Source organism: Dromaius novaehollandiae, chromosome 1 (genome assembly GCF_036370855.1).
Source record: "Dromaius novaehollandiae isolate bDroNov1 chromosome 1, bDroNov1.hap1, whole genome shotgun sequence".
Taxonomy (NCBI): Eukaryota; Metazoa; Chordata; class Aves; order Casuariiformes; family Dromaiidae; genus Dromaius; species Dromaius novaehollandiae.
Window position 1 is genome coordinate 204,710,856 of NC_088098.1, and position 1,153,433 is coordinate 205,864,288.

Here is a 1,153,433-nt window from a genome sequence, read left to right on the forward strand (position 1 = left end):
CAGGTAGCATTTGCAGCCATACTATGTAGCGGTAACAGACTTCAATAGATGACAACTGGCAGAGGATCACATAAAGTCTTTGCTGTTTCTCAGTATTCAGCAGCAGAACCAGATCTGTGAATACAGGGCAGTGAGATGACATAATATTCTTTAGCTAGTAAAATAATATCATTTGCAGGTTCATAAGACTTAAAAGAGCAGTCTTTATTATTATATATACTAATTGTCATACTTAGCTATTTGTAGATTTAAAATAGTAATCGTAACCTGGATCACGCTTAATTCAGGGGGACAAGACACTAGTTTATCCTTGAGAAATTATGCCTGTCAGGAAGATATGCCACAAAAGTCAGTTGGAGCAAGAGCTTCTGGATGTGTGGCATTAGTTGCCACTTACTGGAAGATTTAAGTCCTTAGCATGCAGACTTCTCTGGCACTTAATTTATATTTACATTGACTCAGCAGACAATTGGACAAAAGATAAGGGAGTCTTTTTATGATGCAGTATCATCTGTTTTTTCTGGTAGCTTTGGGATCTGTGAAGTCAGCCCTAGCGGAGCGTGACAAACGGGCTGACTCCAGTAAGGATTCTCGATAGTGGGCATTTGCGACAAGTAGGGTTGGCCCGTTGTTAAGGCTTCCCTTGTCCGAACAGAACACAACTGAAATGTCTGTCCAAGGCAAGCCTCTCGACAGTCGTAAGGCAATAAAAGCATTTTGCTAAGTAAAGGACAGGATGGATTCAGCTCTCAAGGATTAATCTGGAATCTGTGGAAATAGATAAACTAGAAACTAAGTCAATAATTTATTTACCTGGATGCCTTTGTAGCTCTCAGTAATATTGCTATGTAATGACCTGTACTTACCTCAAATAAGCATGATTTTATGTTGGAATGGCTAATAAAGTTACTGCATCAAGGCTTCTGCTGAATAAATAAATGGCTTAATTATGCTAACGAGAGAACCCCAATTTATTGTGTTGTTGCTGGTCACATGAGAAATCTGTGGGTGAGGCAGATGCTGAATACAGCCTTTCTGAATTCCAGTCATTCTAAGGTATTGGAATAGCTTGAATGATGGATTTTGCTGTAGAATTTAATTTAAAGCTGTACCGTATTGGTGATTTAGCTGTTCCTAGGACTATTAGTTAAGTAGTTTGGGACAGACCCAGAGGTGTAAATAGAATTCAAGAATCTGAATCGCAAGCTGCAAAACAGAAAACAGTCACTCCCATTGCTAAGATTTTTAAGTGCTTCATATTTTTTTATGTAAAAATTGCCTAAAGCTGTGCTTCTGCACATGCTCTGAAATGTCTCTGTCTTGATAAGGCTAAGTAGTTTTGGGCTTAGTTCATCCTTGAATTCTGCTGAATCCAGAAACAGGATATTCTTTGTGGCAAAAGAGCAAAATATTTTCTGTGCCTAGCAATTAAAGCCAATGGAGATACCTTCTAGTCCTACTCTGCTCTAAAACCTAGTGAAGCAATTTACGTGAAAGTCATGGAGTAGCAATCCTAGAATGAAAGACACAGATTACAACCCTGGGTATCAAGGGTCAGTTTTAGAACAAAATGTGTGCAATGAAATACATTTTTCCTATTGTAGACAGGGCAACTGAGTCAGTTTAATGGGCCAGAAGCAAGTTACTTCCATAAACTTATCTACACCTGGAAGCTTGCTAAAATATCTATCACAGAATAACAGTTTCACTTTGAGGATTTACAGCAAAATGATTTTACTAGAATAAATCAGAGGTAACTATTTTAGGAAATTTCCAACTGCATAGAAGATATAAAATGCAACATTAAATCTCCCAAGGATATTTTAACTGAACATACTCTTTCTTTATCTGGACAGCTTGGTTTTTAACAATCTTTTCTTCTTCTTCTTCTATTTACTGCATAATCAGTAGCTGCTATGAGGTGAGGTCTTCCCTTCTTCTTCTGAAATAGATGGGTTACATTGTTGTTTCCAAGAAATGGAAGAGTATACTGCCAAAAAGTAGGAAAGTACTTCTTGTTTCAGTATAAAAAATAAAATAGTAAGTGAGTTCTGTTTTTCATGGCTACATCCATGAATGCACAATAGATTTTGATGTGAACAAGGGAAATGTGCACTTTCTTTGAACTCTATCCTCTTCTCATAAGTGTTTCATTTTTTGTTTAATTCATAATGTTTTCATTACATTAAGGGAACAACAGGGTAGCCCTCCTGTTGATAGTATAATAGCTATGTTTCCATGTAGTGCAGGATAACTTGTTTTACTTGAGTTAAAATCCTGTTGGTTTTTTATTTCTTAAAAGGAAAAACCTACACATTTTTGTTGTAACTGCTTATTTTAGTGTCAGTTTCATAGGATATAAAACCAGAAATGTATTGATAGTCATGTCAAATGCATTACAACCTATTTAAAAATAAACAGTTCATACATCTAAAAATTATGAAGTTAGGCTATTGCCTAGGTAATATTACCTGGGTAATTCTTCATATAGTTCATAGAGACTCAGAATGGAAAATGGTGTAGAAGTCTTGGGGTTCAGTTTGCTGTGATGTAAAACAATTCATATTCATATCAGTAACTTATAAAATGAAACATCACTCAATGATTAACACATATCTGGGAGAAGAGGGAGAGAAGATACCTATTTAAATCTGTCCTCAACCTGTGGCACATGAGGCTCACAACACTATCTGATGTTTCTTATGTCATGGGAAATTAAGTTGAGACTGAGGTTGCTGCTAGTCTATTTTGAAATTTAATGTAGAGTTGCTTGCATGTGATCCTTGTCTAATGTGATCATGGAAACGACAAAGACTGAAGACAACTGCCTGAAAGGACATTCACTCCTAATCTGGAATTCTGAAATTAAATTAGAGATTAATAAAGATGATGTATATCCTTGCTCTCCCTTCCCAGTATTGGAGAAGAAAATACTGACCAAACATTTATTACATAATTTATCTGTTTTAATGACTCTCCTTCCTTCTCTTCCCAGAGTATTTCATATAGTATATTTCCCCCTAAAAATGTAGAAATTTAAGGCTAGAAAGGGTCAAAGGAAGCATACTGATTTCCCTCTCTAAGGCTCAGCCAAGTGTACATAGAGTATCCCTGACAAAGATCTCAACAGCCCGTAAATGTTCTTCAGTAAGGGTATTTTCGTAGTCTCTTCGTAGTGCCTTCTAGGGATCTGCCACCCTACTGAAAAGCTTCTCCATCTTAATTTTGCTGTTAATAATTTTTCTTTTTGTTGTTCTACAAGTGGCATGAAGACCAGTCGATTACTGTCCTTTTTCTGGTGTTTTTCCATGTCTCTCCTCCATCTTCTTTTCTAGACTAAAGAAACTCACTTCCTTTTGTTCTTTTTTTCAGATGTCATGTTTTTCTAAAAAAACAAAAAAAAAACTTTTTTGCTTTTTGTCAGAATTCTGTCTCGTTTCTTGCTAGACACATGGTTCCTAAACTGGACAGAGAATTTCATGCAAAAACTCTCTGAAACTGAATCTAGGAATAGTTCTCATTCCCAGTATTGCATTCTGGAAGGAAACTGCTCTTTGGAAGGACATCACAATACTGATTCAGGTTTAGTTTGTGATCCTCTGTAACCTTAACCCATTTCTGTCATACCACTGTCTAGCTAAATATTTCACATTCTTTATTTTCCACTTGATTTTCTCATAGTTGCATAGTATTTTGTTCTTTTGGGTTCAAATCCAATAAGACGAAGCTAGTTATCTTACTGCTTTGTCAAGAAAATTTGGATTCTGATCCTTTCATCAACAGTCTTCTCTATTTCATCATCACTGGTTTTGATAAATGAAAACTCAAATTTGGAAAGATCCCTCTGAAAGTCTTGCAATGTTCTCCCAAATGACAGGAAGCTACAGAAAACTACTTCTTTAAAGGTGACTTTTTCCAATGGCTTACATATCCTTCTGATGCTAAACCTCTTTAGCATTGGTTTGTAGGACATGAGTGCAGCCCAGTGTTTAAAAATCATGCTAATGTCAAAGTTTATTGCACCTTTTTATTTACTCAGCCACTTACTCTGTAAACAGAAGAAATTAAACAGGCCGAATATCTTCTGTCCGTGACAAGCTCATGCTAATGGTTTGGCATGCTGTCTTCAGGGTACTTTTCTCCTCAGCATTTTTTGTTTCCCAACAATGTCCCCATCGCTCCCTTTGTTTTCCTGTTACTTCTAATTTAGAAAACTTTTTCATATAACCCTTTAAGCCACATTACATCCCCTTACATCTTAGTTTTTCTTTTGATGTGTCCTTGGTCCCTTATATTCATCTTTGCTTTCACTTTTGATATGATTCATTCTTCATTGTTTTTCAAGTTATTGTAGAGCTCTTGATACAGCCATAATGATCTCTGCTGCTCCTACTATCTGTCTTTTGCAGTGGAATATTTGGGTTCATAAAATAATCTCTTTCACTAATCCTATCTGTACTCCTTTGTTCTTCAAGTGCTTTCCCAAAATGACTCTACTTCCATCTCCCTGTTTGTTGAAATCTGCTCTTCTGAAGACTGTCGCCTCATTCAATTACTTTTGCAATCTTCCTTTCATTAGAATAATGACACTTGTCATTTAATGATCACTCCCTAAAGATATCTTTCCTACTAGTCAGGAATCTAAAACAAATATTTATATATAAAAACCAAATACCACTACGGAGGAAGAGACAATTTTTTAAAATAAAACTTGTACCTGATTCAAAGGACTTAACAGATTTACCATCCAGGTTACAAAAAAGTCCACCTTTTGAGGACCCTTTTAAGCAAAAAATAGTTCTATTAAATTTGTAGATGACATGGTGCAAGGGTCTGCAGGTGGACTGAGAAGTGATTTGTAGTTCCGTTGAAGAAGTGGCTTGGAAAAAGTGAAGTGATAAAGACAAATGCAATATTCTACACTAAAGTGCAAATACAGGACAAGGAACAACTGTTTAAATATAATGTAAGTTTTACATTAATCTTGAGGTTATAGCAGATTTACAAGCTGAACACAAATTAACAGTGTTGTTGCAAAAATACAAATTTTGTCGGAGATCCATTATAAGTAAGCTCTTGGCTAGACTACTTTGTCTTGCTTTCCATATGGTGTTTGAGGAAGCACATGGACTATGGGGACAGAGATAAATGGAGAGCAGTGATAATGATCAGAGATCTAGAAAAAAAGAGGAAATGTTGAAGGAATGTAGTGTGTGGAGTACAAAGAGAGAATAATGAAAGGAGATATTAGTATACTTCAAAGAGGAAGATATCTGTTTTCTGTATTCACTTTAGATAGACAAAAGATAATTGGTTTAAATTGCAGCATGAAAGATTCAGGTTAGATTAAGAAAAAAATCGCTAGTGCTAAAGGTACTTACGTGTTGGAATACTGTCTCATTTATTCTTAAAAGCTATTAATAATAGACCACTGCCAGCCTTCCTAGAAAACTGTCCAGTCCATCTTTGTCCCTAAGCAATGTCAATTATGCTTAAAGTAGAAAATCTCTCCAGGCTCCTCCTAGCTCTTTTTTTCAGGTTATGATATCTCTAGGTTACATCATCTCTCTGAACTGCCCCCTTTTCTCTCCTCCTGATACTTCCTAGCCATTGGGATTAATCCCCAGTTTACCAGATGACCCAGAGAATAGAAAACAACTGAAATCTTAACAGCATCTATGTTCTGAGGCTGTGGGGCCTGGACTGTCTGCATTTTTATCTGTCCTTGCAAAGATTAAGCTTAATTAGGCCTTCTCGAAAGCCTGTTGAACTCAAGGGAAGTTCTGATTGTTTTCCAGGGCTTTGAATCTAATCATTTTAACTTTGTTAAACAACTATTGCTTTGGTATTGTCATTCTGAAGGGAAATACTCATCACATAACTTGTGTTTGTCCAAAGATGACTTAGTTTGGCATTTTGAGCTGAAGTCATTGGGTTAGTGGAATAAAATATGTGTTCTCCCCACATTCTTTTTTTTTTCAGTGTTTCTTTCCAGCATTTAAGCATCTGTTGAAAAAATATCTTAAACACTTTCTACCAAGCATTCAAGTTGCTGCAGCCAAAGAGTTGATCTGTGGCTTATTAAAGTGAGCCTGTAGCCTTGTATATATCTAGAACAAATGAATGTGTTTCCTCTTTCCCAATCCTTTCCACTTCAAAGAGGGGTCTCTGTCTCACTCTGTCAGCGTGCTTTGAAGAAGAATGCAGTTCCGTTTTTATCACGTTTTCTGCATGTCTCTCTGATGCAAAGGAGAGGGAAGCCTCATTTGGAAGAAGTCTTGTCCTACCGAGCTTTGGATTGAGTTCATGGCTCATAAGAAAAGCATCAGGATTTCATACAGGTAGGGAGTTTCACACAAGCAAATTATCTCTGTGTTTTAAAGATAACATTTTTAAACCTTACCCTTATCTGTGTATTTAAAAGATTGGGAAATTACAAAGCAACATTCACATATGTAACCTGAACTCTGCCTTAGTGTGCCTGTATCTAGCAATAGAGATGTTATTAATAGTTTTATTTTTACTATTTAATTTTTTATTCTGAACACTTGCATCCTTAATGTATTTACCAATATGTCATTGACTTACACAACTTAAATATTTTAATGGCTCTATTATACTAAGCTAATGTCTGGAAATCTCTTAGAAGCAACTGTGTTTTGGTTTCTTTTGTGAGGATCTTGTGATTTTAGAGGCTGTATTTTGAAAGTTGGACATCTGTGCTTTGATCATATCTGTCATGGAGGATATTAGAAAAAAAACACAGAGTAACTGTAATAGGTAGTCAGCTTACACAGACAGAGATTTGCCTTTTCAGTCCTGTGAGAAAATAAAGTAGTAATGAAAGAGAGCTGAGGCAAGTGACTGAAGTGACTTGTTCAAGGCCTTACTGGAAGTTTGTGACAAAGAAAGGAGCTCGCTCAGATCTTCTGAGTTCAAGTTCAGAATTGCAGCTTCCAGACCATTATTTTTGTCATGTTCAGATGGACAGTTCAGTCAAGTTAGTGGCTGTGTGAACATGACTCTGTATTAAGAGGTTAGTATTCGGGTTAAATTGTATCTGAGAGCAGGATATGCAGTTCTCACTTAACTGACTAAATGCACTGATGTCATTCCCCTTAAATGGAGAGCAGGTTCTGTTCTGTGAAAGCATGACTGCATAAACAAGCAAAAAGAACCATAATCATACGGTATGGTGATAATGCAAACATGGAAAACCAGTTTGAGGTCTGAGTGAAACAATCATGCCCATGGTGAAACAACATCCTTGAAGCAGTAGAGGGATCTTCTAACCACATAATTAGGTCATCTCAAAAGAAAGGATAGCCTTATGGCTTCAGATTGCTGAGGCACAGAGATGTGGCAGAGTCCAAACAGAACCAAAAATGTGCATATGCCAGAGAAACAGTATTTCTCATGTAAAAGTCAAGAAGTGACATTTGTCAGTCTGCAGTGCTTCTGCCAACACGCTGTCATCACAGCTTAAAGCCAAAGGGAAAGCCTGTCTGTGGATTATCATAGTCATGAGATGCCCCATGTCTGGTCTCTGCTGCTGTGTGATGTGCAGTAAGAAATGATGTCTGGGAACTTCGTGGGCACATGAACTTTCCTGTAACAGCCCGGACTGAGGTAGGTCACATAGTCACCCCATTTAACAGGAAATTCCTATTCACTAAAGATAAGACATTTCACTTTGGGCATTTTTCATCCCCTCCCACAAACACTTTTTTTGCTTAAGTGTCTTTGCTTGAGGTATGATCTCTGTCACATCATAGTTTTTGTTGAGATTCACATTCTGGATTGAAGGTCTTAAATGCGGGGAAGCAGAGTGCTGAGTCAGCGTTATCTGCACACACCTGCAGATCCCTTGCTCATTGTTTCCTGTCTTTCTCAACTTATCACACATCTTTGGATATCACTGCTCCCCTTGACTAGTAATTTCATTTCACTACTGGATCTTTAGCTTTGGTGGTCTTTTTTCTTTTCTTCATATGGATTCGTGCCTTAAACGAGTGTTTAATCCATTTCTAAAACATTTGGGATGATGGCATCCACTTTTTTTTTTTTTACTTCAAAGTCAGTGTTCAGCTCTCCTTAGACAAACTAAACAACTTAGAATTCCATGTCCAAATCTATTTAGGCCACTTGCCTGCAGTCTCTTTATTCTCACTTCTCCAATTTACCTTTAGCTATTAACTGTTTCAGCCAGGGATCGTCTCCATGTTGTGAATGTGTGGAGGATGCTTATAACATGAGGAGGGTTGCAAATGCTATAACAATACAAGCAAACAATAACCATGGATCTGGCTCATCTATTTTATCACATATTTGCAAAACTACTGTTTCTTCTGGAATGGATTTATTAATGCTAGTGTTCATCCCGCTAAGGATGAACTTTGAGCTGGTTCGAACTGCAGCTAGCGTTTGCAATTCAGAAATGCTTATTTGTGTTCTCATTGGCATTCTCAGCAGAAATTCTGAAGAGCAAATGGACACAAGTCACCCCCTACCCCTTCTTGAAGCTTTCTGACTGAAGAAAACAACTCAAGCTTTGCTGGGGTAAAGTGAGCAGCTGAGTGATTAAGGTATTCCTCCTGTATGAAGTTTGCAGACTCTGCTTTTCAGGATGCTTCATGTGTATGTTAAATGCAAGGATAAAAATCCTACAGCAGTCCTGAAAGCAGTGTCTAGAGCACGGTGTAGTATGGGTCAAAATCAAGTTCCCTTGTACAACGTCTGGCATTGTGTGTGTGCGCCGTGGGGTCCTAACACAACTTCAAGAAGATGGCAGAATTGTGTTAGGAGCCAGAATACCCACATTTTTTAGAAAATGTTCTGTCAATTTGAACTATTGCCCAAGAATAGCAAAAATAGTCCTTTCTTTTCTTTCTGTTATAAAAGTACTGGTTTTACTGTGTTTTACAGCACTTGATTTGATCTATATCTGTACACAAGTTTATAGTGCAGTCTAATATGACATCTAAGCTGATCTACAGCTAGCTCCACTAAGAGGGCAGTCTGGTGCCCTTCCCAGCCCATGCCTGCATGATTCTGCCGCTTCCTTTGCCCTAGCCACCGTCTGGCCCCAAGGGAACGGGGATGTCACACTAGCACAAAACTAGCCCTAGGAAAAATGGCATTACTGCCAAGGAAAATGAAGGAAAGTTGGACTGCTCCAATAGATTAGTTTAGGTGGAACATCAAACCACGTCATTATAGAACATAATACTGATTGCTTCCACCAAGGTTAGGATAGGAGCAGCTACAGACCTTTTTTTGCCATACCAAATGATAGTCTGGATATGTGCAGAAAACAAAGCAGAGATCATCAGATAATTTTTCTGAAAGAAACTTTAGCACTAATTTAGGCAAGATTTTTGAATACTGCATTCCAGGACTTGTGTATCAAAATACCATACTAGACCTCTTCCTTATTTGGACCACAGGAAACTTTACTGATAAAGCATAGGAGCTTCCTGCATTAGGGAGCAGCTGAGCTTTTAGGTTAGGTTTCCTAAAATGGCATATAAGGGTATCTCAATTTTTTATCTAGCTACTTGATGTTTCTGAAAATTAAGCTATGTTGGTGAGTTATCCATTCATTTTACTGATGCACACACAATCTTTTGGCCTAATATTTCAGATAGTTTTAAAAAAGTTTACTTAAAACCTCTTTATCCATAATTTCTTCAATGTATCCAAAAGCCATTTGATTTGGGTCAGCTACTGTATTGCTTTTTGTCGCTTTTTAAAAAATGTGGAAAACATATACTGTGCTGAAAGCGTGGAAAAGTAAAGTCAAACTGGTCTTTTTGGCTTCTGCTCTATAAAAAATAAAGCTTTAGTAAAAGCTTTAAGGCTGTCTCTTGAAGAAATATCTGATTTTTATAACTCTGGGGAGTATGTTTTTTATTTTGCCATAATAATCAGACAGTACTATAAATAATCTCTGTGCCTGAAAATAGTTTTTGTGCCACTGATGTTTTGACAGTTAACTGTGAAATTCAGGGGTAAAAAATTAATTCTGTTAAATTAGGTTCAGTGTTTCAGGTAGTTCCTTTGCTTACAGTTGTTGGCATTCTCTCTGCTCCTTAAAATAAATGAGATTCATAGTTCTGAAAGTGAATCAAATTGGCAAACACATATCAAACCAGCGATCACCAGTGGAAAAAATGTAGCAAATGCATACAGAAAATAGCTCTCACTAATTGGGGAAAAAATCATTATTTTTTGACTCAAGGAAATATAAAAGATGACCCTTGGGCAAGATAAACTGGGAACATGACTGTTTCTACTGCTGTATTAAGGAACCTTGTTGATTTGAGTCTCAAGTGTATGAGCTGAAATGATATGATATTTCTTTTGGTATGAATGCAACACTAACATCTGAAGCCTATTTATAGCCAAATTCAGCAGATTTCATTCAAAATGCAGAGATAATGTAACCTTTATTAAAATAAAACCTTGAATGGAAAAACCCTTCCATGATTAAAAACTTTAGGGCAAATCCATTGGGGTCAAATACTAAAGGATATTATTCTCAACCTGAAGCCATGCTGAGTGAATATTACTGATTTGCTCTGTTCCATTGGATTGAGTGTTATCTCTTTCTGACCAGATTTAGGGATGCCGAGTTAGAGATGTAGTGCTTACTAAATCAACCTTCTGCTGTGTCCAAATTCACTCAAATTTAAAGAAAAAACAAAAGTTGAATAAAGTCTCTAGGCTTTGGTTATAAATGTATGTTTCTTGTGCACGTGAAAAAAGAGTAGATCACATTTACCAAGTTGTTCCTAACATCGTTGTTGAGATGTTTGGCTACTTACATAGTGTAGACAGAAGCATTAATAGTTTATGGCAAGCCACTGTGCTTTTCACATTTATTCTTAGGCACCATATTAGGTAATATTCCTTTGAAAAGAGCTTTGTTTCCTGGAAATTAAAAGCACTAACTACAGTAAGAGAAATATTAGCGTGGCACATTTTATTAATCAGTAAGATTACTAAGCATTGCTTCATATTTTTGGTATCTCAAGACTTAACTTTCTACATCATTTCTATATAAAATAAAAATGAAAATATGTTAATAAGCATTCCATTAGGCTGGTAATCACTGCGTGTCTGTTTTAACCTATATATTTAACTTAAACACAATATTCTGTATTGCCAATATTATCAAGTATTTTACGCTAATATGTTAAGACCTTAAATCTATATTTTAGCATAAATAAAAGTTTAAGAACATTATTTTTTGCTTTTACTTTTTAAGATTTTGTTCTATGCAAAGGACTTAAGGACTAGCAATTTTGTATGTTCAAGAAGAAACGCTTTATTCAGAAACAAATTGCCTCTTTAATATTTACATGACAGGACAGCTATCTGGTGGTGTATATTTTATAAAGAAGAAACTGAACTGGTGAAAGTTAGCACTACTGTTAAAGAAACCTTAATCATGATACATCAGTAAAGGCCTATAGCTATCACCAAAACAAAACTAACTTTTAAAGTGGAAAGATTTAAAATACTGCTAGGCAAAGAAGACAACTCAGAATGGCCTCTATTGTCTGTACAGGGAACTTCTCTACTAAGGACTCAAATTTCATGGTAAGATACAGGACTGGGTTGTATTTTCCCTTACATTGGAATTGACTCAAGTCAAAAATATCCTACAGAAAAGATAACAGAAGAGCAAAATCTATTTCATAACTTTTATAGATTGCCAAAAAAAAAAAAAAAAAAAAAAAAAAGACGACCACCCCTGTCTCATAAAACTTTGAAAGAAATCTTTGTTTAGGAAGGTTTACTTTAATGTAAGATCTCCATTCTAGTACTCTATCTTACATGGCTTTTTTTGTTTATTGTGATGGAAGACCTGCCTGCTCCTTCTCCACTAAATCCAAAATTTATGACGCTGACATCATAATTAGTTTTTCCCGACTGTTACTAGGAACAGACGAGTCAAGAAGGAAAGAAAAGGAGAGAATCATAGGTGCAAATATCAATTTATGTTTCATTGGGATTTCCCAAGAATGCTTTTAAGAGATATGCCTTAGCCCAACATTCATTACTTCTTAACTGGGAGTGAAGAACAGAAATGAGAGAAGAAAGGGAAAGATTACTGTTCAAACATAATACTGTTCTTAGGCTGAACTTGACTGTAAGTAATTTCATTGTTTATTTACGTAGGGGAAATCCTGGCCTTTTGCATTGGTATAAGTATCAGAGGACTCAACTCACTTTCCTGAAGAGAGGTGTGCACTGCAGTCTGAGAGGTGGTAGGATGCCCGAGACGTCCCCTTGAAACTGGCAGGTGGCAAAGAGTGCCAAAGTCTACGGATCAAGCCCAGGAGCTCATTCTCAGAGCCTATCTTGAACATTTCACAGAATCACAGAGTCGCTGTAATGGGAAGGGATCTGGAGATCAATTAGTCCAACCCCCCCTGCTCCGGATGTGTCCTTGACAGTGCTGAATGGAGGGGAAGGATCACCTCCTTTGACCTGCTGGCAACGTTCATCCTAATGCAGCCCAGGAGTGTGTTGGCCTTCTTTGCCACATATTGCTGGCTCATGGTCAACTTGTTGTCCACGGGGTCCCCTAAGTCCGTCTCCGTCAAGCTCCACTCTAGCCTGTCGGCCCTCCGCCTGTCCTAGTGCACGGGGTTATTCCTCCCCATTTCCCTTTGTTGAACTTCATGAGGTTCCTCTCTGCCCATCCCTCCAACCTGCTGAGGTCCCTCTGAAAGGCAGCACAACCATCTGGTGTATCAGTGACCCCACCCAGTTTTGTATTGTCTGAAAGCTTGCTGAGGGTGCACTCTGTCCTTCATTTACATCATTAATGAAGATGTTAAACAGTATTGGACCTTGTATTTACCCCTGGGGCACAACACTGGCAACTGGCCTCCAGCTGCACTGTGTGTCACTGATCACAGCCCTCTGAGCCCAACAGTTCAGCCATTTTTCAGTCCACCTCACTGTCCACTTGTCTAGCCTGTACTTTACCAGTTTGCCTGTGAGGATGTGATGGAAGACAGTGTTGAAAGCCTTGATGAAGTCAAGGTAAGCAACATCCATTGCTCTCTCCTCATCCACCAAGCTGATCTCATTGTAGTAGACTCTCAGGCTGGTTCAAGCATGATTTCCCCTTCGTAAATCCATGCTAACCACTTCTAATCACCTTCTTGTCCTTCATATGTTTGGAAATGGCTTCCAGGATTATTTGCTCCACTCCATGACCTCAGGCCTGAGGTGAGGCTGATTGGCCTGTAGTTCCCTGGATCCTTCTTCCTGCTCTTCTTGAAGATAGGAGTGGCATTTGTTTTTTGCCTGTCCTCAGGAACCTCCGGCCATCACCATGAGTTTTCAAAGGTAATTCAGAGTGGTCTTGCAAGGACATCAGCCAGCTTCCTCAGCATTTGTGGGTGCATCCCCTCAGGTCCCGTGGACTTGTGTATGTCCAGTTTGTTTAAAAGATCCCAAACCTGATCCTCTTCCACTAAGGGTAAGTCTTTCTTGCTCTAAACTTTCCTGCTGGTCTCTGGGGCCTGGAATTCATGAGGGCAAATCTTGCCAGTGAAGATGAAGGCAAAGAAGTCGTGGAGTACCTCTGCCTTTTCCATGTCCTTTGTCACCAGGTCCCTTGCCGCATTTGTCAGAAGGTCTACATTTACTCTAGCCTTTTATTTTTTTGCTGCTGATGTAGCTGTAGTTCTTCTTTTTGCCCTTCACATCACTCAGCAGATTCAATGCCAGATTGGCTTTGGCTTTCCTCATGCCCTGCCTGCATGCTCAGACAGTGTCTCTATACCCCTCCTGGGTCACTTGTCTCTCCTTTCACCTCTTGTATGCTTTGTTTTTATGTTTTTTATTTTAGGCTGGAATCTCCAGATTAGGTTCAGTGGTACTTTACTGTTCACAGGAAATGAAGGACAAATCCTAAGTACTGCAGGCTTCTCAAGGATCCTCAGTGAACTGCAATTTGACTTGAATATAGACAACAGAGTTTCTCTGTCACTTTCTGCTTGACATATATTTCTTTTACCTGATATCCAAAAACTTGCCATTTCATGTTAATTATTTTCAGCATATATTTTCTGGCTTATTTGGGGGAAGTTTAGGAAAAAGTAATAGTTTACTTTGAGAAGAAACCCTTTCCCCCATCTTCTGGTAAGCATTCTCTGGCCTTTATAACAAGAAATCACAGTATTTATAGCTTTTTAATGGACATTTGTATTTATTTTTGTAATGTTACCTACAGCAAGAGCTAAAACAATATTGTAAATAGTCTCACCTTCTTGGGATGTGATTTTGCCTCAGGTATACACCAACAACTAGAAAATTTTTTTTTTCGTATTTTCTGAAAAAGAGATGAGATGATTTAGGAAAAAAAGAATACCACATCAAATAATGAGGCTTTTTTTAGTGTAGAGCTCTTATGATCTTTACCATGGAAAACCAAAAGGTTGGAACCATGTAATTAAAGCACACCATAAAGCAAACTTCTGTATCTGGTAACATGCTTTTCAGCTGTATTCACTAACAGATTTTTATAGTGTGAGAAAATAAAAGATGTGGGATAGCAAATGAGCTTTTCACAAATTTCCATTTCATGGGTTTCCATTCAAAAGCTCTGCTGATTCAGCTACCAAACCTGTAATATGCTACGGTAATTGTATATAAAATTGTTGCTGTACTGGCATGATTTTGATGCTTTCTTTTTTCTTTTTTTCTGGTATCCCAGTGCTATTTTTACTATGAAGAATTATTCCTACTCGCAAAGATACAAAGTCCCATTAGAGTGTTGTGTATCTGTAAAGACTGAAAGTACAGCTGAGAGTTTGGTAATACTCTCAGTCCTTGAGCTTCCGTGTGCTTGGTGTTTGTATGGTCCATATTCACTGTCATCCTTATATTTTCCCTGCTACTTCCATGCTGAGACTAGCTGCTCTCGGCTGTCCCTTGCTGCCACCATGTGTTGGGCTTTTTATATCTTTAATCATCCCTTATGTATTCTTATCTGCTTGCTATCTTATGAGGTAAACAGTCTTGGGCTTCATTGCTTACATGTGAGGCTTCCAAGAAGTCTGACTCATTTAAGAAATACAAGACTTTCTGGCTTGTTTTTGTATGGCCCCTGTTAATGTAATATCTGCATACTTTCCAAAGTTTCTGTTTCCAGTTTACATATTTCCCCACAACAAGCAAGAAGTGGAGACTGCTCATTTGCTTTATTCATCTGCCTCTCCAACGTGATAGACGGAAATGTTGATGGATAAAAATAAGATGCTTTGCATTACCTCTTGAAGTAGATGGTTACTGCAATCTCTGTTAGAAGTCACCTGGTGAGAAACCTGTATTTTTCATTCCTGAGAAATATGACCTCATTGCTTCAAGTGAATGCACCCATCAGGGGACACAACCATAAAACAGAATTATTTGGTACCTTGAGTGATTTTAAGTTTTCTCCTTTTATTATGTTTTTTTTTTTTTAGATGCATTTTAAATAAAAATTGAGTATGTTCTGCAGCCAGGCACCCTGCTGGATCGAAGACCTTCAGTTCCACTTATTCTTGCTGCATTTCCCTACTGGCTGCTTCTGCTCCTCCTTATGTGTAGTCATGGTGAGAGTCTTGTATCCACCTTCCCTACATGCCCCTGCCTTTGAGCTGAGGGGAAGGCATACCTCTCCTCTCAAGTCAGAACTCTCAAAAGGCTGTTGTGAAGCCCAAATCCTCCAATAGTCAGTGGACTTTGTTATTACAAAGCCAGGAGGCTGGCCCTGACTGCCCAGAGGACCACAGACACCAGCAGGTAGTCTATGAAGAGAGCTGATAGAGGACTGGGCTATGAGTTGTTACAGCACAAAATGCAGATGTAGTCTAACTGCAAATAGCTTGATCTCTTCCTCCCAGATGTTTGTGAAGGAAGTTCATAAACAGTTGGATAATATCAGTTGGATATCATCCAATTGGAGGTTGTGCCAGATGTCCACCAGGAAATGAGGGTGTTTGATTTCCCTGAGGACATATTTTGTGGGGGGAAACTTCTCCTGTCCCTATATTCCCATGGGTTTTGGTAAAATCTTTGCCCAGGACTAGGCACTTGTGAGCATCCAAATTGCTGAGGAAGGCTGGGAGAACTGCACTCAGTCTGCACCTGATATTAAAGAATTTATATCAACAATATTAGCAATTTCAGTTGAATCCTGAGATGCAGCAGGTAACTGCTGGTGCATTTGAGCCAGTCTCCATCGGGGACCCAAAGTGCCTGCTTGCTTGATTCTCAAGTCTCCGTCCATCTCCCACTCGATGCGGCAATGTTGGAGGCAAAACAGTGAGAAAATGGATCTTTGGTGAAATCCAGAACATCTGTTCTTATATCCACCCCTGTGATGGATAGCTGCCCCCACTGTGAATGCCATTCAGAAGCCTGTATGTGCCCTGTGAAATGTAATGAATTAGACATCTAATAGAACAGTTGCTACCATTTAAAAAACAAAGTCCCTTGAAGCTGAAGTTAAAGTTGTGTCCATTACAGGCCTTGCACTCCTTATAGGTCCGTTTTCATCCCTCTGGATCTTGTCTGTGATTATTTTTTTCTTGAAGATTCATGGAACCTCGTCTTCCTCCTGAAGTCATTTAACTGAAAATTAAGAACCAGCAAAATGCAATGCAAGCCCATTAGCCCGCCTATGAATTGCCAAAACCCTCTATTCTTCAGCCTCTACTCTGTCTTCCTCAAAATTTTTACTTATATCCAAAAATCTTAACTGCAGTCCAGTCACTTCTCCTCCCCATAACTCTCTCTCTCTCTCTCTCTCTCTCTCTCTCACTCACTCCCCCTCCCCCTCCTTTTCTCTCTCCCGCTCTCTTTATCTGCCCCTCTCTCTCCCAGAAGAACTTTATTCCATAAGGTCCTCTCCCCCTATTGATTTGAACTGCTGCCTTTATGGCAATCACACAGATCCTCCCAAACACTGTCATATTCAGGTTTACCAAAGCAGGCTTTTATTATTCTCTCTTCAGTGCTGGGGTAAGGAGCAGGTGTAAACTCTTCACCACACTTGCCAACCACTAAAGCAAGTATTAAGCACAATTCCAGATGGCAGATAAGAGGAAATAAATCAGTGCATATTACCATTACTTCTCTTATGTATCATTGCTGAAAAACTTGAGTGAGAGGGAGCCAGGGTATCAGTACAAGCTACAGTTTTCAGCAATAGGAGACTAAGATAAACTTCAGTTTAGCTCTTAAAATGTTTTCATTTATAAACTAGAAGTGTAATTGGCTGGTGCATATTCTAAAGACACTAAAGTCAAACAACCTATCCTTATATTTGCAAGAGCTCCTGGTGATTGTGTAGCCTTCTTTTCAGTACCAGATTTTTCCATGATATAAATGTCAGTGCCTTGAGCACACTAATACACCTTAATTGCCCTGACCAGCCTCACCTGGGACTTCCACCCACGCCCTCTGCCCCTTGGTCTAGGAGCTGCTTTTCAGCTCAGGCTTGGGCAATCAGCCCTTGCCTGAGCTGTGCCATAGGTGTATCTGTCTGCTGTGGTGCTTCTGGCCTTGTCTTCTTGATAGACTCAGATCTGTCTTGTAGGTTGGTTGTCTCCGGTGCTGTCTTCTGGTGGACCTCAAGCCTATGTAATCTTCTCTACCCTCATATCTCTGGCCCTGCTTCCTGCTGCTTCTGAGTGGGCAACCTGCATGGCCTATGGGCTCGACTGACCTTGTCTGGGGCTGCCGGTGTTACCAGCACCCTGCTTTACCCACCCTGCTGAGGTGCTGCAGGCCTGTGCCTGGTGGGTGATGGCACTGACCATGCCATCGCCAGCCCTGGCTCCCGACTCACCCTCCCTCATGGAGCAGCCCTGTAGCAGCGAGGGGGTGGGTGCAGCTCCTGCTGTGGCCTTGCTGCCACTAGCTCCAAGGCAAACGCAGCACAGCCGGGGTGGGCAGGAGAGCAGGACTATCCCTTTCGCTGGCAGCCTGTCATTAAGCTGCTTTGGGTGTGTTGTGAGTTTACACCTGAGGTGTCTTTCTGCTATCACAATCATTTTTCTAGGACTTAGCTTCTGAAAACCAGTTTTTTATCCAGTGCTTTGAACTTCATGGTCTCTTTTCACTTGAAGTAACTGAAAATCCATATCTAGTTTCCTGTGCTGGTGATTTAAGTGCACAGTGGAGTCATAGTTTTAAAATGTTGGCTAATCTTTAGGTGGAGTTTGAAGGTGACCTTAAGCAGGTTCCTCATTTAGCCAGATCACCCTGAGAGTGAAGCCTGATCCCCACCAGATCAGGCACGTATACTTAATACCTTTGAGTAGCCATTTGCACTCTTCCTTCTGTCATTATCATTATAGTTTTCTTTTCATTAGATCAGTATCACTCTACTCAGTTGACTGGGAATTTCCCCCAGGAATATGCCTTGCCAAAAGCAATATTATTTCAGGACAGATTTGCATGAGAACAGGTTTTTCAGGTTCTCAGTGGTAAGCTATATGGAAATATGTAGTTTGGAAAACTTGTTTTTTTTTTTTTTTTTTTTTAAAGGAAAATCCAGCAAGGTCATAAACTCTTTTATATAAATGTGTATATATATATATGCATACACACACACACACACACACACATATATATATATATATACAGACACACACACATATACATATATATCTGCTTTCACTCCGCAAAACAATTGCCAGCCAGCAGTGCAACTAAGGATTATGGCTAGCATATGGCACGTATTATTCTAGAGCCTTTTATCTCCTCAGGGGAAAATGGCACATCTATTTTTAAATGGTTGTTTAAATTACCAGTGTGATGAAAGCTTGAAATATTTTCTTCTTTTACTTCCATAAAGTAGAAAAAAGGACCACTTTATTGAAATTATGGAGGTTCACAACTTACTCTAATGCTGTTCTTCCCCAAAATAATACTTTGCTACAGATCCAAGTGTGGGAATTTGTGTTTAACAAAATACAGAAATACAGTTTAAACTGTGAATGATGCTGAATACATGCTTCTGACAGGGTGGCTTGTCATGCAGTGGAAGATGACAGCCACATTAAAGTAGGTCATACTATAGTTTCAAAGTTTTGTTAGAAGGCTAAAGAAGTGATGTTATGGATGCCTTCTTCCACATCTAAATCTTATCCCAGGGCCAGCTAGGCAGCATCCTCATGCACTATTGCTTTGCTGTTGGAGTCCCTCCCCTGTTCTCACTCTGAGTCTGTGGAAACTCCTGTAAAAAGCTCTGTCATTCAGTCTTGGAACAAACTAAAATGCTGTAACCTGAGGAAACCCTTAATTAGGGCACAGCTGTGGCTGACTCTGCTCAGTCTGTGTCAGCAACCCACTTACAGCCTGGGACTCCCAACAGCGTGCATGCACTTACACAAGCACCCTTAGCATAACTATAAGCTCAAATGAAGGCATGTAACTGAATATCCACATTCAAAAAGCCCAGCTAATGTAATTGGGCATGCAATTGTGCAAGCAGATTTGGGTGTACACTTTTTAACACCAGGCTAGTAAGGCTGTATTTTTAGCAGTTGTTTTCATTTGTGCTTACTTGTATTGAATATTGTATTTATCCCATTCAGATTTGCAGCTCACTTTGAAGAACCACATCTGAAACTCGCATGACAATATGAAGAGGTATATCTTTTAAGATAGGATGAGCATCTCGTTTGGTTTTAATCAGCCAATTTGCAAAAACAGATTTAACCTGATATAAATAATCTCATAATTGAAGTAAAGGACATGCAATTAAATGGTTAATAATGCTGAAATAGGCCTTCTGCTCATTAAAATAAAATCTTGCAATGATTGACTTCTATGCAGATAATTTTCCCCCCTACTTAAGGGGAATTATATATTAAGTTTTAATGTGCCTATGCATTTAACTGCCTAAATGTCATTTTTACAGTGGTTCAGTGGTATACGCACAATAAACAATTTTGTAAAACAAATTTGAAAACAGAGCACTTACTCAAATAAATGTTGCATGTGACATTTTACTTAAATATTAGGGATATGATATTTACATTGAAATCTTCAGAGTTTATGCTAAAATATTTATTAAGCTTCAAACATAGATTCCTCTAATATAAGCAAATTACTATTTGTGATAGAAATGCTAGTCTTTTTTAGTTTTGTATGCACATAATTCAGTCCTGAAATGCCCTCTACTGGTCATAGTCAGAAGGCAGTCAGGAAAGCAAAGATATTTCAGGGTAGGAAAACAGATGTGATAATATGAGTTATATCATCCAGCACAGTTTCTGATTTTTGAAGGAATATATTTATCAAAAAGTATCTAAAATTTATGATTGTCTAATATGAAACAGTTTAAAAGGAGAATCTAATTAGCACCAGATAGACTTTACAGGGGATGTTTCTAAACAAAACTTTTTTTGGTACTAGAATTAAAACACTTTTACTTGACATGACCTGTTCTTTCCTCACTCCAAGTCACACACGGAATTATGTTACTGAAGCTAACTGGACTGGAAAAAATGATGAGTTGCAGCATATTGATATTCTAAAATTGTGGAGTGAGCAGAAGCCAAATGTGTAACATAAACAAGGACAAAGTTGTAGCTAGCAGAGAGTAAAGAGGATCACTACTGGTGCCTGCTGATCAGTCAGTGTTGCCTTCCCTTCCCTATTATAGTATGTTCCTAGGATCCTTGAAGTAGAAGAGGGGATCTGCATTGCTTTGATGGATGGGCCCAGAGAGCAGAAGATGTTAATGTGATCGGGTCAGTGTACAATAGTAGACAACTAAGTGTAGTTTGGGACTCTGAGTACAGTGATGGTACTCATGCTAAGTAGCATGAAAAGACATGACCATTAAAATCTTCCTGAACTTTATATATGTTAAAAATAGAAAGTGATTGATGTGTTTGAAGTATAAGATATTAAGGCTTTGATTTTGTCAAAGTCCTTCCTCTTAAAATATATGAACACATACATACATGAGCCCTTTCCTTGACAGGCTTATAGATTAAAGATGCTTTTGTAGTTCTTACCATTTGAATTAGATCCTGCTTCTTTTAAGACAAGACAAAAGCATTCAAGTGGTGAAACAAATGAACAGCATCATTTGGAAGTTTCCCATTTCTGTTGTTTGTTTTTACTAACAACCTTGACTCTGGCAAAGAACAGACACTGTTTAATAGTACTGAGATCTGGCAAATTTGTAGCATCATCAGATTTTTAAAAACATCATTGCTTTTAGTGACATTCCTGGTACATAGAAGTGTGTTTGTGTGATGTCTTCATCTGACTTGTATTTTGCTTGCTATTTTTGTAGACCCCACCCTGGTTTTTGAAAAATTATAACTGGTCTTTGAACTACAATGTTATGCCAATTTAGTTTCAACTTCTGACTGTGGCAGTGTCAAGTGAGTCTTTCTTTCTCTTTTGGCACAATGGTACTCATCTTTGGGGATGATGACATGGTGGCCAGGATGCCAGAACCCATATCTTTCAGGCCTCCTGTTGGCACAGTGAAAAATTATGGATCTAAGAGACGTAACAGGTAGATATATCAGGTAATATTCCGTTCTTACATTAAATTGTCCACCAATTAAGTCTCATTTCCAGTACATTGATTCTAGTGATTTATTCCACTCTCATACACCTCTTGTTTATATATATACTCCTAATATGGTCACTGTGTAGTTGTAGACATTTTGTTTGGGAAAATTACCATCTTTAACTTTTGCCAGTATCTATAAACATTACTACATAAGAGACTGAAATTACACTTTTGTTACTATGGGCAACTGGTAGTACCGGACTGTGCGCTTGGGTGGGGATACTGCCTTGTCTGTATCTCCAAAGCTTTCAGGATCCAATATTGACTGGATACCACACCTCATATTTTCTTTGAAAGAATATGTACTTCTCTTTCTTATGGTTCTGTTTGTAGGAGATCAATAGTGCTAGAACCTCAGGAGTGTTGAAACGATACTTTGTGAAGTTGATGAGGTAGGAATATTAATATGGCTTCTGAAGAGTGCTAAGAGAAATGGCTTTTCGTTATTAAAGAAGCAGTATGCATTGTCAGACATATATGGCAGCAACAAATAGAGGCTAATTATGATGTATGGAGAGAGAGAGAGAGAAAAGGAGGAGGAAAAGAGCAGGGACCAACAAGTGAAAATACCAGTATTCTGGGTCCTTTCAGTCTACCAAAGTATTCTTTTAAATATGAAACTCCAGCCTCACGGTAGCTTCCATGGACATGGAGAGAACAACTGTTTGGGCTGCAGTTTCCCTCTGTTCATACTATTGTATCCTATTTTACTTGCTTTGACTCCGAGTGACTCAAACATTGGGCTTTCAAGACCGTAGTTTTTATACTTCTGCAGAATATCCTTCCAAAATCCTGAAGTGAGGACATTTGAAATAATCTGATCTGCCTTGGCATAAATACCTGGATACTTGGGTGATTTATGATTAAAAGATACTTGAATGATCTGTTAGATAAAACTGTGATACTGTCTCTAAAACCACATTACTCTTCAGATTGATTTTAGAACGGTGCATGAATGAAATGAAAGCAGACAAATTGTAATCTTGAATGACATGTCTCAAGCTCAAATTTTGGTTGCCTGTGTTTCTTAATCCTCATGAATAGATACTGAATATAGCCTGGAACTCTCAGAATATTCACAGCTAAGAATTAACTTACTGTCCACAAGATGCCATTATTGCTCCAGAAAAAGAGAATTGTTGGTATATTTATATGGCAATGCTAGTAAGAAATTACATGCCATATTTTAGACATGTTAGATGCATGGATTTGTGTTTTGTATATTGAAGTTTTAACTTCTCACTTGCCGTGAGCTTTCTCCTCATGTCCAAGTAATCAGAGGAAGGCTGCTTACCGAGCCTCCCAACATCTGAAAAGAAGAACAAAGAGAAGAATAGCACAATTGCAGCTGAAGGAATAGTGGGTCTTTAATATCATTCCCTAGCCAAGGCCACCAGCTTAGGAGCTCTCAGCAGCATTTTTCAATGAGTCGACCATTCGAACGTGCTTCCTTCTTAGAGGGAAACCTGAGCAAAGATGGAAGCAGTGGTCTGGAGATCAAATAAAGACATGTCATGGGTGAATCTAGAGTGGGTAACCACAAGAACCACATGACTCGGTAACATAAAATGGACTCGGGGGAGCAGGACACTCACTCCAAGCAGTCAAGGTGTCCAAATCGTGGCTGGTAGCCCCATCAGCTATGTGTAGCCATTCCTTTTTGGGCTCAGCCTTGTGCACAGGGCTGCATGTCTTGGACATCCCTCACTGGGGCTGTTGTATTCACTATTTATTGCTTTCTAATTTAGACAGTCTGGATAAGCTATCAATGGCCTCTTAGTTATGTAACCTGAGACTGATCTATCTGACTTTCCCCATACGTAAAGCCAATTAGTAGTGATTATCTGGGTCCCTATCACCTTCTGACATGCCACTCCAAGTGTGTTGCAAAGCTTTAAATTTGTTAACAATGCATTTGTGCTGGTTTTTCTTTTCAGTATGTGCTGAAACCGTTAAAACAGGGCAGATATAATTCAGATCTCATAGCACTGCTTTCAGGTAGGCCTCCCCAACGACAGTTATATGTGCTTTTTTGTTTTATCAGAATTATCTAATCAGTTAGAACTGGAGCAGTTATAGTCCAGACCTCATTTTATCTGAGCAGTGCTTTTGGATAGGTTTCACCCCATGATGAGACAACATAAGTAAATACAACTTTTATGCATTATGATGCTTCAGCTGTAGGCCTTTGATGTAGAGTTAGCTGAAAATCATTGATTTTTCTTTGCTTGCATCTATCTGGTCTATTGCTGGCTGCAACTGCACAAGTAACCAACAAGCAGTCCTAAAAATGGTTATATAAATTAATTAAAAAGGTGATTTTTACAAGCTAACAAATGCAGTCCTCTTCACATGTTCTGTAATCTCCAGTCACACATTCCACCCCTTTCCAGAAATCTCATGATTATCTGTGTATCATTTGCATCCAGACTTCATTAAGGTTCTTCCTTCAGTGTTTGGTTATTGTCAACACAAGTAAAACATGTTCCCATCACACCAAAAACCCAGAGATGTTAGTAGCATAACATACTGATCTATTTAAATATCCCACTTTATAACGTACTTCAAGGCCAATAGTGGTTGCACTACCTATGTATTTGTCACTGAGACAAATCCCAGACACTGGGATTTTTTTCCAGGAATCATTAAAATTTTAACCCAGTACAGAATTCAGACTTACAGAAACAAGTAAATTAGGAGTTGTCCTTCTCATGGTGTATCCATTGATTAGATGGCTGTAAAAGATTGCCATTGGCCGTAAGTCCTTGTGAAGGGATTGATCTGGCAGTCTATCATTATCTGCTTATCATATTATTTTGTGATAAACTTATCCAGTGCTATCAGTATTGGGCACAAATGGCCTTATGTTACTGCTTTGTATTTCCTCAACTTAATCAAAGTTGGAGCTTCTTTTTCCTATAGCTATGTAAGTTAGTGTGTGAAATCTGCTTGAGATGCTTAACAAAATTTTACAAGGAATATTGGGTATCTCTACAGTCATCCTTTAAGATTAAGTAATTTATCTCAAATCTCTTCAGATGCAAGTCCTGGACTACTGTACATTTATTTGGAGCCTCTTTTTTTCCCTCCTTCTGGAACTAAATGTGGGGTTTTCTCCTGAAAAGAAGCAACCTGGACTTTTGGCACTTGTTTGGGCTATTAGCTGCCTTAGCTCTTCTCATTGTATTTGTCTTTAAAAAAATTCTGCAGTGAAAATCTTTTAGTACATTTTCTTGCTCTTATGCTCCTGATTTGATTTAGTTTTATTTCTACTTAAATCAGGACACAGACTCATAAATTAGGTTGCCTTTATATTAAAAAAAAAAAGGTGAAGTTATACTAATTACATATTACAGGGGAAAAAGTATCTACAATAATTCAGGGAAGCTGTTTTTTATAGCACTGAGATTACACAAAATATTTAACCATCATATTGTAAGCCATATGTGTTAAGTGATATGTAGTTCTCACTGGATATGTGTAATAAAAACAAAGAGGCATATATATTTTCCCTTTTTAATCTAATAGGGAGAGTTTCAGAGTTCTCATTTTGCCCCTGTGATCAGCATGGTTATTTTATCTAATGCTGTAGCTGCTGAGAATGGCTTACTTTTGGTCTACTCAGTGTCTGAACATGGACAAACCTTATTTTTTGACAAAGATTGGGAAAATATATAGTGACCCAGACAACTTGTCCAGTCCTTTTCTCAGTGAAAGCTGTCTGTATATGTCACTGAACAGCCTATCATACCTTTAAAACAATGGGAACTTTGCTACTCAAGGGACCAAATAGCCTCAAAGTTGAACTTTACATTTCAATTTCCAAACCTTAATGGTTATATCTTTTTGGTCCAAAAATTAAGGCAAGCTTTTTTCCTCTTATTGTCTGTCCGTGTCAAAATAGATCCTCTTACATGCCATCCTATCATTCCCTACACTCTCTTGTCTTTCCAAACATCCTTTCCCCACACAGAATTTTCCTCATGCCACTTAAACTTTTCCTGAACTTCCTGGTTTGTCAAAATGGAAAGAAAAAAGGGGAAGAAAGAACTTATCTGTACCTTCTTTACAGAATGGGTGATATTTAATTTTGTAAAACTGTCTTTTATTGATTGGTACCATCAGCTATGTCCTGCACCTGGATGGGAATAATCCCTGCACCAGAACAGGCTGGGGGCTGACCTGCTGGAAAGCAGCTTTGCAGAGAGGGATGTGGGGATGCTGGTGGAGAGCAAGCGGACCATGAACCAACAACGTGCCTTTGACATAAAGGCAGCCAACAGCTTCGTGGGCTGCATTAGGCAAAGCACTGCCAGCAGGTCAAGGGAGGTGATCCTTCCCCTCTCCTCAGCACTGGTGAGACACATCTGGTGTTCTGCGTCCAGAGCTGGGCTCTCCAGTGCAAGAGAGACATGGACGCACTGGAGCGAGTCTAGCGTACAAGGAGAGGCTGAGAGAGCAGGAATTGTTCAGCACAGAGAACAGGCTAAATGGCAGAGGAAGTGCCCTGTCCTTGTACATCCTTTACCCTATTTAGATGGATTTGGGACCTCTTCTCTATTTTCAATAACAGATTTTGTTAAAATACCCTCCTGTTGATAGATCACCAAGAGACATTTTACTGTGCCTTACTCTGAAGTATAAAATCACTGCCAACAGCCTTTTGCTGTGCACTACATATACTATATGCATACCTGTGTAGTATAGGATATGTTCCAGTCTGTAGCTGTTGACCTTTTTAATTCCCCTTATATAAAAGTTCTCTTTAAATGAAAGATCTGATAATATTGTAGGTCATGTAGACTTGTTTTGCAATTTCCCATTCTTTTCAAAAAAGGGCTATTAATATTTTCAACAACTTTCTTTGCATATCTAGATTTAAAAAGTCCAGGACAGTTAAGATAAAAATATTCTTTATTAGTTCTGAAGTAATGCTTGTCTCTGGAAAGAGCACAACCATCTTTTTTCTTGGAATAGATTTCATCCTTTACTACTAGTGACAATGTATTTCTCACAGCTGATTTCTTTTTGGAACATTTTTTTGTAATATAGTCCTATAAACTGGTGTTTTATGCACTGGAATCCCTCCTCATCTTTAAAGGTACATTTAATAGAAGGTCTGTGGTCTTGTTTTCTGTTTTTACTTCAGAATCCGTGGTCTTGCCCTGGATAAATTTCCTCCAGTAGAGGTCTAAAATCAATAGATAGTTCTTTCACCATTTCCAGTGTCTTTTGCAATCTGGATACTCATAGATGTCTAATTTTTGACTTGATTTATAGGTTGTGCAGCTGGTAGTGAATTTACAGATATTGTCTCTTGAAGACAACGTACTGTTGGATTAATCTTGCAAAGTTTTGATTTTCAGAAATGGTACTTTTGTCAAATTCTTCATGTTGCAAAGGAAGTTAATGGTTTCCTTTTGCAGCAAGATTTTTAGGGAGAAATCTTTTCTGGGAAAGTACCAGCAATTAAAACTCTGATTTTTGAGGGGGCTTTTGTTTGTTTTTGTGCATTAGCACTTCTCTTCCCACCTTCTTTCTTATTCCTGAAGAAACACCTCATATCTTAAAATTTCTTGACTTCTGTTTTCATTTCAGGTTTATTTTCAGTAATGAGTGTGTGTTCTTCATAATTAACTTTTTCTTTTTTTGTGACTAAATCAGGATTTTGTATGTCATCTTGATTTATGAAAATATCACCTCATTTTTATTTACAGGCTTGCTAGGAAAAGACTAGGGTTCTGCTTTGTGATATTGTACCAGGAAATATCCTTCAGTCAGACTTCCTGATGCTGGCCTAAAGCTCTTTCTCATTTCACTATCTTCCTCAGTGTTTGAAGAGTCCAAAGTTGATGTTTTGCACTCTTTGATAGTGGAATATCTGGCATAAGTCTGCTGGTGGATTAGTAGCTATTTTTGTGTCAGTGAAGATCTTCTCTTTTTTTCAGAAACGGCAACTATTGCTTCCAAAAACATTCTCAGAACACATAAAATAAGTCAGTGAAACAAGATTTTTTTCAATATAAAAACTTTAGATTAAGTCCAAGTATAACTGGAATCAATGAAGTATTCTAGGGATTAGCTATTTGCTGGGATTGTGGTTAGGCACATGCCTTTGCTTTTCTCAAACTTCTGCTATTTCTTTTTCCTTATTTCACAATATGCAAATTTTTTTTTTCTGTGATCTTTATGTTTTGATTTTCCTGCTGGAAAATGATTTGAAAACCAACCTAAAATCAGATAGTTGGACCAAGAACAAGCTTCTTTCTTAATTTAAAATCAAATGTCCGCATTTCAGACAGATTTGGGAGCATTTTCAATACACCAAGATGAAATCAGCTAACACAAACAATGGATTGTGCCCTGGGGGATCCAGCTGTCAATCAGTGCTTGGTATTGTGGAAGAGGATGGATAGATATGGAAGCTGATTGTTTGCACAAGCTAAGTTCCTCTGATGGTAGTGTCCTTCGAGGTGCAGTACACGCTATATTTTAAAAGAAGAAAATTAAAAACTGGTATGCTGTTGTCCGCATCTCTTTAGTACATAGAATTTATCATTTCAGACAATTTCTCCAAAATTTGAAACTTAAGTATTATAAAAAGTTTAACTTTCACTACAGTTTACTATACAGATCACAAAAGAGCATGAAAGAAATTAAAAAGTATACTACAATCTTTTTTTAAACATGTTGGAACCAACTCAGGGAGAAATGTAAGTACTTCACACACATACTGACTTAACTCCTAAATTGCCCACCCTGGCACAATCTTCAATTCTTCCTGTAAAGAAGCAAGAAGAAACTTTCACTGCCGGACTCTGTGTGCACTGTGGACATGTTGATCAGTGCAGCTAATTAGCAGGTACCCAGTGTTTTATCACTACTGAGTCTATTTTCCTAGTCTCACGTCAATTTTTTCCCCTTCTCATATGAGTTTTGGCAGAAATTTTTCCTTTTAACAACATATACATTCATAAATTGCAAATTCCACAGTCTTAGCCTGCTGTTCTGCTCTGAGCAACAGGGCAGGCAAATAAACAGGCAGAGCACTGGAAAACTGACAGACAAGAGATTCATAAGGGCAAGTTTAAGTGCTCCTCTAACACAAGTTTGAAAGCATCATTAATCATGCTGGGCGCCGTGCCAGTGTAAGCAACTAGTTACAGTTGTAGCCCTCATTCTAAACAAAAAGAGGAGCAATCCTCTTTCCCGGCATGGCTTTCTGCATCTAAAGTATGCCTGGCCCCTGCTAGACGTGTTCCTTATCAGATTAGAGAGGGGTTTTAAAATAATAAAATGAACACATTTCCATTGTTCCACCCTCTCCTTCATAATCTCTGGGGTACAAAGGTATGCTTTCCTTAGAAACATGTCCCTTGCTTCAGTCGTAAAATAGCGGCAAGTCTATCTTGTGCTAAGAGATATTCTACAGCTTATGCAAACAGGCAGAAGAAACCAAAGTATATCTCTAAATTATCCATCCCTTTTCAATAAATTACTAAAAGGACATACCGTCTCTACTGAAAAGAAGTTTAGAATCATTTTTGTACACCATATATAGTGTCTCTTGATTTTAGGTTCACCGACACCTCAGAGATGTCACCAACCAGAATTACACTGAACACTCAGAACCAAGCTGTCAATAGAAACTTCTCATGTGGTCTTGTTGTTCTTCCCTTGCTCAGTTGGGAGTAATAGTTTGTTCCCACTATAATTTATTGTTGTGGCCTGGGGATTAATTTATGCTAATGAAGTGCTTTAAGGATGAAAAATGCACTTTTGCTTCTGTTTTATGGATGTGGATATCAACTTTAAGGGTGTATGTTTAGAAGCCTTCACTTCTTAAGAACTTGCTTGTCACAAAATTCAGAAAGGATATTGTTTGTCCTTCACCTAAACGCTTGGTTTATGCTATTTTCATTCAAAGTAGAGACTAATTTTGAACACTTGTATATCAGATTTCAATGCACAAATTTAAATAAGTATGGCATTATGACAGGTATTGTAAAAGAAGAACCACACATGTCATCCTTGTTTCTAGCGCTGTAGCATTATGCCGTTACATGCTTCTTTATTCAGTTCTTCAGTTACCAATAGGAAAAAATATGTTCAATTTTGGTCTTGAAATAAATTATAATCTCCACAATTTAATGCTGTTTCAGTTTGGTTCAAGCTGACATTTCACAATGGACATCTAGTTCATTAATGAGGTATTTGTATTTCTTTTTAACTTTTGCATCAACAAAATATTTTTCATGGAAATGAACAAGAGGCTCTTCCTCAAGTCAAGACAAACCACAGAAACTCCACTCCATAGCTTTATTTTACGAACTAAATTAATTTAAAAAAATTAATTAAGGGTGTGTTGATATCTCTGAGCTTTTTCCTCAAAAGGATTTTTAATTTTCTCCATTTCAGGGGTTATAGGATAAATCAGGTTCCAAATGGGAAGCCCTAGGGAAGCTACATGAATTCCTTGTTAAGTCCACAGGCAATTTGCTTGGGTAATAAACTGTAGGTGTTACTAAGTGACTTATTCAAATTTCAGGTGATCTGTAAAGATAAAGATAAAGACTGGTAAACTGGTAGCTTAGAATTGGTAAAACACGTCAAGGATGACCAGCTTTGGTATAACTCCTCTGACATGAGTGCAATTACTTTTCCTAATGTTACCAGAAAGAAAAGCAAAAGCAAAAGAACCAGGCAAAGAAAACAACTAAAATTAAGGTGAAAGAAAGTATAGTTCATGTTTTCCTTCTGTGTAGAATTAAAAGTTGCACCAGTATTGGCTCATTCTTTGTCCTATTGAGCTTAAAAAAAATTACAAATGCTTCGTTGTTCTTTAAGGGACATGCTTGCGTAGCTGAGTTGAATTTAGATTGCTAATACCTTTCAGACAGACAGAGAATCAGTCATCAAGAAATAGTAAGATGTGATTACTGATAGTTTATTCTGGATCAGAATCTTTTTACGCTGCCCACTTGTATTTTCATCAGTGGAAAAAAATTCCACTGCAAAGACACTCTGAAGTCCTACCTCAGTGCTGCAGAAACTTGGTAATGGCGAGATGACTGGTTTACTGAGTTTGCTGCCTCTTTATTGACTAGTTTTGCTGGTCACCATTGCATGTTTTTATTCCTGTCTTTATCATTCAACTGAAGTCCCTTTGGAAAAGAACTTATGTTTTGGTGCTGAATTTGTAGAATACCTGGCGCAACGAGGTGTTGGTCCCTGATGAATTTATCAACGTCTTGTACAAATGAGAAATAGACGTTTAATACAATAAGCCAGTGATGTGGGGGCAATGAGACAAAATGTACTGTGAGATATGAATAGACTTATTCCTTAATTGCAGTAGTATCATAAATAACTGTGCCACTTTAAAGCCTTATAAAAAGTTGCAGGACCTATTTTTTTCAGAATTAGGCTTCTACATCCGTAGATAGGGGCTTATTTAAATATGCTGTATTTGCAACAATTCTCAGTTGCTTGTGGCTGTTATTGACCCAAATTGTCATTGTGTAGCTGAGCTTGCACACAGAGTAAATTGGTTTCTGCTTACTCCTTACTGACTATGAAGGAACCCTGTTACAGCTGCACACTAACTTAGCTAGCTCAGTGAGGTAGGATATGCTGGGTCTCCACGAACATGGCTGTTACTCCTGGAACTAAAATGAGATGCTGTGTTCACTGATTTCCTCTTTGCTAGTCATAATCTGAACAATAATTTGTTCTTTAATACAGTTTGTGCATATGCATGATACATTGTATAATCTTGCAACTCTCATTATCTGAACAGTTTCAGAGGACGCCGTGGGGAGAGCTGATGTTTCCTTTTAAAAGATCTGCGGGTTGTTATGGCTATGCACTCTCTGTCCTCAGATGCTAATGAAATTAAAATAACAAAACATCTGGAGTGAAATTATAGTAATTGCTAAAAAACAGTGGGCATGAATGCATAATGGATAATTAGTGGAATACGCAGGAAACAGCAGGTAGACCGGAAAAGTAGTAGTGCAAAGAACAGTTCCAATTTCAGAATGAGTGTGGGCTGAACACTGTCAAGATGCACTTTAATTAAGCAAAGCACACTTCATCAGTTGTTTCTTCTCTAATAAAAACATGCAACAGCATGCATATCTATCTATCTAAAAACACAGACTATCTTACAATATAAGACTTCCCTTCCAGGACCTTCTATTTCTATTCATGACCCTCTCAGTTCTTTTCTGTGAACTCTCATCTAGAATTTGTTGTATGCACAAGATGTTCTTCTTTATTGCACAGAATAATTCATATCATGTTTTGTCTCTATCATTTTACTCATGCAGAAACAAGATGTGCGTGTGGGGCATTAATGCATTGTTGTTTTCCATGTTACCCACAGCAAATAAATTACATTAACTTGCTCTTATGTATTCTGCCTAGAGTTCTATGTATTGTGCTCTATAAACCCAATGATAACCATCTCAACAACAAGACCACGGGTAACTGGTCCAAACACTTCTCTGTGTTTGACCTGGATGCAGTGCACATTCTTTCTTTCTTTTCTCTTTTCGTCAGTTTGTTCTGCATATAGCATGTAAGAAAATAATTTCTTTCCTTTTGATTTCTTTGGTGTTTTTAACAATCTACTTAAAAATTGATTAATAAGAAATAGTCTTTTGAAAAGCTCTATATACTGAAAATACCATTGGATTCATTATTTTCACATATCAAATTGCTGTTCTATTATAATGAGATCCCAGATAGCATGCATTCATCCTTGTAGTATAGATATTTCTTAGAAGTGTGGCTATATTACAGTATTAAAAAAAACACACCAAAATGAAACTGTGAAACTGTACCTGCCTCATAGAACTTTTTTCTCGGTAGAAGGAGATAGAAATAATAAACATTTCATAACTTATAGTACTAGTTTTGCTGAATACTTTCTAATACTCATAAGGCTCAAATGTGTCTGAAAACAGGCTAAGAACTATGAAGAGCAGAATCTGTTAGAATCTAATAGTCTTCTGTGCTCATACTGGGCCTTATGGGAAAAAGAATTGATTAGGTGTTCAAAATCAAACGTAAAATAAAGGAATGAAAAGAAGTGTGTGTCCGAAATATATTTGGACTTTAAATATGTACAACCTAAAATGAATTTTTCTTTTTTTTTTTTTCACTTTACTTATATATAGGCAAAACCTGTTCACTTTCAACCTGATCTGATCTGAATGTTTATATGAGTTGAGAGACTGCGTCAAGAAATCCACTATGTTATCACAGTGTTTTGAAGGCTTCCAGTGCTGGTATGTTAGAGATTTGTCTCACCTAGCTTTACATGTGTGAAAGATGTTTAAATCTGAACTTGTTACCCTAGTTACCTTTATAGTCAGTGGAACAGACACCTCTAGAGAACATCTGGTGTGGTCTGTCTCAGAGAGAGGTGTACAATATTGTGTTGTGAATCGCCCTCTGATAGCGTCTGTTTCTGTGGTGTGCGCGAGGAACCTGCAGAGGCTAGTTCAGCCTTAAACCTCTAACTTTCAGTCATCTAAGTTAGGTCACATGGATCTCTTACCACATTACCTATCTCAGCAAGGTATGGTGTTCAAGCTTTCTGTGAAGTGCACAAGCTTTTTAGGAATCAAAGAGCTGTGGACACATGGCAGAGCTTGGTTTTTGAATAGATTAAGAAGGGGGCGGAGGTAAAAAGAGCTTTCTGTGTCCACCCTTCCTTTCCAGTTGTATGGGACAGAAGCATGCTAGTCATAGAGATGCCCTCCTCAACAGATTATCTCCCTCATTTCCATGGCCTAAGAGGAGATAAAGAAGCAACTTTGGTCTTCTGTACCCAGCAAGCACCTAGCAGCTTCAGGAGGCAGTCTTTCCCTTCAACACAATATTTTGTGAAGTTTCATGTGGAGTACTGCATATTGCCTTCAATAGGAGCCAATATTATTTTATAAATATATTATATGTATGTGTGTGTATATATATATAAAACATATATAAAATATATATAACATAAAAAATCGATTTTAAGCTTTAACATTAAAATTCAGTATCTGGAATTCAAGGTACTTTTATGCAGACCAAGAAAATGTTCTGCTTCCTGCCAGAGAACTGGATGTGTGAGAATTTAATGAGTAAAGCCTCCAAATACAGTTTTGCCTTGCTAATTTTGTATTTTGAAATGATTTGATAGGTTATATAAATGCAGGTGCCAGGATAGCTTTAGATGTGTATGTAGGATAGAATAATTCAACATTTCTGACCTTGTTTTCTATTTGTGTGATAAAAACTAGAAGCAGAAGTAGTATTTATTTGATGACATTTTCAAAAGTAAAATGCTTTGGAGTAGGCTCTATTTATAAATAGCATATAAAAGACTAATAGACGCATAATAATTGTTTTAATACAGGGTAACACAATGTTGCCAAGGTCATCTGTTTAATAAATTGCCTTTAAATTTCCAAATACCTTCTCACAGTGTTCTCATACTTGTCTATAAAACTATGTTGCACATATTTAGTAACCCTTCTGAACCATTTTCAAATAGAGCCCTATGTATAGCCTCCTCAGTTGTAGCAGAACATCAGTGTGACAAACTCATGGCAGCCAATAAAAGTGCTGCATCAAATTAAGCTCTGGATTAACAACGCTGAAAAGTTTAAAGCCAAGGTGAATTTAATACAGTGCAGAAAGAGGAATCTGTGTATTCCATTAACTACTTTTAGAACAATGTGTGAATAATTCTTCACAGACCATCAGAGGTAACATTGGCACAAGCAAAGCTCTAATGTCCTTGGTTGTCCCTTGTGGTTACTTGTGCCATTAAAGTGACAAGTTTATCCACTCTGCCTGAAGTTTCCAGCGCTTTTGTAATACCCATCACCTATTACAGAAGGTGATTTGGCTTCACTCTCTACCAATCCACTGATATTTCTGTATTCTTTAAATTTTAGAAAGAGGTTGGAAATGTCTGTGAAATTTCTGCATTTGTTAGATTTAATATCTACCATTTTTCTTAGATGTGTTCTTTTGGAGGCTTTTAGACATCTGTCTATTTTCCTGGAAGATTTTCAGCTTTTAAATCCATATACTAAGAGAAAAATAAAACTTGAGTTAAAGATCTGAAATTTGGTCTTTAAGCTGAATTTTTTTCTATGAGAAAAGCTAGTTTCAAGTGCTAAGTTAAGCTTCCATCTTGCAAATTTATCATTATTTGCTTGTTGACATCCCAATTGCCTTGCATGTTACGGCTGAAGTGGGTAAACTCACTTAATTCTCATGTTCCTTTGTGTCCTAAAGTTAGGCTGAATTTGGATTTGAAGAGGTTCTCATTAAATTTTTTTAGTTTTTATTTTGTTTTGGAATGCTCTACAATTTTTGTTCCTTGCTTAGGTAAGCTGTTACTTCCAAAAACTATTTATTAGCCACATTTACCTCTTCCATGCTCCTGCTGTGGAGTCACACAATGATTGTGTTGTATATATCTGAGATTCTTCTCATGGTGAAGTAAGTGGCAATGTCAAGCAGGAAGAATGTGTTCTTGACACCACTTGACATTACATTGTACCATTTGCTTAAGGCTGTGTTTAGTTTGAGTCTGTGAGCTTATCTGGGTGTGACGTGAAGTTTTAATGACGTTAATTATTTATTGGCATATGATTATATTTCAGCGTGTTCTGGAACTACAATGAAGACCATGACATGCATTCTCAAAAACTATTTAAGTTTATCATAAGTTTTTTGCCGTTTGCTTCTCTCTTTGGTGATTGCACTTAGGATTGACATCTGGTAAATGTATGATCTTCCGAGAAGAAACAGTGCCTGCTACATCAGCTCCCGCAGCTTCACCCTGACCTTTCTCTTTCAACAAGATAAAATATCAGCAGACTTCACCAGTCAAACTCATTGCTGGTATTACTTGGGCTCTTTGATTTATTTTTATTTATTTTTTAATAAACTTTACTTTATTCATTGCTGAGACACATTTTCTTCCTTCATAAGTTTTTGGAAAATATTTTTTCCCAGTTTTGGTTTTGACATGATGCTTATAACTTTTCCACAATGGCCATGTTTTAATCTGCATCTTCACTTTGTGGTAGCCTTGTAACCGTGCCCCTTACTTTGTATTATGTGGATATCCTAGCGCCACATTTGGGCAATTTATTTATAATTTTCAGCTTTTCAAATTGCAGTCTGTCCAAGACTTGTTAAGAGTGCTTTGGTTGCTGCTTTCTTTGTTTTTCGTCTGAGTTGAGGAAATCTTTTCAAGCTTCTGGCAAAGAGGAGTTTTTGAGCCATTCCTTCTCTTTATATTCATCGTTATATTCATCATTCCACATTACTGGTGTTAAAATTCATGAGAATTTTGTCAGTCCAAGTTTATAGGCAATTGTAGAATTAACCTTTGATCTCAACTCTATACCATCTCTAAGTGTATAACATTGTATAATTACTGTTTTCATGTAGTGTGTTTAAAACCTAGCTCAGAGCAATTGATGTTAATTTGTGCCTGGTCTATCAGCAATTTTTCTGCTTTAGGGATTGTAATTAATGCTACTTGCATTGAGTGCTAATCCTCTGGCCTCCTTGAATATATTATGACTGTTTTCATTCTTAAATTGCTTTTTGTCAGCTTCTGGCCATTGACATTTGCCTATTATAGTGCTTTAAAATTACATTCCTCCAATTCTTTTATCAGCAGCATTGTACTGTTGCAGCTACAGTTGCTCCGTCTGAAATCTGCTTTCATGGTTTGTTCCACCTTAATAAAGAGCTTCTTGGAGCCCTGGCATTCCAATGAGCAGTGCTTGCCAAGAAGAGTAGGTTGCTTGGTGTGCACTGTTTTTAAGCAATACTTTATTATATTTGTGTAACTTTACTTTTTTCATATGGCCTGTAGCACGAGTCCAAATTGGATGGCCAGTGCATTGTTTTTAAGTCAACCTTAAGGCCTGTCTAGCCCTGTCGTGAGCTAGAACTCCTGTGGGCAAAGCTTCAAGTGTCATTAGGACTCCCACCAGAGTAGGTAGGTCCAGTCTCTAGAGAAGAAATGCACTATTGTATTTTGAATTACTTTTAAAAGATCATGAGAATTTTTTTCTTTTTTTTGTTTTTCTACCTTTTACTGTCTTGTAATTTTTTTTGTGCTTTGTGGTTAAAACATCAAGGACTGGTCTTCAGAATCAGTGGCCAGTGCAGCCGCACCACCTTCTCTGCTCCCCAGCTCTGCCACCAGCTAGGTACCCATTCGTTATCTAGCTCATCTTAGCCTGGTATAACTGCGCTAACCTGCACACTGTGAGTAGAAGGGTCACAGATCCTTTCCTTCAAACTTGTCCCGTACATTCACATAAACCTCTAGTATATTCCCACTCTATTGAGAAAAAAAATGCAAAAATAAGTAGTGGTTCTCGTTTTCCACCACAGTACAAAGCAACTGGGAAGGCTGAGTGCCAGTCTATATACTAATAGGCTCCTAATGTGACTAGCTAAACAACAAACATTAGAAGTCCATTTTTTTTTGTAATACAACAAAGAGGAAATATGGGTGACCATGGTCATTGAATCACCTGAACCAACAAACCACCTCAGACATTTCTCTTACCAGTGTCACCTGAGGTGACACATTGTTTAAGAGTAAGAGGCTGGAAAGGCAGGAACCGATAGAAAACTGAAGGTGTTCTACACAAGTAAGTACTTTAGATACCAGATTTCTTGAATTTTCTGTGTTTTTAGAGAAATAAAATGCTTGTGTTAGTTAGTAGTATACTTATAGTGAATGTTTTAAAGCTATGTGCTATTCCATGCTTATTTTCCTTGCTTTTCTTAGCAAACACACTGGATGCCTAGAAAATCATTAATTAAATTCTTCCCAAGCCATGTTGCAGAGAGGCTGTATCTTCTGACACTTTTATTTTATAATACGGTGGATATTAAAAATAATCCTGCAACACTTTTTGATTGTTGGATAGAGAGAGTATTTGGGTATTCTTTTTAATTAATATTTGTCAACCAATGTATTTAAGATGGATTAAAAGAACAAATAAATTGTCAAATACAGTGAATTATAAAGAGTGTCTTTAAAGTATATATCAGTTGCACTCTTTTAGTCCCTAATGATGTCGTATTTATCTCATATCTTGAGAAGCTCTATCAGAAAAAAAAAAAAAAAAAAAAAAAAAAAAAAAAGCTGAGTATGTTTAAATGAAATGCAGATAAAAGAAAATCAACAGAAAGGTTTTGAGTAATCAAAATCAAATAAATCAAATATAATGTACAACATTTTGGCATTGTTATACACAAGCAAGAAAATATAAACAATGTGATCTTTCTTTTTTTCCTTTTTTATCAAAGGAGAATGGTGAAGGAATGATGTCCCACTTTAAAGTATAATAGCCCTCTGATTAGGTTAATAGCTGAAAAAATGAAAGAGTTGAGTTCATATTTTCTGTCTGAGAAAGGGAATGTTCAAACCCAGGCCTGCTAGGGAGCAGCGTTGTTTTGCAAAGTAAGAGCAGTGAGTGTTAATCTTTATTTCTCCACTGAAAGAATACACTCGGGCAGAGTAAAATTCAGGCTTAATTGGCTTTCAAGCAGGAATAAATAGATAATAACTGTATGGCTAGCTATTAAGAAGTCAACTAATCGGAAACATTGCAGGTCCTAGTCTACACTATCCATTGTTTCTTTAAATTACATTAACCTGTTTAACTCTCCAGAACAGCACATTAATCTGGGGCCCCTAATGCGGAAGAGTAGCTTTGCTTGTCCTTGCAGGAAGCACTGTGCAGCCGTGATCTCCAGGTGCACAGAAATGTGTCCTCAGCTATCAGGCAACATCTCTCCCTCCAGAATCTCCCCGCTTGCCTGCTGGATCCATGTGCACAGCACGTTAACCGAGGCCAGGCCTCTGCCACCTATGAGTTACCCAAAATCATATGCTGAGATGCCCGTGCCTGAACGCTCCTGTATCTCTTGTCTGGTCTAGCAAACGGCAGCACCTGGTCCTAACAGTCCTGCTTCTCTAAGTCCTCACGTTGTGCAGGGAACACCCGGATGGGCCCTGGATTGAACTCCAGTGAAGAGGGGACTAGAGTGGAAGTGCATCTCTTGAATGCATTAATATCATTGGATTTACCGTTTCTGTATGTTTGCGTGGGAGCAAAGTCATGTCCTGACAGTTTGAAAATAGTGTAAAATGGGAGTTCAATAAATGGTTTTTTCCTCTTGGCCACCATCATCTGTAGAAACTCTTTTTCTCTAGTATTTTCCATTTTGCCTGTTCATGACTCAGATTAGACAACCCCAGCGCTGAGACAGAAATAAAAATGTCAGCATTTTAAAAGCCTGAGTCCTTATGAGATACATAGGTTTATATTTTGTGGTGCTAAAATGTTCCGACCAGCCTTGTAGTTTTATTGGTCTCTTCTTGGGGACAAATAAATCAATAAGAAGAGCACTTATAAAAGCACTTCAAAATAGGTGAGATAATAAAAAAATAGATAGCTAGTTTTAGCATTTTATTTATTTTACGATAAACTTTTAATGGTTTCTGTTAGTTTAAGTTACTTTAAAAAAATATCCATCTCACTCATCTTTTCCATGTTTATTATTTTACTTAGCGACTTGATTGTAGCATATAGAAAATGGATGTATGGACTACTGATTTTAAAGTTTTTAAAAAGAAATATGATTAACCCCCCCCCCCCCCACAAGTAAGTAGCATGTTTACGCCACAAACAAAACAAACAAAAAGAATAAGAGAAGAGTGCCTTATAGGGAGGAAAACCCTCTCTCTATTTTGTAATAAATTATATCTTCCCTGAGAAACTTTGCAATCTTCAGCAATTAAATGGGTTAATCACTTCTGATCTAGGGCATCTACTGACATGATTAATTTGACTGTGTATTAGCAGTGCTAAAAAATACACCATGAATAAAGTATATGCATTTTGAGTAGTGTTGACTTAGGCTGTTTACCATTTTAATCCATTAAGAGGTTTTTTTCCTAATTATCTTGTGCATAATATTAAATACCCTAATTACTTGCTAAAATAGCGAGCTGAACATTACTTCATAACATTTAATATATGCAATGTCTAAAGTGTGTAAGTATCTTGAAGACTTAGTTGGATATATGTGGAAGTGGAAATGGATATTGTATTTAAGTATGCAAAGTGATAATAAGTCTCGTGCTACCATTCCAAAGAAATGTTCTTGCTCATGAACAGGTAGAACGGTTGTAGTGTGAGGAGCCATAACTCAGGGCATTGCAGACCTTCTAGGTAGGCTCCTCAGATCTATCCATGCTGTCAGAGTTTCTAAAGGATTCCCTGGGTTGGGTCTTGTCTTTCTCACTGTTTTATATCTGATGTAAAGAAGACGAGTCTGCCGGCACAGTGGAAGTCTTCATGACAAGGCAAAGAAAAAAGGCAGCTGTCACCAGAGATCCTTGTAGAAACCCACTGTCTTGTTCAGTTTACAGGTTTTGAAAGCTTGGTTTTAGAAGCAGCTACAGGAAATGATTGACCTACCCTAGCAGAAACAAATTTTAACAACTAAATTTTCAAGGCCCAGGGCAATAGCCTCTAACTTTCAGCCTGATTCCAATTCCAATTAACAAAAAGATGGACTCATTTTTATAATTATTTTTAAGACAAGAAGAAGGTATTTGCTGACAAAGCAAAAATAGTTCATAAAAAAGACCCCAGTTAACTAGTATTTGTATTTAATGAACACTTGTAGTGTTCAGCCCCAAGAACTGAACAAGCAGAAGCCTGGCTGGTCTGCAGAACATAGGCCTGCTAAAACTTTTTCCTGTCAAAACTCTATGTTCTTTCTCAGAGGTAGATAAGCCTCAAGGTATCTGCAAGCATAGCTGTAGACTACATCAGATCCTAAAATTTGGCTTGCTATGAACTTTGGGTTCCTCTGTGGTTGAAGAAACAGGTAGATCTCATTTAGCAATACAGTATTCAAGGACCAGACTGAGGACCATCAAGGATCACCTAGGACTAATCTGGTCCTGAATAGTGTAAATATCCTGAAGTGAAGTAAATCGGCAAATTCATTAAAGTCATTGTTCAGGATCTGATGTTCCTTCTTCTAGCTTTGTCATTCTGTTATGACCTGCTTATCTTACATTTCCTGTCCCAGTGGATGGCTGACATCATGGTACCTTGCTGGGACATAATGTTATTAGTATAGAAGTTCAAATTCCTCCCAGTTATTTTGATTAAGTTAGCAGAAAGTATAGTGACCAAATCATTGCTCTGCATCTGCAGTCATGTTCCACTAAAGGTTAAGGGATTCAAAACCCAGGGAATGATGACGACCAAGATATCTACCCGCACAATGAAAATGCGTGCTGTGCATAGAACCACAACCAGCCAGCAATAAACGTGGCCTTTTTATTAGTGTTGCTAAGGGTAGCATTTTAAAATACACATCACAGGAACCTAAATGATCACATATTGTATTACTGCAGAATTCAAATATTGTGGTCCCCACTCTCTACAGCATGAGGATAGTATTTACCAAATGAATCAGTTTCTTGTTTTGTTTTTAAAACTCTCTCTTTCCTTTTACCTAGCAGACTGCCAAGTTCTAGGATGAACACTAAAAATTACTGGATATTTTGTGATATCTCCTATTTACCCTAAGATAGCCTTAGTTGAATCATTCACCTTAGTTAGCCTTAGTTTCCTGTATTTAATCCACTGTTTCTTTCAATATTATAGCCTTCAAGCCTGTTTTAACTTGTGGTCTGGAAATTCGCTCCAGATGAGATCTGATAGTATGAAAGTCAGATTGTTCCAGTATCTTTGTTGCGTTCTTTTGATTTGCGTGTACCAGCAAGAGCACCAGTGGCACCAGTGCTGCATGCCAGTATGTGTTGTTGTATATTTGTAGTGAACCTGGTCATATTTTTTGACCAGCCAGTGAACAGTTATTTTCAAAAATATGAATTTGCTCAGTATTCTTAGATCATGCAAGGTTTTATCCATGGTATTGCTTCTTCTGTGTGTAGAATGAATCTAAAGAAAAGTGAAGAAAATGGGTAAAAGCCAGTCTGTCTGCCTCCGGATAGAACTGGGCTTGTAAGCCTCTCTTTCCTCCATTAAAAAAAAAAAAAAGAATACAAATAGTTTAGGAAAGAAAGGCAAAGGCACTGCTCCCAGAAATGTTACAAACTATTTCCACCTCCTTTACATCACTCCCTTTTTAGACTGAGTTGAGCAGGATCACAATTAGTATTTTTTTAAAAGAAATGTGTGTCTCCTGAATATAGCTACTGAGATTATCTCCTTTCTCTGACCTTTTTTCCACACGGAACTTAAGAGATCCGTGGAATCTTTAGTCCTCTCCAATAAGCCTCTGCTGGCACTATGCACAAACCTTTTGCTCTTAAGAGATTGCTCAGAAGCTGAGACAATGGCATGTGGTTGTCCAGGCTGTCATCTTCACAGCTTTCCCCTTAACCATCACTGTGGTGCCAGACACCTTCACTGGCTGGGCATCTATCTGAGATACATGAAAATAACTTTCCTTTGACACATTTAAAGTGTTCCATGCAAAATATAAAATGTAGTTCACAGTTTGATACATATATATATATAGCCAATTTTGTCACAGAAGCAGAAAGCAAAGCCAGTCTTAGCCTACAGCAGGAACCGAAGGCCACAGATGCATCATATGCCAGCACAAAAACATCATAATAACCAGAGAGGGCCAATATGGGCCAACAATGTCCCTCAGAATTACAGGAAATAAATTGTTTTAGTGCTGAGTATACAAGTATACTATCTCATAGAATCATTATTAGGTTGGAAGGGACCTCTGGAGGTCATCTGGTCATCACTGAATAAAGTAATAATGTAAACTTAAGCATTCTAGCTTCTTTGTGCATTTGTTTTTTCAGCTGTGCTGGTATCTTGCACTTGGTCCACAGACTGGAAGGATTCACAGGAATATAGCCAGCATGATGGGGTGGAACAGAGCAGAGGATGGCCCAGTTTGTGCATCTCCAGGAGAATAAGTAGCAAATCTCTATTTCACAAAGATTGGTCCGTCCTTTCAGAGGCTTTGAAGCACAAAGCAGCTGCTGTCTTTGAGCCTGGCTCTGAGTCTCTTCCTGATGCTCTGTTAATGCTGCTTAGGAAGCTGTTTGAAGTCTTGGGTTTTGAGATAGCCACCTTGAGATTTTAAACTGTAAATGTATCTTTCTCCTTTATTCTAATGTGCCTGTTTTCAGCCACATTCACTGAAATAGGGATTAGATCAGCCAAAGAGCTGTGTTTCTATGTCTCTGGGGATTTCTTCCCAGATAAAGGAACCCTTTATGTGTTACATAGACCTTTTCTGGAGAACAGATGTGGAGCCTGGAGAGAAACTCCTGGAAAAAAGGGTTAATATGAGTAGCTGCCTCAAGCCAGTTTGGGGATGATCACACCTATGTTGCCTGCAGAGGTGCAAGCCAGCTTTTCCACTGTCCCTAAACCTGATCTTACCAATTTCAGAAGCCTCTTGCCAAATTCTGAAACAGAGATAAATGTATAGTATAGATAAATGGCATTGGTGAGCTTCGGGCTTGCGAACTCAGATCACTTGAGAATAGTAATCCACTGTGTATATAGAAGCATTGACTATATGGCCTCACCAAGATCTTTGTTTCCCTGTCATGTAATCAGGAGAAAATTATTTCAAAATCATTGCTGAAAATATTGAATAGAATTTGAGTAATTACAATCCATCTTGTGCTCTAACACAAAATTCTCCATTCCCTCTTAGTTTAACATTGCTAATAGTTTTTGGAATGTGTATTTTTTATATATTTAATCCAAGCTTTATTAAAGCTGTGCTTATCAATACTGTAAATATCCTGCTAATTTTTTAAGCAGAATGTAATATACTAAGTCAAATACTTTCTAAATATCTATTATAGCTATACAACTGCCTTAACGAACCAAAGCTGTAATCTCACAGAAGGATGAAATCAGGTTTGCTTGGTAAGATCTATCTTTCATAAAATCATGCTGACTGGCATTAGTTATATTCTTGTCCTTCAATTGTATCCTAAATATGATTTCTCTCAATTTTCTGAGATTGACAGAAGATTAACTGGTCATTTGTTACCAGAGCCATCCTGTTATGTGCATTAGCCTGTCTGTATTCCTATCATATTTTACACTCCCAATGGATTTTCATATCTATCACTTCAATAAAAGGTTGGATCATTACATAAAATAGAAAGAGAATTCAAACGATTGATTCAGGCACCCAGTACTGAACAGGCTTCTACTAATATGGATTTTACCATGTTTGCTTAAATTCATCTATGGTATCTGAGATGGAGCATGCCCAGTCAAGATAGCCTAACACTTATAAAATCAGAGAATTAGGATATCTTCCTCAGTTTTCCCAACAATCTTCTTTCCTTTGGGTGTCAGCTGCAGCAGGAGTTTATGACAGAAACAGTTTGGAAAGAGTGGGATTGAATTTTCCAAATTGCAAACTGAATGTTGCAGAGATTTACTGTATTTTCTCAGAGACACTGAAGACTGCTGGGGCTATCACTGTGTTTTGATAGAAAGATTGCTCCTGATCAGTTAGTATAGCACCTCTTTGCTTTTGCATCAGTGTTTCAGAGCAGAAATACACTCAGCGATAAAGGCCATTTCAAGCTGTCGTGGCTTTACCTGGGTTGCTCTCTCTGTCAGGCCATGAGAGCGTTAACAGGCCTTCGTTGCCCTGAGCAGCCTCAGCTGGGAGCTCCCGTGCACCCTCTGCGCGTGAGCCAGGAGCCCTGGGCACCCAGTCCTGGCTTGAGCTGTGCTGCACGTGTAACTGGGCTGCACTGCTCCTTTTGGAAATGCATTGGAAATATAGCATGACAGTCTCTTGGGAAACAGGAAAATGAAATTATTCAGCTAGTGGGTACTTTAAAAGCATTCGAAACACATTAGTGACAGAATTTGGTTTAAAAGCATCAGTTAGTTTTACCTGCAGCATTTGCACAATCAGTGCTTGTCTGCCTGTATAATTAAAGAAGTGTTAATGGTACCAATTAAGAAGTGAGAATGTGATTCATTGCTCTTACTTTCCAGGTCAGAGGAGATGCAAGAGGAAAATACATATCCAGCAATCTAAAGACAAGTTAGACTGAAATAGTTCTTTCCAATTTAGGCGTTTAATTAAAAGCTTTAAAGTTTAATTAAAAAAGTTAAATCATTTGTCTGTTCCTGGGGAAAAAATAGTGCTATTATGTTTAGATCAATTATGTAACATAAAGCGCAGTAAGCTAAGTATACTATTTTCTAGTCTGAAGTTATAGCATTTTTCAGGCATAACAGCATGACACATAAAAATGTATTCAAGGAGATAGAAGCAAATAGATATATGGTTCTATTAAGCACAGTGTGAGAGTAAGTTCTGTCTAAAAGGATAGTTTTTCTTTATTTTTGGGGAGGATGGTTCAAAGACAAAAAGCCTTTTGTAACATAGTCAAAATAATGAAGAGTCTTTTCTATTATACTTTAATTTTCAAAATAACAACCTTTTGCGTTTATACAATGGTAATAAACACTTAGCCAAGCATCAGACAAGGAAATTAAGGATTGAGACTTCAGTGGCAGTTATTAATTAGCAGCGTTTCTTAGGTCATAATTTTTAAACAGTATTAACTAATGCAATTAAAATTTCAGAAATATGTAACTTTGTATCATAATTTTCACCTACCTCTTCAACAGGGGTGGTGAATGGAGTAGCAGACTTGTGCATATCTCAGGTATTCGAAAGTGCTCAGAACAAATACAACTGGGGCCAGAAGTAAATAAATTGAGGTTAAAAGTAATAGAATAGTAAATAAATGCCCCTTCAACACTCTCCTTTGAAAATAACAGGAGCTGCTGGACATTATTAAAAGCAATTCTCTTATTTAGATGTACTAAGAAGAACTGGGTGGTGGGTTCTTAAAAACTTTTCTTTCTGTGTTTACAAGGAACTGCTCATTTTGATAAATACCTTTTCATTGGAGTATCTCCCAAGTGGGGTCAAATCCAATCCCATGGCTGTATTTTTTACAAGTTTTTCCTGTTGATGCCCTCTGTAATGTTCTAAATAGTTTAGAAAAAAATGATGAAGGTAGCTGTGTTTAGGCCACAACAGCATAACCAACCACTGGTCAAAATTGTAGATGTAGGATTACTTGTAGATATATCTTTCCACAGCCTTTTTCCTGCCTTGATTCTTAGTACTTCATTTGCTGCAGAAGTGGGAAGAGGAGTAGTGAATGAGCTGGGATTATAGGAAGGGAAATGGTGCTCCTACAGGCTGCAGTGAATTTAGATAATGATATGGGCCAAGATCCATGCACTGTCCCTGTGTCACTGGCAGCCACAGCTTTTCCTTACAGTTAAACCGTCTTCCTCCTTCCAGCTCAAACATGGTGCTTGCATCCAAACTGCTTTATCGGGGTCCTCTGCCTACGCTAAACTCTGAACTGTGCACAGGCGTTGGTTGGGAAAATCCTTATCAGAGCAGTCCAAAGCCTGAGTCAGGAATTGAACTAACAGAGGAGCTAATAGGGTGCTCAGGGTCACTCTGGCCATGGCTCGTGTAACAGTATAAATGTAGCATATGCTTACACCTAGTTTACCAAATTTAACAGGCCAGGTCAAAGGCCCAAGCACTTTATCCCAGTGATTCAAAATCGCTAATTGTCAGTCAACTCCCTGGGCTGTTTTAAACTGCTCAGACTAGCTCTCTCCAAGACAATTCTGCTCTAAATGGGGGTAGCTCTAAGTGTAGAGACAAGCTGGAAAGCATCTGGGGTTTATGGTGGGTGCAAGGTTGCATACAAATGAATGGTGCACTCCTTGCAAATAATGTAAATTGCACTGGGGAACATTAAGGAAAATATGTTCGGTGGATTGAAAAAGGTTATCTCACGTATTTGTCCCTGGTTAGGCTGCACCTGGAACATCATGTCCGGTTTTGGGTCCCTGGTTCAAAAGGGAAATGAAGAAACCGGAGAGGTCTAGCAGATCGTTATCAAGATAGTCAGGGGCCTAGAGCACTTCTTATGAAGAGAGGGTGAAGGATCTAGGCTTTTTTAATATGGTGAAGAGGGGGCTAGAAAGTAATTTAATATATGCCTACAACTACTGTAAGTGTTGTTACAAAGATGACAGAGACAAATTCTTCTTGGTAGTGCCAGATGTTGTAACAAGCTGAAATGGCCATGAATTGTGGTTTGAGAAGTTCAGGCTAAACTTTAGGGAACCAAAATCACTAGGAGGTTGATGGAGCAGTGGAACAGGTTGCCCAGAGATGTTACAGAACATTTATCCTTGGAAGTTTTCAAGACTTTACTAGGCAAAACCATGACTGATCTAATCTGGTGTTATTCATAGTTCCTCTCCAAGGGGGAAAATTGGGCTACATGCTCATCAGAGGTCCAATCCTACCAATGCTTCTGCAATTTTGTGAGCTGAAGCTTGTTCATGCCAGCTGGTCATAGAGACTGGTCCCTGGACTCTTACCCTGAGCAGTATAGATATGACCTCTGATACAGTGCTGAGGTACACACTAAGGAAATACTGTGTACCAGGGACCACTCCTGGTAGGCAGCGTGGACACAACTGAAACAGATTAATGCCTTCTTACCTACATAATCCTCCAGCACTGTCCTGTCAGGTTTTATGCTCCTGGACTCCTCTGGCTGTCATCATGTCTCACTGCACAGCAAGCACTACATACCTTCATTTTCATCTTATAGAAACATTAATCACTTCAGCTGCCACACAGCCTTCACATTGTTTTGGACATTCTGAATCAAAAAAAGAAGACAATAAAAATAATGTCTTATGGCCCCGGGGACTCCACAAGGGTTTCAGAGGAGACTTAGAACCACGTGTTACATAGCCAGGCAGTGCCACTGCCTGCAGGGTCAGTGGTCAGTCCCTGACCCTGTTTTGTTTGTTAGGATACACATCATCCTAATGATGAGGATAATACTGAAGTGCTGCCCTAAAGAGTTAGATCAGATTCCTGCTATTTCCACACACTTTTCTACATGACATTAAAGATATTACCTCATCCAGTTCTTTCACTGCTTGCATTCCTTATTTTCTGTCTGCCCAGCTGGTGTACCTTAGGACTGGTTTGAAAAAACCTGAGCAAGGTTTGAATGACCTACATTAATATGGCAAGGTAGTATATGTATGCAATTTAGTCATGAACAATTCATTAAGTTATTACTGATGAGGGCTGGGGGAAGGAAGAACGCTGTATTGAGGCCTGTGCCAAAATAATGCATGCACATAAATAGGCTGAATTAGAACTGCTAACAACAAAACTAATTGTGGCATATCCTAATTTGTACATAAATGCTTTTAACCATTAAAATGTTTACAAATGTAGTTTTGAGAATGTAAAAAATATGTGCCTCATGCTTTTGTTGGAGACTAGCATGCATATTTCTCTGCAGTTTTTTTTGCATTGCTCAAAGTCAGTGTAGAAGAAACATCACATAAACTACATAGAGTGTGCATACCTCAACTTGTGGAATATGATTATTAGGCTGCATTTCAAAAGAATGACAATCCTACACCAGTAGAAATAAAAGTGGTAAAGTAACCAGTGCAGAAGATGACTTTTATATGTAAATAATAGAGTCTACTCAGATATTGTTATTATAAAATGCCATGAATAGACTGTGAAATGTATATTGTAGGTGCTGTAAGAATAGATTTCTTATCTATGGGTAGGTGTAAAAATCTGAAAGAAGTCTTTTTACCTATGAGCTATAGGAATGACACTAGATTAATATAGCCGTTCAAGAGTACGTACATTTTATAGAACCTATAACAGAAAAATATATGAAGTAAAAATGAATCACCTGTTTAATTTTATCTCCTGTCAACATCAAGATTAAAATGTTGTTTTGCAATATTCATCTTCCCTGTAAAATCTGCTACTAAATGACTGGAGTTATGTTTTATATATGCCTAATCCTAATTTCCTTGCCTTTTTCAAGCAGGTTAATTATATTCATGGACCTTTGTCACATTATTCACTTGGAAGTCCCTGATTATACATTACATATCAGCTTTTCATAACTCAAAGTCCAAGATAAGCACTGTTCTCAAAAATGAGACAACATTATTAAGTCTTAAACCTCTGAAAATATACATGAATCATAACGTGAGGGTTTTCTTAGTTGATAATAACTTATCCAGCATTGAGGTAGACTTTGGCTGTGCTCTGTTGCATAGCTCAAGAATTGTTTTGCACAAACAATGCTCTTGGCAGAGCTGATAATAAAAACAATACTTGGGATATTGGTATACGGATTATTTTCTGAGCAGTTAAATTTAAGAGAATCTTTCTCAATTTATCACCCAACAATGACCCAAGCTAAACATGTTTGGACACAATCATTTAGTGCATTCTATAGGTTAAGTGCTCGCTTTGTATGGCGTTTCACAGATTTTGGTATAGACAAATTTAGTCTGGGGCAGTTGGGGGAGTTGCTTTCTATTAAATAATAGCTAGATATAAAATGTCTGTGCCTGGATCTCTGCACAGAAAATAGGCTGTCAGGTTTCCCATTCCATATAACAGCCTGCAGCGCTATTGGGCTATATGCTGAGTACTAGAGGGAAAAAAAAGCCTGATGAGTAGGAGGAAACTCTTTGAACTTCTGGCTACCATACTGGATAGAGTAGTTTCTAGACTATCATCACCTGTGTGAAATTTGTTTTTATTTTATCATCTCTGTGGATCTCATGTCTTTATGTTCAGAAGAAAATTAAAATGAAATCTGGCAATTTCTCCTCTAAGGAGCAGAAGCCTTAAATTCTGCTGCTGCACAGAAAGGAACAAGAAATGTATGGATATTGGCACTTTAACCTAGTTTATCTACTATTCAGTATTTATATTGACTGTTCCAAAGTTAAAAAGTGCTCAGTTAATTTTAAGCATGGAATTGTTTCAAGATTAAGTTTGTAATGGAGGTCCCTTTATTGGGTGTAAATGGCAAGTAGGTAAGATAAGACAGCACACCACTGTTGGCATACTGGGGACTCGTGTAGTAGCCCAGACTGAGATACTGCAAATCTAACATGTACCTAATCTGTCTGTCTTGCATTTTTCTCCTCGTTATTATCTTCTGCCATATCTTTGTTATTTGGTTGTAAGGGCCAATTAACTTCTCCTGCGTGCTAGGCACGGTCAAGCTCCAGCATTAGCTGCAGTTTCAATTCTCACCATACCTTCTGGTGAATCTGCACCTGGATGTTTCCATGTCTGCAATGCTATAGGTTTCCTGTGTGGACCTTCATGAGTACTTTGATGAAAAGAGAAGTCCTGCTCAGTGGCCTATTGCTTAGCAGCTTATCAGTCCCTCAGGTACATCATTATTTCTAGCACACGGTCACCATAGCAGAGGCTCTCTGGTTTTTTGAGCTGGAATACTATTGCCTTTGCCTGTAGCTTGTACTCTCTGTGGGAGCGATAGGCATCGAGCCTTCTAGCATTTTCTCTGTAGATGCCAAATAGAGAGAAGCACCCAACGTTGGCAGGCTGGATTTCCTCCTGCTGGTTTTCAGAAACATTCTTTGATTCCAAGGGTTATCACTGAAGCTGTTCCAGGTAGACTGGATTGTCCTGCTGAGGCAAAGCGATTAAAATTTTCATTTCGAAAGGTACCTAAGTTAAACTGAAAGCTGTACAAATGCTATTTTTTATAACCAAATCCAATATATGAAATCATTATTAACATATAGTAAAGTAGTGCATCTTCATATTTAAATGGAAATAAGAAATAGCTTCCTTTTGGAAGGATAAACTCCAGGTTTTACATGCATCCTGTGAATTGCTTTTTGTTTTTGTTGGTATTTCTTTTTTCTGCTTTGTAGATCAGAGTCAGAATAAATCCATGTTTTGCGTGCTGTGTTCTTGATTGCACACTTTACTCAACTTCCTAATAATAGACAGTAATCTAAGATAATAATAATGTACCAGCATTACAAGGCATTCTGCATAAGCACAATTAACCATCTACTACACAGATGGGATATCAAATTACATTTCTGCATGACTTTTACATAATCAGGTATCTTATAGGCCCATGTAGCCTTAGCTCAGGTTGGCAGTGAGAAAGCAATCTTCTTAGCGATTGGGTCCCATAAAAAGGTTGTGACATTAAGGGCTGAAACAATGTGAAGGGGAGAATAGGGAGTGTCAGGGAATCACAGGACAAATCATAAGAGGTTCGTTTGTGCGTCCACCACGTAGAACATCTCTAGGAGATGAAAAGGTGGGCAAAAAGTGGCAGGATGGGTAACACAGAAAAGAAACATGCCTTTATCCTTGCTGATATTAGTGTTCCAAATAATTGATCTACCTCTTCGTATTTCATGGGATGAAACGCATGATTAAATTGCTCCCAAAGAAGGTTAAATCAAATTTCTCCTATTTTGGGTACACACTAAGTTTATTTTTTTCACAAACAGACACTGAAATAAACAAATCCATTTGCATGTTGCTTTAGCATTTATGCGGTTGTCTGTGCAAATTCTTTTGCTATATTTTTGGTGGCCACTTTTGAAATCTTAATGCATAGAGTCAAGATAAGCCTATTTCAAAATAAACAGAGGAAATCCTGAAGGGAACAAGTTCAAAAGATTATTTCTTTTCAAAATTTTAATTTATAACTTTTTTCCTCCTAACATTTTGGTGGCAGGGAAATGAAGGTAAGATTTAAGAAATGATTGGCAAATACAAGTAACAACAGACAGTCTGCCGACAAATTGAGTAGAGCATTCATCCTAAGTTTAACTGGTCTATTAGCAGCAGTAGTAGCAGCAGGTCCCAGCTCTGTGTGACATTGAAGTGAAGTTTATCTACCATTAGGAGGTGTATCACTTCTTAAGTACACCTGGTGTAGAGAAAGGAAATTCTGCAATGATTGGTTCCCCAATAATTGAATAATTGCTTAATAAACAAAATTTTGTTACAGATTTTCCTGTGAAATTGTCAGTACTGGTAGATGTTAGAGTGGGGATCCTGGGTTAGATAGATCATTTCTTTAAATCAGCATATTATTTCCTCTGCTCTTTGAGGAGGTCTGCTCATCTTTGCTACATCTGTAAACCATCATTCTGTAAAATCTCAGGGCTTCCATTTTTTACCCTCAAGAATATGCATGAATTTCTCATATCAGGCTGAACCTCAGACACTCTACACAGATGTTACATAGCTACCTCAAACTGAAATGTGTTTCCATATCCCCGAGGTACGGAGTGAATCAATCAGTATCTGCAGTTCTTTTTCTATTCGAGAGAGAGCTTCACACTATCACCCTCCTGGACTGTGCATCTGTGAATAAGGTCAGCTGAAGCCAGAATGTTAGTAGAATACATTTACCAGGAACGGTCCCCATGGATTTCATAGACTTTTTTTATTCAGAAGATGTGACTTACAGAGCTAGTGAATCAGTCTATTTCATTTAAAAGACAAATAGTGTTTTTCTTTTACTCTTCTTGGCACTGTTTCTATGTTCTATTCCATCCTCGTTTTTCCTGTTTAATTAAAATAATGAAAAAAATTAAAAATACTACTTTAAATAATAGTTTATAAATGTGTATAATTATATATAACAATACTTTATAAATAATCATAATTAAGAATACAGTGGGATTTCAATAGAAATATGTATCATCTTCAGTTTTTTTCATGTGTTTATTGTAATAGCAGAGAAATAGTAACAGCAGGCTTTGTTAGGGAGGAGAGAATAGGAATGCAGTATTGTAGTCTGACCCCCCAAATAAACCTTAATATCGCTTTAGTATTAATGCAAGCAAATAGCATTGTGAATATCCTTATCTAGGTATTTCTATAAATCCCCCCCACCGCTGTCCCGAGGTTTTCATTCTGCATCTGAAAAATAGCAAAATACCTTTTCCTCATCTCAGCCCACAGCTTGCTGCCTTTCCCTCCTGCTACAATTCCTTATAACATCCAGATGATGGACTGCCTTCTGCTCCAGCACTGCCAAAAGGTCAGGCAGGGCCTGATGGCCTCCCCCAGGGGCCCAGACAACTAGAATTTGATAGTCTTTCTGTTCGATGTAGATACAGTGGTAAGCCCAATATTGTAGACTGTCCTTGGTACTTGCTAAATCCTTCCGAAGAAGAAGCTATGTTCACATGAATGCAGGTATCGATCTCAGAATAAGGAACCAGATTACCATTTAGCTCTTCTACTACATTACAGGTTATAACTGCATTATATAGATTGGCCTCAAGATTATTGATTGATCTTTCTGAGAAAAAATACTTCTGCACCTGTGCTGGAATGGCTTCCCTTTCCCTTTCAAACCGCCTGGGTGTTGGGGCGGGGAGCATTGCCTAATGCAATAGTTAGCAGCCCTGCTCCCAGGAAGACATGTGGTTGTGTATATGACTGGTGCTGAGTTTCTCTTTCCACGTTTATGCTGCAATGATTGTTGTGGAAATTTATATTCATAATGGTTGATTCAGTGTTTATACTTTTGCCACAAAATTCAACAGTCATTCCTGGAAAACACCATTGTTAAAGAAAGTGTTTAAGCATCTGATTAACATGAAATTATACCTTTACCTCATTAAATTCTTTAAGGAAAAGTTAATATGTGTCTTGATAGTCTATAAATACATACGTGGGGAAAAAAAGATTTCTCTCAATGGAGATCTCTTTAATCTGTAAGCTAGAAGCATAACAAAATCCCATAGCTGGAAGCTAGGTGCAGACAAACCCTGACTTGAAATGAGATATCCATTTTAACAGTAAGGATGATTAATCATCGAAACACCCAGGGATGAAGGCATGCTCTGTCACTTTTAATCTTGAAATCAATATGGGATATCTTTCTGAAACAAAAGCTTTAGTTTAGCTGAAAACTCTGGACTTGATGTAAAAAAACCAGCTGAATGATCCATTTTTCCTTAATTTTATGAATATAAATCTACTGAATGCTGGATGCAATCAAAGCTAAATGTGTACTTAAGTATCTTTTTGGATGTAGAAGGAGTTAAGCATAAAGGTTTGAGTAGTTCTTCAAAATGAAAACTTGTTCTTCTGGTATGGACAAATAATTCTCCTTATGCTATTGTACAATTGTCAGGATAACTTAGGAATCATATATTGATGCTGACACTGCTATCACCAGTCCTCTAATGAGTTTTCCCTTTGACTTTATTAACTGTGCTATTTTGCTTCTCAGACATGGGGATTATAGCTGTAGCCAGAAGTTTTATTACAAAAGAACCGAGTTCAGACATGATTTCGATAAAGGTTAGCAGCATGGTCCTTCCACCTTTTGCAAAATTGTTGTAAACAATTTTACAATTGTTTTTGGTTGCGGGCAAACTCCCTTCAATATTTTAATTTTGTTATGTTTTGTTTTAAGTTATGTATTGAACACAGTTTGACTTTGTATAGAAATCCATCAGACAGCTAGAAAATCATGTTGACTACTTCCTATTAAAGTATTTTCTTTCTCAGTACTCTGTGGCTTTGATCTGCATCAGAGTAACTTTTTTGTTTGTCTTCTTTCAACACAATATTTCTCTGTGGATAGGGCAATGCAATGTTTCGCCATTGGAATTCTCCGTTCTCCTTTGCAAGCTGTTACCAACAATTGCAAAGTTTGGGTGTTCTTGTCTTTGGTGCCAGTGACACTCATTTCAAAGTCAGTAATATTTCTTTTTGCATCACTAGCAGAGAAAAGATTTCTTTCCCTGTGTTTTATTTTTTATAAAGCAAGTGTGGAAGTGGGGGATGCAGTTATACTGCAATGGTCTTGCAATCAGATTGAATGGTAGGGGAAGCAAGAAGTAACTGAAGATACTAAGAAATAGTCAGAGAAAAGAAAGGGACAAAAGTCTGTGAAAAAAAAGAAAAGAAACCAGACAGTGAAAGGAACATTGGACGGTAAGTGAGACACTCAGCTTAGAAATGGAAAAGACCTATCAGTACCACGTTATCTAATTCCTATGCTTGTCAGTAATGTGATATTTTTTCTGAAGATACACCCTAATGCCCTTTCCAATTTAAAACATAAAATTATGTGAACATTCTTGTACTGTACGAAGTATAGTACAACATACAGTGCAAGAAGGTACTTGCACACTACATCCTAAACATACCAGTCATTTTTACCACTTAATGCTGTGCATAATATTTATAAATCATTTCTTAACAGGAATCGTAACAGGAGTGATTTTTGCTTGCAATCATCCTGAAGTAACACTTGTCACAGTATCTTCATTTTTATGTCAACACAAAGCTAAAGGCAAAAAGGAGGTACCTAGGAGAAGCTGCTGTGAACTAGGCATGGTCCAGAAAGTTAGACAACACTACGCTGAGCATTTAACTCTGCTTTTGTGTATGCCTGCCTGTTCCTCATCTTTTAAATGAGATAACAGTATTGTCCCAGCTGATAAAGGTGAACACTGATACATGAAAGACTGTTAGATGCTCAGATATAGCAAGAACAAGAGTAGATATATGAGTAGGCTCTGACCGTACAGCATGTGTGCGGGTGTGGAGCCAGAGGATGCACAGTCCGTGAATGACTTCAGTGGGATCTGCCTGAGCGCATGGCCACCTTTGGGCATCAGCTCTGAACCCAACATGATGACATTCCTATGACAGAATTTAGACACTGAATTACTCCAAGGAAGAAATAAGCAGCTTTGGGTGATCTCTGTAGATGGTCAGCCCTTGCAGGGTTCTTTTCTTTTTTTTCTTTTTATTTTGATAGATATTTGTATTTACAAGGAAAGTTACTAAATATATTATGAATAAGAATTTGAGAATTTAAAAAGTTAAGACTTCAGGCTTTCCTTTTTATATCAGTTTATTGCTGGCTTGAATTAAAATTCATAAACACTTTTATTTTATGCAAGCTTCTAAACATCTGAACATTGATGCTTGAGGTATGGCCTTTTGTTCATGATATCTATAATTTATCATCCTCCTGTAGAAAGTCATATTTTTACACTGTTACTGCTAAACAATGTGAAGGTATAGTTTTAAAAGGTGTTTTAAAAATACATAGAAGACCTATCTGCACAATTATTTCACTTATAAAGCAAGTTGTCATAAAAGCAATACAAGGAAAGGTTTTTTGGGAGGTTGGAGGGAATTGCCATTACCTTAATCACACTGATGATTTAATATTTACTGTCTCCTATTTCACTTTTCCTGTGCTAAAACTGAGGAGAAAATAAGTCTAGTCTAGTTTACCTTATTGTAACTTGTTCCATTGTAAAAGCATTTGCGTGTTGCTACTCTGAACATCGCTATACAGAGGATAGAAGAAACTCCTTCTCATGACCTAAAAGGGTCTTTCCCTTAGCTGAAAGGCATATTTTCTGAGTAGTCCTAGATCATATTCAGAGAGTGTTTTAACACTACATTTTGTTCTATAATAATTTGGTGAAAGATTCATGCTCAATATTCTCAAGTAGCTTAAAATTATTCAACAATCTGAAAGTGTGTTATACCTATGAACCCTGAAAAGCATTTCTTGAAACCAGGAATACTCAAGTTCAGTGTTAGGAATTCATCTCTCATACATGACCCAAGGAACATGCCTAATTTTAAGTTAGCGAGCACTAGCATGGCCCATTTATTTTAGCTATAGTAACTGTTAAAATAAGGGCAAAGATCTACTAACATGGATTACAAGGTTATACTATACAGTATTATTATTGATGCTCTGATTTTAACCTAAAAAAAGTGTCAAACATCAGATCTTAACCTCCTTTTCACCTTTAACTTCTTATTTTGTTGTTTAAGCACAAATCATTCATTCGTTCCTTTGCAGAGGAAATGCTATTATCCTTCTCTTCAGTTGTAATTTCAACAGATGGTTAGTGAAGTCTGAAACTGAGACACTGTTTTTGGAGGAAAAGTCACTGTGTGGGATCATACCACTTAGCTCAACACAAACATTTTGACATCTGAAGTCTAAGTATCTATATCTGAATTAGTTGTCTAGACTCTCTTTATGTTCAACAGAAACAAATAAGTACCTTTAAAGAGACAAATCATCTGGCTAATTTTATTCATCTACCATAGTAGGACATAAATCACATCCTCCTTGTTTCCATGTAATGGGAGTCTAAACAATCAGATCATATTTAAATGTCTACAAAATGGAGGTAGAAAGTTTGGTGGTGTGAATCTTTCTGTTGTGTCTAACAGATGCAACTTTCAGTTGCACATGCATTCTTACAGAAATGGTTTTAAAATGAGATCTTAAGAAATGATAATATTCTTTTATAGTATTCTGTAACCAAAAAAAGTTATGCATATTCTTCAGTAGTTTGCTGTCTTACTAAATATTGCAATATCTTAGAGTAAAATAGCATCTCCTTGACGAAATATTTTTCTAGCTCTCGGTTATGCCTTTCCTATTTTTTTAGGAGTAATTTGGGAATCAAGAGTTTAGGAGGACAGAGTAGGAAGATCATAAACATTCTTTTTAAGAATTAACAGCCAGAAGAGGATAGTGTCTCAATGAGTGGGTTACTTATATTGCGAGTCAGAAGAGCTGGGGTCCATCTTAGCTCTCTGGACAGCTGGTTGTAACACCTTCCCTGCACTACTTCTTTCCTCATTTTTTTCCCCTGTCTTATTTATATATAATGTGGATTTTTGAGGCTGAGATACTTTTTGTCATTGAGTTCAGTGGGTTCTGTATATAATAAGCTTTATAATAATAAGTATATAATAAAAGTAAGTTAACTATTAGCTAAATACCTCAATATAGATTAAGGATTTTAAAATGAAATACGGAAAATATTGGCCTATGCTCTTCTACTGAGATGACTATAGTAATCTTATGATGTAATATTTCTGTAGCATAGTAAATATTTCAAGACTGTTTTTGAGTCACTTTAGAATCAGCTACTTGACTGTCATTCAAAACCAGTTAGTACATCAAGTCAGTCTAGGTATTCCTAAGAATAATGTAAGGAAGATATGACTATCTCTTTGTATCTGATACAATAATTAAACAAGAAATATTCTATGGATAAGCTGAAGTAATAAATCTGTTAGATGCAAGGCACAGCTAAGGTTCATGTTATATTCTGGGAATAGATGTGATAGAGCCTGTGTTAAGGTTTTTCTGTGTTCAGAATTCTACCAGATTAAAAAAAAAAACAATATTCATGGTGAAAAAACAGAAAATTACTTCTATTGTTGTGTCGAAAGATGACAATCATGGGAAGCCCAGGAAAGTCTAAAATTGCTCTGAAGTTAACAGAAATCATCGATTTTAATAGAAATTATATCATCCTGTAAATGACATTGTTAGCATAAAAAGGTACAGAAAAAGTTTTGTATCACAGGATCTGTTGAACATGAGCTGCAGTTCTGACCAGCCCTGGCCTTCTTCTAAATTATTTGTTGATGTTGGCTTATTTTTGCCAGTCTATCACTGAAGATTCATTTCAGATTGTTTCCTCATCCTTCACAATGTCTTTTTCCTCCATTGATTTGTGATCAATCTGGCACTTGGTCTGCTGATTCCTACAAGGCCAAATCTATGGCAAAAAACATTTTAATTATCTCTTTCTAATCAGGGAACTGGCAGAAGATTGTTCAGCTTGTCTTCTTATTTCTGTTAGTCATATATCTTTACTGTGGCATAAGACTCTTGAGACACTTAGTCTCAAATCAGTCAATATGCTGCATCATTGCTTTCTTAAATCTAGCATACACTATACTAGTCAGCAAGATTGATAGGGCATCAGCACGGTAGTTCTGGACTTTGGCTGATCTTGAGGGCTGTAAATAAAGGAGAGAATAACCTATTATGCTCACGTCTTTTGTGTGTAAATACAAAGAAGCAGAAAAAGAAAAAAGTGTCTGCAATGCAAATGCATATATTTATATGTATGTGTGGAAAGCTGGCTATGCAGTGGCTTGATTTGTGAAAACTAGATATTTACTGTGTGGGCTGCAGTGGATCAGGTTGTCTTGTAGCTGAAGATTAGCACTTGAAATCATGGGTTTAGTCCTTGCTCTACTGTGAATATTCTAGTTGACTTTAGGTAAGTCACTTTTGGCCCAAATTCTCTGGCGTAGATAGCTAAATTAGGGGCTGACTTTGAGATGTGTTTGTTTCTCCCAAACTCAGTGGGAGCAGTGGTTATTCAACCGAAAAGCAGCCTACTTCAGTGATGGTTAAATATGCATATATATGTCAATTTAAAATGATTAATTTTACATCTCTGTGCTTCACTTTTGTTAGCTGTGAAATGAAATAATAGTAATAACTATGAAACAAAATAAACATGGAGTTTGTTTTCAGTAATACTTTTAAACTTTGAATTATGCAAAATAATATACAAAAAATATATCTATACACCTATGAACCCTACTAGTCCCACTCCCCTGGTCCCGGTAATACTCCTGCTTAGTCACTGTTACCTTGGTGAGAGAAATAATGGAGGAGTGATGGACTAGGCCTGAGCAACATTTCCTGCTCTGAAACAATTTCAGATTTTGTAATTTTGGGATATTAATCAGCTTGCCTTCATTAAAACTCATAAGACAACAGTGAGCAATTAAATGACCTGAGATGTCTGATATATCCAACAAGATAAATCTGATTGTGTATAGAACTGGTTCATGCATTTAAGTGGAATCATAACACATGTCCACATGTATTGGTACATGCATCTGGTAACTGGCATAGTGGGCTTAAAAAACAATTCCCAGCCTCATGCTTTCCAAACTGGTAGTTCTTAATGACATTCTTACCTCTCTTTGTGACATATATAGCTGATTTTACAGGAGTGATCAAGCAATTGCTATGCATGTGTAGCATCCCACCTGTGCTGTAGTAATAGACAACAGGGCTCTTGATGCCCTGTCTCTATGGGGTTATATGTATCATGTTATGCAGCCCAACAAGGAAAGGGGTCTGACTGTGAAAATGCAGTCCAGTATCTCTCCTTGGGGTCGTCAAGATTTCAGACTCCCATCTTTACACATCTCATCTCAGTATGTTCCTGTACGTTCCCACACATTTGCCATAGAATTCCCTCCTACTCAAGTACTCTTTAAAATAGCCTCTGGTCTTTGCCTCCTTGCTCAACAGTATCTCTCCCCTGCTCTTCAGCGTCAGTAGTGTAGGTCTGCTATCCAGCAGGAATTGTCCATCCTTGGCATGTCATTGACCCTGCAGGGTCAGAGCTTTCATTGCAGGTCAGAGTTTCTTTGGCTCCTGGCTAATACGGTTTTCTGCAGCAGGCTGAGTAAGGGGATGGCAGTCCTCAGAGGCTGAAAGGATCTGTTGTTTCTAAGCCTTTCTCACCAACCCATGTTCTCAGGAGGAAAGGGGGTCAGCTAAAACACCAGTTATCCCCAAATTAAGCAGAAGCTCTTGGTTACTGTGATATCCCCAGTAGAAAATAGAAAGCAGTGGTTTGTAAAAGATACAGTGGATACAAAAATAGGTAATGAAAGAAAAAGAGCTAGTGCCCCAATGCAAAATCATGGAACTGCTTATTTAGACGTAGTCTTAGTTCTGTATAAACTCAGAAATCTAGCTACATTATGGCCACTGCATCTTAGCAATTGGTTAAAGGCTTTTTAGGGCAGTAATGAGAGCTCTTACAATTGAACTTGAACAGATACAACTGTGGTGATTTAAGATGTTGTCACTCCAGTTATGCAGCTTGCTCTCGTGCCGGAGAATACTATTTACACACCACGGTAGCAAACTGGACAGATTCAGCTATTCCAGTTCACAGTCTTAGCACCCTAACAAACTAGCTTCACCTGCGCAAGTCTAGCAGAGCTTGTCAGTCAGCGCATGAGATCCTTGCCTCAAATGCCACGGGAAAATCAATGTTAAGTTTGGCTTTGTAGAACAGTAAGAGTGGCATAGTCAGTGACCATGAACCATTAGGGCTTAATTTATCCATGGAGCAGCGCTGTAGGATTCCTGGCAGGAAGCCAGCTCATGCACTGATTTCAGTGCAAATGTATGTGGCATAAATTTGATACTCCAAGGGCAGTTTTGTATTTAGGATGCTCAAATAAGAACATTTCTGATATAAGTACTTAATGTCTACTAAGCACTGTAATTGAACTACTCCAGGTTGACAATTAGGCTCACAGTAAAACAATTATTTATAGGGTAGTAAAAAACCTAATGACATCTTAGATTTGGTGCTAGTGTTTTATGCAATAATATAACTAGGCTTACAATGAACTTTAGAAACCTTGGAATAATGAGCTACTAAACCTTCCTATTTCTGGGAGATGAAACCAAGATAAATCCTCAATAATCCTCAGTGCCTCCAAGATCAAGCATGGAGAAATTATCTTTAAATCTCTCTCCAAGTACATTTTGGATACTCTAATTTTTTCCAGTATGATTGATCCATAACTGTTTCAAGCATTAAAATAAAAAATGAACTGGCTTTCTGAAGCAGTTATCTAATGGACCAAATTGCTGCAGATTATATACTGGGCAGGCATGGGCTCACAGGCAGGTCAGCATCCAACAATTTTGTATGCTTGCTTTTGTGCCCTCATTTGAAAGCAGATTCTGAGGGAGACAGTCAATGTCATTCCTAATTAATCAAGCTGATTTGCTTAGAAGAAGGAGATTGTTCAGAGAGACGCTTAACCACATTGACAGGATTTCTGCAAAAAGCCCTCTTGGTGTACAGAGAAATCTCCCTGAGCTATCAAAAGCATTATGTCCTCAAATCGTGTGACTTGCTTGTTTTGACTAGGCAGTGAACATTTGCATGACCTCCAGATTGACCTGCTTTATTAATTTTTCTCATATATTGCCAAAATCAGTGAAATTTTGCATTGGCCGATTGGATATTGGACACATCAAACCTGTTGAGTGGACTTGAGTTCCTTCCACAAGGATCCGGATTAGAGAATGAACTTTAAAACTGTTGAAAACATGAAGCTAACTTCAAAAACATGGTTAGCACATATCTATTCAAACAGAGCAGAGGAGCTGCTGATGCACTGAAGTGTGTTGCATACAGTAGTACACTGTGGTAGCTAGGATGCATTCCTAGTGAATGAGAGTGTGTTCAACTGGAGTGATGGAGGAGGCACAGAGTTAGAGGAAACACACAATCAACAAAACAGGGTTTAAGTGGGGGAACCTCAAGCATTTGCATGTAGGCAAGGAAATGCCTACAAGACAGCATTATGGGGAAAGCTCTCACATCCTTTCTGGGAAATTAGCATGCTTGGATGCCTCTCTGAAGTGCCTGTACACTAATGCACTCAGGATGGGGACTAAACAGGAGGGATTAAAGATCTGTGCGCAGTTGCAGGGCTATGAGCTTGCTGGGATCATGCAGACTTGGTGGGATGGGTCACACAGTTGGAATGCTGCAAAGGATGGCTACAGGCTATCTTGAAAGGAGAGCCCAGGAAAGCGAGGATGGGAAGTCACCCTTTACGTGAGAGAGCTATGGGAGCACATGGTGCTCTCCCTAGGGGTGGACGATGATCTGACTGAAAGCAGGGGCAGGGGCCCTGGTGACAATAGACACAGAAACAGCCGAGGTACTGAATGCCTTCTTTGCCTCAGTCTTTACTGATAAGACCAGCTCTCAGGAATCCCAGGCCCTGGAGACCAGGGAGAAAGTCTGGAAAAAGGAAGACTTTCCCTTGGTGGAGGAGGATAAGGTTAGGGAATATTTAAGCAACTTAGACATACACAAGTCCATGGGCCCTGATGGGATGCACCCACTAGTGCTGAGGGAGCTGGCCAATGTCATTGCTGGGCCACTTGCAATCATCTTTGAAAGGTCATGGTGATCAGGAGAGGTGCCTTAGGACTGGAAGAAAGCAAATGTCACTCCAGTCTTCAAAAAGGACAAGAAGCAGGACCCAGGGAACTACAGGGCGATCAGCCTCACCTTGATCCCCGGAAAGGTGATGGAGCAGCTGATCTTAGATGCCACTTGCAGGCACATGAAGGACAAGATGGTAATCAGGAGCAGTCAGCACAGATTCACAAAGGGGAAATCATGCTTAACCAGCCTAATAACCTTCTGTGATGGGATGACTGGCTGGAGGAGGAGGCGAGAGCAATGGATGCTGTCTACCTCGACTTCAGTAGGGCTTTTGACACTGTCTCCCACCACACCCTCACAGGCAAGCTCCGCAAGCATGGGCTAGATGAGTGGACAGTGAGGTGGTTTGAGAACTGGCTGAATGGCAGAGCTCAGAGGGTTGTGAGCAGTGCCACAAAGTCCGGTTGGAGGCCTGTAGCTAGTGGTGTCCCCCAGGGGTCAGGACTGGATCCAATCCTGTTCAACTTACTCACCAGTGACCTCGATGAAGGCACAGAGTGCACCCTCAGCATGTTTGCTGATGATACAAAACTGGGAGGACTGGTTGATACACCAGAGGGCTGTGCTGCCATTCTGAGGGACCACAACAGGCTGGAGAGATGGGTGGAGAGGAACCTTATGAAGTTCAACAAAAGCAAGTGCAGAGTCCTGCACCTAGGGAGCAATAACCCCAGTACAGGCTGGGGGTTGACCTGCTGGAAAGCAGCTCTGCCAAGAAGGACCTGGGAGAGCTGGTGGACTGCAGGCTGACCATGAGCCAGCAATGTGCCCTTGTGGCCAAGAAGACCAATGGTGTCCTGGGCTACATTAGGCAGAACATTGCCAGCAGATTGAGGGATATGATCCTTCCCCTCTACTCAGCCCTGGTGAGGCGGCATCTGGAGTGTTGTGTCCAGTTCTGGGCTCCCCAGAGCAAGAGAGACATGGAGCTGCTGGAACGAGTCCAGTGAAGGGCTACGAAGATGATGAAGGGGCCTGGAGCATTTCTCATATGAGGAAAAGCTGAGGGAGTTGGGCCTGTTCAGCCTGAAGAAGAGAAGACTGAGGGGGGATCTTATCAATGTGTGTAAGTATCTGAAGGGAGGGTATAGAGAGGATGGGGCCAGACTCTTCTCTGTTCTCTTGTTCTCTGGTATAGAAAGATTTTATCGTAGTCAGGAAGAGAAAATATTATTACTTTCTCACTTTTTGATCCCAACAGCAGGAGAATCTTGTACAAGAAAATACAGTGCGCATAGCTGCAAGGCATACTTCATTATTCCTTCTATGCTTGCACTTCTCCCTTCACCCCATAAAAAATGCAGGACCTGTGAGCGTGTGCTTTCCCTCGTGAACAACTGTACCTTTCACAGCATCACAGCAAGCCCTGGCACTTACAGGAAACAAACAGCTCTCCGCAGAAAACAGCATCTTGTCTCATCGGTTCACTATACTCTGATGCAACAGGAAAAGTAGCAATATTTCTCTCTTGAGTTTTGACTTTTGCAAAATTAGATAGGGAGGTAATATGCACACAGACGGTGGTTTTCCTCACAAAGGGCAGCCTGCTTATCTGTGAGGATGTTAGGATTATGATAGCTTAGTCTCACATTTTATTTGGAAATCTGAGGGCTGATTCACCCGTGTTTGTGTGTGGGGCTCTTGGAAAATATCTGCTGAAAGATGGCGCTTTTCTGTCAACGATCTTTTGGCTGCAAGTTGACGTGACACCTCTCTCCATATATATCTCTCTGAGACTGAGATGCCTGCCTGGTTGCATATGGATGTGGCACATGAGAGGTTTCATTTGCACTTGTGTATTTTTGTGAAGTGGAGAGCATGGAAGGAGCCCTCATGAAAGAACCTGCTACAGTCTTAAGCCCCTGTTCAGGAGGGTGGAGAAACGGCTGCTACTGCGTGTCAGAGGCAGGCGAGCTGGGGGGCACAAGTGCCCACGGCGAACACCAGGCAACACCTCTCCCTTTGTGCAAAGAGCTCCAGGAAAAAGCGTGTTTCCCTGAAATGTAATCTCTTGCAGCCCCTGAGGCAAGAAAGGCTTGTAGTGCGAGTCAATGTCTAAAAACTGTGGTATTATTTTAAACATGAAGAGGCTGATTTTTGCTAATTTAGTTTTCTAAACACTGAAACAAACCCGCCATAGTGTTTACAGGCTGAAGGAAGCAGGGCTTCAGGTGTTTTCATCAGGGCTGAATTTAGCTTCTTGGGAGGTTCTCAAAACAGCGAAATGAGAGGATCACAGCGTTTGTAAAGTGTCTATCTCCCGCTGACTTCCCCGGGTGTTACTCAGAAAGTCTCCCTGCTTGTCTGAAAATGGCGCCGAGGATCATCATAGAGCCTGAATGTGGTATATTGTGAATGTGGTAGACTTATCTCTTTCTGTTCTTTAAATGCCCATCAGCTGTTTCAGGCCATAAAATGGAAACCTTGTCAGAACTACTTTAAAAATGAATTGAAACTATTTTTCATCAAATATATAAGAAATCCTAAGAAAAACATAGAAATATGAAGGTAAAAAAAGAGGAAAAGTTTATTAATAAAGTTTTTTGAACCAAACAAGCATGATCATGAGCTCGTAAGTAGGAGGAAACAAGAATAAGCAAAGCTTCAATGGTACCAAATGCGATTCAAAGTGGGGCATCAGTCTCACTGACAACTTCCCAGGATTTACATTTCAAAGGACTTCTGATTTTCAGTGCTCCTTTCAGAGGTATGTAACTATCAGCAGACACCACCTCTTTATAATGTTTAAATGAGCTTTCTGTAGAAAACAGGAAGAAGTTGAAAGTCAGATGCAAAAAAGACTAAGGGAACTACTTAAAGTCAGTGTAAAGGGTGGTGTGGGTCTAACCAAACTTAATAAAAAGAAGGCTGAGGACAAGGGTATGTCAACCCCTTCCCTAATCTGGTCTTTGGCACATCCATCAGTCAGTCCCATGCTCACAGCATAGAAGACTGTGGTTCAAGGTCTTTCCATTCAGAGACACTAAATTAGGCTATTATTAGCCAAGAGGCTAATCACCTTTTGGGGAAAATGCTGAAAATGCTCATATACACTGAATTTGCCCCTCTTAATGAAAAAAAAAACCCCAACTCTCTATCTCTCCCTGACAAATAGTCTGGTCATGAAGCTGCAGAACGCCGCTCCCCTTTGCAGTTCTGCGTGGTATAACGAGGCTTTGCCTTTTCTGCAGAGCTGAGTCACTCCAATAACACAGATGGATTCACGCTGTCTGCTTTATGCATTTAGCTTTATATGTTTAACTTAGGAACTGAGCCTTTCTGTACAGGCTCCTCTAGAGACTTTCAGAATAAGAGTCTATTTCTGTGTCCTGATCAAGCACATATAAGAAAACTGAGGAAAAAGCATTCAGCCTTAGTCATCCTAAAGTGCTTTGGAGCACACACATGAGCAGAGTTTGAAGACTTGTAAAATTCTGGAGCTCTAGCTGAAGAATGCTTATATAAAAAACTGTGCTGGATATAGCTTCAAATGTTTGTTTTTCACAAAACAATGCAAATCATTAATTTTTTCACTTACACCAATTTTGTACTAGTATAACAGCACTTTCAGAGAATTTCATTAGATGAATAACTAAGGTACACAAGACGAGACTCAAGTCAGGAACATTTCTATGATAAACCTCACAGATTTTAACCACCATTAGACCCTTGACATTTTATTGTTTGCTGTTTTATGATTGTGAATGTCTTCAATGGTTATTTATCATTTTTCTGGAATCCAGCCTGTCCAGCTTTTTTTTCCCAGATGTAATTTTAACTGCATGTTAACTTAGCTCAAATGCTGTGAGACATTTATAGCATCCTTGTGTATTAGATCAGCCATGCCCTTTCATTCATTTGAATCCTGCGAACTCTTTCCAAGTACGTAATACTAGAATGAGTGAATTCTATAATCTGTTCTCTTCTATCTTCAGAAGTAAAAGCAATAATCTGGCCTCTTAAACAGACATTCAGTGAGTCTCAGATGATGGAAGGGGATTTCACAGATCCACTGTGATCAGTTTGTGAAAGTGATTGGCCTGGTCATGAGTGAGAGGTAGGAAATTACTCTGCTGTTATAAAGTATTATAAAATGACCATTTACAACTCGTGAGAATATTATTTTTTATTTTATTTTCTTATCATAATAATGAGTGATCAGAAGAAGCCTTAACTCATTTCACAAGTGCACAGATGTTAAGTGGAGGAGGAACATTCAGAAAATGTATGAAAAGGATATATGTACATTAAAAACAAAAGGATTAAAATTATACTAGGGTGATAACATCACTGTACTTGTTGCTGGGTTTTATTTTTTGGGTGATTATTTCTCAGAAGTTGTAATGCCTATATATTTATGCATGAGAAAGACAGGTAGAGGAAAGGCACTCATATATATGCATTAGAGGTACTGTATTCATCTTCACTGGCCATTCACATCAGTCTAAGAATATAGGTTTGAGATGGATGCTGATGTCACATTATTGTGAGCTTTGTAACCTGCCAAATGTGTGCCTTTTCTTCTGGCACTAATAACTAAAATAGAGCACAGGCTTTGAGAATCTGGTGACAGAAACAAGCTACTGTGAGATAAGCTAGTGAGCAGATACAGCTATTCAGTGTTAACTCCTATTGCACATGATTTTATCCCGTAGTAGCATATGACCTATAGTAATATATTTCCCTTTTATTTTGGGCAAACTATCTGGCAGCTAATATTAGAAAACAGAGCTAATGTGAGTAATTGTCATTTAGTGACTAGTATTCTGTAAGTTTCCAGCCTGGGTTATGCCATGGTTGTGTCCCCATATAACCATAGTAATTTTTTTGTGTGACCAAAGCAAAGTTTCTTCTCTGTCTTCTCCAGCTTCAGTTACCCCTTTCCCTCTCCACAGTGATACTGCTGGAAGTGTGGAAGGAACAGAAGGATTGCAAAAATGGCACCTGATGGACAATGTGGTGTTTCTGGCTAACATTGGTATCCTCTCCATCCGTGCTTTTCATTCATGTCCCAGGGCTAAAAAGGTGCATGTTCACCCTCCTACTCTCACTCAGAAAATATATTCTATGATCTCATGATTCAATTCAATTCCTTTAATTGTCCTCCAACAAACACTTGTGTTACAAAACTTTATGAAACAACACTGTCTGCCTGTGACACCTCAGCACAACAACCAATTAAATCAGTGATATGACACTAAGATTAAAAACTTAATTATTTTATCAATGAATATCTGAAACATTCATAAAATAGTTATTACTTAGAACTGAACCTAGACCTTTAATTTCAAAAGAACAGGTTTAAGTATTAAAACAAAAAATCCAAATTGTCCGTAAGGTGGTGGTAACTCATGGCAATAACGGATTCATGGGAGACACATCAGACCATCGTAAATGTCATTATAATATAAGAATACCCTTACCTTAAATATGAAACAATAACTTTTATGTTCTGTAATGTGCCTTTTCACTGCCACCTATTCCTCTTTGTCTAACTGATCTGATTGCTGTCTAACACCAATTTTTTAGTGTTTCAGCCATATAAGGCTGTACTCGGTACACATCTCTACATGGCAGATGCCCACTAAATCAGTGCCTTTCATTTCACACTCCTGTGTGCTAGCTAGTCCCCCTGGACACTTCTGCACACCCTTTTGACATTTTTTTAAGGACTTACTGTTTCAGCTCTGTTTCTATCTTTTTCAGTTCCCCAGAGTGGCTTGGTTTCCTTTCCCTGTCTCAGTATCTTTGTACTCATCAGCTCTGGTTCATGTGGCATTTGCTACATCTGACAAGAATTATTTCCATGCAGCTATTATACTGGTTTTGGGAACACATCATCGCAAAGCACAATAATGAAGTTCAGCGTTAATGATCCTTACGCCGACAGAAGTTTGCTTTGTGTTGTTTTCTATGACACTAGATGACAAAGTATTATCATAGAAAACAGAAAAATACAGCAGAGGATTACCAGAATGACACAGAACTAGCTGAATTTTAGGTCCATATTCTTCTTACGGGGAAGATTAATTGAAAGGTGCTTATAGTAAATAGTATATGGTGTTCATATGTGATGAAAAATGGATCCTATCTTTAATTATGAGTAAGAGAACAGCCTAGTGAAATACCTATGGTTTTCCCTATTTGCACTTAACATATCTGCTTAAATACCTCTTGGTTACAGCAGCTAGTAATTATACACCGTGGACCAACTATTGCCCTTGTAACCTTTTGCAAAGAAAACATGCTTGGGTAAATCAAGTCTATATTTCATCATATTTCTGTATTGTCTGTTTTTCAGGCCATTGTACTATGGACCAGCTCTGGTCCACTTGAATTCCTCTTAAATTGGGAGAACAATCTTAAACCTGAAATCACCCCAAACCTGAAAAGTTTGTCAGGCTGTAGCTGAAAGTTATACCAATGGACACTGAACATGCTTGCCTGGGAAGGGGAAGCGCCTGGCTTCATCCCGAGGGAAGGACCTGGTTCTGATGTAGGAGGAGGTGTTAAATCAAAGTTCTTTGTGCCGCTTGAAATTGCTGTATAAGCAGAAGTGAGAGGCCTGGAAGCTTGACAAAAAAAGCAGGCAAAAAGGAGGTTGATGCTACTGGATGAGCTGACAGGGCAAAGAATAGCCTGGGAAAGATTAGGTTATACTTTTTTTTTAAATTTTGGACTAGTTCTAGTCTCGCCACTTGGCCTGTATATAAGTTAGTGGAGGGACATGTTTGGGTCATTCCTGGAGTATGTCTTCTGGTTTAGCTCCATCTGGAAGGAGCTTAGTTTGTCAGCTTTGAGACTACTGCAGGACAAGAGCCGAAGAGCGCTAAATTAACAGGGTCAGGAGATTCACTTCAGAAATGCCTTCCTAATCCAGATTAAAATGCTAATGCACACATATCCTTAGACTTCTAAATAAAGTGGTCTGGGCTGTCCTGTTGGTGGCAAATTTTTAAGTGTTTTAGTGCATATATTATGCATGAGATGTAGACAATCTGGATCTGAATATATGCATTTATTTCTGCTTTGGTAGCGTGAAGTAGAATAACACTCTAATCCCAAAGGAAGCCTCATAGCAACTGAAATATCAATTCTAAATAATAGTGGTAAACCAATTTTGGTATGAATCACTTAAATTACAGTCTTGTAAATAGAATCCAGAGTGTAAAACATAGAATTGTAATTGAGCCTAGCCAAGCAGGCATCAAAGTCTGATGCTCATTTATCTGCCTGTAGAATTGGAGTTTGTGTTTTCAGTCTTTTTTATAGTGGAAAAAAATCCACCTCCCAAAGAACATCAGTATAAATGTGGAATAAGATGGCAGTCATGTCAGAGAGCTTAACACGGAGGTTAATTTGGACAGTAAGGAATTCTCCATTTTCTAAAATAGCTCTGGAGATTATACAAAACTTCACTTTTTTTTTAATGCTACACAGTTGCTCAGTTCATAATTTTTAACCAATAAGTAACTGACTTTATGAATGAATTTTTGGATTCATTATATTATGATATTTGTATAGATGAAAATAAGAATCTGGGGAACCTACATATGCCTATGAGAGTGGGTTTTAACAGTATTTTTGTATATTGTAAACCATATTTTCATATTTAAAAAATATTTTATTTTTTAAAAAATATTTCTGTTCTGAAGCCCTGGATTAAGCTAAATTATTCTAATCTGTGCATCTTCTATGGAACTAGAAAACTACTGGATTAAATTTTACAGTGCAAATGTATATGCAAGGAGAACACATATTACAGTAAAATATATGAATGCTACAAACTTGTCTTTGTACAGAAGTGCTGTCTGGGTACTGCATTCTTATTGACACCAGAAATATCAACACTGTAAAATGCAAGTGCACTGTGCACTTTTATGACCATGTTTGACATAATCAATGTTTATTTCTGGTTCCAGCAAGAAAGGGGTAGCCTATATGTATAATTATTTGTTTTTTTCTCTTCCTAGCTTGTGCACTCTTTACTGCTGCAGGGGACTTATTTGTCTTATATGGGTGAATGACGATGATTGTCTGCTTGGACAGTAGACCTAATTAATTTCTGACACCAAGGCCATTTACAGTGAAAAAGTTGAACACGAATAGACCACAGGTTATTGTTGAGGACAAGAACAATATATTTTCCCAAGCCAAGGCTTAACGCTGTTAAACAGAGTTATAGTATACTGGCATTTTCCAATTCTTCCCTTGAATTTTTATACTAAAGACTCAACTTTTTTTGCTGAGCTCCCTAGAGGAAGCAAAAGCTGGCATAGCCGTTGAGTAAAATATAAGATTGCAGACCTATTGGTTTGAGTTGATTAATGGCACTTGACTGTAGTTTAGACAGGATTGATAATATAAGTGAAATCAGACACGGCAGTGGAAAAATCTCTCTTAGTTATATATTATCACAGAATTTTATTTGATGCACCGTGACTCACAGGCAACTATTTTATTATAGTTAGCTACAAAGAAATCAACATTATGCAAGATGATATATCACAATTATTTAAATACACAGAACCATATTCCAGGTGAAATCTCCTTAATTTAATTTTATACACTTTTAAAATTATTTTTCTCAGACGGGGACTGCTGGGTCAACAAGTGCTTGGTGACCTTACTAAACTTAGCTGTGTGGACTTCTTTGTTGCTATTGATTTGTAGAGAAACACATTTTCTGTGATGAGTGATGGAATTTGATGACTTTAAAAATACTGGCAGAGTACTCTTCTTGAGTAAACCACAAACTCTGTGCTAGAATTTTCATGTCTCATGATAGGTGCAAGAATGCCTCTGTAATAGGGACATTTCAATAGTTATTTAAAATTATCAGTTATTTAACATTTAATATATATTTATGAATATTTATTTATCTATCTCTGTCATTAGTATAGGGTACTTTCAAATGACTGTGCATATATATATGAATATAAACTATATACACAAGCAATATATGTTGAATCTCTTATCCTCTGTAAGGACACTATCATAAAAAAAGAATTGAATTTCTATAGCTATAAATAAGAGAAATGATGTCAACAGGTAGCAATTTAGAGTATGTAGCATCACTAATAGGGTTCATATGATCCATTAAAAATGTTTATGTTGTGCATTGTAAGCTGTTCTTCGTGTGTGATTTTAACACTACTAAAATTAAAGCCTCTGGGGTGAATTTCTGCAGATGTTTAACAATATTCAGTAAGACTATAAAAGTTTAAGACTGGAAAGAAAAGAAGAGGATGTTATGCCAATAACTGATTTTTATGTTTGCTACCGGAATAAAAAATATTTTGGGGTCCACGCAGAATTCATTTTTTATCTTCCTTAGTGAAATAAGAGATTGAACTGTTTCATTTGACGAAAAGCAATTTTTTTTATTCTTCTCCCCTAACTCCATAGATGTTAACTTTAAAACTGAATTTCAAAATCTTGGAGTAAAAAAGTGAATTATTACGTTTAAAAAGTAGAGAAATTAAATGTTTTGATGTTTTTATTGTATAAGTCTAGTTTGCTGAACCCTTGCAGTTTTTATTAGTACAACACAGGCTTTTTCACTATATTCAAGACTTTGTGACTCTCCTCACAGCTGTCCCTTTCTCCAATCCCAATTTTGCACGGAGTATGCAAAGGACATAAACAGTTTATTTCATCGGATCTGTGGCCCTGCCACATTATTCCTGGAAGCTTCAGTAATAGAAGTGACTGCTAGAAGAGAAAAAAATGCTGTTCTTTTATACTCCTGCACACTAGGGTGGTTTTTCTTGGGAAAGCAAAGGACTGTCCAGCGTTAACTTAACGGCAGTGCATGTGGTGCACCGGGACGGGGTCCTGCTGCACAACCCCTGCCGTTCTCTCCATGGTGCCGTCCAGCTGTGTGGCACCTCCCGTGCACGTCCGTGACACCCTGGGATTTATCTAGTCATCTGTGTGCTATCACTTTCCTTGTCAATGATAATAAAACTTGTCTTGCTTATAGAGGATTTCCTAATTAAGCACGGAAGGCAGTACAAGCAAAACCTCTGTGCACTGATGGTCATTCAATAAATCACAATCATAAAAGGAGAGGAGATGGCTCCATTTAAACACACAGGGTTCAAGATTATTTATTCTGCTATCACTAATGCAGTAAAGTGCATGCAAAGATCCCATGACGCTTCAAGTTGTTATTTTAATGCTGCCATTTAATGAATAATGTAATAGTATTGTACACAACAGTGCAAATTGCCATGATGTCAGGCAAATTGCTTCAGGCTGATCTGGTTTACACATGCCAGACTTCAGGATATTCTTTTTTTTCCCCATCATTAATCTTGTGTTAATATATTTATGTATATATAGATTATTCACCATATTACTTACAATGTGTTAGTATTTTTTGTGTTGCTTCCCTCATTCTGCTTCAAAGAAATATCTCAAAATCAAGAGTAAATATGAAAGTTCCTCCTGATGTCTTGTGCATGAGGCAGAGTTCATATGATTACTAGCAGGATTTAGAAAATCTAAGAAAACCCAGTTCCAGTACCTCAGCTGTGGACTAGCTTAGGCACAACCTGCCCATGCTTCTGTGAAATAGGAAGCATTTTCCAAACTCTGATGGAGTATTTTGCATCATGCAAGCAAAGCTGCTTAAAGGATATTGCAAATAATAATTTTGCCTTCTGACAGTTCCATAATAGGCTGCTCTGGGAGGTACTCAGACTTTTTTCTTCTGGATTGTCATGTCCATTAAAAATGATGGGGAAGGATTAGTAACTGCACAAAAACATGATGAAAAGGCTTTACAAACTACAATTTCTTTTTTAAAAAAAGAAATATAGATACAAAATTTTATAAGAAATAAGAATTTAAAGTTCAAAACGAATAGACCAAGATCTGTTCTTACAGGAGATTGTCTCTGGAGGGCACTTCCAAAGAGTGCATTTTGGACCCCAAATCTCCTGTGCTTATCTTCATCCAGAAATACAAAAGAATGTAGGATTTCTGTATACACTGTGTATTTTCCATTCATACACAAACTGCTGTCCCAGAAAATTCTTTACAGGCTTCTGTCTTGGGAAAATCTTAATTTGGGATGCTCAGTGCTCAAATTCAGAAATGCTGATGTAGGTTCACCTTCATTAATGATTTCAGAGGTAGTGCCACCAGAAATAGCAAACCAGCCCAATGTGAGTAAAGATCTCAGGATCTGGCCCATGATCTGAAACAAACCTTGCAGCTTTGTGTACTTTAGCTGGAGGAAATCTTTCTAATAAGAACAAAGCTTGCCTTAGGGCATCTTGGCGTCATTCAGCTTCTAGGTTGTCTTGGGCCTGGTGCAAAATTGCTCTGCCAGAGTTTAGGAAAGGATGGAGGGATTTAGAACGCAGGTGGGTAGTGCTGGCTGCTTTGTATAAGATTGAACATATTTTTGTATGCTGCACAGTGCTAGAGAAGAGCAATGGATATGACCTTTGCTTGTGACAACTCTTTCCTGAAAGAAAATGACTAGGAGAAGTGGTCTTCAGCACTGAACCTGGGTGGAACAGCACAGTCCGAGGACTCACCCTGCTGGGTTTTGTTTATCCACAGCACTTGTTTGGCTTCCTGCTCTCCCTGGCAATACAGGCAGCTGCATTTTCAAGAGGGGAAATCTCTGCTACAGTGGCTTCTGTGTCCCATTAGGATTCATGCTTTTACTTAATTTGCTCATCGTCATCATTTTCTTACAGGACCTACTTTGAGGGGTGATGATCACTACCTACTGGGATGACAGGTACCCTCAAAAAGATGTAACGGATCCAGAGAAGAGATTTCCACTCCTCTAACCTACTTGACGTCTTCTGGCCAGCTAGGTGTGAGAAAAAGGGCACTGTCTGAACAAGCCTTAAAATCTGATTCCTGACTTGAGGCATAATTTGTTTCTGCCTGGCTGTGGTGGGACGTGGAGGAGGTTAGACTCTCTCTCCCATGGATGTATGGCTGATGAACTCGTCCTTCAGCAGGTGAGCTTTCGCATTAGTCTGGGCTGCCTGGCGAATGTGTGCCATGTCATCCTCACCTGCTGATTTGTAAAACTTGTCTAGCTGAAAGGCTTGCTTTCACAAAAAGGAATCTGCACTGCTGTATTCCACAGCAGTGGCCTAAAACGTAACAGTGTTTGTGCTTAGTGGTATTTATAGAGCAAGGCGAGAACTCTTTGAGAACACTCTCATATGTCTTCTGTACGAGACAGATGAGAAAATTCGGTAGTTGGACAAAACTCAAACTGTTTAAACTTATTTGAGCTAATCCCACCTACTCTTCACTTGGTGCTTGTGTGTACACACACATACATATGTATTTTGCTCATTCATTTAGAGCCAATGTTACTTTTCTCCAGACTTCTCCCTTGCAGAGCAATATTCTTGTTCTGATAACACTTGAAATAAATGAAGGCTGTTCCCTTAGCAACTGTCAGCTGAATAACCTTAAAACGAAGTGGGAATAAATAGAGTAACTAATATTTGTCAGATGTCTGGGGTATGTGAAATATTCTTTTTCATAAATATAGTAAATGGGCTGCTGCTGAATAAAGGGTGGGGTTTAAAATTATATGTTATTACTGTGATGTAAAGGGTAATTTGTTTACTTGGATTGGAATGTCCTGCCACTTTGCAGCTGAGTATACCGAGAAAAATTTGGAAAGCTAATTTAATTTTTTTCTCCCATTTAAGCTGTGATTTATGTTTGGTTTTTAAACAGCTCCTTATACCTGAAGTCACTCACTTTAAAGATAACTTCACTAATATCACATATACTAGCTTAATTCTCTTTCCTCTTTTTCTATTAATTTACATGAAAATGACATTTATAGTACCTGGAGGCCAGGTCCAAAAGAAAGTATCTCCCCACCCTTTGAAACATGGTGATTGGGACTGTGAACTCCTACTTGATTTCCAAGATCTTTGGGACATGTAGTGAATCTTACTCCATGTTTGCACAAAGGACTCAAAAAGTGGGACCTTGTTTTTGGTTGTTCTTTGACACTTGCATAATAAAATTAAATAGTCATGAAATGCATCAATTTAGTAGAAAGTTTTCCTCTGACTCCTGGATTGCTAGTCAGAGGAATGTTGCTTGGCTTTCTGCTTCCTGAAGGGGCAACACAAAGTCCTTTTGTTAGAGCATTCTGGTTGTACATGGCTAAGGCAATGGTGGGAATGTTTATTTCTCTGTCCCAAAATCTTGGTAAATTCTAACTGGAGGGGGAAAAAATGCTCAGAATATCGTAATGCAATGCAGCAACTGCCACAAATGGTAGCAGCAATGAGTTTTGAATATAAAACAATTTTTAAAAAACTGGTGTGAGTTGCAAAATGCCTGAGAAGCCTTATAGACAGAACTTGTTGGAGAATATTTCTTGCATACCTGAAAGACCACTGAAAAGCCAGTGGCAGTACTGTGTTGCTATAAAACTAGTGCCAATAGTCATTTTATAGCAGTATGTTACATTCCCTGTGAACAGAATAAGAGAAAAATATGGCATCATGATACTTTACAGTGGCAAAAGTTGGTGTATATGCATATGTGATAGATATATTCCTTCACTGAGGCCACAGAAAGATGGTTTCATCTAGTTATTGGAGAAAGGCTTGGTACTGGGAAACTTCTGAATTGCAGTCCAGGCTCATCTGCTATTCCCTAGGTGATCCTGGACAAGTTACTGAATTACTGCTGCCCAGTGTCTGCAAAGAAAGCACAAGCAATTGTTGTTTGCACTTTTCTCCACTTCCATTTAGGCTTCTAGAAATATCTAGTTCATTCTTGGCATACATATAGTTTTAATGCAAGCACTAGATTATCAGATTCGTGCCAAGTTATACTTTTGCATTCAGTTGCTGTTTTCTGTAAGTAACAGCAAAGACGCAATGAAGTGTTCTGTATGTCACTTTGGGCTTTAGTACTCGTATTTGCTCAGACAACGATAGGGGCAGGAGCTTCACTGGCTGCGCTGTTGGAGCCTTTGCGAAGTGAGCTCTTCCTGGTGAGGACTCTGTGGAAGTTCCTACATGGTCCTGAGTATCTGAATCCTATTTAATGTCAGGGATCTGTCTGAGGAACTTAATCAGAAGTTCTAGCTGCTCTAGTCTAGCTACATATTCAGCATACCCAGAAGGGAGGAATAGTCACTTCCATTTAGAAATCCAGCCCATCTGAGATCAGAGCTGATTCTGTAGATGCTTATTCCTTTCCATCAGATATAAATCAGTCAGAGCTGGTGAAACTGTTAATTTAGGTATCTCTATTGGGTGCCTTAAATTTAGGTAGGAAGAATTCAGGATTAAGCCCTTTCCAGTGATGCATTAGAAGGGCTCTGGGTGCTGTCAAATATGATTCTTTTTGCCTCCTATGTTCTTTCTGGATGAGAACTGCATGTGAAGGAGATGTGTTTGATTTGAGATGGATGTTATTTCACATGTATGAGCTATTCTGAGTTTATTCTAGTGAAAGCAGGTAAAAAAATGTGCAATTAAAACAGCGATGATGAGGTTACCTACATTTTAGTTCCTGTAGAGTTTCAGTCCCTGTCTCAGAAGACCCTCAGAGAAAGTCTGTCTCATGAGCAAGGAGCTTTAATTTTATGGTATAAAGCTTTTTTTTTTTCTTTTTATCCGTGAGAATCAGGGCTTTTCACTACTGTTTTCCTCAGAAGTGTTGGATGATTTCTTTTTTTCCTATACATACACACAGTGGGCCCAGGTGATTAATCATCTTGGAAAATAAAGACCAAAAAGACCAAAACATTAAACTCAAGGGATATTCTAGGGAAACCTAGTATAGAAGTGCAAGAACAGCTCAGCTGTGTTTTCCCAAGAGCCGATGGTTTCATGCCTATGTATATTGCTTTATTGCTGTCTAGATGGAATATTACAAAGCCAAGACCAGGATGAGACAAAGGCTCCCAGCCAATTTAGGATGGAAATTGCTATGTGAGAGGGTATCTCCTGGCAAAGTAATACTCTAATGGGTCCAGATTTCCTTAAGTGATATTAAATTGGGAGTTTCACAACAATAAGTACTTGTATTATGTTGCCGGTGGGTCTGAGTTACGTGACAGGAATATAAGCAAAAGCTCTTTTATAGAAATGAGTGTAAGACAGTTCATTTATTGTATTCTAAAAAAGCTTTATCTTAATTAGACCACAAAACTCACTCCCAGTTAGAACAATTTTCACTTATTAAATGAAAAAGCAGAAAACATTCATCTATGTGAATGACAAAATTTAAAAGCAGAGTAATGCTCCCTTCAGTAAAGTATTGCTGTGGAATACCAAAAACTGTACTAAGTGTGTCCATAACAATCATCTGCATTACTGATCATTAACTTCACAATGAGTAACAGTGCCGATTTATTTAATGAACCTGAAGGTAATTGTTTCTTTTACTAATTACATCAGGGAAATGAGACCTGTTAGCACTGAAATAACTTGAAATGCTAAAGCAAACCTATCTGAAGGGTAAAATGCCTGGCTATTTTTCTCTTACTTTCTGCTCTGAGATAAGTGTTTTGTTATTCCCCTTTGGTTTTAATTAGTCAGAAACCTCTCTTTCATCCCTGTTAAACAGTGAACCTTGGATGTATCATATGCTTTAGTATGCTGGGACATTCCCACAAATTAGAACATATTGCTTACGAAAACCAGGACATTTGGATTGCATTTACAGGTAAAATTGTATGAGAAAGTGTTTAAAGTCACTTTTAAATGCTGAAGTTGTTGAAATTGTATTTTCAAAAGCTCAGCCTGGTGCAGTACAGCTCTGCTGTTCCCACCACTGAGGCAGGTCTGCAGTGAGATCTGCTGGGTCTCTCACTTACCTCACTGCTCTGCACATGGACAGAGAGCTCCTGCAAGTTTTCTCAGCTTGTACAGGTTACGAGTTTTTGGAACAGGTGAGAATATTGTGGCCATTTACTTTAACTTTCTGGCTAAGACAGGTCAGAATATTTGACCTGAAATTCCTGTGCAGAGCCTTAATTCTAGATGTACCTGGCTATCTACACTGGTGGAGAGTCCACTAGATACCAGTTTTTCTGATATATATTCTTGCTGTTAAAAATGCATATCTTCTTTCTAATCTGAATTCATTTGACTTCAGCTTCCAACCACTGAATCATGTTATGTGTTTGCCTGTTTTATCTAACATCACAAATCACAAATTTCCTCTCAGATCCCCTTGTATTTAACCTATTAAAGTGCTAACCAGGATACAAACAGTTCCTATCTCCCCCTCTGTTAAGCCATAAGTTTCTTTCTTTCCTGTTACAGTGGTTATACCAAATATTCGCTAGGTCAGAGAGAAATGACTTTATTGGCAGGAAGAGGGAATGACTGTGAGCTGAGAGATACTTAGACCATCTGGGATACTTTCAGTACCTGCTATCATAAATATGTGATTTAATTGATTATTGGCAGGGCTTAACGTCACGGCTTCATTCTTCTTATCTAAGCTATTAGCATTCAGAGTCATGCAACAGCGGTTCAATTTCCCTGTAAAGATATGTCATAAATAGTACATTTTATGAAGAGCAGACTTTTTCAGTAAATGCCAGCCAGCTCCAGCTAGATGATCAGAAAGGAAAAAGACAGTTCTTGAGAAATTTGGTCTCCTGCAAATCAGGGGGAGATTTAAGTTTGAGCTGTATCTATGTTTTCTGACTCCCTCAAGATAAGGAAGTTCACAAACAAAGTGTGGAAACCTAAGAATCAGGACCGAAATATTTGAGGGGAGGGGACAGCAGTGGAATAAGTTTCCAGAAGGTCTCCAAGCTAAGCTGCCATAAACATTAGGGCAAATGGCACAATCCTCCTTTGCAAGGAAGTGTCTCATGATAAACAGAAAGCCAGCCTTCGGCTATATTCCCTAATATTCTTGTTCCTTAGCTCTAAGGTCGACCAGCAAAAATGTCCAAACACTTATTTTACAACTGCAAAATAGCAGGGAGAAGGAGAGTAGAAGTCATCTTTACAAGGCAGAGTGTAGTTACCCAGGAAGCTATAATATAACGTAATGAGAGATAGCTTCTGTAAACTCCTCTGGTAGAGAAAGCGCTGAACTCAAAGCTCTTAACGACCTGCTGCTGCTATTATAATTGAAGCAGGGCAAGCTTCTTTTCCACAGTACTGATAGCTTTGATGTGGAAAGATAGAATGATCTTAGTATTCTCCTTGCACTTTACAAAAGGTTTTAAGTTGAATAAACAGGTCACCTGTGAGTCTTTTCATTTATCCTCTCTTGCCTTTCCATGCCCTGAAAGAATTGCTTTGAGTTGTTGGCTCTCATAACTCCTTCGCCTAACCCAAGTGGATACTTAGCTACTAGTCTCACCTTCCTCTTGTCCAAAACCGCTACATTTTGCCAATGATTTTCTTAAGGACTGTAATACATCTTTTCCATTTCATTATACCAGGCCTCTGGAATGCAATTTAAATTTCAAATAGGACCATTATTGAATCTAGTTTACTTTGAGCTATTAATTGATTTAACTGTGAGTTTTAAAGAAATATGTGTTTTGGAAAAAACTTGTCTTTGTACTACATTGATCTAAAATAATTTTAACTTGAAAAAATTTTAATTCCAGCAGAAATGAAATAAAGAAGATGAATAACCATAAAGTTACATAATTGAAAAACTGAAGAAAAAAAGACTGTTTGATAGGGCACCTAAATTAAATAGAATTATGAAACTGGCATATCAACATTTCAAGGCATCAAAGATCTAATGGACATCAACTTCTGAGGTGAATATTAACATCTCAGAAATACCTGTAGGAATGAATACATGTACATTGTACTTTTAATTTAAAAGTCTCCAATTACATTTCAAACAAATGCTTTCTTCTTTGCAAAAGTGATATACAAACCCTGATTTTAAATAGGCCACAATTTAATTAGTTTGTGTTATTTCTGAGATTCCTAAAAATAGGTCATGATCCCGACATCTTAAAGTCTTATGAGGTAAAATACCTGTCTTTTACACAAATTATGCTATAATCAGTCTTGGGTAGTTTCCAAATGTGTTAATTTCCCCCCCATTTTCATGATAGTCTTCCCAAGAAACATTCTTGCATTTTGTTGTGATTACCCAGAACTACTCCTTCCCCATCCCCTTCCTTTGCGGGGGTGTGCGTGCCTGCGAGGAGCGTTATTATCACATTCCATCTTCGTATATGGAAACAGCTGAAGGTAGGTTCGTCTGGCTCGCTCTCAACATTTGAGCTAGTTGCTTCAGCCAAGGGGAAGAAACAAACTCTTCCTAGGGGACTGGCTAAGAAATAGAGAACTACACCCTGATATCCCACCATGAATTTCTCATAATCATTTCATGAATTTAGCATCTCAGGTGCTTAATGTGCTAATCGTAATTTCTAGGCTACCTACCTTCTCTATAAACCAGCAGAATTTGATATTCCTGAAAGTTACATGTTGAAAGGAGAGAGAGAGGTGTAAAAGGGCCAGGAAATAAATCCACATGTCTTGAGTTTCCAGGCTTCTGCCTTAAGCAGAATCATTTTTTCTCATCTCGTCATCGCAGGTAACTCCTTTTCCTCTCTTAAACCTCCCAGCCACAAAACAAGCAGAATATCCCACTGTACAGCCTGAATAGTTAGAAAAGAAGAGGATTCTTTTCTTTTTTTAAAATGGAAATGAACTTTATCCTGAAATGAGAAACCAGAAAATGTCCTTCTGCACTGATTTATGTGCTGAAAACCTGTTTGCTGTTGCCTACACATCAGAAGTCTTTGCAACCAATTATAGGATATATAGTCAGGTTCTTTGCAAGGTCAGTGTGAAAGATGGGCCTAAGCACAAGACAGAGAGTTTACAATTTTCCTCTGTGTGAAAAATCATCTTTGCCTAAAATGGTTTATTGTTACTTAGAATTGTGCCATACTTGAAAACTTTACAGCACTCAGTGACATTTTCTTTGAAGTAGAACTATTTTTCAAGTTAATAACACAATGAACTCCTACACAAATCACAGCTTATTTTGCATGTCTTTTTGAATATTTCACATTTCCAGCAGAACTGTCTCTCTATACCTGGAGTGCACTTATAATAGGTATTCTTATAAATGATGATGAGTATATTGCCTTATAAATTTTGTCACATTCTGCAAAATCATTAATATTTTACAAGGTTTGTACCATTAAAAACATGCTTTCATGGAATGAAAAGGTTATGAAAATGAAATGTCACACGCCATGATTTTGCCTTAAAGATCCTGGTCATTTACACAGTGCTCCAGAATTGCAGTATGAAAAAGAACAATCTTTTTGATAAGTTTCATTCAGGAACTGGAATTTCACAGTTCATGCAGCATGTTACGTATGGAAATTACTTAGAAAAGGTCACCATCTATCCTAGCCACTTCTTGCTTAATTAGGCACTGTAATATCATACATTAGGCAATAATGTTTTAAAAGAATTCAAGGATAGATAAAAAGCCCTAATGACAATGTCAATAGATATTTATTTAGATACATGACATGCATGCGCTCACATCTGCCTGTGTGTCTGACAATGAATGCAAATTGTATATACAAGCACTACATCACAGAGGAAAAAGTAGTAAGCTCCTACTTCTTCCTGCTGCAATATCTGGGGAAATATTAGAATTTGGAAATACTGGAAATACTATGGGAAATACTGGAATTTCAGCCCCAGGCTGAAATTTAGGTGTTATAGAACTGACTGGAAAATTCCTTTTCACTGGAGTAGGCCCAGATTTTAACTGGAGAGTGCAATGGGCTATTCCCAGTTTGAACTTTAGTGCCAGAGAAAAGATCTGAGACAAGCTGACGTTATTACAGTGTTGGAGCAAAGTGATGATTTCAGCTTAACTTTTCGGTCAATGATTCATATAAAACCTACAGTTTAATGCAGACTAAGGACAAAAGGGACCACTATCATTTTAGACTCTATTCTGTAACTTCAGCTTGGAAAATTAATTTGGTCTGAGAAATGTCACATTATTCAGAAAAACAGAATATTTTTGGAAAGCTTGAAGAGAAGTGGTCTCCTTTTTTGTAGGGGAAAATTATATTTCTTTGAACTTTGGACTTTAAGAATTGTTATTCTTTGCTTTGCTTTTATTCTTTTTTAATATATTGGGTCTTATAGGTATCTCTATAGGCACTAACTGTCAGCTTTATGTGCTGTTGCAATGCAATTTGTTTGTTTTTTGAGTTGTCTCAATCTAATTTTAAATATTTACTGCTATGAAAAGGCTACTTTGGGAGACTGACTAATCGCTTTCATCGTCAGAGGGAATGTTCTGATATTTAGCTTTTTTCATGGTTTTGTATTCTGACTTTTCTTTTTAAGGTGACTATCTCACTGCCGGCTGCTTTCACTCTCCACATGTAATTACCCTTTTTCTGTGATGGCTTTTACTGATTACTCTTGAAGTATTCAAGTCAGAAAATATCATTCAGGTGATTAGAATCAATTTTAAACTTAAACCTGAGCCTAGATTTTTTTAGTTTAAACTCTTTAAAATGTATTGACATTCCAAGTTTAATGAATGCTTCTGTGTATATTTTCAGAGTTTTTACTCAGTGGTGGCATCTCACTGTTTTGGACACCTTTATAAACGTTGGCTAAGTGAGTAGTGTAGTACATCTCCCTTTTGCATGCCAGTATAATGTAAATGTGAATATATTTAGGTTTCACACAGGCCATCCTGAGATGCTCAGTGGACATTCAGGAAAGCTGCTGTTCAAGCAACACCTCCGAAGCTATTTCCCAGGGCTGCAATGAAGAGAAAACCTTCCAAGATATTTATTCTTTTTTATACAAGTTGCATCCTACAAAGCAGGTTCAACACTTGCAGGCTGTCAAAGCTCTGTGACCTGCCTCCGAGCCTGTCTCAGAGCCACCGGTGCTTTAGGGCAGGGTGGGCATGCTCAGCCCCAAAACCAGTTGCACAAAGCTATGCAGGAGCTGTACAGCTAAAGCTGAACTCTTCAGCAGTTACTAAGTTAAAAACCAGTATTGAAAGTCAGAACAAAGGTCAGGATTTTGTCTTCAAGAAGGCCTAGTACTACTGGTGGGTGAAGAAGTCCTTAGTCTTCACACATGAAAGAGGACACAAACAGAGAGAGCCATTCCACTCCTGCAGTTGAGAGTGAACTGTATGGAGCAGGGCAGCAGGAAAGCTGGCAGGCTGGCAGGATCCCATAGGAATCCCGCATGTCTTCCATTAACAAAGGAAGAATGACCAAGAAACATTTCAAATTCACCAGAGAGGAAATTTAAGATAACTCCTCATTTGCTGGAACTTTTTTGTTTGGCTAGCATTATGCAATTTCTGAGCTTTATAATTACTTGTTACGGAAAAGTTTTTTCACTTTCTTTCATTATATGTTCTTGCACTGATTTCTCATTCTTGTTTCCATTATATTTATAAATACTGAGATCCTAGTTTCTTACTTGGGTTTCATAAATTAACAATTTGCATTTATACTTGGCTGCCACTGTGGAAATAGCCCAATTTTTGAAAATGCTGAACATAAGGTGTTTACTTTTACAGGGCATTTTCTGAAAGTGATAGCTGAGGAGGTAGTTCAAACACTTGTGTGAGCTGACCCGGCCTGACACAGTGAGTGACCCAAGATCCTGCAGTTCAGGAGGATCTGTGGTCACAGTGCTATCAAACTGCTGCAAGCCAGGGCAGCCTCCTGCAGAGCCTTTCAGGCTGTTTTTGCATTTGCAGAGGGTTTTGTCTGTCACACAAGAAGTTACTATAACAAAAATATGGACCAATATGCTAAAGTACAGTCCTACTTGGAAGTGCAGTAAAGGAACTAAAAAGAGTAACTGAACGGCCCAGTTTTCAGATCGAGATGTTCTGTGCTCTGTTAGTATCATTTTAGATTAGCTCAGGTGTATTAAAAATATCAGGCAGTTTATTTTCCTAGGGAATCATCTGATGTATTTAATCTTTGGATGCCTCTGCAGCCCAGTTAGTTGAAGTATAAAATGACTCTAAAAACTTCCGGAGTAGAGCACACAGCCTCCAAAGTCATTGGTAACTTAACAGAGAGTCAGCAACAGTTTTACTGAGGCTAGATGAGCTCAGTTATAAAGTTTGGAATGTCTGGGACCACTAAAAATAAATTTGTTTTTTATGGAATGAGCCAAACATACATTTTATGTGAAAACACCCACAGCAGTTTGAAAAATATCATTCATTTTCTTATAAACAGAAATGCAAAGGTTTAAAATGAAAATGTCAGTCATCAGATCTGGAAAGATTTCTTCCTATTTAAGTAAGCTGCAAGTCCAATGCAAAGCACACCAAGACTTGTATCAATCCTTAAAAAGTGCTAGTGAAAGCTGAATGCCAAATAGCTTCCCAGGAGGCACGTTATGCTAATCACTATGGCAATCAGTTATTTATCATTCTTGCAGACATGTATTTTCCATTTACGCTAACAGGCTGGTTGATTGGATTTTGTTCATTAAATGGGCAGAGACAAAACTGATCTTATAAACTGCTGTTCAAGTTAATGAGTGAGTATGTGTGTACTCAGAAGCAGAAAACTAAGTTTTAAAATTATAACCTACATCAATCAGGCATCTTTTCTACATTAAGCCAAAATCATTCCACTTAGTGTATTCAGCATAAAAGAGAAAGTAAAAATGCTGCATTTTCATTTTCCACATTCTCTGATGGCCTGGCACTGAATGTGATGTTCTTAGTCGTAAAAGAGTCTGCAAGACATATTTGTTTTTGCCTCTACTATCTTACCTAAAACTCTCCCAGGCTCTGTGCCTAGCTTAAGAGAGGGTGCAGGGACAGGAAGATTCTCAGTAGAGTTTTGCGTTCCTTCTTTTGCTTAATTATTATCAGGTAACAATGATGGCCTACAACCACTGCCATGAGCTTACAGTCTAAACAATAATAATGAAAACAATAATAGTAAGGATTTAAACAAAATCTTCTGTGGAAATGCTGGACTTTGATTCTGGAGATTCAGTCCGAGCTCCTACATTTTATGTATGTGTGGGAGGGGTGGTTTCACTATCCTGGGTATGTTTATGAGTTTCTGGCACATGGCTGTGAGTGTCCCTTTGTAAAACAGAGGCAGATGTGATTTTTCCTCTACCACAAATAATTTAAAAATCCAGCTAAGGGTTGCACAGATCTCAAATACCTCTTTTTCTGACTTGTATCACATGTCTGGGAGCAGATTTGTTTGCTCTAGCTCTGGGAAAAGAGGGTATTCTGAAGCAGTGCCATTTCAATATCTCCTGTTATATCTCCTGCTTTTTATATGAACAGTTTAGTGTTCATTGGACAGAGAAAGCTCTTTAACTTTGAACTTAGAGCGCTGACTTGAAGACTTTGGTTCCACAGTTTCCAAGCAGGAGGAGGAGGATAGGTTTGGGAGTTAGTCTCCTACAGACTTTTGGAGTGCCTCAGGCATGAAGTCATTGCACATGAGACAGCGACGGGAGAGATGGTTAGGGTATGATGAGGAAGAAATAGTGAGACATCTTAGTCCTATTCGTCCCCTGTCTAGCTGACATTTTCTGAAAATATCTTTTATGTTGACTTATAAGAATGAAAATGTAGGAAATAGACATACATAGATATTTGGGAGATTAGGGAACCACAGGCAGAATATTAGAGGCCTGTGGTCTAAGCATGTCCAGCACAGGTTATTTTGAAAAAAAAGCATCTTGCTGTCCTTCCAGGTCAGATCAGTGGTTCATCTAGCCCGGCACTCTGTCTCCCACAGTGGTAGCAGGAGATGCCATTTAGGGAGAGCACACGAGCCTGACAGCTTCACCTAGTCCGTCGCCCAGGATCCACAATTGCTTCTAAGGATGTTATAGGGTATTTTCCTGCCAAGAGTTCTCTGTATCAGGGGACAATTTGTCTAATCCTTTTTTGAACCTGATGATATTGTCTCCCTCCATCGTCTCATGCGACAACAAACTCCGGGAAGTTCACTACCCTCTGTGGAAAGAAGTGTTTTCTTTTATAAGTTTTAAACTAATCCCCTGTCAGTTTCAGCTGATGGTCCCAAGTTCTTGTACTGTGGGATCTGGTAAATAACAGTTTTAGATTTACCTTATCCATTGCCCCCTCCTCTCCAAACTAGAGCCTTTTTAATCTCTCCTCAAGAGGCAGATGTTCTAGGTGATCTCCTTGATCAATTCAGTTGTCTTTCTCTTCACCTTCTCTAAGTCTACTAGGTCCTTTCTGAGATGTGGAGACTTCAAATACCCACAGCACTGGACCAAAATTTTAAGTGGTAGAAAAATGATGTTTCATCTCACTCTTGATAATCTTCCTGATAATGCCAAACTTTTACTACATTTTAGCAGCTGCTATACGTTGAGCCGTAAGTTTCTGACTCTTGTTGATGATGACTTCAAGATCTCCTTCCTGAGTTTCAGCTGTCAGTTCCACTCTCAGCATGATGTAAGCACAGCTTACATTATTTTTCTCCAACTTACATTTATCTGCATTGAAACTTGTCTGCTACCTTTTGGATTCCTGACTCAGTTTTGTGCAGCCCTTGTTGAGTCCTTCACCGTTGCATGACATCTAATTCCCTGAAAGGGCTTAGTATCATCATAATTTTGAGATTTAGGTGTCTGAAGGAGATGTAAGGTCGCCAGATGTCCCTCACCTTACTTCTGAGCTACACAAAATTGGCAGCATCAACCGCAAACTACACGGAAAGCTTGTTGCTCCCTTTTTCTTAATTTTCTTAATTTTCAACAAACTAAGGTGTTTGAATGTGTGTTTGTGAGAGACCTCCCCCTCCATCCCCAAATCATCTAAATGGAGAGCGGTAGGTTTGTCAGGTAATTTCATTTTGAGTTTGGTTTCTTTTGCTAGACTATGCCAGAAAACCTGCTGGTTTTTGAGGAGTTTGTTGTCCCATATTTTTTCACCTTTTTCAGATGTTTACAGTATCTTAACAGCTGTACTCCTTGACTAGAATTAAGCAACAGTTCAGCCCCTGTTTAGAACAGAAATGCCTCGCCATCTCACTGTAGTTCTTGAAGGCAATATTTTTTTGGCAGAGGGAAGGGATCAAGGGAGTAGCTATTCCATGAGCAAACACGATATGTTTGCCAGTATGCTACTGTACTAATGACTAAGACGCTGTAGATGTCTTGTGCTGAAGGACTTTTAGTCTCATAGCTCTTAGTAAATCAGAAATTTTTAAGAAATGATCAGGGACTAATCAAAAATGATCTGAGAGAAAGACTCTATCAGGTCACAAGCTGAACTTGCAGATATCCAGCAATATTCAAGCCATTTCTGATTTAGAAATCTGATGAAATTTTTGGCACTGAAAGCCTGTTTCTCGTGCTGCAATAATACATCCACTTACTGCAACCTGCCAGGGTTATCTGCTGTATTTACCAGCCAAAGCTTTTGTGATGATCATTAAAGACTGATGTTTACTTTTGTGGGTACTCTGGGTACCCAAATGTTTTTTCATGAGAAATGTGTAGTGATGAAATTCGTTTTGCTTATGCTTCCCATTCAAAAGCTGTGAAAGTAGTTTCTATTCCCCCAAGAAAGTCAGAAAGTGTTGACAAATAGCAGCCCAGCACAATGGTATCATACCTAAACTTTATGGGATATCTAGCACAGTTGTGCTCAGCTAGGGAAATGTGCCTCCTCTCATGTGCTCGGAGGGGAAGAGGCTTGCCTTTTGGAGATGGCTTGCTGGAAGAACAAGGCACTGGGGAGCTCCAGGCTCTCCCCATGGGAAACTGGAGCTGTGGATTTCTCCCTTTTTTCATCGCTTCTTGCTCCCTATTCATACATGTGCCGTTTTGTGCTTTGTCACAGCATGGGGAAGGGAGAAGAAGAAGGAGCTGTCTGTGACTGGTGAGGGGAGGGTGAAGGGCTACACTATCATATCTCTGACTGGGGCAGGAGGGGCACCCAATGTACCCTGGATGATTTGGGGTAGGGTGGCAAAAATAAGGGAAAGAAATTTGTGAATCACAAATCTGGTGGACAATGACATTATTGAATGTTCATTAGGAAATTATGGTCATGTTCTGCATGACCATGATACATGGCCATGATGCATACTGCATCATATACTGCAGTATTATTGTTACTGAATAACAAAAAATAGAATGAACATCCTTTCTCATGTTATTCATCCTAAAGCAAGACTTTCGCTCCCACCAAAAATTATCCCCTTTAGTCATGCAGCTTATTTTGTCTGAGAGCTACCTCTCATAAATTATTAGTTTAGCTATTGAGACACCGATTTTTTTCTGGGCTGAGAACAAACTGGACTGATACTTGGGAACTCTGGTGTGGCCTCACTCTCAAATTTATGCTATAGTTATTTTGTTCTTGCCCTACTCATTGGCACTTTTCTGTTTCTCATCATTTCTGGCCATACTGTTCCTTCATTGCCTGTGGTGTTTGCCACATCTCCCATTTTTCTGCAATGTACGAATGACGTACTGTTAACTTTACTGACTGGATTATGCTATATCCCAGTGGGCATCATCCTGCAGTTCCATATGACACTGCCTGGCATTATGATTTGGTTCATTACTGATGAAATTTCAGCCAGTTCTGGTACACGTCTGTGTTCGTTTTTAACTGATTTGAAACAACTTTGATAAGAGCCGATGAGCTATGGTGGCCATAACTCCTTGCTGGATCACTGCAGTCTAACTCCCATCAAATCAGGTGGAATTCCTCAGATTTTAAAACTGGAATGATTCACTTGTGACTGAGGTCCAGAGTTGCAACAAGGAGGCACGCTAGCCCTAGGAGTTGTCATTCTCACTTGATATACCTTCAGTCGCTTACGAAATTCTTTCCATGACCGCCTTCCAGGTGTTTTGCTGAGTTATGCTGCATCATTGATCTACCTGTCTTCATTCAGGGAGTTTAATCTGGGCCTGGCTGAAACCAGTGTTGCCCTAGTGCAACTCAGTTTACCCAGCATGAATCTGTGCACCGTAGCCCCCTTGAAAACTTTCAGCTCTTTGATGGAACTCTTTCTCTGTTCCAAAGAGTCATGTTTTTTTCCCAAAAGAACTTAAAATGAATGTAGAATGATCAGAAAACATCGACAATTTGTACTTGAGTTTTCTCTGTGTTAGAAAAGAATGAATATCAGGCTCATGCATTACCTTCACTGATCCATCTGACAGCCCATGTATTATAATCTAGTGATCAGAACAGAGCAGGCATTCAGTTTTTTCACCTAAGGCACATGTGAAACTTCTCACTTCGAACAAGCATACAAATAAAATGTTTCCATCACCCAGAATGACTCTCCAAAATAATGATAGATTGAGGTGTACATATTACACAAAAATAAGGGATTGAATTGTACAAAAATAAGCAATTGATTTGAGACTTGTTTTCTAACGCAGTGATTTGGGGGAGTTTTAAAGGAATATCAGAAAACCCTATTCTATCACTCTGCCTTCAAAAGTTCTTTTTGCAGGAGAAAAGAGATGGTGTTATTATAAAAGGGAAATGCTTGCTCAGCCAGGCATTAGGGCAACACAGATTATGGCAGAATAGTATTCGCTAAACCTTTGACCCAGATATTTTTCAAATGCTTTCAGTATCTTTTTATTCATATATTTTCTCTTACTGAAAGGAAATTGATGCAATTTCCTTTCTTATATTCGTTATGAAATCAAAATATGCTGAATGCCTTCATTTCTGACTAATGCATGTAGAGTGCCTGCCTTTGCTATTCAAGTTGATAACTATATCTTTTATAAAGACTCTTTGATGTTTTTATTCCATTTTTTTTTAGAAATGATTAGTTTGGGCCTAAAAGTAAAAAACAAACAAACAAACAAACAAAAACAAACAAACAAACAAAAAAACCAAAAGGAAGGAGAGTGTTTTTCTGCAGCCAGACATATCAACTTGATCATAGTAAAAGAAGCAGCAAGAAGCATCACAAATTAATTTATCAGTTTCTTCTGATGATTAGGTAGGTTTCTCATGTGAGCTGGCATGCTTAGTTAACAATCTGACAGCAGAAAGGCGCACAGGAGAGAACAGCTAGATATCAAAACGTCTACGCTGGTTTGCTTAAGCAGCTAACCACTCTAATATGTGCTGTGAATATTGAAATGGCAAGTGTACAATTTTCCATTGATTTTTCTCCTAGGCTTGCAAGTCTTTAATACATATACACTATCATTATCTCATTTAAAGTATTAAAAAGATGTACCACAATCCCAGCAAAGTCAGGGTTCCTGTCTGTTTTTACTGGAATCAAGAGAAAAGTCCCTGATACAGCAAAGTCAAAGTCTGGAAGCAGCCTGTGCGCAGGCATGCTCAGGGAGACTGTGTGTAATAGCCTAAAGCCAGCTAGCCTACTGTAGTAAGATGCTGTTCATTTTCTCTTACCACTGGCATTGTTTTGCTGCATAACATAGGAAATAATTAAGAAGGAAAATGTCTTTCATCTTCAGAGGAATTGAGATGATGGCCATAACAGGCCAAGTGTGTATTGCAGTTTGATAGAAGTTCTGCTAGGATATGGATTTTCAATATGCACTGTTCTCCATGTCAGCAAAAACAGGTCATTGCAGTTTTCTGTGACATTCGTAACTAATTTAATGGGAGTCCTTATACAATATGCTATTTAAGCAACAGCCATTTTGTAATTGAAGTCTCAGTTCAACTGGTGACTGTGGCAATCTATTTTTATTTCCTGAATGAGCTTTTGGACTTATTATCGTGTTGCAAAGTCATTTACCCTTATAAATATGCATTTCATAAAGCAGTGATTGGGGATTATTAAAAACTCAAATAAAATTATCAGAAAAAGAAATGTATTTGCCATAATAGGGTTGTCCATTATTACATTTTTTTCCACACAAAGGATATGTGTATTTCTGAAATCTTTTTTCTTGCAATTTCTCACACAAAATGTTTCAAGTATAAGACAAAGTAACCAAGCTTTTCAACAGAACATGGAAGAGTCATGCTGTGCTTTTGTGTCTGCGTGGCCATGGGGTCTCAGTGACACCTGAAAGAACATTATACATGTCAGAGTGGTCCCAGAAACCACTTAATACTTCAGTATATAATGGATTACCTTTGGTGACTTCCTTGCAGAGCACCTTTCTTCACTATTTTTAAAAATGCAGAAAGCTTTATCTCAGAAGGTAATTTATATTGTAGACTTACTCTGCAATGTTTATTAGGTAAAGTTGTCACGTTAATAGTTCAAGCCTTCTTGCGCTTTTCAGTCATTTAATTATAAAAGTCATATCAGACCAGACCAGAGAAACCAACATATGTTTGAAATTAGAAAGACATTATGTGATTTTAATGGCTCCATTGTCCAAATTCACTATTGCAGATTCATCATTTTCTTCCTGAAAGTCATGTAATTAGAAGATTGTTGCTGTCGGAATCCAAAATGTTCGTGTCACCCTGTCCTCTAGGAATTTAATTCAGAAGCTGACAGGAGATAAGGTAAAAGTCAATAAAAAGAGAATTATTTATTAAAAAGATCTAATGTTACAAGAACAGTACACAGGAACTATTATATTACTGTGTCTTCCACGTAGTATATACCATTATATATAGTATATATACAGATTGCATACAATATATCTAACATTTTGATATGGGCCATGACAGTGTCTTTCTTTTGGTCAGCAAAGAAAGTTTCTTTCTAACTATTTTTCCCCCTACATGTCTTGCGGCATGTACAAAAATACAGTCTCCTCAGTGATGCTAGACTGCACTGTTACAATCTTTTACATAAAAAAGGAAGAGCTCTCCATTGCAGCTAAAAAATAAAATGTCAAATGTCATGATGAGGAAACATCTTCTACAGAGTAACAAATATGTAATACATCGGTACTTAAACATTTAAAACATGTTTATTAATATATTTAAGATGCAAAATACATATTCTGTTCATGTTGAATATAAAACATACCCCTTTTTGTCCCTGCAATACAACTACATTACCTGATGGTATGTTCAGTAATTTTATCTATATCTTGATACTACAGGTTGAGATATAACAGGATGCAGCTCTATCTCTTTATCAGAGTTTTATTCATCTTACAAAGCATAGCCATTTTTTGTATTCACAAAGCTGTTTAACCAGAGTGCCACCAGCAGTGACCGTAACCTTTCTAAATACTCTGCAATGAACTGCACTGGCAAGCAACTGTATAAAAAATAGGGGGAATTATGCTTAACTGATTTATAAAATAGCCATTTTACTTTTTGGTTCATCACTTTATTCTTGTTGATTTTAATCTTCTGAAAAATGATGGTCTGCTAAGGCAAGTTCTCTGCACAGTGGAAATGCTGCTGTTTTGCACACCACAGCATGTAGCTATTTTCGTTTGAGTTTACTCTACCAGCAAGGTACATTCCACCTTCCTTTCTTTGATCTTAAAAATGCTATTCTAGAAGCAGAGGTACAGAAGGTCTTCTTCTGTCTGTAACTATGCAACAGTCCATGCTCAGCTAGCCATCTTGCCTTTGCTTTCCTAGCAACATAATGACTTATTACATTTAAAACCTCTCCTTTGGATTTGATTTAATATTATTAGTGGGTAATAAGGCTATGAGCTGAATCATCTCTGAAAAATTATACTGGCAAAATATTCAAAAGACAAAAATAATTTAGTCATCAGTCAGCTTTATCTACCAAGCACATGATCTGCATCATACTTTCTTGGCTACTATTTTAAAGGTGCTAAGAAAGGGCACAGTTGGAGTGTACTGTGAAGCTAACAAAATAATAACATTTTTGTCACAGAACCCATCAACCGAAACAGATCTGCATCAAATCTATTAGAGGGACAGACAGCTAGAAGAACTATGCTAGTAGGACTTACCTGTTAAACTTGTTTTGAGCATCATACACTTGATTTTTCCCAGACAAGGGAATGTTTACCCTAGGCACAATCCCTAGATGGATGGTAGTAAAATACCCTCCTTCATAACACCACACACACCATATTGTACAAACACACACACCATTTACACTGCGGATCATTCTGATTTAAATGTAGAAAAATTGTCCAAATTGTCTATTGAGTGGAAAATTTTTTGGTACAGCAAAGAAGATTGGGGATTAAAACAGATAGCACACAGTCCCTACAAGAATAATCTTTACCTAGTGAGCTCTAGAAATAGAACCAGTTAACTGAATAACTGGGGTGATGCTCAGTAGTACTCATCCAAGCATTTTTTTGGAGACACCATTCTCCAAAACATATCCTATTGGAGTCTGTATGTGTGAATGGCTACATTCCATAGAAAGTTAATGTTCTCTTCATAGCATGGTTTCATATATACTTTAGATTGTTTACCAAATATGGAAATTATGTAATTTTACTAAAAAAATGAACCTAGAGGAAAAAAAAAATGTTTGTGACTGAGTAAAGGTTGGAAAAAGTAGGTTTATCTGCTTGCATTGTTTTATATGTCCACTCAGCAGCTTGCGTAATATACGCTTAAATGCCCAGTGGATATTTCATTGTCATATGCATTATGAGTAGAATTTGTATTTACTATTGAGAATAAATATTTGATTCCTTTGACATTACATCACATGATATTTCATGAAAAACAATAGCACTTGTTCACTTTTAAGTTTGCATTTAAACATTTTCAGGCTACCTTGCAATTAAAAAAAATGGCTTCTTTTCTACTCCATTTTCTCTCTCTCTGACTGTGCTGCCTAATATTGTATTGACAATTTTTTGCTAATTTAATATGTGTTCATACTTTTTCAGAACAAATTCTCTGTCGTTTTGGAGTGGAGTATATATCTGAAGTATATTTTTCTCTCTTACTGTCTTGTTAGTGGGAACAGTCAACCTTAGGGAATGCAACAAAAGTAATAGACAAAACTATATCAAATTTTTTTCTCTTTTTTAAAAAAAGATTTTTTTCCAAACCAAACAGATGTACAGTACTTGACACCACTGTTTAAACACCTAATGACTGGGGTCACCAAACTGAACATATTAAAAAAGTAAAGTACATTTGACAGAAATTACGTTTGCTTACAAAAGTTTATTACATACAATCTGCATATTTTTGGGCCAATAAGTGTCCCCTCCCCAGAGGACTTTTAAAAAAAAACTGAAGAGAAAAAAACCTGATGAATTATTGACCATGTCCCCAGCACTCCTCGAAGTGCTCCACAGGTATTTCTATGGGTCTTTGAGCATGGCAACTTGGGTTGCCAGTTTTTCCACAGACATAAAACGCCATCCCTGGGTCTCATCAAGCTAAAGCAAACAAACAACAACAAAAACGAAGTCTGCAGTCTTCACCATGAGGCTGAAGGAACCATCAGTGCCAAAAGCAACGTTACAGAGGATGAGGAAGTAGAGAATGCATGTAAAGGGGATTGAGCACTTGTTACTTTTCCTCCTGAAATGAAAAGCAAAGAAATTAAAGAACAAACAGTGCAAATGATTCTTAGTACATTCAGTTAACAACAACTTGTGTTCTTTAATGCTTAGCAAAAGCCTAATTTTTAGGCACGGAGTTATCCTGTGGGACATGTTATGCCAAATTAGGTTCCCTACACAGTCACGAGGAAGTTGTGGATTTTATGATGACAGCTACAAAAACTCAAATGCTCTATCAGGCTACAGATAAATATCAGTCTATAGATCTATCAATCTACAGATAGATAGGAAATTCCAACAGGATAGGTGAGTTTTATGCCTTAAACATCAAAAAGAGTTAGGCTGCAGAAAGCATCCTGGATCACCATCATGAATATTCTTCCTGGAACAAGGCATGAAAACTAGCCCTTGATCACAATGTTTGTCCAGAGGAGAAAATGGTCTTTTTCCCTGTAACCCAGTGACTTTGTTATGTCACAGCACAGTCCCTTAAAAAGCCATGTTATTGCAGCTAAGCGGAAATATGCTATGGGCTGGAAGTGACAACACATCACCTGAGGGGAGAAGGCTGGATGGGACTGGATTTCTTCGTCTTCTTTGAACAGCTTGTGTTGTGATACAACAGTCACAGTTGTCCTAAGTGATATTGCCCTGTTTTGCATAGTCTAATCAAAAATATATCGGGTAAGAGGGAATGAAAGATTTTGTGGCTTAGAGTTAGGGCTCAAATTATACAGGAAATAAATATTAAGTGGAGCAGGGATTAGCATCTTCTGCCTTTTAACAATATAGTAGCATTGTAGTTTATGAATGGATTGGAGCTGAAATTTTAGGTCTAGATTGAAGCTCAGGCCTTTTGGATAGTACTCCTTAAAGACTAAAATGCAGTGTTCAGTGGAATTTTGAAGTAAGTGATGGTGGGTAGCAGAAAGTTAGAACTAAGATGCCTCATTGTGTTTAGGCAAAAGATAATCAGAGCTGACTACTGTCATGTAAGAAAGGATAGCTAAAGTATGTTTCGATTGTTCCCCCAATTTTGATTAATTCCTCCAGCTCTTTCCTATCTGCGTAATACTGATACTTTAAATTCACTCAGCAGATTGCAGTTAACTGAAGAAATAGAAGCTAGCCAGCAGGAGTTGCTTCCTGATAATACATTAATACTGTAATAATACATTAGAAGCTGAGATGAAAACAAGTGGGCATGATCTTATTGTCATTACATACCCATCTAATTCCACCTGTGATGCTCTCGACATCTAAGCTACCCACAGGTGGCTGCCAGGTGTGGCACAGGACCTATAGCATGTCTGGGAACAGTAACTGGAGGCAGCTGGAACTTCACAGGACACTCATGGCACTGGGTGCCTATATTTAGGCAACTGAATTGAGTCCCTAAATTAAGGTTTTTATGTGTTGTTTTCTATGTATGAACAGAGTGTCCAAAGTCCCACTGTAATTAAGGAATACCTACTGTGTTGAATCATGGAACCTATAAAGATACTTGTCTTATTCTAAAACCAGCATATATAACAGGATTTAGCTACCTAAATGCGGACATCCAATGCTATTTTAGCTGTGTTAGATGCTATACCTCCAGCTAGTGGTCCAGAATGATGTGGATCTCCTTTAAGTCCTACATCATATCTGTCAGTTCTGTGCAAACTTGGAATATCTTAGGACATCTCAGATGCCCCTGGGTGCCTGTGTCTAAATATTTGAAATCTGTCCACTGGATGGCCAGCTGAATTGCTGTCTAGGCTCCACTGTCTGTATAGATTACATTTCAGCCGTCTATTATGGTATCTTAGACACCTAGTTCACATGCAGACATTTACAGCTAAATTCTGTTGTCTAGCCATGGACATCTAATGGTATCTGAGATACCCTGGAGTATCCCTTCAGGCTTCCAGATGATACCCTAGACAGGGTATCCATAAGACATGGATGTCTTCTCCACAGTAGGCTCAAACTCTTTTAGTGCCTTAATATGTATTCCAGATTTTTTTCTATTGTTGTTGACAAAGTAAGAGAACGATGACAGATGCTTCCCAGAGGTCTGGGAGAGGAAAATAGATGTCTAGGCTTTACTAAGAAGCAATCACTCATTTACATTTGGCAGTTTGTTCAAGGACTTTAAAACCATAGCTACATAGTGAAGCTTATAGTTGGCTTTGACTAAGTTCTATGTGAACTTGCACAGATATAAGACTTTTGACACAAGCAACTAGTTGCTGAGAATGTATTATGTATGTACATATATGAATGTAGCATGGGATTTTTCAGTGTTGATTGGACTACTTAAAGAGGAAAGTTTCCTTCTCATCAGTTCAACCACAGGTGGCATCAGTCATTATCTGCATGTCTAACCATTCTCAGATATGACTCCTCATTCTGGTTACAAGACCAAGGCCCTCTTCTGTATCCTCTTTAATTTTTATCATTCTTTGCTTGTCTCATTACCAACATGAAATATGAAGGATTTTTCTTCCCAGAACATGCTCCAGCTAAAGGCTTTGCGCACTGTAATCAGATCAGTGGTGACTGAGGAACTCGTAGGTTTGCTTGCCTGTGACACCACGTTTAAGGTTCTCTGTGAGACTAGCCCTTGAGAGTATTGTCATTTAGCAAATACGTAGCCATTATCCTGTTGTGAGATCATATGTATCTTCATTTGCAAAACATTCATAGAATAAACTAAAGATTCTGATTAGTGATTTTACTGAATTGTGAGAGTTGTGAGAACATTTTTTTAAAGTAGAGTGTAATGGTGTTAATTTTTTATTAACATTGCTATAGTCACCACTCTTCCAAATATACAAGTAACCTTACCTGAAAAAGATGGAACTCTGATCTGGGGACTGGCAGTCCCATCCCCTCCTTCACTGACTGCACACACCTCGATAATATAGACACCAACATCAGGAAGGAGTACCACTGCAGAAGTTTTCTGTGTTTCTATAACTTGACTGTTGCTCTGGCCTTCTTGCCTAAATAACACCTATGGTCAGTAAAGGAGATTAAAAATCATAGTGGTCATTCAAGCGTTATACCAGGCCTTTTGTGTAGGCAACACAGCCATTGAAATAGTAACTGTTTCAAGCTTTCATTAAAGATTCCTGGATATGATATTTCAACTTTAAGTTATATGCTTTTACTCCCCCCTACCCTGCAAGAAATGGTTTCAATATATTAGTCGCAAAGTATATTAACAATTAATGGATGTCAAAGGACTTTGAACAGGATCCAGAACAAAGATGCAGGATTTGTCCTCTCCAGGTGTAGGTGTTATATAAAAAAACTTTCCAAGTGACTAACTTTCTTCAGAAATGTCTTTTGGGTTTCAAGTTCATGTCCCCAAATTCATATGGATATTCAGACTTGTGGTTCAAGAATCCAGCTTCAAAAGTAAAGAAAATGCCCTAAACAAAACCCTTACTGGCTTTACCTTAGCCAACTAAGTCAACTGAGAGTAGTTCAGATCTATCCTTAAACCTCCTGTGAAACTCAGGACATGCTTATTCCAAGTAGGAGGAATGGAAGAGTGTACATTGCTGTCTTTTTGGTACTTCTGAGGAAGAGTCTTTGTTCCCAGACAAAACCGAAAAGGTCAGAGCGTTGTAAAAATTTAAAGTAGTCAACTGAACTTTTTCGGAATCTCAACTGTTTTGATAAAGGTTAAAGCAGTTTGTGGTCTACTTGAATCAACTTCTACTTTTTTTATTTTATCAACTTCTACACTTTCTTGATGATACTTCCTGTTATATCAGAGGGAATAACAGATTGTAGTCTATAGAAATAATTATATGTATGCTTTAACATAAAAAAGATCAATACTCATTAAGAAAACTGAAATCATTCTATTTTGATTTAAAAGATTGCAGTAAATTCTCTTTCTTTTTATGACTTGTTATTTAGGAGTTAATCTGGATTTTACTCTTTAAAACTTCAAAACTTTAAATGCCAGATGTTACAGGCACTGAATATCGCCACCATAATCACAAAACAAACCTAAGTATTTGTTTTTCTGCTCCATAAAAATATTAATTTTAATGACATTTAAGATGCCACATTCTTCTGCATTTCTCTAAATCCTACTGCAAACACAGTTAAATTGAAGTGTTAGAAGGAATTTCACTGCAGTCTGGTCTTATTAATAGCCACTTCCAGGCCAGAGATGGCAAATGATCCCCTCAGAGCTCACTCAGTTTATGATCAGTAGTTGAAAATCACTACAGAGAAAATATTGGGACATTTTGCTCTTTTTACTTTTATTTATTGTTTCTTTCTGGTGAAAACTAATTGCAGAAAATCTGCATAACATTCTTTAGTTACACAGAAAAACAAGAAAAGGAATAAAGCAAACAGGGAAGAGGTATAACTGTTTGGAAGGGAGGAAGGTGAGCAAGGAAGGGGAAACACTGACCTTGTATCCCATTACATCAGATTCATTAGCTAGAGGTCTGACTGGCTCCCACCCAAGAGACACATGAGAGCCGTCTTGTATCCACATGATATTGCTTGGTGCTTGGCTGGGAGCTGAAGAGAAAAAATAGCAACATGTACATAAATATACTTTTAGATATTATTTTTAGATATTTTTAGATATTATTAAGAAAGGCTATCGCCTTTCTTAAATGAAAATAAAAGTATTTCAATCTTTTTTTTGCATTTACAGATGGTTATGTTAGCAGGGTCCCATATCTAGCTGGAGTTTGTTGAGGTTTTTTTTGCTCCAGAACTGTCGTTTAATAGATATTCTACAGAGCTTACGAACTTGAACTCTTTTATCATCTCCTTTCTCTGTCAAAAATGCTCAGCTTTGTTTTCTAGGAAGCTAACCTTTGTAATGAATGCAGTCATATGAATTCAAGTCAAAACTATACATGATTCCTGACTATTTTACACTTGGTTTAAAGGGAAACCCAAGAGGGCAGGTGTTCCTCCCTAACTTCTCCCTCTGGGCAAAGGTGCTGGGAACACTTACGGGACTTCTTGGTTGCTGCATGCACAGCAGTGCTTGGTGGTCCATACCCAGCAGCGTTGTATGCCCTCACGGTTAAGTGATATAATGTGTTTCCTTCTAATCCTGTCAGGAGGATGGATGATTCATTTCCCTCAGTTTTGACTTTTTCTGCTGCTTCTTCCTGCTCCATGTCCTTCCAGTAACCAACCTGCCAACAAGTGAGCACATGGAGGGTTAATCTAGGCATTTGGGAAACTTATGCTTTAGTTTTTATCCTGTGGTTGTCTTTTTTGCCAGTCCTACCTGATTATCAGTCAGGCCCTTTTAAACACGTGGGAGCTGTAATCTAACCTCAGAGCCAAGAGCTCACTCCTCCAAAAAGGCGAGATTCAGAATATCACTGAGTTACCTAAAGCATGTTGAAATACTTGTGAACTGGCATGAAAAGTTGTGACTAGCAAGACAGAAGAACAGAGGATGATTGCTGACAGAAAGACGAAAAGCATTTCAGAGAATTCAAGGAGAGCTCAACCTCCTGCTGGTCATCAAACATCTGCCCTTCATCCTGAAAAGCTCTAACTGAGTCATTTAAGAAATGGTGTGAGCAGTATTCCCTTCCCGGCCCCATCTAAGTCAGAGCCACAAGATTTCTTATCAGTGTAATGAATAGCAAATGACAGAACACCTAAAGAAATCTGGAAATAGACTGAACTAATCTTATCTGAAGAAAAAGAAGGAAGTGGATTCAGTTTTATTTACGTGGATATAAATAAGTTTCTGTCAAATGTAATTTTGACAGCATGCTTTGGCCCTTCCTTTTCACACATAAAAAGCCTAAATGGCCTTTGGTGGTTCTTAGCCCATGATTTCTGGCATGTGGCATCTACACTGAGTTTACGATAATCTCAAAGAGGTTACAACACTGAGCTAGCTTCTTTTCTTCTGGTCCCTCAGGGACCAGGTTTTTTTTGCAGGACGTGATTGAAAAAAAGGTACAGCCTCTTGCGAATGTATTGAGGTGACCGACACAAGTGAGGTAATTCTCATTGGGCCCAATTTTCCCTTAACAGAATATGTCACTAATGTGTCATTCGAAGATCTGCATTCAGCTTACCACTATTCACGCTGAGATGTACTTGAATTTATCCCACATTTTTTGACCTTTTCTGTAAGGCTGGTTATTTCATAATAAGTTATTCATATTATATATGAATAACTTTTCCTCTGAGAGAAAGGTCATGGGCAATGCAGCACTCCTGAGAATGTATCCCAGAAAATGGTGAACCAAAAAACCCAAGTGGTTCATAGGAAAATAAGACCAGTGAGTACAGTGCTGACCATTTTTAAACAAAATAATCTAAAAAGACCTGGCTGTAACAGTATAACTTTGAGGTCGCATCTTCACTTGAGTAAAATGACTTTGTTAACTTTTATGGAAGGCCTATCAATTTATGAAAAAAAATTTAAAAATTAAAAATTTCTGCTGCAAGTCTACCCCTTTAACTGTAAAATTAATGTAAATATATCTTTTTTGTGTGCGTTTGTGTTATCTCATGTCAAATGTTGTTGCTTTTTTAAGTTAATTATCAGCTCACATAGCAACTCTAGCTGCAGTCACCAGTCGTGCAAATAGGTACGATTCACTGAAATATTTTCCTAGCTGTATGCTTGACTAACACTAGTGTTCTCTTTAGTAACAGATATTTACATCTTTCTTGGAAGGGAAAAAGAATCAGCAACCATTTATTCACACAGTAGGACTGAACCGCCAATACTTCTTGACTGCTGGGCAGTCAGATTCTTTCATTTTACCTGAAATACAACCCTATGGACTTGAAACTACACTGATGAGAGCCACATAGTGTTAAGCACTGTATGAACGGCTAGTGAGAAAGAGTACATGTCCTGGAGACTCTGCAGTCTAATTAGCCAAAAGTGATGAAGATCTGACAGAGAAATGGTCAGAAAGGCAGAGTGCCTTGCCTAAGGTTACACAGGGTGACAGTGGCAAGGGTGAAAATGCAGCTGAAGTCATGAAAACCTTGTTCTGGGAAAGCCAGAAACAAAACTATAGGGAGCTCAGCAGGCTCAACAGCTTTTGCACTAAAGCTATATATTTTTTTAACCTAAATAAGTAGTGAAAACATGATTTCCTACAACATTCCCGAAGTGTTGGTGTTAGGAGTACATAGCTAGTAAAACCTGATGAGCATGGAAGAAAAGCTAGGAGCATAACGCAGCCCTTTTGATATTTTTCATTTGTTTGGAAATGCTTTCTAGCACTGCTTATATGGCATCAGCAATGTGGAGACTAATATTTTGCATATGTTAAGTCTGCAAAAATAGCCATTGCATGTTCCCTACCACTTCCGCTGCACCATACGACATAGGCATTCCTCCGTGGCAACGGGGCATTCCTAGGGGATTGAATATACTGTATTAAGTAGCAAAGGCACAAAATGCAATTTGGCAATGATTGTATTCCAGCTTCCCTGGTACTTCAAAGCCTTAAATATTGGTCCCTGCTTTTAAAATTCCCCTTAAATTTTTGCCAGGCGAGTTTGGACGTTGATCTCAAAATATGCTTTTCTCCCAGGCTCTTCATGCACACATCCATCTGTTGATGGCAAAATGAACTAGAGGAAAATGGGGTTATGAGAAAAAAAAGAAGTTAAATGATTATTGACTAAGGCCAGTGATGGGGGAGCTTACTTCAGTTTGAACAGAGGATGGCATTGCTGATGTTTTAAAAGTGCTGGATATGATTCTTAACACAGCTAGTTTGAGTATTTAGTCTCATATGTGCTTTTTTGTTTAATCTTATTTTCCATAGCCTTAATTTGCACTGCTCAGAAGAGATTTACCCCACTTACAATAGTTTTTTGTTAGTTATACCTTTGAATATTGATATAGCATGAAGCATACACCTGAAAAGAGTATTCCACAGCTTAAAGATGAAAGAAAAAGGAAAAAGAAAAAAGCATTTGGTCCTTTTAATACTTTATTCATTTTGAAGTTTTAAAGTTTTGCTGTTCTTTCCATTGTTTTTCATTTAGCCAAAGAATAGCAAGTTTTGATATCTGCCTCCCAGAAACCCAGTTCTTTGTTCTGAAAAGAAAGCAATGGTGATACTTAACTGACTAGAGGAGATACAGGAACATTTACATGCAGCTTTTTGCTTTGTTTTGATCTTGAAGTAAGGAATTCTTCAAAGCAAACCACCATGTTAAAAAAGTTTACATCTCAAGTTTTTGTACCTCTAATAGTTATAGACCACTTTCCTGAAATTTTGGGATTAAATGGTCCTTAAACGGTATTACCCTTTCTTTCCGAATTGGTTTCTAGTGTGTGCATAACAGCACTTTGGCATAAATTCATCTGATCTAATTGCAGGTTCTCCTCTCTAAACTCACTAGATCTTCTGTTGACCACAGAGAATTAAAGCTCTGAATTAGGCATACCAGGTAAATGCCTAAATTAGGTAGGATGAATCTAAGTGTTTCTCAAATGAAAACACACAAACCTTCCAGGGCTCTCTGACTGAGTATTTACCAGCTTCGGCAGTACTGACATAACTGAAAATGAACATGAAGAATTAGCAGAGTACAGAAAGTGCTAGGGGAAAAAAAAAGAGGTGAGCTGAAAGCACTGTTGCTAACCCTTAAAAAAAGAAACCATGAGTCAGACTTCAGAAAAACTGTTTTTATTGTCATTCTCGGAAAACTTGTTTTCTTACTGGGTCTTGAACTTCGGGGGCTTTATTTCATTTTCAGCTACCACGGCTAGAAATGTTTTTATTTATTTAAAAAAAAAGGAAATTGGGATTATCATTTAATCACATGATTCCAGGAGTTGGACCTGCAATAACACCAGACATTGCATGTTTTGCACAGTCTTTGATTCAGTTAGGTAGTACTGCTTCCAGGTGGGCTGACATGGCAAAATATACCAGATCTGCCATGGTCCTGCTCTCCTCCCCACAGCTGGTTGTGTGGTCCTGCCTCTTCCTTTGCAGTGATACTAGCATTTGTGTGATTGGGATTTGGCCAAAAATGAGTACCTCTCTTTTCCTGGATATGTTTTGGGAAGGATCAACAGCTTGAACTGTTGCACTCTCCAGTCATGCAAACGCTAGCACCAGCACAACAGCAATGGCAGAACCAAGCACTTGGGACTGGAGAAGAGGTTGGAAACACTTAGGTGGCCATGGGACCGTAGTGACACACTTACTTCTGAGATTCTTCTAAGTGGAATTATTAGTGAGTTTCATAGATATTCAAGTTGCAGTTAATGTATAAGTAATTTCCGTCCTTTTGCCCAAAGCCCTGACTGAAATCCCCTATGCAGGGCAGCTTATGGGACTTTTTAAATTGAAGTTCTGGAGGCCTGTCCCATGTGCTGATTTACTCCAGGAGGTAAAAGGAGTGCACGCTTCCCTTAGCCCTGCCTAGTGCATGTGATGTTACACAGCAGCCCTGTCCCTCATGGTTTTGGCTGAGGCCACATCTATTCTGTTCATTACAGTGGGAAAGAGGTAACACTGAGAGCAGGCAGCATGTGTGTACAACATTCAGGAACCAAGACACTTGCCATCCATGAGCAGGATACAAAAAATTGTTTGGCTGCTGTTTTTTGTGTTGTCTCCGTGTGTTGGTGTGACTGCCCTTCAGAATAAGAGGTTCCTGAAGAAGGTCAGTCAGCCTCAGTTCCTCGCCTCCACCAAAAAAATTGCTGACTGGAAACAGGAAAGAAAACACTGTTCAATACTCTTTGGTTCTGGGGTCTTATCTAAAGTAGCTTGCCGTCTCCTCTTCTCTCAGGTACTTGCTTTACCCTCATACTCCTGCATAGAGGTGGAACAAAGATTGATATCGTACCTTGACCTTGAGAAATATCATCAAGGATCTGGTCATATTTCCTTATTAAAAATTAATAATTACCTAAGCTTCTGCTTTTAGATAATAGAAAACTAAAAATGTTGTAACAAACTATAACATAGACTTTACAAAGCACGTGGCTCTCTTGAGGCCCTCATGAGAGATTTACAGCCTGATGCATACCATCAGGACTTGGAAAGCAGCTGGACTAGGTTCTTACACTGCAGAAAATGTTGACACTCTTCAGGCTTTTGGAGGAGTTTTAGTCTGCATATGAATAGCTTTGTAGGCTTAATTGACTTACATTGAAGGCTATCCCATTGTTATTTTAATGTTTGGGAAAATTCTTTCATTCCAAAAGTGAAGTCTAGTAAACCAGTATTCAGACTGGTGAAACACTAATTACTCTTTTTTCTGTTTTGCTTTTCCAGCCTTAGGTAGAGATATGCATATACTCTTTCTAAACTGCTTCAGGATATACTCCACTAAATTAAAAGCATTCCAGTGTCATGTAGACACAATTTTCTGTTCCAGTGTAAAAACAGATGAAGTCCATTTAAGGCACAGCAAAAACTCATTATCAAATATTTCTCTTTGAAAAGATAGAATAAGTTTTAAACAAGTCCACTGATCCTCTCTGAAAATAGTAATCAATATTTTCTATTTTTTTACAAATTTCTGTTGTAAATTGATCTTTTGATTGGGTTATTCAAGTTATTGTCTCTTGAGTGAATTGTGTTGACAGAGACTTCAGTTTTGTGATCTTTACTTTAGTATTAGTCTTGGTTTTCTGGAAATGAACAAAGAAAACCAGCTTCAGAAATATCTGTTCTTCTAGCCAGTAATCCTTTCCTTTTCCTACCAGAAGTGAGGGACAAAGAAAATATTGACAAAGGCTGAAACAGACTTTATAACCTTCAGGTTATGGATTCTATACAATAGGTATTAGCCACATACTATATTTTTCTACCAGTCTGACAAAGTTTTCAGGCTACTTCTACTTTATCAAAATGTAGCTGGCATGTATTTAGTAAGGTCAGGTGGACAGCTCACAAATCTGTACTGAAGTCAGGAATAATATGTGCTTTGGAAGATGCAAATGAGTACAGCAAACCTTGCATGTGAGATAACAGTTAACGCTGCCTTTCAGAGATGACAATGTGAAATTGGGCAAGTTACTTTGCCTTTCATTACTCCTTAGTACAAAGTGCAAACAGGGCTGGAACTGAAACTGGGTCACTGCTAACTTGTCCATATGTAGTAAATATTCTGTCACTTTTGTTGATTGGAGCACAAACATTCAAATGTTAAAAAAAACAGCTTCCCTTTATAATACTGTTGCTAAAAGTCCAGGAAATGTGAAGATTGTGTAAGTGGCTGTCACTGCTGTAGCGACCACAGGCAGAATACAAATTGAGGCACGAAAATATAGTGGCTGACTGATATTTGCTGGTAAGATTATTTTGCATAAGGTTTGACGACATGTGCGTTGAAGGCCGTGTTTTACATGTGGTCCACAATTCCCACAGTTACCCACAATGGGAAAAAAAATTTTTGAAAAAGATAAATTATTCATTTTTTTTCCAAAGCTACTAGGTTTTTGTACATTATCTATTCACTATTTGTGTATTAAGGGACCACTATAGGCTATGTTTTACATCATACTGTGTACAATAACACTTTCAAAATCATTTTGTATATTAAATTAGTGTACATAGAAGCTGAAGAAAATGAATCATGATGGAAAGCACAAAGCTGCCACATATTTTGTTTTTGTTCTTTTTTTTTTTTTTTTTTTGGGGGGGGAAGCTTAGCCCCAGTGACTTTCTGTACAGAGTCCTTTCTTTTCACACTATGGGAATGGTTTAAGGAGAAACTGTCAGTATGTTAGCAAAATTGGGCCGATAGACTTAGTGTTCCTAAATGAATTCTGTAATTCACTGACCCACTATGCTGATTCTCTAAGTGATTATCTGATTTTTGGTGAAATCATTGCCAAAAATGGAACTGAAAAGATCTAGCAATACTGTCCTTGGACTTCATTGTGTCCTGCAGGAGAGCAGCGTAAGACTCGCTTTCTTTTACTCTTCTGTTTACTGAGTGGGGGCTGCTCTGATCATAATTATGCTTGAGAAAGAGAACAAAGAAGAGCAAATCTACTCTCTAAAGAGTCCTCTGTCAGAAAGTGGACAAAGAAATGTTGGCTAGGCCAACAAAGAAGGAGAAGTCAAGGGAAAAAAAGAAAACCAATAAAAAGCAGTAACCTAAGAAGAAGACACTAATTCCCTCCTGGTGAAAGGCAGCAGGGAGCAGGGAAGTATTTTTATATTTTATTTTTTTATTCTGTCAATTGTGTGTCCCTGAATTGAAATATTTACTTTATAATCTTCATGCTAGTCTAAACTTTACACAGAGCACAATGAGGAGCCAAAATATTAATACAGTTCAACATTAATAAACCCTGCTGTATCAATAACAATTGTTAAATTCATCCTTAAGAAGTCCATGAAAGAAGTATAGCAGATGAGTGTTACTCTTGGGGGTTAGAGTATGCTACACTTGAGAGGTCTAAACACTTTCCAAGACAGGAGGGCTATGTCTGATATGGAGAACTACCATCCACTGAACTACCTCAGTCATGTTTTGCAAGGGTACACCTATAGAGCTAAGGGAGGTGTTATGTGACAAGGAGGTAAATACAAAACACATTCAAATGATAAAAAACATATTTCTAGAGAAACCATTTTCACTTGAGAGAGAAAATCCATTTTTTATTTTAAAAGGATGCAAGGCAAAGCTAATAGAACATTTTAAGAATCAATGGGAATGATGGAATGAGGATAATAGTGAAAATAGTAGGTATCATTTAAGAGACATCAAGATACCTGACGGGGAGTAAGAAAAAAGCCATCTTTCTGAAGCAAAAAAGACAGGGTGCAGTGAGCAAGTTATTCTGGAGGATAAAAGACTGGCTTGGAAATTGAAGACAAAGCTTAGTGGCAAGTGAAGCGCTTCAGAATGGAGAGGGATAATGCTAGCAGGGTGAATATCATCTCTATTGGATGCAATCTTGTTCTCTTTATATAGAGCTGTTCTAAAGGAAAAGCCATTAGAAACCACCTTTGCTGAATGAAGCAAGATGTGCAAAGGGATAAAAACGTTTAATGTATAGCAAGAGTGTGGCTAAAGCAGTATGAGAGAGAACTGAGAAAGCATTTGCAGAATTCAGCATGGGGAAAGAGACCAGGGACAACCTAGGAAAGAAACTAGGTCAACCAAGAGACCTGAGGGGACAGATCATGCTCACAGACAGCCAGGACTCCACTGGGGAGCAGTACAGAAATATCCAAGCATCAAGGAGCCAGAGCATATCAGGTATATATATATAAAAAAAAGCTAACTGACTATGTCTACGCTGTGGGGTAAAAGTGCTGTGCTGGTCACATCTGTTCAGTGGAAGATCTGCTGGAGAGAGCTGTGGCCTGTGTCCTGCCCGCGCACCAGCCTTTCCTCCCAAAGGCCACCGGTGACAGCAGCGAGCAGCCAGGTCTTGTCCTCACATGCTGCTGGGGGAGACCACTGTGTGCTAGTAGGTCACAAGATTTAAAGGTAGCCCATAGGACTATTAAAACTAAACTATAGAGATTAAACTATAGACCAAGAGTTTATAGTATGATGTAGGCAGTGCCATCTTGGCACTAAGTCTAGATGGTTTGACATGATCATTAAATGCAGTAATAAAGGCAAGGATGCTGCAGTTGTGTGCTTTCGATTGGACTATAACCTTGCTCTAAAAATCTTAGGGGACGATAAATATAATAGTGCTGGGATGCTTTTAGGAAATGCTGCACTTGTGTGATTCTGTGACCATTTCATTAAAAAAAAAAGATTAAAAAAAATGGTCTGAATTGATTAAGAGTTAATGTTCTATTTATGTAAATTTAGCTAAACAGTTGAAAAACTCCTTTCTCTGTATTAAGGAAAACATATTTTGTCCAGCTAGGACTTTCTTTGGTGACAGAAAGTAATGAAATATCTAAGCGCTTAGATCATGACTTACAGGAAGGAAAATCAAAGAATGATTGAAAAGGAGGAAAGAGCTAAGTCCTCATTGACAAAATCAAGGGAACATGCCTTGTTTAAAAATCTTTTACCTGAGGTACTTACTTCTTGCATCTCGACCTGATCCAGACCAAGTAAATCAAGTTAAGCAGATAATCAGCTATTCTAGAGAAGTGAGGGCTATATTAAGGCATCATGCTCTCAGAGGCTATTTTTCTTCAAAGTAAAAAAATAATACCCTGTATGTGCTGGAAGTACTAATATAGCCCCTGCAATTAATTTTCTACAGAATTTTTGAATTGGGAATATCATTTAAATAAGGACATAAGCCAGAGATGAGCAAAAATCCACATTACTTAGTCAATATTGGCTCTATCATGCTTTCACTGAACTTTAATAACAAGGGAATGTGAAGGGTGTAAAAAATTATAGCTCTTAGCCTTTTCCTTTATAATAGTTTTTTTAGGACTTTCTGGAAGTGAACATAACTTTCCTCAAGTTCTAAAATAAAAATAAACACTGTGTAGAAGTTGAATTTAGAAAGCTGTGTTCCACAGTAATAACCTATACTAGAACATTTTTGGGGGGAAAGCCCAGACACTTGGTTTTTGATATTAATAATGTTAATAATCACTTTAATGTTACTTAGTCTTGGCTTTATTATATTTGGCTTCAGATATCCATAATGTCTATATTTGCCTCAAATATACTTGTTTACCCTCTTTTCATAGTTATTGCAGAGAAACAGGAAAGAATCTTCCCACTATAAAGGACTAAAGGAGATCACATAACCTGCACCCCAAAATCAGCCTCTCTATGAACTGTAAACTGAAATACCGTGAGAGGCAGGACAGGCTGAACCACAAGGTCAGGACGTGTTACTGCAGCCCAAGGACAGGTTTAGTCCTAGATCAGATCTGCTCGTGGCGGTGCGGACTGCAAACTGAACGCAAAACTGCGACTGGATCCAGAAGCGTGGGAAGGTCCGTTGCCAGGCCTGTCTGCAAGTGGAGCTTCGTTTGCCGACGGTGCCCTGCTGCTTCCCCTCCTCACATCTGACTTTTATGATCTGCCCAGCAGATGTCCCCAGGCCACTGCCGGATGGCAGCGCACGGATGGCAGAGGCCGTTTTGTCTCTGTATGTTGATAGCTCTCAGTAAATAACAAGTTTGAACTGGTCACTTAGAGCTGGAAGCAGTCAATACCTAATCTTCCCCAGCCTGCGAAAGAGGCATGCTGGGTCACTTGCAGTTCTTTCAGCTCTTTTTGAAGTGTCAAAGAGACATTATAAGAACTAGTGTTGAATGATTTTAAAGCACAGATAAACAGAAGAAGATGTGTCAGTGCTACAGCCGTGACCATCGTTGTACAGCTAGCTGTGTGTATGCTAAAATGTGTATTATTTATATTCAGGCTTCACTATGCCGCATGTTAGCAGAATGCGACGTTAGCAAAAGTAACAAGATTTCTCATTATGATATTCCGTGTTCATACCTCAAATCCCTGTGGTCTTCCTAGACTCTCTTTAATATGTTTCCACGCAACAAGAATCTCTGATACAGACAAACTCGTGGCTTTGACATCGATGGGAGCAGTGCTGGGTTCTGTATTAAGAAAAATTGAAACAATAAACCTCCACTGTAGCAGCTTGTATTTATCAAAAGCACTCCATCTGAAACTGTCATTTACTTCCTTTATTCTACCTTAATACTCACAAGAAGGTATGACACTTATGGGGAACATGAAAAACTGAACAAGATGAAAAGATTATTATTATTGTATTTCTTTGTTTGTGTCATGCTACATCAATATCTTATCACTGATGACAGGCCCAGCAAACTATGACAGAATCCCTTGTCTATGTCCTTCCTAACTTGTTTTTGAAAATCTTTAATATTTGTAAATGATCCCCCCTGTTTCCCCTGATTCATACCCCTGAATCAACTTAACTCCAGAAGTAAAGGGAGCACCCATTCCCTTCCTGGCTTTTTAGTACCATTTTGTCAGCTCAAAACGAACAATACCCAGCTAGGATGCTCAGTCAGTTTTATACCAAATGAGATTATACCAAATAAGTAGCGATACCCAGAGCTGTAGTGAAATGTTAAGTAAAAGAACTTTTGAGGACTATGTTGTCATGCTATCAGTAAACAAACCTTGAAGCGATAGGTACCAGTATCTGCGACACACGATCTTCTCTCTGCTGTTGAAGCATTTACCTTTTTAGGCCTGGGATGCATACTGTTCAAGCGAAGAGACTAACGCCTATAATATGTATTTCTAGCTGTGTTGTTATCAGTAGCCCTACATCTATGCCTCCATCATGATGCTCTTTACAGTGCATTTTGCAGTCCCGGTCTCCTGATCTTCTGGAGCAGCAGACCCACAGGCAGGCAGGCAGGTGCCAGGGCTCCCTCCCTGCCCTCACACCTGGGTCCAACTTCTGCCAGGGTTCGGGAAGTTGTCTGGGTAAGCACACACACAGAGCTGCCAGGACAGGCTGCAGATCTTTACATACCCCAAATCTGTATGGCCATTTAGTGCATTGGCAGGGAAGTGCATCCAAAAATTTTCGGACATCACATTGAGATATGAGTTAAGGAAATACTTTCTGCTTTATTACCTAAATATTGCTGCAAATTTGTCCAAGGAACCTATGACACGGAGACGAGGCTTGCACACCACCAACAAGGCACGGGGCAGCAGCATTTCACCACTGTTCTAGCTTAGTTTATTTGCTCAGTAAATAAGTGAATTCACATAACACTGCAGTAGCAGAGCCTGCAGTTTCTTCCTTAGCCTAATGTTCCTCATTACATTTCTAATGTGTTGATCTGCTCCTGAAGGGCAGACAGAGGTCCTGGCTCTTCTCATATAGGGAGGCACATCAAAGAGCTTTTCAAAAAAATTTTTTTTTTGGGGGGGGCCTCATTTAACAGGATTACAGAGGAGTTTCCTTATGTAACAGTCTTGACTCATTAGCTACCCACCTCTCTCTGATCATACTACAGGGATTGTTCTGGCACTAGGGCCCTATACTTTTTTTCTGATGTGGCTTGCAGATATTTTTCATCCTTTTTGATGTTGAATTTTCAATGTTTGTTGCTCTTTTTGATCTTCTTTTTTATTTACTTCTAAAGAAAAGAAGCATTTCTGATGTGATGCAAAATGGTAGTCACTCCTGTTGTGTATTACTACTAAGTATAGAATACATATGGATCTTTTCAGGTAACAAATAAGAAAAAATATTTTCCGGGAATAAGTGAAATCATCTTCTGAATTCAATAATGAAAGAACTGTGCTACAAAGAAATATATTCCTCATAAAATGATTTTCTGTTCAATAGGTATACCCTGCTTTCCATTTTATGTACCACTAAGATTTGTGCAGCAAAAGCTATTTTCAAGCTTTTGTATTATTGAAGCAATTACCTTGTTGTCAGAAAAGATTGCAGTGGGATAAATAATTTCTGATGTACACAAAATGTTGGTTGGCAGCCTTTACACTTTCTATAAATGGAGAAATCATTTCCTCCTCATGGCATTCACTAGAGGTCATTTATATATTGTGCAAAACAGAAACAAAGAGTATTTTTTGATATTTTTAAAAATAAATTGTTTTTAACAAATGGAATAGAAATAGTTGGGTTTTTTTAATGTGAAACAAATGCATTTCTTACATATCCAGCAATTATTCACTGCAATTTCACTGATATTAGACACTAAGAAGGTAAGTATTCAGCAAAAGAACAGAAATGATATTTTTAGGAATAAGGTACATTATGACTCTGAAAGTTTATGGAGATGAAATGGCATTTTTTATTGATTCAGATAGGATGAGGACCATATAATTTCTGGTCCATGGCTCAGTACAATGTCATGCTTTATTCTGTGTGTCTAGAACTGATGATAAGTTTGACAGGTTCATTAGGTTCTTCCATAATGGCTGCTGGCGTTATAATCATATTCCTTTATTAATATTTTGGCATTATGTTAAATCTATCGGTATCTTCCTGAGGTCATACTGATGGAAAAAAGTCCTTAATGATCCCTTTAATATTCCCTGATCAACTTAAAGTTACAGCATAGTAAGTTTTCAGAAGGCTGTGTACAATGTCCACAAAACAGTCCTTTTCATATGCCAAAATCACACTCTAAGGAAACATGTTCAATTTGCAACACTCAGGGATGGCTACAATATAGCAGAGCAAGGGATTACACTGGCATTCAGCTGTCATCCAGAGAGGGAATCCTGAATTTTGATACTGGTGGATAAGAGAAAGTGTAGCTATCAGCTTTCATTGCATCCCCAGTACTGCATTTACTGCCCTAAACTTTCCTGTTTTTCTCAGATACTCATCCTTAAAGATATCCATGTCATCTACCATAAAAGCAAGTCTAGGACCTCTTCATGTTCACCGAATGATGTTTTAACACTCCTATGGAAAGCAGCCTCTATCAGGATCCCTTGTCCAATCACTTAATACCCATTTGCTTCCAATTTTGACTCAAGAATGGATTTTTTTACACACTTCCCTAACTCAAAATCTGAGCTCTCATTTGACCCTAAGAACCTCAGGCTTATTAGGTAATTGCCTTATTACTCCAGGCAGTTCCACATGGTTAATATGTTAAGACTTCAGCAAGGAGCAATGACTGAGATAATTCCTTTCTATGGAAAAATCCACAAAGGGGATCTCATAGTAAGGAAACCATAAGGAGGATTCCCTCTTGTGTAATTACCTGTTATCATCCTAAAGGTAAAGAAGGTGATATCATTTGCTCCCTTGCTGGAAACAGCCACAGGAACTATCTTCCAGATCTGAGAAACTGATTCAGAAACTTCAGTAAACTGTTGTCATCTCTAAGAAAAACCAAGGGAGACAACGCTCAGCTCTGCCCCTCGGACATGGACCAGTTGATGTGTCCCTGATTTGGGGACCCCGCTATATGTGCAATATCATGACTGCCTATAGGATAAGACAGACTCCAGAATCTTGTCTAGAGAGGCAAAAAGATGTCTTCGTAAAAGGAAATATACACCCTGATACTAGGATTATAAAAACTGATTTCCTAAACATAAAAAATGAAATGACTGACCCTTGGTCTTTACTTAAGCCTATTTTTTACTTAAGCATATTTTCACCTTCTGTCTCGCCAATGTCTTTGCAGAGGACTTTAAAACAGAGAAAAAGTAGATAGTCTCATAATAATGGCAGAACTCCTATTTCTATCAAAGACGGGAGCTGTATAAATGGAGTTCCTTAATGAGAAGATCTAGGTTCTTGGGTCATGTCTATATGACTAAATAAAAGAGAGCCAGGGACCTGGCCAAGGCACACGTGGTTAGCTAAGGTCCAGTAGCACAGCCTGCTGAAGTAGCGTTTTTCTAGCACAGTACTTAGCGAAGGTGCTCCGCGTCCTGGAGTGTGATGTTTGAGCAAGTGGCCTGCCTGAAGGTGCACGTAAATGTGCCCTTATTAGTCAGGTAGGGCTTCTGTCCCAGCGATGTCTCTCTCCCTTATGCTCTCTCCCCGTGTACTCCTTGCTGCGGCTCTCCCTTCTCCATGGAGTAACCTGGCAATATTACATAACAGAGCGCTATGTGGGAAAAGGAGCTGCCTTATTCCCATAAAGGCTTTGATTTCCTACAAACAGCTCCCTGGCCCTGGTGAGCAATTGGAAATTGGACGTGAGACTGACAGAATTCAGGCTCTGTTCGATTAAAAGTGCTGAGCAGCGTTGCTGTCTTCATGGATATAAATGATACCTTTGTAAAAAGTGACATGGCAGCTGGAGCTATCCACATAGCACAAGGAGGGGATGTGCCTATAATATTGATTACACAGCTGACTTCCCATAGGGGCTAGTGGCATTAAACAAAGGAAGGCTTAATAAATTATTTCATATCAGGGTTATGATTCCATTCTTTAGAAATTCAATGAAGACAGCAGTAGCTAAAATTTTACGGGGTCGAATCCAGATGGATCAGATGGTAAAAGCAGGAAATAACCTACTGTCATTTACAACAAATATGCCAATTTATTAATTTTCAGGTTTACCTAAATTCCAAGGAGCTCAGCTTTAGCTACAGAATGATCCACAGAACTTCACTTTATGAATGTAAGATTTTAATTTGATACACGGAGGCTATATTTAGAAGTGCATAATTGCACATTTTCTTCTGAATGAAAAGGAATATTTGTTTATTTAAATAAGGGCTCAGGATGAAAAGCTAGGGGAACTGGACCTAACCAGAAAAATATTTCAGCCTGAACTGTCTCAGTTAATATCACATCACTCACTAGCTAGCCTAATGCATAACTCCTTAAAACTATGAAGGAACAAAACTCTAAAGGTTGCTACGTGGACCTTCTCCCTTCAGGTAACTGAGAACTTTGGATCTCCATGGGTTGAATGAGTTAGTTCAAAGCCATATGAAAAAGGAGCAAAAATCTGTGCAATATCGTTACATCTTGTATGTACTACAAAGTGCATCTGGGGTCCCTCAGGAGGTTTTAAACAAACACAGGAAAACTCAAGAGTCTTCAGGCTTTATCTTGTATTGCTCAGGGCTCTCTTTCATATCTAGAAGTTTTTCACAGTATTCACTACATTGTTTATCAAAATTATAACACTCTCATTTCTGTGAAGGTGATTTCTTTATGTGCCTAAAGGGGAAGATAGGTACCTACGGAAACTAACAGACATATTCTGTCTCTCCCATTGTGGCAATCCTGTTAAAAATGCCTCTGTAAAAGACTGAACTCATCTTGAAACCACTTGAGTTCCCTCTTTCTCTCAGAAGCCTGTTTCCATTTCCTTTCATGTTTTCACCTATTTCTAGGCTTGTCTTTGCTTGTTGCTGGAATACATCTACTGTGCCCTTCTCTTCTATCTTCTTTTTGCAGGTAATTGTATATCTTTCATTCTCGTCTGCATCTTCTGTATATGATCCTCCTTCCCCCTTCAGAACTGGTCCTGGCTCTCCTGTCATCTCTTTCTTCACTAAAACTCCTTGGTCTTTTGCTTACTTGCTTTCCTGTGGTCTCTCAGTCCCTCAAACTGGGGGATGAAAAGATTAACCCCTTCAGAGGGGGGTTAAAAGAGGTCAAGAAAAAGCTCTCATTTTTTGGCTTGTGTCCGCTGAGATTCTTTGGCCATTGACTGGTGTTTTTTTAGGCCTTTTGCCTCAGAGCCGCTATCATGTAATCATATATCACCCAGAGGGGAACATCTCACTCAATGGCATGTGCAAGGCTGCTTGCCCAGGCACAACTCAGAGCCACCACAGATGGACTCTGAATGTCTGATTAGAGAGCACAAAACCTGCAGTCACAGAGCTCCAGAAAAGACAGACACATGCTTTCATTCTTAAGAGAGGAGAAATTTCTTCCTTGTCCAGGATCTGTCCCATGCAAACTTTTGCTTTTGCCTGTGTGCTGAGCAGAGGCAACAGGATTTAGGCAACAAACTCCCTTAGATAAATTTGTTATGCCAGTGGACAAAGGTAGATATATCTTTAGAGGTGGAAAAATCTTTATGTGACCTAAAGTTTTCTTAATTTTTAATAATTTTATCCTAGGCCTTTATGCTAGATTTTTGCAGAGCAGTGAATTGGATTCATGATGAAAAGCAAGTAAAGCTAAAGGTTTGCTCGATCAGCCCTAGGATCATAATATATTGTACTGTCAATCTTTATTTAATATCACCTTTTCAATAGAAAGCCTTGAGAAAATGTGCCTTCAGTCGTCTTGCCTTAAAGTGTGCAAGTCCGTGCCTCTTTCAAAACCAGTTCTTCCTTTTCTTTCCATAGCAAACTGAAACATCTTTGTCCTCAGTCTCCACATTGCCCAGAATTTAGCTGTAATAAACTGTTTCATTGTTCCTTTAAATTTTCAGTGGAGCACCTTGAATTACTCTTGAGAAAAACTTTAAAAATTAATTTTGCAGTGTATTGTCAGAGCTTATCATACTTTTTTCCTCAGATATAAGTCTAAGAAAGTATTTAGCCCCATTGAATTCCACTTGCCAAAGCAAAGTCTAATGTACAGACTTATGTAGAAATTGAATTAGCAAAGCTATAATGGGTAGGTATTTTCAAATAACTGAATTTTAATCAGAAAAGTTGGTTTCTAGGGGTATGCTCTATAAGCACAGGAAAAAAGTTCATTTAATAATTCTATTCAGATTATTTGCAAAGTTAATACTTTAAAAGAAATGTTAGAAAATGGATTTATATATTACTGGTTATTCCATTTCCAGTTTTACCCCTAAAACAATCAGAAGACTACTTATTAGAATTCAGTGTTCAGCTTTTGCTAAGACAGCTTTTGCAATTCCAAGAAATAAATAATAATTACAAATAAGAAATAAATTTATTATCTATTAAGGTTTTTGCCTCCTTTCTCTTGTATCACTCTCTTTTTTATTGAACTTTCTGGTCAGAGAATAGAATTGTTAAGTTGTAAAAACATCAACATCAGTATCACAACTTTATCTATTAAGGAACGGAGAAGTCACATGGAAATGATAAAAATGTCCAAGTTGCACAGGGCAATTTTTACATTTTAAAATGCAATTATTTTTATATTGATATGAATATTTGATAATGTTGATCCAAACAGTGGAAAACAAACAGATTACCGGAACTGCTTTTAGCAGAAACAGCATTTCCCTAAAATTATTGGGAAGGACTAGGTAATTTCTGCTACACCAAGGCTCCAAAATTACACATTGCTAATATGGAATAACATTTAATGTTTTTCAGCTTCACAAGAAATACTGTCATTTTCAAACTATACTTTTGTAGTGATAGTATAAAATTCCTCCATATAGTGAAGCATATGGCTTCCAACAATATAGCTGCTCAAAATATTTCTGGGGATAATATTTGCCTACCTTTTTGTGTGTATGGAAATTTCCATTAGCTGGCTTTTGTCAATACAGAACAACTTCTTTTACTAGTATAAATTAGTCTTTTCTCAGAAAATGCAGTCAGGAGTTATATCAAGTTGAGTTCCTAGCAATTTTCCAGAAATATTTTCCATCTGTGTTTCTGAACTGCTTATATAACTCACGCTGCATATTTGGCCATGAATGTAAATTCATAACTTTCTATGCTAATAAAACAAGAAAGGAAACAATAGAAAAAAAAACAAAATTGCATTCTGTGGACTTTTGGTATCCATTAACCATAAAATGAACATTCATGAGTAAATTTATATAAACTTTGGGTTGTTGTCAGATTAACTCATGAAAAAAAGTAGCATGAACTTCACACACAATAGAAAACATCAGCCTTCCTTTTCTCATTTCTTGACCAGCCCAGCTTATGGTCCAGGCTATAGACTTCATATCAGGCATGAAGCTCCTTTACAAGAGACTTTTTTGTTAGGACTGATATGGCTTGATTTCTCCTTCTAAATTTTTGATGCTTTCTGGGCAAGCTTTGGCAAGTTAGTTCACCTCCTTCTCTGCAAAACAGCATTGATGATACTTACTACTTCTGCAAAGATTTTGAAATCTGTGATTGAAATTGCATGGTATAATAGGACATATAATGTAAAAATAGCTATATATAGATATGACATACAAGTGAATTTTACTATATGTTGAACTGACCTCCTTCAGCTGAGCAGATGACCACAATAGGGCTGAATGGACCATCTCCTTTGTTATTGTAAACACCAACTTTCACCTCAAAAGGAGTCAGAGGTGGCACACTTTCATCTCTATAGATGAACTTTGAGGCATCTGAAGATGTCACCATTTTTTCCTTCCAACCTCTTGTTCCATTGGGTCTGAAAGCTACAATATATCCAAATCCTTCTCCATTCTGAAACTCTTCTGACACTGGCTAAAATAGAAAGTTCAAATAATGGTCAGATGTGGCCTTACTCATTTAGAAAGCAATTACCCAGTGACTGAATATAAGCTGGCTGCTTGTGTCCGGGTGATCCCATGCTTGATAACAGAGAGAGACAATTGTTTCTGAAGAGGAACCTAGGAGGAGCTTTTCTTCAGCTAGTCCTCATGGTTAGGTCACTGCCCCAGGAGTAAATAAGCTCTTGGGCTCAGAGAGATTTTGCTTCTATACTTCCCTTCTATACTTTGACTGATGCTTTAACCAGTGGTCTATTAGTTGAATAGCCACTTCCAATGGCCTTGTTAAAAGCATAGAGCAGCATGTTGTTAAGGCCAGTGCTACTGGGATTCAATCCTATTGGGATTTAGGTGCCACCCTATCTAATTTCTGTATCTAAATGGGTTGTCAAGCCTTAATGATTTATATCAAGGGTTCATCCTGAAACTTAGCGATAAAATGTCATAAAACTAGTTATTCTAACTCTCAAACTGAAAGTCTTGTGGAAAAAAAAAAAATCTCATTTGCCTTGCTTATGCCAGAAGAGCTGTGAAATTTGCTGCTTAAACTGGGACATATATGCTGTAAGCAGGCAGTCAGCAAAGGCACTTACTTAGGTGTTGAGAAGCTAAGCACTGCAGCATCTAAATCTTATATGTCCAGCTCAAGGAATGGAATTATTCCTGCTAATTTGCTGCCTGCATTTCTTAAAAAGTCAATGGACTGGGTTAGGTATTAGGTTTTTAAGAGCTGTCAGCACATAAAGCCAACACCACAGCAAAGGTGTCTCAACACCATCTCTTGAAGAGTCTCTTAGATCTGCAGCTAATGAGAGTGTGAGTTGGAGTGGAGACACAGGGGATGCAGAGTAGTCTCCCCCTCCAAGCCACGAGTGAGTGTCTCATCATGAGTTATCTCACTACACCAAGTGAGACCATTCTCTAGCTGGCCTCCTGAAGCTGCACACTGTGCATCCAAGACAGAGAAATTCAATGGAAAAAGGAGACAGGCTTTGTAGCGTAGTGATTTCAGCTGGAATGGAGGAGTCTTGCTACTCTTCACAGTGCTTATGGATTTTTGTAGCAGACAGTCACCATCAAAAAGAAAAGAAATAAACGAGAGAGAGAAGAACCCTGAGATTTCACTGCAAACCTGAAATGCATGATCTGTGAATCAATGCTAAGTGATTAAAGTTTTGTTTGAACTGGCTGAGTATAATTCTGCCTATGCCGATTAGTCTTTTTTCTGAATTATTCTCAGACATCCATATACTATCTCATTACTTCTTCAAAATACCTTGTTGAATTCCTATTTCCTATCCAATTTAGACTTCTGGATCCTGTAAAAGCAGAGCTGGAGCTTGTGCTGGACCTAGGCTGACTTGCACTGTGGTTGTGCCTTATGGAAACGCAATGATTTTACCAGAAAGCACAGCAGTGTAGTGAGCACAGTAATCTGTAGCGAGTTGCTGATACCACTTACACTGTATTATCCAGTATGCCAGTATTAGTTCTTTAGCAGAAAATTGAACACTTATTTCTAATTATTTTTTTGTGTGTGTTTTGCTTTGTCTTTTACCTTTACCTCTCATTTCTGGAAGAGAGATGGTGACTATAATTAGAAAGGGTAGAAATCTTTCAAACAGTTGAAACAGTATAAATATGCCCACTTTATCTATGATTGACATAGATGAAATATCTTGATGTTTTTGTTCTTTTAATTTGGTTAATGACTTTATGTAGTTTAAGAGGTATGTGAAACAATATAGTGTGCTGAAATTAGTTACATCAGGAAGAACTAGGTGTTGATAGAAACAATAAGTTGACCAGGAACAAAGAGAAAGGAGTGACATTTTGTGCATTATTGACAGTCTGTATTCTTTAGCTTAAGGTGAAGAAGCCAAGGTACACTGAAAGCTATATTACAGCAATTAGTAAGTCTGTTTAAACTGCTTAATTCTGTTTTAAACTGTTTGCTGTATTTCTATTGCCTGATGGCTCACTCTCAATGATTATCGTTCCTTTGTATCTCTGGTTTCTTTTGGAAGAAGACTTGGACCATTGGCAGGGAGAGGGATATTACACACTTCAGTAGTGTTCCAATCCAGACACTTGGGGAAAACTATAAACACGCTTAATATCCTATTAATATATCATATTAAGGACTGGAATTAGACTAGTCTAACCCAGATGTGGTTGTAGTCGCCTGTTGTTTTTGTTTGAGATTCCACAAGTTCTCTCCTGATTGGAGAGATGCTGTGGAGGTGCTGCTGCTTATAGTCCGGCAACTTTAATCAAAATCAGATCAATGCTGATTTGCCTCAGCTGTCTCAGGTAGCTGGTGTTGGGGGAGACAGATGTGCCAACATAGCATCCTCTTCAGATATTCCAAAATGCATCACTTTCAGTAGTTAGCTAGAATTTTGTTTCTCTTACCAACTGAATCACTCCTCAAGATGGCTGATTTTTTTTTTAATGACCCCCCCCCCCCCAAATCTTCATTTGATGGAACTGTTTTTTGTAAAATGTGTTGAATCTGAAATTTTTTATGATGAATCTTAAAGTTTTGAAAACTCCCCTCAAGAAAAGTCTCTCTGCTCTCCTGTGTTATTTATGATCAAAACATGAAGCAGAGAAAGCAGCTCTCTTCCCCCTCTCCCTCCTGCCAGTCTCCCACAGCCACACGTCTGTTTTACATCTTGTATCACAAATGTCTTCTCTAAATAAATGTGTATTACAGGTCTTTAGTTTTGTATTTTTGTGAAACAATACAAATTTTTTTTTTTTTTTTTTTTTGGATTGAGTTAGAATATATTATAAGGGTTTCCCTCTCTCTTCCTCTAGCTATTTCACCTGGGGTAGCATTCACTTGAGAGCCAAGAAAATCAAATCAACCTAAGCAGTCAATGGAGAAGGAAAGAGTGATAAATTAGCATAACTGGAGCTGCTGCTGGATGGAGTGGTTTCACCATAATCTTCCCAACTCAAAACAGATGGAAATATGCACTATTTCAAAACTTTGGAACACATTTATAGAATACTATTTTTTGTTCATGTCTTGCCAATATTTGCTGTAGGGAAACCCCAGTACAGTACTCCTTACTTTACCCTCAAAGAAGCAAACATGAAACAAGTACTTTAATCAAAAAGTCCCTTACCTCCCATGCTATTACTAATTCATGTCGTCTTCCACTTCTGCCACTTACATTAGCTGGAGGTGTCTTTGGAACTGCAAACAAAAAGGAAAAAAAAAATCAGAATGTCCAAATTACTGAAGTTTTCCCCATAGTAACAAGTTGCTGCAGAAGATGGAAAGTTGTTAAAACAGAACAGAAATAATAAGTATAGCACTCTGCAGTAAAGAATATTTGCTGCAGTTTCCTGGTTTCATTACAGAGAATCCCACAATCAAGCTGGTAGACTCAAACAAACCACAAGATGATAAGAAAAATGATATTGGAATAAAAAGTTACTTAAACAATATTTCTTCTGCAGATTAGTAAACTTTTCAGTGTTGAGGCCATCTAAGAGATGAAACAGGGATATTGTTAGTATTTTTATTTTTCCAAGAGACAATTCAAAAAAAAAAAAAAAATCAAATGCTAAGGAACCATCCCTAAAAAACCCCTTCCATTTCATGCAAAATACTAGAAGCAGAACTATTCACAATTCTTTAAAAATTGAGACCATTATATTTCCTTAAACTATTTCATAACAATGCGTACACCTATACAGCTGACATAGCACATGTGAGCAGCTAATGAAGTTCTTCAAACAATTTATAAATATCATTATCAGTTTGCTTTGAGTTAACATATTCTGTAAAACTTTAGAAATCAGAGTTGTTTCACTGGAATTGTGAGCGAAGCTCCTAAAATGACTGATGTGTTTTGAGTTTATTTACTGTGAGCAGATAATGCCTGCGTTGTTCATTTGATTAAATATATCCTTAGATACAAACTTTCTCTGTTCTTCCCTGCAGCAGTACATAGATCGCTGGTAGAAATGTACTGTGAGGCATTAACTGTTAAGGCCTTATTGCATGCTATTTAGCTTATTTATCAAGTAGCATTGTGCCTTTGAACTATACAAAGAAAAATAAGTTTAAATAAACATACACAGTCTTCTCTGCTTCCCATGTTGATCATTAAGGTCTCAAGTTCAATTCAAGTACAGTTGTTACTAGACACAGGACATTCACCTAAGACTTCAGAATTAATCTATGTAGTGTCTTTTGAACTCTGAACTCCCCTTTAGAGAACAAAAGCCCAGTTCTGCTTTCTTTCTCGTAACTGATGCAAACCCACAAAGATTAGGAGTTGCTTCTGATTTACACTGTTGGAGATGAGAAGGGAGTGAGAAAACGGTTATGCATAAGTCTCTAACATCAAATTTTTGCCCTTGTATCTATGTTTCTTATGAGACCGATATGGGAAATTTCTAATGTGTGAAACACCTCTCTCCCATAAAGCTGTGTTCATCTGGCCTTCCTTTTTTTTTTTTTTTTTTTTTTTTTAATCTTTTTTCCTCCTCCTTTCTTTCCTTCACACATCCTCCCTACACAATGCTAAATGGTATCTTTCGTAGTTACTCTCTGCTGAAAGGACTTGATTTACATACAGTCAGATGATCAAATCACTGCCTTGCAGTTCTAGTGCAGGAGAGGAGTCAAAGAGAAAATCTCACTAAGAAATAGCTTCAATTAATGTCAGTTACCTACCTCTTTTTTAATTTACTGACTTCTTTTTCTCCTTCCCAAAAACATTGGGAAAATCTTCCAAGTATTTGTACAGGAATTCAAATAATTCCTTTAATTTCTAACACTTGACACTCAGACACTGTATTTCATAGTATTTACATATATTATCACAGTTTTATTTACAACCATAGGATTCACTAACTTCCATGAATAAATAGAGAAATTTTATCCTAATTCTTGTTTTAAAATGTATTTTGAATCTAGCAACGTGAGGAATTCCAGGTTCTGTCGATTTGAGAAGAGCGAGTGCAGAGTAGGAACTGGATTCATCTAACTTAACTTTAGTCATTGGGAAGCCTGAGGTTGTAGTCCAGGCTCCTTCCCCACTGAATAGAGAGTTTAGGGGTGATTCATCCCATCCTAAGATAACTGTCTAGATATGCGATGAGCTGCTTTCTGGAAGGATTTATCTCATTCCACTGACTGGAACATGTCCACAAATGAGTTTAAACTAAAAATCTAACCTTTCTATGGTGACATTTAAATGAGAGAGATTTCCTCTACAGAAACAGAATTATACAATATTGAACAGAGGAATTGCCCTCCCCAGAAAAATATCTAGAACATGTGAAAACTAGGATGAATGCTCTACAGTAAAAACATGTAGATCAATAATCAACTGTTAGTGAATTAACACACAAAAACTATCATGTCATCTCTAATGGAGCATATTTAAAATGCATTTAGCACCCGTTTTCTCTTGCCTAAGATTTTTTTTTGATAAGTTATAAAGCTGAATAAACAGTTTAGGTAGATGCAGTGCTACAGACAGAGAGTGCTGTACTCCTTCCTTTGAAGCTGTGAACATGATGGACTTATTTAACCAGCAGTGTCCTCTTTCTAGATTTTTTTTTGTTAACAGACTTACAGACTGAAGCCCTATTTAAATGAATAAACGTTAAAAGAATAAACCTGTCAAAAGGATGAATCTCCTTTGCACCAAACTAAAATATATATTCACACAGTAAAACTCTCTCAAATGAATAACCATTAAAAGAATAAATGTGTCAAACGAATAAATATCCTCTGCACTGCACCAGGCTAGAGTACATGTAGTCAGAAGAGGACATTTTGAAATGAGTAACTGTTAAGTGAAGAAAACTATTAAAAGAAAACATTTTTCCTAGGCACCAAGGTTGTATATTAGCAGCCCCTTCAGCAACATCACCTTTATATCACAGTTTATAGTTTTATATCTGAATTTACTCAGTCATAACCTAGGCTTAGTGCCATGCAATTAGAGTCTTCTCAATCTTCAAGTTGTTAATTATTGGCAATGACACACGTGGACATACATTTACACTAAATATGGAAATACGATGTCCAAACTTGGCTCCAAGACACAAGGTCCTTATGGCTGGGGGACAAGGCCTTTAGAATCTCTTTTCTTTAATATATATCAAAGCTGAGAAATTTAATATTATGTTTTCTGAATAAATATGACCTGCACTAATGGCAAAGAGCTCTTCACTGCGTTAATATGTCTCCTTTAATAATAAGATGAAGGAATGCCACCTTCTAGAAAATAAAATCCCTTCTTGCTTAACACTGTTCCTTAGCATCACAACGAAAGCATGCCATATTTAAAGCCAAATGCTAAATGATTAGATGAGTGCATCCATGTAGAACATAATGGAATCAGAACAATATAGAGATGAAGGAGTTCTCAACACAAAATCTAGCTCAATCTCTGTCATTAAAGCAGATTCAAGAATACTAAAGCAGGTGAAAAATCTCAAATGAAATACAGTCCCCTGTCTGTCTAGGCAGCCTGTTCAAATGCTTGCAATATTAATTTTCCTAGACCTCTTTTTTTGTTGAAAAATAATCTGATTTCTTCTTTTGATTTCTGTAGCAATTATTTTGAATTTTATAAACACCAGTATTTAGATTATTTTATCTGGACCGCTTCCTCTTTCATGCAGCTTTGACGTGGAACAGTCCAGAGAGTCATTTTTCACTCTTCTTTCATTTCTTTGTCATTACCCATGACTGCAATGTGGCTCTGCTTTTGTATACTGATTTCTGGCATACGGTCTGCTTACAGTTTGCCTCATGCCTCCCTGGTGATTTTAACCTGTCTGCTCACGACCTGTCTGACTGCCAGAGCTGCCTCACAGCTAAGGCTCACCTTAATGTTTGGCTCTTTGGCTCCAGTTCTCACAGCAAGCAGATTTTCTCGAGAGGGCTCATGATGAGGCTAATTTCCTCCACAGCAAAATCATTCTCTCCTATTCAATTCTACCACATCCATACTTTTTTTTTTTCCTTCAAATAGCTGAATTTGACAGCCATCTTCCTCCATCCTTGCTTCAAATCCTCCTTTTACCCCTCCTCTCTATTTCTCTTACTGCCCTGGATTTCTTCCAAGAAAAAATTAACAAACCATAATGTGCTCTCCTCTCCGCCTTCTTGTCCCCCCTCACAGATACAGAAATCTTCTACTTACTCCCCTCACCTTTGCTAGACTCTCTGAGTCTTACCCTTACACTGAGTCTTGATTGTTACTTCTTGTTTTCTTCTGCTTCTTTTTCTTCAATGCTTTATTTTTTCCATTAAAAAAAGAGAAAAAAGAACACATTTGACCTTACCTGTTTCCCTTCCCTTTCTCCAGCAGCACTAATTGAAGGTATAATTTGCAAATGCTGTCTGGATCTCGTCTCCATTTTATTTCTAGACTGTCTTCAGTTTCACTTCTGCTCCCGGCACCCCACAGGTTCTGCCCTCAGCACAGTCTCTAACGACCTGTTGATTGCCTAATTGCAGAAACAGTTCCCTATCCTTACCAGTTTTTGACTTCTTGTAAAAGTCTCAGGAAATTATAGTGGTGGTTTCTGCAACTATAGCTCACTGTCTTGTCCACTTTACTGGTGTAAAGCACTTTCAGATATCTCCACACTGGTGTGGACATCTCCTATGTCCCACACTTGGGCTCTACTGTGATAGCAGCACCATATATAACAGATGCTGATTTGGTATGTGAAATGTGCTCCTTATTATCTCTGAGCTAGGCTTTTTCAGGGAAATTAAAAAGGCACAAGTATGCAATCTTGCCAACAAACATAAATAAACCTATGCCTATTCTGATCCAAGAAGTCAGACTTTTTTCATGTGCTCTAGACAAAATTGTTTTCACTTTATTCAATCAGCAAACAAAGTCTAGCAGCTTTTTGTCTTAGCACTTCATGACTTTGGCTATCCTCATAACTTTTTTCCATTCTTATGTAATCTGCCTATACCTTAGTTATTTTTCTGAAACCGTCAAATTTTCATCCTACAGGCTTTAAACAAAATCTGTCATTGAAATGAGATCTGTCATTAAAATAAGAGTAGTTACAGTTAGACTGCTCTTGTCACTCTTTGAAAATAGCATCATTACCTTACCCAGTGTTTCATTTCCAGCATGAATTAACTTTTAAAAAACAAATGCTTCAGAAATCATTGTTATCTTCATCACAGTTTTTGACTGTCTTTCTCTTTTTTTGCAGCCACTGCTTGCAATTATGGTAAAGCATTATTTATTACCTTTTTCAGTTGTCACTCACATTTCTAAAATCTTCTATTCTGCTGGGATTTGCTTTCATTCATTCATTTATTTATTTATTTATTTATTTTCTCATCATTTCCTTCCTGCTGCCAACTGTTACTTTGGAATTACTCAATGCTAAAGAAACTGCTGGGGAGCTACCTCATCCCAGCTGAGCTGTGGTTGGGTACTACAATCTAACGGGAGCCACAAAACACCTGAAGAAATGATTGCAGATGTTCTTTCAGGCTCTATTCCTCCAATTTATCAACAGGTGATGTGAAGAACTGCCCAGCAAAGCCCATAGCAGACATTTATAGTAAAATAATGACTTTTTATATCTACTGAGTTTAATAAGAGCCTTGTCCAGTCGTGTCCTCATTTCATCTCTTCACTAATACAACTACTACAACATCATTTTTCTCTGGCCCTGCAATCTTTCTCTCCCAGGACCAATTCCACCAATTGTGGAAAACATAATTTCTCTCAACCATTGCTTAGATAATTACAGCCTCCTTTGCATGCCTCCACTTGGTCCTTACTCTTTACCATGATAAAGATAAATGACCTGTGTTTGCTACAGTTCCTTTCATATCCCCTTCCTGGTCATCTCCTACTTTGAGGGATATCAGTTTTCATCATCCACTAATCACAGTTTAAAAAATGTAAATTTTTTCTTTATGTCCTGGATCGCTGCATACCTGTGACAAATTTCCTGATAAAATCTGCAAAAGTCTTTATCTGATCTCTTCTAGGAACCTCCTCCTTCAGATTTTCTGCTGCAAGATGCTGTTATAAAATGTGACCGTGCTTAGCTTGATTGAATATCTGTAATTCTGACCAATGCTTTCTCATTAGCTTCTTTGTCTGTTGCCTATTATTGCTTGTTTGCGCGGGCTATTGTCTCCTGTTCTATTCTTAGACTGTAAGCACCTTGGGGTCAGGTCAACTCTTCTTCTCTTTTGTTTCTTCAGCCACTGGTAAAATTGGAAGTTCAAAGCTAGGTCTCTTCATCATTCCAGTAAAACAAACCACTAAATGGCACTAATAACCATGTTCTGAAAGTTTTGCAAGAGTGCAAGAGTAGAAGACATGCATCACAGTAAATTGTGAGTGGCTACTGACACACATTGATGCTGAAACCTCCACTTAAAGCAAACAAACAGAAATCTTGAAATGGCCTTGCCATGAGTTTGGTTTAAACAGAAATAGGAGGATTTGCTCTGTTTTTGTGGAAATACTGTGATTTGCTGAAAATGAAAGTGAAGATAAACACAATTAACTCTATATCTCCCCTAAAACAAGTAGAAATTCTTTAACATTTTCTCAAAGAGCAGCACAAGGAATGTAGCCCTCAGCAGCTCTATGATGCATTTGATGGTACACTTAAAATGCAAATGAAGAAAGGGTGACATGGTAAGGCAAAGCTTGCACATGAAGCCTAACTGAAAGGGCAAATTGTTTAAGAATTTCTGTGTATCTTATCATTACGAAGTTAAATGCACATAAAAAGCAGGTTTTTTTACTTAGGACAAAATACATGTGCAGTGTTGATGTTGCTGAGGGCTTTGTGCATGGGCTGATGCTGATCAGAGATGCTTGTGGGAACAGAGGTTCCAAGGAACTGAAAATTCCACTTATACATTTTAAATTTGTATTTGAAGTTTGGGAAAGCTTTTGAAAGTGGTGGGTAGTACTATAGCTATTAGACCATGACTATTTGGAGTAGGGATTAGCTTTCCCTCCAGTCTCCCACTATGCTGAATGCTTTCAAAACTACTCATTGCTTTAGGGTGCTTAAACCAGGTTTTAGGTACAGAGGTCTAAAAGTTCCTTTCTCTTTACTCAGCACAGCTGCTTAATTTTCCATTCTTTTACTGAAAATGGCAGATGTGGGTAGATTATAAAGATGAACACATTTAGAGATTTCAACCACTCACTTTTGGGCAAAATATTGAAAAAGATTAAATATTTCATTCTGATATTTTAACAAATGAAGCATTTACATATTTATTTTAAAAAGAGATATAATTTGAATTTTACTTTAATTTTATTTAAAAATACTGGAACATTAAAACTGTGAAGACAAATGAAAACCTTTCCAGTTGACAGAGATTTTTAATTTGATCACAAATTATTATTTTACTTTCAGTTTGCCAAAGACAATGAAGAAAATTTTCTTTTTGTTTAAAATCAGAGTTATTCCTCCTTGTTTTTACTTTGGTGAACTGAAAAAAAAATCTCTTACATTGCTCTAGCTGTAGGTACCCAGCATTTAAAGAAAGGAAGATAAAGTTGTCATGTTGAATCTGGAAAGACTGAAAGTACTTGAAACACGATACAGCTACTTCTTCACATTCCAGTCATGTGAAGAAATTAATAATAATAATAATAATAATAATAATAATAATAATACTGGTGTCATTGAATGAATAATCATTTTAAAGTGTTTGTTTTTTCTTCAAGAAAATATTGGGGTTTTTTTTCAAAATAGCATGTTTTGGTTTTTAAGAAGAAGAATTACAGTTTCTTAATTTTTGTAGTGACTCAATTTCCATGTGGAACAAAAGTATTTAGCAGCAAAGATTACAATTAAGTATAATATTACTGTAGAAACTTAGAGCTAAATATAGTCCCTATCATGCAATATTGTAATCTGAATAGAGGGAAGACAAAAAGAAGCAGGATCCATACTAGCCGTCAATTTTTCAGATTAAGAAATGTTAACATGAGTTGCTCAAATTTACACAGAGGTTTCTAATAAGGGACTGAGTCCAGATTTGGCAAATCCCAACTCTGATTTTTAATCACAAGGTCTTGCTTGTTGTGCTTGAATTCTAAACTCATGCAGATATGTTCCACGTGGATTTTTTTCAGTATAAATTCTGAAAAATCTCATCAAATAAAGCAAAACAAAAGTAAATGTTGATAGTGCTGTGCTTTTTGGGAAGAGAAATTATTAAACATGGCTTTAGTTATTATGAAAATGTTTGCTCATTACAGTTTTTCTTTGTTTCTTTTACAGCTTTTTATATCTTTTAAGATATAGATGTAGTTTGAAAAATGCCTCTTCTTAGCTATGCAAAAGGTATTGGGAGAAAAAAGGGTTTGTCACCAGCTTGACAGAACTTCCAAACATGAAGGACCAAAGCAACAGCACGTTCAGAAGCTTTTTCTTCTCAGGTGTTTTCCTTTATATGTATTCTGCAGTACACATCTGGGAAACAGGCAAATGTTAAGTGAAAACCTTTCTATCGTGTGAAAGGGCAGCCCTCAAGTTCTCACCCTCCCAGGAAAAATTTTCACATCTCATCTGCTTGGGAATAAGATGTAAAAAGTGCCAGCTTCTCTGAAGCACACTATGCGCTGTATTCAACTGATTGGAAAACAGAGAGGAAAAAATGCCCAAACCGGTCTGAAGTCTACATGTTTGTTGTTTCATTTTCCTCTGTATTTTTAATATTTGTAATTTAGTAGGATATAGGATTAAATTCCATTTTATTAATAGGGTCATGCACGGCTGCAAGATTCAGTCTGAATATCCTCCAAATTACCACACATTGGACTGAAGTCTTCAGTGCTGCAGAATATATGCCAGAAGAACATCAAAAAACAATTCCCTAGTTTTCCTGATATGTTTTTCTGTAGCATACATACTTGGACTTTGTCTCAATACAGTTTGGACCTGTCAGTTTGGGCAATATTATGTATTAGTAGTCTATTGATTTTAAATATACCCATACAGTCAATGATTACTGTCTACTTTTCTCCTTTTGTTCTCTATGGAGGCACCTTTTTCTGAAAGGCTTTGGTTGGGTTATTTCCCCAAATGTCATAGATGCAACAATGCAACAATCTATTTACTTTTTTTTGCAATAAGATTAGCTATGATCATGGGAAAACCTGAAACTCTTTTCATCCAGTTCACACACACACACACAAAAGAAACTAAAACAAAAGCAGTCTGTTTTTTTTTTTTTTTTTGGCTAAGACATATGTATTTCTTATTATAACATGAGGAATTTCTAGTTGAGAATAAAGGTGATTTATCTTTTAATTCTATATACATTCTGCTACTAATAAATTGCATTAAACTGTTACCTCACAGAATTGAGTTTGCATGCATGATTACCAGGTTAAACTTTGATTCTACTCAATTTCTTTTCTCCCCATGTTTCCCCATGAATAGATAATGTAATTGATGCTTTGCCCTCAGGCTTCAAATGCCCGACTGCCTTAGTGGAATGCCAGGCATGTTTATATTCACGTTATTGGCTCTTTTCACCTTGTGGACCTGTAAAATATGTATCAAGGCTAGAACTAACAGAAATACAGCAGCTGGCTATAAGTTAGATGTGCCAGAAAATTGCAGTATTACCCATTCCAATGAAAGTAGCTATGAAAAGCAATCATGTTAACTAAATATGAACTAAGTAACAAGATTAGGGTTTAATTAGAAAATTAAAGCAAGTGGAAACCTGTTTATTATTCTGTTGATTTCCTTACACCATCCCAAGTATTGCTTCCATGGGTATTTTTAGATAATGGACTAATATAAAATGTTGTTACTATCTTGGGGAAGAAGTAATAAAATAAGTGAGGTGTGGGCAGAGAAAAAGACTTCAGTCTCAAGTCAAATTAGCTTATGCCATTAAATTAAAGATGCCAATTTCCATTTAAGTATAAAATAATGGAAGCAGAATCATACACTTACTGCCCCTGTGGACTGTCTTTATGGCTATCCTTCAACCTTGTGGATCGCGGCTCTGGACTGAGCAGGAGGCAGAGTCACATTCTCCACCGGGAGATGGCTATTTCTGCAGTTTTTGCCCGTGCAGGGCCAGTCTGCTGGTTTTACTTGTGGGGCACGTCCAATATCACTGCAGATAGCCAGGTGACTCTGCTACATCCCGGGTGGAGAGGCTGACGTTTCTAATAAATAATGTCCTTTCATATACACTTCTCTGAAGAATTGAGATCTATGGTATTAAAACTGGAGCCCATGTTCGCAGATGTTTCCCCCTGTAGCGCTCACATAAAAAATTAGGAGGAGAGAGATTTTGAAAGAGAATAGATCACTGGGTAATACACTAGGATAGGTATTCATGTGCTAATTTGGAAAAGCATACAGGAAAACCAATGAAAACTATTGCTAGCTTTCCTGTCACTCTAACTTTGGTAACTGAAAACTATCCCAAGAGTGACAGTTCACAAGATCACTAAATAACTAATCTCAAAGGATAGAGCTGAACAGACAAGATTTAAGTGCCAAAGAATACCTTGGCCTTCAAGAACATCTGGAGATGGGGAAAAGGTGGCTGCCTGAATGAAACGGATCTTGAAGCCTCCGACATTTTGAGAGCACTGTAACATGCTATTTTCTGATTTTGTAAGAAACCTGCTATTTTTCTGAAGAACAGGTTTATTTGTTTGTTTATTTGGATGACTCTTTTGAAGCACAGTCTATGAGGTTATTGCTCCTACTCTACAACTATTCGCATCCGCAAAGCGGTTCCAGAAAATGTGGAAGTTCAATCTTACTGTAGCACCTGTCTTCTCACTCTCTCTGTAGACTAAAAAAGCGTGAGAGCATCTACCAGTCAGTCTCTTTTACTAAAAACAACAGCAAACAACACAAGCAGAAAACAAAGGGTGTCTTGAAAGAAAAGTCTTTTGAAATTGAGATGATGACATCTGACTTTTGCTTTTCCATGTTGTGTTAAATGGCCAGATCAAATAAATTCAGCTTCAACTTCTCTGAAGGCTGTTAAGTTGTTTCAGTGGCACCTGTTTGGAATTCAAAATGCTCTTTGCTAACACAGCAGTTGTGTAGCTGTAACTTTGGTTAAAAAAAAAAAAATGTTCCCAGCAGGTGTAAGGAAAAAAACACTTAGTATGGCCTTTTCCTATTTTAATTTATATATTTTCAAGTTTTCACTGAAGAAGACCTGCATTGTAATTGGCTACAATGTTTTTTATCAGGAGAAGTCCCATACTGGTGTGTACTTGGCCACAGATGGTTACTACTTGAGTTAAAGACTCTGTTCCTCCAGATGGCAGCAATAGCAGATTGTCACCCACAAGCAAATACCAATCACTGGATGAAAAATACACCACACACTGCATGCTTTGTCTGTCCCTCAATTTTTTTTTTGAGTGCTCATTAGTATGATTTGTTAACTATTTTTTCAGAGATAAAATTGCCATGATTGTCCAAAGGAATAGTGAAAATGTATGAAGATGATTTTACTAGAGTTGTAGGAATATGTCAATACAACTTTTGTTTGGTAGACACTGAGAAAGAAAAAGAAGGAAAATGAAAAAAAGAATGACATCTAGATAGAAGTCTGACATTTTCAAACTTCAGTTGGTAAGAAAAACATTCTATTCACAGCTTAAATACATCTGGTCCATTAAAACCCTTCACCATCCTTTCAAAAACAGAACACATATTCATAAATCTAAAAGAACATAAGCCCAGGGATGCAACCTATTACACATGATAAACTTTTCCCAGAATGTTTGTGTCCCCTCTGATTTGTATTGCCTGAATAAACAGAGACGTAGTTAGAACATTTGAGTTCAGCAGTATTTTCAGAGCCAGTGCTACATATGGTACAAAAGCATGGAAAGCATAATGGTTGTGGAATAAGCTTTTTTGAAAATTATTTGACATGAAAGTAGCTCATGCATCTTTTATTTCATTTTCCTTTTCTTCCCTTTAAAACATAATGGAGCAAAGTATGTAGCATCTGAAGCTTCTGCTATAAAGTCATCGAGTTTCACACTGTGGGGAGCTTGTAGAAGATGAAGGAGATAGTTGGAAATAATGCATCCTTCAACATGCATGAATGGGAATCAAATAGCTTTGAATGCAGTTCAGTGATTGCACAGTGAAATGTAATATAAGCCAACAACTCTGCAGTTATTTAAAACAACAAAAAATATGTTTTATTACAATTGAAGATAGGTCTATTGGGCTGCATACTGGAATACTGCATCTCATTTTGGGCCCTCCTGCAGAGGAAAGACAGTGAGAAACTGGAGGGAGTTCAGGGCAGGGCCACTGGGTAAACAGAGCTGGAGCACTTGCCCTGTGAAGAGAAGCTGGGGGAGCTGGGCTTGTTCAGCCTGGAGCAGAGACAGCTTCGGGGGCACCTGACAACAGCCCCCAGAGCACTTGGGGAGGTTGTTGAGGAGATGGAGCCAGGCTCTTCACTATGGTGGGAGAAGGAGAGACAGTAGTCAGAAACAGACTGGATATAATGAAAAAAAACCCCACAAGGAGAATAATTAATTGCTGGAAGAGGTTGCCCAGGAAGGTTGTGCAGTCTCTATCGGTGGAGATTTTCAAGACTACGCTGGATAAAGCCCTGAGCAACCTGGTCTGAATTCAATGTTGACCCAGCTTTGAGCAGGAGATTGGACTAGAGACCTCCTGAGATCCCTCCCAACCTTAATTGTTCAGTTGATTCTGGATTCTGTGGTTGTATGATGATATCTAGGAAAATCAGTCCAAATATTCTGTTGTGAATGTTTATGGGTGGTATGTACTCAGATGTATGAAGTATAGGACTGATGCACAAGATTAGCATATTTTAAAAGATAAGAATTTTTAATTCAGAATGGGAGGGGTAGATACATTTTGGCATTACCACTTGTAATTCTTATAATCTCCCTTAATGTGAAGAGAGAAAACAGAATCCAACATAACTAATGTACTTACAAGTATAATATCAGTTATACTTCCAATTAAAGTGGAATCTTTGAATTTAGAACTCAACTATTCTGTATGACTAATAGGCAACCTAAGATTTGTTCAGCTGAAGAAAAATCAAAACAAGATTTTGCTAGGCTTCCTAAATAACAAAGAGGAATATAACTAGTAATGGAGAAAAACCTCAAAGTGTTCTGGAAAGGAGGCTTTGGTCAAGGCCTACCTCTGTCTCTTGCTGTTGCCTAAACATGTAGGCCTCCCTTTAGCTGCCCAAGGACTTTTCTCAAGTTCCTATCCCTTCGAATACCACTTGTTCTTTAGCTCCTTTCATTCCACCCAAGTTGCTGTCAGCGATTCCAGACTTTCAGAGGCCATTGACATTTCCAGGAGATTCATATACTGTATATATTACTTTTTTCTGAGTTCCTGCAGTGCTGTTGCAATCAAAAATATTTCTTAAAAAAAAATCAAGATTTCTTCAGATGCACCAACAGTTCATGGGGGGATATATGTGATAAAGAAATCTACTTAGGGTAGATGGCATTTTAAATGAAGCAGCTTCCATCCTGGATTGCTGACAAATCTTTCTGTGGACCTACAAGAAGAGAAGTTGTGAAGTATAGGGAGGAGGCTGCTTGGGACAGAGAAGCAGCATGAAAATGTAGCGGAGTGGAAGCCTGGAGGCTAGGCAGCAAAGGCTTACATGTAAGAGGAAGAGTAAGACAGCATGGATGTAGTAAGACACCAGGGGTTGAAGTTATTTAAGTTTCTGTAAATTGAACAATATTCCTGCAATTAAAACAAGCTACCTCCCCTCATTTTCTTACCTGCTTCGTTGGTTCTGATCACTCGGGATGGTGCACTTGGGTCACCAGTCCCAATTTTGTTCGTCGCGACAACTCTAAACTCGTACTCCACCCAAGGGTTCAGTTCGACAGCCATCGCAGATTCCATATCACCACTTATGACGTCTGGAACTGCAGGCAGTAAAACATATGTGCAGGTCACTCAGAAATCTGAAGCTCACATGCAGTGTCTCAATGGCAAGTGGGCTTAAAGGCCATTACAAATGACAGAGGTCAAGAATCTAGTACGTCAGAATACACTACTAGGTTTTTGACTGTCTGGTACTCCTGAAAAGACACGGATTGAAGGATATAGGGGAGACCTTTCTGTCTATCCACGGATGCATTATGGCAGGTGTCTTTGCATTGTTCTTACAGAGCTGTTGCTAAGTGACATGAGAAAGGAATTAAAAAAAAAAACAGTGCTTTTAATTTATCATTGTAATCTTAACAGCATCTGTTTTTGCAGTTGCCAGTGGTTATTATTGTCATGAGCCAGGAATTTTGATCTCAGCCTACTCATGCTATTTGACAGTTTTTCTCACCTGTTTTCACAGTCTGCCAGCCGAGTGAAAATGGACTGCGTGCTTGCAGGTTGTAGAGGGAGATAGGGCTATGATTGTCTGCCCCAGGACTCCAGGAAAGTGTTGCTGTGGTGTCTGTAATTTCCTCCACTATCACAACCCCCGGGGGACCCGGAGGACCTAGAAATAAAGTACATTAGTCAAACAGAGCACATCATGATCAGGATTTATCAGCAGTAATACAGGACACATACATTCTGTAGGGACGCAAAGGAATTCAGTATCCATGAAACACGAGGTTTAAAATTCATACTAGTACATCACTGAGCTAATTTCCATGATTTCTGGAGGTAAACTCTGATTCTTTCTATTGTTTAATGTAGTGTAGGTGAGAAGCAATTAGCTTGTCAGAGTGATAGTGGAAAAATTAGAAACAGAAACATTTAAAAAACCCTCAGTTACTATAATTGTTCTGAACCTAAAATTAAAGAATAAAATGTGCAAGTTTAAGATGCATCCACAGCTAGATTGACCAAGCACAATCACACCTCCTGTCTGTGTGCAACTTGTTGGCAGGAGAGAATAATAATGACCAAAATGAAGCAAAGGTGTATACATTTCTTGGAGAACAATAATACCAAATAACCAAATCAAGAACCCAGTGTACATCCTTTCTCTCAAATTAGCTCCTTCGGGGATACAGTCTGGATTACCTTGCACTACTGTCTCACTGGAAGTCCACTATCTGTTAGATTGAAAGCTATTAAAAAAAAAAGTTTTTAAAACTGATCTTTATTGTGGTTCCATTAAAAATAAAAAAACCCAACAACTTTTCACATGAAAATAGAGGTATTATTTATTTTATTTAGCTGTACCAAATGAGAATATAGGAATGAGCATTTGCATAAACCACATGATTGATTCATGTGTATGGCAACAAGCATGACTTTGTAATGAAAAATATAGATATAACTCCTTTCTTTCTCTTCTTTAATTCTTACTGATATTAGTATTATTAGTGTTTGAGATCATCGCCAAATTGCAATTGCAGAACTGGATTGGAGCTAAAGTTTCCCTGGTTCAGGATCCTCTTCAACTGGTGTTGGAACCAGATGTTCAGGGGAAGATGTACATCTCTGTCACAGGTAAGTGTTGAGTAAAAAAATCTCATTGTTGTTGCCTATACTTAAAAGCTGACTTAAATCTTGAAGGACAGGACTTAGTACTTCTGTGAAATATTAATATCATCAATAATTAGTTATATAGTTAATTGTGACAAATCTGCATATTCTTGGTATCTAAACTCCTGATTCTTTTCCAGCCTCCTGCTGTTGAAAGCTAAAGTTTTGCTTCTGCACATGCAGATGGAAGCCTGTGAAATGTCAATCAAAAATGCACCACTGGCCATTTTCTTCCAAGCCAGAACTGGTGATAATCCAGACAACATTGTTAATAGAAAAAAATTGCTGCTATGTTTCTTGGGGAGCACTGTCCAGTTGGTATATACTAGACTTTCCCTCAGCATGCTTCATGGAGCAGATCCTTTGGCTACCTGCATTCCTTTTCACCCTAACTGTGAGTTGCATGAGTTGGGCCATCCCACTTGCTGAACTGTCAGACCTCAGCACATGTGGAACAGGGAGATGAACAGTCAGATCTGGAGCCTCCATTTGAAGTGGCAGTTGTAGCCAGGATTTCTGCATTATTAAGCTTAACATTTTTTAAAGTATTGTTTTATATAACTGAATCTGTTTTGGGATAGAATCCTTAGTCTATGAGTTGAAACAAATTTGTGTGAATGTCAAAGGATAAAAAAACTAGTAACTGAAATATTTTTAGTTGCTGGGCTTCTTTGTGGTGTTTGCAGCTACAGACAGCTTTATATTTCCCATGATATTCCTTCAGCGAAATTATGTTTACATGAACTATGGCAACAATATGTTTGGAGTTTTGTAATAGTTCAGTTCTATAGCTTCTTAGTGAGAGAGACATTGTGTCCTTCACATGAGAAAGCAAATTAAGGTATTCACTTTCTTCTGCTCACTTGGCAAAATCTACGAGCAACAAATTGGCATTAAATGCTGGAAAGATACAGAATTTAGAAAGAAAAACAACAAGAATAACAACAAGACTGATGAATGTCTTGTTTTATAGAAATTTTGAAAAGTTTAATATTATGGATGTATGAAGGAAGAACATTGTCTCCACAGTACACTGAAATCATCCTCGCTGGAGTCCTGCATACTGGGCTGGGTCATGGGAGGAACGTAGCTTTCCACTGCAGACGAAGGTGGGTAGCTTATGAAGACCAGTTGCTCCCAAAGCTGGGATTGTCTCCTCTTCCCTTGCTCCGTGTGCTTAGCAGGTTTGACTTTGCTCCTTATAAAGGTCTTTCATCTTTAGTTATAAATGATACTGAAATAAGATGGTGCCATCATCTTGGACACCTTATGGCTCTTGGCCTTCTGGAGTCCCACCTGCATTTGCAGTCGGGTGGTCCTGCCTTCCTTCCTGAGAGAAAAGACAGTGGAAGGATGATCCCAAGGACCTGTGTCCCCCGCACTCCTCTCTTCCTGTTGTATATTTGCTGTTCTGTGATGGGTCTCGTCTCAGAATAGCAAGTCCGGGGGCTAATTTAATAAAACAGGACAACCTTTGATCCCCTCCATCAATTGTTTCAGGCTATCTGCAGATGTAGGAAAATTCTAGTGAAATTTTTATTTGTAGCCATGAGGGAAAGTTTAAAGGAAAGCTGGAATCCTGTTACAATCATATGTTTTCACTGACTTGCAGCCATAGGCTTAGTACTATATCATGGTCCCAAGCATAAACAACATTAAAGGAAAGTAATTTAGTACTTCTTCTCTTTGACAATATTTCTCCCATGCACACAGAATACTGTTAAAGAGTTTCTAGCTACTGCATTATAGGAATAAGAACAAGCTTCCGCTTATACAAAAATATAGTTTTGCAGATGTATCCTCTTAAATTCTCAATATATTTTGTTGTCAGAGTTCTCTCATGTTTTTTAAACCTTTTAAATGCATTCCTAGTCATGACAATGTGCCATTATGCTTTCTGAGATGTGTGCTCTTACACAGTCCGCAGGAGGACTGCTAAAAAGAGTTTCCATTTCCAACAGCAGGCATTCTTGAAAATAGATTAATAAAGGACAAAAGCCTCAGTGATGACAAATGTACAAGAGTTAGCCAGGACCTAAGTGCTATGCAGATGTCACTCATTTTTGTAGAAATCTCATTAAATTTTATGTTTGGTTGTAATCATTCATAGTGTCAGCCGGATGGCTAATGCAGGGAATCTTTTCTCCCAAGGGCTGTGTTATTGTTCAGGATGTCTAAAACAATTTTTTATTTGAGAATAGCCAATTGAAGAAAAAATGCACAGTCTGCTCAAATGCTCCTCTGGAAACTACACAGAAAATGACTGGTCATAAACGCACTACAGTGCAGTCGACCTTCATAGAGAAGACATTTGGGGCTACAATAGGCTCTTATGCAGCTCGAGGAACATTGGAAACCCAGCATAAAGAATATTAGTCAGCTATCTTCTTTCAGAGCAATTCCACAGATTGATACTTCATTTCAGGACATGCGTGACTGCATTTTGGCAAACTTGTTTTATGTGTCTTCTTATTGTTGGAATGATCATCCTGAGAGGTCCGTTAGATTACTTGCCATGATACAATGTTAATGCGAGAGCTCTTGAAAGACTATTACCTATAATAGCCTTAGTCATTCAGTGAGGCAGTGCCCTTTCCTGTGAATCCCAAAATGTGCATTGATTTACTCCACTACAGTCTGACCAGGGTAATTCTTACTTTTACCAAACCACTAAAAGCGCAATATGTAGCACTTTACGAACACAGAATTCTTGACCGGAAGGTCTTGCTTTCTGAGTGAAAAGGTGCATTGGCTTAGTGAAAGCAAAGCATGGGGAAGAGGGTGAAAGACTTTCTAAGAAGAACTGTGGTACACTTTCAGAAAGCATCAGAAAGAAGAGAGTGTTAGACAGAAAAGAGAAGGGACAAAAGATGACCCAGAGCAATATGAGCAAAAGATATCAGTCTGGAGAAGATGAAAGGTAAGGAAAAGGAGGAAAATACAAAGGGACAGTAACTACAGAATAATGGTAAAGGTGCTAGAGAAGACAAGAGCTTGACTCTTTCTTGCAGTATAAAGCCCTTTTGCTCTCCTCAGCTACAGCAGATGAAAAACTGTTTGCACGTGGTGGGGGACGAGAAGGATGGTGAGGAAGTGTAGTGCACAGTGAACGCAATGGGCACTGTGGCTTTAGCTCATACAGCCTCTGCCCTGTTTCCTACTGTGTGGTGTACCCAGGTGGTAAGATAGGATTGTAAGTGTCCTGCGGGGGTAGAGAGGTTACAGCCCAACCAGCAGCAGGACAGACAGGAAGGTTAGACTCCAGTTTGGAGGTAAAGAACAGAGGACATTGATGATCCAGCATGGATAGTCTTGATATGACTCATTCCAGGGACGAGGGTCAGCAAAAATCCCTGGTGTCCAGAATGAGTAGACCTTTAGTCGTACATATGTCATTTTGTGCTCCTCTGTTGATTTTCCTGCCTTGTCCAAACCAAAAAATAGGAGACATGGGCAGGATGACCTTGAGAGTGGTTGAGCTTTGTGAGCCCAGATGCCAGATTGCAGCTCAGACACTCTGAGCTGGGTCATTGTGTTGTCAAGCTTGTGACTTAAGTGTATGAACAGTGCAGGGAACGTGAACTGCTGTCCCACCTTAGGAGAAAAAGCACCAATAGCCTGTGAATCACAATAGAAATGACATGACTAGCTGTCACCCTGGTAAAGGTGTCCCAATTTGGGTAAGGAATGGAGTGTTTAACATGTCCCTTTCGTAGTAATTTCCTGTTGACTATCTTCAGCACTGCAGTGCTTTGCTTGCCAGCCATCCCAAATGTGATCTGTCCTGCCTCCGTCATCCTCTGTAATGCCAGCCCAGGCTGCACTGCTCCCAGAACAGGATGGGGCTCTTTCAGGCACTGAGTTCATGAACATCAGCACATCTGATCTATACTTTTGTACTTGTTCTAAGCCCTTTCTGACTGAAGTTTAAAGTAACTTCACTTTTGTAAAGAAGTAACTTAGAGAGAACAAAGGATCTTTTTAAAACTCGTATGAATCTCCTTCCCTTCCACAGCATTTGAGGTGTTAGAACAAAGGTCTTGTTACAAGATCAGACTCCTAGAAGTATTTTAGTCTAGAGTCTCTGGGTTAGTGGACTGCTGTTCCAACTGTGCTAATATATTATACTCCAATATTGTAGATGATTCAGCTACTAAAAAGGGCCAAAGCACATATCTGAACCCTGGCATTGATCATCTGGGCTATTACATTGTTAGTCAGTCCCTATCACAGATTTAGCCCTGTGCCAATTATTCCATTCGCACCCAATGCTGAGGCACAATTAATGGATTAACATGGGCTGGGACAAATCCTGGCAGGCATCGGCTTGTCCTGCTTTGAGATGAGAGGAGGACAGGGAATTTAGCTGTTTAGATGAGAACTCTGCTGTACCAAGTAACCTCTGGGAATTGTTTACTATTTTGGATGTTATCCTGTGAGTCCAATTAATGGTGTCTGTACTTAACGGTGCCTTCAAGGCCTTTGCTACAGCTCAAATGTAATTTCAAGGACCAACAGGAATCCACTGACCTTGTTTACGTTCCATTTAATAATGTTGTGGCTGATGGCCTTTAAACCCAAGTGCTTGTCTTTAAGTTTTATTGGCAATATCACAACTGAAAGGAGGAGTGTGGTCAACTTAACCAGCAGTTCCTGCGTTATATTTGCTCCAGGTCAGTGGAGTTCAGAGGAAACATTACTTCTCCAAAAATATAGCATGAGAGTGGATTTCTTGCTTAGACTGGTAGTTTTGCCAGTCTACAAGATGAATAGCTTTAACCTCTTTTTTATTTTTAGACCACAAAATGTGTACTTTTAAACCACATTTTGTAGTCACAAAGGCTTTCATCCTTTTATGCTGCAGGATTGCTCTCTGCTCCATTTCAAGATCTTACAGCTTCCAGGTAGCTGTTTGATCTTAAAGCTCATTTTACTTACAGTAGGCATGCACACTGCATTTCGTTAGCTTTCTGTGCACAGTCTTACAATACGTGTTATTCATAGTGGGGAAAAGCTGATTTTCTTCTTATTTTAAAGCAATCTTGCTGCCATGAATGTTCTACTAATATTTATATAATTCAAAGGATTTTAATTAGCTTTATATATACTAATACATTTCCAAAGGTGTACAGAATTAATATAGAGAATTAAGAAAACTGGGCATTACTTTTTTTACTCAGGAAAGGCACCGTGTCTATTGACACCCATAGCAACAACAGAAAATACATTTTGATCATTATGATTGGCTATGAAAAGGATAATAAAAGCAAATGATAGTGATCAAACCCTTACTAAAAATACCCAGAAAATACCTGGCATTTGAATCTAGTAAAATCCCTAAATATAGATCACTGAGATAACACTGGGAACAAAATTAATTGTGTTAATTCTCGGAGAGCACAGTTCTTTTTTTAACAGAACTGAGTACTGAAATTACCAGTTCAAGAACATGGCGTGTCTTTGATTTTCTTCTGAAACATCTAGATTATAAAAAAACTGGAATTACTACAAGTGCTGAAACAATTTATTTTGTGCGATCATTGTTGAATACAAGCAAACACAAAAAAGAAATCCTCAGCATTATATTTGATTTCTCTTTCGGTTACCACCTCAAATTAAATATTTGAACAACCGCACATGGCTACTATGACAGTGTAGTTTTCTTACAAACAGCTAATGGCTTTTTTCTTTGCTATGCTATTTTATAAATAGTTACCTTGTAAAGTCTGCCAATGCTACCATTGATAAGCAGTTTGCATTCCAGAAGGTGAAACTTTATGTCAGTCATTCTGGGACCAGCATAAAAGACTTCATTTTGCTAGCTTGAAAAAACAGAGATCAGGCCGCACTGTATCTGGAGCAATTGGAAAGAAGCTTTGAGAATCTGCAGATGTGCTCAGTGGACAATATGCTGTTATAAGGCATCTGTAATGCAGCATCTAGAACTTGGCAGGGTAGTTTGGAATCAGTGCTACTTAGCAGCTAAAATACTGTAATCCAGCTTTGCAAGACTAATTTACAAATAGGACTTAGGTGGCAGATTTTATTTGATTAGTTAAACAAAGTCACTGAACCGGGTAACTTATTAGAATAAAAAGCTTTCAAGAATGAAATAAATATTTAAATGCTGGAGACTCAGTACCCTTCATTAGGCACTGAACCTTTCACCAGTGTACAAAAATCCTTTTACTTCACAAACTTATACTCCTAACTCAGTTATGATGATCCTAAAAAATATGATGATATAAGAAAAGGATAACTGTGAAAAATAGCCTGCCCTGGCGTATGTGGTCATACTGTCACGCTAACAATATACAGGTTTATACAGGAAAAACACCCTCTCGCTTCTAAATTTTGTTTCTAAATGATGTTTGACGCACAGCCCCAATCCACATGAGATAATTAGTACCCAGCTGAGTTTTGCAATGGTCCTTTGCTATGCAAGGAGCTCACTGGTGCTCTCTGAAACTGGTGCTGTGGCAGTGAAACCACTCAGCTCGGCTCAGCTCAGCTCAGCTCAGCTCAGCTCAGCAGAAGGTAAACTCTAGTCTTGAAAGACAATAGGAAGCCTCAGACTGATCTTTGTAAAAGTTTGTTACACTCCTATGTGGCATGCCTGACTCTTCTATTTTTCTTTGCTGAACTGTACAGATGCCTTTCTAAGCTGATTCTTCAAACCTGCAGAAGAAGGAGCAAGGAATATACAATAACTGCTGTTGGTAGAAGATTTGTTACTCAGTCTTTCTCTTACTGTAGCCTATGGCAACACAACCTTCCAGTGAGTTCATTAGAAACTAAGTTGTTTCTTTCAAGAGTGTACTTTTTGCCGAAAGTGAATGTTAGAAGTAGCCTTCTCCCTTAGTTATGTGTTCTGCTAGTGTTTTCTAAAAACCTCCTTATAAGTGAGTAATGGATTTGGTACTGATACATTAAATAACCACAAGGTGAAATGCACTGCTGTCCTTCTTTAATGTAGTTGATTGGACCAATATTGATATTTAATATAAGGTAATAAAGGTTAGCTCCCTCTGTCAGCCTTTTTCATGACAGAAGTATTTGGTGTTTTAAATCTCTCCACACTGAAATATGGTGGAAGTACAGGATCATGAAGACATCCTTTGTCATAAAAAGAAAAAAGAATGCACAGATTGCTTCAAATTTCGACAGTATAATGGGAAAATAAGAACATAATAAACCCTTTTTGGAAGACAGGCTTTAAAACCAAATTAACTTACCAAGCAGGCATTGTCTTGAGAAAACCTGACACATTGCTGGCTACAAGATCACCTGAGACATCTGTGAGACGCAAGCCTCCTGGCTGGTACTTGGGTGTGCGATAACCACATTTGTGATCACATCATTAGTGTCAGAACAGCACATGCATATTTATCCTGTATTAGAGCCTCCTGCCTTGGTAATCACTTCTTTGTGAAAAATCAGTACAGAGCTAGCAACAAGTACAGGGGTGCCAATGATAGACGGAAAACCAGCCAAGCTGAAACGTTCTGCTGCTCTGCTTTCCTGATGGTTAATATTCACTGAAAGCTGAAGATCTGGGTGGATAAAATAAAGGCAGACAAGGCACGTGACATGGGCAAACGGTTCTTGGATTGATGTCAAGAATGGGAGTGATGTTCATAAAAAACATATATTGCTGCTTCTTCTTAAATGACTGGCTAGACCTCATGTGCTGGGGCAAATGTTTGTTGACTGTGTGGTCCATATCTTATTTGCATGACAAACATCTATTCTGTACACATTTTCCTCAGGTGAGCAAACAAGGCAAGGCATAAAGGTGGTGAAATCAAGCAATGACTTGGTGTCAGAAATGTAAGTCCATAGCTGTAATTTTTGCAGTATTGATGCACTCCAATAACACTATTTCTTCTACCCATCAGATGCGTAGTTCATTTTAAGTGATTCCTTTGATGTAGCACATTTATGCAGGCCTGGTGCCACAATAGTTACTGTCGTATGTGAAAAGCTGACATCTCTTCTGGATGTCCTTGAATTGTGTCAGTCTGCCCTATGTACCTTCTATTGCTTCAGGCTCAGATAACTGTCTTCCAGAAAATCTTGCAGTGGCAGTTTAGACTTTACTATTGTCTGCCTCAATCCCCTGCCAGAGGGCAAATCCAGTGAAGAGGAATGCATGCTTGGAATTTAGCTTTTCGAATTCATGCTTCAATGTATTGGCTTTAGCTGCCGACAGCGGTCCCCCTACCTCAGGACTATGTCCACTTTTTCTGTTGTGACCAACTAAATGAAAGAAACTGATGTTGTGGCTGCTGGAATTGACCCTAACCCCTACACTACAAAGTCAGGCTCCCATTTATTTGTCTCCTGATGTGTTCCTGATTGCTCAGCCTCAAAAAGAGGGTTGAATGTACCTTTATCCTGCTAACATCCTGCCTGCAGTTATGGCACACTCTTGAGAAATGTGGTTCTGAAACAGGATCTGAGGGAACAAGAGGAACATATACAACATCAGAGGTGAATGTTGTATGTACTAAAGTGGCCTATAAGTGGTGGGCATCACCTCTTCCGTCTTAAATCAATGGCTCGTGGCTCCTGGCCTTTGAGCGGAATCCTGTCTGCCCTCTCATCCTACACGAATTCAGGGAGTATAAAAAGTGTATAAAAGACCTCTATGGGGACTTGCACAGAAGTAAGGTGGTAGATTCTGGATTATCTTGGATCTCAGATGGATGACACCGCCCAGCTGAGGCGCTTTGGTACATGCACAGAGGCCCAAGTCAAAATATTTAAGGAACTTTAAGGCATGTAGTGGGCAGGAGGATGCATTGTGAGCTTTCAGATGCCTCTAGGGTTGTCAGCCACTGAAACGTGAACTTTCTACATAACTTTCTTGGGCTTCGGTGCTAGAGCAGGTGAAATGCACCATAAAACAAAAGTAAATTTAATATGTAGTGAATAAAAGATAATGACTTATTTATTTAAGTACTTAATAATAAGAACAACACGCAATGATGAAATACAGAGAACCTCATAGAACCATATTTTGGAGGGGAAATGCTTTTGCTAGTTAGGTGGTAGCAGTGCTTACTAAAACTAAGTGGACATTTGCTTATTTCCTCAGGTACTTGGCTACAAGACTGCATTTACTTTGTATTAGCCTACCTGCATTTCAACAGAGGATGCCATCAGGACAGCAGCTCTCTGAAGGCCATTGTTGACTAGGATGAGACTACTAAAATACTTTTCAGTCATAATTCATACCAAGATTTAAATGTAAGACACTTAGGCTGGTAAGCTAATATATTGCCTGACAGGTCTGGTCATTCTGCTGCTAGCAGAACATCTGTTCTTAAGGACATCAACATTCATGACTATGTTTGAAAAATAAAACAAGAAGGGAAAAATAAAGAACTTTGGCCAGAATAAACAGGATTTTGGGGAACAGAAATACTATTAGGGACTTCTAGATGTTGTTTCTTACTTTGATATATATCACTTAATCATATTTTCAAACAGTGGATGCTGGAGTGGTCTGAATCTTGGTTTTGGCCAAATGTTCTCTAAAATTTTTTTATATGTGCTTTTGAAGTGTGCTAAAAGGAGACTGACTAGACAAAAATCATTATAGAGATCACATTGGACATGTATTTCATTGCAAATACATGTTTGAAATTGAAAACTATGAGATAGTGAATTTGAAAATAGCTTGAAAATCATTTTAAAAATCTACAACCCATTGTAGAAAGTTGCAGAATAGAAACTTGCTGTCTTTATTTCTCACACAAACACACACATATACATGTATTACACTCAGAGATCTACTAGCACCATTAATTACCTACTTTTAAGTAAATAGAGGCAAAAGAATTGAGATTTACTTGGCATATTCACTCTCTGTGCCTCAGAGTGTCTTTGTCTAATCAGATACTGGAATTTAAGTTTTACTGTATGGTGCAGGGCAGAGAAGAACTGCTGTACGATGATAATGATAGGATTAGTTCCCTGGGCTATATTCAAGGGATCTTGCAACAGAGCAACCAGCAAGTACTGTTTTATAAAAGATCAATATTATTTAAGGATACTCCATGCCTTCTCCAAAATAAAAGATGATGAGACATTTCAACTGCTTGAAAATGCAGCGGTGAATGTCTGTCTCTTGAAGATTCATTCACCAGTTATAAGCAATAGGATTTTGCAAAGAATTTCCATTCTTTTTCTTCCATCTGAAGAGGCTGCAGTGAGGTACAGTTCTCTCCAAAAACCCTTATAATAAAGTTCTAGAAAACTGTCCTTTGACTTAAACATAACGCATCAGTTGAATACATGGTTCAGTATGAATTTAGTCAGTTTGATAATAGTAGTAACTCTGATGTTCATGAACATCTAAAAGGAAAAATTGAATGATTTTCATTTAATTTATTCCATGTGTCCAATTTATTTCCTGTGGAAATGGTGCAAGTATAAAAATCTTTAAAGTCCAAATTACAATGTCATGTTAAGAAATACCAGAGGTACCTTACAATATAACTGATTTAAATGCTGATAATGTTTATACTGGTGTGCCATACCAGCATTCAAGACTGGCATTTTCTGTACAGGGAAAATGGGACAGAGTATGGTCACAATAAGCACATGCTGGAACCTTTCTCATATTGATGCTTCTAAGAGTTCAGAACAATGCTTTCGATATCTTGCTTTGACCATGGGCCGTCATATTTAAAACATAGAGAAGATGATTTACAATATGTATAAAATGAAATCATTCTGTCTAGAAACTACACTTGCTATGAGGAATAATGATTTTGGAGTTCACTGACTTGACTGCATAGCGGAAGTGAGTTTTCTACATAACTTGTCGCTGATGGCCTCTTCTCCTAAGCAATGTCTGGTATCTCTAGAAGCTAAACCTAAAGTTTGAAAGATGCTGTAATTTAGGATCATCAGACAGTGTCACCTTGCAAACCAGTTTGTGCACTCTATGAACTGAAATATGTGGAGAAAAAAGAATGAGAGATACTGAAATGAAAATAAAATACTTCTAATAGTGTAATGATAGATTTAATTCTCTTAAATATTTTGGATTTCTTGAAATGCTGAAGTCGACAATGAGAAATGGCTAACAACTTTGCATTAATTCTGCTTTATACAGTTGTTGCAACACAAAACAAAATAAAATCATCCTGTATTTGTTGAAATCCACTCGCACTGCAGGATCTTATGTCCTCCATTTGCATAAGTTTTAAAGATAACTTAAAGAAATTAACCACTTCAACAGACCAGCCATACCCTATAATTTAATGAAAACTGAATTTTACATCAGGACAAAAGCATTCACACAATATAAGCAAGCCTGTGAAAATGATACATACATTTCTTACTGTATCCTATAATTATCCAGTCATGTAAACAAGGAAAGGAGAATATAATAAGCAAATCATATTTGAATTTAAAACCTATTTTAAAGCAGTCATAGCTTTAATTTCACCAACAAGGTGGCATGTTAAGGAGACACCTGAATACATCCATTCTAATACTGCTTTTTGCTTTTATTTCAAACCTCTTACTCAGAAAAAAAACATTTCTGTTTTACAGCATATTTAAAAACTCACTTATATAAAAATATAAGCCATATTATTGAAAAAAACAATTTAGTAGCCAGACCATGGTACCCTAAATAGTAGTAAGCTAAGAGATTTTTGTCACTTAGTAAGTTCAATGACATTAAAGGTGAGATTGCCTTGCCTCCAGCTCCCATCTGAGAGGGGCAAAGGTAGCACCTAAGACTTGCATGCCCTGCATAGATGGCTCAGATTCTGTGGGACAACTAAAATGGCATTATATGCCTATGTTGAGGTGACTGGAAAGCATCCCAGTAGTGCCATAGCTCATATAAATCACTCACAGTGAATTTATGGAAATATTTAACAGCTACTCTCATCAAAATGTGAAGAGCCCTGTGCTCAGCAAGAAACATTCTTTACCATTTAAAGCATATATTGATCATAAAAATGATGGATATGAAAACATCAAGTCTACAGAAGTGGTGGAATAAGGTAAAATAAGTATTTTTGAAATACTATAATCTTTAAATTGTTTAGTTCTTTTTTTTAACCTGGAGTTTTTCAAATGTTAATAAAATATCTCCCTTGATTTATCCAGCTTTTAAAAATTGTATGCTACCCAATAAGCCTACCCAGAGGTACTACTTAGATCCATGTATTTTGACCTGACAGCTAGCTGTCCCCAGTTTTAATGCTAGTAAGTGGGCTGCAAATCCTCAGCTCCCAGGATGCATGGAGCAACCCTTCACCCCCCCCCATACACCCCCACACCCACAAAAGCTAGTGCAGAATGCAGAAATTCCCTGCTTAAGGAAGCGCAAGCGTGGTGCTAAAGTGTTGCTTTCTCATAAGCTGATTGGTGTCCTCAATATGGTCTGGGATCCTGCAGAAAAATGGCTATGTATATGTTCCTGTGCATCATCAAGAACTTTAAATTAAAGGTAAAGCAACTAAACAGATTTCAGGACTGGGCCTAAAGATTCAGCCAAAATTTGTTTGCCCCAGTTCTATGTGAGAAGAAAAAAAATCCCTTTCATATTAGCGGATTTCTGTTTTGTTGTCTTTCATTTTACAAAATGCTAAGTGGTCGCTCCTCTTAGGAAGTGAGTGAATATTCCCTAACTGTTAAACATGAGGGAATGACTTGACCATAAGATAAAATATATGGAAGCTCAGAATCCATTTTACCTACCTTGCACAAACTTGTGAATGACAAATGTTTATATTTTAAGCAATCCGATATACTTTTTGTGCTCTTACGTCTCTTAAGACCGTACGTCTGCTTACCAATTGACTTTTGTTTCTCATTGCCATGTCTGCAGAAGAGTTTACCAAGGAACTGTTTTCAAAGACAAGTAGGTTAATCACAGATGATTTCAGTATTACAGAATCTGAAATACAGCACACAGCACAAAGGTCCCTAAAGTCTATATGTTTAAATTCCCTGGTGCGATAATTTATGGACATCATGGCTTCAGCCTGCACTGTTAGCGGTACTCACCCCGAACGAGCAGCTCTGCCTCATCCGATACCGTGTCTGCTGCGGTCTGCACCCTGCAGCCGTATCGCCCAGCGTGCACCAGAAGGATGTTCCTGATCATTAAATCTGCCGAGGATGCTTGCTGAAACACGGATGAAGTGCCAGTTTAAAATTTAGTAAATCTGTGTGTTCAAGGTGATTTGTGAGGGTGTTTGGTACAGTGGGAGAAACTCGTGATTTCAGCTTTCATCTTAACAACATTTATGTGCCCTAATAGCCTCTTATGAGGATTACTGGAACACTGAATTTAGAGAGTTATTAGTAGAGATTAAAGAAGAGGATTTCAGCTTTTCAATAACTCTGACTTTGCTTAAAGCACCCTATGCATATTTGCATGCAGGAAGAAAATGATTCCAAACTAGCACAAAGAAATTAATTTAGGAGCCAAACAGAACTATTTCGGGTGTAATCCCTGATATTAGAAAGGTCCCATTAAGGCTCTTTCTTCCTCTTCCTCTTCCTTTTCCCTACAATGTAGTGATGCTTGTAATATATATCTGGAATAAAATCACAATAATTTAAAAGACAGTCTTGATGATGTTTATTGATATCACTATTTCAGTCAACAGTAATTACGATGCCCCCAAATTATGAGTAGAAAAGAGGAAAATGGAAAATAGAACAGCCTTTTGGAGGATAAATGGCTTTTTTCTAAGAATCTCTGTATTATTTTAGGAATTCAAGAGATGGTGTTAGAGTCTGCATGTACAAAATCATTGTTATATCCAAAGCTTACCGGAGTCAATAAATGTTATTCCATCAGATTTAGTGAGCTCAAGTCCATAGATATTATTGATCTAATATTGTTTCTTTCTACTCAGGGAAAGGACATAGTATAAATGAAAGTCACCCTGAGCACATGGTTAGTGTAGCAATTACAGTCTACTTTTTCAACTCTGTGTGCTTAAAATGCTTGCAAGTTTTTGATGATGGATATCAACAATTTTAACAAGTTGCCATATGCTTTTTTGTTCCTTTCAAGATTTTTTTTATCTTAAAAGTCAAAAGAAAAATTAACCCAAAATCAATTTCCAATGCATTGCTTTTCTTTTTGAATCTCAAAGAGTCGATCCTAACAAAATTTCAACATTTCCTATAACTCTAAATTTCCTCATCATTGCTACTGTGTATGATATGCAATCTTAACATGCTAAGCTTTTTCACCATCAGTTGTTTCTTCTGAACCGTCTTGTTTTAATACCTTCAATATATCAAGGTTTTATGTCATGCATTTTTTTATTTTTATTTTTCATTTTGTTGTTGTTTGTCTAGAAAGCCAATGTTGCCAATTCATTCTCAAGGGTAAATAATCTCTTGGTTTCTAAGAAATTTGGAAAGCTTTGATTTTAAGGGATAAAAAGAAAGCTACTATGGTTAATTGAGAATCTTTTATAAGAATCTAGTCCATTCTTTCATGTCAGATGTAGGTCACAGAGCTGGAAGAAACCTCCTAGGTCTTTGAAAGTAGTTACTTGCTATCACAAGCAACCATATCATGTAATCCCTGACAGGAACTGATAGAGCTTTGTCATTATGTTTCATCATTTTTAAATTCTTTTAGTCCATTTCAAAACATCATTTTAGGAATATTACTCTAATTCAAGCACATTACAGCTCTGTAATTTATCATAAATACTCCTTCTTCCTTATTGATGTTTCCGTCTAAGAAACACTTATATAGTCATTTCCCTTCTCAGATTTTATTTATCTTGCTAACCAAAAAAAGATTGCCAGTCTCTCCTTGCATGATATGTTCCCTGGCTATTTTTCTTCACTGGTTCTAATTTGAGGCATTTTGATCTTGAATGACCAGAACTGTATCCTGTGTTCAAGCTAAAGACTTACCAGAGGTGTACGTGTTGGTACTCTAGCTTCTTTTGGAAATATATGACTGACTACAGCTAGATTTATATTTGCCTGATTTTTGCCCGCTTGTGCTTGGTCAGGAGTTGCACTCACATCTTCATCCTTCTCAGTCATTTACAAGAGCTCCTATTATGTTATGAGGTCCTAGATTATAGCCATCAATCCATATATGCATGACTTTGCAATATGAAGTCTTCAATTTCTTTCTTTTCTATAATTTCAGTTCTCAAGTCCATCTAATTTTTCCTGTGTGTTATCTTCATTGTCTTATGTTTTGGCAATATGTCCAATTTTGTACCATACTGTTGTCATTAGCATACTTTTATATTTTACACCAAGGTCATTAAAGACAAGATGAAATAGGATTTGTTCCAAGATCTAGTCTTTTAGAAGTTATTTTCTCCTTTCTAGGCAGGGTGGCTCCTTTTCAGCACAACCTGTTGATATATCTTCTTTAGACCATCTTTTCTTCATTTGAATTTGAATTAAGACTTGCCATATGTTTAACTAATAATATTCTATATAGCATTAAGGCAAAATATTTACTGAATTGTAGATAGCATAAATATAATACATTAGCAGCTGTCCACATTATTATTATTTTAAAAATATAGATGCAATGGTTACTGTTGTTTTTTCTCATAAACTGATAGCTTTATTTACATTTTACTAAATATCATTGTTAATTCTACGGAATTTTGGGAGAGCTATTTTGCATCCTTTGAGCACCTTAAGTCTTTAGAACTTATTTCCACTTTGGACAAAGTCTTTTCTAATTCTACATTCAGTCTCCTTAGCTACCCAGCTACATATTAGCCATCATGTTCATCATTACATCAAAAACAGTGCAAAGTATTTTATTTCAGTCTTTTCTTCATCATTAGCTTGTCCTCAAACCTTAATACATAGCGGTCCTTCTTTACAGTAGTGTGTTCCTCTTTAGTTATTCTTTTAAGAACCTTTAATTTTCTGTTTTAAGTTTTCTTGTGTGGCCTTGAGAAAAAAGATTTTTGCTCCCAACTTCAGTTAAAAGTCCATCTCTCTGTAGATTTTTATATAATTCATATAATTTCCAGTCTCTCTGATGAATCTTTCAGAAGTATTAGGATTAAATTTATGATGAGAGTGCTTTCTAGTTCTGCAACATCTGTTTATCCATCATAGCTACAGTATTTTACTGCTTTGTTCTTCATGCTTTGGACTCAAAGGTGATACCTAGAAAGAAAATCTCTCTTCCAGTGTATTGTCAATATAGCTGCTACAAAAATTTATTTTATAGTAATTCTGTAGGTTCTTCCATTTCAGAAAAGGATAAATCCTGTCTTTTGTACTTTCAAATAAGAAAACTTCTCAGATAATCAACCATGTACATGTCAGAGAGAATGCCAGAAAGTCATGCAGCAGAGACAGGTAGAACTGGGAAAAGTGGGAGGATTAGCTAGGTATAAAACAGAAAAGAGTGATTCCAAATTTGCCTAATTAGGGTCCATTTGGGAGAAATGCTGGATAGATTAGATAAGCATTTTTTTCTTTTCTTTCTTTTGTGTTCTTCTGTAAATACAGAAGATTGAATAATGTTGGTAAAGGGTTTCAGAAAATTGTCATGTAACATCTTTGGAGATTTTGACAAGCTGTTTTGTGAGAATACATAAAACCATACTCTAATATGAGGAAGCAAAAGAGACATAGGAGATTAAGGTTCCCACTGAGACCAAAATGAATGTGGGCATGGTCTATAGCTCAATAACCCTGTAGATCTAAGGGCGTGAATATAATGCTAGTGTTTTGCGTTTTGATGTAGCCTCATCATGATATATCCGGAGGCAAGACGCTAAGCTCAGTCAGGCCATAATGCAATTCCTATATTTCTACTCTGGTGTTCCCAAAGCCTCTACAGCTAACTTAGATCACAGTTATGGAAAAGAATATTCTGCAGCTGTAAATGTAAAAGAACAGGCACTTCTCTAAGGAGTCAGCTTAGGGACACAAAGTTTTTGACTCATATAGCACAGTAGTGTTTATCAGCCATTAAAAAGGGGGTTATTCAAGATGATTAATGCTTCTGATACAAAGCCTTAGACATTGGAAGGATAAGACCAGAAGCAGTCCACATTCACCTCTCTCCTTTGAAGGTAATTCACATGTAATGTGTGCCATGTCGCTAGGTGGGGGGAAAAGGCATAATAGATAGCAACTGTCTGTTTTTTTGCTCAGGAGCTGTTAAAATCTTAGCTGTCACTCTAGTTTATGGAGGGTTCATGACTGTATGAATCCTAATATTCTCATCAGGAAAATACATGCATTTCATCTGCATACCTATGTAACCTGGCAGATTGACAGCAATTGGAAGAATCATTCCTGTAGCAGCACTTCAGTAAAATACATCCCCATGAAACACTTATTACAGAATAACAGGATGTGCAGCCAGCATTACTTAAAATGTGGGTGCAAAGAAATTAAAATCACTGATTATTACAAATGGATGTATATTTAGACATTAGCGTCTTGATCATGGAAAATGCTGAGACATTTTAGCTTCTGTTCAGATTAGGAGAAGCTGTGTTTGATCAGCATCTGTGAAAAAAAGGACTATATTATTTGCTTTTCAGTGGTGTCAAAGGTCTTTACAAATTTTAGGGACTCTACTCTTTTATGAAGATTTAGAAAAATTATATAATAGCAGTTTGGTAGTGGTTAACATCCTCTGGGCATAAAATGCTGCATAACCATAAGTGTTCTAGCTTTTATGCTGGTTTTATATAAAGGTTTTACAACATATGGAAACAGTAAGTAATGGCTTCATTAACTGAGACAGGTGCTGTTGCTATTCTTATTTTCATACACTGGAATGTGAGGACTATGTCATGCCCTAAAAAGCCTTTATTGGGAATGAAGGGAATTCTTTACATGGGAAAGGCATTAGAAGAAGTACAAATGGGCCATGATAGCATCTGCAATATCTTTCTTGTGGTTATTAGCATAGAGAGTCCCTTATACGTGGCTGATTCTTTGAACCACTATCAATATAGATGTGTCTGAATAGTCATCACTTTTATTTATACTGAAAATGAGCCCTCTTCCTGAACTTTGCTAGGATTAGAACAAAGCAGGAAAAGAGGAGGAAGAGTCTAAAAACCTGGCATGTGAAAGAGTCAACTCAAGTTTTAGACCAGGTTAAAAACAGTGAGTAATTGAAAACAAAGATACTACAATATTAATGGTTCAAGGCTTTTTTCCTTTCCTTTTTTCTGTTTTTGGAGCTTTATTTTTTTGGTGGAAGTCTTGGAGTATGGATCATTTTTCTAAGCATAAAATGGATACTTATATCAGTTTATCAGGTAATAAGAGGTCACAAGGTCTCAACAAGGCCTGGGGATTAAACTGATGTTTTGGCTTTCCAAAAATTAAGAAAATTTCTATAAACTGTAATTGCATCTGCTATTTAAAATCAAGAGATTACAGTCCAGGTTAAGAAAATTACAAATCAGGAATGCAGCAGAGACTCCATTAAGTAAAGTGTCTAAGGTCAGAATTATTATCTTTTGCTTTTTGTCTTTTGTTACTGGAAAAGGTAGAATGCTTCAGCAAAAGCAAAGACATATCCTCCCCTTGGGGAAGATAAAAAAACTAGTGACATGGACACAAAAAGTGTAAAAAGAGCTCTCATTTTGATTAACATGACTTAGAACAGCCTGAGGCGTCAGTGAATATGTGGCCCTAATGTTATTCAAAGCTGAAATTAGTGGTGTCTAAATTTCTATGTCTGTGTCTACATTTGCACTTTCTAAGTGTACATTCTTGTAAGAATCTTTTTATGTAGCTATTTTTATGCTTTTCTGTGACAGGGCACATTTTAAAATAAGTACATGATTTTAAGGAAGCATTTGGTTATATTCTTTGGCGTTCTGAATATAATATATTCCCCATTTAACTAAGTATCAAAAGTATATATGTTTGTTTAGTATAAGCTCTTGCTGTGTGGAATACATTTTGTACTTTCCCAAAGACAAGGCTTTAAATGATTTTAAGGAAAGTTAAAGGTAACCTTCAAGGCCAGTGTCGCTTATGCACCTACTGTAACACTGAACATATTGCTGGTTTTCATTGAACAGCAAATACATAATAATACAGCTACTAGTGCTCTCTGTCATGACTAATGATTCTTCTTTTTAAGGCAACAAATTACTGTGCCATTTGTAGTATTCTTCAAAGTATCCCAATCATCAGGTTCTGAGTGGCTCCAGTGTTCAATTTGCTGTATCAATCTGTTGGTCTATCTGCTCCACTATGGTGTGTTATTTTAAGTAACAGTTGTGCCTGCAATGTGTCTAGTTAGCTTTATACGTAAGCCACCTTAAAGTAATTTCTCACATGCATTGGTGCCACCTATACATAAGATTAGCTGTTGATTTAAAGATACCTCCCCAAATTCATGAACGTCCCAAGGAGCATGTGATATACATGCTTTGTTCAATGAGAATCATCCATTCAGATTTGTCTATCACATCTATTGCCCTAATGTTGGTCATTTACAGCGAAAAAATAAAAAATTGCAGAGAACTTATTGTTGGTGATTCTTTTTTAACCCTTCCGAATCCTGACTGAGAGGAAGCTGTATGTGGCTTTTTTCTTTTCCATTTCATAAATCTTATAAGCTTGTGAGTTGCTTTGCAGTAAATTAACTTTTACATATGGATCTCAAAGTGGAGAGAATTATTCTTCCTGTGAGACCGAGTTCATTATCTTGAATCAGTTGCTAGGAAACCTCCCTGTTAATCCATCCATTCATTTGCTGAATTTTTACCTCTAAGCCAACATAGTTCTTTCAGTATCCCACCTTTTCTTTTAGAGGCTTTTCCCAGTGACACTCTGCATTCTGCTTGCATCTGAAATGGAGCTCACAATTCCACTGTAATGCCCTTTTCTAACATCTAGTAAATCTGGTAAATGCTACTGTTTACTTCCTGCTATCTCTTCCAGGCAAGAATTAAACATTGCTTTGATCAGTGCACAGTTCACTGTATACATTCAAACTACAGAATCATATGTGGAAAAATATACATGAAACACAGCAATCTTAAATCACTCTCTCCTCATTTTATCAAACCTAGTATTCATTTCATCTGCCTTTAATTCCTTTTGCTTTCCACACTGACTGTAAAACTTCCAGAGTCCAAGCATGGTTCTGTGAATGTAATTGCTTTATCTTGGAAAGAAGGACAAAAAGGCAAGGAAGTTCAAAATACTCGGTAGTCAAGAGAGACAAGCTGGCAGCACAGACGGCGGCTTCTGAGCTGCAAGGGTCTGGAAATGCTGTCTATTCTATCAAGCATTCTGGCTGAGAACTCCATCTGGCCAATGTGCAGTGAAAATTGTCTCTGCTTAGGAATAATGTGTCTAAAAAAGGCAGTGAGACTATTTTAACTGATCATGATTCACCAAAGCTTAAATCAACAGGAAAAGAGTGGGCAAACACTGACTGCCATAGCAGGAAAACTGCTTTTATGATGAAAGCCTAGAAAGTGTTTGGATCAGTTCCTTACGATGACTACATGGACTTGTGGAGGCTTGCTGGCTGTCACCTAACATGCTTGACAGTTAGATGTGAAGGTGTTTTCCTGCAGAAGTAGTTTCTACACAAAAAAGAATGTTTGGTACAAAAAGCTTGAAAAGTCTCTAAACATTTTGCAAGATACTGTTCTTAACTATATGTTCTATACTATACTATAATGGGACAGAGATGCAGAGATTTGATTCTAGGCAAGAAAGACCCAGGTTGTTAATGCTATTTGGTTCAACTTAAATGATAATTTAAAATATCAGAATGCTTTTTGCAGCTATTGCTGCACACAGGTTAGCTGAATTCCTGACTCATACTTTATTGGATTCAGCAAAATAGCCTTTAGTAATGAAATTCAGTCAGATTAAATTGAAAAAATGATTGCACAGTTGAACCTTGCTTGCTTGACATATTTGATTAGCAATGGAGTTTATTTTTGGTGAATTTATGTGAAGCAAAATAACAATTTTACACAATGACCTCATGGCAATGTTACCTTTTTGCAATGAATGGTAAGTAAAAAATAATAATATAATAAAGTTCTTTTAAATTGTACTAACAACTTATATGTGGATAATGATGGATCATTAGCTTCCAGCCAACTTCTGCTCATCACACATTTAGCACAATTTAAGTGCCATTCCATACAAATTTTCAGGTTTGAACACATTAAGCACTTGTCTGTTTGCTGGTCATGATGTTTGCATATTGCAAAGATTTATTCTGTTAAAAAGCAGCAAATTTTTCCATTGATCATGGAAAATTGTATCCAGTGCTTTCTCATAGCAAATTCGGAACAAGAAGATGAAATTATTGTCATTGTTTTCATTGTGGTAGTAGTAGCATAGTAGTATCCAGGCAGATGCAAGTTGGCTGAGATATACTGGGTACTGCATAAAACGTGCTATACCCATCTGTAAGAAGTTGTGAAAAAGATGTTTTTAAAGGTTTTTGTATTTGTAGATCCCTAAGAATTTTCCAGTGAAAGTGTGGACCCTTCCAGTGGTAGCATTTTTCACCCTGCATAGCGAAAGCAGAAATAATGAAACCAGTTGTTTTAGTTGAGCACTGGCGGTTGGGAGCTAAAAAGATGGACTTTTAAGTGCTGCTTGAATTGCTGCAAATGAGTTTTTTTGGCGTGTTGAGAGAAAGCGGAAGATGAGACAGAGTCAGATGAGTATCAGATGTCAGGTAGTATCTCACGTGCTGGGGTCTTTTGGTGAAGTCTACAGGAAGGAAACATAACGTATTGATTGAACACAGAAAAGAGAGAAGAGATGGGATATGAAAGGACAAGCTTCAGGACAGAGAAGCCCACTATACTCGTGCTCTGTATTCGTATTGTTATTGCCAGGAGAGGAAAGGAAGAAAAGGTAGAATGATATGGGGCATCTGTGTTCTGTGACGATGCAGAAAGAGGGGGAAAACGGAGCACAGAGTTAAGCACGTGATTTGAATGGAGGGGCTGTGACAGCGATAGATGAAGATGACAGGAATGAAAGTAGATTCTGGTCATGACAAAAGTGCCAAATGAGAACACATCAAACCAAGAAGCACGGAGAGGAGACGTGCTACAGATTCCAGTAGTGTGTTGCACTAAGGATGTTGAGACATGTACAGAGATTGCTTAGGAGGGTCCATAGCTGATGGTGTACATCAACTCCAGCAGTGAAAGCAACTTAAGAGGAAAATAAATAAACAAATAAAAAACAATGAAGTGAGAGAGGGGAAAGGAAAAGGGAAGCACTCTCTTCAGTGCTCAGCCAGAAGAGCATTGTCCTCTAATCTAGTAGGTGGTGATGATGAAAATGACAAAGATGATGATGATGATGTTTTGCCTTTCTTTTTTCCCTAGTTCTGTATACCTTTCATTGGGAACCATTCAAACTCCCTGTTGGTGATTGGAATATACCAATCAAGTGCAGGTGTCGCACAGTGATTGATAGTTAAGCTTCTGTGCACGTATATTGTTGGATTTATTAAGTATTTAAATGGCTATTATCTACTTTGTTGTGAATTGTGTTTTTTTTTTTTTTTTTTTTTTAATCTAATATAACCTAAAATCTATAAAACAAGAGACAAAGAGGTTTGATTCTCAGGCCAGTGGTAACTGCTTGCCAGGACAATCTGCCAGAACAGCACTATCAGTATTTGCAGGTGCAAGGCCAGGCGGACAAAAATAGGGGACCAACAGCATGAAAGCTGCAAGGGAAAAATACTGCCAAAGAGGCTCTGGAAAACACTGCCACAATAGCTTAGGTAAGAGTTTGCAGAGCTGAGAGTGAAAAGCAGACTATGCAATTGCAAGTGGAAGGCCTTATCATTACTAAGGTTGAGTCACTAAAGCACCTAAGGCAACAAGTGGGAGGAACATCAGGAAGGAGCGAGAGCAGAATGAGCAGCGCTGATGCAATCTGTCAAGTGGAAATGTGTAAAAGGAATTTCAGAGAAAAGAAGGAGTATAGAAAATAGGAAGAAATTATAATATGCTTGAAGGGAGTGAGGAGGTTGCAAGTGCATGCTCGCTGCGTTTGGCTAGTATTCAGCTATCCAATGGACAATCATGCGGAAAGTAAGCTACACATTGATCAACTGTTCAAACACTCAGCAGCGCTGCATAATAATCCAGATTAACACTGTGCCAAGCAGTTAAATGGTCCCTCAGCTGCAAAAAAGCAGAGAAAAACATAAAGTATTTTTTGTTTACCCTGACTTTTTTCTTTTTGTAACGTGTTTCCTCTAAACTAGGGAGGGTACAAAATACCTTAATAGAATAAGCAAGTGTAATAATTATCTGACAGTATTTTATGACTTTTTCATGACAATCATTTTTTGTATTTATAGTTGACTGTCATTACTTTTTTATGTATTAACAGATATTTTTGAGTTATTAAGATGTGTGACACATGGACATGAAAGGCTGGACTATAGATTGCTGGCCCTCACTGTAATCGGTGTTCAGGGATGTTAAGGGCTTTCACATTTCCCAAAATGCTCAGTTATCTCCCTCAAAATAAAATTAAATAGATGAGAGGTTACTTATCATCATATGTCTCCAGAAATGCCTTTCATATATTCATAGACAAAGAATTGGGGCACAGCAGTTTAAATAGTTGTTTGAACTGAGGAAATGTTCATGGTGTCCTTTCCTAACACAGCATGCAGGTATATCTATAAATTTAATCAATTCAGTGGGGCTGTTTACATACTGGCAGTCAAATATGGTAAAGATTTTTGCAAGGCTGGGGTCTTCATTGTGTTTAGATTTTGGTTTGTAGTTATCAGTCATAAAACAGATACTTCAAACTTTGTGACAATTAACTCTTATTCCATTTTGTACCTTCCCTCATTTACAAGAAACATATAATAGGAAATTTCCTATCTCCGATGGGAAATATTTTAAAAGACGAGGTATGCTTTTTATCTAGAAACTGCTTTATGTCACTTAAGCATTTAATTGCTGTGCAGTGACAAATGGAAATGAGAACAGGGCTGGAACACCTGCAGCTCTGCATTGACCTTAATGGCTATGCTGCTCTTTCCACCACCAGAGAAGTGTTTTAATGCACAAAGAAACAAATTGATAGAAATGAGGTTGATAACAGCAGTACTATCATGAACAGAAATTCTCTGTGCATAAAGCGTGCCTCTTCTACAAGACTTTTGACAAGTACTGCTGCCAAAATATCCTTGGGGTGAGGGTGCGGATTTGAAATAAAACCCTATTTAATTATCCTTGTTTAGTTTTATGTTAAATAAAGAGGAGAGACATTATTATTAACAACCTGCTGTTTTAATTGCTTGATGTAATGTAGAACTTAATGCTGCCCATTTATAAAATGTGAATAACATTTGAATCTTAACGTCTAAAATATGATTAAAGTCCTGCAGCAAAACTAAGGAGAGACTTGAAAATGCAGGGAAAGGTGCAAAGTTATGTTTTCTCCATTTTCTAAGTTATTAGACTAAAGTCACTAGTGACTGGTAGTAGCTAATGGCCTGTCTAATGTGTATCTACTAGCCTTTTTAAAAAGAACTGGTAGATTTTAATTCAGTTCCTCGTGAACAAATTACCACTGTAAAATATAACATGACAATTTGTGCTTATCACTTGCCCTGTTGGCAGTTTCAGTTAAGACCAAGGACCAAAAAAGATATTGAGACTAAATCACTTTCCTGAGTCTGAAAGCTACTCGTGCAGGTCAGGGGTGAGGGATGCTATGAGGCAGTGCTGCTGCTTACCAAGGTGTGGAGAACCGCAAAAAATCATTTTATTTGCCTGCTATAAAAGGACCGCCAGCTTTCAAATATGGAACTGGAGTGGGGTATGTTGGTTAAAAGATACATGCAAAATCAGTAGTCCTTACCTAGAAAAGGGACCAGTGCCCAGAATACCTCCAGGACAATATAACCACTAATATCAATAGGGAACTTTAAAGAGAAAATTTCTGAATAAAATTTTGAGTAGGACTTTTGGATTAGACACAGAAGAGTAGGAAAGGAAATCAAAGTTATCTTAATCTGACCAAGCAGCAGGTTTATACTTTCTGTGCTCAAGTGCTCGCTGGTGCTGCTAGAAAGAAATGTTGGCAAGTCAGACTTCCCTGAGATGTTGCCTCTTTGAATTACGCAGTTTACCCACACAGACCCTAAAACACTATCAAGTCTTTCGGTGGACAAAGTAAGATTTTTCTAATGCCAGAGTACGCATACATCCCTTTGCACGATTATTCTGCTGCGGAGCGTGTTACGGAGTTACGCGTGCAGAAGATCTGGGACGTTCTCTTTTCCCAGAGAGCAGCTGTCACTTCCGCGGCGTCTGGTCTCCTTCCCTCCATGCGCAGCCCTGTTCAGCTCGACATCCCGTCAGCACTTATCCTCTTGCCAGGCAAGTACCAGCAGTACCTAAACTGCCATAGGTACTAAATGCTTGATAGTTCGGTAAACAACAGCAAAAGCACCTTTCATTTGAATAAAAATTAGATCTCAGTGTGAGAAATGATAACACTGTTATTTTTTAGGTACAAAAGCTAGAGATGTAATTTACAAAGAAGTGAAGCAAAACATATTGTTGAGAGAAGCTTCTCCTTTTTGTTTTAATTGTAATTACCAGGGCCTGAGCAATTTTCAGAAGTGGAAATTTGTCTATAGCTCAAATAAATCTTACTTAGGTGGCAGCTTTTATAACATTGCTTTAAGCACCGGAATGTCTCTTATACTTAACACCTGGATCTGTCACAGTGGAAGTATGAGCAATGCAAGCAGTGGTGAGGGGCTGACAATGATTTTGTTATTAACAAAACCCATTCAGGTAATGTTCAATTTGCCAGGCTTTCAAAGAAAAAAAAAAAAAAAAAAACAAACAAACAAACTCACACAACTTTTAATCTGATGAAGTACCAGTGCATGCAGCACTAAATGGATGCATAATTACATAACTTATCCACACAGAAGATTTTTTTTTTAAATGTACTGAATTAAAAAGAATGTTGTTCATCATCAGCTCATCTAATTTAAAATATTGCTCTCACAAATGAGAAATAATTGATATAGATGAAATCTGATCAGATTTTTGTTTTTCTCAGAGTTCCTTATTTGCATTCCAAAGCTCGTGTCTTTATCATATTCTGTGTCCCTCCTTTGAGGATCAGTAGGTTAAAGGAGATTACTAGATAGGTTATACAGAAGAGGTTTATTTTGTCTTCATTTGTCTTCTAAGACCAGGTCATGCTTTAGGTTTTAATGAAGCAAAGAAATATATTTTCATCCTTTTCAGTAATTTCACCTGCTTATTTGGTTAACAGAATAATGAGATATGACTGACAAGGTTGCACAAATGAACAGTTATGGGAATTACTATGGGCTTTTTCACTTAACTGTCTGCCAAAATACAGAAAATGTATAGTATTTCCTTCCAAAATGACTACTTTGAGGTTTTGCCTCCCTCAACTGATAGTATAGCTTCATTTCAGACCGAAGAATAAAAATATGTCTTCTGGTGGATGGAGACCTGATTACATTTTAACTACTACTTTCAGAAGGGAAAGAGATGTGTCAGACTACGTTTCCAATAGCATTTGGAAAATTTCAATGAGGATTAGCCTAAAAGGGTAAGTTTTTTTGATATTTCTGTTCTGGAAAGGAGTGTTTTGTGTCCCCTCCACCTGCCCCCATCATGCTGGTAATGTCCTGGTAGATATTTTCAGTTTTTCTAAGCCTACCTACACTCTCCTCAGAGTGAAAAACAAAAAAGAAATGTCTTGACATTTAAATAAGTTAGGAATGCAAGCAAATGAAGCATGGGCTGACAATCACTTGTGTGAGCAGTCTTAAAAAGGCAGGGTCTGACACTTCATTTTGGTATTTCTTTGAAGTTGTATAGAATTTCATTATTTTAACAAACAATATTGTCACAAACTCTTGCTAAAATAGCTGGTTAAATATACTAGATTACGGCAATATTTTAGTCATATCAGACCAACGAAAGGAACCGACAAAGAAACCTTTGTTATACAAATAAATCTTTGTGATTCCTTGAATATATGTTTGTTTGTGGTATTGGACACAGGAGAGGAGGAATCCTATGCTCAGTTTCACTGGAGTTAATTCAGTGAGTCTTACGCAAATATTTTTCTGAATATAGGACCAGGATGTTGTCCTCCAGGTATACACTTTCTATGAATCTGAGGATTTCCTCTAGTAGAAATAAAATCATGGCTGAATTGTTATTAAAAAGTCCAAAAAATCCTATTTTCATAAAACAAATGAAATTATATTAAATTAGCTTTACTTTGTTAAGGTTTGAATGGCTTTGGCAATTTCCTAGCCTGACGTTTTTTCCCAGTGATTAAAAATTCCATTCAGCATAGAAGATACTGAAACCCACTGCAGGAACCTTGTAATTTCTGACTTTAGATTTTTAAAAGAATTCAAACTTTAAATGTAATATGTAATGATTTCAAACTTCTGACAGCTCCACTGATACAATGATTTATGGGCAATGGACTCAACAACTGAGCAGTTTCTGTTGTTCATAACTTTCAGAAGTGAACTCTTGTAGCTGACTTTTCATTTTCAGTGCACCTTCTGGAAAATTAGAGCAGAATTAAGTCACCTTTGTGTGACAGAACAAGCAGGACAAGAGTGGTGGATATATCTTTTATAGAAAATGAAATATTTTGCAATACTTACAACATCTGGAAAAATTTCACATTCCTCACAGATATTTCCTCAGGAAAAGATAAGCATGCTAAGAACCTTTACATTAAAATATACCTTGATAATGTTTTTCAAGTAAAAAGCTTACTGAAGTCACCAAAAAAAAGACCAACAACAGAATGAGTACAGCATGACTTCTATAAAACCAAGCAGAAGAATCAACTGATTGCAGCTGACAAGATTTGTAATGCAAAATTAACTTTTCTACATTGTACTCAAATTAGAAACACTAACTTTTAAAATTTCTTGACCTTTGTGAGCTTCATTTTTTCTCTGTTAACATAGCATGGTTGTTTGATTTACATTTCATTAATGGGAAGATTGAGTTAAATGACTGTAGATTCGATTTCCAAACTCATTCACGTAGAGATTTCTATCTGCTCGGAAAAGTTCAAACCTCTTTATATGGTACAAATTTGAATTAGTTCACCATACTGTTTGACCACATCAAATTGTTTTTGAACCAAGGGGCCATATTTGAAACTGGTAAGCATATTTTGGCCATGTGGTTTTTGTTAACTTTAATAATAGCTACACAGCTACAACCTACCTCATGCAGGGCTTTGGAAAAATAAAATGCACTCCTTGCTATTCAATATTAATATACATGCTGGGCAAGTAAGAGCATTTGGAGATAAGGACATTCTAACAGCCTTGTTATCCATGAAAAAGACAGCCATGGTAACAGCAGCGTCCTTCCGAAGATATGTCAACATCAGTAGAAGAATGTAAAGAGGATTTGTTTCAAACTACTCTCTGTTCCCTCACAGTGGTCATCTTAATAGGATGTAGAACTTTACCTTTATTGTCTTCTTGATTAAAACTGCTTGAATTAATCCCAGTAACTTGCCATTCACACCTCCTTTAGCTAACAAGTTGTTTTAAGGTTAGTGAAATTAGTCATCTTTCAATTAGGCCAGAACTTTGTAAATGGGACAGATAGGTAAAAGCATGCACATTCTTATAACTTTGCAGCACACAGATGACAACTGCATGGTCACTTACTGCCTTGATGCTTTCAAAGTGTCCACCTTGTTTGTCAAAGTCGATCGGCTGCCCATTGAGTGTCCAATAGAAAGTGACATCTAGGGTGTTGTCATGAATGGCTTTGCAACTGAGGACTATGCTTTCTCCAACTGTTAGCTCTGTCTTCTTGGGAGTCAGCTCTATTCTTGTAGGTTCTTGAAAATACAGAAGAATTAGCAACATTTAAATGGAGGTCTTTTCATGCTACAGCATCTGTATAACATGTGCTTAAGCTCTGCTTAGTTTACTGAGACCTGATACTTATAGTTTGTTTCAAATATATAGTGTCAAATGCTGAACCAGGCTCATAATGTACACTGAGGAATGACAGTTGTGAATAGGGGGTACAGTCCATTTCATGGAAGCAATAAGGCAGGATCTTAGACAATAATCTGCTGGAATTCTGGAAAGGATTAATTGAATAATGTTATCAGTCTCAAAAAACCTCTTTTTTTTCAAGTCTCTAGCACCTGGAATCTTGTGATTATAAGAAAATCTCATCGTTGTCCCTTAAAATAAACAAACAAGCAAAAAAACAACAAAAAAGGAAATTTGCAGGCCTACTTGATATATTAAAATGCTTTAGAAATGAAGCCAAAAGACTTAACACCTAAAACCAAAACCAATGATCATACAAGAATTCACTTTGAAAGTGACAAAAATGTGGCTTAGAAATTAATTGTAACCCAGTGATTTAAATATAAGTACTGTTCTAAGGGACTAAATTGTTTATTTCTTCTCAGAATTTCTAGCAATACAATTATTGCTTTATTTCTAAACTTCGTTCCCATGTACAAAGGAGTATGGGTAAGGGAGTTCCCAAAGCTAAAATATCCAGAAAGAATATTAATCTTAATTTTTCTCTGTCTCTCCCTTTTTTATATATATACAGAATTATCTGATTTAATGTGTATACTATTTCTTCTGGTGGACACCTACAATAAAACAGCCAGAGTATGTAATCTGATGCAGGAAAACAATATTTGACCAAACAGAGGTTAGCTGGCCAGCTTGTTGGAAGTGCTCTTTTATTGTGTTTGTACAATGCTGTTGTATTCTGCTGGGGTTTCTAAACAGTATTGAAATATTAGTAATTAATAAACACCATTATTATCAAAATATTTTTGCATACCTTTTACAGATACTGATGCAACGATTTCTGCAGACCCAAATACATTTTCACCTTGGCATAAATATCTTCCTTCATCAGATTTGGAAGCATTCAGGATCCGCAGGCTCCCGTATGGAAGAATAGTTATTCTGAAAATGATAGATATATAAATATATAAATATATCTGCAGTAATAGCAGCCAAATTCCATGGTGTTATCTTTTAAAGCTAATAAATAGGATTAAGGACTACTGTCTCTGTGACTAGGGATGATGAAGACGATAATTGAATTCTCTTCTGTTTCAAAAGGGCTGTAATAAACCCATTTTACTTCTTCTCTTTCCTTAATTCAAAAAGTCTTAGGGAAGGATCAGTGGATTAGTATCCTTTGACACTTATCAGTGGCGAATTTTAATGAACCTTTTGTAAAAAGTAAAAAAGGTGATTCTTCATAATTCGTCTTTAAAGTTTCACTACTTTATTATTGTGAAATCACATTTCAATATCAAGCACAAGTTATTTCACTTAGAACAAAAAATGACCTTAAAAATCAAATGTGAGAGGAAAGAGAAGTAAAATGTAAAAAGGGACTGGAAAAAAGCCTAAAATTAATTGTATCTGGTCTAAATATGATTTATGGCATTACCATACACAGTGTAGCATAGAGATTTAAATAATTTCTGCTTTTTTATAGCTCAGCTTGTATTTTTTTCCCTGAGTCCTGTATGATTCCAGTTCCACTACATCTCTAGATGAGTAACCCTGTTGAAGCATACTAAGGAAAAATGCTGTCCAGCCATTTGTTTAGGAGCTAGAAACTTTGTCTTTGTTTACACTTTCTCAGTCACAAAGTCCATGAAGCTTCATAGAGGTGAAACTTAACTCACTTCTGCTGTTCAAAAATAGTAAAGTTCTAAAATGTATTATATGGTAGAGCTGCAGCCCAGGAAGGTAAGTAAGTAATCATTACTTCCCTCCTGAACAGAAAGGAACTGCAAGCCTACTTGGGATGTGGCACTTCATAAGTAGCACTTAGGCCAAGCCCTGCTTGCAGATGCTGCTCCTCCAGTACCAGGCTGGATGTTGGTCTGGGCTCTCTCGAAGGACTTGGGAAATGTGGGTTTGAAGCTCTCAGCAAGACATTACTTGGCACGTGCTTTAGGGTATCATATAAAAGTGAAGTAGGAGATAAAGGAGGTGCTTTCTTCTCATGTATTTTGAAAGTCAGGTAAGACCTCTGCTTATCAGAGAAAGCACCTAGCTCTAAGCAGGTGGGTGACTCTGCCCCAGGGATGGTTGGATTTTAAGACATATCTTTCTACTCAGGCCTTTCTATTGATTAATGTAGTGAGTAGCATTCCTTCTGCTGGGAATGCCATAGTGAAGCTATCCTCCAAAATCAGGTAAGGACCAATACTGTAGTTTCTTCTTGGCAGAGAAGTGTTCAACCAGGGAGTAAGGAGCTTTCATCATCCTGATTAACCGGTCTGAGTTGGCCTCCTCAGCAGCTAGAAAAGGGGAGGAGTTCCCTTTCGAGGTCTATTATGTTAAAATACAAAGCTGAGTTACCTTTGATATAAACTAGGAGTGATTTACTAAATGCTTCAGATAAATAACATGTACAAATCACATCCCTAATGTAAGGCTTTATAACATTTTTTTTTTTCTGGAGAAAAAAAAAAACCCATACTCTCTGACCCCGTTTGTGAAAAATGGCATTTTATTCTCTGGTTTATAACCATTGTGGTGGAGAAAACAGGATTTCATTCTAGTGAAAAATGTAGTTCTATTCACTTCAGATGTAAAATCTGTCACTGCTCTCAGCAATGAGACAAAAGAAAATAATGGATTCAAAAGTGAATAGGGGCAGAGGAAGGACATGTCAACTCTTTAGTTCCCTGCTACAATCTGATGATGTATCTTCCATTTTGCTCTAAATGAAAACTTATTGGTATTTGAGTCATGTTATTTGTCTAAAGATAATTTTATAGAAGACATAATTATATCAGACAAATGCCTTTGTATGAGAGTATTTTTTTTTTTAACAAATGAGCAGGTCTGAAATTTTGTTATGATATGTTACATCTTTGAAGAAACAATCTGGTTTAGGAACTGACAATGCTGTAACCTTCCTTCCTCTCCTCTTGGTGTAAGCAGGCTTTTGTATTTTCCTCTCAAGTTTCTCTGCGATCAATGCTTTTAGGACACCGTATTATCAGTATGACAATAGTCTTTGCAGAACAGTGATAGTTTTCCTCAATACGTTGTCAGCATTAGACAAATGAAAGGCCACTCCTACAGTGTTTACAAATTATAAAAGCTTATACACAGTGCAAGTCCTGATATAAAGCAGTTTTTCAATCTGAGCTTGGAGGAAAAGAAAGTTAGATGCATATGGAAGATTATCTAATGAATCTTATGCACATTATCAGATACATTTCTATTTAGCTAAAAGCTCTTGCTATACATGAGGAGAAGAGTAATCACTCAATCAAAAGAATTGCAAACACATTTGCTGGTGAATCATTTGACTCAGAAATTAATACTTCCCTTAAAATGTCTAGGATTCATTACTTCTTCCCTTTTTTTTGTGTGTGTTTGGGAAGAAGGTCAGAGACTAGTTATGTTGGAAACTGAACAGCTTTCTTTATTCACACAACATGTGCTGCACACAGCAGGAATACAGACTTCTCTTTCCTCCCTGCCAATATCTCTCTGTCTTAGAGAGACTACTTGCCTAGTATGTCTATATACTTTAATAAGGAAATTACACAGCAAAAAGTTTTTCAGCTTCTAGAATTAAGGATAATTGAACAATTCAGGAGAAAAACCTAAATTATTAATTTATTAAAAATGAGGAATTGATGATGATGATGATTATGATAGAGGAAAGGATAGCGAAGGGATGGATGAGGGATAAAGGTGACAATTTGGAGATTGTTGTTTTAAGTACAAGCAAAGTTTATTGTAATCACATTAAGAAGATGGATGTTGTCCATCCCAGGACTCTGAAAGTACTGGCACATTCATTTAGTATCTCTTCAGAAAAGAATTTTTATATATTTACTAACACTGAGAAAAAGCAATGAGGGTTAAGGTCTTGGAATCAATAAGCAATTTGGTGTAACATCAGTGGCAGGCAAAGTTTTTAGCAAAATTTTAGTGAAAAGAATAATCAAGATATGGCAACAAATGGACATGAGATAAAGTGCAACAGGATTTAACTAAAGCACACTGGGCAAGACCAGGATACAAAAAGTAGGATGCTAGAAACTGATGATGAATCAAACACTTAGTTGACATGGGATGATCGGAATATCAGACAGAAAGACTTTGATGACTTTGAGCACCAGACTCATAGAAAAGTAATGAATGTGGCTCTGAGCTGACAGTACTATTTAGCAAAAGCAGATGCAACCCTAGAATATGTAAGATGAGACACGTGCAGCTGGTTATGGAAGTATTAATAGATAGGGTGCTGAGGAAACATATTGTGGAATACAGAAAAATTTTGATCACCAATATTCAGAAAGATTAATTCCAGATCAGATCCAGCACTCAGGAGGATTATCAGGATGATCAGGTAAGAAAGAAAACTTATCTTTCTAAAGGCTGTTTGTAAAATGCAAGTTAAGGGATCTACACGACCTTAGTTTCTATCTTACACATTAATTCCTGGATCTTGTCAATACAGTCAGTGGAACCTCTATTGACAGTAATGAAAATTTAGATGCCATCTTGCACTGTAGATATCTAAATACAGATGTCTCAGCCTAGGTCATGATACCCTAGGGCCTCCCAGATCGCACTGTTTTGATGTTGGTAGCTGACTCAAGCCCATAGTGTGGTGTCAGAGACAGACAGTCTAAAGGATTAGGGGATATAAAGTGTGCTAATGGTGGTAGTGGTAAGCACCAAGTATGATGCTGGTTTTTGAACTTGAACACTGCTCTCAGAAATCAATTAGCCGCAGGCTTCGCTGCATACTGAATGCCCATGAAGCTAACAAAGTTTGATTATTAATGAAAGGAACCAAATTCAAACGGAATGTGAATTTCAAGGGGTATCTGATACCTGTGCATATTATACACTTCCACTATGTTTATATCTGAAATAGTGCAGCTATTAGCTGTCCTATCTGCAATGCTTGTGGTTTTCTTGTCTAGAAAATCAGCAAGTTTGGAAATATATGTTAATAATGTTTCTATAATGTCAACTTTGTTAATGACAGTATAACCTACAAAATTGGTTGAGAATTGTTACAAAGCCATAAAAGCATAAATGCTGGATGTTATAGGTAACTGTAAATTTTCTTTTTTAAGACTTCAGGATTGGTCTTAAATTGACACAAGAAGACTGCAAAAATGCTCAGTAATTATAGTTTTCATACCATACTTCCAATTGCTTATTTTCACTGTAAAAATACTTGCAATCTGTTGAGTCAAAGCTATTGTTCAGCAGAAACACTTAAAATTGGAAATACTTTAGTTCATTTTTTTAAACAAAAATTCACTGGATTACACAGCTCAGTCATTTAATCATTTTTTTTTATTTTTAATCAATAAAGTATGTATGAGGGAGGGTAAGATCTCTGATAACGAATGTGCTAGTTGATCTAGAAGGATGAAAGCTCATATTGTTTGCATATGAGATATTGAAAAAGTGAGTGGAAAAGTATTCTTTGAGACCAAGTATCTGTTGAGCAGCTGGTGAATGTAAACTGGGATCATAAGAAATACAGGATCTTTGCTTATAGATGGCATTTGGAAGTCCTTTATTTGGCATCCAGAGATACCTTCTAGTAATCAGAGCTGACTGACAGAGTGGTAAGTAAAACTGCTGTAGGCAGAAGATGAACAGGGTAGAAGGTAAGGGTGAATGACAAAGTTTTGCTTCCTTCAGGTGTGGTATGGTGTTGAGAAAAGGCCTGAGTACAACATGGCATTTCAGTTACTCATATGAGAAGTGCTAGTGTGACAGGATTTGTAAGAAGTTTCCTTTATGGCACAGTATTTTGGCTGAAAAGTAGCTAGTTTTTTCATCCCTCCTCTTTCATACACATAAAACTTGTGAGACTGATCGTAATTTTTTGTCTTGTTCTGAGGGGAGACAGACAGGAAGCGAGATATACAGTCATCATTGTCCTGATTTGTAAACCATAGGTCTATTCTGCCTGCCATAGTGTTGATGATTTTTTTCCCTTCCAGTAATTCTTAAGAACAAATGAAATCTATTACTAGTCTGGATCCTCTTACTGCCCCACTGCCTTACAGACAAAATCATCTTCCAGTGACATCTGGTACCATCAACTAAGGAAGTTCTCAGATATTATCTAGATCCAACAGAGGTCACACTAGCTTAGATGGTACAAAAATCTCAGCTTTCTTTATCACCAATGACAGTTTTACCTTGACCTTCTGGGGTCAAGATTTCACATTTGTTCTTCCTATCACATGTAAAATCAGTGAGCAGAGACTACCATCAAGATTAAGATAAGAAGGTGAAAGTTTAATTTTGATTCTGTTTTATCATTCATAATGGATTCTCATAAGCAGATGTACTGATAATGTGTCTAGAATTTATTTAAAACTCTATGACAGACCCTGGAGTCTGTATGCTGGAGATGATGAGCAGCTGAAGACAGTGAAAGTTACAATTATTACACAACCTTCCGGAATTTACGCAGGATTTATAGTGATGGATAGAGCTTTGTCTGGATCCTAATAGAAAAGAAAGCTGGACAGCTTACACTTGGAATTTTACATTCTTTAAAAAACAGCTACAGAGTTAAAAAACTAGAGGTAAATTGTGTGGGCATTTTCTTTTTGAGGAGGAAGAACTGGTAATGAGTAGTAGTAATTTGATTAGGCTGCGCACATTTTTGCCTTTCAATACTCTTAATTCATCTTTTTGTGCATTTAGCTTTATCTTTCACACTAAGGTTATTTTTTATATGGCTTTAGAAGAATGATCAAAGCAATCAGGGAGTGTTAATGAAGAATCTAGTGAAGAGTTAGTGAAAAGCTTTGCAAACTTCAGCTCATAGTAACTGGCTAAAAGAGAAGTGATTAAGTTATTGAAGTGGTCAGAAATTTTGTCCTCCACATTTCTCTTTGGAGTCTTAAAAGAGGAGTATGCAACTGGTTTGTGTGCATGTTGGAAATAAGGACCTTTTAGATGTAAATGCCAAAAAGCTGTACTGACTCATTTAGCCTGTGGTCTTTCACTGTGTTCTGATCTGCGCAGTCTGTCATTTCACATTCGCCTGGCTATGGGGTCTGTCAGCATTCTTTAATGTAGATTACAGGGAATCAGGACAAGTGTTTGTAAATAGCTGAAACCTTTATTTCTCCTTGAATGACTGAGCTCTCCCTTTTCCCCTTCTTGCTTTCTCTTGCTCTCTCATAACAGATGTACAAGCCTCTAAATCTTACAGGAAATGGGTATGACTTATTGCTATAGTAAAACCACTGAAGTAACCAGAATGCCATCTACTTTTATATAAATTTTTTATATTATCACACTAGATGGAGTCTTTTTTATTTAAATATTGTTGACTTAATTAGGAATGACACTAGGTATGACTCAGTCCCTTGGCACAACATGAAATTAGTTGGATTTTCTTCTGATTTTCAAATTTATAACTGTTGCAATTCCTGTGCCCGATATGCTAGGTCATTATAACATGCTAAGGCTCATCAGTAATGTACTGCAAACTACTTCCAGCTCTATTTAATCTAATCTATGCAAACTGACTTGGGGCAAGTTTTTCAAAGAAACCACAACGTGGCCTCTCATTTTGCCCTTGCCATTCGCTGCACATTAACATTTGTGCATGAAACTAGACCTTGCCAGTGCAGATGGTGTCCACATATATAAATATAATTTTAAGTGGTTGACACTAAAAGTCAACTTTTGCTAACAAATGTAGCTTCTGTTGTAAGTACAGGCAGTAAGTATGATTTCTCCAGCACTACCGGGCAGTAGTGCTTGGAAACTACCGCTGTATTAGATTAACATGGTTTCTTTGAGTGCCTTTTTCTTTGTACTAGTAGGCTGGCCATTACCGCTTTTAACAGTTCTTTTTATTAATGTCTCAATTCAGACCCATATTTAAGCACATATTTAGCTTTAAAGACTCTATTAATAACATTAAAGGTGATGGTGTAAAGGTGCTTAAAATTTAGACATCTGCTATGGTATTATACTTAATCAGAGCCTAAAAGTAAATGGAGGAGAGGTCCAAATCAGTAGTTTACCTATACAAAAACAAACAAACAAAAAAGATCTTTTAAATCATTCTAGTTTTCACTGGTACACTCAGGTGAGTTATCAGCTGACAACATTTTGGGAATCTAACATCACAGCAGTAATTGGCACCTTGCCATTCTGCTTGAATATTTTGCCTTAGAATATGTTCAGTCTTGTAGAAAGAGGAAGAACTGGAAGAACCTCAGGAAGGTGCTCCAGAGAGTAGGGAAGGCAGTCTAGGGTTTTTCTATTCTGCAACTGAGTCCAAACTTTCTTTTAAAAGCTTTTAAAATTAGGTTGGCTTTAGGATGATGTATCTTTAAACATACTAAAATGATGAAAATGTTCTTTTCTATTTTGTACAATCCTTATTATCCATTATCCATTTACAATTAAAATCTATTTTAATAATTTAATAAATTAAATTTATTTCCTCTGTTTCAGTGTCAGAAGTATTCTGCTGCTTAGAAAAAGTTCTTGCTTTTCAAGAAAAAGCCTTTATCATCATAATAAATTTCTCCTGGTTCCTAGGTGACAGCAGTGAATTATTAACTTATTCTATTTTTCCCATAAGCCCTAAAAATAATAAAGAGCTTGTAGGGCTTCATAATTTCCCCAGGAAGAAGAAATACAAATGGGAAACCTTTAGTTATTTTATTTCCATATTTCGGTTGTTAGCTAGAAGGACAACACTAGTACTAGAAAGCAGACTTGGCATGTAAGAGGGAAAATACAAATAGACCTGGTAGTCAAGGGGGAAGATTTAGCCAGTGTAAAATGACATAGTTTCAATCAAGTACATGGATCTACTTTAATTTATACTGGGCGAAGACACAGCTTAAAATAGCCAAACCACGCTACATTTGAAGTGCTAACACTAACTTCAGCAATATAATATGAGCAACAGAATTATTTTCATAGTGTCCTGCAGCACAAGATGCTTTAATTTCATTGAAATGAGATTCTTGCAAATTTAAGACTGTTAGTTGGATGTTTACATGGGAATTTTTCATGTGCTTAGGGCAGCAATCATCTAGCTAAAGCGTTATTATTGTAAGCTTTATAATAATGTCTAGTCAGATGGAACCTGTTTTCCAATGTTGATTCATGTTCCATAGCAACAGTACTAGAATATTAACTGCGGCTGGTTTTTCCATGTAACATAGCAATGAAATTTTCTCTATCCTGTCTCCTTGGAAAACTATTTTGTTAGAGAAGCTGTTTCTGCTTTCTTATGACTAGAAGAAAAGAGACGTGAAGATGAGAAGGATTGACCATTCTTGCATTAGACCTTATGCACTCAGAAAAAAGAGAAAAAACAGTCTAGATGGTAATAAGTTAATACACATTGCTAAAGGCCATCCTGATAGAGTTAATTGTTTTCTACTTTTTAGTGTCTTCTCCCTTGTGTACACAGTACTGTGTAATACAAATATGCTAAATATCTTTTTTTTTCTCTGTACGGATTCATCTAGGCTTACACACACACACACACACACACACACACACACACACACGCACACACACACACACAGTATAGATGTATACATATATAAAACATCCCTGGGACAAAAGCCATTACATACATGTGCTAGGTGTTATGACATTCAGTTATTTAGCTATTGCAGAATGCCATAACCTCATGAAAGGCACCATGGAACCAGCAGCCATGACTGCTGACAGTCGGATATCAAACCAGCAAGAGGGCTGGGAATCCACCCAAACTGGACAGCATGAAGTGCTGAAAAGGATTAGGGCTTAAATTCATGCCTTGTATGTCCTACTGATACAATGCATCCAAACACCCCCAAAATATGCGTCTGTTCTTGTCTGTCATTTTTCTGGAAATTGACACTAGAACCAGATGAGTCTGCTTACAATATGCAAGGACTGAGATCATTTTAGTGATCTACTGATATGTACTGTTAATATATGATTCTGTTATTTCCTCATTTATTACGTTTGCATTTGAGGTTGGTTTACAAAATTCTGGTTTCAGCTATCTCATATGTTCAACCAGCTCAGCACAGTTCAAAGATGAGACACACAAAGATGATAATGGCTGCTGCATCCTCAGATCGAACTTTGTCAACAACAGGAGAATATATTATATTTCCGTTGGATGGTACAAAAAGATCCTGAATCAATGAAGACTGATCTCTTTCATCATTCCCCTGCCTTTGGAATAGTGTGCAAAGCAAGCACACAGAGCATTTTTGCCCAGAGAGAAACTCTCAGGGCGGGAGACTGGGTTAGCATGATGAACATTTGCTTGGATCAATAACCAAAATTTCTTCAATCGTTGTATAGAAATTTATGAGATACAAGACTTCAAAGAACTACTGGGTTTCTAGCCATTTCTGTTTTGAAACAGCCCCTATTTTCTCCCCTTGTAATTACAGGGTCTCAGTTGGAGCAGAGTCTCATCTGGCACATTGTTTTTGAGAAAGATATGGACCTGTTGGATCTAAGTCTTAGGAGAGTGACATAGGAGAGGCCTGGAATACATGGCCTAGAGGGAAAGGCCAGTTGTTCAGGAGGATGAGGTGGGGATAGAGTAACTGTTTTTTGAGCACAAAAATGGCTTCTGAAAATGGGAAAGGAATAATCTGATCATTTTAGGTTCAGATTATTTTAGCTTTTGAAGTGAATTGCCTGAGAGGTTTGAGGAGTTCTCAGCACTGAGAATCTTGGTAGACCAAGAAGTAACAAAAGTGGCATAGTTTGGTATAGTGATAGAAATGATAAAATAGTATAATTAGTCCATTCTTGTAGAAAGAGGATCTAGCCAGCCAGCTGGTTACTCCAATCGGAGAACACCATACAGTCAACAGTCAGGGGCAAAAACCCACAAGCTGCAGTCCTTACTTGTCTGCTCAGTTCTGCAGTCTACCCTGGGAAACTCAAGTACTTCTTCCTGTCATCCTGATTAGCGTGACATTGGGAAAGACCTAGAAATCTGACATTAGCTCCAGAAAGAAGGCAAAGGATAGAGACAAGCTGTCCCATGGCTCCATTCTCATTTCAACCTATTTCATACCTTGAGATAAGAGCAAGTAGAGAAATCTACTTGATAAAACAGATCACACAAAAAAGTAAAAGTGAGTGTGAGCATCTGACAGGCAGTCTTCTCTCACTATTCCTATGCCCTGATTTAGCTCAGTAATACAGAAACATTAGCAGATTTCTACGCACTTCCTGAGCACACCATCCACAAGTGGTGTGCTTTAAAGTCAGTAACTCTTCAGAGCACACTGTATTTTACTAAGATATTGGTGCAAGCTGAGGATTCAGAAACCTCTTTCATGAACAGCAATGCTGACTAAAGAATATACTGCTTCTGCAGCACATACAAAATTATCACAGGAATATCTGAGCTGGAAGATAGCTTTCCTTGAAAGCTATCTTGCTTCGTAGCATTGTCAATTCTAATTCCATTTCTCTATTGATAGTCAGCCCATGGGCTTTTGATTATACTGACAGGGTCTTGCTCTGTTTAAAATTTTATGAAGGTTATAAAAATATGTCTAACTAAACTCTAACGTCAGTAGCTTCCTTATGTTTTGTAAAAGGGCCAGTTTAGCCTGTGTGTGCAGATATCTTGAAGAAAAGAGAGACAGTCAGTTCAGTGGAGATGCAGTTTAATGGCATTGGCTGAATACAAAAGTACTCTACACTGTAGGAATTGCAAATGGGATTTTGCCCATAATAGACCAGGATCTTATTATACTCCTGACAACAGTTGTCAGGTCAGCTGAGTTCATTTAACATTCTGGAAGAGAATCTGGTTCTGTGGCTGGAAAATTGAATAAAACAAGCTCTATTTTTTTCTAGTGTCACAAGACGAAATGGTCTTTTAACTGGGAAAAGGCAGTTAAAAAAACACGTGTTCTTTCCAGAGAACTGTATTACCACTAATACTAAGGGTGAAAAGGGTAAAAAGTTCTTACTAGCAAACAATCTATTGATTAAGATAGTTCGAATCTCTAAAGCTTCATTTTAGTTTGGAGTACCTTGCACTTTAGCCATGACTCGAAAGATTTTGATTGTAAGTTATAATAACAATTCAGTAGGAACTGCTTCTCTTAAAGTGACAAATTTATAGCTGTTTCATTGTGCATGAAAGAGAACAGATGGAATTACCCTGATGACATTAGTTATGAGCAATAGAGCATAAGAAACAATAACAATGATACAATGAAAAAAGTTCAGTGACTGAATCTATGCTACTCTGCTGGGTTGCTCCCAAAGATTGTTCTTGTAAAGCTCTTCCAGACTGGAGTGCCTCACCACACACAGTGAGATGGTCACAGAGCTCCTCCACAGACATACACTGTATGAAACATGGGGTGCCCTTTGATTTATCCCATGCCTTGTCTTTGCTTTATTCATGAACCCTCTGTGCACGGCCTCTGCATCCTGCCTTTCAATGTCCGCACTGCTTTTGCTGCGTGGGCATGATGTGATTGTCACAAGCTCCAGAGAGGACAGGGGAACCAGCAAGAGCCAGTGACAAGCAACTGGGGAGAAGGTGCAGTTGCTAATGTCATGATGGCAGATGCCTAGGTCATTTCAAGGATTTATAATGCTCTTGCTGATGTCAGCTACAGTTTCCCTGACATGGAGTGTAGTGCCCACTGAGCTCACATTTATTTGTCTTGGTGAGTCTGGCTGCACATCATTACAACCCACTGATGGGACCACTTATTCGCTTTAATACAAATGATTGGTTGTGGGTTGCTAATTTCCACGTGTAAACTGTCATTGCCGTGGTGCTGTGCCAGCAGCTGGTGGTGGGCTTTGGGAAAGTGGCATCCCAGGCTCCTGTTCTGGTCCAGGGATGGATTGGTGCATGGAAGCAGCCACGCCAGGCCTGCAGACTGGAGGCACAGCAGATGGGCATCATGGCAAAGTCTGTGCTGCTGTAATTGCAATGGAAAGCTTGAATGATGAAAACTGGCGGGTGTTTGCTGTCTGAAATATTCAAGGCATCACTGTGGCCTTCATGAGGCACAGAAATCCATAGACTTGCTGCCTAGCCTCATACTAACAGCCTCACTAGATGTGTATCTTCTTTCACTGATACTGATGCAAGAGCATGTTCCTATCTTCTTCTTACCTCAGTGACATACTTTTCTGTGGTTTCCTAAATTCTATTTTGCTTCTTTCCATCTTTTTTCTCCTCAATCTTTTTTCCCCAAATGTCTTTTCCTGCACAAAGCAGCATGCTGTGACCTTCAGCTATTGTTCCACCTCTCTAGTGCCCTAATGTTATCTAGGAAGAGCATTGTTAATACATGCATGTTAACAACAGCATGTCTAATGACACAGAATATAGAAAACAGGACAAAAAAGGTGTTGTGTCACTGCTGATAACACACTGCCAGTCAGACAGTTGTGCCATAGCATTATCCAGAGTAACTCATCAGGCATGGTTTAAAAGCTAGGAAGACTTCTTGTCCCATTTTTCTAATGGGGATTTTACTCTTCTGCTAATTATAATCCTAATTTCCAAATGAAATGCATGAATGGCCTCCTTACACCTCTTTTCCCAGCAACAACACAGTCCACTTAGCTCTCCTCCCTCTACTGCTACCCCATGCTTGTCTCCAGCTGTGCCAACCAGAGACAAGCATATCTACTTTTGGCTTCCTTTTGGTAAGCTAAACAACACAGTTACTTGGAGTATCCTGTCTAGCTGAGGCTTCACCAATGTCTTGCACACTAACAATAATAATTTAACACTTCAACAAACGAAAGCTCTAACTGATATCTATTTCTGCCTACTATAGTCTTGAATCGCAGTTATCATTCTAAAGCTACTTCATATTGGTGGCTACTAATTACCCCATGATACCCTGACCAATACATATTTTCTAATTGAGGAGATCACAAGACAGAGAACATAAAGTCATATTATCAGTCTCTAAATGCATGATATTGTACTTTCCCTTTACTCGAGGCCTTGGGCTCATCATCTTTTCCTGTATGAAGCCTCAATTCTTTTCTTAGTTGACTTTGCCTTATAACTTTGTATCATTTTTAAAGGTTTTTTTTCTGTGCTTTCAGTGAAATGTTAGTGGCAATACAGAGGCTGAGGAACTCAGTGAACAGCTTGTCTTCCAAAGACTGCCTGTCCTTTTTTTGTTTAAGAGTAGTTGGATAAAATACGTAACAAGCATCTCATCACAGGCTACTTTCAGTTATTTTCTTATTTGTGTTCTTCTGCAACTTGTCTCCTACAATTTTGGTTATACAATATCTCAGCTTTCAAATGTGGGATAAAGGATAATTCTGTCCAAACCTTGCCTTTAGCCTGCTATTTTGTGCCCACTTCTGAAAAATTGAAACCATGAATTCTAACCTTTGGAGCGGCTTGAGACTGATTCAAGGATGAATACTCTAAACATGAAGGATCTTTTCCCCTGTCTAAGCCTCAGAATTGAACTTGATGTTTTGAATCAAGTCTCCAGTCACTGACGTGATGCTGTGAGTTGGCTGATCATTCACTTATGTCTTATGTTTCTTATTATAATTGTATTAGAAGTTTATATAAATGTAGGAAGCTCCCTTCTCAGGATGGGGCGATGGCAGGGTGAGTACCAAATCATCAAAGAGGCATCAGCTTTCTGTATTGCCACAGACCTCACTTTTGCATACTATGTTATTTTCTACAGCTTTTCAAAGGCACTTTTCTCTCTTTTTAACGATTGTACCTATATGCTCTGAATCATTCCATGAGGCCAGATGACTAATTCTCAGGGACCTGGCAAAGCTAAGATAGGTATCTAAAGTTAGTGGTGTGAATGTTTCCTTAAAGCATATAATGACAGATAGCCTTTGCCTGTCATTTTGCAGTTTGCTATGTCACTGCCTCTTTTTCCCTCTCTTCTGGGATCTGGGAACGGTCACATAGTCAGGGATTAGAGATTAGATGAAAATAAAGAGATTTTTCCTGGGGACCCAAATTGAACTACATACAGAGTTTCTTGAAATGTGATGAAAGAGTGCTGAGCTAAGGACAAACCTAAAGGGAAGGGTGAGCCTTACAAGAATGCAGTGGATGAAGATAAGTTTTTTATTTGTCTTTTCTCAGTGTCTATCTCCAAGTTTGGTTCCTTTCAGAAACATTCCTTATTCCTGTTTCACTTCAAATAATATGTAGATCCTGTGGTTCAAAGATTTGTGGGGCTTTCGGGGTGCTCACTTGGATGAAAAGCTGCTAATGAGTCCTCAGAAGTCTGGTTGACTCATGCTCCTGTCACACACATGTACATTCCTGCTCAACTGAGATTACACTAGCAAACCCATTCATCATTTTTTCCCTAATTTTTGAGTGTTTGAACTTGTAACCTTTGCAGTGCTCTTCATGTAGCTGTGTAGATATGATTATAGCATTATTTATGAACTGCACAAAAGCTGAAGAATGTAAGGAGAAAATTACCTTTCTTATAATTCAAGATTTCATAACCTCTTCCAGGGTCTTCCAGAAAAAAAAAAAAAAAGACTCATATTATAAGATGATCCTACTCATTGCTTTTACAGAAGTAAAAATCTAAACTGCCAGTATAAACAGTTAGCAGCAGGACTGTGGAAGGGGAAGAACATAATAACATGCATTTTCTGTTGCAAGGGCCAGGTAAAAATGATTTCTGAGAAGAGGGTGTCCTGTAGTTTAGAACTGAACCCTAAAAAAAGGAGGGGTTGACATCAGTTTAACATATGATAATATGTTAAATCATATTAATAAAAGGTTTAACACGTGATACCCAGAAATCCCTGTATTTTCAAGATACTGCTTGACAATATCATCCATGGGCCAGGACTCCAGCCTCAGGACTTATGCCTATTGTGGAAGTGGGCTTATTTAAACCTTCAGATGTTGAACCCAATGAGATTCAAACTCAAACACAGACAGTTAGTATGAATTTGAAGGTATCTGAAGTTCAATTCAGCATCTTTTTGTAACTCGGTAACCCTTTTGAGGTGTGTAGAGAGGGCTATTCCAGTCCTCTACCACTAATCTTCCAATGCCATTCCTCATTCTTGCCTGTACTCAGAAAATAGAAACAATCTTCTGAAAGTTCAGGGGAAAAGAAGTCTTAATCTAATGACAATGTCAAGAACCATAGGTTTTGTCCCAGATTTCTTAGTGTAATATGCAATGAATGCAGAATCAAGGCCTGGCAAGTGGAGAGTAGCTACTTTTGTAATCCAAGCAGAAAAGACACATTCTCAGTTATGTCTTTAGCCAGTAGCAGAACAAATGGACAGACTGCCTCTCCAGTTGTCCAGCAAGGACTAAGGCAGTAGATATATCAGTTCGTTAATCAGTTGGTGCTGCTGTCAAATATGAAATAAATATGGATTTGCAGTAATTATCCGTGCTAAGTGAACTTTAGCACTCACTATACCTGTGTGCAGAGCTTGGGACCTCTGAGTCATTTATGAAGCCATGGTCCATCAACTGCTCTTTCATAGACTACTGTTTCTACCTAATTGGGATTTGTATCTAAAAGCTTTTCTTGGTCAAGCTGGAATTAGTTGCATTTATAATTTGTCTGTCCACATTTGGTATTTATTTAATCATGAAAATAATGATTGTCTAAATTGCTAAGCATGTTTTACCTCAAGGCTTGATGACCGTTAAACAAGGGAATTCATTAAGAGGGAACTTATTGCTGTCCTTGGAAAGATATGCAAATAACAGTGATGGTACAAAGAAACTTCCTCATTAGTTTCTAAGCAGTTTCTTGCAAGAGCCAGGCACTTTCCTCCATTCTGCATAGGGAGGATAGCAGACATTAGTAAAGAGTTGGGACACTTTGGGATGGAGAAGGTGACGGAGTTTTTTTGCAGTTGCTACTTTTTCAGGAGGAATTCTAGCTCTTTTCTGAACTGCTTCAGAATCTGGACATTATGATTGAAAAGCTGCAAACTGGTTGTAAACTAAGAAGAGTATCAGTGGCTAAGTAGTGCTGAAATAATCTAAGAATAAAAGTGCTACAGATCAGAGCCCTTAGGCAATGCTATCATGAAAAAACAGAAACCAAAGGGTGAGATGAAAGACTCATGTTCCCTGTGACTCTAAAGAAACCTTACATCTGCAGGCTAATATCACATCTTTTACAAGTATTTTCATCTTGGAATGCAAATATTGATATTATTGATATTATATGCCATTATAAACTCAAAACCCAAACAAAGCTTGTCAGAACTCAAGGGCGTTTGATTCAAGATATAGGTTTAGTCTTTAACAAAGAGGGGGATATGTTTCTGATATGATTTCAAATCTGAAATTTTGAAGCATGCTTGAGATCTTGTTCAGGCTCAGCTACGCTGCAACACTTGTGATAGTCTGATCATTCAAGTTTTTAATTCTTTCTTCTTTTCTAGTTTGGCATTAATCCAATTCTTTTTTTTCCTTTAAAGATCAAGTCTTCTAACTCTAAGAATACTTAAAGAATGCTAGTTTTTTTCTAACACACACAATAATGACAAAAGCATTGCTTCTGCTTGGACTATAAAAAACCTGCCTGTACTATTGCAGGTATCACAGCACAGAAGCCTAACAGAGCACTGCAGACATTAACTTCCATGTTCACCTTTTGGGGTAGTTACATTATAAGGGAGATTTTAGCTACATAATTGGCTTATGCTCCACCTGAATTTCTAAGACAATCAGACTTCATTAACCCAGGGCTTACTTGTCCATTATCATGAGAAAAATACAAACCACCACCAAGAAATTCCTAGAAGTGTTAAGTGCAGCTCTGGTTCCCATCACATTTGTAGCCGCAATAACAGAAAAGCATGTTTGAAATATAAATTATACTGATGTAAGTTTTTTGGGTATGGTGAGAAGCCAGGAATTTTCACAACAGAAAATAGATAATATTCTAGTATTAGGTAATTTTCTTGTATCAGATCATTTGATTTTAGAGAATACTGTAGTATTCTACAGATAATATTCTACTATTAGCTAACTCACTAGTAACAGCCATGACTGCAAAAGGTTCAAACTGGTACATGGATGCTATTTTAAATGCATTTCTAACAGAATATATCAGAAAACAGTTTTAAATATTCAACATTTTACATCATTAGACACATAGCAAACACAAAATGCCTAGGCTCCGGATAAATATAAGCCTTAAACACATTTTAGGTATTCAGTCAAAATGCTCACTATGAGTACTCAGGAAACTGCAGTTACACAGGGAACTGCAGGCCAGTCATCCTCACGTTGATCCCTGGAAAGCTGACGGAGCAGCTCATCCTGGACACCATTTACAAACATATGAAGGATAGGAAGGTGATGAAGAGTAGTCATCATGGATTCACAAAGGGGAAATCATGTTTAACTGATCTGATAGCCTTCTATGACGGAATGACTGGCTGGAGGAGGAGGTGAGAGCAGTGGATGTTGTCTACCTGGACTTCAGGAAGGCTTTCAACATTGTGTCTCATAACATCCTCATAGGCAAAGTGAGAAAATACAGCCTAGAGGAGCAGACAGTCAGGTGGATTGAGAACTGGCTGAGTGGCAAAGCTCAGAGGGTTGTGATCAGTGCCACAGAGTTGGAGGCTTGCAGCTAGCAATGTCCACCAGAGGTCAGTACTAGGTCCAATATTGTTCAGCTTTTTCATCAATGACGTGGATGAAGGGACAGAGTGCACCCTCGGCAAGTTTGCTGATGATACAAAACTGAGAGGAGTGGCTGATATACCTAACGGCTGTGCTGCCATTCAGAGGGACCACGACAGGCTGGAGAAATGGGCAGAGAGGAACCTCATCAAGTTCAACAAAGGCAAGTGCAGAGTCCTGCACCTTGGGAGGATTAACCTCATGCACCAGTACAGGAAAGCAGCTCTGCGGAGAAGGACCTGGGAGTCCTGATGGACAACAAGTTGACCATGATCCAGCAATGTGCCCTTGTGGCCAAGAAGACCAATGGTGTCCTGGGCTACATTAGGCAGAACATTGCCAGCAGATTGAGGGATATAATCCTTCCCCTCTACTCAGCCCTGGTGAGGTGGCATCTGGAGTGTTGTGTCCAGTTCTGGGCTCCCCAGAGCAAGAGAGACATGGAGCTGCTGGAACGAGTCCAGTGAAGGGCTACGAAGATGAGGAAGGGGCCTGGAGCATTTCTCATATGAGGAAAAGCTGAGGGAGTTGGGCCTGTTCAGCCTGAAGAAGAGAAGACTGAGGGGGGATCTTATCAATGTGTGTAAGTATCTGAAGGGAGGGTATAGAGAGGATGGGGCCAGACTCTTCTCCGTGGTGCCCAGTGATAGGACGAGAAGCAGCAGGCACAAACTGAAACACAGGAAGATCTGTCTGAACATAAGGAGAATGTCTTTACTGTGAGGATGACAGAGCACTGGAACAGAGTGCCCAGAGAGGTGATGGAGTCTCATTCCCTGGAGATATTCAAAAGCCATCTGGACAGGGTGCTGGGCAACATGCTCTAGGTGACTGTGCTTGAGCAGGGGAGTTGGACTGGATGATCTCCAGAGGTCCCTTCCAACCTCAACCATTCTGTGATTCTGTGAGATATGGCATGATCAAGGGTAGAATCTTTAAAAATGAATTTGAGAGGTTTTATTTGACCAAGCCCTGTAGCTCTACAATGCCAACTGCCAAATAAAGAATGCCAGCATGTTACCTCTTCCCCTTTAAAACATAACAAACAGATAGTTTTAAACATGGAAGATTATCTAAATAGTACATACCTCTGGAAGAGAAATGCCGATTTGGAAATGCTACTGGAGCATTGTTTTCACGTGCAAAAAGTCTTTTAGGGAAAAAAATTACCATCTTCATCAAAAAATATCAAATATCAGGAATTTAAAAGGATTTCATTTAGATTAAGTCTGTGTTCAGGGAGAGATACAGATTGTTTTTTTTTTTTTCATTCAAGGCAATATGCTTCTGCCTAATTACTGTATTATAAAATTACCATTTTCATCTTTGTAAATGCCAAATGAATTAATCACCATGTCTAAACAATGAATACCTTGGTGATTAAATAATGGCTTGCCTCTCACTCTGTGTTGTTACACTAGTTCTTGATATTCATGCTGTGAGACTAGCCATAAGATTTCATTTCATTTGGTTTAATTAATAGGAGACAGCTAAAATAAAATTCACAAATGCAGAAATTCAATTTAAAGGTTCATAAGCCTGAATGAAGAAAGCTAACACATAGATAACCACACTTGCAAACATACCTGCTTAAAATGGAAAGAGAATGGATTGCTAAAAATATCTTGTTAAGCAGGCATTTATTTTCATCCAAATTTACTATTTTCAGCTCTGGAACCTGTGGAGGAGCTATGTGTTTTTTAACAGATGAAAAAAACGGTTTCTAATTTTTAGACTGTATCTTAGTTTATCATTCCACATTCACTCTGGATCATATACCACAACAAATTTGAGCCATGAACATTTCCATACAAATAGCCAAAACACTAAATGGAGCATTTATGACAGCCTTATGTTTCACTGACTTTCCAAAGGCATGGGAAAACAGTCTACCTAATTCACATAAAGCTTACTGAGATTTTTTTTAAAAAATTGAACAAATCTCAACCAGCACATTGCATTTGTGCTGATTTCATTGGTTTGTTATGTGGTTTCAGCACGTTTGGTTTCAGAACAAGCAACCTAAAAGTGGGTTTACTGTCTCGAGAGTGAAATCCATAGGAGGAGCTTCTGCAGAGAGACAATATTTCACCAATAAGGGGCATAGTGCTTCCAGAGGGTAGACTCCACCACTTTCATGGGCATTTGGCAGGCCTCCTAACCTTATCAGAATATGTTTGAACTCAGTGCATATGGAGAGTTAATTTAGTCATGTACCAGAGCACAGGAATTTGGATGTATACATATATTATTTAACATAAATATGTCAACATAATATGAAATATTATTTAATTTTAAAGTACTGACAAATTTTTCTCCTAATGCATGCTTTTCAACTTTGATATAAGATTAAGAATGAAGTATTCTCAGTAGTAGTTGTCTTACTTCATCAATGTCTTATCTTACGTCATGAATATAATATATACTTCCAATTTTCTTTTGTCTCTCTTTACCAGTCTTCCACACACACACACACTCACTTCCTCAATTTCAGGCTGGTAAAACAGTGACGGTTAAACCACCAGTGTACGATCACTACTGCATCATTACTATAACCAGTTACATATCGACAGTTCTGAAGCATCCAACTAGATAAAAGAGCTTGATACGCAACAGTTCTATAATACATATAACAAAGATATAGTCAATATAAGCACAGTGGTAATGTATTTAACTGAGTGCTATGGAGACTGCTCTGTTGCTTTCTCTGGAACTAGAGACTCATCACACTCTGGCTTGTTGTCACAGATATTTGATTACCTTTGACATTACAGAAAGCTCTGCTTCCAGCCCACATAGTGCTTCTATTTTAATTTATATCTAAGATTATTCTTTAGTGCTACTTTTAGGAGGAAAGGTAAAATGTTTTCCCTTCCACATTCCATGAAAATTGATATTACTGCTTTTCTAGTTCAGTGAGATCAAATGCACGGCATCCTGCTTGTATTTAGTAGTCTTGATAGTTGCAAAATATTAGAGCTGGGACTCGGCTCATACACCCTGGAAAACTACTGATGGAACAACATTATAAGAATCATATCCTTTACTGCCTTTGTAACAAACAGAGAACCCTGTAAAAGTAGCTCCAATACCTTTTGAATCCTTCATGTGATAGCTATGGCAGCAGCTGGCTCTATTTAACCATGACTTCTTGTAATAACTATTAATCTGAGACAAATCAACAGCTGATCAACGTGCAGAGACTCTTGACTTTGGAAGACAAAAAAGACAAAACTCTTGCAGTAACTTGATCTAGCTTCAGAAGACCTAAAGAAAATAATCTCAAAACCTTATGTGATTTTTCCAACTGCACTCTTTGGACTAATAAAATCTTTCCTTTCCTTTCCATTGCCTTGTTTCTATCCTTAGACCTTCATAGTACAGCAACTCCAGATTATGAATTCAGTCATGCAATAACTAAGATATCCCACAACACTTTCACATCTATCTGTTAAAAATATTTGGTTTGTTTAGCCTTCTATTAGTTTATGCATCATAGGTAATATATACAAAGCAATCTATTTTCCTATGTAAGCAAACAAAACCTTATGCACTTTATTATAAGAAAGAGAAGGAAGATAGAGTTTTTTTTTTGCCATTCCTAGTTTTAAATATTTGTGATTAGCGCAGATCTATGGGGTGTGATCACACAAACAGAAATAAGTTTCTGCATTTATTGGACATATATTTTATCTCTAAGAAACACTGAAGAATTTTGATTCTAAAGTAGCTATCTAGTTCATGCTCAAAATAAAAGGAAAAGAAAAAGCTGTGTCTCCAGAATCCCAATGTCTTCAAGATTTAAAAAGAGATGAATAAGAACTATACTACTGTAGAAGAAACACAAAAATGCTGCTGCAGGAAACTGATGAAGTGTATTTCCAAATATGAAAATAGAACTGCTATCTTTATTTATGATTTGAGTAAAAAGGAAGCACTATTTTGAGTAAAAAGGAAGACTAAGTAACCCAATTCAAATTCCCAACAGTGGCATGTAGATGATTTTGCCAGATCCAGCTGAGCAACTGAATAAATCATTCTTACTAAGTTAACTCAGTAACAGAGACATCTATGGGTACAGCGCAGTTGTAACTGCATGGATAATGGTGACGAATACATCACATGCTGAAATCAAATAAATCATAAGCAGTAATGAACAAAGGACTAAGTCTTATAGAACATAAAGCAATATATCCAATAAAGTGGATGTTAGACACAATTAAATTGAGCCAAACAAATGATCATAAATGCAAAAGGCTAAAGTTAATAAAAATATACTACTAAAAGGAAAAAGTGCAGAAACATCAGGAAAAGACACATGTAGCTTCTAGAGTAGATCTTTATGAAACAATCATAAACAAATGTGAATTGTTCTTCTTCTGTACTTCCTAAGTCTAGATCTGTATTTAAGTATCACAGAGCGCTTAAACAAGAGAATATCTCTGAAAATATAACAGGCAATGAAAATTCTATTGACATTCATTATCAAAAAAGAAGAAGCTAAACTGGATTTCAGATTATTTATTTATGTCTGTAAAATACACAAGGTAACCTATATTATTGTTTTTCTTAAGCCTCAAAAATTAGAAAATTAATGTTAGACATCTATATAGTAACTTATGCTCTATCTGCATATATAGAGTTAAGTTCTACCATACTGAATTGGGTATTTGGAATTTGGAATTTTGCTGATTTTACATAGTGGAGCCACAAAAAGAAGCAAGGAAACAAGTAAACAAAAACAAAAAAAACCCTAATTATCCTCTGGAGATTTTCATACAATTATCACTAAACTGAGCATGACTAGATTTAGGCAAGACTGGGCAATGTCAGCGACAAGCTTTCTTGGAGGCCCAAGCCTGCCTCTGTTCCTCCATCAGCTTTCAACTGTTTGCCTTCTCCTGAAGTTCTGGGAACTCCAAAGTTCCTCTGTCACTGTTGCAGGTTCTCCTTGAATATTTAATACCACCTATACAGTAGGGCCAGAGATCGCTTTTCCCTCACTTTCACCTGCAGGCGAGGGAAGGTACCAATGCCATGTGATATCATGCAGAAGAAAGGTAGCACAAAAACTCATTGAACCTGCAGATAATTGTTACATTTACAGAATGGCAAATGACATAATATTGCTCTGATACTTCACTTTCTTTTATTCTTGTTTTTTAAATTATTTATATGAGTTCACCTCTTGATTTTGCATTTAATTTGTTCCATTAATAAAGAATGCTAAAAGAAAGCTAAGATCTTAAATCCAGATGTGGTGTCTCCTGTATTCACTGTGGATGACCCACCAAACACTTGCACAGCACTGCAATGGATGATTAGAAAACCACATCTTTAAATTTATCACTGCTATTCATAACCTCTTATATGAAGACACTTAAGTATTTTTTTAACCAGGTTTGAGTACAGCTTTCTGTTTCTATGTCCTAATGCAGCCATTGGACAGCTGAGACAGCAATAGGATGTATTCTGAAGGGGAATGTGAGAAACCCCAGTTAAATCCTTGTTTTCCTCCATTCTTTCCTCTTTGCTTCCTTCTTCCCTTCTTGAAACTTATTTCTTGTTTAACAGACATGTGAAGAGTGCAACACTCTGAACTCATGGGCATTTGTTTCATAGCCATAAAGGGTGGACTGCAAATATTTTCAGAAGGGAAAGAATGACACAGTGTGAAGTGTTACATTCATGAATTTAAACGGTAAATTGAAATGAGGAGGTTTGGGGCAAACCAAAGGCTGGTTTGGAGATATTCAGAACCTGACTGGGTGTGGTCCTGGGCAACCTGCTCTAGCTGACTGTGCTTGAGCAGGGGGGTTGGACCAGATGATCTCAGCAGGTCCCTTTCCACCTGTGATTCTGTGATTCTGTGATTCTGTGATATCTAAATCTGTAATGAACAACAGATAACATCACAAAAAGTTCATTGCTATTTGACTATAAATTCTGACTAACCATTAAATTGCCTATAAGTTCTTTGTTATTCCAGTCATAAAAGCTGAAAGTGAGAGAACTGGCACATATAGAACAATGCTGATGACTCTATTGCTTTAAGAACATAGAAAGTGGTATGGTCCATCAGACCACAGGCCTATCTAGAGCAACAGTTCATCTCTGGTAATGACATTCAATAAACATTTTAGAAGAGAAAAAACAGTCTATCATAGTCATTTCTACATTCTAAATTAGAGATAAGGTTAAAGCCTGAAGCTCTTTTAAAACTTAATAAATATAATGTTATTACAATTTGGATTTTATTATTCGAATATATGTCTAATCTTTCTCCGGATCTTGTTAAAATCTTTGTTTCTGTGATACTTTATTGCGATACACTCTATAATTAAAGCATCTTGAATGGAACTATTGTAATTTACCATAGATGATACTAGACTTAGTTATTAAGTACTTTTCATCATACAGGATCACTGCATTAATTTGCAATTATGAACACAGCTGAAAAGCTTGGACTAGAACTTGTTGACCTCACTTTTGTATATATAACAATAATTAGAAAGAGAACCTTGACTATCTTTCTAGGAATCTCAAAAATTATGTTACCAGTAAATTCATTTATAGATGTACAGCCAGATACATTTGTGCATGATATATTTTTATCAAACTACTTTTTGAAAGAAAGAGAAATCATAGCATTCAGTGTTTGTTGATAACAAATCATAGAGAAGGACATTAGACAGGTGATCACGCTTCATAGTTCCTTTAATCCTTTCTTGTTGGCAATTTAGTCCACATTCTTTGCTGGCAAGACATTTCATGCAGAGAAAATCTAAATCCTAATAGTAATCATCCATCTGGACAGCTGAATTAAAAAATAATAGAAGTTGAGTTTAACATTTAATGACTTTGTGAACACCTAATGATTTAATACAGTCAAGTAGTATTTGCTGAGTGTCTTCTGAGTCAAAACTGTTGCAGAAGTTTATCTATGGTTTTAACTCTGTTACAGGATAGTACTGACCATGTGAGGAAAGTAGGTGGATCCAGGATTTTAGGGGAAAAAGGTAAGATCTACAGCATTTATATAGGTGGCTCCAAGTTAGATGCTTCAAATAAATGCACAGCTCCAGTTCTGAAAATCTTAGCCTGAGTGTGCTTGCTAGAGTCTATTTTTTAGTTCTATTTAAATCTTCTTTTGAGACCCTTCTACTAAGCTTTGTTCCTTTTTGCCCATTTCCCCCCCTTATCATCAATATTTTATTCTGAGATCATTTTCCTTTGCTTATCTTACCACTTCCCTGATTCCATAACTGTAGTTATGACTTAGGATTTCAAACAAAATGTAGTGAACTCTATAAAATAAAACAAAATCTTTTATCATACATTGCTCATTTTGACCCCACGGTGAGCAGTATGCTGGTTCTTTCTTAATTTCTAGATAATCTCTAGGATAGAAATACAAATGCATTTCTATTAAGTGATGTAGCACAAATTGGTGAAAAATACAGTAATTAACTATCTTCATTTGAATGCCTACATTAATGACTGACAATTTATTCTCTTACAGTGGTAGCAGAAGATTATAGCTGACATTAAAGTACTGCATTATTGCATTAAATTTGTGATTTTTCACAGACTCACTGTATTTGTATGCATTCCACCTAGAAGGTTTAGAGTTATTATTTATGAATTTCATTCCTCCTTCTACATAAAATATTAAGAGAAGTTATATAAGGCACAGAGGGAATTGATCCATTTTCATCCAAGATGTATACAATAGTAAAAAAAAAAAAAATGTGGCGAAATCTACCTTTTGCTTTGAGGTTGAAAATATTCTTTATTTCTCAGCAATAACTTTAAAAGGAAACATATTTTGTTGCTTTATCTAGCTGCTAAATTATTAAATTTCTAAAACAGACTGACAGCTGAAAGTAGCATCTCTCAAGGTGTCTCTGTTTTCCTACTTCCGTTATCAAGGTCATGGAGGGGGTTTTGCTGGTGTTTGTCATGCTTCAGAAACACAGCGAATGCCTGATGAATAAAATCAGAAGAATGACAGGTGCATGGAGTCAGACCTTTGGAAAGGCATATGTACTTCATTTAGTAAGGATATCAGCTATTCCCAAGGCTCGGATGACTGCAGTGGAGTTTGTCTTTGATCCAAAGTAAAGAATTGAGGGGAGTTAAAAGCAGCGTGCTTCGGTGCTGCCTTGCTGTCTGAAATCGTACCTCTGATACAGCTCTTCCCCATTCATACTAATTGACAAAGATCTTGCAACATTTGGCTAGCTTCTCCCTTTCAGTCTACAAAGAAAAAAAGAATTTAACAGTGCTTTCAGTTAAAGACATCGTGATAAAAAGTAAGATGCATTACAGGAAAGGGAAGCTCTGTTTCCTTTATAGTCTCTGGTATGTGTCTAGCAGCTCCACTTTTGCATTATCAAAAATAATTCACCTGCTCACAGAGGTATAAAGGGGCAAATCTTGTAAAAGGTTTTATATAATCATATTCAGATGGAACTCAATTACAGACTTTGGCATTTATGGCCAAGTCAGTTGAAAGAAAACAAAAATGAAGAGTTAAAACAGGAGACTGGAGATGGCTGTCCTAGGTAGTTTCCCACTTGGTGTAAATCTCGTTGGCTGCAGCAGTGTAACAGATGGTGAGAAATCAATGACAGCTTTGAACCTCCAGCTATTTCTTAGACTAATTCTTTAACAAGACTCAGTGCCAGCCTGACATCCACACTGCCCATGCAGGCAGCCTAAACTCTGCCTGCCCCGGGACACCAAACCACTGCATTTTTCTGCAGAGTGAATGCCATATATTGTCAGGTTCAGTAATAGTTATGCTTCTGAAAATAAAGGGCACCGCTACACATGCAAACACTTTTGAAATTATCCATGCGTTTTTGGCTTTGCTGGGAAGCACTCAAAGCAGAAGCAGCCTAGGAGGCCGTGCCTGATCCTGCCCTCCTCCTTTGCATATCCGCAGTTACATGGGTCCTCACGATACCGCACAGACATCTGCTTCCGTGCGTCTTGTCAGAGGGCTATTGATTAAACAGCATCAGTTGCATCAAAAGTTATGCAGTTATAAAGGAGAGATGCAGGAAAAGAGTTGCAACTAGAGCTAAGCTTATAACAAATTCATTATATATCATTATAGCAGATTTATTAGTAAATATTTTGCCATACAGTATGCAGGATTGAACCTCTATCCAGGGCAATCAGTGGCTAAGTTCCCATTAACTTGGTCAGGGCCAGGACCTCACTTTTTATGCACTTGAGCATTTGGTTGGTCAATGCTTAAAACTCAGGAATGTTTCAGGAACATTTAAATAAAGAGTGGCAATTTCTATTATAAGCATTAAAGACTGAGACAAGATGAGTCTGAGAAAATATCTAAAGCCAAAAATCTGTTGTGAACTCTCTTCACAGGAAGAAATTAATAGGAAAACTTTTTATTTTTTATTGTATCAGGTCTCATAATACATTTCAAGAAGACAGCAACAAGCTGTTCTGTCTAGAGTTCCTCAACTGCAGTCAGGTAATTTTGAAAGTGATAAAATATGACATTAATGTGATTAATGCATGCATTTTGTAAACAAAACAATTAAAAATAAAGCTGAGTATTAGTTAAAATTCATGGTAATTGCAAACCTTCATTAACTCTGCACAGCTGAGGACATTAGATAAAAGTCTAAGAACTGCCTGCTTTTGAATCAAGCCCCTGATACTGAACATTTTGCAACTAGCAATTCATTATCTACTCACAGGATAGCTCATAACGTCCCAGATCACTTAAAATTTAAATCTATGTCGTGTTCCTTGGTTCGTTTTTCTGTTAAAAATAATAAAAGCAAAGGTGCTTGCTGTTGAAAGGTGCTATATTTCAATAGCAAAAGAGAAATCTGAAATGGGTATTATTCCAAAGAAAACTGATAGCATCAAAACAGAAGCAATCTTGTTGCCACACTACTATAGTGTAATGAAAACTGGCAGAGCAGCATCTGTTGTGTTTTAGAGCTTGAATGGAGAGATTTCCCTGCTACCTCTGATTGATCCTGGATATCCATCATTCAGTACAGATGCTGAACACAGCTAATGTATTTTACCAGTATCTTATTCCACCTTTATCTGACAAGGACTAAGACAAACACAATGGCACATGAACAAGGTACGAAACTTGTAAGTATGCTCCGTGTTTTCTTGGAGTTTTGATTCATTTGTTTTTCAAAGCCAGTATGTCTATTTAAGGCGAATAATAAAATAGGACAATTAAATCTCATATAGTTTGACCGTAGTCTGCTAGTATCATACATGAGTGCATGATGTTCTCTCCTACATCATATGACCTGGTACAGCTTCACATGTCCCTCCATTCTGATCTGGACAGCAGTCATCTGTGCCACTATGTTACAATCCTTACAGAATAACCATGAACTAGCAAAAGAAGTTGGAAGTACTAGCATTTTCTAGTCTTGAGCAAAACAAGTCAGAATTTGAACTGTACTGCTGCTGCTGCAGACTGGACACCTGCTCCACAATGACACTTAATTCATTATTTACTTCTGAGCTCCATTAACTCTACTAGGACTAGTGGGTTATTCAGATACAGAAACAAGAGTTTGCTTATTTTACTTTGATATGTCACACAGATGGGAAAGACACTGGAGTACTGGGTAGATTTTATATTTCTATTTTTACATTGTAAAAAGCAATGAATTTTTGGAGAGAATTCAGAAAAAAATGGAAAATGAATCAAGAGCTAGGGAAAACATAGTATAGAGAAAAACTTAAGAGATACATCTGCTTGGTTTATTTAAAAGACTCTTTTCATAAATCTTTTTATGGGGAGGGAATGATAGGTCTTAAACCTAAGCATTCTTCATAATCTTGAAGAGAAAGAGATTTGAAGTATCAAAAGCAGGAAGCTATAGACAAACAACTTAAAATTAGAAGTAAATCTCTGTGGCTCATTAGTCACTACAAGAAAATCCCCCAAAACTACCAAAAGCTGGTTCTCCGTCCTTTCATGCCTGTGCATTAAACCTAGGTTCCTGTCTCAAAGAAGACATGCTTTAGTAAACACAAGCTATGTGACACCATAAAGGGGACTATGGTGATCTGAGATATAAACTTCAGATTAGATTATCTAATTGTCCATTATGGTTTCAATCTCTATAAAACTATGAAATATTCATTTATTAGGTCCCTTTTGGTCTAACTAATACTGGTGAAGGAGCATATGCTTGACTGCCTTTGGATGTGACGCTGCATCCAGCAACACATTTCATGACAGAAGAAACTTAAGACTATTTACTGTTAAAGGGGCATCATTCAGATGGTGCAGTTTGCTGTTTGAAATGGAACTATGCCTATCCTCTGAAAGTGATTAATGAGCATGTGAAAAGACAAGTTAAGTCTTTCATGTTTCCATGAATGCGGAAGATCGCTGTTGTCTGTCTATTGGCACTAGATTTATGATACAGAACACATCAAGCTATAATAGAATCTGTCCTGATGTAGCAAAAATTATAATTCTTTCAATCTGATAGTTTCTATCTACCTGTATAGTAAATAGCTCTTTTGATATATTACAAATTAGAGTACAGCAAGATTTGTTAGATGTTTTGAATTACAACAAAAGGCAGATCTGGACTGAACTAATAAAAGCTCCCATTTTCTTCTGTTTTTCTCTGCAATAAATCACAGTACAATACTCAATGCAGTAACTGTATTTGATGTCAGCATATTTTGTCTTCTTTCATAAATATGCTAAAATTTGCTGAACATGCTAATTTTGGTGTATGCAATATTTGACTATATAGAAATAACCAATACTTCTAATAAAAAAAATCATATATAAAAGAAAATCCTATTTGATAACTAACATAGCTATTTCACTCACAAGAAAAGAAAAAGTGTGTCAAATTCAACCTTAACACAATCTGGAGAGAGATAACTGAAGACTTTGGAGTTCAGCTTGCTTATATCAGAGCTGGACATGGACGCTTGTGTCTGATTTTACATGACAAATCATTTACAGGTTTTCTGATTGATAGAAAGATAGTATAGTTGTGCCTGCTCCTGTTTTTTGTAGACATTGTGGAAGGATCTCATATTTAGGTAGTGAGAACACATACAACATATACAACACTTAAAAGAAAAACAAAAAATATTCAGGTATTCATGAAACATTTCATTCTCATCTGAATGGAATAAGCTAATTGTTTATCTTTTGACTGAAGTAAAAACATGTTCTGTCGACTCTGTATAGGCAGGACACACAGTAATAGAAAGCTATTTAATGAAAAGCTTCCTAGTTACATGTTTTCTATACCTTTCAAAGGGATTATGATGGTGTATAAGTAAAACTGATAAAAAGAAAAAACCCTAACCTTATTGACAGTTCAGGCCAACACAAAGTGAACACATTTTATTATAAGTAATTGACTTTTAAAAAAATGAAATGCCTTTACAAAGTTTACTATTATTTACTTGGCAAGGAGGATACCTCTGGAGGAAAAAAAAAATAGTTGGTACTATTTTGTTTTGGTCAACAAGGAACTTTAAGTTAGTGAGAAATTGATAGTTTTCAGGATATACATGTCCTTTTCCAGTTATCTCCATTTATTATGTGTAGTTTGGTAGCATCCATCATCTGGTAGAATCCATCATGTGCTATACATACATTTTCTAAGAGCATATATCTCCCCTAAGTTAGACACAAATCATTACTGATAGAAGAGGAAAAGCAGAAAGTAAAAAGAAGGAAGGGGAAGCTAGAACATATAGCATAGATTGTGTTGTGACTTGTTGACTTAAAAATGGCTCTTTAGAAGAAGAGGAAGTTACTAAGAACATCAAGAAGAAGAAGACATTAAGAATTTCTTCTCTTTTAAAGTACAAAAATTCTAACCAAGGTGAAAATCTGTTTGTATGTACCCTGTTTTATCAAAAGAACTTTAGATAAACTCTGATTTTTGATCTTAAGTAAAATTAACCTATGTGTTAGAATACTATTTTAATTTTAATTTTAGGCAACATGCAGTATTAGGAAGTTAGTAGATCACTGTGGTATGCCTCTACTGAGGTATGACTTCTATTGGTGAAAGCAGTATGACAACATTGGTATGATATGACTTTTCTAGGAAAAGACATGTAAAAAATGAAAGTTTCCAACATTTAGGATATAGTTTCTAAAACTGTGATCAGATACATTTTAATTTAAAGTTAATTGGGATCTGTGCACCTTTAAAGCAGTCAGTGTACGCTCTCTCTTCTTTGCAGCTACAGAGAGCTATGTGAGGAGTCTCTTGGCATTATGCACGTTTGTGTCTACACCCATTTGACCTCATACATGACAGGCTGTGATGGGTTTAGGTGACACTGGCCAATCCATCTGTCTGTAAAAGTCAGGGAACTGTGCCATCCAGGAGCAAAAATGCTAAGAATTTTTCCTTGAAGGATTTTTTTGTGTGTGTGTGTGTGTGAAGACTAAATAGATATTTGTACACTGAAAGAAAAGAAGAGACAGGATTCACAGACATATTTGGCTTCTCTCAGGATAAGCTGGAGTGAAGCATCAGATGCCTGAGGATAAGTGCAGTTTTCAGTGCTCGTAGCAGTGAGAGCTGCCTACGGGCTCACCACACACAGGAAACCCAACGTCAGTCAGTGGCACCAGGGGAGACAATGAACCATGAGAAAATGATCTGGACAAAACTTAAGACTTGTTCACTTCCACTGAGAAATTTGCTGAATGGGTGTGAATGCACTACTCTGTAACGTGGTGTGCAGTGGCCTTTTATTAGGAGGATCAGAGGACAAACAAGAAATTTTGGTCTTGTTTTTCCAGAGTAGAAAATACAGGAAAAGATAAAAAAAAACAGAAAAAAGACATCGGCTTGTAAGAAAATTATATTTGAAATACCGCGCCAGTAGTTTGCCACCAACGTAAGACACAGAAAGAGCTTTCTGGAGCAAAATGTAAGAAAAAAATTGCTTCAGGAATACAGTCACTTGAGACATCCATTTTTTTCTGTATGAATTAATATGCCTGTTATAATAATTCATCACAGTCTGGTATCTACAGACTACAGGAGTAGATTGTGTCCTTTTTAGAAGGCAAATGAGCAGATGTAGACATTTGGCCAATATATAACCGATTTCTAAGTTCATTTGCTGCGTTTTCAGTTCCTTTTATAGCTTTGAACACAGATAGAATCAGGTAGGAACAATCTCAGCATATTAACCACAAATTATGGCCAAGGACACAATCAGTGAGCTATCGAAACAATACTCTCCATTTCCTTAGTATCTGTCCCACATGATTTCAAGCTAGAGAATAATTAAATCTGCCCAGAATATTTTTTTCCACAGCAATCCTAGTTATTGAGGAAATAAGGCTAAAAAATCCTGAAAAACAGAAGTCTCTTTATAGTTTGGGAAAATAGAAGATTTCAGCTAACATTGCTACATTTCCATGTATGAAGTTTTACTAGAAATACTTGAAATTTGAATCTCTTGAAAATAAACACTTTTTATCTTGAATATAAATACTTCTTAAGCACCATTTGTTTGGTTAACCAAAATAACCATAATGTCGTGTTCTTTTTCGTCATATATGGCCCAATACAAAATAAAACTGTTTTGTCCTGTACTAGGTATCCATAACGATTTGTCTGCATTACATGTATGGAGATGAGCAACATTCTGAAAATACAATCGTGAAAGTAACTTTTTATCTTGATGATGCTGTCTCCCAAATTCAATTTACTCCATTGTGACTATATGAAGCCATCTTTTCTTCAAAAAGAGTACTATTGAGTTTATTATTTTTTGCAAAGGGATTTCTAAAAGTACGTCAAGGCACTGTGACAGCCTGGTCTGATTCAGTGTTTGCTCTGCTTTGAAGAGGAGGTTGGACTAGTTGACCTTTCCAGGTCCCTTCCAACCTGAATGAGTAGGACTCTATGATGAGTTAATCCTCAAAGACTCTGCAGAGTAAATAAGCAGTATAAGCAATATAGCAATCCCTCTATACAGATGAGGAATCAGAAGAGTTAAGTGATTTAGCCAGTGTAATAGCAGTCAATGGCAAAGTGAGGTATTCATCCCCAAAGTTCCTCTCTGTTTATTCAGAGAGACAGTATCACACATTGACAATTTAAGAACATTTTATGTAAAACTTGAAGAAGATAAGATTATTTCAGATCATTACCCCCAAGTCTTGATCTCTATCCAGTGAATTGAAACTTTGGAGTATAATATAGATATTGAACAAGAAGCAATGAAGAAAGACTCTTGCAAGGTCAAGGCTCCAGCAAAAAGCTGAAAATAGCATATGAGAGATGGACTTGGGCTCGCCATAGGCTGGCATGTTTCCTGAGCTGGAATTCCGATTGCGACTTCTGGGTAAGATTGCATGAAAATGGAAGAGGGGTACATATCTGCTCCCTTTCCTTACAAGATTATCTCATGACCTCCGTGACTCTTGCCACAGGAGGATATGTTATGGCTGGGATGTGGCATTTCAGCAATGCCTAACTCAGTACATGCATGTTTTATTAACATGTTTGTGTTTCAGTTTCAGAGCTATTCTTTATGATTGGTGTAAAATAAGCCATGAAGGCAGGTGAAGGGGCACTGCATTGCCTGAAACTGTCAGGTAGTTGTTCTGTATTGGCCCTGTATCGCCTGTTTAGCTACACAGGAAAAAAAGATATTTCCATGGTGTCTAGCAACAATAGCACATGCAGATCTATTATATAACCCTTTATAATATATACTGTTATATATAAGAGCTACTATTATATATTTTATTATTTTTAAGTATATATGATTATTATATAGTCTCTATTACATAGCCCTTTACTGCATGCATATAACGATTTTATACACATGCACACATTAAAATATGGGTGCATTTATATGTGTGTACATATATGCATATGTGTATATATAGATATATACATACATATGTACATATAAAACATATAGATAAATATCCCAATCTTTGCCCCAGAAAGTGGATGTAGAACAGTCTGTGACCAACATATACTTATTTCAGGTTGTAATAGACACGTATGAAGATTTCTTTTCTTGTAAGGTTTTTAATGCAAATTACTGTGTTTTGCTTCCTGTATTTCTGTGTATATCATATAAGAGGAGATTCTCTTTAGTTTACAGGTTAAGCTCATTATAAAACAGTTTTGTGGTGCTTCTAATTAGTTCTATATTTCTTGAATATTTTAGGTTGTTCTCCTGAATGTGGTTGGTAAAGGTGTTGGACAACTTCAGCTAAGCACTCTTGTAATTGTTGGAGTTGATGATGTTACAAAGACCTTATCCTCATTATTCCAAATAAGGATCACATTAATGCTTTTCTGCACTAAAGATCAGTACCGTGCAACTCAGTCTCTTGGAAATCTCTCTATTATATTCCACTTAGAAAATTGGGGCAATTAAAAATATTAAGCCTGAATCTGGTAATCTAAGAGGGAACTTAGAGGTAATTTGAAGAAAGTGGCAGTGTCACCAAAATATTGTCATTTTAGCAACTGACAATGAAAATTAAAGATGTTATAACTTGAGAGATATTTTTTCTTTAAAATTCAGTAGCCTGTGATTCTTCATTGATGAACTTGGCACAATATCTAGAATGAAAACAATTTCTAAAATTAGTACTAAAATATACCCCCCCTTCAATTCCATACTACTGTATGTCTGGCATTCATATCCAAAGGAGAAACTGAATATGATTAAAAGCAGTGTTATAAGCTAGATTGGAGTCAGGAAATTTCTATCAGTGCCAAATCAATTACAGGTTGCAGGTGTCCAGAATTAATTAAAATAAATTGCCATAAATCAGGCATTAGCTGTCTGAGATGAGTAGAAAAAAGCAGAAAAGAATATCAAAACAAAATAAGGTATTTTGTTTATGGTGAAATGTTGAAAAGTATCAGAAAATAAATGTCAGAAAGATATTTCATCGTTGTTCGGCAGTTTTCATTCTAAAATGTAAAACCTTTTTGAAGATCTCTTCTCAAACTACATTAAAGTGTGCTTCATTTCTAGAAAGATATTTACACCAGATGACTCTGTTATAATTGATGTTCATGCCTTCTTTGTTTAAGATTAGAGATAATATAACTAACAGCCATTAAAATAACCTGAATTCTCTATATTCTCTATTCTCTATATATAACAGCCTATAACACTGCTTTTAATCATATACACATAAGCTCCAGTGCAGAAAAACAAATATGGATTTACATTTGCATGTACAGAGGACATAATTATTTTATATAAACAAATATTTAAGGATTCCACATGTTAGAAATTGCATATATAAAAGTGAGACCATGTAATTATATATGAACACTTTTTTATTATTAAACTTCATTGTCATTAAAAAATAATTTGTGAAGGCTTATCAGACAGACAATTCCAGGGTCTGAATAAATAATTGTCCTATAAAATTCCATACAAACCCCTAAAAGTCTATTAACTAAAAATAATGAGGTACACTTCCCTAAATCTTAGAAAAAGGACAGGAGAAAGTCAATTTGTACTTCCGCAAAATTCCAGGGAGAATGAAGTTGCATGGACACAATGCAAGTCGCAGCAATACTGTTTTCTCTGTTTAATGGGAGACTTTGCAAACCAGAATTTGTGGTGAAACATATCAGCTTCCAAAGATCTGTCTGAACATCCAAAACATCAGAGCCTGGCTTCATCCATTCTCTGAAGCTAAACAGAAACTTAAACTTCAGCTAAAAAAAGATGAGAAAAGCAGATAAAATTTCAGAACGACAGAAGAGAGAAAGACTGAGAGAGCGAGAAAAGCAGAACTCTAGACAAGCATATACACACTGCTATAAATACATCAGGATGAGGAACATAATACTAGAGAGAGAATAAATCTGATTTTCTAAACTTGTAGCCATGAGAGTAAAGGTCTGTTTGAGGCACTGGGGCACTAAAGTCACTACGATTTGGAATTGTCTTCAAATAGAAAGGTGTTCGGTTTGTGTGCAGGAATGCATTTGGATTTATTCTCACAGAAAATTGCCTTTGGTTTTGAGGTCCCTGGAGATGGTATTTGTCTCAGCTTAGCCACCTAAGTGTTGTGCCTTGTCTGAAGCAGGCTCTCTCCCTCTGTAGTCAGCAGACAGAAAAAGCACGTCAAGGGGGCAATTCATACCATGAGTCTGGGATGGGTCTTCACACTCAGTGAAGCACTCTGACCAGTTCTTGCTTCACTGGTTACCAAAGGACCAAAGACAAAGAAACCTTCTAACAAAGAAAGGACCAAAGACAAAGAAACCATCTTCCAGATTGCTAAAGCCTGGTGGGACCCAAGTCCTCAGTCGCTGGTGAGACAGGGAAAGTGAAAGCTGTTTTGCTGAAAGTGGAGCAGGAGGCAACAGATCATTCAGAGGAAGGGCCGTTATTGTCTCCACAAAATCACACCCACGAGAGGCTCAGCGACCATTAAGCTCACAGGATACCTTCTTTCTGCAGTCTGGGCAGAAACAAAACATGATACAACAAAGAAGCTGCTGCTGCTGGACATTTCTTTAAAACACTTAAAGACATTCAGATCCTTTATGATAAGACTAGAAAACATCTGAAGGAAAAGCTGGGCTGGCAGTGGATATCAAAACAAATGCAGTGTGTTTTCAGGTTTTCATAGGCTCTCAGCTCTCATTCTTACTAGCATTTAAATCAGGAAATGGAAAAAGAAATATTGCGTGCCTAGCATTTTGGATTAAACAGTTGTTGTGCTGCATTTTAATCTTGATTGTACATTACTCAGCCAGATACTCTGTCAATAAAAAACAAATGTTATTGTGTCCTGTGACATTTTGTGAAAAGTGTTTTTGTTATTCATACTACTTATGGATACAAAAGAGACACTTATTAGACTGACCATATAACTGGAAGGAGAAGATAACTCCAAGATAACTGAAATGGAGAAAAAACAGTAAAGAATTTGAAGGAGAGGAGAGGAGGGAATTTTGTGTTGTACAGAGGAGCAGAGGATGAGAGAAAGAGTCGGACTGGAGGCAAGCAGCGGCAGTAGCTACAACACCCACAACGCCTGCGAATGCTTCTCAAAGCACAGTGTACAAACCGACCGTGCTTCTGACTTGCACACGGTGCTGGTATAAGACTGCAAACTCCACATGGCTTTTATATATTAAATATTATATATATTTTATATCTTCTGTAACCTCCTAAGCATAACGATCCGTCCTTGCCCACTTTAGTATCTATTCCATTGGTAAGACTATTAGAGACGTCCATAACGGCAGCAAAATGCCAATACTAGATAACTCATGCAACCTAAGACGCTTTTCAGGGAAGAAGGTGAGGTCTCTAGGTGCTTGTGGACACAGAAGATTTTGTTCTTCTGTGTTTACTTTGTGCCTGACAAAAGCCTGAATATATTAATGCCATTTTAAGGTGGTGAGAAAAGACTGGAATAGAAAATGGAAAGAGTGGAATTTAAAAGTATGCGGGAAGGAAGGGGTAAGAGGCATTGTGAAAAGAGGACCACCAAAAACTGTAAGTTTAGGCAAGTAGCTACAGTAATGAATTCCTTTAGTTACTAATGCTTCAAACCAAGGGTCCAACTTCTGAACTGCTTTTCAGGTAACTTCAACTAAAAGCATACACAATTGTAAAAGAAAGGGATGACAGCTGAGAGTGTGAGAAATCAGTAAAAGAGATAAGAAAGGGAAGACAATAACTCAACACTATAAAACGCCAGCTAGTAGACACTCTCAGTAAATCAGTTAAGTGGAGAAACAAAAATAGTAGAAACCTTGTGACTTGTGACGTGACATTGGCTGATTTTTGGGTTTGTGTACTGTAGAACAGAAGAGTTTTGTTTACTCCTAGGTTTCTGGTTTCAGGGTGGAAATGTTATATGACTCCGTCCTATGTATCACACAACCTGAATTACAGCCTAATTTTTTTGCTAGCTTGTTTCACATAGCTCCCATTCAACGGCCATCTGTTTCTCAGGGCATAATTTGGCCCCAGATCTCCTCCACCAAATCAAAGTTTCTTATTGAGGCAACAACACAAAGGAATATAGATAATAAAACTGCATCATTGTTACAACCTGTGCCTGAAGATTTTTAATAAAATGTTGCAGGCTAAAATGACTGCTCTCATATATCTCCATTAACTTGGTAAATGGCTCCCATGACCCTTTGGCTCCCCATAAATCACAGACTATGAAGATATACCAGGGCAGTCAGATTAGTCAGTGGACATTTAATTAAGTGCACAGCTTTCAGTTGCTATTTATAAACAAGCAGAAGTCATTTTTCTCCGGTGGTAGAAAATTAGAGTCTAGATGAAGGTTTACAAATTAGATTAAGATATACCTTTTTCTAGGTTATATGTTTAACAAATTAGATTTTCTTGTGTTTGCTTTTTTTCTTTTCCTCTTAGAAATGCTCTAGGAGCACATATCAAATCCTACACTTTTCTTATGGACAGTGTTTAACATTTAAAGAGGATCTGATGAGAGCTTCAGCAAGTGTCAGAGAGAATATTTCTATTGTTTTCATGTGTCATACTGAATATCAGTCTTACTAATACCACTAATAATGCTTCAAAGCCTTTCATTATGTTATGTTTGTGTCTCATGAGAAGCAGTTTGTCTCAGGACATACTGCCAAATTTTCTACATAGAAAACATAAGCTTTTTATCTTGACTTTTGGAATTTAAATAATTGCATTTTTTCTACAAAGAATGAAATCTGCTTACAAAAGCATCATTCATTGTAGGAACTTTCATCCTTATTGGGGAACTATGAGTCTGGGCAGTGCCTAGCACAAGAAGCCATAAGACAGCATTCATATAAAACATAATATTTGCATATTTTTGGGAGCTAAATTGACATGATGAAAACTATTTCTTGGGAAGAACACATAGTCTTTCATTTGTTCCTTTGCTTTCCATTTGATTTTTTACCTTTTTTTGGACTACAAGATGTCTTTTAGGTAAGGAAACTTTCTGAAAGATTAGGCAATGCTGGAACTGATTCCCAGTGGGCATGGACATGTAATTCAGATTGTATCACTGCTTTCAGTGAAGTTCAGAAGGACCAGAAGATGATCTGTTGCCTTCCTGGAACAAAACTCTGAGATGTAACAGCGAGATTAGGAGGAATTTTGAGATTTTCTGTCACGCCACCACTGGTAGTAATTCATATCGGAACGACACAAGATCAAATGAAACTACACATAAACTTGAAGGACTTTGGGATAGAGGTAAAAAATAAAAAGAAAAGGAGAAGGAACACCTAAGTGATATTCTCAGACATCTGTGTAAGATCTTTGTGGGAAAAGTTAGATGTGATCTACTGGATAGTGCAGCTACTGCAAAGCCGGGGATTTGAAGGTTATGAAAATCTTCTGTCATGACCCTTACAGATAGGGAGGCTGGTCTGTTGTAGCTGCCAGGCTGTAACAGCTACAAAGCCGATAAATTAGATCATGTGAAGAGGAAATGACAAGAAAGCAAATATAGTGCAAAATCAAACCCAGCATGTTACAAACAAATTGAATGTCTTCATAATGGATAAGGTTTACTTAATCACAAAACAGGTATTTGTGGGCTGCATAGGCATCAGTGACAATGATGACCTGATTCTAATCAGCATGTGCAGACATGGAAGACATGATAATGTTGTTGGATTTCTCGTTGGAAGTGATTGTCACCAGTGTGAGAATCACCCCTTCTCCCACAAGCTATTTACCCGTGTTTTGTGTCTTTTAGTTTATGTTAGAAGAAAAACAAAAGTTTGTGAATAACAAAATAACTAATAGCCATTAACAATAGCCATAAATAATAACAGTCATATAGAAATACATAATATGCAATATGTATGTATTTTATATGAAATATAGTTAATATCTATTAAATATAGCCAAAAATAATAGTCATTAAAATATCTTACAAACATTATGCATGCAAAATGCTTAACAACCAGTCAGCATGCAACACCTGCCCCTGGTCAAAGCGTGCTCCAATCAACGCTAACAACATCCTAAGCAGGAAAAAGCAATATGGAGCTTGAGCGGATCATAGGAAGATCTATATAATTAGTATAGGAAAGCATAATGGGAGACCACCTGCTGTGCTGGAGATGATGCTTCTGAGAGGATTTTCATCTGCGGACTTCATCAGTTCTCTTCCCATGTGGCCACTAGGGAGAGTTTTCCCTTTTCCTCTCCCTCTCTCTCTCTCTGTCTTGCCTTTTGTTTTTTATTTTTTCCCAAAATTAACTTTCACTGATAGATCTGATGTATGCTGTCAGCTATAGATCCTGTGAATAAACTTTCTGCATGTAAGCTTGTGTCAACATCCTTTGCAGAACAGAATGTTATGATTTAGCTAAACATAAATTGTTGATCTCAGTACAGATGTAACTAGAAGAAGTTTAAGGGCTGTATAGTAGGTCAGCCAGATTATGTTCTGATACATTTTGGCTAAAATCGAATGAATCCATGAGATGACTAGGAAGGTGTTGTTTAACATTTGTCATCCTCTGACTATATTTCAATTCAGATTTTTACCTTCCTTGATCTTTGGACCATTTCACTGAAATACAACTTTTTGTCTTTCTTCTTTTTGTCAAGATAGACCTGGGATAGAAATCCTCTGGGACAGTTTTAAATGCTAAAAATAATCGACTTAGATAGTTTGGATTCAGTTAGACATATCAGTTTCTTCATCATATTTTGGGCTAAGCCCATGAATTTTTTCATGGGAAACTATATTATTGCCTAAGAAATGAAAAAGGTGTCAGTTTGCAATGTTTTAACTATTTTTCATTTTGATCTTCTTTGATAGTAGTTCTTTGCTCACAGTCAGTTTACTACTAAGAATGTGATAAGAGCAGCAGCTTGTAATTTTTTGAGTCCTTTAAACTTCTCCTAATTGCTTTAGTAAGTTTAATGCCTATCTACAGAGTTGCTTGTGTAAAATTATTGCTATTGATCAAAATCCTCCTCTTGCTAAGTGCAAATTCCATCTTACAGTGCATGGATAATAATATCGCAGTGCAATCCTCCTCAGAGCTCTAGCGAGTGCGGTTAAGAATCTGGGTCATCAATACTCATTTTTCAATCATCCAGCCAGGAGAATGATAGTAGTTGTAGAAAAATTTCTAAGCTTCCAGAACGTGCACTTGAAGTGTGGTAGATGCTTCTTTTTTTTTCCCTAGCAAGATTTAAGTATCGTACTAAAGGACCTTAAAGTCGTAATTTAGAATAAGAAGTTCCTGTCCTCAACATTTTAGGAGAAACTGAAATCTTCTGAAGCCCAGAATCAAGAGCTTTAGAGTGGAGTAAATTTTTCTGTACTTTGTGTTCCTTGAAGAGCCAATTCTTCTTTTGGATGAACTGTCTTATATCAATATCAACATTCCTTTACATTTTTCCTCTACTTTTTGTTTGAAATGAGTATTGTGGAAGTGTGACTGCAACCTTTGCGAGGGTACAGTGTTACCAGTGAAATGCCTCAGTTGCTTCTGTAATTAAACTGTTAATTCTGTACTACAGTCAAAGCTTAGCTAGTACAATACACAACAGCAATTTTGCCATCAAATATTTCTTTTCCACTTGCTTTTAAGGCAGTTATTGACTGGTAGAGTTTGGGGGTATATAAGAGGCTACATGTATTTCCTTACCTTAGGAAAGACTGATTTTGTTTCCACATAAAACTTAAGTCAAATTAAAAAAAAATCTGTCTCAGAAAACCTTGTCCAGAGTATACCCCTCTTCAAATCATCCTTCAGCCTATTTTGTCGGTTTGTGCCCCTTCAGCAGCTCTCCCACCCAAGCACCTCCCAGATGAGGCTGATTCAGTGTGCCTGCCTGCAGCCTCCTGGGTGTAAAGAAGCAGACTTTGTGTTTTCACTGTTCACAACACAGTGCACACTGGTACTGTAAGAGCTGCTGAGAAGCCCCAGACAGAGAGAAGTTTAATTGTCAATGTTATGTTCGGACAATGACGATGCACTGAAAATACTAGACATGGATATTCAAAAATATTACACTTGGTAGAGCTCATTCTGTCATCTCTACGAACCATATCTCTGTTAATGGGAAAGATCTTACGAATTCTAACACTAAAAGTTGTTGGTTTTTTTTCTTTTTTAATTTCTGATTTTTGGCCACAACAAGGCTTTAAACTATGTCTATTTAACAACTACAGGCAAAGTTTAAGTCAAATTTTGGAAAAATTATTTGTTCTCCTCAATAAAATTTACTCAATATCTTTTTCCACTCATATCTGGGTATGTTTTCACGAGATAAATTCAGACATTGATATTTGGAAACTGCTTAGTGTTTGAAGCCTGACTGCTGGTCACCATGCTGCACTGAGACTCACAGCCTGAGTTCTGCATGTGGCTCCATCAGAATGAGTCTGAGGTAGCATCTGCACATATCTAAAACTCAGGTTTTCCTTATTATTATGTTCCCTTATATTTATATTCCCTTATTACTTGTAAGAATTATGTGATATATTGTAAAAGGCTGTCAACATGAATAAGATAGAATTGTTTGACACAAAATCACTTTCAGGAACAATAGTAACAGGATTTAAAAAAAGAAAATGATGCAGGAAGTCTGTAAGTCTGCAATACAGTTGCAGGAAGAATCAGATTTGTGTTTGAGCAGACATCTTTGAAATATTAGGAAACAAGCAAATGCTCTCCAAAATTGCATCACAGTTGGAGACTAATGTTCCATATCTGGATTGCTCAATAAATACAAATAATACAATTATTCCTGAATGTGACAGACAACTATTTTTTTCATCACTGGTGATTCAGATCAGTGAACACACTTATCTTCGATTTGTTTGGCAAGTAGTGAAGTTGTATCAGGAGAGCTTGTTTAGAAAATACTGTTGGATGCAGAGTTCAGGAGCTGATTCGGTTTAGCTAAGTAGAAGGGTGCATAATCTGTTTGCATAGCTTATAAACCTCTATTTAAGATTATCTTTTCAAAAAGGGCAAACTGGACTAAAGTCTGCACTGATAAGAGCGTCATCCTCAGTGGGTATCTCCAGCTTCCCTGGTCACATTCACACTGCTTAGGGCTAGGCCTCCCTAGAGCAGATCGGGTATAAGGGCAATGCACAGTTTTGACCTTGTCCTCCTTTGAGCACCATATTGTGCTGTGGCCATGAAATGTTTAATTTCATTTTTTTCAGAATGCCTGAAATGGTAATCCTGTTATGCTACAAGTCTTCAGAATGGTGTTTTACAGTGTGCCTCTAAGGGTACATTGCATGCCTGTGGCTTACAGTGCGGCGGCACGTGGGGCACCTACATGCACAACCCTTCTGGGACAGTGCTGGAGCACCACGCAGACTGAAAGGAACCAAACATGGTGCGCTACATGTTGATAGTGATCCCTAGAGCAAATTATTCGCAGAATGGCTACTGGGATTTCATTTTGGCAGGGATTAGGTGGTTCATGGTGAGCAGAGGAGCAGAACACACACAGGGCAGGCAGTTCGGGGAATGGGACCCTGGTGGCCCCAAGGCTGAAGCTCAGTGACTTCACTACAGATGAAGCCCAAGGAAGCTACTCACTGGAATATGGACCTGCATGTAGAGAAGACTGAATTTTATTAAGCCAATGTTGCAAAAATTGTGAGGAATTTGTATCTCAAGAAAAGAGGAAAAAATACTTGTGGGAAAGTACTCCAGAACTAAACTGACCTCTTTCAACATTATCACAGAAATAAGCAGAGAGGATATAATGGAAGGAAGAGGGAATATACGGAAAGGAAAACTGTATTTTGATACACATTGAGAACTGATTGATCCATTGCATAGGGAATTAACGCAGGGAGTAAAGAAGAGAGCAGCTGCTCCATTGCTTGGGTCATTTGAAATGGAGACAAAATCAAGTGTTCAAACCACAGTCATAGCTTTCTCACTCAATATCCTTAAATCCATGTCTAATAGAATGAGTCAAAGTATTTTTTGAAAGCCAGTGTTACGCTGAATAAAAGAGCTCTTGGAGTACGAGAGATAATACCAAAATGCATTGTTTGGCTTTTCTCAGCAGACCTGCCTTCACTAGGAAGGAACATATTTTTAAATGCAACTAAGGAACATATCCAGCTCTGAAGAGAAACATATTATCCATAGAAAAAAGAAGTGCTTCTGAAAATGAGTTAGATGATACAACACTGACGTAAATAGAAAAATATTTCTTTGTGCATTTACAAAAACTGATGTCCTTAAGCTGAAAACGGGCAAAAGGATGTCCTATTTACAGTAACTTGGAGAGCAGATGCCAGCAAGGTAGAACTATCCATTGCTAGGCCATTTGTGTAATTGGACATTTTAGGATCACAGCAAGTGGTTGACAGGATGGGAATATGGTACCACAGGTTGAAGACTTTTGAATATAAGGAATGCTCTTTTTACACATTACAAAGCTGTGTGAAGAGTACTAACACTGAATGCCGCGCAACTAACAGTAACAAAGGGGTGACAATAATTCGCGTGTCTGAGTTAAATAGCAATTTTAGGCCTGATGGCTTGGTAGAAGTGATTTTCTATTTTATGTCTTCTTTCCTAAAATGGTACTCCATTCCTAAAAGTAAATGATCTGTGTTAAAAAAGATAATAACCAAAATTCAACATGTACTCACAAGTACAAAATAACAGGTAGATAAGGGTTACATTAAGATCTCCCAGTTACAGAAGTAAAAGTTAAAAAAAAATTGAGGATATGATCGATACCCACCTGCAAAAGGACAGTATTCCAGCTTTATTATCTGAACTATCTACAGTCATTTTCATCATACAGTTCTCTACATTCTGGGATTCTGTTGGAAGTGTCTGAATTATTTTCTACATTACATTTATGCAGTGACAGCTTTTTCATTAATAATATAGGGAAAATTATATCCAACAGAACAGGAAACCCCATGCTAAGGAAGACAACCTTTAATAAATAACGATTCATTTACTGCTGTGGTTACGAGGACTTCTTTTTATAGGAGCTGCTATTAGACAGAAGGGATTCTCTTCAATACAAAATCTGGATTATACCTTCTAGTGTATGCTTTTATCTGAGTGCCACATGAAAGTGCAGTTTGAGTCATGATGCAGAAGTCAGACATCAAGTAGGATTTATGTCTTAAAGGAGAAATCACGTGTGCTTAAATTCAACAGTCAGAATCTCATGAGTCTTTTAAGCTGACATTAGAGTTTAGAAGCTGTTGTGTACTAATGGCATATCAAACAGGATGTACAATATCCTTGAGTGGGTATTCAGTGGACAACAAAGAGCTATTGTATTGGGCTTGATCCTTTCTTTGTGAAAAAGGGAGAAGAAAAGGGCATGGGATAAAAAATAAAAATAAAACAAAGCACAACTACAGTAACATGCTACGCTTTGCATATGAATGTGAAGAGTGTTGAAAAACTGATTCAAGACAAAATGAATCACCACTAAGGTGTATAATGTGACAAAAGCTTTAACTTTAGACACATCACTGAACGCAGCACTTAGCTCTTGATGTACTGGCAATTTCAAGGCCCCACAAATTCTACTTTTCATCTGAAGGAGATTCAGTACAAAAACAAAGGATGTGGTGCTGCTTATGGCAAATTGCCATCAAAGCTTAGAGCTCACAGTGAAAAAGAGCACCCCTGTTATCATATAACCAAGGCAAGATAAACATAGTGAGTGTTTTACTCCCCTCTGTTTTTAACAAGAGGAAATGTAGCAAGTATTATAATTCCCATTACAAGGCTGTCAGAGCAAAAATAGTGCCTGATGTGCTACGAGATGTGGATTGTTCAGAACTTACTAATGCATGAGATCGGAATGAGGAGAAATGCTAGAATCAGGAGGTAGGCTGAGAAAGATTCATTTGCAGCTACTGAGATGTCAGTAATAAAGTCAGAATAGTTTAACATAATTTCTCCCAAATGCACTTAAGGTCTAAGGCAACTTAAACGTGTATTAATGCTAATCATTTTTTATTCCCATTTATTGGAATGTTTGCTTGCACTATATGTTACTTCAGTTGCTGAATTGTAAAATATTCTGTATACATCTGCGTTAACGCACAATTTTCAATACATCTGTTAGCAGCTTATGGACTGTGGCACCTTGTTTCACTTTCTTACAAGAACATGGACTGCCTTTCTTTTGTAAACAAAATTAGAGTTATCCATAAATGGTTCTAAAAGAAGCTTTTTAACTTCTAAAATGTTTACTGTTTAGATTGTTGCAATAAACACAAAATGGTTTGTGCTACAGAGAGAAAAAGAGAGTCCTTCACAGAAATGCCCTGTTTTTTCAGTTCAATATTTTTAAAATCCAAAAGTGCTATTCATCAAAAGCTAAACTCTATGCTGAAAGCAAAATTTTGGGACAGAGAAAAAGAACAGGGCCCATATCTCAACCACAAATGAGTCACTGCTTATTAAACTATATGAAAAGAGAGAAATCCAGGGTGATATATGTCACTGTTGTTGCTGCAGGGTTTTGAGTCTTCCTATCCCAGAATCTAGTTTGGTTATTTTCACAGCCCACTGCAGAACAGTCACCACTTTATATAAACCTAAATTCAAGTCCATATCCTGCCTGATGAATATTTTAGACCCAGAACAAATGTTTGTCAAAGGCAGTAAAAACAATCCTGCACTGAGCTATTAGTGGGTTTGTGATAAAAGGGTCTCTCTCTGCTCTCTTCCTTGAAGAAAAAATGTGCAAAGTCTTAGTTTAGCCTGGATGTGTAATTAAAAAGGTGAAAACTATTTTTTCTTGCTTCTTCCTAGAAATATAATGTGAATATGAAATAAAATGATTAGGGAAGTCTCCAGAAAAATGCAGGTTGAGACTATATTCCCATCCCGGATGAAAAATCAATTATGGAACAAATAGAGTTCCCAAAGCACAGCAGGCAAAGAACCAGATGTTATTGCTGCAGTTCCCACCTTCTGGAAGCTGTTTCTGGCAACTTCTGGTGGCTTGCTGTTGCTGGTGAGGGTTAGCTTTTGGTGGCTTTTGTATCTATTGGCTATAACAGGGGCTTCTGTTGGCTGCCTCCTGGTTACAGGAAGTCTATACCTTCTGTCTTCAGCTGACTGTAGTCAGGAGGTTGCCCAAACACCTATTCAGCTGGTGTTTGGGGAGTGGTTATTGAACTGGCAGGCAGGAATGCAGTTTACAGAGGCCTCACAAGTTGTTAGTGCAGCAGTGCCAGTAAGCAGACCTGATGCTGGGGACAAGAGGTGGGAGATTGACAGGGTCTTCACAGAGATGCTGTAGAGACAAGAGCTCAAGATACATGATGTAAGGCAAAGGAAGAGCTAGATACTACACTTAAAGGAGCAGTAGATGGAGACTCGCAAGATGGGTGAGAGTGGAAGCCTGTGACTTCAGACAATAGGGGTCTTCCTAGATCTTCTTGACCTGTAGATCTTTTACATATGTGGATCTGTAACTTCAGGACAGTATCCTGCAAGCAGGTGAGGAGGAGCAAGACTCACCAGAGGAAGTGGCTGAGCCCAAACCAAGCATTTCTAAAAGAAGAAAAGTGGGCAATAATCATTAAGGACTCCCTTCGGTGAGAGGGTGAGGAGTGGGGAAGCTTGTTTTGTGACATGATGTGATGTGACACGATGTGATCTCTTGGAAGCTTTCTTCTGCTTCCCAGGGGCTTGCATCTGGGATGCTGGGGAGAGACTGCTGTGGTTCATTCAGCAGTGAATATTGCTACATGTACACATGGGCATCAATGATACTGTTAGGGTTGACCCTGGAGCATCTCAACAGTGATTTACAGGGCTCTTGGATGGAGCATGAAGGGCATGGAGGCCCCAGTGGTCTTAATCTTTCCCATGAAAGGAGAAGCTTGGGATAGGAATGGCCACATCCTGTGGATCAATATCTGGCCTTACAGGCAGTGTCACGGGCAGGGCTTTACCTAGCAATTTGTACTCAGCTAACCTTGTGTCTTTCTGTGATGAGACCGCTCCCTCTGAGGATAAGGGGAGAATGGCTATTGTACACCTTGCCTCTAAAGAGGCCTTTGACATGCTGTCTCATAGGGTCTTTACAGCCAACTTGGCAAAATATGTACTGGATGGAAAACTGGTGGACTGTCAGGTTCGAAGGGCTGTAATCAGTGGTACAAAGTTCAGCTGGTGGCTGGCTGCTCATTGGTATCCCTCAGGGATCTCTACCAGGGACAATGCTGTTTGCCATTTATATTAATGACTTTAACAATGGGATGAAGGGCAATCTCAGCAAGTTTGTGGGAGATACCAAATTGAAGGTGGTAACTATGCTGTAGAGCAGGGCTGCAATTCGGATGGACCATGACAAGCTGAGAGATGGGCTGAGAGAAACCTAATGAGGTTCAGTAAAGTCCTACATTGGTAATAGAATATCCCCATGCAACGGTAGGGACTGAACATGACTGGATAGGGAGCAGGTTTGCAGATGAGGAGCTGGGGTCATGGTGGATAAGTTGAACATGAGACAGCAATTGTCCTTGCACTAGAGGAGGTCAACTGTCTCCTGGGCTGTATTAGGAAGAATGCAGCCAGGAGGGTGAGAGCAGTGTTTCTTTCCCTCTATTTGGCACTTTTGTTCTGAGACTACATCTAGGCCACTATATCTAGTTTTGGGCACCCAGTATGAGAAAGACATTGACATACTGGAGCAAGTCCAGCACAGAGTAATAGTGGTGTTGGGGGTGGGAGCACATGACATATGAGTAGAAGCTGAGAACTAGGTTTGTTCAGACTGGAGCAATAAGGCTAAGGATAGATCCTCTTGCTTCCTACACCTCCCTGTTAGGAAGTGTCGAGTGAGATGAACTCTTCTTGAAGATGCATAGGACAAGAGGCAACAGACACAAGTTTGACTATCTGACTAGATATAAGGAAAAAAAAAGGTTGTAGAATCTCCATCCTTGGAGATATTCAAAACTGGACTGGACAAGGTCTTGAGAAATCTGATGTTTTGCTTGAGAAACTATCCCTGCTTTGAGTGAAGAGCTGGATTAGATGATCTCCAGAAATCCCATCCAACCTCAGTTATTCTGTAATAACAATCATGCTTTCCAAGAACACCACAACAGTGCAGAATAAAGAAAAAAAAAAGAAAATAAGAAAAGATCAATGACAAATATTACTGTGATATTTTGTTTATAAAGAGTCTTTACTAACTAGCTCTTCATGAATATACATTTTGCCTTTGGATTGATGAGTGAGAAAGACTTGGATTTGGTATTGTTGGCAAAGGATCCAAAAGGTACCAGAGGAGAAGGAAGGAAAGTAGAACAAAAACACATGTTGATAGAAAAGAGTAGAAAAGTAAGATGTTTCAAAGTTATGTGGTTCTACATAGGTCTTCATAGGGAAAATCCAGGAAAATAGAAGTTGCTGATGAGTGAAAGGAAAAAAAATAGATATTCGTTTCTATAAGTATTGGGAAATGGAATTATCAAGATATGAGGATGAGATTATTTGAAGATTTTCTTGAAATTTTTTAGTCTGAAAATGATTTTTGCATTGTTTTGGGTGGGGGGCTGTCTTTTGATTTTTACTAGACAAGAAACTTTGAGTAAAGTGTCATTACTTTCTGGAGTATTGTGACTTTCCGGCCAAACCACACAAAACTCTTTAATATGGAGAACTAATGTTCCATGGCTAAAAAGAGTTCTTAAAAAAAAAAAAAAAAAGGATTTCTTATATCTCTAAGTATTTGTCGTTCGATCTAACAAGTGAACTTCTACACGAGAAGAGTGAGTCTTGCGATTATGCAGCTGCTATAGATATTAAGCAGTAAAGAAACTTGAGAAGGAAAGGGAAGATGATCTGAACGAGCAAAAAAAACATAATGAGAGAAATATTTCATTGATAAACATTCACAGAACATGTAAAATTCTAAGAAACAATGTTTGGTATTGTTCTTGTAGAAGAATCAGTAAGGTACAGGTCAGAGAACGCTGAAAATGTTGATGGGTCCTACAAGAAAAGGGGAAATGAGGGGCTTTTCTGCTTTGTGATTTGAGCACTTTGTAAACATGAAAGACTTTTGGAGGCTCGATCAAGCATCTACCAGTTTCACAAAGTACATCCTATGCTATGGTATTCATATCACATCACCTTATCGTATTGGTGCAATACCTTATCATTACTTTCCAACTAAAATAGGCTATGTAATGAGGAAGTTTTATGCATGATGACCTTAAGTCAGCACAAATGAAAATAAAACACTTTTCTCGTCAGTCTTCTTTAATTTTTAACTAGAAACTGTAAATTTTTAATCCTTTAAGGATGTTTCAATGGCTTTAACATAATTAATTGAATGACACCATGGTAAAATTTAAATCACACATTTCTCAGCTTTAGGCTGATTATCTCTTCTGTGAACATAGGCTAGGAGAAAAGAGCCAATGAGCGTATTAAAAAAGCATGGTAGTGATTACGTACATGGGCAGCGGTCTATGGAGGGAGGTGGAGCAAGTAAGGTATTATGTGAGGTGCAGTGAAATGGTGCAGATATGAATGTTGGTGCTAGTTTTACTAAATAGTTTTATTAATGACCTGATAAAATGGCATATTAGTTACCTTGGAAGTTATTAATTGTTAACATTTAGAAACAGCAACTACAGAAATAATTAAAAAAAAAGATTTTGCAAAAAGAAAGTGTAGGAGAAGGACACAGTGGAGGCATGCTCATTAAATGTAGTCACAGATATCAGCTGCCTCAGTTGTTTGCTCTCACCAAAATGCTATCTCTTTTGTCAAGGCTGGTCTACTAGAAAGAAGTCTCTGAACATTTTTAACTTTCTCATATGCCCTAAAGTTATGATTCTTTTCTCTCTGTCATTCTTTTCACCTATTTTCTGTAAGGACACTAGCTGTATACAGCCACTGAAAGGAAAGTGAAAAATACAGGAATCTCAGATTTTTTTTTGGAAAATATACTTCTATGGAAGTCATTATCTTCAGTGGAACCTTGGTTTCACTAGTGCTAGTAATTAACCAAGGCTTACCCAAAACTGGTTTTATACACAATTAGATCATGTTAGAAATAATTTATTGCACGGTGGTAAATGAGTTCACAAGTTACAAGCAGTGAAGTGGATGGACCGTTCTTGTTATTATTTTTTACAAATATTCCATTTTGAAATTCTTCCTCCCTCTCTATCATTTATTAAAGAGAAACATTTAATGTAAAGTTCTTTTAAATCAATAGTATGCCCAAAGAATGTGAGACTGATAATATTCAAGACAAGGAATGTAATTAATAATCAATAATAATGTGATACTGGCCATGTTGCCAAATGACTTAAATAAACTAATACCTTGATTTTCCTTATAGAAAAGTTAGTATAAATTTTTCAGGTGGAAATGTAATGTTTAATTAGTTCATAGTGAAGCAAATCTGAACCTTGACAAAGAGCGATGTGCTACAAGTAGTGCAGATGTACAGAAGTGCAAACATGACAGATATCCACTAATTCTAATCTGTAGGAAAAAGTTCTGGCTTGATGGGTCTCGGATTGTTGCTTTACTCATGTACTCTGTCTTCCTTCAGCAGCCTCAGCTAATGCTGTATTTCAGAAAGGCTGAAATGTTGAAAGCCTTGCAATCTCCTGACATTCTTTCTGAAGGAGGGTGTCAGTTTACTGGATTCCTTGTTAAGATTTTATTCTCTTTTACAAGTAAGATAATTGGGGATTTTACATCAGAATAAGAGTTGTTTAGGAGCTCAGACAAAATTGCTGTGTTATCAAAACTCATATTGTATAATGCAATCAATTAGCACAACAGTGCTGCTTTTGAACAAAGATTCCTTTTTGCTAAGAGATGATCTCGCTATTTGTTTTTCATATATAGTCAAGGTTATCATTGTTTCCCTTTTCTACTCTATAACCAGATCTCTAATTCCCATTATGAGCCTGCCACAGCTAAATTAGACCATGATTTATGCAAAAAGTGAGAAGAAGTGACTTGCAGAATTCTCACAGGAAGATAAGAATTTCTGTCATGAAGTTTCTCTCTCTTAATGTCCTCTGCATTTTCTCTCTTCACCACTTTTTGATCATTAAAGTGCCACTTGGGAATCTGGGGATCAGCTGGTGGCAGGAAGTTAAGTGCTTACATTCCCAAGAATTTTAGATGTAGCTTCTATTAAGGATGAATTATGCTGAAAGTCATAGTCTGAAGGGCCTTAAGCAAAGAAAAACCTTTAAGCAACTGATGACTTGTCATATTCTGCCTGTGTGGTGCACAAACAGGAACTTTGGCAACCATTTATAACAACTGCAGAGAAATGAATCATAGTTAGAACCAGATTTTATGAACTGTTTGCTCAACTGATAATTAGTTGAGTTGTGCAAGCATATATTAAAGGCATATACAGCAGATCAAATATCTTGTGATGATTAGTCACTTGAAAAGATTAAGCTCTTCATGTTTATCCCTTCTGGGGGGCTAAGGGATATGTCTATTTACAATTCAGTAACTGAGAAAAAAAATAGAAAAACTACTGTGTCAGAGTATAGAAAAGCAAGGCCATAAAAGGTTGGACTCAGCTCCCTAAATGTTGGTGTCTAGTCCTGCTGTAGATGCCTGTGGTGATCCAAATCATCCTAATGTACTTGACAGATATCACAGAGAAATTATGGGAGGCTTGCACTCTTCTTACACAGCAGCTGGAGGGCAGGTGCTGCTCCCAGGGCACTTCCAAAGGTTCTGCACATCTGTTTTCACACAGCTAAATCTCATTCATACTGAACCTTGCTAGGATATGGTGGAGCATTTCTTCAACTATCAACCCAACTAGTGATGAACAGAATATTTTTCTAAAATAATGTAAGCTTGAATGAATATTATCATATGCATTCCTAAACATACACTTTTGCATTGGGATCAAACATTACTTCCCTAGAAATAACAAGCATTTGCCTAAATAGCTCTATAACTATAGAGTTGAAGCTATATAGCTTAATATAATTAAGTACCATATTAATGAGAAATATCAGAAATTATCATCCTGCATACCATTACCGAGAAGAAAGACTGATGTCTGAGTTCAAGGCAGTCATTTAGGATCTTATGGATAACAAGATATACACAAGAATATAACCACAGATTTCATTTGGTAGCCTCTGGAAAATGTTATTTGTTAAACTAATTGAAACTCCTGAGTGGCCATTTTCTTTGTACATATAGCGGGGGACACAAAGTAAAACCTTCAGACAGCTTAATAGTAGTGTAGTAGTATATTCTATAGTAGTATATTTACTGCTGGAGTTGGATGAAATTATCTGGAGATATTTCTTTATTAACAAGAAAAATTATGTGCTGTTTTCGCCAAAAAGTGGAGGGGCAGTAGGCTGAGCTACAGTGATCACACAGAAGCAGAAATGTTTGTGCCAGATACTAGACTGAGCCTGGATGGAACTTAGGGACCAACAGAAAAACTGAAAACTACATTTCAGGGTAATTTTCCTTGCATTTCACATATGCATTTTCTTTTGCTTTCACAGTGCAGAGTTTTCCATTTAAACTAATGTTACATACCACAGTTAGATGGAACTGAAATTATTCTGGAATGCTACCACCATAATTATGAAGAAAGCATATATCTGCATAACAGACAAATAAATATATATTTTTTTAAAATAACAAAACAAATACCAACAAAAGCACTTTATAAAATTGAATACAAATTTCACCTACAGATTCAGATCTTTTTTGTCTTGCTTCAGCTCTGAAACACCTTCCTTTTCTTTTCTTTTTCAATTTTTTCCTAACAATTGAGCTATAAAGCCATTAAAAATAGGAAACATTGACAGATCCTTAAATATAAAGTAGAATGAAGAGTAAAGCTGTAATAAGAACCTGTCAAAACTGAAAATGAATGAGTCTGACAGACCAGAAGAATATAAAAAGCTTGTCCATTAGTAACTTTTTGAACGATGATATTTTTAGATTTAAGTGCTCTATGTGTTTCCACTAATTGCCTAGCAAAGGATGACAGAGTAAATATCTAGGCATATAGGATAACTACTTCTGTAGTTCAAGGATTTTAGTATTAAACTGAACTTAGGCAAGACACCCTGGTCCCAGCCTTCTCTGTGTCTCTATCTAGGAACACTGTAGCAATCCGATAAAATTATTTGGATTTCAGTGTCACTATGCTAGATCTCTTTATTCCCTCTCTCTTTTCTTTGACTTCTTTTAGAGCTGTTGAATTTTCAGAAAAACATAATTAAAATAACACAAAGTGAGGCAAAGTTAGGTAAAGGCAGAATTACTGTGGCTTGAGTTCACTCCCTCATGTGTATTATGACAAACAGCTTGACCGCTGTTTCCCCTCCAGTGGATTTATGTTTCATTTAGTGCTTAATGATTGCTGTTCTTACTTAAAGGCTGCTGTTTAGTGTTTTCCTACATCTTCATAGATCAATGTGTGGCTTGAAATCTTATATCCATGTGACTATGAAGACAGAATTTTCTCATTAATATTTCTCCATGTTTATAACATCTGACAGCTTCACAAACAGTAATGGTCTCCCCATTTTCAGAATCCACTGATTTTGCCTGTTTTCATTTGGGATATGTACAGACTGATTTTCAGAGGACTTGCTATTAATATCCAGTACTTGGTTGTTCAAAGTACAGCTTCTACAGACTTCTATATAGCTGCAAATCAGGCTCAATGACTCCAAGTAAGGTGCATAGTAAATGAAGAACATGTCACCAGGGGCTGCACAGAATAAAGGCTGGTCTAAGTGAATTAACTAGTATTACACAGGAGCTCTGGCTAGGTCACAGAGGTAGCACCCAGTTACACTGGATAGCATTCAGCTTCCTCCTCTTTTCCTCATTCACTGCACCACCTGACTTCTTCTTCTTCCCTTTCTTGTCACCCTTAGCTTCCATTCCCAGGTGCTCTCCCTGATTACGTCTAATATGATGTTGCTGTGCTGGCTTTTTATTGTAGTTTCTTTGTCAGCCTTGCCCTATTTCTCTCATTCCAGCCAAAACCTTTGTACTGGCTGTCCCTATGAGATGGACCATCCAGCTGTTATTTTCAGCTCTCTTCCTTTTTCCTGCAAATCTTCCATCTCAGTGACTGTTTCCTGAGCTATATGCCCAAATTTAATACTACTGTTTTACTTAGAACTGCATATGCCAGGGTTTTCAGGGAGCCATGATGCTAAATTGTAGAGTTCAGTGAGTAGAGCTTTACAGTGGTTTTTCAAATGCTGATAAACATTATCAAATTTATTTTTTTCTAAAATGGATGAGGATATTAAGGAGGTAAATGTCAAAGACAATGCAATACTGGCAAATTTCTAGTCCTTTTTCTGATAGGAGACTTTTCCAAAGAACTATAACTCCCTCTTCCCATCCCTCCCCCTCCCTCCCTAAATGCAATTTACTTTCTCTTAGCCTTGTTTTTCAAAATATGTAGAAAACCACCCTTACTCAGACACCTGAGCAGTCCCAGTTGAGACCAAAGTATGGTCTGGTAAAGTTATAAGAAACGAAAAGTTATCTCAGATACTGACTAAACAATTTAATTGGTAGGTGGAGGTACCGGCGTTGCCTGTAATACACCAGCAGCTCTGCACCAGACAGGAACTTTGCTACTTAAAAATACACAGTGGGCAGATTTTGTATGGGTAACTGGTAGCTCCCCTTTATAAACTTCTGTGGCCAAGCAGGTCTGGATCAGGTCTGAATATAAAATCTCATGTGTCGTGGAAGAAGTAATGATATTCATTCAGTATGTGGCCGTATTTCTTACAGGTCAGAGCTTTCCTTGCTGATGTCGAGGCTAGTGATGGAGGTGGAGCGTCTGATGTATGAGCAGAGGCTGAAAGAGTTGGGACTGTTCTGCCCAGAGAAGGGAAGGCCCTGGAGGGTCTTATCAACATGTATAAATACCTTAAGGAGGAGTAAAGAAGCCAGACTCTCCTCAGTGGTGCCCAGTGACAGGAGAAGAGGCAAAGGGCACAAACTGAAATACACAAAATTACATTAAAAAAAAACAATTTTTTATGTATGATACAGAACTTTTAGTATGATACAGGAACAGGTCACCTAGAGAGGCTGTGGAGTCTCCATCCTCGGAGATACTCAGAACCTGACTGGACATATACAATGGACACAGAGAGACTGGCACTGTCATCCTGCTCATGGCAATATATTGTGAATCTAACTTTCAGAGGTTGTTAATGTTTTCTGCACAACTTGTTCTGACACATGAAGGAGAAAGTTTAGATTGCGTCGGAAAAGGAGAGGTCAAGGAAACCCAGAACTATCTTACAAAAGCATAGATATATGTTTTAGCATCATTGTATTTAGATTTTTTTTAGGTAAAATATGAATCCACAACAAAATTGAGATTAAAAAAAAAGGTTGATAAAGTCCCCATTGTTATTTAAGAAGCTTTGAGAGGAAAAGAAACAAAACCAAAATAAAGCAGGACTGAATTTGCCTTATAAAAATCCTGCTTTCTCTGTTACCTATTTGTTGGTTTAATTGTGCATTTCTTTATTTATTAGTGAGCTGAATGGGTCAGTAATAATAGAGACTGAATAGAATTCTTTGCACAGGTAGAATGCTTTTGAGTGATTTTAGTTTATTAATGGATACATAATGGAAATAATGAGCTTTAGTGAAAATTCAATATAAGTTTAAGGAGAAGTATATTTTGGATGTAGGAGAGAGAATGAAAACAGATGAACACAGACTTCTAATGCTTTTTAATACCTACAGCTTCTCAAGCATATCTGTTTAAACATCAGCTATAGTCACTACTACAAGAATAAATCTAGACAAGAAAGGTAGGTGACCTTAAGAAAGTGATGAAACAGAGATTATAGCACATGAAGTAATGGCTTACTAAAATTTGCAGAGTAGTAAATCATTAGAAAACACCTTAAGTTTAAAGAAGCCTGAACACAGGAATTGAAAGAATTCATAAAAAGCATTTGGCCAGAATCTCATCACTGACTACTAGCGTTACCTGTGATTTATACCGATGTAACCGACAGCAGATTCCAGTCTAGTCTATTGTGTATTATAAAGTTTACTGTCTACATAAAAAGTCTGATAAAATATAATTTTTGCTGCTTTCTTGTAGCTTTACAAACTAAGCTTCTTTTTGTTCTGTTTTTAACTAGAAACGGGCTCCTAACTCACTTTCTGATCTGAACAGTCATCTCGGTCTCATTTAGAACCTGATGCTAAAATAATGAATGAGAGTTTAATTACAGTTTAGAAAGTATCTGACTGAAATGTTTCAGAAACTCCACAAGAATGTCGATCTTGAAAAACCCTTGAGGACCATACTCTTGCGTAAGGGCTCATTCTTCCTATTTAGAACCCAATTGGTTCCAACCAACTTTTTTATTCAAAATTAAGGACTGAACTTATTTTTCAGGCTTGGATCCAAACACTCAATCCACCTCTATATAAACCCAAAGCTTCTTATGAGCTTCTTATGAGCTAAAAGATTCAGAAGTTCTTAATAAAATTCTTATGAACTAAAAAGCTCAACTTTTAGATCAATAACCAGAGTACACATTTTCACAGACTACTGTAAACAACACAGAGTCTTCTATCAGAATATAGGATGATAGAGTCTAGAGAAATGTGGAAAATAAAGATATTTAACAATCTTAAATTATTGTCAGATGACTAATGAAAATATGAGGTTGCATGTATTTCTATCTACAGATCTCCCATTCTTGTTGTGCTCAGGTAAGTTCCAATTTCAAAATTAGAAATATAATAATAGCATTTTCTTTCTTTCTCATCTTAACTTTTAGAGAAAAATGCTGATGAATGCATGTTTTTTGAATGTTTTAAGGCTCACTGAGATAATGATAAATCAAAGAGATCTGTTTTACATGTGGTTCCTTTAGCATGATTATTGTGATCATTTAATGTCCCTAATATCAGTACGTTTCATAGACTATGCCTAGTTCTTTGGAGGTTTTAATCTCCTGCATACTAGATGCCCAATGCCACAATCTTTCATTTCATCGAAACATAGCTGTTGCAGCAGATCTTGGTCTTTGAAAGTGAGATTGGTAGAATGAGTTGTGAGTACTCTGTACTCTTTGTTAAATATGTATGTTTTTCGTAGGAGTAATTTCATTAAATTAAAAACATTTAGGAGATTGTAACTTAGTGATACAAAAGAATGATACCTTTTATCAGCAAATAACTGTGAAGATAATACTTTTCTGCTCTATGCTATAGAAATGCCATTCATGCAGCACCCAAATAAAAAATCTATTATAATATTCATATGCTTTCCAACTGCAATCGAATGAGCTGACTAGTCATAATAATAACTGCTCACCAGGGAGAGCAAGCCTATCACAGATACACTCTGAAAATGAAGACCTTGAGTTGGATCATTTGTTCATGGGAGAAAAAAGTCCAAGAGATGAAGTGCATGTCAACTGTTTCCACAGTTACTTTGTGAACTGATTGGCTTTTGCCTTTTCTATGAATCTGGAACACTGAACCTTTCAGACTGCACTCTAAATATATTAAATTCCAGGAAGAGCCTTTCAGGTTCTGAATGCAGCGATAACTGAGGCCAGCCATGATGAGTCCAAGAGGAAGAAGCTCAGCCTTTGCTCAGTTTACAGACTGAAATGTTACTTGAGGTATTTCTGTCAACAAGCTTTTGATAGTGTGGAAGGACACGTAAGGATGCAAAATCTCTTGGAAGAGGGAGAAAGGACACTAGCAGGTACTAGTCAAGTGGAAATTTTTCTTTTCCAGGGAGCAGAAGGTCGCTCTTGTATTGAGACTTTCCTAACAGAGGTGGTTTCATGGGGCAAATTTCTTTGCCAGGCTGGCATATTTGGCAGAAGTGAAACAGAACATGCACTTGATTCAACCACTCTGTAGAACAGGAATAAGCTGCAGCAGAAAAAAAAATATATTGGGTGGATCTATCCTTGCCTTCACTTATTATTTAATTAGTTCTTTTTTTAATTCTTGGTGGATTAACATTCTGTGTAAAATCATCACATGACAGTTCCTAAACATTTTTACTGGATTTTTTATCAGTAGCCCATGCAGAAAGCCCATTTTTAAGGCAAGTAGAAACACATTCATTAAGATAGGACAAATTATTCCTTTTTTTCAGTGTGTATTAGACAGTTCCCTTCCAATGCTACTTTCCCAAAGTGCCCAAAACATGGAAACATAGGCACCATCTCCATTGAATTGCACTTCCTTTCCCTAAATCATGTGATAAGCTTACTCATCTCCTCTTCAAATAAATTCTATTATTATTATTGTTTAAGAAATACTGTATACAGAGTGGGAACTGAGTTCTCTTGAAACAGATATTTGCCCCATGTATAAAAAGTAGGTGTAGGGGAACTTCTCTGAATAACATAAGAGCCTCCCTGAAGAGCAGACTAAAAGTTAAATTGAAGACAAACCAAGTCTTTCAAAGATTTGAAAAAGTTCAGCCATGTCTTTTTACTTTCCATGTTCCTTCATTGTCTCCTCCAGGCTCTGTCAAAATAGGCAAGTGTCAAAAGCTGCAAATACCAAAACGTATATCCAGATCTTGTTCTTATGAGATTTTTAACATCAGAGTTGGGCCATGTTTGGGCAGCTATCAGGTAATCGTTAATATGTTTTTACTGGTCTTAGACTAAAATGGAGGTTCACAGATGGTGATCAGAGATGCTACAGTGAGAGGAACAGGTCATGTAGTGAATTCAGAAAAATTTACTGTGTAGCTGTAGCATAGAGACAACAGTCTCAGAAGAGTTAATATTTATTGACATCTTTGCAATATCATTCTATCATGTCTTGTCAACATATACTATATAACTCTTACCTATCAGTAAAATGGTTTATATAATGCCTTTCCAAAAGCCAATACGGCCTGAAAGGTTACCCATTTTTCCTTTTCACAACAAATCAGATGACACGAGATTAAAATAAAACTCACCAGAATGAAATGGCTTTTGCAGCTAAAGAGGACAAACACACTGTACTGCTTTCATCAGTATTGCACAAATGAACAAAAAGGCCTTACTTTTATCTTTTTGACTAATACAAACCAGTTGAAGTGGTACATTCACATACATTACCAGAAAGAAGATAAGATTGCTGTGTATACTTAAAGACCATGTCTAGACTGGCAAAACTGTTCTAGTGTAGTGACACGCTATCTTGTAGAGTGCAATTACAGTTGGCATTTAAGCTGCAACTTATGTTGCAACTATGTTTAACGTACAGAGCTGGACGGAACTTATTTAATCAAATGCATTCTGTTAAACAGATGTGCTGCCAAATACAGAAATTTTGTATAATTGCAAAATGTATTTTTGTATAATTAAATCTTATAAAGGAATCCTATCTTTCTTCTCTGAATTATTTTAAAGCTATTCTTAGAACTGTGTTCCTAGCACAGTGATCAAGCTGCTGGTCTGCCTTATTAAAAGTATTTCAAATAAATTAGCACGTGTGATATTTTCATGTGATCCCTAATACCTCAGGCTCTATACTTTTAATAATGTGATATACATAACGTATAGTATCTCCACAGTGTAAGTGAAGCATTTTTGAAAAGAGTAACAGGAAATAGAGAAAACAAAACAAAACAAAACAATTACTTTTTTTCATCTGTCCGAATCTCTGTATAATTTGAAGAGCTTTTTATTTTTTATAGTGTGGAAAAGATAAAGTCACTACTGTCAGATGAATCAGCATGACAAAATAATTGTGCCGTACCCATGCTTACATATGCGTGTTCTTGTTGCTTGCTGCATTTTCATTTAGCATCACAGAATCACACAGGCAAACACAGTAACATTTAGTTTACCGAACAGGCTTCTGACCTCTTACTCTCCCTTAGTGCTTTGTCTCCTTTCTTCCAAGTGATAGTTGGCTTTGGAGAGGCTTGTGGTTTGCACTCAATGACAACTTCTTGGCCCTTGGTAATAATTATTGTTTTCTTCATTTGATTTAACGGGAAAGTGGGAGCTGAAGCTGTGAAAAAGAAGGATGTTAACCCTGCAGAGAAGAGTCACAGCTTTCCTTCCAATGCATTCTAATAGAGAGCGATCCCTTTTCATTCTTCTTTTGGAAATTATTATACTACAGATCAGGTAGAACTTTACAAAATGTTTGAAATCAGCAGCTAAGACTAGATGTCAGGTCTATAATTTAATCAAGCTATTAATGAAATGTCATTCACGTCAACATACTGACATAAAATTGCTTGAGAAATCCAACAGATTTAGAGATTAAATGCTGCAGCTGACTTAACTAGAACTTCTCTAAGATTGTTTGGTTTCATATGCAGCTTGTTAGAATTAACTAGTTCAAAATAAAAAGAGGTTTAAATACCACATATTCTCCAAAATGCACTCGCTAGACCTAATCCCTGTGAAAATATTAGCATTAGAGAAATTTTATTGTTTTGCCTTTTTATTTTTTGCCTAAATCCTCGGTGTTGAAAACTGTGAATTTCATGGTAGTAAATATGTAATCATATCTTGTTCTTCATTCTCCAGAAGTCCCATTGATTGCAAGGAATCATCTAAGGAGATAAAGGTGTCACACAATGGCCCTAATTACTGTAATTTCACAGCAAAGGCCAGCTGTTAACAGGTAGTTTCATTTGTTTGTGATTTTGTTAAACTAGGCTTGCAGAAAAACCTCCCCCCCAAAAAACAAAAAACCCACCCTATCTCAGCTATAAATATAGGAATGTCTTACATTTCCATTGTCTCAGATATGTAGGAATTTCCTACCATTATTTTCAGTGATTTTCATACCAGAGATATTTATATGGGCAATTTATTCTGTTCATTTCCCTTTAATAATCTAGAAAATTAAACGCAACTGCTTCTTTAATACCACATTACAGTTAAAATTTAACAGGGGTAAAATTTTACAAGTCACAAAACGAAAGCCTGATGTTACTGAAGCAATGTATAATAGCCATGGTCCATCTCCGGTGTTACAAAACACTGAAAAGACTGTGCAACTCCCTGATAAGCTAGGTAAAGAAAAAGCAGAACAAGAGAACATTGCAACCAACAGGTACATATTTGCTGACTGAATCTCATCTGACAAAGAAAAGTGATGAAAAGGAAGCAGCCACTGACTGTGGATGTAATTTGTGGCTACATAGAAATATTTGGAAGAGTTAACAGCAAAAATCTAATGTTGACTAGCTAGGAAATGGTGGAAATGTAATAGATCAAGTAACTCTTCAGGAGAACCAAATCTTAGCTCAGATGGACTGGATTATTTCAGGAACTTCAGCTTTATTATTTATTTGACTGGGGGTTCGGAAGTGTGTTTCCCAGGTGCGGCTTTGGAAATTTGCAAGGTCTGAGCAGTGCGGAGACCCGTGACCTCCGATACAGGCTGAGACGTACTTTGTTAGAAACCTGTGTTCCAGCAGGTCGCTGGGCTGAATTAAATAGGAGACCCTCACAAGTCTGTCTCCTAGTCTCACAGAAGTCCCTCTATCACTGTTGCCCTATTGTGTTTTACAACCTTTTTAACCCTATATCAATACTAGAGAGTGTCAGAAAGACAACATTACCCAGGCTTCATTTTTTTCTTCATTAATAATAATAATAGTAAATTATATAAATATTATAAATAATACTAAATAATGAAAATTTTCCAACATTTTCCAAGACACATTATGTCATGTATTCACTTCACTGTGGCATCATGCTGGCTTCTGTATGCAATTTCAAGTGTTCTATAAGTTCCGGTGACTTAGTAGCAATAATTTAAATCTGTAGAGCTAAGATCATGCCTAATCACCTTTGAATATTGGCCTTGGTAGAAATAATAATTTAATTATAATGGAGACTAAAATTTATTAGCTTTCTCTAAGTTTCTTTACTTACACTTGGTTTTGAGGGAGTAAAAACTATTTTTACATGCATCTGAATTAACATAGCCTTATATTAAAAATAGTTACAAAACATAACTGAGTCAGTAATTTATAAAATAAAACATTCAGTTAACAGAAGGACTTGCATTCACCTAGGCTATAAAGGACCCAGCCACACATAATTAACAAAAGGAAAAAGAAGTCCACTTCTGTCTGCTTGCTAAGTTTGGAGTGGAAAAGATGTTTCTTTGTCATAACAGGCCAAGAACAAGTGTAATTATCAAAGGAAAAAAAGGAACATTCCGTTCTTTTCTGATGATACTCACCTAAAATCTTCAGTTCAGCACTGGCATAAACGGTGCCATACTTATTTTCTGCTAAGCACTGATACATTCCAGCATCTGAGAGATTCACACCGTGGATCATCAGTACACCATTAACCATCTCAATTCTGCTCTGTAATGGAATAAAAAAATGATAATTGTATAAAAGCAAACAAGCACTGGAAATGTTCTGGCTGTTAGGTTAAGGCAAAAGGCCAGAATACATTATTAAGTTAAAATACAACTTAGGAACTAACTTCCTTGGACTTCCTTTATTCTAGTTATCTAAAAAATGATAAGAATAAAACAGATGGGGGGAACAGAGAAAAACTCTGAAAATATTTAAAGAGAAATATTTTTAAGTGTACAGTTCATCATCCTCAAGGACTGCTTTTATCTGCTTGCTTGCTTGCCTGCTGGGGGCTATTACCCTATGCAATTTTTAAAAGTGGTTCATCTTGGGAACTTTAATGAGTCAAGAAATCAGTTGTGCGTGTACCATATTTGATAATATTCACATCTATAGCAAATGTTTTGTTTCAATTGTGGCACCATTTTTGTAAAAGTGTATATAAAAGGCTGTTTGCGTGAATAAGAGTGAAAGGGTCTAACTGCCTTTGTCATTAGAGCCAATTTCTCATTTGAAAGGTCTTTTAGTAGAAAATAATTACTGCAGGTCGAAGAGAAGGAGTATTAATATCTGTTTATGGAAATGTTTCACAGATCTATATAATGAATAACTTGAACTCTTGTTGCTTGAGTCAAAGGTTAGTAAAGACCAGAGCGTTTGAGTGCAGAGGAAAAAATGAAAAGAAGTTCTCTCTATCTTAAGCCCCTGTTTTAACTGAAATTTAATTTGAAATTTCAGAGCCTGGTACAACTAATGATTTGGAAAGTCAGAAAACCAGAAGTATAGATACTTAAATTGCTTCAGTTTCAGGATGGACATCTCCCTCTTTAAAAAGGCAGAGGAGGATAAAATAGAGGCATGTAACCTTATTTTCAATGCCTTGCAGCCTCAAAAATAAACTGTGTTTATGTGTTTACTTTTTCATTGTTTGTGTAATTGGTTGATTTTCAGAGATACGAGAGATGTTTGCTGAAAAGAAAGACATAACATCTTTTATATTCATACATCCATTCTGTGAATTCATTTATAAATGGAGATGCTTTCTCTCAGAATTGAACAGTTTTATTTTAATCTGGAAAAATGAATTAAGTTAGTTCACAAAACTTTTTTTTTACTCTAAATATTTTGAGGCTATAAGAAATAAAATGTACTAGACAAAAAAAAAAAGTGAGTTGATTCGTTGATGATTCAGTAAAGGAAATAGAACAAAGTAAAATAAAAAACAGACCATACCATGAATGATTTTTTTAAAATGAAAAGAAAATTTTATCCAGACCTAATTTTAAAATATTGCTGCAGTTCAAGACTTCACATTCTGGAAGTCTTATGTGCCACATTTTAACAGTCTCAATTGTAAAGATATGAGTTCTGTTATTCGCAGAAAATTAATAGAACTGAAATCTAATGAACATAAAATATCCATTGTACCTCTTACATCAGCTTGTTAGGGTTTTGAAACATATGGTATGTACAATGAAAATGTACTGTGTGATAAATAACATAACAAAACATAACACTAAGGGAGGTAGGAAGGAGTCAGATTCAGCAAACACAGGCCTTCTCTGGGTTGCCACTCACTTGCTTTTTATACAGCTTAGATAGAAGTAAAAATTTTAGAGGATATCACAATCTAAAACAAAAAAACCCCAACCCACCATACTGAATATTGCTCAAAGGGACATCACAGCAAATGAAGAATATGGTGTTGGAGACAGCTCAGGATGCCTTGCCTCCCCCATTTCTCTGAACTAGAGGAAATTTCTGATGACTGCAACCTTACAGTGCTACAGATAGGCCAGGAAGGACATGCATAAGAAATCTGTCTGTATAGTAACACTCAAGAAACGAAGAGAGAAAATCAAGCTCTTGTTTCTGAAGTACTTTTCAGTACTTTAATTCACTTTGTTTGAATCAAAGGAGAACCATGTGACATACTGGTGCTTCATTGTGCAACGTACCTGTGACCAGAGAGGAACTCCATTTTTCAGCCAACGATATGTGGGTCGTGGTTTTCCAGTCGCTTTACATTCCCATCGGAGTTGATCTCCGCTGTCTAACTGAGTATCATTAAGTTTCTCCATCCAATGTGGGTAGGCTGCAAAACAAACAAACAAAAAAACAAACAACAACAAAAAAATCTGTATACAAACCAATAAGTCTTTAGCTGGTATGAGAAGACCTAATCAATTAAAGAGCCTAAATTATGGCCTATACAAAGCCTAGCTTACTCTGAGGAAGATGCACGTTCAAACAATCAAAGAAAAACCGAAATAGAAAGTAAGTAAATTAACAGAACTCCATAACATTAAAGGATATAATGTAATTGGACCAGTCGGTGAGCAGTTATGACCAGGAATAGAAAGTATGTCTGATTTAGTATAGTCCAGAGGATTAAATTACTGTACTATATATTAACGCATTTATCATTATTGAATTTATGAACGTTTACCTGGTAGCTTCCATAGGGTATCTAGTAACACTGCTAGATTTGCTAGAACTGAACAAAACAGAGAGATTATGATAATTAACCCCCTTAGTAAAATTTAAATAGATCTTGCAGTGTTGTGAAACATTGTATTGTGGCTACCAGGTAATTGCTTTTAAAATAACAATAATTGTTATCATAATCTCTCTGTTTCATGCAATTCTATCAATGTACTGGGAAATCATGGTTTATTTATCCAGGAATGACTGGACATTTGGCAAGGTATTTGCACACGTTCTTGTTAAAGTGTGTTGGGTTTCATTCATTTAAAATGGTAGTTTTTTTAAGTCTCAAAGTACTTGGGCATATATGTGGTTGTTAATACCTAATTTTCATGTAATAACCTGTTAAAAAGCAGGGAATATCGCTGCAGAGATGCAGATCTTTAATGAAGCGATCAATCACATACTTATGTGATTGTTCCTAAGCTTATCATTTGGAAAACTTCATGATTCAGTGAAGAACTGTTTATTCATGTACAGAAATAAAAATGTATGCTCAGAAGCCAGATTTTGGTTTTTCATATTGTAACAATATCAAGTTCTGTAGCAAAGAGTATGGTAGATCAAATTAATTAACTTTAATAACCTTAAATATTAAGAAAAATCAAGATAATAAGTAGCTGAGGGGTTCCGCTGCTAAAGGACTGTACAGTTCTTCTGACTGGGATGAGTAGAAATCCAGAGCTGTCACAACAAAGTCTCTGTTTTGAGCATGCAATAATTGATAACCTACCTGAAATGTGGAACTGAGTTTAGAAATAAATCTTTGAATCTGCCTGGCATCTGACAGGTCACCAATCAAAGGAGTGAGAAGATATGAGGAGGCATAACAGGTAGCTAACTGGTTCTATCTGCACTGATTGTAAAGAATGTGAGTCAAATGTCTATCACTCCTAAGCAGAGAAGAGTCTGACCAGGCGATTGCTGGAAAGGTATCAGAAAAAGAATCACTCATTTCTTTCTAGTAGAAGAAATCAGAGGCAAGATAGACCCAACCTCATTCCCAAACCCAAGACCCAAAACAGCTGCTCTTATATTCTTATTGCAGTCAAGCTAATGCACAAAATGCTCCATATGTGCTCTCTCTGCACTGAATCTCTGGCTTCTTCTGTTAGTCAAAAGATCCCGTGTAATACTTGGAAGCAACTTGTGGGAGTTCCTGCTCACTTGTTGCCTACTAATTGTACTAACTGTCCTAAAAATATAATCCAATTGCATTGTTTAGTTGCTGCTGCTGTTTTTTGTTGAATGCTTTGGTATGAAGGAAGGAAACATGCTGAGCAGAAATTCTTTCATTTGAAAATGAGCAGAGCTAATATGATTTTGATTCTGTGACAGTTATATTTGTAACTAAAAAATCATAAAAGTTAGCCGATGGTGCCATAAAATTATGTAGTTTCAAAGAGGTATTAAACTGTGCTACTCTCTTTTTATTTCACTCTTTTTATTATTTTGCTTTTCTGAAAGTTCTGCTATATGACCCAAAACATAAATGGTCTCATTTTTGTGTTTTGAATTTGATCTCATCTTGAACCTGAGCATTTGAAATTCGAGTGTGAACCTGATTACACTGGAATAAAACTGTCTCATCAAGTCTGATCTAGAGGTGTTCTCGTCAGTACACAACTGCAGTTCCTCTGGCTGAGGCTGTCCTAATAGCACAGTCTTGGCACGGCTGTTCCTCTATAACCACACGCTTGCAAAGCCCAGTTGTATGACTGATTGGTCTTGACAATTGTATTTTCATCGTCTGGAGTATTTCAGCCCTAAATTTTCTCCTGATACATTAAATGGCTTCTGGACTCTGAATTTTCAAGCTGTTGAAATTGCGCTTAGCAGAAATATTGGCTCAGATTCTCATCACTTTGAGTGAAGTAAAAGAAATTCTGAACAGAATAGCAAAACAACAGGTAGATGGAGCAGGAACACAGCTAAATGCCTGATTGAGAGAAATATTTTGCCTCACTTTTTGGCTTCCTTTCCTCTCTCTATGCACTCTTTACCCTGCATCAGGAAAATGGAGTTCCTTCTCTGCTCGTTCGCAAGAGTCTCTCTCCATATCTTTACATTTGCACTTAAATGCTGTCAATAACTAAAGGAGTTAAATACTAAACAAGTAACCAGATTTGCAACCTCTCACTCAACATATTATTTTCTTTTTTTTAACAAAAAGAGTTGATCTTCATCTTATTACACATATGGGAAAGGAAAAACTCCTTCTATAATTGCCCTTAATTTTAATTGGAAAACTTAAATATTAACAAGAAGCATTTCAGCAGATTCCATAAGTAACAGATGGTTTTTCTCTTTATAAAGACAACATTCAGCTTGGGGAACAATGGATGCTTGCCTGATTTTTATCTGTCCAACGAACAGTTTTTGGGATGGATGTAAGAATAGAAGGATGTATTTTATTATTCAGTACTTTTTATGGATATTGTGCCGTAGCTTTCTATAGTGCTCCAGAGATTTTAAAACCACTGTGGCCATTCTCTGATTTATTTTATGTTGCTTTCCTGCACCTCTTTTTATTCAAGGATGTCAAAATGTTTTACAAACACAAACTGGCAATAAATCTGAAAGCTTACAGGCCATTCTTTTTTAAAATCCTTTGTGCAAAATGAAATTCAGATGCAGAAAAGTCAGACTACTTTCTCAAAAAATTATGCAACTTTTTGGCTGAAAAAGATTATAAAGGAGAAAATTTTGCATAGGCAAGTACCTTGACTTCAGATAGTGTCCTAAAGTGCGAATGAGAACAAAGTTTGAGCTGAAAATACTTAATTTTCTGGACGCAAGGCCAAGTTGGGAAGTACACAATAGAAGAAGAATAGGTAGCTATGGCAGGGTTAGAAAGATAGCAAACTTCAACTGCAGGTGCTGCCCTGACCACAGAAATTTCTTCCTTTCAAGCCAGTCTTGAATGTATTTGGGGCTAATGTACAGTGACACTAGTGGATTTGCCTCCATGCAGGTTTTATAGGAAGTGATTAAAATGGTGTTTGAGAGGGGAGACCCTACGCTACCCTTTCACTTTTCCCTCGGAGAATAACATCCTTCTTCCGAAAATCTCAGTTGTGCCTAATGGGTAATGGCTTTGAATATGGACTGAGCCTAAAACTAGACCCGGTTTCCCAAGCCTGTCTATACTAAGAGGATCAGAAAAGCTCTGGACCCGCTGTTACACTGCATTACAGAATATTGCAGCACCTGCCAGAGCGTGGTATGCACTCACACATTTATTTTCCCTGGCGAGAGCAATGGTGTTGAAGGAGAAAACTTGTGTTTGATGTTGCTTGCTTGAGGTGTTTGAGTGCCCCCATAAAGTAATGTAACTGTGGGAACAGGGCTCTCTTTCCCCGAAAAGCTGGAGCTGAACATCCAGGCTGTGAGGGCTCAGCCTTAGTGGCACAGGCCAGGATCCCTGTATGAGCAACATACAACTGCTGGGGGTCAGCTGGAAGCTCACTGCTTTAGGTCAGTCTTTCGTGATGCCGTTTCTGTCCAGCTCTCTCTCCTAATTTATTTCCTTGTTCTTTTTACTTTGTCTCTTTCTTCCTTAGTCATTCTGTCATGTTCATTGCAGAGATACCTGCTCTCCTGTTTTCAATACCCCTAAATTGCTTTTCTGACTTCTTTTTCATTGATACCTCTGTATTGAAACAAAACAACGAAAGAGGAAAAGGTGTATGAAAAGAAAAGATAATGAAAGAAAAAGAGAGGTAAGAAAGGATCTGATACTGAACTTTGTACAATTAATGGGGAAGGAGAGGGAAAAGGGGAAGAGGAAGGCAAAGGGGAAGGGAGAAGGGGGAAGGAAAAGGGAAGATTTAGTGAATTCCTCCTGGGCATCCATAGCATACCCTCAAAAGCAAGAGGTTTGGAGTGCAAGAGGATCAGGATTGGGCAAATGCTGGTAGTCAGTGATGACAACTGATTAATACCGAGTTCTCCATGAAAATTGTAATTTTTGTGCTCTCTTGTATTAATAAATTTAAGCTTGAATAAAAGTCAATGTAAATTACTAGATGACCAAATCAGTTGAGGGAAATCATGACCCTAAAAATGGATTGCAGTCAAGTATATGGGGATGTCCTGCCAGTAGCAAAATTAAATTTTTGATGCCCTTGTCTCTTCTATAGCTGAATTTCAGCTAGGTCAGTACTGACAACTACAACAAGACTGCAACAATCTGAAATTGTCAGCATCTGAAATACCGCTATCTGAACAACATCTGAAGTGTTAGCTGCATCAGATTGCCATGGCACCCATCTGGATTACAGCATCAGGTAATAAATCAGTACTTTGTGATCAAATGTCGCCAGACAGGCAGACTTGGTGGTCTGGGCTTTCTCCAAACTCCTTGGTGGTAAACCAGATCAGATGCAACTGAGAAAATGAAGCAGATTCAGACAGACAGCAAGTGATTCCTGCAGAGAATGTAAACAGTGAGGCCATAGTATGACATGGCTGGTCCTACAGCCCGCTCTGAAATTTTACAAGAAAGCCCTGGTAAGGAATGATGGCCTACATATGAATTTTTGAGCCAAAATAATCAGTGTGTCCTGGAGGAATAAGATGTCAGTGAAAAGACAATGAGCTTTAAGATAAATAATTCAAGTCTAATGTTGTTATGAATTAGAGTTATAGCAGCAAATGCTGTTTCAAGTAATGCCCCCAGATCCTGCCAAATCATCTGTCAGCAAAGGAAGCTGAAAATGCCGTAGAGCAACATTTACACAAACCCAGTTACATCCCTGAGAAGGGATGTCAAGGTTTGTAGGCCAGTAAGATACTAATGCTGTCTTCAGGAGCCCTCTGATGTGAGAGGCTCACTGAGGGGTTTGCTTCATCTCAAGGCCCAGAAAAAGTGCTTTAGGTAGGCTATTAATAGTTTGTGGTGCGTGTTCTGCTGTACTGCAGGTCGCTTTTGATCTTCTCCATTTGAAAGCTCTCTGTTACCTGCACTGACCTCGCTCCCCACTAATGCCAAGAGGTGAAATTCTGATTCAGGTTTTTTTTTGTTTTTTGTTTTTAATTTGCCTATAAGGTAGACTGTAAAATAATAAGCTTTACAAAACAGAAACATAATAATATACCAGTCTCACATAGCTGCTAATCAGAGACAATCTGAAGTGGATCCCCTATCCGTAATGTTAAATCAACTCTAATATGTATATTAGCACAAACTGCACTATCCATAAAAGCAATGACTGAAAAAAAAACATTTTGACAATCATATAGTGGTGGAGAATTAAAAATTGTTATTTCTATCTTTGCAGAGTTGATGGAGAAGATGTTTTCTGTGGACTTCTAGATTTGGGTAGAAACTTTATTTCTACTCAAGAATGAAAACAGATATCCTAGCTAATGAGAGAGTCAGAGTTATATAGCGGCCAGAACACTGGATCATGTTTGTTATGATCTGAGTTCTGTTTCCAGCTCTTCCACAGGCCAAAAGGGTGACCTTGAGGAAATCATTTCATTTTTCAGCCTTCCTGAAGATCAGAACCTTAGGAAACTGTGCATGCCTAGATTACGAAAATACAAGCACTTATTCAGTTCTTTCTCTTCTACAATGAAATTAGCAATAACTCATCACTGAGGCATGGCAAGGGTGAAATAGACATTTGATAAAAGCACGAGAAAATGCTAAGACATTTATAAAATAGTTTTCTGACAGGTGCAGCAGGCATGGGTTGCATGTCAACATTATATATCATGTCAGAAGAATCAAAAGTATAGATTTTTAAATTATACTGTGTACAGTGTACTGTTTTTAAAAGAAACCCTAAACATCAAGAAACATAAAATTCTGTTTTTGCCAACTTTTGAGGGAGTCAGTTTTATTCATGTTTCATACTTCAATACATTACTGAGGAATAAAAATATGTAGCTTAATTTCATACCGATCTTATTTCAGAAGAAAAATATTTCTTTTTCTTTGGGCCTGAGCATTCTTCATATATATTTACAGCCTTAAGTGTGGACAAAATATTACTGGATAATACTGTCTGCAGTTACACTTACTGTACACTTGCAGCTGTCCTCTGAAGACATTCCTTCCACGTGAGTTTTCAGCTTTACACTCGTACATCCCTGCATCCTCTAGCTGCACATTAGGTATTTCAAGCACAGCTTGGGATTTTCTCAGCCGGGCTTTACTTGGATTATGACCATTAACTTTCCTCCATGAGATTGTTGGAACAGGGCTGAAATATTTAGTAAAATTGCTGTTAGCACTCTTCCACTATTGAGAATATAGATTCTGCTATCTGGTAGTTTAAACGCTTAATAATCTAAGTAGCAATAAAATATAATCACAATTAAGGTTCGTATATGCTTGATATACTTCAGTGTCCACAGGGAATATTTAATAAATGGTTGTTACATGGAAGGTGTCCTCTTCATCCACAAGGGAGGCCATATTTTTATTGAGAGTAAGTAAATCGCTTGAAAAACTCTCTCTAGAGCTTCTTTAGCACTTTATGTTTTACTCCTGTTGTCCTGAACACTTTCATTATATAGGTAAAAGAAAAATAACAGCTTCAAAACCTGGATGAACTTAGCAAATTCCAACACTTCCCAATTTTCCTGCAGTGAAACTACAGCACAGGAGCTCAGAAAGTGATATGCTCATCTAGGTGGGGGATTTCAGGACCACTGTATTTTGAGTAAGTTGAGGTGACCTAAGTTTTGGAGACATTTTCTGTTGCAATATTCTCAGGGTGAACAAATCGGGTACTTAAGAAGTATGTATTAATGGCACTACAGTTTCTGACTCAGTGTTACATGCCTACTTTCTGCAGTGAAAGGCTTTTTCTCTGTAGCTTGCTGTTCCACACAAGTCTATACAAAAACCCAAGAGGCGTTGTTTACGTTAATACTGCAGGAAGAAATGGATTAGATGGTGTTTGCACTCATTCAATTATCCTTTTTTACCCAAAGACTTGTTATTTGTTCGCCAGCCCCTGGGGTCTTTGTTCCATGGTTCTCAATTGGTACAGCCTTATATTTTTCTGAATGTGGTAGGGGACACTTGGGGTGGGGGGAAGAACACAGCTATAAAAGTAATGTCAAATGTTTGATTGTGAACTGAAAACTACACTATTTCAGGTATTCTAAAAGAAACTTTAAAGACCTCATAAATGAAAATATAACTGTTGCATGCTGATTCTTTATTCATGGAAAATTTATTTTGGATTTATTTGAATTATTCCCAAGTCTAAACTTGGATATAAACACAGTTGAAACCTGTTGCAGTTTAGATGGGGATATGTAGTTCATAACAGAGATTCAAATTCAAAGCATTATTCATTTCTACCACCATTTACTAACTTCCATTTTTGGGACTTGCTGTAATTACATAAAGTTACAATGAAAAACTTTTTCCTCCACTTTTCATGGTGCCCAACTTTAGACATAACACACATAGAGGTGAGAACCACCCAGGGGTAAGGCTCTAGCTATTATTGTTCAGCCAGTGAAAATCAGCCTCTGAGTTACTGTGGTTGGACTCCAAATCCCAGCTGAGTTGCTCCAAATTCAAGCATTTTACGGAGATTCAGGAAATTCACAGACTCATAGTTGGAGGTCAGAAGTTAGTATTAGCTTCTCTAATCTTCTCTTTTGAATATCACAACTCATTAAATTTCATTGAGTCTATTAGCATAATTATCTTCATAGAAAATTTGTGTCTTGGCCAAAGTACAGTCCCTGGAATGGTATCTGCTATTGATTTGAATGTATCAGAGAGAAAGAATCATTGTTTCCCTTGTTAGTTTGCTCCACTGATTACTTAATGTCATGAAAGAAACTTTATTTTATTTTGAATTTGTCTGGAGTCATCTTCGAGACATGGTTCTTATGATCCCTCTCTCTTGTGAAATGGTCCTTTACTACTTTCCTGCACAGAAGATACATGTATTGAAGTCAAATCACTTTTTTTTTAACGAACAAAACAGACTGATTTTTTTTTCTTCAGCTCTCCCATCATTTATATCTTTTTCTTTTTTCAGATATATATGGATCACACCAGCTCTTTTTTCTGCCATAGAAGCTGGACAGCTTGCTTATTCTTAATCTTAAATTACTTTCTCGCTGACTGCTTTCAAATCTTGGTGCCCTGTGAGTTTGGCTTTAGGACTCTTCTGTGCACCCTATATGGATCTAATTTTATAAAGTTTGTTCCCTATTAGAAGTTATTTTATATCCACTTCAGTTAGTAGATTGAAAAGAACTTCCTACTCTTATATGACACAATTACTTCATCCTGTTCAATTCCAAATATTAAGAATAAATAGGGTACTTTTGTCCCTGATATACGATTTAAAATGTATTGTCCTTAGCCCCACCACTTATGATTATCCTCTGATATCCTTAGGTACATATTTTAACTTGCTATAATTTGATAGCTATTTGCATATTTTAGAAGTAGTACAAGTAGCAATATTAGTTTCTTCTTTTTCTCATTTATGAACAATCATATTTTATTTCTAATTTCACTCTTAAATTTGCTACTAAAGTTTATAGTCTTTATTGAGTGATGTTCTGGAGATTTCATAAATTTATTGTTTTGGGTTCAGCTTTGACTGTCAACTACTTATATGCTTGCCCTCTTACTTTATAATTATGTCCTGATCACTGGCTGCAAAACAGCAACCATGGCCACCCAAGTGTTTAATTAATCTTTATTCATTACAGCACAGGTTCACTATAGAAATACTTTTTGCTGGGTAAAATGCAATACTACTCAGCAACTGCTGTCTTATGAATGGGAAAGGCAGGTGGGTACATTTTATTATCCATAAGGCTGCCATGCTTACGACCCATTATTGCATATTTTCCCTGCAACTCTACATCCAGTAAAACCAATGACAAAAATGCTTTTGCTCTGTTGTCATAGAAAATAAACAGTTCAGCTGAATAGAGCTGATGAGTAGATTTTTTTTCATGGTCAGTATTTCAGGGAAACAATGAAGACATTATAAACCATGAAACTTAGCTCATTTAGCTGCTATGAGGTTATTCTGAAATTCATGTATTTAGGAAATTTCCTTTAAATTGCATTTACCTCTTAAAAAAAAATGCTGTAATGCATGCTACAGAAAATAAATGTGCATAACACAGCAAATACTGAAGAAACTTCTTGTTGTCTAGGTCATTAGGAAACATATTTTTTAAAAAAACTCACTTTTTTCTTTGTCAGTATGAGGTAATAAGTGGATTTTTTCAAGGAGATAGAATTACTTTAGCTGTGAAGATTTAATGATTTCAAAGGAAAGTACTCCCAAACTGCAAATCATATTCACAGACAACTTGTAGCTCTGTTTAATGAAGCCTCTTATTTTCCTTGCATAACTCACAAGTGAGGTATGAATTTTACATCTGAAGTAAAAATATATCTATACATATTTCTCCTTTGTGACTCATGAGAGAATGAAATGAAAGTATGAAATATATCTCAGTAAGGATGTGAAAGAATAAAATTGTGTGACTGTTCTAGAAAACTCATAAAATCTACCATAAAAAGCTAACTAACATATGCATACATTGCTCATCTTTTTAAATGATCCACAGCCTTTTCAAAAGACAGAGCAATAGCAGAAATACCCCTAATATTGATATTTTTTAAGATAATATGCATAATTTTTAAATCTTATAATAATAATTGTTATAATCAATTTTTATTTGGGGCTTATCAGGCATCTATGGGAATATTAAGCTTTCTTGTTTATTACAGAAAAAAGTACTCAACTCATATGAGTAACTTTATTCAAGCTCCAGCTGAGTTCAAAGAGAAGACCTCTCTTTCTCACTTTTGGAAACATTGAGTACTGCAGGTAAGTCTTAGCCCCAGTGAGACAAAATTCTCAAATGATTTCACAGGGACCAACATTAAATCCCATATTCATATGAGCTGAAACAAAAATTCTAAGAGGTCACCAGTGACCATGATGGACCTAACTATGGCTATGTTCAACTTGAATTTGAAAAAAAATGTGGGTTACACTTTTGCATTTACATTTAGAGGAGATTGTAAGGGTTAGTTTCAGAAGCAGGACAAATGCTATTGAATTCATTGGGAATTTTTCTCTGTTTTCACTGGAAGTAGGAATGTTTTGAAGATCTTATCGGAAACAATATTGTACAATTCTTTTCAATTTCATTTGAAAAAGAATGTAGTTGGAACTACAAAGCATATATTTGTTTCAGGAAAGGGATGAGGTGGAAATAAGGGAACCCTCTAGGTTTTAAAATACATTTTCCATAGATCTGAGCTCCTCATTTTTCAGCAATTTCTTAAATAAGAATGCATTTTCTATTTTTTGGGGTGTGGGGGGTTACAATTGGATGCCTTCGAAATATTTCACCTCCTACTGCAGTTTCAATTCCTTTGCACACTATTTCACCGTACAATGCCTCACCATTCTGAGTTGTGCCTTCAAATCCACAGGTGCACATCATAATACACCGTGAAAAACTCCGTATGCCTGTGCATTCGAGATTAGAAAAGAGCACTTTCTCCCTACACCCTCTAGCCTTCCAGCTGTGTTAAATGTCTTCTAATTATTACAGGGTAGTTATGTAGGATTAAAATGTCGAGGTGTATCATGAAATTCTCTCCATCATACATATACTTTCCAGGAATGTGCATCTACCAGTAGCACAATCTTACCTTTAGAATGTCCCATATTAATCTATTCTGGTCAGATGCAAAGAATTAGGAAACTATCTCATTATTCTATACAGATAATTTTTCCTTTCATTTGGTTATTAATAGATACTTAATACTCACGACATGTAGCAGCTGTGAGTACTGTTGACTTCAGGACAGGATTAGAATACAATAGAAGGAGATGGTGATGTGTTTGAGGCCAGCAAACAGGAACGAGTTTGGGTCTGCAAGTCACATCAACATGGGGGCCGTGACTGCACTACAGAGGTCTGATGCATGTCAGTGTTGTATGCTGGTGCAGATGTGCTTCCTCACTAGAAATGTCTTGTACTTTACCAGCACAGAGTGGAGGCAGCATGTCTGTGCTTGACTGCGTGCCCAGCTCCAAGTCATCTTCTTCACACTTTAGGTTTTAAAATGGGAGAGCATACCTAACATCTATAGTAATGGTGTGGATAATGATTCATTATACATAATGACCCATTATCCATAATGAGTCATACTCCAGAGGACTTTCTCCACTTGGTTGAGCGGTCTAAACTGTTAGCTCAAACTTGATCCCTAATGGTTAGAGGGCTAAAGTTAGATGAAGATAACTCACACTCCTCATGATTTCAAAGTAGTTCCCCAAATATTTAAAGTTATTCAGTCATCTGATTAAGATGTAATCAAACAGGAAACCAGAATATCCACAATGGGCAAGGAATTGTTTTTGCAAGCAGTGAATGAAAAGGAAAAAGCTATTCCACAACCTTCTGTGCCTCCATTTAAAAGAGATAATGGTATTTACTCTTAATCAAGTCACAACAGCAAAGCTTGGTCATGAAAAATTTAATGGAAAAAGTAGGTTGATGAATAGCTGAACTCCATCACCACGGAGAGAATGGATGAGCTTCTGTGGATTTAGTATTAGCCATATTGCAAAATTCTATATTATATTTACTCGTCATAGTATTGTGGACATTATATTGTGTGATAGAGGAGGTGCAGAGCTGCTACAGCTATTAAAGCATGACAGAAGTAGGCTCATTTCTCTCCTCCATTTTGAGAAACTCCCTAAGTATCAAACAGCCAGCCAGTAACACTTTTTTTCTAGTCTCTCTCTATCATTTCTTACCTGAGCTTGCTGGCTGAAGGCACTTTGAAGATGGTGAATGTTCTTTTTAAAAATATTAAAGACATAACAACATTTAAAATGTCTCCAGCCGGTGGCTTGTTCAAAGAGGTTGTTGAAAAGAGAGTCTAAAGCAGCTTGAGAAGCAAGTGACATATATTACATGTTGTGTGAGTAGAGAAGATAATATATGAAAAATCCACAAATATAAGTTGAGAATTAATGCCTTAAAAGAGAACAATTTGCCAGACTAAGCGACATGTTTTGATGGGAGTCTTAGAGGTAGAATACCACAGTACCAATCTGACTACCCATCTTGTGTAAGGTTATTTTATAATGGGACTTTCTTGAACATGTCTTTTTTCTGTGTCCCAGACTTTGGCCAGGCAGAATTTCTGTAGTTGACACATTAGTCCAGGATTTTTAACTTTGCTCTACTCTACAGATCAACTCTACACTGTACAGATCAATGCTAGAGGGGTGGCTGCAATGAGTCCAGTACTTCCAAGAAACAACAGATCTATCACCACTCGTGACACACATGATCTTCATGCGTAAATCTGGTGCGTCTGGGACAGCTTTAAATCCGCAGGTCAGCTATAGAGTGTGATGACTTCTGGAAGTGCTGGATTGAAGTAATTTGTACCATAATACTTTATGTGCAGTTATTTCTTTCTGGGAAATCCTGACGCGAAATATGGAAACAGTAACTTTGAGGAACTACTATTCATAATTATCAGAATTTTCTTTCTTCTGATCCTCTCAACTTCTGACACAGACGAAAAGACTGCATATATCATTCTGAATAGTAGGTTTGGAGTACAAATAAAAGGAGACAGATTTCTGTATCAGGAGCTTTCTTGTTCCTTCTTGTCCTCAATTTAAAAGTCCTTCTATGCAAAAGTCACAAGCAAGCATCTGCAAACATATCTCTATCACCTTTAAACTAAGGCAAAGCCCTGTATATTACTGAACAAAGTTTTTGGTAACACTTATAGGTTTTTCTTTATGGTCCTGAGGGGAAGGGGCTGGTAATATAGCTTCTTTGAGGCTGATGTCCTATTGACGGGGACTTGCTTTTTGGTAGAACTGAATTTTTCCACTTTCCCTATGCCATATGGTAAAAGACACTAACTATAAACTTCCATTTAGAGGTATGATATAGCTGGAGTGTTCATCCAAAGCAAGGCAGACTGAGGCCTGGGAAATCTACCCAAGATTTGCCAAAGAATCGTTATTTGCTAAAGATTTGCTAATTCTTTATTTGCTATGAATGATTGTAATGCTTATAATAGCATTATAAAGGCTCAAAGAAAAAAAAAATCTACTCAAAGAAAGGTAGAAATCAATCCAGCTGATCATTATTTTCTGTGTTATGGGATCTGGAAAACATCTATTCCTGTGCCAGTTTTTGTCTTTAAACTGAAGTTTGATCTGCAAATTGTTCTATTTTAATCCTCTATGCCACAGTTTGCCTGTTTTAAAAAGAGGATATAATGATATAGTCATTTTAACACTCTGGCATCTGGAGATAAAAAGTGAAATATCATAATAAGAATCATTTTGGGGAGTGAAGGCAAATTACTAGCAGTGGACTTCTATACTGCCATTTCCTTAACACATAAGATACTAAAATTCCAGCACACTGGCTCCATGTGTTTCACATGGCAATCCTCCTATATATAGGTAATACACTGACTGTATGAATCTCTAGTTCCAACATGGAATTGGACCTATAGAATCTAGAATGATTTGCTCCATGAGATCTTGGCATGTCATTGTCATACTCAGAAAAGTCAGAATTAGCTTTCTCTTTGCCTGAAAACTGTTTAAAATCTGTTTAGAATTCCTCAGCCCTCCATCCTTCATTTATCAATCACAAACAATATAAAGATTCATCATGTTCTTCCATATTTTGTTTTGGCCAGCAGTTCCAGTGCAGAGAATAAGAATGTATGCGCTGCTAGCACAAGGAAATCAGTGGAAATGGCAGTTGTTAATGTGCACTGAATATCCTGAATGTAGAATCAGATTATCTGTAATATCCAAGATGTCTCTGTGTGTCACCATTATTGTGGGCACAGGCAAGCACGTTCGTTCAAAAGTACAAGACTTACATCATCTCCAAAATACAATGCCTAAAGAGGAGGAGCTGCTGGTGCTGAATGGTCATGCTACGTCAGACAACCTTTCCGAGCTGTATCTCTGACTGCGCCAAACTACAAAGATCTTCTGGCATACTCCAAAGAAATGGCCAAAAGAACTGCTTTAGTTGCCTCTAAAAAAGCGAAACCCGTTTTACACCACAGATGTTAGTATCGTTTTGCACCCAAGTTCTGTTCCTCTGGTATTCAGCAGCCTGCCCCCTTGATCCCTCACTCACCCTGCTGCCCTTGGGATTGAGTGTAACATAACTAACAGGAGTTAGCTGCAGCTGTGTTTTAAACTGTGATCAGTGCATTGGTTCTGCTGCTCCTTGGCATAACACCTGGGCTAGAGCAGGAGGCAGCAACACAGATTTATATTAAGGAGCCTTACGTCAGAGGAGTTTGATCTTGGAATGGAAATCCTCATGAGACCTGTTTTGACATAGGAATAGTGAGAGGTAGTCAGATTTTGGGAAGGTGGTGTCTGCTTTTCTCCACAGTTCCTAGCAGGTAACATACCCTGCTGGGTCTGAACCCACACGGGACATAGCTGTCTGCAGAAAACACACGAATGTCGTTTCTGCAACAATATGGATGATATAACCAAGGTAATGCGGGATTTGTCAAGACTGGAGAACAGAAGGATAAAAGTCAGGGACTGAGCTATGGAAAGCCTGCAGCACAGTTTACCTGCTGGACTGAAGGGAAAAGCCATATTTTTTTTCAGATTTGACTAGCAGGCAGGGTTACATTTTGATCGTTGCAATTAAGAAATGATATGGGGGAAATGCTGGAAGCTTCTTTTGGGATACCAGTGAGGATGTTAGCTAGAGAAATGTGCAACCTGGATCTGGGACTTATTACTTTAGGATGATTGTCTGAATTTGTGTGTCTGGAAGGAATCACATATAGCTAAATTCAGAGGAAGAAAAACAAGAACCAAGAAAACATCTTCACCGGTGTTTTGACCAAAGATGCACTTTTAAAATGTCTTTAACATTCCTTCATTTTTTGGAAATTACTCCCATCATTTCAATTATGCTATTTGCCAAATGCCGACCAGACCTCACAATAAACATTCATTTAACACGAGGGCTTTCAAAGTCCATCTCTCTACACCTGCAAAAAAATTCGCAATAGTTAGAAACCTTCTCTATAGCCATTGTACTTTGTTATTGTCTTAATGAGGGACTCAAACAAAAATAACTTCTTTTGTTCAGCTATTTCATGGCCCCCAAGAGACTACACTTAGGCTTTGCTCTAGTCCAATTTTTGTGATACAAATTCTCCTAAGCTCCAGTCAAATGCCCTTCACTAGTTGATGCCAATTTTTTATATCGTCTCCCTGACCTTTGCTCAGATATCATATTTATTTACCTAAATACTTTTTGTCTTTCTTTGTGTGTTGTAAAAGCTACAGTAAGCTCTCTGTACATCTATATAGTCTGTAATGAAAATATTGATGCTGACATTAAAATAAATAATTGTATTTTTAATAAAACCTTGAATAACAATTAGAAAACTCAGTTAAAAAAAAAGTCAAGGAGATAATATAAAATTGTATATTCCATGGATTTGCAGATATAACAGAATTGATTCAAAGATTTTAGTATTTCAAGAGAACATTTTGGAATATTTTGCAGACTATGGGTAACTTAACTTCATTCACTTGTGTGACTTAAATATATGTAATTTCACCTTCTTTTTTTTTATTTTATCTCATTTAGAAAGCAAGATTTAAAAATGGGCTGAGTTCTTGCAGCCCATATTACAGAAGGGATGCATATTTATGACCGAGCTATAAGTCTCTTCAGAACAGAGTTTACAATGGAATTATTAAAGCAACATTAACTCTAACAACATGAACAATGCTTCTATCATAACAGTCTTACCATAATTCAGTAATAAAAAGAAGTCAATATCTCTTTTTTAATCTTATCTTTAAGAAAGAATATTCACAATAAAAATATGGTCTTGACATTACTAAAATGACCTAAGCTAGCATTTGCAAGGAATGTTGATATACTGTATAAATGTTTCTATTATACAAAATTGGCACTAGCATAAAACAATGTCTCCAAAATGCAGAAAGCACAAGCATATGGAATGTAAGAAAAATTGGTTGTCAGCACTGTTGTCTGTTGATTCTTTTGATTAAAATCTATCTGCTGATCTATGTGGTTAAAAAACAACTATAGTGAAAAAGGATGCATAAAACTTTACTTTTTTTTTTCAGCAAAGCAATCTTTTAGAGGATCTACAAGGGCCAGGGATTCTATTTTAAAAGCAAACTATACCAGTCTTAGCTTGGTACTCAGACTGATGTTTCGTGACCTAAAGTGTTGCCCACGTCCTCCAATTTGTTCAGATGAGAAATAAAATGTAATTACCCACTCAAAATTGGCTGTTGGCACTATCCTAAGACAAACATATATATATCTCTGGCTGGGCAAAGTAATGGAGTATGAGGTTTATATCAAGAATAAAATAGAAGCTGCTGCATGGTGTGATGCATGTCCAAAAAATGCAGTGAGAAAAAGGTTGAAGTATGAGGGTGATACAAGGGGAGTGCATTACACACAATTCAGCATTAAAAAATCTGTGTGAGAGAGTGACTGTAGAAAGATTATTTTAACGGGAAAGTAGAAAACAACCTAGAGCTATATGCAAAAAAAAAAAAAAAAAAAAGGAAAAAAGGAGCTATATATTACTGGCATTTTTCCTTTTTGTTGTTGTTCTTTCCTCTGGAAAAGGCAAGAGTCTATGCTCATTCAAGAGGAGTGTAATTTACAGCACTTCATGCCAGCTTGGACGAACAGTCCTTTGTCATTGTTTGAACTGTGAAAACTTGTTCATTTTGAGGCTCTTCAAAAACATTCATTTCCCTCTATTCCTGCTTTTCAGTCCCATGTCAAAATCATAGCATTAAAGGCACTTATGAGATAAAGATACTTCCAAAGTCAGTCAATGTTAAAGCTAAGAATGCTCTATCTGAGTGCAGTTGCTGGAAGAACTTGATTACTGAATATGGCATATGGTGGGGACAGAAATTAAAGTCATTTTACCTATCAGCACCATGATTTTCATATTTTTAATGGGGAGCAAAATGAAGCCAATATAATTCTTCTCTTTGAAAAAGTACATGAAAAAAATAAATGAAAGAATTAACCAGTTACTCTCAGAAGCTCTTGCAAGTGAATTCAGTATTATGTGAGAGAAAATGCAAAAGGCAGGACCCTATGACAGCAGGCAGTGCTTGAGAAATTGCATTAATGGAGCAGGAAATGTCTGGAATACGGTAATCTGTGCAAGTATGCCAGCTGGGAAAGTCATAGCTTCTTTACTATAACCTACACAAGGAATAAGACCATGATTTGTCTTGCTGATTTATATAATAAATGATATCAGAGTGATGGTCTTGTTAGAGAATCAGGATAATTTGGACAATAAACAACTACCTGATTACCAACAAGCTCATTTATTTGTTTTACCAAAGATTAGCTTGTCTTTTTAAATAACAACAGATACCTGGCACAAGCAGTGAATTGTGTTAACCGAGAACAAATATTAACATACTGTTGGTTAGAAAATATGAAAGTTACAGGTGCTTTGAATTTTTCCATCCAGCAATGTTCAAAGTAGACCCTTTTCAAATTTATATATATACACATATATATATGTATTTATATATGCTTAATGCAAATTTCGGACAGGTCTTGAAAACTTTTTTTGACTCTTTTCCAAAAAAATATGACGCTCTGGCATATTAGAAAAAAAAACAAAAGTTTCAAGTGCTCCTAATTGAAATGACATAATGATATGTGTGGCAGAAAACACAGCTGTATGCTATATATGCAAATATATGAAATGCAGAGGTAATCAAAGCACAAAGTTGTTGTGGGATATGACAGTAAATATAGCAGTAAAAACAACCTTTCAATAAAAGTGGGCCAGCATAAATACACGCCAGAAATCACAGAAGATCTCTAATTGCAAAATATACACTGGTATATATTACAGCAAATTTTATTTCTGGCTCCTCTGTCTGCCTGGCAGACCTCAAAAACTGACCATAGACCTCTGCAGTGATTTCTTACCCAATGACTGTTGCTCATCATGAGCAGCATTATCTAATACAAATAACATCATTTCAAGGCACTACACTCCTGTCATATTTTGAATTCTTTAGTACCAGTACTTATCAAATAAAGTGACATTAGTAACATAGTATTTCCACTTGTAACTGGACCAGCTACATATTGTTTGGGTCAGAAAAAAATCATTTTCAGGAGATCTCTGCCTGTCGAGAAATTGAGTCATTTGATTTTTAGTTTGGAGACAAAAAGTGCTTAGCTCCAATTTATTTATTTTTAATTCCTACAGACGTAGTGACTGGCAGCTCTAAATAAACACTATCAATAAATCATTAATCTGTAACTAAAGACTAGGCTTTTTCTGGAGTGTTTCCCAAATGCCAGCTACTGGAAATCGCTGTGGAACCTCTGTCATTCTTACAGTTACGCTGGATAGAGGAGGGACCATGTCAGGCAACTAAATTAAAGCATGAGTAAAACAGCAGCACATTGGTTTCAAGACTGTAAGAATTTGTGTGTTATTTACACCAAGAATGCAAAAAACAAAATCTCAAAACACTAAATAAAGAAAGAAGTAACTAGTTACAGATTCATTTTTGAAATGTGCACCAATTGCAGTGTAACAAGAAAAGATCTGTAAAAGGTACCAGGAATAAGAGAGAGTGGCAAAAATGAAAAACAATGGGAAATCTCTTGCATTTCTATCTCCTACCTCAGCCTCCAGGTTTCAAATGAGGCCTGAAATGTCATTCATGTAATTATTACCATATCTGGTTGAAAGCAATTTCAACTCAGCTGATTTGATTGTGCATTAATGTCTGTGAAAAGAAGATAAGGGATGTGTATGGTAAAAATAGTTGCCCATTACACTAGCAGCAAATGGGGTCAACTTATTAGATAACCTTAAATTCCTTGATGGCTCAGATTTTTTTTTTTTTTTTGTTAGAGGTTAACGCCAAATATGAACCTGAAAATAAGTTAATTGAAGCCTTTGCTGTCAAACTTAGTCTTCCTTGTGTGTCTGTTTGAATACTGACTGACTGTTTGAGAGGGTTTAGTAAATCTCAAGGTGCTGATGATAGAAAGTATTTGTAGCTGCTTTTCTTGCCTGTCAGTGATCGATGTGAAAGAGGACATTTGGCATACCTCCTCTTCACTGGGAAAATGACAGTTGACTTGGAATCTGTCAGCAGCCGCAATTTAATTCCAGAAAAATGAAGAAAAAACCATAATATCCTGGTTACTGTTTCAGCCATTGCCAAGAGAGTAAAAGGGCCTCATGGCAACTATTGATGAGGCAGAAAAGCAATTAGCATTGCTGACAGAAGAGAGCCTGCAGCCACCAACCTCTACAAAACAGCTCTTTCCTCATATTTCTCAGCATTTCAGGGAATCTCTCTAGTTGTTGCTTTTCTCTCCCCTCTCATGTACCTCTTTCCTTACCTTTACTATATAAAATATAGGGCTTGTGTTTTACCATAAGGAATTTCTCCCCTCATATTTGCTTTCCAAGTGTTTACATTGGATTGGTGAATGAATCTGCAAAACCCGTTGTCCTGATTGCTCTCTCTACAGGGTCTGTGGTCTCCAACATTTTGGTTGGACTGATTAGACTGTGCCCTGTCCCTCCTTCAACTTCACTGGGCCTGAACGGATAAAATTAGAAAACATTGTCAGAATCCATATGTAATTAGCAATATTCTCTGTGGACCTGGTCATTGAGGGTATCTGGATTTTAGCTAAACAATTGCAGATTATCAGGAGAAACAGGCAACAAGGGAAACAAAAGGTTTAGACAAATCTTGTCCAGCCAATAAACAGGAATTGTTAAGGGAAATTGCTGAACAAAAAAATCCAGTGACATGTGAAGGTCAAAATGACCATGAAAATGGAGGTTAAAAAAACAAACAAAACAAAACCTGAAAGAAAAATCTCTCTCAGGTAATGAAGACAGGTTTTGGAAGGTTGTTTTGGAAAACCAGACTTGCTAGCAATCTGGAGTGGTAAACCTCAGGTATCTGAACTGCTGCTTTAAAATTCTTCTCCTCTTCTGTTTTGTTCCTGCTTTGATAAACAAGTAGGAAGAGTCAGTGTGGAGGATAACGTACACCCGGCATGGCCCTGGACTAACTGAATTGTGAAATTCCATTGGAAGGTTGTTTTGGAAAACCAGACTTGCTAGCAATCTGGAGTGGTAAACCTCAGGTATCTGAACTGCTGCTTTAAAATTCTTCTCCTCTTCTGTTTTGTTCCTGCTTTGATAAACAAGTAGGAAGAGTCAGTGTGGAGGATAACGTACACCCGGCATGGCCCTGGACTAACTGAATTGTGAAATTCCACTGCAAGAGATACAAAGACAAATCCTTCTACTACTGCTTAATCCAGGCCAGGATGTAAGGAAACTGTATGTGCTTAAATATCTATGAGCGGGATACATTATATTCAGCAGCCTGAATGGGGGGAAAACTGTGACTAAAAGAAACCAGAAAAAGGAACTGAATTCTTATATCCCATACAGTGAGATTTCTTGCCCATGCATGTGCACACGTGCGCGTGCACACACACACACACAAAGACACAGAGACACACACAGAATTTTGTGGTATATATTTGTGAAAAGTTCTACCTTTTCTATTTGTTTATATATCTCTAGTGACATGTCACAGGGAACATCTGCTTTTTAGCAGCTTCCACATACGGAAGCAAAAATAATTTGTTTGAATCACTGACATTGCTGTTTAGTTCTATCTGACTATATACTACCTTTGCCGCACTTATTTTGGCAACAATGGTAATATTGACTGTCACAAAAAAATCCTTGCATAATGTTATCAGTTTCATCATGTATTCTGTAATCTGAAAAGCATCTAGTGGTTATTTCACTCTCCATTTAAAGTGTATGAAACTGCAAAGAAGTCTTTCTAAAACCTTTCTGTCCCTAAACTCACTACCAATCCCCTGGATATGAATATTAAAACCCTGATGTCCAGGAGTGCTAGCAGGCCAGGTAGAAATTAGATAATTGACATTGCCACAAAATATATTAAGACATAGCACATTTTGGTGTTGTCTTTATACATAAACTATGTATAGGAAAAAAAAAGCTACTAGTTTCATTTACTCTTCAACTAAGATAATTTTGTAGAAAAAAAGTGCAATTTACTGATTTGTTCTATCACAGTGAATATATGCACAAGTCTGATAAGCAGAAGACTTTTTAATAAAAACTTTTTTGTTTATAAGAATGTGACTTTTCATTCTGATAAAGAGTGTTTTGACTTGTATGAATCACTGTCCACAGAAATGGCTGGGCAGGGAATTCATAATTGGCCACTTAGTCAAATGGTTACTTTGTGTGTGCCGTAAGGACTGTCTGTTAAAATGAAATCCAGCAAAATAATGAAACCCCAAATTAGGCGTGTCACATCTTAATAAACAATGTTGTCTAATTATGAAAGAAACTGTACTTACTTGCCGAGTGCAAAACACTCCATCTTAACAGTAGTTCCCCTAGCAGCTGTAACTGTGTAGGGAAAATGGACTTCAATTTTTGGTTCATATTCCCCCATCACACCTGCAAAATAAAGAATATTTATATGAAATATCACTAGTTTTCCATATGCTAAGGTTATCACAAAGAAACCCTGCAGCTTGCTTTTTGAACCTACACAGCAGCAAAGCTGGTAATTGATAAAAATAGCCTCATTTAATGCAGTATGCTCTGCTTAGGTCCTATACATATTCTAAAACACTCTTTAAGGTTACCAGCAGCACAACAGCAAATTTAAGGAAAGGATTTATTGTCTCAAGCATGGGTTAATGTTTATGGTTTGAAAGATTAAAGTAGGCAATCAATTTTAGAAGGATGAGATTTTTCATAGACCTAAACTTTGTTTACGAGTGCAGTGACAATTGTGACAGATAAATCAGCATATCATGTCCTGTGCTATTGAGGATCTTCTCGAATCAGCAAGAAACAGTCAGATGTTGCAAACATGTTTGTATACCCAGAAACACACACAGGCACACAGACATGCATGTGCAGAGTTCAGTTATTTTATTTTCTGTGGCCCTTTTAATCTGGAAAATCATTAATTAATCAAGACAACATGCTCAGTACTGTTAAACACAACTATAACACCGTTCAGGGATGTCAAAAATATAAACATTGACATCAACAGAGTTATCTGCAATTTGCTGTGGAGTGACTGACAGCCTTGGAGAATTTCAAGAGTTTAGGAAATGAGAAATGAGCAGTGAAGGGAGAGAGATTATGTAAGGTGAGGTGAGAAGTTTGTATTTGATGTGACTTAAAGAGAGGAAATGTCATAGTCAGAATGGCAGGAGGGGAATATGTCTCTAACAGCTGTGGTCAGTCACATAACAGAAGGACTTTGGGGGTAGGTGATACTTGGGAATTAAAAACTATATTAAGCAAAGTAAGAATTATTCAGATTTTTGGATGAGGAAAATTGAACAAAATGTGATTTGTGGGCATATTAAGCATATAGTAGCAGCAAGACAAGTCCAGTCTAAACCCATTAATATCATACAAGAGGCTCCAAAGAATTCTAGAGCAAGAAAATAGAAACAAGAGAGAGAAAAAAAGAGGCATCTTAGGCAAGGAAAAAAAAAAGGCAAGATCCAAAATGAAGAACACAGAAGCAAAGAAATATAAGATCTGCAGGTGAGAGAAGACTAGTTGCCAGGGATAGGCAGGAAAAACAACGCACATACATATATATATATGTATGTTCCTCAAATGGGAAACCATATACTGCCATTCCTTCACACGTTCCGTGTGGGACTTGGGAGCTGCCGTGCTCTATCATGGCAGCCGAGCTGCTCCTGAGCAGTCCCGCGAGCTCCTGCGCGTTAAGTCTAGAAGGGACCTCTTTTTTGCAAAGGCTTGGGTCTGTTGTCGCGTCTGCCAGTGTAGGACTAGAGTGAGGTGCTACAAAGGGGTGGCTGAGGAAACATTTTTGCTAGAAATGGTAGTAAAAAAAACCAACCCTCCTCCCCCTGCAAAAAGTACTGTTGAACTTTCTTTGAGATGATTCCTCAAATCAGCACAGAATTATCAGTGAAAATCAGCAAGAATTACATTTGACTAGTAAACACAGCAGCTAACTAGTTAAAGCAGTCATCCACTTTGTGGGAGATGTACGTTTCCCCTTGTTTTACCATTTGCTACCAAATTTGCTTTTTCTTTTCCCCAGTAAAGGATAAGTTTTTTGACAAAGTAAAGTGGAAAGAAAGAAACAAAAAAGATGTTATATTTAGGCAGCATCAGGACAAACCTATGATCCCTGGGTAAATGCCCCTATCATAGGCTCCCTGTAACCCTATTTTCTCTTCCTTGATCTGCTCTCCCTTCTTTTCAAAGCAAAAAAGAGAAATAGTCCTTCCAAATGAGAATGCAAATTCATGTTTAAATATATATTTATTTAAATATGTCTTTAGGAGCTTAAATTAGAAAATCTAAATGCATTTGATTTATAAATCAAATAACAACAAAAGGAGAAAGCATAAAATACTTCTAATCCAGACAGTGTAATTCCATAAATAATGTGGCTTTATAAGTAGCACTGGATGGCTTTTTTAAAGACATACTTGGGCAAGTATTATAGATAGTAGCAATAGTGACCCATTTTTCCTCAAAATCATGACTAACTCAATGTTTTGACTGTTTTATGAGACCCTGGAGAAATACTGCCCCTTGTATGAAAAGCAAAGCGAAAGTCTAGACCAGTTCTATCATTAAAGATCAAAAAGTATTTTTTTGTAGAAAAAAAGAAATTATCCATTGTGTCCTCAGTATTCAAAGAGGGCCAGGGCACCAACTCAATTCTACCTAATTAATTTTTTTTCTATCCTAGATTAAAGTCATTCCTAGCCTAATCTGCAGTAAAAATGTCCATGCTGGCTCATACTGTGTCAATAAATTTCATAATTTAAATAAACACCTAGTGAAAAAATATTCTTTTATTTATTTTATAACTTCTACCTGATGATTTCCTTTACTGTTTTCTGTTCTTTTTTTGTGATTATGAATATCAGTTTCTGATTCATTTCAGCTGAGTCACCCATCATTTTATAAAACATCTGTTATATTCCCTTTTGGTTGTGTCTTTTACAGAATGAAAAATCATAGACTGTTAATTCTTCCTTGTCCAGAAACTTTAATAAACTCAAGATCATTCTTAGTGCCTCTATTGTATTGTTTCACATTCTATTATATATTTTTGAGATGGGAACATACATGGCATATTGAAGTTATGGATATTTCTATTGTAGATTTCTATCATAGATGTTTTGGGTTTTGTTGTTGTTGTTGTTGGGTTTTGTGTCTTTTTTTCTCTATTACTTCTCTGACAATTCCACTCTACTTGGCTTTTTGCACTGCTATTTAATGAGCTGATGTTCATCCACAATACTGCCATGATCTCTTTACTGACTGGAGGTATCTAATAAAGTTATTATATTTTTAGGTTTAGGTATTCTATAATTTGATACTGGATGTCATTATAATTTATCACAAGCCACTCTAGTATTATGACATCCTTTTGCAGCTCTTCATGGTTAGTTTTAACTGCCATGAAAAAGTTCATATCAACAAGCTTCACTACTTCAATGTTCACTTCCTTTCTGGATCATTTATGTTGAAAGGTGAGATTCTGGAAAAGTTTTGTTTCTTCACTGATTATGTCCCTTCATGCTGGAAACTGATCAGGTACTTCTATAAAAGGTTGAATTTTTTATCCATTGTTTATTCAGAATAGACTACCCTTCATCCCCTCTGAGAATTTAATTTCTTTGCAGCCTTCGATGAATGACCTTGTCCAGAGCTTTTTGAAATTAAAGTACATTGTTCTGCCTTGACCATCCTTATTCATATTCGCTCTGACTCTTCAGCAAATTTGTACACAGATGGAGACATGATTCCTATCTATAAAAGCCATTTTAATAATATATGATTATATGGTAAGGCTACTATATGGTTATGTGAAAAACACAGTCATACTTTTCTTTGTATTTTCTATCAAAATGCTTGATATAGAAGTCAGACTTACTGGTCTGTGGCTCCTTAGATACTTCTAAGAATCTTTTTTTTTTTTTTTTTTTTTTTTTTAAAAAAAAAAGGCATTGTATTTCTACCTACTATTCCTCTAGGACTGATGTCAGGCTAAGGGATATGGTACATATCCCAGTTCCTCTAGAACCGTTGCATGAGTTTGGCCTTTGCAATTTGTTAGTATTTCTAACATCAGTATTTACTCTAAAATTTCTTCTATTCAAAATGCAATTATGGGAACTTCAGTCTTGTAAGGGGAACCTCCCCAAGTTCATCTGTAATGAGCCCTGTTGATAATAATTCATTTAATTTTTATGATACAGCCTTATAATCCTTAGGTGTTCTTTTAAACCTCATATTTTGACTGTGCAGACTGTCTGAAAGGTTTAGTGATTTGATAACTTTAAATTTTTTTTATGCCTTAGCATACAACTTTGTTATTGGAAACTGATTTTTTGAATTGTCATATACTATTAAACATTTGCTTTTTTAGCCCTGAAAAAATGCATCTCAAGATATAATTAAATTATTCTTGCCTCTGAAATTGTACGGTGCTTATGTACACATCTGATGGACAAATTATCTTTCAAATCTTATATTTTTGACTCACATTAACTACCATTAGTAGATGCAATCCGTACAAATATCAAATGCTCGCTGCAAGTCAAGCCATCATTTTATATTCCTAATGAAATGCTGATCTGCTAATAGTTTGTACCATGTCCTGTTCTTCTGGGTTATTGTTATATTAGCAAGCGACATGCCTCTGGCAACCAGCAGAAAGATGAAAAATTACCGAGCAATTGCTTGGTGTCTCTATGATACCGATATTCCTTGTGAAAGAAATTAGGAAACAAAAGTCTATTATAGCAAAGGGACATTTTTCATCTTTATTATTTATCACCTTGGAGAACAAGGTGGCCACTACATTTGCATAGGCATCAAGGGAATTATCAAGGCCTTGCCTTCCTGAGTCTTACTATAATTGCTTTGCCATGGCTACCATACCTGCAGGCTCTTTATCTTTCCCAGTTTCTCTTTTGGTCACTATGAGTCAGTAACAATAAAATAACCATCATCTGCATTTTCATCAATAATTTTATTCATTTGCATCAGGTGTTCAAAGAAACCTGAACTTTTAAGAAATACCTAGGCCTTGAGCTAGGTGCATTAGAATCACTCTCTCTCAAACTTGTATACATGACTCTCTTTCAGACATTTGGTTAAAGCCATAAAAAATCCCTTCAGTCATTTTTTATTTCCATTTATTAAACAAGAAATATAAAATTGATTAGCACAGAATAAAAACATAATATAAGATTTTGAAATGGATAACAAATCAGAGAGATCACATGGTCTGAGCACTGTAGTGGGACAGTGAGCTAATCTCATGCTTCCATGCTTCATCTTTCCATGAAAACACCTTCCTTTTGACAGTCTTCTACCTCCATGCTTTATAGAGACAACCCCAGTGATTCAATCTTCCTTAGACTAATTAATCGGCTTACAACACTCCTGACTTCATAAGATGTGCCTTCCTGGCCATTTCTGGCCAAGCTGCTGAACTCACATGTGGTATGAAATGCACTGGTCCAAAATAAATCTAATTTATCAAATCATGAAAGCTTAATGAGGATTAAAAAAAAGGAGTAAAATCCACTCTTTCCCTTTTGTTTAGGTAAATCTTATACTGACCTTTATTCTGAGACAAGTTGTCTTACCTAACATTTGCTAATCTCTGGGTCTCTACCCCACTGGTGTGTATCAGAATGAGAGTTTTCTGTATTACTGCCCAACCAGGGCCAGGTTGGACAATATATTTACTGTCCATCCTTGTCAGGTGAAGTTAAACTGAGATGACTCACTAATGACATGTCTATTTTATCTCTGATTACTGAAAAAGGGACCATTTCAGATGACTGAACATTTCCCAGGACTAAGCACATCTTGACCTTGCTAAAATTAACAGCTTTTTAGTCACACACAGGCAGAAATGGAGCAGAATATTTAGAGAAGAGATGATTCCCTATTCCCTCTTTCAGATATGTTTTTACAATTATGAAATTATCACAGAACAATTATAACATATTCTCCGACTCATGTAAGGATAAATCCAGGAAAAAAACAAGTTTAATTTTAATAAGTGTTTTCATTTAACAAGTTGTTCCACTGACTTGGCTGCAGATCTGTGACTTGAGTTCACATCTCTGCTACCCAAAGTGCCTATGAACCTTCAGACACGCTGTTGTCTGCATTTTAGCTTTCCTTCATGAAACAGAGATAACACAATTCATTAAATTACAATAATGTGATCAACACTGACTGTGAGGTGCTGAAATACCACAGAAATAGATGTAATGGAATTGCAAACATTTACAGATGTGGCTACGGCTAAAATCATTTACATTATCCCCTCTGGGCCACTTAACAGAAATGGAGAATGGAATAAAGTAGCAGGACTGCTGTCTGCTTGCCAGTCCTTCTATAGGGAAGCATGACTGAACAAGCTACAGGTGGAATATCAGTCACGACTACTCTGAGCAGGACTGCTCTGCCTCTTCCCTCTGCCTGCCAGCCCATGACTTTTAAAGCTCAAGTGAAGAGTGTAGAAGAGTTGTGAGTCTATCCATGCAAGAACATTTTTTTTTGCCCACACGTGAAAATAAACAAGCTACTGAGAAATCTCTACCACAAAGCAGACAAACAAGGCCTGTCCATACAGATCATCCTCTTATTGCGTGGACTGTGGAGGCTAATGTTTTCTTTCTGTTAGTCTTCCAGATACTAACTACCTGCTTGAATCTCTCAGAGAATAAGCTTTCATGATGATTCCTTAAATCACCTCAGCTGAAATGATCTGGGTTTGTTTCAAACTGTTTAAATAATAGCTCTTTAACTCAGGCTGTAAACTTGTTTTGAACGGCACAGGTTATGGGGGATACTCTTGCATGAGGGGCTGATAAACTTTCAAGGCAGTAGCTAGAAAAGAACACAAGATTCCTGGCTAAACATCACTAGAATGCCAGGGAGAAAATGAAGCCCAAAGATTGGCTATACTGTATATTCAGGAGAAAAATTAGGCACAGATTTATGATTGCCATTATTTTATTAGCAAAAGAGACAAACTGTGTTGTTAGAAATTTGTCTGAGAGCTTTGAGCAAAGTCCCTGGTCTTGATCAGACAGTGTAGGAATGTTAAACTGGATCTTTTACAGCCTGCATAGATCACAAAATTATCAGCAATTCTTTTAAGTTTGGATGTGTCTGTCGATTTCTGCGAAACACTTTGAGGCGTGATGGCTTGTCCTGCTGTGTAATAATATTTTAACAGTTTTGCAGGTCAGAAAATGTATTTCTTACCTCACTGGAATTATTATCTGTTTTGTGAGTATTTATTCAAAAATAAGAAGATTTTGACAAAGAGACCATGGAAGCGATATTCATGTACGATTTCTTGCATGATGCAAAATAGGCTTGTCCATCATAGTCTTTTTGTGACAAATGAATATTTAGAATTTTTCTTGAAAACCTGTACTTTCAAATATTATAAATATTTATTTGAAAGAATGAGTCCTGAATACAGACACTTAAATGACAGTGCAAATCACAGTGTAAACCAAATTGACTCAAATGTGATGATGATCCCAACCATTACCTCCTGATTACAGAAGAAATTTTTCAGTGCATTGAGTAGAATTTATTGACTCACCTGCCATTAGTCTTGTTGTAAATGAAGGGACCAGCACCCTCTGTAAGTCTCTAAATATTTAGTGTAAGAATGGCTGTTGTATGATAATTATCTGCAATATTCCTTTCACTTAGACATCTTTTAGCCAAATTTGAGCAATACATTTATCATCTGAAAAGCCCTAAAAATGCCTATGTGAAATTCTGTTTTGCAATATGCTGAACAATTAATTACCGCAGATTTTTTCATAGGCTATTCAGAAAGCAAATCTTATCACATAGCAATGGATGGGAAGAAGCCTTTACTGAGACCTTTCCTAATATCAAAAGAAACCTAGTAATCTAGTTCCTAGGAAAAAGAAGAATCTTACTGAATACAGCACAAGAAAGGAATAAACTCTTCTATAGTTTATAACTCAGGGCTAAGATGTTTATATATTTCTAAGTATGGAGGTATAAATATAAAAGAAGGACACATTTAACAAAAAAAAATTGTTTAACTGACATTTAAATACAGCTTAATTCTTCACATTTTAAAACTGATTTTTCCAGCCTATTTCACTACTCCAGCAGTTATTCTCTGAACTCTGCCTAAGTAGCCCTCACCTTTCAAGAAACAGGATTTCTGGCATGAAATACTTTTTAGTTATTTATAAAGGCGTCATACATACTCATGAGAGCTTTCTAGCTCTTTTAACCAGAACAGAGTACAACTAAGAGCACTTCATTTTCAAGGTGTAAGTGGGTATGCTATGACTGAAGTAAAGGAGACTGGAGGCAGTCCCTAAGGACACAAAGGCAATGAAGTAAGCTCAGAATAAGCAATGAGAGGAGTAGCGGCATTTTCTCTAGTCCTTCAAATGAGAGTCCAAAATTTTTAGTTTACAGTTTGGACTGGGGAGATTTCTGTTTACATGTGTTTGAAAAACCAGTTAGTGGCAATGACCAAGTTTGTTGTCTCTCCTTCCTGCTGAGAGAAGTCTTTACTGAGCCATATCCTAGACTTCACTTCAGCAGACTTCCTACATATGTCTAATTTATCAGCTAAGCTCTTCTGCTTAAGTCAGCACCTCTGGCATTGGAGTCAAACTTCATCTAGACATTCAAAGATGAGGGTATCAGACTGGCTCGTATACAGCATTTATACCAGATCATAGGCAATCTTTCATGAGAGACTTAAGAATGTGAGTCAACAGGAGGGCAAAGAAAGGTTTTTTTTTTTTTTACAGGGAAGAAGATACTGGGCTGAAGTTGACACAAGAAATCTTTGACAGACCTGCTTTCAAGCATCCCTGGCTAATATTTATTTACAAGACCACTGCCTCTTTCCAATTGTCTACTGACCATCTAGGTTAGGCTTACAAAAGCTATTCAGAAACCTATAAATATTATGAACCTAAATGTGTATTGAGAGGAGGACTTAATTTTCATAGGGTTTCTAATTATCTTGCTGATTGCATATTCACAGTTCTTGAAGAACCTCATTTCTCCTACAATAAGTGATATAAATGTTTATACTTCAAATCTGAGTTTAAGCTCCATTTTTCTTGCAATCCACACTATTCTTTTGAGGGATGAAAACAATATATTTCTCCTGTTCAGGTACCAATAGTGTTAAAATGGTTGCAGCATGCGAAGAGGAAACTTTCATCTGGTTGTAATCAATTAGGACACAAACTAGTGTTACTCTAATATTCATTGTTATCCAATTAACTGAAAAGATCTTCCTAAATGGGAAATGCCTTTCAGTTGAGACTCCTCAGATAACCAAATACAAGCATCTATTATTTCCTCAATAATAAAGATCAAACTAACACTAGTGTTTCTCCTCGATTAGCAAGAACTGTTGAAATACCCATTATTTTTGAGCCAAGAGAAACAAATCATCCTTGTTATAAACTCACTACAGTCCTAACTGCAAGCTAAAGGCCTGCTGTTCACAATCAGATTATTTCACTGTATTGAGAAGATCACCAAACTGACAAGCCATTCTTATTTGAACACTATCATATCCCACCATTGCAAAGCAAGCAGTCATATGTGAATATATATCTAAGATCCTGGGACGGTAAGACATATAATGTTAGATATGACTATTCTTAACAATCTGAAGCCATTTGCAACTATAAAGATTATTTTTGTCATCACTTTGCACAAATCTTAATTAAGTCGCCATTAATTATAATATTACCAACACACTTCCATCTGAAATGTAGCTGCAGTTTCATGTGACATCATTCCAGATACTGAACTGAACTGAGAGGAATATTCTTTCTCCAGTTAGTTTATTTGATGCTTTTGACAGTATTCTATATATGGATCAGTTAACTCTTCGTGTAATAGTTTCAGAAATCATCAGAAGGAGAAGTGAAACAAGAGAACATGGTTGCAAAAGAGAAAGAAAAGTGCAAAATGATATGAGGAGGTATCTAGAATCCTAAGTTACTTTAGCCAATTAAAAAGAGCAACAACTTCGTTCTCGTAGACAGAGTTCTTGCAAGCTAGTGGGACAACGTAGCAGTAAAACTCCCTGAATGGGGTTATTGTAACAGAACTCTTAACAGAACTTTTCCCCACAACCCTCCTCAAATAATCCCATGGGCTCAGCCCATTTATTTTTTCAAAAGACCATCCTAGGCTGTTCTCGCTACACTTTTTTGGCACAATCTTTTGCAATTTCTATAGTTGAACTTTTGTGTGCCTTTTGATAATGCACTTGAGCCATGCTACAACCCCCCAGAAAAACTCTGCAAAGGATTATTGAATGGATGCTTTTGGTAAACTTCCTGCTCACCTCCAGATTTTCACTGAGAGCTTTAGGTGCAAAGACCACTGGGCTGCCTGTAACAGATGGGAACTCTGAATGGAAAGAAACATTGTTTCTGGTGGAAAAACAACAACAATCACCTGTCCCTATGTATATGTATATGTATATGTATATGTATATGTATGTCCTTTTTGCCTGGTTTATTAAATGCCTTTTAACCAATGTAGGGCATATTTTTATTAGAGAAAAAGTAGAGATTATGGGAAGTCTTTTATTTTCAGTTGCATAATGACTCCTCACTGAAATGTCTCACTATAATTTTACAGGACAAACAACATGTTCAGTACAGGAGTAGGGGCTGTCCAGGGCCATTGCCATTTCAGTAGCCGGCCTCCAGAGCAGGCGTTGTGTACTGTGATGGTCTCTGTCACCCAGCCGCATGTGCTGCCAGTGTCTGTGCACCGCCAGAAATCACACTGACTTTTGCCCAGACAACACAGATGTGCTTGAAAAAGACCAAATGGGATTGTTTTAAGTTCTAATCCCACCTTGGGACGTCATGAGGAGTTCCAACAGTGTCCAGGCAGTCTGGCATGGTTGCATGGGTTGGCAATCTCAGGACTTGAGAAACGTGGCTGGGTATTTAAAAGTATAAGTTAATGATCTTGCAATATAACACTCAAGAAAGCAGCAGCCTACAAGGCCAGAATATCCAGACTACCTGACAGGTTTAAGTCACAGCTGGATAAATGTTCTCAACTCCCATTACAATCCAGACATATTTTGTGTCTTCTAGAATTTAGTCCCATACGAACAAATGCATCAGGAGACAAAACCGGTAATGCAGGTAGTGAAATGAAAATCTGTGCATTTTTGGAAAAGGAAAAATGACAGGTTCATAAAACATTAAGGTCAATCTTTTTGATGCTAATTATCATCAATGTTAATGATGTTAATTAAAAAATTAATGTTATTTAACAAATACCAGCATTTTTAATGGAAACAGGTTGCCTATGTCTGTGAAATTGTTAGTTTTGCTCTATTGCATTAATTTATATGTATTATTTATTAACTCTCTACCCAATACTGGTCTTTTTACTGTTTATTTTCTGGCATTGGGGAAATTATTATTACCTGTCCCAAACTTATCGTGATGTTGGGAAACAAGTATTTGCAATATATCCCAAAGGTAAGCCTGAGCAAGCACATGCAGAACACATTCCCATGAAAGTAGGAATAAACATAATTAATACTTTGATATCCATACCACCTATGACCACCTAATACTATTAATCACATGAAGAATCTCACCAAAATCTGTAGAATTAGGGCAGACAAAATTCAACTCACCGAACTATAATGACATTGAAAAAAAATTATGAGGCCTGGCTCTACATTCAGTCACATAAAAATATATCTGGTCAGATACAGTGACTGCGGTTGATTTAGTTTAGATTTGCTCTAACAGAATACGGTGTTCTCTGGCATCTGAAATGCTACAGGTTTTCTATTTTCTGGAAATTTCACTGCTGCAAAAGAACTAGGCACTAGCAACACAAAGATACACTGAAGAACAATTTATTTCTCTCCTGTAATAACACTGACATTAACATCTTTTTAAGAAAAATAAAAAACAAGATAAAAAAAAGGAAGAGAAACTGGAATAAAAATGTGTGGACTTGAAATAACTGCCTCATGCTATCAAACATTGAATGTTTTATACTCCCTGGGTTTCTATTTCCTAAATTTGAGGAGGCTTTCTGCTGTTTTTATTAGTCAAGACATTTTACTGCTCCCAATCAGCATCCAAGCTTGGAAAGACCCATTTTAACAATCCTTTTTATTATTTGTAAACAGTTATTAAATAATTCCTCAAAGTTTCTAATGCATTATAAAGGCAGTTAATGAAATGATGCGTACTTTTTTTCTGATAAAACTTTTTATCTCCTCAGATAGAGTTTTAAAGTGTTTTTATAACCCAGCTTGAAGTGAAATTGAATTGTACGAAATGACTGATTGTCAAGGACATCTGAACAAATGAGGTATTCATTTTATTCTGAATCCATTGAAGGATTTCTTGATGTTTTTATTTAATTTGCTTCATATCAAGAAGCTAAATTCGCCTTTGAGACACATCACTAAAGAAATAAAAGATTAATAAAAGGCAAGGAAATTCCTACATTCTCGTAGAGTTTGGCAGAAAGCCTTGGTATTACTCTGTTGCTTCCTTATAGATAAATACAGAGCAAAGTTCTCATAGGAGTGTTTTGTCACAGGCTATCCAGTCCCCTGGGAATAGGTACTGTTTTACATCAAAAAAATAAAACACACACACACACACACACACACACACACGAACAATAATAAATATATCAAGTAGAAGACTTTTGAAGTAATGTATATATATGTCCAATTAATAGAAATTACATATATATATATATTTATATAGTTCTGTTTGTAAAAGCTGTTTAAAAGCACAAGTTCTTCCCATTGTTTCCATTAAATGTGCTGACTGAGTGTGATAAATGCTGGCTGGTATGCCGACCACTAGAACTCAGGAAACCATATGATTTTGGGACTTAAGTGAGTATTGGAAAAGCAATTTGAAGTGATTCAGGTCATTTTATAGCTCAAACACTTCACAAAATGTAAGCTGTCTTCAAAATCACTAGCCACATACTGGTAAGTCAATTTTTAGGTACATAGATATTTGTTCTAATGCCATGCCAAATTTCTCGTGTGCTTATGATAGTTCACCCTCAGCTCCCTCTGTTTTCAAAAATTAGCTATATTGTCCCATACTCTGAAGTATAATATATGTATATTTTTAAAATTCTATCATCAGCCTTTAATATTTGTCAATGAGCAAGGCAATATAACCTAAAACAATTTGTATCAAAAAGGAAAAGAGCAATATTATTAATTGGCTATTTTATTTGCAATTCTAGATAGGTTTTAAAAGGCACATATTATTGCATTCTATGGATAAGGTGAGAAGAAGGTAGATGTCCTAAATAATGAGACGTGGTGGCTAAATCATAGAATTTTCCTTAATATTTTTTCAAGGTAGGTTTATAGAGACTGCAAGGTTAGGTGGAAAGTTTTGGGTTTGCACTGAGAAACTTGCTCAGTCATACAGGAAAGCAAGCAATTTACTAACGAATATGAAAAAACTCCATTATGATAAGGGGGCTTTTCAAAAATCTCAATGGAAAAAAATTAAGGCATGCATGCCTGGTGGAAAAGCATGCATATGTAAAAAGGAATTGGGAAATTGTTCAGGAGCAGTCCATCTATGTGCAAATGTCCGCCCCTTATTCCAGCAGTGTTCAGAAGGCTGGATTAACACAGTGGTATGACAGCCAGCCATGAAGCACAGACTTGCCTGAGGTTGGTATACTACCCACTCGACTTTTAGGAAAATCTGCATAGTTTTCCTTCACAGAGTTCAGCTCTTAGCTCAGTGTTGCAGATTGTTGCCTTTATCCTTATTTCCTCTCTCTACTTCTGATATTGTAATAAGTGTGCCTATATACTATCAGTACGTTATGTATAATTAATCTGTTGAATTTCTGCATACACTTGGAACCCAACAAAAGCATGAAAAATTATGTTATAAAGTAACAATAGTGTAAGATATGAATAATAAATTCGACATAATAAAATTCTATCTTCTCTTGCCAGAGTTTCAACTGATTAAAAAGATAGTCACTATTTTTTCATTCTCAAAGGACTAATATTGAAAAGATCAGTTTGGGTTTTTTTTGTTAACTCAATAAAACTAAACATCTAAAACTCAATAATTAGCATAGGTACTAAACAAGGATGAATAAAATAGGAAATGCTACAGTAAAACATGCGGCTTTTTGTTGCAGAGGACTCATGCTGTGCAGACATGAATGTTTCAACCCAGTTACCATGAAACAAGATTAACTTAATTCCATTCTAATCTGTGAACACATTTTTTTACTTGGTCTGTTAAACCAAGTTATCTCTATTAAAGCCCAGTCCTTGTAATGCTACTACAGCACAGGGATAGCTCAGTGCTAGAAAAAGTTATGAGCAAGACAAAAGTCTTAGACACTCTCTCTCTCTTATCACATATACTGATTGCTGAAATGAAGAGTTGGAAGCATCATTAAACATAGAATATACTGGAAAATGGAAAATATGGGTAATTATAATAAAATAGATACAAATTTTTGCCAATAATAAATCATTTATACTGAAATGTGATAGTGCTCTATAAGACATGTTATTGTAAGATGTTTTCTTTTGACTTTTGGAAATGCCTCAGAAACTTTAGTTCCTAAGCCACTTTTAAAAAATGAGATTTAGGTATTTATTTCCAAAAAAACTATTGCAGATACATGCCTTGATGAAATTCAAAAGCACTTAGCTGACTACCTATCATCGTAATCAAATCATTGTGGTGTTTGTAGGTGGTGCTTAATCAGGACATTGAATTAGAGCACAGAAGTGTAAGAAGTTTTTAGTACAGCAACAGGTAAAGTTACAAGCATTAGGGGGGTCTATTCAGTTGTCTAACCATATGTGTCTTGTGTCACTGGAGATGCCCGAGGGCATACCTCCAGGCCCCCAGCTGCCAGTCTGTAAGGGCACAGGTCTTCTTTTATGTCCTGTGTCATATTTGCCAGTCCCCTGCGGATGTCTCAGATGCCTGAGGGCTTGTCATGTGGCACTAGCTGCCTGTGCTTAGTCAACAGCACTGACCCCTAAAGAGCTAGATGTTACTGAGGAAGCAGATTTACTTCTCTCTACATCAGTGTTGATACACCAGGATAGCAAAAAGGAGTAACTGTTCTAAACAAAATGTTTCAGGAGGCGTCAGATTACACCTCAGACTTTGAAGGTCTAAATATTCTCACAAGTGTTAAAGGTGTTAAAAGAATCCGTCTCCCTGGATGCTTTTCCATTGCTGATTGCTGCAGTAAATGCATGCATATATTTAAAAACAATAAATTCGTGGTTCTTAAATTAGCTGAAGTTTGTAAAACAGCTTAACAGTCACCCAGTATTTCTGACTTAGCATTTTTTGTTCTATTCCGTACCCCAAAATAATGCCTTCCTTACCATCGTTTCTCAGTGTCAAAGGTGTAGGAGGACTCAAAACTCTGGCATTTGTCACTGTGTTTTTTACCAAGCATATATAGCTGCCAACATCAGATGTTTGCACCTTGGAGATGTAGAGATTGCCTGTCTCCTGAGAGATGAAACGTCTGCTGTCTTCTGCCACAAAAGATGGGAATTCATTAAATACCCAACTATAGATGATCTCTGAAAGAAAACAGCGAAATAAAAGAAAGCAATTATAAAAAGAATGCTGTGTATTGTTAATGGATACACCCAATCTATTTTCAGTAAATTGATTTAAATAATCCAGAAAAAATCAAAAGCTAAAGTCTTTTAAAACTTTTTGTTTGTTTGTTGTAGAACTGAAGAAGAGGACGTTTTCTTTCCTTGGGACTTTGGAGATGGCACAGGCACTGAGCCCACACATCCCCCGGAGGACAGAGTTTGTTCAAGAAAATTACTGAAATTATTCAACAGACTCAGACATCATCCTCAAAATGTTATATAATTCCCTATTCTTATCCTCCGAGTTAAGCCAGAAATAATATACAAAACACTAATTTCTCTACTTGTTCAACTTTTCAGTGAATGTGATGCTTCCTATAGAGCTAGCAATGACTTTTTCATGTGTGTGGATAAACAGTTTTATTCTAAACACGTGTGTTTTTTAAAATCAATAGATTCTAGGAGTTGTTCAGCCCAACTTGTGGATTATATTACCGCACTATATCTGCTTCACTGAAGAATTTCAGAACCCTGCCTATCATGCATCTTAAAACTCTAGCATCAAAGAATAATTCCTTAAACTAAGGGTACCAAGTGCTGTACCTCATAATCTGACAGATCAAGGCTAATCAAAGTGATTTTTTAAAAATGGTAATTGAAGCCAGTATCTTGGGTTTTATTTTTATCCTGCGAATCATTCTGTACACCTGAAAAGTATAAACTGTTCCCTTTATACTCATAATAATTGATTGAGAAAAACAGATAATTTCCTATTATTCAGTATGAGATTATATCATGATTTATTACAAATCTAGAGGCATTGATGGCTCTGCATTAGAAGTACCAGTAAAGTTAATAAGATTCTTATTTTCCATTGTTTCCTTTGCTTTTCACACTTAAAAAAAGCAGTCTTTACTACTTAAACTGACACATCAGCTATGAGGCAGATTCTGTAATCTTCCCCCATGATAGTCTTGGAAGAACTGACTCTAAAATCAGAAAAGCTAAGGCTGGTTCAGGCATGTAAAGTCACTGCTCCTGCTCCAAGATGCAGACTGCTTCACCAGCATAGTAAGTTCCGAGTTTTTAGACACTAATTGGTTGAGCGACTATTATCAGCTTCAGCAGCAATATGAAGACAATAATCTCCCATATATTAGTCTGGTTCTCTCATACATTTATTCTCACTATACTGACAATGTCTTCTTGACAGAAAGTTAGTTGGAGAAGAAAAGGAACAAAGGGTGAGGGGAAATGCCTCAAACTTTCAAATTTTCTGTGTGCCTTGCACACAGAATGATAGGAGAGGGACTGGTATAGTTGTTCATGGTACCAGAAGCATGAAATACATTAAAAACCTAACTAAATATGTGCCACTGGCAGGTATGCAGTTTGACTCTAAGTTTTTCCAATTAATTGGTGCTTTTTGTTCTTATGCTGCATCATTCCCCAACATAGGGTGGTCAGAAAGGAATGGAAAACCATGCTGACCAGTTACTCAACCAATGTAAACCAATGATGCGAGCAGCCATGTAGAGGAAAAGGATGATTTGGATTAATTTTGAAGAAACCCAATCTAGTTTTGAAGTCAAATGAAAATTTTCACACAAAAAAGCATAGTATTATTAAAAAATGCTATGTTAAAGGACTAAACATATTTAGCAGACAGTATGAGAAGACTTTTCCAAGCAGAGAGTTAAGTTGCACACATTGGCTTTTTGCTTAAAACCCTTTTTCAGATTTAATTGTAATTCTGAGTGGTTACACAAGACCCTAAGGTATCCAGGGCTCACAAAGAGTGCTCAGAATGTTCCAAATTTCCTTCCTCTTCTGTTATATTTCAGGCAAAATACTAACTAGTCCAAAATAATTCTTGTTGAAAATTCCATTGCCACATTTTGCTATGATGTCTTATCTGGCAGAAATGATTCATGACAGCATAAAATGATATAAAGTGATGATGAACATACAAGTTCAGATAAAATGCATAGGTTTTAATTAAGACACCTGTTACCAATTCAAATGAAAAGCAATCCGCCTCCCTAATTGCTTTAGCTTAGAAGAAGTTCAACCCAAATATAAAGGAGTCATCACTGTGGGTTCACTGACAGTTCAAGCAGAACAAAATTTACTCAATCAGTACCCTAAAACACACCCAATTAATTATTAATTTATTAATTAGAACTACTGCTAAGGAATGGATTTCAGGCAATAAATTTTTGTGACTTTGAGAAAATGGAATACTTGGTCTTAGCTGGTGCTGACTCAGGAAGGATATTGTCATTTTGTCACCTGCCAAATAACTTTTGCTGTCAAAAATAGAGGAATGGATGAATGGGTAGTGAGAAAAAAAGTAATATAATGTCTGCCAAATCTTTATCTAAAACTCAAACTATTTATACTATTAAACTGCAATTAATGTTTTTACTTGTGCACCTGCAGCTTCTGCATTTCTGCCAAGAGCCCAAACTCCAAAACACAACTAGAAATGCTAACAACTTCCTGAACAGTGTTAGCCTACTGACATACAAGGAATTACTCACACTTTTCATTTATAAAAATAAAACTTTGGGAATACACTTTCAAAGACCTGAAGACTTTGGATAGGGTTTGGGAGGCACCTGGATGCTCATTTGAGCTGATCTGGAATTCTGAAACCTTTATTTGCAGGTGAAAAGCCCTTATGCACTTTATGAAGTTCCTCTTCTATTAGACCTGTTTAAGTCATTCAGCAGACCCTAAAATATAATTTGGATGTTATGTCTATAAAGTATGCATTGGCTTCAGTGGAAATATACTGATCTCATCGAAACTGTGAAATTTCCACTGCATGCTTTGCAGAACAATCAGAAACTACCACAGCTGGCTTGGGATCTGGGGACTCAAGAGTTTTTAGCTGACAGAAATAGATGGATCATCTTGCAGAAGTGATTTTACAAAAGCATGTTAAGAGAACCACTGCAATAATGGGAAAATAGGTGTACTTGACACTGATCCATTGTACATATCTCAGATTTCTAAATTTGCAGCCCTGGTAGAGGATGAAACACTAGCTGGTTTTCATATTCTGGGACTCTGTTCCCAGTTTGCATGCCAGCAAAATCAAAATTTAGTGTTCTTAAATCTCATGATAGCTCATGAAGGTTTTCTAGGTACAAAATATCCTGTTTTTTTTTCTTTTTTTCCTGCAAATATTGTGCATAAGTGAATACCCTAGTCATTAAAATGAAATCTAAAGGAATAGTTAATAAAGAGAGAATCAATGTTTTAAAACATTGCTTGCTGTCTATTTTTTAAGTTTAACATTTGTCTACAGTACCTGCACATCAAAATATTCTAGAACAACGGTGAATATAAATGAATCACCAGTCCAGCATAGGAGTAAGCGTAAGCTAGAGGAGAGAGGTTTTGCATTTAAATGTTCTCCACAGTCCCCCTCTTACAAAAAGGTAAACTGTGATGTTTTGAATTTTTTGAAACTTAGACCAAGATCTCTAAGACCAGATGAAAGACACTTTTACCAGGCCTATTTGTACGTAGGTCTCTGCAGTTGCTAGTGAACCTCAAGCTTGTATTTTCTTGTACTGGTTTACATTAATAGATTTTAGACACAGTGTCAGTAGACTAAACAGAGACCACAACAGTCATTGCATTAACTTTATAATATCAGTCTAAGTTCCAGAGTTGTATCTCAAAACTGGAAGGCAAATAGCACTGAATCTGAAGAGATTTTGAAGCTAAAAGTCATTGCTTCCAAAATTTAAATAGCCAAACTACACCCACAATCGTAAAATATGGAAGTAATGACTCTAGGTATGAGAAGACCTTAAATATGACTGAGTAAATGGTTTCTCCATGCTGTACTCATTTTGCTTTCAATAGGAAAAAAAGTTTCAGTGAAAACAGAAAACTGTGAATACTGCAATATACAGAGTGTTTTTAAAGAATATATACAGAGCTTATTTTTTATTTTGATGGCCATCTATTTTATTTTTAGTATGACACGTAGGTAAAACCATGAAGATGATGCAGAGCCCTTTCTGGAAATTACAGTTGACTGCCAACGGAAAACAAACTTTTATGTATATATTATTCATCAATACACCCAGAAACAAGAGTTAAAAGGCAGAAAAATTATGAATTATAGAGGCAGTTATAAATTGGCATTCTCCTGTGGCACAGGATGAAGGAGTCTTCTGCTAAATGTAATATGTAAGTTCTGTTACACACAAAGTTTTGGTGTGAAAATGATTTAAGTCATTTTGGTGATGGCTAAGCTGGCATTTCTTTTTATGAATGACCAGCTGTATTTGCAGAAAAATCTCTCCCAAGAGCTTTGTGTCTGTTTTCTAAAGGTCATTTTGGAAAGCCTTCCAAATGCCCAACTTGTTTCTATGTTTTATTAAGGACTTTTTAGTGTGCTATGTGGGTGAAAATCTGGGTCACTTGATGATAAATTAGTGAGAAGAGCACATCAATCTCCTGCCAAGATGAATTTATGGAGTGAAATTTTGTTTAGTATTATTTCTTAAATGATTTTAGTAGATTATTTTCTCTGCCTCACAACAGTAATTCCTAAACTGTCACAATTTGACATATTTCCCATAATGGATAAAGCTGGAATACTGACACTTCAGCATTTTTGTTGTGTGTTTGGATTTGTCTTTCTGATGTAGAAGATGTTACCATGGTGATGCAAAAGTCTTAGTGCCATTGTGGGTCACAAATAACCCCATAGATGCTGTAACAAGAGTTGTAGTGGAGACATTCAGATATCACCAAGCATTCACCCTATGCTTGTTAACGTCTGAATGTTTTTTTTCAGATTTTTCAAGGCTTTTCTCTTGAGAAATTGCTTGTTTTATCTTCTTAGCATTTAGATTTGGGATAGCCTTTTCATTAGTCCTGTCAGCTAAGTAGTATTGCAGGTGGCATATGCAGCTGTAACAAGAAAGTCACCATATAAACTCCTTTAAGGCCACCTAGAATCTAAATGTACAGTCCATAACAATTGTTAAACAATACTGTTTTCATTCTTTAAGGACAGAACACACAAACACATCCCACAGTTGCACTTTTGCTGAGTTATAGTATTTGCACCAGAAAGAAGTCTGTTTTGTGGCTTCTTTTTGTGATACAGTGGGAGATATACTAGTCTGTGTCCTCTGGGATCTGGTCAGGAAAATATATTTCTCTTACTCTCTGTTTAGGGTTTTCTCTGATTAATCCAATTCCACAAGATGGCAGTACTTGATGAATAAACAGTACTGATTCCTCATGACAGCCTAAATCTGAAATGATCTGAGAGTTTTAGCAGTTCTGCAGAAGTTGTTCTTCATTTCTGTTCTTCTCCATTTTTTATTATAGAAAAGCAGCAAAAAGTTCACTCAATATTAGGGATTGAATTTACTATACGTAGGCATAAACCATGTAATTTACCCTCTGGCTTTGCTTTACCATTCAGATATATTCAGGTTAAACAAAATAAGTCATCGGGAAAAATATATGCCTACATCTCCCTTGCTGAAAATACAAAACCTTATTTTATCTCAAGCCTAGTTTTAAACTTCATCATCAGACTTGCTATTCAGGTATTCCGTGTACCAGCCACAAAATATAAGAGTGCAATATGCCGCAGTCTCTAATGATGGAGTACACTTCGCATTTGGGGTGGGGGGGTGGAGAAGACTTCTTTTTAGCTAAGATGAATGATAACAACTGGTTGTGCCTCCATCCTCCCACCACAAACAGATAAATAATTTTGGTGCATTTCTTTGTGCTGCTGTAGCTTGTTATCAGTGCTCATTAATCCCCCAAGAAAATATTTAATGAAGGTAATTTATTTGTTGCATTGTAATGCACCCACATACAGCAAACAGATATTGTCTATTTATCAACTAGCAATGAAATTGCTTCCTTTCTGCTCCGGGGGCTCCATATCTACTGCTCACTTACCTGAAACAGAATTCTACCAATCACATATTTGTCTTTGTTCAGATTTAATTACTGTGATAAATCTTCAAATATTTTCTTTGTTATAACCATTTACACAGCCAATAACTAAAATATGGCAGGAAAGGTAAGTGCACTGTAGGGACTGATTTTGTACTCAGAAGATACAAATATTTTATTGTCATCACTAACATGCATAGCCTAGGAAATCTCATTTGTACATTTGACATGTATGAAATGCAGCCAGTCATTGAAACACACATACATCCACGAAATCTCTTTCTCATATGTATGTTCTTTAAAGTGGCTATGTAGCATACAAGAAAAACATGGATTTTAGGAAAAGAAGCTAGCTTGTTATGTGCATTTGTTTGTTATTAGTATGACTTTCATATTTAGAAAATATTCTGTGCTAGAAATAATCAAAATATTGGGATCAAAAGGACCTCAAGAACTTCTTCAGGCCCTTCCTTTGCCCAGAGGCAAGATCAAAAAGATATTGCCCACCAAGCCCTTAAGAATGTCTAGTGATTTAGATGCCACAATTTAGATTCCAGATTAATCTGTTTCATTGCTCAATTAATAATTATAAAATCTTACTTAATTTTAGTGTACATTTCCTTTTCTACAAAACTGTTTATTACTTAATCAACTTCTCCCATGAAGCATATAAAAACACTTTGTTGCTGATAAACTTTTACACTTATGATGGCAGACTGCTATGCTGGTCTGCATTGATCTTCTATGTTTGAGGCTATATTAACTCAATTGCTTTCACTTTTCCTTAGAAGTCATGATTTCTATTCCTTTACTCAGTTGTGTTGTTATCTTTTCTGCTGCTTTTCTGCATCTTATAATTTAGGACCCAAAGCTAGACATGGTATGCTTCTTCAGATGCTAACATTGTTAATAATTAGAATAATAATCTCAGATACCCTATAGGTGACATGTCCTTTAGTACATCTTAGAATAACACTAAGTATTAAATTTTCTATAGTTTACATAATATATTATATAATATATTTATGCAGTCTATTATATATATACTATGTAAATTATATATTCTAGTGTAAAATATTTATATAATATAATATAATTTTTAATGAAGTACTAATCAGTTTTTCCCCTTTTTCTATCTGTATAGTTGATTTTTTTGGTAAGTGTAGTACTTTGCATTTTGTTGAATTTTGTGTTACTAATTTCAGTCCATTTCTCCAATTACTGATCTTTTTGGATTCTCATTCTGTGCTCTTCAAAGATTGCAGTCTCTTGCAGCTAGGAGTCATTCACAAATGCTAAATATATCTTTCTTTCCACTATCCCACTCACACTTTTAAAGATAAAAATTATTCTAAGTTAGATACGATTTGTTCTTGCAAATCCATACTGTCTGTTTCTTATCACCTTATTATCATCTTAGTGCTTACAAATTGAATGTTTAATAATATGTTGCAACAAGTTTCCAGAACTCAAAGTCAGACTGATGATGGTCCCATCAGGGACTCCTTTACATTTCAAAAAAGAAAAAAAAAAGTTTGATTTTCTTGATATGTTTTGGAATAACTTTTGAGACACCAAAATCTCAGTAACCTTTTCACATAAAGGAGTGGTTGGACATGCTCTAATTACAGAACATAAGGCTATTTTATCAATATATATTGTTGCCTTAGGCAAGTAAACAAATCATGAAAATAATCATGAAAAAGCTGATGGTCAAAATTAATAAATTTTTGGTTAGGACTGAAAGAAACTGATCAAGGAAGCAAAATGTTGGGAAGAGGAATCTTTGATTAGCAAAACTAATGACCTACAAATAGGAAACTTTAAAAATATTTCAAGACACCAAAAAAGAATTCTAATGATGGGTTTACTGTTGATATTTATCTGTTATTAGGTAGGAATGGAAATCAATGTTAATTAATTTAAATCCTGAAGTGTCCAATGTAAATCGATGTTCTACCTTTTATACCACAAGTAATGCAGATGTCACTGTATAATGTTGCAATATTTTCTATAGAAGCAGAAAAAAAATGGATGGCAATAAAGTTAAACAGTCTAAATAAGCATCACCAGAGAACCTGAGTTCAGAATTTAAGAATTAGCTGTGCAGCTTTTAATCAGTACTACTGATTTTATAGAACTATTGGAAAAACAACAATTTCCAGAGTGTCCCGATCCAATATCGGGAGGGTTTCGTTACGATCCCAAGGACGAGATTAAGACGCTAAAACCGGTCAAATATCGTACAACCTTTTACCTTTATTTTCTACGAATTGGGGAGAAAAGGCGTGGGGGGGGGGGGGGGAAGGCGAAGGGGAGGCGAAGGGAAAAAAGGGAACAAGGGTAAGGGGAAAAGATAAAGAAAAGTTGGAAAAGGAGAGAGGAAGCTAGCTACCACCACTCCAAGGCCGATGATGTTCCGCTGACGCCGCTCGAATCACAGCTCAAGCTGGGTGCCTCCGACGAGGGACGAGGAGCGAGGGCCGAGAGAGGGAGTGAGAAGGAGATGGGGGGGGGGGGGGGGCCGAACAAAGAAATCCCTCGGCAATTATAGCTTTTTCAAATTAAGTTTTCCCACCCCTCACGTGGTAGTTCAGACCAATAGTAATATTTGGGTCTGGGGTCTCCTGCTCCTTATTGGGTCTCATCACTGTCCCTAGGTAGGCCGTTTACTGTTGCCGTTTCTGCTGACAGGTGTGTCTCCATTCTTAGGTCCAGCCATTAGCTCTCAAGGTCCTGACAAAGAAGGTGATAACTTCAGCAATTAGCACTGTTTCAGCAGTGCACAGGAATGCAAATTGCTGGTAACGCCCTTATCATTCCCGCCTGCAGCAGCTCTGGGCCCTTTCTCACTGTACTAGGGAGTGCGGCCTAAGGCTTCAGCAAATTTAGCCACTCATGCCAAGCAGGTTTTATAGAAGTTGTTCTAAAAACGGACAATAATTTACAGTCCAGATCCCAAAGTCTCTGCCCGATTGCGGTCTCGTTCAGTGCAGGCTCGGTGTGTCCCGGGTGGTCGCAGGGAGACCTTTTCAGGGGTCGCAGCAGCTCAGTCGTTGTGGCCTGCCTGCACCCCATGCACCAAGAAATGTTTAAGGCAAAAAATTCATTCATCAGTCCGCCACACAGAGACAACAAAAAGAGCTAATTTTATTCGAGCACTTAGGAAAGGTAATCAGGAAGACCCACATCATTATAGGTTCATCAACTTCAATCTCAGATGAAATAAGTGAATGACTGATATGCGACTCAATTAATATCAAATTAAAAGAGGGGAGATATAATGAACAGTATTGGAGGAAAATAAACCTGGTTAAATTAAGTCAGTGTATATATATATGTATATATATATATATATGTGTATATATATGCTATTGATAAAGACTGCAAAATGTATGTAGTAAATTTAGACCTAATTTTCTATTAAAAACCTCATTGATTATTAAAAATTGGAATGATACAAAAATTAATATGTTGTACATTGAAAAGACTAAAAACTGATTGCAAACCACAATCAAAATGATCAGATTTGATCTTGTTCTGGGTTCTGAGCAATTTATATGGTTAAAAAAACAAAACAATATAGCTGTAATCATTGATTACAGGAGATAGAAAACTTGACAGTGAGAAATGCCCAGGACAAGTCACTGATAAACTCTGATTTGGATTGCCCATTATTCTTAGAAACTTTTTCTGATGCACATGAGTTGGATACCCAGTAATACAAGATGATTACTTCTTAATAATATGAATGAACCAGAATTTACAAGCTGTTCCTAAATTTCTGTGGTAATGTCAATAACCAATGCCTAACTAACCAACTATTTTCCTCATATGAAAAGTAGCATTGCAAAATGCCGAGCAAACTGCTTCATGCTGAGGAAAACACATCACTTTATAGAATATTTATGTGAGAGAACAATTTTTCTTCTCCGGCAAAATGTCCAGCAGTACTTAAAGTGGTATTTTTTCTCTCTTTTTCTTCTCTTTCACCCTTCACTTCTCTCTTTCAGATCAGAATCTTTATCTGCACTGATACTTGAGTTTTCCTCCATGTTAATGTTATTGGTGTGATAGTTACTCCTGCCCCCTTAATTTTACCTACATCTGCTGCAGGAGCGAGCACAATGAAATATCCTACTACACAGTGTTACCTGTCATGAACCCCAGCATCCTGCATGCAGGTGTGTTGTTTCATTACACGGGAGTTTAATTTTACAACTACTGCAGAGATTTCAGTAGGTGAATGCATTTCGAAAGTATAACATACTTCCCAGTTTGAATTAGGACATCCATGAACGCTAAGAAGGGAGTCTCAGTAGGATAATGATGTTCATCCAGAGCTGTGGAATATTTCTGTTGAGTGTTCCTTGCAAGAGGGGCATTATATCATTTCTACTTGAGCATCCTTAACAAAAATTCAGCATCCCTGGCATTCCTAAACTCAACATTTATCAACAGAAGCACTTTGTAAAGAATCCTGTAACTTGGCTGGAAATATTCCCTAGTACTCAGAGTTTCAGTCTCTCCAGGGGTGTATATGTACTTTTCAGTTTGGCCTTTTGTACTTCCAAGATAGAAAGCAACTTAAATTTGTCACTTAATCCCTCATTCATCTTGATTCTAAATGCCAGGAAGGATGAACAGTAATAAAAAACAATGATTTAACAAGCTTTAATTTCAGGCTTTAAGGTACAGAACTGAAAATGGAAGGCTATTGCAGTTCTAATTTACACTTAAAAACAGGATCTGTCCTGGCAGCCTGATATCCTCTTGACACCTGTGTATTTTCATAGGAATTCTGTCAGCAAATCTGGGGATCCAGAGTTCATGAAATCATCTTTGTATGGCTGCACATACGGCACTTAAGGTAAATCTCACTGCCTCTCTGGTCTATATTCTCTTGGTGCTAGTTTTTTTAATATAATTTTAAAGGCTCTTGCTAGCTTAATCTACAGGTCAGTATTTGGTGAATTCCTCCATGGCTTATACCTACTCAGCCATGGCATTAAATGACTGATGGGTCTTCCTAGGGCCTGCTCCTATAGTATTTATTGTTGTAAAATCTCAAAGAAAGGGCAGTACTATTATCATCATTTTTTATATGAGAAAGCTGAAAAATTGGAAGGAAAGGACTTCTCGGCAGTCATGAATAAGGCCAGAATAGAAGCAAAATCTCCATTAATACATAATTCTCTCCATTTTTAACATTTATTTCCACTTCTCAACAGCTCTTTCTACATCTGCAAGAAACACCAAAACAAACAAATAACACCTCCCTCCCCTAAAAAACTTTATAATCAACTAATCCTTATGGAGCTTGGAAGATGAACAGCTGAGATAGGTAGTTATCCCCCTCATACTCCATCTGTTTCAGAATTGATTTTCAAATGCTAAAAATAAATAAATTAGAAAACAGGCAGTATAAATCACATAGTGTCCCTCATGCTCAAGGTCTAGTAGTCACTTCCTTCCAGGTACATTTTCTAGGCTTAAATGTACCAAGGAATGGGTCTTCCATCACATCTTTCTGAAGACAATGGAATATGTGAACATATGGTTCAGACAGTAACATGAAACCAAATTTGTAGTCCCCAAAAGACTTTTTTTACTTGTTAAGAATGAAAGTGACAGGTGATTTTTTAATCTCAATTAAAAAAGAAAGTGCAGATGAAGAGGGAGATACATGTCACATTAGCAAACTGCCTTGGAATGCCGATTCCACTGTTCAACCATGTTGTACAAATAAATCACTACAAATAACCCCACCAACAATCAATCATTTAGATTTTAACAGTGTAGACCCTGTAACTCCTACCTGTTTTTTACATATAGACAATACACACTTGAGTCCCCGTGTGCATCGTTCTGTGCTACTGGAAACCCAGTGAACTGCTTCCATCCATCTTCTACTTGTCACATAATTGTTATTTAGAGATAATACATAGCCTTCTGTTGCCTTACTTCCAGCCTAGGGCAATGTCCCATGATTATAACCTCTCCTCCTTAATCCCTTAGCAATAGCAGTCAAAGTGACACCTGATGTGTCGCAGTTTATATAAGATGATACTTTTCCAACTCTCCCTGAATTTTTCTGTTCTAAAAGAAATGTCAATATTAAAGGAATGCAAACCACAAGCAATCCTACTCCCTCCTGTGCTGCGTGCGTGCATAGTTTTCATAATACAAATTGTGTTTTTCAAGGCACTTTTGATTTTAGACATGAAGCATGATTTTGTGAAGTTACTAGATACGGGCTGCAAATCGATGCAATTGTAGGCTCATGAAATTTTCTGTGTAGACTTGGGCCAGTCACTTGATTGCTATTATCCTCTGTAAAATGGAGTAGTGCTCCTCTTTCCAACCTGCACTTGCCAGAGCTGAATAAAAACTCTTCAGAATTGAAACTATTTGGTGACTATGGCTCTTCAGTTATAGGGTTATATTCAGGCACCTAACAGCTGTTCTGATACCTGCTTAGCAAGTGTGGGAGAATGATTCAGAACATTTACTTTAGCTATCCAGGCTTACAAAAAAAATATAGGAGAAAAGCAGATTGATTCAGAGGTACTAAGCATCTCTCATCCACAGATAGGTTCCTCCCTGACTCCACTGACTAAGCAGGCAAGTTAAGGACTGCCCATTCATCTCTTGCTATTCTGGTTTCACTGTTCTTTTTCTGTTTTTTTTTCTCACCAAAATGTGCAAAATCCCTAACCCTTTCAGTTGCATCACTAGCCTTGCCAGGGATTTTACTCAATATACTACCTCAAGGTGGATAAGTAAGAAACATGCACAAATGCAAATACACCGCATGTACATGCAGAAACAGATCACCACCTCCCTTTCTGAGAGACCGGAGGGGGCAGAAGGGGGTACGTCTACAATTTTCATAAGCATATATCTAACTTTCCTCTGTCTCTTGCTTCTCACCAACCTTTTTTGACTGTGGTAAATGAAAAATGGATGGATGCAGCTTCTGGTAGTTCCTATAGTGTACTCAGCAATAGGTTTCAGCCAAGCTTCAGGGCCCTCTAAAGCAGATGAGCCTGAGCCAGTTCATCGCCCTAGTGAGGTCCCAGATTTCCCTTATCAGAAACGGACAGAGTAGGCAGAGTTGAGTCCTGCTGACTGGCAAGTACTCCTGAATGCCAATACTAAGTGGAGAAGGTTTAAGCCAGTCTACTGTCCAGTAACACTAGCAGAAAGATCTCAAAAGTAGGGACTCTGGTGTTCAGATCTCAGAAATAGGGACTCTCCCACCCTGTAGGAACCCAAGCTCTCACAGACTTTAATCTTGCAATAGAATTGGGGTGACAGACCCAAGGTCTTAAAGGACCCCATGGTTCTGCAGAAAAGGCCAAACTGAGACAGACACTTTATTGATATTACCTATAGCCTTCTTTCCATTCTCTCCTTCTTCTTGAATTTTCATCCCTCCAGTCTCCAATGGAAGACTTAATTATTGAAAGAAGAAAATACTATGAAAATAACACTTCAGTAAACCAATAAATGAAGTGAAATTTTCCAATGACAGATTCTCTGCTGTAGGATAATAGCATCATCACAACAGGAATTGTATTAACTGGCTAATGAAGTCATCAGATATAATTTTAACAATATTGGAACATAGCATGAGAACAGAAGAGATAGAAATAGGCAAGCAAATTATAAGCATTAAGAGTGGTATTAATTACTATATTGTTAAAACGATGGCATTTTACCAAATAAAAGTCACTTTTCCACAGTTACTGCTGTGGAAAACACTTTTTCTTGTCAGAAAAAAAAGGTTGCACATTTGCTACTGCCCAGTGGTTCAGGTTTGTCTGTAATCATTCAAATTTTAACCTGAATTTTATAATTTTATGCTTATATCTATTCAATCTTTTTCTCCTTGACAAAAGCAAGCAATAGCCTTTAAAACTCTTACTGTTGAATTATAACTACCTTCATTTCAGTTACTATTGTATTGGGTGGAAAAAAAACATGAACTGAACAGTGACAGCTGGGATTTGAATGGATTAAAATATATGTACATAAATATGGATAGTGTGTATACCCACATCAATATATATATTTATAAATTTTAGTTTCTGCTTCAAAAAAGAAAAGTGAAAACTGAACACCAAACTCAGGGTTGTTTCCATACAACTTCTTTTACCTGGCTCAGGCTTCCCAAACTGATCAAATAAGGCTGTATGCAAAGCCATGGCTCAGTAAACACTAAGGCACCTCAAATGTTTGTAAATTCACCTTCATAACATATAAAATAACAAATCACTGAAATTTTTCGTGCAGACAATCTCATTAAAAGCATCTTACAGAAGTAAGATTGGTTCAGCCCGGAGCTTTCTCCTTCAGAGTCAATACTGACCTCCTAATGCCTCCAATACCAAATAGTCACCTCTGCCAGAATCACCATTAAACTGAGTTAATCATGTCTAGTCTGCGGACAGGTGTCAATTATATTTTCAAAAAAAGATCCGCTGGTTTCTTTCTTTTTAAATCTTTTAAGATTTTCCCACAAGAGTTATGGAGAGAAAGAGCTAGCCTCCAGAGCCTCAGAAGTAAATCATTTCTCATCTCTTCTTTCCTCTTTTGTTTCCCCTTGTTTCAGATGTCTTATCAGCATTACATTTCTGGCATCTTCTCCTTAGTTATATTGATTAACATGTGCATTCTGTCTATCTCATTTTTCTTTTCTGTGGTATGTGGTAGAGAGGTAACTGAGGAAATTAGGGATTTTCTCTCTTAAACAAAATAGACTTTCTGACATTTTACTATCTGACATGTTTGTACAATTTTATTGTTCCAGCTACCATTTTAGTAAAACATCAGAAATAAATAGTAAATGGCTTCTCATAGGAAGGATACTATGAGTGAGTCAATTTTACAAGAGCCCTGTGTCAGTTAACAGCTGCATATTATTCAATCTTAAATCTATTAATGTTGGGTCTCTACTATTTTAAAAGTCATATAGCCTGTACCATGGCAAAAGTTTTGGGAATTCTGTCTCCTATTTTACAATAGCTGTTGCAGAAATCTTGAGGTGATACCATGAACGTACATTTCTGTTAAACCTGGCAGTGTAATGCTGTCTTGTTTAATCACTAGACTGTGGATTTCCTGATAGTTATGTCTAATTTGCTGGGACATCTCAGTAACAGGCTAGTAACTTGTCCCTAGGGAAAAGGAGCTTGCCCATTACATAATTTTTCCATCATTATTGTTCCATTTGTCAAGTTCTAGAGAAGTGGCCACATACGGTGGTTGCCTGAAAGGCAATAAAGCATGAGTTTGAGGGCCAACATACTCAATGCATTTTTAAAATTAATTAATCTCCTGTGCTTCCTCCCTCTTCCCTTGATATCTCCTCTCACTTTGATTGCCCTGAACTGGCAGCTGGGCTAATATTTGTTGACACTAGCAATGCTGTGAAAAAACAGCACACGTCCCTTCAACAGAACCTTCTCAGTGTTGCCCATTCATCCAGTGTTGTGTGCTGGCTTAATTGGGCAAGGGCAACCGGTTTCCCTGCACTAGATTTTCACAATCCCTGGGGGGAAATATGGTTCCAGGGAGTGATGCAGTGGGTTTAGGGCCAGCAAAATTTCAGTGCCTAGCATAGTTTAACACATTTTTTGAATTAGGAATTACAAATGTATTTAAGAGATGGGAGTGATATAGCAACAGTGGTAATATTTGGAAAAGTTCTAAAAAACCTACCAAGCTACAAGTTCCTTAAGAGTATTTACTGTAATTGGATCAGCAATGCATTTTCTTTGATGTAGCTACTTTTCAAATTATTTCTTAAAAAGAATAATCTAGAATTCTATATAAAGAAAGTATATAATACTATTTATCCATATTCCTATTATAAACATGTTGCCTAGAATATGGGGCACATTCAGATCACTAAAATGTAATTAAAATCTGATAACAACATACTGCTGACAAATTGGGAGGATCTTTCCCTGTGTCCTCACTGGCAAACACAGTTTGCTGCAATGCTACCCTACAGAAAATTCTACCATTCCAAAACTGTTAAATTTCATATCCTCAGATGCATGCATTGCCTTCAACAAGATTGAGGAAGGAAACACTAGAAAGTGCCCCAGGGAAGTCAGCAGCAAAATTACTGGTCATGTATTGAGTAATGAAAGGACCATAGAAGAAAAAAAGGAGAAGTTAATTTTGTTTGTTCATTCCATAATGAAAACTACAGGCATGGTCATCAATCAGTTGTACAGATAAAGAATACAGATTGCTATATTGAGCCATGTCAGGGGCCATGGACTTTCCCTTTAATGATAACTCACATGGGAATTAGCATTATTAGACAGGAAAGTTTCAAAAGCAGCCCCAGAAAGCTAGTAAAAGTGATAAAGTAGGGAATGCAAGAGATAACATCTCTGTGATTCTTCTAGGAAAAAATGTGGGTGAGGAGAGGAGATGACCCCATGGCATGGTCATTAACCCAGAATTAGGACAAGAAAGTAGAGTGTAAAGGACTGAGTACCTGCCTCCTAACTTTTCTTTTTCTCTCATTGTTGAAAAACAAAATTCGAGATGTGTTAGCATTCTGTTAAAGTCCAATAAATAATATAAAAAAAAGAAAGACTCTAGGAGGAAAGGAGGAAGGTGCAGTTATCCTTCATCTCATGATAGCCAACTCATTCAACTCTTAAGTGTGGCTCTTGAAGTAGTACTTTAAAAACATTTTATATTTACATTGTGATAATTTATTTGTTATGGGCATGAGGAGAATGGACAGACAAATTATACCATCTTCTCTTGTATATATGACATATTAAGGTTTATTAAAGAAATTTGTCTGTGCTATATGGTCAGCAAGTATTTTCAACATTGTTCATTAAGTGGGTTATATCTTATTTAAGCATTACACTCCAAAAGTGAATTTCAATAGGTGAAGAAGAACATGCTACGGCATGCATTTATAAAAGAAACAAGAGTTTCACCTTTTCAAAAGTTTCAGAGTTAACAAAAGAGTTAAGATGTGTGTCCTGTGTGTTCTCACATAGATCTTCCCGCTACAGGCAACTATTTGCAAAGTCCAGAACACGGATTTGCCTTCCATTCTAACATTAATATAGTGCTCTTACAGAAAAAGTGAAAGTGGTCCTCTGAATCTTACTTTTGTCAGAATAGGGAGAAGCATTGACAGTTCTACATTCCCAGGAAGCCTGGCAGTTAGGAGGAGATTATAGTTATGTCTGGTGGTGAAATGATATATTTGCCACCACCAGTGTCACAAAAGCTCTACAAACTAATAATGAAAGGTATTGACTGATGCATAAGTTCTGCCTAGCTTAAAGAAGATGGATGCATGATGTGTCCAGTTGACCTGTTGGTAACACTGTGAATGGACAGTGCTTTGATAAGAACCAGTTGGTCACAAGGGAGAGAAGGAATGTTTCCTCTATATGCTGTTCTACTAGAAACAGGATGTATATTATACAGCTTCTTATGCTAAAGTTGTCCACAAATTTGAAAAAAATATATATATCATAGAAAGGAAATGTATTTTAGTTTACTTTTTAATACGTAAGAATCATACTGATGTCACAAACCATGGTCAGGAAGAAACCTCAGCTGTTGTGACAAGCTAACATGATGGAGTAGCACACAGTGTTGTCTATGGAGTGAGGTGGAGGTTCAGAGCTCTAAGTTGCTGCAGGCCTCCTATGATTTTGAAGAAATCAGTAATGGCTAGATTCACTTAAAGACTGAAACTCTAATGCTGTATACTAAAATGCCATATTACATGGCCGGATCCTGCGACTGAATCCACATCCTTAAGACAAGTGTGTGCCCTTCCTACAAACAGAGAAAGTTAGACACCTGTGAATTGCATTCACAAAAGTCAGCTTAGTAAGCAGAGAGAGCCAAAAGGTATATGTATGCCTTCAAAGCAGAATGTGGTGCAGCCTGTGTGCAGATACCTAAACTATCTGTAAACAAGTTAATAAGCATGCTGAAAGCAGTCTAGCCCAGATGCAAGAGGCTTGTTATCGTAATTAATTTGCCTGGAGAAGTCTACACCTCTGTACTTGAATGAGGTCATTCAGGGCCTTCTCGGTTATTTCTATGTATAATTTGGGCAGTAGAGGCCTAATCTGGGAAGTTCTGAGCAGAGAACTTGTTTATCATTTGGACATATCCGAGCCATTTCTTAAATCTTGTTCTTTCAAGAAGATAGTTCTAAACTGCAGAGAACTCTTCATACCAAACCAGATTCCCCAGCCAAGGATTTCCTTCTAGAACAAGGTATGACAGAGTTATCCATTTCAAAACAAGCTAAGGTTGTTTTGATTTTACTTTAACTGTGGGATAGTAGTCTCTCTGTGCATCAGCTCACCTATAAAATGACACTTTTCTGTATAGAAGGGATGTTGTGAGACTAAGTAGATTATGAAAAGCTGACGTATTCTCAGATATATACTCATATTAATATCTGGGATTACCATCTAGTATTTACGATAATCTTCCTTAGGCATTAGTGATAGTCTTGAGCCAGAAAATCTGAACTACTACTGCCCTTTGGCTGGATTTGAATTGCTTGTAGTCAAGCTAAAGCCCAAAGTTGCAGCTTTGGTGCAAACAACTTTCCAATTCCTTTTGCAGAGTCTGAGCAGTGAGTAGTGATGGGTTTGTATATACTTCCCAAATGTTTTTCTGTGTACTTCCAAAGTATGCACAGATAGGAAGTGAATAAGCTTAAACATAAAAAAAAGAAACAACATAAAAAAGCAGTTTTTTAAAAAAACTATTTGACTGACTTTTTACAGATATTATGAGTACAAGGACAGCTATGTAGGAAATAAGGGAACTCAGCAAAGCTTCTTGGACCTTGATATTTTAAAAAGAGTTCTGTTTTAGCAGCTCACCATTTTAGCAAAACACTATGCAGACATCCAGAAGATGCATGGGAAGTACTGCGATCACAATAGCACTGGCATTAATTGTCTCCTGTGACGCATTTCTCCTGAAAGCTACAGTTTTATAACACTAAACGAGAGGCATAAAGATGCAGCCTATAATGCAGTTTCCAAACTGAGTAAAATCAGATTTGTCCTTCAGAAAGAGATAAAAGAGTTACAATTTAACATCTGTAGAGATGTTATGTTGAAAGATTATGAAGCAGTGCTTTCTTCCAGGTGGTTGCGTCCCTTTGAGGCAGGAAGGAGCATGTGTCTGCTTTCCATGCTTGCAGAATGTAGTATATAAACACTGTTCGGATTCCAACAATAAGAATCTTCATTCTCTATTAAGCAGATACTGAAAGCTTTGAATAAAAGCCTTAAAAAGCTCAGCTGAAAGTATTAATTCTGAAGGAAACATGTAAATCTGGGTGAAATCTTCCATTCATTTTTAATCTCACTATGGTAAGCCTTGTAATTAAGATGATTAAATGACTGAATAAAACCCTGTATTTACATCCTTTAGAATGCCACAATGAATAACAATAATACTGTTTATGGGGGAAAAAAAAACAGGGAAGACCTTTCTAAATGGAGTCATCAAACAAAGCTTGTTATTTAAGCAGCTGGTAATTAATGATCCTCTCATTTAGAAAGAGTACCTAAGAGTTAACTCTATAGTAAACAGGAGAAATAGCCAATGGAAGAAAAAAAAAAAAGGATCAAATGTGTTGTTTATGGATGACCAAGTTATCCATTATGAAAATATTTCACAAGGGACAACTGAAAGGTTTGCAAAGAAAAAAGAATTAACGGGAGAGCTTCTGGAGTAGACAAATTAAAATTATATAGGACTCCCAAAGAAATGAGAGGAAGCATTTTTTTGGAATGATGATCCAGGGAAAGTAGGGCTGAGAATCTCCTGGTGCCTGTTTGTCTCAAGGAGAAAAGTTCCTGCACAAAATCAACATCTAGGCATTTTCCTTCACCATTCAGAAAGTGGAGGGAGTATCTCTCCTGAAAAAAGCTGCCTCATTTTGCTGTTTGGCTGTTTCTCAGCAAGGATGACAATAACTTAAGAAACTCATTTATTAAAACCAAGATATAATTCTCTCATCTGAACTGCACTGCAGGTCTTCTGAAAGTATTTCAGGTGCATTTTTTGCTCATTTCCTCTGTGAAATATTTGGACAACAATCTACGGAAAACCTACATGAATTATCTATATATATGCCAAGATTGTGATTGTTTGTTTGTTTATTTATTGCATTATCTCTTGATAATATATCAAAGCAATAATAAACAGAAATCAAGTGTGTGTGTGTGTGTGTATATATATATGTATATATGTATATATATATATGAAACCTGCTTTCCCAAAAGAAACTAGTGAGGTATTTTTTCAGTCACTGGTGCTTTGCAAAGACATTCATTTTTTTCTAGAAGAATTGTGTTCTGTAAGAATGAACTGTAGGTATTACTCAATCAAAAGTATTTACTTTATCTACCATTTCAAAACATGTTAATAAACCCATGTCTCTTTTAATATAATGTTCTTTCACTGAGTCATCTTTCTTTTCCCTCAATGATATTGTCATTTTTTAAAAGGTTTCAATCCTCAGGCAAGCTTATAAGTAGTTATTAACTTTAGAGATTGAGGCATGGGATTCTGTGGAAGGAAAAATTGCTTATGAGGTTGTGGAGAATGATTAGATTTGATACTGTATCATGGATCTCTCCCCTGGGATAGTAAATGAAGATTATTTCTAAAGGTGCTGATCAATGTAGATAAATCAATATAGCGGAGTTTGTGGTGTTCATTTACAAAATGACAGAATGTTTTCTCTGTCAGAAAACATCCTCATAACTCATGGTCGTGTTGATGTCAGACGTATATGCACTCCACATGAACTTTAAACAATATTTAACATAGATATACCTTCTACAACAGCTTAGTATTCACCTGAAGATTTTTCTCACAGATGATTTTAAGGATTGAAATTTGTTTAGGCTACTACAGAAAACAATACCATCTTTGAAAATCAGACTCAGAAACTAAAATGGACTCTCCAGAAACAGGATTCTCTCAAAAAAGACTATTTTGTATTTTAGATGTTACTGCACACAAATCCTTGAAGTTTCCCTGCTCTGCAAAAAGACTTTGTAGCAATAGGACTGGAGAAGAAAAGGAAGTTTCATATTCACCATTTTCACATTAATTTGAATTAATTAGTATTGAACTCACACCCTTCCCCCTTGATGCTCTGCCTTTGTCCACAATTCTGTTTCACAGGCTGACTCTGATCTCCCAGCCATCTTTCATTAACGTCTTGTACCTTATTACCAGAACTTCACTGAAGATTGTTGAAGCATCGCCAGGTGTGGAATTTTTTGTAAGGCCCACGGAAGTAGCTCTCCACTTTCCGAGTCATCTCCAGCCACTGGACTAATGCCATTTAGACCCCCATTGCAGTACGTGTGGACTTGCAGCTCCTCAGCATTACACAAGCTGGGAGATGGAAGGAAAATGTGGGTGATCCTGCCTGTTTGCCATCCCTCCAGGAGGTGTGAGCAGGAGAGGCAGACCTTAACCAGCAGCCCTGCACTACACAGCCAACAGAGGAAGGGGAGGGCGAGCTCCCGTCCCAGTCACCAGGCTGTGCCAGCTCCGGCACTGTCAGCGCAAATCTCTCAGCGTTCAGTGACTACTCCTCCACCCTGCCGAACGCTTGCTGGTACAGCTATAGTGATAAAATCATGCCAACAGAGGCTCCAAATATTTTTCAGAAGGGAGTTTTCCCACTGGCATAGTTACACCAGTGCTCCAAACTGTATAACCTAAACCAGCTGCAAGCTCTCATTGTAGGCACAGGAGGTTCCCCACCAGGGGTTTTGCTGGCACACTCATGAAAATGAAAGGTAATAGCTTTTCATAATCAAACACAATGTGTAAGTAACAGTTCTACAGTAAAACATGGCATTAGAACCTGACTGAATACAAGTTTTTTAGAGAAAACTTATGAAGACTTTGATGACATACTAGGTGCATTTTGTGGAATGACAGCTATTACGAGGTATATGACAACAACAATAATGATGCCCATCTATCATCCTTAAACTCTCCATGTGGGGAAATAGTATTCAAGTCGAAACCATCTCTCACTTCTGCCTACCTCTTTTTCCTCCCAAAATTTTGACTTATTATAACCAAGCACTAATATCGTGTACTCAATTCCATTACATACATATTGTAGTGTCAAAATCTGAAATAGATTATAAAGGCAATAATAATAAAAGAATGTACCCAGGAAAGAGGAAAGCAGAGAGGTGGCCAGAAGATAACAAATATTAATTATATTGGTAACAATAACACAGTAATAACAATAATTCTAGAATAAATAGAAACAGGACACATTTTCCTAATAGAAACACAGAGAAGATCTTGTTTCTACAGCTTGCTCTTCTGCAACGTGACTTTTGTTCAGGGCTCAAATTGGAAGGAACAAAAAATCATCTTAAAACGGATCCCATTTCCCAAAGAGGAGAATACTGGCTATACTGTATCTATTGACAAACAAGTTATTCCATTTGCCAGGGTGTCTCCAAGTACTATATATTATGCATATATAAAGATAAATTTACTTATATGCAAATATAAAGACATATTTAGCTGCAGAAATTGTAGGATTGCCAGTTTGAAAAGCAAAACAATGTATATATGTATCATCTCTGGAATGTCTACATTTTCTTTTGGAAATTCACAGGCATTCACAGGATTTATGATATCTCTGACTTCTAGCAATGATGCTATTGTACTGGAAACTAAGCTATACAGCTAGCAGAAGCAGCCAAAATCATGACTGTACTATTAAAAACAAAAGCCAATTTGTATTCTACATCTGTATCCCAACACTGACATTTGGAACAAATTTTGAAGGTTTCTAAACTCTGAAAGAAATCTTTTGTGACCTCAAGGCAGTATATTACACTGGTGGCATAGAGACTATTCCTGTTACATTCAGCTTTAATAGTGGGAATAAGGCAATCTTATAACAGAAATTCTGCTGCTATTCAGTGACATTTATAGTATATGAGCTTTAATTACTCCTTTGATACTGCAGAAACTGTCAGTAGAGCTGTGTATTTCATCTTTAAAGTTCCACAATCAAGTACACACTCAAAAATAATGAGCATACTGTAAAAGACCAGGAGCAGCACAAGCTGCAGCCTACTGTACCTGGCGAGTGAAGTGGAGGGGAGCACATCAGCACAACTCCCTGACCTTCCCGCACGGAGACAGCGCTTCTCGTCCGACCGCTAAAATTCCCCAAATCTGTTGAAAGAACACAGCATTTTAGATGCAAAAAGAAGATTGATGATGTTACTACTGCAACTTATAATTTTTCTTCTTGTAAAGCTGACAGTTCCTTTTTTCATACCTTAATCTGTGATAGTAGGGCCTTTAAAAATCAGTCTATTTCCATTGCAAAGATTTCCATGTTGCATCAGCTCTTTATTACTCTTTTCAGTACGCTAGGATTTGGTGTCAAAGGACAAGCATCAGGCGATATACCATTTACAAAAGACATTTAATGGTGCTTTTATTTCTTTTTGTCATACCCTGTTTGTTGATTTCTTTCACCAGTAGAAGCCATTCATGCACAGTGAAAAAATAAAAAGTGTAAAGAACACCTTGTCTAACGTGCTGACTGAAGACTGCTATTAATATGTCATCTGGATAATACAGTGCGTGACACATTGCAATGAGTACAAGCGAACATCAGGTGCATTGGTTCTAAGACCAAATGTGGTCCATAGCAGCTTTACTTTTCTTAAATACCCTCTTTCCTTCTGATTTCTCTAGTGTCCTAAACATAATCCAGGCGTGCGTAAATATTTCTTGCCTCCAAAAGTTTTCTTCAGCAGGTGAATAAGGAATATTTCACTTTATGTACAAAAACTTTTGAATGAGTCTACAAGGTGCTGCTGTGAACAGTTCATTGTGTTAACTTAAAGCCTCTCAACCAGAAGATCTGATACTCTGTTTACCGCAGGGAATACTGGACCTAGGTTCGCATTTGAAGTGGATAGCCATGCTCTAGCCTTGGTATCTGCAGCAGAACAGGCACAAGAGCTCGGTGTTGACACCAGACTGAAAACTTCACCCATTCCTCAGTGAATGCAACACCATGTAAAGCCTTTGCTCACTCACAGTTGTTCCAAAGACTAGAACTTTTCTCTCTCATGTGAATCAAGGGAAGATTGCTGGAAATAAGGGTACCCAAAGGAATCTTTGAAAATGACACCGAAACTTCAGCAGACAAAATATGAAGAGCCTGAATATATGAACAGGATGAGCAAGTAGAAGCATCTTACATGAACACCCTAAGATCTATAGCTGTACTTGTTCATTTATGAGACCAGGGTGCCAGTATGAGGTCAATAGCACCAAGGAATCTGAATAGGTTGAACAGAACTGTTACTTTCTTAACTACGCTCTACTGACAACTTTCTGTCAGATGCCAGAGCTCCATATCTTGCTTCATGCTTAATTTTACATAAAATTGAAGTTCAGCAATTTTCAAAATCAATATAAGAGTTGATTTTTCATGGATTTCATAACAGAGAATATATATATTTTTAAGTAGAAAGAGACTTATGATCTTTCCAACTGATTATTAACATTTTTACAAGATGTCTTAGGTAGTCTAAAATTTAAATGTATCTGGATGTGTACTGTCTTTGGCCAAGCTATGTCACTGCTTGCATTTCAAAGATGTGTTCAAATAGGAAAAAAGTAGATGAGATATTAAAGAAATATTACATCACATCTTAAAATAAGTCCACAGTGGGTTGCAAAACCATCCAGTGAAATTTCATTTAAAAAATGCTACCTACTGAGTGCTGCCTAACACTGCGTTCTGCAACACCGTAATTATTATTTTTGGTATTTAGAAAGTAGAGGGCTGTTGTAGCCCTGCATGATTACTTTATTTGGATGAGATCACAGTTTGCAACAAAAAGTTTTCAAAGTAATGCCTGGATTACGTTAGCATGAGACTTCGAGTCTATAACTTTATGTATGTTTGAGTTTAGTCCTGAAATTTTCTACATGAATGCTGATATATTGACATACAATAGCTTTCTGTACTTAATTAAGAAATGAACGCTTAGAAAGGAATATTATATTCTGCTTTAATGGATTATTGCTGAGTGTCTGTAAAAAGATTGTGTTCTTAAGAGGTTTTTTTTTTTTTCATCAAGGTCAATTTTGCAGACAAGAAGAGTGATACATAAGCACTGAATTTCCTTAAAATTGTTTTTGTTGCCTTCCTTCCCAAGAAAATGTGATGAATCTTCTCTGTACGAATGTCCTGAAATGTGCAGTTTGATTTACTCCTAAAATGCTTTCAGAGGCCAAGACCATATCCATGAACAAACCTCAATGAATTTGAAACGTGGACAGAACTTGAATTCATGTGCCATGGCTTCAACACACTTTGAGAAGACGTTCTGAATCCGGAGTAGCTGTGCTCCATGAGAAATGCAGGTCATTCCTCTGCACATTGGAATAGGCATTATCATAAGCAGCACTTCCTTCCCCAGCATTTGGAAAATAAAAATTATGTTGCAGTCTTCCTGTCGATATCAGTATTTTACCAAAGATTACCTGAAAACGATACTTCAAGTCTTCTATATGCATTATAAAAAGGAAAAAACATTTTTTTCCCAAAAACTATTTGGATCAGAGAATCAAATAGTTGAACAAACCAAAATATTATTAGTTCAATAGTCTAAATATCTACTAGTGTAAGGACAGGTTCTCTAAAATGTACACAGAGAGAAGGCCAAGGAAGCAATCTTTCATATTATCAAGAAAAGTCTTTGAGATTTGTTTTCATAAACTCTATCAGCAATTTTTCATAAGCTTGAGCATAAGCTTGAGAATAATATTTCAATTCAAATCTTAATTTGGAATGTCAAGTTATTTGAAAAAATACCTGCCATTTTGGAAAATATTTTTATTTTCTCTTGAAAAACTGATAACTGAAGTATTGTTCCTGGAGGGTAAAATATTTTAATTTGAATGTAGAATCCTGATATCTCATAGGGTTATACATTTTTATCCTTGCTAATAAGTTTTTATTTCCTATGATGCACAACTTGGAAGCCTGTCAACACAAAAGAAATGAAATGTGTGACACCTAAACTGTAACTCTGTAGGCAGAAGTGAAAGTTTAAAATAATACAATTTTTCCTGAAGCATGTTTCCAAACTTCTTCTATTTTTTTCCTCAGGCAAATAAATTCTGTGTTCCAATTAGCTATAGCAACCTGAAGGACTTTTATTTCCTGCTTTGTCTTTGCACTGCGATGAACAAATATGCATACGTGTATGTCTCCAAATAATAAAAAAGGTCATCTTTTTTTGTTAAAAATAAAAGGACTATGTGTGACTCAATTTTGTATTTATTCAAACCAATTAATTTCAAACTAAAGAAGGAAGGTAGAAATGAGCTTTGTATTCTGGCTGTTTTTGGGTCTCTGTTAGTTCTGAGTAACACATTGGATTTCTTGTTAGCATATAGTGAAAAAAAGGATTAACAGGAGTAAAAGCAGGGAAAACAAATAAAAGTAAAGCCTAAAGGAAGAAGATGTGTGGGATCACATGTGTAGTTCCCCCTTGTTAAAATAATACATCCAATATGGAAGTCCAATATGGAAGAATCTAATGAAGGGAATATTTAAAACATTTCCTGTGAATCTCTGCCATTTGATATCTAGCTATATTGAAAAAAAGATATTAAAAGTATTAAAACCCTCATTATTTTATTTTAAAAACTCTAAAAATAGATTAAAAAATAAAGGAAGAACAGAATACAGCATCAGATGTAGAGACCATAACTTGCTTTAGAGGTAGAGACCATAACCGCTCACCTGGTAATGCTGGTCTTTGGTACAGTATTCTCCCTGCAGCATTAATCTGTAACTCTCTTTTTGCATGTGTCAGACTGCCCCACACAGAGTGAATCTATCTACATATTATGATGATGTACAGGGCTAGTGGATAAGAAAACAGCTTTCTGTGCTCTGCTGATGTTCATTTCATGCCCTGAAAGACCTGATTTATTTATGCTTATCTCAGTGTTAGTGGCAAAGATGGTAACACCTCTTGAATATTTTCAAAGCTGTGCCTGAGGTTTTAGCTTCATGACTTCCATATTCTTTAACATGAGCCACTGCCTCTACCACTCTGAAAATGTATGGTGAAGAGTCAGTTACCATTTCTAACGTGAACACAGTGTTAGAAATATATCCACAAAGCATGCAAAGGGTATTCAGTATAGAGGGAGAGGGAGAATCAGCGCAATCTTCTTTATTGCAAATCAAATATGAAAAAGTAATCTTTTGATTAAGTTTTTTGCATCATCGCTAGAGAACAACCTGTAATGCAAAGTTGGTCCCCCCTATGAGAGGGAAACAGTACTGAAATTCCAGAGCTAGTGAAGACGTAAGACATTATAACCAACAGGTTTGGTACAACACTTTCTGTATGCCCTACCTACGTTCAGTTACAATTAGCTCAATACTTCCTTGACCTTGGACAGAAGTTATAAGATTGGGAAAAGCATTCAAATCTCTGACCCAAAACAGGTCATGTCGACCTGTCCCAAATCTCTGACCCAAAACATGTTGACAGGCTGGCACGGCTCTCCCTGCACTGCCTAACCCCATTCTTCTGAAGGAGCTGAAGTGTGGGTTGTCCAATTGCATATGCGTGAGTGCTACAAGAGTATGATGTTCACCCCAACAAGGGTATCAAGACCCAACAGATAACAAAACACTTTTGCAGTAGGTGAAAGGAGAAATGGAAAATAAATGAGGAAAACCTCAAGGCAGTCAAAGCAACAGAAGACCTCTGCAGAAATATGAATAAATACAAAAACAAATAAACAGAAGGGGAAAAGAACCAATATCAGAGAATTTTTCCAGTAGTCTAGGATACAACAGGGGGTGAGAATAGGAAAAAGAGGATCAGGCACACTAAGATAAGACAAGCACAAGTGCAGAAATACCCTGTTTAACAATTCATACAAAAGGCTGGAACAGTTTTTACCTCTTACCTACCAGACTTCTAATTCACCTTCACTCTACTTGGCCTTTTGGATATATATAGGAAGGATTATTTATTCTCTACATTCATCATTTTTCTGTAGTTGATTGGGGAAACACAGAAGTTAGAAGTTTTTGTGGCCCAGACAACTGTCCGCTGATAGTTACTAAGAAACGAAGGTCAAAGAACAAAGGACAAACAGATCTTGCATTGACTTTGGGCAGTTACTACTAGGGAACCTAGTATTGTAATGGTTGGAGGCTCTGTAGTTCATTAGCAGCAGCTTAAACCAGTCAATCCACTTTTACAGTAGAGATCAAAGTAATGCAGAAAAATGTCTTTGCCAGACCAATTGTGTGATTTTATACTATTTTATGTGCTAGTTTTTCAAAGAGTTAAAAGGGATGTTGTATGATATGGCTTAAAATGTCTTCTTTTGAGCAAAATAAACAACATATGCTGAAGATACCCAAAGATATAAAGCAGCCAATACTCTTTCTAATGAGGTAAAAATAGCTCTACACAAAGCAAAATTCTTCTGTCAGGCCAAGGACAAGCATATTCGTTTTGTTGTCACTACAGAACAGATAGCCTTCCTTTCCTCGTGTTTGAAAAACAGGACTAAGAAATGAACCTTGAACAGGAACTGTAGCTGTTTTAAAAAGGGAAGATTTACAGAGAAAGGAATTCTATTAAGCACATGTTTTTCAAAATTCCATTATACCCTAAGTCAAAGACATGATTTGACTGTACACTCTAAACAACAGGAAACATAAATGTTTTTAATAGCCTATATACACAGGCTATAGAACAATGAAAGGTAGATATTAGAAAAAAATGACACATGGTTATATAGGGAACTTTTTAGCTGGATGAATTACTTTTTAGCTGGATGAATTAAATACAATACTCATGGAATTTCAAGATGCCCAAAGCAATAAATGTACCATTTTGTATTGACATATGCCTGTTTCTTAGGAACACTAGATTAAATAGGTGGAGCTGTATTGTTAGGTTCACTCATTGGACCTAAGTAAGAATAATTGTTAATATTGACGATGTTAACTAGGAGGAGTGTGAAAGGAGGCATAGCCAAAGAGATTTCTGTGATGATGGAAAAATCATCTCACCAAAATTAATAGAGAAACATAAATCTTCAGCTTTTAAAAATTACATTATCATATGACTTTTAGGTGACAAAATAAGGGCAAGATTCAAGTACTTTAGAATGTATCATGCTTATTATCATTGTTGTTGTTGTTATTTGTTACCAGAAAGCTTTTGAATACTTCATGGATGATCAGTCTGACATGACCTGAAAAGGGTCGTTTCTTTGCTCAAAGAATTTGTTACTTAAATACAAAATAAGAGGTAACAGAAAGACAGGGAATACAGAGAAAGAATGAAGCATCATAAACCTGTATGCTACCCTGTGTATCAGCACATCAGCAGACCAAATGAGGAAAGATTTTTAAGGAAAGATTTTTAAGATTTTGTAGGGAAAGAATTTTTAGGAAAGATTTTTTGGAGAAGAAGAACGTAGTTTTACAGATGTTTTAAGGGAGCTCCAGCAAGAGATGAGGCACAGGAGAAATCTTAAAGATTCTTGTCTGAAATGTAAAAGATAAAAAAAGACACAATATATTCAATTTCCATGTTAGATTAATATCTTCCAGAATTTCTGTCAGATACCACAGAGGAGGGTTTTGTTGTTTGTTTGTTTTGTTTTTTTCTCAGAAGCAAAGGAGCAATTAAAGAATATTTGAATCCTTGTGGCATGTTCAAGCAAGAAGAAAAGAGTATTTTTTCTACCATACCTTCAGCATGAACTATAAGATATACACACCATTGATAAATAGCCCTTAACTATATTTTCATTGGGAAATACAAAGGAATAGTTAACTAACGGAATATTGATTTTTATGTCTGTCATGTTTGTATATTATAACAACTCCAAAGTACATGGTGTACTGCAGTCAGTAGTATCACCTCATTTACTTGTACTTCTCTAGCCAGCTGTCTATGTCTAGCTGCTTTCTCTTCTCTCGTAAAGAGAGAACATCTGTGTATCTTTTTACATAACCTATCGCAGCGAAGTCATGAGTCCATAAACAGGGCTAATACACACTACCATAACACAGTTAACTATAGTAATAATTAATTGTTCTGGTGAAGATAAGAAATAGACAGAACAATTTACTAAAAAAGATTTGTTGATTCTTCTATGCCATGAGTTATAGTATAACTTTTTTTTTCCTTTTTGAGACTAAATAAGCATTCATAAATTAGATTATGAATTAGAAATTAGTAATTATTATAATTAATTAGAAAATTTGATCTTTTTATAAAAAGCAAAGAAAATAATCGAATTTGTATGTATTTAGTATTCCATACTTACTAGAAGGGATATTACTTTTCAATAAAATATCCAGTACCTGTACCATCTAACAGTTCATGGAAGAGAGTCTTGTGAATATTGGGAAGTATTTTTACCCCTAATTTCAATAGTATCAATAAATAACATCAGTACCATCAATAAAGCTTAATTCCTCCCAGAGCTTTGAAGAGAAAGGGGGATTTGTAGATACCAAAATCTCCTTGAACTTCAGTAGGACTTCTGCATTCAGAAACCCTGAAGTACTACATCCCCATGAATTAGAAAAGAAAATATTTACTTACAGAAACAAGTAACAAAAGTATGTTGAAAAATCTAGACTTGCTATATTATTCAACTTGCTGTATTTACTGTGTAATATTTAGGATGTTTGTGGTTACAGATGTTGATGGTCATGATTAACCACAATCATTCTTTTTGTCAGGTTTCATCTGTTCTTACAAGAGCTATTTCAGCATATTCCTCAGCTGCCTTTCAAATCTGTGTAGTAACAATGAAGAACATATAACCAGGTGGAAATATTTTACTTAAGCTAAGACTTGCATTCCATTCATGATCTTTCATCTAGGAATCAGAGCTAAACTCAAAAAAAAGAAAAAAAACCCCAAACCCTTAACTAACAAAACAAAAGTAAAATTTTCAAATGTGGTTGCCTACATTTAATCACCAAAACAAACATTAGGTACCTCAATAACTGCCACTATTTAGAGAGATGCACAGCAAGTGGATCTGCACTGGAGCAATATATGTAATGTATTTTTTTGTAACGACATTATTTTGCATAACGTTATCCGCTTCTTGAGAAACACAAATACACATTTTTATTTGCTTCCATTTTAATATACTTTCCTGGCACTGAGCAGTACATTAATCTGTATAAATTCTGTATGCAAAATACTTTTACAACATGATATTTGTAATCCTACTTTGTTACTTCTTCCTTTGTATTTAAGAGGGCTTCTTTATTTTTTCTCATTTTCTCTCATAGTCTCTTGTTTCAATTAAATTCATTCCAAACATTCAAGAACATACTGCAAACACCATTTGTAATATCCATTCAATACCATCTTTTGTAGTAATTTTCTTAAACTAGATATTACTTTTACTTCTTTAAATTAGTGACTAAAGATAGTTATGCCAGTTAGTTAGAATCTTGCATGAATAACCATATATCATAACATAGCTATTTATAGTATGATGTCATATAGAATCCTTAGGGACTAACATCCTCCCTACAGGTTGAAAATCACTACACAGGTAATGTGGCCAATACGAGGCTGATCTGTAACAGTACTAGTAAAACAGAGATAAAACATTTATCTGACCATTCTTTGTGAGCAAGGCATTAAAGTCTTCTTTGTGATATTGAGCTAACTCATATTACAGAGCAAAACATTTTTAATATATATTTAATAATTAGTTAATATGGTACTTGCCTAAGGCAACATAATGGCTTAACTTTTATGTGTACAGGACAATAGTGCAAACCTTTAGCCTCAAAGATCCTTTATCCTGTGTCTCTTAAGGTACAAATATGGTTTTGCAAAAGCTGGAATTTGTTAGAACAAAGGGTATAAAACAGTTAACAAATGGTGAAGCAAGCAAGCTTTTCCAGGTGCAGAAGGGGTGGTGTTGATCTCACCTAACTTTAAATCTTTACATCTTCCACATCTACATTTGAGGTTCTCTTGCTTCTTTTATACTACATGAAGTGAAAGGGGTATTCCTATGACACGTTTCAGCTGATCTCATCTAGGTTTGTAATTTACAACAGATTAATCTTACACAAGAATTGATTATTTCTCTTTACTGACAGCAAAGGGGGCCTAAAGTTACAAATTCAGACAAAGTTTTTTCTAAATGTATGGATGTTTGCATTTAATGGTCTGAGAGGTGTTACAGATAAAGACTGCAGAAAATTCAAGAAAAGTCAGCCCTACTAAGGCTGAAGGTAGCAGTGTAGAGCTCTTTGATAATGTTTCAGTTGAAAATTCTTTTTTTCTGGTTAAATTAAACTTTGCTTAAATGGAAGTTTTGGTTCAGAATTGCAAGTTCTATGTGCATGAACTAGGACTTACAACAAAGATAATACCTGAGAACTGCAATCCCAAACTAAGTCTAGGAGAACGGTCTGACTGTCTTGATTGAGGTAATAGCTGGAGGCTTGCAGACACCATTTGGTGGTGATTTGGTATCAAATTCTGACTCCACTCTAGGCCAGTCATTTCACAGTGCTGGCTTGTGTAGACTAAGGTGTATAAATGCCTCCATACTTCATAATCTCCCAGAATTTATTTATTTGCTCTTCTCTAAGAGTTGTGGTGCTCAGTATGACCGCGAAGTCAACTGTGACAAGACAACTAAGTACTTGGACACATCTAAGAAGTAAATCTGGAAGACCTTGGCCTTAGCTGAATAGCTCAACTGGAAATGAAGTTCTTACAAATACAGAACATTTCCTAGTTAGCAGCTGGTTGTTACATATGATTCCAGGCAACATTTTTTGAAATGACAGTTTGTGTTGGAGCATGATATTCTGCTTTATATCAAGGTGATCTGAGTCACTGCAAATCACAGGCACAGCATATGAGCATGTAATTGAACAAGAGTCATAGAAGATTAATAAATTGTCACCAGTCAGCTAAGTTACTATGATTTACTGTCTACGTACTTTTACTTTTTCCATCTGTGAATTAAAAAGTAAAATCAATTAAGAGCCCTTTAAAGGCGGTTTGACCATTCATTTAATGATCAAGTGTACAGCCAATTAATGACAAACTGTTTATTTGTCATGTCAGTAAAATTAAAGCTTCATAGAAGTCTTCATAATTTTATGAGATGTGCAAAAAGATTGGCAAGAGCTGTCTCAAATGCTCTCTAAAGAGCATTTACCGCTCCTGAATCTCTCTCTTTGTGTACTAGTGCTGTTCTTTTAGGCCACTAATTTTCTAATCCTCCTGCATGTTAATGTTAGAGAGCTGGTTTAGCATGCAATATCTTAAATGTTTTATTTTCTTATTATTCTTTTTTCTAAAGATGAGACTATTTCACTTCTTATCAAAATGATATCCCACCTAATATATCTATATAAGAAACTGATTTAAGACACAGATAGGTGAGTAATACTATGCAGGCTACTAGTTAACAGCAGGTTTGCAGAAAGAAGTGATTACAATCTTTGTTTTAAGAATGTGCATCGGATTGTAATCCCTTGATATTTCATCTTATCTTTTAAATTCCTTTATCATTTGTCACAATTATATATTATTTACAGTTGATCAATGGAAACCATGTTTCCTGAACTAAGTCAGTCATCTAACACATAATATGGATCAATTTCTTCTTTCTTCTTTAAACAATCTAATAATTATTTCTTTTTTGAGTTCACCTTCCTGGGGCAAAATAACTTACCACAAAGTATATCCCACCTCTAGTTGTGAAAGAGACTTCAGATATGGAAACTAAGTGCAATCAAAGCTGGGAAAGCTGTTGGTTTGGAAGTTATGGGCAATTTGGTAGTATTACTAATGCGGCAGGGCAGAAAAGCAAGTCAGCTCCTCTTCTTGTATGGGCAGCTGCCCAAATAGCATATGACAGATAATCAAATGTTAGACTATGTTATCTATGCCCGCAGCCATATCTAACTACAGTGGCATGCAATTGTTTGTTTAAAAAAAATCCAGAAAGGCAGATCCTCTCATAAAAGTCAACTGAATTTGCTTGAATATGCTTATAAGTTCTATTGTAAAACTGTACTTCCTCCTAAATTGCTGCTAAATATGATAAACAATGTTTATAACCCTTAAAGCAGTGATTGACCATAATCTCAGGTCTATAACTAGATGAAGATTTGTCACAGAAAACATTGGGCTCAGCGAGATAGGTATTTGAGTAGTTTGGGACAAAACAGCCTTTGGGAAGATAAAGAAGATGAATTTCAGGCTAGAGAAGCTTGGACCATTGGATAGATTTATTCTGTTAATGGGAAAACTTCTGTCAGAAGAATCAAACCTGTTAGGAACTGGCACTGTAGTAAGCTATTATAAAACAGTTACAACGGCTATTCAGACAGAGTCAGACATAAAAGAGCACATGGGGGGAAAATATCAAAAAGAAATCTAGCCATTACAAATATTTGGTCCATATTTGGTAGAACAGACCAAATGCATAATACACTTTTATCAGCAAGGAAAGCACACAATCTTCTGTGATAGATATACTGTAAGAAGAAAAGGAAAAACAACTTCAGCAAAAGAAAAGTGGCAATATGTTGAAAATATTGGCTGGGTTTCATGCTGAAGTAGGAAAAGACAGTTTGGACATAATATGACCACAGGCCATGATTTTTCAAAGATAATTGAGAGTGTCTTTGCACTGACATTGGCCAGCTCCTCAGCACCAGTGGGTGCAGCTTGTCAGGGTCCATGGACTTGTGCATGTCCCCTTTGGCTCAGTGTTGCCTAACCTGACCTGCCTACACCAAGGGCAAGTCTTCGTTGCTGCATACTTCCCTTCTGGTCTCAGGGCCTTGGAGTTCCTGAAGGCCGGTCTTACCAGTAAAGACTGAGGTAAGAAAGGCATTCAGCACCTCTGACTTTTCTGTGTTGTTTGTCACCAGGGCCCCTGACCCACTTAATACCGGGCTCACATTTTCCCCAGCCTTCCTTTTGCGGCTGATGCATTTGTTGTAGAAGCCATTCTTGCTGCCCTTGACATCCCTTGCCAGTTTCTGCTCTAGATGGGCTTTAGCTCTCCTAACCCCATCCTTGCATGCTCAAGCAGTGTCTCCATATTCCTCCTGGGCCATCTCTTTATATTTCTTCCTCACTTTCTACTGGATATTATCGGACATCATGGACAGACAAAAAGTATTCACCAGCTCCACCACTTGCCCATGGAGATTATTATCCATATTTTGTAAATATGTGCTCTCATGCTGTAGTTTTTGCTATCAATTAGCATGCTGGCTGTATTCTGAAGTTCTGCTTTAGTTCACACTAATAAAAAAGTCATCATGATATTTTATATTGCTAATATAAATTTCATTAAATTTTTTGTGAACTTTTGGATTCTTGGAATCTATTTGAAATCTTTTAACTTGGTTTAATTATATTTTATTCATCTGTTCAAAATAGTTATGAAGATATCCTGTAATTCTGTCATTCACCTTTCTTGATGTTACAGTGCTCAATTGTCGTTTATATGTATTCCCATTGTCGCAGAAAAGGGATGAGGGTAGACCGCTTTTTCCCCAAGGTCCTTTTTTAATTAGTTGGAGATTTTATGGGAAAACACTACTTTCTTCTCTCATATTTAGTTTGCCATTTTGGATGTGATCAAGAAAACAAGGATACACTTCTATTCCAAATTTTAATACCCTTACCATATTAATTGTAAAAGAAGTAGGAATTCTTTCCTTTGTTTTTAACAGAAAGAGGCATACTTAATAATCTAATGTTGGTGTTAGTAATCTCTGAAACAGGAATGAACACTGAACTCTGGAGAATAGCTTTCTGTCCAACTGATTCAAAGGTTTAAAAGAATATTTTGTAGTCTGGAGTCTTATTTTAAACCTAATCTATCCCCTTCCAGGACTCTGTCTAGCTTCCACATATTAGTTATCAAGGCTTCTTGTCTTCTTTTACCTTTAGATTTCTGATAATCACTGTAATGATCCTCACATACTCAGTTGCAATTTTCAGTATAGTATATATTAACAGTGGGTGGGCACTACCCTGTTTCATTTATAGAAAGGAAAGCGTTCCTTATTTTTTGTAACAATTTGTGGGTTTTTTTATGATACAGATTTTCTCTGTGTATGTGCTCAGCTAAATGCTACTCCATTTCAGAGAGCCTTGGAAATGATGACTATCTCCATAATCTTGTTGCATTCTTGTGCACAGTTCATTCTTACATTTCTTCTGTTTTCATTCTATTCTTATTTGTACTATGTCCATGATTCCTTTGCTAATCCATATTTTCTTAGCAGTATGTTTCCTAGACAATGTATTTATTATGGTCTTGAACTTCTTCCATGGTACATAAAAAGCTGTTGCTTTACTTTTAAAGTATTTCTCATTTTTCTGTTTCTCTGTAAACTTATCTGTATTGGCTCATCATTTGTTATCCTTATATCCTCATATCAATATCCTCATTCTGTATTGCAGTGTCATCTATTTGCCTATTGTAAGTCCAGCATTTGTCACTAGGAAAAGCATTGCCAGCTGGGCAAGGGAGCTGATCCTTCCCCTCGACTCAGCGCTGGTGAGGCCACATCTGGAGTGCTGTGACCAGTGCTCTTCTCCCCAGTACAAGAAAGGCATGGAAATACTGGAGTGAGTCCAGTGAAGGGCCACAACGGTGGTTAAGGGGCTGGAGCGCCTCTCATATGAGGAGGATCTGAGAGATGTTCAGCCTGGAGAAGACAAGTGTCAGGGGGATCTTATCAAAGTGTATAAATACCTGATGGGAGGGTGTGAAGAGGTCTGGGCCAGACCAGACCGCAGAGGTGCTCAGCGACAGGCTGAGAGGCACAAACGGAAACACAGAAAATTCCGCTTGAACACAAGAAAACACTTCTTTAAAGAGAAGGTGGTTGGACACTGGAACGGGATGCCCAGAGAGGTGGTGGAGTCTTCCATTTGTGGAGATATCCAAAACCCAATGGGACGTAGTCCTGGGCAACCTGCTCTAGCTGACCCTGTTTGAATGGGGGTGTGAGATCAAGTAATCTCCAGAGGTCCCTGTCAACTCCAACTATTCTGTGATTCTGTGGATCAGGAAGATAAGTCTTGGAAGAATTATTATTTCTTCTCTTTAGAAGAAGATTTCTTCTCTTTAGAGACTCTTCAGTCTCTAAAGCTTTCTATGCTGCAGTAAGTTATATTCATACACCAGCTCAGCTTTCCAAAGTGTAACACAAGCTCAGCCTTCCTGTTTGGTTTCAACAGCATGCACAACGATAGAAAACATATTGTGAGACAATGAAGAGCTTTGGATTTTAATACAGAATGATGTAAAGAATGAATCTGATGTTAAAGAATATTGATAGGAAAATCAGAAAAAGGTGCAGTTGATGTATTTAGTAAGAAAACACCACTTTCTGTAGAAATACTTCTAACTGATCACCAAATGGCTTAGAACAAGCGGATCAGAAACCTAAGAGCTGCTGAAAAAAATTATTCTTACTTGTAAGGTACTAATGCACAAAAGACCTGGCACAGCCTAAGAACCTTGCTAACAAAAAGTATTTCTGAAGTGCATCTGCGCTAACAATGTAATTTAATATAAACTATTTTGCTTAATTCATTGTGACCCATTTTATGTGTTTCACACACTAAAAAGATGAAATGGGAGGTTTTATCAGCTTAATTATAAACTATTCACAAGAACAACTAACTGCAGTAGTAGCATACATTCATTTTATCCAAGTCAATAACTACTGAATATTACATGTTTCCAGTTAACAATACAAGCATGTATTACAGGTTAAAATAAATTGCAATTAATCTCATTCCAAGAGAAAAAAAATCATGCTAGATTATTTACACTTACTGATTCAGATAAAGTCAATAGCTATGACCTACCAAATGTGAACAGAGTGTAATCAAATCTAAAATGAACAGAAATAATACAAATAGGCAAAACACACAGAACCTCTAAAAATGGTTTTATGAACTCATATTAAAATGAAAGTCTTCTGCATCACTACTTCTATCCTGTTATGGAAAGGTGATTTAGTTATAAATTGCTATTGCTCTTACTGTTTTAGTGCACCAGAATCTCAGGCAAGGCTTAGAGCCTTTTCCAACTGTGGTTTTTACAAACAGGATAAAAAATTATTCCTAATTTAAATTGATTATAATAGAAGTGGAATACTACTTACTTAGTCTACTTCCAAATGTTATGTTTTCCTCAGCAAAAAAATAACCTGAAAAGTTCTGAGGAGCCAGTGATGTGAACACTAACTTCTCTAATTGAGACAGAAATAATAAAATAACTGATTTTCTCTGACCATGGCATTCCAGGAGTCTAAGATAAAATTTCAAAGCTTACGCCAAATGTGAAATAAAATCAGCTGAATTCAGTCTCACCGAATTCTAGGTCTGTTCTACTTTCATTCAGTGCTGCCGTAAGTCTTTTAATGTATTCCTAGGACACCTTGCCCTTACTTCAATTAAAACTTCTTGTGATATGACAGAGACTATTTTCTTGCCACTACCTTTTTATATGTTACACATTTTACCTACTTAATTTGTTGAAATGCTGTCAAATATTGTCTAGTGTGACTAAGAAATGGTGACTAGACAATGAAGAGGTCCATGCGTGATTCTGCTCTGATATAACTATGTAAGTTAAGGCTGAGAAACTCTTTCTTTATATTGATTTTTACACCAATGATTTTGAATGTAATGACTACACTGTATATTGTCCCTACTTTTAGGGATTTAATTTTTGTCAGGATCTTGGAATCCAGATGAGTCCTCTTCTTTTAACACATCACAAAAACAGTATTTGTGTGTGTTAAATTTAATTGTTAGTGTGGATTTCAGTTGCCTGATGGCTACATCTGAGCCAGTCATCCTAATCTTCTTTTACAGACAGCAGAAATAAATAGACACTTCAAGGGCCTGATTCATTTGATCTATTTTAGATGTCAACTTGAGGATGAATGAATTGCATCCTAGGAGTGCAATAGATTAAGTAGAGAATCTAAACAATTAGATCAGTTGCAGCTGCCTATAGTGTTGATATCTGTCATTAAAGGAGAGTGAATAAACTACCTCTAGAGACACTTTACTGCTTTCTTGTCCTTCAGGTTATTTTCTCAATGTCATTATTTTCTGTACAATGCCCTGATATAACTGAGTAGCAGTTGGCAATGGATTCATCTGATGAAATATATTCAAGAAAAGACATAAAATCCATGCATAAAATCCCTTAACTGTGTTGGCTCTGTGTTAGTAAAAGGTGGAACAACCATTTTTTATTCTTATCAGCACAACAGTGAATTAACTTTTTTTTTTTTTTTCTTTTTTTTTTTTTTTTTTAAGGCTAAATAGGAGGTTAGGATATAAGTAAACCAAATTGTTCATGTAGAGTAGCACTTTGTCAAACATGCGTGGCAAAATTAAGCCTTTAACTGTCATTCATGCCACATTCATGTCAAACATGTGGCTGCCAGTCAGCCATTCACAGACTTTCTTATTGAAAACAGGGGGATTAGCTGTACTGTAAGATACTATTTCCGAAGTACAAAGCTGAAAGTTTTATATTTGAAACAGCTTGGAGTTTAGATATGCACATCAATTTATACACCTGATGTGTTTTATATTGTTCTATAATACACCACCTACGTCCCATTTAAATTCATGGAGAAAACGTAAAAGTTACTTGTATTAAAATAATTTGCATTGATTTTTACAATAAGATGAACTCCATCTTTTCTCTAACAGTCTAGTGATTAAAGAACATATTGCAGAAAATCCTTCAGATCAATCTCTTGAGCCTGAGTGACACTTAGAAGCCCAGACCTTCCGCATCTTGCCTGATTAGATAAAAGATGGTGGCAGAAAAAACACCACCACTGTAATGATGCATGAGATGTCCATCTTCAAACGACTAATAAACTGAATCCAGCATGGATAGAGGCAGTTAGCATTTCATATTTATTGCTAGTAATTTCAGTGGAGGCAAAAGGCATTCGGAATAACAAGGAAGGAATGGTCCTGAAAGTGCCTTTGTTATGCATCTACTTTAATGCATTGACTTTATAAAGGATAAATTATTTCCTTCTCTGGACGCACACAAAATTTCAGCAAAGCAGTGCCTTTGGTAAATATTGATTTTAACTAGACTTGGTGATAACTGTCAACACAAAAGACCATTGCTATCATGTAGAGCTGCTCTTCAACTTCAACAAAGCAACATGTTTCCACATTTTAAATTCTTCTTTTCAAATATCAGCACTATTTAAGGACTTCCAAGTTATATCAATGTTTCTTAGTTCTCTTAAATATTAAGTCAAAGTTGAAAAGGAGCTTAATAGATACATGTGACAGGATACATGTCCAAAGGCTAGAAATATTCCTAATTAAAACTACAGGGAAGATCAATATTATTTTCTTGTAACAACAATTCCCTATATGCAAGTGAAGGAAGAAACAAGCAAGCCCTAAATCCTCAAAATAATTTTTCATAGTCATGCTTTATTGAACTGCAAATCTACCAGTAATTTTCTGGATACGTCCTGGCCTTCACTAGAAAATTTAAATAAGCTCATATATTTTAGTGTCTCTAATCAAACTACAAATAGCAGCTGCTTATGTAATACCTATCATAAATAAATAATGTGAAATCTATTGAATGTGAAGGGATCTCATTTGTGTTTCATGACTTCACTTGACTTAGCTCTCTTATTATTTATTGTATGAGGTTATATTGTATTATTTTTTGTGCTCCCCATGTCTTGTTAGACAGAATTAAATCTCTACACCTTTGAACACATTACTTGTGCTTGTTTCTTAGAAAGGAACGTTTCTGCTCCCCTGCCTGCACTTGTCCTCCTTTAAAATAATATGGACATGGGAGTATGATATACTCAGAAAGATAAAGAAAAGCCAAACAGTTGAACAAATACTCATATATTTGGCAAGTGAACCAGTGATTTCTGAGCAGCAGTCTTGGGATCATGAGTGGGTCATGAAGATATATTACAAAATCTGTAGCTCTCAGTAGAATCCTGTTGTCTTTATAGTGCTTTAAATTAAACATTTGAGGCTAAATATGCATTATGGTCTATAAGAAAATCTGAGGGATGACACATATTCATGCTCCAAAGTTTGGAAACAACTGTTATAGAAAAACAAAACAAAACAAAACATTATAATTGCAGATGGAAGAGGCCAGATGCAAAGGAACTAGATAAAAATTAAAATCTCAGGGTGTCAGAATAGTCTAAAAGATATTACCATTTGAAAAATGACTGATTGCAGTGCTCTTTCATGGTCGGTAATACAGTGACCTTTCACTTGGTACAACCTGAGCAGAAATCAATTTGTCAAAAAGCTTATTTTTAAAATATGGAATATTAATATAACATATATGAAGTTAAACTAATAGGTAGATTAAACAAGACAGCTTCATTGAAAATGAAACTGTATCCATTTATGCAAAAAAAAAAAAAAAAAAAAAAGGTTTTTTGCTTATAAAGTTCAACATTGCTTTTTTTATCCCAGACTTGATTTAGATCCATTATTTCCTAGTTAATTTGATGATTGTGTTCATGGTCATCTGTATCACTGGGAAAAAATAAATGAAATTCTAGATTTACTTTCTCTACAGTTTTTCTTAAGTGTAATTGTGTCTTCTTATATTACTGTAATGAAATTCTCCTCGGGACTTGCAAACCTTTCCTGGAGCATTTTGCAGGCAAAGTCCATGATTGGTCAGTCTTCTTAGATCTTATAGATATTGCTTTTCAGCAGAGATGGCACAGACACTCATGGCACAGTGCCTGCAACAGCAGAGAAGGCATATCCACTGCATCAGCTATGAAGAGGATGCTAAGCCTGTTCCCCTCCAGCAGATTAGCTCAAAAGTTGTTTGGTAAAATAGCTGTTGTCCTGCCCTTTTATTATATAATGTGAAATTTAATGCCCAGAATCATCAACTTTATATAATCTTTGCAAGAAGTGCTTAAAGAGATTTTGATTAAAGGCAAGTCTCTGTTGCTCAGCAAGCCTCATCTGAAACACCTACATAAATGTATCTCATGTATGAAAAATCTTCGTGAAGGCTCACAGGTCTTACTACGTGCTTATTTTTATCTTCATGTGAAAATGAGAAAAAGAAAAAAAAACCAATGTGTGTGTATATGTATATTTGAGAACATATTCCATGATTCTTTCACACTGCGACTCTGAAGCATTCTACACTAGCCATTTATACCAACTATGAAAAAAAATATCCATCTTTTGCAAGCATTCTGAGAAGAGCTCTAGTACACTTTCAGTGCTTCAGTGATCTGCACACATCTTTCCTATGAAATGATGGTTTCTCATTCAGAAAGCACAGAGAGAAAGAGCGCTACAGAAGCTGGCATTCAGACTGATCCTGACTCTAAGTTCTTGAGTTCATGCAGGTTATACAATATGAATCTTTTCAGCTGCTGATTCCAGCAAGCTTGTGCAAGAGTCATAAAAATATAAATTTTATACAGATGAATTCTAGCCCAAGTACGGACTGTAATTGCTCAACTGAGCAAGGAATTTCAAGCTTAGTAGGTCTTCAAACCTGAGAGTAAAAGTTTCAGGTACAGCTAATAACAGCAAAAATTGGAGTAATGAGGCAGGATATTTTTCCTCCCTCTAGAGGTAAGAGTAGGGCATCCTTTGTAGGAGCAACTCACAATGTAACGTTATACAAGCAAATGCAAATTTGAAATGCAGTTTAACTGCAGAGAATACTAGTCAGGTGCATGCATGTCAAGGTATTTTAAATATCATCTTTCCCTTGTTTTGTGCAAGTAAGGTTTGTTCTGCTCATGAGAACATATGTATCTGAGCTCTCATCTTGAAATGCAACTGTCACACACAGGCCACAAACGAATAGACAAAGAATATAAAGCCAAAGGAATTTGGTGACAATACTCTCTTCTCTCATAAGTAAGAAAAGGGACTTGAATAAAAGTCCCTAAAATAATTCTGTGGTGTTAGAAGTGAAGAGATGTCTTACGTCAATCAAATGGCTGTTACAGGAAGATTAACTGAAAAAATCCACATGAAAAATCTCATAAAAGATATTGTAACTTTGTACTATAACAATTGGTTTTTAACAGATATCTAAAAAGGCATATGTATAGCATGAGACTTTAAGTTTTGCATCACAGGAAATATTATGACTGAAATAGAAGTAGATAAAAACATTTCCATTTTCTGCACAAGCTGTTTTATGGTAAAGGAATTTGCCAATGCTTTGCCAACTTCTGTAACAATGTGAATTTTACACAAAATATGCCTATTCTTACCATTTGAATGACAAGAGAAAGTATTAAAAGTGGGATATTTGCAATTAATTTGCAAATCCTTATAGAAGCCACTTGCTAAAGAACAAATGCAATAAGCAAATACTCTTTATAAATTTACCTTATGTCTTATCCTTTGCCCTGAAGCTTGTCTCTAGCCTTAATCTGTTCTTTCATAAGTGAAGGATGGCACATGTGGGAGGAGATAGACCTGAATCTTATGATCGAGATGGTACATAACAGTGGTGGCGTGGTGCTGAGTAGGGGAAAATGTGCTCTTCCTAGATGACACTCATCAAGGTTTGAGAGGGAGAACATCAGGAGGAATCTGATTGCCTATTTCTTGACCCTATATGTGGAACTGGGTGTCCTTTTCTATTTCCACTAGTAAGCTGCGTATTCATGTCATATCCATAGACGGAGTGGCAGAGCTGTTCTTAGAGTTTGTCCCCCTACGAGGAACTCTAGCTGATAAAGCTAGGACATTCATTGAGATATGACCTTTAAAATGCCAAACAATCACAAGAAGGAAGCCCAGGTTTGTAGCAGTTGCTTTCCTCTTGCATCATGTAAGCTTATAAAGCTGTCATTCATTTTTCCAGGGCACATGTAAAAACACTATTTTAAAACTAAATCTGATATTTCTTGAGGTTACTTTATGTCTTCTACCCATTAACTGCACATTCAGCCAAATTCTGTGAACCCAGAGAGACAGCTTGTCATTTAGATACTCCATCATATCAACAAGCTTACATTACCAGGGGAAAAATCCCTTACTGTCCTCATACTTTAGTTTGACCTTTTTGCCCCTTAATAAATACTAATTGCTGAAATTCCCAAACTAATAGTAAAAAACCCTCAATAATAAGTTTAAACATCTAAAGCTAGGTTTTTAATGTTCTATTTTATGTTCTTCCTACAGTGAAGGACTTAATGACTGAAGTCATCCTTAAATGAGTATGTTTAAAGAATTTACTACATTTAAGTTATAATAATAATAGGGAAAAAATTATCCTTAATTTTCTTTCTCTTGTAGAGTTTAATACAGCTTGCTGTCAAGAGGCTTTCTCTCATTCCTGTCTTTCAAAACATTGAAATACATGTCTTTGCTTGTCTTCTCAGTAACCTGAAAATCCTGGACTTCACAGCCTTACCCTGCAGTAAATTTTACTCTAGTGCAATAATATAGGCATGTGGAGCTTATTGCAAGACAACAGTCAAAGATAAAGGGACATATGCAAACTGGAAGTCAGAGAGATCTCAGGATCATAGAGACCTGTGATAATTCAGGATAATTCAGGTTAGAAGGGACCTCAGGAGGTCTCCGATAGTTTCCGAATGACAATCGTATCCTGCATTCTATGGGAAAACCCTTATGGAATAAATGAATCTCATCAGTAGGAACTACTTACTTTCTGCTACGTGTCTGAGTCCTTAATTTGCATCTTTTCATCTTCACCCTATTACTTCTGTAACTACTTAAATTTAAATTAAATATAAAATGATTTTCAGAATTCCAAGTATTTCCTTGCCTCAATATTTATATAAAGGCTCAGATTTAGGTACCATGACAGAGCAAGTCAGAATCTTATTGCGCTAAAAGCATGAGCCCACTGCAGCTTAAGTAAATGGGCACTCTTTAAAACTGACGATTTTAAGGAGCTCAGGTGATACGTGTGCCATTCAACACAGTCTGGGGCTAACTTTCATTTATATCAGACAAATTATCAGTGCTAGTCACTGCGGTCTCTATTACAGGCATGAAGACACACTAACTATTTGTCTTTATAAGTTATGCAAATCTACCCTACATGCAGATCAGTTTCCTTGTGTCTGTTATCTAAGTAGGCAAAGCCCAGAGGCACAGAAGGTCAAAGTGAGATATCAAAAATTTCCAACAGCCTAGTGTTGTGTAATGCATAGGGTACAAAATAGACAAAAACGTGTCTAATGAAAAGTACTAGTGACAAAGATAATTAACTACGATACAATAACCTCTTGAAACTGTAGATGAAAGAGGTCAAGTTAATCATTCCATTGGCTTCACAGAATCTCACAAAGGATAAATTTAACATTTTGATATCTAATGTAAGCTGAAAGCTATCCTATTTATTACTTTGTTACTCTACTTTTGCATCAGAATCAGATCAGTACTATTGACAAGCAGCAAGAGGGTAAAGAAGACCATCATGTGAATGATGCATATATAAAAAAAAATATAATATATTTACATATATATATAAATCTATATTGGGAAAAAATTATCAGTTAATAATAATTCACCAAAAAACACCTTCTGGATTTCAGATCTGAGTGCCAGTCAGACAATTTTCTCAAGGGACTCAGCTGATGACCGTAATCTGAAGTCTGTCCAGAGTTCGTCACTCTTCTAAAGTCACTCTTCTTCTTAAACCCATCTATGGTAAACCTTGCTTGTTATAGGATCCAGTGTATAGGATGTACAGGATGTAAATGTACAACATACACAGGTTTTGCACAGGGAACTTAAACGGTTTTGTATGGACAGCTTGGATGGAAAGCAATTCTGCGTATTTCATGGGGTAGGAGTACGCAGAAAAGCAGATCATAAGTTACATTATAAAATAGCTTGTTTGTGTATTGAAATGCTCTCTCTCACCCAAAATAGTGCTAAAAATGGGTGAGTATATTATCAACAGTAGTATACCACAACTATTTGTGAAAAATCTGTTTACTAAGATACCTAAAAAAACTGAGTTGAATGCATCCTGATCACTGAAGCCCTGCAGGTTCTACAGAGAAAGATTGCTCGGGACCTGCTGCTCTGCACTGTATGCACATCTGGGAGACAGAGTAGCTCCAGGTTTTGACACCCTCTGAAGCTGGAAATACAGAGGAGCTTTACTTTGCACAGAGGTATGGTTCCAGCTTCCCTCTGCATGTAGCAACACCTTCCATTCCTGCAGAGCTCAGGGAAGAGTCAGAAGACTCTGCTTCACACAGATAAGATACCACCAATCTGTATCTCCTGTTTTCCTCAGGGTGAAGAATTATACCTACATTTTTCCATGACTTTTACCACTGTATGTATGCATACAATTATTAGAGGGACCATCATTGGCCGTTTCCATCTTTTCTTTTCATCCTCATCAAAGAGTAAAAATGACATCTCATGCTGCATCCAGCTCTTCTGGTTTTTTTGGGGTTTTTAGTTGTTTTGTTTATAGTAAGTGTGGAGGGCCAAATTCTGGTCACAGATATCTAGCCACCTTTTCATAAGAAATTAATCTGAATCCAGACTACTGGAACTGAAGTCTGACTTTGGCCAAGAAACTTTTCCTTTCTCCTCCATAAAACTGTCATAGAATAATTTAGTTTGGAAAGGACCTTTAGAGAGCATTTCCAGCCCTCTGCAGGACCAACTTAGATCAAGCTGCCTTGTCCAATCCAGTTTTGAATTTCTCCAAGGATGCAAATTCCACAACCTCTCTGTCAGAAAAGAAGAGTTAACAAACACCCTCCAGATGCCAGAAATTTTGGACTAAAACACAGGGAAAAGAAAAAAGCATATTACTAATCGTTTTGGTGACATTAACGGGAATTTATTTCATATAAAATGTCTAAATTTGTTTTATATGGTTAGACATGGCAAGGTTAGTACAATGAATGCCACAGAGAATAAATCAGGTATCTCATACCAAGTTGACTGGAGAAGAGAAAATGTGTGAAAGTAAATTTCAGAGATCCCATGAGTAAAAAGATAATATGTCAAAGTCAAGCAGCTAATCAGACTACCTACCCTAAGGTATACCAATAAGACCGTTTTGTGAAAGTTTTACCTTTACTGTCTTCAACTAATATTCAGCAAGTGAATAACTGCCACGTTGCTCTCAACAGAAAAGGCAAAAAACTCAAAAATACAGAATGAAGTGGTATTTTTTTTAAACATTTCTAGACACATTAAGAGATGATAAATCCAAAAATCACCATTACAATTGTATACTGTAACTCTTGTGTAACATGGATTATTGGAATTCTCTAAATTAACTTCTGTTTAAAATACGCATCTCTTCCAGAAAAAAAAAGAAAAAAAAAAGAAAAAAAAGAACATCACTGTGATTTAAAATTTGCACTACTTTTGTAGGTAAGTTCTTCCAAGGGTTGTTTTTCTCCTTGTGAAATTTCAAATTATTCATAATCAAAACCCTTAGCTGCTGGATTTTGCTATTACTTCATCTGCTAGATTGCAGATTGTGATTGTATTTTTATTTTCTATGTATCAAGTCATCAGTAACCTTCTTTTTTTTGAGCTAAACAAAATGAATTCCATTTTTAGCACACATTCCAGTTTTATACTTAATCCTCTGAGTCCTCTCCCATTTATCAATGTCCTTTTTAACTTGCAGGCCCTAGAAAAGGATATATTCCAGGTGTCATTTATCATGTCAAAAAGAAAGGTGAAAACAAACAAACAAACAAACAAACAAAACTCAGACAACCTCTCCTGCTCCTATCTGAGAAATCCTTGCTTATTTATATAAGGATTGTACTGAAGTTTTTGGCTACTGCCTCACACTGGAAGATCATGTTCAACTAACTATCCACCAAGACCTCTAGAGTCCTTTTCAGAATCACTGTTTTTCAGGGTAGATTCTATCCATATAAGTTATTTAGTCTAAGATATATGTGCTTTATATGTGGCTGTATTAACAAAATACGTTTTGCTTGCACTCAGTTTAGCAAACAAGCCAGTCCAATAAGAACCAATGAACATCCATAACTAGCTCTCCCAGTCTGCAACAATTAGGAAGAACAATACGATCAGCAGCTCGTCACAGCTGATGAGGCACAGAATCACAGAAGGGTTGAGGTTAGAAGGGACCTCGGGAGATCATCTAGTCCAACCCCCCTGCTCAATCACAGTCACCCAGAGCACGTTTCCAAGGATTGTGTGCAGAGGGCTTTTGAATATCTCCAAGGAAGGAGACTCCACAACCTCTCTAGGGCTCAGTCACCCTCACAGTAAGGAAGTTTTTCCTCATGTTCAGATAGTTGTTCTTGTGTTTCAGTTTGTGCCCATTGACTCTTGTCCTGTTGCTGGGCACCACTGAAAGGAGTCTGGCCCCATCCTCTTTACACCCTCCCTTCAGATACTTATACACATTGATAAGATCCCCCCTCAGTCTTCTCTGCTCCAGGCTAAACAGGCTCAGCTCTCTTAGCCTTTCCTCATAGGAGAGATGCTCCAGGCCCCTAATCATCTTTGTAACCCTATGCTGCACTCACTCCAGTGACTCCATGTCTCTCTTGAACTGGGGAGCCCAGAACTGGACACAGTGCTCCATATGTGGTTTCACCAGGGCTGAGTAGAGGGGGAGGATCATCTCCCTTGACCTGCTGGCAATGCTTTTCCTGATGCACCCCAGGATACCATTGGTCTTCTTGGCCACTAGGGCACATTGCTGTCTCATGGTCAGCCTGTTGTCCATGAGGACTCCCAGGTCCTTCTCCACAGAGCCGCTTTCCTGTCCTGCTTGCTGCATTGGGCTTATTCCTGCCAAGGTGCAGGCCTCTGCACTTGCCTTTGTGGAACTTCAGGAAGTTCCTCTCCACCCATCTCTCCAGCCTGTCAAGGTCCCTCTGAATGGCAGCACAGCCCTCTGGTAAGAGGGAGTCCTTAGTACCCTGTTAGACAAGAGCGGTGCAGAGCTCTGTCCCTGCCCTGCTGACACTGTCCCAGGCTAACGCTCAGGTCAGGGTGAAAGGCATCTCTGGTGTTACTATGGGCTTCTCCTAGATGGAGTTTTGCACTCAAGGCAAAGAGATACTCCAGGAGCAAAAGTGAAGAGGTACAGAAAGAGGAACAGTCAGCACTTAACACATCAGAGTATATTAATCTACTCACTTCTGGTATGAATTATAGAATACACCATATTGCCAAAAGCATTTCCCAATCCATTGACTGGTGTTTGCTTAAATATTTTGAAAGTAAATGGCAGTTGCTAATGCTATATCTCATATTTATCAATTACAGGAAAGTGTCATGGTAGCATTCCTGATTACAAACTTCTCACAAATAATTCACTCAGACTAATCATGTTAATCTTAAACCAACGGTTACCTGTTAAAGAAACAATTTATTATCTGAAAAAATAAGCTTTGCAAAAGATCAAACATAATGTTGTCATTTGTGGCTGGTTCTGGAATCCGGAAGAGCCTAAATCAGAACTATCCCATCTTTCCTTGAAGAGAATGAGCCAAATGACTCAAGTGACTTAGAATAAGTTCATTATATAATGCAGTACTACTAGATGGCATGGATTAAGTAAAGGGTGCATTTAAAGAATGCAGCCAGGATGCATTCTTTCTCTGTTTGGTACCTTTAAGGAGCAATTCACTTCATCTTAATACAGATGTCTAGCAGAAATCAAACAAACAAACAAACAAACAAACAAACAAACAAAACCTAACACCCTCTACTTTAAAATGTCTATTTCTCTTCATTAGCTAGAAAGACAACTTTGACTTGAGCTTGTGTGTAGAGATATTTACTGCTTAGAGATGTCTAGACACCATTGAAAAGAATCACATTCTTACAGTTCCAGAACTTTAAGTGGATTCTTGGGCTGAACACAGTCTGCACAGTCATTTTCAGCTCATCATTAAAATATTTCTTCTACTTAAAAAAGATTGGGTGTAGGTCTGTTCCGTACAGCTGGCAGACCCTATGTTTCTCATACTGTCTTGTTCTGCTGAGCCTCTGCTCCTCTTTTTATTAGCTTATGTTATATTCCTAAACTTTCTGCAAGTGTAGTCTCACATTCTTTACAAAATATGCAATAATGAGCGTTTATAGAATAAAGTAGAAATAATTCACACCTGGTTCAAGCTGGGATCTATAAGCACATGGTAACATAAGTCATGGTAACATGGTAATATACTTCAATCTTTCATGTTTGAAGTGATATCAGCAGCCTACAGTCTCCCCAGAAGAATCTTTTTTATGGAACTTCTAATGGTCAGAAATGGGCATAGAAATTGTTGGAAACTAGTTGGGATGAAACAAGATAGGGTAGAGAGGAAGATCAGGAATCTTTATGCTGTCAGCACGTATAGAACAAACTAGATTTCTGATCAAGATGTCTACAAAAGGACGACCTAGAATAACTCAAGAAAGTCTTTCCCTTAGATGAGAAGTGCCATGGCTAAGGAAAGGCAAACTTTCATCATGGGCTGATCCATAGGGAAATGTGAGCCACTAAGGAGGAACAAAGAACATCACCTCAGGAAACCTTGTACCACATCCTAAAGCCAACAAGTGCCAATAATACAAGATGTCTTTCATTGTATTAGACAGGGAAGGTCAGAAATCCTGACCCTGCTAAATCTCAGGTGGCAAATCCTACAACTAGACCAAGTAAAGAAAATAAGCTGCTGCTGAAAACTGACATATTTTTTTATAATCATCTTCATTTTTTCTTTTTTTAACTTTTTTTTTTTTTTAATATGAATAAGCTCTCTGGGAGGATTCAAACTATATGGGGAGATCTGTGTTCTGGTCTCTGGATATATTTGTTGATTTCATGCAAGGGGACAGAAAATATGTGTCAGTCAAGTTAGTTGGTAATTTCCAGCAGGCTTAAGAAGAACAGTTGTGATGCCAAGCACAGCATAAGTAGTTTGCTGTGTAGCAGGAATACATGGATTTTTCTTGATACTGCTCTCACAGGAATAGAAAGAAGACCTTGTATCCACTATTTCCTGGGAAATTTTTAATAGTATTCTGATGAGAGTCTTCCTAAGAACACCAGCTTTTTAACTCATATAACTAAATCTGGCAGGAGGCATTCTAATAAATTCTGTTATACCCATTCTTAAGCCTAGACTCTATAGACAGAGCACTCATTATCCAAGAGCAAAGACGTTTGTGGCCAAACATGTATAAGAGAGACCAGGCACTTGGAAATTCAGAATAACCTCAAGATGCAATCACAAACATTTTGTATGAGTTTTCCTTGGGAATTTGTTGAAGGGGATAAGTCATTTAAGGTTTGAGTTCACAAAAAACAAATTTGGGGGCTAACAGCATTCAGTGAGTGTTAGAAGAGTTTATGCATTCGGTGGGCTGAACCCTCCTTACAGCACATGTCCTTCTGTTGAAAGATCTTTCTCCCAATACATGTGCTTCTTGACCTTTGCATCTACCTCTATTAGCTGGATTACTTGCTGCTCTAAAAAAAACTTGAGCAAATATGGTCCAGTAGACAGTGAAGGAAGAGTCAATAGTATAAAGAGATGGTAAATAAAGTAGTCCTATACAGAATGACATTAAGTGCACCAGTCTGTGAACCGTGATCGACTCAGAAGTTTCAAGATTTATATGTATATGCAGATGTATACATACATATATATATGTATATAAATTCATATTTATCATCTAGACAAATATAAAACATGTAAATGTATTTTAACTATATATGTGTATGTCTATATGTGTGTGTATATGCATATGTATATGTCTGTATATATAGGACTTGTAATGAGCTCATTATCAACAGAGAGACTATTCACACTAATCTGGGCTTTGACTTTGAGATCCAGGACTATGTGCATTTAAGGTGATATAAAAAAAAATAGTAGACTGTTAATTTTAGGCTATCTAATGAATTACAGCAGAGCTGAAAAAGTGGTGCTATGTCATTGCACAGAAGTCTGTTATGAGTAGTCTGAAAAATGTGAGTTCAGACTCTGAGGAGTTAGACAGAAAGAGTCAAAATGATACATGTGCTATGGTTATTATACAGAGGTGAACTATTTGTTGCCAGCCTTTTAAGGAAGAATTATGATATGGAGCACAAGATCAGGCAAAACAAAACAAACAAACAAACAAACAAACAAAAAAAACAAAACCCCACCCTACTCCCTGAATTTATAAACCAATGGTATAAACCTAGGAAACGTTAAGTTGTGCAAATTCATGCAAATGGAATGAGGATTCATATTTTGTATGACTAAGGGAGCATTTCTCATGATGGTTCTGACAACAATGCATAGCAGTTGAGGATGAAAGGAAAATTGTTGAAAAATATATTGAGAGATTTACTAGCATAACTTTAATTTTCTCAATGCTGTTTATTTAATACTTTGGGAAAATGCAGTATGAACTGACATTGCTTAAAAACATGAATAGTAGAAGAGTAAATAAAAAGAGCTTTTATTGTTAATTGTCATTGTTAGAAACATTTTTGCTACAAGCCTCTTTTAATATTTTCTGCTGCTTCTGAATATGAATGGAAACAGATAGAAGAGGCGAGAAAGAATCATAATGCGGTGAAGAAATAGTGTAACTTTTTTCTGTATTCTTATTCTTTTCTCCACTCCTTCTCCGATGTCAGAAATAAGTATGAAGATTGCATCTTTACATAAAAAAGGAGATTTAAGCTTTTATCTCTTGAGAAAGAGAGGTTAGGTAATAATGTGAGCCAAAGTCATGTGAATTAAATGTTGGGACAGCACTAATATCAGCACAATACTCTTTTAAATGTGCCTTAGCTTTGCAAAGAAAACTCGATCACTTAGAGGTCTCCTTGAGAAAAATTTCAAAACCGTTAGATTATTATCCACTCCCGATGTAAAAAGAACCAATTTTTATTTAGCAGTGAGTAGATTATCTTATGATAATAAGGAAGATAACAGGTTTTATAAGATGCCAGACTAAGCAAGGAAGAAATCATATTTCTTACTTCTATTTGCTATGGCTACAAAGCAGAAAACTGATATCAGTATCACTCTAGTTTGAACAGTTTAGAGTTCACACAGATTGAAAACTGTGCTCAAGATGAGTGATAAATAAGAGTCAGTACTTTCCACAGAGCTATTTGCTGCCACACTACAATGACTACAGCATAGGGACACTTTGAATGTTGGACACTTTGTACATGCTCTTACCGTGTATGTAACTCCATGAATGTGCCTTTCTATTTAGAAGCTTCTGCCAACTCTGCCAATCGTTACTGCTTGCACTTTCATCATTTTTACGATTTTTGTAACTTTTTATGATTATTTGTATGTTCTCCCATACAGTCTTTATGCATTAAAAAAACACCACTCATAATTCCATCATTCATTACATTGCTCAGCTTCACATTTTGGCTTAAAATACGTTTCTGTTGAGGTTTCTTCAAAATGTTCCATAATGCCTACGGATCCAGAATACCTACTCCTTAAAGCACTAATTCTAACTGTTGCATGCTATTTTCCTGAGATTTTTATTGTCCTGTTATGCCTTGAGTTATATTTGTGCTGTAAATTCTTTCAGTTATTAATCATGTTTTCATCATCTGTATGCAGCATCTCAGACAATTGGCTTTCAGTCTTATGTGCTTGGCCTCTTCATTATTACAGAAGAAGTAGCATAATCTTCCCTCTTTCCCCCCAGTCAACTGTATGCTAGCATTTGGGAACACTTACATAAGTCATAATCAGATTTCTGCTTATACCACAGTTATAAATGCAATAGTGCTTAAATATCTTATCCAAAGTTCTGATGGGTAACAATTGCCGATAATCTAGATGGCAGCTAAGGAGCTGTCCCAGGTGGTATTTTAGCACTATTTTGTCTAACAGGCTATACAGAGAGGACAGATAGAAAAAAACATTTAGCAAGCAGTTCAGTGAATATCCTGGAAGTGCCAGATCAGACCAAACATACTGTTTCAAAGAGGATCCTGAGACTAGAATTTTTTTGGAACATCTTCCAGGCAGCTCTAACATCTGCACTTCACTTGTAAAAAGTTTCCATCATTTTTCTTTAAATAAAATAAACTGCAGTGCAATCTGCTTATGATGATTTAGAGAATAACACAGTTCTTTCACACCTTCAACCCTTTTTTGTCTTAACGTGCACTCTTCAGATGAGAGTGCTAAGGCACCATCCACAACAGTTTCCAAGAAAAAAGAAAAGAAAAATATTATAACTTATATGAAATCAGTGTTCTACTTTTACCAAGTAAACTATGCAAAGAACCTGCCTAAAAGTAAATAGCATTTTTATAAATCAAACCTTAAGTGCTTAAATGCATTCTCATTTCATGCAGTAATTTAAAGAGTTGAAGTAGAAACATTGTCTTTGCAACCATTATAATTCAACACTTAAACTTGCAAACCTTTTATTATAGTCCTTTTTCAAAATGCCTCTGCTTAATGTATGAAAGGTATTTCTATTTCTGGTAATTTGTGCTTTCAGAGAGGTATAAACAATGAACGTAATGTTATTCACTGCATGCACTTTACTTCCAGGCAATGTCTATAAAATATTAAAAAAAATACCATTTTTGTAATTACTCCAAACTGAATTTCTGATATCATACCATATAAATCAGAAAGCACTTAATCTTTCTTAACTGGAGATTGCATTCACAAGCTCACGTGCACCTCAGATAATTTATATGAAGTGAGTGAACAAGATCTGTCTCATGGCAAAACAACCCATAGAGACAAATTTTGGACTATATGTCCTGTAGATGTGATAACCTAGATCAAGGTGATACGTGAGATGCTTGCTAAATGATTTATTTAGGGAACTAACTTTCCACTTTGTAGTCTGACTGTCACATTCTGTCTTGAAAAGCATTGTCACTGGTTTCATCTCTCCCTCATACAGAGACAATAATTTTTATCACTGAAGACAACGAAACTTTTTAAAATACAAATTCCCTGTGCTTCAACCTCTACCTATTTATTTCTTTTTACCAGAGGATTCCCAGGATTTTTTGTCAGTAAATGACTTAAATCATCAAAATCAAATTAAGAGAGTATACTTGTAAAGATAAGCATAGTGAGAAGTCCAGACACTTGGAAAAGCTTTTTCAAAGTGTCAAGAGTTACTGCTGGAAAACACTTTCTGTGAGATCCGCTTTGCCTTCTGGGTCTTACAGTACTTTTTCAGTTCAGGATCAAAGCCTCACATTAGGTCACTATTTTGCCCTCATTGAATTATAGTAACGTGGTTACCAGCTACTTTACAATATTGTTATAGTTCTGTGTCAATATTGTGGTGCTTGAGGATGAGCTCACGTAAGTTTGCAGCTCACAGACCGTTAACTTCCCCAAAGGTCACCCAAGCTTTCAAACAAAATATCTACCTGATTGAACTAAATTTCATATAAATGTTTCAGCTGAGTATTAAGGTAGATTTTAGCAAAAACCCAGATAGAATCCTCTGAAATCTAAAACATTTACAAAATGAAGACTTAGCTTCTAGCATATTGCAGCATTGACCTAGTTTGCATGCATTTTCATAGCAACTACAGGCATCCTATTAGTCTTTGCTTAAAAGATATCAATCATAATTATGATCTGGAAACGGTAACTGCTAAAGTGGTTGAAAACATTTTAGGACTATTAATAGTAAAAACATTGAGCTATATGACAGACTATTTACAGATTTTTCAGTTGCTAAATCAAACTTTCTTGCTTTTGGAGAAGGTGTGGTTTGGGTTTTTACATCAGCGGCCGATTCACATGCCATATCCTTGATTGTTTTTCATTAACAGAGATAAAAATAAAGAGGGGCACATAAACAATGTGCTAGAAACACCATCACATTTCAGGATGCTCAGTAACATAAGGGAAAAAAAGAAATAAAACTCAACAGCTCTGACTAACTGAAGTAGACTGCTGTACACTGTTTTCATTACAATGCACTGTCACAGAGTGCTAGTCTCTAAATTAATAAAGTCTGAAGATGAGGAATCTTTGTAACCGATCTAGAAAGCTTAGATGTTTAAAAATAGAAACCATTACATATTTGACTGATCTGCAAACATTTTTTGTATGAAGCCAAAGGATTGCAAAGCACACTTATTAGGTAAGGTTGTGAACAATTTATTGGATGCACAAAACAACTAATGGGAGAATTTGTCATTATTTTCAAATAGAATGTTTCCTAAAATTGTGAGAAGAACAGTTTTTGTCATTGGTGTATATTTAAATTTAATACATACAAAAACATGAGTCCACAGGTAGTGGGTCAGATAGTGCTTCCAGTGCACCTCCCTGTTCTAGTCTTGTTTACTCCTTCTTTTGTGTAACTATTTTCAGCAGCAAGACATATATACACATTATGGACATATTTCCAAGGCTTGTTTGCGATACATTTAGAAGCATATATGAAATAACAGCAAATAAACACAAGTCTTTGGGCTGCAAGTAAGTTTCACTTCAGGCCAGGTGATCAGGCAGAATGTGCGATCCTTTTTCATCAGGAAATTGTACTTTTCAACAAGTATTGGCTGTGGATCAGGCAGTCTAAGAAGAAACTGCATGGGAAGGTTTCGAATGGAAGAAAGGGAAGGAGTTTAGAAGCCAGTTTCTGGTGGATTTGTTTTTTAATTTAATCCGTGGCAGAGACAACTAACTGTGGATTAGGGAGGTGTAGATAACAACTAAATTTGCCTAAATAGCACTGCAACAGAATATTAACCTGTGGCATTAGCTTCCTCATCGGATGATTTTCTTATAATTACATTTCAAAAATTCAATAAAAGGGAATATTTAAGACTGTAAAGTGGCACAGATTTCACAAAAAATAGTCAGATCATTATAATGGTAGTTCAGTCTTATTATTTTAAGCTTTCTGTAAATACTGCAGATTCACCAATATGGAAACATTTTGTAAGAATAATTTTATGGGGAAAAATGATCATTTTGGCTTTTCATTTTGGTAATGCTGAATCAAGTTCTGCCATGTCTAAGCTCATATATATATATATATATATATATATATATATGAATTTCATATTTTTAATATAATATAAAGCCATCATGAAAATGATTTCACTTCATTGTAACAGGATTTCCTTAACCCGGGTATAAAAGCAATCTGACATTATTAAAATGCTGTGTTTAGTTGATTCCCAAACAAATTACATTGGAATTTTATTATGGAAGAAATTTTAAAAATAATCAAATTTATATTGGAAAAGATTGGAAGTGCTTGAATCTCCTGTGGAACTATTATCCCAGTTTTTAAACTTCCTTTGTTCAAATAGTTCATTACGCTGAATTTCATAAAACTTTGACCAAAATATGCGAAGATCTCTATTCTGAGTGCACTTGCAGTGACCCGCAGTGAACTGCTGGTGATTGTGTTTTGCAGGATAAAAGATTTAAATGATTGGCTCCTCTCTTGAGTTGAGTTGCCACAAGGCTATTTTGGAATTGAGAATACTCACTGTCTTTTGTTCAACTAGCTATAATTTCCTTACCACTATTCCAGTCTGACTTTTACATTCACTGGCAGATTTTAACTATGATGCTTCCACTTTTTAGAAGATACAGATACTTTAATGAAGTAATAAGACTTGCATGAGTTATTTTAAAATCAGAAGAGATACCATTTCCCACTATCCCATTAGTGTACATTCCCAGCCCTCATGCAACAAGCAGTCAGGCAAATAAAGAAAAACAGTCCATCAGTGCTTATCCATATTTGTGGATTGCTGTGGCTAATGATGATTGTATATTAGGATTTTCCATTTTAGATGGAGCAATAATCTGCCATTTGTACACAATAGAAGAAGATAGGACACAAGGACAGGAAACAAGGAAGACACAGTGAAATGACAGCAGAATTCAGGGTATGTGGCTGAACAGAGGCTGCCTTAAAACACCAAGATCTTGCAGTCACCAGTCAAAACAGAGGTCATGATTGATTGTTATTATATTAATAGAGAACTAAGGAGACAGTTGAGACCTCATTGTAAATATGGTGTTGATAAATGACAAGTATTTAAGTGGAAATCACTTTCCAAGTCAAAATTTATCCAAGGGACACCAGTTTCATTAAAATGTATTCTGCAATACTGATTTAGTAATTCAAAAGAAAAAATGCCAGCTACTGAATTACCAGTGAAACTTCCTATTCAGTGTACTGTAACAGTTTGTCATTCAAAGCCTTGACCCACTTTGTTTACAAGAGTTAATGAAGTAGCAATATAAGTTATTTAGCCTGAAGATATACAGATTTCTTTGCATCCTTTTCGACAATGGATATTTGTACTTTCAAGAAATTCAGCCATTATTATACCACAATAGGTAACAACTATTGTGATTAAGATGGCCAATACTGCCTTCTTCATTTGCCCCCAGTATTAGCACAAAATTAACTAAATGCTAACTTACTCTCTTAAGGATGCAGAATGTTACTGATGGTATGGAAAGTATTGAATAAGAAGGACAGGGAACATAACTGAGGTTAGGAGCTGGAAGGGGGGAAATGTGAGATAGGAGCAAATGCAAACTGCAGGCAAGGAAACATAATTAGCACAGGGAGACCAAAAGAGAGTTAGAAAGATGTTTCTATCCTTTCTAGACAAATAGATCTGTTCAGTAGGCAAGAAAATCAGAACTGGGATTAGAAGGCTAAGAATTGGAAAATATGAGAGGGGTCAGAAACCAGAAGTAGGATTAAGCTATGACTGGTAGACAGACCGAGAAAATGATTGGCTAGAGTGATAAATAGGAATGTGATCACTCTGCTTTCAGCATAGGAAATACGAAGTACTTGGGAAAAAGCTCCTCATTTGCCTACGTACAGTTCCCCAAAATAAGTGGATATTTTGACACTAATCTCTCATGTCTTATTTTTATGTTGGTAAAAAGGAAATAGTAATAACTACCCACTTCACTGGGATGTTGTAAAAATAAATGTATTAATGTTCATGAAGCACTTGGATGAGGTAATGATGAGCACCATAAAAAGTTTTTGAGAAAATTAATATTGCCTTCAGAGTAGGTTTTAAATAGTCTGAATTAATCAAGGTAAAGGGCTGTGCACTGAAAAAAGAATAGAAAATGGTTCAGTAAGTTCAGTAAGTTCAGTAAGTGAGCACTATTTTTTCTGTGACCTGAAAGAGTCTAATGTAAGAAAAAATGGATTGTGTAGGATGGCTGTATTCAGACTACACAGATAAATGTAAATTTGTCATCCCTAACTTTTGGAAGCTTGACCTTGCAACTCAAATATTCAGTGCAATATTTAATGCGTAGATAGACATACTGTGTTAGAAATATCTGACTTACTGCACTGTCATTTAATTAGTATGGTATACAGAGTGGGTAGGTGGGTTCAAGATTTGCAATTTTATAAGAACCTAAGGGCACTTTTAGAGTTTTACATATTTGCATGCTTGATGAGACATAATGAAACCTAGTTAAAGTTTTCTTTTTTTTTGCTTTTGTTTGTTTAGGGCTGTGTGTGTGTGTGTGTGTGTGTGTGTGTGTGTGGAGACAGGTTCCAATATGTCTTACAGAGAGGATGTGTCCTTTTCCTTATATGCACCATGTCTTACGAAACCAACTTCTGACATCAAAGTAAATGAATATGCAGCATTTAAAACTGGTACAGATGAAATGAAGAATTGCTGGGTCCTGGTGTGCAGACAGAACACATCTATCCACTCGCAATGAATTTGAGAGTATCACGTTTGGGACTTAGGCTAGCATAGCATTACCATCATATGGTGGTCGTCAGAAGATGCTTCTAACTTATTTTATTGTCAAAGGTGAGAAATTGTTCTTGGTGCTTGTTTTGATTTTATCCTTCTAATAAGTACAAGAAGTCATATCCAAAATGATTGTGATCTTACAGTGTTCATGACTTTGAGTGTAAAAGACATTAAAAATAAAGTATGTATTTATTTCACCATTCCCAAGCCTTGCTTCCCCCCTCAACCCTCCAAAAGATGTTTTATAATGAAATATTTTATTTTCCACAAGAGATCTTCAATGGGAAAATTTTTCTTTTCCAGAAATGACTTCTCTTCTTACTGAAAAGTGCAAAAGAAAAGCTGAATATAATTTCACCTTTTATAATGTTCCGAATGTTTAAGAAATGGAATTTAATCCACAGGTAGGTAAATGTCCTAACATAACACTGGAAAATAGATTAATGTTGTGAGCTACTGCATTTATTTATGTTTATACAATTTCTGTAAATATGTAGTCTTGGGTTTCTTTAGAGTCCCTGACAAAATAGTATCAACCATCTGATCTTTCTACTTTTCACTAAAATCAGGAAAATTATTTCAGAATATTTAAATTATAAATGTGAATGTAAAAGAAAAACAGATAAATAAATATCAGAAAACTTACTTCTGTCTTATTATTTTGGAAGATGGAATATGTCAATTGGAAAAAATGAACTATAATATTCTGTACTCTATTATTTGACAAAGAAGTGAAATCTCAATAATTCAAAACATAACTTCACTATTGAACTTTTGATATAGTCCTAAAGTTTCTATCACTTCCCCTCACTTCCTTTCCACTGATCAGATAAGGGGGAGTGATAATAATGAAATTACATTTTTGGAGGTAAGATTTCTTCCTGAGGGAGAAGCACAAAATAAAAAGTGTTTATAATTTAGACAATAAGGTGAAGGCTAGAGATGTGGGAGAGACCCCCTAATATGTTGGAGAGGAAGGTGAAGCTTTTATATGTTAGGAATGGGAATGGACCCCTCTGGCAGTGACAGGAAATCTAAAGTATGGCATACAAAGGGCTTTATACCCACACTGTCCATCAGAAGGTTTCATAGCCTCATTGAGACCTACAAGCCGTGTAGAGTTCTATCTCAATCGGTAACATAGCTGAGGTTATAACTTCTGTGTTGACAAAACTTAATTTTATCATTTTGGACATTATAGAAAATATCAAGAAGAAGAAAAGACAAATTGGCCTTGGAACTATGTGCTCTTCTAAAGTTACATGGCTAAAGCACTAAATGTTATTAATAGGCCTCGTGGACTTGGTAGGCACACTGGCTTTTATCAGGTAGTACTTTTTGATTTTGGGTTGACTTTTACCATTCCTCTCTTCTCTCATCCCTAAACTGAATGCATAACTTACATTTCTGGAATCTCATGTCTTGTTTGGAATCAGCCATACAAGCTATTCTGCCCTTACGGAAAACTAAAGAAAGGTAATCATTTAGTCTGAGGTCATATGCAGATTAAATGTAATCCTACCCCTTCATCCATTTTTCTTTTCTTATTCATTTTTATTAACTTGGCTTAAAAGCTTATCTCATTTCTTTTAATTTCCTTGTCAGTCTAACTCAGCTTGACTTCTGGTAATTCTCACTTCACCCATATGCTTCACAACCTTCCAGATGTTGTTTTCTTTGATGATCAATCTCCTTCATTCACAGTAGGCTTTTCTTACAGTTAATACCTCCTCTGCGGTGTTATTAATTAAGTTAGGAGTCAGCTCTCTCCCAGAATTTCTTCCCCCGTCTTCAAAAAGTCTTACGAAAACTGGCTCTACTGTTTTTTATATTCAGTGGCAGTTGTGACTAGGCCTGCTTAAATATCCTGTCCACATCTCTCCCAGCTTCATGCTGCTCTCCGCCTTGTGCACAAGGACCTGTGTGAATGGGCTTGTGAACTGAATGAAGTACAACCTGAGGAAAAGTTTGTTTCTCAACCACATCAGTGGCCTAATCTGCTTCCCTGTGAGGCCCCAATATAGCTATGGCAGTATGAGTGAGGGAGCAGAGTAAGGGCAGGAAATGCAACAGTGGCATTACAAACTCCATGCAAGAAATCTAAGTCAAACTACATCTTTCGGTCGAAGGAATGTAGAGTACTGAGCATCAAAATCTACAACACCTGGAAGGCTGTTAAGAGTAGAGAGAATAGAATTGCCAAAAGTCAATCAAGATGAGAACTTTCAAAGGAAGTTTAAAAAGTGTTGGCTGGATCTTGGCACTGAATTCTCCTTTAGCATTTTAAAATTTCTCCTATTTAATAATGCTACTCTTAATTATTATAATCTATATTTAAATGCCAAGACTAATGGTTCATTAGCATGATAAATTAGATTGTGAAAGATAGGTAAGTAGGTTATAGGCAGGTTAAACAGCAGCCTTCCAGTCCTGTGGAGAAATGCAAGATGCTAAAATGAGAAGCCAGAAGATGTACAGTGCATCTTTAAATGATTGCCATAATTACATTTCAAACTGTGTCTGCCCACATGACTGATTTCTATTAATGCTTCCACAGAACACAAAATATAAAATGCATTGTTTAAAGTACATTTTCAGAGCTAAAGCCTGAGCAGAACTTAAGCCTCAGAATACTTTTTTGGCATCAAAACTTATGTAGCAATAAGTGAACTTGACAGCATTAATAAATCTCATTCCCATTTGAATACTTTGAAATAAGCATAACTTTTTTGGTGACTGATGGATATGAGGATCAATGAGGTTGAAGTTATGACTCTGTGTAATACAACTGGAATTAGATAATAAATGTTGCTCAATGGAGTACATACAGAATTGATACCCTTTTCGGAAGGTAGCAACCTATTATAATGAGAATCAAATTTGCACTGTATTGATGCTTTGTATAAACCATAGTTAGAGATCTGACCTCAACTTTTCAAGCTGCTTTCATTTTAATACCCTCCTGCAAAAAATAAAGACTGCTGGGTTGTCACTTTAGAGCTTCCTTGGTTTTGACTTTCAGCTGTGTCAAAATGGTCCTCTGAGGCAGAAGTAATGTGTAATTTCACCACACAGAAGTCAGATGCATGAAGTGATGGAATATGTTATTTCTTTGTAAAGACATGCTGCAGAGCAAGTCTGGCATGGCTGATTCATATTTTGAAATTGCAATGTGTGTGTTTCCTCCAGTATGCTGAAGACCCTGGATTCGAGACACTCAGACTGTGTGTATACTGGTACAATAAAAAATACCAAGAAACATTCTCAGGCACTGGAATTTGATCATGGATACTGTCAGACTGCGAGAACTGTCCCTGGCCAACTTTGGTGCGCTCGCTGCCATCTCTGAGACAATTCTTGTCACATTTTGGGTGTTAACAGGAATGACTAGAGACCATTTGTGAAAGACAGCTTAGATGTCTTGGAAGACAAAATTTTGGAAGATAAAAGCTTTAATAGCAGGGATCTGGGCATTTCTATACCATTTTTCTCAGTGCTAGGGAGTGGTTAATTTACTAACATAGCCATGGAATCACTTTTGGAGCAGAGAAGAAAATGACTCAAGGCAGCGGAGAGAAGATAAGATTTTTTTCCTCTTTCCCTTTTTCTTCATGGAAAGAAAGCATTTAACTTTTGTAGATGGGAAAGAATTGGCTTTCTTCTGCTTCTTTTAGTGATCTAATACAGAGGCAAGTCAGTAGGTCTTTTAATGTTGATATAGAAATGGAAGAATGGAAATGCTGTAATCCTCAGAGAGCTTCAGCAGTAGAACTACGAGGGTAGAAAACCACAAAGATAGCCTACTAGAGCTCTTAGATGGTCCTTTGCTGTTACAGACAAGTCATTGTTCTTAGGGTCAGGAGACCATTTTCGGAAGACCTGCTGCATGCTCCGTGTGGAAGCGGAGTTTCAAGAGACCAGGCACATTTTTTTTTCCCCTGAAGCTTTCAGTGGATATCATTCCTGAGTTCATTTGAATTCTCATAAGGTTCATCATCTGGCAATACTCATTAATGTTTTGTTGGGAAATTTGAATAACGGATAAATATTCTAGGCATTCTTGGAGGAAAGAGTGGATGCTGTTTTCAGTTATAGGTGAATTCTCAAGCGCTGCTTTTATTTATTTCTCTGTACTTGCTTTCGGTCTTGGATGAAAGATCAACCTATGTAAAGCAAGGCTGAAGACTCTCTTTATTCAACGAGTCACCATAGCCGCATTGATGAACCTCAGATCTATCTTCCTGACAGGAAAGGCTGTTTCAGAACTGAGGTATAAAAGGAGCTGTAGTGAGTTCTGCTGTTCTTAAGGCAAGAAGTTTATTCTTCCAAGCTATTTATTCACGTTAAGAAAGAGAAGATCAAGAAACGAATGGCAGAAGGCTTAATTAAACCTATCATGTTTCTGTCAAGATGACATTCTGGTAACAAATCCATACAGACTGTCTCAACTTTTCCTTTAGAAATTCTCATGTTGTTTAACAACAATAAAGAATTTAGGCATATACTTAATTTTAAGCATGTACATCACCTCATCAACTTCACTAAGATTACGCAAATAACTTAAGATGAAGTATTTTGTTAAACTAGGGCCAAAGTTCTTAGAATCTTGTATCATTGAACTTAATTATAAGTTGAATATTTTTACAAACATCGAAATAAGTACCACTGCAGCTAAAATTCAAATAATAAAAATATACATTTTCCTGTTTAAAATTCTGTCTGATTCTGCTAGCAAAAAAGAGCTAGATTGGCAGAATTTTAAAGCAGATATGTACAATGATAGATTAGATGTGACTATCTAGATACTCTGTATATACTCTAGATACAACTTTAGAGTAGGTATGAACATTAATCTGGGAAACAGGGGTCCAGGAGTTTGATCCAAGTTCTCTATCCTCTGAAAATAGGACCTTTACCTTTCAATCACATTCTGTGAGGAAGATCTAACTATTTTCCCTTGTGAAACTGCCCCAGCTTGCACAAATAAATAACGGAAGAGATCAAAAGCAGGGCCTCCACATCTGAAAAAACAAAACTAGAAGTCAGATCCCTTCCTTCTGTGAGATGCCACAAAATATTCAGTCTTTGTTGAACTGAAACTATTTGTAGAGTATAACCTAAATTCATATTAATTTCAGGTTCACTGAAATTGTATTCTTAAACAAATAAACCATGAAAAGCAAAAACCAATCCTATATGCAATTAACATTTTAAGTCATGTAATCCTGGTTTGCAGGTGTATCTTGAGCATGTATTTCCTGAAAGTAATTTGAATTATGTAGAAAAAAATCCAAAGTTCTACAGTGCAAATTAGTATTGTATATCTGGCTCTTCTTAACTAGTGTAGTAACATTCTTTACATTGCTATGACATTTCAGAGAAAAGCAGTACATAACGTAGGCTGTATTACAGGATGATAGGGGACATTTTTAGAAAATGAAAGTATGACTAATGGCATTCTGATTTCTTTCCCAACTTCAGTTTGTGCTTGTCTTTCTTTTCTACTGCTTAATACTGTTCACCTTTGTATGGTTTAGGAGGAAATATTGATATCAAAATGTGGTTAAGCATTTTGTTATGATGTATATTCTTGAATTAACAATGAAATCAGTTTTTTTCTCAAGTCTAGAAAATTGACTCTTTAGAAAATAATTCTTATTAGGAAATTATGGAGCAAACCCAATGAGATGTCCAGAGACCATGATGGTAAGAACATTAAGATCATTTCATAGGAGGTGAACTCTCTAACAAGCTGTCAGAAGCATGCCATGATGGAATCTGCAGTACTCAGGCTGTGTCCTCAAAAAAACTATTGATTTATTTGTCTATAACATTGCTGACTTCTTATTCTGTACATCAGTGGACAGTCATGGTAGTTCATCATTTGGAAAAGGACATATAAATTATATCTAATCAATACCCTTCTCTCTAGATTAAATGAGAAAATGGATTCAATTAAAAAAAAAAGGAAAATGATACATAAAAGCCATTGACAATAAGATGAATAAAATTGCAGTGAGGAATTCTGTAAATGACAGATGAAAAGTTATTTCCCTCCACCCTTTCTCTGTTTTTTAGGATATAGTAAGTATCACAGAGATGGTAGACTTGCAAATGGTTGTGTAATCCACAAATGGAGAGAAGCAATACAGAGACTGCACATGTGGCAAGGGTCAGCACAAACTATATCCTCTGTTGTAACCAAAGTCACAGCACACTATTCCAAGGAGAGGCTGTGGCACCCTGGACAAAAATATGCAGTTGTTGTGTAATAAAGCAGGTAGATTTAAGAGGCTTGGAAACTCTATTTTTTTGTTTTTGTTTTTTAAATTTCCCTCAGGTTCTAGTCACTTAAAAGACACACTTCCGTTTAAACTCTTGTACAAATGCCTAATGCCTAACGTAACCAGTGTTGAGAAAAAGTTTAACTTTAAAATCCTCCTTTAGGTTATACACATTCATAACAAGAGAAATCAGAGGAAGTAGAGAGGGTATAGAGATCATGCTGAGCTAAACTTCTGAATTGTGACCTTAAACTTACAATTTTTGTGATGAAGATTTCTGATTTGCTTGATATTTTTTCAGTGTTTTATTTTTTTTTACTTAAAATTCTATTGAAGGTAAAAATCAATATCTGCTTTTCTCTAAAAATATATTTGTCCTTATTTCTTTACATTTTTTTTCTCTTTTTGCTGTTAACTTCATTAAAATAATATGACACAGAACAGCCTCGGGCAAAGAGATCATAAAGAAAGCAAAGAAAAGAAAAAGAAAAGAAAACTCTTTTCTTGTTTTAGGGCTACATAAACATTTGCAATGTTAACTTAAAATTCAGAGCAGATCTCTACTTCCACATAACTGGTCTTTCTGGTTCCCGATACAAAAATACCCAAGAATACAGGAGGCTACTTCAAGTGTTATGTCTTTAACATATATAAAATGAGGTAAATTTTCAGTTTCTCTCTTTCTGTCTGTCTGTCTCTCTCTCCATTCACATTTTCTCTTTCAAATCCAAAGAAATCATACAAGTGTTTCAAAGTCCTATTTTAATTAGGCACTTATATTCAAGTGACATAGTACATAGATGTTTATATCTATAACACGTAACTGGTGCTGAATTACATAATAATAATCATAGCACCTAGGTTTTCAGTAATGCCACTGTAAGAAAGCCAAGACCCAGTGCATGGGCACATTATAGCATATGCTGTTATTTTTTTCCTGTATGACAGTGTCAAATGCCCTGTTAAATGGTCCCCATAAGTTTTTTTTTTTTTGAGCTGTACGTGATTTCTCTCCTTAATTTGAATAGCAACTCTGTGACCTGCAAAGATGTAACTATTTTTCACAGCAGTACAAACCATGCATTCAAGCAAGTCCATGAACTTATTTTTAAAATTTCCCTGTGAGAGTGGTAAGCATCTAAGCTTCTGGAATCCACAGCTTTCAATGAAAAAGGGAAGCTGGATGCCATTATGTATACCTCTACATCTCATAAAACAAATGCCTTGGTTTATGTCTGGGATTATGAGTCACCCTTCAAGCCAACAGAGCTCAGTAAGATTGCACAGCACCAATTACTTTAATTATTTGAAGGTTATGCCTTTTCGTTACTAACTTCATTTTCAGTGCTTTCCTTTTTGTCGTGTTGAAAATAACTGGAGACACTGAAGCCTGCTGTTAAAAAATGCCCAACTGTAAATATATATTGAATTTTTATCTTATCGTATTTCATTACAATGATGAAAATTCATTTTGAAAATACATACATTTATTGGAGGATACTATAACCTAATCATTGGTTGATCCATCTCTACCTATACAGCGCTTTAAATTTCCACACTAATTGCTGAATGAAGGACACCGTTGAATCTGAAGCCAATTCCATTATATTCTATTTACCACATGATTGTTTTCATCTAATTAATGGATTTAAAAACAAGATAAACAGTTATTAAGACATGACATGTAATATATTACTGGGTTAAAATATTACCAAAGTATTTCAGAAAGATTAGGATTACACTACAAAAATTTTTTAGATATGAAGTAGTAGGCTCCACAGTATTTTGTTTTAATTCACAAAAAAATTCTTCATGCTGTAATGTAAAGAGCTTTCTTTTAAGCATCTGAAAAGCAAATTCCTTTTTTCTAATGGAAATAAAGAATATTAGCCTTTTGGGAGCCATTGTAAACATTATTTTCCCCAGGATACCAGCATGAAAATCTTCTATTCTTTGCTTCAAGAAAATTTAGCTGAATGTACTGGATAAAATTCAAGAGTGCCTTAGAAAGATATTTTAAAGCTGAAATCAGAATGGAAAATCTTTATTTTTAATTTATTTTTAATTTATTTTGGGTTTGATTTACTAAAACGTGTTTGTGTGATTTTACCTTCTGATAGATTACTATGAGTTTACAGTACATTGACACCAATTTATACTGTGAATTACTGCATGATACAAATAACATTTCAATAGTGCATATTTGTTATTCCAGGCTATGCTTGAAAGGCAAGAAAAATATTTCAAGGTGCACCTTGCAATGAATGGAGAACTTTTTGCATATTAACAATTATCTCTGTCCAATAACCATTAATAATAACTTACTGAGCATATCATTGTAGCTCATAGCATGCAGAGAAAGAAGATTTTATAACTGTTTGAGTATGTTGTAGTTTAAGAGGATAAGCAAACATATACAGTGCCTGAGATACTTGTGTGTGGAATTTGAATTAAGAGATATTACTGTTATTATTTTGGTTGTGCTATATAACTTCAGTTTTTATAGAGTGACTTTTTTCAGAAAAACAGAACTTCGCTGTTGGAGGACAATGGCAATAAGCTTATAGATTAAAGATGAGTAAACACTGACACCAAGAGAAGAAATGCGTAACGTTTGCTGGGGATTTAGAATAAAAAAGAGCTAATAAAAGATGCTAAAAGATTAGATTAAAGAAGTAGATGGAAGTCATCTCAATGTCTTAATATTTACCAAAATATACTGAAATTATCAAAATGTCATTCAGAAATCCCTTGAAGTTAGAGGACCCCTTAAGAATAGCAATTTGAAGAAGCATTAAGTCAAGAATGGAAGAGACAGCATCATGCTAGAAAGAATTTGAACTTCTACAAATAAACATTAAGCTTGAAATTGCTCACATTAAAGGGCTGCTCCCAAACTTCTGAAAGAAATTCCACCAGTTATGCCTCTACATCTTTTTTTACAGAGCTCTATGTACTTGTAACAGCCTCTTCTCTCCTGCAAGCTCTGCAAAATTGTTTGCTGCACCTAGCAGTCCTCCCTTCACCTTGTCTCAAAAAGCTTCATACCATTCCCAAGCTAATACTTCAATGAATTGAAAACACATTCAAGTTATTGTAGCATAAGAACTTTGACATCTGCAAAGCAGTTGTGAAAGCTAATAAAAAAATTAAAAGTAAAAACAAACCTACCAAACTCAACCCCTTCTCTTATTCTTTCTTTACAACCTTAGCTAAATTTATTGGAAGTAGTCAAAAAAAAAAAAAAAAAAAAAAAAAAAGCATAATGTAGCTGGAAATACATGGGGTCCTATATGAACTCTGGACCTAGCCACTGAAATCCCATTGACTTTCTGTGGCTTGGGCACCAGCTCTCAATTTCCTTGTCATTTCTTCAGCTGGAGGTCAAATAGCCACCTTTTAGCCATTCTCCTGAAAGGGGAATGAAAATCTGAGGTTCAAAGCCCTGGCACAACCCATATTTACCACTTGTCAGGTTCTATAACCAAGTGATTTGTTTTACAATAGTTTTGTTGTCTAAAAGACAAAATGTAGCAGAATTTTCTCAGAGCTAAATTTAAGATTGAGCTCCAATGACACCTAATGATAAGACCACTGTTATGATGTCTAAAGTTTTAACATACTGCCATGCGGCAAGGAAACTTTAATGAACCACAGTATTGCTCCCAGCTTGGGAGTGGGTAGATAATCCCCATACTTTAGGTAGATAATCCTTATACTTTAACAGCACTTGCAACATAAAAGACTAAAACACTAGGTTTGAGAGGTCTGGATTTACCAGGAAGGGGTGGAAAGACAGAGGATCCCTCGACCTCCATGAGCTCTCTTGAGTTCTCCAGGTCACTCCATGTATGAGCAGGCAGGCAGGTAGGCAACTGCTCCCTGTCCTTGCTGTTCTGCAATTGTGACTGTATGAAGCTCTGCCTCTACACTTTGTGTTTCATAGTAATGCTCAGTTTTCAGCAAGATCTGAGAATTTAGAACAGAGCTCCTTTTGGACCCCTGTCTCTTAAAAACCCTCACAGCAGGGCTTAACTTAGAAAAAGCCCGATGCACTAACACACACTATGCTCACATAGGTATAATTATAGCTGCAGACTACCTAGCAGATATAGGTGCACTTTATCCAACTATGCGGTGAGTTTGTTGTTATCTATTGCTAAAGGACAAGCAGTCTTGCATGTGTTTGAATACTGTAGTAAAATGATACACATTTCAGAAAATTAGCAATGAATGAAATACATCAGAGGGGAATATACAAGTAGGTCAATAAAAGATAACATTTGGGATATGTGCCCAAATGTTTTATTAGTTTGTTCTGACTTTCCCTATTAGTTGATTCTGACTCTTCTCAAATCAAAATTCCATGGAAAACAACTCTTTCCCACTAAGTATTTTGTTTCTAACCCTCAGATTCTAACCTAACACAGTAAGTCAGTAGACAGTGTAACTTTTGTGTAAAACACCAGATGACAATTTAGAACCTTATCAAGCAATATAAAGATCTGATTTATCCATGTTAAAATAAAATGTTACTCACATGCAAACTGAAGAATGGCCTCTCTGCTTAATATACTGCCAAACATGTTGGTAGTTAAACATTGATACTGTCCAGAATCCTTCATTTCACTGGGGTTGCTGATGATCAAACTTCCTTCTATTAAACTGTAGCGATAGTCACTTTCGATGTTGATTTCAGTTCCATTTCGAAGCCATCTTGGGAGAAATAGAAACAAGCTACTTAAGCATTTTATGGCCAAAGGAAGGCATCATGCTTAGTATACAGAAGCTCATAGCACCAGCTATTACTAAGGATACCTGCTATTTAAAGATTTTGGAGTAATGCATTACTTCGGCAAACTTTTGGATGGAGGCGTTCCAAAACATGCCTGCCCAAAAGGTAAGTATTTTGTAAAAAATCAAGTTAAAACAGATCTTCTACCTCTGAGGAGGTGTTCTTTCTCAGAAGAGGAAGGATATTCATAGTTTTGCCTGTGCTGAATTGAATTAGAAACCCTTTTGATTGCAAAACACTACTGTCCACAAAGGAGTGGGACTTGAAATTTATATAACAGATGCATCCTTTATGTCCAGGATATTACTTTTATTGTGCTCACAATAATCAGAGTTTCAGTTCGTACTTTATCACTAAAGGCTTAGGCCCAGATGACCTCAGATGGTTGATAGTGCTGAGGCTGCACTGAACGTGAACAAGAAACCTTTCTCTTCCATTCTCTCAGCATTCGTTTTTCGGGGCTCTGGAGAAACTTGATTCAAATGTAGAGAAGAGAAGACCTGTGAAGAACAGGGAGGTAGATTTAAAGACATATGCTCTTGGGGAATAAGGGGTGCTGGCAACTGAGAAAGGCAAAATTATATTAGCTGCACCAGGACACATGAAACTGAGAGAAGACTGGGACTGGAGAGACTGGAATTATCCGGCAGCTGGTCAGAGTAACACCTACTTTTAAGATATGGAAACTAAGATCAGATGAAGAGTTGGCAGAAGATTGACTAAGTCTGGGAAGCATCTGGGAGTGAAAGGAGAAGCCTGAACAGTAGAGATAGTGAATATAAGGTGGAACACGCCAGGTAGTCTAAATCATGTTATAAAGTATCAAACTTGAGGCAATGGATTGAATAATTCACAGATTCATTAAGGTGAATACTTTTCCTGAGGTTGAGACGTAACCTAAGAATCTCTCCATTTTTATGCTCTGCGAGCATTTTTTTTTTTTTTTAATATATATTCTCTGGCCAAGAGTCTCACCTCTCTTACTCATCTTCAAAGGCTGAAACAATAAACCCTCAAATACTCCACTGGCTGCAAGAGAACAGATTTTTTGAGGTACGTTAATGGATTCAAACACTCGGAATAACCTTTGGTAGGGTGGCAATATCCTGGTTAAAGAACAATAATCCACATAAGAAGACATTTTATAATTGCTTTTGTATCAAATTGTTAAAAGAATGTTTCTGATATTGCAAAGAAGAGATAAGTAGTATAACAGGTATCATGAATCTGCATGAAAGGTGTCACACGGCATCAATATTACGATGCATATGCATTTCCTGCAATCACGAGCTAGCAGCCATTCTGAATTCAAAGTTGCCTCAGGAAATTACCAAGCACTTCCAAGCTTTGCTAAAGCTCAGAAAAGACTGTAAGAACTTGGCAGCATCTGGACTCTAGAGGCAACTTTAACGAAGTAAAATCAGTTTACCCTAGGTTGTTAACATTCATGGCGAAGGAGGTAGAGACAGCAGAATTCAGCTGGAGTACCTCTGAATTCTTCTTAATCCAAAGGATAGACTTACCAGCATTAAGATGAACTGTAAAATTTTCATTTGTCCTTTTTATCATGACTGAACTTTTGATTGCAAAGGACCCCTACATTATTCAATACAAGGAATGAAACACTGCTGACAATATCTTTGTATCAGAAAGGATATGTCTGTAGGATTCTCTACCTAATTTTTATAGAGATTCATACTTAGCAGGGATAAAAAGAAGTAGAAATTGTCATCTTGAACAATTTACATAATCGTGTGTCAATTTAAGATTAGTTTTTGCATTAAATTATAATGAGAGTTGACTATTTTTATGAAATAAGAATGAAAAATGAATTGATCCAGAAATGATGGAGATTTAGATGAGGAAAAATTTGAAATGAAATGTTCATGCATTTCCAAATGGGAATTGAAGCAAATTTCAGCTTGCTTTAATTGGCTGGCTTCACTTAATTTCATTTTCAGTTGAATTCAAAGCAATTGTAATGCCTCCCCAAAAGTTTGGAGCCTGGCAGCTCCATGACTATATATCCTGTTCTGAATTATCTGCTTCCCCTCACCTATTCAAGCACATTAGAGGAAAAACAACACTGAATCATGTGATATGTTTTCTTTTAGGTATCCTGACTGATTCTGGAGGACAGGAAACCAAATATAATACTTAATAGGCAATGTGCTGATGGGAAAAATCAATTTTTTTTTCCTGGACAACAAACGACGCAAAATATTTCAAAATATACTAATTTGGCTTAAAGAAACAGAAAATCCCCCCCCCCCCCCCACTGCCTTTTCTATCAGAAAATGATACTGGTAAAAAAATTCCAACTGTAGCCTAAGTACATCCTAAGTAAAACAGGGGATGTAGTGTTTCATGAGCAGGATGTGTAACAGAGTGCTGCTTCAGGGAAATCTGCACCTGCCTGGTGAGGCTTGTGCATGCCCATAATCCTCACTGAAGGTCACTAATTTATGATGTTCCTTATTGCATGGGTCTTAATGTAATGAAGTATGATTTGCAGACATCCTGAGCAACTAAAATCAGTTTATCTCAGGGAGCTATGCCCTAAATCAATGCATCTAGATATGTTAATAACTGGAACAGACAAAAAAAAAACCACAAAGAAATTAAAAATTCTGATTTCAGGGTAGAGCTTGACCAAGGAGAAAGAAGCTCTTAGCAAGGAAGAAGAAAATCTGCAAATGAGGTGAGCATTTTCCAGTCTGTTAACTTGAAGTAATGTCTCAGGAAAGAATAATTTGTAAACAGGTTATGAACAGGGTATCATTAGTCATACAGGAAGGAAATGAAGTAAAATGGCACTGACAACCTCAATTTTGGCTTTTTTGAGTGCTTCAGGTGTTCTTTTAATATAGCTAAAAAAAATTGTATTGTGCTTTATTAAGGGCTGAAGAAAAAATGTTAGCAGCATGGTCCTCACTTTCTATCTTAGTAAAGATCTCGTTTGTCCTGGGTTTGTAGATAATAGGATGGTGTCTTCTTTGGTGATATGGAAATATGCCTTCTCACTATTTCATGTGGAAAAAGCTGGGGGGGGGGGGGGTGAAATCCATCGAACTTCTGTCTATCTATAGCCTTTTTTAAAGGTAAATTCCCTCTGCACCTGCCTTGGAGAACAATATGCCTTTCACAAAGTCATTTATAAGTTTTTTTCCTTCCCCAACTGACACATTGCATACACTGCACAGACAAGTGGCAACAATGGAAGAGGCAACAACGGAAGAGACAGCAGTCAAACTGTGTTGTCAGAATTAGGCCTTTCTGGTCAAAGTTTTCGTTGCATGCACAGCAGTCAGGACAGCATGTTTATGAGGGTGCTGACACCAATTAATCTCTGGCAAACTGAAGAAACAGATATGCTTAAAGTCTGTACCAGTTTACTGCATTCCACTATGAAAATTCAAAAATGGTTGGACTAAGAAAGGAGATGGTTCCCCAGAAAGAGCAATTCCAAAATATTAATGAGGTTGTCTAGGAGGGCTGAACATAGGGTCCCTTCTTCTGAGTGGCAATTTGTGCCTCTTCTCCATGGGTACATGCTATATTTGATGGACTGACAGCTCTTTAATAGCATGGAGAACTAACATACATCATTTTTTATAGGTGAACAAAGTAGCAAATATGCAACAGATATTAGAGAAGGAATGTTGATCAGGTTAGATGTAAACACAGCTTTCATCTCACAGTATGAGGTGTTGGTGCAATTCAAATCTGAAGAAATTCTGGCCACTCATTCGTAAGCCCATGTTACATGTCTTAGTCTCGTCTGTGCTGCTTGGGGAGGTTGTGCCGTGCATCCGATCTGTGTATTGAGTCACATTTGTTGCAGTGTGGCAGATTCAGGGCACAGTGCTGTTGTGCTAGGGATATTTAAGGATGGTACTGCCTCTGAATTTATTATAGTCATAGAAACTGAGGTTCTGGGACTCAAGTCCAAGGGGGGACTCATCCAGAATCCGAAAAGATCCACAAATGAAATGAGAAGTTTAATCGGTAAAAAATAGAATGCAAAATTGATGATTGTCGTATTTGATGAAACACAGGTGTAAGAGTCCTTATGCTCCTGTATGTGAAGAATGACTGTGAGAAAAGATAAAGGATATCTGGAGAAAATAATTAACCATATGCTCCCCCAACCCTCCTACATTGCCTGTAATTTGCATAAAATATGAGCAGAGTCAGATATAGCAAATGGAGGAAGGCGACTGCGGCATACTGTTTCTACCTGTAAGTGGGCACCATTGGTGCACTGAAGTCTCAGACTCCCATGTGTGGCATAACAGATAGTGAGGGAACAGTTTGTATGGGAAAATGGGAAAGAGTTAACATGGAGATGATGGTTACAAAGGACTAAGATGGTAGACTAGGCAATGAAGGACTTCAGGTTTGCCTCAGCCATGGTTTCCTATATTGCATAGTCATGCCATTTAATGTATCTGTTATTTATTGCTTTCCTTATAAAATGGGATAGTATTTCCTAACTTTATAGTATACTTTCCTAGCTTCGTGTTCAGAAAAAGATCAATTAAAGATTTTGATCTGGTCAGCTGTTACAGACATGAGTCATAAAAGTAGAAAAAAAGCGGCCCTCCACATGGGTAGACACAACGTAGGGAGAACAGAATTAGATATTTCACAAAACCCTTTGCCTTCGTTTCCTTCCATTTATGCTTCTTGCTTATTCAGAACTCTTACTGCTCCCAGCAACTGGGACGGCCTTTTGGGTCACGGCACTTTTCTATTATACTGTTTTCTGATGCACACTGGTGCTCAGAATCCCCATTGTAGTGGCCACATATTCAGAAAAGCCACAAAAATTTTTTAAACATGTACCTGTATGTGGGAGCAGGATTTCCACGAGCTTGACAATTCAGAGACACTTTCTTCTCCTCAGAATCAGTGGGAAAAATCACATCATCTGGCTCTTGCACAAACACTGGTCCATAATCGACACTTTCTGTGGAAAGAGAGAGTGCTGTAGTTTGGGATTTCTGAACAAATGTTAACATATTATAGCTTTAAAAAACTTAGATTATAGCAGGTAAGTTTTCCAGAGATTCAAATCACATTATTCCAGATGCTATGTTAGAAAGGTTATAGTTAACAAACTAAAAAGAAAAGAAAAAGGAGGAAATAACACTAGGGCAATAATAAAGTAATATTTTTTATTCTAAGGCTGTGAATTAGAATGTCTTTCTCATCAGAATTTTTTCTGGTCCAAACTGTAATGAGCAGCTCCAGAGGATTAAGACAGCTAGAGGAATGAACCCCATCCACAGGGAGAAAGGTAAACAAAAGCTCTGCTGCTGCTTGCAACAGCTCGTATCACAAAGAGCTCAGACTATCACAGTTTCCCTCATTATGTCAAAGAGCTGCTAAGAAAAATCACTTGTAAAATTAATGACAGTAACTGGTAGCTACTATTAAATAATATATGCCAAAATCTGACATTTAATTTTCCTCTGCTGTCTTCTCTAATTTTAGCATATATCTATATTTTCATATGAATTTACAGTTATCGACAAGAAAGCTGAATAGACCCACAGAATACATCTATGACCAACTACTCCTAATGCGTAGAGGGAAGTGTAACTTTCAGAAAAGTAAAGGGTTGCGAGTATGGCACTCCTGATCATGCAGCTCTGAATAACGAAAATGCTCACAATGAAATAGAAGACTCTGGAATTTTAATCAGCTTAGACTTGCTCCCAACTCTTAACTCATTTAGTCCCATATTACTGATCAAATTTACAGCATTGGCCTAAGGATTTGGTCTGTGTGGGGAACAAGCACATTGTCCTATTAGTTGTAATGAAACATATGGTAGCAGGGTTCTCTCTGTCACTTTTACAGTTTCATATGTTCACATCACCAAAGTCCTCCAAGGAGTACTGAGGACCATGTGGCACATTAAACAGTTTATGACCTACTGATATATTTTTAGAACCTCAGGTTAGAGCTCGTCCCCTATCACTGTCCTACCAGGCAGAATACCAGCTTGAAGCAAGGAAGAATTTCACATGCACCTGAGGAAGACCCCCTTCAGCCAATTTTTTTTTTTTTTGGTCATTGATATATCAAAATGATTTACTGTATTACTAGACTAAGTCCATTCAACTGCAACCACACATCATAGGTTCATAGCCCAGGAACTGTGACCTGGATTCAGACGTTTGGCTGGATGGGAAGAGGCACAAGGGACTATGGGTCTTGATGAAGACAAGGGGGTCTGAAAAAGGATGAGAAACATGGGAAACACAGACCACAGCATGATCAAACATACAGCATACCCACTACATAGTATGATAACACTATGACCTATTTTTCCTGTGTTTCTCATCATTTCAGAGGTGTGCATTCCCAGGTTCCACCTCTTAAAGACTGTGGTATTTTGGTTTAATAAATTCTATTATTACCATATTGTGAAAGGACCACATGAAAACCCATTGTCCTTTTCATCCTTTTTCTTTAGAGAATATAAATTTTTTAATGGGTCTTGGTTTGTTCTATTAGATTTCTTTTCAAATGTGGATTATGGAAATACCTTTATTTTCAGATAAGTATATTTCTACTGAAATAGATTCAGACAATTAGTTTGTCAGTTTGTAAAGACAACAAATAAGAGTAGTAACAATTATCAGTTTGTTTTGCATCATTTTCAAGTTTCTCAAGCCTTTTTGCAGGACTGTGTAAGGGAGTGGATTACTCTTCTGCACGTTTACATTAATGCTGTATTTGTCCAATTACGTCAATTGGGCTTAGTGGCAGGAATCTGTTTTCTGGGACAGATATCTGCATCATTTTCAAAAAATAGTAGACTATACTGATATATGCTTATATTGTAGAAGTTAAAATAACTCCAGTACTAACTTTTGAGCACTTCATCTGAGGCTGTCACAGGGACAAAAGAAATCAGCTGGTAAAACTTATTTTAAGCAAGGCAAACGTGGGAATAAATACATTGGATTGTTTCTTATAAATCATTTACTTGCTTCTTACATAGAACAAGAAAGAATGCTAATGAATATGGGCATAAATAATCAAGACACTCATTAAGCTAGAGTTTAGCAAACACAACAATTAATTAATGAATGCAAAACCAAATCATTATTTAAGATGTGTTATCACATACAGAGTCTTAGGTGTACATTAAAGGAGTACGCATGGAGACTAATGGTTTTAACTTCTTTCTAGGAGTGACCCCACAGGTTAAACATTTTGTCACAGTCTAGGATTGCTACAAAAGAGAGAAAAGGATGCAGTGCTAGTATAGTATAGGTGCTGGTGTCACTAGCAATACAAGTGTTCTGACTATCTGTACAATTCACAACAGTAATATTGAAAGACTGTGTTTCACTCTCCTCTTGGAAAAAAAGTGAACTTTGCCAGTGGAGGTGGGTGTTCTTAATGGTAGTGGCAAAATGGATACTTTCACTATGAGGAATGGGGAACACAGTTTTTACTGACGTCTGCAGTGAAGACAAAGGTAAGAGAGAAAGTTCACTGGATGCAAGTCATGTTCCTGAAAGATGGGAAGATGTGGTTAGTTGCTTATCTGCATTTCAAATGGACTGTGGAGTACGGGCAGAGATTATTTGGAGGCTCAGAAGTGACATAGTAATGAATGAGAATGTTCATCAGTTTGTAGCTAAATTGACTAAACTACATCTCAGTTAGACCATCTGGACTGCAACAGAATAATTAAACAAAAGGGACTATTCCGAAGAGACCAAAGCACATATTTAAAAGACAGGGCTTTAATAAAACACAAATTATTAGGCTTAATAAAGGGGTGATTAGATAAAATGTAATGGGCTGTGAGATGCAAGAAGTCATAACAAATCATCTGGTAATACCATCTTTATTTAAACGCCAATGAAAGTCTAGAAATAGGAAATCTTAAGTGTTTTATACCTCCTCTTTATTTCAAATGTAATGAAGGAAACACTGCAGGTGCAAACATTGCATTTAAATTTTTTCAAAAATATTTTAAATTATTTTTCAAATTAAAATACCAATTAGCTTATAATTAAAAAAACTTTAATTTTGTTATAAATAATGCTTCCAATAGCTCAAATAAAATGAAGTCTTGTGTGGGCTTTTGTAGCTATATCAGCGACGGGTGCCTATTTTAGCCAGCTAGTGCACTTAACATCCCGTTAAAGGTGATGGAAAGTCCTAGACTCTTCTGAGGAACGCCACTTGAGGCTTACTGTGTTCTGTTTTCTGTGTAGGTAGTTTAAGACTACTTTAAAACTATGAGATCTAAGAACATTTCCCAGAAGCCAGTTCACACCACTCTGGCAATGTTGCAGTTTCATGGTGGGATGAGACTCGGGGATGTAGATCTCATTTCTTAATCCATAATAAAGATAATGCAAGTTCAAGCAGGTTTTTAGGCAAGTAGAGAGTCACCATGTAAGCCAACAGATGTGCAAGACTAGATAATCATGGGGCCAGGACTGAGGAGTGTATCAGTCAATGTTGGCTCCACTGCCTTAAATCTCTGAAACTGAACAATGTGACTGAACAATTCATCATAAATTAATATAATTAATACATTTTCTAGAATAATTTTTTAAAAAGCATGTGTGTGTGTGGCATACATTAACAGATTTTTGACTATCTTTTGCCATTTGATCAATTTATCAACTGATATTTTAAATAGCAATTATTTATATGCTGTTCTCAACATTTTCATATTAAAGAAGGGAATTAAGGAACCATGATCTTAATTTATAATTTAAAACATTCAGTTCCATGGTAAATGAATTGGGTTGATATTCAGCATCCATATAAATGGTTTCAAATTTCTCCTGAAAATTCTATAATCACCATAGTACTATTTAATTTTGATTCTTGAATAATATCATTTCTTCTTTGTCTGTTATTCCACTATTGTTATTTCTGAGACAGACATCCCAGCTGAGAGAATAACGGGCAGACTAAAATCTGATATGCTTGGAAAAAACCTTATATCTAATGATCTGTATGGGATTTAGCGAGCCTTCTTAGAAACTGATGAATCTCATCTATTACTGCTTTAAGGACTGGAGATTTTAAGTAGGTGGCAACAAAGTTCCACAGTAGAAACGTATGAGAGATAAAAATTCACTTTTAAACCAATTTAGTGTCATTGCCAATCTTGGCACGTTATTTTAAGATATCCATTCATTTGGGAAATCCAAGATGTGTTTCTTTTAATAACAACAGGGAATATTTAGGAGAGCCCGATTCTGCATTCTTCTTGAGGCTTCCAGTCTGAAGTGGGCTGCCATGTGAGTTTCACATGATTGCAACCGGGAATTTCTTAATTTCTCTTTTAGGAGTATTGCATCATTTATTAAGCACATATTTAATCACCATTAAAAACTTAGATTTGATTTCTTCAGTGTACAGTCAAACTACACGTTGATTACTCTTCACAGACCTTGTTCATGTGTCCTTTTATAAACCAGAGTAGAAGGTTGCTCAATTACACTCAAGAAAGCCAACATCAGGATTAATAAACTCTGATTATCAGTCTCAGGTCTAATCAAGTACACCAGTCTGCTCTTCCTGATGATGGTCTTTCTTGAAAAATCAGTCTCTGGGTCTAATTGTGAACAGCTATAGGAGTCTGTTCTTCGAGATCTTATGCTGGCCTCACAAGGAAACGAAATTGCAAAGTGAGACTTTCAGATGACACTATACACGGATAATCACCAAGCAATAACAGAAGAAAGGGCCTGATCATAAAATCCACCTGAGCACATATGAGGTATTCTACTGAAGCTAACAGGCTTCTGTTTGTGCTCAAATTTTTACAGGATTAGAAACCCTAACCACTTTAGGACCTTAAAGCAAAAGAGTTCATAAATTAAAATAACCAATAAGCCTATGTCTACAACATATGTGCTCTAAACAACAGCACTGCTATACATTACACATGTACACTTTTATGCAGTTTAATTGTTTGCTGTAGAAGCAGAGCAGTCAGGGCTCTGGGCTGCTGTTTGCAGGACTGGCTTGTAGTCTGGCGTGGTGCCCGCGGCTGTGGGCAGTAAGTGCTCCAGAGGAAAAGGTGATGCCATCTGACAGCGCACCGATTGAGGCCTGAACGCTGTAAAGGGTACCTGGGTTCTGGTACATCGGAGGTGGCGTATCCTTCCTAATCGCCACGGGGAAGCAATTTATGCCCACAAGAAGCAGGTTTGATAGCATCCATTTTTTAACTCTCAGTGGCTCATGCCCTTAAAGAAGGCAGTCTTCTGTGGCTGTGTGTAGGAGGGTTTGGATTACATATCTGATCATTTTATTTCTTTCTAAGGTATGTAAGAGCATAAAATGACATAAACATTTAAGGGATTACAAAGTGTCATAACAAAAACGATGATGCAGAATAATTCAAAGTTTCTATTTAATTGGGTTACATCTTTTGAGAAAGAAGAATAGACATATGCATTTCTTAATTTACTAGTTTAATTTCTCAAGGGCAACATTTTTGTTCCTCACCTAGGCTTTTATTAAAACATCACCAGTTTTCTGTATCTTACTTAACTGCTATGAGACTGGTGATATATTATAGTGTGACACGTGTGCCTTGGGGATTATAGGCAGGCATTGCAACCAAGCAACATAACAGCTAGTTTGTTCTCACTTTACGAATTTTGAGTTGCTATTTTCAATACTTCTAATACTTTGAATATTTGATTTTTTCACTAATTTCAGTTGAGCCAATTAATTGCAATGAACACTTCCATTACAATTTATTATTTTAAATGGCATTGTCCAGGAGTGCAAGGAAATGACAAATATGCCTCACATTAGTAAAACCATTCCTTTAAATTATATCAGAGTATTCTTGAATATTATTTGGAATAAGAAATTCTCCTTATTGCACATTTGCACTTTCAAGGTGGACTATCTGACTTCTTAGTAGTAAGTAATGAAACCTTCCCTAGAGCAGAAACTGGAAACTGGGTGTCCTGCATCTCAGACAGTAGCCAAAATGTAGTTTCTCCCCCTTACATACAGATACACTTTCAGTCTCTCCCTCAATTATTGATGAAAAAATTCAGATATTTTTTGGGTCTTTTTGCTGAGAAATCAGAACATGCTCATGTTTTTAAATCATGAGAAATATTGCTAATGGGAATAAAGTTTCCTTTAACCTCCTAGACTTTCAATTCTGTAGTAACCGGAGTAGCTACATTCCTCTACACACAGCTTTTTTTTCTCCATTCTTGATATACTTCCAGGTCACTTGTCTATGGCATATGCATATATATACATATATTATATGCATATAAATATATACGCATATATTTTTTAATAAAATACATTGTATCTAAAAAATGTGTTTCCGTTAACTTAAAAGTCTTGAGACTTTGAGAAGACTTTTGTATTGCAAGGTAAGTACAGGAAGATACACATGCCCTAAAGGACATACACAGATTATAGTATGCTACACACTGGAACAGTGTACTATCCAGGCATGACAGACTTTACACTGTGAAAGAGACCAAAATCTTTCCTTGGATTTTCAGATTGCTATTTTCTAAAGTAGATGTATTTATTCGCATATCAAGAAAGCTAGGACAAGTTTTTCCTGTAGCTAGAAAACTTTACTTGTTCTCTGTTTTGGGATCTGAAACAAACATACCTGATTTAAACTTAAACAGTTGAAACTATCCTTCATTAATCAATATTCCCCAATATTTTTTAGCAAAGAGAAATTTTCTAGTAGTGTGTGTCTTTAATTCAGACTGGTAAATGGCTGAACGAAGCAGATGATGTGGCACCAGGAACTGTCACTCAGCAAGAGTTAGGTTCAGATTTCTCATATCTTGAAGTTCAGTGCTCCAAACACTTGCAGTTATGGACTATGCCCTTCTCTTATTCTAAAAGACATCAAACTGAAGATGGAAGGACAAAACCAGTCTTCCTTCAAGGTTAAATTCAATTATCTTTACTGCTGCCCTTCCAAAAGTTGTGGAAACAGTGAGGCAGAATGAGTGTTTGCAGTTTTAAGGTTTTTCAATACTATTTCATGGATGATTCTCATTTGCTGTGCACATTCTTTAGCTGTGACTTTACACACTGATACATAGTTTAAATTTAACTAACAGACTGTACTGCCTTAACTGCATGTTTACACTAAGTATTTCCATACAGTCTAAATTCAGCAGTGAGCTACAGCATAGTTCTTTTAATTTGAGATATCAGGATATCCATACTGAATCAAGAGTGCAAATTAAATGGCATAAAGTCAGTTTAAGAGGAGCCTTATTAGAAGCCATGTCAGGCCTCTGAGCAGGTCTGCTGGGAAATCAATTAAGAAGTCGCTTGAGAACCTGTATACTTAGGCAGCTAATAAATGAATTTTGTCTTTTCTCATGGCAAACCAAGCTCCTGAGTGTATGCCATATATTAGATGTTTGAATTATGCAAGGTCTCAACTGTAATAACATAAAATATGTTTTCCTCCCTCTTATTAATGTTCTCTCACTCCTGCCTGAAAATTGCAGCAGGCCCCTCATGACCACACACAAGCCCTGTGTGCTGTACCGTTTTCTCATTTAGTAGGCTCTGGCTAGTAAACACCATCACTTAACTCTGAGTTATCACATAAGGTTTGCAAGAAGGGAAATAAAATATTCTTCCTTCAAGAGCTCTATAATCTGAAAATAGGCCTTCATGAAAAATAAAAATCAATAAATTCACTAATTTAAGTAAATGGAATGCCAGACACGATATAGGGAACTTACTTCTGGTTTCTAAATATCACAGGTAAATATATTTCTCAAACATAAAGTCATTAATAGAAGATTTTCCATGTCATGAACTGAGAGAGGTTTAGAGAATAAGTTGACTTCAGCTGCCTGAACAGAGCTGTTTCTTGCCCTTTTGGATGATGCAGATTATCCTGCCTCGCCTTCTGCCACAGAGTCCTCAACGCTGCTATGCCCAAAGTGTGCTGACTCTCCTAGCTTCTGTTTCATACCTGTGCCATGGAGGTTCTTCAGATAATTAAGGGCTTTTAAAATATTAATCAGGTGCCTCAGATATAACTGTCTGGGTAACTGTCTGTGACTTCACAGCTGGGTCTACAAAGAGCCATAAGCAATGGAGTGACTCTACCAGGACTGTTTTATGCAGTCCTTATCGTTCTGAGGGGAGCGCTCTGATCAGTGGGGCTTATGAGTAGTGGCCCTTTTTCAGTTTTGTCTGCAATTAATATATCTTCTCTTTTTGTGAAATAGCAAAAGCTCAGCTCCAGGGTTGGAATGTGGTCCCTCTGTTTTGATAAGACTCATGATTATTGGACTATGTCAGATGCGATCTTGGCATATCTCCTGCAAACTCCAAGGATTTAGGTGGTGGAGTACCTAGTTTGAGGATCCCACCCCATTCTCTTAGAATGAGATCAACTTAAAATTTCTCAGGCCTCTCAAAGTCAGCATTTAAGTGTAACAGTCAAAATTTCTCAGGCCTCTCAAAGTCAGCATTTAAGTGTAACAGTCAAAATTCTTATCAAATTTAAACATTGTAAGCTGCCTCTAAGTTGTCAGACTGTTTTTTCCCAAGGAAATGAAGTGGAAAAATCAGGGTCATGCAGGGAGAAGGGGCTTTATAGTTCCAGCTTATATTATATTATTCATAAAGTCTGTTTCTTTTGCCTTTCAGTTTCCAGACACTCTTGCTGTCAAATACCAGGATAGTGCAATTCTGGTTCCAGTCTTCATCTTTGACTTTTGCCTACACATAGCAGGTTGCCTGGGAGGAGTTACCAAGGTCAGGTGCATGGACAATGGCTAAGTTTAGTCTAGTCCACTTACAAACAGTATTGCACAACACAGACAAATGCAGAAACCTGCCCCAGTTCCAGAAATGTTATCAGACAGAATTTATCTGGTTGCATGACTCAGATTGTTTGTGTTCTAGATAAGCCTTAATTCAGGAAATATATATTCAAGGTTGCACCTAAACCATCTCTGTTACACAAAAGCACATATGCATAGATCATCGTCTTCCAACTTTACTGACAGGAGACATAATACTGTAAACATAATCATTATGCTGTATGTGCATTGTTGAATGGCTGCGTATTATTTGTGATTTTCTTCTGTTACTATCTCTCTTCTATTACTATGTTAGACTATTATATTTAAATATCCCCCAACCTCTCTCTCTCTCCTCTTCTCTTTCCATCCTTTCTTCTTTTTTTCTTTCTGGGATATATTTCAGATAAAGATCATCATGAAAGATATGGGAACAGAAATGTGGCTTTTTTAAATGTAAGCAGATATGAGAAAATATGTATTGTTACTATCAGTTTCTGCATTTAAAGGTGAATGGCACCATATTGCAGTGCTATGTCTATCCATGCAAGCATATGTGGGACAGAGTTGACTACACAGTGCAGATAATTTAGAGAAAAAGTAGTGTTAAAAGATTTACTGTTCATCCTGAATTCTTTCTACTATAATTTCTTAGTAAATTAGAAAAATTCCAAAGGGAAAAAAAATATATATGTAAAAGAGACATTTTACTGCTTTATTATGGACATTAGTTTAATAGAACAAATCACGTTGTAATAGAATTTCAAGCCACTAGTTTCTACTTTCATGTAGCGAAGACTGTATAGAAATATTCCCCATAGGAATCTTTAAGAAATAATATTTTTAACTGGTGCCTTTAAGATTAATCTGAGGATTCTAAAGGGAAGGAAGTTCATTTTTACTTTGTGTTTTTTAGTAAAATCAAAATTATATTTGAGAAATACTGAGGTAAGCTGATAAAAATGTACATTTTAAAAAAATACATCAACAAAATATAAGCACAGTCATTTGAAAGATTCAGAGAGGAAAACTAGACTTACCATCATGTTTGAAGGCCTCTGAAAAGTGATAGAGGTTTGTTGGAGAGTAATAATGTTGTGCAGCTCCTCTCCAGCCTGGGGAAGATACACTTCCTAAGGAAGGGCTGCTTAATCGTGGTCTGTTCTTTGAATTAAATGAGGCTAAAGATGAGCTGCCAGATTTAATTCTTAGGATAGCAGCATATGAAGTGGGGAGGCCAGGAACAGCTTCTGAATATTCTGAAAAGAAAGAAGTGAATTCTGAGTACAGATAAAACCTATCATTTTGTCAGAAGTGTATTTTCATTGTGCATTAGAATAGTTTGGACAAAAATAAAAAATTTATAAGAAAATAGAAATTTATTTTTATTTAGCATGTTAAAAAAAGAAAGTATTAAAAAAACAACAACTCCAAGACTGTTGTTTGGAAACAGAGCATCAGAGACACACTGGAATCCATGATGGGCTCAGATTCTACATGGAAATGGGTGGCAGCAGCTCTAAGCTAGATAGAAAAGTTCACGTGCAGTTTCAACATAATGTAAAAATCATGTGCTTATTAAATTATTTACCTAGGTTAACATGAGTTTTCAAAATTTTTAATTCTATTTCTATGACTTTCCCTGATAGGTAGAAAAATATCTCCCAAGACGTCATCTTTCCTTCCCATTCTTACATTGCTTAATATGTGCAGTCCAAAAGCAATCGCTGTAGCTAAACATACTCTTTATTTCAACACTGCTCTGCAAATCAAGGAGACTTTTCAAAAATCCAAAGAATACGTTTATGTACAAAGATAGCTCTCCCACAAACATGCGCATGCCAAAGTCACCTCCTTTTTTATCTCTGCAACTTCCTTTTTTCCTTTTCTGCCCATATTTTAAATTTCGTTGTCTATGAAAAAGGAACACACACCAATTTTCTGGTTCCTGAATAACACTAAATATAACAGCAGTATTATTAACAAAATTGTATTATTATAATAGATCAAAAATATCACCTACAAACTGCAGCAACAGAGCAAGCAGAACTCCAGTTGAAATCAATTGTCCTTAACATGCAACAGCTGGAGAAGCAAAGTCTTAAGGATATGAGAAGAACATTAAAAATACATTGATGTGGATGAGGAAGGGGAGTCAGTCTGCATATCAAAGAAATGCCTATGAAGGAATTGATTTTTCTTGGGATAATGGAAATGGCTGGCAGAAGAAAGGTCATTGTTCTTTTATCAGCAGTGATGATAAATATTTATAAATTGGACATTCTTCCACACCTTGACATAACATGGAAAATGAAAAACTATGAGTGTCCTCTTCAAAAAAATTGAAACACACTGAACTGAAATAAAAACTCTTTAACATATTAGGCCATCCCCTTGCTGAAGAGCTTTTAGAGAGATATTCTAAGCGTAGCTTTGATTATTTTATACTTTGAATGATATAAAATTAGAGGAATATGCCTTTTACTTTATGAAGCTTGTGACAGTGAATTCTGAGAGGCTTTCAGGTTTTGAAACAAGGTTGTTTCGATACAGTACTTATTGCCTCTGATTAGATGTTAAAAATGCACACTTTACCTTTTACCTCATTTTCTTCTAGGCAAACTATATACATGTAGATTATACATTAATGCAGTATCTCAGTTAAAACTGAGATATAAATATAAAATTATCAATCAGAGAGAAAAGGCACAAGTAAGGAAAACTGCTATTAAGATGTTTTTCATAGTGGTCTCATAAACCATCTATTTCATAATACACATTATTCTGTTTCATATATCATATATATTGTATCATCTTTCCTGGCCCACAAAGAGAGAGAAAATAGAACTACATCATGCTAAAGTTAAAAATTAAAATATGGGAATATAATTTATAGGACCTTTTGTAACACTGTCATTGTAATTACTAATGTAATTCCTGCACAACAAAATAGTCGATTGTCTTTTGATACACTCTTTAAAAATTTTTAGCAAGACCTACCATATTTATGTATTTTAGTTCTTTCCCAGGGAATATTGAAAAATTCTGTAAATTTCCTATTAAAATCTTTCATTATTAAAATCGGTTACTTTCATTCTGATTTCTCTGCAAAATCAGATCAAGGTCACTGAGGTCTCTTGAAGAACTTTATATTTTTTTGGCTTATTATCTCATCAAATTTATCTTATGAACACAATGATTTTTTGGCCTTTCAAATATAAATAATTTCAGATAAATGAGTTGTGGTAGAAGCATCAAAGTTTAAATTTATCACACTTGATGCAGAAAGGGCATCTTCCTCATGAGCAGAGATGGTGTTCCCTGGGGAACATCGACATAAAGGAGAGGGAGCAGACTCTGGCATAGTCTGTTTCAGAGGAAAGTGCTCGGCAGTGACCAGAGGAGTCCTGGCAGCAGAATACCTAATAAGTTGTGTGTAAGCAGGCATTGCTGTACATGCTGGAGCTCCTTAGGTCCTCCCAGGTCAGGGTCTCTGATATGTGCAGGGGTGGTGATACCCTCCCTGGAAACTTTGCAGGAAATCTAAGGATGGGTTTCCATGGAGTTGGGATGTGGTCAGATTGTACCAGGAAATAAGGACTGCAAGGTACCATGCAAAGTGCTCTTGCCTTGAAAAGACACCACATTTCTCTGTCTTGTAAACACACACATTACCCTTTTGATCCTATCCCAAGCAGGATAAATTACCTGTAATACACCTGATAAAGAAACAGAAAGCAAAAAGAAAAAATTAGGCTGAAAAGTGAGGTTTCACAGAACTATTCCTGTGTATATTTTTATGCACAAGGAAAACATTACTTATTTTGAACACAGGTACATAATTCTGTTCTACAGGATCCTTTTCTACAGCTTTTTCAAAAAAAAAAAAAAAAAAAAAAGAAAAAGAGAGAGAGAGGCTAAAGCAGCAGCAACTGCTGATAGAAGAAATAAATACTCCTAGGAATTTCTCTTTTAATAAAAAGAATATGGACCTAGCTTTGGTCCAAACTTTGCAGCACAGCATAATAAACCTTAATAAGGTTTCCAAAAGAAACATGATTGCATTCACATCTATAATGAATGTACTGTTTCTTGAGTATTTTCTGCAAGTACAGGCACTTTTCTATTTTCGGTATGGTATTTTAGCTGTACACTCTTTTGCTTTATGGAAAAGGACATGGGTTTGGGAAAACTTTGTGTCAATACTATATTCAGCAAATGATACGTTGTGTGACTGAAATATTGTCAGTCTCAGACTTCTAAATGTACTGTATGCAATGTGTGCATCGGGAACAAAACTGTAACGTCAGAAGACCTTTTAAACTGTGCAGTCCATCTGTTGACAGTAGAAAATAGTTTCATAGAGGATGTTTCTGAGTACATTATCTATTCTGGCTTGAGCAGATCCAAATAATTATTCTTACATCATTTCACTGGGAAAACTATGGATCAGTATTCCTGGGTGGATATGCTATCCAAGCTAGGCAGATAAGAGCTAGGCTTAGTCTGAGAGGTGTATATAGCTTCATTAGCAATGCAATGAAGATTACTAATTAGAAATGAAATACCTGAGCTAATAATCCCAGTTTCTAGCTAGAGCTTCCTACCGTGCAATGTAGCTTCCAGGTTCCTGTTGCCTCATATTAAGCCAATGTGGAAAGTGAGAAGAGCAGGCACATGAGTGTTTGCAACTTGCTGTACAGACATACTATAATTTTTCCTCTTGTTTCCCAGACTAAAATTTTCCAGCTCAGTGACGCGCACTGAGAACAAAATGCAGGCAGGCCGCTGCTCCTCACACAAGTCTGCTGCTCGGCACTTCTCCTTGCTACGGCTCTCTTTCTCTGCTCGCTCCACCTGCATGCCATAAAGGTCCCTCAAACGATCTCGCTCCTGGGGAAGAACATCCTTCTACTGTGTGCTGCCAGATCAAGCACACAGCAAACAAGATAAGACAAATAAGCAGCCTTCCTCCCTGCAACCCACTGACACGAGAGAAATGGTAGATAGTTCATATAGATGCCACTATAAACAAACACATCAAAGAGTTGTACCCTCCACCATGCTTAATTCATCTTCCACTAGGCCATATTGCTAATCATCCATAGGCAGGAGAGCAAAATAAATATTAATCCTTTAAAAAATGATGCTATGAAATACCTTTTCTTCTTAGCTCTTCTTTTTTAATTGTAAGGGCATGCCAGCTTGCAGGGTGATGCATACCACAGCTCATAGTAGGCTTGAGCTAACGAATGCCCTGAGCTAGTTATTTTGCGATCTGGGTTTGTGTCATTTGGGTGAGTTAGAAACAGGCTAGAAGAAGCAGCAGCAGCGGCCTGGTAGAGAGGTGAGGCAGGACCAGCCTCCAGCGGGGAAGGACATGTTTGCAGAGGAAGGTGGACTGAGAAGCTGCAGGAGCCAGAGAAACCTGGAAGGCTAAGCGGTAAGAGGGGTGGGAGAGAGGAGAAAATACAACAGCAGCAAAGGTCACGCCAGGCTGTCTAAGCTTTACCAACATATCACATAGCTGGAACAAAAGCGAAAAGAAGCCAGATTGAAATCTACAGTGCTATGCAGTCTCACTTGCTGCAGAAGCATGAATTAAAATGTAACTTTTGCTGTTGTCATAGCCCCCATTTTCAGGACAACTGTAGCTCTCCTGTTTCTTTGCATGCATTCTGCCAGAGTGCTAATATTTAAAGGAATACTGTGTTAGTGCAATGCAATGAGCTGTTCCAGTAAATAGGATTCAACAACCCTGAAATAGTTTTGACAACTTCTTTTTGCTGAAATAGTATGCGTAGGCAGCTCAGTGAAATGAACTTGTTCTGTGCTGCCTCATCAAGTCAAGACTACTGTAATTTTTTCCCCACTTTAAAAGAAAAAAATATTTTAAAATTCTGTGTTATCTAGTTGAATGGGGAACACTTGTCCTGCAGTGGTAAATGTAGCCTTTGAAAGAACGAAAGAATCAACATGATCTCGTATGACATGAATGTAAAGCACTATGGGTCGAAAGAGAGAGAAAGGACACAAAAAGTCACTCTACACGGTGGAAAGCTCTCGCAGTAATGGCAGAATTATGCAAGCTGGTTCCTGACCTTTCATGGTATAATTGTTTTGTTTGGTTGAGATTAATGATTGATTACTGTGAAATTTCATCCTGACTCTGGCTGCTTTGTCATGCTCCTGGCTATGCTGCATCTGAGTGAAGCCTCCCTTGTAAAACATAACTGGAAATGGTTAATAAATTATACATAAGCAAATATTTCTTGTTGTGTTTACTGAAAGCCTGTAGCCTCTGATCATTAGTAACAACCAGAGCAGAAACCAGGCTTACCTGAAAACAAACCCATTTCCTAATCCGAACATTTGCCTCCAGAGATTTAGACTTCTAAACTGTCTAGTTGAAGTGGCTTAATTAGAATATATTTTTGTTGGAATACTATTAAAATAAAATTATTCCTTTAATTTAGTTTGGATTAGACTTCTGAGATTTGGGAGAATAAATTTCTTTTCCATTATTGTTATGAAGTACATAGCTTAAACTGCTCAAGCATAGATGTTATTCTCTAATGTAGTTGCTGGCTTTACCACAGGCTTCCCTTAAAATCTCTCCATCAAAGACCTGTGGGTAGCTCTCAAAACACTGATGCACCTGAGCTTCACAAAGAAATTATATTTTTCCCTAACCTTATTCTTAGAACTGACTTAATATTTGGGATGAGAGATTATTCAGCTGCGGGCAGACACAGGGAGGGGAGAGCTGAGCCCAAATGGCAAAGATGGAAACCAGACACAAAATCAGCAGCTTTGATTAGACTTCATAGTCATTTGGACTAAGTTGGACTAGAACTACTCACCCTATGGTCATTTTTACTACAGTTTGGCAGTTTTAAAATAAACTGTATCATTTCTTCTTAATGCATATTTTCTTAAATGTGATTTCCAATAGCAAATTATGATTTGAATTAGTTTTGGTAACTTTTTAATGAATCTGTGTCAACTCATTAAATTATTCATGCAGCTTTTATTATTTCCAGCAAACGCTGCTCTCATTCTTTGGTTAGATTCAACACAGCTAGGAAAAAGCGGCACCACAGGTAACAGAGAAACTGTCTTCTGTTGATCAGAGATTCTTTTTTCAGAAGCAAAAATATGAATTTCTAGATTATTGAAAAGAAGCTTACTCCTAAACTATTTGCAGCTATGTCAGGGTAAATTCAACTTAATTTCATGTGTGCTGTGGGAAAACTAAGCTGACTCAGAGAGAAAGAGGGTCTTTTTCCCCAGGATAACAAATGCTTCCACATATTCCTTAGGTACAGTTTATCCGTAAACAAAACACCAGTATTGTCCTACTATATTTTGACATGTTTCTGCTATTTCAACGTAGCTTCATTAATGGTACACTGTAATTTGACCAAAATAAATTCTTTCCTCCAATACAGAAGGATAACAAGACAAATTAGCTGAAGCCACTACCTAAAACTTCTTTTGAAATTTTTTTGTTGTATTTGAAATCTAAGGACAATGCAACTTTGAGTAAAAGCTTCTGACTCTTGGGGTGATGTTTCCTTTTCTTTCATTCCTTGTTTTTAATTTATTTTTTAAGTGACTCTTGGTCAGTCGTTAACTCATTGACATTTCTCAACTATCTAATTAAAATGTAGTGCATCTTATAATACTTGCAAATGTGACCTTCATTTGTATATTTTTGCTAGCTAGCATGTTTAATCAAATGTCACTAAGAACGCTAACCCATTTTTTTTCATTGTAACTTTTAATTACATTTTTCTAGTGGAAGTGATCATTCTTTTAAGCTTATAAAGATATGTGCCTTCATTCTGCAAACTTCGGTTGGTAGTACTGCTGTTCCTCAATTTTATAGAAAGCAATATATTTTGTACTGTGTATGCACATGGATTTCCTTTTAGACTACTTGATGACATATAGCTTGGCAATACCCAGAGGGAGGTATACAAGAATATTAAGAAACTCTGCTGGTAAGATATTCATCCAGGGCATTATCTGCATGGAACATATCCTTATGAAAGTTAGGAGTACTCCGGAAACACGTCAAAATGCCAATTAAATTAAGTTTTCCTGACCAAAAAAAACTTTTTATTGCATCTGGTTCCCCTCTGCACATTTCTTACTGTGTGTGGTTTATTTTCCTTGTCAGAACTTTCATTTTAAAGGTGTTATTATATCCTAATTCATAGTCAAAACAAAAGGAAATTCAGCCAAAAATCAAAACAAACCAAAACAAGAAGACCGACACTTTCACTAGGAACCTCATTTTAAACATCTGGAATCTGGGTGTCTATGTTGGAGCTAGTCAGGCTGGGCTCACTTTGCTGTCCTTGAAGAGAAAGAGGAACTTCTGGCATGAGATGTGATGGACATGTCCAGTAAACAGCTACTTCTTGCCACTGACTTCAAAAGGATAATGAGTAGCTGAGATATAAACATCCCAACTTGTTCAGATTAATCTTAGTCCTTTCATCATAAATAGATCAAGGTTCTTTCATGCCTTTTTCCTTCAAAATATCACCCTTCTTCGAGATAGTCAAGATCTCTTGAATTGCTTTCCAAAGTGGCAGTGGGGGATGATTTAGGAACTGGAAGTTCTCAGAGAAAATATGCTGGCAGTCTTGATCAGCTTTCTCACCACAGATTTGATAATATGGGAAAGGAAGAAAAGGATCTCTAGGCAAAATCTTTCCCTTGGATAAAAAACTGATGCCAGGACTCTGTCTAGAAAAGTAAGCCTTCAAACTAAAAACTGTTTTAATGAATTTTTCAATAGTCCAATGTTCAAGGAATATACACAATAATTTAATTTGAAAATCCCAAGCAGTTCCTCACGTTACAGCACTTCAGTTTTCTCTTGGAAAACTGGCTATAGAAAGCAGCATATTTGAGGAGACAGAATACCATGAACAGATCTGAAAAAAAAATTGAGGGGTGTATTTTGTTTTGCTTTAAAGTAACAAATGGAAACTGTTTTGAAGATTGAAAACGTTAACTGAAAGATAGTAAAGAATATTTCCAGGGGCTATTAGCAAACGAATCAGCATCTTTGGAATATTATACCGTTAAAGCTAATTTAAATGTCATGAATTTTTATGAGTATTTTTTTTGAATAATATAAAGATGCTTTTGTAGAGTTAGTCATTGTTTCCGTTCCTACCGAAAAAAACAATTTATTTTCCATCTTGCTTCCATTTCATACTTATGAAATCAGCAAATAGATGATTCAATATATGCCCAATTATTCCCACTTTGCATCCAACATTTAAACATCCACTATTTAAAACAGAACACTTTCAGCTACAGAATGTTTACAGTTACAGTTATGATAATAAACATATTAATATAATCTAATTATAGGAGAACATTTGTACAAAGTAAAGCAATTTAAAACTGAGAAAAGGGCTTTGAGATTATTTTGTGTCATATTTTGCACCAAAACACCTAATATTTTCTCTGTCAAAACATGCTTATATCACATACAGATTACAACTGGGTAGTACATGTTTCTGACTTAGCATAGGCTTCAAATGCAATGATTATATTCACTAAGTGCTTTTTGCAGCTTTTTCAAATTCCTTGAAGTCAAGTCATGAAAAGCCTTTTCAGGTGTAAAAAAAATATAATTTTTTTTGAACAACCCTTCTGATATGTTTATTGCAGGAAAAATTAACTCCAAATAACATCAGCAAAAATTTATAATTCAATCTAGTCAAATATTTATTGCTTATATTTTGTGCACTCTTATTTTTAACATAACAGGTGTGGTTTACACATTAGTGATGTGCGGTATCTTTCTGCCAATTTGTCTAATGAAAAGGAGTTTTAGGCCAGTTTTATCTGAAAAATAACATTAACAGAGGATAGCGTAGACAGATGAGGACATCACTATTCTCATGCCACCCAAGAAACAGGACATACAAATTTGCCTGCAAAATTAAGATATTTTCTTTCTTTAAATGTTGTAAGAAAAATATACTGATCAGATTGTTATAAAAATACCTTCTGAAATAGGTCTTAGTCAAACACCAGAAAAATGATGCACACTATTAACAATAATATGTTATCTTACTATTGACTTCCGTAATGATGCGCTCTAAGAAATGATGGCTTCACATGACCCTACATTTTAACTTTCATATAACATGCCATATGGCTCAAAGGAAAATAACCAAGAAAAACTAATCATAGAGTTATTATCTTCAATTTGAGCATCTGTTTTATTATACATAAGGTGCCACTATTGTGTTTTATTTTTCCAGCAGCATTCAAAAGGTGGAATGAAACATAATTGTTCCATGTCAGCATTGATCCTTTCTTGTTGTAAGCTGAGACTGATGAGAAAAAGTAAAAAGATATTATTCTGAATCTAGTTAGCATTGCATCTAACACTTTTCAAAACTTCTCAGCTCTTGCAAGCTGAATCTGCAACAGCCAGTTTACTGTTTCAACATTTTTCTTCAGGTATCTTAAATTGCACTCAAAACTGACAAAACATTTTGGTGTTTTTCTCCCTCCTTCACTAAGGAACATCTCCAGTTACTAGACTTTACAGTTTGTGATACTGTGGTTGTCATTGTGCAAAATCGTGATTTAACTAAATGGCATAGTATAGAGGAATGACATAAACTCTGGAAAGATGGGTAGCAAGGCATTTACCTTGTATTTCAGATACATGCATTTTTTTCTTATCAGAGATGTTCATTTAGGAGCAGAACATTGCCAAGTAATAGAAAAGCCATACACATTTTTTTCCATACTCTGTCATAACCACTGTCGTTATTTGTTTACTCTTTTAACCGTCTCTTGGTTCCAGGGCTCCATTTTAAGATTTTCTAATGCAAATAGCATGCAAGCCATTGAACTGATCAGTATTTTTGCTATGAGTGGTTTACTGGAGGAAAAACACTTTTATTTCTTTTGTTTTTCTCTCATATGTCCCTATTTATCAGCAGTTGGTTAGATTTTAGCGGGGTCCATCAGCTTACACCTTCCTATCCTAACTTCAATAGAGCTACTACAGAAATCTGGAAGGAATAAGAAAATACCATGACTGAAGTGGATGGACAGATGGATGGAAGAAGTCTCAGTCTCATACATGTAAAAAATACAGTTATAATCTCTGGTGTGGACAGTTCTTTTCAGATCTATTGGCCATGAAGAAAATTAACTTTTATGATATTGAAGAATAATCGCTATGTCTTACCAAAAGTCAGGTATTGTTTAATTCTAGTTAAAGAGTGAATGGTTCCCATGATTTGAATAAAACTACAGTATTATTTGACATAATACATTCACAGAATTACTTTAGCCAAGTTGTGAGGAGAACTTTGAGGGACAGAATCAGTAATAACATGTTTTCTTCTTACTGTTTTAATACCTTTTAGTGCTCTTCTTAGTAATTTCATTTCTGCTTTTCCTTCTCCAGACAGCAAAATAAATAGAAAATATATTTTTAAAAAATGTAATACCATAATGTTAATGTCCTCTAAATACTAAACACTCAGCCTCTTTCTGAAAAATGATTAGGTTCTTCTGCATATCTTGTGATCTTTGGCCTGAAGAAGGAGGAGTGCTACTCCTACTAGGTGCAATTTGTGGGTATATATGAAGAAGTCTCCCCAGACTCCTAACTGGTTTTTGTTTGTCAATTTTTAAATATACTTCATAGTTCAACTTCCTCAGGTACTTGTCATATAATATTTTTCATCTCAAAGGTGACACACATTCTGTAAGAAGAAAGCATGCAGCATTACTAATGAAGATCCATAGTTTGGCCCATCCTGCATGCTTCTAATTGAAATCTTGACTTATTTTTCCTGTGGCTGATGAACATCATAGTGAGCTGTCAATTTTGAATGCAAAGGGAGAATCAAGTACCAAAGGTCAACTATTTCAGCACAAATCAATTAAAACAATTAGACGGATAGAAATCATTACTTCTAACCCTTCCTTCCTACAGCAATATGCATATCAATCTTAGGTGGACACTAATATCAATCCACAGCACCGGAGAAATTTGTGATTGACATTGTTAATATGAAATGCTTAATTAAATTAATAACACCATGAAGATACGAAGCCGTCAAAATCTTAATAATTGATGTACATAAGATACTACCTGCTGATTTTCTTGGAAATGGAAATATGTTTGTTTACAAAACTAGGATTTTTTTTAAGCGATTAGACTGCTACTTGGTCAGAAAAACATAATGGGGGATGTTGCTCACTTTTTGGAAAGGTTTTGAAACACATGTCCTGAACTAACTCAAAAACACCATGTTGTCTCTTGCTGCTAGAACACAAGCTCTGATGACTGCCTTAAAATTCCCAGGTGTTGTTTTCAAAAACCACATTTGTGCTTTGTATGTCCTTCAAACATGGAATTAGCTTCCCATAAGCATCTTTATTGCCAACTTATCATGTTCCCTCAGAACCGTCCTGAAAAGCTTTTTTTTTCTGTGATGTCTGTGCAACGAGGCCAGCTGGCCAGCTGCTGTGAGAATTGCTATTGTTCCAAATTTTCTCCTGCGTTCATCCCACTTTTTGTTTTGTTTGCTCTACGCAGTACACTTGCTAAGGAGAACTCTCTCTTTTTGTTTATTTTTTTACCTGTCTGTATAACAGGTCCCCCTTATCCCTGGACACGGGCTCCCGGCTGCCTGTGAGGAGACCTGGCTGGAGGAAGGAGGGTGAAGGGGGACCCTTGGGCTGCCCCGGTGGCCCTGGAGGCCAGGCAGGCGGCAGGGCAGGCAGCACCCAAGCCTGGACTGCCCACTCCTGGCTCGCTTCTCATAAACAAAAACACGCCTAACTCCTGTCATCTTTACCAGTAAAATACAGATGTGCTACCCAACATCCAAAACATTGCTAAATATGTGCATGACCAAAAATTGTGCTCTTTTAAAAAGAAAAGAGGACACTGTTTCAGGCTCACATCACCAGGCATACCTTCCAACAAGACACATGCACACTTTGCCGTTTACATAGCTACTCTTTCTTCAAATTTATGTGAACTAAAGAAAATGAAATTTAAGAGAAATGGGCTGCTTATTTAAGAAGAACTTATGGAAATCATTTTTAAAAGATTTTAGTTGTTTTTATACATCATAACAGGTGTAAACATCTTTCATCTATGGATGAAAGCATTTGGAACATTTTCCAACAAAATACAGAAGCACCACAAACAATGAAGCTGTAAGAGGCTCTTTGAAGGAATGAAAGGCAGGAAAAAGAGAGAAGGGAGATCTCTCCTGAGAAGAGATCATATATTAATAAGTTTGCAGAATTGGAATTTGATAGGTTTATGTAAACCATCAATTAAGATTAGTTTGGAGAGGTAACAGTTGTACAGTGTATGCCTAGTTTAAGGAACTTTGCAGAATATCCTTTCATTATGAGAGAATGTCCACGTTTTGGAAGCTGTACAAGTAAATGGAGATCAAATGAACTCTTAATTTCATAATTAAAATCATAAAATAATTAACTTTCTTTTCTTTTTGAGAAGGTTCAACTTTACATTGACGTAGAAAGTTGTGGATAAACTTTTGATTATTGCATAGCTATTTGTGATTCATGGCTAATATAAAGCTTTCATTAAATTGCACAGTGAATTAAATTTACGTAGGATGATGCAAATTTTTGTTATTCTTGTCATACAAGTTCTTATGTATTATTCCAGTTATGTGTGTTCATGTGTGCAGTGAAAGTAGGCAGTCTTTAATTCCCTTTAAAATATCTATATCCTGGTTTAAAGCATTTATTTATTTTCTAGGTAGCTAATGTATTCTTCCCTACCCTTGGGCTCTTCTCTAGTTCTCTGTGGTTTGCTCTAGCATTCGCTAAATATTTTACAGCGCACTCTCCACCTCGGCTCGCGTCTCTGAGACCTTTCTGTGGCTTAGCCTTCCCTTAGGAATCCTACAAATTAATCACTGGATATATTGTCAGTGCACTGAATAGCTGTAAACAGCAACTGCTAACAATTAAACAAACCACCGAGAGTGAAATTCGCTCTAGTGCTCTGTACAAATACACTGGTGAAACATATCTTAAGCTTTTCTGAGTACTTAAAGTGGCATATAGGTTGAGGACTGCTTCTCTACACAGACTGTTAAGAGGATAAAGGATTTTACCTTGCTTCTGAAGTGTTTTCAGAAATAATAAAACTGAAATTAAAAAGAAAAAAAAAAGACTTGCTGTTTTGGACATTATTTCACTGGCTTTCTGCAGGGAAGCAACAGTTCCATGAAAAGCCAAAATTTGTTTCTTGTCTTCTCTGTCTGTAAATCTGAACTGAGGCTGGCTGAGATGTACAACCGGGGACGAATGCGCAAATCTCCCAAAGCATTCAGAATTCATCCAGTCTTTGCAGTGAAATAAGTCAAGCTACACTGTGCAGGGATATGTACCTCTATGGAGCACCTACTTAATCCATAGCACAAATTCATCTGCACACTATTTCCCTAGGCTGGAAACAGCTTTGTTTTGGTAAAATCCTAATATATTCCATGGTCTCCTCAGGTAATCCTTAATTCCTCTCCTTTGTGTTCATACTGGTTGTTCCTAACCAGAGGCCCTGGTGCCTCCTTGTGCGCATTTCCAACTTTAAGCTTTTTTTCTTTTTTTTTTTTTCATGTTGGAGAGCCCAGCACACACAATGAAGCATCTGGAAATGGAAAGGAAAGCCATCAAAAAGATGTGGCCATCAAGACAGACTAGGAGCTGCTTGAAGGACACAGACTTCGCTGCTCATGAAGTCCTTTAGAATGGAAAGAACTGTGGCTATACAGTCCTCAACAAAATGCAAGCTATTTAAAGATAATAATAGATGTACTAACAAAATTCATGAATACAAGTGCTTTGTCAGCCAGACAAAGCAGAAGGGGCTGTTTAAAAAGGAGCTACCTAGTGGTTTGCTAAACTTTGGAAACATGATGATTTTAATTTTCAAGTTCAGCAATAGATTTCATGGATTCTAGGTAAAAAAAATCAAATGGTCAAAGCTTATCTTGCCTAGAGCTTTGGCAAACTGGTTGCAAATAGTGCTACCATCAAAAACTTGTAAAAACTGCATTCTGAAAAGATTTAACTTTGGCAAAATGATGCCATAGAAAGGTTAACAAGAAAAAAACCTTTAAGTTATGACAAGATGAAATATTGTAGCAATATTTGTGGTTCTGTTTGCATGCAGAGAGATAACTTTGGAAGTTTGATTAATTACTGTAGGTAAGAGGGAGCATAAAATTGACTATAAATGCAAAATAATGCTTTAAAATATTTGATAAGACTTTTAAAGGAATATAGATGCCCAGGATTAAGTCCCATTTTCAGAAGTGATTTAAGTGCACAGAATTTCTAGAGAGGTAATGACAGAGGTTAAAGGGAAGCTGAATCTAGTGGGTTTGAGACCCAGAGGAGTTTTCCTTCCCAGTCCACCAAAGCCAGGCAGCTGCAGTCACTTGACCCCAGGTCCAGGCACTAGCGAGGCTAAGCATGTACACCCAGTACACCCCCCCTCCCCGTGTCTCAGCAAGATGTACAATCTCCCATATAGCTGAGTGTCTCCAATACCTGGCTCACATCAGTTATCTGATATCAGTTATCTGGTTTATCAGTTTAATATCCTGATTATCAGCTATCAGTTTTCCTTACATTCCATATGTCCTTACAATTCATATTAGTGCTCTTCCCTAGAAGGAGAAGAAGAGTAATAGTCCAACCAAAGTTTTCTGATTTTTTATTAGGATGGTTTTCTCTTCTTCCTTCACTATAGTGGAGCCTATGGAGACTAGCCTTTGGAAATATTACCTTTATTTTCAGTGAAAATCAATCACTTTTAGAAGTTGGACTTAGATCAACCTGAGGTTATTGATAATCATTTTATGTTTTCAATAACCTTCAGAAAACTGAAGGATCCTTTTATAGGTATCAAAGATGTCAATTACATATAGGTGCTATATGTGTTTATGCTCACTGACTATTATTAATATTTAAAGTATATAGTAGGGCAGCATGAAGAGGTTAGCCTCTAGGCACACTGGAAAAGGTATTGTATAGATCTAGGGTAAATAAGCATAACAGTTAACAGACTAGAAGGTAAATGCAGTAAGTAAGTAACACAAAAAAGTTGGCAGACTATAACTGCTCTGCATACTTTACAGTCAACTAAAAGATCTCATCATACTTATAGACCTCATAATTTTATCCTCCAAGGTGTCTGAAGGAGTGTGGAGGTCTGAAGTCTCAAATACAGGCTCAAAAACAAAATGATTCAACCGGTTTCCAATGAATACCATAATATAGTCCAACAAAGTGGCCCTCTTAAAGCTTTTCATCTAGTAGCTGGCAGCAACATGCCTTTGTGGAAACTAGTCAAAGATTTATTACAGTCCCAAAGAAATTATCCTGAGTACATTGCCCAGTCTTTTCATAATGTGATAGGGAAGAAGAGGATCTATTAGGAATTAACAAGAAGAAATACATGATGTGATAATTATCAAGCTAGAACCAAAGCACGTTTTCTTATTACTAACAGCAACAACAAATCTAAAGAGAAAATTATACCAGCAAGTAACACTATTATAAATTTGCATGCATGATTCTAATAAAACGCATAAATGCATTAGAGATACCTATGTGGGAAACAAATCATCTGTAAGCATTGGCACTGAAACAGGTGTAATGGGATTACTGTTGGAACCAGCACTGAAACACCATGATAGACAAAACTTAGTCCCCATATGTACATCAAGTGAATAAGCAATAAAAATGTAAAATACAGCTGAGACAACTCAGCACAGTTGATTTTAGAAGTCACCACAAAGGACTTTTTCTGAGGCAATCAGAAATGTCTATTACATTTCTAAGTAGCATTAGTTTGCTATGCACTTAGAGGAGTACAGATGGGCAGCAATAAGAAAAACATTATCCGGTCTTGAATTGTTTTGGGTTTATTGCTGATATCCTTTCTAAAACTTAGTTCCCTCTTTATAGATATGGAATATAGCAGGAATTTTTAAGTAAGGAAGATTTTGAGGTCAATCAAGGCTGTCTAAAATGTAAGTAAGTCCCTTTCCAGCAGAATTTATAATAGTTCTCTTTGTTACAATGTAATTTAGTAATGTCATGTAAGTAAATTTTTAAGTATGAATAACACAGAACAGGAAGATTTATTCTAAGTCATCTAGTAGATATACAGAGCTTTACAGTAAACATACTTAGTGTGACTGTTTTGAAGCCAGAGGCTATAGTTTTCATTTCAAAAACCTTTCTATAAAGAAAAGATATGGAATCAATAAGCCCTGTCATTTCAAGGGAATTTGCATTCTGTGGGTTTTGTGTTCCCATCCATGTCTTTGCATGATGACAATGAACGTCAGTCACGATAACAGAGAAAATACCTTTGTTTACCTGAAACTTCCTTTACTTTGAAATTACAATAAAGTCCACAGAACAGTTATTCTAAAACATTTCAGCCACAGTGCAGCATGGGGTCAGAACAAGAAGGGTAGCCTTTTGGGATAGTCCTCCATGGCTTCCAGAGTCACATCATTTCTACATTATACATAATGTAAAATAGCTTGAGGGAAAAATGCAACAGTGTCTACTAATGAAGCATAAGGGAAATTCTACTTTGCAACAACACACCAAAATATTTGTATGCCAGTCCCCATCTCTATTTGTCTCCAAAGCGGGCTGGATTTGGGAATCTCATTAGTCAATAAAGTCGATTTCATGCAATTTTATTCTCTTTGTCTTCAGACTGGGATCCACAGATCTGTCATACTGGAGTCTCCACATTACTGTACACACAGCAACCTGACATGTTTGCTTCTTAATTTTAGCTAGAAAACCCTGTGTTTCTACTGCACACTTCTTGTGTGCATGATGAAGGTCATGCAGTTAATTGTGTAAGGCGTATGGAGACTTTCCAGGATACTTTCAAAACACTCATTTCACTCTTGCCTGAAGGATTTTTTTTTGTTTTGTTTTTTGACAGTTATTATTTTAATATTTGATTCTTAAACTCTAATTTGAGCTGCTGGACTTCGTCTCCTGCAGAGAAAGACCCAACTTTGTGGCTATGTCTATGCAAAAGCACATCTGGAGGGATTAGTGTACATTTCTGACCTCATCTCTTTTATATCAGTTTCATGTCTCTTCCATATATTCATATACGGAAGCAGAGCCAAGCTCTGAGGATTATCTGCCCTGTAGCCTTCCATGAGGATGAACAAGAGAAGGCATTGTTATTTTATTATTCATGTATTTACATTTTGAAGTTTTACTTGTATAATCATCCTCCAGAGGACTGAACTTAGTCTGAAAAATAGCTCTAAAAATATTATGGAACATGTGGCCATCTCATTGTTCTCAAGGCTGAACTTTTTTTTGTCTCTCTTCCAAACTAGCATCAACAGACTCTCTTGAAGGAAGAGGGGGCTTCTCAAAAGCTCTCATCCTTGTTTCTGTATGGGATCTATGTGGATCAGATGTTTCTATGCTGATGCTTTTGGCTGTCAGTATGGAATAGAAATTGAGTTTCTGAAATTTATAACAAATGACAGCAGGGAAAGGCTGTTTCTTTTGAAAACCTTGTGAGAGGAACTGATGCTGGATTTCTCCATTCTCCATTCTTTGTCTTCTCTCAGTGAGTGTCAATATCACTATTGCTTGGTGACACACAACTTAGTAGTCAGAAATACATCTGGTGTTGTGGGCAGCGGAACTGATGAGGCTCATCCATTTCCTGTGCTGCTTAATGAGATTTACATTCACCCAACTTTTGAATTCTCCATCACTTCTTCAAAGGAAAAAAAGGAAAGTCTCTCTAAAACTGGAAGTTGTTCCTGACTCTTCCTGAGCTGTGCAGTCTGAAATTCCCCTTGTTAAAATGGGAGAGGCTTCCTTTTATGGGTGCACATTGTTAGCCAGTGGAACCAAGTTTGAAGGAAATCCTCTGCAGAAAGTGGAATTTCAAAACTGCAATATTACTTTCTTTCCCCGACTCCCACGTAAAACCCCCATAGATGACTGGGACTGAACAACTTTTGCTCTAGGAAAAAAAAAGAGAGTAAGTAAACACAGGAGAGAATCTGTCAAATTCCAGGTTATGGAAGACATATATTTAAGAGGAAAATGAGAGAGAGTCGGTTGTGTCTCTTCCCCCTGTTCGTTGTGATCATTTTATTCTTGGCAGTGGAGTAGAGCAGACGAGAAGATTCCAGGTGCACAGAGTAACAGAAAGCCTCTTACAGGGAAACTGGAAGAAGTTCAAAGAATTACAGTAAATCACTGGTAATAAAAATAAGGATTAAAATCTGTCTGGTTCCATTTGTAATTTTGCTATCACTGGTAACAACAGAAACAGCACAATACATAGTCAGATGTATAATATTCCTGAAGCTAGTATAGGATAATATAGACAACACTGAAATAAAAATAAAAATGAGATGAAGATTTCTAAAATGGATCAAAACTCTGTGCCTGAGGGTACTTGGCAAAAACACTTGTTTTTTGCAGAATCAGAACCTCACATTATGTTATTGATGAGCACTCACTAACCCAGCAAAAACAAATATCAGCTGCTCCTAGCGCTTTAACCTCTAAAGACAGATCATGGTTCAGACTAGAAAAATAGCAGCAACTCTCTTGTGCTCATTTAAAACCTGGCTTGACCTTTGAGTGAAAACTTTGTTCTGGGAGAGTTTGCAAAATTTTGAAATCTGAATAACTTGTCACCGCTGGTGACAACACTGAAATTTACCTGGGGGCTGTGTAAATGTTCAAAGGTCTCCAAACAGAAACCTCAGAACACAAATAGTTCTCTGCCTGTTTAGAAGACAACACCAATTCTTTAGTGTAGTGATTGCAGAGGAAAAGAAAGGTCTCTTATACACTCTGCTATGTTTGTGGTGCGCTTTTCTAACACTTTTTTAGGCCGTTCTCTCTCCAAAGATTTGTGCACCAGGTTGTTTACACAGGCTCATGGAGATGACTGCGATTGAGGCCACCATGGCTACGGAGTTGACTGAAAACACAAACGGCTGCGGTGGACCTGTACCATCTCTGTGAGCTCAGTTCTGTAGAACCTGCGGTATAAAACTCTGCTCCTCTCTTCACTCCTTCTGCCCAGGTAACCCCTTCCTCCACACTTAACCATGAAGAGAAGAAAAAGAATATATAGTCACAGAGGACCGCACCGATCTCACACAAAAACTGACGTCCTGGATGACACACAGGAAGTTTACAGAAAGTCATTCCTTTTTTGACAGAAGTTATTTGAAGGCATTGTTAACTGCTCTGAAATAACAATCTGTTGGGCTCAATAGTACTAGTTTACAGCTCCTAAAGCTTGGAAGGCGTATGTGAAAAGCAGAAAGCTTAAAAGGACAGTGTAACTAAAAAGCCTTCCAGTGCTCATGAACATTTTATTTTACTTTCATTTTTTCATGGCCTTTTTGCATGGAAAAAGAGGGGGGGCGGACTATGTTTAGATGAAATCTGAGATTATCTTTTACAATTATGTTGTAGATCTTCATTTCTGTGGGTAGTAATCCAAATTTCTTTACGCTTTATTAAGTTTTGTGTTTTTCAGTAGTAATAAGTTCTTGAAGAGTAACAGCCCAGTAAATCACATGATTTTTCATTTCCTCTGTATTGTTTCTGCAAGTCAGTTTTTGGATGCTACAAAGAGAACGTTAAAAACTTGCAGTGGCAATGAAGATTCAAGCTTGAAAAGATATAAAAAAATAGTTTGAAGAAAATAAATCTTAAAACTTTCAGAGTATGAATTGCAGGAGGTAGAGCTGTCATCATGTAAAGAGCTGTTCATAAAACACTGAGGTCAACTTGTTATGTAGAGAATATTTCTAGGAAAGGATATTTCAGATTCCATCTACAAGATAAAAGATTCTTTTTTGCACCAAAGGACTCGGCTTTCCCCTAAAAGTTAGCCTGTTATTCCTGTTTTTTTTTCACTTTAAAATATTGTTGTATCAGAAAATATCTACTTATCAAAGTGAAAAAATGCAAGATATATCTATCTGGATGAATATTACAACTTCTTAGATACTGATATAATCAGAGAGAAAAAAGCATCCTAGAATACCTACAAGTTTAGCTGTAGGTGGCTTTCACATAGCACATGGGAGGTCTATGTGCATGCCCCTGTTATTTTGAATTCTCAGATGAATATTTACTAAGCATAAGAGAAACACTGATTCTATAAAGCAGCAGTGAGAGCACTCCCTTGAGCCGTAAAAGACACTGGATCAAGGCCCTGCTCCAGTTCGTATTTCGTTACTTAGACAGGTGGAAAAGCTGACTGAAACAGCAAGAACGCCGGGAATTCGCTTGTAAACTACCCCGGTGGTAGGAGAACACATCAGGAATTGGTTAGACAAGGTATCGCACTCTGGAAAAGCATGGACTGAATCTGAGTTACACATCCTAGATAAGCATTTTAACCACTAAATTATTGAATATTATCAGGGTGGGTGGATTTCTCACTTGTTTTTGGTTTTGTTCTTATACAAATTTTCATAAGCACAGTCAGGTATGAGTGTCCTTATCCTAAAACGTCCAAGTTGTAAATTCTGTTTGTTCTAAAATGAATACCTCTGAAGGGATTTGTTCCACTCTATTTAGGTATCTGATTTAGGCTTAAACTAATCATATCTCAAGTGACTAACTTAGATGTTAACACAAAAACCCTGCGGCATGTCAGGGTATCAAATTCATATCCACTGATCAACCAACCTAGTGTTGGAGAACAGACTACTGCCTTGTGGGACGGATGTGTTAGTCCTGACAAGCAGGAACCTCTGAACTGCTTAAGACCCTTCTGGCTACAGGACTTTCTTCCTGCCTGCAGCCCATCTAATAGGCTGCCAGGTTGTGCCACCGGTCTGGAGGGCTGGTTCACGACAGTGAGGTCCTGCCTGGCATGGACTGAGAAGACGCTCTTCAGAGCAGAAAAGGAATCTCCACGCTAGGCAACCACCAAGGACAAGAAATTTTTTTTCAGCCATAAGGATGAGCTGAAGGCATTTGAAATACGCTGTCTTAAGGAATTGTTTGAAAAAATTGATTGGGTATTAAAGATACTTTATTTAAGCAGCAGAGACAAATGAAAAATAACTTAAAGAAACAGATCTTGGTCTTGGATGAAAAATACTACTGACTAATTATAGATATGTGAATTTTGATTATATACACATCTATGAATACATGCATATATGTATTTCTGTGGGATAATGACAGTGTAAGAGAATGTTACAATAGGAATAATAGCATCTAACTGCTAAATAAATATAACCACGAAACCATCCTTTTCCAGTCCTGTAGAAAGTGCAAAAAATATACAATTTTTGATTTTTTTTTTTACTTTTTTCATAGTGGGGTTCACCCCACTATGTAAGACAGCATTTTGATCAATGTCTCAGCTACTGCATATTTCCCAGTTAAAGACATCTTATTATGCAGTGTGTATGTATAACGTTATTTTCACTTCACAGTTGCACTTGAGTCTTTAATGGTTTTGAATGTGTTTTAAAGTGACCAATACTTAAGACTGACTTTTAAAAATAAATAAATAAGTAAAATAGATAGCATGTTTATATATTTTTTATTACCAGATTTTTATAGCTCTTGGGGGGGAAAAAAAAAAGCGACTGATATACTTCTCATAGCTTACAAAATCAGAACCAGAGGCACCTTATGACTCATTCACTTCCACAGTATAAACCCAAATCAAATAGCACTGCAGTTATTACAGGCTATTATAACTGTCATAAGTGGAGAAACTACACAGAAAAGGTTTTCTGAGAGATTTATTGCATAGCAGCCCTGTTTCACCAATGCAATTATGGGAGCTTGATGTCACACACAGAATTAATAGAAACTACTTTTCTTTTCTTGGATACTTAACAGTTTGAGTTTTTAATGTGTCTGCAAGTCTGTCATTTGTGTGATAAAATATTAGATGCCACGATACTTTCGAAACAATTAAATACATATATCTTTTCCAAATGGATTTTGATTCAATATGAAAGAAATTGACCTTTCACTAGCGAGCAGTAATCCCAATGTGTAAACTGAAAATAGGCGCTACAATTATAAGGGCAAGTTAGAGAGTGTTTGCTAATGCAAAATCCCTCTTAAAGTCAATGAAATGGAACCTAGTCGTCCCTGAACAAGTTATAGCTTTTCCTAGGTGGGTCCGTGTGTTTTGCAGAGGAACGGCAGCCTTCGCTCAGCTTAGTTCCTCATGCTCTTGTGGCATCTCTGTGTCTGTTGCGGGGATCTTCCAGCCACACAGTTCTTCTCTTAGTCCTAGGCAAGATATTGGAAAACGGCATAAAATTCTGCGCCACTAAGGATCCTCATACGCTGAGATGGCCTTTCTAACACCAGCTGAGTTAGTCTTGCAGTAAATTTCTGCTCTTCATCCTAACTAGACGCTCCAGAGCTGGTCTAGAATAGCATTTAGAAATATACTTAATTTTAAAGAAAGGTTCACATTTAAAGTTGAAGTTAACACACAGGAATTTTTGGACTAAGGCCAGAATGCTCAATATTTTATAGGTACAAACATAAGGCACTATACTACACAATAAATTTATCATGGGCTGAACTTTCTAACAATATAAATGCATGGTGATCCAATGAAATCTACGGCATTTATTTACACCAGGGGAAAATGTGTTTGCTCTAGCTTTTCTGGCTTTCAGCTATTTCATTTAGCAAACTTTTTGTGTATTTTAGCAGTATTGGAATTAGTAATTTACATTAAAAAAACTACAATCCAAACTTAGCTCCAGCCTAGACCACACACTCCAGTCTGCCAATATAAACACTTAATGAGGAAAATTTACTGAAATGCCAGTAAAAACTTAACATATTATATTTTCCTCTCTCACAGAAGATCAGTTGAACTTCTTGGGAAAATTAATGTCTATTTATAAAAAGTAGACAGTAAGGAAAACAAATGGAAGAGTAAACAGAAAATGAGTTGACCATTCAGACTCCAGTGGTTTAGTTGTAAATACATTATTCTTTGGTAACCATAGTAAAAACTACAGTGCTAACACCCAGAGACAGAAAACACATCGCAGATCTAGATTAATCAAGAAAGTAGATCTTCTGGAAGTATGGTAGTGCTGTGTATAAAAATGTGTCTTTAATTACTTCTGGTAAGTTTTACACACAAGTTTTGTGTTTGCAACCATCAGGTTGCTGAGGAGCACTGATAATACTGCCTGCTAACGAGTGACTTGTGAAAGATATTCGTGACTGATTCCATCCTCCCCATTTTGATACTAATAATGAGGATTATGGCTATAAATGAGATTTTTAAAGGCTGGTAGAACACAGCACACTAGTGCTATTTATGCTTTTGTGAGCTCCTCCCATACATAATCAAAATGCCTGCATATTATTTAAAATAGTAGATATTTTATAAATGTTCAGGCCAGGGGAAATATTAATCATTAGATGCCCTAACTTTCTATATCACTTTCACCAAAGATACTCATTGAACCTGCCTACCTGAACATCGTATAGAGGAAATCCAAGGCATACTCAAAAGTTTGCATTGTTTTCATCTCACTGTTCAATGTTTAAGTAGTTCTTTAGCTGCAGCTCCCAACAAGTAATGCTCATTATGAATATATCAAGTAAATTATAGTGGCCATCTACTATTGGAGAATGTTCCCATATATAACTGTGTACAGAAAATAAGCAATTTTTACACTTTATTATAGAAAAATATTTTCCTACTATTCTCAGAAAAGAACGCTATGCAAACAGTAAGTTTTTTATCCGCATTTTCTTTGATAACACAAAACACCTAGAAAGATTTTGTTTATGCTTACATTTCAAAAACATTTTAAATTGAAAAAACATTGGTAGAATGTATTATGTACTAATTTAAACCTATGGTATGGGATTATATAACTGTGATAGATCAGGACAGATCTCCTGAGATCCCTTTCAACCTAGGCTTTTTTATGACTCTATGATTGTGTCCAAAACAGAAAGGTCCATTTAACAATAATTTATTCTCCACCAAGAGCCATAATTGGTGGAATTAGGATTGTTGAAAGTGATGTTTATTTGAGATTATCCACTCTGTGAACATGAGTTCCTGAGCTGGGTGCTGAAGGCTAATGGGGGTGGAGGAAGAGGAAGAGTAAGATGTGAAAAATGAGCCAGAGAACTCTTAGAAAGAGTATGATGTAGCTGCTGCCTTACTGAAGACAATAAAATAATAATGGTCTGAATAAGATGCTGAAATAGGAAGATTGTTTAGTTGTTTTTTAAAATATATATTCATATTCATTTGATTCAACCAGGGTGTCAGAATGCCTTTATAGTGTTCTTGGAGTAAGCGCAAGTCATTCTTATGTATGGTGATAGCATTAGCTGAAGACGGGGCAGCGTTAACTGAAGACAGTACCGGGGGAAAGAACCTCAAGGACTGGGAAATTTTGCAAACTTTGCCTTTGGCTAAGCGCTAAAAGAAGGTGCGTCTGCATTTTGTTCTAAAGAATATGTTGCATGTAGATGGGCAAAAATCAACAGCAGGGAATGGTGTTCCTAGAGAGACTGCTGAGAGGCAAATTAGAACAAGAAAAACATGTATTTCCCTTGCCTCTGTCGTCCCCTTAGCTTTCCTTCTGCACCTCTTGTGATTGACTGGCCTAATGATCACTCAGATTCACTGGTGCAGGTAATCCCCAGATGCCCCTAGCAAGGCCTGAACTCTGCTGATCTACACACTTTTTCTTTTTTTTTACATGGCCCTGCTTATTTATGTAGAAACTTCACGACTGTCATGGACATTAAATTTTCACAATGCAAGATTAATGAAAAATCAAGCAGCAGGTAAGAATAATCACAGAGTCAACTACTATTAGAAAAACATAGAAGCCTCAGTTCTTTCAACCTTTTTTTTTCAGAGGAAGGGTCTCACACGCACCCGTGCGCACACACAGACACAGACACAGACAAACACACACACTTCTCTCACACAGAGCTAAACCAGCCACTACCAACAAATCCATTTGTTCTTGGGGCTGGAAAGACTTTTACTGTTCTTTTTAATTTTGGCTATTTCCTAAGTGCCAGTATAATGTAGATACTGGAAGTTTGCAAAAGGACCTAGAATACTACAAATAACTTGTCTGATGGGTTCTGATATAAAAACATGAGCCTGTGTCGCTGTCTTAGAATTCCTGCGTATGTGATGATTCCTATTTTTTTCTGGATGCAAAATGACACACTGCCATCAGCGTATGTAGCCTGATCTCTCTGAAGAGAGAAAATAAGACTTGTAGCAATAATGGCTCTTGTGTTGATTCACTACTGTGATATAAACTAAGCAAAAGCCAAAAGCAGTGAATCAGGCTGAACGTTATTTCATCTGAACCAGGTTTTCTATCTGCACTGTAATGTAAATTTATGTATCATAATTCTTCCTGAAGGAGGACAAGAACAAGGGAGGATAACTCCAGCTCTGTTCTGGGTGCCAGCTCACGATGTGGAAGAGTTGTCTATCAGTGGGTTTATGTAATGTGTTATTTTTAGGTCATGACTGAGGTGGTCTGTCTCCATGTTAGAAATTATTTCTCTTTTATAAAGTATCCTTCATATCTGTATATATAGATACACATTCTATAACATTTCTGACAAATGCAATGAAAAATCATTTTTTAAAAATGCTGAACAGAGATTGTCTCTGCAGCGGAATGTGGCTACAATCAAACAGCACAAACCAGGACTAATGTCAAAATGTTAGGTCAGGAAGCAACAGAGTCTTATATATTGCAAACACTGCACAGAGATGGGCAATCTTCCAGAAGAAGGCTTTTCATCTCCAAAAGAAAATTTCTTGTGGTAAATTTGACAAAAGGCTGGCATTTTAGAGAAAAAGCTTTCCATGAAAAAAATAATCTGTGTTAGCTATTTTCAGAACACTGGATTATGCCAAAAAGAATATTTTGGCTAGACAAGCAACGAAAGATATATGAAAGTGTAAAATATGAACAAATGTTGTTTTAAAACTATTACAAGCCTCTATCACATAGTAGTCAGGTATTTACTATGAATCAGTGTGTTCATTGATAATTTATAATTGACCAGCAGTTATTTTAAAAAGAAAAATAAATCTGCCTAGGATTCTGTCAAGAGAACATTTTTAACACTTGCGTTTTGCTTACAAGTCTGCTTAATGCAAGAAAGTTTTGCTAAGTCATACACTTTATAAAAAATGCAAAACCAGAGAACTGTAGATATAAGGACTGCTTGAGATCCACTCCCCAGTCTAATGGTCCGCAAGACCATTAACATCTTTTTGCCTTAATCTGAGAAACAAAACCAGGAATTATTTAAGATCTTTGGCTATGTACTTACAGTGCAAACATCAAAAGACATTTAGTCATAGGAATAAGTAAGTAAATTGTACTAATTTCCAAGAGGAACTGGCAACTAAACTTTTTGAATGCCAGAAACATAATCCTGTGTTTACCGCATCTTGATAAATTGCATACAAGCAGACTAGCTACTTAACGCTTCAGAACTTTTTTTTTTGGCGAGGCAAAAATTTAATTAAGACAAAAGTCCAAAAATATAATCGACTTCAAAGAAAGTTAAGCCTTTTTCTGTAATAACTCATGTATATCATTGTCTTATTGTGTGACTGGCTTGTATTCAAACTGTACTGTATTTGATGACTAAGAGTTTGCAAAAATAAATGTTCTATAGGTGTGAAATATTGCAGGTATTTATGGGTTCCTTATGGGCCTGTATGGTTTGTTGCACTAGGATTACAAGATTTTCCAGCAGGTACAATGAAGACAGTTGTCTTGCTCTTGATGAAATTTGGCAACAAACAATGAAATTATTAATATTTAACATCTAATGTTATATACAGGCATGGAAATTTGTCCTGGGTCACCGCTAAACTCAATATAGTGAGATCAAAACAATTCCAGCTGAAGATCAGGTTAGAGATATAAAACCTAACCAGCAGAAGAAATAAGACTTGAGCTGTGTTGGTCAGTCCTAAAGGGCATGGGCTAGAGGAAAAACTTTGAGAGTTTTTTTGTCTGAACTCTGATATGCTGTATAGTGGTTTAACAATCTGCCATACTACATATCTTAAAACCATGCACATAATTACATTAGACTATGTTTTCAACCCTTAGCTTCCTATTTTTTATTTTATAATCTTAGATTTTTTTTTACAAAAGATTTTAGAATCTTAAATCTTCATACAAACCTGTGCTGAGGTTATTATGATTAAATATTTTATAATCAGATCTAACTGCTAATAGCAGAGCTGTCAGAAACTCCTGTTATTAAAGGAAGGAGCAGCATAGCATACATCTGCAGTTGGAGCGCAGAAAATAGCTTATTTAACAAATGTAGTGTCTCTTTTTGGCTTGGAAAACCTCTGCAAGCAAATACTGATTTCCTTAAGTTAATTTTTCATGTTTCATATTCTGTGGATATTAAGAGAAGGCTAATATTTATATCTGATCCTAGGTTTTGGAATTATATGCTTCAGCTGGGAATGATCAGATGAGTCACACATTCGTGTTTCATTTCCCCAGTTAGATTTAGAAATAAATGGTGTCAGAAGTTTGACAGTGCTGCATGAAGCTAGAAATCTGGAATATTCAGCATGTATTGTTTTCATTTACCTAGGGACAAATTTGTAGGCTAGTAACACTCAGTCCCTTAACTATTTAGCAGGTAGGCATGTCAAAAGGCAGTATTACTGCAACTTATAAATCTCCGGCTTTTGGAAATTACAGCGTTAGCTTTTCATCACAAAGAAATCCTACTTTTCAAAAACAAAATAGTCAATAATAAGCCAATGGATAAACAGAAAATTACATGGTTCCTTCTCACATTCCGATTGTATCATCTGCCAAGATTTATGACAAAAGCATAGAGAAGAAATAAATAGCTTAAGGAGAACAAGAACTAATTAATTCTGTCTTCACTTTCTTATAGATTTGTATCTTATGTTTGATTGGCTCTGATACATAAACTCAGAGGGCTTGTTTGTGCAAGTGTGTCCTCTGCTCTCTCGAAAGTGTGAGCTTAGCACTTTTCTTCTACCTATATGCTTATGGGGCCTTTCCTGGACATCCACATGGACACTACTGCCATAGAGCTTGAAGGATTTTTTGGACTTCTCTGTCAAAGCTGTCGGAAATCAGTCAATTGTTTAATGCGTTATTAAGGGAGGGGTTAAAAGGATGATAAGATAAACCACCAAATAACAACTATAAAAAAAGAAAACATGGCCAGATGTGCTTTGTTCCTGACGAGGCCAGGCTTAAAATCCACACACCATTTTACTTCCAGTAGGGAGGCACTGAGGGAGCAAATCACCTCACTCTAGAAGAAGCAACTACCCTTCTGAAAAGGAAGGAGAAAAAGGGTATGATTTTGCTAAAGCTATGTTAAGTTACTGGCATTACTGTGATCAGAAGTGGTAATGTGTTCAAGAGGAGAGTTAGAAATATGCTTAGATTACCTCTTTTAAAATCTCCTTCAGAAGTACTCTTTCCCCTGCTTACATAAGTTAAAGTTTGCCTGTCACTTTGGCATAACATATATGAAGTGGGTAATAATCCAAGTACAAAAAATATTAGCATAAATTGAACATTTTCAAAAATTGACAGCAAGTGGATAAAATGAGAAATGATATATCCTTCTGAAGGTCATACACTAGGAGAAAATGCTGAAATCTAGGCATCCTTACTAAATTGTCTACTATAGATTATAGAAACAAGAGAAAGTAAAGATCAAAGAGGGTCCCCGAGGGCCTTATCATCCAATCATACACTTGATATATTGGTATTACCCACCACTTCTATAACACTTTACACAGTACCTGAAGTGCAATATTGTTTTAGGAAAAAATGAGCAATTTGGCATAAAAGTTTTAAACTTATTTAAATAAAACACTATGAACATAACATCTGTCATGCCTTGCCAATCTCTTTATATGGCAAGTGTTTCACTCCTTCGTGAAGCTCTTGCAGAAATATGGCAAATTTTCAATGTAAATTTCCAGAATTAACGTTTTTTTCTGGGAAAGATAACTTTACTTATTACATATGATGCTTGGTTTAGAAGTAACTTATCACGCAATGAAAGGTCCATACCTCAGTATGCCATTATGTGTGGAAACAGATACGGAGAGGGTGGAAAGGAGAAAGGATTTCTATGATGTTATAGTGCTTGGACTTCAAACAATGTGGATTACTGATACTTTGGCTAGGGTAAAGGTAATAACTTCTAATAAAACCCACAAACCCCCATGGAAAGGAGTAAATGTCCCTTGTGTGGACACCTGTCTGAATGGAGATTGTATCTTGCGGGAGACAAGAGCTTCAGAGAGAAGAGAAAGAAGACATCAATACCGTGGATGTCTCAGATCTGTGAAAACATGAAAAATTCTCCCTACAAGTATTCACAAGCTCTCTGAAACTCCTACACGTGGGAAAAATTTCTTATGGACTTCAATTTCAGGGGAAAGGCTGAAACTAATCCACTTTCCCTCAGTGATGATGGTGCTACTTGGTAACAGGCAGAGGAAATAACAAGGGGTTTGTTATCATCGCTACTCAAATATAGACCTGGAGAGTATATGGGTGTTTATCTCACACATCACATACAGTAAAGAGATAATAATTCCAAGTGGTATAAATCTTTTCTTCTGTGTGTAGAACAAATTAGAGGTGAAATGAAGAATGTAAAAAGAATGAGTTTTTTCATTACAACTTAGAGCAGTGTGTTCAAAGAACCAGGATGATACTTCAATATTTTATTTAGATGACAGATTACGATTTCACTAAGTTTAAGTAGTATGCACTGAATCTTATCACATATCAAAAAATGAAAGGGTCTTTCAAAGTTACCATCGAGTCCTTATTTTGTGCTGAAAAATTTGAGCAATTCTTGTATAAGGTATTATGCTAATTATACAACCTGGGGCTGTGCAAATGCATTTATCAAGTAGCTATTGTTTCCTATTATTGTATCGTGTGCCTGGAACTCAGAGATCCACGGCTTCATGCTGAAGAAGTCAATGTTCTACAACAAGTTCACTGCTTACTTGTACTACTGAGTTTCAAAACATGTAGGGAAAAGAGTCTCTCAAAATCTGGAGCCATTCATTAAGTCTCTAAATAGAATAAGCATGTTTGCTACTCTAGGGAGTGATTCAGTGACAAATAACCTAATAATCTGTTGGGGGAGGCAGTTTAGAAACCTCCTAACACTCCTATATGATCTTCAGAAGATATCTTTGTGAATAACCAAACTATCTGGTTTTTTAGTGCTAATCACAGAAACTCGACAAAAGACATAACAGTAGCTATAAACCGGAGCTCAAACACCATATGTGCTCTAACTTTCTTACTTCAAGCATTTTTCACAACTACTGGCAATTGCAAAACAAAAGCAGTAATTATACACTTTTCAGAAAGTCACAGTGGCAACCACATTTTTAAGTCATGTAATTTTTCTCAATGTTTTGTGTTTAAAACTTATATTATTTTTTAAGAAGTAGACTTATTGTTGCCATAAAAAAGCATTTTCTATCAGGCCATCATCTTAATTAATTAAAATGTTACACTGACTACAACTATGATTAAACATTTATTCAGATGTCAATTATCAGTAATTATGGGCATCAATAACCTACCATATTAAATTTCAATCAGTAAACAAACATTCTTCTGTATTTAATGTGTAGTAGTTTTAAGTATGTGTGTATATAAGGTGATGATTCTTTGAAATTACCCTTATAGTTGGCCTTCAGTTTTTCAATATCAATTTTTATTGAATAACGAAATATTTTATTGAATAATTCAAATCTATATGCCATATTAAATTAGCATCACTATGTGCTGCAGTGTCTTAATGCTATGCATGAAATAACATTTTTGATTTACAAAGACACAGCAAGCTGAACTGCTTAATAAAAAAGAACAGAGGCTTAATGCCAAACATACTGCCTTTTTACCTGAGTATGCAACTCTTTTTCCTCAAACTCTAGACATTTGAGAGGATGAGTAAACCTTACTGGACTCATTTGAGAGACGAAGCAACATAAATGGTGTTTGAAAAATTCATGCCCATTATATATTCAACAGTGTGAATATCCTGGGATCTCATGGAGCGTGGAGATCACAGCTAAAACCAACTATCTATATTTTTAGTAGTTATTGAATGAAAAGCTTGAGAAGGAGCAAAACCAACACTAATGAGACAAGCAAGCAAGAGATAAAACAGATCCAACAAGAGGAAAGTACAATAAACTTAAGAGTGGTATTGAAATTTTAAGAATTAACCACTGCTACAATAAAGACGCTATATTTGATGTCCTGGCTTTGCCCTTAAAAATTTTTCATGGCTGTCTCCATTTTCAGCACCAGCAGTTTGTGTAAAAAAATGTTGAAATTAACTCTATGATCATCCCTGAATACTGAAATAACAACCAGTTTGTATGGCTAGTTCTAGAGATGGGAAAATCTATTAGTCCTCTCACTGCTTCAGCTTCGTAATTTGTAATATCGGCTAATCTTCACATTCTTCATAAGAAAATGTGCTAACCTATGTTAGTCTCCAGGGAAAAACAAATAAAGTATTTTCCTTTCACAATGAGAGTAAATGTATGCTTCTTCCTTGTACCACATGTCCCCAAAAGACCAAAGTGGCCTAGTCTGTTTTGGGCTCCATGGAGAATACCAGCAGCTCAACAGTCAGACCAGTTTAAACACCGTGCTGGAAACAAGTTTTTAATTTCAGCCATAAGTACAACAGTTCCTAAGTATCTACTTCTCTATTTTTATCTTCACAAATCTCAGCAATAAACTAATATACTGCACCAAATGGAGTGGTAAGAGAACCAACTATATTTCAGGGATATTTATGTTATTTTGACCCAATGTGTATATTCCATAGAAATCAAAGAGTTATAATGTCTTTTGTTGTGGAGGTATATTTACCCCCATCAGAGCAGCTCCAAAGTCTTGATCACCAAAGTTGTAGGCATCAAAATAACTTATGGAAAGGATTTGGCCTTGTCCCCCAGTGTCATGTTTTCCCCTCACAAAGAAATTTTAGAAATCTGATCTGGTAAACAACAATCATGCTCAACCATCTGTCTCTGTACTGCTGACTTTGGGGGTCCAAATAGGAAAATTAAAATTAAAATCTTGGGACTTCAGGGGATAATGATCTACACCCTTAGACTTCCTGAAGGATAGACCAGAGCAGGTGTGCAGCCTGCTGTTGGAGTTAATTATCAACCATTAGCAGTGCAGCTGGCACATTGCCAAGCTTCAAAAAGTAATTTTTCTCCTAGTGTTGGCTGAAAATATTCTTCCTTTTCATTTCTATCTTCCTCCCATTTACGTATGTCCCAGATTTCACCTTCAAATTAGTCACCTTCAAATGGCGATAAGCTCTAGAGAATTGTAAGTCCAGAAAGTGTTCAGAAACACCAAATGAGGGGAAAAATAGCATCATACGGTTTATTTTATCGCTTTGAGATGATAACCTGTATACATGCTCCTGAGGCATATGGTTTTTGACACACACCAGCTACTTACCATATAAGGAAACCTAGCAACATGATCACTTTCTAAGTTGTCTATGACGGTTATGTGATAAAATTTGTTTGGGCAAAAGCCAAGAGTGTGTATATTCACTTAGTAGCTATGGTGGAATGAATGGGTAAATAAAATATGCTATTCAAATATTGTTATTTGTAAAATCTGCTGATGGTTTTGCATACATATGTATATGCATAAATGAAATGATAGCTAATCATAAATCATATTGATAAATCAAAATAAAAAGATATTTAACCTTTTGTTCCAGGCCATGTTACTGCAGCAGTGAAACTGGTTAGCCGTCAAAGTTAGAACAGAGACCTGACAACGTTTCCAGATCAGAAATGTGCCCTCATACAAAGTGCAGATGATCTGTAAAGTATACATACTTGAGATTTGCTAGGGTAACCTGGCTGATCTGATATTCCTGCCAGATATGTACAAATACCAGAGAAATGTACAAAATATTCATATTCACATTGAAAGAAAATCAGGAGAGAAGGAAGAAAAAATATGTAATTGAAACCTAGTCATACTGCACGGCTTTCTTACAGTCATGGTCAGAAAGCATATAGCTAAAATTAGCTGATCAACTAAAAAATCTAATAGATAATTAGCTATTTTAATTTTAAACCCTTTAAAGGACTTCATAAGGAAAAGTGGCAAACTGTTTTGCATTACTATATTCTTTGATCAAAATAGTATCCTCAAATGCATCTTCATATCTCTATTTACTCTTGAGAGAATTGTAAAGTTGTATGTGCTACCTCCAAGCTGGGAATTATAGATAACTGTGCAATTCAGAAACCTAAATTCAATGATAAACATTGCATCCCCATAACGTACTGACAACACATCACAAATATAGTAAAAAAAAAACGCAATAGGATGGGAAATAAATACCCAACCAAATGCAGATATGCATTATGCTAGTGATCCAGAGTCCTTTTATAGTGAGTGAAAAAAACCCCACATATATATCTAGGATGAAGAACATAATCTCACACCAAGGTTGAATGTGTTCTTTTTTCCCATAGATTAGGAGCAGAGCTGAAGGTGACTAACTCGGAAGTAGAAACCTACAGATGGATAAAATAGATCCCATACAGTAAACCTAGTTCTGAAACCACATCCAAATCATGAGTCTTGTCCATTATTAAAAATGAATTGTGTTTAAAAGTGGTATCTAAGCTAAAATTGGGTTTATCATATGATTCTTTTTAATATTTTGAGTTCTTCATTCTGCATAAACTAACATCAGGTTAAGTGTATGACTTCACGAAGGGATTCTTGCCAGTGATGAGTTTATGGAGTTCTGATTATATTTTTTAGCCATGCTAATTAAAGGAATCCAGTTTTGAAGTTGTCTCTCTGTCAAGCTCAAAAAGACTTCAGCAGCATCCATCAGATTACAGCATTTTAGGGAAAATTATATCCTTCCTTTTTTGATGTTTCCAGAGAATATAGCTTTAGGCTGGTGTTTCCAGAGAGTATAACATAAACCAGTCAGAACTGACATAATGCATATAACAATAGAAAAAGTTAAAAATAGCACTGGGAGAACTTCTTAAAATATTCTTGGTAAACTTTGTGTTCTTTTTACAACCAAAAGGAGACCTTACTGTGTAAGGTGAATTTTATTAAAGTCAATGGAACAGCAAGACTAATATAATACTAGATCATTTTGACAGGTCCTAAAAGACCAAGAAAAATCTAAATAGAAAAATATTTAAAGATCGTCTTTTGGGGTTCAAAAATGCCTATAGTATACTATTTTCAAAATGTAGTTATTTAAAGCACACAGCAGCTTTTTTTGTTCTTTGGTGCCAAATATACATGTTACTTCATACTACTCTTATTTATGTATGTATAATATATGTAAAACTGAACCATATATTTAATGTTCATAGCAAAACAGTATTTTCTCATTAAAAATTTTTTAGAAATCTGTCTAAAAAAATCTTTAAAAACAGCTTTATTCCAGAAATATAAGTTACTCTATTGTTAAAATATTTAATAACTTTCAGTAAAGAAAACAGCTTCCCTTTAGATAAGTAAAAGTATAATCACTCCTAAATATAGCCTTTGGCAAAACAGTTATCCTTCTCCTGGATGCAGAAAAGAAGGTTTTAGTGCTCTAAGAGAACCACTGAATCATAGGTATTAGTCACTTGTATCCCATTGATGCAATTTTCTGGACTGGCCTATACTTTTCAAATATATAAGATTTAAAGACCAATTTAGAGAATACTATTGTTTTGTGTGGCAATGGCAGCACGGTGAGATAAAGATGTTTCACTGAGCAGGAACGAGAAAACCCTTTGAGAGCCAGAGTGCAGCAAAGGTGACACAAGGTGGCATGGAAATGGATGACATCTCAGTGCATACAGTTCTCTTAAAGCTGACTTAATTTAATTTATTATTCCTGCATATCTGTCCGACACATTAAGTTATGCTGGGCTAAATGCACCTACGTTCTTACATGATTTTTAACCCATGTATTAAATGGAGCCACGTAATTCTATGTCTGTGTACTCTTGTCATTGTTCCGATAGTGTGCATCCTTCCAAGACTAACATCAAAGTTTAATGACGTTGGAAGAATGGTCTGAGATTAGAGCTGCTTCAAGAAACTGCAACACCACGTTTCTCTCATTTCATCACAATTATTACAAAACTGAATTGCCTTTTTTAATTAGGACTATCCTGTTTGTTAGACTATTCTTTGGACTTGTTTGCCTTCACCTCTTGAAAGTGAAGATAAAAAATAAAAAGTCTTTTTTTTTTTTTTTTTTAATTTCTCCACTGATTTTGGTTTCAAATGCTGTTCCTGGGGCCTGGCTGGCTGGGGAGCAGCTCTGCAATGAATGGCCTGGGGGCAGCAAGCTGAGCAGGAGATCGCACAGTGCCCTGGCAGCAAAGGAGGGTGACAAAAGCTGTATGAACAGGAGCGTAGCCGGGAGATGTAGGGAAATGATTTTCCCCCTCTGCTCAGCACTTGCTAGACCACATCTAGACATGGTGCCCAGTTTTGTGTCCCTAATGCAGGAAATACATTGAGAAATGGGAGGGAGATTGGTGGAGGGCTACCAAGGTGGTCAGGGCTGGAGCACGTGCCCTGTGGGGAGGGGCTGGGGGAGCTGGGCTTGTCCAGCCTGGAGCAGAGACGGCTTTGGGGGCACCTGACCGCAGCCCGCAGGACCTATGGGAAGGTCATTGAGAGATGGAGCCAGGATCTTCACAGTGGTGCACGGTGAGAAGAGAGATGACGGGGAAAATTTGGAAAGAGAAAGGGTTCATACTGCATATAAGGAGAAACTTTTTCCCCATGAGGACAGCCAGGCAGTGGCACACACTGCTCAGAGAGGTTGTGCGGTCTCTGTCCTTTGAGGTGTTCAAGACCTGACTGGATAAAAAAGCCCTGAGTGACATGCTTTTGAGCAGGAGGTTGGACTAGACCCCTTCCAACCTGAATTATTCTGTGATTTTATGAGGACGTTTAACTTTCTACTGTTTGCAACATCAGTCATGCTTTTAGTCAGATAAGTACTGTACCCATATACTATTTGCATTTATTTACAGCCACTGGTGAAAATACACATGGACATCCCTTAGGCAGTTATTCCGACCTTTTTATAAATTATGAAGTTCGTTAAACGTACTGGAGAAAATAATTGTACTGCTTTGTACTGTTATATAACTGTTTTCTTCTAATTAAAATTTGAAAAATAACTTTAAAAATATCAGACTATGTCTGTTATTTCTGCTGGAGTGTCCAAAATGGACTCTCATGGAGGTCAGTGGCAAATCCGCTCACTCCTTTGAAAGATCAAGCCCCAAATTGTTTTTGATATGATACGATAATAACTTGAAGTAACACCTGCCTGGATTCATTGCCTTTGAGTATGCAGGTTTTTCTCCGTGACTAAAATGTAACATTTAAAGCTGTACATAACAGACAGTACTTTCACTAATGGTGGCCACATGGGTTTTGCCAGTGTTGTGAGAAAAGACAGCAGACTAAAAGAGAAGAAGGTGGAGAGAACAAAAATACAGGTGTGTTCTTTGACACCTCAGCTTTTGTTAAAATAGCATAACACGGGACACTTGACTCTCAGGACAAGAGAACAACTGGCACAGCAGATCAGCGGCAGCAGCGATGCAGGTGCAGGTTTTGTGGGCTCAGCTTTTCGAGCAGTGACAGCGGCTAGTAGGCTGACAAGGAAAGGACAACAGATAACATGGCTAGATAAAATACTGCATTCACTTTTAAAATGAGATGATATAAAGAAATGCACAGAGCTGGTGGCATTTTTTAATTAATATTTTTAGGCAAGCAATATTTTGGGGATGAAATGTGGAGTTTCAGGGAAGCCAAAACTACCTATGAATTTGATTAATAGTTTCAAATTCCCAGGCTTTTTGATTCAGACTAAAATCCTGAAATAGATTCTCCTATTTGGCAAAAGAGTCTAAACATGAAGGCCATATTGTTCTTCTGTCTGGTTCCTAGAGTTTTTCTGGTTGAATTTTCTCTAATTAATTCATTAATTAAGAATTCCTCAGGCAAAGGACAGAATACAAGAGAGTTCCATGATAATGACATCAACTTGGAAAGGTAATTTGCAGTATGGTTTCCAATGCTTTTGGAAGCAATGCTTTCCGATACCTGTTTAACAAGAAAGATTTTTATAACATAGCCTACTTTCTCATTTAATCCATCAATGATGAAATTATTTGTATTTTCTCACATTTCCATAATGTTCCTCATTCTTCATAGAAGTTAAAGAGCCAGATTTAGCACTCCTGTATTCTCTCTGCAAGGTCCCTGAGGCTGGACAGTCTACAGGCTGTATTTCTGTACAGAATTAATTGGTAGTTTCTGATAATAATGTAGATTTTGGGGGGTCTATATCCATAACTCTTTCTACTTGCTTGTTGCACACCTCCAAGATCCTTTAGCACACAAAATCTTCTTTTCTCCTTTACCAGCTAAAGCTGGTGAATACTTTGGTCATGCTTTCTTTTCAAAGTCCAAGGTGAAACTGTTATCTGACCGTGGTTTAAAAGGCACAAGGAAGATACTGTGAGTAAACACTTTTTGCAGCTCAAGAGACAATCTTTGAATCGATCCCTTTCATGACAAAGATTTTGCTTAGGCAGTAGCATCTCCTCCTACGTGTGAATCTGTTTCCTTGACAATAAATAGTATATAAATACTATTAAATAGTATATAATTAGATTATAATTGTTCTGCAAATTGCTAAATTTGGTTAAGCTGCCTTATGCCTAATTTGAAGCAAATGAATTCAAACAATAAATTCAAGAAAGAAGTAGATTTTTTCACATTTTTCATGCAAAGTAAGGCAGTCAATATATTAAAAGACCTAAAAAAAAGAAAAACTCTTAAAGTTTAAAACCTTAAAACCCTTTTTCCCTGCTTCCAGCAGTGGCTAAGTGACAGAATTTGTCATGCTCTGCAGGTAGAGTGAAGCCAGACCAGATGAAGGACTTCCAGTGGTCAGCTCTCAGTAACCAAATAGCCAAAAAGCATTAGAGGAAAACAAAATCACTTTTATCTACACCGGAGCTCTATTGAAGACAGTTCAACTTGAGTTTAAGAATGTGTTAAGCCACAATATCTGTCTAGCTCTTTATGCAAATAACACCACCTGTATCTAACTAGTTGGATGGTGCTCATTTACTTTGCCAGATCTATTCAACCTGAAATTCAATATTTGTTAGCAGCCTGACAGCCCTTACAGTCATCAGGGATTATTTCTGTTTTCAAATACTTGAAAGTAATCAAATAATAATTGAAGGCTGTGGTATGGATGAAAGAGGAGGACTGGCCAGGTAGCTGGTTGGAGGAACAGAAAATCTATATTTTATAGTATTTCATATAAAAATTATAAAGTTGTGGCTTTCCTTACTTATGACCAGATCTGAAGAGCCTGAGTCATTCTCTGTTGCAGGAAGCAGTTGGTCTGCTCTGATGCTGCCTGTGACATGTTGTATCATGTCTTTTTTTCCTGTTTTTTTTCTGCTGACTACTGACTTTCAGTTGGGTGAAAAATTCCTCGCAGGAGTTATTTGTTCTGAATTTGTAAAACACCCAGCACGAAAGGCTCCTAGGCGCTGCCATATTATTGACAAACAAAAACAATATTGCACCCCCCCAAGTATTTTATGCTTGTGAATGCATAGGGTTGGACGGCTTCTGCTGTTTTTTTGTTTCTCTTATTTCTAAGAGAAATTAAACTCTCAAAGCAGCACTTCTCTAGGGGATTAATGTACTTCTTAGGTAAAGCATTTGACCTCAGGACTTAGCATATTTCTTATCTTTGTTTGTGTGTCCCTGGAGGGTGTTCAGCAGTCACCCAGCTGTGTGGTGTCTGATTTGTCTTGATGCATTTTGCCTCTTTCTGTGATACTCTTTAAAACATTAGCAGCAATTTGTGACTGATATTGGAACATATTTCATAAGAAGGTTTGTGAAAGATAAGCAACAATAAATCCAAACAGCTCCCTCAGTTTGTGATGGACTTGCAATGTTAAAATAAAATACTGTTTAAGAATTTTTTAAAACGGACCACTACTACTATACAGAATTCCGTATACTGCGGAGCACAAATTACAAAATGCAACTTGAAAATTGTGTCAGTCATATTTGCATTTTATAGCACAACAGAAGCTTTTTATTATTATTATTAGGAAGATCTAGTGTGTTCCAGGTTCTTCTGTCCTTATTATATACCATGCTGTGCATACGCAATGCATAGCAAAAAATTTATGTCCAAATGACACTTGCTTAGGTCTGTTATTTTGGGATATATAAATGGTATCCTTGAAATTATGCTGCTGAACACATAGATCATCACCAACTGGCTGTAAATTTTTAAACATGCATTTATTTATCTCCTTTCATGCAATAATCTCATTTTTATCCATATAATTTTAAACACTCCTTCAACCCCAAATTTTTTAACATAATTTTTAAGCAACTGTCAGACCTGAATGACAATTAAAACATCTGAAAAGCAGGAGTTTTTCATCTATATTCTTTCAGTCTGAAAATACATATGAATAAGTGAAAGATTTTTTAATGAAAAATTGCACAGAATTATGATTTGAAGAATCTATTTATACAATGTATGCTTTTTTGTGTAAAGTTATGAACTGACTGAGTGTTCTTTACCAAAGCACCAGATTCCTCTTGGAACATCTGGCCCTTCTCCTCCTCCACTGCCTTCCTACCTCCTTCGAGGGCCGAAGTTCCAAGAAGTGGTTGCACACACCAACACTAAAAGGTCGATGAAGATGCCACTGAAACAGCTGTTCTAAAAAAGTTTTTGTTCATTAGGAAGGTTTGAGCAATCAGGCTGTAAATCACCAGAACAGCGGTTTCATCTGTCAAGAATCAGTGAGCACCTAATAGGGTTTATTGTGGAGTCCCCAGGAGAGGACCTGGAAAGCTATGAAAGGGCAGGGACTGTGTCCGTCGGTCCTGTCTGTCAGCTGGCGCTGCCTGTACCAGGCAGCTATGAGACACAGGCTGCTTTTCTGAAGACAAATAGACCTCTGTGCACTCCCACGGAGGTGATGAGTTAGATTAAAGAGCAGTGCCTTAGGAAAATGATAAACATGCTACTCTTTCATCCTTCTCTTAAGTAAGGCCATCCTTCTATTAAGAAAGGCATCATCACATCTAACCGCTGCGTGCAAAGCCTATTTGCTTGCATTTGTACACTTTAACTCTTCTCAGGGCCTGTTAATCCAGAAGATATCCCTTAAGCAAGGTTCTGAGAAAAAGTCTGCTTGGTCTTAGCTAAACATCCAAGGCATCAGTACAGCAACAGTATTGTGGGCTACAGTGAGTTAAGCAGAAGTTCTGCCTTTTTTAAAGCACGGGGCATGAAGTGTGGTACCAGTTGCCTTTACAGACTCGAGACTTGAAATTCCCAGATTCAGTGCCTGAATCTCTTGCTAGGAGTCTGCTGATCAGATGGAAAGTTTTTTATCACATGATGTACTTAGCAAAATGACAATGCTAAGGCAATTTCTAGGCCAACTGAGTTTACTGTAGTTACTCTAGATTTAAAAAGTTTTAGTATAAAGTGGAATTTAGCCCTTAATGCACGACTAATGGTATGAACCTAAATTAATGCAGGGCTTCTCACCTAAACTTTTTTATTGAAATGAGAGAAAATGAATAGAGTTAATGTGATCATATTTCTCTATCAATCTCTTCTGAATTTATCATTTACTAAGTTCTGTCTTCATTACATTCTGTGCTCTACAGTTTTCCAGATATATCAGAACAAAGGAAAGGACCAAAGAAAAAAATCACTTGCCCATAAAATAGAAATGTAAACTAGTTTTGAATGCACATCATGCTTTTTCATCTTTGACAGTGGCAGTATTTCAGAAGATACCAGATATGAGGTATTTATGGCAGGTGCATTACTACTTAGAAACTAATCTCACACACATGGCTGTTAACGTGAAATATGGATTTTAATAATCCAGCTTGGTGAGATATGTGAGCTTGCCTGGTGGTGATGTGATTAGCCACAGTCTGCAAGATTAATTGAGATACACAGCACAAGATTACATTTAGTGAACTCCAAGCCAGTTTGATTATGCAAGAGACCACTTAGTTAAGGCTGTATCTTTATGGATATAAAACCAGATAAATCACATACTCTATGGTGACAGGAGAGTCAGAATAGAGACTATTTAAGTCACTGAGTCCAGTGAACAGATCATCAGGGTAAAATATCCAGATATTTTGTAAACAGAAAAAACTCACCACCGACACCAACAAAAAAAATCCCATGTCATCCAAATTGGGGGGGAGGGCGGGGCACATAAGCAAGAGCATTTGAAATGTCTGTTATCATTATTATTTTAAATTTGTGGTACAGGATTTACTTGTTGTTTAAACACAGCCATCCTCTTTCAGGAGAGTAGTGTTTTTAAATCATAATTTTCTTTTTCGTTTAGTGGGCTCTGAGATTGCATGCATGAAGATCAGAACTGCGTGGGATGCTAACCTGAAGGATGAGATACCTTCAGAATGACTGTATCAGCAAAAGCTTTAGTTTAGTCCAGGAGCATTGTTTATCCATAACGAGGATGTCTTCCCCCTCCAACTTGCTACATTACTGAAAATACCGATTTGTAATACATAGGCAGAAAGGATGGGGCTATGACGGTGGAAACCGATGCAGCTGGGGGTTTGACGCCTTTCTCCACAGGCAACCAGGCTATCGTCATTGGTAGCTTTGGGAAATTAATTAATTTAGTCAATCCCTGCCTCAATTTTCCTGTCTGTGAAACAACTGACAGAATGGTTTTCAGACACTATTGTTTTACTATTAAAGCCATAAGAGTACCTAACACAGCGAATGCTTGCAGAGAGAGTTTGCTGTTATGTACAACTTCAGAGGATCAACGCCCTGTGCAAAACACCTACAATCATTCTCGTAAAAGTGTAAGGTTTTTTTTTTCTTATATGCCCTTAATTTTGTATAATTAGTACATTGGCTGGAGCCATCTAACAGAAACTTTTTCATTCTCTCAATCATGGTGAAACTATCACAGATTACTCAATCTTTTGAATTAGAGATGAGGTAAACACTCGCAACGAGAAATGCCAGAGTAATGCAATGTGAATTCTACTTCACTTGTTTCCTCTGACAGGTATGGTTTCACCTAAATAATTCACGGGAATACTTTGCACTTACTAGTGAATGTTGTATCTTCTATGTAAAAGTACTCAGCTGTTAGTAATGTGAACATTAGTCAATAACTTGGCTATTAATGTCTTTTGGGAATATGAAGAACCTTGCACGTGTATGTACATGTCCTAGTGAAACGCTGCAGTCACTCCATTGGTTTTACTCCAGTTCATAAACCACTTCATGCCTGTGTTGGATTTAACAGTTTTCTACAATGTGACAGTCTTGTTATTCACTAATGCAGCAGAATATTCGCTACTAACAACAGAAGCTTGTCAATCTGTTAGAAATGGGTGTTGTTTTTGTTTTTTGAAGCAATTGAGAAAAAAAATGCATGAAGTAGAATCACAGTACAAATGTCAATATTACTACCAAAAAAGAAAGTCCTCTCTGCCCTGTGTAAAATCCCATTACACAAAGCATTGATTCTTTTGATCTTTGACAGCAAAGTATTCTGTATTTATGTATTTATTCTCAGATTAGATTTAATACCTATCTGCACATTCTTACTGAAGAAAACCTGAGAAATGCAGAATTACAGTTGAGGTCTTACTTGAAGAAAGTCAGAGTATGTACATGAATCCTTTAATAAAAGTTATAGGTGCTGCACTGTTGAGGTAGATTCTTACATTGTATGCAAGTGTTTGCTTTTGGCTTCTATAAAAAAGACAGCAAAAAGAATTTAATCAAATATATCTTTGCTTTAAATTATTTGGATTGTATTTCAGCACTAAAAAGTACTCAGACATTTGACCAATGTTAAAACAGGCTTTAGGTTTGCAAGACTAACTCTTTCTTATCTTTTACTTCTATTTATATTTCCAGTCTTATTTCTAGAAAGTCAGTAGAGCTTCATTATATAATCCACAGTATTTCAGTGTTGAGTCCAACTCCATCTAAACCGTGCCTTTTGCATTATTTGTTGTAGAGGAAGGAGGTTATATCACAAATTAATTTATGTGTATGGAAATGTGTAATTAATGAAATAAATTGTATGTTCCAAATAGCCAAATTTAGAATCTTGTTTTCCATGAACATAGAAACGGACACTTCTAAAGAAAAATTAAAAAGCCCTCAGCATTACTTAGGTAGGTCTGCAGTATTTAGTATGTGAGTAATGATGCCAGGCATCTTCCATAATAAGAGAGAAATTTTTTAACAATAAATAGTAAGATTATTTTCCTTAAAAAATGTTATTTTGAGTTTTTTTTCTTTCCATGCAGATAAAATTGATGCAGACATCTGCACAAGTTTTCAAAGGAAATTCACAAATATTCCGAAATATAACAGCTTTCCCAAGAGCCCACATGAGCTTATTTGTGTTTCTCCATATATATCAATAAATCTAAATATTGTGCCATGCAACAATGTCAAAGAAAATGCCTAGTTTATTGTCTGCTTATCAAACTCAAATCAAACTTATCCAATCAAACTCCTTTCTCCCATCAGTTCCCTTATTGAGTGATATATGAGTACAAATACTATTTTCTGTTTCCTGTAGGATAAAAATGATATTTAACATCAGGAAAAAGTCCTTTCTAATATTTAAGATACAAATGTGTATGTTCATAAGAACAGATATGCAAACGTACAGATTTATTTTAAATTTTGGAGCAAGCATATTGGAAAAATGAAGACAATTATTTAAAAATAAAGATGATATTTCAGGTTTCATTTGTTGAAAAATAGTACTTCATTTATTGAATGCTTCAATATATTTTTATTTTTATATTCTGAGCATTCTTTATAGCACATTGAGGGTAACTATAAACAGGGTACACAGAATTCATAATACAGTTACACCTAGGTTACACTTTCTCTTATCTGTAATTAAAATTTAATTCATAGAGCCAAACGCTAAATTACATGACCAAGATGACATACAACATGTATTAAATGTAATAGGTTGGTTTCTGAACAAGAAAGAGGAAACAGAAAAGGAAGAAGTTATTAATTCTTTTGATAATGAAGTTAGTTGAAGAATAACTAAGACTTGCTCTATTAATTTTGTTTTGTTTTATTGCTAGAATGGGCTTGTTTTGACTTCATATTGCATGGAGAAGTTTCTATGTCTGCTTGGCCATTTGAGTTTTAAGGTATGCTTAAAAAGGCCACTAAAGGAGAAAATAATTGCTTTCTCTCCCATTTAGCAAAGGTGAAAAACCTCATCCATTTGACCTGTCTCTATAATGTTGGTTTGAATTTTGGATTTGAGAAAGTGTTGCATTCACTGTTACAGAAATCACATAAACTTCTTTTCTCCTCTTGGCCGTTCACTATATGGTAGTGTTTTCTTCCCAGAAAAAAAGGTGAGGTAAGAAAGATAGAATTCTGTAACTGAATTGTTAATAAGAGAAGAATAGCATGTTTCTGTTGGGTACTGCTGCCAGATCTTTCTTTGTGTCCACGTGGGTATTCTAGTAAAACAATAAACCCACATCAAAAAATATTTAAATACACCACATGTTGAACACACCCATTTTTAAAGATTTTACAGAACAGCCCAGTGTCTTGCAGCTTTTATTACAAACAGTTACACTGAAGCTATCAAATGGTTACCTCTCATCAGATGTTAATCAGATAGCTATGTAAAGAACCAATGCAAAACTGGTTAGAGCTAGATCATTGCATTTCTGTGATTGCTGGTACAGCAAAACTGCTATGTGCTATGTTTCGTTACATGAAATGAACTGGTATTATTTGTATATAATTTTTATATGAAGGGCTTGTCAGCATATATATGCTGTCCTTTAAACTATACAGGTACAGTAACATTGTACAAACCCCTTTACATTGTCAGCAGTGTGTGCAGTTACACCAATAGAAGACAGTTAGAGAATCTGCAAAAGAGCACTAGAAGGGACCTCTAGGAGTCATGTATGATACTTCCTTACTCCTACAGCAAGATCAGTTGTGTCTTCACCTTTCCACACAGTGTTTGGCACCAATAATGGTTATTCCACAATCCCACTCATCAATATTTCCAGTGTTTAAATATCCATATCACATTAGAATGTTTTCCTTCGTGTCTATTCTCAATCTCTTCTGTTGCCATTTAATCCTCCTATTCCTTATGTTGTTCTTAGTGTGCATCTTCTTTGTAATTACCTTTCCTTTACTTGCAAAGAAAAAACATCCAAACCAAACTGCTCTATCATCCTCAGTTTTATCTTCTTATGTTATGTTATGTTATTTCATTTTATTTTACTCTACTTCTATTCTATTCTATTCTACTTTTATTTCTGGCATTGCTATGGCTGCTTCCTGGTCCCTTTTCTGCTGAGCACATGACAGCACTCCAGGCTGAGCCCTGAGATCAGAGTAAAAGGATTACTTCTTGCCTAACAACCAGCATTACTGTTAACATATTGCAGTGTAAGTCTGTCAGCTTCTTCACGTATGACAGCAAGTAACCCTATTTTTGGCTTTCAATCCTCGAAAACCTCCTTTTTTTCTTTTTTTTTCCTGAAGGACTGCTGTGCCCACAGGCACTTACTTTACTAGAAGACTGGCCATATGGGGACAGGACAAAGGTCTGTTTAACCCAGTAACTTCAACAGTGTCCGTAAATGGATGCCCAGGGAAGAGTAAAAATGAGGCAAGCATACATGCTGCTTCCCCCTACTAAACTCCCAAACTGCAATCATTTTCAGACTGTGGGCTGTCTTTAATTGATTTGATATGATTTCACTTGCCATATTGCAATTTTCTTGTTACCTTTCGGGTACTTTCCAGCCTGTTATTTCCTTATTTCTTTCCCTTATTCCCTTCTGCTAATCCTCTTGTCAATGATATTCCTTGTTTTTTGTTTCGTGTTTTTTGCCTTATTCTTCCTGATTCTGCCTACTTTTATATTTAGTCTAATAAACTATCCTGATTTTCACATTCAGTAAACTTTCTTCTTGGGCTTGAGATCAATGAAGGAAAGCTTATGGACTAGCAAGTTGTTTTTTACGGCACATCGTATTTTTTCTATACATAAGAATAAATTCTATTTATGACTTTAGTAGTATCTCTAAGGAAAATTGCAGATTTCCTTTATTACTTTTATTCTTTAGATTTTCTTCTGGTGAGAGCTGAACTCTGGATTTATTGAAGGATGCCATACTGAAGCTCAGTGTCATTGTTTTGTTGATCTTCCCCCTTTTCTTCCTAAGAATTGTGAACTTTGCCAATTCATGATGACGCTACCCAAGTTGCGTTCTACTGATTCCTCTCTATAATGATGAAGTCTAGAAGCCCTTTTCCTCTAATTACTTTATTCACAACTAAATTTGTGAACTTACTGCAAAGATTTCACAGGTTTAAAAGAACCAAGGAGTCTCACTGAGTTTCTGTAATAGCACCTGTCTGAGCAGATAATGTTCCCCGCTTCTGCTAAGTCCTTTCCTTCTGAGGGCTCTGCTAACTTTTCACCCCACAAAAAAAGAAAAAAAAAAGAAATAAAAAAAGAAAAGTCGTTTATCTTCCTGTTAGATGTGGGTAATAAAACCCCAACAGGCCTGAGCCTTTGCTTATGTCCATTTTATCATCACCAGAGTCTTTCAACAGGTATGTTTCCCTGTGCACTTTATAGAGCTAAGAACATGAACAGTCCTCTTTCATAGGGCAACACCTCCTCTCTGTTCTCACTACATGTCTTTTCTGAGAGAGAGAAAAAAAAAAAGAAATCGGCTTCAGTTTTACAGCCATGAGGATTGTCACCAGTCTCTTAGGTTAATGCCAATTAACTCACAAATTAAGCTTGTAACATTACTATATTGACTGAACTTCTCCTGTTTACTCTCCCTCTCACTTGCAGTATGGTGTGTGCACACATGCACATGCATATACACACAGACAGCTTCTTCCAAAACTGCTGCTGCTTTGTCTTGTAGGTGTCCCACTGGCTGAAATTTCATGGACATCATGGGAATTTCAGAACTTTCTAGATCAGGTCAAAAGAGGGGAAAAGATTTGACCTAAAAGTAACAAGATACAGAAAACTGTGACACTGCAGGTATTTTATCTGAAATATGCCTGGCTCCTGAGGATTCAACGAATTTATAATTCTTGCTTTAGGTGGTTCTTATAGAACAAAATAATAAGGGGGGGATGGAAGTATGGTCTTACGTGCCAGTGAAAATTTAAAGATTAATAAAAAAAAGCCTACACTGACTCGATGTGGGTCTGGACAAGAAACAGAAAGAGTAATAGGTCTATAAGGACGTCCTACACACAACTAAAACAGACAAGACTTAGAAATGAAACAGATTTAACTCATGTGCCTACGTTAAGTCTGTGAAATAAATCTACAAAGGGCAGGGAAATCATAGGTACTGCACCTACAATACTTGGTCTCTGGTTAATGCAAGTTTAATATAAAAGCTAAATTAAATTTCGAAGAGAAACAAAAATATAAAGGTCACTTCACTAGAATTTGATTTCCTGCTAGTTATTGATATGGGTCACAATTTCAGTGTAATCAAAACACCTATCATTGTACTGTGCCAGAACCATCACAATTTTTTATGAAAATACAGGTATTTATTTATTAGCAAGGCAGCACATATGGAAAGGCACTAAAGGTGGGAGGTACTCCTTCTTGCACCTGCTGGGTTAAACGTGGCAGCTGTGCTGCAGGCCCGCGACCATCACATCAGCCGGTTGTGACGCCTGGCCAAGTGGCCTGCCTCCTAAATGCCATAGTACCCACTTTGTGCTGACTCCAGCTGTTGGGAGAGGTGTACAGGTGGGATGAGAGATACTGTAACTGCTGCAATCAAGTAATTCCACTCTGTTGGGTATTGCTCATCTAAACTTGAGGATTAATGACCCGTCGGACAAGCAGCCACAGAAAGGACGGAGAGATTTTGCACATGCTGAGCCAACATTGTTCTCAGGGACGTGCGCAGCAGAGAAACATGAGTGCTTTTACATTTATCATGCCTCAGGTCTGCCTCACGAAGGGACTGTGAGATCCTGCTGGGGCCAGAGAAGAAAAGAGGGATGTCTTGTTTGTCCTAAAGAGGAACATATATTCTGGGCTCGATAAATGATGAACTTTGAGATGCCAGAGAGGAGATGACAAGAGAGGAAAGCTTCAAGCCTCCAGTCAGGGGACAAATTTAGGGACTTCTATGATATATTTCTACTTCCTCACAGAAAGGAACCTCATACAGAACCACAGTGGTAAAGGAAGTGATACATCTTATAATATTCATTCTACTTTATGTGATTTTTAAATAGGCTACATTGACTCCATTTAAAGAAAGAATTAATGCACATCAAGAGATATTCTAATAAATTAGATAATTTAGGAGATAATTATGTGCTATAAAATGGACTGCTTGACAACCCAGTTGAAATGGTTTCCTGATAGTAGTACCTTTTTTTTTCCTTAAATATATCTTTTTCCTATGGATAACTTTGACATTTTGTAAAAAAAAGAATAAAATAGTTTTGTTTCTGTAGGGAGAAAAAAAAGGAGGGAGAGAGAAATGCTGTGCCAAAAAATAATCATTTTCATTATTCACTGAATAAATGAGCTTCTTGGAATCTATGCATGTTCACAGGCAAAGCAAGGTGATTCAGATCTGGTCTAATTGTAAATAAGGTTTATAAGTACTTAAGGTACCTTCTATTGATGTGTTTATAAGCATTTGCAATGTACACTACTATTAGATGTAATATAACCATATGTTCACTCACGGTTTGAGTGAAAGTATGGATTTTGTTAGGGTACTGGAAAGTCACTTGTTACAAAAAACTTTTATAAATGCAGGTGATGAAACACACAGGTAAAAGTCACAAGGGTTAAAAAGCACTGCTTCAATTACAAAATTCAGAGACAGCTAAATTGAAAAAAAAGGGGAGGGCTTCAATGAAATATTTCTGATCTCTTCTGTTTTCTATTTGACGCATTTTCTAGGATAAATTCGGGTCTTTGGGGAACAAAACTGATAAGACTGCCTGAAACTCCAGGGAAACAGAGTATCAGGAATATGACAGAGTGCCTCTTTGGAGCCATATGCCATAATGTTTTCAGGAGGTCCTACGTGATCCCTAACTTACAGTGAATCCTGTCACTTTTGTTCTTGACACCTATTCAGGATGGATGTTTCATGTGTGACTCCTTTCATTTAACTTTAGACATTTGTAACATAGACATAATATACCTGGGCTAATATCACTTGCTTTCTTCACTGTAAATGGAGGAAAAGATGCAGTTTTAGAACACAATTCATTTTAGCTTGGAAGGAGAAGTCTAAAATCATCAGATGAATCATGCTCTGAAAATGCCTCCATCGGTAGCTGTAAAAGGAACCTGGACGGATCAACTCAACTGCATATGCTCACAGTGTGGAAATCTAAAATTACATGAAAGAAACCCCCAAACCCATTTGATTTGCCATTCTTTGTCATGGAGACTCTATGCTGCAAATGTGCAAGGCCTCAAACTAAGCTGGTCACCTCATTTCAGTTTCCCTTTCACCCAAGTTGGCCAGGCAGCTACAGTGTTTACATGTTTGGAATATGAGATAAAACATCTACACAGGCTAAGCCACACAGCTGTAATTCAGTTATTTGAAAATACATACTTAGAAGACATTCAGTAATGTCACAGTTACATGGCACTAGTAATTTGATTTTTTTTAGTTAATTGAAATTTAAACTAGGAAAGTTTGAAAAGCTGTTTTATAAGTTACATTTTAAATCATTCACCAAATATTTAATAGCTCAGTGATGCCCTTTAGAAAACAATTATTTTGCTGTTTATTACATTGACAAATCCAATTTATTAGATCATTCTGATATGCACACAGATTAAGAGAGATAATGTATACCCTTGCACATATATTATGAGCATTCATTTACTCTATGGCCCCAAACACAGATGACAGATCATATAAGGAGTGTGGTCTGAACTATGAGAAACTGCTGGAGGATCAGAGGCTAATAAGAAACCATGTTTTCTAATTTACACAAATCATTCACAGCCTGTGTGTAAGAAGATTTAGGGTTTTTTTGGGATATAGAAAAAGTAAGTCCATGTTGTTCCTTGTTTAATTAAAAAAAAAGGAAAAAGAAAACCCTTCTCACTGAAAAAAAGGACAATGTTAAAAACATGAAATACAGGATTAAGTAAACATGCAACATGAAGAAGTGTTCTAGTGTAACCCTGCAGCCCAGTAAATGTGGTATAACCACTGCTAATAACTGGTCACAAGCCTTGGACCTACTCTGCAAGGCCTCAGGACTTGTCCTTCTTTGTCTGAACCTGTCTTGGTCTGGATGAAGCTTTGCTTTAGTTGTCTGAGCTGCAACAGCATTTTTTTCTAACGGAAGAAGGCACTTTTAATTTTTTTTAATCTTTTTTTTTAACTTTTGCTTATCTTTAAATAAGCATGCGGTATAACCATAACTTTTTATACACCTAATAGCAACAAGTAGTTATTCTGTATAGAATGAAATATTTATGACCCTAGCATAATGCTGTAGCATAAGGCTGTAGTGTAGAGGAATACAGACATGGTGTAACGGAGGCCTCAAAAGTGGGGAAGCAGGCTGCAGTGCTGTGGCGGACAGATGAATGAATTTTTTTGCCTTAAACATTTCTTGGTGCATGGGGTGCAGGCAGGCCATAACCCCGAACAAGCCATCTGTCCCTGGCGGAAACAGGACTGGGCTGCTGCGACCCCCGAGATGGTCTCCCTGCGACCACCCAGAACACACCGAGCCTGCACTGAACGAGACCGCAATCGGGCAGAGACTTTGGGATCTGGACTGTAAATTATTGTCCGTTTTTAGCACAACTTCTATAAAACTTGCTTGGCATGAGTGGCTAAATTTGCTGAAGCCTTAGGCCGCACTCCCTAGTACAGTGAGAAAGGGCCCAGAGCTGCTGCAGGCGGGAATGATAAGGCAGTTACCAGCAATTTGCATTCCTGTGCACTGCTGAAACGGTGCTAATTGCTGGAGTTACCACCTCTTTGTCAAGACCTTGAGAGATGATGGTGGGACCCGAGGAAGGAAGACACACCTATAGGAAGGAAGACACACCTGTCTGCAGAAACTGCAACAGAAAAGATAAGGGAGAAAAGAAACAGCCTGCCTAGGAACAACGATGAGATCCAATAAGGAGCAGGAGACCCCAGACTCAAAAATTACTATTGGTCTGAACTACCACGTGGGGGGGTGGGAAACTTAATTTGAAAAAGCTATAATTGCCCAGGGATCTCTTTGTTCAGAGTCCCTCTTTGGAGGTACCCAACTCGAGCTGTAACCACTGCACGCGTGTCATTCCGAGCTAACCTAGGGTCGGACCCAACTCGAGTTGTAATTACTGCACGCGCACCACCAAAACTTACACCCAGGGTGAAGAGGACCCACCTACCACCAGACGGGAGCCCCCCCCCCCCACTGCCGAGACTCCCAAAGGAAGAGGACCAACAGGACGCCGCTGGATCCACGGGTGGTGATATCTTTCTCTCTCTCTCTCTCTCTCTCTCTCTCTCTTTCCCCTTCTCTTTGTTGAATGTTGGTAAGATCTGTTTTGTCTAGCTAGTTGCAGTATTCACCATTGAATTATCCTATTTGACCACATGCCTTATCTTTGTGTTAATAAATCTTAAAACTGGTTGGCTGGTGTCGTTTCACCTTAATTCAGTCCAAGGGCATCACGAACTTGGTCGTTTGGCCCCAAGGGGAGGGAGGTCGTCCTGAACGACTCCTTTCGGGCCGCGACAGTGCAGAGGAGCGCAGGCATGGGGTAATAAGAAAAGTGGCCGCGGATGACACTGGAGACTCCAGAGCTATAATAAATTTATCAATAGTCAGTTACAGGAATTCAGACCTGGGAACTGGCCAAAAGCGGTTTTAAGTGTGAACAGAGAACAAAGAACAAGTATTCAGCATAGTGAGACAATCCACGTATAGCAAATTCAGATGTAACCTCGAGCTGCAGACTACCAAAGAAAGAACAAGGTATAAAAGCATGTTAGCAAACCTGAAGAAAAGAAAAAAAGCCCCTAGCGGATCCTAAAGCTGGACGAATGAACCATCTGCATCATGTTCCTCCTGGTGAAGGCCTTCAATGCTGTCAACCTACTGCAACGCTCCCCTCAGACTGATGCCAGCAACCTTGAGGTCCAGAGGGGCCAGGCAAGGGGAGCAGAGCAGCAGAGAAAGGGTAAATGGCAGGAAGTATGTGCACAACCATTTTGACTGTTTTTCCTTTTGCCCTCAACAAGATTTTGAGTACAATGCTAGATGCTCAGAGATACAGGGAGACAGTGGGATGTTGGTGAGGCCCTTAAAGCAGTGCAATGAACACATGACAGGATCTCCTGGCTACAAAATCCTGCACACTTAAGAGCTTCCATGAATTGTAGATTGTTTTCCCAAGTAACGGATGGATCATAGATGGTAGTTTGTATTTGTGCAATGTTTCTGCCCATCTGAATAAACATGAACCACCTGAAACTGCTTTATCCTATCCTATATTCAAGGAAAATGTAATAGTACTTAAAGAGAGAGAGAAACTCACAGAAAAAAAAAACAAAAAAAGATACTTATGAGCAGAGATTTCTTCATGTTGAGGGCTAGTGAGGCAAATAAGATATATGTGCAAACATTTACTAATTGGTTATATGTAATTAGTGGACACTTTCTGAAAACCAACTAAAACTCAGTTCAGTTAACTCTAGTTTAGGTCATTGAGAAAATAGATGATAAATGTTTATCCAATAGTATATGTAAAAAAGCATGTAAAAATCATTTATTAGTCCTAATGCCACATGATTTGTGAGTTTGTTTTTATTACTATTGTCAGTTAATTACTTATAGCAATTATAGTCTACAATGTCTTTATAAAAGTATGGACTTCCTTAGCCATCTTTTTAGGTTTAACTTTCATAGCATTGTCAAGACATTTTCTTGATATTAGACACAGTGTATTTAGCCAGATTTTTCAAAAGTGATACAAACAGCACGACCCAAAGAATAAGAGGGATATATACTGTAATTAATTCTCTGGAAGTAGCTTTGGAAACTGATGGATGCACTCAGAATGAGTTCTTTGTCAACTTAAACACTGTTCCAGTAAGCTGCCTTGGGCACCAATTCATTCAGCTCTCACTATCCACTTCTTAAAAGCTTTACACTGAAATGGGGTTCTCAGTGAGAAAAGTGCTATTCATACTGTTACTGTAAATATCTCCAGCTGCTCTATTAACTTTAACACATTAGCTCTTCTTCTATTTATTGCAACTTAATGAATGCATAATAATTTTAGTTTAGGACACCATTAACAGGATAGATCTCAGTAGATGTACTGTCATAAATTGCCACGAAGTTGTGTGGGTTTTTTTATGACGGTCATAAGGCAAAATTATTATTAGAAAATCCTTTTTCTATTTTCCTACACACTTGGCATTCAGAAAGGCCACAGGTTTAGTAAAAACACCATGTCTATGTTGCATAATCATCATATGTTCCACAAGTATCGAGCATTTAAGCAGAAATAACAATATAATACCAGGGCCCTGTAGCATTCTTTGAGGTAGTGCAAGAAGGCAAGTATCTGGAGGATATAGCATCAAATACCAGAGAGCTGTCTGTGTCTGGCAGTTGGAGCAATGAATTTACATTCTATTTATAATAGTAGTTCTTTCTCTTCCCTATTATTTGGAACAACACTCCATAAAAATGAACCATATCTTTGAGGGTTTGTTGAGGGCCTGCACAAGCAAATGAGATGGTATTTGTGTCATTCACTTCACACATCTAAAGATAAAGCAACAAAAAAGAGATGTCTGAGTGTATCTCAGGGAAAGTTTGATGTATAAAATGTTTTCCGAATCCCTCCCACACTTGAAATGCTATGCTTGTACCCCCGGAGAGCAGTTTAAGTAGCTGTAATACACACTTGGGTAATTCTGTAAAACCTACGTATAAAGTGTTAGTACGACAGACAAATAAGCTTGCTTTGATCTAATTTTGGACTATTAAAAATACTAAATCAGCTGTAAGATCCAGATTATAAATTCTACTGTCATCAAAATAAGCTGAAAGAAACAGAGATTCCCAATAAAGACCATCACTGCCTAGTGAGAAACGTATGGTGAGCAGTTGCATGAGTGGTTTATTTATGGCTTAAAACTTGTGCTATACTCGAAAGTACTATATAAATTCAATGAAAAAATAGTATTAGTTTTGGGTATCCATCAAAGTTAAAACAGCTATCTGGAGCTGTACCTCCGTCACACCCAAGACAGGTTTCTGGAGTTCCTATGACGAAGATATTAAAATGAATTTGTTGCACGCTATTTTGTGTGTGTGTAAAACCTTGCTATATCTGAAATAAGGCCAAATATTTAAAGATCTTGGTAGCTATTTGGTCAAAATATGCAGAAAATATTTATTTGTATCCCTTTTTGCAAAACTTTTGGTGCAGAACTGAAATATGCAACCTTCTCTGGAAATCCTGGGACACTTCAGCGTGATGTGGCACAGGTGACAGAGCAGACAGTGTGTCAGCAAATGGATATTTCATTCGCATTACCATCCTTGCAATAAGCCATGACTAATAGAAGAACCATATGACTGTTAGGAGTCCCACATTTACTTAAGATTATTCCATTTGGTCACAGGATAAATATATACATTTAATCTACTCCTAGACCCCACATGATATCCTTCACAAAAAAAGCACAGTTTAACTGCCTTCCCATTAGCTGGATGAAGCTTTTCTGAATCAGAAATTCCCCTGCTTCCACAGAGAACATGGACTAGCAGTTCAATACTATACATATTTCTCTTGAAATCAGAGTGAGAGACCCAAAGGTATATCATCCCTTCCATTCTTAAGCAGAAATCCTATGGAAATCATTGCCTTTAGTTCTGACAAAAAATTCACATGTAGAAAGCAGTGCTCAGAGCAGTTATTGCAAGTTCTCTTTGAGGTGTATTTTTGCGCAGAACGCAGCGTGTTAGCAGCTGGAAACCACTGTGTGTGCCTCATATAAATGAGACATACATATTCCATGTCAGGTTTTGTCAGATGTGCAGAGCTGCATGGAGCAAATTTCCAAGAACCTTTTTTGGGGCAGAGAGCTTTGCGCTGCATGTCATCCGCCTCTTCGCTGTACAGCATACAATGATCACAACGACATTGGCAGAGGTGCACTGAATCAGGCAGGAGGCATCTTGGAAGAGATCTAGACTTTTTTTTAAATAACGTTTTCCATTTTCTTAGGGGTTGCCATTGTGGTAAAATCTGTGGTAACAGTACCTTCCAAACCTGCCAAACAAAATACTTGATAATAAAAGAAAGGCTAAGCATTGTAATATATATAATTCTTTATAATTACCTGTCCAGAGACTCTGCTTTGAAGCACTTTATCTAGCTTTCTCTCTAAGTATATGTATACGCACTCTCACACACGTTTGTTCATTGTGTGGAAGAAAATATACCTCAGCAATTACACTATCTGATCAACCTCTTCCTGGTAGCTAAAGAAAGATTAGCAAAACCTTTAGTTCTGTTTATTTATTTAATTCCATTGGATTTTAAAACAAAACGGTATAATTTTTCAATTCAGTTTGGTATGTTTTATGCATGAGAAATAAACTTTAAATCACACAGCTCTTGAAAATAATATTCTGGAAGAACTAACAATATAATGATTTTTGAATTTGTTTCCTTCAGCAAAGTACTCTCTCCAGATAAGTAGTAACCTTTCATTTGAATGGGAGTTTCTAGAGTTATACAAGACCTAACCGTAATGCTGAGTTTCTGTATTATCTGTGTGTTATGCAGACATTTTGCTGTATATATTAATGCTGCAGTATCTGCTTGAGTAACGGCTACGCACGACTTAAATTATCAGTCTTGAATTTACACCTCCTAATTTAGTTAAGGCTAAAAAGTCCATCCAAGGTTTGGATTAGCTCCAGTTACCTGGTTTTAGGGTATAGGTCAGTATGCAACCCAGCTAGACTGGCACAGCTGTGTTAGTCCCCGCTGAGCCTATAGAACTGGCCCAGAGCTTTTGCAATGAGTACAGGACTTGAAGTGCTGCGCTGGCGTCCCGTCCTCCCTGGCAGCACGCGAAAAGCAGAGGAGGAGCAAGGGAGGGGAGAGCCCAGTACGCCACAGCTACCGCTGAGCACTACGGCGGGTGACATCTCATGCAAATACGGCATGGCCAAGCTGCTGTTTGGAAAGGCAAAAACTGAATGTGAGAAGGGTCAAGGGAGAAGATATCTGTCACTTTTGTTCAAGTGAACACAGTATTTTTGCGTTTCAGAAAGCACCATGTCTAAAACTAATCAAATAATAACAATAAAGAACCAGCAAGAGAGGGACAGAGAGACTTTACTCTTTTTCTGTTGGTTTTTCTGTCAGTTTTTTTTTTAATTCAACAAATGCTGAAAAATGAATAAATTGTTGTATAATCAATTATACCCTTTAAAACAGGGAATGACTGGTATGAATAACAAAGGAAAAACATTCAAAGTTTAAATAGGGTCACTAAGTTACTGTTAAATGGCTGAATGTTTTTCGATTGGAAATGCAGGAACACATTTAAAATAAAACTCTTTTCTGCAAAGAGTGGCGTTAGTGTAGCATAGAGAACTAATAAAGATGACTGTGTGGATCAGCACTGGACTAAAAACATCTTGACAGGTTCCTGGGTGTTATTCATAATTCTATCACAGACTTAAACCTAGATTGACTGTGTCTTCTCTCATCATTCTAGGTTTCCTTTACAGGTGATGGAGAGTGACAGGCACCCTTTGCACAGCATCCTAGTACTACACAGTATCTCCTTTGGGAAGCGTCCTTTAGAAATGTAGCTGTGCGAACTAGAAGATTCACCAGAATTCATTACCCCTGGGTACCAAATACTGTAGATATGAAGTAATAGCGTAGGACTACATAAAAGACAGAATCAGCATTTGCAAACGAACTCAAGTCACTCAAATAAATCAATTTCCTCAGGAAGCCTCTGTTATTGAACATATAGTCATTTCTTTAATGCTGTTTATGAGTACTGTCCCTCTTGATAGTAATCTAGCAAACTGCACATCTCTGCTTCCCTTTGGGGAAGGTATTCTGCTGAAAGAGGCAGAATAACTCAGCAACAGAAGTGAAAAAGCAACTGAAGAACAAGGTGCTTACAATCAAACACTGCATTGGGGCCCAAAGTAGCCTGACATAAGCCTTGACTAATGGTTTAATTCAAGCCTCCAGCAAGCAGGTGTGTCTGTTCTATCATCTGGAGGGCATGCAAATCACTAGTACATGCAAAGAAGGAGCTGATGGTACAAGATAATGCGCACCTGTGATTTGGAAGGCACATCAAGGCCTTAGAACAGTAGGTTACATAAATTCTTATAAAACAGATTTGGTACTTAATAGAAACTTGCTGTATATAACATAATAGTTCAATCCTTATATTTTGATATCTTATCAAAGATTTTAATCTATCAAAAACAAAAACAAAACCAAAAACCCTGCACCATGATTTCAGAACAATCCCAGCAGTTTGTAACTTTTGACTATTTTATGCACTACTATCAAGACAATTTTGCTGAAACATAGGATTGGGCAATGTCAATAGAGGGTGGCTGCCTACTTTCTTTCTTCTTCTTGGAGTTAGCATTTCAGATTTGAAAATGATAAGCCTACTTACCACAAAGTAAATGCTGATATTACCTTCAGTTTTATTTCTTTTACTCTAAGATCAATTACTTTTCAGCAGCTTTGCAGAATTTTGGTTTGCCTTTGCTTGTATGAGAGCATATTGATATATAAAGAGGAATGAGGGATTGAGACTAGGAAATTGCTTTCATTTTCCTCCTACCACTAAATAACCTCTCTTCTCGATAGCAGGCTAAAAGGTCAATATCTAATTTAGGATCCTGTTTCTATAATTTGTGAGATGAGTAACCTTGACTATAGTGAGATGGCCTCATGATTTAATGCTTCTTTAATATGAGAAAAAGCTGAAAAAAATTGGCCCTAACTTAACAACAGTCATTGAAAAATGCTCAGTGTGGAACTTTTCTTTTTTCTTTTCTGAACATCTACCTGCTGCAAATTCTCTTGGGGCAGGTCTCACACCTTTGACCCTTTGACAAAGCTCTCTGAACTGGTGCTTAGCAAGTGGCTGTGTTTTGGAATATTAATAGTACCCTCCCCCTCCTCCCCGCCAAAAAAAAAAAAAAAAAAAAAAAAAGATTAGAGAATGTGTTTAACCCTGGATTTGACTCTGGCATTACTTAACTTTTAGTTCATGTCCTGGTTTTGTTTTTGACAACCCAACTAACCATCTCTCAACAAGTCTTTTGGGAGAAGAGCTAATCCTAACCATTTGACCATTTGGCCAAATGACTGTTTGGTGTTATCTGGTGCCATTTGGCCTCCCAGCCTGGGATCATTCTCTAGTATACTTTTATTTAACATTTTAGACCTGGTCTTTGGGCCCACTTTGCTGGAATAGGACCTGGAGTCTATTCGGTCTCAGATTTTTCTTTATCTGACTAGGTTGTAGTAAATGTTACAGAAAAGCCATAGTCTCTCTATCCTTTAGTCCTTTCACAGGCACAAGCCCTACCAGGTTCCCATGATTGCAACACTGTGGGCACACGAATTTTAAGTTCATATAAAACATGCATTTAACTTTGTACAATAGACAAAATAATTAAGTTCCTTCCCTAGCAAAAAAAGTGCATCTGAACAAAACAACACATCTATATTTATATATTTTTGCCTCAACTTCCTCACTATCCTGTGAATTTTGGGGGTATAGAACATACTTTCTGTTGGAATTTCAGAATGCTGTGTTGCATATGGCTTTTCTTTCTGATCAAGGCATACTCATTTCTCTCCTGTACTCAATTTTGTTTTTCCCTAAATGACATTTCTGCTAAGAAGAACCCCCCTACAGCAAGCAAAACTCTTCCCTTCATTTTCTTTGCTAATGTTTCTCCATCTGGGTGAATCCTAGTGGATTTTAAATCCATATATAAATCCTAGTGGATTTTAAATCCATATATAAATCCATATATAAAAACATATATATATATGTATATATTCTTAACTTAGCTGTTGTTTGGTCAGAGTCCAGTCAATCAGGTTAATGGCTGACACTGTTTGTTTTGCAGCTTCATCTAGACAAGCAGATTGATTTCTATAAGAGAATTTGCCAGTTTGTGATGGACTTAATACTCTTTGAGGCATTCAGTAATACAGCAATTTTAGGAGTTAACTAGCATTCTTCAGTGATGCATAGACAGATGCCCCAAATTGTTCCAGCAGTTATATTGTAATATAAATTTCCCTGAGTGTAGGAACGGGATGTGAAGCATTTATTACAGTATCATATATGTCTATCATTTTAAAAAGTCTGTCTTGCTATGCTGAGCAATTTGAGTTCATGAATTCCCCTTTATAGAGACTTCCTCTATATCTTTATTATAGCTCATATACTACATGTTCTCTCACAACACTACAAATACACATTGAACAATTGTTTAAAGCATTTGACATTTATTCTAATTGTCCTATAAAAGGCCAATTTCTCATACCTAATATACAGAAAAGGTACTATTTCCATTTTTAATATACAAAGCAGGGAAAATACAGCATGAAAACTACCATGACAGGCTGCCAATGACATTTTAATGCATACAAGCATGCAGCAATTTAAGCTCTGCCAGAGGAGTGTTGTTTGCTGGGCAGCCCTGTGCCACTGGCCTTTAGGAAAGAAGGATGCCTTTTGATCTGTTTGTAGCTCTGTCTCTGACGTTGTGTGACCTTTGGCAAGTCACAGAAGTTGGGTGTGCAGCATCCATAAAAATGAGTAAACTATTGCTTTACTTGTTCTCTTGAGGGTTGTGAGGCTTAATTACTGAATTTTATAAATCTTTTTTAGATTCGCAAATGCAAGGTGTTATAAGGACAAAGTTTTATTGTCACTATTCCTTTGGGAAATGAATTTCTTAGAGCTGTGGGAGATAATTAGTCACATTTTGCAGGCTGTACTGCAGCTAAAACCACCATTAAAATAATCACTTATATAATATGAACAATACTTATCCTCACAACTTTGAGAAGATCAGGGGTGGGTTTTGGGTTTGTGACTCAGCCTTTTCCTGACCTTCCACAGTTTGAAAACTGTTAGGATTTATTTTATTTCCTTTCTTTTTTAATAGTGAAAAATTTTCACCTCATTTCTGAAAAACTGCTAATATTGAATAGTTAGGAGATACTTTTGACCCAAACCGTTCTGCATTATTTAGGATTGCATTCCCCAGCTCCTTGCAACAGTCCACTATTGTAGTCTATAGAATCTATAGATCTATAATCATCCTTCTCAAAATACTATAGCTACAAACTATTTTTTTAACAACTCATGTAATTTAAATAAAACGATTGGCTGTGGTGTTTGTCTGTACAGCTTGTGACTGATGGCATTAAGCCTACCACAGGCTACCTCTCAGCTGGTCATTTACAAATGCATCCATTTTTTTTCTATTTTTTTTTTTATCAGCCAATGTCACCTTTCTTCATTATTTGGAAGAGCATATCAACAGCCTGTGAGTCAGCTTGGTTTAGTGGAATTACAGTAGTTTGTGAGACATTGCATTCTATTGTCTCCACATGTTGTATTAATAAAGGCTTAAAGCACTTCTGAAAAGTTTATTTTATGAACCAGATTTTTTTAAAGTACATGCATGAAGATGCACACAGATTTCCCATATGATTTTATTCTCCTGATGTCTCTATCCTAAACAGTGCAAATTTTATCTCTTAATGTGTATCAAAGTTGTCTTGCGATTTCATTTTTTCAGACAGATCCATCCAGTTAGAGAAAAACATCTGTTCAGAGACAAAATTAGATATACCTTTCCTCCACTTGTTTTGTCCTTTAATTTTTTTTTTTTAGTATGCCCAGCATGTTCCAAAACCTGCTTGTCAATTTGGATTCCACCATGTTTCTTTCCCAATGGTTGTCCAGATAGATTAAATCTTCCATTGCATCCAAGATCCCTTTGAGGCTTTCCACTAATTGCTCACAAAAACAAGTGAGCCACATGATCATTGTCATCTGGTGGTGTTTAGGAGACTTCTGGCATAGCACCCATGTTCTTTTCCCTTTTTTTCATTACGCATAGACTTTCAGCAGGTGTGATTTCTCCTATAACTCAGAGAAAGTGCCCATATCTCTGATAAACTGTGCCATGCCTCCTTTTTCACTAGCCAATCCTTCTTAGACACGGAATACTATTTATGTTAATGTTCCCATCATGTGACTTCACCAAATTTCTGCTATGCTAATTAAGTCATAAATTTGTTCATGATCATAATGTAAGACCCTTCCATTTATATTTTTTGCATTAATAAATATTCATATAAGACCTTCAGTTTGATTTGCTGCTCACTTTCTTCTCCCTCCTTTCATTATGATATGAGTAATCCTCTCACCTTTGGTTCATCGGCCCTCTGCCAGATTGATTAAAAAAAAATAACAATGCTATGTTCCTAATTGAAAGTTCTGCTCGAGTTAGCAAGTCAGTATGCAGAGACAGTCTCTTTCTGTCCCTTTTCATGAGGTAGTTGTCACTCAACAAGCTCATGAAACTTCATCCTGTGGTTTAGGAAGCCGTCTAGATTTACCTTCTGGAGATACCATCAATACAGCTAGTCCTTAGTCTCCAGTATATCTCTGTTCCTTCCAGAGTCTCAATCTCCAACGAGGGAAACTGGCAATAATGTTATCTATGCCCTGAGGATCCAATTCCAGCACTATCAGTAGCACCTCTGTAAATGAGGAGCATGGAGTTGTGGTTCACGTGAAAGATGAGCCACAACGCACTTTCAGTAACAGCTTGAATTTGGTCTCCTTACACTGCCAGTGTCTTACAAATTAGCAACTTATTTGTATCCCCAGATACAAATTCCTCTTACTCTCTTTCAGTAGGCTAAACCACAGTGAAGAGACATATCTTGAATGTGCCAGTTTTTACTAAATCTTAAAACACTCCTAAGGTAGTTCATAAAAAAGGGCAACTAAGACCACCTAAATGACCCTAGTGTGCTAACCCCCAAACCAGCCGAACTTATGCCAGAGACATAAAGCATTTCAGCAGTTCTGACAGATAATCTCCTACGCTTTTCAGAGTTTGCCTTCCCCCTGACATTTATAGGGTATTCCAGACAAAACCTCTAGATCCTTCAAGGGACCAATAAGTCTCCATTCTCTATATATTCCATTTAAACATTTACCTGTCACCACATGTAGAATACTCAGAAGGTGTAATCTCAAGGGAAGCAGTATAGCAAGGAGACATGTTTTTTACCCACTATTCACTGTATATAACACCAGTACCAAATCAGGTACAATGTGTAAGTTAATTTTGACCTGTAGAGAAAGTCCACTACAGAGATGCACGTGTTCCCACATGCTCTCTCTCAAAAATGAATATGCTTCATATTTTTGCAATATTAATAAATGGACATTTGTACAGTGGCTGAAAACTGTGTTACTAGATAATTTCTAGCAAGAAACCCCATGGTGAGTCACATCTATAGATTATATTTAAACTTTTTTTATTCTTCCAGTAACACGATTTTCTGAGTATTGAAGGGTGGCAAATCTTTCATTTGATATGAGCAAAAAGCTTGCCAGACATGAATATGAAAAAATGTTTTTGAAAATATAACAAAAATAATGAATTATGCAATCTAATTTATGTATTGAATTTATATTTTTCAAAGTAAAATAGTTTTATTGAATCTAGTCTATCTGTTTTGCCTCTGTATCAAAGCAAAGAATAGTCTCAACCCATTGCACAGAACAAAGAGACTATTACAGAGAGAGTTACTGTGGACCTATGCTAAGAAGTGATTCCTATCATTTTGCTTTCCTCTTCTACTAAATATTCCTTCACGCCTCTCATGCTGGTGAGAGAAAACAAGAGAGAAACAATTTGAAATATTTTCATCCATCTCCTGTATAATCTCCCTTTCCCCATTCTCTGCACACAAACAGTATTAAATTCCACCTGAACAAGGATCCGCAGAGAAACGGCTCAAGATACAGATATAACACAGTGCTCACCTGTGTTTGGAAATGCCTCAGTCAAAAAGAGGCAGCATGGCTGTTTGCACACTTTGTGCTGATTGGTGATATGTTACTGGCATCCTAAAGGGTGGTATTATGATAAGCACGCCCAGGCTGACCTAGCCATTTCTTTATGTGCATAACCTTCTAAATGGGAAGCAACATAGTATGTCTCCTTTCCCCACAGTCAAAAAAAATCTGCTTTTTAATTGTCAACCACTTATGAAAACTTCAATTTACCTTTTAGCACTGTAAGGCAATTCTTTACTTTTCCAGCATAACTTGTTTTTGGTTTTGTGTTTGGAGTTATTTAGTATGAAAAAAATTCAAAAGAAGTGATATTGCAAGATAGTATGACAGTAAGTGTAAAAGATGGACAATTTTTATCATTCCTTTCTTCCTCTTTGACATTGTGTTTCTCTTAGTCTAATAACTTTAAATGTCAGCAGCTGTTGCTGTTTGAATCAGTACTGGACAGTTTGACTGAGATTTTACAATTTAGTCATGGCTTTTGAAAACATTGCTGAATGCTGTTTGTCCCTGTCTACACTAGTGAGTTATTTTGAATGTTTCCCTATCATTATCAGATTAATGCTGAGAATTAAGGCAGACAGTTTTTAGGTTTCCAGTTACTTTTGATCACTGGATCTGTTATGGAGGAAAACTCCAATCGAAATGGTGCTGAAACAGTTGAAAGCCTGAACACAACAACTCATGAAAAACTTTCAGCAAAGTTGCCCTCACTGTTATGAATGAAGTGCAACATTTATTGCAAAAGAATTCTTAGCTGACTCAAAAGCTCGTAGCTCTGTGGACTCAAAAGCTCGTAGCTCTGACAGATTCTACCTTTGTTCAGTGTACTTGGTGCTGATAGTCATTGCTAGTTTAGCTGGTTAGGATGTCACTGTAGCAGCTGACTAAAACCATCAATTGGTCAGAATTAAAATATTGCATGGCAGCTTACAATTTTTCAGAACATTTTCTTGCTAAGGTCTTTCCAATCCAATATGGATTTTATTTCATTTTATTTTTTTCACTCGAGTATGGAGCAGAGTCAGACACAGACATCATTACATACAAGGCATGTAGACAGAGCAGACCTGGTTTCAGCTCCCTGATCAGTTCCCTCATCCATTTTATTCAGAGAAAGATTTTTAACAGAAGTATCTCATGGAAGCCTCTCAGCCATTAAAACATAGGATAAAGAGCTTAGGGTTGATACCCCACAATTTTCCTTGATAAAGGTTTTATATTTTGGCTAAAATTGATTATGCTATAGCACAATGTGGAGATACTACAAAAAGAACGCCAGTGAGTAGATTACTAGCCCAGTTTTGTGAAATGTAAAATCAAACATACCAAATTTGTCTTCTGCAAATCATGTCAGTGCTTTAGCAGAACTTCATTGCCTATTTTGTTATTCTCTGCCTTGTGGATTTTAAATTTAATTTTCATTCTGATCTATATTTTTCATTGCAAAACACTCTAATTTTTTAAGAATTAAAATTATTATCTCCTCCCTGGTTGCTAAGAAAGAAGCCTTAATCTCATTGGAATATAGACTTTTTGTGTTGTTGAGCACAATGGAATAATAAAATAAAGTCATAACCATTCATTTAGATTAAATGACAGTAAAGATTTTTCAGAAAAGCCTGTAGAAACTGCAATGAAACCAGCTCAAGCTGAGGCCTAGAACTCTGTAAACAGGATGAGGTGACACTTGCCTAATACAAGTCAGTTGATAGAGCACAAAATCTTTTAGCATAAGATTACAGAAGGAGGAATGGGCCCTTATTCTCAGTGTAAAAGGTTCTTTGGTGCATCTGAGTATGAGTCTGCTTCTGACTTGGGATGGAGTTGTAACTTGTTTTCTTCAAAGAAGTGTTGAATCAAGTGTCTCTCATGAAAAGAGAAAATGAGCCAGAGAGACGCTCCTTTCATTCTTTAGAAAAGGTCCATGCACTTTTGTTCTTTGAGAGCACAAGAAGACATATCTAGGCACCTCTGACAGGACTGCCCTAACAGTATGGTGAAAACATTCAGCATGAAGCTTTCTTAACATCTGCTGCTAAAGCTGCTCCAGCTCCCATGGAATATTTAATTATGTCAGGAAGGACAGAGCAAGGCTTCCTAGCATAGCTGGTGGGGTTTGTTCTGGGCAGGGAGGACACCCAGGAAAAGCTCAGTTCTAGTCTATCTTGTAATAACTGTAGTTACTAAGATATCAAATAGGAGAGTAAACTTTTCCTCCTTTATTTCAGGCTAGCACTGTGTCTAACTGGGAGGCAAGTCCTAAAATCTGCCAGCTCAGGCTCCACAGGTGAGCGAGGTATTCACTGGGAACTCACTGGGGAGTCTCAGTGGGGCTTTGGCACGGACAAGTTACTTCCCTGCTCAGTTTCACAACTTGGACACTTGAGAGCACATCTACTGGCAGGCACTTAGGGGAAGTTGGGAAACTTCTAATAGGAAGTATATGCACCCAGAGACTATAGGTATAAATTTAGGTAACAGCTGACCTGGGATTTTGATGTTTTTTTTTTTTTTATTTTAGGTATCTACAACACATTATGAAATGGACCCCAAAATCCTTCCCATGCCATACTGTTGAAACCCCCCTTTCCCCTCCCACCCCCCCAAATTTTAATTGTACAAAGATATGTGCTGCCTGCACTGGAATAAACAAAACAAAGCAAAACAAATGCCTTTAGCTGCAAAAAATTCCAGCTCCTTGCAATGTATTGCCCAGATCAAAAATCTATACTGAGAAATGGACTCAGCAAAAACAAATTAACTTTGCTAGCGACTTGGACTTGCTCTGCAAACTTTTCTTGCGCTGTTTTTAACCTTTAAGATATCAGACAACTGTTAGGTAAGGGAGGAGGAATAATTTTATGATTTATTTGTTTATGATTTATTAGCACGGTATAGTTTTCAACATAAATCTCACCATAGATTCAGACTACTATGGTAAAAAATGCTTTCTATTCAAAGATGGATTAAAGAATGTATGTTATTTATAAAACTTGTTTCAAATCCCAGCAGAGAAAAATCACATTTGGTCACTCCAGGCATGACTTTCTATTCCTTACTGCCATATGCATATGAAATTTAAAATGTTGATGGATTCGGTCTGCTCCTCTTCTCTTCTTTCCTTTGTCTTCACGAAGTACTTTTAGGTGCTGTTGTTCTGCAGCTTACTGAATGATGGCTGCATTCCAAACAGATTTAGGGAAGTGATCAGACAAATATATCATAATACGATTTTTCTAAGACTGACTGATTCAAACACGCTGCTGACTCAGTGCCAGGAAACAATGAATGTTCAGGATTATTCACAATGTTAATGTGAATCGTGCCTGCTGTCCCCTTAAGTGTTAATTAAAATTAGAACAGACTCTTTTATCCTCTTTATCATTACAGCATAAACAGCCTCTGACTGACATCTCAGTTGACTTATTTATATTCCTTCCTAACTTTTACACATATGCCATCCTGGCCACAAATCTAGACAGTAATTTTTCCTCACATGATTTGCAAGTCTAAACAGTGTTGGTGGATAGAAGGAACTGAGAGTTTCCTCTCTCTGCTTCCAAGGACAATCTTTTCCTTCTTTCATTCCTTAGGGATTGGAGAATTTAGATGAACAGATGCATATAACCCAAAGGGCTAGAAGTTATAGCCACTGAGGTTAAAAATAAAAGTATTAGTTTTGAACATAAAAACCTCTGGTAAATTGACACTACCATTAAACTCTTAGCATCAAACACATTACATTGTGGCAAGATATATTTAAAAGTTATATTCTATAATGTATTTCATTTCCAAAGTCTGCTCCTCAGCACAATCACGTCTTGTACCTGTGATGGAATTCAGCCAATATGTCATTTGCAAGAAGGATTTCATATAACATTTAAATCCCACTTAATCACTAGAAATACAGCTGAGAGGGAGATTATGCATTAGACTTCGCTTTTGATTCTGAGGACTTTTCCAGACTGATCCCAGAGCAGATTGAAGCTTCTAGAACTTTTTTTATTAAAAGCTGTTGAACTATAGCCTCTGCAGTGACTCCAGTCATGAAGCTTCATAATGCAATGTACTATGAAAACATGCCATCTAATTCCAAATATGAGTTGGGAGCAATACAAAAGATGTATGAATTGTGTTGGCTACTTCTGTTTCTCTGAGAAAGAGCAGGACAAAGACTGATGCATAAGAATGAGTTTTAACTTCTTCTCCTGTCTCTTCTGTCTGCTCCCCCATATCACATCCCAAAATGCCAGGACAATTTCTTCACAGATCTTCACAGATTTCCCTCTTTTTCTTTTGTGCTGTGGGGTGATTAATGGATAATGTGTGCTTTGGTGTTCATATTCTCCCAGGTGTGGGATTCACATCATAGACTAATGCCTTCCTGTTTCCGTATCTCCCTGACATTTATTCATTTTCTAAAAATGGAAAGAGGTGAAAAGAGAAAAAAACAAATTTTAATTGAAAATATCCATCCTTTCTAAAGCCCTTTCTCCTTTCTTGCATTCTTTAGTAAAACAAAAGCTCTCTTTTTAAGAAAAAAAATTGTTTCAGGTTTCCATTTCTGGTGTTTTTTTCATCTGTAGCTTTTGTACTTCCAAAGTCACAGTACATGAGTGATTGTAATTAAAGTGAAATCCTCCAGCCTTTAAGTAGCAGCTTGAGAGAAACAACAAAACTGGCATTCACAGAAAGCTATGCACACATTCCTTCAATTCTCATGCTTCTCTTTATTGGGGACATTATCACTTTTGGAACTTCCCTGCCTCCTTCTCTGTTACCAGCTACACTGAATGCATTTGGAGCTGAAGAATGATCAAAACGAAGAAAGCTGCCAGTTTGCACCATCTCCAGCCTCTACACATGTGCTGCCACTCTGCCAAGGCCACTCCTAAAAGCCAATTGTAATGAGGAAGACATGCATACTGTGTCATATTAGCAGCTACTGTTTTTCCCAATTATTGCTGATAGCGCTATTGATTCTCCCATCAAAGTGAACAAATTGGACTGGACAAAGCACTGGAAAAATTCTCTGTCTAATTACAAACACTCTCTAAACAACACCTCCATCAGGAGTAATCATGCTCTTATCATCATTGCCACATGTACAAATTTCCAAATGAAGAAAAAGCTCACTGTCCTTTCCTTACAGTTAAAGACTCATTCTTAACTTGTTCTAATCAGTTTTAAGCTCTACAAAGTCTAGGGGTTTTTTTTTTTCTTTTTTTCTTTTTTTTCTTTTTTTGTTGTCTTATGGTGTTCCGAACCTGATTTAGGAACTGGCAGGTCTCAGTGCCTTATGCATACAAATCCTCCCACAAATTGTCAAGAATATGAAAAACTAGAGCCCCAAATCACAGAAATGATGCAGAAGATACATATCCACATTACTGCTCTGTGTTACCCAGTATACTTAAGATTTCTCTTCTCAATATTTCTTTTTTCATATTTTACCACTCCTAGACTGTAAGCTACTCCTGTAACATACCACGCTTTCCTGTACTTCTCTCTATCATTGTAACTTCGAATAGCAACATGGTACCTGCATCTAAACGCTTCACATTTCTTCTTGCACATATATGACTTTCTCCCCCCCACTTTTTATAGATATTTTGATCACCTGCTAATGTCTTCCAATCTGATAGCATTTTCAGAATACCTTGATGTTTGGAAATGAATGCAACTGAAATGAGAGTTGTACAGAAGAAAGAAGGAAACAGCAGTCCCAGAGATAGAACAATTATAGATGCATGAAAATCAGTTATATTAAAGTGAAAATAAGGAAAAAGACTGAGGAAAAGAAAACATTGGAGATTTCAGTTGAAAAACATGTTGTCCTCAGTTCTGTCTATGTTATGGAATGATTCTTGATTTTTTGCCACAGTAATCATGACATGGATCATAAATAAAATACTGATCATATAAAGAAAGAAAAAAGGGAAATTCATTCTCTAGAGTCACTAGGACAGATGCAGCGACACATTTTCCTAGCTTGTATGTATATCGTGATGCACTAAAAAGATGAAACTTATGACAGTTCTTAATTTTTAAAGAGACAAAGATGAACATAGACACATCCTTTCAAGTATTTAATTGCATGTATAAACTTATTTTACCAGGAGTTTTAAACATAATTTCTCTCTCTGTCTACATCACTTTCAGGACTGAGGCTAAGGAAAGAATCACAGGCACTTTTCACACAAATACAGATGATGTCATTTGTTTCCTGAAAGAAAAAAAAAATTGTCTTGTACTTTTTGCCTAAATTCCTCAAAGCACTTTCAAGTGATATAATACTGTACTGTTGTTGTGTTGAAATACTGAGCAATATTGCTATTTGTCCATGTTGGTTTTTGCATGTGGACTACAGGACTGCAGTCAGCCCTCTCATAGCAGGCTGGGATCAGTTTACATCTATGGAAACTGCTGCCTGGAGAACGGGAGAAACCTGGATAGCCAGGGTTAGGGTGTGATTCCCTATTCCTCTTTTTACAAGTTCCTGTCAGAAAACAAATTACACACAGCTTAGCCAAGAGGGCTAAAGTAGCTTGGTACATGAGTTAAAATTAGGATAGTAAATAAAATTCCACTCTTCCTATAATAGATTTCATCAATATTGTAGAGGATGCTGCAATCCAAGGTAGGAATATTAGAAATACTTAGATGGATACAGCAATTTGAGGTATATGTGAACAGCTGTTACATTTCAACCACAAAGTAAGTTACCTCTCAGTACTTTCCTTATATGCATGCTAACCCTTTAAACACATATAGGATCCTCCATCATGAAAAGTCCTATATAAATGTAAATTGATACTAATATCTAGGTAGTATCAAAGTTATTGCATTAACTGCAATGCGACATGTGAAGCAAAGTAAGAAATTAATCACTGTGTATCACAGAAAAAGCCACTTGCATACAGGTAGCTTACGACAAATATTTCTCATACTACGTTTCATCCAAGAAAGAAAGAGTCAGTTTGTATACATAAACACAGAGACACATTTTGCAGAGACATATTTGGACATACTGTAAACAGTGGCACTGAAACACAGGCATACTGGAAATAACTGACTGACATATAAACTTTCTAGCTGCCCACCTTAGATGAACTGCTTCATTAATTTAAAATGATGTAAGAAGCACAATATTAGGGATCAACCCCAAATCCACGCCTTACTTGGTAAGTTCCCAGATTATTTTCAAGCAGTTAATTTTTTTAGGGAGATGGAGTGAAGCAAAAGCAACAGGAACACTATAGTTTTCATGCAGAGATATGTCAACTATTTTTCAAAAATTTTTCAAAAGGACCTTTTGGAACTAATTTTGCTTTATTTAGAAGTTGGGTCCTAGCATCCAGATTCATCCTGCGCTGATTTTAGCCACTCGACACCCTTACTTCAGAAAGGTAGTATCCACAGTTTCTCTTTAAAGTCAGTGGCAAGAAGAAAATGGTCAGAGGCTAGAATTATTTTGTGAGCCAGACTTGATCCTTCACATAAAAATCTTCGTATGGCCAAGAGTTGCAAGGTATGTAGGACATTTTTCAGAGGGAGGCAGGGAAGGGAGGTTTTGAACACGATGGGTAGATGTAAAAGGGCAATGGCCATACACCAGTGTTTCAGGAAGGAGCTAGCTGGGCAGGTCAGGACAATATGATGGTGAGCGGCTTTCCCAACCACTTTCCTCCCTAATCTGGTGACTTAGCTTAGACAAAAACCCTTCTCCCATCCGTGGCACAATACAAGTCCCACTTGGTAGAACTAGCAGAGGACACAAACCTGCACTGCCCATTAGCCAAGTGCGGCCAAATTATCAGTTTTGACCAGCTATGATCTAGCCTTCATAATCAGAGACATAATCAACCTGTAAAAGCTAAAAAATGCTAAGGAATTTTAATAGTTCACCTCCATCTTTTATCTATAGTCTTTAGAAAAAAGGCAACTGCAATATTAAAATGTCAAGATGTTTGTTATTAATAAAGCCAAAAATAGATCTTTTAAGAATGTGAAAAATGAGGGCAGAAGAATTTAATAGGTTCTCTGATGACCTGAAAAAGCCCATTTACAGTGCTTTTTCTGTGTACTAGAACAAGTCAGGATAAAGCTAATTTACCTCCAGATCAGCAAATTGCTTTTTAGTAAATGGCCCACGAGGGGGCAATAAAAACATTAGAGAATCTTTGACATGGTAAATAATTAAGAGACTGGTCAGGAGCTTGATAGAAAGTCCCTGTTGCCTGCAAATTACAAGGCCTCCAGGGTCCCCCTGCAGATATGGAAATGTGCACGAATGCAGGAAATGACTCAAGTGCCAAATCCAACACAAGAGCAGCGGACATTAAATATTAAGTAACAGCAAGCCCCAAATGAAGGGAACTTTACCCCATGATCTAATTTACGTCCTTTATCACAGGGACTTATACATGTTACTGATTCAAAATGATAAATTTCAGCCAAGGAAAAACAGATTAAATAGAGTAGTAAGCTAAAAAAGGAAGAAGAGTACAGTAATAGGACATGCATATGGTAATAACCTCTTAAATTGACCAAGTAAATCATAAAAGACAAAATAAGGTACCATAATTGCGTATTCTATAAACAATTGTCTAACAAATAATAAACATTTTCCCTTCATTTGGTGAAATTTTAAAGGCAGTAGATATAAACTGATTTTTTTTTTCATTGAGCTACTGTAAACTCCTAAATAGGAGGGATTTGGGTTCACAAAACACTGATGATTTTCAGCAAATCCACTTTTGTTTTTAATGATACAAGACCTGTGCTGCTCTTTAAGGTTGAGTAATATCACCTTCCCAACAACAGCAACTGCGAGGATGAATATCCAGTCTTCTGCGTAAAATATCAATATTGTTTCTCTGGGCTCTGCTTGTTTCTATTTGGAATTAACTAGATTTGAAAAAAAATCATAAATTCAAAAAACACTAAAACCCTTCCAAAAAATGGGGTAACATACATTAAGCAAAAGCAGCAAAATAGTCTCAGAATGTCAGTTGCCCTATATTGCAAAAGCAGAATCATATTTTGAGTCTTTCCAAAAAGCAAATAATTAAGTATAACCACCACTACTAGGTTAGCCTATATCAAAATGGAACCATGAAATAATCCTACAGCTGCATGTATTCCAGCCAATGATCCTTTCCCTTTTTTCCTTACTTCCTTAACCACTGCACCCAAGCTACCGTTCTTGCACACCTACGAATGGTTTAATGTAAGCTGTGAATACCATCATTAATTGACAGACATAACAGTAACACTTTGTCCTGAGAAAGCAAAATGTATTCACATCAACACAGGGCTGAAAAGTGTTCATACGTATCTCCTGGTGCCTTGATGCACTGCTAATATTTAAGGTTTGAGCGGCTGCTAAAAGAATCTGCTTTATACCGGTGTGTAAGGCAATCTTGCTCTGTGAACAAGTATTCCTCGGTGACTAATTTAAAGCTAGAGACTCATTAGCCACTTGTAACTAAGCCATATTTGAACATTGGTCACAAGTAATGAAAGACTATTACTCTCAATAGGCCAAGGATTATTAAGGAAGTAGAAATGAATATGTGTGTGAGTGCTGCTCTAATTCTTTTTAGATGGTGACAGTGTGCATGGCACTATACAAAACTTACAGACAAAAGGATCCTGTTAAGATATGTATAAAATCCAAATATGAAGCCACATCTCTCAGGTATCCTGGCTAATCGTATCACAAAGGTGTGAAGTTTGATGAACAGACATGTTGATTTTAGGAGAATAGCAAGGAGTTATGTTTAAGCAATCAATAATATAACAATGCCCCTTTGGCAAATTGGAATAGATGGACTTGACAGAAACATTTAACAGGAGTAATTTGAAATAGGAACCAATGCAACATAACAGGAAAACAGTTTGAAGCATAGGAAAATGGTGATAAATATAAAATATAAAAATAGAACAAACAGAAAGCAATAATATGGTCTTTTATGCATACCACTTGATGAAAGTAAACCAGGAGCTTCATTTTTCCTAGGCAGGTCCAGAAACAGCAAAATGACCTGAAAATCTAAATCTAATTTTCTCAGTAATTTAGGACAATAATCTGATATGCCTTTCAGAGAAAAAAAAAGAAGATATAAGCAGGTGCAAGAGTATCCCTCTGTCTTTCTAAAGCCCTCCCCTCATCACAGAACTTATTTGTTAAAACATTATACAGTGCCAAAAAAGTGCTTTGTCCAGTTCCAGGCTTCCCAGTGCGAGAGAGATATGGACCTCCTGGAATGAGCCATGAAGATAATTAAAGGATTGGAGCATCTCCCATATGAGGAGAAGCTGAGAGAGCTGGGACTGTTCAGCCTGGAGAAGAGAAAGGAAAGGCAAGACCTCATTGCTGTCCACAGCTACCTGGCCAGAGAATACACGGAAGGTGACAGAGCCAGACTCTTCTCACAGATGTATGGCTATAGAATGAGTGTCAACAAACACAAGTTGGAACCTTGGAAATTTCTATTAGATATAAGGAAAGAAAAATATCAGGATGGTGGTCAAATACTGGATTAGGTTGCCCAGAGATGCTATGGGATCTCTATTTTTGGAGATATTTAAAACTTGAAGGGACACAGCCCTGAGCAAGCTGATCTAATTAGACCTCTTTCAAACAGGATTGTGCACTAGATTATCTTCGAGGTACGTTCTATCTAAATAGTTCTATGACTCTACTGTATTACGTCTCTACATTTTCACCGGCAAGCCTTTTTAAAGAAAAGAAAAAAAGAAAGAAACCAACCAACCAGAAAACAATATAAGCTGCAATACAAGAAAACAGTTTTTGGCAAGATAACTAGACATCCTTGGAATATTCGGTGTCATTACCTGGGCTAACAGTATCTGCATTCAAGTAATTAAACCACCGAAAAACATTTAGCAAATAGGGGTCATACTTTGAATGTAGCCCTTTTTTGTGTGTGCAGGTTTCCAGGTGCACACAACTCTGTGTATGCAGGTATGCATTTAACAACCACCTAATTCACCTACTGAGGAAAACTTGTTTCTGAAAATGTGTGTTTTGGAGATGATGAGAAAGGGAAAAGGAAAGCTGGCTAGAAGAGGTCTCAATTTTGACTCAGGATCCCTCTGTCTCCATTTTTTCAAGGGATCATGCAATGTCAAGCAACCTGCCAAGAACTTTCTTCATTTCAGTTACAACTGACCAGCTCTTGGTAGCATAAGCGTCTGAGCATTGTGCCACCACTTCCAGTTGGTTTATACTAGAAACTTAATCAGATTTCCACACCCTGCGGATATTCCCTTGGTTGCCAATCTAGGAAATGCCACAGTCTGTAGGATAAGACTCCAAAGATGCTGATCTAAAGCTTCATTTGGCCTTCTGCTACTGTGAGAAAATGTGGGAATATTTTGAATATTTCTTAGGAATCAGTACTATTCTGTATACCACTGATAACAGTGCTGATAGTGCTTTATGAGGTTTTTAGTACACCCTATGAGAAAAGAGCACTTTATAGTCAGAGTGGAACTTAAACCAAACTTATTATTTATATATCTATGTCCCTGAGAAAAAAACAAACAAAGCCACACACAGAAATACACATACACACTCGCACACAGAAACAATGCCTAAAGAATGATTAATGAAAGCTCCACCAGAAAGAGAGAAAGGAAATGGAAAAGCACAAATTTTTATTATAAAATAGGCTGCAAAAATAATTTAGCCAAGCATTCACATTCTGTGGTTAATATTGTCTCATATGCGTATTGATTCCCCTTGCCAAAAAAGGCTCAAAGCGTCAACATGCATTTTTACCATCTCTTAAGAAACAATCCAAGAACAATGTAGATACCTGTGTAAATTGAATTTTTTCTTCTTTCTGAACTCTGCTGAACAAGTAGAAAATACATGTAAATGAGGAAGGAAAGCAGCCAGGGTTCCTCTGGGTTCCACTGGGAATGTAAGGAACATGCTGTTGGTGATATTTCTGCTGTTGTATTTAGTGCCAACAGCTCTCCAAAGAATTTTTGTTTCACAACGACAAACTGTTGCAAGCCTCAGTTAATGCACTCTGCATAATAGCACTTCTAAATTCGTATACAGTTCCTTTCTGCTTTCCGAAGTTGAGCACCAAGAGGCCAGCCCCAATGCAAGACAGGGAAAAATAACTGCTGCATACATTAGAAAATACATCGCTGCAAAGTCTTAGTCTGTAGAATTACTAAGCTTTTTAGTGTTCGACTTTACTGTCAGGACAAGGTATTTTACAAGCATTGAAGCTGACAAGTCAAATGGGTAGACTAATGTAATGGCTAATACAGTAGTGTTAGAAAGCATGCTCTGTCTAATAATGAGATGGTAAAAAAACATGACAAAGGAAGATGGGTGAGAGAGAGAGAAAGCAATAGAGAAAGGGATGGTAAAAAGTTGCTACATATAATCTATCAGATATCTATTGAAAAAAAAAAGTACCTTCATTTTGTTTGGCATAAATACTGAATCTCATCTATTGAACTTAATGCCCAAACATCTGCTGACTTCTCCAAGAGCAGAGGTAGGTCCAGAGAAGGAAAATATAGTCACAGAGGGAGAAAGGTTCCCTACAGAAGAGTAAACACTGAGCTTGCTTCCTGTGTTTTGGTATCAAAACAACATCCTACCACACCCTCTCTTTCATCAGCACATAACATGAGGACATAAGGAATACTAAACCATAGGAAAATGGGTCTCCTATATGCTATCCTGTCAAGGAAAACAACTTTTGCATATGATTACTGCTTCTTGGCAAACTCTCTGGTGCCTGCATTGATTCTTTGAAACCTTTGACTGACTTAACCTGCTCCACTGCTGGTGAACTAATTGTGGGCTTGAGGAATTGGGCCGCTGGCATTAAAATTACAAACAGATATATAAACAGAAAATTCTGTCAGTAATAATCTCAATCTGAGTTCCTGTACTGCGTTACCTGCTATTAGTCTCTTGTACATTCTAAGTACTGGACCTGTGGACTAATCCCTGGAATAATCCCATCTCATTTTATTTTCCTCATTTAGGTTTCTTATTTACATGCGTAAACATTTTGCACACCCTTGATGGTGAGCAAAGAGAGTAAAGCCCCCGCAGCACAACCTGGGCAGCACAGTTTAGGTTGGAGAGCCCTCCTGAAGCGTTGTCTTTTCTCTATTGATAACGCAGGGTTGCCACTGTAGACTGTGCTCCTGCTTTTAAACTTCAGTTCAAAGCCTAATCTGGTCGAAGGACTCCACACTTATAACATATAACTACATATAACATATAACTTATTATACATATAACATATAACTCATTAAACAGCTTCTGCCCAGTTTGTCATTGCCACACAGCTGTGTTGCTCACTTTGAGAGTCCACACTTAAAGAGATGATGTGGGAAGGAATGCAAAACCTATGACAAGAAAGCTAAACCTAGGAAAACAGCAACTGGAAGCTATACACTTACTTAACATCCTTTGTTAAGTTAGCTTGTTTTCCCTAAATATCCTCAAAAACTGTGAAGTACCAACGGGAGCAGCAGCCTAAGCTACAGCCAAATTCGTTTGCTGAGCTATCACAGAACTGTACGCAGTGATCCACTAAAGCACTCCTGCAAAACTCTGCTGCTCAGTAATTGGTTACAACGTTGTTGCCTTATCTCCCGGAACAGGGCCAATGCTGTCATGATTATTGAACAAGGCAAGGTGGTTATAATATTTGAAATTAACAATAACGAGAGGAGAAACAGGAGGAAATATAGTTTAGCAGGTGTCTAGACAATGTTTTAATACTAATTGTATGTTGAATACGTATTATCTAAATTCAATATGCAAGAGAAATGCTGTATTAATTCTATTCCTCTTTTTTTTTTTTTTTTTTTTTTCCAAATGAACAAGTAAAACATTCTCATTGTTTTGCCTGGCACATAAATGACAGCTGTGGAAAATACTTCTTATCTAAGTCTTGACAATGAAATAAAATAGAAATATCAAGGCAGTTCATATGGTTTGCTAGGCACAGGCAGGTAGGAAAATTTGTGCTAACGTAAAAATTAGGAAGCTCTCTTACTGTAACAGGTGGGAAACCTAGAAAAGCAGTCCCTCAGGGTCATAACGTTTCCATCACATGAGCAAGTTCCTATTTCATAATTAAGAATTGTCCATTTTCTCTTAAATGTTTCTTTATGTCTCATTTTATATAGAGTAAGATTGAGACAGACCTATAAGAAGAAGGGCTGTATAGAAAAGTAGACGTTCTGACCTGCTTTGTAACAACACTAGTCATTAAGATTGGTAAAGTTTTGGGTTTGGGAAACACACAATCATGCACACAGAAAACCAAATTTTGGAATCAGAAAATAGATCTTCCAGTATGAGTTAACTTCAGCTGGAGTCAAGGTGGGCCTATACTTAAAGCCAGCTTGGAACTTGCTAGTTCTAGCTACTGGGTATAAAGAACCAACAAACGAAGAGTCTTGGTATGCAGATATCCCTTAAACTTGAAAGACCCATTTATTTGGAAAGGCTGATGGTTGCACAACAGGTTAGTGGTTGCAATAGTGTTCACATGGAGCTGCAGTAACCTATGTATGGGATTATGTTGTGGTTACCTTCTCAGGTAGTTGTGGAGGATTATCTGGAGGAAAACGGACATGTGAGCAATCCAGCCCTAATGCTAATAGCAAGAGTGTGAAAGTAGGTTTTGCTGCCTACCGGTAAGGTTACTAGAAGGCATGCAATGTGGTGAGAAGCTGTCCTTGGAACAAGAAAAACAACTCCCAGATGTTCAGTAAGGAACTTACGGGCTTAGGGGAGTTTCTTTGCCTCCTCGTGGACAGTACATGCTATCCAATCACATACTGTTCAGATGTGCGTGCTAAATGAACATGTACCAATCACTGTATAGTTTGATTCACATGATCACGGTTAAAGCATATAAAAGACGCTATTCGGGCTTAATAAAGTGTCAGTTAATAAAGTATTGATTGGTGTGCTGTCCATTAATCTCCCGCAAGTAGTGACAAGAGCTTGGAAACAATCAATTGCTCAAGTTCAAATAGACTCTTAACCTAGATCCTAAAATAATCTCTCCAGAGCGTTATTTTTGTCTTTGTTGATTACATATGGAAGACAGATGCATTAAGGTGCCTGAATAGGGTGCCTAGGATAGGTAGTAAAAATACCCTCACCTGTCTGGAAAACTGGCTGATATTGCTGATATGCAAAGCAAATATCGTATACCAGTTTTATCAAGCAAGAAATATTTTAGCAGATCTACAGTCCTTTTTCAGATAAAATAATGCTCTTAAAAATGAATCTCAAAAGTTAAACTGTTCTTTAGCTTACTTAGAAAGCAAACAAAAATGAATCCTGTAGACTTCAGGCTCCTTTCCAAATAGGTCTTATGTTTGAAAGGTAGATTCATTTTGTTTGCTAGTCTGCAATTAAATATAGTGGAGGTACAATTTTACAAGGTATCTGCAAAACATCATGTAGAAATGAAATCTCTAAATCTCCACAGATGAGATAATTAGAATTTTGTAGTTGGATGGTTAATTGAGAATAGAGTATTCTAAATCTTTCCTTAGTGTTTGGAAAAATCTGCATTTTCACATGATCTATTTAGATTTTAACAGTTATATTCATTATGAATTCTGGAAAGTACCAAAGGACTTTTGCTCTCCAGTCATACTCTATGGCTTTAATTTCATTACAGCAAATTGATTGCAAGCTAGTTTACAGTTAAGACAGCAGGGTGTTGTAAATTTTATTTTAACTGTTTGGAATGTATGAACCAATAAAATTAAGGGGAAAAAAAATCTGCTGCTGTGTATGTACCGTTATTAGGTTAACTTGCTGAATCTCACTCGCCTGGGGGAGGGGGTATGTAAATTAGTCCAAACCTTAAAAAGTTACGGAAAAGGCAACAGAAATTAGATTTGTGCAGTGATTGGGCACAAATCTATCAGGAGGATGAATGATCTTACAGAAATATCTGCACTAATGCATTTGTACGAGATAGATGGATTTGATTAAGTCTTGCAAAAAAAGAACATTGTGTAAGTGACATACCTAACTTACGAGATTCAGCTCACCCCATCACCAAGAGAAGGGGAGAGAGCAACTTTCAAGGGACTACGCCGCTCACCCAAGATCTGATGCAGGTGCTGCTGAAGGAACAATGTTCATTTAACAGTCCATTGCAGGGGGGAGGATTGTTGGTTTTATTATTTTTATTTTTTTTATCTCCCTTCTCCGCCCCAAATGCCCCAGGCAAGAGGGGTGACGGAAATTCATAAAGATCAAAAGAAGATCAAAAAACCTTTGGTTGTACATGATGGTACAAGGATGCTCTCACTTCTACATCATTTTAGGAGAAAAATTTCATTGGCAGGCCCCACCTGTGGATCACAAGGATGTTCAGTGAGTCTGGCTGAGGGAGGACAGAGATTAGAACAGTTAAATCTCACTAGCACTTTTTGCAACTGCAGGAATTACGGGTTGAAATTTTATAGGCTGTTTTATAGTGCAGATGAGACTATTGATGATTTTTTGATCTTAACATTTATGGAGCTGTGAAGTTTGAATGTTTCCTAAGAAGCTCATGGAGACATCTTGAAGTCAGGTGTGCCAACATCTCTAAGTAGCATAGTATCTCATTTTCAGATTCTCCTCAGCTCATAATATTTCAGTACAGACATTTATTCTTCTTTAACATCAGTTTGAAGTGAGAACAAAGGCCATATATACTTCCTACTAGGCTGGTGGAGAGCAGCATGTGAGGGACAGGCAAAAAGAGGTCTACCTTAAAATTCACATTTGCATGATGGAGAAAATTATTTTAAATAACAAACTCTTTCCAATTATGATAAAGGGGACCCTAGGGCCTGCATTTTCTTTATGAACTAAGATATAAACAAAACAAGCTGTGTAGGTCAAGCAAAAAACTGATTAAACAGCATACGCGCATAAATCAATAAATCCCATTAAAAACATCCCTATTTGCATTTTGGCCTGTTTGACACTATCAAGATGCAGCTACTAATCTATTAATTCCATCAATATCTAATACTCTGAGATTAGAAATAAGAGGGACTAATTGTGAACTAATTAACAGAAATCTTTGCCTGCTGGCATAATAATATGTTGTTAATCTAAAATTTGACTTACAATCTTGCTAAATTATTACATCAAGAACACAGGGGCTTGTTTATCTTAGCTAGCATGTGGCCTTGAGTATTAATCATCTCTAAGTGTGTGACTCTTGGAATTAATAATAAAAGCTTAAAAGCAAAGTTAGCTTTTTGGCCATTTGCAATTTAAATATAGGATAGAGCAAAACAGCCAAGCTAGTAGTATCACTGTCAGCTGTGGCCACATCTCTCCTGTTACAAGAACAAAATAACTTACATATATTAAAACAAACAATCAAACAAACAAAAAACCCAAATCTTCTTTACAAGGAGTAAGACACATTCTCTGAGTTTAACTACAAGAACTTTTAAAACAACCTCCCACTCTGCACCAGCAGTGCTAAACCAGCCAGTTCCCAGCACACTCAGTCCTTTCCCAGCACTGTAGGGGAACCGGGGCAGACACTATAACAACCTTCGGGTGGGCTCTACGTGCCAGAGCAAAGACAAGCTTCAAGGCTCCAAAGCAGAAATGAGTGAATCGCTTACTGCTTCTTACTTTTAGAGCTGTTTTTTTGCTGGTTACAGTTAAATTAAGCTGGATGCTAGACAAGCTTCATTCAAAGTGAATTATGAGAATATTGTGATCAGAGCCTTGGAAAGCAGTTTTGATGAATTTCTCTGTGGATATATTAGAATTGTTTTCAGATTTAGAAACAGGACATAGTTCTATTTGTAATCCTTTATTTCATACTCAAAAATATCCATTAATAGAATGCTGAAACTAGAACTATTTTATTTTATTTTATTTTATTTTACAATTTCTCATTTCTTAAACAACAGGAAAACACCACAAGCACTGTGATAAATTCTGTGTCTTTAGTAAGACTTACCTCCCTTGAGCCAGTTTGATAAACTGCTTACATCTTTATATATTTTACACAGATGAATAATATCTCTATTTGATATCTCTAACTATTGTAGGATTAAGAGTGTTTTACAATATGCTATAGCACTGGCTACACTGCTGCACTGGCTACACTGCTGAATGAAGAAATAAAGGATTTCTCAAAGCCACTATTGTAGAGATGAAATTGATGTATGTGTGAAAAGAGAAAGGTAAATTTTATTTTGTAGTTCACGAAAGCAGTTAAAATGAAAATGTTCCAGCAAGACTCAGGTCAGAAATAAGAAGCTTTCATAGAAAACCATACACTTTCTCTGTAGTTGGAAGATTAATTAGTACTTCACAATGAACTTTTTCACTGACATCAGTAATGTCAAAGTAAAGATAATTAAGAAATTTTCATTACAGCACTTTATAATTTATGACAAACTATACTTTTGCAAACTGGAAACCATTTCTTTGCAACTCAATACTTTTCTCTTTAAAGTGTTTCTAAGAAAATTAGAAATGTTTCTAATTACAGTTTTCTTGAGTCTTCATAAAATATTTTAATTTATTTAATCATTGTTTTTTTGTGCATTATATAAATTCTTGATTATCATAAGTATTCTAAAACCTTAGTATCAAATATAACAACAGTTGACCAGATGAAACCTGAAAATACAAGAGACCTTTTGGGTTGCTCAGAAATACTATTGAGCTGAATGAATACTTTTTTCATACATCTCACACAGTTAAATTATGGAAAGGCTACATTTTCATTCAGATTCTTGACTTTTAGTTTTTCTTAGGTTTTTTTTTTCAATTTTTAAGGAATTTATCCTCAGTTATCACTGAAGAAGATTTTTCTCAAAACAAAGCACTTGTAATACTTGAGTGGTGCACAGGATGCAAAATGCTACAAAAATGCTAGTATTATTTCCTGTGATTAAATACCATATAAATCTCTGTGGACTGCCTTCAGTCTCTGGAGAACTGAAGTTGCGATAGATGTAGCAGAACTCCACAAAGCTTAAAAATGTTCTGAGAAAAGGTAGCCTTGCATATCCATTACACAGGCAGACTGCACTACAACACATGCTGCCCACTGTGCAAGCCGGGAGACACACCAGTCTATAGCCTTAACTACCACATACCACAGAAAAAGTTATAGAAATTATGTAAGACTATGATGAGAAGAAGACAGAAGACTAAAAGGTATTTTGAAAGCAGATTTCTTTTTTTCTCCAGTAGTGCCTTTTTCAGTCTTTGGTGTGCTCTAACAGAAATTCTGAAATTCAATAGGATATCTTGCCAAACCAAGTATTTGTAATTCATTTTAACATCTTTAAAGATCTCATTAAATATTTATTAAAGCTTTAACAAAAACACAGCCTTAAAACTTAATAATGCATTAGCGTTCTAGAGGTAGGAACTGATCAGCTTTTAGATCTTATTCTTTTGTCCTTAGCTGTTTCCTGTTAGACAAAGTAACCAAACATAGACAGACTATAGCAAATGTTAGACAAACTAAATCAACTGTTAGGCTTATTACGTCTCTCACTAGACCTCGTTTCACCCAATGAGACAAGCAGTGCCCAAATCAATGATAAAAGTCACTTAAAGAAAGATCTGGCATTGTGTCTTTCTTATCATTTCACTGTAGACCTCCCTATTTGGGAGCACTAATGTATTCATGATTTGAGCCCATTACTACTTGTTGTTGTATTTTACATAATCACAGGTTGTATCTTGTGCTCTTTATTAAATTATTTTAACTCATTTTTTCTTCTTCCCCCCCCCCCTTGGAAATTACATTTGCTATTATTTTCCCTTACATGCGCCAGTTGCTCCACAAATGTATTCGAGTGTGGTGCCAGGGTTCAGTCAATATTCCAGCTGATGCTGGAATATTAGCGCTCAGTAGAATGGAAGGATTAATTCATGTATTTTTTAAGGTTGTCCGAGAATGAGTGGTGTAACCTACAACATAACATACAACATAATTGTAATCCTAATACGATGTTCTTGTATATCTAAATATCAGAGCTCATGCATGATAAAAATGAATCTGTCTTTCAGACAGTAATACCTGAGGTCTTCCCCCAAAGCTTCAAAAAACTTCTGCAAGTGAAGGTTTGAATTACAAAAAGACCAGAAGGAACTAACCAAGAAAAAAATGTATTAGGACTATTAATGGCCAAGAAAGTTGGTTCCGAGATACTTATTTTACATGAGGTAAATTTTGCTAATGTATAATTAATAGTAGTTGGCTAACTTCTAGTATTTCTGCACATTCAGAATTTTCCCATTGCTTTTCTTCAGTATAAAACTTGCCATAAAGTTCCACTTTTCAAGAGTGAGGCATGTGATCTTCATCATTCTCTTAAACCTAAACTTCCTGGATTATCATTTTAAAACTGATTTCACTGGCCAAGTTTTAAAATCTTTGATACTTTGGAATAGAAATGTCAAACTAAGGAGTATACATTATACTCCATCCACAGTGGTTTGCTGGGTATTTCTGCAAGTCACAAATTAGAGTGAAATCAAATATTTTCTGAAATCCTGCAACATGCCAATATGCATGTCAATAACTTATTGAATAACAGCACTGTTAATTGAGAAAGGTCTTTCAGTTTGTGAAAGATAATTACAACCATTGTTTAGTATTACCAGTGTATTATTCAGATACTAGAAATTTGTCTTTTTGACTTTTAAGTGTCACAGGTCTCCATTACAGAGACAAAAGGAAAAAAAAACAGTTATGAAAACATAACTTTTTATTCACTATGCCCGCTTTCCCTTTTAATATCAGTATTATTTAATTTTTGCACAGTTTTCTAAGCTTTCACTTAAAAGAAGGAATTTGTCAAATCATCACGAAAATGATCATTTCTATAATCCACAGTTTAGCTTAATTCTCACACTCTTTGAATAATTATCTTTTCTTTAACCTTTATTATGAGCATGAAACAGATTAAGGTGATAAATCCAAAACAGCAGATTACTTATTAAAAATTGTTAAGAGCTGTCTGGCAAATGGAAATCACAAAATCTATAAATTCTTGATACTCTATCTGGAATGATCACTAAACAACAAAAATGCAGGGAAGAACGCAACAAAATATTCTACTTTGAACTATTAATTATGTTAGACTAATTTTAATTATGCTTATACAGTACAGAAACTACCTGAAGGCAAAAATGTAAGTTCTACAGGAAGTTGATGTTTCCTTTAGGTCCAGATAAGTAAGGCCACCAAATCACAGTACTCATACATACTATCAGGATTGGCTTACTCTTGGATACTGCAGATTATTAAAAAGATATGTAACCATTTCACTTCTCCCCCTCTGCCTATATGTGACATAAATAAAGTCAGAACAGATAATCACACTCCTCATTTTATAATAGCTAGGCAAAAATTAGCCATGGGGCAAAAGAGGTTCATTTCCTCACCCTATTGCTTCATCATATTGTCATTCCTCTTTTTACTGTTGTATATTTTGCATCCTCAAATCCTGTGGGAGGTGTTCCATTTTTCACTTTTTGAACAGGTCAGTGCCACGTGAGCAGTTGGAGGGTTGGGGAAGAGTATTCACACCACTTGCTTTAGTCACCTAGGTTAAGCAACTCCCTTAAGACCAGCTTCCACAGCCCATAGAGAAAAGCAGAGAGTGATTTAGAACTGCTCAGTTTACGCTGGTGCTAATGCTAGGAGGTGTGAACACAGTTGTCTTTCTCTTCAGGAGCCTGCTGATCCATCGTTCTTTTTTAATCTCTTTAAAAATCAATGCTAAATTTCAATGATGCTAAGTCTTCTTGCAAACAACGAGATTAAATATGCTTTTCTTACCTGACTCGCTCAAAGCACCCGTTCAGTCAGAACGGCAGTCTCTAAGTGTCTCCCTGGATAAGATGAGAGTGCTATCATTCCCAGTGTTACAGCGAGTTTAAATACTATCTATCTCTTGCAATTCTGTGCTGAGCTAAAATGAAACCGTTAATGGCTGTGTGGTGAGCCATAGCAAACCACCTACAGTTTTGTACTGAGCTAAATTGCCACTACCTATAGTGCTGTGAATAAAATGCTCCTTTTCACAGTTGCACACCATATTAAGAGCAAACACGAGAAGAACAGGCCACAGTGTACTTGTTACAGGGCTCATACCGCAGTGGACATCGAGTTTACACGAACCGTTTAACCGCTGAGCTCATGCGTTATACTGGCTGTAACGATGTTGGTGGGGGAGAACCACAACAACAGAGCATCCAGCACCTCCCTTGACACCAGAAAGGAAAAAAAAAATCAAAGCCAGGTCTGATGGAGTACTTAATATAACAGCAGATAAAGACTTAGTAACTGAATACTCAATATTAAGGCTAATATGTACAGTGAAGTAAACTAAAGCCACTACTGGAAGTGGACTTGGTACTTAGCACAGCTAGCCATGCTGAATAAGAGCCAACATCTCAGGGTATGCTCGTCAGTATTATCGGCATTTTCATGCTACTGCACTTAATAGGAAAAAAGCTACCTATCAAAACAGTCCACTGAGCAGAACAGTTACCAGTCATGGTGTTGTGCAGAGCTCAATAAACTCTGCCTCCCGCAGTGTTACCACTGAACAATATATGCACATTTCATACTTTCTGATATTTATTTTTCACACTTTATTTTCTTTCAGTTCAGGAAAGAGGTTTAGTTACACTACAGTTAAGAAATTGCTTTCACTACACTGCTAGCAGCAATTCGAACAAAGAGAACTGTAGAGTGGACAAGTGCATTTTTTAGTTTGGAACAGCAGGAGATTCACTTATTGCTACTTATGCTCATGTGTTCACATGTTTATAAAGTATATTTATTCAGTATCTGGTAAGATACTTTTGAGGGAAAATGTTGCTATACGAGCTTTCCACAACAACCAGATTTTCTCCAATGTGGAGAAAGCAAAAATTTAATTCCTACATGGTTTAGAAATTTTTGCAAATATAATCCAGGTTCTCAACACAGGGGTTCATGCCTACTTTTACCGGGTGGTTACAAAAAGGAGCAGTGTTTGTGGATGGAAGTAAGACCTTTTACTCAGTCAACAAACAAACAAACCAAAGCACAAAACAAGCCTTTTTATTGCAATGAAACCTTCCTTAGGTGTGATATAGGCAGCAAACTTCAAGCAAAGTACATGTTGGGTAAGATCGTTCTCTGTTTAACTTCCTGCCATTACTCAGACGAATTTGAAAGAAAATTGTAGTTAGCACCTAGGGAGCAGAGAAGAATATTTTCAAGAAAAGAAGTTATTTGATCGCTAGTTCCTCTAACATAGATAATTATCATATACAGAGAAGTTGTGGATTTAAGCTGTGAGAGGAAAATTATATCATGATGAAAAGTCTATAACTTTAATAAGTACATGACTTTACATTGAGAAAAGCTACGAGTTTAGCCCTCTGTATCATTTTTGAAGATGTTTTACAGATGTTCCTTGAGGATAACAGCTGAAATTTTTGCCAAATGTTAAATGACTGCTTCTTTTATTATCTAATTTCATTCAGTGCGTGATAACATTTTGATATTTTCCATATAGTTCTCGTGGTGCTATTTGCTACATAACGTAAGTAGGAACAACATTTTGCCTTTGAAGCAGTAGGGAGTTTTCATTAACCTCAAATGATGTGGCCTGTGGCTTGTCAGTTCATTTTCCCATTTTGGCCAAATATATTGGACCATACCAAAGAAAAAGTCAAGACATCCCAATATATACTTGGCAGTTTACCACCTGAAGTGTCCCCACTGGAAAGTTTAAACAAAGAAAAGTAATAAGTCTTGAAGTCTTAGGGACACAGGGAACTTTTCCAATAATATGCTTACTATCCTAATGTTGGTGGAATCAAGCAGCAAGAAATAAATACATTAAAAAAACCCTTAGAGATTCTCTTTTCCAAGACCTTGGCATATAATGTAGTACTTTTCTCAGTTGCTTAGGGAGAAAATCATCAGAGAGTAAATGAAAGAAGGTTTTTCATATTGCCATGTTGTATTTTCATGGTTAGGAGGCAACCTGTAAACTCAGTCTCTATGAAGAGGTTTGAACTTGGTATTTCTTACAGTAAAAAGCATAAACTGTTATTGCTTGAGATAAGAGCTGGACATGAACTGATAATTTGCGTGTTCTTCCATCTTGCTCTTCCGGTTGCATCACAGACAGAAAGTATCATAATCACGTCTAACCTGACTTGATACCACATTGAGAAACTTCTCACCAGCCCTGTGGTAGAGAGCAATACAAAGCTTCCTGCATTCTCAAAAAGCCAGAAAGAAATAAAAATAATAACAACAAATAGGGATTAATACCATGCAAAATTAGTCAGCATTATTAGAAACCTTATAAAACATTTAATTTTTAAAGATATTTAATTTTGCCGTCAGACTTGAAGTGATGTCATATCCACCAGCCCTCCTAGTAGAGCTGTTCCAATATTGTTTTAACCTCATTACTAGGAAACTGTATCTAATTTCAAGGCTGAATTTGTCATCATTTCAAAGGTTTCACTGCCTTTTTATTGCATTCCTATTAGGAAAGGCCAAGCCAATGCTTAAGAAACATTGTTCTAGCCTCTAATGGCTTTTTGAAATGAAGTTAATGACTTATTTTATTTTGTATTCATTGTATTGTTAATGCTGAACTGAAACTGCAAAGTGTTCTGCATTATGTGCACATTCCTTGTCTGGCACTAGAAGAAAGGCAAAACAGGCTCAGCTGCTTGTTGAGACCAGTGTTATTGCTTTTATTATTTGCAATCATGAGAACTGGTCATCTAGAAGCTTTGGGAAGATTACACTTTGGGAAAATTATAATCACTTCATAGAATGAATTACTCTTGAACCTATTACAAATATTCCTACAAAAATCTTATCACTGTGGCAGTATGTTTAGATAACTGCTTAGTACCCAACACTATGAATAAAAGCAGTACTGATTTCTGTGGATGAGGACTTCTTGGTCATCCATTGCAGTAGTTAGAAAAGTGAGACATGCAGTATCTGGGGAAAATATTAAGGAACTACTTTTAACATCCTGCTGGAAGGCGGTAGTTGAGACACTCTATGAACTAAACCAGTGGTTCCTTAGTGCTGCCTTTAGTCAGCATCCCATCTTTGACTGTGCTGGATGGAGCTAAAATGCTGTCTCCCCCAGTGCTGTTCTGGCTGAAGATAAGCATTTTCCACTGCTGCTGAGAGATAAGTTCAGCGGTTGCTTCTAGTTACTATGCTAAGTCTGTCTCTACACAAACACTATGACCTTATGCTATGGAAAAGCTCTATGAGATTGTTTAGAGTGGCTAAAAATTTTAACACTACTTTGGGGTAAAAAAATGGAACGTTTATCAAATGGGACACACTGACTGTCCTGGTGACCATAGTGCTCTATAAACTAACTGTATGAGCCTTTTTTTAGTGAAGGGACACAGACACATACTGCTTTTCCTCATATGATACCAAGGTGGAGGCGCTGGTGTAAGGATAAAGTTTCTGAATGTGTTCATGAGCAAGTAATGTAATTCACCGCATGCTGTTTTTTCTAAAGACTACTCAGAGCCAGGAAGGTAGCTGACTGGGGGTCAGATATGGTTTCCTGGCAGCCTACAGCAGCTGTCTGTTCTAAGAGCTTTTCTCTAACATGTTCCTGGTTATGCTTAGCCATCTCATGGCCAGGATGAGGGGAAGACCTGATGAAGTAGTGTTCACAGTCTACCCACAGTCTGAGCACTTGTCACTGACCTAACACTCAGAACTCTTCTTATCTCCTCAGTCAAAACCTTTGTTATTTTTTAGAGAGTGGTGGAGTTACAGTGTTGAATTATGCTACTTTAGGACAAAGATTTGTTTGTTTGTTTCCAGATCTGACATTGCTAGATGTATTTAGTATCTGTTGAGAGAGATACTTGCTCTCTATGATGTTCTCAAATCACCGAAAAGCTTGAAAGGGATTTAATGTCATATATTTAATATCAGAAATTAAGCCATTTTTAAATTTAGTGAAGAATTCCAGAAAGCAATTCAGATTCAGAGGGGTTAGTTATCTTTCAGAAGTGTCTATCTCTGTCCATTAACTATACTGGGAAGGAAAGCAATTTTTCTCTAACTTAGGCATGTCAGTTTAAACATTTAAGTTAAATGAGATCAATCTCGGCCTTCATGGTCGAGCTCTGAAGTTCTGTGTGATGTGAGGTTCTGCATGAAAACATGAGGTTCCTGTGATGGCTTCTTAAAACTAGAATTCTCTGCCCTAGCAGTATTATTAAAAGATGCTTTTAAAGCTTTAATATGATTTTCCTACTAGGCCATTATCTTCCTATTAGCCTGTGAAAGTAAACTAGCAGCCTGAAATCTCTAAGAAAAAAAAAAAAAAAAAGATCAAGCAAAACCGAATGTTCCTGACTGTACATTGGTACATATACTAGGGCATATTAATTCTATAGATTTTGGGCATGCTTCACCACAAATGATGGTTAAATCGTTCAGGAAGGGCAAGAAGGAGGATCCAGGGAACTACAGGCCAGTCAGTCTTACCTTGACCCCCATGAAGGTGATGGAGCAACTAATCCTGGATGCTATTTCCAGACAAGTTAAGACAGTAAGGTGATCAGAAGCAGTCAGCAAGGATTTACAAAGGGGAAATCACACTTAACCAGTCTGATAGCCTTCTGCAATGAGATGGCTTGGTAGATGAGGGGAGAACAGTCGATGTTGTTTAGCTCCCCTTTAGAAAGGCTTTTGACAGTGTTTCCCATAACTTCCTCACAGACAGACTGATGATATATGGATTAGCTAAGTAGACAGTGAAGTGGATTGAAAATTGACTGAACTGCTGGGTTCAGAGGGGGTTATCAGTACCATGAAGTCCAGTTAGAGGCCAGTCACTAGTGGAGTCTTCCAAGGGTTGATACTGTGACTATATTGTTTAACCTTTTCACTAATGACCTGGATGAAGGGACAGAGTGCACCCTCAGTAAGTTTGTGGATGATACACCAGAGAGTTGTGCTGCCATTCAGAGGGACCTCAGCAGGCTGGAGAAATGGGCTGACAGGAATCTCATGAAGTTCAACAAAGGGAAATGCCAAGTCCTGAAGCTCAGGAGGAATAACCCCATGCACCAGGACAGGCTGGGGGCCAACTGGCTGGAAAGCAGCTTTGAAAAGAAGGGCCTGAGGGTTCTGGTGGACAAGAAGTTGACCATAAGCCACCAATGCACTGTTGTGGCAAAGAAGGCCAATAGCCTCCTGGGCTGCATGAGGCAACTGTTGCCAGCAGGTCAAGGGAGGTGATATTTTCCCTCTGCTCAGCACTGGTGAGTGCCGAGTCCTGTGCTGGGGTGCTGTGTCCTGTGCTGGGTTCCTCAGTACAAGGGAGCCTACTCTGGCATGGACCTACTGGAGTTAGTGCAGTGAAGGGCCACAAAGATAATCAAGGGGCTAGAGCATCACTCATATGAAGCAATGTTGAGAGAGCTGGGACTGTTCAGTCTGGAGAAGAAAAGACTGAGGGGGGATGTAGATGATCTCTAAAGGTCCCTTCCAAACTCAACCATTCTGTGATCTTATCAATGTTAATAAATATCTGATGGGAAGGTGTAAGAAGACAGAGCCAGAATCTTCTCAGTGGTGCGCGTTGAGAGGAGAGGCAATAGATATAAACTGAAACACAGGAAGTTTCATCTGAACATAAAAAAACACTTTTTCACTCTGGCGGTGGTTGAAAACTGAAACAGGTTGCCCAGAGAGGTTGTGGAGTCTCTATCCTTGGAGATACTCACCACGTAGCAACTAGGTATAAAAACATAAATATTTTATTCCAGGATTTGTTTTTAAAGAGGACCCCACCACCACCAAAAAAAAAGCCTATGTAAATAAACAGAAGGGTTGTTCTTAAGAATTTTTCCTTACGTGCATTCTGAAAGGGCCTCTGTTCATGACCACAATTTTTTTCAGTTTTTAGCTCTTCTTTATTGATTGCTTAATGTTAGACACACTTCAGGATTCTTGCAAGAGTAAATAATTTTTGCCTTTTCATTCTTCTTTTGGATTAAGAATTATACAAAATGTAACATTCAGCAGATAACTGCTTTTTCTTGCCCCCTGCCCCCACCCCGATCAGTTGAGCCTTGAGTCCAGGAATGAGCATGTGGGTAGTAGTCCACCTTGAATTTCAGCAGTGCAACAAATTGTCCTCTTGCTTTGTATCATCTGCAAATAGTACTTCAGGATGGCTAGTAGGAGGCTTAAGTGTGTTTAGACTTTTCCTTTAGACATGGAACACTAAGAATGTGAATAACCCCTGGCGGTAGTATTTATCTGTAGCTCTGTCTCCTCTCTTTTATGCTCAGCTATCAAAGGCGAGAAGGTTGCACACTATTTGCCATACTGTCATCAATGGGGGGAAAAAAAAGATGGGCAATTGTATAGGCTTATCAGTGATAAACACTGGTTATTCATGCGTTCACTAAGCATTCATTTGGCAGAGAAGTAAACTTTCACATACTGTCAACTCTCACATAGGACAGACATTGTCTAAAAGGGAAAGGAATAAAGAAGAGAAATAGCCCTGGCACTCTGAGTGCTATGCGCACTTTATATGGTTTGGTTAATGAGTTGATGAACCTTAGACTATGAATTTTAATCCTGGCAGTGGCTGCTGGAATTATGGAAGTCACATATTGAGCAGGTTTGAAATGCATTTTGGAAGGTAATAAGTCCAACTGACAGAGAATTCCTAGAAGCCTCCAAGTAGCCAGATGGAGAGGGATGGACATAATAGAAGGCAGGAAGCACCTCAGATCTCTGCCAGCTGTAGGTCAACACTAGACAGGACGCTACTGTTTGTTCCACATATGCTCTCTTAAGAGCCTTTTTTTTAATGCTCTTCCATTCATATTGTATACCAGCAAGCAACTGCTCAGAAAAAGTCATGCTGTTTTTAATTTTGAGCACCATACTGAGGGATACAGAGGAAAATTCACTATTTAGGGAGTCTTTCTTTGACAGTGAGAATGTTTTATGTTAAAATAAAAGACTGGCACATACAGATGAGTTTTAAAGATGTGTTTTCTCATGAGCTCTATGAGCAGTGACCACTGGGTCTCAGAGGTACTGCCTCCATCTTGCTAAGCCTTGCTGCTCTTGATATACCCACAGTTTTATTGCTGCTGTGAATTATAAAGTCTTACTGATAAAATGAGTCTCTCTTTTATCCAATTAACAGGCAGCAGGTAACATTGGAGAAAAGGTAGATATATGGGCAGGGGAACAAAAAGGCATAAGGTATATATGTTAGATTAAGAAAGAATCAGAACTCTATAAAGGCCATTGACTGTACTATGTAATCTTTAGAATATCTTTAAACTTTGAAGCATCTTGTCACGAACAGCAATAATTATGAAAAAGAATGGCAGGGAGCCCTACTCTCAAGACAGCTTTTGTCAAATGTCTTACTTATTCAGATAAAAACCAAGGTCTCACTTTTTCCATTAACCCTGGGCTGATAATCTGATGTGATTTCTGTTCTGCTTTAAAAAATATTTCTCCTCTTACTGAAGCACAAAGAGACATTCCTGTTTGTCTTATTCCAAGGTTAGGGAGTGCTGTTTTAAAACAACACCTTTCAGGTATATTCAATTCCAGCTTCTCTGAGGAATCAGTGCAGGAAAACCTTAGCAACGCTAGCCAAAGAAGATGCTCTTTGCTTAGCTTTGCACTGCTTTGCAGTGAACCAGAAAGGACAGTCTTTCCTACACACATAAAAACAGACTGTGAAATGACCATGGAGATCCAGGCCAGTAAATCCTCTGTCCCCACCCCTGGAACATGCACCCCAATCCTGTTGCAAATAGCACGGTGCTGCCTGAAACATCATCTCATGACTACACACGACAAATACGCAGATGAACTTATCAGACAGAACAGAGAATTTTTGATGCCACATCCTATATCATTCTGTGGGTTTCCACTGAAAGGATAAGTCAATGTATGCTTGTAATTTGTTGCTATTGCAATTAAAATGCCCTGAACATATAATTTATAATTATATACTTTTTGTTTAACTCTCAGTAGAGCTAAACATTACCACAACAAATTAAATTCTGATTAACTTCATTCAAATTTAGGCCAGCCCCCTCTGAACTCACTTCAAATATTACTCTACTCAGTTACAGAAAGCTCCCCTGAACCTCCTCTGAACAGTCATTCTTTGATAATCTCTACTTTTTTCCTAGAGGAAAGCCTCATAGGAGAAAAAAAAATCACAAGTACTTTTTATCAGTGTTGGCTCAGAAGTGAGGCAGACCATGGATCAAAAATGGCATCTCGGTTCTTCTTCAACCTCAATTTGGCTTGAAAGACATCTGCTGTTAGAAAAGAAGCAGCACATTGAGTATCAATCCTAAAACCTCCTTTGATTCTATTAATTCTCAATGTTTCATAAACGTAAACTTTCTCAGAATATCAGTGTATCTGTGATCTGTAGCCCAAGACTACTTTTTACTTCTGCTAAAATAACTAAACTTGAGTAAGAGAAATAATTCAGTCCTCAGTCTGGCATTAAAAAAGTTTCTCCACCCACAAACCATTTTCCATATTGCTCAAGCAAACTTACATACATTAATGCATAAGCAATACCCCAAATACTTGGGCCAGCTTTAAGATAAAAATAATAGAAAAATAGAGTTGACACAAACTAGAGAGGCCATCCATTTTCTTCTTGGATGATTTCCCTCACCACTGCAAAATCAATAAAACAATGTAGTACTCCCTTCCAAACATTGGCTGCTGATAAGAATGATTCCATGATCTTATGATTTAAAAGATAAGTACTGAATTTTAACATAGCACAAAACAACAGGAATTGAATGAACTTTATCTTACTGCAGCACCATCAATATCTCTTGCCCTATCTTTAAGAACAGTACATTCAGGCATCTAACTTACCAGGCTATATCAAATTGCATCAGCTGTAGAAACTATTTGCAGTAGTAAACATGTTCTAGTGAGTGTTGCAATATAAAAGCAGCTATAAATGCAGAATGATGTAATCAAATATGAAGACTACGGTGACAGAAAATTACTAGTTATGTTGGCAATCTAATTAAAATAACTTTGAATCCAATTTTGTTATCTTTGATTAATTTCAGCTCTTATAGTATTAAATTTGTTAATGAGTGATTATTATTAATGCAATCATTGTAAAAATTATCTATGTATGTCAGAAAATGTATGCGTTATCACATTATATGCAACAGCACGTGAAAACAGGTACTGCAGTTAAAAACAGTTTCTAATAGGACTCTAATTCTACTCCAGTAATACGGAATAATCCTTTGAGGATCCTAAAGAGTCACATACCAAGACAGCAGCAGGTCAGAGATCTAGTTGACTAACTATGAAATATGAGAAGAGGAATGCTTTAGAAACTGCCAGGTATAAGTAAAAAATTAACACAAAAGAGGCTAATTTAAACATTGTGCTGAATGACTGGCAAGAATTTTTAGAGTAATAGTATTATTTAAATGAAATACTCCTATACATACTTACTTCCAGTTTAGATTCCAAAGTAGCTTCTTATTTTAGTACTGTGTTAATATTGGTCACTGCTAATGCTCTCAAGCCTTTGCAAGATTTTGATTTAGCAGACATATCTGAAAAATGACTGAGATACAACAGCTGAAAGTCATTCCTGTATGTAGAATTCTAGTAAATGAAATTTCCAGTATATGAAACGTATCACAGAACTTCTGTAACATGTTATAGTGTGGTGTAGGGTTAGATAGTCCTGTTTGGAGAAAACTGTACCACTTATATGCATTTTTTTAAACTTAGATGGTAAAGAAATTCCAGCTATGTGAAGCCAATTGCAGGCTCAGGTACATTAATTTCACTGTATAAGACCTGCTGCCAAACGCTGACTTTTTAATCATAAAGATTGTGATATTGAAGATGTAATTCTTCAATTCTAGATTTGAATTTCCAAAATGCTCCTGAGTTTTGCATTAAAGCTCTTGGAAACCGTAATAAAATTTTTTCAACTTAAGAAAATTAAAATTACAATAACAGATGACAGTCGTATGACACTACTCCTAGAATGACCAAAGTACAAATGCTACCAACACTGATAACATGCCTAACAACACAAGACAAAAAGAAAAACATTCTCTGTCCCAAAGTGCCTATGATCCTGAAAAATGGACTCAGAAAACACAAGATTATCAAGCTACATGAGGAAAACCAGACTAGATTAGGTGATGTTATATATGCATCAAATGCACATACACCGATATCCATACCTAGACTCTCATTTTACATTCCTACCTCCAATATCACAGTAATATAACAAGTTACCATATATTATTTAATTGACTTACAACATTTCATCTCCTGGAGTCACAAAATCACTAAGTTTGGGAAGAATTTGAGGAAAAGGTGGCTTAGTAAACTGTTGACAGACAGTATAAGCAGTGACATTAAGAAAATAGGTCAGCAAAAAGATCAATTAGAGACAATATACTATCAAATTACAAGGATTTTCATATGAGTAGCCTAAATTATTATTGATTAGCTCATTTTATTACTTGAAAAGATAATGCCAACTAAGGTAGAGTCACAGGAAAAAAAGACTGGAAAAGAAATACACTTAGTACACAGGCGAAAATCAGAATAGCCAATAAAACATGCATGATATTAAGAAAGAAGAAAGCATCTTGGTAAGTAGTTTGCAAACCAGGACATGGTAAGAATTTCGCAGACCCCGAATCATCAAGTGATTCTGCAGCTGTTAGTGTTTAGGAAAACACCTTGCTAATCAATCATTTCCCATATAATTTCCCCCCCCCCCCTTCTAATAATAAAGTTAGCATTGTCTTTTCAAATGAGATGTGTAGCTGCGCCACCTTTCCTTTGTTCTTAATGTCATTCAGTTTTACCTACAAATTAAAAGCAGATGTAAAGGCACTTGTAAATCTCTTCTTTATAAATTCTTACAATTTGAGGATTTAGACAAATGGTTTTAATGATGGTGTGGGTTTTCTCTGGCATGCTTTTACGGCTTCCTGTTTCTGTCTCTGGTTAAAAATCTGGAAACAATAAGCAGAGTTTTCTTGTTTTTGTTTGGTTTTACCTGAAAGACACCCAGTGAGTGACAGAAACAGTCTGGAAACAATAAGCAGAGTTTTCATGTTTTTGTTTGGTTTTACCTGAAAGACACCCAGTGAGTGACAGAAACAGAAATAGTTTCCATGACAACCACATCATTGGTCGCACAGGTCTTCAGTCTCTCTTTGTGCAATTGTTAGCAACTTTGACGTTTCTTCATTAAAGCTTAGCCTGGTGAGACAAAGAAAAATCTCTGTTAGGAAAATTAAAAATACCTTGCAATAATATGAAAGACAATCCAGAAGACAAAGCTGGTCCTAATGCAATTAAAAGTCTCGTTCCAAAGAGCTCTTTATGCAAACGGGCAGGTATTCTGACAGATTCACCAAGGAATTCTGTTCCAGTAGTTAGCTGTGTTAACAGCTGAAACCTCTGTGGCCGTGCTCTGGATATTATGTACGGATATCACTACAAAGCTGTATGGATATTGAAATTTTGAATCTCATACATTTGCAAAAAGCCCGACTTAGAAGATAGTACACGTATCTTTCACAGCAGGCATATTTAAAGCATAGAGCTTGGCATGTTTTCTTTGTTTCCTAAGAGCAATATGTTGATATTTGTTATAAAGCATTAAAAAAAAAGAGAAAAAAAAAGAAAAACCAAACTGAGCCAGAAAGAATAACCTGCCCTAGAAAAATTCAGGCACTTTCACCACTTGCAGATGGGGTTGAAATAGGTTCCAATTTCTTCCAGTTTGCTTATTTTGTAAAGCATCTGCTAATACCTTTGAACCAATGGTGCTCACTCAGAACAGATTAGTCTTACTTTTCTCTACAACTCCTCAGATTTTTGCTTCCTATCTGTCCCATGACTACCACACTGCACGTCAGCACAATATGTCTTTGATCTCTGTGTTTTCAGCTATTGCATTGGTAACATCAATAACATTAACAGGCCATAGGTTTGTTTTCAGTAACGCATTCCAAAGTGTGAGCAGTTTCATCTGGATATATATGGACATGAGTGTGGTCTTTAGCTGGAGGAACATTAAGGTACAAAGTTGAAGTTTCTTTTCTATACTTAACATGTCGTATTTGCATAGGAAACCTCTGAGACAATCTCCTCCATGACCAGGGAACCTCCAGCCCTTCCAGGCTGCGACCCACAACCACAACAACAGTCCCTGGCTGGGGGCAAAACAAGCTCCTGAAGCACTACGTGACAAAGGAGAATTTGGCTTTGTTCCCCTATTAACGTCCTTTGGGGGACAATGTGGCTGCTTCAGATTATAATCAGTTACATGCCTTAATTTAATGCCTGAATTAATGCTTAGTTACATGCCACAGTTGCTGCTTTTGGTGAACCTATCCCACCAGTGAGAATGGTCACAGCAAATGTGCAGAGGCAAAGCTCAAAACAGCTGGAGAAAAAATAATTGCATAATGTAAGAGCAGGTTCCCCTTATGTTATTGCATTTTGACTCCTCTCTGAGCATCCGGAATTGTAACCTGCTTTGACAGCCCTTCCCTCGTACATAAGGACAAACACGTATGCATGTACACAGAGACACACACAGTGTGAGCACAAGAGAACAGCATCTCTTTGGGTGCTGGCAGAGTGATTCCTGTGACAATCTAAAGGTGTAGCCCCTCAGCTTTCTTTTATATAGCACAGCAGGTACAGACTTCAACACATAAAAAATCCCAATTAGGATTGTACTTCCAGGTAACTTAGACTAGGCAAACTTCATATAGGTTGTACATGTTAATATGAGCTTCTCTGAAATAGGACATAACAGTCTGGTAGTCAAGTGACTTTACACATAGTGCCTGTAGCTCATCTAAACCTCCGCAGGAAACCTTCTCAGTTAATTATTAATGTCAGCTGCCTTTGTTTTTCACTTCAGTGATAATCTGCTTTTCAGTCAGTGTGCTCCTTTGGTTGGCGAGTTATCTCTTTCAGCATTCTTTGCTGGTCAGGCCTTTGGGAAATAAGTATTTTCATTAATATTTAATTTTTTCCCTGATGGCCATATCTGTTAAAGAGGGTAGAGCACACAGCACTACCCTGCCCTGACTTTACTACACTTTCTTTTCCATTGTCTCTTCCTCACTGCTCTTCAGCCATTTTTGTAATGGTGCAACACGGAAATTGTAAGTTACCCTGATGATTCATCTGTTGCTTAAACAGGGAAAATAGATAAAAATTTCCGTCATTAAAGTGTGAGATTGTTGCTATTACTAAGGTAGTACTATGCCTATTGAGTCACATAAAAAAAAAAAAAAAAGAATTAAGGGTTGCAATTGGTGTCAGTCACAATATAAACAATATTCTTGTTTTTTTCTAGAGAATATATTAAAATAGACATTTTTATCTGAAACAAGTACAAGTGCAATATACAAGAGCAGATGGATGAAATTGCATGATCTGCATTATGCAGACAGTCATAATAAATAATCTAATAACATACTTTAGGGGAGAAAAAGGATGAGGAAAAGCTGGAGCTCAGCAACAGGAACATCATAATAAAATAGAAACTCAAACAACTTTCTTATCACCTATTTGAAACATTATGATTTTAAACTCTCCGGAAAACAGGACATATTTATAATGAAAGTTTCATTAAAAAAAATGGAGCTATGACAGTCTGTACCACATAAGGAGCTGAGAAAAAGTTATAATAAGTCCTAAATGACAACTTTTAATTGTGACCTACATAATCTGACCCTATCAGTGTAAAGCAAAATTCAGTCCTGCTTCGCAGGCATATTAAAATGTAAAAGCAGAGTACAATGACAGGGGGATGTTCTGAATTAAGTCATGAATGTTGGACACTGACCTTCCTATCAGGATATTGTGTAAAGATGTTGGTTTATCTCAGTAGGGGAATTGTCAGAAAAGCAAGCAAGGGGAAAATATGCCACTTCATACCTTTTCAAAATCTACCTAGACATCTTGAGTATTATAGTAATGAAAGGATCTTGCATCTCTACTTAAATTTCCTTTGACAGCTCTCTGTGTACTACCCAACCATTTCCAGGAATTTTACATACATAACTGGCCTCTCTAGCTGCCCTTTCCAAACATTTGCTCTATTTCTTGTTTTTTTCAGTGAAGGAGAGCTGGCAAACATTTTGCTGGCCATATGGGCAAATGGAGTACATAGCAATATGACAGGGATATAGTACATCTAAAAACTGATGAGCGCAGTGCCTTCCTCGTGCAATCTGACAGACTTCGATATTGCACCTGCAGGAAAAGGTGCTTTCTATGAAATAGTATAGAAAAGAGGATGAAAATTCTATGTATAAGAAATACAGGCACATATTCTAATCTTTTCTGACCTAGAATCAATGAAGGGATATACTCCTCATGTCTTTACTATCGGTGGCTATCATTTGATCTTTTAGATGACTAGGCTCTCACTTTTAAAGAGTCTCTGAATAACATAAGGATTGAGTAAATGAAGTATTTCTATATGTCTATAATAAAAAGACTGAAGCTTCACAAAATCTGTTAAGAAAAAAAATCTCTTCTAAAAAAAGACAAAGAAAAAAGGATGTAAGTAGTGTAATTGCTTTAAAAACATTTTTTGAATATTCTCTTAAGTCTTGGAAGGAAGTGCTCATTCTTAAAACTGAAAGTGGTATAAAGGCATATGTGCAAGCACTGTTCAGCTGTTTTTGGTTTGAGCAATCCTGTTAACTTTTTTGGATTGGTTTTGCTAGTCCTGGCTATCTCCAGCTTAGTGTTTGGAATCTTTTAAGCAAGCATGTACATTTTAACCCTAAGAATACAGAGTAGAATATGGAATTACTACATGAAAAGAATACAGCGGAAGAATGGACCCGTCAATCAGATGCTGGCGAAAAGGACTTTTACAATCATTATGGCTAAACACTAACTTTTTTTGCCAAATATAAATTTGGATCTTGCAACAATCCAACTGGCCTGTTTGGAACAGTTTCTTGGCTTCATTGGTAGTGCAGTGCGAGGAAAGAAAATGAAGTTATCCACACCATACTATGTTGTATAAATTTCTTTTGCATAGTAGCATGATCTGAATAAACTCTGCAGTCCTTTTGTTAATTTTTAAAAGTAAAGATGGAATTTGTAATTTTTTCCTGTTGTTTTCTTATTCTGATCTCTTCCTAAAATATGCAGATTCTGTGAACACTTTTTTGGATAAGGAATATGTGAAATTTTCCTGTTGGCAATTTATGTAAACCAGTGTTCTAAAATAAATTAGATGCATATAATGTGCAGCCAGTAATTTAGTCAACAAATTTAACTTCCTGCTCTGCACAAAGAATTAGCAGAAGCAGTTTTCTATTTCCACATGGTACTATCTATAGTTTTTTTGTTTTCCACAGAATCTCTGCCAAATTGCTTTACAATTTGTTTTAATTCTGTGTGCTGGTGGTAGACAATTTATTAAAACATTCACTATTACATATGTTTTAATGAATTGTTTTGGCTAGTAGTGACAGACTGGATACTGTCTCATGGTTCTGACTCTGAAAAAAGCATATGAATACTTGGAGCATGAGTACTAAGACAATGTTGTCAACACTAATGTTCAAGAAGCTTGAACTTGACTCAGTAAAATTGTGGTTTTTTAATAAAAATAATACCCACTATAATTAATATTTGTTTTCCGGTACTTACGATAAATTTATATGCAACTACAAAGGTTTGTTTTCTTAAATTAAAACTATTAAGAAGAGAAGCTTTTATCATAGATACTCTGATACTGAGATCAAAGTGCTTTTTTCCATTACTGCTACCTCATTTTCTTTTTCCATCATGTGCACATTTATGAGTTTATCTGTACCAACATGTAAGGGATGATTACTTAAATCCATATCATCTCTCAAACCGGAGACACGTCTTTGGCTCTACAGTGATGACACTGCTCAGAGGAAGGGATGTGACTTGTCCCAAGAAAAAAATTTTCTATGTAACTTTTCTTTTTCCTATTTTAATATATATTATAAGAAAGCTCAGATCATTGATACTTCAAATAGAAATAATTTTCCCTTGGCTTAAGAAAAAGGAATATGCTCTCCAATAATGAAGAAATGACTAGTGGTAAACAATCCTGATGTTCTGCAGAGACTTGGAAGAGCAGAAACTGAAGAGAGTCAGAAATTAAGCTATTGTTACCCACATATCCAAATTTGAAAGGAATAGTAGAGAGCAGCATAACCTACAAAGAATAGGTACACTACATATGATTTTAGGCAGTATTTTTAGGAAACATTTTTCTTCACATTTAGGAAGTGGATGATGTTGGCCTAAGGTACAACTTGACTGCTAATAATACTCTTCAAAGTGTCAAAGGTATGAGATCAATAAGTGTAATGAGCTAAGTATCACTGACTGGAGTTTCTATAAAAGGCTCGTTATACTCTTGGGAAAAGGCTAAGGTCAAACTTAAAGCTCCGTTGTTCAAAGTCCTGAAATAAAGCCTTGCAATCAGCACAGAAGTCTCTGTCTCTGTGCAGCCTTTGCTTCAGTCAGGACTTGGAGGACATGAATCAAATTGGCACAGTCAGCCATCCAGGATGGTCAGGACCCTCCAGTTTGCTTTGCGCCCGTGTGTATCAGGACTGGCAGCTGCAGCCTGTGGAGTGTTATAGGCTTTAGGAAAGCAAGGACTCAGATGTTACAAAGTTCATCGTCGTTTTGGCTAGAAATTTTTAAAAAGAGCTTGCCTGTTGAGAGTTCCTTGATGATATATTTACATATGAAATTAACTGTTAGACCGTGATTATCACAGACACTGGATATACTGAATATAACCTCTATTGGGTTCATCTGCCTGCTTGCTTTCAGTATAGAATTAATTTGCTCAGTCCAAAGTCTTTTTTACAATACTATTTACAAAATGGTTTAAATTTAACAAAATTATATTAAGTTAATATTTGATATGTCATATCATAGACATTTTTACAGTGAAATGTCAGTGGAATTTGTTACAGGACATATGAAAGTGAAATGATATTAAGCCAATGTAAAAAGCACAATGTCTTGTAGCACTGATTATTGCTCCAAGGGAATATCATTTATTTTCAAGGTTTAATAATAGTTCAATGTATTGTAAAGAAAATTTAATAAAGCATAAGTTTTAGGGGGTATATTTCTCAAATATTTTATGAACACTTATGAACACTTAATTTTCTTCCAACAGTATTAAAAGTTTACTTTGCACTGGGACATTTTCTTGTCAGGTTCCTCCTGGTAAGCAGTCAGGACATTTTCTTGTCAGGTTCCTCCTGGTAAGCAGTCAGGACCTTCAATACCCAAATTAATATTTTATTTATTATTTTTTTTTGATTGGTGTTGTTAATATAACTTTCAAGGATACCAGTCAAATTCTAGGAAGAAGTAGAGAATGTTATGGCACAAAAGAAGCAAATTGGCTATTTCTGAAATGCGGATCAATCAGTTTCTATACCACTCAATGAAAATTTGGACTGCTGCCTTGTTTCATATATATATCTTAAAAAAAGAGGTTTCAAATATGAAATATATACTGTCTCCCTATCCACACATGCATTTCAAGCTGGTGATGAAAGCAAGGAAATGATAGCATTTCTGTTCAAGGACCGAATTTTCACTGTTTTTAAAATTACTTTTATTACCGAACCAGCTACTAATAAAGTAGAGATTAACAAAATCATTTAACCAAGAAGACAGATTTAATGTTGAATTAGTTCAGGGATCATCCAGTGTCAGCTGCCAGAGAGGGCCGGATCCTGTTTTAGGATTCTCACTGCAAATGAGATTGGTAAAATGTCACCATCGTGCACAGGGGAAAGTGAAGGTGGCAAAAGTAGTTCTCAGCTGCTCAATGCTATCAGTAATGAGGTGCTGCTATTTGGATGCATTCACCTGAACACACCATGAAAAATTTGGGGCACTGCTCAGGGCAAGTCGAGTGGCTCCTGATATACCTGTAGGTACCGGGTGCTTCGAACGAACGGATGCATCTCTCTACCACTGTATCACGCCCAGGCTCTGCGGCAGCTCCAGTGTGCAGTGCTCCACTATAAGGCATTTTCCCCGGTGAATAAAAGCCTATTGGGGGAGGCTTTATGAGAAGGAAAGCGATCAAATTAATTGTTTGAGTCTTTTCCACTCATCTGTCAAGCAGACTGACGTTTTCCAGCTCTCAGCTCCCATTTCAACATTATGGAGAATAAGGAGCTGCTGGAGATGAAGCATCTTAAAGAGCCTCACTGCTCCTGTTTAGGTTTGTGAGTGAGCACTGCAGTACACATCCACCTCATGTGTGCGACCTGCAAGTTTCTCAAAGCCTGGACTGAAACGAACATAGATTAGTCCACAGCTACCACTGTTACACTCTCTGGTTATTTGTATGAACTTTCTCATAACGGTTATTTCTTAAAGTCTTACAAGCATTTATGACATTCTCCTCAACCTTTTGTTTTTTCAGTTGTGTCAATATTGATCACATTCAACCAGTTGGAACTAAAGAATAAAAAGAAAAAAATGCAAATAATTTCACCCTTCAGAAACTAGTTATCTAAGCTCTCTTGTTAGTCAATGAAGAGAATAGGCAACCTTAATTCAAACCATTTTGGACAGCTATTTTGGGCTGAGATGGGCAACCTTATTCTCTTTGCTAACTGTGATAGAAACCTGATTGCAGCAGAAGCCTAGGCAGCTAGTTTAAAGTACAAAATTAACTTTCAGATGGCTAAAGCTGAGTGAGATCAGCTCACTCTTCAGTCATTTGTTCTAGCTCAATATGCAGTCTCCACACGAGCTCAAAAAATAAAATGATGTCATTTGGCTCGTAGGCCAGAGCTCTTGCAATAAAATTGCCCTTCTTCCATGTGAAACAGCCTTCAGAATGCTGCTATACTCATTCAGGTAATATATTCAAGCAATTTTATTTTGGCCCATAGACACCCTCAGAGAACTTGAGAAGATCAGGGATGAACAGCTGTAGAATTTGTGGACCTGCCCTCAAACTACGTTGTTGGACTTGATCTTTTTATAACCAAAAATTCAGGGAAAAAATGGTATTCTTACGCTTCTCTTCTCAGACCCATGTATTTATTTTTATAGCCTATCAGGAGACCATAAGATGTGCTAGAGTAATCACATCTGCAAACTGTCTTTTCTCTGCCAAGCAGGGAGATTAAGAACAGTGATAGGACCAGCATAATACTACTGTTTTGTGTCTCATCTGTACTCTGTAGATCTCCCTCTAATGCGTAGAGGAGTAGCTGATCTCGGCCTCTCTTTTGCAGCAGTCAGCTAGTGCCAAGAGCAAAGATGACAGTATAAAATAAGGATGGTATAAGCCTTCCACTTAATACAATTGCCAGACTAATGATATTATGCATAAAACAGCATCACCACTCAGCTCTCTACAAGGATATATAAAAAAAATGCAGATTGTGCATGTGCCATGCAATGATGTAGTGACCACCATCTCTCTGTGGACCCGTAAATCCAGCTTATTTATATGCTCACTTCCAGACAAATCAACTGTGGCATAACGGGGTGCATTATGCACCAGTGTGTTCAATACTGCACATGAAAAGGATCAATAAATTCCCCATGCCTAAGACGTGAGAGACCTGTTCACTTCACAAAGCAGCCAGGAAGGTGCAGTGCTGGTTACCAAATGTGTGCAAAGGACAGCAAGATCCTTCAGTACACCGGTTAACTTCTGCACATGGGCCTTATGTGGTGCTATCAGCCTGTCAGGAGGATTTTGGTAAAGAGCAGATATAGGCTGCGTGTAGGGAGTTGGAGAGGCCGGTCTACGCATGGAGAGGCTGGGAGGCACAGTTGTACATACACAGGTCATGTGTGAACAATCAGTCAGAGAGTATATGTTACGGGTCTCTCTCTGTGCCAATCCACAAATTATAAAGATTACAGTGTTATGCAGAAAACTTGTCTTGACTTCTCAGCCTTGAGCTGCAGGTCAATACATGTGTTAGCCATACATATCCTTTTTACAAGAATTTTGCATAAGCACAAAGGTGTTCCTGCATATATTTTCAGAAAAGAGGATTCCGTACAAAAATGAAACAGGCCAAAATGGTTATGTCTCCAATTCAAGATGAGAAAAAAGTTTTCTAAGCTTAAGAGACACAGGTCACTTTTGAAACCAGTTCAAAAATACACTGAATGTATTTTTGAAATATACAGTTTAGGTCAATGTCAAGCTATTCAGATGAATTTCAAAAAAGGTATAAAATGTGATTTGTTTTTTTTAGATGGTTGGATTAAACTATCTCGTCATTATTAATACTTTTTTTTCTAGCATTAAAAATATAAATGTAGACATTTAGTGTAACCTGATCTCAGGATAGGAAAGAATTTATTTAATCTACAGCAAAAAAAAAAATTATCTTTGAAACTTTGCTATTAGAACTATAGATAAATAAATGGAATTTGAAAATGTACCTGTAAAGATAAAATTATCTTGCAGAAGATTCTTAAACCAGTCAATTGTTGTTCTAAAACAGCTGTGGTGGTTTAAATGTTAGTAATTTTGTTCCTAGCGGTTTTGCACTTGAAACATTGCAATACATTTTTAAACTGCCACACTGAAGAATATTAATGATGAGACAAATTCACTAGTACTACAGAGTTGTATGTTTTCTCTCTTTTTTTTTATGAGCATATTTAATTGCACATGTTTCTTAACTTTCTAATTACAACCAGCACTAAAAGTGTCTAGATGTTTAAGGATGCATTTTTATATTTAAACATACCTCATTGTTATTACTTATACGGCAGATAGCTCACTAAGATATAATGATAGCATATTAAAGTGGATTAGAAATCTCATTATTAAAACATGAGCTTGTCTGAATAGGAAGGAAAAGAAAATAAAGTACTCTAAATGGAATAAGCACCTCTTCATTTTCTTTCACAAATATCATTCTATTATGAGCTAAATGTCAGAGACATAAAGACATAACCGGTGGCATGATCCCATCAGGGAGGTTTAGTATCTGTTATCATACTGTATTTAACATTATTTTCCTAAAGATTTTAAACAAAGCCAGTGAACTTTCCTCAGGGCTCAAATTTCAACCAAATATGTTTTAGACTGTCTGGGGGTGGACTGTTTATTTGTGAAGAGTAAAACATGGCTGCAATCAAACACCATCTCTTCCTGTATTTTAACTCAGCATTAGGGCAGACACCAATTATGAAATTGTGCTGCCAGGTTACCCCTCTAAGGGCAGTCACACACTTCATGTTTCCAGAGGCAAATTGAATTTGACATTTAATTTGAAACCCAAGATATCATAATGTAAAACCTTCTGCAATATTAGTGATAAAGCAGGAGGGCAGACATCCTGGCTGCCTCTTTTTAATAGTCCTCTGCACGTTACCATTGCCTTCATTATTTTCCAGTGAGATTTTATCCTGATCATCAAAGGAATATTACAGTAAATTTTAGAATCACAGTAGTGCAGGACGATAGCATTTCAGGTTTCTTCATATAAACAAAAATATCATCTACTGTGAAGTTCACTTATACACATCATCAGGAGACCCCATCATTTTTTTAGTTCTGATCAGTCCTCAGCTAGCATAACTCTTATGAGCAGACTAGAGTTGAAAGACTTCATTATGAAGGGCTGGCTAAAGAAGAAGCGAAAAATGTACGTGGTGCTGACACTTGCTCATTTTTTTACTTTTTTTGTAAGAGAGTTTAACTTTACATTGCACAAGAAAGTGTGCTGTGGTTGTTGCAAGTCTTTTATTGGTTGGACATTATTTTCTGACATGGATTTCTGTATGTCTTTGCACCCTTTATTTAAAGCACTTCTGAGGAAATTATCGGAGTGTAGATTTCTCAAGAAGTAGCTAGAATACCTCCTTGCTTTAGAGAATGCACAGGTTTATTGTCAGAAATTAAGAATACCATAAACTGAAAGTGCAGAAGCTGTTTTGATACACGTGTAAATTGGACTCTAGCCAGGATACTGGGTTAACCATCAGTTTGGAGGTTAATATTATGTGGAAGAAAATATCAAGACAGTTTGTTTTCTCTGCAAACTGTCATAATGCAACAGTCATGAATGAAGCTGTGACATGGATACTAGCTCAGGATTAAGCCTGGAGGCTCCTGCCTTAAAGCATACTACATTGAATAACAACCGGCTTCTGCGCTACTGGATTGTCAGTACCCAAATATAATCAAGAACAGTTATAAGCATATTTCTGTTGAATCATCCAACACACATAATACATTCATAGCTAATTCAGCATAAAGTTAGTTTTGCACAAACTGGCACTCTTTGATCTACAGGAAAGTAGGCAGAAAAAAGTTATTCCCCCCCCTTTTTTTTCTTTTCTAGTCACATTTGAATCAGCAGGCTGAGTTCTACTGGTTAAGCACTCTGTGTCCAGTGGCTGCAGTGCTTTTAGTATTACTTTTTTATTGTCAGCATCCTAAAACTGAATTTACTCTTATGCAGATCTGCAGCCTTAGCAAACTCTCTATGGTGCCCACATTTCCCTAAATACACCAGGAACTTATCACAACTGGGTCAGAAAAAGAACTGGAAGAATACCCCCTGTTTCTCTCCTCATTTATTATTTTTTATTTCCTAAATGTATTAGTCTTAAAGGTTTTTCTGGGGAGGAGGGCATCCTCCTTAACTAAAATTCAGGCACCCTCTTATTGAATTCAGGAGAACAATATAATTGATTGGGTAGATAGCACTCATTTCCATTCATCTTGCTAATGATTTCATGTTTACGCCCCTACTTAAGATGACTTTCTGAGCTTCTACAAGATATGTGGAATTATGCCTCTTTTTATTCAAAGTTTATCCATTCTCTTCCAAGAACCAGAAGCCCCTTAAGCACAGCCCCAGGTAGCGGTTCCAAAGGAAACAAGGTGAAGCTGAGGTAGGGAAATGATGTGTTTCTCTTCTGCCCTGATAATTAGTTGGTATTGTAAGTGTTTTACAATTCAATTTCTAACCTCTGCTGCCAAACCAGAACAGCAGTATGGTTAATAGACAGAGTGACACTTATATCAGAAAATGAATGCTGTCTCAGGACGCCTTGTCACCTTTCTACCCTTCACTATAGGGTCCATGCAAAGCAGCAGAGAGAGAGCAGATGCCAAGAGGGTTACAGAGTTATGCAAAATAAGCTCTCAAAAATCATTCAGTAGTGCCTTTTATTAAGTATCATGTTATGGTTTCTACTTTTCTCATTAAGGGTGTTTTCTTAGATTCTTGATATATTAGTTTCTCCATAAAAACTATCATGGTCTATCCACACATGTTATTACTGTGATAGGTCCCAACACAAAAATATCTAAAAAATTGGAAAGAGGAAATAATCCCTGGCACATTCATCTCTTTTGTTTCTTTTGTCCATGATAACTTGGATTATTTAAAACTTATTATCGAAAATAGAAGAGGGAGGATATCATTAAATAGGGTTATGTAGATTACTGTGGAACATAGGCAGGCAGATATTGCTTGTGCCGTGATCATTGTTTCTAAGCGTGAGAAGCGTATGACTTAGAGTCTTTTGATTTGTGCTTATGGGATTCCTTGGCCCCGCAGGGTGAACTATTAAAGGGCCAAAGCTTTTTTAAAAGAATTAATCTGATTTTAAATTAAACTGATTTTATAAATTGAACCAAACTGAAACTAGGACAAAGGGATGTTAGCAATATTAGAATCTTTCATAGTTTAATTATGCAGCTAAGCAAACTCCTTTGCTAGCTTAGCCTATTTCTAGTAAATTGAAAGAGAACGTTTATAATTGTGGATCCTTCACTTCAACACTGAAAGTATACAAAACGATAATCTCCTAGCTGAGAAAAATCTTAAGCTAAAAACACATAAGAGAGTTCAAACCAAATGAGAGGGAAATATTTTACTTATATCACTATTTAAAATTTTCAGTAGAGAAAACCTTGTGTTTGATCAAGGAAAAACAAAAAAACTCACACACATTCTTTCCTTAACTTGAAAATTCTGACACAGGTCTCATCACATCTTCATTTACATCTTTCTAATATTTCAGAAAACTTAGCTAATGGACATAAAGTGAAAAGCATCTCAGGTGTTCACATCACATTTAGAGCTGAAGGTGGAGATATCATCTCTTCTGAGATTTTTTGCGTAGACTAAAGGGTGGGGAACATTTCTGGAATCATAGATAACTCATGTCCTTCCGAAAAGACATATTGTCCTGTAATGTGAGGAGTTAAATAATGATATAGTTAAATCACTTAATAAAATAATTAATTTACTCTCTATATTCTTTGCTTTCAAACATATGGGGCAAGGAGGAGGGGGATTGGGTAACCATTTATATGGTAAATACAGGCAGCGACTGATGAGAAATGTGGAGCCTAGTTTCTCAGGTAGGAAGGAAGCAGGAGATGGCCATTTGTACACATCCATCCAATTCATTTCAACAGAATTCAGTATAACTATTTTACTGCACTGGGGACAAACTGGAGGGACCTTGCCTTCCTCCTGTTGGTGTGACAATTTGCTAGGCATAGCAAAAGTGCCACCATTTTAAGAAGTGTCATCCAATACTTTCAGCATTGCAGAAAAGACAGGGGGAAAAGGAAGACAATACATCTCTACAGTCTGAATTCAGTGAAGGGGAGACAATGTACAATAATAGTCTGGAGAGCAGGGGTGATATATAGCTACATTAACTTTGCTTATTCCTAAAGCTCAGATTGGTAAATTAAAACAGAAAACAGAAAGAAAGAAAAATAAGTGAGTAATTTTCCATTTTTCTCAACTGTTCCTTTAGAACATAAATTCTGTGTTGCTGTTGATGTCCAAGGTGAATGATTAAAGAAAGATCACGGCATTCTGCCCCCAGATAACTTCTGTTCTCATAGCACAAGCAGATTAAATATTACAGGGTAGCTAGAAATCCAAAAATAAATCTGCTGTGTCTCCCATTCCTATACACACTGATATCACGTGTCTTACCCTCAGCTGTCCTTGTTCATTGGCCATCACAGGCCAATATTTGTCCTTGCCTATTTGCATATAATATACTATGAAGTTAATGCAGCACCTGCCAGCCCACTGTTTAGTATCTTGTTTCTTTTTTCCTTCCACAAAGAAAATATAAAATTAAAAAAGTCCTTTTCTCCCTTGTAAATACTAAATTTTTATCATTCTTTATCACCTTCAAAAGTCTTCAGGAAGAAATACAATCAAAAAAGACAGAAAGAAAAAAATAAAAATACCCAGCCAGTCACACCTTGTTCCTACGGATATTATTGTCAGAGTCTCTTCATGTTTACTCAGAAAATCAAGGAACCAGGACGAAAAAATCCCACCAATGCACCATGTCCTATCAGTGCTTTAGCCAATTTCACTTAGCTATTGCCAACTAAAGACAACAACTCCAAATTAGCATTGGCAATGACAGCTGCCAAGCTGACAAAATCAATTTAATTTCTGAGCAATATTTATAACAACAATAATGCCATTTTTTAAATCTTTGTCAGTCAAACAAAAAGAGAGATTGGGGTTGCTCATACAATTATAAATTGCAGTTCCTTTGACAATGCAACAGGGACTGTAAACACATTATTTCAGATATACAAGGCAGAGTCATAATAATCACAAACTTTTAAGCTTGGCTTACATATTAGCTTGAAAACAAGTGAGAATAATTTAATAACAGCCACAAGCCATCAGAGGTTTTTAGCACCAGGTCCTGTCTCCTACGATTATTGCAGTGTTCACTGCGTTCCTCTGCATGGCCCTTCTCCTTATGAGCAGAAAACACCCATTCCACCCGCTCCCATCATTTACGACTTCAGCTTGCCTCATGCAACGTCCATCAGGCCCAGGTTTCTGCCCGGGAGGTACCTCCCTGCTGTCCAGCCTCAGCAGTACCTGTCAGAGGGGTCTGAGCAGGTTGGAAAGCTAAAGAAAAAGCTTCAGAGCCCATCTTCTCGTAGTTAGTTATAGAAGTGAACACATGTATGTTTATAAATATACATATGTATACACATGCATACACACTTTTTAAATATATGTATACACACATACACATGTATAGGTACATTAATGTATTTAATCTTTACCTTATTATCTTGTGCAGTGAAAATTTTAACTCAGCATTACTATTATCAAACCTAAACATTTCAATTTAATGGTCAGGTGTCTGTCTAATAAGATATTTATAAAAATATTTTGTTGCAAGAAAAAGAAACCTGTGTTGCTACTTTTACAATTTTAAGTATATAATAATGATAGCAAAACTTCTTCTTCTTTTTTTTTTTTTTTCAAAATCAGAAGGTTTTTATGGAAAATGAATCTACTGATGCTATTTTTTTATTTGGTATACCAAGAATAGTTTTGAGACTTAAACATCATTTTTAAAAATAAATACATTACTTTTAATTTCCCAAGCTTCCAAGATAAGATGTTGCTCAGGAAATTGTTGCATTGTCTTTTAAATAAAAATAATGAATACATTAAAAAGGAATATTGGTATTTAAGGCATATATTCCACCTACCAAATTGAGGACAAGATCCAAAACAGTAAAAATATTCTATTTATTTAACAACAGATAGTAATGTGCAAGTCAACAATACTTTTTTTCCATATGTCAAGTTACTTGTGTGCTTTACTTCTGTACAGACTGGCTTGCCTCATATGTACCAGGCTTAAAAACATTGGAACGATTAAGACAAGCTTAGAAATAAATGATGCATTTGAGTACTTAGCTTTTTGCATATGGAATTACAAGATAAACAGTAAGTAACTCAGGAAGGCTTTGGTATAAAAACATAAAGATAACCAGCAACAAGAAGAAAACGAGAAACGCATCAGTATAAAAGAAGGAACTCAAACCATGCAATGACCTGACTTTGAATGTCTTGTACCAACAGACTCAACTGTGCAGTCACAACCCTCAATTATGTCAGTTCTTCCATCTACGTATTTAGCTTTTTGTTTTTTAAAAAGTGAGCTAGAATGAGATAAAGATTTTATTAATCTTTCTCCTTCAGGAACAATTTTGATTATAATAGACAGTCCCTAGAAAGACACAATAAAATTACTGGAGTGGTTATAAGGAAGGATGTTAAAATAATCCAAATTATGATCTTAATATCTTCACTAAAACAATCCAAGTTGGTTCCAATAAAAATTATACAAAGATCCCTCTGAGATAGAAAAAAGAAGACAGGAGAGATGTAATATTTTCTTGGGGACCAGCTCCAAAAGCCACTCTTCCACATCCTTTATATTGCATATCAGCTAATTTACTTATTCATTAACTACCATGATAAGCATGAAGTATGTTTTGCATTGATTAATGTCATTAATACATAATGGTGCCACACTGCCATGAAATCATGTTTAAAAGTATTTGAGAAACAGGAACTAATTTTTTGTTAAATATCTGAACTACCAGTATACATCACCTTGTCTGAATTCATGCCTTCACTTTTTTTCTATTAGAAATACCAAGCTCATTCCTTTTATCCAGTCAAAACAAACTCTTGCCTGAACAATATTGCAGCCTTTTCTTAAATTATTTTCTAGGACAAGCTAATCCTTAGGTGGGTGTCTAACTTTCTCATTTGTTTCCTGCAAAACCTAAAGTTTTCCTCATTCTATCAAATGTCTGATCTGTTTTTCTTTGCTCTTAATCAGGAGTGTTATAGATAGGCAATAAGCCCTATTGGTTTTCTGGCTTCTCAGGCCAGGTCTTCTGATTCTTAACCAGAAGCAGGTCCAATCTGGGCACCTTCTCTTATCCACTACCTACAATAAGTTCTTCCTTAATTCAGAGGAAAACTTATGTCCAGTACCAATCACAGCATCAGACATTGCTACTTTGAAAATCATTTCATAAGCCATGTACCATGACATAATCAACTAAGGAGAAATAAATATATAAATGAGATATTAAAATGAAATCATAATGTTGTCCTATCTTCCGTGCAATAAAACAGAATCTGATCTATTCTTATTAGTACTTTAATATTTTTCTTTTTCTAATTGAGAGCAGTTGTCTTTTGTTAGAGAAAGATTTTGTAATCCATGTCACACTTAAATCTTGGATTTTTTCCCTTGGCTAATCCTTCAGCAATAAAAATATTAGAATTACAGAGGGATGAGAATCGCATGAAATCAGAAGAGCATGAGAAATTGAAGAAAATCTGAAAAAAGCTTTATTAGAAAAACAAAACACCTTCAAATGTTCTTTTTGCTTGCAGTTTTATGTGGGGCTTAGTCACTAAAAAATGGAATGAAACCTGTTGCAAATATAGCTACTAGAAGGAAAGAAAAGCAAATATGCTGTATATTGAGTTTATACTGGTATGCAAAAAAGGCTATCAGGAAGAGAGCTATTCTGCCCACCCCTGTTCAGTCATAGACAGCATGACTTTTCACAGCTGCAGTGCACACACAGTGCTGCCTATGAATAGTCGCCTCTCTTTTGTACTGTCCATTGCAGGGCTTCAAACGCCTGTAACAGCAGCAGGCAGGAGTTGTCCATGAATCCTGGGAAATCCTCAGACGTGGCTCCATTAACTAACTTTAGCAGAACTGCAGATTCTTCTGTCCTTAGTCCACACACTCCCCAGAGGAAGGCAGAATATTAACTCTAGGAAAGCCTGTATGTGTGGGGCAATACCTCATACAGACATCACACTATATTTTATATTTAGGGGGAAAAAGGATTTTAGTTACTGCACTATTGCATCAATATTGTGGATTTTGCAATGGCAGTGTGAGGGTGAACCCTGCGCTACCACCAAGGCGAATGGGAACCACCACGAACTCTCAGCACTAACTGGCACGATTAGCAAGGCAGAGGAGCGCTCAGCAACACCTTGCAGGGTTATGCGCTAACTAAACATCTCTGATACCACTTCACTGATTAAACACATGCTTTTCTCTTTGAAGAATCAAAAATAGCTCTATGGATTTTCTTCGAGCTACACATACATTTATTTGATAACCAGCTTGAGAAACTGCAGTCCAATGGCAATTTACAGAAAAAGTTATAAACGTCAGAAAATCATGGCATGGACTGAAAAACATTGCTCAGCAGCCATGAAGAGGGAACAGCAACAAAAATTAGAGTGGATTGTGTCTCCAGTGTCTAGTGGGAGATATACAAAGGACAGAGATTTTTGTGAGGCGATTCGGAGTCTAGGCAGGTTATGTAATCCTTGATTGATGTATTTACCTGTAGGAGTTAAATTTTGCTCTGAAACTGGGTTATCAGATAAGCATAATTTGCGAATGGCAAAATGCCCATTGCAACTTGAAAAACTAGCTGACTGTTACCAGAACTAGCTGTTTACTATCATCAGAGATTGGTGCTGATAAAACATCAGCAAATATTTCTTGGGATGCTGTATCGAATGGAGAACTTTCAAAATCAAAAGCGAAATTCCTCATTTTAGCAGGTACTACTGACAATCTATTTTTTGTTGTTTTTACCCAAAATTAAATGAATACATAAATCCTAATCTCCTTATACTTACCTTATTGAAGATATATGCAAAAGGCCTATCAAATAGAAAAGAATATGCTATCTACAATTTGTGCTATCATTAACTGATACTTGACCTGTGAATGAAAAACAGGAGGTGAGAATCCAGACCAATTAATGTCTCAATGTGAGAAAAATAAGCAGTTATATTCAGTGTTTTTCTGAAGGAAAACACTGGAATTTAATTGGCTTATTGTGCTTATTATTAACAGAAGAGAGAAATAAAAAGACATCTTTGCAACATTAGAGAAATTAAGTAAATGTTCAGGAAGTAGGAACAGATGGAATAAATTTTCATGTACTAGCATTTGTATTTAGAGAGATGCAAGAAAGTTGGACCAGATTTTTTCCCCCTGTAAAAGTGTAAAAGTTTAGCTGCATTTTATGGGAGATAGTTTTTCCACTTTCATAATAAATTTGAATATTTTATCTTAAACAAGCCAAGTTACGGGCATGAAAGTGTCATTCAGAAATAATGATAACAATAACAAAAAATGTAGAAAGTTCATAGTAGTAGTGCATTTTCATGAACTTTTCTGATCAATCAGGGAAGATCTCCTCACTTAATATGCATAATCAGCTTTATGAGTTTGAATGATAAAATTCATATACATGAACCATCTGACTAGATAATAAAGATATTCAAATGGAGACATCCCCCGTTGTTAGTAAAATGTATTAAAAGGTTTAAAAGTTAGCTTTAAAGAAATAAAAGCACATGGTAAATCTCTAGGACAAATTAGAGCTTGGGCCAACACTTTGCCCACAGGAGAATCCAAACACCCAGTAAAGTAAAAGAGGTACAAGGTAGACTGTGTTCTAACTGGTGTTTGTCTAAAGAATGGATTATGCTTTCACAGAAGAACAGGATATAAACTATTTAAGGCTTAGAAAACGACCAAAAAAACAACCACCAAGTAGCCAGTTTTAATAAAGAATGTATGTCTTTGTCATTTTAAAAATGTATTGGTAAAGTCTTTGAATACTAAAAATAAAAGATAACTAAATTAAAAAAACAGAATACGGGAGTTCTAGAATATCTCAACCAAAATCCTGTAATCTCTAGGATGGCACTGTAGTGCTTTCATTAGCAAGCGATAGAAGAGTTAATTTGAACAAGGAAGAGTAAGTGCAAATATGAGTTTTCTAGTAGTGTTACTCTTCATCCAGTGAGGAGTCAGGCAATATACCAAGGGCATTGCTATAAGCAATAGGAAATATCAAAATTATGACGGTGGAAGGAGAAGAGGAGCTGCAATACCTGGAGAAGTATAGTTTTCTCCAATCTCGGAGTATATATTGTCAGAACTGCCTTTTACAATAGAATATAATGGATAAAGACATTTGTGAAACAACTTCTTGATCGATACTGTTGACATACATATATTACTGCAAATAACAAGACAACACACCCATATTTAAAGTTTGTAAAGCTACCTGAGAAGTAAAACAAAACAAATCAACAAGCAGAATGATGTTCATGAAAGTCAGTACAAACAACCAAAACCCACTAAGTTTAAAGCAAGGGACATTGAATAGTCCTCTGCTATGCTTAATAGTCCCTAGAACAATGAATTAATATTTTTCTGTTTAGCTCCATGGAGTCTTTGTTTTATTTTTTCTTAAATGAAAATTAGTTCTAAACTGCCAAAAGTTTGAAAAAAACCTTAAGCTATTTAAATATTTCAGAATGCTGTCTATGCTGGAAGTTACTGAAACAAGTAAAATGGTTATTATAAAATTTCAGGGTCTTTATTTGTTGTCTTTCAATTCATGTATTACTACAATTTACAAAAAAGTGCCTACATGCCCAACACTGAGAATCAGCAATTGTGTTGTCTGTATTGTTAGGATGTCAGCTGCCAAGATGGAAAATGCTTTCTGTCTAAAAAGTGTCACCATCTCTTTTTATCTCATCTCTAAATACTGGAAAACAAAAAATGGGTTTGGATAATATGTTTTCTTGAAAGTCAGGATGAGATAGTAGGAGCAGCAGAACAGATTATGAACTGGAGTTTTTGACAGGCGTGAAGATATACATCTGATAATAACCAAACTTCCTCATTAATTAGTTCATCCTTTTTTGTTGTCAGCAACACATGTTCATTTCTCCAATACGTGTGACCTATACATGTTTTGTTAGGGCCACAGTTTTTACTACCAATATCAACTGAGATATAGAAATCCCCAAAGCTATTTTGTTGATGCCAAGAGTTAAATGCTAAGGAAATTTTTATTTAACATTATTAATGCAAATACTTCTTGCCAACAATTGTCAGCACCAACTGTTAAGAATATGGACTGCCAAGGTAGAACCTGACAGTGCAGAACTTTCTTTTTGATTGATTGTCAACTAAAAAGATCATTTGGAGTTGAACAAAAAAGTATAGTTAACCTTTTGAACTTATTTACAAACTAATAATTAAAAAAAAAAAAAAAAAAAAAGGTTTCCAGTGAAAGGATTCCATTTTTTCCTTTGGAAACTCTCCTACGGGTCAGCTGCACACAGTGGTTTTTTGGGCTGTTATTCAAATTAAACTATAACGTGGTTTGGCTCTGAGAGGCATAAATGGGGACAAGCATTGAAAGACATCATTGAAAGTCTGGTATTGCTTTTAGAGTACAGAATTTAGACTGAAGAGACAGCTTAGTTGTTAGTTTACTCTTATGACCAACTAGATAGGGTGCAAATAAAAGAAAGTCAATTTTGTTATTTATTTTGTCCTAACGATGGTCTCCGAGTTCCACTATGACCTACCAAATTCTCAGTTTAATCTGTGGCTAGCAACACTGACTAAAATCTTAGCTGGTTCTTCTTTAATTATCCATGTCTTTTCTAGAACTATAGATGACTGATCTTGAAAGCAAGATATGTCAAGTCATATAGTTATCAGGTCCTCTCCAGTCTTTAACTATTTGGAAGAATGAAAAGATACATTTACTTTAAAAGAGAGTAAAGTAATTGGCCATTTTTTAGAACCATACCTGGCACTTTAAGGGGATGAAAAACAGAAATTAATAATTTTCCAAGTCTATGTATTTTCCACTCCAGGCTTCACAAAGAATAGGAGATTCTAAATAATGAAGAATTCATGAAGAAGATATTGTTCTTGATGTTACTATATATACAGAAATTTCAGACAACAGGATTAAAAATAAAAAGAAGAAGAAAGTGGCAAGTCAGGAATAGAAAAGACCTAGATGCCATTGAGTCTGATTTTCAGGTCTCTTGTCTAATGTAACTTTTAAAGCTTAAAGAAATGGTATTTCCGAATTAAGAACTTCTCTTTCAGTGCAAAAGTTACTGATAGTTCATAAAAGAGATAGGAAAAAAGTCAGATTGAGTTAAAGAAAAAATAATTATATTCAAATAAATAATTACATTTGTCTTGATCTTTCAAATCCAAAATTATTTCTCTCACAGATGGTTGTATAACCTCCTAATAATGCTGTGTTTGCACCGTGATCCAGATATAGACCAGCAAATTCAAACACCAGTAGTAGCATAACGCTACACCAAGAATTTTGTAGCAAGGTTTGGTCTTGGGTAGGTGGTCAAAGCAGCCATCCAGTCTGAACTGTACCGTGCTGCTGATGCACTTTCTGCTGTGCTAGTATTTTAGGGCTTGTGTGAGAGCATCTAGATAAGCTGTAAACATGCCTTTAGATAGCTATGATCATTAATCACAGTTCAAACAATTATCTCTTTTGAACCTTTCCTCTTCAGTCAGACTAGTCATTTTTGCTGTAATATTTTTTTCTGCCTTTCCATTTTCTGCATATATCTGATAAGTGCACAGGTGTTTCAGTGCAGTTCAAAATACTCCCCTCCTAGCCAGAGTGCAAGACCTTCATGGAAACAATTGATCCACTTCTCTAATGAGGCCCAGCACTGTATGAGCTTCCTCAAACTGCATCAAATTACACTCTTTACATGTAATTTGCCGTCCAGTACCAGTGTTCCCAACAGAATTGCTTAGATCAGACAGAAGCCAAAAATATACATGACAGACACCTTCCTGCAGTTTGCAGTTTCCTCCACAATTTACACAGGTATCAATTCTTAGCTGCCCTTCTGCAGTAGCTCAGAAAAGACTGAAGGTGAGCCAAAGTGAGAAGAACTGAGGTGAAAACTCGTTTCAGGTTATGCAGAGACATTGTCCCTTTCCAAGGAACTGTTATTGGATAAAACTGAAAGCTGTTGCATCAAAAAGGCATGGAAATAGCTAACTAGAAGAAATTCTAGTGAACACGAAACAGTGGGGAGTTCCTCATCCTACTCTTCTCAGGCACCTATGCAACATAAGCCAAATAGCAATGCATAAAGGTATCTGTTTCTGTTCATTGCCTTTCCCTGAAGCCTTCCCAGACTTGAGTCACGCATCATCAGCTCTGATCTTTATTATTCACCCGTCAAACTGTGGTAGGAAGCAAATTACTTCGAGTCCTCTAGAACTTCTTTGAGTTTTCCTAGCAGTAATGTTGTAACTTTGCTTTAAAAATAAGCTATAGTTGTCTCAGCAAAGGACTTTGGAGGTGCCATGAGGAATTCTCTCACTCCCATCACTGAGACATGGAAAGCCATTTGGAAAGTTTCTGAAGTGACTCACACATGGCTTATTGCCTACAGCATCTGCAAATGCATTGATAAGAACAGTGCCTAAATTAAACTGGCACTGCTGTATTCAAGAGGTTTTCCTGAGTTGCACATAGGCGGGTGACAATCAGCCTTACAACGTGGGAACACAAATGAGATGATTGCCTTTCTTCTAGATGGAGAGGATGGAGAACAATATTCCTTCTGACTGGCGTTGATCCAAATATTTTTTAATTGCTTACAGAGAATAGCTTTTTACTTGTGATAGACACAAAGCACAAAATCTATCTTGCAGTTTACAATTCTGGGAGGGGGTTAAGGAGGGGTACTGGGGTAAAAGTTGGTCAAACAACAGCTAAACAAATGTTTGCTTTCATTTGTGTTTCTGGAGGCTGTGAATCCCTTTTGAAGCACATAGGCAAGGAAAGGTCTGATTTCTATTGATACCTAATCCCCAAATCTTGCACATTATCTTATACATGGAAAAAGTCTTAGTTAATAAGTATTTCTACTGAACCATTTTCAGTTACTAGTTGTCTATACTGCTCAATTTCTGTATCCATGCTGGACGGGAATTTTCCCAGTGCCCTTAAGAAATCAGACAGCATCAACACCTCACAGGGATGAGTGGACAACATTTGGGATTGCTCTGCCAATCATGCAGCTTGGTCACTGCCTGTTAGATGCAAAATAGCAAACAGAAACGTTAGATTATCCTTTTCAAAGACTGCTATAAGGTCATAAGTGTAACAGCTGCCAGATGAGTAATTTTAAATGATAGACTTCCACATCAGAAACCTATGAAAGGTTTGATTCTCTATTTTATATACTCACGAGAACCTGGATTTTCTATCACTTACAGAGCTCCAAATCTTTGAATTTTGTATGGACGATTGCATAAGTCATTACAAAAAATCTTTCCTTTTTCAAATATTTTTTTATCCATCATGGAGCAAGACCAGTACTATTTTTGACAGCTCACTACAACTTCAGTACACATCTTCTCTCTTGAGGACTAAACTACCAGCTTCTTCTGAAACCTAGTGTTTCTCTAAGTGATTTCACAGTGTTAGATCCTAGCATTCAAGATATGAATGATGTTGGTTTATTTTGAAGCAATTTCTTCTTCCAGTTAAGCAAAAGTGTAAGCAGTTCAAAGTATACACTACTGCGACTAAATGTTTCATGCAGTTAGCAATACTTAGAGCTAAGAATACTTAATCTTCAGTTGCACCTTCAGTCGTATGCAAGCTGGTGCAACAGAAACTCGAAAAGGGAAAGAAATTCTACTACTTACTTAGTTACTTGACCTCATGGAGTTAACTGCCATGAAAAATGAGGTGTCATTTATATCATGTTCTTGTTATAACAGAGCTAAAGAGCAAACCTTTGAAACATTTCCAAGAACACAGAATAATTAATTGAATCTCAGAAGAGTTTACTATGTTGTTGTTGCTCTCTCCTCTAAAGATGAGAGGTCTGGTACTTTTTCATACCTGTGTCCTGTAGGCTTCAGTTTTTGTCCTACAAGATGAAATGAAAGTTGACAGTGCTAAATTTATGTGTACTGATCTATGCATATCACTGCTGTTCTGAGTGTGACTTTACATATATTTACTTCTCCCAAGAAGTTAACAATCTTTTGAAAATTTGCCTACTAATCAAAAATTATTTCTGGAAAGAACCCAACATTTATTTTAGCTATCCATGAACAAAAGAATTCCACTGGGATATGGTAGAACTTTTTGTAAACTAAAGAATTATATTAGGGAAATCTTTAAACAAGGTCTTTATACAGCTCCTCTATGCTTGTTTCCAAAGCATGTTCCTGAAATTTGAAGTGATTTCCTTTCATAAAAGATTAGTTGATAGTTAACCTCACCAAAACACTTAATTGCTAATAAAGAACCATCACCCACAGCAGTTTTGATAATAAGCTCCTATAGGAAAATCAAAATTAAAACTTTCAGTTACCTGAGAGAAGCATTAGACTGTATCTACTTAATAACTGTCTGAATGAAATAAAACACAGCATATTACATCTTATATGAATTAGTTTAGGTTTTGTATTCTTGCTTTGTATTTGAATAGGAATTATTGATTATTGATTGATTATTGATTGAATGACAAAGATGTCATTAAACTTGACAGATTCTGGTATCAAGCACCTGTGGAAAAAGAGCTGCCTGCCTACCTGTCAGCTGGTTTTCTGAATGCTTAAACTTAATTGCCTTGCCTGATAATCGAAAAAAAAAAATAATAATCACACAGTACTGTAAGGTGTGTGTAAAGATGCACATCCAAAAAATACCAGAGTATTGCCTTGTAGTTTCACAGGGCAGAACATTGCTTCAGACAATAAAATTTTCCTTAAACACAAATGGCAACTTTAGGAAATATGGAGTACATTCTCCTTAAAGAAGGTTATATATACATATACATTTATATGTATTATTTTACAATGTCACTGTAAGATTCTGATTTAGCAAACAAGTTTCTCAGGAAAGATAGACCATGCTTCTAAGAAACAGACCATGCCATTATGTAGTTCATAGCCTGCTTAGGTATCTAACTAACAATAATGAACAACTATTTCAGGTTAATCATCTGTTAAATATTGTGAGACACAGACACATGGCTTGTGTATGATTAATATATAATTGCTTTAGCATATAGTTTTCTTTCCAACTGTTTGATTGGTTGATTTGGTAATATGTCCCAAAACATGATCAAAGCATTGTGTGAATAAATTAGTTTTTAAAAAGTTTTAAATTTGTTACTCTTCAATTCACAGACTACCCTGTAGGTTTTGAGTTTGATGCAAAGACAGACAAATTGTCAGATACAGCTCTTGTCCAGCTGATGGCTGTGATGGGTTGCAGGAATTGAAGTAGCATGTTCTAAAGGATCATGTCAGATGATGATAACTTGACGATTAAATTTCACAAAAAGCTTCTGCATAATACCTGAGAAGTTGGAGTTTTAAAAAAACAGAACTAACAAAAGAAAAAGAAAAAACCTTGAAAATTCCTAAGAGACCTTCTCTTCATCCATTTAACTTAAACAGATCAAACTAAGCCATTGTGTATGTTTTCTTGCAGTCACAATAAATTGCTTCTTTTTTAACTATTTTTTGAGAAAGAATGATACAACTAAGAATCACAAAACAGATAACTTAAGAAATTTGGCTTGATCATTATAATACTTTCAGAGCTGAAGCACATATTAAGAGAAAGTTTGTTCCATGGAACACAACAGGATTGTGATGTATATATGAATAAAACCTTCAAAGTGTCTAGGCGTGCTTCAGACAGGAATAAAACAAGGCGTTGTTCAGTATTACAAATGAGGCAATGCTTAAGGAGAGTAATTTCTATCTATCTGTTAAACTATGAATACCTCAGAAAAGATGTATTTTATAGGATTAGATATGAGAACATTGTTATAAATTTTTGAAAATATAGTTATCGCTAGACATTGAAAAAGCACCTTGCTTTTATTGCAGAATAAGATGTATATGTCCAGGGCTACTGACGCGCAGCAAATTGACATCTTTCACTAATACAGGTTTTCTTTTAGAACATAATCTAAGGTGCCTCTCAGATATTAAATCCTGCAAGGATGGGAAAAATGTCATCTTGCTTTAAGGTAAAGACAAATACAAATATTATTAGAATGAAAGAAAATAAGCTTATGGTACTCAGTAAAAAAGACACACTTTACAGTAAAATTACTTTCTCTCAACATAGTTGAAAATGTGATTGTTATTAAACCTAACACACCTAAGAGATTATTACCATGCTAAAATAAAATATCCACTGTGTAAAGAACTATTCTTGAGATTTGTGCCAGAACTAAAGAACTGTGGTTTGATTTAAGACTTGGCACGCAGTAGTCCACACTCTCAAAAGGCCCAGCATTGCTACTGGTACATCCACATGAAATGTAACTACACAGGCAGCCAATGATGAACAGGAATTTAGTCTATGCGTTGGGGGTTTTCTGGTCAAATCCAAAGTAGCTGTGGCCTATGGGTTGAATTTCTGTGTTTCCACATGCCTGGAGAAGAGTGACACGAAGTTAGGGCCTCTAGGCAATGATTCATGAGTTTGTGTTCATCTAAGCGCACCCATAGTGGGATTACAGATGGCACCTCCAAGTTAATATCATACTAGGTGCTTTAGTTTTACTGGTAGTATAGCAACTCATGTAAAACAGTGTGGCTTGCTCTTGGGAGTTTATACCGTTATGTAGAAAATCCCCAAATGACCTCACAACTCTCCAGTTTTATTGTCTACCTTCTACTCCTCCAGAATTTAAACTTTTCTTTTCAAAAACTTTTGTCTCACCACAGCTGTGGGAGAAATAGGAACTCCAAACTCCACAATATCTTTATGAAACACATCACAGCTTGGAACAATAGTTCTAGAAATTGTTATTTTATTCCCTTGGACTCTGCCTGCAGATCCTAAACACAGAAATGTAAATGTGAAAACTGTTAATAATTTTCTCTTCTGGTCTATCCAACAGATAATGCCATATAACAAGAAACAATCCTGAAGTCTCTCCTCAGATATGCAAAACCACACAACAGCCCCATATCCAGATGTTAAAGCTTCCCACTTTCCTTAAAGACTTTTTTTATTGCATATCATATTGTACCATCAATATAAATGTCTAAGTGTCACAAAAAAGTTTATTTGTGGAGATGGGACCATAAGAAGAGGAGGAAGCATACAACAAAATCAATATCAAAACAAAATCAATAAAACAAATAAGAGCTACAGTACTGCCCATCTTATTTATGTTTATATTTTATTTACCAAGCCCTCAACATTTTTCCACTGTAAATTAAGCTTTCCCAATACGTCCAGTGTACTGTACGCAGTGTTATGGAAACCAGATCTTTCTGTAAAACTCAAATACAGAGTACACAGAACCATGGGCCATATTGTCCTGCTCCTTGACTTATGAAAAAAAGTGAATAGGAAAGTGAATTAATACTTAATTTTCTTAATTAGAAGAGAGCAATCTTCAAATAATTCATAGCTTGTATCTTGTGACTTGCCTGCACATGTTTAACTAAGCAAGGATTTACCAAAGGGTGTGGCAGAGAGGGGATCTCCTGATCTCTTGCTCACATGAACCACTCTAGCAGGTGTGCATCCAGGTACATGGTGCACTCGCAATCATAAGACTACAAAAAATCTTTCATTATGGATTGGGACTGAATGTCTTTGATTTTAGCTGATATGAACCTGGTGGATTTCTGCTTAAAATAGAGGTCAAACAATGCACTGCAGTCCTTTAAATGGTAGCCATGTGGGCCAGGCACAGTTTTCAAAGTGATGGGTACTCAGATTTGACATAAGCTTTTGGAATACTAATAAATGAACTGTTTATGAAAATAAGGATGGATCTTATGGGGAAAAAGCAAAAAGTGAAGCAGTTGCTTCATCACTAAGATTCTAACAGTGCTTTTCATATGAATTAAGAATGATTTAATTAAATATATATATATAAATAAATTCAAATATGGATAAATAACAATGGCAGAATGAAGGCAGAATCTCATGGACATGGACTTTTGGATCATTTAAAGGTAACTCAGTTTCCTGTCTCCAAGAGTAACCAGCAGCAGAAGATTAAGGAGGGTTTAAGAACAAAGGAAGTGGTCCAAAAACTGGTTGTGAACAATTAAGATAGTTCTGGTCTTTTCCAAGCAACAACAGACAATACCAATTTTTAAGCATCACTCTAGATGACTAAGGAACATTTTTAAGATGCATATAAAGTAATGTCACAGGTGAAACAAACGGAATCAAAAAGCAACAATAAAAGAAAAGTTCCAAAAGAAGTATGAGGATATTCAGACATAAAAGAAATTAGTTAGTCACCTCTACTGACCTCTGGAGTAAGTGCTTTTAAGAGCTAATGTCCACACACTCTTGTAGTATTGGCTGATCTTTTCTAGTTGTACTTTATGCTTAGAAATTGTAAAGCTATATGTGTTCTATGCTGCAGAAACACCTGGTATCAAAGACAACCTCATATATTTTGACTTTAAAATATGGGCAAAATTTTACTACCACATAAACCACTTGATTTAATATGTAGGAATAATAGCTACAATGTCTACAACAAAAGAAAATTGAGTTTCTCATCTCCTGACCTATAAAAATAACGTAAGAGAAAAGAAAGGATTACTTAATAAATATGAATCAGCAGGGTTTTTTTGGCATGACTTTTCAGGTTAATATTAATTTTACCAACAAACAAACAAGCACCCAAACACCCAGCTCCACCACATCTCAGGTCTGTGTTTAAAATAGGCACCTAGAAATAAGTCAGCACATGTTTTCAGGCTAATGTCTCCCAAATGTGATAATGAGTTTTAGCTCACTTTCAATAGCTAGCTTTAGTTTGCAAATGCACTTTGCAACTGAAATAGCTCTGCCTCTGTACCTGGAAGTCAGTACTTTAAAATAACAATGCATATGTGAAGCTTAAAAATTGCTACGGTGCAGTGGCTAAGTGCAGGAGAAAATAAACATGCTAGCTGTCACTCTAAAGTGATCTGATCCCTCCTTGAACTTATGTGCTTAAAGCTACAATGAGCCAAAGTTACCCTCAAGAGAGGGATGAGTATTTCCTTCACTACAATAAATCCATCCAAAAGACCATGAGATGCACAGTGAATTTGTCCTACAGTCTGCTTGGTCTGCCTATTACCTGTGATTACTGGAAAAATTTCAGGGACTCTAGCACTACATTACCAGGACCTGATTTTCCTGCAGAATTCGGGCCTGACTTCTCTTGGCTGTTTGTACAAATATTTAAAGTGTGGCTATTGCACCTAGAAGTAATTAAATGTCTGCATTGTTGTAAGCTATTCAGAGAATCCTCCATGACATCTAATAACTTTTTTGCATGGGCATGCACTAGTCAGCATTGTGCGCACACATGGAGGCACACATGTCCCAGGTTGCTTATGCAGCCAGTTTGGAAATCATGCTTTAAAAAGTACTTTTTTTTTTTTGTCAAATTCTACCCATCTTATGTAGGAAAAACCTTCATGAACATTCTCAGAATTTCTTTTACTACCTCTGTTACTTTTTCTTCAGAGCTTTCTCTACTTCTGTGGTTGTTTACACCTCAAAGGCTCAAAAGCTACACAGCTATATCAAATGTTACAGGAGTCTTCTCTATGAGTTACGAAAGCAGATTTAACAATATGGTCAGCCTCAGTCCCACATCCATTTGCAAACTTAATTTCCCAGCAGGAGGCGTTGAAATGGCATAGCTATCAGCAAAGTAATGACATGTCCTACTCTGCTCTTAGACGGAAAACTATTTTTGAGGCCAGCTCATTGTGAGCTTTATATATCTTGTTTTTTGAAGTTATCATCCAATTCAATTATATTGGATCTGTCAATTAACTATGAGTTCTCCCACTGGTTGTGCCTAAATCCATCCCTAAATATAGCATTAATGCAATGACTTCCTTTTCTTTAGAAAGTACGGCAGTGTTTTTCAGGGGAAAAAAAAAAAAGTTCTCTGAACTGAGACATGATAGAGTACCTTCTTTTAAAGAAAAAAGAATTGCGTATATTTGTTCTTTCCATCCTTACTGGTAGGCTTCTTAACCCATATTTATTTTCTTCCAAGGCAAGAATTCTGAATGCAGTTCATTTTTCTTCTATATATACCTTTCTTGGGAAGTCTGCCTACTGAATCCTCCACAATATTGCCAAACTCATGACTTTCACCATGTCGTTGCTGGAATTCTACTGTTTCCTACCCTAATGCTGAAATTACTGCATTATTTATGATTTCCATGTATCCCTACTTCAGAGGACAACAAAGTGATACAGCCTGATTATCATTCTACTCCAGGGCAATATCAACCTCTTCAAAGAAATGAGGCAAAAGTAAAGAAAATAAATGGGATAGGTAAAGGACAACTAAAGAGGAAAATATTAAATAACAAATATTTTAAAGATTTAGATAGAAGTCTTGAGTTAATAATCTGACTATTTATTATTATTGTTGATAGAGTATAATATGCAAACTAAATATTAAGAAAATGAGATTTCAGAATATCATCTGTCTCTGTTGCTTTTTAAAAACATTTCAAAATTACAACTTTCTGCATTTAGGTAGAAGACACTCACTCCATTTATCTCCTTATGTTTATATTCATGAGTATCTGAGGCAAATCAATTTAGGGTAGATATGAGTAAAATGGGTTTCAACATAATCTTTAAGAGCCTTGAATCAAGTCATTCTTTTAGGAAGGCAGAGTGGTTGGCCTTAAGCATATCTAAAAAGCATCCAAGCAGCAAAGAAATATTTCAGTCCAGTTTGAAGGAGGTATGCTGTTTTTCCATTACAACGATTTTATAAACATATTTAAGAGATGGAATTATTCTGTTGACTATCTGTATCCGCTATTGTTTAGCCAAGAGCAGTTGCCACTCAACATGCCTGCTGCAGACATCCAACTGAGGCAGCGGTGTCCTGCGCGGCAGGGTTTCATGGGCATCAGTGTCTGGCAGAAGACACAGTCCCAGGACACTTCAAAGCACAGAGTCACCGAGAACTAACCAAAAGGAAATAGCGAGAGATATCTCTGAAGACATATCACATAGATATCTCTGAACTCTCATTTTGTTCTGATGTTTAACCACGTGAGTCAAGATTATGCCTCCATCCATGCAAGTTTAAGGTGCTGAACATCACTTGATGGAAGAATCTTAAGTAGAAATTCTTCAAAACCTCACCTACAAAACCACTCTGTTTATGAACATCAATGTGCCAAAATGTCCATGTTTTACAGAATAGACTGGCTGTTAACACACCAGCACAGGGAATGAATGACTTTCATTTCTCTGTTCAAATTTAGAAAATGCAGTGCCGTGTTTCCCAGTTCCCAGGAGTGCCCTAAAATACCAGAACACAAATAGTGCACGTGATCCCCATTCCTCACACAGAAGCCAATTTCAGAAAAGAAAATTTGCAGATTAGATAGAAAGAAAACAAAAGAAACTGATCTCTTCTGGCACTGGGTCACGAATTCAGCTGGGAAAAGGCAAACCTACGTTCCAGTTCCCGCTCAGTTGATTATTTCTGAGTTTAATTCAATGAGTGTTTAATACAAAATTGCTCAAGTAATCTACGGAGCAGAAACAGGGAATGAAGCCTCCTCATTGCCAAAACAGGAGAAGCTCCAGTTCTGCTGGATATTTAGGCAGCAGCAGGGGAGCACACCAAGATGCCATCAAAATAATAGCCAGTTCGAGGATAGAATGAAAGATGGTTGCTGAGGGGATGGGAGGAGAAATGGATCTTAAAAGCAAACAAACAATCCATGTTTTTAGTAGAAGTAACTATTGTCTCAAAGGCTGTTTTGAACTGGATTCCGGTCATGAGCTTAAGCAAGTTTGGTGCATACATAAAGACCGGGCCTTATAATATTTATTTAATTATATTAATCAATTCTTAGCTACTCAGTGAGATTTTTCCATAGAAACATAAAAGTAAATACTAAAAGAGCAATGAAGTCCAATAAGTGTTGTATTTTCATTTAAACAAGCTTTCTGACCTGCTCTTGAATAAGTACCTAAATTGATGTTTTAAACCCTGTAAGTCTGCTGTAGGCACCTCAGCAGGCAGTCTGTTCTTGCACTACAGCTCATTGTTTTCTTTCTTCCATTCTCCTCCCAGATTATTTAGCAAAATTAAACCATTCTAAGGATAAACTTGTTTTACAGATTTACTGGTAGCAATCAAACCATTTCTGTAATTTTTATTTTGTATCTTTACACTTTTTTAAAAAAGCAGAGCTAGGAACTGGGTTCTTTTTTCTAACAATTCCTTGCAGAAAACAGTTACATTATATGCATTTTTGTGTATGGTAAAACATGCATTTCATATTGTACTACCATTAAAATGCAAACAGTTCCAATAATCCTTCCTTAAGAGTACGATATTTCTAAAGAGTTATTTAAATCAAATTTATTTTTTTTTAGAACTTTCCTTTTGGAAACAAAACTATAGGTAGCTACTTTTTATGAGAATCCAGTAAGGTTGTGTTCTGTATTTTTTTTTACAAAAGAAATCATGACAGTTTGTACTCAAATTTATCTCAACTGGCAAAGTTTTTGTGCTTTGGATAAGTATTTCTGATATGAAGGATTTTTTTTCTTTTTTTCTTTTTTTTTTTTTTGGTGGGGAAATGCAATCACTTCTAGTCTGTACTATGAATCCCATTAGATGGTTTGGAGCCAGAAAAGATTTCATGTTATCCAACCGAACAGAATTTTATAAGTGGTAAAAAGTTTGACTAATTCCTTTTCTTAAAAATGCAAAAGTATTTTTATGTTAATGGGGCACTACTTTTTTGGTACCCAGCCTCATTCACTGCTTTTATTTTTCTCCCCAAATCTCATTTCTCCTGTCTCCTCCACCCTCAGCCTCCATGCAAGGCTCAGTCATTCTCCAAAGATTTGAGCTGTGTCCCACTGATCTTAGTTTTCCCTTTTGTTCTAACTTCCTTGAATTTAATCAATATATTCCCCTCTTGTTGAGACAGGAAACTGGCCATCACCAAGAAATCAGCAGAAGAAAAAGTCAAGTTTAATTTACTGAAAGGGTTCTGAATCCTTCTATGGGATTTTATAGTCACTAACATGTCTCTTTGTTCTCAGAGGACGACAGCTACACAGTGATGTTACCCAGACAAATAACCAAATTTTTCACGTTGCTTTACAGCAGTCCCTCCCATGCACCAGTATTTTGTTTCTCCCAACCTCTGTTTGTTCTTCTCCAGCCTTCTCTGTTACTTCCAGTTCCCCTTCATTCTACCCCTTTCTTCAACCCTCCAATGTTTCCTACTTCCCATTTCCTCCTCTTTTCCCCTAACTCTTGCCACAGGGTGCCATCTATCACCCTAATCTCTCCTATCGTGTGCTGTAGTGGGCTTCTTCAGCTCTATTAAGTTATATCTATGGTCAACTGATATCCAGACGCATCAACCCTATACACCAATTTCCTTCAGCAATTTTCAGTTCAATCTCGAAATGGTCCTACTTTATATTCTGTAGTCCTTATTACCACTGAAATGCTTACTTTTGGAAAATAAATCTATTTCCACATATATAGGCACCCATTTGAATTTGTTTAGTCACCAGCAAGTTACCAAACCTATTTGTGGATGCTTTGCTAGAAAGTTCAATTTATTGTACCTTTGCAAATCCAAAGCCAATATTGTCAGTGACGGTATTTCATTAGCAAGTTCTTCTAAGATGATAATTTGACTTGATTAATTATGAAGGCTGAGAATTTCAGGAACCCCCCCTGGTGAGCATTAGCAGTCAATGGGAATCTGAGTGACTGGCAATGTGGGGAAGAGATGTCCCAGGAGACAGGGCTTGTTTAAGGAATCATGACTGTTTCTAATGGTGGTAATAAACACTCTGCTAGCAATGTTAAAACAAAGAATAGTTCCTGAATTATTTCAGTGTCTTGTATATTTTCTCAGTACTAGTAACTAGTTTCCAGATTAGGTGCCTTATTAGAATAAACAAGTTTTTACTTTAGCATTAAATTCCCTTCACACTGGTCTGGCAAGTAGTGGATGCACCGTTCTCAAGCAGTGGTGAGCAGAACACAGGACTGCTAGGTCTCTACCCTTGGAGTTTCATGTACTTCCTCTGGCTTCTCCAAATAAATAGAGGGACTCTCCATCACTGCAAGGCTCCAAAGATAAGGTAGTTGATTGAAAGTATCTCTTTGTTTTGGGGAAATATTACTGAAATCAGACACCTGTTAAACTTTGAGAAATAAAATTGCTTGGGCAAAGAGGCTTGAATGTTACTAAAAACATTAATATGGTATGCATATACACCTTTGAAGAAAATCTCTCATTAAACTCCTCCAAAAATCAAATATTTGCCCTGGCTGCAACTATAAAGTAACTAGAACAAGCATTAATAAAAAAGAAAATTTATGCTAATGCTAAGACATACCACGGGGCCAATCTGAGGAAGATACCCAGTAGGGGATAGTCCTTTTCTTGTAAAGGATGATAGAGGCTTCAGATGATATCAAAGGAAAATTCTTACTAATACTGCAAAGTCCAGTGATATTCTTTACCTGATTCTTCCAGTTGTATAAATCTGTTAACCAATACAAAGCTTTCAGCATGCACTGAATGCAAGATTGGCTATTCTCAGTTAAAAACAAGATCTCAACAAGAGATATTCAAATTCAAATCAGAAGGAATTAGTTATCTAAAAAAAATTCAGAAATTGTCCTGAATTTCACTGTTCCATCCAGGTGCACCTTTAAAATTTGACTCTGATTTATACTAACTAGATTACTACTTTAGAGTCTCTATAAAAATGTGATAAGGTATGGTGCAATGTACCAAAAAGGCCCATCTCAAACAATAGTGGACTTTACAGTGTTCGTCTTAACTTCCACAAAAAGATCACAGAAAACCAACACCAAGTGGAGAAATGGCATCTGGTGTTACCAGTAGGCTAGAACGCTTATCTATACCTATATCTATGTCAGATGCTGTTTGCATATTGATTTAAGACACAGTTCTACACAGAACCTATTTCAGTAATCTAATTTTGAAGTGATAAAAGCAGATGAAATTCAGTGATTAAAACTGCAAGATAATGCCTGTTTTAAAGGAATAACTTCAATTACTCACAGAACACCAGTCTCTAGATGAACAATTAAGGAAACAGACCTGAATGCTATTATGGCAAGCTCAAAAAACCATCTGCTCAATGTATAGCAAATGTCTCAAAAAGTACTTGAAGCCTTTTATTTTATTTTATTTTTTTTCCTTTCTGGAAAGGACTAGGTATTACTGCAATTAAATTAAATTCCCTTTTCCTTTTCAAGCTTGAGGTTACTTTTTTTTTTAGTTTATCACAGAAAACAAATTACTTTGTCATTCCGTGTATCATGTCTCAACACTGAAAAAATATCCACTGCTGATCCAGAATACCAATCTGCTGCTTGAAATTTTAACAAGCAAATGCAAATGTTTGTACCCCATCGCATATTGTTGCCCATACTTGGGACGAATGCCTGACAGATAGATATATACTCATTATCTTTCTTCAGAATTTTCCTCAACCTTCTTAAATAACAGTTGATACTGAAAACTTGATAACAGCTAGGTTGCCATGGGGCCTAGAAGACTTGTCCATTCTGCCTGCTGTGGAAGGCTGTCTACCCGCAGTTGTGTTGCATCTTATGCTTCACTTTCTAGCCCAGAATGTAATTATCTTATTAGTCTGAGTTCTTGCACTATGTTCCATATTTATGGCTCTTAACTGGTAATAATATGAAAATAGACAGCAATTCTTCTAAAAAAAAGCAGGACAAGAATCCTCTGTTTTCAAAGCACTACCTTTGTGCCAAATGATTCTTTTGTAATAGTAACTTTTACAAGAATGATAGATATGAATTAATTTCAGCAAATTTTGATTTCTCTTTATCCCCCTTGGTGTACTAAGACTCATTGTCTAGAACATCAGGTATCTCATTTATTAGAGCTTCTAGCTTTCTGACTCCTGTCATTGCTAATGAACTGTCAACTCAGGAAGTCCTTTGTGCTGCCCATGGCCATGATTTACTAACCATAACTGATGGTGATAATATTTTATGACATGCATTTGCCTAATTTGGATTTCATTTCCATGTAGCAATTTTGCCAGCACAAAACTTATGCTATTGGTAGACCAACAAGAATTTTGAAGCTTTAAAGCATTTTTTTTTAAATCCAGTTGAGAAATCATTTCATTTAAAAAATATATCTTTCACAAGCATACACAAGAGTATTCAAACAGAATTGAAGGCTGAATTTTTCCCCTGTGTAATCTGTGCAGCTACACTGCATAAACTTCCTGAGAAGAAAACCAGTGCCAAGAGATCAGTTGTCTATGGGAACTAAGAATGTAGTTCAAGCCTCTTGACTCTTGAACATTAATCTTAGTTGAAAACAACAGCAAGCACTCTCTCACATTGCAGTAGTTATTTTTAATATAATGAATTTTTCCATACAAGAGTAGTCCATAAATCATAAACAAGTATTATATGGAAATAAGGTCTGTTCTCAAATTCTTTCAAATAACTTAAAATACTTGGCATCTCTCTCTGGATTTATAAGATCTGACAAAATTTATTTTATGTTCTTCTTACAATTTGAGCCGTGTTTCTCTGTAATAAACATATATTCAAGAAGTCGTTGGCCAAGACTACAATTAAATACATGGAAGACGTGTGTGAGAGTTCTTTCTGATGTATCGAACACCGGGTATGAACTGTCACTATTAAAAACATGTACATGTATTTATATTTTAAGTATAGTACATATAGTATATAATACATAGTATATATGGCATACATACTATATATTATACTATATAATATAAAATATTTACATTATTTATATATATGTATATGTATACACCTTCTTTCATATGTATATATGTACATCTTCTTTCATTTGGAGAAAAGGAAAAATATTAAATAAGAGGCATGGCAAGTTTTCCACCTTCAGCTGTTAGAAAATTACACAACATACACTTGAAAGTATAAACTGACACATTATGAGAATAATATTTCACAGATGACATAGTTCAAGACTATTAAAATTAGCCTGATGACAATTCAAATCCACCCAAACCTTATTCCTATTTTGGGGGTTTATAATAAATGCTTTTGTTAGTATTTAACCATGTTCAATATGATGCATCTAATGGTATTGTTAAAAAAAAAAGTTTTATTTGATTATTTGTTACCTGCTTTATCCTTCTGACATGCACAGTTTAGCAAAAAAGTCAGTAGAGTCGCAAAGAATTTGCTAATATTGTTATACATTTCTTGCTATGAAAAAAAAACAAACTTAAAAATCAATACTCACTGAAAAGACACTTTTGAATCCCCTTGTACCCTTACACTGAAGACAGAAGAAAGTGGAAGCTACTAATTCTGCCGACAGAAGGGTTTCTCTGATAGTGAAGTCTCCTGCAGTGATAGGACACATTTAGAAATGTCAGCACTTTCCAATCTCAGCACTCTGATCAACGTGAAGGTGGTTTCACCAGACCTCCATCATGCTATAAAAATCTGCAGAAGACCAGCAACTGTAATGAAATACTTTGTTTAAAATAAATATAAATGGCACCCACTGTTCAGAATACTTTTGCCTTATAGCCAGAATATGAAAGGCATATTCTAAGCAAAGCAGGGCAAGCTGCTGAGCTAGCATTTTCGGCGAGCCTCGTGGAAAGTGCGAGGTCTCTCAATGACATGCATCATCAGTTCAAATGAACTGTGCAATCCAATAAAGTAAGTGTGCCGATTCCACATACTTAGAAGTGGGGGCAAAAATTTTGTAATTTCTCATGATTTCATGCAATGGCTTTTTCATTATTATGTCATTTTTGGCGCTACTGAAATTGAAAAGCTCATAACTAAATAGACTAAAGCTTGAAATAGCTTAGGAAGGGAAAATGACTTAAGAGGGGAGGATCAGGCCTGATATTACTTTTTGAATATGAAGTTCTATTTCAATTGTAAAAGTGCTGTCACAGCCCGTCAAGTTTAGCTGAGAAGCAGAACCCATGCAAGCGTATAGGAAGGCACGTAGGGCAAAAAAAGAGCTCTGACAAATATCTTCTTGCAGAAAGGTCCTGTCCCTGTGGGAATATCCCACAAGATATTCTTTGCAAGAAACTTTCAGTTTGTAAAATCTGAGCTGCATGTTCTGGTCTGGCAAAACCACATAAAACCCATCTTTTCATCAGTGGTTTAAATTAATGCATTAGAAGATGAACTGCAAGTGCTGGCACATGTTCTCTTTTCATCACCTCCTCCACATGGGCAGTAAACATTGCTGGGGAAAAGGCAGGAGAGCTGGAGATAGATGTGTCGCATCAGCCTAGCAAGATTCACTAGAGGATGTCTATCAAAGCCCAAAGTATCCTGTGTTAAAGGGGTGGCCAGTACTGATAAGGAGGAGCAAAGAAAATACTTTTTAAATCTCCTTAGCAAAGATAGCAAAGAATGTACAGCGCTTTCTGGATGACCAAGATACAGTCCAATGTTTTAGTACATCTGAAAAGCAAAACAAAAGTCTGTTCGGAGGCTGGGAATTTATAATCCATTACTTTTCCAACAGATATTTCCTATGGAAACATCATGTACATGCAGAAACTGTCTATTCTGGCATCAGTCCTGAAATATAAAAACCAGATCCCTGCATATGTCTATATGCAGAATATTTTCAATAATTTAACACTGATAACCTTTTATATCATTCATCAGTTTAACTATTCGTCATTTAATTTTCTCAATATTAACATAATGCTGAGGTTACAAAATAAAAACAGTTCTGGTATGTTCCATAAGCACTTGTTTCTGCTTTATTAATTTGGTCATATTACAAATTCATTATAATTTATAATTTTTTATTTACGAAAATGTAATTCATTTCTTATTTTATGATCTCTGCAGAGAAATATGCAGACTGCACAGTTCTGCCAAAGAAATCTCAGAACAGAAGCCAAGATTTAGATGAAAACCTGTCTTTACTGTAATCAAAGGCAATAGCCAGATTTTGTCCTTAACTTTTAGCACCTGTCCTGGTTTTTCATTTGAGATTATCAGATAATCAAAAGCCTTATACATCTTCTTCTTGAAAACAGTAAGTCTTTGCTGAATACTTCTGCTTTGATAAGAGACAAGAATAATGCATTTCGTCAAAGCCATTCCAATCAGAATAGTTATGGATAATACCAGAACATCATTATTATACGGTATTACCTTGAAACTGCTCTTGTAAGCAAAGATCAAGAGCATATTATTAATAAGTAAAGCAAAAGACTTCTGGAATAAACAATCTTTAGAAATATACATAAAGTACTAAAGAGGATCATACACTACATAGGGAGATGAAACCAAGAAAAAACAGAGATTCAAAACAGATGTAATCAAATATAAAGAAGTTCAGTATATTTAAAATAATACACTATTTTAGAATATTAGCAAATTATTCTGCATTTATGATGGCTATTCTCCATTGCATCTAATGAATGCATACCTTTTGTTCTAGTACAAACTATTTATTTCTTTAGCTTTGGAATACCATGAGATTGTTAAATTAACTTTATACGTTGTGTTTAGATGTTTATGGTTTCAAAAGTCAAATAAAATTATTGTTTGGTTAACCTAAAATAATTAAAATGAAACAACTGTTGGAAATGTACTAGAACACAAAAAATTTTTGAGTAGGCATAAAGGGAGGGGAGAAGATGGCAGGCGAATATTTATATCTGAAAAAACTGTCTTTGTTGTCTGGAAATTTTGTCTTTTTGACTGAGCATCACAGCCAAAATCCTGTCTTCAGTCCTTGAGGTCTCATTTCTCAATGACATTAGCAGAACTGAAAAAGATCAGAAGTTTACCCAAAACCAATACGGTTTGTTAGAGTTCGTATACCAGTAGAAGTATTCTGATGTGAGGGGTCTTTTTCCCTTCAAGAAAATAGCAGATAGGTTATAAATTGCAGAAATTCTATTTTTCACTTCAGGATATAAAAAGCTTGAAAAAAATAAAGACAGTCCACCAGCTTATAACAAACAACTCCACTGTTACATTGCTTGGTGGGATAAAGAAACAGAAATTGAAGGCCTTGTTTTGACCCATCTTAGACCAAGAACTTGATTTAGGGCATATCACATACTAGTGGGCATCCTAATAGACTACTTGGTTAGCAATCTGAATTGTCTCCTTTTTGTGCTGACCAAAATCAGAATCCTTATCAAACTCTAGGTAAAGAGTTAATACAAAAGTAACAATTTCCTATGAAAAAAATCTCTCATCAGAATACTCAGATGATTGTTCTTGGGCTTCCACTTTTCTCTATATTCTTCCACAGAAAAGCACAAAAGGGCAGGATTATATGCAGAGTTGATGTGGTCAGTTGCAAGGATACAAACTGGCTGCATTTTTGAGAGATGATCTTTATCATAATGTTAAATTAAATCTGTTATTCTAAGTCTCTTGAAACCCATGTTTAGAGGCATGACAGAAAAGGTTTCAGAGCAGAATCAATTCCAACATTTCTGTGCATAAGGGAGCAATTTGTTTATATAATAATCTTCTTTTCTCTTTAAGCTTAATCCCAAAAGATAACTACAATATTGAAGATACATTTTTATTTTTGATATTTAAGATCAAAAACAAACATTTTATATTTTAAAACATATACATATAATTCTAGATAATGCAGTTCAGAAGTCATAAGGTTAGGTGTACAGTATTTGTGCTCTCTGATTTTATTTTGGCTCTGTTGGATTATTTAAAGCCTTCAGCAGATAGATTTTTATTCTTGTTAGAATGGCTTTATTACCTAGTTGAGCTTTAAATATTTCTTAAGAAGACCATTTCAAATTAATTTCCATTGTCATTGAATTAATTACACCTTCTGTTTAGAAAGCATAATGCACAAGACTAAAAAGGAATTCCAGTCAAGTTCACCAATACACCATAATATCACTTTACTGCACTTGACAGACCTGATTCTCAAATAAAATCTTTTGCTCACACTATTCCTACTGGAAACACTTGCAATTCCTTAATGGTTAAGGACCATTCAATTTCTGGTCTTAGTTTACAGGGCGTGATTATTATTATTATTATTCATTTAATTGATGCACTGGTGAGTATTTCATACTCTGGAAAAGTGCTCTCTTCTTCATACCGCAGGATATTCAGAGAGAGCATTTGTGTCTTATTACAGCTTTCATGTTGCTAGAGTGAATAGGACAAGCCCTTTTAAAGTGCAATGAGTGTTAAGCCATCCAATCTTCATTCTACCAGTATTTTTTTTCTACTTATTCCTTTGCTGATCACAAGCACCCACTCACATAGAGCATTCCACATGAAGTTTTATCAGTATGAGACAGTACAGCATTAATATTTCTTCATTGCTACCACAGATATTTTGCTTAATACATGAGATCATACTGGTCTCTTTCTTGGCCACATCTCATCAGCAGCCCACAATCAGTCACTATATTATTGACAACTATGGTCATTTTTTTTCCTTAGTTTCCCAGGGATGAGTTCTGAATTTATAAGGGCTCCCTCTGCTTGCCACCAATACCCTTGAGTGTTCTCTTTGCTGAACTTAGATAATACTGGGAATGTGAAAGTCTACATGATTTAGTCAAAGTTGTCCCTGATACTCAAAGCTGAATGGGACTGATGACCATTCACAAAGACTAAAGCATAAATAGTCCATGAGTTTTTCTCCTGTGTGTAAAGTGCATTGCAGAGCCATCAGACTTTACTAGTCAGTACTACACGTTATTTGCTTTTCACTTCAAGTTATAGTAGTTTGTGGTTTTTAAACAGATGGAGGTCCTATTTCACCCAGGGCACTGGAAGAAATATGACTGTTGCACTTTATGCACAGAAAAAACTAACTCTTCCTTTGGGTTATATCTGACTCAGCTCAGCCTTTGAGTAGCTCCTCTACTTGATATGCAGATTTCATAATGTATAACTCAAATTTCCAACTACTTGCTTCAGAGGTCTAAGGCTTCAGAATAGATTTTAACAAAAATAAAGAATATTGTTATAAAAGACTGAACATATTAAAGGTTACTGTGAACAATTCTGCAATCATGTTAGGAGCAAGACATTAGATAAATAAATCTTATTACTGGAATTAATTCTTTATAAAAAACTTCTCATTATGTAAATATAAGATAAGGCTAGTAGGAATCCCAATTAAATGGGTTTACTATGTTATGTATTCCTGAGATTTACTCTGCTAAAGCAATTGGCTGGCTCAGAAGTCTGTCAGGAATTTTTTTTTTTTTCAATTTGCAATGAACAGAATAACGTAGAAAGCTCACTTCTGCCTTTAGAATAAGGCAGAGACAAGGAGGCCAACTGATATACTTCCTCATTTGCTACCATTCAGACTTAGCTAGAAAGAGCAAGACAGGATAGTAGAGAGCAAAAGACAATACAGTCTCTTACAAAGATGTAAAAGTAGTCCTCAGTTTAAGTATAAATCATGGAAATATTATTTTGCAGTAGTAGGTTGGCTCAAAGTGCTGCAATGACTGAAATAAAGAAAAAAGTGTAGATAGGCAAAAAGCTGCTTAAGATAAAATCACTGATGACACATACCCCAGATAAGAGATTTTCACCCTTCTTTTGGACACAAACCTCATTGCTTCAAAATCACTGTTGAATTCTTGCACAGAGCTAGCAGTAAAAATTATTTGGAAACATCAGTGTTCCAAGATTTATGAATAGCAATTGATTTCCAGGTTTCAAGTACAAACTCTAAAGTCCAAATATTTTCTCTGACAATACGCACTTAAAATGGCTTCTTATTTACATCGAAAGACTGAGGTTAGAAACAAAACATTCTGAGAGATCCTAGCAAACCAACTAAAGGAAACTGCTGAAGAGCCAGGATTCCCTATTGCAGGTAGCATGTCTGCAGCGTGTGACAGCTCTGGCTGGAGGAGGTAAGATTTAAAGAGTGAATAGCTGCTATGAAGTGGCCTATCCCCATGATTCAGGTACCTTTAAACATAACCTGGGTGTATAACTTCCTCAGGTCTCTTTGAAATTATCAGATATGATACTCAAGAATAAAACTCTCAAGCCACGCTTTGCAGTGTGCATAGGTGTAAGAACTAAGGCGTACTGCGAAATGGAGATTCAGGTCACTAATGAAAGCTTCCCTGGGACAGTCCTCCAGTTTTGTTGATCCAAATAAAATAATCTGAGACCAAACTGAAGTTTATAATATCATTTGACCAGAAATTAAATTTAGTCTTTTTTGCTAAAATGAACGTGAAAATTCTCAATAGTAATTGAACAATACCTTTAAACCAAAATTAAGTAATTTACTTTTGAAGAATTTTCCCAAATTTTTACTCCTAATTATGATATCCATTTTAAAAAGAATGTTTAAATTAAAAATAGTAACAAAGGAAATGGTTCCAAAATGTTATCCATGAAACATACAGGAATACTGTAAGTAGGAACCTGTTAGTCTTATTAGAAACAATCTATTTTTTTTAATATAGACTAAAAATTATTAAAATCTCCAAATATTAAAAATCCTCCGAAGCTTTAGATTAATGTGCTGTATAGGTAAACCCAGCCATTTTAAATAAAAAGCATACAATGAAAATGTTTCACGAGATCTGTTGAAATCCAAATAAAGCATATTGATATAAAAGTCAAGTAAAGGCTAAAAATTATGAAAGTGAAGGACAACATAAAGCCAGTAATGCATGACTCACCAAGCCTAAGAATCATATCAGTGAAATGAGGGATTATGGCCTAAATAGAATAGAATAGAATAGAATAGAATAGAATAGAATAGAATAGAAAAGAAAAGAAAAGAAAAGAAAAGAAAAGAAGAAAAATACTTCTATTATTTAGATTCAGAGGAATTATTTTTAAGCAAAATATGATTTTGATAATCTCTCTCTCCTTGGAAAGCACATTAACTGAAAACTATGGTATTACATGAATGAAAAGCGTGACCAAAGACAATTGGTGTCATTCTGACATTATACTAGTATTTTAGAAAAGGCAAGTTTTCTGCCTGTTGGAAGCTCTACATAGTCTTACTTAGTCTGCAGTACCACACAATGTAAACATAGTAATCAATATAAAAAATCAGAATACATAGACTGCTCATTACTGGTCTAGACAAAAATTAAAATTTGGGAAGTGTGAGCTGAGACACCTTTCCCAGTACAGGCAAAAGACAATTTTTGTTTCTTATGAAAATTTTCAGCTTGCTTTTACTCCAGTACTGCACAACCTAAATTCACAGGGGAAAAGAAAGATTCACAGAAATTCACAGGAATAAATATGTTCTCGAAGAAGAACAATTTAAAAACATGTGCCAGTATTTTCTACGGGGCACACAAGAAAAAACAAAACAAAACAAAACTGCTGTTTCTTTTTTTGCCTTTTCTTTTTTTTAAAACACTTCTCTTTTAAGAACAGAATAACTCTACCCAAATTACCATAGAGATAAATAATAAAATAATAAATAAAACACTACATTTGTGGGTTTCAGCATTTTTGGACTTTATGAGCACCTTATAGTTTCTTTTCATGAAGTATGCTTACCACTTATGGGGAAGTTTGTACATAGACCAAAAGGAAGTTAAAAAGTTTATATTCAACATTGAGTGCTATGGTTAATAAAGATAGTTAAACTCACAAAATCTCAGAGATGCCTTGTATTAAGAAGACTATTCAGCAGTTTCAGCTGTGATATTAATGTCTAATTCTCTTTCCTCATAGTTTTTGGTGCATTTTTGACTGGGAGAACTTAGGGTTGTATTGCTCAGGCGTTCATTTATTTTTGGGTAACGTATCCCTGACCTACGCAACAACAAAAATACGTTCCTCGGCATTAAGGACAAGCATACTGAACAGAATGGCAGCTTGTAATTAAATAAAATTTTTCAAAGCTCTACAAAATATACAGTAGGGACCAACCCTGCTCTAGTAGCAAGGACTGAAAGAATAACTAATGTATTTGTCTGCCACACCTTTAATCTTTATGATTCCAATAGAGAAAAAATGGCACTGGCAAGTTAAAGGATGCCAAACCATCAGAAAGCACGTGAAGGCAGTGAAAAGAAACCCTTAAAATGGATGAAAGGAGATCTCACGTTAATTCAAAAGGGGCCCCATTTAGCGAATTTGGGTCCGTGCAGCAGAGCCTCCGCGCGGGGCGCGGGGGCTCGGCAAGACTCCAGCGGCACGCTGCCTTCCCGCACTCTCACAGCACCATTGCTACTGCAGCCAGCCCGTGTCGATTGCATAGTGCATTGCTCATCCTTAAGTAGGTTCATATTCATTCCTGGTACATTAGGTACTGTTTCAACCTCAATCTGATTTGCTGTTTAATAAGATAAATAATCATAAGAAGTAATTGCCCAATATTTAAGCTGATTTGTAGCTGTAGCTGTGAAACTGCAAGAGTATCAGGCATATTACTTACATATTTCTGTTCCTTTGTCTTCTGTTTGGGAGTAGAAACACTGTTTAGCTGTCTCAGTTTGGATTAGGAGACAGGAATTTGCAAAATTTTCTCTTGTAGTTTTACATTAAGTCTTTAATTACTTTGTTTATCCTCAGGAAAGTATTTCTTGTTCAGTTCTGCCATGTCTAATAGTATTTATTTAGACTGTGCTAGGATTTAATGATTCTGATCAAAGAATCATCAGGCTGAGTGGATCTCCAGAGTCTATTACCCTGCCCAAACGCAGCATCGGCTGTACCGACATCATTTTTGACAGGCATTTGTCTAATCTGCTGCCAGTCTCTGTTTGTAATGGTGGAAACTTTGTAACTTTCTTATTTACTCAATCTGCAATTTGAAACTTTTCCCTAACAGACTATCTGAGTCTTTGTCTTTGCAACTTCAATTGTAACTTCTTGTCTAGTCCATTATGACTGTGGAGAAAATGGTGTTTTGCCATTTTCTTTTTTTACTTTGTTTTTAACTTACTTAACTTTTCATGTTTTGAAAGGTTCTTATGTCCCATCTGAGTTCTCTTCAAATTAAACAGCCTTAATTAGTTTAATCCATCTTCATAGATGAAATTTCCCAGCCTCTGGTCAGTGCTTTTCTCAGACTCTCTTATGGGTGTATACATTCCTTAATCTGTGACACACTTTTTTTCCCCTATTTTTTTCCCCATATCATTATAAAAATTACTAGAAAGATTAGTTTTTCTTTCCTATATGCCTGCCCTGTCCCAAGCCCTCTGGCTGTACATCCCAGCATAGTGCTGTTTTGACAGTGGCATGACATTTATGTTTCATTTTCACCTTGTGACACCTTACACCCTTTCTAGACAGCTGCTACCAAAGCAGCTGCTCCTAAATCTATGAATTTATTATTCATTTCTCTGTAAGATAATATTTTGAACCTCTACATGTTGATTTGTATATATTTCTTCCCCTAGGTGCTTGCTCCGATTTGTCAGGATAATTCTGAATTCTGACAGTGTGCTCCAAGGTGATAGCAGTCTCAGTCAGGTTGATGTGACCTGCAAATTAATCAGGAGCTCTCTGTGCCATCATTAGGCCCTTAATGAAAACAGCAACTAGAATTAGGCCCAAAATAGGCATTTGTGGCTTCGACAAAATAGACAAAAACTTCCTACTTAGTTAGTGACTGTGGGCAGCTATTCTCTGAGTATAGTTTTCCAGCTAATTGTGCATTCATCATATAGTTCGGTGCAGAACATATTTAGATTTCTTTGAGAAAGCCAAAACCTCAGCTGAAAATCAGAATATGTACCATCTATTCCTTTTCTATCCATGGGAACTCTTACCCTGCTATATAAAGTTTTTAAAATTTACAATCAGATTTGCTCGACAGAGTTTATTCTTGAGTGATCCTCCTGGCAGCCATTGATCTGTTTCTTGCCTGCCAGAGGCTTAAAAACAGTGATTATTTATTCCAGAATATTTTCTAGTCTTGAAGATATGCTTTCTCTAATTCTTTTTCCATATATAATTAAATATATATATATATTTATAGTTTTTTAAGAAAAGCCATCCCATTATACTAGAACTTCACCATGCTTGATTTTCCATATACAAAAACCTTGCCTTTATCCCTAAGATTTTACAAGCCCTTGACCATTTCCTGTACTCCTTTCCCCTGGTATGCCCCAGCCTCCACAGTCATTGATTTAGAGATGTTAAAGAATGGTATAAAGGTATGCTCAGAGACATCTCTGAGCATAACTTCTAGCATCTGTTTCCGGAAATGGTGTCCATGATTTTTTCTAATTCCTTTTTCAACCTGCTGGGCATTTTCGACTTGGAGGACCCCACTGCTGACTCTTCTCCATGCTGACAATTGATCTTTAAGCTTTATTATTTCTTTCATACCATTATGTATGCTCATGTGCTCTTCCCCAGTGGCATCTTCTATCGCCACTGACAAACAGAATGAACTGTTGGTCTGGACCAGCAAAATATTTCTATATTCTCATGAAGTAAAGTCATAAAAATTCCATAGATAATCATAAAGAGATGCACAAGAGGAAAATGAATTCTAATAACATAAGGTGGTGGCCTCATTTCCACTCAGGAGTAAACTGTTGGGGGTAATAGGGTTTAAACTGGATCTAGTTATTTACTTTCAGGGTGCTGCAAAGGTATTGACAAATGAAACATCACCTTCAGTCTGTTAGACTATGTGAAAATTGAGGCTATAAGAGAAACTAAGTTGCCATAGGATTAAACAAAAGTTCCTTTCTGGACTGAAATCCCATTAAAGGGTATGAAAGCAGTAGTAAAGCTTGACGATCAATTCTCAGCATGGAGAAAAGTCAGCAGCGGGGTCCCTCCACTGGAGGAGTTCAGGGAATTGAGACCTACAGAGAGTTGGTGAATACATAAGACTTTCCTGAGGTGGAAGACTTTTCTGAGCTAAAAGTGAGCAGGCACTGAAAGACTTTAGGGAGTAATACATGTTCTGTCCAGACCCTTCCCTAGGCACTCAGTTTGGTCAATATTATCAGCAATGTGCAGAGGAGTCTTTCCACGACCCAGCATGCCTGGTCTTTTGTTCCCTGCAAGGAGTTACTGAACCAGTGCTACTGAAGTGGATCCACAGAAGAGTTTAGTATTGAAGAAAGTTAAAATCATTTGTTGGAGGTACTGGATTATTGGATTTGCCAAATACTAGGTTTAGGAACCTTACTTTTTTTTTCTCTCTTTTTTGAGTGTACTAAAAAAAAAAATCTTTAAGACTATTGGCTCAAGGAAGAAAGAGACTTCTGTTGTGTTAGGATGCAAGTCTGTCAAAGAAACCACTAATGTAAAGCTATAGTGCTTGCTTTTTTTCCAACAGCTTCTGCTACTACTGGCAGTAATATAATGTACCATAGCATTGCCACACCATAATAGGCTGACTGACTGTCCAAGACTAAAGACCAATCTTAGTAAGAAACTGTGTTACTTTTGCACAATGGAGGTCTTGTATATCGCTATATTCAGTGTTCGTGAAAAACTGCTGTCAAAAAGAGCCTCCTGGGGTAGCAACCAGACAATAAGTCTGTTGCTTAAGAGTTTTTCAACACAGCTACACAATGCTGTTTTTTTTCTAAACTTCTAGAAAGGTTTAAGACTTACCTGAAAGACCATTAACATCTGTGCAAGCTAGACAAAGTAGGAGGTAATGTTGATTGACTGAGGGAATTGTCTAAGGTCTTGGATAAAGCTGCAAGTGCTTTCTCAATTAAAGGAATTTGTTTGTTTCTGGACAAAAAGGTTCACTGCTGGAGGCCCTAAGAAGATCAGTCAGTGTTCCTGGCTTTTAAAATTGTGCCATGGAAAGAAGTGTCGTTTTTGTCTGATGCTGACCATTAGATTACAGTTTACCCTACTAGAGAAAAGTCTCTGCACAAGAATACCTAGGTTTATTGAGGAGAACTCAAAAGCTATGCTATGACAGACAGCATTCAGATGAAGCAGACTGTCAGTCGCTTTGTACTTCCTAAGAAACATTGTCTGGGCTTCACCTGACTACCTCGTTTTGTACGATCAGACTACTGCCTGAGGTGAGCTCTCCTTCAGCTATGTGTGGTGTTATCTGACATCACTCACTTGGGGTTCTGCATCCGAATGGAAAACCATTTTAGAGTTCTGAAGAGTTCCATTTCCAAAAATAAAAACTAAACTAAACTAACTTAAATATCATGATTTCAAAGAACCAAAAATTATCTGCTCTGGAGTTCAGAGGTTTAGACATTCAGCTGGGATAGGTGAGACATAGTTCAAGTCTGTTTTCCCAAATGATATTCTGGAAAGGGTAGCGGGTTTCTTTCTTTTCTTTACCTTTACCACTCTAGTGGTACCGTTCCAGTGTTACCTGTCTGGTGAAAGATAAACGATAACTCTAACAAGGAATGCCAAGTTTGATAAACAAACTTTTTTTTTTTTTTTTTTTTTTTTTTAACTGACAACCTTTTTTGGTGAAAAGATCCAGACCTATGCAATTTGATGGTGATATGAAATATATTTCCTAACACAAGTTTGTACTGTGGACAGTGTGCTCCCTGGCTTTTGGCCTACAGAGCAGTATTTAGCCTAAAAAGCTATGGTGCACTCTATACAAAGATATAGAAGTTAATCGAAAGTTCCACTCAGGCACATGCAAAGTAGACAGTTGTCCTCAGTGGCAGATTTATGAGCATGGGAGAACATCCCTGGCCACATTGGGCTCTGAGGAGGGAAAAGTGTAAAGAGTCTTTGTCAGAGCAGCATTTGCTGCAAGCACCATTTCCGTCCCACCTCCATCATCCCTTTCTCAGAGGCAAAGCATTCCAGGTGTGGGCAGGCTTCAGCATCGTATCCTTGGGATAAAAAATTACCAGTGAGAAACCTTGACCTCTTCTAGAAAAAGTCAGTGAGATCATTTCTGCTGTCTAATAGAACTAGATTGGTCATTAAAGATATCATTCCCTGATTCTTTTTATATTCAATTAAAAATATTTCAGATTTTTTTCCAGTATGTGCTCTGATATATGCCCTATTTTATACAAACAAATAATGAATTCCTTTTACACTTCTCATTAAGCAAGTTATTTTAAGCACATCTCTGTTCTCTGTAGTTAAAATCCAATTTTGTTGTGTAATCCAAATGAGAACAATCCCCCCATATTTAAATACTTTATTGAAGCTAAGTACATGTACTAAAGAAGGTAGAAAGTATTTAAACATTCAACAATTCTATCAAGATAACAGTAAACAGCCTGATTATTTTGTCTTTGAAACAAAAAAAGGGAAATACTGATTTATAAACAAATATATTGAACATATTTTGGATACCAAACCTTCCGCTCCAAACCCCTGACTATTTGAAACTATCGTTCTCTTTGTTTTAGCTGGTTCACCTTTACAGCACAGAGTCTAGTGACAATAGCAAGTTTGTATTTCACCCATGTTTATTAAACATTTATAAATTCATAAAGCTTAGCCCTTTAAAAATAAGAACTCACTTCCATTTACATTTATTTCATATATCTAAGGTTTTCTGTCTGTCAGCTATGGCTAAACTTCTTAATATTAGGGTGCAGTCAGGATGTAGAATAAGAAAACATGCCCAACATTTACATATTTACATAACAGGACATCAGTACAGCACAATTTCTCACGGTATTGTGCTCAGTCACTTAATTCCCTTTCTCTGCGCTCTCAAACACAGAAAGGAAAGTAACATTCCCGCCCCTCTGACTGTCATGCAGTTCACCGCAGCCTGGCTGGGACTGAGGTGTAAAGCTGTTTCCATGTTTTAAGTCTTCAGTTTCCCTGTATGAATGACTGCTGACAACACTGTTTTCACTTACCCGTTTCCATCTCACTATCAGAGATGCATTTCAAAGTGGTTAAGAGAAGGCCATGTCTCTCACTTCTCACACATTGTTCCAGGACTAAGTTATTGATAATTAGGAAAAAAAAAAAAGACTGTTGTACTGCCAAAATCCTAAGACCCTTAAGCCAAGGTCTACTCCAAAGCTGCATTGTGTCTGGTTAGTGCTCCGGCAGGGCTCCCACAGAAATGTGTCCCCAGCTGTGCTGGGCACTGATGAGATGCACACATCCCTCTCCCAAAGAGTTCTTCTCAGTCTAATTTCAAACAAGAAAATTTATCAGCAACAAGAGGGACCGACGGAGACTAATAAATTAAGCTCAAGCAGCTGTTGAAGACGAAGTAAAGAATAGGAGTGAGGCAAGGAGTAATTTATTCCTCAGGAGGCTAATAAAGAAAATTTGCACGTGTCTCATGGAAGAACCTATCAACATGCATTTACCTTTCACTTTCCTAAAACCTTTATGTTTCCTGCTTGTAAAAGAGAGAGCCATATACACAGTGCTACACTGTTATAATAGTAGTGCATCTGCTTGAATGAAAAGTGACCAATACTAACTGCCTTGAAGGAGCAGCACGAAACCTCCCACAACAGCCGACCATGTGTGCTGAGCGGTCAGCCACAGTCAGCATTTACCAGCAACAATTTCCTTTCCCTTACATGCAAAGCTTTGCTGAACCTACCTCATTTCCACACCATTAGCTTCCAAATGGTTTTACTTCCCACTGTCACTCACCATGATCTCTTCTGTGTTTTTCTGTCAAGTCCGATAGACTGTCCAGCAGACTTGCTCTGCCGGTCCCAGAGCACATCCAGACCTTGCTTCTTCTAAGGAGCATTTCTTTCATTCACATCTAGCTTTATGAGTTGGGCAGTATCTTGGAAATTGATCCCCCTAGAGCAGCTCACTGTCCCTATCCCATCCCACAAGCCCGGGTGTGGTAGGCAGAGCCAATTTAACTGGTTTTTTTTAGCCCTGTCTCTTAACGGAGCAAGGTATAGTGTTTCACTTGCCCATGCAGCGATATTGTGCCAAATACCAAGCGGTTCATGGCAGTGCTTCAGAGCATGGGGCTTATCTCCTATAAAAAGGATTAGCAAATGAAAATATGTATTCTAGTTTCATACAGCTAGGATTATCAGCAAAGCAATGCATGACTGAGATGTGCCTTTCAGCTGTGTTTTCAGAGGAGCGCTAAGAGAATTTTTGTTAACCTCTACTGTGAGAAGTTTCACATATTCTAACATGTTTAACATGTTAGATTGTAGTCAGACTGTAAATTTTATATAACCTTTTTTTCTATGAACAACAGGAATATCCCACTCATAAATTTTCCTAATGAAAGAGGAAACTGTTGTAGAATCACTACAAGTAACAGAGTATCTTAATGCATCAAATGTATAGACTTCTATATATGTCTACTTCTTGCACTTTTTAAATATTCTGGACTCCCAGTTTTAAGGCATCTGTTGTATCTAAACACATTTTTAAAAGCAAGGATAACAAAAGGAAGCATTGTTGCTATGTGTTTTACTTAATGGCTCTCCCAGCAGCAAGCAGACTCTGTTAACAATTTTTGACAAGTCATTAAAAATATGAAATCACCTGCTCATGTTAATTCAGTGCCAGTTCAAGAACACTATATTTGTTAGCTGAAACATCATGTATGTTTCCAAAGTGGCTGATGACGTTTCAGCATGCAGTCTCCTGCCAAAGCAACATAGGGAGAGCTTTCCTGAGCTGTTTCCTTATTTACTAACATGCCCATTCTCACCAAAAATTGCTTAGTTTTATCTACAACATGGAATGTATTGTAATACACTTGTGCATGAAAACCTAGCCCTCTGACCATGCACAGCAAAAGTAAATTTACCATGCCAGCCTGAGCATGGATGATCTGAGGTGACTTTACATGATAACTGAAATATCCAGAGACTTCCTTTCTGAGGAATGAATGGCATCTGCTGCTTGTGGGACACATTTTCTCTTAAATATAGGAGGGAAATGACAGCAGAGACAGAATTTGCATTTCCCCCTACAGCAGTCAGAAGTAAAGACATCAGGTTACACAGAATATAAATTTGCTACTTGTATTTTATGATTTACTTAAAAATTAATACAAAGGCTGTCTTTTAAAATGCATAAATTTTATTTACTACATAATACAACTACTTCTTCTATACAACCAGTTATCAGAATCACCCTTATGATTTTTATTCTTTGGCAGAATTTAGTCAGGTACATCTGGAGAGCAAAACTATTTTTTGTTATATATGGAAATTAGAAGTGTTAATACCTATGCCCAAAAAGAAATAAATAAAATGGTTTAAAGGAAGAGGGTGTTTCATCACCTTTTTTAATATTGTTAAAAAAGAGAAAAAAATGCACATAACTGTCTTATGATCTTTATTCATAATTTGTGGAACAAAAGCAAAAAAGTTCCTCTTCAATACAACCCAGAAATACAACGCTGAAACTGTCAGCTGCTACCCTAAATAACTGTTGCCTTTATTGTAGGTAATGTCAGATTGACAGAGTAACTAGAGATGTGTATACTAGAATAACAAACGGCATCCTGAGCTGTATCACTGTTGAATCACTAACAGATGAAGGCAATTTCCAATAATATTGACAAATATTGGGATCCAAAGACCCAGGACTAAAAATCCAAGCTACTAAGTTCATTGGTGTAAACAACTGACAGGTAGAGGAAAAAAAAAAAAAAGAAAGAAAAGAGAGAGAGAGAGAGAGAGAGAGTTCCAAACTGTTGCAGAAATTCACAAAGGGAAACTATTTTCAAAGCCTACAATTAGAAAACCTACAATTAGAAAATTTACTGTTCAGAGACTGACAAAATAACACTCTTCTTCTGGAGAAAGAAAAAAAAAAGACATGGGCTTTAACACATTTCACATCCAGATAATTTCACTTAATCACATCATTTAAAATATCACTATAAACAAAGAAGGGGTAAAAAACATGCAAATTCTCCTCATTAATTCTCCCTTCTAAAATTTTTGTTCTGGTCTCTACCCTCCTCTCCCCTTCTCTTTTCACCCTAGCAGTGATTTCTGCCTCTCACAGACTTGATTGCTCTGATGACCTCAATCAAAAGGCAATTATCCAGCAAGGATGGAAGGTAATTATTCCCATCAAGGAGAGATTGAATGCACCTGAATAGACAGCTGCAGTTCTTCCAGGGATTGCATTATTACTATAGAAATTGCCTCCATTAATTTGTGGTGCATGTCAAATTTATGATAAAAAGTTGATTTGTTTGCAGGACAACTACTTTTCCCATTTTCACTCAACACTGTCTCCAAGTCAAGGCAAGAACAAGAGTCAATTGTGAGTTACGTTAGTATTGTATGTGACAATTGTCAGTATGTAACTGTCTGCTCAGGAGTGGATATGACACAAAATCAGAAAAGGGGCATGAAGCTCCAGATAGATGTTCACTATATAATTCACAAACAGGGTCAAAAGCACAGATATTTCAGTCCAAACTTGCAGAAATCTAGCACAGGGACAAAAGTATAGGGATAATAAACACTAGTAAAAGAAAATGTATAAGAGTCGGTTCTTCTCGGCAAGAAAATTGCTCTACTCAATCTATTTGCGTTCAACTCTAGATGGGAAAACATTTAATTCTAGAAGAGGAAAGAAAGAATTTGCAAGTTGTTATAAAGGATTTATATTTCAACACTTACAACAATGCCTCATGTTAAAAGAAGCTTGGCAATCTGCCTGCCCCAGAATGCCAAGCACTTAAAAAATGTGTCCTAAACGCTGACACCTTTCTGGAAAATCTGAACAGAGACTCTAATTGCTGTAATCCCTCCATGTGTTAAAACTCTGGCTTTTCTGGGGAGGGTTACATGACTCTAGAAGTTTATAGCCATATGTTAAAAAATGAGAAATGAGTTTTCCCACATAAAAAATAAAATGTCAATAGATGTGGATATACCTCTGTTAATTATCTAGAAGTGACTAAATGCTGCAGAGTCTCAGTAGATAAAACTGTGGTCTAACAGAAATGATCTGGCATTTCTCCTGAATTAAAAAGCACCATTTCCTTTAGAAATGTTTTGCTCCTGCAAGGCATAAAATACAGAAGGCTGAATTATTACATTTTATTCACTCATGGCTGAAATATAAGCAGTTTTAAGGGACAGTCACTTGATAAACATCATGTTACATTTTTCTTAGAGGTTATTTTTATGCATAGGCTATATTTGTAAATCTTGCATTTTGATGAAGGCAAAATATGTAAAACCATTCTAATGCTAATAAATTGTCATAAATCTCAGTAGCAGTAAGGTCATACAATATAGTGCTAATTAGGTATGTACACGGCATATTTAATTTAGAAATAGGAAATTATTTATTATAATCTTACATCCCTTCATTCTTGGAAGTATATCATCTAGTCCCTTTGATTTACTGATCTTAAATTTATCATTTTTTCCTATAACCTTCTTTTGTGACACTAAAGTCTCCAACAACATTTGCATTCTTGTTATCTAAAAAGGGTGATACCACACAACACTCTCTCTTGTAAAGTATAGTCAAAAGAATCAACTGCCTTTTTCAGCACCTTCCACTTTTCATCGGCATCTCCTTATTTTCTCTGTAGTTCACTGAAATATGAGAGAGGAAGAAGGGAGTAAAGTGCAAAATAAAAATAAATAAATAAATAAATAAAGCTGGAAAAGGAAAGGGGGAAATATCTGTTCTGTGTATTTCCAAATTTCGTTTTTTACTTTCCAGAGCGGTTCCTGTCTCTCTCATCTGAGTTTTGATACAGCTGAATTTCCAGCCTCTGGAAGATATGTTTGGTTAAACTAGCTTTGCTGTTGCAACACATCTTTTTCCATTTTCATTTTTTTCATTGCTGATGTGTTTCACAAAGTCTAAATTAGAGTCAAAGTTCACTACTCTGAGCCTGTTTCATCACTGGCTAAACACAAAAGTCCTGGTTTGGTATGATTTCCTTTTATATCACTATTTTGAGTTGTGTGGTGGTGGTCCCTATCATGAAATACTCCCTGATCAATATGAGTTCACATATAAAAAATTTTTTCGCCTTCCATGAAGAGAATAGCAAAAATGCACTGCAGAGTTTGGAATCTCGACTGAAGTTTCCTTTATTAAATTTGTTTTTGTTACATGTGGATAAAGGAAGCACAAAACTGATCTATTTTTTCTTCCAGAAGACATTTTGATATGACTACTTCTTTTAAAGTTATCCTGAAGTTCATAACAATTATTGTGGTTAAAACTGGCCTTCACAACTTTCTAGATAACCTTCAGCCTATATGTTTGTAAAAGACTGTCAGTTTCTGATCTAATTATAGTCAGCTCCTTCTCAATGTTGTGATAAATTCTCTAAAAATCCTAAGAATCCATGCATGTTTTCCTGTGCCTGATTAGATGCCAGACAGCCCTTCTGATAGAAACTTTTCTCTTCTGTCTTGACCTCTGTAACACAAGCTCCTCACCACTGTCATGCAATTTTTTTGCAGACACTCTCCATTCCCTTTTGGGTTTTCGGGAGAACATGGGCACTTAAGGAGTCAAGGTGGCCGGGTTTCTAGATTTGCCTAAGCCTTCAGTGAGGATCACACTATTATTGTCAGGTTACCTTAAAATCATTCTTAATGCAAGATAGGTTAAGGAAAAATGCAAATAAAGCAGTTATTCAAAATATCTAAAATAGCTGACACAGTTATGAAAAAGCAGGGGAAAACTCCATTTAACCTACTTGCTCTGTGATTAAATCAGAAATCCTTTTGTCTAGGTGATGTGCTGCAGACTTCTCTGGCACCTGTGGACTTTGTTTTTCTCCCTACCTTGTACCCAAGGTTGTATCTGTGAAAGAAAATCCTGTCTTGGTAAGACACACTTGGTTTTATAGTTAATTTCCTTTCTGGAGCCCTCCAGCAAGTCTAGGTAGGTTTAATCTGTTTTTCTAAAATTAGTTTGCTTCTCTTTCATTCAGGAGATAGTCTGACCATCTGTCTGAATTAAAATAAGCTTTGTTTCACTTCCCTAGAGATGCAAATGGTCTTCTTAGTCCTGAGCAGTTTTTATGACAGACAAATTACCCATTCCTCAACTTAGTGAGAGTATAAACGCCCCCAGATCTCTCCCCTCGAGTGACTCAGGGTGACTTTATTACATTACATGTACAGCAGCAAAGCTCAGGCCTTTGGTTGATAGTAGTGGTACAACTGTTTCGTCCCCCTCTGTTCCTGACACTGCATCTGAGCAACTGGTTAAACCAATTCATGTGATAAATTATTAATAATAAATAATAGCAAATAGCGTATCAATGGTTATGAAATCTTATGGAAAGGAAGCAACAGAGTGTCTGGGAGGGAGTGAGAAAGGGGTGGCAGCAGCCTGCTATTAGCTGGGACGTGTCGTAATTACACCCTTAGCACGACCGCTTCAGCGTGAGATACCTTCTCCACTGAACCTTGCATGTCTACTTTGATGAACATAATGGAAACAAATACCTACACGGGATATAGAGTTCATTACTGGTTCTTCACAAAGATCCTGACATAGGAGTAATTAGCCTTTCTGGCCTGACAACGGGCCTGGGAATATCAGCCCTCACCCGCTGCAGCCCTCCTAGGAGGATGCTGTAACCTGTAGCCTCCGTTCAAATCCCTGCGAAGCTCTTGCAGTTTGCCAGTGAGGATCTCCTCTTTCCTTATCATTCTTAAGCACTGAGGCAAGCTAGTTTGCAATCAGGAGAGTAATACGAATAGCTGCTGCAGCAAATAAACCCTTTGAGAAATAGTGCAGTAAGAGGTTATCAATTCAGAGCAAACAGACAAACTGTGCCCTAGGCCTCTGGATATATCTGCTACCACATGCAGTACTGTTTTGATTCACAAAGTTGAATATTCAGTTTAGTGCTGCAGAGCAGTAATCGAAGTGTCTTGGGTAATCTGCACGACTGAATTACTCATGGTCATCCTCTACTAATTATGGTTATAGATGAACTGCTTGTGATTCACCAATGAGTTTGTTAATAAAACAAGAGTACAATACCCTCCATGCAGAGACTAGCTTAAGGGTAAATCAGAATAAGGTGACTTACAGGAAAGAGTACATTACCTGCGAACACCAAACATATCAATTTATATTGCCAAGAACTGCTGATAAGAAAATTTTATAGCACGCCATGATATACAGCTTTAAATTATGGAGTAACCACTCACACTATATTTGCTTTACAAGAGATTTATCTGTGTCTTTAAAGGTTCATGCAATTAAATACTCCTTTAAAGAACTATACAAAATGTAGAATAATTTTCAAAGATATAAATCTAGCGATTGCATAAAAGAAACACATAAAAGTTCTTAAATCATTTAAAATGAGAAGATGTTAATATGAAAGTATTCCACAATTAACAATAAATCACACTATCAGCAGCCAGAACCAAAATTACCATTATAAGAGTTGCTGGTTTTATTATCTAATCTCTACCAACTAAACAGCAACAAATGAAAAATACTGAGGATAACATGACTGTAGGCCATCTCTGTCAAATCTGTAGAACACAATAAGAGAAATGTCAATTTTTTATCATGCTTTTTATATTATTAACATGTATGTTCTTTTGGGACTGTTAAAGTAAATGACACTTAGCTGCATATTTGTGGCTTTTCTAACAGTAAATGGTGACAAATGACTGTACATATCTACTGCAGAACTGGGTGAGAGATGGATATAATGAGCACACCAAGGGGTACATTTTAAGGCCAGTGTGTGATTGTAGTATGCACAAAACCAATTATATAAGTAATGCCCACATCACTCATGCTCTGTTTTGCAGATCAGCGCACATTTTAAAGTTCCCTGTAATGTGAATATTGCTGAGTTTCCAGCGAGGGGATTTTAAGCAGGCCTTCTTGGAAAAACAAAAAACCAACCAACATATTTTTATAGCTTTATATCCTGCATTAGAAACTGATAGCTTTAATGAAATTAAGGAAAAGCGCAGCATAAACCCCACACTTCTTAGAAATGTACTAATTCCTTGCTAGGGAGACCATCTGTAGTGGGAGATTAGTCTCCAAGTTCAGCCTCTCTTAGCTTAGCTCTGAAGAGGCTAATACAGACAGATTGCTAAATGGAAACAGGGAGTCAGTTTGACTACTAGGCATAACTCACTCTCTTAAACCGATTGTGCTTTATACTAATCTGTTTCCCTCTGCTCTGAAACCAGCTAGGAGTGTCAGTGCAGTCTGGCTTCAGCTGCAGAGCTGCTCCCAGCCCATCTGACTGCGGCCAGGCAAGCTCCTCTCCCTCCTCATCTTCCTTGCCTACGTGGTCCTCTGCCTCTCTCCAAATACCTGCTTATTTGACCTGGTAGACACATTGAATCTTCTGCCAAACACTATAAAAAAGAATGATGTAACTACAGAGTTGTGTGCTAATTCAAAAAAAAAAAAAAAAGACTATTTGGAATAATTTAAAGAATTTGTTCCTTCTCCAGCTGCATGAGTTCTGGTACTGATCCAGCTCTTTACAAACATCTGGGAGTTGAAAGTGAGCAGTTTTCTGCCAGGCTGGTGCACCAAACTGGCTCAGGATTTGAAAGAGAGGTGGCAGGACCACACACAAGCAGGAAAGGAAGAGGAATGCAGGTAGCCCAAAGTTGGGCGTAGGCTGCCATGGAGCCTCAGGCTGAGGTGCCACCTGCAGAGGGAGGACACATAACCGAGGGACAAAAAGCATTTTGCTTTTCTATGGCTGTCTTAAAAATGACTAATGAGCCGATACGTCTCATGGCAGCCAGTATTCTCTCGGGTCTCCCCTTCCACCTATAACACTCCCATGTGCTTGTTTGTATCTAGCTGTTGGTTCTTGTTTCTACTGGCTAGAATTCATAAGTGGGCAGAGGTCCCAATACTACTCTGTCACATAACCTTAGTGTAGCCATGGCAGCCTCCAAAGGTATGGATATATGATGTACTCATCGTCAGTGGCAGAGACTGCCTTACCAAAAATTCTGGTCTGTTATTATGTATATTTCACAATCCCCAGATAGACTTTTTCCTAGATTGCTAATTGATTGCTGTGGAAAAATATCATTATTATTATTTAGAGAATATTATTACTTAGAGAATTTGGAAATGCTACAAATACTGTAATGACATAATCTTTTTCTTTTGAGAAAAAATTAAAAATGAACAAGAAATCCACATCATATTTGAATCCACATACGTATAAAGTGCATTCAGAATAAAGGTCATGTCTCCCTGTCTCCAAATACCTCCTTATTTGATGTGGTAGACAAATTAAGCAGTCTGCCAGACATCATGAAAAAAGGCTGATGTAACTACAGAGCTATGTGCTCACTCAAAAAGTAGATATTTCATACACATTTCATGTATACCAAATGGTTTAAAGAATTTCAGCTGTAGCCATAAAAACACAGAAAAAATGCACAAATATTTCCTGGAATTAATGCAATTATGATAAAATAAATCATTAAACAGCACTATCCAAAAGACTACTGACAAACATCACATTTAAATGTTCTGTAAAAAAAAACTCAGAAAATTAAAACTCTAAAACTCCAAATTCATTCTACAAGAAGAAAGTTGATTAAAGCCACTTCGTCTATAGATCTTTGTCCCCCAAACCCTACATCCACAAATACGGCAACATCAGTTCCTTGCAGCACCTTTACAGTATCTCTCAAAGTAAAGCACGTGCTGTACTTTGTCTATCACTGTAGGTATCAATTTGCTCAGCAGCTGCTGTTGAACAGAAGGTAGAATATCCACACTCTACCTGACTTTCTCTCAGTGAAGCTATATTTTTTTCTGTGCTCAGATATTGATTTCACTAAATTTTGGTGAATTTTAACTTTGAAAGTGTTGCCAAATCCCCCTGGAGTTGGCTAGTGAGTTCTATTACTACTGGAAAGGAAGAGGAAGAAAACGCTGATGGACAAATTGCACAATTGCTTAATCCTTGTTTCCCATTGAAATGCTCTAAAGGATGCTATCAGTCCTTGACATTCATTTTGTCTTTCTACATATTTTCACATGTATTCACATCTTTCCATTCCATAACAAAGTTTGTTTGTGGTTTCCACCTCTCACTCAATTACATGGGGAAGAGAAACCTGAGACTGCTTTTCTGCCCACAGAAGAGAGTAGAAAACACCCAGACTCCATCTGCCCTAAGCCTGCCTATCATAGGCTATCCCAATAAACAGGAGTGTATTGGGATAACAGAGAAAAGAAAGAATACTATTAAGTAAATAATTAAAGTAATATCTGTTAAGGGAAGCCAAATCCAGAGGACTTGAAGACACGGGGGATTTCTCCTTCCACATCTGTTTGCTCCTGCTCCCACTAGTAGTTGCAGCCAGCAGTAAGGCTGAGTGGGTGTTATAAAGATGCAGATGCACATACAACACATACACACTCACACACACACACATACACACACACACACACACAGAGTATATATACTCATGCTCAGCCACACACACACATCAATACAGAGAGAGAGCAATGTATTTACTGAACAACTAGCAGTGCTCTCACCAGCAACAGCAGCACCGGGGGTGACCCTGGTCCTCCTCTCCAGCTGATCAGGGTTGGAGCTCAGCAATGCAAGGACACGCACCCACACTGTCCTGATGCACAGGTGCACGCACACGCCCAAGTACCTTAGCCCCTGACCCTGGGTCTGCCCAGGATCCTCAAACCAGCCCAACCTGGGCTCTGGCAAGATTAGGGTCTCCTCCTGCTTGCTGTCTAGTCCCACTTGAAGTTCACAAGGAAATCACACATAGACCAGAATAAAGTCACACAGCCATGTGTGGGGTTTAGTAAAGACAGGACAGACTGGGGCGAGGAGGCACATGACTCAGCCAGACAAGCGTACAGACCAGCAGCCTGCTTACATGAGGCCAGACCCTTTTGTCACCCTCCTCTCCATTTTCCCACGGTTGTTCCTCTCCCAACCACTTTCATCACTCCCTTTCCCCACCCTTGCACACCCCATAGATTTCTTATACATCCACAATTCCCTTACAATCTCTCGTTAGAAGTGTTACACAATTCCGGAAGCACCTCCAATATCCCATAGTAAGTTTGCCCTTCCCATGAGGCTCATCACGATCTTGTTTCCTTCCTTCTTACCAGTCATGAAGCTCTGGCTGAACCTCTCCAAGGCTACCCTCCAGTGGTCCCTTTGGTCGCCTGTGAGCTCTGGTCTTTGCTATTGTCTCTGTTGTCTCCTATTTGTTAGAGTCTGTGTTTTTAGGTGTTCAGCTTTCCTTCTCCTGCCTCATTTTTATGTTGAATAGCCATTAACCAGATACCATGACAAACCAGATATCCTTATATTGCAGGTATCCACGTGTCTTTTACCTTCCACATATCCTTACAGTGTAAATTCATAAAAGAGAGGGAAAGTCTTAAAAATTAGGGACTATGACAACTGCTGTTTGGTAGACTCAAAATAGTAAGAGTCTGATTGTGCAGGATTATAACCTTACTTTTTGGATAATTTTCCAATGTTGCAAACAGCTGCCCTTCAAAATCACCCGATATACTGAAACAGAGGAGAAATACACACTGTTCCAGGCTTTTCTTGTCAATGGAAAGACTAGGTTACTGGCATGCTGACTCCTTTGCTCATCATGCTGATGAATATTGTCAGTTTTTCCTTGCTTTCACCCCCCCTACGATTGTATTGGTCTATTAACTGTAAAGAAGAGCTGCTTCTTCAGCTGTGGAGTACATAGCAGAGTGGAGTACCAGTGGATGGGAACTTCTATTTCCTCAGCAGCAGAAATAACAAAAAACAATATTAAAGAGCATGTCTGTAGGGAATGGTTGAACTTATCGCTGTAGCCCTGGCCTTTGGCTGCTGCTGCCTCTCTCTAGTACTTGCTGCACTAATATGCCGCACCATTTCAGTTTCCTGTATTAAAGCCCCTCAGGGTAGAGACCCCATCTTTCTACATGTAGTGCGGGAGGGTTAATCTCCACTTGCGTACTGTGGAGCAAATAACCAAACCTGACATTATTAAAATGTCACTTTTTTGTTTTCATCTGGCAAGACCATATGCCACATCTTAGATAAATGGCAGGATTTCCAGAGGCCACCGTAATGTTATTGATGATGTTTGTACTGCACAGTAAAACACATAGCTTCAGATTTTAATTATTTTACAGCAGCAACAAAATTCAAAAAATGTTATCCCTAATGGTGATATAAAAAAAAAGAGTCAGTTTTCAACATGACATAGAATTCTAATTTTCTATATAAAGGTGATATTTCATTATCAATGCAAAAAATTTCTCAGCCAGAATCAATAACAGAACCAGAATATTTGATCCCAAATGCTGTAAGGTAATCTCCTTATTTCTCTTACTTACATTAAAGGTGAGACATTCGGAACAACAGACGAAGCCTGGACATCTCTAGCTCTTTTAGGGATATACCCTCGAGGAGTTATGCTTCATCATTCTTCACCGGCCAAAGTCTTTGAGGGTTTTTCAAGGACAGCTCTAAAGAGAGCTCTCTGCAATATTGTGGCCCAAAGGCACAGATCACTACGGGCAAGTTGGTGTCCATTAAAAAGATTATCATGTTTAAATATTTCAGAAATGAAAATGGCTATATAAATGTGATGTCTGAAATATTTCACTACGAGGCATTACTAGTCTTCACTTTGATGTTATTGAGTATCACCGGAGACATAAGCTCCAAGTGAAACAAGAGAAAAAGTAGTCTGTATTATTAAATCTAATTTGTTGCAGAGAGAACAGGCTAACCCTGGGTAGCAACCACAGAAGAGGAGAAGTGGAAAGACAATGAAAATGAAGAAACATGTGAAGAATAATACATAGGGAAACCTAGGTGATGTTGTTAAAAGGCATATAAATGGAAGCCTATTCAGAAGGTGCTCTAATCTGTGGTATTTATATTCTGAAGTTGCTTGGTATTTTTTTCCATGATACTAGATCACAAATTCTGTGAAAGGAGTTATATCATCAGTTATTTATACAATCAGAGGTATTTTCATTGTAGAATTACGGTTCATATTTTTAGTATTTTTTTCTAAATTTCTTTAAGTTTCTTTAAACAGTCTATGGGTGTTCAGAGATCTGTTCCTCACATGCTAGAGAAATGTATGAGATTTACGAGATTTTGGGAGGTAGCTCCATTCCAAGTCAAATTATATATGTCCAAATAAAACAAATGTAAACATTTGTTTGTATCATCTTTTAATTATCATCAGATTATATTCAAATATTGTACATATTGACTCTCAAGAACATACTTATTAAGTTAGGACAGGCAGATTTTGACATGAAGTACCAACATTTTGTCCGTGGCTTATGCAGACAGGTTAGGAAAAGAAAATCATATACAGCAACAAGACAAACAACCAAAAATCTCAGTGGTAGCTTTCAGATGAAAACTGAAAGATGTGAGATGTAAGGTTGTTTCTGGCTCTCTTACAGCAGGGAAAACATTTCTCTAGGAAAGACTTTTCCATTCCCTAACTTATGGTGAACTGAGATTTAACACTGATTTAGAATATGATTGTTTGGGAAGATGTTCAGCCTTTTATACTACTTTCATAAGCTTCTGTCCTCCATCACACATTGCAAAGCAGCAATTACAAGTAAGCAAGAGATGCAGGGGAATAACCGATTCATTTTTTTGAGGATGCTGAAGGTTCCCCCCCCCCCCACCCCAGAATAGTTTGTAAATTCAGGGAATGCTGAGGTACTATGAAAAATCAATGTAACACAGTCTCTTCATGTGGAAAATCTAGCTGGTAATGGGGAAAAAAGGGGGAAAAAAACCCCAAAACACAGGTCTTATGAAATACTGGTCCCAACAGATTTGTTCTAAGTTTTGAGAGATTTAGTTGACCATCAAATACTAAACCAAATGGAAATCTGGATCTAAATGAAATCCATCTTTCTAATATTTCTGCAGTATTCAGAATGTACACTGGCAAAAATTAAAGGTAGTATTGTACTGAAATTTCTATTAATAGTTCTAAGGTATGACCAAGACTTAAGACTGATTATACATTTTTGTAGGGATTATGAAATATTTGTAGGTAAAAGAATACTTATTCTGTAAAAAAGAAAAAAAGTCACAAAGTGACAGACCTGCTACTTGCCTTTTAGCATAATTTTCATATTTACCCACCATAATAATAATAATAATAATAAAAGAATAATTGAAATTGATTGTCCAGGGGTTAAACAGCAATATAACAACTATTTCTGAAATTAAACTGTCATTTGATTTAAAAAATAATCAGACTTTCAGACTGGATAAAGGAACGGTGCTGTTCTTGTTAATGTGATTTTATTAATTAAGAAATCATTAAGGAATTGCTAAGTGAAACCTTGCATCATGACTGGCAAATGCCTGGCAAAAAGTCATTTCAGTTTCTAATCACAGTCTATTTAAAATCCTAGGGGCAAGTGTTAGTTTTTGATTTGTTTCCTTGTGTTTTAAAATCATTCAGGAACGTTCTACTTTTTCTATGATATGCCTTTTTACTTGTTTCTGCTCCAAAAACAAGACTGACAATTTTTTTTTAGGTACAGCCTGTTTCTGATGATCTGTTAGATGTTTCCAGGAAAAACATATATTTATTTAAATGACGGATGATTGTGATTAGTAATGATAATTACTAAGTGTCTTCTTCTGAAGTACTTCAATTTTCATGAACTTTTAAAACTAACTAAAAGGAGTTGGTACTGAATAGGGCATATAATTCAACATATTTTCTTGAATACCACCACAAAATAAGTAATAAAATTTAAGGAAATTCCAGAATCGGTCTACCAAGCTTGCCTCGGTTCTCCTCTGCTTTTTATCCAGCAGTACTTGACTATTTAGAAGCACCTGGAGAGCTACTATGTATCTTGTGGAGATATTATTTAATCTATATCAGCAATAGTACTAATCCAAATGATAAAATATTTAGCAAAATATTCAGGCAAAACAATGATTTTTCATGAGCATCTCTTTTAGCTGAAATGACATTTTTCATTAAAACTAAAATTGATTAAAAACAGTTTTACAGTTCATCTTTTTCACAAGAAAGTGTTCTGTACACACACCGTGTAAACTGTGTGCTTGTATGACTGTCACATAGATATTTTTCTGTAGATGTTTACAAGTGCTCTACAGTAAGAGTTATGTTACCTCCTATAAAGGAAAGAAAAGCTAGAATGTAAACAAAGCAGTCATGAGTGTATACAGTCTTTCTTTTCATTTTTCATTCAGGACTATTATCACAGCAGGCAACAGCCAAGTTATATAGTCATAAACTTCAAATTAATAAAGACCGGCTAGGAGAAACAGTAATAATTAAAACTTAAGACTGGCAAGACCTTGTCACATCCCTTTTCCCAACTTATTTTCTTTAACATGATGGTTAACAACACCAATGATGGTACATTCCCACTAATGTCGATGTCGCTACTCGGGCAAAAAAGCAAAGCAAGTGAAATGCTTTTGTGAGCATCACAGAAGTTAACCTATGAGCTATCAGTGTTTCCATGTGTCAGACTTGTTGAGACCATTCTCACTGCTTCTTCTGAGACACAACATAGGACTTAGACCCTAGAAATGTCAAGGAATTTTAGCTAATAAATTTTATGCTAGCACATGGGACATCCCCTTGATCTCTCCTATTATTTATAAAGTTTTACATAGTATCTTATCCACCACTATTTATGAATACATTTATCAAGAATTGTTCTATAGACCTTCTGAACTAAACTTGCAATCTGCTGACTGCGAAATCACTGCAGTGATCTCATGTTGTCCTACATTTCTGTGATTTAAGCCTTTGCAGCATAAAATCAAATACTATCCACATTCTTCAGGGTAGAGCAGGATAGATCACATCACTGAGCCTACCAAAACAAAAATAAGAGTGATAGGTAATGCTTAATGTAAAGAGAATGTTGTTAATAAAAGCATGTAAAAGTAATAGCATCTAGTAATGGTATTTCAGCACGTGCCTTCTTCATACCAAACTAATCAGAAGTTTGAAACTGAATGGCCTTTAGCCTTCAACTTCCTCCTGTTCCCCAGACACTTGGTAACCACTTTCAACTACTGTCATGAAGTCTAGGTCCAAATGAAAAGAATAGCCATATATTCTGCAGCAAAAAAAGATGATATACAACATAGCAGTATCATGGGATATTGCTTTTTCCCTCTTTTCCCACGGAAGTGCAAGGTAATGACACTGTGACACTAAGGTTCTTCACAAGCCTTTCATCTCTGCGTATATAGGTGCCTAAATGGCATTTTAAATTTGTCCCCAAGTCCCCCACCCCTAACTTCAGGAATCCTTTGATGTCTGGCAATCCAAATGTTGTCTACATCCGAGGAGAGAGACTCCACCTGGTGTTCATTTCTTAGATTTCTTGCAAAAACCATGGTCGAGATGGCCTCAACAAGGAAAAGATTTGAAATGGCAACCTCAGTCCTCTGTACTCACACTCCGCAAAACGCATCCTCTGGATGCTCGCCCCCTAAGAAAGAGGCACAATAATGAGACCATTAGCCCCTTTCTACTCTCTTTTTGATTCTCCTTAAAATGCTGAGTTTTACTAAAGTATACTCTTCCAGAGTGTATTATTCAAAACAAAGTTAATATACAGAGACAGAATTTGTCCCCCTCCATCCCGGCTCCAAGCTCAGCCAGAACAATCTGCCTCCTCGGGTATGAACCTGCCAGGTGGAACATTGTACAGTGGAGGGTTTCAGTCTCGGCATGAATGATCTCTACCTTAATTTTTGTCAATGGTAGAGATACAAGCTGTAAATACAATCCTATTATTAGCTGTAAAACAGGGTTTGGTGTCTAAGCCTATATTTTAACGAAGCTTTGTAAGAAGTTCGGAATGAGTGCTCAACGGAGGACTTTTTGTTTGGCAGTACCATGCCAATTCTTACTTGTTTTAGGCTTTAATATTAATTTGATAGGATTTTTTACAATATATTAATATTTCTAGGTGAATTAGAAGTTTTCCAAGAAATAATCATGATAGTTGCATCAAACCTTTGCCTTATCACCTCACAAATGTGGTATGTCTCCTGAAACAGACATTTTACTAACACCAGAGGAAAAAAAAAAAAAAAAAAAAGGAAAGGAAGAAAAAGCCCTCCGCCTTTTTGAGGGAAAAGTAGAACAGATCTATCATTTTTTCAGCCACAGGAACTGAAAGAATGATGAGACAATCCTGTTATCTAGCAATATCATCATAATTCTTAAACTTTGTTGAAGAAAGCCAAGTTCTCCTTGGTTTTTTAATACTATTTCCTGAGGCATAAATTGAAACATTTCTCTTTTGTGTGTAAGGAATTAACAGGTACTACGAAGGATCAGGGCCAGCACCTAGGACCTGTGGCATGTCTGCAGACCTTTCGGGTCTCCAGAATCACATTTATCACTCCTGGAGGTATATCACTTTTGCCAAGAAAACCTTCAAAAAACTCTGAGTCAAGGAGATTTTGCCTTACTAAAATTAGTGTTTTTAAGCACCCTGAATTAAGTGTTTGAGCAGTTATGGTGAATTACATAAAATTAAAAGAAATTACATTTCACAAATGTCACTGGAGCAAAACCACCAAACAGTGCTCTTGAAAACACTGAGCAGACTTTTTTTTTTCCTCATCTCTTAAAAAATCCTGCCATTCTGTGATTACCTAGTCTGTGAAATTATAATTCCCTATAATTATTTCATTGCCATTGGTGCACTGACTGTCACTTTGGCATTACCAGTGTTACATGCTCTTTAAAAAAGTCACTGTTACCAATTCCAATCCAGCAGGGATAGACTGAATATGACAATAACAGGATGGAAAGGTTACTTATTAAACATATTAGCCATGACACACAGTGCGGTCTAACTCAAATGAAATTTGACATTTTTTGGTGTGCAATTCCTTCAGTCCTAAAAACAAACTAATGAACTAATTAATTCATACTGCTGAGGAATAGCATAATTTCAAGCATGAACACTAGTTAACATATTTTATATCCAAACACTTTCATTAAAAATTTAAAAAATATTTAATCTTTAACAATATTTCAAAAATGTGCAGTGTGTTTCTAGTCTATAGGATTGAACCGCAAGCACCGCAGTTTAGGGATGCTTTCATACAAACTATTTGCCATTTGGAAAATAGCCCATGAATGCCTTCTCCCACAGCTGGAAATGAAGTGCCAAAATTTGCTGCTCTAGATATTTCTACTTGGGAAAGATGTAGAGGGAAAGGCACATCTCCTCCTAAGCTGCCAGAATACAGCAACCAGCTTGTCAGTCTTGTTCAAGAGCGGATCCAGAAACTAAAATTTATCCCCTGTGGCAGCAGAGGCTGACCTATTTTTAAAAAGATTTTCCATGGAAAAATATTCTATAAAGTGTAGTAGCACTGGTGACAGAACAAGGATAAAGACATATCCATCCAAAAATTTTAATGTAAATTTTTTACCTTTCAGATTTTATTTTCACAGGAGGATCACATAAATAAGTTACAATTTTTTGAGCAGGACCCTGCTGGTACCTACTGTATGGAGCACGCATAGCAGTAGGCAAAGTAGGAGCATTGTCATTACTTTGCAGATTATAAATCCAATTTTTGCAGATTCTCCTGTGACTCTCTACAGTCATTTATACCTGTTAAGAAGTCATGTACAATGACACCATGCTGACTTCTGCTCTTTTTCAGTATCTTATAAATGGATTATTATTATAGAATTGGGAACCTGATTAATTCACATGTTTTAGATGACAAAGAAATATTCATCATAGCCTTTATAAAGTAAACAGACTGAGGCAAAAGTAATTATGATGCACACTTTCAAATCAGCTGGTCTGGATAATTTACATCCAAGAGTTGTAAAGAATTAGCCAAGAAACAGTCTGATTTGCTGATATGACATTTCAAGTCTTGAAACGCTAGAAATTTCAGAGCAGGGAAAGAAAGTTGATAGTGTGACAACTAAAAGAAAAAGAAAAAGTTGCAATTAGATTGATCAGGTAATTAGTGATCTATCAATCTGACATCAATCTGTTGAAAAATAACAAATAGAAATCAATTAATAAAGGATAAGACCCCTGTTGATTGGCATGAATTATAAAAAAGACCTGATAGAGGATTAAGTAATTAAAGGAAAGCAATTAATACAAATCAACATGTATTTAGGGAAAATAGATCTTCACTTAGATCTTAGATATCTTGGGAGGATTTCTCTTTTTTTGCTGTGGTTTTAAATTTAGCTTATAAACAATAGTTCTGTTACAGTTTCTGATACAATTCTGCTTAGATTTCTAAAAGACATCTCACCAAATACCACAAATATTCACATTAAATTGATCTAGTCTTATTCAAAACGTGAAGCATCCTGAACACTGAAATCAATTAAAAAAATGATTAGTTGATATTGAGAGTAAATAGAAGAATCTGGAGTCCCAGATGGCCTAGTACCTATTTCATGTGTTTTATAAATGACCTTAAAAAACTCTAGTCCTATCTAATAAGGTTTTCAAATGACACAATAAACTGGTCACTGATTTTGGATTACCTGAAAAGTCAGCAAAAGCCAAAAAAAAAAAAAAATATGTATTTCAATGTCACTAGAGGCAAAATGATGTTGCTAAGTACCAAGAACACAGGGCACATTTCTGTGTTGGAGGACTCTGAAAGAGCTCCCAAACCAAACAAGCACAAGCTCCTGAGCCAGTGTCATAACCAAACACATGAAACAGCCTCTGCTATGTAAATGAATAAACATTGTGCATATACGTCAGTTCTCTTGCACAATTCCTGTTAGAAAACTGTTTTTATACTTCACAGTGGATGTTAAGAAGCTGGAGAGGGTTCAGGGAAAAGGTATTACTGATTTAAAAGTATTAAAATTATGACTTATGGTAAAAAATTCAAGTGTTCATACTAATGGAAACATTAAAGGTGGCCTGTGCAGGAGTGAAATGCATTTGAACACAAAACTGCCAGTGGAGCTTTCTGCAAACTAACTCTATGGTACAATAAAATCCAAAGGCTGAAAATTAAAGCTGAAGGTTCTTAGGCTGAAATAAGTACACATTTAATATTTTAAGAGAGTAAGCATTAGATCAACTTTACCACAAGCTTTTGCAGCATCTCCATCACTAGATGTGTTTTGTTTTCAAACTTATTATTTTGCCCTAAAGTATATGCTGTAGCCATAAAGATTTTATAAATCTTATGGCTTGATTAAGAGAGAAGCTTGGAAAAGGTAATTTCAATAATTTCTTTGGGTCTTATGTAAGAATCCTGGCTAACTCTCTTATTTAAATGTAGGTCCCATTTCTCCTAAAACAAAGGAAGACACACACCTTATGGAAATAGGATGGTCTCCCTGATGACACTCTACACTACAGAACACAGATATTTAGGCGATAAACAGAAAACTTTATCTCCAGTTACTATTAGTATTGCTTCAGTTGACTTTCTTATCAAAGTTATATCTGTTCTTACAGCTTTGTTCATTCCACTGAGCAAAAGAAGGAGCTCTACAAATTTTGTTTAACTGTACTAAATTGAAATAAAAAAACCTCCACAGCTGACTGGCTTAAAGTTTTCCTAAGGTTGCTGGTAGCTTGACATCAGAAAGAAGTACAAGTTTAAAAAATTCAAGTATCACATAAGAGTTGTTTTTCACTTTTGCCTTTTGCAGCTCCTAGTTCAGAAAACTGCACAATACACACATATGATGGAATATATATTATGTTCTTTTCAGTAACAATTTGTGAATTCTCAAAAACATTGTTATCCAGAAAAAAAAGAGATGTCAAAAAAAATTACTTAAGTCCTGAGTAACAACAACAAAAAAAATCTATTTTCAGGATTTAGTGATTCACTTTCTTAGAATTTAAGTTTTGCTGGGCAGAACATTCAAATAATTAAAGAAAAATCTCAATGGGAGTATCTTCAACTGGTAATTCACTTGAATTCTGTAAATTCAGTAAGTGGAACATTTTTCCTCCCTAATTTGTTTAGATTTGTATTTGGAAACATATGTAGCCATTATCTTCCATTCATTTGATCTACTGGTAACATTAAGCTTTGTTTGAAATCGAGATGTTCCAGAAAATTACATGAATCAGACGTGTTTAAGGATGTTGCTCATGATATTTGTCTGTCATGTCCCAAAATCTCTAACATCAAAACAAAACGTCAAGGGCTCCTACTTGCGGTGTTTGAATTGGCAGCTTCTTAAAGGAGACATTAGATTGGAACTTGCAGTAATAAATGATTAATTAGAGTTGTATTAAATAGTTCAAGATTGTTTTAACACATTTTTCAGCATGTTTCAGAGAAAGCAACTGAAACCTTTCTAGTAGGCATTTACTCACCTGACTTCTACTTTCGTAACCCTTTAAGGATGAATACATATTTCTGATACAATCCCCTGATTCTTTCAAATTATTTATATCCATTGATATCTGCACTGAAGGATTATCTCTGGAAAGCTTTACTTTCATCTTTATAAAATAAGTAAAATTATTCATAAAACTGTAAAGTAATTACTTTGACAGTATTTATATTGACTATACTCTCAGCCAGTTAAGATCTTTGTCCCACTGACATTAATGCACTTATTTTTGCATGAAAAAAGAAAAAAAAAATCTAGTGCAGTGTGGTGGAAGATAGCTCTTCATGTCCTCATATTAGGTGAGAAGAATTCAAGGCCAAGGACACTGTTTTGGAATTACAAGTTCAGAAGAAATTGGGAAACCTATACTTTTAACTAGAGAGAAAAGGATATTATTCCCTTACATGCATGTCACATTTGAAAATTCTGACATGCACACTGAAGATATTAATTATAAACACTTTAATATTTGTTTTACTCTACTTAATTATTATCATTATTTTTAATTACAAAGCCATTTAAATCTGGAAGTTTTTATTTATTATTCTGTGATTTTTCTTTCTGGAACAGTTATTCATGCTACAAATAAGAAACCTTTTATTTTCATGAAAAAAATGAAAACTTTATCTTCAAAATGAGCAGAGTTTTCTTTCTTCAAAGTTAAATGTTACCAAATATCAAGTGCTAGTAAGATAACTGGGCAGTGTTGCACCTTTCTTTTGTTTTGTCTCTGGACAAAAGGTTATTTTCTAATACGTTCCAGCTCAAATGAAGTTTAACCTAAATGTCAACTCAGTTTATAGAAATCCCCTGACTTTTCTTGTCTTACAATAGTCATAGTAGTCCAAGTTAATCAATATACAGTCATTGGCTCTGTGTCCCAGAAAGTAAATCCGAAATAAGTATTTTTCTGAAGTGCACTAAATATCATCTGCCAGAGCTAACCTTTATAATTGAGATGACCATCAATTTTGCAACTATTTCAAGCCAATCTTAATGAAGTATGTATAATTAACTGCCTCTCTCTGGCTTTTATTCTTTGAATCGATCAAAAGAAAAAAGTGAGCATAAGTTTCACATCATGTCTCTGAAGTATTGCTGCTTTTCTGTTTATTTGTTATCCTGGAATAAACTTCATCTTCACACACTCACCCTCTTCTATTGACTGAGTTCTGCTAACCCCGGGTGGCACATTAACCATGATGCAAATGAAATTTGACATCTCTATTGACTAAGTCATTGAAAAACAAAAAGCAAAGAGCAAATGATTTCCTACATGTTATTTTTGCATGGGAAAAAGAACCCACTCTTTGTTTTGCTAACAAGTAAAATTATATTCAGAAGAAATTGTTTCCTTTTATGATAAGCAAAATAATAATTATAGGTGGCTGACCTGCCACTTGCTATTAAAGTTGCTGATTACTTTGATTAAATGCTCCTGCATTGCAGTTGCTCATACTTTTTGACCATTCAGGCCACAATTTTAGAGGATGTTTGACTCCCTCCCAGCTGTTATGTTCTTTTGTTGTCTTTCTGCAGTTTATCCTCAGTAATTTATGAAGCTTGTTGTTGAAATTAAGAGAAAATATTGTTTTGCTTGTGCTAAAACCTAAACTGTTCTGGTCATGAAAATCAGAAATTGTAACGCATCCACATTATGAATCTGGGACTTTCATTTTGAGAAATGTCTCATCCAGATGCGATGGGTGCTCTTTTCCTCTGAAAATCTCCATAAATTTGGTCCCTTATAAACCTCTGTGACATCAGTTTACACATGATCAGATCTGTTAGGACTCAGCAGCTAAGTGCTCTGGGGTCTCAGTATGTTTCACTCAACAGAGCCTAGATCCGCCAACTCATGTTGTGTCTTTTCTGTGTGGAGGAAGCAAGATTTTTCTTCCTCAACACTTCTTCCAGGCCTATGGACCATAATGGAACTTTGGCACAAAATAAATCAGGAAGACCATTGCACTTGTCTGTAGCCAAATAGCAAGGAAAAATGAAACAGCGTTCTGAAATACAGAAAAGTTAGAAAAAAGAAGGAACTGATGATGGAGCAAAGGTGCAAGCAACAGTAGCAGAAAGAGAAGACAGCATGCCAAAATTTCCTGAAGCCCACAGTGAACTACAAGGCTTCCCTAGAGGTTAGCACAAAAGAAATGACTGGTTTTCTATGGCTGTCAAGTTACATACATCCCTTGGTCAAGTACTTCTAAATATCCCAGCCTGATGAGGTGGGATTAACATTTTCTTTTCTATATAACAGGACATTACTGTCAAGAAAAACAAAAAGAAAAGAACCCCCCTACCAAATACCTAACTGCCTGAACCCCCCCCCCCCCCCCCCCCCCGCCCCTGCTGAGCAAACAGGAATGCATCACAAGTATGGTACTCTAAAGAGAAAACTTAAAAGGCAGAGTGTGCCAGACTCACCCGAAATCACTCTAGCACATGTAGACACTCTGATACAATTTTTAGTTACATGATCACGTATTAATTCCCACAGGGTCCCTACCTCATTTTGGAACTGTGTACTGGAAATAGATAGGATTATATTTTTCAGACAGTTCAGGCTGAATTTGCAGGGGTCCTGAGTGTTGGCAGTTGAAGCTGAAATCAGTAGGAGCTCTGCTCTGAATTTAAGTTCTGTGAAAGTACTAAGAAAAATGGGAAAAAAAAGAAAAACAGACGATTTCCTTCTCAGGTAAGACATAAAAACTGGTCAGTGCTTTTGGAAATGTTGCCTATCATTTGTGGCCCCATTCCCTAGTGAAGTGGGGATAATATAACATCGCCTCAGAAAACTACTGTAAGGATAAATTCCCTGACAGCCTTGAAGAATGAAAATACTCCAATGAGGACTCCAGAGCAAAGCCTTTAAAAAAGCTAATTCTTCATTTGCTAAAGGTGTGGATGATATGGAATTGATAATGCACAGAACTCCACAAGCAATGGAAATAAAAAGAAATATTAAATAATTTTGTTTCAGCATTACACAAAAATAACCGCAATCATCCATCCTGAGCACAGATGAAAGCAATTTCATGAGCCCTCTTCTGTCTATCTGATATATCATCCCTTCTCTTTAAAAACTGAGTGTATGTCCACCACAGTAGTAATTTTCTCCATAGATATAATGTTGACTGTGCGGTTACCAGGGGACAATGTGATCCTTATAGTCTAACCAGAGTCAACCTTCTGGGCTGTGCACTGCTTGGAACAGTCTGGCACTGTCTGCAATAGACAATTTCTGTTTGCCTTTGGGACTAAACCCTGTAGCTCTAACTCAGGCAAAAGAAAAAAAAAGTCTGATTGAAGTCTAAATCTGCATTCCAAACCACACTGTCAGCACCAAATAGTAGCTCAGGTGCAGAATAAAAGCATTAAAACACAAAACTGCTATTTTTAATCTTGCACAACCAGAGTGGTTCATTGACATTAATATGAAATTCAAATGTCTGTGTTTTGTTTCTGAGGAAATGAACATTGCTTTCACTTTGTATGTATTCTAAATACAAAATAAAGCATCCCATTTTACAACAAAGCCAGCAGCAAAACTAGAGAAATAAAGCTGAAACAGCCTGTTTCTCATCCCCATTTTTGCCAAGGAGTTACTGAGGTCTATGCAAATATACATGCACAGAAATCGTCCCTAGATTTGTCTAGCATAGGCAATAAAGCAGATGTCAGACTGATTTTTTTAAAGTGTGCCACATTAATTTGCAAAGCATTTCCCAGTGTGTCTAATGCAAGGATTACAGGGCTTTGTTATATAACCCATAATGTAGGTCTGCTCATCTTTGCCTATACACAGAAAGGTCAGTGCTAGCTTCAGATAAACTAAAAATTCTTGTAAACTGCTGTCCAACACCTTCTCAAATTAATTGTGCCTATTTGATGCTCTGAGAAAGGTGAACAAATATGCAAAAAAATTCTTCAAGGCCTATGCCAGTTTTGCCCCAACGAGTAAAAAAGGGAGAAAAGAAAAAACAAAAACCTTCTCTCTGAGCCTAAAACAAGCAGTCTGTCAAAGACATCTAAAAATATTCCAGGGAGGGAAGATGGGGTAGTGACAGTGAGCTTCACAAAGTTTTTGGCAAACATAATGATGGAGGAAGATAAGTGTTAGAGCCAGTATCTTTCCTTTCTCTCTCCATCTAATAACTGAGACAGAGACTCCACCCTATGAAATGGCCTCCCCTTCCTTTTCACATGCTCTTCTTTCCCCTCCTTCTTTTTTGCACATCTTTCTCTGCAGTTTGATCAGTTTAACCACCTGTTAAGGTGAGCAGAATGGGGATAACTGGTGATCAAGTTTCCTGTGGCTTCCAAGCAGGTATTGCTTGCATAGGCAGAACAAGTTCCAGTATTTTTTCAAGCAATGGCAATTGATTTGCTTAGCTGTCTATTTCCATTGAGTGCTTAATACGATATGCATTAAAAAAAAAAAGAAAACTTTTTGATGATGATTCAAGTTTTAACACTATAGATCATAACTATGTATGTCAGTTTTGAAATCAAAGTAATAAAACTTTGAAAAGCATATTCAAATTCTAAACACTGCATAAATGTAGCTAACATATATTTGTGATTTGGAAACACATATTAATGACTGTATATTCAAATTCCATCAGTGAAAGAGAATTATTAAATTAATCAGAATTAGAATGTGTCTCTTCAGCAAAGATCTAAATAGAAGATAGCCTAATCCCAACTACATTTACATCATCTGTATACTGATGTAATGTCATTAAACTCCATGGACTTTTCTGTAATTTGCACTTTTTCAAAGAAAATGAGAATAAGGCTGAGGCTCCAGCCAAAATAACAAGTCAGTGACAATCTGTAAAAAGCTTCCAGAGCCAGTAGCTTCAAACTTTCATTCACAATACTATCAAAAACACTACTGGCAGCACACTCAAGAAATGTTACCATGGAAGGGAAGAACAAACTATTTATTCTGGCTTCATTGACTCTAGTAAATGATATGTTTATATGTACCTATCCACAGTCATCTTCTGTTAGTCAGGCCTGAATGTTTGCAAGCACCCCCTGGCCTGCTTTGTGCCTCCCTGTCCTATTTTGGCTCTCTGAAGAGGCAATTTGAGAGCTGAATTTGAATGCTCCTCAATACAAGGGAAGCTTCATTTAAGGCACAAACATTGTACATTGAGCCGGTATTCGTTTTCATTTAGGGGGGACTTATAAAGAATCAGGGTAGAGAGAAGAGGACTAACAAGGGGATCTACTGCCTGTGCATTCATCAAACTGCACATTTTTAGTAAATAATAGAAGAAAAACTACAAATCGAAAAGCTCAAGTTGCAACCCATGTGATATCTAATTTTCAACAAATATATTTGCTACCAAGAGTGAATATGTTCTCTAAGCTTTGCCATACTGAGCAATTAGTCTTGTAAATCCACAGGAGTTAATAGAAGTTTAGGGCATTCATCATCATATCAACGTCAAACTTGCTTCTTATGTGCTATAATTTCAGATTTTGCCATTTTACTTCTTTATATTACATGTCGGTGGAAAATGGAAGTTATATTCTTCTTTGAAAACACCTGAATGCCTTTCTGCACTATTTCTATAGTGCTTCAAAGCCCATATTGAATTTAAAATGATACAAAGAGCCATAAATCCATTTACTAGGCCAATTATTAACCATCCTAAATCCGGATGGTGTTTGATACCACTTCCACTGACTGACCAGGTAAGTCTACTGATGTTTAAAAGATAAAGAATACATAATTCAGGTCATTTATGGTCTTAAACTGCTTATGATTCATGTGATTAAATCCTTTAAACAGATTTCTGAGCTAGTTGATTTAATTTTGTGAAGTAATTTTAAAATGCTCCATGCATAAGGCCTCAAAAATTTTAATACCCTTGTTTTTCTTTATAGTTTTTTTTCAAATAGCAAATATATTAAGGCTCCCTCCAAATGGTATCTGTCAATATCACAATATGATAGCATTCAAACATTTGTTATCTGCAAATGCAGAACATCTGCTATTTTGTCACTTAGCAACACTGTGCAGTAATTTACCCCTCCCCCCCATTCCTCTATTATTATGCAAAATGTGTTCAGGACAAGAAATGCTTAGAGAAAAATTGTTCCTGCGGTGGGATATTTTGACACAAAAATCTTTCCTCATCAAAGATGAAAAGCACCTTGTCATTCATTTCTAATTACAGCCTTGGTTCTGTCAGTGCAGAGAGATGCCAGCTCCCCATGGTGATGCCATACATTGACATTTACAAAACTACATTGGACTTTGTCTACTCTTGGTGTTTGCCAAGATCAGTCAGTGTCAGCACTGATAGACACTGATAAAGGGGATTTATAATTACGAGCATTAATTGTGTTTAAAGTCAAGAAAAGGGCATGATGCCTTCTGATGTTAATAGTTGCTGAATCATCTTCTAAAACAATGGGAAAAAAAGCTTCATTTCATATTCCTGTTCTGAAAGGCTAAGGCATTAAACTGAAATGACAACAGAGATTTCACACTCCAAGAATCAATTTGAAAAGATGTAAACTTATTAAAGATTAAAATGAACTATTCAGGGTTCTGCAATTAGTGTTAACATCCAGGCTCAAACTACCGGGGCGAAAGTAGCTGAACGGGAGCGAAAATCATGTGAGAATGCAAAGCCTTTGAGAAATTCTAATCCTGGCCACCAAACAGCATTAGACAGTCTAATTCAAGCTACAGACATGCTCCTATTAGCATAAATCAGGAGAAGCAATAAATAAATCCCCTTCATCAGTTCTCCTTAACACAGTGTCTCTTTTTCATTTTCTGAAAGTAATAAAAAACATGTCTAATTGTATGAGTACAAGTTAAAAGTTTATTTTACATCTTATTAGGAATTATTTATAGCTGTCTAGATAACCACAATAGCAGATAACTTTGGAGTCCCTGACATAATGTCCATGTCAGATGGACATTTTTGGTAATTTCAAGAAAATACCATGATATTAAAATCTACTTATGAAATTATTACAGGCTTTCCAAGTTATTAATTAACTCTAAATAGATATGAAACATTATCAAGTTCTCTGTGCTCCATAATAGTTTGCCTTCTTCAATCTTAGGAAAGAAACATTCCTCAGAGAGCATGATCTGTTATATTGCTTCTGACACGTCGCTCTGAAACGAGAATTGGATTTTCCTCTCTTGAAGTAAGACTTTCTCAAGTATCTTTTTAGCTATGTATATTCCTTCTAATATAAAATACAGTCCTTCAGAAAACCTGTACCAAGTCTGAAAGCATAACCTTGAAAGACAAATAAAAGTGAGGCAAAATCAAATGCCTCTTGAAGGATCATACTTTTAAGAGAAAGCCTCTATGGATCATTATTCTACTTCCTATCTAAATATTCTTGCTCCAACAAGAAAACCAAACCCAAATGCACAAAATGTACTGGATGTTTAATGTGGATGGTCTTTCCTGTTGGAATGGCACTCTACAAGTTTTTAAACATATATATATTTATGTATGCATGTATGTGGGTATGTATGTATATGCATATGTATATGTATAATCTGAAATGTCTGACATTTTATACACGCTGGTTACATGTCTGATTTGTCTCACTTACAAGGTGGACACCAGACTTTCTGTGAGATGCTTATGACAATATCTAATCATCATAGAAGAGCAGAGTGATTGCAACTGCTAGCCTATATGTGGGCGACAATTACATGTAGTCTCAGGCTAGGTTATTTTTGCAGTTTTATGATATTAGTTTTGCAAACAGTTCCTTTGACAAGGATTCAAGGTGACTCTCCCCCACCCTCCCAGCACACACGTGAATCTGCAGTAGAGGAGGATGTCCTTGTCAAGCAGTCACCTCTAGGACTGTGGAGGGTGGGAAGAAATAGGATTTATCAATAGTCTCCTGTTGTGAATCTGCTTTTGAAATTCACTTCAGTGCACTCATGCCTGCTGTTGGGATTCTGGTGCTTTGAAGCTCTCCAGTTGGTAGCTTCAATAAAGCAAATATCATTGATATCTGTGGGGGATCCTATGTAGACATCTATTTATCAATAATTAAAATATATGCAGCAGAACATTTGTTATTGTAGTCATCAAATGGTTAGATTGTATTCATAATACGGGGATTAAATGCTACAAAACTTGTAGCTAGTGCATATGTCCAACAACGAATCAAAGACATTTTTGCAGAGTAGGGTTTTTCAAGTAGCCTGTGCAAATTTAGTGTTTGGTCTTCACTCGATTTTCAAAAGTAAATAACAGAGACAGCAAATTTCAGCTCTAATCTTAAAAAAAAAAGAAAGTACTGCTACTTAACAATCAAAAAGTTCAAGCCACATGTTTCAAATGAGCTAAAACAATTACAAGCAACTTCATCTCTCAGATATTTTCATAATAAATAGCAATTAGATTAGTGAATCAAACAGACAACATATGCTACCAGGAAGTCCTATGAATTTTGAACTGTAATGTTTCAGTGGAGGAAGGCATCTCCACACCTAAGCAAAATAAGTAATTTTCATAAGGCACATGCAGTACCTAAATTAGATTTCTTTTTCCACATAGTCATTGAAAATAAAGGCTGCTCTGTGTCACCCTCTGGAGAGGCCTAGCTTAGGCTCTCCGAAATGTCTTCTCTTCCTTATTGTGACTTTGAAACACGGGAATGTCACAATATCAAGATAAATCTTGTTTTCTTATTTTAATTTAATAAATAAAGAAATAATAAAAACAAAACTCAAGGAAGGGGGAAGAAGAAAGACGTTTCCACAAACATAAATCAGTCTACCCGAATTGCACCAATAAAAGTTACATTATGAGCATATAAAGAGAAATCCCTGCTGAGATAAACACAGCAAGGATGGTAGCAGTTATGCACAAACCACACCTCAGGCACCACAAATGTGTTCTCTTGGTGCAAATAGCATTGAAAATACCATTAGAGTGAAAATAAAGTTTTATTATCTCACAATACTGATTCTGGTCTGGGAGTGTAAATGCAACATATTGATTTTTCTTATCTTTGCAAACAAACAACTCAAGTTATAAAACATTCCATTTTAAAAATAAACACAATCGTCACCTTAATTAAAATCTTAAGCTATCCAAGCACTGTTATTCTACCAATCTAACTAATCTTAATGCTCTGTTAAATGGACTTCTCTCATTTTTAAGTTTCTAACAAGTTTAAGAGACTAAGCCCATAAGGCACTGAGCACTAGAATCTCTTAAATATAGGAATCATTATTTTTTAATTGGTTTTTTTAAAAAATAGAATCCTGGAAGAGATGCATATTACATCTCCACCCTACCTCAGATATAGAGACAAACTCCAACATATCAGTTTTACTTCTCACCCAAAATAATCAATAATGGCCGTGAATTCCAGAACAGACAGTCTCTTGTTGCAAAACTGGCCAATGTGGATTGTATTACAGGAAACGAAAACTTATCAACCAGAACTAATGCAAGGCGCTAGGATACTCTTTCTGCCTTCATAAATTGATACGTGGTGAGTTCTTCCTTTGAAACTCTTCTAAGAAGCAGCTGAAGTGATAAAAGAGGTTGCAGAATATGCTAAGAATAAAGAGCAGTTCCAGGGAACTAACTTCTCTCATGAACTCAGGGGGTATGTTTTGTTCTCTGAACTAAAAGAAGAATTGGTTTAATCCAAATACGTTTCTTTAAATCTGACTACATAGCATCAATTCACAGTTTATGTCACCACCTGGGTCTATTCCCAGTATGAACTGACCTCCAGGCTCTGAAGGCACCTCTTTCTATGTGCCACAATAGAAGAAAACAGCCACATCTCCAGCAGTTTCTGCCCAAAAGGAAGGCTCATTTGGGGTTACTATAGCTAATGCAATCACTGTAAAGAGAACATGGCTCATGATCTAGTAGACAGGGCATTCAAATAGCTTGTACCAAAGCCAATTTTTAATCTCGGTACTAGGGTCTTAAAGGAGACCCATTACATTTTACTAGGACACCAATCTTCTTACTGATGTTCCACATTTGCCTTCTGGATTGGGCCGCACCCAGATCCAGAGTGGGTTTTGAGGTGTAGAGGAGCAAGAGGCAAAGTAGCAGTGCTGTGTCTGTCTAAAAGTAGAACTCTGGTGAAAAAAGGAAACATTAAATAAAAGGATGGCAAGATCTTTATAAAGCTTGGGATAAAATTCGACTAAGAGAGGTTAGAATTACCAGGAACGCCCTCACAGCTTCTAATGATAGGATAACAATGGTCTTTTCGAATTTATTATAAAGTGAGAATTAGCTCATTCCATTTAATAAAATTCAAGTGCCATCTTTTCTTTAAATAAATCTTTGAAGAAAATTCATGAATGATTTCTACGTTTTGAAATAAATTCAAATGAAACAGCTCTCCAAATGTTCTTTACTGCTCTGTGGATAATGTAGGAAATTCTACAAATGATGTGTCAGAAATGAAGCGGAATGAAGAGTGTGGAATGCAAGCTGTTATCCACTTTCCTCATCGTGATCTTGTCTTTTGGTGAAATCTAACTGGTGCTGAATCTAAAGCTAATCTTGTTTTACGTAGGCTATGTGCCAATGATTTCCATGGAATTACCATTGTTTTACTCCAGTGTATACAAAATGGAATTTAGGCCACAGTGAGATGAAGACACTTTCTGCAAATCCAAGCAGACTTAAAAGCTTTTAAAGGGAAAAGGCTGATAAAACTAAATAAGGATTATAAACATTTCCTTCTGCCAAATGTTGTCAAATCAGCTTTTACGTAACTCTGCTAATATAGAAAACTCTGGACATTACTACTTGCTCCTCAGTGCTTTTGCCAACATTAGCCTATTGTAATTTTTAGTTTATAGTTCATAACACAGAATTATACTAGATGAACCTTAATTAATGTTTTATTAGTTTTTAAAAGGCAATTTTAGATGTAAAGTGGTTGACATCAGTCATACACAGTTGTTCTAAAGTCACTCAAAAAGTTTTAAAGGTGCCATATGTTTAGAGCTACTGAAAAGTGTCTGTTTTTTTTTAAATAAAAACAATGATTTCTACAAACTGAAAGATGTGTAAGTGTACAAATATTCTACTTTGATTTACTAAAGCCAGTAGAGTTGACCATGTATCCACTATATGCTTTTTTTCAACAAAACTAAAATCTTTCTCAAAATATAAGGAATTAAATTTTCAAAATATACACAGCTACCTCTTCAACTGTATTTCTTTTTTTTTTGTTGGGTCCAAATCTTCAAATCCCTTTTCAGAAAATCTAACTGAAGTTACCAAAGAAAGCTTGTACTAAATCAAGTTCAGGATTTGATTTTTTTTTTAATTTGATTCACAAAGAAACATTAGCTAGATATTTATTCCTCAGTTCCTGAGCTACATTCAATTACTTTTAAGCTGTCCATCATGCTTCAGTATTTGATGGAAAAATAAAATGCAGACAAAGAAATAAAAAATTAAATGCTTTCTCACATCTCACAGTGAAATGATGATAAATACCAATTGCTTGCATTCCAGAGTAAATACATTTGATTAGAACAATGACTTAAAGGAATGATTTATTTCACAATATGCAGTAAATCTGACATTTATTCACATATTGGTAATCACTCTAGTGGAATTGCATAAAGAGTGTGGAAATTAGAGGAAAGATAACCAAATGCAGTTGGTTACCGCAAGGCAAATACACTGTAATGAATTCACTATCCTATGTCGGCAGCCTCATCCCCAGTAGCCTACTTTGTACTTAGTCAAATGAATGAATACGTGGATGTTTAAGACTGACCTTAAGTCAACACATTTACTGAATAGGCTTGTGAGCTTTTCCTGTACGAGTCTATGAGACCCTGTAGCCCTGGGAATGATACACACACTGCTGCTTATTTCTTGACAGTGGTGCTAGGATTTCCCCCACGCTCACTTTGAGCAGGTGAAGCAGAGCCCTCCAACAAACCCATCCACACCCTGCAGCTCAGCTCTCCTGCTGGCTTCTTCTCCTCGCCACAGCCGAAAAGGCAGCAATGTGAGTGTACAATGTGCGAATGGATTAGCCAAAACTGTCCCGGAGACTGTTTGCCCAAATACTGATAATGCTAGAACAGAAGATGATGATGACTGCCAGACTAAATGGCAACCAGGAGATTACTAAGAGATTTTTGAACACGTGAGTCAGCTTGAAAAGAAGTATAAAAAGATCACGTTAATTTTTAGTACTTGGGGGAAAAGAAGAGAATAATAGAGCAGCTGCTAAAACCTGACTTGACACTGCCGGAGTCACCTGGCTGTCAATGCAACCCCCATCCAGGCCTGATGGAGCATCCTTCCCATTGCGTGGCCGTGTGGGATGCACTACATGCGAGGGACCCACACCTTGGGTGTGAACCCATGGAGGGCAGTGTGGGTTCACTGCCTGCAGGGACCCACACCTTGGTGTGAACCCGTGGAGGGCTATCTGAAGGGGGAGGGGAGTGGCACAAGGACAGCCAAAGCTGGAGCACCCACATCTCCCTGAGGAGACGTAAGGAGGGGAATCCACCACCCCGGGAGAATGTGAGTATACTGGTAGCTTCCCAGCCCCTGAGAGAGCTCTGGGTGCATGCATATAACTGTGTGAGTATGCACAATTCAGCCTTCTTGGGATTAGTTACAAAAGGGTGTTTAGAAATTTATAGGCCCTTATTAAAATTTTATAAGTATTTAGCATAGTGGTTTATCTTTTGCATTATTGATATTGATCCTGAAAATATGGTTCATTGATTGATGGTTAATTATGTGTCATTAATAAATCAATAAACCACTTTGAACCTGACTTGATTTAAACCATGAATTGAGCAGTTTTTCTGTGTAACACTGTCATAAACTTCATGTGCGAAGAATGTATGTTCAAACATATGGTTGAGAAGGGAGATCCAGGAGCCAGAAAAGGGAGAACTAATTTCATACCCAAACATTAAGCAGAAGCTTTCAATTATTATTGACTGAACTGTTGTGGTGAAAGAATGAAGAGTAGTGAGATCAGGATCTTGCAGTACAGGTGTCAATCTATAGATATATACAATGATGGATCTGAAGATGACCACAATGTTGACCATTAGATATAGCTCACTAAAGTAGACAAAGTTATCTAACAACTAAATAAAATCATGATTAGACCAACTGATAGAGGTATGTGGATTGGGAGTAGCAGCATCTGCTTCCAGAAGAAAAGGGGAATGATGAAAAGATGCTTTTATAGTAAGAACTGTGAAATCCTGTTTTGCTACCCATAAGGATGTAATTTCCTCAGCAATTCACAATAAAAGAGCTACATGATAAGGTTTGAATGTATAATACAAGCAGTACATACTCTACTTTCACATTAAACACAAGTTATAGTTATTAAGGTTTATAGAGTTACAGCATAAAATCCAGTTATACGTTCTCCGCATACATTAGTTTGCAAAGTCTTAACAAGTTGACTTCTGTAACACGACATTGTAGAGTGCTGTTAAATGAAGTTTAACATGCAATACTGGGCCCAGATTCATCCCAACGAGCCATCCTAGGCTCAACTTACTGACAGACACTTCAGGGATGATTTAGATCTTGTTGGACTGAATTACTTTCTGGAGTCATCTATTTCTGTCCACTGACTACAAACAGAGACTCAGCAATGAGGCTCAAGCTATAGTGCCTTCGGTTGAATGAATCTGGGCTTTAGGTTTGCGGTAAAGTATATGGAGAAAGAGTTACTTCTTTTCTTTTTTCAACTTTTTAAATATTTTGCACTTACTGTTTTATGAACGGTAAGTTTTGTATGAGCAAAGTTAAAGACAAATAAAGAAATCATGCTCTCTAAGCCATGCATGTATTTCTAACCTCATACAACTAGAATTAAAATATGCACATTCTATTGTAAAAAATATATTTTAACTATATATGACATTAAAATGTATATGTTATCAGCCAAATAGACACTACTGCATATGTATTTGTTAATTCAATTACTAAGATAAGTACAGTTGCATTTATTTTATTGTGTATAGTTTCAGATTTGTGTCTAACTGAACATTCATTTGTCTGGAAGACGGAATATATGTGGGTATTAATTTGTTCTGGAAAATGAATGCACTACTGAAGAAAAGCACACATTTCTTCTTTGTCAGCCAAATTAATTTTAAATTTAGTAACAGGACTTGTTAGCTATATGTATTACAACTGACACATTTTAAAGGAGGGCATTTCCATAGTTATTTACACTGAGGGCTTAAAATTATTAAGATTTTATTTATTTTTACCAGGAAACTCTTTAAAAATATATACTACTAGATTTCAAACAAGCATAAAAATGTTAAAGAGAAACATTTGGGTTTAAAATGGAGTCATTCTTCATTCTTGGCAGAATTTTTACCCTTTTGCTGTATTCACAAAAAAGTCTCATACATATGAGTTGTGATCTGTGTATTTAGGCTTTAATAATGGTAGAAATTGGTAGAAACTTGATAAGATTTTGATATATTCTCATTTGCCTTTGTATGAAAGGAAAAATAAAAATAAGTGATAAAACTTACATTTTAATCTCTTTCTTCTGCTGTTCAATTATATATTGTCTAGGAAAAGCAAAGGCAGAGATGGAAATTCAGACCTGGTTCCTAATAATCCAATCCAATTCTCACAGTGTCCCTTTTTATGTTTACTATATCACCTAGAAAGCTATTTAGTGAGCAGTATCATTACCACCACCTGTGTGAAGGATTTTGCTTATCTGGTAAACACAGACAAGTAGCCAACATTGTTCTCTTTGGAGCTGTTCAGTTACTTCTGTCTTACTAGGATTTTTTTTTTTTAAGTTGATGCAATTTTATGCAAAGTGTATTTTTGTTTGCTCTGCTTCTATGTAATTTCTGTGCTTTGGTCTCCACACTGTCTCATTGAGTTGAAAGGTTGCAAGGTGTGGAATGCCTTCTGCCTGCTAAATGGTTTGTGAAATTATTTGACTGGCACAGCTGCCCATCTTTTCCCACTTTGTCTTCAGATAGTTTTTACACTGGGTCATTTGTTTCCCTGTTGGCACAATGTTGTCAGTCTTTCTAAGAGCTTAGCTGGATTTGTCTTCAGAGAATGAATTGTTCATTTACCGGCTTATATTACTTTAATCAGATCCTCTTCTGAGAGTTTTTTGCCACCCTGCCTTTCTTACTCAACACCTAATTCCTGGAATGTATTTGAGCTCTGGATCTAACAAGTCATTGTAAAATTTTTTATTATTATTTTTTTTAGTCTTCTTGATACAGAAACACAAGAAGTAGAAGGGACATACTGCACTACCAAGACCTAGTTCCATACAACCTGCTACTTTGTGGCTTTCTATGAATCCATATCTCTACTTAGTTCCTACTATAAAGTTCGAATTAATGTGCGCTATTTTAATGAGAGTTAATACACTCACTTCAAATTCCCTATAGTTATTAATGGATATTTTGTCTTTGATAGGAATGAAGAATGCACATATAGGGTCTTTATAGGTCTCCACTTCCAAAACAGCCTCTATGTTGTTTTTAAATTTCTTTAAATGTCATGTCCTGATGCAAACCTTTGGCACTACTTCAAGCCTTGCTATTAATTGCAGTGGAATTTTAAACAAGGTTTTAGGTAATTATCTAGTAGTCTTTCTACTTTCAAGATCTGTCATAATATGAAAACTAGTGACACAAAATTTTCAGGTATATTGCCTGTCATTCTACCTGTTCTTCTGTTATTCCAATAATTTAGACCAGAAATTTAGTTATACAAATAATCATTAAATACTTAGCTTGTAGAATACTTAGGATTCTTTTGTGCTTATTTTGCCAGATAGGTCATTGATCTGGGGTAGTAAGGTCAGTTGAATTATGAAGTGAAGGGGAAGGAGAGAGTAGGGAAGTGAAAGATTATAGTTTTTGACAGCACTGTACTGAGAAAAGCAGTGTGCTATGTTACTACATCACCTACAGTCTCTTAAGTTCCTCTTCAGCAGCAACTCTGAGTTTCCAGTGAGCAGGATTACTCAAGGGACATAGCAAACAGTCTTTCATATTATCAGCCTTGCTATCTGGGACCTGAAGATGCAGAAGTCAGTAAAATCTTGTTTCTGTCTCCCCGACGATGACAGAGAACAACTATCATACTTCCCAGTTTCTGTATAGGCATTTTTGTGCTGTCCAAGAAATTGACTTCCCATATTTTTCCCCCTAAAGTTAGCTAAATTCCATCTGTGTATGACTTGCAGAGTAAAAGAGCTTTTAAATGGAAAAAAAATCCATTTTAACTTTGCCTTATGGCTTGTTGTATTTTCTTTAATAAATAATATGAATTATTTTTCACCAAGTCTATGAACTAAGCAATTCCCACCTACAGTGAAAACTTCATTTTCAGTGCCTGGATAATTGAAGGAAACAAACAGTGCTGAATGTTCTCTACTCTAAATATCAAATTATCTTTCATTCTTAACTCAGAAAGCCAATAAGGTCATATCTTTTTTTCTTAATCTATGGACAGAAAGATAGGAATCTATTTAAAAATTTGCATTAGAAAAATGGTTAAGGAGGAGCTACGGATCAATATATATTGAAAACTGAAAAGCACTTAGTAAGTACATGTTAATTATATAAAAATGTATTTAATATAAGAAAGAATAGCAATTACTGATTTTATAAATGATCTTGGATAGAAACATTTTTACCCTTCTTGAGAGCTGGGACTAGAATCAAAGGAGTGCAGATACAAAAGAAATGCTGAGAGGGTAGTTTTGAAACTGAGCACAGACACCATTTATTGAAGCTGATGTAGCCTATCTTACCTTTACTAAAAGCTCTAGAACTACTATCAGTAAAAATGAAGATTTGCCTAAAGAATGAGCTATGCCCACCACATTTATATCTTTAGTAATTCCTTCACAAAAGGATGTTATCTCTACACTGAAGCAGATAAGGAAGTCTAGGGATAAGAATATATTTCCTAATACTGCAGAGGCCAGTCAATCATGCTATTGAAAATGTATTTGGTTTATATATGGAAATTGAGATGTTTTCCCAACTTTTCTCTTTACAAAGTTGTATTAAAAAAAAGTAGAAGAACATTTATTTCAATTTGAAGAAATAAAACATTTATTCCATATTCACTATGGAAAATTAAGCAAAGATTTTTTTTCTCTCTCAATGTGTATCAAGTTGATGTGAGTTTTGCCAATGAATTGGTAATGACCGCAGCACAGTGCTGTTTCCCTTCTACTTATAGCTAGGTCTCTTTATATTCATACATTTGCATCAATCAAGGTTTAAACCAAGGTTTCAGTTTAGACCAACTAATTTGGGGTGAAGGATTTTCAGAATCTAATTCCAGAAATTCAATTTTGCTGCATGAAAACTCTCAAGCACTAACTAGGATTACCATAATGGCATTTAGATGCTATGTTTTACCTTTTTAGAAACAGCAGTTTACCTAAATTTCCTTTTATATTGTCTAGTGCTCATAAATAATTCATGTATAAATTCTATACAAGTTTCCTAGAACTTTTGCTCAGTTAACATATTAAAAAAGTTATACTGTTTTTTTTTCTTTTCCACTTGCAAAAAAAACAGTGTCTTTGACAGTCTGACAAATGGGATTTCAAAAGCCTTGATTTCTAGCATTCAGAAATACCTCTTTCTCCACAGTACACAGCCATACTAAAACTTTCTCAAAATCCAGAACAGATTCAGCCTGCAGGGTAACATTTCTATCAAGAACATTCAATACATACACTTCCTTCCACATTTTATTATTTAGTAAAGAAATCAGTTATTTCTTTCACCAATAATGTTGAGACATCATGGTCATGATGGTTTTATTTGTCTATCCAGATGTTAATGCTGTATCACATAATTATGTCAAACTACTTTGAATGATAACTAATTTACTTGTTTGTTCTTAAATGAATGCAGACTCCAAATTCCACTTATCATTTACAAATAAATAAATCACTAGATGTTAACATCTGAACTGGAATGATTTTTAAAAGAATATTCAATTACAATATGTTCAAGACAACAGGATTAAAAGTAAATTTTATTTTTAATGATTCAGTAATTTCAATCATGGATTTTCTAGTAACATTTTAGGACAACTGAGGTCATCTTTTATTTTAAATTAAGATTTTAGAGTAAAAAGAAAAGAAACATCAAGATGTTTCAGATTTCTACTTTATTCTGCTACGATAAATGGTAACCTACAAAATTTACTTAGTAAATTGCATTTTTTGACAGAGGCTGTTTGGCTTTTTTGATAGAAAAGAGGCAAGCCAATGTCTTAATTTTTCTTAAAATAAAACAAAATAAATATTCCTTTTTCTCATAGGTTTACATTAGGGTGATACACACTTGTCCTCTGCATGTACAGCCCTCTCTTTATTGCCGGCAGAAGAAGTAGCAGTCAGCAGCCCAAACTTAGATGTGTTTTAGAATGTAAAATCAGGAAAACACAATCCCACCATCTGCAACAAGCAAGTCAAAGGTAAAGCCACCGACTACCAGGAAAACCTGGGCAGCAAAAAAGAACTATACGCTAATAATTAGATCTAATAAGAGAAGAAGGGGATAAAAATAAACATACCTAGACATGAAGATGTCAAAGGAAAATCAGGTAATAAACTCAGTGCAAAACTAAATCTTCCTTTTGCCTAATCACTTGTAGAGAGTTAATTTATACCAGTTTTTTAAGGAGTTCCTCAGTATGTTCACTGCCTTGAGAGCTGCTGTTCTGGTGACTGCCATGCTGCAGCTTGGAGAGCAAGGCTGGGTTTCAAGGAAAGCAAGGGTGCACATGAACGCCTGATGGTCACCAGTGTGCGTGGACCAGTCCCACGCAGCTGCTTTATTTCATAATAGGAATTGGTATGATTCCCATCCATTTAAAAAAAAAAAAAAAGGATACATATAGTGATGCCTTTCACATTGGTTAAATATTGTTTCTTTTGGCCTTATCAACTGAACAGAGAAACTGATGTTTACAGGGAACCATAGCTGTGCAAAAATCAGCAAAAGAAGCAAGCGAAGAATTCACCTATAAAATCACACAAGATCATTGTGGTTCTTAGCTCGTCTCTTATCACGTTCTAATGCTTCTGAATTCAGAAATTTTTAAGAGAGCAGGAGCTACACAGGACCCTGTTTTTAATAGATTTCACATCTCTGGATGTGTGTGTGTGTGAAGGCCAAATGCAGCTTTCAGTACATCAGCAAGAGTTCAATTCATGCAATTGTAAATTAAAATTGGTCCCAAATCAGAAAATTACCAATTCAATCACATTTATGAATCCTGTTTTATGAAGTATAAAGAATGACTAATTTCCCACTTCTCTGGGGATTTCAATATCTAGAATACTGCTTCCAGTTTTGAGTCCCAAGTGCAAGAAAGATGTTGATAAATTGCAATGAGTTCAGCGGTGGGTTATTGATATGGTCAGGGCTGGAGCACTTGCCCTGTGCGGAGAGGCTGTGGGAGCTGGGCTTGTTCAGCCTGGACCAGAGCTGGCTTTGGGGGCACCTGACAGCAGCCCCCAGCACCTATGGGGAGGTCATCAGGGAGACGAGCCAGTCTCTTCACAGCAGTGCATGGTGGGAGGATGAGAGGCACTGGACATAAATTGAAACAAGAGAGGTTCAGACTGGATATAAGGAGAAAGGTTGCCACCACCATGAGGGCAGTCCAGAAGTGGCACTGGTTCCCCAGAGAGGCTGTGCAGTCTCTGTCCTTGGGAATTTTCAAGCCAGCTTGACAAAGCCCTGAGCAGTCTGGTTTGAGCTCATGGGTGATCCTTTCAAGCCGGAGGTTGGACTGCAGACCTCCTGAGGTCCTTTCCTACCTGAATACTATGATCCTATTAGCTTTTCTTCATCATATCTGGGGCAAATTCATTTATCTAGATTTGGCAGCTATCTATCTACTTTCTTTCTTGTGATGGAAAATCCAGACACATATTTTAATTACAAGAAGTGATTTTACAGTTGCACAATCAATAATACTGTAGTCAATACTTGCAGAAAAGCCCTGCCAGGCAACCACCTAAAACCCAGGAAAACTAAGGAAAGAACCAATGATGTGTGACTGTCACATTTATTGACATTAACTAACAAACAAGTCTGTTGACTTCTATGATTGCTTGTCAAGTGGTAATGACAAATTTGATATTACTTGCAAAATACCATTAAATATTTTGCAGCTTGTTTCTATCATCGGTATCAAATATTAGATTAAGACAATAATGAATATTAATTTGAATATTAATTTGAAAGGATTAATCACAAAACTTCTTTTGAAATCCCACTGCATATATTATTAAAAGCATGAAAATAACTTTCATATGAGGACTTTAAAGAGAAAAAATACTCTATCTATGGCCAATAAAAACTAATAATTAGTATAATGACAACAAATAATACTTGGGTTTGATTCTCCTCATCCTGTTAAAACAGAAGTAATTTTTTTTCCTCCCTTGAAACTACAGATAAAGGAGTTCGGCTGTATATTACGGTTGTTTTCAGAGCATCTCTGTTATACTATCTGATGTATTAATTTTGGGGTGAGACTATGGATTTTCTACTTTTTTTAAGCACTGTAAACATAACAAATGTCCTGTATTTGCCAAGACTTCTTCCCTAGTCTATAATTTAGAGAGGTATCTCTTTAAAGAAATGTTTAATTTTGTTATTCGTAGTCTACAACCCTCCTAAAAAAACCTGTGTGTTGTGCAAACAAAACTAATTTTAAGTCACATATGAATATTTATAAGACCTGAGATATCAATATGGATTCAGGTTTGGAAACCTGAGATAAAATCAAAGTGTACTGACAGCCTTTTTTTTCTCTTCTTCTAGTTATGCAAAAGGCCCAATGGCATGAGCATATCTTTGGGATTTTAGCATTTTTTTTCAAACCCAGGAAGATAAAACAAAGCAAAAATAAAACGTAATGTTTACAGATATTTCTGAAAGCTTGATCTTTATATGTTTATAAAGTATAAACAGACACTTGTTCTTACATTAAGTTAATTATTCTGAAATTTTGCTTTTGTATGTACTGTAGAATGAAAACCCGCATAGGGCTACAATTTTCTCCATGGCTTTATTATGAATTTCAATCTGCTGTACTGAAAAATATCAGGAAAAATATGGGCATCCTTCACTGCTTCCAAAATTATCTCCAGATTAGGGATTACTGCTGCCTGTCACCAAAAGCTATGATAGAATTTCCTATAAAATGATCATATCTCTATAATGACTGAAAAGACGTGGTCAATAATTATCTTCTAGATTAAGATGCTCATTATTTTGCAGATTTGCTTTCACTACTCAGAAAGTGTCTACGGCTAATGATATAAGATCTTCTCCTGCTAATTTCTTATGAAAGGCTGGGTATCTGTGCACCTGTCTGGAAGATCTACACCTATTCCCGTCATGAATGAACAGCTGCCTCCTGGACAGTCTCAGACTGGCTGCCAGGAAACAGTGGTAGACAGGAAAAGTAGTGGAAAGCAGGCATATTTGGTCTTCCTTAGAAACCTTTATGAAACCTTTACGAAACCCTGCCTTTAAATAAAAACTGGAGCCTGTTTGAACCTTGATGGCTTTAGAGTGGCAATTTGACAGGTTTGCCCCATTGCTGCTTTCCTGAAGGGCATGACATGTCCCTGAAATCAGGGACATGCCATGTACTCTACCCCACTTCATATTTCAAAAGCAGCTAATTATTCAACAGAGGCAAGTTGCACCCCCAATGCAACAGCAATATGTAAAGTTTTACATTAGGTTTCCATTAGCCTGTAGTGAACTGTAAACAAATATATCATGGTTTAATCCATCAAGTTATGTACTCCATATGAATCAGTGGTATTAACATTTGAATATTTTATGACTGTTATTCAAAAGACTTCTGATGTTTCCCAATTTTTTTACATTAACATCAAGTCTTAATTTTATAGCATTTTAACCTTTGCAGATCTATGCAGCTGTAAAATATCAGAAGTTCATCATAAAATTAAAACTAAGCAAATTGGTATACTATAAAATTGAAGTCTTATAAGTAAATTGGTTCAAGATCTTTACCCTCTGGTATTCTAGGGATTTCTTTTGCAAATGCATAGGTAGGAAAAAGGGGAATCACTCTAGCCTCTTCATGCCTTGAAAGCATTACTCTTCCCTGAATAGAAACATGCTGATTGGCAACAAGATAACGGCTATAGAAGTCCAAAACATTTTAATCTGGTCTTTTAAAATTACTATGATGCAATTAACCTTACAACCTATGATAATGCTCATGATTCCCAGCCCTAGCTGGGAAGGAAGTTGTTACTTCTGTGGGATGACTCAACCACTAGCAAAGCAGCTGCTGAACTGCCACAGTTTACATCCAGCAGGCAAAGCTTTTTATATAATATTGAAATTTAAGCCCTTTATGTGTGAAGCACATTTTGATTAGAGCATTTACATCCCAAACAGATCATCTAGGAGTAAGTGACCTGATAGCATTTTCCACCTCTAATATTTCCAGTTCTACAATCATTGTAAGGGGAAAGTTATTGGAGAAAGGTGACTTACATGCTCTGGGCAAGCTTAAACATCAGTCCTTAGTTAGAGAACAAAAAATTCTAAATGGAAAATCTATTATCTGACTCATTGGTATATTTACCTTTGGTAAATCTCCTACATTGAGCTTATGCCGGGTGCAACAGGAAAGTTCTCTCCATAGCAAAAAGTTTCTATATTTTGCAATGATATAGAACAAGTATGGTTTAGCTAGCATTTCTGTAGGAACTAAAACATAGTAAAAAAAAAAAGATTCTTTTTCAAATCTCTTTTAAATGACACAGTTCAGGAATCAGTTTGAATAAAAATTAAACACATAAAATTTCAGATCCAGCTAGCTCTTCAAGATTAGGCAAAGGTAACACCACATCCTGGAAGTCCTCTTTTGCAAAATTATTTGGCTCTGATTGGAAATCTGAGTATTAACGCGACCAACAGGCAGACACCATAGTTTTATTTAATTAAACATTAAATTCAAGGTCATTCTTTTGTGTCAAAATCACATGGTGTATCTGATTTCAATGTTTCTTGTTCTCAGAAGTATATATTAGACCTTCAGATGCAACCAGTAGGGAGAAAACCTAAGATAAACTGTGTCCAAGATGGAATGTCACTGTATGCACAAGTGGTGAGACTTTCTCCTTTACACTTTTCCAAACTGATGTACCCCAAAAGCAATTATAATTCCTGTGCAAAATCTACATTCAGCAAGTTCTGAGCCATAGCTATTTGTTTTTTCTGGCAAGAAGAGAGTTAGTGTGGATACAGTTAGCGGCAAAAAAACCCTTCTTAGATTGGGTGGAACCATCGCCATGGAACATGAACTGGCAGAAGGCCAGAGCCTGCAAGGAAAGTTCAAAAGCAGCTGCAGCAGAACAACAACCCAGATCCAAAGTATCAATTTTCACAATAATCAAATCATTATTTAACACAGGAAGTCCTCAGTAAAACAATGTATTATTTTATTTGCCCTGAAAACAGAATAATAATCACTAGAAGTGAATTTAGTAAACACTTTTTTCACCCAGAGTTTTGAGTGAGTAGAATTTCTGGCATCTGCCCAAACAGGTCACCACAAGCAGGATAATGTGGCAATCTGTTATCATTAGCTCTGTTGGAAAGGTTCTGAAGACACTAGAGAGAATTAAATGACCTGGAAAGCTCAGTCTGTGGAAAAGTCTATTGTACTCATCTCCGTTATTTCCACCTCTCCACATCACTGGAACAGTGGAACAACATGATTTGCAGTGGTGACAAAGATAAAGGTCATTTTTCTGTTTTTCTTCTATCCAACACAAGCCATTTAAGGTTTGTTAAATTCTACACGTACAGAAAATGACTAATACGTGTCAGGTCCTTCTATTTACTTGGTGTATTAATCCATTAGAATCTTCACATTTGGAAGACAATGCAGAGTTGTATTTTTACAAATCATTGCTGCCTATGTTCCTACTCCTCACTGTTGCAACTGTCAAAATTTCAGATTGTCTACGGTGAAAATATATAGAAACTCCTATATATTTCATTTTGCAACTGCTTTCCCAAAGCGGTACCATTTTTTTTTCCCTCCCCCTCACAATTTGAAACTAAGTACATTTCTAAAAAGATCTCCTGTTAAATGTAATTACTCTGCCAAGGTCCATATGGTAAAGAGAGAGGTTTTCAAAAGACTGACATAGGTTCTTCACAAATATGCATTGGAGAGGTTGCTTTTGTTTTCGTAAGGTTTGCTGCTGCTGTTCCACATTTATCTGACTGATTAACTTTACATGAAGAACCAGACTCCTTGACATGCCCTGGCTATTCTGATTTAACATAGTTGTGCATATCAGCCATATTCTTAGGAAATCCAACTGAAATTAAGTCCGTAGAAGCGAAAGAACACAAACAGGGGAAGTAGCAGAATCCTAGGCAAAATCCTGGAGACTGCGTGCATTTGGGCAGAGGAAGCCTGAGAGCGTTCTTGCACCTCAAAGCTGCTGACTGAACAAGAATTACAAGGACTATAGGCAGGGGAGCAAAGTGAGCTTCCCTAAATCTTTTGTATCTGTCACATTGTGTACTTACTGAGAGAGTGAGGGCATAGAGTTGCAAAGATATCATTTTAAGAGCATATTCTTGAGCAGTATTGAGCAAACAGCTCAGGTTTAGGCTGAAAATTGTGCCAAATTGTCTTCCTTCTTCACGTAAGCGGAACAAAACACAACATGATTTGTGTTTCACTAGCAATTTATGTTATACTTTTAAATAAGAATTTCTGTAAGTGAACATCTGAAAAGAACATTTACAGAAACGAACCACATGGATTTAAGAAGCAGATACAAGCATAATTTTGGCTCTATTGCAGCAGAACACAAAGTTAACATGATACACAAAGGCTGGCAGGCCAGAAGTTTGTTCTGTCATCTGATATTAATACATTTTTATAGAAAGAATATCTGCAGGAATGATCTTGACATATTTGTACAAACCTGGACTATCAAAACCCTACAGTCTAAAGACTTACCTAATTCTGAAATAGAGTAGAAATAATTATACAGTTTACAAATAACTATAATTTAGATAAACAGAAAAGAAAGTTCAGTTCCCAAACAAAATTATCGCTTAAATTTCTTTCGATTGGTCTCTGGGCAGAAAGAGAACGGAGAGCAGTTTTTCATCTATAGTTCTGGAAACTCTTCTCTCTTCTCTGCTTCTACTAACTCTTGCTCCTCAAGGGCATGACTGAGACCTCTTAGATGCCAGAATGCCTGTTTTTCCATGAACTCAGAACAACTTTCCTTTTCATATGAAGCTTATCCTTCAATACATCTCCTATGCTAATAAGGTTGTGCAAAGAATGCAAGTTAAAATTCACCTGCCTATCTTTCCTATGCTGTTAGTGGTTGCAATAAGTGATCAAGGGAAGGAAAATGAGTTACACTGTGTTATATTTTAAATGACACAGTGAATCTATTCATATCATCAGTTCTAATTCAGTTGTGTCTATTTGGAAGGCACCATCTATCTCATTTATTACAACAGCTTTCTAGTCTTTCAATATGATTCTCAATTAGTTGGGTAGGCAGATAAAACATTTGACATCCAGCAGTGAACTATGTGCTTCCAAATATGTTTGCACAGGCACGTGTTTCACTTTAGCAGGCTCTTTATGTTGACCTATTAATATACCATAGTTTGAGGTTGAGAATAAAGACTAAACTCAAAAATTAATTAGAGGTGTTTTGAACTACACGATCATAAGTCATTCAGCTGTTAAATGATGATGCACATCAGTTATCAGGTAACCACAGACATTTACTCCATCTTATTTCCATCTGTGACTATAGTCATGATAAATTTAAATTGAATGTCCATTGTTCATCTGGATAATGAATATCAGATTCGTACCTACAGCTATTATATTGCCCTGGTTTATATCACATTACACTCTTAAAAAGCACACCACTTTTCACCTTCACCTGCTTCATTAATATAATTTGCATTTATTTGAACATTTATAAAATAAAATAAAAAAAATCTCCCACACTTTACCATTGTATCTAATTGAAATAGGTTAATAAAACATGCACTGAATTACACAACCAGTAATATTAGGTGAGAGCAAGTTTTGACTGCCTAACAAGGTGCCTTGTCCTTGACCTTTAGATTTGCCTTCATGAGAACTGGCCTGTGAACTCAGACTTTACCATCAACTCCTAAAACAAACCCACCATATTATATGACCAGACAAAGACACATTGGAAACACCCAGAAGGTCTGAAGGGAGATACAGACTTTGTGTCTAATTCTTGTCTCTAAAGTTTTCCAGAACTAATCAGATACTATTAAACATGTGATAAAAATCACTTTAAAAACTAGTTATTCAATGCACCCAGGTTAAGTATACACTATTGTGATTGTTTTAAAGCATTTACAATGGCTCCTAAACACTTTCAAGACAGAACCTTCCACAAACCTGTGGTGGGAAATAACATTCTACAGAAAAATGGATTTCTTTTTTTAACCTTTATTCCATTGGTTGGAAGAGTTGGCACACATTCAGGTTAAATTGATGGCAGGAGCTTTTGTGTGTAGTCTTTTCATTTAATAAACAAGCAAATGCAAGCAATAAAGCTCATTAATACATTTCAAATGCATTTTAGTTTAAATATCCACTACCTCAGCTCTCCTATTGGCTGTACAGATGTTGTTCTTCAAAACTGAAATGATCTCCACAAAACAGTTCTTGTATGAATGAAAAGTGATGATGCTCCAGAGCTGAACTGAATCAAAAAGTATTAGGTCTCCTTTTAGGTAATCTGTGGAATAGAAAAAACATATATATTAGATACACATATGTATAGAGCTGAATCTGAACCCTTAAATCACTCAAACACTCTTTTATGCAGAGACTTGTTCATATGACTCACATGTTTCATTTCTGATATGTTGCAAGACACAACAGCATTAGTTGGCCATGTGAATTAAATCTGAGATAACTTTCTTGTTTAATAACAGATGCAGGGTTTGCTATTACAAAGAAATGCCATCTCTTTTTTTTTTTTTTTAAAAAAAAAGGCAAGAAGGGTTCTTTTTGATTGTTACCAATAAAGAAAGGTTAGTACTGTGAAGAATGAAAAAGTTTCAGGTTTACCTCAATTTGCCCATTCTACCTATGTACACTCTATTATAACAGGAGAGATTATTTTTAAAATAAATATTTTCTCTTATTTAAAATTTAAATATCGGCCTTGTGAGCATTTTTGTAAAGATGAATTCCCACATTATTTTAATAAAAAACCATTATTTTTTATGACCTCTTCCAAGTAATGTGCAATTAGAGCAGGTTTTGATTGCTTTTTTTCCAAGTGACTATCTTAAAATGTGAGAAGCATGTGTGACCATTTAATTTATCCTTCTATAAGGCACAGCACAGGGCTTCCTTAAACTAATTATTATTTGAACCAGAGCCTCTTCTGCCTGGATATCCAATCATTAAATTAAATTGGCAACAACAGAGAAACACAACACTTAGTCAGTTTGAACAATTGTTAGCATGCACAATTAGAAAAGCAAGCAAAAACCCCCACCATCATGACACTATGTGAATTTCTGGATTAATTAACTTTCCCATGAAGCCTGAAAACCAGTCACTTTCCTTTACTAACTAAATAATGAACACTGCTATATGAATTTAAACCTTTTTCTTTTTTCATTTCTTGTGACCAGACTAAATTATGCTCCCAGATGCTTCTTGCTTGGACTTTCTCAATGCTTTCTCTGATCAAAGTAGTCACGAGAACATCTTCCTGTTCCAAATTATCCTCTACTTAGGCTATTTTCCTGTGGATCAGTCAGCAGCTGGGAAGCAGCTTAAATTTAATAACTTTGGGCCTGGTCAAAAATAGATAAATAAATGAATAAATGAAAGCTGATTAACTATCCTAGTCAGAGGTGTCTCTGTTATTGCCAGGAAACATATTAGATGCCTGCAATTCTTCTACCAAAGGTGTTGTGGTAGAACTAACTGCCAATTTCCTAGCTAATGCCCTTGAGAATTATGAACAATCTTTCCTCACTCTGCTGGCCTTGAAGATCATGAATTGAACCACTTTCAGAGAGCATGCCTCTGGTAAGGCACTGAATTCGGGGTCTGAACAGTAGTCCGGAGTTACACTGCTTATTAAAAACAAAACAAAACCAAAAACACTGCAAGGAAGCAAAGCTGGCGCTGTTCTCATTAACCTTTTATAGACCAGCCTAGTGACTAAGACTTTACTTAAGTGATATGACAGCCAAATCCTGCACTGCTTGAATGATTCAAAGGCACATCTGCCCTCCGCTAACCACTGCTCCGGCGGTGTGCGGCGGCAGGGAGGCAGGCTGACCACCCTTCCTGTCAGGCTGCCTCGCCACGTAGAAAACAGTGAAGATGTATACAGCTTACGAAGAAAAAAGTTACAGTGATGAAGCCACCATCTGGGAAACAGAGAATCAGGTTTCACTTCCCATTTCCGTATCGTATTTGTATGTTTTTAATCAATATGATAAATACCTAAGTGGCCTTGTGAGTAAGGGCTACAAATGCACTCTTCTCCCAGCTGGTCGTTACCGAATCACTGAGTGACAGAAATTGCTGTTCTAATCAATCTTTAAAATTTTCCTTCAAAGTGCCATGCCTCTAGCAAGGGTACTAAGGAATGTCATCGCTCCTTCCTATCATATAAGCACCTTGTTTTTAGTGGCCAGTGAAACATGCATCTGAATGGGGTGACCCTTTACTCATCCCTAAGAGGAACAACTTCAGCTTCTACCTCTGAGAGACACACTTCCATACAAGCCACGTTTAATTCCTTTAACTAAAATAAGACATTCTCCAGGCAGCACCTGGATATTGCGGATCCCAGCCACGAAGCGTCTCGTTCACCTATAAGTTAGAAAAGGCACTAGGCGCTTTCCTGAAAGCCCGCTTTCTGCAGCCCGGTGCATGCGGTATTGCCATTGCCACTGGCACTGTGCTGCCTTTGCAAGCTTCAAGACTGAGGCTTCTCCTATTTACTTTGTCTGAGCTTGTTTTGTCCTACTTAAAGCTTTGTTTTAGCTGCTTGATGTGTAAAAGCAATTTTTCTAATGACCAGGTGGCTATGTCTTTTTTTTTTTTTACTTCTGCTTAGCCTTATGTGGTATAATTTTCATATAGGTAGCAGCAACAAGTAGTCATTCTGTGTATAAGCAAATATTTGTGACTCTAAAATAATGATATAGTGTAGAGGAATATAGACATGGTATGACAGCAGAGATGTTGAAAGTGGGGGCACAGGATCAAGTGTAGAGGAGGGAAGGCATGTGATGGTAAGAAGGGGCATAGGCTGATGGAGGAGAGAGACCCCAAGGCTGTAAACAACCAACTAGTGGTTAGTTAAAGCAGGGTAGACTCAGCAAAATCAGTTTCACGGGTAACCGAACAAAAAGCAAACATTTAACATATGTGAAATGAACTGTAAATAGTAAATTTGGATGAAATATGCCCTTGAAGACCAATGAAGAAACATAAGATATGAGCATGTTAATAAACATAAAAATGTCCCTGTGGGGGCCTTAGAGGAGGAGGAAGACATCATCACCATGAGTCTCAGTGAAGGACTCAGGATGCTGACAACCAGCCATACTCTTTCCTCAGACGGAAGCCCACCTTAGGATCCAGATGGCAGTGGAAAGTGGGCCTAGCACCAGAAAAGGTGTAGATACTAGGACTGTGTGTATAGCAAATTTTACTTTTCCTGCAATAGTATTTATATTCTCTTCTTTTCTCTTTCCTTTTATTTTCTGTAATAATAAGAACTGGATAAATAATACTCCTTCAATTAGACTTAAGATTTCAACTACACTAAAAATAAATTTTTGACTTTACATATAAGATGTCTTTCTTTTTTGCTCATAATAAAAGCTGGAGTGTAATAATTCCACTCCCTCTTGGCACCTACAGGGCTCCTACAACACTGTAGAGGGTTTACAGCCACATCTGTAGTGTCTGATTTTTTTTATATACATATTATATATATTTGATAGTGGAACATGGAAACCAAGATATAAACTTTCTGTTGAAATACCAAAAATCACTTGTCTTTAGGTACTATTGCCACTCATCTTTTTTTTGTTTCCTTGAGGTTCTTTCCGTTACATATATTACAGAGGTATATCCATCACCTGTATGTGTGTGTGTATAATGTAAGCTAGTAATACATGTGCATACACAACCATATGCCTTTTCATTAATATTTTTCATTTTTAGACCATAATTTGAGATGAAGGCACAGGAATAACTCTTTTTTTACTGCAAATGGTCACAGATTTCATTTTTAATTACATGTTTTACTTTTAAAATAAAAATAAATCTGGGTGTATTGTTTTTGTCTTTGAACTGAATGTCACAATAATAATTATGCACAAAAGGTCTCACAATAATGTGGAACTAAGATGTACTAAAAGGAAAAAGAAGAGAACAGCAATTTATTCAAACTTCTTAGTAGATAGAAATATCTGCAGATCACTGAATTCCACAGAAGGTGGGACGGCCATTAGGTCTCGGTAACTGGAAGAAACAATAAATCACAGTTTTTATTTTTACAGCCCATTACACCCAAAGGTCTCAAACCTTTCTGTGGCTATTTGCAAGCCTCAGAATTTTCCAGTTGTGGCATCTTATACTTTTGCACTTTCTGTGACTACTCTGTGCTATATTGTGGAATGAATAGGAAATTAGGGCAGAAGAAAGGTGTAGAAGCAGTAACCACAGAAAGGCTGTGCAGGAAGGTTGTGAAGAATAGCTCACTGTAGGGCTAGGTAGTCTCCCAATGAACCTCAGACAAGACAGAGGATGTATCCATTAACGACTATTTAAGAATCAGTGATTTTTTACATGTTAGAAAGGGCAAGTAGTGATAAAGTTATTAAATATTGTGGAAGAGCAAGAAGGGAGAGGGAAATAAAGAGGTAGTAGGTTTGGGGAGACATTTGCTTGAGACCTGTTGTTGTTAGCTAGAAGAAAATAGCTTGAGAGATGTATAGATCTTTCTCCCTCTTTTGACTTCTTACAAGAAAGTGATACCCTTTTGAAGTTTCATTCTGTGTAGAAGTGCAATATCCTTCATTTTCCTTTAACACTCCCTGGCAACTGACTTATCCTTCCACATTCAACTGTAGGCTATTAAACAAATCTGCTATTTCTGATGCAGCACTGTTCAGAAAGATACTTACCTTTTGCTCACCTGACTGTTCAGTAATTTCACTTTGCTTCTTGAAGAAATAAGATCTTCTTCCTCCCACCCTTTTTAGCCTCTTTCCCACTATGTCAGATAGGCCTGCAGTTCTTTGTTAATTTGAAAAATGTGTCAGGCCAGCATCATTTATGGAGAAGGAAGAAGCTTCTCTCAGAATATAATGTACCTTGGAGTAGTGGAAACCCCAGGAATAGTTGAAGGCAGTTGAAGGTGGTCTCACCAACTGCATCTATGGGGCAGCCTGTAAGGGTGCGTGGGATGTGAGAGCCTCTCCTCCATTAAGGTTATCTGACCAAGGACCTATTCAGGGCAAAAGGGATGATGAGTAAAGGGCAAAGCTAGCGACAAAACACAACAGAGACAATGGCAAAGACCAAAAGTTTCCAGGCACTAATTGATGGGCCATTAGGAAACTACAGGCACAGATTTGGAGGGGACCAGTCTGGATTTTGTAGGGAAACAAGACAAACATGAGGATTCTGGATATTTGACGGGACTATGTAAAAGGAAGGAAGAGAGAGAAGGGTTATAAAAAGGGCTTTTCTTAACTACCTTTCTGTGTAATCTCACTCTCTGCCCCATGTGTAAATGCTGTAAGCAGTGGGTGCCAACAACTGGAGAGACTAGAGTGGGTGATTTGGGCCAGCAACTGGACTCAGACCTTGGGTGAAGAGGTCCCTGTGTCTGCGGTGTCAGCAATGAGTGAAAAAGGGTCTCGGCATCAGTGTCTGTGCTGTCGGCAGCTGGAGTAAGTGGGAATCTCAGCGCCAGCAGCTGGTGCGGGTGAGGGCCTGAGCATCAGCAGCGGGAGTGTAAGCCGGCAAGGGGGCCCGCACTGGGCAGAGGTGTCAGACGGACAGAGGGTCGTGCCGGTATTCGAGGGATCCGCAAGGGTGGGGTGCTCACGAGACAAGTGTGTGCATCGATTTGCCAGCAAGCATCAAGCTGGACTAGCCAGCACAGGAGGCCAGTATAGCCCAAAAGGGGGTTCAGGACCTAGGCAGGGATATCCAATGGACAGAGAGGCCGTACTGATATTCGAGGGATCACGCGAATGTGCATGTCCTTGTGAACCAGATGGTGAGGACTTGTGTGCTTTCATTTCTCGTAAGCTGCAATCTTTACTAGCTGGAGAGGGTAAAGGGAACTCAGCTCTATACGGACATATTATGTGAGTTTTTGTAGTGTTATATGTGGGTGTTGTGGAAGACAGAGCTTTGTCTGTGGCAGTCTGTGCAGCCGGTTGCGTGTGTGTGTGTGTGTGTGTGTGTGTGTGTGTCCAGGATACATGCTCAGGCTCGCTACTGGTTGAACCTGCAAACAGGAGAACAGCAGCCGCATCCATCGACCTGGGATGGTGAGATTCCCAGGTCCTGGAGCCTGCTGCAGGTGGCGGTCCTAATAACAAGGTAACGTCCCTTAACACAGGCGAGAGCTATTCCACACTGTGGTTCCTGCTGTGCCACCAGGCTACCTGGTGACTGCAACACAGACAGCACTGTCCTCAGCAAGCACGGTTTCCATGAAAATTAAATACAATTGTGCTCATAAGTGTCCTCTGGGAGGACCTGGTACAATAGGTCGCACTCAAAAATACACTTGCTCAAAAGAACATATATTTCCACTGTTTATGCGTATTTCAAGGCTGCTTTGGAGTTCTTAGTACAGTATTTTCCATCTGATATCTTTTCGCCTGCTTTTCTGTTTTCATCTATTTCTGGTACTGTGCAGTGTTCATAGGTGATGATTAAAAGGGTTAGGAGAAGAGATGCAGAGAATAAATTTACCGGGAAATCACAGAGGAAAGAAACTTGCTTCTCAGGCTGCTCATCAGTTGCACTGGTTCTTGTACAGGTTACACGTAACCTGTTACACATACCCTATTACACAGGTTAACATGTGAATCTTACACTTTTCAACCCAAGCCTTTTTTTTTTTTTTTTTAAAGACACTCTACAACAGGGGCTCAACGCCTGCAACTAATCTATGAGGTAGTCATTCCACCCATCTCACAGGTGAGAGCAGCCCTGAATATCTTAAACTGTCCTGGTTTCAATTTATCCATACAAGGATCAAGACTATAATATCTACCTTAACAGAACTTAAGTGACTTTTTCTGTTGATTCATTTGGAAGTGTGAAAGCACTCCTGTATTTCTGTGAGGGGCATTAGTTTGGTCAGCTCAAGTGAAGCTAAGCCTAATTCCAAACCTAAAAGCATAAGAAGCAAACTAGTCCACTTAGAAACTAAAAGCCAAATCCTGCCGTACTGAAATGTTGTTATCTACAAGCACAAGGCAAGCAGGCATGCAGGAATGATGTGTAACATACTGAGTGACAGGTTATGCACATCAGATAGATAGATTTTTAGCCTATTCCTTCTAGTTAATAGACTCAACATATAGGAATATTTTTACAAATTCTGTGAATATAAGAATTTCTTCCAGATATAAGCGCACTGTCTTACTGCTCCATAATGTTATAAAATTAATTTCTTAATAATTTATTAGTCTGCTAGTCAGAGATGGAGGGTGTTATGCAAGTCTTTCTTTAAATACATAGAACCAGAGCTATATTTGAATTTAAAGGATATCTTGATATTCACAGGCCATGAGAATTTTGGATCTTGATTCAGTGTCTCTAGATCTTAAGTATAAATGTAGACTGCCTCGTTTGCATTTCAGGGAACTTTTTTCAGAGCAGCCATGGTATTAAGTGATAAAATAATATAGAAAGCAAAACTTGCATCAGTAATCATATTACACCTGAATCTGTCCGGTGTGCCATATTCTTTACAGTTCAGGAAATGGAGCATAAATTCAGCAGCCTCATGAATAAGCAGTTCAGCAAGAGCTCTCTTAGTATTGTACCATGTGTTCTGTGTTTGGCAGCAGACTGGAACGTCAAGAGTAGAAATTCCGTCATAAAGAGCAACTACAACTGTCTTAAATATTATTATGAGCACTCATATTGGGATAGTTAATTCTGTAAACATCCAGTTTTTGCATTTTCTTTCACAAGACACAGGCATGTCATCAATTTGCTGTTATTGCATGGCTGACCCACAGGAGCTACGTGCTGCTGAATGATGGCTTTACCTGAACACCGAGACAGGACAAGGGGCTTTATTCAGCTGCCAGTGCCGGGAGTAACAACATCCATGGTGGAAAGGTGCAGCAACTTACTCTGTCAAAATCCAAATGCCAAGGTGAAGGGAGGTCTAATAGACGGTTTGATCGGCTTGTTCCTGGCTTTTCCTTTCATCCTGCTTAGCCCCCCTGCTTCTGCATGACATACACCTCTGTTCCTCCCACCTGCTCCAGAAACAACAGGCACGACCCTGGAGAAGTCCTTCTTTCCCCCTGTGCTGTAATAACAACAGTGACTGTAATAGTAGTAATTCCCAGCACTGCTGCTGCTCTGCAGTGTATCTCAAGTTTTTCACAATAGAAATAAATGTCCATTTGCTTAGAGGGAAAGAAAAAAAAAAACCACAGGGAGTTGAACTGGCAAGTGGAAGGTCACCAGTGGCAGATCCTAATGGAAACGACAGTTATAATGAGTATCTCCACTGATCAGTGGAGTTCAGCAGAGGAGAACCCCATCGCTTAGGGGCAGATTTTGACAAAGCAAAATTCAACAGCCGGAGCTAATTCCTATATGAAACTTCAGGCTCACAGACTCACCTCCAAAAGCAGATTAGTTGCCCTGTGTGCCGATGTTTAGAGGTGGTGATGTGCTTAGTGCCTCTTTTTTGCTTCTCCAGCATTAGCAGAGGAGCGTGGGGAAGGTGAATGGAATAGCGCTGTGTGCTTTAGTTTGAGGTTTTACTCCTCCAAATCACAGCTAACACCTATAACCTTGCTACCGAATTTAGCCTCACCTTTTCTCATGCCCATTGCCTTCTCATAGTCTCTTTTGCCCTCAGCCCACTTTCGTGAAGCAAAGCTCGCCCTCGTACAGTGAAATAGTTGATGGGAGAAGGAAACTGAGAGTGAGTTAGTTGGCCAAAGCTGCTGCCACACTTCGCTTTGGCTGGATGCTGGGTGACAGGGTGTTGCTGCACCTTTCTACCAGAGATGTTACTCCTGGCACTTTTGCTGCTGTCATTGTCAGTAAAATAACACATTTTGGAAAGCAGCACACTGTCAGTGTGGTTGCCAACTCTAGTAACAATCTTATGATGAATTCCTCTGAGCTCAACTTCTGTTACATCTGTTTGCTCGAATTCCTTTTAATTGTGGTAAAGCACTTATTTCCAAGTCTAACTAATGGAACGCAACCTTTCGCCTTTTTAACCACAGATGATTCTTCACAGATGTACACCACTTTCCAGGAGGATGACGAGGGTTGCGACTAATTCATTTATTGTTTTGACTCATAGGGTACCCAATAGCATGGATCAGTGTGCAGTGGAAACTGGCTGAATCTTGTTTAGCAGAAGTCCTGGCAGATAAATAGCCACAGTCTAACAAACTCAGTTGAAGTTTCAGCTGGGTTATTTCCATCTGGTTTTACTTGTACTGTTTCCAGAATGTGTAACTTAATAATACTAATATGGCTGAGTAACCTTCTGGTTATATAACACAAGTCATTTCTAAAAAGCTTTACAATCATGTCTAATCAAGAGCGCTTGTGAAGGCTATTATTCTCTATTTACAGACAAAATTCAAAGAACACGGTTTCTCAAGACAACATTAAAAATATATGCTTGCAAGCACTGCTTTTTTAACATGTAACCTTTAAAACACTTTAATACTATCCTGATTCCTGAATATCTCGAGCTCCTGTAGTTCCCACTGCCATTAACCACTATCCTCTGTTTTCAGTGCCTCTCAACAAAACTCTGTGGTAGGTAAGAAAATGAAGACACCCAAACTTTGTGCAGATGCTTGTAAATTTGGACCTCCTCAGTGATTTGTGCAAAGTCAAATGGCAAGTCACTGTCTAAACAGCACAAGAAATTAAGTCTCTGCCTGTCACTGTGCTTTGCTTTCGGAACATGCTGCTTCTCAGGCAGCAGAGCTCCTTCAATTAGAGCAGAGTGGGCTATTAAAGCTGCAAGGGAAACAGAATTACTTAATAAATTTATGTAGCAGAATAGCTAATGCAGAAGTAAAGACCCGAGAATCCACAGCGCCTGTAGCTAACAAGCAGTAAGGGCAAAAAGTAACTGAAGGGTCTGCCGATTCGGACGAAGGTGCTGAGGAGCAGCACCATCATTACTGCAGAGTGAAGAGGGCTCAGTTGCTCAGTAGCGGTTACTGCGACGTTGTTGTTTCATTCAGAGCACTTTCTTGTCAAGCCATGCAAAGAGTAAATTGTGCTGAGAATTGGTACGTAGACACCTCGGTGCTGTGCAAGTTAAATATAGGTGGAGAAAATGAGATATAAAGCAGGGACACATGTTAGGGCCAGTCAGATCAGGATATAAGGAAGATGAGCTGAATACATTTCTTTGTTTATGAAGAGGGGCTCGGGCAGGAGATGCGTGCTTAGAATGATTTAAGTGCAGCAAAATCCTTTGCTAGGAATATCAGTTAAAACCACGTTGAAATGGTGACAGACAAAAAGCGTTGCTTTGCACCAGATCCCAGGATTATAAAACGATTACTACTAAAGATGTATTAAAAGCATGACTGCAACATGCCTGAATGTCTGTGCACATGCAGAGGTGGAGAAGAGTATTCTGGGCTGCACCCTGTGCATGAAAGGCTCTTGGAGGGTTGTGCTCGTCACCTGTCTCTTGGGTCTGTCCAAGCTACGCCATGGCAGGTACCAGGCTAGGAACGAGCAAACCTCCTCCTGCCAGGGGGCTGTGACTGGTCAGACAGTTTAGCGAGTGAACTCCACTCTGAATCACATTCAGAGAATCATGAATACTGCTCTGTTTTAACCCCTTTAGAGGTGAATGATTGTTTTTTGCTTACAGTGGCCATTTGTGTTTTTTTCTCAGTTTTTCTGAACTGTTTGTGAAGGGGAAAAAAAACCAAAACACTTTAAAAATAATTTTGAACTAATTTATGTTTAGAATTACCCCTCTGTTTAATTTTTTTCCTTAATTAAATCCTAAAGGAATAATCAAATACAAAGTGGAAGGATTATATATTGCATGAAATGTTTAACCTGGCTTGAAGAACAGGAAAGAGAATGGCTCTTACAGCTTTTTTTTTTTCCCCCTTATTTTTTATTTGCTAAGAGTTCAGCAGTGAAAAAAATGTGCCTGGTCCAACCTTGAACTATTTCTCCCCAGTTATTCCAAAATGTTGGTAAATTGAAACAGGACTTATTCAAATGCCCAACAGACAAGATCCAGTAACATTATGCCAGCTATGCGGTTTCCCATTAATGGTGAGAAAACAGTACTTTTAACTAATTTTGCTCATTCTGGGTTGTTAATCTGGTTTAAACTCTAAGGCATAAAACTGTTACAGTATTTATTGCATAAAAATTGAGAAGGTGAGAGGAAAGAGAAAAGATATAACATATATACTCTGTGTGCACTTGTATGTGTGTAGGAAGTAAAAGAAATAGCATGGAAGTAAGAGAAGGCAAACAAGATGAAGCAGAAATATCATAAAGCAATAACGTGTTTCCACACCTGAGGGCAATAGTTCAGGTAAGAGGATGTTAGAGTAGGTAATTAAACTGCTGAATTTTATTTTAAACTTGAAATATGTCAAAGTCACCTTTTCAGAGTGCTCTAGAGCTTCTTTTTAAACACATGCTAAACTCCACTTTTTTCTTCTTACTGCTTTTCTCATCTCCCACGGTACAAATGGCAAGATTTACTACTATTGCTGGTAGTAGCAGAATACCGTCTCTGCATGTCAATCTGAGTGGCTCATAGTCTGGGTTCATAACAGCTGTAACTTGTCTCATTTTCATATAACTGAAATGCAGTTACAAACAGCATATAGCATGTCCTGACTGAGGACTTTCAGACCACTCCCAGTATTCAGGGTGCAAGCTCATTCTTTGACTTGACTCTAATTAAAACCTAAGTTTTGAAATAAAAAGAAAGTTACTTCTCCTGTCTTTGTTTGTATATTTTGAGCCACGTAAAATGGACACACAGAATGCTTTGTCCAGGTGTTAATATTTCTTCTCATGAAAACAAAAGCAAAGTATTAGGGGGTTACACAAGGCTGCTTAAGCATACGTCAGTGTATGCAGCAGGGACTTCTTTCTTCCTTCCCCTCTCTCCAGGATGACTACTTAACAGGAGCCCTGTTATAATGATTGAAACCCCCTCCTTCACCCCAAGGCCATTATGTGCCCACAGTTGTCCTCTTGCTCCCCTCTCTACACCACTTGGAGCTTCAAATCCCAGCTAGGCTCTAGCAAAACCAACTGCCTATCCCAGAGATCAGAGTTTGATTAGATATTTCTTTCTCCTCATGCCTGGTGCCTGAAATATCTTCCTTCTTCCCTCCCTCCTTCTCTTGCTCCATTCCTTCCTCCCCCTCTTCCTTCCATCAACCTTGAAAGTTCACCCGGGATAGAGTCTGAACTAAAATGGGGGATACTGTTATGTCTGGAAAGTATTCTTTAGAGATTCAGATGAAGCCGCTGGCTCTGCTAACCATATGCCAGCCTCTCTGTGCACATTTCATGCTTCATCCCTTTTTTTTTTTTCTCTCTCAGTGGTTCCAAAATCAATAAGACTTTTCTTATTAGTGCCTGGAACATTCCTGAATATTCAGAGTTTTGATATGTTATTTAAAAAATGATCATGCTACTAGTGCATGGAGAAATACTACCAAGTAAAAAAAGTCTCTCCAACTCATCTTGTGACACAAGCCATAACAATACTTATAACTTGAATCTGCTAATAAAGGCTGAACCATTCAGCTTGTTTATCTGCAAGCAGTCCATGCTTCATTGTCTTCTCAAGCCCTGTAAGCTCACAAAAGCAACAGTCAATAACAAAATCCTTCTTTCAGTTGCAAACAAATACCTGTGTTACTGGTCAACAAAAGAAAGTGAGGTTAAACTGCAGAATTTTACACTCTCTTCTAAAATTGGGTATTCACATGAGCTATCTTTAAGCATATCAGCTAGCAAGATATGCTGTTTTAGGCTTCTCCTGTGGTCAACAAAGCCTTGGTAGGGAGTAGTTGACTGTTGGAAGTAGTTCAGCGCAGTAGGAGATTGATATATCAGAGTTAGTTGGGTTAGCTGGGTTGGATCCACGCAACATATAGCTCATGGTTTTACTTTGGGCTAGGTTGGCTGGATCCCCTGGACTGGATGTCCCTACCACGCACATGCTCTGATACTCTCCCGCAGCTGTTAGTCCTTTATATCTCTATTAGGAGCTAGAGTGACTTTGCTGCACACCTGGAATGGATAAAATTCCCATTTTATGTCCTTCAAAAGAGATCTGGTTTGTATACATCAAAAGGGCACTGTAAACCAAACATACACTCAGGAAAGCATGACGGCCAGGGCATTTACTGCAAAACTGCACTATTGCTCTGAATCAAAGCTCTGACAGGTCCCCTTTTCCTTCCCTTCCTCTTCCGCTTTCCTTTTCCCTTTTCCCCTTCCCCTTTCCCTCTGCCTATCCCTTTTCTCTTCCCCCTTTCCTTTCCTTTCTTTTCTGTTCCAAAACAGGGGACCTCTCATGATTGATTGACATCTCCCAAAGAGAATTATCTCCTGAGTAGCTGAGCTGCTAACACAGAACAGTATATCATGTTTAACAGTTACCATCAATATTTATAACACTTTTATGTACAACAAGTTGAGGCACATTAGGAGACAGGAATGAAACCTACAGTAGATTCATTATAAGAATTGAGAAGCAGCAGCAGGTCATCTGCTTAAAATTCAAGTAGCATTCCCTCTTGAAAGGAATTGCTTCTTTAACCAGTTTCTCCTTTTGGAACGACAGACTCACTGTCTTTCTAAAATGTCATCCTGTAACTGTGGGTGCACAAATAAAAAATATTACCACATTTTTGTTTTGGTTTTGATAAGGAAGGAGACTGGAGAAATAAGTTAGATTTGGTTTTGGGCATGCTTTTGGGAAAAAAAAAAAAGCTAAAATTTAATATACTTAAATATTTGACTTGTGGAGTTTTATAGGCATAAGTTTGCCATGAGAACAGCAAAAAAAAAAAAAAAAAAAAAAAAAAGGTGGAAAGAAGAGTTTTAACTATACAAAAGGACTCTTAAAGCTACAACAATTAATAAATTTATGCATACAATATAAATATTTGCAGCATATTAATTTCAGGATATAAAATTTAAATGCATCTTACTCCTTGACAGAATTGCCAGAAGCCAGCTTAGCAAATAAGTATTTGTTATATGCATACTTATTGCTAACTTATTTTAAAATATTGGCATTTTGTTGATGTATGGCATAATGAGTACAAATCCTTTTTATATATGTCTGTGAATATATGTATATATATAAAGCAGATATTCTCTTTCTTTCTAAAATAATTATTACTTAAATAAACATACTATACATTATCCAAAACAAAAAGATAATATTCAATACATTTCCATTATTGCAGCAATCAATACATAAGCCAGAGTACCACCCACTTTTCAAGGTAGCTAACAATAGCAGTGGGCAGAGTGAGTGAATGATCCCTGCCCACAAAGGGATGACCTTTCTCTCTTCTTCAGAAGACATTTTATTTATGGATTTTAGTAAATAAAATCAATTAAAAACACACCTATGAAGTTAAATGGAAGTGATTAGGAATTTAAAATACATTTTAAAAGGGCGATTGATTTTGATATTTGTTTAAAAGCAACCTAAATTTTGTACTACTCTATTCAATTAACCCTGCCTGAATTAAGATCTTTTCATTAGATTGGAGTTGAAGCAGTGGAATGACTGTCCATGGGTGGAATAGAACACAAAGCAGCACTAATACTTGGCTGAAAACATGATTTGTTCAAAATTGCCACCATAAATCTATATTAGATTACTGCGACCTGCAACCTTTGTAACATGTGAAGAATTGCTTTTTTCCCCACTTGCTGTACTTATATAAATAGAATTACCTGGAATTTGGATATCATCCATATTGAGCCTTGCATAAGAACTGTGGATCTAACTGAAAAATTACCAGCTTCAGACTACACAACTTGTTTTGACCAAGCCAGTTCTAATTTGAAAGCAGGCTTGTTTTGTCTTGTCACATCTATAGATCTTCTTTCATTGTGTCAATTGACATATCAAATTCTCTGAATTTGTAACGTATCTCACTCCTTAGATTGGTCATGGGGGGAGATATTAAAATGCAAATAGTAGTGTAAAGTTCTTTCTTGTTTCAAATTTAAAATATACAACATATATCTGTTTGCTTTTTCGCATCCAGAATGCCCTAAGATAATTTGATTTTTAAGTAGTAGTTCTCTTAATGAATGACACAGTGCTAAAAACTTGAGATGAAATTTTACATAGCTATACATCCTTATGTTTACACAGGAAATCTGAACACTGTATTGTTTATTAGTTTTTATACCTTTATCTCTTTAGCTGATTTTGAAAGTCAAAAAGAAAGACAAAGAAAAACAAAATCTATTTAAATAAATAGCCATCTAGATATTTAATCTACCTTTGTGGAAAGAATTGGCTTGAAAACAGACAAAACCCTTTTTTTTTGTCTTCATTTTTCTGTCATCATTGTTGACACTCAAATGATTTTTTAAAATGACATTTTTTAAGAAGTTTATAATCCTTAAGTCTGTAAGGTATAGCTGAAGAACTGTACAAAGTGGAATATAATGGGCAAATTCATGATTTTTGATATTTGAGGTAGTCAGTAACATTTAATAGCTAATTAAGATGGAGAACCCATGCCGGAGTTCAAATTCTTGCAAATCCTGACCCTTCAGCCACAGCTGATCAAGGCAAACACTGAATTCCTCTTTTCTGACATTGGCTAAGCTGGTGTGGCTTGTCATAATTTGTGCTTCCTGCTTTTTCAACTATCAGTCTCAAACTACTTCACAAAAAGAGGTAAACATTCAAAAATTCATTTTCCAAATTCATTAGCCAAAATGAACAGTCTTGATTGTTTTTATGGGAGGTTTTGGAAATGAATATACATTCAGATATGATGACAGCATTATAGTCTGCGAGGTTGTCACCTTCAGCTGCACTGTGGAAGCTAGCCAGCTCATTGTTTTTAGTCCAGCAATGCAAGTGCACTTAACAAGAGCAGACTCAATATATATGTGCTGTTAGCTGGAATATAAATTTTGAGGAAGTTTAACTCCATGGAAATCATGCAAGTTGATTAGAAAATCATTTCTGAACTTTGAGAAGAATGTAGGAACATTACTTAAGCTCAGTGTTTCAATTAGGTGAAATCTTAATAACTTATAATACTTATTATGTTTAATTTTCTTTAGCCTTGGCAAAACTTTGCCTATGGCAAAAAATCTGATAGTTTTTAGGTCAAAGGAGCTTACCAAGGCAAAGTAAAGCTAAGTGAAAGTAGAAAATAATCATTTTTAAGACTGGCAGGTGTGAAAACCTAAGTACAGAGCCAATGCATTTCTGTAATAGCACTAAAACTTTGTAGCAAAGCACATATGCTCCTTGTATGTAGTTATATAGAGATCTACCTATTTATCCATACACCTATTCTTTTTTTCCTCTCTTCCTCCATGCTTTGTAAGATTCTGAGCCAGTATTCATTGGCTAAAAAAGTGAACATTCTCTTCCTGTATTTATATTATGCAAGTTTCTGAGGAGTCGGTTAATGAATTGGTTCCTGAGATGTTTCAATTCCTTTTAATGACTTCAAAAATATTCTAGAATTCCACTGGAGTGTGCTTTCAGACAAAACTGCTGTTGAGGAAAAGCTTGAGGATATTCTTATAAACTGAATGATGCTATTGCAAACCATGAAAATGGGTTTTCTCTTAAGACAGAAATGTTTTAAACAAAAACATTCTTTTACTCAAGTCTGAAACAAAGAAATTTCAGTGTAATTCCTAGGAAAGCCAAATCAAGCAAAGCTGTGAAAATTGAAATGTCAATGATGAGTTCTAGAAATCAAAGGCTTTGGGTAACAGCTATACCTTAAATTCACTGCTCTGTTGAAAAGTTTGTGTGTGACCTTGGGCAAATCAAGATGTGCCTGGAGTCTACAGACTCATCATCTCCAGTTTGGGTCAGAATATAGAAAGAAACTATAGAAACTCCCACTTGATACTGGTATTCAGTTTCTTCAGACTTCAAGACTTGTACTGGCATCTAGTGATTTTTGTTAATGCCTAAATGGGAGCTGGACAGCTTTAAGAGGCTGAAGTTAGTCCTGATTTGAGCAGGAGATTGGAGCAGATGACCTCTAGATGTCCCTTCCAACTTGATTTTCCTGTAACTTTTTGATAAACATTCCTGTATCTCAGTTCCTTATTTATAGGTGTTTTTCTCCCTTACTTTGAGGTTTTTGGTCCAAAAGCTGTCTCTTACTAGGTTTCCTAAGGTATATAATATGTTTCAAGCAGAATCCATAGCTTGATACCACAACATACATAGTCACAAAAACAGAAGGGACTATGACTATTAAGTTATTAAATTGCTTGAATTCGGTTTCTATATTTGGAACTGGATGACACAGTAGAATTCTGTAAGAAATTAATATATTTCTTCTAAAAATTATGCCAAATACACAATCCAGTAACATTAATTATGTTAAACTATGTTAAATTACACCTTAAGCTACATGTAGCTAAAAGCTTCCTAAAGTCAGTAGTAAACTTCTTCACACACAGCCATTCATATTAGCATGTTTAGGGAACAAGTGCTGCAGCATTACAAGATATATGAGGAATATATGAAGAATATATTCATAAACACACACACAAACATATATATATGTGTGTGTATATATATATGAGAGCCTGGTCCTTGAGTGATAAAGCACAGGTCAATGAAATTGGAGTATGTGCATGAAAACATATTCCATAAACCACTGACTGAGATTCAGAATAATTAATTGCAAATGAGGTACAGTGAATGCAATTGAAAAAGCCAGTTCATAAAACTAAAAGAATCAAAATATTTTCTTAAAGTTCTAAATTCAAGAGAAATAGAAGAACATCAGTTTCCATATACAGCAGAATGTTAGTGAACCTGATTTCAGTCTGAATGCAGTCTATAGAAACAGAAATGATATTCAGTATGTATATTACCAGTACATCTGTATACTTCAATTTTTTAATGTATTAGAAAATTTCCTTTTGCTTATTGTGAAAAATATGACAGTCTGACATTTCTTTAATTATAAACCCTAATGTGTTTAATTGCACACATTTGGCCTCCAACTTGACAGTTCTCTCTCCTGGAATCAATTGTTAAACTCTAGGGCACCAGCTTGGTCATCAAGATCGATAGTAGAAAAAATATAGCTTGTCAAGACCTCTTGGCCCCTTATTGATTCAAATAGGGTACTGCAGAGAGTTTAATAATGATGTTACAGCTGTTGGCCAACAAACAGAGGCCTCTGTCATTGATTTCAGTAGAGGCAGATGAATAACACAACAGCACGATTACCCTAGACACCGTAGCAAGGCCTGTTACAGATCCTCTGAGGTATGTACATGGGAGATGTTGTGGCTGCATAGAAAGACTTTCAGAGAGACTAAATTGGATTCATGTTTGAAAGACTGCAACTTGCTGAACCTGTATTCTTGACACTTCAAGACTTGTATTTTTTACATGCCTTAAAAAATTGATACCTCATTTTGTCAACCACAGTCAAAGGAATACATATAGAGTGCTTTGTGTGAAGGTGGTTCTCTTCCACATCTTCGTTCCAGTGTCTTGTAATTTTTTTTTTTTTTTTAAGGGCTTTAAAAGATCATCATTTTACTTGGTAACCCCTTCTGTGTTCTGTTTCTTGAAATGCCTCCTCCTCAAATTGGAAATGTCAGGCATCATCCCAATATTGTAGTTTTAAACTAGTAAATGCCTATCATTTACTCCGACTCACTAGAAAATTTCAACTACAGTTTTGAACCCTTTGTAAATAATGAAAGGCTTTAGAGAGCCTAGGAAGGTTTGAGCTTTTCATTACCTTTAGTGCTTGGAAAAGTGCTGGGAAAGGAGCTTCCCCATGGCTCAGAGGTATCAGAATACATCTAAGAAAACAGAATTGCCTCTTATTTTCACTTGAGTTTAAGTTTAGTGTTTGGATTTTTAATTACGATAGTTGAAAAGGAATTAGTTAATGGCAGCAGTGACCAGTTAAAGAGGTTCACTCTTTAGTTCACTGGAGGAAACAAAAATCAATCTGCTTCTTGATGTATCACTCTATTGCTCTCTTCTTTTTGCAGATAATGTTTTCTTCCATCATCATTTCCTTTATGCTATGACAAATGAAACTTCCTAAAGGCTTGGAAATAGTTTTTTTAATATTTTAAAATGACTAATATGCATAATATTTTAATTTAGCAGTTGCCATAATTGAAAATAGAAGTATAAATTGTACTATAAAATAATGAAAAATAAATATATTTGCCAAGACCTGCTCTGACACACAGAAAATTCAGCAGCAAAAGAGAGATCATGAAAAGAGTAGAGAAAGAAGATATTTTTTTCCAACAGAGAAAATCCTTCCGTTTCAGAATCTGTCTTTGTGCAATGAAGTTTTCTGTCTTTTTAAAAATAGACAGACGGACAGACGGATAGTTGGAGAGTTAGCCATACTGACACTGGACCGTGCTCCCAAGGTGCCTTTCTCCCTGCAGAGCTCATGTGCAAGAGCCCATGTTCAGAGACAGCCTCTACAGCCCCTCAACTCCCTCCTCAATATACATACCAACAAAACTCCATAAGGCATTCTTTTTGCTAGTTCATGTAATGCTACATTTTATTATGCTGACAAGAAATGGAAATGAAGCTCTATGGTTGATGACTGTTTAGATTATTCTAGTATTTGCTTTGTTTAATAAACCATACTCATTTACTGGAACTCAGAGTCCTGCATGTTATAAACAGGAAGCTATCTTTAACATAGCTACATAGATTTCCGATACCATTGGGATACCTAGTTCAACATAGCTTGATCTTTCTGAAAATGAACTCTTTTGCCTAATAAAAGGAAAAGTTATAAGAATGTGTCTTTCACTCTAGGTCTTTCAGTGGCACCTGAAAACGGCAGCAGCAGGTTATCAGCCAGCTACTGAATCTGGCACTTAAAGGTCCCTGATGAATCAATTATCTTCTAGTGGAATTTGGTTCTTTCTTGTTACACGCAATTGTCATTTCAAGGTCTTCACTTATCTCTCTCTCTCCCTTCCATGTCTATTACTCTTTTAAGATGTATCATTACTGTCTCGTATACCCAGAGGGTGAAACAGCAATCAAGCCTTCATTATACTGAGCATTATCCAGCCCAGTAAGGATGGTGTTTGATGAACCACTTCTGCCATAGCAGTGCCGGCCAAAACAGCCCCTGCACTCCCCTTCACCCTCCCCTGCCGCAGCCCTTGGATGCTTCTTCCAGGCTCTGTTTTGGTTCATTAAACATCACCAGAGCAAGTACGATGCAAACTAGAGAAACACTCTGGCCAAAAAAGCACCATTTTGATGGTCCTGCCAAGTATGTAACCATGATGTTTTGCCGTGATAACTTTGTGCTTTGTGTGAAGTCTGGGATTATGCAAAGAAAACAGAGGCATAAAATGCTTCTCTGACCCTCTTTTCTCCTCTTTTCTGTGTCAGACCTTGTGAGAAAGATCATGTTCTGATTCTGCTTGATAGATTTTTTTAATTCTGCATTTTAAAACCAAAGTTAACTTCCCTCTTTTTGGTTCCCCTAATCCAAAATATTTTTCAAAGTAAGTGGTAAAGTCCTGCAGCTTTGGTAGGAATCACCATCTCTTCTCCGTCAGTCAGGACGATACCTAACTTCGTGAGTCAGGTGCTTGAGCTGACTTCCACCTTTTCCCACCAGCTCTCCCTTTTGTATATGGTTTCCGCAACACTGTTCTCTCTTAGCCCACAGATATCAGTCTCCCTCCCTTTAACACCATTTTGTTATTTGTGATAAAGAATAAGTTGTTAGACATGGATTTTCAATCAGAAGTGTCAGAAATGAAGATGTCATTTCATTATCAAGAAAGAAGAGACAAAGTAGAAGGAGTTCTGACAAGAGCAAAAAATGATTAAGGTCAGAGGAAGAACTCTAGGGAGAAAGCGTTTGAAAATAATCTTGAATCCTCTTGAATCCACTTTCACTGGCTACTGTCTCTCCTTTATAACTCACAACACATGGCAGTGTAATGAGAAGTCAGGTGCTCTATATGCCTTGGCTAAATTACAACTAACGTATGGGGCAGAAGTAATAACAACAATCTAAACTTTCTCAAGGCCCATAAATCTTCAGAGGAAAGTAATTTGTTTGGTGATATGAGAGGAGCTAAAACTAGGAAGAAGAGAAGACATTAAGAAAAGGGAAATGCACATTGAATATTTGGGAAGACATCTTTCCAAGTATGAAATATTTTCCATTATAGAAAGATCAATCCCTACCGGGAAGTTAAAGATGTTGTTTCTTTGAAACTATTATATTTTCCTGGAAAGAGGTCTAAAACACAACATAGATGACTATTCTACAGTCACAGGTCAATCAATATAAAAAACCTAAGAAATAAAATCCTTGTTTAATCTAGTGAACTTGAACATGACACTCTGGATGCTGCAGATACCAGGAAGAAAACTGGAAGATATTTTATAAATGTATCAGCTAAAATATGTTAATAAATGTATTCTGAAATACTGCTAACAGTAGTAGGTGACCATCAACATCAGAAAATCCCAGAGAAAGCTAATATAGGTTTTATCACCATTACTTTTGTAATGAGTGCTCATTAGCATTCAAAATGGTTAATTACTTGCTGGCAAAGCCATGTATATCCCATTAAGTACACTTTCTGTTGCAGCCAATGAAAGACCACGGATTCGTACTGACCTGGCAGTCCGGAATTGTCTTGGCCTGAGCTGATTTTAGCTCGTTTTAGCTATGACAGTTGTCTGGTAGTCAGGTTACTATTACCTGAACTGTTTAACTCTGTGAAGATCATATGCAGTATAGGTACGAGAAAGCCATGTGATCACCGCGTAACAAGCATTAGCCCAAAGAAGCATAACTCCATTGATGTTAATTGGTACTAGGGGAGCCTACTGTCTAACTTTAACAGCTAATGGGTGAAAACAGTCAAACTTCAGCTGGGACTCAATGAAGAAAGAGTAAGCAAGCAAACTATGCTGGAACAGCATGTGAAAAATCCTACGTGGAATCAAGACTAGAAGGAGAAATTCTCTCCATCAGTGTCACACTTCTTAACCAGAAAACCCAAGATGCCAATGACCTGTTGTAAGTACATCCTCCTCCTTTTTCAGGAAGAGTGAAGCTGCAAAACTTTGGTTTCAGAGAAGAATTGCAAGGGTGAACATAACACCAGAGAAAGGGGATAGGTACTGGGAATTTTCTGTATATCAATCTTAACTGTACTATTAATTACAAGTGTTTATCACTGCAAGTGAAATAATAACCATGACTGTTTTCTGTCTTCTGATTAGACTGTTAAGACTTCAAGAGATTAACAATAAATTCTTTTTTTGCATGAATAAGGTTTGCTCCCTTGTAACATATTTGCTAAACACACACTATTTTTCTTGTGGAGAGATGGAGTTGATTTGTACCTCATGTCACTTATACATATAAAAGAACTACGAATTCAGAGCTCATGGGACCACCAAAGTCTATCGCAATTTGAAAGGGCAGCATTTGCCAGCTGAGTAGGTACAGACTTGTAGCTCCCTCAGATGCTAAAGAAAAAGCATGAGTTTACAAAACCACTATTTTAAAATGTAACCACCTTCCTAGAATTTTTGAACAAACCTGCTTATTTTAGTAACTTGCCACCTATGACAAAGTTTAGGTAACATGCCAACCTCTGTTAGTTTTGCTTTCCTTACCTCAAAAATAGAGATAGACCCTATTACATGTTATAACTGTAGATAGCAAATCAGTACTGATGGTTTTTGAGTCTCAGCGTGTATGAATATTACATTTTCTGAACAGATACTGAATTACTAACTAAAGGGTTTTGCATGTCTCTATTTTTGTTATTTTTATTTTGTAACATCTGCTATATGTATCTGGTGACCCTCATTTCCACCACTTTTCTACCTCTTGTGAGCCTTTACATGTTCCTTTGCATCTGATTGAGTCTTTACCATCATTCTTTTATAAATCTCAAGCAGCTTAGTAGATCCTGAAACACAAAGGCCTAATGCAGTAGAGTAATTTACTTAATGACATGGTGTTCTAGTACATCTAAAATCTATTCTTATCCTTTTACTGGTAACTTGGAGCATAGAATTGGAATCAAATAAAATTCAGGAAGTTGATTAGGTTGAATTTTATATAAAGAAAATACAGGCACTTCATTTTTGATCTTGCAGCTCCCTGAAGGGACAGCTATACAGGGCGAGACCAAAGCTCTATCTAGCCCAGTAACTTGTAGGAAAATACCTCAATAATGTAACTTAGAAATAAGACAAACCTATTGCTAAATCTTCCCAGCCTCCAAGAATCTTTGGCACAGAGATCTCTCATCAGAATTTGTCCTGAAAATTTGCTGTGTACGACAGGCCATAAAATACATAAATATTTCTATAATATTGTTCACAATAAGGTATGAATGTCTGAAGGCATGGAGTGGAAATCATTACCCGCCTAAAAATAGATCTGCATTATATCTTCAATATTTTGAACCTCATGCCCATATAATAGCATGTGAAGATGTCATTTGAATGACAGCAATTGCCTGAACATTAGCATTAACATTGAACCCATTTGCACAATTACAGCCCAATTCAGCACATATCCATTGCTATTTATCTCCATTCTCAAGTTTCACCTGCCTTTTTCATCGTATGAATAAATCATTAGAATAGATGGCAAAAGCTTATCAATAAAAGGCACTGTCATTCTCAGTGCAAGCAAGCCCACCATACTCAGGCAACATGTATTTGCTAAAGCAAAACAAGCTTTGGGAATGTATTCTGTTAGAATTGCTGATAGTATTATTTTAACAATTAACCTAAAAGGAAACCATTCACTTATTCCATAGAACAGTATCCCACCAGTACCATCTTCAGTTCATTACGGCTGGCTTGTTCTGATTATATTCTCTTCTTTGAAGGCTGTGCGCACACAAACCACACACATACAAATTTATATCCTGTGGTGAGTGAACAGGATTCCTCGTAAAGCAGCCAGTTCTTGCACATGAAATACTATTGAAATGTGGTGAGACTATTTGTCAAAGGTCTCACTGATGTATGATTGCTTACAAATGTATTTAACTGCAGCTCTGGCTGGTAATCTTGCAATTGTTAAAACTTCCTGAGAACATAGTCAAGAGTGTATTAAGATATTTTCTCTCATTCATTTTCTTTATAAGCAGTATAACTAGTATAATTTTATCAATGATTTAAGTAATGATAGCCTAATTTTTTTTAGCTAAATTTTCTTACTGAAGGTCACACTGTAAGTATCTATATGATATAAAAACTGTAGCTATAAAAGGGGCATATTTGTAGGAATAGCATAAGCAAAAATAAAGGTTTTAAAAGTAGCCTTTGCTTGTATGACTAATACATTTCTGAACTGTCAAATCTTATTCCCATTCTTTGCATGCTTTGTTTATAGTTACTACTTCTCTCAGATTGTATGAAGAAACTAGCCTGGAGAATATATTTTACTTAGAATCAATTTTATGTTTACCTTTAAGTCCTCCTATGCACCAGTCAAGTCAGTAGCTGGATATCACCCAGAAATCAAAATGTGTTAATGAAGCAAAACATATTTACCTCCTTTTATATTGATGTGCATCCTGCACAATAAGGTATTTTTCTAGAATACTACTACACAACTTATAAGTCAAAATTATAAGTATGGTCCATGGGTGAAAAGGTCTGGGATTGTATTCTTACTTTTACCTTGCCCATAACGAGAAGGGAATTCAAAATTAGCACAGCTTTTCTTACAGTTTTTTAGATCAGGACAACTTATCAACTTATGAGGAAATGAAATATTTGGACTGTGTGATTTGCTGATTAATATATGCTATAAACACCCAGTGCATCCACCTGGGGTTCCTCCTTCCGGAACCTTGCGGCTGCCGTTGATTGTAAGGAAAGGGCATTATTTCATTTTCCTCAAGTGACATATTTCTGAAATTTGTGAACAACATAAGCAAATTTTGGCTAGGATTTTTGCCATTACTGCAAAAAAAAAGTCTTTCTGACAGGTTAAAAATATTCTAATGCAACTTTCAGAAAGCTTTTGAAGTGAATGTAGTGATGATCAAAGTGATGAATTTGGCAGTCCTAGAGCCCAAATTGAAAAAAACAAAAAAACAAAAAACAAAAAACCTTAATTAGCTTTTTGTGTTAATCACAGGCTAACACAGACTATTTCCACAGTGTTAAGAGTCTACCATCTGAAATGACATTGATCACTTTTTGGAACAAAAAAATTATATAACAGGGAAGATAATTATCCCTCATGCAGAGCAAACACTGATGAGGAATATACACAAGCAAGACAGAGTATAAAGATGATTTTTTATTAATACATTAAATGGGTAGTTGTTTTTATTTATTACATCCACTGACATACAACCACTGAATTAATGTGAAGTTCAAATTTTTTTAAAGTATCTAAGTGTTACAGAAGGTTTCAACCTTATGCCAGAAAGAACCGTTAAATTACAAAGTCTGACATCTTCTACAACACAGGCAACATAATTTAACCCAGCTACTCTTGCAATGAATGCAATAACATGTGTTTTTATAATACAAGTTTTTGAGAAAGAAATCTCCTTGACTATTTCAGGAGGTGAAGAATCTATGACTCCCAATATCTGATCAATTATTAAAACGTTGTGCCTTCTGTCTGACTTGAATTATTCTGGATCTAATGGCGAGATACCGGCTCTCGTTACACCTTTCTCTGCTTATCAAAGAGCTTTTTGGTATCCAGCTATTTTCCCTCAATGAAAGCATGATTCTAGGAGCTGTTGAAAAATGTGCTTGGTTAAATTGCACTAAGACTTTTAATACACTATAAATGTGGTTTAATGATAGTATAATCTTATACAAAATGCTTATGAGTACTGAACAATTACTTGCAGTTATCCAACCAATTAATTACCCATAATCATTTGGCTCATTTACTTACACAGCAAAGCTTGTGTTTTAAGCAGAAATATCAAAAGACAAAAGATTGAATCTGTTTCCTCTGACCATAAAAATATTCACCTTTACCTGAGTGGAAGATTTTGGGATGGGATCATAGGAACATGAAAAGAAATGAGTACTTACAAAGTGCAGAATCTGGAGTCTAGTTAAATGCAATACAAGAAAATCTGGGTTTATAGGTCTGAGTGAAATTAAAGCAGTGTAATATATAGGCATTGACATCAAAAGAGATGCCGCTATGCTTTAAAATTAACAAATCAGTGGTTTTGACACTCTCAGCCTAAATGACATGAATATGCTTTTAACATATAAAGACTGGAACTCTATTTAAAGTGCTCAGATTCACACAGGAGAAAAGAGCTCTCTTAGGCTATGGTCGTTTGAATAGAGGGGTTAAGTTCAAAGCATAAGTCTAGACAGTAGTAACCATCCTTAAAAGAGAAGATAATGTGTCTGAAAAGTAGGCCTTTAAATATTCCACTCAGTTACTTAGGGTAATTTTACCACATTTTATGTATTGTGTTGTGTGTTCAGATTTTTTTAAAAATCAGGATTTCTTAAACTACCACTTCATGTAGTCCTGCTCTTTTAGTACTTCTGTGGGTTAAACCTGAAAAACCTCACACCTCAATCATGAAAAAAAACCTGGAGTCATGTCTTATTACAAGCAGTATTTATTACTACTAAATCTGAGAGACTTAAAAAGTTTTTGCCTAACTTAGTAAAAGAGGATTCATTATTTGAAGTAATGCCTGAGTCACACAGTAATAGGTACCCCATCGCCATGAAACTGCCAACACAATAGCTCTCTACACTACTGTGTGTTTTGGCAAATTGCTTTTTTGCTGTAGCTTACGTTGTGTTTACCATTTCCGATGAGCAAGTGCACTTTGAAAGCAGCATATGTGAGCTTGGACAAGTTTGCATTTTTCATCAATTGAACTGACAGAAAAGATTTTGAACATCCTGAAATGCTTTCATACAGCTGTACAGGGCTTCAGTCTGCAAAGCTCGCAGCAGGTGTGTGTTTTCTTTTAGTGATGGCTATCTCTGCATTACAGCTTTCAAACAACGTCAACCAAAGTATTCAAACTACGGCATCAGAAGCTGGGCCATCGACCTGTCCACTAACAGCAAAAAACAGAAATGAGCAAGAAATAAATCTGAAGACAAATGTTTCCTATATTTTGCAATGAATTTTGAAAGCTGAGTGTCGTCCATGCTCCAAAAAATGTAGTCTTTTTGATGATTTGAAATCAACATCATGACTTGGAGCTAAAGGTTACATATGTTAAAAGAACCTCCTTTGACTCCAGACCGGCTGCTGAGGTTCCACTGGAATGCAAGTTCACTGCCTTTGAAAACTGTAGCTTGCAGCCGCAGTTTTGCTGCAGTAGGACATATTCTCATTATGCCGTAGTTTTGTGCCATGACCCTTAAGCTGAGGTACATATTGCCATGTATGGAGGTTTGCAATAAGAAACATTTTCTGCAGTCATGTAGTGACGCAGGAACGATGGATGGCTAACCACACTGAGTACAAAAGAGAAAGCTATGAATCATCCACGGGACAATTATGTAGATTGGTGTAACTGGAAGCAGAGCAGAATCCAGATAAAGCATCAGTAAGCAGGAAGATCTAAGCTCATTCATTCTCTGATCTTTGTGTTTTGGGCTTTGTTTCCTCAGGTTAAAAAAATAGGGATAATTTTATTGCTGATGGATGGTGAGGCAATGTTTTCACTGCAAGTTTCTACCAGCCACAGACTATTTATTGTGCTGCTGCCCACAGCAAGTCATAAACTAGGTTTGACTGTGAGCATCATATCCTATGCTGAACCTCTTAGCACGTTTTCCTTACTAAAAGAGGCATATATATGATTATACTGTGTGTGTGTGTGTGCATATGCATGTGTGTGTGTGTGTGTGTGGCCCTGTTTCTCTGTGTTTCCCTTTTTCCCCATCCCATGTTCAATACTGAACATCTCAGACAAATCTCAGTGTTATTAAGAGCTCTAAAATTTTGTCAAAATAGGAATTCATTAGGTGAAAAGAGGGAATAGACTTTATCAGTAAACCTAATGAAAGACCCTATGGAGGAAATGTGTACTGCAAGCTGTCTTTGCTGGATTTCAAGGAATCCATAGGATACAACGAAGTTATGAATGCCCCAGCAGCAAGAAGAGTTATCAGTCTTAAAGGCAAACATAAATTCACCCAAGACACAAATCCGTGGGAAAACAGACTTCACTGATTCTGCTGCTTAAAGAACAGGCAATTTTTCTTTGGTAGGAATCTCCATTTAGTCCTGCGTTGTTAATGCTCGTAGTGGGGGTTACACTGTACCACACAGCATTTTAAATCCACACTTGTGTTGCAAAGATGGGGCTTCCACGTCTTGATTAGCCCTGACATAAAGCGTATACCTCCATACCTGCTGTACTTAGAAGAGTTTAAATTAGACCCTAGTGCTCATCTTTGAGGAAAATATGATAAAACATTGCTGTATGGCAAAGTAAAAAAATATTGATTACTGAATTTAGATGAATAAGGATGCTTTTGTTACAGTTTGCTTAAAGGCTTGTTGTTGCTGCTGTTTTTTAACCTGACTCTGCACCTATTGCAATTGATCATCTTATTTAAACAGCTTGAAAGCCTGAGCTCAGGTAAGATTATGCAGGAAAAATGCTGCTCATCTCCGCAAACGTCTATGGACTATTAGGAGGTATAAAATTCTATTGTCTAGATAACGTGCAGGCTAAACCTTGCTCTACTGAATTATTTATAGCCAAACAGCACTCCTTGGAATTGTTTCATATTTACAAACCAGACATTTTAGAATTAGCCCAGTCCAGCAACCACATTTCCGTGCGCTACAGATAATGAGGCAAAATTGATGGCAGACTTTGATTAAGAGACCCCAAGCTGGCTGCAAATATCAGAACTGATTTGTGCAGCTGATTGGGGAAGAAAGCCAATGGCTTCTTCCAAGCCAGCTAGTCAGAAAATGACTACCAAGATCACTGATATAGAGAGCTCTTAAACAGGTCCCAGGGACAGAAAAAGATGTTCAGCAAAAGAAAAAAAAAATACTGAAGCAGTGGCAGTCACTTGCTTTTTTCTTTATACTTTTTTGTTATTTTGCTTTACCATCTTTGACATGAATGTGTTTTTTATCACTTGTTTCACTGTAAGGCTCACACTGGCACTTCCAGCTGATCAATATTCATAAGTGTTTCTCAAGCAGTCTAGGAGCATACTCCAAAGTGAACAGAGATTTGACAAAAAATCATTAATTTCTGAATGGAAACATACTGTTCACTGAAGTAAATGCTGGAGTCCAATTTCCCATGCAGAAGACAGCACAAAAACAGAACATGGAGATTGCCTATTATGCTGAGCCATTCTGTGCCCTTGTTTCTTGATATGTGTGTGTCTCCTGCCTTTCACTATTACATTTTAAGGTTATGTATAGAATATGATAATATACTATATATATGTTGCACACAAAATGACCTGCTAGATCATTTTTTCTCACTATTTTGAATGGTTGTATTAACACTTTTTTTTCCATATATGTGAATAGGTTGCATAAAAAGTTTTTCCATTTCATCACATATACAAAAGCATATGAAAAAAAAAACAATACAGAGATAATTAATTTCAGTTAGTTTGGTCGTTCTGTATATAAAATAATACAACATATCCAGGTTTTGAATCACATGCACACCAATGTTAATGAAATGCAGATGTGTTACAGACACAGTTCAGCAAAGAAATAAAATACTTATTTAAAAGTCATAAACACAGATAAACAGATAAAAAGAGAATGGAAAAAGTAAAAGGACAGCAGTGCCTTAGTGAAATAGGTTTTAGTAAGTTCCTATTTTTCTTATCATCTGTGACTGATGTGGAAAGTTCACTCATAAGGGTGGGGACAGAGTGAGAATTTCCTACACGCTGATGTACGTGGTTTGATAAACAGGTTCAAAGAAAGCCTTTGGTCTAATATGGCTGCATAAAAACAGTGCAAATAAGCTTATGAGGAAAGAACAGCTCCTGAGTGATGAAGGATAGGTAATTTTAGTATTGGTAAGAGGAATGTGAAGGGAAACCAGGACAAAGAGAATCTGCTGCTTATAATGACATGGATATAAAAACGGTATGTTGAAGCATAAAGAAAAGTAGTTATGTAAGTCTAAGATTTTTTTTGACTGTATCATATTTGTGAATCTTTTCAGAGTATCATCTCTTGTCTGCTTTTGAAATGAAAAATGGTGATTCCCTTTTTGCCAATAAATGCCTAATTAATTAATAACCTTGCAAATTAATAACCTAATAACCTAGGTTATTAATAACCTTATAAAAAGTGTTTTGATATGTTTCAAATTCTCCTTTGTCTTTGGAAACTATCAGGAACAAAAGAGCTCTGTTTGCCCAAACTGTGTGTGTCACCAAGAAGGTACCATGAAGGTACCATGAACATACCCATTGCCATGCAGGAACCTGTCATCGCAAATTCAGAAATACATAGGTCACAGTACTGGAAGATTAACATACTTTGAAATTTATGAGTGACAAAGATTATGGTAAAAGTCCAAAGATTAAAGATTATGATTTCATTTGAACAATGCAATTAATTTCTTTTTTCTCATTTCAGGGTTGCTGTCAAATGCAGAGAATCTGTATCTATCTTCAGAAAATACTGACAAAGAGATTCTCATCTCTACCCTTATCTTTCCTTCTTTTATAGATTATCTTTTCTAAATCTTCTTTATATTTTTACATATGGAAAATAATGTTTTGATTATTTGTTTTCTGCTCTTTTTTAAATCACAAATTCCACACCATGTTACATAATTTGTCATTATTATTTTACCTGTATTTACATTTATTAATGTGCAACTTTGCACTCCATTATATCAAGAAGCATTTTTTTACAGGATTTATATCACTGAGAAAAGGGCTGGTAATCACAATTTGCATTTTTCTGCTAGGTGTTTATTTCCATTATGGCTTTTGCTTTTCACATTTTGCTTACATTTCTTTCAGCTCCTTCCATCTAGCTTATATCTGCTCTGAGCTTCCTATGAAGCTGTTGTCTATTAGTCTTTAAGTCCTCCTTCCTGTCTGTGGTAGCTTTTTTTTTTTTTTTTTCTGTTTTACCCCACCTCTCCATGCCTTAATCAAAAGATATAACTTATAAAATGAGAGCTATATTAATAGACTATTAACCAATGGAAAAATATTGTAAATGCAAAATAAATTTTGAGGGGTTCTCCTGGTAGAATTTTGAAGGATAAGAGAAAGGGTTATAACTAAGGAACAAAATTTTGCAAAGTGATAGTTCTAACTCTTAGTAAAACATCAGCAGTGTTTAAATGTCCAATATTTCTCTTGATATGACTTTGAAACCTCTGACAAGAATTTTCATGAGTCTGCTTCAATTCTTCTTGAAAGGGGAAAAACATTTTTTATACTTGTTAAAGAACAGCTACCAAACTAATAAAATTTTAGACTTCTCATGGGGAACAGTGACTTTTGAGAGATCATAAGGCTTCCATATAATATATTTTTGTTACAACATGGATTTCATATATACAAAATGTTAATCTAAACTGCTCTTTACTTTGTGAATGTCATTTGATATTAATATGCTATTTTTATTACTTGATTTATGATATTATTTGATTCTGAATAATGATATTTTTTCCACCGAGAACAATGAATAACGTGAAATACAATATTTCAACATGTGCAGTATTTAGCATTCATTTTCCAGGTGGTGAGCTTTTATACACACTTTCATCCTTTAATGCCTACAAAAGGGATTTTGTTCAGTTCTTTGGCAAAATGAGAGAGCTATATCTTGAGATTACTTACGGATATGAAAAATCACATTGAAATCAATAGACTACTTATGCTTAAGCACATTTAAATTCAATTCAGTTCAAATCAATTCAAGTGAAATTGGGTAGAGTACAATTAGGAAACCTCCCAGTGGCCCCAAGTTCTCTTCCTCTCTGTTTTTTTTCTTCAGTTGTTTGCTTGTTTAGCACGTTAAAAATCTAAGGCAACTAAAGGCAAAAGAAACAGTTGAGGTAACATCAAAGACTGAAGTGTAAACACAGGTACCTTGCGTGTAAACTTTAAATTAAAGATTCCTGATGAAAGTATATTGCCTGCATGACATGTAAAACTGTTTTGATTACAGGTTAACTCTGATTTTAACTAAGATTTGAAATTGCTGCATGTGCAATCTAGCGTCACATTGCTGTAGTTTCATTGAGGAAGATTCCTATTGCAGAAGGGTCAATAGCTTGGAGGTCAGGTTGTTGAGATCAATCAGGTGAACCCAGATTGGCACCATTTAGAAGAATAGCCATTTTCCTGAGACCAGGAATAAGTAATGTTTGATTAAGTTTGGAAAGACTGCAGTTTTTTGGGGTTTTTTTTTCATGCAAAAGAAAAATGAATGACAAGACCTCATCATTCTTAATGAAATTGAAGTTTTGACTTCTAACTAGGAATAGATTGACATGTTACGGTTGATAATGACTGATGAGAGATTGAGATGTGTTTCGAAATTAGACCAGAGGCCATATATCAAGCATATGGAATATTGGAGCATTTTGGCAAGTTCAAATGAATGAATAAACATAAGAGGCCCTGCCATCAGCTGGTGCAAGTTAGCAGAGCACCAATGAGTTTAATAAGATTTTTCTGATTTAACCCACTGGAAGACTTGACCAAGGGTTTTGCACATCATTTTTTTTGCACAAGTAATGAAGAAGTACCATGAAATGCCTTATTTGATTTCTTAGTTTTAGCACAGTACCTTGGGACTACAATAATAGCAAAGAATTGAGAATTCATTCAGTTTCTTTAAGAATTTCAGTTGGGAGGCATTATTACTTGCTAGCTGTTTACAAAATCATCTCTACAAGGATGTAACTTTGGCAAGAAAATATAAACATGAATGAAATATTTAATTCTGTTACAAGCACTGCCACAGCACTCTGAAACAGTGTCATTATACCTCTATAAATCCAGAATTAAAGGGACAGAAACTGAGCTCATTTATCAGCTAAATGGATATTCCAAACCTAGATCTTCTACAGTTATTATATATTCCATCTTTTAATACTATTGAACTCTTTTATAATATAATATATACAGAGTTACTCTATTAAATTAGATTGAGATGAAACTTTTACCTCCTAAATGAGGAGATATATCAGGAGAGCCAATACTTCAGTTACTTAACTGAAACTAACTATTGAATAAGCCTGTTATCTGGCTTAAATATCTGGGGAGGGTATACAGGAGAAGGTAGAAGCATCATAAGGACAGTGGGTCTTTTTTGTTTGTTTGTTTTTGATGCGTTATCATACAGAATGTTGTTTCAGTGGAAAGAACATCACTCAGACATGTTCAATCCTAAAAGATAAAAATAGGCCAATCTGAAAGTCAGTTATTACTGAGCATTCACCAAAGGTTGTGTATTGTTATATCACATTTAAATATATCTTTATATTTCAAAACAGGAAAAATCAGTATTACCAAAACACTGGCAGATACCATGAGATGGCATATAGAATTATGAGCAACACTAAAAACTCCAAAGTTAGGTATTTTAAACTAAGTTTTGTCATAGACTTCCACAGTGATTGCGGGTTAACGCCCTAACCCCTCTGCTCTGTTGTCAGAGATACGTCCACTTTTCTGTCTTACATATGCATGCAAGATTGATTTCTATAAGACTTTCAAAATATGAATTCAATATACATCTGCCATATATTTATCATCAGACTATTAAAAGTAATATCTCCTCTCATCTTATCCCAAGTTGGCTTTAGCTTTAACATAATCAAACTTGAAATTCAGAGATTTGTTCCAGACCCTTCTGTTTTTTCAGGTATTGATGTCCTTGCCATTCAAATATATATATCATAGAGAAACAAGACTGAGAAACCTTAAAAGTTCATATAGCATATCACCCTGTACCTAAATTCTCTTTAATTTATTTACATGTTACTTTAAATATTAAGCATTTCCCACCTGGAATATTCTAAATCTGGTCTTTAGTTTTTTGCCCACTCAGTGCAATGCACTTCTTTCTCGTCCACAGAGTCCTACTTACTTTAACATGTCTGTCTTTACAAAAGATATCTTATTGTTCCAACTTTGCCTTCTCTTATTTTAGCACATAATACTGTATAAGTTCATGTAAAAACATGCACAAAATGAGATACCATAATATCTTAAAGAATGGAACAAAACTTTGTGCATTGATCTGTCTACTTCTGTTTCAGTTGTTTTCATGCTGATTCTGCTACACTGCACATTTCCTTTAAATTGATCTATACTATGCTGTCTTTCTTTATAACCCCTTTCACCTGGTGTCATCGAAAACTACTAGTTCCTATGGCTTCAATGGTAGATATGAAGCCTAATCCACCACAGAGTGCTGAAGACTTTGACTAAAATGAGCTGGACTATAGCAGTGCTGGTTTTCAAGTAAAAGTACCTATGAAGGATTCAGAAACAGTAGGCAGAACACTGGGCAGCCACATAACGTTAGTTCAATACACTTCAGTATTTGTTATAGTTTCTGGTCTGTTTTCAATAATTTGCCAGCTTTCGAAAACTTGAAATAAAGAACGAAAAAGTGTAACTTACAGTACCTACGGGATTCTACACCATGCTTCAAGTCGTGTGTTCAAAAACCACTTCACCTTTTCAGTCTTGCCTGACTTTTCATTAAACTTGAATCAAAAGTCTTGTTTCATTCGAGATTTCAGATAGAAAAATGCATTTTCTACCAATCACGCTTTTATTAAGGAATTAGAAAATATTTTGTTTGTTTGTTTTTTTCCCCTTATAGATACTTGTGAGGGGCAAATGATATTTACATGACATAATTTAAAAAGATAGTTATACCATGATCAGAGAGACAGCCACCTCCTGAAAGTGTACCTCCTCTGTGATTTGATCCTGGGGAAATATAGTTATTTTTCTCTTCTAACTCTAGAAAGTACCTAGTTATTTATGTAATTTATATTCCTCAGATAGATGCTTAATGTCACATGTTAACAAGGAAATGACCGGAGGAGCGACAGAAGTACTACTGATACAAGAAAAGAAACTGAACTGACTAGAATTCCACACAAATTGCTTCAGAAAAATACTTACAATAAGAATAAAATCAGGCAGTTGTAATATGAAAAGGAAACAATTAAAAGCCACAAATATAGCAAAGGTTTTGTGGTGTGATCATTTTCAGTATAATTTAAGAAAATAGTAATTGAAGGACACCATTGCCTAGAAAATGACTAGAAAATATGAAATAATTCTTAAAGTGTTCCTCAAATTGAGCAGTAAGGTTTTGGTCTTTTTTTTTTTTTTTAATCTATTTGTTCTATAATGACTCTTGTGAATTCACTAAACACTCATTTGCCTGTAACAAGCAAAAGAAATAGAGGCTGGTTAGTACTAGTGCATCATTAACAGTGAATAATACTAATGGAAAAGGAAGTAAGGGGCAGGAGAGAAATTGTGAGAGTGCTTCTTGCAGGGGTTCAAAGGACTATCTGTTAAGTGTCCTCTTTTGGAGGGAAAGACTGAAGAAAGAGTGCATACACCGATTCTCTGAGTGAAGGAAAGTGCCCCCTCAAAAGAGATGCTACAGCTTGTTGCTTGCTGCTGCCAAGTGCATATTTCATTAAAGAGAATTTAAGAAATTGTAAGATCCAGTGACTCAGGTACACTGTCTGTTAGCAGACCCCCTTGGTATGGTGATGAATGCTCTTATATACTGATCAGCTTCTTCCTTCTTGACCTGTTCTCAGATCCTGCTCACAGGAGAGCTTGTGGACCATCATCATTTAGTATTACCAGCTATTATAAATTCTACTTGAACTCCTGGAGTTCAGAATTCTCCTTAATTTCTTGCCAAGGAAAATCTTTAACTAATGTTGATCACAAGAAACATTTCTTTCTTTTTATCCTTGAAGTAGTTCCATATATATATTATAATATATATAATATATATAAAATACATAACAAGCTTGGTTCCCTTCTCCATGCAAATATGACATTGTTAAAACTGAGCTGTCAGGAATTTTCTTTGGCTAGAGAGGTTTTCTAGAACCTTTTGTATTGAGGGAGCACAGGGAATAAAGATGCAGGGGAAAATATAAAGGATTCAGCAAAAGAAATTGTGTAGACCCAAGATGTGTTTGCTTTATATAATACATTTTTCAAGGTCTGAGAAGGACTAACACATACTAATGCTCATCCTTCTCTGACTCCACAAGGACAGCTAAAAAGCTATGTTTGCTACATGTTATTTGTACATGGTATTATGAGTTTTGAGATTCTTTTTGCTGATGCATTTTGGCAGTAGGGGACAATGTTCCCAGTCTTCACAATCTCTTTGTTGTCTGGTCTACGTATTGAGGCTCCAAAGTGGGTGTTAGAGGTGGTCATGTCTGCCTTTTTCCTTTGAGAGGGAAGATATTCATATATTAAGGTTTTTCTCCATAAATATAAATATGTAAAAAAAAAATACGTAAGCCATTTTATGGTAATCTGTTGCCTCTGCAGGTTACAAACTAGTCCCATTCCTGAATATCAACTTATTTTTAAACCTCAGCTGGGAAGAGAATAAAACGAGATGTTTCCTCAAGTATCTGCAATACCCCATAGTACAGTGAATTTTTGGTTCTTCCTAATTAATTGAAATGCCTGTGTATGATTTAAAAGGTGTATGAGTTGGTCCACATTGCAGGCAGGTTGTAAAAGAAAAATAAGCAATTTTTAGATTGCCGAGCCTGTTTCATGAGGCTTGGCAATGCCTCGTTAACCTCACACCTGCACTAATTACAGATTGAAAGAGAAGTTTTAATTATTTTTAAAGAAGAAAACATTTCCTATCTTCTACTTATCAAAAAATAAAGGATTTTATCAAAAGAAAAAAGGTTTTCTAGTTCAGTATAGGAAAACATCTAGCCTGAAATAGCCTGAAAAAGATCTCTCTATATATCAGTCCACCTATCTGGATGACTCATATATATTTATATTTAGATATTCTGTATTGGAGATTAGATATTCTAAACACATCCCTCATGATTTAATTAACAAATTATGGAACACTCTAAAGCTGACCTTCACCACTTGATATGCACAGAATTCTCTTTCTACAATTGCCCTTTTTAAGCACAGAACATTACGAATCTATGTTATACATCTGCAGAAGATACAGAGAACCTGCCAGCTTCAGAAAGCCTGGGGAAAACAGAAAAAAATAAGGCCTCTCACTGCAAATCCATTTGAAACTCTCAGGGCTTGGTCTGCAGACAGGCCATACTGTGAACAGTGTGTAGTTATCCGCGCTGATGAATCAGAGAGTACTGCAATGTGCGATATAAGATAGAGCTTTGTGCCACTGATCACAGAAATTGATTTGCTGCAAATACGTCCACTTGAATTTCTGGCTACTTTGAACTCAGATTGTTCATGGGGTTTCTTCAACATGAACACATGGGCAAGAGAAAGAAAACAGAGAGCAGAGACAGCGTCTACCTGCAGAGCCAGCCAGATCTTGGTGACAGAACCGCTGAGATACCAGGTAGAGCTCTAGAAGAGGTCATCTTTAGGGAGCAACATGGAGGTATTAAGGCTGGAAAACAACTTCTGGCAGTGGGATACTATCAGGCTAAGTATAGTCAAATGACTGAATTCACAGGTAAGGAGCATGGAAGGGGAACCAAGGGAAAGAAAGACCCAGTGGTCCTAACTACAAACAAAAGAAAAAAAAAATACCACTAAAGGCAACAAGAGAAAGCCTATGTGATGTGCATTTCATTGTTATTATTTAGTTTTAAAGAACCTAAAAAAAGCCCATGAAAAACTACCTCACACTGAATGACTCTTATCTGTGTTCTACACAAGTGGGGCTATTTATAATTCTGGGAATTACAGAATGAAAGTAGTCTATTCTGGTCTAGAATACCTGCTCTGTTATAACACTGGCACCTGCATGATACTTATGGAAATCAATCAAGAAAAAATGCCTCTTCCCTTCCTCTCACATAATAGGGGTAGGGAAAACAGAAAAATCAAGGGGAATATTTTAGAGACAATAAGGCAGATGTGTGTGCTTTCAAACAATTTATTTTCATGTACTGCAATAGTGACATATTACAGATAAAGGTCAGATTTTCTTTTCTTGTTGCGATCTCTTTTCACTTCTACACACAAGAGCAACGGAGACAGACAAACAATAAAGAGAAGGATAAATCAGGCCTGGAAAAAAATAGACTCATTCAATAAAGAAAACTCTTCCTACCAGGATAAAGAAGAAAGCAAATCAGCCCACCCTGCTTTTAATGATATAATCCTATAATAATATTTAGTTTATTTTATTGCACATTTGTGTATGTGAGAGTTATCTATCATGCACAGGTTTAATGTCACTGTTATCACCAAAAATATGTAGAGAATTTCAAAATTGCAATAACCTAGTTTACCAGTTACATTAACTATAAATTAAATAAATGAAATCTCCAAGGAGTTTGTGGTATGGCTTATTTCAGGAAAATACCCCAGAACTGGAGTGTCCAAACATCTTGTTTTCTTTATCAACTTTGGATTAGATCTGTGTTTTGAGGCTCCTTAAATCTCTTTTTGGTTCTAATCAGGTCTTGAGGGAAGTGAAATAAAGCAGAAAAATTCAGCTTCTTGTTGAGATAATGGCTGGCTACTAAATGTTCATGACTTCGCATATTGCCTTGTAATTAAAAGTTTGTGACTTTGCTTTAGAGTATAGTGGGAGCTTTCATTTCTCATTAGTCCTATTTATTAAAAAGATGAAAAATAAAACCAAATATATAATTTATACTCTTTCACTGTCTGGTCTACTTAGCTAATATTTGAGTGAGTAGATGCATACGATAGCTGTCACAAACAGGATGGGGGTTTTGGGTAGGGTACACTGTATATGCTCTTGAAATAGAGCAGTAGGGAAAAGCAAAACTGAAAACTGACTGAAAACCCATTAAAAGTTCACAAGCAGATAGATATATAGCTAGATGGACAGACAGGCAGGAAGTTTCAAATACTTCCTGTTCCTAGACAGGGATGGATCATGTTTTGAGTAAAAGGTGAAAGGTGGCTCCTATCTTTCGTCTAGACTGTATTTCCCACAACCATTACAAGTTGACATAGTCTTAATTTTGCAGATCATATGGTGTATGAACTATTTCCTGCTGAATCAAGCATCATTCTTGGAAAAGGAGAAGTGATAGAGTAGGTCAGAGAAATGGGAAGATGTAATGCTGTTACATTTCTGTCATTCAGTTCTACAACAAGCCTCAGGAGACATTACTTCTGACAGCAAAACCTGTCAAGATGAGACTCCTAAATAAATAACAGGAAGAGCTGTCTGTGAGATCTTGCCCAGGAAGGAATAAAATACCCAATAATTTTAATTTACCCTTTGATTGCCTTATGCACTCATGCTGTCCAGATGACCATGCAGATGGTCACTGCTTTGGGTGCTCTTTGGCAGAGGTTAAAAAGACTACTTGTAAAATTTAATCTCAAAACTGTCTCATAAAGAAAATCTCAGGCAGTTGTATAAGGTCATTAGTCTGTTAAATAAATCTGAAAAAAGATTCCCTGTTAAAGGCAACTGATGACAGGTTGGCAGTAAAAACAATGCACTGTTTCAAAGTTCTTTTTCCTCTAGTTTATCACATTTATTGTGGCTAAAATAATCAGTTATAAAAGCAGATCTGTTCAGACTTAGGGTTTATATTTCTTACCAAAACACATATTTGGTAATCACTTAAAGAGTCACAAAATTCAGCTAATGTTATGGAAATCACTTTAATATAGGTCACCCTTTCAGCAGTAGTGAATTGCAGAGAGCCATGACGACCAGGGGTTCAGAATCGACACCTCATCTTGCACCATCACTCACGTGCGGAACAGGACTGATAACATTTGACAAAATGTCCCACTGCCCCAAGGCCTAAGCAACCAAATCTAAACTGTTCCAGGCAAATGTTCATCTACCCTGTATTTGAAGGCTGTTACTCTGTTTCTCTTCATCTTTGCCCCTCTACATTCATCTAAGTTAAAAAATACTCCCAAACCCCACATTAAAAAAAATACTGCTTAATGACCGGACTATGTCTTTATAATGCAGACTTCAATAAGTAATCTTATTTCAGGGAGAGGGAGAATTATTTCATTTTATGAAAATAAATTTATGAATTCATTCTGCACCTCACTGACAGTGACAATTTTTAAAGGTAGGTTACCATTTCTGCTACATCTCCACAGCTCTGCAGTCCTCATGTTATGCTATAATTGAGAACCCATTAGCCTTAAGTGGACCAGCATAGGCAGAGTTTGGCCTGCATCTGTGAGGAAGGACTTGCAAAGAATTTAACTTGACTGTCTAAGTCTACGCTTTGTTTTGGAGCTGGTAATTTTTTGCAGTAGGGTGAGCAAATTTCATACAGAAATCGAGGAGAATGGTGACTACAGAACGCTCCCATACCATTCTTACACAAAATCATCTTTTAGAGAACTGAACTTTGGAAGGGCAAAACCAATCATCCAGATTAAATGTGTGTATTTGGTTTTGAAAAGAAAAATTACGGATAAACTGCCTTTCTTTCATCTTTTTCAAAATAAAGACTTTCTCTTAGGATTGAGGGTTTTTCTTTATCTTTTCTTTTTCTTTTTTAATACCAAACATAATCCAAGAGCAAGCTTTTATTCCTGAGTTCTATAGAAACCCATTAGAGCCAAATTTTACAGGAGAATGCGTTTGCACAAGTTCAAGGATAGTGTAGTCAGAAATTGAAGCCTACACAGGAATAAAACAAATCGTCTCTGTGAGAGGTTCTATACTAGATGCACAGGCCAATACTCACACCTATTATTTCCATTTATTCCAATGCAGGATTCAGAGCTGTATTAGTCTTAATGGTTTCTGTAGAAAATAGCTTTAGGTTACAGGTTCAAAAACTGGTTTTCTTTTCTTTGGTTTGGACTCCTCCCCACTCACCCTGCCATCCCCGGATTTTAATCCAGCTTACTTAGGATTTCAAACTGCACATCTCTTTAACCATCTGAACCTGGTCCCCAAAGCCAAAACACTTCCTATCTCCTCAATCATGATCATTAAGATATAGCAGTGAAATTACTAGCTTTTGTTTTAATGAATTTCATTTTTTCTCCCAACAAAGCTCAGTGACCGTTCTCTTCTAAGTCTTGTAAATCAAAAGAAACCTACAGTGCAGCTGAAGATTTTTGTTTTCTCTTATATTGTCTACTCTATCTCCTGTTACAAAGTTCCAAGGGCAAAATGCATTTTTTTTTATTTTACTGCATTACAGTATAAGCCCCAGTGACACTTATTCTGCAGTCAGAATAGAGGGCTGTATGCTCAGCTAGAATGAACTGGTGTAACTCTAGTCAAGTCAATGGAGTGGCATAATTTCATGCCAAATAAGAACCTCAGCAATAGCTGCTAAATTAGAAAACACAGCAGAGTCCAGGTACATCATCATTGACTTCTTTTGCCCCCAGAAAAGTGAAAACAGGAAACAAGCATTTTAGGTTAAAAAGAATTATCACAATATAGCAATTTCCCTGATTGAAACACTTCAGACACATAAAATTTCAAATCAGGTTATAAAAACTCTATTTCTTTCAATAAAGAAATAGTATAGACCACCTCAGTGAATTAATACACTTGAATAAGAAATGTGCTGCTACTGCTGTTTTTTACACAGAACAACAGTTGGATTTGGCTGTGTGTGTCAGATCAAATCATAGTTACTGAAAGCATTCGCTTTTCTGATTTGAACAGAGCAGACAAAGAAACCTTCTTGGAGAAGATGTTTACCCCAAGGAAAAATGGAGCTAGAGATTAAGACATTCAGAAGCATGATGTCATGGAGATAGATGATGGCAGGAATTAAGCTCATGGCAGAAGAGCCTGCAGTACTGTCATCTGCAGCCACCATAATCACTGTGAGACAGGATGCCAGAGACATGGGAAAACATAACCAGGGGTAATCAGGAGAGAAGGAGATAAATGGTTGGCTATGGTTGGCTATCTTGAAATGGATGCTTAGGAATGACTGTCAGATTTAGAGCAGTAAGAAATGAATGACTCTCTCTATGAATTTTCAAAAATACCCTATTTAAGATGGACACAGGTCTGTGTCCCTGGATCCACTATGACAGAAGGGTTTAGAAAATTATCCTTTACTAAATTATGGAGGTCTACAGTAGGATGCACCAAAACAATGACTGCATATTGCTGACGCTATATCTTCCAAATCTCATATCTAATATAAAGACAAGTCTGCTTAAGTGACATTTGTTTTGACAGTGCAGCTATTCCTGCTTCAATTTACAGCTCCACGTAAGGTCAAAATCCTTTTTACTTTATCTGTTGTGAATAGCCGCAAATAAACCAGTCAGTAAAACACTGAAGATGCATTTTTGGACCAAGTTCTGCACCACCAATTTTTTGCTGAGGAGCTCAAAAACAGAATTTGATCCCAGTTGTCCTATGAACCACAAGCATCTGTGTGAGTGAGGGCACACCTGTCAGGAGACTCCCTCAGCTGGTGCCCACTACACAGTACCATGAAGATACACCTTTATCCCATTCATTTACACTGCAGCATACAGCTTCTTTGTGGGTCCACTGAGAAAGAGAGGTGCCATAGGGCTGTGCTGCCACTAATGTATGTATCTCACTGCTATGCAGCACCTGCATAAGGAAGTTCTGCCCTAGATCCTTCACATGACCTGTCAGCTTCTATTCAGTAAAGAAAAGCATCTACAGTCATCTGAGGTTTCCTAGGGTATCTGAAACATCTCCACTGTGCTGACACATGCTTTCTTCTACACCTCTGTATGTAGGATTCAGGTCCAGCTTTAGGTGTCCATATGTCGGTACCTACCATGTACATCAGATGTTTACGTTCCTACTACGGTCAAACAGAGTGTACCATACAGCCAGCAGAGAGTCACCCGGCTCCTCTGCAAATAGGCATCAGCACTGGTCAGCCAAGTGCTTAATCTTTCTCCAAGCACTGACTTCATTGCCTCGGGAATGTTTCTGCAGCTCACCCACAGGTGCTTGGTTTCATTTGAGACCCTCTAGTGAATCGCACTGGGCCTCCAGATACCTCTCTTGGCAGGCCTGTGGGTACCACTACTGTGTGAGATCTGACAGCCCCACAGATGTCTGCAGCAGGTCCCTAGGTAGCCTAGATGTCTCAAATGACACTAGATACATCTGTACGGGCAATTATGAACTAGATTTGTATTACTTATAACAAGGGGGTAAATACCTGCAGAGGCAGAGGTCACAGCTTAGGTATCTTTGTCTTTAACTGAATCCCAGGGCTGGAGTCAGGCATATCAGAAGTGAAATAAGCTTGAGGTCCATGTAGTGTCAACAGGAAGAAAAAATAAATAACGAGGAGGGATAAATTAAATCTTCAGCTAGTCCTTCCTTTGAGGAAGGTGTCTATAATCAAATACATACTACATAGCCAAAACTGAGTAGAGAGAGTACTTTTAGACATTTTTCAGGAGGTGTCAGCAGGTCTAATTTTAAAAGGGCAGGTCAGACCATAGTGGTACAGCTAAGCTTTTATTTCCTCTATAAGAACATTAATACAGTTTTAAAAGGTAAGAAAAGAAAGAACATGCTGTAACCTTTTATCCTTGTCTTTAATTTGACACTAACAAAACCCAAGGAAATGCAGCCTGCCACCTCCTCTCATATCACCACGCACTGCTGTGCACTTGGAGTTTCCAGAAAGTGGTATCAGTCGCAGCCACATGTGGGTAGGTGGACAGGAGCTCCCAGGAGAGGATGTACAAACCAGTCCCCTCGCACTGCAAATAAGAAATTAACTCTCAGGAGAGCAGTGGCATGGAAAGAAAGAAATGCTGCTATCACATGGTTTAAATATCCTTTGATACTGTCAGTGCTGCTAATGGTCCTGCTATTTGGGCTGAAGGCTTCATTGTGCTTGAAAAATCCTGTGCAGGGTGACTGCAAAGTCATGCAGCGCCAGTGACAACATTGCCAGCATAATCCCGTCCGTATCTCCTCATGAAAATTATCCCATCTGCATGGTGACATAGGAGATAAGCATGTTTCTGCTATGGAGAGATCAGTGCTGGAATAAAATAAAGGAATTTTAAAAAGGGCTGGAATGGAGGAGAATGAAGCTACTTTTCATTGGCATGAATGGTTGTTTCGGTTGGCCATTTGCTATATGTTAGGACTAGGAGTTCTGGTAGGATAAAGCTATCAGATACTAAAATGAAAAAGCAAACTGTTCTTTAGATTTACATTAAAGGCAAGGAGAGGCTTACTATGTTTAAAGGAGATCCCTTGAAGTCAAGCCATACAGCTGGTTAGGGCAGGAATCCTGGGATGGGGTGGAACGGGTCTATGGAGGGAGGTCTGATCTGCAGGCAAAGCTGTGTGGGGAGATCTCACTCACTGACAATTACTGGTTCGTATCTTTTTCCCTTTCTTTTTTCCCAGTTGAGTTATTTTAAAAAAATAGTGCCACAAATTGCAATGAACATTTTGGACAAAATCTACCCTATTAAACCCTCAGTTAAACAGCAATTGTAAGACTACATGCAGTAATGCAACGTGCTGATGGGACTCCTACTCAGCCATCCCGCACCTGGAATAAAAAATCAGGCAGAGGTACTGCAAAGCGTATGGGGAAGTATTTGCAGATATATTTGTAGGGAAAAATCATGAAGTCATCTCCCACTATGTTTCCTATTGGCATATTTACTTTTTGTTGCTCTCTACTGAGAGAAAATAATAACGAATCAAAGATTCAACTAGGAATGTCCAGGAATATTTAGGAAACCTTACTGTGCACTATTTCTTTGGCCTACTTTGCTGTCATTCACTTACATTAACTTTCATTTATTTAAATAAACACTATTGAACATATAGAAACCTCATGAATAAGCAGGATGGATTCATAAAGATATTCTAAGAAAAAATAATTTCCTGTAATTACCTGCTTGTGACTTGACTGTACTTAGTGACTTAGTAGGACAATGAAAAATGAAAGCCCATCTTATCCAAGCATTTGGCAATTTTATCTTTCATGTTGAAAAAGATCCCATCTGACTGACTGCAGTGTATGACTTGTGGAATATTTGAAATGCTGCAGTGCGAACCAATGCAGGTACTAAAAAGAAGCACTTTCACAATGTGAACAAATTTAGAGCTCAGAAATGCTATTATTAATTTCTATAATCATCTGGAATAAAGTAAAAACTGAAAGAGCAAGTGAAATCACCACAATTGAGCTTTCTTTTTTTGAAGATTCCAAACAATGTTGTGAGGTTAACAGCAATGAGGCAAATGGGATGAGGTGACTTCTTAGAGATCAAATAAATTACTACAATAGCTGAGAAGGAGGATTCCATTTTTAAAAAGCTGGAACCTTGAAAAATATGGTTGATTCCTTTTATCAAAGCATAGTACATATTCTACATACCTGCCAATCATAACTTGAACAATACAAAATAAGCTTAAAATATCACCCTTTAAATTGAAGCCCATGTTTTCTCCTATAGCTTGCAGCATTTTACACAAAACCTATGATTATCCTATTATGTCCTAACAATTGGATAGGTGACAAGAAATAAAGTTTAGCTACTTTAGTTGCTGCACAACATTCTACATTAGAATAAAATAAAATGGTAGAATTAGTTTCTATAGGATCAGCAGCATGATGCTGATGTCTAAAGATTTCATGGCACACAGCTATGACCATCTCCAGTCATATCTTTGTGATTAACATTCTTGATGCAGAATAAGCATAGACATAAGCAATCAATGCCATGTAATCAGAAGTGCTGAGATCCATTCTTGTATCACAGAACCTACATCTGTGACAAAGGAAGCACTTTATCCAGAAGTCCCTAATCTACTGACTTCAGTGTGTGTCAGTATTCTTTACCTTCAGCAGGTAAAGAATATGTAGCAAGTCCTCAACTACAAGAATTACTTTAAATTGCCAAGACATAGTGAATACCTTTTTTACAATATTTTCCCTTTCCATTGTTTAATTATAATAGCTTTTAAAACTAATGTTATTACAGGCATAAATAGAGGCACAATTAGGGGAAATATAACCGACAGCAAAAAGATAGCTCCAATCTGGCCGACCTTACAGTCTCACATCCTGAAGCTACTGACAATGAGGCAAAAACTTTACAGTGCTTTGGCTACCCTCTCTCAATCTCAGATTTGCTCTTCTTTGTAAGTCCTTCTATTCGCTTCCAAGTCCACGTTCAGTGAAGTGGCTGGTGTCAGGATCAGGCACTTTCTGTGACATCCCTCTCTCCCTGTGCCATAGTACTGCCTTGAAATGTTTTTGCATGTACATGTATCTTTTAAAAAATTACAAGGTTATTTATTTATCTCAGTGCGAAGGTCTAGAATGAAAATAATTTTTGTAGTTTTGTAGTCATTGGGGACAAACAGCAAATTGTAGAAATTACTGGGAAGGAAATGGAGAATAAATAAAAATATCATGCCATTGTTTTGATCTTTATCTTTCCCGCACCTTGAACACTGATTGCTCACAAGCGGTGCTAGGAGAATGAGAAGAGGCAAAGAAGGGCAGATAGGGTGATCACAGGAATGGAGCAGTTTCTCTACTGGGAAAGAGTAAAAAGACCAGAACTCTTCATTTTGAGAAAGCTGGATGATGAATGATATGGGCGGATGAAAAAGGAATTGTGATTCACTGTTTCACTTAATACACAAGCTAAACACTCAGTAAAACTATCAGGTGGCAGATATAAGACAAACAAAAGGACATTTTTTCCCTGATACATAACTGAATTGTGAAAAGTAGTGCTCTGGGATGCTGCAAGGCCAAAAGTATACAGTAGCTCCCACAGAGGATCAGACAAATTCACAGGTCCATTAAATAGCAAAGGTTAAGTGTAACCTTCAGTTCAAGAAGCACCTAAACCACTGGGAAGGTACCAAAGTGGGAAATATCACTCTACACTTGTTCTGTTTCTGACATTGCATTTCTAAATATCTATTGGCTACTGCACGAGACAGTATACAGCCTGAGATGGACCTTAGGCCTGACACAACTTTCTCTCTGCTTAGGAAAGTGTGTTTCCTTAAATCAACTGGTAGAGCAAAGGCTATTGGAAGTTTTAGAAAGATATGTTGAAGGCAAACAGAAGTGCTAACCTAAAGGCAAAAATTACCAGTCAAATTTCTTTGGGATGCACTGTTTAGCCTTTTTCAGATTTCTGGCCTTATGAACCATTAGAATGGCTGTCTGCAAGTAAATTAGATTTGACTTCTGAAAGATGACACTGAAGCGATTTTTTAAATTGTTTATCTAAGCAGTACCTCTGTGGTGCTCAACACCCTCAACAGACTGTGAAATCCACTATGAAAGTGGAAAGCACTCAGTAGAGGCTCAGATGCAGAAACAGAAAGTTTTTGCACCAGAATATAATAAGAACTTGATAGGCGCCACACAAGCAAGCGTGGGACTCGGGATGTTGCAGTCTATAGAAGTGGGCTTTGCTTTGGGTGCTCCCCAAGAGTTAACAAGCCTGGGTGCACCACGGCTGGTGCCACCACACTGTGGGGTTGCCGTGGCCCTCCAGTGACCCCATGAGTGCTGAGCGAACATAGTCAGCAAAGGGGGATTGACACCGCAGACTCGCATTGACACTGCATTTAGGTACTGTGGAGCTTTGCACTGGGTTATCTGTTGAATGTCCCTACTGTTATCTGCTGACTATGCGTAGTATGCATACTGTTATCTGTTGACCACCCTGCTGACCATATTGTTGACCATATTGTTATCAGCTCAAGCTACCAGTTCTGTTGTGTAACCATGGTCTGGCATTGTTTGACTGGATAATGAACTAAGCCTAGGAAGGATAAAAGAAGGTAAGCCACATACCTCTGTGTGGACTTGACCTCACGATCAGCTGGCCTGCAGACCTGACAACCCACCCATCACTGGGGACACCCCTGATGCCAACCATCAAGGAGAACGTGAATCATTTTGGCACAGCTCAAGCGTGGTGAGAACAAACCGGGGAAAACTATGGCCCATAAAGGGGTGGTCCATAAGGACAAGGAAAGGGTGAGGGCGGTCACTGTACTGTGCATCCGTGGCTTAACCATAGCGCTCTGATATGTGCATTCTGTTCTCAGTTCTGTCATATTTCTAGCTTTACTATACTTTTTAGCTTTGTTATACTTGTAGATTGTCTGGCGTTAATTGTTTAGTGTTGTCAAGAACAGTCATATATGCAGAACCGTTTAGCTCTAATAAATTTTTATACTTGACAAATGATGCTCTCTGGAATTCAGTGCAGCTAACCCCAGAACACAAAAGAATCCTGGACACCCCTCTAGAAGCACATCACAGGACTTTTTATACGACTCTCTGGGTTTTAATAGATGGACATTAGAGAGCTTAATGTAGTAGAATATTATAATAAAACAAGACGGGTACCAATACAAATGTACATTAACTCATTTGGTAATGATCAACATCAGCCATAGGGACAGCTGCCAGAGGTTTCATGTCCTTTCATCAAAAGGGAGACAGAGTCTATTTAAATGTTTTAATTGTTGGGAGAGAAATGGATTTGCTTTTATCCAATCAATATTACTTTGACCAAGAATCAATTAAACTGACAAGGCTTCTGTTATTGAAGTAAGTAGGGGCTTTAATTAAATTCCATTCTATAGTCTAAGCTAGGCATAGAAAGAGAAGGAGCATGTAAAGGATATCTTCCATTTAGTGTGTATATTGGTAAGTTGGCTTTAGGAACAAATCATAAATTAAACTGCAGGTACATTAACATTTTACTTCGTATCATACTACACATCAAAAGAAAGCCACAGATATATACTGATCCATTCTATTACAATATATATATATTTCTATTTTAAATGAGCACAAAATGGAATACTCCGCGTGATATTTTACAGTATAGTAACACAGTATGTAAAAGGGCATCCTCCTATTTCCTCAGAAACCATCATTAGTACTAAACAGACTCTCTTTGCCCATTTTCTGTAGAAGATCACTGCACAAAGATGAGACGCTGCAGAATAACAACGGGTTCCATTTAATTGGTGCAACCCTTCCCCCGCCTATCAGCAGCACAACTCGTTTTCACTCTGAGGCAAAGGAGTTATTAAAGCATTTCAAGTGATATTTTCAAAGGGAATTTTCCTTTTTTCTTCTTACCTCTTCAAATCTGAATCACTGGGTGAGAAGGGAGGCCAAGGGGATGAAAAATAAGCATAATTCCCAGGAAATTATTGAAAATGATGTCATGAAATCAAACAGCACTTCAGTATAAAACATCTTCAGAAAAGAAAATACACTTTAAGTGAACCACCTAGAATACACAGTCTTTCTGCAAACAGCAACACCTCCAATCACTTAGCCTGGAGCTTCTGTTTTACCAGTCTCCCGATGTGGTGCTGTTCTAGTTTATTTTCCTCAGGCTTCATTGCTCACCAAGGCAAGTAATTAGAGTAGCAAATAATAGGGCCAGAGTCCCAAATTAACTTTCAATATTATCATCTTGTTGCTAGTGGCTAAAACAATGCTAACATCGGTAAATCTATATACCTTCTGCTAAAAAGCTATTAAAATAAATGATTTAGTAAAAATCACCTTCAGCTTCCTTGTTCCCTTTTAGTACAGTTTAAATACCACACTAACTACTAGCACATTCCTCTGGTTTCATATTTCTCCTAATTGCTCAGAGGCTCAGTTCACCTGTGTTTCACCTACGGCATCTTTTATGGCATCAAGTGCCTCCAACTTGTGGCATGTTGCCAAGTTTTCTTTTGATACTAACAGTTTTCAAAGATTGACTGGCAATTCTTCATGGACTACACTACTATTAAAAAAACCCCAACAAATAATGAGATCTTTTTTCATTTTTTATGTGCATTTTCTTTTTTCCTCGAAGTCGGATGACAATTACAATCCTCAAGAACTAGCCAGATGTTTTTCAATTTAATACTTTCTTTTTTTCTGTTTCCAGGTCTGATTTTCTCAAAATCAGGATGTTAATTTATTGACTGGATAAAAATATTTTTTGAACAATACTATGAAAATTATACTGTATCTATTTAAGTTAATGCAATATTTAATGTTTCATATTATAATTGTGCATATTTGTACTAATTCATATATCCAAATGACTTAAATTGAAGCAAAAATGTTATCAATTTGCTTTTTAACTTCTGTTTCATAATTGACTTTAAAACTTTCACTTTTAATTTTGCATTAAATCATCTGAAAATTCTGAAATGTTGAAATTTCCCACAGAGAAATGCCATCTACTAATTATTTTGAAGTGATTACAAAAGCAAAACTGCAAGTATTTGTTCCAGTTACGCTAGTATTTATGGCCAAGACTTAATCCCTTTGATACTTTCAAAAAATGAATAATCTTCTGGAAAATATAAAAACAAAAAAAAAAAAAGAAAAAAAATGCAAACTGCAAAAGTAGGCTTCATCCTTACCTAAGTTCTGTTCACAAAGTTATACCAGTGTAGGGTTATATACCAACGTGAAGTTACCAGTACCAGTAGGAGCAGATACAGTATTCTTAATGTATTGTTTTAGCATTGCATAGCAATGCTAAAATTATGAACTTGACTTTTAAAATTAATTTAAAATATTTGGGTACACACCCGAATTCTTGCTAGGGCTATGACACTAAAGTTATATTATTTGTGCCTCAGCAGTCTGGATACAGATTTTTCATGAAATTTGCAAACATTAAGCTTCTCAATACCTTTCTCTAACTGACTGCATGTCATATAAGAATAAGGCTGACATAACCTACCTCTGGCAGCTGGTGGAGAAGTTCAAACTAATGCTAAGTCACAGTGAAATAAGGGACCATAATTGACAAATTGTTCATGAATATGGGCATAGAGCCCATTGAGCTACTGACTTTCTTATTGGAGAATTAAATATTTTGTAAGTTGTCATAATGGACATGGCATGGATGTTAAATCCAGAAGGAGTCATTGCATAATATAGTCTTCAATATACTCATGGAAGGAATGATTATCCATGCCCTGTGCAGATCTGGTCAAATTCTGGTCAAGGTCTGAATACATAGCTTTGTATACATGTCTTATCTGCTACTTATTCAGGCGATGAATAGTTGCCACAATGAAGCATTTCTTCCTATCTACAGCACCTTTGGGCTGACAGCAAGGTAGAAGATTCTTTGAAACATTTGAAAGATTTTCTAGTTTTATGCATGGATTACTCTGCACAGATCATGCACTCTTTCAGAAAATGTGGCATTTTAGGAACCGCTTTTTAGTACCTTGATTAATATTCCTGGGAGTGCACAAACACAACAGAATGTCTGCTCTAATAGCATTCAGATAGCTGCATATAAATAAAAAGAGATCATCCAATAGGGCTCTAGTGTCTAGCTGCATTTTCTAGCCTCATGTCTAGACAGTGGACCAAAAGGTGGCCCTGATGAACATGTAGCATATAGCTCATGGTAGAGATGATCATATACTTTTTGAACTGAAATGATGATTCTTTTTAAAAAAAATCTTAAATGTGTAAAAAAACTCTGGCAGCAAAACTGCAGTAAAGTATTTAAAACATAACAAAGAAGATGTCTTTCATGTTTTAGAACTTTTTTCTCTCTTTGAAGCAAATTGTTTTGAATGTATAGTTATCTCTTTAAGAATTAAAAGCTGAATGAAAAAATAAATGTTGAAATTTCATCAGAACTCTTTTGATCAACCCGCCAAATCCACTTTTCTTAATTTGGTTTTATAGGAAAGGTAAACATTGTGTTTGAGTGTTCTTGAAGAACTAAACAATTCAGAACTGTAGCTATTTCAACATAATTAGCAACCTGTGTTCCAACATTTCTCTGTTCATTTAACGTTACAGGAACTTGTTTCCTTCCAAAAGCAATTTGTTGTAACTTTGAATAATAAAATCTTTGAAAGGCTTATGATGTTGTGTAAAAGCCGAATGCACACTCTCTTTTCCCCAGTATGACAGTAACATGTCAGTATCATGCAAAAGGAAATTTCTTTGATTTCCTGATATATGAATTTCATAAGAGAATCATCATTGTTTGCTACCTGCCCCTCAAGCAACAGCCTGCAATATCCAGTTTACAGTCTCTTGGCTAATGTGTATTAAGGGCAGTTTTTATCATAGCCATGGCATAGTTATATGGGCTATTCAGAGCTGTTCTCCTTCTAGACGCTTCCTTTGGAAAGGTAAAAAGGGCAACCACAAAGTCAGCTCCACCAGCCGCAGCTAGTCCTTAAAAGGGTTAAGGCCACTGGCAGGACAGGATCAGCAAAGGTGATCACAGATATTTTTCCTTCTCATACCTACTTAATAACACCAGGTCTACAAACAGCTTTACAAGGAAAAAGTCCTGTTTGGCTAGTAAATGCTCTGTGACATTGCATTTAATTAACACCACATTAAAATCATTCTAGAGAAGCCATAATTTATCTAGCAATTAGAGGATCAAGATTTCATGCTCTTATTTGACTTCTATTTCCATTTCAGTAGCTCAAGTTTAAGATATGTTAAGTCAGCTGTATCGGAGTTAGCTGTGGAGATGGTAAGCATGTAAATTTGTGGCATGGACGAGATCACAGGCTTTACACGGGTTTGGGGGGCCCAGGCGCTCGTCTCCTGCTGCACGAGTGAGATCTCGGAGTGCTGGGGACTGACAAAGGTTGGGTCACCAGTCGTGGAGCCTGGCACCGGCGGTCAGTGATGCACGGCAGAACAAGCCTTTGCAGAAATTGTCTGCTGCGTACATGCAGTTCTGCCTAACTCAGCCCACCGGGGACTGGTGCACCGCCTTACCACATGCAGACGTTTTTCAAGGGCATAACTAGCACTTAAGAAGCCTTCTTATTTAAAAAGCCAATTACCACTTGAGGGTGGCAGTGTCTGAAGTAGGTCACATCATTTGTGACTTTTGTTCTCCAGGTTGTCATTTTCTTACGGTTTAGTGATTTTGATAGGTGACTCTAAAGCTTCTATAACAACAGATGTATTTGATAGGACTGAAGAAAACATTATTACATTATGTTTCTTTCTGAGAAGGGAGGCTATAGAATAAACTTAAGCACTTTCAGATTCAAGGTTAACTAAGACCACCGAGTGCTGCTTCAGCACAGTGCATCCCTTGAATCTTGGACATGGGAAAGAAATCAGAATTTAAGTGTTACACAAAATCTAGCTGGAGAGCCAGTCATATCCTTTCTGAGACTAGTTTTTTAGGATTTGAAGAAACATTTTCTTTGGCTTTCCATATTAGATGGAAAGAGAAGAATGTGAATCTGTGTTTCCCTAGATACAGCTATCTTAACCAGATTATAAGGTTTAATTGCTGGGGTTAGCAAGGTTAGCAACAAATCTTCAGTTAGAAAAAGAGAGACGCAGCATACCATATTCAAAAAAAACCCGAGAAACAAAAACCAAACAAACCTCCCTCCCCAAAACAAAAGCTCAGATCTTTTTTCCTCAAATATCAGCAAAAAAAGCTGTTGGAACATAATCTGCCCACCCCACTGCTTCCAGTTCAAGCACTAATTTCACATAGATCAAATCTTTAAGTTTCTCCTTTTTCTTTGATGCCATATAACGTAAGTTTTTCCTCATCATTAGCATTGAGTTTGAAAGCTTACTAGATTGTATCAAAATGCTGTTTTAATTGGATGATTACATATATGCCTCAGGCAAGATACTATCCTAAGGTCTGATGATTTAGCAAACTAAAGGATGTGATTTTATTTATTTTTCTTCCATCTGAAACATTTGCTAGCCTTGACATCCAAAGTGTAATGCTTTTGTGAAACCAGTCTAGATTCAGAACTTCTGGGTTCTGCACTAGTTGTAATGATGGATGCCTTGAGCCATGGGAAAACAATATACCTTTTTTTTTTTAAATGCATGATCTTTAATGTTGTGCTAGGTCCCCAATTTTTTTAAAAAGCCCACTTTAAATACTTATGAAAAGCCATTATTAATTTTCAGTTGAGTAATTAGTGATTGTCTTTTGTAGAGAAATCTGAAATATTCACAGCCAGGTTCCTATGCTAACTTGCAGGAAAATATAAAGCTGCATATATCTGATTCAGAAGTTTTTTCCAGTTTTCCTGTGCCAAAGGGTTCAGTTTACACTACAAATTTAAAACTGAAATTTTAATTTAGATTATAACCAATCAGTGGGCATTAAAGCGGAGTTAATATGGTCAGATAAAAGTGATTTAGGATGGTAGGTTCAGAGCTTGTAATAGATAACAGTTTTCTGTGTTTATTTGTAATTTATTTGTAATTATACTGCTTTCCATATCCAAACTGTGCCTGTGCAACTTGTATAGCATTTCTTTCCTTTCAGCTCTCAAGATGTAGAATACTCCAAAACAAGCTTACAACCAGAGGGATTTTTTTTCCCTGTCCTTTAAGAACTCTGTACTACACTAGATTTTCTAAAAAAAAAATTATACAATAAAGTTTGTAGACAATGTAATGGGTATAGATGCATAAACAAGCTTAATCACGTGCCAAATGAGAAAAGTGTTATCATGTCCAGATTTCAAATTGCAACCTTAATGTTCTGTAAAAACATTCTTTAACATGAGCAGAAAGTTTATCAGCCAAAAAATGAATCTATAACCTTTTGGCTGGAAGAAAAGCTCTACCAACTCAGCTGCTGTGAGGATAAAAATTACTGGATTATTTTTTTATTATTATTTGGATGAATAATTATTTTGTGTCAACACATAACTGCTTATATAGATGTTTCACATATGCTCTTCTTTATTTTATTTGATTATAATATTTTTCCCCATAGACAAAGCTCTCTGCGAGACAAACACACTTGACTGAATAGTAGAGAATATTTAGATAAGGTACCAATGGCTGGAGGGCATCTGCAGTATTCAACAATTATATGTACAAACCTCCGTGTCCTAGTGGGATTCCCACTGAGAATGTGGTTTGCATGGTATAGAATAATCAAGGACAGAAAAGAACTGCACATATTCACATGAGGAAGTTTACTGTTGGAGAATATTTCACGGGATCGCTTTAAAATAGTAGATACCAATGGAGTAAGGACTTCGGGAAGAACCCATGAAAGCTGTTTCCTGCGGTACAGAAACCATTCTGTACAGTTAATGGCATCTGTTACTTCTGCTCTACCGGTTCCATATTGTTTCCCCTTTCCAACCTTGAAGGAAAAAAATAAAGCCTTTGCAGCCAGACTGGTAAAAAACAAAACAAAACAAAACTCTTTAGCTTAAGTCAATAATAGAATTCCTGCTTATTCCAAGTTTCATTGTCGTTTCTTGGCCCTCTGCTATGCTATAACAAAACAATCAGTAAGACGTTTTCAGAGATGCCACACAGTGTGAGGCATCAAGGAAATGGCAGAAAGATTTTTAGCCACCTGAGTTAGAGAGAATTAATCCCTTCAAAAGGGCTTGTCTGAACTCTGTAATTGCTGATATGAAATGTGCATTTAGTGAAAGAAAGAAAGTGCTCACACTCGTACATTGGATGATGATCAGTACAGACTCAATGTGAAACACAGCTGCTAAACAGAACATAAGTTCTTCAGAGGGTTTGGGGTGATGACACCATTACAGATAATGACCTTGAACACCATTCAGCTCTAGTTTAGTACCCAAAGCCTGTAGGTCAGTGTTCTGTTTTTGATTTAATGAACGCTTGACAGTCTCATGTGTCACAGAATAAAGACAAGAATGAACATCTCATGACTACTTAAATTTAAACAATCAGCCTTCATTTATTTGAGTGACTCCTATGGGCATTATATTTAGAATTCTCAGCCAAGATATTAGGAATATCCATAGAAAAGGGAATATTGAATTTTACTATGACACACAGAATTGATTCTGAAGGCATGGTGATTTCTTACAGTTCAATAAATATCCCAATAGCTCTGTATTATGAAGATACGGTTATTCATGAAGATTTCACCTTGTTTGCTTGTAACTTCTTTTTTGTCTATCATCTGTTTATATGTCCTTTTCTTCGTAAAGTGCAATCTTCTCTGCATTTTCAGCTAAAAGTTTTGCTCAAGGGTGCTCTTAATCTGGTTCCTGAACACACCCCAAAATGCTTGCTTGATTCCCATAATAAATGAAATTTATGTTAGCTTGGCTGTGGTGGGAGCTGGGCTGAATCTTTAGTGCTGCAGTGAAATGTAGGAGCTCAGATTACAGTTCCTGGGGTGCTGAACCTAATCATTTAGTTCTGCTCATTCAGCCGAGTTCTACTCACACAAACTGACTACATAGCAAAGCAGGCCAAGCAGCAGCCTAGATCTGGCCCAGGGGGTGATTTAACCTACGCCTCTGGAACAAAACAGCAAAGCTTGCAGGATAGAAGTGGAGGAAGAGACTGGTTAGAATTCCTAATTTGTTGAAATTGTTCCTGGGAAGAAGAGGAAGAAAGAAAGAAATGGAGATAGGACTTGCTGGGAGTGTCAACGGACATGCAGCAGCAAAGGGATCTCCAAAGGCCACTGGAGAACTATAGTGACATTGTTCCTGTGCAATGGGAAATAGAGGAAAATAAAAATTGTAGAGGGGGAAAAGAAAGTACTGAAATAGGAGATCAGCTCAGTTAAGGACTGGTACAAGGTCCTGAAAACCTTTTACTTCTTGCACACACTGCAAGGGGATGTATAAAGGCAAAGAAAGCCTGTAGACAATGAGTGGATTGAAGCAACTATAGTCAACGTTAAACTCTTCATAACATCACAAAGCATTTGACTTTATGTCCATTTTGTTCATCTCTAGATCCAAAACTTGTGTTGCTTTAGAGGAACACAATTACCCCAATCCCAATTGTATAAACAATTACAGGTATAAAAAGGCTAATATATATCTATCTAGCTTATATCTCCAGGAGTCAGTAATAAACACTTTTCTGTCAAATATATGTAAGTGCATGTTAAAGACTGTACCATTAGGAAGTGAGCCAAAGGGTGGAAATTAGTCTGCCTGGGACAAGGTTGCAGAAAGCATTTATTAATCGTCTTACATATTGTGCAATGGTGTGGGAACTCAAGCAAAGATGCAGTCCTGGGAATGAGGAATTGGGGACATACAGAAAGAAAAGGAAGTGCAATATGGAGGTAAGTAACATGAGGGTGCAGAAGTGGAGGGGCAGGCTGAGAGCATAAGCAGTACTTCTAGAATAAATAGGAGTATATGAGAAGGATTTAGTGGAGATGTGTAGCTCAGCCTGTACTCAGTGACACTCAGTAACTCCAAGAGGTCCACTATGAATTTGTCCAGATTACAGTTTAGCTATGCCATGGATGAAGAGACAGCCAAGATCAATCCTTGTCGGGTTTATTAGCTGACGTGGTGGTGGTATCTCTGTCACATGCTTGAATATCTTCTCATACCCACATTATGAACAGTTTTGCTTTTACAAGGTAATCTCAGACTCCTTTTGCCCAAAATAATGGAGTACAAGCTATTTACCATATCCTAATGTATTTATCTTTTCCTGAACAGCCAGCTTGGAAAAAAGCATCCCTCCAAAATCCAAAAACTGGCCATTGCTAATCAAGAGCTATGTTTCACAATCTGGCCAAATTCTCTTTCAGGTTTAAATATGAGCTGCTTAAAAACAAGAGGAATTTAGCTGTAAATTTTACCCACAGCATGGCACAGCCAGTTAAAGTCTTCCACCAAAGCCACAACTTGCATTGCTTGTTAAAAGGGGTTTTCCAGGGTGAAGGAGGAAGTGTTATACATAGCCACTTCTCCATTTCAGGCAGGCCCTCCACAAGACTCCACTAATACTCATCTCCCTGTGTTACTTGCATATAGTTAACAAGGCTACAGCAGAAAGGCCAAAATACTCTCACCTTATTCGTGGCAGTAATTCCTTTTAACATGATATGAGTGAGCTGGGGCCTTAGGCTGCAGCCAAATTAATTTTATCTCTAGGCGAGACACATTAACTACCTAGGCAGTAAACAAAAATGAGTAGAAAGTTCAAGCTTAGTCTTATCCAAAGCAAATGATTAGTTCCACATTTTCTGTGAAATTTTGATGATGACAGGAAGTCAAAAGTCAGTCAAAAGTAGAGCTTCACAAATAAATATTATACAGTGATGCTAGTTGATACTGAGTTAGCTTTAAAGGAGCACTGCCAATTAAAAGTTTACTGTGTGTTTGTTTGTTTTTTTTAATCTCCTATTGTTACATGCAACATCTTATATTAAAAATGCTGTAAGAGATTAGAATGGGAAAAAGTCCCTATTCAGTTTGCTGCAAAGTGTACAAAGTCCTTTTGTTATGTAGCTAGTGTCGGTGTTCTCCCCATCTGTAGTTTTCTCTATTGTTTGTGTAGCTCTTTAAAAAGACAGAGAAACACATGAAAATAAAACACCCAAAAAACCCATATGAGCTATCTACCTACTTATGTGGTTCCTGACTCAGAGCACGCATCTGATAGGAGTCGACCTGGGGTCTGGCATCATTTCCATGGGCTGTTTGTGCACTTTATATTAGATTACTGGATAAAAAAGAGCTGATGTTGGGACCAGTGTTTTAGTCTGCTGTCTGCTAGCTGTCTGCCTTAACCACTTAGCTACAAGTTTCCAGCTGTTTGTCCTCCTTTTGTCCTCCAGCCTCTTTTGTTGCTGGTCATGCAGGGGTTCAGCTTCAAGAGGAGATGAAGCAGGTACCTAAGCCTGGCAGTGGCAAGCTTTTAGAAGTGGCAGTAATTTTACCTTTCAAGATAAGAAAAGCCTGAAGTATCAAGTCCACCACTTCCTGGTGAAGAGATTTGAACTTTGGACTTTAAGCAAAAAGTAAACAGCAGCATCAACACCCCCTCCCTCTTTTTTTTTGAATTTTAAAATAAAAGCAATATTGTTACTGCATTAGATACTGAACTTAATCAAGCCAGTAGGAGATAGGCATGAAAAGTCTATCAAAGGCTGTAAAGGCCTTTAGCAAACACTGAACCCATTGGGAGACTGAAGATCTGGCTTGTTTGTTTGTGAATTGGCTTTGATAAGTAATATGCGCCAAATAATTAACTTGACATCTTCAGCAGCAGAATTTTAAGTAACTAAGCAAATTCTCTAGCAAAAATGGAAACTCTGCAGACTCAGTTCCACAAGCCTTCTGTGGATTTTTGCCTTGGATTTAGCTGACAAAATCCTACATAAATATCACATTACACTTCTTTTTTTTTTTTTTTAAGTCCCGTCTTTAAACTCAACATCTGTATTGAAACTTAATCCAAGTAAGCTTTTCAATTAGTTTTTACTGGGTAGGGGTGTTTCTGGAGTAAATTTATACCTATATTACTGTGTTTGGACTTCTCTCACTCATTCTCTCTAGTTGGGTGCTCTGGCAATACCAGGAAAAAAAAAAAAAAAAGATGTTATGGGCCGAATAAGCTCTAGACTGGTCCTCAAGATTTTGAGATTAAATTCAGACTTAGTTAAACTTGCAGTGATCATCCACGTTAACTTAATACATTAGTTACTCAATGCAATTGCTTAGACTGGATAAGGGAGAAAAACAGGCAAGTTTTTTCTGTGAAGGTAAAAAATCCTAGCTGGATCCAATGCCTCAATGATTCTGCAACCTTCTCAGATCTGTTAATGTAGAGGCAAGAAACCAGGCTATTAGTATGACTGAAGCTCAGAAAACAGTGCTGGGTAAACTGTTGTGGTAGTCCTTTGCAGCTGATAGTACATGTTCAATGAATAAGACAATCTGCCATGCTCAGCTAAACCCAAGTTGTGCAACCGAGAGACAGAACGTGGATGTTACCTCTCTACAGTCAGAAATTTTGAGAAGAGCAAGAGGGGACTGTCAGCTTCTGATCGACCGATCGCCAAATGCTCTCTATGGAGTTTTGAATCATATTTTGCTAGATTAATATTTTAGAGAGTCTAAATGGACATGTGTAAAAATGCTTGTCAGGCAGGTCAGATGCAAATAAAGGTAATCTCACTAATTCAATTCATATGGCAATTTATACCCATAAGAATCTTATCCTTAAGGATAAAGAACTGTGGAGGAACTGTGCAATGGGAACCCTAGTTGGGAAACACTTTGAGGGGGTTCTGCACTGCTCTACCATCGGACAGTGGTGACAGCTGGAATACAAACCTCCTGAATAGGAAAAATCAGACACCTGGGGTGGCACAATAATAAAAAAGATGGGTTAACCGATTTCCCCACAGTTTTCATCTAGACCTCTAGGAGAAATCTTTTTCATTCCTTCCTCTCCAAGGCGTTACTGCACATTTGTCCCCTGATCTTCTCTAGGGTCACGCAGGGGTGGCTTATGCAGTCTCTGCATGCTCGCTATACTCTTTTCTTCTTTCTGTACATCTTACCTTGCATTTGAGGAGTGGCCCTAGCCACTTATGAGTTACTAAGTGCTTTCAGCAAAGGAGCAATCCCTGCTTGTCTCAGCTGGGTTTCATTTGACCCTGGTGGCTGGCTGCCTTCCTTTCTGCTGTCCGCCGTCTCCGAAAAGAACAAAACACGGCATACTGGGACACATGTCAGACAGCGAGCAAACAAATAAGTCACTCGCCGCAAACTGCTAGCCCCTGCTCGTCTTTGCTGGTCAGCATTAATCCCCCCACTCAAAGAGCAAGAATACGCTCTCTGCAAACAAGCTGTTGGGAGCTGTCTTTTTTGCTACCTTAGAAAGATAGAGAGCGATGAGCTCTGCAGCTCTGAGGCCTTTGAAGGCTGGACTGTTTTCTCTAGTCTTTTAAAGAGTGGATCCCTGTCCCTCCCACAAAGCCATCATTTCCACAGCACACTAGAGGATCGTTGCTTTTAAGAAAGTTTTCTACTCTGCTGATTTTTTGCGAAAAGGCGTTTTTGGGTGAATTGTCACAAACTTTCCCCCCCATCCCCATTCCCACCCCTTTTTCTCTACAGTGTCTCTGCCATCCCTTGGCATTTGCACATCTAAATAATGAATTTTCCCCCTTGTCTATAACTGTGATGGTTTTCTAACCTTCCAAACTACATAATTTAAGAACAAACAGCCTTCTCTTCGAATTGCTCTGCCTTTGTCCAATTTGTGGTACAAGGTTATTTAAGTGTATGTCTTTGAATGTATTACTTAATGCCAGAGCCATTATTATTTCCTTCCTTTTCAGCTGATGCACATATTCAGTTAAAAATCAATTGTGTGCCACATCCACAAAAATACCCTCAGTCTTATTTCCTCTGCTTTATATTTTCCGCTTTTTGCTTGGATAGTTAATCTTCCATTAATACCACTCAGGACATCTCAACGTTTTTTTAAAAGTTCCATCGTTTCACAGTCCAATTGCCATTTGTGGCAAGATGACCTCCTACATAATGTTCATATAGTTATTTATCCCACAAAGCTCTAACCTCAATCTATAACATCCCTTCACTCTTAATTTCATAAATAGATTTTGATAGCTGTCTCAAGTGCAATTCCAAGGGCTTTTTCTTTGAAAGTTACCCTAAGATTTTATAGTTTTAGAATAAATTGTAACTGTTAGCAGATTTGAAATCCACATATCTATGTTTATTCATGTATAAGAAGCTGACACTTTTCTCAGGGAGTACTAAAATAAAATGCTGAATCTAAATGTCATTAAGGTTTAGCAAGAATGAGAGCTGGGGTTTTGTAAGTAGCTACAATTTGTTAAACCAAAGGCAGACATCAGCATCTGCATCCTTACTGGTGAGGTGGAACAGTGTTTATGGAACAATAAATAGTACAAGTACAGCTGAATTCTCCCTTCCTGTGGTGAATTGATGGTACTTCTGCAGCTACGGTGCAAGAGCAACAGATTCAGCTAATTGCTGATGTGTCATAAATGCAAGAGGACAGGTAAAACTAGAGTCCATAAAACATTTTTGTTGGTGACTGACAACATTTAACACTGCCCTCAGTTAGTGTTTGTTAAATCATGTTTTCTTGGAGTTCATCTTCAAAAATATGACTGCTTCTTACCCTTTAATGTGAATACCTCAGTTTTAGCTGTCAATGTAGATTTCAGTTAATTGCATGTATTTATAATCTTCTTTCTGCTAACGACTCTTGTTTATTTATACAGTTTTTGCTGAATATTTATATATAGATATTTTATGAATCCTGAAGCAGAACTTACTTGCCGTTAAACAGTTGTTCATATATCCAAAATTTAACTGTGTTATATAGCTAGTCTCCCTTTCAAGTGTGTACTCTTTATCTCCTCTCCCCAGAAAAGTACTTGACGTTTTTATATGCCTACCTTTCTCTTTTTTGCTGATGCAGTGATATTCACCTCCTTTTCCTCTTAAATTTAAGTCTAAACTTTTCCTTACTTCTTCTTCTGTTTGTTTTAATAAACATAATATCCTGTTCATTGCCTCATGTCTGGTTCTTATGTACCCTATGTCCTGTGTTCTAACATTTATTCTCTGCATTCAGTTCTTAAGTTAAGAGTTAAAAGGTTCTTTATAAATTAGATAGCAACGCACTTAATTACTTTTCCTTGTTTCCTTGTTTTTTGAATCTATATAGGCAGCAGCAACTACAAGTTCTGGTAGGGTTAGCATCTTACAAATCTTTATACCTTTATGTGAAGAATTCCTTCTAATTTTTGTGAACATATTATTCAGAAATTATTATTAAAAATGTAGATTCCAAAATCTGATTCCATTCATATTTCCTGCTGGTTCCTATCAGTCCCTAAACATGCACACCCATCCTTGGTACAGCTCTGATTCCAATTAAAAGAATTTGTCCTTTGTCCTGTGGAAGGATCTGATTTTCTCATTGAAAGTATTAGATGAATTTTCTTTGGATACCCTTCCAAAAATGTGCATCATTCCTTTTCCCTCAGTCACACAGGTTTGTCCATGGAGGGAACGGAGCTTCTCCAGAGGCAGTTCAGTTAAGGAGACAGAACTGGATTTTCTCCCATTAATGATTATAGAGCCCAAGGAAACTGCACTCCTAACTTATGTATCTCTGTCAAGAGCTTAAAGCTGAAAGCTGGACAGAATAAATATGGATCCAAAGCCCAAACCCAGGCATTGCTCATACTGAATTCAGGCATTGCTCATGGCTAATTTATCAGCAAATATATCAGCCAATATTTCCATATAGTACTGCTTTTCCCGGTTTCACAGTATCAACATTTTTACATATGAGAATATATATTGCATGCAATGCATAGTTATGAAATATGTTCTATAAATATACTGAATAATACAATCTGCAAGTATATAATATATATAATACATATAATATGTATAAGTGAACAACCCCCCACCCCCAAAATTATTATTGAGTTCTAAAGAATAAATTCTGTACTGTTATATCTGCCTATCCTCCACTGAACATACTGGAAATACCCCAATTTAATCCTGGGCAAAAATCTACAATCAATGTTTTATTTCACTCAAATGAAAAGAAGATTTTTCTTAAAATAGCATTGATTAAAATTTTATTATTACTGTTGTTATTGTTAAATGATTTTCTTAAATTGTAAAAAAAACCCAATAATTGAACAAAGGCTGTGTGTCTGTGTAGTGTTAGCTATGTTCAGTTTTCACTTAGAACACATAGATATCTTTCAATTCCTCTAAGACACAGAAAAGAATGAGTTTACAGTTTCAGTCCAAGCAAACAGCAGCTATAGTTGATTATTTCTGTGACCCACCAAAAAAGCATAATAAAAAGTTAAATAGTTGAACATTCAACAAAATTCTTGTTTCTGTGCTTAGTCACAATGTCTCTGAGAGCAGAGAAAGCAACAGTTCCTACAGAAGCCGCAGGATTCCAGATGCAGTCAGCACATCAGCGGAGGTCAGGAAGGTGTGTATAGGCGAGAAATTGTCACTTGAAAAATAAAATGTTGTATTATTAAAAAAAAATACTTCTTTCTATTATTCCCCCACCTCCAAAAAAGAGTTTCACTTCTTTTTTTTTTTTCTTCCCCTTGAAGTCACAAGCAATCAGCCTACAAGACAAATTTTTGGGTGAAAGGTGTGTCGCCCACATCTTTCACTAATTCTTTTCATTTTAATAATTGCACTGCATTGGTAGTTATTAAGCATTAAAACTCTGAGTTTGGAGAAAATGTCAAGTAAAGCTTCTGGTTTTTTTGTTCATGATAGCTTTTTAATTGCTAGAGACTGGAGTTTTCCCAGTAGTCCAGGATAAATTCAATTAAAACTAATAAAAAAGATAGGAGGAGAGACTGAGCCTCTGTTTGAAGAATAAAGTATCCCTGTGGCTTCCTTGAATTCTGAATTTGAAATAAGATTAGAGGGAGAATCCTCTGACTGGCGGCTTTTATATGCTGCTAAGGTGGGAGCCTTTCCTTAAAGTGCAGCTAACAGAATATTTCAGTCTGTTCATAAAAATGTTATCAAATGTTACCAAAATATTTGTTAAGCATACCACCACATTTTTTTAAGCAATGAGATGTTCACTGAAATAATAGAAACATCTCATTAAAAACAGGGTTTTGTAGACATAGTAATATTGATTATAGACACTGAGATAGGAAATGAGAGATATCTCATTATTTGCTATGGAGAATTTCAGTCTTCAGGAAAGAATTCTTTCAGAAATTTTATTTTCTAAAAGTAGAACTCCCGAAGATAATATTGCTTTGCAGTTTAAACAAATGTGCAATTGAATAATCTTTCTTGTTTAATAGCGATTGCAATAGAAGCACAGAGTTACACACCTTTTGGGGAAAAAAATAGTCCCTTTTCCTGAAAAATATATTTATTTGTACTCATTCAATAAGCTATTTTCTGCCTACTGATCCTGGAAGGCTAAGAAGACCATGCAAGTAGTCAAAGTTCCCCAAATTTGGTATAATGCATCTCTTAAAAATGTAAACTGTATAAAACTGCTCTATTACCTGCTTGAATGAGACCTAAAACAATACAGTTGGAGTTACTTGCTGCCATAGACAGGCTTCCTAACTTTACTTGACATCAGCAAAGTAGATGTCTCCATTTGCTAAGATGAACCCCACATTGCATTATTAATAAAAAGACCTACTGGGCAGGTTATGCACTACATTTGACATGGTGATAGAGGTAGAAAGGTAGAGTTCAGACAAACTTCTGCCATGCTTAAGGGCCTATTTCCACCTTGGTAAACATTTCTTCCACGTTTTATAACAACTTAAAATAAGTGGAGGCTGTGATTGGCTGGTAGAGGCAGCAAGAGCTTTTGAAGGAAAGTTCTGTCTTTATTTCTTGAAATTTGCACGACTCAGTAACTCATAGAAAAAGTGTAATTTTGACTATGCACATCAGCAAAACTTCAGATAAACCCAACACTTCTCTAAATGAAAGAAGAAACTTTCAGTTGACTGGTGTTTCTAATTGAAATATTGCATAAGGTGTTTAAATTGCACAATTGTTAAGGAAACAGCACACTCCTGATCTTGAAATAGATGGTTTACTGCTCAGTCATTTTGCCTTTACTGTATGAAATCTTAGCAGGATCATTTCTGTGTCTGTCTCTGATGTCAGAGAGCATGTCATAAGCCCCAGCGACACCGCACACACGGCTTGCTGTTAATGGTGGTGGCACTCCTGAAAGAAGGTGGGTGGACTGTGTCACAAGGATTTCATACTAAAGCAAGAGTTTCTTGCTGTCCTTTGCAGTAGTATCCTTGAGACACTAGTGAGGGATGCAATTCAGAGCAGTTCTGCGGTTGCTCGAATGCTGCATAAGAAACCACTGCTCTACAAGACAATTTCAGGATGTGTTCAAAGGTACCTTTACATGCTGGACACCCACTCCACTTTGGTTGACAAATTTCTGACATAATTTAAGAATAACCATATTACTAAAATGAGATTTCTTAACTGAATAACAAACATATATGTTATATTTGTGAGCGCTGGGTCATAACCCACAGGTTAAGCAGTCAAATAACCAGTTGTTATATTAAAATGTATCTATTATTCAGAAGTTTCTTCTTTCTTTGCTAATATTTGAATCCAATATTTGAGTATTTGAATTCAATAAGAAATGCTATCATGTTTATATATAGAATAAAAAGAGATGGATGTGGTAATTTCAATATTCAGTCTTGGCCACAGTATGTACCTAGGTGGGAGATGTGAAATGCCTCAGCATGGGAGCTTCCCTTCCTGTACCCTGTGACATTTGGTAATGCATCTATTCAGGGTTTGCACCTATTCAGCTGTTACAGACACCTCTGATAAAGGATGTGTTGTCAAATTTGAAAGAGAAATATGATTCTGAACCAGATACAGCTAAGTGAACTTCCTTACTTCTTAAGCCGGCTACTAGCTTAGATCAGTATTGTCTCATCCTGACTTAATCAGGGTTCATCCCAAAGATTCGACTATGACTATAAAACCAAAAGCAGCAGTTGTTCTCTGTGGTTCTGTTCACGACCACTTCCAAGGGGTCATCGGTGCGGATCAATGTAACAGCTCCCCTTCCTGCATCACAGGGGGCAACCTTCAGTCATAAGTAATTAATTTTCTGAAGTAAGCTTAAGGTATAATTCTGTTATCTAGACTGCCAAAAGAATGTAATTTTCATATTGTGATGCACAATTTCAATAATACTGTGAAACAAACTGATTTTATATTTGTAAAAAATACATAACTGTGACACTAGCTTCTTTTGTGTAACTCCTCCACAGATGAAACTTCTTTTAACAATATATGCCTTAAGACTGATCATTAAAACAGTCAAGTAACAAAAACACACCATAATTTAAAGTGCCTAGGTCATAAAAACCTGTATGACACCTTAGAGCAATTCAATTTAGATAATTAAATGCTGTCAATCTAAAATTTCCTTTACTATTTCAGTCAGATTTTTTTTCATATTACGTAAACTCTTGTCTATGTTTGCTCTGTACAATAGCTGCTTCGTGAAAAAATAGATAAGGCGTTATATACAGGTTTATCGTGTTTGATAGAGGTTCTTTCTGAATGAAGAGGTACTGTATAGCTATGTATACATACACATTTCTGTATATAACTGCATATATATATGCAGCTCTCTTTAGTGATAAAATTCTTAAATTAAAATCTGTATTTTAATTTATGTTGGTATTGTCAAGCAATATAAGATTGCTTTTCTATATTATTTCAGTTCAAGGAATGAATAACTGTCTGCAGTGAGTTTTGGAAAGAACAGTCTATATTACTGGTTTAAATACTAAACGTAGCATCATATTGTCAGAAACTTGCTAAAGTCTAAAAGAATTAACTAACAAGTTAGTCCTGCTTCACATATTCATTGTGCTTGTTTTAAATATGTATTACTCTTATAATTGAACACTGCCTGTGTTCTTAAAGTGATGTAAATGTGTAAGCATATGCAACTATTCTTGAACATGTATCTGCCAAGACAAAGAGGAAAAGAGACTTGATTCTCTTATGGCTTTCCTATAACGTAAAGCTTAAGTAAATAAATAAATAAATAAATAAACACAACAAAAAAATTGAAGCACTTGCATATACAAGTCTATCTTAAATTCCCCAGGCATCCTGTTGGAACTATGTTGTTTATAATGGTTTATGCCACTTATGGATAATACAACATACTAGATATTGCTCTGTCTTACTTAAAAAAAAAAAAAAAAAAAAAAAAAAAAAGTTTACCTCATGAGCAAAATATCTGCCGGGCTTGTATTGTAGCCTGAATAATGCCAGACACACTAAAGCATTAGACCCATGTTGATTATTCTTATTTGTGAATCATAGAGTAACTCTGCACAATCCTGTTTGAAAACATTCACATCCTGATTTCTTATGCCATAAAACATTGTGGATCACAGCCATTTTGGGGGAAATCCACTGCAAGCAAAAGAATCAAACCAGAGGCAAACTTGCCTTGTGATGATATTTTCATTTTGTAAGTTAGATTTCTCTGGAGCAAAAGTCACATGTGTATCAGGACAGTGTTCAGCAAAAAGCAGATCGTTAGTGTGTTTCTAAGTTCTTGTCCCAGGGCAGTACTAGTGTTAATTGCATTTTCTCTTTAGAAATGAGAATAAATTCTGTTTAGAAATCAGAAGAAGGTATAACTCACTACACCAGAGAAACACCCATCAACTATCTAACTTTGAAGTGTTGGAACTGGTTTTGGCTCACTCTTCCCCATGTACAGTCCATTTAATTCATTTTGAAAGAAAGAAGACTGTAAAACCTTCAATAACACTGAGTAAAAATACATGTAAAGCAGCAAAATTCAATGTCTATAAGGAAGTCCAGGATGGTAAGAATCAAATCTTGGAAAGTCAAAAAATTAATCAGCATCATGACCATTATTTATCTTCTATCATGTATTTTAAAAATGATATATAATGCAATTTTTTAGCTAAAAGTCTTTCATAAAAGTAGACAAGAGCTAATATTTCTAGTTCTGTGAACCCTGTGATGCAGGGAAATTCAAGTATTTGTCTTAGCTATACACTTGGCCTCATTTTATGTCAAAGTAAGTCAAATGCAATATTCAGATTTTCTGAATAGAAATGAGAATAATTTTTTATTGTACCAGAGAAAAATCTAGCACTTTAAGGCTGTGGGAAAGACATAAAGTTTACAACCTTCTGGAGAATTTTGGTGATGTAATATTAATTTCAAAAGTACTCCCCATCAAATCAGCAGTAAAACTTGTTGACTTGTTGAACAAAATTGTTCCAATACAAAAAAAAAAAAAAAAAGAAAAAAAGAAACAAAATAAAATCTCCTCTGTAATCATGAGGCTTAAGAACTATTGTAAAAAGTCCATGGATACTCAGATAAATAAAATTTTAAAAAAAGTATATGGCAATGAGTAATTCTTGGGGAATATGTATATATAAATTGAATATATTTGATAGTCTTTAATTGCATCCTTCTTTATTTCTTTTTTTTTTGATTAGACATTCTCCAAGGCAAAAGTAACTATAGAATACAACATAATGAGCAAAGCACTTTTTACAATGATTATCCAAGCCCAAGTCCCAGAAGCAACTAAAGACTAACATATAAGAAAATAATTTTCTTCTTCTTCTTCTTTTGCTTTTATTTATTTATTTTTTCTCAGAGACAGACTATTGGTAATCAATGAAGTATAGATAAAGTATGATGAATTTCCTGAGCGGAAAGAAGAGTAAAATACAGTCAGTCTAAATGCCTGATATCTGTGCTGGAATTTATATTCCTCTACTTTATATGATTGTAGTTGATACATTTCATCTTAATTTCAAAGTCTAAAATAAGTCAGATGAATGGCCTCCTGGAAGTGCTTCTATCTCTCCAGTATTCGTCAGCTCTCCAGAAGAGAGTCTAGATGGGCTCAGATTTCTACTTTGTCGATGTCTAAAATCAGCTGAGATATATCACACATCTCAGGTCTCTGAAAAGATCTTGCCATCTGTAGAGATGTCTAAATGACAGAATACTATATATTACAGGATCCTATTAAAAATTGTGTTCAAGTCCTCAACTGTTAAAGTAATTTCCTTTTCTAATCCTGTCAGACAACATCGTTACTATGTAGCTGTCAATATCAAGCTGACGAACTCACTGGTAGACTTTTCATGGCATGAGCCTGAACCTCCATGGAGGGTTCAGAAAGTCCATTAATCTTTGGAAGCCATTTCAGGGAAGAACTTACTCTTAAGTACACGTTTGGTGATTTTCAGGACTGAGACCAGCAAAAGTGTCAGTCAGTCCTGGGAATCTTCTGATGACACAGATTCTGTGAATTCCCTTCCTGTTCACACTGCCTAGCCTTACAACAGCAGTTTTGAGATCTCTCTTCAAGATGACAGCATCCAGTCGAGGGAGCCAGAAGGGACAGGTATTGATGTCATAAACTCCCAACCCTAGCAAAAAAATATTATTAGAGGTGGCAATGCTAGCTGATTTGTCCTTTCTTTAGCTAATGGCTGTATTCCTAGTAATATGTTCTCCCACTCCTCAGGATGTCATGGAAGTAGCCACAAAGACTGTGTTTGTATTAGTGAAGCATTAGTGAGGCTATGTACTTGTATACTGGTACCCATGCAATAGTACTGTTTCTGAGCATCCTCCTGAGACAGTTTTGGCCCAGGACAACTAATACTCTCCAAGGTAATCCTAAACCTCAAGGCCCATTTTTGATGAGTTTTTGATACCCTGTGTTGGTGGGAAGAGAGTTAAGTCAGAGATGTCAGCTGCAACATGCCACTTGCCGTTAAGAATAAGGTATAGACCTTGGCCCTTACATTTACTAGTCTGGGAATAACCCAGAACACTCAGGTAGTAGAACTAAACAATTACTTTCAGTTAGCAAGATCAAAATTAAATTAAATTACTAAATTCAGCTAAAACTGAACCAAAATATTTTATGGTTTTATGGAGAATAGCAGGATGAGCTGTGCAAAGACCAATACAAAATAGTGATGCAACAGGACATCATTCTGTCATTCTGGATTTCCTAGGCCCTTAAGGATATTGTCTCCATGAAGAATGGATGGATGCCCTTTCTCAACACACTTGCAACTGCATGATTTTGCAGGAATGCATCATGAATTCATGCTTGATGGTCTCTCTGCCAGTGACAGCTAAAGACTTCTGTAGTGATAGATGATATTGAACTTGTAATGACAAGTGGAAAACAAAGTTATTTTAGATGTAGATGTCTCTTTACCCTAGATAAAACTTTGGCTCAAAGATAAAAAAATCAGCTTCGTCAGAGTTTGTTAACACAATATACTATCAAAGATTTACTATTCCTTTAGCTACTTTCCAGAATATCAAATATCAACTTGTAGCTAATTTTAAGTTGTCAAGCTATGGCATCATAAGAAAAGGTAAGTATACTGAAAGATTCCCAAATGCTCCCTCACTTTGTTCAATAGAATTGTAGATAATTAGCTTTCTGATAATTATTGTCTTGAACACTAAAGACAATTTAGGTGCTGACATTTCAAATGGAACATGAAGCCTAAACCTTGATCACATCAGTACAGCTCAGTTACGTTATCCGTTTTCATCCTTTAAAACATTTCAGTCATGAAGAGATGGTTCTTGTGATTTAAGGTGGAAAAAGAATCCAGTGATTTTGACAAATACTCAGAAAATACTAACAATGGAAAAAAAAGTCCTATTGTACATGATGCTGCAGTATATCTTCAACAGGAACACCCAAGCATGTATAGCCTCCAAACATATATCCAGCTGGATATGCAGAGCATTACAGGAATAAAAAAGTAAAGTGATTCTGAAAACAGTTAATCAAAAAGTATATTTTAACTTACATAATAATTCTGTTTCAGATGATGCTTGTTTATTTTCCATTTACTTACAGCTCTCCAATTCACGAAACTGACATTAGTTCACACAATAATATTTTTAGCACTATATGAAAAATCAATTAAATCATGATTTAGACTTCTCAGGGAGTTAATGGATAGCAATTGAACAAACTATTGCTGTGCTTCAAGTAATATCAGGTATCATATTCTGCCTATATAACTTTTGTCCTGCCTACTGCTTAAACAGCTATTATGGATTGCTTCTGTCAATGCCTTATGCTGTGTGCCTGCAGAATTCCCAGGGCTTCTGATCCAGATGCTTTATACTGGTTGCCATCCAGTCTAAGAGACAAGACAAGGCCATCACACAAAGGTAGTGTAGCTGTTCATGTTAAAAAAAAAAAAAAAAAAAAAAAAAAAAAAAAAAAATCCAACACAACAGATTATAAATAGAAGAACTACAAAAATCAGGATCAAAAAGTGTTCAATAAGCTTGGGGGCCACATTTGGTCAAACTCAGCCTGGAATAACTGCATATCTGAAGGCAGTCAATATGCTGAAAGAGCCTGGGATCTAAATAGATGTGCAAGCTACACAGAAGAAAAAAATGTTTATGATTAGGTACAAGTAGCAACAGAGTGCAATAAGCAGCACTTCGTATGCAGCAGGGCAGGAAAACTGAGGTATTTTAGCTGCAAAGCATTGTCTTGGTGGCTCAAAAGCAGCAATGAACCTCGCTTAGTGGATTCATCAGCCTGAACATATCAGGAAAACAATTTGGCTTAGTCTTTATTTTGACCTACTGCAAGAAATGTATAGCAGAAACAGCAGAGCAAAGGTACCTGATGCCTTGTTTGCTTACATTAATGCAAAGCCAGCATGAGAAACAAAATAGGCTGCTTACATCTTAATCCTCTTAAGGATATAGACTAAGGTAGGTGATTAATTTTTCTCATGAAGAAATTTGTCCCAATCTCATCAAAACTAGCACTGTGGACACTCAAGAGTGACTGTTGATGGAGATACCTTCATTAAATGCCTATCTGGCCTCTCTTCCACTACTACATGTTTGCTGTTGTCCACTTTGCAAGTCTATGTTGGCACTGCACACGGCCATTATTATTTCTTCACAGAGCTACAGTGAATTGCTATCTTACTTTCATCTTTCACCTGCAAAATTCTAATCTAAATCTAAATCTAAATCTACTTAGCTTCTCTACCTGTAACAAAAAATATATATGTTGTATATGAATATTCTGGTTTATGACCCTTTCAAAATAAATTAATGAATTAAATGAATTAAAAAATGTAAATAGCATATGGGCTTGAACACTGACTTTGCTTTGTTGAGCGTGGACACAGGTGAGCTGGAAGTATGAGGTCAGAATCAAGCCTGCTGAGTTCTAGTTAATAATGCAAGTGGAAACGGTGACTTTACGGGCAACAGCAGACAACCACCTTTGGTTTTCATAGGACAGAACCAACAAGGGGGCGTTTACTCTGGGACATCATTATTCACAGCTCACCCTCTCATAGCCTGGAGTAGGGATAAACTTCTGCTGTGTCAGAAACTTGAATTTATCTGCGATGCTCCAGCAGAACAGCCTTTCAAGAATTCTTGACTACCTCTAAATGTTTAGATTTGTACCCTTGTGTTCTGAGTAATAATTATTTAACTTCTCTGTGAAAAAGAGGACCTTTTACTAATAGGCTTCACACCGCACGCTGACATTTCAGGAACTTGCTATATTAGTTCTATCATTCAGAGCCATGAATTATTGATTCACCTACTCTTCTCCTTCAAACTGCTGAACTACTCGCCATTGTACTGATGCAAATAGCTAATAAATAAGCAGAATGTAAAGTGACTTTATTCAGCTTTAAAAGAATATCATAAAGTTTTAGTATAGCCTGTACTATTACTAGTGCTAGCCAGGTAGTAAATTTTGTCTGTGGCTTTCAGGCTTTATCCACCAGACTGCCATCTCCAAATTAGTTTCAGCTTCATATTTCATAGAGATTATACCTTCATTGGTAAGGTAGGACTGCTGCTATGTTTCCGGCAGTCCTTTACTGCCTTTCCATTCTTAAACTTACATGCGTTGCCCCAGGGATCAAAGCTGTCCTTTTCCTTCCCTTTGCTTACTAAAGGATGCAATTCTTTTCTAGGTTACATTTGTGTAAATAAGGAAAGATTGTGGCAATAAGTGGAGCTGTACCATGAAGGGAGATGTCTGGGGTACTGTTTCTTCTCAAAGAAAGCATTCGTTGTTAAGATGAACAGCTTATATTGACAAAGTAAGGTAATGATAGACACTCTAAAGCACAGCCCCTGACATTAGCTTTTAAAGGCATGTGCAGTCTGCTGTAAAGATTGGAAACATTGTACTGGGTATTTCAGACATTCCAGAAGTGCTGTGCAGTATTCTGTTACGTTAGCTTCAAAATACGGATTAAAAAAAAGTGAAAAACTGAAAAACTTTCACTGTACAGGATCCTGCTACAGTGGGGGATTTTGCTACTAAAACCCTCAGGTTTTAGTTAAAGCTTTTGGTGAGCTGATCCTGTTTGCTTTTGTTAACTGGGCATAAAAATTTTAATTTTTTTCTTTTGTTTCAGGAACTGTGATAGATACTGAGATATCGATATAGTGCATGCATTACAAACATAGTCACAAGAATAGAAGACAGTTTGAATATTTCCTTACTGTCCATCCTCCCTCACACAGAAAACACAGCAAAAGCAGTGATTAGTTACACCTAGAGCATTTCCTCTGAAGACAGGCATTATGATACAGCACACATTTAAGACTTCTTTTGATGAACCAGAAAAAGTGCTTTTCAATCACTTTAAATATTCCATATATTTTTTGCTTGAAAAGTTTGACTTCTCTTTCAGACTAACTAGAAGCTTTGCTGAGAATTATCTACATAAAACATTTTTTCACATTAAGCCCCCCCCTCCCCCACAAACCACCAAGACTTATGGAAAATCAGGTTTTATGGAAAAAATCAAAAATCAAGAACAACAACTTGCCTTTTTTAGAACATGAAAACAATATTACTTTGCAGGTATAGTATCCTAAAAAGTATCCAGAAGTATGGAAAAAAGTGGATCTTTTGTCTCCTAGAAATATTAAGGTCCTTAAAATGAAGCCACCTAGCTGAGTTTCTTAAAACCGGTGCTTGCTGACATACCTGCTCAATAATTTGGATACTTACACCATGGAAACACCTATACAACTTTCAAAATTCCTCTGCTCGAGCTTCAGGGAAAGCGTGTGTCAGGCAGAACTCCGGTCGGGAGGCTGGGCACTGTGGGCACGGGGGTCCTCGAGGGGAACGAGCACGGAGGACCGGAACACGCCGAGGCCAAGATGCCCGAGGGTGGGCACGGACCTCCTGCTTGCGTTGAGCTGGGGTTTGCCCCCTCTGCAGCGACGGAGCTCAGGGTGCCCTGATCCACCCCAAGGTGGGTTTTGCGGCTTGGGCTGCAGTCCTTGCTGCCGCACTGGGTGGCTGCCTTATCTGAACTTCTCACTTAAAAGTAAGCTCAGGTATATCTACAGTGTACTCCAGCCAGGTCTGTGACTGCAGTGCAGAACTACCTGCATTTTTATCCACTGCACTAAGCTTTTATGCTTTGCTCATAAGCAGAGGATGAAAAAAAAATTGCCTTATCCATAGTTGTTAGATGCCCTAATTACTTCAGATGACATGATTCTTCCAGAAAAATTTTAAGATAGCTTTAAAAGCTCACATCAGCTTAGAGCTGAAAACCATGTGCATAGATTATAATTCATTTACGCTAAGAAAAACTATGTGATTTCTCAATAGGATCCAAAAATCATTTCAATACAGTCTGGTCTCACTTAAACCTTGTAAGAAAAGCAATCTAAAATCTTTCAAGTAGGAAATTATGGGTTTGTTCGTTGGCATAATTCCAACCCCTAACTTCTCTTGTTCAAGCCTTGATCTTTATCCAGTTTCTTCAAGCACACTCCAAATACTCCACCTGTTCCATGTCTAAGGACCAAATGTAGTTTTAGCATTTTATCTGTCTTGTATTTTCCTATGTTGCAACCCCTTCTGTTCATTTAAACTGCAAGCTTGTCAAGAATGGTTCTGATTTTTTTGGTGCACTTTAACAGCCAACCAGCAGTAGGTGTGTATGTACACAGAGAGATTTAAATTCCTAATTATATGTAGAGGACATATACAAAGAATATTTGTTGAATGATATTTTTGCCCAACAAATTGATAGGACTCCTTACCATTAAGTATTATGATAGAATTTAATGATACGATCATGTGGAGGGTTTTTTTTTTGCATCTCAGGCCCTTTGTGCTGAAATTCCTAGCACTTGAATATGCATTTTTCAACCTTAATGTAGTTTCAAGCTAGTGCACTAAAAGAAACTTGTATGATACAGCAGATTGAGCCAATATTACATGCCATTGTTTTCTCACCTAGGTTCTTTTTGGACAATCCTGATTTTGACTACAAAGCTAATCAAGGCTTTGTAAGATAGTCATCCTATTAGTTTTAACCCTCTAGTATATTTTCATGCCTGTCTTCTCATACTGTTGTCAGCATGTCCTATGTCTGTCTATGTCATAACATTTCTTCTTTTTTTCTCTTTTTTATAATGGAGGTCACATTTTTTTTTTTCATTAAGTGAAACAGAAATGGGTGTAATTTAAAACAAAATTAAGCCTCGCAATCAAGGATATGAAGTAATATACTTAAAAATATATTAGAACAGTGAAGGCAAAATATCATTTCTGTCTCTGTCTCTCCATCACTGCCCTGGCAAATCCCCTGTCTTAATGGATTCTATCCTTCTATGTCAAGGTCTATATACTCTCCTATGACAATGATTATCAGTAAATCTGGGCCACATTAGAGAATCTGAATGTAAATAGTACTGAACAAATTGAGCTAAAACAATTTCTAGTTAACTCTTCAGTAAGGGAGAAATTCAAGATTTCATGATTTGCTCCATTGGCATTAAAGTACCTCTATTTGCATTTCAACAGTTTTCATCTACATATCACAGTGGCGCATGCTGAAAAATGGAGTAGAAAATATTTGGCTATAAATCTACTATGTGTTAATGTTCTGTAAATACTCAGGAATACTCACAAAAAGGGTACATGAGAAAGGAGGGTATATATCATATAAATTAATTGAGCAATTTACATATGTTGTATAGAAAATATACAGCACAATAAAAATAATGCAAGGTTTTTCTCAGATATTTAGGTACCATTATGTTATATTTATCCTACTTCTGGGATACAAAGAGTACTTCTGAAGATCTACTACCACACTATGTGGATTCTTTTGCCTTATTTAATGTTTTCAGGGGTGAAGGAAAAAAAAAGATAATTGGTAAATTAATTCTACAGTTTGGGAGGAGAAAAACCTTATGTAGTGTAGAGCACCATGAGCCTCATTAAGTATTTTCCTTTCTTTTTTAATTCTCATTATTTTCCTGCATTTTACAAGGCACTCTGGATTTGATCTTGTAAAGAAAGCAATCGCATGCTCTGCTTTAATGTGCAGACTTCTGCACACATTGCCTTTGAGATACATTTTTAAACTGCTCCCATTAAGAGCTAGTGCAAATGTGCCCAGCCAGTGCATGCACAGTCACTTTGTGAAGGCAAAGAGGGAGCGAAGAGCAGTGCCAGGAGCAGCTCAACAGCTGTGCAAGCACTGCGAGAGGCTGGGCACTGTGTGGTCTGCTGGCGAGGCTGTCCTCAACCCAGCTGGGATGAGAAACTGCCTCTCCTGGAGTTCACTGCTCTGCTGGACCAGGCTTTAGTGATAAGCAGCAGCAGCTTCATCCTACCTCGGTAACTTCTCCTGGTTTTGCCAAGGACATCTTTAGTTTTACATAAAAATCTATACCCTGGAGGGTATTCTGATACCTCCCCAGATTGGTCAGAAAGGGGATACAAGACATTTTGAAAATTAAATCTGTAATACTCCTCATTTCAAGTGTTTTAGGTTTCTTTTCTTTCTTTCTTTTTTTCTTTTCCTCTTCCTTCTCTGATAAAGAAATCAGCATGATTATACTAATTAAACTGATTCGGAATTATTTGTTTGCCAGGTGAATAATCTGAATTTGTTTGAAATGTTACAACATTAGAGTCTATCTCACAGTGATTTCACAACACATCTTAGTACAACCGCAACGTACTGTAAAGAGAGAGAAGAATGCTCATAATCATGTAATATGCTGAAATATAGACTCCCTATCTGAATTTTGAAAGTACCCTTGGAGAGTGTATTTAAAAGATATATATATGCTGCTTCTAGAGTTCAAAAGTTTTCAAAGAACAGAAACTATAGCTCAAGAACAGTATTGAATTTGAGTAGATGAGAATTCAAGACAAGCTATTCATGTAAACATTGAAATGAAAGGTACAGACCAAGCCAAAAGATGGAATAGGTTAAAATAAGGCCAAGATTACCAAAGTACACAATAAGTTTAAAATACAAGTAGATTTTTTTTTCTTTTTTTATGATGGGAGATAGAGGATTGAAAAGCATTAACTCAAAGTAGAAAGGTGAAATTGCATCAAACTTTTTCAAGACACCAGCCGAGGGCAAATATATGTTAGTATGACAATGTTTCATAACTTTGGGATTAACTAAGAGTTTGCATTTCTTAGACTTCTGGAATCTGGTTCAGTTTAGTAAACAATGTATTCTGAATAACTTTGATGGAATATGCACTTTAATTAATACCTGAATTTATCATCTTAATATTCCCCAGGAAGAGAACTATTCCATACGAATCATGTTGTTCATAACAGGTCTTCAAATAGATGTTTCAAATCTGCATACAGGTCCTGAAGGAAAATAGTTCCTGGTAGAGATAAGGTTATCCTTTTCACCAATAAGTGAAAATCTAGCAATATTCCCTCTATTAAGTAATGGGATTTTTTTTTATGCTTACAGAGAACATTTAATTATGTTTACTGGAAATGTTAACCAGTACAGTTGAAAGCATATAATTGCCATATTTTCCATGTAAGTGTAAAGTTGTGGGGGGGTTGTTTGTTTCTGTTTTTGTTTTGTTTTGTTTTTAATTTAGTTGTTTATCTGTGACTGGAAACCCATTTCATGCATATTTTAGGCCACTATTTCTCAAAGGACGAGGAAAGCCTTTTTAGAACTATCCGCAGCACAGCTCATCCTGGGTAGTATTTGAGCTTTTCATGTGATTTGGTTAAGTTTTTTTGGAAACAGCGAGGTCAAAATGATTTCTTAACAATCTTCAGGTAGCATGACATGTGCTTACAAGGAAAATGACTCCAGTCCAATAGCCCTTTCTCATTTGAACATAGCAAGGGAGTTGACTCAGTGTCGTCTCATTGACTTTGGTGGGCTCACAACGAGAAGCCAACACTTCCTATCATGATTAGCGAAGAAGAAAGGACTGTTTTGAACCACTATAATTCCTTACTGTAGAAAAGATGTTTTTCAGAATGACACAACATCAGTGAACAGCTAGCACCAAAATTAGAGTTCGGCATTTGTTAGCATCAGCAACAATGAGGAATACAAAGTTATGGAGTCCTTTTGGGAACGTAAGGTTAAAAAACAAAAACAAAACCAAAAAAACTAACATTGGCACTTATGTTGTTAGAGCAGATATGATAGAAGCAAAAAGATCCTGAGTTTGAATAAAAATGTTTTACTCGTGTTGCATGTTTTTTGTTTTGTTTTGTTTTGTTTTTCCTACCAGCACCCTGTTTGTAAAAGCCATGATGGAGAGAGCATTTAATAATAATTTCTAAAATAACAAACATCAAACTCAGGGCTGAAGGTTAATCCTCTGTGTATTAATTTGGATTTATCACAGAGCAGACAGAGAGTCTGTGTTCATCTCTGTGCACTTAACATATTACCAAAAATTAAGGTCTCTGTAGGCCAAAATAGACACATTTCAAAACAATGAAGCTTAGCTGATGTAAAAGTAAATTCAATGTTTACTGGGACTGCTTCAGTTTACAGCACCCTAATGTGCTCTTAGTACTTTGTCGTGATGAAGAAAGTGAATCATTCGAATCATTTGATGAGTACCAGGCTCTCCAGCTCGGGTGTTTATTTATACATGACATATACTCTGCATATTTCAGTTGGCATACAGAAAGTTCAGTTTCATGCCAAAGTAGTCTGTGATACTGATTCTTTTAAAATTTTCAGTCTAATATCCTGTTAAAATATAACTCTTTATGCAGCATATTAAATTTCAAAAAGCTATATACTTAATTAACCATAAAAATGTTCTCAGATTTAATTAAGATCATTCCACAGCTTTAAAAAGACTATTAATAAAAAATAAAAATATAAAAGAATGAGCCGCACTCACTGAAACAAAGACAAACTCATTTTTAGCCATGAATTTAGCAATGCAGAACATAGTCCATGTTTAAATGTGTTTCAACACATGTTGCTCACTGCAGAAGTGAGGATTTACATAGCCATAAGATACAATGCTTTACTGCAAAATGTTAATGTGCACATGATGATCAAAGTCATGTTATTTCCCTTTGACTAACTGAAAATATTGCCTGAAATCCCCTTGAAATACTGAATGAATAGCCATTGTTTACTATTTATATGAAAAACTATTCTGTGATAAGCAGACTCATTTTGTCATTATCTCTTATTAAGCAGTCACAGGTTCACAAGGCTTTTCATTAACATGTCTACAATATTATGGATATAAAAAGATAAATAATTATAAGAGGTTATCTTGATATGATGATCATTTACCTGTGTTAATGTGGCCATTTGGAAGACAGTCAAATGCTAGACCTGTGACAGCTACTCCTTGGCAGGTAGCGTTGCCATTAGCAATCCAGTTCAGCACAGTGACAGTGTCGGCTTAGCTGGGGAAAATTCAGTGTCTATGATACAATTATTACGCTACTGATTACTTCAGACTTTGGCGAGTTAATCCGTGGGGTATTAATTTACTGCTCTGTACAAAACAGATTCTAGTGGTTTACCCCTTGGAGGGCTGTTTCTGTAATTATTCCATATGGTGCTGCCAGCAAGGCTTTCCTGTGCACCTTTCCCAGAGAACTGAAATTAGGATATTTCCGAGCCAGTCAACAAGAAAGAACTTTACACTGCATTGGAGCACTGCGGAATTCAGCCATTCCCTTTTGCAAGGAATTTCATGATTTTGAAATACTACTGTATTTCAAATAGGAACAACCTCCAAATTTTCAAAAAATCTTTATGGAAGAAAATTCTAAAACATTATTCTGATCAAGTGGAATGCTATTTATATGTAAATACTGATACAGATGTCATCAGATATATCAACATACATTATGAATAGAAATAAAATTTAAAACATTTGTTCAAAAATATTAAAATGGGGCATCTCAACAATTCTGAACTCTCCAATATTATTTTTTGAAAATAAAAATAAAATATGGGGAAAAAATCTCATTTTGGTAATTAAAAGTGTTCTGATTCCACCACAGTATTATATTCTAGTGTCAAAGTTGTTCTTAACAATTGATATCTACTAGTATAGAGTTGATACCTACTAGTATCTAGCTGCAATTTTAAAAATAAAAAGTACCATTAAGATTAAAAGGAATTAACATTAGAAATTCAGTCTCTTAATATGGAAATGGCAAGGATGATGCCTACTGACTAGATAGTTGACCTTGAATTTGAGACATTTATTCTACTTCCTTCTCCTTGTTACAGTGTCTTACGGCAATGCTGTATTTCCTTGTGTGGAACAGGAAAGTGGAGAACAGAGAACAAGCACTTTCAAGAGGTCTTTCCCAAGGTCTTTCCTGCGAGAGTCCTCAACGAGCTAATTAAGTGTGGGTGACAGGGAGTTATTATCATGGATTAAAGGATGTCGAGAAGCAAGAAATCAAACTCTGGGATTGAACAACCAGTTTTCTCCGTGATTAAGGTGAACAGCAGGGATCTTAAAGTCCTAGGAAGCGTATACTAGTTAACTTATTTTATATATTTTTATATCTTATAAGAGAGAAAAGAAGCAAAATTTTGAAATGAGATGCCATTACTTAGATTTCGGGAGGACTGGTAAAGATTTGATGTCTACACAAAAACAGCAAATAGGAAATTAAATGGCAAATTAAATATAAAACTGAAGGAATTGACCTGAGCATCATTCTAGAAAAGTCAGTTAAGATATCTTTCCAAATTACAGATAAAATAAATAAGTAAATAAGATGTTAGGAGAATAAGTAGGAAAATGAACAATACAGAGCATATGTTAATATCTCCATAGAAATCAATGCTGCAGACTCATTTGCCTGTATTACATGAAGTACCCGTAAGTCCCCCTTACTACAGAAGAAAGAGAGAAATACAGAACAGAGCAATGAGGCTGATGGAAGGCATGGAGTTCTTTCACAAGAAGAAAGACCAATGTGATAAGAACTGTGAGAATATACTAGCATCATAAAATTTCTAAAAAAAGGTATATAAGCATGATTATTATGATGATGATTTAATTTTTCAGCTGTGCTTATTACTGTTACTACCACTGAATGGATTTGGGGAAAGCCACTTTATGGATTATACATATATAAGCATAGATAGAATTCCACTGCTTCTTTTCTGGCTGTATTGAAAGATTTTTGCTGCATCCTTTTCAGGCTGCAAACTAACACCTTCAGGTTTACCCACTGCTGACAAGCTTTTGATAATACTGCTCATTTTTCCTTTGTGGCTCGTGTGAGCTATTCTTTCTTTTGACACATCAGAACATTGTTGTGTTGATGAATGCAAGCAGCCCCTTTGATCTGTGGGCATTTTTTTAAAGCAGTCAGTAAAACACTGCATAGCAGCAAATTAATGTGTTAACTAGTAATTTCTTTCTTGAATTTTTCTTCCTTAAAAGCAAAACAGTCTTTTTCAGAAATAGCCTCTCCTGGTCTTTGTTTTTAATTACAGTTTACAGATGTACCTTAACATTGTCATTGTGCAGTTCAAACTGCATTGGACCATGATTAAAAATAATGTCATGAAATACCTGCAGAGTAATTTGTTCTTGCCATTGCTTACAGTGTTTCAGAGTAGCACTTATTTAACAAAACATAGCTGTCTACCATGTCTGTGTCTAAGTCGTTTTCTGTCTACCATGTCTGCATCTAAGCTTTTAGTGGATTTTAGTGTTCCTTTGTAGTCAAGGGAGAGAAAAAGGTACTTGCTAGGTGGGAATTTTATCATCCTAAAGAAGACATCCAAATTCCACCCAATGAATCCGCTATAAAAGCATCTGTTTCTTTCCTTTAACTAAAAAGGCACTCTGACTAGCAATGTTCATTTGACACAGCTATTGATGTGTGCGCTGCACGTGTCTAAGATTAGCGAGATAAGACGCTGGCTTTCCTTTCACTTCTGGGCTTTTCCATTTGAGTATCATTTCAATAAATCACCTATATCTTAAAAAGACTACAAAGCCTTGGTATTCCTCTCTAAATTTCATATTACTGGCCTTTCAAGTACTGATTTAAGAAGTTGGAAAAAACAGCTCCGGACTCAAGGAATGAAAAATAATTCCTTCTTAACATTCACTGAACAAAATGAATGTGAAATCCAAATTCTGATCTCTTACATGACAGAAACAATACACAGCTGCCTGGTCAGCCATGAGTCTTAAAGCACTCTGAGGTGGAGCTTTAATAATAAAAAATAAAAAATAAAAAATAAAAATTAGATGAAAAACATGCCTGAGTGACATTGGTACATTTTCTATTTGAATCTTCTGAAGAAAAAAAGAACCTTCTCAGTGCCTTCAAGCTATGATCGGAATCAGAATTTATAATGTTTAGGGCATGGTGCACCTTAAATAAAACGTGAGGCAGAATTTAAAAGCAACAGAAAAAAAAAGTATGTGAGTATTTCACATGAGACCACTCATCAGATGGGTTAAATACACTGCTATATGTTAGGCACTCATCTACCCAGATGGAAGCTCAATGAACTGTTGGATCAATAATTTTCAGACTGTTAGAAAGAAATAAGTGAATATATTCTTTAGAGAAAAAGGGTGAACATTCCTCAAACATCCTGATATAATACATTGCAAATTGAAACAGGCTGTATATTCTGAAACAAAGTAAGTCCACAGTCAAATACTGTTGTGCCAGATGCACAAGCTGTGTATGACACTGATGATGTGCCTGCAGAGCATGCCGCAGGCTATTTGCCTTACTTAAGGGGACTGAAGAGAGGGATACGGCCGAGAAAGGAAGTGCATTCATTACTGTTGTTTAGAAACTTTACCTCATTCCCATCCTCACTCAGGTTCTAATTTTCTCTTTTTTCCATGAACAAATTGATGCTTCAAGAGATGTTGATACATTTTTTACAATGAACCTGTCAGGAAACTTTTTTTATTTTTTTTTACTAAAATAAAAACATGGAAGGAGAAAAGTATCTTGTGTGTATTTGTGTATCCCTGTTTGTACATTTTCCTCCATGTGACTCTGTGTGTATATATAAATGTGTGTGTGTTTGTTCTTTAGGTTAAGTGCATTCAATAATACTCTAAGATCTGCTGAGGATTCCAGAACTTCTAGATTCTCAGTTGAGAAAACAGGCAAGTGCAAATATTACTATCAATTTCACAACACTACAAATCTCTGGACTCATGATATGACAAAGTCCAATACTTTGGATGTATGGTATATGGTATTTGGTATATGACGTTAGTTGCAGAAAGAAGCATAAAAGAAACAATCAGATTGTGATGATCTGTTCCTCAGTAGGAGCTGTCTTGATCTCTGTTAGAGATTGTCTTAAGCCTTGAAATAAAGAGCTTAATATATCTTCCAAATTTGTAATAATTATTATAATTCTGTTCGATACTTTTGTATCTATTTAATTACTCACTTCTCTTTTGAATCATTTTCAATTTGTGGTCTCAATGACATTCTACAGCAATGTGTTTCACAGTCTTACACATTAAACAAACTGTAATAAAAAAGTACAAAACAATATATCAAACCACCTTCAGTGACTCTGAACACTGATTTAATTGAAAATATCTTCATGTTCATATTTAATGAGATAGAAGAAACAAAAGCTCCCATCTTTCAGTTTCAGACTATTATACACTACCATCACGTCCACCCTTATTATTTCATTTTTTAAGCCCAGCTGTTTTTGTAAGAAACAATCCTCTTTCTCATTCTCATCACCATTTCTTCCACTGCTCTCTATCTCACTCCTTATTCATCTTGATTTTGATCATTTTGTGACTAGAGATTTTCCAAGAGTAGAGTCTAACTTACTTTAACTTAATTCTAGCAAACTTAAAATTAAAGTGTCTCCCTGCAGAAGCAAGGCAAAGAAGATAAACTTCCTCTTAGGGATCCCGTGTGCTGATGCCTGACACAGAACAGACAGGACTGACTGATAAAAGTGAGGCATTGATTAAAATCCTAAAAGCTAGTTTTCGTTTAGAGAATGCTGCTTGTCTTCGCCCTTAAGGTTGTTTATTCTCATACATTTGCAATGTTGAAATATTCCATGCTGATAACCACTTGAATCAGTGAGATTCAATAATATGTCATTTTAGTGACGTATGACTGAATGCATGGAACTATATTAAGGAAAAAGCAAAACCGAATGTTACTTCTCTTCGCAACATCATTTTTATAACCATTTATTGAGTGGACTCCAGTAACAATAAATACACTTTCACATTTGGAGATGATATACATTTTCCAGGGTGCACAAAGTAGCCTTATGTTCGTCAAGCTCCAAAAGATTGTTTTCAACCCATGGAAGAAATGGATATAAAGATGATCCATTGAGAATGGGAATATATTATCTTTACTACAACACACTAGCAACCTTAGACTGATCCATGGAGGACAATCCTTTTGTAATAAATGAGTCCTCTACTGTTGCACCTTTTCAGGTTCACTGCAATGATATCACTTGGCTCTTTTAATATGGCACCAGTGGAAATGCACTACACTGGAAATTCTGGGTATTGATAAAAAATTACCTGGCCAGAATTGAACAACTGTGCCTATTTTGGAAGGGATTTTCAGAACGATCTGAACGGCATGCACATCCTGGTACAGATTATTACTCACACCGGGGAAGACTGTTCTTTAACTGATTAAATGGAGGTCTAAGCATGCTTGTCATCAGAAAGCCAGGTACATGTTGTTCAAATGTACATGAGCTTACTATAGTGAGGGGATTAAAAATAGCAAGGATGGAAGAATGGATGATGAGAGATTAGGAAGAATAAGAAAAGCGTCTAAAAGAATTCTAGCACAATTTGCCTAAATGCAAAATCTCAAACACTTCTGAAGAGCCAAAATGATTTAGTCAATGTCTTTTAAATTGAACAGCAATAATCATTTAATGATAGATTTCAAGCTTGAGGACACTAGAATTACAGACATACATGTATAATGCACAGACCGTAAAGGAAATGTTGGACCTCTGGGGAAAAAGAAATGCACTTTCTTACTGCGATTTAAAAAAATTGTTCATGACAAATATTTAAAAATAGTTATGTATGTGGATACAAAAACAATGGAAGACTATTTACCATGGCACTTAGTTGATAAGCAAAGAAAATGCATACCAAATGCTTTTCTCCTGTTTAATCTTCAATGTAGCACATCCATCCTGGAAAAATTTACTGGAAGGCATGGACAGTGCATGCAATTACTTCTATGGATGACTGTGAGGTGTGTATACACATAGTTTCTGTTAATTCTTACTGATTTTGTCACTTTTTCCAAGATCACTTTATACACACTACTTGTTTCTGTCTATTTACATATTACTTTTAGAGATTACTTTTGCCAACAGATCATCATCCATCCCAGTTACTGCCAGATCATGATTCTGCATCCCATGCAAATAAATAAGAAGTAGATAGAGCTGTAAGTCTTTACTTTCCATATTCTGAATACAACAAGGGACTAACATGTCATAATATTAGGGCAATATCTCAATTTGTGGAAATCTACCACGGTATTATTGCATTTACATATCTTCATGGAAAAGAAAGGAGAGCTGCAAAAGAATTGCCCTCCACTCTGTTCCGTTGGTTTTATGCCATTAATAGAATAAGTAACAAAATGAGAAAACCAAGCCCATTCTTGCTGCTCATAGTTTATTCAGAAGGGGTTAGTTCAGTGGCAATCCAGTTTGCAAACCAGTACAGACTTTTCAGTGTTGAAATCTTCAGTAGTATGATCTGCAACGGCTGTTGGTTAGAGTAACTAGAAGAGTTTAATAAATGAAACCTGCAGTCAGTTAAGATTTGTCTATACAAAGGCGACACAGCTCTTGCTTGCATATGTTGTTGGCCATAAGCCAGTTCCAACACAGAAACTCTGTGACCACGTTAGTGATGCACTAAGTCAAATATATATCCTGACTCTCCTCAGGAATTAATGACTTAAGCTTACTCGCATCATCACACAACATTTTGTTAGCTTGGAACATAGGCAGATCACATCCACATTTCTCCTCAAATGACTTTATTATTAGCAATTTCCTGTTCCTAAGTCTACAGAAAACACTGCAGCAGCTTGATGGGTAAACTCAGTGATCTTGACCAGAGCCAAAGTAAATCAAAAGAAAAACAACTCTTTTGCAGTATCTCTTCTTCTTCATGGCTTTTAGCTCCCTTAGACAATCTTATACTTCCTAATCCACATGTTTCTGTCATCTATGCTATAAACCTACTGAGGGCATCAGTTTCCAATTTTTCCAGCAGGGCTTCTTTTCAAAGGGCAAAGTATTGATGCCAAATTAATTTCCTCCTTTCCCTCATCTTTCTTGCACAAAAAAAGCAACTGAAACATAAGCTGTGTGAGAGAAGAGATGATTTGTTCATTACAGTTTATCAGAACATTTCCATGGACTGAAAACAAGTTCCTCTTTCTGATATTTGATACCCCTTCCACGTGGTCAGTAAGGTGGGGACAACTTTTAGCTCTAACAGCTTAACCGAGGTCAAAAGGAGCAAAACAGCTGTAGCAAAATTGAAAAATTGCTTGCGAACAGAAAGGAAAGAGCTCTTTCTTGAATTCCCAGTTACATCAATGCCCTGCAGGAATGAATTTGAGTGGTTGTGTTGCCTATGTTTTTCGAGACTTTCTCTCCCTCTGCGACATGACTTCTCTTGACACTATTGCAATGCACACATGCATTAATGTACTGTGAACATGCTTTACTTTTTGCCTTCCAAAAACATTTGGGTTCTGCAATAGCAAAATCTCTAAAAGCTTTCAAGAGTAGTTCTCTGAAAAATACACCAGCAAAAAGCATCCCAGTATTCCACCATTGTCCCTTGGTGATATACCCATCAGCTGTACAAGGCAAATAACCTCTCTCTCTCAAAAAAGCATTTCCTGAAAACCCACTTTATATCGAGCAGGATTTGTACATACCTAACTCTCTATACTCCTTAACCACTGTATTCTCATTCTTTGCGGACTGTGCTCTCAGTCAGTGGTGCTGTCTTCTGACTACAACCAGGAATTTAGATTTTGCAATACTTGGTCAGACGTGAGAATCACCAATCTCAATATATTTTCTTCAGTAGCTGTCAGTAGTATATGGCCTAGGAGTTGAAAAAAAATCCTGGCTTCAATATGTGATGATCTGACATTATGTCTCCCATCCTACATTGTAAAAATTAGAAATCAACTGAAATCTGGAAGTAAGAGGTTATAAATTCTTCATGAAAAGTATATATTGAGTTTTGATAACAGTAGATATTCTTTTTATTCAATATCAGTCCTTTCCTGAGACTTGATAAAATTCCTGGCCTTCAAAGGCCTCTTCTTTCAAAGAATTATTATCCACAGTTTATTGAGAAACCATATTAGCTGTCAGATCTAGGCACCATTTTCTTTTAAAAAAAATATTGACTTCAATGATTAAAGTACACTAAAAGCATTTGTAGATTATATCACATAGAAGAGTTTATAAGCACTCTGTAGGACAGGATAGGATTTCGACATGATTTTGATAAATTGAAGAAATGGCTCAAAATCAACAAGACAAAATTCAATAAAGAAAAATGCAAAGTACTACTGTTAGAAAGGAGAAAGAAAATACACAGATACAAAGTGGGGAATAACTAGATAGTAGCAATATTATACAAAAGGATGTGGGAGTTATGATTGATCGTAAATTTAATATGAGTAAGTGATGCCTCACAATTCCAGAAAAGGCAACTCTTTGTCTGGTTTGTCTTTACAGAAATTAGTTATGTAATAAAACAGGGAGATAATAATAAAAATTTTAGTTGATTCTGGCAAACCCCAAATTTAGGACTGTGCTAGACTGTGGGGACCACACTTTAATAAAGAAGTAAAGAAAATGCAAAGAAGGCCAGAGAAAAATAAGTGGGTTAAAATAGGGCTTAGAAAATACATCTAGCAGAGAAGCTTAAAGAAACTGAGTTTGCTTACTATCATAAATAAAAGGTTCAAGAACACATAAAGACAGTCTTCCAATTTATAAAACTGTCAAGCAAAGGATGTGGGTTTTTTTGTTTTAATTTTCAGCAAATAATATTAGGATTAGATGATAAGGATAAAATTATAGTGATACTTGAGTGCTCAGAGAGGAATTTTCCATTAGTAGAGACTTGTAAGACATGACTATGTATCAAAAATATGCATTACTTCCCTGTTTGATTAAGACGGTCAATATACATAAAGACATGATAGCCAAAACCAGGTAAATTTTAATAAGCTGGAAATAATTACATATATATTTGATATATCTATAGATAACTAAAGGCCTTATAAACATGAGCTCTTTGGGAAGAAAGGTCAATTATAAAAAAAGGTGACTAATTCTATTCGAAGCAATCACTAAACTAGTATCAGCCTCTGATAATATGAACAGGTATATAAGCAGATATAGTACAAGCATATATCTCCACATATATGAAATCTTTAGGCTCCTACTTTACCTGCCATTTGCTGCAAGCGAGGCTGTGATGGCAGGATCTCAAAGGGCATCAGGCAGACTTTGTTAGTCATTACTTTTCATTATTTTGTCTTACTCTAGTGTAAAGGGGGCTTCTTTGGTCAACAATTATATTCCATGATCACTAGGGGCAGAACAAGAATAAATGAGCTTAACATAGAAGATTAAGTTAGATATTAGGAAAATATATATAATTATACAGATATTTAAATGCTGAAAGCAGTGACCTGGGGAAACCAGAGAATTTTCTTTCCATGTGAGCAAAGGCAGGCCCTGGCCAGCAAACCTTAAAAGGATGGCATATATTTGCTATATGTCCACAGCTTTGTTTCCATGGCTGATCTACAACTCATAGAATCACAGGACCAGAAAGAACTAGGTCTGGCAGGTAGCTGAAAAGATTGTTTAATTCACAGCAGAATAATCTATACTCGTAACATTTCTAATATTAGCTTGTCTAAACTGTTCTTAAAAACCTTCAGCAATGGAGATGCTGCAGCCTCCTTAGGCAATCTATTCTTGTGCTTCATTATTCTAAGGGCACATACGTACAAATCCCTGCAGAATCAGAGTCGACGAGAAGATCCAAAGCCAAATTAATCAAAACACATACAGGGAATGGGGGGAAAATTGCTCTCAGCAACTTCTGAGGTTATTTTTGGACACAATAGGTACTTCAGAAATGTTACCAATAACAGAAATTACTGGCATATTTTCCACAATCCTTGTCATACTAAATCATGAATCCCACAAAAGGGAATAATCTCAGCAGCATAAAATTGCAGTATCCTAATTTACAGTCTGATCTAACTCATTACTACAAACAGGACTCATGGTGAGCCAGCAGATTGTGCGAGCTGTGAATGTGAATGTGAGATTGGCCACTGGTATCCTGCGAACCAGCATTCTAAAAGAAGCATGAAAATGTAACTTTCTGCAAGAATACACAATTTTTAAAGGCTTACTTTGTTGCCACTTAAGAGAGCAATGAACTCCCATTGGTGGGAGATAAAACAAAAATAACATGTTAAGAAAAATATATATGAGCAGAAATCAATTTGTTCTTAAAACATGCAAAGTTAGCGGAATATAATTTATGTTACACAAGTGACAAAAATAAGTGTCAGTAACATATGGATATGGTCATTTGTGTTGGTGTTTGGTTTTTTTGTGCTGATGATAAAAAACATACATCTGTTTGAAACAGATGCACTGCAATATTACCTTTAACTAAATTCAACAGTGTATGTCTACAAAAGGAAGAGCCAATAGCAAAAGTGGTCCTTTTCAGATTTCATAGTGTCAAGGGAATTTTTTCCAGAATGTGAATTTTTTAAATATGCAGTGTAAAGCATAATGTTGAGACTGACATTGATTTTACAAGCAACTTGTTCAATACAAAGTATTAATACCATATGCACTAATGCAACAAACGTTAAGAACAGCTGCTTTCTTTAATAATGTTTTCAAAGTAAAATTATATCCTACAAAGTTCAATGTTCATTGCACACATTCATAACTGAATTTCAATAATCTCATTTTAATTGACATTCAATTCCGTGAACAAATAATAATAATAAAAAATCACAACATCTAACTACTTAAGAATCAGTCTTTCATATTCAGTTCTTTCTTTCTTTCTTCCTTAACCCATAGGCAGACAGACTGAAGTGGGGAAAAGAAACAAAGCCAGAAAATATTTAAACTGTACGGTTTTCCTGTTTGTTGTGAAAGTATCCCAAATTGTTTTTCCTCTAGTATTCCAGCACAGTCATACAAACATGAATTGCACTTAAGCATGATGCACATTTCAAAACTGTATTGTAATCAAAGATAGCATTCTTGCTGATGTTTATTAGTCACCAATTGCACTATAGCATCAACTAACCCTAATTAAACAGCATTCTATGATATTAAAAAAACCAGAACTTTTCTAATCATTTATTTTTACCAGTTTACAATAAAAATCCATCTTTTTCTGTTCCTCGTTAATTCTGAATCCATTGCCACTGTGGTAGCTCAGGAAATCTCTGTGCCACAGCAACAAGAGCTATTTTAATTATTTGAAAAAGGAAAGAGAATTATTGTTCTTTTACCTTATTTATTTATATCATGGTTATACATGTAATAGTTAAAACACTGTTGCCTATTACACCAACAAAAATGGAAAAATTATAGCAATTTCCTAGAAGATGGAAAACAAGATCCCCATGTACTAGGTGCTGATCTCTCTCTCTCTCTCACACACACACACACACACACACGTACGGAGAGGGCTGGACAGTGGGACTATTAACGTCTTTGTATTCACACTGGGGAAGTACAGTCATCTTTTCTTAGACTAAAAAAGGGCCACGTGCTGTGAAGCACAAATATTGCTGCTGAATGGACGCAAGGCTGCCCATGGTTTGATCTGGAAGTGTACATACTTCTTCACAGCTGCAGACATGTGATGGGATTTTGAGAGGCCTGATCTGGCTAAGAATCTGCACCAATCCTGCTTTTTTAACCTCCTAAGTGCACACTCAGGTGTCTGAGGGAGGAGGGGATCTCGTGTCCATAAAATTCTTGGTGCCGGATTGACTGCCAGTTGTGAATACAAAATAGAATATAATGAATGCCAAACACACATACCAAAAAAAAAAAAAAAAAAAAAAAAAAAAAAAAAGAGGAGAGGAAGAAGAAGAAGGAAAAGAAGAAGAAGAAGGAAAAGAAGAAGAAGAAGAAGAAGAAGAAAGTACTGCTGGTCTTGGTCTATTTTGCAAAACTGAGTCTTTTTCAAAAGCTTTAAGATTCAGATGCGTTCCTTTCACATATTGATAACTCACATTTGGTTTAATGGAGTCTTCTAGAACCCAGTTAAGGTATGTAGGATTTGATTCTATGCACTTAATTTTACTCTTTCTGCTCCAAAAGGAACATAATGCATCTTTATGAGGTCTGAAGAAGTTAAGAAGCCTTACATAGTGAGATTATTTGATGAGATATAGCTATATGATCTTAGAAGACAATTTTTAAGATAAACAGTGTAGACGGCAAAGAAATCATTATACTCTGGGCATGTTTAGCAGAATACAGCAAAAAAGTGTCCAAGAGGCATGCTTTTCTGCAAAACTGCTCATTCGTCCTTTGCTGTATTGTTAAGCTGTAGATGAGAAGCACACTGAGCATTTTTGAAGAAAGTATATATAAGAAGCAGAAGACATCAATCCAATTTTGCGTCTGCTAAAAAAATAAGCAATCAGAAAACTCTTTCCTGAAGATTTGAAGGATGTTTTTAACTGTATTAAAATTAAGCTTAAAGAGCATAATAATATCATTATGGGCAATCTGTTCTCTCCCCTGGAGACAAAGGATGATGAGGGAACTCAGAAGATTGTATATTTTAAGGCCAGAAGGCAAAGCTATAAGTATCCAAACCAGCATCCCGAAAAAAAAAATACAACATGAGATTCATTACTAGCCCTTCTGCTTAAGCAAGTAAATATCCAAAATTATTCTTTAGAGACTCCATGTACTCTAAATGTCATCGTTGTTCTGGGGTGGATGAAAGAACTAGCTGAAAGGAAAGCAATATAGTTTAGTTTGCTTTAGACTACATTTTGTTTGCGAGAGGAGGTACCAGTTGCCATCTTCTGACACATATAAATAATTATTTAAATGAAAAGTATTCTGGAAAATGAAAGATGCTAGCTAAGGACATTTTCTCAACAAAAATAAAAAAGTAGCAAGGATCTTATCAATTATTACTTAAATATGGTCCCTTCAAAAAATATATCCTTTTTAGGACTTCTCGTTTTTGGCCAGCTCTAGGGTGTTATAGTGGTATGAAATTTCCTGCGATGCTGATGGAATTATCAGGAACCGGGAGGGCTCCTTTCATGTTCGCCTAGTTGCCCCGTCTCACACAGGAAACGTCCACATTTCACGGAAAGTTAAGTGTGTATTATCAATATTGGAAATGATGACAATAAAAAACTTTTATGAATAGCTGGAAGAGAAGAGAAAAAATATTTATTCTCTATTCTTTTTTCTTTAATTTATTATAGTGTGTACCAAGGCTATTTTTCTTATTATATCCGCTGTGAGATAAGCTACAGGAACAGTCCTATAGATTCTTTTTATAGGCATAGATGCTTCTAATAGGCTATTTCCCAGGTGGTAAAGATCTGTCTTGGGTTGGATTGCCCTTCTTAAAAAAAAAAAAAAAGAAAAGAAAAGAAAAGAAAAGAAAAGCCACGCTGCATTGTTATCTGAGAAGTGCAGGGCACCATCCTTCAGAAATGTGTAATTCAGTTATAAAAAGTGCTAATGTATTGAGTTGAAGTATTTGTTCACATGCACTATAAACTGCCGATAATGAGAGTAAATTAATTCATTGAGTTTGTGATCTCATTTTCCCCTAACTTATAAAATTTCCTGGTGATGGATTACAGACATAATAAAGATAGCTAAAATACTTTACTGACACTAATTAGTAAATAGGCACCTGCTTAAGGAGAAGTTAAATGTCATCAAGGGCTGACAATTTATTAACGAACAAGGTTAATGGTCAAGTGCTTTATGCCACTGAAATGAGAAATTTCAACTATCAACACTCTGCTTTTACACTTGATAGTGAACTCATGACATCAAAAGATTTAAACGGAGATTTATTTGAAATACATTTGAATAGACAATCTTCTGTGTAATATAGTGGCTCTTTAGTATAACTTAAAAGATAATTCTGAAAACAAAGATACTGTTGGGACAATTACACGGTGTTTTAGTTGAAGTGGTATCAAAAGAGATGCACACAGTTGAGGCAATCAAGGAACTGCAGACAAAACTGATATTATGACCATTAATTTTTTTGGAAAGCAAATCTAAATAAAATGATATTTTATAACTACTTTCATTAGTTGTGGCGGACAGATGAATGAATTTTTTGCCTTAAACATTTCTTGGTGCATGGGGTGCAGGCAGGCCATAACCCCGAACAAGCCATCTGTCCCTGGCGGAAACAGGACTGGGGTGCTGCGACCCCTGAGATGGTCTCCCTGCGACCACCCGGAACACACCGAGCCTGCACTGAACGAGACCACAGTCGGGCAGAGACTTTGGGATCCGTTTTTAGCACAACTTCTATAAAACTTGCTTGGCATGAGTGGCTAAATTTGCTGAAGCCTTAGGCCGCACTCCCTAGTTCCGTAAGAAAGGGCCCCAGAGCTGGTGCAGGCGGGAACGATAAGGGAGTTACCAGCAATTTGCATTCCTGTGCACTGCTGAAACAGTGCTAATTGCTGGAGTTACCACCTCTTTGTCAAGACCTTGAGAGATGATGGTGGGACCCAAGGAAGGAAGACACACCTGTCTGCAGAAACTGCAACAGAAAAGATAAGGGAGAAAAGAAACAGCCTGCCTAGGAACAACGATGAGATCCAATAAGGAGCAGGAGACCCCAGACTGAAAAATTACTATTGGTCTGAACTACCACGTGGGGGGGTGGGAAACTTAATTTGAAAAAGCTATAATTGCCCAGGGATCTCTTTGTTCAGGGTCCCTCTTTGGAGGTACCCAGCTCGAGCTGTAACCACTGCACGCGTGTCATTCCGAGCTAACCTAGGGTCGGACCCAACTCGAGTTGTAATTACTGCACGCGCACCACCAAAACTTACACCCAGGGTGAAGAGGACCCACCTACCACCAGACGGGAGCCCCCCCCACTGCCGAGACTCCCAAAGGAAGAGGACCAACAGGACGCCGCTGGATCCACGGGTGGTGATATCTTTCTCTCTCTCTCTCTCTCTTTCCCCCTCTCTTTTGTTGAATGTTGGTAAGATCTGTTTTTGTCTAGCTAGTTGCAGTATTCGCCATTGAATTATCCTATTTGGCCACATGCCTTATCTTTGTGTTAATAAATCTTAAAACCGGTTGGCTGGTGTCGTTTCACCTTAATTCAGTCCAAGGGCATCACGAACTTGGTCGTTTGGCCCCAAGGGGAGGGAGGTCGTCCTGAATGACTCCTTTCGGGCCGCGACATTAGTACATCTTTGATCATATGACCACTCATGTCTGAGGTGTGAACTTTTCCAGTGAAGACCAGACCATGGCAAACTGCTGCAATACTATCATCTTTGACCCTAGATTAAGCACCTACCTGATGACAGTATGGTAGCTTATTCATTTCACCATTAAGAAAGAAGTGAGATTTCTGGTGAAAATTCGGTTTGCACATAATATCACACATAAAAAATTTGGTTACAGGGTTAATTAGGACTGAATCGCAATAGTCACAGAATGTATAGCTGTACTATAATTTTTTTGAGCACTGTAAACAGCTAAAGAAGCTCCTGATCCTTGCCATTCAGTCTTTTCTCTCTGCCTATTCCACCTCTTTCTGGAAGCTTATTAACCCTGGATTAAGGCAGCAATGGAATGCACAGAACATCCCTAGATGTTGACACAACTGCACTGAAATGATTTCTGGGGAGGAGGTGAGTGACATAAAAGTAGTGAATGTAAAGTCATGTCTTAAGCTAGCTTTCTCATCAAGGGAAATGCATTGTGTAACCACATTCTCCACTGTGCATTTTGACTGTCTTTGAATATATTTGTTTTGTAATTCAGTGCTTTGGAATGGCTATGTGTTTTGCTATTTTTTATAATTTTAACAGACCTGAATAAGTTAGCCACTGATTTTCACTTAATAATAGAAGGTATGAGTGTGACCCCAAGTATTATTGGCTGATTGCTCCATGTCCTGTCTCCAGAAGGTTACTTTTTTCTCATGCTTGCACTTTCTAGCTGTATTCTGGGCTACAGTTATTAAAATGTATTTATAGGTCAGCTGTTTCAGAAATGTTAGCCTATGATTGATGTAGACTATTGAACATTTTTGAATTCTGTATTTGCTGCCTCAGGATACTGGTTAACAAGTTATTTCATGAACTGATTCCAGTGTGGCACAACACCTGACTGAGCAAAATACTGTTGCCAAGCCTATTTGGTTTTTAACATGAATTCATGAACCTTAAGTGTCTAGACTTGATTGAAAGGTAACTTGCAAGGCTATCAGATGGACTGCCCATACAGGAAACTTTTCTGCTCTTTTGTGTGCCAATCCCTGATATAGCTGCTTGCACATTTAGGACTTACTTGTCCCCTCTTCATTTCATTTCACTTTTCATTTGTGGTTACTTTTTAATATGAAAAGCCTGATAATGGTGAACTACAGAACTGTTTGAATAACTCCTCATGAATCAAAGCCTGGATGGAAAGCGAGTGAAATGAAGGCTACTGTCTTGAATGCCCCATACTTCTCAAAATAAACAGTGGAAGACAGAAATGTTATTCTTACAATCTGTAAAATATATTTCTCCTTTTCACTGCTATTAACTTCAGTATATCTCATGTTGCATTGCACAGAAATCACAGATGGTAAGGATTTCATTAGATGGAATGACAAACATGGAATCTTAGTGTTTCCTTGTTATCTTCAATGAATTATGTTAAATAGAGACATTTAAGACAATTGATTTATTAAACTTATGTCTGTTCTAATTGGCCTCACATGCTACTTGGAGGGGACAGGTCATAGGGATATCTGTATTTAACTCAGTTTTACAGTTTGCTTTGACATTTACTTTTATGGTTCTGGTGCTGTGATTAAATAAGAATGCGGAATGAGTGCTGTTGAATGACTACCCAATTGTCTGGGGTACAATGAGGTGTTACCACTTCCCCAGCATGACCTCTAACATTTTCTCTATTACTTTCTCTCCTGATTTATTCACAGAAGTCATTTCTGAATCCCTCTGATCTTTCTAAATCCACACATTCTTCTCCCTCTTCAGCCTTTGGTCCCTCCCCACAGAGTTTCTATTCACTTTTTTACCCAGCAGATGTGATCGCAAAAGGTATTAGAGTCCTTACAATAACTAGATTCTGAGGTATTATCAATGTATTGCCTCTATCGGTTGCTGTGTGACAGATTTATATCAGCTTAGCCTAGACATCCCCATGGTAGATGTCTACACCAGAGCTACTCAGCTGGGCTCCCTTTATAGTCAAGAGAGTGAAGTAATCACTTTCAGGGCATAAATTATCTTATTCTAGACTGAGATGAATAGCAATCTAAAAATGCTTATTTCTTATAACCATCAAGGGAACCTACAATGAATAGATTGGGTGTAGATGTTTGTATCTGGTCAGAGAACAAGAGAATCTTCAGTCTTCCCAGATCCTCAGAGGTACAAATTGTAAAGCAATTGTATGGGCTGGATGGATTTCAGAAGAGTTCAGTTCCCCCCTAAAAATGGGAAAGAAACACAAGGGAATGTTACAGAAGTGATTAAGATTCTGTTGCTCATTGACAGACAAAGGAAATTATCAAGAGTCATATAGAGAAGCAATTACAGGCGGCTGTACAATTCTCCTGACTTTCTTTCGTTCTTTTTGGCAGGACTAAAATTTTCTGTGAAACTCAATTTTGTGAATATTTTCCCAAAGAACTTTTCCAGTCAACTCCAGAGTAAAAAGGAAGAGTCCTCATTTATTAGAAACGAATCAGAGTGGTTTTACTGTATTAAATATTTTTAGAAGCAAATGAAAAGCAAATGTTACTGCATTGCTGTTATTTGCTATTAGGGCCAGAGTGCAATTCCCCTACTTGAGCTGACTGTGCTCAGGGGAAGCTTTCTTACAAGATCTGTTGTGAAGAAAAAGCTGGAAGTAACCTCATTGGCCTCCCTTCTTCAGTTAGGAGCTGTTTTAAGTGAAGTTATCTTCTACTGAGCTACCCTGCAGCTGTCTTGCAGCTATGTCTATGCCTGGTCCCACACCTCCCAGAGTCTGACCCTGTCAGCAGGTTAGGATCTCCTGACCTGACTTTCTCACGCAGATCCCTTCCAACCTCAACACTTCTGTGAGCTGCGAGCTGTGTGAACTGGTCACAGAAGCCTTGTTTTGTTCAATACTCAGTAGTGTTGATTGGAGTTAAGTATTTATTAAGAGCATCCGTCAATGGAAAGTTTTATGTACATGTGTGTAAAGTGTTATGTAATTCGTGCATCTGGAATACTAGTTCTATCAAGACAGTAGAACATCTGGCAGTAGAAGAATGAGATGTCTGGGAACTTTTTGATGAAAACTGTGGGCAACTGAAAGTTATAGGAACATGAGACAGTGTTGTAGATGTCACTTTTGAGCTTAATTCCATCTATTTTTCAGTTTAGGCATTATGCCTTGTGTATATATCTAGTGTTGATTTTCACTAAGGTAGGTCCATACTTACACATACAATTTTCACTGATTTCAAGTTCACTCCTAAAAATCTTGTGGACCTTTCCCTCCAGACTTTAGTTCTATCTTTGTGAAATAGATGTAAACCTGCATTTATTTTAAAAATATTAGATTGTGGAGTGCTAAAATATTATGACATAGATGGTATCCACTCATATACCCAAGCCAATGACCTAAATTATGTCTAAACAGTTCATACTGTTCTGAAACTGTTTTGTATTTAGGGATATCTCAAAGCATCCAGCAAGATTCAACTATCCAAATTCAGATGTCAACAGTAAAAACCCGAAGAGGTCATTAGGACTCCCTTTATAATCTGTGGACAGAAAGGGTTGCTTTTAGGCTGTAGTAATGTCAGTCTAAAGTAGGTATCTGAAATAAGTGATACGAATCATAAGTTCCTGTTTTTTCTCATTGTCTAGATAGCTTGGATTTACACCTGGGTCTAAAGTCAGAGAAGCTGTCAATATTTTTGTCTGCTAGGCAGTCTGAACTCAGCCTGAGCTCTTGCTGCTAAACCCATCTAGTCTTATGTCTGGCAATATCAGAACACTCCAGTGATTTCAAGACAGGACCTTGCTCTTCTCAGCTGTATGACATCAAAACTACAGGAAAGATAAGATACTTAATCCTGGAGAACATTCTATATGCTGCCTGAAACTGCATTTTTTCTTCTACTGATGGCCATTCCCTAGGCAGTGGAATAGGCGCTGCTCTATACAGCAGTGAAAATGTAGCCATAGATTTCATAGACAGCAAAGAAAAAAGTTAAGGTTTCTAAAATGCAAATATTTAGACAATCACTTTGTGAAGAAACAAAACGAGGAAGTCGTCCTGCCTTGGAGAAGCACAGTAAGCTGTTTAAGGAAAACGCTGCAGAGGTGATCTCAATAAGCAAACAGGATTCAATGACTGTATAATCATCACCGAGAAGATTATTTATTGTGCCACTCTCTACTTTTTTTCTTTAAGCAAATGAGTGATTCTTTCATCATTTGCAATGGAACTTATCTTCTGATTTATGGTAATAAAACTAGAGCTCTTGATAGAGTGTTTAGAATCCCTGAATAACTCATTATGACATTTCTTTTTACTTTTGTTTCCTAAATAATCTATCACAATTGACTGTAATTGTAACCCAAGAACTGATTTTGAGTCATTATGATCTATTGTACAGTCAGTAAACACTTTGGATTCTGTTTAAGGTGTATGTACATTCTTAACAATTTCTGTAACACAAATATGGAAAAGGCAATTTAAATAGATGCTCTAAATGACTGCATTATTACTATGTATGGTAAATCTCTAAGGACTGGCCTTAAAAGCTGAGTTGGGAGAAAAAAATGATTCCCTATTAAATGATATTTAATTTCCTATAGTATCTTCAAAAATTTATGTACAGAGATTGTACTATTCTATGTTCTGTTGAGCATATCAACATCATTATTGCTATCATACTTTAAAAATCATTCCAGATAAAAGGGAAATTATCAATAGATTAAATAGATTGACATATTGTTTGGCCATCTTCCATTCACTAATTTCAGTGTGACAGTGTTTGAACTTATTTTATGAACTAAATATATTATGCTGCATTTCTTGACTATTTGGGACCAAGACCATAGGGTGATGGTTGTCAGAATGATGAGCAAGTGTTCTGATGTTCAGTTTCTGTAGCAGAGACCACTATTACATATTTCTGAATTCTGGACAGAAGTTTTATACTCACTGTTTTGAAACAGGACTAATTTCCATTACATATGTATCCAGAAGAAGCTGACCTTCAAGTAGAAACTTGTCACTAATGAGGAAAAATATCTTTGGGGAGTATGCTCAGCTACAGATGAATTCAAGACACTTTGGTTACACTGTAGATTATATAGGGCAAAGACTGTTGGTTTTGTCAAGACTATTTTATCCTATGAGCAACCACATAATTAAATGTGGATAGAATTATCATTTCCTTTGGGGTGAATTTATTGCTCAGAATATCTGTGTGCCAAAAACTTTAGAAAGCAAGGAAAACTCACTAAGCTTCTAGCTTTCAGCCTCTAATAAAGTTTGCATTCATTGAGACATTGCATTTCCAGACTAACAAAATCTTGAGCCTAGAGAGATCCTATTATCCAAACACCAGATCTCCAGCATGTGTTTAGGACAGATGGTAAGTGGGGTGGCTACAATGGTTGATTAAATAGACAGCAATGTTAAAATCATTGAAAATATAGTACTTAGGCAAACATCTACAAACTGATATTCTTTTTAGATTATTGCATTTATCTACATAATCATTGGCCAGAGCTGTTGACGTGACCTACTTTTGCGCTTACATCCTTCCATCCAGCTGGACATTGTTAGTAATACATTCTTAATCCGATTCTTAATCCGCGGTAAATGGTTAGAATTAAATTCTCAGATAAATGCAAAGATCTTATCTGAGTTTCATGGAGTGTGTTTTTCTATCTCACAAAAAAAAAAAGGGTTAGTGCAAATAAGAGATCTGCATATGCTGAAGCAATGGTGCAGAATCATGTTTGGATTTCTGTGTAGATAAATCTACGCCCAAACACTCAGTACTGTAAACAGGCTATTGGTATAAAGTTCTTCTACAGTTCTCTCAACCCAGCCTTACTACAATTTGGGACTTTTCCTACCTCTGTCTGCAGAGGATCTGAATAACTGTTGAAAGATTCAAATCTATGTTCATGGAGATTCACTGTAAGGTTTCATATCAACTGCATTTTTAAAAATTTTGTGGTTCACTGATACTGGTACCAGCCTAAATCTCTACCGGCTCCAATTTCAGTGATCTACCAGCAGCACTGTGGTCAGAGTAAAACAATAGGGAGGTTTGACTAGAATTTCTCCCTGGGGAAAATCAATGGGGACCAATTAGAAATTAGAAAATCTCTGATCAGAGCAACATTTTAGATCTTTTCATTTTTTTCCCCCCCAGCAAGGGAGTTAACTGACCAAAAAGGCAGAGAAGCAATGCTGGGTGTGTCTTTATATACCATGTTAGCACTTACTGCTCCCTGAGAGGTAGAAGTAAACAAATGTCATCTTTGCTCATGCTGCCAGTGTGTGTCTAGTTGAAACCTGATGTAAAATGTGTGTGCCTTTGAAGTCTGTTAGTCCTACAAAATCTTTACAGTGATTTCCTATTGGTTCTAGCCTCACCTACGTCCTCCTTAAGTTTAGCTCGCTGCTACTTGGCCTACTGCTTTGTTTTTCCAGGCAATGAGAATCTGGATGATAGTGTTTTCTGTTTCTTGGTGCATCTATATGTACAGCTTTGCACTGTCAGCATATGGCAGGCATTTAAGCCTGTAACATTTTATAATGTTGCTGACTGGCTTAACACATATGTTGAACAGGAAAGAGGAAAAGATCAATCCTTTTGAAATTCTGAAGGGAAAATAGCTTCTCATTATAAGAGTATTGGCACAACTGAGATTTATCTAAGAGAAAGGAGACAATCATGGGACATCAGTTCTTGCAGTTTCTATTGAATATTTCAGATAATCTTGCAGTATATCAAGGAAGATATTGTTACAAACAATGAATAGATATGGGAGGAACATCTTGAATGTCTTCGCGTTGTTTGGCTAGGAAGAGACAATCTCTCAGTAAGAATGGCTCTGCCTCTATAGCAAAAGTTAAATATAAAGCCTGGTTCTAAATGTGGGAAACTGGAGGAAGGCAAATGCTGAAGGACATAGGTAGCAACCATTGTCAAGACCATTAGTTAGGTGTGACTGGAGATGAATCTAGCAGAATGCCTAAGCGTCAGCTGCAAAGAGCGTCAGAATGCCGGTGCTGGTGCTCAGAACCTTCTAAAATATCTTTATAAAGTCTAGTGTTTGCTGATCTATTTTCAGTTCAATGACAAAATGCAAGCATTTATTATTTACACTGGAGTGTTCCTTAAATGATTATTACATTGCTATTTCATTTCATGATCATGCTTTTATATGAATACTTAAAATGCGAAGGGCTTTCTACAAAGAAATCTTAAAAAAAAAAAAATCTTCCCCCACTACAAGACAAACAACCCTGCTAGGTTATTCATTTGTCATTGAGCAGCCTGAATTTATTAGCAGTAATGGTATCATGACTATTTGACTCTCTGTGGAGAACCTTAATGTATATTTTATTTTATCCAAAACATGAATCCCCCAAAGTCAACTATGTAATGAAAAGCTAAACTCCTTCCTTTGATATGTGTCAGCTGCACAGTTTTGTATCTGGAAGCAAGTATTTCTTTGGATCCCTTAATGTAACTTGCTTGAATGGTAATGACACATGGAGGATGGTGGAGAGCTACTATTAAGCAGCTCTACAACTCTTTTTGGTAATATTTCTGCATAACAATGGAATAATTATATTCTATATCCAATAAAAAATTTTAACACCTCCTCCTAAACAAGGCCAAATTAGATTCTAGCCAGGTTTACAACAAAAAATTTGCATGGCTAGATTTACTTCAGTGTATTTAGATTCATTTGGGCAATCAAAGAATCTGACCTTTAGCATGAAATTCAGGTGTAGAACAGTGATGTCCTGCTGTTTTTTCTTCCATTCTGCAAGAGTCCAAAGGGACACCCAGAATGCTCTTCTTTATCTTCCAGAGACATTATGTAGCCTGGACTTGGAGTGATGCCTCCTATGAGCAAAGCCTCTCATTGAGACACTCACCGTAAAAAAGTGAGAGAGCACTGCGTGTCTCTGCACAGCTCTTTCTCTACAGCTCTTTGCCAAAGAGAAGATTCTGACGAAGCTAATGAAGAGGCCATTGACTTGAATTAGATACTTCTCACACATCTCATCACCAGAAGTGAAAAGATAACAGCTTTGAAATATTAAGGAGAAATAACAGCTACTGCACTGACTGTAGCCACATGAAATTAATTAAAAACTGTTTTTAAAAGCTGTGGTTGGACATCATGGTTTGTATATGTGTCTGATAATTGATTTCATCACATACTAAGGTCTAGAAAAATTGCAGCAATACAAAGAATGATTTTAAAGGTACATAACATCTGTACATACGCAGCTGCTATCATAAGCCTCAAGTTCTGCTTGAGATAGGTGATAGGACAGAAATAAATGTGCAATTCACAGTACTGAACTATAATTCAACTGTGAGAAGAAATGTGCTAATGTTGCTGTGTTATGTTTCCTTTAAATAACTCTGAAACTCAGTTCATTTGACGAACACAACTTGTTGTGGCTGGCAAGCTAGGCACTCAGAATTCAAGGTGCTGGAAAAAGTATTCCTCATTCCCAGCTTCTATTTAACCTACCAAGCAGAGCTGTGCTCAGTGTTTGATATAGCACCTTGAGGCTTACAAAGAGGAGAAAGAAGCAGAATCATAGAGGAACAAACTCCATATATTGCTGCCAAATCTACAAAGGAATCAGATTCCAGTTACTCTGATCTCCTGCTTTTTTTTGCCTGTGACAGCAATCAGATTACTGTTATTAGCCTTGATATATATATATATACACACATGCATATGTGTGTGTGTGTATATATATATATATATATATTAGTTTGGACACTTGGCGAAGGTAAAAAAAAAAAAAAAAGAACAGCTATTAGCTAAAAGACAGTGAGTCACATTCTTTGTGACAAATCCAATCAGGATGTAAATGCTTATATAACATATAACACCCCCATATTGGCATTGCATTCTTGTTTAGCTGCTATGTATTTATATAAATTGTTCTCTGACAGACCGATATGTAATTCCCTGTGTTAAATTCATTCAAGGCTAGAACTTCCAAACTATGGTGAACATCGGGACACAAAATTCCCATTAATTTTGGAGCAAGCAATGAGGAGAACATTTAAACCAGTTTTGAAGGCTGTAACTTATGCTTCCACCTCTGACAGGCAATGTTGTTTACAGCTTTAAAATAAAAGCAGACTTCAGGGCAAGCATAGACACAATACACACCATTTATGCAAGACTTTTTGCATGATCTTGGGGAATAATAATTGGACCTATGAGCTCAAAATAAAATGCTTGCATTTCAAATAATGGCTTAGATGACATGAAATGAAAACAAGGACCTGTTTCATGTCAGTGATCTTTCATGTTTATTTAGAGAAGTTGCTGCTGCTTTCATTTTGTCCTATTTACCTTTTCTCATGTGCTTACTGCTTGATGGTTATAAAAACAGCAAAGAAAACTAAACTGTTACTTTGAAACTATTATTCTCACTTTTTCATCTTCTCTTTTTTTTCAGAATTCTCTTGCTCTTTTCTGTGGTCAGGAGCTTTGAAGACAGTAGGGTTTTTAATTATTGTTTTAAAGCAATATTATTTTAGGGAAGACTAAAGAAAAAGTCTTCTGCAATGGTGCTTTGAAATTCCAGAATGGGCAGGTGAGATTTCTTCTGGGGCAAATCTGCTTTCTCAGCGGAGTCCACGAGCAAGCACGGGCCCTTGCTCATGGCTAGTGAAAGGAGAGGGGGAAGAACAGATGGAGAGGAGGAGATAGGGGGAGCCAAAGCTGAGCCACAGTGTGGCACACCAAGCAGTAATTTGGTCTGCTCCATGAACTGCTAATTAGCAAACAATTAAAACAACAATATACACAGCGGTGTCAGTAATTTCACAGTTATGGGAATTATCCCATGATCTAGTAAGATTAAACGAGAATTTTTCTGTTAACTATTTTATCTTTCATGAAGAAAATGTTCCTATGTTATCGCTGTGTTCAGTAAATCTTTCAAGATCTTGCTTTTATTGGTTTTTGCTTAGGTAGAAGTGTAAGTGTACATGTCACTTTACAAAACATGCTGAATGACTAATGCCTGTCTCAACTTGGAATGGAAGCAAAAAATATATATATATTGAGAATGACTGTTCAGGAAACAAGTGATGTGAAGTCAGAAAAAAAAAAGAGAGAGAAACATGAGATGATTAGGGAAAGAAGAGGATTATAAAGAAGTGTTTGAAAGAGAAACATGCTAATGAGTGCCTGCAGAGGAGTCTCTGCAGTGTGAAGTGCCTTCAACACTTGCATAAAGAGACTGCTGAGGCAGGAACAGTTCACACCCAGAGCGGGAGCTCTGCCATGGAGTAGGGCCACGTGCAGAGCCACGCATGGTGCTAACGAGGAGGCTGGGTGCCTGTCTACGTCTCACAGCCTTCCCGTGCCCAGCCTCTCTGCTTGACTCTGCATACCAATTTCTTCAGGAACAAAAAGAGCAAAAGGGTAGTTAACTATACAGGGACACTAGACTTTGGAGTCAAACTCACATACAACATCGCTGTGCTCCATTAAGAACAGGTGATCTTAGTTCCCACTGCCACATAGACTGACATACGACTATTTCAGAGAGAGAACAACTGAAAAATAAAGATTTAGGTTCAGAAAGTGCCCAATGCTTCATAGAAAATATATTTTGATACCTTCTGTTTCTGTTCAACTTTTTCTACCAGATTTGATAGATTAAGTCCTCCACCCTGCTCACTGTGAAAATCAGTATTGGAAGGTGGGCAACCATGGCCATTACGCATATCCTCTTCATTAATTTTGGAAGGTGGTGAGGTAAGTTAATTAAAACTTTTCTTTTCTTTCCCTGAAATTTGGTTTTGGACTGAAACAAAAAATGACAATTTCCCTCTAACAAGAAACACTAGACAACAATATTTCTGAAATGAAATATGGCCTGCAAACATCACAGCTATGCTGTGACACTGCCTTGCATGTCCATTCCCTAACTGGTAACTGCTGTCTCCCCCTTGGTGGGACAACTTCCTCCAGTTCTGCAGAGCCAGAACTTTCAGGCATCCCAGACCCAGACCTTTTCAAAAAATCCTATCTGTGTTTTCAGCAAATGTTTGCCCAGTTTACATTTATCCATGCTTAAAAAGTACTTGTCAGGCTATTAGAAGCACTAAGTGCCACCAGTTCTCCACAAAACCTGGCAAAGATCAAAGAAGAGTAAGAACTTGTCCAAACTCTGCTGAGTCAGTATTAATAATCTGATAAACGTCCATTAGTCTGAGATTACATCGGGTGCGGTTAATCGCTTTACAAATTAAACAGAAGTGTAGATGTTGATTTCAATGAAAGTAGATCTATTTATGTTACGCTTCATAAAGCAATAACTGTAGAAATTTGCATTTTAAAAAATACATCTAATCTGCATTTTTACATGAAAGATGAAAAGAGAGAGACATTATTTTTGCCTGGATAATATGCTAAACATAGGTATTTCTATATATGCATACTACATGTTGGCTATACTTTACAATTTTCTGTGGATGCAGAGAGGGAGGAATTGTACCCACAGCTCCATTCAGTCCTTCTATATTTTAATATAAGTGTTGAAATGGGTACTAATACAACCCCAAACCATTTATTCAGTGTGAAACACATCTACTTGTGTAAACTAGGCAGCGACTTTATGTTTTAACTGAATACACAGAGACGTATTCTGGGGCAGCATTACTGCTCTGCAGTACCTGTTTAGCAAAGCAAGACAGCTTGCTCCGAGGACTCTGGAACCGAGTCTTGGTGTTAACCATAACCAGAAATTATGGGATTTGATTAGAATTAAATGTTAATTACTCAATAATATTGAAGAAAAATCATCTGAAGTACTTAAGCTTATTAGTTATGTAAAAGTCATAAAGGAGGTCTACTTATTAAGAGATTTAATTAAGCAAACAGGCCTTCATGCCAAAGTCAGCTTTCCAGTCTTATGGAACAACAGTCCCTAGCAACGATTCTGCTGGGTGTGCTTAGCTTGTTTACTATTCAGTTTTAAGTCTTTATTCAGTAAAGAAGTCAGGAATGCGCCTAAGCACCTAAGGGGCTTAATCAAACTCACTGAGACTTAAATTTAGGTGTGTATTAAATATCCTGTCAAGGCAAGAACTAAGCGATGTAACCGGTTTCATGTTTAACAGCTAAGGGTATGATTCAACCTTAGTTTTAAGAAGTTGCTTGCATCCAATAAACTTCAAATGTGACAAAAAGACCTGCTATGTTATTAAGGAACTTACATGGTTTCATTACTGTAGTATCTGAGCACCTTATAATCTCTAATGTATTTCTGAGAGAGAATAGTGTTAAACCCACTGTAGAACTAAGGCACAGTGAGATTGAAGATGAAAGGCACGTCTTGCTGACTTGGAGGAATTCTTATTCCAGGGTTAAATGCCCAACATCCTTGTACAGCATATTATAAGATTTAGGAGCCTAGAGAGAGATTCACAAAAAGCATCAAGCAATCCAGTGAACAGTTAAGGAGAGAATGACATTCACTGGATTATGTACTGAAGCCCGATTTCCCAGAAGACAGTACCTACTATTACCCTAACGTTTTACATAAAATGGACCAAATTCAGCAGCCTTGAGGCACATTTCAGAATACGTAACAGTGGTTGAGGCACTATTATGGGAGACTGGATTCAAATCAGGGAGCTTTGGCTTCAGACAAGAGTAGAGACTTGAATTTCAATGAGCACCAGTAGAGTCTAATCATGTGGCTAAAGGGAAGATGCAACCATTCCCCTTGACTTCATGAACTCACCGCTACCAGGTGGCATCTCATCAGAAACAAGTGAGAGAAGGCCTTCATAGGAGCTAGGATGTTACCAGCTTTATGGCAACACCATTTTTGTGGTTGTGGGCATCAGCCACAGCAGAGGAGTCTAGGGACTCTGCTGATAGGGTGTCACACATTGACAGAGGTGTCATTCTTCAGCAACAGAGCTTTTTGTATGTAAGATGTTGGCTCTAAATTCCATCTCATTGTTCTTGGGTGACTTTGCATAGATCGTTTATGAGTTTATTGGCCAAAACTCTGAATACTTTTCTGGATTTAAAATGAGGCATAAGAATTCCTATACTGACTCAGACCGAAGCTAATATGAATAAATATTGCCCTTTAGAAAACCTTTGTGCCATTCAATAATAGTTCAAAAAAAATTATTAGAATTATGTAATGCAGCTACCATGTTTAAAAGAAAACCAAGCATGTGTGCTTTACAGAGGAGGGGAAGATTTAAGATGATGCTTAATATTAAGTATTTGCTTTACAGCCTGCCTGTTCATGGGAAAATTAAATATTTAGATAATACTGATGTTTAGTGAAAATAAAGCATTGATCCTCATCACCCAGATCAAAGGGAAAAATAAGCTATTCTAAAAACTGAGTTATCTAAACTGTTTCATACTGTGAGTAATGTCATGGGCCATCCATTTCTCATTAACACTCATTAACAGCACGGTTCAGCGAAATTGATTCATACATTGACAGTAAATTAAAAGAGAAAAATACAGAAAGAGATAAGTTTCCAGAGTAAATTATGATATCGTGACTGATTTCAATTACGTCAATATTTATTCATATACTTAAATACTTGTCTGAATCCAGGTTTAAAGTAACATAATTACTATATAAATAATGGATAAAACTAGTTTTACTATTACATGAAAATAAGAAATGTGAATTTATTGAAAATACTCCGTTTCAGCTAAAATGTCAAATACTCTAAACTAAAGCAACAGTTCAGCTTTCTCAGATAACTCTCTCGATAGCTCGAGGCCAAATTATGTTCAGCTTCAAGAAGGTTTGTCCAAAAAAAGAAAGAGAGAATTGAAAGTTTATCATCATGGGAGCAGAAAACTAGCTTCTGTTCCAGCAGATATTTTAAACTACAAAGTTAATTCATCTTTGCAAATTGCAGCATATTTCACATGCTGATTTTTTGCTAGCAAAATTACAGTCCAGCATAGCTGTTATAGAAGGCCAGCACTGTGCAGCTACAGGAATTGTGCAGATAACATTATCTAAAATATGCTTTGGTGGATCCTGACACAGGATTCTGACACCTGCAATATGAAAAGTTGGGTTTGATCTTCACAGACCCAGCAACCACAAATGAACAAAAAGGCACAATATTCTGCTTATGAGCAAAATACAAACAAGGAAAAAGCAATTACAGGAAAAAAAAGCTTGAGAAAACACACCTCAAAAAAACCCTGAAGACTCTAAGGAAAGTGTATTATGGAAAGAGCTCTCTAAAGATCCAATCAACAGCACTTTTTTTTGCTTAAATCTGTTCCTTTTTCTTTATTATAAATTTTCTATAATACTTTTTCCTGTGAGATATACCTTTCTAGTCATAAATGAATAGTACCTATTTGTGTGAGATTGAACGATGAAGTATATTAAATATTTCCAGTGGTGAAAATGATTTTAGGTAATCTACAGATATTAATTTATTGCAGAGATTTTCAGCTAGCACAATGAGCTGAAAGCTAAATGCAGAGTAATCCAGACTACAATAAAAAGTTAATGTAGGAATTTTAATAGCGTCTTGGTTGTCAGAAATGAAAAGAGGAATTGGAAATATTGATTTTTGCTGAGAGGACTATTAAAAAAGGAGAGTATTACAATTCCGGTTTATATTTTTGTACAAAAAAAAATGCCACTTGGGGAGATGGACTATGACAAGGCTATGAAACAATAATACTACTGAGACAAGTATATACTCCTTAGAGAGTTTTACCACACGATACACCAGTAGAGTTTGGATTTGCACCTCTGCACCACCGGTAATGCTCTTCTATTTCAGAAACGAAAGTATATTCTATTTGGCTTGTATATAATACTGGTAAAAGCAAGCATTACTAATATTCATATTCTGACTCTGAAGTTAAGCCAAACCATGTCACATGCTCAGCATAGGCAATGTTACCTGAACGTCACACTGCAAAATTCTGCATTTGAAAAAAAATGTGAACTTTATATGTGGGAATTCTTCATGTGGGTAATCCCTCTGGTATCGTACCTCCTATGAAGTGTTGGAACAGTGTCTAGGCCATGCTGACAGAAGTTTATTTTAAGATTCATATACATATTGGAAATTTCAAATGTCATACTTAGGTTTGCATAGGAACCTGAACATATAGCTATTGAACGCTGAGTGAAGATAAGTGACAGGTTGTGGTAATTTCAGGCTGATATTTATCTGTTTTTATGGCATTTAAAATTTGTATGATGGCATGTTCCAAAAAATGCAGATCGACGTTGCTTTTGCTGAATGAAGCAGTCACAGCTGCCACATGGTTTCAGACTTGTTAACAGGAATACTTCATTCAGAGTACAAATTATTTAGTCAGTTTTGTCCTTAGGAATGAATTCCTACTTGTGTTAGGAGGAGGCACTGAACATAACATTTGACTATTTGCACCTGAATTGCACTTTGTGAAAAATTAATTTAATGATACCTGATTTATACCTAACAAACCTGTGTTTTTCAGTCCTGCTTCCATTGTTTTCAAGATGACTGTCCTTATATCTGTTTGTTTTCTTGATTTGGTAAAAATATTTTAGGTGAGTAAACATTCTCTTGTTCCTTTAGAGCTATAAAACAGTAGATAGTAATCAGATTTGAAGTGCTTTTGCTTATTTTTAAATAGCTCTTTTTATTATGCTGTGATACCAGGATTGTGTATATGTCATTTCTAATTTTCTCACTCTTGTAGGTTATTGACGCTGAGGATTTATAACAGCATTGCTAGTGCCACTCTTACGTCTTTCAGTTGTGCAGCCACCTTCTCTGGTTTATCTTCAGGCTATCCTCTCATTCACTTGTAAAACTAACTTCTTCTACCATACTGGCTTATCCTACTCTAGTCTTGACATTTTGCCCTGTTAGTGTTTATTTTGTCAGTAGTGAGCTCCTCATTTTAATTTTCAAAACATAAGCCGCATTTTAGGAGTTACTTGGAAATATGTGCCAATGCCAATGAAAGAGGTTGCCTCAATGCTTTTATACCCAATGTTCAAGTTGTTCTATCATTTCTGCTTTTTTACTTGCAGTCAGAGTAATTTAAGCACAATGTTGATGCCTATCTTTTTTTTATATGTTGTTAGGTATTTTTATGTTTTCTTCTACATATTTCATAGATTTTTCCTCCTGCTTTCACTTGTGAAATATACCAGAAAAGACTTTGAATATTTGAATGTTGAATATCCTCAAGAGGAAGATTAAGCAGTACACTGTCAAGCTATAACTCTTAGGAAATGAAGAATGTCATGTGAATTCTTTCTTTTTCAACTGTGCTTCTCCCTTCATTTTTCAGTAAGAATATTCACACCAAAAAATCAGCTAGACAATTTAAATGCTACAGCTATCATTAATACTGGCCTTAGGACAGAGAAATGTATGACACATTTAGAAGTAATTATCACTGAAACTATTGAGTATGTTAATTGACTAGTACCCTTGTAGAAAGACTAAGTATAGCAAAAATGTAACATCATGCTTTTAAGTTTTACGTATAAATATGTGTGCATGCATAGACTATGATGTTGTTTAATAATCTCTCCTGGTCTTTACTTTCACTTTGTGAACGTGGAAGTCTGTATGCAAGATTAGTTGGACATAACCTAGTTAAGTGAATCTTTTCAAACTATCATGGTGTTATAGACATTTTTCTCTGGAGATCTTATTAGCACTTCTCCAAGGTAGGGAGTGATATTCACATTTTAGAGGTGGAAAGACTGAAGATCGGAAAGGTTAAAAGCCTGCCTGAGGTAGCAGAGCTAGTCAATAGCAAACCTGGGAATGGAATCCATACCCATAGCTCCTGTCTCTGTGCACCATTTCCTGCTGGATGATAGCTCCCTACTAGGGGAAAAAAAAAGAAAATCCTATAACTCTCAAGATTTTTTTTTCTGATTCACCTAGAGTATTTATTTAAGAATGAATGAAGCTGTTTGTAAAACAACTAAGAGTTTTAGCCCAGCCCTTGAAATGAACTGATTAATAAATAATAACAAATATTTAATGTGAACTTCAATTAAGGATAAGAAACTGCTGTGGAGCTATACTTAAAAGGAGGGGGGGGAATGTAATTAGGCGATCTCTCTACTTGCTCTAAGACAGAAAAAAAGGATCAAGATTGCTGAAAGGAAGAACTGCTTCAGGAAAAGAGTCTGGATAAGATATTGGGAGTGGAGAACAAAGGTGCATAATGAAGCACCACAAAGAGCAGAAGAGTCAAAATAGTCTGGTGGGTTCTAGTTTCCTAGTAGGACCTAAACCAATATTTTCAATATTTTGAAACCTCCAACTAATTCACATCTGAGGGATTTTACAGGAACTTTGCATTGAACAAGGTGATTCTTCTTACCTTCCTTTTTTCTCGTAGCTCAATCTACCCAAAATGCACTGGAAAAAAGTGTGGAAAGAGACAAGGTCAAAACAAAAGCTCTGTGTGCACCTCACTGCCTTCAGAGGCTATAGAGCAGAAAGGTACCAGTCACAGTACTGGGCAGCAAGTGCCTCTTCCGGAGCTCCTGGTCTTTGTGCAGGGTGTCACCGTATTCTTCACACCCATCAGGGAAGTGGCTCATCCACAAGCGCAGCTCTGTGTAGTGCATCCAGGCTGGTAGTTTGTAGGGGTGCCACAGTCTTTTCCAGGAGAAAATGCTGGACCTGGTAAATTCTGTGTGCAGGTACTGACCTCTAGTGACTACTAATAGTGTCCTCCAGTGGTTGTAGCACATAGCTTGTTCCTGTTACAGGCTTCACCTTCAAGGATTGACCTTGGTTACTTGGTAATTGCTACCACTGTTGTCATGATTGTGATATTTTCCTCTGTTAAAGATAGCAAAACGCTTGGGAGTGGATGCTTCAGGTATAGCCATTCGAATTTTTTATGCCGCATCTTGGTATCCACTAGGTTCTCATCTCCTGTGCCCAAAACAACGGGGCGAATGCTCTGAGACCTTTATTTTCTTGCAAGCACTATGGGCAGGGAAGACTCACGGTGCCTCTGTACAGTGCCAAAAGCTATGCGGGCTACAACATCAGTGTATAAATCTGTAGCTAAACTACACAGTTTTAGAATTTAACATACTAAAGTAAAAATCCCTTCTGGCAAAGACAAGTGTGGTTGAATACAGAGTTCCATTCTGTGTATACAAACTCCCTAATGCTCATTCTGTCCTTTCAAATACTATGATGAAAACGTTTTTCTAGTCCAGGCCTTATTCAAAAAGATATATATCTTGTGCTACTCACTTCATCACGTTTCTATGCTTCTTATATTGCAGCTTCACCACATCTGTTAGAATCCTATTCATATTTTCTGACATTTTCCATCATTATATAATGAGACCACTTCACTTTTAATGAAAATGTGATGAAAAATTGTGCAAGACACTAATTTAACTAAAGTATTAGCTTTATCATTAGAACCTAACTCATGTTTGATGGAAATGTAGATTTAGCAATATCTGTTTCTGTGTCATCAGAGAAATGTTTTAATAATTTGATAGTTATTTTGGTTTATAATCATTCCAAAGGGAAAAAAAATGCACTAATAGATGAATTTGTACCATATAATTTACAAGAAGTCTTGTAATATAGATGATGAATGATAAAGCAGTATCTTTGTAAAGCATGCTAGGTCAGTACAGCTACCACTATATACCATGAATACTTGAAAGTGTACCATAGGGAACAGCAATGCTTTTCCAAACTTGGATTCCTGTGATTATCTGATAAATATACAGTGTAAATTCTGGACATTCAGATAGGCTGCTATGGTCAGTCATATAAAGACTTATTCATGTTTCACATGAACAACTTTTTTTTTAAAAAAAATTATCATCAAAATTAAAGTAGATAAGGTTTTGCCACAACTGCTAATTCTTGCTGGAAACACTGACAGAAGAGCACCTCTTACATTATTCTGACTTTTCAAGAAATATGAAATTGAGTAGAATTCAAAATATTTTTGCTATTACCACAAGATTTTTGAATCTTGAAACATAAATTAAAATTATACCAAGCCAATAAATGCCTCGATTTCATTTAGTCCTCTATGTTGAAACATTAAGTAGTCTTTCTCTTATTTACCTCTGTATATCCATGTTGCTACTGTACTTTGTTCACTGTATATGTTAAGATGAGATATATTTACATTCCTTTTCAGGAAGAGAAATATGGAGCAACAGGAACAGAGGGGGAAAGCCAGAAAGTATTTGCATGGTGGGATGAAAAATGTGTTTATTCTAAATTGCATCGTCTGGACATTTGTAAAACTTTTTAATGTGTTTTAAAAATATTTTTCTTATGTTTTACTTTTTATATGACTTAGATGAGGATCTTAAACAGTTATGGTGATAAAGCCACTAATGAAGATACTGCAGTGCTCAAGATCAGCATGATGCTTACCACAGCAGGGGAACCAGCACATAACATAAGCAACATAGTCTAATAATCATAGTAGTCTGAGGAAACAATTTATGAGATCACATTACCTGTAAATCACTGATGTTGTTGTACATCCCTTACTACATCCCTGATTACAAGATACAATCAGTCTCTTCCAGGCCTTGACAGTTACCCTCTGCAGGGGCAGGAGAGTCCAAAGGCAGTGGAGCTCGGCAGCCTCTGCCTGTAAGCTCAAATCTCAGAGTTTAGCCAGGAATGCTTAATGGTCTATATGAGGTTATGTAGCATGCTTATGTGTGCAAGTGTCAGGATTTGCGAGGAACAGTCCTTAGCATGGTCCTTTTTGGAGAAGGAGGACCCTACAGCTGGAATACTGCACTGGGAAAGAAAAGACATTGAGGACAGTTCAATTTTTGCCACCTGCCAGTTTCCTTATATGACATCAGAGAAGTCATTTGTGATGGATTTCATCTGCCCAGATGTAGAAACCCTTGTTTTAGCTTTGGACTACAGTTACTTAGTAGAGGTGAACAGGCACTTTTAGTGTGCAATTAATCTCATTCTAAAGTACATTAAAATGTGAAATAGGGTGTCTGAATCATGCCCTACATATATCTACAGTCAGTTTCTTTCTATTTACGATGAAGAGAGCCAAGAGCAACAACCCTCTATGGGGATATAAAGGGATGAGAGAGATGACTTCCATCTTTAAGTTCTTCTTCTTCTCCCCCCTGCCTCACAAAATAGGATGCTATTCACCTACCCTTCACCTTTTATTTGTTGTGGACAGTTAACCTATGCAAAACTGTCATTTAACGTGGATGGGCACAGCATCCCATACAAGGTGATACTCCAATTGGTGTCTCTAAAAATTATCATGAGACAGGCAAGTCGTGAGCCCTGCTCAGTGTCCCATCGTATAGATAACTAAAACACAGACACAAAATTTTGAAAATCATGCTCAGGTTTGGTCACTATTTAAGTATTTTAGCCTGTATTTTCTTAATTATAAGAGTGATTTTAAAAAGATCTACGTTTTGATACAAGGTGTAGTTTGGTCTTTTTCACAGAGAAAAGCACTTATGTAGATTATGTGTAACAATATTAAACTCAAAATTTTGTTTATATTGACATGAATAATTAGGAAGCTGTGCCTGTAAAATTATTTTATGCATTTATTTTGCATAATAAATTATACTATGTAATAATTTCTGCTAAAATTAACATATGACTACCTTAGTGTCTCAGACAAACTTTTACTATGTCTATAAGGCAAATTCCCATAAAGATTTCACTTAAGAATGAAAAATAAATATTGCTGTTACTAAGGCCAATAATTGAAAATCTTCTTGTTAGGGATAAGAGGATAAATCGGGAAGAGATCTCTGTGTCCCCATGCAGGAATCTTTAATTAAATAAGAAATATAGCAATGGCTTTCAAATCAGAGGAAAACATTGCAGCATGGAAGTGATACATGCTCCACTTCACTCGGGTTCATTCTGAAATGATGACAGACAGGTACTAATTTTAACACACTTTGTATGTTAAATTGTGAAAAATATAGTTAAATGACCATAAAGTAAACAGCAAATCTGACTGGGATGCAGAAGATCTAGGTCCTCTCTAAAGTAATGCCATTGGCAGTCATTGGAAAAATTACTCAGGGACTTTAAAGTGATGCCTTATTACTTTGTATTCCCATTAGTATTTATCATATCTAATTGGAATTTAAGTTCTCCAGGGCAGGGAGCAGTATTAACTCAGTGCCTGTGAATATTCTAATGGAACAGGATCCTGACCTCCATTAGTACATTCCAGTGCTATGTGCATATACATAATAATATTGCAGGAAAAAAATGAGATATGTCATTTGAATACTTTGCATCTATTACAAACACTTTAAAAAAAAAAAAAAAAAAAAAAAAAAAAAGAGTTCCCTGATGGCTACTCTTCTTTGATTCAACCTCAAATGCCTTCAGTTATCCCCACAGAGAAAGTCATTCTTTTATGACCTCTCACTCAGTATTACTGATACCCAAAAAGCCAAGCATACTTATGATGCAAAACTAACAGGAGACTTCCTACAAGAAGATGCAAAGAAATAAATTCTTCTCTTTATTATAGTCTTTGTTCTTCTTCTGCCTTTGAAGACTTCTAACTTCCTTTGAAGACTTCTAACTTTTGGAATTTCATTCTTGTCCTGAGCAATAAATTGGTCAAGCTATCTAAACTGCAGTCCTTCACTGGATCTACATAAGAAATCAAGATTCAGGTATTTTATCTTTAGCTTTCTTTTTGAGTCGTCACTGGTCTCCAAATAGATTAGCACCTCAATTACTGTGATTCAATCTTTTACTTCACTTGCTCTCTTCATTTATCCTTTAATGCAAAATCACTATCTCATCTCTAAATATGAATAATCACTTTTGTTAAGTGCAGATGATATGCCCTGCATTTAATTCCCTAACAGTATGATTGTGCCGATTAATGTATGTTTAGCAGAACCTTATTAATCTATCAGAGCCAGTAACCACTGTAAGAAAATCACAGCTGTCTCATAGGTTTCAGTCAAGATTTACATAAAACTGGGCACGTTCATGTTATAAGAGCACATTGCTTTCAATAAGCACACTAAAGTGTGTTTACTGATTTTTCATATTTAATCATTGAATAGTTAAAAATGAAACTTTTCAAAATAAACAAAGTAGGCTTTCAGATGTGGAATCTTTGCTTATTGTATTTCAGCTACATCTTCAGCCTCCCTATTTCACTAACTCTCTAACATGCCACTTTAGGATTGCTTATTTGTACAGCTTCTTCCCAATCCAGGCTATGGATTATGTTTGTCAGGTTTAAATCGCTGTGAAGATTTATTGTCTGATAAACCCTCTTCAGCTGACCACATGGTTACTTTCCTTTGCACAGAACTTTTCTTTATGCTTTTAAATTATGTTTCAAAACAACTGAAAGAGCTCCTAGGACTTCCCATGGTCTTGAGTCCTCCCTTGTCTCCACAGCTGAGCTAATGACTCAAGGCTGAATTGTCCTGAAGTAACTACTCTACATTTCTCTCTCTCAGATCAGCCTGATGGATGACTGTTTATATCCTTCTCTAAACCAAGGTTTCTTTTTGTGCCTGTAGGTATGTCTAGGAAGGTTTTGTCATCATGGCATATCACCCACAGTTCTCAACTATACACAGACCTTTACAAGTTCTTCTTACCTCACTTGAAAGGGAAGGGAAGGGAAGGGAAGGGAAGGGAAGGGAAGGGAAGGGAAGGGAAGGGAAGGGAAGGGAAGGGAAAAAGTTACAATACTTTGTGAGGTATACAGAGCAAAATTTCCTATCCAAAGTTAACTGACTGAATTTTTTTTGTCCAAACTTCAAAATCAGTTCTGAGCCCCTGGTTTTCTTCCACTTCTTTCTCCAATAATATTCATCTTACCTCTTTTCCATATCAGAATCGATGCCCCCTTCCTCGACAACTGAACTACTTTAATTTTTTCTTTCCTTGTTCTTTTCACAGTTTCCCTCTTCCTCTTCCTCTTCCCTCTTCCTGCAGCAGAAAGCTGGACAAAATAACAGTTTTCCTTCAAGGACAAAAGATAGCTTATCCCGTTGTTTTTTCTGATGGCTCCAGCTGTTGGAGTCCTGCTATAGTTTTAGCTATAGCTAACCATGTAAAGTACTAATTGAACTCCTTATGAAGCTGGCAGGAGCTAAAGATCCTTGGTAACTTGTGGAATCAAACTGAAGCTGATCTTTTGGTAGAAATGGACTGTGGTCTACAATGTGCTAACTATTTTTGCATGCACAAAATGATTGTCAATCAGAGAATCACTGTACAGACACTATCTTCTTTTGCCAGTGAGTGTGCACTTACAAATACAGTCCTTAGATTATCCCAAGACATTGTAAGTGAGTTCAGGTCTTATAATCAGTGTGGAGGTTAGGAGTTCTTACTTAAAACAAAATGTCAAAGATCAAGAGCCCATCTCTCTCCCTCAACCAGATGATTACTGTACATTAGATGCATACATTTTAGATGAAGCCCATCTGGAAAGAGAAATTTATGTTGTAGTAATTCATTATTTCCATCTAGTGTATTTTATCATCTTTTTATAGTGCTAACCTGCTGTTTGATTCTTCTAAATTGATTCAACCAGGGGAACCAGGAGGTGTTTGTTTGTTGTAAGGAAACTGGTACAATTTAGTAAGCAAAAGTCTTTTAATCATTCAATCTTTATATTCTCTAAATTCTTATTTGGGGCTGTTTATTCTTCATTGCATGACTAAACACATCTGCATTAGAGACCGAGTGGTTAGTTTGTTTTCCACAATCCCAGATTTCTTTCCCTCCTAGTAGAGACCCAGCTTCACAGGCTTTCTTGAATCCAGTGTGTTCACAGATTCATCTTAAAGAAAGGGGAAAAACTCTAAAGCAAGGGTTTTGAAGACATTTTTAATTCTCATCTAAATATTAAAAAAGCAAATCTGATGTAAAATGAAATCTATACTACTTCTCGAGAACTAAGTTTTCATAGAATTCAATTTGGCAACAATATTTGCATGTTTCTTATATGTAACTATGTAAAAATATAGGATTTAAGCTTAATTCAGCACATTTTTTCATTAATACTCTATATTTCAAGAAAATAGTGGGATAAATAGAACTACGTGGAAACTAGACTCCTAATTCCCATTTTTTCCCATTTTATTAAACAGAATATAGCAGAGGGAGATAGAAATGGAGGTAGTATTTCTTATTTCCTTGCTTTATGTTTTGTTTTTCACTTTTTTTTTGTCTCCAATCCCTTTTTTTTTCTTTTTGACCCAAGACAATTATTTCTACTGCTCTGCATATTCTTACTTCCAAAAAAGCTTCCAGGCTTAAGTATTAGTAAGAAACCTGAGGTGTGGAGTACTTTCAGTGGTTGTTGTACCTTGTGAAACTGAAATTACTGCAGTCTTTCTGAAGATCTGGGAGTGGTTTAAATCAGCTACTTTTGAAAACATCTATCTAATACGGAACAGAAACTAAAATGATAAATCTACTGAATTAAAACTTAATCACAAATCAGATACAAGTAAGGAATCTAAGCACATGCTAAAATGTTATCATGTGAACAATTCCACTGAAGTCAGTGAGAAGCCCATGCTTAAATTTAGATATCCTGTAAAATGTCTTGTTAAATGAGGCTTTATATATATATTTTTTTAGTGCATTAATAAAAAAGTTCATTAATTTACTGAATATCCCCTCTTTCAATATAATCTTCCTTATGTAAGCAATATAGAAAACAAATTTGCAGGCCTGAATTTTTAAACATTTTATGATAGGCTTGTATGCATTGAAAAAAATTATGTACAGTACATTTTTGAGAAGTGCTAAGGTTGAACACGGGCAATTTAATTTAAAACCTACCCTAATATCCTCTAAATCATCCTTGATCTCCTATTCCAATACTTACAAGAACATTTTTAGAGTTTCATTAGCAATAAGTGCTAAACAGAGAGGCAAAGTTGGAGGAAGGAGAACCTGACTAATTCCACTGAATACGTGTGGGGTTAGCTCAAAGGGTAAGAGAAAACGAAACCTCTCAAAATCCAGTTCTCTTTTTTCAGTTTCACACAAAATCCTTAGGGATATTTCTACAGTTCAAGTATCTAAACTGGTTTAATGCTGCTGGCTCAGAACATTATGACGTGAACACAATGTTGTCAAGGCTGCATTTGCAATTGTATGCTTGTGCAATACCTTACAATTAAATTCCCATAGTATTTGAAATCAGCTCATTTTACTGAAATACTTCTGGGATATAGGGTATGTATATCAAAACAAATAATTGCATATATTTTCCAATTTACCTAGATCACCTATAACATCTGCTGGCAGAAAAAAAACATGTGGCATTGTTCACAAGTTTGTAGGATCAATAAAGTTAAAGACACAAATGGATTCCAGGTTACACAACTCTTAAAATTCTGCAGAAATACTGTGAACTTCTTCACTGTCTGGCAATGTCTCCAGATTTTACTCGAGTGCCAGATGCAGCTGGAGGTGGCTTGCTGAGCACCTTCACTCACTGTAGTAAGATTACCCTGTAAGATCAAGATGCTTATTCTCACTTGATAACAATAATCTTAATTTTATTTTATGAGCTGTTTCACAGTCATTATGCTCTCTGATCCAAACAAAAAGCATCTTATTTTATTTCTCTGGTTTGTTGTTTCCAAATGTAGTGGTACTGTTTGCCCAATATTCTTTATATTAGTGCAATCTTTTTTTTTCCCCCCCCCCACATGTAAATATATCTCTGACTTTGATGTGGTATTGCTAAAATAGGAGTTCTCTTATTTCCTCAAATGTGAGGCTAGTTTATTGGTAATGGAAACATGGGGAAAATGTTAGCAGAGGGATATCTCAGGTTTTTGTTTGCCTTTTGGTATCTGAGTCCTTAATATGCTCTTCCTTTGTGTGTTCAGGCTTTTTGTGTAATACTGAGGGCTAAGCTTTTAGTAATTTTGATAAAAGCTTAAAGTTTCTTGTTCTCAGTTGCCTTCAGGAAATGAAGCCTTAAGTAAAACATTAAATAGCACAAGGCTTGTGGTAAACGTATGAGAGCTTGCAACACTTGCAGAAGTCTAATCATGACCTGATTTGGGCTGAAACAAATAAAATAGTTGTGAATAGAAAGATGTCAAGAGAAAAAGAAATGGCAGAATACTACCACAGCTTGGATAACAGCAGACAAGAGAGAACAAAGGTAAAACCTAAGATTCAGAACCAAATAACAGGGGGAATGGAAATGCTGTAAGTGGAGAATGGAGATAGTGGAGTAGGTTTTAGAGAAAAGATCAATAACCTCGGAGACATAAAAGTGTCCTCTCTGGAAGCGAAAAAAGAAAGGAAAACCAAGGAGGGCAATGTCATGAAAGTCAGGAAAGAACAGGGCGCTGAAGGAAAACTACTGATGGGCCCAGAAAGACTAGGGGGAGTGAGGTTAAGGTAGAGGCTTAGAAATTTGGCTAGAATCTACACATTGCTATATATTTTAGCAAAACTCTTCTAAACAGAGCAAATAGCTGAGAAGGTATATTTGAAATAATGTAGGAACAAGATGATAATGCATATGTTGATGCATGATTAGAGACAGGGGTCCTCACACTGGTTTACAACCATAAACTAATACCTTCAGAGTAGAAGACATGCAAAGAACAGAAGCTGATATTGCTAAAAATATCTATTGCCACTATGCAGTTGATTGTGAAGTAGTAATAGATGGTAGATGGCTCAGCAAAACAATCCACAAATCCATTTTATATGGAGCTGAGTATGAAGGAGATCAGAGGTGCTCAAGGACAGCATTGTATACAGCAGTTCTTTGCACTGGGGGTGCAAGAAACGGCATGGCCCGCAGACAGTGGGGAAGGAGTCAGCTGAAAGGAAAAGTGTTTGAAAAGATATGTGAAAAGATGCCTGAAGTTCAGAAGGGAAGGACTGAGGAATAACAAGGCTTTTCATTTTATGCCTTAAATCACCTTTTAATCACAAGGTCACCTTTCCACAGGTTTGAACTGTGCCTTTAATACCTGCAAACACAGAGCACACAGCTTATGTTCAGGAAACATAATAAGCAGAGATAAATGATAGTGCTAGGAATTTGTCTTAAGGTGATGTCCTAAGGCACTGGCTCAAAATAGTCAGAGTAGCCACTTACTATTCTGTGTTGTTAGATATAAATTGTCCTCTTCTGCTTTCCCCTTCCTCCCCCTCATTCCTTTGGTACCCGTCTCTATTTTTACTGCTTTAGCCATAGGAGCACTTTACAACAACCTCAGAGCTTGTAACAGATTCTTCCTGACAACTGCATTAGAACTAAATGGCCCAAGATCAGGATGTCTAATGGAACTGACAAACTCGTCACTAGTCTTTTTGGCAAAGAGGTCAGCAGATGATTTCACAACACTCAATAAAAACACACAGAAATAACTACCCCTTTTAGAAAACCAAAACAAAAACATTTTGTTCTTTCAAACAAATCCTCTGCTCTTTACTACACAAAGCATTGAAGATCGGTGTCCTTCTATCAATTAACTATTGATGCTGCCTATTTTTATTTACAGACTTGCCCTTGAGAAAATAAGAATGTGAAAAGACTCATCACAATCCCAGCTTGAGGTCCAAGGTAACTGGCAAATTCCTCACTAAAAGGAGCAGGAGAAAATAATTCACCATCTCGTGGTGAAATCCATCTTTTCCCTATTTCAGTGAAGGGTTGCTGAATGTAGAAGTCAGAAAAAAGAACCACTAGAAACCTGTATTTTTACTTTCCCAAGCTGTACAGTGAATATGTCATAAAAGCCACGGAGAAGTTCAGGGCACAACCCTGCATGATGCCAGCAGAATCCTAGGGCTTTACTCTAACTAACTCCTTAAGGATTACAGAATCTCTGCTTCTGTAGCACATGAATCAGTCTCAAACTCATTTCCATGCCACCCCTGAGAGTAAGGAAGAAGGTATGATTTCTAGCTCACCAATGAGGGCTGAAGCAAAGAAGTAATGTCTGCAATACTCTGAGGTCACTTTTCTGTTTGTACCTATACCATATAGCTGGCCTCGTGCTCTTATTGCAATCTGGAATGAGCCAACTCACTTTCCAGCCAGAGGAACTCAGGATGAACGAATTCACACTTGAATTTTACCTTGACAGTCTGTATGGAGGCAACTCACTTAAGCCATTTGACTCAGAGAAATTAATCCAAACTTTTTGCACAGAGGCAGTACAAACACACCTCTAACTTTACATGTCAGTGATATGGCCAGGGGCATCTCAGCTCGTCACCCTTTTATAGACAAAGGAGACAAATAGGCATTTTCAGGGCTTGATTAATCTGAACTATTTTGGATTTCTAAGTTATAATGAAAAGAATAGTGTCCTACAAATGACTTTTTCTCTTCCCTGACTATAAGAAAGACTCCAGGCTGTCTAGCTCAAATGCCTCCGTATTAATGAAGGATGTTTAGAGTTAGATGACACTAACTTCATCCATGGAGGCTAAAGAATAGCTTTTTACAGGTATTTAGGTGTTTCAAAGGTGTAGACAGGATCTTAGTGTGAGTTTCCAAAATATTTAGACGACCACCTCTCAAGAGAAGTAAGTGCTTAGGTGCTCTTGAAAACCACACTAGTTGCCTATTTGCAATCCTAAGTAGTTATATACTTTTACCAAGCTTAGCGTGTGAGATTTCCCCATGGAAATAATCTCACAAAAAAAATCAATTGACGCTGATCGTCCTTAAAAACAAAACAAAGCAAAACAAAAACAAGAACCCCTGCCCACACTCACAATCCCAAGAGACAAAGTCAGAGTCTTAATAGCTGGACTACCAATCCTATCTTTAAATTTTGGACAAATATGTAGTGTGTGACCCATACCATAAGATGTTAAGTACCTGTCAGGGTCAAACTCGCATATCTTCATTGGTTGTCCAAAAATCTAAATAGCATGTTTTTTTTCTACTTACAACCCTCCCCAGGGCAACTGACAAATGTACCCCCTGAGCAGCAGCACACCCCCTGAATAGCAGCATAGGAGTGCTATATAATAAGTCATAAACATGCTCTTTTAACATCACAATAGCTTTTTTTTCCCTCCTTTTTTTTCTCCACTGACTGAAACCTCCTGCTATCTTACCAGAAAAATATCCAACACCATTAAAAATAGAAAAAATATTTCTGCAGTATTCCAGAAAGACAATTTATTCTTTAGTACATCTATCAAACAAATGAATAGATGTGTCAAGCGGCTACCTTGCACATTTTATAATGCTGGATCCTCTGGAAGCTCCTTAGATGCTGTAGACTTTCAGGCTCCTTTGCCAATGTTAATCGACCAGTATGATGATTGAAAGACATAGTAAAGGGTTATTCTGGATGTCTCTAATGACTATAATACACAGTCATAATCATTTTACTCATGGTACAATGTCATTTTAAATATGTTTTGTACTACTTAAAGTTCCAAATAAATTTGTAAATGTGACATCATTCTGCTCATGCTCCTAACTGCAGTCATAGTAAATTCATCATACAGTATGTAATGGAAAATATCAGTTAATGCCCAAACATTGACTGCTTGACATTACTGTCAGCTTTGTGTCTTTAATGTTCTTATTGAGTGCAATGAAAGGTTGTTTGAATGGGCATTAATGGCCTGTGAATATATGGATGGAAAAAATGGTTGCTTGTACACAGTTCTTCCACCAGAAAACACGTATTTACACAGCTGAATGACTGTAATTTATCTGCATGGGAAAATATAGCTTATCAGAATTAATACATCACTGTTATATTGGGGGGTATATGAAATGGCAGTTGCTACTTTTTTTTTAACAGGAATTACATCTGTAAAACACTTGTGTTATGAAAAAAAAGGCTTTGCTGCCACTAACATGTGTGCATATCCCCCTCCCCATGCACACACATACACACACACACACACTGGATCCTATAAGTATTTATCACCAGAGTTCCAACATTTTCCACCATGCACTGTAAGAGCTTAGCTATTTTTGTCAGATTCTACCAACATTTGTGGGCTTTACAGGTTATGACTTTTGCACAGCATTAAAAATCCTCTCTGTTACAAAAAGAATACAGGTTTTGATGATTAATTACTAGTAGTCACCTGCTGTATTACTATCTGGATGAGAACATTAACATGGCAATCATCACTACAGTCTTCTGAATAAAATAACCATAAAATGCATGAAATCAGACATACACAGAGTGAATCACCAGTGGAAATGCATGTCTATTGGCTCTGTGAGATGTATGATCAAAAGGATGATCTAGACAGAGCCACCAACTCAGCAGAGCATGAAAGCTGAAAAAGTAAAAGAGCCAGATGTGTATAGAGCTAAGAATGACAAAGCAGCTAAACCTGCAGAGACAGAAGGGCAAATTATAACATTCTCATAAAAGCGCAATCACCTGTCAATCAAAATAGCATCTGTTGAGGCTGCTTCAAAGACTTTAAAGAAACAAATAAAAATAGTCAGAACAAGATGATGTGTTAATTGCTGTGTGCATCAAAACTAAAGCTATAGTAACTGCAGCCAAAGCTAGAAATAACCTTTGCAATTGTACAAGTTCTGTGTAATCTTTTCTTGTCTTTCTTTCTTTTGGCCCGTAGGCTAAAGAAATGTCTTCTCTTGGCTGATGTATTTCTCTTCAGCTGAGTTGCAAACTATTTAAACTTTGTCATTCCTCATGTACTGCTTACATTTGCAGCCATATTTTGAATATGGGACAAAAATAACAGATAATCGCAGTCCCTGTCTTTGAAGGTGGTTTTGTTTTGCTGCTGGAAGGCCGCCCTATGAACGCTGGGAGCCGAAGATGTGCTCAGAGCTTGGGGGCTGTGCAAGAGCCAGGCTGGCCAAGAGCAAGGAGCTCCAGTCCATAGCAACTGCTGTCTCTGCTCCTTCCCTTCCGACTGGAGTGAGTGAAGCATCTTACAAGGGTTGCACTGCTGCAGTGTATGAGCAGTTACAAAGGCACAGAAAACATTTATTTTGCTACTTTCCAAAACTAAGACACTCATTACAGAAAATGCCATTTTTTGTGCTGCAAAGGCACGCTATTCAGAATGAAAAAAGGCATATTTTTGCCTCTGTGCAAAACACTCTGGTGCACTATCTTTTTCCAGAAGACCTTGTTTCATTCAACACGTGGGGTAGATAAGACATAGGGAATGACCAGCTGTTCATTTTTTCTATATATCCTCTTATGCTCATCATTCACTGTGTGACCTTTGCCTCACGTACCATACATCATCCAAACCATGCACCGAGCACTGAATAAATATTTGCTTCCTAAGTCTTACACTAAAGCCATGCGATCTCTGACTGCCTCAAAATGTTGACAAGTTTTCTTGTCCATCATTACATCTTCCCTAGGAAGAAAGAGAATTTTTCAGTCACTACTTTATACTTGGGGAGCTAGAGGCAAGGAAGTTTGGCATGGATCACAAAAGAAATCAGTGTTCAGCGTAGAATTACAATGAAGAGACAGGAAATATTTTTTCTATTGTATGAAATGTCAAAAAAAATGCTTCCTTTGCTTTGCTGAAATTTACTGAAGCTTTTTTTAAAGGTACTCAGAGGTGGCAAGGGAAGAGATTTTGAGAATGAGAAGAAGGGAAAGAGGGAGAGTGATTATCTCAAATAACCAAAGCTTCATGATCAGACTCCCTTTAGATATGGATAAGTGAGGTTTAACTCGTTGCATCTTCTAAACCACCAAATAAGAAATAGTTAATTGTATAGTAAATTGTGTTAAGTAAAAGTTAAGCATTCATCTGTGCTTTGGAGGAACCAGATTAGAGGTCTTACGTTTCCAGGGTCTGTTATTGCTTTTCATGCCTCTTGTGGAACTCTATCCTATACCTTAGATAACAACTTCTCAAAAGTTTTGTTGGAGCCTACTCCTTCTTACAGATAGTTTCACCTTTAAGAAAAGAATTCCTTGAAAATTTCCCATAAAATTCTACTTGTGTCTGGTACCTCACAGCGCTCCTCATTCATTCAGACATCCCTGCCAGAGGTGTTGAGCAGAAGAACTTGACCTGGCAAACAAATAACTTGAACAAAGACACTTTCTGTGTGATAGTACATAAAATATTGAACTGTGACTCATCTGGAATGGTTAGACTGTTTTGTGGTTGCTTGTGAAGTTGTAATAATCATGACTGGTGTGGACCAAGGTGGATACAAGAGAATCAGAATAAATACAGGCAGTAGTGCTGTGTGGAGAACACCAAATGTTACTTCCACCCACATCCCGGAAACCAGCATCTTTCCATTTTCCCTTAGTCCCAGCTATATCTGACTTCAGTACCCAGCTAAGGATTCACATAATTTTTCTCTGCCTATAAGGTATGTAGATGCAATTTAATATCATTATAGATTGCTACCTGGTTAGCAGACACTCTGAATCTTTCTTTGAACTTATAAAGCACTCACAGTGTTGTTCCTGTTCAATAATAGCTTAAGATGGGGGGGGGGGGGGGAGGGGGAAAAAGGCAACTTTTCAAAATGATGTGCATAGTATAAAAAAATCTCACCGGACAGGGATGTAAATAGCAAGACTTTTATACACAGTTTTGGCAGGAAAGCACTATCTATGCTTATAGATGTCTGAGGAAAACAGACTGAGTAGGTCTTGTTCAACTCTTTATGTCCAGATTCCCAGTTGCTTATACAGGTTTGAGTTTTCATCCAAATTTAATTGGATTCTTGTGAGTTTTGCATCTCTTTAAGATTACGGAATTCACCCATAAAGTGCTAAAGCACATACTTAATTTTTAAATCTAGCGTTCTTCAGCAAAGCAGTCTTGCTGATAACTAGATTGAGCTCAGGCTTAAAATTAAACATATGTTAAACTCACTGAAGAAGCAAGCTATCTGTGTCTGAAGTCACCTGAAATGACCATTTCGAGGATTTTACTACAAAGCACTGTCTGAAAGTATGAAAAAGAAACTATAAATTAGGGGGTAATCCTTGCACAGGCATTTTCTTAGTTTCCAAGCCATTAAAGGCAAGGTCCCTTTAAGCCAGTGTTGTATCATCACACAAAGTACTTAGCCAAAATTACCAATATTTCACCAGGAAAACCTAATCTCTTTCTGCAGTTGAAACATTTCTTTGCAAGCAGAAGACATCTGTCTATTGATCATACAATCGATTAACTTTTAGCAAACATCACCAAGCCTGTCAGTCCATAATAAATATATATATACATGTACACATATATATATTTGTACATTTTACAACTTGAAAACAATATAGCAAATGCAGCATATGCCCAAGCTTCCATCCACAGTGGCCACTCCATCATCCCTCTCTCCAAAGCACAGTGACAGTATCAGCAGCCAAAGTTATATCTATGGCACTGAGAGACGAAAGCAAAATCCTTGCTTTAGCAGAGACAGAGGACAATCATTCCCCTTCTCAGTGGAGGTGTTAAAGTAGAAACCACGGCTCTTTAGCCCCCAAAAGCTAATCAAGCTGTTCCTAAACAGAAAGACTTAGGACAGTTTCCTAGATGTAGGGTGTATGACAGAACAAGACCCAGACGTGCGCTTCCTTTAATCATGTCATCATGGAAAGAAAACAAAGATGCTCGGGAGGCAGAGGGCAGACACACAAAAGCAAGGAGTGCTGCAGAGCACATGTTCTCACCATTCATATTTATGATGACCTTATAGGGACCAAATCTTTGTTTTAGAGTAAAAAGCTTTTTTTTTTTTTTTTCCTCCCTACTATTACATTTTAGCTTTGGATAGAGGTGGAAGGAGCAGGAACTGTTGAGATTTTCTGAACAAACTTGCCCTTATAAAGCATCATTTTCAAACCATTGTATTGTAGACCATATTTTTTCTCGTCAGCATAGCATATTCAGATACCTATCCTCTTAGCCCCTCAGCTGACAGAAATTGTCTCTCTGCCACCCTATTCATTCATCACCCTTCAGAATATTCCACCTAGATTATTTTGATTTTTATCTCAATCTTTTGAGTTTATTCTATATTATAGGGCAATAACTGTGCCACATGATGGATGATCAATTGACTCTGAGTTCCACTCAAACCTCAAAAGCATGTGCTAGTTGAAATGTTAAAACAATTGTATAATCGATGTTTGAAATAAGGCATTGTACCATTAGTGTAAGCCATGAAATTAAGGCAATTGCCAATTAAGCAGTAAAATAAGTTGGGAAAGAGAGAAGAAATGGCTTAAAAATAGGCCATTAATAAACAGTTTAAGAATAAAAAGACTTAAAGTATCACAAAAATTATCCACCAAGCTACCAATTGATGCATAGTCAAATACTGAATAGCGGCTTCGAAGAATGATAGTATTAGAATAAATTTCCCTTTAGCTGACCTAAACTTCAAATGGTTAATAGAAAGAAACTTGAACATTGACTTCCAGATTTAGTCATCTTTGCATTTTACATCAATCTCCTGTACCCAGTGACTAGAAATATGTATATTTATATGTTATCACAAATGAAACTCCAAATTCAAATAGCGAGAATTAGAACTGAGAGAGTATCTGGAAAAATACAAGTGTATAATTTTAAAACACATTTTTATTTAACAGAGTTCATACGCTTTGTACTCTGCATTCTACAGATATTCAAGCTTTTAAAGTTTATATGGACACATATTAAAGGAAAGGAAACGCTCGTCTCCAAAGCTCAAATAATTGATGAGAAAAATATCAACTTACATAGTCAGTCATAAAGTGGAAAGCTGATGGTTTGTTTGTTAGCTTCCATATGCTATTGATTTTGTTCTCTCTGTAACTAATTAATATATTTATCTAACTGACTTAAAGAGACCCTTGACTGCAAGTACTTATTCATGTGCCTAGATAAAAGCACATAAATAGCTCTGTCACAATAAATTGGATTTAACACAAGCTTAGAATTAAAAATAAAGTGTTTGCAGAATCAAAATAACTCACACATGACATTTTTATGAGACTAAAATAGCAGAAATTGTAAATTAAGATTATTTTCAATAAAAATACTTGAACAAAAACAGTGGCACATTTTTTGTCTAACGACAACTCACTACGGAAATTGAATCATAATTTTGAATTATTTTGAAGACTTAGTGATCTGTTTGCAGCTAGCATGGTACTAATAGAAATTCTAATTATATCAATAAATTATTGTGCAGAACTTGTTTTTCAGTCTGATCGGAATACATCATGTAAACTTACACATTCAAACATCTAGCAAAAAATATAGAGTGTTTAGTGCTATGGAAAGCAATCATGAATCTAAATTTCCTTTATGAGCCTTTAATTAAAAGCCCTTAATTTCTTCATAAACCTTTCAGAAAAAAATAAAACAAAAAACAAAGACAAAATAAAACAGAAATAGTCACAAATTTTTATAGTTAGGATGAAGATTTCAGGGAATGTGATAACAAAAACTGAAAAGGTCAAAGTTCCATCTTGCTTCTCAACTTAAGAAACCCTTATGGAGAGATAAGTTAACTCTGAAATAGAACTGCGTATAAATTATGCGAGCTGATATGAACTGCAGCATTTTTTTCTATTCAGATCCTGCAGGTGAATCATTGATACATTAGTTTTATCATGGGTAGTGTTTCTTGACTCTTTCTATTACAAGATATAAATGAAAGTGGTTCATTTCAATCAGAAAGGCTACAGCTATAAATACAGCTATGAGAAAATGTACGTATCTTTTAGCCGTTCTGACCATCAGTTTTGGCAAGGGAAGAAAAAAGGAAAAAAGAAAGGAAACAGCAAGTTCATGCTTTGCCAAATTAACCCATATTGCAAAGGAAAGAGCGTATACTGGTACATACGTGCATTATTTTGCTGGACATGTCTCAGAGCTTTTGGTTTTGTATAGTCAGCCTGAAGCACTTTTAGAGGGTTTTAGCTTTCACTCCCTAAAGTTCAGAATGCTTTAAAGATTTCTTAAATTAGACAGCCAAAATCATTAATCTCTTTAGAAAATCTTGGCAAAACACTGAATTCATATTGACACAAGGACTAGATGGTAGCAGACTCAATTAATAAAACCATTTCTCTCCTCTGATGGCCTTGCTCTTTCTCTCTGAAATCACCAGGGTAACACTGACTTTATCACAAGCAGAGAATGAGCTAACGTTTTAGGAGGGAGGAATAAACAGGTATTGTTAAAATAAGTACTGAGCTGAGCATGAATCCAAACACGAACTCCGTCTGCTTCCCGGTGCTGGGGAGCTGCATCCTGCTCCCGAAGCTAGCGCTGAGCCCAGCACCTCCTGCTCGAAGCAGAGGTTGGTCCAGGCTGCACCGCTCTGCACCACCCACACCCGCTCGCCCTTCCGCACTTGGCTGCATGCGTGGGAGAGGTCAACGTCCTCAACTGCTTGTCATCATCCCTTTGCTAAAGTAGAAGTGGTGCACTAAAAAAGCAAAGTCTTCCACGGGAGTGTGATGCCATTAGCTGCAAGGAGATGGTGAGACACTGCTCTGATGTTTTATATTGTAAAAACACAGCAGACAGCTTAAGTATTAACAGTACCACTAACTACATTATGGAGAAGGAAAGTAATGATTATAATTTACCTGCTATTCATCAGGTATTACAATAGCTGGTACCAAAGCAATCGGCGGAAATAAAATAAGGAGTCCTTTTCAATGTTTACTTTATAGCCTATAAAAATGACTGGACAAGTACAATCCCATTTCCACATTCAGAACATTTTTTCACTTCCAATACAGTTGATTCTTGCACCTCTTTACTGATCAAACTGGCTCAGCAAATAACTCAAACGGAACAAATAAGGTCCTAATTACTCAGCACAACCAAGAATGCCCAAGTTTGATGGGTTTCATTTTTTTACACCATCAGTTTTATAGTCTATAACCTTCATAGCTCTTTGCTCACCCACTGTACCTCATTGTTTTGAACTGAACCTGAACAAATGTTTAGGCAGTGAGAATCGGTAAGGTTTCTACCCTAGCTGATACACTACATCTTTAAAACCAGTCCATAGGTAGGCAGCCCACTAATGGGTATATTCTCAAGACTTATTTTCTCTGCAAGTTCATTATCTTTTTTCAGTTTTTGGGACGTCATATTGTTTCGGGCATGTTTAAAGTGAATAAAGGGATGCAACATGTACCTTGTCACAATGGGACGTACTTTGTATACTGTACGTAATCCAAAAATAAATAAAAATGAAGATAGAGGTGGAGGTCTATTCAAAGATAGACAATATCAAACTCTCATTGAAGTCTCTGTATAATCAAAAAGTCTCTTAGTTTACACCTGTAACATGTACAGCCTAAAACTTAGAAGCAACCATAATATTAAAATATTTGGTTCATAGCTCTGGTAAATTTTCTTGTGATTTTTCTACACATCTTCTCATGCTTTCAAAAACAAACTTGAAAGTGTAAAGTTGCTTAGATGTAATTTGCTCCTGTTTTGTATTTAAGCTTCATCTCCATATTCATATGATATTGACATAAAAGATTTTCAGCACCTCAAAAAATAAAAGTGATTACGCAGATGTGGTTTTAATACATAATATAAGACAATCAGTTTGGAACAGGCATCTTTCTATTTATACATATCTAGATATTACTCATATATATAATGTATTTGTGGGCAAGTGTAGGTATTTGTGTATGTATGCAACCAGCTTCTCCATCCACAAAATGGGGATAATCATTCTTTCTTTAAAAGCATCTTGAGGTTTAACTTAATAATTTCTGGCAATTGGTGTGAGATATTCTTAATGAATAACTACATATGGTAAGTGGTAAGGTTAATTATTCTGCTATGGCAGAAATCAATCACTATTAAATCCTTTCTAGCTAGATAATGAGGCAATCTTAAATTTTTTGATTTGGCTAAAATGACTTGACAGAGTCACATTGCTACCATATGTTAGAAACCCAGGAGACTGTCTTGGAGACTACAGTGTAGCTCACAGAAAATCCCTGAGCAGGTTCCAAAGGACTGAAAGAGAATATAAAATACAACTTGCCAAATTTTAATTCTTTTTTTTTTTTTGGTATGTTTCCATTTCATTCAGTAGTGTTACTCCAGAAAATTATCTAATAACCATGCTCACAGAGTAAGTCCATGGCTTTCCTCATTGAGTGTTGTTGTGAGGTGAAAAATAATTATTGAAGCACTAGCTTGAAATAGCAAAAAAAATAAAAACTTTAATTTAATAAACCCAAGCTTTATACTTGACTGTAACACTAAGTATTCTGTCCTTTGGGATGATTAAGATTCAGAACTTGTTGAATTTCTTTGGTCCATTATTCAGCACAATTTATCTTTGTTATTTAAGTAGGTGGGTGCGGAAGGCTACTTAAGCAGGTGGGTGAGGAAAGCTAGTAAATGAAGAGTGATTTGGCAGGCAGAAAAAAAAAATTATATACTTGAATGTCTGCGTCACTCCCGCACAGGTAATATACTAGTAGTTCTCTTGAAAGATTCAGTTTACTGATTCTACCGCTCTGTGCTAATGACATGAAACACACAGCAGCATTGAGCGCCGTTCATGCATGGCTGGATATGCAAGCCTCTTCCAAGGACGGAGCGCAGACTCTCACAAAATAGGAAGTTCGAGCTTTCACATCATTAGTGGAGTTTTAGACCATATGGTGCCAAGCTCAAAGGTAGCCAGGCTGAGCTTTTTGTGTCAAACTCATTATCTCTTAAAACAAATGTAGTCTCATGCCTTCTGCAAACAGGAGATGAAAGTCTCAGCTTTCAGTCAAGGTCTGGTTTGTTCATAATTAGACTCTATAACTGTGGAACAGTATCTTTTTTCAAACCCATCTATTTTTTGCCTATTGAATCAAGGATCTTTCAAGTTTCTGTCTCATTCTTGACATTTTCTTGCCAGCAGTTACATGTGTACAACAGTTCTAACAGCAAGGAGAAACCTCACTGGAAGATGGTTGTTTTCATCTGATTGCCATTATGCAGTGTTTGAATTTCTCTCTGAATGTTTTCATCATAAAATAGTTTCAGATTCATAAAAAATTTAGCTGCACACTGAGCAGATTCCACCTTGGGTTAGATGCATTCATAGGAAAATGTGATGGCCTCGGAAATGGAGAAAGGCACACCTCTCCCAAAACTAAGCATTTCTTCCTCCCCAGCTTTCGTATCTGTTTCTATTCTATCACTTGTTTTTCTTTTTTACTGCCTCAGATCCTCCCCACCTTTCCTTATCTTTCTTTTCTTTCTTGTTTTATCAATCTCACTATATTAACTTCACAAGTAGGGTCAGTGCCATCTGAACAGGCCAGCGACATACCTGGCTCTGCAGACAGGGCTCCCTGTAGGAACCATAAGCACTTTTGGAAGCTGCGGATGTTTGCGTACTGAGCTGAACAGCCGCACATTTCTTGCTGATAAACTTGGAGGGTTCTCATTTTTCTTAACGTGTTTGTCCTAATACAGATTGTCATCCTCAGCAGTGTAAGTCATCGCTAATCAGAAGACATGGGAAATTCCTGATACTATGACTGAGTGGACTAGCAGGGGGGAATCATCTCAGGATTTTATCAAATAATCTTACTGTTTGATTTTCAAGAAGCAATATATTTAGTCCAAGAATTTTATGCAGCACTCTAATTATATTAAAAAGCTGATTTAATAAGACATAAGCTTCTAAGTACCTGTGTCATGCAAGAAAGTACATCTTAGCAGCCTAAATATTTAAGTATTACAACACTTGAATGACAACTAAATAACTTTAAATGCTGGGTCTTAACATTCTTTCATAGGAAACCTGGGACAGAAAAGGGAAATTGGCCTTCAGTCCCAGTCAAGGACCTGATGCCACTTGCTGTTCATCTTCTAACTACACATTTTTTAAATCCAGTCTAGACCATGACTACTATTTGTGAAGAACCTTAAGTTCATGCATAAGCAAATTCTACATTAACCGCATATGGGCCAAATCCTTATCCTTAGCACAATCTGTGTAATTCATTGTCACAAGAAGTTATAAAATGTGTTGGCATTTTTTTTAAAGGATGTCTGTGAATAATTTAATTTGTGAATATAAATGGCGGTGGGTATTTGCAAAGGCTAATTTTAGCCTAGGCTGGATAATCTCCTCACAAGTTCCTACCATGATCAGCAGAAAGAGAGAGAGCAGCTCCTCCAGAGGATGTCAAAATAGGCACTTTTCTCTCTGCTAACTCCAGAAAGTGCCAGAAAGAATTAGGTTTGCAAGGACAGAATAAATGTCATGAACAATTAAGAATAACTCTATGGTAAACTCTAAAATATCAAGACAGAGTTCTTGTGCATGTCTATTATTTAACTAGTGAAGTAGCAGAATGGCAAATATGGATAGATAGATATGCATATAGGTATACCACAGAGCAAACTACAATTTTGAATGCTAAATTTCAGCTTGATGTGAAGCCTTCCAGGACACAGAACACCTTCACATTTTTTTTTGGATGCAGTCTCTCTGGAAACCAAAAAGTAGTTTCTGCCTAAAAATCATATCTATTATATAATATGATGTGCTTTTTTTAAGAGAATTTCTTTTTCCCTGAAAAATTCAACAGTCAAAACAGATAGTGATGTGTCAAAAATTACCATTTGCATTTACTAATTGATGCTAGTTCTAAGCAATCAGGCTATCTGACAGAAATCCATGCTGACAGGCAAAACAAACAAAAGCTTTTATTTTGGTGTTTGCCATACAAAGAAGCCTTCGTTACAAGTGCGATATGAGAGGCGAAGTTGATTTTGTTAGGCTATTAGTAAGCCTCTGTTTAATAACTGAAGCGGAAATAGATATTTTTTAGAAAATAAGGCTTAATAGCTCAGAACCTATTATCATGTGGCCTCTTCTAACACACATTCTTTGGAGGCTATATCCAAATGTGCACTCCAGGCAGCAACAGCATGGGAAGAATTTGCTGCTGAGCTCTTTGCATTTCTTTACGGCAAGACTTTATGCAGATGACATCAATATTCATGCCACCAACCACCAAAAAGATTTCCCAGTGAAGAAATCTTATACAATCTCTCTTTTCCTTTCATTGTTATTTACTTCACCTGTACCATGCTCTGACTCCATTTCCTTTCTCCCTCTCTCTCCCATTTTCTCTCTTCTATAGCAATTTCCAGCACTGCAGCCCAAATCTGGTTGATATACCACACACAGGGTAAGGAGGCATAGCCCTACAGCACATGGAAGACAGAAAACTTTCTAGGGTGGAGAATCATCTTTGAACACTGCTCGGAGCTAGAAGATCCCCTAAACCATCACAGCGCATTTAAACTCCAGATATCCAGCCCTGAGACAAAGAGGGCAGCCATCACCTGATGTAGCCTGGCTACTCCCAGCTCCTACAGATTGAGAGGTGACCCCTTTGCGGTGAAAAGTTTACCTAGATAAAACGTTATTCAAGGTCATTGTTCAGACCAGACGTTCTTTATTTGCACCTGTCTGCACGGGAGAGGCATATGGTGGCACAAGTGGTAAGGAAGGGGCACTTAGGACCCTGAGGATCTAACATAATGAAAGAGCATGTGATTGCATGTGATAGGGCTCCATGAGGGTCCTCACATTCATGTGAAGGGTCAGTTGCTTCCTATTGCTCTTCCACATGAGGGAAACCTTCAGCCTTTCTGTGGGCTGCATTTTCCATCCAAGCCAGAACCTTACAGGTCTCTTGAGAAAGAGTAGCTTACACCCTCGTGCTACCCCACCATGCTCCCTTGCCACCTGAAGCACTTTTCTGCCATTTTGGGTTCCTGGAAAACTGAACAGCTCTCCATATCCCATAAAAGCTGTTGTCTGCAGGGTTATTATCCTCAAGCAGGTGTTAGTTGCAGAATCTTTTCATATTCTTCTCGTGCTTTTATTCTGTCCTGTCTCTTAGGTGCCGTAGCATGCCCTCAAGGATAAGCCTTCTGGAAGTACTCTGCATGTCCCTCTGCAGCAGCAAGAAGTTGGGACTGGAGAAGGCTAAGGGAAACATGATAGTGCTGTGGCAACCCCAGTACCAGAAGAACCTATGAGGGAGAGAAATGTGAGTTGTTGAAGGTGTTTGAAGAGGCAGTACACTGTACTGTTGGTTGTGATAACCCTCTCCACGACCTTTTGCACTCAAGGACAGTTTTCTCTGAGTAAGCCTATTCTGTCCGCTCTCTCTGGTGATGACTTTCTTGGACCAGAGCTCTAAGTAGAATGGCTTACTTACCACTGGTAAATGCCATTTGTGCTACTGTGATGCAGGGGCAATGTCCCCTGTGAAATGGTGACTCCAGCAGTAGTAGCAAGAGAAGGTCAGAAATCAGAACAGCCAGGGAGAAGGGAAGGAGAGGGGCTATACAAGTATGCATTAAGTGAAGAAAAGGAGAAGTGAGATTGTCTGTGCAAAGAGAGGGACAAATGATCTTTGGTGACCTCTGGAAACAGAAAAAATCACCATTTACAGAGACAGCACTCTCTGGTGGAGGTGTAGTCATTGCACTGTACTGGCAAAGTGAGTAATGGTGGCATACACTTTGCTTCTTGACCACTGGTCTCCATCACCCCTGCCCAGGTCCTCACTGAACTCACAGTAGAGATAACAAGGCAAGTGCTACATTCCCAGGGCTGATATCAGGAGTCAAGGTAAAAGGTGCCACGAGCACGGTTGGAAGTGCTGATTAGACTGTGCTGGGAACTTCCTTAGCATTTTGTGATTTCACTCATGTCTGGTTCACAGTCACGATCCCTGGATGGAGAGAGCTGATCTAAACAGAGATTGTCCTGGGTCCCACAAGCCTGATGTCCTGCATGGTGACTTGTAAGAGGAAGGAATCAGGTGTGGCTGGTGACAGAGCTTGAAAATTTCACCATAGCCTCTATAACAGTGAGAGGACTGCCAGGCTGTCTGGTGAATATTGTCTCTTTCTACACACAGCCTCTGATATCCTAATAACAGAGCCTAATAATTTATAATAATAGAATAATTTTGGTTACAAAGGACCTTTGGAGATCAACTGGTCCACCCCCCTCTCAGAGTAGGGACAACTTCAAAGTTTCATTAGATTGCTCAGTGTTATGTCCGGCTGAGTTTTGAATATCTTCAAGGATAGATGTTCTACAGCTTCTCTAAGCAACCTTTCCCAATCCTTTTCCACTCACTCTGTGAACTGGATTTTTCTTTACATCTAATCAGAATTTCTCTTGTTGGAAGCTATGTCCCTTGTCTCTTGTACTTTTGCTGTCATTTCCAAGAAAAGTCTGTTTTTGTCTAATCACCCACTAGGAGGTTGAAGACAGCCACTATGTTGCCTTCTCTTATTCTTCTCTAGGCTGAACTAAACGCTGTTCTCTCACCTTCTCATTGTGTACTGAATGTTGGTCTCCCAGTGGAGGTGATATCTTTTATGCTGAGTAAACTTCAGTAATTTCATTTATAATTTTTTCCATCTACAGAGCAGCTCTAGAAAAGATCCGTACATAATCCCTTCTTTTAAGAATCTTACTTCAGTCACCCATACTTTGTATATGAGAAGTATATCTGCTTCAAGAACTAGCTTTTAATCCAAGCTGTAAAACAGACAGCTCTCCTGCTTCTCACCCAAAGGTATCTCTATGATAAAAAGCCCAGGCATAGCCTCAAAGTCATGGAACAGATTGTCTTCTAAAGAAACAAAAGGCATTCTATTATCCCCTGAAATTGAACTTTGAACCCAAGGAGTTGCAAACTAATCAAAAGTTATGACTGCCCTTCCATTAAAAAGATAAAACTTTCCAAAGCTTTCTTTCACATTGTAAAACTGTTCTACAAAATAACAAAAACTACTGTGCAACTAGCAAAACAAAGGTAAAATTAGCAAATTTTTACATAATATGTAGTGACTCTTAAACTATTTTTTCCAAGGGAAGCTGTTATGGCTGTGCCTAGGTATAGCAGAGGGCTTCATACATAGATTTTGGATATTTATGGAGGGCAGATAAGTAATGTAGAGTCTGACCATTTTGTAAGCATAATTAATTGTGTTTACATATTATATAGCAGCTTTATAACAGAAGCAGATCTAATCAAGATAAAGTTAATTAGTTTTCTCCAGAAATCTCTCTTTTTAGGAAGTTGTACAGTGAGTCGCTCTAAATATAGAGCATTAGGAAGAAAGATTGTTCTCTGTTATCTGTCACAGCTTCACTTAAAAACCCTGATCTAAAAGCCCTTTGCTTTTATGGTTAAGAAAAAAATAAAGAAGAACTTGCAATGAAATGGTACCATTTGATGATCTCTGACACATAAATGCCATTTCACAGAGGCTTTGTATAGAAAACAGAAACACTTTAAAATGCCACCGCTAACCGGTTTCTGAAAGAGCACATATTTCAGGTTTGAAGAATGAAATTGTTTTTTCACATATAAACATTCACTTAGGTCCCACTCCCACACAGCAAACTCCTCCAATAAAGAGTATGACTCACTGCTGGTGAAGGATATTGACTTTTCTTTCTAGTACTAAACATGAGACAAACATCAGGATTATAAAGTTAATAACTAAGAGGAAGCACAAACTAGTATCCACTGATCCCAGGGGAATTTCAGTTCAGTAGTTACTGAGCTGTCTGCATGCTCTTTGGGTGGAGGACTACTTTTTATATTTGTAGTAGATCCGCCAACATCAGTAGCTACCTCAAAAGTAACATTTTAAGCCCCCTAAGTCCTATCTCAAGCCTTTATTTATTAGTTAAATGCAAATTAGGCAAAATAACAAATCTCCTCTCTTATATAACTTACAGAAACTCTTATTTCTGAGGCCCTTCTACAAGAGTCTTTCTAGCACTAATACTCTTCACTCCCTAAACCACAGATATTTCCATCCCTTTTTCACACTATCATCTTTTTTGTTTGGTTGGTTTTTTTGCTCCATTCACTGGCTCTTCAAGCAGTCACCTAGTCCTTAGCCTACCCCACAAAAGACTGGGATGCTGGGACACCTCTTTCTACTCTCCCAACAGCCTGACTCATATCCTCTGGTTTCCTCTGCTATCAGTGTGTCACAAGCACTTCTGTAGTGATCTAATATCTAATCAATCAGCAAACAGTGCATATCAGAACTTTTTTTTGTTGTTTTTAAGGTACTAAAAAAGATGAATACATTTCAGGTCATAGCTTGTCAGGACTCTTTCAGGGTGGGAAGAGAAGATGCATAGTTTCATACTGTAGCTTTAGCTGTATTTCTGGGAAAAAAATCCTAAAATGGTGCATTTGTCCTACCAACAAGTGCATTCATGCATGTGTTGGTGCTATTACTCTCACAGACAGCCACATCTGTATTTATAATATTAAAAGGGAAAAGACATGTACAGTCCTTTCGAGGCATTTGCGAGCTCAGTCACAGGTGCGCAGAGGACTAGGGGCGGCACAGCTGTTAGTCTGTCAGGGTAAGGTCTGCTAAAGAAACCCAATTGCTGGCTTATGGCAAACAAGCATTGCACGGGAGCAAGCCAACTGCGGTACATCAGTGGCTGAAAACCAACAGTATGACAGAAGAAACGATAGTTATAAAACACTGACCTGGGGGACTCAGATGGAGAGTTACACCTAATTAAAGTGACTAGAGTCAAACACACAATTCAAACAACAACATCTGCTAGGAAACAAAGCAACTGAAAAAGCATTTATTATTACACTGAGTTTTAGGAGCAATTCACTTCAAGCAGGTTAACCATGTGTTTGTCACATAACTCCCAGGCATTTCTCCATGCTTTGTTAATAGCAAGGTATCTATGGGGTACTTAAATACGAAATGCCCTAAAACAAAGGCATTTAGACCATTCCTGGAGAGCCAGCTGTGGTTACTCCTGTGTTGTTAGAATAGACGCTTAGATCAGAAGAGGAATAAGTCATGTTTCCCCCGAATCCTGCTGTTTCTCTTCTTTCACTAAAAGTTGTTTCATCTAAAATGGGAAAAGGAGTACAGTGTCACAGTATTTTCCAACTGCAAGAATAACAGCTAAAGTTCAAATCACGCATTGCAAGCACTTTGTGGGAGTAGGAAATTCACTGCTCAGCTTTTCATTCCCCTTTTTTTAAAACCCTTTTTCTCCCTCCTCAGAAACATGTGGACACAAACTCCAGCGAGTCACACAAGTCTTGCAGCAGGTGAGCGGTGATTCACCGACACCCCATCCCCCTGGCTTCAATGAGCTTCCAACCCTGCTGTCAACAACTTTTCCTCTTTGTCACAGTTTCCTCTTTTCAGGTACACACACAAATGTGTGTATATATATGTATATGTATATGTGTGTATATATATATATTATGTAAAAGGAGAGAGGGAAGATTCAGAGAATGTGATGGTTTCCCTCTGGAATTTCCCCACTGTATGATTCATATTCGGTCCTAAAACTTAGAACGAGTGATATTCCCCTGCTGCCTTCCTCTGTGATTGACACTCAAGAATATTGCAGAAGCATGTTTAATGACATTGAGTTATTAGATTTGCTTATACAAATCTGACTGATGGTAAGTGCTTATATCCTAATTAACTCTTCATCCCTGGTTATATAACTAGGAAGTACCAGATGACTATGTTTGCTTTGTTATGGGAAAGCTCAAAAAAGAAAAAAAAAAGTAAAGTTCATGCAACGAATCGTTCTTAGATTAGACTGAATAGAAGAACATCTGCAAGCAAAAAAAAATGAGGAAGGCTCAAGTAATCTTAATTTATGTTAATAATACACTAATATATTACACACATGTAAAGGCTGTTGTATGGTCTTTTCGTAGCAGTTAATTTCCTTCTGAAGACTCTCAAACTTTTTTTTCTTCTCATCAAAAGGCTTTTTTTAATTTTTTCTCATATTGACCATGATTTTCATCACAAAGCTATTCAATATTATATGCACAAGAAAGAGAAAGAAGACACTCAAGAAGGTTAAAATCTTTAAAGGGAAACTGTTTAGAGCTGAATAAAGGAGAACAAAGAACTGAAAAACATGTGAGGGTTTTTTTTTTGCTTTATGATAGCTTTTTTTAATGCACTTGGAAGGGGTTTTGGTCACATTTCTTTATCTTCTTTTTACAAAATTGCAAAATCTTTTTGATGGCCCCAAAATAATCTCCTGATACGGCATTGCTACAATATTGTTTCCTATGCTTTTATCAGTACTTTTTTTTCTCTTTTCTAGTTTGAAATGATGAATATATCTGTACAGAAAAGGTCCAGATATTTTTGCATAATCTATTTTCTAAATATCCTCGGTCTCTATGTCTTAAGACCTGGAGGAAATCTAGACTAGTGAGGTTACTACTTCAAGAATGTTTTCTGCTTTTCATTTCCCTTTTTTGATTTAATGAACAAAAATACATAATATGTTCTTTAATACCAAATGTTGTGAGGCATCTGTCCGAAAGATAACTGGGATGTGCCAAAATACTAAATGAACTGAATCATTATTGAAAAAATATATTATCACCAAATGCACACACACACATTTTCAAAACTAATGGCTAATTCTCTGAAGTTAAAAAACAGGAAGTAGTAGGGGTTTGATTCAAAGCCTTGGATTTTTTATTTATTTAATAGGCTTTGGACGAGAGATCAGTTGTGTTAGTGGGTGTCATGTCTTGTATATGCAGATACCATGTCAGCTTAAAGCAAAGCTAGACAGTACACTTCCATTTTGGTCTAGACCACTCTGGTAAATCTCGGATGTGCAATGGGGTGGAGAATCAAAAGCACGTGAGGTGAGGTGGGGCCCACCACTAGTCGAAGTGCCTGAGCTGCAGTGCACATCAAAATCTCTGTGTGGCTCATGCAGCACCTCTCACAAAGGCAAAGGCAGGAACAGCTCTTGGAGAAGATTCTCCATGTAAGAAACTTGGAGTATGTGGAATTTATGTTTCATTTTGCATGATTTTAAAAATTCACTCAACTAATTGAAATCAGTCACCAAATAAATACAGACTGAGAGTTAAGATACTACCTGGACACATCTAGCTGTGAAGAAACTGTCTTTCAATTGCCTTGATTAACAGCAAAATGTTGCAATTAAATGCTGATATGTAGTGTTCTGACTTTGCACAGATGTGTCCTTTGGTATGTCTGCTGAAAAATCATCTGCCAAACGTAAATGCATTATGTGGAACCGGGTTCCTACATACCAGTTAACCCATGACATGATTTCTTTCAACCATGACATGTCTTTTCTGCATTTGAAGATTTGGCAAATAGTCAGGACAGGAGTTATGCCTGTTGATTTCTACTCTGAACTACCAATCCTCCATAAGAGATCTACCAACACCTTGTAGGTTCTCCCTTAGTTGCAAGTTGCACACGATGAAAGATTTGCAAAGAAGATGAAGAAACCCTATTAAATTAGACTGGTGCAGCTAGAACGCAGTGAGATTCAGAGACTCAAAAACTTCAGGTCAGGTTTCATCCCAAATCTCAATAAAAATCTAAAATTTTAATTAATTTTTACAGAAAAGAATGCTGAATAAATTTGCTTCAAAAGTAAAACATTTCGTTAAGGCATCTTTGGTCATTTCAGAGTTCTCCAAATCAAAATGCTTATTTTTTTCTTGATACACTGCCCTGTTAAATTTCATTTGAAATCAGCTTAATATTAAACTGCATTTTAAGTGTCACATTGCTAAGAGTAATGTTTCTACCGATGTTCCTGATATCTCTACTTTTCATCTTCTGTAATACATGAGAATTTTATTTCTGATTATACATCACACAACTCTATCAGAGAGACATCTACAGCATGCAGTTGAGAGATATAGTATTTCTGCTGGCCTTAAGGGAAAAAAAAACAAAAAACCCCAAAACTTGAAAGTGACTCTCAGTATCCATTAGGCAGAACACTGACAAGAAAATTCAGTATTAATTTTTTTTGATGTGTTCCAAAACTAAATACTTTGCACCTTTTCAAAAAAAGTGCAATGTTCTTGGTTTTTAACTGATCAGCATGCGACATTCAGATTTTTTCCCCATTAACAATCTGATTTTGAGCAAACTGCAGCTCTCTTTGGGTAAATAATTGAGCAAAATATCTGCTTGTGATGTTTGGTTCCTAACTAGTTAAACTGGTAACATTTTACATCTACTCGGGTTAACTAGCACAGCTTGTCAAAGGAGTATAGGTCAGTACACAATAATCTAGCTCTGTTAATAAGAGCTTACATTTTATTAGGAACACCAAGAAGCAAGCTTCATTTTTACAACAGCCTATTATGTTATGGAAATGTCTGTTTTCTAGCCGTTGCGCCTGTCTAGACTGTTCTCAGCAGCTTGTATTCATTATGCAAGCCCACAGCTGGTCCGCGCAAAGTATGCTGTTTCGCAGCCCATCTGCTCTAAGGAAGAGCTCTGTAACACTGCCCAGTTTGGAGTAATGCTCTGTTATCACTGTAGTTGTGGTTTCTAAATAGGACTCTGAGATAATGATGTTTACTTTCCACTTTTAGATTCCAGTAAGTTAACTCCTGTCTAGACAGATGGCTATCCAGACTGCAAAACCAGGGACAGCTGAGAGTCAAGGGAACCAGGCTGGGGAGCAGCATCCTTTCATCATTGTGCCTTGCTCGATCCCTTTAGTCCCATTGAAACTCTGGTGCTGAGTGTTCTCAGGGATGAGAAGGTGTCAGTGAAACTAAGCGAGGTGTGAACAAATGGAGGTCCTAGATGCAGGAAGTATGAGACAAAAATAGAAGATCTTGCTTGGAACTATATGTATTATATACAGTTAATCTTCTATGACACTTCCAGGATTTCCTGGGCAAGATCTGAGCTTGGTCTTTACTTTGGGCAAAATTTTAGGATGAATCCAACACACTGCCTTTAGTGCTGGTCAATAGCTGTGTCATAAGTGAAAGCTTAAGCAAACCCACATCCACGCTGTACTTGCCTTACAGATAGTAGCAGAATTCTTTTCCATTATCTACTTCTCCTTTAATAATCTGAATTGCAAAATTTGACTTCAGCTCATTCCGGTTAATTCTCTACCTATATAAAGTGATTAAGGGGCCACTTTCTGTGCGATCAAAATAAACAAACTGATTTATGCTGTTTTAGGCCTAGCTTGCTATCCTTGGACCCTAACATACCTTACTGATATCAGGTACTACTGGCTTAAAAAGGAATTGGAAAATATCCTTGAATTAATATAGCAACAAATGTCAGTAGAGATTGATGGAAAGTTTCTTTTTAGGTGTAGGTTTGGTACTCAGGCTCTGCAATGGACCATTTGTCCTCATTCCAACTCCTATCAGAGATACTAAGATGTTGAGAGAGTGAGCAGAAAGGGTGTAATATCAGTCAGGGAGATGGATTAATGCCCCTCTAGCAGCATATATGAATCCCTTGCATGGATTGCTCTTGGCTAATGTGGCGCTGTGACTTGTCCCTTTGTTCTGTCTCTTGCTAACTTGGCCTTGATTTGTGATACCTCCTGTTCTGCTTGTGTCTTCTCGTCCCTATTATCACTAGTTTTCTGCTATATACCTATCTTTTGATACACAGAAAAATAACTGCCATCCTTGCTTCTTGTTATATTTTCTAACAGAATTCTGAGCCTGGGAGATCTCGTAAACTCCTCTGTCTCATAACTTGTGAACTGATGTCTCCAACTCTGGTTGTAGCCTCATTCTCACCATTAGGACTAATGGCTCAGGTTCCTAGTGAGATGAACCCGGTACAACATGATTTTGGTGTGCACTGATAAATCAGGAGAAGAAACTAGACAAATCAAATGATTTCAAGTCCAGAAATACACCATGTACTATTAATTAAATTAATTAATTTCTACTCTGCTTTTAAACTCAAAATCCCTGGAATTCTAAAATGGAAAGAAACTCATGAAACATTGTATCATGGCTAATGTAGATCTTAAAGTAAGAGGCAGCTGAGAGATTCTGTAGCATGAGATTACCTCTTAGAGTAATGCAGTTTGCTTGGAAAATCTGTGTACTCTTCTTTTAAGGTTTGTATCACTAGAACAGGCAGTCTGTCTCTACTGCATAGAACTTGTATACTCTGGACCCACATATGGTATTCCTGGGACCTCTAGATGTAGTGTGTGTGTGTGTGTGTGTGTGTGTGTGTGCGTGCGCGCGTGCACGCGTGTGTGCGTGTGTGTGTGTGTTTTTCAAAGTGTCTGAGATACAGCAAGTGCTGAGTGATGACCCACAAAAAAAATATTGTTTCTATAGCACAGTGCTAAAGATGTGTTGTATGCCCTGGGGCATGAGATAACGTTATGTAAAAATATATGAAAGGGCAAGGGCAGTGTTGCATAGTGTTGGAAGATCAATGAATGGGGCATGGCTAAGAGCAGAAACATGGAATAGTTCCCTAGAAAAGGATAAAGTGGTAGTCAGTAAACCATAGTAAAAACAGAAGAACAGGGTACATGGACGGTCTTTCTCCCACCCCTTTGAGTGCTGTGTGCTGCAGGAGATTAGAGGAAAAGTTTGCCTTCTTCTTTTGCCGGTACAGAAACTTCTATTCTTTCTGGCTTTTGCTGCTCTGCAGAGGAGGAGGAGAAGACATCTCAAAGACTTTTCCATGATTTACATGCCCTAGACAGGCAAGATCTGACCTTTAATTTGGCTAGATGTGCATTGATTAGGAGTGAATCTCATTAAGACACAATCTACTGGGGGCGGTGCAAGATAAAATATAATATTGATTAAAAAATAAAATAATCCTCCTCTTTCTCTCCCTCCTGACTGCTGTGGTTCATAATTAGCCTGCCCATCTAGCTTGCCTCCTACGCGTTATGTAGCTGTCGGTCTGACAGGAAGCAAGATCATAAGAATGCAATTAGAAATTTCAAATTAGCAGTCAAGCACAGACAAGGGACAGGAGAACCTATATCATGCCCAGTATGTTGCTTGACTGAGGCTTGATTGCAGTAATGTGAGTTAAAGATTTTTAATTCAGCATGAAAAGATGCCTACTATTATTTTACTGTTTGGAAATTGCATAAGATCTTTCTTACGCAGAAAGACCAAGAGGACCAACTGATATGCAACAGCACAAACACAATCATTTTCTCCCTAAAATAAAAGGCTGAAAGGACTAGTTCTGTCCCGTCGTGGGAATACTTTACTTTGGGAAAGCCTTAAACAGCAAACTTGGCCAACTAGCTCTCTGTTAGAGTGACAGCAAGGGACTGAATCAGAAGGGGTGACATTCCCCTCCCTACCTACTGATGATCTTTTAGAAAGAGTGTTCAATACCGTGATGAAGGATCAGACAGTATTGAGACAAAAACAAGATCTTCCTTAGAAAAAGCAGGTCATTTTAAATGACTTCAGCACTGACACAGTGTTTGAGTCAAAAGGATTTTTATTTTAACAACAGAGAGGCACTTCAAATTCTATTTTATCAGGAGGTATTTGAAACTGTTAACCCCAGTAGGATCAGGGGACAAGGTGTGAGGTGTTAGTAGTCTATATGGGTCCAGGGAAAGACTATTTCTATGCGTTTGATTTCTCTTTGCAGGGACAAGATATTTTTTAAAATTTTATTTGAAGCTAGCAGCATTTGTTTTAGGATCTACAAGCTTTAAAATAATAATTTAACAATTATTGTCATGTTTATTCTTGTTGTTACTTAACTGTAGGTAAATTCCATGGGAAGGGCTGTTTACAAGGAAAAAAACCACAAAGTATTAGATCTGGTGTATTAGTGAGGTAGTTTTCTTTCTGAGAGAAAAATGTGCCTTTGCTGACCTATTAAAAACAGAACTGAATTAGTGTTTATGCTCTTCTTAATGATTATTCACTGAGTAATGAGCACAGAAAGCCATAGTAACTATCTTCAGCTGGTGTGTATCCCCACAGCACCGACTTCACAGAAGCTACGCTGCTGTACTCTCTGCCAAAATCTTGGTCGAGCTGAGAGTTCAGTAAACGTTATTTCTGATGACCTCAGTCTCAGTAATAGGGAAGAAGCAACTGGCCCTTGTCTGAGAGGAAATGATACCGGAGGCAAACCGAAGTTATAGAGTCCATGAAAGGAGATATGAGTTTCAGAGCTTCTACTGGGGCTTACGTATTGCTGTTGGCCTGGTAAAAACAGACCAAAAAAAAAGTTCCTTCTCATAAGGAGCTTTCAAACATGTAGTTTTGAAACAAGTGACAAGATTAAACAGGAGGCAAATTTTTCATATTTGCTGTTCCTGTTCTTCCCACCTCAGGAGGCAGAAGACCAGAAGATAAAAAGACTGGGAGCGGAAGGGAAAACAACTGATGTGGTGAAGTTATTTAAAAGCTCGTCTTTGCATTTGGCGATATCGTATGCTGTCCAATCACTTTTCCAAAGGCAGTGGACAAAATGAGATCACAGCAATGAACTTTTTCCTTCATCACATGGCACTGGACAAGCAATAGGGGTAAAAAGTGGGGGACGGAAGAAAAGGAAGAAGAGAAATTATTGTTCATCATCCAATTAAGGGAATCTATCCTAGAAACCTGAAGTTTGAATGAGTTTGAATGAGTGAGAGCTGTCTCTGATTTGGACAATATGACTGATATTATTGTTCTGCTAAAAACAAAATATGCCTGGACCCAGAGGAACATGATGCAGTCCTCATTTGTAATTTTGCATGAGAGCTCTGAAATCTTCTGAGTCAACCCCCCGATCAGGAACACAGTCAACTCTTGGTAGCATGGCAGCAGTTGCTGCTGACAGGTAGGTTAACTTCTCCTCCCCAATATAAGAAACTGTGGAAAAGCAAGTTTATTATGACTTGATTAACAGAACATTGGTGTACTGAGATTCAGGAAAGAATAGAAACCTTACAGATCTTTAAAGGAGAGTGATCAGCCTTAGCCACCTCCCCAACAGGGATATGTGTATACTTCCATACTTCAGATCCCCTGAGAATTCCCTCCTCAGAGATACAGTAGTTCTGCTGTTTTCATATCTGATATTACACATGCAGATATCCCCAGAAAACACCTTTGTATTACCAGAAAATGAGAAAGAAAGCAAAGCCATCTGCCCTATAGGATTTGGGGTCCACCTTTTGATCTACGAATCTTTAATTCAGGGAATGGCATCAGTCCATCTGCTCTGATGCTCTAACAATTTAGACCTATCCAACTCCACAGACTTTAGTGAAGTTAATCCTCATTTAATAGGACAAGAATTCCAAATATGTGTCAAATTATGCAACTTGATTTTATAGAAGTAAAACTTCCATTTTGACTTCATTGTTCCAGTTCATCTAATTCTTATTTATTTTAAATATGTACTTTGTGACTACTAAAAGATATACTGTGTATAATATTCTGAGCACATATTTTATTTGTGAATGAGTATGAAATGTGTGCACAAATTAACAACTGAGAATGAACAAGAATATTGTAATGAATAATATATGTTTTTCATTTTGAATTTTCAGTTAAAATGATGCATTTATCCCAAATGTTTCCATTTCCTGTAAAGTGTATTTTCCAACAGAATGCTATTCAATTGTAGAATTTCAGTCAACTGTGTATGGCAATAAAATGCTGATGTTTTTAACATTTGCTTTTTAGTAAAAGATTAAATATTTGGGGCATAATCTTTGCCTGAAAGTTTATATACTGCCATGGAATACAAAGTCCTTTCCACTGAAACCAGACCATTTGTATGATAAGCAACACACTTACATTGAAATGAACAGATTTTTATTCAAAGCAGCACATTTTTACTAATTCCAAGAGCTTTTATCCAAACCCAATTATTTTTCAAAACCAATGCACTTTAATTTATATCAAGATTTTTTAATCACCTTCTTTGTTTCACAGTCTGATACATTCAAGATACATTCAGATAAATAAACAGGTATTTTTCATAGGAACGAATGAATTTTCACTAAAATCACTGAAAGTCAATTTATACCTACTCAGTTTCTTTTAGCAAATTATGTAAATTAAAAATAAGCTGTATTTTGATATGGCTTATAGTAGAGTACATTAGTGTCTGATCCTCAGAATAGACTAGGCCACTTTTAATGAATCCGTATTCACTAATTATAATAGTCACAATTATAGTCCTTCCAAATACACACATAGGTATGGGGTGAGAGACAACCATATTGTTCCATGCAAAAAAGCAAAAGAAACAAACAAAAAAAGGATCATTTAATTTTTGATTTTTTTTTCAATATAGAGTTGTAAGACAAGGGACACTATATTACAATAAGCATGTAAGAAACATGATTCAGCCCACCTTGAAGCAGAGAAGGGACTTTTCCAAGCAACTACTTGGTTACTGGGAGTTGGGAGTGTGTATTTTTGGATCGTAGACTAATCATAGGCTCACAGGATAATCTCAAGGCCTGAGGGGTCCGTGAGGTCTATAATCTATCTTCTGCTTACAGCAGGGTCACCCATGAGATCAGACCAGGTTGCTCAGGGCTTTGTCCAATCGGGTCTTGAAAATCTCCAACGACAGAGACTGCACAACCTCTCTGGGGAACCTGTGCCACTGCTGGACTGTCCTCATGTGGGGAAAAAGTTTCTCATTACATCCAGTCTGAACATTTCTTCTTTCAATTTCTGCCCAGAATCTCTCACCCTCCCACCATGCACTGCTGTGAAGAGCCTGGTTCCACCTCCTTGATGACCTCCCCATAGGTGCTATGGGCTGCTGTCAGATGCCCCAATGCTGTCTCTGCTCCAGGCTGGACAAGCCCAGCTCTTTCAGCCTCTCCTCACAGGGCAAGTGCTCCAGCCCCAACCATTTTGGAATTTTGGCTTGATTTTCTGCTCATGCACTCCTAACTAAGCCTATAAGAAACTAAACAGTCTTTCCATATGGCTACTGATATGCAGCAAGAGCATCAAATAGGTGTGACTTCCACAGGCAGCAGTTTCAAACATGCCAAAATTATATAAATAACTTTCTGGGCAAGAGATGATGAATAGTTAGAAAAGTGCCTGTATTTAGTGCCTAGAAGATTTACATAAATAAAAGCAAAACTGGCACACACTTAATTCAGCTGACCTACTCAGATCGATTGATATATACAGAGTAATATTTGACCACATATGGATAATTTATTGTTCAATGCAATTCTCCTTCTGACTTGTGGGTTTGTTTTGACACTGCTGAATATATGCTTCTGTCTTTCTCCAGCTTTCACAGCATCATCTGCTCTTCCTACTTCTTTCTGACCTTCTCCTTGATCGTGTTTGATGGTTTCCCCTGACCATTTCTCTTTGTACTACAGGTCAGTGGGACCCGCTCTTGTTCTCCCTCACTGCAGTCCCATCTTGTCTGCTCACCTTGGGTGAAACCCAGATCTGTTCTGGTGATGACTCATAATCTTAGGATCTTTGACATGTGTCCCTACATCCAGTCTCATATGACAATCTCTGTCACCACATTTGTAGTTAGGTTTGTCATAATTGGTCAGACCCTGTGCTATCATTTTCACCTGTGACATTTATAATCTTCTAGCAGTCTTCATTTACTCTGTACTGCTGCATATAGCTTGGTCCATAGCATCAATGTTTCCTATTGTTTCCTATTGTTTGCTAAATGTTTCCTATTTTTACTACTGTAAATACCTTCTAGCTACCTTCTTCACACTGCAGAGATTTAAGATTTATTCATATTTATAATATTCCAAATATTCATATTTCAGTTAGCTATCTGGTAGTCATAGCTATCTTTCTGTCCTGTTCTGTCTTCCCCTTTTTCCTTCTGCATCTTAAGCTTATGAGTCAATAATATGCTGTCAGTGCAATTACATTGCTGAAACTGCTTACACACCTACTTTTTACATGAAAGAGAACTCCTAAAATCAGTGGAAATATAAAAGAGGAATGTTAAACGCATTCTACACTTGTGTAGATCAGTCTGACGGAGTATCGCAATTTAGGTTGGAGAGATTATAGAATTACTTCATTTCTATATTTTTTTTTAAAAAAATTCATATTACTTTGGTTTTATGAATCAGCTTACCAAATGGTTATTCTAATGTGGCTTTCCAGGTTGTCCTTGCAATTCCCTGTATGGCTATTATAATGGCAATGGTGATGAACAATATTATAAACATGTATGGCTACGGTGAAGATTTTATTCTTTAAAATTATTATCTGTGTCTTGATACTGCAAACACTTCCACATGAGAGCAGCCTTCCCCACCTGAGTAATCTGATTGCACTCAAAGGAACTATTTATGTGAGGAGCTGTTATATAAAGGAACTGTTATATAAAGGAACTATTTATTTCCAGGTTTCAGGTCCAGAAAGCAATACTTTTTGGCTTTACGCAAGCCAAAAAAATGGACCTCAAGGTGGGCTAGCCTAGACACCGGATCCTCAGCACCACTAGTTTCCTTCCAGCCGCCTGCGCCTGTGACACTGCACTACTTGCTACTGAAGACAGTCTTGCACTACTTAGGTTAGGCAGACTTTCTAAAACACCCATAAGCATACAGTACTCAAAAATGTGTTGCTAATTTCTTCTCTATATTTGTCTAGTTTTGGATTCCAGCTGTCGGGTTCTATGGAATTATTTGCATATGCAAAAAAAGGAAGCATTTGCGTGTAGATTTTCTAGAGTTAAAAGAAAGTTCAGTGGCTCACTGTGCTATGTTATTCTAATTCCTGTTCTTTAACATAATCACAACAAGAACAACTTTAAATATTCAGGAGAACAAGGAGGTAACTAATTTAAGATCAAATATTTCAAAGCTTAAATAATCTGAAAAAGGAAACTAAAAATCACTGCAGGTTGAGTTCCTTTTTTTACCATCAAAACTGATATTAATTAAAGACTTGTGTGCTTTCGGAAATAACCATGTTTCTCTATCAATAAATCTATTCTAATAAACAAACTACAGTTTGAGGAAGATTTCAGTTAATCAGACTTGGGTATACTGTCAACAGTCAAAAAAGGAAGAATAGCTTTCTGTCATGCAATTTAAAAAATTAAGATTTTTAATTCATTAAAATTGTTAAAAGTGTAGGTAGAGCAAAAATTTGTTAACATGAAAGTGCCAGTGAAACACACACACGTGTGTGTGTGTAAGTATGTATGTATGTATGTATATGTATATACATGTCTGTAGCTTTATCTTAATTATATTTTATGAACACTTGTCAGTGGTTGTAAGATGTATGTCCAAAAGAGAAGTAGATCAGAAAGTGATATTGTAGAACAGTTTCATCTATACTTCCTTGCTGGAAACTTACAATAAATGTCAGTAGTGCAAGAACCTACAGTCACATAGCTTTAATATTACACATCATGTCTGTGAAGACATACTCTATGGAAAAGAAAAAAATTCACATTTAAAAATCCTGCAATGCAAACTAAAATTTTGGAAATAAAAACATGTCTGCTGGAAAATGCTTTTAAATAATATAGATATAGAGGAATAATAAGGGCAGGGAAAAGTATAATAAAGTGAGACTTCACCCAAATAAGAAGGGGCAATTTAATACTTAGGCTTTTACCATGCTTGCTCAGCGATTTTTCTTTCTCTTTTGTTTTTAATTCCATTCATGAAAACTTATAACTTAAAATGTGTAATAAAGGTTAAAGTTGACATAATCCATGACAGCAACATAATTTTACACAGTGAAGGGAATTGTGTTCACTGGAGAATGAGAGAAAAAGGAGAGAAATGTAACATCAGACAAATTTTAACTGGAAACATTTTTGCTAAAGGGCAAGGGTTCGAAAATTACTTGCACTTGGTCAAGAACAGCCCCTTTCCTTTGTAATAGATATCCCTGATCAAAGGAGGAGCAGTATAATAATCACTGTAATACCTGTACGTGATCTTAGATATCCAGTAAAAGCACACTGTTTTTCAAAACATACCTTGGAATTTATACCTTATTTTCTACCTTTCCTAAATGTCCTGCGTTGAAGGTCTAAGAGAAGAAGCTATTGGTAAAGAATTCTAGTAGAGAATTCAAGTGCTATCAAACTGTTTAGCTGCTGCTAAATACTTTTTTTTTTTTTTGAGGTTGATTTTCTTTTGACAAGATGAATGAATAATTGATCAGCCTACTCATAGTCAAATTTTGATTTTTTCTCTAATCTGAAACCCAAACCAAGTGCTGAAATGCTTTCCAAATAAATGCAGCATAACAAAGCACAAGTGGTACTGTACTCTAAGCCCAAAACATATTCAAATAACACCTTTCTGATAAGGAATCAAGGAGCTAGCAGACAGAGTTTTTTTATAGATTAGTTATATGAAAACAGCTTGATGATGATGGTGGTGGCAGTGATGATCCTGAAATACACACATATATGTATGTCTACATGAAAGCTGGACTAGATGACCTCTTGATTCCAACTCCTTCTCCTACAATCACATGATTACCTTTTTCTTGACATACAAGAACATATAGACCTACTGTGCTATATCACCATCTGATTTTACTGAATGCTTTTTTTCCCCAAGAAATACTCAATATCTTTCAGAATTGGGCCTTAAAATCTCAGAAAAGCTCCCCGAAAAGCAGAAAAACACTCTAAAACCTAGCACCATTTATCCATAACATTTTTGTCTCATTGAGCCAGGGGAAAAGCAACATCCAGTGAGTTGCATGCTCTCAGATCTGTGCAGTGATTCTGTTACAAAATGTCATCGTCAGTGAGTAGATAGAATCTGAGAAATTCTCTTTATTGTAGAAGTCTCTGTGGTTTTCATTTGTTATACCAGGACTGTCTTCAGTTATACTAATGTGCTTATTGTTTCTCAGTTGAGTCTAAAGAGTTCTGTTTCATAAGAAACACTACCACAACACAACACAACACAACATGACCCCTTGGTTGAAAACATCATGGGAGGGAGGAGGGAGAGATTTATTTCCTTGACAAGAAAACTTTTTTTTCCCCCTCAGTAGCAAAAATACACAAAACCATTCCTTAATATAATGAAAGCGTTCACAAACCATATGTAAGTAGCAACACATATTTCTCATTTGCAATTCAGTCACTTTATATATATATATAGATAATGGTATAAGATGGCATTCAGTGTTGTTTTCTGTCTGTATACTTGTCTCTTATTCCACCCCCTTCCCTTCAACACAACCATCCAACACAGTAACTGTGTTTTTACAACTACCAGAGGAAGTGAAGAAGAGGAAAGCCAAACCATGTACTCTGTGTGAAATTTCCCAACTATTCTTAGTGGAGTGCTAGATACCATGAAATGCAGATGGGGTGAAGCCTTGTGTCACCCTCTTCTCCCCGCCAAGTTCCCAGGTTGCTCGCTTGAGCCCCAGCTCCAGCAGAAGTTCATTTTCTCAGCCCTCAGTGGCAGGGTAGACTCGAGACTCCTCTTAGTGCAGATATTATAACCTCACCTCTTTGGGCTGTAGACAACTCTGTTTAGTGGTAACCTACCTCAGATTTTCCAGCTATCTGGAAAATCTCATGTGTTGAGATTATATCTACTACTGCTACTCTATGGGCTACTAATCTGACTTAAGGCAGATTGGACCTATTATTGCTGAATCTATCAATGCTGATACTGCATCATACAAGCAGCCAGGTTTATTAAAAGCAGAATCTCTCCTTTGAAATGAAAAAGGAAAGGCGGTCGATCTATGTGATGAAAATATGCCCATTGTAAGAGTCTAGATCCTCAGAACAGGACACTGTGTAAATTCCAAGGAATTCAGGAATTTGTACAGGATGATTGAAGCTTATTTCTTCAGATTGGCAAACAAAGGGGAATTTTGGAGGCTTCAGAATCAGAGTCTGTTATGTAAGTAAATAGATACTCAGGGAAATATTTGCAGGCATGACACCAACTGCCTTTCTTTCATTAACATGCAGAACACCCTGGCATCAAATGTATCAGCGTTGCTATCTAAATGCTCGTACAATTCTCCTGCTTGTGGAAGACTGATAAGACCAGTTCCAGCTTCCACTGAAATCAATGACAAGTCTCCTGCTGGCTTCAGTGGGATAGGGATCGTGTTCAGAGTGCATCACATCGTACACCTTTCTATTATAATCCCATATCCTATGTTACTTTTTAATATGTGTGCCTGCCATAGTGTAAGCAGCAGCAAAGTCTCCACCCTGGTTTCTCTAAAGATGTTAACTTATACCTTTAGGCATACCACAGAAGATAGCCTAAGCTCAGTAAAATCCTGGCTCTTGGTTCCAAATGATAAAAACTACCGATGCTCATGCTCAAGTCTCTTGAGCATGAAAGAAAAGTAAATTACAAGCAGCGTTGTAACTGCCTAGACAGCACTCAATTCCTACTTGCAACATATGTAAAAAAAAGTATTATTGGATCTGCAGAATACAGGAAAATAAACAAAAGGAATAGCTTTCTCCTGAGAATGTAGAGAAAATACTACTACAAAACACACACACGCACACACATACACAAGGTCTGTAAGTATAAACACACATATTAGAGGATAAAAGATTTCCTGAACTTCTAAAATGCACAGCTCGTTGCGTTGCATCTGTGCATGTAGAACAGATTTTTGTTTTCATTTATAACGTGTCCAGCCACAGCCCTGTGTTATTATCAAGTAGCTGTAATTAGGAGATTATAGCTAAATTAGACTTAAAAATATTACTAGAGACAAGGCGACTCTGCAGTCTTTTTTCTTTTATGTCCTGACCTACTCAGTGGATATACCTTGTCATTTCACAATAATGTATAAACTTATCACTGAGGTATTCTATATCACCAAGAGACAGCTAGATTAACAGATCCTAGGGGATTTCCATGGTTATGGTATAATGCATTAATTGTTTAGGGGGAAATGAGTTAATTAAAATCTATCTCACAAATCAGAAAAAAAAATCTCAACAGTGTTGATTTTGCTCTAAAATAGAGATGATTGAAAAATTCAGGGTGAAACAGCTTTGTTTCAAAACTGTAGTTTTGTTAAAAATAAAATTAAATAATGTCAATTTTGATAAAATTGTAATTTAGGGAAAATTTCAAAAGAATCATTTTAAGCTTTTCTGTTTTGTTTTTTAAATACTGAACTGCTTTGATATGTTAACAATTTCCTTTCTATTTTATCATTTTGATTCATTTCAACTTCTCTAGGAACATACAAATTTATTGTAGTTATATATACAGTACTACACAGATTGCATAAATACTAGAGTGTGATTTGATAGTAAACCAAAATATTTCACCTTATTGAAAGAAAAAAAATCAAAAGTTCCATATTTTCAACAAATTATTTGGGGAAAAACTGGCTTTTTATTTTGATTAAGAACTTTTCATTTCAAAATGTCAGATTTCCCCATGAAATTAAAATTCCAATCACCTCTAATCTTAGAGCTTCCAGAAAACTTTTGATATAATTGAGTTCACAAACTCAATGTGATTTTTTTTAAATATAAAAAATGTAAAAGATGTGAAAAAGTGACACATTCTGTTACTCTTAAATAACGTGACATGCTTGCAAGATATTAATAAGTAAGCTTACATGCATACTGGAGGAACACATAAGCATATGAGGAAGGACAAGGACCCAAGGAGAACACTTGCACCAGTGGCCAAGAGGATGCTCACTTCAAGCAGTTCTTGGAGCTTTTTCCTTTCCTACTGGAGACAAAGACACTATCTTAGAAAACGCACCTGGACCAGTAGGTAGCACCGCCGTAACTTACCAGTCATAGTACTGCTTTTGCATTGCCCTCTAAATTACCAAGCACAGTTCCCCAGTCACAGTTTGAGAGAAATTTTAAAAAGCTTCCTAGAAATTAGGGTACATCTGGAAGAAAATCTATATTCTAGGAAACTTATAAGTCACCTCATACTGGTACCATTATATGGATTTTCTCAAAATAGGAGCGACAAGAAATGCCTACCTTTTAGCTGGCAAGAAAGAGTTTTGATGAAGCAAATCTAAAAAAGGATTTTAAAATCCATGAAGCTGTGTGGCTATTTTTGTGACTGGATGCATGGTAAATTTACAGCTATTCTAGAAAGAACATGGCATTGCCTATGTGTATCTTACTAGATAGTGCAACCCAATAGGATAAGATCTGTGGAGGAAAAACAGATGATTTCCACAATGTGTCATTCACACAATATTTATTTGAGCGTGTGTTGGGGGGGAGGACATTACTTCAGAGATGGTTTAGTCTCATCCCAAAATGGTCCCCAGGGCTGATGCCCACCAGCTGTTGCGCTGCACTAGGTGTGCTCCTGGAGCATAAGTTTGGTTTCATCCATGGTTTATGCTCTCCAAGACGAGTCTTGGATGTGATCCAAAGCAGAGTTAGTGGGGAGGATCAGGACATTCAGTTCAAAAGTGTACTCCTAATTTGAATTAAAATGCTACCATCGATGCACCCCTTATTACCAGGTCAGGTACAATTAACACAGAGAAAGCTTAGCAGTGTTTTGTGAAGAAGGTAAAACTGTGGCTGTGCATGCTTTTGCTCTCTCTGCATATACATACACAGGACAAGTGGCACAATGCCAGAAGGACTGTGCACTTTACTGAGCAACTCTATGGCTCTGTGAAGAAGGATTCGCAGCTCTTGCAAAGGCATTTTGAAACAATCAAGACCTTCATGCACTCTGTTGTCTAATGGGGAAAGAGTCGTGCTCTTCGTAGTGGAATATGTATACTCCTGTTCGGTCTGGAAGAACAGCATTTGAAGAATAAATAAGAAGTCTGCAGCCTGTGTGACAGGGAGCACAGCTCAGTGTGATGTAGTCAGAAGTGGTCAGAAAGGTGAGTTAAGCCTAGCTGCCACCAGAAAGAACATCAGGTTTTTGCATATGTAACACTGGGCTCTGGCCATATAAAGATCTCTTTTCTATATCTCTGCTTGCTGCATCACTTACTGCTGAAACAAATGTTTCTCAGAGTAAAACAACAGAATAGGGCACGGTAAGATAAGGCACAAGCAAAGACGGAATATCAATCAGCCATTGACTGAGCACTGAATTGGCTGGATTCCCACAATACTGGGATTGCAGGAGCAGCCGTGAGATGCACCTATTCTGCTCCCCACGCTGATGAGAAAAGTTCCTCCATTTCTTGTGGTATCTAAGCCAGGTATGTTTGGCATAAAGAAAAAAATTGAGTCTATATACAGCAGGTATATAAAATATTTATGATCTTGCTTGTGTTAAATAATAATAATAATAAAAAGCAGCATTCATTTCCTCCATGACCCAATGATAATTCAGTATATATTTTCCTTCCAGTTGTATTAACAGTTAGTAAAAAGGTGATCATTCACTGAAAAATTTCATTACAGGAGATGGGTTGTTATACCTTGAATTCTTCTAGCCTTCAAAGAATATATATTAACATTTTTAAACATGCACATTAATGCAAGCAAGTTCTACAAATATTTTCCTCCAAGGCGGCAACATCTGACAAAGACAAGTAAAACTTTCAATTTTATAATTTAAACATATATGCACATCTGAAAATAGCAAAAAATGTATAACTAAATACATATATGTATGTCAGAGCTCATTCAGTTGCTATGGAGGAGGAATGATTCTCAAGAATGTTTAGGGGAAACTTAAATCTCTTCAGTTTATTGATGTGTTACTGGAGATGCTGTTCAGAATATGAATTATGCATAGCCCTGAACTGTCAGAAGTCAATTCTAAATACCTGAGGGGATATCTTCTTAAAGCAGATAGTTTGAGGGTCTGCACATTTCAGCATGTGATATTACCAAGAATCATATTTTTGAATGGTAAATTGCCTACAATGTTAAATTTGTTGTAGGAGAATACAGAAGCTCTTTTGATTATCGAAACAGTTTGAATAGATGAACGGGGTAAAATAGTGTTTTTGCCACTTTCACAGATAAAAGATCATGAAAGCATAGGTGTGGAAAGGGAATTTCCAAGTTAGACTTCATAGTTAGATAGGCAGGATGATACACCAGAATGTCATTATGTCTTTCTAGTATTAATGTCAATACACAGAGATAAATGAATCCTACATAATTCTACTGTGGTCACCTATTTTGTTACTGTTGGATTTGATATTATTCATTTCATGTGTTTTTTCCTGAAAAATACTGATTAATTTTAAAGAAAATTGTTGTGAGGAAGGGTTGAAAAACTTATTGAAAAAATAATGAAGAAAACTTTTAACTGTGCAGGCAGTTAATTTTATGTTTTAACTGATAATATTCAGAGTTTCCTTGGTTCAATTTTTCTTATTTTTATTTTTAAATTCATCTTGAGTAAAACACTTTATAAAATACTGAACTATAATATTCTACATTAATGTTTAATCAAAATAAAATTTATTGAAATCACTTATTTTGATTGTTGAATCCTGATTTTTCTTTGTATCTTGGGTTTGTAATTGGGTTCATTACCTTGAACATTTTTCCAATTTGGCCCTCAAATGTTTTCTCTAATCCTCAAAATTTTCATATGATGAGAATTATTTTTTCCAGTTCAATACGGGTTTTAATTGTATAGGGACTGTCCAAAGGATAAATTGCAGGGGAATGAGATTACCATATAGCAAAGCTCTTCTCCCAGATGCTTTACAATTTGGAGACAGGGGCCGCTACAGTAGAATGAAGTGACAGATGAGAAGAACGGTCTATTTTGCAGATACTGAAGGCGTGTCAGGGGAAAGAAATTTTAGATGCTTTTTAATAAGGAGGAGAGAAGGACATCTGGGATATTCAATATACTCATTGTTGTAAATCTGCTTTCTAAGGATGGCAGTGTACTTTTGACATAAAAATGAGAGAATCACCTCAAGTTAGTGGTGGGCTAGAAAAGACAATGTGGAAATCTTTGCACCCCCTAACGAAGTTCTCCATCAAGGGTCTTAACTGGAGTTTAGCTCGGTGTCAGTTCATTTCTAATCACCTTCCTTTTCTTGTCTCCCAGGCTAGAATTTCCTAATCATTCCAGTTTCTGTTTAAGAAATCTACACTGTAAAATGTGTCATGCTATCCATTTCCTTGAGTTTATACGTCCACAGTCATCTTAGGATAGTGCAAATTCTGTCTTTTTGGTGGAAAATCTTAGCTTCCCTCGATTCTCACTTTGTATAACTGACAGCTTTGCTTTATTCTAGTCAACAGTTACTTGAGTTTACATCAGTCAGTATTTGTATCTAAAAATCTTTTAACCTGTATTTCACACAATTATTGTAGATATTCATCTCACCTAACTGCATACCTCTGACTTTATATATCTCTATATATGCATGTCATCATAGGATCCTTTTACAGAAAACAGAGAAAAACAGTCACTTTTAGGATGGAATTCATCTAAGCTGTTTTAAATACCTACTTCATAGTGAGATTGATGATGTTCTAGAAATACACATAAAGGAGGCCTAGGGCGACTAGATGAGAACATCTGCATTATATGTATCTTCATTTCATCAGATGAATGACTCTCTAAATATATCCCTATATAATGACAATGTAAAACACTGATATATCAAGGAGTGTATTGGGTCTTTGCAAAAAGACAAAGATACACAGTTCATCGCTTTCTTACAGGTATTAAAGAAAACAGAGGTGCTATGGTGAGAAATCAGTGACACCTTGAAACAAAGTGGACCATGTGGTTTAGAGTTCATGTGTTTATCACTTGAGCTTTATAACATGATCTCATGTAATAAAGGGACAGAATTAGAGAATCTAAGAACAATACACATATATACAGTGAGAAGAGGCATCATTATGTGAATTTTTGCAAATCCCATTAGAAGAGGACGTTAGAATTTTACACACTACATTATATGAGCCACCTTCATAATACCAGTGGTAATTAAATGAACATTTAATTCAGGATTTGTTTTCCCCTCAGTTTTCTGTTTTTATCATCACATGTAACATTTGTAAACGTAATGAACGTGGATTCTGTTGTGCTTCTGTTGTGCCAAACTCTGGGAAGGCTGCTGTTTTCATATATGATATGGAGAAAAGAATATATTTAGTTTTTATATTGCTTGAATGTTATACAGTTCTCTCCTAGGATCTCAGAGTTTGTGCCAGATATAACCAATATCTATTTTTTTTTTTTGCTTCTGCGAATAATAAAATAGATTTTATTACACAGAGATGGTGCAGAAGTAAACTTACAGTCATACTCCTGAATGCAATAGGTCATGTTCTATTATCATTTACAACAGCGTAAAGCTTGAGCTAGTTGAGTAGAATGAAGTGTAGTGAAATTATATGGCATTCCACAACAAAAAGTAAATATTTCATCTTTCTGAGGCACAGATGGAATTTTCAGCTATGTCTGTGCTGGCTTTGGTAGCCCTTCTTGAGTTTCAGCCTGAGTTCACTAAGCAAGGTGATCTACATCATGCCATAAGCATTCATGCCATAAGCATTCATCCACCTCTTTTCTGTATCAACCACATCATACCTTGCTCTGGAGGATGGGGAGCTCCAATTATCTAGCAGTAATGCGCAACTCTGTACTCTACCAAAACAGAATTTCTAATGAATATCTTGAATCATTTCCTCCATTGTCCCGCCTCTGGAAGAGACACTTCCCCTCTCCTACCCCTCAATGCATGCTGAACTGGTGAAGCAGGATGTTTTTATATTTAATGAATCTATTGCTTTTACATCTTATGAAGGTCTGTGTTTATAAGACCTGATGCACCAGCATCGAAAGAGCAAGCAATTCCTTAGTACAGGGGAGCAATGACGTTACTTGCTTCTTCAGCTAGCCCATAGTAGAAAGCCTTGACTCTGCCTATTATATTCACTGTGAAGTGGTAAAGCAGAAAAATTACCCCTTGTGTGGGTTACATTACCCACAGGTGGGATGATGATCAGTGAAATTATAATGCTAAGAGGCAGTGCCTATGCTGGGAGTTGGACACGGTTAAGGTCCAAAAAGTTTAAATGTGTCGTTTGGTAGGTGATCGTTTTAGAGCAGATGAGTAGATCCCCTGTAATAATCATATATCAAGAGTTCCATACTACTTTTGTTCCCTCTTCCCCCCCGCAAAATATCAGCAGTTTTGCTCAGTGTTTTTTCCTGATCTAGCTGCCTGAGCAGGGAGGCAGAAAGGAATACGTAACTAGAAGGGACTAGTACTCTACCATAACATCGGCCTCAGGGACTGTCAAGCCTTTTTCTGGGACCATCTGTACTGAACTTGTCTCAGGGAATTACCGAAGCTGGAGATGTCATGGGTCTGTCCTGGGATAATGTTTGGGTGGGATACATCTTACCTAGCTTTACACATCTAAAAGTTAAGCTTCCAGCCTAACCTAGTTTCTTAGGTTTTCTCTTTAATTAATGGAGAGGAAGAGGTAACATCAAAAGGCAAGTTGTTACACCTGTCTCAAAGTTTGAAGCCTTGGGGTAACTTAGGGAGAAATGGTGGTCAGCCAGCAAGACTGTTTTCCTTTGCTTTCTGCCTTGTTCAACTTCACACTGATGCCCACAGTTCTTGCTGAAATTTCTGCACCGAACAAGCCTATTGGCTTACTTGATACTCAAGCCACAGTGTGAGTCCCCACAACATAGACAGGGTGGATGAGCTTCAGCCTGAGCTAACATGAGATTATAAACACAGTTTTTAGAGTTCTAGGAGTCTCTTGCTTACCTATTCAAGCCTGAATCAGTTGTCTTGGTTTAAGAGACTAGTAACACCAGTGAAAATTTTAGTAGCTAGTATATAGTAATGGTGATTTGAGCCATCATTCCTGATTCTCATATGAAATCGGTTAACTGATCCTTAAAGAACTGTAGCATTGTGGTATGTAGTTACCTTCAAATTATGCATTATCAATTGAAGATCAACCACAATAAAAGATGCTCCTTACTACCTAAATAAATGTTCTAAAAGCAGTCTGCATTGTCCCTCATGCTGCCTGTGCTATTACTTCTGAAACATGAGACAAAAGGACAGGTGAAATGATGCTTTTATTATATCATTTACAATTCTGTTAGAAATTCCACCAGTGGCCTCCTTCAAGCCTGTTTTATCTGTTACAGATTAATGATCTTCAAATTGCCTGCCTTAAAGCTTCTTATTTCAATTTAATTGTCATTATTTTTGCCCTTTGAAACATTTAATTGTGCTATCTTTGTGTTGACCAGCCAAACATGGAATTTCACTCTTCATTTGGATTGGTGATAAACAATACTTGAAAATATTTCCCCCTGCAATGTGTTACAAAGACTTTAAGACTTTATAATTCATCACTGAATGGATGAACTTACTGGTGTAATTCAAAGAGATCTACAAAGCCAGCAAAGAGCATAAAATTTGCTCTACTTTATTGTAAGAATAAAACTACATGGTAAAAAGCATCAAAAGGAGTATATTTTAGAAGTATAAAGTAACAGTAAATAATAGATCACAAGAGAGTGTATTGTTACTATCGTCTGGCTTTGATTGTCACCTTTGTAAGTTTATGTGTTAAGAAAAAGTTATTTTGCAAAATTCTTACTGGAGAATTGCTGTGAAGAATTTTGCTCCACAACATTGATTCCCATGGCATCACAGGATACCCTTAAGTATATAAATGGAGATAAAATATTAAAGATAGTATTATCATTGCAGTTCCTAGTATGAAGAATAAAAAAAATATCATAAATGAAATCTGAAGGGTCAGATGTGATACTTTCATACAGAGGAATTTAATTTGTCCATAGGCATATGCATATGGATTTAGCAGTGGTTTTTAGCAGCAGTATGGGGCTTTAACAGGGGTAACTCTATTGGAGCTTTGCTGGTTTTCATCAGCTGAGAATCAGGTCCATAAAATGAGATAGTTACATTGTAGCACAAAGAAGTGCTTCCTTGAGCCAGTAACTTAAAAATAATTTATAAGGCAATCTGGTGTTTTAACACTGTATTTCCTCAGCTTAATAGGGATAGGTTGCAAAAAAGCAAAGCTGATCTCAAATAGCAGTCTTTTGTATCTCAGTAACTCTGTTGATTTTCTCTCTTCTGAGATATGTAAACAGAGATTCACCAATAATCCACATTAGCTGTTCAAAATTAACCATGAGGCCAAGATGTGATTTCAGAATAGTACTTTTTATTAACATGGACTAGGTAAAAAATATAAGTCATTTGAGAGTAGTATGAATTCAAAAGGTTGTATAAAAAGGCAGAATAGAGATCATTAGGACAGAACTATCTGAGAAACAAAAAGTACCAAAAATTAATACAATATGGTCTGAGGAAAGGTCAAAATCAGAAGGCAGCAGGCATTTAAACACTTTCAAAGAATGTAATGAAAAAGTGGTCTGAAAAAACAGTCTAAAGAGTCTAAAAAATAACCAGGAGTGGAAAAAAATGAATAAAGATTACACACATTGAATTTACAAATTCCAAATCCCAAACACGACAAAATAAAACTTTAGAATACCTGTTAGCATTTCAGATGTGCTTCTTTTTTAAACATCTTTTGTAAAGGTAGCCTATATATTAAACAAATCAACAAAATCTTTTCGCATTTATCTTTTCATATACCTGTCACATTATGCTGCTGAATGCACACTAGCTGTTCTTTCAAAGAGGATCAATGGTTGCTCAAAAGAGAGATATTATGTTAATTCCAAGTGATTCATATGACCCTGTTGCACAAAATATTTCTCATACAACATATTCTTGGAAAAACGACTGTTGCATTTTGCTGTGTACTCACTCAGGAGAATCACATCACATACCTAATATGTAAGACAGCAAATCAGCAAACATTTATTTATTTATTTTAGGAACACTTCAAGTTCATTTTCCCATGACCTTGCACCATGTATAGCCATTTGCTTGTGTTGAAAATGAGGATAAACAAAACCTTGGAATATATTTTCTTCTACATATGTGTGATTAGGAGTCTAAATTCCATTTTCAAAAATGAAGAGAGACTTTGACAAATTACTGTGGGCTAAAAAATTACTGTATCTCAGCTGCTCCACATGCCTTTCCTTGTCCTATAGCACCCCACAGAATATGTGATGTGGTGTGATATAGTTTGCTTAATAAAGGAGAGCTATGATACCGTGCATTTATTTTGGAATACTAATGATATTCACATGGAAATTTACTGTGGAACCCTTGATTTATAATGACTAGTTACTGTGTGGTAACTGCAGGTTTGCCTAAATGCCCACATCCTCCTGCCTTTCTAAAGGTTCTATGGTAAAATTTGCAAACGTGAGGCTAGATTATTAATTTTTTAAAAGCAGATCAGGATGTTAAAAGCCCAGCTCCTCCTTACTTCAATGTAAGTATGACAAAAGGAAAATGGGAAATCAAAGCAACAGACTTCAATTAATCATTAATACATCAAGGAGCTGATGGAGTGGTCTTGGATCCATAAGAAACAGCCCTTTTCTTATTATAGGGCAGATCTGAATGTGGTATTATGCTTAAGGAGTTTGAGAAGTTACTAAATTAAACAGATTTAAAGGGAGACAGAAAGAAATACGTGCTGGAGATGGCCAAGTATGTACGAGAGCCTGTATCCAGTAGGAAACTATCACTGGAGAGCTTAAAAAGTGTTGAAGAAGTAGACCAAAAGGCCTCGCGTGTACCTGGTTGAACACACACTACAGATGTATCCCCGTGGAATAACCACCCAGAATCACGTGCTAGACCCTGCCTTGAACCCTAATTCTCCTGTCTTGGCCTAGCGTAGTCATGCCAGCTACTGAATTTCAGCTTCCAGAAAGGCAAGTCATAAGCAAGTAAGTACTTTTTGCAAACTATATTAGGATCCTGTTTGCGTCTTTACTGACTGGGTAAATCTGGTTCTTGGAAGTTTTTGTCCCACTGAAAGTTATTTTACTGATTGAGTGGGCTTCTTGTAAGTTGAGGTGATAGTTGTAGCATAAAGGGCCTGACTTTAAAGGGCCTCTGATGCCATGTATCTGCACTCTAGGAACTAAATAGCAGCACTTTGTTGAGGGGAACAATGCCAAATATCTTTAAAATTCTAAACTTTAGGCATTCAGACATGTAAATTATTTCTGGGGAGAAAAAATCACTCCTTCTGAAATGGTTATTTGTCTATATTCAATTCTGCACTGGTTTAACTCTGAGATAGTATTTTGAGCTAGTTTAAAATCAAGCTTGTGCATCTCTACCAAGGAAAGGCATTAGCACAGTGTATCCTTTGTATCTCTCTGCATGCCTCAAGTGAGCCTAGTACATGCAAATGATTGAGGTATCTGTATTTTGAACATAAACAAATATTCTATAATTAATGTCCAATGAAAAGAGGGCAATGGGCACAAACCAAAATAAAAGAAAATCCTTTTTAACATTTAAAAAAAAGCAATGAAACCTTTTCCCCTGTGGGTGAGTGAACACTGGAACAGGTTTCCCAGAGAGGCTATAGACTCTCCATCCTTGGAAACATTCAAAACCTGACGCATAGCTGGGCAGCCTGCTCTAGCTGATTCTGCTTGAGCAGGTGTTTGGACGAGGTGATCTCCAGAGGTCCCTTCCCACCTCAGCTGTTCTGCTATTCTCTGGTGCTGTGAAATAACTACACATAATCTTACCTCAGCTTCTTTCTGCCCCATCACAGCAGCTTGTAGTCTGGCCTTGATAAGGAGTTCTGAGCAGAGAGCTTAAAAACAGCATGCAAGAAATTTTTGAGGACAAGGAGCTAGTGAAAGAGAAGAACAGCTATTCTGTAAAATCTAGGATAAACCAGTCAGGCACACTGAAAGCAACATGTGAGAATGCAGTGATGTGTGGACATACCAGTATATGATAAAAGCAACATCCCAATAGTCACACTGATTCTATCAGTGCTTGGCAATTCAGAGGCAACTTTAAACGCGATACTGTTAAGAAAAGTTCAGTTAGTTTCAGTGACAATTCAGTGAAGAATTGCCTTTTGGCACTGAAGACTCCAGTAAAAACTGGAAGGCATCATTACATAAAGAGTTGGACAAATCCTAAAGGGTTTGATGTGGCACTCAAAAATGTTTAAAGAAAGCACTTACATTTCTTCACAAAAGGAAAGCACGCTCTATATCCATTATATTTCTCATGTTCAAATACAAAGTGAGCTCGAAAATGATTCCAAGAAAAGCTTAAAAATAATATTCGGTGAGGATCCTTACTGTATTGCAACACAGAATGAGTGTAGAAGCGGAAACAATAAGGAAACTCTGAACAAACCAACTTAGTGAATACTGAGAAATTTAAAAAGGGAGGTGTTATTGATGAGAGAGCAATGCAACTGTGTCTAGCTGAAGCGTGCAGCAAGAAAATATTAAAATGGAAAGTGTTTTAAAGTCAGTAGGTCTTTAAACCCTAATACTAAAACTGAAAGGTGAAAATCTGAGGGCAACAAGAGTTTCAACTCTGAAATTGAAACTGGAAAAAGACAACCCAGAGGCAACATTCATTCAAACCCTGATGATCAGTCTGAAAGAATAGTCTTCTGCCTGAGGGCAGAAAACATTCAGACCCCGACAGTAAATTTGAAAGGAGAGAGCTTTAGGGCAGGAATCACTCAGGCCTTAACAATGAGCTGAGATGGACAGATCTTAAGGACAGCATGCATTAAGGACCTGCAAAAAGGTAAGGAGTTAACAGAGGACTGTGTGCATCTTACAACCTCTGATAATGAGCCTGACTGAACCTCTGTTAGGCTCTAGCTATTACCAAATACTGAATTTAAATGAAGGCAGTGTACAGCACAGTAAAAGGTCTGGAATTATAATGAAGAAAGGGGAAAAACAGGAAAGGCAACACAGGTAGTCCAAGAATGATGGTGAGGCTTTCAGTGTGCAAATATAAGCTATCACTTTACATTAATGAAACTAACTGGTCTAAGAGCTGGCATAATGTGAGATGTGTCTAATCAAAAGGAATTGTCTTTCGTCAGTACATTCAAAGGCTGCAATAAAACTTAATAGCAGTGACTTTCTCTACACAGCATATAGTCTGCGGAACTGCACTTGCTTCATTTTGTCTCACTACTATATACAATGTATATTATACAATGATTTATGCTCTTTAATTTCTTCAGGGAAAAATGGCATAAAATATTTTCCACTAAGATGGAAAGATGGCAAAGAGGTGTGTAACATTTCTGTTTTCCACAGGAAAAAAGAACCCCCTTCTTAGTATATCTTTTGCAAGTTCTGTTTCTTCATAAGAAGCAATGAACTGTCAAACGCATAAATGAAACCTTCACGGCCATTTTCAGACTGCCCCTAAGTTTGGCATCCTGGTATTTAAAAAAGAGATATTTGGTCTCTGTTGACCAATCCACACTTCCAAAGTTAGGATCTTAAAATTCATACTTAAGTCAGCTGATGGAGAGAGGCACCTCTGAAGGTCTCCAGAGGGTATTCAGAGCATCTGCAGTGGGCTCTCTCTCCGTCTGCATTGACAAAGACTAGGAGCCTCAGCAAGGGTCATCATACTGAGGGGAAGCTATCTGAAACCAGATGATGGAAAACAGCTGTATCTCTGAAATTTCACCTGAAATTCAGGCTGTCAATCCTCTCCCAAATGCAGAGGTCCATTACAGCAGGACACTCCACCATTTAGCGTAAGGTGAACAGTCAAGAGGGAAACCGTGGTGCCGCAGTCTAGACACCTGGTTTAAGAAAGGAGGTTATGGAATTCTTTTCCCTGAAAGACTTTGATGTTCAGTCAATTAGTGTCTAATGCGAAAGACAGAAACACCTACTGATAGCTATTGATAGCCAAAGCACAAACTCCAGAATAAAGCTGAAGAACTGCAAAATGGAATGATAGCTCTTCAACTATATAATTACTTTCACTGTATGTGCCATTCTATTCCTTACTGAATCAAATTTCATTTTTTTTCCTTTGTTGAACTGTGTCCCCAATTAAAAGTGTGTCCAATTTTCAGGGGCAAATTGCAGCTGTTCTTAAGTTATACAGAGGTTTGTGATAATACCTCAGCTATCCCAAACATATGCTGACTGTGCTGCTTCTTCATAGGAGCCAATAAACTTTGAAACTTTTATCTTAATTCTCATTATCCTCAAACTGTTTTAGGTTTTAATTTAGAAATTGAATGGCTGGTAGGATACATATTCTTCCCGTGTCCACAGATTCTGTTTCTTCTTTCAGTGAGGTAGTATTTGATGCCTCTTATTGGGAGTGCTTGACTGTTCTGCTTCACAGCAGTTCTTATATATTCAAGAATTATGGAAGTAATCATGCTCTGAAGGAATATATCCCACTACAGCTAGTGATACGGTTCTCAGATTTCCAATTTCCAAGTTTTAAATTAATGACTGTTTACTCTGCTGTATAATAAAAAAGTAGTTATCACTGGAGCTAATTCATTACATAGTACTTTATTTCTGAGATTCACAGTCTTTCCAGCCACAGGACACAAAGCGAGCAGTTACAATAAGCATATATCTGCCACGACATAAGGAAACATGTAGAGTACCTGAATCAGTCTTTGAAAAGTCAATAGTTATCAGAATGTGATTTAAAAACTTTTAAAGAATATATTTTCTACACCAAACTGATAAGAAAAGAAAAAGTAATGGGGGAGAAACTGAGGGAAGACACCTTAAGTCTGAGTTTTAATCTAATGTTGACTTTATTCACTAGTAATGTCATTTGCACCATTTGTTCAGCACTGCCTTCAGCATTTAAGGGAGGATCAGACTGATCAGCCTGTCCTCCAACATAGCACGCAATAAATATACTTAAACATACGCTTCATTGCTTTTGCTTCTTATCATATGACAAATTTGAGTATCCTTATGTTTCATAAAAGTTAAGATCTGGTCTTTGGAGTCTTACCGGGTTAGTGGTGAGCAGAACATCTAATGTGAATTCCACCTTACCAGAGGAAGAAAATCCAGCGAGACAGGGAACTGTAGTCTTATTTGGTGTTTACGCCTACTTGCAGTACTGTTGTAAATGGTAGGGGAGGAGGAATACAGCGACTGTTTAAACAGACTGAACTCCATATTTGAGATAGAAAAACACTCCCAGTTCAACATGGCTACATTTGCCTAATAGATATACAGATGCTAATTTAAATGACAAAACTTATATATGGGAAAAGGAGAGACTTTTTTCAAATGTTACCTACTTTGCTGTTTTATTTTGATTCTTAGTTACAATGATTAACAATATGTAAATACTACAGCTAGGATGTAAGTTGAGATAGAGCTTTTAAAGGGAAACTGCTATTGCCAGACTGGAAGTATCCATTTAATGAATGTGCTTATGGCCGCAATGGCGAAAGAGGAACGAAAGTGGAGAGCACTGTCCACAGGAGAAGAGTCGTGAACTATGACACTATTAGTTTCTTTCAGATTTGTTGTTAGTGTGCATTTTTATAGTATTTAAGTATGTAGCTGAAGTCAATAGACTTGGGCTTTGCTTTACAGATAGCAATGGAAGAACAAGAAGAGTTTTAATATTGTGAAGATGCTCTTTGCATATTATATATGTATTTTCATGTGAATTTCCTTAACTACTTCTCTTAATTACTATTCTCAATTTAAATGAAGTCAGACTTGAGAACTCACAGTGTTTTATCATGAAAAAGGAATTTATTCATTCCTAAGTGTTTGTGTATTTCTCTCTTAAAGCATCCTCTGTTGCTGAACTTCCAGAAATATTTATGGATTAAAATTAAGATATGTTTTGGTAATATTTGTAAGTATTATCAAGTAATCATTTCTATAAATTTAATGTAAGTTACATGATCTTTTTTTCCTTTTTTTTTCTATTTTTAAAGGCAGACAATGCATGTGTAACATAAAGTGAAAGGCAGATTATACTGCAATCTGAAAACTCTCAGTAACTGAAAAGCCTCTGGTACATTATGGAGGTATTCAAAATAGATAATTATTATATAACAAAAGAAAAGATGTTTCTGAATGTGAGCAACTTTATGCTCTCTCCTTTGCAAAAGAAGTTAATCTCATAAAAGAAATTTCAAGGTTTCACTATTACCATTTCAGAAATGTTATGCTTACTTCTTTAGTCAACATCATAGTAAAAAAATATGAAAATGCGTAAATCATTTACTATGATGCCAAATATCTTCAAGGGAAAATAACTTATTTTTCAGCCCAAAGTCTAAGAACATACAATTGAATTTGTGATTTGTCAGTTCGATAAGGTCTTATTTGAAGAAATAAGAGATGTCCTAAAGCTGTGCAACTAGTGTCCAGGGGCTGAAACTATACTAGATTCAACATCAGTATGAAATTAGGAATCAAGTCAGTGGAAGATTTCATCAGAATGTTGTCTCAGACACAGAATGAGGGCTTTGGCCAAATATCAAACCTGTAAGCATGATTCTGTAATGCATCCTGTCTAGCTAAATTCATTTGACTTCAACAGAAATTTTATATGTGGAGCACATCTCAGAATCTGGTCCTTCTTGTGGTGTAGGTCACCTTCAATTTAATCTGTGAACCAGTATCAATAGTTTTCCATCTTAGGAAGCAAAGGCTGGAGCTGTGCATTGACCGTAAAACCCTCTGGGCAAAATGAAAGACTGGAAAAAAGTTATTCTGAAAATGTCTTTACATGCATGATTTTATTATGCCTCTGAATTATAGATATGCCCCCTGATTCCTATCTAATTCATGAGCCTGCCATTGTATGTGCGTACAAAAGCATATGCATGTTTGTAAATATATATGTAATATATATGTATGTTCTTCTTACATACATCCTTTTAAAATCTAAATCTGAAATTTGAAATACAATGCTGTTCTAGTTGTATTCCTTATGACAAGTAAATTGAGAACTGAGAGCTGTTATTTGAAAATTGTAAAAGTAATGTTTTCTTTTCTTTAACATTTTATTTACATGTAAGTAATAAAACCTTGTGTAGTTATTAATGAAACTTAGAGAATTTTTTTTTTAATAATGGAATTGTTTTCACCTCACTTAGTAAGACTGAAACTCTTTTATTGGCCTTCTGTCTACTTGTCTGTATACTTTCTCCACAAACATCTCAGAACATATCAGATTTCAGTCTGAAGATTTACAGTTGAGAAGTATACGCCTGAAAATGTTAAATACAAAATCAAACTCAGGAGGACAGAAAAAAAAATGAAAAAGCCATTCCTATTCTTTTAATAGGCCATTTTTCAGATAGTGAATTCAACCCTGAAGAGTCAACACAGAAATTTCTGTAATAAAATTACAAAACAAATATAGTACACAACATATTGAAAAAGGTTTAGCACCTTTAACAAGAACATTTTCTTCTTTTGTCAAACACATTTCTCCTGCTTTTGAGAAAATAGATCTATACACAAACCACTGCACTGCCTCAACAGACAGAGCTATGCTTGACGTGAATTCATGAATAGAAAACAGTTTTTGTTCAAAACATTCAGAATGCAAAGTGCGCTAACATTCAGCATTAACAGCTTCAATTAAAGCCCAATGAACTCATCAGGAGTGCTTCCACTGAGCTCAGTGAGCTTGGGACCAAGCCCATGGTGTCCATCTGCGTGCACTTCTCAGGAGGCTTTGCATCAGACGCGACTCGGAGCAGGAGATTTCACTGCCTGCACCTGCACTCAAACATGTGAACCCGTGAACATGCAGACAGCGTGATTTCCAGCTATGGCTCAGTAATGCAAACATGAGTATAACCTTCCTCTAGTGGTAGTCGCTGGGGAATTGAAAGATGGATAAATAGCATATCTGTTTCGCAGACAGTGAAGCTAAGGCTCACACACTCTCCAAAGTGACACAGCAAGTGCCTGGTAGATCCCATCTCTCCTTGCTCTGCACAGTGTGCTCCTTCTCACTGCACTATAGCATTTCCGCCGTAACAGTGGAAAATTAACAAATTTGTGTGAAATTAACAAAATCCTCTATTCGATGATACAAGGAATGGCCACAAAATTACTTCAAAGTGTTTAACTACTGTGACTCTAGAGCAAACCATCATGTGTATTTTTCTTTATTAGCAAAATTCTCTTGGAAATTGGGGCAAAGAGGAAGTAAAAAGAGTCTGAAGAGACCCGTGCAATGACTTTTCGTAGGTCTGCTGTACTAGTATGAACTCCACTCTTGATTAGTTGTTTACCAAATAACATAAATTAGGTCTTTCTGAAGGCAAGATTGAACAAGTGGGCAGGAGATGGCCATGGAGCGCATGTAGGAAATGAGAGTTTACCACCTGCATATGAAGTGTTTCAGTCACTCTGGTTTTGTAATGGAAAGGGAAGCAACAACAACAAAAAAGGAGATAAACATGAGACATCAAGAGTACACTGCATTCCTTTGCAAATTATAGGGGTCGTGGTGAAATATCAAAACCTCCACAGTATTCCCCTAAACTTGGTTAAGTAAGGATTTTCCAACTCCTTGTCAGCTTAACTGACCATTATCTTCTTTTCAGTATCTCACTGTATGTACTTTTAGAATACAATTTAGATGTAAGGACATATGTTGGGACACAGTATCCTCTCTGATGCTGTAGGTTAAGTTAAATACCGTAATAAAGATGTAATAAATTAAGCCGGATTTTCAGAAACGTATTGTTTTATGTTGGCTCAGCAAATCCCCTTTAAAACATAAGGCAGAAAGACATCAAACTGCCACTGAAGGAAGACAAAGTTACCATGGGTAACTTAGGCTTTCTGAAAGTCATTCCACTTATATTTGGTATCCGAATGTGGATTTAGCAACCTAGCTGTATGCTCCCAACAAATATCTTCAGGTCTTTTATTTGCTATAGTAAAGGAATATCAATTAAAGCCAATTAAAACTACAATTCCTCTTCCCCCCAAATTCCTCTTCCAATTTATATAATTTACCTTAATCTTATTATGTGTTTTATAACAAATTGATATTATGTGCTCGACTGCTGTCCCTTCATCATCATGACAATTGCACGGGGTGGGGTGCTGAGTCCCCTGGAATACTTGCTGGAAGGATTCTGTACACTGTGGTTTTCTTCCTTCCTTACAAGCATTTCAATATAGACTTGGGTTATAAATCTCTCCACTGCTCAGAAACCATCTACCTAACATAGGGGCATATGCAAAGAGGCCTTCTGTCACTCCTCAGGCCACTTGCCTTTTCCCACAGCTCTCTGACAGCATGTTTATGTACTCAGAGGGCAACCTTATAGAAATTTGGCTGAAAATACTAGTATTGTAATCCACTTTCTTTCGCCATCCAAGTTGCTCCCCTTTGCCCTCCATATTCCACTATGCTCATGCAGATTTTTGTTAGCTAGCAAAAATGAGAAGGTCTTTAACTTTGATTCAAGGGTAGGACTGATGATAACATTTTCCCTGCTTTTTCCATGAAAGGAAAGTTTAGTCGTTTCTGAAGAAAGATCTAAGGGAAACATGTTGTTAAACACCTGCAAAGAAAGAATAGAGTATCCAAATTGAAAAGCGTTCCTTAGTGGTAACACTGTCAGCGCATTTCATCTTTAAAACATTCATTTATTGCTATTGTTACTCCTGCCGAGCACCTTTCTCTTTAATCCAAAAGCTGAAGTTTTTAATTACAGTATGGTTCAGATACCGTGGAATCAGGGAATAATGAACACACTCAGCAGCTCACAAAAGTAATGTGGCATCTAGCAAAATCTGGTGTTCATTTATATTGGCCCTAGCTCTGGCATTGACTTCCATGGATTTCTGTTCCCATTCAGCAGTGGCAGAGGCGTGCTAAATTAGGATGTTTGCAAATTAAATGGAAAACCTAAGGAACACTCATCTTCCACTGAAATCATTCTCGTGCGTGCGGAAATGAAGGCGCACATGCATTCATATATGATAGAAATGGTTCCACAGAGCATAAAGTCCCTACATGACTTTTGAAGCCCTTAGACACCCACATTTCTGATTGTTTTAGTACAGTTGCTTTGTAGATAATGCACTGTTTAATTCTTACTGGAGCACCTGCTTCATAACGCTCAATCCTGACATTGGAAAATTAATTAAAAATTATTAAATTCATAGTACTCCATCTTTCTCTGTAATGCAGCATTTAGTGCTAAAGCACAGCTATTGAATGACACTTCTGGTGAATGGAGCCAGAATGTCTGGTCATTAGATGATAGCAGCAATATTTTAAGTAGTAAACAGATGTCAAAGGAATTCATCAATACAAATAAAAATCTGCTTAACAGGATCTAAACCCAATCTTTTAAAGCACCAGTAATTTAATTATACTTTCCATACACAAAGAACAAACTTATATTTTTACTCAGAATGACCTTTGGTTTAGATTACTGCAACAACAAAGCAAGCTAGAGAGGAAAACAAGCATTCATTAAAGTCGCCAAAAAGCAGCACAGCTCCTCTTTGCCTTGCAACGGACTGCAGAGCCTTCCCGTAACATAATGGCCACTGCCAACAGCACACAGAAAACACAATCACTGCGATTATAGCCAGTAAGAACATATACAACCCATTTCCCTGCTGACAGTGCTCAAAATGAGGAGCTGAGATGGAATGAGCTGGAATATGCCTATAACTGAAAAAGCCTAATGCAATTAGGCTGCTCTGTCACCTTCTCTCCCCCAGCCCCCCTTGTTATTTACAGAATCTCTTCTGAAAAATAAAAATCAAATGAAGGCTTATGGGCTTGTTTGAATCTTCACAGTAAGGTTCCAGACACTTTCCTTTATTTTTGGCACTCAAAAATAGATTAGGAAAAACAGACCCCTGAATTTGGAAGCCCAGTTCTCTACAAAGAATACACAGAGTCCGGATTTACACAAAATAATAGAATTCAACAGAATTAAACACTGTGTAATCTGAAATATCACATACACTTCCTTTATACTTCTCTTGTGAAAAAAAAAAAAGTCTGCTAATACTTTCCCCAGTCTGTTTGGATTTATTTTGGTGTGTAGATGCCTTTCCTCAACATGCAAAATTGTATGAAGGGAGTATATTTAACATGTCTGCCTAGATTAACTCTTGTATAAATGCTGGGGGAAAAAAATCTATTCATGTAATTTTCTCTGGATTATCCTATGTTTTATCCTAACATTCTTTTCATGCTGTATAGCTGATTTAATTTTTAAGGGTCCTGCAAAGCTTTGGGATTTTTTGTTAAATCCAGTTTTTCTTCACTATTTTCTGTGAAGAATCAGAAAGAGCACTGATTGAGACTTTTTTTGGTAGCAAATGTTGGTTCAGCAAAAGCAGAGTTTTTTGCAGAGTAAGGTTAAATTTGATTAATTTCTCTCTTCAGGGAAAAAAGTTTGAAAACAATATTAATATTCATTTTTCATTTTTTTCAATTTGAATTTTTTTAAAAATTAACTAAAATGCAAACCATCCTGTTTTCATTCACCTAAGCCATATGAAGTTTTAGATCACCAGTGACTATTGGCTGCTCATCCTTTTACTTCTGTTCAAGGATAAGAATATTTCTGATATGTCGAGAGAGAGAGAGGAAGATTTCCCATTCACCTCTGTTAATTCTTTTATCTCCTATTAGTCTTTTCATAGCTGCCCAGAGGCAGGTATGAAAGGGGGCAAATATTATCTCACCATCTTGGCCAGCTATGTTGAAAAGCTGGTATTCATGCAGCATGGAGCTCCAGCTACATTTTTCCTCTCCCCACGCTCTTTGAGGATACTTGTGCTCTTTGAGGAAATACATCCACACAGTGACCAATTTTGTCATTCCTTTCACAGATCATGGGAAATGGAGGGCTTTTTCTTTGATCCCCCAATACTTTCAACATAATTAGTCAGAATCTTGCCCTGAGAAAATTATACAGATTTTTTTCCCTCTTTTGTCTTTTTTTTTCTTTTTCCCTTCTCTCTTTTCCTCTCCCCTCCTCCCCGGATTTACTATGTATCCTCTTGCTGTATAATAGGCTGACCTACTTCTTCCCATTTAACATACTTTTAATAGTTTCATCATGTAAAGTCAAATAATTCCTGATGTCAAGTCTATCAGTGTTGTTTTTCATCAGTGTAAAATTCTCTTTGGCTCTTCTATAATTACATTTCTCCTGCCTACTTCTGATCCTCAGTCTATTTAAATATCACCTGCATGATCCAGTTAATAATAATTTATAGCTGTTATAATACTGTTAAACAAGATAATGTATACTTTATCAGTTTGAAATTCCTGATTCAGTTTGTGTTTAGCATGTAATTCTGAATAAATTACCCACCATATAAGGGGGATTTATTGTCACTTAAAGGGGAAGTTGCTTGCTGTAGTTTTCCAGTTTGGGCTGTGTTGTCTGCAATCTCATTTTACGACAGAGCATAGACTGGCTGGCAAGGGACTAAGTGATGTGCAAGAGGCTAAGTTTGTTAGAGGACAGAACTGCAATTTTTCACATTTTTCTCTATTAGTTCTGAAGTGAATGCAGCAGGAACTGAAGGTAAACTGAATCAAATAGGGCAGGACTACAGAGACTTCAGACCCTTGTGCAGGATGGAGTACTTGGATCCACTGCTGGCTGTTTCATTATTTTATATTTAGCAGATGTAGTCCTGGCAGCAGAACTGAGGACTCCTCCGCAGTGATTCAATTATTAGCAGCGTGGATGCTTCCTCCAGCGTGCACTCTGTCTCCTTCCTGCAAGGAGCATTTAATTCCTCTCTGCTCAGGCAACAAGCGCTAACCACACCAAGCACACATACCCGCGCGTTTGCGACCCCATCCACTCCCCAGCAAACTGAAGCCATGGCTCTGGCTTGAGGAGCTCCTCCAACCACTGGGATGCTTCAGTAGTCAAACTCCTCCCTTTGCATTTTAATGGAACAAGTTCTCTACAGCTATTAAAAAATAAAAATAACTGTCTCCAGAAGCCCTTCAGGGGTACGAATCATGAGTGACTGGATCTACCCTTTCAGGGTTGTCTCCCCTGTTTGATTTAAGGCTTGTGCCTGGCATCATTGCTCGCCTTTGGCATGGTCTAGGCACATGCATGCTTAACGCACAAATTTTACTTGGCTGCTTACTGGTGCCTCGCTCTCCACTTTCTCTTTAGGGTAAGCCTAAGTGCTAGTGCAGGTTTCTAGAGTCTGTCCTGGTAGTTCAAAGTGCTGATATTGATATATGATATCCTTACTGAACTCATTAATTACTCCATTCTTCCATAGGTTAAGGTTCCGGCACTGGCAGCATATAGCATGTTAGGGAGAAAATAAAATGAAGAGAGGCCTGGTGTGCTACTTCTTCATAGCCATAGCTTGGATTTTTTATGCAGTAATTATCCTCTGAATTTTCAAATTCACTTCTACTTTTCACCTGTATTTTCACTAACAGAGTATATACTTGAAAAGTAACAGCCATGCAGTGGTCTCCTATTTCTTTTTTTTTTTCTCCGTTGATTTCTGAAATGACCATGGTGGGAGAGTGAAGGATGTGTTAACTAAACTAGCAGTCACATTTTAGTGATTGTGTTTGAGGCCAACATCTGGTACTCTGGTACTGACTCAGGCTTGTATAATTTTCATACTCCCAGAAGCTCTTTGAATATTAAGAGCTGATGTTTTGACACATTCTTTTCCTCCTGCAGCTGGGTCCAGACTTGCTGACATTTGTAAAATGGACAAAGTGCCCGTAGTTTTCACATGCTCCACATACACTGCAATTACTACAGTTATACGGCATGTCTCTTTTTGTTATGCAGATGCTGGGCTTAAGTATTCAGAGCCAGTGGCTGATGCACAATGATTCAAAAGAAATTCTACAGCACGCATTACCAAATAGACATTGCTGCATGCAGGGAGGTGCCTGCACGTGTGTATAAATCCCTTCCTGGACCCTGTAGTGATCAGCTGATGCCGTGAAGCAGGAAATCCAATTACACCTAACTGAGCATGCATACCTAAAAATGTTATTATTGGTCATAAAATTATCCAGCCCTTTTAAAAATCAAATCTGTGAACCATGTGAGTGTATTCCTCAGGCTGGCTTCACACTGTGTGAGGAAGTGCTCCCTTTAATTTGTTTTAACTTTGCCTGAATTATGCAGCCCTCGTTTCAGTGTAAAAGAAGGTTGAGGGAAAGTAGCTAATTTTCATTGTAAAGTGTTTGCGAATTTGATCTCAGGCAAACTTCCACCATTCCTGCGACCGAGCAGAGCTTTCATATATACTATATGGCATTTCCCAAGTCAGAGCACAACAACAACAAAAACATCATCCATTTTCCAGATGTGTCCCAAAATGAAATGTCACCACTTTGATGAACAGTTTCCACAGCAAAACAGCATGTGTTTGACCAAATGGCAACAGACCACTGTTTGCACAAAAAAAATGAGGATAACAAAATAAAATGAAGTTGAGCACCAAAATTCCCCATTAGACCCAACAGCAAACCACATTATCTTTTAAAACCTTGAGCATGTACGGATTCATTATCTTGGCAAATGAGTTAGATGAGGGTTAACAAAGATCATCACTATTTAGTGTGCTGTGAATTCATCTTATAAAACTTCTGTTCCAAGGGGTAAATTCACTCAGCTCCGCAGCAGACAGGCTGTAAACTGCTGAGGTGTCAGCGGCCAGGCGTGTGAAGCCTGTCCAAAGCCCTGGGGTCTCTTCTGCCTTCTGTCTCTGGCTGAAGGGATGTTTCATGTCCACTAAAACCAATTCTTCCCCCCGCAAACTTCAGCACCTTGGCAATATGAGCCCTGACATGACTTACTGCAACTTTTCCAGAAGTATCCCCTAAGCACTAACTTCTATAAATGTATTTCAGCATGCAAGTCCTTGAGGATGTCCACACAAAGTAGTTTATTCATATTCACAGAGTGGAAAAGCACTGTATCTGTGAATTTTGCTCCGCTACTAGCAAACCAGACAAGCCTAATGGTGCAATAAAAACATATATTAATCAAAAGTTCAAGTCAGATTTTGATACACTGGTAGCAAAGGTCACAAATAAAACAAACGCAAAATCCCAATTGAGATTGAGTGCTTGTAAAGTGAGTGCTTTCTGGCTGCTCAGCCTCCCTTACTGAGGAGAGTAAGACATATCTCAGCAATCACAAGTGACATTCACAGTCTTCTGAATTTTACTCAGAATCATGAAAAAAACCCATCACCCTTCCTTACTCGTTCAAACATGTATTTTAGAATAGTGTTTGGGAAGCAGATGCATTGGGGTTGGCTATCCTGGGTACTGTACTTACTGATAATTTCCTCCACTCCCTGGTTCACAGCTATTCTGGTATAGGCTCTTCAAAGTATGCAAATGCTAATTGCTCCTCCAAACGATGTGCACCTTGTCTGTTGCAAAGAACTGTTATCCTTTTTTTAGTCAGCCATGAATATTAAATATTATACAAGAAATTTGCTTATTCTGAAAACTCGTGTTTTTGATTACCTTAGTAACAAGGCGCTTTGTTCAAACTACCTTTCTCTGCCAGTTCTGGGGGTTCCTGTGCCATAGAAACACTCACGAAGGGCAGATGTACAGGTAGCTGAGCCCTTCCCTTATGTTTGAATCAGGTTTTTACGGATGCAAGAATGGAGATTTTGCGAAAATGAGGTCCCTCATTACACAGAACCAATGGCAGTTAGCAGATTAGATTAAAAATAGTTTTTTCAGTTTTGTGACAATCACTAATAACACCCCAATTAGGAATGGAATTTTATTTTCAGTCTGTCAAGAGAATATATTGACCACAGAGAGGAAAACTGGTGGGAAAGAAAAAAGTATTTGAACAAAATCAACCATTCATTTTTCATGTAATTCTTTTTATTTTCCTAAACAAATAAAAGTCCAAGTGCAGTCATCAAAGCTTGTTATAAATGGAAAAAAACAAACCATTACATATGGAAGATGCTGTAACTACCTATTTTATTTGATATGACTGTGGTGCTTGGATGACTGTTTGCAAAAGAGAGAGAAAAAATAGTGACAGTGACACCTCCAACATTTCAGTGTTGTCGTATCAGTACTTGTCACTGGCAGGTGAAAACCCTCACACCCCAACACAGGGACGAGATGGATTGCATTTCCCACCCACCAGGGCTGGTGCCATTGCCCTGACAAAGCCTCTTGTCACTCAAGAGCAGACGTCCAGCAACGTTCTCCGACTCAAATGGCAAGTGACTTGCAGCACCTTGTTTAAAGTGTCGAAGGCAGCAGGATCTACTAAAAAATGCAATGGAAGTTTGATCTTTCCCTGGAAAACAACTAAATACAAATAGCACGGCGGGGTTCCATATTAATCATTGCTCAGCGGCTTTTGTATCAAGCACAACACGTTAACAGGTATTTCATGTTCCTTCTGTCAAGCCTGCAAATTCAGTACGAAATACGAAAATCAAGCGTGGCTCTCTCCTAAGTATGACCGTGATTAATAAATGAGTTGCAGGGGAAAACTACGCTGAGTTCAGAAGCCTTGATGTAGGCTGCAGCTGTAGGAGTAATTCAGTGAAGTGGACACCGTGAGCCAATCCCGTGGACATTTTTTCCGAGTGGTACTTTAGCCAGGAAATAATATTATTCGCTGTCCTCACATAGCATCTGAGGGGGATGGCATCACTGGTCGAATCTTCTTCTAATCTCCAGAAAATAATCATAAACTAGAAAGTAATTTTCTGAATTAGAAAGATCTATTTTATGCTGTTGAAAGTCAACCATGTGTGACTGAACCAAACACTTTGTTTAAAACTATTTTATGACATATTTGTCAGACATTTAATAATTTGGTGATTTTGAAAAAACAAGATAGAAAATCTGATAGAAATTAAGTGTCAGTTTTTACAAAACAAAACACAAAAGTAAAGAGGGTGGTTTTTTTTGTTAAAGAGTATATTTGTTTAAATGTAAATTTGTTTTCTATAAAAATGCAAAAGTACTATTCCATGTCATTAAATAAAGATTAGGTGCAACAAATATCTTTCATTCCTTAAACACACCTGTGTAAGGCTTTGCTAAGATTAACTTAATTGCAGTCAAGGCTGTTAAAGTGTATATTAAATTTAGATCACATACGAAGTTTTTCAGAACATTCTTACATGTTTTTTGTGAAGCCAAATTGCAATCACTTCTATTTCACCATACTCAACACAGCAGCTCTGTTCTGCGTGCAGGGTTCTGGGTTTTCTCTTCCCCAGAACATCAATATTTATAATAAAAAGCAGGTAAATTTGACTAAGAGGTAGATTTCTTAGTTGCTTTTGCTTTGAATATGCAAGGAAATGAGAAGTCACCACTTGAGATTTATATGGGTGTGAGATACTTACCTCCTACAGGACTCAATACGGAGATTTAACTAATCAGTTAGTCACTGAGCTGCATTAAAATGTTTTCTATCAGCTCCCCCTCCTGTCTGATTTTGTTTTACCTTTTCTTTTCTGATAGCACCTACATTTTCATACACTTTTTTTTTTAGTTCCTTTTAAGTCTTCTTCTACTGTCATCTCCTGAAACCAACTCCAGCTAGGAAGAGGTTAATGGAGCTTACCTTCCTAACAGCTCAGCTTTGCTACCCAGAGAGTAGCTGTAACCTGGCACCCTACAAGAATTGATTGGTCACTCAGACCAAAACATTAAATATTTAAAATGGCACCATACCATTCATAAAGTGAAACATAAAGTGTTTGTTTACTCCGTGCTAATTATTTTTGTCAAAGCAGGCAGACTTGATTGTCTACATTATTAATTAAACCTCTAAAATTGAGCTAAGGACAGGATATGTTCTTCTCTGCCTGCAACTGGGCTAAAGAATAACTCTCGTTAGCCTTACGATAACATGAAAACCTTTTTCCCAAAAATCATTATGCAAACACAAGGCTAGACAAATCATATGAATACATATTTCCAAATGGTCTGGGTAGAAGCTTGCTAGTCATGAAAGTTGAGATGTTCACCGTCTTTAGGAGGCATACCTAATGTTGCTAAATTAGTGTTGTTTGAGGTTATCACAAGTATCGGTGAAGTGGCAAAAAGACATGGTCTCTAAAACAAAATGCTTACAAACAGGTTAGCTTGATGATTACCTTAAAAGAAAAAATAAGTTTTCCCAAAGGTCATGCAATAGCAGCATATAATTATCCACATACTACTTCTACTAGTGATCTATTTCCTTATGCCTGTACTTGCATTTCCTACAGGGATATCCTATAAATACTTTTCACTGGGCTTTGTGATCAGGAAGACAGTACAGTGATGGAAACCACTGCAAAAACTTCACATTCATGCTGAAAAGAACAGCAAAGAATAACTGAGAGTTACATGTATTGATACAAAAATCTGATAGTTTTGCTTCACAATTAGAAGCAATGCAAGATTCCTGAGCTGGGATTTTCAACACAAAATTGAAACTCTGCTCCATTTATCAAAAACTTCCACATGGTAGTTGAGTGCTGATTTGCAATTTAGGACTGAAACCACTCAAAATGAGAATTTTTGTCATACCAAGGGGACTGATCCAAAGGGAATGGAAGACACTAGTTACAGCAAGCAAAGTGGTGGGGCAGATGCAAGTGCACATATCTGTAAACTGCAACTTTTGAGTGTTGTAGAATATAAAGCCTACCACTCTGCTGTGTCTCCACACGACTCTGGAGCCTAATTATAAAGCTGTATGAAAAAGTTCTGCTTGTCAGCAGAACCAGCAGGGGAAAAAAACCCACATTTCTGCACATTCATAGAAGAATAAAATATTTAGGCAGAAAATCATCACTGCTGCAGATGGACACTTACAGAACAAAAATGGATAATTTTGTGCAGCTCTCCTGGTTGCTAGCATAGCCAGAATCCATTTGGTAGCAGATTTAAAATCCAGTACAGAATCCCTCTGTCAATGTCCCTCACAAAATATGCTTCACAGTGCAGTGAGGGTTGACAGTAACAGGTAAATTCAAGGTAGGGGAGCCACGCTAAAATAAGCAGACAAACCTCCACTGAATTTAGTGTTGCTGCACCTGCTTACACCAGCACTGAATTTGGCTCTGGGTGGTTTAAATCCTTCCAACTTAGAATTATCCACAAAAGCCTGCTTACAATTAAAACAAGCTAGAGTCTGAAGATATGCCAGCTCCTCACCAAAGAGGAAGGAGAATGAGAGGAAGCATAGGAAATATATGCACAAACTGGGAAACTGCAGTCAGCAGTTGCTCGTGACAAAGGAACGTCAACTGCCTGCTTTTGTCATATTTAAGGACACACTCTTTAAATGTATAGTCCTGGTAAGAAACATGCCTGTAGAAGAACCACTATATGCCCAGAACATTTCATAAGGCTCATTAGGGATTCTGAGGAGAAATAAGACTTAGCGAGATGGTAGGCACGACAGCTCGGAGTCCCAATGGTGTTTAGGCATCCAGGATATCCAAATACTCAATGCAACACCCAGATTAGTGCCGTGGGACCCTCTGCATGCCCAGCAAAGGGCTTGCCCATTTGCAGATGCAGTGCAGGGACAGAAAAGAGGAATAATTTCTGGGGACTCTCCCTCCTCCCCTCTCTTGGTGCTGAGCACAGCAGGGGGATATGCTGCTGCACAGTCCCCACCATTTCTGTACTACCCAACCCGTGTTTACGGCTTCCTAGTGGAAACCCTGGCTCTTAAACTCAAGCTGTAAGTGACCTGTGCTTTCAGCTTTGGAATAAGTGCTTTTCTCTTAAGCTTGTTAAATGCAGTGTGAATTTTATGTGAAAGTGCCTTTTTCTTTTATCCTTCAGCATGGTCTAATTCAGCAGCCTTCAAGAGCCTCTGTAATGTGTCTCAAGCCACAAGGACTGACTTTTCTGCATTAGCAGATACATTTATTTGTTGCCTTTATGGGTGGCAATAAGAGCGATGAAGGGTTGCGTTCTCAATACTTCCCTTATCTCCTTCTCCTTTCTCTGACATTGGCAATAAAATCCAAATTACAGAAAAGGCAAATCAAGCATACAAATTAAGAAAACTAATTTCATGCCAGCCAACATGTAGGAAAAAAAAAAAACCTCAGGTGATGAGGAAATTAAAGGAAAATGGCAATAAAATTGACTACATTAGAGAAAAAATAATAATATCTAAAGTTACAAAATCCAATCACATCTTTATACACCAGCAACTGATAAATTCAAAATAAAAATTAAAGCAAAACAATGAAATCTCATGTAAAAGAGCCTTCTGTCCCCGAGCTGCTGAAGTTTCTATTGACTGAAATGTTGGACTGTTCTCTGGAAAAAAAGAAACAAGATTTGTTTCCATGTCTATGAGGTCTTTTAAAATCTGTTGGATGATATAAAGAAGCAAAATAACTCTATGCCCAGTGTGCTTGATCCTGGAAGGTGTTTTTGTTTGGTTTAATTTTTATTTTCAGTTTAATGGATGGAATTTTTCTTAGCCACTTCAGAAGACAAGATTAGGTCCAGCAAAAGGAAAAGCTTTGTATTGTGCTTTACTCAGTTTCTGTTATCTCATTAGAACACTGTAATAATAACAACAAGAATAATTAAAAGTCCCAAATCATTGCTTTACATATGGCTGTTTGGACTCTGTTTCTTCCCACTGACAAAATATTCTAGATCTTATTATACCACCTACAGGTAGTTTTTAGAGAAATATTTGAGATACGCTAAGCTGCTTAGTTACACTCTTGTAAGACTGCAAAAAGTCCATCACTGGACACACACCAAAAGTGTCCATCACTGTTTTGGAGAGGCTTCTCATAACCCACATTCTTTTGACTATGAAACAGTCCCCAGCAAAACGGTCTACTATCTTTTCTGAAATCTTACGTAACACATGAAACTAGCACACAATTGTTGAAATAGACAATATTTTACTAAATATTAATAAAGTGTTCAAATGACCATACTTTTTCATATACCAGCTTTCATTTGCTATAGAATTTCACACGTGTGAATATGTATAATAATTTTCTGTTGAAGCAGAATAACTGCCAACTATGTTTCGTTCCCTTTTCTCACATACTTGATTCTCTTTTATAGACACTAATCCCATATAATCACACACATTCTTTATCATTTTATCTTATTTCTGTAAGCTTTGAAAAAATCCTTAGCAAATTCCTTTGCACTGCTTTATTAATCACCCTTACAACTGAAGTCATGCTATTTCAGAAGAACTATCTTGCAATATTGCCAGAGAAGGAATTTTGATAGTAATTTATGGATGTTTAATGAAAACTTACAAAGATGACAGCAATTCTGAACAAGTAAGTTCTGGTGGTAAACAACCTTTTAAGGGTTTAATTTTTAGTACTTCCATGTGCTGAATGCTTGTTAACTTGCTCAACATTTCTTGTTTATTTGCTAGGAAAAGGGGGTTTGCTTATTGCAGGGCTTAATCAATCAGCCTAAGTATTAACTGCCTTGCTTCTACTTTGCAGGAAGTATGCAAGAATTTAATCCAAATTCAACCAAATGATTCTACTCGGAGGATGCATATTTTCTCCTGTCGTTGATTAATCTGCTCCCTGTGCAAACATCCTCCTCCTACCCGATTCCTTCAGTGATGTCTCAATCCATAGTTGATGACATTCAAATTTCCTCCAGAGATGCACCGTGAAGCCACAAACAGAGGATTATGCCCCTCAGTGAATGACTCACACACAAAGTGATTGATAAGGCAAATAAATGCTTAGGCATTAGCAATCAGTCAGTTGTGATATGCAAGGGGGAAAACAAGACTACCGTCATTTCGGCTATACATCACATTTTTTTTTTTTCATTATCTCTTTGTGTGCCAATGGTCCTGTTAATAAATTAACCCCCCTCATTATCTGATCTTTTCTATGTTTTCAATTATGCCCTCTCTCAAAACCGTGTAACAGTCGGTCTTTCTCAGCCTGAAGCTATTTCAGGCCAAAGTCCAACATGCAGCCCCCAAGTACAGATAGAGGAAACACTACACAAGTCTTTTTGAGTTGAGAAACTGTGCACATACACATCAAAAGGATGTTATGACATCAGAGAAGCCATGACTTTATTCCCAGATTCCCTGAGCTGAGCTTTATGTAAGCAATAATACATGACACTGCATATGTTACACCGCAGTAGCACTTTTTGAGCATCTTACAAAGCATGAGACTAAAAAAATCAAGTGTTTGTATCACCTCAGATATGCAAAAGTCAAAAAACAAACAAACAAAAAACCCTGCCACACTGTAAGTAGTTTACTTGGTTTTGCTAAGTTATTAATATATTTTTGGCTTGACAAAAACAAAAAGTTTTAATATGGAGAAGATATCTTCTAATATAATCTCATGCAAAAGTCCACATACTTATTTTAAGAAGGTCTGGTATGCATGCAATTTTTTAAAGCTGAAGAATGGACTAATTTTAAAAAGTAAGTTTCAAAAGTATGAATTTCTGAGGTAATTGTTGTAGACTGTTGGTGCACTGTATTCAGACAAATGTACAAGGCACTTTACAGCATAAGCATGTGATCATTACACATGTAGCGTCACAGACAATATCTTTTTTTTCCCTCTGGTGTGGGAAGTGACCTTGAAATCTGTACATGATTATGGCAGCATGGCTCTGAGACACAGATACCTTCCCTTAGATGTGTGCCTTTCAGAGGTCACAAGTAATAGGAAAATGGGAGAGCTCTTGAGTTAAGCCATACGTTCTTTGATTCAGGAACCATTTTGTGTTTACAACTCCTAGTACAATGCAATCTTGATTTATGATTATAGTGCCTAGTTGCTATGATGATGATAATAATGATAAGGTTTATAATGGAGTCAGAGGACCTTGCTAATAAAACAACAAATCTTCTATGGCAATCAGAGTTCTAATCTAAATACTATTTAGTATGGATTTGTGATGTGAATTCGACAGTTGCAGTATCTGCATTTTAAAGTGGCATCTGCATTTTTCTAAATATATATATTTTTGTAAATATATGCAAATATATGTATACCTACAAGTTATGTTATACTAGCAAAAACTACAGTTTATATATGCAATCAGCAAACTGTCCATCAAAGCAACTTAAACAGTAGGTACAGAACTATGCCTGAAATCTTTTCAGGCTTGCAAATGTACATGTGCAACCTTACAGACCAAATTTAATATGATTAATTTGGTCCAGAAAGTGGGCTATAATATTCTAGGCAGTGCATTCTTGTGGAATAAAAATTAGAAGACATAGAAAAAACAAACAAAACAGAATATTAATCTATGTCCAGAAGTTCAGATGCTTGTCCAGAGTACAACCACATTTTTGTGTGCTAGGCATACTTAAATTCCTACATATAAACAAGTTTGCTCATGAAATTTTCAGCATTTTCTAGTTTCTCCATTTCAGAAACTGTCCATCTGCTCCCCTCCAAGCCATCACAAGAATAAATGACAACGTGAATACATCTGATTATATCACAGTAATACAAACATGACAAAGCTGAATGATTCTGCTAGATCAACAGTGCTGAACGCCACAAAAGTTTTCCAGCATGTTCAGGATCATTTTTTGATTGACACTTGACTTCTGGAAAATGTTCTCTGTGAGAACCACCTCTGAAGAAGAGATAAAAAAAATAAATACTGTGACTTTGCTGACCCATTTTCATATGGTTCAATCCATTAAGATTCAGGTTTATGCAGAGATCTGGATCTGAGTGAGAGGAGATAGCCTATAAAAGTCTATAGAATAATTTAATGGGCATGACTGGTTGTCTCTCAGCAAAGAAGATGCATGCGTATATGAACATGTGACAATTAATCACTTTTGCAAAAAAGTAAGCTTCCATTAATCTCCTTGCCAATTACTAAATAGCTTTGAGAGTACATTTTTGGGGAGAGATTACTGCAGCAAACACATCTGCCTGTTTTCACACCCAAGCAAGAATTACAACTCTGCAAGCATCATGTTTGAATGTTTTCTCAAAATAATAAGATGAGGAGTTAATGCTGTTAGGTCAGCATCTTTGATACCTGTGACCATAAAGTCTTTTTCATTCACCTTTCCATCTGTCTAGCTATCAAATGAAGTGGTTGAATTGGTCAAATCTAGCTGTGTCAATGAAATGTATTGGTGTAGAATGTAGGTGGTAACCAGAAATGTTGCATCTGCTGCACAATGCCCCTCATGCACTTAGTGAAGACTATAAAACCAATAAAAATAATACGGGGTTCATGTGTTCTTGCAAATTGATGCTCTTTGGTACGGGGAGACACCTAAAAGAGTGAGCTCTCTACATGAATTACAAAGCTGTACACTTAGCCTTCATCAAAATGATTTGCAGGCTAGGAGTCCCACTGGACACAGTGAATCTTAAACTCCTGGCTACTAATAACTTTAAGCATTTCTCACTCACGAGGAGGCTGAAGCCCCTCTTCTTGTATGCTAAGTGGAAGGTTGTCACCCTTTACTCCTGCCAGTAACTATAATGAACTACCTTCAATGTTTGTCTAATTTTACTTTCACCAGAAGAAAGTTCTCCATAGATATCATCATGGTTTAACACCATTTACAATAAAACCTTTAAGAGCACCCTGAAAACATAAAACTCCATGGAGTTGCTGAGGAATGGAAAGAGTTTGATACATTTTCTATTTCAAGGTATGGAAATGGAGAAGAGGGAACATTTTTTCCAAAGACTAATGTATAAGTTTGGTCCTGAAGGAGACATAAAGAGGTGAACAATGCTGTTGATGGTCTACATGAAAGCATGCACTACCCTCTCATTCTGATGGCACCCTCCTGACTCCATAAGCTTACAAGATAGCTTTGGGGGGTGACCATGCAGAATAAGTTTGGGCATATGTGGTCAAGAACATCAGCTATAACATGGTTGGTAAGTCTACCCTTTTATCATATCCATAGCATACAGAATCTAACATTTCATTCCCATATTTTACATCCAGTTGCAACTCCTAAAGCCTGATTTGTAGCTTTTAGAAAGTACAGTGAGAAATCATTCTGAACTTCCTTTTAGAAAGTGGCATATGAGCAAAGATCACTGTTGGTTATGATTCATACACTTTGGGATATTTTCATAAATCATCCAAGAAATTTATTAAAAAACAAACAAACAAACAAATTACATTTCCGTCCACTAACAAGACAGTATTTTATTGTTGCTTCTCTCCCAGCTTGCAAAGACATGGAATCATTACACTAATGCATATGTATATGTGTGTGTATAAACACATACAGATACACATATACACTCATGTATTATGTGGCTTTGAAATCTTAAATTGAAATAATAACAGAATGTATTTAGCTTACAAAGGTTTAAGAATTTCATATATCTTTTTTTAAAAGGTACCGGCCTCTAATGTGATGTTATTGATCAGAATTGCTCAGAAACTAAAACTCTGTAGGGACTCCATCACTTCCGACCAGAGCATTTTTCCCTTGTGAAGTGCTAAGAAGTTAATAACACAGAGCAGAACAGACCCTAAAAAAAAGCATCATAGAAGCTACGTGCAGAAGGAGGAGAGGGAAAAAAAGAAAAAAAAACAACACTTGTGAAACACCTACCAATATAACATTAGCAGATAAATGCGTATTTGACATTCATTCTCAAGAACTAAGACCACAGTGTAGAATATGACAGATTTCAGCTTAGTATTTTAGGGTATGAGAAATTGTTCAAGTGACTGAGGTGGTTCTGAAACTGAGAGAAAGTGCAACACGCAAGCTGTTAGCAGGAACATATGGAGGGAGGAGAGCAACAGAGGCAAATTATGCAGTGATTGCCGAAGAACCAAAATCTGTGTTGCAGGCTGCATGCAGAAAGACAAAACCATTCAGAAGTACCATTTTTTGCAAAGTCACTGAACCAATCACCTCAACTGGCTCAATTCCAACCTCTTGCCATGTATATTCTTAATATACACTTTCCTACGATGCCTTTAATAAAGACTTCCATTAATTACTTAACATAACTATTGCTACCTTTAACCTAGCCAGAAAACTTTCTGTGTGTTGAATATGCTCAAATGAACAGATTTTTCTATATTGCTAGCAAATCAGATATACTCTTTTTACACATGCCAGCTTTATAGTGAGCAGAAAAATGGACCTCGGACGGTCACTTAAAACACCATACTTTTAACCTCCTCCTTTCATCCAGAGCTCCTTACCTTTACTGACACCCTCTGGTTCCTTGTTAGGTTTGAATCCGTTCCAGTACTCCTTCCAAAATTTACTTTCCAGATCAATATTTCGTGGAGCACAGAACTAGACGTTTTCTGAAACCCCCATAAATCATAACACTGATTCCCCAATAGCCTACCACGTCAGCAACTTATTCAGGGAACTTGAGCAAATTTGCCAGTCATGACCTTCCTGTATTGAATCTGTGCTGACAGTCATCTAAGTTATGTATTTCTTAAAGTTCCCCTTGTTATTTCCTAACAGCAGAGGTTTTAATCACCCCCTTTTATGTTAACTACTACAATATTTTTCCTCAAAGATCTGTTTTCAAAGTTACTTTCTTCCAAATTCACAGCTATAATTCAGCAAGTCATATCTTTTTTGCATTTTCTATTTCCATTCGTAGTACATCTGCCCTGGTTATAGAGTGAAATTAAAATCCCTTCCCCTGACAATTTAACCTAGAATTCACAATATGACCTTCAGGTTCATATTGAACAACAAAACTAAAATCTACACTCTTAGGCTCCAGATTATCCGTTTGTATCTTCACACTTCTTTGTCACACACTGCTAGTTCGGAGTTCTTGCAGGGACATTTGCTCTGCAAGTGTATGGAATAAAAGAGCTGCACGTTGATTAGTCCACTTTTTTAACTATTTAACAGTTTTCAACTTTAATAAAGCTGAACGCTTCATCCTTCTTTCTTTATAGTTGTAGTCTTCCAAGACTTTGCCGTTGTAACCACATTTCTTAATCATTCACATAGTTAAAGGCATATTGCCACAGAGGGCCACAGTATGTGAAATATTCTTTAATTACCATAGTTCACATCTCAGTTTCTGCTCTCCTTTTAGTACACTTAACAGTAAACAAGTTATTCCCAAATTCCAGTATAGATATTGAAAGGTTTTTTTTTTTTTTTTTTAAACTTTGCAGATAAATGACATGGTAATTAAAGACAGTCTACTAAAAGGAATATATTTATAAATTCTAATAGACATTTTGATAACACTTTAGAATAATGGCCCAATTATTGCTTATTCCTTTGGTATTCACTGTAATAATATTAATCATGATGAACTGATTTTGTGCTAATATTGATTGCCATAAAGTACTTCTGAAGGAGTTCTACTATATAACTCAAGAATAATTAATTGCACTTCTATTAATTGGAAAATGTCATCTAAATTTTAATTGTCAGGAATTCCCCTTAGCTTTTGGCTATCAGTCAGCATGTAATTTATCTGTCATTTCAAACTTTAGGGTTTGATCCAAAGCTCACCAATGACTAGGGGAAAACTGTAGCTCTTTTAAAAGATCTTGACATCAGGTCCTTCACTAAAAACCTCATTGAAAACATGTCATTCAAAGAAAATATTACTTTTTAAAGGAAAAAAAAAGCAAACTACCTTTGCCAAAATGTTATGGTAAATTTCTGAAATGTTACAACAAATAGAAAACTTTAGTTTTAGGTAGCCACATTACTCAGTCTTTTTGTATAACTTATGTTTTAGGAAGTTTCTGTGCTCAAGAGAAATGAAACTAAACATCTCAATAAGTGTAGCTAGCTTAATGGATGCTGATTTTTTCTGAGATAAAAATCTTTGCAACACAATACCATACTCTACGTTCCAGGAATAATTCTCAGTTCATCTTCTAGCCAGAAACATTCCACATAGTCTTCTTATCCCCTGCCTTCACCTCAGAGGGGAAAAATCAGTGCATCTTTATGTGATTTCATTTACTTTTTTGCCTGTCAGCTGCAGGAACACAGTCCAGACACACTACTTTTCTAATTCAGGAGATAATTGTTTATCCCAAAGCCAAGTACCATTCTGAACTTCACAACAACACAACTTCTAGTGCATCACTATAAACTCAATACACTAGATCATCTTCTACTTCACCCTCAAGCCTTAGCTTGTTAGCTCTCCCAAACATAAAAAATTAGCACATTAAGAAAAGGCATTCTTCCTTCAGAGTATATATTCGTTCTTTCTAAGAGCTTCACATCTCTCTTCACAACTCATTCACAGCAATAGTTTGCTGGCTGGTTAAATGACAGGAGGCATATAATAGATCACAGCAATTTCTGCTCCAACTTTTCGGTTCTGTGATGGCAACAGCTTCAATGTAAGATTCAAAAACAACAAAAAAAATCAAAACATATAAACCTGCAGCTGGAACCGAAAGACGGGATCTCTCACCATTGCTGGCTTCGCAGCAGGCTGCTCGCAGAGACGCCGCGATGGATAATACAACAAATAATCTGCACGCACTCAAAAGTCTAATCAGGGAAATCAGTGCCCGGCTGGGGGAATGGCAAAGACACTTACCGCTGCTGTGGCACAGGCTCCCTCGCCCTGACTTTCAGTCTCTCCCGACCATCCTCCCGACAGCCTCAAATATAGCAGTCCCTTATGGTGCTCAGCCTGTGGGGAGCAGAGGATTGCGGAGTGGTTTTTTTTTTTTTTTTGCCTTTTTTTTTTTCTTTAAACCATCCAGAGGTAGTTCTCCAGCCCCGACCGCCTCTCCTCTCCTCTCCTCGCTCACTGATGAAGAGACACAGGTGAAAGCATCTTCCGCGCACCGCGCCGCGCCGGCAGCTCCCGCGAGTCCCTCCCCGGCCCCGCCGTGCCCCCTCCCCGCCGGGGGGACCGAGGCGCCTCCTCCGGCTGCTCCCGGGGGGCTGCCCGCCCCTGCCAGCCGGCCTCTGCGTGGGGTTATATGTGTGTATATGTGTGTGTGTGAGCTCACACCGCCCGGCCGGGGCTCCCCACCGCCGCACGCCGCCGGAGCTCGCCCCTACCCCTAAGCGCACAAGGACCCCCCTCCTCCTCCTCGCCGCCTTCCTCCCTTATTTTCTCCCCCTTCTCCGCTTGCTCTGCCCCGGAGCGTGAACGCCAGCAGCTGACTTGGCGAGCGCCCTGCCTCCCGCGAAGCGCTGGCTCTCGCCTTATCTCTGCCCCTCTGTAACCCAAGCCACCGAGCTCGGCTTTCGCCAGAAAGCATCCCCCCGCCTCCCTTCTCCCCCCGCCGTCCAGGTGGGGTTTTTGCTTAATTGTGCTTTCTCTCCCCGCGGTGATGACCCTCCCTCTCCCGCTGCAGCCGCGCTCCCAGCCGGGCCCGGGGCGCCGGGAGCCCCGCACCGCCCGCTCAGGGCGACACCGCGGAGGCGGCAGCGAGCGCCTGGCCCGGCGGCCCCGGCGCCTTTGTTCCGCAGCCGCCCCTGCCCCGCCGCCCCTTCCCATCCCGCCGTAACCGCAGACCGCTGCAACAGAGCGCCGCGCCGCGCCGCGCCGCGCCCGGCACCGCTGCCGGCGCGCTCCGCTCCGTGCCGCTGCGCGCCCCCGCCCCGCCGCCCTGCACGCCCGGCCCCGCGCAAGCAGCGCAGCGCAGCGCGGCGCGGTGCGGTCCCAAGCCTTCGGCGCAGCGCTGCCTTCCGGCGGCGCCGCTAACTAAAATTAGCCTTTCTGGGGTTGCGCTGCTGCCTTTTACTCATCTAGCGCGCAGTCCTGCTCTATGCACCTAATGGCTACGCTCAGGAACCAGGCTGGTTTTAATCCCCCCCCCCCCCCCCCCTTTTTTTCCTTTTCCTGTGGCAGCCAACTTTCTGCTTTGCCATTTAATGCCTCTGTGTCCTTCCATACTTTTTTTAGCCTTGCCTTTTCTTTGCCTCCCACAAGTAATTAGGGATTTTTTCCTTCTGTGTTAACTGAGTAGTTGTTGTCTAGTACCCACTTCCCGAGATTTTTCTCTGCTTCAATGATTCCATTTCGGTGGTTTATGCTCTCTGAAGCTGAGTTTGGTATACAAATATGTATGTGTGTCTATGCATTTTTCTTTACTAATTTGTCTTGCTGTCTGTATTTATTTGTTTTTCCCATCCTAGGTATTTTCTGTTTAATTTTGGAATCTGCTGGGGGCAGTGGGTGTTACACAACTCCAGTCTTAAATCTTGGCAATACTAATATGAGTTTTTTCTCTGTGTTTACTTGTCTTTATATTGACCCCTCTAGCAAGATAAGTTATCAGTGATGAGTGACACATTTTTATACACTTTTGTGGTCTTGTATATTGTATGGAAGTCTGTCAGAGGATTTGCAACTCAACGTCATGTTTAATAAATTCTGTCCACTAATATCAGTGAAGATGAGCTGAAAAAAAAACCCCTCACTTTTACTTCTTATTTTTTATCTGAAATTGCAAATTTCTGTTTCTTCGTGACCTTCTACAGCTGTCTGAACTATGATAGCGAAAGAGTGAGAATGACTCCATCATTAGAAACATGCATTGGCTGAATACAGTATGCCCTACAAACAGAAGAAGATTGTCTCCACAACTCTGGATGGTTATCTGGGCATATTTCTGCTGGGCAAATAATATTGTGATTTGACATATCAAAGCTTCTTGTCATTGACTCAATTCACAGAACATTATCATCTGGTCATTATTTCCAGTGTTACTAGGTTACAAGCCAGCATTTAATCAGAACCCAGGAATAGTGACTGCATTAATTCTGATCTTATGAATAACTCATGAGGGTCCATTTCTCAATATTTCCAAAGTGAATGTTAAAGCCAGAAGCATTTTTGCTAATAAATGTATTTTTTACATATTGTAGTTATTTATGACAGCTATAAGGAATTACTTGTAAAGAGGCGACTTTCATTGGTTCTTATTTGCTTTTACAAGAAGAGATCAAGTTTAAAAAAATACATTTTTAAGCAATAAAAACTGGATTTTATGGCCTTTACTGACTCTTGTGAAGCTTATAGAGCAGTGTTATTTTTAAAGACTAGGTGCAACTAGGGCTACATTATTTTTGCTTTTAATTTATTTTTACTTAAAGTTCTTGTCAAGGTGCGTATTTATTTAAAACAGCAACTTTTTATGTTTACCTCTGTCTTTTTTACTTCTCTATGAAAAGGCAGTATAAGTATGAATACCAGTTTTATCTTTTTTTTGGAAGTGAAGTAGCACACAACTTTTAAGACAACCTGTTAAAATTTTCATTTGGTTGTGTGTATCCTTTGCAAGGTTACTTCTGTTTTTACTCCATCACTGCACAATCATTTGCTGTTTTATGGCATTTACGTTCAATGTTTAAGATATTGACAGTGAATTATATTCATCCCTTTGTTGCAGTATTACGGTTATTATAGACTTTAAGTCAAGGTAGCTGCATTTTGCTTATCTGATCTAGTTGTCTAACCATCTCTGTATAAATGCCTTAATCTCTTTATCTCAGTGTCCCCAGTGGGCAAGCAAACAGATGCAGCACATCTGCAGAGTTTAAGTCATTTCTGAGCTCTTCTCTTATCTGTTTTGCACATCTTTCCCATTCACTCAGTCTCTGCTCTTCTTTCAAGCTGAGCATAACATGTTCTTTTTCTTAGCCACATGGAGGGCTGATCTTATCAATAGCATTATTATTGGGATTATTTTGCCCTTCTTCCTTAATCAATTGCAGAATATGACCAAAAGATAGAGAATGAACTTTGAAGAAAATAATTGACTACCCAAGTTTCTCCCTCACACCTATGTCTGCAATAGGACTGGATGTACATCTTTGGAGAGGCATGAGTGCTTCTCCATCTCTTCCCCTTCCCATTTATAATGAGAAGTTCCTTCAGGTAACTGGGGGACAGTATTTGACAAATACTAGTTTTTAAAAGGCATGCATTGGGCCTAGCCTAATGACAAGAGCATAACTATATAATTTTAGTGGAAACCACTATATTTTGATCTTCCCTAGAACATCTAGGTAGGCCTGTTCAGCTCTACAGGGCTACAAAATTAGAGTTACGAGAGTATCTTGTAGGAGGATAAGCAGAATTATGTGTAAATGTAACACAATTCTTCAGGCCGTCAGCAAATAGCAGAAGATTCGGAGCCTCCCATGCAAGCTTTCAGTTATGGCAGATGATTAACAAACTGCAGACCTTAAAATGGGAAGAAGTTGCTGCATAAAAAACAAGACCAACCTTTGAGGACTTGAGCCTTCTAAATTTTCAAAAGCGCATACAGATGACTGCTTGTCCAACATAGCGACCGGGAGAAAGTTAACTGAACTGAAAAATGCTTGAAGCAACAGAATGAAGTATATACTATATCACAGCTTTATGTCATGTGGCAAGGTTTATTCTGACCCTGCAAGAGAAACCTGTAAACTGAATTTATTGTTTCATTGAACGATGGCCTAAGTAAGGATGAACAAGCTATGCTGCAGCTAGTCAAGCACCTGAGGGATGGTGATGCCATTCAGTTCCTTGACGGACAACCCCAGTGTAAGTTTTCACTGATGCCTGGCTGAAGAGAAGATAGCCTGGATACTACATACTTGATATGTCCAGGTATTGGCAGTATATTACTCCCAAAACGATGGTCATCAAAGAAAAAACTAGCAATACTGTGATGTTCAAGTTATTAACAGAAGTAGAAAGACTGTGATTTCCCTTGTTTCTGCAGAAACAACTGTTGCTGGGAGAGACAAAGAGAAGTAATGAATGTGAATGTCTTAACCTTAGACCAAACTCTACTTGCTCACTGAGGGTCACTGGCTCCAGAGCACTGGTCCAGAGGAAGCCAGACAGCAGGTGTCCTTGGCTAAAATCAGTCTCCTTGTTCCTGACAGAAGAGGTGGGATAAACTAACCATCAGTGAGGCTTCCTCTTACTTTTCTGTGCTTGCCTTGTGCAAGTATAAAGTAGTTTTGCAGTCTCAGGGGCAGAGTAAAGATCAGAAGTGATTTGCAGAATCATATTCTCTTCTGGCTTTCCTAACCTTGGGAGAGAGGAACCTGGAACATCTGTTATCAGATCCAATGCATTGCTTTTGATGCTATGGTGTATCTAACTATACTAGTTAGTATGCTGGGAAAAAGAAAAAACATAATTTTACTCATGCCTTCCAGCTTGATCTTCACCATATGCATGGGAAAGGCTATGATCTAGTGTCCCCTGGAGCCTAATTTTGTCTTCTACAAACATCGGGCAAAGCTTGCAATGCATGTGGGAACAAAATACACAAAGGGACAAGGAGTGGGAAAAGAACTTATCTGTTCATTGCCGTGGCCAATAGGATAGGACACTAGTTTGGAGATGAGAGGAGTCATAATCTTCAAAGGAGAGACAAAAAGAAAAGGAAAAGAGAGCTTCTCTCAGCACCATAGAATTTTAGAAGAACAACTCATGATTATGTGTGAATAGCCTAACAGTAAAGAGAAATCCATAGAAACAATGAGAAATTCAAACCTAAACCAAATCTCGAAAGAGCCAAAAGCATGAAGGATGAAAAGACTGCCCTCTATTCAGTTAGAGAAAAGTCATACTCCATGGCTTTTGAATGCAGGCAGAGGGAGCTACTAAATTTAGGTCCTTAACTCATATTTCATATGAGTTCATAACTCATATTAACTCATATTAACTCAATACCTAAATGTTTTCAAAGATGTTGAGTGATTGCAGATGCCTTTGTTTATCACTGACACTTAAGAAAAATAGACTGTTTTGTTCAAGTATCTGCATATGGACTCTAACAATGCTAGTCAGAGTTCTAACATTATGGCATTACAATCTATTTTGTAAAATATTTGAAGATAGCATTACACCACTCAAAGATGGAGGATGCTACAAAAGAAAAGATTTGCTTGTGCTCTTCTGTTAACGAAGGAAATGAGGAGCAGAATTCCCATGTCCCTTAGTGGGCAGTACTAGCTGATTTTCTTGCTGGAATTCAGTAGAAATACATTAACAGAGGAGGCTTGTTCTGGGAAGCAGAACAGAAAAATCTTTCTCAGAAAAATCTTTCTTAGGAGTCTACTACACTTGTAGCTACACTAACAGTGAATTAAGCTTTTCGTTACTTGGAAACAATGAGCCTTTGGTCCTAGGTGATTTTCCTCTTGAAGAAAAGAACACAGATCTGGAAGTTGTGACATAAGCAATTTATGTAACCTACACTATATGCCATTATCTTTTGTTCGAGAAGATTACAGGTTTGGGACTCTGTGAAGGTAGTACTAGGAAGATAAAGCTCCTGTAGGCTGCTGTCCACCATTGCCTTCTGAAGTAATCATTTGGGCATTTCAGGGTCACACAAATGAAAAGGGAATTCTGGAACATGATATACAATATAATATATAAAACAATGTAATAAATAATATAATACATGAGTAAAACTGGATAAGGCCATCACTGAGAAACCTCAGTGACACAATCAATAAGTCTCTGTCTAGTGAAGCCTGTGCAACCGAACGGATCAACTCTTATTTGTTAGCAACAGAACAAGCAAACCAGGTAACCCCTTTTTGCAACGCCATTGTGAAAGTAGAGAAGGGAGGAAGAATGGAGGAAAGAAAACTACACTTGTAAATGACTTCCTTGAATCTGAGAAAAAACATGATTATTCCCTTAGTGTTCCAGAAGAGTTCACAATTCTACTCTGTTGAGTTTCTCCCCATTATGTTACCCCACAAAAGAAAGAATTTGATTAAGCCTGCTTAATTCAAATGTTAATGTGCTGTGTCTGATCAAATCTAGATAAATAAAGATGGCATTCCTTTAATAAAATAATTAATGCTATATTGATATAATCTAATAATAAGTTTTGTTGATGGTGGCCTGGCAAGTAAAAGCACAAATGAAGATGACTTAGAAATCTTTAGTTGTTTTCTGCAGAAAAGTGCACTTACCTGATAACTACTCTTGTACCTTAAGAGCAAAACAAAAAAGAAAATTCCTGAAGGTAAAATATATACTCAACTGATGTCATAACACATAATTTATAAAATATATGCATAGGTTTCAGGGTTACCCACAGAACATTAATTATAGCACTTATTCCACAGCTGCTCTATGAAAGCTCAAATAAAATGTGTCTACAATTAAAACTGAATATATACCATCTTCATTAACTTAACAGCTGCACCAATAACCAATACCAAGGAACATACCCTACTTTGTTAATGTCTTGATACCATCTGCAACAATCAAAACTATTGGGTTTTAAAGCAGAAGATGTCTTGCTAGTATGGTGATCACAGCTACCACAATATGCTTACACATGCTACTAAAGCAAATTGATCTATTTCAAGGGAATTTCAAGGATTATGTGCTGCAAGGCAATTTACTAACATGAGTGTATCTGCCAGAAACTCAGAAATTCCTGATGGTTTCTTTCCACTGCTTATGTGTTCAAACAAAAGTTTAACTTTCGAACAAAAAAGGGAAAGGAAGCTGAGATAGAAGAGGAAACTTTTATGCCAGAAGCTACTTTTGTCATGGTTTGACTTGGCAAACAGTCATTTTTACCACATTTTAAAATGCAACTTCCAGGTTAAAAAACTAAACCAGAAATTGTCATATAGAATCATAAAGACATCCTTGCAAATGCATTAGATTTTTAAATCCACCTCACAAACTCTGCTAACATGAAAGCATTAACAGGTGACAAGAAGCATAAGATCGTATGCCCTCAGGGTATGATTCTGTCAAATCTATACTGTGGTGTGTCTTCAGTCTCGGGTTCTCCTCCAGGTCCTGCTTTGGAGTCTAAACTTGAACACTTTGATTCTCTTAGTTTTCACTAGCAGTGACCAATGTTCTGCAATATGTCTGTCATTCAAAGTATATCTTCACACACTTCGGACTTGTTGGTCCCTATAACTACTCCAAAATTTGAAGACAAATCCTGGTTTAACATTGTTACTTCTCCTGCCTTATTTTCTCATTTCTATTCTTCTACATCCAACATGTCTTTTGATCACATTTTATGACTTGCATAACTTCCACAGCTCTAATTCTCAGGGTTCATTTTTCCCTCTTCCCAGACTTTACTTCCTTGCTTGAGAATCACAGTCTCTTCCCCGTCTCCATCCTTCTTGCATTACTTCAGGCTCCTTGTCCCAGACTGCTCCTTCCCTCACCAGTTCTCTCCTCCTGCCTGATTTTTACCTTTACCTCAGATGTCGTGATGCTTTTTTTTTTTCATATTTCCATTTTTTCTATTTTACTTGAACTTCAGTAAAGAATTCCTTTAAAGCACTAGAGAAAAAAATCTTTTCACAGTTCACAAGTTCATATCCTTTGGCTCACATTAACTGGCACTGAAACTCAGGATAAGTCTTCCCTGGTCTTTGTAATTCAGGTCTGGACCATGCTCAGTCACTCTCCAGATGTGAAACTTGCTCAGACAAGTCAAAGCTCTGATTTGGAAGGCAGAAACTGTGAGAAATGTATCTGTCAAACCTTTACAAGGTCCTTCCAAGCTGCTATGGAGGGACATTTTTCAAGGGTCTGCAGCATGAAAAAATGTGGATGTATCAGTGGGATGGTACAAGACACACCTCTGGCTTAAAACCAAATTCTGCTGAAAGATCATGCTCTTGCTCCAAAGTGTTCTTAAAGTAAATGCTGAAATTTATTCTAATTTAACGTCACTGAAACAGAGTATTTTTTCATTAGTCTATGTTCAGAGATGGCCAAATCATTTTTGCTGAAACATTCTTAAAAACTCAGAATAAATCATCTGCCTGACAGACACCCAGCAGAGAAAATTTCAATCCAAATATTAAATTTTGACAAAGTTAAAAGCAGCCTCAATCAGAACCTTATAATGAGAAGTACCAAGGAAGAATAACTCTAAAGACGCTACCATCTCCATCTGTAATAAAATCTTTTTGTATTAAATTATCGGCTATGTTAGTAGTAATGAAATCAAACATTAAATATCTGTTTTTTGTTTCAAAGTGTTAACACAAAGGATGCAAGGTCTTTTAAAAAGTTTTCTTATCCTAGCGTTCTTTGTAAAGGATGTGACGGACTGGAGAACAGTTTAATTTTTTCATGCACAGCTGTTATGTATTCCTTTAAAAAGGAGTGGCTGGCCAGCTGGAAAAATAGCTGCTTTGTTGCTTGGTCCTGGCTGCTACAGGCTGTGTTAGGTGGCATCCTCTGAAGAGGAGAAATTGCAGGTCTCCTGGAAGCAACTGCACTCCCAGGGCGAGGAAGAATTGTGGAAAGTTGCACTTGCCTCTCCAAGGCAAATGTGGAGGGACAGACAGGCAGACGAAGCTGGCAGGGATGCTGCAGTGTGCATGGAGACTTCTGATAGCCAGCACACCGCAGGGCTTCAGGGGTGGCAGAGAAAAGAGCTTTTATAGCCAACGTGGAATTTGTGTTTGAAAAGAACGCGCTCTACGGGGACATAACAGGATTTTTTTTTTACCTTGTTCTCAGTTTTCATTATTTTAAAAAGTTTGTTTTCTAGTTTATTTTCCAGAAAAACCTCAGCTTTTAAGCTTCAAAGTGTTTGATGCTTTTGGAGGAGGACTCTTGCTTTAATGAGAAGGTGGAGACAAAAAAAAAAAAAAGAGACTTACTCTGTATTGAAGTACCTTTGCATGATCGGGTGGGAGACTCAGGCAAAAGACACATTAAGTATGTAGTAGGGTTTCAATTATTGTTATGAAACATAGCTTTAATTAGTGTAAAGCATCCCTACCACAGGGAAGATTGGAAAATCATGAACAAAGTGATATAAAATGAACTAAAATCTGTTCTATAGAAATATTATTAACATAGGATTAAGGTTTTGACAAATACATTTCTGGATTTAATTGAACAGACTGAAAGCAAAACTGTTTATCTGTGAAAGGCATTTTGGCAGATGTATAGCCAAGTACCATTTAGTGAAATTTAAGGAGTAATGAGTACATATAAGCTTGCTTTTTTTTTTTTTTTTTGGCATACTAATAACATAATTTAAAAGCAGAAGCAATTTGTTAAGAATTAAATTGCCTACTCCACATGTGCAGTAAAAATGTTTTCTGCCCTTCAAAAGGTTTTATTTTCTTAGGGAAAGTATACATGCTAATTGAATAATAAACTCAGAAATAGCATCTTTTAAAGCGTTGTCTCCATAACAGATTCAAAACTGATAGACTAACCCTGCTCCTATTATGTACATAATGCATGTTACATAAATGGCATAATTATGTTTTTACTGTACTTGATAGATTTTAACATGCACTTTAAATGTCATGATCGTATGTGGAGCAACTGTAAAGAATGCTGTCTTGCTGCTTCATATTTATTTCCCCGTCAGTGACTTCTGTAGCAGTCTTGAAAGTGTGAAGGAGTGTTAACCACCACCGCTGCAGTCCCAGGATAGTGTGCAAATGTCTGACGCATCCTCCTCCCCCTCTAGTACCGCTTACAGCAGAGATGGACCCAAGGGATTGCTCACAAATTCGGTGCTGATGCAGGAGAGCTCCTCTTGCCCTCTGAGAATGACTCTGCAACGCTGACAGTGACAAAAAGTTGTGTCTTGTCTGTTAAACATGCTTAATAACAGCATGCCACTTTGTGTCATCTCCTGTACCTTGAGAAGAGCCATGTTTTTCCCATATATACCTAATAGCATAACTAGCTTTCGGTTACTGTGACTGACGGTTCATGGTTATAATGGTGCATCTACATTGTCAGTTTATGTCAGTATATGTGTAAAAGTAGCTGGACCGGCTTTTCTACGTGCATGCCAGGGGTTAAATAACGTTGATCAGTATTACTAAGATGCCAGTAAGAAGCAAACTTGGGAGGGACAATGACGAATTAGTCACACCTAAGACTTTTAGTTCTTTTCTAAATAGCAGTGCTGAATCTAGCTTGATTATATTGCAAAATCAAACATAATAAATGCAGGCAGGAATATATGTAATATCACTAGTGATTCAAATGGTGAGAGGATTGTTTTTAGGCTTTTACATTGGATTTTGCAAGGTACCTAATTTTTTTTATGGACAAAGGTTTTTTTCCACAGCCTGCAAAGAAGAGTATTAATGTTCCTGAAATTGTGTAAGATATCATGGAAATAGGAAAGTACACAGCTGTAGCTGATCCACCTATCAAGGACCTAATCTCAATTTCCTTAGAGTCAAAGATGACTCACATTCATTTTACTGGCTTTTAAAGAAGGCCTCTAATGCCCATACAAATCAGTTGGTAGAACCTAGCAATATTATCATTTATGTGTGCTACATGGGAAAACGAGTACTTCATTCTGTATTGTTCTCCTAATATCAGTGCTGGTCACTACAGCATGGCATTAAGAGGATGAAAACAAATAAGAACAACTGTAGGATTCCAAGATACCTTAAATTGCCCAAATTCCAGGAATTGCCCCCTGCAATTTCTGTGGTTTTGTGTAGGGAGGAAGCTGAAGTGACGCTCTGCAACTGCTGCAGATTTCAAGTCTCTATAAAAGCTCAATGACTGATCAGTCATACCTGTAATGTCTTGTAGTTAAAGCACTGAACCAGTTTTCATGAGATCTGGATTCAATTTCTTGCCCTGTGATAGACCCCTTGGATGGCCCTGGTCCAGTCATTTGGTTTTTCAGTTCTTCTTACTTACTTATGATATATAGAGTATATTTTCTGAGCCAAAAGACTATGCAGTTAGTACTTCTATTTTGTGTTCATAGGACTGTTTAGCACAAAAGTCTGATTTTGAGTGTTGGTTAGGGTTAGGGTCTCTAAATGTCTGCTTATATATATATATATATATATATATATATATATATATGTTTTAACTTTCTTTTGTAGAGAGTTGCAGGGTTTTTTGTTAATTGATACATAGAAATAATGGCTTAGCTTTAGTGCTGGAAATAACTAAGTAATTTAATAAAATAAACTGATCAGAATATATGTGTTTGTTTTGAATTATATTTCTGCACATGAATGTTAATTAAGATTCATTGCTACTGATAATAAGATTATTAACATGTATACAGTGTAGAGTTAGCAGAAACAGAAGTAGAGGCAATTAGTGGAATTAGGTGTTTTTTCTACTGAGAAAGAGTATCCCAAATGGTAATTGTGTATATCCATATATTTGCTGCAGATATTATTAATAGCATCATTAGATCAATATAACACCACTTTAGAAACACTACATTGACTTAGTGATTGGGGACCAGATAGGGACTCCACTGATTTTTTTTTTAATTATCTATGACTTTCAATAGAGTTGGACATCTTTGGATGGCAGTCAAGACTTGACTTTGTATTTTGCATGACAGAAAGAAAATCAATGTATATGGCAGTCTGTAGCTGTCAAAACATTGCTTCTCAGGTGCATTTAAAACATTTTGTGTCTTACTAAGTGACAACTGTATAACTATGTATATTCATGTAAGTGTTCTCAATTATTTTCTCAGAAATTTAATTTTGGTTCCCCTAGAATTACTGTGCAAATGTATTTTACAGTGTTTAGTATCTTGCTTGGGTGCCAGAAGCTCTGCGGAGGATAGGCAAGTGGGGGAAGAAACTTTCCTGTTTCCTAGAAGATCAAGTGAGGTTAACAGTAGCTGAAATGAATTTTATAGCCCTCCTCATCCTTTCTATACTGGAGAAGACCTGATGGACCTGGGCTGCTGTGATGCTCCTAAGGCACCTTGGTTTGTCCCTGTAGAGGACACTCAAGGTGCAGCTGCCCAGCTGCACCGTATAACTCATAATCCCTTTCCTCCAGAGTACAGTGCAATCACTCCAAAATCCCTGGAAATCCCACTCTTTCTCTCTTCTTTTAGTGTTATCCCAACTGCAATTTTACAAGGCTTAATTCTCCTGACACTTCTGTGAGGCAGCTATAGTACATAAATTTACAGAGGGAAATACCATGACAGGAGGGTTAAAAGGTATCCCCAGAGGTGTTACATGCAGTGCGAGACAGCTTACAGTTTAGCAGGCCCGACTGCCAAACCCCGCGCTCGGACTGCAAGCCTAAGACTCTGAGAAATGTAACTGCTTATTTTTAATAATGTAAATAATAGCACATTATTCTTACAACGAATCTGTATTGTATTAACTGTTATGTTATGGGCAAAAAGGCATAGGAGATATATGCCCTATAAACCCCTCTGTGGGTAATATGGAATAAAAATCAATCCTGGAAAAATTAGGTGTATGGGATTGAGGAAGCTAAACATGGCATTATATCACACGAATGTTCACATTGTAAGGGTAGAGCAAGTTGACTGCAAGTCTTTGCAAGCCATCATGGCAGTCGTACTCAAAGCATTTAAGAAATTAGGGTCAAAAAGCACTTATTAATGTTAAGCAGGTGCTATGCTGACAAAAAGAAGAAGCTCGAATTAATATTAATGAAAGTTTTTCATATTGTTTATACCCCTTTATACTCCTGCGTGTTGGATTCCTAGGAAGGACACTGAAAGAGAAGAATCTTTACATTTCAATTTAATGTGTGATAATTAGTTGGCCAGTATGCATTTAAGATAACTAAGTATTACAGAGGCTGGCAGTGGCTGGAGAAGAGCTTGTCAATATGAGGGTCTTTCAGAAGATTCTGTTCTGTATGTATGTCAGAAGACAATTTTGCAGTACATCCTGCTGTCATGGATAAAATAAGGTAAAAATAAGAAAGAAAACCATGTAGGGAACAGAGGAGAGCAAGATACATAAACAGCATAAAGCTATTTAAACTGTAGACAGTGAACACGGTGTGGAAAATGATGTTGAAAATGATGACACAAAATCTCTAGATTTCAGCTGCCACGTATAACCTCTCAGCTGCTTCCCTTTTGCACTTCCTCAGGTGCCACCTCTGTGCCTCGCTGTCGATGGATGCCACAGAAAGCCTGTCAATGCCCTTTCCAGTATCAACGAGAGAGTGACTGAAGAGGAATGGCTGCAGTCACTGACTTCCTTCCAGGAGCTCATTCCCTTCCCAGAGTTAAGGACATGGCTTAACTCTTCAAAAGTCCTTGCCTCTACAACCAGGGAAATGAAGACTAATCTGGGGATTCAAGCAGGGATTTTCAGTTTAGACTGAGGTATAAGGCTTCCGTTCATTCTCATAGTGACAAAAGGTTAGTAGCAAAACTAGTTCCTCACAAAACCAAGTGGCAAGTAACACGAGAAAATATGGCAGAGCTGGGACTTTATACATGATCCACAGTGAGTACTTTCACATAGCATCGTGAGGAGTAATAAATGTACTAGCCTGTCTGCAACATTAAATCTTGCTACGTATAGGTTATTCGGCTGGGGAGTCTGGACATATTTTGCCCAAGGCTTCCTATCCACAATTCCTCTGTGAGTGATGACAGGATTGGGCATGATATAGCCCATAATTACCAGGTTTGGACTAGTGCTACCTGTGTGATACTTGCTGTCAGTGGACTGCGGTCACACTGCATTGAGGGACACCTTGTAGTGTCTCTCATTCGCGTTGACCTATACCTTATTTTGTCACTAGTGCCACAGATTAATAGCACAAACTGCATGGCACAGTGGACATTTCAAGTGGATACTTCAGTCAAATCACATTACCTCACTATTCAACATACAAATATTATAAATCGTAAGGCATTGTGTAGCCTCATTTTCAACCTACAAGAAAATTTAAACAATGTGTACCAGATTAAAACAAAAAAAAGCCTTACTAATTTATGACTAGTTACTTTACCCTGTGGAGAGCAGAGCTGAAAATAATTGCAGCCTGTCTAAGCCTACTAAAGAAAGAATACAAAATTTAAAATCAAAGAATTTTATTCTTACAATTGGAATCTGCATAAAAATGTAGAGCACTGAAATATTTTTACTACTTTTGAGGCATAATTATGTAATTGCATAATTAATAATACATTTCTAACAGGCAGGGTAGTGCCTTTATGTGGAAAAGTGTAAAATATGTTACTTTTATGTTCTACCTAATTATTGCCTGCTCTGATATTAGAAAACATTATGGTGTATTAAAATGTGATACTTTACAATAGCTATTGTTAGTTTTCTTAAATATACAAAGAGTATTTGAAGAATACAGGCATCAGATCAAATCATAAATCTATTTATATATGTATACACATATCATAGCTATATATATCCTTAGTTTCTCATTTTCACACATGGGCAATAAGGAAGTAAGGAGCTCTTCTTATCATCATGTACCATCTTTTTTTTATTAATATATTTAAAGACAATATTTGCATGACAATGCATCCCAGCTCTTGTCAGTCTCATCGCTACCACTTTAGGTCCTATCACATGACGGTTGACATAAGCATACAGCCAAAATCTAAATGAGTGCGTCAGACTGCCCCAGGGCTACCAATTATAGGATGGGGACAGCGGTTTATATTGGTTTAGTAAGTTTAGTAAGTTGGGAGTGTATACAGTGTGCTGGCACTAAGCCTGGTTCTTGGCAGGTGTGATCTTGTATACAGTGCCATGTAAACAGTCTGCTCTTAGTACTCCAGTATTTCTCAGTCACAGAGAAATACCCATTTTCTTCAAAATGCACAACTGTGTGTGGAAGTTAACACTTTTGCAAGAATATATCTGATGCCAATGAATTACTAGATAGGAAGCCATATAGGCATTATTTATGCTACAAAGAAAGATGAAGAAGTGGGGAAAAATAGAGTAAAAATGTGGAAGCTAAATACCAGGGAAAGTAAATGGATTACAAATGGAGAACCTGTATTCTCCCACTCCTCCAAAGGGAGACAATGCACAAACATGTTGGTAATCTCTTGTCTACCTGCACAGGTTTTGGGTGTCTATCAGCCATAATTTATTTACCACATGAACAATTATTTAAATATCCATTCCTTCTTTCCAGCATTTCGTGTTAATTTTTTCCCTCCTATTTTACATCTCTAATCAACTTCTTGTCATGGCTTTGGCTTTCTGCATTGTTTCACTTCTCTCTGAAAATACATAGTCTTCTAAAATGGGGACCCCTTTCCTGTGTTTTCATACATTATCTCCTCTTTCATCCCTGGAGAATATGAATCCTCCTTTCATCTCCTGTCACATCATTGAACCATCCTCATATCAAAACCCTGTGATCAAAACTCAAGGGGGCTTGGCTTTCCCCAAGCAGCCTCTGTGCTTGTCCCTTTCTTCTGCATATTAGTGCCATCTGCCTGGCACCTGGAGCTCAACGCTGGGAACTGAGTCCTGGATCATATTCATGTCCCTGATACTGCCTTGTTTTGTGATCTTCAGAGATGACAAAACAATGTGAAACTATTCTTTCAATAAATAGTTCAGGCATTCAGACTAGAATTCACGCAGTTATGGATCTGCTGAAAAATATCACATACACTATTCCACCAAAAAATGGGCAAATGCTATATCTGATTAATGTAACAGAGCCAGCTTTTGTATTAGTGCCTTAGTAAGTATTGTCAGTCTGAGTTCTCATCCTCCAACTGCTGTGTGTAGGAAGCTGCCTCTGTTGCTGGGACAGTCCCTTTAATGTATATATTTATGCCCAAGTTTTTCCTTGTGCAAAACAGTTACCTATCCTGAAGGGCTGAGAAATTTAACTAACACATGAAAATACTGGACGCAAGTTTGTACATAAGGAGGAAACTTCCTCATCCTCATCCTGTTACTCATTATCATTATTCCTCTCTTCTTGGTGTCATACCGTGCAAGGATATTTATTTTTTCCCTCCTTTGAATTTACATCTCTTTTTTCCTAGACCAGTCCATTTCTACACACAGCCTCCTGCCTTTTCAGTCTATGTGAGAGCTGCAATAACCTCTTCTGTGACGTTATCTTGTCATTTTATCTCTTGCCATAAAGTGTTTTGAGAGGCTTTGTATGAAAGATGTTGTATGAAAATGAATTGAATTTTACTGTTTTAGCCTGAAGCAGGTGTTGCAGTACAAGCTGTTTCCCCTCCTTTCTCTCTTCTAGACTTAGCTGTCATTTTTTTAAACAGATCTTACATTTGTGTTGGTTTTTTAAATGTTATTTATCAATTCAGTACACAAAACATCCTGGATTTAGCAGTTTTTGAAAACCTCCTTTTTAGTAAGGTCCTACTCTCATAAAATAAAAAATAAAACAAAACAAAAAAGAGCCCTGAGACTAATGGAGCTGCTATTCAGCAGTTGTTTCAACAGAGATCTCACCAGGAGTCAGTGAGTCACTGTGCAATCGACAAGTCACAGATGGAAAAGGGCAGGTTAGAGAAAGGCCCTAACAGAGGACCATTATCTTAAGTACTCTGACCTCCACAGTTTTTTTTTTTTTTTTTTTAATTTTCATTTAAACACAGTTCTGAAACTTCATGACAACTGGTAACAAATTCTCTTGTTAGTGCATAAACTGATGATTTGTGTCTACCTCTAGTTTTATGTTTATGGAGCAGTAATGATGTCAGAGGCTTCCATGGGACTACTGAGTGAGCATGAGTAATGAGCCCTCTGTAAAAGATTTTACTACTCTAAGGCTCTGTGATGCCTGTCCAAAATGAATAGGAATGCTTCAGTCAACTGTTCACAGCACCATCACTGCCCTGTGTTGGGCAGCATCTGGCTCTTCAAACCAAGAAGGACCAAGCAGATGCTGCTAACCCTTCTGCTCACCTTGGTAGGTTGGATCTGACTTATGAAAAAACTTAACTTCAAACCTTAGTTTGAAGCTCATATGTTGATCATCCATACTAAACTTGCTGCATAGATGAACTATTTTAATCTCAAGACAGGAAGGTATTACTTTATCGATGTTACTATGAGTTTTACCATTGACTTCGGTAGAGGCAGTATTACATCCTACTTTATTAGTGTTTTCATGAGTAGAAGTATTCACAAAATATGAATCCCACAAAAAGAGCATCCAGCAAACTGCTCTGTACAAGCGTATTCCTTCCATGAGAACTAGCCACCTTCACTTGCAGGGTTAGTGAAAAGGAGGCAAAACTGAAAAGTTAGTAGGAATCTCAGACTTTTGAGGGGTTAATAACAAGAGAAAAAGGTAAATTCCAGAGAACCCTATGAGCAAAATCAATCTGTGCCACTTCTGGAAGAAAACTGAGCATTCTCGTTACACTCTGGCTTCTCTCTATATGCATTTCCCCCCCTGCTCCTTGTCTTTGAAGACTGTGTTTTTTTCCTTTAAAAAATTCCTCCTCTTACCACTCATTTCTTTCTTGGAATCATAATACCCTGTAGCATTACAATTTGTTACCCTGTTAAATAATTGTGCAATTATAAATATAGGATTATGGCTTTAGGTGGGGGATGTGATGATTAACTCTTAGAGTAATCTAATGCACAGCCATGAGGGAACATGAACTCTGTACCACCATGCAATGTATCAATTGGCAAACAAAGCCACCATGGGGATGGTGGCTTTGAAATTATTGTGAGTGCTTTTTCATTATTTTCCTAGCTCTATGTATTTCATAAGGTTGCACTCTCCAGAATGACAGAGAGCCTTAAAAATACCCACTTTACTGAAATCTTCCTAGTGTAACTAGCATGTGGTGAGCTTCGCCCATCATTACCCTTGATTTTTTTTCTTCTGCTCATTCTTTCATCTGTAGACAGACTCTGCTGTGGGTGTGACAGGTTGTTTAGCTGTTGGCTACAGCCTCGGAGATAGGGTAGCCAGGGGAATGCTTGCTATATTAAAGATCATCTTCCTTCCCTCAGGACTCCACTCTGTATAGTCTCCATTGGTCTACCTATTTTAGTTCATCTTTGATTATCCACAGAGCATATATGTGTGTAGGCAGGTATCTGTACGAGTTAATTCTCTGAATTTGGGTGTTTAGTTAGCTCTTACATCTCCTTAGGTACTCTGTACAGAAAATAGGGAGTGAGATATTCCACAAAATAATGAAACAGTCTGGAAAAATTGATCTTTCTCCAATAATTTTACAGAGAGATCTGTAGAGATGGAGACTACCACAGTTTTCTCGGGAGAAAGGAACTTACAAATCTGGTATTCACAGGAAAGCAATTTTACATCTATCACCACTGTGAAGCACTAATAATAATTTAAGGTATTTAACTTTAGATACCTAGCCAAGTGATACCTCTTTGGCATCCTTACCTCTTCTGAAACCCTAAAACGAAGGATCCAGAAGTAGGATGGAGGGGGCAGTAGTGATTTGGCTAGCTATCTTTTTATTTAAGTTAACAGATCAGCATATCAAGGAGAAGCTTCTGGAATCAGTCCTGTCCTTTCTCCCTTCTATGTTTCCCACCCATAAAGGAAAATCTTCCATTCCTTCAAGAACAAAAGTATCTCCCTTGAAGAAAAGTGTCTTTCAGGCTTAGTACATCAAAGTAGCATAAATTAGGTCTCTAGATGAGGTGTAATGATGTGCCTCAGCTGGGACTGAGTTTGCTACATACCTTAAGACTTGAAATTATTAGAGAACTGTTCAACATGGATTTTTTGAAAGACTGCTGATTTCAACATCTATGGCTGATAGGAGTTTTGCCCCACTGTTTGCAAGTAAAAAATTCTGGGAAACTTAGAGCTGAACAGTTTTCGTTAGCTTTCCCCTCCAATTGCAAAGAATTTCTCTGGTACTTCCAGGAAAGAACTTTAGATCTCTGAAGGACATCATGTTACTTCAAGTTTCATTCACACAAGCTATCTAGCATTATACTTCTAAAAAGCAACAAGTCTTACCATTTGCTCAGTGATCAAAGGTCAGAAAGGGGTTGAAGATCACTGTCATCTCTATTGTATCTATTAGGGAGAGAAACTAGAGAATTGTTTTAGACATCCTTCTCAAAATCTTCTCAGTTTTATTGCAAGGGTGAAAACAACTCTTCCATTGTTCCAAATAGAAGAGAATTATGGAGGAGATAAAATTGAGTGTGAATTATCTTAAATATAGTGAAACCATGTGCTGTTTTAAAATGACATGAAGAAAACAATTGGAAAGACAGAATGCATGATAGAGTACTTGGCTGTGTACCTGATATTCTTTTGACAGTTGTGTGCCCATATGATAAAAACACATTATGAAAACGCATTACGAAGATGGCTCCACTCTCATATGTTGATGTCATTCTTCCTTAGGAATAGGGTATACAAGGTTATGTATAGTTGGTACATTCTGGGTGTTCCAGTTTGGCTTTATTAGACTTTTGGTGAAAAATCAATGATATTGTTTAGGAGGGATTTTGGGGAGAAGGATCTCCCAATCTCCTAAAAAGTATGAGAATTACAAAATGCAAAAAACAAATAAGGAAATAAACCAATAAAGCACAAAGACTACTATCAAAATTCTAATCAGGTAGGTGGAGTTAGTTATCAGTGGTTCGGTTATCAGCCTGAGAGACATAACACTTCTGTTTGACCCCTACTTTCAGCAGAAAACAAAAAAAGACCCAAAGTATCTTAAAACAGGAGTGCTTTATCCAATAGGCTACTAGAACATTTTGCTTATTCCCCCCACTTGGCCAGTGAAAAGCATTATGCATTTTCAAATCATCCTGTTTCATTACAAAAAACATATCTGAATTTCTGATGATAGCCCCTTGGGCACAGCATGCGTATTTTTATTTTGGTTTGTCAGAAAGACTTCTTCCTTAAGAATTTACTATTATTAGCAAAAAGAGTGGAAAAAAAAATGAGTCTGGCTCCTACATTTACTTACTATAACACAATTGCAAAATGTAGACCAGAAGGCACAGTCCTACAAGATACTACATACCTGAAGCTTCCACTGAAGTCGATAGATGCCTCCCCCAAAAATATTCTGAATACGCACCTTCATATCACTCTGGATCTGGAAAAAGTGGTTTTCATTGTGATCTGTAAATGAAGGCAGGATATTCACAGAATCTCAGAACCACAGACTGGCTGAGGTGGGAAGGGACCTCTGGAGACTCCTCAGTCCAACCCCCCCTGCTCAAAGCAAGGCCAACTAGAAGAGTTTGCGCAGGGCCATGTCCAGCTGAGTTTTGAATAATTCCAAGGATGGAGACTCCACAGCCTCCCTGGGCAACTGTTTCAGTATTTGACCATCTTCACAATAAAAAAAAAAAAAGTTTTTTTTCTCTTAAAGATCATGTCTTATGTTAATGATTTAAGACTGCAAAGTCTATAGTATTAACATTTGGACCAAGCCACAGCCTCCCTGGGCAACTGTTTCAGTATTTGACCATCTTCACAATAAAAAAAAAAAAAGTTTTTTTCTCTTAAAGATCATGTCATATGTTAATGATTTAAGACTGCAAAGTCTATAGTATTAACATTTGGACCAAGGGGTGAGATATAGGATTCAGGAGCAAAAACATTGTTTTGTGTGGATCCGCGGCCATTATTTATAGCACTGGTTATAAATTACTGGTAGTTCTTTCCAGGTATGCACAAAGTGTACACATAAAGCTGGCACTCCAGCAGCACTTCTGAGCTCTCTGATGTGGCCTGCTATGTCTTGAACCCATACTGGGGTGAGATGGAAATGTGGGGTAGATCCCCTCTTCTCTCTTCCTCCCATGCTGTGAATTTCATAGAAAAGAAACTCCAGACATACAGGTCAGATGGGACCTGGCCATATCTTGTACCTAGATGTTTGGGGGACCAGAACACACTCCAGCTTCTACCTGCAGGTCAGTTTAAAAGTGGCCAAAGAGCACCGACAGCTCTGACGAAGCATTTTAAAGAACTGCAGGTGCCTGCTTTTCGCTGCTTTGGCCGGTGGCTGGATGCTGACTAAGTTCCAGAGGTCACCTACACTTTGTCCTCAAAATCTGAGGTACTGGAATTTGTTTTGCCTGCAATCCAAGCCATTTTTAGAAAGATTTATGCTCTAAAGCAACCCTTTGCAGCATGGGTTGTTTTGTTTGAAAAGCTTAAAGCACTAAAGTTATATTTTATATCATTTTAGCTTTCTGTCTCAGATTTAAAGTAAAGAAAAAAACTTCTTACTTTAAGATGCAGCTTTTTCTGACTCAATTTATATGGTTTTTGGCTGGTTTAAATCTGACAGTTTTAAACATTAGCAGAAAAAACAACCAAATAAAATGTATAGATTGGAGAAGAGTAGGAAGAAACAACTGTTCCAGCATTCTGCTTTTCCACCTTAAAAGTTCTTTTGAATCCACCCCTGCATATATGTATAGGTATACATATAAATATAAATATGTATGTATGAAAGTCAAAGCCCAGAACTGGAGGATTTATTCTGGGAGGGTTCATTTCTCATGAAAACTTTGTGGAGTCTTTAAGTCATCCCACTGCACATCGTGCAAAGCTTTGAAATCTCAAAAGCTTCCAGAGGATCTAAAATCCCTTTCCTACCCTAGTCTTCATTAGTAACATACTGCCAGATGTTGTTAGTGACTCCAGCATTAACAGAACATGTGAGATTTTAACATCCCTGTGCCTAAAGTGAACAAGGGAAGGGGCTTTAATTAAGCTATGCTTCAACTTATCTTTCTAAAAAGCTGAAATTACATACACAAAAAATACCTCAGAAGGTGTAAAAATATAAAGGAGCTTAACGTGGATAAGTGGATGAGTTCTAGACCCACAGCAGGAACCTGTGGGGCTTCTAATTTAAAGGGAGGTTAAGCAAAAAATGTTCACAGACAGTCATGGTTGCACAAAAGCACAAAACACCATTAGAGGACTAGTCTAGGACTATTCTCAGTGAACCTATTTGTTTTTCAACAAGCCAAACACAAGCTGTAATATTTGATTTATTTTTTAATCTGACTTAGAAAACAGATATTAGATAATGTCAGCACAGTGTCAGGTTGGTGGGGATTTCGGTGTTCTAATGTATGTTAAAGCGGGAACAAAATCAAAGATGCAGGACAGAGATAGAACTAGCTTTACTGTGAACAAGAGAATAGGGAAAGAGAAACTTGATATAATGGTCCAAAACAGAATTCATGGAATGCAGACAAATGCTTGCAGACAGTCATGGCATTTTAATTTATCTTAGAGAATGAAACCATAGCCCAGAAAATAGGACGATCATGCTTTCTGGTGAGGCAACCATGTTTAAAGTATTAAGTGTGCGTGGACAATGATCAGAATTCCCTACTTTTCTCCCTTTGCTTCTCCCCTGAAGTGATAATAGACCTAAAGAAGCTTTTGCATAAACTTGAACTGAGCAGTCAAAAAGTGGCTATTTAAAGTGCCCAGGATCCTGGGAGGTCGCTCTTTGTCCCGACTTTATGCAGAACCCGGCCTTATTAGAGACTTGGAAAATAGCCCCACAGCTTTGCCGTGACATTCTTTTTTCTTTTTTTCTGCAGCTGAAGATCATTATCAGATAGAAACATCCTTTCTCTATGAGTTCTTGTCAAGGCCATGATGTCGCCTGCAGTGACTACGGCGTTATTGCAAACTTCAGTGGAACGTGAAATGTGTGGTCTTAAGGGTGTATGCTTATGAACACAGCCATGGCTGTTCTGAGCATATGCTGTATCATCCAAAGGACATCGGTGACAGAAATCTCCCAGGTGATAATTATATAAAGGACCCTCTGCTCTGAGAGGAAGTTCCATCACTGAAACTAAAGAATATAAAATGCTGTTAATGATGCTTTGTGCTGACATCGCACCTTTGTTCTAAAGACACCAGGCATTTTACCAATGCCTGTGAGCTTCTCCGAGCATCTTTTCCATGGAAAGTTTCGTAGACAAGAGCCCAGCAGGGACAGAGATTTAGCAAGATTCCTCTAGCTATCAGATTGTCCAGTTGGTTTTACATCATCTTCCTCCTGCAAAATGGGCAGGCTCTTTTATTAATGGAGCATTTGAGATTCTGCCTCTGATACTGGCTTTCTGAAATTATGCTTGTCAGGTTCCTAACAACAGTCATGTTTTCTACTCCTAAAGATAAAACAATATTTCCCAATAAAAGTATATACTGAAAAAAGGCAATGCGTCTTTAGACAGATTTTCCAGATGTGAATTGGATAATGCCATTCTGTACTAAGACTGACTCTGTGTTCAAGACATCATGGAAAATTCTCCATGGGAAATCAGAAAAATTATAGTAAGTTTGAAAAGGAAGATTAGACATGGAGATTGTCGCCCACTTCCCTTGCTCACAGGAATAGATGTCAAAGAAGGAGATAAGTCCCTCTTAATCAGTATGACTAGATCTTTTATTAATGCAGTGTTGTCAGCAGTTATATTGCAAACTTTGTTATTTGATTTTTTTTCTAGGTTCAGTTCTTGTAATCAGTCATATGCCTACCTAAAATTATTGGCATTCTTTTTTAAAAAAGAAAAAAAATCATAATGCGATCCAAATGCACATTATACTTTCAACATTCGTGAAGGAAGAGCATTAAAAGTCAATTTATATAACCATCATAGGCTTTTTTTTTTTTTTTTTTTGCCTTTTTATTACATGGGGATGGGGGCGTTTTTAGCCCATGAAAATAGCATTGCTGCAGAGATATGCAGAGATAAAATGAGACCTTTGGAGACATAATCTTATCCCCTACTCCCTTTCTACAGAGTATTTAGAAGTAGTCCCTTTCAGACAGGATGCGATAGTGATTCAGCTTGGTGTGTCATGGTAAATGCTGTGTTCCTAATGTGTAAACTGCAGAGTAGACACCACAAATGTCCAGTTTTTTCCTTCCTTCTTTCTTTCCTTCCTTCCTTCCTTCCGTCCTTCCTTCCCTCCCTCCCTCCTTCCTTCCTGGCATTGACTTAAATGTAAATTAATTGCTAGGGTGAAAGCTTAGCAAGCTATTTGTGTTTTGTTTATCTAATGATCACCAAGCACTCAAATCTGTCTCTGCCCTTTTCCATTCCTCTCCTGCTCCTGCTTTCTGTAGCTAGCTGCTGTTCCCTCGTCCCCTCCTTGCCCAGCTATGTTGCAGCCAGGACTAAAGCTTCATGTTCAACCTAGCACTAACAAGTTGTGTCTAAGGGGAGCAGTACTGCCTAAATTAATGCATTTGCAATATTCTTTTCAAAGAGCTGCCTGTAGCTGAGATGGCTTGTCTCTGCCTGTGATTTCTACCCATGGTGGCTACCTTAGGAATGGGGTAAAAGGGAGGATGAGTTTGGCAGTGTAACAGGAGCTTAATTTTCTCCTACACATGTGACACCCCCCCACCCTCCCCCCCCGTGAGTGCTTGGGGTTTTCAGGAGTTACTCCCATTCCTGCAGAAAATGGGATTTTCTCAATATTCAAAAAGCTTATCAAGAAAAAAATAAGAAAAAATCAACAAAAAAATATTTTTGTAATGTTCTGAGATAATTCTCCTATCAAACTAGGACTCAGAGAGATCATAGGCTCTTTGTCTCTGGAAGATCTGCTTCTGGTATGAGTTTTAGGGTCAGAATAGAATTTCTCATTTGAGAAAGATGAGCTTGCCTTTCACTTACAGGCATCTAGTGCTTGAGCTGCTAAGTTGGGATGTGGAAGACCCACGTTCAAGTCTTTCTCTGGTCTCATCCAGGCTAGCTACTTGTGTCCTTTATGTTACAGGTGAGGCTCTGATCATCAGAAATTGTCTATCTTACATCTTTTCTCCCCACTTCTCCCCAACCCTCTATCCATCCCTTCCCTCTCTACCCTTCCCAGAAAAAAAAAAAAAAATCTCTTTTAAGCCAGAATGTTACCCTTCTGTATGATGGCCAAATAGCTGGTGTCACTGATTTCAGGGCATGGGAGAACTATGTCTTACCTAGTTCTAATCTAGGCCTCTGATATCTTGCCTTTGTGGTGACTGCCTATTAAGGCAGTTTACATGCTAAAATTACTGAGCTTTTACAGGTGTTTATTTTTTCCACTAGGCAATATTGAAGAAGTTCACAAAGCCTTTCTGTGAATTCCTCCTTGAAAATTGTAGAGAAGTTTTCCTCTGCTTATTTTTGGGCCTGACAGATTTGAACTTAACTATTCAACAGTGTATGACTTTGTGGATCTCTGTCTCATCTTCCAGACGGGGTATCCTTGATAGATGCTAAAGTTTTGAGGCTTACAATTAGTGGCATTTTTTCCTCTTGCAATATTTCAACCTTGGAAGCTCTCAGATAGAGCTTTTCAAGACAGAAAAAAACTATACGGAGTCTAAAAAATATATAAATAAAGTAACAGACATTTTATACATAGCCTTTTAAAGAAAACTGCTATTAAATTACCCTTTGACTGTCTTCCAAGGCTCCTGTTACACTGTAAAGCTCTTTTTAGACTTCCTATCATGCTTTTGCAACTCAGTATATTTTGATGAACATCAAAAAAGAAAGGAAAAAAAATAAAAACATACCCAGCCCTTTCAAAGTACAATGCAAAATGCATACTATTTGTATGATAGCTGGATATCAGATTGTAACCTTGCCGCAGTCCACTATTTCAAAATCTCTATTTTTCAGTGAAAAATGGCACATTCTCTTGTTTGGGAGATTTCTGGGTGACATCTACATGAGCTGCATCAAGTGCTGCTCTACCTATGAAACTTTTCTTCTAGGTGTTACCTGGCTCCCAGAACAGAGTGAGACTATGCCTGCAATATATTAAAACTTCTGCAGCACCACCTTGGTTGATACTGTAGGGTTGCTCTATGTTTTTACAATGAAATTAATTAGCTCTTCTGCTGAACCCTTGTATGTATCCACCCTGCTCTGTTGGAGTCAGATAATATTCAGGGCTCTCAGGGTTGAGGTCTGCAGAGCGGTGTGGCTGGAGCTGGAGTCCCAGAGTCCAGGAGCAAGAGGCGAAAGAGAGTGGTTGGAGGCTGGAGCCCAGGGCTATGGTGGGAGTTCCCCATGTAGGGCTTGAGCTGGGAGGTGGGGAGGTGGGCACCGTAACCTTTGCTTTATCATGGTACAAACCCCACTCATTTGGGAGTCTAGCCATAGTGGTCTTTAAAAACAAAAAGTGGGTACTTCTGAAAAGAATACTAGGAAGAGCAAAATGCTTTTTGAGGTGATTCTACTTCTATTTTCTTTATAATATTGATCATAGAGTATTTCTGGTAAAGTTTTAATTAAGAGCAGAAACACTGTATGCCAGGCAGGAAATGAAAGTGAAGGACTAGGGACACTTCCAATTAGTGAGACAAAAACTTTCTATCCAAGTTGACATACAACATGCATTTTATAGCTGAAAATATTTTTAGTGAAAAATAGTTATTCAGTGGCAAAAAAAGATTGCAAATTTGTGTTTGTGTCTACAGGATTATTTGAACTGGGAAGAAAACAAAAGAGAAAAAACTTGAAATGGTTAAAATCTTTCCACTTTTCAAACAAGGTTACCTTTGTGTCAATTTTTTCTTCCATTTATATATAAAGCAAAAAGTGATTGATATCAAAATGGAATATTTTGATATGGTTTGACCTAAATAATTTATTTGTTCAAAACACGTTTATGGACCTGCCAGTGAAGAGTGACATGCATTAATCACAAACTGGTATTGTGGATTGTAGTTCAAAAGCAAGTCTACATTGGGATTTCACAAGACATGATGAAAAAAAAGAGACCAAACTAGTAAAGATTAATATCAATATACATACAAATGTATACATATGTATATAGGCAGAATGGCCTTCCAGCACCCAAAGCTCGTTTTCTGCCAGTTATTCAGATACACAGGGTAATTTGTTCAGGATACCAAGCTATAGCAGAAAAGCTATAAAAATTGTTTATACCCTTATGGGTATTTTGGCACAATGTGATACTGGAGCATTCATATTTTTTTCAAATAGATCTGAATGTTAATTAACTTTCAGTGCTTTATGGTTCATAAATTTTTATCCTGCCAATGCTATTCATGTGTTTACTCTCACATATCTGAATAGGCCAGTGTACGTTTTTTGTCATAAACATGAATTCCCATGTGCCATGTTAAGCATATAGACAAGCGCTTACAAGATGAGTATGTTATTGGTTGCTCTTGCCAAAGTGACTGACTAAAGACAACCAAAGTTCAGAAAAATGCAGACTCAGTCCCATCAACATACTGATTTTAGGTTAAAAATACCTGGGCTTCCTCTGTGTTCAGTCTTGTGTTTACATCAGAAATAAGCCTGAGTTTCCTATAACTTCACTGACAAGCAGAAAAAGAAACCAGTAAGAAGGCATTCAGGACATTGCAGCCAAATTAACATTAATTTTATTAATAGGGTCATTCACTTACTACTTCCAAATATTGAATTACAAAAATCATAGCTTAGACGCACTTCTCATCTGAAAGTTTCACAGTTCTGTGCCAGTAAGTTCAACACAGAATTAAATTTCTTCAGTTTTTAAAGACTGTTTTTATTAACAGCTATTTATTTTGATGTCCAAATTGCCTTTTGGATACCTTGCAAAATATACAGGCAGCTGTAGTCATATAAAAATTAAACATCATTAACCTTAAACCACTTATGAAGCTGCCCTCATCAAGCTGCCTGCTGAATAACAATTTGTCATGCAGCAGTATTGTGGTGCCCTATTTTCTCCTTTTAAAAGAAAGGCCTGGATAATTTAGTCTGTCTTTTAGCTTCTATCATCTATAAAGGAAGCCAATATTTCTTATATCCATTTTGGGGGCTACTTCTAATGCGCCATGGCTTTCTTCCATAACAACTCAGGCTAAAGCATTGTTCCACTGAAATTATTTAACAGACCTCCAAACCAAAGCTCAAAAGCTATTGCGAAGTTTCTGACACTTCTGCACGTACAGCAATTGCAGGCAGTCAATCCAGATCAACCACTGTAATTCCACTACATCTAACAACTCCTGATTAAAAAATAAAAAAGAAATCTCTCTTGCTCCAGACAGAAGACTCTCTAATACTCTTCAGTATGAAAGAGACACAGACACACACACACACACACACACACACACACACACACACACAGAGGAAAGAGAAATCAAGAAACTTGAAAATACAAAGGTATACACCACATGCCTATAACTAAAGCATATTTCATTAATGACGGTGACATTCAAGCTTAGGAAAGAAGGTCAGAAATACACAGTAGCTATAAGTTCTTTCTTTCATTGTTTCTGTTTTAAAGGTCTCAGAATGACAAAAAATGCTTACCATTGTGTTCATTGCCATTCTCCCTTCAGTTGCCCATTTAAATTCTGGAATATTATACCTGCTTGTACTTGCTGCTTGAAATAAGAGCATCTATATTCTGCAATGCATCTTATTTACTTACCAGTGTGCTGGCAGAGAATTCTCAATTGACAAGTCCATTGTGCTCAGTTCTGTACAAGCCTCCTGTAAGACCCAACCTTCCCCCTTCCCCCACAAGAACTCAAAGACAAATGGTTATAACTAACAACAAAAAAGTTAAATAAAATATCTCCCATGCTTTACAGATAGGGAAAAAGGTTAGCAGAAGGAATATGTGACTTGATTCTCAGCATACACACAGCCAAATCACGAACTGACTTTACATCTCCTATTTTCCTAGTGCCATCATTACAAGACCTTCCTTCCTACCTCTGGTTTAACTTTCTTTTATACTTAACCCATGCACCTGCTGTTCCATATCAGGGATTCAGATTCCACAGAATGACAAGGTTAGCATATAAATTTGCAAGATTGTAGATGTAACCAAGATAATTAATATGCAGAGATGCGCTCAGCATATTTTTACTTTTCTTCTTCACAGATAAGGTCTGCTTTGCCTTTGGATTAAAGAAGATGCATCATGTAGTATTCCTACTGCAATTAATTGATGAATATATTCTCCCTCACTGGAGTTTCTGATATGTCTAGAAACCTGCCACTGTGCAAACTAAATGAGTATGTCCAAAATAAGGAAGAGAATAAAGAAGAAAGAGAAGTCAAAAAAAAAAAGGCGGAACTAGTTGATATGTGTCAGTTACAGTATTCTGAATTTATCCTTCTAACCTTGCTAGAAATCCTAGAGAAATTGGATGCTTCAGTTAAAACTGACCCTAGGCAGTTTCAACTCACATGATGATTATTTGCTCAGAAGTTCAGTAAAGGTCTATTTGACTGTGGCAGTATTACAGGAGGTCATATTTTTTTAAAGATGAACTGTTCTTGAGTAATTTCTACAATTTACTGGGCTGAAGTAAGCTCTCTATCAATATCAACCACATGTCTTCTTTTTTTCACATATTTTTCTCGAATTGTTTTCTGTTTTTTTCATCACTATTTCTTGAAGATTTTATAAAGAAAATGCCACATTTTTCTCAGTAATAGAGTTCCCCATGCCCTCTGTTGCAGTACAGAAAAATTGTGATAGGTTATAAGGTCTTATGCCACTCGAAAACTTTTTGTTTTTATATTCCAGCATAAAAATCTGGCTCCAAGCAAAGCAACATATAATTGCTGTTTTCCAAGTACCTGGAAACTTTAAGTAGGCTCTAGACCCATTGTACTAGAAACTGAACATGTGTTTAGTCAGTCTCTGATTTAGTTGCAGTCTGACAACCTGAGAAAATGATCCAAAAAACAAAACTAAGCAAGAAATAAATAAATAAAAATAATGAAATAAAATGAGTGGTGCACTGTTAGATTCTACTTTACAACAGTACTGTAGTTCTGTTTGGAAAAAGCTGAGAGAAATTATTCTTGATCAGACCTATTTGGTCCTACAAAATTTACTTCCCTCTTTGTTTTGTTTGTCAAACATGTAAAACAGTACAGGTGTATGAAAGCTGTTGTAGTAAAGGGGCAGTAAATTGAAGTCTGAAGACTTTCCATAGCTAGCCTACCTTCCATTTTCCCCAAGTCTCATCTGATTGACAGGTCCTTAACATGATACGCTGATTAAGGCTATTCTAAGAAAAATAAACATCTCACATGGAGAATATTCTTTCTTTATTCCTTTTTGTTTGTTTATTTGTTTGTCTGAGTGTCATTCTCGTGTGATAATAAATTTGTTTGTTTTTTCAAAATTCTCTGTGAAGAAGTGTCACATCCAGAAATCCCAGAAACCCAGTCTCTGGATCAAGCAAAATGGTGTTTTCGGTGGGTTGCTGAGGAATTAGGCAGGAAAAAACTCATTCGAATTCTACTGGAACTTTGTCCGAAGAGAATTATTTCTGTGAATTATTTCAAATTTTCAGAACCACTGTCTGGTGAAAAAAATATTTCATTGTAAGTTTTCTAATCAGCTCTGCTAATTAGGGATTTTGTCTGAGAAAAATAAATGAAAATTAATGAAAGCTTTCTTTCCTTAAAGGAACTAATGAAACAAATGAATAACCAGAAGAAGCAATATCCATTTTACAAAGAGCCGTGATGCAACACGCCCTCAAAACCTGTGCATTCATTATTGACTCTACTTTTAATGTCACTATGTGAAGTATCTATAAAAAATTCTAAATGAACATGAAGGACATTATAGTTATCAACCACAACATACAGGTTTCCATAGATAAAGTTATACTGAACTAGACTTGCAGCTTTGTATTCAAAAATTCTGCCTCTGAAGTGTCTTTAATTCAGAAACTTTAGAGCAAAGGAAACACAAGATTCACAGAGCAAGAGTTATGGAAGTTTTCTGTAGAAAATGTATTGAGACAAATAAGTGAGACAAATATGTGAAATAATATATTCTTAAAGAAATGGAAAACACACTCCACCGTGATGCAGAAATGAGGAAACATTCAACAAAATAGAAAAATTGAAAAGGAAACAAAGAAATGATTTTTTCTCATTTAGGACATGACTGTGGAACTTGTTACCACAGGGTATCCCCAGGACAAGAAATTAGTGGGGTTCAAAAGAAGATGAGTAATGTACATGAACTAGAAGAAGAATTATATCAGTAATTAAAGGAACATAAACCCTATGCTTCATGAGTTAAAACTGTCACGAGTTAGAAAGGAGAACTTTCTTGGGGCTGATTATCCTCAAATTATCTATTATAGGATTTTTCTGAAATTGCTTAGTGACAGGGCAGACTAATGGACAAACATAAAACCACAGATCTTATCCAAAATGGCATCTGGTATGTTCATATTTGGAAGACTCAGTTGTTTTCCTGATTCTTGTCAGTTATCAGTAAGTAGTTGAAATCCTGATGCGTGAAGAAATTTATAGGCACTACAGTTCTGGTTTTTATTGCTACAAAACTTTTCAAATTGTGTCTAGTATAAGTGACTTATTCCTGCTAATTTTTGGCTGTATTAAAAAGTTAAAAAAAAGGTTAAGAAAGCTATGCTACATGCAATGCTTCTTTATTCTTTGTCATCAGAAAAAATAAATAGAAACATTTGTTCCACTTTTTCTGCATTTTTTATATCTCCATCATGTCCTCCTGTATTTATTGTTTTCCTCAAGTAAATAGTCCCAGACTCTTCAATCTCTCTGTGCAGAAGCTGAAATGCATCTCACATCTCTCTCTTTGCAATAGAATGATATAATGGAAAATGATCGTCCACACATATCATTCTGCTGTCTAATAGCAACACAGAATTTTTGGTATTATTTCCTATCCCTGTTCCTTATTAATCATAACATTTTGTTTGTTTTTCAGCTGCTAGTGAAAGTTCAGCGTGCAAAGTGGCACAGAAGCTTAGTTAGTGGAGTGAGCCATGGAAAAAGATGCTGAGTAAGGTCTGGATTTTAAAGATTTTCATGGAAAAGACAAAGTTCTCTGGTACATACCAGTTACAATATGTTCCCTTAACAACTATCTGTAAGGTGGGATGGGTAGGGATAGAACAGTTCTTGTTAACAGGTACAGTAGTTGCTTAATCCATTTCAAAGCACAATAAAGTCCTACCCCAACAAAGAGTTTACACATATGTTTAAGGTTATACATGAGCATATCTATACCTTCACTGTTATAAAGTAAGCAAGTTTTGTGAACTACATGAGGGGTTAGATTTATTAGGGTAAAAATTAAATGGAAAAAGATCAGAAAGATTGGAACACTAAATAAATAACAGAGTAAGACATTTAAGACATTCATCAAAACCTTTCCATTAATGATAAGGAAAGAAGACTTAAAATGTATATATTTCAACCCTATTGAGAGTAATTAGCATTCTTATATCAAAATTCACTTCCTGTTCCTTCTTCCAAATACCTGCTATTTTTCCTGCTGTGAGCCTTATACAATCCTTTGCTTTCGAATAGTAGCAACATAAGTTCATCTGTTCTTCTTCAAGCTGCATTCCATGCTTTCCTTAATAGGAGTAGCAGAGGTTCCTTCCCCCTGCCCCCCGAATTCCCATGTAATTCTTTCTTCTCCAGCAAAGATCAATCAATTGCCATTATGTTACTCTTGATACTGATACCGTATCATGCAGTAAAAAAAATCAGCTTTGAACAAGGCCATAAGTCCTCTTGCTCAATTAGTTCCATAGAGATAATGGTTAATGAGATCAGGAAGTGCTTGGGCAAGGAAATAGCTCAAGGGAGCTATTCGTTTGAATAGAGTAAGGGGCATATCTAGGGCTATCTACATACTTCTTCTAAGCCTACCTCGCCTTTCTTTTTGAAGATGGAAACATGCTGTGCTTTGAAATCTGTTAAGCCAAATGATTTTCACAGGCTTCAGATTTGACCAGGAAAGGCAGGAAATCCCTACACATTTGTATTTTGGTGCATAAATTGCAGTTTTATTGGGACAGATTGATTTCATTTACACTACTTTACCTACACTTCAGTGTACTCTATGCTTTCAAAAGATATCTGCATGCTCAGTAGGATCATAGGATCATTTAGGTTGGAAGGGACCTTGGGAGGTCTCTAGTCCACCCTCCTGCTCAAAGCAGGGTCAGCTATCGGGTTAGACCAGGTTGTTCAGGGCTTTACCCAGTCAGGTCTTGAAAACCCCCATGGATGGAGGCTGCACAACCCCTCTCAGCAACCTGTGTCATGCCTTGACAGTCCTAATGGGGAAAAAGCTTCTCCTTATATTCAGTCTCAACTGAGTTGACTCAGTTTCTACTCGTGCCCATTGTCTCTTATGAAGAGCGTGGATACAACTTCTTGATAACTCCCTGTAGGCACCATCAGGCTGCTGTCAGGTCCCCCTGAAGTTGTCTCTGCTCCAGGCTGGACAAGCCCAGCTCCCCCAGCCTCCTCAGAGGGAAGTGCCCCAGCCTCAGCCATCTCAATGGCTCTCCACTGAACCACCACCAGTTTGTCAGTCTAATCTGCATTGGGGGCCAAAACTGGGCACAGTATATGGTCTAGCAAATGCAGAGTAGAGGAGATTATGCCTTCCCTGGATCTCCTGGCTCTGTTCCTGTTCATACAGCCCAGTGTGCTGCTGGCCCCTTTGCTGCCAGGGCACACTGCAGCCCATGCTCAGTTTGCTGTCCAACAGGACACCCAAGGCATTTTCTGCAGAGCTGCTCCCCAGGCAGGCAGTCCCCAGCCAGTATTGCTGCAGGTGGGTCTTCCTTCCCAGTTGAGGAAATTTGCCTTTATTCTTGATTTTCATCAGGTTCCTGTTGGCCCATCCTCCATCCTGCCTATGTCCCTTTCGATGGCAGCCCTGCCCTTGAGTGCATCAACGCCCCAGTTTGGTGTCATCTACATACTTTATAAGAATGCGCTCCATTTCCTTCTCTAGGCCATTGACAAAGATGTTAAACAGGACAGGTCCAAGGATAAACCCGTGCAGCACTCCAGTTGTTACTGACCTCCAGATAAAGACAACTTGTTAACCACTATCCTCTGAACCTGACCATTTAACTACTATTTTACACATCCAGTTGCCCACCCTCAACTTAGGTGCAAGAATACTGTGGGAGATAATGTTAAAGCCTTGCTAAAGTAGAAGCAAATGACATCCACTGTTCTGCCCTCATCCACAAATCCAGTCATTTTATCAGAGAGGGTAATCAGGTTGGTTATGTATGATTTATCTCAGTAAATCCACAGTGACTGTTCCTCTTCTTTTTCATGGGCCTAGAAATGTGCTACAAGAGGACTTGCTCCATGATTTTCTCAGGGGCCAAAGGCTGTCAATCAGGCCAGGACTTCCTGAATTGTTCTTTTGGTCCTTTTTAGAACTGGGTACGCCCTTTGCCTTTCTCCAGCCAGCTGGGACCTTTACCCCACAGTCCCCAAGACCCTTCAAAGATGATAGAAAGTAGCCTTTCAGGGATGTCACCTAGCTCTCTGAGCAGGCCATTGAGTATCATGAACTTGTTGGATTAAGTTCTTGCAAGTTATTCCTGACTCAACCCTTATCCACAGGGTGGTTCTCCTCCTGCTCCGTCTAAGCACAGGGGTCTGGAAGTCCTTTTTAGTGAGGCCTGAGTCAAAGAAGGCATTGAGTACCTCTGCCTTATTTATATCCAGTCACTGAATCACCCACTCCATTTAACAGTGCACCCACATCTTCTTACACAGCATTTCATGCACACAATCAGGGATGACAGCTTCAGAACAACTCTTGATGAGATGTGTGCCTTTACTATGGTACTTATCCAAAAATTCCTGGAAACATTAATGAAGGTTACTTTGGTCAGAATTATAGAAATATTTAGGTTGAAAGGGACCACTCAAAACAGGGTGAAATTCAGAATTAGATAAGATTGCTCAGGGCCTTGTTCAACTGAGCTGCTGAAACACCAAGGATGGAGATTCTACAGCTTGTCAGGACAACTTGTTCCAGACCTTAACCACTTCAGTTGTTAATATACTTTTTTTTTCCTCATGCCTAATTGAAATTTATTTTGATGCCACTTTAACCATTGTCTCTAGTCCTTTCACTTTACAACTGCGAGAAGACTCTGGTTTCATTTTCTCTGTAACTCCTGTTTATATGATGGTGAGAGCAATGAGATTCCCCCTTATTTTTCTTTTCTCCAGGTTAAACAAACACATCTCTTTCAGCCTCTCCTCATAACTCGCATGCCCAAATCCCCAAACCATATTAATTGTCCTCCACTGGACTCCTTCCAGTATATCTATGTCTTTCTTGTGGTAGAAACCCCAAACTGATGGCAGATCTTATCAATGTGTATAAATATCTGAAGGGAGGGTGTACAGAGGATTTGGTCAGACTCTTCTCACTGGTGTCCAGTGATAGGAAGATAGGCAACAGGCACAAACTGAAACACAGGAAGTTCCATCTGAATGTAAAGCAAAATGTTTTTCTGTGACAGCAACTGAGCCCTGGAACAGGTTGCCCAAGAGAGAGGCTGTGGAGTCTCCTTCCTTGGAGATATTCAGAAGTCATCTGGAGAAGGTTCTGGGCAACCTGCTCTAGGTCACTCTGGTTAAGCAGTGGGGTTGGACTAGATGGTCTTTAATGGTCCTTTCCAACTTCAACCATTCTGTAATTCTGTGATTCTGTGACTTAAAGCTGGTCTTTTAATGGGTAACTATTAGCTGTTAATTGTAAACATAATTGTATGCTTCCAAACTAATTTGTTTCTTATCGTCAACAGTGATAGTCTGCAATTCAGTGTCATGAAAGATGTACCTTTTGTAACATTTGCATCACAAAATAAATATCATTACTTTAAAACCAAAATTGGACATCAAGTTATTGGTAACTTTAGTTTTAGAGCCCCGCATATGCATTTTATGTTCAGCTTAACTGGTGAACCTTACAACTCCTGAACTTTCTGTGCCATATGCCATTACGATTTTGAAGAAAATTAAGTGTTCCAAGATCTTCCTGGATTGTTGTTGTTAAAAAATGAGCAACACACTTCTCCTGCTGAAATACTTATTCTAATATTTTTTTCTTAGTGAAGTATTAAAATAGAAGAATTGCGTCTAATTTAGGTGGCTGCCCCTCTCAAGGAATCTCCTACTAACATAATGAAAAACTTTGGGGTATGTGTGGCTTTCCACTACTGGGAAAAAAATAATCTGAAATATTTCCTACTCATGCAAGTTTATAGCTCTTTCTTGATTGACTGCAAACTAAAAGGAAAAGATCCAAAACTATCTCCCTGAAAGTCTGTGAAACCAATCTGCTAACCACAATTGTTGCTAAATAAGAAATAATGCATAGCTTTTTCCCAGTCCACTATTTGCAAACAGAGATTTTGCTTTTTCTACTCAGAAAAGCAGTAGACATGATTTTGATTAGAATCAGGTCTTGAAGAATCAAGAACTTGAAGAATTTGTACCATATTAATAGAGTCAAGAGTTATTTATAAGATACAATTTCTTCAGCTTTGGTTACATTTCCACAACTAGTCCTGAATAATTATATTGCATTTAATTTCTATCTTGTCATAAAAGACAAACTCTTGGATTTCATAAAGTACAACGCATCTTGATACTGTGAAAACAGTTACCTTTATGGTGAATCCTGTCTACTTTGTTGCACAGACAGGAGACAATCTCCATATTTTCTGATATCTAGTGGTATCCATTGATATAATTTGTTCTCAAATAAAATAAAATGCCTTTTAAAATGGGTCAGCTTATTTCAAATACAGTATTTTTCACTGAAACACAGCATGTTTTCTTAAATGAAGAAAGAACTTTTCCAATATAGTCAATTTTTAAAGAAATAATTATCTGATTTACTGTTATTGACTTATTCCCGATTTCTAAATTATTATGCCCTAAATTTTGAAAGAAAAAAACGAATGAAAAAAATGTGAGTGGAAACAAAAGGCTAATCTTTCTCCTTCACTTACGTCAAATGTTATTACTGAACAAAATCACTTTGTTAAAGCTGTGTAGAGAACCGGTACTAAATGTGGTTATGTCTCGACATTGCCGCCGCACCGCCATTTCCTGGCACTGAACATCCTGCCTCGAACTAAAGAAACCATCTTCTTCACAGTTTAGAGGTAAACCACCTCATGTGCCTGTGCAGGAAAAAAAAAAGTTGCAAAGAGGGCAGAAGAAGGCTGCTAGGGGAACAGCACGCCTGGCACGAACCGCACAGACACAGTTGCGATCTGCGCATGAACAAGAGCCCCCCAGAAGCACCTAGCCCGTTTCTGGAAGGTTCTGAGAGGGCGGACTGCGCACAACAGTTAATCTGCATGGGAAGTGAGGAAGCACCTCCCAGAGGCGGGGCAAAAACCTATAAAAACTGCAAACTGTGTGAATAAAGGGAAGAAGGAGCCCCGCGGAGTGGCCACCTGTGCACCAAACTCTGCGCTCTTCGCGGCCGGGCCTTGGCCGCCGCCACTGCCGGCGGGGGCTTGCAATGACTGATGATCTCGAACGGAGTCAGCGGAACATCATCGGACTTGGAGTGGCAGTGGCTAGTTCCTTTCGTCCTTTCCCAACTTTCTCTGTCTCTTCTGCTTGCCCTTGTTCCCCTCTCCCCTTCACCCTTCCCCCCCACCTTTTCTCCCCACTTCGTGAAAAATAAAGTTAAGAGGTTGTACGATATTTGACTGGTTATAGCGTCTTAATCTCGTCCTTGGGATCGTAACGAAACCCTCCCGATATTGGATCGGGACAAGCTGCGGTGGCTCACATTTTGGGAATTGCCAACCTTCCCAAAATCTTATCTTTTTTTGGCAAGGACAAAAGCATGGGACAATAGACCAGTTGTTTTAGAGCCCATGCTCACTGAAGACCCTCTCAAGTCTCAGTTCAATTTTTTATTTGTTGCCTCCCAAAGTCCCAAATGGCCGTAGATAGTTTGAATCACAATTTAATTATTTGAGAACCATGAAGGAAGGAAAAGGAAAAAAAACAAGAGTTTGCAAAGGAATTTTTACAACCATTCATTTTGTTGTGAGATAGCACAAGAGAACTACAACTGTCTGTTATTAAGGATCATTCAGAACTGAAAAGGCTGTCAGAGATTTTTTTTTTCCCCAGCTCGTCTTAATCTTAAGTAAGCTTTGTGAGTAACATGAGCCTCTACATGACATAGCTCTTTGTTACTGTAAAACTTCTTACAAGTGCAATTCTTCACAAGCTAGAATACAACTATTCCTGTGCATTGATGACTTGATCCCATACTTCCAGTTGGGTCCCATGTGTTTGGATGCTCCCGTTTGCGCACTGTCCTTGCTGCTGGCTGCAGTCAGGCTTTCCTCTGTGTTCAGCTTCTCTGAGAACTTGGGTTCCAGCCGCAGCAAGCTCATATGCACTACAGCCTTGCCTAACAGAAGGCAGAAAAATAGGTCACTTCCTATACCAGAACAAGCAGCTTCTGGGAGTTTTTCAGGTGATTTTTTGTGGATAGCTTTTCTCAAGTGAGAAGCGCTCCTCCATCTCTTTGCAATATATCAGAGCCTGGGAACAAATACAGCAAGTCAGAGTTCTCAAAACACACAATGCAAAGTGCGTCTAGATACTACATGGGGGTTACAGACCCACAGTAGCAGTTACGACAATTTTTACACAACCAGAATGCAATTATTTAAATGAGATAAACATATTCCCAAATTATTACAGACTTCTAAGCATTAATAGCAAATACTTGTCTGAAACCGGCTTGGCTAGTTGCTTATGTGGTCATATTCCTCTGGTTGATCCATCATCTTATGCCAGACTATTCTGATAGTTACTACTGAATCAGATCTCCCTATGTGTAAATTCTGAAATCTGTTTAAAAAAAAAAGATTTAATTTAGAATTTCTGAGCTTAACACTGGAGGCAGGCATCTTGCCAGAAAGTGGAATCCTTTATAGCAAACAGAATTGGAGCTCCTTTTTGGGAATGGAAAACACTTTCCTTCTAGATTTGGAGCAGTTGGTGTTCTATGAAGGCATTTATTAAGAAAGAATATCATCTTTAGATCGTTGCAGTGTCTCTTTGGATGCTTAAAACTAATATTATATGGAAACTGAGGCATAGAACTAGTACGGAGTGAAAACTGGAATGTACTTTGTAGCTTAATGTGCCCTAATACTGAAATGAAAAGTGTCACCAAAAAAAAAAAACCAAAAAAACCCCAAAAAACAGAGGTAATACAAAGCAGACAAAAAAGAAAGTGTCTGTAATTATTTGAAAAACTTCAGAGATTTAGTTCACAATTTTACAGGTTCACAAAATCCATCTTTATGTGTGAACTGACAGATTAATACACTGAACAAAATCCTGAGCTTGAAAAAAAAGGTTGGAAAAATAAAACAAATACAAAAATGGAACGCAAAACTTCTCAGTACTGTGGAAAATCAAGTTTCATGCAGAGACAGGTGTAGATTTAATGCATAATATTGCCATATATTGAAAGACAAGATTATAAATATTGTGTGTACACACAGAGTTCAAGCATTTGCTTCAAGAAAAGACTTCCAACATGCCAGTGTATCAGTTCAAAGTATATGATTTCCAACGTTGGAGTGGGAGTCTGAGGGCATGAATTAGTCTGGAATATATTTCTACAGCTGGAATTTGAAATTTAGTGGATATCCTTTTCACCAGTTGTTATATAAGGTCGCTACCAGTGCTGCCTCAGCAATTACCAGGAGAGCAACGTGTCAGAACCTTTTTGAAATGTTCCTTTATCACAGTCATTTGAGAATGTAACTTGCTTTGAGGATGCCGGAAAACCACAGAAGCAATCATTGTAAAATGCGAGCACAAACACTGCATGGCGATGGACACAGACCAATTTCAGGAAGTGACAGAGGCAGAAAATGGTTCCAAACCAATAATTCATAAACTAATATTCAAGAGCTCTAAAAGTAGACCAGTGGGGGGAAAAAAGGCCACAAAAAATAGTGAAAAATAACTATTTTTAATTTTGGTAGCAAAATTCTATTTTTAAGTAGTACAGGTGATGAAAAATATACATTTGACACAAAGGTAGAAGGCCTTGAAAGTAATAGGCTGATGAAGCTGAATCGTAAGCATGTTGAGGTCTGTATGGTATATCTAGAGGTGACTAAGTTCCTTCGATGAATGAGTGCAACATCAATTGTGAGTTTTAATCCAGTTCTAGGGACCTGAATGAAAAAATAAAAAAGCATCAGCAGGCAGAACTGAGTAGAAGACACCCTGAACCGATGCATCCAGGATTTCAAATCTTCCCTCCATGCCCATCCTTAAAGAGCATTTTAAATGCTGGTTAGACGCTCTTGCATAATGGGTGTCTCTCATTAGTGTAGCTAAGAGGCTCATAGCCGAGGCGTTCAGCTCAGTTAGGAAAAGGTCTCTTCAGCAAGGGTGGGCACTCAAAATTATATTTCTGACCTCCAGTGAAGGTGATGCATCCCATGGTGTTCTTTGGAGCAGCTGGGGGTAAGGCAGGGGAAAGGCACAGTCTGGACTCATGCACATGAAGGCCAATTTGGGGCCAGTTTTGAAAATCTGCAGAGACTAAGACGAGCAGAAGTTGTTCTCAGGATTTAGGCATCTATATGCATGTCCAGCAAACGAAATGTAGATACTGTGAGCTTCACATGCAGATTACTTGATTTCTTTTGGTACCTAAATATGCCTGTCCCAAGAATCCAACACTTAATTTCATTTGATGAAGTAGAAAGTCTATGACTGAGCACAGAGCTGGGACCAGATATATCAGGCTTAGAGCTTTCCCACTGAATCATTATTCTTTTCCTTTTCCAGACACATTCAGGTTTGAAAGGGTTCCTCTGCAGCATCTCTGGGGTATGCTTTGTTTTGCAATTCACAACTGTGCTTGTGAAGTAAATACCAATAACTCTCACACAGAGCGTATAAAACCTTTGCCTGGCAGCACGTATGACAGCTTTGCTGCTCTCTTGCACTGCTCTAGCTACATTTTCTAACCTTCACCCACCACTTCTAGGGATGTGAGACTGGTTTGATCTTTGTCCCTGTTCAGTCTGTTCTGAATCTCAGCAGAGCGGGAATCGCGGAGGGATGCCTGCTGTTGTGTGCCTCTTGTGAAAGGGACGCATGCCTCCTGGGGATTAAACCTAACTTGTTTGAAATGACTACACTCTTTTTCACATAGTCCTGTGGCTAAATCGATGCATGGCACTTTGAACATATACCTCAAAGAGTTGGAACATTATTTTTTTTTACCTTTTTACTAGAGAAAAGAGTGAAGCTCTTTAACATCTTATAATTATTATAATTTGCTTTGAGATTTTCTCTCATTGTACCCTTTGGTCACTTAATAACTCATTTAAACTTTTAAGTGAAATCATTCCTTTTTTTGTTTCACATAGAGACCAAAAGGAAAAGGATGAAGAGCTGCCTTCTCTTTGTCAAGCTCTTTTTCCTTTATATGTATCCTTTTCTAGTGATTGATCTTTCTTTTGCCACCAGACACTCCTCTGATTAATTGCCTCAGTCAGTCTTCTCCTATGGTGTATAATATTTGCATAAAAAAGAAAAAAATAAAAGCACAATTAAGAAACAAAAGGCTTCTAATGCCTTCTTATTTTTCTTGTATACGTTAAAGGTAACATAAAGTGATGAGTTCCTTGTGTTAGTGCTTCATAACAGTCTGCAACATTTATTGCTATTTTTAAATAACTTCCTAAAATAATCACTCACTTGAGGAAATACATAATAATAAAAAATTACATGAAGATGCTAAGATAGTGTAACATGTTAAAGAAGTGAAAAACTTATTGTATAACCTGCCCATTCCATAGTCTTTGCTGTTATTCTCCAGAGAGAATTCTCCCTTACTGTTTTCTATTATAGTATAATAAGATTATATGAGGATTCAGAATACAGATTTATTCAGTCTCTTTGTTAGTTTCTTCCCGGTATTGTCATTCATGTCAATATTTTTAAATCACTGTAGATGCGATATATGTGTATACATATATTTGGATATGTATACATGGATATGTATGTGTTTACATGCAGAGACAATCTTGAGAAGAGTAGATATTAGAGACTGAAGGAACCATAAAAGTTAACATGATACATTCTTCCTGTTTTAATCTCACAAAAACATTTCTTAAATGATGAATGTTTACAAATCATCCTGAAAGTCATCCTGCTTACAGTGAGCTTCTTGCTGACTGCAGAAAGTCACATCCTCGGCAGGCTAAATTGGCATCTCTCCGTCAGTAGCCATAGAGCTACACCAGAGGACAATCTGTCCCCATACAAACATAAATCATACAGGCACTGATTTTTCATAGCCTCGAACCCAAAGTAATCTGTTTTATGTAGGGGGAGCAAAGATACAGAATGAGTGCAACTCTCATAGAAATCTTAATAGCCATTGTTCACAAACAGGAATGAGCACTCCCAGTGCTGGGCTCCACAGAATTCAGTTCAAGGGATTTAACAGAAACAGAGAAGCATTGAAATATTCAGAATCTTAAAAGAAAAACATTAAAAAACACAAAATAACAAGATTTTTTCTCCAGGGATTTGTTTGTAGATATTGCTTTGGACAGAATTACCAGGAAAAGGTAGTAATGGCTTGTTTTCCTACCATATATCTAGGGTTTGCTATAGTACCTGAACAAGTGTTAACCCTCTATGACACTGATACTGACTCTACTAAAAAGCCTAAATGTGTTATAAATTGTATGCATGAGCTCAGGGGGTTACAAAAGTCAAAAATACAGAAGAAGAATCTTTGGACTGGTGGTTTTATTACGAGCATCTGTATCTAGCTAGGCATTTATGCTGCTAACTACCTTTGTTTCAAAAAAAGTCTCATCTGAAAGTAAGCCAAACTCATAAACTCAAGCCAAATGATTGTTTTGAATAGAAACCAGGAGAAGTTTGACAGTGCCAAGTGGCTTTTGTCTCCACACCAAATGCCAAATATCTATCTTAGTACAGCTTAGCATTGAAGGAAAACAAAAAATTAATTCTTCTCCCATGGAAAAGAGCAACCTTGATGGCCAGGAACTGATTTGAAACAATCTTGAAATAAAGTTTTGTACAAAGCTCCACATGTAAAGCTTTATTTGAAGCTCTAGAATAAAATTATAATTAAGACTTCAAAACATCTTTTTCATTGCATTCAAGAGCTTAAATTGTGTAACTTATTTGCATTTGCCATAAAAAGAGATGCATATTTTGTATGTTGAAATTAGACTTGTAAAAGTATAAGCTTGTTCACAATGGCAAGTATTACTAACTCCAATTCTAGCTATGAAACACTAAGTCATTTTTAAGTGGGAGCCAGCTCTCCAGATAGGCTTTCTATATTAATCTTCTAATGCTTATTGTTGCTTTCCCTTCTAGAGATTATGTTAGAATGGTTGAACTAAGAACTAAGAAAGTCTAAATTTGATTTAAACTAGAATTTAGGATTAATAACTAGAATTAAGTCTGGCATGAGATTTTAAGTTTAGATTTAATAGCATTAAAAACATGGCTATAATTTTAGCCAGGTTTTTCCAAAAATGTTAGCAATTCCCATGGTTGATATGAGCTTGCAAGCTTGCAACACTATCTTTAGTATTCAATTTCTCAGTATTAATTATTTCCTAAAGATTTTTTATACCACAATATTCAGAGGACTGCTGTGCTCACACAACCTTGTTGCATTGAACAAAAACATCTTACATTTTGGAAACTTACCTTTGTCAGAGTGACCAAACTTATAAAAAAACACCAGGAACTGAAATTCTGGCTTTGTCTTATGCTGCAAGAGCAAATGCAGCTCTGCCCGAAGAGGTCAGAATGGCAACTGTTGTGCAGTGCACCCATGTCCTGCTGCCTGGTGCAAATGGTAGGAGACAAGAACAAGAAAGAAGGAAAAAAAAGATCTGGAACTACTTCACTTTCTAAATAATAACTGAAAAAAAAAAACCAAAACAAGCTGAAACATACACACATGGATTTACTTATATAAGTTTCCCCACAGGTATATATGGTCCAACAAGGTGTGGATATAATTCTTTTCTGAGAGAGTGTTAAATCTCTAAGCTTTCTAGGTCCTTCAGGATTCTAGTAATCTTTTTCTGATCCAACAAAGCTTCTCCTTATACCACTCTTGCCTCATAGATTAGAGAGGATTAAAGTTATAGTAGTTAAAATTAAGCATGTGTATAAATGCTTTGCTGCACCAACTTTCTGTAAGAACAAGCCCTCTGTCTTTGGCATCTCTGCTGCTAAATTGTGCCAACAATTGTGCTAACTAGAACCATAGGTGCTTCACACAAGATATGAGAGCATATTAAAAGCCTTCAAGATTTAATACAATAATTTGAACAACTTGATTCACCTAATGTTAATAAATAAGTGCCAGTGAAAGCATATGAATGAGGAAAAAGACTTATAAAAATGCAGTTCTCGCATATACTCAGCTCCCTTGCAAAGCCACATCCTTCCTCTTTAATGGGGCATTATACAATGTGTCTGCAGCAGAGGAGCCTGCTCCTCTCTGCAATACGGCAGTGTTTCCAAGGGGACCTCCAGACACCTGCCACTGATAAATGGCAGTGGGCCATGAAGCAGGAGTGTGGAATGACCATATTATGGATTGCTCCTGTTGTGGCCATGTGATCACCCTTAGACTTTTCCACATTTTGCAAAAGAGTAGAGGGACTTCAGTTACCCATTTTCCATAGATCTCCGCAGACCAGCTCTGTGCAGAGCAAAGCAATAAATATATCCTCTTAACTGACTTCCTTCTGACCTCCCCCATCCTGACCTCTTCAGGAAAGAGACATCTTACAAATAGCTTTCCATCTCTAGGAACATCTCCTAGTTTTAAGGGTATATTGCATAAATGCCAATTTCTGTGCTACCTCACACTTCAATTTTTGTAGACTCTCTGACAAATATCATCCAGTTCTGCTGATTGCAGCCACATTTCCAAGTTGCTCTATAACTTCTTTATGGACTTCAGTCTTTGTAAAGGCTACACATGAGAAAGGCCATTGGAAGTGGAATTTTCCTGCCATCTAAGTTAATAAAGATCAAATAAAAAAAAAATCGCTCAACTGCACTGGTACCTCAGCATCTTCCTAAAATGTCAATTCAATTGCTGTTTTATTTACATCTATGAGCTATTATAGCAAGCCAGAATCTCTGATAGTGTCCATTTTACACTGTTGTAATTCTACTTTTTCATGAGGATTAAAAAGAGAAGCAAGCCCACAGTCCACATGATTTTTAGCATTCTTGAGCCAAAGAATAAAAAAAAAAAATCCAAATTCTCTTTGATTTTTGTTGCAATTTTCACAGCATCAGTTTCAAAAGACTCCAGCATTAAATATGGAATGTATTTGGTTCAAAGAACAGGAAAGAACAATTCATTCACCAGAGAGCTTGTACAGGAGCATAGGATTAGAAATTTAGATGCAGCCACTCAAAGGTTACAGTAGATTAATTTATGCTGCCTCGTGGAAGTGTCTGAAACCTGCTTTGATCTGCATGCTGTTCCAGTGACTCCTCACTGCCAGGACTCAGGCTAGCTAGTTTCAAACTCCCTTGAATATATAAAAAATGTTCCAGTCATGCATGTATATATGCAGAAGTGCTTGAGTATATGAGCGAGATGGCAGCCATTCGGCCCTGCATTTGAGATTTTGAGAAGAATTTGTCAAAGAGAAAAACATGCCTCCACCATGGTGCAAAAACTCCGGCCCTCTTTCTAGAGCAGTACAGTATTCACAGCTTCTGTGGATGAGCCACAAATGGGGTCATGAGACTGACGTGTAATACACAAAAAAGCTATAGCACATACCACCAAGAGTGACTGGCTAAGTGTAGGCCTAGGCAAGACATCACATTGAATTGCAGATTAAATACTATTCTCCTCTTTGTAACACTCAGAAAAAGATTTAAAGATTTAAATTTAAATTATCTAAAGTTTTGTTATGTCTTTAGGAGGAGAGTAGATAAAAATACCTGTGGAGAAATAGAAGTATATTTTTATTTTTTTTTAGGAAAAAGCCAACTTGTCCATCCAAAGAGCGGGAACCAGCCCTAAAGGAAAGTCTTTCTTCTGAAAGACACACTTCTGAAAGCCCCTCTACATTTGCAAGAGTATGATCTATACAACACGAAGATGAAGACAAAACTTGCCTGGACTAAAAAACTCAGATTTTCCTTTCATTGCTAGCTATATCTTTCTCTATTTATCTTTCACAGTAAAGTTTCTTCTGAGGATATCAGTACTCAGTTTGGTGGTGGGCCCAGAATATATCCTTCCACGTGGCACAATGAGAAAACACAGAAAATTTTGTATTGGTCTTTTGCCTTTTCCTTTCACCTTTTACTGCCTACCTGCTTCCTTCTGCTTTTTCTCTCTGACAATACTATGAAGAGCATACCATTTTTGAGGGGAGCAAAAAGCTGTTTCTTAGCCTGGTGCATGCTTTGCCCAGACATTTGGGAGCAAACTGCTTCTTGTCTTTGCCCTTGAGTCCTACCCTGTGCAAAGACAAGTAGAGCTGATACAGAAAGATATAGGGAAACATCTGTAACGGCAGCATTTTCTCTTCCTGGGGAGCACAGGCTCCCTCTCTGGGGCAAGGCAGGCTCTGAGCAGTTAAGGTATGAGGTGCTTTTCCTGATAGATGCGTGCAAGGGAGAGGGGAGGAACGGAACTAAAGTAGCAGCAGAAAAAATGTGGAAATCAGTAGAGAAAAGAAGGGAGGGGACAGACTAAAATGTTTGAGCATGTCTGGCCTAGAACTTTCCATAATCTCTTTCTTCCTTACTTTTTGCTCTATTTTTATAGGAATAATTGTATGTATCCTTCAGGTAGGAACAGATAACAACCAGCATGAGATTAGATGGAGAAACCATTCAAAGAATGTTTCATGGATTGTCAATTACAATCAGTGAGCAGTGAACTAGGTATCGACGACTGGCTGCTTTGCAAATATGCGAACTGTACAAAGTGGTCTTAAGGGGAGTGAGTGAAATTCACTTGACAATTCACTTGACATAAAGACAGTTGAAAAGGTGACAAGACGTTTTTGTGTGTCTAACATATAATTCACTGATACATAGAAAGCCCTTTATGCTAAAGATAAATAACAATGTTATCGAGAAAATTACCAAAAATGTCCTAAACTTGACATAAGTGAGTTGATGAATATTTTTCATTTACTAGATAATCAGTACAAGATATAAATAGTATTTAAGATATGATTTTTGAAGAGAGCAAGTAATTGAAAGTGATACTTGATTAGGAAAAAAAGAATCTAGGCTTCCAAGGAGCTAATTTAAAGGGAATTCATCTGAGTTTTAGATACCTGGAGCACGTTGGAAGGATTTATTTTTGCACCAATGACTGCTAAAGAGCTTCCTAGATGCATCCTGGAAAGAACAGCAAAGTCAACACAGGAGAGAGATGTAACTGTTCTTCTGCAGATCCCATCAAGCTAACATCTGATGAGGTTTAGTTTGTTCTGTGAGCCCTTTGTGTGACAGAAGAGGATTTCTTTCAGTGTTAAAATACTGTTTCCAATACCTTCCCTTCTTAGCTGGTCTGTGAGCTGCTTGTTATGATATGATGACTCTACAAGCTTTCACTGCCTTTGTTAAAATCTTTAACATTTTTCCTGTAGTTTTGAAATACTCTTTTTAGGTGATACCTTAGCTGCTGATTCAGTAGCATGACAAAGCGATTTGCAATGAAAGGCAGAGGCAGGTACTGAAGAAATAGTTCTGTTATCGACTAATGAATTGACAGTAGGAATTACACATGACAGAAAAACGTGCGTTGAGGAATGGATTCTCTCATGTCTAATAAGGCGTGAAGCCTACCTGAATCTGTCTCCAAAACTACTTCATTCCTAATACAGCTTTCCTGTATTGATTCTCTCTTATGTACTGTGCTCATTCCAGATCATTTCTTTGCTTGGGGACATTCTTACTCAGGTACACATTTTCATGAGCTGTGCAGGGCACGACACTTTTGGACATCCATCCAGCTGAAATTGGCAATTGGTTCAAAAATTGCTCAGCATTTTGAGAGATACAGGTATACATACAGAAAGAGTATGATCATATGAGCCTTATTTCTATAGGAATCAAAATTACAAAAGAAGAATTGTGTTTGTAAATGAAAGAACCACAATCTGTGGGAGATAAATGACCATATGTATCAGGGATGAATGTGTGTGTAGATCATGAATTCATCTATTAACTAGTTTTTTAACATAGAGTTGACATCAGTCTGCTTTTACTCAAGCTGTTCATAATACATGTATTCTGGCAAATCTCCATAATACATAGTATATTGAAAAGCAATAAGTATACTTAAGTTTACATATCAAACATCTCAAATTAATTGCCATAACAGGAGTCTGGAAAAAGATATACAAATATATTCTAAATAAAAATACTCTTTTGGTAGATTTACATCAATTCCCTAGGATCTTTTAGTTCCTCATTAGGGCTGGGTGCAGAAAATCCCTTGGTGTGGTTGCATTAAAACATCATTGCACATTAATGATGATTATTTTTCACATAGAATATGAAATTTCCCAGTGTGAAGTGAAGAAATCCCACAGTATGATCTAGATGGTCCTGAGCCAGCTATATAACTTGTGCCTTTTGGCCTTCTTTACTAATCAAAAGCCTCTGGCATATTTTATGATCTGAATAATATAAGAGAAAATAAATACAGTAAGAGTTAAGGACAGGCGTTTGTTTTGTTTTTTGCTTGATCATTGTATTTTTTAAACCAAAAGTTATTTTCTTACAAGGTCTTTCCAGTCTCCATTAATCATTTCTTTAGCTAAGTCTGCCCGTTAGCATATTTCTGCCTGCCATTACGTGCTCCTAGAAGTTTCTTGAAGCGGCCCACGCATTTGTTTTTGACAGAGGTTGGCCTTAAGACAAAATCATCCATTCAAATCAATAACCATCATGCAACAATTGTTGACTAAGCTAATGTCTTCTCCTCAGAATAACAATCCAGTGGGAATACTGTGTAATTTTACAATTTGCTTTTGTATCAGGACACAGCTGTATAATCCCACTCTGTCTCTTGCCACCTTGTGGCTGTTTTGCATCATTGCAATCAGTTATGTCAGGGCGCACACTGAAGGTTGTTGTTTTCCTTTGCTTAAATCAAATATTTAAGAATGTTCTCCTCCTCTAATTCAGTTACCTACCTGCTAGCTGCTATAACTGAAATTTATATCTGACAAATTACTTTAAGCAGAATAACCTTTTCTGTCCCTTTTAGGAAAAGATGATGAACCTGTTGTTTACTACACGCTTTGAGCTTGATGTATCATGTCAGATATACTTTCTTTGTGTTGACTTTGTCTTGAGAACTCAGCTAAGAGTGTCTTAAAAACACATGATGGACAATATGAAAGCACCTTTCAGAGCATTTCTTGAAAATTAAAGTATTGAACCTCTAAAAAAGACAAAACAATCTACTCTACTAAGAAAACCAAAGACCGTTCCCTCTTCCCTTCTTCCAAAGTCCAAGTTGGAGTAGGTCAACAAAAGGACCAGTACTGATTATTGTTGTGCTTAATTTGAAAGCCAAGCACCTTGTGACAGCACAGAGTTACATACTTTGGCTACCTCTGTAGATCATAGGTAGTTCACAATGTAAGCTAGGCATCTGAATGCCAGAGAAACCATCTGCATCCTGGCCTGGAAGTAGGACTTTTTTTTCACTTGGAATTCATACATATCTTTGGAGTCTCTCTTATGTTTAAGTCATATAAATATATATATATATATATATATTTAACTAAAAAAAGATATAGAAAGTGAGACTGCTCCTTTTATTCAGTTTACAAGTAATCTCATTCCGTGTGGTTAAAGTGGTTTTAAGTTTCACCTTAAAACTGGAAATTTTAACCTCGCTCTATAGACCAGTGGTTAAAGCCTTTGGGAAGGAAGAGAGACCTGGAGCCCCTTCATTAATCTAATCAATACTGAATATTAAAGTATTCACAAAGTGGAGCACCTGGTCTTTTCCATCTCCCAGATGAATGCATCAACCATTTTAATTACATTCATTTTGTCTTTTATGACAAATGGATGTTCATTGATCCCATATAAAGTGGAGTGATTTTAGCTTAAGAAAAAATGAAGAGAAAAGCACTTCCTTTCCCTAGACTCCACCTCAGCACTGAAATTAGGGGATCATCGTAGGAAGCATATATTCCAATTCTGTAAACAGAAGGAGCAGAACATCTACCTCCTATATCCTGGGCACATGGTTTTTCCACTGAGCTATTAGGTAAAAATACATCAAGGAAGGGATAGGAGCCCTATCCCTATTCCTAGCTTTGCTTTGTGTGGAACCAAATTGTGTTGAGTATGCTCTGAGAAAGTTCACAGAAACTAGCTCCGTTGGTGAGATAAACAAAGGAAGGTTGAGGTTATGAACTGGAATGTGACTGAAGCATGAATTAGGTTTGGAGCGTCTCAGTTTTAGCATGGTTCAGCTCAGGTGTGCTACAGGGTTTTGGAGGTGCACATCCTCTGAGCATTTGCAATAACAAATAGCCAAGTACTTCAGTATCTTTGTATACTGTCTATTTTGCAAGATATTGAATCAATACATTATTTTTTCCTTCATGATAATTTACTGTATCTTTTCTTATTCCTCTAATTTGGAGCTGTTTTTCTTCCCAGATAAAATCTTCACAAAGTTATCAGTTATGTGGGAGTTCCTAGCAGGTGAGGCTTTAATTATTCATTTTGATGAGCGTGACCGCTGCTGTGAGATAGCCCCAGGAGGATTAAAAAAGGACCATTTGGTAATAAATATTCATCAATTTGTAATGTTTTGTTCTGATCCATGTCCCAGTACCCATCAATGGCTGGACATGTCCACCATCCATACATAATATCTCCTTTAACCATCATTTTACAACATCAAAATCATGCTTTGGGCCATCTTGAAACAGAAAATCAACAGATTTTTAAAGTCACCTTGTCAACTCTAAGACTACATTTCAGCCTCATAAGTCCCTAAACTACTTTTATATGCTTATTAAAACTTATAAATGATGCTTCTACTTCAGTGGAGTTGCTCTCATTTACACTGTAAGATGTTTTGGTTCGTTCTTTGTAAGTGGAAGTTATGCAGAATGGAAAGAGGTGTGGAAAAAATGATAGTGGCAGCCCAGAGCATGTAATTAAAGGGATAAGGATGATTGTTGGGAGGTATCCCCAACCCTAACCAGACAGTGAGTAATCAAATAAAATGGATTTGGAATCTAGTGATGCTGTTTATTTCTTACGTTATCAAGCGAATTTATACAATTCTTGTCAATGTGATTTTGCATCTTTTTTTTCTAAGCCATAGAAACATGAAAACCATACCAACACCAAATATGTGTGAGGATATGAATCATCAAAATTTTTAACAGGTGTTTCAACTTGTCATTTTTATTTCTTCAAGTCAACCCCTGATTCCTGAAAAAGAATTGAAAACTAAATGAAGATTGGCAATGTCTTTCTCATTTTAAACAAAACCATGGAGGAGCGAAACTTTTGACTGACAGGTGCTACTTCTATAAGTGTTGATGAGACATTAACACAGAAATGCTAGGCTGAACTGAGTTTGCCATCATGGAGAAGGAACATGGAGAAGAACATGGAACTCAATATGAGGTTATAGTTACTACAAATCAGCATGTCTCCTTAGACATCAGTTATATTTTGTTTGTTTGTTTGTTTCGAGCTTCTTTATTTCTCCTTTTTCTGATGGAAAAGAATATAAGGTTCTTCAAATGCAATTGAAAAGTATGAAGACAGGGAAAAAGGGAAGATAAGTTGTCAAGGGATAACAGTTGTCAAAACTGACAGTTGACAGGCACCACATAGGCAAGTGTGGGACACCGGATGGTGCAGCCTATAGAGGAGGGCTTTGCTCTGGGGTGCTCCCCAAGAGCTAAGGAACCCCAGCTGCACCACGGGCTGGCGCCACCACACTGTGGGGTTGCTGTAGCCTGGGGGCACACCTTCTACTGACCCCATGACGAGCCCAGACAAAGGAGAAGTGACACCGCAGACCCACACCATAGACATCTTGGTGCTGTGGAGCCATTCCATGCAGAATGACCTGCACATTGTTACCCATGAGCTGGGCTGTGGGCTGAGCATGAGGTGACCTGCTGATGTGCACACTGGTATTGACTGGAGCCATGCAGCCTTGATATGGCTGTGGGCTGGCATCATCCTGACTGGATATAAAAGAGAGTAAGCTACATAGGTTTGGTGTGGACTTGAAGCCATGGTCAGTTGGCCTGTGGACCTGAGCACCCACCTGTCAGTGATCAGTGGGGACACCTCTGATGTCAACAGTGTGCTGAGGAGAAACCGGGGGAAATTAGACTGGATGGGTGGCCTATAAAGGGCAAGAGGTCACTGTACTATGCACCCATTGCTTAAGAATCCATGGAAGACTATACCAGAGGGGTGGCCGGTCATTGTACCATGTATCCATGATTTAATTATAGGCCTCTCTCATATATATAAAATCATATATATATATATATATTTATACACACATACACACACACACACATATATGTACGTATGTATATTCAGTTCTATCTTCAGCTTTACTATACTTTTAGCTTTGTTGTGACCTCTTATCTCTAATAAATTCTCATACTTGACAAATGATGATCTCTCAAGTTCAGTGCAAATAATCCCAGAATCCAAAAAAATCCCAGAGGTGTCTCTATTGGTGCATCACAACAGCATACGGAAAAAGTATAAGATTACCTTGGACATCTCTAATACTCAGATTAAGAATAGTTATGCTGTCATTTGCATTTTCAGTAGCATCACCACAATCAATGGCATGATGCAACCAACTGTAAAAACAGCATAAACTAGCACAGAAGAGATTCATTATATTAAAGATTCAAAATTTGCCAAAATTGATAAGTAATTATTAGCGCTCCAAAATCTGAACTAGCTAAAGTATATATTTATAGGTTTAACAAAGTGGTTAGCTTGACTATTTAGCATTTTAAAAAATGAGTTTCTCTCCTACCTAAAATTTCTCAATGAGTGGAATAATCCGGTAAACAAAAAATGTTGAATTTTTAGTCACTGAGACTGGATTGATTTTACTTAACTTTAACATTCTGAAAGTTAAGCATCTTGCCAGGCTAGTTGACAAAGCTCCATCTATAGCCCATGCAGGGAAAGAGACACCTCCAGAAAGTAATTTATCAAGTGTTAAGATTCTGTCTGAGATAGGATAGACTGTCCTTAGGACATAACTGTCTCTTTCTCTTGACAATAGAGAGAGACTGCACAAATCCCTTAGATGTGATGCCTAATTTTTAGATGGTTAAAGATAGGTGAGCTGAATCCTACCCTAAGTTTCACAGGTGGTTTTGAATTACAAGGGATCATAGAGTTTCCATCCTCACTCTAATTGGAGTATTGTTCCAGATCTAGAGGATGAATCACTCATTATAGATAAGTAAAAATAATTAGTATAATTTTGGAAAGAATGGCTAAAGAGAAATCCTATATCAGTAATATGACATGAAAATTTCCAAATATGCTTATATTTATAAGACTCTTATCTCAGGTCTTCTCACGCTGCCAGTATGTATGGAATCAAAGCAGTTGTAGAGTTTGGACTCCAGAAATCACAAATCTATTAGTACTTTCTTGTAGAGAATCCTCATCAACTTTAGGTTTTGGGCAGAAAAAATTTACTTCTTTTTCATCTAGAAACATGCTATTAAATTCAGACAAGGGTTTAAGGTATGAGAGAAATGCCTATGAGTGGATTATAACCTTCCATAGCTTCCCATTAACTCTGTCCAAGGCGGGCTGTGCTTCAATCACACTACCCAACTTATGGATAGGGAGCTGTGCAAAACTCCTATATACATTCTTCCTTACCCTGAACCATATGGGGCTTCACACAGCCCTGAAATTTCTTCATCAAAATAATATGGCATTTTTTATTACCCCCCAAAATATGTGACTGATAGAGCTAAAATAATGGAAGTACATTTTGGCCAGTCTCACAGGGTAGTGCACTTAAAATACATGCATGGAGTCTCTTTAGTTGACCAATGGCTGCAGTTACATAGTTTAGACCTGCCCAATAGTGTGTCATTACTCTGAAAAACCCTACATGAGTGAAAACCAGTATCTCTCACAGCTGTGCTCTGCCATGCTGCTATCTCTCTGCTATTCATTTCACATGTTTGAAGTCTTCTCATTTATCTGATTGGGTTACTCTAAATGCATATCTCTTACTTCCAGAAGCAATATGAGTCTTAGTATGGAATAGAAAGGGAGGAAATGCAAAGGGGGTCCGCATCAACCTCTCTAAGCTATTTTAAAGGCCTTAAAGACATTAGCTAACCAAGTAGCTTTGGCAGCACAGAGATTTATTTGCATAACAGAAGAAATAGTAAATACAAAGTAAATAGCAAATTATGTAGATAATTAGGTAGCTTTGATAAACAGAGTAAGTTGTCTTGTAACAAGTCTTTAAATATAGGTTTTGATCTACTTCCACTCTTTAATATTTAATAACATCACATTAAAGTTATAACAAGTCTTAATTAATAGAACTAATGATGTTCTTGTAGAAAGGAAACTGGTCAGGTAGCCATCACACAGAACCAGGAATCAAAACTAAAATTGTGAACAAATAGCATTCTCTGGCATTAGATTAGTATAAAAATATGAAGAAGGGAAAAGATATGTGGATACCTGGAATGCATGGATACAGATATTTGATTAGCAGCTATTGAACATAAAAAAACAAAAATAAGAGGTAGGTAAAGTAATAAAGTAGGTAAAGTAATAAATTAAATACCTAGGTACACAAACTTTAACAAAGAGGAGATGACAGAGGCAGTACCAAAGACCAGAGCTCACAGGCAGGGGACCACTGGGGCATAGCCTTGGAGATGTTCAGCTAGAGCTTCATAACTGATAAGAAGCGAGGGAATAAGATCGTGGTGGATCCTTTTGGAAAAAGAAAGCTTTAGGACATTTGAGGAGAATTGTGGAAATATGTGAAACTCTATGAGAGACTTAGGGGAAGGGACAAAATGGGAAAAGTAAGCAATAAAAGTGGATGGGGGAGGAACAAGCATTGGAAAATGGAGAGAAGGGTGACAAAAGTGACTGGCCCCATGGTCTGTATGCTTGTCTGACCAAACCATGCGCTTCATCACCCCGGTCTGTACCACCTGACTAAACCCCATTCCCAGCTACTCACTGTGTGACCTTGCTCTCTGTTCTACGTGTGATTTGTTAGTGAACTTCAAGTGGGACTAACCAGTGAATAGGAGGAGACCTAAATCTGGCCAGAGCCCAGGTTGGGCTGGGTCCAGGTGTGGATCCTGCGCAGACCCAGGGTTTTGGCCAAAGGGACCCAGGGGTGCGCCTGCGGATCAGGAGAGTGTGGGTGCATGTCCATCCATTGGTGAGCTCCAACCCTGATCAGCTAGAGAGGAGGACCAGGGTCACCCCCGGTGCTGCTTGTACTGGCGAGAACGCTGCTAGTGGTTTAGTGGAGGCTATAAAGGCACATGTCTCTCTCTCTGCTGATCTGTATGACTAACCATGCATATATATATTCTCTCTGTGTGTGTTTGTGTGTGTGCATGCGTGTGTGTGTGTGTGTGTTGCATGTGCATCTGCATCTTTATAACACCCGCTCAGCCTAACCATGCATATATATATTCTCTGTGTGTGTGTTTGTGTGTGTGCACACGTGTGTGTGTGTGTTGCATGTGCATCTGCATCTTTATAACACCCGCTCAGCCTTGCTGCTGGCTGCACCTACTACGGGGAGCAGGAGCAAAGAGACATGGGAGAAGAAATCCCCTGGGTCTTCAAGTCCTCCAGATGTGGCTTCCCTTAACAATTAAATAGCAAATTGTCACCTAAATATGATGTCCAGAGCATCAGATGATTTGTGAAAGATATCAGGTGTTCTGATTGGTAAAGCCATGCAGAAATTTACAGGTGGAGTTTCAAATCTAAATTCAGATTTTTTTAAATCTTGGCTTAGGGGTATTAATTATAACAATATACCTAATACAGTTCATGTTAAGTTAAGTTAGGTGTATTCACATTAAGTAATCAAAGAACCAGGCAAAATCACCAGCCATTGGTCATTATTTTCAAAAATACATGGAAGACAGGTTAGTTCCCTAAAGAATGGAGAAGGACAAACTTTGTACCTATTTTTAAAAAGGAGTAAGAAGGAAGATGTAGGTCCATCAGCTTACCTTCAATACCAGAAAGATTCTAGAACAGCTTGTTAATTAGCTAGATGCACCCTGTGGATAAGGTGAGAGGGAACAGCTGACATGGGTTTGTCAGAAGAAAAAGCCATATCAAATCAATCTATGCTCTTTGTGTGGCAGGGTAATTGCCTAGTGGACAAGGGAAAAGCTATAGATTTGATATATCTTGACATTCGTAAGTATTTTCACACAGTCTCATTTGGCACTCTCCTAAACAAACCATAGAGAAGTACAGCCTAACTCTAATTGTCACATGGAAGGTGCACAACTGTTTGAAAAGCTGAACTCAAACACTGCCAAATAGAGGCCATCGAATTTGCAGGACTTACCAATATCCTTAACCAATATAATTAATGCCAATATAATACCGTTTACTAAATGAATAGCAAGAGCCAGAATGCCAGAATGATTAATATACTGAATAATTAATTAATTTATAGCAAATGAAAAGCTTTCTGGGGAGTCCCTTGAATCCTTGTCATTGGTGATGTTGAAGAGTGAGTTAGACTACCATCTGTTAGGGTATATTTCGGTAAATTTGATGGATAGATGTGACTAGACAGACGCTTGAGGCTCCCTGTGGATCTATGATCCCTTCCCTGGTTTCTTTCTCCTTGGCTCTGTCACAGGCTTCTGACATTTCTTTGGAGTAGTCACTTAACTTGCTTCTTACCTCAAGCCTTACTGCATTTTATAAAATCCTTAACAACTCTCACAGTCTCTAAATTAGAGGCACTATTTGGCACAGTTTAGAAAGGTATTGGAATGAAATCACTGTATAAGCACAAAGTTTTCTCATTGTGTGTCAAATAAGAAGTTATTTGTGCCATAATTTTCTAGTGATAGCTAGAAGTTAAAGAGTTATCAGGCTGCCTATTGTGTGTGTGCATATATAGATGTATTAAACAGAAAGATTGTATATAATTTCCTTTAATTATATCTTTGCCTATTAAAAGACAACTGAATGCATTTTGTACCATGTGATCCATGGTGTTAATTCACTTACATTTCACTGCTGAGAATTTATTTTTGAGATTCAATACTTTAGGCTATAATAGATTTCCTAATTGTAAATCTCAAAATTATGTTCTGCCTAAATTACAGTGTAACTTGCAGCAGTACATGCTTTGTATCCAAATATAGGGTTTCATGTTTTATGTGAGTTGGAAAAGCATTCTGTTAAAGATGGTTTTGCATAAACTTGCATTTGTTTTACTGTATTCAAAGTGTTTATAGAATAATCTATATTTATGTAACATCTCTCTTTCTCACTACATACACGCTTGAATACACTGAAAGGACTTTGAAGTTGCAGGAAACTTCAGGAAACTGCAAAGTTGAGAGTGTTTAAAAACTGGGGTTTTTTTAGCCATCTGGTAGGTGAACATCATAAGACAGTGTTTGACTACACAGTCTCATAATATTCTTCATGTTTGTACGCTCTGTGCTTGTCCTGTAGAATATCTAGTCTTAAGTGTGATCTCGAACCTACCCTTAGCAGACAGACATATAGACTTTGCAAACCACAAGCAAAAACAAGGGGAAAGAGGGGATTAGTTTTTTTTTTTTTTTTTTTGTAATGAAAAGGAGAGGACATAATGTCTCTAGTTGATGGTAGCCAAAATAGTCTTATTTTCCCCTTTTACCGACAGATACTAACTTCAAAAAGGAAATCTGCAGTCTGAAAGTTCAGAGGTCAGAGGCATCTAGTAGAAAGCGTTGAGCCTGGCACCTGTTCAGACACGCTTTTCATGTTAAATATATCTGTCTGGCTGCTTCTAAGCAGCTTCTCACCCAGCATGCAGGATCATCTTTCACCTTATATAAAGGCCACGGTTCTCCCTACAGTTAGTCACTTTCAACGTGATCATTCAAAATAGTTTTGCAGAGGCTCTCAGAAGTACTCAGCTTCTTCTGGCTTACAGCTGGCTCACCCAACAGTTCTGGGTTTTCTTTCCAAAACCAAGATAGAGGAAGATATGAAAAAAAGCAATCCTGGATCTTGTCCCAGCATTAAGTTCAAAATAAGACATTTCACCATGTGTAATTAGCTTATAAAAACAACTCTCAGTAATGTAAGTCAGGATGAGCTGTTTCTCAAACTTCTCACTACTGTTAGGTGATGGATCAATGTAAAGTTCATGAAAAAGATGAAAATATGCTTTACAATGAAACAACTTCAGACAGATGATACTTTGAACTTCGAGAGGTGCAAAGTGGATTTCAGTTAAATGAAAGCAGTCCTCAAAGCTGCATTACGATTCAGTTCAAACTGCATTACACTTAAAGTCTTTAAGTAACATAAGTCTGTACCTAAGTGACAGCAGTTTTATATGTAGGAGCATAAACAATGTTCACTTGCATCTTTGGAGCATAAGCCAATACTATTTTAGCACAGTCCATTTCTGAGTGTAATATATGTGAGCATATGTCCCGATCCAATATCGGGAAGGTTTCGTTACAATCCCAAGGATGAGATTAAGACCCTAAAACCGGTCAAATGTCATACAACCTTTTAACTTTATTTTCAACGGAGTGGGGAGAAAAGCTGGGGAAAGGCGAAGGGGAGAGGGGAGCAAGGGTGAGGGGAAAAGGTAGAGAAAGTTGGAAAAGGAGAGAGGAAGCTAGCTACCACCACTCCAAGGCCAATGATGTTCCGCTGACTCCGTTCGAATCACAGCTCAAGCTGGGTGCCTCTGACGAGAGAGAGAGAGAGAGAGAGAGCGAGACGAGGGCGAGGGGTGAGAGAGGGATGAGGGCAAGGGACGAGGGCCGAGAGAGAGAGAGAGAGAGAGAGCACGCGTGAGAGAGAGAGCCAAACAAAGAAATCCCTCGGCAATTATAGCTTTTTCAAATTCAGTTTTCCCACCCCTCACGTGGTAGTTCAGACCAATAGTAATATCTGGGTCTGGGGTCTCCTGCTCCTTATTGGGTCTCCTCACTGTCCCTAGGTAGGCTGTTTACTGTTGCCGTTTCTGCTGACAGGTGTGTCTCCATTCTTGGGTCCCACCATCATCTCTCAAGGTCCTGACAAAGAGGTGGTAGCTCCGCTCCAGCAATTAGCACTGTTTCAGCAGTGCACAGGAATGTGAATTGCTGGTAACTCCCTTATCATTCCTGCCTGCACCAGCTCTGGGGCCCTTTCTCACTGTACTGGGGAGTGTGGCCTAAGGCTTCAGCAAATTTTGCCACTCATGCCAAGCACGTTTTATAGAAGTTGTGCTAAAAACGGACAATAATTTACAGTCCAGGTCCCAAAGTCTCTGCCCGATTGTGGTCTCATTCAGTGCAGGCTCGGTGTGTCCTGGGTGGTCGCAGGGAGACCCCCCCATCTCGGGGGGTCGCAGCAGCCCAGTCCTGTTTCCGCCAGGGACAGATGGCTTGTTCGGGATTATGGCCTGCCTGCACCCCATGCACCAAGAAATGTTTAAGGCAAAAAAAAAATTCATTCATCTGTCCGCCACAGCATAGCATATGGGAATCTGGGTTAGTAGAACAACCTGTATTAGATCAATATTATGTGACAGTTACTGTCCTTCCAACAGCTTCACTTACCTAGAAACTTTGTGCCTTCTTCTTTGAGTTTCCTCTCTTGCCTTCCTAATTAATAGGATACATCTTTCCCCCTGAACAGTGTGACCTTCAGTTTGCTTCTTTTGCAGTCAGTGCCTTCATCTGTACTGTTCATAGAAGACAGTCTCTGAACAGGTCAACCACGTTTAAGGCCTAAGCTCCTGGTGTGTGATAGGGCCTTCGGTTCAAACCCTGTCTGATCCACCAGAACAAAGCCAGTGCTTGTGCTCAGAGGATACTTCTGTCCTGTAAAAAATTGTTGAAGCCTGAAAACGTACATAAGAATGAAAATTTGGGAATTATTCTCATCTGTCCTTTCCCAGCCTGGAAAAACAAACAGCTGACCCATGGTTAAACCCTGAGGTTAAATCCTGAATCAGTGTCTAGGCCTACAAAAATCTGGGTGAGTGCCCTGCCCCTGGGATATATGGAAAAAGAAAAACCCAAAAAACTGAGAAATTGCTGCCAAAGCATGTCATAATAATAATAATAAAATCAACCCCAAGCCCAATATTTTGACTTTTAATGGATGGATATTCTCCGAGAAGAAAAATACTTTATTCAAAAATCCCTGTATAGCTCAAATCCGTACTCAGTTTTGCTGAAACACCTAAAAAGCCAGCCAATCTCATGGATGATTAGTAAGAAACACTGAGGGGGCCACTAGAAAATTCATATCTTGGATAGGCATCATCAACAAATTAAGGATTAGCTGTGCTTAGAACAGAAACCATACAGTTTTACTGCTGTTATTCTTGCTTTTCACACTTTTTTTCATTCAATTTCTCGCGTTTGCTTAAGTCCTGATTCATCCCACCTATATTTATGTACCTACCAGAGATACTTAAGTTGGAAACATAAGCATCCTTAACACTTAAGGAGAGAGAAAGGCACCTACAAAGGATAATTCAGAATTAAGAGGGGCTCAATCCCTGGTAGAGATGCTTATCTCTGTCCTCTGACAACCGCCAGTGCCTACAGTAATCATGCTCCCGAATTAGGACCTTCAGTTAATTGGGTCGATCAGGAGCCATCTGGGACATAGTCTTAAATTAGAATAAGCCCTTCTTCTCTCTTTCTTTATTTTTTTAACAATATCTGAACAATAAAGTCTTAAACTTGATTACTTTTTGCTCTGTGCTGCAATCTAATATAATAATACAGAGTAAGCAAATAGCTAGTTGATATTATGCTGTGATCCTGGCAGACTAAGCCAATTAGGGTCAATGTAGATCAGTTTTGTGCCTGGAGGGAGTCGTCATAGCCATGCACTAAATGATTCAGAGAAGCAGCAGAGAGTATGGAAGCAAGAACAATAGGACTGCCTTGGGTCTTTGTATTAATTTAAAAAATACAGCGGAGGAAAATGCATGAATGAGTTTGTAGGACTTTTGCCTCTTGGCCTGTGTGGAAATACTAGTTCCCACTTGCAATATCCCCAGTGGCAGTAGTTACCCAGAGCACGTCATCTTATCTGCTGGACAGCTGTATGTCTGCGAATGCTGACTGTATGTTGGCAGGGACTGTGGGCATGGAGGCCAGAACTTACGCACATAGTTGCAAAATTCCTAAGCTGAACCCTTCAGCGAATATTGTAAACATATCTTCGACACAGCAGGAACAATTCTACATGAGCATTATGCTTCTTTTCCAGGAGGAATGTTGACACTAATTCTTATAAAAAAAGAATGAGCGCAGGGAGCCTATTGACTGCAGTGTAGCTGAAATGGGTAAACAAGTGAGATCATGTTGCTACTGGAAGGAGAAGTCGGACAGTAATGATGTGACAGTAAGCGCCAATCACAAGAAATCTAAGACGACAAAGAGCAAGGGTAAAGTCACAGATGCGGCAGTACAGCTACCTTTCATATACATTACATATCGGGTATCATGCTCAAATGCCAGACAGATAAAAAGCTGTACAAGGATGCATGTAAGTGACCTCTATCTACCTAAATGTTTTATATATACATATATATATATATATTTAAAATGGTGAACTGAAGCTCTTTACATAGCACAAAAAAAAAGGAGGGGAATTTGCGAAGGAGTAGGCTCAAAACAAAATATCTGTAAAGCATTTCCTCTTTAGTCTTAGGCACCTTTCTTTCACTCCTATCTTTGGTACAGACGTTCTGCATCAGTTCAAGAGTTATTTGGTTCTGTTTTCCTCATCTGTAAGATAGGAATAATAAACTCACACTGCTGCCCATTGCCTATGCAGTGAAATTCCCATTTGGAAATTTTAAAGCCAGAAGCTCAAATTGTTCATCATATCTGATCTGCTTGGGTGCACAAAACTTCATTCATTATTCCTGGATTTAGCCTAATAAGTGGCATTTGAATAAATAGCAGCCTCTTTTGTAAAGGATCTGAGCTTGTGTGAAGACTTCAGGAAGTGGAGACTATCTTTCCTGGTAGCTTTTGATTAAAAATATATGCCTCATTTCTAGCTTGAATCAGTCTGGCTTCAGCCACTGGTTCTTGAGATGTGTTTTGTTGCTGGTCTGTAAATCTCCCAGGGGTAGCGCAGTGGGCCTTGAGCTCAATACCGCTTGATAGCCATGTAATAAGAGCAAGAATGGTTCTTCATTTTACTCAGCTGCATTAATAATACTTGATGTGGGGAAATGTGGGGGAAGGGTTTGTTCTAAAGGCATTTGAGTTACCAGCAGTTCCCCTCAGCCTGCCTGTTTAAATGTATTAACTTTCCCACTTTCAATTGGTAAAGGGAAAAATAATGATAAGTGTCACATTACAAGGCAATTTGAGCCTGTTCATTATAAGTGTACAGGAGATATTTTCTCAGCAGCGCTAGCATTAGAACACAATGAGAGTGCAAGAGTAACAAATCACTGCAATAACCCAATGGTCAAATAAATTAGCTCAGATAAGAAATAAGAAAACTAGTTTTAATTTCTAATATCCTTTCAGACATTACAGTGACAAAAATACAGTTATTATGCTGTGCTTTTCATCTGATACAGAAACAAATCTATGCTAATATCTTTAAGTCTTTATTTGAACCTGTCCATGCATTCTGCTTTCTCACATTTTCTTGAGAATCAGATGAAAGGCTGGAATTATGGCTCAAGACCAGTGCACTGGAACGTGGGTATGTTGGCAGAGATGGACTGAAGTCCAGGGCTAGCATGATACCTCTATACCATGAGAAGAAGCAAGCCAGTTCTAGTTATTGCTTTAAAAACAAAACAAAACAAAATACTGCAGACTAGATAGCACTATTCTTTATCAGTTCTGCTAAGCTACTTTGTGAGAGGAGGAACAGGACGGGAATATAGCATCATTTATTAAGTAAATATCCCTCAAAAGTTGGGAACACCTGAAATGTATGGATCTCCAGCTTTATCTCTCTGGTCCTATATTGCTGGATTGCAGCTGCTGAGAGGAAGGGAGAGGGACTTTTGTACTTCTTTACACAAACGGACAGAGCTAAGTGACACACCTATAAGGATGGGACACATCTTTCCCTATTATGGTATACATGTTCTGGAGCAGTGACAGATTCCTGGACAGAGTTAGAAAAAAAAAGGAGCATTCTTTAATGATTTCTGTTTTAGCTAGTCACAAAGAAAATATTCTCTATCATCGCTATGGTCATACACAGCTGAATCAGGAAGGGTAATCTGCTTCTGTCAACTTATTCAACAAATTAAACTACTATAGCACTGTACTTTAACGTACCATTACTGCGATACACCGCACTCTCCTGCTTTGTATGTTTCTGTCTTGAGTGATAAACATATTCCTGATGAGGTCTGATTTATGTCACGGGGCTGCCAAAGACAGAGGCCATAGAGCTGGGCTTTTCCAGAGAATTTCAAGAAATATTTGAGAATTAAAGAACAGTGAGTCATTTTAACTAGAGAATTCATTTACATGGGGTTTTGGAGTCTTGTTGTTTATATTGAGTAGTTTGTCTATTGAAATCAAAAGACATACTGTTTTACATTTATTATTTCCCCTTTGATTGTGACATTCCTATATATTTCTTTTTCATTTGCTATAGACACCTTTTCCCAAAAGCTAAAATTCTCAGCACATATATATAAGGATTTTTATAGACAACTGAATTTGGACTCATTGTCTTGTTTTCCAGAAAGCCTGGAATTAATTTTCTGTACTACTTCAAGCTTTAGTATTAGAAAAAAGAAAAAGAAAAAAACATTTAAAAATCCTTATTCATTTATCACAGGTTTAAAAAAAGTAGAATATTAAGGCTGAGGCTGGGGTTTTAGAAAACAAGAGCTCTCAGTAACCTGAGTAACAGCTCAGCAACTTGAACAACACATTTGCAGTACCTTTTCTAAAATGCCTAAAATGCCAAATAACTACAATTTTATCAAAAAAAAAAATGTGCAAGTTCAACAGACTTTTAGAAAAAGGAAAGAAATGATGGAAAGTCAAAAATAAATTTAAAATCAAACAGTTGCAGGCCTGCTTCATTTAACACGCTCTTAATCATCCATTTATTTCCTTACTAGCTAGTAATATTCAACAGTTATAAAAGTGTTTCATTTAAGTGTTTGCTGAATTTAACTGTAACACTTTTCTTTTTTACTTCTCCGCCTTGCAGGTGTAGTGTTATGAGAACACTCTGTAAGAGCATGACTACTCTACTTTCATGACCATCTGAGGTGGCAGAGGGATATTCCAGAGAGGTACAAGAATGCAAATGCTTTAGACTGAGTCATTCATTCACACTGCACTTTGCAGTTTCCACCTATTTCATAAAGTGTGGGTCCCTCTATATTCCCTACGAGGCCAAAACTGTCCCCTTTGAACCTAACAAAAGCCTTCTCTCCTTCTTGAGATTAAATCGCCATGGATTTATTTTGCGAGCTGCTGGAGTGGAGTAGTCTAACGCTCTTTGTATCCTGTACGTCAAGTCTATCGTTTTAATGAACCCAGGCTGATCTCTGTTTATAAAAAAGAAGTAGTGTTTTATGAAGTCTATTAGTTAGAACTGTGCTTAAGATTTTTAGATCTGTATTCAAGAGCGAAATAGAGCTGCAGGATTAACATACCATTAAGTCTTTTCCAGGTGTAGGCAATAATGTGATAATAACCTCTCAGGCAGAAATGAGAAGCTCTTCTCCATTTGATAGTCCATTAAATGTATCAGAAACATTATTAGTAGTATTAAAATTTTGATTCTGATCACAATCCTTGTTCACTGTGCTAGGAGCTGTACAGATATGTTAAAAAGAACTCCCTTATACTACAGATATAATATAAATTTAGCTAATATGAACATTGTTTGAATCAGTTTATGAGACAGAAGACTGGATAAAAAGTGAAGTGTGCGTATCATAAACCTGCCATATTCACAGACAAAGCTGTGTTAAGACTTCAGAGGATTCTTACCTGAAGCAGAAACATTTTCATCATACATAGTTGTCTGTTCTCTTTTTTCTTTTCCTTTTTATTTTTCTTTCCTTTAATACACACCCCAAAGTTACCTGATGTTAACCTACCTGATTCTCAAAAATTAAATCAGGGTGAACCCTTTAAAGGCAGACCAATAGAATTAGAAACAGTGTCAAGGGTAAGGCTGCCTGAGGAGAAAAAGAAACTGGACCATCAATGTGGGAAGTGGTCATGGCCAAAACACACTATTACAGGGCTGAATCCAACTTGCCAGAGCGATATATGTATATGGGAAACTTTTTTTTTAATATGCTTAGTATCTTCAGACAATTAGTAAGTCATCTTTGCAGCATCTCATGGCAAATCTCTGCTGTGAAATAATCAAGCACTAAGATCAAGATGGGTCTATACCATTGATATGGTTGGAAAGCAATTTTCTAGCTAGATTAAAATAAGATTAATTGGGTCTTGAGGTTCTACCCCCAGAGAAATTCAGGAAGTCAGGCCTGTCATTAAAAGTTTCATTGGAGAAGTATTAAGTTGGGAATTGTGATAATATTCGCTGTGTAATAGTCATATAAGGACATATGACTAAGGAGAACATTTGGAAGTTATAAAATCAAGTCCCTTGTTGCCACGCATAACCCATGTAATATTTTCCATCTGTCACAGACTCAGAAGATCTGATCCTCTGGCTCTGAATTCTACTCAGACATCTCCAAGAAAGTGGAATTTGTCTTGAACTCCTCAGTTACAGACTCTCCAACTGTGAAAAATCTCTGGAGAAAGGAGCTAGATTACTTATCACATAAATTCCTTCTCCATAACTCCTGCTACGAATGGCATGAAGGAAAAGCCGTATTAGGAATGAGGAAGAAGAGTATTCATAAGATAATTGTTCTCATTGTCCTTTGATAGTAGATAGGGCTTTTTTGTCCCATCTAGCTTAGGCTGTAAGGGTTGCCTAAAGTGGGTTTGAAATAAGATGCAGAAACCTAATTAGCAGCTTTATATGTAATTGTCACCACTTAAATTCTCTATTTTGTGTGATAATATAAATGCTTATGGCCCTCTAGGAACTGTTTCAACTATGTTCTAACCATGAGTTAGAGGGAGATTGTGGAGACAAATTTTTATTACAATTTTTCTAGTCTCAAGGTGTCATATCTGGCTGGTGATGTCACTCCCATGGAGAGGAAAAGAAGATTACATTCATTTTACTAGCTTCTGAAGCATGTGGAGAAAAAAAACACTAGAATAAAAAAAGTTGTTGGGGATTAATAAATAATGCAAGTTACAAGGAATCTGCAGCTGCTCTTAAACTAGGTGATTTTTGCAATAATTCCCTATGTTCTCTTTTACATACAAAATTGAGATAAAAATCTGAAATTCAGTTGGCATATAGTAAAGATGATACATTGAACTCTGACTTTATTCCTATTCATACTATTCCCTATTCACAGTCTTTTCAAGGTTTAATCTCTTTTACATTATTGGACTTTCAATCATCTATGATTCTTCCCCTTAATTTATTTTCCCCTTTGTTCTTCAGTTTACTTCCCCAGGAGTATTTCCAAGATGTTTTGTCAATTAAAACAGAATATGAAATGAAATCCTGCCTAACCTATGTAGATTTATATAAATGCACTATGCCACGGGCTTAGAAATTTGACAAGCAGTTTTCCTACATTTAAATTACCGTTGCATTTAATGCACTGTTTACCTCATTAAATTAATCATGTTCTTGTATAGAATTATTGATTCTATAGCATCTTTTGATTTATTTTATATTTCTACTGTTTTTCCATTCCACAGATGGATATAAAATAATTACCAGTTGAAATACAAAGGTCTCTTTCAAGAAACCACGGTCCTCAGCCCCATGTTGTCTTCTGAACTCTGTTATACTCTGAGCAAACACAGCTCAATTCACCTAACACTTTGATAAATGTTCTATATAAAGGATCAACTCTGGGGTATATTTTTTAAAAAGATTTCTTGCAAAATTCTTAGTAATTTTTGACAATTTGTATGTAGGTGATTAGGTGATAGGTTATGGTGATTATGGGGGAGGGTAGGGGGAATGAAGGCAGAGGAGGCGGATGCCTCCTGAGGCCTGGAAGGAAGAAAATGTCACTGCTGTCTCTGAGGAATCTCATGAAGTTCCACAAGGGAAAATGCCAAGTTCTGCACGCAGCAAGGAAAAATCCCATGACCCAGGACAGGCTGGGGGCTGACCTGCTGGAAAGCAGAAAAGGACCTGGGGAGGGCCTGCTGGACAACAAGCTGACCATGAGCCAGCAATGGGCCCTTGACATAAAGAAGGCAAACAGTCTCTGGGGCTGCACTAGGCAGAGCATTGCCAGCAGGTCAAGGGGGGTGAGCTTTCCCCTCTATTCAACCCTGGTGAGGCCACACCTGGAGTGCTGTGTCCAGTGCTGGGCTTTCCGGTGCAAGAGGGACATGCACCTGCTGGAGCAAGTCCAGTGAAGGGCCATTAAGATGATGAAGGGCTTGGAGCATCTGTCACATGAGGAGAGGCTGAGAGCTGCGGATGGAGTAAAGAAGACAGTGGCACCCAGCAGAAGGGCAAGAGGTGATGGGCACAAACTGAAATACAGGAAATTCCATTTAAACACAAGAATTTTTATTTTTTTCTATTCCTGTAAGAGTGATCGAGCACTGGAAGAGGTTGCCCAGAGAGGTTGTGGAGTCTCCATCCTTGGAGATATTCAAAAGCCTTCTGGACACAGCCCTGCGCAACCTGCTCTAGCTGACCCTGCTTTTAGCAGGAGGTTTGGACTAGATGATCTCCAGAGATGCCCTCCCACCTCAGCTGTTCTGTGATTTCATGACAAGCTGATTAAGGCTGATAAATTTCCATCAAAACAGTTACTGTTTCCTTGGTTTTGCCAAGTGTTTGAATTTTCTTCTGAAAAACATAATCAGGTCTAATGTTGACCCTTATCCAGAAAAGCCTTCAAGCATGTGTTTAATCTCAGTTATGTCAATGTGAATGCTTCCCATGAGGTATACAACACGCTTTTCTGAAATGGGGACAATATGAGTAACTCAAGACACATTTGAAAAGATAGTTGTACTTTATAATAATATTTTTCACCTTCAAAGTTAGTTGCAAACACAAACAAATTAATCCAGATCATATCCTAGTTAAGTAAGCAAACTGTGAACACTTCCCTTCCCCACTTTTTAGGTGGAAATACACATAGGTGAGAACACTAAGTCTACAGCCATAGAGAAAATGACCCAGAACGGGGATTAGAGGATCATGATTTATCTTTTTTTTTTTTCATTCCAGCTGCCTGGGTAGTTCATTCTGTGGCAAGACAGCCTGCCTGTAATATCTATGTTAAGGGTTTTAAGGGGAAATTATAAGTATGGTTCTGACACCTGAAATATTAATTGAATCTCATTTATTCCTTAGCATGGATTTCTCCCTGATTTGTTACTTATAATTGTCCCTTTGGAATTTTTTCCATCATTTATATTTAAGCTGAACATGGATTTGGATTTTTGGGAGGCAGACTCAATTTTAAAGGAATGATAACTGACTTTTTTAAGTAGACATCCTTTTTTTGGTGATCAGATTGCACAGAATACTTGACAGCTAAGATGTGGTGTCACACGTCCTTAGTTTTTGTGGGGCAGTGACAACTTAATTACAGATACAGCTGACGGTTGTGTTAAAAGTATCTTGACCAACAATAGAGAAATACAAATAAATGAAAATAAATAAATGAATAAATTTGCATGTGTAGCACAATCTAATTTACTGGAAGCATAGTCCCTGCCTTGGAAATGTTTAGTAGCATCCATGGGCAAGTCCTCTCTTTCTCATATATGGATGGATGATGTAAAGTTGGGGCCCTATTCTTTGCTACATAGAAGTACTTAGTTAAGAGTGTGGTTTTCTTTATTTTTGAATTAGAAGGTAGGATGCTTTACTTGGTCCATTATCCTGGTAGGGCCTGTGTACTCTTTCTTTTGTACTTGTCTCTTTAATCCCATTATGTAATATAAATCTGAAGTTTTTCTAATCCACTTGTAAAATAACAGGATATTTCTTCTCATTAACATTAATGAACATTTATTGTTACTAAAGTTAAGTGAATTCATACTTTTTCCCCTTCTGCTTGCACTTTCTTGTCTTTATGTCACACATTTCCATTTTCTGTTCCTCCACCATTGGTTCATGTGTTAATCTCATTCAATCCATCTGATTGTGCCACTTAACTTCTACCCAGTTTGGTCTGTTTTTCTGATTTTCATTTATTTTTCCCCACTGTTTAAATTCAATCTTTCTTCCACCTGTGGAACAAATTATGTGAGACTTCATAGGTGAGGAGACTGATAGCCTACCTTTATAAAGGGACACATTCCATATGTTTCTTGCTTCCTGTGTCACATCCTTCTATAGATATCTATAGCAGCTGTTGCTCCTTTTCTCAAAATAATCCTTCACTACCATACAGATTTTATAGTAGAAAGTATAGATCTAATGTCACTCCTGCTCTCGCTCAGTCAAATTATGGATTATGATACCTTCCTAAGAGTTTCTGTCTCACTAGCCAAACTGCTTAATATTTTAAACTTATCCACTCTTCTAATATTAGTCAAGTCAGTCTGGCTAGCTCAGCTGAAAATTTCTGAAGAGTTAATACTGGTATACTCCCTAGATTCATATATAATAACATGAAAAAGTGCTTTTTGATCCTCTCACCAACTGCTAGACCATAGATTTTTTTATTCAGTTATTACTTTATGGAGTTCAGCAGCACTTGTTTTACTAAAGCGTATTTTACATAAAAGGAATCAGTCTTGATCTAAAAACGTCCAGGGACTGGGAGTACATCTCCTTTGGTCTGTTGAGCTTCTAGGAATTTTACATCCTTAGCTGCACAGTGGCCAAAGGCTGTGATTAAGGCACATTTCCTTGATGTGGAAGCTGCATGTTTAGCCTTCCTCCAGCATGAGATTCATTTAAAGGACCTAAGAGATATTTGGATCACAGCTGCCTGCTTACGTTGTTCTTTGAAACCAGTGATCAGTTCTGAAGCATAATTGTAAATATATATTTAACAAACTATCACTGAAAACACATCCTTTAAAAAGGCTCATACAGTGTATCCTGGTGGTCGGAAGATCAGTCAAACCTCCCAGATTATATCTCCACCTTTCTCCCCACTTATGATTTTGGGAAACCTTCCTCCTCTGTTTTTTTTTTTCATTTAAAAAGCAATTAAATACTTGCATAATTTGCTAGGGTAATGTCATCCTTAAATGTGCCAAATGTTTTGTCTGAAATGTGCCATGTAAACCCAAATCTCTTTGTACAAATTTTTCATAAAAATACATGGATTTGTCTCTGGCAGGAGCATCCTTGGTAGACATCATTACTGTGAGCTTCCCTGTAGAGTCCTAACAGAGAAAAAAGCTCTACTCAGTTAGAAAAATCTACAGGACACCTTCATTATATAGACTAAAGGATTTTTATTCATTTGCATCAATATAATGGTAGTGATTTACAAAACTACTACTTTTATTTTGTATTTTCATCTCTACCCAAGGCTAAACATACACATGGACACGTGTCCTTTTAAAAGAGTCCAGTTAATAAACCTTTGCTTTTACTTCAGCTTGATAAAAAAGGGTTTAATAAAAATTGTCTTTTCAGTAAAAAGGCTATGTTGTCTTTGAGATAACCAGCTTCCAAAGGACTAAGCACGGAGTCAGGGCAGTTTGCCTTTAAACTGACAACGTTATGAGTACTGCTGAAGGCTTTGGACTCTTGCTGGGTTTTAAATCCTGTAGTATATCATCATTTATTTAACACTACTTGAAAAGAGTAAGGGTTGTAGAAAGAATTAATTGTTCCTCTTTTCTTTTAGATTCTGCATTTCAACCAGAGACAATGTTTGAGAGTGAAAAAAAAATTGCCTATAAAAGCACTCAAAATAGCTCTCCTATAAATAAGCACATGAGCAGTAAGTTCCTAGAGAAAATGACTATGACACTACCAACTCAGAAGTGTAGTGTGTAATAGCTAGTGTAAACAGGCAGTGGTATGATTTTGGATGTTGTAGGAACACAGAAAAATGATATATTGCTTTAAGTAGTCCTGACTGACACACTCTTTTCTTATGTCATTTAGATAGATGTATTTTATATTGTAAATATAATATAAAAACACTTAATGTAAAAGTGAATGTATTTGATTAGTACCAAAATGGTTATGCGAGAAAAACTCCTAATCTGCGTGCAACTGATTATACATTTCTGTAGTGTTGACGTAGCTGTACCTGAAACAGTAGGCTGTATCACCTTATCTGAAGCGTTACACCCATGAACAACTAAGGCAGATGTCTGTGTAAACTACAGTATTTTCAGTGTAACTCCAAGTGCTGGTCTCTCAGAGACCCTAAGGGTCTGCTACAAGATAGTCAGACATGCAAGTTTGGGGTAGATAGCTTAGCGAGACTTTCTGCTGCATAATTCCTCTTTAAGAGCTATTCAAAATCCACAGAATCCTGATGGCTGCTTAACACAATACAGTTATCAAAAGATTGTTTTTTAATTATTGTAATGTTAGTTGCTTTTCCCCTTCTTGGTTATCTTTTGCTTTTAAATTCTAAGCCTTATTTCATTTTGTTACATGACAACTCATTTCGGTATAATTTAAGCAAAATTTGATCTTGCTTTTTTTCCCTATATTTAATCTATCACTGTGTCTGTGTAATTTAAATAAATAATACTTTTCTTTCCCCCCTTAAGAATCTTATTTTTCCAATATGTTCTCATATCATGACCAGTCATACCTTTATATTTTATTTGCTTCCTCAAGAGCTCTCTCTGGATTGATGGCCTGGATTCTCAAACCCTTTTCCAGTGCTCTTATCACAGCTGATGAATGCATGAAAATCCTGCTGCAATCCATTTGTCCTGTAGATGTCATTCCTTGATGTTTCATAACTGGGCAGACATTAATTCCATGAAGTTTAGCAGATTTTGGAGTGATTGAAAAGGAGCCTTTTTTGTGCTTCAGTTCAACCCAAAGGTAATTCATGAAATTTCAGTAAATATCATGGATCAGTGATGCATTCCCAGCTCAGTTCTGCTTGCACTCCACGCAGTTGCACACTGACACTATTGCAAGTTTGGAAATCTCTGCTTAAATGAATAGTGCTATTACCGCAAAACTGTTAATGAAAAAAAAGAAAAGCAGCTGGAATTAAGGTATATGTAATAGAAAGGACATCCTACAGCTTCACTGTTTCTCCAACCAGATATCAGTTTGCATTTAATGCTATTTATAGGCTAACCGATCCTCTTAATCAAGACCAAACGCTACAACATATATTGATAACTGACTTTCTAATGGCCTGCAACACTGAATATGTTACATAGAAATTGCCACTTAGTTCAACTAGATATACTTTTTTCAGTGTATTTGGTAAATGACGCCTCCAGGTCAGGGAAGTGGACAGAACAAATAGACTAGTGAGCTGGGTGGTTACCACTTTTGTAGTTATGATCACACTCCAGGGTTCCCCCTCTCAGTTCTCAGCTTGATTTTGTGATAAGACACTTTGTGGAGCCTTGCTTTCTTTCCTCTGTGCTGCCATTTGCTTGGATGTTGCATTCAATAAAGCTAGTCTTTTAAAAATAATTTAAGCATAAATTAATTATATTGGAGACAGCAGCCATGCTACTTTTCTGGCATTCTTCTGCTATGAGTTTGCAGTGTGTCCTCTAGAAAAAATGTTGAAGGATCCCTAAAAGTTTTTACTTGAGAAGATAAAATATGTAAATATACAACTAAGAGAAATATTTATGGCTTTATTCTATTTTTACTAGTGAAACAAGCCTTAATTTTCCTCTTCAGACACCACATAAAAGCTAGAAAGACTTCACATGGAGTATTTGACTTGCAGACTATACACTAATGACATTTTCACATACATTCAGGAGCCTGAATAGGATTGTCGAACAGGATAAGTTAAAGCAATATTAAAATTTTTAACTTTTAAGGAAATATTGATATAACGTTATCAACAAGAGCACGCAAATAAGACATACAAAATTAAAATATAAAATTTTTAGCCTCAACAAACATTTCACATCTGTTCTTGAGCGGTGCTACTAATCTCTGTTAGTAAAGATATAGAATGGAGCCTTCTATTCCTAGATACAAAGCAGCTGCCTTTAAAGATGGAGAAAGAATGACACAGAGAAAAAAAGGACAACAGTTTATCATCTGGGAGGATGAGTAGCTTAAGAGAGCTCAGAATTTGTAGTGCTCAGCTTGGACTGCAAACTACTAGAAACAGACTATGCTGGCTGTGTTCAGGCACTTGAGTATTTTGAATGTTGAGTAGCTGGACAAGAACTGTCTTATTTCACTATCACACTGAATACACCATCATTCCAGACACATCCACATTTTAGCAAAGCAAATAGTGTTTGAGTGACTAAAGTAGCATGACCATTGCTCATGTGTCTAGTTACATATGTGGTACCAAAAGAAGGGGTCCACCTTGATAAACATGTACTTTTGAAGTGTCTTGATTCTTGTCCACTTGTTCAGACAGTAAAAACTGTGCAGAAGAGGGCTGTACACTTGCCTCCCCCCCCCGCCCAAGTGAAAGGGACTCAGTCTTTTCCAAATATATTACCTTGTAAATATTTATCTCAGACTTCTGTGCCAAAATGGAATGCAAAATTCAGAGCCGAGCAAGTTCCATGAAGCATCATTGCTCTCACAGAATGATTAATTCACCACAATGTATGTAATTTAAGCAGAGGATAAACTATTTCTCTTCACCTATAGCACCTTTTCATTCCTGGCAGCATGTTGTTACATCATGACCCCTCATATATTTACATGCTTTTTTCTTCTCATCTGCTTCACATCTGCCTTCTCTGTATTCATAGCTTTAATCCCAGCAGTTCCTTGCTAGTGTTCCTGTGATTGCCAAAGTGCACATGTAAATCCTGCTGTAAAATCCCATGTTCCCGTAGGTGCTGGCTGCCCTCTCTGTAAGGATGGCAGCCAGTCAGAAACCCTGTAAAGTAAAAAGTAACAATCTTTTAAGACTGGAAGAAATAAAGCCAGTTTATTAGTCTAGACAGAAAGATATGCAAATACTGCCAGGAAGGTGTTTTTCTGTTGTTGTATTTGTTCTGCATCTTCTTGGCTTTTCATTTGAATAAACTGATGCAGTCTTTAATGGACATCCAGTTTCAGCAAGATGAGACCACAAGTGTTTTGCAGAGAGGTATAGGTGAAAAGAAAGCATAGGTGAAATTAATGAAAAAAATGCAAGTTGAGAAGTCTTTCACTGATTGCTACATTTATTTCACCTGCTTCTGGCTCTGGAAGGTACTCTGGACTCTTCAGATACTTTTCTGTGCAAACAAGTGGAAGAGGTAAGTCTTGGAAGAACAGAGAAGTATCCTGAAGCTGTTCTCTCTGCTGGTGCATTTGGTCCTGCATGTTGGAACAGGATGTTCTGTAGGAGGCAGCAAAACAATCTGGCTGGAGAAACGTGGAGAGGGGAGTAATTTTCTGTACCGTTAGGGAACCTTAGGCTCTGGTGTTCAGCCCATCAAATCACAGCAGGAAAATTGCCTGTCAGATATTCCAAAGCTTGCTTACCCATGTCTGCGCTAACCTTATTGGTTTTCAAACCTAGTGCTGGGATATATGGAGGCAAATCTTTCTCCTTAACATCACGCAGAACAGAGACCTTTTGGAAATGGGCCTGTGATTCACTATTCAGCTCCTGTCGACTCATGAGGCTTGGTTGGCCCATGTTGTGGTTCACTTTTGTGCCTTTACAGCAGCACTCAGAGCTGCTGGGTGGTCAGATACATGGGATGACAACTTTCTTGCTTCAGCATTACTGTTTCTAGAACGGACAAGCTGCACAGACCTTTGCAACAGGTAGTCTTCTAGTCACTGCACAAACATCAAAGGTCACTGTATGCATATTAAACAGACTTAGCCTGATAAAAGCTCCAGAATTTCTGAAACAGAATAATTAACATGGGATGATGGGATCACATTATTTTCCAGTTTTGAAATGATACGCAGTGATCCAGAACTTCTGCATGAGCTAACAGATCTTTATGGACTTTGCTTCAGTGCCTCCAGTGCCTCATAAGGTGAACAGGGAAGCTCGTAGCAATGCAGGTTGCATTTGTTTCCTGGAAACTGGCCACCTCACATGCTTACAAGTATGTGGATAATCATTTTGACATTGGAAAATGTCTTCCTGCCAGTGCTGGAGGACAGAACATCAACTCTGCTGAGAATTGTTTACCTGCCACTTGTGAGCAGGAAAAATATGCCAGAAATAATATTTTTGTCAGGGCCACTTTTGTCAAAGGCCAGTGGCTCCCTGTGGCTGGTATCAGCTGGGGCTTGCTGCCAACGCCTGTCCCACCTCCCCGAGGGAGCAGGGCACCAGAGGCAACCAGGGCAGCCCCAGCCTTGGCATCAGGCATCGCCGCAGGTCGGGCCCAGGCTGATGCCAGGCTGGGTGGCTGCCCACAGATCAGGGTTGGAGTCAGGCCCTTGGCCAGGCAGCACCATAAGGGGGCTGGAGCAGCACTGCTGCAGTGTTGGTGGGGCAGGGACTGAGATGGGGCGGGGCTGGGCAGGTTGGAGGAGGCCCCAGGGGGTGGGCAGTAACATTATGTCCTGTCAGTGCCCGCAGGACTTGGACAATTTTGTCTTACTGAGAGTGAGATTTCCAAGCTGAACTAGAAACTTTGATGTCATACAAATGTCAACAGCAGCTGTAGATAGCATATGTAGACAATGTCTACCCTTCTGCCCCTAGAAATGTAGCTTATTTCTCCGTCCTTCTCAGTTTGAAGAGTCAATAGGCTCAGGAAATTTTATGGCTGATAATGTGAAAAGCACTGACACTACACATCCTCACAGTGCTCTAAGATTGAGCATGCGCATGCTCAGTGTGGTCCTTACTCCTTTCCGAGGGTGTTGTAAGCATCGGTTACCCACCTTATACGGAGGAACACTTCCTCTTTCTTTTTCTGATATGACCTATAACTACATGGAGGGCCACAGCAAAAATTTGTTAATCCTCACAGCAGTTGCAGAGTGATGGTGGAGTGTTTATCTGGAAAGCTGAGGGAAGCATGGAGTTGCCTCCAAAATAATTCTAGTGACAACAGGACAAGGCAGAATATTTGAGTGCAACAATTCAGTAGAAAACCCACCATTTTCAGTACAATATATTTTGTTCAACACATCCTGGTTTTGAAGAGATTTTGCCAAATCCGAGGCAGAACAGACCTCTGCCTGAATCCCCAATTAGTCTGCTCTGGACCTGCGGCTCTGGGGACCCTAAAGCCATTTGGAGGAGGTGACGTTCAGAAGCATTAGCTGAAGAGACAAAATGAAGAATCCATGGACAAAAATGGAATTAAAAATAAAATCTCACAAACTGGAAACTGTTTTTGGTCAACTCTGGATAGAAATAGAATATGCATGTCTTTAGTAATCTCTAGTGCCCTATGAAACTGAAGTACCTGATCCACCCAAGTGAGTCTGGTGGACTCAGGTATTTCTTTACCAATTCCTGCGCCTGGGAAGTGTCCCCCCAGAATCGTGTGGAACGATGATCAAGAGAGGTCTGGGAAGCAGGAAGTGCTTAAATACATATTTTGTGATTTCAACAAGGGACCAGTTACTAATGCACATGCTGTTTGTTGGATTGCGAAATAACAAGGAATATCTTTCAGTGACAGCTTATAGAGTATAGAGTGGTAAAGTAGCTTTCCACATATTTTTTTTCATGTGCCTGGAGTGAAGGGACTGGTAATCTGTATGGGGTATATTGTGCCCGATTAGTTTTATAGAGTATGTTGGGTAAGGATTGTTTTATTTGCTGAATAAAATATCAACTTATATGTAACTGTGTGCTTTCTCATTTGGGGACATGCAGTGCCATTTAATTGGCTTGTGTAGATAGCTTGCTGTTTTTTGATACTTTAATAAAACCTTCTGGTATAGCTGTCTCATTCCATTTCCACACAATTAAGTGGATCGCAATATGGTCAACAACAAGTGCTGAAGAAATACAGAACTTTATTAAACTTACATTTATAATGCAAGGAAAAAATTAGAAGCAATGAAGTCAGACTGTTGAATGCTAAAAGGAAGTGAATGAGCTTTAAAACTAAAATTTAAAGTTTAACCTGTAGAAGAGGAGTAAAAGAAAAAAAAGAAAAAAACCACACAACTTCATTATTTGTGGTATTTGTCACCATCAGTGTCCCTTGTGTTTTCCTTTCCCTTTTCACCTTCTCTTACACATTTTTTTTGTCAAGAACACTGCGCTCTGACTTGTCCCCCAAAGCTAGTTTTGTCTCATTCCATAGAACTTCTATAGCCAACATTTGTACAGAGAAAGCATTTTTTTCCGCCCTCACTTTTGGGACCTTGTGTTACAAACTCTAGACTGATACGGAAGCATAAGTAAAAATACACCCAATTAGTCTGGAAACAGTTCCTTTAGAGTGTCACAGTATCCTGTTTTTCAGTGGCCCCACCAGTATAAGTTAGATGCCTGCTATTTAGGTCATCATCCAAGGCTTTTTTTGTTACATAATAATTAAAGACATTTTTACTTAAAAACAATTCTAGTGTTTACTTAAAAAATACTTTAAATATTGAGACTAAGTTACAAAAGAAATAAAACAGTGAAATGCCTTATTAAGATTTAGTCTAACACCACAGCCAGTTCTGTTTTTCCCTGGAGGTATCTCAGTCCTAACTTAAAATGAACCCTGTCTTATTTGTTTTATTATTTATTTATTTGTTTGTTTGTTTTCTACAGTGGCTGCTGTCTGCTCCTTTTCTCCCTCTCTCCTTGTCCTGAACAAGAGATCAAGTAAAAGCTATGATCTTTGCCCTGCCAGTACATCCTCCCTCGCCTTTCAGTAGACTTCATTGCTTTGTTCCTGGTGAGAGGATAATGGGACATGGCACAGTCCTCCAAGAATGTACCATAGTACTTCAGAGGCTTACATCATTTCTCCCGATCCCTCTTTTTTCAAGTTCTTTGATTAATTTATTTGTACTATAAATCTTAATTAGCATCTTTCTGGCTCCTGGCTTCTTTTCTTTGTGACAGACTTCCGAAGACAGAAGAACTGAAGAATGGTTGTAACAGGTCAGACCAAAGGTCCACTTAGTCCAAGAGCTGCTTTTCAGAACTGGCCAATAACAGCTGCCCTAGAGAAAAGTATGAAAATAGGATAAGTATACAGCAGTGCTCCCTTCACCTCTTTCCCTTTCCCCCTAGTGCTCCCAAACACTGGGTGACTTGCTGTTTACAGCCTATCTGAATCAACAGTGCTAGCTTTTTACTTAATTGCCTTTGATGAATGTTGCTTCCAGGAAGCTCATAAAACCTTCTACATCTTATTCTGAGAATAGTAAATGCACAGTCTTCATATTAGATGCCTCACAATTTTTTCTCTTTGAACATCATGCAGAGACTAACTACTTCAGAAACAGGATACCACAGCTAATTAAATTAGGAACGGATTGGTTAGATTTAGCAAATCCCTTCTCCCTCTCCCATTTTGTCTCATATTTTTAGTTTTTGAAGACACCATGTACCTAAGACCCACTTATCTCCAACAGTGATAGACATCTGGTTGCATTAGGAACATAGTCATTGATCACTGTGAGCTTTGCCAATGGAGCACTAAAACACTGGAGATGGGGTGAGATAAGCCCATGTGAGGGATACTCAACCCACTTAGAATTTGAGTTGTCCCATAAAGGTTTCTTTATTTTTCTCCTGTGGGTACATGTGGTCACGACAACTGTGCGACTCAAAAGGCTCTGTAAACATAGATATTTTCAGCGAATGTATCAGAAAGAAGTTTGAATATTTCCTCCTTAACAGCTATTTTATGAAAGCAGCTCCAGCTGTGTCTTTCTGGAGCAGTTTTCTCTTTAGTTTAGGAAATCATAAAATAAGTTTTTAGCTTAGATCTTAGATTCATTGCTGTATCACTTGATACATGGTTATAGATTTCTGAAAAGAAATAGCCTTATCATTTTCAAACTCCCTTCATCGTGAATGCTGAGCAAGCATGTGAAAATAATTTCCAGTTAGAATCAGACAACATATGCACATAAAGTTTATTTCTCAATTAATTGCATAGTTCCAAAATCCTTGTTACTTTTATCTCATGAAAACTATATTTTAGAAACATCAAAAAACAATAAAATCATTAAAAAACTATTGCTCTGTGGGTTTGCTTTTTGTGAGTGTTTTTGAAGAGTTTTAAAAACAAAATCCCCTGAATAAAAAAAGGGAAAACAAAACTTCAGTTGTTCTTTATGGAACATTTAAATCTACATGAGGCATAGCCTTCTGCTGAACACGGTCCCTGTAGCTCCAGAAAGGGAGAAAACAGAGATTTTTTTCTATGCTTCATTTTCCTAAGTTGACAGAGAATCTTAAGGAAAAAGATTATAGTTATCTTAAACTGGACATATTATCATCCTTTCTGCTTCCAGACTCAAGGTCCAGGAGAAGGGAGCCAAAAAAATATATTTTGCTTCTGCTTCTGCAAATCTCTTCAGTTCTTACCCATGTGACTCAAGCTGCTGCCTTCTAGGAAAATCTTTCTGTACATGTTTTGTTTTTTTTGTTCCTGTTGAGAACATCATAAGGAACTAAACAGTACCAATGTTTTATACAGTTAGGGCTGGCCAGTGATATTATGTGAAATACACGTATAGCACTTGAAACATTAAAGCCCCAAGGGAAATTAAGGTTTCTGACTCTTGCATTAAAATGTTTATATTTTAATAGAAATTTTACAATGGAAATATCTATGTTTAGATCTTTTCGTAGAAAAAAATGTTTTTTTTTTCCCTTTTATACTTCCTTTTTAATTCAGGCAAAAGAAACTGAGACATTCTGTTCCTCCTGCTGATAGAAACCGAATTTGGTATTTAGAAGTACAGGAAGTTAATAAAACATAATATTTTTATTGCTTGAAATCCCTGGTGAGATATATTTTTTCTTTTTTAGTTCAGCAGTGTGGGGAGTCCATGCTGAGACTGAGGACTCTGTAAAGCAAAGGGTTAGAGAAGCTATTAAAATAACCTTCTACATTTCTCACTTCGTGGGTCCTTGATCTCATCTTCCACAAGCAGCTCCATAGTGTGTGAAGACTTCATACTACCCACTCTGCACCTCTGAGGAAAATTGCCTAGATGTCTCTCTGAAAGCACCACATGAACTGAGTTCTCTCTGCCCTCCTTCTTCATCCTTTCTGCACACTACCCTCTTAAGGAGAAACTAATCAGAAATTTGATGAGGCAAATCAAAACCTTTATTATCTTTATATATATATATATATTTAGAAAATCCAGTTCAAAATAATACAAATATGATAATAGAAAGGCTACTAAAATAAATAAATTAATAAAAACAAATAAAATTAATAAATTAGTAGTTAGTTTGATTAGCAAACTAATTTTCCCATGTTGTGACTTGTGCCCATTGACTCTTGTCTTCTGATCATGCACCTCTGAGAAGCACCTGGCATGGTCTTGTCTATACCCTCCCACTAGGTAGCTGCAGACAGGGGAAAGGTCTCTCCTTCACCTTCTGTCCATTAGGCTCTCAGCCTCTCCTTTCTCATCCTGTGGTCCAGCACCTTGGCCATCCTGGTAGCTCTTTGCTGGACTTGCTCCAGCAAACTAATCAGTAAACTAGCAGCTTGCTAGTAATACATAATAAATAAATAAATAAAATAAACTGAATTCCACACATTTTTGGATACTGCTCTGTTATTAAGAATAACAAAAGCCAGGTAGCATGAACCAAAAGCGACCAAAAGAGTTGATTCACTGTAAAAGACAACTGTATTTTGGAATACATTAAACCTGAAACAATCTCATCTCTCAGGAAAAGTCAAACAAATATGAGAAAATTAGAGTTGCAAAAAGAAGCAAAAAAGGTAATAAACACAGGGTAAAGTTCTTGCATAAAACAGTTTAGAAAAAGTTTAACATATTGTTAAAATGAAGAGCTCAAGAGTGGGATTTAATTACAGAGAATGTAAACTCTGCATAGAGAATGAACTTTTTAAAAAAATTGTTACCTTATATTTAAGGCTACACTTTAATAAGCCGCCATCCAGAAATAAGAAGCAAGACTTGCAACAGAAAGTTTGGTGATGCAAATTGCAGATAGTCCTGATTTGAAAAGCCTCTTTTTCAACCTGCTTATCCAAACGTTCTGGTTTTTTTAGAGAGAGAGGAATAAGAGCTGTCATTGTTTGGAAAGCAACAGTGATAAAGCAACTGTGTCAGTATTTTATGAAATACCATGAAAATTATGGATTTTTTTTTTTTTTTTGCAAAATGCACAGTATGTAGAACTAACAAAATTAGTCTAAATGTTTCTATTGCAGTTATAATCAATTTGATTGCAAGTTAACTACCAATCCAGAAAAAACATAAGCACAGGAATATTCACAGCAACCTCAATAGGATTATGCAAATTTTAATGTGTTTTCCTTGATCATAAAAATGATGACTGAGGACATCAGTAGGTTTTTTTGAAGATAGGGCCTGAAGTTCAACAACTCTCTGTGTTTAAAGTTCAGAGGAAATCAAAATGGCAAAAAGAATGTCCCAGTTAAAATAAATTGTGATGACAGCATATCAGTTAACCAGCACCCGAATCATTTAACTTGCAGCAAGAAAGATATTATTTTCCAAAAAAACCCATAGTTTTGGTTATCCCAAAACTTTCAAAGATTCAGCTCAAATTCATGGGAAAAATATTCATAACTAGAAGAATGGATCACAAGCCCTTAATTTCCCAGATGACTGCTCTAACCACTAGAGTATGGATAATCCACGTCTTCTCTTTTTCTCCTTTATAACAAAGGTCCCTTTCTATCCAACAGACATTTAGAATGCTTTTACTAAAATACATTTCTCCCTTTCAGATTTTCTACAGTTATATTCTTTTCACAAATATTTCATTATTTTCATCAATATTTCAATATTTTAAATTATTTTGGGGCATGAAGTGGATCAGTGTCAGCAACAGTGGAAAAGGACAGTCTTTCTCAGCAACCCCCTAATACAGCAGTTAAGATACTCTTGTTGAAAATGGGGGTTCACATTCCTTCTGGAAAAGGATGGAATATGTGTCTCTTAATCCTGAGAAAGTGCTGAAATAACAAGAACTGATCCTCTCTCCTGGAACATCTCACACTTTTCTATTTTTGATTTCAGAGAATGTTTGTTTAACTTGAAATAATTTTTATTATTGTATATTTGTGGAGGGTTCAGCTTCCAAATTAAAAAATAATAATAATAATAATTCATACAGTCCTTTTTATGGTATTTCCTCTGTGTGTGTATATGCACAAATATGAAAAGACATAAACAAACACAACCATTTTTATAAATACCAGCAACTCTAAGATATTTGAATTGTAAGTCATTCGATTACTAGGTTGGAGGAAGCTACAATTTTTCAGCCAGCCAGTTAGACTATCAAAGAGCAGTGCAGAAAAGGAGAAAAGTATATAGTTGAAATATGTATGAAAAGAGTGGAGATTTATTTTGAAATTCTTTGTGTCTTGTAGAGATGTAAATGTGTGTGTTCTCTTGTATCCAAGCACATCATTAACAGGAAATACACATAATGAGAAAAGACTGTGAGTAGCTAAATAAGAGAAGCTATTCCTTTTTCTAAGACATAAGAATGGAAAAAGATTAGTGGAAACACTATGTTAGGCTTGCAAGTATTTTAATTAATTAAGATATAGTTTTTAAAATATAATATTTAGTTCACAAGATTTCTTTGATAGCTTATTCTCAATCCGTTTCTCATCTTTTAATAAAACTCCTTGTTCTCCTTCCTAATAACTTGCCCTGATCCAAATAATGTGATAATATCCACTACTTATAATATGTTCCTGAATTAGGAGAGGGAAAAGATCTTCTTTTCTTCGTCTGTCTCTATGATTAGAAACACAGACTATAATCCATAACTTTTCTTAACACTGGGAAAAAAAAAAAAAAACATCACCCTAAAATGCAAGATGTTAAATATCTGTCTAATGCAACAGAGGGTTTTTGATACATCCTGAGCACTCAGCTGGAATTTCAAACTTGTATGCAGACTTTGTTCATGCGATTGTGTGACCAGTGTAAACCATCTTCCCTATCAAGAATGTTTTCAACTGAAAAATGTTTTAAGATGGACTTTCCTCCTTGCTTGCAGTGGCAGTGAAGTTGTCTCAGCTAAAGGAGAAACTAAAAGAAATCAAGCTCATTGGTAGGATTTATTTAATCCTACCCAAATCTTCCTTTACAGTTTGGTCACTAGTGAGAAATAAGCACTTTTAAGTCATGATTCATCTCACCCTAAAGCAGACGGCTAACATAGGATGAATCACACCCTGAAAATGCCATTATTTCTCCATTGATTGTAAAGGGAACCTAGAGAGAAGAGGTGTAGATAAGGATGCCTCTGTGGTAGCTTTCTAATGTTATGTGAGATGAATCCCGTTCATGGTATGTCTTCTAACAAGCAGCAGTGACTGCAAGCATGATGGCAAAAACCTGTCAGGTTTTCAGACGAATGAACATGAAGAACCACTAAAACTGAAAGAAGATTTCTGGACGGTTCATGATTGTGATCAAGATGTAGAATACCAGTGTTTGTGATGGATCAGTTTCAGCATAAGCCAAGGATAAAGATTATATATCTCATTAATCGAATGTTTGAAATAAAAAGCAGAAAAAAAGCCAAAATGCTCTCTAATTATCTGGAAGCTCAAATCCATATGTTTGATTTTGATTCATGGCCCTTCTCCAGCCAGTAGGCATCATGGTCTTCCTCATGAGTTACAGTGCAGGGCCATTCTGCAAAAATTGTATCAATTTGTGTGATTATACACAAGTATTGCTGCTCTCAACTTTAGCACTTTGATTTTTCATAGTTGAAGGAGAAGAAAATGAATGTCACTTCAGTAGATTTTGTATAAGGCATTATGGAACTTCAGTAAATCACTTCTATTGAAATTACACAGAGAACTGTATAGCAGATGCAGAGTGATTGATACTTGCATAAGTAAAGCTATTGCTAAACATTATCTGAAATAGTTTCACTAAGCCACTGTAGAGGAACTAGTACATTAAACTCCAATAAACTACTGTAGTGGAGCATTACTAATTTGCTACTTCTGTGCAAATGGGTTGAACAAGTAACTATACTTGAAAGATGAATAAGAATCAACAACATCTGCAGCATTAGGCTGAAGATATTAGGCCTGAAGTAGTTGGGAGAAATTAGCAATAACAAGGAGCTAGGATGAATTTCAATAAAATTGTTTCAGCGGATCCTTATTAGAAGAAACAATGACCTTAGCTGTGACCTTTTGCTCAATCAGCTGATTTGCTAAGTGGGGAACTAGAGGGAATGAAGCAAAGTCAAATATCCAAAGCCTCGTTGTTTTTATCTGGATAAGGTTGTCTTTGCCAGTGATAATTACCATGTGTCTTTCTGTCTTCCCTCTTATTTGCTTGTGAGCGGCTCTTCTGTTCCAGAAACAGCCTCCTGCATATAAGGGCTTACACCAGAATTAAGTGAAAAGATAATGATCTTTGTACATTCTTCCCCAAAAAAGAATCAAGCAAGTTATAGCAAGTACTGGTAAATAGATGAGACTTTTGAGGAAAGCACTGATCTGTAAGGCAAGCTATTTGGAATAGGATAAAGAAAATAGTCCTACCATGACAAACACTTTGGAAACTCTACTATTTTTGGAAGTGAACAAGGAATACGTGTCAATCATACTTCCTGAGACTAACTGACTCCAAATATCAGCTAACTACAAATAATTTCATGTAGAATCACAGAACTGATGAAGTTGGAAGGCATCTCTGGAGATAATCTAGTCCAATCCTGCTGCTTGAGAGGGTCAGCTAGAACAGGTTGCCAAGGACCATGTCTCACTGGATTTCAGATATCTCCAGGGATGGAGACTCCACAACCTCTCTGGTCAACAAGGAGTGCTCGATCACTGTCACAGAGAAAAAATAAATAAATACATAAATAAAAGTGCTTGTTTCTTCTGTTTAAATGGAATTTCCTGTATTTCAGTTTGTGCCCATTACCTCTTGCCCTTTTACTGGGCTCTGACTTCTTTACTCTCTCCCCAGCTCTCTCGGCCTCTCCAAGCCCTTCATCATCTTAGTGGCCTTTCACTGAACTTGCTCCAGCAGGTGCACATCTCTCTTGCACTGGGGAGCCCAGTACTGGACACAGCACTGCAGGTGTGGCCCCACCAGGCCTGAATAGAGGGGAAGGATCATCCCCCTTGACCTGCTGGCAATGCTCTGCCTAGTGCAGCCCCAGAGGCTGTTTGCCTTCTTTATGCCAAGGGCCCATTGCTGGTGCATGGTCAACTTATTGTCCACCAGCCTTCCCCCAACCAGGTCCTTTTCTGCAAAGCGGCTTTGCAGCAGATCAGCCCCCAGCCTGTCCTGGGTCATGGGGTTATTCCTTGCTGCGTGCAGGACTTGGCATTTTGCGTTATGGAACTTCATGAGGTTCCTCTCTGCCCATCTCTCCAGCCTGTTGAGGTCCCTCTGAATGGCAGCACAGCCCTCCAGTGTGTCAGCCACTCATCCCAGCTTTGTATCATCAGCAAACTTGCTGATGGTGCAGCCTGTCCCAGCATACAGGTCACTGATGAAGATATTAAACAGGACTGGCCCCAGTATTGACATCTGGGAGAACACTACTAGTAACTGGCCTCCATTCATCCAATCTGTCATTTTGGGCATGAAGATGTGATGGGAGACAGTGCTGTAAGCTTTGCAAAAGTGAAGATAAACTTCATCCACTGCTCTCCACTGAGTTGGTTATCTCATTGTAGAAGTCTATCAGGTTGGTTGAGAATGACCTCTCCTTCATAAATTCATACTGTCTTCTCCCAGTCACCTTATTGTCCTTAGTGTGTTTGGTTTCCAGGATTATTTGCTCCACAACCTTCTCAACGTGACTTTATACAGACCTTTACATATAGACATTTTAAATCATCTCCATTTCAGAGACTGCTCTGTCAAGATGATGGTAAACCTTCCTATATTAAAAATCTCAATTTTTATATGGCACTCGTGCCAAATATTTGGATTCTGTACACAATTTTTAAGGACAGAAAATTGAAATGAAAACAATACCTGGATCACTCCAAAAAAGATCCTGCATCCAGCCAAATTATTCAGGAATGAATCAAATTAAAATCACCCAGGATCTGAAGGTAAATATTAATTAATCTGCATCCCAACACAAGCAAAACTAAAGAAACTGATGGGCTTTTCAATGTATCATGAGTGTTGTACTAACCCAGGCTTCCTAATCACAATGGAAAGCAGCCAAGTCTAGGTCAAATGCCATCCACTATATATATACGTGTGTGTGTGTGTGTGTGTGTGTGTGTGTATTTTTTTTTTTTTCTTAGCACATAAATTGGAGGAGAAAGAGTAAAAGACTCGAATACAATTGACCTAGACACAGAGGATATTTTTTCTGATAGCAGCAACTGAAAACAGCTGGGGAAACCATCAACATGTATCTTTTACAGTACCCAGAAACAGGCCAGAAACTGGGGAACTTTGTGTTGTCCAGTTAAGTTGCCTCCCTGCTTTTAAAACACAGAGTGTGTGTAGACATACACTCCTCATGTCCTCCTGTCAAAGGTTAGCTGTAACTGTAGGAACCAGAATGACACCTGACATTGGTTCATCTATAGGAAGATATCAGTCTACAGAGAAGTGCAATTTATGCCCCATACCTAACTGTAAAGCCTGATTGATATGGATCAGGGGAATCTGGGGATAATTCTAGGAATATTTGCCTTCCACTTTCTCAGTAGCCTCCATCAAAGAAATAAGAAAGACACAGAATGTAATAATGGAGAAAGCGAGCAAAGGGGAAAGGTTCTGAGGCTTGTGGGTCACACTGAACTTTACCACCAGAAAAGGTACAGGAGAAAACATAAATACTCAGAAAACTTGAAGTGTTCTAGCATCGTACAAATCACACTTGATTCCACAATATTCCACATTGGAAAATGCCATCTGAGCCAAAATGGAAGCTATCTCTTTGCAAGTGTACAAGTGCAGAACAACAATACAGAGGCATAACATGCTTCTTAGGCTACCAAACGTATAGAACAATGTTAATTATTTCGTATCTTGAGGGACAGGATCTGACCTCTTTATACCCCTTGTAATTTAGACTTGTACATAATTTAAAATGAGAATCATTATTCTCTGCAATTGAAAACAGATAATTGTGCCTGAAAAGAATATGTTCCCAGGGAACTTTGTCAGGTCTGCATATGTAGGATCAAGGGATGTGTATCTTCTTAAGATACAAAAAAAAAGACCAAAGAAACACATTTGGTTCAGATGCCCTTGTGCTCTTTAACTCGTACAGATCCTTCAGCCTGGAGATCAAAGCACTTAGATCACACAGCTTGTATCCACATTTAAATTGAAAAAATAACTCCAGTTTTCCATAGAATAAATATACTATTGTTCTTTATTTACTTTTACAGTCAACATCCCATTATTTGTTTACTTTACAATTACAGAATCTTTTCCTAGAAGCTATTCACTTCATTTTTAATATATTCCTTGATGGGAAGTGCAACAGCTTGTTTCTTTTCCAGCATATGACACTTTTAAAGTAGACCACAGGGTCCTCATGCTCTTTGTTAACGTCAGTCACCTCCCTACTCCCATTACAGAAAAAAATGGAGTGTTTTTAAAGACTCAGGGACAAATGTGTTTTTGTTTTTTTGACCCTTTATCACCACCTTCAGAGCTCTGCCTCAAAGGCCGTAAGAACAAAACAAATAGAAATACGCTTTTGCAGGTTAGAGGAGGAAAAAAAATTAATGTCCGTGTTTTGTATACTTAATCAGTTATGCACATCCTTGCACAAGAAATTGTCTAGAGATGCTATTAGGCCAATTTCCTGTGAAAGGTGCCATGAGAACACAAGATGGCACAGGGCCAGCATACAGATAATTTAGTTAAGATAAGCAATAGTTAGAGAAAGAAATTTCAATATGGAAATTTAATTCCACAAGAGAGTCTACAGTTTATGGGTAGATACAGTTCATGTTGAAGAAGGCCATATTCTTTGTTCAAGAACAGAACCCATGGCAGAGTGTTGGCTACACAGTCAGTGAAACTTTAGTCCCATATGACCATTTCCTGTGCTACAGACACACACACTAAACATCAAGTCTAACTTCCAAAAAATTCTCTTTCCTTGAGTGTGTTCAGACTGGAACTTATATCCACAGGAAGCTTTGAGGGAAAAAAATATATATATATTCAAAAATGTCAGGCCCATATTCCTGGTCTTTGTGTTGCTTAATGGTTGGAAAAATCACATAAACAAACCCTATAGCCTGTTTTCATTAAAGACAAATGAGAAACTCATTTTCATGATAAATTTATCCCTTGAAAAATGCTTTTTCTGTCAGATAACTTGTCTAGTCCCATTCTCTTAGGAACAAGGTCTCCTCACTATTATATGGTTTCTTCTCTAATGGTTATATATTGATGCTTTTCTGCCTGCTATCATTTCATAGCCCATCTTCAATTAAGTCAAGACCTCTGGTATTGTGTTAGGTCATGATGATTCATCACCAGCTTCCATATAAATAGAGCCAGATTTTCTACACCAGTTTGCTAGAAGCACTCAATGTCATAGTAAATTCTTCATTGCAAAGGGTGAAATAAAATTCGAAGGTCTTCCTGGAACAAAGGGGAACTTGGAATAAAAAGATTGAAAATTTCACTTTTTTTCCATTGTCATATGTGAAGAATAGGAAGTTCACAAGGTTTTCTGAAACAGCTGATTACTCAGTTTTGGATGTCTTGCTGCATACCTTGTTGTATCACTAGCACTTTTCTTACTTTTTTTTTTTTAAGACCCTACTACAATTGGGACAGTAATATATTTTTTCTATAGATATTTATTAAACAAAAGAAAGAGAAATATTTATCCCCCAAAATAATGTTCATGATTTTAAATATCAGCATTAACTCTAGTTTACTTTTTATTTGCTTCAAAAACAGTGTATAGATTCCATCACTCTGGGTGCCTCACAACAGAGTTAAAAGTTATTCCTCATTCCCACAGGCTTAACATTTTTAACAGAAGACTGAAGGAGTAAAAGAAACACCAACTTTCTGGCAGCCTGGTCACCTTCTGACATTAGTCAGTATACCAGAATAGAAGAGAAAGTTTGGAAGAAGTTAATGGGAAGCTCCTACCAAAAGACATGGATTAATCCATAATGCACCAGGGAGAAAAAGATCTAGTCGGAAAGAAAAAGTAGAAGAAAACAACATTTACATTTAAGAGAACAAGTCACAATGATTCTGAGAAATTTAGGTGAGATACTACCTTTTTGACAACAGTGAAGTTTTAAATATAATGTCCTAAGATAATCAGATAGACAAGAATCAGAGGGAAAAAGAGTTTACAATAGGTAATGACTAAATAATTATTTTTAAGTTCTTTGGGGATAGAACAGGTTACCAGTTATGTGTTTGTATACCACCATGCAAAATGAGACTTCATGTATTCAGGTATAGATACAGCCCAACATAATGGTATCACCTTTTGCTTTTACTGTCTAACTGGAAGCATCTGTTTAAGATTTTTTTTCAGGAATTTCATTACGTGCTTGGATTGTTTGATCCTTTCTGTGACTTAGCACAGCACTCTTGCGTTACAGATCTTTTGAAGACATTTATGCAAATATTCAGTGACAAGACAAGAAATTTTGCTTAAATATAAGGAAAAAAACCTTTTTTTATTGTGGGAGTGGTTGAATATTGGAACAGGTTGCTGAGAGAGGTTGTGGAGCCTCCATCCTTGGAGATATGCAAAAGCTGTTTGGATGCAGCCCTGGGCAACCTGCTCTAGCTCCCCCTGCTTTGAGGTTGGCCCAGGCAGTCTCCAGAGGTCCCTTCCAACCTCAGCCAGTCTGTGATTCTGGGATTCTATGAAACAGCACATTCCTTTGTAAGACTTCTGGAATGTCTCAAAGGAGACAACTTCAAGTTTAGCACGGAAGAATGTTAACAGGAGTTCAGACATGTTTCTACATAATTGGCCCCATTTCCCAGTGAGTAAGGCATATATTTGAAATTAAGCCCTAGATCAATTGAAGCAAATCAACTATTTAAAGTTGGATTGAAAATCTTCATGAATCCATAGGAGAAAAAAAACCCAATAATTAACTATTAGGAGCAAAGTTACGAAATGTTGTAGATGATGCTTGTCTGTGTGATATGTACCATCTTTTCCAAGTTTCAGTTTACGATTACAATCAACTCCACAACTTCTTCTACAACTGTCAAGTCATCCCAGAGAGCCAGAAACATGCTTGCCTTTCTGAATAATTCAACCAAAAATATTGCCAAAAGTCAAATTATTGCAGAAGTGTGAAAGACTGGCAAAGATCCAATTTAGAAGAAAAAAGAGAAAAGGAAAGGGAAGGGAAAGGGAAAGGAAAAGGGGAAAAGGGAAAAGGGGGAAGGGAAGGGAAGGGAAGGGAAGGGAAGGGAAGGGAAGGGAAGGGAAGGGAAGGGAAGGGAAGGGAAGGGAAGGGAAAAGCAACATGGCTGTGATCCACCTCCACAATAGAAAGAAGTGGGTAGGTGGCTGACAGCTAGAAGTATGACAGGAAAAGAAAATGAAAAAATTCTCCATGTTAATCAGAATTTGGCTTGCTTTTGAATTTAAGCTTAAGCAGCTAAATTTCATCTGATTTTCAAATGTAGTAAGTTCTGCAGCTTCATTAACTTCAATAGGGATGCTCAACCTCCTATGAGAGTAAGGTCACCTTTTGTTAGGTGCTTAAGTATGCATTTCATGGCCTGACTCATAGGGGTCCTACACATCCAGAACATCCACTGAACTCCGAGGAATTACAACACCTGTGAAAAATAGGATGTTAATGTCTACCTTTAAGCATGCAACTTTATGATTGATTCTGATTGAACAAATTACTAACACAGTTGTGGAAGAACAGAGTTGATTGTATACAAGAACAGCACCCCTAGAAAATTAAACACTCTCATTACACTGTGAAAACAAGAAACAACAATGTTTAGGATCATTCCTCACTTCAAGTGACATTAAATGTCTCTAACCAGTCAGAGTTCTTCCAAGAAACTTTGTGAAGCATTTATTCTTTACATATATATATATATATATTCAACCTAGCATAACATACTGAAGAGATATTGAAGAAATAAGGTGTTACTCAGCTTGGACTTAATAGAGGACTATTCATGTTTGCACAAGTTACCAAAGGTCATAAACTCTATTGGAGGGTCAACAAAGTTTATACTGCTCTGCAAACCTGATAGCAGATTGCAGATATTGATGATGTAATCTATATATCTATAGTATCTATTTGCTTAATAAAATGATATTACCTCCTTCATAGGCAGTAGTAATGGCTTAAATAAAAAATAATTTCCCAGTTTTGAAGACTAAAGCTTCTGTTTTGAGTTGCTTTCAATTTAAGGTTTAAAACATCCTTGAACAGAAATGGTTTTATTTGCTCTGAAGGAGTTCTGTCCTAATAACTGTGAATGGGAAATAAGCTGATAACAGAAGGAAGGAGAATCATCTTGGAGAGTCATTTTACCTTTTGTAATCATGTATGGGTTATAGTTGTTCATCTGGATGGGACTGTCTCCTTCCTCTTTCTGTGTATTTCATGCGGACCATTAAAAATATTTCTATGTAAGCTGATAGGAAAAATACACAGTATAATAAGTTGAAAAATTGTTCCCATATCTAAGGACAGTAATATCAGTCTTATTTATAGAATGTTATAGGAGTTCATTGACTTTTACAGACAAAAGAAGAGTATCCATCATAAGGAACTTACTGTAAGTTCCTTACTTACAATTTAATATTGTAAATTACCACATAATAGATACTGTTGAGGGGAAAAAAGAGCAAGTAAGTTTTCAGTTTCATTTTATCATTCAGGTAGAACTCAGTTTTGGACTCAGACACATATGTCAGTGTCAACTTGTACAAGCAGTACTGTAAGTTCCCATTATGGAGTCAATGAAGATCTAATTAATACCGAGCTGGAGCTACAGTACAGTTACAGAAGGATTTGATTCATGCTGGAGGACTTACTTAGGAGTCGATCCCCTTGCCTTAACATACATGTCTAGTCCATTTGGGGAGACTGTAGAGTATTCAAGGCATCTGCAAATAGATGGTAAATAGGACACAGGCCCCTTGAAAGACCTATGCACTTCCAGACCAGCAGGTGAAGGCCAGGTAGGATACCCCACAGGAACTAAACTGTCACTAGATGCTGTTTTTAGGCAACTGTCAGGGCAAGATTCAGCTACTTAACCATAGGCACCTAATTTCTGCATAATATCTACTAGCCCTGAACAGATGTCTCAGATACTCTGTGTGTGTGTGGGGGGGGGGGGGGGGAGGGGGGGGGAACAGATGTCTCAGATACTCTGTGGGGGGGGGGGAAGTGGGGGTAGGAATCTCTTGTGACTAGATCTTTTTTGGTGTTAGGCTCCTAAATTTAGGTCTCTTCATCTGATCATGCCTCCTCTGTTGGAAATTGGTAAAAGACATAGGTGAAAAACAACAGATTTTAAAGGAAAATGTAAAAAGAGACTAATCTTGATAAATTTTGTGATGTAATATTTTAAGCACATAAGCCACAGTGGAACCTAACTGATCATTAAGACAGCTTCTCTCACTCCTTACAAATTAAACAAATACAATTCCTAATGCAGTTCCACCAGACTGCAATCATTCTACCCTAACGTTAAGGAACCATAGCAGTTCCTGTGATTTAAAGATGCACAGTTTGGCAGTACTGTGTTAAACACAATATTATAGTTAATACCATTTTTCCCAAGTGAGCTTGGTTTTGCCATAAAAATTTATTCCCAAGACTATTCAGCAATAGTCTTGGAAAGAGTTATTCTGACTACTTTGCAATGGTGAGTCAGAAGCTGCACCAGCATTTCACTCTCAAGCCTGCAGTGCTCTCTTGCTCTGTTATTGACTAGTCATGCATTAGTATTTGCCATTAATGCCTACTTTTAAAGAAACAGAATTGTTTTTAGAGAAAAGCTATTCAAGGCAATGAAGTTTCTGCAGTGATCAATGCCCCAGAACACTTAGCTTTCCTAAGCAGAGTAATAAATATATTGTCATAAGCAGAAAGCTTGCATGCAATAGCATTTATATCATTAGATATGCAGTACTTATCGCATGCACTTTTAGAAAAACATTTTAGCATTGGCATAATTCTGCAGTAATTTATGTACAAGTCTTAGCAGGATTATTCCTTTATGATAGTTTCCAAGAAAATACTCTAATGTTGTTTTGTAATTCCTGAAATGGCTTATGGCTTCCTATTCCAGTAGAGTATAGAATTGGGAATCTTTATTTAGACAAACTATTTATTTTTCTTAAATGGCCTTTATAGGAAATGGATGCTAGAAAGCAAATAACTTTAGGAGAGCAATATTATTCTTCTTGGTATTTATTACAGCAGATAGACAAAGAGCAGAAATCTACCAAAAGTTATTTCTCCATTCCCTATTTTCACTAGTTTGCTTGCTTGAGTTTTTTTACAAATGGGGCTAAGGCATAAACTTAATAATAAGAAAAGCTTTAGAACAATGTGACTTCTCAAAACTTAATAGTTGCCTGTGGTCCATCTATTTGGACTATAAAGTGACATTGTTGTAATGATTGATACAATAGATATACAAACACCATGGCACTCAGGATCCATAGGCAACCAGGGAAAGGTTAAACAGTCATGTGTTCTAAAAATAGGGGACCTTTAATACTTGTGCTGGAGTAACAGGTCCACTAGTTATCAGTTGAAAGGATTTTGTTTACCAGCTGTCTTCAGAAGGCAACAGAAAATATCCTCACGATGTACAGAGCAATTGTGAACACACACAGAAAACTTTAATTTACGTGGTACCAAGCACCACTGAGATTATTCGTAGCTATCAGCAGCTCACAGGCACAAATGATTTGCAATATCTGGAATGATCCATGGTTGCTTATGCTGAACCCTTATAAAAGGCAAGTTCTTATTCCTGTAAAGTAACAGGCTATGAATACTTAACCAACCAGATGAAACAAAGAAATGCAAGGAAGGGAAAGTGTGTGTATGTGTGGACCAGAGAAAGTATCGTAAGTAGTAACAAAACAAAGATTAACATGATTTGTTCATAAACTAAGCACAATTTACAGAATTTACAAAATAAGCACAGTTTATGAAAGGACTTAATGTAGAAGAATGTTTTTTTACAATTCTTCTTTTTATAGTGTTTCTTTACAGCATCCTTAGGGGAATATCTGCCAAGTTTGGTGAGCAGGATAGGAGGAAGTGTTAAAGCATAGGGCTGGACTAATCAGTGGTAGATGCTACCTCCAAGGATGAATGATATATTATATATACTGACAGACAGGATAGCTCCAGACTACAGAAAGATATATTTGGTGAATGCTTGGTACTTAGGAAATTAACAGCCAATGTTGGATAAGAAGTGGGATGCATGCCAAAGAGAGGTTGTTCCTAACACTGAAAGTAGGGTTGCTAACTGGTAGGCTTTGAACATCTCATCTCTGAACTGTCAGACCTGTTAAGCATGTAGATACTGAGCTGGGCATGTACATCATAAGAGGTGACATTATTATACATTTCTAATAAAAGTGTATATTTGGTAGAGTTAAATGTACAGCTTGTGTTCTGTGATTGTTCTCAGATTGTCTCAGATGGACTTTCTATTGCTAATCAATCAGGAAAAATGCATACTAATTTCTTACAGTAACACTACTTGTATTTTATTCCTGCAGAAGAGGTTGTGACACACTTTCCTAGCTCGTGCAGGCACAGGAGCATTTCCCACTTTGCCACTGAAACAACAACTTTCATATGATCTGGAAGCAAAACCACAGATATAAGCACACTTGAATTTAAAAAAGTTTGGATCTATATCTCAGCTTTAGAGCCAAGGCTCATCTATAGTCTGCTCGTTCACAGATATTTAAGAGCTAGCTGAGTTTGGCTTGGACTGGATTCAGAGAGCAGACCCTCTGCAGTATTGCTGGAGGTGGTCTATCTGAAACTGTAAATCTGAGACTGAAGCATATTACTTGCACAGGACTAAAAAAATGATCTGATGGGGAAGATACAGTTGTGATGGAATTAAAGAACATAACCTAAAAATATAAAATGAATCTATGAATCACACTGCAATGCAAAATTATCTTTAAGAAGACAAAGCTTATTCAATATGTACCTGTCATAGTAGAATCTTTTATCTAATACTTCTGTCACTTGTGCTATTCTATTAATAACATAATATTTCAGAAAAACTCCTCTGATGTTGACAAGACATTGAGAGGTTTTATGGTTACTTTTTAAAGATCAGTGGAAACATTTAATCATATTTGTGATACTTGCAACATGTTGAATTTAAAATGTACATTACATGGTATTAGTCAAGTTCACTAATCTTATAGGATAGACTTGTTTACAGTGGGAAGCTGTTTATCCTGTCCAAAACAGAGGGGAGGAGGGGAGCTATAATACTCTTAATTTTAGAAGCTGCCATCTCTTGCTCAAGGTAGGCAGCTTAAATTAGTTATCTGTTCATACACAGCCAGATGTCTCCAATACCAATCTTTGAAGAAATATCTGTTTTGAATTTTACTGCTTGGTTTGTAAGAAACAAAACTTTGGTCTTAAGTAGTAGCTTTTTAAAAATAGTGTTAAAAAAATGCTTAAGAGCTCATTTTGATATATACCAGAGCTATAGTAAAGTGTCCTTAATAACAGGAGAGTAGAGAAAGATTTCACACTATAGCCATTTTTTAGTGTAATGCATCACAGAAGTCCTCAGGACAAGTTTTGAGTAAATGATTCAATCCCCTCCACTGAGAAGAAACTCAGAACCTACCATCAGTTCTGACGGAACTTCTCAGGATTTCTGTTCATTACCACTAACCCCAAAGTGAAAAAAAGAAAAGGGAAAGAAAAGAGACCATCTTAGCAACACCACTGGTCAATGAATTTACTTCGCTCATGAATTAGAAACAAAAATGGAAATGTGTTTTCTTTGTCTTCTGCAATTTTATACTACATTTCATTCCCATTTAAAATACTTCTCTATGGCTATCAAGATTGATTTGTGGAAAGGATGAAGCTACGTAGGCAGTTTCTAAAGAGGAAAACCTGTGTTGCAAGGGCACGTTAAATATTTTTACTGAATGAAGGTTTATCATTCTTCAAAATATTCCAGTACTGAATAATCTGATCCAGGGAACAATTACAGTTTGAATGATCTATGCTTGAAGAAAGTTCTTGCATTGTAGTTTGCTGTCATCCAGCTCTACTTGTAGTAGTTGCTTCCACAGTACCTAATAGTACTATAGGAAAAATGCATGAAAGAAATTCAAAATAAATGTTTGATCCCAGGCTTGAAGTGACTCTTAGTTTCTACATGACAGAGAACAAGTGAAGATATTTTCAAAAATGCAGTATTTGCCTAAATATTGACAGGTCAATTTCAATGGCATTTTCTGGCTTTGAACTATTGCAATAAAATTCAAAAACTGATTAGTGATATATACACATGAATATTCTGAGCAATCTTAGAGTTTTGTTTCTCATTTCTTTCTTTTTCCTGCATAAACATTCCCTATGTCCATACTGAAATCTGACTACAGACCATTAGGCATGAATTCTGTGTGTCTTCTTGGCATAAAAAAAATTCCCTTACATTGTACTGTGGGGTCCACAAAGTTATTTTAATTCTGTGGAGTTTTATTTAGGTTCTGTTAGTGACACCACTTTTCTGTAATGTCATTATTCATGTTGACCAAGTTTTGATCTGATTCTTAAGTGGCTCCTGTGGCAGATTTCTATCCATTTGAATTTATGTAAAAAGATGTCAGAAGAGAAAAAACTTTAAAATAATCTAAAGTTTGGGAGCCATCTGAAGTTTTTACAATTTACAGTACATTTTTCTGGTAAGGTTTTCATGCTTTTATTAGTAGGTTGAGATCTATTACATTCGTCATTTAAAAATATCTAGCACAAAGTCTGGATGTTTAAAAACAGACTTATGCTTAATCTTTTTGTGTTTTTCTGTCTGTACTCATCTCAGCATATATGAAAATGCAGCTGGACACATGTATGTATGAGATAGGGGCTGTCAGAAACGCTTAAATTCCTTCTGGTTTCAATGAAAGCATATTTTTGACTCCCAGGCTCAGTTTGAGAGTATCAACAACAGTTCAAACCTTAAAGTTTACAGTTAGAAGGACAATGATTCCATGACTGGATTACTTTGACTCTTCTTTTCAGAAAGAAAATTGAACATACCACAGGAAATCCAAAAATTGAGCATGATGACTTACAGAGTTGTTCTGCAAGTCTATAAATCTAAGTTTAAAAATAAAAAAATCCATTTTTTTATTTTTTTCATTTTAATAACAAATCTTTTAAATATTCCAAAATAAAATACTTTATTCAATTCTAAATTAACATATTCTGTTACCGAATTCTAACCTTGCTAAGGATGCCTTAACAACAACAAGAACAGAAAACAAAGGTATCTGATCATTCACACAATTCTACCATTATGTGAGCACAGAGGCAGAAGAGAACATAGCATTTGAGAACACTGTTGTTGTCTAAGAGAAGCACTTCAGTCACAGAAGAGCTAAAGAAAGCTGTATCACTATAAATGCTATGACAATGAGAGAGAACAAGAATGCCTGATGAACTCTTTAAAAAAGATGCGAAAGGTAAAGAATATTTCTAAGCAGCCTCCTATATAACTTGCTTGTCAGAAGTGCTAAACATCCAGAAAATCTCATTGAACTTTGTAGTTGTTTTCAAAATCCACATGGGGCGCTGTTCTTTTTCAAAAATCACCCTAATTTTCTGAACTCTTAGTTTGGAATTTTTATGTTTCTGTTTTGATCATTTTCTTTAATCAATTCACAGTAAGGCTCTGCCTTTCGGAAGAATACTTGTATGGCCTTTCATAAAAAACTGTGTAAGACATTTTTAACATCTATTTTGTATTGATGTATTTATACGCATTGTATATGTCTCTCTGGTAACTACCAAACTATTCATTGACTTGAATTGGAGAATTAGCTAATTTTATGGCTGAATTTTTTCTGCTAGATGGCAGAATAGCTGGTATAATCATGTAGAACGAAGGAGTGACAAAGAAAACCTGTAAGCTCTCAACTGCAAAGAAGTAGAGTGGCGTCTCTTTTCCCAGGCGAGTTGGAAGCATCGGGGACCTCATGGGAGGGCAAAATTTAGAAAAGAGAATGTTTGAGATTCATCTCATCTAACTATAGACATTAGAATGAAATAAATTGTATCCTGAAAGTGCCTACTTTATTTATTCATTCTGAAGGGAATCTAAGGAGAATTGCTCATATATATATATGCTTGCATGAATCTTACCAACTTTTTAGACATTCTTTTACTTCAGTATTTCTTTCAAGTTACTGTATTCTAGTGGTGAAAAAAATGCATTTTATTTAAAAAATATTTGCAGGTACTGTGTTGCATATTTTCTTAGTTTCTAGGGGAGACAAATATAACTAAAATGGATGAAGAAACCTCATTTTTAGAGAGATTCTTTAAATATAAAATACCATCTACAAGAGGGATGGAACATGTGATTACATTCAGAGAAGTGCAGGTGCCAGACTTGTTACTTGGAAGGATACTCACAAAGGCAAAGAAAAGTCTAACATATCATTAATCCTAGAACTATACCACTTTCTTTGAGAATGCTTGTTGTATTTCCTTGTCATCCAGATTGCACCTTTTCCTTCAACAGAATATATGATTATTGATTGCTTTCCCAAGTCCCTTTGGTGACCTTCCTAGTCATTTTAATCTTAGCATGTGTTATTCCTAATAATATTCCTAACAATTTTGTCAGGAATATATCTGCTAAATTTCTCTCCTGATGTCCATCTGCATATTTCATCGAGGTTAAGCACGGACATGAAAACTCATGAATATGATATCTGACCATGATATCTTATATAGCAAATATTGCATGAAGCCATTGAAATTCCAAAAACTAGTGAATAGTATTTTTCCACATGGTAGTAAATGAAATCTAAATACGATTCTCTATGTTTTCTCTCTGTCATATTCTATTCTAAATATAACATTTACATTTGCACTGCTTATTGTGAAGACATGCTCAGTACGCAAATGCTAAATGGATAAGGTTATTCTCCAAGTAGCCAAGAGAATCTTTGACTGGTTTAAGTTATACTGAATACACAGATATACTTTTTCTATCAGTCTTGTCTATGACATCAGAAGGATCCTTCCTAAGTATTTACGCAGCTTTAATCACTGTAGTTTTGAAATTCATTGTAATCACTAGTGGATTTTACAATTGTCATAGCTATTCTAAATTAGCTTTAATTTTTTTTCATTGTTTCTAATATGGAAAAAAAAAGATTTCTTCTCTAATTAACATATATTTAGAAGGTTGTCAAAATAGAACATACATAGGTTACAAAATCTGCATTACATCTGTAAACTCTGAGTTTGAATTAGAAGTTGATTCCCAGAGTGATGTTTTGCTGCTTAAATTTACGCACTTGCTGCCAACTGAGATATGTGATTATAGCAGAGATATCTGCAAGGGCCCAGAAGATACAACAGAGGACCTACAGGAGATCTGTAGCCTTTTGGACTGGCTGCAGAATCCCAAGGAGGTGTCCTAGTGCATCTCAAATGGCACTAGCTGCTCAAGTTTAGGCAATTGAATCAACTGGGAACCTGTTCTTAACTCAGAGATGACTCAAGAGCTGAATTGAGCACATGGTGCCTTGAGTTACAAATGAGGACTATATTTCCTGGAAATTTTTTCCAGCTCACTGCTCTATCTCTTAAATGGTGCAAGGAAAGGAAAAAAAAAAAAAAAAAAAAAAAGGTTCCAGAATCATGCCTCATTACAATTTCTCATATCCTAAGACATGCCACGGGTGACCCTAAAGAAAGCTTGCGTATCCTGGTAGGAGAGGCTCGACACTCTTGGATGGGGATTCTGCCAAAATATCTCTGAAGCTGGTAAACAACCTGGGAAAGACAGGTTTTTTCAAACCTTCAAAATGATCATCATCCTGTAAAGGAAATGTAGCTTTCTGTGATGAACAATACTGAAGGAGTATGTAATTTGGGGATGTTTTGTGATATTGTGTAAAAATGACAAGCTTGATGAAGTCACAACATAAAATGATGAAAAATAAATGTGATTCATTTAAACTATTGACACCTTAAATCAAATATAATTTCTAAGAATTATTTGAAGGAAAGTTGAATGATCAGACCTCTCAGCTTTGAAGAGGTTCGACAATGTAACAGATACAAAAATAGGTGTTTTCTCATCCGGTCTGATGTTAGAGATTCGAGCAAGCTGTAATTCAACCCATATTGGAAGTAATTTTCTTCTAATGGAAAATGTTTTAGTAGGACTAATTTTACTGGTCTTATCCAAAATTGGAATTAAAGAAGTTTCTATACTTTTTTGTTTTGGTGGTTTAAATACTTAAAACTATATGCAATCAACTCTATTCTTATTCTGAAAAGTGACCTGAAGGCAATACTGAATGGTTTCTTGATTGCCCAGTGGAAACAGTAAGGTCAAAAGCTTTAGGATTTTGTTCCTTCTCCCCTGCTGTCTGAATTTGTGAAGCCAATTTAGAGTAAGATGTCATAAGTATGATAGCAACTACTTTTAATCACTGCAGACCAAAGAAAAACCCTAAAATCACCTAGGTATAGCTCACTTGTGATACAGTGTTTTTATTTCCCTGGAGTAAAAAAGATTGGAATCAAACTATAACAGGAGAAAAACTTGTGGACTGAGGGAAAGACAGTAAGCAAAAACAGTCGTTATTCTTGCAGAGATAATAGGCTTATCATTTTTATAGTATAAGCATTGTCACTCTCTTAATTTTATGTTTTGTTTTCTTCTTCTTCCTTTTTTTCTCTTTTTTCTTGTCTTTTCTCATTTCCCCTCTCCTCTCCCCTCCTCTTCTCTCCAAGTTTAGGAAGGTTGCTGTTTTGGAAAGTATGACAGACCTCATGATGAAAAAAAAAAAAACTATGAAATATGAGGCTGAAGGCTCAAAACAAATAAGACCCATAAAATGAAACAAAGTGACCTAATCCAAGTGACCTTTCTTTTCAAGTGTAGACTTCATGAAAGCAATCCCTTTCTTTGGAAACTTCAGAGTGTGTTACTGAAATACAATATACTTCAATGAACACATCATATTTTTAGCCGGTGCACAATACATCTTTCTGCTAGCTTGGTGGAATTTAAGGATGAATTGTAGATGTCACCCATGATCTTGTTATATGATAGGCTTCAATCTTGTTTTCTAGTCAAAATCCAGGTGCCGATTTTGCTATTAAATATTTTATGTTCTAATGTACCTATTTGTCTGGGATTTTTTAATCCTTGTTCATCATCTTAACAAAGGAGTCAGCTGAGATGTTAGAACTGTTAGTCTCTACATTTTAATAAGGGTTTTTGATTATTTCTTTATGTACTACATCACAGGGTAGGTGAGGTAGTGGCAAGAACAGAAACACTCCAGTCAGTGACAAATTTTAGATTTTATTTACTAACCAGGATGGGCAAAGCAGGTGGATAGTAATTTCTAGTCTATTATTTCTATTCTACAACACACTCACACACTCTGCACAAAATTCATGCACACCAGTCAAGGTCACTGACCCTCCTGGCCTGCCGTGACCGGCGCCATGGACAGGATGCTTACTCCACCTGGTCAATGCGCCCAAATCCTGCCTGGCTTCCACACATAGCTATTTATTGTTTTCCAGCTTTGGTGTTTGCTTTAAGCCACAAATAGTCTCACTGGTCACATCACACAAGGCAATCTCTTTGCTTTTCTCCAAATATAATTCTAATTAGCTGTTTTTACCTGGTGTACTATAATGCTTTGGTCTCCTGCCCCAAATGTGGTATAAGGATGTAAAAAGGTTTACAGTTCATCTGTGCCTATTTCTTTCCCGCACTTTTCCTGTGCTTTAACCATTAGAGCAGGGCAGATGTAGTCCTGAGCTTGTGCATAAACTTCCCCTACAGCAATTACCTGTGCTTTGTTTTTAGTGTGGGTTTTTTTGTGTTTCATTTTGGGTTTTTTTTTAGCACATACCAAAATCATCTAATGAGTTAGAACTGGGCAGATGTAGTTCAGGTCTCACTCATCTGAGCAATACTTTCAGTCAGGCTTTACACCATGACAGTCTAACACACTCACTGCAGCTGGACTTTTCCCTCCACACCATCCAAGAGTGAAGTCCATACTCTGTCTTCATTTATGAGATCAGAGTATCTGAGTGGTTTTGGATGTCATATATAGGATTTTTATTAGTTTAAGTGTCAAACTTGAGTTTCAGGCACGAAGAACAACTGGCAAGTATCACATCCCAAACAGAAAACACAACAGCATTGCAATGAAAGGTGCTGACCTCTGACTAGCACATGAGCAGCCTTCCAAAAGCAAATAATACCTTAAGATTTTTGTACAGAAATGTTGAATTGTTCACTACTCATTAAGGGGGGTGATTTCTCTTAAATTTGACTGGTGGTCAATACCCTTGCATTTTTGTACATCTAACATTCATTCCTAGGTATGGCTCAGAAAAGGGTGCAACCCTGTCAGAATGGCTTCACTGACAGGTAATCGGGCTTATGGATCAGAAGTTTCTCCTAAGCAATGTGCAGAACCATCTCCTGCACTCATCTTTAGGAATGCTTTTATCTTTGTACTTTCCATAGCAAAACTCTTAATGATTTGCAAGTGCAAGGGGAATTCTGTGCTTTAATTATACCCTGTTTTCCCTATGCCCTTTTTAGCATTATGTGGCTGACTATATTGCTTTCACATAAGATTATTATTTCACTCTCTCACTAACACTAGGGAGTGCCAGTAATAGAGAGCATGAAAGCTGAAGCTTTAGGAACAGAAAATGGAGGCACTGAAGGAGAACTGAAGTTTTTAGGTATAGTGACTCCCTTAGGATCTTGTCTCCATTGTATTATTTGATGAATTATTAAAAATAAAAGCCACAGCATATCGGTCAGTATCTATAAAGGTAATATTGAAACATACCTGAAAACATGTCAGAAAAATGTCAGCAATGGCCAAATGCTTTCCAGAAAACTATGTATTCAAAGTTGATCTTTATGTACATAATAGATTGCATATGCCTTCCATAAAGGCATGGGGATCCTTGAGCATGCAAAGAGAGCTAATTTTGTGTGTAGCAAGCACCATTTTTCTTGGAGTCATAGATTATGATAGGTTTTATGGCATTCAGAATTCCTAATCAGAATTCATACTCATTATGATACTCACTGGTGATAGTGGTGGAGGAACAGATTCCTCTAAAAGGCAGAGTTGAAAATCTTTTCTAATAGTTGCCTGAAAAAGCACATGATCCCATCGTGTATATAATCATAAGTTAATTCTTAAGATAGAAGAACTATTCACTAACAACTTTTCCATCACTTTCACTAGCGCTCCTAAAATCCTACAGTTCCTAATCTACTGCTTCTAATGTATCAGGTTTGATGCAGGTGTTTTTGAAGATCCAGATGTTTCTGCACTCCTTGGGAAAGGCAAAAAAAGATGAAAAACTTATTTTGGAGCGTTATTTGATATTTAGTAACATAGTCCTGTTGAAATGCTAACAGGGATGATAGATTTTGTCCTCTGTCATTAGGCTCTGCAGAACATCAGATGAATATCCATGGATGAAGTGATGACATTCCTTTTCTTTTTCTTTTCTTTTTTTTTTTTTAAAGAGAGATCCAATTAGATTTAAGCATCTCCCCTCACTTTCTAAGCAAGCTTAAATTAATATCCAGTTTATCTTGTAGGTCAGTCTCTTCTAATCAGTGTTTCCAAAAAATTTTATTGTAATGTGAGCTTTCTCTGTTACCAGCATCATAAACATCATCTGTATTAACACATTGCCTTGTTTACACATGTACAAGATGTTGCATTGAGCTCTTTTAAGAGCTACTGATTACTGGTATTACGTTTAGCAATGATTTGCAATAACAAAATGATTAGAGGGTGTTCATCTGAGCACCTTACTAATATACTAGACCCTCTTGAATCCCCCCAAACACCTCTGAGGTAATGCGGAATCAATGAGCAGGCCTTCAGGTCTTCTTGAAAAAATAATATTCAAAATATTACATTTTGTAAATAAATTGGAGGAATATGAAGCTTGATTCCAGCCTTACAAAAGGAACTTGCATAGGAGGTAAAAAAAAGTACGGACCATAAACAAAACTATTTATTTACTTTATGACACATCCCAGAGAATTAATTTAACTAAGTGGTTTTGGATACGGCCTGGTTCTTCTATTTTCCATATTAAAATAAATTTTCTCCATGCAGAAACCCTATACCCTGCATATTATAGTAAAGCAAAGAATACTTGAGATTGGAAGGCACCTCTGGAGTTCTCAAGCCTTCTGTGATCAGACTGTGAGCTAGATGAAAGCAGAAGGTCTGATACTGATACTATTGTACATTAGTTAAATAGGAAAAAAAAATCTGTGAATGCTCTCTCTCCATATATTCAAATTGCCCTTAACTGGAAATATCCAGAACTGCTTATTGCAGTGCCTGAATATGGATTCTCAGAAAATAGCATAAAGCTGACTCCTCTAAAATGTATACATTCAATACATAAAACTAAATATATATATCTCCATGTGCAGCGCAAAGAGAAGCAATCACCATAGAATAATGAAAATCTGTTTGAGGTTTGTTTGCCTTCTGCTAGTAGTAAAAACTCAGAGCAGAAGCCAAAACACACATCAAAATTGCCTTTAATTTTTTAATAAGGCTGATTGCCCAACTAATTCTCTCCCAAACAACTGGACTAAGTTCTCCATCTCTGTAGCAGTAGTAGACATATTTTATCCTTCCACAAATGTAGCTAATGTTTAACTTTATGTTTCTATTAAGTAATACTTTACAGATGCTAAATTACAATTGTATGCTGAGGAAATACATGTGATGTCCTCATAAATGTCAAATGAATTCGTTATGATCAGTGCTTTTATACTGAATACCAAACAATTCCATTATAATTAGTGCTATTACAATGAATACCAAAGGAATTCATAATAATTAGCAGCAGTAGGATGAATAAGAAATGAGCTCAAAATCAGAGTTTGGGGAAGTCTTTTGAAAAGAAGCTTTAAACTTCCCATGATTTAGTACAGTTTCATGGTTACTTAATAGTGAAAGGACAAGAACATTGTAAATGCAACATACTAAGCAATGAGGTCTATTTCTCAAGAGAGATGCGCTTGCTTTGGATGCAGATTTCTAGTGATCCTTCTGGGAGAGGGAACAGATGGATCACAAGAGGGATTCCTCAGGGGCCACCATTGGCCTCTCTCTGTCCCCCACTATCCTGAAGTGGGAAGCAAAGTAGTATGTATATGTGTTGCATCCTTTACAGCTGCTTGGAGGAATGGGGAAACAGGCAAGGCAGTATGTGCTGGAGTTCTCTGTTTAAAGCATGCTGCCCCCAAGGTAGTGCAGATCACATGAGTCATTTTAATTACGGTTGTATCAGAAAGTAACATCTAGCTCTCAGTGGTACCAAAGTTAGCGTGCTGGCAGCCCTATATAATGCAGCACTGCTTATGCAGTTCTTTAAAAACAGGTGATGGCTGGCCCATCTGACAAAGCAAATGAAGTTTTCATTTACATGCAATTTTTTGATTTAATCTGTTTTAATGGACATGTGGTTAAAACCACAATGTCATAGCTACTTTTTTAACGCTGGCAGAAATAAATCCATATGAGTTTCTTTAAGCAAAACAAAAACTCTTCTATAGTTCACCTAATAATGTATTTCTTTAGAAAGGAAACAAATAAGGATACAGGATGCCTAGAATCACTAACAGGTTCACCAGCGTTTGACAGTGTTTGATAGTGTTTGATAAAGAAAGACACTTAAAATTCCTAAACGAATTCCCCTCCAAAGTGCTCTGTCTTCCCTTTTCAATGATGCTTGATTTTCCCCTTTGTTTCCATGGATTTTATTTTCTTGAAAGAGAACTAAAAATTCTTTCCATGGTGCCATTAGTTTAGCTACAGCATAGAAAATAATTGTCTGATTGTTCTGTACAGTTATGGTTTCTATTCATTAATTACAGCTATTATTATTTTATAAAATAATTGACTTCCACAAAACCTGTGTCTGAAATGACACATTCCTGTGGATTATGGAGATAATTAAACTCTCATACATATGAGTGCTTGTTCTGCCAGTGCTTGTTTGTTCTACATGTTCCTATTATGTTTCTTCTGAGTCTGTGCAATTGCTATGCTTTGTTCAACCAACAGTAATGAAAGTTAAAAAAGAAATAAATTAGTGTGTCTTTCGTTTTATAAAAAGAGAAGAGATTTCAGAAACCAGGAGGGGTTCAAAAACAAATGGATTACAGCTGGATTGCTTTTTTAAAGAAAACCTGTGTATCTGCATTTATATTTCTATCTTTATAACCTGGCTGGCTTTACTGAGAGTCAGTATACAAACAAAACTGTAAAAAAATATACTGCACATTTTTCCTCACTCACTCACACTTTTAGTTGAAATCTTCCATTTTAAAAATAATTCAATTAAATAATGAACATAACAAAACATTTATAAGGTCCAGAAGATTACATAAGCCCTAAAAAAGGCCCCTTGATTGAAATCTTAATTGAGGTAGCATAACCCATCCCTCCTGGCAGTATAAAATGAGGGAAAACATCATGCACAAAGTGAACTGAACAGGCAAGACCTTTAGATTGACTTTTATCAAACAGAAGGCTTAATCTCCACTGTGACATGTCTTAACAATTCCTAGGGGTTTCATCACATGAGTTTAAGGCTTAATTTTTTGCTGTGAAGCTCTGTATGTCATCTCTGCCAAAACAAAAAAAAACCAAAAGACACTGGAATATCAGTAGGAAAAGATATCCTGTTCTTCGCATAAAGACCGCTTACCGCAACCCTAGAACTCGTGCCTGAGCAGGAGCAGAGCAGAATCTGGTAAAACGAAGAGAACAGCTACTATGCATTTGACTGCCCTGAGATGTAGTTTAGCTCTTAGGCTATCGTCAAGACACTACATTGAACTGCTCAGTTTTTACTTACAGAAATGAGGATCTTTCTACTTATGCTTGTAATACTTCTCTTTCTGGGGGTGTTTTTGCAAGTCTTTTTCAGTCATTCCTAGCTATGTAATGTTTCACTAAAATATACTGACCTAACTGGAAATTGGGCTGATCCTAGGGACACAAGCAAGTTAGTACAGGGTAGCAGCTGTTCCCTAGCAAGTGTCTGTGTTCATATTCTTGGCTCATTGCGAAGCAATTGGAGCTAATAGAATTGGAGGTGAAAGAGCACAGTGGGCAGCTGATGTAAACTGAAAACTTGTGACCCATGAATTTACATTGTTTAGCTTTCAACAAAACTGACAAGTCTGAAATTATGCCCTAAGGTTTTATGAAGTTTTTGAGAAGATCTCAGGATTTTTGAAAGCTAGAATTATAAACAGTTTGATGGTTGCCTCTTTGTAAGGCAGCTTGTAGGAAAAGATGAAGTTAATGTTGAAGGAAGCTGAAGTAACTTGCCCATTTTGGTGTAGAAGAATTTTTCTGCATAGGGAGGAGAACATATTGCAAACTTTTAACTAATGGGACAGTAGTAGCTATATGTGGGAAGTGAAATATTCTAAAATAAAAATGATGGGAAATGTTCTTAGGGCCTGGGAAAATTATGATTCCTAAATGTATATAATGACAAAATTGATAAATACTAGTAGCTCCGAGGCAAGGGAATGTTTTCAATACTAGTCCTGTGCCTCACTATGAGTTGCCTTACATGTTCTGGTTAACTTCTGTATTTGTTTTGCTCTTGCCAGAGTTATAAATATGATATATAAGCTTTTCGTTCCTGCCATTTTCCCTGGTTAGGGAAAGGGGGCTCAGAGGTGGTCACATTCCCTTTCTCTCCAGACAATAAAATTTCTCTCTCTACCTAGAATATCATGACTTCCAAAACATGTCGGATCAATGTGGATCTGGGATCCCAGGAAGCGACTGTTTAATGATATGCTATACTAAATGCTTCTTTTTACTGAAACTTCCACCACAGGATGACACCTACCAAGGACAGGCCCAACCTGAGGGAGAGAGAATCTCCTGCCCTCATTGACCACTTGAAACTATATCACGGTACGTGGCATTTATTTTTTGATAATAGTACCATGAATTACTCAAACAGTAGTGCCCAGACATGTCTGTCCTCTCTACCGACCACTATCTTCCATTTTGGTAAAATTAATATGGTTTTACTTCTCTCAGTAGAGTATATCAAAAACTGTCAGTAAATTCATACTGGTATAATTCCATTAGGTCATGAATTAGCTGATTAAAATTTCCATTACAAATAATACATTGGTCAAAAACAATCCTAGTATAGTAGTTTTCCATTTCCTAAGCCCTGTGAGAATCGCAGCATACTACAGTCTTTTTTTTTTTAATAGTTTTTAATATTTTGGTAATAATCTTAATGGTCAAAGAGTCAATCTTTTCCTCTGTAGGAGATTTACTTGCTGAAGAGAATTCCTGTTTGAGATTATTATTATTTATTTATTAAGACAATTTCCCCATAACACAACCCTTTACAGTAACAGAATCAATGAAAACGTCATTAAAAACCAATAAGCTTAACATTCACAAAATCGAATTCCTCCTTCACCTTTTGAACAATGGCTGAGTTGAGAACATGTTGTTTTATTTTTCCTTATAGATCAAATCACATCCAAGGATGTAATAACTTAAGTGAAGATCCCAGAATCTGCATATTTAAATATGTCTAATCCTGATAGATTCTTCTTTTGTCCATATGTAGACAGCTAATGACAAAAAGAATGGAAGAAATTTATCCACTAATTACAGTTCTTGTTTGCATAAAATCTTCAGTCTGATAAGGATGTTTCCCAAATCCAGTGCAATGATTTCAATATCTTCTATTTCTTCAAAAAGTCTTTCAAAAAGGCTCAGGTGAAAAGTTTCAACTGGAAAGTAAAAAAAGTATCAGAAAATAAATTTTGAAAGCTCAAAACAGAATGACTTCAAAGTTTTCAAAATAAAATTTTATAGTTTTATGTTTCAAAATAGATTTTATTTCAAAGTTCATCTAAATTAATTTTTGTACCATAAAAAATAATCTGAGTAAAGTTGAATGAAGCACTTATCGATGCCAATGCAAGTATCTGGTTTCTTACTTTATGAAGTAAAACTGAAGAATATACTTCATATACATCCTGATTATTAGTGATAGATTTGATTGTATATATTTAAAGGATGTACAAGAAAGGAATCAGAATAAAAAGTATGTCAACAAGGAACCGGATCACAATTTGTATAGTTTCAGGCTGTCAGACCTAAAATATGCGCCAATAAATGTGACTATCTTTGTAGAAGTCCCAGTGTAGCAGAACACTCAAACTAAAAAGTAATATTGCGCTTCAGTATAGCTTAATCGGACAAAAAGTTAAGTTATCTGTATCTATACCATCAAGTGCGCTCTCTTCTTGCTTTGTACTAGGGCCTCAGGGCTTTTTTTGTCTGTGTTATAGACAAGATAGTTTGATTCCATGCTCCAACCATGGGTTAACAAAGCGACTACCGACTCCAGCACTGAAAGGACAAGAGTTTGGTGCAGGTCAGTGCGAACTGAATGGACCTGGTCTCATTTAATACAGTGATATAGATGAGCTGCAGCTCCCTGCAGAGTGCAGGAGGCCTCAGGAGTTCAAAATCTGGAGGAGAGATGAGTGTGTGGGGGGGGGACAGCTGCCTGCCCAGAAAAATATGCTTTTCAGACTCAGGGAACCTTGTTTTCTACAATGAGAGAGATGAAGGTCAAAAGTTTATATCTGAATTACAAGGGAGGAGAGGGAAAGATTTTTTTTTTCTGTCTTGATAATAATTTGGACAAGGAGTATTAGTATCACTGTAACTGGACTAATAATAATTAGTTGTTGCATTTTGAGTTGATTGTAAAGACTTTTGTTTTGGAGATCATTTAATCCAACCCCCCCACCCCACCCCGTGAATGTGAGACAACTGCTAGTTGTCTGAAGAAGGTTTCATCTACTTCTTCCTGACCAAGTGCTCTGTAGTAGACACCCACCACAATGTCACCATGTTGGCCTTATCCTAACCCATAAGGTCTCAGCTGGCCCAATATCCATCCCTCAGCAGAGCTCCATGCGTTCCGTGCATGCAGCCCTCTAATTCCTCCTGATTGTTCTTCATGCTATGCACAGTAGCATGCAGACACTTCAGAGGGGCACCCACTTGTGCTGATTTGTGAGAAAAAAAGTGTGAAAGCTTTCTCTATCATGCTGTCCTCTCAATATTTCCTTATCTGTGCGCATATGCATGAGGTGGGCCCTTTCTATCCTGTGTTGTTGATATTGAGGTCTCTCCTGTCCACATCACGCTGCACCCTTTGCTTGCCAGCCTGGGATACTACTTCCTCACTTAATTGTGGGTCATCGTCTTCCTCCCCTGTCATTCACAAGATTGGCCAGCTCATTAACAAAGATGCTCTTGCACTACTTGGTTGGTTAAGTGGATCCCATCTCTCTCTAGCAGTCCTCAATCCTCATAGAGGGTCCCATAATTGCATAAATAAAATCTTTGTTGTCAACACTAGCTGCACCACCAGTTGTTGACCTACGGTTTCTATGTGCCACATCTGCCAACTCTATGTGTTATTATTACCAGCTTTCACCAGATATTTCAGGCACCCTGGAGTCCCTAAAATGGCTTTAGTCACCAGTGTTCGGGCAATGAATGAATCTCCAGGTTAATGAACAGCTCTCTAGTCTCCATTGACAGTATGGACTAGATTCAGTTGCCTAAATAGGGGCATCTAGTGACATTCTGAATGCTTTGTGCTGACCTTTGGGGCTGGCAGCCCCACAGGTCTCATATATGTTCTGGGTCATATCTGCCAGTCTCATGTGGGCATTTCAGATACTTGAGGATATCACAGACAGTACTAGACAGCTACATTTAGTCGAATTAATTGATCCCTAGCTCTCCAGTGCATATCCTGCCATGGGAAATTTGGTTCACATGTGAACACATTTTTATTTAGGTTTCTAAATCTGGATCTGAATACCATCCCTGGTGTGTGTGAGATAGGCCCATTATACAAGGGACTGGATATCTTTCATTCCAATATGGGCATTGTATGGACACAGCCAATCTGCCGAAGGTGGCCTTTGCCTTGAATAGTGTAGATGTTGTCCAAGCCACGCTAATTGGCTTGGTAACAAGTGCTTGATTCGTAACACAGAGATAATACAGACATATTTACTAAACTGAGTGGGAACTGTGCCAGGATTTCACCTCAGAGGGAATGTACTTACCTTCTGAAATGTATGTGCTTTTTCCGGATTGCAGCCAAAAGGAGAAAAGAATTTAACTTTAATGCATGACAGTTTTATATAATTAAATCTGCCAGCATGGTACATAATAAATGGATTGGCTTGCTAATATCACAAGGTAAGTAGAGCATTTTGCATCTAGCAAAAATGAGACCGGTTGCCATGAACTGGTGCTTAGTTTGACTGACATTATGAGTAGCAATTTTATTGTATTTTGGTCTGTCCTCAATAGAAAACAGTGATTTTACAGAAAAAGCATATACTAATGTGACTTTAGTTGAGCAGCTGGCAAGAAATATTTAATATTGTTCTATATTTTTCTTAGCTTAGTTATCATTTCACAGATAGCTTTTATTGCATCATTCCTAAAGTCAGCAAAGTAACTGTCACCTTGGTAAGAGCAAACGTGTACTTCCTCCTAGTAAATATTTCTCTCCATGCATACATTTGTCTTGAGACATCTCTTGGAAGTGTGAGTCTTGCCCACATGGCCTGTCTTTGCACCAGTGTAGTCATAACACATGGAACGAGACTTTGAGGAATCAGTAACTTGATTTGTTTAAGAAGTGTGGGATCAGTTGCAGAAGCACGTAGGGAGAATAATCCAATTCTCTCTTCATTGCCTTCAGTCCGTCATCTTCTCAGGATGGATTCCAAGTGTGAACACTGTGAGCTGCTGAATTCCTGCCAGCTGGAACATAGCAGAAGACAATATTTGCAAAGTGTAAAAGGAAACCAGTGAAAGGCAGTCCAGATACCATGGGGGGAAAAAAAAGAAAAAATAAAAATAAAAAAGACGAAAAGCTACTTCAGATGTGGATATGGCACTGCAAAGTCTTTTTCTGAGCTAAGCCAAATATGCCTTTGAAAATGATGTATAGCTGTGAGAAAGATTCATAGGTCACAAAGTCTTTCTTGTTGGAATGAGTTTTGAAATGAGCCTAGTTCAATTCATTAGCCTCATGTCACATTTAAGCTGTCACAAATCTTTCCATTAAGTAGGAAATTAGTTTACCCACTGGTGAACCAGAGAGATGAAACATAGGAATTGTATAACTAGAAGTTGGACTCTGCAGAAAAACTGACAGAATTGCTTGATAAAGTAGATGAACTTCTCTGGGGATTTGTAAATCCTTCATTCAATCCATGCCCCTGAGCAGGAGCAGATGCACTGTTCTGACATGAAACAAAATTTCAAAGGTTCAGTGCCTGAATGGGAGATCAGGCCTCAGTACATTTCAAGCCCAATGAAGCTCCATCACTAAGCATCTGCCCTACAGAATACTTTGACATTGACAAAGACTACAAATATATATATAAAGATATTTTCCCCAGAGTCTGATTAGCATAACATGCAATTGATACACTGGAGGACCACCCAAAAAATAATGACTAAATTATCATGGCAGGCTTTTTGAAAAATAGATCAGCATATAGTGGAAAGGTAAGAAAAATTTTTACTTAAATGTTGACTTTAAAACATAATTACTATGCAGTGTTAGGTACTAAATGCATGAACATGTTCACATGTTGGTTTTCGATGACAACTGCAATTTCAACTAGAAGCTGTTCACCTGTTAGGGCTAATAAATAACACAAAGGTCTGATATACAAACCAGTTGTTCCAGAGGAGGAAGCTGATGATGAATGATAACATGTTCACATTTCCAAACCCTAAGTTTCATTTCTGGCTTAGTATTCAGACCTTTTTTGTCATCAAGATTCTTCACTCTTTTTTTCCCCCTTTTTTTTTCTGTTGAAAGTGATATAAAAGGAAGCTAAAACTGTATGATGTTAATCATGCCTATGTATAATATTTAAAGTTTGAAGAAAACCTAGGTATTGGATTTCTGAGTTTATCGGACATGATTGTTTTTTTCTTTTTTCCTGTCTTTGTCACCATCTTAAAAGTTTTTTGGTGAAAGACAATCATACTTATTTTGAAAATAATTATTAAATTATTTGAGATACCTTTTGACTGTTGGTTTTGCCTGCCTACCTGTATGGTTTTCTGCTGGGAGCAGTAAGATGGTCAGCAACCATATGGACAAAATATTTCTAGTGTGCCCTTACCACAGCCATTGGAAATTGTCACAAAGCACTATTTTTTGTTATGTTTTGGCAAAAATCAAAGTATTTTTAAGAAATACAAACTTGCACTAAAAAATTTTACCATTCTAAAAGCCTATTTTCAAAGTAGGCATCTCTCTGAAAAAGTCAAAACAGTATGAAATAATATAAAATATTAAAAACAAATGAGATGGGGGGTTTGGGGTGTTTGTTGGTGGATTAACAGATGGCTGGTGAAAGAATGCAGATACTTGGAAAGAATAAATGTGTTTTCATTTCAGGAAACAAAAATTAGAGAAAGTTAGAAAATGAGGGAATGGTACTACAATAATAAAAAACACCTAGAACAACTGTTCTGGAATACAATTGTCCAGGGTTTTAGTCTTTTTTTTTTCTTTTTTTGTGAGATACTGAAAGGGAAAATGAAAGGGAGATGCATTGGAAATGTAGCAGAAGAGGAAAAAAAAATGTTTCATATGGGAAACAAAATATATAAGGGTATCAACTATGGCTGTTTTCAGCTGTCTTGAAATAGCAATTTTATCTCTCTCATTTATGCATATATAGAAAGGAAACTGTCAGATAGGTGAATGAGTTTGGATAAAGCCAGCATAAATCTTTGTACAGATAAAAAATGAAATCACAGATAACCAGGTAAATTAGAATCTGATTTCTTGCTGAACTGATCTCTTTGAAGGAAGTTAGGTGAAAAACATGGTTTGCAAATTTTTTCTACATACTCTAATAAAAGATATTGTATCGCCCAACAGAGATGGTTTCACTTATAACTTTAAATACAACTGTAACCACACTCCATTGCCTGTGTTTAGGAAATCTGAAGTGCCAAAAGAAAAAAAAATGTTCAAATATCGTGTGAATGAATACATTATACAAAATTGCATAAAATAGGAAGACAAACGCATTCTATGAAGCACAGGGAATATTCACATAGAAAAGCCAGCTTTTGTGGAATCAGTGTGTATTACAAGAGCAGACATTCACATGGATGAGCTTTTGCAACAGAATCTTTGGAGACAACATATTCCACTCTAGTAGGCAGAACAGTGGATTTTATCCAGCAAGGTTCAGAGGTTTTAACTTTGACATTACCTGCTAAATTCATCTGGTTAAGTCAGAAACCTTCTGGGAAGTAGTTTTGCTTACCACATTCTAAAATGATTTATACCTATCCACTGAGAAAATGCATAATAAATGAAAATGGCAAAAATTTGTTTAGTATTGTAGTTTATTAATAAGTCCAAAACCTGGAAAACAGAGCTTCTGGAACAGACAGAGTAGAAGACTTGAGCAGAATTATTACATTCTAGACATGCTGTAGGAGACCCCATCCTCTGTGAATCAAACATGATAACGCAGAGGCCAGTGGACGACCTCTGGAGATCATGGGAGACTGAACTTGTTTCTAGAGCTACAAAACTAAATGACCACATATCGATTATCAAAATTTCTCTTTGCAGTTGGGAAAACACAACGAATGTATAGATTTTAAGGCTAGTTTCTCCTCCAATACACTGTATAGCATCAGACTTCTCTGAATTAATTCTTACCAGAAGTTCAAAATCTGCAGTTAATTTACCTTAAAGAAATCCTATCCTGGTTTAAAAAAAATGGTGAATCACCCACAATAAAGTGTTTAAATAGTCAATTATCTTAACTTTTAAAAGGAATGGGCATATTATTTCTATCTGAAGTTATCTACAATTTCTAGCTATTGGGCTCTGATGTATCTCTGTGTTCTAAATTGAAGAACTTTCTATTAGCAAGTGTCTGTTTCTTTTTCTATTAGCAAGTGTAGACATTCATAGACCATGATATTCATAACCATTTCTTTGATAATATAATAGACTGAACTGCCTGAGTCTTTCATTGGAATGCATATTTTATAATCCTTCATGTATTTTGGTTCTACTCTGAGTCATCTTCAATTTTTCAGTAACCTTCTTCAAACCTGGATACCAGAATGGGATATAGATTTCAGTAGTGTCATGGTAGAACCAAATAGAGAAAAAAATATGTCTGAAGATAGGCAATGTTTACCTCTTTTCATATCCAAAACCCACATTAGTCATTCAAAATGTTCAAAATATCTGGCTGGAACATCATGTCCAATTATATACTAATTGTGATACTTTAGAGCCCTTGTCATACCTCTTGCTTGTGCATGGTTTCCCTAGATATCAGTTCCTCAAAATCTCATAGCTTTGGTCCACATTTTTATTGTGCATGTCTATATTTGTCTGTAATAAAATATACATTATTTGTTTACAAGCCAACTACCTTACAAACAGATCTAGATCTGAACTTTTGTTATTTGCTCTTCCTCCAATCTTGTTGCCATCTAAAAACTTCATCAGTGCCTATTTACTATTCTTTTTTGAGTGACTTACTTACAAAAATATTAACTAAGATAGAACCAAGAAGGTATTATCTGCAGGACACTTCTACAGCCTGCTTATTGCTGATTCCCAATTCCATTTTTCAATTCAAAAAGTATCACTTTTTTAGTGAAGAATTTTATTCATACTGTCTGAAAAGGGACAAAATTTTTTGTGCAATGAAGAATTTCCTGAAAGCTATAGATTAAAAAAAATCCATATAAACGAACTTGTATTTCATGACAACAACTAAGCTAATTAGTGGAGACCCTGAACCACAAAAAGTTCAGTCATTAATGGCACCCACTATGCTGCACAAAACCCAGTTCCACAGTGGAATTGTTACAGGTTCAGATTTCAAAATATTGCTTTTTGTCACTTACTGTCATTGTTTTTGTGCTGTCTCTATTGCACATTTGTGCAGCACGTATATATGTTTCAAGTGGACATATAAACACAAGCACAATGAATCATTTAGATTGAATGATATGTATCCATCTTCTGGGAATAGCACTAGTACTGCCAGATATATTTAATATCTTCATAAGATCCTGCTTCTCAGAACTGGAAAGTAGTGGGAATCATGGGTCACTGACCTTTGTTACAGATACTGATCATGAGGCTAAAGTATCCTAGAATAGTAAAATTTAGGCAAGTTTAATTTCACAGAATCAGGCTCACAATGTTTCTATAAAGGAGAATTGTACATATGTTGCTTAATAATTTTTAAGGGGCTAATAAAAAAAGAGATAAATGTGATAAAATAAATCTAATTTGCTTGCATTTTGATAAGTAAGGGCTTTCCTAAAAGATTAAAGATGTAAACAACCATTGGAAAAGAGCCATTTTTTGTCACAATTTAAAATCCTTACTGAAAGCTGGAGATCTATACATTTGCCAAGAGAATTCAAAATATATTTTAACATAGGAGGGAAGGAAGGAAGAAGGAAGGAAAGAACAAATGAATGAGTGAAAGAAAGAAGTCTTGTTGTAGATTAAAACATCTTTTAAGTTTTACTGGCAAATATCCAGCATTTAGTAAGCTGGGCTCAGGAGATTCCTAACTGAAAAATAATATTTCATAGACTTTTATGATAGACTTTCTTGCTTGTTTTTTTCCAGGCTACTTCTGAAATTGTACAATTCTTAGCATAAGCAGTCTTCTTTAACAGGGCATACCATATCTCAGTGATACTTCACAAACAGAAATGTTTTCTTCCATTTTGAACCTGTGTAATGGTTTCATGTTTCTTATTTTACAGAATTTAGACAATTATTCCTCCTTCATCTTCTCCATGACACTCAATTTTATAGATTTCTATCATATTCTTTTTCACTTTGGGGGTTTGGTCCATTTAATCACTCAACATTTGAAATGTGTTCTCCCCCTCTGATCATGCTTGCCACTTTTTTGAACCTTTTCCAGTTTTAACGTATCATTTTTTTCAGATGTGCGGGCATGGTTTTCATGCAGTCATCAGAAGTGGGTGCACTATGGCTTTCTGCAATGTCAGAATGATATTCTCTATTTAGCTTCCTATTTCTTTCCTAAAAGTTCTGAATATTTGATTTGCCTTTTTGACTGCCGAGGTGAAGTTTGTATTGAGCTATTTCTCATAACCACAACGTTTCCAGCATGAGAAGAAACAGTCAGTTTGGATTTGCTATGTTAAACAGGTATTCTTCATCCTGTGTGCATTACTGTACATTTATACATGTTTTCATTCATCTGTCATATATTGCTTTAGAATCACAAGGTCCTTCTGCAACCCTTTGCAACTGGCTTTTGCTGTTACTATCCTAGACACTGATACCAGCAAAGTTTCTCTTGGCACTATTCATTCCCTTTCCCACTGCTGACATGATCAGAAAGATAATAGAGATGGTGTAGTGCAGCCCTCCGGTCTGATTGCTTGCTCTGTGGCCTTTCCTTTCTCCCTGGGAGGGCAGAGGGGGGTTAGCTGTTTATCACTTATTTCAGGTTGAAGAGGAACAAACTGCAAATCAAGGCACTTATATCTGCAGCTCTCCCCTTCCCCCATACACACATGCTCCCTATAATCCCACTTATTTCCACACGCCAGGCTTTTTCTCCAAACATATCCTTCATGAAAATGTGATGGCTGCTTATAATATGGATATGATTCAGCTCAGCGATACTTTTTGCAGCAAGCTAAATTTGCCCTTTGGCTTTCAGCTCCCACACACTTCTTTTCACTAAGCCAAGTTTAGACTTCACCAGTAATAGCTACATTTTGCTTAAAGCAAAACTAATGTCAGCTACCTTCAACCTCTTAATCTTCTCACATATTAGAGAAACCATCAGAAAAGGTATTACTGTTTCATATATGCTCACCAGCCCACTTACTCTGGAAATAGTGAAATTACTTGATTACCTCTGTTCAGTATTCCTGTTTACAACAAATCAAAAGTTTGATTAAAAAGAGGAAAAGTTCCAAGTTAGAGGTTAGAGTTAGGCTCATAGACAACACTCTTTCATCAATCATTGTAAAATTAGCTTCCTAAAAGAGCGGATTTGGGCTCCAGCCGAAATGGGGCCCAGCTATAACATTCATGAGGAAAGATAAGCAATTCCAGCATACTGAAATTAAGAAAAGACAATATGCCTCTTACAAAAAAAATAACTTTTCTTTCTATCTAGAAAAAGGGGAAGGGCAGTCTTTCCAAAACAAGTGATTTTACTCAGTGTCCCCAAAAATGTTTTCAAATTTCTCCTTTATCTACATATACTAGGACTTACTTCTCCAAAAAAAAAAGAAGCCTAATTATCAGGATATTCACAGCTCAAGTAGTTTTCAACCCCTTCTCAATATAGATGAAATGTCATTTTGCATTCGATAGTGTTAATTTTCACCAGAGCTGGTGCTGGGAGACAGATTGTCCCTCCAAGCAGAAGACCTTAAGTAATGGGTTCTTCTAATCTCTCAGGAGTAACTAGTATATAACTTTCTATATCAAATGGAACAACTGCTTCAGGAGGGATCAAGAGGTCTTTCATCTGTCCCCTTCAGAATGCCATATAGACAAGCAATTTAAGCATTCAGTTATGAGTGAGGAGTTCAGACAGTCTCAGGCAGATGGTGACTGAAACTTCTTTTTCCCCCACATACTGTGCAAGTGACCTGACCATGTACCCTTCTTGTTCTGCAGAAGTCAAAGTTGTCTGAACACACACCTGCTGAATCAAGTCCAGCAAGTGAGATAGGATGTTCAAGTATGTCCCACTCTTAGAGCTAAATCAAAACCCTGGGGGGGGGGGGGGGGAAGTCTGTCTTATTTACAGAAATTAGGTGATGTCTCACTGCTCAAAATATAGAAATTCAGAACAAACTACTTTCAGTCTATAATTCATTAAATATTTTCCCACTAGTCATGAGAATGTCTGTGGGCAGACACTGAGAGCAAATCTGATGAATGTTGTTTTTATGAAAATCTGTAAACATGTGAAAAGCTCATGACCTAATTGCTGTAATGCTTGTGATTAATCAAGCTGTGGTTGATCAGTTAAGAGATATGTCTTATGTCTAAATAGTTTATGTACTAAGTGTGATACAGCCCGTATGGAAATATCTCAAAATGTGGACACTTTGCTGTGTACACATGCTCCAACTCATGCTCTTAGAGTTAGGACTGTTCCTCATGTTAGATAACTTACAATCCTACCTACAAGAGATGGTTATGAAGCTAAGTGTTATGCAAACATTTGCTCTCATATTTATCCAGGAAATGATACTGGCTCTTGAGGTGAAATGGGTACCTCAGGGCACTTTGTTCCATCTCCAGTACGGAGTTTATGGTACAAAACAAGGTGAGAGTGCCCTTGCAACCTCCCACAAAAGGCTGAAGAATATTGTATGAATTCTCTGCATCTCTATAAAAGCTAATAATCAACAGAAAATGTAGCAGTAGATAGTGCTTAAGAGTATGAACCACTGTTTATTGGCTTGGTCAAACAAAATGCGTTGATACACACTCTAAACACAGCTGGCCTGTTCTGAGCATTTGACGTAGACAAATACAAAGTTTTACCAGTGTTGTATTTATGACCGAGCAATAGTTTGGACTATCAGTCTTCTCAAGCTAGCCCATAAGCGGATGAGCATGACAATTCCATTTACTTTGACAAGTGCAATTTAGTTGTAATTAGTTATGGTCTTAACACTGAACTGTGACCCACATTCCAACTCTGCCATTCAGAAGGAGGAATTCGGAAAAGTCAATCTCCTCTCCCTGAGCCTGTGCCTCTATGTCTCTGTTTGTCTTGCATGGGTTATGATATTGAATTTCTCTGTCTTCTACTGGTTAGATCAGGTATACAAAAAAACTCAGAGTTTCATTAATCCTAGTATGCTAACCATAATAATACAATTAATTTACTGGAACCTGGTGTCTGTTGTCATGTCCTTGATGAAAAATAGAGTGAGACAACTGAGCTTTGTGTGGCAATTAGCAGGTTTTCAGAATAGCAATGTGCAAATTAGTTGCTACTTTTCACAATTACCGTGTTTTTCCTATTTCTTGCTCCCTGAGAAACTTTATTTTCAAATAAACTTGTGAACTGGAAAAGGGAAAGGGCTGTGCTGCCCTTGTACTCCTCAGAACTGAGGAAAGATAAAAGCCTACTGCTCACCTCACTTCAGGGTAAATGAGTGGTAATACGAAGGACATCTCTGTATCAGTTTAAAAGTAGGGTAAATGAGAGGTGAATTAGGCTTACTCATGAAATTCTATCCTAAGTGAGCCAAAGAGGGGGCAGATTTGTTATTAACTCAGCAGTGCTGGAATTTCTCCTGCAGACTGTAAGGCCTTTCAAGAGTATCAATTCATGGTAACATTAAGATATAGGAATGTCATTTCTCTTGCTATGAAATTTTTCTTCCACCATCCATCCTTGTCCAAAACAATTTAGTCTGTAACCTTGAGTCACAGATACTTTTAAGTTGTAATTTTATGAAAAAATGTTAATTCCCAAGGTTTATAGTTGGCAGTTCCGGTATGTCACAGAATATCACAATATGATATATGTTTCTAGGGTAAAAAAAAAAAAAAAAAAAAAAAAAAAAAAAAAAAAAAGCAAGTTCACTTAAAAAAACAAGAAAAGATTAGAGAGGGTTTAAATAGAATAGATGAAAAATTTAGCAGCAGCGAATATAATGCAGAATGATGATACCATTCTTTAGGATTCACTACATGTGACGATGTAGTGTATATGTGCAATGCGGAGGGGGAGTGGCTATCTGAAATCTTCCAAGAAGATTCCTTGGATTTTTATTTATTTTTTCCTACAGGTTTCCTGTTTCTTTTTTCTGTATATCCTCCACGATGATGAGATTTTAATCCCATTTTGTGCTTTAGGCCATTCTTGCAGCATGTACTAATACAGATTAAGTAATAATCATAATAATGAAAAGACAAGAGCATATAGCAACATAATTTCTGGTACCCTTCAATTAATGGTTGTTCTTCAGGCTTTTTCAGAGAAGAATTTTCATATGATGAGTACAGAAAGGAAATATTAGCAGAGCAATGGGTTGCTTTCCAAAGTTTTGGAAGATTTGTGACTACAGGAGGTGGTATTTCTTTAATTGCATCCCCTTCCAGTCAAGGCCACTGCCTAAGGTCAGAAACTTAGATTTGGGGGACTATCCACAAAGACACTATCACTGGAAGGAATATAATGATTCAAGTATTCTCCCAATCTATGTTGGCTTCAAATGCAAAATATTATCTATTTGTTTTGTCCTTTTTTTATTTTACTACTAGAAATCCCACAAAGATAGCAGGGTGTCGTTCAAAGCTCTCAGTTAATTAACCAGCTGCCAGTGCTGATGAACTCAGTCTGATAGAGAGCACACAATCCTGGAAGAAGCACTGCAGGAGTCCCTTTTAGCTCGTGGCAATTCAGTATAAAAGATGAATTAAAATGGAGGAGTTAGCAGAAACGCAAATATCTCAATTAATAATAATTAATAATTGAAAGAATGGTCAAAAAAGTATTGGAGCATTTGCATATTTGAGATATAAAACCTATAACTAAACCTTGCTGTTGTTTCTTCAGTATAGGATGAGCTGTATGCAAAAACATCCAAAAGATTAAACACATATAGACATGTCTAATCACAATACATTTCTACCTGGAAAAATGGCTTCTTTAGAGTTACACAGTGCTGAGATTTGATCTATTCTGCATAAAATACAAACCAATCTAAAAGTTTTAAAAATTTTTAACTGGGAGTTTTTTCTCTCCCAACATAGGCCTTGACCTAGGAATCAAATTGTTTCTTTCTGTTTTCTGTACCATTCCCCAATATGTAGGCTCTGCAGGCACAACACAGTCTTCTGGGAACACCCAGACAACTTTATTACCTGCTGTTTACACACTGCATGGGACTGAAAACACAGTTCTGCCGAGGGAATATACTCTAGCTCACTAATCCTAGAAATGCTGACTCTGAGCACTGCTCTGAAAAAGACAGCAATAGAAGATGCATTTTTCTCACTCAAGGACACTGAGAACAGAAGGGACCAGCAATCCCTTCTGAAGGGACCATCTGGCCCTATGCTTTGCCTGTACAGGCTGCAGAATTTTTTTTCCAGAAGCTGGATTAAAATATGACTTTTAGAAAACTCCCTAATCTCTTTTTAAAGACTCCAAATGATGGTAAGTTCATGGCTTCCTCTGGCATGTTGTTCCAATGGTTAATTAGCTTCACCAACACATCTTCCTGCATCTCATTTCAAGGCTGAATTAGTCTAACTTCAGCCTTCAGCAGCTGGACCTTCTTAGGCCTTTACCTGCAAGACACAGACATCCTCTTCTATCAGATATCTTTTCCATGGTTAAGTACCTATGCAGAGTGATCAAGTAACTGAGCTTCCACATTGAGACTGACGTCTCTGATAACAGTTAAGTTTTTTCTAAAGTCATAGCTCTCCAGGAAGAAATACTGCATTCTGTCGCTGAAGCCCACACTGTTTCCCATAGGTAACAGTTTGCACTGGTTGTGCTGCACTGAAACACATTTTGCTAAACTCTAACCTTTTACCTAGGAGACTTGGAAGACTATATAAGAACACCTTCTTCTCCTCATCGTTTACTGCTTCCACTGATGTACAAAATGTACAAGCAAAGATCTTATGTGGTCATCTAAATACACATAATATGATGATTGATTAAAATATGACTAGCATCATGCCCTGAGGAAGCCTCAGTGCTCCTAGCTATCATAAACCCTGGCATGTGTTCCACTTAAAACTCCATTTGCTACCTTTGAACACATCAGGTTTTGGCTAATTAGAACATACAACCAATTAATTACATACACTGCATGCCTTCTTAAAATAAGATACTATATAATGTCAAGTCAAACACTTTTGAAAATCTGAAGTGTGTAATTGCCTTTATCAAGTTGATTTGTCATCTGATCAAAGACACACTGCTCTGGTTATACTTTTTTAACAAAACATAGCAATTGTATTTTTGTGCTTATTTCTGTTGGCACATTTCATGTGCCCTGAATATAAATATTTAATGAAGTCTTCGGGAAAGAGGGATAGTGAAAAGTCTAATTTGATGGTAAGAGTTCTAGCTTAAGATCGTTAGTACTCAGGTCCTGCTAGGATGTAGTAAGAGCAGGGGAATGATGAAATTACTCTCCCCTCCCCAGGATGAAACAGATGGAGACCTTTAGAGACAGAAAAAGTCAGAAAGGATCAGTGATGCAATTATCCCAGTGAGTAACACTGTCTTTGATGAAACACAGTATTGTCTTTCTGTCATGATTACATTGGTAGTGTCTGAATATCAGTCTATAAGCTGTACTTTGTGGAAAAAAAAATCTTTTGTTTAAAACAGCTGTAAATGATTCTGAGCATTTTCATTGTCTTTGCTGCTTGGCCTGTTTATTCTCATTCATATGACAATGGCTCACCAGATCTTCCATATTGTCCCTCACCCAAGGTACAGATTGCTACATCTCTGGCTTTCTGCCTACAATCATATCGTTCAAAATGTTTTTGAGTAAGATTGTGTTCTTCCTGAGAGTACTTTACCTCTTTTAAAGCGCCAGTTGCTATTCCTGTGTTCTAGAGAGACATGTGTGACTTCTCTTCTGGTGTCTGGAAGTACTGACAGGATGATGAATGTGAGCAGCTGAAAATTTCTTTTACATGATTTGCTCTTAGGTCCTTTGTGATCTTTGCTTTGAAAACTGAACGTAACTGACTTGACTGCGGCTTTCTCATTCTCTGCTACCATCAGGTTAAGATCTTTTTCTTGTGCAGTGGCATTTTTACGCTATGTCTGGACAACAAGTCAAGTATGTTTATCTCCTACCCTTTCTTGTAGTACACATCAAAATTGCAGCATTGCAAATTCATGAAAAGTATTTTGGAACTATATATAGCAGATTTCCAAAAATGTTGTACTCTAAAACAGCTCTGCGTCTTTAGGAGTACTGATAAAGCTTTCTACATGCAAACACTTGTTTTCAGTATGGGCATATTTGTTTCATTGGTAACAGTGACCTTGACTAAAAAGTTATTTCTTGTTTCCCTTTCTGAGGCTTCACTTGCATTATTTTGTACGAATCTTTCTTCATTCATAGACAGCTATTTCCAGGTAGCACAGGTGGTCATAGGTGATGAAGATAAAATGGTCAAGCAATTATGGTAGTTTCTATCTTTCTCCAGGGATTTTCGTATGCTGAAGATGCATTGGTAAAAATTGACAGAGAATTTATAAGACTTATTATTCTGTAAACCACTTAGATCTATGTACAGTCTGTATGGCTTTACATGCTAAGAGTCAGATTGGCCTTTGGGTCCATCATCTTTTCATAGAACTTTATCTTTACCTCCTGGTTCCATTTTAGCAGAGAGATGCGTTGCATTCATGATCTTCCACAGCGTCTGTGATGCTGTATCTGTTTCTGTACACCAGAATGACATTGAACCCTGCAAGCTCTGTTAATGTGCTTTGCCACTGATTTCTCCACTGGAGGTTTAATCCCTACTAGCATTCTCAAACTATACTTACCTGCTGGTATGCCAGATGTGGTGAGGCATTTTATTTCTCTTTTCCATTAGCATTTGGCAATATCCATTTTTGGCATCAAATACTGAGAACAGTTTCTCTTATATGAAGTCAGTTCATCTTTATCTGTGAAAACTTGGTAGTAAATGTTATTTTTTCTTCCACTGCTTTAAGTGAATTGGCTCTATGAACTTGGGGATATTTTCATGCATTTCACCTGAAATCAACCTGATTATGCAATGTATGAATTCAGTGACTTAAGCAGCAATGCCTTTATTTCCCACTTGTTTTATTGTTCTTATTATTTTTCTGTTAATACGGTGGAAATGCTATGTGAGAGTAGTGCCTTCAACATGATAAGAGGAACTATGTGCTCCCATGACTTCGGAAGCTAAGCTAGGAGATTGTTGGGTTTTAGAGGCTAGATGATTTCAAGAACGGTGACCAGATAAAAGAGCATTCATCTTGTGACTGATGTTAACTATTCTCTAACCACCCTGCCGCACCTTTCCTGCCATACACACACACTTAAGTAAACATTATTAAGGCACTCTTAAATAAGTTCTGGAAAAAATATGAATGATAATATAAGGAAACAGTCACAGCTGCGGAAAAGGGACCAGAAACATGGAACATTTTGAGCACATAATAACCGAGAACAAGACTGAAGCTTTAATTGTTCTGTTGTGAGAAATACAATAAAGCCAAAAGTATAGCCAGGCATCTGGTAAAACACTGTCAAAGACAATTTTTGTTTGACTTGGTAGAAAACATGCATTCAGGCAGAAGTATTACTATTCTGGGAATATTTTAAAAGAGCTTCATTGCAGGAAACCAAAGAATCTAATAATAAAAATGGAAATACTTTGGCCATAAAACACTCATTTTAAATCTCCATAGTGAAACGGAGATAGCCAAACAAAAAAATCAAGACTGGCTTGATTAGATTAATTGTTAAAATTACAGTTGGTTTCTGAACCAACTGCAACAATCCTACTCTACCTGCTCTGCTTCTTATCCTTGCTACCGCTCTGCCTGGAGCGGTGATGACTGAGGTGGTGTTTATACGTGATTCCCCTTCTCTTTTCCTGTCATCTCCTTCCTCTCCTCTGTCTGAGCCATCACGTAGACTTTAATCTAGAATTCTCTGCTTTTCTGTAATGACTTCTTTCCTACGCACTCCCATCTCCCTTCCTTGCCCAAACTGTATGACGTTAGATGTACAACACTACAACACTTCAAATACCCAATTTTCAGTTACGCAAACTTCCCGAAGAACCAAATTTTGAAGAGAATTAGGAGGCCAGCAGGACAGTCCAGAGCAACAGAGCACCAGGCGTTGTGATGGTGAATCAGTAAAGACAAGAAGGCACAATTAAGTTAGACACTTTACAGAATTGTTTCATTACTGTGAAGAGCTAAAAGAACTCAAAGAGTGAGGAAATCCCATGCCTTGTTTTGTAAAAAAGGAATATAATGGACATGACAGGTATGGTATCTCCTTCCTCATTATAACCTATAAAATAGCATTTCATATATATATATATATACATATTTATATAGGTATATATAAAAGAATTTATGAAGAGTAGATTGTGAGCGAAAAATCAACATGGTTGAGGAAAAATAGATCAATTATGTGACATTGATGAAGGAATGAACTCCAACTATACTTTCCATTTTTTCACAGATTTTAAGAAAACATACGAATAGCCCGCATGTGCTAAAGAACATAGGTTAGCGCCTATACTAGAATGCAAGAATGTGATGTACCTGATAAAATTGTTACGCTGGTACAGTTTTGCTTTTGCATTCAAAAAATCTAACGTGGGTGAATGAAACTTCCACCCCTTATGACTTCAGTATAGGATTAAAGCCAGAAAATGTATCATCCTTAGGACTTACTAATGTGCAAAAGGAAAAAGAGTTATTAACATGAAAAATCTTGATATAGAGGTGATTTGACTTATCGCTGAAAGGACTTAACAAAGAGTAATAAAGATGGTCAGAAAAAATGGAAGAAATGACAAGACAGATTGTTCTCAAAAACAGTAAAGATAAACGCAGATATGTGGCAAATATATCTGATCAACAAACCAACAAGCAGATCTGATTATCTTTATAAAGTCAGTCTGTATACTTAGGAGCAGTCTCTCACTGAACTTCAACAAGGAGTTGGAGACCTGCATAGAGAGAACACAAGGTGACTTTAAGGATATGGAGAGCAGCCATCTATCTATCTTAGACAACAGCTTAGGGTGGCTAAAAAACAAATTCACAAAAGTGAACAATGGTTCCTGGTTAAAACTGAGATAGTGCCAAAAAAAGGAAAAAAAAGAGATAGAGAGACTTTTTTTGTTATTTTGAAGGAGTCAGGAAATTAATCTGAAAAAGTTACTTCTACTTCTGTCTAACACAAAGACAAACTGGCACTGCATAGAAATGCTGGCTTTTCTCCTATAGGGAATCCTCAGTAAGAAGGCCGAGTTTCAGGTCTACATTTCAGGTCATTATAATTGCTATTTTTTATATAGATGTGAGCTCTGGGATCTTATTACTGAGAAGTCAGATAGGCAACTAAATACTTCTGACAATAAAGTACGATGACAGATTATGGGGCCAGGAAAAGGAAAACTCGTTCTAATAAGGAATCGTGAGAAGTCTACAAACATCCAAATAAAATAAACATAGTGATATCTCAACAATATCAGTAGGCAGAACATGTGATGACAGTGAAAAAGACAGACTAATTACAGGTCTTCTGAAGGAAAAATGAGGAAAAGCTAGAAGGATAATAACGAGAAAGACCTAAAAATTCTCGATGTGAAATACTAGCAAGAGGAAGAACAACCCTGACACAAAGAGCTGAATAAAACCGTGAAAGTAGCTGAGGAATTCTAGGGTTTACACAGCCAGGGGACTAATATTTGTAGTGCTTTGTGAGGTGGGTGATGTACAGGGCAAATTGCTTTATTTATTCACACATGGGGAAAGAATTCAGATCATCAGATGTGTCCAGGGAATTTTAAGAACTTTCCACAGGTTTGCCACAGGGATGAATTGCCTGTTGTACATACTTCTGCTTTGCTTGTGTGACTACAGTGTGAGTTATTTGTTCTACATATAGGTCTCTCCGTTCCTACATTCATTTATTTTAGTCAGAAGTAGAGGCTTCTGGGCTTTACACACTCCCTGCTCATCTGGCCCGTACACTGTTCCGTGGAAGTCGGGCTGTGAGTTACACCGTTCCAGTGGTGCTAAAATGACTCCATCATCCTAAGCTGCCATTTCTCTTTCTTCTCTTGTATAACTGCAAGGAAGGCTTGTCAACACTTCACTGATTCCCCCCCAACACTGTGTCAATTTGGCAGTCAGTTTTCTGTTTCTGGGCTGCTTCCTAGCCTTTACATCTGGTAATAGCCTGAGACATGCAAGCCATTTATTTCAGTCATTTTTCATCGCGTTAAAGCGATGTATGCAAAATATCAGCCTCTGAGCTAGTGTTTGCTTCCTTTTTATTGATTGTTTGCTAGATTTAGCATAATGCATTTCTTATCCTAATTATTGTATAATAATCTAGGTTAAAAGAATTTTCATTTACCCTGGTTTTCCCTCCGGTGCCCACAGGTCTTACTTGATATTTTGTCTCATCTGTTTGGGGTTTTCCTGTAAGTTTTTTTTTTTTTTTTCCCTAAAGTATAGTGTTTATAGATTGAGATCATGCAATCATACATTCATACTGTCATTCAGACTTTTCATACATGCCAGTTCAACTTCTTAATTATTTTAGTCTAGGAACAAACTTGAAAAGCAATTATGCTTTGCTCACCCCTCATAAATGTTACTGGAAAGTTATATTTCATTTCTGAATTAGTGTTATACTTTTTGACATAAATACTAGCTTGGTCTCAAGTGCTCATGAGAATAATAAAAAGAAAAGGCTAGAGTTGTAGAACCTTTTCTTAAATCACTAATATTGTTAGGGACAGTAGTGTTAATTCCTCCCTTTACCTGAGCGGGAGGACATAAGCTGAAATCAACTGCCAGAAATCTCCTAACCAGAGGTTTGGACAATGATTAGGAAAAGAACAAGGGGAAATGGGCATTTTAGATCTTTCCCACTATTGCAGTTCCACTCTTCATTGTTATGCATCACTGCACTGGGAGAAAACAGGACTCAGGACAGCTTTCCTCTGCATTCAGATGTTTTCTTCTATATCCAGAGATTTTTAGGAATTCCCTGAAGTAGGTGGATGTGATGCTGCCATTTGGTTTCCTCTTCCTTTCTTTCCATTCAAAATCAGGATGATGACAGCCCAAACACGACATGGTCATTACCAGGGTCCTAAAAAAAATCCAAGTGGCAGCAATGGTTTTAATGTTTGCTTCTTCCCCATGGCATGATTCTGTGTATGAGCAATATCCCGATATCATGTAATCAAACAAAACTGCTTTATCATTTAATCATATTGGTGACTTGAACTATTATTTTTCTACCCCACTCTTGGATTTTCCAGTTCATTGTCACATGAAAGCACAACTTTATCAACGGCTTTGAAAATCACTTTTCTTTACTAAGCAGTCTTTGTTTTGGTAATTCATATTCAAATCTTTGCAGAATTTTATAAACATGTTTAAGATGAGCAGGATATCTTGGCTGGGGAAATTTGAAGTGTATGTATTTGAACAATAAAAGACACCACATATTCCACTTTTCCCTGTCATTTCCTCTCCCCCGTCTCTTGGACAATCCTGTCCTACCACATGTCTGATTTAGAATGAGCTAAGTCAAACCCTAGACTATACTGGTTGTATTGATTAGATTTCTACTGAATAAATATAATGACAGCTTATATAGCTAATACATACATAGATACCTACATGTGGCTGCCTAGATGCATCATCTTAATCTTGAACTGAATCTTGAACAGATTTCCCTCCTCCCTTTTAACATGCTATTAACCTGCCATTAAAACAGAATATACTTGATTTTCGTTGCCTACAATAGTATCCACTCCTGATGGTTCTTGTACTACTTCTGAGAGAAACATTTTGTGTGACGCAGAGATTCTTTGTGTGTGCCACTGTGCAGCAACGGAGCACTGACAAACATCAGGCAGGCTAAGTGCCCAGTGAAGAACATTGCTTCTTCCTTCATCTATTACCATGCGCTTGTACATTATGTTGCTGAAATGCCTCATAACAAAAAAATGGGGACAAAACATCTTATGCTGTATGTTTATTTCCTTTTAATTAAAAGAAGGGAATGCTGTCAATTTATACAATATGATCCTCATTAGCCCGGGAAATATACATTAATCTGGCCGGGCTTATTAGCCTTAAGGATTTTCTCTCCTAATTGGCAAGATCAGGTCACAAGTTACATGACTTTTGCTTATTAAACTCTGAAAACTCCCTTTAACTACTGTGGCACTGGGAATAAACCTGCCATTCAATTCCAACAACCCTTACTCTTAGTCCACCGTCTGGTTCCACTTACAACGTCAGCTAAACACATTTCCCTCCCTAGTGGGGAGGGTGGGAGGCAGCTCCTGGTGACATTTTCTCACGTGTGTCACTCTGGAGCAGAGCAGTAGTGTAAAGCCTTTATACCATAGAATTTCACCACTTCTAATAATACCATTAATGGCCAGCGCCCAGTCATTTTCCATTCAATATTTCAGGTAAATTGTCATTGAAGCAACTCCTGAACACCCTGTTCAAGAAAAAGACCTGTGTTTTGCTAGGTGGTAAGAAGACAACCATGAAGACAGTTCTTCAACAGTGTCGGGAGTCCATAAACATATTTATGTAGCACAGTGTTGTGTCACATTAGAAATTCTCAGTTTGCCTTTGAGCTAGCAGAGATAGCTGTCTGGGACAGAGCAACACTGTTCTGTGGTACCTAAAATAATGGTAGCAATGTTGGTACAGCTAGTTCAGTCTCTAACTCTGAGCAGAATTAGTTAGGCAAGGCACAGCTATCTGTTCCAGAGCTAGGTTTTCATGTTCAACTCCTGCTAGAGTAGATCCACTAATACCTTAGATAAACATATCCTAAGTCACACAGGTGTCCCCTCACTGCATATCATCTTTGTTGTGCATTTAAAGATTTATGCATATTAGGAAAACACAGTAATTTAACATTTTCAAGAAAAAGTACGGAAGAAGTCTTAAAGAAATTTGAAACCAGACATCAGTGGGAGAAAGACTGCAGCCTTGTACATTTTTAACACTTTTCTAAACTATAATAATTTTTCAAGGTCTTTTTTGGAAAGAAGTTTGAGAAGAACTTGTCTATTGTACCCAAATGAAGCACAACTTGGTTTTAAAATCCGCATACATAGAAGTTAGACAGAGTGCTTTGTGTTTATCCAAAAAAGAACTGACTGCTCTCATCAGGCTTATATTTTCAGTAAGCATCTTTGCAGTTTTCCTAAAATAAAACAAGTTATGACAATGGAAAATGCTATTCTAAAAACTTTTCCCTCTGTCCTGAGTTTAAAGTGAATCTCTGCTGGGTTTAGTGATACTGAGTTTGATTTATTTGAAACAGAACTGGGTCCAGCGGGGTTGCTTAGGTAGTGGTAATAGTACAGAACAGCCTAGGTAACCATTCAGCTTTGAGATATGTTGCCATGATACATATACAGCTATTATGAGTTATATTCAGCAAATCTGTGGGAAAACTATTCCATTTTAGAATGGCATCTGAAAACTTGGTGGGAGACCCTAACACATCAAATGGTACTAGACATCTTTGTGTCAGTAAATGAATAAAGCCCTAGAGCATCTACACCTAAACATAACATTTATATGAACTAGGTCTCTAATCTCTCACTATGGTCAACAGAGACCAAATGAGTGTTTTGGTTAATTAAACATCGTGCCTAGTGCCATTTCAGACAAAATAGAGTGTATAAGACATGTACACAGAGCCGGTAGATGTGACACAGAACAAAGGAGATCTGCACCCTTCTGGCGTGGGAATGTAAGGCCTGCTGAATAACCCAGGGAATCGAAAATTCAGACTGAAACTGTGACTGAGACCTATGTTGAAACAGCTGAATCCTGCACCTTCTGGCTGCTCAGGTGCATAGCTCCTGAATCCATTGATAACACTAATTAGATCTTCACCAACCCTAGGGGTGCTCAGACACTTAGTCTACATCTCTTCTCAGAAGCCTAGTGCTGTCTGAAATGGCTTAGAGATGCTAATTTGCACTCTACCTCCCAGTTCAGAAGGGCATGGTTCTCCTGTAGGTCCTGTGCCATACTGGCCAGGCCCAAGTGGATAAATTGTATTCCTTAAGTAATATATGCCTTTGTTTAGGCAACTGATCTTAGTGTCTATGTGTAAATAGATAAATTAGTGTACAACTGAATCCCACTCAAAACGTTGCTGACCACAGTTATATGTTAGTAGCTAGTTACCCTATTTCTTTCACAGTCCACAAAATGAAATAGGTAAAATTCACTCTGCATTAAAATAAAATGATAAGTTTTCTTCTATTAACTATAAAAAAATACAGCGTGATTAGCTCAAATTCAACAGCTATAGACATAAATAACTGAAATAAAAAGCTGCATGTGCAGTCAATATGAGGCAATCAGTGGCTGCATTTAATGGCATATCCATGTTCTCTGTTGACATCTCAACACCTTTCCTAGTTCTAATTCCTTTTACTTTTTTTGACCACCATTGAGCATATTACTTGTGTATAAGAAAAAGCAATCCACAATGAATCTGAAATCCTTTGAGTTACATTAACTGAGTTTTTTTTTTTTTTTTTTTTTTTTAAAACGCATCTTTCTGTTTATTACTTAGCATTATTTTTAATACTCACATTATGCATTCAGGAATACTGAATTTTATTGTACATCCATTTGTTATCATAAGATCCTTCTTCAACTCTAGGAAGTCAGACTTAGATAAGACAATGTTATTTACAACGGTTGTATCCACAAAAATTATCACATCACTATTTACTTCCTTTTCCAGATAATTTACTGATAATTCCATATAATTTGTTGATGATATGCCCTCATCTCAGTGTAGATGTCTGTGGTAACCCACCAGAAGCCTTTTCTTGCTGTAAAAATTCTCCAGAAACTTCTATACTGTATTTATGATCTTTTTAGTCAGTCACCAATCTATAAAACACCTTTCTTCATAGTCTTTCACAGTTTCTTTAAGAGCCTTCCATGAAGATTTAAAGAGGATCTTTTGTGAAAGCTTTTGAAAAATCCATGTACACTGTTTTGACTATATACTCATGACCTCTTTCAAAGAATGTTTATATTACTTCCCTCTAGAACAATCCTTCTAAGAATTTGATGTCAGAAGTGCTTGCTGTGCTTGTCTTCACCATTTTAGTGGGAGTATGAACAGACCAGAATGTGAGTCAAAACTGGAAGAAAGCAGCCACTATTAAGGCATCTGCCACTATGCTTAATATATGTACACCAACGTGCTTACAAATAGTCTGTTCTCACAGAATTCAGCATACCTAATTGCTCTGATATGTTTCTTCCCAGCATTTTTTAAGGGAGGTCTTAATCTTTGCAAGTAAGGTTGAGAGGCAGCAAGACCTCTAGGTAGAAAGAAATGGCATAAAATTACTATAGAGTAAGAAAAACACGAAGAAATTGATCTGTGAGCAAAGAATCAATAGGAAACAGGGATGTAGAAGGACACAGAGTGGAAGCGAATTGAGGCAATTTGTCTTTGACAAATTGACTTTCTCCAATACACAGTTCACCCTTTATGGACAAGTAGGATCATCCCATATAAGTACCCGGCAAGCTAAATCACCAGCTGTGTGTGAGATCCCTCCGGTAGAAGCTCAAACCAAGATTTAAGAAAAGCCTTGGACACAAACCTGTGTGGTATGGAAGAGGTGAAGACATCATTTGACCAGGCCAAAAGGCAGCAGTGAATCAGATGAGGGAATAGTCACAAATTACTGAAGGGGAAGGGAAGGTGGAAAGGAATAGAGATGCAATGGAAACTTTGAGAGTAGTTAGAAGAACTGGAAAAATTAATGAGTCCTAAAAAGTGATAGTGGAGATTAACAGTCATTGCAGGACTTGATGCAGGCATGCCTCATGGGAGCAGAATTGCAAGGCCCTTGCCTGGACAGCAAGGGAACTGCAGAGAAGGGCAACAAACACTTCCGAGAAAATGAAGGAAAATGTGTCTGAAAAAGGTGCGAGACCACACAAAAAGTTCATGGAAAACATAGAATAAGTTTAGATGCTCTTCCTTTCCAAATTTGTAGTTTACAAATTAGATACAATGCAACCTCACTTTAGCTAGTATCACCCAGAAAGTATTTTCCAAACAGAACAGATGTGAAGGAGAAATAATTAGGAAAGCACCTGCCCTGAGGTCACCTGTAAAATTGGCTGACATGTTTTTTGTCTCTCTTACACACACATGCATAAAATGCATATAAACACACATATAAATCTTCTTTGTTCAGACATTACAACTGAACAGATTACAATCCAGAGGCAAAACCAGAACAAATCTAAACAGCCTCTCCCCAGCTGCTTGTTTTCCACCCCTCTCTTCAGAGATAAGTCTGTATCTCAAAATAATAAAAAAACAGGAAAAGGTCAAGGGCAGAAACAGATAGTTTCAATGGTTAGTTTATTACTCTCATTTTCTAGTTAAATAACATGTTCCTTTCCCCTAGAAATAATGATTTGTTTCATATCAGTTTTAGACTATTGACAATAGCAACAAGAGAAGAGAGTAAATCCATTAATGCAACAGCAATGTGCTTTATAGTCATCAGAATGACTTCAGATTGGTTTCCAAAGTTGAGGGCTAGTGAAGTCTAAACACGCTGCAAATACAAAACACTTAATCGCCAGAGGCCTGGCAAATAATTTGCTATTGACTGAGACATCACACATTATTAACCCAAACACCAGACAAAGCGGAAACTGATAAATCGGCTTTGATGCAACAAAGTAGAAGAGACTAAGGAGCCATAAAATGTTGGGGGGAAAAAATCACAAAGCAAACACTTTCTCCTACAATAATTACTCTGCAGTTCCATTTAAATAATGAATGACAGTAAGATGAACACCACATAGACATCCTGGTGCTTCAATAAAAAAAAAACGAAAACAAAACAAATAGCATAAAGGAAAATCAAAACAACCTACTGTCTGAATCTGCCTGATTCTAGAATCACACAAAATAAATTAGTTTTCCAAAGTGATCAACATTTTGCTGCCATTCTTTTAAGTGAGCTTGTTCAAGAATCTTTAGCTGTGTGCAGGGATCCTGCCAGCAGGACATATTCAGCTTAAACGCATATCGCAATTATATATTGGCTAACACACACAAAAGATACCTGGGAGAGCGTGGAGCTGCTGGGCTCCACGTGGTCATCACACTGATAAGGTGCCCAAAGGGTTTTGCTACCCAGGCTACCAAGCAGCCAACAGGAGAAGAAGTTGGCCTTCATGGCTCACCAGACCAGATTCTCAGGGCTGCTGCATTGCCCTCTTTCACCAGCCCCATCAACAATGAAACACCAGCTCAACCTGAGGATCCGATGGCTCCTCAATAGACTCCATGATTGTTTATTTTAGGATTTTGAACCTTTTTATGTCGGTGTTTTCCATCCTGAATCCAGAGCTATTAACAATCCTCATCTCAACAGTCCTTCCTCTGTCTGTAATTTTACATTCCTTATCTTGCTACAGACTCAATCACAGACCTTTCTCACAGCTTAGCTATTTTCTTGGCAACCATGACCAAGCAGCTGGGCTGGTCTTTGAATCTTCAAAGCACAGGAAGCTGAGCCAGGTGGCCAGGGGAAGGTGATAAGCAGGTTTCAGAGGGAGAGGGATACAAAGCTCAAGCAACCTTCTCAGGTGGTATAAATAGATTTTTCACCATTAGGTTTACTAAAACTAGGTGAATTTACAACACCTGGGTATCCACAGTCTTCCTCCCTCCCCAAACTGGAGTAGATAACAATGCAGTAAATGAGTTATGTTCCACCTTCTGCAGTGTGCCACCAGCCTGAAAATATCTCCACAGGAAGTTAGTTCAGGTGATAAGAAATCTTTCACCTGTGTATCCATGCTATGGTTTTAGCAGGAATTAGAAAAAGCAAAGGTATTTTAGAATAAAATGAATACATCAAGAGGAATTTAACAATTCTGATAATGTAGCACTTGGCCTATCTGGCTTGCTTTCTAGCAATCATGAAGCTAAGCAACAGTGGGGCATCTCTGTATAATTCTTCATTGCACTTTGGCGTGTTTTGCCTGTTAAAGTAGCATGTTGTAGTTAAGTCTTCCGTGGCTTAGCAGCATGAACAAGATAAGCTATGAGGAAGTTTAGAAAAAGTAGCTCTTTTACATTCTGAATTACCATTTTAATTCAAGTCTCCAGAGAGAGAAATTAAAGACTCTGATTTTGAGAGTGATTGTTATGGCGCACATAGATTTCAGTGTAACCCTCTGAGGATGTAGTATAAGCACAGTGATTTTCAGGACTGGGACGTAGCTGATCCTTAAATCATAATGCACATAAACTGAAAGAAATGTAGTTAAGAGGTAATACCTTATTGCAAATTCTGCCGATGGTAGATTATGATATAAAATAGAACATGCAGTAATTATCTTCTCCAGATGGGAAGTCTTATGAAAAATAGTTTTATTTGTATTTATCAGTAATACATCTGCTTCCAGATACATCCGTTTCACAATCTTTAATGTTCACATCATTATTTTCAATCCATTGTGGACTGCCTAAATGAAAATAAAAGGACTCTTGTTAAAACTGTAGCTAAAAATTCTTATATCTGATCATATGTCAACATTTGGTAGTTTTTATATTTGGTCTCCACTTATCAATAAAGCAGATGGAATTAGGACATCTATGTCCTAGGGGAAGCTCTGATATAGGTAGGTGTGGGACACCGGGTGGGTTTCTGGAGGGTGATTCTCAGAGACACTAGACAGAAAAGGGAGGAAATCTCCTTTTTGTCTCCATTTGTAAAATGAGATAATCATAGTTTCCCAACATTAGAGTATATGCTGGTATCCCGTGTAAAAACCTTTATTATTCTTCATGATTATTATTAGAATTGTAAAATCACTGACTTACAGTTTCCCTAAAGTTTTGCTCACTCTTTGGTAATACGTTGTTTTATGATATTTCCTTCAGAAGTTTCAAGCTTGTATTTTTTCCCAAAAAAATTCCAAAATTACTGGAAGAAAAATCTATTTGGAAAACATGGGCATGTTGGGAGAGCCAGGTTCCAGTCCTTCCTCCTAAGCAGAAGAGTGTCCCAACAGAGATGATGAATCTAGATGCGTAACAGAACTATTCTGCAGTAAGTCTTACGGCTGCCTTGTTGAAAAGGCTAATTTTCATTCCACATCAGGAAAAAAACCAAATTATAAAAACCTAATGTTTTTTTCTCAAAATGCATTTTATTTTATCCAGGTAGACAGTGAAATTCTTACCTTTCTCTTGCAAGAATAAAGGGAGATAAATGGTTGTATGCAGGACAATTAGAGTGCTGGATATTCTGAGCAGCTATGCAAAGCACCAGAAACTGTTTCAAACCTATATGAATGATTAGCAAATGCTGTATTCATCATATGAGGATGTAAAGCCATACTTTCATACAGAGTCATAGTTTGGGAAATTTTCTGTTACAGTGCTGAAAAGTGGACCATATGCCATTGAAAATATTTTCCAAAATATTAGGTATATAGGAAGAATAAGCTGATATGTTGTGGTAAGAACCTGAGTCAGCATAGCTTTGAGATAGATTTTTCTAGACCTTTTCTTTCTTCCTGAGGAAGATAGAGAGGCTTTTAAACAAAAACAAAACAAATGAAAAACCTAACCAAATAGAAAAACAGGTTTTATTTGAGCATGAACTAGAGATATATGAAAATACATGAACTAGAATTCACCTTCTGCTGACTCTCTCTCTCTGAAAGCAAGTTCTTTTTTCTGGCTTTTTTCTGTAGTTGACCTGGTGACTTACTGAGCGTCAGCAACAACAACTCAGTTACCTCTCATCCTCGGGAGGTCTTGCCTGTCCCCTCTCAGGTCTGCCTGTCTGCTCTTGGCTCCTCAACAGTCCCTTGGTCTTCTGCATGAAGTGCAGGCTCCTGCCTGTATCCTGTGCCTTTCTTTTCCTCTTTGGCTGTAATGTCCTGTGGACTCTGGAAAACACCCTGCCCCTATTTGCTCAGTAGGTCACTAGGAGAACCACTGTCTACCTCCCCTCTTCCAGACAGTTTCAACTGATCTGGACAGTTCTTATAGGAACATAATGTGTAAATGTCCTCAATAAATAATACAAATACCATGTGCAGCTCATGCTGAAGAAAAAAAAAAAAATCCAGGGTTGGGAATCCTTTCTTCCATCTGTGCTTATGTGCAGGCTGCAATCCTTCATTTTCTATGGATTCTGCTACATTATCTTTGTATCAGACATCTCCAGAATGAATGGCTGGAGGGACCACAGGAAAGCTGCAGGGAGACCTTTGTATGCTAATCTGTGTGTGCAGCTTTGGTTATTGTGGCACAGGTATACTTCCCCTACTGGCAGTGCAATAGCCTTCTTATGTTTCCAAATGTCAAATTAAATGTTTGGTCGTACCTACTATTCTCTTCATGAATTTCTGAAAGGTTCTCTTTCCCTTAGACTTTTACTTCCAGGATTTTAGGGAAGCTTAAGACAGCAGGTCCTAACTTGATATGTCTGATAGTCTCAGTTGATGATCCTTGATTACAGAAAACTTTTTTCCCTGGTCTGCTAAAGACAAAGCCTGTCTTTGCTAACCTTATGACTACTGAGAGGCTGGTAAAAGGCTTAAACTCTGGACTTCTCTATCAAAATATTAGATGAGTTTCATTAAATGGCTAACGGTCTAATAGATATGTTCTGGTGAATTTGCTGCAAGCAGACATGAATCCCCCATACCAGGGGTAGCAGAAGACCATAGGTAGATGTAGCCACTAACCAAGGCAGTTTTGTGTTACTATCCTGGACAATGAGTTGGGATAGCTGACATGCAGACACCTTCCTCTTGCAGTGGCTCCTCTTCAGGACTATAGCTGCATTGAGGAGAGTAACCTTTTAAACTGCCGCACCAAGACTTATTCCAGGATTTCTGTCAGTGCACAGTGCCAAGACATTTACACCAATTCATTTTTTTTTTTTTGGAGCTTTCCGTAGGCTTTGATTTTTTTGACTGTATAGGTTCCTAGAAGCTGTACAACATGTGTAATGAACAAACAAAATAAACATAAAAATGACAACTTAAAAAGTTTAAATTAGAAACCAAGAGAGAAATTATGCCGGGTTATGAAAAATAAATCTAAGTATCCAATTTAATTCTTAGGGAGTAGTAAATACTATCTCTAAATAACTGTACTTCTAGAAATGAAGTATTAGTCGCAGTGCCTAAGCATGTGCATTACTGATGTATTTATTTCATACGTTTTTCTCCCAGCAGTGGAAACATACTGCTTAATGTTTCCTAACAGAATTAGTGTTTGGGATGGGGAACAGACTGAAGGATCAGTTCTGCTATTAGCAACACAGCTCTTTTCCTCATAACATTTCAGCATTTACCATTAGCTGTGCAGTACAAAGTTGAGTTTTTAATCATTGCATGTGTTAGTAAATGACTCAGGCATATTCAGACCTCTTGGCAATATATATTGAATTATTATATGCCAGGATATTATCATCTCCTGTACAAGAAGATGTGTGGAAAACAATTTCCATAATCATTTGGAAATCTCTATCTGCTTTACTCAAAAGTTAAAATTCAAACGCTGTCTTAAACAGACCAAAACATATATTCCTAGCAAGTGACAGCTGCTAGTGTCAGATCAGCTTGTTTGCGTTACCGAACACTGTGCTTGCAAAATCCAGGCACCCACTTTTATGTAACTTTGCTCTTAATCAAAACAACAAAAAAGGGATCTTGTAGAATTTATTTTACATTAAAAGTAGCAAATACACAGAGGCAGATGTGAAAGCTTATTTTTGCTTAATCAATTTTAACTAAGTCCTGGAGTAGAGAGTAAATATTACTTGCTAAATTTGCACTATACTGAACGGTTCAAATTCGCACAGAATATTTGGACATAAGCTTATCTAAAGCATTTAAGAATCTTTGAGTATAAGTAACAGTGTTACTTTACAACAGTGTTGTAAATCTCATGAGATAATACACATTTCGGTTCAGGTCAGGCACAAAAGAAGTGTTGTCTCATAGTATATGGATGCTAGCATAGAGATAAAAATTGGAAAAAGTATTTATAAAATATTCCCTTCTATTGTTCTATAAACTTTGTGAAGTCTTTTGTTGCCACTCTTCACTTCTTTGTTTTCCTTTTATTGAACATTTCTGCCTTCATAATTGCAACAGGACAAGCTGGATGAGGGCTCTGTGTTCAGTGTCTTACAAGATCACAATAGTTTCAAACCATGAAATTAAGTGTGGCAGCAGATAAACATGTCTATATCATAAAGTGTTACTGTTAACAAACAACTACATTAAAATGCCTCATTTTAGCAAGATAAAAAGCAAATAATCATGTGGAAAAGACGATGTCAATGCGCAGTGTATAAGGGTGGGATATTTTCAGTTCTGAACAGGAGGAAGCGTACTCATTGCTTGAACAACTCTGTTGTCTTCAGTGAAGATTCTGCCCATCTCAGTCTATTTTCATGTATTTTCAGACTAAAGAAACTGACCAAAATGACTGAAAAAACAGATTTCACCAAAACAGAGTAGGCAGTGGGACTCGCTTCTAGCTCCTACACTCCTCCAAGTGTATACCCCAACCCTGAGCAGAGACGCGCTCCTGGGGAGGAACCCACTGCTTCCTTCCCACGGTCATTCTGTTCTCAGGCCTCCAGTTCAGGCAGCAACTGCACTGGGGGTGGCAGGAATTATTATGAGTGAATATAGCTTTTTCATAACAACATCATGAAAAAGAAATGAGAGTCTTACTATGAGACACTATTAACTGAGTAGAATTAAAAAAGACATAAATTACCTAGTGTAGGCTCCTACCACGGTAAATCCTCTAAATCGTTTGATCCAAGCCTGAGATACAATACATTCTAATTTCCTTATTGCCATTTTCAGTCAAAGACTAATTCCAAGAATAATTAGTAAATATGATTGCAGTAGTTCTTGCATGGATGTACAAAAGACTCCTTTTTATTTGTATTCCTTAAATTCAGTCTTCTAAATAATATACATATCAAAAATGTTCCATTTAAAGATCATAAACTGGAAAGTACTGACTTTTTAAAGTAAGTCTGCGACTAACTATAGAGGAGCTCTCTTCACTTTCAACATTTCAAATAAGGTACAACTTTGTTTTAAATAATGTCAAAAAAAAAGTACAGAATAGGGAATGATCAATGCAGGTGGAAAATAGGGTTCATTGCATTTTAGGACACTTCAGCTGAAGTTTTCCACCACTTTTCATGAGAGGGTTAGTATGGCTGCATTTCTGTCATCAGAAATTCAGGCAGTTCACTCAACCCTTTTGTTCAGTTTCAAAGAGATTGCATGAATGTGTCTGTTTAGTTGCTGAAGAATAGGTGAAAAAGGCTATTCTGAATGCTTTCTCTAGAATTTTTTCTTTCCTTCTCTGTTCTTTTTATTTTTTTCATGTAGATTTGACTGGCTGATTATCCTGTTTTATCCAGCCAGACCACATTTACTTCAGAGAAGTTCATCTGCTTTTGATGCTGTCATGACAGTCCAAAGATTTGTTCTTTTCCACTAACACTCCATTTATTGCATAGAATAAAGTGAGGACAATTGTAAACATGGGGCTTCATATGAATTGTTTTGAGAATTGTGTCTTCCTACTCAAATAACAGTTCTTATTTTGTGTTTCACTCTCGTTTATACCTTTTTTTTCCTTATTTCTTTTTAAAAAATATATGAGTATACATGTGTGGCTTACCAGTCTCACCTCAGATCCTGAATAGAAATACTTCTGGTTATAAAAAATGTTAAAACCTGAAAAAGTATTTACGGTTATTTTATTTTATCATAAAGGTGTCATCTACGAGGTGAAAGGGACACATTGCATTAAGCAATGAAAACTATCAAGCTTATATCATATCCCATGTTACTGTTATTTGTAATATACTTTGGGGGAGGGATCATTTGGGATTTCTGTGATTTTCAGGAGTAGATTATCTAAAAATGAATTATCTCAAGCCAAATACAAAGCCCAAAGTAACTTTTATTGGGCTACAGTTTTGCCCTTGGACTCTGGTTTATTCTTTTTATAATTCTCCACTGCCATCTTTTCTTATTGGCTTCTGTTGTCTCCTTTTTAGGCTCCTTTCAGTTTGTCAGGCTTCTGTGCGAGGAATATGTTCATTTCAAGTGACTCTTTTGTCCTATTTCAACTCTCTGTGTCAATTCCTGTTACGCTATTTAACCTTCCAATAGCAACTTCTTTATTGATATCACGTAGTCAGTCTGTAATGCCTGCTTAATTAGCTAGCACTTGATCTTTCTCTTATGATACATAATGTATTCTGTTGTAGTTATTTCAATTAAAGAATAAGCTCTTTGTGGGGGGCACTTTTATTCCCAAGTATTTATCAAATACCATGCAAATCCCCCACTAAATGAATAATTTTTAAGGAAAGATATGGACAAGTTAGAGAAAATCTGGAGGAGCTTAGCAAGAATGGTCAGAAGCTTGGAAGACATGGTGAGGTTGAGAAAAGTGGGGCCATTTAATCTGGAGAGAAGTCTGAAGAGGGACATAGCTGTAGCCTTCAAATACATAAAAGAATATGCAAACATGAAAGGAATGAGTTATTCTCCATTTCTATCCTTTTTGGTGTGGGTACAACATGAAGTATTGTATTAAAAGAGACTACTACTAGACTTAGGAAAAAGCTTTCTAACCGTTAAAATAGTGGAAAACTGGAACAAATATTGCAGTCTTTAGTAGTGAGGGTTCCAGAACAAGTTAAACATATTTTAGGGGAAGAATCTAGATACTTGGGACAGAGATGCTCTCTTTAGGACTCTTTTGACTCTAATTCTCATGATTCTTGTGAATACATCCATTCCATTTGTTGCTTATGGTTTATCACCTCTTTTAATTTTGTGAGAATATAGGTGTCAGTGGTAGTCTTTCTAAAGGATAAAATAATGAAAAAGCTAGAGCAAAAACCAGTTGAGCTATTTTTTTGTGTAAATAAGTGGTTTTGAGAAACTTTGCTGAATACTCCAGCATCAACAATATTCAGGCTAGTAGCCTGAATTGGTATAAACCATTTAGTTTAGCAGATGTAAATTTATGTTCATCTCCCATTCAAAACAGGCCAGAAAGGGTAAAAAGTATAATTCACAAATGTACCTGAGCTGCTGCTTTTTTACTCCTGAGTATAACTCTCATTCAGATAATCATCTCTTAACATTATAAATGAAACAGGCTGCACAGAGAACTCAGATTTTAGTACATAGTAAAAAAAGCAGAAATCAGATACATATTGAAAAAGGCAGTGCAGTGACAGAATGTAGATAGCAGCAGTTAGGAGCTCCAATTAAAGCATGTAAGGTTAGCAGAAATGAGCTCCTCATGTTAAATAAGATTTCAGGAGTATTCAAATAATCTTAAATTTTAAAAGAGAAAAGATCAATAGAAAAATTCATTTCCATGACAAATAAATAAATAAGAAAAATAACTATAGTGAAAGCACTGCTAGGACTGCAAGCTATTTACTAATAGCAAACAAAACTGAAAATGAGATAAATAAGTTACCTGTCTACTCTTCATGCTACAGTTTTATTCCTGGAGTATTTCCTCAGAGGAATCATATTTTTATACATGACAGTTCAGGGAACACAGTTCTACCGGAGACAAGTCTACGTGACACAGAGTTAATAAGATAAATAGACAAACAAGATATTTGGTTAATTGGTCTGATTGCAACCACCTTTCCCATTTTTCAATCAAAGCATGTTTTTGTCTACTACTTTTCTTCTGCCACTGACACCTGCCTCCAAGTCCAAATTTCAGCATGTATCTGCACCTTCTCAAACCTGAATATCTTTGCTGTATGTATTACATGTCCTTTTGCTCCTAGCTTCCTGATATATGTATTTCTCTTACTCTTATCTTCATGTCTTCCCACCTCTCAATTTAGTGCCTGAAGATCTCTGTATACAAAGCAAACAATAATTTAAGGTTCAAGCACATACTCGAGTTACTGTAAGGTAACAAGTCACCACGTGGCTATTGAGGTGCAGTGAGTCTCCTTTGTACACTTTTACCTTTTGCAGATATGAGATAATTCACTTCACTTTGGCCCACAGTGGAAGGTGAGTGACCTTGTATTTTCTGTGGGTTAAGAACATATAGTGAATTACCATGGTTCCAGTGATGCCTATTAACTTTCCATTAACATTTAACTGGAATATATGTTTGCGGTCTCTTCCAAAGAATGTCACTGGGAGACAAAAGGATAAATATTTTCCCCCCATTTTAGTGGTAGGACAATTAAAAGAGGACATAGAACTCGGCAGCTGTGACCAGATTCCTATTCTGAGCACACACTTTCATGACACTCCACACTGAAATCTATAATATTGCTTATATTTTGGACTATGCTCCTGACCTTTTGTGCTGATCAAACATTTTCTTCCTCCTAGTCTTTCTTTTGAGCTTACTATTTAATAATAATCTACAATGTCATGGTTAATGTTAGAATTTCTATTTCCTTCCAACACTATTTTACAATTTACTTCTGCTTTCATTAAGCGTGATGTTCCGTCAGTTGCTAAAACAGCTGAAGAAGGACCTGCCTTGATTGTGAGCTTTGAGCACCAGATTCTTTTCCTCTATGAATATCTGTAGGAACTTATGCAGAAGAAATACAAAGTGGAACTCAATTGGAGGAGTAATATTTTTGTATATAGGTTGCATCTATACAAAGAGATCCTCAGCGATGCAAGTCTTTATAATTAGGCCCCACATAATTTTTAACTCGATTTTTATAAGAGGAGATCTAATTCGTTCCCGAGGAAGGTAAATGACAACTAAACCTTCTGTACTTAGTGCAGAACACTGTCAGCTTGTTTGTAACTTAAGCTGCTTCAAGTAAGCACAAACACTTCAAAGTGCACAAACAAGACATACTTTTCAAAACACATTTTAAGACTGTTAGTCAAGCTCAGGTTTTTGGGCTGAATAAAGAGATATCTGGAAGACAATGTGCTGATGTTATATTCCCTTTACACTTAAATTCTATGAGTGCATAAAACACTCGTAGTTTGCTAGCTTCTAATACCCCATGTCTCTTATCCTTCCCCCACAGCCTAGGGAACTTATCTTTACTTTGAGATTTTACTCAAGGGATGACGTGATAAATTTAGAAAGCTAATTCAGTGAGTATTCTCAGGTTATTAACTCATGACCTACTCGGGATTAGTTAACCTTTTTGTTTAACACTTTTTATTAAATGATGCAGTGTTAACTTTAACACCTTTGATTTAAATTAATGGGTGTACAGTGGATGTGATTTTGCACTTTCACAAGGCATAAAACTTTACATTCAAACAGTAAACGTGATAAAGTATTTTCCTAGAGCAGGGTCTCTCACAAAGACCAGTGTTCTTCATATAAGGTCAAATTTTTCCAAGGCATCGATTGAAAGTTTCCAGGGATTTGGTGAAGTCCAGCCCCTTAGCTAAGAACTATATTAGTCTTCTGAGTTCACTGGTTTTATTTTATTTGAATTAGATGTGTTTCTCCTGAATATACATCCTGTATTTGACTTGCATCACATTAATGTAGGTCTACAGAAGACACCCACCCCCTGGCCATCTTCTCTGTTTATTATTGTACTATTCATTAACACCAGTGGTTGACAACGTAAGTAAAATTTCAGAAAATCCTTTTCTTTCATATAAAGCCTTTGTGAAGACTTTTTGCCTGGAACAGCTTGCCTTCCTTCCACCCTACTTTTGCCCTTTGCTCAAGGTATCTTTCCTGCCTCACTCCAAGTGTAACCTGTCACATTCTTGCATTCTGGGTGCCAGACAGATGTATCACCAAAAGCTCAGAGGAGAGAGGCCTCCTGCTTTTGCTAATGGTGTTTTTTGCAGAAGTTCATGGAGCCTGAAAAAAAGAAATTGCAGGAGAGCCAGGACACCTTTAACAAAGACTTTTAGGGATATTTCAGAAGGAACACCCTGGATGTATTTCCATTCCACTGCCAAATTCTGTTGCTTGACTTTGAAAAAAAAAAAAAAAAAAAAAAGAAAAAAAAAGCAGTATTATTTTGAAAAGGAGATTAAGTGTTTTTTAACATGAGCAGATTTATTTTTTCTTATACTTGGTTTCAGGTTTGATTTTTATCAACTTTGCTAATACTTGTGAGAAGAATCGATCCTCCATTGAAGTTAACCATAACCACAGCTACGTGGTTCACTGATAATCCAGTGGAAAAGTATTATCTGAAAATAACATGGAGTGAATTCTATGTGAAACATAGGTTATGTTGATGCAGATCTTCAGAATAATCTTGAGATCAACCAAAATGAAATGTCTGAACTTCTCCTTATTGCCTATTTGAGATCTGCTCTTTTGCATACAAGCCATCTATATTGTGCTTCTTATTTCTTAAGACATCTTTTATATTTCCTAGCAATATTGTTCTACAAGCCTGCAAGCCTTTAGCCTGAAAATTATTCATTTCTCCTATGAATTTCTGCTTTGGCTGGCATAGGAAATGCAACTGTGAGATTGGGAACAGCCTCAGCTGAGGGATCAAGCAGGGACAGTACTTCACAAAGTGCAGCAGAGCTGAAGTACAGTGAAGGACCATACTTAGGCTGGATACCTGAACAGAAGTAAAGACTCACTGGATCAGGATGGGAAAGGATATCTGAAACAGGGATAATCTGTGTTCTGTTCATCCTGGTAAATATTTATATAAGGCTCATTAAAGTGACGTTAGAAGAAATATGTTAACAGTCTGGGAAGCAGATGTTGGAATCCAGGGCTATATTTCTGTTTTTCTCTTTCCTTCCTCTTGACATAAGCATATCAAGTCAGGCTCATTCTTTCTTTCTTTCTTTGACTCTATGAATCCTTGTTTGTTTTCTGCAAAGTGTTGCAGTTTGAAGAGGAGAAATAAATACACACCTTAATTCTACATGTGCTATCATACACGCAGCTTAGAACTGCATCTGGATAGTTAGCTGGAGGGGAGGGAGGCTAAAGTCCCTACAGACAGTGAGGCGGTTAAATCAGGTCTCTCACATTCGCAGTGTGGGATAGTGTTAAAATAAAAATGTAAGACTGTTTTTTTTTCCTACCCACCTGTTTTCAAGGAGAAGCATGATCTTTGTTCCCTTTTCTGAAAGGAAGGATTTAGATATCTGATTACAGAATGTGCTTCAGAACTGCAAATTCCAGGAAAATGTGTCAGGGGACTTTCCACAGCTTCAAGTTTGATTTTTGAAAGCCTCAGGGAAAACTGGGATGCAAAACACACCTTTGCCATCAGCTGATCTATGCCTTCCACTCAGTACACTGGCTATTATGAAACCTCACTCTCTCCCTCAATATCTCCCTGGCCTCATGTAAAACAGAGTGAGTCTAATCACCTAATTCAGAACTCCATTCCAAGAGCTCAGGCACCTTTAACTTAAACATTGCAGTATCTAAGTCCTTCAGTGAATTTTCCCCTAATTGCTCAAAATACCATAGTAAATTTATAATAGACTAGATGATTAAACTCAGATTCTGAATGCCAGGCTTGCAAGCTATCATCTTTTCTGTCCCTTGCAAACAGTCCACCAGCTACAAAAGTAATAGATGCAAAATACAGTAGAAGCAGAGAAAAAATGGTAAGGAATTGTGGTCAGCGACATGGCTTCAGAAAGGCTTTTAAGTGAGTGGTGTAGCAAGCAAGCAGGTTAGTTCAGCTGACTGCTTTCTCCCCTTCACTTTATCTTGAACAGTAGGTGATATTTCTTTCTCTCTGCTGAGGGGAAAAAAAAAAAGAAAAAAGAAATCTGACTGCTCGCTTGTTCAGCAGCTGTGCAGAGCCACCCGTGTGCTACTGCTTAACTGTCTGTAGTGCAGTCTCCAGAGCCAGCTCTGCTACCGCTGCAGGGCTCGTGGCAGAAACCATTCAACAGTGATGGTCTAAAGCAACACTAGGATTGGAAGCCAGAAATCATTAGGACAGTGAGGGAGAGCATTACCTTTACGGAGTAAATCTAAGGAAGAAGTAATCACCAATAAAGACGAAAGCACCCAGAAGCCAAAACTCTGACTGCTAGGGTTTCCTTTACACAACTATAATTACTCTTAGGTAAAAGGGAACGACTACTTTGGGAGACGAAAAAAGAGTAAGAGGGGAGATGTGATTTCTTTCTTTAATAATTTGTTTCATATATAGAACAAGATATTTTTTATAGTTTTCATCCAATAATTCAATACACTTGACATAACACTGTTACCCAGAATCCCGGGTCAGTATTTTGATTTAGATCCTTAAAGATATTTCTCTAACGCCTACCTACAAATCATGATGAGAAACTGGGGATGAGCACCTCATTTTCTCATGCTCCCTCTGGATCTCAGATTTTTGGAGTAAGAAGTGGGACACTGTGTGCACTTTCTACTGCCAGTAATATGATGATTTCAGGATGTGATGCATTCACATCCTGGAGTCTCTAGAGACACTTCTAAGGAGTAACTGATCATGCCTAAAGCAAATGTTTCAGGGGATTAATATCCCAAATGTGCTTTTTTTCTTTTTCTTTTTTTTTAGCAACTGTAAAGGGAGTTCAGGGTGACCAGCTAGGTGTAGACATCTACATGTCTTCATATGAATCCCATCTTCAGTGTCTAGGTGTCTCAATTATTAAATTTGTACATGGGTAATGTAATTTTGCTATTTCCAAGGCGATATTATTAATCAGATGAGATTAAAGATCTGTTAACATCAGGATTTTTTGTATTTTTAATGCCAAATAAGGGCCTTAGAAAGACAATGATCTAACCTGGAAATGGATGGGCACTTGCATAATCTGCGTAATACAAGTCATAACTAAACAATAATTTCTGCATCAAAATCACAGTTTATAATGAAGCTCTACTCTATTTGATCAAGAAGTGCAGTATTTACTTTCATTGTATATGGAAGTCACCAGGTACATTTGCCACAGAATCACAGACCTGAGGTGTGAAGGAACATCCGGAGATCATCTAGTCCAACACCCTGCTCAAGCAGAGTCAGCTAGAGCAGGTTGCTTGGGCCCATGGCCAGTTGGGTTTTGAAAATCTCCAAGAATGCAGACTCCACAACCAGTTATCAAAAGGTAATGGAAGTTACCTTTTATAATATGAATTTAGTCTCCATCAAAATATTTAAACACCACTAGTGAGTTAAATAAACTTAAGAGATTACTCTTACTGTCTAACTGTAGAAGATATTTTTCAGACTCAAGTCAATCTTACAGACTTTTCTTGGTCATTTTCTTATGTATCAACATCCTGTTATGAAAAGCTGACATCAGATCTGTATCATCTTTTAGTTTTATCAGCATATTAAATGGTGTCAGCCCAAGGGTAGAGGCTTGCAGGATATATCAGATAATAAGTTTTACTCCAGTTATTAAACATTTCACCATTTTTTTATTTTATTATTTTATTTTAAAAGTTAAAATCAGGATCTTCTGGGACTAAGTCAAACATCTTACAAGAGTTGATTATATCAACAAAGTAAAATTTTAAAATTTTGTGTTTTAGGACAGAATCTGAACTTCTTAAAACCGTCGATAGATATTAATTTTGCCTAATTCTTCAGTGATCAAACACTTATTTTTTGCCCTAGGATGCATGTCATGTTACAAAGTGTAGAGATGTCCACTTACTCTTATGAAATATTGGCACAACATTCCATGGTTACCAACCTCTGTGACTTTCTAAAGGTTCCCAAACTTGTTAAAGAAATCTAACTCGGTATGTATGTGCTGACTTTCTAGTTCCTCTACTCATATGTTGGTATTATTAGGTGCACAATATTTTGATTTTCTGATTAAAAAGACCCTGTGCTTCTTGTCTGCCACATAACTAACCATTTTGTCATCTTACAGAAACATTTTTAGGATTTTATGTTTGTTCTTAACACTTTAAATAACTGTGCTCTATTTTCTTGTTCCTTGCTAACCAGAGATTTTTAACTGATACATTTTCTCTACTTCTACATTGCCTGTGTTCTCTAATGTCCTTTTTTATGTTTATTTCTATCAAGTACTTCATTTCAATTGCAAATTTGAGTGGAGGAGACTTTTTGTTTAACTGCTACTTTCACTTCCCCTCTTGACCCAGATTTTTTAATAAAGGTCCTTTAGGTGACTGACGAATTGGGAATTGTAGGCAATTAGAAAAATCATAATAAATCATTATTAAACATTTCCTAATCATTCATAGGTTTCATTAATTTTTTCTTCCCACTGAGTTTTGTTCATAACTGTTTCCAGCTTAGGAGATAAATCCTTTTAATGCGTTATGGCCCACATCCTCAAAGGTTTTTAGGTTCTTCACTCTGACTGAAACACTGGGATTTAGTTGCTTCAGAAACATGGCTGAAAAAAAGACTTTGTGTCTATATCTTGCCAGTTAGGATATTCTGCTTGCACACAGCAAACCAAATTTATCGATGAGCACTTGCATTCACTGTGTCTTTAACTGTCACAATGATGTTTCTTAGACAATTGTCCTGTGCTGTTTCTGCTTAATTTTTTGCAAACCACGTATTACAAATGTCTGCTTCATTGCTTTTTAAAATCTGTATTAGTCATTGCTTCTTTTTAACCTTGTTAATCAGTTTTTTTTTTTTTTTTTTTTTATGTTCTGTGCAGAAATTCACAGTCTGTGGTGGGGCAGGGATATGTCACTCGTACAGTGATTCTGTGCAGAGATGCAGCATGTGGTTCAGATTTAACATGCCTCATTACCACCGCATTTACCCCTCGGTAAATCGAGGGATGGTGCAAGGCTCTGCTGCTCTGCTGACAGCCCTTGGAAAACTTCTGCTCAGCACTTCCTGAGCCTGCGCTGAAGAACGAAACTCCTGCTCCTTCACAAGAGCTGCTGCACACACCTGGTGAAACAGCCCCGCTTTGCAGGCTGTTGACGGGGGGAACGTGCCTGTCCCTGCCACTCAGAGCGCTCAAGGTGTTCGAGAGGCTCCACTGTAGGTTTATGAGCACTAACTATTGCCAGGCGAGTCAGATTGCTTTCTGATGTTATTACAAAGCTAGTGAATGATCCTGCTCTCAACATTAATTAAAAACAACTTTGAAAATTAATCTTTCATATTGACAGGAACTAACTGTAGGACTGTGAGAAGGAGTAATGATGAACAGCAATGTATCAAGTTTTGACGAGGCATGGTCCTTTGCTTGGTCCAGGAGTATTTTAGCGCTTTCATTACTAAACTTCAGTGGAAACGTGACCTCACTGAAGTCAGTGCCAAAACTCTTACTCACTTCAGTGGGCTAGCAAGTGGAATAAAACATTACATTAACGAAAGTCACAGGTGACATTACACAGCTTCAAATATTGCAGGGACAGAAAATACAACAAAACAAACCCTATTTCAAGTAATAAAAATATAAGGCAGGAAATAAAATTAGTTTAAATTTGAAAACATATTGTCTCATTAATGTGTAAGTGGAGGAAAAAATCCTAAGGGCAAATACCTACTTGGGGGGGTAGGTGGGAGGAGACTGTTCAGAAAAATTATAAAGCTGGCAAAAAGAGCTGAGGGTGATATTGAAAAGAATTTTGTATGTGAAACATCTGAAATCTATCTTGCATGACACAAAGCTGACAATAACATCATTTAATTAGTAGCTATTTTAATAATCACCCACACACATACAAATGAACACCTGCCATTGTATTGCAAATTATTATTTGTATTTAGTGCTTGTGTCTCTAAACAGGAACAGCACAGAAAGATATAATCTAGAAGAGGCAAGGCCTTACTCTACAGTCTAAGCAATAAAATATTAAACTTTATGATCAAAGAAACCATGTAAAGAGGAATAAGAGAAAGACTGGTACTCAACAGTTTTTCTGCATCTGAATGAGTGATGAGCAAACTTAATATTTGCATATGTCACTCAGAAATATTAAGACAGATATTTTCTCTTAGTGTAGAATATGTATATTCTGTGAAGAAAGCAAGCATCAACAGCATGTTGATACCAACTGCATCAGGGCACGACTAGAGAGCAAATTTTGAACTGTTAAACAAGAATAGTATTGATTTATCTAATCAATGTTCTTCACTAATTGATAACATTGTTAAGTAGATTAAAGCTTTGGTAGAAGATATTTGTCTGGTAAATGTGTTAACATTGGCTTGCCCTCACACCCCTCCACTACGTCACCCTGTGTCATGTCATTATTAAAACATGAAGGCCACAGTTTCATTTGTAATGACTAAAGTCATGGAGACAGCAACAACTTTTTTTTTTTTTCCTGAAGAGACACATTCTACAAACATCTTTCATGGAAATGGTTATTAAAATGATAATATCTAACATTTATTCAGTGCTTCTTATCCACAGATATCAGAGATATTTACAAAGAAAGTAAAAATAGTAAAAAAATCCTTACAAAGAAAGTGAAAAGCTTCCATAGATCAGTTTTATGAGCAAACAGAATATTTTCAATGGCCAAAGTAGAATATTCTCAATATCTCTTTCTATAAATTCAGTGTATTTGGAGTTGATATTCAAAATCAAGCCAGGATCAAGGTTTCATCTGATAAATAGACCTGGCTGAAAATCAGAGTTCTGGGTTGTAGGAAACTTGGGCCATATCTGTTCTGTCAAATACCCCTAAACCCTGAGCCCTTTATCTTCCACACTACAGAAATGGTAATTTGATTCTAAGCTTTCTTTTGGAGTACTACCAATGGGTTTCCTATGAAACAAAATTCATCTGCTGTTGAAAAGAGAGTTTTCTCCAGAGATTGTTTGCAGTAGACAGAATGGAGGAAGACTGCAACAGACTAGGTTTCTTCTGCTCTGTATCACCCTCCAACACTACCTAGCAGGCATCGAGTCTTAAAAATTAACACATGTTCATGTGCCCTGCTGTGTGGCAAGCAGTATGTATTCTGAGTTTCATGCTATAAAAAGCTCCCTAGTGGGACTGAACACAAATTTCTCATTATTTCAGAAACACAAAAAATAATGATGGTGTATTGAGGGCCCTGCATGTGACACAGAGCAGATCCAAGGGCAAGGGTTATGTGGCTCTGGCCAGTCTGCCTTGGAGGCACAGGGCTGTGTGCAGGGTGTGTGTGAACCTCTGCATCTGCTCACCAAGGACTGAAAACCATGGTCTGCTGTAGGTGCATTTAGCTGTGCAGATATAGAATTTTCTCCTTGGTAAATCTGATCTAAATCAGACAGAACCTGAAGATCTTGGAATTTCAAGCAAACCACACCTAACAGGGAAAACTGCTGAGGTGTACAGTAGTACTGCATTCACAAGTGAACTAACACTAGTGTCCGGATGTGCTACTGTCTATGCCCTGGTGCCAACCACAGTATGTGTTCTTGCAGTGGATTCATAAAAAGTTCATTGAAACCAAGATTTTTCAAATGAATAAATAGGGCCCAGAGGATTGAAACTAGTCATGCCTACAAGCTCAAAAAAAGACATAAAAGTCCTCTAAAGGCATTAAGATTTTAATAAGCTGGGATACTAAATAGTTGCTAAACCTATTCATTGATCTTACAAATTTCGAATATGTGCCATATTCAGTGTGTGCTGCTAAATCTTATTCTTCATTCTCCTTAGATTGACATGATACTAGTAAAAGAAGTTCCAGTATTACTAGAATAAGATATAGATACAGTCCAAAAGCAAGTATCTTTAAAGTTTTAGTTATTGTTTCAATTCAGGGTTTATTTAGTATTTATTTATTTTGTTATTCATTACCATTTTTTAATTCATTATTAATCTATATAATTTGCCATATGCCTAATGACCAAGTTACACTCCTCCTCCTTTCTCCCCAAATCTAAGGATAGAAAATATACTGAGAAAATTAAAGAAACACAGCAAGTGACAGGCTGAAAGAGTTTGGGTTACCATAAGCTTTATAGTTATTGTAATGATAACTAAAATGATAACTAAAACAGAATCTGATCTGGGACTACAACACAATTCTCGTTCTCCAAAATCTTCATAATCTTGTTCTCCAAAATCTCAAAATCTCAGTTTTTATGTGAATTGCCCCACCTTTCTTTCTGAGAAGCAGACAACCATGTCTGATGCATAGAAATAACCAATAATCCTATATTTCAGAATTGATTGGCAATCTGATTTGATGAGCTTCATAAGAAAATGCATGGTCATGAAAGCATTAACTTTCAACAGGTTCCACATGCAAAAGTAACTTTGATCACCCAAAAGGAGATACAAGATACAAGCAGAGTCTGAAGAAAGTACTACCATCGCTTCCCTCCAGTATGAGCACTGGGAAGGAGACTGGCTTAGACAAAAGCAGCAAATTCTGCTAAATCACATAAGTTCTACATTAGGACATTGCCTTTGGATAAACATTGAACATTGTGAAATAAAAAGAAACTCTGGATAATTATATTAAGATCTTGATAAAAATGGAGGTAGATGATTTGTCCACAATCGTACATGAACATAGTGAGATTGTCACTAGACCTGCAAATGATACCAGTGAGTGGCTGGGAGAATACAGCTACCCATCAAGTGCAGGAGTGAAGTGCCTAAATTTATCAAGTCCGTTGTCTTCCTCTGAGACCCAAAGGAGGTGAAGTCAAAGCAATATTTGACACACTTCCTTCCCTTATGTGAGTCCCTGTCATCTATTAGGGACTGTGTTCTTTCTACAGATAAGGCCCCATACACCACACTGATAACAGCAACACAAAATCCTGGCACAAATAGACAGATAGAAAGAACACTGAATACATATTTTGTTCTGAGAATACGACAATTGCAGTATGAGATTTTAAAGGCCAGATGGAGAAATATGTAAAATGGGTGGGTAAATATTGGTCTAACTCCACTGTCGCTGAAGGAAATTGTAAAACTTCTTGGGGGCAAAGTCAACCCCCTATAGAGCAGAGCTCTCTAGCCATAGATATTAGCCCATGGGAACAGAAATAGCATTTTTCAAAACAGATCTCTGGCAATATACATTAACTGAGATTCTGGCCCCTCAAATGTTTCAAGATTAAGTAAGATTGCTTTCTACTATAGATCTGAGCTCGATTAGGGCTCTCCCAGAAGCTTTATTCTGTGTGTGTGCCATGCACACTGTAAACTCAAAGGCAACCTGCAGTAAAAGGAAGCTCAGATGAATGTTATCCATCCCTTTTCCCTTCAGAAGGAAAGAAAACAGATCCCTGCTTTGTTCACGAAAGCCCAGCATTCACAGCTCAGCAGTCAGTCTTTGATTTGGAGCTGGTTTGCACCAGGGATGCCATGACACTGATTTTATAGGGGAAAAAAAATGAGGATAACAAGACAGTTAATAAGATTAAGTGATTTAGGGATACATCTACAAGATACAGTTTAAAAACATCAGATGCCTTCTCTTTCTCTCTCTCTCTCTCCCTCTCTTTTCATCTCCTACACATGAAGACAGAAACAGACTTCTGAATTGCTGTTTTACTCTCAAAACCTTATTTCTTTATTTAAATAATAACAAAAAAACCCGTTTGTACCTGGCTGGCATATTTGCCACAGCAAACACAAAAGCGTATTATAAAGCCAAAGAAAGAAAGAGTGAAATGGTGAACAATTTTTAAAAGACAGTTAAAAACCATAAACACAGAAAAAGCAGCCAACTTCCTAGTATGAACACTAGAATTAACAGCACCTCGTTGTCCACAGGGGTGTTTCCAGCACCCTGTGACTATCTCTTTCCCCACTGAGTCCATTCCCATCATTGTATTCTCAGCTCGCTCCTACGTCTCCATCCCCAAAACACTTGTTGCTTTTTCTCAGATCTCCCATGTATTTGGCTGGTCAGCAGCAGCATATGCTGTGACTGATTTAAAGGCTGGTGGAAGTGCATGCTTGGTCAGCTGGTGGCTACCTCTTGGAGTAGGTGAGGGAGTGAGTTATAATTGCTTTTCTCCATTAGGGGGTACTAATGATTGATGAAATGACAGTCTCTCTGCTAATGATATTCATGGAACCTGAAGAAATTTGGTATCTTTAAGACCTCCACTGTTATTTCAAACATGTTTGAAAGCTGATTGACCATTTCAGTGCTATGGGAGGACTGAAAGAGCAACACAGACGGTGCGTTATTATAAAATTTGTTGCTTTAGAAAACCATGCTAAAGGGTACAAAGATAGCTCATTTCTGGCAAGATACGGCTTAGCTCTGCTTCCAGAAGGATTTAACTTTTAGCAGTAATTCAACTTCAAGCTTCCCACTGTAAGAATGTGTTAAATTCCTAAGTAGAAAGCAAATTTTAGTCATTTCTCTTCATAGGATATCCTCAAAATACTTTTTTTTCAGTTTTGTTTCAGTTGAAATCACAGATAAAATGAGAAGATCGAAATGAGTAATGTCTATTCTGGAAAAAAACATAATTTTTTTCTTTACAAATATGAATGAAAATTTAGAAAATTAAAAATACAAAATTTAAATGGGGAAAATCTGTAAAAAATGGCTCAGAAAAATTACCTTGTTTCAGACAGATTTTTATGCCAGAAATAGCAGGTATTCCTTCTAACATCTCGAGCCCCTGCACTCTCTCATGCCAGTAGACAACTTCCTAGTCTGCTCTCAAGGACTGAAAGAGTCTAAAATTATAAAGAAAACATGCTAATCATTAGGGAAGCTCTGAGACCCTCCAAAAAACAAACAAACAAAAACTGGTGGACACAGATCTATTAGGCCCATGTTTCCCAATGTGAAAATACTCGGCCAGTCTAGGCTGGCCTTTAAGATCAGACCAAAAAATGGAGGGTGTCTTTAACTGAAAACCAGAATGAAATAGCATTTTAGCTTCAAGAGAATAGAAAATTACATTTTAATCTTGAAGTTTTCTGCACAAAAGTGAATGACATAATTGCTCCAAAACAGGTGGAGTTCAAAAATTTACTATTCTCTGTTTTTCTATGGTGAGTGTTTTCATAGCTACACAAACATGAGTCCAGTTCAAGTGGTTTAGTTTCAGCGGGGGCAACCTGACCCTAGGGATGGTGCAGGCATGTCTCAATGACCCAAAATAATTTTCTCCCTGACAGCTGCGTAAGAGAGACTCTGAAACCAAAAGAAAGGTTTCTAAGAACTTCATTGTTTCATTTGTCTCATTAATAAGAAGATTTAGACTGGTCTGGAGTGTGATAGGGCAAGTAGGCATTAAAGTAAAAATCAAAACCTGCACATTTTAAACTCTTAAAGGGTTAATAAAATTAGAACTGGCAGCTTCTGTTTCAAAGGTTGAAATAAATACACAAAATATGCAAATCCAAACCTTAGGTCGTTTGCTTATCTGCCTCATTTGGAACTATCATTGAGTTATATAACATTTCTTAAAAATAAAACATTTTTAAAACCTGTAAAACAGCTTGCAGTGCTAAGTATATTGTTCTTTACAAATTGTATTCAAAAAAACTCAAACATATGGATCTGGCTCTCTTACAATATTTTTTACTGAGCCAAACTGTCTTTAAAAAAAGTAGAACAATAATAACAACAAATGCTGTCATTATTTTAAATGTTTTGACCCCAAAGATTTTTGCATGGATTTATCTTTTGTATTGTAAACCAGAATAGCACTGACTTGATCCCAGCACCTCTGATTTCTTGGCATATTTTCACCATTTTTATAAGTGCACACCTTCTAGGAGATTAAGAGTTAAGAGAAAGACAAATCCTTGGGTAACTCAGTAACCTCTGAGTTACTGTCATTTTTTAAATATTAAAAGTTAATTGCTGTCAATAAAGCAAAGTCTCTGTGTCTGTTACTGACTGAAAAACATAACAGCTATTTTCAGAGGGTATGCTTTCATTGCAAAAATGAAGAACAAAACTGCTAATTATTCAACTGATTTTTTTTTCCTAACTAGAAAGGTGTTAATTGAAAGGATGTTGGACTGATTTATAAAAATGGTGCTCGAATGCCAAGTAAAATTATGGATAATTAGGGGAGTATTTTACATCCGAGGTGAAATGTAGTTTCACTGTAATGAAATAGGAGCTTTCCTACTGGTTTGAGTGAGGCAGGATTTCATCCCTATGTGGTTAACTATTATCAAAATGATTCACATAGAAATGCCAAAGTCTGAGTACCTCTTTGATACCTTTACAGATATCCACCTCCAAAATATTAATTTCTACAATATATAACCCCAAAATATATAAAGCATAATTAAAGTATAACTGCTTTATCAGTGTATCCAACTAAAATGTAGGCTTAGGGGTCTTTTCCCACTGCTACTATTAATGGTTTTTCTCTCAACTAGTTTAATGTTTATGCAGTGCTTATGCCCAGAGTAATAAAGATCTTTTTGCTGTGCCTGAAAGCTACTTCCTCCCATATGTATGTCTCCTGCTAGAGCTATGTTTTGTATAGGATTGCAGTGTGCTTTGTGATCCAGCATAGCACTGCCCCACGCCCTGGAGAAGATGATGCTTAAGGAATCTGAACCCAGATCCCTAATACTCTTTTGGAGAGCTATTGTCAAGGTAAAGCTAAAGGAGAGGCAAATGTACCAGCATATTCCGTTAAAGAGAGGCCTTACTTTGCACCGGCTGGTACCTAGTACATATGAGCTATGGCAGAAATAAATGCGGGTCTGCAGTAACTAATGTTTCCTTTAAAGAGCTAGGGATTGCATAAAAGCTGAGTTATGTACATTGGATTTTGACTGAAAACAAACGTTTCTATTTCAGTCACAGAGAGAACTGAGCAGCGATATGCCCTCATCTCATCAAAATTCATTTTCTGTCTCTCTTGCTGCTGAGCCTTCACTGCCATCTGGCATATTTTATTTTCTTCCTCTTCAGATGCGTATCCTTAAGAGCCAGCTGCTACACAGCCTTCAGTCTCTCTGCGCCGTTCTTCCATCGTTCCACACTTGAGTTACACTAGCGATGCTGTTCACTGCTGGGGAGTCTTTAACTTATATTGGCTCACAGAGCCCAGTATCACAGTGCGTGACCTTGGACTGTGCTATATTTTTTTAAGCCTAGTATTATTCAAGCTAAACATAAGTGACAGGGGTGAGCAATTCAAGACTCAGATATTGGTAAAAGAGTTGATTGTCTTTCATTCAAATTTTTCAGAATCTATCTGTGATTAGTTCTGCATGAATAGTGGAATGATCCACACAGATTTTTGAAAAGGACACTTTGGCCCCTAATTGTTCTATACCGATTTCTTATAGATGTCCACAGGTTGGAAGAATTGCTAAGAAATAGATTGTCAATTACAATAGTCATCAAATGAACTTCAAAAGAGTCCCCAGAGAAATGGAAAATTGGAAGTTACCTAAAGTAAATTCTTTGGGGCTTAGCTTGGGCCCACTGTCTTTCCCCCTCCTCCTCCATACACATTCATTGTACATCAGCTAGTGCAGCAGAAGCAGTTCCAATCTGGGTACCAGATGTCATCTATATGCTGATGACACTACATAATAGGCTTGGCCCAGCACCTCATGAAATTGGATCACCTTTGCAAGCTGACTTTGTGGTATTTCAGAAGTGCTTGATGACTAATAAATTAGTGCTAAACTTTGAGGAAAAGTTATAAAATTCACCTTTAATTCCAAATTAAGAACATTAGGAGTTCAGTTGCTGTTAGGTAATGCATATATTAATGATTTTTTTTTCCTTTAGAGCCATTCAATTTCATTAAATACCTTGTTATTTGCCCATCTAAATTACTTTTTGCCTGGCCTGAAGTTAAGAATTTCAACATGGTCCTCTGAAAACGTATCTGAATATATTATCTCTCAAAAACAACTGTCGCTGCCCTTCATGTACTCAGGAGAAACTGATTTCCTGAGCAAATTCAAATAAAAAGCTCCAGACCTAGAAATCACATATTGATTCACAGAAAGAGACGCTCCCTTTCTGAAGCCTATTCCAGTGAGTACAAGATCTTTGGGGCTAAAACCCATGGTACACTGTGGTCTTAAAGATGTGTAACATAGCTGGACGGCTGGTACTTTCCTTCCTGTAGCAAGCTGTGGAGCCCTCGCAAGGTGCCCCTGCCTGTGGCTGGTCTGCGGAATTTCTGTTTTGCTCTGCTTCATTCTCAGTGCAGCAAATCCACAGCTTCCTGACTTTTGCTTTTGAACTTCAAGTACCAGGCTGGATCAGGGCAAAGTTTTAATGTCTATACTTTTTGTGCTAAAATAATTTCAAGGGTTTTTTTTCCTTTTTCTTGGCCATCTTGGTTTAAACTGGTTTTGCTGACACACATATATTCTACATCTTATGTCATGGTTCGTTGTGATCTCTCCAACTTACAGGACAGTGTACTGTGTGAATCAGACTTTATTTCACAAGTTTCTTAGGCAAAAAGCAAACAAGGACACAATCCCTTTTCAATAGACTAGCCTAAATTGTTAATTCACTGGTTTGTTGCTTCGTTAATTCACTAATTTGTGCACTTATGAGCAAAATAGTTACCTAGCTGACAGTGAGAGTGCTCATCCTTCCTCCTCTGTCGCGATGTGGGCGTCTCCTGAATTACATCGGGAAGCACGAGAGCCTCAGCAGTCCAGCTGCTGGTGAATCTTCTTCAAAGCCTGTTTTGGATGAGCTGATGTATTTGTATGTTCCAGCTTGGAAAGTTGGTCTATACCATATCTATTGGTTGTTTCAGTTATTAGGCAAGAATTTACTTATCTTGAAGAATATCAGTCTTATGAGAAACTACCAAAGAGTTGCTTTTTTTGCAGAACTTCTTTTTTTGCAGACCTCTATTTCTGTCCTTGAGTGGCATAAGTGTTGTTCTTGCTTTAGCCTAATGGTGCTGTTCCCAGCATATGTGAGGCCTTAGCATGAGCTGTGGGTTAGACACAAAGCCTGAGCGGGAGTCAAGTGAACAGCCACAGTCTTATACTATAACTTAAGGGCTTGCATATATTCAGGTCAAATATTCTCTCACTGCATTTTTTTTTAATGAAATAATGGTAAAATTCCAGAAAGTTTATTGACAATCATGACTTTTCCATACCGTCACAAGGGAGTCTAACCTACAGAACTCTATAAAATAAAAGCATTAACATAAAAAGAAAACATATAGTTTCCTATTCTGCTCTTTCGTCTCTAGGTAGTTTCTGTGACAATTCAGGATATGTCTATATTAGAAGTTAAATAAGTGCAGTAGGAGTAGATTAGTAGATCTTGCAGTTAGTGCTGTGGCTTCTCACATCTCCATTATATGCAGCTAAAGGCATGTAGACCAGATTAGATTTAGTCTGGTTTCTTGGGCCAACCGTATCTACCATATGTTTAGTTCAAAGATTTCTGAAGGAAACCTATTTCACAAATTGAAGGTTCCTCCACCATGGTCCTCCTATGGACCTTCTTAGGAAGTCTCACCTTGTCCTTTCAAATGTCTCATGCAGAAGAGAATGGTCCCTGACACTATTGCCAGATGAGGACTCCTACCTGCAGGCTTCATTTCTGTTCCTGTTTGTCTTATTTCCAATGGCATTGAAATACGGGTTGCCTAACCCACCTCTGCTCTGAGTTTCAACAATGTTCAAACAGAGGCCTCAGGAACCTGGCCTATCCACCCAAACTGTGCATAGCGAAGTGGTACACTTACCCAAACTAGAATCCACAGCGTGGGCATTCATGCCCAATGGCCTGACCAGAGATAGACTAAGGAAATATGTTTGGATGTGCCTCTCTGCAGGATGCAAAGAAGGAGACCTGGAATGGCACAGGAGGGCACAATCTCTGACTTCAAAAGCTCTGTAACTGGTGGACATTTGAAGTGCCACTCCCAAAGTGCAGTTGTTCTCCCTAGTCTTGAAGGATATCATCTACACATTCTTGAATTTGCTGCATAATTTTTTACCAATCCTCTTCTACTCAGTAGCAGTCATATGGCTAGCAACCTCCTGATATTGTCACTGCTATTGTCTTCTGCTGCCTGAGAAACTTTCAGTGCCTTCATACCAGTTGTCCACACACAGTGCTGTTTCTTCCTGGATCCAGGTTGTACCTTGCTGGATTTTCTGTATGTGGTAGGGCAGACCTCACTATAAGGAAATCTAAAATAGGATACATAACAATATTATAGTATAATACTGTGCCCATAGATTGAGCATCTTCTGAGTTGACCCAATCCCTCAGTTTCACATATATTCCTAAAATATTTATAGTCTTAGTCCAGATTCATTCTTTGGGAATACTGAAAAATTATATACTGCTAATATCAAACAGTGCCAATTTGGGAGGCAGCCACTGTAGATTTGCTGTTATGGAAGGCAAAATAAACATGCCATCTATATGAATTAACTTTTACATTTGTAATAGTTTTCGGGGGGGGGGTCTTTGTTTTTAAAAAATGGTATGGAAAGGATTCACCATCAACTGTAAAGGTTATTCTGCCTATCCTTCTTATTAGCTGCATGGAGTGTGCTGAGGAATAGCACAAGAGTAATTCTAGGATGGAATTTGAGGCAATCCTCTAATAGCTCTGACAGAGGATTATCTGGATGCAGGTTCCTAGTCAGAATAGATTTTCTGTCTATTAAATGAGATCCAAACCAGTTCTTTCAAGAATCATTAATTCTCATAGCATTCAGGCGTTTTAGAGGTAGTTCACCAAGCACTGAGTAAAAAGCTTTTTGTAAGCCTGACCAGGGCTGTACCAGCTCTGAAGCTTTTATCAGTAATTAAATAGACATATAGAGGCTGAAGATTCCCATGAGTGATTGGGTGATGAGTTTCCTTTTTTTGTCTCCTGTCTCTTTTTTTCTTTCTCTGCCTTTCCCCTTCCCTTCGCTTCGCTTCGCTTCGCTTCCCTTCCCTTCCCTTCCCTTCCCTTCCCTTCCCTTCCCTCTTATAAAAGGGGAAAAACAGTGCTTCAGTATGACAAGTAAATTGTTGGGCATGTCATATTTTCTTACCTTGACTACTGCAGCCACTTCCTTTATAACCTTTTGCTTCTGTTATTGCACCCCTCAGCTTCATCCAACAACTGTCACTAAGATAATTTTCCTTTGTCAGTGCTCAAATCATGTCATTCCACTGCTCTGTAACTCCCTGTGTTGCTGCCTTATCTCCTTCGGTTTATCTGCACTGACAAGGCCTTTTAGAAACATGCTTACATTTCATTTTTAGATAATCATTAGGCCTCTGCTTCCAGTTTACTCTTTTCTAGGTCACCATTCCTGGACAGAGCTGTTGTGAAGTTTTCATCTCACAACCATCTTAGCCTCAAATAGTTGGAAGGTGGAAGCACACTGTATCTTTACTACATCTGCAACAGGAGATACCCCAGGAGTTGGGGAGAATCATGAGACAGACAATCCATACAAAAGCTGTGCAATTATACTTATTTTCTCAATTTTTTTCCACAAATACTTATTTTCTCAATTCTCTGGCTGACCAAAATATTGAAAAGGAAATATCTGAGGTGAGCCAAACTTAATTTTTTTCTTATTGTTACAATAGTAGGAAAAGGACACATTGCTTTCTGGGCCAAACAAAATTTTTGATTAAAACACAATATATGTGTTTTGGGTTTTTTTAATTGGAGGAAAATTTCTTCAGAAATTCATTTAAAAAGAAATAATCAATACATTGTTGAAAACACACATTTTACTTTTTCAGCTTTTCTTCCTTCCTTCTTTTCTGGCTTAAACCTTGGAACACATTCAACAGGAATTTGTAAGGAGTCACATTTTTCAGGGAAATAGCTAAAAGCAAATGCAGTGAGTCCAGTCTGTAGTCTCAATCTGTATTACACTTTTGCCAGAGGATCTGACTATGCATGCAAATCTTCCTGTTAGTAGTGATACATATCACCCCTGTGCAGCAAGTAATACTACTCCAGCTCTTAAGACTAGCGCTATTTAATCTGTACTTAAAATAGACCTTGTGTTTTACAGGCCCTAAGGGAGCCCAACAGAGTTACAAATAGACAGACATAAGCACTGTGCTTGTAGGTTCCCTGACCCCTGTCTCAGCTTGGATTTTTCACCATATTGAACCCATATTTTGGGTCTCTTATACCATCACCACCCCCAGTATCTCACCTGCTTTCTTATTACTTTGTCTTGAAGAATGACTAGAGTTCCTTCAGGTATAAGCTGGTACTGAGATTTTCACAAAATAACAAACTAGTCTACAGGCTTCCAAGCACCGTCTCATTCTTTCTCCAAGGCTCTCATGAGCTCCTCTATCAGGGATCGTTTGCTTTCAAATGTTCTTTCAAAAAGGGGAGTGGGGGAAGTTTTGTCATTGAAGAGATAGCAAACCATTTGATAAAATTTGCCCATGTTATAAATAGATAAGCAAGGAATCATTAAAACAATCTTGGGATTAGACATTTTGGAAGGAATGTCTAATCTTAGAAAGTAAATTACAAAGGAATCCAAGATGACACAGATGAATTGATTTTCATACAGTGATATCAGCATGGGAATTTAGCCAAGTGATAACATCAGAAGTCAATTTACAACTTTAAAAAATACTTTTCTTGATATTAATACACTTGAGGTTTAGGAGTCAAGCGAGGTGAGCCAGGCAGAAGTAAGAAGGTTTTTCGTTGTTGGTTAGAGGTTTTTGTTTTTTTTCTTTTTTCACTTTTTGCATTGTGGAACAATTCCAGACAAAGGCGCAAGAGCAAAATGAATCTGATAGTCTCTAACTATAGTACATGAAGTAATCAAAAACAAATTATGGAAGAGCAAGCAAATCCTACCACGCAACTGGCAGAAAAGTATGGAGCAACGAAAAGGAAAAAAAACAAAACAAAACCACCACCACTAACAAAAACTTTTCACATTTCCAGATAAAGGATATAATAACACATCAATTTAAGACAGCTAAGACCAAAGATGTTTTTTCTTCTGGAGCAAGCTATGCCGATGGATTATGATTCTAGCTGCTCACCCCACCGCCCATGTGTCAGGAGCATAGTTTGCATGAATACCTTGTAATATGCTGCAGGCAAAAACAGTCAGACAAGCTTAAGCCACCCCTAAACACCATTTAGGGAAACCTGGCTGATTTTTGCCTGAAGCAAATAAATACTTGCTGTTCTGCTGGCAATAATGAAGAACTGGAAGTGATCACTTCAACTGGCAAACATGTGTCAACAGAGGGCATTTGTTCATACTCTGTTATTAAGGGCTTGATTCTGCTTCGTTTGTTCTGACCAAGTAATACCGTATTATGTATGTATCGTCATGGATTGAGATGGCACTGTGGCTACTCTGAGACAGACATTTTGCTTGATAACACAGTCACCTTTACATAATTTTTATTCTGCGTGCAATTGAAAATCTTCAGTACCATGGCCAAAATTATTAATGAGACCAAAAAAAAAAAGTGGGGATTATGCTTCAAAGAACACTTATACATTCTTATTACATTGAGTTTCCACTTTCACTGTCTAAGGACATACATAACTAGGTTAAACAAATTACGCTGAACCTACATAGATGTATGCAGGTTCCTTGGAAGCCCTACATTCTTCCAATTTTTCAGCAGGGCAAAGTATGATGTATACTGAAGGCTTAAAAGGTGGGTCCACATAGCATTTCTGGATACATCCCCTGGGTTTTTAAATTGAAAGGCATATTCCACCTTTCTTTAGTGATATAATTAGACCAAATGAAATTCACAGGGCACGAACATTAGATGAGGGAATGAAACAGTTTAGATAATTAAAGGCCTGACTGAACAGAATTTTATAGGATCATAGGATAATTCCTGTTGGAAAGGATCTCAAGGCTTCTCTAGTCCAGTCTGCTTCTCACTGCTGAGTACGCATGAGATCAGACCAGGTTGTTCAGGGCTTTGTACAGTTGGACCTTGAAAACCTCTAAGGACTGAGACTGCCCAGCCTCTTTAGGCTACTGCTGGACTGTCCTAAAGAGAAAAAGTTTCTCATTATATCCACTCTCAACCTCTCCTGTTTCTTCTTGTGCCTGTCATCTCTTATGAAGACCCTGGCTCCGTCTCCTCCATCACCTCCCCATAGGTGTTGGGAGCTGCTGTCAGGTGACCTGAGCTGTCTGCTCTAGGCTGAACAAGACCATTTCCCCCAGTGTCTCCTCACCAGGCAGGTACTCCAGCCTCGACCATCTCAGGGACTCTCTGATGAACCTGACGATGACAACCAGATGATGAAAAATGGGTAAGTGTTAATGAGTCATGCTCTACTTGGAGGTCAGTAAAGACTGGAGTACTGCCGGGGTCTGTCCTGGGAGCTGTCCTCTTTAACATCTTTATCAATGATCTAGTGAAGGTGATGGAGTTCACTCTTTTCAAGTTTCTGGATCATACTACACTGAGGAGACTAGATGAAGCTAGTCAGTATTTTTCCATATTTTTACAAAGCTCTATGTAACAGTTAGGGTAAGATGTTCCACTGTGGATTTTTCAGGAGGAGAGGCAGGTAGAAATATGGGATGAACAAAGAAGAAAGAGTTCCATTCGGGCAAACTGGGAGCAGGGAATTTTAGTTTAGAGAAAAAAAGAGGTAGTTGTCTGCTCATTTTTTGAAAAATAATTTGTAGGTGTCCAGCTGGAAATTGGAATCTAGAAATCAGAAATTCCGAGGAAAAAATAGAAACACTATCAGACAGCAAGCTTGAAGAAGCTGGATTTCTAATATATGGCAAAAAGTCAAATTTTGTCTGCTTGATAAAATAATAGACTAGTAAGCTGATATTCATACACCAGGAATAGCACTTTTGAGTCCAAGAAATATATTGACAGAGCCATTAATTTTTAATGTTTCACAAGTACAGTGGAATGAAAATAAAAAAAGAAAATATTTCAGAGATATTTTTGCTGTTTTTTCAGCAAAAATAAGTTTTGAAAAAACTTATTAAGAGAAGTGATGACCACTCTTTGCATGTAAGTGCATCTTAAGCCCATATTACAGGGAATCATCTTGCTAGGTCAGGAAGGTTATTTGATATAAAGTAATCAGCCATTCCATAAACCTACAATAATCTTGTCTTGTGCAGTAAGATGCGCTTGTAATTATGATTTTATTTCCAAATTTTTGTTTTTAGAAGAAGAAGACGACTAACCTAAACAGAGGAAAAAGCAGATCACATCATAAGTTACTATAAATCAGCAACACTTTCTTAAGATAATATATATATATCAGAAAATATTGTATTTCAACAGCATTTATAATAATGTGATCTTTAATCAGGCATAGGATGATGGAGATATAAGGATGTAGTGTGATTTTATAGGTGGACAAATGGATTTCACTTCTTTTTCTAATTTTAAATAATTGAAACGGAGCTCGGAGCATGGCAATTGCTGATTTTTATGTATTCTATCTTACAAAGAATAGATCTAAATACATATATACTAAGAAAAGAATCCAAGCTTATTAAAAAACTTCTCCTCTAATCTCTTCAGGTATTTAGGGTTCCATAAAGGCAGTGGAATAGATTTTTTTTTTTTAATGCATACTTTTAATAGTACAATGTACTCTGGCAAGCAAAATGCATTATGGCAACACATGAAACTAAAACTGCGTAAGATTAAATTGCACCCCCAAATCAAATACTACTAACCTAATTAACAAGTTGAATTAAGAATCATCAAGTATTCATCAAGAAGATTTTCCTTTTCATTAATCTCTCTAATCACGTAATCCTCAGCATACCAACTAAGTTGCTTGGTCATATCAAATATTATAAGGATAATTAAACTAAAAAGAGAACTGAAATTCTTTTTAGTATTGACTCATTCCAAAGTGATAAAACCTAGCAGTGCCAGGGTTTCACAAAGTAAAAAGGTTTCCAAATTTTCTATTAAATCCTATAGGCCACAAACTGGATCTGCCCAAAATTTAGTTTCCTTCACTATTTGACAGAAGTGTTAGGACCTCCCAGCTGATAGAGATGGGCTTTGCCTGCACATCAGGATTACCCATGCTTTCTAACAGCTAAGGGGTGTCTTACTGCCTGAGTAAGACATAATCTCTTTCTCATATTCTTGTTAGTTGCAATTATGCTGGTTATTTTATACTCATATTTGCATTCATATTTTTATTTATTCAATATGTCTTTCAGTCTTGGCCTCAGCAATCACATGTGATTACAGGTTCCAGAGTTTGTGTTCCAGGAAATTTTCTTCAAACATGTTAGTCTATGGATTCAAAAAAAATCCAAAATATATACAGAATTTATGAGAGAAATCAGAAGCTAATGAGAGAAAATTAGATCCTACAATGAGTGACTTCTTTCCTAGTGTCTCCAAAGACCTGGATATCAGTGCAAAAATGCAAGGTTTCTTTTTAAATTGTGTCAGCTCTGTTTTCAAATATAGGATTTATTGGCACGTTCATTTGCATTAGGGCATCCCAACCATATGCCAAACTTGTTATTTTACATAATGTAAATATAATTTCACTCACTACAACATTTTCATTCAGGCCTTACTGCAGATGAACACATTCTGCAGTATCACAGCTACATCATTTTAGATAAAGTTAAATCCATTTGAGGTCAAAATTATATGTATTTCATCATCTTTAATTGCACAGATGGCAGTCCTGTATGTCTATATATAAGCAAGTGTTTGCATGCAACTCTAAATAAAAAGAAAAGAAAAATTATGTCAGAACGTCTGTATGGAAAGCTCCTCTGAATAATGCTTTGAAAGCAATTCCAAGAATTTTAGTACTCTGGTCTCCCTAAATCATGGGAGAACAATTTGTCAGATAGAGCACTGCATACTTCATGGCAGCAACCCAGCTCTGGGCAGTCAGTGAAAGAAACGTGTGTCTCACTTCTGAAGGACTTTCTTCTCATACTAGAGGTACCTAGCAGAGAAAGGAAGTTTTGCAGTTTATTTATCTCTAAGTAACTGGCTTTGAGTGAATGATGGTTGTTATAGCAATATATGTCAGTGTCTTAACAAGTTGTTTTGGGGAGCTGGTATGAAACTCCAACTTCACACATTTTTAGCACTTTACTTCAGAAACACTAGTCAAGGGTATGCTACTGAGCAACTCAAAATCAAACAGTGATCTTACTGAGATCTTTCTGCCTATCTTATCAGTTCCACTTCTTTCCTTTTTGTTTTTAATGCACCTCTTGAGTCTTTCCCTTTTTTCTAGTCTTTTCTCTTACAGTTGTTTAAACTTGTGACAGGCATAGGATGGCAGTGTTCTAACTGGGATGACCAAGGGATTAGTGTATGAGTAATCATCAACTCTATCTTCATCTAAATAAAAAGGAATATACTCAAGTTAATGCCTTGATTTTGCCAGCTGTTCCAGAAGACCCAGGCTCAAACCACATAGTTTCAGGCTTTGTTTTGAAATGTGAATTTAAGACAGGCTGATCAGCAAGGTTTTGTAGGAAGAAAATCCCACTGGAAAGACTATGAAGACTATGAAGGCCAGATTACATCTTTGTTGCATATTAATGACAATCTAGTGGTTTTACAAGCAGTTATTGTGAATAATGATAGAAATCTCAGTTCCTACTTCTAGTTTGAGCTCTTTCCACCTTCAGATATGAAATTTTCAGAAGTAAGAACATACACTGGCAGCTGTCAGTCACAAACAGCAGAAGAAATCTTTCACTGATTCCTGTGTCATATCAAGAAAAGCCAAGTCCTGCCACAGTGTGGGCTCAAATCAGAAAGTTCAGATTCTTGTCTAGATATCTGTTTCTCCAATACTTAGAGAAGATCTGATCCAAAACTTCAGTCCCAGGGGAAATCTTCACTGCCGCTGAAAATCTATGAAACTTCTCATAATAAATATAAATTAAAAAAAAAGTAAGTAAGTCTGAGAGATTATTGTTCAAGACTGTCTCTTCCTTTATTTATTAGTCTTAAAATTGACACAAAACCTGTTTGCAAGTGATGTCATGCCCAAATCAGTCATATGTAAGGAATTGGGATGCATTTTTTTTCTAATATTATATCCATTTCCTGGAACATTTCATGATGACAACATGACATTCCATGCACTGTCTTCCTAGAGAATTAAGAATAACCTTAATCCTTAAGCACTGTGTTTAGCAGCCTCTAAGATGTTCAGTAACAGTCCTGTTAAAGTAGTTATTAGCATTGGCATACTATAATAAAGGCAATATCATTTGTGTTTCACTATCTAAATATTAAATGAAAGGTATTTTTCAATTTCTGGTTTGGTTTTCCATTCTGTCTGTCAAGACATTTCCTTTCTAGTTGCCACGTATGTAAATTATAATACATTTTATGGGCATATGTCTAGAAAAGTGTCTAGTTGGGACAGAGGAATAAGTATTACATGACACGCCCAAAGTTATAAAGCTTAGCTTAAAAATTCATTAAAGGTTTAATAAGAGCTCTGAATCAGACACTTTGGTGCAAACCAGTATATCTCCCTCTTTTAAGTGGAAAAATGTGGATTTGAACTAGCTAGGAACTTGTGCTTAATACTACCTCTTTCATAAGTATAAGGCTCGGGGTTCTGTCCTGGGTCATCTAATCACCTGTGTGTGTCTTTTCCTTCTGGGTCACCTCAGAAGGTAAAATTGCATATCCATTTATCCTGGATGACTGAGAACTTTTAAATTCTTTTGACCCATTTTCTAGTCTCTCTATAAGAACTGACTGTTTTTACCTGTGGGTACAGCACTTTCCTGCTCATAGTGTTTTGAAGACCCACTTGATATTCCAGAAAATAATGAAATGAATAAATACAGATATACAAATAAATTCCCTCGTTACTTGTTGGTGGCAGTGTGTGTGTATGTAATCAGGCATACATATATACACACAAGTGTTTTGTAACCAGATTTGTATTTTGCACCCTAGTCAGAAATATCAGCCATTGTTAATCTGTTCAACTTCTACTTCTGCCCTGACCATAGGTAAAAGGAATTAGAGATGGGATTAGAATGGGTCTATCAGTCCACATACTTCAAATGGTGGAAAAGCACAAGAGCGTGGTCTGCGCTGTACCTTGTGTGCTACCTCATCTCATTACAAACGTCCCAAGCGACAGTGCTTTGAACATTTTCCTTGGGAAGTTGTTACACAATATGAAATCTATCACTGACAAGTGGTTTTCCTCAAATTTAGTATGTTTCCTGTCTTTAATATCATCCTGTTGTTCCTGGAAATGACACAGGGTACTGTATCTGATCATTCCTATTATCTCCATTCATATCCTTTAAAAACTTGTAGATGACGTTTCCCATTCACTTTTTATTAAACAGATTATGCACATTTCATTTTAAAATTCCTCTTTCCCCTGTTTTTTTTTTCTCTTTACTGCCTTTTAATATATCCTTTGTTCACATGAGAGAATGTTTATATCAATTGAAGAAAATGTAGGAATTATGCAATTCAGCACAACCATAGGCTTGGGTATACTTTGTTGTGATTCCTGCCCCAAGTTTAACACAAGTCCTTATGTAGTCCCAGCAAATACATAATGTGAATTTTATGTTGCGGATACTAAAACACCCATAAAATAAGTCTTCTATAACTCACAGTTGGTATCAATCTTGTTCCTCTGTTCATTACATCTCTCTACATTGTTGACATCTATTTACAAAGTGCTATCTTCCTAAATAATATTTTAATGTCCTCTCAGCGTTTAGCTCTCTCAGCAAAAAATGTTTATTCTTCAGTGGTCACAAAAAAGATTTTATAGCCTAGTACAACAACAAAATCACACTTAAGACATCCCCATCTCTGTCCTTTCTAGTTTTCTATCTTCTTTCTCTAATTTAACTGTGCAGTTATTTTAGGGAAACAATCTCCTTATTCTGGTGGATGGTATATTGCCAAACACTTTATTGCTATTAGGTATATGTTGAATAAATTAATTACCTGTAGCCCTCAAGCCCAGGAAATGCATGGCTACCAAGCCATAGGTTTTGTATTAACTTTACAATGTAGATCTCAGAAATTATCAAGTTTTGTCTGGACTTGTCTAGTGTTGAGCTTGTTTTATACTATTGTAGCTGAAACAACAAATCGTCCGCCTGTGAGGTGATTATTGTCTAATTTGTCTTAGCATTTGCCTAGCTTTTTCAATTGCAAGAATTTACCTTAAAAGTTATACCATATATGGCAATGGTCTAACAAAAAACAAGTGTTCATTGGATAACTAAACATGTGGACCAAGAAGCAGAAGTATTAGCACAGACTGTTTGAAAACATAAAAATAACACCAAAAAGTTCAAAGAGGAAGAACACTCTACCGTCAACAACATAATCCTCCTAGTGGAGAATTCGGGATGTTGACAAGTCTTCATAACAACACATAGGAAGGGTGAGCACCAGAGAAATTGGCAAATACTAAAAAAATTGTACTAATCCATTTTAACTGCACTTTTAATGGGAATTAGCATTAACTGTGCAATTTGTTCTATAAATGTTAGTATCGCTATAACTGGACCGAGAAGGGCTTCTTGCTGTAGACTGATTACCATTAAGACATTAGTTAGACTAATAAATCATATTTCTTAGTTCCACATATAAGATACTCCCTTTCTCTTAGACCTGTTTTCCGCCTGTTTTTTTTTTTCTTAACTTTCGAAATGTAACACATAACATATATATCATAACTAATGCTTCATCACAAGTGCAATATTTTGAGCTGACTTTTCCAGAATTGTGTTTCGATGTTGCATATCCACCTTAAACAACCTGGACCCCATTTTTAGAGATGTTGACCTTCCCTAAGACTTTGAAGAATCAAAGAGAGGTCGGAGTTTACTGTTTGAATCTGGAAATACAAAATCTGTCATATTGACCTTTGGTGGCCATTTCTGAAAATATGACCAATTGCTTTTGTCACATTTTTTCATAGATATTTATTCTGAATTTATTGAACTAAGGCTGCCAATAGCCATTCGCTGTAGACAAATTTAAATTACTCACTCTTATGATCATATATAAAATCTAGTAGTCATATTTCATTGCCATCTCTTGTGATTCTGTTATCCTTATGAAAGGATTAATTATTAGCACAATAAGTTTGTGCAGTCTAATTCAGGAATGACTCCGGCACAGAGTCATAAAACCTAAAGTTGCCAAAAACTGTTAGCGCAGGATTGTTTCTTACTTAACTTCACTTCAAGAGTTTATTTTTAAATTTGCATTTTATAAAAGAACAGGACATCTACCAACTTGTCTCAGAAATACTCTACATAACATGGTATTTTCTATGCAATCTATATTGCAATCTATAGTTTCCATTTGATGGAAAATATATTCTCTTGGAGGTCCTTTGATGAGGTATCCTGGGAAAGGAGTACTACAATGCAACAACACAGCAAGTGGGTGTTTCTGAAAATAGGAGGAGGCTGTTCTACTTTTCAATTACAGTTAATGTTAGATTTACTATGTAAATAATTACATTTTAACTTTAGCACTGTGTTTGTTCATTTAGAAGTCCTATTTTATTCCTCAGCTGCAATGATTTGAAAATCTGAAGAAATCAGGAGAATTTTAGTGGAACTGGTCATTGATTTTCTGTTGTTAATGAAAAAGCAGTTTTTAATATTTAGAATGTTAATTTCTAAATATATGGACACCATTACCATGAAATATTTGCAATATTTTCTTTTTTTCCCACCCAAGCAATTAAGAGAAGAAAAAAAACTGAAGTTCAAAAAAGTGTTTAAAAACACTTGCCAATGATTCTGCTCAAATGTTCCCAGAATCTAAGCAACACATTTTAATTAGTTAATTATTCCAAAACAAAATGTTTACACAATTAGGGTTAAAACTTGACATTTTCAAACTCTTACATTTTTAGTTTTATTAGTGTAGTCCAATCCTATTCGAATCAAATATACTGTTAGTGCAAAAATAAAAAGAGGAAAATATTCACTCCTATGTTGAGGCCTTTACAATCTCCATAGCTTTGTAGAGAAGAGCACAACAGAAAATATCTTCTTTTTAATAAGCATATAAATCAGCCATTGCAATCAGAACATTTAGAACGAGCTATGGTACCCCCAAAATTATTTAGATTGTTTAATAGTATTTCAATTTCCATAAGCTTTTAGCCTGCTGTTATCTTTGCGTTTACTAGTTTGAATACATTCATTTCCAGGCTGGTTTAAATTGGATACTTAAATTAATGCATTGTCAATTTGTTCTTATGGCAGAATAAAATTAAAGTAGGAAACATAGATGTGGCGGAACGATAATAGTTTTAAAGATGTTTTTCTATGCCAAAAATACACTTTGTCACTAGCCAAGTAAACTTAATGACACTCACAAAACATCATTGGTGAAGGCCGTTAAAAAGATGTTCTCTTTAAAATTTAGATTGTTGTTCAAAAAGAAATTATATTATTTAATTTGACTGGCTGAATGCACACCTATTACTTTTTCAAACACTTTAGATAAGACAAAAACAAGAACAAAACATAATATCACCAATTAGTATTGGCCACATGCTCCTGCCCTTGTTTCCTTAATATTTAAGTTTACTGGTCTTGGGATAAAAACTGGAAAATCTTAAAACAACAGTATAGAATTTAAGCATGAATTTAACTGTGAAGGAATCAGTATGCAAGCAGCAAGAAGTCCCAAAATTTATGGTGTCTCATTTTTCATTCTAGGAAAAATTCTGTTGTTTTGTAAGAGTGATCCACTCCAGCTGTCTGCCCAGAGGACCTCTTCGTCGTGCCAGATACCTCTGCGCAGAGCAACTCGTAGCCATGACTTGGTTTCAGCGTATCAGATATCACTGCTTGTCTGGTCAGAATTGTTGCTCTGAGTTACTGAACTCCTATCACCCAATGAACTATAAAAGTTATATCACAAGAAGGAGCAACAGGCCCCTTCCTTCTTTTAAAATCTCAAGGGACTATTAACAACACACTATTTTAACAACACATAGGAATAGCTATAGTTACTGACATCTCTGTGTTACTCCCTTTCCAGAGTGTCCAACTAGGGAACAGTTAAAATGGCTTAGGTGGTGGCGGGGGTGAGGGCTGAGCTGCCTTTTGGAGAGAACATGCTTCTTTGAGGAGGCCCAGTTTTGGCATCATTAGTGCAATAAAGATCTTTCATTGTCTTGAATCAGTAAATCTGCATCTGGAAGCATGGTTTCACACAGCAGCTCAATACCCACCCAACATTACCACCAGGGAGCAAAACTCACTCTAACTCTGGTAACATGCTTTTGTTTAGCAGCTCAGCCACTCAGTTTATTTTTCTCTTCTGGTGTAGGAGCAGCTGACAACGTACAGTCTCTCTAGTTTCAAAACTATTTATGTTTGAATGCTACAGTGCACTGTGCACTCTTTTTTTAAGTTCAGATTTGCTCAAGTTAATTCATTTAACTATAGAGAATCTTCTTCCTCTGGAGATTAGTGGGAGAGGTCATTTCTTCCACATCGGACTTTTTAATCATTATGATAGAGATTGTCTCCAGTGCTTTCTGTTGAGCAAGTGTCATTTTCCTATCTTTAAGTCTTTGATACTTTAAGAGACTATTGTTCACAGTCTTTTTATGGTTGAATTTTTTTTTATTTCTTGCAGGAATCTGTTCTTTCTTTGGTTCTTCACACAATATTACACACAAGTAGTTACTTCTATACACTGAAGTATAGAAGTTATAGTACAATGTGTAACAAGAAAAGATATATGTTTTTAAATGTTGTGAAGCTGGAGTCATTTTCTTGTCATTTCAAAATTGTAGACAAATCAGTCTAAACCTTTTCTGTCAAGTGAGGCAGGAAAACATAAATCTGAATAAACTGTCGATGTGATATGAATAAGAAGAATCAGCAATGCTGGAAAAAATATTACTTACTACAGGTATTAAAAGTCTTAATTTAAGTTAAAAATTGACAATGCATTTCAAGTTTATTTTTCATCTCTCATTTTCCCATAAGCCCAATATTTTTAACACTAGGTGTACCTATAGCAATAAATCGATATTACATATGAACATGAAATCAAATATATGATGCCTAAATTACATATAAAACTTTTCATTGTCTTTTTTTGACACAGATAAATTCAAACCAAAACAGGTAGAGTAAGGTCTACAAGGATAAGTAAGACAAGGGTGACCCTGTTTTATGATAGAAAATTAACATGGCTCTATTTGAAACACTATGCTAGAGTGCTGTAGTAACTAATATCCCCCTCCCCATTAGCACTGAGTGAGACGCTATTTCTAAATGAAACAACATATGCGGTTTCCACTAGCACTGCAATCATTTTAATCAGGCCAGGAAGAGGTAGGGAAATTATCCTGGGTATTGTTCTGTACTATGTGCCTTTTGGCCCCAGAGCTCGTTGGTTTGATGGAAGTCCAGGGATCTGCACTGCGCTGCGTTTTGCAATGTAGGCAGGCCCCAGCAGAGTTTGGCTTATTTGTTCTAGCAAAATGGAGGCCAAGAGGGATATGATTGCTTGCTATAAATATATGAGAGAGATGAATGCCAAAGAAGGAAAAATACTGTTTAAGCTAAAGGACAATGCTGGCACAAGAGCTAATGAATTTAAATACCCCTAAATAAATTTAGTCTCAAAATCAAAATGAGGTTTGCAGCCGTGAGAGAAGGAAGGTCTTGATTAGCTCTTCAAAAGCTGTGATAGGCACAAAGTATGCAAACTAGTTTTAATATAGAGCACGATCTGTCTATGGATGGGATTGTTTTATGCAGTTGCCTCAAAGAGCAGAAAGGAAACAAGCTCCAGAGGACTTCTCCAGCTCTCGTGTGCCCCCCAAAAATGACAAGTCAGGACCTAGAACCAGATTCGCCAAACCCAACTTTCAGAATCTAGCAGAACCTTCTAAAACAGTGGTCTTGTTCTTGCAGCTCATTGTACTGTCAGTGGAGAGAAGCAGGCATGTGCAGAAAGCTGCCCTATTCTCCGAAAAGTCATATTGCCGTAAGTGCCTATCTTTCTTTGCTGATCATGTATAAAGCCTAGCAAAATTGTTCTCCTAAATTAAGTGATGAAATTTAAGGTGGATTAAGGATTCTTGTGGGCTGTTACCATCACCTGTCAGAATGACCATTGTTATCATGTTTTCTCATTTCCTCTAGCTCACGGTCATTTCTTAATGTACTTTCAGACTGCAAAGTCTTTAAGCAAGAATTGTTGAGAATTTGTCATGGCTTCAAGCCTTACTGCAATAAAAAATAATCCCTAGTAACTAAACAATGACAACACACACAGTGAAGTTCAAATCATTATGGAAAGTGCCTTTTAACCAGTGAATAATGGTTTAATGTTTTTAGCTCACTATCTTTTTCCTCATGTGGTGCCTTGTGGAATAAGTTAAAACCAATATTTAAGATGTCAATATAATCCTATTTCAATAACAAACACAAAAGATAACTTTCATGAAGCCGGAGTAGTCCTTAGAGGACAGCACACAGTACTGGAAGCCTGACAAACATGTTAAGATAGCTATATTAACATAGCTGAAAAGAAAAACTTTAGGACCAAAAAATCTGATCTCAGCAGCAATTACTGGTGCAAGACTATAGCTGATGTCTGATTCTGCCAAAAGTCAGAGCAAGATTTTGTGACGAGGATTAGATGTATAGGGAACAAATTATGATGGCAGAACTGTTGGATAAGGAAACACTTCTGATTGTGAATGTTTAGTCTCCAATTAAAATTTTGAGAGGAAAAATTTAAACCAGCATAACATTAAGTTTATTAAAACAGAAATGTCAGCTCAAAGTTTGGCACAATTGCTAGTTCAGCTGCAAACTGATGATAAACAGACTACCAATCATAGGCAAATGCCAAATTATGAGTAAGGTGTTTCTATTTTTTATATGCTGTAATGATGAATGAAGGTACCATTTTCCTAAGCTTGCCTGCTATTAAAATAACCATTTATCACAGTAAGTCAGCAATGCATTAGTATTTACGAGGCTGGTGTGCACACTTGCACTTCCTGGCATCCTTCTGCAACCTGTGTTCCTCTCTAAAAATAGCACTTATTTACACAGGACTCCAGCTTCTTTAGACACATTCTCCTCTTTGAGGAGACATTCTCCTCTTTGAGGAGGAGAATCACATAATCCTCCCTCTTAAAACTGAGCAGTGGTAAAGCCACTTCATAGCTTTCATTGCATTGTGGTTCTTCTGGTGAGGAATTTACTAGCCCTGCAGGACCTGGCTGCAGTGTTTGCCTTAGCCTCGTCGGACTCCCACTGAGGCCACTCTGCGTGTGTCCCTCAACAAAGGCTTATTTCCTAATTCAGAACGAAGAGCTGCATTTCCTTTTGAGCTACCACACGACTTATCCTAGCTAGTGAAGGACACTAATACCACCATGGAAAGTCTGCATTTGGAGAACAGTGCCACTGTTGACTTGTTTGCAGTAGCCAAGTAGCTGGTGATAAATGGAGATCTGTATTTCCATGGGTCTGGGTTGCACACAAGCTCAGATGCCATGCCTCCGACTTTTTAAACTGCTCTAAGAGGAATGCAAATGCTAGTCTGATTCTGCCCAGAATCGGGCCCATGGGGATATGTGTATTGTCTCAAATGGGAAAATATATCAGGACTTCACATCGCACACTCTGCCTGAGTTTTTTACTAATCTCTTTAACCATAGTAATGCAGTATCATCTGGCCATGCTCCAGTAATATTGATAATAGCTATAGGTGAAGATTTCCCTAGCCGCTCCCGAAGAGAGACTCATTTCCTCATTGCTACAGAACGAAAAGTTTATAAAACCTCTGGGAGAAAAAAATTCTTGTTTTATCCAAATGAATCTTCCATCTGAATGAACATATGGTACACTTTTAAAACAATAATTAGCCTACCATCAAGCAGGAGGAAAAGAACAGGCTCAGAGTATCAGTGCTTTAAGAAACAGAAACAACAGATCTTGGAACTGACTTTACAAGTCTCCAAAATATGAAATATAATTAGCCAGTGAGAATTTGAGCTCAATATATTATTAAACCTTGAAGCTGAAAATTAATTATTGCTATCAAGATTAATTTGAATCTAGGGGAAAAAGAAGGTGAGCTATAATATAATGAACTCAAATAAATGTGCACTTTTTCAGATACTTTTGCAAATCACCAGGAAGGCTTTCTTGCCATCATTACCTCTGCAGGCAAAACACATTGACAACTATTCAAAATGTATGTGGCTTTTTCAGGAAAATAACTATACTGACATATGTGATACAATTTCAATATAAAGAGACCATATTTTAGACTCACAGAATGGTAAACTGAGGCACTAAAAAGTTCATTGAATTTCCTGCTCTAACAAATCAAATTGAAGGTGGCTGTTTTCAGAGCAGCTGAGCCCAGAGGCTCTACTTGCCTTCCACCACCAGAAGGTAGAAGACCAAATTCTAGCAGAACTCATTCTTTATTGTGGTTGCTAAGCTTTGGAATTTAATTTAGAAGCTTTCTACTATATTCCTTTCTCAGCTGCCTCCCTCTGTCACCTAATAACATGGGTGTATGTAGGAATCTACCTTTTCATATAAATTCTTTCTGAAGACACACACAGTATATTTACAAAAATGTGAAGGCTCTCAGATATTCATAAAAAATTCTAACAAAATTTAGCTTTTGTCTTGTATATTTAATCCATACACATCAGCTGAGCAAGAGCAGGGGAGTATTTATAGCTCCATTATACAAAAAATACTAGAGTCAGTTATATTATCATAGGTATACAGCCCTTTTTGGTTGGGGCTGCAAAGCCATGGCACCTCATTCCTGTGCAGGAGCTCTGCTCACCACTCTTCCTTAAGGAAGACTAACACATCTCAGAATTTTTGTTCTACTCTTTTTTTTTTTTTTTTACCGACCATTCAAATTATTTTAAATTTATGGCACTTGAGTTCTTCCTAATGTTTATGATGCCTCTACAGGAAAGATAGAAGATTGAAATTAGGTGTTCTTTCTCATTTTGCTTATTGTCATCTTCCATCTACCTTTCAAATGGGAAGGTAACAGAATCAGCTTCCATGTCTGATCCCCCTCTTGCCGTCAGTATACATAAAATAGTATGCGCTCAAGCTAGCTAGAAGACAAGATCTTGGGAGCACAAACCAGACAGTTATGCCCAGGCACTGATCAGGAGCCACACTTCTGCAACTAAAGCAGGATTTGAATATCTAAGTCTAGACTGAACAGAATCTTTAAATATCTTAGGGTACCTACATGAGTTAAAAAGATCAGAGAGTTTACGCATTTGAAATTTCATAGTGGATAAGCCCTTACTGATCTTTCCTAAAAGATGGTGAGAAAAGTATTTTTAATTTAGCATGGAAAAATGGTCCTGGGCCTAGACTGTTTGTTATTTACGAAACCTTTATTACCTTTATCTAGACTATAATGTTCATTACCAGGCCACTGGGCATAAGGGTAAATATTCCACAAGAAAGTTATTTCTAGGATATTACGTTACGTCACAGGGGGGAAAAGAGTGCCAGACAACGTGACAGTGCCAAGTTCAATTTATTAGGCAGAGCAAGTGAGGGATAGACTGTGTCAGCAAAAGCTTTTCACACATAAACACACATAAACACTCACACACAAAAAAAATTAGCCAGGACCCGTCCTCATTAACATCCCAGTGTGTTGGCACAGCCAAACCCTGGGAAATGCGATACACCCTCCAACCACTCTCTGCGTTGGGATCTTAGGTAGTGAGAGCGCACCATCATCCAATATTGATGATGACTTCGTTCAGCCTGGCCTGATGAAGTTGGCCCCAATGCAAAATGGTTCCACCTCGGTTCCTCTTGTTTCTACAGCACCCGACGTCTGTGCACCAGTGCTTGCCCCCATCTCTGCTACTGGAACTTCTTACAGCCAGGAGTCAGCACAGGCTGCCAGCCCAATCAGTCTACAATGATATCAAGTTATACCTTCTCAGCAGTTTCAGGTTTCGCTCTCCTGCCACCATCGCCCACACCAAGGCTCATGAAACTCGGTTCTTGTTTGCCTGGTCCTGTTGGTCATACTTCACCACCCTCTGCCCATTTGAACTGTTCTCAGGTCCTGCACAAGGTGAAGCTATGATATTCCTGTGTCACATTAACTCCAAAGATCTAAGTTGGAGTAAATGCAGATAGACACACGAATTTCTATTAGTAGAATGAATGGCTAAATATTTGCTTTAAAGGGAGATAGTTAATTTCTACTTTCTAGACTGGGTTAACCACTTTCTAATGCTATAAATCACCAGTGAAAATCTTCCTGTGGGCAATAGCCATGAAGCATCCACTGAGAATCGGTGAGAAAAGAAATCTGTGTATATTTCACAGCTGAGAGTTACAGAAGACTCTCCAAGGATCCTGTTACTCCCTTGCCGAGCACTGAAGGACCCCAGGTAGCCCAGTCTAAGCCAGCACTGCTGCCTTACTTCTTCCTACGCCTGGGGACATGGATTACCTGGCAGTCTTCCTAACAGGGTGACCCTTATTGGGCACATGGCATAACCTTATCAGGGGAACCACACCTGGATTCCTTGAAAGCTGCAGAGGGTTTGGATTGAGCACTTGCTTTCCAGTCTCTTTGAGGTTATTTCAGAGGGCAAAAAGAAAACTAACAGACAAGCAAAAAGACAGCAAATATTAAGCATCTGGTCACCTATCCCTTCTGTAACCTGACCTCAGGTCTTCCTTCTGCTATTCTTCCTTTATTATCTTTTCTGGAATTTCTCATAGGAAGGTAAAGAACATGAGAGAGTCTCAAACCCATTCTGCATGTTTTTTGGAGAGGTTTTTGTCTCATTTACACCCAGTTCTGGTTTAGCATGGAACTACAACTTTAATAACTCACTAGTTTGTTTTTACTGAACAGACACTTACAATAACAGGCTTGCACTGTATGAACGACACACTTTTGTGACACAAGTTACTTATTGCACCCCTGGGATGCTGAAAGGAAGAGCCCACATTGCTCAGGTGTGTTTGTTGACAAGGCAGAAATAGGCAACTAGCATGATAGCCCAATACATTTTAGTACCCTGCTCTCACTTTAGCCCAAGCTGGAGGGTGGACAATCCCATCTTTTCTGCAAAGAACAGTGTACCCAGACAGGGAAATTGAAGTCAAAACCTGGCTTACAACTGCACAGTGCAGACCAATCTCCTGAGCCTTGATTTCATCTCACCTAAATTTAGGCACGTAGCAAGGTGCCTAAGTTAGGAACATAATCCTATAAAGCTATCTTAGAAAAAGAGAAAAATCCTGCTGGAAACTCATATGTATCTTCTGGATAGGCTTTTATTCCTCTGGCTTAGCTACAGAGGGATTATAAAGGCACTGCACTCTTAAATTAGGCCTGAAGAGTTGTTCTCCTTTTCTCCAAAGTTTTCTTATTATATTCCTCCCTCACACGATACACTGTGGATATGCAACCTTCTGATGCACCACTTCTTTTCTTTTAAGAACACAAATGTGACTGGGATGAATTTCGGACTGGGTTTACAGCATACCTGTGTAGGAGTTTCAGTTGTTAAAGGTTCCCTGGGTTTTGTTTTCTCTTCCTTACTAGCCCAGAAAAAGATTTCTTTGAAGCTGTGCATTCAGTAAAGTGGAATGTTTTTATTATTTAAACATCTTCATTATTTAAATTGTTACAGTTTTGAACGGAAAACAATAGTAATGCTAAAAATCATACATATACTGCAGTTATTTCTGCTGGCTAGTAATAGTTAATTCTAGGACACACTGATTTATCCTATGCCCCTTTTGCTGTGGGACCACCTCCAGCAAAGCTTAATTAACAAAAAAAAGAGATCTCATTGCAAGCTCAGTCTCATACTTCTCTAATATCAGAATTTACAGGCTGGCAAAAAAATCACAACTACAGTCTGAAAAAGTATAAAAATGAACCTCATTTTCTGTTCAGTGTTTTGAACACTCCTTTGAAATCTGATGTTCAACTGATAGCATTTTTTTTTAAGGACATAAATTGATCATCCATATAGAAATAAAAAAAAGTTAGAAGACTAAAAATAGCATTGTTCTGAGCCCACTAGCAAGAGTTTTAAGTGTAAATAGATGAAACACTATTACTTAGTGTCCTCCTGCCCTTTTGGAACCATTAGCAAAATTTCCATTGACTGCTATAACACCTGAAACAAGCCTTGGCATTCATATTCTAAAGCTTTACTGGTGTTCTTGGCTTTTAACATCGAGTAACAGATTTTCAACAGGCAAAGGTGAATTGACAAGATAATTATGGGAGATACAACACTAAATGTACAAATAGTGTATCAAAAGAGTACTCATTTACTTGGCACATTTCCATGATGCTGGAGAAAATTTTCATTTGAACTGTTTGAGACTTCAAATCATGAAATGTGTGACACTGAAAATATCCATTACAAATGCATATTGATGGTACCTTTTTGAACACTGAATCTCATTCAAACATATACCTGTGGGGGAAAAAAAAGTGCATCAAAGAAAAAGTATTCAGACATCAGAAATTTCTGCAGTACTCAGCACACCATCTTCCATGTTTAGTAGGACCACCTTCTGCTTTTACCATTACTGCACTGATTCTCTTGATGGCCTACAGGGGTGAGTTCCCCTGCCAGTTGCACACAGGATGCATGTGAAACGGCTTCTGACCATTAACTCTATTTCTGGGAATATGGTTTCTATGCTGTCAGTCCATTCCTTTCACAGTGAGGAAGCAAGTAGCTGTGATACTATTTGTTTGCAAATAAGCTGCAGTTTTCTCCAGATTTTGCCTTCAAATGGGAGGTGTGAATGTTAGACATACCTGTTTTAAAGTCTGGCTGTCTGTTGCTCACTCCCATACATATACATATCTGCATTTTGAGCAAGTACCATGTGTCGCGGCCCGAAAGGAGTCGTTCAGGACGACCTCCCTCCCCTTGGGACCAACGACCAAGTTCATGATGCCCTTGGACTGAATTAAGGTGAAACGACACCAGCCAACCAGTTTTAAGATTTATTAACACAAAGATAAGGCATGTGGTCAAATAGGATAATTCGATGGTGAATACTGCAACTAGCTAGACAAGTCCCGTGCCACACGTTTCAAACAGATCTTACCAACATTTAACAAAAGAGAGAGGAAATGAGAGAAAAGCGGGGGGAGAGAGAGAGAAAAAGATATCACCACCAGCATTGTCCCGTTGGTCCTCTTCCTTTGGGAGTCTCGGCAGTGGGGGGCTCCCGTCTGGTGGTAGGTGGGTCCTCTTTACCCTGGGTGTAAGTTTTGGCGATGCACGTGCAATAATTACAACTCGAGCAGGGTCCAACCCTAGGTTCCCGCTGAAAAGCTCGGAGCCAAATCAAGGCAAATTAAATAAATAAATTGTAATGACACGCATGCGGTAGTTACAGCTCGAGTTGGGTGCCTCCAAAGAGGGACCCGAACAAAGAGATCCCTGGGCAATTATAGCTTTTTCAAATTAAGTCCCCCCCACACACACGTGGCAGTTCAGACCAATAGTAATTTTGGGGTCCGGGGTCTCCTGCTCCTTATTGGGTCTCATCGTTGTTCCTAGGCAGGCTGTTTCTTTTCTCCCTTATCTTTCCTGTTGCAGTTTCTTCCACGGGTGTGTCTCCATTCCTCGGGTCCCGCCATCATTTCTCAAGGTCTTGACAAAGAGGTGGTAACTCCAGCAATTAGCACTGTTTCAGATGCAAACTGCTGGCAACTCCCTTATCGTTCCCGCCTGCACCAGCTCTGGGGCCCTTTCTCACTGAACTAGGGAGTGCGGCCTAAGGCTTCAGCAAATTTAGCTACTCATGCCAAGCAAGTTTTATAGAAGTTGTGCTAAAAAGGGCAATAATTTACAGTCCAGGTCCCAAAGTCCCTACCCAATCGTGGTCTGGTTCAGCGCAGGCTCGGTGTGTCCTGGGTGGTCGCAAGGAGACCATTTCAGGGGTCGCAGCAGCTCAGTCCTGTTTCCGCCGCGGACAGATGGCTTGTTCGGGGTTATGGTTTGCTTGCACCTTTTGTACCAAGAAATGTTTAAGGCAAAAGTTCACTCATCTGTCCGCCACACATGGGAAGAAGAAACAGTGAATAGTCACAATATCCCTGGAGAGCATAGGGTATATTTCTCCTCATAGGTTTATGCAGACTCCCCTTTGACTGCTTGACAGTGAGTGAAGAAAAAGTTATTTCTGACACTTTCATAAGAGTTTCAATACGTTTCTCTCGCAGACAATTATCTCTGCTTCTCATAACTGGGGATGGTCTGTACATTCAGCTGTTCTTTCAAGATCTCGCTTTCCTCTGTCAAATTTTTCCGTGTGGTTCAGAAACAACTCAAGAGCAGCATTAATGTTTCCAGGCACTGGCATTTTTAATAGGAACAGCTCTGATGATAGACAATGAATGAAGGCTTTTTTTTTTCTTTCTTTCTTTTTTATTCCTCACTACTTTGCAGTGGCATTATACAGAAATACAAAACCGTGCTAAGAAAATGGAAAGACCAGTGAACTATTCTGAATAGAAAGGTTTGTAGTTAAACTGAGTCAGAAAATACCTTACTCCCATGGGAAAAAAGTAGAGTTATTGGTGAGGAAGTTAAGTATTTGGATTCTCAGATGCCTTGGAGTTGCTGAAGAATAGATGCTTCCTCATCTGCTTCCCTCTGTAGGCCAGGCTACAAAGTCACCCTGCATTGTCCGCGGTGAGCATTGTCCGCGGTGAGCTGTGTCCGCCGCTTTCGAGAAAGTGAAGTGGTGCCTCAGGAGCTTGTACAGCCACAGTATACCATGTGAGGAAGGAGTCTAATAATGAAATGCCAGACTTAGGAGAATGGGGGAACAGCACACCTGAGTTATGTTTCAGGATTAATTTCCTTTTTTTTTTTTTTTTTTTTTTTTTAAATGTTTTGAGTGGGGTTTATTTTATCAAATGCACATACAAGCAATGCAGTTCTACAACTGAGCTAGCCATATGCTACCTTTAATTGAATAATGGAGAAAAACAGGCATTTCTAGAGTGCAGTTCATCTCTTTCTAAAGTAGATAAAATTTATGTCTAAAACATCTAAAATTTATTAAAAAGGAAGCCAAAGGTAATTAACTTAGGTGAACACATCTCTGCTACAAACTTATAAAGCTAAGTCAGGTGAATACCACTGTACATTTTGTGGAAACTTTATTTGCCTAAGTTTGTCAAGGAAAAAGAGAGTTTTCAATAATATATTTTGTTTTAGTCAAAATTCTGATTTCTAAAACAGAAAAAAGTTTTTATGGAGAGCTGTGGAGCTCTAATTGGCACATGAAATCTATTCTGAAAGACACTTTTAAATACATTTGTGGTTTTTTGATTAGCTGATCTTGGAATAGAAAAAAGCTCACTTTCAAAAGTGTATTGACTTCCCAAACCAACCAAATTAAGTCGTAGTGAGAACTATTTTTGGACTGTGAAGCCAGCAGATAAAACAGAGAATCCATAGTTGGAGCTAATCTGTGGCACAAGAACATGCTATTTTTCTGTAGTCACAGACAAGATCAGAACTGTGCTGAAGACAAATTAAAATTACATAATCTATAGCATAATACTCAAGGGGAAAAAAAAGCATTTTATTCCAGTTCAAGTACTATCTGATGCACCCGCTGACTGTGAAGCTACCTAGGTGGCCTTTACTGTGTGCCCATTTTCTGCAGTGCACAGATCGAACGGTGAATGTTCCAGTGCCCTATTCACAGACGACCGTCTTTCTGCAAAGTTGTGGTGGCTGTCTCTGCTCCTTTTGTGTTTTGCCGGATACGTTTCCTGCAAATCCTCTTGAACTCTAAAAATAGTTTACCACACTTTAAAGAAAAAATTGGAGTTAAATTAAACGGTGTGTAGCTTCCCACTGTGCTTATGGTAGCTTGTTTCTTCTCCTCTCTCTAGACAGTGGTAGTACACTGGCTATTTGCAGGCATAAGGGTCCTTTCTGCCACTCAGTGAGCTTTTGAAACTGTCACCTAATGCCAGAGATTCTGCAATTTCACTCCATACCTGAAGCTGTTGCTATTTTGTCCTGTTCTTCACAGATTTTAAAAGTGTACAACCTTAAGGACATCTTTATTATTATCTTTACAACGTGCATATGCTTGCATTTATAAATCAGTTTCACTTTTTGCCACTGAAATGAAACTTTTCCTTTTGTTTTAAAATAAGGTCCCAGTTTAGCTCCCATTAAAATCAATGTCAAAAATCTTAGTGTTTTTACAGTGCAAAAGTGAGATCCTAAATATCTAATTTCTTGTTAAGCTGCAAGAAGGCTGCCCTTGTAGTGTGGACTTGCAAAAAACTTGCATTCAACTAATCTCTCTTCCAATGTCTTCTTTTACCATAATCATCTTAATTTCCTTTATAGCCAGTAGAGAGGTAGAGTCACTCACAGCTCACAGCAATGACCTAATTTAGATTCTGATTTAGAAGAATGAATTTCACGTAAGAATTGTCTCTCTCTTTCTTTCAGATCACTGTCAGTTCACTAAGACAATCTACATGATTAGCTGAGATGCAGGTATCAATGCTGTAGACCCCTACAGCCAATTTAATTGCCTAGATGTAGGTATCTAGTGCCAAATGAGATGCCCTAGGGTATTCACCTGGCCTCCAGCTGCCAGTCCAGAGTGATGCAAATCTCCTTTACTTTGTCATCTGTCAGCCCCATGCAAATGTCTCAAGTACTGCGTGATGTCTCAGGGGCACTAGGTGACTGTGTTAGGTAACCAAATCACACTCCTGCATTCAGAATCTCACCCCTAAAATCGTATGAAATGAATATTACCCACAAGGTGAGACTCAGCTTCAGATTAAGACATTTAGTTGTCTACATAGAGATGTCTGTGTGTGAACTAAGCTAAACTGACATACTGAGATTAAGGTGGTATTAGCACTGCAATGGCTGAAGGTGGGGGTTCAGCTCACCCTGAAGTAGACATTTGGGCTCAGATAAGTTGCCTTAACTCACATATCTAGAACAATTTAAGATACCTTAGAGAATTCTGCTTGACTTTCAGAAGCTGGTCCAGAAGGGCCTGGGTCTCCTAAAGGTCCTTTGCCATACATGCCATCCCTGTGCAGGTGTTCTGGATAGTCTATCAAGTCCAGCATGTCCTCACTAGAAGATAATGTAGTATAGCTGGTCTTCTGTGAATTTACAGAGTAGATAATTTCATGGTGTCTTTTTCAAGGAGAAAGCCTCTGATTCCATAGTAATTTGTGCACTCAAAGTTAGGTCTGATTCTAAAATTTTATTTCTGATGCTACGTCTATGCTACATCATTTAATGGCCTGCCCATTTACCCTGCCTTTTCTTCCTTTCAAATGTCTTTTTGTCTATTACTGTGCTCAGTGTAGTCAGGGTAATGCAGGATTTTTGAATTTGTTTTAGTTTGTTTTCTAGCTGGTCTGTAGTTCATTCTCTAGGAATTTATTTAGCAGCTGGTAATTTACTACAACATGTTGTTCTTTGGAACAAAGTACCAAACTTAGCAAGGATGTTGTTTTCTCTTTTGGGGCAGTGTTCCTGGTCAGGGTACAAGCATGAGGTGAATGAGATGTAGTCGCCTCATTCAGTAACAGCAGAATCGCAGCCTGAATTTTTTCCATCCTTCTCACCAACAGTCTTATATCATTATAGTTTACCTGCTAGAATTGAAATATAAAGAAAATGAAATGAAATCAAATGAAAGGGAGACATGGATTAACCATGATGAAAAATATGGTAGAATAGCAAGATTGCTGCTGATTCATTTTTCCTGGCATTGTAGAGCAGGTTTCACATCCATACCAACTCATCGTAAAGTTAGAACGAAGCCTTATACTCCTTTTTCAAATACAATTGACCACGTAGGACCTCAGCAGGTACCAAGTCATTGACTCACAGCTTGGCAGTAGGCACACATTTGCTGTCCAGCAGAGCTATTCTCGGCTGACTTTGAATCAGCATATTGCTTCCGTCATACTAAATTGCTTGCAAATCTCAAAACAAACCTGTAGGTGAAAAAAATTCTAAAGCCTGTTGAAAATCAAGTAGGACAAGTAGCACTGAACACAAAGCCTTGGATTGATACACAGTTTGTTTTCTGACTGAAGTTTCTGCAGAACAATGTGTTCCCCACTGTGCAAATTTATTACTCTCAGCCTTTGGGATTTGCTTGTTTCCCTTGCAGTTTCTGCTGCTGGCTCTTCTTTGGCTATGCCATCTGTTGTTCTTTTCCCTTTCTTACTGCTTCTTTTTCTTGGTGTCCTCCATTCCAAGCTACATTAGCTGTTGTCCGTCTCAAAGGGTATTTGGGATCTTTTAGTTGTGCTCTGCAGTACTGTCAAGCCCCAGTGCTAGGGAACCATGAGTTGCTTCTCATTTCCACCAAAAAGTAAGAAATTGCTTTAAAATATAAATTCTTTTATAGCCTTCTGGAAGGTTTCATCTTCTACGTTTGGCTTTTGTGCATTTATTTGGCTCTAAAGATGTGCATATATTTCTTCTTTCTCCCTCAAGGTCAACTTTTCCTCTTTCAGTATTGATAACTCTTTCAGTAGTACAAATCTTGTGATCGTTTGTATTTTCGTTAGTCCCTCATTCCTCATATCATCTAAATTCAAGAGAATTCTTGGTTTTTAGTTTGAAATATGTTTCAGAATCTTTTGTTTGCAGAGATAATGTGAAAATCTTGTCACATATACACCCAGGATGAACATGGACTAGCACACCGATCCAAAAACTGACACACAAATATTTCTTAGATCTCATAATTTTTAAAGAAATCTCACGACTGAATCATTTTTAACATGCAGTAAAGGTTTTTCATTTGTGCATTCCCCTATGTTTCTGCTTTAAGGGAAAGCAAAATCTTTCTTGTATGAGAGTTCTTAGGTGTAAACATTTAAGAAATGTTGCAGCAAGACTGGAGGATGTCGATCTTTTAAGTCTCAATTGGCATCGCACTATGCGTATTCTATATTTAGTCCAAAATAGTTTTCTTTGTAAAGCAAGTCAGAGTAGTTTTAAACATTTGTGAGCGCCTGGAGTGCTGGAACACTGCGTGTCGGCTCAGCCGCGTGGTTATGTGCATTTACATTCCATTGTTTTGATTCTCGCGTGTGCTTTGTGGCTTATATCCCCTGTGCACAGCTTTGTTTACCTCCATGCAGGTGACTGCAGGAATTGTGGTTTAAGTAACAGGGAGAACACACAGAGCTGTTCTAATAAGAAGACAGTGAGTGGAGGAGCACTCATTTTGTACACAGCTACATAATAATAAATTTATGTCACAACTAACTGCTCTGTAATTTTCCAGAATATCACATTTGGTTGCTTTCTTCCTCATAAACTGTAATTTTATATTGAAACCTCAGTATTCAGTCAGAGAATGCTTATCACAAAAAGCCTGGCCCATTCATTCTTGCACTTCATATAGTAGCACAAATACCAACCTATAAATTGCAAAAGATCTGCATGTGGGCAGCAATAGAAGTGGAAAGAAAGGATGGAGCATTGACTTGGGGTTATTTCCAGTGTCTTGTTCTGTCTTGTGGGTTGATTTTAATGGTCGTTTGATTGTTTCTTACCATAGAGAAGTAGGCTGGTGCACTCGAAATGGCACTTTTAAGATGTCGCAAAACGTATATGTGGAAATGAGTTCCCTCAGGGGACAAGAGGGCAGATGCATTAGTGTGAGTATTTAAAAACCTGATCAGCTTACCAAGTCAAGCTAGTTGCACTCACTGTATAATGTAATTTGTGCTGCACTGAAAATTATTATCTTCTACCTTTTGAAAATGGCAAGCAGCTGATAGAGCCCTCTGAGGAATTTGCCATCCCTCTGCCTATCCATCTGTCCTACCTTCTCTGGCTTTTGGAGAAACAGCTGCCTTTAAACATTATACAGTAACTCTATGCCAAAGGAATGCATAGTACTGAAACTAGTATTGTCTTGTGCATCCTAAAGGTGATTAATCTTTTAACAGCTTTTAAGAGATGTGTTCATTTATTCAATAGGCTGAACAATAAACAAGAACTGTCGAATGTAGATTACTTCCTATTGTTTCAGTTGTTCAGTAGCTGGTACGTCCCTGTGGAAAAGCAAAATATTTCTCCCATAGTTTGTGTTAGTGTCACACAGAATTACATACAGCATTCATAAGGAAGAGATAATAGTAACATTGCACTCTTTTGAGCAGACATAAATAGTGAATAAACTCCAAGGCTCAATGGTTTATTTCACTGAGAAAATCATATTTTTGCAAAGTAACACTACAGCTCTGTTAATATGCTATGCCACAGTAATATATATTATTTACATACTACTATTATTTTATCAGTGTTTTTTCAGTCATGTGATTTTAAAGGTGACTGGAGCTATGAAATGCTAAAGAAAGGAGAGTAGAGAATTACAGAAAATATGATATATACCATCACCTGCATGGGATTCATCCCATTTAAGGGTGCAAGTCAGCTGTGTAACTGCAGTCAGCTGGGGATTTTATAGACACTTTACATTCATTTACATTCCTATTACAGCCTCCAGCCACCACGACAGAATGGCATGAACCTCCCACTGGTCCTATGTCCTATTTGTGAGCCTTGAGTAGATGTTTAGGTACCGTAAGGCACCTTAAATGGCACTAGAGAGCTATATTCAGGCATACAAGTGTTATTCTGGGTATCCACAGTTTAGATAGGTACACTTGAGCTAGTCATCCTATTTTACCATTCACAGAGAAAAACAAGTGATTTTAGGGCACAATTTATATTATTATGCTATGTATGAAGTGAACTGCCTGCTAAAAAACTAATTCTTCTCTGCTATACAAGGGGCTTAGGGTGCTCGACTCAGATACAGATATTTACATGTGGTCAGAAGCATCCCAGGCTTTCTTACTAATAAAAGAAGAGTGTCTGTTGAAAATATTAAGGCTCTAGCAATCTGGATCCTCCTCTTGATTAAAAAGGTAACTCAAAGAAACTCTAATCTGAGCAAGCATTAGCTTCCTTGTCACTGTGAAGCAGAAGCAGATCAATCCAATTACCAGATTAGTATGAAAAGGTGTGATAAGGTCCACTTATATTATTTACTGGGGCCTCACTTCATCCAAGTGGTTAGTGCACTCGGATCCCTGAAGTGCTGCTATTCCTTTTGAAAGAAAAATTAGCAGGCAGCAGACAAGAGAGTTGTAAATTACCTTAATCTCCTTTTATTTACAAATGTGCAGTTCCTGCAGACCGGCTTGGAATCGAATACATTTTAGTAGCAGAACAGCACAATCCTGGCTTGCACCTTTGAAATTAAAATCTAAAATTCCTCTTGCTTGAGCAAACCATGCTGTTTCTTCTCCAGAAAAAAGTCAGATTCTGCTACAGCTTTTCTTTCTTATCCCTCTGCTCAGTGGGACCCTTTCTTGGCATTTAACAGTTTAATGGTTTTTGCGTATACTGAACACTTAAGTAGTATTTTACCTTTGAAACATTTTACTGACTCTAGATTATTAGTTGGTCTAAAATAGGCATATTCACAGAAATCACTCCAGTAAAGTATCTAACTCAGAACAGGGCATTATTTTCAAATGCTATGCTAGTCTGTTTATATTATGACTATCTCTAGGCCAGAACCATGTCTTATGCAGTAGTGAAAGATATAAAATTAATGCCAGCTAAAGACAGCACTGTAATGTGTTCAGATTTGTCCCTTGGCTACCAGGCTTACTGGTAGAACTATTTAGATATTGCCTTTTAATGATTATTTACTATGCTGGCCGAAAAGTTTCAATATTATATCTTCAGTCAAATAAGGCTAATTCCCTGAAAATAAATAAATAAATAAATAAATAAATCTGCATAACTGGGGAAATTTTAGCAAGTTTTCTATTGAAATGTCAAGTAGATTTCTTGCAATACCCAGTATGATTTTCTGCTGCATGTTCTGCCCATCTTCTCAGCAGCGTCAACTTCATCAGACTATGGGATAATGCATCTGGCAGATGCTTGAGCCTAAGATGTGCTATTACATGACTTCTCAGGATGTCAGTCAGCTGCTTCCCAGTTTGGTTGTGTCCTAATACACCACCAGCTCAGTAATTTATCCAAATTAGTCCTTTACTGAAATGCAGCATCAGGAAACCTTTATGCTCTTAGTTCAGTCATTTTTCTCAAGTTACACTGAACTAAAAGGAATAAAATAGCTAGATATGAATGAATGTCCACATTTATAAGTAGTTAATTAGAATGCTTCCTTTTATGTTCCTAGTTTGATACTGACACCATGCCCCATTAAAGGCCTGCCTTTGTCAAGAATGGAGGGAACTTGCTCATACCCTTCGCTATAATCTGTCAAACTCCGATCTTGGTTGTTGGGCTGGCTGGTGCTTTTCTGTTTGACTTATTATGATGTTCAGTCCATTCTGTTTCAGCATCCTCTGATTTTCAGAGGTGTTTACAAACAGAGAATGCAGGGAGTTTGGAAAAGCCCTGTAAAAGTTACAATGTGTGACTTAACTGATATTATATATTAACTAAGCAACAAAATTCATTTTGTGCATGGAACAAGGAAGAACTCAGGGAAACCATAAATCCATAACTGAAAATGCAAGCTCTCTCTGTCATTTTTGTTGGTAGCCTATCCCTTTTTTTTAGGAATTTTCAGATTACCAGTAGCCTGGTCAGGCTGCTGGACCTCCAAAAATCAAACAGCTCCTGGGCATGCGCAGAGCTACTTTACACTGCATGAACAAGAGAAGGATGAGACCAAGACACATTCTGCGCAGTTGATTTATGCATGTACCACCACAAGTCTAACATGACTTTAGCTCACAGATCCAAATAATCCCAGAGAGAAATACAAGGCACTGCACCACAGAAGTAATTTTCTGCTTTTTGATTTTTAAATGTTAGCAAGTATGGAAATGTTTTACCAATAAGTCAAGGGAAGGATAGGCTGTCTCTTTGTCCCCAAGAATGAAGAAGTCACTCAGCCCAGTCTCAGTAATCTAGAAAATGAGTGACAATGTCAAAGAAATATTTCTCTTTTTCAAGGCAAATATTCTAAGCATACATAATTTGGGTATTATTTATATTTTAAACTAAATAAATTTTGCTACTTGTCTTCAGAAAATGTGAAGGATTATGGTCTTTACATGTTCCTTATCACCATGCATGAATGAATGGCAAAGAGCAGGAGGACAGAAAAGGTAAATAACATTACCATTATAGTGATGTGCTTATGCAGTCACTGTTTTTTGGGATGTGAAAGAAAATGTTTATCTCATTTGTTCATAGTATCAGAATAGTTCAAAGACGCTTCATGATTATGTGAATAATGTTTTCATATTTTAACTTAGATAACACTGACAAAAGGCTCCATCAGATATTGTTTTTTTCTATGTACCTTCCTCTAACAATATTCAAACAGGATAAATAGGATGATTAAGCTAGTTTGTTTGACAGTGATGGCACCATGACGAGGGATTCAATCTGTGGAGTTTTAAATGGCAGTCAACAGGGTTTTATGGAAAATGTACCCTGTCAAACAAATGCAATGTCTTTTTATAACAGTATAAGTTTAGTTGATAACTGCAGTTGATAACTGCATTGGCATAATACAATTAAACTTCTGTAAAGCAATTATCTTTGTCTTTCATTAAATTCTAATGAAAATATTACTATACAAAATCAACTGTTTAAATATCAGCCACCAAAAACGTTTCAGAAAGTAATTACAAATGAAGTATCATCATACAGCAGGGTACTTAAGCAGGTGTCTCTGAAAGGTTAGTTCTTGCTTTTCCACCTCTTTATCAATGATCAGGTCAAATTTGCTGAGAATGAATAATTAGTGAGTGATAAATAATGGGGAAAAAACAACTGTGCTAACTTAGATTGCTTGATAAAATTATTTTTCTTTGAGCAGCATGTGTTTTAACACAGCCAAATGAAAGGGCATACATAAAGGAACAAAATATGTAGGTCACACTTGCAGGATGGGAAATGGTGTCCTGGTGTTCAGTGACATTGAAGGACTTAGAGGAAATAGTAGCTAATTAAGTGAACACAAGCTCCCAGAGCAACACTATAGCTAAGTAGGTGAACATGTTTTTGAGATGCGTAAGTAGAAAAATATCAAACAGAAGCAAGGAGGCTGTATTTGTGTACAGCACTTGTGAGATCTTTATTGCAATACTTAGGTATTTTTGGTGACTATCTTGAAAAAGAATGTTGAAAAATTAGAAATGGTACAGGAAGAATTTCAAGGGCAACTCAAGGTCTGGAAAATAAAGAACTGTATCCAAGATGAGATGATAAAATAACAGTGTACAAGTTCATATATATATATATATGTATATATATAAAAAAGGAAAACTATAATTCTGATAGAAGGTAGAGTTTTAACCCACTAGAATAGCCAGTGGTTGGAAAATACATGAATTCAGAACAAGATACAGATCTTAAAATGACAGATTCATACAATAATTTAGGGACTTCTAGAGGTCGTCTCATCTGATGTCCTGCTCAAAGCAGGGCTAATTTCCAAGTTAGATCAGTTTGCTCAAGTCCTTTTTCAGTCAAATTTTGAAAGCCTCCAAGGATGGCGATTTCACGGCCTTGCTGAGCAGACTGTTCAAGTGCTTACCCACTTATGCAGAGATTTTTTTTTTTTCTAATACCCAATTGGAATTTACTGCAACTAGTAACCATTGCTTCACGTCTTTTCACTGCACACCTCTGAGTAGAGTCTGTTTCTGTGTTTTCTTTTGTACCTTTTAGATGGTGAATCCAGTTTTTAGGTATACTCAACAGTAACATCACTGAAAATTGAATGTGGTTTTGTGATTTGAAAATCTGTCTATTATGTGAGTGATCTGGATAGGTTTTCCAGGAGGTGTGGAGTTCACACAAATTGTGGGCCTGATGCACAAATTACTGATGGAAATTCTATGATTCCTGCAATGTAATTCAGTTAGATTAAGTTAATTTGCTGTAAAAGTTCCTGTCAGCCATTAAATCAATGATGCTATGAAGTCAATGAACTGTAAAAATACTCTGGTATTGTAATTAACTGCACTAAGCTGTTTCTGCGTAGTGAGGGAATAAAGTCCTTTCCTGCTCATCATATTTCACCAGCAGTGTTGAGCTGGTAGGCTATTCTTGACCTTATTGTTATGGACTCTTATTCCTAGCTACCTTAGTAATGATATTTACTTTCTTATAGACATTAAATAATAGGCTGAAGTTTTAATACTGAGAGCATAAATTTGGGTTTATTCTTACCTACATTTACATATCTATAGGATAGACATTCACATCTTCACTAGTCATTGCAGACTCCCCTTTTAGTCCTTGAAGAAAAGAAAGAATTTCTGGAGAACAAAGTAATCAGAATCCAGGGGTTCAGATAAGTAGGATTAATCATGTCTTGCAATGCCCACTCCTCTCCAATGATCATAAAAAGAGTGCAGATGAGTAATTCAGGCACCGATGCACTACCCTGTCAGCATTTAAAGTTGGGTGAGATGAATTCCAAGAAAAATTGTGTAAGAAAACAACTACTTATAAAGAAAACATACACATAAACACTGAATTTCTTAATTCACAAAACACAGTCTTTTATTTCACAATTCTAATGTTTGGATAGGTTCAGCTGTCAGCTGATATTTATATTTCATGGCTTATGGTGATATTTTGAATATGGAATCTGCTAGTGCATGTGCAGAAAAATTGTAGTTCTTCAAGTTTGTGGTTATATTTCTTTATATGCCTGCTGATAATTATCACTCTAAATAGTTCAGAATCTAAAGATAGAATCAACACATTCATGAATTTGATACTTTTTCCCAAATACTGATATAATTTTACTAGGATTGAGCAGAAGATGAATTTTTGCTTTAGATTTGTTGAAATGTATCTCATGTCTATATTAAAGTAATAATGTCCTTCAGTTTCTAAAACAATCTTTTAAAATTTGAATGTTTCCTAGATTAAAGCAGTATTTGTTGGTCACTTTAGACCTAAAGAAGATGGTGGATTTTGTTGTTATTCTTTGTTTGTGTTGATTAGTATTTGTAGTGATTTTTCTTGTTCAGAAAGTGGTTGACACATAAATACTGTTTCATGGATCTACAAACTCATATTTGTAGTCCATTTATGATCTGCAATTAAATGACTCCTTTCAAATAACCTATGTAAAACACAGATCAATAACTGACCCATATATTGCTTTCATGGTATAATGTAAAGGAAAATGATAAGGAGTATTAAAGAAAGATAGGATTTATAAAATCATAGTTAAGTCAAGATACAAATTAACTGAAGAAATAAGCATATTTTTATGGTTAAACACTTATTCTTTCTCAAAACTCTTATTATTTCCTTGGAATTTCCTTAAAAAATTATTACTATTGCAGCTGTGTATGTTCTTCATACAAAGCGTATCTGTGAACGTTCCTTAAAGTTTAGCAAAAGCAAAGACATGCAATTAATAACCTGAAATTATAATAAACAGTGGTTTATAGTAATGATTATTGCATCAATATTTAGACCTTTATGTATTTAACTTTCACTATCTTCATTGTACTACATGCAATTTTATGCATATACTATATATAGGTAGCTAGTATATAGATATAATAACAACATTGTCAAGACTCACCTCAAATGTACATAAAGAAATATTAAAAGCCTGTCTTTAACCCCCACAAATCTGTAAAAGCTTATAATTAAACAAGAAATCTTATCTTATTTTTAATGCAGCTTTTCTTTAGCCTCCTAGTGTTTTACGAGCAGGAAACTAAAAGTGATGTTGCTAAACAAATTAAAATAGAGGATCACTACCAACTTTCAACTCTCACTTTGAGTTCCAACAGAAGAACACCATGAATTAACAATTATTGCTTCAGAAAATATCCTATCACAACTTCTAGCTGTTCTTCTGCCTCCTACCTATTGCAATTTCTTCCTATTTTCTGTCTTCCTTTGTTTACTATAACTTCTCTGTCTACCCCCATGTCCCCTGATTCTGTTGCAATCTCCTCACAATATCTGCTACATGTTCTCTCTTCTCTCCTTCTGCCTCCCAGAAATTTGAGACAGAGAATGTCACTTTGCTCACATAGGAGTTGAAAGGGAGTATGTGCCTCTCCAGGCAGAATATTTGGATATCCTTGATAACCAGCTCAGAGTTTGTGCCTACATGACAACGGTGCAGGGAGCATGGCCATGCTATCTCAGCACTTACCCACTGCAGTGGGTCTACAGACAGATGCTATAGTCTGACGAGTTTTAGGTGCTAGATAATCAAGTCCTGGATGATCCACAGAGGGAATGTTTTGCCACTGTGATTAATTATATCCTCGTTGCAGTTACTTGAGGTATTACTTGAGGGAAACAGCTCACGTGTTGAATCTGCACCATTTTACTGAGATGTATTAAAAAGACTGATGGCATAAACACAGCTTTTAGGTCACATTTGAAATAGTAATATTGCCCCAAATGTCTGTCCAGTGCTAGTCACAGAAATCCAATGTTAGGCATTTAAATACACAGCCTGTCTTCAAAACCTCTCACCCTTCTTTAACTCTGACTGATTTTATTTAGAATTCAGCATAAAAAAAGCAAAAGTGTATTCAAAGAAAGTTGTAAATATGCAAATACATCCATACTTTTCTTTTTCCTTTTCATGGGTAACTTTGCAAGTGAACAGCTTTAGTGTGATACTATTAGACAGACCAGAATGGTCACCATTCAGCCTTGCACAACATCTTGCATGCTGTATAGTCATGTAACATTGCCAATTAATTTGTGGTGATAATATTTAACAAAAGATGATTTTGCCAGCTGGAAGCAGAGTTATTCCCTATTCCCCATTCTCCATTCCACCACCTCTTCTTTCCAGCTTGTATCATGAGGTCTTTATCATCTCAAAGTGATGCTAGAAATAAGCAGATGGGACATCATTTTAGTATTTTATCTGAAGAATAACATCTCCCAGTGGTGCAACTGCCCTCCTAATATTGGACCTTGGCATCAACACACTGCAGAAACCCACTCCCAAAGTGTGATTCTTGCTGAATGCCCTCGTTAGAAGTCTTTGGTGACAATCTACTTTATGCACAGTTTTATCAGCACAACTAAGACTGACATTTCAAATGCTAAGAGGATTTTACATAACAGGACACCTCCTGTCATTTTCATTTCCATGAAGTCAGCTTTTAAATCAAAAGTATTTGCTGCATTTTCATTATGCAGCATCTCATGTAGCACTTCAGTGTGGATAGTCTCCTCCTTCCTGCCAGCAAGGTACAACCACAGTAATACTGAGGGCCAGGGAGTTATTCTTGCACAGGATACAGAAGTCTCTTTTACTAATGGAGACCAACCAAGCCTATCTCAATACATTAGTTTAACATGGGAAGAGGGAGAAGGTGAACAAAAGCCTATGAATGTTCTCATATAAAATATTCTACAGCATTGCAACAATGGATGTAGAGATGACACAAAAGAAAGGCAATCAATTAAATTAGTCAGCACAAAGGCTTACAGGTTTAAACAGACAATTGACTTAGGGTCATGTCTGGCAAAAGGTTAGGTCAGAACTCAATGGACAAAAATTGGTCTGCTTAAACATAGATACAGTTAATGGAAAATACTCTAATGGAAAAGATTATTCTATCCAGCACCTCTTAAATGGTTTGCTAAAAAGGTAGTTAGGTATGGGTGGGACATTAAGAAAATTTGGGAAAAATGTTCCCGAGAGGCTGCTAGGCCTCTGCTTTTCCCACAAATTCTGGATTTGTGGCTATTAGTCAAAGCCCACCATGACACCAAGAGTTTGGTGCTCAGTCAGAATTAAAAATGTGCAGCAAATGATAGTGTTGCACTAATTAAAACTCTGTCCAGAGCCCTATGACATCCATTTTGTTCTCACGCTACCTGTGAATTCTTTTCTGCTCTTTTCTGCCACTACCATTAAGAAAAAAAAAATCTCCATTTTTCCATTTTTCATTGTCCCTTATTTCCCTAGCAGCACAGGATAAGAAGGATTCTAACAGAAAGAAGCAAGGCCTGACCAGCCCAGAAGGTGTCTCAGGTTAAGGAAAATAAAGGAGGAGCAAAAGTGCAAAAGCAAAATCTGTTGCTAACTTCTTGTCAGTGCCTGATAATATTCCAGCCTATGCCGTAAGAATATAAACAAAAAGGTATATGTCCTCTTACATCCTACATCTATGCTATTGTCTCTTGTTTTGTCTTTGAATCTGTCTTTGACTGTCTTGTCAAAATAGAAAAAGTGTCTCAAAAACAAACAGCAAAACTATTCCTTTCTTCCCTGCTACAATGGACTGCTTGACAGAATAAGAAAGCATAAACAAAACCCACTAACTGAAAGGGAATTCTGATAGGTTTTGATTAAGTTTGCTCTGCACAGCCACCTGATCACAACGTATTCAGTGCTGTCTTCTGGTTCTTTCCTTTTTGCGTGATCTCCCCAATTCATATTCATTTAGTCTGTATCCAGCTCTTTTCACAAATCTCCAAGTGTGCTTGCCATGTCAACTAAGCAAATTATGATCAAAATTCTGCACCTTGTCCGTTTAATGTTGTACTAAGACATGATCACATTTGTGCCAGTCTGTGTTTGCTTATTTACTCAAATTAACACAAAAGGTCTTTCATAACAGAAGTCCCTGGTCAAAAAGAATTTATACCTAATTTGCTTTAGGACTCCAAGATACTGACCAGGATGTGGAGAGAAGAAAGAGTTAGGGAGCTTAACTGTTGCACAGCTGGGAGCATTTCTCAGTAAGACTTGTCATCCCCCCCAACACATTCCTGTGAAAGAAACCACTTCTCAGAAAGCATCTTCCACAAGAATGACCTAATGCTTCCTAGTCATGGTGTTTCTTCGTATTAATGCATACGTTGCGATTTTCCCAACTTATTTATAAAAATGGTCAGGCAAATATAGTCAGTCCCTGAAGCACTCATCCAGAAATCTTCTTGCCTAACAATTTTTTGTTGAGAATTTAAATTTGAAATTGATGTACCATGAGATAATTGCCACTCAGAATATACATCATTTAACTTCCTTAACCAAAGCATCCTGTGGTCCCAAACCAAGTGCCCTGCAGAGTTCTCACTACAGCATATCAACACTATCATCTTTTCCAATCAATCTTTAATCTCTTTAGAAAACAAGCAAATGAAAAAAGTAGATAAGATTGGCAAGATACATCTTCCACAAGTTGATTGTCATTCATTGTTCTATTTGCCTTTAAATCTTTCGTAGTCAAGACTTCCAAAAGCCATTTGGCTACTAACCTTAGGATTACTGCTGGGCTAACAGAGCTGTAGTTATCTAGCTAACACAACTTCGTTTTCTTCTGGTTTAATAGAAAATAACGGGTGTTCCAAGTTTTTATCTTGAGTCTCACAATGGCAGAATATTTCCTATTTAAAGTCCAAATTCTTGAGCATATATAATTAGGGAAGATGTTTGTATTTCCTTTAAAGAAAACTTTTCAGGTCTTTCAGTGAACCAATACTGCAGTGTGGATGTTCAAGTGCATCCTAAGACCTCAAGAAGATGCACAAGCAGCAAAGACAACAAATAATTTTTTATTTATATTTTTTAGACCTGTGGGTTTTTTTTAAATGGGATTGTGAGTTCTGCCATGTAGTACTATGAAATGAAAAACAGTAACTTGCATGTCACTCTAAAGTAGGCAGTCCTTCTGCTCTTTCCAACTTCTGTTTTTGTAAATCATGCATTTTTCATTGCTGCTGTTAATCCCAGTGTTCCTTCTATTGCTTTCGGCACTGATTGCCTGGACAGAGCCTGTGGAGGACACTCTGGAATTGCTTCTCTCTGTCTCGCTCTAGAACATCTCTGCTAACAGATCATTTAACAGTTACTGCTGACTTTCCCTAATTTACGAAAAGATGATCAAGGTCTGGAAACAGTTGCTTGGAGAAACAGCGTGTTTAAACGTGCCTGTCCACAGCTCTGCTTTTGCCTCTGCACTGTTTGCCCGAAGAGGGTCATCTTCCCCTCAGGCTGTTCCTCCTTAGCTGATTCTTTCCAAACCTAGTTTCATTTCTTTCCTCAGCCTTTTGCTGCTTCATGCTGCCTTTCCACTCCAAAGTTTTTAAAATCACATCAGATTGGCCCCAACCCTTCAGTAACTACTACATTTATAAATAGTGAACTTCCGAGTCAGCATGAGGTTATGAACTTCTCCCTAACTTACTAACCATGCTCCCTTCGGTGGTATCTTATTCCTCCAGCAGTGACAGCATCTTGAAATGCAGGAGTGCTGGCAGCTTAAAGAAGCTGCATTTTGTGGAGAGATTCCATTTTATGAGCAAATTTCAAAGCCTGGAAACTTCAGGTGGGTTTACAATTCATTCAGATTTCTTTTTTTTTTTCCACCATCCTTAGTTGGTAATATATTCTTCAAAGCAATTTATATGCAAATATTTATTTGAGGAAAGGAGAGGGTGAGCAAGGTAAACAGGCAAGCCACACCGCATGCATTGCGGTGCATTTCCTTCTGAAAAAAAACATCGTTAAGTTCTGCTTCCAGCTACAGCAGCAAAAAGAGCAGCAGCAGCGACTTCAGCGCAGTGCCTATTGCTCGGCTTCCACTCTGCCGCTTTAGCGAACAAGACAGAGGCCATGTTAACGCATTTGGCCAAAGGAACTGTGCTGCCTCTGTACTGGTTCTCCAGCCGACTCTGATCTGGTTCGTTCAAGTCCCCACAGCAGCTGAAGCCATGGTGTCCCACACAGCCAGTCCCTTCCGTAGGGAGGTTTGGGGTGAGCTTATATAACCTGTGCTGTCGTGTTCCCACTGCAACTGGTGCCTGAGCTAGCTCAAATCTAGCTTCTCATTGCTGCAATCACACCTCTGATTGCAGTCAGCACATGGCTATTCATCACCATGGTAAAATGTCAAACAGATTTCTTCAAGCAGTGAAGGGGAATTATTAAAGGGGAAGAAATGCAAACTGCTTAGGTTTGGGCGTCAGTAATATAGGAAAGAGGTCAGAGCCAGGCTTTCAAATACACACACACAAAGATACATATGAACACACACAGAGACACGTATATCTGTAGATATATACATATAGATATGTATATGCACATATGCTCAAAATGTGCAGCTCTATGCATACACAGAGAAATAAGCTGCGACCCAGGCATGAAGCTGAAGAAAGGAAGCACTGACTGAGTCCCTCATTAAAAAAAAAATCAAAACAAGAAAAATCACAATCCAAATTATGGCTAACTTTGAGAGCTACTTAAATACAGTGTGCACTCAATTTTGTATGTACTGTCACTGGATCTGCAAAGAAAACAGCAGTATTTCCTTTTCTCATTCTCACTGGGAATGGTTAACAGCTGAAAGCTGGCATTTCAGAATAGAGAGGAATGGCTGCAAGTTACAGTTTCAAGAGGATCTTTTCCATACAGCAATGTGAATTTCTTTTTTGGTTTTCTACATTTTTGCCAAAACATATCACATGCTAGATGATGTGATATTGTAAAAGAAAGCACAATTTCTAAGTCCAAATATTATACTTCGAAAGAATCAAAACAACCAGTGTCTGCCCTCAGTCATCTTCCTGGAACTGTAAATTCTTTGGGCAGAGACTTTTTCTCGTATATCCATAAATACAAAGCAAAGCCTGACCCTTACTTTTGAACTGCAGGTGTAATAGGTGAACAAATCAAAGAGAGTAGTAAGCTGTTCTCAATTTTGTTTGTTACATGGTTATTAAACCACCTCTTCTAAAATTTGTGCCCCATAGCATTCTCTCTAGTTGAAAATGTAGCTGAGATCTCTTCTCTCTCATCCTCAGAAAACCCTTACATTGCATTTTTCATTTTTCAGTATTCTTTTGAAATTTTCCTTGTGAATAATTGTACGTCTGCATCTTTCCTTTTGCAGCTTAAAAATTCATCATTGCTTTCATAGTTGTGCTTCTGTATGATTATTTGAATTATTGTAAATCAAAAGGTAAATAATTACATTCAAGAGATTTACTCTTTAAAGATTTTCAAAGGTAGAAAGAAGCCTGGCAGTGTGACCATACATTGTTTCAAAACAATAAGACCAACCAAGCCCTGAATAAGCTTTCAAAAATCCTGGAAGGATGTTCTGAGACTTTTTTGGCTTTAATTTTAAATTCAGATTCCAGAATTAAATTCCATGACAAGATGGAGACTGTTACTGATCTGATGTGGGAATACAAATAAGTCAATGATATCGTAGGCCTATTCCCACCGACCATCAGAGGGTGTTGCTTTTTGTCTGCGTAGGAATAGGATTGAACAGAATTAGTTCCAAAGGTAAGAAAGATAAGTGTCTCCCATTGAAATGAGTGTTTAAATTGTTGAGCAGGGTATTAAAAAGCAGGTAAAGTTTCTTTCACTTCAGATTAGCAAAGCTTCATTATTCTGCAAATTATGTTCATACTTCCAGATCTTTCATAGCCTGTGGAATCCATTGTTTTTTACAATTTCAAAGTCTAAACCCCAGAACTGAATCTGACAGAAACTCAGGGCACCAAACTCATAGAAAATCACCTGTTTTGCTTCCTTTTTTTGTAAAAATGACAACTTTTAAACATTCATTATGCCTTTAATGTGGAGTAGGAGGGTGAACTTTGCAAATCCAAAGCGGATAAATCAGTCTGAGTTAAACAAACAGATATCCTGCCTGGCCTTCAGCTGCCAGTCTAGAAGGCTGACCCAGATTTCCCTGTGGTCCTGTGTCATATCTGTCTGCTCTGATGACCCAGATACCATAAAGCATCTGAAATGTGACTTGCTGCCTATCTTCCATCACATGAACTGAGTCCCTACATTTGTGCAGCTGAATCTAAGTCTCTTAAGTCTGGATCTCTGTTGACTGTAATGGGAGGCTGGACACGTAGTTATCACATGGGCAACTACTGTTTAGAGAAGCAAATGCTTTGATCCCTACTGCAGAGTTTTCTGTTAATCTCTCGCTTCTGAAAGCAGTTGGCTGCCCAGTTCTTCTCTATTCTGGGCGTCCTACTATCTTTGATCATTTCCATAAGTGGTTCTTCCTCCATCTTTCCACCCAGCCATAATGGTTTGCCAAAGAGGTTATTGCTCAGAATCATCGTGTCTGTAACAGTCCAGAAAAAAACTTTGTCAGGGACTCAACACTTTATCACACACCTATATGATAAAGGTTTTGACCACACCTGACACTCCAACTGTTTCTGGGTAGATTTCTGCAGTGATTGTGCAAAACCAGTTCTAGTAACACTGAAGCAGAAGAAAGCAGTAGGCGTTCAACTCTTGCTCTGTTCTTTCGTTAAGCATACAAAGGATGAATCTCAATTTTTGCATAATTAATAAACCCACTACTAAGAATCACATAAAGATAATATAACGAACTTTTAGATTTATTTAAATAGTTACATCTTTAAACCTATGCTTTACCCCTGTTTTCTCCTTTTAAGCAAACAAAGCATTTTAAGCAAAAAAAAAAAAAAAATAATAATAATAAAAAAGACTCATTCAAGCAAATGAAAAAAGTTGCAAAATGAAACCCATATATTTAAAGAATGTTTATTGCTAATGTAAACATCAGAATTGCTGTTTGCGAATGGGAATATCCTGATACATATGTTAAAAAAGTTTGCCAGCTGAATTGTTTTAAATGCACCAATAAGCTCATTAGGTGAATCAGAAATTTTGACTTTGCCATCAGTCTTTATTAGCTGAGGTTGTTGAGTTCCAGTATAGAAACACAGCAGAGGAATTCAGCTCACGTCACAGGTATTTACATGCCTGAGCACTTAGTCATGTAGATAGATCAATCTGCTTGAAAAATTTAAAATCATGCCTAAAGGAGATGTTAAAAAAATACAACCCTTTTTACATCACATATTGTATATACAAATAAATTCCTTTACAATCTAATACAGACTTCAGGGAATCATAATATTTTCCAGCCATTCTTTTCTAATAAATATGTATGTATGAGACAACTAATTACAAGAGAAACAATTAACAACCCTTTACAAAAGTCGTATTTCTTTAGGACGGAATAAAAAGGCAGAATAGCACTGGGGATTTGGGAACATTTGGGATAGGAGAAGAGAAGTTGCAAGGGGCTGCTCTAGGAAAGACATGTGAACACACAGACATGTCATTCTGTTGCTATACTGGAAGTTAAAGTCATATAAGTTACTGCAATATTTTGTCTGACCCATACTTTTATGTATCTATTTCTTCAAGCTGCTGTTTCAGTTCAGTAAATACTCCCAGTACACAAAAACAAATGTCACCTTCATCATTTTTTCCTCAGGGGTACAGCCTTTTAAGTGATAAATGGACTGTTTCTGATCTGGTTTAAGGTTAATGAGAACTCCACATAACTGTCTTGTTTTAGAACCTGGCACATCTCTGAAAAATAGTGATGAGATTGATCACTACAAATTAAATATTAAAGGTGGATTTTTGAATTGGCTTCATATAAAATTAGTTTTCAATGCATTATTAATTCAGTATGAAAGTTTGGATGACAATATATTACTTTCACTTTTAGACAGTCAACCCAGGTCACACAAAAAGCCTGTTGAGATATTAAATTAGCTGTGTCCGAAAATGAATATTATAGCTAAAGAAACAATGGATTATATCATTTTCAGGGGAGTATTAGACTATTTGCTTTCTTTTTAATGAGGTGCACAGCTATAACTTACATCAGATCTCTCCAATTAAATAGTGTGGCTAGTGCATTGATGGAAGACCTCCGGATAGAGGGCCTAACAGCTGAAATCCTGGCCCAGAAGAGAAACGGTACTTTTGTCTGCAATTTCAATGAAGTTACAATTTTATCTAGCCGGTTTTCTCCAACACTACTGCTGTCTTTTGAATGAAATGGAAACTCACCCTTAGAAAACTCAGTTCCTAAACAGATGTGTTATTAAAGGACAATGAGGCTTTTAGCAAAAGCAAACAAATGTTAACAACTCCTGATCAAATTCCTCTCTAAATACTAAACTACCTTAGCAAACTACCTTAGCACATTTAAACTAAGCTTTTTTATTCACACCTTCATTGTTCTCCTTTTTGTCCTCAAACGTCTTGTAGCATCACCATGCATAGTGAAGGACCTATCTGCTCTACCCTCATCATGAGTGCAATGATTCTTCCTGGCTCTTAACTGCCCACCCCTTCCCCTTAGTATTTGCAGAAATGAAGAAGCAATTTCCCAACAGTTGATGCAGCAATAAGTTCAACCTAAGCTATTTTTTACTTCCAACAATCAATTAATACAAGCACAGGACAGAAGAATTTATAGTAGGAATTCCCTATCTATAAATGTCTCTCTTCCAGCAAACAAATCTCATTTATGATAATGCATTTTATCAAACATGCTTATCATCTGCAGGCAGCCTAAATCCATAGACTGTGCATGGAGCACAGAAGCATCCAGATGACCAACTGAATAATATCACAACTGATGCAGCTTTTTCCAATATGCATCCCTCCAATCTGATAATAAAAGGTAGCCTTTCACAAGAGACCTTAGTACTTTCAAAAGTGTGAGTTTGAGAGAAAGCTGAGCCACTGTTTCTGCCCCTGACACACATGAATAGCAATCATGCTAACTGAGCCCACTGAAGACAGTGCTTCAGTTTGCAACACCCCTGTAACCAGCAAAACAGTGATAAGGTTTGTAGGCAGAAAGTTAGGAAGCCTGAGAAATATGCAGGATATCTGTAGGACGTGAGGTCTAAATGGAAGTAGATTAATAATACATAGAAGTAAAAACACCTAAACCCCACTAAAAATATTAACACTGAAATATATTATGCAAATAATCCCCAGAAAACTGGAGCTGTCTTACAGCTGCTTGATCTTGATTTCTACTCTATGTATAATGCTTCGTGAGCATTGCATGAAAGTACTTGTGGAAAACTGTTTTCTTGTGATTCTGACCAGCACATTGAAAGTCTGTTTTAGCAGCTTCCCCCCCTACCCACACCAATGACGCTTCTCTGCACTACCAGACTTTAAAATGTGTTGAAAAATAATTTGGCAAAATCTTCAGCAAAATATCAACTGTCTGAGGTGAAGAAAATACTCACAAACACATTTTAGTTTTTTTTTTTTTTTTTCAAGCAGTACTGGGATATTGAGACAACAGAATTTTTGTATTCAAAATAGATCATAAACATAGTCCTTGGTTTTTGCTTTTTTTTATTTTTGTTTTGTTTGGGGCTTGGTGGTGTTTGTTTGTTTGTTTTTTGAACTGTTCTACAGCATGGTTAGGGGAAAGGCAGACTTGATGTAACAGCTATAAATCACAACAAAAGCAGCAGAGGTATAACACCTTTTCTGCTAGTGACCTACTTGCCTTTAAATACTGCTGTATTTAATGCCTGCCAGGGACAGAAGATAAATCAAATGTTCATCTTCATGTGCAAAAATGTATTATCAGCTCAATATTTTTGCTCAGAGCAAAATAAAGAATTTTCAAAATAATATTCTTTGCTCTTTTATTTACTAGCAGATACAAAACTGATCACACTGATTGGTGACTGTCAGTCACAAGAATTTGGTGAAGGCACCTCAGCTCCCTCCGGTATAGGTGCAGGAGCACAAGATGGTGCTCAGATGGATAAGCTGAGAAGCAGCAGTGATTAGCCAGGTGCAGCAGTCCACAGTCCAGTCCTACGGCTCTCTGGCTTCCAGGACATGTGCTGTAGCTCTTCAAACCACATAGATATACTGGAAGACAAACAAACAAAAAGCCTTTTCTGTTGAAGCCAATTGATATTTGCCCATTGGCTGCAGTGGACTAAATGAGAAGTAAATGAGATGAATTTGCAAAGCTCAAGCAGTGAAACATGTGCTAGCTGCGTATACCATTATCTTTATATTTTATTTGAATGCTTTATTGCATTTTACTCCACCAGACAAGCATACTACAATAATTTTCTCTTAATCATTTATGGAGTAGTATCTGTATGCTTTGTATTATTTAATATTGATAAATTTAGTTTCTTGTCAGAATGCAAAGTTGTATTAATTCATGATGAAAAACAATTATCATAATATTCCTATGCAATGATCTTCCACATAGAGATCTTAGCATGTACCAACTACTGATTTATCCTCAGAAGAATTCTATTAAGCGTGAAAGCACAAAGAAGATAAGTGACTTCTTCAAGATAATACAGAAATAGAAAGCCAAGAACAGCAAGCCAGGAATAGAATTCATGGCGCAGATTCACAGCTGTAACTGAGGTAGAAATTTGGCCTTTATTCTTGAAAATAGGCCTACTTATGTAGTTGACAGGGAGAGTTATTGATATAATCTATTTACCTCTTGCTAGTAATGAAAAATGCCAGATTTGAAAACCCTTCCCTAGTCAAATTGATGGAGTAGTAAAATGAAGAGGTAAGCATGACCATTATGTCTGTTCCTGTATGAAGGTCTGCAAACAGCTATGATGTTCCCCTCTGGATCTCACAGACAGGCACTGACTGAGATCAATCTTATCCCTTCCCGAGTTTCAGTCCCTTGGGATAAAGTGATTCATAAATGAAATTACATCATAACAGAATGATGAAAGATGACAAAAAAAGTATCTTTTCCTCAACTGTAAACATTGCTGCTGGAGCCTATTTCTTCTGGCTATTTCTTCCTTACACAATAATCAGAGCTTTCTTGATTATTGCTTTGACAGGGAAATCATGGCATAATTTGTGATTTCAAGTTCTGTTTATGATGTAGAAATGATCAGCTTACACTGTTATGCTACTCAGCCCCAATTTAGAGTTTTTTGTTATTGTTGTTGTTTTTTTATTATTATTATTTTCTTTTTTGTCTCTGGCCTTTGGTCAAGTACCAGTGTGGGAATTTGACGGATAGAAGTCAGAACCACACAGCTGCTGACTCCTTATACAGATCAGATCTCTACTGGTCATGACAAATTACATACAAATTTTTTATGAAGCCCAGAACTGGAAATAACACATCAGTTAGAAGTCAAGGCTGAAATGTGTGGCAGCGATATGAGCTGCAATGCTTTTCTATGACCTGCTCAGAGTAGAAAGAAATCTCTTCATCCTATTACACAGACTCTCAGATCTTGGAACTAGGCTCAGTGTAAAAGTATTTAAAACCAGTGGACAAGGAATTGCTGAAGAACTGCAGCAAATAAACAGTACTTACTCTACATTCCTTTGTCTGATGAGCCTTCCCCTAAGAAAACTACAGCTGTACGAAGTCATTATGAAATGTTTGCCTCACAAGCACCTTGGGAGTGAACAAAGAAATACGGCAAGTATTTTCTTTCTGCCTCCTAACCTGCTTCTGGAGCATTGTTCATCACACCTTCCTCCAGGCTGTCTATAAAGTTTGAATACAGCCTGTACTAACTAACTCAAAGACAGATTACAAATATTTCTCATTTGCTAGGTTAGACTAACATTCTTAGTTTCACTTATGCTGCCTTAAACCTGTTCACATTTTATTTCTGTGTTAAGATCAGGTTAATGCAAGCTATAATAAACCTGGAAAGTGAAAGTAAGAGACTTAGAGTGGTGTTTAATTACATAGGCTATTTGCCTGTAGGACAAAAAGCACAAGAATACAATGGAATATGATAAGAAGCAATTTCATCAGTGAGAATTTCATCAGCTGTTCAACAGTCCTAAGGCAAGATGACTTGGTCCAGCTGTTTTTGAGATCATTAGCTGTTCTCTGAATGTCATATGTACCACAGCTCTTATGAACATAGATTTAAAAATTATTATTATTATTATTATTATTATTATTATATAAAAAGTAATAATGATTACCACTTTAGAAGAGCACCCCATGCTAGGAACTTCACAGAAATGGAACTGAGCCTCTGCCCTGAGAACCTCTAAACTGTGTATAACTATTGACGGTAAATAGACGAGACAAGCAGCTTATGCTGATGTAGTAAAGAAGTGAGGATGAGCGGATGATGATATAGTCAAAGTAGCAATCTAGGAAAATGATCTCTGAAGGAGTTTTCTTAACAGATGTAAGAAAGATAAGCTGAAATTGATAGACGAGACTGATGGACAAGACTACTATACTACAGGATAGTAATCAGGAAGATGATAACAGACTGAAAATTTTAAGCTTTTTATGCAGCTGTGAAAAGATTTCAGAAAGAATCCACAAGACAGTGATAGAAAAAATGTGATTTCTCCAAGTCACTTTCAGTTCCAATTTTCTATTTTTTTATGATTAGCACATAGTAAGGCTATGAAGACAAGCAAAGGGTCCAAGCTGACACTCAAGACAGAGTCGGGATAGTTATATTCTCCATAGTGGTTGAGAAATTACTAGGGAGAGGTTGCCTATGCAGGAGTCTCTTTTCACTATCCTATTTCAACATTAGACAGCTGGTTTCTTCATATTTTAATACAAATAAGTTTTAAGAAGGGAAAGTGAGATGGTTATGAGTGAGTATTTGTCACTCCACTCTGTATTACATTTGCATGCACAAGAGCAACCTTTAATTTTTTCATGGTTTAGCTAATTCTATCTCTGTGTTTCTCTAAGAAATATATTTCCAATTGCCTCTTTTTCTTTAAGAGGTACATTTCCAATTGTCTGTTGAAGCATTTTAGGATGCTTTAGGACATTTAGATGTTTTTAGTGCTGCTGTTGATAAGAATTGACTAGAGCTGCATGTATTTCTTTGAAATTTCCCCATAAACATCTATTGTGTAGATCAGCAGAAGTTTTTAAAGTAAGCATATGAATTAACAGAAAATGAGTAAATACAAGTCTCCTGCAAGAATGACTGTTTTGTTCTCAGAAAATCACTGTTTTCAACATGTTACAAGGCCCTCAAATGAATGACCATCCAAAGAGAGTAAAGAATCGGTTTCTAAATGTGAATTCAGTGTCAGGAAGGAAAAATAATGTCTGTTTTATGAATAAAATTAAAAGCTGGGTAATCAAAGCAAAAAAAACCCCATCTTTTTCCTTAGTACACAGCTGGTACTTCAATCAGCTCCTCCTCATAAAGAAAGTAGAAGAGCATCCTGTTTGCTTCAGGTAATTGTGACCTGGTTTCTTATTTATCTCTAAGTACTAAACAGAAAAAAATGGCAAATTAGCCCTAGTATGAAGGATTCATACAAGTGAAAGAACAAGGTTTTATTCATGTTGCATGAATAAACACATTATTCATGTGTTGTCCAATCACTTTCCTTCAGCTCTTAGAAAAAATAATCTATGAAATAACTGTGCAAAGAAAAGTCTCTGAAATCATGCAAAGGTAGCAGATGCTTCCTAATTGCACACTGGAAATCTAGTTTAAACCAATAGCATTAGAAAAAATGTCATTGAAATAATAATAAAGAAATCTTAAGTGAAAACAGGAAAATTAATTTAAATGGTTCTTGTGAGTAATAGAGAATGTTACCTCTCTAAGGAAATTTTCATCTTTGGTTTGCTTCATTTCTAGAAAAGTATTTCCTCACATTTATTTTCATGAACTCATTGTATTGAGATCTGAAGCTATCACCACAGTCAGTGGAGAGAAATAGGGACTTTTAGGGTGTGATTAGTTGAAGCAGGCCCTAATCTCTCTAGCGACCATAGAAACAAGCTAGGGTAGCTGATGTAACTGTAAATGTTCATATTGTAGAGAGTAAACTCAGACAAATTCAGTCCAAACCTTAGTTCGTGTTCTCTGGATTATGTTGACCAAAAGTACAGACTTAGGACAAAAGGTTCTTTGTCCAAGCTAAAGCATCCAAATACCATGAAGTTGCAACTAGTAGTTAATAACTGTAAGAGTGTCTACTGATAACAATAAGTAAAAAAAAAAAAAGTAACAGTATTGGTAACAATCTTGAGAGAAAAGCAAAATTAAATACTTCTTTTTGAACTGCTAGTGACATCCCTAAAGAAAATGGATATTGAACTGAGAGATTCCATTCAAAGTGTTAGGAGAAGGGACATAGTAAGACCATTCATTTCAGACAGATGGTGAATGAGGTCTAAGAAAAATGTATAGAAGAAAACAGTGTGTTTTAATTATGCCTATTAAACTAGTGCATGCATGGTTTATTAGAACTTAATTCATTTTATTTCAGAAGGGTAAAACTCACCCATTTTTGGCTGCTAAAAGAGTGGTCAGATTGACTTGTGGAAAAACCATGTACTCCTTTCTTCTTTGGCCATTTTAAAACTAATTATGTTGCCACATAGTTAAAATGTATCCACTAGCTGAGCTATCTCTATGATTACCATCGCAGCACTCCATAAGGGAAGATCCCTGTCCAGTCTCCCTTGCCAGTTGCAATGCTTTCATGAGGCTCTACAAAGGCATCTGCAAGGATAATCTACCAGTGACACCGTGAAAGAAAATCTCCCTAGTGCTTAGCATAAGCAATAACATTACTAAGATGTTGGGGTGGTCAAATACAGCTCTAGAATAGGACACCTAAATTTAGTTAGACACATGTAGATAGCTATATGTGAACTAACTATATAAACTCTCATAGTTGATGGAAATCTAACCAATGCAGTCAAGGAAGTCTAGAAAGTGATGTGGCTCACCCTAAAATAGAAAGATAACTTGTGCTAAGTCCATGAGCTCCTAAGCATGGATGTCCAGTGCTGATTTGATTGCACTATGATATTCAAAACGTCTTGTTTTGGTTGACCTATGAGAGACTTGTACCCTTAAAGTTAGACAGCAAAAGGTAAAATGCACCAGTATATCCTATTTGTTGTTGAGCTGGATCATTTTCTAAACTCTCGCAAGTACATTGGTAGGGGCCAGAGTCCAACTGCCTATTTAAATACCCAAAGGAACCTAATCTCCATGTGCCATTCTGGGATGCACTGGTCTTCCACAGGCCTAGTGTCATATTCTGTCTCTACATGTCAGCCCCAGATACATGGCTTGGATACTTCAGGAAATCTAAATAGATACCTACTTATGCCTCTGAACTCTGCCCTTGATCCCCATTGACTATGATGGAAGTTTAAGTACCTAACACAGATACTTCTGTATGTCAATAAATCTAAGTTTCTTAATCTTGAACTGAATCCAAGCCCAAATTTCAATCTGGTAGTCTCAGGGTGAATCCCACCAAGTATTTCCCAGCACTAAGGATGCAGTACTGATATGTGCCGTTTAAGTATCTGTTCTCGTTTTGCTATATTATCAGCTGATATATAGTGGCTTGGCCATACTCATCTGAACAAGATGACCTTTCTCAGCCAGAAAACTCCAAGGAAGGACATTTACTTCACTCTGTTTTAGGTCACTTTTTCTTTTTCTGCTTTCTGAACAATTTTCAGGGCTTCATTCTCTGTCCCTAACCTATTAGTCTCCATTTGTCAAAGACAGAGCATGTTTTATAAGCAAATTGGTCCCCGCGAATTTCTGTTTTGTTTTCCAAGAGTTTTCAGTCTTTCTGCATGCTTGAATGCTGTTCTTCCAACTGTCCCAAAGCTGCTTCCACAGTTTGACTGCTCTCTGGTTTGCTCTTTGCCTTTAGTGTCACCACTCCACATCTGTTTCCAAAAATCGTTTGGTACAGACTTCACTGGCACTTCTCTTTGGATGCTTTCACTAGCCATTCTGCTGCTCCATAGTATGATTTCCTGTCCAGTCATTCTAAAAGTAGTAATATCTGTAATTATATATTTATGTATTTATAAATACAGAACTTCTCCTAGAGACTCTGAAACCTTGCTACAGAGAAATCACATCAGCTTTATAATAAAATAAAATATGAAGACCAAACAATAAATATTTGTTCCCAAAAACAAAAATAAAATCAGACTTTTTCCTAGGACTCTGACTCAGAGAAACTAAATGAGTCAAACTGAAGAAAGGCGGGCAAGCAGCCTATCTCTACTGACAGTAGAAAAAAGGCCAGAAGAATGGAGCTGAGTGCTGAGGGAAGGTAGCCATTATCTTGCACATTTGCAGTCAAGACATTTCATTAAAATTTGCTCCTTTTTCCTGGTGTTCTAACTCAACAGGGAAATACTTTGCAGTTTATTAGTCTCCTGTTTCTCCTGAGAGGCATGGGATATCACAGGGCTTGTCTGTTTAATGCAGTCTCAGTATTTCCTCTTGGGAGAAGATACCATTTTCCCTCCCTCAGGTGAGCAGAATTTGAAATCAGTTCTGATTAGTGGTCTCCCTATTTCATCCTGGTTCAATTAGTGGAGGATATTGAAGCTGTGAATTACCTGTCATCCAAAGCTTTCTGGTATGTTTACAAAAGCAAATGGACTATATTATAAGAATATTGTATATGAAAATGGAGCTATTTATTAATTTTTTTTTACAACACCCTAGTGCCAACATTAGCTAGGAAATAAACACCATGGTTATTTCTTCCTGCAATATATGCCTTGATTTCCATCCCATCAACATCACCACCTGGTAAAAAAGGTTCAAAATGCTATAAGAATACAGAGTACTTCAACTGCAGCTTCAGGAGTATTTCACTGCAGACCAAAAAAATACTTTGAGCTTTGGGAAGAAGAGGAATTTTAAGGTGTCTAGTTGTGGTTTTTTTCCACCAGCCGCTCTGTTTTGCTGTCTGAACATCTCCATAGAAGAAAGGAAATCTTTCAAAGATGTTTAAAATGCTGTGAAATGAATGGTAATTAAGGCTAAATTTTGCCTACAGACACAGAGCAGTAGAGCAAATCTACCTCTAAAACCTTTATTTGCATTAGGTTTGAGTAGTGAGTATTCAATATTTGTGATCAGATAGGGCAGAAAGAAAGTGATAAATGGGTAGAGTAATTTGGGCATGAAGATACTGAGTGTGTGGGGGGGTTGATTTGATTTTTCTGTCTGTGCTTGTAATTCAATAGACTAAATAGGATAGTTTTTGATGTATTCAAGTTATTTATGTGATGATTGCCTGTCATTTGAGATACATTTAAGGCCACAAACTGTTCCTTACATAACTGACACTGACTGCTTTATTTGTTATCATAGTCTACAATCAATGACCCCATATTCAGTATTAAAATAAATTTTTTTTTTTTAAAGCACAAATTCCACTTGAACAGAAGAAAAAACTCTTTTACTGGAAGGGTATTTGAACACTATAACCTGTTGCCCAGAGAGACTGTGGAGTCTCCATCCTTGGCAATATTCAAAACCCAACTGGACATGGCCGCCAGCATAGTCCTGGTCTAGCTGACCCTGCTGGATCAGGTGGGTTGGACTAGATGATCTCCAGAGGTCATTTCCCACCACAACCATTCTGTGATTCTGTGAAATTACTACCCACTACAGTTCTCAGTACCTGCTTATATGCACACAGAGTACAGAGTGATTCATACTTGCCTCCCTAGCAAAAGACATAATATACCTCATTATTGGCTGGGGAATAAGCAAACACACATTGGTATTTGTCACAACATAGCTGCAACACCCTATACGCGCATCTTCATGAAGTTTACAACTTTCTGGGGTGCGTGGGGGGAGCCACGGACATGTTATTTTACTGTTACCTTTCTGCTTGAAGAAGGAAATGATAAGCCATCAGATTTTTTAAAGCATTTAGGTACCTAAAGATGCAAATTAGTACTGACTGATATTTCAAATCGTGTAGAAGACTAAATGTCATTGATTCCAGAGGGAAATTGATGCTTAGGTTCTTTCAAAATTGTAGCAGGAGCCTATCTGCATCTTTAAGCACCTAAACGCCTTTGAAAGTCTGGCCTAAGGTCTCTAAAATTACATTAACCTTATTGGCTAATGTTCCTGCAGTGGTGTGGATAATCCAGATGCATACAATTTTTTGATAGCATGGATTTATTCTATTTGCACCTAGGCATCACTAATAATGAAGGATGAAGATATGCAACAAGATAGATTCAGCAGGAAAAATATATTCTCTTAGAGCACTGCGTATGCTAATTGCATCTGTATTTTGTTAGTTGCAGTAAATTCAAGATAAATTAATCTGTATTAATGTATTTTTCTCAATAAAATCATTTGATTACTGCTTGTATATTTTTTTTAAACTGGCTTTTTCAAGTAAAAAAAGAAAGATACTGAAACAATCTAGTAGTTAACTGTAGTAATGACTGATTTTGAGAAGGTTATTGCTATTATGAACCATATCCTCTGATTTATAGCAGCAATAATGTATTTTTTTTAAGTTGGAAGGTGTAGCATAGTTGAGTGCCTACACTGGAAAATCAATTGCTCCCCAATGATGAATGAAAATTCCCACCTATCAGAACACAGAAGTCGGTGAGGAAGGTAATAATAATTCTAGTTTGCTAGCTCATCCAGCGCCTCTAAGCCTGCAGTCGGTGGAAAAGTTCGGCTTCTTTTAGCTCTTTTTTCCTTACTAGACCTAAAAGAAGATTAAGCCCTAAGCATTAGCTCCAAAGCATATCTGATTAACTCCTTCCTGATTCATGTGGTGTTTGTACACAGAATAAGCTGCTGGAAAAGTTTTGTTGTAAAATTGATTATATGTCTACAGGAATGCATCGGGTACATTTCCTCACCTTGCTACATTTGATCTGAGGCATTAATAGGAACAGATACCAGAATTGCAGGCTGTTCTGCACTTTCATGAAAAATCATTATTTCAATTAAAACCTCTTTTTTTTGGTAGTTGATATTAAAAATCACACCACAATGAAATTCGGCAAGCAGTACATAACTCAAAATAATATTTTCCTAAAATGCTATTCAAATTGCACCTGCTCTTTAAAATTACAATAAGCTTAATAAGTATAATTTTATATATTTTACATGCTTTTTCAGTGAGAAAAAGAACTCATATTTTTGTGTGCTTTTATGTGCTAATTTGGTCTCTGTAATGATTAAGCAAATGATTAAGGATAGCAAAGGGATATGGTTCATAAAGTTTTCACTATTAGTAAAAAAAATGCAAATTATTACTCTTTAATCTTTGAGATGATTTGAGGTGTGATATTTAGCTCCTTGAAAAAGTTATGATATTTTATTCACTCCTATTTTTGCCACTTTAGGAATATAACCATTATTCCTTTTTTATTGAGCTCAAGTCAAGTTCTTTTTTTCATGTCTTCATTTCATATTAACATCAGTCAAGTGACAAGTAAAGACTGAATAGCCCTGTCAACAAGAGCTTTCTTCTAAATCAGTGTGCTACTGCTGGTTAGTGGTACACACAAAACTTATAAAATAACTTTGTACCTTGAAATATGATCTGCATAATGCTTTTATCACAGACTGATGGACTAAGATTTCCAGGGAGTACATACTATAATCAGATTACAGGAATCTTCAGGCAGGGGATATTTTCAGTATATCCACTTGGTATGATTTTTTTTAATGAGATACTCTGTGTGTATGTGTTTGTGTGTGTGTGTCTACGTTAAAAAAGCTTCCTTGAAATGAAGAAGTTTTTGCAATAAGGAAGATTAAAAAAAAAAACCCAAAACTTAGTTTTAGAGACTTTTGAAAGATATTGTTAACATTTGCTTTGAAATTCCAAAATGAATAAAATATTTTTCCTAGTTCAAAACAACCTTGTATTTCTAAGCAATCTAACTAGAATAAAGGAAACACTTTTGATACATAAGACTTAAGCAAAGCATTCTAGCTTAATAAAAAAAGAAAGAGAGAGAGAATGTTTCAATGGATTTAGCTATTACATTTGTTCAGATTTTTTTTTATTCTTACCTCTCTTGAAACTTCAGCTTCAACATGATTCAGTATCCTGGACATTTACAGAATAAAAAAGGCATGTCTTTTTCAGATCTAAACTCCAGCCTGTATTAATAGATTTTATATCTTTTTAAGTTTTGCTGTGCTAATAAAGACTCTCAAAAGAAGACAAGGTTTTGACCTAACGTAGTTGCAAAATCAGAAGCAGATATGTCCAATTAACCCACTGAAATCAGATACACACTGAAACGTTACTTTTAGTATGTGGAGGACACCTTTAAGAGAAATCTCTTTTGCTTCTCAGTGAGGGAACAAAACATGCCTATATTCACAGTTACCACCAGTTACGCAGCATTATAGATGTACTTTGTAATCAACTGCACCAAAAAATGCAAATCCCTAAGAAGCAAATCCACAAGCTAAGAACTTTAAAAAGATTCATCAGCAGATATATGAGGCCTGATTCAGTATTACATATGATATTAGTTCAAGGAATTTCAATTGACTCTGCTCTGTCTTTAGGGTAAAAATGAATTCCTATGTTTCTTCCCTATCAGAAAAAAAAGGGGAGGTTTGATTTTTGCTACACACATGAGTCTTTCTGGTCATTAAAATTGTTATTATTTGAGTTGTAGCAGTGCAACATGGCAATGTTATGTAAGTAGTACGAATAGTTACACATGATTTTATGGGCTGTCATGATGAATATTATTTTCATACAGTCCATAGAAACATGAGTTGCAATGTGTACGAAGATTCCTGCAGTACACTGAAGAGTTTGCTGATTTTGGCAAAAATCTTAAACCTGCTCCATGTTTTAATATATATTAAAATAGAAACTGAAAAAAGGGACATTAGGAAGAGTGTTCTTTTTTTTCAACTGAATACTTACTAGCAAAAAATATTTTTGACAAAGCAAAATGACTACGCACAATACAAAAAAAAATGAATACAAGTTGCTTGAAACAAGGGTAAAAAGAAAAAGTTGTTTAAAATTGCAACACTTTGTAAAAGAAAGACTTTATAAAGATAATTACTACCTGGGGTTTTGAAGTGACAAGCTATTCTGCAAAGACATCTTTTCCTATGAATTTTTATTGATTTTTAAAATAAATTCTGCTTTTCTCACATGCACATTCTGTATCTGAAAAGGCTATTGCAGGGAAGCAGTTTTTGTTGTTATTATTATAACACGTTCCATCATTCACAGCAAGTCGCCTCCTGGAATTATTGAAGTTCAAATATGAACTACAACATTTGGCTATTGAACTATTCCATCATGAACCATTTCATTCACATTCTTGGCTACAGAACCACTCCAAGGAGAGGATATTTTAAATGGTTTACTTTTTCTCTTTACTCTTAAAGACGTTCAAGCTTTCTAATAAGTTATTCCATATACAGTGCCAGTGCTTGGTAATAGGGGACTATGTGCAGCAGCTGTTCTTGTTGCCTGTGCTATTAGAATACATTGCATTTGAGAGAGAACTAATCTCCTTTTCCTGAGATCTCTTGGTCTAGGCAAAATGATTCTATCATGCTATTCGAATAGTACTAGAGATATTAGCTGGTGCATAAAAAATACTGTTACATGTAACCTACTTGACATGAGGCAATAGATGTCTCTTGGTTTAAGTCAAACTGATTAATCTGTCTACCCATCTATATATAATACATGCATAGACACACTTCTTCTTTCTAAAAGGATTAGCATTTCCAGCTGTAGTCTTCATATGTAGTTAACATTAGTCAATAGAATCCTTAATAATCCAAGATAGTTGTCAAACGTGATCACTGTTGATCACATTTGGGCAGTACTATAATGAGGAAAGATCATGCAAGTAGAAAACACAGATCTTGCTTAAGATTGAAGATGTTTTCTTAGATGCGTATGAAAGGGCATGTGTGTTTGCTGACGTGTAACTATCCTAAGGGTAGCACAGTGGTTTAGTTTAGCAGCAGTTTAGCAGCTTCTTATTTATTTCTCTGAGTAGGAGCTGTCTGCCATTCAAAACTCTGTGACAGCTATCTTCTAGGAAGAAAAGAACAGGACAATTTCACTGAACTAAGGCCATTGATTCATGAAATGCAAACTAATAATCCTTTTAAAACAGTAACTACTTGTATACTTACAGTCTCCAGGTCAGCCCCTAATTGTTGTAGACCCTGTAACACACATTTACAGAGTAAAGTGTGATCATAAAATACCATCTTATTATGCAATAACAATAAACTGGACAACTTTTTTTTTCTCCTGAAATCCATGTGAAACTATATATTATTCTGCTGAAACAAAGCATTATTTAAAAGATGTTACCAGTGCCACCTTTAACCTGGTTTTGCTTCCAGCCCATGCTAGTTTTTCTCAGTTACTCATCCAGAGTAGTCAAGCGTTTAGTATTTCACTGAGTTGTACTTCTGAATTCTTATTATTGTACTACCTACCACATTTTTTTTTCTGTTGTGACATGACTAATTTAACTGCAGGAATGTAAATAACCATTTCAAGAACAATTGAGAACAGAAGAAGCAGAAGAATAAAACCCACTAGTGTCAACATTTTGCATTTGAGAATATTTGTATTTGATGGATTATGTTTCCATTTGATAAATTGATTTGAATTTGATAGAATTATTGTGTGTTCAGTATATGACAGAACAGTTTATGGCAAAAAAAAAAAAAAAGACAATATTCTTCAGCAGAAAAAAAAAAGACTATTTGTTGGGCTAAACTATCTTGGGTTCATACATATCTAAAATGTAAATCACATTTGTAATAAAACTGAAAAACCTTCTGAGAAAGAACATATTAATGACATTTCATTTTCCTTTCTTTCAGCTTTGACCAACAGCATTGTCATAGGACCTACACCTGGAAAGTAAATCAGTTCACTGTAATCTTAAAAAAGAAACAGCAGGAGTTTTTGGTGGAGGTAGTTGGCTATTATTTTCATCTAATTAATGTTTTCTAATCTTAATTAGGAGAAGTCTTTCTGATGGAGTATCAAAAAAAAAAAAAAAAATCCCGAACCACTAGGTTTATTTTCACTGCTTTATTCCAGCAAGAAGCTATTGCAAGGTGTGATAGTATATAACCTCAAAATATACAGGCTACTATTAATTATAGAATAAGATCTGGCATTAGGACATCATTTTGGAGCTTTACCATAGCTGGCTTCTCCAGCATCTGAAATTCTGAAATCCATTTTAGTGACTTTTTTGTCTTTTTTTGCTGTTAAAAAGCTATTGGCAATAGACACAACATAGGAGTTTAAATAGTAAGATTCATAGAAGAGATTAACTGCACATGCAGTCTAAAGCAGGTACAAAAGTTATGCATCGCACTGTAATTTGGGGAAATAAACAAATAATAGACACTCTTTCAAAGCAACCAAACAGAGGAACCAAATTTTCTCATAGCAAAACAAAAACAATATTATGGAAATTTTTCTTAAGGATATCTTGCACCTGAGGATAACCTTTGGCAACAAGTTGTATTGGACAACCATGAGAAGGACAATACTGAACAGGCGATGCTGCAGCTCTGCCTGTGTCTGGCCGTGCCTGGGCTGTCCTGGCACCACCCCAGACCTGCCTCATCACTGTGGCTCGTCTGGCCATCCCTGAGCTGTGGCTGACCCTGGTCCCTGTCACTTGCCTGGTATGACCAGTGGGATACAAGGCCTCCTTCTACAGCTGCTGAAAAACCTGACAAAAAAGTTGGCTAGTGGCAGTTATGGAGCAGTGTGTATGTTTAGCTGAACTGGGAAGTTGATCTGGTGGGAAAGGGATACTGCATAATTTGATCCAGCATGCCTAGTGTTCTCCTGCACTTACACCAGGTGCAGTCCCGTCACAGATCTTGTTTGAAAATAATGTCTTCAGTGCTGGAATGAAAACTTTTTCCTGTAGCCTACTCTGACAGGAATGATATAATTAAGTGTACAAACTTTTCATGTGAATATAGCATATGTGTTAAAGGCCCCATGAGAAAGTGAGAGCTATGCTGGGAACCAGTTTATGTTCTGTGGATATATCAGTTGTGAAGCTCAGAACTTCTCAGGCCTTAATTCAAAATTCAGTGACAACGCTACAATTCCTCCACTCTGTTTGTGTATCATTTTGTCTCTCTTGTTCCTCTGGCTTTCATTACCTGCTTCATATTGAGAGTTCAAAGTAATTAACACTTTCAGCATTCCAGAAAGTTAAGCACATTGAACCGTGTGTTGAGAATCATATAGCACAGTTTGTCTTTGACAGAGGGGATTAATTTATTCTTGCTTTAGAAGAAACTGACAGTGAACCTTTTAATCCTAGCTCATTTCAATATCTCCAACAATTACAGCAGAAATTGACGGTAAGCTGAATTTCACTCAGCTGCAACAGATTTATTTGAAAGAGCAGACCATATGATTAAAGCTAATTTCTGTCTTGTTAATAATCTACCCTGTCTCACTGCAATGTACTATATTGTTCAAATGTGTGAGTCCCATTTCATGAAGAAGCTGCATAGTCTTTTTGCACCTAAGCACAGCTGGAATCTAACTAGGAAAAGCACTTAATATGGTCATCTGTAACAGCCAATTTTGCCTTAAATAGATACATTAATTCAACTAAGTATTTGTGGGGTGGTTAATTTTCTTTTAAATTCTCACTGAATTCCTGGACTACTAAAGATAAGCAGATAAAGCTACTTAATTATCTAGATTCTGGGAAGATTTCAAGAGCTGTAAGATTTCAAGATTTCTAAACTCCCATTTTAGCTTTTATTTCTACTGTTACGGAGTCCTAAAGTAAGTAGATGCAAATTGTAACACTTTCATGTTGGTCCATTCTGATTGACTCAAATAGAACTTACCTTTATGAACAGAAGAGAAATGCTACACAGCTTTTCACAGGGAGGACTAATAATTCTACCAAACAGTATGAATACATTCACTTTATCCATTGCAGGAAACGCAAATAATAAAGGTTTTTCAAAAAAAATCATATGTGAATTAGGTGATCCATTTTTTCAGGCCTTTTTGCACCCCTCATACTTTAAAAACAGTACTTTCATGGTCTTGAAGGACCATGAAAGAGATAAAGAAGTTCTTTCCACTTGGAAATCTAGTCTTGGAAATCTTAGCTATAACTTTTAAAGATTCAGAGTAAATGTATAGTGTAATAAAGCTTTTGATCAAAATATACAATGTCAGTTTGTTAGGAAAAAAGATACATGTAGATAAATAAGTGATTCAGACTTTCCTCTTTGCCATTAAGTAAATTGCACTTAGTCTCTTTTCTAAAATACACTGTAGGGGTTTAATAATAATAATCATAGTAACAATAATAACAATAATGTTAGACTGTCAAAAGGAAATGAAAATACAAACTTACAGGAGAAAGCACACACAAATATTATTTTGTATAAAACTTGCTTATGCCACTGAAGGGAAAAACTCATTGAATATTCAGTGAGAACTGTAAATTTAAAACTTGCAATAATCTGAAAGTCTTAATGGGGACTAAGGAAATTATGCCTAATGGTATGAGAAAATGTTTTTAAACAAAAGAAGAATTATGTTACATTGGATAACAGTAATGTTTGCCAGGAAAAATTTGACATAAAATTTGTTTTAAGAACACACAGCCTCCCCTATTATTATATCTTTCAAGGTTATATACTCATAAGAAACAATTATTATATCATTACCCTGTACTATAAAACTAATTTCCTATTTCACCACTGATGTGAACATACTTAGCTGATTGAAAGGGATGGAGAAAATCCATGCATAATTTTCTTTAATGGGTTGAGTCTAGGGAGAGTCTACGTTTCATAAAAAATAACAAAGGCTGAAATGAAGGTACACAGAAGACTTGAAGTTTTCATAGTGCTGATCCATGCTGTGATGAATACTATTCAAGCACGCTGAGGAGATCGGTCATTGTTTAAAACATTTTTTTTCTTCATACAACCATTTCAATATGGATATATAAGAAAACCAATTAATATATCATTTTTTGTTGTATATTATTTAATATTCTTTTTCTTGATTTTTCCCCATAATTGGATCCCAGGACTGACTTGCAAACACTTTTTTTTTTTTTTTTTTAAATGCTACTTGGAGAGAACAGATTCAGAAAAGTAGGCTTGAACTCAGGAGATCATCAGCAGGATTTATTTAGATCTTAGCCATTTCAAGGAAATCTCTGTTAAACAGAATGGATGTGTAAAAGAACTGTGACCTTTTGGAAAGTGTTGAATTCACAGGAAAAACATTATCACACTCATCAACCCAACTTGGGGCTTTGAGGTGCCCGGCTGCCTGGTGGAATCTGCAGCCCATGGCTACGCGCTGATGCTCCTTATGCCATCGCAGGATGGAGACAGGTATTTCGGGGAGGGATTCAGAAAAAAATACCGTGCTAAACAGAAAACCAAGAGAAAAGGCTGATGAGCGTGCCTTATGTCCCACCACTAACATAAAAGAGGAAGGACCTGGGTTTCCATGTTTTTCACTAAGAAATGTCCATATATTTTCACCAGTAACTGCTTCCTATTATGTTCAGAAACAGTCATTGGATCAGCCAATTAATCCCAGATTCTTCCATCTAAGTGAAACTGCTGATTAATTAACAGAAGAGCCAAGTTGTTTTTCACATCCTTCTTTGGCCTAATGAATCTTCAGGAATTCCAAGATAAGTGGATGGTTTTGATAGCAGGGCCTCAGCACGTCCAAAGTAGCCTTTAGGCATAGCCCAGTGAGTAAAGTATTCTTCAGAGAGGTAAAAAAACATGTAAATGACTTCAGGAAAGGAATATTGCATCTTGTGTGAACACTAACTGCAAAATTATTGCAGAAAGAAGAAACACCTTTAAGGAAAATGTGTACAAGAGGAATGCCTAGCTTACAAATGACACCAATTTCATGTTCATCATTGTCATGACTAAAGCTGTCAAGATCAGCCTGGGAAAACAATGGGTATCTGTGGGATATCAGTGTAAAACTAAACAAAGCAAAACAGGACACAAACTTAGATACATTGTCAATTATACAATAACTGAATAGGATTTTGAAAACCAGTGTTTTACTCCATCACTGAAGTCATTTTGGAAAACTGGCCCTATGACAATTTGTCTAAAGTTGCATAGGATATCTTTGAAAGCAGAGGGAACTGAACATCTGCAGCTGAGGGCCTTAGACTATAGTTCTGTCACAGCTGAACCATAAACCATAAACCATTACAGAGCCAAATGAATAATTAGCATTCAGTTATTTGTTTAAAGTCAATTCAAAGAAAGAGCGTATTTTTTTCAGCTAAAAAAGTAAAATGAACATAGACAGATAATATTTTATTTCTGCTGCCTGCTTTAGAAATGCAATTGAAGAAATTTTCAAAAGGAAATTATCTGAAAATCTTATTACACAAATAATCCATTATTCAACTGCAATTATAATTTTTCAAATAAATTATATTTGAATTTTAAAATATTATCCTTTTTTAGATTAATTTTAGGAATTTCAGTTGACCTGAGAGTGTACTGTTCAGCAAATAAACTACTCTCCAGAAACATATTGCTCAGCTCTCTGCCAGCTGCACTCTCTCAAGGTTTCAAGAAGCTCCCTCATTATGAAGTGAAGAAGGGGAAAGTGAAAGGAACTGAGATGACAGATTTATCATAATTTCTTGTGTATAATTGACCATTGTAAAAATAACCTCTTGTCTGAAAAAAGCAATCAAATTAATCAGGTGCCTGCTGAAGTCTCTGCTGTTGCTTTACTCATGACTTCTCCTCTCACTCTCACAGGTACTTTTGCTGCTGTCTTCACCACCACCTGTAGTGAAGAAGTGACAGTCGCACTAGAGGCCATGGCAGAAGCACTGCCATGGCATGAGGTAGCAACAGGAGACATTGCAGTGTCAAGAAGCAATTGTGAGAGGTGACAACAAAAATAACAGTCATATACAGCCTATATACACTGGAAAACATGATTTAATCTTAAAAGATTCCCTTGAAATTATGTTTCACTTATCTTTTCATTAGCATTGGTTTCGCAGTGTTTTGAGATTTTTTTAAAAATAGCACTTTCTCATTTAAAAATGCTGCCTATTCGAAACATTTAGTGGGAAAATACTGGACTGCACTCTTCATCTAAATATAGTCTAACCCATGCATCTTCTGAATGATTTCATTCCAAACAGCTGGCACTATTTAGTCTGACAAATGAAACACTTCAGACACTTTCTCAATTGTTGTAATTAAAAACAGGAAACAGCAAGGTAAATAAAGTAATCATGGGATCAATAAAACATTATTATTTTAATGAAGATCTCAAATCCCTGATCATAAGTGATAGGTTTCAAAGTGCAGGAAATCTTAGCAAGCACACATTGGTCTCTGATGGAGTTCTTGAGCAAAAAGATGAATAAAAATGAAGTGCACTACTGAGATTCAGCTCTTTCTATCTGAAAATAGCAAAATAGATGTCTGAGGAATTGCCATAAGCTAAGATGCTGCAGTAAAGTGGGAGGGAAGGCAGAACAGACAGGAATCATGATTGAAAGGGAAGATAGAGGACAAAGACTTGTATTAACCAAGGGAGAAAGAGCTCCAGTGATAGAAAATGTCAGATATCCAAAACATTCTATTTCAGATGTGTTAAATCAATCCTTGCGAAGGGAAATAGATAGGTGAAACCACCTGTAGTGGGTTACTATACACATTATACCCTCTCCTAGAAAGAGAAATAGCCCGACAGACCAAATGAGGTTCCCCTAGTGTTACGTGCAATACATGAGTGAAATGAGCACAGGCTGTGATGGAGAGCAGGACAAGAACTATACTACACAGTCTGGTACAGTACTGTGACTGAGGAACTGTTTCCTTACTACGCTTTCTGATTTCATGTATCTTGCAGAGCATTGCAGGCTATGCCTCCATTTTATCATCCACAGTTTTCTCTCTAACGGCTAGCTCTTTGGGCATTTCCTTACTCCTTTACATTTCCTATCCCTTTGACTTGTCAAGATGAGCTCAAGCTGTTAGTGACACTCCATGTCAGAATTTGCCAGTTAAGCAATATAATGAGTAGCATGATTTTTTGTGTATTCATTAAGATCAATATGTACTTTTTTGTCATCTATTAATGTTATGGTAAAATCTGTCCTATTTTTTCAGCTTGTCTATGATCTTTGGACATTCATTTTTAAATGATTAAGTGTTAATTCTCTGATCATTATGACAGTTATGCATTTAGTAATATTTATAGATCGTGACTTGAATCTGCATTTACCTCTTAAAGGTCAAAAATTTCACCACATGTTGCAAAAATACTTTGGCACTTATAGATTCAGAAGAACTGCACAGTATTTGCTTTATTGATACTGTTGACATTTAGATGAACTAATAGCAGGCCCATATTTCGACAACAAATGTGTAGTGGTAAATGCATTCTGCAATATATGATAAATGTTGAATAGTTTTCTCATGGGTTGATTTCTCCTTTTAATTTCTTTAAGAACAGTCAAATGAGGTCAGATTCTTTAAAAACTACAATGTTAATAACTCCTGTAGGATTTTGCAAGAATTTTAAGTATTGTGAGGGAAGTGCATCTTGGAAAGAGCTAGGAGAAATATCATTGTAACTGTTATCAATATGTGCCTGGAGTTAACTCTTGATTTCTCAGTTTGACCATAGAATTTAAACGCAAATATGTTGAATGTTGAAACTGAGTACTGAAAAGCAGGAAGATCAAAGGTGGTCCAATGCCTCTGTGTTTGTGACAGTGAATAGAGAGCAGTGCAGAAGGGAGAACAGAGCAGAGGCATGATTTACAAAAAATGGGGGGAAAAAAAGCAGCAATAATAGGCTCAAGCTAAAAGGTACTAGTGAAGGGAGACTAGGGCAAGAAACAGCAGGGAACAAGCAGATTGTTAAAAGGGAAGCACTAGGCTGCAGCAACAGAAAGCTTGGAAGGGAGAGATAAGAGTGCATGGGGAGTTCTCAATGAACCAACCATTAAGCTGCCTGATGAGGAGATGCTGGATATCAGCGGGATGTGCAGATGCTCCAAAATCAGATTCTCTAGATGAGGGAAAACTTGCTAAGGAACTCGTTTTCTGGCAATCTCTGTAAAATCAAAAGGTAAAAGATAAGGGATACCACTGATTATGTGTCAAAGCAGGGATTAATAAATAAAAAGTGTATGTTAAATGCTCATGCATTGTCTGTATTATTCCTACCAGTTTCATCTCATGATATTGCCAGGTTGGAATATTATCTTTGATCTAAGAGGTGTCATATACTAGAGGTTCTGATCCATCCTAGTGGTGTAAGATTTGCTCTTACACTATTTCAATGTAAAAGGATATTGCTCTTGGAGTCATGACAATATCTTAAATTTTTTCACCTTCATTGTTCAGAGAAACTGTTTTCTTGCACTTCCTTTTGGAAGCTGTCATATAAATTTTGTTGAGTCATGTCAAACATCTATTGCTGTCCTGCTAGATGTAGCAGTAATGACTGTAGAAAAAGGTCCCTGAAGAACTTTTATTTCCTTGGGTGTAGTGTGAGATTTATAAAGACATTTATCAGATATTTGTGATTATTGAGTGAAAGTGTAGTAGTGTAGTACTACTAGAATACTTGGCACAATATTCTTGCACATTTTTAAGTGACTGCCCTAAATATGTGAGATAAATATTCTAATACTCATCAAAAAAGAAAATAGAATAGAAACAGCTGAACTTTTATGAAAGGAGAAACATTAATCTTATTATTGGTGCAGAGAAAAATAGTAACATATATGCAGATAGTAAAAACATATGACTTCTATTATCTTACCAGAACAGATCAGTGATCTTTCTAACCTGGTAGTTTGACTCTGACAATAACCTATAGATGTTGATTAAAAAGAACATGCAAAACCCTCCATTGGGCAACTAACTGAATAGTACCATGTTATAAAGGAAAAAGTGTCAGGGCCTTTAAGTGCTGATCAGCATGATGGCCTGAAGCACGAGAACTGACAAACTTCATTGTTATTTCCTATACCTTGTAGACATCAGTATGAGTCAAACTGAGTTAGAACTGATCAAAGATGTAAGTACATTCAAATGTGGGTGACACTTTAGAGTCAAATTGTAACAAATTGCTACATTCGGTTTTATCACAAACACTTCAATGAATAGAGTTCTGCACATTTCATATTTTGCCACATTCGATATACTTTCAAGACTATTTTGTCGATAGGAAAAAACTAGTTACTGAGAAAATTCAAAAGAGAATAATTATAAATGGTGTACTGAGTTGGTCAGTGCATATGGGCACCTGAATTCTGTATTGGATTGAAATCAAAACCAAGAAAGCTTCACTCTGCTAATAGCTCTTAATACAGCTGGTGAGGACCTGTGTTTTAAACATTGCCTCCTTCCTATCATGGAAATCTTGACTTTTGAAAACCTAGGTAAGCAAGGATTGCATTCATTAGTTTTGCCAGTGCAGCTAAAGAGCTGGCAAATTCCTCTGAGGATGTGACTCAGAACACAACAGAAAAAAATTCCTTTGATATCAAAACTCTTTAGGTTTATCTATCTCACTCTGAGTGTGTATGAGAGAGACAGGCAGACAGATAAACAGCCAGACAGAATTATGCTCCACATCTGTGCTGTGGACTTATCTCCCATGTGGCCTTGTTGCAGTCAGCACTCTGCTCGATTCCTTGCTGTTATCTGCAGATGTCTGTTCTCATGCTCTTGATTTGCTGCACATAACATCATTTTTTTAATCCCTGCTCTGACATTTCTTCTGGTGTTTTATGCACACACACACATATACTCATTTATACTCTATATATACTTGTGTATTGAGGATATTGTATGTTTCCTTTACAGATCCCTACATTATACCTTCAACTTGGAAAATGGAAGGTGAGAAACTAAAACGAACCACATTTCAACAGTTCAGAATAAGCCCTGGCAGCTGTCCCTGCATTATTAATGTTTATTGTTGAGGCCACAGGTTAATGAGAGGAAAGCCTTACCTGCTAAAAATTTTGTAGCATTCACGATGAATTCACCCAAGCATTCTGTCCTCCATTTTGAAATTTAAAGGCATGTTTTCACAAGATGTTTTAACCGAAAGCACTTTATTGAGGATGCTAGATATTTCTAATGGGAATGTAATCATCTTACATATTAAAAAACTCTAACTTCATTCTTTCTTGATTTCTTAGCTGTTAAAAAGGTTTGAATTAAATGAAAAAAATCATGATGAAGTGTCATTTACATTTCCCCACAGCTCTTGCAGGATCTTCATGAAAATGAAAGATTTCTTCTAATGTCTGAAATCCTAAATTTCTCTTTAGTAGAGTGTATTATGGCAGATGTTATCATCCACTTAAAAAATAGCTGCACCTGAAATGTCTTTGTTGGACTATAATGCCTTATAATACAAAAATTTGTGCACCTTATTAATTTCATAGCACATACAATCCAAGAAAGATGCATACTATATAAAATAAGGACTTTGCTGGAGATCTCAATAGTTTTGAACAGTCTTGATCAGTGAAGACAAACTGCTGCTAGGGTTTGGGACTGACAGATGTTCAGCCTCTGAAATATTTTCTAAGTTTGAAGAGATTTATAAATTGGATAAATTTTTCACTGCCATAAGTTTAAACTGCTTTCTCCTCTGATATTAAGGAGGACACGCAATCTACTCCAAGGTAAAGGGTTAGTGGTTCAAATAGGAAATTCAGGAATTGCTCATTTTTTGATGATAGAAAGTGCAGAGACTAGGAATCTATTTTTCTCATTCTGTTACTGGCCTTTCTCTAAAATCCTGATGGTTTGTAGGAAATATGCTAAGTGAAATCGAAGTGATATTCATTAATATTATCATTTTTATTTTCCCACAAAAGTTGTTAAAGGAACCTTACTTATGCAAATAAAGCCTAATTACTGCCAGTAAAAGATCCAAGTTGAATTATATGGTATTTTGAGTAGGGTCAGGATGTGTCATTCCAAACATTTCAGCTCAGTGGCAATCAAAATAAAATCCTTCATGTCTCCTTTAAAACTCGCTACCTGCAGTTAAGCCATACAGTGACTTTCAAGAACCAAAGGTACTGTAATTGGTCTTTTCAGACTAAGTAACTCAGTCTGTCTGATAGATAGAGAACACAGTTTTGCTTCAGTGAAGGAAGCCTAAACTGCAGGCTAGGTCATGGTATTTTATTACACATTAGGGACAGACAAGTTAGCTGAGAATAGGAAAACATAGACTTTGCTCCAGAACAGAAGCTGAACCACAACAAACCTATTTCTTCTTATTTAGGAAAATTCCAATTAAGACTTTGCCACAGTTTTATGTAGAAGACACTTCTTTTTTTTGGACAATTCTTCTTTAGAAAATGAAGAGGACAGAATTCTGAGCACCTGCAGAATACAGCATACACTATCATCTGTACAATAGTTATGAAAGAGGTCATGAACGAGAAAAAAATCTTTTCTCAAGAGATTTTTAACTTATCAAAATTTTAAGAAATTCAGGGAAATTTAAGAATAAATAATATTTACATCATCAGCTTCTTTGCAAGTTGAAAGCAGTTAAGATCAACTACAGCAACATTCTGCTAATATTATATTCCACAATTTATGAATGTGAAAGTCTACAAAAATCAAGATGGTAAAAAGAAATTACTGAGTAGAAGTCAATACTTATAAATAACAGAGCTAGGAAAAGAATTTAGGACTTTCTGCTTCCTAAACATTTGGACTGTTATTGCAGACATCTCTGAGGATTCAGCATTCAGTGTTCTATTAATTTTTGCTGTTTGATAGCTTAAAAACCACCATTTATCTGAGAAGCATGCAGAGACAAAAACAGGTGATGCAGGTAACCAGGACATATCAGAAATTATGTGCAGATAAAGTGTAGCCTTGAAATCATTCATCCAGGACATTCAACAAATGCTTGAAAAGAGAAAACACATACACGGAAAATGCCAGGCTTTGTTTATTCACTATTTCCTGCAGGGTGAGGATGAGTGCAGGATAAAAATGTAGGTAATCTTTAAAGGTTGTTCTCATCTGTTTACATGCTGGCATGACCAAGGCTTTAATTTGTAGCTAAACTTATCTGAAAGAGCAGTGTGAGCAGCTTGTATCCAACTCAGCCTATCAAATTTCTTCTTAGCCTGTAATGAGCAAGGTCATCCTTTATAGACTTTTAAGGCAGGTAAACTATCTAATACTATTGTTGGCTAAAGTATTGTATTTGCAGCCAGCTTGATTTGGACTGAATATCCAATTAATTAAAAAATAGTTAACCAAATTCATTCAAATAATAAAGTGATATCTGTCAATTAATTTTAGAAAAATTAATTTAAGAGATGATGTGAGGACTGAATCCTTTGGTTCATGGATTCCGAATGACTTTTTGTAACTGCTAATGGTTAGACAGCATTGTTGTTATCAAAGTGTTTAAGTAGTTTTAATATTCCTTTATGTCTCCTTTCTTGCTTTTTAATTAAAAAAAAAGAAAGAAAGAAAGAAAGAAAGCTGGATGTGTCTTTTTTACAGGAAGTGTCTAACCATAACCACCTTACTGAAATTGGGTAGGTATATTCCATTCTGACATCTGTCTGAATGTTATCCTTTCTTATGAATGAAGAGGAAAAAAGTAGTGAAAAGAACCTAAACTCTATACATTTAATGTGGACTTTTTATATTAATTGGAGAGGAAGTAGACTACTGAGATAAGTACTGACTTTGCTGTGGACTGTGTTTGCCTATAGTGAGATCAATGAGTACAGTCATCCTGGAGATCAGAAGAGAGCCAAAAGGTGATTTTTTTAAAAGAAAAAGCCTATATGAATTTAAACCCTTACATTTAAAACCAGAGTATTCTCTTCCTCAGTTTCTTTAGATCAAATCTTTCCAAATGTCATCTGCAGTTAATAACGTTCTAAGTTTTGTTTCAAAACAGAGTTTTGTGGTTCTGATTTTGAAGTTTTAAGGAAAAGAGAGGAGTCCAGAGCTGGTCAGGGAATGTTATCCCCTTTGTGGTCTAGACCTGCTTCACAAGGCTAGTGAGCAATCTTCTCTCGGGTATTCATCACTATCTCTTTGCTCAGTCCACTTCATAGGCACTGTCTGATCCATTGCTTCTTTGGTAGTATGGTCTGCTTCCAGACTTGATGATTCAGCCGTTCATCCACTTTTTGCAGAAGAAGCTGGAGATATGTTTTATTTCTTCTTTCGTTATTGTTTACTGACTACAAGCAGGAGTGTGATGACAGTTCATGAGGGGCTATGCCTTTTGCATCCATACGCATACCCATAAACTGATTTAGAGCTCCATAGCCTGTAATCTGTGTGACTTTCTAAAACAGTACATTTACTTTTGATTTTGTTCTTGTTTTTCTATGTTTATTATATTCCTGTTTTTAACATGAGCAGTGACATATACACATAGCCAATAATCTAATCTTCCTGTTGAACAATATTTTAGTAAAATACAATAACGATTCTTGTATTTGTGCCAAATAATGGTCCAGATTTGTCTCCTTATCTATTAAGGCATCATTTTTATAATCTAGACACATTTTTTTTCTGACAACGCAGTTATATTATAGATAAACTGGACTCAAAGAAATGTGTTTGAAATCATGGTCTTGAAAAATGATTAAACTTCTAATGATTATAATGGAATCCCTTATTTGTTATGGCCATAGTTGGTATACCAGCATTTTTTACATAACTATATATGCTTAGCTGCTGTATTCTCAAGAAATGTTCTTTTAGATAATGAAGTTAGCATCTTTGTCCGTGAGACACAAATAAATCAGTATCAACTTTGGACCATGCTCTAGAGTTTTCTTGAAAATACCATATAGGCATATCACACACCAGCCTTTGTTGTAACTTTTCTCTGTCATTTCAGAATATTCTGTCCCGTTATCCTCTTCATGGCATTTGGCTGATGCAGTTAACTGGTTAAGACAAAAATATTCTAAGCAGTGTTCCATTTCAGCCCCAGCATCTTCAAAAGATAGTTGCCTTTATTTTTACGGAAAGATTGTATTCTTCAAAGATTTAATTTTCAATGACACTCATTTTAAACATGAATGTTGATAGTATACAGCTAACAGGATGAGTCCCGGGTGAGAAGTTCTGTTGGGATCAGCATGATTACTCACAAATACAAGTCAAAAGTTTGGGTAGAGGTATTGTTAATGAGGAATTTGGTGCTCCAGCAAAACCCTAGTGTTGGATGGAATTCCAATGCTGACTTTAATCTAGTATAGCAAGAGAGAGACAAGTTTGTTCACATACTATGCATTAGCAAAGCAAATTTGTGCATTGTTTGGCAAAAGGATTTTTTTTTTCCAAAAGAAAAGATGTAATAGTTACTATAAATACTGGAGTGCCATCATAAAAGCAAGCATAACATCAACTTAGTCAATAAATAAAGGTTTAAGGTGAAATAAGAAAACAACCCGGAGTGAATTTCTCCTGTTTCACCAGCTTCCAAAGTGCTAGCTCAGGAACTACTATTTGGATAGTGTCAGGCAATATCCTCAAAACATTACTCAGACACATTTTTGAAGTTTACCACAGCTTTGTTTAGAGATTTATCCAAAAAATAAGCAATAACATTTTTTCAGCACTATTGTCCATCTAGGCTCCAGTATATATCAGATCATTTTACAGTCACACAGGCAAATGCAACAGATTTATAACTCTGACCTTTGTTGCTTTATTCCTCTTGGAGGTTTATTGTATTAAGTATTTCTACCATAACCATGAGCATAAGTTCCTACTTGACTCTCAGAAATTCAGCAATAGTCAGATAGGAAGGAAGGATGCTCCTGATAGTTTTCCATGAAAACCTGAAATTGTGTACTGAATACAGTCGACCATCCAGTCTCTATTTTATTCACCTTGTCGTGCTGCCATAGAGAAAAGCATTCACCCTCTCCCCTGTTTGTCCAGCTCCTCAACTCCACTGGGGCAGGAAGCCAAACCTCTTCCTGAAGACAAGGACAAAAAGCTTTCCAGAAACATAGCTACTATATAAGATGTAACACTTTCTCTGGGCATTATTTTCAAATTACTGTATCCCTACATAGCATCATAATTTTTTAATTCCTTAAAATTTGCATGCAGCTTGTTCTGCACATCAGCCTGAATATGAGAGCAGCTGAGGCAGATTTTTGTATGAAGTGGCAATTCTCTTCCCTTTGCAGTCACATGATGACACATGAATTTAATAGATGTTGAACAGGGACCTGCTGAATGGATCAGATTTAAGTCATGTACTCCCAAACATGGGCAGACTGCCAACCTGCTGTATAGGTATTTCCCTTATTAGCAATAAAACAGAAACTGCTTCTTTTCTATGTGTTTGGCTAGAGATGTGCTGTTTTGCACATGGACTATAATAGTGATTTCAAATTTCATGTTTTAAATACAATTTTAAATGAGTATTGTCAGAGTTTTATTATGTTTCTGCCTTTTTTTCTTCTACCAAAAAAAAAAAAAAATCTGTGTTTAATTTCCCAGGCTGGTGCACCATATTTTTGATCTGACACATTCAGTTGTACCAGTAATATTATGTTCTGCTATGTCAATAGAGTAATGAAACATGACTGAAATAACCAGACACAGCAATGAAATACACTGCAAAATGTAACAAGACAGGGTTTTCTAAACTAGAGAGAGAGAAAAAAAAAGTAGGCTCTATAGTTTAATAATTACAGTATAGCTTATTATTTGAGCTTCAGTTAAAATAAATGAATATCACTTCTTCACTTAAAAAAGGTCTATACTGAGGTCACAGGAATTTTTCGTGCCTGACCTGGATTGGTAATTGCTACGATTATATTATTTTATGCTGATGTGGCACTTTTCAATTTTATGCTTTACATTAGAGAATCTTATTGTACTTTACAAATACTAATCACTAAAGTACACCTCTAAATAAATGCATACATATATGTACATATACACACACAAATATGCACATAGATTTATAGATGAAAAAAACAAATAAATAAGCTATGGAGGGCTAAAATGTATCTCCAAGGCCAAGTATATGCTATTTGCTCATGACTAGCACAGTTAATCCAGCAGAAGTTTCTGGTGAAATTTCAGTCATACTGATGAAGTGTACTTTTATCTATGTAGTTTATTTTGACTGTGAGGAGTCATTTCTTTTTGCTAACAAACAGCATAATTTTGACTCAAGTGTTCTTTGATACACTGCAGCAATTTTCCATCTGAGGAAGAGCTCCTAATTCTGATATAGCTCAAAGTAGTTGCTTGTCTAGAAGATGATTCAGGAAGAAGATGGAGATCTAAGTAAATGCCATGGTACCACCCTAGTCTTGTTTAAACTTGTATAAATTACATATATAGCATAAAAGCAAACAAACAAACAAAAACAAAGTTATTCTGCTCATGTACAGAGGTCCCAAAAATGTGACAGCATTAGCTGATATTTATTAACTTAAACTATCATTGTGCTAATATACCTATGCTACTTTTTCTTTTGAATAAACTAAGGGCAGAGGATGCTTATGTCTGCCTAGAATATAAATACAATATGAACTAATGTCTACCCACATCACATAATATACACTTTTTTCTGAAAGAAAAAATATTTCACTTGGTTCACACACAAAATAGTTAAATATCTGTCTCCCAAAACTTGTGGTAGAGAGTAGGGAGTAATTTTGCATTTGGCAGAAGTATGGTGAATAGTACTGGGGAAAAAAAAAAAAAAAAAAAAAGACATAGCTCAGGCAGATTAGGGAATTTCTCTATATGTACACAATGAAAGATTAGAATTACATAAAGTAATAGATCTTATTGGCCATGTCTGTTTTTTCCTCTTGAAGCAGTACCACTGCCTGGACAGTATGTTCCGATCACATACTTGGGGTAAAGTAATAATCAGATCTGGGGAAAGGAAGGTATTTCAAGGTTCCTCCAGGGTTGATACTGGGACTGATGCTGTTTAGTACCTTCACTGAGGGCCTGAACAGTGGGATGGAATGTACCTTCAGCAAGTAAGCAGATGATATCAAACTGGAGCCAGCTGGCAGAAACTTTATGAAGTTGAACAAATTTAAATGCAAAATCCTGCACAGGCTGGGTGCATACTGGCTAAGAAGCAGCCTTGCAGAACAGGATTTAGGTCCCAGTGCACAAACTGAACTTTAGTCAGCAATGTATCCTTGCAGAAATGAAAAATAGCTGCATATTTGGCTATATGAGGAAGGGTATAGTCAGCAGGTCAAAGAAAATGATTCTTCTCCTTTGTTTGGCACTAGTAATACAGTATCAGAAGTGCTGTGTCTACTTCTGAGTTCCCCAGTACTAGAATGACTGACATACTGAGGTGAGTTCAGTAGAGGGTCACCAAGACAGGGGACAGTAGCACAGGACATATGAAGAGAAGCAGAGGGAACTGGGTTCATCAGCACGGAAAAGAGAAGACAGAAGAAAGCTGTTTTCAGCTACGTAGTAGGAGAGAATAGAGAAGATGGAGCCAGATTCTTCTTTGAGGTGCACAATGAATGTACTAGAGGCAATGGACACAAGCTGCAATGAGGGAAATTCCAAGTAGAAGTTAGGAAAAAGAACAGTTCACAATGTGAGTGGTCACACATGAAAACAGGCTGCCCAGCTAGGCTAGGGAACCTCCATTCTTGGAGATATTTAGTGGTTGACTGAACAGTGTCATGAACAACCTCATTTAAAATTGAAATTGGATATACCTGCAAGGCTGGCCATGTTCTGAGTGGGAGTGCAACCCAAATTGCAAACAAAATCTGATTCCTAGAAGTGATATTGACAGATCTGTTATGGGATTTTGCCTTCTCTTGCACTGTCCTGTTCCAAAGACAATCTCAATTTTTAATCCAAACAAATTCTCTGCTATTGCAAAGACTTCCAATATTGGGCTCATGTGATAAAGTTTACTTTGTACCTTTAATGTTTTGTACAATGACAGATGGGAATTAATGAACTGAGCAGATCCTTCCAGCCCTGTCTTCCTATGCTGATCAAGTCTTCATGAAATAAAGGTCTCTCAGCTCAGGCTACAATTATCCACTGAAATGAACAGGAATCACTATTGCACAAGCTTTTTATGGAAACACATTTCTTCTGTCTTCTTTGTAATTTGCTGGCAGGATAAAACAATGACGAGAGGTATAATATCACTGCCACATTCCCATTTTGAAAGGTAATTTTCCAAGGGTCCTTTACATATATTTTGGAACACCTTTGTAACTGAAAGGATCAAAAAGCAATCAGATTGCAGAATCTGTGTGTCTTTTCTCTAAACTTTGATTTTTTTATCTGTCAGTGAAAAATTCTATGTAAGAGAGAAATACTCAAATAAATTTTATTCCATAATATAGATTTTATCTAATGCAAAAACAGCCAAGGACTCCATTTTTCTTAATGAATTTATGATTTTTTTTCCTTTTTTAAAATTTTTTCATCAGGCTACAGAATGGTTTGGTGAATTGTGCTCAGAGCAACTCACATCCATAAGTACAGTCAAACATCAATAGCTTATTTATTAGATAATCATTCACATTTGGGGATTATTTCCTTTTTTAAAAAGACATCCATTTACTTATCAAAGCTCCAGAAATAAATCTTGAATCTTGTATGTTCTGACAGGGTTATTGATGGCTTTTTTTCCCCTCCTCCTCAGGACTCATAATTTTGTCTTCCACCTGCTCAAATTTTCTGTATCAGTTGTATGTAGAAATTTCTTGCTGTGCACTGGTAAGCAATGCTTGTGCAGTACAGCAAATAACTTGTGCTCTATCAAACAGTGCTTGTGTTTCACTCCAGAGGTGCACGTCTGTGATCTGCACAGTAAGAAAAAGTTCTGTAAGATGAGAACACCCAAAAATAGCTAGTTATTTTAGGGAACAGAAATATAACATTTAAATTGGATGTATCTCTAAAACATAACAGTATAGTGTGCAGAATGATACAAAAGGAGTTTGTACAGTGGTTTTGCTACTGAACTTTAATTAGAGTTGTGCTATTGACTCATAAGGAAGTGCTTATGACACAAATAATTTGTCAGTCACAAGCTGAGCAGTTCTAGATACAAAGTTTACAGACACTTTGTAAATAGCTTTCACATCTTTAGGGGTATTAGGAATTTCCCAGAATTTGCAATTTTTAAAAAAATTTAACACTGCTTGAATTTTGTTGCAATTCTCAGCAATAGGAAACTCAAAATTGTTGCTAAATTGCTATAAACCTAATCCTGACCTCCTGGTATGACTCAAAATCTTTGTAGGAAAGTAAAATTTACAAAGTGATAATCAAAGCAACAGGTTTCATTGTGAAATGTGTAAAAACTTGTTCTGCATGAACCTCTTCTCTTTCATCTCTCACCATGGGCATTTAACTGAAAAAAAAAAATCTATTTTAAAGCTTAAGAGTATTTGAGATGCATACTGAGATTTCCTTTTGAGTCTGCTGGTATAAATAACTTAGTAAGGCACAGAGATAGACATAATCAAATACCTATGTATTTCCAAGCTCCTTTTGTCTGTAGTGGTGGATCCCATATTTCACTATCTTGATGTGTCATAGACACCAGTGCAGTCACCTGTCATGTATGGTGCATCAAATACCATGTACCAGAAACACTGTACAGACATGGGTGCTGTGTGGCAGCAGGGGGAATATATTATTCAGTGGGATTCCTTGAGATTGTGCTCTCATGCTATGAAGACTCAGTTGTCCGGCCTACCAAACCATTCATGATTGATAGATGAGATAGATGAGTTGGGAAACACTGACTCGTGTGTCCCTGCTTATGATTCTTCTGAGTACTGCCAGTTACTATGAAACAGTACATACTACAGATCGTAGTATGCCACTGGCATGTGTGGAAGGGAGCAAGAGAATGTGAAAAAACAAACTGAATCACAGATGGAGATGTGACACAGATAACCATGCTGTATTCCTGAGGGGATTATGAAAGCTAGATATTTAGTTTGCTTCCTGGTATCATCATATAATTAATCAACTTTTGTGAAGAGGTATGGTATAATGTTTGGTTGTGGTACTGTGTATGAAGATTAGGTACTTGACTTTGAAATTATTATCATTTATTTTTAATGTACATCCTGCATGTAGTGTTTTGCTGTTTAATAGCAAGAAGATATTCTGCAAGCTAAGTGTATTATTTACAATTCTTTTTCCTTCTTAGATGGTTCATTCTAGTCTTCTAGACAATACCAGAAACATTTTTTTTAATGACTCTAACTAGACACATTTTCAAGGTGAGTCAGCAGATGTTACCAGCCCAAAGCTATGTTGACATAGTAAAATTTTGAAGTCATTTGAACAGATTATTTAAAAAATCCTTGATGCTAAGTAGAAAATCTGAAAATCACAGTTTTTTTAATAAAACAAGAATTCTGAAATTTGATATCTACAAATGGCTTTTTTTTTTGTTTGATAACAGATAAGCACCCAGATTTCCTGCTTAAATATGTATTTTGGCCCTGTAGAGAGTGATGAAAAAAACAGAAGAGGATACATTTCTTTTTAACTTAAGTATTTGCTTGGGAAGAATGGAATCTTTGGTTCTGGTCCTTGATCTTTTATATCCTCTTACTCCACTAACCATGTGCACTTAACATGGTTCAGTGTTTTTGTGCACAATGTTGCAGCTTGCATAGGAGGGGTAGTGGGTGATATGCAATACATTCAGAGCCAGTAGACACTTTGTTAGCTATTGTAAAGGTGACAGATATGCAAACCATACTGTCTTGGAAACCTTGCTTTATTTCTTTTTTTCATCATAATATAGAAATCAGTCATTCAGATGGAAAATAAGAATTTATCCTTTCTGTCAGGTGAAGAACTCAGATGATAATTAGGGTGGGTACTTAAGCAAAATTTGCTTTCAAGGTTTTTTTTTTTTTTTGAGAAAGCTTCTCTAAATAGCTCTGAAACTCATTTGACTGTTATTTCTCATTTTTGTTTTCTCATGAACAGGGAACGGTGAATGTTTGATGCACTCTTCCTCTCTCCCTACCTTTTTCTACGTCATTCAGCTTTTACACACAAGATAATGAAAAAACAAGTAGTCAAGCACTCGTGTTGATGGATGACAGTGATTTAAGACCTGGTTCCACCTCTTTACATATTTAACATAGCATTTATTCACATAAGCAATGACTCTGAGTTCAGGAAGAGGGCTGACTGTATCAGTCATCGTTGCTCTTGAAACAATAGGTTCTCTGTCTCTAAACATCAGCAGTCAACTTAATTAACAGTGGAAAAACACAGTTCATTTAAATGTACTAATTGGAATAAAAATTGAAATGATAGATGATAAAGGGTTGTCTGGTGCTTACAACAGTGTCATTAATGTTAGAATATGCCTTGCTCGGAGTCTTTCTGTATAATGCTTTTTTGTGTGTGATGTGTGTGGCATCCACTGATGATCGCCTATATCTAGCAGGAAAATACAAATACCCAAATTGATATAATAGCCATGGGAAGAGAAGGGTAGCATTAACCAGAGTAGGTCATATGCAAGATAATTCATTTTTTAAAATGATCTACCCTCTATTTTAGGATGTTGACAAGTACTTGCCTTCTATTATCCTCATGCCTCATGAAGAGGGACATATAGAACTAAAATAACATGGAGGTGATGAGCTGTAGTGTCCTATATAAGAAAGTGCACAAATTCAATTATCCCCATGTGTCACAATGTGTCAAATTTAGCAGCCACAGCCTCTGTTTGACAATAGCCATGCAGCAAGGGGGCTGAAACCAGATCAAATGCTACCACCGAGATTCTTCTTCCTTTTTAAGCAGTCACAGACAGTCCAATGAGCCTTAAACATCCGGTACCACACTGAGATTCTAGATATTTCCTAAGTTGTTAAGTGCTCAGATGCAAAGCTTGATTTGAATCAGTCACTCTATAGAGTAGTTCCAAAGACCCTTTTCTCTCTCTTTTGCTTCTTTTTCCAAATTATGTCAATGCATATTTAAAAAGTTGGATGTGTAAGTTCTTTTGAAATGGTAGATAGATGCTACTAATAAACATGTGCATTTACATAGTGGCACAATTTTATCTTTCTCCCACTAGGAATCAAAATAGACATTGACTTTAAGCACCTAAGTCATATACCTGAATTAGGAGTCAGCCACCTTACATAATCAGTGGTGAGAAGTGGGCATCACTGATGGGAAGAAGTCACCTTTTGGAGGTGTCTGTATCTCCCTCAGCTATATAAGAGAATACGCGTGACCTAAATGCCCTTAGCTAGGTGTATGAAGTTAGGTAACACATACATTTGCTGCAAACTATACGGGGAGCATAGGCACTGATCTTAGGGTACTTAAAGTCACCCTTTTAGCTCAGCATTCCTCCCCACTTTTCCTCCTACTGCCCCCAGAATAAATTGCCTGAATGTGCACAGCTAATAAAAGGAATGGCTTACCTAGCACAAGGGTTTTCAGAGCTTTGATTCAAAAAATGCCTGTCATTTATTTTTCATATTTGTCTGTGGAGTGTTATTTGTGCTGGTCTAGTCTCCTCTAAAAGCTGTTGCAATTTCTTTTGTTTTTTCATTGGCTGTTTTTCTCAGTTTCATGTTGTTTTTCTTCTTGCAACATCTTTCCTTTCTTTTCCCTGGGCACCCTTCCATTCCCTCCTCCAGGGTTACCATAGAAATACGCAGTCACAAATTTCAGTAGAGAAACTCAGGCTAAAGCAATAAAATGAAATGTTAGGGAAAAAAAACACTTTCCATACGTCACAAAACAAATTGTACATTTGGATAATTATTAATTATGTGGTATTTTTACAGAACTTGGGCATAGCTGCAGGAGCTTGCTTTTAATGTTGTGCTTTTAGTTAGTACTCTACTATTCGCATTAATAACATTGGCAATAAATACACTTATTTGAAGCATGTCAGCTTGGCAAGCCCTTTTATCTTCTGCCTACAGTATTCATTTTAAACAGCTACAAAAATAAAACTTGGCACTTTCCAAAACAAGATAACAAACAAAGCTAAATATACTTCGCATGGTATATATCTAAGTGTGACATACACAGTTTATTGGCTACATGTTAGAATTGTGAATAGGCAAAGCAGAAGAGTTCTTCTCATATAACAAGTAATCTTTTTATTTAGCTGACTGTCCTTGGTATAGATACCAGGACATAAAACTTACTAGGAAGAAAAAACAAACAAAAAAACACTGTGTCTCTGTGTGTGTGTGTGTGTGTGTGTGTGTGTGTCTGTAAATGCTGGTTACTGCTAGGTTTGAGAACCTTATAAGTATATTTAGTCATTAGAAATATAGCTAGTTAAACTATTCATTGCAAACACATTTACAAATTTGGCCTGATTCTTTGGTTCTAGTTCTATCTAGTGAACTGACTTCAGTTTGTGTAAAATGTATTTGTAACACAACAGTACTACGGTTGTAGTTTGAACTGGTGATTTTCAGCCCTGTGGTTGCTGGCTGATTGTTCAATTTGAGCATGCATTCTCCACTTGTTATGGTGTCTCATTGGTCACTTATTATTTCTGCTTTTAGGTGAGATGTTTCAAATTATTAAAATAATGGAATGATTAATATGACCCTATAAATAGCACTGACAGAAATATATAATTAATTTATTAATAATGTATTTATATGTAAGATGATTGGTCTGAAAAAATACAACACTTGCATTAATTCTAGGCAGAAGGAAAGCCTGAGACAAGATTTTTTCTAATTGTTAGAGCATTTATTCTTCTTGTTAATGCAAAAAATCATGGAATTATTTGTGCAAGAAAGAAGATACAATGAGAGTACATTATCCTAAAAATACTTAATTGGATGTTAATTTTGAATGCTTTAGCAGAGATTTCATTTTTTTGAAAGTTTTATTGGATAAAGTTTGCTACATCAGAAGACAGCCTTTGCAGGCATTTTTTTGTCTTTTTCAGAGCTTTCTACAAGTATACTACAACTTATACAATTGTTAACAACTTATTGATTCTTACCATGCAATTGGTAAAGGACTTTGGGTGAATATTATCCACATTTTTATATAAAGGATATTGGGAGGAGAAAAAAAGATAAGTTCACAACTGGAATAGCAATGAAATGTAGTCTATTTTAACCCTTTCAAGATGACAACAAGAAAGTTACACTTGAAATTGGGAGAAAAAGAGTGAAATCTTAAAAATTTTCAACAGAAAAGCTTGTCAATTACATTTTGTATGATTTGTTTTCCATCTTAATTTATCTAAATTTTGTAAAATTCAAAATAACTTTTATACAAAGTTCTCTAAAACTGCTAATAAAATAGTTAAAATGCAATGTTTCAACAGTTTCAAGATTTTAAAGGCTATTTTGACTCAAACGAGTGACTGTCACAGTTTCATGAACCATTTCAGTTTCAACAATTTGGCATATTTCAATTAAGCATCATTAAAAATTTAAAATTATAAATTTATTAACAAAGTAGTTTTAAGGCATTCAATAATTTTGAGTGTTTCACGTAGAGTGCTCAATGTGTCCTGAGACTATCATTTCAAAACTGAGGCACCCAAAACTAGAGGCCTAAGTCTTGTTCAATTCCATACTGGAAGTAAAAGGAAGTGTCCTTCCTTTACTTGTTTGGCCAAGAAAAATGTAACAGGAATGGTTAAACCTGAATGCAATACTATCATGTCTGCCTCTCTAAATATTGGATTTTCCTCATGGAGCATTTTCAAAGGATAAGGTAAATATTCTCATGTTTCAAAGTTGATTACAAAAAAAAGTATCCCAGTTCAGGAAAGAGTCTTAGTCCTAAATGAAACAGAGAAGTCATACTGCTTTGTGTCTGCTGGTCACTAAGTGTTTACATATAGACTTTGGTGGTCACTCAGATGATATATGGCAACTAGTTAAAGTGAAGTAATTTGTTCATAAAATCAAAGGAAATAGAAGTGGAAAGGAGTCTGACAGTTCACTGAGGCAAACTCTATCTTCCTCCGCTCTTCTGACAAGCAGGATCAAACATTCCTGACAGATGTTTGTCTAACCTTCTTCATACAGACATATAATGATGAATATTCTGCAAATGTCTTCAGCAAACTATTCCAGAATTTGGAACTCACTACAAAGAAGTCTTACCTAAATGACTAATATAAGGGCTCTGGTAGACTTGCACTGGCAGACAAAATCAGATGGATGAAGCTTAGCACTCTGAAGAGTTTGTCCCTTCCCCCTGCCTCTTAATGCAGAGATGCCTGATATAACAAATGATCAGCCTCTACCTATCACAGTTTTCAGCCCAGCTTATTAAGGTAAATGAAAACTACAAGTCTGATTTTAATCTTTTGACAAAAGTCTGTCAAAGTTCTAAATATCTTTTGTTGCAATTTAAGGCTATTGCTTTTTGTCCTACCTCTAGCAAGCATGGGGAACAATTTACTTATTTTGCCATTTCTTCTTATGTATTCGAAGACTAAGAATGATGCAGAGCTTTAAACTGTACATTTGCCTGTCTATCCACAGGAAATGTGTGTCAAAAATCAAGAAAAAGCTGGGAAGAAGAAAATGTGTGATTACGTAAAGCCATAGGGCAAGAGAGCCCTTGAGGAAGGCCCAAGTGTGGAATGTACTGCCAGAGACAAAGAGGAAGCTTAATGTCTCCTGTCTTTTATGGAATGAACTGTGAGACAGATGAGATAGGCCTTTTTGTGAAAGTCTGTCTTTGGGTTAGGCAATTTTAATATACATGGTGGAGTTTTCCTCACGCAGTTATCATAACCCGTTTAATACAATGCCAGATTGCATGATTCAACTTAAGAACGAGCTCTTCAAATGAGTCATTCCGTTGCCAGGTGTTTGAATGCTCTGGAGATTCAGAGATATCTTTACTGAGTGCTTATGTTATGTCTAATTAGGATACAGGAGAACCTGGAATATCTATCCAAGGCAGAGAAGAGTGTGCACAGAAAAAAGCTAGAGACAAGCTTGAGAATAAGGAATACAGCATAGTTTGTTTAGTTGTCACTCTTGAGAATAAAACTCAAGCCCAGAAAGTTATGTTTTCAGAACTACTCGTATATCCCCGTACCAAGAAAGAAAGAAGAGAATGATGACAATATATCAGAAACACACAGTTAGATTAGTGAAGGGAATACCCTTTAATTGCTGGGTAATCAGCATGAATGTCTGTGCCCTTGACCTACTGCATAATCTCACACCAGCATTACTGCAACACAAGGCCATATCAGAGCCAGGGAGGATCTTTTTCACCATTAAACATAGCGTTTGCCACCTCATCATTTTAACTTCTCTGCAGAGACTTTGTCTCACTGTTAATCAGAATGTACTGCTCACTCAGCTATCCTGTTTTTCTGGACTCTTAAGAAAAAGTTTGTTTCAAGTCTGTTTCAAAAAGCTTAAATGTTATTGAAAGGTATTCACCTGGGAATATCAGCCAGAGTGGTAAGTGTTGTTTAACTGTATTTCACAGGAGGCCTATGCAAGCAGAAGCAATGAGTGGGCAGTGTCTGGGGATTTATAAATTCAGGAAGAATTTATCCTCTTTTAGTAACTGCACTGAAATCAATCATAAATACATACATTCTGCCTTTTAGTTATTGCTGTAAAGTAGGACTGAACTAAACCAATTGTATTTTATAAGCGTTTATTGTTTTGTTCACTGTCCAACCAGACAGGTTGGGTTGCAGTGTTACAACAGATCATCATAAATACGTGGAAGATATAGCTAGTCTTCCTGGTTAGAAGATGTGTGCCTGAAGGAACAGCAGAAATTCAGTGTCAAGCATGAGGAGAAGAATGGCAGATGCAGGAACTCTCTGAAATGGGACTTGGACACAATAGACCTGTGAGGGACAGCCAAGGGACCCCCTGGTGCGTGCAGTGAAAGCTGCCTTCAGGAGAAACAGAGGTTACAATCCCATCAGCGTTAATAAAAGTCAACGAGTGGCCTACTGTTGCTTCCTTAAACTGAGAATATAATGAGAATGGCTTCCAATTGTCACACCAGCTGCAAAGACACATGCTTAACTTGGCAGTTGCAACTGAAGCAGGGTCCTGCAGGATTTCAGCAGGCCACCATCACAGCTCATCACCCCTTTTTGCCTCCCTCAAGTAATGGGAATCAGACTGATTAAACCAGGACAGCCAATATCAGTCTCACAGCACCACCCTCTAGAAGTGTTGTTAAGGCTGCTGGCAAATGCCTCGGCTGCTGATGAGGCTTTGGCCCAAGGGCAAGCCAACTGAGCAGGGTGTGGTAGTCTGCCGGACATCACATGCAAAACTGCTGAATGTAACAAATACCAGCTTGAGAAGCTCACAAAAGTTGCAGACAGCACTGTGAGGGGTGGCTGGATCTCACAGGTGGACTATAAGAGACCTCTGGGGACGTACAATGTTGCAAAGCCAACAGCACCCAGGTAATCACATCAGTAATACCATATAAGCCTGATATTTCCTAGTTACGGTAGTTATGGTATCACAGATATCGATACAGTTATAGCAAAACTGGGATCAATGGAGAAAAAGTAATTAGGAGTGGATCGTTTATGTGATAGGAGAAAGGGAGGCACAAGAGTGATGAAAAGGAGGGCCAAGAAATGGGAAAGGTATGGAAATCCTGTGATGGGTGCTCTCCAGGGGGTATCTGCCAGGCTGCCCTGCACGTGCTTACAGCACCTACAACAGGACAATGAACCAAACCTGCTATTCTGACCGCACCATACTGTTTGGGCTTGCATCTGCCATTAGCAGGACCCAGGTGGAAGGAGGGAGGCTGCCTTCCCTGGCTGGCAAGGAAACCTGTGGATGGACAGATCGAGCATCCTCACATGACCATGTCAGTGGCTATTCCAGGCCTAATGGCATCAGCAGCCACCCACCATTTCATAATATATGTTTTCCCCCTCACATGACTTGAAGACCAATCATCCCTTGATTTCAAGGCATCAGCAGGGCACAAGGCTGCTCATTTGCAAGCATCTGCTATCTGATCTTGGTTTGTTCTTTGATCTTATCTTTCACTGCCTTATCTCATCCATTTGGATGGCATTATGATGGCTTGGGAACCCTTTTCAAGTGACAGATTCTAGTCCCAAAGTTCTCTTGGGTGAAATTCTTCAATTCACTCTCATGCTCTGAACTCCCATGCCACTTACATGGTACCAGCTTATCAGCTATGCTTCCCCGCTAGCATGAACAAGATTTTTCTGTTAGCCAGAGATGCCCTTTCAGAACTCTGTGAACATGCTGCAAAAGAGAAAAATATATCAAATCAAGGCATTTGTTTTAATCCACAGAAACATAAAATGAGAGTAAACAGTAAAAACAAAAAAAGGCCAGTATATGTTACTATCTCACCTGAGCTTCAGGCTGAACTTGCATGTTTATTCAGAAACCCTTGATTTTGAATCTTATCTTTCCAGGATAAAGGATGGAAAAGAAATTCCACACTCAGTCTATGTCTGAGTTTGTCTCATTGGCATGGTCATCAACAACTCATTTCCAAAGTTCACAGGTGACCTCTTCAGAGTGTCCCCAGGTCCCCCTAGTGGCCTTAAACTGGTTATCGTTCTCCATTTTTTTTCCAGCAGATGCATCAGGAGCAGCCTTCCAAGAGAAGTTCTATTGTATTGCCCACTAAGATCCAGCAGCAGAATCATTACCTGCTTTCTGTGTATGCATGGCAGGCTCCAGAAAAGAAAACTATACCACACTCTTCAAGCTGAGAGAGGTACATGTACTATTCATAAAAATAATACGTTCTTTACAAAGAGTCTACACTGAAATTCTAGCAAAGAAATCCTATTTCCTCTGGAAAGGATATCCTACTTCAGATCAGATGGATTTTATCTGTAAAGAAGCATGAAAGTTTCTTACAGCAAAGAAAATTATACTGCGATAAGGAGGGAATGACTCAAGTTAAAGAGTTCCCCATACAGACAGTGAATGCCTTGCAGAGGTATTACAGTTACATCACAGCCCAGGGGGACACTCCCTAGGCAGCTGCATTTGAGTCTTGTTACTCTGCACATGTGTTCCTGTGCTCCCTTTGGTCTGGGAAGTTCATATTCACTTATGGCATATGCACAGCACATATGCTTTTGCTATTTCACCATAGAAATTTGATTATGTGGAGTAGATGCCATCATCCCTCAGAACGAGTGCTGATTCCTACCTCATGCACTTGTATTTTAATTACAGCGCACCACATTTTGTGAGTACTATAGGTTTCTGGGTGATGAAAAGCAAATAAGTAGAGAGGGTTGCTATGGATTCTTAGATCCTTTTTTTTTAACTTTAGCTAATGAATAAAATTTCAAGATCTATTAAAAAAATCGCACGCACATCCTAAGGCATACATTTCCCTATCTCAGAGTGCACACAGCCTCCAATTGTTCCAGACACTGTGGTTTGAATCTTCTTAGAAGGTCCTGTCTCCTGCATGTGGTTTCTGGAACTGGAGTCCCTGCCTTTCTCATTCAAGTGTTGCTATGTTCCCGTGTCCTCAGCTATGGTCCTGCAGACAGCTATCCTACCGAACATGCATGCGTATGCCCATCACAGACATGCTTGTGCTTCCTCTGCAGGCCTGTGTTTTTTATGTTTGGTATTAACGGTCCAAGAATTTGCTTTGTTCCGCTTTTTGAGACTTTTTCACTCATCTGCTCCAGTTCTAGACTTCTACAAAGAATCTGAAAAATCAAAATAAAAGAAAAAATGCTGCCCACTTCATTCATCCCACAATCTATCCCAAATTTTCCATTCCATATTTATTCTCTAACTAGCAGCCCTTCTCAAATACCTATTACTAAGGTAGTCTTAGAGATGTGATTGCTTTGTTCCTTCTGCATAAAAAGCATGTAGCAGTTCACAAAAGACAGTCAAAAGAGGCTCTGTATTATACAAGACATCTTCAGGAGGCAAGAAGATTTGACACAGAACCTAGGGAAGACCCTGTCACAGGCAAAACAGTCTCGACTCGGGGAATTTCACTTAATTTAAATTACTGCCAATTAACACGATCTTGTAATAACTGATTCAGGTATTGAGAAACAAAAAACAGAGGCAGAGCTCCTCCCCCTGCCTGGCTGAGGTCTGGCGGGCGGGGACTGTCCCCAGCCGTTACAGAGCCAGCTGGAACCGGCTGTGACCGGCACAGGGTCGCGTGGGGCCTCCCCCTGCCAGGGGCCTCTGCAGCCCTCTGGGACCCAGACCCTCCAGTTATGCCCCAAACAGACCCATGTCCTTCACAGCAGCTGCTGAAACCCAGCAAGGCTCTCTCAAAGTGCATTAGATGCCTGCCTAAAGACAACCGAATTGAATTGCTAGCCTATGGAGCCTAGAGAGCAGGACAGACCACCTTCAATGAGGCACTTGGGATGGGATTAGTTCACTTAGATATAGATATCTAGGGCCATTTTGAGTGTCACGGGGGTGTCCCAGCTAGCCTCAAGCTGCTTTTCCAGGGGCTTCAGGTCTCAAAGGGTGACAAATAGCATCTACCAGCCGCTGACTCTTATCTACAATATCTTTGGGTGCATCATGCATTTCTGAAGCAGCTGAATCCCACACCTCAGCTCACAGGCTCACCAGCCTCTGCTGCCAGTGATGACTAGATCTGCACTGACTGTTGTGGCAGCTTAGAAAAACAGCTCACTTGTAGCATCTACAGATGGATCCCTAAACTGTGGTGTGTTAAGTCTGAACAAAATTCAATTTGGCCCAAAACTGGAATTCACAGTTTGTAGGTATACAAATTTTGTCTTTTCATCTCAGGAACCAAAGTGACCTTCTCCTTTAGCAAAGACAAAATAATAGAAAAGTTCAGAAGTTGGCTTGATTTGGCTCTTGCAATGCCCTAATTGCTCTCTAGACTTGTTCTTGCTCACATCTGTCAGAGGTCATCAGGAAATGATGAAGGATGCCAGACTAGAAAGTAGTAGTGACCACCTGCTACCAGTGACCGAGGATAAAAGCTCAGCCCATTGGAAAATCTGACCATGAACTAGAGAATAGAATCATGCCACACATTAAACTGAATTTTTCTTTCAAGGTAGCTTTTTATTGTGCTTTACTAATCGTAATGTAGACAAAGCTAAGAGAATTACAGCAATTATTTGATTTTTTAGCTGTCCTGCTTTCCTAGAGTCCATTATCTTACCTCTGAGACAGACATACAAGGACACTTATTTTATGGCCAATGCCTGCCTTTAATACTGCTTTATTTGATTAACTTTCTTTCTGGTAAGCTACAGAATCTGTGCATAAATCCATAAATTCATTTTTAAGAAAGCATTCTTAAATGGAAGCACAAATTGCACACTTATTCGGTGGGAGTGTATCCCAAATAGCACTTTGCAACAGCGCAGTATGAAGTCAGAGTGAAAAACAGAAAGATGGGAAAAAAGTAAATGAGTGTTTGGAGAGGATGATGAGGAGAGAGACACATTTTACTGAAGATTTCACCATACTATATTCCAGCTTTTACAGCTTTTTTATTATCATTGCAGTGTAACAAATTTCAGAGCTTTCAAAACATCACTCAAATGGCTAATTTCTGCACAGAGTGTGATCTGAAAGGAAGTGTGCCTGTTATGTTTATGGAGAGATTTCAAAGGCAGAATTAAAATCTTTTTTTCCCTAATAATTAATACATAAAAATGCAGCTTTTTTTTTTTACTTGAGAAATTTGCACCATAACATTTAACAGAGGACTGTTTCTTCTCATAATTACAGAAACCTATTGATTTTAAAGCTCAGACGGCAACAGATTCATTTATTTAGGTTTTTCTTCCATAGAGGAACAACAGATGTGTGGAGACATGAAAAATTAGACTATTTTTCTACTAAAGAGAAACTTTAACTTGTTATTTACAAATACACATATATATACATACATGTGAATAGCAAAGGAATATCATGCTCCCAGGAATCAGACTCTTACCAGTAACCTTTCAACATCAAAATATGTGACTTTGAGTCTTCATCGGCAAAGTCTCATATAGCAGTTTGGGGTTTGTTTCTTTCATTAAAAAATGCATTTGCATCTTATGCAACACCAGAAGGGATAACAAAATTGCTTCTTCATCTCTATGCCATTCTGACTGGCAGGGTTTAACTCCAGGGATGGGAAAATCATTTTGCTCTCTGTAGTCTCAGTTAGCAAGTGCTAACAAGGGCAGCTATGGGGAAAAACAAACAAACAAAACAAGCAAATAAAAAAACTTATATTGTTTGTTTATTTTTTTGTTTTTCTTGACTGCTCATGTTCACACCTGCCCATCAGAATTCTTTTTTTTTTTTTTTTTCTTTTCAAATTGTCTGGCATACTATATATCAATGGGGAAAGATTCACAATGCTGATATTTTGTGTAGATGTAAATTGGTTAAATTGACATGTTCAACACAACATTTCTACCTTGCATTTTGTAGGTACATTTACATGGGCTAGTATTTGAAATGATTTCAGACAGACTAAATACCATAAAATAAAAAGCTTATATACTGAAACCTGTTTATTTAGTTAGGGTCCATGCAATCACATTGTACCCTAACAAGAAAACACAGGCAAAGGTGAATGTTTCTGATTTTTTTTTCTTGTACTAGCCTGGCTTAAATGTTGGTTTCCATATGGAAGGAGCAACAGTTCTGCCCCCAGAAAGAAAAGGTTAAGGGGGAAATGATTGTGAGCCATTGAAGCATTTGGAAAGCAGAAGGCTAAATAGGGGCAGTCTAGTTTAGGCAGCCGCCTCTTCATCTCATTCCTTATGGTGCAGAGGGTTGGAGGAGGTGCAGATATGGACGCTAATAGTGCTGTGAAATGGGGAATTTTACCTAACAGAGCCAGAATCTTTTACAGCATACTAGAACAGCACTGCTGCAGCTTGAGCTGAAGTTCGAATGCAGGCAACAATGGTGTGCTGAGAAGGCTTCTTCATTTGCCTAACCAGATGTGATCTGTCATTCATTAAGTGGTTTGCTTATCTTTATCCTAAGGCTACTTACATGGCAAGTGCTCAGACAAAGACAATTCAGAGTCTGATGGTTGACTTAATGGATATTCTATATAGATAGCAGAACATGTTAAATAGATTTTGTATTTACCAGATGCAGTAACACTGTTATGTGAAATTCTTGATTTCTAATAAGAGTGAAGGTTCTCATATTCCCAGGATTTAAGGATACTAACACTGTTCTCAGCTACATTCAACAGTTTCTTTAGGACTACTAGCAGTAAATGCCAGAATTTTACTGAAAGTTAAGTATTGAATAGGGGTAAGCGATTCAAAGCCACTCCCTTTGGCATTAATTGGGACATCTGTTGATAGTCTCAAATGTGCTAATTGTTTTTATTTTTGTAGAACTACAACATTTTCAATTCATTATAACTTTGGGAATTGTGCATACACACATTCACACACAGAACTGCACACATAAAGACAATGAGTGAAGGAGAATGAGATTTTCTGACTCTCTAGCAGTCAGCCTTACACCGATCAGAGATTAGAAATAGTGTTTGTCTGGGTATTAACCAAACTTTAGTTCTGTGACTCTCGGGTGGCCTGAGCCATACCTCCAATCACCAACATCCCATGTAGCCTAACACAGAATCACTAGTCTGTAGATTTGCAGATCTTATGAACAATGAAGTTGGTCGTAACCATGGAGATATCAGCAGTCATTTCAACATTTGTGGGGTTTTTTTAAGTGATCTTGCTTTCAGCCTTCCATTTTCACAGTTCTTCATTACACGTCTCCTCAAAAAGTGTTTTTTTCAGCACCAGAGTGTCATGCAACAAACCTGAGGCAGTGTGAGAAGACCATTTTCCAAAGATTGGTAACAACTTCCCCATCCATCACTTGGATGCTGTAGCCACTGCAAGCTGGGCAGTATCTTGGGTTACTCTCTGGAGATCAGGCCTGTCATCAAGAAGTCTTGGAGCCACTACAGTTTTCATGTGATGTGTTCTTATTACTATGCCAGTTCTTCTAGATATAAAAAATATAATCTACTGATGGGGTTTCAGTAGGAACTGTAACATTCATCCTGTTTGTTCAAATTATCATTTTTGAGTCATCCTCAATTTCAGAACTTACTTCCTCCTCCACTGCATGCATTTCTGAACTTTTGTCTAATGTCATGGCTATTCTATCAATCATTCCAAATAATTTATTAATGTCAGGAACAGCTTATGCATTAGGCTTGAATTCATACTGGGAGGTTAAGAAGCAGTGTGTCTTATCCTGTTGCTGTGAGCACCACTGGACTGGACTTTCTGATGAAATCGACTTGCCTTCCTTTTCTAAAAAAAATAATTTTAACACAGAAAACAAATGTTTAATGTTGAAATGTGAAATTATGGATTGCAGAGATGATAATAGGATTTAAGTGTGTTACACATTCTCAATAATCTAGTTTAATATAGAAACTGCTAGAAAGAACTGCAAAGTCTTCAAATGTGTAACAAGGTTACATGATTTAGAAGGACTTGTTATTGGTTGTGAAAAAGAATAAAATGAAGAATAATATTACAGTGGCAGAATTAAAGCAAAGGCTAAATCTGAAAATAACCCTTGAAATGTTTGAGTTACCTTTGAGTGAAGCAATTTTAAGAATGTTTGAAACCTCTCTTAATGTCTATGTTTGTCTTATCTCTATTAAAATCATTCAGTGATGAATAGGGTTTTGCTTACAGACATATAGGCCATAGTTTGGATTAAAAATTGATTATGCTGAATCCTAGCTACATAATGTGTCATCTATTTACTGTTCCATTTGATATTTTCTTACACAGTCTAGATAAATCAAAGTGTCCATCATACTTTCATGTACATTTGCACACTTTAGCTTCTGTCACAGTTACTTATTTCTTTGTAGAACTTTCCCCAGTTCTTTGGCAAAAGTAACCGTGCATCTAACAATATATGTTCATGTGTTAACAATAAACTAAAGCTGTTCGTATGTATGCACATAAACACAAAGTGCTCCTAGTACATATGATCAGACAACTTTACATTTGGTAGAGGTGGGTGAAAGAGGTGAGTAGAAGAGAATACATTAATATCATGCCAGTTTTTAGTTCTGTATGACAGAGAAAAGTAGTGGTATCAATGGAAGTCTTAACAAAGAACAAAATAGCCTTTCCATGCACCATGAAAAATAATTGCCCGCAGCTAGCAAGATGTGGCATCGTGATGGCATGATTTCAAGAGTACAATGAATTTTGGGCTTCCAGTTAGAGTATTAGTACGAAAATACCCTGTAAGAGATAAGTTTATCTCTTTAGGAAGCATAGTCCCCTCAATAGTATGGGATCTATGTTATTTTTTACATATACAGTGCTATGTACAGAGGATCACAATAGCTGTGGATAAGTCCATATGGAAAGAAGTGGCATTAAGTTAGCCTGACTCAATGTCCTGGCTAATTTAACCTACTTTCCAAGTATGTAACTTCATCATCTGTCATGTGTTACACTATGGTATGAAGTCTTAATACACATTCTGAACTACCCTCCTGAACTGCAAATAACAAAAACTAGCAAACACTTACTCACAAAGAATATATTTGCTAAATATTGTTCATAAGTATTGTTTAATTACTATTACCATGCAATGAGTATGTTGGAGAAAATTACTGCTGACAGTTTATGAAAATCAACATTCATTTTAGTTCATGTAGCCTAGGATACTGTACTCCTTACTATACTATCCAAGCAACTTCTAGTCAAGCGTTCTGTGGCACGACTAATATCTACTTGATGAATAGAAAATTTTTCTTCAAGATCAAATACTTAAATGCAGTAGGGATACACAACTTTGGAAAAGTGGATACATTAAATGTGAACTTCAAAGGGGAAAAATTCCTTTGCTTGAGCCCTTTGCTGATTCTGTATGTTTTGTAAAGAAGGTCCAATGGTTTATTTATGTATGTATTCTTTATATAAGATGCTGTTGATTCTGTTTTATTTAACCTTGGATATGTTGGAAACAAAAGTTCCAGACTTTCTTTAACAGGAAGACTGTTTGAAGAACTATAGTAAAGTCTTTGGACCTCCAGTGTGAATCTTAGACAAAGATGATGTTTTTCTTTGTAGTTGCCAGTACTTTTGGATTCAAAGCATTTAGCAAAACAGCAAGAAAATGTGTTTTATACACACACACACACACATGCATATATACATACACGATATCTAAATATAACATACACAACATATATATATATATTTAAAAATAAAGTTGATAGATCCAACATTTCTTTTTCTTACAGTTTGTTAGATTTATCCTTCTGTAAGATCATATTCTCATTGATTCCCAGCTAATTTTGTTAGAACAAGAGGCAGGTGTGGTACCTGTGCATTAAAGGAACACAGAATATTCCTCTGCCTTACCTTTTTTTATCCTTTATGTATGATAGCAAAAATTTTCAGATCACATTGGAAACCAAAGAGAAACTACATCTGGAACTCTCACAATCAGTCGTGGCCTTTATAATGTTAGATTCAAACAGCACTGACCCATCAATGTGGATTGGAGCCCTTCTATGAAAGCAAGGTTTGCAAATTAATTATTTACAGAAAAAAAAGAAAGAAAAAAATAAACTTTGCAAAGGAAAAACACATACCTGTGCACTCATTTTCACTACCAGGAAGCTTTTAGGCTGTGTTCACCAGTTTGTGGTTCATGGGCAATGGTGCTGCTTATGGCCGTTAAAAAGTCAAAGATGAGATCAACAGAAAAAAAGAAATGTGTTGGTTGCAATGTGCTACTTTCAGATTAGTTGCTCTTGAGCAAGCAAAATTTGGTGATCACAGTCATTATGAGTCTTCTAGTACATAATTTTTGGGTTGTCTTGACTTTTACAAGTAACTTCTGAGTAGAGAAGAGCCTTTGTAAAACGTTCCTCTCTTCATACTAGCTAGGTTTGAGCTAGACGATAAGGAGATCACATGATACTCCTGCACGGGTTATAATACTGGTTTTACATATGGCTTTCTACTTCTTCAAGCAACTGATCTGCTTGTCATATAAAGACATAAAATACAATAGCTCTGTTGTCCTATCAGTTAACAATCTGATACCTGATGATGTTGCAGAAGGACAAAAATGCCCTTTAATATCATCTCATGTTCTCTTTCGGATACTTACTGAGCATATTTTGAAACCTCCTTCTAATAGTCTCAATTTAATTAGCCTCCTATTGGTTTAATTTTTCTTTGCCCATTTAAATACTGTATTATAAGCACATTTGTAAATCACATTGTTCTTAGGCCAAAACATTTCATTCAATGAATGATTGCTTATACACTGTAAAAATTACCCAAGCAAATTAATGTCTTTGAATAAGGATGGCACTTAGTGATGCTTTAGTCCTTTAAATTCCTGCATTTATGCTTCAGTTAAGCAGGATCCCTCATTGCATTATACTAATAAGAAATTAACTCTTATACTATAGAGAATTAACAACCTATCAATGTTATTCTTCCCTTACAAATTAGCTTCAAAACGAATGATCTTCTTAGATAGCTTGTTAGTATAAGAGTCATTTTTTAAGACTTTGGGGAAGAAAAAAAGTGGAAAGAAAGAGGAAATGATAACACCAATCCTAACACTAGAGCAAGGCAGCTTCCTGAGGCAAAGATATATAAGGTCAGAGCTGCATTTTGCTTTAGAAACCTGCATTTCATTCATGCTTGCACAGTTACCGCAGGGATGAATTATGTGAAGAATTCCATTTGGGCAGGACAGGATTACCAGGATGAGCATATGACCTGCAGTGAGTCTGATTTATGTTGGGGAACTTTATATTTTCCAAAAGGGCGGTCATGGGGACTATGTCATCGTAGTAAATACTGTAGGAATTACACTGGATAATGTTCCCTGGCTCCAGGGCAGGTGACAAGGCAGGCTTTTAAGAAACATGGAACACATCAGTGAAAAGTGGTTAAATAAGAAATACATGCCCTCACATGCTTTGTGCTCTTAAAAATTAGAGATGCTTGGAGAAATAATTCAGCATTTTTAATTAGCACAGCTGGGCCTTTAGGATCCAAGCCTAGTCTGGAATATGTATTTTTGCAAATTCCAAAGTTATTCAGATTAGGGGTTTTTGTTGAAGGTGCACGTCTATTGATTAAGCTGCATATTAAACATTGTAAACCCCCCATATTTCAATTAAACAGAGAGAAACTGTTTTTTGTCAGGTTAATTCTCTGTAGTTACATAATGTGACCATGACAAGTCATAAGATTTCAATGATTCTGATTGCTATTAGGATTAAGATTATGGTTATTATTATTTTTACAGGGATGTGTTTCTCATTTAAAGAAGTTGTGTGCTAATGCTTAGGCCCCTTAGCACATTATGGACCTGATCCAAAATTGTGAAGCTATTGGACATCAGTTGGGAAAGAATGGAGGAATGGAAATTGTCTTACGGGAAAAGTCAGTCTCCTAGTGTGCTCCTGTTCAGAAGAGCTTTTGATAAGGTGAGAGTTAAAATTCAAAGAATAAATAGGGGGTATAATTTTAAAGATAATCCCTGAAAAAAACTAAAAGTTCTGTATCTAGAAATGTTTGTCCACCATTCATTGCCAATACAAAAGTTATAAGGCATTCCAGAATTTGACTTCCTATGCTATAGCAGACTACAAATATCCTCTTGCTTAAAATGCTGAGAATACCACGATACAGTTTGCATATTAACAGCGCAGAACTGTGTATTAGTGGGCTGAATGCCCTAGTTGCCATACTTGTCTGTTGTGCTTATAAATTTAAATTATAAAATTAAGATTACATAATCTTTATATTTGTAGCTCACTAACAGATTTGCTTCCAACAGATGTCAATGCTACAGTGAATCTTCACACAAAAAATAGTACAAAACCCCTTAATAAAATTTCTTCTCTAGGCCATCCGTGAGAAACATTTCTAATTATAATTCTTAGTCATACCAATCAACATTTTTAATTAACTTTTAGATCTCTGTACTTAATTTTTATAGTGCAAAGTAAAGCATCTGTTAAAACATTTTTGTTTATGCATTGCCTTTATCCATTTGTGTTGTTTGTATGCTAGTGTAACTTATGTTCCATAATAGCCCATGTCATTTAATTTCAGAAGTGCAAGCAAATCAAAGAGAGACCAAGCAATATAAGCAGAATAGTTTGCTGGAAAAGTACATGGTAAAGGCATAGTAATGAAATTCAATTATAAAAATAAAATAATGAAAAACCCAAGTAAATGCCTCAGAAAAATGGAAATATAGTAGATTTATCTGTAGATAATGCTAAATGGTTTTGATCCACTTAATCTAATCCTAGTGAAAGCATATTGCAAATTGAATCCTCTATCGATGCAAGGGAATTAGGTTAATTTGCACTAGTTGAGTTTCTGATGCTGGCATTCTAGAGGATCTTATGAGAGGCTCAGCAGCATCCAGAACGAAGGCCTTGACCCCTCTGAGGACACAGGTTATGAAGAGATCCCCAGCACCATCTTGACAGAAGGGTCATCACAATCTAGCTTTGTTACAAACATTAAAACAAAACCTGTATGGGAATACAGCTGGTGTAGAATGATGGTCAAATCATAAAATATCCTAACAATAAAGAAAATTACTATAAAACTGAAGTATGCCCCTCCCCTTCATCACTATCCTGAAATTCTGTTTTAGGGTTTTGAGGTTTGGAATGATGATTGTTATCCAGCTATGTTACCACAAAAATCCCCTCTGGTAAACTTCATTGATCTCTAGCACACAGAAATTACATGTGCTGAGCTATTTGCCAACTCTCTAAAGGAACAGTAATATCAGTACAACAACCAGTTTAATATCAGTTCAATATAGCAGTCAATACAGATAGCAATGCTGTTTATTTTCCTTTTCCAAAGAAACAAGGAGTTCTAATCAAAACATGTCAGCAACTAATAGGTGTTAAGTCTATTTATTTACTGTTCTTCTCTTAGATGTTAGAGTCACATTATAACCTTCTATTTACTCTATTCATTTACATTTTGATACTGTAATATAAAAGATAAAATAGGTAGAAAATAACAAGAGGTTTCAGTATTTATGAAAACATTACACTTCCATTACCCGTGAAGAATATTATTTCCAAACTTGCATAGATATTATCCTAATATTTTTGTTTCTACATTTGAATTTAAACAGTGATTTATTTTAAAAAGTCAGAAACTACCCTTGACTCTGGTTGGAGATTATTTTGGAAGCAGCCAGTTCTGCACACTTTTTTGCACAGTCTGTAAACATAAATTTAGCCTGTACATGTGCTTTGACATGTATGTATAAAGGGAGATTTAACACCCTAAAATTATTGGATGATACAGATTAGATTCTTAGATTTCCAAGGTTAATAAACAGATGCACAGTCTGAGTTCACTGTGGGCTGAGTTCTGCAACTGAATTATAGTGAGTGTAAACCACCAGCATTGCCAAGGCACGTGTAAACTAATGGATATAATTGATGGATGCAGTTCCTTGCAGAGGTAATTGCTGGATCAGAATCTGAAAGTATTTAAAAAAAGTTGCTTTTCTATATTATACTGGATAATTGAATTCTGTTCCAGTGCTTTCATTCTGCTGACACACATAGCAAAGAAGCAACACTGTAGCAACTGGTCATGATTGATATTAAGCTACTATTTGTTATAGTTAAGATCATTTATTAACAAATGTAAAACACTGACACTGTCATAGGTAGTATCTTGCATGGTTACAAGCACTTTATGAGAAGTTGCTAAAGGGAATTCTATGCTTTTGTTACAAGCAGCTTACTGATCAGTTGAAGAACAAGGTAATGCAATTGTTCTTCTGAACAGCACAAACACCATCAATAACTGGCAAGCCAATTGTTTCTACTATTGAAATATGAAACACCCTATTGCTTAGACTGCTATATATTTGGCAGGGTCCACTTCTCCTGTAACCACCTGATTTTAAGTGTCTTGCATTATTGACAGCCTCTTGATATTTTTGTTACTGCCCCTTCACTTGAGCATGCAGTTAGAAGCATTTTGGAGCAAGTAGGAAAAAAAATATATAAATATATATATATATAAAGTGTGTATATATATATAGCTCTACAAAATGTATACAAGAAAACTTAAAGCTCAGGTAGAAAAGGAATGGTGTTATGTGAGCTAGTTTGCTTCCTGGGCTCGTGTAGGCAACATACCTGAAGTCAACTAAAGAGATCTGACTTAGGGATCCAGAAAATGAATTGCTCTGGGTGGAATTTTACATATCCCTAGCTGTTATTATTCATATTGAATGGATCCTTATTTGTAGCTTTATGTATGAAGAGATTATGATTCAGGGATGGCTTATGCTCCTACTATGTTTTAAAGCATTCCCAAATTAGGTATAAGTCATTAAAACAGTCTTGTCTGGAATATAGGCTGCAAACTTCCTGAAATCTTGTTTTTTCATAATTTCATGGCTCACTAACTAGTTATAAAAGTTATTCTTGGACTTTAAACATATACTCTAAAAAAACCCAGAAGCTAAACCAGGGAGATAAAAATTCCATGAGAAGGCATGACTGAATTTAGCTGCATTTTGTTACTATTATTCACAATGAATACTAAGCATGTTAAAAAGCTAGGTAGGTACCTTCCTATGCAATGCAGCCTCCCAAAGCACTTTCTCTATAGCCCCAAAGTCTGAGTTATCTTATTACCACTTGCTTTGAGCTTAGATTTTTTTCTTCTCAAAAAGTAGTCTGTCTGTGGGTGTTACTCTCATGCATCTAGTTGTTTTATTCCTGCATATTTTTTTATTATATCATATGCATTCAACAACCTTATCCTGTTTACTATCCTGCCCATTTCTAATGGAAACAAGGTACTTAACATTTCAGTTATATTTTTAAATCTGGGCAAAAGGAAAGTTAACTGTAAGGTTTTAGAACTCTTAGAGTAAGACACCAAAAGCTTTTTTAAGAGTATCACCTAAGAGAAAGTCTGAAGGCAAGATGGTACTCTGTGAAATTCATGAAGGCTTGGCTTCAGTGTCAATCAGACATGGCAATAGCTTAGGAATGAGTCATGTCCTAAGGAGGAAACTTCTTAGAAATCCAAAGATATAGAAATGTTCAGGAAAAATTCTGTCTTCAGAGACAGCATGACCAGGTCTGGGATGGTGAAGGCAACATGTTGTGTTGGTTGTTCAGTCATCTTCAGACAAGGTGAGGTAATGAGTGGAGCCAGGGTCCATCCAGTAAGCCCACTCAGTACAGCAGGAGACAGGTTCAGAGATGTGTCTATCTGCAGCATAGGTCAGGCCAGGACTGAGTGCCCAGGACTGAACTGCAATGGGGCTCCTGGGCCCATGGGCAGAGGGTGCGTGTGTGGCGGGGTGGGGGGAGTCCCAAGTGAGGCTGGTCAGGGCCTCACTATTAAATTCTATTAGTGCATCGAGGGCCATGACACCAGCAGCTTCAGAATTTCCTGGGGAGCAACAGGTATTTGGAGGATTCTCTTTCCTTTTTTTTTTTTTTTTTTGTACATTTTTTTCCATCCATTTTGGTGGATGTCACTGTAAGTCTGCATTATCTAGAAGATGAGATAATATTCTTTGCAGGGTTCACTTTCTTTTTTACATATATGAACATTTTATTGCACCAAGCAGAAGTAGGAAGAGCATATACTGTGAAGCTCCTCAAAACTCCTCAGAAGTCTCACAGCTTTATTTTAAGTTTCCAGCTCTGTCCTGTCGAGGGTTGCAGTAGCAGAAGTGTTATTACCATTCAGTCTAAGCATATAACCACAGCAAGGTTTGGGAGACAAGGGGAGGTACTTTATTTGACCAAAATAGATAAAAAAGCAGGCAAGTTTTGGCGTATGTATGATGAAGAAGCCCTATATAGACTTGGATGAATGATTCAAAATTAATTCACACATTTTGCTTACAATTATCAGGGGAAGAAACATTTATTTTGTGAGTGCTAATCCCAGTTGTGTCTTGGGATGTGCCTTCTTTCATGCACAGATTTTTTTTTCTTTTTCTTTACAGGTGGGAAACTAAAATTTGCTATTTTACAAAGCTATTTCAAGGATGAACTCAGCAGCATTTCTAAAGTCCTTTGATCAGAGATGATCAAAGGTCCTCTGTTAAGTGCATAGTATCAATTATTGAAAAGAAATTTAGGAACTGATAAGTTTGGAGGTAACTGTCCTCTGTTTTGAAGCAAATGTGTATGTGGAACTTTGTGATTCTTAACAGAGTATCTTTCTTCTCTCCAAAATTCATTCAGAGTTTAAAGAACACATCAGGGCAGGCCTGTTGCAGATGGAATCCATAATAAATCCTTAGCTTTATGCTTTTCCCTGTTACTTTTCCCACTTCTTCCAGCACCTGTTCTTAATGGCCAGATGTCAGTTTATAGTTTAGGTAATACTTCACCAGAAACAACCAGTTTTGAGTTCTCAGAAAGGAATGTAGCAAGTATAGTTTTTTTTGCCCTGAAGTTGTTTTACATGCAAGACTCTGCTGGTGCAGTGAATAGCAAGATTGGTGGTACAGTTATCTGTAGTTAGCTGTTTTTCATCTCAGGATTAGCTAAATAGAAACAAGAAAATTTATCAACTATATTACAGAGTAATTTCTTTTGCAGTTATATCTCCTCTAGCTCAGTTGTTCAGTCCTTCCACAGTAGCTTTAAGAGTAGTGTTACTTCTTTATTTCGCCTGAGCAATTAGGCTATGTGAGGGGCAGATGATAAGAAATTATATCAAAGGCAAGTATGTCAGTGCAGTCCTACTTACATACAAAGAGGCGGGTGTCTCTGAGCACTGTGGATGTGTGCCAGCTGGAAGATTCAGAAGTATTTCCTAGCTCCCATGTCTGCAACCTGCTTATGAGCTGACTGCATGCACTTTGCCCATTGAAAGAAAACTCAGATGTGCAGGTATGGAGGGGATTGCAAAGAGACACAGCTAGTTCCTAGCCTGGGTGAACAGGAAATGTCAGGAGCAATGATAAAGAAGCTGCGATTATAGAAGTCAAGTGAGTTGCTCTCTTCTGGTTTATATATCGTAATTTGTCTTTTTAGTCAGAACTCTTTCCAATAATCTCTCTCAGTTTCCAAATACTCAGGTAACATAAAAGATGTCTCTTATGTCACCTTTTTGTATTTTCCCCCCTCTGTGGCTGTTTCTGATTCATAAGGCTTCAACAAGCTGTTGTTATTAGCCTCCAGCTCCAGTTGCTTGCGTTTCCATTTGGCCCCCTCTAGGGCTAGTGGCTTCCATTGTTTTGACTATTGCTGAGTAGAGGATTATTCACTTATTCCTTAGTGGAAGCCACCCTGAATTTCCTACAGGTTTAATAAGATTAGTAATGGCACATGGATCAAAAGATGATTATGAAAGCCATGTCCAGCAAAATCCTTGTAGGCAGAATTCTGAATTTGTATTGTCCGCAGAAAGAAATCCTGTGAGAAATCCAACCATTTCTGTGTTTATATTTCAGGGTGTGTGTGTGTGTGTGTACAGACATACACACACAACCTTTTACTAAACCCCTACTAACTCTGACATACATATTCAAAATCATTTATTTTACCAAAATGTCACATGTATTTCTCAAAGGTCATTCAAATATCAAACTTAGTTTGATTTGCATTTCCTAGGCTTTCACTTTGCTAAGTACCAAGATATTTATATACTTGGTACTTCCAGAATATACTGGACCACACATATTTTGGAGGCATCACAATTACCTTATGATTTCTGCATGATGTAAAGTGATAGGAATTCTGATATCAAAAAATGAAAGTGCACAAATTAGAAGAGCAGATTTAACACTTTAGACTGTGTAAATTATCTAGATCTTCATTTGGATTTCATACTGTACTTTATGAAAGTATTATAAAAATCAGTGAATTTATCCTCGCACCACTCTGTGAAATAAGATTTTTTTCAACAATTAATGCAACCAAAGCACAGGAAGATTATAGTGTTGAACATTCAAACATTTTGTGCTCCATCCAGTTAGACTCAGAGGTATTCACTTAAAGTGTTCAGTGCACCAGCTGCGGTGTTGCAACTTAAGACTCCAAGCGACTTTTTAAGGATGATATTGAAGCTGTCCTTCTTTCTTTTTCAGACTAGCCCAAAGCGCATTATGGAACCTCTACAACTGGGTCTTGGTTTTCGTCAGAATGAAACCCCTAACATTTAAATATGAACAAAGGAGCTCCAAAATAGTAAATAGCAAGTAGTCATGTCATGCTCATAGGAAAGAAATTCATGAAATGAGCCACTTCTCTGCCCAATTTGAAGATCAAACTCCATTTTCTGGGCCTGATATTCCATTTTATCCAGAAATTCCATTCTGAAACCTGAATTGTTTTATAATGAAATTTTCAGATACACTTCCATGAAACATTTCAGTCTGACAAGTGGCTCTTATGACTGATAAAAAAGGATACTGTCACAAAATCCTGAACCAGCTGCACATTTGAATTACCAGTGCCCCACAAAGCTGCCCATTGCTATCTACTCATAAAGGTCCTCCCTTTTTTTATGCTTCTTTTTTATGCTTCTATTTCAAGTATTCTGGAACCAATTCCAGACAAAATTGGCTAGAAAATCCTGAGATTTTTCAAAATAGAATCCATTTTTAAGCCTGTAGAAGAGGTTGTATTTGCCAGGCTCTTTTTTGCAATCATGGGGACAAGAAAATTATTTCTTCTTCATCTTTTTTTAATGACAATTCAGATTCTCTAGTAATTGTGGGATTCTAGGAGATTAAGGAAAAACAAAACAGCTAGAGATCACACAGTATAGAGAAATCTTCACAAAGCTCTCTCCCCTCCTTTTGCCTCTGACAGAGGCACCTTAACCCCAGTGTCAACTTCTAATTTTTTATGCAGCTGTCTACTATCACTGCTTCATTTTACATCTCAGCAGGCCTGACTACCCTGAAAAATACACCTGCATAAAACCTGCAAAGAACATAGGAAATATATAAGTAGGGGTGAGAAAGGAAAACAGAGCTCTCTGTGCTCCTATCACACCTTTTAGCATCTATCAGTTTCAATTCTCTTGTGAGTCATTCACCCTTTCACTATGTAAAAGACCAAAGAGAAGCTGCAGTGATAGTGGTGTTCACGATGAATATCAAGGAGGCAGGGACTCAGAGGAAAGCAATAGTCAAAAATCTCATGGGAGAAAGGTCACAGAAGAAAACTGGAGATTAAATAGGAGCAGCATGGAGCAATCAGTCAGACAAGGTCCTGCATCAGAGTTTCTGTGAATAATAAAAAGTAGGAAAGGAACCATAACAAGAAAAACACAAAGACAGCACTTTGTAAAGATGTTGATTTCCTATGTTGCATTAGCCCAGCAAACCTGAAAACAAACCAAATGTTTTGCAAATTATGCCAGACAGGCTTTTGTTTAGGATCAGGTTAAAAAAAAAGAGAGAGAGAGAAAGTTGTTTTCCATGCTTTCCTAAAGCGCAGGGCATATTAGCTTGGGCCCATCGATAGATTCCCATAGCTAAACACCTTCCACAGTGTCTTCAGTAAGAGAGCACAGGGCAGTAACAGAGCGACCTGTGTGTGAGAGCTCACTGAGGAGACAATCCCTGTGAACTGACCCACCGCAAAATTACCATGAAATTACAGTTGTACCAGAGAAAGTTTTGCTGCTAACACTAAACACCATCAGCGGGTCAGCAGGCAAAAGTTCTCCAAGGAGAAGTGCAGAAGCTGAAGAGATTAAAAAAAAAAAAAACTGCTTTACCCTTTTGTTTTGCCCTGTGCTTTGTCTGTGACACTCAGAGTAGTTTTCATACATGCACAAAACAACATTTTGAATAGTTGGGGGGTGGAGTAAGTCTTCCAGTTAAAAAAAAAAAAGAAAGAAACCTTTCTATGCCATGTGTGATAGGTGGGAAATGTGATGAGGCAAACTAGGGGATTGATGAACGAGGTAATGATCAGGTGACAATGACTGGTCACTTTAATTATTATTTTCAGGTATTTTATTTACTTTCCTCTTCCCCTTCCAATTCTACAAAACTGAGCAGAATTTTTAGGTGCCTTTCTTTTTGACTCCCCAACTCTTTTTATAGAAAGCATAGAGACCCTGTCCTCTGGAAATCAGGCCTTATCAGCATGTCTCTACTTAGATGCCTACGCTGCAGTTAGAGAGTTAAGCTAGGTAGATTAATGCATATGCTACTATGTGTTACATGTGATAATGTTGTAGACAGAAAAATAGTTTAAACTGTGACTGCTAACAGCTGGCAGATAATTGGGTATGTGTGTGAGTGGGGATGAATGTCCAAAGCTCAACATTTGAACTCAAACAGAAGCCTGCTAGGTGCTAGCTGCAAGCAGTATGTAAATTTTGATAACACCTCGACTGAGCAAAAGTGACACGTCCTGAATCCTCCAATTAACTAAGGAACACGAGACAGAACCACCAGTGAGGAGGCTGATCATGTGCTGTACTTCTGTACATAGACTAGTTAGATTGGAAAAACTGGCGGCTAGTGGCAGAAAAGAGAGTTTCCCAAAAAGAAAAAGTGGTCTCAGAAGGGAGCAGGGAACCAGGAAAGAGGAAGGTGAAGATCCTGGCTGGAGAAAAGAGCCTGGAAATGGGGAAGATCCTGGCAATCAGGAAGGGGCATGGAGGTGAATGCTGGGGGATGCCCAGGGATCTTGGCCAGTAATGCATAGGCCTGGTAACTACGAGCAGCCACCAAGCATGGACCAGCACGATGTTCTTCCCAGCCTTCCCGGATCGGCAGCGACGTCCTTTTTGGGAAGGGAAGTCAAGACCTAGTGAACATAGCATTGGGGAGGAGTGAGTGAGTGTGTGAGATAATCAAGGAGGGTAAAAGCTCTCATCTCCTTGGTTCTTAAATAAACCCCAGTATCCAGATCCATTACGGGTTGTTGCTTACTTTATGACAGGTACTATACTAGTACAACAGCTAATTAGTTTACAGCTTGAGCAGTTATCTTTAGACTCATTAGCACTTACTGCTGTGACTGCAATTCACTTTCCTCACAAAACTACTGAATTATCCAAAATATCGAGGCATTTTATATTATAGCAAACTTAAAATGTTGATATTTTGTAAAAAAAAAATATGCTTTTTATTAATGTTTGAAATTCTAAATAAAGGTTTTTTCCCAAAGATTTATATATACAAAAAAAGTTTTTTCAACTTTTAGACTATTACCTCTCTCTCTTTTTCTTTTTTTTTTTTTTACTTTTGCATCTTCTCAGCCAATCTGAAACTCTGTCAACTGCTTTTTGGAGCTGCCTCTGTGCATGTTTCCCAGCAGGCAGGCTGCAAGTGAGAGCTCTCCCTCTCAGCTAATGGCTGCATGCTGACTACCTATAGCTTTCTGACCCTGTTTCCACAGAAACCACCAGAACATGTTAACTTTAAGCAATCTTATTTGAATAATGGAATGTGTTCAACTTAAACAATATTGCTTTTGGTTAAGAAACTGCTGTTCTTTTGTTTTTAGTTCTACATTATGTGGCTTTCAGCCATTTCATGATTCTTTTTCACTCTACTTCCTCTTTTTCCTAAATGGTAACATTTGCATCAGGCATCTTGAACTAATTAGGTGATGCAGTATGCGGTCTGCCCCTAGTAATGTAAAAGTCTAGAGTTTCAAAAGAGGAAGTTAATTTTAAAAACACACTCACATCTTACGTATTTTTGTATGGACAGGCAGATCAACGAAAAACAACCTGAAAAGTTATTTAAGGAAGAGAAGAAAAAAAGGGATTCCAAAGTGTTAGTCTTATCAGCTGCTATTGCAGGCAAACATGTCATATAATCCCCCTTATAAACCAATTAAACTCTATCTTAAAGTACTTATTCTACCTTACTTCTTTGGGGAGGATATTCAGAATCTCACCTCTGGCATGGCCAGATACTTTCTTTAGATTTCCATCCTCAATCAATAGGTCCATTTGTTCTTTTGAGAATTGCATCTTTTAGATTATATCGGTAGCAATGAATTTTTTTGTGTCAGGGAATCCTCACAGCCTATCATAGAGGGAAGTGAAGCACTATGAGGATACCATGATCACACTCCTGTGATCACACCTTCAGGTGTAACCATGTATACATACTGACAGCAAAAGACTTGACCCTGATACAGGTGATCACACCTCATTGCTCAATGGCTACACTTGCACCCTCATTTCCCACCTTTCTACCCTGCAAACAATTGTCATACCAGGATTTGTATATGGTGTCAGAATAAGTCTCACAACTCGCAAATCTTTTTTATTTATTTGATCACTGAAGATCTGCCTAGCCAAAAACTAGGTACTGCTATCAAGTAGTGTTGTAATAAGGCAGGGAGATACTGTGGTGAGTTCTGGAAAGCAGTGTGCAGCCCAGGGATTACTGATGTTTTAAGTATCCTCTTTTCTCTGGACACATACCCCCTTCTCAGATGGACAGTGGACACATTTCTCATTCAGTTAGCTAAATAAGCCAAATGAATTACATTCTGTCGCATAATAGAGACTCTCCATTTATCTTCTGCTTCTATTAAGTTTCACTTTATCTGTTCTAGCTGAATTGATCTTTTGCCGAGAGCATGGGATCGCAACCGCACCTATTCTGCAGATGACATTTTTCTAGTGCTTCATGCAGTGGCTTTAGTATTTCTTATTTTAGTATTTTCTTGCTTGTAGAGACTGGCAAAAACACAGCTTATTGTATTGTTTTTGCCTTTTTCATGCATGCAGTCTATGGTTAATTCACTCTAATCTGCGATTTTCTTCTTGTCCAATTTCCAACTAACAAATTCCCACTTATAGGAAAAAAACTCTTACTATTAGGTCCCAATAGATAATCTCACATTCTGTACTCTAGCTTTCCATACAGTTTTTATTCCAATAATCCAGTTCTTCTGGAATACTCTTATGATTTCCCTCTGGATCAATGATATATCTTCAGCAATTTCCATTTCCATGAACCTACTTTTTGCCAACATAATTAATTGCAATATTAATCATAAATAAGACTGGCCAGAAAGAGGAAAAAAAACAGATCGGTATTATGTGATGAACTAGCCTTACCTGGAGTCACAATAAAATATCAAATGCTAATCTAATAAACGCATTTGAGTGTTATTAACATATAAATGAGAAGTTCAGGAATGTAAGCATAGCTCACTGTATACTGCTGAAAGGTAGCACCACTGTTACTATTAAAATGCGAAGAGCAATGTCACTAAACAGTGTGTGTTGGGGCTATTACGCTTTGGTGGTTACTAATGAGATTTCTGAGTAGGACCTTATAACTACTATGAGTCTATATTAAAACAAGTAAACCAGAAGAAAAGAATTGTAAAGGGAGAAGAAGGATGTACATGTGTTAGGGCAGAATTACCTGAACACTGATGTAAGAGGCAACTAGCAAATTCTGCAGTTCATGCTATAAACCATGACATTCAAGACTGGGGAGAAATCAACAGAAATCATAACATCTTATTTGCTGATGTTTTCAAATATTTAATTTTTAATTAATTCAGTAAAACGTTATGTTACTTGTCTCCCTTTCTGCTTTGCTTTATGGTAGATAACTTTGCTTCATGGTAGATGGCTTCATTATATTCTAAAGAGCTAGCTTCATAGAGCTAGTTTCATTTCCCATAATGCAAGGCAAATTTGCAAGTGTCTCTAATCCAGTGGGGTATGTTAGAACAGACATAAATTTCTGGGGCTACATTCATGCTAGTAAATTAAACTATGACCAGGAATGTTCCTGAGCATTGAGGACAACCAGCACAGAATGGCAGACAATGTGTCTGACCCTGGTTACCCTCACTGGGCCTGATCTGGACCCCGACCTGTGGGCTGCCCCTGCCCTGCTGGCCTGGGGATCCTCCGGGGCTGCCAGTGCCCTGGCACATAGGAAGCCACCAGCTCCTGTGACACCCTGACACTGACTCAGTAGGGAACATATTTTAGAACTTTAGAAAAGCTAAATGAAACATTTCAATTTGGGGAAATTTTGTTTATCTTTAAAATATAACCAAAACATAGTATATTTCTGAGTTGATTTCTGAAGACCTTTCATGTGAAAAAGTCAACATTACAACTTTCCACCTTGATTTAGGATTGAAACAAAAACTTGAAATAACAGATGTACTACAAGACTATAATATTTTTCTCAACTCTACCTGTAGTTAGGGTTTCAAAGGCTAGAGAAGAAAAACAAAAAGTCTGTCAATGACAAGAAAGAAAATCCAGTAAAAAAATCCAAGCTTCAAAGTATCCAGTCTTCTGCAAATCAGAAGCTAATGTTGATTGCAACCTGACTTGCATAGCTATAGGCCATGAGCAATATTAAATGCATTTTATATCATTCTCAGTACCCCAGTCCATATTAGTCATGTAGTTAATTTTGTAGAAATATCATTAGAAATGATCATCAAAGCATGGAGATGTGTGTGTGACTTTTCTCTCCTTTTAGTTCTAAGGAATAGTATCTTATTGTAAAGAACCTAGGAACAGTGAGAATGCTCGTAAGTCAGCTATTTCAATCAAACCATTTACTTCATTCTTTTATCTGGTGGCAAGATTTTATCCATTTTTTTAATTCACTTCTCTTTATAATGTTTGTTTCTTAGCCACTATATCCTCCTGGAGGCTTCAGAGTGCTAAGTCTGCTATTAAGAATACTTGATGCCCACAGCAAACATAAAAGACTGGATCATTTCATATAACATATGTATTTCATTTCATATTAGTGATGGAAGACAGGTAACGGATCTGCTATGTCAGTAGCTGGAGCAGATTGCCATTTAACAGAATAATACTGTATTCTAAATTAGGGACTGTATTAAGGGTTTGCTAACCACAAATACTCAGGCACGGAGAAAAAGCAGGGATACCAATGACTGATGGGATATCAACATCCGCAGGGAGAAGAAAGACTGGTCAAAGAGTTGTTGTTGCTGTGCTCAGACAAGATCCAAGATGCAGTCATCTGACAGATCTCCTGGAAGGTGTGCATATCAAAGCAGAGGCCTCTGTATGGAGAATCCCTTGCTTGTGGACAATAAAAAGGCTATCTTGCAGTCCAAATACTAGAGTTTTCCTACAGATTTCATTTAACGTGATGGGGCATAGGGAGCAAGCGATATCTGAAATAACAGTATCCTAAATTATTTAAGACTTCATAGACAATAACAGCTTAAACACTACCCAGTGTAGAACACTGTTATAAAGTGTTCTCTCCACTGCGCTGAAACTTTGATGAACAACTACACTTAAATCCTGATTGCGTAACATTCTTATAGAGGAGAGTGATCAATCAGCATGGATTTCCACTGAGAAGGAATGGGAAGGAAGGGAAAAATCTTGAAGGAAAGAGATATTCAAACAGAAAACCTCTTAAACTTTCTGTGAATACTATTTCTAGTTTTCTGTTCATCTAAACTTCAAGGATTTTTTCCCCTGTAAATTTAATTGGGGTGAAAAGAAATTAGGGGCAGAAAGCCACAAGGGGGAGGAAAAGAATGTGATTGGAATTCTGTTGGGATGGGGAGGAACTCTGGAAATATGCTTAAACTGACAAGTGAAATCTTTGAACGCCTTGCAAAGGTCTGTGGACCACTTTCTTGCCGTAGACTGCGTTCAGGAACAGATTATATCCAAACTGAACAGAACGTGTTTCAACTTTTCTTGCCAAACAGAAAACAAGAAGAAAGAATGGTGCAACTTTGAACACAAATTGTTCCACCCAGTCCACAGCATTTCAGTTTGGGCATTTTGTAAGGCAGACAGGGGGATGAAGTTGTGGATTCATGAACCTTGAGGCAGCTGTCCCCACCTCCTGTCTGTATGATTACAGCTGTATGTGGGTCTTGAGCTTCATAACGCTTGAAAACACCGTAGGTGAGGCTCCTATGTTCAGGTTTAGCATGTGCCTGGAACACAGGGGCCTGCAAGTACTTGAATTCTGTAGAGGAGGAAGTATAGAAATTGAGGTTTTCACATTACTCTAAGCCTCATCTATACACCATGTTCAACCTAGGTCCATCCCTCCCCAAAAGAGTAATGGGACCCTGAAGGGAATTATGCACCCTGTCCCAAAGGCATGAAGTATGTTGTGCCTCATGTCTCTCACAATATTTTTGACATAAAACATAATGTGCAGGAAATTAAAGGGGTAACTGTAGAAATTTATGACCAAGATTCAAGTTTATGTCTTTCTTGATAACATTCCTATTCAATATATAATTAAATATCCATTGGGATAATGAGCAGGTCTTAAAAATCCCATTTCTCATGTTAATATCATGTACTATCAGATGAAGCAATTGCTCTAATAACTCTTTTAAGTATTCTTTATGAACTTAAAGAGTTCCAAAGGGGAGCTGCAGAGTTAGCACCCGGGACTGTTACTTGCCTCTTGATTGTTGAAGTAAAGTATGAATCTATTCTTTTACTCTTTTTAGATTTGAATAAAATCCTTAGAGCTTTCTGGTGAATGTGCTTTGCCCGAGAATGCTGGAATTTGTTATGTTCTTCTATTAGGAGTTCTTCCACTGTTTATACTCATATTACAAGTCACCAGTGCAGGCTGAAGTCCCTGAGAATAGAGAATCAGCAGCTCTCATATGCTGAACAAATGTCTTAATATCTGAGATAACTGATTAAAAGGATTTCCCTTCTTTTTGTTCCAACAGCTGGTACATCTACCCTGTATTATTATTATTATTATTATTATTAATAATAATAATTTTAGCTAACCATATTTGTGATCCTGTATTGAGTTCACAAGTTTTGGGAAGACCAAATTTTAGGGAATCTACTATTCACCCAGTTTTTCTTTGACTCTTTCTAAATGCCTAGTAAACCATCCTTGAATCAGATCTCTGAATGACAGGAAAAGGGGAGTCACTTCCCAAATTGTCTTTTTCAGAGCCAAGTTCTTGCAACTAGTATTTGTCTCCAGCCTATCCTCCATGCAGGCTGATATATTATCAGCTTTTCCTCTGTGCAGACTCTTGCAGATCATTATGGGTTTACTTACCTTCTGCACAACTGATACAATCCTGCATGTGAGTTTCTAGTAAAATACAACAACAAATAACACTAAAGAAATGTAAATATGCTGTCTACTGCTAACAAGATGAATTAGGCTTACATCTATATGGCAAATAGTAAAAGGAAACAAATGTGTCTTCTTAAATGACATCATATCAATTAAAGCAAAATTTCTACAAGGAAAATCCAAATTTTTCCAATGATTACCAAGCCAAGAAATATAGAAATATTTTGAATGACAGAATATAAATGCTTGCCACTTTAAAGCTCTTTTGAAAAAGTTTTTATATAGCTTGCCTATAAAAATGTCCTCTTTCCATGATGGCTTGCACCCCTCCTTTTTCTTCTTCCTCAGAGGACTTCCACAATATAGGGTTCAGAGTACAATTGAAGTATTACTCTCAGGTTTCTGCTAAGAAGATGCAAATGAGACTTCAAGGCCCCCTATTGCTAGGTTCTGCATACACATGTAGTAAAGATTTAAACTACAAGGCCCTGACCCTGCAAATACTTACACAGCTGCTGCTTAACTTTATGAATGTTAATAGAGTCTCTGAATTAGCTAATAAAATCAGGCATGTGTGTAGGAGTCTGTGGGACTGAGGTCTGGTTTACTACAGCTCAGTGAAGCCAAAAGGCAAAATGTGGACAAAGATAATGCAACTTGATAAATTGTTATTATCTAATTTAGCAACTCAGACGCTACTTTGATATTAAATTGTTCAGGACAAAGGCTGTGTTCTTGTCCTGTGCCTGTAGCACAGTAGCATTCTGGTCAGTAATAGGAACTTATATGTACTAAGGAACTAGGTATATAAAGAAATCTTTAAAGTTTCTCTGAAAAGAAATAAATAGTGGTAAATCAAACGATTTCTTAGCTAAGAGCTTCTGAAATATATTTTGTCCTACTGTCAGACAAGATACAAATCACACTGATCCAAAGTATCTGTTTGCCTTTTAAAGAGTATACCTATAAATGCGTATAATAAGCAGTCTTCAGGATGAAAGCAGAGATTCATTTTGTGAAAGACAGTTTAAAATATCAATTGTGAAAATTAGATTAGTAAAAGTCAAACGCTGGCCAAGACTGGAAATCTAATCGTTGGAAAAAAAAATCCATTCTTGCAATATAACACTATTTAACCATCCACACCATTTCTTCCACAGCATTTTTATCTCATTGGAATGTGAAGGCCCCCAAAATATTCTTTCAATCTTTTCAGTAAAATCTGTACTACACTTGGTCAGTGTGGCGTGGTGGTTTTACAGGAGAAGCAATTTCTAGAAAGTCTTTCTGCTTATGCAAAGAAAATGATAACAGTGTCATCTTTGGTTACGCTATTGTTTGTTTTGCTGATTTTGTTTGTTTTTCCAGATGGAGAGAATTGTCGAAGGAGAAGTTGAATGGGTGGATTAGACAGTTCTTCTACAGTCTAATGATTTGGACATTTTCATAGGAGATGGGAATTCCCTTCAACCAAGAGAGATCTAGAACCCTTATCTTCTCCTTCATCAACACATATTCAAGCCAACAGGACAGCATCAGATAAAAACAGAGTGTCTATTGGTCTTCTGGCAGGCATGTTTCAAAACCAAAATAATGAACTTGTTCTCCCCACAGTCAGTTCTTTGAAAGAATAGCTTTAGTCATTTACCTTCCGGAAAGCAATTGGGCTCAGCACTTTAGAGAGGACTTGAATACATCTCTCTGTTTGCATCCCTGAAAGTTTACCCGTGCTCCAGATAAAGAATGAAGCTGAGAGACCTTCCCATACTTACAGCTCCCAAATAGCTAGCAGTAAAGAGCCCAGTATGGTAATGGATCAGATCATCCTTCTGACGTAACTAACTCTTTTCTTATCCTTTACAAAAAGCTATGTGCCTACCTTTAAAGGGGAGTTCATCTTCTGCAGTCTGTCACTTAGGAATACTTACATATCTTATAGTATTTATTGCTGGAGTATAACCAAAAAAACTATGTAGGTATGCACAGAAGAACTGGCTGAAATTGAATGTTTATATTTTCCAAGAAATGCCAAGTTAAAAAAAAAAAAGTTTTGCCCTATATTGGAACATTTATTTCTTTTAATATTCCAGTAAAGGATTTTTTCAAAATCATTTCATTTAAGGTCACTCAAAGTACTATATTTTCATAAAATTGTAATACTGTGATATGATTTTGACCTTTTATAATAGATGATTTGCTCAGATGTAGACTGAACCCAACTCTTCACTATACACAATAAATAGATTCCCAAGCAAAAAGGCTCAGAGTTTTGTTCTGATACATTAAGTGTTCTGACACATACAATATTCTGATTTGGATGAAATAACACTTTCTGATGAAAAATATTTCATGTTTTGTAAAGCTCTAGTTTTAAGGACTTTATTCCTTAGATATTTTCCTGCTCTATTGACTATAAAGTTGTTTGTTTTCTTCAGGAAAGAAAGCCAAAAGTATGTTTATAGCTTGAAACCAAAACAATGTTGGTATATTGCTTTATAGATTATATTTTTTTCCTTGAACTACTAGAAAATAACTTTCAATTGATGTAATCTGGCATGCATCTTGGGCAAGATCTGGCATCTTGGGAAGGGTTTTTTTGGTTTTTTGTTTTGTTTTGTTTTGGGTTTTTTTTTAAATGATAAGAATAGCCACATTAATAAATTAGAATCCTATATTTTCCTATATTTTCACTGTTGGTATATCAAGGCCTTTTTTCCTATTTTACACTAATGCCACTATATACATTCCAGCAATGAAAACGAGTATAAATTATGTCATTCCAATTCATACACATGCACTTTGAGGCTCCTCAGCGTTACCAGGATGACATAAATCAGCTTACTTTAGATGACAATCAAGTACTTATTATTTATATCATGTCAAATAACCTGAGTTTATATTTTTTAGGCAGAAATTTTCCTTGAAGTAAAGAAAAATGATCTCCTTCTGAAAGTTATTCAGCATGGAGTGTCATAAAAATGGCAGCTGCCAGTACATGTGTGTCAGCTGTCTCTTTTGAAAGTAATTTACCTGATGGTACTGAAATAGATCAAACATTTTAATAGTGATATATCTTTGCTATCATCTGCATGCTGCAGTTTAGGCATGTAAATATATGCACAGTGAGGAGAAATGCAAGAAGTGATGAACAAATACTGCGAGTAGAGTTTTTACTTTTCCGAGGAGGGGGGCATGAATCAAGATGGCAGTGATTCTTTATTTTCACATAGCCAGGCAGGAGCTAGTTTGCAGATCTGCACTGCAATGGGCTGAGAGCTGATGAAAAATAACAAGCTTCTCCTTTGCTTTATAATACTTTAAGATTTATTTATATCGCTTGGATGGATATCACAATATAAAAAACATGTTGGTTAGCATAAACTTATGTTGAGAAAGTTACTTCAGCCCCAGATATATTTTGTGGAGAGTAAGACAAGGTATTTTTCAGAAAATAGCATTAGTTCAATAGTTAAGGATTTCTCTTAGCAGGTAGGAGGATGAGATTTAAATCCTTGCCTTCTGACTTGGATGTGGGATTTGAACCTGGAGATTTAACTTGCTGTGTGGTACTCAGTCCCCTGTATGAAAAGTCAGTTTCTTATTAGCAAAATGCATGTTAAGCTATATTTACAATTGAAACACACCCAGGGAGTTCCTATCATTAGGGAGCAGCAGGAATTTGACTATGGGCCTTCCAGGGTCCATGGGAGTCCTAACCACTGCCAGTATCTATTGGCTAGTTCGGGGCAAAATATTCAGTTTATTTCGGACTAACCTCCTCCCCCGCAAGAAAACACTAAAAACACTCCTCTTATTTTCATTCCACATAAGAATGTAAACAACTTTCAAAACACAAAATAGAATTTTTATTTTTTATTTTATTTTTTGGCCAGCCCTACTGCCAGTGAGTAGCAGCTACACATTAAAAAGTGCAAACTATTTTTTAGTACTTCTACTGATCTACTGATTGAGATAACGAAGGTTTAGAACGATGACTTGTTGCTTCTGCATTCTCCTACTGAGTGCCAAGTCACAGCACTAGACTTTACTAACGCCGTATATTATCCCTGCAGGTTAATTTTACATGCGGGTCGTGGAGAAGTAGTGATAATTATGAATCATACAGAAGGATGAAAGATATAAATATTTAACTTGTGGGGCTGAGAAAAGTGAAAATAAGGCAAATACAATGTGTAAGGTACAATCAGAATGTCTGGGAATCAGATGAATTTCAGGAAGAGGATGTAAAATAAAATAATACACACACAGGTCAAACATTAACATTAAAGTGGGTTGGCAAGTAAAGGAACGCAACAGTGTAGATCTTGGTTAGTATGAAAACATTATACTGTGCATTTTATAGCAAGGATCACGTTCTGCCCGGAAGGCTCGCAGTGCTAATAGGCAAAATAAACAACTGAAAGATATGGAATTAAAGTGCAGAGAGATCAAGACCAGACAGCACTGTCATTTCAGAGAATTAAAAAGACCAGAAGAACAGGAAGGTGCCCAGTCCTTCCTGAGGAGATGTAGGACAGCCTGAAGTATGCTCTCAAATCTTTGTCCTGCATAATGGAAGGAGCTTAACCAAGGGGATGCTGCATAGTACCCTCTTACCATCCTGCTCCCCTGAACTCCCTAAATCCTCCCAAAGACCATCAGCCCAGAGGTCCCAGCTTTTCATTAAATTCAGTTCTTCTCCAGATTCCATAACAAAGCCCCTCTCAGCTTCCTTATGCTTCACCTATGTCTCCAGATTTGTCCAAAGTCCACAAAATTCTACTCAAAAGCTGCTTCTACCTCCACCAGCTTACCACAGAGCACTCAAACCTTTAAACCCCCTCCCTCCCAAGGATTTTAGCATTTGATTCCAAAATCCCCTGGTCACAGCCCTCATTCCCACATGGCATTGGTATTGTCAGTCCTCCTGACTTTAAAACCCATGGCTATGTTGCAGTCTGCAAGTTAGCAAGACATTTTGTTGCCCTCCCCGGCTGGCTGCTGGAGTCAGGCATGTCCCGGTTCTTTTTGCAGCAAAAAATGGCCTGGCTTTTGCATTTGGTGAGGATTTCAAAATCCAGGATGCTGATGACAGCTCTCAAAGTCTGCCTGAACAGGACTTTGGTAAAGGAATTGGCCACTATTTTTGAAAGAAAAAGAAACAAAATGCCTTACTATGTCACAGTCAAAAGACTGAACCTTGATCACCCTCTTCTTCTTTCCTGTCTTGTGAATGGGCCAGAACTGAATGGAAATGATTGTGTTCTAAGTTAATTGTACATTCATTGTAATGAAGGGGTGGAAATAAGATTTTCAAACCTGCAGTTCGGAAATAACAAGCTACGTAAGGAATGGACACCCCTACTGGGATGGCCTCATGTCAGCTTTGATTCTGCTTCTCCCCTTCTGGTATTTAGAAATTCAAACCACTGTGTTCTCCTTTGTTAGAAACAAACAAACAAAAGCTTTCTTCAAGACTAAACTGTTCCGCTAGCAACCAAAATATACAGAAGTGTACTAGGCATCTTTGAACATGCCTGTGGTGAATCCTCACACAGCCTATGGCTTTTATTTGCAGCACTGGAGCATAAAGATTAAAATGTGGAAAAGGGAGGAAGAAGGTAGGGAACTGCATACTGTGGTTGTCCCCAACATTTATGAGAGAAGTGAGAAGCTGACACTTTAAACATGGTATATTATGCTTCATGAATTAGTTATTGTTACTGTGTTCATTTGTAAGAGTTTTCTTTACTTTCTTAACTAAAATACTGCTTTTTGGACATTCAGCTCACATTTGTCAGTGTGAAAAATTAGCTCTTAGAACACCAGAACGTTTAGTACAACTTTCACAAGTGTTTTTGTAGTAATCTTCTCAAATTTGAATCAATTCTTGTTGCTGCCAGTCAAGACCTGGCAGAAAAGTTACACGGGGAAAACAGGGCATATGTAGTAAGAGTCTGTGGAGAAAATAGAAACTAAGCCAAGACCTCTCGAGTCCAGGTCTTATCTTAACTCCAAGACTCCAGGGTCTCATAGTTAGCAGATGTGGATACTCCTATGTAAGTCATAGTTTCTGTAGTTTTACCCTTTCCTTTTACTTTTAATGTCTTCTTTGCTGGGTGGGATGTGAAAGAACCGAAATAAAGGAGGGGGAGTATCAGTAGTAAAACTGATCTGCACAAACTGTTAAATAAATAGCTGAAAAAATTAAATGGTCTGTTGGATTAATTTTTTATACCTGCAGGGGTGCATAGTTATCAGGTGTATAGCTAAAGCAATAGCTATTAAATCTTGTATCCGATGAAATTTTAGCTCATGCACACCTACACTATTTTACGTTTGTATTTTCGTAGTACTTACATTAGTTAGGCGGTGTGGATTCACAATGGGGAAATACATTAAGGTTTGAAAAGGCTAAGGGTCCATTAATTCAAGGGACACTGCCTCCCTTTTCTAATACCAGATCCATAAGCCATGTTGGCATAAATGGGGAAAATCTGACAAAAGTACCACTGAGGCTTAATTACATTTTTGGAGTGGCTCCATGTTATAGCACACAAAGAACATTGACTACTTTTCATTTTTAATGAAAAATAGCCATGTTTTCTGCCAGGGTCAGAGAGCTCACTCCAGTTAATTAACTAATGATTCCTGTGATGCTGATTTTTCAGCCACGTAATGTTGTTTGGCTGAGTTACTCTCCCATAGCCATGAAGTTGCTCAGGAAACGGGTGCAAGAGTGACTTCAAGCAATGCTTCAATTCCCTTAATCCTAAACAAAAAATCGTTCTTTTCTTCTGCCTTCTTGGAGGTGAGAACAATTTACAAGCAGCCCTCTCTTGTACCAGCCAATATCAAAGGGTCGTCCCAAAGGTGGGGAAAAGATTGTTTAGCCTGCCAGATGTGTTTAATTCCAAACAACATGTGTTCAGCTAACTTCTGTTGAGCTGATGGCAGTGTTTCACTGGAATTTACCTAGTTTTTTGTAGGTCTGGGACCTTGAAAAATGAGAGATCCCTTGGGCAAGGGTAGATGTGTCTCAGAACTCTGGAAGCTGAAATATCAAAAAAAAAAAAAAAAAGAAAAAAAAGAAAGGTTTGGTCTAAAATGAAATCCAATGTATATATCATTTTGAGTGGTGGAATGTAGTTTATTCACATCATTTTGAAATGAAATAAACAAAAATAAATTTCTGCGGGATCAGTCAGTCTAAAATGGTTGTTTCATTCATGTTTGAAAAACTGAAAACCTGTTTTCTTTCAAGTCAGAAAAAATGAAAAATCCCATTTCAAGGTAAACAAAAAATATTTCATCATAGCTGTCAAAATGAAATGTTTGGACATTATTTCCAAGACAAAATATTAAAATGAAATATATTTACAAGATTTAGGAAACCTTTGCTCCCATTTTTGGCCCCAAAGAATTCCCTGAATGTGCCAATAATTTAGCTACTTCTAAAATACATTTTTGAGACCAAATTGCCATTGATTAAAAAATGTATGCAGGTCTGTGGATAGGGTAGAAAGCAGCTCCACAGATACAGAGAATCTTAATCTATTAAGCTATAAAAATTCTTTTTTTTTTTTTTTTTTTTGGTAACTGCATTGTAAACACCTATTAATTAAAAAACCTCTCTTGATTTTTTTCTAGTCTGTTTGTTCCACTAATCTTTCCCAGACAGTATGCCCTTGTTAGGGAACCCAGAGATGAATACTTTATTTCATATTATTTGCTGTTACTCTTCATAGTAATGGCAATGGTCTACATCCATATAAGTAGATTTTTTTTAGGCTTCTGCAAAAAAGTAATCTTTACTTATGTGACAATTGCCACTCAGAGCTCATTCTGTGTTTTCTTGCTCTTACTGTAGATGTGTGATACTCCCCTTTTAAAGCCTCTTGCCACTATGCTGATCTTTATGGGCAACTCGGTAGCCACACACAATCAAGCAGGTTTCATGATGCCCAGTACACAGATCTTGTCTAAGGTGCTCTAGTTTTGCAAAGCACCTAGTTACCAGTGTGTCTTACCAAAAATGCTGTGCATGATTATAATCTTCCTTGCAGGAAGATTCAGCTTCAGTTGTAAGAATTCTCAGGAATCGCACAAAGAGACAACAGTTCTGTTTTAACTACAGTTTCAGCCCTGGCAAGGAATCATGAAACCGCTATACTCTAAAGAGATTTGGCTACTGATGTGCTCTCCTTTCCTCCACTGATACCCAAGCAAGAATAATGTAAGAATAATTTTAATAGCCACAGACTGCCCTAGTTTGCATCAGGGGCTGTGTATTCAGTCAGTCTGAATTAGTTTCACTATTACCATTTAAGAGAGTGAAACAATATCCTTCTTTTGCTTTGCGGTCATGCAGCACTATCTGGACTCCATATCCACAGCAGGTGGGAAAAGTCATTAAGAAAAGGATTAATTCTGAAAAATGTCAAATTGAATTATTGATTAAGAGGTTTCCTGATACTTCTCCTGATACTAGAAAAAATAAATAAATAAATAAACAAAACATTTGTCTGCTTTTGGAAAGATTTCAAACATTTAGAAGTCCCCTTTCCATTACATAAAGGAGGCTTTGTATAAGTAGCTTATAAGAGGTCTTTCATTTTATCATGCATAATTATCTTATACTGCATGCAATGCTTAGTCCTCAGGAATTGGATGTTATTGATGCTGTGATGTATGATGTAAATCTCCACAATAGGCCTTTAAAGCAGATAAGTTTTTTTGCTTTATTATATTTTTTTTCACTACACCTAAAATGATTCTTAAAAGGGTCCTTGTCCTACACTGTTTAGTTTTTACTGCAACTCCAAGATTCTCCCGCCACAGAATTTTCTGAAGAATGTATCCCTTTGCAGAAAAATTATGCTGCAACAGAATTCCAAGCAAAACATCAATATAATGCAATACCCCAGTATAAAGGGAACCTACTGAACAAATGTATACATATTCATAATTCATTTATTAAATCTATATCTAACTTTAAGTTTCTGTGATGTCAACAGGGTACTGTAAACTATGAGAGAAAACCCTTTCAAACCTCATATAAGAACACACAGCCAGCTTAGAACTGCACAGAGCTTTGCATGTGAATTGTCATAATCGACATGAGCTGCAGGGAGGTGATAGTGCAAGAAACAGCACAAAATGAATTAAATACCTTAGAAAAGCAAACTTGTATGGTGTGAGAATTCTTTCCAGCTGTGTGTTCAGCAGAAAATTCTCCAGGAATCACATTCAGCCTTGTGTAGAGCAATAACGCAAAGACTACACACCAAGGAAGCTCCCCAGCGGTCTTCACAACAGGGCTTAGATAAAAATTAGCAGGAGCGGGTTCCAGGTCCGGGACCAGGACCTGGTCCTATGCTTAATACTGCACATTGCTTCACTTCTTAAATGTCCAAAGAATTCATGAATATTCCATGAGATATTAAATTTTAAAATGAAGAGAACAAGGCTGTTGTTAAGGATAGGCTTAAATTTTTTAAACGAATAATTGACTAGTCCAAGCTAGTCATCTAAACTAGTCTAAGCTGTTTATACTAAAGAAGTGAGGGCTACTGGAAGGGATTCATTCCACAGACAACCAGTGCCTAACAAAAGCATATTTGGTGATGTCTGTGTCTTCCCACCAGCTATAGATAGACCCTAGAAAATAAATTTAGACTAGACTTATTATTAGACTTATTATTTTAGATAGCTGAAGTTAGGTGATACTAAATGCATCATAAATGTGGGGAGTAGACAGCTTCTGGAGAATAGAAATCATTTTCATTCATTGATTTGATTTAACCTGATCTGTTTCTAAACCAATCTACCTCAGCACAAAACTCATGTAGACAATACTAGACAAAACTAGACAAAGATAGAGCTGCGCCTGTAACCTAAGGTTGCTAGAATTTCACTTCTGTAAAATATATTTCTAGGAGTACCAGATGGAGCCTGAGATGTAAGAATACTTATTACCCTGCAGAAAATGTGTGACAAGTGTAGCTGACTGGAAAACAGCTTATTTTATTTTTCTTTTCTAGGGAATTCAGGCATTTTCTTGTTCTGCTGCAGAATGTATTTAGAGGCGAGCAATTAGATGTGGTCTTAAGGAAGTGTGAGTGTGAGGGGGAAGATTGTATAAGACTTTCGAAAATCCAGCAACCTATCTTGTAGAACCATTACCTGGGATTTAGTCATACCTTTAGAGCTAAATGCCTTGCTCCTAAATACTGAGTCGCTGAAGGCTGTTTGTCTCAAATTACTGTTGCTTCGTTGGTCTTCCTGGAGCTTCGCTTCTGTAGGGCCAGAGCTGAGATCTGGGTAGAGCTGCAAGTCCTGGGGCTTTCTGGCTCTGACTCCTGTCAGAGCACAAATGCTTCACGGTGGCCAGCTGTCCTGAAAACCATCCTCCAGTGCCTGCCAGAGAGCAGGACACACAGATATTCTCATGGTCCGCAGTTTGAGGGAAAGCCTGCAGGCAGACTGACTCAAAACTGGGAATCAGATGATTTCAGGTTCCAGGACAGGAACCAGGTTCATTGACAGGACCAGGTTTATTTTCCCCAATATAAGTAGAGCAAGTACAACATTGGAGAAAGACAGGAACACTGAAAATGCAGGCAAAGGGTTTTAATAGCATTAGCCCATCAGCTCTGTCTGCCCCAGAGCTGCTACACTTGAAGTAATATGCCAGGCAGAGTTATGAGGAAGTCTGCTGTACTTTCAGCAAAGGTTTGCTCACTTAAAGCTCAGGAGGTTACTGCTGAAATATTTTAGACTCAACCAATCTATATTTTCTGATGAAACACTGTTTTATTGGAAAATATCTGCACAGCTCTTGTAGTATATAATCTACTCACACTGCTGTCTCAGCGTTATCTGGTGAATGTACATAGAGGTAAAAACATCTCCCATGGCCAGATGCAGCTTTTTTTGTGACAACTTGAGCTAGGCTATGTTCTGCTGTGCCCTTGGGCTTTGCAGTACCAGCCCACATGATTGCTGCTTCCTGAATGCTGGTGCTGGTACTTGGAAAGGAAATAACCCCCCATCTTTTTTTGTTGAATACACAGCTGACCGGTATAGTTTAATGCCTGCTATAGCAGTCAGCACCGCACCACTAAAACATATATACCTAACAGAACGTGCTGGCAAAGTCAGACAAGAGTAGAATTTGTTGCTCTTAACTCAGTGAGAATTTTTGTTTTCTGAGGTTGGGAAGGCTTTGCAAATACGATATCTGCCAAATGAGTGCTTTCTCCTAATTTGACTTTTGTTCTTTCAGCACAGCTTAAAGTTGCACATTCTGACTTTTGTGGGCTGTTGACGCCATATACCTTTTTCAGTTGCTTATGTTACCATCTTTTCAGACTTCTGTGCTTTTTGCTATTTATGAATTAAGGGCCTCTTCTAATAACATCCTTAATATCCTCCATTATTATAAGGAATAGACAGCAGTCTTTGCTGACCATAGCACAGTTAAGGCAAGCCTTCTTCTAGGTTACAGAAGCTTAACAGTGGATTTTTAAATAGATATCTAAACCTGACCAGGAATTCCTTCAGATACAAAGTTTGTCCTGGTATTTTGGCACCTCTGTTTGTCCTAGTCAAAACCTGAAAGTGTAATGTTGTATTTAAGAAACTGAATAAATGCTGAAGTTCTAGAATAGTTCCCCCCCGCCCCCAGAGGTCCTTCCCATCTACTATGGGTAGCTTTGCAGTTTCCTACCTTATATTCTAGGGCTCAAATTCCTGATTAAATCATCACAGCCTGCCACATTACTGAGCAGCTGTAACTCTCTCTATGCAAGCTCTTAGCCTATGGCACATGAGAGGTCATTCAAGTTAGGTAAGCTAACAATGAAGAAGAGCAAACTGCATTAGTATGCATTTGTCATAGTGAATATATGGACAGGTACTTGCAACCTGGTAAGTGATATATTGCAAAGCTGTAGTAATTTGACTATGTGTTGGAGTCCCCAGAGATGAATACATTTCAGTGCTGCTGGTTTGTGTTTGAAGCTCTTCAGGCTCCTTAGGCTAGTGCATATAGTCTAACAGTGTGAAGCTGGTTCTTCCGTTTTAAAACAGTGTCAACAAGCTACAGGGTTAAGCTCCATTGGTATTAACAATGGGAAGTCTCTGTTATTAATCATTTATTTGGGAATATGAATGTTATTGGAAGCAGAGGATGTTTCATTTTTCTTAAACATTGTTCAGTGACTTCACTTCTGGTTGAAATCCATCCAGACATCATGATTTTGAATTTCTAATGATAGGGAGGTTGAGTTCTAGGATTTTCTTTAATCCCTTTTTAGAAGCTCAGTGATTCAGCACCATGTTGAAAACATGAAGTAATTTAAAGACTAATTAGAACAGATCAAAGTCCAAATACAAGCCAGGAATGCCTCTGCCATCTAAACAGGAAAATTGCTGAATGTGGTACATTCACCGCTTATCTACTTCAAATACGACATATTCCAAACTGCTACATGATTAGGTAAAATAAGGGTGCAGAGACAAGAATCTTCTGACAGGAGCTGTAGCCTACAAAAATGGACAAGTTTCAATTGCTGAGAGAGTGATTCCCATCCTCTTTCCAAAATGGACCAGTGTTGAACATCAGTATTCTCGCAGACCATGACAAAACATATTTTTCCAAAATTTAATTCAAACTACAGTAAATGTAAGAAATTCTTGTAGCTCTGTGGATTGCATTCAGACACTAACATTTCCTGGGCCATACTTCAATAGTCACTGGATTATTAAACCTTCGGAAAATTTAAAGAATGACATAGTCTTGTTTTACTCCCTAAAAAACAGAGAATACTAGTGTCTTCTTAGGACACTCTTAATGGACTTTTCTCCTCACCCAAATACTCCAAACTATCATATAACACTCCTTTGGATATTTCCTTTGTGTCACAAGACATTCCAGGATCAGTATTTCTTTCTGTGCAGACTTCTTAGATAGATCTGATCTTTTTTATCTTTTTTTTTCCTGCTGTTCACCAACAGGTGTTAAAGAAAGCCATCTATACTCTAAAGATCAATATCATAGGGCTTACACAGGTGAGAATGAGACCAGACTCAGCTGTTAGAAGACACATTGCTTCTGAAACCTAAATCAGAAAATTTAGATTTTAATAAATTTGTGTGAGGTGAAAATGCAGGGAAAAGAACTGCTCTCCCTTCTATTATATATATAAAAGTGTAACTCCATTAACTTAAGCTTCACAATAGGAAAAGACAGATGAAATTTGTTCCCCTGGTCTTTATCCTAAATAAAGTGCATTTTCAGTATCAAAAAGTTCTCCCCCCCCCCCCCAAAGGCACTAAGTTGGTTAGGATTCCACCTCCCTTTTGCCCTCTGTATACCTCAATACTTAAGAACCAAAGATTTTTTTTAATTAAATATAGATTCTTTAATCAGTTGGATACTAGTAAAATTTTTATCCTCTGTCTACTTTTCTCCCCATGGCCATCCATTAAGATCTTGATTCTTCACTATACCTTAGTCTCTACAAAGGATATCCCTTATGTGTGATTCAAATTGCCTTTGTACCACGCAGCTCTCAGCTTGATTACTTCTGCAAAAAAGTTCACTTCCCACAAAAAAGAACTCAGTGTGTTTCCTCTTTCCTTTTTGTGCAGAGAATATTCAGACTCCAAACCTCCAAATGATTACAACAGACTTAACTACGTTTTTTACCTTTTCCAAATCTAGTAGAAACTCACATGTGGAGCCTGAGTTCAACATTCACTGCAGAGCTACTCTTCAGCGCAGATTCGAAGCAGTGCAAGCCTCTTTCCCTGTGGATGTCACGTATTAACACACCTTCCGCAGTGCATTGTGTTTTTGCGGGTAGTCACGTATGCCCCTTTAGGAACATCATCCTTTCCAAGGGAAAATTCGGTCTCTGTGCCACTTGGATACAGTGTCTTTATGCATATATCATACAAGCCAAAACTTTGCCTGGGTATTAAGAGAGGTAAAAGGTGAAAGGAAGGAGAGATGAAAGTCTGAACTAATAAGCCTTCAGAAGGGCCTGAGGGAGCCAGAGATTGGAATACAGAACTGTGATTTCCAAAAGAAGAAAAGGAAGAAAAGGAGGGAAGAAAGAAAGGAAGGAGGAAATGTGTGAGGGGAAGCATTATGAAAGCTGCAGACTAAATCTGTAGAAGTCAAGAGATCAGTTATGAGAAAATAGTAAAAAAACAGTCCTTGTTATGACCAAGGCTGTCAGAAGTACAGGAAAGAGCAATATTTTTCTAGTTTGGTCTAAAATGATTCTTTATTATAGTATTTGTAAAGTGATTACAGTAATGGGAAAGTGGGCACACAATATTGGCCATACCTAAAAAATAGCTAAATTGTATTTACAGCATGCATATGAAGAAATGTTCCATTTGCAAACAGCAAACTGATGCAGCAGTTCTTGTCTCAGTAAACAAAGAAGAAAAGCAAAATATACAGCTGCTTATTTATACAAGAAAGAAGAGCTAGATCAAAAAGTGGGATCCTCAATGCCAGCAGCTGGGTTGCAATCTCAGCTCCTCTAGCAGCTGTGCATTAGGATTTGGCAGTCTCGTCACACTGGTAGATACGCAGACTTTCTGGAAGCCTACAAGGGTGTGCCACCTGTCACCCTAGCAGGAGCTACTACAGCATTTCGTTCTCAGCTTGTGAGAAACTCAACAACTACTGGTGCTATTTTAAAGAAAAGGTTTTGTGGGAGAAAAATGGCAGGTCATCAGATTCAGTATTTTTTGAGAGAAATATTTGGTCTTCATAAATATTTCCAGTGAAAAAGATATTTAAGTGTCTCATTTAATGATTTTGTAAATGAACAGACAAATGTTTTAGTTGAAAAATGTCAGAATAATGTATAGCCCAAATTTTTTTAAAAAAATGTATTAAAAAGATTAAAATAATAAAAAACGAATACTTTTGGTGGCTGGCAAGCAATACCTGAACTAAAATCTTCTTTGAATTTTCAGCTGGCAAACATATATGAATTTTTATATATTTTCTTGAAAGATATGGACCCAGAGACAGAGACAGAAATAGAGAATTGAAAGGAAAAAGATTACATATTTTAAATTTGTCCCAAGTGGTAAAATCATCTCCCTTTCTTGAAGCTCTGCTAACGATGATCGTTTCTATGCCCCAAAGGGACACTGATCTTAGAGGCACCATATCTGAATTTAATTTCATTGTTGAGTAGAAATGCTCCCACAATTATAAAGGAAGGCAGTATCACTTAGAAAATCCACTTAACATTCATTACATATTTTCTACCTGATAGGTATGCAGAACCGGGATAAATTTAGTGGGTGGATGTGGCAGACTGAGGGATGGAGACGTCTCATGAGCATGACTTAACCTGGAAGCCCCTTCTGGGAATCTGAGGAGAGCAGTAACCACATGGCTGTACGGCTCTTGACATCTACCCTGAGTACCTTTCTGTATACCTTCACCCAGTGAAGCACGTGTCTGACTTGTACCAGGTGCAGGTAGAAATGAGGGCTTTGTCCCAAAACTCAGGCTATTAGGTAATTCCAGCCTATCAAGGCTGGCTTTTGAGATTTAGGATTGTAATGGAACTATAATGACGGCTGCATCAACAGCCTGAACTGTTCAAATGACATTGAATAGATATGAAAAGACCTGGAAAGTTAACACAGATGTATATGAGCATGTGTGTAAGGGTGAAGAGAATTAGGGTCTAGTTTCTCACTGTAAACAGGTGAGTCTCGGAGTATCCTCCCAAGGGAAATATTTAAGTACCTGACTTTTGAGATAATTGTATCCAATTGTAAGTGCATTCCATCTGCACTTCAGAAATACTCCATGACAAGGACAATTTATCTGAAGAACTGCAGTTTCTAACAGTGACAGAGAAGCTGTAGTCCTCCTCACTTAGCTCTATGCTAAATTTTAACAAGTACCTTGAGAGTGAGACTAATGTTCAGGATGTCACTCCCAGGACTTGTCAGTCAGAGCCAATGTGACCCCTCTCTTTGAACCCCAAGCTTTGTCATTGGCCTGGGTAATTAGGTGGGGCCCTTGGTTGGCATGCTCTAGGAAAGCAGAGTTTGCAAAAACCACCCCACACAAATCAACATTAAATTTTCCAGTATACCACTCCAGACTAAATAACAGAAAGTGATAGAAAAAGTCCAAATGCAAATAAAACTTTTCCTTGGCACTGTCTCACATATGAATAGATTTAATCACAAGGACTAACATAAGGAATATCTAATTTAGGTACCTATGTTCAGAGGCTTGCCCCCTCAGGCTGCTTTTATAGTGAATAGAGAGGCTGGCACCTCCAGAGGGACAGAGCATGCCGATGACACAGTCTTCCTCTCTCTCTGTATTGAAAAGATAGGAAGCGTAGGGCAATTAAGCTACCCTAGTTATGTGGAATTAATCCAGGATGAGGTATCTTCTTTTTTTTTCCATTAATGACATATGGTGCTCAGAGGAGGCAGTCTCCAAATCTGGACCTTTAAATGGGATACCAAAAATTAGGCAGAATGAATATTCACAACAGGAAACAATCCCAGCATGACCTAGCAACTTCTGTAAAAAAGAAACACACTGGATCACATTGATTGAATTGTTTAGTCAGACCTACCTGCTAGAAACAATTTAAAAAGGACTCTAGGGTCATAAAGGACTACAGATGACTGCAGCTTTTGCCCTCACTTACACTTATGAACACCTGGATTAATGCCAGTTATTTCAGAATATATACCTGGCAATAACGCAATGGAACATTAGTAGGAACTTTTTCAATGTTAGCTGAAGAGTCTTTATGAGGACAGGCTTGCATCTTTGATCATCCTTTTCACTCAGACTGTAATACAAAACAGCTCTGAAGATGCTACAACAAGCCATAAAAGTATTACCTAGCTGATGGACAATCTTCCTGTGATGCTGAGGGAAAGACTTCTCTTTCTCTAACCAAGGGATGTGAGGGACATAATCATGGCTTTCCTGTGTCCCAGAAGTTTCTCTTTTATATATATTATATAAAAGTCAGGGGAGTGAAAATGGAACACAAAAACACAATAAAGTTCTGCTGCTGCCCTGAGAATTTTTCAGAATCCTGAAAAATGGAAAGGATCAGGGAAAAAGAGAGAGAGAGAGAGAAACAACAAAGACCACTGCTCTGAAAAGAAGTCAGATTTTTGTCCTTTTTAGATATCTTCTGGTGTCTTAAAACCAAAATAAGAAGATAATGTAACAATGATCACTTTTTCATTAAGCCCTCATCCCGCCCCCCCCCCCCCCCCCAAAAAGAAAGGTTTGTATTAGCAGCACAGTGTTAGATACAATAGGTAGTATGCTGCAGATGCTTAGGGAGTAAGTTTTAGGTTTGCAATGGTTTCTTTTCATCTGAGTAACTTCTGTTGAGGGTTTTAACTAGCCACAGCTAGATCTACAAAGAAAGTTGACCTTTAAGGGCCTGAGATTCACAGCAGTGAATGAGAAAGCATAGATACAGCAATCCAGAATAGTCACAGAGCAAGGTTTACAGCAGCTGGTACAGCGAGCCTGAAGAGGTTCTAACACACCTCTCCTTTCTCCCAGAAAAAAATAAAGGATAAGCTATTGTGGTGGGTTTGTGGTACATCAGGCAGGGACCGAGTTATTTAACCTTTGATTCCAGCAGAGGATGCTGAGGAAAAGGATGTCTCTGAAACTCCATCCATTTCCAGAGCTTAAGAGCATTTACTCTTGGCTGTAGCAAGTTAATGACATAAAGCACAGATCTTCCAAAAAGTCCAAATGGTTAAGTCCTTTTTCTAAAAAGTATATTGTTTTCTTTTCAAAAGAAGTTGGGGAACCTGACTGTCACATTCAACAGCCCTCTGTTTGAGTCACTTGTACAAGAAGTCAGGTAATCAAACTGAGTTCCTCTATAAGTCGAAGAGGATTCAAATCCACATCTTTCACTTCCCAAGACCACTAGACCCTCAGTCATGAGACTGGAGTCTTTTCTGGAGGTCAAGATGCTACTATGTTGACTAAACAATTACTTGTCTTGCCCTTGGTTTTTGGAAATCTTTACCAGCACAGTAAATAAAGCTATGGTCTGTTTGTTGAAGATTGGTATATATTCTTAAATTAGATTATTTGGGCCAAACAAATTTCTCAAGCTTCATATTTCTCTGTATTCTCAAATATTGTTTTGTAGCTGATTTGAAAAATAACTTGTGATGTCTAATGTGAAAGACATAACAAATGTAAGGTATATGACTTCTCAGTTGTTCCAGATACATATATCTTTGATAAGTGCTTAATGTTTCTATAGACTCTTTAGTTGCACCTAAACTGGAAAAATCTAATTTATGTATATAAAATGTTGCCCTCTTTGTTTTTTTTTCTTATTGGTCTTCTTTCTCTTTTTCAATAAGAAAAATAGAAATCATATGAAGAAGGTAAAAATTCATGGTAAATACTTTTTATGGTAAATTTTCCAGTAGGCGAATTTGGAAAAGATGTAGGAAATACAGTTTCACTCCGTTTTATCTAGAAAGAAAAAAAAATCTTGTGTTAAGCTATTATTTCCTAGGGAGAAATTACTGGCTTGGGATCCCTGCAAGAAAACCGCACTTTTTTTTTGTTTATTTGTTTTTGTTCTCTCAGTTCTGCTAAGATAAGGGTGTCATTGGCAGCCCCTCAACATGTTTGTCGGTGGCTTGGAAGTGAAAGCAAGATTGCCCAACCTATAGTGAATTGGCAGGAATAGGAGAGAAAGAAATTAACAATTTATTAAGCTACAAAAGGATTTATATTAATTAAGCACCTGTGCTAATAAATAGAAAATATAGGCCAAACAGATAAAACTGAAATAAATATGCTTTGGAGCGGTGGATATAAACAAAGTTTATCTGTTACAGCAAGAGATGGCACTGACAAAGAAAAGGGATTTGACAATCTCAGAAAACTCCCCAAAGCCTTCAGCTTCAAAAGGAAGTAAACACTGTTAGGAATGAAATTACCAGAGGAATACAAGAAATCAGCAGAGCATATCACTACTCTGCAAGGCTACATTCCTGACTTCTGCGTAAAATCCCTTTGCAGATCCACTAGGGCTGATGAGCAGAACTCGCAAGGGTTTTCATCAAACTTGTCCTCCTTAATGCACTGGCACTAAATTTTCTAACACAGCACTGCACTGAAGTGTTCTTGGTGTCCACTGAACATGCTAATTAAAGAGCCTGAACTCTAATAAACATTGAACACAGTTTATTTTTCCCTGATAAGAATGCCTGAGGATTTAAGATATTTGTATCCCCTAACAGGATCCATTTGTTTACTTGAAGGAACTAAATAACGAGCCAGCACCTTCAAAGCTAAATGGTTTGATAAATCAGCATTTCAGTCATTCCAAGATCCACTTTTATCCAGTGCAGGTAAAGTGATATGTGCTTACAAAGAGACTATGCTTTGACCTTTGTAAAACTAAGTTCAGAAAGAGAAATGGGGAGTTCACCCACCTAACAGCTCAGCCACCCATGAATTACTAACAAGAGATCAGCAGCTGCCAGCAATAAACAACGACTCTCTCAGCCTAATAAATTCATTAAAACAGGGGCTGTGTACTGTTCAGTGTGCATGCTGCCGTGTACCCCTAAATCCACGTAAGTGGGAGGGCTCTCCCCAGGAGAACAACATAGCGAGGGCAGAGGGGAAGCCTGTGTCTGCAGAGCAGTCCAGCCAAGCTAGCACCGTGCTGTGTCCCAGCTCCCGCTCTCAGCGAGGCTGAATGATCTGCTGTCTGTGCTCCACTGATGTGCTTCTACTGCTTCCAGGTCTGCAACCACTTTTCTCTGTGCTGTGCACCATTGCCTAGTGCCATTCTGCCCAGATTATTTAAATGCTTATCTATTGGTGAAATAAAGAAGCAAATGCCAGGTTTAAATGAAACTGAGTAATGGAAATGTTCTTGACCCAGTGCCTAGCCCAGACCTTCCTGTAGGTTCTGTATGACCTTCAGGTTGCTTGGAGTACATTTGTTTTCTTTTTCCCACCAGTATTTGGACCTACACTTAGGCACATCTGATTATGCATGGACGAGGCCTCACCTTCAGTCAATGCACAACAGTTTCAATCCATCCTCCTTATACCGAATAGCTAACATAGTTCTCTGGTTCAAATCTGTTTAAAACATACCTCTACTTACTCTGCAGTCTCTAGAGTTTTGCACATCTGTAAAACCCTTAAGATGCCTGACAAAAACATTTAATAATGTTAATAATCAATACTACATGTCACAAGCCACTATTTTTCTCTTTTTAGAACAGCAGCTTCAGGATTTCTGTGCTTCTGTTAGAGCTTTCAAAGCAAAGGCCCTTGGCTCTGCGGAGAAGATGCCAGGTCTCAGCAGAGTTGCTAAATAGCAATTATGCCTTATCATACAATCATGTAAGGCACAAAGCATGAGCATGTGAGCATCTGCCACCCTACTGTAAAATGGTAAATAAATTATATGAAAAGGCATAGGGGATAGCATCCTAAATACTTTATAGTCCCATCATTTATTGCCTCTTCTATAATGCAAAAGAAATGAGTGGTCACAGCCGGAGTGTGCCAAACCTTATTGATAATGGCGGCAATTCAGAAAGGAAAAGAAAAGTTAGACTGTATTAAAGTGTAACATAGAACAATAAAATGAACAAAGCCATTCATTGCTAGGAGTAAACCTTCAGTGCAAGTAATAATGCTACAGTTTTAACTGCGGTGACGGAGCTTGTTAGTGAGCAATAAAGATTTCCAGGACGTGTTGCCCAGACAATAGAAACTGTCTCTTCCATGGACCAGTAAAGACACCTTCCCCACGAAGTACGGATTCCAACTGATAATATTAAATATGTGTCGCTGAAGCACAGAGTTTTTATTCTGTAAAACAAATTGTTTTGTTTCCAACTCAGTGTCCAGAAACAGTCAGAATTTCCCATGAAATTGAAAAGCCATTATGGTTTGGATGGGTGGCCAACCAGATGGTTGAAGAAATGGTTGCATGACCTTGCTAGAGAGTAGTGGTTAATGGGTCACACTCTGCCTAGAGGTTAGTAACAACCACAGTATCCTGGGATCTGTCTTGTTTAATGTCTTTATTACTAACTGGGCGTGGGGGGGGCGGGGGGAGGGAACAGACTGTACTCTTGTCAGGTTTGCAGATGCCACCCAACTGGGGGACCAGCTGATACACTGGAGGGCAGGGCTGCCATTCAAGCGGGTCCTAGGCAGGCTGGAGAATGGTCCAGCAGGAACCTGATGAAATTCAACAAGGACAAATGTAAAATTTCTCACCTGGGAAGGAAGAACCACCTGCAACAATACTGACTGTGGACTGCCAGCCTGGGGAGCAGCTCTGTGGAAAGGCCCTGGGGGTCCTATTGGACAGCAAACTGGGCATGGGCTGCAGCATGCCCTGGCAGCAGAGAAGCCAACTGCTCCATGGGCTGTTTGAACAGGAACAGAGCCAGGAGTTCAAGTGAAGGTATCATGTCTCTCTGCCTGGCGATACTGCATCCAGTTTTGAGGCCCCCAGTGTAAAACAGATACTGATAAACCGTAGCAAGTTCAACAAAGGGCCACCAAGAGAGTTGGGGCTGCAGCATGTGTCCTGTGAGAAGCTGGGCGTGTTCAGCCTGGAGCAGAGATGGTTTTGGGGGAAGCTAACAGCAGCCCTCCAGTGCCTACAGGGAAGTCACAGAATCACAGAATGATTGAGGTTGGAAGGGACCTCTGGAGATCATCTAGTTGAGATCTTCTAGGTCACTGAGGAGATGGAGCCAGGCTCCTCACAGCGATGCTTGGCAGGAGGATGAAAAACAGACATAAATTACAACAAGAGAGGTTCAGACTGCATATAAGGAGAACTTTCCCCCCGCTGAGGATAGCCAAGCAGTGGCACAGGCTGCCCAGAGAGGTTGTGCAGTCTCTGTCCTTGGAGGTTTTCAAGACTTGACTGGATCAAGCCCTGAGCAGCCTGATCTGATCTCACAACTGAACGTGTTGGAGTAAAAGGTTGTGCTAGAAATCTCCTGAGGTCCCTTCCAACCTGGGTATCCTGTGATCCTATGATACTCTGATTTGTAATGTGCAAAAAAACGCGAAGGTTTGAATACAAAGAAATGAAAAATCAAAATGTTCAGTTTCAATAAGATAGAAATGTTTTTGAAACATTTATTGCCATTTTCTTTCAACCAATATTTCAGCAAAATCACCACATTCTCAGGGGAAGTTTTGATGCTGTTAGGGCAGCAATCTTGGATTGAGAGTGGTCCTTTAGGAAATTTTCAAAAGGCCCCTGTAGGAATTATTTGCATAAGGATAAGGGACCCTAGTTTGCTGAGTGTTTTATTAACATAGATTGGAAGTGATTACTGCACCAGAGAGCTACTAAGCTTAAAGACACACAAGAGATTAAGTGAATAGACAGGAATATGACATGGGAGATCAACACATTTAAGATTTTGCTTATCTGCAACAGCTGCACAACTTGACTGCACCTTACTAGCACTCCTTCTGTCAACATGAATCTCAGGACTGGTAGCCTCAGGAACTGTTTTTTTTTGTTTTATTTTGTTTTGTTTTTTATGACCACATCATGAAATCTGTAGGTAAAGAGGAAAGTCACACTCCGGTGGCTGCAACTCTTCTTTATTCTTTATGTGGCTAGAGGCAGGAAAAGCAAGCCAAAGCAAGAGTTTGGGATTTTCCTCTGTTTCCTGCTTCATTTGCACTGAGCAACCTGCAGAGCAGTTGCATCACAAAGTGGAAAACCAGGTTTGCTTTCAGTGGTTCAATGAAAGCAGCTTTATGATAGAGAATACTAAACTCTTCCCTCTCAAGCAGCTATGCACTGCTTCAGGAAAGCTGGCTGGAAGGGCCCTACTCTTTCTGTCCTCTCCACCTCTGTTCTTCAGAGCAGTGCTCCTCCACAATGTCTTTCTGTTTCCTTTCGCAATTAGTTGGTAATGAAAGTATTCTTGTACTTGTATTGTGTGAGAGCAAGCAGGAGAGTGATGCTCAGGGGTTATTCAGATAGTCTATTTAAAAAAAAAATCATCTAGATACCTAAGCTAAAGCCCTAAGTTTTCTGTATAATCAAAGCAGGGAGGCTGGTTTCTCAACAGTGATCTGACTGCCTGCTGGGAGAATTGTCCTCCTTTGATAGTTTCCCCTATAGTCATTAGAGAGGAATAGGTACTTCCACGTTTTTAGAGGGCCATTTAACCCACCTATCCTAGATGGCCATTTAAAGATGAGATGAATCACCCTCTGGAGGTGGATATCTTTAGAAAGGTAACTATGCAGACAAATACCATGATTTAAATACCTTGGGAGGTTCCTTGTGCATTTTGGATTTATAGAGGTAGTCCAACACATAAATGAAAAATACCTTTTAGATTATATTTGTTTAGCTAATGCAAGTACATGACTAGTCTTTTTAACAGTCCACAGGTGGGCAATCATTTATGAGTCAGTAACAGCAGGAGATAAATACAAGGAAAGAGTGCAGTATCTGACAGAGCTGCACAAATAAATTGGTCACTTTCCTACAGAAGTGTCCAACATGTCTTTGTGCCTTAATCAATAAAGTCCTCAAATTATTAAATTAATTGTTTCACCTATTTATTTTTAAGACAGAAGACCTCCTCACTCATAATGTATAAAAGTCATGTAGAATTTGCAAGTGATATTGTATTATCCACTAACACACTTTTTCTTTCTTGCAGGAAAAGGTATCTGTTCCCCACTAGAATCTTAACTTTAGTAATATGTGGTATTAACAGCTGCTTTGCCAGTTTTTTAGTGTTATGTTTAAGGAACCCCTGATTTTGTCTTCCAATTCATATATAGTTTAATATATTTGCACTGAATAGATGCATTTCTTTCTTCTTTAAACAGTTTCATCTTTTCATTGTTGGATAGTATTTTAAAGAATGATTCAAGCCATTCAGAATTCATTCTTTTAAAAATTCACCTTTTTTTAAGGAAAAATAGTCAGTGCAAACGGAATGCAAGCACAGAGCAAATGGATATGAGAATGAGAGAATCCAGAAGTGTACAAGCATAAATGGTACTACAGTAACTTAACTATCCCATTCACCTCTCTGAACAAGTTAAACTGGAGAGATTTAAACTGATGGTCAGCTTTTCAAAGGCATCAAACGTCTTAGGAAATTTATTAGATATATAACACCAATTCTGGAATTATGCTCTGTGTAAAATAAGGAATTCTGGAACTTAACTATGGTGACAAGTAAAAATAATTATTTCTTCAGCTTTCTAGATTTGCTGTAGCCGTGATGGTCTAATTGTATAAACTTGCCAGGTTTATAAGAAAATGAGTATATTTTCTTAGACTATTGACATAGCGGGGCAAAGCAGCCAGATGCTTGTCTATTTTTTCAACCTTTTCAGCGATAAAAAGGAATTGAAAAAGAAGAATAATTTATACAACAAGTAGTCTTATTTAGAGGTTTGAAGTGCACCCAAGGGACCACTTGCCTGAAGGTATGTTTTAAACGCTTGTGTTCTTTATTAGATCAAGCCCTAATAGTTGCAGTTAAGAAAGCCTTTAAGCAACAGGATGCCTTAAATTTAGGCATTGCAACGCTGGGCCTTTATTTCCATTGTGAATCTAGCCTCAAAAGATTATGTCATTTTTTGAACCTAGATCTTCTAAATTGTGGTGTAGAAATCCCAACCCCAGCTCAAAGTGTATCAGAACTTAGATATGAATAAATTTGTTTTCAGGAATAAGACTAGCATTTTATGACGAACACCAGAACTCTCTAACCATAATACCTGGGTAATACCTGAACAGGTATTGGTAAAAAAGACTACAGGGAGAGGATAACCAATTTCAGGAGTCATGATGGTATTACACAAATGTAGCATCTTTAACAAGGTCATCTTTCTTAGAAGAAACTGCACACTTAGGAAAGAAATTGAACCCAACAAGAGTAACCCCAATCTCATGAATGCAGGAAATAAAGAAACTTGAATTTTGAGTCTTTTAAAACAGACATAGCCCTGGGAGCCCATCCTCCTCTGCCTACCACAAATATTTGGCCTGCAGTAAAACAGATACTAAAGGACAGAAATGATAACCAAGACCAAGGCCTGAAAGTGTGTTCAAAGCTGCTCAGAGCAGATGGATGAAGGCTGCCCAGGCTATAGTCTTCAGGCTCAGTGAAAGAGGGAGTGCTCTCCAGGCAGCCCGCAAAGGCAGAGCTGGTGGGCTCCTTGGGGTTCATGGACCTGGATAAGCTTTTCTTGCACAAAGTGATACGACCTACCTGTCAGAGATTTTACATGTTTATTTTATCTTTCTTATGTCTCTACATCCATGTCCATTGCTCTTCCAAGATATCAGTTTGCCTGTTTTTCTGTTTTGCCACCTGAAAAGGCCAGGTTGTGAGACCTCGCCTGGTGCTCTTTCACTATGGGCTGAGAGGAATTATGTTTCCTTGCATTTGTCATGGGTTAATTATCCAGACATAGACAGCTATGGTGGCACAGCAAATATATAATAACTGCTTAAACTACAATTACTAGATCACAGGTCTGTATACTGCATATTAGGACTTTCCCTGCATTGATTTTAGTGGAAACTGGATTAGGCAATTACCTCTCTAATGTACTGTCCACTTTCCTGGACATGACAAAAATGAATCAAGGTCACAGATTGTTGCATATCCCTTGATTCTGTCTTGAGACCAGTGAAATCTCTCCCAAAGGAAAATTATTATTACTACTACTACTACTATTATTATTATTTCTTTTTGCTGAAGTATCTAGGCAGCAAAAGAAAGTTTAATTTGATTTCTGCATTCCAGAACAGGCTGTAAGGACCTAACTGCAACCCAGTTTATACACTTTTTATATTTAAAATCAAGCCTGCTGCCATCACATAAACTCCCGTCTGCTCTTCATCTTTCCATTTCCCACAGCCTGCCCCCACATCTCTATTTCAATTTCAATATATAAAAAACTATTTCATAAATAAGAACAGGACCCAACTGTCACAGGCATTCGAAGCATGACCATCATGTTTCACAGTTCCTAAAATCCTTCCCATGGGATCCTTGTTAAATCCTCTCTTGGGGTAAATGTTAAGCAGATTGTTGGGCTTTGTTTTTTTTAATTTTTGCCTTTTGAAGTGCAGCTTGATATTTCCACATACTCCATATGTGACAATGTAGTAGGGTTTTTTTCCCCTTCCTTTAAGATGGCTTCCCATGACAAAGTAGTTGAAGTGTCCACCACGCAACTTCTTTTGCCACAGTCATTATAGGCATGCCCCCTTCCCTCTATTTTTATCACTTGTGGGGAATAGTCACCCCTGAATCCTCAGCAGCGGTCTAGGAGGTGATATTGCGAATTTGAAGAATCTATCTATAGCTATGTCAGTTATTTGTAATCACTGCAAGGTAGGGACACTAAATAGTATATCACACACCATACGGTCAGAAGGTGAAACATGCACTGAAAGGTGTGTATGGAAGGAGGCATTCTTTTTTGTTATAACCATGGACAATGCCTAATATTTTATGCATACACCTGCAACAAAACAAAAAAAAAGGTATTTCTAATGGATAGATTATTTGTTTGTTATATTTTTGTCAGTTGATGTGATCACAGTTTTCTCTCTTCTCAACTATGGGATGAGCTGTGTTTCTTTATACATTTTTTTTTTTCCAAATGATGTGTATGAAAAATTTGAATACTTTAAGATTTGGATCAAAATCAAGGCCAACACTTTTTCCTCTAAGCCATCCAGGGTAAATCTGCTTCCATATGTTAATTATTTAATCTACTGAAATGCCATCAAAGATAAAATCTCCAATTGTGATAATTTTCCTGAATGACTGTTCATCTTGCACAATGGAGTTATTTAATAAATTGCAAATGTCTTATTTCACTGAAAGAGACATTTAGCAATATAATTTTGCAGGCTCAGGGAAATGAATCAGAAATGGATAATGGTTTGATTCCCCCGCCCCGTGGTTAAATCTTTCATCCCCACACCACCCCACCCCCCAAAAGAAAGAAAGAAAGAAAGATTGTTGCTGTACATAACTTCTCAGGGTGAAACAAAAGTCAATCTGAAAAAAAAATCATTGATTTTAATATGGCTGAGATCTCACTCTCATATTTCCCACAGGTTTCATAAATTATTATAGTTTTATTGCCAGTCTCTCTCACTCACATTTTCATATTCTACAATCTCCATATAATGTTCATTTACTGCTTTTTCATCTAACACAATCAGTGCTTCTATAGGATTTATTTGAATGACCAGTCAGTGATGATCTGATTTAGTAAATCTGCTCCTTTGAAGAGTTTGGCCCTGAAAAATCTTGCACATTTTCTGAGATGTGAGTTGTCCCTTCAGCTTCCTGGGAAATGACAGAATGTACAGGCATTATAAGAAGGCCAAGGAAAAGATGCACAATGCAAGTTGTATTGACTTTGTTCCTTATATTCCCCTTCTCAAATGAAGCTGAATTTGCCACTTATCTATGTCAGCCTAGCACTTCAAGTATTAACTAGCTCATATTTTAAAAATGCTTTGAAGGTGAAAACTTTGGTACATATGAAGTCAATGGGAAATCTGTAATTATTAAAATACACTTTTTTTTTTTAATCCTTTTATCCTTAAAAGTAACAGTAGTTTCCAGGAACGGGAGCTTTAAACTCCACTTGGGACTCTGGAATAGCTGTTTTAAAATCTGCTCAGGCTTAGAAAGTTCACTGTGATGCCTACTCACTTTGTCATTTCCAAGATAACCAAGTGACTCATCACATCCCCAAACATTTGCAGTATTTTGGTGGGTTAAATTTGTTAGAGGATAGGATTTGCTTGATTAGAGAATTACTTGATCTCTCACTGCGTGACATCATCACACAATATCCACTGAAATTATGGTTTCTGTGGATTTCAGGGTGTTCCACACCAGGGCCTAGACACTTGAAGAAGTTACATTTATATGTGTAGGCACATGTATATTGCATTTAGACTACCAAAATAAAGCAATTTATGGCAAACCCTACTCTATAAAGCATTGGCTTTTATCACAAGCTTATTCTGTCATGATGATGATGTCTTAAAATAAAAATTGTAACTATTTATTTATATAATAATCTTCCTGAATTTACAAGGAAATTGTATAAATTTTCCAGTATGATGGTTTTAAAAGCAGTTAAGTAATCTCCTGTCATAAACTTTATATGTCTGAAATCCTGCGAATCAAAAACTATGCCTCTGCTCTTCTCAGAAAAATATCATATTTACAAATGAAATTCAAATAGCTGAATTTCAGAGAAAAATCAATGATCTAATTTAAATAAGGCAATATGGTATTATATATTTTACCCACTGAATTGCATTTGCCTTGGTTTTCCGTCCTACGCTTTGTTCTGAAGGCCCTGCTGCCTGTCATAAGGATTCCAGTGTTTCATTACCAAGCTGGGTTCGGGATCAACACATGGTGGCTTCAGTTCCCAAGTGTCAGTTTATCAAATCCTGAACTTTATCAGGCAGAGCCCGTTTCAGTGGGTGGATCAGTAAAGTCAAAGGACAGCCCAGAAAACCATTTTAGCCAAGAGACAGGTTTCAGACAGCAGTCTCACCATTTTGCTTTTTAGATGTTTTTGATTTTCAATGAAATGTATTAGGGCTGAGGCAATTTCAGCTGCTCTGGGTAACAAAGAAATGAAGACATCTAAAGACTAACAACGAAAGATGTATATTTAATGGGAAAATATTACCTAAATTCCAGCTATAGTATCAACTTTTATTTTGGCAATTGTTATTTTATTTGAATTGCTAGAACGTTAAGAAAATTAAGAAGCCAATCACAAAACTAAGGATTTTAATGCAGTTCTTCCATGTTCACAAATTATGGAATGCCCCACCTTGCTTTTCCCTTCATATAAACTCCGCCTGAAAATAGCTTGCAACCTAATAATGCAACAAACCTTGCAACATAACAATGATGTGCCAACCACAGTTCTTCAATCTTCACTCTTCTGTAATACACCTAGGAGGCTGCTATTTCCTGATGCATTCCTAACTTCTCTACTTACAGTTTTACTTTCTTATGGTACTTTATTTTCTCTCCTTTTGGCCTAAATCTAAACTTTTGCCATTTTTTTTTCTTTTGGCTGAAATTTCTGTTCTCCCTTTACTGAAGTGTCCGTTAGAGGCATCATCGAAGTTAACAGATTGGAAGAATTTATTCAGTTACCTGATCAGCCTACTCATCTTGCTGCTGGTGCTGTGCAGTTTTATATTTGAATTGGTCAGTCTTATAAAGTTTTCAACAAAATATAACATTTGCACAGATTGTTATCTTTACATCAATTAAACAGAGCAGATGATGATGGAATTACACAGCTTGAGCTGAAATTTGTTTTAAAGTGTAATGAAATATTTATTTTACTAATCTTCACTTGAATGTCACATTCCTTCTTTGTCTTCTTTTTTCTTATTGCTAATTAAAACATCAAGATATTTTATCAAAACTTGACATTGTTCAGATTAAAATATCTCCTCCAGACATCTTATAAACTCATTGGTATCTCAGTCCTTCACTTATATTAACAGAAATTAGCTGATTAATAACAGAGAACAATATTAAGTTTGAAATATTGCCCTAACCAAATTATTTTTTCAAAGCTTTCACCTAGCTTTAAAAGTGAATAATTCACAACAACCTAACAAAAATGGACAAATGTGATTGTTTAGATCAGATCCAGGGAAACCGAGACACAAAAAAGATACTTGGTTTGGCCGACATCACGTTGTTAATTTGAAACATAATCCATGAGTGAAAATGAAATTTTATCACATTTTGGTCACATTAATATTGAAAATATGCATTCCAAAATGAATAAAATTATCTGATTAATAAAAACAGAAGGTTGTGGTAAAGTATGCTTATTTAAAGCACTTCCTTGAGCAGAAATTCTTTGACTTTTGGGCCTACATGGGTACACAGATTGCTTAGTCTGAATAGTGAGCTTATGGAGTTGAAATTTTGCCAACTTAATTTAAATTCTGTATATTTCAAAATGTCCACTACTGTAGTGGTATCCAATTAAGGAGCTCTATTATATTGCAGACATTAGTGTAGTGCTATCTGTTACTAATTCAGCTTTTATGGATGCTATCAGAAAGTTTTATTTCTAACAGGTTGAATATATAAATTACTTATAAATGAAAATTAACTTAAGTACTGATTTTTACAATGCCTTTAACAAGTGTGAAATAAAGAATTGTGTTAAGGGAAATAGCCTTGCTCAGTAGCTGTCTTTTATAGCTATTTATATAGATTTTAGATCAATGAAGATATGATTTAATTATATGGAGATTACATTTGTGCAAAAGGTGACCAACAGTGAAGCAGTACACATATATTACAAACTATTTTTAATTTTCCTTCTATTTTAATTCTAGTTCCTGCTGAAATATGAATGCCTCAAAATGCATGTAATAGTCTATTCTAATCTTAAAATAAGGTCACTTGTGTTCAATACAAGAAAAAAAATCTTTCTTTTAAAGATATTGAAATGAACCAATGAATGTAGTAGCAAAGAACAAAGTGCACTGTTTTTTAAAGAGCATTCTTCAGACATTATGCTTTTAAAGCTAGTCCAGCAGAATAAAAGAGATCAAGAATTGGATAGATGAAGTTTCTTTCTTTTCTAGCTGAATGACACTTCCTGTGAAGCATTGATTCTACAGGATAGATTTTGATAGACTAAATAAATTAGAAGAGTAGAATAATTATAACTAATTATAGCAAGGAATGTCTATGATTATTTCTAGAATGGGAAGAATGCAAGAAGAAACCTACATACTCCAAGAGGCAGCATGTCTGTTTTTATAGCCTAATAAAGTAATTAACGTTTTCTCCTCTAGTTTTCCAGCTTAGACCATCACCTGTATATCTTTGCATGATGATTCTGTCCAGTCATGTCTGAGGTCTATATCTGTGGCTAAGACTGACCATAAGGACATTAAAACATTTTTTTAATGACTCAGGATGGTGACTTCACGAGAACCTACACGAGCCAAGAGCCTGCTGTTCCCACGCAGCATTGAAGACTTGTGCCTGCTGCTGGCCTATCAGGTGCTCAGGGAGATGTGACCTCAGAAACAAAACAGCAGCAATGTGCCTGAAGTTGATACTGGCAAGGGACGTGAAAGGCAGCAAGAAAGGCTTCTGTAAGTACATAAGCAGCAAAAGGAAGGCTAGGGGAAGTGTGGGCCTGCTGCTAAATGAGTCAGGGGCCCTGGTGACAAAGGGCACAGAAAAGGCAGAGGTGCCGAGTGCCTTTTTTGCCTCTGTCTTCACTGGTATGACCAGCCCTCAGGACTCCCAAGCCCCTGAGACCAGAAGGGTCCAGGGCAATGAAGACTTACCCTTGGTGGAGGAGGTTCAGGTTAGAGAACACTTAACCAAATAGGATGTACACAAATCCATGGACCCTGACGAGATGCACCCACAAGCAAGGATTACAAAGGTGAAATCATGCTTAACCAATCTGATAGCCTTCTATAATGAGATGACTAGTTGGGTGAATGGTGGGAGAGCAGTGGATATCGTTTACCTTGACTTTAGTATGGCTTTTGACACTGTCTCCCATAACAGACAAGCCGATGAAGTATGAGCTAGACACATAGTCAGCAGGGTGGATTGAAAACTGGCTGGACTGCCAGGCTTAGGGGACACAAGGTCCAGCTGGAGGTCAGTCACTAGTGGTGTCCCCCAGGGGTCAACACTGAGGCCAATACTATTTAAAATCTTAGTTAATGGCCTGGATGATGGGACCAAGTGTACCTTCAGCAAGTTCACAGTTGATACAAAACTAGGAGTGGCTGATACACAAGAGTTGTGCTGCTCTTTTCAAATGGACCTCCACAAGCTGGAAGTGAGCAGGAGGAACCTCATGAAGTTCAACAAAGGGAGATGCCAAGTCCTCCACCTGGGGAGGAAAAAACCTAGGTACCAGTATGGGCTGGGGGTGTGATCCTGTGATTCAGTGTTTTACAGGGACTCAGTGCTTGCTACTGTAGTTGTTGTCCTCAGATTCCCTGGAGCTTATCTTTGCCTGGTGAAGGCCTTCAGCACCATTTCAGAATCCCGTGTTCACTTTTGGGAAACAACTTGCTGGTTGTCCAAGCAGCAGCATCTCCTCAACCTTTGCTGGTGTTGAATGAATTGTAGAGCTGTTGTGGTTTGGATAATCAGTGCTCTGCTGCTGTGTGCTTGTGATCCACATGCTGTTTACCATAACTTATGCCTTTGAGTGAAGGGGAAGCTTTGGTTCAAATGCTTAGTTTGAGACATACCTATGTTTGAATACTGTGTGATTTTGTGCACTTGGAGGGTCTGGATCAGGAATGGTCAGTGAGAAGGCACTGAAACAAGGGGAGCTGTTACATGCATGACATGATCAGTAGCTGTGTGCAAACAGAATCACCATGCAAAGATAAACTGGTGATTGCCTAAGCTGGAAAACTGGAGGACACTATGTAATTATTTTATTAGGCTATAAAAATAGCATATGTTTATGGGCAATCCAGCTGGAAAATTGTCTTCCGTCAGTGTACAAAAGGGAAAAGGTTACGAATAGAGGATTTAAAGATACTACTTTGGTTGTCAAGAAATTTTTATGCTGTGAGGTCTGTCTTTTTGCTGCCCTTCTTTTTAACTCTTTCTACTGCTGAGTGCTATTTTGGTTGGATAGAGAAGAACACTCTGAATTTATATAGTAGGGAAAACTTTACTTCATTAATTCAGTAATTCATCAGAGGGAGCTTGTGTCTCTACAAGGGTTATTGTGAATAAAACAACTGTAACCTCTGTATATCAAAGCTAACTTCTATAAGCTGTTGTTCTGTCATATTTGAAAGGAGGACAGGCAAGCAGGTAAATTGTGTAAGATCCTATATATGTCTTGAATTTAATTGACTTTTTAAGGTGATTAGGAAGCACTAGAGAGTGGCAGCCAGATAGGGACCCAAACAATTTATATTTTTATGCTGTTCCCAGAAGTGTACTAGGCTAGATAGAGGGTAAACCTTTATGTTTTATTAGTAGATTGAATAGCAATGAAATGCTAATCCAGTGGCTGAAATGATATGAGCTGTGCTGACCCCCAGTCTGTCTGTTGGCAGGAACCTGAAATGTTTGGAAAATAGCTGAGACTGAATATCAGGTTAATTATTCTGTTTTCTTAGTTTTGCCTCCATTTTCCTCAGACAAAGACAGCTTGAAGGGCTGAAATATATATAGAGAAAATATCAGAAAATGGATTTATTCATGTTATTAAGATGCAAAGATACACATATAATACTGAAATATTTCATTTAAATTAAAATATGTAACAGAAACTGTTATGGAGTGATATGTAACAGGACAGTGTAGAAAGTATACTTTTTTTTTTTGCAGGTAGATTTATTTTCTAACAAAATTTATAGACACCATCTATTCAAGTATACAGCTATTGGGTATTGTAGCTACAAATATTCTGCCTTACATTTACACCCTAATTTATATTTGAAACCTCCTTTCTGAAGCTGAATTGAAACTAACAACTACTCAGATGAGTATTAGGAATGCTGTGAGGCTTAAAGTTATGCAGCGTTTCTGAGAAATTCTGAAAAAAAAAATCTCAGCCCTCAAGTGCTGCTTCAACAAATGGGGGGAGGGCTGTGATAATGTTCTGCAGAGTAGTAACTTGTCACATTTTACCGTGATTGTCCCCACTTCCTCCAAACTCAACCAACAAAAGGGGCCCTTAGAAAACAGCCCAACACAGACACCGAATGGCTGCTTGGTAAAAAAAATGCTTCAGAGGCTGTACTTCTGATCCTTCAGCAATCCTTCTTTAGTTTTGTTTTACGCTTTTCTTCCCATTGTTTTTACAGGCACATTAATTTGCTCTGATACAACTTGCATTGTGCATCTCTTCCTTGGCCTTCTTATTTACTGACACTCCTATTTTCTGGTAAGTTAAAAATGTCTCTTTCCAGGTCTCTACAAAAAGCCTTCAGACATTCATATTGACTTTGGGAAAATACTGAATTAATTCATAACATAGGAAATTAAACAGACTTGATTCATTTCTGTTTCCAAACACTTTAAATTACCTTTCATACTAATGATGAAACAGCTGTATACATCTTTAATCTCTCTGTACAAGCAACTGTTTGCTATCCTTCATTGTTCTTCGCTGATGAGGATGGATCACTTGTGTTTGTGCATTACTTCTAATCAAGCAGTTAGCAAGTCTCTGTGGTCATTCGTTTCCTGATGACACAGTCTGATTGTGTTTGCTTTGAAAATTATTGCAACATAATATTTCTACATCCATATTAAATGTTTTGATCAGTTCTTGTTGTCACATAAATACCTTTGATACACATCTTTGTTAGTAATCAGGAATGTTTGTGAATTATCATTTATAAATATCATACTTTGTTTACTATTTTAAACAAGCACTGTTATGGTAATGTTCTCTGACTGTGGTCACTTGGTAACATAACTGCTTTTTAAGCAGTTCTGTCATTTCAGTGTGGCTTTGTGCAGAACATTTAAACAGTTTCTGGCATTCATTTCATAACTGGAATATTTAAATCACTTTCCTCCAGATCCCCAGTTAACAACAAAAAAAGAGATCCATAACGGCTAGATAAGGCATGGAGTAAGATAATAAATGAAGATGAAATTGTTGGAACTCATCTTGATGTTTGGAAATAGCAGTTCAGTAATGGCCAGTGGATATTAGCTGCCTCTTCTGTCTCCACTCAGCTCACCCAGTGGTCACTGATGGGTCCCACAGAGTTTCTGTTCTACTCTTGGACATCCTTTCCCAGTCAGTATTACTATTGGCTGATCCGGAATCTCTCTGCAAAAGTCCTAGTCTGGTCATTGGCCTTGATTCAGGACTGGATTTGTCACACAAGTTCCTTTAGCAGCCCAACAGCCAAAAAACCAACCAGACAAAACCTACTGCTTCCATTTGTACGTACTGAATCTCTTCCTTATATACTATATAACGAATTTTCTACCTGATTATTTTAATTGGTAAGTTACTCAGTGAGTATTCTAATCATGTAATGAGGCTCCAGTCATTAGCAGTGCCTTGTGCACTGCTATGCATTTCTGAATATATAATATGTCTGGTTGCTTATTAGTACCACTTACTAGTACCTGATGTCTTCAGTTGCACAGCTACAACAAATTAGACTTAAAGTTTGCATACCACCAACTTAACTTACACTGGGAAGGCAGAAAATTAAAGATGTTGTACTTGTTCTGTGGCACAGGTCACCTATACAACTGGAGAGAAATGGGCAAAGTTATATCTGAGTGAAAACACTAGAAGGGTAGAAAGAGTGTATTGTTAAACTATTAACTGTCCAACATCTTTAGTTCTGTGGCATTATGAAAATTCTGTTTCTGTATCAAGCAGTGTTAGTGTTTTCACATCAATGTTTTTGCTTTAGCCTAGTTAGTATTCCATCTTTGGCTGTGACCAGAACCCCATGACCACTATCCTCCCAAGAATAGAACTGTCTACATCTTTGACATAATCAGAACTACAGTCCTATTTATGATACAGTCAGAACTCCTTCCTCATTGTGGTATACAGGAACAATTTGTCAAATAGCTATATAAAAACTTAATGCTCTTCTGCAATAAAGTTCTATGATGACCAGTGGCATAATCAGTCAAGGCTTCCTTCCTATAACTGAAGCATTCTGATTGTCATAATCATTGCTTACCTGTGCAATAACTATATTATAGCATCAAATACCTGCAACAACACTTTTGGCAAAGCCACAGATGCATTACAGGCCCTCATGCAGACATATTTTTATACAAATCTCTATACAGGCAGAACTCCATTTCTATTTTTGGTTTAGTCAGAATTCCATGGCAGCATACACAGGTCCTGGATTCTGCCCCAATCCCTTATTTCTGCCCTACTCTGTGAAATCCATTTATGTGCCGTTCCATAATGACCATGTGCACAGAAGCATCCCTATTACTAGCACGGAAATGATTCAGAGTGTCAGACCTCTATGGCCATTGGATGGAGGATGCTCAAATCTCCATCAGAGAGGTAGGCAATCATATAGAATCACATAATTACAGAATGGGTTGAGAGGGACCTCTGGATGTTGTCTAGTCCAACCCCCGTGCTCAAAACAGACTCAGCTAGGAGGTTGCCCTGGACCATGTTCAGTCAGTATTTGAACATCTCCAGGGATGGAGACTCCACAACCTCTTTGGACAACCTGCTCCAGTGTTCTGGAAAGAGAATAGTGTTAGAAAAGAATAAGTTCTCCAAAACCAGCATAGTTATGGATATTCTCAACTGAGATTAAAAATTGTTCTATGAAAATGTGGCAGAGACATGCAGTTATCCCAGTATTGCCCCTGTTCTATCACCCTCACTTATTAGTGATCCATCCTTTTTTGTTAGTAGTGTATGCAGGCTTACACCCACACTCACCTTCAGAAAGCCTCTGTGACAGCTCTACAAATGGCAGTACTCTATGACCATGTCTGATATACGAGGAACACAGCTCTAAAGGGCTCTCTGATCCAGGCAGTCTTCTGTTCCCTTATGTTATACAGAAAGCTCCATATCCATTACAGCATACATAGACTCAGTGTCTGTCCCTGACATAGACAGGCCCTCTTCTAATGCCTGGTTAGTTGCTACTTAGGCGGAATTTTGACATGCCTAGAGAGAGCCAAGAATACATTTCTACTGCTGGCATAGGTTTCATGAAAATCGCTTTCATGGGCAGTACTCCAAACCCCCAGTGAGAGAAGCAGAGATTTAAGCACATTTTCCAAGTCTGCATAGCTGCCTAATAGTCTTATACATACTAAAGCTTGATCTCAGCCTTTGAAAACTGCTGGGAACTAGCACCAGCTCTATATACCTGGAGCTCCCGAAAAACAAACATACTTGCATATTGAGTCACATATCTGTGATACCTTGTTCTGCATAGCATGGTACTTATGCAGCTGCACACAAGTATCCCTTTCTGTTACTAATACCAGCAGACAAACAGCTTGACTCAAACAAGATCATGTCCTATAGCAATAGCTTTATCTGTATCTGACATATCCAGAATTTGTTCTTCCTCGCTAATATCAAATGGCTCCACACTCCGTATGGATGGCAAACTGTATCCCCTTCTCTGACTGAAGTAGGGGCTATATCTCTACTTCAAGTCTATTCCTACTTCATGAACCATCCCCAGCTCACACATCAGTGAGAGCTTTATTCCTAATATATTCAAGTCTATATGATCACTTCGTTGATATCCAGGTTTGTAGTCTCCTTTTAACTGATATGGCACTGCATCCAAGCCTATCCATGCACAAAGATGCATCCACATCACTGACAGAAGTCCACTCCAGCTGTTAAATTTTCAAGGCCTACAATGTCTAGTTTTCTATCTCTTCCCTTAGCGTATTTGATATAGATGAGGATGGAGCCAGGATGGCACAAGGGTGGCCAGCCAGCTTCTGATTCATACAAGGCTATGTGTCCATTATTTACATGAGCATGTAAATGTGTAATGTGTAAATACCAGATATAAGTAATGGTTTTCCATGCCATGCACTTCTTTGTTCTGCACAGGGATTTGCCTCCCTGTCTACTTTTGGGATAAAGCAGGTTCTGTGACCCCATCTTTAGCCTCCATTCCCATCTTTGTTGTAAAAGGATTCTGTTGTACTGTTGAACTTGCTGAAACTGGTTCCTTATGTCTGACGCACTCGAGTATCCATTCCCATTTCTTACAAAAAGAAAATGTCATCCTTTGGTCAGGGATATTTAGGGGCCCATCTATTTCTACATTAGTTTGAACTCTATCTGTACTTCTGAGAGACAAAATTCTGCCTCCAGTTCTGACTCACTTAAGATTAGTACTTTCACTCATCCCCAGAGCTCCATGCCTACCTGGGGCTCAGCTCCCATCTCTGTGACAGGAAGGTTTCAAACCATTTTTGGACATAAACAGAACTACATCTCTGTTTTATATATTGATGGCAGATACGTGCTTGCTCTTTCTACATATAAGCCTACAGAAAGCTGTGCGAGCAGATTATTATAACACAGAGTAGGAAGTAGAGACCTATGTAGGAGGGAGGTGAAGAAGACAGAACTGCTTATGTTCAAATTGGAGAAAGAGAGTGTAAATCTGGGGGATGGTGGGAGGTTATTGTATTTCAGAGATGAAACTGACTGTTCTATGTCAGACGGGAGAGAAATCTTGAGTATGTCAATAATTGAGACAAAACTGTGCAGAACAAAGATGTAAAGCTATTAGTAAGTCTGCAGTGGCGAAGCAGTTTGGGCAAATCAAAGAGAGAGCTATGCCTATGACTAGGTGTGTACTCCATTAATCAGACAGGGGAACAAAATCTTGTGCACATCAAATATGCATCTGGATCAAAGCATAGTTCTGTATTTTTCAGAGACTGCATGGCATATTGGCTAGGTTACAGGCCAGGATGGACCACTTCACAGGGAGCTATTCTGGCTTGCAAGACTCTTCTGTGTCCCACCAATGGGCAGAGAATTTGTGACCAAAGCTCAGCTATTCCGAGTATTGCAATGTTTGTCCATGGCCTCTTCTCCCATCACTAAGCACCCCTTAGAAAACTCTGGCTCTGCTTACTCTATTCTCCCACTAGGGAATGGAAGACAGCATTAACCTTTCCGCTTAGCCTTCTTTTCCTAAGGCTAAAGAGAACAGATTCTTTCAGCCTCTCTTCTTATGTTGTGTGCTCCCTAACCATCTAGTTAGCCCTGCATTTGACTTACTCCAGTATGTCAATAACTTTCTTGTATTGGAGAGCCCAAAACTGGACACAGCATTCCAGATGCAGTCTCAAAGGATGCTAGAAATAGGAGAAGAATTACTTCTCTTGAATGCTGGCTACACTCTTGCTATTATAGCCTGGTATGCAGTTTGCCTTCTGCATAAAGTCACATTGCTCACTCATGTTCAGTTGGTTTTCTGCTTAGATTCCCAGGTCCTGTTCTGCAAAGCTCCTTCCTAATCAGTCAGCCCTCATCCTGTGGCATACCCATCCAGATGAAGGACTTTGCATCTGCTTTTGTTGAACTTTGTAAGGTTCCAATCACACCGTTCTTTCCTCTTGTTGGGTTGCAGCCCTGCCCTCCAACACATTGACCATTCTCCCCAATTTGATATCATCCACAAACTTGATGAAGGTGCACTCTGTCCCATCATCAAGGTCATTAAAAAGATGTTACACAGTATTGGCCCTAGTATTGATCCCTAAGGGATGCCACCAGTCACTAACTGCCAGCTGGACTTTGTACCTTTGAACCCTTTGAACCTTACAGTCCAGCCAATTTCAAGCCTGTCTTATTGTTTACTTACCTAGTCCATGTCTCACCATTCTGGCTGAGGGAGACCATGCTAAAGGGCTCGATAACATCAAAGTAAACAACAATCACTGCTCTTCTCAAGACATTGATGAGCAAGTCCAGTATAGAGGGCTACCAAGATGTCAGGAGCATATGCCATACGAGAAAGGGCTAAGAGAACTTGTTTTCATTAGCCTTAGAAGTAAAAGGCCAAGGGGAAAGGTTAATGCTGTCTTCCATTCCCTAGTGGGAGAACAGAGTAAGCAGAGCCAGAGTTTTCTAAGGGGTGCTCACTGATGGGAGAAGAGGCAATGGACTCACGTTGCAACACTGGAAATCTTGATTAGTATATCTAATCGGTATATATATATATGTATATATGTATGTATATATTTACCCCTTCCAACCCACCTGACTCCATGATTCTCTTTAATAGATGAAGATTCACAAAACTGAGACAATCAAAATCACAGTCAAGTTTGTTTTCAGACTTCTGCATAAAAGTACAAGAGTTTTTCCTGATCCTGGAAAGACTTATGGACATGCTTTAACTGTACAGGATTTGAATAGTATCACTGACTTTATTAGGACAATTTACAGTTCTCTGAATTAAGTATGACTATAAATCTTTAGAGCTGTCTTACTCCCATCCTTTGTAAATGCAAATATGTGCCTGTTCTTGAAGCATACGTATAATCCCTTTGCACTGCTCTCATTTTTAAATTTAAGTAGTAAATCACAAGTAATACAAGATAAATCATAAAGCAGTGTGTTTCATGTAACCTATGGCTGGGTATATTTGGATTATTTCATTCTGCTTTTTGAAGAATTAACAGACTCTTTTATCATTCAGAATATGAGAGAGAAAAGTTGAATAAACAATTCCAAATTCAGCCTCATTACTTTGCCTTCTGACATGTTTCATAAAAGAGTGCTTTAATTATGCAGAGAAAATACTTTGAGCTTCATTTTTGGAAAAGCTGTTGTCAGATGGAAGGTCGGTGTAGGATAGGAACCTCCACGATACTAAAAATAGCACACTAGGTGGGTTTTGACTGAAACTTTGTAACTTGCTGTCCCTCCTTCTAAAGTCTAGAATAAAATATTGCCTGGTTCTTTAAGGAATTTCAATGCCCCTTTATCTATCTATCTATCTATCTATCTATTTATTCAATGCAGGAAATCTGATACAATGGTAAGTTCACAGATTTCCAATAAGTTTAGAAGATGGTACCATTTTCTTCAGAATTGGAAATGAAAAGCCTAATCAAAGTATTTTTCTTTCTAAATACTTCCCTGGCTGATCTCTTACAATAGCTTCTGAAAGGACCATCATAATGAAATTAAATTAATTGGTTTATATGTTACCAAAGGGTCCAGACTGTTTTTTGAAATGGCATAATCGTATATATTGATCAGTTATGAAGACTTTTTAAATGTAGGTAGAACTGTAGAACAGTTTTCATTAGGAATTAGAGAAATTGTTGGGGGGGGGGATTTGATATTTTCTATGTCTTCAACCAACTCTAGCTTCTTGAAGACAACTTTTCAAAATTCTTGTTAATGCACAACACATCCATTATCCTATTCCCTAGTAATTTTGAATTCAAATCTAGCATTTTTTCAATAAAGACATACAAATGTGTTTTTTATGAGCTTTTTCTTTTTTTTCTCTCTTTTTTAGAGATGGCAAGATATTTTCATGGAACAGTTGTCTCCTGCATCTGTGCAGTTTTTTATTGCTAGCTGAAACTTTTAGAATTATTCCCTCACTCATCTGAGTGTATTTAACTATGACCTAATTATCCCTCTTTCTTCAAGATCTGAATGTTCTTTCCCCTGTTTCTGCATGACATATTTGTATGTTTATGTAATGCAATGATGGGGATGCACATGCTAGTTTTAATCCTTCCTACCTCTGCTGAGCCAAACAGCTGCTTCTGCATTGCGTTCAAGCAACATCTTTGGAAGCAGACACACCAGAGTGCTTTTCTGGTTGCTTATTTAGTACCAAGCAAATAGCTGAACCAGTTGACTGGCTGCATATAGCAAGTATGGCAAAGTAGTGAAGGCTTTAGAAGCTTTTGAAGTATGAAAGTGATAACAATAGCATGTTTATACAGACCAGTAGTTTTAAGATGATGAACACATACCATGCAGTGCTGAGCATTCTTCATCCTAAGTAATGGGACCTGAAAATATGTAGAGAGGCATTGCAAATTCACAGGACAAGGCCAGTGTGGTGAGATGTAGTCTCCAGCTGTTAGCTCCTCCACAAAACACATGAACACTGTCCTTATTCTAAGTATAAAAGAGACACAGCGAATGCACTTCACTTCTTATATGGCAACACACTGGAGACGTTTGAGATTTAGTTCTTGCCATCAGACTGAACCATGCTTCCTAACAGACATAATTAAATTGGCCTGGAGCTATAGCTCCAGAAACCAGGTTTCTTTCTATGATGAAAATATACATTAATAGTTCTGTTGACAGCAGTTAAAATATGACCTATCACTGGGCTTGAGTATGTTAAACTGTAAGCCTATGAGTATTCCCAAATGCCTGAGGTTCTTCATATGCCTAAGAGCCTTGCTAATCCATGGCCCTAAGTACGTTGCTGGATCACGGCTCAAATAATTTAATTAACTATTCTAAAAATACTCATCATTGAAAAATTAAGAGCTAAAATCACAGTACTAATGTCTTTTGTGTCATGCAGAAAAATTATAGCTTTATCCACTACCATCAGCTTCCAATCATCTCCTCCTAATCTCACCTTACTTGTCCCAGCCACTCTCATAACTACCCCTCACCCTTCCAGCCTCCTCTCAAGCCCTTTGAAACTACCACTGGCTTTCCCAGATCTCTAAATGACCCCTCTCAACTCGCTTCCCCCTCAGAGCTCCTCAAACCACACTCATCCTTTCAGCCTTGATGTCTTATCCTTGTCCAGCTGAATTCTCAGATCTTCTTTCCTTTCTTCTTCTCTTCTGCTCAGAGCACCTGCTCTTTCACCTCTCAAAAACTGATTTTAGCCTGTGTTTCTAAGGAGCACTGTGCTTGTTCTGTGTCAGCGTTTTGAGCAAAAAGTGTTGTGGGTGTCTTTTGCAATATTACTCAAACCAAGGTGTTCTGGCTGATAAGGAAAGGTAGATAGAACCAAAGACATGATGAACAGAAAAGACAAAACAAGGGAGGGGAGATAGAAAAGAATAGAAGAGTGGAAAAAAACACATTTTTTTTCAAACATAATATATATATCAAATGATAATCCAGAACTTTTTGGATTATGGAGCTATATTCCATTTTTGGAAACTGATGGATGAGTAAATCATCCAGGCTTTACCTGGGATTCCTCTGTAAAATTACAACCCCATACTTCACACATATTTACTATTACTTTTATATTTTTTTCTCACAGTCACAGTTCTGATTGTAACAGTCATGCTAGTAACACTGCCTCAACAGCAATGGTCATCACCAAAAAGGAAGAATTTTTTATACCGAGCAGTTGTCTGCTGTTTGGAAAATGATCTTGAATTCTGGGATTGCACCAAATCTGATGACACTAACATACTCCTTAAGGTTGCAGGTTTACTAGCTTTTGCTTTAACGTAAGTTATTGTATCTTAAAGATTAAAATTTAGACTCTTTTTTTTTCTCTCTTGTAGTTTACACCATTTGTCTGATGAATCATTTAAACCAAAACACAAGGTTTAGACAACGTGGTTTTAGATAAGGTTTCCCTTCCTTCTTCCTTCATCTGTTTTTTTTTTTTTTTTGCTTTGTTTTATTTTTGTTTTAACATACTATGATGTTCTATCACCTATTTGAAGAGGCCATGATTTAAGCCAGTGTTTTTTGTTTCATTGTTTGTCTCCAGTCTTAATCCTTCCTTTCTACTCATTCTTTTTTAGCCATTCCTAACTCCCTTCAATCAGTGAAAAAAAGCTGAATTGTTGACTTACTACTGCAAGTTAAATAACTGTATATTTAAGCAGGAGGTCATCTAAGGAAAAGATAGAAAGGAATATGTCAATGTTTGACTAATAGAATTATGAAGAAAACAGGAAGAATTTCTTTTACCAGCAACTTTAAAATAAAAATGATGATGTGTGAAAACAAGAAGAGGAAACCCTTGGTTAACTACAGTGATAACAGTGACATTTCTTCACTGGAGAATAGCCTGCCCAGTGAAAATGAGTCTTTTCCAATGCTTGTGACATTTAAAATTTCAATTTTACCAGTCCATGGGAAATGTTCTCAATCCTCATTAGAGGAAATAATCTTGTATCAGTCTGTAGAAACTGAAAAATTGTTACTTCTTATGACTGATGTGATGCTACTTTACACCCTGCTTTGCTGTAGTTCCATGAGTTAGAAGATGCATTCGGGTTGGTCTTGTAGCATAGCTTTTCATACCTTCATAACCGTTCCTCTGCTAGAGTGCTCCTTTAGCTTTAGACCTAGGTTCAGTCCCACACATTTCTCATATCACCACATTCATAAAACATTTTTCAGTTGTCTTATCCTGACCCAGTTCAATATACAAATATACAATATTCAAATATACAATATGTATATACATACATATTGTATTCTTTAAATTGTTCCTCTGCAGCCTTGGACTTCCTGACTTCAGCTAATTAGAGCTTTACGCTTTTTTTAATTTGAGTCTGTGACTTCAGCAACTTGTTTTCAATGAGTCCAGAATAATTTAAGCTCCTATTAGAGACCAGTCAATAGGACAATAAAACATCATGATATACCAGTTCTTTGTTTCAGATTTTATTAACATATTTTCGTGTGGTCTACTCAAGATCTCTTCGTTAGTCTTCTTTTTTTTAATCACTAAGATACCCAGTGCTCAGGCTGATATTCCATGAGAGCTCGCTCTTATTAATCTCAATAGCCTACTTGGTCAATTCTCTTCTTACCGGAATTCAAAAAAGAAATTAAACTCTTCAGACATAGTAGGTACAGTGCAACAGTGAGTTTAACTGAATCAAAAATAATTTTCCCAAAGATATAGACTTTTTTTCTTTTTCTTTCTTTTTTTTTTTTTAGATTCCTCATTTGGGTCAAATATTGGCTTGTATCTTGGCAGACTCAAGGATTCCATGAGGGAAGACAGGATCAGACACCTGGCTGGGATTCACATGGCTACATATAAAGTCTGTGTGAACATCTAAGTCTGAGTGAGTCACAATGGTTCATAGCTTATTTGGGAATAAACTTTTATAGTTTAATTGTGAAAAGGACATGTCTAAGGAGGGATCCATCTCATTGCAAAGTAGCTGTCTCAAATAGCTTAGATGAATCTCCCAAGTGCTTGTTTCTTTCTACCGATCTAAAGTTAGATGCCGTGAATCATGCCCTGGTTCATTAGAAGACGTGTGTGAACTGTAGACTGCCCCTTAACTCAACTGTAATTTAGCCAGGGGCTTGACTGACTCAAAGAGAGAATGAATTGTATGTTTCTGAAAGTGAAGTCCTATTATGGCCAGATGAAGTACCGCCAAGCAATGGCAAGCAGAAGAGACAGCTGTGCATGATACTGAGACAAGATAATATCATCAGATATTAGATTATCTGTTAGATTAGATATAGTTAAAGTAAATTTTTAACTCAGTTTGGGTCATCTTATAGTTTAGGAAGCTGTTATTCTCATTTTGCCTATGTTATTTTACCCATCCTTACTTCAGACTCTCACATAGCAGCAACTATCATGCATCACTTCTTTTTCGGAACAGTAATCTATCAGTTCATAATGTTATGAGAATCACCATCTATATTCAGTTTAGTGTCCATTCATGTTTTGTATTGTACAGAAGCTTCTGATTATCCCTAATTACTATGTAATGACAGTATAATAACAACACTATATTCTTATTAGGGCAAACATGCTTGCTGTTGTTCTTGTACCTTAGATGAAAAAGAAAGCCTTTGAATTTTTATTTTATACTTGTTCTCTGTTTCTTCATTCTTTGGATTAGTACTCAGTTACTCTTCACTTTTTCAATGTTATCTGCTGTACCTAGAAGCAAAGGCAGACTTTCTGCTGACCTTTGTATACTCCTTGTGGTAGGCCTTTCAGCATGAATTATTATCCATATAATGGATGCAACTCCCAATTTCACTTTATAAGGGGGAGACTGATATGAAAGATAGAGGATTTTTTTTCCACAACACTATGTTAACAGCTATTACATTAATTTTTACTGGGACATGGGAAAAAATGAATAAGAAAGCAAGACTAAAAAGCGTTAGTTCCATTCCACAAAGCACAACTCACTTATCAGTTTTGGAAACCTCCAACAAAATAAAATTGTGTGCAGATAGAGAACAAGATTGAAGCAATTTTAATTTAGAATATTTGTGCTGGGATCATTTAAAAGATCTGTATTTGTTAAGGTTAAGAAATATATTTTTAATATGTTGTTTATCAGCTTAACGTTACTACTTGGTCTATCAAATGAAAAAGGCAAGTAGGACTCAAACAGAAGACACCTGTCCTTTGTAACAATTTTCTTCTTTGCATATAAAAGAAAAAAAAAGGTATAGTATAGACCTTACAATTATTCTACTAGTATACTTTAACTCTTGAAGTTAAAAGCTGTTCTTTTTCTATAAAAAAAGAAAATGTCTTTTGTGATTTAGTCAATGTTAACTAGGAAGAAGACTGTAGCCACCCAAGTAAACATGAAAAATATTGTAAGCTGGCTCAATAGCCCAAAATCATATTTACAGAATGGAGTATTAATGTGCTTGTGCCGTATATTCCCCTGATTGATGAGTAGAAAGGCCTATAATAAATTAAAAAGCAAAGAATCAAAACAATACCAAAATCTTGATCTGAACAGTGGAAGTGACTGAAAATAGTCAAATTATTTTACATCATTTCAAAAATGGACTGAAGTAGCTCTGCTGTACAATCAGTTCCTAACTAATTTAGCTCTGTGAAGACTTATATTTAATTTTACAACTTGAAACAGAACTATTCATAATGCATAATATTAAACATGTATGCAATTTTGAGCAACATAACATTAGGTAATAGTCCCCCTGTAATTTATTCAGCAGAGATTACCAAATAACCAGATGATTAGATAGTACAGCTTTTGCCACCCATGAGCCGACTTATGTTAGTACACATGATATCAGCCGATTGCAATGGGTAACAGTCCCCTTTACACTTGAGTTTTCAAAATTTGGAATGAGGATTCATATGAAATTTCAGGATTTAAAATTTGCATTAAGATATAGCCAAACCTCCATAAACTCATCATGCTTGGAACATTCACCTATGGCGAATCTAAAACAAAAAGTGGTCTGTAAGATTCAAAAAGCAGGTGAATAAAAATGGCGTTAATATTGTATTTTCACTGCTTCTAACCTTTGAGTAGAATCCTTCTTTGTCAGCTTCTTTCAACAGCTGATCACTCTTAATTGTAGTTTAATTGCTGTTTGAGTTTGCCTGGCCTTAAACTGCAGAATAGTGATGCTGTCCAATCTACTGGCTGCTTAAATGCAGCTTCTTCACCTTTTTTCTTTGTGGTTTAAGAATGAACAATTAGAGAGAATGTATAGTTTAATGACCTTGGTTCAAACCTTGTAGTTTGCTTTCCCTTTCTCACATTAGTTGCTGGGCTGGATTTTTGAAAGTGCCCATGTGATTTAGAGCCCTAAATCCTATTAACTTTGTATTATATGTGATTGTTTTATGTCCTCATGTTTCAGTCAAATTAGGATTGTATTAGGGCTAAAACAATAGGAAAAGACATGATGAGTTCATGTTAGACTATGTATGTATTTTCACTTTACTGACACTGTAATAAAATGTATATAATATTTTCAAAATAAAATAACATGTCTTATTATGTATTTGTGCTAAATTGCTGCACCAGTTTGATATCTCAGGAGTCAAAGTACTGTTTTTGAATTCCTTTGTAATTTATTACTCTGAAAAAAACTATGTTCTTTAAAAAATCAGTGGGTTAAATCTGTTCTACCGAATTTATATTTAGAATGTGTTCAGGTTAAACTGCTACAACACAATTTTCTTTACTGTTTCATGGAGAAATTATATTTGACCTGGAAAAAAAATATATATATTTTATCCAGAGAGCAGCATCATCCTCTTAGAGCCTACCTTAATCTAGCGAAAACAGTGGCAAAGTCTGTAGGAAGAAAATCGCAACTGAGGAAAAAAAAATAGTCAAACAAAAATGTAAAGGTTGAAAGAATAAAATAAGGTAAATGTGAAACTCAGAAAAAATCTATATGGACTGGTAGAATGTAAAACTGTTCTGGCATGAATGTTTTCATGAAGAAAAGCACTGATTTAGGTTTGGTACAAGATCATATCCAGACTGCTTCTAGCTCTTCATAAAAAATGACTGACAATTCCCAAGTGTCTTAACTTCTGTTTTTTTGTTTTTTTTGTTTTTGAAAATGGAAAGCAGAAAGATAATTTTTGTTACTGGAAGTCATGCCGCAAGAATGATTACCAATGAAATTATCAAAAGGGTTGTTAACTCAGCCCCTACTGTTTGGTCCACTAGTACATGCTTGAGTCATATTTTAATCTGGGAGTCAGTGCAAGCAAAAAAGAAAGAAAGTAAACTCCCAAACCAATCCCAGATACTAAGAGCACTCTGAGAATTAGCCAGAAACATTCCCCTATGTTCTTTGCAGTAATTACTGGAGGGTATATACCACTCCCACTTCTCCGATCCTTCACAGGCCTTGGATAGGAAGACAGGGAAACACTGTCGTCCAGAACAGCAGCGCAGCTTTGGTGCAGACCCCTCCATCATCTTCACTTGCTGCTCGTTGGTGCAGTTTGAAGAGCAGTCACAGTGCACACAAGCCAGATTCCTCTCTGATGAAATTTAAATGGAAGCTCTAATTTGGTGTGCACCAAACCCACTCAGATCTCTAATGAAGACATAACAGTGTGAACCAGGGATTAGTTTTCCAGATGGTTTCAAAGTGTGGGCGTAGTGGGGATATATTCAGCCCAGGAGACCCGACCAAGTCCTGCTTATCTGATAAGCAAGGCTTGTGAGTTTTGGCAGTACCTGGCTGAAGAGGGTTGGACCTAGAGACATGCCTACGTATTTTGCTTAATTGAAAGCTTTAGCTCTGTTTTGGGGAGGGTTCTTGGGTTTTGGGTTTTTTTTTTTTTTTTTTGTATTTTTATTTCCATATGGTGTTTTTGGATATGCTTGTCAGTTGTTTGCTTGCTTGCTTTGCTGTTTCACAGTTGCACCTCATATATCAGTGGTCATGCAAGAGGCATGTACTGTACATTTTCAGTGTTTGCACCATGTTGCAGATCCTCTCTGCAAACCTTGGCATTAAACACTCCAGACATCCAGACATCTGTCTGTCTTTGTGCAGCCCAGAAGAACAGCAGCCTGGGAGCCATGCCGGGCTGTTTAGGAGTACTAGGAGTGGTCGTGTAAGTGCTGCTAAGTCATTCTTGCTAATGATTTGTACTGAAACAGTTCTTGACTAAATATATTAAGCTGAAACCAAGTTGAAGAATATGGAGATGTAACTTGGCAAAAGAAGGCCGACCTGGTTTCAAAAAGTACCTTTTGAAGAAAAGTGTTCCTTCACTATCCTGTTCCTTTCTTCTGTGTGATACATGCTTTCCACTACAGAAAAGAGGAAGCAGCTGATATATTGCTTCCCATTGGTCTCTGCATCTTGTGCTAGATAAATGTAAAAATTGCAACAACAGAAAATTTCCAGCCCCACATTTTCTCATTTCACTTCCTAATCATTCTTATGCATACCAGCTGTCAGACCATTATGCAGTATTTTATTTACTGCATTTCTGATTCCAGTATCTTTTGTTTATAGTCTAATTTACAGACCTCAGGAGAGACAGGAATGTGTATGAATCCAATCTGGAAATTCCTTTAATACCTGTTTTCCCCCTTTCCCCCCGGGCACGGTTATATGTTGGTAACTCACATCATTTACTGGATCTTGCGTGTAAATGCAAAAAATCATTTTTTCATAAGCAGGGATGCTGAGATAAATATTAACTATGAGTATATTCCTGTTTTATTATAATTTAATTTCTAGTACTTCCAGTAATTGTGCTGGGAAAAAAAAGATATTTTGCAATAATTTAACCATTGTGACTACAAAGAGAATACTTATATGAAGGGATGGGTTTCCTTTTTTCTTTTTTATTTTTAGTAGACAAGAGAATTAAATGGGAGAAACATAAAACCTCTTAAAGAGCTTGTTGTCCTGTTAAAAATTTTATAAAAATTAAAAGGTGAATATAGTGGCTAAAAGCAACTGATGTTTTTAATCAAGAGAACTTCTCTTTTTCATCTGGCAAAGATTTATAGCAAAGCTGTAAGACTTTGAGCCACCTTTCAAGTTCCACTTGTCTAAAATTGAGAGTTTAGGACCAAAGGGGATGCCCCCTTTCAGACTGATATATTATACCTGATGTGGGGCTTCATTTTTGTAATTTTTTGTATAGTCCTATTGAAATCAGCAGCACTTCAAAGAATCACGATGACTGATCCGCATGACTTATTTGGCATGCTCAGAATATTAATTTGTAGAAAACAATGTGCTTAAAGGAGTATAGCTTTGGAATGTGCATGGATACTCAGAGCATTGGGTATGGCCGTCGCGTGCACAGGCAAATCATGCAGCTTATGTTTATGTGGCTAGGCTGGGATGAGAAATTACTCAGAGTTTTGACACAGATTTTGTTTATATATCATTTGAGGTTTATAAAATCTGTCTCTTTTAACTATCTTTCCACCTCCTTCTATTACACCAAAGTCACTTAGGTGCTTAGAAATTTCCTGGTTTTAGTCCAGGTCTCCTCTATAGACTTGAGTTTGTTTTTGAACTAGAATGGGATATTTATCACAAACAAGCCCCCCCCCCCCCATTTTGAATATTAAACTTTTTCATGCTCAAGTCTTTATGAAGTCTTCATTATCCACTATGTACAGCTTATAAGCAGCAAGTCAATAGTCTTTGGAGATTTCTAATCATTATTGTTCTTCTTCTAGTCATGTCATGTTATCCATAATGCCTACAGAGCAGAAAAGGCTTTGATTTAATATTTTATTCAAAGGATAATTCCTTCAGCACAATAACAGTCCCCTAATGCTGGGTAGATATTAGTGGATGTAACATGTCCAGTGTTCTGCGGCCTGAGATGTAGATTTACAGCTACCCTCTCAGCCCGGAGGTAAAAGGGCTTTCTATAAAAGGCCAGTCACATAATGCAGAGTACTATTAGTGTTTTTGCCATGCTTTCTTTCTCTGATTATTGATCATGGGACTGATTTACCATCTACACTCTACTGGCATTATAAAAATATCTTAAAGAATTCTCTTTTGCTGTCCTACTGCAATATATATGAAGAAATATAGTGCATTGATTGTTTTCCTAATATTTTCATAATTGCATCTACAATCATTATCTTTGTTCTCTAACTGTGTGAGGAGTACAGGTCATAGAATCAGCAGGCAGAGACCTCACTAATTTAAGGAGGGAAATGAAGCAGCTTTAGCTATAGATGTCATCATTCTGGGTGTAACCATGAGATCTCTAAACTCTGAGACATTTGTATTCACGTTAATGACAGCTGAATAGGCCCCAATTAGAGGAACTTAAGAATATGCTGCCAGATATTCTTTTCTATTCACTGAGCTTACTCAATAAAGTCCTGTTGCTGCTAGGGAAGTTTTAGGGGTAGGTATTGCAGAGTTTTACTGCACTCAGATCTGACTGCCAAAGCATATCCTTAACTTTGGGAAGACAGTTCATGCCTTTGGTGGAATGACTTACACCTTGAAAGAGGGGCATATGATTTCCTTGTGGGATTCACAGATTTTGATGCCCTGAAGTTTCCATGCACAAACTGTAATATTAAATGCAGAACTTTATCAGATGTTGAACTCTGATTTTACTTGTATGAGTGCTGGAAGGTCCCATCTGCTTGAGTAACAGAAACACTGGTGTGATTCAGTGTTCAGTAAGCACCAGTGTTCAGACCATCCACATGTGTAATGTAGCAAGGGTTAAAAGGAACCAACATCTGAAATTCCAGTCTAAACGCAGTGACACACTCATCCAATACGTTCTTATCCACAAAAAAAAAATTATCTTAAATAAATTACACTTTCACCACACTGTTTGCACAGCTATGAGTGCAAAAATGGTTTACCTAAGTAGTCCTTAATATGCTTTCCCTTTCATGAGACACTAAAAGAAAGCAATTCTAAATAATTGTACTTTAGTGCAGCTTCGATGTACTCAGATGGCATCTTTAACATCTTTATTAACCTTGACTTCTCTTACTGATTTCTATCATAATCCCATAACTACCATCTCTTCATCAGCCAGTTCTGGCACACTCCTAAATCAACCTCAGCCTCAACTTCCCTGACATTTAGACACCAGGGGCTAAATTGCAAACTGCTACTTACAAAATCTTACAGATCAGGAAAGCTAATAAACATCTGAACAATATCAAAAGGGTGTGATGTACAGTCAGGCCATTATAGCATTTGCTTGAGACATCCAGGTCATGTACACCACCAAGTCGCTTCTCCAGATTGTATCATTAAATGAACTACTGAAGTATAGTGTATATATATATATAGTGTATATATATATAAAATACCTTACTACACTACAGGCAAAACCTCCCACACACTGGTGGTATGCCCCTAATAATCACATCCTACCATAACCCAAAACAAATGTTAAAAGTTATTAAATAAATGACATTCATATTCTTTTTATTTCCACAAAAAAAACCCACTTATCACTCATAATCCTGATTCTTAAAGGAGGACTTCAAAACTGCTTTCAGGATGCATAAATCTACTGAATACTGTAAGATGTGGACTCAAGACATATAAGCTTGTCCATGGTGCATTTGCCCCACTGCAGACTACCCCCTCAGTGTCCCATGTGGGATAGTTTTATGTCTGTTTTTCTCTTGTATGTAATAACCTTATTGTGTCTTCTGTCTGTGTTACCATCACCCTTCCCCTGCATCACAGGTGCCAGTCGTCATTTCTATTCAGTTGTCCAGTAAAGAAACAGTACGTTAAACTTAGAGCAATTGTTCTAAACCTGCATTTTGCTTTGAAAGTTGCTGTTTCTATTTCAAAGCAGAAAACCCCCAAATTATTTTTTTTTCCACAACTGTGTTAGATGACCTAGTACAAGATCTTCTTTACTTGTATTCTTACACCCTCATAGATAGAAATCTCAATAGCTACAGGCTGTGAGTGGCATCATTCAGTTTAAAGAGGAGCATGCTTAATTCTTAGTATTTACCTCATCAAAACTTTTTTGGAACATATGAAGCCTTATTCTTCTTTTATACAGTCTGGCTGTTGACCTTTGCCCACAACTAACAATCTCTTTCTCTTTTCACCACTGATTCTATTGTTAGTGAAATTTTCAGTTAAAAGCAGGTTCCTGGAAATCTTGTGCCTAATCAGAAATGGCATTCATTTATAAATTTAACAGAGAAGTGTGACAAAAATAAATCCAGCAGTTTAAGCACTTCAGTTTAAGGCTTCTGTCTTGTCAGAATGCTCCTGCTGCTGCTCATCTGTACTCCCTCAAATTTGGAAAAGATTTTCCTCCTTAATGTAAACAGTTTCCTGCCTGGTTACATCTGGGCTGGGGATTGGATAAAACTGCTGAGTAGAACAGCTGGCCTCATTAATGATAAATGTAAGTTATAAAAAAATAAAATAAAAATAAAAATAAAAATAAAAATAAAAATAAAAAAGGAAGCAGCTAACTTCAATGATGGAGAAAATAGTTAGAACAATAGACATTGATGCATAAAACACAACCCACAAGCTACTATCCAAGTAGTTTCCCAGAGTCTGACAGCAATTAAGGTTAGGGTTTGATTGGTTTTGTGCTATATGTGGTTGTGCCTTTGTTTTCAGAGAGCAGAAACACAGAGAGAAGGATTTGCATTTGATCCCATGGGGAAGTTTAGAGATAGAATTATTTTGAGTAAACTGGTGGTGGGAAGGAAGCTTGTAACGCCTTCCTAAAAACAGTGCAATGCGCAGCTGAACAAAAACTCTGGGAATGTGAAGCTGGAATATCTCCATGTTTCAGCACTGTTCCCATACTGAAATATTTTATTTCTTTTTGCTTGCGGTCATATTAGTTATGCCATTTTGGGCTCTATCACAGTTGGAGTTGGGTGGAGTTTGGATGAAGTATTGTCATGTGGGGCTCATTAAACTGTTAGGTTTAACAGCCTCTGTTATGCCAAAGGAATAAGAAAATGTCATTTGAGCTGTGTATGAATGAATTAGTCAGAAACATGGGAACCTATGCCTCAAACCCAGCTTTCATTTTTTCTTTTCATATAATTGCCTATCAGAATATGATCATGTCAAATTTCTAGAACAACACTGGTTATCCTTTAACAACTTAAAGTAGTACAACAAGTGCTCAAAGCATGTGCAAAACATCCATCCTTCTGTCTTCCCTGAGCCTTTTTTTTTCTCATGATCTCTGCTCACGGATTTCCATGAACTTTACTACATGGGCCTCCTATAAGGCTGTGGGGAGAGGTGGAGCCTCAGATATGATACAGAGAGGCATGCGGACGGTTTGATTTACAAACATCTTTGTGGAGGGGGGGGGAAGAAAAGGAGCAGAAGCAAGAACAAACAGGGAAAGCATTAACAGTACAACTGTGAAGGCTGGAAATATGTCAGAATTACACCAGAAATACTGAACCCCATCATCAATTTCTCTTCATAATGGAAATAATTAACAAGGTCTCAATTTTTAGTTAATTGTTTAGGTTAAACATATTGCACTCAGCACATTTTTAAGACCCCAGTGTTCTACCTGAATATCATTTTGAATATCATATGTCAGGGGAAAGCTTGAAATAAATTACAGTTTATGCTTTACAGTGTGGGAGTAATTACCTAAACTGGTATATGATTTACACAGCACATGTTGTGTTACAAGGTACACTCAGTGCCTTAAATTATTCTTTCCATAAAAATGTTTATTTTTTCAGTAGCTACCAATGTGGAAAGATTTTTCTAATTAATTTTAGACCAATTTATCTATGAAGTACATTTGCTTCTAGTGTTATCTATTTGTAAGAATCTTTCCCTTAATTTTCCTTATTCTGTATTTTTGATACTTACAATAATTATAAAATAAAGATGGGTTTTCAAAAGTTCTCAAAAGGTTCTCAGATACTGTCATGACAGTCTGTTACACTAGCCTACATATAATAAGAAGATGGAGGAGAGGAAAGGTCAAGGGCAAAGAAAAAGGAAAGGGAACGGGAAAGGGAAAGGGAAAAGGAAAGGGAGTCTTTCACGAATCTCAGTGTAAATATGAATCATGGTAGGGCTTTTAAATTGCTTTTGAAAATCTAATAATTGTTTTAAGTGTTTAAGTATATATATATTTTTGGCTTTGACCTTTATTTCAGCTCCCATTTTTCATACTTTAGTCCTGTCACTTATTTTTAAATTTTAATATGATTTTTTATTTATTATTACCATAACATAGAGTGCTTGTTTATTGAATAGCATATACTATAAATGTTTAGCATATAAATTTTGTCTAGAGGTTTGCAAAATTATTGGGAAAAAAATATAACAGGTCAGCCCCAACTATGCCTATTCAGAATTGTTATATGGTATTCAAAAATTTTGTAAACAATTTCTCCAAGCACAATGAGATGGATGAAAGAGAGACATGATATATATACATATGAACTGCTTTTGGGACTCAACTTCTGCTAGATGCTAAGCTGAGCCCTGAGAGATGAGCTTATTAGGTAAAGACAATTCTGTTTCATGGCAACTTTGGATGTTTCAGATCGTTTTCTCCTTCCTCCTCCCTGGATCAATGGATGCACAAATGTCTTTAACCTCCATCCAGCTTGCCATCAGCTGGAGGTCATTAGGCGTGGATAGTGCAATACTGATGCATCTAGTGGAAGTCATTTATAATGGCTTTTACAGTCAATACTGTGTGCATCTGCAGTATACATGTTTTAGTTCACGCTAATTATCCCTACTTACCATGCTTTGGTTTTCATCAAGGAGTGGTGTCAAAGATCACAAACGAGATTCTTCTTTTGACAAAATTATACCAGAAGTTGCACTCCAGGAGTGTACTTAGTGCATTTCAACCGCTAAACGTTGTTCAATACTCTTCAGCAGACTAAAACCACTCCAAAGTAGACTCTCGTAAAATGTGCATGGTATGGACATCTGGTCCTCAGTATCAACAGTTTTGGTCTTCAAATCCATCCTTCTTGGGCCACATGACTTGCTAATGTCAACAGAGCTGCAGTCTTCCAACAGAGTCCACAAGAGTTCACAGCTCATACAACCTGCGTGCTGACTCCTCCCACCCAGATTCTGTAGCACTTTTAGGGCTTTGCTGACAAAAAAGCCATCTGATCTGATATTGCATGAAAGGGTAGGGATATAACCACAGGAAATTTCACTCATGCAGATTATGTGATTTTTATATCACCCTCTCTGCTCTTCCCCATTAGCCCTGAACCCTTTGGTTCTCCAGCTGATCACAGCCACTGATGTGTGTTAAAATGCTTTGCTTTTTTATAGAACACATGATATCCTTTATAGCTATCTCTATTCAATTTGAAATGGCTTATAAATAAAACTCACACTAAAATGAGATGCTTGATCAGAGAATGTAGAAAACATTTTGAATAATCATATTTGGAGTGTCTTTGGGATACCCACTTCTTCTTGAATATCCTAAGATCAAATCTGAAAAAAAAAAGAGGGGGAAATTGTGATATTTTTGAGGATATTTTTACTGTAAAACCATCTTGCAAATTAATCTGCACACATATAATGTCAGACCAATTAAATGGGTATAAACATACATATCTATTTATGATATATAAATGAATAATTTGTTTTACTTTCTAAATAACAAGAAAATAGAACTATTTTTACTAATTTGCATTTTGTATCATAGTTGAAAGGTCACTGAAGTAGCTTAAAAATCTCTTGAAACAACCATCATGTTTTTCATAAGATAACATTTACCCGCACAAGCTGAGGCTTTATAAAAAGCAAAATACTTTTATTCTGGGCCTCCAAATCTTTTTTTCCTATCATGCTCAGAAAAAAAGTAAGAGAGATTCTTCAGAATAAGATTTGTATTTAAATATTCTCCTTACCCTTACCCTTCCCTTCGCTCTTCCTTCTTGTATTCCATGTTATAGTAATTTTATTCCTTTTTTAAACTGACAATCTATTTTTCACTTTTAGGCCAAACACATACCTTCTATATACTGTTGCAGATGTGAACAAAAATGCTATCAGCAAAAGTGTTTGGTTAAATTTATGGCTGAATATATTTGTGTACCTACACACACAAACATAGGTACCCCACACAGGGAAAATTTTAAAATTTTTAAATAATATTTCATTTAATCATTTCTGAAGAAATTCTAGAGGTTTAGAGTGAGAAGCAAGTTTTAATGACAGTTGCTATCTTTTGACTGAAAAATCTAACATGAGTGAGGTACAGTAAATGAATGCATTTTTAAATTTAATTTCAGTAAAGACATTATAACAGGAGTAAGCCAAACAGTATGTAGAAAGAAGTAATCAACATGATACTGTAATATGATTTATTTATTATTAGATCATGGAACACCTCCACGTATTTCTTTTTTAAGATACATATGCTGAAAATGTGCATGGAAAAAAATATGTCTATAGAAGAATTGTGATTACCATACAGATAAAAACTGGTAAGTGGGTATGTATTCCTTGGCCATTGTTTGGTTTGTTAATCCCTAACTGAATCTAAGATTTGCAGGAGGAATAAATATCACAGATTTGAAATTAACAGCCATCAGGAGAAAAACTGTAGAGGTTCATTCACCCTTAGAATCTAGCTTAATGATGTCTAAAAAGTTTTTTATTGACAGTAAAATATCCAATAGAGTTCCTATAAAAAGAGTGTCCCCTGAGTAGAGAAGCTGTTGGAAATGACAGCAATTAAATCAAGCTTATGAAATATTTAGACCCATTCCAAGGTGAATTTGTTTCAACGAATATTAGCTATTAGACCATGTAATGGAAGAAACAGAAGAATGTCAGAAATTAATATGGAATTAATAAATTTTACATTTTCACAAATGGGGAGGGGCTTTATTTAATCAGAAAATATGCTAACATTTTGTGATAACCTGATTACCTGAATGCAGAAGAATAAGGAATGAAAGTGTTACTGCAAAGAACAATATTGATGGACAAGCAATAAATTGCCTTTACAGACTCATATTTAGCAAACAAAAAATCCAGTCCATTTTAGTTTTAACAACAACAAAAAAAAAACTCACAAGCCACTTTAATTACTTGCAAATGCTCTTGATCTCTTTTCTTTTTCCTGTGTCTTGCAAAAAATGGAGGATTTGTAGAACGTATATTTTATGTGTCTCCTTTAACAACTGTAGTATACACTGGGAAAAGATGGCATATTTACCCAACTTAACAGGCCTCTGGGAGCACTGATAACAGAAAAATCCACCTGGTGCAAGCAGGGATTTTGATCTTCTGTATATGTGCAGTTGATTTTGTTCTGGGCTCATATGAATAGCTCTAAATAGCTTGTACGGAAGTGAATATTCCTGCTATAAAGGGAGTACTTTATGTATAAAACTCTGGTATAGAGCATTAAGTACTTTTATCCCTACCTAATTAAAATTCCATTTCAGCAAAGTATAGCTCGTAACCTAAGTTATTGCTAATTGTTCTTTTTGATGGAAATTCAAGGATGCTTTGCCTCAATACATTGCTGAGTTTTTCTTCATGCTTTAGCATATACCAAGCCTTACATAAATCTCAGAACTGAAAATTATTATATCGAATAATTCTCTCTACACACAAAAACTAGGCAATGAAAATCTGAAGTTAAGCTCCCGCCTCTTTGTATTTCTCTTTGAGAAAGCTTCCAGCTGTGACTACAGCTTCAAGGGATTTGTCTTCAGTGTAAACTCAAGTTATAATTTCAAGGGGTCCCCTTCATCTGTATCTTGTTTATAGACAGAAGCTTGTAGCATCCTTTGTGTTGGTTTGGCAGCCAGCAAAGACAGTTTACACTTGTTAAGATCATGCCACTCAGATTTAACTAGTTTTCTGTTTCTTAGCATCCACTTATATGTCCATAAAGCTCGCTCTGCAATTATGCAGAAATGAATTTGTAGAGCTCTTCAGTCTGCTGCATCCCATTACCCCGTTGCCTGGGTTGTGGTCACACAGACCCACTTCCACGCCCAGAAACCTCTGCACTACTGTAAGAAGAAAGCTTCTTTCAACTCTTTGTGACTTCCCCCACGGACAGAGTCATCGGTTTCATTGTTTAGTATTGAAACAGATGATGTGTCCTCTCCTCATGCATTTCAATGTAAAAATCATCCAGCTTTCTGGTTGCTGCTGAAGGTGCTTTGAACTGGATTTTCAGTGTCAAATGACAGGACAAATGAGAATTAGACACAAATTCTTTTCCTTTATCTGTAGGAATAGTAGAGAGAGGAGTAGCTACTTGTTACTCACTACCTGGGTGGTGGCATATTAAATGCCACAAAGATTCTGCAGTGCTTGTGACCGTGATGTCACACATATTTGAGTGCTGCTTTAATTTGGACACAATAGCTCAATTTTTAGTTTGCCTTGGGCTCACAGAAAGGGTGAGTAAGTACAAACCCAAGGTAAGACTGCTCGAATGCAAACCCAATAACAATGATCTGCATACATTTTTTTTTTTTCACCAGTACATCACACACAATTGTTTCTGATGGACCATTATGAATGCTTATTGGCAAACTTTAAACTGAAAATGCTAGGATGACCTAGTTCTGTGGTGTAGATGTGGTCAGTTCATAATGACTTGTACAGCAGAGACTGGCAATGACTGAGTGATGATGCTCACGAACACTTCTGTACTGAGAACGATAACCTTATTTAGCTGTTGTCATTAATAATAGACTTAAATATGCACTCAAGGATTCCCTGAATTGAGGCCATGATGAGCGTGCTGAGTTCTGTACTTTTGATATAAATGTTTGTCTTACCCTTTATTTTAAACTACAATATGTATTCAGTCTAATAATACATGTATATAACACAGAATCACAGAATGACAAAATGGCTGAGGTTGGAGGGGAGCTCAGGAGATCATCTAGTCCAACATCCCTACTCAAGCAGGGGCACCTAGAGCACATTGCCCAGCACCCTGTCCAGACGGCTTCTGAATATCTCCAAGGATGGAGACTCCACAACCTCTCGGGGCGACCTGTTCCAGTGCTCTGTCACTCTCACAGTAAAGAAGTTTTTCCTCATGTTGAGATGGCGCTTCCTGTGTTTCAGTTTCTGCCTCTTGCCTCTTGTCCTGTCACTGGGCACCACTGAAAAGAGTCTGGCACCATCCTCTTTACGCCCTCCCTTCAGATACACATTGATAAAATCCCCCTTCAGTCTTCCCTTCTCCAGGCTGAACAGGTCCAGCTCTCCCAGCTTTTCCTCAAATGACACATGCTCCAGTCCCTTCATCGTCTTAGTCGCCCTACACTGGACTCTCTCCAGGAGCTCCATTTCTCTCTTGTATTGGGGAGCCCAGAACTGGACACTGTACTACAGACGCTGCCTCACCAGGGCTGAGTAGAGGGGAAGGTCACCTCTCTCGACCTACTGGCAACACTTTTCCTAATGTAACCCAGGACACCACTGTCTTTCTTGGCCACAAGGGCACATTGCTGGCACCACCAGGACTCCCAGGTCCTTCTCTGCACAGCTGCTTTCCAGCAGGTCAGCCTCCAACCTGTACTGGTGCATGAGGTTATCCTCCCCAGATGCAGGACTCTGCATTTTGCTTTACTGAAATTTATGAGGTTCCTCTCTGCCCATCTCTCCAGCTTGTCGAGGTCCCTCTGCATGGCAGCACAGCCCTCTGTTCTATCAGCCACTCCTCCCAGTTTGGGATCATCAGCAACTGTGCTGAGGGTGCACTCTGTCCCTTCATCCAGGTCATTGAGGAATAAGTTGAACAGGACTGGGCCCAGTATTGACCCCTGGGGGAACACCACTAGCTATAGGCCTCCAACTAGGCTTTACACCACTGATGACAGCTCTCTGAGCTCTGCCATTCAGCCAGTTCAGTCAGTAACGTTAATAAGATCAAACAAAGTTAATCTATCACCTTAAAGAAGTGCTTTTGTTCAATGAAATAATAAAATATGATAAATTTGATTAAAATTTGATTAAAATATTATCAAATAAAATGTCCGTAAAATAAGATAATAAGATAAAACATTCCTGTATATGTACAGAAATCTGCGGAGGGGGCAGCTTCCACATCAGAAGTATTTCATAAGAAAATTCAAGATTTTAACTTTCCATGGCATTCCTTAAGATCTAAATAAATGCAAGTTTTATTCTTCATAGAATGGGAATGTGTTCCCTAGCTAGTTTCATGTCTCCCTCCACACTACTAGGTTAATAGAAATTAATTTTTTTACATTCACACTAAATCTCATACATTTTATCTGAGTTGAATCTCTTCTTCAAAATATGTATTTGTAGCTATTTATATTTAACACAAAAATATAGCTTAAATTATTGTAATATTCCTCCATTTTATTTCAACTACTGTTATTTGTAAAGATACCAAACCTTTGGCAGCACTTACACACACTTGTACCTCATCAGCTCAATAAAAGAAGCCTGAGGTCAGGTGTCAGATTTGTATTGCAGAGCTATATATGGCCTAAAGGATATTTTATTTCCTGCTTTTTTTCACTTTCTCTCCTCATTGTTGAAGGCAGTTCTTTTTATTTTGTTTTCTTTATTAGCATTGAAAGTTTTATGGGTTTTTTTTGTTTTCTTTGTCTCCAACATACTCTTCTCTTTAGAGAAATATTTCAATAAATTTATTTGTAAACATTTCCATTAATGTCACAAAAAAAACACTTCGGTGTCCAGAGCTGTACCTATTATTCCGTCTATTGTGATATTCATTTTCTTTACCTTGTTTCCACATGACACTGTGCGATACATCACATGATACTCAGTGTCTAGCATCTATATTTTACAGTAAGAGGAGAGTGAAAGATTATATGGTCTGTAGAAAGTCATTGAAATAGTGCCTTGGATAACTGGGAATCAAATCCAGAGTGCTTGAGTAACACTGCAGTGTTTTAGCCACAGAGCCAACCCTTTTCTGCATGCAGCAGGCAAGCTAAATTTAACTGACAAATCTGCATGTTATAAGCCTGCATTTGCACCAATACTGAAAGAGAAGGACCAGCTATTGAATAAATCTGTGGGCAGAGAATCCATGTCCCCTTTGTAATCTGCTTCTTTCACATCCTACAACAGATGAATTGTAGCTTTCCCACCCTGATGGTCCTTATTGGGTCCTGTGGTTTGGTTTTGTAAAAAATAGAAAGAAAAAGCTTGCCAGAGACAGGAAACATTAACGGGGCAAAAATGCTAATTGTAGCCATGAATTATTTTCATTTCAAGTAGCTATTTGCTAGTTCTGAGAAATAAAATAGATTTACCTTAATGTTTGTTTTTCAGGCAAACTGGAGATTTTGCCTAGAGTAACCAGGTATTGTCGCTCATGTTGATTAGGAGCACCACAACAAGAAAGAGAATATTTTAAGCTTTGTATCTGCAGGTTTTTCTTTGACAAAATAACACTCTACACATTGTTTAATTTTTAGTACTAGAGACCTCTGTGGCGTTGGTTCCTTTTCTGCTGCAGAGATTTCTCATCCCAATGGCTTCATTGAGGCTTTCTTCCATGGGCTCATTATGTTGTTTTCTATGAGAGTCTTTCTCCCTCCAGCCCAACTTCAACTGAAAAGATATTTCTGTTAGGTAAAGGGCTTGAAATGTCTTTGCTTGTCATATCTGAACTGCAAGTTACCACACTCAGCATGAGCTATAGCAGCATCAAAGTCCCAGGAGTAGAACTGGTTGCAGATAAGGGTTAGAATATTTTCTGAAAAAAAGACATTGTTGTAAAATTCTAAATTTTCCAGAGGAAACTTTAATCTAAATAAATGTTTCAATCTGACAAAGTGGTATAACAGTATAGTTAAGGTTTTCTCTTTAGCTGCATTTTGTTTTCCATCATGATAAGTGTAGCCTCGCCAAGAGTTCTGCCCATAAAGATGAAAGAGAAAGAAGAAATCACAAATAATACCTGCCATTTGTGTTTAGGCCACTGAACTCACCCCTACATATTGGAACTACAGTCCCTTTAAAACCATACAGCGCTGCAAGAGAACTAGAAATGAAATAATTACAAAACTTGCAGGAAGGTCAAACTCTAACTAGAAGCTATGCACTGGCTATGCAGTATTGCTCTGTGTTACTTTAAACACAATGTTTCAGTGGTATTTCGTTCACCCTTTCCCCATATGTTTATTCGTTCATTTGCTGTTTCTTTCTGTAAGCGCTTTGGGAAAGAGACTTACATTTCTATTATGTATATAAAATGCCTAAAACAAATGTTCTCCCAGTGCTATCACTGCATAACTCATAACAGTTGATGGGAGAGGAGGAATAAAACAGGAGGAGTGGGTATTCGGAGATATTTAAGCAGCAACCTGTGACGTCTGTAGCTGAATCCATTATTTCAAACATGAAAGTTGTTTTCATTTTTAGGAATAGTGAAAAATCAAACTTAAGGAACAAGAATGCAGGAACAATCTCCCCAGTCTTTTCAAGAGAAGATGACTTCAAAAATAAAGGGTTGTTTGGAAAGTAATTGGTTCTGGTTAGTGATGGCGATAAAAATTGATGGGTAAATAAATCATGTGGATATGCAGTGACTATGCATTCTGGTTTTCATCCACAAGCAGACCAGATTCCCTCTTTTTTTCTGTAATATCATCTAGCTCAAATAAGAAAGAGGCTATTAAAGTGCTAAATTGCAATGTCTTGGTATGGTGTGTAGTAATTAATAAATTATACTTGAAAAAAGCATTGTAAGAAAAAAGGCCCAGTGCCCTAGATATTGAAGATCAACTCTAGGCAAGACTGAATATTTTATAATAAAGAGAATAAGCATTGCTATGACAATAGTCAGTTCTATTTTAAACTCCAAGATCTTAGCAATCTATGAATATTCATAATACCATTTTTGCTGCTACTCTGGGGAAATCTTTCCTAGGCTCAAAATACAGATTAAAATTGACAGTGGGGGGGGGGGTGGAGAGAGAGAGTGATAAAATGGCTAAGACAATTTGTTGAAGCAGCATGAGAGAGAATGAAAGATCAGGCCTATCTGGGGAAGGATGTAAACAAGCTGGAAGTATTCAGTAATTAGGAAAAATATCTGCAGAAGCAAGGAGAAAGAATTTAAGACACAATGTTAATGTAAATTCACTAACCGGAGTGAACCAAAGTTATGAGACTAAAAATAAATCAGAACAAGAGATGCCTGGGAAATGGTGTTTCTCCTGTCTAAAAATAAATTTATAAATGTATATATAGTGGGAGTATGTGTGTGTGTGTGTGTGTGTGTGTGTGTGTGTGTGTATATATATATATATATATAAACCCTAAATATAAAATATAAAACCTAACTTTTTTTTTTAATCCCAAGTCAGAATGAAAATGCTTCCCCACAGATTTTATAGAACTCGGTTTCCATGTTTGTGGAATGTTTTTGTAGTGGGAATATTGCATTTTTCCCAAAACCAAGTATTTCACTGTATTCCTCAGGTCCCACGTTCTTTTCCGTTCCTCCCAACAGAAAGATGGGCAATAATCATTGCCTGGAGAACTGAGAACCTGGCTGTCTAGGGACACTGATAGTCAAGCTGCCAGTTGTATGGTATGTGAGCAAGATGAGGAACCATATCCTTGGGCATCCAGTCTGTGTAATTTCTGAAGATCCTTTATTTTTGCCTGGGAAGTCAAACAGTGAAACTAGCAGGGAAGAGGGCAGTTTGAACCTGAAGCCATGCCACACATGGTGCAGGGCATAAACTGCAAAGCACAAACCTAAGGTGATGTTGAGCATAACGCAGGAACTGGAAGCAGCAGAGTCATATCAGCACGGGTCAGTCTGGAGGAAAAGCAATGCTAATCAGCTCAGATGCAATGCTACACTGAGATCCCCACACAGCATAGGACCAGGCAGGATTACCAGTTTGTTCAGTGATGTCGTAGGCACCTCGGCAGCACTGCACTGGGTAGACATGCCTTCAGAGACCTGAGAGCAATGGCAAGAACAAAACACTAAAACCCCTCCCCAAAAAACTCACAAAAGCAAAACAAGCTGTTTTTCATAATCTATGTGCTTATTTTCTAGCTAATTCACAGAAACAATGTAACCTTGAAGAGGGTGAGGAGGATGGAGGCACAGGTGGTGTTCTCCTAAATCCTTCTAGTGAGTGGAAAGGCTCAGTCAGAAGCAATGTTTAAGTGGAAGTTTAAGTGGAAGAGTTATTTCAAACAGCAGGGTTGATCAAGAAATTCAGGTAGCCTACTAGAGATGAAGACTGACTTAATATTGTAATAGAGTCTCTGGATGCGAAATTACTGTGAATAAGCTGCTTGGCTCTCAGAAGCAGAATTAAGGAAAGGATATTAAAAATCTGGCAGGCAGTAACTACCATAATACTTGATTATTTGGAGATATTCCTTAAGGAATGAAATGCTCACAACTAAAACTGGGCATTTTTCATCCTGATGGGCAAATAATATGTTTAGATTTACTGTGCAGACCATCTTGCCACGCAGCAGCAATCACTGGACTCTCTAGTCATTAAGTATCATGACACACTAAGTACACTGTGTTCTTGGGTAACACACAAAATGACTGAACTAATTCCAGAGGTCTGACTTTATAAATCTCATCGAAAAACACCTGCCAATGTTCGACATATTGGTGCTTTTGAAAAACTGAGCTAGCATGAACCTAATGTTCAGAAACTATCCATTTGCACTGGTATGACATTGATAAGGAAAATAGTGATGGTAGCAAGAATATTTGGAAAGACTGGTATAAAATACGTGGTAACAGCCTGTTCTCCAAATTTCTCATAATGCAAGGTCGTGTAAAAGGTATATAGAAAAAAAAATCCAACTATTTGAATTATAAACAAGACCTCACCAAACCAGACCAAACCAAACCAGGAACCCTAACCCTTTAGAATTAGTCAGATATATGTGTAGGTCATCATTGCCTTGATTCTGAAAGACAATTCATTCATAGAACTGATATTGCCTTATTAACATTCAGAGTGTACAAGAAAAAGTAGAAATGTATTTAGCATTTTGTCTAAGAAAAGTAAAATTGAATGAATAGTAGAACTGCTAGGAACTGAGCAATCCACACTAACGTGTTTTGACATTGTACGTGCTCACAGAGATTATAGTGTTGGCCAAATATTTATAAAACAAAAACATAGCTTTTAACTAAAATTTTGGAGATATTTTTAAAAGCTAGAAGGAGGAAAATCATTTAGACTCTGCCACCTTCCTATCACCAGTTGGTCTAAATGGATATTATTCCCTCAAGGTCAGTAAGGCTGAGAAAGGACAATCTATACTATAGAGAGTTTAGGGATACTACTAGCATGTTTCAGTTGCCTAAATGTAAGCATTTAATGGCCTCTTAGGTGTTATGAACTATGCTCCCTGGCCTCAAGCAGCTTCTTCAGAAGAGTGAGCATGTTCCTTAACTCCTGAGTTATATCTGCCAGCCCATGGAGTGCCTTCAGTGGCACACAACACTTCTATTTAGGCAGCTGAATCCATAACTGGATAAGTTAGCTAGCTAAATAAGGAAGCTAATTTGTTTGTGGTGATAATCTTCCTGATATTTGCCTAAAACTACATGTTTACATCTAGATCAAGGTGACAAGATTTTCAGAGCCTGAGCATCAATTTTTCCTATGAAAGGCAATGGGACTAAACAAGCTGTGAGCTTGAGTGAAAGATGCAAGGTCTTCCATTCATACATGTGGAAGAGAATTTGTAAAATTAAACTGAATTTTACTGATACAAAGCAGGGACACTCTGAAAGGGTTTAGAATGGGATACTTGTCACCCAACTTTAGTCAGAAGTGAAACGTGTAGTCAAGTCTACCTACCTAGTCATCTAGGACTTTCCACAGTCAGCATCTACAGTGGGACACTCACAGCTCTGCAACTGAACAAGAGGTTAGATTCAGCCCCAGACTGAGACACCTAAATTTAGGTTTCTACAGTCAGTGTTTACGTGTGAACTAAATGTCTAGTACTGACTATAGTCAGTAAAGACCTAAGCAATAGAATTTAAAGACCTAGTCAGCAGACTACATTGAGCTACCAGCTTTAGGATAAATTCTTTAAATTCCACTAATTTGAACAACTAGATCTCCACTGAGACAAGAAGGACAGATGTAGACACCTATATTGTAAACAAATTTTGATGTCTGAGTTTAGAGCTGAATTCCAGCCATTATCTTCTCGGGGAGAAGTTTTGGTAGTTCAGTAAATGAATGCTTCACTTCTGTTTTGATACCTTTTGGAGTCTGAAGTCAAGACTTCCTTCTCTGATTAGGAGAAGAAAGGCCTCTGTAGTAATGGCTGTTTAAAAAAATGAAAATGTGAAAAAAATATTGATGCAAAAGGAAAGAATCTTTTAAAGATAAACAAGTACTTCCATGAGCAGCAGAATCAGCAGAGCCCAGTTACCTGTGAATTCGTACCTTGAACATGACTTTTGTGCTTAGTACAGAATGAGTTTTTTGAGGAGCCTTTTCCCCATAGATGGACACACTCTCCTTTACCCAAATTTCATGAAATTAAAATAACACCTTTGTGACCTCTGCCACTTTGTCAAATTAGGCTGAGCTTGGTAAAAGTCACTAGATAAAATAAATAAATAAATAAATAAAATGACCCCATGAGTTAAATTTTCCTAAGAAACCAAAGTTACAAATGAACTTGATAATCCGACTAGATAAACTGAATTTTAGATTCTGCTATCAGGCCCCTCTCAAAAGATCCTTGAGCTGCTCTTCTCTACAGCGATGAGAGTTAAATACCTACTTTTCCTTTTTATATCTCCTTCCACATCAACAGACTTATTCTCAAGTGTTGTAGAAGTGAAGGCAAAGCCCTGCTATTTTCTCACAGGGAAGCTGAGGAATTGAAACAAGCAAGCAGGCAGTCCCCATCTTTCACAGGCTGCAGCTGTACTCAAGTTGTAAACAGTTGTCTTCATCCTTGGCATCTAACAGCTTGAATACATATGGCAGCAAGTTAGCTCAGGAGACTCTTGCCTCTCCTACCTGGAGCTGGGGAGTCCATTCTCCCACAGGCTCTATCAGTAACACGGTTTTGTTAGGCCACTATCCTAGCTCAATAGTTAAGAAAACAGGCAGAAAGCAGATAACAGGCAATAACGGAGTTCCAAAAATATCATGTCTAATTTTGGAAAGTGGCATTTTAGGGATGTCAGAAGTGTGTAATTTTTCAAAACTTAATTTAATTGTTTTGTCCAATACTTTTTCAAATTATTTTGATGTCAATAAACATGAGTTCAGACTGCTGCCACAAAAGACCGCATATCTGTGTTCCTGGATGCAAATCTAACTGCAGTGACATCCATTCTCTAGGACAATTCAGACAACTTCAGTGAAATGAACGTGAAGGAAGAATTTGCTAGCTGGATTTTCAAACTATAGAGGAAATGGATCAGGCAAATTCTAGCTCTTCACTAGCTAAGAAGTGACATGAACAGAATATGAAAAGGTGATGACAATATGGCTGTAATGATTTAAAAAGTTTCAAAAGTCTTTCTTTTTTTATCATAAGTATTATGGTGTTGTACTCTCTAAAAGCCTATTTGTTTTAAACTAAAAGGAAAGATTTTGTTGTAAACCAGGTGATGAGCTTTTTCTTTTTCTTTTTTTCCTATGAACTATAAGACAAATAAAGACAGTTTTCTCATTTCCTCTGCAAAGATAAAATGAAGATAGTGTTCCCCAAGGCATGTTGAAGAAATAAGAGACAGAAATTTAGGCCAAAGTGTTGTCAGGTTACAATACAACATAGGAGTCGATGTAGAATCATCTCTTGGTTAAAATTGTCTTCTGACCTGGATATTGTCAAAACGGTTTTGATGGTCGAAGGTGACTGACCATTAGTGCTGTGTAGTTCATCATTTTAAGTTAAAGTGTTTTCTTGTTGTATGATTCTATAAATTAAAAATTGTATAAGAGCTGGTTTGGGGGTGTCATGATGAGATTATTTAGTAGCTTTATGACCTTCATGCAGTAAAATTCATACATTAAAAAAGTAGCCTAATGGTATATAGCACTGGACTTTGGAATGAGAGTTAGGAATCTTAGAATCATAGATATGGTGGCTGAAATGTACCCCTGGAGGTCATTTAATCCAATCTCCAGTTCAGAGCTAGAGTGCCACCAACACTAGGTCTGATCAGTCGTGGCTTTCCTAGGCACGTTATGAAAACCTCCAAGGCTGGAGATTCCACCACTTCTCTAAATAACCTGTTCCACAGGTCATTGCCCTCTCTTATATTATCTGCTACTACCAAAAGCAATTGGCTCTATCATCTTTGTAATTGCCCTTCAGGAAGTTTCAGGCAGCTCTTGTACCATCTCTTAACCACCTCTACACTAGAGCAAACATTTATCACCAGTATCACTCAGTAAATGGAGCATGGCCCCATCTAGTATGAACTTCCCTAGATCTTCTGGTCATATTTCTCCCATGGTTTGCATTATTCACAAGAATTTGTGACTGAATTAAAAATGAGGCCAGTCACTGGTGGGGGATCAACACTGGGACCAGTGCTGTTTAATATCTTCATTAGTGACCTGGAATAATGGAACTGAATACACCCTCAGCAAGTTCACAGACAATACAAAACTTGAAGAAGTGGCTGATACACCAGATATTTGTGCTGCCATTCAGATGGAAGTCAGTCTAGAGAAATGATCAGAAAGGAACCTCATGAAATTCGACAAAGGGAAGTGCATCTGAGGAAGAATAAACCCAGGCACCAGGACAGGGGAAGAGCCCTCAGCTGGAACACAGCTTTGCAGAGAAGGACCTTGGGGTCCTGAAGGACAAGAAGTTGCACGTGGGGCAGCAATATGCCCTTGTGGCAAAGAAGGCCGACAGTATCCTGGACTGCTTTAGGAAGGGCGTTGCCAGCAAGTCGAGGGAAGTGATCCTACTCCTCCACTCAGCACTTGGTAAGGCCACATCTGGAGCACTGTGTCCTGGGCTCCCCAGTACAAGGAGGAGATGGCCTACTGCAGTAAGTCCAGCAAAGGGCCACAAAGATGATTAAGGGACTAGGGCCCCTCTGTGGTGAGGAGAGGTTGAGAGAGCTGGGACTGTTTAGCTTGGAGAAGAGGAGGCTGAGGGAGAATCTTATCCATGTGTATAAATATCGAAAGGAAGTATGTGAAGAAGATTGAGACAGACTCTTCTCAGGAATGCCCAGTGACAGAATGAGAGGCAACAGGCACAAACTGAAATGCAGAAAAATTTCACTTGAACACAAGAAAACAGATCTTCACTGTAAGGGTGGTCAAATACTGGCATAGGTTGTCCGGGGAGGTTGGGTGGTCTTCATGCTTGTAGATATTCAAAACCAGACTGGACATAGTCCTGGGCAACCTGCTCTAGCTGACCCTGGTTTTGTTCAGGGGGATTGGACCAGATGATCTCCAGATGTCCATCCCAACCCCAACGATGCTATGATTCCGCGATTCTGTGATTTTGTGAAATCACCACTGGCTCCCATTTATCGATGTAGCACAAAAAGATTAAGGTCTAGATCCAAAGAGGAACTTGTGATGCTTAGAGCTGCAATGCCCAAAAGTTAAGGGCCTTGCTCAGAGTAAAACTCAGAGTCAAGCCCATGAGTTCCTGAAAGAAAACTGTCATGTCTATAGGAATAGGAGCCAGAAGAATCAGCTAGTAGGAGAATATGTAAACATGAAGAAGTACAATATGTAACTAGTGAAGATGGGAAAAGGAGTATATGCTCAAGTATTCTGAAATGCAGAGTACTCCAGAAAGTACTGTAGAAAGTGTTTGATTTCATATGTGATAGAATTGTTAGTGTGATAGTCCAGCCTGAAAAATATACCCCATATAATGCTTTCCTCAAATATTTAGATGGTTCTGGAGCATTTGAGATCCAGGTATCAGCTGGCTCCCATGTAGCCAACTCAAAGCACAGGCAGAGGAAGTCATATTTGCCAATATTCATCTGTAGTCTTCTATGCTTCACGTAGATATGAATTTATGTTCTGGATCAAATTGAATCCAGAGTCAAATAAACATTTCTTAGGTCATTCCTTTGAAAACATGTATCTCTCACTCTTTTCTCTTAAAAAGATGTACAAAAGAGATTGCTGATGAAGTCTCTATTTTTTTAATAGCCTGATGGTTGCAGCATTAGCCAAAGAAGCTTGAAAGACTTCTTCAAGTCACAGCTCCTTTTTCTCAGGAGAGCGCTCTGTGTGTTGAAGAGTACATAACCTTCTCTTTCACTTGAAAATGTGTCTGTACAGATTCAAAATGCAGGAGCTGTAGGGGCCGGATGCAAACAGACAAGTGGAATCATTTCTCATTAGTCTAGTGCACTAGATAGGGAACAGGACTTCTGCAATAAGCCCAACTTCTTGGAAAATTGGTGTGCTTTAATTTAGACCAATATTTTAATCTCGTTGTAACTGACTTCCTTATAGCACTCAGAAAAATTCCACCAAAGCTAGTAATTGAACCTGTATCATCTAAGTGCTCATCTAGTGACTTCCTTATGAAATCATCTCTCCTCTTAGTCCTGAAAGTGCAATAAAAATATATTTTCAGTGACACTGGTTGTAGTTAGAATTCCATTTTCAGGGGAAATTCCAAAATGCTCTTAAGAAAATGAAGACATCTAGATAGAATGAGGAAAACAAAATACTCCTGAACTATACCAAAGGAACAACTTTATTTATTTATTTTTGCTTTTCACATAGTGTCCCAACACTGAAATAACCATCTCGAGTATCCCCTCAGAGAAGATGTGTAGCACTGAGAGACTTACGTGGAGAGCTACAGCATGAAAACTCCTAATTAAAAGGAAGGAATGGCTGTTTTCAGTGTTTCTAAGAGGTTTTTCTGCCTTGTATTTAACCTTATTTCAATCGTCTCACTAGACAACAAGCTGCTATAATGAGAATATATATAGAAGAAGATTATGAACATCTGGACCGCAGTAGTTATTTAAACAAACGGAGAAGGAAATTTGGATTTCAAGTGAATGACTTCCTTCCTTTTTTTGAACACTGAAGTTGTTTGAGGCTGTTAAAAGCTGGACTGGGCATATTGGTCCCTCAAGAAGACATTGAATTAAATTCTGCTTTTAACTGCACACCAATAAAGTCAAAAAGGACAGCTGATGTATAGATGTAATTCAGAGCACAATTTAAACTATTCTGTGGAGGAGCTAAAAAAGTGAAAGCTAGTGTCAGCAGGCCTTGTGAGTACAGTACAGGCTTTTATTAATTTATAAAGCAAATAAACCAGACTCTACAATTAATCTTCAGCATCTTCATCCCCAACTCAAGACAGTTTGCTTTAATATTTAACCTAAGCATTTGCTTGCTTGCTTGTTTTTTCTGGTTTTATTGAATCTTTTTTTATATGCTGCACCTAATGCTATTGAGATCAATGAGTATCTTTTCACTGACTTCATCAGTGAATGTCAGTCTTATCAAAATAAAGTCTTTTGTTTCTGTGGTGAAAAACATCTTCATAGGGGAAGTACTGTATTGTAAAGAGAATGTTAAGTGCCATACAGTGTTTCTTGTTTGTTATTGCATGTTGCTCTTAGCAGTAGTATTAAGTTGATTGCCTACAAATATTTAAATACATGTCTGAACATGGGAATCTTGAGCATGAACCATGAAAAGAATAAACTTTATCAAAAGACTGTTCTACAGTCTCTGATTACTACACCTATGTTTACTTGTAGAAAAGCTTTCTTGCCTCACAAACATCGACATCTCTGTTGGAAGTAATTGCTCCCCTGAGCTTGTCAACAGCTTTTAGAAACAAGAAGCTCTGGGGACACAATTCTCCTGGTGCCTCTGAAATATAATGTTTCCCTCTGAGCTCTCGTACCCCCCTTAAAGAGATCCAGAGCTTTTTAAAGGAAATTTTTACCTTTAAATTGTAACTCTTTGCTCTGTCTGCAGTTTAGGTAAGGGAATGCATAGGCGATCTATAAAAGCACATCTGCCAGCATGAGCTGTCACAGCTGCTTCATGAGCTCATCTGGCAGAGCACATGTTTGGGAGGCCTAGGGAGGTACCACAGCTCCACTTCCCTTTAATGCACTGTACTAATTGGCATGTAGCTCTCTTAATTAAAGTAGGTCTGGGGCCATTTTCAGTGGTCTATGCATGCACAGACAGCACCGTTTCTGCAGCACACCTGCAAGCCCACCTAACTGTACACGTCAGGGAAAAAAACAGCCTGGTCCATTATGTCAGCTGGAATTAAGTTCAGTCACTCTGCCTTCCCCCCTCCTCCTCATTCTGTGCTTAAACTGGGTCTTGCCTGGAGATAGGAATAGTTAAACTGATAAAGGCGAGGAAGTCTTCTCACTCCTAAAGAAAGAGGAATGTGGTCCTATGGGTCACATCGCAAAGAGGGACACATAGTCCCATGTAATCATTACCTTTCTTTATTGATATCAGTTCCATTACATCTCTAAGCACTCAGAGTCCACTGGCATAAGGAACAAGAGCCCTCAGCAATTCCCCTACACGGCAAAATGCTGTGCTGATATTGCTAAGTCGCCAGGCAGGCACGATCATTTTACAGAAAGGTGAATGTATTTGAGCTAACAAAGGTCAAGGGACTAGTTGTATTTTTTAAATTTTCTCTGACCCTAACGTCCAATAAATAACCTTTACTGAAGGAAGCTTAATGCTGGGGACTTTGTGAACAGGACTGACAGTTGTGTTGAACTAAACCATAAAGGTCTGAGCCATACACTATTTTCTGAACCAGAGCTGATCCTACAAAATTCATTTCACTTCATACCATAATTCAGTCACAGTTTGCACTCCCAGACTTTAAAGATTGGTTTCCACAGCAGGTAGGTTGCTGAAAACACTTGCAGATGCACTGCTAATTATTTATTTGTGTTATTAGGTTTTGCTTAAGCAGTATGCATTGCTCAAATAGTATTTGTTCATTGTCCTGTGGTTTGTAGTTATATCAACTATTTATTTAATTAATAGCTTCATTACTTCACCTTCTTTCCCTTAGAAAAAGTGCTTAATTTTCTGCCAAGTTTTACTGAGGTGTTGTCTGATATTTTTTTCTGGGGAAGAACAAAATAAATGATATCAAAAAACTTATGTTCTTTCAAGCTTATGTTATTAGCGAAAACTTATATGGATCATTACCTTATACCTTTATATTTTTATATGATATTAGTGACATTTCATCTTTATCAGAACAGATAGGTATATTAAAACTCACTATCACATTATATTAAATATTGCAGCATATGTCTGTTTCCAACATTTTCGAGGTATTCTTTGATGACACATCATGTTTTCATTTTGTTGTTTCACACACGATATGTTATAACAAACTCAAAGCCACATAGCAGTTGCCACATGGCACCACCTCACAACTTCCATGTGTCTACTGAGGCATAATTCAAATCTACTTTCTCAAAAGCAAGAACACCATAAGAAGCTTTCCTGAAAATAGACAGGAAAAGGAACAGATAACTATGAATATTTTCTATATTTTCCATGCATACAAGATTTTCCAACCAGATGTATCAGCATATCGAGATTACTATTCTCTCTAGTCTCTCAAATTTTGTATTCGATGGTCAAGCAGTCTCAAATTAATGGTTGCTTATAAAAGCATTGGCCAAAATATACATAAAGAAAATCTGTGCCATTTGTCTTTAAAAGAGATGTTAGTGTGAATTTTGGATCAAGTCTTTGGTCTTTCACCCTGGAAGTTAATTGTGTTTCAGTGGGGTATCTAAAAATTGGAATGCTCACGATTGCTGGTCATTTTAAAAAGTCTTAATATGATGTTCTTTATTGTTTAAATCTAAAATTTCTCTTTATTAAATTTTTGAAATCTTAAAATTTCTATAGTAATTTGTATCAATTTTCCCATATGAATTCAGTCCTTTTTCAAAAGCTAAATGCATCAAATTTACCACACTAGAAGTTTAGCAAAGCACTGGTTACTTTCTCACACCTACCGCAGTCACTGGGCAGCACAGCAGGTTAATGATATCACAGCTCACTGCTGGAAAGATTTCTTTCTGTTCATATCATAGTGCCAAATCTTTTTTTTCTAATCAATGAGTTGCATAATATCACTGTATAGCTCTCTGCATGATACAGATGGGAAATATTGCCATAACATCTCAACTGCGGCTAAACTTCAGTCTGAGAGAAAAAAAAAAGAATAGTGTGATGCTGTGGGGTTTATCACAGCAATAGGAGGCCTATTGACTCTCTGAAAATGCAGGAGAAGCGCTGGTCTGCAGCTGCCAGAGATTCTTGAGCTGAAGTTGGCACCAGGCAGCCCCAGCTTCTGTGCAGGCTCCTGGCAGTTTGGCAGGAAGCGTTCCCAGGTCTGCAGGATCCGTAAACATGTTTTGGGGCATTTATTCCCTCAAAGGTGTGTGCACCACTGTAATATTTAGCTTTACTTCACTGGGGAGACTGCCTACTTTAAGATCTCAGTTTCATCCCTGGTTCACCTGCTGCCCTCAAAGCTTGGCAGTCTTTAAGTTAAGATGAAGAATAAACTTCTTAGGCCTACCGAAACTCAGGCTTTTGCACACAAGCCTGGAAACTGTGGAAAATCAGCAAAACAATCTGTAAGACAATCTTGGCCTAGCTGAATGACTTGGTACCCCTCTTTTCTGAACTGGAGCTGATTCTGCCCAGTTCCTGTCCTGTCTTTCGGGTAAGCAGCAGCATAGCACCTTCTGCGTGCTGCCCCAACTCCTGAAACCAAAACTAGCCTCAGGTCGCCCTGCTGCTCTGTAGAGAGAGCTCTCCCCTGTCAGCTTCCTCAGATTTCTACCTGGTTTCTGTCAATTTAAAGATCTCATCCCTGTTAATACCCTCTCTTTTCAGTGTGGTCATTCCCATTCTTTTTTTCCCTCCTTTCTTCTTCTTCTCGTGTTTGCCTTCTGCTGTCAAAACAAACGCAGCTTTGCTCATTCATCTCCCTCCACATCCACTTTGTCTTTCAAAGCTGATTTTAAGCGATCTGTGCAGCTACGCTTGCTGGTCTTTCCTGGGGCTGAGTGCCTCGAGTGCTTAAAGGTTATTATATTTGGGTCACTCACACTCAGCCCAATAGTCGGCTACCTTTGTCAAACATGGGTTGTTTAATTAATTTCCTAATCCCAGCTGGAACTTCACCAGCTCATACTGAATACTGAACAAGCTGAGTCGGACTGAGCATCTGGTATCCAGCTCTCTGAAGAAGCCACATGCGATATATTCTCTATAAAAATGAGAGCTGTGGTAGAAAACACTTTGGGTATGTTTAAGAGACTGCATATCCCTTCCCCTACTAACTTTCAATTTATTGGTATTCCTTCATCACAGTTACATAATCTCAGGAAAAAAATAAGATTAATCAGAAATTACCCTCTGAAATGAATAAAGGGTATCTAAAAGTTGCAATTATGCTCCAGGTAAAGTGGGTACAAGCAAACATAGCAATAGCTGATAAGTAAATCAACATGATTATTAGTACAGCAGTAAAAACCTTGATCACACCGTATGGAGAAATAGAGTAAACAATCTTAAAAAAAAAAAAAAAGAAATCTGAGTATTATGGTAATTTCAGTATTAAAGGAGGTTTCAAAGGGCTAGAAGCTAAAAACCAAGCGAATTTCCTATACTATTCCAGATTTAAAATTCTGAAAGTAGATTAGGCATTATTCATTTATCATAATTTTTAAATCAGCCTACACAATGAAAAAGTCTTGCCTGATAATGTTTTACAGTCAGAACGAGGGGTAACGGCATAATTTTTAATGAATTCCCTGGGAGTAACACGGTGAGAAAAATACAGTTTCTAACCAATACAGATTGTGTGGTGAATGTCAACATATTTCCAGAGATCCTTGAGATTTTATGGAGAAATACAGCCAAGGTATATTCAGCTCATGAAACAAAACAGCCTTGCAATTTTCGATAAAGTAGCAACGGCAATACACATTGTACCCAAGGAAAATAAGTTTGGTTTCTTCAGTGGCAGCCTTATCAACCTAACCCCACCAACCTACCCTTCCCACTGTGGGAAACTCCAATAACATCTTTAGGTATGGTTAACACCACAGCCATTTCTGGAATAATAATAATTCACAGCTTATTAGAGATTTCCATATATGTAACATTTTTATCCAGGAAGTGTGCAGCATATAGTTTTTTAATGCCTGAGACGGTATTTAAGTTAAAGGTTCTTATTTAAGAATACCTTCCTTCATGACATATTTTTCCCCTTCATGCTTTTGAACCCCAGAGAAGGGATCATACCCTTTAACTGTTTTATTTGATTACTAAATACAATTGCAAATCAATCCCAAGCTAGGTGATTGGAATATGACACACTTGACTTTCATATGTAATGAGATGCTGTAATCCTCCTTTGGATCCACACTGGGGGTCCAAATTAAAGCTTTGGAAACATTGGAAGCATTTCCGTTAATTTCAATATTTTTTTTCACTCAAGCAAGCCGTGTTTTGACCACATTTTCTAGCACACAAAAGTGTAGCCAGAGGTTTTCTCTGTCAGAAAGGAACATTTAAATGGTTTAGAGAGGAAGTATCAGTTGCTAATAAATGTATTCATTTTCCCCTCTTCTTTGGTCTGCCCATTCCTCTGAGCAGTAAATTAAAAGGAACTGATGTATAATTTGGGAAGGTTTCCAGATTCTGTTTTTTCTCCCCTAAGTGAAACATTAAACAATGACTGCAACATGTTCTTCTGTCTATATCAGTTTCATTAACAACCCTAATTCCGTACTGCTTGCACTGTGAATATATCAAATAGAAGAGAGACTTTCTGAATCTTTCCTATTCCTGGACACTTGGGTGTCTGATTTTTAATCAGACATTAGTGGATATTTACAGCATAAACTCCAACATTTGAACAAAGCATTGAGTCTCCATTTATAGTTTGTGGAGAAAAATAGATATTTTAGGGTGTGATTCGCCTCCTGCTAAAGTACACATTTAAAACATGTTAGATGGATCAGGTCCTAAAACATCTACTGACCATAGCAGCAGTTTTGCAGCAAAAGTTGCTGTCTTATGGTCAACTTGTTGTCTTCCAGGACCCCAAGATCCTTCTCTGAAATGCTGTTTTCCAGACTGTCCTGGTGCCTGACATTATTCCTCCTTACATGCAGGACCTTGCACTTCCCTTTGTTCAACCACCTGAGGTTCCTGTCGGCCCATTTCTCAAGCCTGTCAAGGTCTCTCTGAATGGCAGCACAATCTTTTGGTGCATCAGCCACTCCTCCCAGTTTTGTGTCATATGCAATTGACTGCTCATAGGGGGACAGACACCAGCCTTTTTCTCTTTTTTTTTTTAATTTATTTGGAATCATTTTGTACCAAGAATTTGTGGAGTAGCTCCTTGCTTTTGGAGGATGACCACCTCCAGTGATATGTACCAGATGAAAAAGGGATTTTGTCTAGGTCCATTACAAAAACATAGAAAGCTAAGATCTGAACCTATGATTGAAATCAACTTATTTATGAAGGTAAAATAATGAAAGAAAATAAATGCTTTTATTTCTAAGGCAAGATGAGAACAGGAAGAAGCTCATCAAAGTGTAAAAACGTTCAAACTGCTGAAGCACATTGTAGCAACTGCAGAGAAAAGCTACTAGGGAATGCAAGGGTCTTAAATAGTACAGTGATCAGCAACTGATGGTAATTAAATTAAAGATCACTGTTGCAGTGCAGAAAATCATTATTACTGTAGTATTAGAGATGTAATGGCAGAAACTCAGATGGAAAATGTTGAAATATAAGTATTAAAATGATACAATTGGGTCTTCTTTTTTTATTTATTTCCAGTGAAAAATATTTCCAATTTCAAAGCCAAGTGCATTCAGAATCTAGAGTATCAGAGTTAAAGGACAATTTTTTGAAAACTCCAAGGACTTGAAGATAAAGAGAAACATTTAAGATAACAGTAGCTACAAATAAAATTAATGAAGGAGCTTAACTGGAAAGAATCCTGGCTGTAACTCATGTTACATTTCAAAGGCTGCATTTAGATTTCCTCTGTAACATTAGAAATGAGGACTGGAAGTGAAGTAATACTCCAGGAAATCCCAAAAGGAGTTACTATTCATGGCAGTTATCTGGGGATAGAGGAGAAAAAGCAGAAAGAATGAGTTTGGAGAATCCTCACCATGCGATAAAATGCTGCAGGCAGGAGAAAATCATAAACATTCTGATGAAGGGTGTGATTCACTCTTGAGTCAATGATGATGATGGGATGGGATGATGGCAAAAAAGAGAACATAGAGCAAAATGAGTCAGAAATTAGAAAGCATTCCCTGCTTCGAGGATGCTGCTGGAAGATGTCTTTCTCTGCATGGTTTTCAGGAATGCCTTTCTGCCTCTCAACCCTGCTTTCTGTCAGAGATTTTCACATCCTCCACGGTGCAGATTCAGCAACTTATGTGACCACAGGCTAATCTCGACCTGAGAACTGACTGAATCTTTGTGATTATGGCAGCTATTTCATATATCAGATTTGTTACAGAAGGAATAGTCATTTTAACCACAATAGGGCTGACAGAGAAGTGAAAATGAAAGAATAAATCAGTTCACTTTGAACATAAATATCCAAGGAACCTTTTTTTCTGAAAAAAAAATAGAAACAGTTTCATTTCATGTCAGATGAAATATTCCATTTTTTTTCTTTCACACATATACACACAGAATTATCACATTTACAGATGCCGATTAGAAAAAAATGTAAGGAAAGCCTACATTTCAAAACAAGGAAGAGAACAGAGAAAAATTTTGATGATTGTGCAGTGGCAAGAACAACTATAGTGGCAGTAGGGTTGGTGAAGTCCAGTACCCTTCAGGGTAATTTGAAAAATTTGGGAAAACTGAAAGCAAATAATATGCTCGAAAAGTCAGCAGAAGAGGATTCTGGACAAATTTCTATCCAGGCATGATTTCTATCCAAGATATATTTTTTAAATTATTATAATTTTAGATTTTGGTTCCAGTTGAGTACAATGAAACAGAGCGCTATAAGTCATTTGTATCCTTTAGTGAGGGTTTAGTGATTGATTATGATTTCCTTATTTTTGAATATTGTATAACATCTAAAATCTTTCCTGCAGTAGTAGAAGTGAGAATAAGATTGTACAAGGTTTTTTTTCCTTTCCTTTCTTTTCGAACAAGGTTTAAGGCAATCTGGAGACAATTGCCTATTTACAAAAATGAGTTTGTCTTCATAGGTCAGTGTTATAATAGGTATTCCTTTGTGTGTTGGCTTAATCATCGACTATTGTTGGACCTTACGAAGGTTATAACCAAGGGAAAAAAAAAGTTTCTGTTGGAAAGTTGTTTTGCATTGAGTAACTCATTTTTGATTATAAAGCAGATAGTATACTGATGAAAGGGGATTTTCTTTGTTTTGGCTGTTGAAAAACTTTTAGGCAGTCAATGGAAAACACCTCCTGTAATCCCATTTATGCTAGCGTGGAGCTGGACTGGGCTGAAATGCAGCCCTTTAGAAAAGACCAATTCCAGGTGTTTGAGCAGCTGTTTGGGTGGCTTAGTAGGGGTGGGGTGTTCAGTAATGTTCATGAACTCCCTATGTCCTGTCTCCTGTGTATTTCTGCTTGCTGCAACTTGTGAATACTTTGCAATGAATTGGAGGGAGCCTACACATTTAGCTCAGGGCTGTAGATGTCAGAGCAGAAAGGCTAAGAGAAGGCCGTATAAGACTCAGTGGAGTGCTTAGGTCCTTTTGTGGATATAGCTACATAGCTCCATGAACAGAAAGCACTATTGGCCTCTGTTTTACTTCCTTTTGCAGTGTGGTTGGAGAGGATTTATCTCAGTGCATCCAATCAGTTACTCTGCTATATTTTGAACATGAGCCACCACTTGTAATGGAAAAGATGCCAAAGGCTGCCATTATTCCTCTTTCTGCACGTAAGGCTGGAGAAGGTTTCTCCTGCTCATAGAAAGCTGGCTTTAATCTAGCTTCTGAAAAGCAAGATGTTCACGGTAGATTTTTCATTCGTTTAATATGACCCCCTGCTAAATGGTATGATTTTGGGCATTTCTCCTTTGATGATTGCTTTTATATTTATTGCTTCCACTGAATAGTGCGGTTTTAACAGCTACAGCATTTTGAAGTTGATTATCATACCAGTGAGTGGTACACAATTACATAATGTGCTGATGTGCTATTCAGAAGCAAAGGAAACAAATATTCTATTGCCAGTGAAAGAAACAGATTCGCTCAGCTTGGTTACAAAGGGGAATCACCAAAATGAAGTTGTGGTGCTCTGCATATGTAAGGGAATGCACATGTGCCGGGAGTGACTTTTCTGCTAAGATACCAGGGGTACACTAGAAAATATCTTCAGTCAGGATGCTTACGAAGCATACCCCCCACTCACTCACACCCACAGTCTTCTTTCAGAAATTGACACTAAATTAGATGTTTCTACTAAGGAAGGACCTCAGTGGCCTTTCCATATTATCCACAATGAAAATAACAGCAAGCTAATTCTAAATGGCAGCACTGACCAATACAATAGTAGAAGCATTTTATATCTGTTGAGACATTCGGTATCTGCAGTGCTCTGTAGGCTAAGGAAATAATGCGAAGGGGTGCAATAAAAACCTGTCCTGTGCTTCCTCAAACTGATTCCTTAAGATGGGTCTGTGTCTCTGACCCCAAGTCATTAGCTAACTTTGTTATCTTTTGGTATCCTTCGATTTGGAGGGGTTTTTTTCCCCCCCCTTTTTCCTTTCCAGCTATGTTTGCAGGTTGATCTCTGTCTTACTGTCTGCCTGTGGCTATCACAGCATTTCCCCCCCCTCCTTTTTCTTAACTTCTGAATGTTTGTTAGAAAACTTCTTGAAATAGTACTCTATTGGCAATTCTGTTTCTTCTTTACAGTAGCAGGAGCTGACTGTTGTGCTTGCTTGCCAGAGGACCACTCAGAACTGAAACTCTCAGACGTTTTCCATTATTTTTAGGACAAATGGCATAACCCACCCACCATAAAGAATTAAACACTCCAGGCCCTCTAGCTGTAACCGAGGGTTATCATGCAGAACAAAAACAATCTAAATAACACACTTACTACATATTTAGCATAACTTATAACAAACCTGTATTTTCAGCAGGTTGTCATGGTCCTGACTATTACTCCATGTCCTAGGCTGGGATACAGTGACTGCTGGGGGCAGAGATGTATGGATTTCAGCAACAGGAGGTACTGGGTCTGGATGGTACTTTGAGTTGGAGCTACATAGTGGAATAAATGGCAAAAAAATCCTGTCTCATGGCATCATTATTGCTTGCAGCTGTTCAGAGGGTGATAGACAGGCATTTTTTGCCTGAGGATTAGCAGATGTGATTCTATCTGTAGCTCTGGTATTGCTGCTCATCACCACTGTATATGAGCACCTACACTTCCATTTAGCATGTCCATTTCTACCTGGAAGCCTTCCTGGATATCTGTCACCAAGTAAACGATATTGCTTTTGTATGATGTTGATAATGAGAGAGTAAATTAAACACAATGAGATAAAATTAGGACAGACCTGTGCAAAATTCAAAGCACAGCAACAAACTTGGATTGTTTCAAACAGCAAAACAGTCTTACCACTAAATAGAAGTTATTTGTATGTATATACACTTGTGTGTGTGTCTACATGTCTGAGTTTGTCTTCATAGGTTCACATGCATATGTGTGTTCACATGCATATATATATATGTCTGTTCACATGCATATATATATATATATGTGTGTGTGTATATATATATAAAATCTACATTAGTAGCCAGATTTTTATCTGCTGAGCATTTTTACATTCTGGTACAGTTGCAAACAAATTGCTAAGACAGCTTAAAGGTGTTCTTTTAGCTTCCTGTTTTATTTTGCCAAAAGACCTAACCCCTTTCCACGTTTGCACTCCAGTAAATGCATAGACTGCAACTCAGACCAGCCTCTGCAAGGGGTAAAGTTTCTTACTGAACATGAGCTGATGATCTGGCTCAAAAGAATTGCTACAGCATACCATGAAGTAATGATAAGAAAAGTGCAAGTTAATAGCGTAACATAAGGTCACTGTGAAAACTTCAAATGCAAATTAGAAGTTGTTTGTCTATCTGGCTATGCTGAAAAATGAAACCAGATAAGTTCTAATACAGTCATCATAAGTGAGCTTTGCTTTCAGCAAGCTGAAAACACGCTTCAGAGTTTATCATTGAATAGATAATCCGCTATCTAATCTACTACCTAAAATTTCTGCGAAAATTGTGCTGAGTGCCAGTGAACGCAAAAAACAGTGATTAAGTGCTTCATACTTTTTACAATGAATTTGTAAGAATTCATTCAGAGAAAAAAAATCTGCCATTAGACTATGAGAGATAATACTGTTCAAAGGGAAAATGTTAACAAATATCTAGAACCAGCACATATACTGATAATGCATAAAACAACATTCTTTGTCTACAGTGTAGTTGGGAAACAAAACTAGACAAATGTTGTATAAAGCTATGCCTTAATATAAGGTCAGGTTGCTTATTTGTGGCTGTTGTTTTAAACTTCTTTGTAGACTGCTTTCAATTCCAAAGGAGTTGATAGTGAAGAATTTTTCTTTTCTCACCATAGACTGTGTTTAAATAATTAGATTGTCATAGGATACTGGTTTCATGTTTTTGTTTTAAATGTCCTGGGATAGCAATTGCTACTACAATAAAGCTAAGCATCTGTATATTTTTGGATCATTTGCTGCTGCAAAGCTGTATAGTAATAGGCTCCATTTTTAGCCCTTTAGTAAATTGTTTTTACTTTTCCTCTCATAATGGATCTTCCTGGGAAAATCTCTCCTCTGCTCTGCTCTGCTCCCTTCCCCTCCAACTCTTCCCTTCTCCTTCTCCTTTCCCTTCCCCTTCCCTTTCCTCTTCCCCTTTCCCTTTTTCTTCTTTTACTCTAGTTGGTATTGGAGAGTTTATCCTCACTGTACAATAGAAAAGTATTTCTAGGAGTGAATATGTTCACATATATTTTTATTTGGGCTCTTTTTTGGACTTGGGACTTCATCCCTAACCTAACAATCATTCAAAAAAGAAAGATGGAAAATGTTTAACTCAGAATTTTGTGTTCTGGATTTGAAATATGTGATTCTGAAAGCTGCTGTGCAACTAGTGTTGATTCCTAGAGATCTTTACATGCCATAAACATTTCTAACATAAAACTCTACATGTTTGTAGAGTTGTGCTTCTGGAAGGACCAGCACAAAAAATGACACAGCTTAGACAAAGCTGAGCAGCTCAAATCTTCACCCACCTTTTGTACTAATGGGCTTCCAGAAATTAGGCAATTTATCACCTTTAATCTTCTAGGCCTTCTCAGAGTCTTCTTAATACACAGTCATAGGTACATCCTCACAAAATAGGTTTTCAGCCACCAATTTCCTTCAAGATGTTCAGAGGAGGAGACAGCTGTATTGTGATATTCTATCTATTTAGAAAGCTCCCCAGCTTTTTCAAAGAGGCAAAATTAACCCTTTCCTCTCTCTGAGAGTATTTGCATCTATTTCTCCTTCAAAGTATTTGACCCCTTTTACTTAAACATCTCAGGTTTCCATCACTATATTAAATGGGAACATCTTTGGGATAAAGTCTTTTTCCTCATTGAGGACTCTGAGCTATAAGGTACACAATATAATGCAGAAATAACCAGAACTGCTTGCTCACGTTCCTCACCAATTGATTCAGATACAGAGTTATCTGAAAAGCAAATTATATCAGTTTAGATAACATGCCACTATAAAGTACCTATGTGGCTTCTGGTACTACCATTAGTTTGTTGAGAACCAGTTTTAGTATCTCTGTTTGGGACTGTCCTGCCTCACACAGAGATTCCTCAAGTTTTTAAGAAGCCAGACACTAGCTGCCATTTCTCATCCTGTAGGGAAAAAAACCACAAGAAAAGTTAAGAAAAGCTATAGCTTTCTCATTTTCAGTTCTCAGATTTGCTTTTTCATAGTGAGTAGCATTGCATTTTCAGAGGAGTTCTGATTCTTCCGGAGTCAGATTCAAAATGCCTAAGTTTAGTGAATGTTTGATTTGCCTTTTTCCCAAGCTGCAGATTTAATAAATAAGAATAGAGGTTTCATTACTGGGCAGAAGGTCCCTGTAATACCAAGCTGATTTGTGAGTCACTACCTGGTTATTTTTACTGCAGAAAAATAAATGAAATAAATAACCATGCGAACTTAAGAGACTGGAAATGGCTAAAAGATTTACTGAGTTTGAAGTTGGTTTAGAGATTCCCAGGCTCAGGCTGGGACCATTTTTTATTTTTGATACCTTGGGGTTTTTTTAGGGTAATTGCCAAGTAGAGTGCACTTTTTAACCCAGCTAGAAATAGCTAGAGAATGAAGTGCTTGCAGATTATGTCTCATTATTAGTATTTATGGCCTAGGGGTCACTGTCTTTGTAGTTTAAAAGGCTAATTATTTTAGTAATTGCTTCTCTGAGGATTACAGTCTGGTGGTTACTTTTTTGACATGGAACAGTTAAAAGAACGTTGCAGATGCACATATTTGCCTGTGACAAAAAATGAAACTTAGTGAAAAACTTCAACACCCAATGTATTCCTGCCTCAGAAGAAAACTAAACAAACTGTGCTACATAACATCTTCCATCAGCAAGAAGATCAGTAATTTGGGAAGTAGAGAGAGAGCTTCATATGTTCCTAGATCACTTATTAGACAAGTATGTTATGTTTTATGATATTCTGCAGTAGAAAAATAAATAAGACTGCTACTGTCTAACTTGAGGTAGCAATTAAAAATGGACTAAAGCCTTTTGACAAAGCATAGCAATCTGTTTTCTGTGGAACTTGCTCTTCTAAAGCAGTTTCAGGTGAAGACAGATCATACACAGTACAAATAAATATGACATTTCACTTGCTATATGTGATCTTTCACTTTTTATAATACACAAGATGAATATAGCAGAGCTAATCAAACAGTCTCATTATTCAGGTAGGAAACAACAATTCAGGTAGGAAAGGAGGCCAGGAGGTCATTAGTCCAATCTCCTGCTCAAAGCAGGGTCAGCTGTGACATCAGGCCAGGCTGCTCAGGGCTTGATCCAGTTGGGTCTTGAAAACTTCCACAGACAGAGACTGCACAACCTCTGTGCAACATGTTCCTCTGTGTGACTGTCCTCATGAGGAAAAGGCTTTTTCTTACACCCAGCCTCAGTCTCTCCTGTTTCTGTTTATGCCTGTTGTATCTCCTCCTTCCATGCACTGCTGTGAAGAGCCTGCTCCATCTCCTCGAGGACCTCCCTGTAGACACCATCAGGCTGCTGTCAGGTGCCCTTGAAGCCATGTCTGCTCCAGGCTGAACAAACCTGGCTCTTCCAGCCTCTCCTCACAGGGCAAGTGTTTGGTGGCCCTTGACTGAACTCTGTCCAGTTTGTCAATGTCTTTCTTGCACTGGTGGGCCCCCAAGCTAGACACAGTACTTAGATACAGTCTAGTGAGTACTGAGTAAAGAGGCCTAATCCCTTCTCCCTCCACTGTATCTCCTCTCTGTGCAAACAGCCCAGGGTGCTGTTGGCCTCTCTGCTGCCAAGGGCATGCTGAGGGCCCATGCTCAGCAGCCAGAGCTTGGCCCCCCAGCAAGGCCCCCCAGGGCCTTTTCACAGAGCTGCTCTCCAGGTAGGCAGTCCCCAGCCTGTGTTGTTACAGGTGCTACTTCCTTATCAGGTGAGGAACTTTGCATTTCTCCTTGCTGAATTTCCTCACATCCCTGTTGGCCCACCTGCGAACCTGACAAGAGTACAGTCTGTCCCCTCTCCACCAGTTACTAACAAAGATATTCAACAGGACAGGTCCCAGGACAGACCCCTGTGATACTATGCTTGTTACTAACCTCCAGGCAGAGTATGACCCATTAACCACTATCCTCCGAGCACGACGATGCAAATAGTTTTTTACTCATCCAGTTGTCCACCCATCCACACAGTAATGGATCATTCTTGTATCTTGGATACAAGAATATCGTTGGAGACAGTGGTGAAAGCCTTACTAAAATCGAGGTAAATAACATCACCTTATACATAAATCTTCATCACTTTTTCTCCTTAATTTCCCTAGAAATGTGCCTCAAGAGGACTTACTGCATGATTTTTCCAGGGACCAAAGTGGTGCTGACTGGCCTGTAGTTCCATAGATCATCCTTTTGGCCTTTTTTGCAATTAAGTGAAACATTTGTGTTTTTCCGGTTGTCAGAGACCTCCGCAGATCTCCACAGTCTTTCAAAGATGATAGAAAGTGGCCCCTTGCAGGGACACTTGACAGGTCTCTCAGCACTCTTGGATGCAGTCTATTGGGACCCATGCACTTGTTTGGGTTGAGTTCTCACAAGTCATCTCTGACTCAGACCTCATCCACTGCTGGCTGTTCTTCTTGAACCCCCTAGAGTCCTGGGAGATTTTACTGGAGAAGGCCATGGTAAAGAAGGCATTAAATACCTCAGCCTTATCTATATCCACTGTCACTAAATTGCCTGCCCCATTCAGCAACAGATTCACACCTTCCTTGTTGAGACTTCCACTGCGAATACAGCTGTGGAAGCTCTTCCTGTTGCTTGTGGTATAGCTTGCAAGTCTCAGCTCCAGCTGAGCTTTGGTTTTGCCTAACATCCCTATGTGCCCAGGCAAAGTTTCTAAATATCTCCTTTGTAGCTTGTCCCTGCTTCTGCCTCCTGCATGGAGATCCATTCAGTTAACTATGTCTGCTTGTTTTCCTGAATTCTGGCATGGATGATTCTTGTGCTTGAAGGAGGCTCTCCTTAGGGGGACAGCTTTCCTGGACTCCCTTACACCCCAGAGCTGACTGCTATGGGATCCTGCCTACTTGTTTCCTGCATAAGCCGAACCCTGCTTTTCTAAAGTCCAGGGTCTGGATCCTGCTAGTTGCCTTCCTCACTCTCCTCAGGATTTGGAACTCCACTTTTTCATGGTTACTACGTCCAAGGGGACTACTGATTAGAAAAGGTGTCTCCTCATAGCAATAGTACAATGAGTTGACCAGCTCTCATTCTTAATATAGTATACACAAGCATTTTTTATTCAAGAAATCTGAGGTGCTCTGCAAATTTTCTTCTATTTTTTGAATTGCATTGCACCTTACTGCTGTATTTTTTTCTGTAAATTGATTAGACATTGGCAGCATAGTTTCTGTTGCTCTCTTAGAACTCATACTTATTCTCAGGCTTTTAGGGAGGGGAAATTACTATGTTCAAGGCTGGTATTTCTGCAGTAAGGTTTGCTCCATTAAATCTGAGGAATACTTTGTTTACTTTTATCACAGTGCAGTGTTGTAAGGAATAATTAATTAAGGTTGGTAAAGCAGTTGCTCCCACCCACTTGAAAATGAAGATGAGTTCTTAACTCAGGTGGATACAAGATTTAGCCTGAAAAAGTGCTACATAAAAGTTAGGCATGGCAGCTTAATGTGTGATTTTTTTCCCTGAAAATATCAAACTGAATATTATTTTAGCTATTCTTCCTTAATGACTCAGCCGCACTTATTTCTTGAAACAACTCCTGAACAGCACATTTTCAGGATTAAGTCAAGAATACAGTTTCTTCATGTAGACTCCAAAACAAGCTACTCCAAAACCATTATATTAATGTCTATCAGGAAAGTATGTTGTAAGATAACCAATAAGGAAAATGAAGCACTTAGAATTCCAGAAATGTTCCAGTAGTTAATACTAGATATAATTATTATTTATGGAGTGCTCTCAAAGCATAGACTAAGATTTACTTGGCCTTTGAAGAGATTATAACAGTCCAAACATCTTCATTTGTAGACTTTCCTTTGAAATGATTCATTATATATTAGATGTCTTCATTCAACAGATAAAAACATAGTCTTCAAGTTGGAAAATATGTAGTAATTATAAAAAAATCTATAGGTTGTCTATTTAACTGTACCTGTGTCAGACTTTATATTGCCAGAATGACTTTTGAAGCCGTAAACACAGGGTCTGTTTTTCTTTCTTTTTTTTTTCTTACCACCTGTACTAATTTCAACTAAATCTAATAAATGGCTTCATATCTATGATGAATCATAGTCTCGTCTGAACTGGCTGCAGAAGATAGTGGATATCAAGTAGATTTTTGAGGGGAAAGTGACTACATTACTACATTGTTTTTCTTTTGATAACACCTTCATTCCCAAATATTCAAAAAAAGTCTTTTCGGTTTATATGTCATATTGATACCTATCATTGACATGGAGCCACTTCTACAATCTCTTTCAGCAACTATTTGCATGCAGAAAACTATGCAGGACAGGAATTAAAAAGTCCAGGTATGAAACAATTTGCATTCCAAATTGAAAAGCTTTAGTAATTAGTTTTAAGAAATTATAAAAATGCTCAGTTCTAAATCTTGTGAAAGAGGCAACTTTTTGTCCAGTGTCACTTAAAATGTTCTCTTCTTGACAAGCTATGGATGCTACGTAGCCTAGAAGCTACTGGCCTCAATGAAGGAGTCATTGGGTGATATTGCAAGCCATAGATATGCAGAAGGATGGCCTAGCTGCTGCTTTGGACCAAGCTTCACAAACCTATTCATGTGATCAGAAATCATGCATTGTATTGTAATGCTGTGCAAGGTTTTGCAGATGAGCAGGGAATAACACAAATTCCAGTATAAACTGATTACACTCTTGTAGTTATTGCTGCAATTGTGTTTATCCTTTCCCAGACCTCTCACTGCGAGTCAGTAGTCTCTCTCATTTCATGGTTAAAATTCAAACTTGGTCTTGCTCCACTAGGGAAAAATAAGAATTGCATTGCCTCAAAAAGTGTTGAAAGGGGAAATTCTGTTTTAGAATAGCAGACTGGCAAAGTTTAATGACAATTTGAACTGTATATGTGGGCCTGCTTTCCTGCTTGAGCATTGAGATGCTTAATGCTCAGTGCTGTCTCCTACACTGAGTATTAACTCCTTCGTATGAGTTGCACCCCTCCCATCTTCCTTTGCTTCTCCTTGTGTTGCTCTCTTGCACTGTGTGAGGTGGATTGAGAACTGGCTGAATGGCAGAGCTCAGAGAGCTGTCATCAGTGGTACAAAGTGTAGCGGCCTGTAGCTAGTGGTATCTCCCAGGGGTCAATACTGGGCCCAGTCCTGTTCAACTTATTCCTCAATGACCTGGATGAAGGGACAGAGTGCACCCTCAGCATGTTTGCTGATGATCCCAAATGGGGAGGAGTGGCTGATACAACAGAGCGTTGTGCTGCCATGCAGACAAACCTTGACAAGCTGGAGAGATGGGCAGAGAGGAACCTCATGAAGTTCAGTAAAGCAAAATGCAGAGTCCTGCACCTGAGAAGGAATAACCCCATGCACCAGTACAGGTTGGAGGATGACCTGCTGCAAAACAGCTCTGCAGAGAAGGACCTGGGAATCTTGGTGGACAACAGGCTGACCATGAGCCAGCAATGTGCCCTTGTGGCCAAGAAAGCCAGTGGTGTCCTGGGTTGCATTAGGAAAAGTGTTGCCAGCAGGTTGAGGGAGGTGATCCTCCCCCTCTACTCGGCCCTGGTGAGGCGGCATCTGGAGTGCAGTGTCCAGTTCTGGGCTCCCCAATACAAGAGAGACTTGGAATTACCGGAGTGAGTCTAGTATAGGGCGACTAAGACGATTAAGGGACTGGAGCATGTGTCATATGAGGAAAAGCTGAGAGAGCTGGACCTGTTCAGCCTGGAGAAGGGAAGACTGAAGGGGGATTTTATCAATGTGTAGAAGTATCTGGAGGGAGGGCATAAAGAGGATGGTGCCAGACTCTTTTCAGTGGTGCCCAGTGACAGGACAAGAGGCAGAAACTGAAACACAGAAACTCCATCTGAACATGAGGAAAAACTTCTTTACTGTGAGGGTGACAGAGCACTGGAACAAGTCGCCCCGAGAGGTTGTGGAGTCTCCATCCTTGGAAATATTCAGAAGCCGTCTGGACAGGGTGCTGGGCAACATGCTCTAGGTGCCCCTGCTTGAGTAGGGATGTTGGACTAGATGATTTCCTGAGGTCCCTTCCAACCTCAACCATTTTGAGATTCTGTGATTCTGTATGCTGCTGGTCTGCCTGCTCCAGGCAGGATTCAACAACCAGCAGCAGCAGATGGTGGTATTCTAGAACAGGAGAGCATCTGTAATAACGTGCAGATACCAGATCCCTTCCAAAAAGCCACATCCCCTAGACTGAGGCCTGGATTGTCCCTCTCTGTGCTATGGGGCCAAGTGTGCGAATCTACATCCAAAGTGTCAGACCGCAAATAGACGAATGCCAAAATGAGTTCCCTGTCCTCTGACCTAAGTTAGGTTTTGGACAGAGAGGAAAACTGAAAGACCTTACAGTGTCATTGCACAGTTTCCCAGCTTCATTACAAGATGGAAAATGCTGGAATTATTCTGCCTTAGAATACTCTCTGTACTTAGGACACTTGCCTGGGATCAAGATGTGTTGGGTTCGAAATCATCATGCTAAGGAGTTCTGAGAACCCAGACCTCCCACTTCACAGATGCCTTAGTTATTGAGCTTTTTTTTTTGTCAGACCGGGCTTATTTGAAGACTGAAATAGTAGAAAGGTTTTTTTCTCTTGTTCCATTTGGTCTTATGTAGAAGGAAAAAGGTAATCAACTCAATAAAACCAGGGACATTTCTAAATACATCCACGTGCTATTGGCATCCAGGGAAGTGTACAGCTGAGCATCTCGAAACTAGGGTACTACAGCTATTTGTGTGAGGGGCAAGGGCTTCTCTGAATGGCTCTCTTGGTTCTTTGAGCACCCTTACCTGGTTTGCTGACTACACCACCCAACAAACATTTTTAAAGCAGTTTGCCATATTCTCCCTGATAAGATCAGTCCTCTAGTGATTTATTTATATAAGAACACATATGAGCACATACTTGGCTGACTGCGGCCATTTTGGTTAGTAATATTGGGGACTTAACCAGACAGTTATAGTCTGAGACAAAATCCCTTAACTTGGACTGTGAGCAGGTGCAAAGGCTGACTAATAAAGGACACTCACTACTGGATAAATATATCTTGTCCAGTTGGGGCAATAGAGAAGAAACGCATTCGCATGAGGGTGGTATTCTGTTATGCGAGCTACTTGGTACACATTAGGGTGCCATAAATATAATAAGATTATCATAATTGCATATATTAAAATATGTTTTAAACACAATGTGTACCTAATTACAGCTTTCTCCACCCTGATTTTTTGCAGAAGTAGTCAATTCAGCTGGCAACTAGACAGTAAAAGAAAGTTTGGTAATCAGGCAACTGGCATAGTACTTGTGGGTTTTTATACTAGCTTATACATAGAGCTCTTGTCTCAATGCTTTCTTCCCTCCCCTTCGCACTTTAATGATTAATAGCATCTTGTGACTCAGAGGTTTACTGTGAAACTGAATGCATTGTGCGTTGTTCAGACAGTAAGTAAATAGGGGCCATGTAAGTACCCTACTTAGAAATGTTGCAGAATTAATGCATATTACCTAACAAGCTGGGATAATCTAAACACAGGGAGTTCAAACAATCCTATTTCATATCAAAAGTATATTTTTAGAGCATGATAAAAATCAGCATTATATTTTTCCTTCTTATTCACCAACAGTTAATGGTTATTTTAACATTAGCATACATTTTGCACATAATATTTTCCCATCTGGTGATTTATTTCCCATATTATACCATCTTTAACTGGAAACTTGACAGTAGGCTCTCTGAGGTAAAAGCTGTTTCTCTAAATGTTTTAAGTGAGCGTAACTCTGTGGAGTAATAAAATAAAATAAAATAAAAAAGTACTGACAATTTATATGTGGTGTTAATTCCACTGATTGTGTCCAAATTCCAAAGGCCACCTCTGGGTATTACATTTAAACATTATCCTCTTTGCAATACTCTGCCTGAGAAAAGAATATGTCAAGAGCTGTGAGTACAAGGCTACAAAAGAGCTGTCAGCGAGGTCCAGAGTTATTAGTTTTCCTAGGTGAAATGGGAAACATAGGACAAGTTGGGCAGCCAAGTAAAATGTGGATATAATCAGCTACAGCAGTAAAGAAGGCAAAATATGTCCTACTGCATTTGTATCATGTGACAGAACATCAGCATAAATGAAATTGTTTAAACAAGTGAACAAACTTCAAGCATAAATCCCACATTGAGAAAATCTGCATACAGGTCCAGGCCTTCAGCTAGCATAATTTACTGACTATGGGTAAGGCCAAAATGTAGAATGTATATGTATATAAGTTAAATATAAGTAAAAGATGATTCCTCATAACAATACTCATATTTTTTATATTATGAATTTTGTTAAAATATAGATTGAACTTTGGGGAAATGTCTAGATACATACTTATTCTATTCACTTGCAGCATTCCAGTCCTGTGAATAACAGCAGTCTCACAATAATATTCAAGATTATAGGGCATAATACTAAATTTGGACTACTAGTAGGCAAAGAATGGTGAAAATCAACTCCCATATGGTCAGATTTCCACTGAAGAACATAAGGGAGATTATGTAGGTTTTTGCAATGCGGGAAGGGAAGGAGAACAGACAATATCTAAATAACCTAAAATGTCCAGAACAGAGTTAATTTTGATTTCTAAGAAGCAACTATTGTACAGTCTGACCACAAAGTCAGACACAGGTATATGAAGACCAGCTCATCACCAAAGTCTTTCAATGGAAACAATAGAAGGGTAAATAATGATGACATTTGTTGCTTAAATGGTAGCACTGAATCAGATTTTCCAACTCAGTATGACAATATGACCGAGTAAATATTCCATTTGCTTTGCAAAACCTACAAGATTTCTGCCATATGAAAGTTGCATGAGTAACTTTACCATCTTAAACACACTTTCTTTACTGTAAGCATGACCAAATAGAAAGAGATGTGATCATCTAGAAAATGTTTTGTAAAACCAGATATGAATTTAAAAATTCCCATAGCAGACAAACACAGTACCACTAGTGAAGTAAGTAATAAACCAATAAAAATGCAAGGATGACTCAGTTAAGAAAGATCCAAAATCTTCTTTTCAAAATAACTTGGTGGGACTTAGATCGTTAAGCAACATTTTCAAAAATAATAGTAGGCCTCTGCTGAGGACAAATAACCATTCCTCAGCAGATCCATTTTAACCATACATAGGTATAGTCTTAGTCTACCACTAACACAAGGTAAAACATAACCTGCAAAAATAAAGGCTTAAATTAAGCCAAATTATACAACATTTGCATTAAGCCAAGAGTTTGCACATGGGTGATTGCTTTAGCTTGGCTGATGTGTAGTAACATAAGTCTTGATAATCTGACTGTGTAACAGACCATTTTGTCCTAATCTTCTCTATCTATTCCTGAAAATTAGCAAAAATTTTGATGGGAACTGATGGAAACACTTTTTGGTTTTTTTTGAAAATCTATTATTTAGATGTGTAAATATGGATTTAGGAAATGAACAGCAGTCACTCTGGATGGGGCTATCTGAGCAAACAAAATGTGCCAGGAGCTGATCTTTGATCCAGAGGCTACATGGTACATCGCAGCGTGTGTCCATAGCTGAACTAAACAGCTGCCTCTAGACGGCCTGTTGCAGTCCTTCAAATCATACCTTGGTCAAAATCAAGGGACAGTGCTCATAATTCACCTCTGTGGGTGATCTGTTTAGTTTAGGATGCCATGTTCATACAGTTTAGAAAATTGTTCAGTTCACTAGTATAGATACAGTCAATTTTCTAAAATTTTGGCCTTAGGTATTTGGACATGGAATGAATGTCATGAGGGAACCAAATGTTCAGATGTTTTTTGAGAATAATCGAGGTTATAAACTCATTTTTCCATAAGGGTCTACTGGTGTGAAAAGGATAAGAAGGCTACTTTAGTGACCCCAGCTGTGGCATTAATCTGGATTCAGGATAGCTGGATTCAGTTAATCAGCCTAACATATGACACAGGACTGACCACCTACATTATGTCTAAACTATGATAGCTTCCAACTTTCTGAGTCAAGCCTTATTTCATGGCGATTCCCTAAGTCGTGACTCAATTACCAGCAATAAGAGGAAATCTGGTAAACGAGCTGGGATGAGCTACAACGTTCGTCAGCCAAGTCCTCAGAATGGATGATTAGATGGTCAGAAGGTCAGAAAAACACAGGTCGTACCTGGTTACTTGTTCAGTTAACCTGATTTCATCTTGTGCCTACTTTACAGGGTACTTTGCAGGCATTTACCCATCATGAACAAATAGTGTTCCAATACAGCTTTTATCAGAAACATACTTATCTGTGACAAAATGACTATTTTCATTAAAAATTAGAACAAAGTATTGATTTGTTTTGTGTTTGATTGTTTTGGCCAGGTTAACTTCAACCTTAATATCTTATGAATGTAGTATGGTGGTAAGCACTTGCAAGCTGTCAGATATCTGATGCGCACCTCATTGGAATTCCAACACAAACTTCATTGTAGGTCTTTTTTATTAATGTTATTGAAGGGACCAGACAAAATTTATAACTCACAGTAAAAAGCCTCCCCAAACAGCTTTCAGAACAATCCCTCCAGAATAGGAGAAGAGTGTATAAAATCCACCATGCGCTGAGTCTTATAATGATCCTTGTTTGCTTTACTTGATTTACTGCATCCTTTACCCAAGTGTCTAACTTAGTTGGGCAATGCTACTAACTACTGACAGGTCATCTTCCAATTCTGTCTAAAGATCCCATGTAAAATAATCTCTAGATGCTACTTCAGGCATTTCCTAGTTGAATGATCACAGCAAGCAATCAAAGACGGTATTAGCTACTTTCCTGCTTACAGATTTTCTCTGCAGACTATTTGATGTAGTTTAATGCACAAATAAAATAAAATAATTACTTTTTTATTTTATATGTCATATATAGCCCTACTTGCATGCACATCTCTGTGACTGGTGTAACATCACAAATACTATAAATTAAGGAACTGGAGCACAGCTCAGATGTTCAGTATTTTCATGTGTGGAAGAAAGTGCCCATCCACTCAGACCAGCAATATCTGAGGAAACCATTTTGAATTTAAGCTCTTAAAGGAAAAGCAATGAGCAGGAGTGAGCAGTGTCCTTATATAGGTAACTAATAATTAATTCTTATGGCATAAGATTATTATTTTAATTCAGAGATTTATAAAAATCTGGTATATCTTCAACCTGCAATCACAAAAAATTCTGAAAGAAAAGAAAATGTTCAGGTTTCTTTGATGCATTATAGGGAAGTGCTGACTCCGCCACCACAGATTTCTCTGGACTCAGGATCTGACCACATATACTCTATATGAAAGCAAGTCTTGATGAATTGCATTTATGAATTACAGAATGTGTCTAGTCTTACTTCACATTACAGTGAAATTCAGAGGGTTTTCTTCAGGCTTAAAAGGTCTATAGCTTTAGCGATGGATAAATTTTTGGTGGTAGTTAGCTGACTGTCTGTATACAAAAGCAAAACCTTTAGCCAATGAAATTGGCAAAGGCTGATGTAGTTAAACATTTTGTAAAATCTACATTAGAAGCCTACAGTCTATTTTAAAATATCATTATGTGGCATTATCCTTGCTTTAACAAGGCATGTTCAGCATTTGGGAACTGAAAAAAATGAGTCCTAGGCATATGAAAAAAGTAGTAACTGCACTTAAGAAAATGTAAGTACAAAATAATAAGTAGCATCAATTCAGAATAGCTATTGCTATTCTTTTGTATCATTGTGAGGTCAAACTCATTCCCTATTAGAGTGTGTTCTTCAATTCTGTCTTATTATTTTGATTCCCCAGAGGTGCTAGATAACTAGACAACATAAGACTCTCTTGCTTTATTCCCTATAGTCAAGCTTTACCAGGTGGTTTGCAAAATTATTATGTACAGAGGGCTAATCTCTAGATGCAAAGCTACAAGCCTGAAAGGATTTAAAGCACATACTGAAAACTATGTGCATTACAGTTACTACTTATCTGGGATGTGACTACATATCATAAATAAACTTGTATTTCCTTGAACAACTTCAAACTACTCTCAGTTACTGGGTGCCGTTTTTCAAAATACGTGTTTAATTCTGACCAATTAAAGAATGGATGAGTAACTGTGTGATTGCTCTGCACAGCTAATTGCTTGTCTGATGTCCGAAGTTTCATCTCTAATATCTTTTCATTGCAAGAAAGCCAGTACCCTTTTGAAAGGGATAGTAATAATGTATATTAGAAGTATTTTAATGAATTTCTGAATTACTGGGGAAGGTGTCATAGTTTAATGGTAGATTTTTGCTCACACAGCTGTCTGTAAAGCAATTTAGGTGCAGTTTTACCTATTATGCTCACAGTAGGTAACAGCATAGTGCTAACTATATTTACTGGCTTTGCAGGAGATTGAAGTTCAATTTTATGTTCTGTTGGACTCATGTTGCAATGTTGAACATGCTTCTTCTTGAAAAGATTCATAGCTACCAACCTATTTTAGAATGTGGTCTGTCTTCTGAAAGGTTTTATTTCAGAATTTATGAAATGTTCAGCAACTAAAAACTTTGAGATTCCATTTCTAAACCAGTGTATATTTAAACCGTTTATATCCCATATCCAGGCAAGACCAGAAGTGCTGTGGATTTCAAACCCGGAGCACACCCTAATGTCACCATTAGATTAGGACACAAGCACAAATGTGTGCTCTGCTCTTTATTGAGTCTGAATAACCCCCAAAGTTAACTTAACTGTTGCAAAGGCTCCAACCTAAAATAAACTTCCTGTTGCTCTTTCTTTACAATATGCTCTTTTTCAAATGAATTGTAGGGCAGTGTTATTGAATGGATTGATTTAACACCAAAACACACAGCTAACTCCTCATTTGTCCATAGTCTGTCAGTAATAGCTCTGTGGAGAAGTCTCTTCTGTAGCCAGCAGAACCAATATCTGCATGATGTGCATTGCCAAAATCTAGAGAGGATTTTATATTTTATCAGGAGGGAAGTCTGCTATAACAGAAGTGTCATTTTTGTGAAGATTCAGATAGGGTAACAGTGGAGTCAGTGAAAGAAAGAGGAAAAGTAGAATGAATAGTAGGAAAAGAAGGTGGTAATATGGTGTCAGCAATTGTCACCAATCACCATGTGGATGTTAGATCCTATGTTTGATTCCACAGAAAAAGGATCCTGACCTTGATTTGAGGTAACTGGTACCCCAATGTGAAAAAAAAATTCTTTGGATGCAGATTGGCTGAGTCTGAGATACACCCAAGAGTCAGACCCCATGCTGAAGAAATAGAATGAATTAAACCATAATAATACTGTGAGGAACTGTAAAGATACTTTCATAGTCATGTGTAAGGGAAACTGAAACTCAAAACAATGAGTTCATCTGATCTATCCATATCCTGCAAAGCAACTGCAGTACAAAAAGCATACTGATCCAATGTACTAAATGAAAAAAGAACAACTGAGGAAAAATATTTTATAAATTTTAGGAATTAGCCACATAAGCAAAAATTTGTTCATTTCATTTTTGTGCTGTAGCGTAAAAGACCTACCAGTAACAAATATCTCGTAAGTCCCCAAACAGAGTAAGACTCATGAACTCTTTTTCTCTAATTTCCAATTTCCAAATACCACCCACTGTACTCAGTAGCCTACGGTAGCATGCTGTCTGTCTCCTTGCTGTGTAGATTATTCAGCCCTATTTCTAATATTTTTGATTTTCCTCAGCTCTGTGAAGAGATTTTAAAATATGAAGCAAAGTCTCACAGATAGTCCATAAAGCAAAGTGGTTTTTTAGAATAAATGACAGCATGGGTTTTTGATTTAGAGACTGAATGACACCAACCTGAAGAAGAATGTGCTTGCAGGAGGATGATAGTTAAATACAGAATCACATCTTTCAGAAATCAAGAATGAACATAAAGAAGAGTTAAGTCAAAACTACCTGCTGAATAAAAAATGTGGGAAGGAATGGGATGCACAGGAAGGAACTGAGAAGAACAAAAGTGATGGTGCTGAATAGTCTTGAATTACTCACTGCAAATGCTGTTAAGAATTTGTGCAGAACTGGAGGAGGAAGAAGGAAGAGATATAGCCTTGGGAGAGACTATTAAATGCATGTCATCCTTGCAAGAACAGATGTTTAGTTACAAGTAAGCATATACTGATAAAAATTACTGGGGATACTATAAAATCTGCCCATCATTAATTCTTTCTCCATCCACCCGTCAAAGAATGCATGTTCTTCCGATGCGTTCTCTCCACAACAGTTACAAAAAAGGCTGATTAAAAAGCTCTGAATAATTTTCTGTGCATTAGTACAAGTTGAAAGCCAGAGTAGCATAAAGAATCCTCCTACTCCAGTTCCATTACGAAAACTCATGTTTAAAAAGGTTTGCTCTTTCTCTCTCTGTGTACGGGCTTGTTTTTTAATGTTGTTTATATTTTGGTGAAGTTACTTGCCCTTAGAAATCTTCTGTTCTGCATAAAACACAGCATTAAATTGGGGCACACATTTTTCTATCCACTTGAATTCAACACTCCTTAATCTAATCATAGTAGTACCAGGAGGCTTATTTGAAACCACTGAATAATTTGGAACTGACCTTAAAAATCAAAGCTCTGCAGACTTTTGCTTAACACTAGCAGTAAAAGGTGGAATATAGTGGCAAGGGGCTGCTCTTTCCACTCTGTGTTATCAGGTGCAAGTTCCAGGAATGGAAGATTTGTCACAGGTGTTACTTAAAAGTGCCATTTTCATCTTGGAGCAAGTCCAGACATAAATTTGTTTTTCTAGCTCCTAGAATAGAATCAGACTTCTTTGTTATGACAACTCCAGTAGCAGAAAGCAGAGCACCTCTGCAGCTCACCTAGAGCGTGCTGGCGGAGACATTCTGACAGCCAGCTGCTTGGGCTAAGTAAATCAGAGTATAATACTTCAATGTAGCTTCATACATAGGATTTCCCCCACAGTTTAGATTTATACTTTTTCTTACATCACTATACTTCTTTCTGGGGAGACTTCTTTCTGAAGTTGTATTTTGGGGAAAATTTCCTCTTCCCATCTTCCTTTTCCTCTCTCTTCCCTCTCACCTCTTTCCTTCCTTCTGGCTATGAACTCTTTTGGGGGATTTATTCCCCAGTATAAATAATCCCTTAACAATCTTCCTGCTCATTTATTCCATGGGCTCAGTTGAAGTTGATAAGAAGTTTTGTTTTCACAGGACAGCTTTTCTTTATATGTACACTTTTCTGTAGAGAGCTATGTCAGATAGATTACTTCAATTGAATTGCCAAAGAGCTTTCAAAGAGTAACAAGTTTAGGGCACTGTTAAACTAGATTAAAAATCAGTGATCTACAGCTGAAAGCGTGAACAACTAGAGCTCATTAATCCTCAAAGCTCAGAATGCTTTCTGTGCTTCCGTGAACTGTGCTTTTAGTTATATCTTAACACTTTTTCTTTTAGAACTTATGAGTTTAATTGAATGAGATCATTTTGTGTTTCAGTACTGGATTTCATAAGATGGATGGATAGTAATCAGACATAAATTACTGGGGATTAAGTACCTAAATGCCTTTAAAAATTTGTCCTTATATGCATACAAAAGTCCTACTGAGACTGAGCTTGTGTTACAGAAGTTATAAGTCAAAAGGAACAATTTTGTTTCAAATTGTGGAGAATTTAATGAATAAATTCAAGAATAAAAATCAAATATAATTTTTGAAGTATATTGACAAATAAATAAAGCTCATGTGTGTTGCTACACTTGTCTCTGCATTATAATTACGAAAAAAAAATCTTATTCTTATTCATTTTGTAACATTCTACATGTGTTTTCTTTACAGTAAGTGAACCATTGTTCTTGTCTTCCAGGCAAGATCAGAGAAGAAAAGGAAAGAATATTCCTCACCATTAAAAACATTATAAACATTATGCCAAAGTGTGAAACCTTTAGGAAATAGACTTGAGATCCTCATGATGTCACCAAGAATATCACATTTTTATTCTGAGTGGATTTATTATCTGTGAAAGATACCAGACCGATGATATTAAAAATGAAATTACTTTATTCATTGACATATATGCTTCAACACTGACCTGCAAAAGCTCTCTCAAGGGGAGGGAAATAGTCAGATATTCACTTTTGGCTAGACACTATCATCTTTGATGAATGATATCTTCCTGCAGAAGGACTCCATTGGGACTAAACATAGAATAAAGCAGCTGCTAATGTAGGAATCGAAGAATCTTCCCTTTGACTGTATCGGATAAACGAAGTCATGAACTTACAAAAAGTGAGAACTGTCTACTGCATGAATTCTTTGCAAAATCTGTTTCATGATGGTATTTATTCTGGTTGATGTAGTCAAGAGAAGTCTGTTCACCCATACAAGGTCACTTTATTGCGTTGGGTCTGGTTCAGGTTTTGGTTCCTTTCAGCAGTCTTGACAGCTCTGGCAATAGACTGGAGAAGTCACAGAGAGGGACACTCCGTGCACACCAGCTTCCACTTCTAGCCCAAAGTTCATCTGTTTGGACAGTTGTTGTATCAGTCTTTTTTAACTATACCTGCAATCAGCATATCTGTCAGTGAAGTGCTTATGTATTTATCTGAATCCTCCCAAAGCTGGTCGCTGGATAGAAGAAGCCATTACTGTTTCACTTCTGAAGTAGTTTCATCTTTCTAAAACTCCTTTTCAGAAAAAGCTGATATTATGTCATTATGTCTTTTTATGTCACCATCTACATGGAAGCTGAAGGGTAAATTGGTGCTGAATGAGGTATGTCTTTCGTAAATATGAGGAAGTATCTAGGTCGGTAGGCTCAGGGGACTGGTTTTGAGAAAGTAGCCTCAAAAAGGATAATAAAATGGGGTCAGTTTGTATTGAGCTGAAATATACACATTTTTCTGTAACAAAAATGCTCTTCTCTCTAAATTATTTTGGCTTTTATTCTAGTGAAAGTGGGCACATTTTAAAGCAAAAACGTAGTAATATGTGTAGTATTTTAAAGAACAAAATGTTATCTTTACATAAATATTGAAGCTTGTATCCATGCAAGAAGTAAAGAGACAGATGATTTGATCTTTTTGCCAATAAACGGTAGAGGAAACCTCTTGATTCTGGACCAACATTTTATGAATCTGATGTGAATTTGATGTGCATTTCTCTCTTCTTTCCCAATTAATATTTTTGCCTTAGTACCTCTATTCTAGTTCTATAGCAGAGTCAATTTTTTCACTCAGGAAAAATGCTAGATGTGAACAAATCTATTTACTCTCAGTTTTGGTTATTTTTTGCTAGGACTCTTTGACTTCTGGATGGGAGGTGAAGATTCTTCACAATCTTCTGAACAAATGCTCCATGGGTGAAGTTTTGACAATGCCTTTCTGTGTCAAACGTTGTAACACATCACCTTGCTATATATACCTTGCGTGGGAATCTATCCTCCAGTGAGCATGTAAGAGGATTTCATCAGATGTGAAAAGGCAGAATTGAGTCTCTTCTCACATGTCTCTTCTCAGGTTTTCGTAAAATCACTGATTCCAGAATTATCTAGCTAAGAGCAAGAAAAAAACTCCATGCCCATGTCAGCTGTTTTTTTGGCAAAGCTTTTCACTTTCTTATACATGCTAGCACTGATGTTCAATAATCACAACTGCACAAAGCCTTAAAATACTTGCTTTTCTGTATGCATTTCAGCCTATATATATCTGTGACACCAAACTTTCTTCTATCCACTGTGACTGACCATTCCCTACCTTCAGCATAGGCATATCAATTCTCATATTAACACCTGCAAATGAATACTGGGTTCTGAGTACAGCGATGCCTTGTTCACAGATGAGTTATATCATTTACTTCACTGTCAATAGCCTGTCTTGTTTATATGGAGTAACATACAGCCCAGAAATGGCTCAAAGCATCACATGAGGGTAATCAAAAATGAGTTTTGCATCCACAACAGAGCAGCTTGTCTGAGTGCCAGACTCAGAGCAATCAAGAAGGTTGTGGAAGCTGCATTTGACAATGGCGCAAGCTCTGCCCAGCTGCAGAGAGGAGTGATGCGGCTGCCCCATAGCTCTACGACCTGGAGCGTGGAGCTCGGCCACTCTTCATGCCTGCCTCGTTCTGCTCCCTGGTGCTTACGTGTGCTTATGAATTGTGTGACGGCAAACCTTATGTGGCCGTGCAAGAATGAAGAGAGTAAAGACCTCTTCCAAAAGACCAGGTAAAGTCCAGCTAAATCACAGTATGATCAACTAGCCATGTGTTACTGCATCTTTCTAAAGGACTGAAACAAATATAATAAGCCTCCCAGCTATCTCCGTCTTTTCAACTTTGACTCACCATGCTGGAGTCAGTTGGCTTCTGGGTTCTCTAAGCATATGCATGATGTGACTCATTAATGATCTATAATGCATAATAATGTCATCTTTCCGGCATGTACTACACATTGTAACTAACTAAAATAAAAGAAATCAAAAATAGTCTTACTTTTCCATATTATTGAGTTTCTATTTTATATTTTTCCCTGCTTGCTTTTCTGGTACTATATAGTAATATAACATAAGGATGGTCATATTTATTTGATTTCAACTGACAATTGTGTTTTCTTATGAATGGTTAGTAACCTTGACAGGCATTACATTTCCCTTCAACTTTCCTACTGTAATGTTGCATTCATGCAAAACTGCAGGTTAAATTTGTAAAAGTGTAAAGGCAGAAAATAGTTTGTGGATATATTCTAAATGTTGGCCAGTTTGCTTGTTTTTTGTTTTTAATTTAATGACATATTCACCAAATCACATTACAGTTTCAAATTTGTTTTGTCCTGTGTGGTTTTGCTGTATTTTCAGGTATCACTGCAACCATTTCACAAGTTTCTCATTGGAACTTTTTTTTAAAGTTGATGGGACAATTTTATTCTTCTTGCAATAGCCTGATTAGATGTTACTCTGTAATTTAATCTCTGAAATATCACTGTTCAGAGCAAAATATCATGTCAAGAAAATGTGTTCATAAGAAACTAGAGGTTCTTGAGGTAATGCATGACTTTTGAGGCCAACAGTTGTTTTGACTGTTATGTAGAAGAGCGCAAAGACTAGCAGAAACTTAATTAAATTAAATTTAATTTAAGTTAAGTGAAGTTGTTTTAATGCTGATCATTTATGTCTCTTCCGACTCTCCTGTAGAGATATGGTGACTGCCCTATGGACATGTGATTGTCTTGCCTACTTCAGTTTGGCTCCACCACAATCTCTATCAGCACAGAAAGAATTTTAAGGATTCAGCCAGACCTGTTCATTTTTCATTCTGTAACAACAGTCAGTGGTTGCAAATTTCAGAGGAAGGCAGCAGATTGCCTGTGGTTTGCATATAAGAATTTCTCCTATAAAATTATTTCAAAATAAAAGATGTTTCTTTCTAACTCAGGCAAACACTGATTGTATATGCAGAAACATGATGGTTTCAAACACCTACTATGTGTTACACTTTCATATTAGCTATGTACATAATTTTCTATGTAATCTACTAATTCACTGGCAATAGGAAAATGAGGTAGCACAGGCTAATTAGAAATTGATTATTTTTTATCAGTTGTCTTTGAATGTCTTTTGCTTAGCTGTCATATGATAAGATAAATAGGATTAAGCTAATGCCCTTTAGTACATCACTGTCTAATGACTGTAATGACAGCATAGGAAACACATCACCTATTATTATTTGCATCCAAAAGCTAAGCTGCCCACACATATAAGGATTATTCTCTAAAAATCTTTCTGTCCTGCTGATGTCTACCTAATTTCTTTCCCTAGATTACTTTTCTTTTCACTAGAATGATCAAAAATATATGTAGCATTTTACATGAGAAAAAGCTGCTTATCATTTTTCTTCCTGCTGAATTTAATGTTGTACAGATGTGGGTAATTTAATATGCATTTTATACATCTCGGATCAGTTCCTACTTGCCTTCACCATACGTCTAGTTCTACTAAAAGGAAGGAATGCCTAGCCAATGGGACCAAATATACAAGTAAGGGGAATAAGGTCTGCCCTGCTGCAATGGAAGTTTTTAATCACCTTACATATGTAGAGACTGCCCTCAACAGGAGATAATCACTAAGAAATCCAATTTTAGCACATAACATTCTAGATCTCAAGGAAAGTTAGGCATGAAAATTTTAGCTAATGAAACAGTCTGTTCATTTTTTAAGTGAGGTTTTTCAAAATATAAATATGTTAATTAGTAAAAGATCAACTGGCTTTCACAGGACAATTTTCCTTCATCATCCTTTAGCAACATATCTTTCTAAGATATAAGAGATACATTTACACATAAATTTAGACTACTTTTAGAATTCTAAACCTTTCAAATCCATACACAGAAAATGAAGTTAATCATGTATGTTTTCCTTAGTATCAACACAATACTACAGAAATAATGCTTTGAAAACCCAGCAGGAGATCATAAGCAATGATTTTATCTCTTCATTCCTTTCTTCTGTGCCATCCTTCAGAGAATTTGCTGGAAAAAAAAAAAGGTCTGATAAACTCAACTGCCCCAAGAGAATTTGTTGAAGCTATTTATTACTTCTTCTCTTTCAGTAAAGTTTATATTTTTTCATGTCTTCATTCTCCAGTTTGATGCATTTTATGAAAAGCTGCCAACCATTTCTGTTTTCCTCTTTCTATAGGGGCCAGAAAAATAATGCTGTTACTATCGTTGTCAAATAGGACAGAAAAAAAGCCAGACATACAAACTTTACAGAATTATCTGTAATTCAATACTGCTGAGGAGCCTGAAACACTGACCATCTCTGTACTGTGTGAGGTGTTGTATAAATACATAAAAAAGACAGGCCTTTCCCAGAAATTTGACCACAGGATCTGTGTACTTTGAAGGAAATAGGTAGTGCTATTCTGAGGAAAATGGTAAGTAAGTTGAAATATTACCCCTGTGTTGTTATTGTTTTCTCATATTACGAGGCACTTGAGGCTGGCAGTCCAAGAGGAAAATGGGATATTAAAAGGAAATATTTGGTGATTTCTTTTTCTCCAAGGAAGAATGTAATTACCTCAGTCTTGCCAAGTACTCCATGAAAATGCACACAGCCGCAGCCACTTAGCTCTGCACGGGTGCACTGAGGTAGGTACCTGCTCAGCGCACCTGATGTGATCAGAGCCTGCAGCAATCTCACTGAGTTCCCACACTCTCGTCATGTTTGATTTCAATGCAACATCATGAATACATTTGTGATAAAGGTATTCTTTCTCAACAAAAATCACATTATAAAAATATTCTTTTTTTTTCCTGCCGCCTAAAGTTAAGGCAGTGCAATGAATAATACTAGCCTGAAGCAGAGTAATATGTTTCCATTCATTGAAGAAACATAACAGACATGAAGTCTTCCCTCCACTATAATGAAAAAACACATCTCTGTCCAGAAAGGCTGAGCTCTCCTTAGGCTATTTCCCAAAATGATCATGTTATCAAAGTGAACTAAAGGGGTTTAAAATGTAAAATAGATATGTTCTTACAGAAGTAAATACTGGAAGCTGGGAAACCCCATTCCTTGCCAAGTGACTGAACCACCAGGCTAAGTCATACTCCACTATTTTTTTCTTCTTTCGTACTTATATTCTTTGTATCGCCTAGCTTCATAGTGGGGAGTAGTACAGATGGAGTAGGTTTTCTTCCCTGGCTAAATCTATGGGACTGGTTCTCAGTGAACTTTTTTGGAAGATGAAGCTGTGAGTCTGAGCCTCCTCAGGCTAAAGATAAAGTTGAACCTGGACTTTCCTCTTTATCAGTGGGTTCTCTACTGTCCAATCCACTATATAAATTCACTTAACCCTGCCAAGTTGGCATAAGGGAACGTAATTGCTTAACTTCTTATTAAACAAAGTTATCTGAGGGCTAAGTATACTAAAACAGTGTCTTCAAGAGATTTAGATACTCTTCTGTATCGGTTATGGATCATTACATGTTCTAGACATGCTTAAACTGTGGATGCCTTTATCTGGAAACTTGCTATTCAGGTAATAACATACCATGGTAAATATGGACTTCGAGTACTTAGAGTTTTTTTGACTATTTTGGATTTAGGTATCTCAAGACTATTCTTTTTATAGCTGTTAGAGTGCTTCCAGAAATGAACTGTCAGGGATTTTCCTAACATTATTCAGAGCAAAATCTACAGTCTGAACTCAGCACTCACACCCTGCTGTCTTATGCTCAGCATCACTTCTGACTTTGGGAAGGCAGATCTGCTGTACAGCATTCAAACTTTTTTCTGTTATATATCTCCTTGTCCTTTGAAAATTCAGCAGAATAAATAGACTATTTAGAAAGATACACATTTTTTCTAGGGCTTTAAGTAGCTGAAAGAACAAAGGTCATGAAGTAATTTCACTGACAGCTAAATTAGATTTTTTTTTTTTTTTTTTTGGTATAAGCAAAAATCTATGGGAGAAAATGAAACCTTTAAGACATTTTTTTGCAGGAAGAGCCTAGAGGAGTTAAACATAAACTCTTAAGAATCCTTGATTCTCTTTTAATGTAAGTATATTTAATAATGAGAACAAAAGAGAGGAAATTCAGATTGCTTTTCCAGGTGGACCACATGATATTATCAGCTTTATAGTTCTCGGATGTTTCCACATTTCCCAGCAATGTGGGCTGAAGGAGGGTTCTCATTTCATTTCTGATTTCTGCCGGGAGGGCTGGTTTGTCTCTGTCATCTTTCAATTGTATATGAGAGGTAGTGGTAGTGAGCATTTCTTTTTTATTTCCCTGCATTGATTTCTGATCGAGGAGGCAGAGAGGAGAAGAGTGGCTTTTTGCTCAGTATCCTACCCTCTTACACCCTTTTCTCTATAGGCTTTACTACCTGAAGATATACATGAACCTCTGAAATTCAAATGATCTAATCCCATAATACACCATGAAGAGAGCTGGCAGACAAATAACTGACTGACAGATTTCTAATGTTCTTTCAGTCGATAGACTCTTTTCCCTACAATCTTGAAGCTTGGAAATGGACTACTGTCAGCTGGTGCTTCACTTCAGAACTCCTTTGTTTAAATTAGTTATGCTTCATAAGATGAAGAGTGATACACTATGCTGAGCAAATATTGATGAGATATTCACTAGTAATCTGTTTTCCCCAAAATGAAACAGGTGGGTGCTTATGTGTCTCTCCTAGGACATGATCTTCACAGTTCCTTGGTTTTGATCCAGCACAGCTGAAATAGCAGAGGGAAAATATTGGCTTCTGCCTAGAAAAACTCCAACAGAGCAATATTCTTGTGTATCCTTCATTGCAGTTTTGGGGGGTGGTATTTTTTTTTTCCTGACTTTTGTGCACAGTATTTGAAATAGCTTTTAGTTGCAAAAGAACTGAATAAGTCTTTTTTTCCCCAAATTGTCTTTATCCTTGAGCCACGGAAATACCCTAAATTAAAAAGCAACACCTGATTCTTATTGAGTATTACTTCTTATAGACTAGACTTTTAAATCTGAGTTTACAGAATTTCATGCAGTTATGACTGTACTTGAGGAGGATTTTTTTAGATTAAAGAGTTATATGCCCTAATAGTACAAATTTACATCAGTGTAACCCGATTGAAATCTCTGAACAATGGTGAAAAAACTGTTGAGAACTACCCTGAAATTTTTGGTGCTTGTCCATGGATAAGACTTTAAGGATAAAAGGCTTTAAGGATAACAGAATCTCCTGATATATAGCTTTATATTTGGCTACCCTGCAACACAGATTGCTTGATGGACTTTTCTGAGCAACACATACTGCTACATATCAGTGTCCGGTTCTCTTTTTTGGTGACTATTTCCCTTATCTTTTTGATATCAGAAGACTTTTTCAGCTACGATTTTATTTTCTCTTTGGTAGATCATTGGTAAAAATACTGCTAAATGTAGTTGGAAGACATTTTGTTTTGCTGTTATTCAAACTTTCTGAAGAAAAGATTTACAGACCATCTTCCATAATGTTGCCACTATTTTACTTTTCTCCCATTTTCTTAGCCTGTTTTTTTTTCCTTTTTGGAAAAAAACTAGAATTTTTTAGAATTTACTAGAAATGTTGCTGGATGGATTTTTTTTGTCTTTTTTCCCCATGTTTTTCTGTTTTGCAGTCTGGTCTGCCTAACAACTAACTAAGGCAGTAACACACCCCCAGTAGACCACAGGCCACAAGTTGCAACATACTGCACTGAAGTACTTAAGAAATATGTCAATCAAGTTCTAACCCATTAGCAATTATCTTTAAGAGCTCCCACAGGACCAGAGAAGAGAGACCAGAGGACTGCTCCTTGCAAGGAAAGCCTTTGTGAACAGAACATCATTCATTTTAATTCTGAAGCCCATAAATATACCAGGAAAAGTATTGAATAACCTGCAAGTGTTTAACAAATAACAAGATGAGAATATATAATAGATGTATTGTGAGACAGTTTGTCAAAACATATTGTCAGACCTAATTGCCCTCTATGACATGGTAACAGACATAGAAAATCAGGAATTTAGAATATATTTCAAACTTTTCGTAAGGATTTTTGCAGTGATCTGTATGACTTTCTGATAGGAAATTGTAGTAGAAGTGACCATATCACAACAGGATGATTGTTGGCCAGTCGAAAAAAAACTGTTCAAAGTGTTGTAATACATATCTGTGAATTCTGGAGGAACCAAGCGTCCTAAGTCCTGTACCTTTCAATATTTTATTAATAATTAATTTTCATAAGTTGCATCTTGGAATAGATCAATGAATGTTGGAATGGTAGAGTCTGGGTTGGCATCCCATCTTGGGATGGATCAATAAACATCACTGAGATGTGTGTGTCAAGTTTTAGGCACAACACATTACAAAACATACAGAAGATGAGAGAATCCCAGGGAGAAGAGCAAATAAAACTATGAGCTTTAGAAAAATAAGAGGAATGTTGGTGTAGCAGAGATGAGGTTTTGTTCAGCCCAGGAAGGACATACTAAGAATTTTCCATTTGTAGGACTTATGAAGAATTCTTGCCCTGTAAACCCATTGAAGATAAAATGAGAAATAATCATCTTAATTTGTATGTTGCAGGAGAGATTTTGTTTGGGAGGACTTTCAGCCTTGGAGTACAGTTAAGCACTAATGATGGAGGCTGCAGAATTCTTTTCATTAAAATGAACACAGATTAGACATGCATCTAACTAGGATAATTGAGATGTACTGAATCCTGACATAGGACAGGAACCACATAACTTTTGGAAGTTGTTTTGTGATCCTATGAATCCCCTGTTTCATTCATCAGAAAGACAATTTAAAGATTCTGCAAACTCCTTCCAAATATTTAAAGTGACGAGAGAAAATGGGTGTTGAATGCTTGTCCCTTAGCTCTAATAAGGAACAAACAACTTACATTGTCTGTCAGACTAGAACATTCTGCCATTTTAAAATATATTTAATACAACTATGTTGCTGAGATCCTGCCATGACTGACGACTTTTCAATCTAACTCAATTTATTGGTAACAGGACTTAGTTTTATTGTGGAGTTGAACTGGTGTCTGCTGCAAATACATTTTCCTTCAGCAAGTATGTAAGATATACTACTATAAACAGCTCTGACCAACTCTTTTGGGAAAAAAAAAAAGAAAACGTTATTAGTACTCAGTTGAACAAGCATCAGCAAGGTTTCAGCAAGGATAATACATTTCTCAAACAAATTTACATAACCAATTTATTTTGAAGGTTTTTTTCACTGTTTAGGATATACTGAGCAAAGAACCTGTTTGTGTCCAGTTTTGTAAAACACAAATGATGCAAGGTCAGTTGGCTTTATAGACGTCACATCCGGGAATCAGGTAAGTAATTAGAAAAGACTAAATTGAATTAATTTCAAGATTAGACGTGCAGCCTATTTCATCTGATTATGATATAACAGCCTGATTATGATATATTAGCTGCAAACATGATCAAACTTCTTATACTTACCTAATTAAGACCGCAATTTTCCACTTATATTTCAGAAAGATTTATTGTGCTTCTTCCAAAATGTTCTTTTATATATATATATATTGCATTAAAGATGTAAGTCTATTATCTAATACATATTTTTCCTTTCGTCTGAGAGGAATACTATTAGGTAATTCTAATCATTATTTAATTATTTACTTGAATGTGAATCTGATGAGGATGATGTTCTTCACTTCCAAATCCATCACTGTCTTGTCATTCGGATCTTTTCTGAAGACTTTTCTGTTCAGTGATAGCTACAATTTGTTAGATGATACGCAACCAAATCAAATAGTAATACAAAAAATTACTTCACATTTTCCTCTGGATTTTCTAAGGTATTCTGCCTTTTTCTGGTCTTTCTGGATGTTTTTAAGCTCTACTGGACAGGAACTATCTTATACTACATATTTTACAAAATACAGAATGCTTTTTAGGCAGTAAGGCTGTGACAGATCACTACCTATTCCAGTAAGAGCAATCCGTGAAGTTTATTTCATGGACATTGCAATGAACTCTAAATAAGTATACTGTCTGTTTTCAAGTAATGGGCATTAACCATAGAATCATGGGATCATAGGATAGTTTAGACTGGAAGGAACCTCAGGAGATCTTCACTCCAAGCTCCTTGGTAAATCCATGCAGACTGTTCCCATTTACCTTATTCACCTTCATGTGACCCACGGTGGTTGTGAAGAGGACTAGCTCCATGATTTTCCCAGGGAGCAAAGTGGGGCTAACCAGCCTGTAGTTCAATGAATTGTCCCTCTCGCCCTTTTTGGAGATAGGCCCACAGCTAGCCTTTCTCCAGTCACCAAGGACCACCCACGATCTCCACAACCTTTTAAAGATGGCATTAACCACAGGAATTGGATTTAGACTACTTAGGGCGGGATTCAGCTGCAGATGAAATCTCCTAAATTTAGGTACTGACAGCAGGTGTCTATATGAAAGCTAGTTACATGTTAGGTATATGTAAGCTCCTATTCTAGAAGCACTTTAAACGCTTTAAAGCTTGCCTACTGCCAAGCAACTGATTTTCTCCTTAGGCACCACTAACTGTGCTGACTACTTCTCCAGTTACTACAGTGGAATAAACTTCTAACCAACACATAGTTTACAGGCGGAAGTTTGTACGTAGAAATCAAACTTTAGGTGTCTGCATTGCAAACTACGTCTTACTGCTGGTGTCAGTGAAAAATAACAGATAAATTAGAGTGTCACAGTGAATCTTTCTTAGTATAACCAAAATAAAGAAACTTGTTTGAGTGGAGTAGCTGTTTTAAAAGTGATTGCTTTGTTATTGATTGGGAAAAATCTATCTTAAATTATTTTGACCAAAAAATCCTTTTAAAATGTTCAGGACTTTTATATAAAACACACAAGCATGTGTAAGAGTATCATTTCAATCCTACCATCTCCACGCAGACGCATGGTCTTTACCTCTTAAAGATTATTGTTACTAAAGGCATTGTGTCTTCTATAGTGTAGCATATACCTTTGTAACTCTCCTCTGCCTCCCAGCCCCTTGTGTAACAGTTTAGTATGGGATACTCTTTCCCATCTGCAAATCAGGGACAATGTCGTTACTGTGCTTTCATTTTCCACATTCAGTCATAATCTGTCTACTCATTTTGCCCCACCTTTGCTATGCCCACTACTCTTACATTCCTTTTTGAATTAGGAAGACAATGTTTTATTGTATAGCCTAGAGGATTTAAGCACCTGGACCTCCATGGGATTAAGTGCTGTACAAACCAAACAGGAGCCAGTTTGTCACTTTTACAAAGGTCATAATCTAAATCATTGAGAGCAATAGGGGATCGTGGCAACATAACTTATATAGTCAGAGTAAATATGTCTGCAAAAGGCACTAAAAACTAGTAATAAATCCTTTTTTCCAGGGAGCTGGAAGCCCACAGGGAAGAGTGCAGTGCCAGAAAAGTGATCAGGTAATAAAATGAGCACTCAGGTAAGATAGGCAATAGAAAGTGATTTAGCTTTTTCATTAGCGTTCACTGTTTACAGAGACACTTGCAGACATTCTCACTCGAAGCCTTTGTTAAAGGGGTTGTGTTTCAAGCTGAACTTGTATGTAGACAGTTTTTCCAGTGCTGTCGATGAGGAATCCTGACAACTATGAACAAATAAGTCTTATGTCTGTACTTACTCAACTGGCAAAAAAAGTATAAGAAAGGATAGGAATAATAGATAAATGTGAAATTCCAGGAAACAGTCATCCCCATCTTTGTAAAGGGATATCATACTTGACAAACCCATTAGTTTCGCTGAAGGAGTCAGTCAACACACAGACGAAAGAGATTTTTTCTACTTACACTTCCAAAGGACGTTTGATGAGGTTCCTCAACAAATATTCTTTAAGAAACTAAGATACTTTGTGGTAAAAAAAGAAGGTCATTGCATGGAAAAAAAAAATAATAAAGCTATTCAAAAGATGGGAAACAAAGGTAGGAATTAATGGTATCTTTTCCCAGTGGAGTTTGGTCCCCTGTGAAGAAAGATCCCAAGGCAATCAGTGTTGGTGACTGTGCTATTCATAAACAATCTAGGAAAAGGAGAGAGAGTGGAGTGACAAAGTTTATTGTCTGAGCTGAATGTCTACAAAGAACAATTCAATGCACAGATATGTGAAGTAATGCACTGGGGGAAAAAAAAACAATCCAAATTTTGCACATGCATTGATGGCTGCAAATGAGCAATAAGCTCTCACACAAAGAGGTCTCCATGTTGTAATAAATAGCTTTGTCAAAACATCAGCTCAGTGATCAGTAGCAAAGTAAAACCAAACACTTTAGGAATGATTAGGAAAAGAACAGAGGTAAAAAAAACAGAAGACATCATGATTCCACCATGTAAATCCATCTGCCATCATCTTGAGTCATGCAATAGAGATCTACAAAATCACAAATGAAATGAAGTGTATTAATATGGAAAAATCTGTCACCACCTCTTCAAATATAAAAGTTAGGACACATCAGATTAAATTAACAGAGGAATCCCCCACTGCAGGATACTTTGAATGCTAAAAAGTAACAGGATTCTGAAAGCAAGTCTGAATTCACAGGGAAATTCCTTAGAGCAGCATCCATTGAAGAGTATCAAACACAAAGATACTACTCTTCGCTTATGAAGTTCTTGATCCACAAATTTCTGGGAATGCTTTCAAGACCATGGCAGCAAAATATTACTATATATATATTCTTTTTCTCTTATACTTTCACCTAAGGATCCATTATTAGCATTGCCACAGGCAAGATATTAGACTAGATGAGCGTTTGGGGGTCTTCCAATACTTTTAATCATCTGTGTCTCTCCAAACATGATTTCCAACTGTTTGCGAAATAGCAGATTCCTCCATTTCTTTCTCTGTTCCTAAGTCTCTTCTGGTCGTATCAGATCACCAGAAGAAAAGATAAAATCATAATTGATAAAGTTTTTAGGTAATACTATGGAAAGTTTTGGTAATAATAGGAAGTTGTCATTTTTATACAAAGAGTTGGATAGGGCTATAAGGTGGCTATAGCAGCAACATGTATTTAAGCATGGCCAGATTCAGTAAGAAGCAAAGAACAAAGGGAACTCTGAATTTCTAAGGATCTGTATTTTAGAATAGGGTTTCAATATTTTTTTCAGCATTTATAGTCTTTTCAACATGCAAAGTCACAGGTTTTTTCGTAGGGCAGAAGTTATGGAATTCTTGCAACAAGTTCTTGATGAGATATCTTTGTCTTTATATGCAGATGGTCAGACAACACTGTACCTTAAAATGCTTTGATCAATGAGTAATTAGCTCAGTTCTGCACCCTCTGACACTGGCGTCATAGTCCTGAGAGTCATCACTAAGTCTAGACACAACTGGAGTTTACCGAATCATTCTAATCATTTTCTCTGTTTTTTACGTCATGCCTGTTGCCATGAGACTGAACGCATAGATAATGATAAAATAATCTTGCCTTCCTCTTGAGCACTTTATGCAGGATCCTTGCATTTCAATATCCTCATTGATTCCCAAAGCCTTTCCTTTTTTGCGAATCAGCTGGTTCATCAAAAATCCTCTATGGCTTAACGACTTGGCAATGAGACTGACTTTGAGGTTGCGCTATCTATCTCTAAATAAACCTCAGAGTGCATCTCACCATAGCTGACTGACAATCTCCTGACCTGAAAAAAACATTATTCAACTATGAACTTCAGAGTTTTCTTTTTTTTACAGTTTTTTTTAGTTTTATTTTGATTATACTTATTGCTTGCTTTTTGTCTGTATTTTCTTAAATGATGGATTCAGCTATGACTTACAGCTGCTCCTGATGTGTTTCTTGAGTCTGTTAAAAAAAGGACATGAGATGTCAGATAATTTCTGTTTTTACTTTGCTACTTTTGCTGAATCCTTGATTCATAAATTATTTGCAAGTCTTTCGCATTTGTATTAGAATGCTTTTGTTATCGTTCTGCTTTGTAAATCCCTTTGATCTTTCAAGTGTGTTTACCATACCACTTTTCTGTTTTCTCCCATGAAATATACCTACTCTCTTTAGCATTAATCTAATATAACAAGAGACTCTAAAAATCTCAACAAACGGGCAGTTAATATAAAGATGTGAAGGAACTTTCAGGCAGACAGAAAATACAGGAATTACACCAGGAAATATATTATTTAAAATTTTTATTATATTTATATAATTATATATATAAAATATATGTATATAATTACATGCAGGAAATATATATTTTCTACATCTTACATCCTTGGCATGTGACTTAGCCTCTGTGAGACGATATTCAAGTTGGACCTAAATTATTGTGGCTGCAGTGTATTGAGGCTACAAAATTTAAAAGTTTGAAGGAGTTAGAAGTTTAAAAAGGGTTAGTACTCCAAATACTTTTGCAGCTTAAATGTGGCTGGTCTTGAAGTATAAAAGAAACAGAAGTCTTGTTTTGAAGAGAATGGTGCTGTGTGGTAACTGATTTTTTGTCAGCCTTCTTCCTTCTAATAAGTATCTTCTGCTGCTTTTAGTCTCTATCCAAAAAGCTTCTCAATGTGGGATTTTTAAAATTAAGAGTGCTGTCAGTCCTCATCCACAAGAATAAAGTCATCACCTGAGGTCAAAAGGGAATTTCCATTCTTGGTATTGTTCTGGTAATATGCAGTCAAGAACACTTAAGTGAATTAACTCTTTTTTAGGGAACATTGAACTTTGAGCTTTGCAGGATATAAAAAAGCACAGAGGACTGGTGACACATTAGTTAGTAAGACAGCTCTTATACTCATAATATGTCTTTTCATCATCTACCAGAAATTGCTGCAGAATTACTTTGCTTTGAATTCCCCTTGCTTTATATTTCTTTGTTCAGTGTAAAAATAATTAAAAAAATAACAAATGGAGGTTTCCTAAGATGAAAATAGATGGGCCAAAATGTTGTTTTGCTATTTGCCTTTGTGTAAAGATGATATAAAGTGCTACTAATACAGTTAGCTTTCCCTATGCAAGGGTAAAAAGAGATACATGAGGTGCAAGACAGTGTAGGAGCAAACACATTATTTTCAAGTAACCTAGCATGTCATCTTCTGGATATTCTTCTGAAAGCCATAATGCATGTATGACCCCTTGCTGTCTGATTTACAGTTCCACAATAACTTCTAGTAAAGTGTCTGCCAGCTCTCTCATGGAAAAAAAAATCTAAAAATAAAAGGTTTAAAACATTGCATTATTTTGCTTTCTTATTTTTAGGAGACAGGAAAGGTCAGAGCAACAATGTTTCAGCTGGCAAAGGTCTTTTCAAATTGGCAAGATATTTATGTGAGTAAATGTCTAGTTCATGTCAAAGAAATTCTGCTTGAATCAGAAATAAAATAGAATGTAGAACTGCGACTCCATTGTTGTAAAAATGGAATATCTACAATGCTTACCAGATGAAGGTGTCCAAGTGTCCACTGGGTGGAATGCTTTCCATTCCCGTCTGGGAGCATTTGGCTCAACTTTTAGTGCATGATGGGTGCCATGGAACAATAACCTATTTTCTTCATGCTCATGAATGCACAGTAATACAGCTGTATAATTTTCTTGAGTTTGATTGTAAAAATAGCTATGTGCATAAAAGCTTTTTGCAAAGAGAAACTGAAGGAGCAAAGTTCAGGACAGAAAGCAGCACAATCCTGTGACCATGCAGGAGCTTATGTTTAATAGAAAAAGCCCCATGAATCTGCTACTTGGGATGGTTTGTTGGCTGTTCTCTAGCAGAGCTTCAGATAAACCCTGTCTTCTGACACATGCAAGTCAGAGTTTTCATCTCATCAAGCTGCAGTAAATTCTCTGGTTTCAGTGAAAGACTTTTAGTTTGCCACCTCCTTAATCAAAACTCTTCCTCAGTATAGCGCCTAAACAAATGTTCTCTGAAGAATGTGCTTAACAGAAAAGGTATGTCTTCACCCTGTGTCAACTGGAGAAGTTGTTGAATTGCAGCAAGAGTTCAAAATCTGTGGTTAGGGCAATGATAAAAAGGTAGATGTGGTAAATAGGTAGCAGTGGAACATGGACATCAGAGTTGATAATTCCCTCATGTTTGATCCTGGTCTCTTTCCTTACAAGTTATTCATAGGAATAGAGTTTTATCATGCTCTTAGTAGCTCCTTTTGATTCCACAGTTTGCCGTAACAAATTGAATCAAACACTAGTTCTCTAGTTTAGCAGCAAGTCCAATTAGCATCAAATAGATTTTTAGATTACATATATTGAAACAAAATTACAGAGGCAGTTTCTGGCTGAAATGCCAGCCGTTCATCACATGTACAAACATTTGATGCTCAAACGAGCTTCAGAATTTTCTGAACTATTCTACCTGATTGTGTACTCTGAATAAAGCAGTCATTTTCCATTTACCTGTGCTGATTTGGAGTCACAACTAAAACACTATTTATTATTCTGTCACCTGCACTCAAAGCTGTGTCAAGATTTTCTTCAAGAACTTCTCTTTGGTGATTATACCTTTGATGCAAAGCCAATCTAAAATTTCTTTGGAACAGCGCAGGTTTACCAGGTAGGTTTTAGAAATATCAGCATATTTGAAAGGAACAACATAAATTTAGCTTGAACTTTCTTCTACTTATAAAAGTAAGCAATGACAAAATTCTGGGGAAACATTGAATAAAGCAATTACAAAACTCTGCACTTGTGGGAAGGTCTATGTTAATGGGCCTGCACTCCATCTCAACAATTTCATCACCATAATGAAGTGTGTTGCACCTTAATGGGATGTTTTTACCTTTATGTGGTTTTCCTCTTGAAGATGTTTCCCCAGCAACTATGTCCTCAAGTAGAATAAACCAATACACATTATGTGGTATCTGTATCAGTGATCAGCAAGAGAGCTAGCTTGTCATTTGGAAATTTCCCTATTATATCCTCCTTTTCCCCACAAAACAGTCTCATTTTCTGTCCTTTGCTTTAAAATCCTCCTCTGGAACTCAGAGTGAGTTAAGTCTGTGTGGGCTGGAGCCTATTAACGCATGACTTTAATCTCATTGGAGATTGTGAAATATGTTTTTATAAAATGATTTTTAATTAAGTAAGGCAGAGTGACATTGAAGAATGGATTCTATTCTGCAGCCTCTGTGGAGAATGGCCCTAAGCACAGAGAGAACAAGCTGCGTTTTGGCATAAACCACCTGATTTTTGTCTTGCTCCCCAAAACCTGCAATGTGACAGCTCTTGCTGAAATTGCCTTCCCAAAAGTTACTTAACCTCATGTATTTCCTCTCAGACATTAGGTTCTTCTAATCATTGATCCTCTGACCAAGGTCTGGTACCGTGACAATCTTTGCATAGAAGGGGCTTTGGTGGAAACAGCTTTACTCTTAGTGCAATGCTACACAGAGCACCTGGTTCACGTCTACTTCTTCAAAACTCAAGCAAATAAGAGGAATTTTTTTAAAAAAAATGCAATAAACTGCTTCAAAGATGACTGCTTAGGATAGTGAACACACACACACACACACACACACACACACACACCCTTAGAAACCAATGATTAATTGAAATTAACAAATTTAGCCATTATTTATTTGCCATGCCCATGGATATAGTATTTAAATTATCTGCAGAGATCTGAGAAAAGGAAGACAGGGTAAAGGACTGAGGGAAGCGGAGGGGTTGTAGAAGAGGAAACATTCCTGTTGGACAATTCCCCAGCCATTAAAGCAGAAGCTGATACAGGCCATTCTAACTAACACCTAGCAGCCTTGGAATGAAGGAGCCACAAAAAGAAGGTGGACTGCTATTTTACACCTTACCTCCCTTATTTTACACCTTACTTCCCTTAATTGCACTGAAGACCAAACTGCCTGTTTTGAGTCTTTGGTTGACTATATAGGTAAGCAAATTCCAATTGAACACCTCACTCTTTTGAACCTCGCCACCTCCACCACCTCTTCCTTCTGTTGTCCCATGGTGATGGTGTCCGTCGAGTGTCAATGTGAGTGCATTCTGGGAAAACTCAGGCCTATAAATATCATATCAATACATATAAATGTATAGTTTTGTGTGGTAAAATAGCTAGCAGTCTGTGGAGTTAATGCACACGTGAAGCAGGAGTAGTGCCAGCATGTATCACTAATGTCAATTCTGCTGTTTCCTTTATTTTTTTCTGATTATAATTTCAGAGTTGAAACTTATCTTTAAGGAATTTGCTAGTAAACATCGTGGCAAGCAGCAAGCCTTTTTCCACATGAAAGGTTCAGATCATAAGTTTTTCAAATCATTTTAAAGTTGATTCACTTTGGGCTTCAAAATTTGTACAATTTTTTCAGTTATCTTTGGCAAACCAAGCGCTCAGCAGGTACAAGTCTCCTGATAACATGTCTTTTGTTGTCTCTGCAGGCATTGTACATTCAGAGAAAAATTTTAGCTATTAGTCAGTTTTAGGGTTCATCTTAGCATCTTTGTCATTACATGATACTCTTCAATCCCATTCTGGTCACCTTAGTAAATTAAAATACAAAATTATACATATATTCCACGAAAACTATAAACATTCAGAAAAAGACACTTTTTTTTTCCTGTTTGTAACATTTTGTAGGGATTATCGATTTTAAGCAAAAAAATGAAAGACATTCCTGGAGATGTGGGATGGAAGCTCTGCTCAAAACCACAGCACCTGTATCAAAACAAGCAGTAAAACTAGAAAAGGCGTAACAATCAACATACTTTAAAAGCTTATAATTAAAAAAAAAGGCGGGGGGGGAGTAATTACCAGTTAAAAGCTTAAGTACATGACTTAGACTTTCATATACATTATCCCCCGGCTTTAATCTGTCTTGATTGCTCATTGCAAAGAGTTAATATATTTTGCATAAGTACTGCAACAGGAACAACCAACTTTAAACAGAAAGTGTAAGTGTTTTGGTTTGGTTTGAATTAAGACTTTAATAGATTAAAACATGAAATCTCCATTTCCCCTCCACTTAGATATAGAGATCTGGACTTTGGCAGAAATTTTTCTGTCTTATAGAACATTGATTCCTCTGTTTCTGATCACGTTCTTGAAGACCTAAAAGGAGAGAATACATTTTTTTTTCCAAAGAAGCATTTCACACTATGGAGCCAATGGAATTTTATGGTAGTGTTTAAACAAAATTATGTATTAATGTAGGAAGAATTTGACAGGACTTGCTAAGCAAACTACTGTTCTTGTAGCCTACTATTATAGGCATTATGTTACCCCATCACTTTCATACATTACTCGACCTTTCACGAGGTTCAGATTTTATTCTCTGATGGCTCAGTAAATAGAGTACTGCCACTGCTAGTGAAAGGACACAGATGTTACTTTAATTTTGCCTGATACTAATTTTGTAAGGCATCAGGGCTGGAACCTATCATCTGGCTTGTTATCAATTTGTTGTGAGAACTTGCTGTGGGAACCAAGGAACAGGAGCCTGAAGATACTTGGTGTCTCTGTTACAATGTGGAGTTCGAGGGATAGTAGTAAAGGCTTTGAAAATAAGGCGCAGACTGAAAACAAAAGCCCCAGGGCTATAAATAATTCACTGGTGGTCAATTACTGGTTACTGAAGAAGTACAACCTTGAGAACTGGGGAAAACTGCCTGTAATAAAGAAAGAGAGACAAAAAAAGCAGCAGGCAAGCAAGAAAACAGCTGAGCAAATGGAATAAGGTATCTGGTGCAGCCTGGACATGCAACACCCTTCACCATCACACAAAATGTAGTCCAGCAAACTACATCTTTGCCAAAGATAACTGTCTAGAAACTCAGACAACTTTAGGAAAGAAAAAAATCTCATTACTTGAGGGAAAGACTAATATTGTTGAATCACAGAGTGGTAGAAATTGCAAGCATGCTCAAGGACCCCAAATGCCTCTGGTTGCCCCATGAACCCTGACTCTCCAGGAGCCTTTTGACTCTCCAGTCAGTTGTTCAGGACTGCATATGGCAGTATGAGTGTGTGTGTGTACATCTCAGGGTATATTTTCCCCTCAAATCCTGCATTTTTCCCCTGTAAACACTCTAACCCCTCAGTTAAAAAAAAAAAAAGAAAAGAAAAAAGAAAAAAAAAAGAAAAAGGTCTTATTTATATGACAAATAAACCTTATTGCATACATATTCAGTTTGGCTTCTTACCTCTTGGGTAATGGTTTGAAGGGCTGCAGAATCCTACTGGTTGTATTTTTGTTTGCAGGAAAGGGAGAAAATAAACTTCACAAAACCTTTAAATTTGCCCAAACTACCATTGAACATTTTAAGGCTCAGTGAAGCAGAAAAATGGTTTCTTTCAGTTTATGTAGCCTAGATTGCCCTATCAGATAGAAACAGCACTTCCACATGATTTAAACAAACAGTAATACAAGTCATTACAAGAATTTATGTAATCAGTTATACAAAACATTCATAGGATAAAAGTCAGGCAGACTAAGCCATGAAAAACCATTGTTACTGATCAAATATGTGATAATAATCATTCTTTAAGGGTGGAGAAACCCATATTTATAAATAAATTAATATTAATGACAATAAATTAATATTTATGACAATTATAAGTCTGGCAAGACATGGAAGTAAAAGATATACCCAATTTTATTTGGAGATTCTGAAGTATGGATTTTGCATTGAAAAATAGGAGATTTTAGGGAAAGATCTTCACTTTGTGTAAGTAAGTATTGAGTGAGATGTAAGAGTTTCACTTAAGAAAGATTTTTGCACAGAGTTATTTAAAGATTATTAAAGGAGGAATCTAGTCTTCAGGAATCTATCTTCATACATAAATCTGTATGAAGATAAACAAACAATCTTCCATCTAAATTTAACAAAATAAGAGGAAGTTTTCACATGTGGAAAGCTTAGAAATCTCAAGGAAAATAACTGGGATCTTTCTTAAGAAATCTGTGTGGTTTTTTTTTTTTTTTTTTTTTTTTTTTTTGGTAGCAAACTTTCCCATCTCACAAAGTTGAAATAGCTGAACCTAGTCTTCCTAATGAAATTAGCCTTCCTAATGAAATAGCATTCCTTAACATGCTACTCCATGGAATCTGGCCAGCAAAAGTGATTCAAAAGATTCAGTGACAAATTTAGAGGACAATTTGAACTGAAAAATTATGCAGATTGACTGAACAGTGATATTAAGTATTATAACAAATGAGATTGAGTTTAGATTTTGAGAGAATTCTAAGCAAGGAATAGTGAAGGTGAATAGTGAAGGAATAATAAGGTGGATCAAAAAGGAAAAACATGATTGAGTTTGAAGAGAAAAACCCTAGTAATGGATCAAATTTTATCCTAATTTCTGTTTCACAAGGGAATGAAATATTCTAAACACATCCTATATAATTTATTAAATCATGAAACTGTCCCTGTGTCCTGTTTGTAGAAGACATATTGTATGAGTCACTGTAACATGGACTGGAAAATGGGCTGTAAAAAAAAAGGTGGCTTTTGCAGAAAGATGATTTAGATATCCACATAAGTCCTATTTATCTCAGTTTACTATGATTCAGTGAGGGATAAGACAAAGTTGCAAAATCTCCTGAAGTATCTGGGACTAAAATCAAGACTTTCCGAACAGCATAGCATAATGCATTTCTCAATTCTTCTTTTAATAACCTAATCTAGTCTACTTAGGAAATATTTATTGACATTTTCCATATTGATCAAAATGTTGCTATCTTCTTCCTTTAGGCATGGCATTTTTGTAGATCCAACCACATCAGGCTAATTTTTCAAGCTTTCTTCACCTTTGATTGTGAAACTCTCCTTGGATTCCTACTACCTCTTCAAGAAAGGCTCAGTTTTTTGAGCAACAAAGAAACTGAACCTTAGTTACAATAATATCTGTCAAGATGTTTCCCTAGTTGTTTATGTATTTTGCGTAAGATTTGTTTTCTGCAGAAGCCAAAACTAAAATTAAATAAAAAAATCTGAGCTAAATTAGCTTTATTCATGAATAAAAGATCTATGCTTTTGTGCTCTGTACACATTCTTACCTTAATTAAAGTATCTAGTAAAATCTTTACGTTGTTCTGACACTTTGATTTTTCTTTTACACATTTTGATGTGCCATTCACAAAAAAACTTAAAGCCTAACCTAAACATGATTCAACAGCACAAAGTCTCTAGTGTGAAGTATCCAAATATTCGGAAAGAGATTGTCAACTATTGAGGAAACAAAACTATTTCAGTGCTGTGGAGTTCGGGGATGATTATGAATGGGCTTAAAAATGCCAGCCTTTGCTCCATTAATGAGGATCATAGGGGTGGAACTGTCAGAAATGTTAGCACTTCTTTCTTTATTCTTTTATTATATCCTAAGCCAGACATTTTGATGCTTTGTTTATTTAAGAACTGCAGGCTCCAGTTTCAGTGTTTCTTTCTTAGATCTCGTGAAAGTGCATTTTGTATACAAGAGCTGCAATTCATGCAGCTGAAGTTTACTTAAAAGCAGGCTATTAGGATGCTGCTCCTAATAGCACGTTTAAACAGCTACAAGCGGTAAGCAAATAAAACACAAATATGAATTAAAAACTTCAGTTTTCTAAGTGGAGCAGATGGATAAAGGTCTGAGTGCTTCATCTAGCAATCATCAGAATGTCGTTAGCATGGAAATCATCCCATAAAATTACTTTTGTAATAATTTGTCGACAGAGTGAATTGATGAAAGCCTTAAATGTCTTAGTCTTCCGCATTACTTGTAATGACTAGTTGTCCTCATTGGTTGGGTAGAAAACCAAAATCTCATGGCCTTAGATGTTAAATATCTTAAGTTGCTCACTGCAGATGTGCAACTGTGGCAACTAAGTTATGCAAGTTTAATATCTATCTGAATGATAGATATGACTGAAAATATTTTTAGGTGAGTATCTTTTTTCCTCTTTAAGGCATTTATGAGACTAATTGTCCATATCGTCTTTCAGGCTTGACATCACTGCAAGAACTGCTTTCATTTTAAGATATCACATGCTTTTTTCTGAATAGTGATAGAGTTATTCTCATTCTTCTCATCAAAGCACTATTCTCATACTGAGCAAAATTACTCTTTTGTGACAATGTCATGACAAAGCTCAGTACCTCTCTGTATCGATCCTACTTCTATTCTCTTCCAGGGAGAGGTGTTAGGCAACAGCACCCATAAAGCAGCTGAAAGAAGGAGTGTTAGTCTTCCTTTTTTGTAAAAATCTGTTGTTATTCTTGTGTCTGAGCCTCCAGCTAAATCAAGCCTCTATATTTATACAGTATGTGTATGTAAAAATATACTAGAGGACTCTCTGCTCTAAAAAGATTGTTCTTTGACTAGTTCTTCAGTGAAACTTCTAAGATCAGAGCCAATAATTGTTAATGATGATTTTGTTATAAGGACAAGTGTTCTCTGGAAAGCTAAAAAACATTTTTAAAGTGCCAGAAAACAGTCAAATGACAACAGCTTCCACTAGCTAGTGATTTGAGCCATCATTTATACCTGACTGAGTATCAACTATTCATCTTAACTTGAAGGTAGAACTGCAGTTTCCAGCAAGTTCATTTACTCCAAACCCTAGAAGGAAGTCCATGCCATTGATATTCCTATCCAGATTTTGAAATAGTGAGTCACACATCAAAAAAAAAAAAAAAAAAAAAAAAGAAAAAGAAAAAAGGTATTGGAAGGACAAACATCATATTTGCTTTCTTACAGTAAATGGAAAGAAGCTTGACAATAACCAATCAGACCTTCAGATCTTTATTTTCATTTTTAGTAGATTTAGCACATGAGTGGATTGTTGTTTACAGGAACTGAAAATCCTAAAACAATTATTTTGCCTTTTTTCATTAATTTTCAATCTGAAAAAAAAGAATAACTTTTCTGGAAGAATTAAAGAATGCTTTTGTTGAAGTCATTAGTCAGATACAACCATTTTGAAATAATATAAAAGACATTTTAAAAGATAGTTGTTGGGTTTTTTAATTAATACAATTTGTTATCCTTCTTTTAGTTTGCTTATTGGTAGACTTGCCTAGTGACAGTTCTGATGTTTTTGTCTTTTTTGTTGAATTTTATTGTTTTACATTTTGAGGTGATATTCAAAATATTCTTCTCTACTAACTAGAATGGGAGAGTTGAATGTTCACTCTAATAGAACCTTTATTATTTCCTCCATGCTCTGTCTACATTTAACCTACTCGTGAAAGATAATCTTATGGCAATCTTTCACCCTTTGTAACTGAAAGAATTACAGAATCACAAAATGGTTGAGGTTGGAGGGGACCTCAGGAGATCATCTAGTCCAACATCCCTACTCAAGCAGGGGCACCTAGAGCACATTGCCCAGTACCCTCTCCAGGCGGCTTCTGAATATCTCCAAGGATGGAGACTCCACAACCTCTCGGGGCAAGTTGTTCCAGTGCTCTGTCACCCCCACAGTAAAGAAGTTTTTCCTCATGTTCAGATGGAGTTTCTGTGTTTCAGTTTGTGCCTGTTGCCTCTCGTCCTATCACTGGGTACCCCAGAAAAGAGTCTGGCACCATCCTCTTTACACTCACCCTTCTGATATTGAAACATATTGATAAGAACTCTCCTCAGTCTTCTCTTTTCCAGCTCTCTCAGCCTTTCCTCCTATGACATGTGCTCTAGTCCCTCAGTCAACTTAGTAGCCCTTTGCTGGACTCGCTCCACTAACTCCATGTCTCTCTTGTATTGGGGAGCCCAGAACTGGACACAGCACTCCGGATGCGGCCTCACCAGAGCTCAGTAGAGGGGAAAGGTCACTTCCCTCGACCTGCTGGCACTGCTCTACATAATGCAGCCCAGGACACCATTGGCCTTCTTGGACACAAAGGCACACTGCTGGTTCATAGTTAACTTGTCCACCAGGACTGCCAGGTCCTACTCCACAAGGCTGCTTTCCAGCAGGTCATCCCCCACTCTGTACTGATGCATGAGGTTATTCTTCCCCAGGTGAAGAACTCTGCACTTCCCTTTGTTGAAATTCAAGAACATTCATTTCTCCATCCTGTTGAAACTCCTCTGAATGGCAGCACAACCACTCCTCCCAGTTTTGAATCATCAGCAAACTTGCTGGGGGTGCACTCTATCCCTTCATCCAGGTCATTTATGAATAAGTTGAACAGGATTGGACCCAGTCCTGACCCCTGGGGGACACTGCTAGCTACAGGCCTCCAATTAGATTTTGTGCCACTGATCACAACCCTCTGAGCTCTGACATTCAGCCAGTTCTCAGTCCACCTCACTGTCAATTCATCTAACCCACACTTCCTGAGCTTTTCTGTGAGAATGTGAGGGGAGGCATGTCCAAAGCCTTGCTGAAGTCAAGGTAGACAACATCCACTGCTCTCCCCTCATCTACCCAGACAGTCATTCTATCATAGAAGGCTTTCAGGTTGGTTACGTATGATTTCCCTTTTGTGAATCTATGCTGACTACTCCTAATCACCTTCTGATCCTTCACATGCTTAGATATGGCAGCCAGGATGAGCTGCTCCATCACCTTTCCAGAAAATGAGGTGAGGCTGACTGGCCTGTAGTTCTCTGGGTCCTCCTTCTTGTCCTTTTTGAAGACTGATATGACATTGGCTTTCTTCCAGTCCCCAGCACCTCTCCTGATCTCCATGACCTTTCAAAGATGAACAAGAGTTGCCTAGCAATGATGTCCACCAACTCCCTCAGCACTCATGGCTGCATCCCATCAGGGACCATGGACTTGTGGATGTCAAGTTTGCTTAAATGATCTCTAACCTGATCCTCCTCCACCAAGGGAAAGTCTCCCTTGCTCCAGAATTTCCTACCTGGTCTCCTGAGCCTGGGATTCCTGATGGCTGGTCTTAGCAGTAAAGATGGAAGCAAAGAAGGCATTTGATATCTCCGCCTTCTCTGTATCCTTCATCACCAGGGCCCCTGCCCCATTCAGTAGGGGGCCCACATTTTCCCTCTTCTTCCTTTTGTATTCCAATACATTCCAATGTATTTAAAGAAGCTCTTCTTGCTGTCCTTGACAGCTCTTGCCAGATTTAACATGAGAGCTTAACAACTCAGTGTGAGGGCTGTCCTGTATGTGGGAAATATTCCCTTAATTCACTTATCCCTTACTTTACAGCATTTTATCCTCCCCCTTGGACTTCAAAATCCATGGTCACCACAAAATCATTATGATTGTGGTTGTGACACTTCTTCATCACTCTGTCTGACATCAAGTAGGGAGTGTGGCTGAATTAGGACTTTGACTAACATATTATTCTGAATTCTCAAAATAATCCAGGGAGCTGAAGACCACTAAATACTATCCAGATGACCCTACAGGTTCAGTCCTCTGACACCTACCAAGTCTCCAAACTGTTTGGTTGAAGAAGCTCCATAAAGAGACCTGAGCATCCTGCCAAAGAGTGAGGAGAAATTCTGATACAAACTTTGGGCATTTGAAATCTCTGTGTATTATAATAAATGAAAAATAGGTGAACTAAAAGATAGGATGACAAGGAATGTTGATAGAACACCATCTTTTAATGATGTTTCTCTCTTGTTCAGACTAAAATGCAGCTGATTGAAAGGCAACAGGGCTGCCATGAAAGGTGTTTTGTAACATTTGCTATCCAGAAGAGGTAGGATGGACAGAGAACTAACATCCCACTGTGGCAGGCTTCTGTAAAAGGAACGGAGGGCTCCCACAGGCCCCCCTTCATCACATTAGTTCAGGATAGTGGTTCTTTGCAGTGCAATAGGAGATTCAGCTCTTCTCATTTGGATGGATTATTTTCTGAGATTAGTATAGATCAAGCTTGCACCTTAACACCTTGAAAAGTCCAGCTATGTGTCTGTAAATCTGGCTATGCATCACTGAATAGTAATTTGGGCATTCAAATTTTAAAATGACCATAAACATCTACGTTAGCTATTCTGAGGTATGATTGTTGTAACTGAATGCCGTAAAGGCACAAAAGGAGGTTATGCAAGGTTCAACTTTTTTATTTCTTTTGATAGAGAGAGAGACAGAGAGATTCTATAGACAGAAGTTTTAAGCTAATAGAAGTCTGATCTTTCGTTTAAGAAGCTTACTAGTGAGAAACATTCAGATCAGCCCATTTCACATTGTTTTTATTAATAGCTTCTGCTTACTTGAGTAGGGCGTCATTATTTATCTTCGTCAATGTCCATGACTTACAGCTAGTCTCATAGGCACCAAATGGCTAAGCTAAAGGCTAAAGGTTCATCTCTGGAGGGAGTGGAAAATCAGCAGGAGTGATGGAGATGGCTTATTCATAGCTCTAATTATCTTTTGTAAAAGATATCACTGAAGTCAAAATGGAAACCAAAGCAAGGAGAATTTAAAAAAAATCTTACATTTGTCTTCTTTTGAAAAGACAAATGACTGTTTTGTATACATCTGTGCCCACAACAAATGTTTAGATTTTCTTTTATTTCTTTTTTAGTACAAGAATCGTAATAACAATATTAGCAAGCATGCTGGTTATAGTACTTTCTGATCCTGGGTACACTTTCGTTTAGCTGGGTCTTTGATAGTGGCACAGAATAGGAGTGGAGCACAAGACTGACTATGTTTGCTGAACTGACGTGGAGGGGGTTAAATACAGCTTAGGGCTGTGGTGTATTATTTCTGGGTTCATTTTAGCAGCTGCTATTAAATGGATACAAACAGATTCAGGAACTAACAGAACAAGTCACTAGCTTGCTTTTGAGTCAACTGTAGCATTCGATAATGGATCTTGTCCCTGAGGTGGAATTCCATAGATGGCTCCTAACCCCTATGTTGTTAAAAAGTATTTAAAAATAATATTGATGGACTTATTCTTTGTTTTATGTGTGGTAAATTTTATAGGGGTTTTGGACAAGAGACAGCTCCTTGGTCTATATTGGGTAAACACTTCCTAGTGGCAATATTATTGTATAATCATTGCATGTATACTGTGTTGCAAAGATACTGATCATCTTGTTTTATAATTGGAACTGAGCTGAGTTTTATGTCTCTGCAGGATGCAAAGTATGCTCTCATTTCTGTGAAATTTTGTACTAACTGGGGTTTAAAACCGTGTTTTCTTCACTGTCCATTTACAAAATGATTTACTTCACATAGAAAATCTCAATTTTTGGTTTTAGAATTACCGTAACCTACTGAGAAGAGATCCCCACATATCATATATTCTGGTAAAATATTATCAGCAATGGAATCTGAACAGAATAATCTGAACAAAGTGTCACTATTAGAGGAAGTATAACTGATTTACTGGATTGGTTTGCCTAGGCAGGGCTAATTAGAATGGGAAAATCACTGCTCTAAAATGACTATACTTCTCAAGCTAATATCTCTGCAGAGACCTGGCATCTCACTCTGAGCTTGCTTGGGAGTCTCTCATATTGGTGGATTGCACTATGTCAAAAAAAAAAAAAAAACTAAAGACCATAATGGACCATATTTTCTTTCACATCTGCTCCTTAAGCACCAATTGAGCTGCAAAAAGAGGTCATAATATCTACATCTATGAATAAAAGAGCTTCAAGAAGCAAACTCAAGACCTGATTGTCCATGCTGCTTAATTATCAGCTTGCTCCCTGCCTCAACTTTGGACTGCTTCAGCTTGCCCTCTCTGAGACAAATATGCTCTACAGGAATCTAACCCTAAGCAGCAAAAATGAGAGTCAATGCACGTCCCTCGCTCTGAGAGCTGGGGGCTGGACCCTAGCCCTCTTCTCATCAATAATATTCACATAACCTCTAATGGGTTCGGCTGGCATCTGGGTCCCTAATCATTCAAACTGTGGGAAACTGTCAACAGATGCAAAGGTACAACACTTAATTTTTTTTTAGTTATTGCCTTTTAAAAAGAATGTGGTGAGTCCCAGGTGACTCAGCTGCATCTCAGGATTGTGTGTAGCCTGAAGAAAGTGAAGATCTTTCTCTTTAAATGTGTTCTATCCTGTTGCTATTTTCTTTCCTTTAAAGCAGAAGTAATTTAGACAGAAAACATATGGTTGTTTTTACTACATAGAGAAATATACCATCTGGTAACCTCTCAGCACAGGTTCTTAAAAACTACCTTACTACCTTATATTTTTGGTAATAAAACCAAATTCAATGGCTTTAGTGCTTAACTAGCAATAAAATGACTTAATGTTGTCTTTTGGTTAAAATTCCAGTTAAGTCTTATTATGGATTTGCCACCTAAGCAGTTAAGTAAAGTAAGTCACACTGCTAGTATGGTCTCTTGTACACAGTGCCATGTTTTTTCTTATCTGCTTGTTTGATTTTTCCATTTTGTTTAAGCTTCATCCTCTTAAGATTTTCTTCTTTTAAGGCATACTTACAGATACCTGAAGTAGTATTCAGTTCAAGATTAGACACTTGTTCTTAAGGTATCTACATATAGGTGTCTTCAGG

At 37.1% G+C, this 1,153,433-nt stretch overlaps 1 protein-coding gene and 1 long non-coding RNA gene across 4 annotated transcripts; one reads left to right on the plus strand and one right to left on the minus strand.

The window, feature by feature from the left end:
* Positions 1 to 91,688: 91,688 nt before the first annotated feature.
* On the minus strand, positions 91,689 to 747,872 carry CNTN5 (contactin 5). 3 transcript variants are annotated; one of them, XM_064505105.1, is made up of 26 exons: positions 747,807 to 747,872; positions 746,874 to 746,969; positions 552,194 to 552,333; positions 452,441 to 452,570; positions 355,636 to 355,854; positions 345,606 to 345,729; positions 340,503 to 340,678; positions 292,896 to 292,991; positions 269,541 to 269,744; positions 254,389 to 254,491; positions 238,915 to 239,096; positions 232,356 to 232,492; positions 230,271 to 230,400; positions 227,921 to 228,071; positions 167,140 to 167,267; positions 165,987 to 166,162; positions 150,299 to 150,419; positions 136,098 to 136,256; positions 135,535 to 135,684; positions 121,864 to 121,934; positions 118,466 to 118,700; positions 110,337 to 110,446; positions 99,925 to 100,111; positions 99,364 to 99,476; positions 97,770 to 97,938; positions 91,689 to 94,956 (listed from the first exon to the last, which is right to left on the minus strand). In XM_064505105.1, exons 4-26 carry the CDS (start codon positions 452,496 to 452,498, stop codon positions 94,853 to 94,855), a joined length of 3,303 nt encoding a protein of 1,100 aa, XP_064361175.1. In that variant the 5' UTR covers positions 452,499 to 452,570; positions 552,194 to 552,333; positions 746,874 to 746,969; positions 747,807 to 747,872; the 3' UTR covers positions 91,689 to 94,852. The 3 variants fall into 3 exon arrangements, with proteins under 3 accessions (XP_064361175.1, XP_064361176.1, XP_025964929.2); XM_064505106.1 differs by lacking the exon at positions 747,807 to 747,872 and adding an exon at positions 490,434 to 490,537 and having other exon boundaries at positions 746,874 to 747,697; XM_026109144.2 differs by lacking the exon at positions 747,807 to 747,872 and having other exon boundaries at positions 746,874 to 747,697.
* Positions 747,873 to 760,171: 12,299 nt separating this feature from the next.
* On the plus strand, positions 760,172 to 770,220 carry LOC112988557 (uncharacterized). Its single transcript, XR_003260566.2, has 2 exons — positions 760,172 to 760,392; positions 769,595 to 770,220. It is a non-coding gene; the product is annotated as an uncharacterized LOC112988557 (long non-coding RNA).
* The last annotated feature ends 383,213 nt before the right edge of the window (positions 770,221 to 1,153,433 follow it).

Bases quoted from the DNA above. Each gene is read 5' to 3' on its own strand.
- CNTN5 (XM_064505105.1), bottom strand. From the start codon at position 452,498: ATGATGTGGTTGTCATGGAAACTATTTCTGTTTCTGTCACTCACTGGG. The intron at 292,992-340,502 runs GTGAGTAACATT...TTCTTTCAACAG, and splicing joins GGCCATTCTTCAGTTTGCAT to ATTTGGGGAATTTTAGCGGT. The intron at 232,493-238,914 runs GTAAGTGTAACT...TTTGTTTTGCAG, and splicing joins AGGACAGCTGCAAGTGTACA to CCTACCCACATTGGATGGAG.